Source organism: Pelodiscus sinensis, chromosome 14 (assembly GCF_052426305.1).
Source record: "Pelodiscus sinensis isolate ZL-2025 chromosome 14, ASM5242630v1, whole genome shotgun sequence".
NCBI classification, from domain to species: Eukaryota; Metazoa; Chordata; order Testudines; family Trionychidae; genus Pelodiscus; species Pelodiscus sinensis.
Genome location: NC_143065.1, coordinates 40,867,883 through 42,021,315, shown reverse-complemented (window position 1 = coordinate 42,021,315; position 1,153,433 = coordinate 40,867,883). Strand labels below are relative to the sequence as shown.

The following is a 1,153,433-nucleotide window of genomic DNA, read 5'->3' as shown; positions in this document are numbered from 1 at the left end:
CACAACATCAGGGGCTCATACACCTGCATATCCACTCATGTGATATATCCCATCAAGTGCCAGCAATGCCCCCTGCCATGTATATTGGCCAAACCAGACAGTCTGTGTGACAAAAGATAAATGGACACAAATCAGACATCAGGAATGGTAACACACATAAACCTATAGGGGAACTTTTAACTTCTTTGGGCATTCAGTAATGGAATTAAAAGTAGCCATTCTTCCACAAAAAAATTTTATCACCCAATTACAGAGGGAGACAGCTGAACTGGAATTCATTTACAAGTCTGACACTATCAACTTTGGCTTGAATAAATATATTAACTGGTTAATGCACAAGAAAGGCAGTTTCCCCTGACTTTGATATTCATGTTTCCACATCAAATGTTATGAATGGGACACATCCAGCCTGACTTAATTAGCTTCGTTAACACTGGTCATACAACTGACAGGTAACTGCTTTTGCTGTTATATACCCTGGATTCTGCAATTTCCACTCCAACTCATCTGATGAAATAGATTTACCCACACAAGCTCATGATCTAATATATTTGTTATACTCTAAGGTACCACAGGACTTGTTTTTAAAGTTACAGACTAACACGGCTACCCCTCTGAGGCGCTCTTACTGCACAGTTAGGGTGCATCTACACTGCACTCTTAGCTAAAAATAAGCTATGCCAGTGGTCCCCAACCTTTTGAGGTTGTCGGGCGCCAGGGGGCGTGGCTGTTCGCCCGCCGGGCGCCAGGGGGCGGGGACACTTGCGTGCCTGGGGGCGGCCCCCCCCATAGCCGCTTGCCCGGGGGGCCGGGGCCCCCCCATAGCCACGCACCCGGGGGGCCGGGCCCCCCCCCCACAAGCACCGCGCGCCCGGGGCCGGCGCTCCACCCCCCGCAAGCGCCGCGCGCCCGGGGCCAGTGCAGCGACTGAATACACTGGCGCTTCCCCGTCCCTCCCCCCCCCGCAAGCGCCGCGCGCCGGGGCCTGCGCTCCCCCCCCCCCCCCCCCCCCCCCCCCTGCAAGCGCTGCGCGCCCGTGGCCGGCGCTCCCCCCGCAAGCGCCGCGCGCCCGGGGCCGACGCTCCCCGCAAGCGCCGCGCCATGTGCCCGGGGCCAGGCCAGCCCCGAGCACATGGCGGGCGCATGCAAATGCCCTCGCGAGCGCCATGGCGCCCGCGGGCACCATGTTGGGGACCACGGAGCTATGCAATTGGAGCTACACAAATTGCGTAGCTTACTTCGAGTTAATTTCAAAATAGTTTATTTCATAATTTGGCGATGGCTACACAGTGCCAAATTTCAAAATAAATCACTATTCCGAAACATCCCTTAATCCTCATGGAACGAGGTTTACAGGGACGTTGGAATAGTGAGCCCATTATATTTCAAAATAATGGGCTTGTTTCGGAGATGCAGAATAGTTATTTTGGGATACCAGAAGTATCCCAAAATAGCACCACAATGTAGATGTCTCCTTACAGAATACTTTTGGAAGGAAAGTGTGCCAAATTCCTTTTTCATTTTGATCTCTTCGGTGTCTCAGGTTGTGAATCACAGCATCTGATGAAGACATTATGCTATCTCACCACAAAGAGGAATGCAGACTTTCACCCTTAAGAACTTTTTTTTCTTTTTCTTTTTTTTTTTTTTTTTGATTGAAGAAAACACCAAAACAAGAAAAAACACACATTTAAAATTGCTTTGGAAGAGCGACTCACTCCACAATCCCACACATCTTGGACTGCCTTCACCCCATGTCCCAAGAAGCAACAAAACTCCAATCATTTAAAGGTGCAGCACCAATAATAATATTTTGCTTTTTAAATCTTCACTGTAGTATAATAATATTCACTCAAATCTTCTTAAATCTCCCTCTTACCCACATTTTGTAAGACACGGAAAAGCAGATTTCTCCAAAGCAACAAAAGTCAGTGGCAGAACTGGAGTTAATATGCAAAAGCAGAGGTGGGAAAATACTGCAAAAGTGTAGTCAGGAACATGCATCAAATTAAAATGCACATTAGCTTCCACAGTATTTACAGTCTTTTTGATCTGTCTGCAAATTTTCTTTGTTCTTAAAAATGACTGAGGTGAGCAAAACTTTCCCAAATACTCATGTGGTGTGTGTCACATTGTAGCCAAGTATTGCAAATCTTCTGATACTTGATGGTTTTGACTCCAGATCTTGAAGTCAAGTGATTATGTTATAAACCTAAGTTACATTTTTCCAGTAAGTTTCTAGTCTTCATGATTGTGGAAGGACATTTGAAACCATGAATTGTAAAGACTCAAAAATAGGAAGGGAAATGAAAAGTACATTTCAGTATTGATTAGAGTCACATGACTTTTATGCCAATCACATGGCATTTAGAGCCTGAGTCATGATTTTCTAATGCTTTGATATGGCACTACTGACATCAATCCTGGATTTGATTCTTTCTGCTTATAAAATATCAGTCAGCCAATCAGGAAGAAGAATCATTATGATGTGACTCCTGACAATCAGATACCACAGAAAACAAACAGTGAAATAAACAAATAGCTTGAGAACTGTCTTAGATTTCAGTCTTTTCCCAGGAAGTGACTAATGCACAGTTTCAAATAATGAACAAATCAGTAGGATTCAAAATTCTGGTAACAGATAATTCCTGCAGAAGAGAAAATTGCTAAATAAACTAATCAATCCCAGCTCTGCTCAGGAGTTCTTAACTCTAGATCTCATACCCAGTCTTCTGAACCACATTGGTTTCCACCACACAAATTCCAGATGAAAAAAGCTGAGCTTTGGTTCTACTAGCTAAGCAGAAGAGTACGTAGGGCTGTTGCCAAGAGACTATAAATGTCTTGGTTTGAATTGTGGCTGTGGTATTCTACAGCTTTCCCTCTGTGTCTCACATGTGTTCATGCGTACACACGCACAAAATGGGGACTGTAACCTAGGTAGACTAGTTCAAATCTGCAGTAGAGCAGATTGTTGTGATTTTAACTATATATCTTCATATGGTTTATAATTAATCTTTTTCCCCCCCATTTCACATAACCTAATTCTTCATTTCCACTGCCAGCAGCGCCTCTGCACTTATTAAAAGAGCCTGTTACCCAGTAGGTTGCTATGTGATCTGTAGCAAACCCCATGGACAGCAAAAAAGGAAGCAAACAAAATATTTTAACCCTTTGTTTGACAGTATTGGTTTAAAACACACTGTCCATTAACCACTATTGTAGACACCATGAAACTAAAATCGAAATCCTCAGTTGTCATCCCTAGAACTGGTTGAAAAGTGAAAACCCATTTTCACTTATAATTCTGAAGTTGTTTCCTTGTGCTCTCCCACTAGTCTGCTGTATCCATCTTGTAGTGGGGTTCAGACTCACTGGCATGGTGCCTCCTGTTGGTCACACCGGGAATTAGCTCTGACCCTAGCAGGGGCCCTCTTCTGGCAGGTGTCTCACCAGTTTTACCCATGACAGCTCATCACTCTCTATATTTTTGTTAATCTCTAAGGTGCCACAAGACTACTGTTTTTTTTAAAAGTTGTTTTTAAAGTTACAAACTAACACAGCTACCCCTCAGACTTTTGAAGACCCTAGATGAGAGGACTGCCTGTGTGCTGTTTGGGTCCCCTCTGTTCCAGGACTGGTGCATATACTGTAAATAACATAAGTTATACTATGAAAATACGCAGATTCCATGTCACTGATTCCTCCTGCAATGGGGAAATAACCTGCAAGATCCTGAAACCTGCTGCCACTCAGTAGTGGGGAAAAAATAGTAAAGAGAATTTGATCATATGGGCTACGTCTACACTACAAGGTTTTGGGGCAAAACTAGCTGTTTTTGCGCAAAAACCTGGGGAGCGACCACACCTCAAATGAGCTCTAGCGTTATTAAATGAGCAGTTAAATGGCAGAACAGAGGGCTTTTTCCACCCTACGTAAATCTCCTTTTCTGAGGCATAACTGCTTTTAGTGCTACAGCTATTGCACAAGAAGACAAGTATGGATGCTTCAGAAAAAAGCACAGGTGCTCTGATGGCCATTCTGTGAATGGCCATCAGAGCTTTCTTGCGCAAGAGCATCCAGCAGTGTGGACACTCTCTTGCACAAAAAAGCCTCGGAAAAGTGATGTGCTTTGATGTGTCAACATGGTCTTGCGTAAGAAGCCTTTGCGCCAAAAAGCTAGCACTACGGACTTCTTGCGCTAGAACACTGCAGTGAAGACGTAGCCATCGAGTATCTACATGGGCTATTCAGCAACCAAATATTCAGAAAGACAATGTACCCCAAAGTGTGTACATACCCACACTTGAATACAGCCTTTTATGAGAAGTTAAAATAACTTTCTAACTTTCTGGTGTGGTTTTACATACGCAATCCCTTCTAGGTAATTGAATGTTGGGGAAAAGTCTGGTTTGTGCTCGGCAGGAAAAATAAAAGCATTCAAACCAGCCTCATGTTGTTTGTGGGCTAAACCAAAATACCAGGACTTCTATGTAAAACAGACATGAGGAAAAAAGGGGAAACATTCTAAAAAATCACAGCAATGGAGTTTGAGGGACTCAAATCAATTCACGTTATTTAATTAATTTATTTATTACTACACGGTTTGCCCTGCATTGCTCAAGCCCTTAATTAATTTATGTTTTTCTTCATTTAAATCAATGATCTGGGGTGGAGCGGGAGATGAGGGATTCAGGATGCAGGCTGGGGACTATGCCAGCCCTCTCTCAGCACAGCAGGTTGTGGCCAGGTGGGAAGCACCTTTCCACGGCCACTGCAGCTGCAAAATAAATCACTTGCCCAATTGATCTGTGTAGGATTCGAGTCGTGAATCCTGCTCTCCTGCATTCATTAATGACTTAGCTGCAAGACCATCCTTCCACACAAAGTCATGTTATCTAAAAGAGGGACATGTCCCTCTCTCCCCACTGGAAGTCTGCTTAATTACTCAGAACTCTGATTGTCTGATTTTAACCTAAAGCTCCCATGTGTTTCCACACTCAAGGTTGCATTCCAGCAGAGAACAGGACCTGAATACAGCCATTGTCACCCTAATGCCTGACTGTAAATGTAAATAAACATTCAAGGAGATCCAATTGAACAGTGGGGTTTTTCCTCACAGCAGCATTGAGAGTGTTTTCTGTGTTGTGGTTTGTGGTAATTACCCAGAGGCTAATCACACAGTAGGATGACCACTACTGTATATACAATTCCTGAATGCAAAACTCACAGAGGCATTTTTAAAAGCTGGGCAGGGCCAGACAAGTGGTAGTGTGGTATGTTCAGCACATGGGCATGGTGAAGGCTGAGTTGGGATTGTGTCTCCCTTTCTCTTGCTTGGCCAGCAGAAGCTGGAAATGCTGCAGAGGCAAGGTTTTCAACCCTGAAAAGGAGGGGAATGGCTAATCCAGGGGTGAGGAACCTGAGGCCTGGCAGCCAGATCTGGCCCCCGGCTTGCCTGGATCCAGCCACCAAGGCTGGGGGCAACTTGCTCCTGCACCCACCCCTCTGCCCAGACCATGCACCCCCAGCCCTCTCCTGCACCCTCCCCCATCCCACTCAAACCCCACACCTCAAGCCCACTTCCCAGCAGCACCCTCCCATGCAGTGAGCCCCTCATTTTTGGCCCCACCACCAAGCCTAGGGGGCCCCCAAACTCTACAAGACCCCTAAGCTCTGGTGTTCAAGGAGAATGTGGGGAGTATCTTTCTGCTTCTCTGTCAGGGGCCATGTCAATGAGGGCTTGGGAGCTTTTTGGTTGGCTGGTTGGTTGGTGCACGTCTCACTTTTGTGCAGCCCCTGACTGATTTTTCTGTGGGTCAGAAGCTCATGACCCAAAAAAGTTCCCCACTCCTGGGATAATCCATCTGATTAAGCAGAACTGTAGGCTCACCCCTTCCAGAATCCAGGGCCACAGAGCAACTGGCCAAGCAGCATAATTTTTTGTACTGAAAATATTCCCATCATCTTAGCATCAAGGGCAAAATCTTCTGGTCTGGACAAGATGCACTCAGCATAAGAGCAGAAGGCAAGGTGAAAGGGGATTTAAAGCTACTTTAGCAGTTCCGTACTCTAGGTCCAGTTCTCTATAGAATAATGGAATCATAGAAGAAACATAGGGCTGGAAAAGATCTCAAGAAGTCACCTAGTCTGGTGCCTTGAGCTGCAGCAGGACCAAATAAATCCAGACCATCCCTGATAGGTATTTTGTCCAACCTGATCTTAAAAACCAGCAGTGATGGGGATGCCACTTCATCCCTTGGAAATATATTCCAGAGTGTAAATGCGCTTAGAGCAGTCCCCAAACTTTTTATCTCACACCCCTTCACCTCTGTTCATTCTCCTTCTCCTCCGTAGCCATGGCTGGGAGTGGAACCAGGAGCCAGGGGCTGAGTCTCTGGCTGGGAGCAAAGCTGGCACCAGGAGCGGAGCCACATTCAGGACCTGAGGCTGGGGGTGAAGCTAGGGCGGTGATCAGGAACAGAGCTCCTCTTGATCCCAACCCTGCCTCGGCCCCCATCTGCAGCTTCACTCCCAGCCCCAGAACTCTGAGAAACTGCAGACAGTTCCTTTCTGCACAGATTTATTGGAAAGGTCTTAATAAACACAGATGTTAGGAACGGATGGCTACTGTGTAATCATGTGCAAAAAATCCAGCGGAGAAAGTATCTCCTAATAGAGAACCACACACCATGTAATATTCTAAAACAAGTGGTGAAGAAATATGTAGTACAAAAAGGCAGCTCGAACAGCTCTCTCTCCCAAGACTTTCTTACTCTTTTGTTGCTTGTAAACTGAACAAGTAAACCAGTGGTTTGGTCCAAAAACCATAGATTTCAATGGAAAGACTCCCATTGATTTTAATGGCTTTGGATCAGGCCCCAGAAGGTATTACAGTTTCTTAAAGAAGATTTAAGGTTTATGTACGTTAGTAAAAACTTTTACCACTCCTAATTTCTCTATCCTTTCCCAACTGGTCCCATAAGAAATATGTGTGCACTTGCACAAGTAATAATGTGCGTGCGAGACAGAGAGCGAGACACTTGATCTTGTTTTGTTTTTTCCCACAGAAAAAAAATTACATGAAAATATTTCTGCAGCAACAAACCAAAAACTGGCTGTTGAAACCCCAGCAGCAATACAAATTTCTGGCCAGCAACCATGCTAAATTAGTACAAAATGTGATCAGGACAAAATGCAATCAATTCTTCCAAAGTATAGAGGAGAGGGAAATATTGGACAGTTAAACAAATCAAATTTCTGAATTCCTGGCTTTTAACCGTTAAAAACACCAATTTAAACATTGTAGAACTAACTATGTAATATACTGGCAAATTATCAAAGAAATAACAATTTTACTGAGACTTTTTTTTTTTTTGCCCAGTTGGAGTTTTCATTTGCTAATCACAGCTAAATAATCCTAGGGGAGAAAGACCAATATCCTCATCATGCCAGTGAACTTTGCTGAAGAGTCCAAAACTCAGGCAGTTTATTATTTTTATTATTATTTTAATATTACAAATATATTCATACATTCAGCACATGCCACAGGAAATAATAATCAGATGATCTCAGCCTCAGAAGTATTTCACTGCTGTGGAAATGCCAGGTTGGAGAGTTCATGTGGAAAAGGAAAAGCCTTGTAACATCTCCAAACATCAGTCATCACTTCCAGATACCTCTAAATACTGCCATTCATTTCACACTGCAGGATATTGTATTGAAAAGCAAGGCAAGGCCAACACAGTACCTTCTACAACTAAATATGCACTGCACAAACCTCAGCTAAGTGTGTTTTTCCTATTTGGAATAGAGCTCTCTCGTTTTAAAAAAAAAAAGACCTTTATAGAACCATGCTTCTCACAGAACACAATATTTATAGCCATGTGCAAAAAAACATAAAAGAGGATGAGCCTGAAAAGGCAGAGAGGCATTCCAAGACAGGTATAAGTCAAATATAAGATGACTCATTTGCCTCTTTCAATAAAATGTTCATCCGAGAGAGATCAAAGGCACTAAATACACCATCCTCATTTCACTAAACGTGGCCAAAAATGTAGAAAGATATTCAATCAACCACATAGTGGGAGGTCTATGGACAAATGACATCCAGAAGATTCTCACTTATGAAAGAGGTCAAATCCTACAATGCACAATCAGGACAAAGCACATCTTTTAAGTAGGAAATGCAAAGGACAGAAACCCGGGTTTGATATTGTGAAGCTGCTCTATGATATCAAATGAATCTGAGATTAGCAAGCAACACATTATATCTGGTGGCAACTAATACTTTCTAATATTCTAATATTCTTTCAAAGATCTTCCATGTTGCCTAGAAGTTTAGATAGCTACAGATCCTAAAACTGTGACAAATCAAGTCTGGCTTCTCATTGCATATTTATTATGAGCACTGAGACATACACTTTGCACAAAGTTGTACCTGCTTACAATCTGCCCTTTATAAATTAGTCTTTACTCACTGATATATGCCCCTTCATCATGTTCATTTTTACCACTGGCATCCACTCCTATCCTCCTTCATATTCTTAAAAGCTGTTAGTGGGGAAAGGGAATCAAGAACCACCTTCCCCCCCCACCCCACCCCAAAAAAACAGAAAGTGGAATGTCAAAATCTAATGTAAAATCATCTTGACCTATCTACTGCAATGACAGCTTGCAGGGTAAGAACACAGAGCTAAAGACTGTCTTGCACAGTGGAGGTTTGTATTTCCAGACAGCTGAAAACTTTATTTTCTATGTAGCTCTGCTTCCCTGCACATTGTTGCTTATCCCATAAACCTGGAAGAGCGGATGGTGGTCAAAGGAAGAGGAATGAGAGATCTGTTCCCTTGCTGCCATCATGTGGGAGAATGGTTTATCACAGCGCTTGAAAGCTGGGGATGCTGCTAGCCACATGGTTCTATTGCTGCTTTATAGCTACGTTCCAGACTGAATCTGAATCATTCACAGACAAAGATAAAATTACACATATTAAAGGTGCAGACAGTTTGTGACTCAAGTTCAAGCACAGCTGAAAGTAAAACCTGTACTTTAATTCATAAGATGGTCAATGAACAGCTTAGGGAGCAGACCTCAAAGACAAGATCCTGCTTCCTTACTCATCTAAAATGAGTCCAGTGGCACCTTAAAGACTAACAATTTTAGTATGACATAAGCTTTAGTGAGTTGCAACACAGGAAAGCCTATGCCATAATAAAATTGTTAGTCTTTAAGGTGCCATTGGACTCGTTGTTTTTGCTGAAACAGACTAATACGGCTACCTCTGAAACCTGTGACTCATCTAAGTAGTTCCATCTTACTAATTATGTGGCTAAGAAGATCAGGATTTGTCTTCACTTCATATATGATTTGCTACCTCAAACTTAAACCCCACCCACACATGGAAGCCTTTAATTTGAACAGAGTGGTTGGCTGACACCACCGGGAGTGTAGGCGACAGCTAGAGTTAGCCCAAGTCTCAGTTGCTAAAACGATCACGGTTGCAGTATCATTATCCCTTCGGGCAGTTCCAGTGTTCTTTTTTAGTGTGGCTGCCCTTGCTCAAGCTAAGCTAACCTGAGAGAAGTCCCTTGAATGTAGACAACTAGCGTTAACTCTGTAGGAAAGATATAGGCAAAGAGGCTTGGGCCAGTCGATATGTAACAGCTCAACCATGAAATAATGAACTTGTCCTTATTCCCCTGTCACTCCAGTGCATTAGATAAAACTATCAAATCTGCACCAGTAAGTTGATTAAATAGCAATAAAGTCACTGTCCGTAGTACAAAGGCTACTGCTCAGAGTGAGATTCTATCTTTGAATGCAGCCGTGCAGCTTCCTTTGAATTCAGTGGCTCTCATGTCTGACTGAGCACACACCCTTTTCAGTAGGTGGGCCAGATTCCCCCGCCCTTCTCTTTCTCCCCTCCCCCCCAGCTTACCACAATGGGGCTCTGCTGTTGATGCTATTAATACTGTAATCAAGTAGTAATGGGCATCTCAGGAAAGAATGTTGCATTGTCACAGGTTTGATGTTTCCAGGCTATAAACTTAAACATCTCCATTTCCCCTCAATGTTTATGTTTTGCTAATTGCCTGGATTTTACTTCCACCATTTATGCAAAATTAAAAGACCATTATCCTGTTGCAAAACTCTTTTCTACTGGCATCTTGCTTTCTGAATTTTTTTCTCTGCTATGGAATGTTTTCAGGCCAACAGACCCATTTACAACCTAAAATGAGGCTAATCTGTGGCCAGCAAACAGCAGAGGGCCAGCAAAACACAGCTGGCCAATTCATTCCCCAAGTAAATAACGGGCTGTCAGGACTACTATATACAGTCTCCCACTCCATCCATAATGCAATACTATGAACACCAAGTTCCAAGGGCTACACCAGCCTGACCAAAGTGTGGTGTTTCCATCAGTGTAAATAGTTACATTCCATATAGACATCAACCAAGACAGGGCATTCAAGCCCAACATACTAGTGTGGGCAATTTCTGCTTTTGAACAGAAAGTGTTTTTAGGAACCTGACGCTTCATTGTGAGACTGTAACACTGAGAAAAGCCAAGTTGCAATATTTTTGGCTAAATTCTTATAATCTTTTTAAATATTAACTGTGCCAAAGTGTTTAGCACAGAGAGGGAAATCCTGACATCAAAATCCTTCATACTCATGAAGAGATCATGCATTTTACCCCATTTTGAAACTATTAACAGAGTTGCAGGGAACTACGTTCATGATCTTCACACTTGGTCAGTACTGAAAAGTATTAACATTTCTTGGAGCAATGGTTGTCTGCAAAGCACTTAAAATTTATAAACTTCTCATATAGTGTCTGACATTTATCATTGCTAGAGTAAATGGAACCAATGGAACTGACTATGCATTACAAGTAGTATAATGCAATATTAAAGGAGACCCTATGGAGTACTTCAGGAGCTAGGCATCTAAATCATACACTCTGTGCTGGAAATTTGTATAGGAAAATGTGAAGCACCATTTGCTGGTTGACTGTAGCCATCACTGCTTAGCGTTATGTAAGAGCCACATTGCATGCTGATGCTGAGCGAGCATTGTATATAACTGACTAAGTTATTTACAGTTTCTGTGAATTAGAAGCGAAAGGAATTGTGGAAAGAATTCCTAAGGAATGATCACAAGTATTTCCACAGGCCTGCTACAGCCTCAACTCAGTAACTTGCTGTAAGACACAAGAAGCAGAATGAAGACAGAGGGGAACTAATGTGTGTACAGTTAGCAGGATTTCAGTCTGCCAGTCAGGTCGACTACAGCCTTTCTGTCACCTTGCTGTTCACCTAAATTCTCCTGCCCTGAAGAGCAGACACAGACAGACATATGGGTGATCCATGAGCATGTGCAGGTGGGGCTGTACTTCCTCCTTTAACCCCTTCATCTCTTTTCCCAATTTCTCTCCCTTTACTCTTCTTTCCTTTATCCTCCACTTCAGCCCTGCTCCTGCCCTCTTGCTACTAAGAGATAGATACAGGATGCCCTTAGCAGGGCATAACAAAAACTTTATTGAATCTACAGGCTCTTTTTCCATAATTGACATACCGCTACATTTTCATGGTTGAGAGTTTCAAATGATGATGAAGCCAAACATGAGAATCTTGATTGTGTTACTGTAAACCTGAGATAAAATGGACCCTTAAAATAATTTATTTTGAGATGTTTTTAATACAGGTTGGACCTCCCTGGTCCAGCATCCTCGGAACTCAACCTGTCCTAAATGAGGGAATTTGCCTAATCAGGGGAGGCCCCCTGCCACCAACCCAGGACGCTGCTTCTCCCTGTGGCTGGCTCTACTCCAACCCCAGTGCCATTGAGCCCCAGCTCTGCTGCCGCCAGCTGGCTGGGGGTCCTCAGGCACAGAGCTCCCCAGCTGCCACAGCCCCACCTTGACGGGGCTACCCAGGGACAGGGCTTACTGGCTGTCCTACTTCTGCCTCCTGCCAGGGATCCTCGGGGATAGGGCTTGCCGGTTGCCCTGCTTCTGCTGAGCCCCTCTGGGGCTCCCCAGGGACGGGGCTCGATGGCACTGCTGCTGCCCCACCTGGCTGGGGCTCCCTGGAGATGGGGCTCCCCAGCTGCCACCAGCTCCAATGGTGGGGCTCCCCCATGCTGGACTCCTAGCTGGCTCACACTCCTGAGTGCTGGGGCTCTCTGGTCCAGCAAAGTCCCAGATTTAGGAGGTTTAACATGTAATACTTGTGTATCAACAAGATATATACTCCCATCCAGTTTGCTTTAAGATTCAGCTTCAGAAGCCCAGAAATTAAAGTGAAATTCAAGGGCCACAAAGAAATGTAAACCGAAACTGAACACCCGCTCACTCAGTCCCATGAGAATTGATACTTCAGTTTAGCATAGCTGTTACATTACACTCAAAGTAGGGGTTGTCTACACATGCAGTTATTCAGGAATCACTATTCTGCTTTAAATTGACATCCAACTAATCTGGAATTATTTTTATGTGTAGAGAGGCCGTTGCACCACCTCCAACTCCAATGTAGAACATCAGCCAAGTAAGGATGTACAATCCCATTTATTAGGTCGACCGGTTAAAAATTATGTTGAACCGGTTAACTGATTAAATGGCTCCATGGTTGGGCTGGAGCGGCCCCCCGCCACAGACAAGGGCTGATCCTGACAGCCAGTCAGAGCCCTGCCTGTAGTGGCCTCCAGCCCCTACCAGTTAACTATTCGCATCCCTACAGCCAACGGATAGTAAAGATGTAAGAAGCTGTGCAGCAAGGTTCCCTTAAGCGGAAGCTGTGCAGCAAGGTTCCCTTAAGCGGAATAAGCAGGGTCCTGCAAAGTCAGTGATTTCATGGCCATGAATTTTGAGTTGGAGCCCATCCTTGGCCACAAAACACGCTCCTAAATCCAAGTTTATCTAAGTTCTAGACCAGCGAACCAAGTCCAACACCAATGCAGTGCTTTCTGCCTCAGTCTGCCGGCAGCCGGAAACAACAGCTCTGAGAAAGAGGTGTGAAGTGCCTCATTTCTCTCAATGAAGTTGAAATCTAATGATGCAAGTTTAAATGTCAACATTGGTAGCTATAGTGGTCTGATTATTTTAACTTCCAACTATTGTGTTTATCCAACAAATCCACACTTCTTCCCACACTCCAAAGCCCAACATCCATCTACCAATACTCAAATAATGGTGCGGGGGGGGAGCTTAATGGGACTAGTTCCCTTTCCTTCCTTTAGGGGGTATCATACTTGTGTCTTATGGTCCTCTGACTTCTCATTACTGTTTAAATTAAAGCAACCCCCTTGATATTCAGAGCCCCCTCTTTTTTCAATCATTCTTCCTCCACAACTACCATAAGTTCCATGTTCCCGGTGAGAATTCCTCTAGTGCAATTATTAATTTTCCAATGTCAAATTCTGCAACACATGGAGATTTAAACATTCACAGGGTAGGATAAACAAATTGGCTACGTCTAGACTGGCATGATTTTCAGCAAAAGCTTTTAACGGAAAAGTTTTTCCTTTAAGAACATAAGAACATAAAAACGGCCATACTGGGTCAGACCAAAGGTCCTTCTAGCCCAGTATCCTGTCTACTGACAGTGGCCAGCACCAGGTGCCCCAGAGAGGGTGGACCAAAGACAACGATCAAGCGATTTGTCTCCTGCCATCTCTCTCCAGCCTCTGACAGAGGCCAAGGACACCATTTTATCCCCTGGCTAATAGCCTTTTATGGACCTAAACTCCATGAAATTATCTAGCTTCTCTTTAAACTCTATTATAGTCCTAGCCTTCACAGCCTCCTCTGGCAAGGAGTTCCACAGGTTGACTACACGCTGTGTGAAGAAGAACTTTCTTTTATTCGTTTTAAACCTGCTACCCATTAATTTCATTTGGTGACCTCTAGTTCTTCTATTTAGGGAACTAATAAATAACTTTTCTTTATCGGCTCTCTTCACACCACTCATGATTTTATAGACCTCTATCATATCCCCCCTCAGTCTCCTTTTTTCTAAACTGAAAAGTCCCAGTCGCTTTAACCTCTCCTCATATGGGACCCATTCGAAACCCCTAATCATTTTAGTTGCCCTTTTCTGAACCCTTTCCAAGGCCAAAATATCTTTTTTGAGGTGAGGAGACCACATCTGTACACAGTATTCCAGATGTGGACGTACCATAGTTTTATACAGGGGCAGTAAGATATTAAAAGCATTTGCGGAAAAGAGTGTCTAGATTGGCACGGACACTTTTCCGCAAAAGCACTTTTTGTGGAAAAGCATCCGTGCCAATCTAGACGCAGTTTTGCGCCAGAAAGCCCCAATCGCCATTTTCGCCATTGGGGCTTTTTTGTGCAAAACGGTTCTCAGTTGTCTACACTCACCCTCTTGCGCAAAAGCATTTGCGCAAGAGGGCTTTTTCCCCGAACGGGAGCAGCATTGTATTTGTGCTAGAACACTGACAATCATACATTAGATCGTCAGTGTTCTTGCGCAAATTCAAGTGGCCAGTGTAGACAGCTGGCAAGTTTTTCTACAAAAGCAGCTGCTTTTGCGGAAAAACTTGTTAGTCTGGACGTAGCCATTATGTTTAACATATAATTAAATACATAGTGGGCACTACACAAATTGTCTGTCTTATTCTTTTAAATATTTTATTCGCTAGGATGTTAAAATATTCAATGGGTCCAGGGAGTTAGAGAATCTGCACTCTGCAGTACTAGAGTGCTACAGAATACAGAGGTCTTGACAGAATTTAGTTCATCCTTCATGCAGGGAACATGGTATCGTAGATACATGGACTTCTGGCATGCATGGAAAAAACGGACTAATTGTCAAATGTTCTGTTGTGATTTTATTGCAAGTCTTGCAATATTTGATATTCTTTTTAAGGCCCCAGCTGCTGGAATTGAGGGACTGCATGAGAATTTAAACCTTCATGTTTAAAACAATACGTTTCTAGGCCTCGTGGTTGTAGAGAAAAAATTGAAAACCCAGAACAAATGCAGCCTGAAAGCTCACAAACCAGAAGGTAATAAAATGAATCAAACATTTGGTTGTTATTTGGGATATTTTGTTTTGTTTTTTAATCTCATGATTTTTAAGCTACGCTTATGATTTTGGGGGCAAGACTCACAATTGTTGAATGCTTGCACATGAGTTTAGCTGTTCCCAGACACTTCCGAAAATCTCTGGAAGAAAGAAAGAGCAAGCAAGAAAGAAATGTTCATCTATCACGACTGACCCGTGTGTTCCATTTTTTATATTTTATAGCATAATTATGTAGATATTGAAAGCCAGGAAAATGTTTTATTAGCTAACAGATAACACATATCATGCAAGGGAGTCTGCAAACACACTTGCCCAGAGAGAGCACAGAATGAAAAGGAGATATAAATGGGCTAGCATTATAGTTCACACACAAGAATGTATGGAATCTTCCCTTCTAATTACAGTGGTACCAGGCTGGGATGGGTGCAGACCCACATGGCGCAGTTTGGACACATGCACACAGCTGGGAGACCCAGGTCCAGTAACCCAGGTTTACAATGTAGGATGGCCAGTCAACTGCAGATTTGGAAATGTTGAGTCCACAAACCTGAGAGCCACAGACACAGGCTTAGTGTGCAGAGTATACAGCAGTGGTGGGCAAAATTTTTTTGAAGTGGCCCCGCTGCTCCGGAAGGGGCAGGGTCTAAAAAAGAGGTGGGGCCAGGATACTTCCGGACTTTCCCACCCACGGACCATGATTGGTCTGGGACTGGGAAAGCCCCTTTGCCTCCCCCTTCCCACTAAGCATCCATACCCAAATTAGGATCTGGGGGCGGGGGAAGCCCACAAACTTTCCTCCGCCCTCCCAGGAGCACGTAGCACTTTGAAGTGCCACGCGCTCCTCGCAGGGCGGGAGGAGACTTCACACTCTCCCCCGCCCCCAAGCCCCGATTGGCCTGGGAGCGGAAGGAGCATGCAAAGTTTCCTCTGCCGTACCCCCACCCTGTGAGGAGGCTTCGCACACTCCCCTGCCCCCAGGCCAATCAGAGTTAATTGGCCTAGAGGACGGGAAGCGGCAGGTCCTCTGCCCACAGAGGCCCTTTTGCCCACCCCTGGTATACAGGGAGACCAGATGTCCCATTTTTAAATGGACAGTCCCATATTTAAGCTCTCCTGCAGCTGGGGAGTCCAGTGCTGATAATGGGGGGGGGGGGTTTGTAAGGCTGGCGGTGGGGCAAATTTGCAGCATGTGGAGCCGGCTGCTCCCACCCGGTCTGTCAACACAGCCCACTGCATGCTGGCTCTCGGACAGCAGGGCCCTGTCCTTCATCCCATTTCCAGCTAGCACTGGCCATGTAGTGCAAGCTGTGGTGGGGTGCCAGCCGCTTTCGTGTCCCCTCTACTGCCCTCCCATCGGCCCTTTACACGTTCCACCTCTTGTTGTCCTCTCCCTGCTTTGCCCCTTGGCCTTTCCCCTGGGCCCTACTGCTCCTCCATTTCACCCTTGCCAGTGCGTGTCTCGCTCCCATGGCTTAGCTCACCAACTGCCTGGCCAACTTCTGTGATTTTAATGTGATATTTGCTTTCTTAAAACCCCAGCTTCTGGAGTCATGTTATTTGATTAGAATCTCTGCTTTCTTATAAAAAACAAACCCAAGTTTCTAGACATCATGTCCACAGAGAAGAGCTTACAGTTTCAAAAACCAGAAGGCAATTAAGAGGAAACCATTTTTTTAAATGATGTTTTTGTGGGCTTGAGATACCAATTTCCCTTCATTTTCTGTACTAAAATCCTCTGCAGTGTGGATGAGTCCTCTGTTGTATTTGATGATAACTGTCATTGGTGGCTGACATTTTCGATACATAGTGCAACCAGGGGTGGCAGATTTGCAGAAATTTTGGTGGTGCCCAGAATGTTCAGAGCCCACACCTCTCCCTCATTCCAAGTCCCTCACCCACCTGCTGAAAGCTTCGGGAGGGAGTTTGAATGCCGGGTGCAGGCTCTGGGCTAGGGCAGGGGATTGGAGTGTAGGGGGGTACAAGCTCTGGGAGGGGAGTTAGGTGCAGGAGGCTGAATTTTTTGCATAACAAGAGGAGGGTGGAGTACATTGTTTAAAAGAGTCCTTCAAAGATCATAACATTTCCCAGGGCTTTCATTAGTCACATCTCTCCCCTAGAGATGTTACATACTCTCCCACAACGTTTGCATTTTTGGTAAAAGAAACTTCTACGATACTGTAATTTTGTTCAGTAAGACCTAACTTAATTCAATAAGGTTGATGTTGCAGAAAATTGTGAAGTCTGTCACAGTAGTGTCACGTAACTGCTTAGAGACCACAACAGCACTTTAATAGTGCAATAGTTGTCCAATACAGAGCTAGATTTTCATTTCATGATCTAGCATACTAGACTATGTATTCTTACAACAAGGAAGACTGTAATATGCCATCCAGCTAGGAATATTCACAAGATATTCATGAGAAGCAGTTCAGTACACATGGCTTTGCAACTAACTGACCAGAAAGCATTCTTTATTAGGAGAGCGCCTGCAAACCACAACTGAAACATGGTCTTGTTGTGCTGGATACTGTACAAACACAGAGTAAGGGACAACTCTGCCCTCAAGAACTAATCCCAGGTCTCCTGGCTTCCAACATGACATGCTACCTGCTGGACCTTGCTACCTCTGTGAGCTATCAGTGCTCCAAACACAGAGAATAACTTTAGTGCCTTCTGCTATGTGCAAAAGTAAAACTTCCTTCCAAAGAATTGCAACGAGTCTCACAGTAACATGCAGTGTAAACAAATAAACTCAAGGGCAGGATACCAGAGCAGCCTTTGATTTACATTCCCACTCTGAGCTCCCACTGGCCTCCTTATTGTTTTGTGGGCTTGATTTGTATGTAAATAATACTGATCACAAATGAACAAACATCCCCCTAGCATCTGCTCTTGGTTCCCTTTGTGTAGATAGGCATGCGGGAGAAGAGGTGCAGAAAGTCCTTTTCAGCTTGCACAATTATACAGTGTGCAACAGAATCCTGCAGCTTGGGTAGTGTTAGTACAATCAGTTACCAGAGCCCCCCCACAGAGGGCAGAGTCACTTCCACAGCCCCACCCACTTCCTCGCCGGCCATCCATCAAGGGCACTGATGAGGGAAGCACACACTGCACTTGTACAAAGTGTCATGTTGCCATCCCTGATTGTGCCTCACATTCTGTTTGTCACCCAGGGGTGACAGTAATTTACATTTCTTACAGATACTGTCACATCACAACCTCCCCTTGGGGGAAGCTTCAGAGCAGAGGATGGGGGCGGGATGCGATATGACAGTACCTGTAAGAAATGTGAGTGTGGGATGGAGTGCAAGGGGCTCATGTCAGGGTTGGGGGGGGAGTTCAAAGCAAGAGAGGAAGTGGGGGGTGCAGGGCCAGGGTAGGGGGTGGGAAGGTTTATGGGGCTCAGGGCAGGAAGGGTACAGGAGTTAGAGCAGGGTTAGTGGGGGGCCCATGGCAGGGGGTTGTGTGTGGAGGGGAGCTCGGGGCTGCGAGTGCAGTCACCTGATCACGGGGGCTAAGGGGATTGATTTGGAGTCAGTGGGGCAGGGGCCTTGCACCCCAGCCTCCCAGCATGGAGGGCCACAGGAGGCTGATTTGGGTTCCATTGGGGAAGGAAGATAAAAGGGAAAGGAGGGAGGGAAAAAGGGTAGAGGTGAGCCGCCCATGCACAGCTCTGGCACAGGAACCTTACCGGTGCTATCAGTGCTCTGGCTTTCACTTTTGCTGCCACCATTCTTTCTGTAGGTCAAGCTTACTGGGCAAGATGGGAGCAGAGCCGGCTCTACACTCCCAGGGACTGGGCCTTGGGCAGAAGAGGCAGGGCTGGGGAGAGTCAGCCCTCAACGCTGCCCAGAGAACCATGCACTGGCCCCCTTCACACCCCAGCCAGCCCTGAGAGCTGCTCAGAGCATGCTGTGTCCAAGGTTTAAATGGCCCAGGGCTCTGGCCACCGCTACTGCTGTGGAAGTGACAGCAGAATCGCCAGGCCCCAGGGCAATTGCCTCCTTTGCTCTCCCCTTTTCCCCCATATTAAGGGGTCTGGGCAGGCCTCTAACATGGCACTGACTTTAAAAAAGCTATGATACGGTCTTTCGAGCAGAGGATGCATATTGGTAAGCAATAATGAAGTCACAGAGCTTGACACTCAGCAAAGAGTACGTGTAACTGCTAAGAGCACAGGGTCTATATCAGGAAGTTCTCTACATCGTTTTGCTACCGCTCTTCACTTGGAATTGCCAAATACTCAGCAGTATTAAAACTGGCTTGTATCACTCGCAACCCCATGCACTATGTGCTCAGAGTGGGGTCACTCCACAGTCAAGCTGGATCCAATCGGCTCAAATAAGCTTGAAAACGAAGGATTCGCTCACCTCAGGGCATGGTTCCTCCGAGTCAGGGCTGGAAGCAGTGGGGAAGCTTGTCCTACTCATGGAGTTCCTGCTTCATGGGTAAGCTGAGCTTTCCAGTCAATCCTGAATCTTCCATAATCTCTAAAGAAAATCCACACGAAGTGAAGATCAGTGCAAAGATTGCAACAAAGCAAGAGATACCTGTTGTATCAACAGGTGTGTTGTAAGCAAAACTCGTGAAGTCATTCTGCCGCTCTATTCTGCACTAGTTAGGCCTCAGCTGGAGTACTGTGTCCAGTTCTGGGCGCCACATTTCAAGAAAGATGTGGAGAAATTGGAAAGGGTACAGAGAAGAGCGACAAGAATGATTAAAGGTCTAGAGAACATGACCTATGAAGCCAGGCTTCATGAACTGGGCTTGTTTAGTTTGGAAAAAAGAAGATTAAGGGGGGACATGATAGCGGTTTTCAAATATCTAAAAGGGTGTCACAAGGAGGAAGGCGAAAATTTGTTCCTCTTGGTTTCTGAGGACAGGACAAGGAGTAATGGGCTTAAAGTGCAGCAGGGGAGGTTTAGATTGGACATTAGGAAAAAATTCCTAACTGTCAGGGTGGTCAAATATTGGAATAAATTGCCAAGGGAGGTGGTGGAATCTCCCTCTCTGGAGATATTTAAGAACAGGTTAGATAGACATCTGTCAGGGATGGTGTAGACGGAGCTTGATCCTGCCTTGAGGGCGGGGGGCTGGACTCGATGACCTCTCGAGGTCCCTTCCAGTCCTATTATTCTATGATTCTATGATTCTATGATACCTACAGCTTTCTCTCTTGGTCCTTTGAGATGCAGCTTTTGATTATCTAAATAAATCATTCAGCAAGGAGCTACAGAAATGATAGGAATGGCCTGCATCATATCACATCATAGAGCAACAATTTTGGCCACCATCTTCCTAGCTTTACAATAGCCCTCCCCTTGCTTAAATGAACATAAGAGGCCCTTTAATGCCTTCAGCTTGCCCCATACCTTATTCTTCCACACTGCTAAATCCTTCATCCCAGGATTGTCATGATTAAAGACGTTTAATACTCCTCTTGCCCTACTCTGAGATTTTTGCCCAAGCTTTTCAGTGCAGTGTCATGCACAAGCCAAATAAGGGACGAATCCTACTCCCCATAAAGTCAATAGTAATACTGGCATTGAGTTCAGTGGGAGTTGCATCAGGCCCTAATTTCTTGGATGCTTTGTTCTTAATCAGGGCTCCTTCACTCTGAAACGGAAATTATTTGCGCTACATTAGTATTCATTGTCCACCTACACAGGATGTGAAATTAGCAGTAATAAAAGAGTGAAGTGTTTTTTGAGCCAAAAGGGCGTGCTCCTTGCAGAGGAGGTCTCAGTAATGATAGTGCCTCTTGGATTTACTCAACTGTACCTGTTCCAAGAAATTACACCACATACACATACACACACACACACACACACACACACCTCCCAGCATCCTGTGGGTTTTGAGGATTCTAACCTGTGCTGTTTGGTATTAGAAAGCTCAGTGGAGAGATCTGTGTATATTATTTCATCCCACAACAGACTGAGTGACTGAAAAACAAAAATAAAGGCCGGAGGCTACGTGAGGGGGCTGCAGCCCATCTGATCTGGCTTCGTCAAGTAGGTTACTTCAGTTAAATAGAGAAGAGTCGTCCTGTAAAGCATCTCTCCAGATGCACAAAAGTTCTTTGTGACCATGAAAATGAAGAGATATGATCTTCCCATATAAGGTGGTTCATTCAGTACTGGTGAAAAGCACAGACCTGCAGATTGAAGTTCACTATTTGGGTCTAATCCAAAGCCTATTAACGTTAATGGAAAATGGCCATTGACTTCAATGGCTTTCGATCAAATTCCCAATCCACACTATAGGTATGGCACAAAAAGCAGTAGAGCAAGCTTCCCCTCCCATCCGTTCTCTGCCAAGAAGCCCCAACTCTGATATGGAGAGAACAACTAACAGGGTGAGAGGGTGGTTGGTTTCCAAGTCCCATCTCCAGAGAGATTTCCAGCAAGGTCAACAAAACCCAGACTGAAATTACTGGGTTTCAGACTGAAACCTAACAAATATGCCTCTAAAGACTCAAACTGAATTAACTGTAGAGAAAAACATAGCCTTTCTAGTGGGAGGAGAGGGAAGAAAAAATAATTAAAGTTACATTTTAATCCCTCTCAGGACTGAATGGCTAGCCAATGGAATAACAGGATGATGGACAGCATGTAGTTAGACATTTGCTATATACGCATAGGCATTAAATTAGTCAAAGCCACAGTGTAAAGGGGGGACTACACAAGATCCCATACCGTTATACCGGATCCAGCAAAAAACTGGTCCAGAAAAGGCATTGGATTTTCTCCATCTTAACTACCCCTCTTGAGGACACAAATTTTCCTCTATACATGGTGCTTTTAACATAGCTTTCCCAGGCAAGTGATTACCAACATCAAGTCTGTATTCCAGAACACAAGGAGATAAATGAGCTCAGATGACTACATGAATTAACTATGGGGGCCTTAACAGGAAGGTAGAAAAGGCCACATATTGTATGAATCTGCCTCTAAGCATAACTGTGAGTGGGAGCAGGTGACTACCTATCCCATACTTAGTCCATACAAGTTGTAACAACTTAAAAATTACTCCCTGACCTGGTGTTTTCTTTCATTTGCAAGAGGTTCACAAACAACACAAAACACAGCTTTCTCCCAGGGTTCCTGCCCCACAACTGCTTAGTTCCTCTCTCTAGAGAACCACTCCCAGCTCCCTTATAATCAAATAAGGGGCAACCTGCAACAACTAATCAATAATAATCAACTGCTAACAGGTGAGTTTTCAGACAAACACTGTCAGACTGTTATGAGGGGCCTGGATGACTCAAGGGATTAATAATGATCTATAGAGATGTTCACCTGTACGTTTGCCAGTTTTAACTAAGCTCAGAAAAAGTCTCAGTCCAGTTCAACATGGACAAGTGTCTCCATCATTAAAACAGCCACCCCAGATGGACCAATTGACAATTTAATTGGAAGACTCAGAAGAGAGATGAAGCATAGAGATGGAGGACAACAGAGCTCATGGAATCTGAACATCTCTCTTTCTCATCTCTAGGCCAGGAGGACTCAGGCTTCATCAGTTATGTGGCTAAGATGAGACTTTGGTTTCCAGAAATGCCAATTCTTGTGTGCAGTTCTGACTTCACACAAGGATAAAACAAAATGACACTAACTACCGACCTTTGTTTGGGGTAAAACAAAGTGAGGTGCTGTGCATGGCCATTAACTGGGCTCGCTCCTGGAACTAGGAGCATATTGCATCAAGTCCTCAAAGCTTTCTTCTCCGTCAAAACTTTCCTATGGAAATAATCCAGTGCTCATTGAAATAATTGGAAAGTCTCCCAAAGGGGTATGGCTTAAGCAATGGATGATAGAATGAGTATGTTGAGTACTATTGTACAAAGAGACAGCTGGTAGAGGGTCTGTTAAATAGTCGCACTTCCAAAGTCAGTGCAGAGCAGAAGTCATGACACAACATCCCTGCTAATCTGCTTAGATTTAATGGTTATTTCAACTTGTTTTGTACTGTTTAAGAATTCTGCATCCTGGATATATTTAGTAGCATGGCTAGGGAGAAGTCTTAAGAGCTTGATTTTCAAAGATGCATAGCCCTCCAACATGGATTGATTTCAAAGGGGAGCTTTGGCCACTCAGCCTGTCTGAAAATCAGACCTTAAAATGCTTTTTAATGACTGGAAAATATCCCAGGTCTGACCCTATGCCTTTTGAATCCAATAGGAATTTTACCACCAACTTCAATGGGAGCAGATTTGGACCCTATCACCATAAATATACATTAAAAAATAATTTATAAAGCATATGTCCAAAAGGTTAAACACAAATGAAGTGTGCACAAATGTCAGTCGTGGGCAGTTGCTGATGTATAGCCGTTGTGAAGTCTGAAAAGTGAAGCAAGTCCAACTCTGCATCTGTAAACAGCTATTTGTAGGAGTGAAGTATTTTCCTGTATTTTGATGACCAAGCAAAGTTTAATAAATCATATCACGCCACATACACAGTTTGTTAGGAGTCAAACAGCTGTAATGCCCTTGAGAACTATGCAGTGGGTTCTGGGAGGAAGGAAATCGCTGCCACATGCAACAAATAAAAAAAATTATAGTTCTGCTGCAGAATCATTCCATTCAGCCTCACTAGAAACACAGACAGCTACAAACCAATCATTCATCTCCAACATAAACACAGATTGGGTTAGACGAGCTGTAAAATAGGTTGGGATTTTTAGTAGATGACATAAATAAATGTATTTTTATATTTCCTGACCACATTAAGCTTGAAATCAGAGCTCTGAAATGCAAGGCACATGCTATAAGGCTCCTAATAGTCATTAAAGACCAATAGTCACAGTGAAGCAATGTTTTCTCCTTAGAAGTATGCAGTGTGTACATACAAGGGGGTTGTTATGCATTTGAAATTATACAGCACGGAACACAACAATTCAAAAAATGTAAAGTTCTTCTAGGAGGACAAGATGAAAACCACTTCAGAAAGCTAGAAATCAGATTCAAAATATTACTCTGATAGGAAGAAGTGGGAGGAGGGTTATTTCTACCCTCCAAGGGTATGTCCACACTATGAAATAAGGTCGAATCTACTATGGTTGATTTCTGGGCACCTGATTTTGAGAAGTCGAAAGTCCATGTCCTCACTATGAGGAAGAATAGAATGTTGTCCAAAGTAGAGCATCCCCATTAGGGAGCCTACTGTCAACTCAGCAAGAAAGGCATCATGGGTAAAATCTTTGCCGTCTGGGCTATGCTGCTTGTGCCCACTGAGTCCAAAACTGCTGTGGCTGGTTAGAGGGGCTCATGTCGGTTGTGTCCCATAAAGCACTCCTCTAGTCCCTCCTCCCTCATGCAAGATAAAGGGGACGTAGTGTGCTCGTGCCTTTTGGTGCCCTGGTTGCCTTCACAGATGCCAGAGCACTGTGAGGCTGGAGCCCAGTGTGCTGGAAGGCATTGTCTTGCTCATGGGTGTTGAAGTACAGCACCATGAGGCGCACCATAAGAGTGTACACATGGCGTTCCGCTAGGAAAAGGAGGAGGACGAAGCTTGGCATGACATGGAGGCGCTGCTCAGGCAAGGCCTGGCATTCACACTAGCGCACCCACCAGTCAATCTGGACACAGTGCAATGCCAATTCTCGTGCCATGAGACAAGCTTAGACTGGTAGGACCACATCATGATGCAGGGATGGGATGATCAGCAGTGGCTGCATAACTTCTGCATATTCATGGAACTGTGCGAATGGCTTTCCCCTGCCCTGAGGCTCCAGGATACCCGCGTGAGACCCACTCTGACTGCAGGGAAGTGTGTGGCGATTGCCCTGCGGAAGCTTGTCAATCCAGACAGCTACCGGTCAGTGGGAAATCAGCTGTATGGTCAGGGCTGTTCTCACACAAGTAGCCAAGGCCGTCAATAACATCCTGCAATGGAGGGATGTGACGCCATAGATGCACATCCTCACCTTGGCCCCCAAATGCCGTGCCTTGAAGTATGTCAACCGGAAAGGGTACTTCTCCATGGTGCTACAGGGGCTTGCAGATCACAAGGGCCATTTCACTAACATCAACATGGGATGGTCAGGAAAAAAGGTGCATGACACCCACATCTTTCGGAACTCCTGCCTCTTCTGAAAGATGCACGCTGGAACTTTCTTCCCAGACTGGACAATCAGAGTCAGAGAGGTGGACATGCCTATAGTGATCCTGGGTGATCCAGCCTACCCCTTCCTCCCGGGGCTCATGAAGCCCTACATGGGCAGCCTTGACCCCAGCAAGCAGGAGTTCAATAACAGGCTGAGCAGGTGCAAAATGGTGATGGAATGTGTGTTTGGACATTTAAAGGGGAGGTTTAAGAGTTTCCTGACCTGCTTGGACCTCAGTGAACACAACGTTCCTTTTGTGGTGTCAGCCTGTTGTGTGCTCCATAACCTGTGAGAGAACAAGGGGGAAATTTTTCTGGCAGGTTGGGGGACTAAGGCAGAGCACCTAGCCAGAGAGTTTGAGCAGCTGGACACTTGTGTCATAAGAACAGCAAAGGGCAGTGCAAATCAGAGATGCCTTGAAGGACAGTTTTATGCAAGGCCTCTTTCCAGACTCTTTTCTTTGGCTTTCCATAAGTTGCTCCTTCATCCCCTGTGTTTCCCTTTAATCCCCCACTCCACCCCTGCAGTTCAACAATAGAGTCCATTGTTCAATGAATATGAGTGTTTATTAGGGGAAAACAATAGGAAAAGGACAGAACTGGAAGGGTAAAGGAAGGCTCAGGAACGGGAGTGGGACTGCCTCCTGCCTCCCCAGGTCCTGGAGGCTCTGGCTCACCTTGAGTTCCACCCCCCACCCCCACCCCCACCTCCGCTCCGCACACACACACTGGGTACATCTAGACTGCAAGCTTCTTTCAAAAGTGAGCATCCATACCTCAAAACCGGATCGAAAAAGCAATCTGCTTTTTTGAAAGAGAGTGACTAGACTGCATAGACACTCTCTCGAAAGAAAGCCCTGATTGCTATTCATAGAATGGCCACCAGGGCACCTGTGCTTTTTTTGATTGCCTCTTCTTTCGAAAAATGTCCCTGTTCTGTGTCCACACATGCCTTTTTTCGAAAGAGCTTTTTCGAAAAAGGTGTTCTTCCTCGTAATTTGACATTTAACAATGTTGAAAAAAACCCTCCGTTCTTTCAATTTAATTTTGAAAGAATGCAATTGCAGTGTGGATACAGGTGAGGTTTGTTTAAAAAAAGAGCAATTTTTTCAAAAAGACAGTGTAATCTAGACATACCCACCGTGTCCTGGGTCCCAGCAATCCTTGGAGACCCTGGGGGTGGAAGCCATGGGGCTGGTGGAGGAGGGACCAGGGGTGTTATCGGGGTGAGCGGGGTTCTGGGAGGTGCCCCATTTGACGCAGGTCGCCATGCACTACACGGGTGAAAAACACTATCTCGTGCTGCTGTACCAGCTGCTCACTGGCGGTGCTTCTCTCCTGTTGTTCGGCAATCTGATTCTGCTGCTCCGCCTGGATCTCCACCACAAGGGTGTGCATGCAGTCCATTTTCTCTCTGAACATCTCCTCCCTCGTGCATTTGCACCTCCGGATCAGAGACAGGTGGGCAGATTCATTAGGAGGTGGAGACGCACCAGGCTGGCTGCTGTCGCAGCTGCAAAGAACAGATTCAAGGGCAGACATCACAGGAGATACATTGTGTGAAGCCTAATACTAATCTCTTAGCATACACTGAAGGTATCTCTGAAGACAATGGAGTAGCGTTCTGTGTAGGGCTAACTGTTTACTTTAAAGCAAGCACTTTACAGCAGGTGCCTAGACATCTCAGTATGGAGGCAGGCAGGCATGGTAAGGGATTTGCCAGGCCAGAAGCCTGAAGGCAGGAGGGAGGTGGCAGCAGAGGGCAGCTTCCCACTGTGCCTGGCACACACCGGGTCTGGCATACAGGACCTCCCAGGAACACTGCTACTTTCCCAGCCAGGGCAGGAGCCTGTGGGAAGGTGGGTAGTGGTGGCAGAGGGCAGTTTCCCGCTGTGTTTGGCACATGCCAGGTCCGACACAAGCAGCCTCCCAGGGACAGTGCTAATAGCTTCCCCCTCCAGGTTGCCATGAGAGATATCAGTCATCTCTGAATCACATAGATTGATCAAGAGCTGGTGCTGACTGAATGTGGCCATAAACCTGGGCCTTACGCTGCACTGCTTTGTGGTTCCATGATGTCAGATCACTTGCTGGTGGTTTGGTGTGGGAAGGTGTCTTACCGCGGAGGATGGCATAAGGCTGGCCTCCTCAAAAACCTTGTTAGAAGGATTAAAGAGTCCCTATGTGAGACCTTCATGTAACTGTGCAAACAAGACTCCCACTCCATCTGCAGACACATGAACAAGCTGCTCTGCCCCCTCCGCAGAGTGTAGGCACAGAGAGAGCACGCCACATCTCACACCCCATTGCCGGAACCTGCTGGAAAGTTTGTGAACTCACCAGAAGTGCCCTGCCTGGGGTCATTGATGGACTGGGAGATGTCTTTTGAGGTGGAGGACCAGACCCGTGTCATGATGAGCTCCTGACTCTTGGGCATAGGTAGCTGGCTAGTCACCTCTTCTTCCTCGTCCTATCCCTTCACCACCCTGCTCTCCTCCAGGCACATACCAGGCATGTCTTGTCCAAACTTAACCACCGCAGTGGTGGAGCTGGCCACACCTTCCTGCCCAAGAATGGCATTCAGCTGGGCATAGAAGCAGCACCTGTGAGGTGCTGCCCAAGAGCATCTGCTCACCTCCTTCACCTTATGGTACAAGTGGCACAGCTTCTTGATTTTTACCTTGCACTGCTTGGCATCCCTGGAATAGCCTTTAGCTGCCAGGCAGGTTGCTATCTTGCTGTAAATCTTGGCATTCTGCTTGCTGGTTCTGAGCTCATGCAGGATGGCTTCATCTCCCCACAGTTAGATGAGGTCCAAGATTTCCTGGACACTCCAGGCTGGTGCTTTTCTGCGCCTCTGGAAACTAGAGCCCGTGGGAGCAGAAGTACTCGCAATCATTGCAGTGTCCGACAGAAAGTTGGAGGAACTCATCTCCACATGTGCCACAGGATGCTACTCACCTGCAACACTGGCCACATGGGACAGGCCATTTTACTGTTCCTGGATCTTTTTGAGCTCAGTGGAAGAGCAGTAGAGGCAGAAGCATCGAATTTCTGGCAACACTGTGTCTACATGAGTGTAACTTCAATCATGCACGGTCAGGAATAGCATTACTCCTGGTGAAAAGCAGGAGTACAGAAATTAACTTTAGCAGCCCCTAAGGGTGACACAAGAGGCTTGGTAGTGTGGACACATCACTTAGAAAATTGACCATAAGGGACTAAGGATAATGTAAAGTCCTAGTGTAGACCAGGCCGAAGAGATATTATTTAGAAGTGGAGAGTTATAGTTAGCAGTATTTGGAATTTGAGTGCTAATCCCAGTTCTGTTGCCTTTCTCACTGTAAAGCCCTAGACAAGCCACGTACCTTCTCCGTGTCTCAGTTTTCCCACCTATTAAATGGGGATAATAGTACTGTCACCACTTTTGACTCAAGCAGCTAGTCAAACTTTGGGGTCCTGCTGGTTATTCCAGTTGAGAAGAGATATTGACAGTAGAGTCAATTCAACAATTCAATCTTGTTCTGCTACGAAGTCCATTTCCCCAGACACAGGAGGAAAAGCAAAACAAAATCAGGAGGCAGTTCCCTTGCTCACAATACCAGCACTTTGACTCAAAATCATAGAATCATAGAACACTATAACTGCAAGGGACCTCATGGCAGGACCCAGTACCATCTAGACTATCCCTGATAGATGTCCATCTAACCTGCTCTTAAATATCTCCAGAGATGGAGATTCCACAACCTCCCGAGGCAACTTATCACTCTCTGTAGGCATCTCCAAGGGATCCACCACACTTCTAAGCAGTGTCTGCTTGGCTTTCTTTCTACTTCTCTCTTTGTCCATTTTTGTTTCTCCCCTTGTGCTGTGCCTGTCTCTTAAACACACACACATACACACCCTTTCCTCAAAAAAGAATCCTCAGCAAACACCCCACCACACAGTCCTTAGAATTCCTTATCAGCCTTGGCTTTGCCTTGGAGAACACTATTGTTTCTTACATTCAACCTGAATAAAAGGCAGTAACTGAAGGGGGTTTAACCCAATATATAACTGTATTAAACTTCCTCCAAGCAGTGTTATGGGAATGAATATGCTTACAGAATTAACAGACGCTCAGAACAACAGTTGTGAGCATGGTATAAGAATGTATATAGATTACTAATAATACTTGGCTGTTAAAGGTTGCTTTTTGACTGCAGACTTCAAAGTACTTAAGAAAAGCAGATCAGTAGCGCTACCCCCACGTCACAGATGGGAAAACAGGCAGAGGGGGATGAAAACACTTGCACAAGTTTCTAGAGCAGGTCAGTGGCAAAGGGAGCAATATAGAACTCTGACTCCCAGTGGCTAACTGGATTATGCTGCTTTCATTAACTGCCTGTAAAATACACTGAAGATGAGACGTGCCACCTAAGGCCCCGATCCTGCAAAGACTGATGCACATGGTTAACTTTATACACTGGGAGGAGTAGAGAGTTCAATGCAGTAAAGATTAAATGTTAGTACTGTGCAGGGGAAGATCCACTAAACAAGCTTCTTGAGAATGGGAGAGTTTGTCACATCATAGGTCTGCTTTACTTCATTATTAGCCACACTGCAGGAAAGACCGGCTGAAGAGCATAACTACAGATCAAGGATCTTCCTAGTAAGTCCTTCAATATGGAGCAACTGTCAAAACCAGTTAATATTTAGAACTACTGACTTTCAGGGGGTCTTTCCAGGAGACGTGTTTGCTACAAGGGAGGGGTAATAAAAATCTGTATGTACTAGCTCTATTGAGGAGGTGTGGTTGGACTAGCCAAGAATAGATGTTTGTGGAGTGATGTCACTGCTTCAATTCAGTTACTTTGGATGAGATTCAGTTTTCCTTGGGATGCCTGTCCATTTCAGAAGATTTGTTGATCGTCGACTGACAGCTGGAGTTTTATGATCAGAGATGCGGGAAGATGGCAGCTATGAGCTTTTCCCCTCCCATGAATAAAATGGTCCTTTTAAGATGGGAGTTGCGATTATTGCTGCACTTTTGCAGAGTGGTTTTTGCGTCTATGTGTATGAACTATATTAGCAAGAGACTATTTTAAAATACTTTTAGATGCAACTTAGCTACATTAAAAACCAAAATGCCTACATTAAGGTTAGAAAGCCACACACTCAACTGTTGGAAAATGCCAGAATTAAGGTTCTTTGCGCACAGGATGGACAGAGCTTAATGAATGGGAAGCTTTCCAATATTTCATTTTAGCCACATCATTCACTATATGGCCTTTAGCCTATTAACAGTTTACAATCTAAATCCCAAACTGAATGCAGAATTATTGATTTCCTAGTGGGGTGTCCCATGACACTCACCATTGTACTACCCTAATGCTCCCAGCTACTAAAAACAAAAGGTAAAAACAGAAAAAAAGGCAAATCAGAAAATGGGCAGTTGAAAACACTTCTAGACTCTCACATAGCAGAAACTGGAACTGCAGGCCAAGAGATACGTAAGTCCCGCAGGCACATTGCTTCTTGTAAGCACACCCCTAAGAGAGCAGAAAGAAATGGGTCAAAGTGGCCAGTTTGTTGAGGTCATGATTTCCTCTCCCCAAAACGATCGCAGTCATGGAGATTTTGGAAAGGCATTCTTTCCTCCACTCCTTGGTTGGCCCAAAGGCTTCTCAGCCATTCCCTTGGTTCTTATCGTTTGAAGGACTTCAAACAAATCAGATATAAGGTCTACCTTGGCGCCATGCAACTTGGTCCAATAAAGGTTTGGATAGGTCATCATTAGAAAGCATCTATTTAAAAAAATATACACCATTTACAATAACCTTTCTAACTTTGAGCTAGGCTATCAAAGTGCTTCTCTTCTAGAATCTTCATCGTGGTAGAGAAAAGTTTCTTTAAAACCTATCGAGCATTCTGAAGAACCTGCATGCCAAGAAAATCTCAGACTTACTGTGTTGGCATCCCCATTCAGTCCTTGCAGCCCACATCTCCTGTCTCAAGCTATTTCTCACTGGTACCATCTTCACACTGCGTATAGTTTATATCCACAGGCCTAGACATTTGGCATATTTGGGGCCTTTAGCATTATTATTATTACATATGTATTGTGGAATTTGTGCTTTGGGCATAACTGACAGGCCTAGTTGTAAAAAATGCATTTTTTTCCCCTCAAATGATTTAGTTGGTCTTATTTCACATTGGAGTATTTCATACACAAGTTTTGGCTCACATTGTTTTTGGCTTTGTTTATACCAAGCAAGTGACTTGGTTTTTAAAAACCCACAGAAATTATATAAAATAACTGTAAGCATCACTTAGTAACCTTTTTTTTTATAAAAAGCCCACTTTTTTCTTAAGATGTGACTACATCAGAAAGTTGTACCACAATAATCCGAACTATCTTTTTAAATTAGTTAGTCAGATTAAGGGTAATTAATTCTGATTTGAAAACAACACGTAGTCCTCTGGCACCTTAGAGACTAACAGCCTTAGAGGCTTTTGTGGATAAAACCCACTTCATCAGATGAGTTGGAGTGGAAAGAAGAGAATCCAAGATATACATAGCAGCAAAAGCAGTTACTTGTCAACTGTAGGACCCATGTTAATGAAGCTAATTAATTGGTCTGGATGTGTCCCATTCACAGCTTTTGATAGGAAAATGTGAATGTCAAAGGTAGAGGAAATTGCCTTTGTAGTGCATTAACCAGTTAATATCTTTACTCATGCCTAGGTTGACTGTCAAATTTGTAACTGAACTCTAGTTTAGCAGTTTCTCTCTGTAATTGAATGGTAAAATTCCTTTGTAGAAGAATAGCTACTTTTAAATCCATTATTGAGTGACCACGCAGGTTAAAATGTTCCCCTATGGCAGGGGTGGGCAAGAGCCTGTCAGCAGGCTGGCTCCAGTCCGCCTACCTCTTTTATCCTGCCTGAGTGGCAGTTCCCGGCTCCACTCCCAACATGTTGCCTGAGAGCTGGGGACACACAAGCCCTTTCAACTGCTTCTATTTAAAGGGCTCGCGCCTTCCCCGTGGCTGCCATGCCCTTTAAATAGAAGCAGTTGGAAGAGCTCACAGCTCACAGCCCTGCCACTAGTGTGTTGTCTGGGAGCCACTGGGAAAGCGTGAGCCCTTCAACTCAGAGGGAGAAAATCTTTGCTGAGTCTTTCCCTGATCCTGATCGGAGTCAAGGCCCAGCTATTCACCATTCTCTCTCAAAGAGGGAGGTAGGAGGAGGAGGAATGATGAGATGATTCCTATCACCTCACCCTTTTATGCTTTTTCTTTCCCTTTTTTGTTCACCTAGGCTACGTCTACACTGCAGCGCTATTTCAGGATACAGGAGTACCCCGAAATAGCTATCCCACGTCTTCACAGCAAGCCCATTATTTTGAAATATAACAGGATCGCTATTCCGACGTCCCAGTAAACATCATTCCACAAGGAGTAAGGGACATTTCAGAATAGCGGGTTATTTCGAAATTTGGCGCTGTGTAGACAGCACCAAAGTACGAAATAAGCTATTTTGAAATAAGATCAAAATAAGATACACAATTTTTTCGAGCTTCGGTGCAGTGTAGACATTAGAGGCTGAGCATACAAGCTCTGGAGAAACTCTGTTGAGCCTTTTGTCACTAGGCTTCCTAAGAGCCAGACATCCTCTTTCTGAGTCCTGACCTCACCTGCAGGGTCCCATTTGCACAGGGAGAGGGGAAAGCAAATGCTTCCATAGCCCTGCTGGCTATGGGGCTGCTTCTCTTTCCAGGACAACCAGGATTCAGGACCCATTTTAAGGCGAACACAAAACTCCACAAATCTGCTCTGTATGTTCACCAGGTGCCTCTTGGGGTCCTCCTTGTCCTTGGAGGCTCTCGCTGCTCTGACAAGAGACTCCTGGTCTATTTTCGCATGCTGGAGCTGTGACTGCTCTGCTGGAAGGGAATCCCATGAGCCTCTTCGACCCATAGTGCCAGTACAAAACAGAGCTAGGGAAAGAAGGCTGGATGCCGGCTGGGCACAACTCAGGCTATGTCTAAACTGCAGACTTCTTTCGGAAGAAGCTTTTTTTTGGAAGAGATCTTCCAAAAAACTTCTGAAAGAGAGCGTCCACGCTGCAAAAGTGCATTAAAAAGCAATCTGCTTTTTCAAAAGAGAGTATCCAGACTGAATGGATGCTCTCTTGCATGTAAGCTGTGATTGCTATGGATGGAATGGTCACCAGGGCACCTGTGCTTTTTCCTCTTTTCTCTTCTTCCAAAAGAACTCTCTCTTCCCCCTCCACACACACTTTTTTGCAAAAGAGCTCTTTCGCAAAAAGGCTTCTTCTTCATAGAATGAGGATTACCAATGCCGGAACACCCCCCCTTCCCCGGTTATTTCGATTTTCTTGCGGAAGAACGCAATTGCAGTGTGGATGTTCCGCTAGTTTTGTCAGAAAAACGGCCATTTTTCCGACACAACTCTGTAGTGTAGACATACCCTCAGTCTGCATAGCCCAGGAATCACTGTAGATGGGGCTCCAGGTGGATTCCAGCACCTGACTAAAACCTGATCCAGAGCAGGGGAGGCTAGAGAGGGAGAACACTGCTCACCATTGCCTGCAAATTAACAGTAATAGTTATACAGGTTGAACCTCTCAAATCCAGCACCCTCGGGAATTGACTGGTGCCGAACCAGAGAATTTTCTATACCACAGGAGGTCAATATTGTCTAGCAGCATTACCAACACTTCCACTGCTTGCTGGGCTCTTAGCAGACTGTTAGGGGTAAAGAACAGCACAGAAAACTGAGAGCTAGGACTGGTGGCTGTAAATAAACTTTATGGGACCATGGGACACTTGGCCACTCCCATGATAAGTGGACATCCAGCTCACTAAAATCATGCTGGATCATGGATGTTGCCAGACTAGTCATAGTTATAGTAATAAAGTCTTAGGCAGATGAAAAAGCTGGAGCTTGGAAACAGCCATTGCCATATTGCCATAGAGGCAGAGTAACTGGCCATAAGCAGTGCATCTACACTGCAGGGCTTAACTCGAAATAAGCTTTGTAAATTGAGCTATGTATCGTATTTCGAAATAGCTTACTTCGAAATTAGGAGCATCTACACAGCACTTATTTTGGAATAGAGCACTCTTCCTCTGACTTCCCTTACTCCTCATACAATGAGGATTACAGGAGTCGGAGTAAGAAGTCCTCCAGCTTGACAGTATTTCGACATTATTTCAAAATAATGGCCTGTTGTGTAGATGTGGACTAATTTATTTTGAAATAGTGTTGCAGTGTAGATGTACCCAAGCTGAGAGAGGCATGGCCAGAAAGGCAGGATCTAAAGAGCAGTAGGAGGCATGGCCCCCATGAGCATCCTGAATACCAAGATTTGTGGGAGATACTGGACTGGAGAAAGGATGGAAGCCCAGGATTAGAATTCTGATTCCCAGATGGATTCTTTAATCTCTGTACAATGCTATCTCATAATGGAATAAAACTGAATAGTTAAAGAGGCCTAATCTTCCCACTGAAGAAAAAATACCTAGTAACTGCAATGGGAGCAAGACTGAGCCCAATACCATTAACTAGCAGTGTATTACATCTTCCCTGTGCTGCTTATGATTGCTGTCAGGATATCAGATGGCTTGCACAACATTCATTATGAACTATATTAATGTGACACAATGAAAGAGGATAACAGGACACGGAAGCTACAATGTGCAGGATGATGTAGTATACAATTGATTTGTAGATTGGACGGCCACAAATAAGTATAAAATCTGTGTTTCTGATTAGCTTCATTGAGTACCCTGTACAGCAGCCTTCCACTACCTGAAGGTGAGTTCCAAAGAGGATGGAGAGAGGCTGTTCTCAGTGGAGACAGATGACAAAATAAGGAGCAATGGTCTCAAGTTGCAGTAGGCTGGATATTAGGAAAAATTAGGAGGATTGTAAAGCACTGGAATGGGTTACCTAGGAAGGTGGTGGAATCTCCATCCTTAGAGGTTTTTTAGTCCTGGCTTTACAAAGCCCTGGCTGGGATGATTTAGCTGGGATTGGTCCTGCTTTTAGCAGGGAGCTGGACTCAATGACCTCCTGAAGTCTCTTCAAACTCTATGATTCTCTGAAACCCATGAAGAGAAGAATCTGAATGTTCTATGGGTGATTTGTGTCAGTTGCATCAAAGCCAGAGCTACTGCTTAAGTTATAAATCATTGCCAGAATTTGTATTTAGATTAGTTTCTACACAATCCTCAAAGACTTACAGAAATTAGTATTTTATTACTGAGTATTATTATTTTTGTTGATATTGGGGACAATGTGGGCAAGAGGTGCTGAAACAATTTCTATAGCGGGGGTATTGAGAGTCACTGAACCAAAATGTAAACACTGTATATAATGGAACCCACTTCAAGCCAGGGGGTGCAGCAGCCTCCCCTGCACTCTTAGTTCCAGCTCCTGACCTATGGGGTGCCCACAAAAACATTTCTAGCTATGTCTTTCTTTTCACAATCATAATTAGTGAAGGAAAAACAGACAAAGTTCTTAGTATTTTGTAGCTGATCAAATCATTTCATTTTCTCACATTCCCAAGTTTCATAAGTATCCTTTGTCTGATCACAAACAGATGATGGTAAGAGTAGGGAATTGGACTTCAACAAAAGCAAACTCAGACTGGTGAATTCAGCAGCTCCTCAACATTTATATAAAAATGAGAGCAATAGCTAGTGTAAAACCATGAAAAGGAAAAAAGTCAAATTTGATTTTTAAGGGTGAATGCTTAGGATGTCTTCTTAATTTCACTCCGTAGTGTCTACAATAGCCGTCATCTACTATATTTTTATAGGTCAGATTTTCAAAACCAATTACTAAGATCAAAAATCTGCTTGGAACTTTGAAAATGTCAATGAATCAGTGCAAAGTATCATCATAAGATTCAGTCCTCTGGAAGCCCAGTATGGATAGTGTAAGATGGAATTTGTGCACCTCTCTGTATTGATAAAAGCATTTTTTTCCAGTCACAGTGTAAGAGTCTGTTTGAAAATGTGCCCTGAAATGCTCATTTTAATTCAAATGAATTTGAAAGTGAAGCTGAAACAGACTGCAGATTTGTCCATATCCTGCCCAGTCATTACTGTTTACTTCTCCAAAAGGCTGGCAAGCTCCCAAATAAGCTGGTCCTTCATAAGCAGCCCAGCTTAAAAAAATAGGCTGGAGATAAAACAAAAGATGTTTAATGCTACAGATAACATAAAATATTACTGTGCCATTAGCTTTCATTAAAATTTAAAAATTTGCGAGGTGAATAAGAAATGAGCTTTGTCACTCAAAGTTCAAATACCAGATGTAACCAACTCCATTTAGCTACGACAACTCTAACCAATTCAAATGAATGTGTATTTGTTGCCATCACAGGTCATTACTTAAAAACATATCACCCACCATGGAAAAATCACCATTTAGCTACAAGTGAGTTCCAAAAAATGGTTAGCTCTTGAGCTAGAGTGATCACTACCATGTGTGCAAATCTGACATGCATCAGCAGAACAATGTGGCCCACAGATTCTTCAGACAGGAATGAGCCTTCAGCACACACTCTCGCAAAGATTTTTAAGGCAATAAAATGCATCCCCCACATTTAAAAAATACCCACTTCCTTCATCAGAATGCACTCGGCCACAAGTAATGGTTCAGAACATCTTTTCTAAATTAACACCTATGCTCCTCCAAGTGCTTCAAGTCAAAACAACATGATTTACCAGGAAGCAAGATATCATCATTTAAATTGCTTCCAGAGTTCTCTTTTTTCTTACAAGCAAATCTAAACCACTGGCATGGCTCAGTGTTAGGTGAAAAGCCTCCTAAAAGGATAGTAGGATGCAAAGGTGGTAATTCTGTGATGCACAAAAATGTTAATCCAGGTCCAGTTACAGTGGTGCTCTCAGATTCCTCCTCTTATTCAAAGGAGCAATGATAAGTGGGTTTTCGGAATATCTCAAGGATGTCAGGGCTGTTGCAGAAGCTGAGACCACACAGTGGGAACATTTACATGCATTTTCTGTGCTGTATAATCAGAAGGAAATCACACAGATAAAAAGGGCTTAACCAACGGCAAAGAGGGAATATAACACCACCATTAGTGCAAGGGACTGAGAACCAAGAATGCATGGTTTTGTTGCTGCTGCTGCTAAGAAGAGAGTGTGGTCTAGTTGTTAGAACAGAGGGCTGGGAATTAGGCATTCTGAGTTCTGTGCTATCACTGACTCAGACAGCTTTTTTTTTTAATTAAATAAAAAGGATCTACTAATTTTGGATGCCTCCATGTTTGGGTGCCCAGTGGAGAGACAGTTTTGAAACAAAAGGGAAAGTTTAAAAAGAAGTGTTACAGTGCACAAGCGAACACAGACTGGGTGGCCTCAGACAGCAGAGTGTATGCGTGGTGTGCATTTGTGTACATATGTGAAGCACATTGGGATTGCTAGCACTTCAATTTTTACATGTCCGTGTGACCCAAATGCCCTGCCTGAGTCCTAGACAAGTAACTTATGGACAAACCTACAATGGGAGATAATCGTGACTTTCTCATGTCACAGCACTCTGCATTATATCAATGAGATAATTTGCTTTCCAGTATATTATTTTACAGCAGTCACAGGACATTTTTTGGTGGACTCCACTGGATAAATATTTTTAACATACTTTCAACTCACCAATAAAATAAAATATTTTTAAATGATTTTATAGTCGTAATGTGTTTTCAGTACAGTTTTTCAAAATTGTGGCTAATAAAACTTTTGAAGATCAAATACAGTAAGGGTGAAAAACGACAGATCGCTAGTGGTAAGGTAAATGGCCCATCATTACTGAAGCTGAGGTGCTTTAACCCGTAAGAGTTATATTGTAAAAAACTGGATTTTATACAGTGAAAGCAAGAAAAAATACCTTGAGATAAAAACAGGTTAGCAGGGATCCAGACACAGAGAAACATGCAGAAATGAAAGGAGAGCATGATGTTTTGGACAGTCAAGAGTTAAAAAAGATTTGGCATGGCCACATTTCTGTTAGAACAGAGAAAAAAATTTTTTTGATTAATAGCAAATTTGCCCAAAATATATTTTTCGGAACACCAGAACTATTTACCAGGTCAGTTAGAATTTGATAAATAATTTTAGCTGAAAAAAAATCAACACAAAGATAGAAAGTCAGAACGAGTTTATTTCATCCAACTTGAAACTCAATATTTTGACTTTTTGCATCCAAACTGTATTTTTTTAGAAATATAAGTATTTTTTTAAAAGGTTGAAAAACATCCCAAAATGAAATCCCAATTTTTGTCTTGTTTCAACCTAAACAAACTGTTTAGTTCAACCTGAAATTAATTTGTTTTCATTCTTTTCATTTCAATGAGAAATCCCCAAAAAATTCAGTTTTGGTTTGAACCAAATCCCATCTTTTCTTTTAGCTATTTTGATGTAGTCCCTAACCCAAGAAATCAAACATTCACTCAACTGTAATTATACGCACGTTGGACCTGATCCTGCACTTATCAAAGTCTATGACAATGCTGTCAATGACCTCAATCAGTGATGTAGGATTTAGTCTGTGAAGAGGAAGACTAGTTTTGCATTTATGGACTTGGACAGAGTGCTGGAAGACCCCAGACCCCGGCTTGGCTACAAACTCTTTGTCTGTCCTTTATAAAGTCATTTAATTTCTCTTGGCCTCAGCTTCCCCTCTATAAAAAATGGGATGAGGATAATGATCCTTCGTCGAGTACACACCGAGGGAGAATAGTGATAGAGATGCAGCCATGTTAGTCTGGTCTAGCTGAAACAAAAGACAGGACTATGCAGCACTTTAAAGACTAACAAGATGGTTTATTAGGTGATGAGCTTTCATGGGCCAGACCCACTTCCTCAGATCAGTATGTGGAAGAAAATTGGCTCAACCATATGTACCAAAGTGATACAATCAAAAAAAAGTAAACACATAAAAATGACGAATCAGGTTTAAGAACAGAGGGGCGAGGGGGGAAGGTTAGTGTCTGTGAGGTAATGACATTAGGGGTGATAATTGGGGAAACTATCTTTGTAATGGGTGAGATAATTAGCATATTTGTTACGACCCATATGCAAAGTGTCAAATTTAAGCATGAATGACAGTTCTGAGGCTTCTCTTTGAAGTCTGGAGTTAAAATCTCTTTGAAGCAATATGCATGTTTTAAGGTCATTGAGAGAATGGTCAATCTGGTTAAAATGGCAAGCAACAGTTTTCTCTGTGAAAGAGTCTGATGTCTGTTTTATGTGAATTGATTCTTTGGCGAAGTGTCTGAGAAGTTTGTCCAATATATGTAGCAGACGGACACTTTAGGCACATGATGGCATAAATTATATTTCTGGATGAACAGGAATATGTGTTCTTGATCTTGTAACCAGCATGGTTAGGTCCAATAATGGTGTCAGCAGAGTAAATATGTGGACAAAGCTGGCACCGGGTTTTGTTGCAAGGGAAAGTTCCAGGGTGGGTATTAGTGTGGGAGAAGTGGTCAGTCATTCCTGCAGACACTGTCCCTGAGGCCATGCCCTCCACTGTGAGCATTGACCAACAGTCCGCAGCCCAGACGAGGGGGATGTCCGGGGTGCAAAGCCATATGGGGCCTGCACATCAGGCCCCATCTCACAGGGGCCCCGACATGCCCAGAGGACTGTGTTGTACACTTCCCACCCCACCTCCTGGCCCACGGACATGTAGCCAAGGGAAGTGTCTGGCCACAGTGGGATTCCCTCATGGGAGGCAGAGGAGCCAGGAGCAGCCTGGCCCTCCCAGGGGTCCGCACATACAGGTGCGGCTTGCTGGGCTGTCTGTGGGAGCGGATGCTGCCTCGCACGTGCAGACATACCTGCGTGCTGTGTGCAGCACTCCTCGGTCTGTGTGGTGTCGTGCCTGCGCCCTTGTGGCTAGCCTGCTTCCAGCCAGGGCATCCTCCCCCGCCCCCGTGCCAAGATGTGTGTGGCCTCCCCTGAGCCTGGCAGCAGGATCCCACCCATGCTTAGGCTGCCTGCTGCATCCACGTGCCGCACAGTAATGTAGCACATGGTTACACGTGCATGGAGCACTGCACGATGTCCAGCCCGAGCAGCCCAAGCGACATTCGCCCCCTGTGTGCCCGCCTCCCCTGCGTGTGTGAAAGTGAGATCACTCACCTGATGATCCCTCCCAGGCATCTGAAGAGGCCTGGGAGATGCCTTGGCTCATAGGAACCGGCTTGAGGGAGAGGGTCACAGTGCCCATCTCCTCCTCCTCTGTGGCCAGGTGGCTCTGGCTCTCCTGCTCCTCCTCCAGCTGGCTGATGACTGGGGTCTCCAGTCCGGAGTCCACAAGGATGGGTGGGGAAGACATTTCCCCACCCCCCAAGATTTGGTGCAGCTCCCTGTAGTAGGGGCAGGAGTGGGGTCCTGCCCCTAAGCGGGAGCCGCACTCGGTGGCAGACATATCTCTGGTGGAGTTCTTTCACCTTACTCTGGACCTGTTCCAAGGACTGGGGTAGGTGTCCGCGCTCCACCAGGGAGTTGGCCATCCAGCCATAAATGTCCGCATTGCAGCACTTTGCCCAAGCATCCTGCAAGGCCTCCTTCTCGCCCCACAGTTCAAGGAGGGCCTGGATCTCTGGGCCTGACCAGGAGGGTGCGTGCCTCTTGCTCCCCCTGGATGGGACGTAGGACAGGGGAGCTGCGGGGAGCTTCAGGTGCGGACATGGCTTGCAATGCCTGTGGTAGGGAGAGCCGCGCGGTCAGGTTGCTGCTCTCTGGCCAGCTTCCTGCCACAAGGCTTGTCCAGGGTGCCCGCTGGCTTAAATGGGCCAGGAGACAGGAACTAGAGTGTTGTGATTACTTTGTATGGAGTGGCCACAAGGGCACCTGTGCTTTTTCCTGGAGGCCTCTTCTTCCACAAAAAAACCCGCCTCCCCATCCGCATTCTTCCTTGCAGAATGAGGATTACCGCTGTCGGAAAAAGCCCTCTGTTCTTTTGATTTACTATGAAAAGAATGTAATTGCAGTGTGGACGTTCCTCAAATTTTGTCAGAAAAACAACTGTTTTTCTGACAAAACTCTGTAGTGTAGACATACCCTTGGAGCCCTGTCTGGAAGCCAGCCACTACTCTCTCAAGCATCAGCAGCAGGGCAGAAAGTAGCTTCTTTATGTGGCTCCAGATACAGCTGCTTCCCTTCCCACCATCACCCCCAGTAGCAGAGGCCGGTTACTGAGGCCAAAGGGACTTCTAGGGTACGTCTAGACTACAGGGTTTTGTCGACGGAATGTTTGTCGACAGATACTGTCGACAAAACTTCTGTCGACATAGAGCGTCTAGACACATTCAGTTCTGTCGACAAAGCAAGCTGCTTTGTCGACAAAACCCTGTAGTCTAGACACAACCCTACAGGCAATAACACCTTTTGTCGACAGAACTCTGTCGACAGAAGGTGTTATGCCTCGTAAAATGAGGTTTACCAGCGTCGACAAAACTGCTGAGTTCTGTCAACATTATGTCGACAGAACTCAGCGGTAGTGTAGACGCAGGTATAGTTTTGTCGACAAAAGTCCACTTTTGTCGACAAAACTCAGTAGTCTAGACACACCCCTAGAGTCCAGTCAGCTGTGCTGACCGGATGCACCCAAGTTTCCTTTTCAGCCAGAAATTCCAGTTGAAAACCAGGCAACTTCTACCTTGTCTACTTAGATTGCAAGCTCGTAGGGGCAAGGACTGTTTCTTACAACACGTTTGCACAATGCCTGACACAACAAACCCTGATCTTGGTTGGGGCCCTTAGGTCAAACTGTATAGATTATGCAGAGGTTTATGCGGGTCACCCCACATGAATGCTAGTAGAACCTTTAGAATTCAGTGGAACCAGGGTTTTAGCCCATTCTACTTATGTTATAGAGATGTTTTACTAATGCTCTACCTATATTAGGGGATGAATTAGAGAGCTGGAGTAGCCAGACAGAGTTGAGAACAGCCGTATAGTCCCTCAGCTGCTCACAGACCCAAATCCAGCCTGTTGAACTTCCTACAGTCACCATTCCTCCAATTCTTTGTGTGGAAATGAAGTGTGTAAAAAGCACAACCAGTATAAATTATCTGCCTAATGGCACAGTATAAAAAATGATCAAATAATAAGGGTTGCTCAGGAGTCCTCCTATCTCCCCATCTTTGCAACTTGCTGTGAGTGGTATGACCATGGTCACTGCCTTACACCCCAGAAGTGGCTGCGTTTGTGGGGCACTGTATGTACATTATTTCAGCGCCCTTTGAGCACTTCCAGGATGACAGGCAATGTATAAACATGCAATATTATGGTTTATTCCAGGTTTTATCCACCAGATGACAAATGTTTACATTAATTTTCTCCTTTTAATTAGCCCTCCAGAGGGAGCCATTACAGCTTCAGAAATACAAAGCAGAGCAATAAAGAGAATTTACTTGCAGATTTTGTGGCTGCAAAGTTTAAAAAACAGCACTGTCTAGTTCATGACATGCTACAGAGGCATGAGTCACTCCCCTCCCAGGAACTCAGTACGGAATAGCAGCCAGCACAATCCCTCTATGCAACATGTATTAGGTGGTGGGGTGAGCCCCCCTCTGTGCCAACATATGCTGGCACAGCACCCTTTCTGCACAGGCAATTCACTGCCCAAGCCTCCCCTGCCCCCCCTTTCCAGCCTCACTGCTTTTGCATGGGCCCTTTGCTCCAGGATACCACTCTACATGAATACTAATATTTCATGAAGCTTTATCTTCACATCTGCCCATGGAGATCTGTATGCAATAAGGGAAATCAGAGTGTGATTCCCCCTCTCCACATTCTCCCATATAATTACAACTTATTTAAAAAACCAAAATGAATTTTTAATTATTTAAAGCTCAAGTTCTGCAGGATACCAAGGGAAAGCATAGACCCTGAAATACCCAGTGAACAGCAATTACTGTAAAAAAGGATGAGTTTTCACTTTTCAGACCCAACCAACAAGCAGTGTTTCCTGGTCCTTTCACATTTCTTTCAGAGTTGCCCTAATCCTGCAACAACTTTAAACATATGCACAACTTCTCTCACACAGAGTCCCAATGAACTCAAGTGGGATTATTCACAAGCTTAGATTTTAAGAATGGCTGGGTTTTTCCCCACCAGAAACTTGAGCCAACCATTTTTTTCTCTCCTGCTGTTCTGTTGATGAAATCCAAATTAAAATGTCTCTTTTCAAAAAATATATTCTGAATACATGTACTCGCCACATCATTCGAAGCTCTGCTTTATTGCAAGTCATGTTAAAAGATACCTGGGCAATAAAATCCGTTTGCGTTTCTGCAGCTGCAATACGACCTTTAACCCAGTAGATGGCCCTGGTCTGTGTTTATCACAAACCACTAAGTATTATTAATACTTATTTGTATTATCATACCGCCAGTCATGGACCCAGAATTCCATTGTGCTAGGCATTGTACAAACATGGAACAAATTTTTTTCCATCCATGTGCAGAATACATTTTGTTATGTGCACCTAGCCATATGCAGATGTGCAACACCAAAAGAAAAAGAACGGTTACTTACCTGTAACTGTTGTTCTTCGAGATGTGTTGTTCATGTCCATTCAAAGTAGGTGTGCGCACCGCGTGCATCGCGTCTTCCAGAGCGTTTTCCCTAGCGGTACCCGTAGTGCCGGCAGGGCGCCCCCTGGAGTGGCGCCGCCATGGCGGGGCATAAGTACCCCTGCCAGCACTGCCCCACCTCAGTTCCTTCTTGCCGGACACTCCGACGAAGGGGAGGTAGGGTGGGAGTCGAATGGACATGAGCAACACATCTCAAAGAACAACAGTTACAGGTAAGTAACCATACTTTTCTTCTTCGAGTGGTTGCTCATGTCCATTCGAAGTAGGTGACTACCAAGCTAACCCCATGGACGAGGGATCGGAGCAGTCAGACCACCAAAGACATGAAGAGAGGTGAACAATAACGGATTTATTTGAACAAACCAACACTGATAAGGCACATATTAACAACAATGACAACAAACATATTTACATGTTTACATTACAGATTGGAGGACTGCAGAGCCCACCCCTGCATCCTCCCTAACATGCTGTGCTAGCGCATAGTGCGCCGTAAACATGTGAAAGGAAGACCATGTGGCCGCCCTGCAAATTTCCGTGATTGGTACCTGAGCACCAAAGGCTACCGAGGACGCCTGCGCCCTGGTAGAGTGTGCCTTCAACCTGGGTGGGGTTTTACCAGCCAGTTGATAACATTCTGTGATACATTGCACCACCCATCTTGATAGCCTTTGTGTCGATATAGGCGAGCCTTTCACCCTGTCCCCAAACGCAACAAACAATTGTTGGGATTTGCGAAACAGCTTGGTTCTCTCAATGTAGAACGCCAGTGCCCGCTTAGCATCCAGGGAGTGAAGCACCCGCTCCTTAAGGGAGGCGTGAGGTTTTGGGAAAAAAACCGGGAGATAAATCTCCTGGGACAGGTGGAACGGTGACACCACCTTTGGGTGGAAAGCTGGATGAGGCCAGAGCCTTACACTGCTATGTGAAAAAACAAGGTAGGGCGGGTCTACAGTTAGCGCCCTTAGTTCCGACACCCTTCGAGCCGATGTAATGGCCACGATGAAAGCAACCTTCAACGAGAGGTGCTTCAGGGAACACGTGGCCAGTGGTTCAAAGGGGGGTAACATAAGCCTGTGGAGGACCACATTGAGGTCCCAGGCAGGAAGCGGGGCCCTCACCGAGGGATACAGCTTTTCTAAACCAGTAAGAAACCTTTTAACCACCGGGTTAGAAAAAAGGGAAACTCCTGCCGTACCAGCATGGAAGGTGGAAAGAGATGCCACATTGACTTTGATAGAAGAAAAGGAAAGGCCACTAGACCGAAGCTGGAAAAGGTAGTCAAGAATAGCTGGAATAGGAGCCTAGGGTGGGTGTACTCCTCTCCAGGATGCCCAAGACGAGAGGCGCTGCCACTTGGCAGCGTACGACCGTCTAGTAGAGGGTTTCCTGCTACTGAGGAGCACCATCTGGACCTCCTGGGAACATTCCCTTTCAGGCTGGTTCAACCACGGATAAACCAGGCCGTTAGGTGGAGAGACCTGAGATCCAGGTGAACCATGTCCCCTCGTCCCAAGGCTGAGTTAGCAGGTCCCGGACTGGAGGGAATGCTATTGGGTCTTGGGTAAGCATGTCCACTAGGATGGGGAACCAGAACTGCCTGGGCCACCTGGGGGCTATGAGAATGATCGTGGACCGAAATGTCCTCACTCTGGTCAACACCCTGGAAATTAGGGGAAACTGAGGAAAAGCATAGAGAATGCCCTCTGGCCACACAGCCGTCAGGGCATCCCCCAGGGAATATTTCCCCAGTCCCAGCAGGGAACAGTAGTTCCGGCACTTGGCATTGTGTGCCGAGGCGAACAGGTCTAGGCGGGGATAACCCCACCTGCGGAAAACCTGACACAGAACAGAGTCCTTGAGCGACCACTCGTGGGCTCCAAAGGATCTGCTCAGCGTGTCTGCTAGCAGGTTTTTGCACCCCGGGAGGTATTCCGCCTGAGGCGTGATATCGTGCATGACACACAGGTGCCAAAGTCGCAGGCCTCTTTGCATAGGGGAGGCGAGTGCACCCCACCCTGCTTGTTGAGATAAAATACCGCTGCTGTGTTGTCCATACGAACCAGGATCGAGTGGTGAGAGAGCCTAGGCAGAATGGCTTTGCAGGCTCTCCTCATCGCCCGCAATTCCCGGATGTTTATGTGCAGGGTTCGTTCGGAGGGGGACCAGAGGCTTTGAGTCCTGTGCCGCCCTAGATGCGCTCCCCAGCCCAGGTCAGATGCATCGGTGACCAGTGTAAGGGAGGGGGGAGGGGCATTGAAAGGGACCCCACTGCATACTACAGTTTCCTGGGTCCACCATAGGAGGGAGTCCAGAATTTCTGGGGGCACTGTGATTATCGAGTCCCAAAGACCCCTGGATTGGCTGAAGGTCTGTGCCAACCACGCCTGCAGGGGTCTCATTTCATTCTGGCGTGGCGCACCGTGTACGTGCACACCGCCATATGGCCCAGGAGCCTGGAGCAGACCCGAGGGGTTGTGCTATGGGACCGGATTAACCCTGAAATCAGCTCCACTATGGAGAGGAAACTGCTCTTGGGCAAGAACGCTCTTACCACCCTTGAGTGGAGGAGGGCTCCCACGAATTCTATCTGCTGGGAGGGGGTCAGGGATGACTTTTCGATGTTTATCATGAGCCCTAGCCTTAGAAAAAGGGCTCTTGTGAGTGCCACGTGAGCTTCTACCTGCTCGTACGAGCGACCTCGGATCAGCCAATCGTCGAAGTACAGGAACACACGCACCCCTTGTTTGCGGAGAAACGTGGCAACCACCGCCATACATTTTGTGAACACCCTTGGTGCCGTACATAAACCAAAGGGGAGCACCGTAAACTGAAAATGGTGTTGGCCCACCATAAACCTGAGAAACCTCCTGTGGCTGGGCCTGATCGCCACGTGGAAGTACGCGTCCTTGAGGTCGAGAGTCAGCATACCAGTCTCCTAACTGTAGCACTGGGATGACCGAGGCCAAGGTCACCATTCTGAACCTGTGTTTTATGACCACCTTGTTTAAATTTCGGAGGTTCAAGATGGGACGGACTCCTCCCTTCGGTTTGGGGACAACAAAATATCGGGAGTAGAATCCCCTTCCTCGCAGATGCGGAGGAACCTCCTCTATTGCCCCTTTTTCGAGGAGCACAGACACCTCCTGGCACAGGATGTGTTCGTGAGGGGTGTCCCTTACTAAGGACGGAGAAGGGGGTTTTGAGGGCGGTGGGCCCAGGAATGGGATAGTATAGCCTCCATTTACTATGTTCAGAACCCAGGCATCCAATGTGATTAGAGCCCATGCATGGGCAAAGAGGGATAGCCTGGCCCCAAACGGGGGGCCAGGACGGGAGACTGGTACGGGACTCTCGAAAAGGGTGTCAAAATTGGGGCTTGCCCTAATGGGAAGGACCGTGGGGACCTCCCCACTGGGTATCGGACCTGGGGCGACGACGTCGACCCCTTGCCCCCTGGGGGTGCGCAGCCGCCCCGGAACCTCCACCGGAGGCCCGGGAGCGGTGCCTCCAGTAATCCCCATGGGGGGCCTGGGGCTGCGCTCTCCCCTGCTGCCTATAGGGCTGCTGCCGACGCTGCGGGGCCGGCGTGTGGATGCCCAAGGACTTTAAGGTGGACCTTGTGTCCTTTAGGGTATGGAGCCTAGAGTCAGTGTGCTCCGAGAACAGAGTTTTGCCTTCAAAGGGCAAGTCCTGAATCGTATGTTGCACATTCGGGGGAATTCCTGAGACGTGGAGCCATGCCCCGCGATGCATAATGACACCGGTCGCCATAGCGCGGGCTGCCGAACCAACTGTGTTCAATGACTCCTGGAGAGCGGTTTGTGCAATGACTTTACCCTCCAAGGCAATGGCCGCGAACTCCTGACGGTTCTCCGCTGGGAGTCTGTCTCTGAACTTTTCGACAGCCTGCCAGGTATTAAAAGCATACCGACTGAGCATCGCCTGCTGATTAGCGATGCGGAGTTGTAGTGCCCCTGTGGCATAAACCTTACGGCCCGTCAAACCCAGCTGCTTAAGCTCTCTCGCCTTTGGAGAAGGACCAGGCTGAGGGAGCCTTTCCTTTTGGGACGCAGCCTGCATGACCAAGGACCCTGGATGGGCTGTGAATACAGGTATTCATGCTCCGAGTGCGGGACGTAATAACACCTCTCGACCCCTTTTAAGGTAGGGGTCAAGGTCGCCGGCGTTTGCCACAGGCCATTAGTAATTTTGGACACCGTTTTGTTGAGCGGTAAGGCCAACCGCGTAGGCGCGTCCTCCGTGAGGATGTCCACCATTAGATCCGTGTCCTCAATGACAGGTTCTACCGGAACGGCGAGGTTGGAAGCCATGCGCCGCAGCAGATTCTGGTGCATACAGGCATCCATGGAAGGCAGACTGGGTGCCGGGTTTGCTAGTGCCTCGTCCGGAGACGACGACGATTCTTGAATTGGCACAGGAGCGGTTGTCGCCAACTGCGGTGCCGGTTGGGCAACTTGAGTCCCCGATGGGTTCGCCTCCGGTGCCGGTGCCTGCGCCACTGGATCGGGTTGCAGCGCCCGAAGTGGGGAGGGAGGGGCCCGGGACAGGCACGCCGACGGTTGGGAACGGTGCCCTGAAGCCTCCGACCCCAGAGAGGGGGGCAGCTGATCTTGCCACTGATGGTAGGCCCAGGGGGTCCAAAAAGGCCACTGCGGTTGCAGGGGCCACGTATGCTGAGTGCGGTCCCGCCGGTGTCTGGACCTGGACCTGTGGGCCGAGGATGCTCCCGAGGACCCCGATCGGATGGAGGTGGCATCTGAGTCCGACGAGTAATCGGACTCCGGCCAGGGTGGAGCCGAGGAGGAATGCGGGGCAAACTTAGCCATGGATTCAGGATTGCCCGCATGAGTACGGTGGGGCCGGGCGATCTGCGGCACCGGGGTACTCAGGCCCGGTGCCGGAAGAGACCACTGCGTCGATGCCGGTGCCGATGAAGGCACGGAGACGGATGCCGGCTCTTGGGTGTCCGCCATGGAGGAGAGAGGTGCCTGAGTGGACGCCACATGGCTACGGAGATACGGCACCGGTACCACCAGGCGGGGGACTGGCAGGGAGCTCAGCTGCAGCGAAGTTCGAGCACGGCTCGAAGCTTCCTGAGACTGACGACTTGGCATCGAAAAGGGTGCCGTAGTAGCGATCGGTACTGACCCCACATGGGGTGGTCCTGACGAGTAAGCCGCCTTAGCATGCCGACCTGGGTGTGACGTAGTGGGGGTATTGGGCTGCTTTCTATGCTGGCTCTGTGGTAACCCCCACTGGCTGCTGCCGGTACCACAGCCCAGAAGGACAGGGAGTGAGACATTATGCAAAGAGGCCCTCTCAACCTGTCCCACCAGCTACCCCCCAAGGAGAGAAACAAAGGAAGGTGGAATGCTGCCCTGGCCGGGGGGCAGGGCTGAAGGAGAGTGAGTTAGTTGCGGTCTGGGAGCATGGAGGAAGCAGCCTCAGCAACAGGCTGGGGGGTTTAGAAGCCGAGACACCCCCCCCCCCATATCAAAAGGGGCTGAGGCATCCTAGGCCTGTCCTGTAACCTGGTGACATCTGTGCTCTGCTGTATCCTGGAGAGGCAATAAACTCCCTCTGTTCTACCGGATGGTGGAGTCTGTCTGTGCCATTTCGGGGGTGCAGGAGGCGGGGGACCCCAACGCGTCATCACACTGGGCCATGTGGGGGAGAAGTCGTAGACAGCTGAGCCTCGGACAAGGGTGACTTCGAACCTTCCGAGTCAACCAACGATGGAGGGGAGGTCGTGAGGCTAATAAGGTCGTGCGCCGCTTCAAACGTGTCCGGCGTGGACAGGCGGTGTGAAGGTAGGCGACCAGGACTATCGAGGCCTCCTTGGCGCCGGTGGTGCGCTGGAGGAGATGCGTGCACAGGTGAGCCCGCGCCGTGGTGCCCGATCGAAGTTGACTTCTTTGAAGGGGACCTTCTGCGGGACTTCTTCGCCCTCTTGGATGGAGGAGAGTGAGACCGGTGCCGAGACCTCGACGCCGACGCACGGTGCCGGTGTGGAGCCTCCCGCGTGGAAGCCGGTGCGCTGCGCACCGCAGGTTGCTCTGGCGGCACCGGTTGAAGCGCTGTCTCCATGAGGAGAACCTTCAGGCGGGAAACCCTTTCTTTTCTCGTGCGGGGCTTAAAGGACTTACAGATCTTACAGGCAATTGCCAGATGAGCCTCACCCAAACACTTAAGGCAACTGTCGTGTGGGTCGCCCCTTGGCATAAGCTTCCCGCAGTCAGCGCACGTCTTGAAGCCTTGCGGCCCTGGCATTCCTTACCCCCAAGGGGGAAGGAACAAAACAAAGAACCTAACTATCTAACTACAAGAACTATTTACAGACAAATGTGAGAACGGGAACCATTAACTAACTAAGAGACTAAGAGAGATAGAGACGCTCCAACGACCGTCATGGCAGTAAGAAGGAACTGAGGTGGGGCAGTGCCGGCAGGGGTACTTATGCCCCGCCATGGCAGCGCCACTCCAGGGGGTGCCCTGCCGGCGCTACGGGTACTGCTAGGGAAAACGCTCCAGAAGACGCGGTGCGCACACCTACTTCGAATGGACATGAGCAACCACTCGAAGAAGAACACATGCTGCTGGCTATGGGCGCTCTGCTAATCAGTTGGGTGGCATTTGAATCTCTGCTGGGTGGCTGCCCAAGCACTCAGCTTACAGGGAACACTGGCCCTGTCCCAAAAGAGCTTATAGTCTAAGTACAAGCCAAGAGATGGATTGATGCAGACAGACACACAGGGGACTACTTGTACAAGGAAACAATGAGAAAATATGGTCAGAATATTAGGCTGCATTTCAGCACACGAGCAGTTTGATATCAATGTTTTGGAAGGCCTCATGGCAAAGGAAAGTTTGACAAACTGTTCGGAAGGAGGATAATGAGTTAGTTTTGTGTCTGTTTACAGGCAACTTTCCCAGACATGAGGGGCAGCACCAGATAAAGCATGAAGGGGTTTCTCTGAAAATTTAACAAGTGGGCAATGGAAGCTGACATGAGCCAGTCAGAAGAGGGAGTCAATAGGGAGAGTGGGGATAGACAGTGAAGGGCATGAGAGGTGATGACACGTAGCTAGATACATGAGAGAAGAGGGAGCCTGAGAAGAGATTCAAACTGAGGAATGACATGAACAAAGCACTGGGACTGGAAAATGATCTTTGCACAAGGATTTTTGGGCCAAATGTGGGCTCTGAGGTAGCCACACACAGCTCCCCTGAAGTCCATAGTAAAAGAGGTAGCTCACAGAAGAATGCATTTAACACTGATTTCAGTGACCTTGGGATCACACCATCAGACAAAATATTCATGGTCAAGAGCATTGGGCTTATGTCATGTGGTGCAATTTATACTCTAGTCTAGAGAACTGACCCGCTAGAAATTGAACCAGTGGTAGCCATATTTTGGTTGTAGTTTTACCCTGATTCTATAGTTTATTACTAATTATTATTATTTATTCTCATCTCAGTACCGCCTTGAAGCCTCTTGTGAAGAGCAGGGTCCCACTGAAGAGGCAATGCTCTAGGAGGCAGAGCATTAGACCCGGACTTGGTGCACCTGGTTTCTATTCCTTACTCTGCTGCTGGCCTGCTGGGTTGCCTTGGGCAAGCCACTTTCCTTCTCCATACCTTAGTTTCCCTCTCTGTAACAAGAGGATAATAATATTGACCTCCCTTTGCAATGTGTTAGGAGATCTATTGATTTTAAAAGTGCTACATGGAGGCCAGATATTACTGGGCTGAAAACCATACACCAATCTAATGAAAAAGAACACCCCATTGTACTCACAATCTAGGTAGAAGACAACAGGATTCAGTCAGAGGGGAGAACATAAGGCAATAATCAGACTGTAGTGTCCAATGTAACAAACACAGGTCACTGAACACCAGTGAGTGCAGCGGCACTACCCTGCATCCATACCTACCCATCCGTGACCTACACAGCTCCCTCATGCAGCGGTGCCTGGAAGAGCTTAAAAGGCCTTTGATCCTTCAGAGAGCCCGGTGGAACTGTGGGAGAATGGGAGGAAGCTCCCATTGGTCCCTGGGTGCTGGAACCATTTTCTCGACCTTTTCTCAAGAGGCAAAGCAAACAATTGCTCTCCTCATTGTCCTTAGTCAGCAAGAAAGATTTATTTTGAGAAGAGCCAATAGGGATCTGAGAAAGCTGTGGTGAAGCTGGGCCTGTGGACAGCTGGAAACAAAAGCCACAAGCTAACAGCTTTTGCTCACCTCCTGAGAAGCTGTCCCATGGCATCCTGGAGTATGATGTTCACTGAGGTAGGCTGCTGCTTTTGGGTTAGAACCAAGACCACAAGACCAATTTGCTTACAACTCCTGGGATGAGCTTCAGGGGCTGCATAGTTCTCTCATGAGAAAGGATTGTACACGAGGTGAGCTTCCCCTACCCCTGCACTGCCAGGCCATCAGGATGAGATCACTGCTCCCACTTGGAAAGGAACGCAGTGTTTGCCCTGTTGACATTGGCTACCCCAGAGGCACTAGTCACTTGAGCACCAGCTTGTGGTCAGGAAGTCCACAGTGGGTGGCGTTGTCAGGGAGGCGCGCATAGCAAAAGCAGTGTGTTGCATGTGACAAAGGCAGCCAGCATGTCAGAGCTCACTGTAAGATTTACAACCACAAAGAAAGGATAACTACTCAGCTGCAGTGCAGCCTAAGGGTACATCTCCCCGAGCCAGAAATGACACCCCCAGAGGCACTGCACATGTCTCCTTAAAGTCTCTGTGGCAAGACTCTGGGTACATACATAGGGTGGGGTCAGGCAAAGTGCACAACATCTTCAAAAACTTTAGAATCTGAAGGAGTGGACACTGGGGAATTCTCTAACCCCAGAGAGCAAAATTATTCATTCTATCTTCAGCCTTTTTGTGATTCTGGGGACCCCACAAAACACTCTTTTGCTCACACATAAGGCTAGCCTTTTACAGATTATACAAAACCTACTGCTGACCTACTGTGAAACTTTGGGCCACTCTGTTTCTCTTCCCCAGAAAACACATTAACTATAGGCAAACTAGGCAGCCGCCTAGGGCAGCAGACTCTGCCTAGGGCAGCAGGGGACAGCCAAGTCAAAACTGAGCAATACTGTGGAGCTCCAGATTGCAATACCTCTCATGAACAGGTAGTCCAGCTGCCCCCAACCATCATGAAGGAAGGGTAGCCAGGTCAAACTGGAGTGAAAGGCGCTGCAGCCTCAGGCATGGTACCCCCTCACTTGTACCATAACCACTAAACTATCAGAAAGCTCACTACATCCCCCCCTGAAAGTCTGAGGGGCTCCCCAGAGGTGTGGGAGGGACACATCTCTCCAGGATAGAATCTCTGTTCTAGGTGGTTGGAAAGGGGAGCCACACTGAAGCTTTGCCTAGGGCAGGAAAGTAACTTTCCTATCTAAAACAACAAAACAGAAAAGGGCAGAGGCTGCTCCAGACAACTGGAACAAGAAAAAAGAACGGTTACTTACCTGTAACTGTTGTTCTTCGAGATGTGTTGCTCATGTCCATTCAAAGTAGGTGTGCGCACCGCGTGCACCGCGTCTTCCGGAGCGTTTTCCCTAGCGGTACCCGTAGCGCCGGCAGGGCGCCCTCTGGAGTGGCGCCGCCATGGCGGGGCATAAGTACCCCTGCCAGCGCTGCCCCACCTCAGTTCCTTCTTGCCAGACACTCTGACGAAGGGGAGGTAGGGTGGGAGTCGAATGGACATGAGCAACACATCTCGAAGAACACCAGTTACAGGTAAGTAACCGTTCTTTTCTTCTTCGAGTGGCTGCTCATGTCCATTTGAAGTAGGTGACTACCAAGCTAACCCCACGGAGGAAGGGTCGGAGTAGTCAGACCACCAGAGACATGAAAAAAAGGTGAACAAATAAATGGATTTATTTGAACAATCCAACACAGATAAGGCACGTATTAACAACAATGACAACAGAACATATTTACATTACAGATTCGAGGACTGCAGAGCCCACACTTGCATCCTCCCTGGCCTGCTGTGCTAGCACATAGTGCGCCGTAAACGTGTGGAGGGAAGACCATGTGGCCGCCCTGCAAATTTCCGTGATTGGTACCTGAGCACCAAAAGCTACCGAGGACGCCTGCGCCCTGGTAGAGTGTGCCTTTACCCTGGGTGGGGTTTTACCAGCCAGTTGATAACATTCTGTGATACATTGCACAACCCAGTTTGATAGCCTTTGTGTCGATATAGGCGACCCTTTCACCCTGTCCCCAAATGCAATAAACAATTGTTGGGATTTGCGAAACAGCTTGGTTCTCTCAATGTAGAACGCCAGCGCTCGCTTAGCATCCAGGGAGGCGTGAGGTTTTGGGAAAAAAAACGGGACATAAATCTCCTGGGACAGGTGGAACGGTGACACCACCTTTGGGAGGAAGGCTGGATGAGGCCGGAGCCTTACATTGCTATGTGAAAAAACAAGGTAGGGCGGATCGACAGTTAGCGCCCTTAGTTCCGAAACCCTTTGAGCCGATGTAATGGCCACGATGAAAGCAACCTTCAACGAGAGGTGCTTCAGGGAACACGTGGCCAGTGGTTCAAAGGGGGGTAACATAAGCCTGTGGAGGACCACATTGAGGTCCCAGGCAGGAAGCGGGGCCCTCACCGAGGGATACAGCTTTTCTAAACCAGTAAGAAACCTTTTAACCACCGGGTTAGAAAAAAGGGAAACTCCTGCCGTACCAGCATGGAAGGTGGAAAGAGATGCCACATTGACTTTGATAGAAGAAAAGGAAAGGCCACTGGACCGAAGCTGGAAAAGGTAGTCAAGGATAGCTGGGATAGGAGCCGAGGGCGGGTGTACTCCTCTCCGGGACGCCCAAAACGAGAAGCGCCACCACTTGGCAGCGTACGACCGTCTAGTAGAGGGTTTCCTGCTACTGAGGAGCACCATCTGAACCTCCTGGGAACATTCCCTTTCAGGTTGGTTCAACCACGGATAAACCAGGCCGTTAGGTGGAGAGACCTGAGATCCAGGTGAACCATGTCCCCTCGTCCCAAGGCTGAGTTAGCAGGTCCCGGACTGGAGGGAATGCTACTGGGTCTTGGGTAAGCATGTCCACTAGGATGGGGAACCAGAACTGCCTGGGCCACCTGGGGGCTATGAGAATGATCGTGGACCGAAATGTCCTCGCTCTGGTCAACACCCTGGAAATTAGGGGAAACTGAGGAAAAGCATAGAGAATGCCCTCTGGCCACACAGCCGTCAGGGCATCCCCCAGGGAATAGTTCCCCGGTCCCAGCAGGGAACAGTAGTTCCGGCACTTGGCATTGTGTGCCAATGCGAACAGGTCTAGGAGGGGATAACCCCACCTGCGGAAAACCTGACGCAGAACAGAGTCCTTGAGCGACCACTCGTGGGCTCCAAAGGATCTGCTCAGCGTGTCTACTAGCACGTTCTGGCACCCCGGGAGGTATTCCGCCTGTGGCGTGATATCGTTCCTCACACACAGGTGCCAGAGTCGCAGGCCTCTTTGCAGAGTGGAGGTGACCGTGCCCCCCCCCCCCCTTGTTGAGATAAAAGACCGCTGCTGTGTTGTCCATACGAACCAGGATCGAGCAGTGAGAGAGCCTTGGCAGGAAGGCTTCGCAGGCTCTTCTCACTGCTTGCAATTCTCGGACGTTTACGTGCAGGGTTCGTTCGGAGGGGGACCGTAGGCCTTGAGTCCTGTACAGCCCCAGGTGTGCTCACCAGCCCAGGTTGGATGCATTGGTGACCAGTGTAAGGGAGGGGGGAGGGGCATTGAAAGGGACCCCACTGCGTACCACAGTTTCCTGGGTCCACCATAGGAGGGAGTCCAGAATTTCTGGGGGCACTGTGATTATCGAGTCCCAAAGACCCCTGGATTGGCTGAAGGCCTTTGCCAGCCACGCCTGCAGAGGTCTCATTCTCATTCTGGCGTGGCGCACCGTGTACGTGCACACCGCCATATGGCCCAGGAGCCTGGAGGAGACCCGGGGGGTGGTGATAGGGGACCGGGTTAACCCTGAAATCAGCTCCACTATGAAGAGGAAACTGCTCTTGGGCAAGAACGCTCTTGCCACTGTTGCGTCGAGAAGGGCTCCCACGAATTCTAGATGCTGGGAGGGAGTCAGAGACGATTTTTCGTCGTTTATCATGAGCCCTAGTTTTAGGAAGAGGGCTTTTGTGAGTGCCACATGAGCTTCTACCTGCTCATACAAGCAACCTCGGATCAGCCAATCGTCGAGGTACAGGAACACGTGCACCCCTTGTTTGTGGAGAAATGCAGCAACCATCGCCATACATTTTGTGTACACCCTTGGTGCCGTACATAAACCAAAGGGGAGCACCGTAAACTGAAAATGGTGTTGGCCCACCATAAACCTGAGAAATCTCCTGTGGCTATGTTCAGAACCCAGGCATCCAATGTAATTAGAGCCCATGCATGGGCAAAAAGGGATAGCCTGGCCCCAAATGGGGGGCCAGGATGGGAGACTGGTACGGGACTCTTGAAAAGGGCGTCAAAATTGGGGCTTGCCCTAATGGGAAGGACCGTGGGGACCTCCCCGCTGGTTATCCGTCCTGGGGCGACAACGTCAACCCCATGCCCCCTGGGGATGCGCAACCGCCCCGGAAACACCACCGGAGGCCCGGGAGCGGTGCCTCCAGTACTCCCCACGGGGGACCTGGGGCTGCGCTCTCCCCTGCTGCCTATAGGGCAGCTGCCGACGCTGCGGGGCAGGCGTTTGGATGCCCAAGGACTTTAACGTGGACCTTGTGTCCTTTAGGGTATGGAGGCTAGATTCGGTGTGCTCCGAGAACAGAGTTTTGCCTTCAAAAGGCAAATCCTGGATCATATGTTGCACATCCGGGGGAATTCCTGACACGTGCAGCCATGCACCGCGACGCATAATGACACCGGTCGCCATAGCGCGGGCTGCCGAATCAATGGTGTCCAATGACGCCTGGAGAGCGGTTCGTGCAATGACTTTGCCCTCAGAGGCAATGGCTGTGAACTCCTGACGGTTCTCCGCTGGGAGTCTGTCTCTGAACTTTTCGACAGCCTGCCAGGTATTAAAAGCATACCAACTTAGCATCGCCTGCTGATTAGCGATGCGGAGTTGTAGTGCCCCTGTGGCGTAAACCTTACGGCCCATCAAATCCAGCCACTTAGGCTCTCTTGCCTTTGGAGAAGGGCCAGGCTGAGGGAGCCTTTCCTTTTGGGCCGCGGCCTGCACAACTAAGGACCCCGGGATGGGCTGTGAATACAGGTATTCATGCCCCGAGTGCGGGACGTAATAACGCCTCTCGACCCCTTTTAAGGTAGGGGTCAAAGTCGCCGGCGTTTGCCACAGGGCTTTAGTAATTTTGGACACCGTTTTATTGAGCGGTAAGGCCAACCGCGTAGGCGCATCCTCCGTGAGGATGTCCACTATTGGATCCATGTCCTCAATGACAGGTTCCACCGGAACGGCCAGGTGCAAAGCCATGCGCCAAATCAGATCCTGGTGCGTACGGGCATCCATGGAAGGCAGACTTGGTGCCGGGTCTGCTAGCGCCTCGTCCGGAGACGACGACAATGATGATTCTTGGATTGGCACAGGAGTGGTTGGCGCCAACTGCGGCACCAGTTGGGCAACTTGTGTCCCCGATGGGTCCGCCTCCGGTGCCGATGCCTGTACCGCTGGATTGGGTTGCGGCACCCGAAGCGGGGAGGGAGGGGCCCGGGACAGGGATGCCGACGGTTGGGAACGGTGACCTGAAGCCTCCGACCCCCCCAATGGCTCAAATGGGGGCTGAGTGAGAGTGTCCAAAACCATCTCCAGGTTCCATGGAGGTTGAGATTGTGCAGATCTTTGATGACTCTTCTCCTGGTGGGATGTGCAAAAATGGAATAGCCATCAATCCAGGGGTGGAAGGTGGTAATAGTGGCAAGGTGGACTCTGAGAGAAGCCAAGGACAACCCTGACTGCTTTAGATCAAGGATGTAGTCTAAAATTACTTGGAGCAATACCACATATAGGTCGATTTCATTTTGCATACACCATGCCGCAAATCTGTTCCATTTTTGCAGGTAGGTAGGTGTGTGGTCTACCACCGGCTATGCAGTAGGATGTCTTTTACCTGATCCGAGCAGAGTGTTTTGGACACTTGAAACCAGCAAGGTGGTGTAGAGTCTGAGGCTGGGGGTGCAATAGGATTTCCCCATTCTGGGTCAACAGATTGTGGCAATTGGGAGAAGATGGGGTCTTGGACAGACATCTCAGGGAAATAAGGAAACCATGTCTGCCTGGACCAGGAAGGGGCTATGAGGATTATTCGAGCCGCATCTCTCCTGACTTTCTCGAGGACCCTCAGGATGAGGGGGATTGGTGGAAACACGTGGTGTAGCGGCCCATTCCAGTTGATTAGAAAGATTTCCTCTAACAATCCGCATCGCACACCCGTCTGGAACAATACTGAGGGCATTTGGCATTGTCAGGGGAGGCGAATAGATCTATGTGGGAAAATCCCCATCAACAGAAGATGATCTGGAGCAACTGGTGATGAATCTCCCACTCATGGTCTAAGGTAAAGTGCCTGATCAAAGTGTCCACTATAGTATTGTTGATTCCAGGTAGATAAGACACAGTTATGGTTACATTGTTGCGGATGCACCAATTCCATAGTCAAACTGCATCTACTCAAAGAGAGTGGGAGCAGGCTGTCCCTTGATGACGGATATAGTACATTGTTGTCATGTTGTCGGTAGCAATTCTGACTGTGCAGTTGTAAATGCATGCACAGAAGTGTTTGAAAGCGTTAAATACTGCTCGTAATTCCAGAAGTTGATATAGAGAGCTGTTTCACGGTTGGATCACCAACCCTGGGCTAAATGTCCATCTAAGTGCGTACCTCATCTAAGGAGGGAGACGTATTGTGATTTGAACGGAAGGTTGATCACAGTGCAGTGGGACCCCCACCAGGAGATTGTCTAGCTTGGTCCACCATTTGAGGGAATCAGCCACATTGTGTGGAAGAGAGACATGCTTATGAATACGTTTGCAAGGGATGTATACTGATGTCAGCCAACATTGAAGGCAACAAAGGTGTAGGCAGGCGTGGCACACAACATAGGCTGTTGCTGCCATGTGGCCCGTAAGATGCAGACAGTTAAATATTGGTACTGTTTGGCTCATGGAAACTGTTGCGATGAGATCCTGTATGGACTGGAATCTTTGCATAGGTAAGTAGGCGTGGGCAGTAATGGAGTCTATTTGGGCACCTATAAAGTCCAGAGTCTGCACTGGAGGAAATGTGGACTTTTGCTGGTTGATAATGAGTCCGAGAGACTCAAATAGATTCCTGGCTGTGCCATCATGTCATGTGTTTCCGTGTAGGATAAGCTCTTTTTGAGGCAATCGTTGAGGTAAGGGGAGATCATAATGCCCTGTGGACATAAATATGCTGGAACTACTGAGAGTGTCTTTGAAAACACTCTGGGGGCAGATAAAAGGCCAAAAGGGCAGAATGTGATACTGGAAGTGTTCTGATGCTATTGTGAAATGAAGGAATTGTCTGTGCCTGGATGGATGGTCCCATGAATATATGCATTTTGCAGATCGAGGGCTGAAAATCACTCTCCCTTGTCCAACGCTGGGATTATAGATGTCAGGGTAACCATTTTGAACCACTGCTTGTGTAAGTATTTGTTGAACTTGCGAACATTGATGATGGGTCTCCAGCCCCACGTTCTTCTCTCCATGAGAAAATAATTGGAGTAGAAGCCTTTGCCTCTGAACTAATCTGGTACCCTCTCTACTAATGCTCCAATGGTGAGAAGATGGTACACCTCCTGTCTTAGCAGCTCCTTGTGAGAGGGGTCCCTGAAGAGCGATGGGGAAGGTGGAGTGGTTGTGGGAAGAGAGGTAAAGGGGATGGTGTAGCCAGATGTCATGATCTCGAGAACCCAAAGGTAGCCTATTGGTGATAAAATGGGCACAAGTACTGGTGAAAAATGGGGGCATGTTCATAGCGTGGACGTATAGAGGAGAGATCGGGCAGATCCTCTACTAATGTCTCAAATTTGCTGCTTATTGGCCTGTTGGTTAGAGGAGTGATTGTTTTGTGGCTGCTGGGGTGACCCAACACCTACAGTGAAGCACTCACAGGGACATCACTCGAAGGTTAAATTCCTGGGGCCAGGACCTTCTTTCTCTTGGTATAGGTATGTCCCCTAGAATCTCATAACTAAATGGGTGCTGAATGGTGGAGTGTGCACTTTGGAGCCTGAAAAAAAAATGGAAATAGCAGCAGATCCATAATGACAATGCTGTTGCTAATATTATGATTATAATGTTGGAATAACATAGGAAAGGTGACATATCCTGTGAACAGTGAAATGAAACTGCAGGAACCTTTCAAATCATGGTGAGGAACTGGAGTTGGATCAGTGGAATAAATGTTCTTTTGGTTAGTAGTAGTTTACAGCAATGCTAGTGGTGGGTTTCATATAATTCTTAATTGTCTGACTCTCTAGCTTTGCATGACAAGGGAGTTATGAAGGAGTGAATTGGTGGAGTACTGATAAAACTATAATTACAATAAATTCCTTCCTTCCTTCCTTCCGAGTTATACTCCTGATAGTTTATCCTTTATTTATTTTGTGACTTATCAATATTGCTTCTTAAGTAGTTTCCACAAAAAGTACCTTCTTTTGCATTATCTCATTCAGTTAAAGTATGGCAGTTTCTACAGAACTTTTTAAAGAGACAAAGATAATGCAAAACCATAACTGGAAACTACCCTTCTGCAGAATCTCCTTTAATATTAATTGCTAAAGCACCAATAAGGTTAAATCACAAATCTGTGGGATACATTTACAGGAAAAAGCCCTAACCTGAATTCAAATGTTATGATATGACAAAGGTGTTGAATATGAGGATTAAAGCCTTCGTTTATTACCATATGCTAGATCCCAACAGGCATCATTACAACAGTCCCTAATCAAATGGGGACAGGGGAAAATACAGTTATTCTGGAAAGAAGCTGGTTGTTTTCCACAATAAAGAAAAAGTCAACTATTATTTTATTTGGAAAATACTATTATTTTTGCCACTTTGTTTAGAGGTGGGTGGGTGTCTCATATAATTGAATTTTGATAGAGATGCAGCCATGTTAGTCTGGTCTAGCTGAAACAAAAGACAGGTCTATGCAGTCTTTAAAGACTAACAAGATGGTTTATTAGGTGATGAAGTGGGTCTGGCCCACGAAAGCTCATCACCTAATAAAACATCTTTGTTAGTATTTATAGTGTTGCATAGTCCTGTCTTTTGTTTTATAATTGAATTACTTCTTCTCAAAAGAGCAGGCCTATGATATCAGATTTATCTGAGCTACCAAGCTGACATGTCAAAAGCAAACATGTTTTTTGTGGGAAGGCCTTTCACTTGGAAGGATTTGGTGGAGCCAGGTGTCAGCAGTTGTAAGAAGACGACATTATTTAATGTACACATGGGTGAAGCAGCACTTGGACTTGAGAGTTGACACTCAGATCTTCACAGCTAATTCCATGCCCGGTTCCCTTTAAAAACTTTTAAAAAAACAAATAGTCTAGCAGCTCCTTAAAGACCAACAAAAAACGTAGATACTTCATACCATCTACACATTTTGTTAGTCTTCAAAGTGCTACCATACTATTAGTTGTTTTTTAAGTTTTTCCAGTTACAGACTAACACAGCTACCCCTCTGAAGCAGTTCCCTTTAGTTTGAAGGAGTTCCAATGACAGCAGAAAGCATCCTCTTCTGAGCACATTATCAAAGATATGTTCTAATGGCATAACAACAATAATAAATTCTCGCTATATGTAGATCTCAAAATGCTTTACAAATGAAATCAGTATCATTAACCCCATTTTACATATTGGAAAACTGAGTCACGGAGAAACTTGACTTGCCCAACACTAACTAGCATATCAGTAAGACCATGTCTACACTACAGATAAGCTCGAAGCAACCACAGATAATCTTCCGGGGTTCGAATTAGCGGGTCTAGTGAAGACATGCTAATTCGAACTTAGAGGGGTGCTCCTGTTGATGCAAGTAGTCCTGCTTCTAGGAGCAGCAAGGCAAGTCAAAGGGAGAGTGCACTCCTTTCAACTTCCCGCAGTGTGGTCGGTGCCAAAATCTGACTTAAGATACTTTGACCTAAGCTACACAATGAACGTAACTGAAGTTGTGTATCTTAATTCAAACCTATCCCCTAGTGTAAACCAGGGGTAACAGAATCTGAAATAGAATCCAGGTCTATCCAGTAGCAAGGAGCAAAAATAAAGTATATGTGCTCTTAAGAGCGCCCTCTGAAGGTCTTGAATCAAAATGGTTCAGTATGAAAGGAAAAGCATGACCACACAAAATTCTTAGAGTCAGATACCAAATATAAGTTCAGGGTAAAGATGCTTGCCTAGACCTCCCCAAATCATGGGCATGCTCTGTTAGGTGGTGATCATTCTAATCAAATTAACTTTGCTTACAAAGTAAAATCTCCTTTGCAAAAAGATTTGTCTGGTTAAGCTAAATCTTTTCCTGCATCATTGATTTTGAATAGAGAAGGATTGTTCTGTTTTGTTGTGGCTTTAAATCAACAGAACACTGTTTTCAACTAGATGTTTCTCCTAATGTTTTGTGACCATCAGATGAATTCTGTGTGATTATTTTGTGAAGGTAAATTTATTCTAAATGCTGTGGTAAATTTCTGGCAGTTTAGAGGACTCTCCCAGTCAGAACATATGGAAAAGGAAGAGGGACAGGTAAGCCAGAAACAACAGAAAAATAACCCAGTGTTGGGATTTACCTAAGTTGGGTGTCACACCTTTTGCATGCTACACAAGGTAGGAGATTATATTTAGAAGGCTACAGTACAGGAAATAGATAAGTATTTTAGGAATTAAACTAGTATTATCTAGACTAAACAGAGTTATTACTTATAAGTTTCAGAGAGGTAGCCATGTTAGTCTGTAACTGATAAAACTTAAAAAACGACAAATAGTCCTGCAGCACCTTAGAGACCAAAAACAAAAAAACAAAAAACCGTATATGGTATCATGAGCTTTCGTGGGCACCACCCATTTCTTCAAATTAATTTGAAGAAGTGAATAGTGCCCACAAAAGCTCATGATACCATCTACTTTTGTGTTAGTCTCTAAGGTGCTGCTATTTGTCGTTTGTTAAGTTTTTACTTAGTGGTTGGCACTGATAAACTAGCTGCTTGCATTGCTATGGTTGGAAAGGCTATTAAAATAGAACAAAAAGTAGATTTAACAGGAATCTAATTCTTTATAAAAGGTAATTTATTCAGTATAGGATGTTGCGAAATCATAAATGTTTGTATAAAAATGTACTTCTTGTATATTATATTGAGCAGTGTGTTTATTTTATAAGGTTATGGAGTTTTTGAATCTTAACTGGCTTTGATCTGATGAAAAGAAAAAGATACTGATTTTGATGTAATGGCTGTCCTTAGCTCCAGGTGAATTGTTAGCCCAAAATAAGAATCAGCTAATTACAAACATATGACACTATTATATACAATTCAAACCATTGTAACATCTAGCCAGATACCCAGAAGACCAACTTCCTTACAGCAGCACAAACTAGTGCCCCTGCCAATGCAAGAGGACAACTAACTTCTTGATATCACACATGCTCCACTATTATCCCTGCTGCTTTCTCACAATACTCAGCTCTAGAATCAGAGAAGGGACCTCGAGAGATCATCGAGTTCAGTCCCCTGCCCTTATGGCAGGACCAAGCACCATCTAGATCATCCCTGATAGATATATGTCTAAACTGCTCTTAAATATCTCCACTGATGGAAATTCCACAACTTCCCTAGGCAATTTACTCCAGTATTTAACCACCCTGGCAGTTAAGAGGTTTTTACTAATGTCCAACCTAAACCTCCCTTGCTGCACTTTAAGCAGCAAGTTGTAACAAACTGTTTTGCAATCTTAACTATAATGGCACAACTGAGCACCCCCAATAGGAAAGCCTGATTCTGCAGCCAAGAATCATACCATGTAGAAATAACTTCATGACATGAATACTACCCTTTTAAATCCAAGCTGGAATATGTTTAAAAGGGATGCTGTCAAAGCAAGAGCTCAGTTTTTTACAATTGCAACTGAAAAATCTAAAAAAATCTTATGAAATTAGTTACGTATTTTATGCAGTGTAGACAATGCAAGTCTGATGAGTTTCACTGTCTGGCTATCATGCACTAGTAGGATATGGGTTACAGACATGGCAGAGGAAATTTAAAATCCAAACCAAAAGGAGTTTTCAACAATGAGACTCCCCAGCCAGGAAGCAACACTGATAGCAGGGATTTTGTACTTTGCCCTTTTCTCACCCTCAGAACCTTGACAGAAGCTAAGATTGATGTTCCACCTGCTCTGTATCAGCCTTAAAATCCCCCTGAACCTGCAGATTCTAAATCAGGGCTCTTTGCCAGCAATGACAACATGCTTCTCTCTGAATTAGATTCAACATTCATCAATGATGCTTCTGTTTTATCAGGTGGGGTTTGAAGTGGACATTTTGCAGTGCAGAAACTAATAGCAATGAAGACATATGTTTTGAGAGTGTGGTATGTGCATGTGTTGGTGCTGTGTCTGAATGCAGCTGAGGATTTCCAATGGACAAAGAATAATCCTGGCTCCTTCTATTATGGCACTTTTCCAACTGGTACTTTTAATCTATATCTGTCTGTGGTTTTATAATATTCTAGACCCATTCCTGTTTAGTAAAAGGAAGTTGGTAAAAAATTCTCCCTGCAAAGAGAGATTATGTTCATAATATAGAGCCATTCAGAGCAGGGAGAAAATAGTGACACTCCAGCCTCACCAGAGCCCCGTGTAGAATGCACATTTAAACACACACTGCTCACTTTTGCTTTGTATTTTGTAGTCACTTACACTAGAGCAAACTGAGTGTAAAATGCTAACCCCCTGATTTGACAGTATTTACATACAGGCTTTCCTGAGTGTAAGTGACAAGGTAGGAGGTTATGGTGAATCAGGCACTGAAATCCTATCATTTTTTATTATTCACAATTAATTTGGAAATGCAGAGCTATACATTAAAATGCTCTCTTACCAATCCAATTTAATTAAATGAATATGAACTAAATGAAAAGGACCTGTGGCAACAGCTGGGGAGGGCCACAAGGGGGGCACCAGCCATATGACCATTCCCCCTGACTCCTCTGTACCCAAGCCCAGGGGAAAGCCCCGCTTCTTCCCACCCTGTCCCCACTCCATCCCTTCTCCCAAACACAGCCCCCATCCCCTAAGTGACATGGCCTAGGGACTAGTGTGTGTGTGGGGGGGGGGGGGGGAGGTGGAGAACCTTGTAGCAGGTGTTGCCCTCACCAGTAGCAGCAGGGGGAAGTGGAGTGATCTGACTCCAGCCTGCTCTGCTCCCTCAGCTGTCAGCCACATCACTCTACTTCCCACCATCTGTGAATGAGGAGGCAGTTCCACTCCCGCCCCCAACTCCTTCCCCCAGGCAGCATTGCTTTGGGAGCCTGGAGTGGAACAGACTCGGACGGGTCGCTCTGTTTCCTGCCACTGAAGGCTAATGCAGGGGAGCAGGAGAGCGACTCCTATTTCCAGTGCCAAGCCCCCACTAAACCCCTGTGCCCTATGGCCCCACCAAAACACTTGGCTTGGAGCAATTGCATCCATAGGACAGGATGTCTCTGCTCACCTGCTGCTAGACCCTTGCTCCACCCCCCCATAGCATTTTGGGGGGCATGTGATCCTTCTTCTCCTGCATTCACATGCGTCGCCGCTGACAAAATCCCTCACCAAAGGCTCTTAAGCAATGTAAGCCATGATTGGATAAGAGGGAAGGTCCTCTGATGGATCAGTAACTGGCTCAAAGCTAGGAAACAAAAGGTTGGAACAAATGGTTCATAGCAGGGTCTCCAGGAAGCTGTACTGGGATCAGTACTATTCAACATATTCATAAATGATCTGGAAAAGGGGAGTACAGTGAGGTGACAACATTTGCACAAAATTACTCGAGACGGTTAAGTCCAAAGCTGACTGCAAAGAGTTATAAAGGGAGCTCAAAAAACTGGGTTCTGAGCAATACAATGGCAAATTAAATTGTTTATAAGTGCAAAGTAAAGCACATTGGAAGAAATAACCCCAGCTATACATACAAAGTGATGGGGTCTAAATGAGCTGTTACCACTCAAGACATTTTGGAGGAGTCATTGATAGTTCCTTGAAACCATCTAAACAATGCGCAGTAGCAGTCAAAAAAGCTAATAACATTAGGAACCATGAGGAAAGGGATAATATAACGCCACTATATCTTGAATGCTGTGTGCAATTCTGGTGCCCCATCTCAAAAAAGATATATTAGAATTGGAAAAGTGCAGAGAAGGTCAATGATGATTGGAGTTATGGAGCAGCTTCCATATAAAGAGCAATTCAAAAGATTGCAACTGTTGATCTTAGAACAGAGACAGCTAAGGGGGGGATATGACAGAGGTCTGTAAAATCTCCACTGGCATAAGGAAAGTGAATAAGGAAATGTTATTTATTCCTTTACATAACACAAGAACTAGGGGGGTCACCCAATGAAATTAATAGGCATCAGTTTTAAAATTATATAAGGAAGTACTTTTTCACCCATGCACAGTTAACACATGGAACCTGTTTCCAAGGGATGCTGTGAAAGCCAAAACTGTTACTGGGTTCAAAAAATAATAAGATAAGTTCCTGGAAGATAGGTCCATCAATACTTATTCGTTAAGATGGTCAGGGCAGAACCTCATGCTCCTAGTGTCCCTGTCTCTAACTGCCAGAAGCTCGGAGTAGAGGGGATGAATCACTCAACATTGCCATCATCTGTTCATTCCCTCTCAACCATCTGACACTGGTCACTGTCAGAGACAGGATAGTGGGCTGCACAGACAATCTGTCTGACCCATAATGGCCATTCTTATATAACTAGCCAATAACCCGTCAGACAACAGGATTTTTCGGGACTCTCCTCCATGTCAGTCTCTCTCTCTCTCCTCCTCCTCCTGCCTCTCAGCTCTCCTCCACCTCCTGCCTCTCTCCGTCTCTCTTTCTCTTCTCCCCCTCCTGCCTCTCACTCTCCCGTTCTCTTCTCCTCCCCCTCCTGCCTCTCATTTGGGGGATCGCGGAGCCCAAATAGCTGAGTTCTGCGCCGCTCAGCCGGGCCGCCATGAGGGAGCAAGCAGCGCAAGCTGCACGGGGGTGCTTCATGGGGACCATGGGGCCCAAACAGCTGCTTACGCCTCTTGCTCCCCTGCGACGGCACAGCTGAGTGGCGCAGAACTCTGCCGAGCGCCACAGCATGAAGCAACAGTGCCCCCTACAGCGTTACAGAGTCACAGACATTGGGCTACTATATATATGATTTGAATTAATCACTTGGGGAGGTTGTTTCAAGATGTTAATCACATCTGATTAAAAAATAGGTCCATGAACATACAACAAAAAAAATCTAGGAAGATTTTGTCTTCGTGTTTACTTTAAGTAATTTGTGAATATGAATTAATTGCACTGAAATAATAAGTTTAGCAGTTATACATTTACAAGCAAGGAGGCTGGCCCCTTTCTTATGTTTTGTAACAAAATAACTAAATATAATTTTCACCTAACTAAATATATTGAATGAAAAAAGATTTGGAGCCTGATTTTATTCTACAGTAAAACCCTTTTTATACACCACTGAGCCAATGCAAAGAGCCCCCCTAATGCCCACTTTAAGGGATTAAAAAATGGGGCTCTTATGAGACTCGGGTCCATTATATTTAAACCGTTCTTGTTATATTGGAAAACTGGTATCTTACGTAGTTAAAAAAGTAACTGTAGGGCCCAATTTCTAACCATTCACTAATAACAGACCTACAAAATGTATAGGAGTACTTGCTTGCATATGCAAAAACATGCATATTTGAGTCTGTGTAAAGTGTTTAATTAGGCACAAAGCCACCTACTTTGTACACATAGATGCAATATTCTGAAAGCCTCCCAGTTATTTACACATGAAAATTAAGCCCTTAAAGCCAGGTCTGAGTTTTAGTCTTCTGATTGTCATCAGTTTATTTACTTGTTGTTACTTAGGATTTTTATGGGGAGTTGGCAGTTCTGCCTTCCAAACTGAAGGAGCCTGGGACAAAGATGGGAAAGGACCAAGTATCTGGGATACTTTTACTCACAAAAAAGGGAAAGTGTTTATGAATGAAACAGCAGATTCATCATGTGAAGGATACTACAAAGTTAAGGTATGATTAAAACAGCAGAAATACCCATAATACATAAAAAACACTGAACCATTGTTAGTCTCAACTGAAAATGCAAATATGACAGATGCTTTAATCTGCTGCTCTTAAAGTCTGCAGCTAGCTTCCTATAGCCAGCTGTTAAACTTTGGACTGTTTGCTGTAACAGTGAGTGGCCAGTTTTCAAGGTGCTAAGGACAGTCTTTAGAATTGTCCCAGTGAAAAGAAAACACACATATCAAGAGAGATTCCAGATGATTATTCTATGCTGAGTCAGAATTGGAATTCTGGTGAAACTATGGATGTTAATATGTGTTTACTTTGGTAAACATGTAACCACTGAAATTTTCAGCAGTTATACATTTACACGCAAGGAGGCAGGCAGCTTCACAGGAGCCTGTGCAGCTCCCTGTGAGCACCAGCTCCTGCCTGACACCCTCTCCTCACCCACATGCTGCTGCCTCTGATACAGAGGCAGGAGTGTGGGGGGACAGGGAGCGGCCTGTGCGTAAGCATGAAGGTTAACCGATGAGCCCAGGCTTATCAGTTAACCATTTAGATGCTTACACTGTCATATCCCTAATTATTAGTCCATTACTTAAGTAGAGCTGATTAAACTTGAAAGTCTAGCAGTAAGTGGGGAGGGGGTTTCAGATGTAAGGTTAAATTATAAATAAACCTTATTGACTCACTATTGACCCTGAACATGTGGACAAGACCCACCAAGCAGATACCTGGGAAAAAAATTCTCTGTAGTAACTCAAGAGCCCTCTCCATCTAGAGTCCCATCTCCAACAGTTGGGGATTTTTGCTACTGGCAATCACCAGTCATCATGCCATCCCCTCCATAAATTTATTAAGATCAATCTTGATGCCGTCTACACAGCGCTTTTTTGCACAAAAACCTCTTGCGCAAAACGGATCCGAGGATGTACAAATGAGCGCTCCATTTGCATTTCCTCTTGCGGAAGAGGACTGCAGTATAGACGTAGCCTTAAAATTATAGGAAGCTATCGTATCTCCCCTTGATTAGGCTAAATAAGCAAAGCTCTTTGAGTCTGCTTTCATAAATTACGTGGGAACTGAAAATAGTCTGTAGTCAGTTTCACTGTCTGGTTTTCAAACATCAGCACCAAACCAGAAGACTCCAGCTCAGAAACTGAAGAACAATTTTAATGTCAATCAAAAACCTTTTTTCTCTGGAATTTAAGATGAACTGACAAGCTATTAAAATGTATGCTGCCTATAGGTCAGGTCATGAATGTCCATCTATAGTAAATCCCACTCTAGGGGAGGATATCTTCTGTTCCTATTATTTTCCTCTTCTGAAAGGGACACGTTATACTCCAATCTTTCTCCTACAACCAAAAGACTGCCACAAAAACTTGTGGACCTGACCCATCATTCTTTTCCAGCTCTCAGGCAGCAGTTGCCATGACTCCAGCTATCTCCAGAATCCTTGGGGATGATCTGTGCAGATTGCATTGTAATTTCTGCAGTGACAGATTGTTTAATGTGTCCTCCACTAGCCTGCCCTAAATTCAGCCTCTCTTCAGATCATTCTCTGCATGGATGGGGCAATACCTTTTAGCTTTGTTCTGAGATGGGGAAGCCAAGTGTGGATCTCAATGTCAAGGAAGTAGGTGACATGATCTATACCTAAAGCAGCAACAAAGTATGCCTAATTGCCTAAAACAGACAGCAATATACATCTGAAATGCAGCTAATCGTTTTCTTACCTACAAATATCATAGTCTGGAGCCTTTTGTCCATCCAACAACAAAGAACATTCTTACCACTTAGAGGACAATGGAAAGCACAAGTCTGTATACAGCTTAAAATGAAATAAAATTGAGACCTTCTAGACCAGGCATGTCAAACTCGAAGCCTACTCAGGGTGGCACAAATGAAAACTAATAGCTTTCAGGGCCACCTACGGATCCCAGATGGTTTAACCAAAAAAGAAAAACATTATTGTCAAGCAAAAAGAAAAAAAAAAAATTAGGTGCCAGGCAGACGGCACAAATATCGGATTATGTTTTAGGTATATTGTATAATATTACTATAATTTGATGTGTAAAATTATTTGACCATATTAAATAATTTTAAAATTAATTTTACATAATTTTTAATTTAAATATAAATTTAAGGTACTTTTAAATTTTGTATATGACACATAACTTGTTTTGTTGAAATAAAAACAAGTATAGACCATGGTTAATCAAATAGAACACGCTTATGTGAAAATTTCAGATATTTTGTAAGTTTGAGATTTTGCATAACGATTATAATTATTGACATTTATTGATATAAAATTAATATACATTTTGTGATTTTATTTGGGAATAAATAAAAAACAAAATAATAACAAAATAACCCCTTCCCCTCTTCCCCAGAGCCAGGCCCCCACAAACTATTGCTTCCCCCCTCCCCTAAGCCAACCCCCCAATCTAATGCCTCTCCCCTTCCCCAGAGCCAGCCCCCCCAACCTAATGCCTCCCCCTCTTCCAGAGCCAGACCCCCCCAACCTAATACCTGGGTTCCGCAGTCGACGTTGCCACCTAAGGCGCTGGGGAAGCGTGAGCACAGTGGCGAGCTGTGAGAACCTGCTGGAGAGCCCAGTGCAGGGCACCCAGTCAGCCGTGAGCATGTGCGCAGAGCGGCCCGGCCGGCCAGGAGCAGTAGCTGTGGTGCAAAGCAGCCTGGTCAGCCGCAAGCAGGCCAGTGGACCACACTTCATTCTTTAATAAAATGTTCTGGCGGGCCACAAAAAATTTTGATCGGGCTGCATGCGGCCTTACAAACGCCAGTTTGACATGCTGGTTCTAGACACTACCAGCAAAAACAAACAAAATCTATATATAGTTCTGCTTCTGGGAGTCTTGAAGCTGCTTTGGGGAAGGAACTCATGTACATTAGCTGGCTTTTTTCCCCAGATATCAGGGATGACAGTAATGTAAACATCTCTTTCCTCACAACAGCAAATAGCTCTCCAGATGTTACCCAACTGGAGCTGGATTAACTCCTGTGTCATAAAGGAGAACAAACTTATCTCTTTATCTTTAGCAATCATATAGTCCCAAATACCAGACTCTGAGCTTATCACAATCTTTAATGTATTAATTTTCACCTTGTGAGGTAGGAAAGTATAGTGTGTGAGCAAGGCCAGATTTTAAAAGGTATCTAGGCACCAAGGGGGATTTTTAAAACCATCACTGGTTTTAGGAAGTGTATGCCAGAGAACAGAACTGAAGACAGGTCTCCTGCATACTATGCTCATGCCCTAACCCAGTGGTTTTCAAACTTTTTTTCTCATGACTGAGTTGAAGAAAACGGTTGATGATCATGACCTAACATAATCTGACTAGAGTGTGGGCTCTAGAGTGGGGCTGAGAATGAGAGCTTTGAGGTGTAGGAAGAGGCTCCAGCTTTGGGGATGTCAGGGCTGTGGCAGGAGGGGCTTACCTTGAGCAATTCCCAGTTGGTGGTACAGTGGCAGTGGTAATGCAAGTTTCCTGCCTCTCCTGGCACTGCAGACCATGCTGCACCCCATAAGCAGCCAGTTCTAGACAGCAGGAGTATAGAACTAGTGCTTGGGGCAGGGGCAATGTGCGGAGCCCTGTGTGCTTTCCCGCCCTCCTCTCATCTAGAAGCCAGGGCTATTGCCAGCCTCTTCTAAGAGGCAGTGCAGTCTGCAGTGCCAGGACCAGCAGGTAGCCTGCATTAGTAACCCCACCGGTCCCTGATCACCCAGCAACAATGAGAATCAATGTCTGACATTCCACCACCAAGTGCTGGGTGGCTACACAGAAAAATTGTATCTAAAATCACTCCCTAAAATTGTAATATTTACACTATGTAATAAACTAATTCCCATTTATAACTTTATGGAAAATTATCATGAACTAGATGCTATTTTATACTAAATATTCAACAATTCCTCTCTAATATTTGAGCTTCCATGCCTACACGTTATATTTATGTAATGCCCTAGTATTCACAGTCCTGATTTTAAAACCTAAAAATCTGAACTGCCTCCAAATTCATGCCTAATAAAAAGTTAAAGGCACATTTTATGGCATTGAGATATAGACCTATGTTACATATCTGAGCATAATGCATGTTTAGAAGAATCTAAGTCCAAGAGGTTGCTGGTTTTCATTGTGGAGCTGGTTCCAGTGTAAGACAGGATGGAAATGCAGGTGTCACTGCTCTGAACTTGGTCACTTGGTGTCTTTACACAGCTGCCCTTTTCTTAGTAACGAAAAAAAATGTTTGAAAATAGCTCATGTTAAAAATCTAGTGAACAGGATTTTAGAAATTAGTAATTTAACTGTTTGTGGTCAGTATGTACTAGAGTCTAACCTGGAAACAAATTTCAATCAGCCTCTACAATCTTATATTTGAAATCTTTATATCATATCCCTGTACCAGCATGCAGCGAAATAGGGCTTGCCCTTTATTACCACAATGGTATTTTTCTGCAGTTGGAAACAACACTATATCCCAACAGTTCTTGCAACATGTAACTAAAATGTCAGACATTTGAATGGAAGAGTTTACTGGTTTTACAGGGAGTAGACTGCAAATTTCTTTTTAGCAAATCCAGGTGTCAAATGTGAGAGTTTTGGCATATGGCTGCTAGAAAGTTTAGATACATTGTAAATTAACAGCACCTTGTGCACAAAACTGGGAGACAAGTAGCATGGGTGATTTATTTGCAGATCCTGTATAAAATCCTTATATTCCAGAGTTCCAGCATGAATTTTTTCTAGCAAAGAGTTAATATGTTTGGGGCCAAATTCTTCAGTCTAATTTTGCAGACATATACCAGACTGTATTTATAAATATGGGTGCCCTCAAACTGCATGTGAAAATAGCTATTTGAACAAGAAAAAATATAGGAGCAGTAAGTTATGTATGCAAAAGTAGGAGTCATTGGCAGAAGCCCAGAGCTGAATACTAAATCTTCTTGGCAATTACACAAACATGGAAAGTAACACTCCCAGATATCCCCACCTTCACTTGCAGCTAGATCTCGTGGGCATAGTTTCTTATTCACAGGTAGGTGAATAAGACCAGCTGCTCTTACCCACAATCCTCACTATTTATTTATTTAGTTTGAAAGGAAGGGTCAGTTAAAAACATTAAGATGATGCTGGGCACACACTGTAAGAAAACTTGATCCTTTGCAAAACATTTTCTTTCCATGCTTGATTCCGCACTGAAGTCGATGAAATCTGAATTTAACATTTCATTCACTATTTCTATGGCAGTAGACTGAGGTAAAATACACAAGCATAGGACTTCTTTGTACTTTAATAAAATCATGCCCCACAAGCTTCTGCAAATAGTCATTTTTTCAAAAGAAACACAGAAAATAACTGGCAGAGCTCATTGTTTTTGTGCAATCCTCTCTTCTTTCATATTTCCTCAACTCAAAGTATTTTGTTAAAATTACTTTAATTTATAGATTAATGATCTGAAGTGTTAGTCTACTGGGATTAGTGAGGAATATTTTAACTGAATTTTCTTTTTGCAGGATGATATTCAGTTACTGAAGGAGCTGAAAGTTAATCACTACCTGCTTTCTATTTCATGGCCTCGTATTATTCCCACTGGTATTAAAAGTAAGCATAATTATTTAGATATAAATCTAAAAGCACATATAGGCAAAACAACTTTGCTACATTTGAGAATACCATTAATAATAACATGATATATTTGTCACACATTACTTGTAAATAGATACCTATTTCTTTATCAGGGTCCTTACGGTATCAGGCATTTTTATGGTATACAAGTGCCTTTACATACATATATACACACATATATACATACACATTTTAGAAAACATTTTCCAATTATTAACATCTAAATGATGTAAAAACAATTACTTCTCTTCTACATTTGTTTCCCCAGAAGAACAGGTGAATGAAAAGGGAATAAAATTCTATAATGATACAATTAATAGTCTTTTGGAGAACAAGATTATCCCTATTGTGACCCTCTACCACTGGGATCTTCCACAGGTCTGAGAATATTTAAATCTATTATGTTTTCTAATCTAGGGTTTCTGGTAGGTAACCTGTTTGTAAAAACAAACACTATGAAAATCATGTTAAGAAAATATTTTAAATATTCCAGCATGCTTTTAAGTTATCAGTAATTTATTTAAGCTATAATTTTACATACTTACACATTTTTTGCATTCACACTACGAGTCACCGTATTCTGCCTCATTCAAACTGCTCAGTTTCATTAAATTACTCTAAGTGTACATCATAGCCTAGTTACTATCTATACTGAGTTACATACACTCTAACCTTTATCAAAGAATAATAGCATATTCAAGCTAGATATTGGTTAATTCTTATAATTATTACTTCTATAGGTGCTGCAAGAAAAGTATGGTGGATGGCAGAATATAAGCATGATAAGTTATTTTAATGATTATGCAAATCTATGTTTTGAGAAGTTTGGGGATCGTGTGAAATACTGGATTACCTTTAATAACCCTTGGGTAAGTTACTGATGTCTTCCTGAGTGGTCATTTGGGCTACATAAATTTGGTTCCCAAACTGTAAAGTTTTTTTTTTTTTTTTTTCAAATTATAAAAAACTAACCCTTAAGTTATTTTTTTTCTCATGTGCTTGTAGGCAATTGCTGAAGAGGGCTATGAGACAGGAGAGCATGCACCAGGACTGAAGCTCAGTGGAGTAGGGGCATACAAAGCAGCACATCATATAATTAAAGTAAAACTAGAAATATGTTCTTTCTTGTATTGTTCTTATTTTATGACTGAAATAATTGGGTCTTAATCCCCCTCCCCAAACACACAGGAAAATACGGTTTTATAGCATAGATTCAATTTCTGAACAGCATATCAAAGAACATTCAGATGAGCTAATTTAAATTGAATTCTAAACTATTTGTGTTGCGATCTTACCTACTTAAGTTGTATTCGGTGCACAACATAGCACTCTGTGCAAAAATTTAGAGGACAGGTGGGTTTTTTTAACTTCTGTTTAAATGCCTCATTGAGCATACTGCCTATAGATCAAAAGAAAGAATTTTAAGGTTGCTCTATAAACAAAGGGTGAAATCCTGTCTCACTAATTCCAATAGGAGTTTTGTGACTGACTTCAACAAAGCCAGGATTTCACCCAAAGTGAACAAATTTGACTTAAAGTCTCTCATTAAATACAGACACACAGTAGAACAGATCTGCAGTAAATATTGCATGTCACCTTCACAAGGTCATCTTGGGAGCTGCAAATGATTCTCACATAGATCTGGTTGACATCTTATGTAAAACAAACGCTTCCATGAGAAACAGGAAAGCTTTTTGAATAACCTACAGTAACAATTTTCAGACATGCATTTGTGCAACAAGTTTATCCTCCATGCTTCTGTCACAGTTCAAGACAATTGTGTCCTCCATCTTCCATCCACTCTCAGACTTCCAGCACCCTAAGCGTCACATCTCTTGGGTGGAGACATGCACTTCTCTCCCTCATGACTGGGGTGTAGCCAGGCTGCACGGTTCCCTACTCACACTGTGAATTCCCCAGCAAAATACACTGTCTGAGCAGTGCTTTAAACAGCACAATTGTCTACCAGTGTTTGTTACCACACAGCTCTAAGCAAGTACATTTATCTTTAAGGTGAAAACAATACAGAGAAAACATTTTAAAAAATTAAAACCTATCCACAAGCTAATAAGCTTACCAAGGATCGCCCCAATGGCAAGAGGGGCTCTAGACAGTGAATAGTTCTTCAAACCCCACCATAGTTTTGGTTTTTTGATATTTTTCCCCCTATTTGTAACCACTTTGGCTAAGAATCACCACACACATGAATCTGAGAATCATTCATTTATCCAGTCTGGGCCTCTGATCTTGTTCTCATGTAACAGCTGATCAGCAAACCATCGGTTTCTGCTCAAGAGGAAGTTTCCAAAGGTTGGGTCAGGAACTGAAAAATTGCCTACCCACTCCTTCCAAATATTTCCTAGGAATCCCACTTAGCTTTGTTTGTCTAGCACATTATTTCAAAGAGATCTTTGAAACATGTAACATTAACCAGAGTTCACATTACCCAAGTCTCTGCTCTAGAGACATCACATAAAATCCCACAATAATAAATACATATTAGCATTTTAATATAATGAACTCCGAAGGTATTGAAATTTAAATTTATAAGGTTTAACTTAATTCAGTGAGGTTTGTAGCAGACATTGCCATATCTATCACAAATTCATTGACTCCTCCTGTCCTGATTACTGCATGATAGGTTAACATATATAGATATATGTTCTTTTAATTACAGACTCACGCAAAGGTCTGGCATTCTTATAATAAGACATGGCGTAGCAAGCAACAAGGTAATGAACATTCATTGTGTAATTATGGCTCTACAATAAGGGCTTAAAAGATTATGTATAACTGCAGAACTGTCTTATTTTATTGGTTTTATTTTAAGGTATGGTTGGAATTTCTTTAACTAGTGCATGGGGTGAACCTGTTGACCTAACAAGCCAGAAGGACATTGAAGCTGCTGAAAGATATGTACAATTTTACTTGGGATGGTTTGCCAATCCTATATACAGTGGAGATTACCCTGAAGTTATGAAAAATTATGTAGGTAAGTCATGCTATTTACACCTTGAATAAATGATATAATTACAACATTTTATGAGAAAGTGGCATAATCTGACTAATGAGTTTTTTAGTGTAAATTAAAGATAGGCTTTGTTAATAAAAATAATGTCAAAGATTACGGAAAAAGGCAAAAATATTATATTTGTTGTTATTCCCATTTTATATACAGGTTGGACCTCACTGGTCCAGCACCCTCAGGACCTGACTGGTCCCTGATGAGGGGATTTGCCGGATCAGGGAAGGTCCCTCCCCTCATGGCCATTCTGCCACTGGGCTAGGGCTGCAGCCTGTCCCTGCTGCTGCCCACCCCCGCTACTGCTGGGGCCCGAGCGCCACTGCCAGAGTTCTACAGCTGGGGCAGAGCTCTGCTGCCGCCTGGCTCCATGGCTGGGCCCAGAGCTCTTCAGCCAGGGCAGAGAGATGGGGCCGGAGCTCTGCAGCCCAGGTCAGGGCTCCCTGGCTGCCACTGAGGCTGGAGTTACCCAGCTGCTGGAGCCACAGCGCAGCTGGAGCCAGACAGGGGGCCAGAGCTCTTTGGCTGCTGCTGGGGTCAGAGCACCCTGGCCTGGGCCTGGTAGCAGCCAGGCTAGAGCTCCCGAGCTGCTGGGGCCAGAACTCCCCACCATGCCATCTGTCCACCCCCTCCCCCCCACACTCTCTAGGCTCCCAGCTGAGTCACCGGTGCCCCTGCCCTGCCGCCAGACCTCTCTCTTCCTGGGCTCTGTCGTCCCGGACCATTCGTGGTCCATGCCAGACCACAGATGCTGCCGGACCAGACAGTCCCAGTTAAAGGAAGTACAACTCTTATGAGAAAATAAAATAAAAGTTATGTGCCCAAGAATACATGGTAAGTTAGCAATGAACACCTTGACCCTTATTATGTGTTTTAAGGCTGAGATTTTCAAAGACCACTATGGGAGTGAGACAACTAAATTCCTGATGCACTTCTGAAAATCCCAACCTAAAAAAAAAAAAAAAATCACATTTCTTCTGTCTTAGCCACATGAAGTAAAGATAAAAGAACGAAGACTGTTGTATTAAAAGAAAACATTCATTCCAGGCTTCACAATACTAGCAATTAAAATTTAGGATAGTATAGCTTAGCTTTTATGGTATTAAGAAAAGAAGAAAAATTAAATCATTTGTGGACGATGTATTTACTTTTTTGTAATTGATTTAATAGGTAGAAAGAGTGCTCAACAAGGCCTGGGCACATCAAGATTACCATCCTTCTCAGTACAAGAGAAAAGCTACATTAAGGGTACATCTGATTTCCTGGGAATAAGTCATTTTACTACTCGTTACATTATAGAGAAGAATTATTCTGCCTTCCAAGGGCCCAGTTACCACACTGATCGTGATTTGGCAGAACTGGTTGATCCAAAGTGGCCAGATCCAGGATCTAAGTGGCTATATTCTGTGCCCTGGGGATTTAGAAGGTTACTCAATTTTGTTAAGGTAACTTTAAATTAAGTCTTCTTTAAAGAAAGTTAAGAGTCTTGATTAATACACGCTATGAATCTGTATCTCAGTGTTAGTCATAAATACACATCCATCAGTTTTCTTATCTGTATACTGAAGGCTTGTTTTTTATCATATAGCTAGCAGAAATGGGCATCGATCTCAGTTGGGGCTTCTTTCCACAATAATATTAGCAATAGTTTATTACAAACTTCAGCTGACCCAAAGAAAAATGTTAAAATTTAACTACAGTTTTCTTTAAATGTAACCATAGTAGGGGAAAAAAAATCTAGTAAACACATTTAAAAGAATTTTCTAGAAATGTAGTTTTGTTTAAAAAATAATTGTAGTTGTATGAAGTATATTATTTCATTATTCCAATATGAATGTTTTTCTTTGTAGACACAGTATGGAAATCCTCTGATTTACATAACAGAGAACGGAGTTTCAGAAAAGCTGCAGTGTATTCAGTTGTGTGATGAATGGAGAATGGATTATCTGAAAGGATATATTAATGAGCTGCTAAAAGGTGAAGTTTAAAAAATGGACAATCACAATAAAATGTGTTTCAAAATATGTTTTAAGCACTGTAATTTTTTAACTCTTTGAAATTCTGACATATACTAGGTTCATTATTGTAACTGTTTATCAATTTCCATATTTACAAAGCAAAAACTGCACCTAATAATATACTGTACGTAATTATACCTGTGAAATCTTCCAGTGCACCTAGATAAGAATAATATTTTCAAAAGTGCCAAAGTGACTTAGAAGCCTAAGTCTATTGACTTTCAGTAAGAGTCAGGCACGTAAGTGACTTAAATGCTTTTGAAATATTTACCCCAAATTTCTCCTTCATTTTTGGATAAAATAGGGTGCTACATTTGGTATAAAATAGGGCACTATATTTTTTGTGAAAACATACATTTGATGTTTTTAACACATTTTAAATCTATCTGCAGCTATCAATGATGGTGTTAATGTAAAAGGTTATACTGTCTGGTCTCTACTGGATAAATTTGAATGGAATAAAGGTTATTCTGAAAGATTTGGGTTATACCATGTTGACTTTAAAAAAGGGAACAAACCTCGATACCCAAAGGCATCTGTTCAATATTACAAGATGATCATCAATGCAAATGGATTCCCAAATCCAAGAGAGGTGAGTCTAAACATTAAAACTGCTTATTCCTAATTCACGAACAAATCCTGCATGGAGTTTGATTAAAAAAATGCATGAGAAAGGTATACAGGATTTGACTTTAGATTTCATCATTCTTTTCTCTCCCTCATTCCCCTCCCACGAGCTGACACAATCCTAATTAAATAAGTAGGCATACTATAGTAATTTAATCTTATTTGTATTGTTCTTTTATAACACTTTCAATCTTTTTGATCAAATTAAATTTAGTAAATTAACTATTTAAACAAACCTTTGTAATCATAATACCCACATTATTAATCTACTGTGTTTAGAGACATTGTCTTTTATACTTTCCAGACATGGCATGTGCGTGATGTCTAAAACCCTAGAAAAGAATATGGAAACTATGGAGTGAGTTTTCCAGTTAATCATTTGGTACAATACACAATAAACAATATGAAAATATATTACTAGAATATTCATCATAATATGTACAATGTAACAGAAATTCATACAACTGAATGTAGTGTGAGAATAAAAGAGTACTAGAAATAATTATAAATGACTAAAGTTCATTTTCCATATTGAAAAAAGTACTAATAAGACCAAGTATATTAATAATTTAGTGAAATCATTACTATCACATCAAATAATAATGTTGATTTTATAGGTGAAAAGTTGGCACCAAAAGGCCATAGAAACTTGCTCTATCACAAACCAACTCCTTGCTGCAGGTAACTACATTTAATCTGTTTTACTCATTCAGTGAACATATTATATGGGTGTAGAGGGAAAACATTTCTGTGATTGATAGTACATTAAAACTGGGTTCTTGAAATATTTTCTCCTTGAAGACAGAAAGCCAAATCTTTTTAAAATATGATAAATTTTAGAATCAAGCAGTATGTCTTAATTCACTATTAGTACTGTACTTCAAAATAGTGCAGCTAACAGGATTATATTACAGTTATTAATATTTCTGAATGTGCTTTAAGAATTATATTAAAACACTGTGGTCACAGCTATTAAAAACTTATTTCTGCATATATTTGTATTTCTCAGAAATTGTTTGCCCTTTCCAAGCATAAAGCAAAAACCAAATCCAAGGTAATCATGAAAAAAGGGGAAAATGGCAAATGTGTAGCTTTTGAATGATGAACATAAAAACTAAGGGTGAAAACACACAGCCCAGGCAGAGGTAGAACTAAGGAGACTTTAAACCACCTTTGTGCTTTGTTTCTCTAGGGATCAGCATAAATTAGACAAGGTTTCAGAACCTAAATGTAGGCAGTTTCCTAGACTGCCCAACAATTCACAGCACTGCCTGGAATAGCCACAGTGCTGTTGCCTAACTCCATCTCCATTTCCCACGCTGGGACTTATGAAAAGCCCATCAGTTCCTGAACTGGGGGAACACTCTATTGGAGTGGAAACATGAAACCATTAAGGAAGATGGGATGAATGTGGTACATTGGTGTAGACCATACTGTATTGTAGGATTAAGCTGGGGGTCATCTCTATGAATTAACATGACAGTATAATTTAAGTGTGTTATTCAACTCTTTGAGGGCTACTATCATATACAGTATGCGTCAAAATAATTTGTACTACAATCACTAAATAAAAGTTTAAAGAAGTAATGCCATCTTAATTCTGCAGATACAATGCAGTCCTCAAAGGGTTAGAGTGCTTTCCAAGGATTTTTATTTGACTATTTTCTTTTCCCCCTTCTCCTTGAAAATTAGAGGAACAGCGGAATGCTGCTGCTAATATACTGAGGCTAATTCATGGTAAGCACAATTTTTTGTAACCCTTTGAGCACTGACATGTTTCAAAATTTACCTCAAAAGATACAGATGAAGAGAGCCTAAAACTTGCTGCAGATTTTCAATATAGGTTGAACCTCACTAGTCCAGCACCCTCAGGACCTAACAATCAGTGCTAGAGAACTTGCCAAACTTCAGGAGATCAATATTGTATAGCAGCATTACTAATACTTCCACAGCTTACTGGGCTCTTAAAAGACATTCAGGAGTGGTGGCTATAAACAAACTTGATGGGGCAGTGGAAAACTTGGCCACACCCATGATAACTAATCTGGCTAACTAAAATCAGATTTTTCCAGACCAGAGAATGCCAGACTAGAGAGGTTCAACCTGTACATATAAAATATATTTATTTTTCTTTTTTCTCTGTTGTTTCTACTTATGCCAGTTTTAAGAAGATGCCAATATGTAAAAAAATGAATTTTAGCTTTAAACAAATCATGTTTAAAATGATTCAAAGCTATGTATCTCTGCTTAAAAAATGGAAGGAACAAATAACTAAAATTGTTCAATTAAAATAGATCTTGTCTGTTATTGTTTCTTTTCTCAAATTTCAGATCCCTTGACTTCTCACATGGAAATGGTGACTGAGATTGTGGTGCCAACGGTGTTCACACTATGCATACTTATCAGTGCCATTCTATTAATGTTTCTCCTTCGGAAGCACAACTAAAACTACAAGTTTACATAATAACTTCATTTTGCATAAGCAATAAAATGCCATTCTGATTCTTACACTGTTTAAAGGTTTCGCATATGCTTCCTTTATGTAACATTGTAATGTTAAAAAAAATCAGCTTTACTATTGTGTACATATTGTTGCTTCCACATATTAGTTAATTTCAGCTATAAGACATAATTTAGCAATTTTACAAAGACAATTCAGATATCTCAGTATTATTTTCTATCAAAACTCAACTGCAAGTTTTATCTTCCTTTATATCGTGCACAGTATGTGTTTTCTTCATTAAAACAACAGTTGGCTGAGATTAAATTGTTTCAAAGCTTGCCAGGATATATTTCAAGGAAAGGCAGATTGTTGGCAAGTTCTGTTTTCAACCTGTTCATCACTGTATTTTTAAATTACCGTGAAAGTGCTAATACAGAAATATGAACACAGAATACTTACAGCATAACATACTTCAAAATCTTAATGGTATTGCATAAATATTAACTATTTATCCATACACAAGAATAATTAGGTATTATTAACCCAAATTTTGCATGCAGGTGTAAGATGTGATAGGCTAACTGACTTGTTCACAAATGGTCAGAGCCAGAACCAGAAGTACGGAATCTAGGCACCTAAACTACCTTATCATTAGGGTCCCGCGAAACTCAGTCCATTTTGGTCAATTTCATGATTACAAGATTTTAAAAATCATAAATTTCAGTTTCAGATATTTATAACTGATATTTTACTGCTGAAAGGTGGGGATCCCAGACCAAAAAGAGCTTGTAGGAGGGGAGATCACAAGGCTATTGTGTGGGGGGGGTGGGGGTTCACAATATTGCCACTGTTTCTTCTTAACTGGTGCTTTCAGAATTGGACACTGGAGCGTGGCAGCTGCTGACTTGGAACCCAGCTCTCAAGGCAGCACCACTGCCAACAGTAGCACAGAAGTGAGTATGGCATGGTATGGTATTTCTCCCTTACTTCTGTACCACTGCCAGCAGCAGTGCAGATATAAGTGTAGCAATACCATAGTGTGCCACCCTTACTTCTGTGCTGCTGCCATCAAAGGTAGGTGGAAAGAAAGCAACAACTGCTGGCCAGGAGTCCAGCTCACCACCAGAAGTACCGCAAAAGTGAGAATGGCCTGATATAGTATTATCACTAATACTTCTGAACTGCTGCTGGTGACGGTGCTGCATTAAAGGTGGACTCCCAGCCAGCAGCAGCAGAGCTTCCTGCAGTCAGGAGAGGTTCCTGGAAGTGAGGCTGATCCAGCACTGGGAGCAGCCCATTGTAGGGGAAGAGGAAATCCAATCACTCCCCTGCCTAGCTAGAATTAGCAGCTGTAGCCCAGGCACTCAGTACCCCTGACTGGAGAGCTCCCAGCCCTGCTACTAGCTCAGTGCTCAGGAGTTAAAGGGGCTTTGGGCTGGCCATGTGTGTTTGGGGAGTGACCACAGTGCCCCGGGGAGTCACAAGCATCACCCAACCAGCTCTGCTCTTCCTCCCACTCCCACAAAAGTGACAAACCCTTTCATACCTTTGGACCTTAATGTTTGCACTGCTGTTGGTGGCAGTATTTCCTTGAGAGCTGTGCACTCTCTGGCCACCCAGCTCTAAAGCTGTGCTGCCACCAGCAGCAGCGCAGAAATAAGGGAGACAGTACCATGACCCCATGACAATAGCCAGATTTCTAGTGGAGACTAGATTTCATGGTCCAGGACACATTTTTCATGGCGATGAATCTGGTAGCACCCTACTCATGATACATCTTTCTTTATTAGAAAATGTTGCACACAAAAAAATAAAATCCATGTGATCCAAAGACTTGGACATAAAAATTAATCTACCATACCAAATTCAATACTGCTGCAAGTACAGCTTAATCAAGATGCACCTGCTTTTACAAAACTAAACTAGTTCCAGAGTATGGTTAGCAACTGCCATTGCTTGGCCTGAAAGCATTCCTCGAAAGCAAGACATGAAGGAAACTTTATGTTCACAACTTTTACAAAAATTCCAAAACACAAACTCATGTGGGGATCTCCAGTTAACTATGCACAAAAATAGATAGAATTCTAAGCTTCTACTCAAGGGTGAATAAAAATCAACGACAGCCTAGGGCTGGCTGCGAAGATTGGCAGCAGCGGCCCGGGAGCCTGGGGCTGGCTGGGAGCTCGGCAGTAGCAGCCACACCCAGCAGTCCGGGGCTGGTTGTGGAGCTCAGTGGCAGCAGCACTAGGACCAGGGGGCCCGATAGCCAGGAGCCTGGCATCAGGGCCAGGGGAGCCAGGAGAAGAGCCCATCTGGGTATGCTGACAGACCCCGGGAGAACCCACAGTCTGTCAGCAGAGCGGCCAGAATTTACCTCCCCTGATCCAGAAAAATCACTCTTTAGGGACTGTTCCCATGTAATCTATTAAAAATAATTTAAATAAATCTGAATAAATAAAAAATCTCATATACTGATTCAGAGAGCCCTTTTCAAATAATAAGTGAAAGGCTGTTTATCTGGCATATAAAATCAGGGGGGAATATAACTACATCATTTGGGGGTTCAACTTAACATGGTACAATCTATATTATTTTCAGTTTTAATAAATGCTAGCAGTTGTTTTTCTGCACAACAAACTGCAAGTACTGACATTTGGAAAAAAAATTTAGCCTCAAATTACTGAACAAACGTATATTATACTATATTATTAGACAAATGTGCATCCTCCTAGCTAAAAGTACCACCAAATATAATATAAAGTTTATATTTAGTTGTAAATAATCAAATCAGTGTGTTTTAATGGTTATATGAATATTCTTTATGAAAACAACTCAAAAGTACGAATGAAAAAAGAGATTAAATTTTTTTTTTTTTTTTGCATTTGAGGGAACGTTGAATTTGGACTGGATGAGAAGAGCAACTCCAAAATAAAAGTAGAGAGACTTAAAGAAAACTGAAGTTATTTTACAAAATGTATATGCTACTGGAAGAGCAGCTCTCCAAATATGTCTTATTCATGTAACATCAGTAAAGATTCATAATATGGTTTGCTCTTGGTCAACTACATTGTACAAGAATAAAAATTAAATTTAAAATGTAAAAAAGTAGACTATTCATAAGCTATCAAAATTAATTTTTAAAGAAATTATTTTATATATTTTAAAACAGACTGTTACAATATACCAAAAAAAACCTGCACATGTACTGCTGAATTAGAGGTACATCTAAATTCCTACTTTAAACACACATTAGCAAATAACATTCTTCCAACCACAAAATATGTTTAGATATGCTGGGAGGGAAACAGACAAGCCGACATTTTCCACTTACTGTACCTCCTAAGTCTCTATCTGTACAACAGCAGTCTTTTATGTAAAATGCACCTGACTGCAGTTAGCCATGGTAATAAAATACATACTTTCTTCCGTGTTTCCATTAACTGTTGTATCACAAAGTACTCCTGCAATACAAAATAACGATGTGGTAACAGGATATTCTTACAAATTACAGCTCACAAAAAAATTTGATGTGACTGTTTCAAGATGTTATATGCATCAAGATCCACTGAAATTAACAGGCTCTCAAAATTATTTTGAAAGATAAGAAAATGTCCATGATCTGTTTTGCTACCTCCGTAAGAAAGGCAAATCAAATTTACACTATCCTATATTTGGAATTCTTCCCTAGCTTTTTAAAGAGTTTTTTAAAATGTTACTCCAGCCAACATGGTGAGTCTAGACACCTGCTCTTCACGTTAATAGACTTACTCTATACTGGACTGAAGCAGGATACCAAAGTTCAAAGACAGCTATATTTAGAACTAGGTTTCCATTAATTTTGAAAGTAACAGGCAAGTTGGGGTGGGAAAAATCACCACATTCAAAAATGTATATCTCATATCATTACAACGTACACAACCAATAAATACTGTAATGGAAAGGTTTTTTCCCACCTCATTTGTTTACTTTGTATATACAGCAACAATTTACATATAGCCAGTTTCACTTATTCTACATACAATTTCTCCTACTCTGCTAAAGAGATTCTTATGCATAATAAAGGAATTAAAAATATTTATGTCACACTGTTTAAAAAGAGTACTATATGAGAAACTGGAACAAAACAACCCATCACTATTTAATTTTTAAAAACTTCAAGCTGATCGTGTCACTTTAATATTTTATACCAGAAATTGTTTCTTACCTAGGTTGTTTGAAGTCAGATGTTCAACAGGAGGTCTAGTGCTAAGCTGCCAAACTGTTTTTACCATTTTCTGACCGTATTCACTACTTATTTCCAATCTCCATTTTTGTGCATGATCACTGAGGAAAAAATTAAACAGAACAAAAAACCCCTAATAATTATGTACTTGATCAATATTCGATTTTCTGTATTATGAAAGCTGAGATTTGGCTTACTTTTGATAGAACTTCTTAACAATAGCTGGTCTGATTGGTAGCTGAAACACATGCTTCTCATTCAGAGGATTTTCTTTGTAATATTTGATGCAGGATCTGTGATAAAAGCAGTTAAATACTGTTACTTATTATTTCCTGGTAAGTGTTTATGCAATTATTCAACCCCAGATCAATATACATGCAAAACTCACTACATTTTCATGCCTTCATGGCAATAGATCAGTAATTCTTATAAAAGCTGTGTGTAACTGACAATAAATAGGTTGGGATTTTGTGCTATTTGAAAGCTAAATGGATGAAAACCTCAAAAAATTGCAAGGTTTGGAAGAATGACTTGAAGTGTCTGACATAAGACATACAAGAAAAAAGTTGCAGCAACAAGAAAGCTAATGTAAAAAAAAAACTAAAATTTTTGTTCGAGAAGTTACTCTGAAGGTATGTTCTTATGAATATCTCTTTTATGTATTTCAGAATGGAGGAATGACTGAAATCTGCTAGCTCACAAAGGAAAAAGAGAAGAAAATAAAAATGAGGGTTCTAATGATTTTTTGAACCCCCTCAGATGGTGGGGGAAGTATAAAGGTGTAAATCAGGGCAGAAAAATTGAACATGAAGATCCAATGCTTTCATAGCAGTCCATGTCAGTCACAATCATATCAATAACGTACAGCTTATAAAATACTTTTGAATGTATCTAGTTATTTTAAAATAATTCATTTATTACTGACATTCAAATGATGACAATAAAAATTAAATAATTACTGCATCAAAGGGAAGAGGTTCTCATATTTGAAGTGAAGAAAGACTGTGCAGCTGACCAATATTTCCAGCACATGATGAAGTTTTTGAACACGATGAACCTGCTCCTGTAGGTCTACTGCTGTGGAAATGAAGTAGTCCTATAGACGAAAAATAGGGACTTGAAAACAAGAAATTAACAAAGCTTTTAAAGAGAAACTGTTGGTGTTGGGTGAATTTAATAAGCCAACCAGACAATTTGTACACATTCTGAAGATCCTCTCTTCTAGGTATAGGGTACTGATTTATAAAAATCCTACTCCCAGAATGCTTAATTAAGCAAATCACTTGTAAATTAAACAAAATGTTTTCTTGCAGCCAAGATACGTAACAATGCATGCAAACCTACAACCTTGAACTAACCCTAGAGCATGTGTTGTGTTCATATTGAGTGTTAAAATCTCATTCCCTTCCCTACTTATAAATACACCCCTGCCTTCACCTGGAAAGACTCTCTCTTAGATGAGAAAGTAGTTATACCTCCACGGCTATGCAATTTTTGGATTTCTGCTAAAAATACCAAAGAAAATGCTAATTGGGATGGTTTGTGCTGTAGTTGATGGTTTTGGTTCATTATGAATTTATTGTGTGAGGTTATAATTGTTATAGCATATATATTCATTGTATGTCAATTGGAGTTAATTTGTTGGAGTATAAAAGTATATGATAGTTTCTCTAAATACCAAACTATGTACTAGACATGAGTAAGATGAGCTGAAATACAAAAACCTGTAAGTCAAACCCTGCAAGACTTTAGCTTAGCTATTTTAGGCCTTGAAGACAATAAATAATGATGTAAGTGCCAGGAAATATCCGGATGCCCTAAGAATGTGGGAAAAGAGGTACCAAGTGATAATATTGCCCACAATTATCCAGAAGATTAATATTAAATCATAAAATACCATAAAGAGACATCTGCCCCAGACACTGTCTTAATCAAGGGATACAGGTTGTTCATCAATTCTAATGAGAATAAAGGAAACTTACCCAGCCTATACAAAATTGGGGTCCCTTAAATTTCTAGGGTACACAGACCAGTAAGAGAAAAGAGGGCTTACACTTTTATGGACATGCACAGAAAGCACGTGTAGACCAGTGTTTTTTAAACTGTGCTCCGCAGCACGGAGGCAGTCAGAGGTGTGCCATGGAGAACAAGAATTCAAAATAGCTGAACTTAAAGGGGCAGGCTACTTTTTACTGAGGGGGAAAAAAATCCAAACAAAACTTTCCCCTGACCTTTTTTTTCCCTCAATAACTTTCCCCCTGACCCGTTATCCCACAAACTCCCCTCCCCCCAACAAAAAATCCTTTGTGTTCCTCATTAAAAAAAATGGTCTGGTGTTCCTCGGTCTTAAAAAGTTTAAGAAACACTGGTGTAGACAGAGTCACGTCATAAAAAGTGGATGCCCAGAATGGGAAAACTGAGCTCCCTCTGGGAGACTCCAGCAGGAACCACCTCTCCACTGATGATCACACCATGAGAGATCCATCAGACCCTAACATTATTGCCAAGGATGTGAGTATAACTGTATTTGTAACTTGTGCATAGGTCTGTATAGAATTTCTATGTGCTTGGATAATTACAACTTTAATTGCAGCTTTAATAAAATATACAATGTAGACTAGATTTTGGCACTTGTGAATGTATACATGGTCACAACATTCAATCTGTGTGTGTTCCTAGAGACTCTGAATTTGAAGCAAGTTAATAGAAGCGAATCTCACTCTGTTAAGCTTGAAATTGTAGCCACCAGGGCTGAATCCATGCTTATGTAATACCATGTTACACAATTTACTTTACATAAAATGAAAGGCTACAGTGCAATATGGGTCACAGTCTATAGGATATAAAAATTATTTTAAAAAACCCATTAAAAACCCTAGTGGTTACACTTTGCGCTCTGCAGTATAAGGCTTATACTGTAGAGCTTGCAGCACAGCCAGCTCCTCAGGAGCGGGCCTGACAGCCAGGAGCTGGTGTGTGCCAGGAGTCGGCTTATAAACTGGCTCCCAGCGCACACTAATTCCCGTCCCCGCTCCCAGGGAGCCAGCTATGCAACATCAGAATAAGCTTTATGTTGTAGAGCCAATAGTGCAGGGCAGCAGCTGGCTACCTGGGAGCAGGGCTGGCAGATGGCACATGGCAGCGAAGAGCGTAACCATAATGGAAACCAATAAGCTGACGCTTATCTGTTAATCCCATGTTTCTCAAACTGTGGGTCCCGACCGCCCAGGGGGTTGCAGCAACTTAGAGGAGGGTCGCGGTATCACAAAATTTGAGAACCCCATGTTAACCATTTAAACTGTTACACTCTTACATCCTTAGTCTACACTTCCAATTCTTTTTACATAGGTCAAACAGCTGTAAAGTGGTGGCAACTTTATCAATTATTTCAGCAAGTTTGAATCAGGGCCTTGGTCTGATTTGAACCAGAGAGCTGGAAATGAAATGTGGAGGTGTCATACTAACAAGAACACTACCACTTTGCATTCATGGTTTTCATTCAAGCTTTTTAAAAAAGATGGGCGGGTATTTCCATTTTAAAGATGGGGAAACACATACAGGTTAAGTGATCTATGCATATGTTCACACAGCAAGTCAATGGAACAGTTTGGAAGAGAATCTAGATTTCCTGACCCATAACAGAATATCCTATCCATGAGACTAAGCAGCTGTTACCAATCATGTCAGCTATTAAGCCTTCACTTAGTTTCCTTAAAATTAGCTAGCTGTATGGATTAGTGACAGAATTTCCATGATCAAGAACATGATTTGGAAGAAAAGGTGTTTTTAATACAGTAAACCTGTGCTATCCGGAATTTAAGCATCCAGAAAACTGCAGAAACCGGCAAATTTCTGACGCCGGGAAAAGCAAAACAAACTAACAAACAAAAAGGAAACTGGCTCTTTAAGTGCTGGGCCACTCCTCAGACAAGCATGCAGCACGTACCTGGAGGTGGGGCGAACGGCAGCCAGAAGCAAGCAGCAAGCATCTCGGCTCCCCCCACAGCTCCTGGCACCCCAGCAGGCCATCCCCCCCACGGCTTCCGCCCCCTTGCCAGCAGGCTGCCCCCGCCATCTCCGCCTCCCACCTCCCCTCACCAGGCCGCATTCTCCCTTTCTCTCCCCACTGCAGCTCCTGGCCCCCCTAGCAGACCACATCCCGGTTCCCGCACAGCTCCCCCCTCCCCAAGATAACCAGAATTTTTAGGTTACCGGCACGTCCTAATCCCCGGGCATGCCGGATAACACAGGTTTTACTGTAGTAGATTTCTAGGACTGTCAATGTTGACAGTGTTCACTTCAAATACATATGAAACACCAATTCAGAGTCATACCACAGTGATAAACAAGCAAAACTTTCAGGGTCATCACAAGGCAACAACTATAAAACCCTATTTCTAACCTCAATCCTTCCACAGAATGTGCCTTCACAGTTAATGTAAACTTTCTCTACTACTGAAGTAGAAATTTTGTTTCAAAACCTGTAGGCACTCTTTTCCCAGAACAATACCCAAATTAACAGACAGGATTTTACAGCTCCCTACAAAATATTGGACATAGCTCTTTCATATTTTTCAAGTGGAAGTAGCTCTGTAGATAATTACATGGAAGGTGGTACCTCAGCTTTGACCTAATTTCTTCCTTTCTGCCCTCATCAGAGCTTCAAATAAGTGTTCGAAATGCTCACTTTTCAAGGCTGAGAACTCAGAATGCATGTCATAGTCTTGCAAATAGCCATTATGAATTTGGAAAGAAAATTAATCCACAAAAGAATGCATCAAAGCTCTATGTTGCTTTCAAAATAAGAAACTAAAATATCTCACCAGATAAGTTAACGTTCCAAGTTCCTGATCTGAAAAACAAAATAAAGATTTTTTTAAGAAACCAAAATACAGGCTACACAGTGGCAGTTTCAGGCATAAGCAAAATACACTTAGAGTGAGTCTACACAGCACCCTAAACTCAAAATTACATAGTCAATGTGTGCTACACATATTGTGTATCTTATTTCGACTGAATTTCTAAATAGGCCATTTCGAAATCTGGCGCATCTACATAGTGCCAAATTTCAAAATAACATGCTATTTCAATAGTGATAGGAATGTAGCCGTGTTAGTCTGGTGTAGCTGAAACAAAATACAGGACTACGTAGCACTTTAAAGACTAACAAGATGGTTTATTAGATGTTGAGCTTTCGTGGGCCAGACCCGCTTCCTCAGATCAAATAGTGGAAGAAAATAGTCACAACCATATATACCAAAGGATACAATTAAAAAAAAGAACACATATGAAAAGGACAAATCAAATTTCAGAACAGAAGAAGGATGCGGGGAGGGGGGAAGGCAAATGTCTGTGAGCTAATGGTATTAGAGGTGATAATTGGAGAAGCTATCTTTGTAATGGGTAAGATAACTGGGGTCTTTGTTGAGACCCACGCATAGAGCGTCGAATTTTAGCATGAATGACAGTTCAAAGGATTCCCTTTCAAGTGCAGATTTAAAAGGCTTCTGAAGCAGGATGCAGGTAATTAAGTCGTTAAGACAGTGTCCTTTCTGGTTGAAATGGCAAGAAACTGTTTTTTCTTTGTGATCCTGTCTAACATCTGTTTTGTGGACATTGATCCTTTGGCGAAGTGTCTGAGACGTTTGTCCAATGTACAAAGCAGACGGACACTTTCGGCACATGATAGCATAAATTATATTTCTGGATGCGCAGGAATATGTATTCTTGATCTTATAACTCACTTGGGTAGGTCCAATAATGGTATCAGCAGAGTGAATATGTGGACAAAACTGGCAACGGGGTTTGTTGCAAGGGAAGGTACCAGGGTTGGTATTAGTGTGGTATGTCAACATACCTATTAGTGTGGTAGTACCAACAACCACAGGACATACCACACTAATACCAACCCTGGTACCTTCCCTTGCAACAAACCCCGTTGCCAGCTTTGTCCACATATTCACTCTGCTGATACCAGACCCCAGTTATCTTACCCATTACAAAGATAGCTTCTCTAATTATCACCTCTAATACCATTAGCTCACAGACATTTACCTTCCCTGCCCCCCCGCATCCCCTTTCTGTTCTGAAATTTGATTTGTCCTTTTCATGTGTGTTCTTTTTTTTAATTGTATCCTTTGGGATATATGGTTGTGACTATTTTCTTCCACTATTTGATCTGAGGAAGTGGGTCTGGCCCACGAAAGCTCATCATCTAATAAACCATCTTGTTAGTCTTTAAAGTGCTACATAGTCATGCTATTTCAAGACATCCCTTAATCCTTGTGGAATGAGGGTTACCGGGATGCTGAAATAGCATGCCCATTATTTTGAAAAAATATTTCGAAATAACGGGTGGCTTGTGAAAACAAGGGGTAGCTATTTCAGGATACCAGAGGTATCCTGAAATTGCCAAGCAGTGTAGACGTATCCTAAGTGAAGAGTACAGTCACCTCACCTGAGGTCTTGTTTGTACTCACTGCTGTTAAGTACAAAGAGAAACATGAAGTGGTTCCTCCAGCCAGGGTGAAGCACCGCCCCTGCCTGCAGTGTGCTGCTCCAGACAGGCCAGACCCGCCATGAACAGAGGGGCTGCGCCAGCAGAGCTGGAGTACCCCTAGCCACAGTGCACCGGGCTGCGTGCAGCATGGGCAGAGGCTGTTCTAGCTGGGTTTGAGTGTCCCCACTGGCAGCATGCATCTCCACCCAAGCTCACCAAAGGCAGGAGCTGCTCTGGCCAAGCTGCAGTGCCACAACTGGCAGCACTCTGCTCCAGCCGGGCCCAGTCAGCTGCAAATGGGGACTTCTCTGACTGGGCTGGAGCAGCTCCCTGTCCATGACAAGCACCTCCGGGCCCACCATGGGTGGTGCTTCTCTGGCTGGGTTGAAGCAGCACCCCTGTCCATGGTGGGCTGTTCCAGTCTGGAGCCGCCCCCGATGGTTAACCACAAACATTAAAAACATCACCAGGTAACCATTCACATCCCTAGTGGTAAGAACAGATTTTTCAGGAAACAAGGAAAAAGACTAACATGACAGAATAGTGTTGAAGTTAAGATAAACAAAAACAGAGGTAATGGACTGTTTGCATTAAGAAGAGTTTTTTAGTGAATGTCACGTCATGCCTTTAAATAACAGGTTTACCTATAAAACAACTGACATAATCTTTCTTCATTTTGTCCAGCCCAATCTCCAGAAGCATTTGAATTGGGGTGATACCAGTCAAGGAAATAGCCTCCATAGCTCCATGATAAGTTTGATTAATCAATTTGCTTAGTAAACTGCTACTCCCTTGATGAATCTAAAAATAAAAGATGCTTTCTTGTCTTGTAATGTATAGATGAAACACAAATGGTATAATTTACAAGACATTATTTAAAAAGATAAACTAATAGTTCACTATTTAATAACTGAATTAAAATATTGTCAAAATGGAGAGCAATTTACAAACATTTAAAAGAATTTTATCCTAATTTATTTACAAAATCAAAGCTGATATTTTTATCCTCAAAACATATTCAGGTTACATATACATACCCATGGCTGTATCTCACCATTTTCTAGAGATCTGATGACCAGTGTGAAACACTTTACCAAGTCTTGATAAGAAGAGACACCTTGATAAAAGAGTTATTCTAATATTTAACTTGTAATGGCTACAAAAACATGTCTGTCTTTATCATATAGATAAAAAAGTTGAATACACAAATTATAAGAAAACAAGAAAACCCCACAAGCTTATTGTACACAAAAGTCCAAAGACCAGTTTGTGTGTGCAACTAAACCAAGAGGTCTTGCACTACATCATGTAGTTTTATAAACTCTGGTTCTGGCAAGAGGCCTGTGAGAGTAGGTTCCAGAGAATGGTCTTTTACTGATACTGCCTATCCTAGAATTCAGCTCCAAGAGCAACAGCGAAAGCTACTCGGCAGTTTATAACTACTATTAATTAGGGATGTCAAAAAAAGCATAAAAACAGTAACTGTGTAACCAATCAAAATTCTATTGGTTACATGGTTAAATGTTTTACCCAAAGATGTAAGGGTAATGAGTGAAGAATCCTGGAGGGGTGCCTCCACACTCAGGATCCCATTCCCTGGGTTCCATCTGCCTGCCCCATGCCACAGGCTCTGCTGCCTGCAAAATCCCAGTGTGTATGAGGTCCAACTGCCAGCCCCTCTCCAGGGGTCCCGACTGTCAATCTGTCTCTCAGGACCCTAGCAAAGTTTAACCATTAACAGAAACCGATAAGCATCAGGACTCGGGGAAAGGGAAGTGATTTCTCAGTTACCTAATTCCTAGACCATGTCAGGCTCTATAGACTACAATTCAAGGTGTTTATTACAAACTTAAGTAAACAGAAAACAATTCAAACTTAAAGTAAATAGATAACAATGCTTCATGCTCCACAGAAATGAATATATGCTCTTAACTGCTTGTCCTACTTAGGAGACAAGGGTCTGCATTCTGCACCAGCAAAACCCATCAAGTACTAATATACCTGAGCAGGGTATAGAATACATATGTATAGAGTATATTTTAGTCATTTGCTCTTGATGTTGCAAAGGCATTGATTAATATGTCAATATTCACACCAGAAAAGAATGATCATGACTTCCAAGTCAGCACTACATGTAAAAATAAAAAATGCATTTGTGCACCAAAACTCACTTTGTAAACAAAAAGCAGTAATGAGTCAAATTAATAGGACCCCAAGACTGCAAATATTATTTGCAATGTTTAGCACCTATAACATTTTCTAAAGAACTACTTACTTAAATATAGTCCATAAGCACCAGTAAAGTCTTATTTTATAGATAAATAGCTGTCAATAATAAACATTATTTATTGCTAAAAAGAACCAACAATCTGGAAAAGAGAAAATATGCACATACCACAAGTCACCATGTTTTCCAATAATATTGTAAATAGAGCATGTTATCTTATGATTAAATGAGTAACAATGAGCTTTAGACCTGTTTATGGCATAACCATCCTGGAGAATTAATCAGTTCTTAAAACTTGGATAAACTTATACCAATTTCTTAAAATATATATCAAAAGGTGGTATAGGAAATGTATGAAAGTTATAAGGCAGTGAAAAAAAGATAAAACACTTACTCCTTCTCATTTTGCACCACAGCTCTTCAGCAAAATCCAGGTCTCCTCTCTCACTAAAAAGCGATTTTATTGAACTGTCCACTGCAGCAGAGTCACATTTGACTTTCTGAAAGAGAGTTTTACTTGAAAATGCTCCTTCAAAATAAAGTCAAATATTTGTCTTAACATTCAAAAGCAGCAGAGTGCAAATGTTTTCAATAGCACCATTCTTACCATTCACAGAATTTACCACATCCTGCCTTCCCTTGCCATCTTTACTTCTGCGCTACTGCTGGAAGCGGTGTTGCCTCAGAACTGGATTGCCAAGGAGTGGCAGCTGCAGGTCAGGGTATGTGTGTTGTTTGCAGGATGAGGGGACTATTTTTCTTAATCCCACTCCCGTCCTGTCCTGCAATATCCACTCTATTTTTATCGTGTCCTAATATCATGAGAGCAGATTCTGCAGGATTCCATTTTCTTCACACCTCCCCAGATTATGCCCCTCATTATACCCCCAGTTTGCACACCGTTCTAAAAATCTACAGAAATCAAATCCTCTCCAATAGCCAAATATTAATCTGAAAAATTAATATTTCTTCTCTTTTCAAATCAGCAGTTCAATTAATACATTTCACACTAATTAAGAAACATATTTTTACCAAGCCTTTAACTAGTGAGGAGCCATTGTCCTAACCTCTTGAGAAACAGCTAATTCCTAAAGATTGTGTGTCCACAAAGGAAAACTGATTTTAGGAGGAAGAATTTATGGCCACTGCAGCACTTGACCTGAATGCTTGCCTAGAATGAGTAAAAATTGACCATGCTTTCATCAAGCCATTCTTTTTACTCCGATTTACAATTTGCTATGCCAGTATAGACAGAAAGTTTTGCCATAAACAACCTCAGTATAGAATTAGAGAAGCACCAGTAAAGAATATGACTAGCACTGCATAGAATTCACAGATGACAGTTACATGATTTCTTTTGTTTTTAAATGCATTGATGTATTGCATCAAATACAAAAAACATTCTTCTTCTGAGCATATGGTTTTCCCATGATATTTAATGCAAGACTACAGTTTATGATTTTGTTGGTGTACATTAAATCACAGACTTGAGATCAAAATGGAAAAAACTTATTTGACAATCTCCCCACAAAAAGAACAAAAACCTTAATTATTTATGAAGGAGAAAGATAAATATTAGTAAAAAAATTAAAATCTCTACAAAATTGTTTGAAGTTATGCAAGGCAGGAAGATACCATGGTGATGTGTGCATGTGTAAAGAGCTAGATAGTTAAGTGTGACAGTTTCCAGACCCTCCAGTAAGCTATAGACCATTGGAGAGTCAAGCAAGTGGCAGAATGAAAATGGCACAGAGATCTGAGTCAGGGATGTTAGATATTTTGTAATTAAATAGTCATGTAACTGCATGAAATCTTAGTGGTTACATGACTATTCAATAGTGTCAGGGGCAGAGCCAGCAGCCAGTGCACTCAGGGTCCCAATCCCAGGAAGCCCCCTGATATCCCACACTGCTGCCTCTTACCCAATCCACAAGGGGAGACAGTTTAAAAACAAACTTCCCTTGCAGACCCCGACTGCTTGCCGCCCTGCGCTGTTGCCTCTCATACTGAGGCAGCAACATGGGGTGGCAGAAGTCCTTGTCCGTGGAGGGGCTGAGGTCCTTATCATCATGAGGGCAGGCAGCCCTTATCAGTGTGAGGGCGGGGACCAGGCAGCACCACAGATTATCCGCTCCAGCCTACGCCCTCACACTCCACACTACTGCCTCTCTATCAGAGGCAGCAGTGCAGGAATGCGGGAGATGGGGGAACAGGCTTAAAGCCAGCTTCTCATGGGCACCAGCTCCCGCTCCCCCCTTCGCTGCTCTGATACAGAGGCAGCAAAGGGGAAGGGGAAATATGCATGTAGTCAACAAGATTAACCGATAAACCTAGGCTTATCGGTTAATCATATAGTCAACTACTCGTTGAAGTGACTCTGATTAGGAATGTCATGAAAGAAGATGAAATAGCAGCATGTGACCAGTTTAGGAGACGAGAGGGGGAATATTAAGATGATGAAAGGTGATTGTGTGTGGAAGAAATCAGATCTCCAACCTATAGGTAAAGAGAGAGAGAAAGAAAGAAAGAAGCAGATCTTTGTGGAATTAATCCACTCCCATCCATCGGGGTTGGTTTTGTCTGCTGGATAAGATCACGGCTACTTCTCTTGGAATGCAGCAATCAGGACTAAAAACTAAGTAAAACTCTAGTGAAAATGCTAATATATAAAACACTGAGGGAGATTCTGAAAAAGTACAAATGGCACTTGACTTTCAGCTAAGTGCCCAGTGGCTTCATATGCCTTTGAAACAATAAATCTCATGCTGTTCCTACTGAATAAGGACAATAGGAGATTTCCAAACTATTGCAGAAACAGTGAATGAAACAAGAATGGTTGAAAATACACATACCTCTGCAGCGTTTTTGTGTACTGATGCATTAAATCCATCCAATTTGTTCTTTAAATCTAAAGGAGCAGGAAAAAGAATTGTGCCACTATGATAAGCTATGCATAGCTGAACAACAACCTAAGTCCCAGATATGTTACAATTTTGGTCCTAATAAAAGACATTAGTTGTAAGGATAACAAATGTGGACAAATTACAGGCAGTCCCCGAGTTACGCGGATCCGACTTATGTCGGATCCGCACTTACGAACGAGGCTTTTCTCGCCCCAGAACTTGCGGGCGGCGGGACCACCCAGATGCGCAGTGGTCCCGCCACCGCATCCTCCGGGGCGAGAAAAGCTGCTCCGGGTGTCCCTGGTCTGCTGCGGGGGTCCCCAGCAGACCAGGGACACCCCGAGCAAAGCCTTGGAGGCGCGGGACCCTGCCACCTCTGCGGCTTTGCTCGGGGTGTCCCTGGTCTGCTGGGGACCCCTCCCAGCAGACCAGGGACACCCCGAGCAGACCAAGGACACCCAGAGCAAAGCCTCGGAGGCGTGGGACCCTGCTGCCTCCGCGGCTTTGCTCCGGGTGTCCCTGGTCTGGTGGGGGGGGGGCAGCTAATGCGTCCCCTCCCCACCCAGCAGACCAGGCTTTTGTTGTGGACGCCTGGGGTAGTGCAGCTGGGGTGCTGCCGGGTTGGTCCTGGGGGGACCTACCTGGCAGCGCCCCAGCTGTTCTGTCCCAGGCTCCAGATTCAGCCACTGTTGAAAGTGATCAGTGGCTGATTCCAGGAAGCTGGGGGCAGAGTAACTCTGTCTCGGGCTTCCTGTAGTCAGCCCCTGGTCAGATTCAGCAGCAGCGGCTGAATCTGGAGCCAGTTCCAAGTTACGTACAAATTCAACTTAAGAACAAACCTATAGTCCCTATCTTGTACGTAACCCGGGGACTGCCTGTATCTTTCTTGGTGATTCCTTCTAAACACTGTTTCTACTATTAGATAACAGAACTGAATTAGAAGGGACCTCAGGTCTGATAAGATCTGATCAGACTTATGAAAAAAATCTTCCCCCACTAAATAGGAGTTAATACAGGCAGTCCCTGACTTGTGACGTGATTGGTTCCTGGGGAAGCGTCACAAGTCGGGGGCGTCATAACTTGAACCCTCATTGACAATAGGCGTCATGTGCCATCGTAAATGTGGGCCGAAGACGTAAGTCAGGAGTTTTCGGCCCCTTCCACACTTGATCGTAAGTACGGGGAGTCACAAGTCAGGCCGTCGTAACATGGGGGTTTCCTGAAATACTGTCTTGGATTCCTTGCCTTCCCCAAGGGTGGTGAGGAGTGAAGAAAGAGTGGGTGTATGCACACTGAAGAAAGTCACAATAATCCTGCATTTAATACATTCAGCTACATAATGGAAGGATTTGTTATCTTATTTAGTCTAGTACAGTGCATTCATGTATATTTTTAAAGTAAACTGTTTTATTAATTTCTCACACTTTTACTGTAGTCACTTGCCTAGGCAGCGGCGGATATAGGGCAGGGTGAGCGGGGCGGCTGCCCTGGGACCCGCACTTCAATAGGCCCCGCGCACGCACCCAACGCACACTACTTCTGGTTGGCTGCTGCCGAGGCGCATGCACGAAACACTACTTCCGGTCAGCTGCTGCCGACGCACATGTGCGAAATTGTACCACCCGGGCCCTGAGGCGCTGCCCCGAGCCCCGCAAAATTATCATCCACCCCTGTGCCTAGAGATAATTTGTTAATACCTATTCTCTAAAATTAATACCACTTCTCTAAAATTGAAACAGTGGTTTTACTGTTTATCAACATCTCTGGTTTTCTTACATACATTTTCTCCTTCTCTCTGTTAGTCTATATGCTGATTTGTGGATAATTTCAATTTGTGGATAACTTCACTCTGAAGTTCTCTGTCTTAAACCCACATGGATATATCCTTTACAACAGAAGGGAGCAAACTACAGCCCAGAAGCCAAATCCAGTCTGCTGAATCCTTCCGTCCAATCATCCCAGCTCCCGCCTAGGTGTTCTGGCCAGGTGGTCTGATTGCAGCACTACCTGCCTCAGAACTCTGGGCATCATGGCTGTGGCACTGCCATCTGCAGTGCACTAGGTAGCATGGTCAGAGGGCAGGGAGTCCCAGGGGGAATGGAGCAGGGGGTTAGTTAGGTGATCCTAGGAGGGCAGGGAACATGTGGGGTTAGCTAGCGGGCAGAGTGGGGAAATATGGGCAATCAGGAGGCAGGTGCATTGGATAGGGGGTGGGAAGCAAGGGCAGTTAATTAGGAGGCAGGAAGTCCTCAGAGGCTAGGGAGTGAAGGGGGAATTTGGATAGAAGTAGGGGTCCCTGAGGGAACATGTGGGGGTTGCATAGGGGAATGAGGCCACGCCATGCCTGGCTGTTTGGGGAGGCACAGCCTCCCCTACCTGGCCCTCTATACAATTTCTGATCCCTGATGTGGCCACCCTCAGGCCAATACATTTGCCCTCTTCTGCTCTAAGCTAAAAAAATTCTTGTCATAAAGGCCAGAATTTTTAGAAGTGAGATGTTGGCATATTTAGCACTAGCTGAAATTCAGGATACTTTAATATAACACAAGTGGGGCACACAAAGATTGGGAAACTGAAATCATTAGTCACTGAAAATCTTTGCCACTATGTTTACATGTGTTCTTTCCTGTCTCAGTCTATAAACTGTTGTAGGAGAGATTTCTATTTGTCTCATTTAATCTTTTTCTTCCTATTTTCAACACTACAGTTTACCTGTTTCACAAGATTCTCAAGATTTCACCAGGAGAGTTAGAGGTATACAAAGTAACTTGTTTCAGGACCACTTTTGGTGTATTATTGTACCTTATAAATTGCCATCTACAGTTCCAATACTATCATAACCTTACACTGCATTTTCATTTCATTCGTGTGAAGTTTTAAGTCTCTTGCCATTTTTTCTTAACTTAAATTTTGATTACAAGATTTGCATTTCTCTACACAATTTTATCCATTTATAGCATCTCAAATTATTAATTAAAAATACCATTCAGAAGTTCCTGAACAAGCTCAACCGCTGATTCAGCTACCAAAGGCTCAGGCCAATCCGTCACTCCAGTCTTCAAGCCTTCAGCCAAAACCTAACAGAAAAAATCTAGATTATTTTGTTTGAGGTTCTGCACAGGATTATAAAAATCTATTTTATTTGTAAAAAACAACAAAAATGAACCACTGTATGAAAATTCCACCAAGAAATGGTATGCAATACTGCCAAGCTAATGTTGTGTTAGAAATTTTAGAATGTTGTGACTTGTGTATCCTTTATTTCTCAACTTTAACACTGTGTTAAAAGTTATTTGCATTTAATATAATCATGTCATTTCAAAGAACCTTATAAATAGTTACCAAAATACTCAACGTAAAAATACCATTCCTGGTATGTTGGCAACCAAACTGATATAAACTGGAAGTTTCACATTCATACTTACAAGGAGAAACTGCAGTTCTCTATGTAACTCGAACACAGGACTCCTTGGGTCCCCAGGTTCCAATCTAATGTTCTGAAAATAAAAACAAAAACAAAATAAAAAAAATAACCCACACACATCAGACTGACTCTGGAATACAAATTTCTAAAACCTTAACAACAGAAATCAGGCTGATGAACTATTTATTATGGATGTTATCAATATGCTATATTGTTACTGCCAAAATAATATAATCAGCAAAAATTAGCATACTTTCTGTGAGCCGCAATACTTAATATAAATAGGAACAAGAGCTTTTCTCCTACCAATGTTGCCACTGCAGTGAGTGGAGGTGTCTCCAGAATCTTATTCACATTATTCCATGTAATATCAATAGATATATTACTCTCTGATTCAACAATTGTATCCTCCAATGTAGTGGATCGAACAAGCTCATACTGAGCAAAGCCTTTGGTTGCCACCTAGAATAAATTTTAAATAGACTTTTAAAACTGAGATTACCAATCTAATGATTATTTTCAAAAGAATATTACATGATACTTTCCGAAGCCTGCAAAAGAGCCCTACAATTTCAAATCAACATAGTATAGACAGGTGTTCCACTAATCAAACATTTTTCAGAGACCTTTAAAAAAAATCTTACCACTATTTATAAACTAAACCAGTGTTTCTCAAACTCTGCTCTGTGGAGCCCCAGGGCTCCACAAGACATCTCCAGGGGCTCCGCGAGATTGACAAACTGGAAACATTGAGAGGTACAAGACATACAATAAGTGGACCGCTAGGGCTCCGCATAAATTTTATGCATGCAAAGGGCTCCGGAGCCCAAAAACTTTGAGAATTGATTAACTAAACTAATTAAATGTATAATACTTTGAAGGGTGAGAAAAATATAAAAAACCTACAACAGATGAGTGATGTCTGATTCTGTGTGCCATTTTAAGATCTTCTAGATTTTCAAAACAGGTTTTATCAGCTGTAGGACCTATGAAAGGAAGAGAGACTTTCAGAAAATTCAAACCACAAGTTGAATTTAGTATCAGATGTAATTATTAAGTGATCAGCAAGGAAAAAACATAAGCGGTGGTATACTTCCAAAATCCAGAATGAAATACTATTCACGATAACTCTATTCTTTAAAATGTCAATCATCCCTTTATTGATTTTGTATAAGTAGTGGCGAAAGTATTTTTTTAATGTTCAGTATAGTTCAGTCTCAGAGGCGTAGCCATGTTAATCTATATCTGTAAAAACAGAGGAATCCTACCATACCTTCGAGACAAACTTATGCCCTAATAAATCTGTTATTGTGGGTGAAACCCACTTCATCAAATGAATTGGAATGGAAATTACAGAAGCAGGAGTATGTATAATGAAGAAGTTGCTTGTATTAATGAAGCTAAGTCAGGGTGGAAACGGGTCATTCACAGCATTTGGTATGGACATGTGCGGGAGAAATTCTCACTTCTCTAAAATTACTGTGTCAGACTGTCTGAACGGTTCAGAGGAGTAGCCATGTTAGTCTGTAACTGAAAAAGCTTAAACAACAAATGGTCCTGCAACAATTTAGAGACTAAAAAAAATGTAGGTAATATCATGAGCTTCTTCAGACGAAAAAATTGGTTGTGCCCACGAAAGCTCATGATACTATCTACATTTTTTGTTAGTTTCTAAGGTTCAGAAGGACCATTCATTTTGTTACTTTTTTTCACATCTGAAGAGCTGTAAAACATCACTGCATTGATTGCATTCCGTTCACACTTTGAAGGTCTTCTTTTATACCACTTGAGCTAGAGACAATTTTGTAATGAAAATTTAGGTTAAAGAGTACAAATGGATAGCCATCATGGCAACATAAGATTGTTAGTGTATTAACTGTCACTTATTTCTTGTCCTTCCCTCTCTCAGCTTCAGTGAAGCACTGATCATGTAACATTATAGGCAGAAGGCACTTACCATTACATGTAACTATATGGAGATTGATCCCTGTGATTGTGTCCCGATGTTTGAGAGGCTCAGCTCCTAGCCAACAGGTATGTTCAGCGTCAGAGCAGTCACACCTTACCCAAAGGGGAGGAAGCACACATCGTTTGCTTATGTTCAAATGGGTCATGTTAGGATTTTGTGACATGGTATAGAGTGAAATCAGTTCCCTAGAAATAAAAGTATAAAAGAATAACCATGAACAAAATTTATCATGATACCAGTTAACTTCTCTCTAGTCACACTACTTTAACATCTAGTCTATTAAGCAACATATAGAAACTTAATAACAAATATATATATTCACAATTAAGAGCGGCACTTCAAAGGGGCTTTGCAATGCAGAGCCGGGGATCAGCTAGACTTCCCAGCTGATCCCGGGCTCCTAATGCGCTGCCCCCTTTAAAGCACCAAAATGGCACTTCATAGAGACAGTGCAAGCCCCTCCGGCGCTTCAAAGAGGTTTTGCAACAGTGGAGCTGGGGATCAGCTGGAGTCCCCAGCTGATCCCAGGCTCCTAATTCCTGCCCCTTGGAAACCTTCTAAGGGGGAGTGCTGCATGGAGCCCAGGGTCAGCTGGGGACTCCAGCTGATCCTGGGCTCCATGCACGGCTGCCCTGTTGAAACGTTGCCATGGAATTTCAATGGGGAGGCATGCATGATTAATCGCCATTAAATGTTTTAATCACGATTAAATTCTTTATTTGCTTGACAGCTCTACTTTGTATCAGAGGCAATGGCGCAAAGGGACAGGCGAGAGCCAGTACACATGGGCTACGTCTACACTGGCATGATTTTCCGAAAATGTTTTTAACGGAAAAGTTTTCCGTTAAAAGCATTTTCGGAAAAGCACGTCTAGATTGGCAGGATGCTTTTCCGCAAAAGCACTTTTTGCGGAAAAGCGTCCGTGGCCAATCTAGACGCAGTTTTCTGCAAAAAAGCCCCAATCGCTATTTTCGCGATCGGGGCTTTTTTGCGGAAAACACTACTGTGCTGTCTACACTGGCCCTTTTGCGCAAAAGTCTTTCAGAAAAAGACTTTTGCCTGAACGGGAGCAGCATAGTATTTCCGGAAAAGCACTGACGATCTTACATGAGATTGTCAGTGCTTTTCCAGAAATTCAAGCGGCCAGTGTAGATAGCTGGCAAGTTTTTCCGCAAAAACAGATGATTTTGCGGAAAAACTTGCCAGTCTAGACACAGCCACGGTGAACCAGCTTTTAAACTGGCTCTCCGTTAATGCTAGCTTCCATGGAGCCACCTGCTCCCTCTCCCTGCCCCCCGCCACTGTCTCCCATGGAGGCAGCAATAGGGGGGACAGATGGAAGCTGTCTTAAAAGCTGACTCCCAACAAGCACCAGTTACCATCTGCCTTCCCCTGCATGTAACCATGTAACCGCTAAAAAATTCAGCAGTTACACGTTCACTCAAATACACGATTTTTAACATTCCCTAGATTTATCTGGTGTCTTCTGATATATATTAAAAAATTGAAGTCAGTTTTTCTTGAAAAAAACGGCCACCATTTTAAAGTCATACACCAAAAAAACATTTAAGTCTCAGTCCTGCATACTTACACATCTGATCAGTCCAATTTAAGTTAATGAGATGGCTTGTAAGTGCCTTCGCAATATCAAAAGTGTACTACTGTTTGTTAGTAGTATTTCTGGTATATGAGCTACTTTTCCATGATGAAATATAGTCATCCACTAATATATGGATACTAAGAAGTGAATAGTTTCATATGATCAAAAATATTCAGAACTTGTCCAATATTAGAAAGAAAAAGACTAGGGAAGTAAAAGGTTAACCATTTAACCAGTTACCCAGATAGCATTAAGCTTACCAGGTAACTGTTAGATGACCAACAATGCCAGGCTGGAGCAGTAATGGCTTAGTCCTGCCAGCCATCTGGGGGCAGCAGACAAGATTGCGCCCTACATCAGCTCCCTCAACCCCAGATGTGCTGGAGCAGCTGGGACAGCCAGGTGGGGTGCCAGCACTAATTGTGCTGGGGCAGCCCAGGATGGCAGGATCTTGGCCATGCTAGGAAATGCCAGCTGGACCCCATTCCCGGAAGCGTCAGTGAAACACTTTCCTTGGCCATGCTGGAGGGTCCCAAGCTCCAGCTACACTGACGCAGGCAGCGGCTCTAGCCCTGCTGCACCATCATGCATGGCTGGGGAGGAAACGCAGGAACCCAGACCCATACACCAAGAAACGGTTAACCTTTTATATCCCTAACCTTTTTCTTTCCAATACTGGACAAGTTCTGAATATTTTTTCATCATATGAAACTAGTCACTTCATAGTATCTGTATATTAGTGGATGACTATTTCATCATGGAAAGGGAGCTCATATATACTGGAAATATTAATAATTGAAAGAGTAATAAATTTGATATTGCAAAAGCACTTATGATCCATCCCATTAATTTAATCTGGACTGATCAGGTGTGTAAGCATGCAGGACTGAGACTTATTCTTGGTGTATGACTGCCATCTGCCTGCCTGCGTGCCAGCAGTTAACTGGTTAAACAGTATACTTTTATCCATTTAACTGGTTAATTATTTTAACAGTTTTTTGCATCCCTAAAAAGGACAATTTGCTGCAGCTTGCATAAGAGGTAAAATTCACAACAACATAAAAAGATTATAGAAGATCCTTCATAGAATAATCTTCTTTTAAACAACCCATTAATTTGTGTAACAACTATAAGTTGCCTTTTCCTCACTAGGATTTTACTTCAAGTTAATTAGCTCAAATTGAGAACATACTCTTCCTCCTTTCCCCGGCAGTGAAGACAGACCTATCTTTATATTTGAGAGAATTTGTCTATTTGTTCAAGAACTCCTTCTAAGCAGTAAGAGCTAAGACCACCAAATTAGATATATAGCTTCTTCTTATCATAACTTAAAGCAACGTAAGAGGTTGGTTGTGCCAGAAAAATGGGATGTGCCTGGAATTGGATAGCTTCTCATAAAACTGTACAGAAAAGAGACAATCACCAGACAGGCGAAAAAGGCAGGCTGGAGGTGTGCTCTGTCCCCCTTAGCCAAGACTGTCCCAGTCCCGAGACTTCCCCTCCCCCCAGTGCCCTTTAAGGAAGGCAGAGGAGGCAGAAGCTCTCCCCCCCCCCCCAGTCCATATTCATTTGGGTACATTTCTGGCTATTACCCATTTTCAGAAAGATAGCAGAAAATGCAGTTTGATGCATTCCTCACTCTGGCTGGCAAGCGCAGAGAGCAAACAAGCTGTGCACTTTGCTCTTGCTCCCTGACAGGGACAAGAAGGGGAAGAGTAAGCAGCTCTGATACTAATTGGAAAGGAGGAAGCTTGGGACACACCATGCCTTGTCCAGAACCCCTTCACACTCCCCAACCCTGACTCCTCCCTCCCGCAGATCTCCAGCCCCGAGCCCCTTCTTAAGGACCAGAGCAACACAGGGTAAATGTGCTAGTGTATACATAAGACACACAAAATTCTATTGGGTTTTCAAATTCCTATGATTAGTTAGAATATAAGAACAGCCATACTGGATCAAATCAAAGGTCCATCCAGTTTATTATCCTGTCTTCCAACAGAGGTAGCACCAGATGTTTCAGATGGAATGAACAGAATAGGTAATCATCAAGTGATCCTCTCATAGTCCGTTTAATTTAACTATACACAGCAGAGTTGCACAGAATTTACTTTTGTGTTGAATAAGGTCTAAAACTGCTTTTAAACAAAAAGATAAAACTATGGAAACTTACTTTGCTCTTCCAACAGATAGAGCAACTGGCCCAGAACCCATCTCTGGTGTAAACTCTGAAATATTAGTGGCATCATCTATTTGTGATTCTTCCATTTGGTCAGTTAGTTCAACATGTCCCTTTAAAAGAAATGCATGTGTAGATCTGAAAATTAGAGTATATTTGAATATATCCAGATGTTAATATAAAGCTCTAGTTTTAAAACCAAACACATACAACCCACTTAACTGCTTTCTGCATAATGAATATCATGCTGTTTCCATTCCAAAAACTTTCTAAGGGACTTTTGCAACCCTCACCAATCAAATGTACTTGGACATCAGCCTGGCAAAAGAAAAAAAAAGGTTAATGTATTGAATTTACATGTTGTGTTTAGAAAACATTTTTATGATACAGATTTCAAAATCAACTAACTACACAACCATTTTCTACTATCATTTCAACCATTCATTAATTCATACCTTTCTCACTTCAAGGTAAGACAGCTGCAATGTAATCTACATGGAAATAAAGTTTATCAACTAAAAAATTGAAGACGATGCAGAATGTTGTAAGCCACTTAACAGCATATCATGAATCACAATTCTGGAATCTGCTGGCTGCCTATTGGTTTCTAGGGGAAATTTATAGTTTAAGTTGACCTATTAAACCACAAATAGCTTAGGACCAAGAGATTGCAGTTGCAATAGTATGACATGGAAAGATGGCAATCAGTGAAGGTACTCAAGATTTAGTCCCCGAGGGTATGTCTACACTTGCACCCTCTTTTGAGAGAGGATGCAAATGAATAGGACTTGACAAATCCGCTTATCTACTCGCCCGCAGTGAGTAGATTTCAGCTGGTCGCCCCATTCACCGGCGGTTTGTGCATGCGCAGTGTGGGTCTCGCGCATGCACAGTGTGGGGCTGGCGAGTGGTTTTCGCCGTGATCGTCAAGCCCTGCAAATGAAGACATTCAAAATTGCAAATGAAGCCGGGATTTAAATATCCCGCACTTCATTTGCATAATCGCGTTATGGCGCTATTTCAAAATAACGGACACTGTTAAGACGCGGTTATTCCGAGAGAAAACCCTTCTCTCAAAATAACCCTTATTTCTCATACTGTGAGGTTTACCAGTTATTTTGAGAGCGAAATAACCGCGTCGTAACAGAGTCTGTTATTTCGAAATAGCGCCATAACACGATTATGCAAATGAAGCATGGGATATTTATATCCTGGATTCATTAGCAATTTTGAATATCTTCATTTGCATCCCTCTCTCCAAAGAGGGTGCAAGTGTAGACATACCCTTTGGCAGGGCTCGCCAAGCCGGGGTGAGCCCCGCTCGCCAGTCACGCGGTTCGGCGCGCTGCGCATGCGCTGACCGCGTTGCACGGCTGTGCCAGCTTGTAATCTACTCGCCACGGGCGAGTAGTTCACATTAATTGTCGAGCCCTGCCCTTCGGTATGAAAGGGAAGAGTGTCTCATGACAGTTTCTTCATGAGGGGTTCACTCTTTGAGTTGGTCTCAAATAGATCAAATCTGTTGCTTTCAAGACATACAACAAAGTGCAGTTCTTTACTTAGGTTTTTTAAAACGAAATACAAGAAAAAGGAAAACTACAAAAAAATACAAGAAAAAGGTTGAATTTGTCAGTTCTATTCAGCTATTTATTTTCTAGTTTTGGAAAAGCTGGTTTTAAATGTTATTGAATTTTTATAATTATGCCAAATTTGCCTAGATTCGAAGTTCAGATGCTTCTCTTCTGTACACCTGTTTGTTAGAAAATTAAAAATAATGATCTTTTTTAATATCTTTAGAAATTTTTCAAACCATTTTTAAAACTTAAGAGCTATTTTTAAAAGAGAAAAATATTTACCTCAAAGGGAAATGGGTCTTTGGGGATTCCTTTATTTCCTTCATGATATACTCTGAAACAAACCAAAGTATTGGGTTATTTTTCCCTCCACAAATGAGACATTGTTTTTAATAACAAGAATGAAAATGAGTCTTAGATCTTATTTTAATATATGACACACTACTAATGCCAAATAATTAATGTAATGTAAATGTGGTTTTATGTAGTTCAAATCTAATCAGTTTAAAAACTTTGAAAAAGTTAAAAGCTTCACGTTCATCTGCCTGCATCTCCTTAAGAATTTCTGTGGTTTTATAGTCATAGGCCCTGATCCTGTAGGCTTCTCCATGGGGGCAGACCCCCATTTAATTTAATTTAATGAAGGTCTTACTGATCCACCTCTGTTTGCAAGATCAGGTCTATATTTTCCTATTTTCAAAAACATGTTTTACTCTCCCCTGTTGCCATGAGACACACAAATAGAACAGAAAACATACTTTACTATTTCTCTTGCATAGTCAGTGATTTTACACAAAGTTGGGTCATGTGAACAGAGTAAATACAGTCCAATGCAGAGAATGTTTTATTTTCTAATCTCTTTCAGTTATATCAATCTGAGGGGATACTTGCAACAACAGTGGGTAAAAAATATTCAGATGGAGAGAAGGGATGTCAGCATGTAGACAACTACATGGTTAACAGATAAGCCTAGACTTATTGGTTAATCCCGATGACTACAAGCACTCCCTTGCTGCCTGTGATACGGGAGGAGGAGGAGTTTGAGGGAGTACCGATGCCCATGAGGATCCAGCTTTGAAGCTGGCTCCCTATTAGCACTAGATCCCATGGAGCTGGCTGACCCCCTGCACTCCTATGTTGCTGCCTCTGATAGAGAGTCAGCAGTGTTGAGGGTGAAGAGACAGGTACCAGTACATGTAGGGAGACGGCTTTCAAGCGAGCTGCCTGCAAGTATCTCCCAGGGAGCCACCTGTCCCCCCAACTGCCTCCCACAGAGGTAGGGGGCAGACAGGAACCAGTGCTCAGAGGGAGCTGACTTAAAAGCACAGGTGAGGGAAGGCAAGTGAGCCTGCTCCTTGGATGTTGGCATATCCTTTGTCCGTGGCGACACCGGGCTCATCTTGGACAGAGTCTACTCCATGGATGTATCAGAGGCAGCAGCGCAGGGTGGCAAGTGGGAGCTGGTCAGCAGCAGAGTTGGGTGGCTGGGAGCTCACTGGGAGTGGAGCTGGGAGATCACTGGCTGCCAGCCCTAGCCCCCAGGAACTATCGAATAATCATGTAACTGCTAAAACTTGATGCGGTCACATGACTATTCAATTACACGCTCTCTAAGATCCCTGATAGAGAGTAATTTTTTGCTGATAATGTATTAACTTCTTTCACCATGAGGCATCCAAATGCACTTTACAGGAAATATGAATATGGATCACTAGTGTGCTACTGAAAAGCAGCAGTAAAAATTTAGTTTTAGAATGGGAAGTGAAAAATAGTAGGAATATTCTAATATTAGTATATTATTACCGTTCCTGGTTAATACTTTGTAACACTGATAAGCAACAGAGAGGTATTTTAGTGACCAAAACTGATCAAGCACACACATTTAAATGCTATGAGTAAAAGCCCAGTAATTATAGAGGAGAAAAAAAGCACCATTCCTATTCAGGCTTTTTTGCCATACCTATTATTGGGCTATCAGAGCATCTAATGCAGGGATGGGGAACCTAAGGCCCAGCCACTGGCTTGCCTGGATCCAGCTCCTGAGGCTCAGTGCTCCCCCTAGCATTGGGGAGTCTGCACTGGCGTTCCAGTTCTCCCCCTCCCTAGTCTTGGAGCACACAAAATCTAATAGCCTGGGACCCTCCTAGGCTCTGGCGTACCAGGGGAATGTGAGGAGTGTCTTTCTCCTTCCCAGTCAGGGGCCACATCAGTGACGTGTTTTCTTTCTTCTCAGTTGCATGTGGCCGTTTTCTGTGTGTCAGTAGCCCCGAGCCCCCCCAAAAAAATGTTCCTCACCCCTGATCTAATGCATCACTTCCTGCAGCATATAGATTTCATTTAGAGAACTTACGTATTGTCAGAGTTGGACAGCGCACAGATCTATAGCAATACATTTTAGAAACGTGCCTCCATCTGTTCATCTGAGAGTCCATTTATTCAAGAACTCCTCCTACATGGTAAGAGCTAGGACCATCAAATTTAGTATGCACCTTCCTTTTATCCTAACTTAAACCAAGGTCAGGGGTTGTTGTTCCAGGAAATGGGATGTGCCTGGAATGGGACTGTTGTCCATAACAAGAAAAGGGAGGAGGCTGAGCAGAGGGGAAGCTATACTGCAGTGACCACTACAGTCAGCTACACTGCAGAGTGACCATAGGTGGGAGGCAGCAGCACCAGGGACACAGTGGCCAGCTGTGGATAGTCAGTGTCTCCTCTGCCCCAAATTGCTCTCCCCAGCTGCAGTGCTGGATGGGGGAGAAGAGGAGCTCCATTGGCCACCAGCCCAACTGCCAGGGCTCTGGTCCCGCTGCTTGAGGAGGCACAGGCAGCCCAGATGCAGCTTCTCCCCTCCCCGAGAACCCAGCAAAGGGGCTGAACAGCCTAGCCCTGCCCCTCAAAAGACCTGCCCAGGGGGGCGGGGATAGGAAATCAGGTAGCCAAGCCCAGAACCCTTGCTCCCCTGAGAAGCTGCAAGCCACTCTGGCCCCCCAGGAGCCGCCACCACCAGACCAGTATGGCCATGGTAAGCTCCCTGACTTCCCAGCCCACTGGCCTAAGCCTTCCCTGAATCCTGAACACCCCCCTACCCTGACTCCTGAATCCCACCCTCTACCCTGAGTCCCCCACCCTGTTTCCACTCCCCCATCAATTGCCAGGGGTGCCATCAGCAGTTGATTTAATGGGTCCTTACTAGTCCTGCTAAATTGAACCCCAAAAGCTGATTTCTGGAGCATCAATCTCAAGGTAAGTGAACTCTGGCCTTAGTTTATCTGAGGCAGCAGCAAAGTCAGTGGAAGAATCCTTCCAACAACCATGCCACATCTACACCACAGCTCCAATAAAAACACTTTACCTAGTGAAGTCAGTCTGATTTTTTAGCAGACAAGACCAGGCCTCAGAAACAGATCATAGCATAGATCCTGCTATGAAGCACCTACAGGGTGGGGAACCTTTTTTGGGTCAGGGGCCACTGACCCACAGAAAAATCAGTTTTCTCACACAAGTGAGAAGAAAAAAAACTCCGCCCCCCACCTCCCTCCAAAAAAATTCTCACTGACATGGCTCCCAACTGAGAAGCAGAAAAACTTGAAAAACAGGTAGTCTAGTAGCACTTTAAAGATTCACAAAATATGTAGATGGTATCATGAGCTTTCGTGTCCCCTACCCACTTCTAGTGGGTTGTACCCAGGAAAGCTCATGATGCCAGCTATATGTTTTGAGTGTCTCAAGGCGCTGCAAGACTACTGGTTGTTTTTCAAGCTTTTCCAGTTACAGACTATCTCCGCTCCCCCTCTGAAGCTTTTGAGAAGCAGAAAGACCCTCCCCCGGTAGCCTTCCCAGGAATTGAAATGAGGGGGGGTGTTCGAATTTACAGGGGGGGGTGTCAGGGCCCATGAGGGGTGAGACCATGAGGGGGATGGTGGGCTGTATGCACCATAGTTCACAAAACTGGGGGGTGTTGGGGAAGTTTGGGGTATACACCCCCATGGGGGGAGTGTAGGGAAATCCCTGCTCACCCTACCACACACCAGAGCCTAGGGGGCCAGGCTAGTAGATTTTGTGCGCTCCAGCCCCATGGGGGGGTGGCTGAGTGCCAGCCCAGGCTCCCAATGCTGGGGGGGGGGTAGGCTCCCCACTGCTTATCCACAGCTGCGGGGCTGGGGTTCATTGACAGGACAATCCTCCGCCTCCCGCAGCGCCAGCCCCGCCACAGCTCTCCGGCAGCGACTGCGAGCCCCGCCACTTGCTGCCAAGTCAACTGCTGCTACCCATCCCCAGGCCCGCAGCGACCATCGGAGCCCCCCGGCCTAGGCAGGGCGGCTTCCGCCACCGCTCCAGGCTGCCCCGCCTCGGAGGTGACCCCCTCAGAGCGGGCTCCCCGCGGTCCCTGTCAGCGCCTCAGCGGCCGCCTCGCCCCCTTATCCTCCCTCGAGCCCGGCTCCCTTTCCCGCCACCCCCCGGGGCCGCCGGGAGAGCCGGGGCGAGGCGGCACTCACTGCAGCAGGCACTCGTAGAGCCGCAGGGCCGCCCGGTGCCTGTGAGAGGCCATGCCCCGCGCGCGCCGGCCGGCCGAGCGAGCGAACTACGCGCCTTCCCGCCCCGTCGGGGTCACGACCCCTCCAGCCGGGACTGCATCCAGCACAGGCCGGGGTCAGACACCGCTTGTTTTATTTTATTGAGCGCTCACGGTTCATTGTTCATTATTGTTTCCATGTTATAATCGTGGGTTTATTTCAAAAAATGCCCTTCATATTATCATTTTGGTCAGCTGCCCTCGACCCTCGCCTTCGAATCCATCCGCCAAAAAAATAGTCCTCAGGCTCGGGAGGGGTGGGGAGACTGGAGGGTCGTGGAATGAGAATATCTCCACAGCCTCAAACAGAGGGCGGGAGGGAGAGTAGAGCACGCGCTTTGGGACCGGTTCTTGGCAAGTTTGCGTGGGATGGTTTAGGGAAGGGTGCGGTGGAGGGTTACTCATAGGGAGACGGCAGTGATAGATCCTTCCTTTTCCGGTTGGAGCCGTGGCGGAGTGAGGAGTGAGAGCTCGAGGCTCCTCCGCCAGCATGGTGAGGCGCGGCCTGTGGGGCTGGGCCGCTGGGTGTCGCGGCACAAGGGGGTGTCGCAGGCGGGGAACTGGGCGAGCAGTGAGCCGGGGAGCGGGAACAGGGATCGGCGGGCAGAGCCGGGCCGCCGCGGTCGGAGGGGAGCGGCAGGCCGCCGCCATTTTGGGGCCGGTTGCGTTCGGCCTGCCGCGTGGAGCCTGCGTGCGGCGGGGGAGCAGGCCCGGGCGGAAGGAAAGACGCGATCGGCCGAGCTGGGCGGTGGGGGTATGGACACGGGCCTGACTCCCGTGAGGCGGGCCAGGGCTGAGATCCCGCAACTCGTCGTTCAGCGCTGGGCTCTGCTGGGGAGGCTCTTTATTTGGGGCTGGAGGGGGTTCGCATGGATGGGGACCGGTCCAGCCTGGCTCTCGTCTTAATCCACTTCCCGCCCGTGCAAAGCACGGAAGATTGGAGTAAAAATGGACTCTACAGGCCGCTGCGCGCTCTCATCACAGTTCCTTCCCCAGAACAAATAAAAGGTTTGATGAAACCATGTTCCGATTTTCCACATAGTGGCATAAGGCAAGAGTTTGTATTTAAACACCCTGTAGTCCCATGTATGCCTCCAGCCCACTGATTTAATTGACTGGTCGTAATCACTGTCATGATACAGTCGTCAGAGTTAGAAATTAGTATGACACTTTGGTTATTAGGAATTATTGTAATATAAAGTATGTATATAATTATAGCTGAGTGTTCATATGAATAACACTGGAGAAGAAGGATGGGAGAAACCTTTAATATTGCCGCATTGTGTTTAATGACTTGAAGTACTATGTGTAGCTCAAAACCTTGGGTTTGTTCATTAACAGCAGTTGGTTAGGATAAAAATACTGAGATATAGTCAAGGCTTTTATTAGTTAGTGGAAGGGGAAGCAGTACTGAGCCTGATTGGTTTTTCAGGTTTCCAAGATAATTTTTAAGTGAAATTGTTTGTTACTCCTTACAGCACCAAAACTCCTGTGGAGGATAGTCTGTGCATAGCAAACTCTAAAAGTTTGTTTCTTGTAGAAGCTACTATAAAATTACAGTTTCCATATAAAGTTGCATTTTGTTAATTTATTTTAGAATCCTGTAAACTAAATAATAATTTTTGATTACATGTTTTGTACATCAAAAATAGGTATCCCGCTTGAAGTCATGTTTTAACAGTGGCTCTTGAGTAATCAATGAGATTTAAAAATTTAAGAACAACAGTAGTTCTATGTGATGAAGCTGGACTGCGTTGACCTCCCAAGTGACTGCTTATACAGGGTCATGAAGATGTTGGTATAAATTGAAATAGTAATTGCTGTGACGATATTGGTTTTAAGTTCAGTGACAGTTGCCTGCTATCAACATGCTAACACTGTTCAATTGAAGAAAAGACACTCTGAGCAATGTTTTTCCACCTTTTGAATCTGAACCACTCAATTTATTGATTCTGAAGAAAAAAAACTCTTGTCTTTTTCAGGCTTGTACTCGTCCTTTAATATCTGTGTACTCCGAAAAGGGGGAGGTATCAGGCAAAAATGTCACCATGCCTGCTGTGTTTAAGGCTCCTATTCGCCCTGATATTGTGAACTTTGTTCACACCAATTTGCGCAAAAACAATAGACAACCGTATGCTGTCAGTGAACTTGCAGGTATGATTTGTGTACATAATTTTAATTTTATTATATATTATTTGTCAACTTAGTATATATATGCCACTTAGTATTTTTATTTTAGCTCTAAAATTACTGGGATTCAATTTATATAGTATCTTACAAGTAGGACTCGGAACTGTTGCTACCTCTGGTGTGGAACCAGGAATGGCTAAAGTACATTAGCCAATTAGAACCACAAGGAAAATTTATGTTAGGCAAAATCAGTTAACGCCGCTGTTATGAGCAGTGCCATAAAACTGGTTCTCAACCTTTCCAGAGCACTTTATCCCTTCAGGAATGTGAAGCCCAACCACCACTGCCTAAGGGTCCCACAAAGTTATGCCTATGGCATAGGGATCGAGACAGTTGCCCTGCTTGCCACCCCTCTTTTTGATAATGTTACACTATGGTCCCAGTTGTTGGAGGGTGTCCCCTCCCTCCACAATTGGCATTCAGGCTGCAAAATCTCTCTTAATTCATTCACTACACAGAAATGATGAGATTCCACTTCATTGGTCCGTGTTTCTGAACTACATGATATCAGTGGAAGTTCTGATTCTTTTGAATTCTTTATTCCCATAATTTAGTGAAACAGTGTATTTTTTCTTTTTCTGGACTTCTGATACATTTAAAATCTTACTGTTTCAGGACATCAGACAAGTGCTGAATCTTGGGGTACTGGAAGAGCTGTTGCTCGTATTCCCCGAGTGCGAGGTGGTGGAACTCATCGCTCTGGCCAAGGTGCTTTTGGAAATGTATCCTTTTGATTTTGACCGTGACTATTAAGTAGGTATGAAATTGAACTTTGAGGGGGCAGATAGCTTCTGAATTAATTGCCAGGATTATCTAAATGTGAAGGTTCTTCCTCTTTAAAGTAATAACCACTTACTGTAGATTGAGCTCTTTATGGTACAGTCCAATAGTAATATGAAGGCTCAAGTTCCACTTGTTTGAATTAAAATGTATTTTAATGTATAAAACCATTAACTAGTAACTATGAGGTGAGAATTTTTGAGATGCACATTGCTGTTTGTTTTGCTTGCCATGATGTCGTAATTTGCGTCTTACTCTGTATTCAGTGACAGTTGCCTGCTGTCAGTGAGCTGGTACAGTTGGTTGACGAACAGCTTATGCTGAGCAAGACTTTAAAAGATCTTGTTTTCTAGGAATATTTTAAAAGGTTTTTTTAATTCTTAACTATGGATGCATAGATGTGTCGTGGAGGCCGTATGTTTGCCCCAACCAAGACTTGGCGACGTTGGCACCGCAGAGTAAATACAACTCAGAAACGGTATGCCATCTGTTCTGCTCTGGCAGCTTCTGCTCTCCCAGCACTGGTCATGTCTAAAGGTGGGTATGTTGAAAATCCAAGAATGCTGGCTGTCTACTACTTTACAACAATGTGCCAACAGCTCATTATTTTAGTGCCATTGCTATAAACTAGGGATGTGAATGGGTGACTGGTTAACTGGTAAAAATCACCCTTACTAGGTGATGCTTACAAGGTACCAGTTAACTGGTGCCTGGGAGCAACTCGCAGCCTGTCATAAATTATGGGCTGCCCCAATGGAGCTTGGAGCCTCCAGCAGCAGTAGTCCCAGTCGTGAGGCCAAAGATTCGCCTTAGTTGGTTAACCGGTTAAACATTAAGTTAACCTAATATTTAACTGGTTAACTGAATAATTGGGATTTTACTTCCCTAGTATAAACCAATGGATAACATAGGGGATACGATAAAGTGAGAAACACTTTATCATGGGATAATTCAGTTTACTCCAAAGAAGTTGTCATACAGTATTGTAATATAACTTCTTATAATGGAAACAGCCTGTCATTTATATGAATCTTGCCGTAGTAGTTTATGGTATTCGGTTGCTTGAAAAACCAGTTTTGAGTCATATTCCAGATCACTGCTATGATTGTTACGCTTTATTAGAGGCTAAAGATAGGTTGAACTAACCTCAGCCCTAGAAGTAGTCCTAGAAATGTGCTTTGAGGGGTCACCAGTGCAGTCATGTGGTGAAGCTTGCATTCCTCATTATTACATTTAGATCTGTGTGGACAAAAAAGGGAATAGATCATTTATAATCAAGTTCTCATAAAATCCTTATCAGGCCATCGCATTGAAGAGGTCCCAGAACTTCCGCTAGTGGTTGAGGACAAAGTTGAGGGTTACAAGAAAACCAAAGAAGCTGTTCTGCTTTTGAAGAAACTTAAAGCATGGAATGACATTAAAAAGGTAAGGTGATGACTGTTAGTGAAAGCATTTTTTTCCCAAATCCCTTTACAAATTCCCATTAAAACAGTGTTGATGCCAGACTGCATTTTAGTAGATTAGTATGTTGGCTGTAAAGTCTTCATTTGCTGTAACTTAATCATTAAATAATATAATGAACATGTTTGTTTTATAAGCTCTAATGAGAGCATGACTTAACACTTTGCCAAGAATTAAATACTTGACAAACTATAGTAGATTCAAAGCAAATTATAACCAATCAGTATAAATTTCCTTTTCACTATGTTGCTTCATTTCATTGCCTGCATCATTTTAAGATTCTTTATTTCAGGGTTGCATTGACCTTATCTAAAAAATGATGAACTTTTCACTGGTCCGTGTTTCAGATGAACGGTGATGATGGTGAAGTTCTGATTTGTTTGTGCTACCTCTTAATAGTAGGAACTGTATTGTTTGGGTATCTACATGTTTTATTTCTATGTAGGTTTATGCCTCTCAGCGTATGCGTGCTGGGAAGGGTAAAATGAGGAATCGCCGTCGCATCCAGCGCAGAGGACCCTGCATTATCTATAATGAGGATAATGGCATCATCAAAGCTTTCAGAAACATCCCAGGTACCTTTGAATTTCAGTACTGAACAAATGGCAGGATATCTGTTACCGCGAGGCTGTGATCCTCTGTTCGGATGAGATTACCTAGAATGATGAGATTCCACTTCATTGGTCCGTGTTTCTGAAACGCATGATTATGTGGAAGTTCTGACTACATTTGAATTCAGTGAATGTATATACCTCTGAAAGAATGTGTTTAGTACACTTTTAAGGATATTGTTGCATTGGTTAGAGATCTGCTTCATTTATTTGATAAAATATTCACACTGAGCAGTAAGATACTGCTGATGCTGATTTTTTTTAACAAAAAAAAAAACCTCTGAAAAAGTTTCATTTTGTAATCTTGATGCCTGTGTACATTTGTAGAATAAAGATTTTTATTTATACTTGCTTTTTGTGGACTGAGCTGCTGTGATTTTGCTGTTGTATTAAGTACAATACAAAATTGTCTCATTATAGGAATTACTCTCCTCAACGTAAACAAGCTGAATCTTTTGAGACTTGCTCCAGGTGGCCATGTTGGGCGTTTCTGCATTTGGACTGAAAGTGCCTTCCGCAAGCTGGATGAGTTGTATGGTACCTGGCGCAAAACTGCTACTTTAAAGAGTGACTATAAGTATGTATGTCTAGAATCTGACTTGGCCAGTTTAAAAGTCAGTTCCCCTCCAGCTCCGTGGCAGGGGTGCAGTGGCAGCATTCCATCTTTGAAATGCACAAGAGCCTGCGGGGGTGGTGAATGGAACCCAGGGTCAGCAGGGACTCCTGTACATTTCAAAGCCGGAAAGCTGCGTGGCACTTCTGCCTTTGAAATGTAGCAGCAGCTGGACGGGCTCTTGCTACATTTCAAAGTGGAAGCGCCCTTATCGACTAATCAAAGAGTCGATGGAAATTCCATCAATTATTCGATTAGTTGATAATCTAATTTAACATCCCTCGCCACTCCCCAGCATCTTGAGCAGCTGGGGGGAGCCGCCCCCCTAAAATGGCTTCACAGGTTGCTCCACAGGGCAGGAGGTGTGAATAGGTGGGTCAGGTGCCTCTCACCAACCCAGTGCTAACTTCTTAGAGACCAGCTAGCTGCTGTGGCCCTTGGGCTTCCCCTCCCAGCTGCAGGATGTGCACAGCAGGCAGCACTTCCTGCGGTTCCCACCCTGAGCCACCAGAGCACGAATGGGAAAGGGAGCAGTTAAATGGGATGCACTGGGAAGCCACATCCCAAATCAAACCCACCTGCAGACTGCCCTTTTCCAGGCTTGCCTAGCACGTTCTGCTGCCCTCAGGGCTGGCCGCGGATGGGGGCTGCTGGACCCAACTCAAGCCAGCTCTGTTCATGCCAGGTCCAGGAGTAACCTCCTGCTGTGGTGCTGCAGTTTAAATGCAGTAGGAGCCAGACTGCATGCCCAGGTCTTATTACATTTAAACTGCAGAGCTGCAGCAGGGAGTAGCTCCCAGAGACTTCCAACCCTATCAATTACACGATTAGCTGATTATTTGTTTAACATCCCTAGTCAACACAAGCTCTGTAACTTTTAGATGAGTATGGACTCAGCATATAAGGTTTTTAAAATAGTTCACTTTTCTGAGCACAGACAAAATGTCCTCACCTAACCTGTGATTCTAAACGTTTGTGTTTTGTGTAGCCTACCAATGCATAAGATGACCAATACAGACCTTGGAAGAATCTTAAAAAGCCAGGAGATCCAGAAGGCCCTGCGTGCACCAAAGTAATTGTTTTTATCTAATTACAAAGTGCAAAGATTTATTTTAACACTACTTTATCTTTTTGGATGATTGTGTGTGAGGGCACTCAACATGGAAGCAAGAATGCACTTCTCTTTTCAGTTTCTAGTGTGAAGAACTTGGCTTTATGTAGATTAGTCCAATTTCCATGAAGTACACTAATTGAGAATTGTTTTTACAGTAAGAAGATTCATCGTAGAGTTCTCAAGAAGAATCCTCTGAAGAATCTGAGAGTCATGATAAAACTGAATCCATATGCCAAGACAATGCGACGCAATACTATTCTGCGCCATGCTAAAAACGTGAGTCGAGTTAGATGTCTAATCTAAGCATTATTATACATTCTGTACATATTTTTGAAGACCTGTCTTTTTTCCCTCTACAGCACAAAAGCAAACAAGAGAAGAAGTCAAAGGCTGCAGCATAATGGATTTAAGATGAGGATTATCCACTTGAGTTCAAAAGGCTGTATTGTGGATTTACAACAAATAAATATTCTATTAAATTGCTGAGCATAAGTTTTTTTTGTGACCACTACTGCAAATGCTTAGGAGGGAGGGTACAAGTGAAAGTAAATTAAATAATTGATTAGCAATTAGAATAATGCTGGGCACTAAAAACAAATGTCAGAACATAATAGAGGGTGCAAGTGAGAAGTCCTAATATTGTAAAACTTAAATATAGTTAAGCTTTATAAAAGGGGAACTTGATACCTAGTTGGGGGGGGGGGGTGCTTAGGGCTTCTAGAGTTGCTTCCGGAGCCAAGTTGGCATTCACTCCAGTGGGAAATTTGTCTAGACTGGGGGCTTTCCCTTTCCAATGTGTGGATAAGCAGATTCATTCTAAGGAAGCTTCACCACAAAGTTGAGCTCCATTTTTCTTTTAATAGCACTTGAATGGACCTTGAGATCATCTTGTCCAGTTAAAATATGGAGAGGTATTGCCAAGCTTTTGGTTGAAAGTGGAAGTGTTTTGCCTTTAACAGAAAATCCAGCTTCTTAGAGAAAATCAACTCTACAGTAAACTTGATCAGTATTACTTTGCACCCAGAAAGTTAGTGAGAGAACTGATGCGTCTGTGCCTAAATTTAAAACCTTTTTAATACTAAAAAGCATCTATCTTAAACATTTGCATATTGTCAAACTTGCTTTGCTGCACTAGTGACATAGATTGTCCCTCACAGTTGAAATATACATCCTACAAATAGGGAAGAATTGAAATGAAGAGTTGAATTTAGATTACAAATTCTACATTGTATTTTTAATGAAAGATGGAGAAATAGACTACAGGACTGGTGGTCAACCGTGAAAGTTAAACGATACATTGGTGTGGTTGGAGGGATTTAAAGAGTGAAGATGCTGGAGATGGGATGCAATTTTAGAAAGGAAAAGCCGAAGGAAACCAGGAGCAAAGAAAGACATAATGAATTGGCTTATTCTGAGACTAAAGAGGTGGCGTTTAAATTTTATTCAGATTGGTGACCGAATAACCTCACAGTGGAGATAATATAGGTAAAGTGGCAATGTTTGTTTGTTTTTCAGCAAAGCTTAGGAGTATTCTGATTCTATAATAGAATGAGCTTGATACTTGTTTTCTCTTGTTGAGTATGTACAGTAAACTTCCGATAATCTGGCAACTTTAGGGCCCAGGGGGTGCAGGATTATCAGATATGCGGGACTATCAGAAGGGGGGGCTATGAGGGGCCTGGGGTGGAGTGGGGGGATGCGTCCCAAGGTGCTGCGGGACCAAACTAGCAGCACCCCAGCTGCTCTGCCCCAGGCGTCCCCAAGTCTGCTGCTGCTAAAACTGACCAGTGGCTGACTCGTGGAAGACGGGGGCAGAGCTGCTCTGGTCCCCACACTTCCCCGAGTCAACCGCTGGTCAGTTTCAGCAGCGGCTGAATTGGGGAAGCTGGGGGCAGAGCAGCTCCAATTGTCAGCTGCCAGGAGCACTTCCCGGTTCCAGATGATGCCGGACCACTGGAGTTTTACTGTAACATGCAACTGCTTGTGTTAAATAACTGCTTTTTTTGATACTTAGTGTAGAAATAGGATCTTCTGCTCTTGGGACAAACAAAGCAAATACAACATGAAATTTAAAAATGGTTTCGCATATTAACCTCTTAAATTCTCATAGTTCTTTGAGCAGGTTATGATTAAAGGCATTATGCAGAAGACTTTCAAAATCGTAGGTTTTTCTTTTTTAGTGGAAATGGGTCAAACAAATACAAGTCGTAGCTATAGTAGGCAGAAGCGTTTGAAACTTCATTATGTGATAGTAAGGTTCTAATTCATCAACCTAGCATGGGACCACAAAGACTGACCTAATGTCTACACTACTGCAAAAAGTTAGCCTAAGGCACACAGCTTAGGGATACAAAGGATTAACTGGTTACCTGGTAAGCATCACTCTGTAATGTAATGTAAGCAAGCATCTTACAGAGTGATGCTTACCGATTAGCCCATGGTAGGAGGGAGCTGCGAGACCCCAGTTAAATGTAACATTTAGCCAGTTAAAAAGGATTTTACATCTCCTAACAGTTCCCAGTTCTGTGAATAATACAGCTGAAGTTGATGTACCTTAGGTCGAGTTAGATTTAATGAGAGACTTTACATTACTCTTGTAAAACTGCTGGAATGCTCAAAGTCCTTTGCTGCTGCAGAACCACCTTAGGATGAAGGGAAATTATCTTTACCCACTGGTTTAGTGAGAAACAGAATTTTAATTCATTACTACTGCATTTGAGATGAGAGGATTTTTTTAAACTTGTGGGTTATACAGTTCACTTCAGCTTTTCTTTAAATGCCTGTTTATCTAACTTATTCCTTGGTAACTGTAAACATTCTGCTAGTTGAGATTTGTTGCTTAGGAAATCACAGCTATGATGCAAATAATTTCTGGATCAAAAATAATGAGGTTACCCAGTATGGCAGGGGTGGGCCAGATCTGGCCTGTCTAGCATTTCTGGTCTGTCAGGTGAAATTAATAGTGATAACCCCTGATCACAGACTAAGATATGTGCAACTAGCCTTCAACTAGAAGAATACGATAGGTAATGCATTAGAATTGAAATGCTACATTACAGTAGACTGCCTATTTCCCATCTCCCTTGTGCAGGAATGCTATTGTGATTGGATATGGGTAGTGACTGCAACATTTTCAAGTATGATGTGACATTCAATCATACTATACTAGTTACTCTGTATGCAATACAATTTGCTGTAAAGGATTTGACATTTACATCCAGGACTATCATCTTATTTACCATACACACAAGCTACTGAAAAGCATCCTTAACTTGCATCTGTTCACATTGATAGCGGATATAACAGTAATTACAAGAGCTCTATTAGACTAACATATTATAAATGGATATTTTGTATAATCCTAATATCTGCAGTAGTATGTAGTTCACTAAGTTACATTAGTAGCTAGAGTCAGTTAAGATTTGATAAATGTTTTTATATGAAATTGGGTTGAATCAGTATTCGGGTTTTTAAATATTTCACGTTCCCTCTAGCTTATTAGATATAAAAATTCAATAAAAAATAGTTTACCTCTTTAAATTATAAATCAACTCTTCCCAAGCAAAAGCCTAAAACAAAGGGACCAAATGTAGATTAATTTGTTCAATATGCTCATTTAATAAAATTTCTGATTACTCTCAAAGCTAAAAGGGAAAATGAGACTAGTACTCTTGTATTTAAAAACAGCTCAGTGTTTGGAAGACTTGTTAACTTTAATTAAATACAGTAGACCTCAATTAACACTTGAGTTACAAATTTACCAATCAAGTACACTTTGGAACTGGATATACATAAGAGACTGTGGCACCAGCCCCTGGGAGTGGTGCTGCCCAATGGCACTGAGTCTCGGTGCCAATGATTCACTCATGGAGGCTAGTGTGCTGTTGATGGAGGCCACTGGAGCTATTTTTGACTAAAATACTGCCTCCATGAGAAGTTTAAATGGGTGGTTTAAACTAGTTTGAGGTTTGAATCTGTTGCAGATTTTGCACCTGTCTGCCTTTAGACAGGGGTTGGGTAGGTCACCATGATGACCAACAGGAGTTTGGGGCAGTAGCAGAGGAATGTAAGGTGGTTTCTCTCTCAGCCCTGCAGGCTGCACTAGAGTCAGCTGGTTCAGCAGCCTGTGGTATGGCTAGAGGCACAGTCATGCATAAAAACTCATGGCTGTAGGTGTTGAGGATCCCACAGGAGGGCCAGAATGCAATTCAAGACTTGTCCTTTGAGGGGTCGGGCCTTTTCTCAGACCAGATGGACTCTAGATTACATAACTTTGAAGGACTCCAGTGTGATCCTTAACTTGCTGAGCATCCACATTCTGGCCCTTTAAACCCCAGCTATCCCCATGCCCATATCAACTCAGAACCAGGCAGGATTTCACTAGGTGCAGGGACAGGTGTGGCAAAAATTGTAATGGGAGGAGACACAGGAGATCCTCCTCTGGTGAGGGGGTGGGCTCCTCCACTAAGGCCCCAAATTGGGGTTTTGAAGGTGCTCCTAAGGACAGTGTCAGTCATCCCCTTGGCTCTTCCCTTTGTCAATTGTCTATCCTGATTCCACCATGCCTGGGCACAGATTACATTGGATGGTTGGATCCTAGTCACAGAATAGCACATTCTATCCCATTCTCTCCCTCCCACCTTCCCTCTCCTCTTCCCCACTCCTATTGAGGGATCCCTCTTATGAGCAACTTCTCAAGCAGGAGACAGAGTTACTCTTTGCACTAGGAGCAATACAGGCGGTTCCTTCCGAGTTCAGGGCAAAAGCTTTTATTCCCAATATTTCCTAATCCTGAAAGCTTCAGCCCAGACTTTAGAGGTCTCAATGCCTTTATAAGAAAGAGACAGTTCAGGATGATAACTCTGGCTTCCATTATCCCCTCCCTTGATCCTGGTATACTACCCTTGATCTAAAAGACATTATTTCACACATTGATCCAAGGGTTTCCATACCTGGACAATTGGCTTATCAAGGGCCCATCAGGAAGTCAGGTGGTGGACATGTGGAGTTGGTGAGAGCTGAATTCCTCCAACTGAGGCTCATGTTGAAAGAGGCCAAATCCACCCTTATCCCCATGCAGTGGATAGAGTTTGTGGGCTCCTTGTTGGACATGACCCAAGCCAGAGCCTCTCTCCCCAGGCTCAGGTTCCTAACAGTAAGGGGGATTGTAGAACAGCTGCAGTTATCCCCTATCACAGTAGCCAAAAATTGTATGAAACTGCTGGGCCAAATGGTCCATGAACATGTGTTGTGCAACATAAACTCAGGTTCATATTCACAAGCCAACTCGCCACATTCCTCCCCAAATCATCAACTATCTGACCTGGTGGCTACAGGAGGGTCATGTGCAGCGGAGTGCTTTTTTACCAAACTGCAGTTGTCAGTTCAGCTGGTGATGGACACTTTGGCACTGAGCTAGGGAACGCACATTGACAACTTGAGGAACAAGGTATGTGCTCCCAGGGGGAATTATCTCTGCACATCAGTATCGGAATATTAACAAGAACGCCCATACTGGGTCAGACCAAAGGTCCATCTAGCCCAGTATCCTTTCTGTGGACTGGCCAATATCAGATGACCCAGAGGGAGGGAACACAACAGGTAATTTTCACATGATCCCTCTCCTGTCATCCATTTCCATACAGAGACTAGGGACACCATTCCTACCTATCCTGGCTAATAGCCATTGATGGATCCGACCTCCATGAATTTATCTAGCTCTTTTATGAACCCTGCTAAAGTCCTGGACTTCACCACACCCTCTGGCAAGGAGTTCCACAGGTTGACTGTGCGCTAAGTTAAGAAAAACTTGGTTTGTTTTAAACCTGCTGCCTATTAATTTCATTTGGTGACCCTTAGTTCTTAAAGGCGTATGTCTACACTGGCGGGTTGTTGTGCCAGAAATATGCAAATGAGGCTAAGCGTGGAATATCGCTGAGCCTCATTGGCATACCTAATGAGCTACGCAAGGAGGAGAAGGCTCTTGTGCCAGAAGGAGCTGTCTACACGGCCCCTTCTTACGCAAGAAAAACCCTCTTGCGCAATGCCGTTCTTGCTGAAAATAATCAGCATTGCCCAAGAGGGGTTTTCTCACAAGAGGGAGCTGTGTAGATGCTACCTCTGGTGCAAGAGCTTCTTCTGGAAAAAAAAGGCCGCTCATTAGGGATGCAAATGAAGCGCCACAATATTCCACGCTTAGCCTCATTTGCATATTACTGGCGCAACAACCCGTCAGTGTAGACGTTGCCCTACTGTGGGGGCCAGTAACTGACCTTTCCGGATCCGCTTTCCCCACAGCTGCCGCGATTTCCAGCCCTGTCGCCCAGCCCCACACGGGCTCCAAGCCGAGTCTTTTTTAATCTCTCCAGTTCCAACCGCCGCTTCGTTTTGTGCCCGTGGCGGCGCGCAGAGCGCTCCTCCTGAGGCGCCCGATGCCCGGCGCCTCCCTCCTCAGGGGGCGTCTCTCAGCGCGGCCCCGCCTGCCTGGCCTCCGACGCGCGACGCTAGGGGGCCTCCCCGCCGTGCCTCGGAGGAAGGGGGGGGCCGGAAGCGGCCAGAGCACTTCCGCCCGCCCGCGAGGGCGCCTTTTCCCCAAGCGTGTCCACGCCCTCCGCGCGCGCGCGCACGCGTCGCCTCCGGGTGGCGTCATCGGCCTGCGCCGCCGGCCGGCCTGCGGGTAGGGCGCGGAGGTGGGGCGCCGCCAGGGGGCCTGAGGGGAGGATGCTGAGCCGCCTGCAGGAGCTGCGCAAGGAGGAGGAGACGCTGCTCCGCGTGAAGGCGGCGCTAAACGACCAGCTCAACCGGCTCAAGGTCAGGGGGCCCGGGCCGGACCACGGGCCCCTGCGGCCCTTCCCTGCCGTGAGCCGCCCACTCCCCCGCCCCGGCTCTTCCCCTCTGCCCGCGCGCCCCACCCCCAGCTTGTGGCCGCAGCCTCCTGGGCGGCAGTTGGGGAGGGGGGGGAAGCCGTGGCCCTCCCCAGCGCCCTTCTCTGGACGCAGATGCTGGAGGGACAAGGCTCCCGCCCTAGGGCTTTGGGCTCAGCTCGCCAAGCTCATCCCTGCCCATCCCCCTTGGCCCCTGCTGCCTACAGTGCCCACCTCCCCATCGCAGGCCGAACGTCTCTCTGGCCTGGCCAGGGCTGAGTAAATCTGCTGTGAAAAGGGGGGGATCTGTGTGTGTTGACATCACGTTTCGCAGCAGGTAGGCTCACTAGCGGGGACGCTCTGAAAACTGACACCAACCTGCAACAAAAACAGGACTGTGGAGCACTTTAAAGACTAACAAGGTGGTTTATTAGGTGATGAGCTTTCGTGGGCCAGACCCACTTCCTCAGATCAAATTGTGGAAGAAAATTGTCACGACCATATATACCAAAGGATACAATTTTAAAAAATGAACACATATGAAAAGGACAAATTGTATCCTTTGGTATATATGGTGGGACTATTTTCTTCCACTAATTGATCTGAGGAAGTGGGTCTGGCCCACAAAAGCTCATCCTCTAATAAACCATCTTGTTAGTCTATAAAGTGCTACATAGTCCTGTTTTTTGTTTCAGCTACACCAGACGAACATGGCTACATTTCTATCACCAACCTACAAGCGCTTCAGGGGGTAGCCGAGTTAGTCTGTTACAGAAAAAACAACAGCAAGCAAATGGTCTGCTAGCACTTTATAGACTAACAAAACACGAAAGCTCATGATACCATCTACATGTTTTGTTAGTTTATAAAGTGCTACCAGACCATTTGCTTGCTGTTTTTTTTACCAACCTACAAGTGTCAGGTTTCATAGTCGTGATTTGAAAGGTTAATCGGTACGCATCACCCTTAGCGGGTGATGCTTATTGGTTCTGGTTAACCAGTACAGGCTGGAACCTGCTTGTGGACAGAGGCTGCTCCAGCCTGTGGGTCTCCCCCCCAGACTGCCCCCTCTTAATCGGTTAACTGGTTAAACATTACATTTAAATGGTTAACTAATTAAACAACATTTTGCATCCCTATTTCATAGCAGCAGACTTACCAGCTAGCAAGTCTTTAATAAAAAAAAAAAGGCAGCAGAAATGATGACAAATCCGAGACTGTGCAAAGCACCTTTTTTGTGTTTCTATTCTGTTTAGGTCCAGTAAAAAATAGAGACCACTGTATTAGGGATGTTAAATATTGGTTAACTGAATAGTCAATTAACCTCATTAATTCTTAGCGGTTATTCGACTATTCTATAATCCTCGGGGGCAGGGCCAGCAGCCAGTGCCTCTGTGTCAGAGGCAGCAGCACAGGGTGCCAAGCAGGAACTGGCCCGCAAGGGGAGACAGTTTAAAAACCAGCTCCCTTGTGGACCAGCTGCCTGTCACCCCACACTGCTGTTCAGAGTGGGGGTCTGAGCTTCTGGATCTAGCACCAGCCAGGATTGAGCTGGGCTGCCTGCCTGCCCAGCTCCTAATACACTTTAAATGCAGAGCCACAGCAGGGATAGGTCCTGGGCTCATCATAAGCTGGGAGTGAGCCGGGCTGCTGGCTAGCCTACTAAAAAATTACTGATGGTGGGGGCAATGCATATAGTCTATAGGATTAATTTATAAGCTTCTGCTTATCAATTAAATGATTATACTATTACATCCCTACACTGTACATTATTTTTATTGAGTCTGTGGAAAAAAAACCAATTACATTGATTTGTGTATGTGTATGTGCATATTTATTTTTCTAAAATGAATTATTTTAGGAAACATTTTCAGAGCAGCCACCAGCAAGTGTCATGGGCACTGGAAAAATGTGTATTGTGGAGGTTCCCGAACCATTCAACCATGATCTAAATCAGTGGTTCTCAACCTTTTTTTATAAAATTAAGTGTGTGTGTGTGTGTGTGTGTGTGTGTGTGTACACGTACACGTACTGCCCAGTACCTACGGTTTTCAGACACATAAAAACATTTTCTACCATTGCAACACATTCGTTTAAACAACTTAGCCGGACGGGCAATGAAATTTTTGGGTGTAAAAAGTACAAAAAAATAAAGCACTGTAAAACTTAAAGATTCAGTTTTATCCAAATTTCAGTTGTTGATGTGCCCCCTCCCCCCCCCCCCCCCCCCAGGCTTCTCTCGAGTACCTCTAAGGGTACATGTACCACTGGTTGAGAAACACTGCTCTAAACCATGTATAAGATGAAAACCACTTCAAGCCAGAAATGCATTAGCACCTATGGCAAGAGTTGGTTGCTGCACTCTGAGGCCAACGGCTCTTGTCCTAGCCCATGAACTGGGCCTGGCCTAGCTCAGTAGCAGTGAAAAAGACTCAAAGTCTACCTCTTTCCATGCAGGGGAGAGTCTGGCTGGCTTCCCATCAGTGGTCAGCCCTGTGAGGTGGGCATGGTTTGATGTGCCCCAGGGGTTGCCCTTGCCAGCGGGGTCTGGTCTGTAGAAATGGTGTTGTGTGATGCGGTTTCCAACTTGATTGTCTTTCTAGTGGCCAGCCCTGGACTCAGTTTGAGATATAAGGTCTGAATTTGAGAGTCAAGCTGGGTTCCTTTAACTATGCAGAATTCATTGGGGGGGGGGGGGGAGGTTAATTGAAAGCTGTGCTGGGAAGTCCCTCTCTTCCATCTGAGTCTCTTCAGCAGGAGTAAAATCTTGTTTTTGTCATAGAAGTTAGCTACCATGACTGAAATAGGACTAATTACAAGGTGTTATTCCTGTGTGGCACTTTTCTAACTATAATCACACTTTAATCTCTTCTCTAAACCTACAATCTTTTCTGGTATGTTGAACAGAGAATTTTTAGAAAACCAAGCAGAAGCATATTATTTAGCATTTTTAGTGTATTCCTTTTTTTCTTTTCCTTTTGTTATACAGTATGCTATTTAAAAAGAAAGTGACATTCTGATGTAGTTAGGTAGATTTTAATTGTCTTGAATAACTAAAAACACTTTAAAAATTGGGAGGCTTGATTGTCTGGTGACTAGAGCAAGAATGTGGGAGTCAAGATTCCAGCATTCTTTTCCAAGTAACTCATTCTGCAAACTTGCTTTATGGATTCAGTTTCTTCGTCTTTAAAATAGAAATAATGTCTTTGACCCAAGAGTATTCTGAGGCTTAATTCAGTTATTTTTAATGCACTTTAAGATGCTTGATTGAAAATGTTGTATAAATGCAAAACACTAACACATACATTATTTAACTAAGTGCACTTGTTCGTTGGGAATTTGAGTGAAGGCTCCTTTCATTACAGCACTCAGAAGATCTCTTGCCATGACCTATACAGTCTTTTCATAACTATTTCCTGTAGCAGTTGTTTGAATGCCATAAAGTTTTGCCAGGCAGAGTGTGACTGTGAGATGCCAAGACTGGTATGAAGTGACAAAATTATTAATAGGCAACTCATTCATGGAATGCACTGATCACATATCATTTCCGGCAAGGGATATAACATCTTTTAGAAGCATGCTGGCATGTGCAGTTTTCAGCATCACAGTTTTCAGAAGTGATGTCCATCACTTTATCACCTTTAGATTTTATCATATTTTAAAAGATTTGATATTGTAAAATTAGCTTCAGAAAAAGCATGTGAGCAGAGCAACAAAGCTCTGTTTACTTTACCATGCTTTTTTGTATATAACAGAAATAGATTAGACTTCTCAGATATCAGTAAGTGGGTCTAAGTATATAGCAGAGTCTTTGGTGAATAGCTCATATTCAGACTTGCTTCCTATTTTCTTTGAATTGTATTAAAAGTAGGGATATTTGAGGGTAAACAACTAACAATTTAACCAATAAGAGGATGCAAGGGCTTCCAACTCCACTTCTGGGAAGGAGACTTCACTGTGGCAGCAAAGCCTCTTCCCCGAGAGCCAGTCTGGTGGCCCAGCTCCTGAAGAAGGCTTCACTGCAGGCATCACAATATAAAGCAGGAAACCGCAGTGTATCGGTTAATCTTGCCGACTACACGCATTTCTCCCCTCCTCACTGCATCTGTATCAGACGTAGCAAGGGGAGTGAGCGGGAGCTGGTGCCCGTGAGGTGCTGGCTTTAAGCAGGCTCCCCACGAGCACTGGATTCACACTCCCACCCGTACTGCTGCCTCTGATATGCGAGGGCAACCAGAGCAGCCCCTGCCTGTGGCGGGGAGGGACGGCGCTCCGGCCCAGTCACAGTAAGTGGGAGGTGCCACTCCAGCCCATCCTGCCAGTGCCCTTTAATCAGTTAACAAGTGAAAAATGAAGTTACTCACCTTGGTGCAGTAACTATCGTTCTTCGAGATGGTGTCCCCACGGGTGCTCCACTGTGGGTGCTGGGCTTGCCCCGGCACCCACAGTGGAGCACTCGCGGGGACATCCTCGAAGAAGAACATAATTAACAGGTTAACCAATTATGCAGGATTTTATATCCCTAATAATTTCATGTTTGTTCATGATAAATAGCTTGCATCAAGGTCATTACATGAGCTCCTAACAGTAGGTACTCACTGAGAGTTCAGTGTATTATCGTTTACCTTCAGATGGCTACTTTGTCACTCTTCAAAAACAATAAATAGACCTTGAGTGTAGCTTGCTAACGGGTGCAAAGAAATAATTGCTGCAAAGATTTATTCCAATACCTTATTTCTAGGTGGAAGAGCTGGCCCTTCAATCTATGATTAGCTCCAGAGAGAAGAATGTCTCTCCACCAAGTATCACAGAGGAGACTCAAAATGTAAGGAACTCTCCTGCCTTTTGAAAGAAAGAAGGTTCACTCATTTCTCATGTAATATTACACAGATGTATATTTATCAAAGAATATGAAAGCAACAAAATATTGTCTGTTCATGTTTGAGTCTCTGTAGATGAGGAAGGTTCTGGTAAACATTTTACCTAAGGTTCTTAATCTGTTACGCTACTCACCAGCTAAGAGACAATGAAATTATTTCTCCCTCTTTTCCTCCTAACACCATGTTGTTTCTGGAAGTTGCATTGCAAAACTTTACTGCGTTTTAATTCCTGATCAGTAAAGTAAGCAAGTATAAAGTTTTGGCTGTAACTTTGTTTAGCCAAGATACTAGAAGAGATGGAAATTTGCATTGTTAAATAGTAACTCTGCTAAATATATGATCAGGCAAGAAATAGTTAAAACGATACTGTGGCTGCTTACCAGCTTAGTGGGCTTCATTATTCAGTGAGTCCAGTTCAGAATGGTCTCCCTCTTAAAAGGTTGTTGAGGCTCTGAATGGTGACAAAGGATATTAGCATTGTGAGATCTTCAGAGGGAAGATGCAATAGAAGTGCTCAGTATTACTATTCCTCTTGATAATTGATAACTTGACCTTGTTGTTATACCAGACTCTTGGGCAGATGGACAATGAGGCTGCTATCAATCAAACTGAATTGCAGCTAAGTGTTCAAGACCATGAGGAGGAGGAGGAGGAAGATGAATCAGACTCCTGAAGGGATGGAAAAATGGGAAACAGATTGGTCTTATTTATCCTAGACTCAGGAAATTCCCTTCTGTTCAAGCAAAACTTCCCTTCAGATTCTGCTTGGTGCTGTACACAGATACGAACTACACAAATGAATGAAAATTATTTTTGGAAGGTTCCAGCAATGTTAGATTGGTGGCATAGATGACACAAGCTTGTCAGAATCTTGTTTTGTATGTTAAAAGAACGAAAAGTTGTTGCACAAATATGTAGCATGATTCCTTTTACATTTAAAGCCTAAAAAGTAGATTACTACTTGTTTGTATATAGGTGGAAAAAGTTAACCTAGTTAACTAATTTAGTGCACTAAAAGCAATAACTATTCCAACTGTTATTCCACAAAGGTGGAGATTTGGTGCATTACTGAATAATAAGATTGGACTTCAGAAGCTCACCACCCAAATAACGGTACTGTAAAATCTCATTTTTATAGACTGGGACTATTTTGCTATACAAAAGAGGAAAAAAAGGTCTGTCTGTTTGTTTGCTGTCTGATGAATTCTCATCTGTATGGAAAATGAAATGTCACAGTTTGTCTATAAATATGACAAGTGTAGGGACTCTTATATTGGGAACAGGAGCTATTATCCTATTAACTCTCAATGTTAACTCCACTTTAAACTGAAAGTCCAAGTAGCCTTTTTCAGAACTCCTGGTGTTATCCGCATGCCGTGCTGTCAATCTAAATACAAAAGTGAAGGAAAAATGTATTTTAAACAAGACATAAAATGCAAAATTCCAGAGAAGTTACTGGTAAAAAGGAGCAGCCAGTCAGCATCTACGTGTCCCTAGATTGTACAATAAAAGCTGTTTCACAAGAGATCCCCTAAGAGGAGATAATATTTTTAAACTATTTTGTCTCCCTTTTCCCATAGCAGAGCTCACAGTCCCCATAAACATATCTTCTGCTTTTGAGCTGATGCAAAAGGAAAGCTATAGGAAATTATGGTGATCTAGGCAACGAAAAATTATGGCACTTCCAGAATTCATGTAATGTTATACTAATAAATTAATGTTGAGCTTAGCAGACAAAGCATTTCCTCTGCCTGATGACTTGCAGGTACTAAATCACTGCAGCTGATTCTTGTATCATTCCTTAAATAGATGTTAGAACACACAGAAAATTGAACTTGTTACCCTGTTAAAAATAAAAGTAGTATCTTAATTCAGACACCCCTGCCAACCTCTCATAATAAGAAAATATTTATACACTAGATTTTTTTTAAATCTGGTATATAAAATGTGCATAAGCATTCTAGTGTTGATTATATGATATGAAATTTAAAGTTATGTTGATGTCTCTCCTAGCAATACTAGCCTCACACAAAAGCTTAGTAGAAACCAAAATTGTCATTTTACTTATTTTACAAAGAGGGAGGGGGAAGTTTGCCATATGTTCTGTGTTCTAGGTGTGATTGTAAAACATGATCCAACTCTTAGTTCCTGCACCTGAGTGTATGAAAATATTTGAGCCAGTAGTTGATTGGCTCTTGATTAAAGCTTAGCTTTAATTTGTAGTTATGGATATTAAGTTTTAGGAGGTAAGTATAGCATTTTCTGTTGCAGAAGATCAGCCTGGCTCTGAGTAATTCTGTAATTGAAGTTTCAATCTTGTATTGCAGGATGAATTGCAGACTTGCCCCCAAACTCATTACAGCCGAATGTTTCTAGGCCAGAGATGCCCCAAGTATAGGTTAGGATGACAAAATAAACTGTTTTAAAAATGTATTCTCTTGTACATGTAGTTTATAAGGGTAGCAGGACATGACCTGTGTTCCTTTGTTTTGTAGTGATGAGCATGTTTGCTGGCACTTAATTCTGTTTTCTCCCTTATATCCTGAGACATTGACAGCTTTTTGGTTTCATTTTTCTAGTCTAAACACAAAGTAAAACATGTTTTGTAACAGTTACCCTTAGGCCTCATTTACTCTAGAAAATGTTGACATATTATTGGCTCGGTGTCTACACACACTTGCTACCATTTTGTAGGTATGCTGTGTACTATTTGTTAGCCTTGCTATGATGAAGTCAAAATACCACTTGTTCTTAGCCTGTGCTTGCTGTTATAAAATTGAAGGGCTAATGTACACAAACACTAGCTAATTAGCTTGCATGTTACATTTAGGCCCCCTGTCACTGTTCCACTGGGATCAAATGCATTCAAAGTGGTTAAGATGCTGCTGGATGTATAGATAAATGTTGGCAAAATAGGATTTGTGTTCTGTGAGTTCTGGGCCATTGCTACTGTACATATGGTGTAGTTTTCTACTATACACAGGACCTTAGCCTGAACAGCTTTTAAACTCCAGTTAAACATGCTGTGCACTGGGGGACCAAACAATCTGGATTTAAGACAGGCAAGTAGGTGGAAAGAGTGTTAGCAGTAACGATGGCTCATATGCTGTTGATGGATACAGGCAGACTGCCATCCTCCTGTAGCATTTGAGCTTACTGAACATGAGAAACTGATGTGGATGACATAAGTTCTGGGCATTGTGATGGAGCGGTTTGAATCCTTTCTGAAAGCATTGGCTCAAAGCCTTAGTGAGGGGGAAGCTACTTCTTTGCCACCATTGAGTATCAACCAAGGATCAATACTTCGTACGCTTCTGCTCAATGTGTACTATAATGCCATTTTCAGCAAGTTAGTGATTGTTAGTGACCAGCTCATAACTGAACAACACCTGGTTGAAGCTGAACCCTGGCAAGATGCATGATGCTGATGGTGAGTTTGCAGCCCCTGTCCAGTCTCCTTTGGTTAAAGATATATATCCATAGTTGGTCAAGTCAGTTTACAAGTGCTCTTGGATTCCTTGCTGATGCTAAGCTTTTAGAATGAGATGCTTGCTACCGTTCCCAGCTGTTAATAGACTTCTCCATCTCCTGGTGGCAGATTACCTGCCTTCAATAATACATGCATTAGTCACCTCTCAGCAGCTGGACTACAGCAATGCAGGCTACATAGGCATGAAACAATCAGTTTGCAGAAAACTGCAGCCTAGTATAAAACATAGTAGTACAACTGTATGAGCACATCAAACTTGCCCTCAGCTTTCTACACTGACTCCCCAAGGAATATCATGTCAAAATCATAATTCTAGGACAAGGACTATGTTCAACTTTGCTCTTCAGGCACAATGTAAGTATCTGTAGTGAGAGTAAAAGTTAACTGTGCAGGAAGTAGAGCTTTCATGGGAGCCAGCCAAAGACTGCTGAGTCTACTCCTACTGGAACCAACTAACCATAAACCTCACCATCTTCCATTCTAAGTCCAAAGCAGATTACTTGTTGTATTAATACAAAAGGGAAAAAAATCTAATGTAATAAATATGGTTGGAGTATTTTCTTTGCTGAGCCAGAATAAATCACACAGGACTTATTTTAAACATGTCATAAGGCACATGGAACATGCTCAGATTCTGATAGGGGTGAGCATGACAAACTTGAATGGGATACAACAGTATTCAGATCTAAACTGAGTTTAATTGTTTCAGCCCAGTATTGACTGGGTTCTACTTGGACAGTCAGTTCCGTATGTACTTGGTGTTCATCTAACCTACAATTATCTGACAGGCAGAATAATAGCAAGAAAGGAAGCCAGTTTTAATTTGTCTCTTTGCTTTTAAAACCATGGGGAGATATTCTTCCAAACTTCAGCCTACCTTTATGAGAGCTTGGTCAAAAGCTCTCTGAGCTTTTGCCATAAACCTAGTAGGTTTGGCAAAACTCAATTTTTAAAATAACTTCAACAGATATTTAAGATCTTTTTTTCTATTTTTAGTTATTTAAATTTTCTGTTGTGGGAAATAAAGCAGGGTTCAGATAATTACCGAATGACAGATGGTGAATCTCAATAACATATTGTGATCATCATGTCAACATATACAAATTAAATATCCTCAAATCAAACTTAGTTCTCAAGCAGCATTTTTCTTTCTTTGCTTGTCTGTAAATTTATCAATGGAAATATTTTTTCATCTGTGTGTATGGTGACATTGCTTGACACTTACTGCTCAGCCTTCCAAGTCTGTGCATAGGATACATCTTATATACTGCAAAAGGTTTTCATCCTTTCAGAATGTGTTTTTTAAAGGTCATATTAATTTTAAAGCAGACTGATGCGGTTCTTAAAATTGCTTCCAGGGAAAGTTATTACTAACATACCTTGATTATATCCCTAGCATTCCTTGATTATAATAGAGTCCAGCTGGCTAAACAGGTTCAAATAAGATAAGGGATCTAAATCTTTTCCTGTTCGTCTTACCAAATCTTTCTCAAATGTTTGTAAGTGTATGTGATCTTAAAGTTTACTTGCCTCTGCTGTTGGGAGCGGATGTGTGATTGACAAGAAAGGCTGTCTGAATATTTTTGATGGAGCCAGGACCAGAAAGCTCTAAAAATCCATCTGTTCTCATAAGATTTCCCAATGACTTGGGTTTCAGTGTTTTGGGGGCGGGGGTTCCCTTTTTTGCTATATTTCTGCAGAATGCTCTCATTGAATAGTACCAGTGGCTAAGCAAAAGGGCATTTTTAAAACACAGCTGAGCAAATACTAAACATGCAACCCTCACATAACATAATAAGGTAGGTATTGCTTTAAGCTTTTTAACAGCCAGAACTGGCTTCTTAACAAGAAACTTACTTGAAAAGGGGAATGGTTCCCCCAAATGTTAAATGTTCATTATTTGTTTTTTGATCATTTCAGTTGGTGTGTGCTTGTTTATTATACTCCATCTCACAAATGCAGGATTTGTGCTATGTAATTTGGAAATGGTTAGTTATGTATTCAATACAGAATCCAGGTACTCAAACTATTGGGCTGTGTCTGCATTGGTGTGATCTTGCGCAAAAGCAGTCGCTTTTGCACAAAAACTTGCTGCCTGTCTACACTGGCCGCGAGTTCTTGCGCAAGAACACTGACGTTCTAATGTATGAAATCAGTGCTTCTTGTGGAAGAACTATGATGATCCCGCTCAGGAATAAGCCTGCTTGCGCAACTGTTCTTGCGCAAGATGCCAGTGTAGACAGGCAACAAGAATTTCTTGTGCAAGAAAGCCCTATGGTTAAAATGGCCATGGGAGCTTTCTTGCGCAAGACAGCGTCTACACTGGCAAGGATGCTCTTGTGCAAAGGCACATGCCAGTGTAGACGCTCTCTTCTGGAAGAGTTTTTGCACAAGAACTCTTCTGCAAAAGAGTTCTTGCGCAAAATCATGCCAGTGTAGACATAGCCTTGGACAGTACTTGCAAAATAGCACCTGACCACAACCACTAAAGGGCAGAAAAAAGTTCCTCTCCTCCCACAGCAACAGGCAAAATGAAAAGGGGCACTTGTTAATAAGCTTACCAGCAACTATAATTGAATCAACGTCTGATTTCACACAGCAGGTACAAATTGCAGCAAGTAGTACAGGTGGTAAAAATGGCCATACTGGGTCAGCCCAATGATCCATTCAGCTCATTATCCTGTCTTCTGGCCGTGGCCAATGCTGGGTGCCCCAGAGGGAATTAATAGAACAGGTAATCATGAGTGATCCATCCCCTCTCTCACATTCCCAGATTCTGACACCATCCCTGCCCATCCTGGCTAACATATAGCCATTTGATAGACCTATCCTCCATAAATTTATCTAGTTCTTTTTTGAAACCTGTTATAATCTTGGCCTTCCTATCATCCTCTAGCAAGGAGTTCCACAGGTTGACTGGGTGTTTTAAGAAGAACTACTGCCTTTTGTTTGTTATAAACCTGCCTACTGTCATTTGGTGACCTAGTTCTTGTGTTATGAGAAGGCATAAACACCACTTTCTGTGGTGCACATTAGCACCAAACACAGGCAAAGATTTAAGCACCGCTCTAGAAACAAATTGTAAACTGAAGGTCTGAGCCTCTGCCTCCTGTGTAAGAAAAAGTGCTCTGTTCAAGAATAGGGTATGTGATGCTCAGTCCATGTCTACATGGGGAAGAGAGCGGTTGTTTTGAAATAAAGTCCGTAGACTAAGGCCTAGAGAGAAGCTAGTAGTGAACTCCTTTTTCAGCCTGACCCAGGTGAGTGCATTATGTACTGTATGTCCAAAAAGAGGATTAGATTCCAATTCACTTCAACATAAGACAGTGCATAATGACCCTTAGTAGCAGAGAAAGTACAGGAGAAAATGCCTGTAAGGGCTTATGGTAATTGGAAGTGTGTTTGTGTAACATAATAGTATCAAACAGGTGCTTATTTCCTGAATATATTTCAACAGCTGTTTCATTTTGTGTGCACATACACCCTGCAACAAAGCTGTGTGCTCTTTTAGTTAAATTCCAGTTATTCCCAATTTACAGTGAGGAATTTAAAAATACCCATCCTCTAGAGAAGTTACTTGATAATATATTTATTAGTATAAGAGATTCAACTGCTAATCATCTGAAAGAATAAAGTGATTAAAAGGATTTTTCATACACTTTAGACACTATACACACAGTTCTCATAAGTCGTCTTTAGTTGGGTTAAAAGGAAGCAAGTCTGATGCACTTTTAGCTCTTGATTCTATAGGACATTCAAAAAATCTACTTTTAAAAAAATACCAATTAAAGGAGACACATACTAATAACCAATCCCAATGACAATACACTTAAAAATAAATATAGAAATATAAACAGAAGTCTAAAAGTAGTCATGATGCCCTGTGTATTATGGCAATACAGGACTCCTGCCCATTTAATTGGGAAGAGTTCTTTATGTAAAAGCAAGATCAGAACCATTATGACTGACTTTCTGAGATGCACAGTTTGATAACAGCAAAAGCATGCTTGACAAATATTGTTTAGGTGGATCCCTAACAAACTTGTCTGGGAGACTAGAGAAGCATGATTGAAGTACAACCAACTTACAAGGAATCCTGATAGAACTCAGTCTGGGACCATGTAGCCCTAGTGAGGTTTCCATTACAAAATGAATATCCACGTCCACTTAATCAGCAAGCACTGTAATTCAACATCTCACGCATTTTGGTCAGTTTAGTAAAAATAATCCAATACAACACCAATTAATTTAGGACAAAAATTTAAAACAAACATGATTTGGCACATGCTAGAACAGACTTCCTTCCTTAAGAGGTGAAATACATATCTGAACAGATACAAGCTTGAGAAATGAGACCAGAATAGCATCGTTTTAACAGATATTCAAGATTTGCTCTCAGTATTCAGATTCCAGCCGCGTGTGTAGGCGTACTAGGCTGGTTGAGGCCTATAGTCGAACAAAGCCATCCTGCAAAATCCACTTCCTCGGCTTCAGATCTTTTAATGAAAACATGAATCTATAATAAAGAGACAGAAAGAGAATGAGCTAAAGAACAGGATAATGAGTCTCAGATAAAAACAAAAGCATTTAAGATGATAACATAGAAATAAAGTCCAATTTACTTTCACCGTTCATGTTGTTTGGCCTTCTATTTTGCATTGCACTCAACATGATCTGATTAGAACAGATTAACTCATTTCATATTTTGGGTCTGATATGCTAGTATAATGAAGCAGTGTGTTGCAAAACACTCAAAGAACTCTGACGGTCACATACCATAAATATGGTGTCTGACTATGTGATTACAGAGACAATCGCCTTAGTATGCAGTAAGTTTGAGTCACAACTATCCAAGATAGTGCACTGTATGACTTTACCTAAGTATTATGCCATCATACATAGTGCTATATTTCCTCTATATTAAGTGGTGGAAATAATCGGATTACTTTGCATGAAGTGAATGGAGTTTGCCCTGGCAGAGTAACTTGCAGAGTTAGAGACTAAGAACTGCAAATATGCTATATCCTTTGGTGTTAGATCTTCTAAAAATACTCTGATGGTAAAATAAGGGAAGCTGCATGTTCCCCCGAAACAGTCCAGAGTGGTCCAGTTGATAATGACCAGCCACAATTAAAGAGCATGGACTTAGTGGTTCTCTTCAGAGGAAGAGACAGTGTTTACTATATAGTTGAGAGTTTGCCTGCCTGCCTGCCTGTTCAAGAATGCTTCCTAAATGGCAAGAGCTAGGACCATCAAATTTGGGAGGCAGCTTCCTCTTATGCTAACTTAAAGCAAGGGCAGAGTTGGGTTGTGCCAGGACAGTGGGATGTGCTTAGAATGGGACTGCTTCTCAGCAAGCCATAGAGAAAAGAGACAAAATCACCAAGCAGGTGAAAGGGGCTGATTGGGGGTGCCCCCATTATGGGACTGCCTCAGTCTCAGGCCTCCCACTTTCCAGGCACTCATTAGGGAAAGCGGAGAGGGATGAAGCTCCCCCCCACAATTCATATGGGGATATTGCTGGCTGTTCCCATTGCCATGGAGCAAGGGGAAAGTGCCCAGTTTGCTGCATTCCTCACTCTGGCTGAGGAACAAAAGGGGAAGATGAACCTGGACCTGCGTCAGCCAGGGGACATGCACCCCTCCCCCCAGCTGTGCCCGCTGGAGCTGTAGGAGCCATAGAGGCATTTCTCATCTGGCCCCAAGCTGCTGCAGTGAGAGGGCTGGGACAGTCCTCCCTCCCAGGGGCAGTCTGCATAGTGAACCCCTCCTCCCCAACCCCAACACAGATCAATGGTTTTTATGAAGCACAGACATTTTCATTTTATTTTTCAAAAAAATAACCATCAATTGAGTTAAGGACCCAAGCAACACTGGGTAAATCTTCTAGTATTTTATAAACTGAATTACTAAATTAAAGCCAAGAGACCATTTAAACAGTGCAAAGGAAGTTTAAGGGGTGAATAAACAAGTATCAAAGATGTGTCTATTAAAATACAGGTTTTAAAAATGACAGACCCCAACACTTCTCAAATGTAAGGGACGAAAATAACTAGCTGGATCCCACTAAGGTCACAGTGCCTGCAGGGACCTTAAAGCTGCCTTTATGGGATAGCTAAGGACAGGTCTGCTGACAGAGGGGCACTTGCACAGGGCCTGGAAGCAGCAGCAGCCAGAAGCTGCAGGCCTTTGTCAACTGCTGCTGCACACAGCTTTGAGGGCTGGGGGGCGGTGTCCCAGTGCTGCGGTCCGGTCCGGGTGATGCTAAAGACTGACTGCCCTAGCCCCTGCCTCTTTGGCCCTCAGACCCACCCCTTCTGGGGGCCCAGAGCCAGCCTCCCCCCACCTTGCCCCAGCACCTGCTGTGGCTGGCTGAGGTAAATCTTAGAATGGCCACATTTTATGTCAGCTCTTACAAGCAGGTGGAGGGTGGGGAGGTGTTCTTGGGACACAAAAAACAGAGTTAGAGATTGAAGCTCTCCACCAATCCCAAGCTGGCAGAATGGTCCCATGGTGGGACTCCTCAAACCAAAATTGTGCTAGGAGCCATTTTAGTGTCCTACTGGCCACAGGATCACAAAAAGTGAAGAGGTGGCTTCCACCAGTCTTTGCCTTCCTCTCTGCTCGGGTGAGTGGAGAATTCTAGCTGGTGTCTTTGGAAGGACCAAGCTGCAAAGATCTATGGTACTGGGCTACCTAGAAAGGACAAGAACCTCTGAATAACTGAGCAAGGAGCTTTTCACTCACCATGAGTTGCTTCAAATCTGCTCTCTCTGCTGGATTTTTTATTAAGCTAAGAAAACATAAAAAGTTAATAGAAAATGTGCAAGGTATTGCTTAATTGTCTCTTGTAAAGGACAGGCTTTACCAGTAGCAGGTTATGATACATTTTTCAGTGTCCTGGCATTTTTCTTACTGCTTCTCCCCACCCCCCACCCCAAGTATAATAGTGGTGCAATTCCCCCTGATACACTTAAAGATCTATGCCATTATTGGGTTTTTAGGTGTTCATAAATGGGTAGTAAAATTCATTCGAGGCTGCAACTTCATCTATGAAATTATCCTGGGCATTATTTGATGAGTGTGTTCTTTTGGGCACGGGTGCGGGGGGGGGAAGAAGGAGGTAAGAATTCCTGCAACTTGTGTGTTTAACTGATTTTCAGTGTGCAAAACCTGCAAATCCCTTTCCCCAGCATCATTCCTTGGACTGAGGAGGAGCCTGGGGACCTTGCTAAGCCTCTCAACTAGCAGGGGCTGCTGGCTATGTGTGTGTTGTAAATGTCCCCTTTTCTCCTTGGGAGCTGAAAATGCTGCTGTTGCAGTTAGTTAAGACCCTGAAGCCCTAGGAACAACAAAATAAGCTGCTAGTTTTGTTAAATAGAAGTTAAAAATTAAAGGGAATTTTGCAAGTGTAAATTCCTATAGGAAGTCAATCCACATAGAAAACATCCCGTTCACTACACGTTGGATTAGTGGAGCAGTCACAGGGGACATAGATTTTGGATAACTGGGAGACAGAACCAATTACTAAAATTGTGGACAATTCAGAGCCTGATTCTGCAAACTCTACCTGTTGGATAGGATGCTTCCTAATTTGCCAAGGCTTCAACAGAATTACTCATGGCTGTAAGCACTACACCCAGTAGTAAGAATTTACAGGATCAGGCCCCAGGTTTGTACAGTATTCCCCCTTTGCAGCTGACATTCCATAAAGACCATTGACAATATGGAAACAATTGTTCACAGCTCTACAAAGTAGCAATGTTCACATTTGGAGAAGGAACTAATTTCTTAGCTTTGGGATCCTTTTAAAGCAACTATGTTTTCTGACTAGAGGGTAAAAGCCACATTCATGTCCCAGCAATGGTCCCCTTGAAACTTCCCACCTCACAAAACACTCACCATTTGTTCACAAAATCTTGAAATTCAGGAGAGAAAACACCATTGGGCAATTTTGGAGGTGGCTGAAAAGAAAATCAGTGGTAGATTAAAGCAAAGAATGAGTAATGCTCCAACATCTGAAGGTTTTTTTTTCCTGTTATAAGTCTATATAGCTTCTTGTGCCCAGCAGCTATCTATGCTATCCTTCAGGGCTGAGGTGTCAGAGCAAAGCCAAGAAGACTCTTGCTTTCAGACTAGTGGAGATCAGACACACTGTGACACTTGATTTCAGAGATGAAAGCTGCTATTCTCCAACACTTTAGTCCCTGGCTGGCCGCTGCCACTGTATTTACCTGCACAGCCATGGATACTGGCGATTGCAGCTCCTGTTGGCCGTGGAGTGCCATTCCCAGCCAATGGGAGTAGCAAGGGCCGAGACACCACTTCCTGCAGCTCTTATTGGCCAGGAACGACAATCTGCAGCCAAATGGCAGCTGCGATCACCGATACCTGCAGCCATGCACGTAAATATAGTGGTAGCCCACCAGGACCTAGCCTAGTTGACCAGATCCAGCCAGCAGGCCGGTATTTGCCCACCTCTGCCATAAGGTGTATTTTACAAATTGGGGCACTCTCCATTCAAACATTTAGGGACAAGGTTTTCTCAACTCCTGTGAGGGCACAGGAGAAGAGGGAAAGAGTCGCTGTGCTCTGAGAGTCCATGAACTCTGAGGGCTCGTGGTGGGGTCAGAGCTCTGCCCTACACCCACCACAGTCAGCAGAACTAGCTGGTTGCAGATGGGAGTGCAAGTTGCACCCTGCATACACTAGGATTCTTCCCTCATTTCCTGCTTTTGCCAGAGCTGATCCAGGGCCCCGGATGGCAGCCCAGGAAGACAAGATGCTGCTGTTTTAAGTTCTGTGTTTTCTAACACTGCGTAGGAGGAGTCCATGTGACATTTAACCAGAGGTTTCCTGAGTCTCGGGGGGGGGGGGGGGGGGGAGTCTACTGCAGGCAGCAATGCAACTAATGCTACTAATCCTACTAATGCTAGGCAGCCACAGTCAAAGCTTCACTTCTGGTGTATCTTTAGTGAAAGAAGAAAGCAAACTCCCCCCTGCCTTACTAGGCGGAAGGAAGCGTCTGGCTTTCAAAGGCTCCAAATTAACACTCTAACGTATTTATTTTTATTTATTTAAATATTTTTACCGCACCTCTCTATTTAAAATATTCGAGGCGGCTAATGTCCCCATGTTAGCTGTATGCTCTTCACCACCTTTCGCTTCTTTGGAAATGTTACCTGGCGATGACTGACTCGCCCCCGCACAGCTTACGTTTGTTTTTACGTAAGAACGGCCACACTGGGTCAGACCAAAGATCCATCTAGCCCAGTGTCCTCTCCAACAGTGGCCAATGCCAGGTGCCCCAGGGGGATTAAACAGAGCAGGTAAACAGCAAGTGATTCCTTTCCTGTCATCCCTTTCCAGCCTCTAACCAACAGAGGCCAAGGACATCATTCCAACCCATCCTGGCTAATAGCCATTACTGGAATTATCCTCCATGAATTTACCTAGTTCTTTTTGAACCCTGTTAAAGTCCTGGTCTTCACCACATCCTCTGGCAAGGAGTTCCACAGGTTGACTGTGCGCTGCATGAAGAAAAACTTCCTTTTGTTTCTTTTAAACCTGCTACCTATTCATTTCATTTGGTGACCCCTAATTCTATGTATAGCTGCCAGCAATGAGGGCTTCAAGCAGCCCTCCAGCAAGTAGGTCCTGTAGGGTTTGATTTGTACACATTGCCGTTTTTCATGGCAGGGGGTGGCAATTTAGAAAACATCTTTGTTTGCATGTGATTTCTAGCCTAATGTAAACATCCCACCACAGGCAATGAATGCACTCAGGTTCTGTATTCAAAATCATAATCTAAAATCCAAGCATTTGGATAAAACAGGAGTTATTTAATGTAAAGCTGAGGAGACACTGCCTTCCCCCCCATGTTGTTAACCACCACAGTGGTCCACAACCAGAGGACTCCTCCTAGGCAGGGGAAGGAGAGGGGCACCAGCCCCACCCCCCTGCCCAAAGAGCCAGGACAACCCCTTCTGCCCCAACCCCTGCCTTTCCCTGCCCCTACTCCACTGCCCACCCTTTCTCCTCACTCCTCCTCTTCCCCCCAGCCCAGGCGACCGGAGGAACTAACAGGGCTGCAGGGTGGGGCGGTGCCAGCAGCAGGAGACCGCAACGCACAGTCCCTGCATTCACTGGCAGCAGTGGTGGGGAAAGCGCAGGGAGGCGTCTCTGGTCCGTGCTGTTTCCCCTTCCAGGGCGTGCTGGGGCAGTCCTCCATCTTGCCTGGAGCGGTGCAGCCAGGGCCACACACCCTGTGCTTTCCCTGCTGCTGCTGCCAATGAACACAGGAAGGGGAGACCTGCCACTGCTGGTGCCAGCCTTCCAGCTGCTAGCCCCCTGCCAGCTGCTGGCCAGCCCTGATCCCTTGCCTTGGGGGTGCATGTAGCCCCACATACACCCACCACATGTCCTCTATGTTCACAACCAGGGAGCTAGGATCTGCCAAAACAAACCAGAGAGCAGAGCCAGTGTTAGATTGTGAGGCCTGGGGCTGAAGACCGAGCCCCACTGCCCTGGGTTGAAGCTAAAGGTTGAGCAACTTAACTTTGCGGGTCCCTTGTGCTAGGAGGCCCCAGACAACTGCCCTGCTTGCTACCCCCTAATGCCACCCCTGCCTTTGGATTTCCTGGTCATGCAGAAGAAGAGTTGCTGTGGCAGCTGCTGTGGAGTTTTTACAGCATGTTGGAGGGTGAGGGGGGCTCAGAAAGCAACAGAACCACTGAACTCCAGGACGAGCATTAAATCTATACACTTATGTCAAACACACTAGGGAGTAAGTTCATGTACAGGAGCAATGGGCCTGTGCGTCTGCACACAGCTCCTCATGCAAGTGTTTGCACAAGCAGGGCCGGAGTGTACTGAGTAAGCCCGCAGCAGCTGCACTTCAGGCAGGAAAACGTAGCCTTAGCGTTGCCATGGTAACGCCTGGGCACTCGCGTTTACTATGGAACAAGAAGTGTTTGCAGGGTCATGGACTCGGCAGTAAGTCGGAGTTTGAAACAATTTTCTACCTACATTGCTAATGGGCTGTAAACATGAATCCTCAGTGAGTTCTTATTTAAAAAAAAAAAAAGGAAGACAGAGGCAGGTTCTTTGTGAGGATGATGAAAGTACAAGGGTTTGCACGCACACGCGTTCATTTGTAGCCAGACTCGTCTCATTGCATCGCAGTGTCCGACGACTAAAGGCAGCGAGGAATAAAGAGCAGGAGCCAAATATCAGCCAGGAGGTTTTAACATCATTTTCACTCCACGGGGCAAGATTCCGCAGTGACACACAATTTTAAGTCTATGCCACGGATCAAGGAGAGGCACTGTAAGCTCTCTAAACTAGGAGCATGCCAGGCATTCAGTCATGTAGCAACAGATGCAGTAACGTAACCAGTAGCTCAGGTAAAATCTTGTACCTGAGGAGAACCGAACATTCACGCTGACTGGTGCTGCAGGACCATTCGTTGTTTTTTCGTTTTTTGGTAATTATGAGTGTCCTAGAAATGCCTGGCTGTGGATCGCTGGTACTCATATGTAGTTTCTTTGACTTTAGTACAGGGAAAGGTAAAACAACAGCCCCCTGTCCCGCGGCCCCAGCACGCTGTTCAAAGCGGCTAGCTGTGGGAGGCACCTGCTCTCAGCGCACCGCGCACCCAGGAGGGTGCTTCACACACTGCCCCCACCCCAGCACAGTCCCACAACTCTCATTGGTCAGAAACCAGCCAACAGGAGTCGCCTGCGCCATGCTTGTAGCACAGGGAATGTGTGGAAGCCACTTCCCCCTCAAGGAGCATGCGGCACACAGAGAGCACAGGACCCCTCAGCCAGTTGCACTGAGGGGTGTGCAGCGGCGCAGAAGACAGGGAACCTGCCTGAGGCTCATGCTGGGCTGCTGCCAAGGAGCCACCTAGGGTAAGCACCTGCTGACAAGCACCTGCACCTGGCACTCCACTCCCCCTCTTCCTACAACGCTCTGCCCCTCTCCTGTATCCCTGCCCCAGGTCACAACTCAAATCCTGTATGCATCCCACTTCTGCACCCCCATCCCCATCCCAGGCCACAATCCAAACCCTCTGCACCCATAGCCCCTCTAACCCAATCCCCTGCCCCATGTCACAACCCAAACACCCTCCTGTACCTCTGCCCCAGGTCAGAATCCTCTCCTGCATCTATACACTCTCCCAGACCTTGCACCCCCTCCTACATCCCAATGCCCTACCCCAGATCACAATCCTCTCCTTCACCCAAATTCCCTCCCAGGCCCCCCACTCCCTCCTGCACTCCCATCCCCTATCCAGAACTCCTTTCTTCCTCCAACCACCATCACAGACCAGACACCTCTCCCATTAATATCATGGACATGTGTGGCCCTTGACTCTTGGAGTGGGCCTCCCTTTCAAAAATTATTGCCCACCTCTGCTTTAGTGGTTAGTAGTTTGTTGATTCTTTGATACTGGGATTTCTCTTGTTCTTTATGGCAGGTCAGCCCTTGCCAGTGCATAGAAGAAACTATAAGGACACAAGCACTGGAATTATGTGAGTTTAGTTGTAGCTGGGGAGTCAGAACTTGATAGCAAATTCTAACAAGTATTTGTGTCCTAAAACATAAAACCACCACTTCAAAACTGACATCCTCTAACAGTGTAGCTAAACTTTTAGGCTGTGTCTACATTGGCACCCTTTTCTGGAAAAGGGATGCTAATGAGACAAGTCAGAATTGCAAATGCCGCGGGGGATTTAAAATATCCCCCCCGGCATTTGCATGAACACGGCTGCCGCTTTTTTCCGGCTCGGGGCTTTGCCGGAGAAAAGCGCCAGTCTAGACGGGATCTTTCGGAAAATAAAGCCTTTTCCGGAAGATCCCTTATTCCTCTTAAAATCAGGAATAAGGGATCTTCCAGAAAAGGCTTTATTTTCCGAAAGATCCCATCTAGACTGGCGCTTTTCTCCGGCAAAGCCCCGAGCCGGAAAAAAGCGGCAGCCGTGTTCATGCAAATGCCGCGGGGGATATTTAAATCCCCCGCGGCATTTGCAATTCTGACTTGTCTCATTAGCATCCTTTTTCCGGAAAAGGGTGCCAATGTAGACACAGCCTTACTGTATAGCCGTAACAATTAACGTGGTAAAACAGAGATAGTTATGGAGTCACTTGATACTGCTCTTTGCCACCATCTCTCATAAGTATGTGGGTCATTGGACAGCCACAGACCTAGATAAAGGCTGATCTTAGGTTGCAATAGATTGGGCCAAAAGTATGCCAGTGTAACTTGAAGAGCCGTGCAAGTCCAGAAATATCAGCTTTATCTCTGTGAAAGAATATCCACATCAGTGTACACAGATACCCACCACCCATTTTTGGAGACTGCTGATCAGACGTGGATACAAATTTTGTATACACACAGAGCTCTAATACCTGAATTGAAGCCAGTGCATTTGCCCAAGGGATGAGTTTGGCCCACTGTATTTTAAAAAAAGAGCTAAGAGGCTTGGTTTACAATATACAGTAAAGAAACACTTAACTATGGATCCCAGAATCTCAAATTCTTTATTTCTAGCAGTTTAAAAGGGAGTCCTTCCCGCCAGATGTAAACCCCTGTTTACCTCATTGACGATGTAGTCCAGAAGTTCAAAGATTGCCATTGGTGGCCTGCTGTCTGGTCCGTAAGCTAGAAATGGATGATGTATATATTGAAAAATAAAACAGACTGTTTGTAGAAGAAAGTAGAGATGCATTCAGTGGCTGACAATACCGCGGCTTTGCTCTTTCAAACACATTGTCCCATTGCGGGAGGTTACGGGTAGGGATATAATAGTGTGTCAATTAACCGATTAACCGATAAGCAAAAGCGTATAGGTTAATGCTATAGACTACACGCATTTCTCCCCTTCCTCCCCACCAATACATTTTTTAGCAGGCTGGCCAGCAGCCCAGCTCAGTCCTGGCTTGCCACAGGTTGGGACCTACCCCTGCGGCAGCTCTGCATTTAAAGTGTATTAGAAGCTGGGCAGGCAGGCAGGCAGCCCGACTCAGTCCTGGCTCATGCCAGGTCCAGGACCTAGCTCCTACTGCGGTTCAGCATTTAAAGTGTATTAGGAGCTAAGCAGGCAAGCAATCCGGCTCAGTCCCAGCTCATGCCAAGTCTGGGAACTCAGACCCTCCCCGGACAGGAGCTGGTGCCACCCTGCACTGGCAGCTGGTCTGCGGGGGGAGCTGGTTTTCAAACTGGCTCCCCTCGAAGACCAGCTCCCGCCTGGCACCCCGTGCTGCTGCCTCTGATACAGAGGCAGCAGCACAAAGTAGCAGGGGGCCCCTCAGGAGTGGGGCCTTAGTGCACTGGCTGCTGGGCCACCTCCAGGTACTACAGAATAGTCGAGTAACCGATAAGAATTCATGAGGTGAATCAACTATTCAGTTAACGGATATTTAACATCCCTAGTTACAGGCAGACCTCCCTGACAAAGGGCTTGTCTATACTTACCGAAATGATCACCCAGAGGTCAATTTACCAGGTCTGGTAAAGACCCACTAAAGCGACCAGTGATCACGCTCTTGTCAACTCCAGCACTCCAGCAGATCAAGAAGAGTAAGGGCAGTCGATGGGAGAGTTTCTCACGTCGACTCCCCCACCCCCGCACAGTGGAGAAGTCACAGTAACTGGATGTAAGGTAGATGGATTCCAGCTACACTATTCATGTCACTGGAGTTGCGTACCATAGTTCAACATTGCCCCTTAGTATAGACAGCAAAGTTCTAATACTTCTTCCTGGGATCCCCAAGGAGCTGGAAGGGGACAGTGTGAATTTGGCTTTCCCTCTTCCCCGACCCTGCTCTGCACCTCTGGGCCATACATTCCTCCCATCAAACCCATCCAGTTGTCACGCTTCATCAGTCACTTACAGCTCATTGGACGGCCAGGTGTTCTTTGTCTAGGTGAAGTCTCAGAAACGGAAGAGTCTCCCTCCACAGGGCAGCCAAACATCAGCTCCAGCTCCTTGGAATCAGGCGGGGGAATGGGGTATCTGCCAATGGCCATTTCTACCAGTGACAATCCCATGCTCCAGATGTCTGACTGCACTGAATAATGGGTACCTTGAAGTCTCTCCGGCTACAAAAAAGGGCAAAACACTGGAATAGGTAAGAGAAATCACACATCACAATAACCTGGATCATGAATGAGTGATGAATAAAATAAACACCTGAGCCTGTGACTGACCATTTAAAAATCATTATGATTTCAGTGAGTCCATAACTAACTTTTTTAAAGTATCTGTACTCTCAATTGTCATCAGTTCTGCAAACCTCAGGTACTTGATCTTTCACAATAAAAGACAGTCATTATAATTTAAAAAACTGAATTCAATCACCAGCCGTCAGTAGCACAACTCAGATACCCATTTTATAAATGTACCTTCAATGAAACATTTAAAACATTCGATTAATGGTGAGGTCCTATTTTTCGTGACAGGAAGTGATAGTGTTTAAGCTAGCAGTATAGTATTGCAACAGAATTCATTGCTAGAACTTGCATGTAAATTAAAGGATAAGAAAATCAAAGTTATTATTGGACAATCAAGAATTCACCCTTTTCCTAAAGAGAGAAAGAGGAGGAAACCTTTATAGATTTTCTAAATGTCACAAGGCAAGCTGGCCTTTTTAATGAGTTTCAAGGTCCAGCCTCTACCTACATCAGATTTCTGTTCGGAAGAGAGGCATTCTGAGATGGCAAGTTCTCCAGACCTGAAGAAGAGCTCCGTGTAAGTTCAGAAGCTGGTCTCTCTCACCAACAGAAATTGTTCCAATAAAAGATACTACCTCACCCACCTTATCTCTCCAGGGCACCTTGAAACTGCAGACTGTGCTGTAGTGCATTCTGTGAAAGCCTTAAATTCCACCTGGCTTTCCACTACACTGTTGCATAGCCTACAGTTCCCATACCCCGAGGAATTACAGTCCCAGAATGCCTCTGCTCCGGCCAGAAACTAGGTACCCACAGAAACAGGTCCCTGAACTCCCTTTAAAAGGCCAACTTTCCTGTGACACAATGAAACTGGGGCTTGGACACACCCATGTGCATCTATTTACTGTATTTCAAAGGAGTAATTTGCCAACTGCAGGCTACATAGCTCGACTCAGGAGAGGTGAAATGTGAAACCCAGCTCCTGTAGTTAATGGAGCAGGCAAACAGATGCTTCTTTTTCAAAATACTTATTTTATTTTGGTAGAAAACACTAAAATTATTTAAAAGGTTTTTCAAAAGTGAGAGCCTGTCCTGTTTAAACACGTTTCGCTTGTAAAATGCACTGCATGCGGGTTTCTTGGACTGCGTTATTGACAAGTATAGAAACGTAGTAGAACTATATTTCAAATAGTTTCCATGTGGGATGGGTTCGTTCATAACCATTCAGATGTCGACATGTAACGTTACTAGGATTGTGTTCTGCTGAGGAAAGACTAGAGCACAGATGGGACCAAGAGAAAAAAACCTCTCATGTGCAGATTAAAAATGCAGTATACATGTATACACATTCATGCCAAGCAACCTTTGAGCAAGTGGGAAGTTACGTAGGCAGGACCGTCTCTAACAGATGGCACAGAATTAACTAAAAGTATGATTTTGTTTTTTAAAATCGAATCATACACTGGGGAAGTGAAACAAGTATTTCAGAGACAGTCTAACTAGTCCAGCCATCCCAATGAAAAACATTTGAAAAGGTTCTCTGCATGTCCATGGGCATGTCTAGACTACATCCCTCTTTTGAAAGAGGGATGTAAATTAGGCAGATCAAAATTGCAAATGAAGCCGGGATTTGAATTTCCCGTGCTTCATTTGCATAATGGCAGCAGCACATTTTTTCGAAAAAGGGTATTTTGAAAGTGAAACTGCTGTCTAGACATGGTTCTTTTGAAAAAAAAAAAAAAACTTTTTTGAAAGATCCTGTACCTCCTTGACTGGACCCAAAGTTGTTGAGCAAAAACAAAAACAAAAAAGTGCCGGAAATTTTGCTGAGCACAAAAAGGGGCAATCGTGGCCCCTTTAATTCTTGGGCCGCTCCCCTGACACTCTCCCCACCCCCGCCACGTGTCCATCAGGCACCAAGCCAGATCACAGTGCTGCGACCCCCCAAGGGTTGCACGCTGTTGCTATAGGGTGTTAGAGTGGTCAAACCCTTTAACCCAGTGGCCAATAACCAGTAGAGGTGATCCTGACTGGTTTGGCTGGGAAGCTATGGAGCACTAGTTTTTCAGTTGCCCCTCCACCCACTGTCCTGCTGCTTCTGCCCTCTGCCTTGGAACTGCCCCCATGGGAGCCTCCTGCCTGCTGTGCAGGGTGTGGGAGGGAGAAGAGGAGGAGTGCTGATGTCAGGATGTCCCTCCTCCCCCCACCTCCACAGAGAGAGATTGCCTTAATCCACTGCTCCACCACCCAGAAGCCATCTCAGTTAAACAGTACCCAGCCAGATCCTGCTTCCTGAATCCCTATCCCAGCCCTGAACCTCCTCCTACACCCAACCACTTGTCTCAGACATGAGTCTCCCTGCACCCAAACTCCTTCCTAGAACTTGCACCCTATGCTCGGAGCCCCCTCCACACTCCAAACCCCTTGGCCCAAGACCAGAGCCTGCACCCAACCCCCTACCTCAGCCTGGTAAAAGTTAGTAAGGATGGGGGAGAAAGGGAGAATGGAGTAAGCAGGGCAAGACCTTGAAGAAGGGGTGGAGTAGAGACAGGGCCTCTATGAAGGGGCAGGAAAGAAGTGGAGCAAGGGTATTTGGGTTTGAGGTAGATCTTATATTGCACTTAAATTTGAAAAAGTGATCTTGGGGTTAAAAAGGCTGGAGACCACTACTTTAACCGATCACAATCTTGAACCACTATGACAAGTGTAATTGGCATTTTATTAACCACATACTATTTCTGCGAGTCCACACTTAAAACCTTCTCTAATGTTCCACACGAGTCAGAGCCAAAGCTCTTCTAGATAACCTACCAGATTTCAGGGCCTCAAGAAAGACATCCCTTGGTCTTTATCCAAAAAGGGATAAATTCTAGAGTTTGCTAGAGTATTAGATGAAAAATAAAAGTGAATGCATGAGAAGTAGCACGCAGCATGGAAGTAGCCCTGAAAATGACCTCTATGACACTAAGTGCATCAGAACTATGTGCAAAATAGTTCCAACTTAATCTCTCTATACTGAGACATCAAAATCAGATGTTGCCAGCAAGAGAATCACAGTCCAGCAAAGTGATAGAAATGTAGCCGTGTTAGTCTGATGTAGCTGAAACAAAAAACAGGACTGTGTAGCACTTGAAAGACTAACAAGATGGTTTATTAGGTGATGAGCTTTCGTGGGCCAGACCCACTTCCTCAGATCAAGTCTTTTCATCCATAGTTTGAAAACCGTGCTAAGAGAGACACGTGCTAAGAGAGACAAATATTAGTAATTGCTTGCAAAAGAATGAACTTAAAACCCTACTTCAAAGACTAAGCAGAATCACCACTGTGATGTGATATTTCATGGGACTGGGCTAGACCTCCAACCTTTGGAAGTGATGTGTCAGTTGAAAATGAGTTGCTCTTCCAGTGTTCCTAATCAGAAGAAAAATAAAAACAAAATACCAGAGCCAGGCAAAAAATGAGGTGCTGTGACAATTTTTCTGCGATTTAACAGCACTCACAAAGCTCAGGCTTGGAGCCTCAGTTGCTGGTTCACGTCTAATCTAAATGGAGAAGATAGTAATCTAAAACTAAACCACAATGCAGATAGTAAACTCAAAGCTGAAAGAACTGTACTTACAGACATGTAGGACCTCGTCCCAACAAATGAGTTTGCCATTGAATCTATCAGCTGTCCGCTGACACCAAAATCACAAAGCTTGATTTCACCTCTAGAGTTTACCAAAATGTTCGATGGTTTAACATCTGGAAAACAAATGAATGGATGAGTGAGATTAGATAGACAGACAGACAGAGTAAATGGGAAAATGTGACCAAGAAAGATACATGAACAGTGGAGTAACCCTTTGTTCTCCTTTTAAACTTCCAAAATCCAAAATGATTCCCCTCCTCTCCCTGGAAGGTACAAAAGGTTTGTGTTTAAGTTTAAATCTCATTCAGAATTTCCTTTTTTCCCCAATGTTTATTTTGCAGTGTCTACAACATTCTTATGAGGACTTTCACATTCAGGTCTGAGATATACTAATATGTAAATTCAAACCTCAGTTTGATGCCTTTTTTTTTTGCCTGGGAATATTCAATTACAATTCAGTAATAATCTATACATTTTAGTTTATTGGGTCATTACATGAAATGTGTCCATGTGTCCTATCGTCTCAAATGGATTTTTGTGTGTGTAAAAACAGAAGTTTCTTATATTTGGCAAATAAACTCAGACAGAGGACATGGGCTATTTTAAAAATGAGAACAATTTTGACACTGAAACACTGCACTTAAATTAAATGTTTGTTTAGCTTGAGGTCAAGTGTACCTGAGATGGAAGGCAAAACTGTTTGAGATTTTACATTCAGCACTGCTTCCCTAAATGGAAACCTAATGCTTTGGTAACTAGGCAACTAATAACCAACTACTTATGAATGCTAAAGTGCTAGGAGCATTTCTTTTAATCTTTTTGTTGAAGGCATAAGAAGTTTCTCAATATAATTGACTACTTACCCAGAGCCATTACCAATGAATTACAGAGCTTGTGAAGAAGGCAGCCACATTTGCAAAGGAATACCACCAATGAGTAAAAAAAAAAAGGATTATTATATATTGTTTTGCTCTGAGGGAGGGATTGAACTTCCAGAATTCTTTTTTGTCCATGACCCAAGAGCACACGGACTGAAACTTCTTGTTTGTTACCATATCCTCCTTACTCCAGTCCAAACACGGCTCAAAAAGTAGGTGGGGAAACATGTGTCTTGATCATTTTTGTCTATGTATGGCATTTTAACAGGATACAAAATACTCAGCGCCTTCCGCAAGCAGAGAGTACTTAGAGAGCAGGTGATGAGGCCATGGAAATACCTAAAACGGACAGATTAGACACAGCCTAAAATAGCTTTCAGGAAGTTGGATGCTTCACCACAAGCTGGGGAAACGCTCAACACACGGCATGCTTGAAGCAGAATCTTCTCTGCCTTCCACATTGCTGCTGCACGTTAGCCTTAGCAGCTCTCACCCCAAGCACATTTTCTTCTATATTTTAGTTAAGGATTTATATCAAACACACACCAGCCAGCTTGCAACACATCCCTGAAGGAGTCAGTCCACAGCAGGGCAATCTTGGAAAGCGGATGCTAACGAAGCACCCCAAAATAGGGAGGGCTCGCTGTTAATGGTGTCACTTGATGTAAGAGAGGCATACAGACGGGGAAACAGAGGTGCACAGTCTGGTTGTAGACGTAATTGGGTTGGGAGGGAGGGGTTTACTTCTAAAAAGACACAGACCAGGAAGGCTATTGCTGTTTCTCCATCACCTCTTTAAAACAGTAATAGAGATGCAGCCGTGTTAGTCTGGTCTTGCTGAAACAAAAGACAGAACTATGCAGCACTTTAAAGACTAACAAGATGGTTTATTAGGTGATGAGCTTAAGTGCTACATAGTCCTATTGAAAGCTCATCACCTAATAAACCATTTTGTTAGTCTTTAAAGTGCTGCATAGTCCTGTCTTTTGTTTCTTTAAAACAGGCCACCTGAAGATGCCCAGGCTCAGGGAGAAATGTTTTCTCCATCCGTTATGTGAATAATGCCTTGCAGAACTCCTTGGGTCCCACCACAGTAGCCTCCATCCAAACTCTACACTAGCTGAGTCACAGCAAATCCGCACGTTGACCCAATCTGAGACCACAGCACGGCCCCCGAGATCTCAGGATGGAGAGGATACTGCACCCACAAAACCCTCTCTTCCTCTGCAGAGAAGAGGAGCCCAGGTGCCTTCACAGTACAGTCTCCCTCCCCACTACAGGGGGCCCCAAGAAGCTTTTCAGCAACAAAGATTTATCTTTTATGGGAGGGAAGAACCAATGTGGTGTGACTCCCCCCGAGCCTGCTGCTTGTCAAGAGCCTCAATGCAGGCGGAGACCTTTGCAGAGCCTTGCAGCAAAAATTCCAGGATGCGGTAAACCCCGTCTCTGCCACAGAACCATCCGGGAGTTCTACACAATGGGGGAGACTCAATAAGAATCCCTCCTCCTTAGCAGTGTCCCCTGACTGGGGAGGGAGCCAGCCTGTGCTCTCTCTCTCGCTCTCCGGTAAATCTCTAAGCTTCAAATTCCTCCCATGAGCAGGGTTACTGTTTGTCCGGGGAAATCTGGAATTTTTTTGATCCTCCACCCTCCGTCCGGGCAGATTTTTTGAATAAGAGGCAACGTCCGGGACTTTTGCAGATCAGATGTTGCAGCTGAGAAGAAGCCGTCTCTGGGCTTCGACTGGTCCCCCTCCGGAAGCTGCAGTTGCTGGATCCTGGTCCTGGAGAGGGGAAGACCCTCCCAGGGAGGTGCTCGCAGATGGCTGTTGCTGCATGGCCAAGTCTGCGCTAGCCACCCTGCCACCACGACAAGGAGAGACACTGTCCAAGTCCCAAGGACCCCTCCCAGCATCTGTGTAGTACCTCTCCCAGCGCACAAACCCCTCCAGCACCCTCAAACTCTCCCTCTCCTTCCCACCATCCAGCAGTGTCCTCTGTTGGGGAACCCAATGTACAGTAACCCTAGTTATAAGAAAGCAGTAGCAACAGACCAGCACTGTGGGGCCAGCAGTGAGAGGTTATAAAAACTCCTGGCTACCCCAGGATTTTCAGACAAGGCTTGTTAGCCCAACTGGATTTGATTGGATCTTGTTGGTGATGGGAAGGGAGAAGGGGGGGAAGGAATGTTCATAAGATGCTTTGAAGCCACAGCAGACCCAGGCAAAATTCTAAATGCTACTTTTACCTTAGTTCTATTTATGCATGGACCCACCAGTGCGGTATGTAATGCAGGCATAGAAGACATTTTTAAAAAACTTATTTTCATCTCAATTGACAGCTCTTTCTGAGCAGCACAAACATTCTGTCTTTCTCTTTCCACAGCAAAAGAAACAATTAAAATGTCTCTGTTCCGCTGTCAGTGAATTGCTAACAGCCCTTCTGGTGCCAGGGCCTACCTGGAAGATAGCCTGGCTTTTAGCACTTAAATTGTACTTGGAGTGTGGTATTGTAGTGCTTACAATAGCCGGGCAACACCTGGAGTTTGAAACAAAGCCTCCTATTCTTTGATCGGATTCTTTCTCTCCCTCCAACTTCTGCGTAGGACGAGAACATGACTTTGGAACTCCACTGCCCCTTCCCGTCCCACCCCGCTCCCCCTCCTCCACAGCTAGTCTTTTCCCCACACCATGTGTATTGCCTACATGGAACGAGGATGTCAAAAGACCCTTCCCAGTGGAAACATCTGGCAGTAACCTTGCGGGAAAGCACAACCCCGTGGGGCTCCGTCCCGGGTGTTGCGCTATCCCTCAGGAAAGCTGGCCAGAGTACACCGCGGAAGCTATGTACTTAGCCTTTGGAGAAGGAAAAAGGGCAGGTCTCATGTCACTTCACATCAATCCCTCCAGACTACTGAGGAATGGAGTGGCGCTTTCCCAGCCAGTCCTCTCAAGGCAGAAGGAGGGGCATGCAATGTTGCTAAATAGAGCAATTCATAAGGAAGGCTGTAAGTAACCACTGTGGCCATCAAGTCCGACTTCCTGTCTAACACAGGCCATAGAACTTCCCTGAAATTAGCTAGTATGGGCCAGCATCTCTTAACTCCCATCTTGTCTTACAAATGTTCAGCATAGAATAATGTACCACAGCTGCTAGCATAACGGTTAATTACTCTCTCTGCTAAAAATGTGCATCTTAGTTCCAGTGGGGTCTTCGGGGTTTAGGGGATGCGAAGGCACCTCCTCATAACCTCATCATCCGCACACACACACACACCCCAGTCACGCAAACAACCATGTAAAAGAATAAAAACCTTGTATGCTACCATGCAAGTGGTTGTTGAGCTGTACTAAAAGGCATTCATTAGGAATAGACACAGCAAATTTATTTGCCTTATAGCACACATTTTGGCAACAAATTCAACCATCTGAATATAATTCGGGCAAAAGCAGGATTACAAATAGGCTGAGCAGAATTCAATTTCATTTCTTATATTTTTAATGGGTAATATATATTTTAAGCCTTTTTCTATTTTTATGGATTTGATTTTTCAGAGTTGCAGAAAGTTATTAGGGAGATCAGCTAATATTTAATCACAGTAGGTGCTGACATTCAAAAAGTTAAAGCTTTATTACCATTACAAAACAAACTGCCAAATCACCTGTCAAAATATACAAAGTGCGTATCCGAAAAATCAAACTCTAATAAATTCTCAAGCAGGATTTTTCTTAGTTTGCCTGAGTTTGTGTTTGTATAGTGAAATGCATGTTCACTGGCAATGGCCAATTAAAATCTAATCATTCCAAGACTAGTTATAAATATTTGTTCATCCTTGCCACCAATTCTCCACTTGGGGAATATATCTCATAGCTGAGGAGGAGAAACTTGTTCCTAGAATTGACAAGTCAATGAAGTTCCATGTATCAAAGTAAAATTCAATCAAAGGGTAGACTATGGTGCAGCAAACTAAGCTAAAATCCAATGTAATTCACGAACATCAAATGATTCCACCCCAACATTTCTTGTGCAACATGCTTTTTTATCATGATTTAATCTATTAATTAATTTACCAAGATGTAACTCAGGAAAATAACATGGAAATTGGTATATCGGGACAGAATGCTAATCCACCTAATCCAATCTCATGTGTTTGACAGCAGCCAATACTGGCTGCCTCAGAACGTGTAAAATTCCCCAAACAGAACTAGCATATGAGATAAAAGGATAGTTGGTAGTATTTGGAATTTTATCTTCATTCATCTCTGGGTGCTATTTGCTATTTTTATTCACGTGGTGATGGTTTCCTTAAAAAAAATCCAAAAACCAATAAAATCATCATGTCATTTGTCATAATATTCTGCGACAAGGAGTTTAATGGATTAGTCATAGTATGGAAATTGATCCTTGTCATGTTGAACCTTTTTATTCTGGTGTGACGGGAGAGCATCTGTCCTTTATCACACCTCTGTTTACTCCTTGCAAAAAAGAGTCCTAGTCATCTTAGCCTGGTAAACTCCTCACACTATCTGCCTCTTCTCTCTTATTTCCCAGCCATCTTTGCTTTATGTCTATTTGATTTAATGTTCTTCCTTCCAAAAAGTTTTTCCAGTTCTCCTTTGAGCGAGGAGGAGCAAAACTAAACACAACATTCCATAGGAGTAAACAATCTATATAAAGACATAATGTTCTCCATTCTCCTCTGAATGCGCCCTAATGACGACTTCACTGTCCGTACTAATGCCTGAATATTTTTCCTGAAATGTCACAGCTAGTCCATCTGTGTGTCTAAACTGATACACTATACCTCCCAATGTAGCACCATTCAATGCCATGCTGTCTAGTAAGTCTTAATCATTCTCCCTACTTTTGACTAATTAACTCATTTTGTGTCACCAACAAGCTTTGCCTTTCCCCTTTATTCTCCTCCAGGGCAGCATTACTAAGGCTCTGACCTGTCCCCCCCCCCCCCTTGGTACATCTGTGAGAGGCAGCAGTGTGGGGGAGGCAGCTCCATGGAGCTGGCATTTGCAGAGGGCTGGCTTAAAAGCTGGCTCCCCAGGCATATCAGTTCCTGCTTTGCACCATCCTCTCCCCTCCCACCCCCGGGCACTGGTGCCTCTGATAGAGAGATAACAGCATGGGGAGTGGGGGGGGGGTGCAGGCAGGAGCTGCTACACGTGGAAAGCCGGTTTTCAAGTCAGCTCCCTGAGCATATCGGTTCCCATGGAGCCGCCTGCCCCCCTCAACCTCCTCACTGCTGCCTTTCTATCGGAGGCAGCAGCATGGGAGTGGGGAGGCGGGTTCACAGATCCAGTGCTCATGGTTGAGCCGGCCAGCTCCCATCACTTCCTCCCTTGCTGCCTATGATACAGAAGCAGCAAGGGGGGAGTGTGTGTAGTAGATAGAATTAACCAATAAGCCAAGGCTCATCGGTTAATCATGCAGTAAACTACACATTGACATTCTTATATTTTACTATGCTACTGTAAGCACTGCCTGCTTTATTTCTATTAGGTGATGCTGCCAGTGAGTATCCAACCATCATAAAGCAGGGAATCACTTAATAAATGGCACAATCTGCTCCCCTCCTATCAATTCCCCCCCAAGTCACTCAATGCACCCCCCAAAATCAAGCAAGGCTGTTCAATGCGTCACCAACCAAGACAATGACACCTCTTGGCAATTCGCTTTAAGATCTACATTTGAAAGAGTGTAAATCCCGAAGAGCCAACCCGCCAAAGGGTTCCAATGGAGGCCAGACCCAAAGCACACTGATTCAGTGAAAATACAATGAGTTTTGATGCATCTCCCCTTCTTCTCCTGGCAGCCTTCACAGAGCTCCCCTGGAGGGACGCAAGTCTCATCACGTCCCAAATGTGCAACCATACTTTTTAAAAATCAAGTGTTAATTAAGAAAACCTAGCACATCAGCTATTGAGTGTGGTACATGGCCAGTGCCACCTTCCGAGGAGTGAAGAGTGACACCCGTTGGCGACAATGATAAAACAGACTCAACATCAGAGACAGAAGGTGCGATTGCATCCAGCTTCGTTAGACATTTTAAAACCAAAGGGCACGTGTAGCTCCTTACGATGTTCACAAAATTCAAGCAGCAGGCATCCCAGTTAGTAACAAAGTTTTTTCACTGCACAGTCACGGTGCTTTGCCATCTCTCATATTGATTTCCACTAATCCACTAACACCAGCCTCCCAAGATAATGGCGGGCAGCAGGGGGGCCAGAAGTGCTAATATGAGGGAAAATGAATTGTAAGACAAAGTTTCAGAGTTTATAAGTAGCACAAAGCGCTTCTCAGCATGGGAGTTTTCTGTGTGTTGAGCAGATAAGGCTGTGTCCAGGACACAGCGCAGCCAACAACTGTCCGACAGAAACCCTGGCGTTGTGGGAGTCCGAGATGCGGTACCTCAACACAATCCATGGCAGAATGTAAGGTGGAAGAGAGACGTGTGTTTTCACACCTGTAAGTCAGAATCGAGCGTCATGCTAGAATGGAGGTGGTGGTGCTCACATCCAGAGTTCCTGGGGCTCAGGTTCAGGCTGGTAGCTTTAAACAACTCTAGATATTCTCACCAGATCTCGGCCACCTGAGTCCTCTGAGAATCAGGCCTGCCGGCGGGGGGCAAGTGCAATTGCCCCAGAGCATGGTGGTTCACAGGGACCTAGGGATCCCAGCAGCTGCGGTGGTTGGAGCCATAGATCTTTTAAATTGCTGCCAGAGCACCATGCACAGGGCTCTGGGCAGCTCCTAGGGCTGCCGGGGGAGGGGGCACCACGATCTGGGTCCTGACCTACCAGGAAAAGTCTGCAAAAACCTGGCCATAGGTAGTCTTGAGACACAAAGACTAAAGGAGGTGCTCGTAACAAGCCTTCAAATACATTAAGGACAGTTATAAACAGGATCCTGATCTTCTGGTTCCCACCTCCACTGAAGAGAGAATTAGGGATGTAAAATCCCATTTAACTGGTTAACCGGTTAAACATAATGTTTAACTGATTAAAAGAAGGGTAGGTGGGGGGGCTGCTCCAAAGTGGGCCCTACCTGCAGTGTCTCCACAGTGCTGCAGCAGCCCCTCCTGCCTGCTGTGGGTTGGGTGCTGCTCCAGCGCCCACTAGTTAACTGGAACTGGTAAGCCTCACCCGATTATCCATTCACATCCCTACAGAGAATCTGTGCTAAACCCGCAGCAAGGGAGATTTAGGTTAGATCAGGGTTTCTCAAAGTGGTCCATGAAACCTGCTAACTGGCCGCTCCTTTGTGTTTATTTACTAGCTCTGCAGCCACAGAGCCTCGTGGCTCCCATTGGCTCCGGTTCGCCATTTACAGCCAAGAGGAGCCGCGAGAAGCAACGTGGGCTGGGCAGGCACCTATGTTCAACTGTTGGCAAAACCCCAAATAGAACATGTAATAAAACCAGTCGATTGCATCATGTTTAAAGTTGTTCTTCAATCTGTCACATCTATGTGAGTTCCTATGAATCCTTTCTTGGTTTGCTAACAACCACATAGCATCTGATTAGTCTGATGAATGGAATGCTGTTATAGCTAAAAGCCTGTGGAGTCCTAACGGATACAAGAGACAGGCTAAGTGGTCCATACTGAAGGCTATATTGTGTAATCACAGCAATGAGCTGAACCATTCAATCAGAGGCAAAAAAACGGGAGTGCAATCCATCTGTGGTGCGTAATTCACACTGCTGTAGGAACTACAGAATTTTTCATTTCATAAGTGCCACTTCTGATTTAGTAGGTCATCCAATCAATTAAAAACAGCTGGATTTAAAAGGCTGTAGGTAAAAAGATGCAGGAAACAATATGGGTGTTCACCCCACTGCAAAATCAGTCCAAAGATCTGGGTAGATGTAGAACTAAACTCCTGCTTCTTTTTTATGTAATTTGACAATCACCCATTTTGTTAACAACCGTTAAACTAGGTAATAAATGTAGAGGTCTGTGCTTTTTATTGGTGGGGTGCTATAAATAGCACATGAATGCCTGAGACATCTACTAAAAGCCCGTGACTTTAAATTAAAAGAGAAACCATAGTCTTAATGGTGATAATGGAAATTAGCAGAAATTAAAAGCAGCATGTTTTCCTTTTTTGAATCTCGTCAAAGCTTTTAGCTAAGATGGATAATAGGTCTGTTGCTACCAGAAGAAAACCCATTACAATTAGAGAACTGTAATGTCATAAATACTGTTTCATAAGGGATTTTAACAAGCTTTCCGCATAAAGCAAGAGTATATCAAATAGACGAATCACACACACCCCCTCTCCTATAGCTCTCATGTAGATTGGCTTGGACTTACGCAATGGTAAGCTCGAAAGCTTGTGTCGTTCACCCAATCCAAGATATTACCTCATCCACCTCATCTCTTTAATATCCTGGGACCCACTCAGCTATAACGCCACTGCATGCCTGATGGGTTGGAAGCTGAATGCAAAGCTCCCTCCCACACCAGAGACAAGAGGTGAAAAACCCCTTTTGGCCTGGGGGCCACTGACTCACAGAAAAATCAGTCGGGGGCCACACAAAAGTGAAAAGCAAAAAAAGAAGAAAAAAAAACCTAATTGACATTGAAGAAAAAACCAAGACACTCACCTCATTCCCCCACATACTCCAGCCTGGCCCCCCTAGGCTCTAGGGTGGGGCCAAAATAAGGGGATCAGTGTGTAGGAGGAGGCTGCTGGGAAGGGGGGTTAAGGGAGGGGGTCTGGGTGGGAGGGGATGCAGGAGAAGGCTGGGAAAGGGAGAGTTGGGTGGGAGGTAGGGTGCAGGAATGGGACAGAGATGAAATCTGAGCAGGAGGGGTAATGCAGGATCTGGGAGATGGGGAGGCATTTACCTGTTCTGCACCACAGAGGACAGGAGCTCCTCTGCGATTCCCAGGCACCTCCCCCTGCTGCTCCTATTGGCTACAATTATGGCCAATTGGAGCAGTGGGGAAAAACCCTCCAGGAGAGCCAGAAGAGAGGGGGAACAGCAGCAGGTGGAGCTGCTTCCTTTCCCCACTGGGCAGAGGGATCTGCCCCTAGCTTGCCTCACTTCAGCCTGCAAGGCTCGGAGTTCCCCGCTCCTCACTCTCCTTCCACCCCTCAGCGGGGAACCAGTGCTGGCAATCCAGCCAAACGGGGGGGCTGCAGGGGAGTGCTAGCACATGCTCGGGAAGCCCCGAGCATTGCAGGCCAGTGTCAGGCAAGCCAGATCCAGCCCGCAGGTTCCCCACCCCTGCCACGGAAGTTTCCTTTGAAAAGCTAGCATTTCAAAGAATGGTCATCACATTTGCAACATACTGAGTGTGAGAGCACCCACCAGCTACAGGAGTAATGGTTGAAATAGAGATTTGGAGAAACAATACGTCAGGTGAAAAAAAATTCAAAGTGAGACGTAAAAACATGAAACAGGAAAATAAAGCTCTTGATTTCTATGGATGTTCAATATAGAATGAAAAGAGAAGCAAAGGATATAACATATGGTCTTACCTCTGTGCATTATCTTATGCTTTTCTCTCAAATATGTGAGACCTTTGATTACCTAGAGAAAAGGAAACTCAGAGTTACAAAGCAGTAAACTCAGTAAAATTGAAAACACGAGTTTCATTTGAGCAAGAATTTCAAAGTGTCAAAATCAAAAAGCACAACACACACACGCACACACATATCTTTGTTAATCTCTAAGGTGCTACATGCCTACAAAAGCTCATGATTATATATTCTGGATGATTATATATTATGAGCTTTCACAGGCAAAACCCACTTCCTCAGATGAACAGAGGGTTTTGCCCATGAAAGCTCATGATACTATATATATTTATCTTTGGTAGTCTCTAAGGTACCACAGGACTCCTTGTAGTAAAGTTACAGACCAACCCTGATACTCCTCTGAGACTTTTAATAAAGGACAATAACATTAACCCAACAGCCACCAGAAGTGTCATGGGCACAACCTACTGCAATACACAGTTAGCCTGTATCCATAAAGACAGCAATGAGTCCTGTGGCACATTAAAGACAAACAAATTTATTTGGGACATAAGCTTATGCCCAAAGAAATGTGTTAGTTTGTCAGGTGCCAGAGGAATCCTCATTGTTTTACCGCAATACACATCCTTAAAGGGTAACATTCAAAACATCTGAATTAGGGATGTCATGGTTAACCGGTTACTGGTCAACAGGTGGCCCACCATGTCTCAGTGGCCAGGGGGCACTCCAGCCAAGCCCTGTTTAAGTGGCTAACCGGTTAAACACTATGTTTAACCAGTTAACTGATTAAACAGAATTTTACATCCCTAAATTTAATAGACAGTCTTTTTCAGACCATTTGAATTATTTTGCTAGTCCTTTTTCCATCCAATGGCAGTAACAGCAGCTGTCATCTAAGTGGGAAATCAAAGCAAACATTCCCAAGGGTATGTGTGAGATTCAACCAAATGCTCTTAGTTATATGGTGACATATTTAAAAAAAAACTATTACAAAAACACTTTAAAACCTAGTAATATTTGCCTATCTCACTTAAATTTTCCTTAATCCCCCAAACCAACTGCTTTTGCCTTCTGGATGCGGCACAATCCTAACATAACATGGAGACATCTGGTCCCCGATTCCCAGAGTAAATTACAAACATACTTACAGCAATGCTAACTTTGCCCAAAATCTGCTCTGGAATTCTTCCAGCTTTTTTCAGGACTTGATCCAAGGACCCACCATCCTAATGATAAATGTTTGAATATTACAATGTTAATCATATTTATCCAAAACATTTTAAAGCCTACAGTCTGGGAGGGAAAAAAATGTCCTTTTGAAGGTAGCCAATGTGCCACATCCCGTTGCTTGTGATGAAATCAACGATTCTTTTTGCTTTATATCGTAGTCGTGAGTATCAGGGGGAAGAAAAAATGAAGCTGGTCATTAGAAAAAGCTTAATCAGTTTTATACTAAACTGTAAAACAACCAGCGACGTGGCAACCACTGAGGAGGACGCTGGCATCACTTAATGGTCTTCTGGCCTTGCATAATTGCATGATGCCCAGGCTGATCCTCCTTCAAAAGGAGGCTTTGCCCATCACCAGCTGACGCACAGCACTAGGAGCACAGTAAGCTTTCTGCAGCAGCCTGCAGGTATTTAACTGTTCTCTGCATGTCCATGGGGTGCCACTGTCACTCTTTTAGATGCTCAGGGTTCAGGCAGGAAGGAAGGTTTATATCTTGTGATCTATGAAGGTCTGAGTGGATCTGTTCAGATCTGAGTATCAGTGTATCTGGTAGCATGCAGTGGCCCTAACCAGGATCAGGGCCCACTGTGCTATGTACAGTGCACAGAGATTGACACCCTCTAAAGTTTGTAATCCAAGAAAACAAGGAATGCGGGGAATGAATCATCCGTGTATGGGTTTTTCATGCATTGTCTGTGTATGTTTTCATTCTGAAATTTGATATCCTGCTTTCTCTGAACAGACATTGGAGCAATTATGAAAGACACCTGAAGACCTAAGATCCCTGTAAACTACGTGGCTGAGCGGCCATGCAGCTTGCTATTTAGCAACACACAGGCACTCATGGAAGCTGCGTGGCCAGGCCAGGGACTTGCAGAAGCTGGGAGAGGGCTGCCCCTTTCCTCAGCCCCAAGCTAAACCACCCTCCAAACGGCTGGGGCTGCTGGGCTCCAACCCCACCCTTGCCTCAGGCAATCCAGCCCCAACCTGGCTTATAGAGCAGGCTCCAACAGCCTGGCCCCGATCTGGCTACAGCGGCTCAGCCCTAGCTCCCATCTGGCTTCCTTCCTGTCTCCCATCCAGCCACGATCCTCATCTGGGCCATGGATGTTCCCCCAGACCCGGGTGCTGCTGTGAGGAGACAGAGCTGAAAGGAAGACCTCTCCTTGCAGTAGCCCTGGAGCACCTTCCTTCACCCCAACCTTTCCTGGATCCAGCTCCACCCTATATCCTTTATCCCCCAGCTGGAATCCACATACCCCTGCACCCCAATCATCTGCTCCATCCCTAAGCCCCTCATCCCTGCCCCCATTTCTGAGCCTGCCCCCACAGCCAGAGCCTGAACACCCTTGTACCCCAACCCTCAGCCCCAGGCTGGAGCCTCCTCCTGCACTATGAACCCCTTGGCCCCACCCCCACCACTTTAATTGTGTTATGTGCACCAATATGAAGGTGAAGTGTCACACATCTTTCTCCCCTCCCCCATATTGATGCACATAACGAAATTCATTCCCCTCAGGGGTAGGAAAAGTGAGAGGGAACCCTGCTGACGACCAGTCTCAGAGGTCAGCAGGAGGTAGGGTTGCCTGATGCTTTCACAAAAAATCCCGAACGTGGCAGGAAAAAAACTGATTGAGAAAAAGGAAAAAAAGTCGCTGGGCCTTTAAAAATCCCCATACTCCTCGCTTCCCCCCACTCCTGCCCCCGCTAGACGCAGCAGGGGAAGAATGTCCCTGCCGGCCTTCCATCCAAGAAAAACAGAAGCTATCGGACATTTTACATGTCAGTATTTTCTGGTTTTTTTTTTTTACCGGACAGGGGCCATGAATAACAGACTGTCCAGGTGAAAACCAGACACCTGGCAACCCTAGCAGGAGGTTCTATAGAACTCTGAGCACTAGGAAGAAAACCATTTATCAGCTCCCCTGCACCAGCATGTTCTCTAGAACCCCTCTGAGCCTGTCCTGTATGCAGAAACAGCGAGGAGTCGTGAGGAGTTCCATTCTTAACTGAGGACGCCAGTGTGTCAGGCACACCCCCAAATGGACACACGGGGCAGGCTATGAGAACATAAAGAACGGTCGCATTGGGTCAGACTGAAGGTCCATCTAGCCCAGTGTCCTGTCTGCCGACAGCGGCCAGATGCCCCAGAGGGAATGAACAGAACAGGTTATCAACAAATGATATATCCCCTATTGCCCATTTCTAGCTTCTGCAAAATGACTCACCAATGGACAAAAATAGAAAAAAAAATGTCTTTCCAAATTTCATGTTAAATAACTACTCCACTAATTTTACCAGTGTTAAATTAGTTACTAACACATGTACTTGCACTCTTTCAAATTCAAGCAATCCCGTTGCTAAGAGCTTGAGAAGGAAAAAAAAAAGCTGTATGCTTATTTTTAGCAACCGATTATGATGTAATTCAACAGTGGCCTTGTGCAGATTTTGTAGAACAGAGACTACATAACAAAAACAAAACTTCACAATGTTATTTCTTTAAGTAAAAACCATATCCAATTACCTGGCGGAGAAAGATTTTTTAAAAGTGCATGTGAGTCTACGTTAAATGTTGCGCTCACATTCATGTAATCAAATGTGAACTCAGCCAAAAGAAATAGGAGTACCAAAGGAAAAGTTACAAAAAACAAACATACATTATATAATATAATATATGGGCGGGGGGAAAACGTATCCGCAGTACATCGAAAATCTAGCAACCTCTTCTGATCTTGTTACTACAAGTTGTTATCAGACAGAAGGATTCACTCTACAAGGCAATCAGCAGACCTTTGAAACAGGTCCCAATTGGGCAAGGAGCTTCCTGCCTTCAATTGCCATGGAAGTCCAGGTGCTCAGCATCTTTTAAGAGCAAACCCCAAATATTTTGCTTGTCAAGCACTTGGTGCGAGTTGAAGTGAAGATTCACTTGATATTTTCAGATGGACAAGGACAAAAATTTAAATCTTCCCTTACTAGGATTTTGTTTGTTCCAGATATATTTAAAGAATTCCTTCTTATTGTTGACATGCATCTGACAAAGCTTATGCTCCAACACTTCGGTTAGTCTATAAGGTGCCACAGGACCCCTCGCCTCTATTGCAGATTCAGACTAACATGGCTACCCCTCTGATACTTCTTATTGTTCTTAGCCCTACCAACTGATAACTTTAGCTTCCCTTATCAACTATCTGCATTTCCTAACTACTGTACACTGTTTGTATTTATTGCTTTCAGTTTCTCCATTTGTATGTGTAATACACATGCGCACATCTACACACACAGCCTCACATTCACACAGGCATGTACTTATTTCATCTCCCCTATTAACCAAGATGGCTTTTAACCAAAAGATACCTTCTTTCATGATTACAGAATTGTGTTTTTGGGCATCTAACAAAGCATTTTTAACACCATTACTAATCATCATTCCTGTTTTTAGGTTTCAGCATTTCCACTCAGTCAGTTTTCCTCCCTATTGGTTTCAGCTTTGGGGAACTGGCCTCTCTGAAGCATGAAGTATATATATAAATATTATTCAGCAGCACCACATTCCGTTTGCACATTGTAAAAGAAATGAGTGTGTGATCACATGCGCCTAGTCAACCATACATTTTCCCCAAAGATTTCCTTTAACGAAGGTCAAGGCAACATTAATATAACTACGTATAGTATCCACAGAAAGAAAGTAAAGGACCTTCTTTCTATGTTACTTGCTAGAAAATGTGATTCTTTGAACAGAAATTATTCAAAGCCTCTTCTGCCTGTTGGACAAGGGAGGGATTTGATTGACCTTAAATCACAGAAAAATTGCCCTTAACATTGGGCTCCATATGGCATTAGAGAAATGCTGGCAGATGGCTAGAATAAATGTGTACTTTTCTATTAAAAAGAAACAAAGTTAAAAAAAAATATTGGTATGAAACAACAGTTGTTTATGGTGCTTCTGGTCTTGCTAGTTTCCCCTGTCCTTCCTCTAGGATTTCAGAAAAGATGGGCAGGGCAGATGTATTCTCTCTAGTTGCTCTGAAATTGTATCTACACTAGAAAAATTACATACCTGTATTTACAGCAGGTGCACCAATGATAAGCCACCGCTGTTGTTCTAGTCCAGGTATTTTTAACATGGTGTCAAAAAGTCCAGCTCAGAACAGATTTTCAACAGGGTTGTGAAAGTGTAAATGTGTAAACAGTTAACCACTGGGCCCAGGCTCATCTCTTAACCTTCACAGTTACATGCAGTCCCCTTGTAGCAGAGGCAGCAGTGCTGGGGGGCAGGCGGGAGCAACACACGGGGAGTTGGCTTTTAAGGCAGCTCCCCACAAGCATCAGCTCCCGGTGAGCCGCCTTCTCCCCCCCTCTCACCCCCCCCCCGCATGTAAACATGTAACAGCTGAAATTTTCAGCCGTTACATGTTTACCAGAATAAACACATTTTAACACCCCTAGTTTTCAAGTGGTAAAAACATTGGAGCCCTTTTTACATGGCGGGAAAAGGGGTCGCACCAACGGCTACTTTTGTGGAGCTGCACCGATGCTGGCAGTTGCTGTAAAAGGAGATTATTTTTCCCCATTCAGGCAAAGCCAAAGGACAACATAATCCTCAACATTAACTCCTCAGATTGATTAACCAGCATGTCGACTGGCAGTAAGAACGGCAGCTAGAATGTGGATTCTCAAAGGCTAGGCATAAAGGAGAAGGAAATAGGACTTTTGTAGGGATGACCAATACAGTGGATTGGTTACACTGGAAAGGTTATGTTGTGACAATGCTAAATCCAAAGCCCTCAGATTTGCATGGTCAATCAGAACTCCAATATTCCACTCTTTATACATGCACAAGGAGATCCCGTGTTAACAGAATTTCTATGAATATATACCAAACACAGTATCTATTGGGTTCCATATTCACAGAGGTCTGATACCAAAATTTAGATTAACACAGAGGCACGTGTACTTACCATGTGTTCCATGCAAATGCTGATCTCTCCATCACTGTAAAAAGCCCCGTAAAAGCCTACTATATATGGCGAGTTACATTCATGTAGCACTTGTAGCTCACGAATGATCTGGTTTCGAATAGCCGGCTTGATCTCTAAGTGAATTAACTGTAAGACAAATCCATTGTTATTGCTCCCACAGTGACAATTTAAAAACAATACAGACATGGATGCTGCAATTTTTATTTTATCCCACAGAAATATTAATATTAAAGCATAATCATCCTATAGAACCGTTACTAGGGAAGTTCCATATTTGTGCACTTTATAAAAAAATAGAGCACAGGGTATGTGCATTCCAGTGCTCATGAACAGATGCTGGATTTCTAGCAATGGAGTGAAGTCTTAACTATTTTCAGACTAGATACAGTGCACACAAAGCAGTGAAAGCTCCCTCTATAGGCCACACTATTGTGTCTCGAACTCGACATGAATAGAAGGCCTCTGAAGACAGGGGATAGCTCAGCCTTAGTGCCCAGTTAATAGCTGGCTTTTCTAGTGAAACTGACAACAGGGTGTAGTTTGCAATATGCAAGCTTGCGGCCTTTCTGTGCATGCTTGTGGCCTTTAGAGAATGGTCTATTTCAACTGAAACGCACATTCTAAACAATGCTTTTTAATGCTGTATATGTAATATAGATAAGACATTATCAAATGGGCCTCAATTAAGATATAAAAATGTCTTATTATACAAAGGTGGGGATTTTTATTTATTTTTCAAGTGCAGGACATTTCTGATATCCTGGAGCGACATAGGGAAGCCCTGACATTGCAAATCCAAATACACGAGAGATGTAGTACAGCCAGAGAACTAGCACATAAAAATGGAGGCAATAAGGCATGTGAACTATAGGGATGTTAGCATGTAGACGATAACACAATTAACTGATAAGCCTGGGCTTGTCTGTTAATCCAGGGGTGGAGAACCTAAGGCCTAGGGGCCATACACAGCCCCCAGTTTACCTGGATCTAGCCCCCAAGGCTCGGGTCTCACTCCCAGCATTGGGGAGCCCGAGCTGGTGCTCCAGCCCCACCACCACCACCCCCTGCAGAGATGGAGCACACAAAATCTATTAGCCTGAGCTCACCTAGGCTCTGGTGTGTGAGGGGAATGTGAAGAGTGTCTTTCTCCTTCTCAGTCAGGGGCTACATCAGTGAGGATTTGGTGGTGTGGCCCCTGACTGATTTTTCTGTGTGTCAGCAGTCCCCGACCCTTAAAAAGTTCTCCACCCTGGGTTAAATCATACCGACAAAATGCAACTCCACCTCCTTGCTGCCTCTGTATCAGGGGCATCAAAGGGGTGGGGAGGTGAGGGCCAGTGTCCCTGGAGAGCTGGGTTTTTTAGCCGGCTCCCCTGTTGCCTCCCACAGAGGGAGCAGCGCAGAAGTGGGGGCAGGCAGGAGCCAGTACTGGGGGGAGCTGGTTTAAAAGCTGGCTGCCCATGAGCACCAGCTCCCATGGAACCACCTCGCCCTTTCCCCCCCCACACACACACTGCTGCTCCATCAGAGGCGGCAGGGGCAGGGGACAGGTGGGAGCTAGTGCTTGTGGAGAGCTGGCTTAAAAGTCAGCTCCCCCTGAGGTCCTGCCTCCCCTCACCGCCGCGTAAAAATGTGTAACTGCTAAAATTTCCAACAGTTGCACGTTTACACAAATGAACGGTAGTTAATGTCCTTGGTGAACTCCCGTGTCACAAAATGCAGACACTTCTTGTGAAAAAAAATCTTGTAATCGAAATCCCATTTTTCAGAGGAAAAGTGGTTTGGATGGAAAGTTTTCAACCGGCCTCACAACTAACCCATCCACTCCTCTTACAAAAAACTGCCAAACTACTGCACTACGGTAGGGGGGTGAAATGGGGCTGGAGTATACTGATCCCCTACTCCCAGAAAGAGCCACCTGGACCCCTTCCCCCACTCTGGAGGCACTAGGGTCCAAGTGATGCCTTTGCTCTCCTCCCCCACATCACCACAGGACCTTGGGGAAAAACTGTCAAGAACAGGAAGCCAAAGATTTTAGCCAATAAAAGCAGTAGCCAAAGGAGGGATCTCTGGGCCCTTGGATATTCCAATGAGAGCTGAAGAAAGTTTTCTGATAACCTCTGCCCTGTGCTGATTGGCTGCTTGCTCCCCCTCTTCCCACCCATCAGTCACATTCATTCCACACCAGCCCCTCTTTTATAGGGTTACCAGGCAACTGGTCAGCAACACAGCAGGCCTAAGGCAGGCTCCCTGTCTGTCCTGGCTCCACACAGAAGCAGTGGCATGTTGAGGGCCTCCAGGGAGCTCTGCACACTGCCCCTGCTCTGAGTGCCAGCTCTGCAGCTCCCATTGGCCAGGAACCATGGCCAATGGGAGCTGCAGGGACAATGCACAGAGTTGACTGGCCCCGACTCTGCCTAAGAGCTGGGGGTGAAGGGACATACCTCCCATGGCTCCTGGAAGTAGCAGCAAACACCCCCTGCATTCTCCTCTACCCTATAATCCCCTCCCACCCTCTGAATGCCTCTGCTCTAACCCAGAGACCTTCCCACATCCCAAACCCCTCATCCCCATCCCCACACTAGTGCTCTCACCCCCAGCCAGAGCCCTTCCCTCTTCCCACACCCTAATTTCCTGGCTTAGCCTGTAGTCTCCTCCTGCACCCAATCCCCTGCCCCAGCCAGAGAATGAGTGAGAGTGGCAGAGAGCGAGCGATGGAGGAGGGGGGGATTGAATGAGCCAGGCCACGGCCTCAAACTTAGAGCAGGGGCAGGACAAGGGTGTTCAGTTTTCTCCAATCAGAAAGTTGGCAACCTACCCTCTTACACTATTCTCCCTTTTGATTTCCAGCGGTTTCTCTTACTCCTCAGAAATGTGAAGAGTACCAGCGCCTACCGGAGCCACTCTCAGTGTTCAACTCAGCGGGTCTTAACTAGACCCACTAAATCAAACACCGCAAGATCAATCTCTGGCACCGCAAGTGGAGATGTGGCCTTCGTCAGAAAGAGTGCTACTTGCGGCAGTAGAGCACTCCTTCTGCACAGGGGAAAGGGCCTTCCTGCATGGCAGTGAAAGAGGCAGGGAGGTTGAGACAGCGGTTCCACCAACGGTTCTCCCGGTTCTACAGAAAAGGAGCCCTGATGCTGCAGGAGCAAGCACAAAGTAGATCTATTCCTTTACTGGAGAATTTCCCCCTCTTCCAACCCCGACAGTGTAGAACATATTAAGCCCCTGTGCAAAAACTTGGCTTAGAGAACAGGATATGCTGCTTTGCTAATCCAAAACATTAATGGTGGACATCCTAAACATTAGTGAGGGTCTACTGTGTAATTCAATTTTGAGCCAGAGACATACGTTTTTTGCCAAGAAACAAAATCCCACCTACTTTACAAAATATGAGAAGCTGCTAAAGAAAAATCGAGGGGATTACTGGCCTGTCATCACTACCGCATGGAACACAATACCAAGTCCACAGACAGGGGAAGTGGAAGCTACAGAGATATTTGACCTTTGCTATTTTTAGAAGGCATTTCCACTTCTCCTGGAAGTTGATCTTTCATAATATTCTTTGTGTGACTGTCATTTTTGGATGGGCACTAAGCTTAGAAAAGGCACAATGGAAATTCCCGTTGACAAGGCGGTTCTCACCTTTCTTGCCATAATGAGGCCAGAAGGTTTGTGAGAGACTTTGAAGACCACGCCGCCGTTCCCTGCTCCCAGCTCACTGATTTTCTCGAAGTCGTCATCCTTCAGCTCCCCAACTTTTTGCTTCTGCGTAAGGAAAGCTTCAAGACGTTTACGTTGCTGCTCATCCAATTCTAACTCCTCCAGCTTCTTCTGCAGTGCCTCTAAATTTGTCCTATGCAGCGAAGAAAGCGTAATTTGATTAAGCTAGGTCTACACTACAGCCATTACAGTGGTACAATATGACACTATAGCACCACTGTACAGACACTTTCAACATCAACAGAAGGGTTTTTTATACCAGTGGAGCTAATCCACCTCTCTGAGAGGTTGTACCTGGGTCACTGAAAACTCTACTGTTAACCTATCCATGTCTTGACTGGGAGTTAGATCAGGGCATGAAAACTACAGCCAGACAATCGAATGTTTATGCGTAGACCAAGCTTAAGCAATGTTGCAGGGATGGGAGGAATAGCACCACTGAACTCAAAGACTATCTGAGCAAGACCCTGAATCTTTGCTCTTACAGGCATCATCTTGCAGGATCATATCTTACGTGTGCACTAGCAAGAGTCACACAACTAGATCCTTAAAATGATAACGGCCAGACTGGGTCAGACCAAAGGTCCATCTAGCCCAGTGTCCTGTCTGCTGAGAGTGGCCAATGCCAGGTGCCCCAGAGGGAATGAACAGAACAGGAAATTATCAAGTGATCCATCCCGTCACCTGTGCCCAGGTTCTGGAAAACTGTACCTCAGGACACCATCCCTGCCCATTCTGGCTAATAGCCACTGATGGACCTAACTTCCATGAATGTATCTAGCTCTTGTTTGAACCCTGTTATAGTCCTTGATGTATGGAAGCTATTTCAGACAAAATAACACAAAAGTAGCTACACAGTACCTATCCCCTTCCTTTTTGAGGCACTGGACCAAATTCATGCCTGATGTAAATTCTTGATCCACCTAGTGGGATCAGTAACTCAGCATTACTGGTTAATGGTTTGATTAATATAACACCACCTCCCCACAAGCTATTTTTAAATTCACATTTTAATAGGTGACATGCAGCCTCCTGCACATTTTGTCTAAATGTCTTAAACACTGATCTTCACATGCGATTTTGGATCGACCAATCCACTCAAAAGCCTCACCCTTGAGTTGTGAGGAAAAGAAAACTCAGGGGGTACATCTAGACTACGGGTTTTTTTGAAAGGAGATATGCAAATTCGGCACTAATTTGCATATCTTCTTCCGATCACCTTTTGACCTTAAAAAAGGTTTATGCGGTTTTTCAAAAAAGGGGTTTTTTTTCTGAAAAAAACTGCATCCAGACTACTTTCACAAAACCCACTTTCGAAAAAGTGATCTGAAGAAGATATGCAAATTAGTGCTGAATTTGAATATCTCCTTTTGAAATAAACCGTAGTCTAGACGTAGGGAGTTTAAGGCCAGAAGGGACCATCAGATCACACTCTGACCTCTTGTATATCATACGGCACTCGCCCAGCACTCATGAATCAACCCCAACTCAACTAGCATTAGACCGAAGTATTACAGTCCTCCAGAGACTGAATTGGTGTGTGCCATAGTCAGAGAACAGGAACAAATAAAGCACATCCAATAGCATAAAGCAATGAAGCCATTCAAATCAAGCACAAACGGAAAATACGTACATAAAATAGTCATTTCAGGGACAAAATAGCCTGTTTCAATATTAAACCCGTCAAAAAGTTTTCAAGTTCACTACTTCTCCTGGTCAACAACATGCCAACTAGAAAGCTTGATTTAATAAGGTCAGAAAAATAAAGAAGAGCTGAATACAGTAATACAGATAACAGCTCAGTTTGAGAGAACAGCCAATACATTCAACTTCTACACAACGAAAACAAAACAGAATTTAACTCCAGAATGCCGTGTCTACGGAACAGTGCATCTGAACGAGAAACCATGTATTGCTGCACCCAAAAAATAAGAAATAAATACATAAATAAATGGATGCTGCAGCAAATATCCAGGGACAAGCCCTCAAATTATTGCTCAGCCAAATCATGAACTTCTTACCCGGGCAACATTTCCAATGAACTTAATGCTGTGAGAGTAAGGATTTAAGGAGTTGGCTCACAGCCCTTTCGCGCGGACAGCAGGAACACTCTCCCTCGGGAGGATTTTAACAAAGTGCTGAGTGATATCCAGCAAAACCATTTCTAAGTATCACTTAATCAACGCTATTAACGTGTGCAGCCATGACCAAAGAGAAGGTGCATTCGGAGTTCTCAGCCAGACCAAGACCACTGAGCTGCTGCAAGGCAGAGTCCCTGTACCACAATGACAAATTATCTTAATATAGCAATAAGTCTGAGTGGACGGTGGAAGCATCAGGCAAAGGACTTCCCTCCCTTCACTTCCGCAAAACTGCTCCTCTGGAGTCCAAAAGAGAACCCAAAATTAGAAGTTATTCCTCTTTGAGCTTCCACAGCGGACATGGAATGAACATCAACAAGGTGCAAACAGGTTCAATCAAGAGCACATTTGTGAGAATACTTAATCCAGCCTTCTGAACATGCAAAGGCTTAAAAAAAACCCAACCCCACAAGCCCTCGATGTTAACCGATACTCTTTCCCTGAATACGATCACTATTCCTAGCTCAGTTAGAAGTCAGCGCAGACAGGTCAGACAAGAGACAATTAAGGAGAACATAGTTATTTCTAAGCCAGGTGGCTTTAACTGAGTAAGTTGTATACAGAGTATGAGAATTCCTGAGGTCTGCAGTTGGCTGCACCGCACAGGCAGGGCAGCGAGCGAGCGAGCGGTCAGGCAGGCAGGCATCAGGCACTGTGGGGCCCTGGAGGCGCGGGGACCGAAGGCTACCGCCTTGCTTGCCTTGCCCTAAGGCTGGGCCTGTTTAGAACTTCAAAATGCTGGCATCCAGCCTCATTGCAATCATGCTGAATAGTTACTAGCCCAGACACCAGAGACATCAGGGTTTTATGGAGCCCTGGACCACAGCAAGTGGGGGCCCTTCTGCCTCTCCAAGGGTATGTCTACACTACAGCGCTAATTCGAACTAAGCTAATTCGAATTAGCGCAGCTAGACTTAAAAACTAGTTCGAATTAGTGTTTTGCTAATTCGAACTAGCATGTCCACACAGAGTGGACCCTGAACAGAGGTTAAGGATGGCCGGAAGCAGTGCCGGCAGGGCATCAGATGAGGACTTAGAGCGTGGAGCTGCTGTCTCAGGCTAGCCGAGGGCTGTGCTTAAAGGGACCCGACCCCCACCCCGGACAGACAGTTCTCAGGGTTCCCTGCTTGCAAAGCAGTCCTGGCTTGGAGTGCCCACACGTGGAACATCACAGCACTCAGCAATCACCCCAGCTGCACTTGCCGCAGGCTGCCATCTGGGGGGAGGGGTAATAGGGGGGCTGCAGGAGAACTTCCACCCCGAAAAGCCCGCAGAGCCAGCCCAGTCCTCCCCATCGGGGGCGCGTACCCCATTCCTCCCTCACCTCCTTCCACTTACCCTTCCCTAGCCCCCCTTCCTGATGTACAAAATAAAGAAAACGTGTGTTCAAAAATAGAATCTCTCTTTATTGAACAAAACTGGGGGAGACTGGGAAAAAGAGGTGGGAGAGGGGAAGAGAGAGGCTGGGAGAGGGGAGGGCAACTAAAATGATCAGGGGTTTGGAACAGGTCCCATATGAAGAGAGGCTAAAGAGACTGGGACTTTTCAGCTTAGAGAAGAGGAGACGGAGGGGGGATATGATAGAGGTCTATAAAAGCAAGAGTGGTGTAGAGAGGGTGCATAAAGAAAAGTTCTCCATTAGTTCCCATAATAGAAGGACTAGAGGACACCAAATGAAAGGAATGGGTAGCAGGCTTCAAACTAGTAACAGAAAGTTCTTCTTCACAAAGCAAAGAGTCAACCTGTGGAACTCCTTGCTGCAGGAGGCTGTGAAGGCTAGAACTAGAACAGAGTTTAAAGAGAAGTTAGATCAAGTCATGGAGGTTGGGTCCATGGAGTGGTGTTAGCCAGGGGGTAGAAATGGTGTCCCTGCCCAAAGTTTGTGGAAGGCTGGAGATGGACAGCACGAGACAAATGGCTTGGTCACTGTCTTTGGTCCATCCCCTCCAGGGTACCTAGGGTTGGCTGCTGTCGGCAGACAGGCTACTGGACTAGATGGACCTTTGGTCTGACCCAGTACAGCCATTCTAAGCTCAGGGCTCAGGGTCGGGGGTCTCACTGGACCACCCTGATTTTCATGCATACCTGCTCCTGGGTGGCCAGGCTGGCAGCTCTCCTGCCCTAGACGGCCACTTTCCTGTGCCTAGTGCGGAGTTCGTGGACAAGGTCCACAATGTCTGCACTAGACCAGGCGAGTGCCCACCTCTTGCGGTCCTGGCCAGGCTCCCGAGAGCCACCAGCCTGGTCCCGGGAAGAGGCAGAGGGCTGGGGGGCATCGGGTGGCTGGCTCATGGCATGCCAGGTGCAGGGTCTGCTGGCTGGGTGCTGGCAGGCTTGCACCTGGCACGGGCACCGTAACCAGCCCGTGCCCCTTTAAGGGCTCCAGGGCCGGGAGGGGGGCATACGAGTTTCCCTGGTGGTGCCCAGAGTGGCCACCAGGGAAAGCTGGGGAGGGCTAGCCTCCCACTAGTTCGAATTAAGGGGCTACACAGTCCTTAATTTGAACTAGTAAGTTCGAACTAGACTTAGTCCTCATGCAATGAGGTTTACCTAGTTCGAACTAAGTGCTCCGCTAGTTCAAATTAAGTTCGAACTAGCGGAGCGCTAGTGTAGCGCCTATGAAAGTTAATTCGAACTAACGTCCATTAGTTCGAATTAACTTTGTAGTGTAGACATACCCCAAGACAAGCCTGCCAGGGAAAACAGAGCCGGGGTGCAAGAGCTAGCCCTGCTCTGCCTAGCACTCCTGCTGGGGAGTGGGTCAGGATGTGGCAGCTTTCCCCACTCCCAGGCAGGAGCACCATATGGGCAGCTGGACAAGGTGTCACCCAATTTTTTACTACTCCCCAACAGCCCAGGACCCCTGGGGATGGTCCCCACTGGCCCAGTGGTTAATCCACCACTGCCGGGCACCAGATCAGCTCATCCACTCTTATCAAGAGGATAAGTAGAAACCTAACACTGTACTCAATTATTAATAAAAAAAGAAAAATGTACACAGCCTACTCACCCTGGAAAAGTGTAATTTTGCAAGGCTACTTTGCATATGAATTATCTATATGGGCAAATGTACTGGCATAACTATACCAAAATCATTAGTGTGCTATAAAAATACTGTTATAAATCCCTGTGCAAACACTTCATTCTGGGATCAAAGTGATTTTATTCAGATATGAACAGAGTCATTTGGAAGCAAGTAATTATACAGGCTGAACCTCTCTAATCTGGCACTCTGTGGGTCTGGCAACATATGGTCTTACACGGTGCTTTTTTTGTAAAAACAAAAAAAGGTGCCGGTACTCTAGGGGAAAAGTTGTTGAGCTCTGACTGGAAGTGCCGGTACTGCATCTGGAGGTGCCGGTACTGCATACCGGGCAGTACCACCACAAAAAAAAAAAAAACACTGGTCTTACATGAGTTTAGCTAGTCCCATGGGTGTGGCCAAGTTTTCTACAGTCCCATAAAGTTTGTTTACAGCCACCAGTTCCGGATCTCCACATTCTGTATTGTGATTTAGCTCTAATTTACTCCTACATGTCTCCGAGGGGCAGCCGTGTTAGTCCGTAACTTTAAAAAACAAACAAGTAGTCAGTCCTGTAGCACCTTAGAAACTAACACATTTGCCTATTATATATATTCAAAACCCACTTCCTCAGATGAACAGAGGAACTGGGTTTTGCCCATGAAAGCTCATGTTATCCCTAAAAGTATTCTAAGAGCCCAATAAGCAGTGGAAGTGCTGGTAATACTGCTAAGCATAAGCCTTCTTTTTATGCTTTATCTACTATTTCCTTGTGCCAATACAGTAAAATTGTGTAAGAACACTAATGCTTTGTTATGAAGAGAGCTGATACACCCTATAGCAGCCTACGCCTAGCCAGGGGTTATCAGCAATGTCATACATTACTAAGCAAACTCTGTTCCATTTATTTGCCTCGGTGAAATAAAAATAAAAATAAGAGAGACATACTCGCTACAATATTGACCTCCCATGGTCCGGCACATTCTCTAGTTCAGCACCAATCAGGACTGGAGGGTGCCAGACTAAAGATTCTGTACCAAAATCAAGTGTCCACACAAGGGACTTACACCAGTATCATTCTAGTGGAATAGTTATTTCAATATAAGTGTAATAAGACATTTGTCCAGGTAGACATTTGCCCAATTGTCCAGAAGACAGATACTGTAATAAAGTAAAACCGTGAAGAAAGAGGCATAGTTATCATCTAACTTCCCAAGCATAAGGCAGAAAGCAAATTAGTCACTAGAACTTTTTCTGATACACCCGGTGAAAAATAACTTAAAGCTTCAAGTGAATTAAAATATGTATTTGGGGAACGCAGCTGTCCTCCATCTCTTCTCTTACTGTGGTAACTCCATGATAAAAATAAGAGCAGGCAATGATTAACAGGCGCTAAGTATCCTTTATCACATTACTGTAAACACTTGCACAGTGAAGCAAGCAAATTCTGCACCCTGCACCGGAAGTTTGCTGACAGACGAGAATAAGTAGCTCATGTTTTCAGAGCACACATGCTTACAGACCCACACACCTTCTGTCCATTTACTAAGTCGGAGAGTTTGCTGTGTCAGCTGAAGTCTTCAGCAGGTTACAGCTCAGTCAAATGGCCACCTGCTACACTCACAGCTCAGCCATAAGAGACCAGACTGTCCACTCAGTGGTGGGCTACTTCACCTAGAATGGTCCCTTCGCGTATGTGCTAACTACTAGGGATCTTAAAACTAGTGTGTGTGAAGTTTTCTGTGGAGACTTGTTTACATGTGTGGGGGGCGGGGGAGGGAAGGCAGGAGTTGGTGCTTGCCGGGAGCCAGCTTCCCCACCAGGGTTCCCTCTAAGCTTCACAGGTGATTAATCAGCCCCGCCCAATCAGGCACAGTTCTCTGTGCAGGGAGCTGGCTGACTGGGCGGGGCTGATTAATCACCTGTGAAGCTGTGCTGCTGGGCAGCTTAGAGGGAACACTGCTCCCCACAAGTACCGGCTCCCGTTCCCCACCCCCATCGCTACCTCTCTTTCAGAGGCAGGGGGAGCAGTTGGCTCAGTGGGAGCCGGTATATGCAGGGAGTCAGCTTTAAAGCCAGCTCCCCCCGAGCACTGGCTCCTGCCTGCCCTCTCCCTCCCCACCCATACTGCTCCCTCTAATACAGAGGCAGCACCATGGGGGAAAGAAGAGAGAGTCAGCTCAGTGAGAGCTGGTATATGCAGGAGGAGCCTGCTTTTAAACAAGCTCCCTGGGAGCACTGGTGGGATCCCACCCCCACATCTCCTGCCTCTGAAACAGAGGCAGCAAGGGGGAGGGGCCTACATGTAACTAAGAGGGTTAACCGATGAGCCCAATCTCATTGGTTAACCATGTTCGCAACTAGTCACATCCCTACTAATGGCTTATGCTAAACTATCTGTTCGATCTTGTATTTAGCTGTGACACTCTCAGGACTCTTCCAAGACCTGAAGAAGAGTTCTGTGTAGTTGGAAAGCTTGTCTCTCTGACCAACATAAGTTCATCCAACAGACGGTATTACCTCATTTACCTTGTCACTTAGCCATGTATCTTTTTACAGAAGCAGAACGGAACAAACATTCCATGCACATTCCTGACCGATGTTGAACATATTGTTTAATGAAGAGAGAGACACAGACAGACACATACGCTTAGGAAGTACAGCTCTGCGCGCTTTATAGGAAAGCTACAAAATTACAGGAGGGTGAGGAGAGGAAAGGATCCTTAATTCTTTTGGTCATTCATCTAGTGTGTCCTTTCAAATGTCTCCTTCTGGATACCAGAAGCAACCTTCCAGAGCTTCGATATGCTCCCATTTAAAACTGAACTCCTTCATAGGAGGGATGTAAAATCCCACTTAATTGGTTAACCAGTTCAACTATTTAACCAGTTAACCAATTAAAGGGGCAGGCAGAGAGCCCCCGCTCCCTGCAGGCAGCCTCCTGTGCTCCAGCCTGTTAAAGGTGAGGCTTACTGGTTAACCGCAAATTCACATCCCTACATCATAGTGTACTTTTCAGCTATTTACTTATTCATTTGCATTAAATAGAGCCCGAGTTGACCAAGAACATACGGGCCAAACCACAGAATCATTTTTGTCTAACATGATTTCTGTGCAGAAGACACATTTCCCTGCATCTAACACGCAGGGCCAGATTTTCAAAAGAGCTCAAAAGACAGATATACAAGTGCTCAGCGACCATCGTTAGAGCCTGTCTTTTACAAGAGCTCAGATCCTACTGAGGTACCCCAGGCAAGAATTTTTATAGCACTCCAATAGCTAAGAAGGACAAATCTCACCAAAATTCAATCGACTTGTGCTCCTAAGAAGGACAAATCTCACCAAAATTCAATCGACTTGTGCTCCTAAGTCACTTGGGAACTTTTAAAAAGCATATGCCAAGCAAGTGACACCAAAGCACTCAGGACTCAAAGGCTATGGTGGCTTCTTGCACAAGAACATCTTGCACAAGGGTTCTTGTGCAAGAGGTCTTGCGCAAGAAAACGTCCACATTGCTATGTGTGAGCTGTGCTTTTGCGCAAGCGCGCCCATGGCAGTGTGGACACTCTCTTGCGCAAGAAAGCTCTGATGGCCATTTTAACATAGGGCTTTCTTGTGCAAGAAATCCCTGCCGAGCGTCCACACTGCCCTCTTGCACAAAAGTTCCTGCGCAAGAGGGCTTACACCTGTTAAAAGAGAGCGTAGCTCTTGCGCAAGAAGCCGTCTCTTATCATGCCGTACTGTAAATTTCCTTGCGCAAGAGCGGGCAGGCAGTGTAGACGCTCTGTGGATTCTTGCGCAAGAACGGCCGTACTTGCACAATAACCCACCAGCGTAGACATAGCCAACACGTTCAACTCTGGCCACTGATTTTAGCATCTAACTAGGGATCAGCTTTCTGAAAGTCTAACCTCAGTAGGGAGTAATAATGACTTTAGCAAATCTCTTCTACATTCTGCTGACTGTTGGAAGGTGCAATGGGCCAAAATCCATGGTTGTATTTGCGGGGAGCCTTGAGGGGGACTAGTTACACTCGCTAACAAAGTCTTGCTAAAAAGCTTCCCTTTAAGGCAGGGGTGGGCAATAAGCTGGACATGGTTCACCAGGGAAAGCCCGACAGGCCACCTGAGGTTTACTTACCTGCGGTTCCTCAGGTAGAGCCACTTGAAGCTTCCATTCATCGTGGATCAACATTCCTGGCCAGTGGGAGCTGTAGGAAACTATGTCCCAGTGCACTCTGCTTCCTGCAGCTCCTGTTTTTGGCTGGGAACATCAATCCGCGGTGAATGAGCGCTCCAAGTGGCTGGACCTGTGGAAGTGAAAGTAAATAAAGCGCCAGTGGCCCACCAGGGGCTAACCCTGGTGAACAGTCGCCAGTCCGAGGCCTGGTTATCACAACCTCTTGAATGTTAGTCAAAGGAAACATAAAATTCTCTCTCAGAAGTAGGAGCACACAACTGGAAGGACCAAGAAGCCAGACTCATATAGACGGGGTGCCAGAACAGTTTTCAATATCCCTTTTGAGGAAGAGAAAAATGCCAACACAACATTTTCTCTCTGCAAATCTTACAGCTGCCATATTGTTCCTATGGAATACTCTTTGGCAATTGCTACAGATGAAAAATATAAAATTTCAGTTTGTCAGAGATGGGGTGATCACTAACTCCACCACATTGGGCGTCAAGTTATCGATGGCTGGGAATTTGAACTAACCCTGGGAACTCAAAAGTCTGAAAGAGCAGAGGAAAATCTCTATTCTTTTGGTCCTAGCAGGTCCTGTGAAAGCAGAGGTGAAAGTGAGCTGATGCACCTGCGTGTGGCGCACCGGTTAAGAGACTGGAGAGCTGGGGCAGAGCTCCTGTTGCTGCTGGTACCCTGGGCTGTGCAGCCACAGCACACCCAGGGCATGTCTACACTAGGAAATTATTTCAAAACAACTAAATTTGAAATAACTCCTGATTTAACAAATTCAAACTAGCATGTCCACACTACGGGGAAGCCTCAAAATTATTTGAGGCAGGCTCTGTTAACGTGGATGCGCTACCTTGAATTGAGCCCCAGAAAGCACTGGGGAGTCATTATTTTGAATGACTCTGGGGAGTCGTTATTTCAAAATAGCAGCACTGGAGTGCAGGAGCACAGATTTTGAAATAACCAACCTGTGGACAATCCGCTTATTATTTCAAAATAACTCCCTAGTGTAGACTAGGGCCCAGGCTCCAATCCCGGTGCTTGGGTGGCCAGGTAGCACAGTCCCCACCATCCCAGCCAGCCCTGGGAAATCTGGCAGCCTGGCAGTGCAGTAGCCATATTCCCAGCCCTAAGCTCCTCCACACCCTCCCCAATACCCTGCCCTGAGCCACCCCCCACACATCCCCCCAATCTCCTGACCTGATCCCTCCACACACCCCAAAGCCCTCTGCCTCGACTCCTGCACCCCCACAATCGCCACACCCCTGCCCTGAACTCTCCCCACCACTGCCCTGACTCGCACCCCCACAAACCTAACCTCCTGCTTGAGCACCCCCCCCCACATACACTCTCCTCAGCTCCCTGCCCTGTGCCCCCAGCACTCCATCCCACACTTACATTTCTTACAGATACTGCCCTATGCCAACCCCTCACCAGCTGCCTGCTCTGACACCCCCACAGGGGGTTGCAATACAACAGTATGTGTAAGAAACGTAAGTTACCTTAACCCCAATGTAAGAACGAACTTGTCGAGTGAGGAACATGGAGCAAGATGGGGAGAAAGTCCCACAGATCCCCAAGTTTCTTTTGATCTCTTGTCCCAGTGCCTTGCTTATGAAGTTTTATAAAACAAATGGGAAGATTATAGGGAATTCATAAGCTAGTGACTTCAAGACCAGTGCACTCTGAGAAACATTAAGGCAGTGTGGTAAGCTGAAAGAGGTAGTAATTGAGCATGAAAAAGTCTGGGCTCAGAAGACACTCTGGTAGATACTGTATCTTTACATAAAAACTCTTATTCAAAGACAAAAAAAATACTTATTAAAATTCATCACCATTGGTGTGTGTCAGTTTTTCCACTATCAAAAAGCCATGCCTTTGCCAGAGTTCCAGCAAAGCAAGAAATAATCAAGCCATCCAATGTTTAAAATTCCAAGTACTATTTTAAATCAACAGGTGGTACCATTTCATCAATTTCTATCGCTTCCCAACACAAGCACAGACATTGGGCACTCTGCAGTAGTGAAACAGTCCAGCTTTTGTAGCCATGATCAGCTACACAGAGCAGTAGTAAGGTCACTGCATTCGATAAAGGCACCCACACAAGAGATACATTATCGGCTAGCGAGTAGTAAAACTGCATAACCAACACAGCCAGCGCCACAGTAGAAAGTATCGGGCCTACAGATGCCTGCTGCAGCAATAAGGATGTGGGGAGAAGTGTGGAGGGAAATTAAGCAGCTCAACTTACGCCTTTTTAAAGAAAATGCAGCACCAGTGTCAAGGTATTAGGTGTCCAGGGTTGGGGGCTGGCTCTGTTCCAATCCTGCCCGGTCATAACTCTCTTGGGGGATATTGCATTGCCTCTTCCCTCTTGCCCTCAGACAATACCGCCCGCATAATTCCCTGCCTCCTGCACAAGGGAGGTTTCTGTAACTGCAATAATTTCACAGTTCTGCTTTTGCATTTCTAAGCAACTCACGGCAATAAGTCCAACCAGAACAAATGTGCTACGTACAGGTGTAAGTTAAATTTCAGTATATGCCTGAGGACCAAATGAAAGGCAAAGTTTGCTTGCCAGGTATGTGTCTGGGGCTACTTTGGGGGGATTTTGTGTGAGTAGCAGCTGAGGTGGGCTTGCCATGCATGGGGAAAGATTCCGATCCCTGCCAGCTCCTTTATGGCAGGTAAAAACCCCAGTTCCGCTAAGGGGAGAGCTAAGGAAGAAAGCTGCAGGCTGTCACCCTCACAATCACAGCATGGAGAGTATGCCAGGAACATGGGCATCAGGAGGGTGTAGGTACAGAGCCAACAGAACAGTGGTGATCTTTCAGCATTCAATTTAGCGTGTCTAGTGTAGACCGCCCCCAAATCAAAACGCTAAGGGCAGCCCCCACCAGTGTCCTGTAAGCCTCATTCTGCAAGCAGTAAGGGAAATGGCCTCCTGCAGTGCAGATGCTACAGCGGCTCAGTTTAAGGTAAGCCGAATCCAGCTACACATTTTGCATAGCTAGGTAGCATACCTTAAGCTGACCTGCCTGGTCTAGTGTAGGGATATTAAGGACTAGTCGACTATCCGATAAGCAAGTGCTTATCGGATAGTCAATCGACTAGTCAATTTCCCCCTCCCCACCTTGCTGCCTCTATCAGATAGAGGCAGGAAAGGGGGGGAAGAGGGGATACTTCAAAGTAGCAGCGCCACAGAGCTGAGCCCGGGAACAGCTGTACGGCACTGCCACGCATGGAGCCCGGGGTCAGATGCAGATTCCCCAGCTGATCCCGGGCTCCACTCAGCATTTCCACAGAACCCAGGATCAGCTGGCACGTCCCCAGCCAACCCCAGGTTCTGGGGAAATGCCACGTAGAACCTGCAGTTAGGTGGGGCGTCCCCAGATGATCCCAGGTTCTGCTGAAATGCCACGCAGAGCTCGGGTGACCCCAAATCGGCAGTCCAGCATGGAACCTAGGGTCAGTGGGGGACCCTAGGCTCCATGCTGCACTTCTGCATTGAAATGTACAAGAACCCCCATTGGGGACCTTTGTATATTTCAAAGCTGGCACGCCCCTGTGCAGCCCGGAGTCAACAGGACTTCCCACAGGCCCCGGGCTGCACAAAGAGTTCCACATTCCTCTGAAATGTACAAGAGTGGGGGCTCTTGTACATTTCAAAGGAGGAATGCAGACGTGCCTATCGACTAGTCGATGGAAATTCCATCGACTACTTGACGAGTAAAATAACAGATAGTTAACATCCCTATTCTAGTGTAGACCAGGCCTACTTGTCCCAGAGGACAGAGCTGGACCTGCTAAAGGAGCAGCACATAGCCCATGGACTCCTGAAGGGGCAAAATGTTGTCCTGATGCTACCACTTGAGCTAGGTTGCTAGGTCACATTTAAGGCCCATTCATCTGGACAGTGTAACCTTGAAACCTGAAGCAGCATTCACCCTCCTTAGAGCAGCTGGGAGTTTGGAAAGGCGACTGTTACCACTTGCTCCCTGCTGGATGGTCATGTCACACTCTAGCCCCAGAGAAGCAGAAAAGCACACTCCATTTTCAAAACACACTCGCAGTAAGGCCAGACCCATTAGACTGAACCAAATGTAATTTTATTTATATTTGAAAGAGAGTAAAGTTAATTTTGGATTCACATCTGTGACAGAATAATTAATAATACTCCACACTGTTAACACTCTTCAAATGCTTTTTGAGGTAATACGTTATCTGTAAACCTCTGCCTCTGTGCCTGAATACTTCAAATATTTGTTAAGAGTTGCTGATTTTCATTAATTTTAGCTGTTTGTATTTTTACAATCTATTCAAAAAGAGGTGATTCTGCGACTGCACATAAAGGTACAATATTCTTCAGATCTACTAGAGGCTCTTTTCTGGAACAGTGACAGTAATGCTTTTTCAAGCGCCTACACACCTGTCAACTTTATAAAGAAAGTAGGCAGAGCACTGCATGATTTGCATGAACCACCGCAATCAAGGAACTGAAAAAAAATTCTGTACTAAGATTGTGAAGACGTTTTATACATTTTGAAAGACAAAGTGGCTTCCATGCTGCACGACTGTACTGAAATCAGGTGAGAAGAAAAATTTCACATTTATTTTCCTTCTCCCAGGAGAAATGGTTTGTGGAATAATAGGTAGCATCAAGCAACATCTTATGTTAGTACAAGAGCATCTTCTAGTGTCAACAGTGTCTCTTTTGTATGATGTAATTCAAATGCTGTGTAAGAAATATGACAAGTCCACAAAGATTTATGCAAAAGATGTAAACTCACTCCAAAATGAGCAAAGGGCTCGGTTCTTTGGCACAAAACTAGTAATAATTTCTGTACGTTCCATTAATTTTCAATATCATTATTTTCCATTTTTACAAGAGATTTGATTTCAAAATTTATGCTCACAATGATAAGGCAACCTATTTTTGGCATCAATGCATTAACTTCATCTGTCCTTCTGGTTAATAGACAGAAAAGAAAAAAAATCCAAATATGAGTTTCTTCACATGGGTCAGCATAAATAACCCCCCCATTCAGCAAAACCCTGCAGTTTGTGCTTCAAACTCACTAACTTCAGTGTTAGGTATTGACTAAATATGATTAGCATGTGCTTCACTGCGCTGTTGAACAGGGGTCTAAGGTCAAGATTCTGCTACCTTGACTACAACAGAGTAGTACTTTACTCCATCAAACAAAACTGCTTTATCATTTTGCAAAAACTATTGTACAATATTTCTGCTGCAATCGCAGACAGGACTGCAAACTTACTATATTCCTCGACACAACCTTCTATGACAGAGGGAATGTAAAAAGGAAGTATAGCAAGCACATTTTGTTCTAAATAATATTCTCTCTCCAGACTGACAATCCATGTCCTTAGTTTTCAAAAGATGGAAGCCATGGACATCTGTCAGAGGCAGCAGCGCAGGGCGGCAGACAGGAGCCTGTCTGCAAGGCGAGGTGGTTTAAAAACCAGCTTCCCGCGCATACCGGCTTCTGCCTGCCACAACACACTGCTGCCTCTGAAACAGGGTGGCAGCCCCTGTTTGTGGGCAGCTAGGACCCCCTGTTCCGAAGCAGCAGAGTGGGAGGATACTGGGGGGAACTGGCTTTTAAGACGGCTCCCCCCAGCACCGGCTTCTGCCTGCCTGCCTACCTGCTGTAGGAAGCAGCAAGGGGTGGCAGGAGCTCTATCAGAGGCAGCAGTGCAGAGGGGGTGGGAAGGCAGATGTGGAGCTCGTGGGGAGCCAGCTTAAAGCTGGCTTGCTATGGGTACCGGCTCCCATCTCTCCCTCCCCTCCCGCCGCCCCGCTGCCTCTGATACAGAGGCAGCAAGTGGGGGAGGGAGAAGGCACTAGTCAAGTAGTGACTCAACTACCCGATAAGCCTAGGCTTATCGAGCAGTTGACTGTGACAGGGTGTATCAACCCCGCACTGGGAAGGCTGAGCCTAATCAGGCCCACCTGGCCAAAAGAGCCCTTCCCCCACGACACTGCTGTGCGTGCTCCGACTGCAGCCCAGGTATAAAGGCCTGGAGGGAGGCTCAGTCTGGGCTGACTGCCAGAGAAGAAGGTCCTCTGCGGGGAGCTCCGGACCAGCATCAGCCTGGTAATCAGAGGGCAGGCAGCAGTGACCCGAGCGCCAGTTGGGATGTCCCCCCTGCAGCCTACAAGGGAGAAGCGGCCCCCAGGGAAGTTGTGGACCCAGCGAGCTCGTGGGACACTATCTCGCAGGATCCGGTAGGAAGTGGCCCAGGGTGGGGACAGGAGCTGCCTCTCCCACCCCGGGGACCTTGGCACATTTTGGATGGATTCCCCGCAAGGGAGTGGTGAGTCCGTCTACCACTCACGAGACCCGGTGGAGTAGGGTGGGCCCAGGTCCTCCTACTGGGGGTAGGGGTGGCCTCGTCCCATGACTTGCTGCCACCGGCCCCTGCCTTAAAGGGCCAGCTACTGACTTGTGTTATGGACTCTGGCCAGTGGGCTGGCAGGCCCCGCCTTAAAGGGCCAGCGAGCCTTTCTGAGTGACCAGTTCGGGTTGAGCTGCCCATCAGGCCCTGGTGTTGGGAGCAGGCCCCCGCTGGGAGTAGAGGGCGCAAGGCTGGCCATAGACCCGGGAGGGGGGAAAGAGAACCCCGCCCCGGGACATCGACTACTGGCTTTTATCCCTAGTTTGAACGGAACTGAATCAAAACAGACTCTGGAGCAAATCATAGGAAATAGGGCAGCCACAGTGACTGATGGCAGTGTTGAAATCTACAAAGTTGCTCCTGCCCCGTTAACAAAACCTCCACCAGGAGACCCTTGCTACCAGGTTCAAGTTTTCTATAAACAAGGGTTTCAATCAGAGGTTAAAACAAAGGGCACTGAAAACTCAATTAAAACTCTGAATTTCTCTTTGCAAATTATTTCTCTCTCACTCATCATAATAACAGGACTCTTGAGACAGACAGTCAATGCTTACAGACAGAAGTGTACACTTGCATAATCGGCTGAAAGAATATGTACGGCAGGAGAAGGTAAACATCTCTCAGGAATTAGTTAGCAGGGCAGTAAGCACCAACAATCTCTTTGTTCTTACAGAGGTCTTGCTTTTCCACTGTACTATAAATCTCTGTATATATTCTCTATGCAAGAACCGGAGATATATCAAGATAATAATGATGGGAGACAGTTTTTGTGCAAACAAACATGCCACAGAATTTAAACCACAGTTGTCCTAGATTTCAAGTTACAGTAAACAATCCCGGCTTTCTATATAGAAAATGTTCAGTGGCACAGAAAATCCAATTGCCTGATTTGCAGATGTTCTTACTATCCATCACTCCAATTAAAGTAGATAGCAATTATGCATATTCAGCACCTTTTGCTTGAGTGTTTAGTTACCCCATCTCACCTTTGGAAAACTATATGAAGAAAAAAATACTTTGATCCCAAGGTGCAAAGTATAGGGAAACTATTGTTGTTGCAACCTCTTTTTGAGTTAAACCAATGACCTTATTGTCAAAGGTGTACACTACTGCAAAGGGATATCTACATAAGGACATTCAAGAAAGTTAAGGCAAATCAAAGGTGTGAAGTCAATGTACATACAAAGAAGTGCATTAAATCCTGAAATGGATGCTCTTGGACAGGCATTTATGTCCTTAGGTCAAAGTTATAGAAAATTAGCTTTATCCAGCATTGCTCAGATCTTTAACTCAATTTTTTGGATTTTGGAAACTAAAATGAAAATATCCCTGCTTTGTTTGAATCATTGCTCTGGGGTGGAGGGGTTCAGGATGCAGGCTGCCCCAAGGAGAGAGGACAACCTCAGCCGGCACTCACCACAGTACCGTGGGGCCAGGTGAGAATCGCCTCTCCTTGGTTGCTATAGCTCCAGCAGGCACAGCCGGGAAAGGGTGCATGACCCCCCAGCTGAGGCGGGTCCAGGTTCGTCTGCTCCCTGCACGCCCCAGCCAGAGTGAGGAATGCCGCAAACTGGGCACTTTCCCCTCGCTCCCTAACAAAGGAGAACAGCCAGCAATGTTCTTGTGTGAATCACCAGGGGGTTTTTGGGGGAAGCTTCAGCCCCGCCCCCAGCTCTCCCTAAAGGAGGCGCAGGACTGGGGCAGTCCCGAACAGGAAAGGGAATGCGCCCCAAGCCAGTCCCTTTCACCTGTCTGGTGAGTGTCTCTTTTCTGTATGATTTTCTGACAAGCAATCCCATTCCAGGCCTATCCCATTTTCCTGGCACAACCAAACCCTTAAATTGCTTTAAGTTAGGATAAGAGGAAGCTGCCTACGAAATTTGGGTACAATATTAATAATGCCTCACTGTAATCAAGGTAAATTCCAGTTTTTAAGAAAATCGCTGATTTTTTTCCCCCCAGAGTCTCCAAGCTACCAACAATATAAATTAGGAGTGTTAGCATGTAATCGTTGACATGCTTAACCAATAAACCTGGTCTTCTTGGTTAATCCTACCAACTACACACAACCCTCCCCCCTTTGCTGCCTCTGTATCAGAGACAGTGGGGGGAAGGTGGTGCCTGTGGGGAGCCAGCTCCCATGGAGCCACCTGTCCACCCCCCCCTTGCTGCCTCTCACAGTGGCAGCAGCGCGGAGGAGGGGGCAAGCGGGAGATGGTACACCCATGACAACAGTGTTTAGAGCTAAACACATTTGTATTCAATAATCTCTTTTTTAAACTAACTAGTTTTTAAGTTTCAAAGTAGACTGGACCTTCATACACACATATTGTCCATGTTGGTCAATTTCACGGGCCTATGGTTTTTAAAAATAGTGCAGCCGCCCAGATCTGAAGGTATCAATGCAGAAGTAAGGGTGGCACAGTATGGTATTGCCACCTGTACTTCTGCACTGCTGCTGGTGGGGAATCTTCAGAGCTGGGCACCCGGACAACAATCACTGGTCTCCAGCTGTCCAGCTCTGAAGGTAGCGCAAAAGTAATCTTGTGAACTCGTTGCAATTCTCTTTGGAGTCAGGACCCCAATTTGGGAAATGCTGGTTTCCCCCTGAAATCTATATAGTATAGGACTTAAAACCAGATTTCGCAGTCTGTGATTGGTTTTTCATGGCCGTCAAGTTGAACCTCTCCAGTCTGGCAACATCCATGATCTGGCATGACTTTAGTTAGCTGGATGTCCACTTATCGTGGGTGTGGCCAAGTTTCCTGCAGTCCCATAAAGTTTGTTTTCAGTCCCCAGTCCTGGCTTTCAGTATTCTCTGCTATTACTTAGCTCTACTTTACCCCTAAATGCCTTCTAAGAGCCCAATGAGCAGTGGAAGTGTTGGCAATGCTGCTAAACAATATTGACCTCCTCCGGTTTGGCAAATTCTCTGGTTTGGCACCGGTCAGGTCCCGAGGGTGCCAGTCTAGAGAGGTTCAGCCTGTTGTGCCTGATGCATAAATCTGTAGGTTGAGTGCATTTGCATTTCTTCTTCAGATATCTATGTTCAGATCCTTCATGTGAAGTATCCCAATGGCTCCTACCAGTCTCAGTGGATATATTTATACATTACAAATCTGTGCCACCTAGCTACTGCAAGCATGACGAATGCGTAATCCTGTGGTTCTTAACCCACTGCCCATGGGCCAGTTGTGGCCCAATCAGCACACAGCAGCCGCCCATGTGACATTCTCAGTGCAAACACATAGCATGTTCTGTGGCTACACCCCACATCACACAGAGGACTGAGTATGCAGCCCAGGATGGTCGAGGTTGAGGACCACTGGTGTAGTCAGCTGATATGTGGTCACCTTTATCCGTTACAATTCAGACATACAACAGCTCTTCTACTGGGTTATTATACTTTTCATGAAAACAATATTGAGATGATGCACCACTTTTACATGTGAAGATTAACTGATGTGTAAAACATTTTGAGCATCTCTGAGGTAGGTAAATATTAATATTTTCACAGCAGAAACAAGGACAGCAGGCACAATGGGATGAAATTACTTGCTTAAGGCTACAAAGTCTGCAGCTGTGCCAGGATTAGGAACCAGAAGTTCATGACTCACAATCAGACACATTCCTTAGAAACGAGGAGACAAGGAAGCAACACACAGACACACCAGGAATTTAGTCACAACCTGGAGCCAGCATAACAGAGCAGAGGAGAGAAACAGATCAGACGAAAGGAAAAATAAAAAACTCCCCTAAAAAGCTTGTTGGGATTCATATCAACTCTTTGATAAAAAGAGCACAAGTCTTTCTATAGCAGTGGTGGGCAACCTTCAGCCCACAGGACAAAACCAGCCAGTCCACGATGACATTTGAGAATCAAAACTGCTGACTCACAATTCATCCTCCTGCTCAGCACCATGAAGCATAAAACGGACTTTTAAAAAAATCCAGGGACAAAATGCTACTGGTCAGGTCTTTAAAAAAAGTGCCGTAAGTAGGAAAAAAAGAACATAAAAGGTATTACTCTATAAGGAATCTGATGGACAGAATTGTTCTAGCGTCTCTATCAATTCCCACAGAAATTTGTAAATTAAAATATTCTACTTTCCTGCAATTAGTTTCCTACCCATCATCTAGTCATTGGCACCATGCCCTCCTCTCCTGGTGGAATGCCGCAGTGTTGATGAATGTAGGCACACGGTCATACATTAAGCTGGCAATAGATGAAGTTCTATTGTTAGGGCATGACTGTATGGATTACTGCAGGTCACAATGGGTTCTGCCTTAGCAGACGTTTGAAAAGAGTTACTTAACAGTGAATTATTCCCTTCTCCAAAACAGTTGTTCATTCCCTGTGGACCGTAACTGGCTGCATGGCTAGCGTGTGCCTTCCAATGTTATGTCTCCTCAGAGGTAGTATTTGTCTGAACTAACACTGTTGAACATTTATCACAACAGAAATCACTGTGTCATGACATTCCAATCATAAAAACAATATGCATCTAGAAAACACTTACAGCTGACTGCTCCCTCCAAAGAAAAACCTGTGGGAGGGGGAGAAACAAAATGAAAATTCTGCAAGTTAGAACCTGAAGTTGTCAGCCATTGCTCCTCCTAGAAGAGGAATTTTTGGCTGAAAGCAGCACAGCCTGGAAATTTTATAAATCACAGGCAATCTCCAGGGCTGCTTCTAGCAACAGTAAAAGGTGACTTAAAAACAAAATCACATTCATATAAAAAAATTGGGTACCCACCATGTTATAAGCAATACCTCTCTTCTATGTATAGCAGTTTTAGATATTCCAACTTTTTTCAGTTTATGTAGCACACGAATACAGATAAACTTAACATATAGTCAGTTGCACTATTTTGTTTCTGGCCAGCTGTGCTTCCTGTCTCATGCATGGGCAGGAAGACAACACCTTTTTGCACTGCCGTGGGCATAGCTCAAGTATACACCCTGTCCCGTGTCCTCCGAATGGGTGTTTACCAGTATCAGCAAAGCTAAAACTGTGACGATGCAGCCAGTAACTGGGTTCAAGCAAGTTTGATAACGTTATTATTGGAGCCCCAAAAATTCTAAATAGGAACAGAAACATTATGTAATTATTGTGCACAGGTGTAATGACCATACTGGGTGCACAGTAGTAGAGAATCAGGCCTAAAGTTTGAGTGTGATATTGCGTGTAAAAATTTGAAAAAGGCAAAGATTATCAATTTTGTCAGGCTGACAATTTTGAGTTTTTTTTTTTTTAACTGGAAATAGTAGACAGTTGTACATTTATCTTTTGGTGGTCTACATCAAAGCAGATCTGACATTTTAATATACAAGGCATATTTTAAAAAGTATTTTGTGGTATTCTAAAAAGCATAAAACACAAAGTCGCTCTGGATTACAGAACTGTAAGATGTGCAGCAATTAAAATAATGAAGTACATTTTTTAAACTTTTCTTTATAAAAGGAAGCAATCTGTATTTAATATGGTTAAAATCTTAGCAATTTCCAAGCTCAAGATGGTACAGCAACTCACATGTATGTTGCATCTGTAGAAGAAAGGAAGGAGTTCAGAATATTTTTCCTTTTATCAGTAAGGATAGTATTTTTAAGACTCCCATTTTGTTAAAGCAAACAAGCAAATAAATAAATAAAATAAAAAGCATTCTAGTGACTTTACTGCTTAATAGGAAAATATTTTAATTTGTGGGAAATCTATGCCGTTATTCTCACGATACTGAATCAATTAAATTTCTAGTAGAACTTCTGTTCGTTCTTATTTAAAATTTTGTATACAAATTAATAAAAAAGTGTAAATAATTAAAATGATGTAAAAGGTCTTCAATACAGTAGATTGTAACAGTATGGAATCATGGGGATGCCAGTCTCTCACTTCTAATTCTATTGCTGTCCATTAACTGTTTAACGAAGGAGATACATTTTTAGGGTTGCACTATGAAATTAATCATGCTGATACAGTATTTCAGCGTCTATCCAGAAGCGCAATGCAGGAAAGTATCTCAGAAACAGCTATAGCCTTGTTGGTCCCAGGGTAGAGAGACCATGTGAGTGAGAGGGATGTGAATGGGTAACTGGCTAACCAATTATCCAGTACCTGGGAGCAGCCCCGCACCTGCAGCCCACTGCCGCTTCTAATCCTGTGTGAAGGCTGTCAACACAAGGGGAGGGAGCTGTCAGCCCCAAGCAGGGCCAGAAGCAATCAGGCGGGAGCATCCCCTACCCGAGGTGCAGGGGCTGCTCCAGCCCTCCCGCCTCCCATGAGTTAACCAGTTAAACTTAACGTTTAACCATTTTACCAACTAAACAGGATAGGGAGGTTACCTTTTGATTAATCAACTAATCGTGTAATTGATGGAATTTCCATTGTGCACTTGATTAGTCGATAAGGGGGAGGCTCACTATCACCGCTGAGCCTCTGCCTTTTACATGTAGGAAGATCCTCCCACGGCTCTGGTGCGGTGGGGAATCCAGGGCAAGCGGGGATGCAGGCAGTCCCCACACGCGCCAGATCCGGACTGCTGCGCCTCTTCCTTTTAAATGTAGTAAGAGCCGTGGGACGGATTTAAAAGGCAGAGGTGCAGCAACTGGGACCCTGCTTTCGTCCCTGCTTGCGCCATTTCCCACGCTGAGCCTCTGCCTCCCCTCCTCCCTGCCGAGACAGTGCTGAGGGGAACCAGCTTTTAAGCTGGCTCTCCCCAGCACCAGCTCCTGCTCCCCACCCTTGCTGCCTCTGATACAGAGGCAGCAAGGAGGAGGGGGAAGCAACTAGTTGAGTAGCAACTCGATTACCCGATAAACCTAGGCTTATGGGGTAGATGACTAGTCGCTTACATCCCTAAAACAGGATTTTACATCCCTAGTGAGTGAGACAATATACCTTTCATTCAACCAACCTCTTTCTGTTGGTGAAAGAGACAAGTTTTCGAGCTTACAAACAGTGTTTGCAAATTGCAAATTTGAGCTTTCAAACAGTGTATTACAGGAAATAATTATATGCATTTATTTAATATTTAAACTAACTAGATAATTTAAAAGTGATTTAACAAGCTTTTTCCACTCCAGTGCATTATAGCTTACATCACTAAACAAAATGTATTTATGCTTACTAAACAAAGCCATAATTGTCTTATGAAGTACAGTAAGGATCACTTTTTCACTATTTTGCTGTCACACAAGCAGAAATGTATACGATGACTTACTATTAGCTGGAATATCAGTTTAAGTTTCTGACAATCCTTCTGTATCCTTACCAAATGAATAGATTTTATTTTGTCAGAAGCAATGATGGAGGTTTTGTTTAATTTGTTTAGTGTTTGCACATATTTTTGCATTTGTTTGAAATACTTTTCAGAATTTTTTAAATACCTACACAATAGAGAAACTTAGAATAGTGTTGCAGACTCTGTGTTTCCATTATTTTGATATTAGATAAGGAATGTTATGGTATCCTTTTTAGTGTTATTAAAACAAAATTTCTAATGCAATTAAGGAAAATATCAGACATGTGCATATCTGAACTGGAAGATATCAACTGGGTAAAGTTTTAATTGGAATTTGAAGGATCTATTCACTAACAAAAGGTTCACAGTTTATTTGGAATTATCTTGAACTCGTAATGCCCAGACTACTAAGTACACAATTGTACCACACATTTAGAAGACTTGTTAACCTATTATCAACAGAGCATGAAAAAAGAGACGGCTTTGACTATAAACTCTTATGAGAGACAAGTTTATAAATCTACAATAACTGTATAGACAAAACATAGCTTTAACTGCTATTCAGCTATTTCAAATATAAAATCTATTTTTCAGAGGCTTTAGGATTTAATCTGGTAGGATTTAATATGAGCATTTCAAACTCAGAGCTCCAATTTAAATCAGTGGGGATTCTGTACAGGGATTGTTTCTAACCTGAGTTTAAAACACACACACACACACACACACACACACACACACACACACACACACACACACACACACACACACACACACACACACACACACACACACACACACACACACACACACACGTTTTGGTTTGTTTGCTTTCTAAAACTATGTTGTCTAAATCCACTCATAGGAAGTGGATACATAAAAATATATATAGTATCATCATGATGATAAAAAAAACCTGATGATAAAAAAGACTCTGGTAGTTCCGCACTTTTTAATGACTCCCACACATAGGACAAATCCTCAGATCTGATAGGATGTGGCCCAACCTATCCAACTGTAAAAAAAACAAGTAATCCGGTAGCACCTTAGAGACTAAGAAAAATATATATACACATACATAGAGAAAGAATCATTTGCTTTCGTGGGCAAAACCAACTCCACTCATCTGAGGAAGTGGGGTGTGCCCACAAAAGCTCATGATACTATATATGTTTTTTGTTAGTTTCTAAGGTGCTACCAGACTACTTGTTTTTTTAAAGTTACAGACTAACCCGGCTACCCCTCTGAGACTATCCAACTGTTACACTCTTCATTTAGGTCTGTTTAGCAATGGGAAAAAAAAAGTAAAAGTGCAGGAATGTTATAAAACAAAACAGACATGAAGTGATAATAGCAGTGCTACTTGGTGTCAAGGTGCCTTTCTGTTCCCATTAGGCATATAAAAAAATGCTCTTGATGAAGATTTTGGCCCAGGATGTTTTGGCTATAAGAAACCTATGAGATACTGATGAAATGAGTCACTGTACAGTTCATTTGCAAATTGTATTATGAATTGAATTCTAAGCCAATTCTGCAGAATATCATTTCCTGAACTCTCCTCTGGCCATCAAAAATGGGCAACAGTAAGCATAGGATAGTGCCAGTTATTCAGTGGTTTCTTTAATCCCACTTGACAGAATGGAAAAGCCGCAAGGAAAAGCTAAAGTTTGTCCAGTTCTGAAAAGGTATTTCTTTTTACTCAAAATTTTCTCAGGAATTCCTCTTAATTCTGCACTGACTATTTCTAAAGACACAATTTTATTGATGGTGCCTCTTCTCCATTCTCAAATACCTCATCATACTCTCTTGTTACATCATGTCTGAAATTGGCATGGAATTATCTTCTTGGAGCAGAGAAAATTTATTTTAATCTGAATTGGAAGAGTGCAGCATATTTTTGGATGCTGACAAAGTACATTCTTCAGTGCACTGAATATTCTGGAAATCCTTAAACAAGAATCTAACTTGAGATTTTAATTCAAAGCATCTTTAAATTCAAAGCAGACTGCAAAGAGTTACAAAAAGATTGCATAATACTGGGTGACTGGGCAACAAAATGGCAAATGAAATTCAATGTTGATAAATGTAAACTAACACTAGAAAACATAATCCCACCTATACATACAAAATCATGGGGTCTAAATTAGTCATTATTACTCAAGAAGAGATCTTGGAATCACTGAGGATAGATCCCTGTAAACATCCACTCAATATGAAGCTGAAGTCAAAAAAGCTAACAATCTCAATAAGCATTAGGAAAGAGACAGATAACAAGAAAAAGCATCATTATACCTCTATATACATCCATCGTACGCCCACCTCTTGAATAGTGCATGCAGGTCAGGTCTATGGTTAACTGATAACCCCAGGCTCATCGGTTAACCTTCACAGTTGAACACAGGCTCCCAGAATGCGCAGGAAGCCGGCTTAAAAGCCGGCTCCCAGCATGAGTGAGCACCAGCTCCTGGGGAGCTGTCACCCCACCCCCTGGGGAGCTGTCACCCCACCCCCCGACCCATTGCGCTGCTGCCTCCCCCTGAATGTAACCATGTAACCGCTGAAATTTTCGGTGGTTGCATGTTTACTTGATTACATGCATTTTAACATCTCTAGCCTGGTCTCCCGTCTCAAAACAAGATATATTGGAATTGGAAAAGTACAAAGAAGGACAACAAAAATGATTAGAGGTATAGGACAATTTCTGTATGAAGGGAAATTAAAAAGACTGGGACTTCTTAGCTTAGAAAAGAGACCGTGAAGGGGTGATATAATTGAGGTCTAACATTCTTCTGGTGTGAAGAAAGTGAATAAGGAACTGTTACAAATTCCTTCATATAACACAAGAAACAGAGGTCACCCAATGAAATTAGTCAGTTATAAACAAACAATAGGAAGTATTTCTTCATACACAACACAGCCAACCTGTGCAACTCACTGCCAAAGGATGCTGGGAAGGCCAAGACCATAACAGGATTAACTGAAGAATTAGGTAAGTTCATGTAAGATAAGTCTACCCATGACTATTAGAATGGGCAAGGATGGTATCCCTAGTCTCTGTTTGCTAACAGCTAGAAGTGGGTGACATGACAGGGGTTGGCTCACTTGATGATCACCAGTTCTGTTCATTCCCTCTGAAGCACCTGGGATTGGCGCCACCCAGAACACAGGGAACAGAGCTAGATGGACTACTGGTCTGACCTAGTATGGCTGATCTTATGCAATTACAACTTTTGTATGATACAATACACAGAATGATATCAAAGGATACAATAGTAAGTGAAACTTTCCCTTGTTTTTATATTTCATGAGGACAGGGCCCTCCCCAGTTTTAGACCCTCCATGCAAGTCCAGATTATAGTACAGTGAAAGGGAAGTACCCAATATCTACTTAGGCTGCGCCTTCACTTCCCAGAAGTACGGTGGTCCATCTTCCAGTGTTCGATTTAGTAGGGCTAGTAAAGTCTCGCTAAATCAAACACTGAGTGTGCCCTCATCAATGCCGGAGCTCCTATTCCTCGCAAGGAGTAAGGGAAGTCAACAGGAGCGTTTCTCCCATGAATATCTCACTTGCGTATCTTAAGTTGCGTATCTTAATTTAATCTTCCAGGTAAGTATGGACCAGGCCTTAGTCAAGTTAGAAATAAAACTTTAGCATTGCCCCATGAGTAGGCAGGCACTTTGGTGGTATCTGATGAGCACAGCTAGTAATCTAGGTCCCAAATACTGCCTCTGTAATTAAAAATGCAAGTAGGTCAGCAATGGCACACATGGCTGGATGGCTACTTGGTCTTGCCTCAAGATGCGGGGATAGACTAGAAGACCTTTTGAGACCCCTTCTAGCCCTACATTTCTATGATTAATGGCTTTTTTCCAGAAGGGAACAGAAGTCATTTTGGGGAAAAGACAAATTAACCTACTTGTCTCAAATGCAAGAAACAGTCAGGGATAACTACCAATGTTACAGCAGTCCAATACATGGTTTTGGAAGATGTATTAATACCATATGCCTTCATAACCAGTCTATTTACATGTAGTTTAGACCCCACAAGTTTATCAAGATTCTTCTTTGCAGACTCTTTTGTGCATAGATATTCTTGCAGAGGTAAGTTTACCCAATTTTCTGAGAATATTATGATATTTAGACATGAACTATGGAGTTTACTTGAATTAATCGGTAGAAATTATAACCCAACATTACCTTTTATTTGATGGTTTCCGATAAGCCCCAACAAAATATCTAGTAAACATTACTGTAAGATTATACTGGAGTTTGTAACTATAACAACCTCCTTGGAGCCAGCATGCACTGCACTGGGGTTGCCTGCTGGTGTAACTAACTTTAACTAAATCATCTTTAGCCACTTTTATTCCAAACACAGACTTGCACTAAAATACCTAGACTGGATTTAGGAAAACAGCTTCACTGAATTAGTGCAAGCTTGTTTGTAAATCAGCCCTTAGGACAGTGGTGGGCAACCTGTGGCCCTCGGCAGGGCCAGATTAAGGGGAGGGGGCTAGCCGGGCAGCTGCCAGGGGTGCCTGATGACAGCTGTAAGGGGCGCCGTGCAACCGGAGCCGTGGGCCGTGCAGCAGCCCCTTAGAACTGCCATCAGGCGCTGCACGCCCGATTACAGCTGTAAGGTGCACAGCGCGCCAGGGGTGCGGGCCGCACATGCGCCCAGGGGTGGAGCTGCGCATGTGTCGCGCGCCCACTGCCCAGGGCACAGAAATGGCTCAGCAGGTTCTATGTGTGGCCCACAAGACATATTGTTTACTGTTGCCCACATGCCGGATTCCGCTGGTTTCTGTCTGCATAGTCTTTTTCCTACCGGTGTTCCTAAAGTGATGCACAAGTAACGCAAGGGCATGTGAAGCAAGGTGTGTGCGGATTGAACACAACATTGACTCTGAGAATCAAGAGCTCCCTCTGCATCCAATCAGCACACCTCGCAAATTCTAGGTACGCAAGTTCAGTTAGCAAAACTTCCCTATTCCGGGAGACCATCTTGGTTACAAGAGTCTTAAATCCTGCTGAAATAGATGAAGGAGGGCCACTCCTGCAGCCCACTCACTAGTCTAGATTGCTCATCATTGCCTAGGGTATATATATTTACACTTGCGGGTAGGGTTGTGATTCCCAGCTCAAGGAGCCATTCTTGCACTAGCTCTCATTGAGCTAGTACAAAATGTAGCTAGGGTAGGGTGAGCGACAGGAAGGGTTAGCTGCCCTGAGTGTGCACCCATCACAGACCCTATATATGTACTCAGGGCTACTAGCTCATTCCACCACTCACACAGTGCCAGGTGTTTTATTTTAGTTCGGTACCTCAATGAGGACTAGTGCCATTATGTCTCCTCAAGCTGGCAATCACACCTCACGCTCTAAATGTGCTGCTGCTGCTGCTAGTTGAGCTGGGTCTTCTGCTGTTGTGTTTCAGATGAGTCATTAATACAGTGCAAAATTAAGAGGACAGACGTGCTCAGGAGACATCAGGAGCTAGCAGTGCTAAGACAATATTGTGCTTTCATTTCATATTTTCCTTCAGGGGACTATCATATGGCAGTGTAAAAGAGTTTTTCTTCACTGGGAAAATAGAAGTGTTTTTACATCAAGATAACTATCTCAATAGAAAATCTTTTAGAGGAGAAAAAGCACTGTTGTTTTTAAGCTCAATTTTGCAAACATTGGTCATCCCTATACTCCTTCCCTGGGGCTTACATTGACGAACTACATGAAGGTAAATACAGGTAAAGTGAGTTGGCTCCACTAGAATTTCACAAGATCCACACTTATTTCAACCTAGCAATCACATGGAGTCACTTTCTTCTAGCAATAAATAAGGAACTTTATTAGAATAAAAAAAGTATTTGCTCTAGTACTACTCCCTCTGTTTCCCTGCACAGTTTCTGTTTAGCATGCTCGATCCAGCCTGGCCTAAAGAATGAATACATTTAACCTCACATGGACCTGGAATACTTATAAAGTTTCAAGTGGAAGAAGGGAATGCAGAAGTTTCAGGGGAATTAAAAATGGATATTGTTTCCTTGTTTCTTCTGCCTATGAAGCTAATGGATTATCACAAACACTTTAGTAGGAGAAAGAAAAAATATTTCCACTCTGATTAACTAGTTTGCTTATTTTCTGTTTGTTTGTTGCCCTCTTTCTGTAATCTCTGCTCCTCATTTGCAGCAGCACTAGAATAAAACTAACATTAGTCTGGCCAGCATTGCATTAAGGCCAGGTCTATACTAGACCTGGAAGGCCATCTTAAAGTACACAACCCCAGCTATGTAAATAACATAACCAGAGCTGATACACCTTAAACCGAGCTTGCCACCGTCTTCACAGTGGGAGGCTGATGGAAGCAAATGCTCCCGGGGGCTTCCCTTACTCCTCACAGTTGCAAGGATCACTGGTGACAACTAGGAGCACCCTCAGCATTTGATTTAGTGTGTGTTTACTAAACACACTAAATTGAATGCCAGAAGATCGATCTCCAGGATGGTAAGTATAGATGTGGCCTAAGTTCCACTGTGGGGTAGCTACTCCTTCTGGCAGCAATGGATGCAAAGAGTACAGCAGTGGTGCAGTCCTCCTTCCTGTGAGATTGTCCTTTGGGGAGTATTAAAAAGAAAAGTGAACAGTCTGGCAGAGTACCTGCAATCCTGCTTTCATAGTGTTTGGTAGGCTGAGACGTGCATTCAGGAGCCCCAGATAAATATGAAATAGCTTAAGTGAATGACCAAAATAATCAATCCACATAATGGGGAATGAAGCAGTGTTGTGGGCAACAATCCCAGGACTTCAGGGGCTAAATGTTCTGTGTACACCCATAAGTACACGATACCAACACTGTATTTTTTGCTGCAGATATTTTAAAAGGGCATTAGTGTAAATGAGAATTAGGCCTTGCAATATATATTTTAAAAACTTCCCTATACATCTAGCCACCGGTATGTTTTTCTTATACGCTAATCAATGGGTACCTGAGACAGAACAAGTGAGATAAAAAATACAGGAACAGCCAGGACAATTTTACTGGAATGGCAAGTATGTGTAAGAGGCCAGCAAATGAGTAACTAGGGGCTCATATGACCAGCGACTGAATAGGCCAGGACTACATTAAACCAGTAAATGAACTGTCATAAAAAGGTTAATAATCTTATACATACATAACACCTGTCTGTAGAATTCCAAAAACTTTACATATTATATGCACACAACACAACTGAAATCCAGGCAGCTTTGCAGCACAAAGCATTAACGAATCAGGACACGGCAGTACTTGGAAAAGAATTAGGGGAAAAGGCAAAAAGTAGTATAATCTGGTCTCAAAAGGCACAGAAATGGAGCAAGATTTGGGATGCATTCCCAGCTCTGCCTCATGCATCTTAAGTCATACAGGAAGTGTCACAATAAGAGTTGGCATTTGTTGGGAGGATGAGAGTTTTTGATTGATGTTGAATTCTTGCTATGTAAGGGCAGGTTGTTGATTTGCTGTTTGTATTATTTATGTCATCAAAAGCACCTAGCATACATTTTAACCTCCCGAGGGTTAAATCTGAGATGTAATATATAACAAAGATTCAAGGGGGAGGAAGGCACATACAAATGATTACTGCAGGAAAACTGAAAAATGTTGTAAGATTCAGGCTTTTTGTACAAATAACATTTTCTGTATAACCTCAGGTTCATATATCTTTGTTTTTGGTGTAAATAGCTTGCATTCAAATTTGGAGTCCACTCACTTCTCTTGTTGCAATGTTGTATGGAATTCTGGGACTAAAATGAGTAACCTTGAAAGAAAGAACATTGGGGAGATGCAATGGATACCTGCTTTTTAATTTTAGGTGTCAAAATAAATAAATTTGGCCTGTGTCTCAGCTTCTCTGTAAAATGGGGATAACCGTATCCCACACTCACAGATATTTAATGTTAAATCAGATTATGTTTGTAACAGCCATGAAGATCCCTGTACAGGAAAATTTAGATATGTATCTTATTAATCTTTACAACACAATCCAGGGCAGAACCCAGGTGACACTTAGGCCAAACTTCTCAGAAGAGCTCAGCACCTGCTGTCCAAGACAGATTTTCAGAAGAAATCAGCTCCCATTCAGGCACCAGGGTGGTTGGCTAGATTTGTAATGAAGATCAGCACAATGAGTGCTTCTGAAAATCTGGTTATTAATATCACAGTGGGAGCTACTAGCTCCTACATAAGTTTGAAAATTAGAGTATTAAATAGGTAACAATGGCAACCAAGCTCATTTGAAAACCCGTCACCAATTGCGGGGCATCGGCCCCGCATGATTAACAGAACTGATGGAACCTCCATTTCAGATGTCCTCTGAAAAACCCACACACAAACTTCATTTAATTTCCCTAAGAAAGCAGAAGGGTCACACTGACCTTTCTGGGATAGCAACCTGTATTCCAGGGATTGTAGGTATTTCAACACCTCTGTTTCTCTCTCTCATAACCTCAGGCTAAGAATGAAATGATGCGTGCCAACCTGTTGCCTTTAGCAAACTCAAACTCTTTTGTAATTCTTCATTCTTTTACACTACAGATAATTTAAATACAGACTTCCCAAGCAAGCATGTTTCGTTACCCATAAATTCACAGGTAACCCATAATTTTAAGGACTGCAATCTTTGTTATTGTTGTTAAAAAAAAAAAAGGATCAAATCAGCTTGTCAGTACTTCCCTCTTGATTTTTTTGCAATGTTTTCATTATACCCAAAAAGTGTAGCATCTTGTTTCCACATGAGTATTATTTGTAATCAAATGTGACAGCTGAGGTGACTGAAAGAAAAGATTTTCTAAAATGGACTGCAGTCTGTTATAGAATAAAAAGGAGGAATGACTTTCTGATTTCCAGAGCAAATTACTCTTTTTTACATATATAAAATATTCCTATTGGAAAAAAGTACTTGACATTTGCTAAGTACTTATCATATAGTACATGCACGTGTAAAAGATACCATTAATTTGGAAATAACATTTCCATCTAAAATTTTTGTATCTACCAGAATTAAAAACTGTGACTGAAGTTATAAAATTATTTTTCACCTTGTTTACTTTATGCATCTGACAGAATTTTGTGTCGCCAAATTCACTGTCCTTTCTGAAAAGACACAAATATTAACAAGGGGGCAAAAAAAACCCACCCTGGATTATTTTGATTTTTTTTAATTAAGCCTTGATAATGAAAGGCTGCTCTAACAGAACCTTTTGTAACAGTGGCCTTTAAAAAAAAGATCCTGTTGACAGTACCCTGTAACACCTCCTGTGTTTTTTATTTTTTAGACACAGAGATTGAGGCGCTCGTGTTAAGCACCATCGTCTCGCTTTGCTTTGCTGGAGTCCTGGAGAATGTGCAGAAATGTTTCCCGTTATCCCCAGACTAAGAGATTTAGGAGCACGGTCCCCCAGAGACACAGCAGGGGAGCGAATCTTGGGTTGTATCTGCCCCACCCCTCTCTCCTCCAAGGCAGGAGTAACACCCAAGCCCCAGGGAGGCTGTACTCACTCTGCAGTGCTGGTCCCATTGATGGTGGAGCTATCTGGAGCCGGGTTCAGCTGAATTGGCATCGGCTTCTTTTTAGGCATTTTGCAGTAAGAAGAATGGCTCGTCAGTTCCCGAAAATGCCCAGCTCCGGGGGCTCCCTCCCGCCGGGCAGAGTGCGGGGATCCTCCGGCAGTTCCCGCCGCACTAGGCGATCTTCCCTGCTAGCGCTTCTGGGCTCCTGCGCCGGTCAGCCGGCGGCCGCTCCCTGGCCGGCAGCCGCGTTCCGGGCGCTCAGCGCGGCTCCCGGGGCCGGCAGCCGCTCCCCGCCTGAGCAGTCCGAAGTTCCCCGAGCGGCGCCGGGAGAGCGGACCCTGCCCGAGCTCAAACCGCGTCCCTGCTCGCTACTGTGCATGTGCAAAGCCTCGGCCCGCCCCAGTGCGCAAGTGTGGAGCCGCTGCTCATGGGCACTGGGGAGGGCCGCCTTTTGCAAGCACCCGCCTGCTCCTCTGCCCGGAGTTTCGCTTCGGGTGCGCGGGGGAGGTGTGCGCCCGGGGCGAGCCGGGGACTCGCTCCTTGGGGAGCCGGGGCTGGGTTCTGGAGTCAAACGCGGGCCTGCTCCGGATTCTCATCTTCCCTGCGGCCACGCCACGAGAGCTCGGGGCTTCTCTCCCTCCCTTCTCACCACCTCCCGTCCCCCCCCTTCCTCGTGTACACGCACCGGAGTCACTCCGCGTTCGGTTCACACGCGCGCTCCGGTTGAGAACTGGGCCCCGAAAGGGGATCGTCAGACACAAGCCAGGAGCAAAACGCGCAGCCCCGGCTCGAAAAGAGACGGAGGGGATCGTCAGGTGACACAGAGGGGGGTGAGAGCAGGACAGGATTCCCGTCGGAAGTCACCAGAATGGAGCAAAACAATGGGGAGGTTAAAAAACAACGAATAGTCTAGTAGCACCGTAAAGATTAACAAAACAGGTAGATGGTATCACCAGCTTTCGTGGTTACAACCCACTTCTTCAGATGCTAGGAGTGTAGAACTCATGGGGAGGTTGTGACTATGAGCATTGGAGGACAGTCTAGAGCTGTGCATGGGATGGGGTCTACTCTGTGAAAGAGCAATGGGATGCATATTTCAAAAAGCAGAGCATTTTAGACTTTTCCTCATCATGACCTACTCTGTTTGTAACTAGAAAGGCAACAGGAAACTCACAGCTCTGCTGTTCTTCTCCCCTGCCTTCCAATCATTTCTTGGCCAGTTTGGGAAGGGAGGGGTTAAAATGTTCCAAACCGTTAGAATATGTAAGGGTGAATCTTAGGCTCTGTGTCACTAGAACATCATTAGGTTACTTGCACCACAACTAGAGGACAGTCGTTTAATCATTTGTGCGCTTTACAGGATCATAGGCAGAAATTTCTGTGGGGGGTGCTTTCTTGTAAATGTGGTCTGCAAGGGTGTGAATGCACCCCCCTCTGGTCCCCCAAGTAAGCAGGGAAATCAGCCCCCCTTCTCCCAGCAGACCAGACCAGAGCATGGGCAAGGGAGGCTCAGGCAGCACTCTCCTGGCCAGCCTGAGCATACTTACTTGGGGGACTCAAGGGGGTGCTTTCCTATCCCCTTGCGTACAGGCCTGCTTTGTATTTAAAAGGGGATTACAAAAGGAACTGTCAACATCTAGTAAATTAATCTGCTATGAGTATGTAACCTTTTGTTTATAATTTTTCAGAAGTTCTGTGAAATGGAATTATGAGGTCTGTAGCAATTAAATTAGCAAATGTCTACCATAAATACTTACTCTGCATATCAGCCTACAGTGTTAATGTTACATGAAGAACAACTTAATTTAATCCCCATATAAAATCATTACTCTGCATACTTTATATATTGAAAGTATTGTATTTATAATTAAAACATTAGCCTGAATTTGCGTATTAATGGTTTCTATTTATCCCCATAAATACTTGAAATAAAGATCAAACCGTAATAATACCATTAGAAAATAACTCATTATATATATTAAAGTGAGAATGAAGATCAGGTGCAAAAATTGCTGTTATTAACCCATTGCTTTAACTTTATCAAATAAATACTCAATACGAATTCATATTAAATGAAAGTTACAATCTGTATTTATGTACAAGTGATGCTGAATTGTTTTATATGTATCTCTAAAAAACTCTTCATTTTAAATATCAGGACATATTTCAAATTAATGAACAGTTGCAATGCACAGAAGTTTTAATCATCACGTGTTCTTGAAATTCTAGTGGGGTATAACCATTTATTCAATAATGTTCTGTGGTATGTTGCCAGAAAAACAAGAATAGACTGAGAGAGTGTAAGTTATAGAAAAAAAATCATTCAAAGCCAGATATATAAGGAATCTCACCTCATTGCTTCCTTTAATAGCTTTAAAACTTAAATCAGTAGTTTTCAAAATGTGGGTTGAGACCCCCAAATGGGTTTGCACCACTGGGGTTGTAGCAATACCTAGTATATACAAGATGCTATTTTGCTCCGTACCATGTGATGTCACATAGACCATTCATGCAAGGTCATGAATTCATGATTAAATGTTTTTCTATGCGGACAGAGGTATTCTTTTATTGACATATCTGTGCCTATACTGGCTGTTAGGTCAGCACTTCTACAACACTTGTAGCACTTGTGGGGGCGGGATTCCACATCCTTGACTAACATAACCATGGCAATTTACCTATTAAATGTAGACCAGGACTCTAATTCCGAACTCCTAATTCCTGTTTCCCCTTTGTTCCGAAGCAGGGAGGTAATCTGTACCAGCCCTTTGGCTAGTGAAGACTTCTACTCCTCCCACTGTGGTAGCTCCTCCCAGGGCAGTGACCATCTCTCAGCTCCTCACCACCCACTCTTTGCCCACGTGAGCCAAAAGAGGAGAGGCTGGGCAGGGGCGCTGTAGGAAATGTTCACATGGTACCAACAGCTTAATGTGGCAGAGAGGCAGCTGGACCAAATTTCAGTGAGTCGTGTTGCAACCTGGCAGGTGAGTTCACAGGCAGGTTTGGCCAGGCAAATCCTCAAGAGAACACAGAAGGGCTCACAGTTGAGCCCCTGGATTCAATGCCCAAATCTACTTTAATAAGTTATAAGGTAAGAAGTCAAAGAATGTATGCAGTATATATTTCAATAACAGTTTAATTTTGAAATACTGGCAGTCTTGGGACAATTAAATCTTTCCAGTAGCACATTTTCTCCTAAGACTGATCACTGACTAAACTGTAGGCTTTGAAAATATTTTTTTTTAAATAAACGAGGTAAAGCCTTATGGCTAACACATCTGAAGAAGGGGGCTGTGCCCAGGAAAGCTCATGATACCATGTACATGTTTTGTTAGTCTTTAACGTGCTACCAGACTATTTGTTGTTTTTTAAGTTTTTCCTGTTACAGACTAACTCAGCTACCCCTCTGTGGGATCCAGTTAACACATCTGTAGGGCTTTGTGACAACATTTAAATGGGTGCTATCTGTAAGTATGCTTACGATATCAGTCTCCAAAGCATTCTTTTAGTACAGATAATACATAGCTTGAGTCTTAGCATGAAATCACCATGGCTGCTGAGTGTGTTCCCTTCCCTTACGTAAACACTTTGGTGATATTTATAACACATTTAATGTAAAAGCTAATAGCATTGTTCACATTCCACCACTCCAGATGTCCTCATATTAACAGAAACAAAATGTTACACAAAATAAATATGTAGCTTTTAATTATAGCACAAATGCAATTTTAGGAGATAATTCAAGCAATGATTTGCCAATCTACAAGGTATTAGTTATCAAGAAAATTATTCTGCTTTACAATTGATAGCTACATGTCGTCTTTTCCTGTATTGTATTTGCTTTACTATTGGAATAAAAGACCTCATTAAACATCAACAAAGAAGCAGAAAAACCATTACAAATGTGTAAAGGAATTTTTATTTTTAAATTTGGGATATCTGAAAACTTAAAATTTTGAAAATAATCCGTTTACAAACAGTTCAAGTTGACAGTAAGCAACTATGCATCTTTGCTCTGACAACCCTTTATGGAGATTTTTCTGTATGAGGCAAGCTACTGAATATGCCCCTTTGTGATAGATCACTGTTTGCATGTCATTTGAGCTATACAATGGATGCGTGGGCAGGAGGATGTTCACTCTTAACATTTCTCAGCCTAATGTGCCTTTTAGGCTATCTACACTAGGGAAAAATGTGTACTTTGACACTCTACTTAGCTAACACATGCTAACTAATATTTTAGAAACTTAGCCATGATATCTAGCTGGTGTAAATCAGCACACAACCATTGGAGCCAAGGAGTGCAGCTATGTCAATTTACATCAGTTGAGCATCTGGATCTGCGTGTAGACAAGCTAGTATTAGTGCCAACAAGTGTTATCTGGTCAAGATAAACCTAAGTAGGGAGTGTGGTGTTTCTCTCAACCAGCTACTGTTAAAATTACAACTTGTCTAGGCTACATTAGGATTTGACATGCTACCTACCATGTTAAAAAATTACTTTTTTTCTTAGTAAAGAAAAGGCTTCAGTGAGGTTGTTCCCTCTTTTACACACAGGGATGTAAAGGCACAAAAGGCAAAATAGCTTGCTCTAGCCAGCAACAGAATTCAAGACAAGTGTCCTGAGTTGTAACTGGCCTTTGATCTAGATGCACTAGTCCTCAACACAAATGGGATATGCTTACCATCAATAACCCATGTGACACAATTCTCTCCAGACTGGAAGTGGACTTAATCTGTCCCTGAGAAATTGATGTAGCCATTTCTCACTCTTGGTCTCCACTATGAGGTTAGGTCAAAGTAAGCCACATTAGGTCAATTGTATAATGAATGTCTACATCACCAAGCCCTTTCCACCAACCTTAAGTGGGTTTAAAATCAACTGCTCTACTCCACCTTGATAAGACTAGCACTAAATTCAACCTGCCTGGGTTGAATTTGGGGTAGTAGAGATGCAGCACAGTTCGATTCAATGTTCTTGGTCTCTGGGAGATGTCCCCCAGTGCTCCAATGAGATGGCTCTGGCCAGCCCATTCAACTCTGCTGCACTCTCAGGTACACAGGAAAAGTCATGGAACCTTTGAATTTCATTTCCTCTTTTGTGAGCGTGGGGAGCCCTGCAGCACACCTGAGCATGCATGCCCAGGGTTGCAAATGAGCTCCAGCATGAAGCACGCAGGAGGTCCAATTGCTGTCAGGGGAGGAGAATCTGTGCAGGTAAAACTCTAAACCAGCAGAAGAAATGCTGGTACTTATATGCCAAAATCGCACAGGGCTTGAGGGAGAAAGGCTACACCAAGGAAACCCAGCCGTGCCACGTGAAAATAAAGAAGCTCAGGCAAGCGTAGCAGAAGACAAAAGAGGCTAATAGTTGCTCTGGGTCAGAGCCACAGACATGCCACTTCTATGGGCAGCTGCATGGGATTCTACGGGGGACCCAACCAGTACCCCAAAACTGTCCATAGATACCTCCCATGTGATTCTTCACACAGCCTCGGGCAAAAAGGAGAAGGAAATTTTAGATGAGAATGCACAGCAAGCGCATCTGCGGAGTATCTGCTCTCCCTGATAGCCAGGAACTTTTCACAGAATCATAGAGTCATAGGGCTAGAAGAGACCTGAGGAGGCCATCAGGTCCAGCCCCCTGCCCAAAGCAGGACCATTCCCAACTAAATCAACCAACCAACTTTTCCTAACTCTGGAGCCAATCCCTTCCCATGACCTATTAGTTCCAGACCCTTTATACATTATACATTAGGTCACTTGTATAATGAATGTCTACATCACCAAGCCCTTTCCACCAACCTATAACAGAGTTTAAAGAGAAGCTAGATAATTTCATGAAGGTTAAGTCCATAAAAGCTATTAGCCAGGGGATAGAAATGGTGTCCCTGGCCTCTGTTTGTCAAAGGATGGAGAAGAATGGCAGGAGACAAATCGCTTGATCACTGTCTTTGGTTCACCCTCTCTGGGGCACCTGGTACTGCCCACTGTCGGCAGTCCCACCAGTTTGAGTTTGTTTCCTGGAACCAGAATTGGCATTCCACTGTGTCAACATACCTGACTGCCACCAGCATATGCCAATCGCTCCATTCCAAGCATTCCTGCACATCTGCCTGAGTAACCTCCTCTTCCGTGTGCCGGCGACTTCTGGCTAGGCTCTGGACATACCACAGGATAATGCACGAGATGATTGCAATGCTCACAACAACAGCGTGTAGCTGAATGAGGCCCATGTGTGGCCTGGTATAGCATCTACACGGATAACCCGGGAAAAAAGAAGTGAAATGATTGTTTGCCTTTGCTTTCAAAGAGTGAGGGCAGGAGGAGGTAAGTGCATCATGGGAGGCTAACATGTACCCAAAACTACCATGCTTTTGTCTCAACAGGCATTGGGGGCCTAACCCAGAATTCAAATGGGCAGCAGGAACTATGGGATGGCTACCCACACTGCATCGCTCAGAGTCGATGGTGGCCATGGTGGTGGGGACTCTCTCTGATGTCCAAATGTGCATAGTGAGGACATGCACTTTTGACTTTTTAAAATGTTGACTTGAATAAATTTGACCTAATTTCATACTGTAGGCATACCCTGCAGCTGTTAGCTTTTCTCCTTTTTATGACACCTGTTCTTTTTTATTTAACCAGAAAACAGCTCCTGGCTGCACAGAACGCCTGTTTCAGGATGTGTTTTTCTTCTGAGCCATCATTTGATTTTCCACATTGTTTTTCTTACCCTCCAAAGAAGCATTTCTCAGATGTGGTCACCAGAAGCTTTTCTCGTGGCCCCAGTCTCCTGGGTGGTGATTGGGGTTGAGAGATAAAGTAGTGGTCCTCCCCCAGAGCCCTGCTCTGAAGACACGCTTGCTGGATGAACAGACTTTCCAAAGGGGGTGAGATTGGACTTCAGCCCTGGGGTGACAGGCAGCAGTCTCCAGCCCTGGGGTTTTGGGCTCCAACTGCACAGTGGTGGGCTCAGTCTCTGGCTGCACAGCTTTTGGCTCGGCCTTGGGCCTTAGACTAAAGTGTGGGGCTTTGGGCTCTGTTCCTTAGGTGTGGGGCATTGGTTGCAGTTCCACAACCTTTCCCCAGCCCATCACTCTGGGTATGTCTACACTACCACCTTAGCTCGAACTAGGGTGGTAGTGTAGACATACCCTCTTTGCCCCTGCTGTCTACATATCCACCTCCCACAGCATAATTTATCTCTGGGCTTGCCAGCACTACATAAATCTGCTGTGAAAAGTGGTATTTGTATGTTTGTTAATATCACTTTTCACAGCAGATTTACTAGCTAGCTGGGAGGCTGCTATCAATGTACAAGTGTCAGGTATCATAGCTTATGTTCTTATGTGTTTGTGCATATTTGGTTGTCTTTTTTACTGAACTTAATTATTTTAGGAAAAGTTTTCAGAGCAGCTACCAGCAAGAGTTGGTGGCTGCACTTGGAGGCTACCCAAAAGTTTGTTGTGAGAACTTCTGTTCCAGAGTGTATCTCTACAGCTGCCATTTATTCCACTTTAAATTTGCTTCTGACAATATATTATTTTAACACAGTCTTATTTGGTCTAAAATCTTTGCATTCATCTTCAATATGCAATGACTATCAAAAACTATTATTTGTTCACCAAAGGCCAAATATTACTCTAAATCTGGCCAGATCTCTGTGCACATCCAATTACATGTACAATTAACCACCGATGTCAATTATGATAATTTCAGAACACTTCAATGTAACTGGTTAATTGCATACACAAATATCGCAATTGCAAATGCAACCGTAGTGACTACCTGCACTAATTATGGTCCCACAAATTTGACAATGGGATTTTAAAAGTCTGCTTTTTTCTCCACAAGAGTTCTTTTCTATTGTATTCTCTAGAATTGTATGGTGTACTAAGGTGATTTTAAAATAATTAACTGTGTAAATAAATATTTTTCCTGACAGCTGCAGAATTTCTCTTAGTATTTTAATTACTGTCTCCCTTCAATCTTGTTTGCTTTTGTATAACAAAATAATTCATTGCATCTCTCCTAGCTACTTACCTTTTTTAAACTACAAAAGATAAAATGATTTTATAATTTTCAGTTAGATTTTCAAATATACAGCTTCTTCTCACTCTCAAATAACTGATAACATCTGAGTAAGAGACTGCTCCCTCCTGTGGTGAAATACTTATATTGCAAATACAAATTTGAAATATTGTAAAACAATAAGAAAGTGTTTTATTAACCTTGTATCAGGAGTGCTGCACATGGCACATGGGCATGCCCTCACTCTGGGGGCAGCACTGCCCCCCCTTCCTCCAGCGGGCAGGGATACAAGTCCTCTCCCCATGAGACACCTCCACTGCCAGACCCGGCGTGTGCGTGGCATGGAGAGAAGCCCAGCCAGCCCGTGGCTCCCCTCCCACCTGCAGGATCCCGGTCTGGCCATCACCTTTCCATGCCTGTTTGTCCCCAGGACATGGGGGTAGTGAGGCTCACCCCTGGACATCTGGGCCCCTGTAGGAAAGAGCCCACTCTCTAGGCCACAGATGGCCTTGCTCCAAGCACATCGCCTTTGACTGACCCGAGACCTTTCAGTCTCGGCTCATAGAAGAGGACAAGGCTTTAGACACAGCATCTCCAGGGATGACTGACCTTCTCTCTGTTCTCCACAGCTGGACCAGCAGTGAGAGGCGGGTGGTTGACACCACCTGTGGCAGCCTCTCAACCCCAAGTGACCTGCTGGCACAGAAGAACCCAGCAGGAATTCCAGCAGGAGTACATCTCCACACTACGAGTCCTGCAGCATACCCTGGACTAGAGACGGAGGAGGACATCCAGCTGCAGCGAGAGACCTGGTGGGAGATGCTGGAGCAGGGCCACACCATCTGCGCAGTTGTACAAGCACTCATCACCAGCATGGTGCCTACTCCTGCTCCTGCCCCTCCTGCTTCTCCTCCTAACCCCACCCATGGCTACCAAGGTCCCCACACCTGAGGCGGTGGGACCACCAGAGCCAGGTGCCACTCCAAGCCTCAGCCCTCCCTAGAGTAATCCTTTCCAGTATTTCACCACCCTCTTGGGATAATAGCCCAAGAGTGCTAATAATAGCCCAACCTGCATGACGAGGGCCCCAACAGTTGATCTCTCCATGCCAAACTGGTTCCGATGGATCAGTAGCTGTCTGGCATGGCAAGCTTCCAGAGGGTGAAGGCAACCCACTTCTCGAGGGGGTGGCAGGTTGCATGTGGGTGTCCTGTCGCCTGAGGGCAGGGGAAAGCTACTCACACAGCTCCAGAAAGGTGTCCTGCATGCAGAAATTCTGGAGCCACTGCTGGTTGTCCCACTGCTCCATAACGAGCCAGTCCCACCAGCTGGAACTGGTGTCCAGACTCCAGAAGCAGTGGTGCATTGTGGGGTGCAGTTGCATGAGCTGCACCCACAGAGAGATTTCACCACCCTCTGCAATCAGCTGGGGGTTGCGTCCCTGCAGGGCCAGGAAGGCAGCCTGCAGAAATTGCTGCAGGAGCTGCAGCATGACAGATAAGAGCCATCACATGCTCAGAGGCTGCTCCAGCTCCATGGCTAGAGGGCTGAGGTGTCCACAAGGACAACCACAGCAGGCAAAAGGAATGGGTTTGATGTCCCTCAGTGAGGTAGGCAAAACAGAGATGCCTGAGACATGGCTATACAGAGGCGTCCGTTTAAGTATGAGCCTCAGATAGCCTCAGGCAGCAGCTACAGGAATGAGTGATGTCCTGATGCCCTGCCTGAAGTGCTACTGAGTGGCCTTAAACGCGATTCAGCATCCAATGAGTGTGGACATTCTATTTCCATGGGCATTTGTTGTGTAGACGTGCTATTTCAAAATAAGCTATTTTGGAGTATTTCTTCCAAAATAGCTTATTCTGAAATAAGCGTGCAGTGTGGACATACAGGACTCCTTGCTGGTTTTGCAGATACAGACTAACACGGCTATTCCTCTGAGGTGTAAATCATTAAACATGGAACACTTTAATAAAAAACTGGTAATTTATCAGTAGAAATCAGTAAAAACTGAATATAATTAATATTATTTATACAATGCTGAAAATAGCTGCCAAAACCAAGGAGCTGTGTGTGTTACGGACCAGTCTTGCTAACCTCAGTACAAGTATATCAGGAGCTACAAGAAATGGTTATGTTTTCTAGTGTAGACAACAAGGCTTTGAAAAAAAATCAAGGTACTGTCATAATACTTAAAAGTAAATGGTTGGAGAAACTATTTTCCCAGCTTTGGCGAAATCAAAAATATACTCCTTAATTAGGAGAGCCAAAAATATATTAAAAAATAAAGAAAATTACAGAGATTTAACACAGTAACATTTTTGAATCAACAGTGTATTCACATTTTACCCACCACATATAAATTATTTATGTAATTCCTTTTGTGGAAATTTTTTGTTATGTGTAAATAGTGATTTTATTATTATTATTAATTTGTAGTGCAAAGAGCAGTATTGCCATGGCTTATAAATTTTTTATTTTCAGTAATTATGCTTCCTTTCACATGTCATTATTGAAACACCATTAAATATGAATTAGTTATGATACACACAAATCTTTATATAGAGCAAATTATGTATTTTCATTGGAAAACCCAGCAGCACTTGTTATGTTACTACTAATATTTCTTCAACTATATTTCTTTTCAAACTAATGAACTTCAGTAAATTAAAGAGATTTGACAAGATATTTAAAAAGCAGAGAAATAAATGCAAACATAAGAATGCTGACAAATGAGACTTTTAACGGTTTCAAACAGCTATTAAACAAATAGTCTGCTTAGTATTTTGCATACATTCTTGCCTATATATTAAGTTCCTGCACTTGCAGATGAGACAGCTTTACTGTATCAGATGTACAATTAGTTTTTAAATGAAAGATAGAGATGTTATTTTGCCTAATTGAAAAGTGTCAATAGCTGTTTTATTTGTCCTATTAAAAACAATAAAATAAATTATCAGATACATTTACTATGCTTTGCTTTATCTCCTATCTGCAAAGAACTATTACAGACTGGAAAATGATGTTTTTTACTTGCAATTTACATTTCTGAGACCTACTGAAAAGTTACTTTTTATTTGTGATTCTGGCAACACAGGAGCCCATGGTAAACTACATGATAAAATCTCAATCCTGTTTTTGTAGCTCAATTATATTTTATGATATTTGATGCAGTAACTTGATGTATTCTTAAAGCCCCAATTCCTGCAATCCTATCATTAGAAGAATTGGTTTTCTTGGGAAGAGTGGTTTCCCAGCCCTCAATTTATTGAAAAAGCATGAAAACATTACCTGAGACTGACCAAACGGCTCAAAACCCAAGAGCGGGGTTTTTCAAACTTTTACATCTGTGGAGCTCCATGAAATCCTGAAAATTTGGTTGGAGCCCTTAAAAATTTGTGATTTTTTTTAAAGTAATAGGTACCCAAATAAATAGACAACGTTTTGAAATTCTATTTTTATTTCTTGTATTTCTTATAAATTCTTTTTTCCCCCAGAAAACTATCAGAAAATTAGTAACGAAATTACAGGGTCATACAACTGTCATTAATATTGTCTCTCAGAGCCCCTGAACCCATCACATGGAACCCCAGGGCTCCACAGAGCACACTTTGGGAAGTCCTGGCCAATAGAATAGAAATATAAATGGCTTGTGGTAACATTCAGGATGTGCCAATCTCCGCCCCTCCATTTCCCCATCAACATTTTATTTACTAAATGGAGTGCCCCTTCCTTGTACCTCTGGGTGGTCTGTCCTGCACTCTCACCCTTGTAGGCACCACTGCACCCGTCACCTATGAATAGAAAGAACCCACAACGAATTGACCTATCACTTTTGATAGCTTAGGTTTGGCCATACTGCCTGACAAGTAAATAGAGCCAGCCTTACCTACTGCTTTATGAGCGTCCCCCTATGTAGCATCAACCATCACACAGGTAATCCTCAGGTGAGAGAATAAGCTCATTTATTTTAGGATGGAGATCCTCAAAGAACAAAGCCCACCACCTGGCTACACTAGGGGTACGTCTAGACTGCAAGCTTCTTTCAAAAGTGAGCATCCATACCTCAAAACCAGATCGAAAAGGCGATCTGCTTTTTCGAAAGAGAGCATCCAGACTGCATGGATGCTCTCTTGAAAGAAAGCCCTGATTGCTATTCACAGAATGGCCACCAGGGGACCTGCACTTTTTTCGATTTTCTCTTATTTTAAAAAATGTTCCTGTTCTGCATCAACACATGCCTTTTTTCGAAAGAGCTCTTTCGAAAAACATATTCTTCCTCGTAATTTGAGGTTTACCAATGTTGAAAAAACCTCTGCGTTCTTTCAATTTAATTTTGAAAGAACGTGAGAGTACTGTGGACACAGGTGAAGTTTTTTTTCAAAAAAGGGCAGTTTTTTCAAAACAACCGTGTAGTCTAGACATACCCTACGGCAGCAGTAGCCTTCAACTGAGGGAACACCTCCTAGCAATAATTAATTTCACTCAGCCTATAAGAGGCGGTAGCCTATAAAGTTAAGTTGCTTGCATGTCATATCAGATAACTTTTGGGTTGATTTATACTAATTTATAATTGTATTCATTATTATGTTTGTATTTATAGTAAATATTATGTTTTAAGTATTCATGGTATTAAGCTGTAATGCAAGAGACCTAAAAGCCTGTGTCCCGTATGAACAACTAAAGTACAGTACAGAGAGTTTGTGTAAGCAACCTCTATCCCAGACAAAATGCTTGCTCAAATGTCCCTCAGCTTGGGGGAACCAAATAGAGGAACTATACCCATTTTGAGCTGGTTCACCTGATACCAGAATCAGTCAGTAACTGCAAAAGAAACAGCAAAGAAATTGCTAGAAGGGTCAGAGGCAATGGTTTCAGGAATGAGATAATCCTCCCTAATATGGGATATGTCTACACTAGCTCGTTAATTCGAGCTATGTAGGCAAATCAGGGAACCGGAGTGGCAAATGAAGCCCGGGATTTAAATATCCTGAGCTTTAGTTGCATGTTCCTGTCTGGCCGCCATTTTTAAATCCCCCTTCCACGAGGAGTAACAGTTAATCCAAACTAAGGACTTAGTTCGGATTAACTTTGAACTGCCGCGTGTAGCCGCAGGCAGTTTGTTCGGACTAAGGGGGATTTAAAAATGGCGGACGGATGGGAACATGCAAATAAAGCCCGGGATATTTAAACCCCGGGCTTCATTTGCAACTCCGGTTCCCTGATTTGCCTACCTAGCTCGAATTAACGAGCTAGTGTAGACATACCCATGTAGTGTTAAGTATCATAATCAACTAACCTATAGAATAAGTGTACCCATAATTTCTTAGGATGAGGAAATAAAATCTGGTCATGGTAGGTTGGGTCTGAATCAAGAAATGCCAAGACCCTATAAATATTCATGTTGCTTAGTCTAGGAGGTACTAATGTTCTCTAGGTTCTAGTTTGGCACTTTTTCTCTGCTGCTCATGCACTTCGATCAACTATTAGCTTAGCTTCGTAATATAGTTTAGCTGCTCTACACTCTACCTGCCTGGACCTTCAACTTCATTGGTGATCCAGGAGCAAGGCTGTTTCTATGCCTCCTAACACCAGGTCTTCAAAAAGGAGTGTATCTCTAATTGTGTAGTGTTATCAGAGGGAGTCCTTTATGTTTATTATGTTTTAGCAACTATGTGCCTTTTGACGTTTCACTTGTTTTAATACAGGTTTTAATGAACTGGTATTGTCCTCTATTTAAGTGCCCATGCCATATTCTCCAAAACTCCCCTTCTGGAATAAAACTTTCTGGGCTCTCTCTGCAGCTTGGGTTGGGACAAGAACCTAAACATCTGGTCAGATGTGGCCAGGGGGAGCCATAACCTCCTAGACCAGACACTCAGGTCTATATACTCTCTCAGTACAAGACAACACTAAGGTGAGGCTGCAACATCATTCCTCTGCAGCTGTTGTTGGGGCTGTGGCCGTGTGGCAGGAGGCTGCTGCTGCCAGGGATTAGGACCGCGGGTTGGTGGGCAGTTGCTGCCGATGGGGATTAGGGCCATGTGGCTGGCGGGCTACTGCTGCCAATGGGGACTGGAGCCATGTGGCTGGCGGGCTGATGCTGCCAATGGGGATTTTTATTTTTTTTGCCTGGCTCAGGATGGTTTATTGGCCTGACCTCTAGCCAGAAAGACCCAAGCAGCAGAGGGATATCCATATCCTCACACAGCAATTCAAATAAATGTGAATTTAGTGGATGCGTTTTGATATAATGAATTATACGGATAATGTCATGCAAAACATCGAGAAGATCAGGACAAAGTTTTTGGCTTGCCAACATTTCAAGATGAATGACACAGTGGGTAGACTCACATTCAGGTGCCACTTCTTTTACCCTGGTCATGAAACCGGAAAGCCTTCCAGTCATTCGGCAGCGTCATCAGTGCAAACTCCAACACAATAGGTCCAATAGAGCCTGCCTGAAATGTAATAATCCAAAACTCTGAAGATTTCTGCCCCTGTTCTGTTGTGTTGGTAGGCAGGGGAAGTACACACAGTAAATGTTCATGCACGTCATCTTCAAAAATATAACATACATATACTAAAACTCCAGTCATCTGAAGAAGTGGGCTGTGCCCATGAAAGCTCATACCATCTACAGTAAACTTCCGATAATCCGGCACCTTTAGGACCCAAGGGGTGCCGGATTATCAAATATGCCGGACTATCAGAAGGGGGGGCTATGAGGGGTCTGGAGTGGGGTGGAAGGGGACCTCAGACCCCTCATAGCCCCCCCTTACGATAGTCCGGCTCTGCCCCAGGCATCCCTGATTCAGCCGCTGCTGGTCAGTTTCAGCAGCAGCTGAATCGGGGATGCCTGCAATAGAGCAGCTGGGGTGCTGCCAGGTTGGTCCCGCAGCGTCAAGGGGCGGCGCTATGGCACCAACCCAGCAGCACTCCAGCTGCTCTTGGGGACGCCTGGGACAGAGCAGCTGGGGTACTGCCCAGTTGGTCCCGAGGGGCAGCGCTACCAGACCAACCCGGCAGCACCCCAGCTGCTCTGCTCCCGGCTTCCCCGATTCAGCTGCTGGTCAGTTTCAGCAGCAGCTGAATGGGGGAAGCCTGTCCGGCTGCCCCAGCACTTCGGGGTTCCTGATGGTGCCGGACCATCAGGAGTCCCGGAGCATTGGATGCCGGACTAATGGAGTTTTACTGTACATGTTTTGTTAGTCTATAAAGTGCTAACAGACCATTTGTTGTTATATACTAACAGCATTACCTTGTTTTCAATATTGGTTGGTTCATCCACCTGAATCGAAAAACTACGGAGATTCATTTATCCTCTCCAGCAATTGCTCCTCAATGTCCTCATCTATTTCGTTGATCCTCCTGGCAACAGTGTTGTCAGAACGAGGAACTTGTCCTACTTTGCAAGCTGCTTCCCCCCCCCCCAACAGTTCTTTGCCAATTGTAAAAGGCTTTTTAGCTTTGGCAATCCAATGTGCTACTAGAAACTAGAGTTGCCAGGTGTCCGGTTTTGAACCGGACAGTCCAGTATTTGAGCTTTCTGTTCAGGAAACAAATTGAGAAAATAGAGAAAATATAAATGTCCGGTATTTTCTAAATAAGATGTAATGTAGATTGTGATGTAATCTCAAGTATGTCCCGTATTTTTGTTGAAACCATCTGGCAACCCTACTAGAAACAATGCCTTCAAAGCAGCTACGTTGGAAAGCGCTTATGTGGTATCGCAAAATAATTGTTTTTGTCCTTCAAATTTGTTTTTCAGATACAAAAAATCAACTGTTTTTTCTATCAGAGCGGGATGTTTAGACTCTAAATGCTGAATTCGCTTTGAAGGTTTCATTGCTTCGTTGGAAAGCGTTTCCGCACATAGAACACATTGCGCTTTTGGAGCCTGTGAATCATCCCATGCAATAAAACCATACTTTAAATATGAGGCATCATACTGATGATTGAATTTTGCTCTTTTTCGTTTTTTCACGTTTTCTTGGCATGGTATAACCTCATTGTAAGAAGAGCCCACAACGTTCCTTGCTATCCTCCGGAACGACATTGTCTTTTTTCGCAGACATGCATCTGACGAAGTGGGTCTTTGCCCACGAAAGCTTATGCTCCTACACTTCAGTTAGTCTATAAGGTGCCACAGGACTCCTCGTCGCTTTTTTCGCAGACGCACCCTTTCCAACAAATCAATGGATGGAAGGTTGCTTGACCAGCTTTTAGACGTTGTAGTGGACAGACATGACTAGACTCTGTTCCCACTGTCCAATGCAAAGAGCGAAGAGCGCAGTTATTGGCTAAGCCAGGACGTTCCCTGACAGTGTGGCGCAGCCAACGGTCCGAAGACGGCGGTTTCCCCTCTCGCGCCGAGCGAGCGGCCGTTGGAATGTTTGGCGCCAAAAAAGAGCCTGCGGGAAGCCAGAACGCATGCGCGCGCCATAGATTGGAACGCTCGCGAGATTCCGTCCTCGACGGCGGGCCGAGAGCCCGGCTTTTGATGGGAGGGCGGTCGCGAGCCGGGCCGTCTTCTCGCGCTCTTTTCTCGTTCCTCTCTTCTCAGCCGCGCGAGAGGCGGCGGCGTGGGAGGATGTGGCTGGGCTGGGCTGGGCTGGGCTGGGCTCGCCTCGCCTTCCAGTCGCCGGGACGTGGAGGCGGTGTCCGTGCGAGGCCGGGTCGGCTCTGAGGTACCGCGCGCCTTTCCCTCGCTTCCTCCCCGGCCTCGCGTGGGACGGAGGGAGGCTCTGTAGTGTCCGGGGAAGGGGCTCCCACGGCGGCTCGGTCCCCTCAGGCCCTGCTCTGCCTCACCGCGTGGGGCACTCCCCCCCCCCCCCCCCCCCCCCGGATGGGTGTAGCAGGCGGCCGCTCTGGGAGGGGCCTGGCCGGTGCGAGGGGGGCGCTCTGTGCTGGGCACGGGGCTGAATTGCCGCCGGATTCGCCCTGAGCCTCCCGGTCCAGCGTGGTACGGGGCCGCCTCATCAACACCCCCCACAGCCGGGAAGAGGCTGGGGGGCTGTTTCCGTTGGAACTAGCTCTGGGCCCACCAGGAATTGCCAGAGCGGGGCGGGCTCGTCTCAAAGAGCCTGAGAGACTCCCCCAATGGCCTGGCAGCTGGAGACGCTTTCATCTCTCACCCCCCTAATTTGTGTTTAAACCAAGCACATTGGGTTCTGAAAGATCTGGTGGGATTTTTTTTTTTATTTTAGAAAATGGGGTTTTTCCCCTTCAAAAATGCTCCAGAATGTTTTCCTTTTTTTTTTTTTTTTTTTTTTTTTTTTTTGGACACAATCAGTGTTTGTCATGGAAAGTCATAAAATAATGTAGCTAACAATCCGGTATTTTTGTGAAACTGTTCTGATGGGCAGTTTTGGACCAGCTCTCCTGTTTGTCACATCAGCAGCACAGATTCATTATCTGCGGAAGTGTCCCAGTCTTTAATATCTGGGATTAATTGATATCTTGCATTCTCCATTTAACTGGCAAAATTTGGCTTAAAATTCAGGTATCGGCCAACAAAATTTGTATCTTTAATAGTTTATGTCCTGTTCGCCGCACCACCTTTTTAAACTGTTTTGATGTCTGGTGCTCTTCTGCAGGGGGAACAATCTTAACTGTGAAGATGATAGATCCACTAGCAAACAACTTGTTTGATCTTCCCGAGTATGAAGAAACAGAAGACGAAACATTTCCACCTCTTCCACCACCTTCCTCTCCAAGAAGAGATGATTTTGAAAGAGCCTTAGCTAGTGAAGGTGAGTACAGGCAGTCCCCGACTTACGAATGGGTTACATTCCGAACACCTGGTCGTAACTCGATTTGGTTGTAAGTTGTAAATACCCTTAAATGCGCTGCCCAAAAAACTTGACGTACATGGTTCTCAACTCAAAAATATAATAATGGGGTTAATGGGGGGTTGGTCGTAAGTACGGATGGTCATAAGTTGGTGTATTCATAAGTCAGGGAGTGGATGTATCTTCTAGAGCAGTGTTTCCCGACCAGTGGTACGAGTACCCTTAGGGGTACTCGAGAGACGTCTGGGGGGTACGTCAACACAACAAATTTGGAGAGAACTGAATTTTTGTTTTAAGTTTTTCAGCACTTATTATTTTTGTACTTTTTACACCCAAAAAATTCATCACCTGCTCGGCTAAGATTTAAGTTGTTTAAACAAATGTGTTGCATTGGTAGGGGGGAAAAAAAGTGTGTGTGTCTAAAAACTGTATGTACTGGGTGTACTTGTGATTTTTTTTAAAGGGGTACTTTATAAAAAAAAAGTTGAGAAACACTGTTCTAGAGAACTATCTTTATTGTAACATAGATACTGAAATACTTGGGAGTTGATTGTGGTGTTAGTGTCACATTCTGTTAAATTGGTTTATAAAACAAATTCTAGTTATATAAAATTGATTGGAATCTTTTCTCCTTCTGCAAATTAAAATTAGACTTGATTGTGCCTGACACAGCTCGAAGGGGAAGGAAACGTATTCTATATTTTGTGTGTTCTTCATCAAAATACCTGTAAAACAAAAATAGATCTTTCAATATGTGATTTTATTCTGAAAAATATATATTCTTGTAGTATCAATTAAAAGAAATTAATACTACAGTAATCAAACAAAATAGTGTACACCACTTGTTTGAGATTGCAATGTGTGCAAGTATTTTATTGCTGGTAAAATGTGACTTTTTAACAAAATGAAATAGGAGTTGTAACATTCTGCCAAATGAGGGCGCTAAACATAAAAAGGTTGTAGTAATGATATGATTAAAACTAAATTGCCCAACATAGGGATGTTAAACATGTAATTCGTTAATTGTGTAGTCAGCAAATTTTATCAACTACACAATGGATCAGGAGTAGCGCTGCCACTCAATCCTGGCGCTTACCAAATCCAGCAGCAACCCCCACTGCAGCTCTGCACTATAAGCACTAAGAGCTAGCAGGGGATTGATGCTGGGTTCTGGCACGAGCTAGAACTGAGCCAACCTGCCCACATGCCAGCTCTTAGTGCTGGGGACCCGGCATTTAACCTCCTCTGCGGCTCTGCGTTATAAGGACTAAGAGTTGGCATGGGGGTTGATGCCAGGGTCCCAGCATGAGCTGGGTCTGAGCTAGCCAGATTGCTAAAAAGTTACTTGCGCGGGGGAAGGAGGAGGATGTGTTGCATGTAAGTCAATAACATTAATTGATAAGCACCTACCTGTTGGTTAATCGTTTAGTCAAGTACAATGTTACATCCCTAGTCCAACGCGCTAGCCACATGTGGCTAGTTGGCTTGAACAGTGTGGCTAGTTGGCCGATGGAATGTGGCTAGTTTGCTATAGCAGTAGCCACTGTGCATGGAAGTCTTTGCAGCTGCCTGACTGTTTCTTCCCAGCTGCCTCAGTTCATGCTGCCTCTAGAGTTTGAGGCCACATTAACAGCATATTAGCCTCTGAGGGTTAAACCAAGTGCTAGATCAGGGGTGGCCAACCCGTTCCAGACGAAGAGTCACAATAGCAGTGGAGACAGCATGAAGAGCCGGGGCAAACCCAAAAATGCTGCACTGGGGGAAAATAGATGCTGGTACTCAGTCCCAGGGCATGGTGCTTTTTTTTGTTTTTTGTTTTTTTTGTTTAACATCTTTTCCCCGGGTCTTTGCAGCCCTGCCCCCCCTCCCCTTTTTTTCATTTTTCAGCAACTTTGCCCCAGCTCTTCATGCTGTCTCCACTGCTATTGTGGCTCAAAAAAAGCACTGGGAAGGGACAAAAGGTGCAAGCACTGGGACAGAATTTTGGTGCAGGAGGATGCTGGCTCAGGGAGGGGGCTCCAGGCTGGAGAGTGTTGGGGTCAGGTGGCGGGTTGGGGTGCTGAGAAAGCCACAGGCTTGTGGCTGTGAGGGTGCAGGAGTTTGGGCTGGGGTGCACGAGGGGCTCAGGGCAGGGAGGCTGGGAGTATGATGGGCTCAAGACACAGATTTGCAGTGTGTGGATGGTGCAGGAGTATTGTGGCAGAAGACTGGAGATGTGGGGGTGCAGGAGTTTGGGGATGAGAGGCTCAGGACGGGGTTCCAGTGTATGACAGGCTCAGGTTTGGAGTTGAGGGTTGTGTGCAGGAGTGTTCTGATGCTGCAGCCAGACGGGCTTGTTGGCTAGGCTCCATTTTTAAATATGTCAAACACAAAATGTTTCAGTATTGTCTTTGTCTTTTTATTTATCAGAGGGGCGGGGAACCTGTTTTGAGTAAAGGGTCACTGACCCACAGAAAAGTCAGTTGGGCCACATAAAAAAACAAACTGCTCCAACCCCCCCCCCCCCCAGCCTCACTAATGTGGCCCCAACTATGCTGGTGGGGGCAGGGGACAGGGTGCTGAGGCAGGGTACTCAAGGGAGGGGTTGGCCAGGAAGAGGGGACAGAGACAGCTGGGGCCTGTACCTGGGGGTCCCAGCTGCTCTTTCCCTCCCCTCCCCCAGGCACCCTGTTTTCCCCCCCCCCCCCCCCCCCAGCCATGTACTGGCCATTCCCCCCAGCCATGTACTGCCCCCCCAACCCAATCCCTTCCCCAGAGCCAGGCACACCCCCCCAACCCAATTCTTCCTCCCCCCCCCCCCCCCACTGGCCCCCCTCTATACCAATCCCCCTCTCTTCCCCCTGCTTTAACCTAATTCTTGGGTCCCGGAGGTGGAGCCACTGCTACAGCCATGCGCATCTCCCTCCGGGAGCGTGCGCTGAGCGACCGGCCTTGAGACGTGCTCATGCGTGCGTGCACACGCGCGCACCCCGAACTCAATCCCCCTCCTTTCTTCTCCCCTCCCTTCCCCCAGACTACAGCCAGGCCACAACCCCCCCGCCCCGCTCTAACATAATTCTTGGGTCCCGGAGCTGCCGCTACAGCTGCGTGTCTCCCTCCACGCGCTGGGTGGTCAGTGCGCCATGCACACTTCCCCCCCCCACTCAATCCTCCTCCCCTTCCCCAGAGCCAGACACCTCCCCTACCCACTCTAACTCAGTCCTCCTCCCCAACTAACCTTATGCCCAGGTCCCAGAGCCGCTGCCACTGCCTGCGCTCAGCAGCCGGCTGCTAGCATGTGCAGGCTGGGATGCTGTGTGCGATCCGGCCTGCATGTGCAGGATATGACACAGTGTACTGGGGGCTGTGAGCAGACGAGCGCGGACTGTGCGCGCGCATACAGCTCACAATGGCCTGACCGTGAGAGCGGCTGACCTGAGCAGTTCCGGATTCCGTCAGGAGCCGTAATTTTTTTCTTTGCAAGTCGCATGCAGTTCATGAGCCATGGGTTGGCCACCCCTCTGCTAGATCATCATTTAGTAGCAAGATATTCCCTGGGAAATATCCCACTCTCTGACTCCACCACCTCAAGCTTCACGGTCATCATTGTTATATATAGTATTACATTGTTTAAAACTTATATTTCATTGCTTTGTTGGTTATTCTACTATAACCCTCTAAAACAGTGTTTCCCAATTTTATTTGGCCACGGAACCCTTTTAAACTCGAAAGAATTTTGTGGAACCCCTAATAAGTCTAATATATGGAACTGAAAAAATAGATCAAAATTAAGTAATTATAATAATAAACAAATGCTAAACAAGGTCATGAGATCAACATTAAGTTTAATTGAACATTTAAAAACAAAAAAATCACGTAATATTAATTATTATTTTTTAAATAATAAAATGTTATTGTAATGGAATTTTCTCGTGAAACCTTTATTTTCACCATTTTGGAAACACTGCTTTAAAATGTAGGTGACATCGCCATTACTTATTCAGCTATGATTATGCCTAAGATGCCCAAAAGGGTTGATACTGCCATTCAAAATTTGTTACAGGTCTGAAAACAAACACAAAAATCCAAAAAAATTCCCACTGTTTTAGGATATTTGATAGTTTTGCTTCCCTAAATAGGTATCAGCTTCACATGGCTTTACCCTGTGAGCACTTAATTTAACCAACTTTATACAGAGTTAAAGAAAATAGGATTTTGCATGTGTGTAAATCTTTGCATAATCAGGCCATAGTCTCGTTGCCATTATTTTGTTGTACTCTCCTTTTCTCCCCTCCCTCTTCCCCCATACCTTGAAGGGCTCCCAAAACCATAGTTATAAATTAACAGCAAAAATCAAGGCTGTAAAAGCATACTCAATGTATTCTTGGTTACACTAAATAACAAAATAAGGTACACATTTGTAGAAGCAGAGATTTTCATTAAGATGGGAAATAGTCATATTATTTGCCAGAAAAGATTGTTCTTTCAAGATAACAGATCCTTTCTCTGCTTAAACACTTAGGGCACATCTAAACAGCACTATGGTATCCGAAATAGCTACCAGAGGTATCCGAAATAGCTACCCCGGGTCTTTTAAATCTGCCTGTTGTTTTGATATTTTTTCGAAATAACAGGCACGCGGATGTCTCAAAATAGTGGCTATTTTGAAATTTGGCGCTGTGTAGATGCACCAAATTTCAAAATACAATTGAATAAGATACGCAATTTGCACTATGCAAATTGTGTATCTTCTTTCGAGTTTAGGGTGCTGTGTAGATGCACCCTTAGGGTATGCCTAGGCTACACAGCTTTTAGCAACAAGACTGTGTCAATATAGCCCTGTCACTGAAAGTCAGTGTGTGAACACAGTTTGTCTTCACTTTTGTTGACAAAGTAGTACCATCCCCAAAGAGGGAGTTTTGCTTTATTGGCAGCAAAGGGCTCCTGCCAACAAAACAGAGTTCACATGTACATGTGCTGTGGCAAAATGTCATTCATGGAGGAGGGGATTTGATCACCCATGAATGACAAAAGTTTTGTTTATCATGTGCTTTTGTAGACATAGCCTTTCTTATAAAAGTGAATTTGGGGGAAGGGAGGCAGAGAGAACATACAGGCATCAGTTATTCACAATAACATGCACAGTATGTGCATTATAAACATTCAGTGGAAAACTGGAAACTGGTAGAACCAGTGACATATTAATAGAAGATAAAGATGTTAAACACTAATTTGAGTTGATAGTTGGTATCACTTGCATTATAGATTTATAGTATGTTATTTGCTGTTTATCAGAGCCAGATGGAAATAAATCATCCCAAACGAAGGATTCTGCTGTGTCTACACAGAAAACAACTAAAAGGCCGATACCTAAATTAGATGCTCAAAGGTATTTGTTGCAGAATATTTCTATGTACTAGTGATGATTTCAGTGTTCAAATAACAAGAATCTTTATGTGGTTGCCTGCCATAAATTGATGTAAGGTGTTCCACATTACCCACTTGGTCATTACCAAGTTCTAGGTTGTGGATATAGGATATACTTCGCTCATTGCAGAATGGACATGAGGCTTTTGGTCTTTACTTTTATAGCGCTGTTATCGTATGTAAGTCATACACTCACAATAAAATACTGGGGAAACAGAAAACTATTTCCCAAGAAAGTGCCATGGATCTCTGTGATGCTGGAAATGAGAGTTTTTCCAATTCTTCAGATTTTTATTTTTTTGTTCTTTAAATTGGAAAATCCTTTAAAATGAGTCTTTAGACTTATGATCTTTTCAGGATGTTAACCACAGTTTTGTGAAGTGCATTGAGTCTGATTTTAAACTATACAAAAGTGCTCTTGAGATTATATTTGTAAGAATAAAGCAGAATTGTTAGGGAGTAGAAAGTCACTTTCTTCTACAAGCAAAACTTTTTAAATGGTAAAACAAATAGGGCTGAATCCCTATATTGTTAATGTGTCTTAAGTATACTGAATGTTTTGGGATATCATATTTTGGTGTCTTGGAAGCATTCATTTATAACCTTTTGGTTATTAGGATACTAGAATTGGTTTTCCCCTCTGTTCCACATAGACTGTAAGTTAGGGCTGAGACTGCTTCTTACTATGTGTTTGTATTAGGCAATGTACAGAATGGTCCTCATCCTGATTGAGATCTTTGTGTGCTATCATGATACTAATAATAAAAAAATCACAAACCGTGTTAGAATTTCTAATTGAATAACTTAAATTGAAAACCACATTAATTCAGGACACTTTTTTCATATTCACAGGTTAATTTCAGAGAGAGGACTTCCAGCCTTGCGACATGTATTTGATAATGCAAAATTTAAGGGTAAAGGACATGAGGTAAGAAATATGAGCAATTCTTCTTGTTGATTAGTAATACAGTTTGGATGAAATGTTTACTTTTTTACTTCACTCCTCCCAATTAAAAGCTCCAGAACTAAATCAAACATTACCTTCTAAAATGTATAGACTCTATGCTAGACTAAAACAGGGTCAGCTAGTGCTATTTCAAATGCATCTTGGGGGGGCTTTTTCAGTCATACTAAGCTACATCAATTGAGAAAATATGATAATAAAAAATGAACCTGACCTCAAACCATTTCTAGTTAATTTCCCAACACTGGAACCATTCTGCTGGAACTCTTAATGTGTGATTGTTTACAGAATGATTTTATTTATACTTTGGGAGGATAATAAGGCTGCTTATTCTGCAACTGTTGTTTCATTGACATAACTGGCCAAGTTTCTGGAAGAAAACATCAATCACAAGCCTGCTTTTAAAAGACTCTTCTTCCCCTCTCTGTCTGTGGTGATTTATATTTATTCAGTGTCAAAATTCTCTCTCAACTTAAGAGCAGGATATCTTAAGAGCAGGATATTTTTCCACTAGCCTAGTGTCCTACCATTGTTTCTTCCTGACTGGACAAATGTGTCGTAACTTGAAGCCTATTTTGTGAACATACCAGCCTTGGGAAGTGCCTCTTCCCGTTATGCGGTACATTTGAAATAGTAGTACTAGTTATGACCATTCAGTAGTCTCGATTATCCGACCTAAATGGGACCAGAGGATGGTCAGACAACAGAAATGTTGAATAATATGGACACCGCTGGCACGGGGCGGGAGCCCGGCATGCTCTGGCCAAGGGGCGGGGGCCCAGCACGCTCTGGCCGAGGGGCGGGGGCCCAGCACACTCTGGCCGAGGGGCGGGAGCAGAGTGGCAGTGGCTGGGGGAGGGGCCTCCCAGGTGGGCTCTGCTCTTTGTCTCGGCAGCGGTTGGCATGCGCATTGCCCCATCCTCAGCGGATTCCAGATGCTGCATCCTCGTGAGGGGCCGCATCCTCCCCCTTCCTCTTCCTCCCCCGGGCTGCCCGGATGTGTCCAAGGCCCCAGCGCTCCTGCCTCTCCTCAGCCCGGTGGCAGCAGCAGCCCCTCCCTCCCTTCCCCTTCCCTTCCATTCCTGCCTCGGCCCGGAGGGGCAGGACCCCGGATTCCCCCCTTGCTCTAGCTGGGAGCTGGGCTCGCTCTGCAAGGGAGCGACTCCCTCCTTCCCCCCCACCCCCCACACAGCCTGCAAAGTTTTGGGAGGGGGAATCGGGTACGGGCCCACTCCTAAAAGCGGAGCCCCTAAAGCAGCAGGGCGGCCAGGATCGAGCCCCAAGCGGCACACGGGCCCAGCACACCTGAGCGCTGGGCAAGCCCGCAGCACGGGCATGAACTGCCCCAGGCATGGGGTGAGGGGGTAAGGTTGCCGAGCCCGCGCTGCGTGTGCCAGGCTGAGGGGAGCCCCCGCAGACCTGCCAACCAGAGCTCCTGCCCAGCCCTGGAAAAAGGGAAAGCAAGGCCATTGTGGTGTCAAGCGTCCCTGGAGCCCCTTGCTGTCACATGACGGGCGGCACCGATCAATTGCTTCATTTGTTCCTTTTTGGGAGGAGAGGGGGTTAAACCTTCTGTTCTCTGTTTGGGATGTCTGGACCCTGATTGCAATAATTGTGACAATAAATCACTTTTGTTTTTTCTGTTCTGTTTCTTTAAGAACTTTTGTTTAAAAAAAAAATTAGTTTTCAACTGTAGGATTCTGAAAAGGTGCTTTAAAGTCAATGCAAGTATGGATCTGAATGCTGATCACCATTCTTATTCTAGATTATCTATACTATTTTGTAACAGCTCATAATCATTAATTTATTTAGTACAATGTAAAATCAACTGATAATTATCTGTTGGGTTTCCAGGAGACTTTCAACCTTGCAAAAACCAATTACAGTACTACCAATGTCTCTGAAAATATTTCTCACTCTCAAATCTGGAGACCTATCAAACTGTTGGAATTGAATGTCTTATATTTATGTTTCAGACAGAGGACTTGAAAACACTTTTAAGACACATGGAACATTGGGCTCATAGGCTGTTTCCTAAACTGCAATTTGATGATTTCATTGAGAGAGTAGAGTTGTTGGGAAATAAAAAGGAAGTTCAGGTGAGTACTACTCATGTACTTTTATTTTATTACAAATTCTGTGTTGTGTAGGGGGCAGAGTTTGGGAGGGTAGTATGCAAAAACGGAAGGTATGTTAAATAAATAAATGTACTTGTACATTTAATTGAAGTAAGTATCAGCCAGTGTTGAATAAATTATTTAAGAGTGCATTATACATTACCTTTCATTCGAAGCACACTGTCAGAGGAACTGCAGTAACTTGTAGGTGCTAAGGATATTAAATTAGTCCTGGGAGCTAACCCCGCTATGGCTCTGCCTTTTTAAATGTAGTAAGAACCAGGTGACTCTTACAGTATTTAAAAAGGAGAGTCGCAGTGGGGGACTGGGTGCAACCAGGGACTCAGCTGTCCCAGCTCGTGCCTGATCCCCCGCTGCACCTCTGCTACCCCTGCCCCCTTTCGTCTGCAGAGACGGTGCTGGGGGAACTGGCTTTTAACTTGGTCCCACCCTTCTTGCTGCCTCGGCAGCAAGGGGGTGGGGAGAAGTGACATGATTATTCGCATACATCCCTAGTGCATCTTTTATTACCAACGCTATTTTTGAAGTTCTGGAATTTATTTTTATATTTATATCTGCAGCAGAGTGTTTAGTTGGTGTTTCCTGCATTGATAATGGGAAGATGAGGAACCAGGAAAACAATATTCTAATATACCAAAGTTTCAGCCCAAACAGAAATGTAAGGAATAAGACGAATTCTAAAGAACTGTGAAGAAAGGCACAGATTCCTGGGTGGCTAAAAGTGGGGCAGCAGCAGCAGCTTAAACACATTACCATCACCTGCAAAGAGAGAGATCTCACAGGTGAAAAATAACATTGTCATAAGACCTGATCCAGGGGACTAGGGTAGGGATGTAAAATTTTAATTAATTGAGTAACCAGTTAGCCAATGTAATTTGCATCGACTATTTGATTAGTCGATAAGGGTGCCTCTGCCTTTGAAGTGTAGCAAAAGCCCTACGGCTGTTCATACTCAGACTTTAAGGTCAGAAGGGACCACCATGATCATCTAGTCTGACCCCCTGCACAATGCAGGCCACAGAATCTCTCCCACCCACTCCCAGAATAATCCTCTCACCTGTATCTCAGATATTGAAGTCTTCAAACGATGGTTTAAAGACCCCAAGATACAGAGACTCCTCCAGCAAGTGATCTGTGCCCCATGCTACAGAGGAAGGCGAAAAACCTCCAGGGCCTGTTGCTACACTTCAAAGGCAAAAGAGCAGCAGAGAGCACGGGGCCAGTGGGGGACTCAAGCAGTCCCCTCCTGGTCCGTGCTCCCCACGGTGTTTCATGGAGCCCATGGTCAGCTGAGACCTCAGCTGATCCCAGGCTCCATGCGGCACAGCCGCTTTGAAATGCTGCGGTGAGCCTGGCATCAGGCTCTACAGCCGTGGTCACCAACAGGTTGATCATAAGCTACTGGTCGATCTCGAGGCCTCGACCAGTCGCTCGCGAGGCGTTCTGTCCGCCCCGCCCCCGTTTCCCTCCCACCCCCCAGAAGCCCCACTACTTACCTCAAGAGGTAGTGTCGGCTTCAGAAGTCCCGCAGCTTAGCGCCACTTCCGTCAATTCCAGAAGTGCGCTAGCTGCTCTGCCAGCCCCCTGCACCGCACAGGAGGGGTGAGTCAGCCCCGCGGGAGGTGCGCAGAGGGGTTCCGGGCGCGCAGAGGGGGAGGGAGGAGTTGGCCCCAGGGCAGGCGTTCGTGCGGGGCTTCCCGGCGCGGGAGGTTTGGTGCAGGGACAAGCGCCCGCGGGGCTTCCCTGCACAGGTGGGGGGCAGCCCCATGGGCAGACGCGTGCGGGGCTTTCCTGCACGGGGAGGGAGCGCTGGCCCCGGCGCAGGCACGCGCGCGTGGGGCTTCCCTGCGCGGGTGGGGGGTTGGCTCCTGGGGCAAGTGCGTGCGGGGCTTCCCTGCACGAGGTGGGGGGGGGGGTTGGCCCTGGGGCAGGCGCCCCCTGGTTTCCCTGGGGGGGGGGAGAATGCTGGGAGGAGGGAGATACAGGGGACTCTGTCTCCACTGGCACCCCACTTCCCAGCCCCCACTCCCGAGCCACAGAACTCTGTCCCCCCACCCCTATCCCCAGCTACAGAACGCTGTCCCCACACCCCTGTCCTCAACTACAGAACGCTGTCCCTACTCCCCTGGCCCCAGCCACAGAACTCGGTCTCCATTCCTGTCCCCTCTCCCCGAACTCTGTCCCCACTCTCCTGTTCCCAGCTACAGAACTCTGTCCCTATTCCCGTCCCTACTCCCCGAACCCTGTCCCCAGCTGCAGAACCCTGTCCCCAGCTGCAGAACCCTGTCGCCTGCTGCAGAACCCTGTCCCCTGCCCTCCCAGCACCCTGTTCTCTCTCCCCTGCCCCCAGCCGTGGTACTCTGTCCCCACAAAATGTATAATTATAAATGCTTCATTTTAGATTTAAATAGCATGAATAAAAAACAGACCATTTATTTCATAACTATAAACACGTGATTTTAATTGAATGTATCGCATAATTTAAAAATAAACTATTTATCAGAGTGTGTAAGGGCTGGGGATAGCAAGTGATGGACAGGAGGAGAATAGAGAGGGCGGGGCTTCAACGAAGGGGTGGGGCAGTAGATCTTTGCCCGTTCTGAGATTTAAAAAGTGATCTTTGGTGTAAAAAGGTTGGAGACCACTGCTCTACAGCATGGGTTCTCAAACTAAGGGGCGTGCTGACGTTCCAGGGCGGGAGGGGGCGAGGAGACACAGCCCCACATACCCCCCGTCAATCCCACCCCAAGTTTTGCTGCTATTTTGGGGGGGGAGGGAGGCATGAGAGTTTCTCAAAAATAAAAAAGGGGGCGTGATGCCGAAAAGTTTGGGAACCATTGCTCTACAGGTTTTGACAAGGGCATAGCATACTTCTATCCCAGTGGAATTAGTGAGCCAAAAAAAATAGTGGAAGCTAGAGGCCTCACAGTATATTTGCTTCAAGCTGCATCAGTGCAGCAAGATTAGTAATACTATTTTTATGACCAGTCCAGTATTGTACTCTGCAGTATCTTTGAGTATGGGGAAAGACAGAGGAAGATCAAGTACTGTAGGAATTAATATAGTATTAATCTACATAAATTATACTAATTTTTTTGGCGGGTGAGGAAAGCATACTACCAAGTTCAGCTCCTCTTCCATTCTGATGTAGCTATGAGAGGTGAGTAGATGGATTGAAGCATACCATACAGCTGACTTTCTTTTCACTAGGGTCCCAGTGTAATTTATTTATTTACTATTCAGGACATCAGTGATTGAAATACATTAGTAAAGATGTGTGCCTGGATGGTGACAGAAAGCCCTGTGATTATATCCTATATCCTCAGCTGTAGATTAATTTAGCAATGAAGTTTCAGATTTTACTTTAAGCTTTATGTAACTCTTGTTTTTCTGTGAAATAGTAGTAAGATATTTTGGTGAAAACATTAATCTATAATAAACAGTGCTTCTTCTCATTTCAGACCTGCTTAAAGCGAATTAGACTTGATCTTCCAATTTTGCATGAAGATTTTACAAATAATGAAGGCATGTATGCTTTTCTGCAGCCTGTTCCAGTAGTTTATTTATTAAACATTAACTTGTTCTCAACTTTCACAGTCAATGAAAAAATAAGGTACAATGGGAAAATAAAACATGTGCATCCTTCAGTGGGGGGGGGAGGAACTTGACTTAGTTTTTCTTTGATCAAATTTAAGTCTATCCTCTATATGTTGATCAGGTTACATTTTCTCTAGAGATGAGCCGTTTTCAGTAAATTCAGTAAAAGGAGAAGTTTCTCAATATCTTAGCGTCCATTCTCCACTGGTAGTGGATAATAAGTAATCCCAGGAGTAGTACACCAATGTTTGAATTGTTAGTTTTCAAGAAACTTTAACTTTACTTTTAGGGTTCACTTCCCCGGTAGAGGTATAGAATAAAAATGCTCTTAGTTTCTTTATCTGTGATGGATAGGGAGTAGAAGGGTCTTCATTAACATATCAAGTGATTGATGTGGATATAGGCTTCCCATTTTAACAATCCAGTCTATGATTATTCTTTTTTTGTCGTCCCATCCTTAAGCTTTCTTTACTTGCTATTCCTTTTAGTTCTTTCCACTACTTCAAAATCATACCATTTAAAAGTAGTAATAGGGAATTTTGAAGTGGATAATGCAACAGTTCTTTTTATAATCAGAGTGTTTCAGATGAACCAGAAAATAGTCTTCATTTCTGGCCAGTGGGGAAAAATGTTTTCCTTGCATGAAAAGTGAATAGGATTGAGTTGTGTAAAAAATTATAATATTAGAGGAAAATAGCAGACTATAGTGCTTTCTTGGGTTCTCATTGCTCATGTTGAGTAAGCAGTAAGAAGTCTTTCCCTTTTTCTCTGATCATTCTGTGACAGAACTGTTGAAACAAATTACCATCTTCCCTGTCTGCTTGTATTCCTTGTGGTTGTATTTACTGTTGGTTGTATTTTAGTAATATAATGCAACCCTGTACAGCCACATACATTAAAACATATGGTTCCTGCCGACAGTGTCTGTCTAGTTATCAGACTTTCTGTGCGATGGCTCCATACACTAGTTTTAAAAATAATTTTACAATAGAACACTAATTTTACAAACTTGAGGGTTTTAGTGTGTTTTTTTGTTTTTGTTTGAGTGAAAGAGTAGAAACTCTCCTGTTGGTGTAGTAGCATGTTCAGTAAAATGCTATAGTGGCATAGGTGCAGCTCTGCAAGACAAGCCTTTTGTTCTACTATTTACTTCAAGCCTTCATGCACAACATATGGACGCTGGCATAGTCAAAAACATATTGTGCATTTCAAACTCTTTTTTAATATGGTCTGTTTGGTGCTGGTCCACGCTGTTAGTGAATTACTCTTAGCTACTAAGTTTTATTAGGGGGCTGCACTTGCCATCCCCCCTGTTGTGGGGGGTTTGCAACCCCAGCTCTCTCCTCAGCCACCGGGGAGGACCGGGCTGCAGCTGCACCAGCCAAGGTCCCTTCCTCTTTCCGCCAGCCTGGTACATTCCATCCCCACTGCATGGTTCCTGCCACCGGCACAGTGGAGCAGCTATTTTTAAAACACCGGCAGCCGCCTGCCATGTGATAATTGCTGGAGCTTCAGCCAGCCACTGTGGCAGTTGGGTGTACTTCACCACTTTCCCTGCCCCCAGTTCCTTCCCCACAAACCTAGTAGCAGTTTATCTTCAAGGTGCACGGAAAGTGAGTGCTGCTGTTGAGGAGTCAGCGCCATATTTAGAGCTCTTGTAAGCCACAGGTTGCCGACCCGGTTATGGGGGTTAGCAGCAGGGAGGAGGCCAAGTGTGGCTAAAGGTGAAAGGCTGCGAGGAACAGTGATGTGGTGATGACCCTCTGTTGTCCCACAGGAAAAACTTTTTTATAGGTATAGGAAGAAATTTTATTTTCTAAAATGTTCTTGCAGTCTTAGATTTACAGTGGAATGTTTGGTTTCACTATTGGTAAACCTTTAGCTTCAAAGGCACTGATGTTTCTTACTCATGCCTTTTATACAGGTAGTGGAGGGGGAAATAATCGGCTCGGGATGTCTCCTGAAGAAGAATTAGACCCTTTTTCTGAAAATGTGAAGGAAGAATTGGATTCTCAGTCCGGTACTACCTTAACAGAGGACCAACAGCGAAGAATTGAGAAGAACCGGCAATTAGCCTTGGAAAGAAGACAGGCAAAGATGCAATTTAACAGTCAGTCACAAGAAAATGGTAATTAGTAATAGAATTTTCTAGTTTTAAGTGCTAACAAGCAGTGTTCATAGCTTAGAAATCTCAAAGGCCATACCATCAAACCAAAGAAGCAAACAGGACATGCTTTACAAATTTATTTGGAGGAAAAAAACTCCCAACACATTTTCTAGAGGGTTGTGGTTGTATAGAATAGTAAATATCTTATTTTGAATGTTTCCTCAGTTTTCTGTTTTCCAGAATTTAATCTTTATCTATTCAAAGTTGAGAGCTTTCACTGTGTTGCAATTATGATTAAACATTCAAAAAACTACACAGATCAATGCCTCCTCAAGGAAGGTCTTAGAGGGGTAGCTGTGTTAGTCTGTAACTAAAAAAACCAACAATGGTCCTGTAGCACTTTAGTAATAAAATATATTTATTTTTGTTAGTCTCCTGGCATTTCAAAGCAGCAGCACCGCATGGAGCCCGGATCAGCTAGGGAGTCCCCAGATGATCCTGGGTTCCATGCAGCACTACTGCTTTGAAATGCCAGGAGGAGCCTGATGCTGGGCTCCCATGGTGGTGTTTCAAAGCTGCAGTGCCCCGTCAAGCCTGGGGTCTGGCCGTAGGCTCCATGCAGCGCTGCTGCTTTGAAATACCCTTCCCCTCCTCCCTCCTGCTGCCTCTTCCTGATAGAGGCAGCAAGATGCGGGGAGCGAGTATCCGATAAGCATTTGCTAGGGGATATGAAGGACTAGTTGACTATCTGATAAGCATTTGCTTATCGGATAGTCAACTAGTCCTTCATATCCCCTAGCCCCTGAACCCCAGCTCCAGGTGCCAAAGCAGTTTAGCTTTGTAGTGGATTCATAGAAACTTTGAATAGGGGATAAATATAACCACCTCCATTTAGAAGACTAAAGTTATTTAAAGAGAGGTTTCTGTACAGACTTCAAGAGTGACCATCAATCTCACGTGTGAAATGGAGACTTCACAAAATCTAACTCCTTGCAGTTAGACTTATACCTTGGGGATAACTGATAGCACTTTTTTTTTCTTAAATTTAGAATGAAAGTTGGTTGCATCATGTTTATCCTCATCCCACCAAAACCCAGTGCACATTTTCTTTTCTGGTCACAGATTTCAGATTAGTGACTGTCCTGGTTTGTTAAGGGGGGTGGCTTAGAGATGTGAACGTGAGCATTTAAACTGAAGATGGTAAATGAAATTACAGTACTTTGACATAATAGGCAATAATGCTTTACTTTTTTAAAATAGATCAGTCTACCTCCCAGCCAAATGAAGAAAAGTTTAAAACCACTGTGGCTCAAGATCCAGCTGATCTGACAGTAGAAATTCACACTGCTGAAGCCAAAGTTGTTATGGAAGCTGTGGACAAAGATACACAACTCAAATGTGCAGAAGAAATCAAATAATCGCGCTCTCTGGATACAATGACGTTTAAGAGACCCAGATATCAAAGTATGTTCAAATATCACTGGCTCGCTCTCTCCTCCCCTACCTTGGACATTCTATGGAAATCTTATCCAAGACATCAATGTATCTGAACGACTTTTATCTATTTCACTATGTAAAAAGGCACCCATCAGCTCCAGTACCTGTTTTTTCCCCAACACCTTAATTCAGGAAAGAAACACAGCTATTCTGCATTTAAACTTTTTTTTAAACTTGCTTTTTCAGTGACGAAAAGCATCAGTGAAAATACTGATTTCCTCCCACTTCTGCTCCCCACCCCCTAAAGGATACTATGAAGTGACTTTTTAAAAATTGACATTCATCAACCTTAACTTGCCAGGGTTTGAAAAGCCTAAGTTTGTATAATGTTTTTTCATTCTGTTAATTTTGTTAGAATTGACGGTACAGTGCCAGGAACTACTTGCTCAGTATGAACATGCATCTTGTCTTAACTGTTCTGAAGCATTTTATAACAATACTTCATGTTATGAAATGCTTATATTTTAGTAAATTATTTTATACAGGACCTTGAAAGATATTACCTTTTAGAAATAAAAATTGAAAAATATTCTCTACATAACCAAATATGCCTAGCTGTTTGAAGTAATTAGTCAATCAAAAGTTGTCAATCAAATCTGCTCTAAATGTACTCTACCCATTATGTTTGTTATAAGAAAAATCAGTGTGGCAGGAAATTAAGTAGCTTCAGATTTACAATTGTTGAGCATTCTGTAGTCTTAGTATCTGATAGTGGACTTACCCATTCATAACCAGAATTAGACTGTTATTTTTAAAGGATTTTTTGCCTTTAAGTGTTATATCTGGCTGTTCTAGGGCAAGTTTATATTTTTGTTGATGAGAAAAGGCAGATTGTTTAAAGGCAATATAATTTTTCTCTGAGGGAAGGGAAAAAGCACTGAATGCTCAAGATACTTAATTTTCAATGAAGTTAGAACAGGTGGTGTACAATTCTGGCAGAATACCAACACAGGAAAGTTGAAGTGAAATGGACTTTCCATAGAAATTAGATGTTTTTCTGCTTTTGAAAACCTCCCAAAAACTTTGTTCAGATGCTAATCTTTTGGTGCTTATTGAAGTCTACCATCAAACCATGCTACATTTAGCTTCGTATTAATTTTGATAGTGGCAGGAAAGCTCCCCTAAAGTCTCCATTTCGTTAAGGCCCATGAAAACCCCCCATAACTATGCTGATCTTAAAATAGGCCTGAAAGAGGATTTAATTTGTGTATTGTAACTTTAACCAGTTTTGAATTTTTTAAAGTGCACTTTTGTGTAGCAAGCCATATAAGGGATGAAGCAGAACTCCTTCATTCAGGTTGATGATAAACAGAGCTATAGAATCAAAAGGTACTTAAAGTTAAATAATTTGATGAAAACAGAGTAAGATTATTATTTTGGCTGCATCAGTGTAATATTGCTTATGCAAATGTATTTAGACTTTCTATACAAATCTTTTTTAGAAAAAAAAGTCCAGTCATTTTTAAGATCAATTTTTTAAAAAATAAATCTTTAAGGAGGTCACCACAATACAATCTGTAGTCTTTCCAGAAGAATACAGTAGTTGGCCACATATAAAACATCTTAAATAGAACTAGTTTATCTCATCCTGTAAAAATCAGTGTTAAATTGCAGTTAAGGTACAGTTCAAATTAGCAAAAGCAGAAAACATTAAAAACGTTTACATCAGTTTTTAAAACAAGATTTAAAATTGTGGAAAGCTGCTTCAGTAGAGCAGAACCAACTAGTACTTTATGTGTGGTTATCTGCTGATACATCTAGTAGAGCTAACTCCTTAATTTCCTCAAGCAGCTGGTACAAGTTAACTCCCTTTGTTTGGCAATACTCCTGATATTCTTCCTGAATTACTTGAACTGTGTTCTTTTCCTGCGCAAGCTGAGCTTCCTCTGCCGATCTAGTTACTTCTTTTATTAAGTCAGTTTTCATTATATGAGAATTCTTCTGGTAGAGTTCTGTAGCTTCACGCTTGTAAGGTGTGTTGCTAATTATTTCAAGCTTGATGGTGGCAGGGTGGCAGTGTGAAGTCTGCACAGATATTTTTACCTTAGAAACAAAAGTACACTTATTTTTTTTCCCATCATTTCTGCTCTGATGCTTCCACCATTAAGTGAATTTATTAAGACTTACTGTTATATGGTCAAACAGACTCAATGTAACAAATTCTCCATCAGCTGTAGTAGAAATAATTCTGTTCTGACAGTGGAGGAGAGAACCCGGTTTCCACATACAAGAGCCATCAGACTGAAAAGAGATGACCAAACCCTCTTTGTTTTTTAGATAAGCAGCACCTTTAATGCCATACCTATGTGATGCACAAAATGAAAACACAAATACACAAAACAGTATTATGGTACCATTCAGAGCCATCACCCACTATAGTGATTCTAAACCATCAACATACCAAAGCAGAGGAAAGACTACATCTATGTAAACAAACAATAGAAATGCACTGGATCCTGATCAGCATGTCCCATAACTTCAGATAAATGACAAAAGTATGAATCAAGTTAATGTATCAAGAAATTTAAGTGTCCCAGTTGTGAAGTGAGCCTCTCTTCCAAAAAATTACAATCTAAATATAAAGAGCAAGCATTGGGCAAGGGCAAAACCCCGAAGATATTATACATGCATTCTGCAACTCCCCCCTCCACTGAACCAGTACTGAAGTCTACTTTAGCTGCTTGTCAGGTGTAGGAAGTAGGAGCTGATCAGAACTGTAACTACAAAGTACAGTAAAACTCCAATAGTCCAGCATCAAAATGGCAAGAGCCTAGTGAGTGAGCTTCAGCAAAAAATGAGTCACAAGGTAGCAGCAGCTGAACTGAGCAAAAAGGGTAAAAAAGGCTTAAAAAACCTAAAATATTACAGTATACTGTATACAGTATGTACAATATAAAGGGTTAAGAACACTTTACATACAGTATAATGTATACAGTGTATATATATAACCATCTTATAGTACCTTCTGATAGTTCGTCATATCTGATAATCCAGCACCACCTAGGTCCCATAGGTTCCGGATTATCAGAAGTCTACTGTAAATGGTTATGAGGATGCCCATGCTAACTTAGCAGCAGTAGCTGCTTTTTCCCTGGCTTTTGGAGACTGGAGTATTAAAGGGAGGGCTGTCCAACTTCTGCACAGACCCAGCTGCTTTCCTAACTCATTCCGTTCAGTATTCTTTTTAAGTTATAGCTAATGCATAACAGTTTATAGAATGGGAAGATATTTTAAACAAATTCAAGATTAAAATTGCCATGTAAGAGTTACTTTTCATGATGTTAAAGTATGTCAGTCACACATGCTCTCATCTCATGATGTTGCCACATCTCACTCTTTCCCACCACAACCCTTTTAGCCTCAGAGAGACAGATGGAATGCTATTAAAATAAGAAAACAAGAATACAGCTGGTATACTCTCTAACTCCATCTCCCCAAATCTAGGTACCCCTTATGTTAATTAATGGGAGGAATGAATGCAGTGCAAAGTAGAGGTAGCTGGGGAAATCCGTTTTAAACTTTCTTCAAGAAACAGTTGTCCTTTTTTCAAGTATCCAGTCAATTTCTGTTATAAAAACACTTAGAACTAAGTAGAACAAATTAATTTTGTTATTGGAAAATTAATTTAAAGTGGTACAAATTTCAATTATAAGGAAGCTGGACAATGGAAGGAGTAGGGTCAGACAATCATTTAAGATAGGAAATAAAGCATTCAAAATAGATACTGTAAGTATCATCCCCTTTTTCTTCCTGTTAGGAACTTTTTTGGTTTTTAGATTCAAGGGCTAGAAAACCATTGGGCCTAAATTAAAACTTAATCCCTCTTTCAACAACAAACTATGTTATAGTCTGTTACTGTTGCCCGTCTCAAGAACCAGAAGTTTTCATTAATACTACGCCCTACTATATCTTATTTCCATACCAACTGCAAACTCTGACTTACCTTGGTACAAAAACAAGTACACCATTTGTTCGAATGGAGTAAACAACACCATCTGCTGTACAGCGCTCATCTGTTTCAGGGACTTTTTCTTTGAAATACATACACTGGAAAAGCTCCGTAGACTGTTTCTGGACATGTTGTGCAGCCTGTCAAAAGAGTGCCCCCATAAAAAGACTTTTAACAAAGCATTAAAATAAAATGTTCTAGAAGAGGCTTATTTGACTTCAATAATTGTAAGACTCTACAAAGGTCATTCCAGTATTATATTTTTACAAAAATACACCTTCAGTGAAATCAAGCATACAGCATAGACAAGGTATAAAGTTAAAGCCCATTATCATTACTGGGGAAAAAAACTGGCCAAACTTTGTTGTAACTTTCATACCTTTTGGTTGCAGATTGCTTTGAATGGTAACCAAAGACTAAAAGCATTAAGATTGTTAACTTCTACAAAGCTATCAATTACAGTGCAAACACATTATGAAGTACTTCTGAAATGTCATGCTACCATATTGAATAGGGCTGAGCAATCTGCGTCTAACGGTAGTATCTCTTAGAAACTGAAAAATGGAATGTTAACAACAAATAACCAGTAATCCAAAACAGCACCAGCCTCTACAGTAACACATGCAAAACCAGACCTATCTCCACTCAGATACTGATCAAACGCCCCCCTACAACACTGTTCAATCCCACTGATCCTATACATACTTATTGCAGGAGGCATATCTGAGCCAGTGCACTAAATGCCCCAACAGCTATGTGGTTGAGATAACATGATCACTATGTTCTCAAATGATCTTACACAGAAAAATGCTCGACACACAATCCACCTGTTGGGAAACACTTTTCACAAAATATTCATCTATCTGATCTCTCAGTCTTCAAAGGAAATCTGCACAACGCCTTCAAAAGATGAGACTGGAAATTTAAAATCATAACTCTACTAGGAACCAAAACTAGGGACATCATAAACTGTATTTAAAGCTTATTACAACCTTTAATTAACCCACCCACCTTTGTTCTATAACTATAGAGGCTCTAACTACCCACTTCACCTTGGTCTCTTAAACCATGTTAATTCCTTATTTGTTCCATCCTTTTATTTCACTGACAGAGTACCTTTTCCAGACCTGAAGAAGAGCTCTATGTAAGTGCACATACTTGTGTCTTTCACCGACAAAAGCTGGTCCAATCAAAGATAAGACCTCATCCACCTTGTCTCTTTATTGAAACACTGTCAGGCCTGCATTGGTTCTCCAACAGTAAAGTTCAATTTAGGACTTGTCTACATTTGGGGTGCTGCACCTGTGCCACTATAACACTTCAGCATAAACACCCACAGGCAACAGGAGGGGTTCTGTTGGCATAGTTAATCCACCTATCCAAGAAGCAACAGCTAGATTTGATGGAAGAATTACTGCATCACTGGAATGGGGTGCTTACATTGGTGGTACAAATTTAAGCATAGGCACATGCACAACTAGGTCATTGACCTAACTTTGTAATGTAGACCAAGCACATCTGGGTTTTTAAAAAGGCGGTATGAATACAGGATGAAAATCGTTTTTAAATTATGGTTTATTTAGGGTTGGAAAATCCATATCAGATCCTTTTCCTTTCTGTTGGCAGAGAGAAGCCACTATCACCAATCATACTCCCATTATTTCTTCCATCATGAGCAAGGGATGAGAAGAATTGAAAGGTGCAGAAGCTAAGTACAGAGGGCTGGCTTCAGTGTAACTAGTCCACTAGGCAGCTCAGGATTATCTGGCTCCAGTAAGCTCATTTTTATTTACTTTTTACACATTACAGCACATTAGTGCATACCAGTAGGGTCTACAAAGGGACCAAATGCACGTTAGTGAATTTAAGAAATCACGCCCTCATAGTGAGCGTTATCACGCTGTGTGGATAAGCCCTTCGGCTTTTAGCTAGCTTCTACTGTACTCTACTGACAACACTATCTTTCCAGAGGTAAATGGGGCTTCTTTGTCCCTTTTCCTGGGACAATCTGCCTCTACAAGATTCCCAAACAAAAACTGTAACTAAAATCGGAGATTTGTTCTTTCTTACCCTCTTTTTTCATTAGTGATGCAAGTCCAGCTACACTTTCAACCTAAAGTACTTGTTTGTTTCTTAAAGATCTCATCACACTCTGCCTACAGATTTACAAATTTGTTAACTGCTGTGTTAAAAACTTGATTCAGGAAAATTTTACTTTTATCAGCAGAACTTGCTTGATCCAAATTAGGCTATGAAAAATGAAACTTATTCCCCCCCATGAAAAAGTCAAGCATGTAGTTCTAGCAGAAACATCAAAAGATTGTGACGGTTAATTCCCAAATTTTTATCCCAAGGTTAAAGATAGCTATGTGTTCTCTGTATCAAACTGAACGTTTTTAAAAAAATATAAAAAACAACAAATAATCTAGCAGCACCTTAAAGATTAACAAAACTTGTAGATGGTATCTTGAGCTTTTGTGGGCACAACCCACTTCTTCAGATGAAAGAAGTGGGTTGTGCTCATGAAACCATCCATGTGTTTTGTTAGTCTTTAATGTGCTGCTAGACTAATCGTTTTTTAAGTTTTTCCAGTTACAGACTAACTTGGATACCCCCTGAACCTTCTGTACATTTTTAAACATCAGAATTTCAGTGAAAATTTTGGAAACGAGTTTTTGGGTCCAGAAACCTTTAGAGAAGGAAACAGAAAAACTCAGAGATGCGCCATCAAAGACATTTTAAAATAACTTATCATGTATGTTAGCAAGTAATACAGTCACTGTCAAAGGAAGCAACCTGATTAACAAAAGGCCACAGACTTTTCTTCAGATATGCAAATGGATTTGAGAACAACATTTAGCCCAATGGTACCAACTTTTGCTCAGCTGGGGCAAGGGGCTTTTTGCCTTCGATAATCGAAAAAATGTTGGTATTTTCAGTTCAAACTTACCAACTCTTGCCATTAAGGCAGTTATTAGCACAAGCCAAACAAGGCCAACTTTCATATAAAGTATTTACTGTATTGTTAAAATGCTATGGCTTAGGCTGAGGCAAAGAAACCCTACGTATGGTTTATGTCTTCCTAGACCTTGCAACTCCAGAGCAGTCATTTAGAGAAATGATGTTTTAAAAAGATGGGAGTTTCTTGTTAACCATTTACAAAAAGGAATTACTATTTCAAATTTCTGTAATATCACAGGGAATAAGACTATGTTGCAAGTTCCTGCATACTTTTTAAGTGTGCTTCCTACCTTCCACCTTTCTAATGCTTCACCACACACTCAAGGGCTGAGTCTGCATTGGCAAGATTTTGCACAAAAACTTGCCGCCTGTCTACACTGGCTGCGAGCTCTTGCGCAAGAACACTGACGTACTAATCATAGAATCATAGAACCATAGCGCTGGAAGAGACCTCAGAAGGTCATCAAGTCCAGCCCCCTGCTCTAGGCAGGACCAATTCCAACTAAATCAACCCGGCCAGGGCTTTGTCAAGCCGAGACTTAAACACCTCCAGGGATGGAGACTCCATTACTTGCGCAAGTAGAGCTTCTTGCGCAAGAACTATGACGCTCTCGCTCAGGAATAAGCCCTTTTGCGCAAGAGGCCAGTGTAGATAGGCAACATGAATTTCTTGCGCAAGAAAGCCCGATGGCTAAAATGGCCATCGGAGCTTTCTTGCGCGAGAGAGCGTCTACACTGGCACAGATTCTTTTGCGCAAAAGCACATGCCAGTGTAGACACTCTCTTGCGCAAATATTTTAACGCAAAAACTCTTGCATTAAAAGTATTTGCGCAAAATCTTGCCAATGTAGACGTAGCCAAGAGGATTAAACCTTTGCATTTCTGGTTGTATATTTTCCTGTTTTGCTTAAGTGTAAGCTGTAATGACATTTTCAAGTTTTACCTATATTCCTTTGATTACTTTATACTGTGATTTAATGATGTTTAATATTATTTAATTAAAAGACTAGCTTTATTATGTAGCATCTAGAAGCTCCCAGTAAGAATTGAGGACTATTGCACAAGGTGCTGTTCAAACACATTCAAAGACATAACTGCCCTCCATCTTACCCTGTTTCTGTTGTTGATGTGTCTACACAATTCCTCAAGATCTTTGTTGCTGAACAAATTAACTGTAGCATTTACTTCAGTATCTTTTAAAGTGGCAACCATTAGCAGTCTGTGGACGACAATATCAGCATATCTTCTAATAGGAGAAGTAAAATGCGTATATTTATCTAGGGCCAGTCCTATGACAAAAGGAGACAGTGATGAAAAGAAGTAATTAAACTCCAGTGATTGAAAGAAAAAAAGTTACACAGAAGTGTGTGTGTGTGTGTGTGTGTGTGTGTGTGTATTTATATTTACATAACACACACCCGCACTCCCTCCCTTCCTCCCCCCAAAGCTAGGGTACCATAATGATGGAACTCTTCTTCAGGACAAGAGCCACTTGAGAAGTACAGTGCATTAGACATTGCCTGAGTAGCCATGGACCGCAGTAGTTTATTCACAATTGGATCTAAGGGATCTTCTGCTTTATCCAGAGAATCAGCCAGTGCTTTATTAGACCTACCAAAAACAAATAATGAATTCTTAATATAATTATGCTGTCCCTGAACATTAGACCGTGTGATTTAAAAATAGCAAGGCAATACACGTTCAAGTAATTAATAATCAGATTTCATTTTGCTTAATAATTAAAACTTCTAAACCAAAAACTGTAGCAGCACCTCTGCCCTAGAATAGTATTCTTATTTGAAAATGCCAGATTCCATTTAGTTAAGCTTCCTCTTCTGCTCCTCTTCTGAATGCCATGCGAGGGCCAGGCGCGACTGGAGCATGTGGGCTACTCTATTCTTATTTCTGTGAAGTTGCCCAGTCTCATAAAATGGATGGAGGAGCTGGTTTCACCCACTATACAAGCGCTAGTCTGCAGAGCTGGCCACACAAGGCAGGAGGAGTAAGCTGCACCCCAATCAAAAGGATGTAGTTGTGAACACACATATGCTCCCAGTATTCCCAAAAGGGATGCCTTTTGGTGCTTTCCTTGAAATTGCAATGGTCTACACCACAACCCTCACAGGTACAACCTTTCCCTAAATTTTAAATGCTAACTTATATTTCACTCAACCTTCTTTAGTCAAGAAGAGCAAACTCAGGATGCTACTAGAGCAGGCCCCAGACAGGCTCCCCGCTTGCCTAGCCCCACCCACACGTGCTCAGAAATGCGGTTGCGGGGAAGTTTCACTTTAAAAACTGAGCCCGGCGGAGGGGGGGGAAGCTTTAGGAGCTGCTCCCACCCCCAGCACAATCCTATTGGCTGGCTTCTGGCCAGAAACTGGCCAATGGGAGCTGCCTGTTTCAATAACAAGCAGCCACAAAGCACAAAGAGCTCATAGTTATTCACAGAGAGCACATGGCTGCAGCCTGTGCGGGGGGCGGGGCAGGCAGAGAGACCGATTCAGGAACAGGCTGCTAGCTGGTAAGTCCCTGGCCAGAGGCTGCCTCTGGAACCCCAGCCTCTTCCTTTCCCAACCACTCCTGTCCCTCTACTCCACATACCCAAATCTGCTGCCTCCTCTCCTGCATCCATACCCCCTCCCAGATCCAGCACCCCAATCCCCTGCCCCAGATCACAGTCTCCTCCTGCCATAACTCACAACCCAATCCCCTACACCCCTCTCCTGTACCCCAATTCCCTGCCCTAGGTCACAATCCAACCCCAGTCCAGTGCCCTAGGTCACAAATGCCTCCTTCACCCAAGCTCCCTTCTGCACCCAACCTCCATCCCAGACCCTGTACCTCCTCCATTAATATCATGGAAGAGTGCGGCCCTCAACCACTTTCTAAATTCTTGGAGTGACTCTTATAAAAAATTATTGTCCACCCTAACTAGAGGAATGAGGGAGCAATCACAGCTAGAACAATCTTAAAATCAGTGTGAACGCAATTTGGTCTTTCCACTCTGGCTGGACAGAATGTAGGACATATTTACATCCAGGCCAGAAGGGACTGTCATGATAATCTTGTTTCTAATCTGACTACTACACATTGCAGGCCACAGAACCTCACCCATACATTCCTGTATCAGGCCCATAACCTCTGAGTTAATGCACTTCCCAAATCTTGATCTGAGGACTTCAAGTTACAGAGATTTCACCATTTACTCTAGTTCAAACCAGCAAGTGACCCATAGCTCATGCTGCAGAAGAAGGAGAAAATCCTGCAGTCTTTGCCAGTCTGACCCAGGGATGTAAAATTCCAGTTAATCAGTTAACCAACTAAGCAGGATCCAGGCCATAGACAGTTCCAGCCTGCAGGGCTCCCAGCTCCGCGCTAGGGCTGCTGCCGGCTCCTAGCTCCTAGCCCCTGCTTGCGGCAGGCCTAGACTCCATGCAGCAGAGGCTGCTCTGGACAAGAGCAGCCCCTGTCCATGGTGGGCCTCTTGTGAAGCTGGAGCAGCCCCCTGCCCACAGCAGGTGGGGAGCTGCTCCAGCCCCCACCAGTTAGCGATTAACCAGAACTGGTAAGCATTACCCATTTAGCGTTATGCTTACCAGTTAACCTTTAGAATCCCTAGTCTGGCATAGGGGACAATTCCTTCCTGATCCCAAATACAGTGATCGGTTAGATCCTGGTGATGTGAGCCAAAGAAGTTACTCAGAGCCCACCCCTTCCACTATCTCATCTTCCACTGCTAATAGTAGTTGCAGAGGGGGCCACGTGCCATTTTAGGCACTCTCATTATACCATCCCCTCCACACACTTATCACGCCTAGTCTTAAAACGAAACGCTATGAAACATCAAATGTGGTTTATTATACTTTGTACATGTTTGTCTACGTTATAACGGTTAACCACTGGAATGTCTCTCTGAGTGCTTACAACAAACTAAGAGAAGTAAAAGGTACCGTGTGTCTATGGAAAAGCCTTTGGCACTGGCGCATTCTCGGAGCTCAGCAAAAAACTCTTGCCGCGGTGGAGGATGTCGGCGCAGCAAGGCGTGGTGAGGAAAGTTCTCCCAAATCATCTTCGCCACCCAGTGGTTGGCAAGGATCATACATTCAGCTACAGTCTCGTGCACCTCTAGTGGCTGTTTAGGGATGAGATCATGAATGTTCTTTTTATCATCCAGCTGTACTCTTACTTCCACTCCTTCCAGCTCTAGAGCACCACAGCTGTCGCGTTTAGCCCGAACATGTCGAGCTACATCAGTCAGTTTTCCTATTGCCCAGACCAGCACTTCCAGCTTCTGCTGTCTAGTTCTCTCATCCAGTTCTTTGAGTTCCAGGATATCATCAACTACACTTAGGTCACCATCTAATAACCCCTGTGCTACCTCGTAGACCAGTTTGTATGAAGACTGAATGATGGTTCTGTTGTACCAGACTCTCAGGATTTCATAGGAATTTTTATCTAGCTCCCACATGACACTGACAGCATACCTTAAAAATAAAAATTTCAGTTAATCTATTTATAACCACTTCCAGTTTTCATAAAATGGAACTTTAAAGAAATCAACATTTGAGAAGCCTACAGATTCCTTTTAGTTTCTTGAGCTAACAGCTCTATATTTTACTTCAAGAAATAAACAGGGCCTTGCCAGTGCCACTCGTTCACGCAATTGCCTTTCAACCCTGAGGACAATACGGTCAACACATGGAGACAAATTACATCAGCAATGGTCCGTATCAAGAAACATCAACCACAACTGATACCCTTTTGAGGAAAGAAGCTGATGTTTGAATGGGTATAAAACCAACAATAATCTGATCTATGGAATTGCTCTGAGCATGAAATTTGTCCCCAAAAAACTCTTTAAAAATGGAGAGAGATGCCTATTAAAGGAGCATTACCAATGGGACACTTACATGACAACAAATGTTTGTTGTGGACTACATCATTATATATTCATAAAAAGACCACGCTCAGTTTTAGTTGCGATTGCATGCTAAGTCTTTGAACCTACAAGGAGTTATGTTTCTGTTTGATTGATGAACAGAACTATTCTCACTAAATAAAAACATTAGCACATGTATACATCTTTGTAGGATAGGGTCAAAGAAGTTCTTTCACAGGTAAGATAGGGATTTGTTTAAGTGCATGTAACTCTAACTTGAAGATTTAAAAATGCAAATTATGTGCATTTTATACACATTAATTTGCACCTCCAAAATAAATGTTTCCTGCTTTTTTAAATACACCATTCCTGTGATGCTATATAAAAATTACTGGTTACACTAACTGGTTACACTAACAGAGTCACCATGAGTCCCAAATTGAAAAATCTTATACAAAGTATGCCATGTAAGGTATTAATAGAAAAGTTAGGATTTACTAACTAAGATTATCCTGTTTATATGCATGTACCATCTTTGTACCCAAAGTTATGAATATTTGCTATGTGATTGTATCGTAAACGAATGTTGCATTCCTGAGTGACAATCTCTAGATTCACATCAAGTCTAGACAGCTATGGGCTGATAGACCTTAAGAACCCTCCAATCACACAATGGGCCATAGAAGAAACTCATTCCACTCAGAGGATGCCTCAGACAATGAGAAGCCAATTGCCACCTCCTTTAATTCAGCAAACCATGTAACGGCACATGATATGCTCATGTGACCTTGAACTCCATCTTGGGCCAGTAACTTTCAATGCACCTAGGCTGTGAGTTTTGTTTGGGACAGTGAACTTCTACGTGCAAAGTAAAGGGTATAAAAGACCTCTGCTATTTTGCATCTTTCCTGCACTAATTCCGTAGACTATGGATTTACAACTAAAAGGATCATCTTGAACTGTGGACCAAGGACTTTCCTTTTAGAAGTTAGCTTACAAAAATCTCTCTGGTAACAGTCTATTTCATCACTGCTACAAACTTGATATAAAGACTTTGCAATCATTTATAAGTCTCTTCTTTTTTATGAATAAATCTTTAGTTAACTAAGGATTGACTGATTGCGTGACATCTAGGTGAGATCTGAAATAAGTGTTTGATCTTTTGGGATTAGTAAAAACCTCACATATGGTGAATAAGGTTTTCAGTAACCTCTCACCATATTAGATCTGTTCATCTGGATGGAATACAAGGACTGGAATGTCTAAAGAGGATTACTTTTAGTTTCTAGTTAACCAGCTGGTATTGCAGAAACTCTTTTGTTACTGGCTTCGTGAATGTAATTAGAGAATAAACCACCAGTTTGGGGAGATTGTCTGTCCTATTTCTTGAAGGCTTCCCTGAGTATGGCGCACTCACTGTGGCCCTTCCACAATTCCTTATTAGTTTTGCAGAATTAATCTCACTACACATGGGATATTTATATACAGGATCCCAAATACGTTAATCGCGAACATTTGTACAAGAGATGTACTTGGATACCTGTTCATAGCAATAATTAAGTTATTTGTGTAAATCTCTTGTGCATCAGTAGATCTCTCGTTAGTTATCAGTATTACAAAAATCGTACCTGTCAACTCTGCTAAGAAGAGAGCACAAGTCAGCACTCAGGATGGAAGGCAGCATATCATAACGACGATCAGCTAAATAATACGTTGTTGCCCTGAAGATAAAACACATTCATAGTACATCTCAGAAGCAGTTTGCAACATAAGCACAACTTCAGCACAACAAGATACAAATGTCACCTGATTTCAAAAGGTTAGTTTTACACACCGCACACAAGCACAATATTGCAATCATGTTAAATAAACATTCATTTACAAATTATGGGCCCAATCCTGCTTTCCTCATGCAACTTCAGTTTGGAATTGTGAGTGCACAAGGAATTCAGGGTTAAAGCCTACAGCTAAAAAGTGTAGTCAGCTAAAAAGAGAAGATTATTCATAAACTGTACCACGTATCTTCACTGGCTACCAAGTTTATAGAAGTCTGCAATTACATAAAGCAATATATTTAATAAAAACAGAGTTTCAATATTTTAATTTCAAAATAATGGCAAGAATAGAAGAGGACTGACATATCTGGCAAATGAAAATATGTGTATGCCAATACCCCTCTTAAGTCATAAGTTTTCCAGCTGACTCCAAGTATCCAGGCCTGCCGACAAGGGGGCAGTAGGGACAATTGTTCAGGGACTTGGGTGATTTAAAAGAGCCCAGGTGGGCCTGGCTGCTGCCACAGTACTGGTGGTTGAGAGTTCCAAATCCTTTTAAATCGTCGGAGCAGTTGTAGCTCCCCATCTTGAGAGGATAGCCCCCAGTCCACCCCTTCTGCCTACACGCTCCCCTTGTGGCCAGAGCCTCTGACCCCCTCCCCTGCTTGGAAAGAAGGTGGAAGAAGCTGAGATCATGAATGGAACAGAGCGTAGGTGGGGGTCAGGAGAGTTAAGAGGGGGTGGGAGTTTGGGGTGTCCCACTCCCAGATGGATTGCCTGCCATGCCTGGGAGAGGAGATTCAGACTAGGTAGCCCAACTGGGCTGCTGCTCCTGGGGTCTGTGAGAGACAGGACTCTCCCTCAGCCCCAGACTGGAGGGGAGTTTCTGTCAAGATTTCTGGTGAGTTGCTGGTATTTTGAGATACGGGGGAAAGGGGAATGTGGCTAAATGGGAATGATCTTATGGGTAAAGTATAGCAATTGAAGGTCAAAATAAATACTTCTGGGATTTTATTTGGATTGGTGTCACGGTAAGAAGCTGCTTTTGTGCTATTTACTCTGCCTTAGGCTTTGTCTACACTTCTAAAATTAAAGCGCAGCCACAGCAGTGCTTTAAACTGAAAGCATGGCCACGGCAGGAGCGCTGGGAGAGAACTCTGTGTAAACTACCTCGACTGGGGAGTAGCTAACAGTGCTGGGAACATTGGCACTTTCCAGCTGTACTTGATGTGTGCATGTTTTTTCACACCCCTAAACCCGAAAGTTGCAGTGTAGTATAGTGGCAATACAGACTTACCCGGCAAATAGTTACACATATGGAGGGCTCCCATGCATAGGCATTTGCAGGATTGGGGTTTTAGTGAATGAATTCGGGAGTAAAAGCATGTGAACAGGCCTACCTCATGACATTTGCAGGGTTACATTTCAAACAAAGTTTTCGTAAGTGGTATTAATAGCTTAAGGTAAAAAAAGAAAAGGATTTTTAACAACATAATTTTTGGAATGTTGTAGATATCTGAAAATTGTGGTCTTTATTATTTTTTTAAAAGATACGCTATATTATTAATTAAACCATGATACATTGTTAAAAGCTGGAAGAACTTCACCACGGATCCTGTTTGTTTGGCCATTCAATTAAAGTTGGATTCCAGGCAAGTGCTGCCACTGACTCAGTAGCAAGCAGTAGTTGTGGTGCTTAGGTGTACTGGTGGATTAAGACCTTATTTACAAACTCTTCAAAGTAGGGACCTGTCTGTAAACTTTGAAGCCAGGTGTAAATGTACTCCAGAGCTTCTATTCTGAGTTGGTTACTTTTGCGCGCGCGCGCACGCCACACACACACACACACTCTATCTCTCTCTCTCGGACTTTGCCTGTTGCTACAGGGTTCTGTTGCACTTGCACAGCGTGGGTCCTAAACATTAATTTAAAATACCTATCACCAACCACTTGATGTTTTACTTCCCTTTGTATTTTCAGTGTTGTCACTTGTTTCTTTGTGGCTTTATGTGCTGTGTGTGTTGCTTTATTACTTATTTTTTACTGTCCTATGTGTGTGCATTATTAATCAAATTAAGAGTCGATATCCTTAGTAAGCCTTAGTGATGCCTTTTACTCTCCTTTCTTTTCCAGTATCAGAAAATATTGTACTGATATTTGCAATGAGAGCATGATTCTTTGACACATAGATTTGTTTAGCCTCTTATAGCTGCGCTATGTATGCAGATAATATGCATGCAAGAGGGCTAGTTCTTTGCTCTGCAGAATCAGTAGCATGCTAGTGTTTTGGCAGTTGCTTCATTTTTTCAGAGCAGCTTGGGCCACGCCAGAAAAGTGAACTCAACAGCACAGCTGGCAGCTAACTGAGCAACAGCGCGGCCCACTGACTGTTCCACCCCGGGGCCCACAATTGTAGTCAGCAGTCCTGCAAGCATCAGAAATTTTACTTGTTGGCTCTGCTATGTGATTGCACAAAAGAGCCTCTCCTTATACTTTTAGGAGTGTTATTTATATTTTGGAATTCATGTAAGGACTGCTTCTTGTGTCACAAATATATCTTCTGTAAAGATATAGTCCCTCCAAAATTCAACAAGCCTGGCAGCACTGAAACAATACAGGCCACTACTAGTAACTGCATCAAATAATTCATTTTACTAGACTTCCAAACCTGTCTGGGAAAGACACATTTTATGGATAAAAAAAGGAAACAAAGCTGATCAAAAGGGAGTCCCTCCCACAACATCCTGCTTCCTCCAGGCCAGCAGCACAATAAATATTTTTGTGGCAGCTGAGTCTACCAAACATGACATATTATCTTGTTTATTTTTAAAAAGCTAGGTTTGATGTCAGTTTCTCTTTAGAAAACTAATAGGCTTCCCACACTCAATAATCTCTTAATATTGTTTAAGAGTCTAACTACAAACATCCTGCTCCTCCTCCTTCCCCAATCTGCTTTTACAGTTTCTATAATAAGTACAACTTACCTTGCTCTGGCTTCAATGTCAGTGTAAGAATTTACTGCCACAAAATGGGTTACGTCTGCAATATGGACACCTAGCTCCAGGTTCCCATTGGCTAATTCTCTAATGGACAGGGCATCATCCACATCTTCACAGCCTTTGGGGTCAATGCTGAATACTAAATGTGTATCCCTCAAGTCTATGCGTTTTAATTCCTCCTCTGGATTCACCTTCCATGGATTCTCTGGGGTACTGAAAGGCATCTCACACATCTGCACAAGAGTATCAGCAACCATAAAATTATAAGTTTTCTACATACAGAGGTTACAAATTAGATTTACATTTCATTTTTTTCTCTTACAATGTCACAAATATCAGTATTTATACTGAACTGTACTCTCCAAGTCTTTCCTTCATGTTTACCTTACAAGAAAGTATTAATGTCCCCAGACAGCTCTCTTCAAACCCCCAGCGGATTTCTCTCCTTAGAAGACTACAGTTTGGGAATTACAGTGTTAAAGAGTGCAATTCATCACAAAATCAAACCTGGGCTTCTGAGAAAGGAGCAACAGAAATGCCGTTCTCCACCAGAATTGCTGCGGTCTCCCCTTCAAGATCTCCTATCCGCCCTAAAACTCGTACAAAATGTCCATTTGGATACACGGATGTTGACTCCCAAGAATCAATTCGCACAACAACTCTACAGTTCTGCAGTAAGACAATAACTCATGTTAGGGCAGCAATTCAATAATGAAAAACAATCAACATAACCCAAAGACACTGGCAATCATAAAAATAAATAAATACACAAATACATGCTGAAGGAGACTACACATTTTCCTTATTAAATACCATTCATAAGCATTTAATAAGATAATCCATATCTTCAAATTAAAGTCAAGATATACATATGTTAAATTCATTCAGACCTCAGGCTCTAATGTACAATGCAGCCGAGAATCAGGAAGCAATAGCTCCTTTCAGTTTGGCACCTCTGCTGCCTCCAGAAGATTTCAGTTGCAGCAGAGAATCCAGTTAGTAGAGTCATTTATTATATCCTACATAATAATCTCTGTACTGTTTGAACCTCTCTGGTCCAGTAACATCCATGGTCCAGCAGGATAAAGGGCCTCTGGACCAGAGAAACCCCAGCGGCTGGGAGTCAGGGCCAGATGGGAGGCCAGCAGCCTTGGAACAGGAAGTCTGGTGGCTGGGGCTGACAGTAAAGCCTGGTCAGCAGCAAGGAGGGAAGCCTGGCAGGCAACCCGGCAGCAGAGAACCTGGCAGCTGGCACCAGCAATAGAGCCAGGCACCAGCAATAGAGCCTCATTCCACGAGGAGTACAGGTAGTTTGGAATAGGAAGCCTATTCCGAACTACCTAGTTCGTGCCGCGTGTAGCCGCGGGCACGGAGTCCGAACTAGCAGACATTTAAAAATGGCGGCGCCCGGCAACATGCAAATGAAGCCCGGGAAATTCAAATCCCGGGCTTCATTTTCAAGTTCGAATGCCTACATTAACCACCCTAGTTAGAACTAGGGTGGTAGTGTAGACATACCCCTAGCTACTAGAAGCCACTTGTCCCAAAACATATTACAGTCTATGGAAGGAGGAAGACCCATATGTTTTAATTAATATAGAGTACATTTGCAGCTAATGCTCTAAGTGTTAGTTGTATGGTAATATGTCATGTGTTCATTATGCCCTCCCTGCTACTGGACTGCTGTGAAAAATAAGATGTCACATCTGCTTCTGTAGACTGACTTAGATTCAGGGGGAAAATGTAAACAGTGACTATCAAATATTTACATGTACCAGAAAACCAGCCTCTTCTCTCATCTCCCATGTATTTATTTTACACAGAAAATCTTTGGAGCAGTGAGTATTTCTATTATTTGCCTACACATCATATTATTTACCTGTAATGCTTCAGCTTGCTGCGTACTGATCCTGATTTTGGGAATTCTATAATCCCAAGGTGTAACAAGGATTTTCTGGGCATTTTTACCCTGAGATTGACTCTCTTCCATCGATGGAAAAGTGACCACATAATCTCGCCAATTCTTCTGAATGATTCCAACAACTCTGCCTTTGAAGGAGAAATACCTTTGGCTAGACATCAAATGGTTAGACCAGTGGTGCCCAAACTTTTCCTGGCCTCCTTCCCCCTTTACCAGTAACTGAATCTATTGACACCCCATCTGCAATACTGCACAGCCAAGGCTTCCTCGGCAGAGAAGGCAGAGCTGGGGAAGAACTGGGAATGGAGGAGGAGCTGGGACTGCAGGCAGAGTGAACCTGGAGGTAAAGAGGGAATGAGGGCAGAGTTGTGGCTGGAGCTGAGCTGGGGGCAGAGTAGGGGGATGTAGCACAGTTGTGGCTAGGGCCAGAGCTGGGCAGCAGGTGGAGTGGACCTCTGGCTGCGCTGAGTGAGACTGGATAGTGCTCCCTGCCCAAGCCTGTTGTTACTGTTCCCCACCCCCACAGTCTGGGGATCACTAGTTTAGGCAGGAACAGTAAAACCTATGTGGGAGGTTTGGAGGATTCATCACTCTGCAGGATGAGCTTGTTTGTCCACAAGTCAATACTAGGATGGCTAACGAGATCTGATATGCAAGCAAGTGACTAATGAGTTTTAGATTGTGGCTGTACGAGTTCTGACCTGTTTTGAGTGCTATGCATACATGTTTTAATCAAAATCAATATTAATGTTGTTCAAATACAAGTTTATGATAAACCAACATTTATACAGCCAGACTCTAATGAGCTAAATTTATATAGCACCATTCATCCCAAAAGGACATCAATGTGATTTACAGACATAAACTGATTGTCCATAAACTATCGACAGGAATCTTCTTAATTGATGTTAGGAATGCAGCCAACTCTGGAGTGGAACATAGTAATAGGGATTTGGAAGCCTAGGTCTTTTGGCTTTCAATGGGAGATAGGCACTTAAATCAAGGCACTTTTGAAAGCTTTATAGGCAACGTTACTTTGAACATGGCAAAGTAGGAGGCTCAAGTTAATGTTTTGTGTTTGAGGGTAATTATGCAGAATTGGGACCAGGGTGTACCATGAGTGATTCTATCAGACTTGTGTTGTGAAGTGAGAGACTGTGCGTTTGGGTAGTAAAGTATGCAACATATCACTCAGACCAATTTCAGCTCAGCTGGCATTCACCTTAATGTTAAGTGACTGTATTGTTGATAAATGCATCTGAGCAACTATGACTCTAATTTAAAGTGTTTTTCTGTGGGAATATTATAGGATGGGCAGACAGTACTGCCTATTATTAAAGTCAACCAATGCCTTCTATTGTAAGATCTATTTTCCATTACTTGTAAATTTGTCAAACTAACCATTTTAGCTGAAATTTTCCATGCCAGTTGCCTCTTTTAGGGTAATTATTTTTGGAAAATGTAGGTTCAAAATGATTCAGCCACTTCCAAGAATACAGCTAGGGAAAAATATGTTGTGAAAAAAGCAGTGGTTACAGGAAGGAAAAGGATGTTTTCATAGTTAAGGGAGTTGAATGCTGCCCTGGAGAACTGGATTCTATGTAAGTTTCTGCCACAGAATTCCTAAATTATGCTTAAGTCACATAAGCCAAATTTTTCACAGAAGGTCACTTACTTCCTGGGTGCCTGACTGGAGACCCTGGTTTGCAGTAAAGGGGAGCTGCGCTTTGAACATATTACATGTTATATACTGCTAAGCTCTCTGAAAAATCAGCTCCTAAGTGTCTCTAATTGGACTCCAAAATTAACTAATACTTTTGACCTTAGTTTCTCCGTACCATATTTTCTCCATCTTAAAACAGGATAACACTCCTCTTTACCTCACAGGGGTGTCATGAAAATAACTTCGTTAGTATTGTGACGAACAGAGATACTATAATTCTGAGTGCCATACAGAAAAGCCCATGAGGAAATAAAAAATTCTGTTTTCAGGCAGCATTTGAATAGAATGAAGTAAATAAGGCATAGAGTCACACGTAGAACAAGGAGAAAAAATACTGAACAGCTGTTTATTTAATGAGCACATTCATTGTGTGCTGCAAGAGGATCTTGTGGAAAAAAATAATGTGTGATTGTGAACCATAATACATATGCACAAGGAGGCTGATTAAAGGTTGCACAGAACATCTTAATTTTGCCATTTCCTAACTTCCGAGTGCTTGACCTTGCACCCTGAATGATGTTTTTTGTTTGTAGTTTTGTGCATGTAACGTATGTATCTTGTTTATTAGTATGGTATGCCTTGATGATTTAACATGGAAATTTGGAAAAGGGAGCAGCTTGTATAGCCATAAGCATCATGCAGTCTTGCAAACTGAAGAAGGCATATACTTTCAACCTACTTTGCACTGTTATTTACTTTACCTGTGGGCATAGGTTCACTGGAGGTTTCACCTGGTGCCTTTTCTTCCGTATCATTTTCACAAAGGGCAGCAGTTCTTCCTTTCCATTCATTCTGGAGTAACAACTCTACAGCTACTACATCACCATGGATTGCACGGTTCCGAGCTTTGGTACCATGAATAAGTATATCGCTTTGGAGATCTAGGTAAAATGATAATAAAACAATACTATACATTCTTGCAAATTCACACCTATATTTTGTCGAAACAATAGTTTGCAATAAAGTGGCCGTTCTCATAGGAATGTTCCCAAAAGCGATTTTTGGTAAGTAGCAATGCTACACTGTAGGGAGGAATCTTTCCCTTAGTTTTTTGAAAAGATACTGAGCAATTTAGTTTTTGGAGTACTGGATAAAACAGTCACACTGTCATCAGCCCATAGTGACCAATGCTTTTTTCCTGCAAATATCTGTGCACATGCTGAACTTTAATCATTAATAGTTTCATTAAAGCCAAACCTAAGCGTACACATACGTGTTCACCCAAGGCAGTCAAGGTCAGGCCAAACCATTTAGCAGGACAGAGCCATAATCCATTAAACTATCAAGTATGGGAGAAGGGGAGGCTGAAATACAGATTATTGTTCAAAGGGATATACAAGGAGCAGCTGCCACAGTCTTCACTGCATGAAGACAACCTGAGCACCCCCATTTCTCATATTTTCTCTCTCCACTGTCCTAATGACTGAGGAGTTAATATGACTTCTTGTTGAGAGCCTGGAAACCTTGTTCCTGAATAAGCTGGAAGGAATCACTAGAAGTCACCCAAACTAATCTTTAAATACGGCATTTTACTGGAAACATTTACCTGTTTCTTTACTGCTAGCTCCTTGAAGTCGAACAAAAGCTTCTATTTGTGCTCTGTGCTTATTGACATTCAGGACACCCTAAAATAAAATAATAGTCACTAATGAATAGATGCAACCAGATGGGGGAAAGGAATCTCCGCACCCCAAAAATGACAAACTTTATACATATTAAATGTACTCACTTCTTAAAAATACATTTAAAAATGTTTTCTGGTATTTTTCACACAATATTTAGAACAAGACTGCTTCTCCTTGTGGGGAGCATACTACACAGAAGTGTGGAAATACTGAATTTCTGAAAGAGCCAAGAATTCTTTCTAGATGTTTTTATTTACTGTAATGCTGATGAAAATTTTGAAGACTACGGTTCTCTTTTTATACACAGATTAGGCAGGCCACAAACAGTCAGTGCAAACTTTCACACTTGGCACTGCCCACAACTTTGATTCAGAGGTATCACCTCAAAGGCAAAAAATTCAGTCTTTCTGCATATTCTAATCTTGCCTTCCTACTGAGGCTGCCAATAAAAGTACCAAGTTATTGCCTCTTACAGTGTTTTTTTCTTCTAATTTTCAAAATGTGTCCACTAACGGGTCAATGTAAGTTAATGAAGAGCCATAAGATAGTAATGAATTCTAGCTACTAATGATATGAACTGAATTCAGACAGTCAACCTAGAGGTGAGAGTTTCTATAGCTTCACATTTTATTTGTATTTTAAAAAAAATAGATGTGTTGCTTCTGAATACAGTATCTAGTTTCCCAACTGATGGGTGAATCCTGTGCTAACACAATAATCTTTAAACGTCAGTTGAAATGAGCACCAACAGGCTCCTATCAAATCTTTTTCTCTGGGAAAAGAGGCCACTGCATGCAACATCAAGCCAGAAAACTGAAGAAAAAAGAGAGGAATCTTTAAGACTATCTTGTGATGACCTTTTTCAACTTATTTGAGAGGAAGGGGACAGGAAAAAAAAGATTCTCAAAGTTTACTTATCTTCTTCATATTCCTTCTTTGTTCAGAATACTCCTTCCAATCCCTTCTATGTTTTCTTTCATGTCACTTCCATACTAGGAAAAGTTTCCATTTTTTTTTACCCCAGCTCCTCTCCACACTACTTTTCTTGAAACCTTTCAATAAGATTTTCCTCACCAATGCATTCTCTCAACTTTCTGCATTTAATGTTCTTTTATTTATCATAGTTTTTGGAGTTAGACTTTAAATTCCTTAGTTCAAGGCCTCATCTTTCTTTGTATTCTCTATAAATAATAGATTACCTGTATATATCTTCCAGATTTGATTCCAGCCTCCAGTACTTCCACAGGAAGATGTTCAGAGTATTCCTTCCCATTTTTTTCTTGGCTTTCACTCTCTCGTTCACGCCGAGATTGAAGTATGGAATCAAAGAGTTCATGGACAGCCTTTAAGTCAGGCCAAAAATTATCCAAGTAATTCTGTATATATATTATAAACAGAGCACAACAAATTTTAAATAGAAAGCGATGGTTTTTTTCACAACAGAATGCTATGCAGACTATACATTGCTTGTACCACAAACCCATTCCAGCAGTAATCTAGCACAGATTTTGATCAATATCCCTAGAGAAGAATTGTGCAGTGCCCCACTACATTACTTTGTTACCATAAATACTTCAGAAGGATTTTGATCAATATTTTCGTTTCAGATAACATTTTAACTATACAAATTAAGTAGCTTTTTGAAAGATCTAATTTAAAGTAAATTAGATTCTGTTAAAGTTGCTTCATTTTTTATAGCCGAAGACAGGAGTTCTGAAAATGTATTGTGCTGCAACCCTCTTCAGACAACAAAAATGACTAGAAGACCCCAGGAGGGGGGACCAAAGCCTGAGCCAACCCAAGCCCTGCCATCCCACGGTGGTGGGAGACAAAGAAAAAGCCTCATTGCCCCAAGCCCAGGGTTGGGGCCAAGCTGAAGCACAAGGGCTTCAGCCCCAGGTAGGGGGCCTATAATCATAGACCTGTCGCCCAGGGCTAAAGCCCTGAGGCTTGGGCTTTGGTCCCAGGTTCCAGTAAATCTTAGCCATCCCTGGCGACCCCATTAAAATGGGGTCCTGACCCACTTAGGGGTCCTGACCCACAGTTTGAGAACTGGTGGTCTAAGATACTGTTTAAAACAAAGAGCACATCTACACAGCAGGGCAAAAGTTGAATTAAGCTAGGCAACTTGAGCTATGTCAATTGCGTAGCTTAAGTCAAAATAGCTTAATTCAGGTTTTGGCACTGTCTACACAGCAGGAAATCAAAGGAAGAGCACTCCTCCTTCCAATTCTCTAATTCCTCATAAATTGGAGGAGACAAAGTAAGAAGTCCTCTATCTCACCACTATTTTGAAATAATGGCTTGCAGTGTAGACACACTTTGTTATTTCATAACAACATCAGTTATTCCAAAATAACGCTGCTGCCTAGACGTACCCAAAGTGGGTTTTTATTAGTTTGTTTAAATGTTATCGTTAGCCTGACAACATCCCTTTCATAACCCAGAGTATTTTCACCAGACTGAATACAAGCCGGAATGGTAGTTACTAGAAGTGGTTTACAATTAGCAGATAACTGGTGGTTTACATTACGTAAACAGGTGACGTTTCATTTTGATTGCTAATTGAATAGGGATGTGAATGGTTAACCAGCCCCTCCTGCAGCCTGACTTCTGGACACTAAGGCTCTCATGCCTGGACCACAGCTATTGCCGGACCACAGTCCCCATTTAGGGAGGTGCAACCTGTATTGTGGTATTTTTACATGCCATCTTTAAGGTGGATTAATATACACTACATACATTACAGTCTTGAAATTGTCATTGCTTTAATGTTTGTGTAACCCACACACCTAGTGTGGCCTACTGTCCCATGCAGTGGCACTTAGACCACAGCGACAGCTCAGAACAAGAGACTTCTACAGCATGGGCTGAGAGGCAGCTGCCTTTTAGCTCAAACAGCAGAGGCACCTATACAAAGCTCCAAAGGACCCAGGTTCAAATCCACCCAGTGGCAGTTACAATTGCAAAAAGGACACTCTCTTCTACTTCTTTTAACAGGTTACCTTGAATGAAATCACAAACACTCCTTCTGTTTCACCTCCATATTCTCTGATACCATCTTCATCTTCTGTTACCATAACTACTGGCAGCTGACCCAAGCAGTGGTTATAATACCATACTGCTGCATTGTAGATACTCCTAGAAAAGTACAGGTCACACTAACATGTTTATCAGATTGCATTTGTTATGTGTAAGACATTTTCCAGGGTCTATATTTCCAGCAATTACATTTCTAACATGCATACACTGAGACAGGGCAATCAGATTATCATATCGCTAACATATTAGTCAAAGTTATAGGTGCTCTGTGAGAAGGAGACAGATAGGGAAGGAATGAGGCTCCCTGCGCTAACGCACAATCACATAGGACCCAGCTATGACAAAGATCTAGTGCATCTTTGCGTGTGAGGCTGTCAAACAAGTTGGAATGTAGCCATGTCTGTAACATGCTGGTGGGACTATACTTCATTACTTTCCAAAGCAGGTGTAATGTCTAACAAGAGTTGCTCTTCTGTTTATGACCAGTTTTTGGCACAGTTTCTATAACTTGGCCACTACAATTCCGCATATTCTAAATCCTCAAGTACCTCAGAGAGAAGAAAGCAAGTTCTTCCCAATCCATCTCTCACTGAAGTCAGTGAGAGTCTATGGTTAGCTAATGTATCTTCAGTTAATGGTTTATTTTTAAAAGGTTCAGACCCATTTACCCTTGCCAAAATTCAAAACATGTATATTACAAGTGCAAGTCAAGTAATTGCGTGAACAAATGCTGCTTTGACCATGCAAACTGAGCACGCTGAATAGGTAAACATACATTTTCTGCATGAAAGTAAGCTTCAAAGTTTTAGACATTTGGCTTAATGAGTTCTAGAACACTACTGTTCATTACAGAGTGCTGTGCTGACGTCTAGAAAGGGCCTACAATTACTCTGCCTGAACATTCATAAAACTGTGTTCTATCTCCTACAATTAAAGATCCCTTCAGAACTCATCTCTGAGCTTCCCTCAGTTCAGTTTATTTTTATCTATTATTATAAACTTATGATTACATAAAAATAGAAGCAAATCTATCTTAAAACAATCTGGTATATTCTTAATCACAAAAGGACACCATAGGACTTCAAATGCTGTATATTACGTCGTGGCCAGGTAGTGTGACAGCTTTAGGTTTGACATGTCCGGTGCCCTAGCATGTCTAAACATGCATAGTCCATCTAGTCACACCTCTTTTGTTCAGTGCAACACCGCATGCCCCCATTATTCGTTAAAACAGTGGTTCTCAAACTTCATTGCACCCCGGTTCCCTTCTGACAATACAAATTACTACACAACCCCAGGAGAGGAGACCAAAGACTGAGTGCGCTCAAGCTGGCCACCCCAGAGTGTGTTGCGCACTGATTTAAAGGGCTTGGGGCTGTGGATGTCACTGCTGCCAAAGCAGCAGCAGCCAGAGCCTCGGGCCCCTTTGAATTGCTAGGCCCTGGGGCAGTTTTCCCCTTTGCCTTCCCCCTCAGTGGGCCTGGTTGTGACCCACTTTGGGGTCCCAACCCACAGTTTGAGAAACAGTGAGTTAAAACATACCTGGTCTGCCATTTCTCCATTGATTCTCCCCTCTCTCTCGGCAGATAACAATACTGCTGGAATTCATTAGCAAACAGAATACAGTCATTACGGGCATCCTTCACTAGATTTCGCAATTTGTTGTACTGTCTGGAATATAAACAAGAGAAATGTGAAATACACTAAGGAAAAAATGAAGGAAAATTACAATTAGTTTTAACACTCTAAGGTCAAATCCTGATGCCAGTTAGGGATGTCTGAGTGTAAACGACTAACCGTTTAACCGACAGATGCTCATTGGTTAATGGTGTAGGTTACAATCAGCAAAGCCGCCTCTCCGGGAGCCAGACGGGCAAGGACTGCCTGCTCCACTTCTGGGGAGGAGGCTTCACTGCCAGCTCTGCTCCCAGGGAGGCGTCGCTGCAGGCTCTCTTTGCAGCGTGGGTAGCCATGTAATCACTGAGATTTTCAGCAGTTACACGATGACCCTATTACATGATTTTTAACATCCCTAATTCCAGTATAGTTGATGGCAGTGTTGCTGCTGACTTTAATGGGGAAAAAACATGACCCTTGTAGAGCAAATGAACAGTTACTAAAATAACATGTACACGCCAAACATTTTTAGAAATACCTTGCTGCCTCAATACAGTATTTTCACAATACACTATAGATTACACCAGGGAGTTGTGAATCAAGATACCAACACTTTAACCAGCCTTTACCACCAGAACACAATGTGACATGAAACAAGCCTCTGCTGCTTTATGCCTCAGTTTCCCCCTTTGTAAGCTAGAGCTCGTAACACTTCTCAAAGTCAGAGTTGCGAGGCTTAATTCATTAATGAGACTGCTGGGTTACAAGTTAATTTAGACAACTTCTTACCTCTGAAATGTAACTCACAGTGTGACTCCCTGTCCCCTCTCTATGGCTGGACCAGAGGTTTATGAATCTGCTAAAGCCCTTGAGCTAACTGACTTTTAGATCAGGCAGCAGAGAGGCTCTTGCTTTTAATCCAGAAGTCTAAAATCAATCTCCACTGCCCACAATTCATCCAGGCCATCATGCTGCAGAAATAAATACTTTATATACAGGCAGTCCCCGGGTTACGTACAAGATAGGGACTGTAGGTTTGTTCTTAAGTTGAATCTGTATGTAAGTCGGAACTGGCGTCAGCCGCTGCTGAAACTGATCAGTTTCAACAGCGGCTGAATCTGGACACCAGTTCTGACTTACATACAGATTCAACTTAAGAACCCCAGGTGTCCCCAAGTCAGCTGCTGCTGAAACTGATCAGCAGCTGATTCCAGGAAGCCCGGGGCAGAGCAACTCTGCCTCGGGCTTCCTGTAGTCAGCCGCTGGTCAGTTTCAGCAGCAGCTAACTTGGGGATGCCTGGGGCAGAGCAGCTCGGGTGCTGCTGGGTTGGTCCAGTAGCGCGGCCGCTCCTCGGCGCTACTGGACCAACCCAGCAGCACCCCACCTGCTCTGCCCCAGGCGTCCTGATTCAGCCACTGATTCAGCCAGATCAGCTGGAAGCGCCATGGGTCCGGCCAGGTCCTCCGCCGCTTTGCTCAGCGTCTCCCTGGTCTCCAGCAGACCAGGGAGACGGGGAGCAGCTTTTCTCGCCCCGGAGGAGGCGGGCGGCGGGACCAGGCGTCCCGCCGCTCCAGTCCTCCGGGGTGAAAAAATCCCCGTTCGTAACTGCGGATCCGACATAAGTTGGATCCGCGTAACTCGGGGACTGCCTGTAATTCTTAAAAGTCTAATTTACCTTTCAATATTTGTGTTACTTTTTGCATGTCATTCTATGGCACAACAAATACAAAATGCCTGTCTTCAGCCTCTTTCATTCACAAAGTTAAGTGTACTCCTTGGCTGTGTCTAGACTGGCATGATTTTCCGCAAATGCTTTTAACGGAAAAGTTTTCTGTTAAAAGCATTTGCGGAAAAGAACGTCTAGATTGGCACGGACGCTTTTCCGCAAAAGCACTTTTTGTGGAAAAGCGTCCATGCCAATCTAGACGCGCTTTTCCACAAAAAAGCCCCGATCGCCACTTTTGCGATCGGGGCTTTTTTTGCGCAAAACAAATCTGAGCTGTCTACACTGGCCCTTTTGCACAAAAGCTTTGCGCAAAAGGGACATTTGCCCGAACAGGAGCAGCATAGTATTTCCACAAGAAGCACTGATTTCAGACAGTAGGAAGTCAGTGTTCTTGCGGAAATTCAAGCGGCCAGTGTAGACAGCTGGCAAGTCTAGACACAGCCCTTGTGTTTCAAAGTCTGCCTGAAAACAGGTAAGATGGCAGCCTTTCTCTCTGTGTGTGTGTGTGTGTGTGTGTGTGTGTGTGTGTGTGTGTGTGTGTGTGCTTAATTTTTTTAAACAGTGATTTATATATAAAATGATGATGGTTTTTAATAAAGCTGTTGTTTACACTTAAATTAGAAGTTTAGATTGGATTATCAATGGGATGGGGACACTATAGTACCATGAAAACTTATGATACCTGCAAATAATAAGTAGTTTATATTTTTGTTCAAGGAAAATACCTAACATGCAGTCCGTCCTTGCTATAAGTCCAAGATATGTTCCAAAAAATTTGGACTTATAGTGAAACTTAAAGCAGGGAATATTTTTCACGCGGCTGACATCCATTTGGGCAATTTTTTGTGTTTGTGTCTTAAGAGCGGGGAATGGAAGGACTGAGTTCCTACAAGTGTTATTTACTTTAGTGTGGAACGGATGTATACAGGGGCGACTTATAGTAGGGACGCCCTCTGTTATCAGAAATTAAACCTCTAATTGCTGTCCATTATTTCAAAATGTTCAATAAAATTAAGCATAATTATTCTTAGAAAACCGATTACAAGACAAGTAATTAAAGCAATGAAAAAACTGATAGTTGACTTTCAGATAGGAGTTACTCGGCAGATGCTTTGTCTCCAGAGATCCAATTAACTCACATTTCCAATGCAAATATTTTAACATTTCAACAAGATTTGTGGTTTGCCTGGAAGCAAATCAGGCATCATCACGTTAAAACGGAACCAGATTAAGATATTCTTAAAAGACGTACACTTCAAGACATAAGGCCAAATATTATGCATAAAATAATGCTAGCATATGCCCCAAATGTTTGACACGCACAAGAAAACGTAAGCACAGCCAGGGGAATGTTCCAGGGCTAAAAAGGCAAATGGTGGGATAACTAGAAGTACTGTATGGGAGGGTCCGGGGGGGGGGGGAGGGGACGACAGGAAGGGACAGCTGCTTCAGGGCCCAGCGATTTAAAAAGGCTCCCAGTCACCGTTACTGCAGCTCTAGGCTCTTTTATATTGCTGCCGGAACCACTGGCCACACAGTCTGGGCAGCACAAAAGTTCTGACAGGGAGAAACTAGCCCTCAGCCTCCTCAGGGAAACTCTCTCTGAGCCCCCGCCCCTTTTGGGAGGGTCCAGAGCCAGCCCCTCCTCCCCCGCCCCCGAATATACGTATAGTTATTTACTTACAACCAATCAGGGGTTAAGACATTTTTCCATTAAGCATGTTTGAAAGCTAACCTTTGCAATATTCACAGGAAATATTCTTACGACCAACTTCATCTAGCAGTTCCCAACCCTTTCCAGATGGGGACCCATTTTGACAATTCAGGAAGACTTGGTGTCCTAAAGCAATTCAAAAACGGAGGGGAGAGGGGAGGCAGAGCCACCTGGGCAGACACTTGGCGACCCTTTTGAAATGTAATGGTGACCCATATTTGGGTCCCGACCATAGGTTGGGAAACCCTGACCTAGATAAACCTTGATTAACCTTTGGGAATCTCAGAATTTAGAGCACAGATTAACTTATTAACCTTTGCATGTCCAATAAATATATTTTCCTGACCTAAACTTGAAACTGATTATGTAATACACAGCATTTAAATCTTCTTTTAAAGAGAAAAGAGCGTAAGAGAAGCAACAAAATATGTCTGAGTCAATAATTTTCTATTTCAGAAAAAAACAGAAAAATCTACACTTTAATCTATATAATGTACATTTTTATAATAACATAAAAGAAATACACAGTACAAAACACAAACATAAGCCATGAATAACACCTTCATAAAATGTATACAATTATATTGCTTTACAATTATGCATGTAAAATGCAAAATCTGCAGTTGTACAGTCTTTAGCTTCTAAGAAGCCACCTGACTGCTGAATAATATGCAAGTTGTAGTATTGTTCTTATCCTGTGAAAGAGGAAGAGAAAATGATGGGCCCATATATCTAACATTACAATTTCCCCCCTCCCAATTACATTATAAACTTTCTTGAGGGATTTTTTAAACATTAAAAATAATCAGTCTCTTGGTGAACTCATGTTTCCATGCTTATACATTTTCCCATTTCTATTCCTACAAATTTTAAATATAAAGAAATAGTAAATTATTATAGCATAGATACCTGCGACCCCTTTGATGCTGCACAGCTTGACATGCTGTTTGCATGAAAATAATCCCCTTTAGCTCTGGAAGCTCAAGGATCTCAAGGTAATCTTGGACAATCTTCCAGTCAGGGACAACATAATGAGTCACATCATCTGACAACAATTTCCCATCTGAAATATAATTCAAAAGCTTAAACATTCTTTTCAATTGTGGTTTATTAATAAAACCCCCAATGTCAGGAAATCCTTGTCGCCAGATTGTAAGGCCACATCTAAACTTATGTGTGGAAGATCAATCTTCCAGCATTCGATTTAGTGGGTCTTGTAAAGTCCCACTAAATCAAACACTGAGGGCAACAAAGTGTAAGGAAACCCGATGGGAGCATTTGATCCTGTTGATCTCCCATTGTGGAGATGGCGCCAAGCCCAGCTTAAGGTATGTCGACTTCAGCTACATAAATAATGTACCTTAATTTGACCTTCTGGGTCTAGTATAGCTCCCTCTGATACACAGGCAGCAGCACGGGGGGCAAGCGAGAACCAGTACGTGCGGGCAACCGGCTCTTAAACTTGCTCCCTGTGTGTACTGGCTCCCATGGAGCTGCCTGCTCCCCTGCACTGCTGCCTCTGTATCAGAGGCCACTGGGAAGAGGGGTAGGCAGGAGCCAGTGCTTGTGGGGAGCCAACTATCCCCCCATGTGTATCCATGTAAACAATGAAATTTTCAGCGGATACATGTTTATAAACGCATTTTAACATCTCTACTGTATGCAGTAATATGGCTACAACTTCCATTGAATTCACTCTTGCAGAATACGTATAATAAAGCTAATCTTTTAGTAATATTCCAGAAGATGGATTTTCTGTAAAGTTAAATGTCTCTTGAAAGCTTATGTGGGCTACACAAACCATCTTTGCTTAGCATCTGTACTGAGATTAACTTTGTGAAGACAACGATGAGTCCTGTGGCACCTTAATGACTAATGGATTTATTTGGGCATAAGCTTTGATGGCTAAAAACCACTTTGCCAGATGCTTTATATCTGATCCAATGCATCTGCTGAAGTGTGTTTTATCCATGAAAGCTTGTGCCCAAATAAATCTGTTTGTGCCACAGGACTCCTTGTTGTTTCTGCAGATACAAACTAACACAGCAACCCCTCCTGAGACTTTGAGAAGACACTATGCCATTTTAAAATATCTGTATGCATGAATTATGCAAACATGCTATCAGAGTGCCTGAAATATGTTTGCTGATCACAGTATGCCGAGTCAGAAACAAAAATAAATATCCATTTTCCAGTTCAACTATCTAAACAATTTCAGGGGACTATGTATTGTCTTTCTTTGATCTATAGCACAACTTACACTGAAGTCAATAGGGGAATCAGACATGTTGACAGAAGACAGCATGTGGTCTTGAGACTAATGAGTTACAACTTATCCCCAGGGGTGTGGTTCTCAACTCAGCAGTCCAATCAGCACACAGCTGCGGCCCATGTGACATCATCAGGGCCATACAGGTACTATTTACACTGTATGGATGTGGCTCTCATAGCACACAGACAGCTGCATGTGCGGTCCATGGGGTAAACAGACTGAGGACCACTACCCCAGAGGATTCATAACCAACTGCAGTGCACATCTCGTCTGCGTCTAGTCTAGCAAGATTTTACGCAACAAAATCTTGCCGCCTGTCTAGACTGGCCATGAGTATTTGCGCAAGAACACTGACTTTGTACTGTACAAAATCAGTGGTTCTTGTGCAAATACTTTGACACTCCCGCTCTGGGATAAGCCCTCTTGCGCAAGTATTCTTGTGCAAGAGGGCCAGTGTAGACAGGCAAGTTAATTTCTTGCGCAAGAAAGCCCGATGGCTAAAATGGCCATCGGAGCTTTCTTGCACAAGAGAGCGTCTGCACTGGCACGGATGCTTTTGCGCAAAAGATGTCTTGCGCAAATACTTTTAACGGAAAAACTTTTCCGTTAAAAGTATTTGCACGAAATCATGCCAGTCTAGACGCAGCCCTCTTGTCTAACATCCTAGACAACAACAGGCTGCACTAACAGTTGAGCCACAATCACACATGCCTTCGCAACCCTCTTCCCCAAAAATAAATCAGAAAGTTTTTGTTCTAAATAATGGTTAAAAATTTAAACTAAAAATTAAAAAGTTTTTTTATTAAGGATGAGCAGCTGAACTAAGAGTTAATACATTTGAAATTGACTTGAAATTGATCTCTGCTATGTTGATTATCTAATATACTATGTACATGTATCAGAAAAGTCCATTGTACTTATAACAACCAAAACACTCAAAAAGGCTACCTCAAAATAACCTATTATGTACAACATGGTAGTGCACTACACAAAACATCATCAAATCCAGCAATCACAGAAACCGGCAGTCTTCCAGTGTCTAAGACCAGCAAATACAATATGGATAATTAAATTTAATTACCTAAAAAGTTACTGATGACACAAAATGCCAAGAATCATAGGGGTAGCTGTGTTACTCTACATCTGCAAAATGAATGAGGAGTCTCTTTAAGGTGCTACCAGATCCCTTGTTGTTTTTATAAAAAGGCAGAAGTTTCAGTGTAAATTTTTTAGCCATGTTGAATATTTTAATATACATCAATATCATTTAATTCCAATTAGAAAAGAAAATTGAGTTTAAAAATGTCCTTAAAATGGGGGCAAAGACATAAGAATCTCAGGCCCAGGGGCTGGATGTGGCCCCTGGCTCGCCTGGATCCAGACCCCGAGGCTCAGGGCCCTCCCCCAGCACTGGGGAGCACACACCAGTGCTTCAGCCTCCCCACTACCCTGTTGTGGGGCTGCAGAACACAAAATCTACTAGGCTGGGCTCCTCTAGGCTATGGTGTGGGAAAGGAAAGTGGAGAGTATCTTTCTCCTTCTCGGTCAAGGGCCATGTCAGAGAGGGATTTTGCTTCTCACTTGTGTGTAGCCCCTGACTGATTTTTCTGTGGGTCCATGGCCCATAACCCAAAAAAGGCTCCCACCCCTGCTATAGCCCATAGCTACTGCACTGTTATAGGTAGTCCTATAGCTAGCCTTCCCCTTTCAATTCCCTTCTGTTCTTCTTCAGAATTGCATCTTCATTTACTTGTGCAGGTTTCTATTCTGCAAGGACATTTCGTTGTGCTACTGGCTGGTTTGGTACTCCCCCTCTTCTCTATTACTGTATCTGTTTTGTTCTGTAGGGTCTGCTTCCTCTGGAAATGATCTAGTTAACTTACAAGTGACAAAGCCTGTCAAGGCTGTTAGCAGAAGATTTAACCTGTGAACCATCCAAGTAGATGCATCCTGTAGGCCTTCCAAATGGTAAGGAAACCCGTGTAACAGGCATTTGCCAACCCCAGTATATACCGTCAGTTTCTGAATTTACAGTCTCAGAGGGCTGTACCCACAAAAGCTTGTGATACCATCTACATGTTTTGTTAGTCTTTAAAGTGCTGTTAGACTATTTGTTGTTTTTGTGAGTCTCTCCATATTTGTGTTATTCTCTAAGGCTACATCTAGACTGGCATGATTTTCCGCAAATGCTTTTAACGGAAAAGTTTTCTGTTAAAAGCATTTGCGGAAAAGAGCATCTAGATTGGCATGGATGCTTTTCCACAAAAGCACTTTTTGCGGAAAAGCATCCGTGCCAATCCAGAAACGCTTTTCTGCAAAAAAGCCCCGATTGCCATTTTTGCGATTGGGGCTTTTTTGCGCAAAACAATCTGAGCTGTCTACACTAGCCCTTTTGCGCAAAAGGACTTTTGCCCGAACAGGAGCAGCATAGTATTTCCGCAAGAAGCGCTGATTTCTTACACGAGATCGTCAGTGTTCTTGCAGAAATTCAAACGGCCAGTGTAGACAGCTAGCAAGTTTTTCCGCAAAAGCAGCTGCTTTTGCAGAAAAACTTGCCAGTCTAGACACAGCCTAAGGGTACGTCTACACTGCAACGCTATTTCTGGACACATCTCATGTCTTCACAGCAAGCCCATTATTACAGGCTCGCTCTCCTGACATCCCTGTAAACCTCCTTCTACAAGGCGTACGGGACGGGTCACCACGGGGCTTTATTTCGGAACTCGGCGCGGCGACGATACAAGACACGCAATGTGCATCGCTCCCACGGCGCCTCTTATCTCGAGTCACGGGGCAGGGCAGACGCACCCCACAGGGCCTGGCGCTGGGTCATGAATGTGCCCGGGTGAATCGACAGGACCCGCGTTTAACATTTGCTGGGCGAAATATTCCATGGGGGTGGGCAGAAGAGGACAAAATCCCAGCTCTAAAACTGCCCGCCCCCCCCCCGCTGGTCTTGCTCTAAAACTGCCCGCCCCCCCCCCGCTGGTCCTGCTCTAAAACTGCCCCCCCCCCCGCTGGTCTTGCTCTAAAACTGCCCCCCCCCCGCTGGTCTTGCTCTAAAACTGCCCGCCCCCCCCCCCGCTGGTCTTGCTCTAAAACTGCCCGCCCCCCCCCCCGCTGGTCTTGCTCTAAAACTGCCCGCCCCCCCCCCCGCTGGTCTTGCTCTAAAACTGCCCGCCCCCCCCCCCGCTGGTCTTGCTCTAAAACTGCCCCCCCCCCCGCTGGTCTTGCTCTAAAACTGCCCCCCCCCCCGCTGGTCTTGCTCTAAAACTGCCCCCCCCCCCGCTGGTCTTGCTCTAAAACTGCCCCCCCCCCCGCTGGTCTTGCTCTAAAACTACCCCCCCCCCGTCTTAGGGGCAGCAGTTTCAAGCAGGGGCCCGGCTCCCTGCCCCCTAAGGATCGCTCCGCCCCGCGCCCGGCTCACCGCGGGGGCAGGCGGCCCGGCACAGGGCGCTGCGGCAGGGCACGTCGGGGCGCAGGTAGTGCTCGCGCACCACGCGCACCGAGCGGCCCGCCAGGCCCCGCAGCTGCAGCACCTTCTCCGTGCGCTGCATCGGCCGCGCGCCCGGCCCGGCGGGAATGGCGGGAGGCGGCGCCAGCGCGCTACGCCGGAAGGGCGGGGCCTGCCTCGGGGGCGGGCGGGAGCGGCGGGGCCGCTGGGGGAGGGGCATGGCGAGGAGGGGGCAGGGATGGTGCTGGGGGAGGGGCATGGCGAGGAGGGGGCAGGGATGGCGCTGGGGGAGGGGCATGGCGAGGAGGGGGCAGGGATGGTGCTGGGGGAGGGGCATGGCGAGGAGGGGGCAGGGATGGCGCTGGGGGAGGGGAATGGCGAGGAGGGGGCAGGGATGGCGCTGGGGGAGGGGCATGGCGAGGAGGGGGGCAGGGATGGCGCTGGGGGAGGGGCATGGCGAGGAGGGGGCAGGGATGGCGCTGGGGGAGGGGCATGGCGAGGAGGGGGCAGGGATGGCGCTGGGGGAGGGCCATGGTGAGGAGGGGGCAGGGATGGCGCTGGGGGAGGGGCATGGCGAGGAGGGGGCAGGGATGGCGCTGGGGGAGGGGCATGGCGAGGAGGGGGCAGGGATGGCGCTGGGGGAGGGCCATGGTGAGGAGGGGGCAGGGATGGCGCTGGGGGAGGGGCATGGCGAGGAGGGGGCAGGGATGGCGCTGGGGGAGGGGCATGGCGAGGAGGGGGCAGGGATGGCGCTGGGGGAGGGGAATGGCGAGGAGGGGGCAGGGATGGCGCTGGGGGAGGGGCATGGCGAGGAGGGGGTAGGGATGGCGCTGGGGGAGGGGAATGGCGAGGAGGGGGCAGGGATGGCGCTGGGGGAGGGGCATGGCGAGGAGGGGGCAGGGATGGCGCTGGGGGAGGGGCATGGCGAGGAGGGGGCAGGGATGGCGCTGGGGGAGGGGAATGGCGAGGAGGGGGCAGGGATGGCGCTGGGGGAGGGGAATGGCGAGGAGGGGGCAGGGATGGCGCTGGGGGAGGGGCATGGCGAGGAGGGGGCAGGGATGGCGCTGGGGGAGGGGAATGGCGAGGAGGGGGCAGGGATGGCGCTGGGGGAGGGGAATGGCGAGGAGGGGGCAGGGATGGCGCTGGGGGAGGGGCATGGCGAGGAGGGGGCAGGGATGGCGCTGGGGGAGGGGAATGGCGAGGAGGGGGCAGGGATGGCGCTGGGGGAGGGGCATGGCGAGGAGGGGGCAGGGATGGCGCTGGGGGAGGGGCATGGCGAGGAAGGGGGCAGGGATGGCGCTGGGGGAGGGGCATGGCGAGGAGGGGGCAGGGATGGCGCTGGGGGAGGGGCATGGCGAGGAGGGGGCAGGGATGGCGCTGGGGGAGGGGAATGGCGAGGAGGGGGCAGGGATGGCGCTGGGGGAGGGGCATGGTGAGGAGGGGGCAGGGATGGCGCTGGGGGAGGGGCATGGCGAGGAGGGGGCAGGGATGGCGCTGGGGGAGGGGAATGGCGAGGAGGGGGCAGGGATGGCGCTGGGGGAGGGGCATGGCGAGGAGGGGGCAGGGATGGCGCTGGGGGAGGGGAATGGCGAGGAGGGGGGCAGGGATGGCGCTGGGGGAGGGGCATGGCGAGGAGGGGGCAGGGATGGCGCTGGGGGAGGGGCATGGCGAGGAGGGGGTAGGGATGGCGCTGGGGGAGGGGCATGGCGAGGAGGGGGCAGGGATGGCGCTGGGGGAGGGGCATGGCGAGGAGGGGGCAGGGATGGCGCTGGGGGAGGGGAATGGCGAGGAGGGGGCAGGGATGGCGCTGGGGGAGGGGCATGGCGAGGAGGGGGCAGGGATGGCGCTGGGGGAGGGGCATGGCGAGGAGGGGGCAGGGATGGCGCTGGGGGAGGGGAATGGCGAGGAGGGGGCAGGGATGGCGCTGGGGGAGGGGCATGGCGAGGAGGGGGCAGGGATGGCGCTGGGGGAGGGGCATGGCGAGGAGGGGGCAGGGATGGCGCTGGGGGAGGGGAATGGCGAGGAGGGGGCAGGGATGGCGCTGGGGGAGGGGCATGGCGAGGAGGGGGCAGGGATGGCGCTGGGGGAGGGGCATGGCGAGGAGGGGGCAGGGATGGCGCTGGGGGAGGGGCATGGCGAGGAGGGGGCAGGGATGGCGCTGGGGGAGGGGCATGGCGAGGAGGGGGGTAGGGATGGCGCTGGGGGAGGGGCATGGCGAGGAGGGGGCAGGGATGGCGCTGGGGGAGGGGCATGGCGAGGAGGGGGCAGGGATGGCGCTGGGGGAGGGGCATGGCGAGGAGGGGGGCAGGGATGGCGCTGGGGGAGGGCCATGGCGAGGAGGGGGCAGGGATGGCGCTGGGGGAGGGGAATGGCGAGGAGGGGGCAGGGATGGCGCTGGGGGAGGGGCATGGTGAGGAGGGGGCAGGGATGGCGCTGGGGGAGGGGCATGGCGAGGAGGGGGCAGGGATGGCGCTGGGGGAGGGGAATGGCGAGGAGGGGGCAGGGATGGCGCTGGGGGAGGGGCATGGCGAGGAGGGGGCAGGGATGGCGCTGGGGGAGGGGCATGGCGAGGAGGGGGCAGGGATGGCGCTGGGGGAGGGGCATGGCGAGGAGGGGTTAGGGATGGCGCTGGGGGAGGGGAATGGCGAGGAGGGGGCAGGGATGGCGCTGGGGGAGGGGCATGGCGAGGAGGGGGCAGGGATGGCGCTGGGGGAGGGGCATGGCGAGGAGGGGGCAGGGATGGCGCTGGGGGAGGGGAATGGCGAGGAGGGGGCAGGGATGGCGCTGGGGGAGGGGCATGGCGAGGAGGGGTTAGGGATGGCGCTGGGGGAGGGGAATGGCGAGGAGGGGGCAGGGATGGCGCTGGGGGCAGGGATGGCGCTGGGGGAGGGGCATGGCGAGGAGGGGGCAGGGATGGCGCTGGGGGAGGGGCATGGCGAGGAGGGGGCAGGGATGGCGCTGGGGGAGGGGAATGGCGAGGAGGGGGTAGGGATGGAGCTGGGGCAGGGGGATGGCGAGGCGGGGGGCAGGATGTTGCCGGAGGGAGAGGAGGATGGCAAGGAGGGGGCCTGGATGGTGCTGAGGGAAGAAGAGGCTGGCTCAGAGGGGGGCAGGGATGGTATGGGGGAAGGGCCAGTGGTGAGGAGAGCAGAGATGGTGCTGGCAGGGGAGGGAGATCCTGGGTTACAGGAGACATCAAGCTTTCAGCCTTTGTCAATAATTGCCAGAAAGTGCCTGATAGTTGAAGGTCAGGGGATCAGGCTTTTTCCCTCATTCAAAATCAAGCTGGGGTCAGCTGACCTAGAACAGTCTCTCCAGGAAGGAGCTTTCTACTTCAGTGGACAATGCCCATGTTTAGTGTAAATTCCCATGCATGAAGATTACCGCTGGAGGGATTCACAGGATCCCGATAAGCCCTGAACTCCGATACACACATCCGTTTCGCTTAACCTGTGTACCATGCCCATTTTCATGTCAAACATTAGCTTTCCTAACAAAAAATTAAATCTGTTATCAGTTTAACACTTGATATGTTCTCTATCTGGGTGATTAGGATCCCAACAAGGAGCCAGTGTGGACTACATATGGAGTCGGTTGACGCTTTGCTCAGCTGACGTGGCCGCTTGTAGTTTCCGACATCACCAGGTGGTCAAAGGACATTTACATGGAGCACATCACTTGACATCGACAGTACTGAGAGGCATAAGCAGGACCACCGACAAGGGATGCAGTCTGGGAAGTAGCCCAAATTCTTCCATGTCAGGCAGTACCTTCCTACCTGTGGCATAGTCACGGGTGGGCCTGGGTAGGCCTAGTCCACCTGCTTTTAATCCAGGCCCACACAACCATGCAGGTTGGATGTGGGGGATGACCCTGCTGCACCCAGTGCTCTGACAGGGTAGCCGGGGCTCACCCTGCTGCGCCCAGCATTCCAGAGAGTGGGGCCAAGAGGTGCGGGCTCCCCTTTGATCCACGCTCCAGCCTGGGGAGCAGCCAGGGAGTGGGGCCAGGGCTGTCACCGTTCCATCGGTGCCCTGCCACCCAGCAGTCTAGCTGGGGAGTGGAGCTGGAGCTGACCCCTTGCTGTCAGCGGTCTGGCTAGGGAGCAGGGCTAGAGTGTGGGGGCTTACTGCCTCCATCATTGCCCACCCTCCCAAAGTCAGGGCCCACCCAAGTGGTCCTTTCTGGCTATGCCATTGCTTCCTACAGAGAGCCTACCCCAGATACTGACAGAATGAGAGAGAATCTCCACCCATTAATATATGTGGTTTCCATGGCTAATCCTCTATAAAACTTCCAGTGGATGATATACCCAAATGCTTATTCACTACTACCAGACTCTACTGCTAAACTCCTAAATCTGAGTCAGTGCTAATTGTAGTTTTTTTGCTCTGTTGTTTCTCACTCTCCTTCGTTTGGAGGAAGTTTCCGATGATAACACGATAAAACATGATGTGACCCTCAGAATATAAAACAATAATCAGGTGTGAGAAACTCAGGAAATGAAAGAAAGTAATCATATACTAGGCCTTTAGTCAGACATACTCAAAAACCTAGGAGGAAAATGCATTTATTTCCTGAGTTCTCCAACTAAATCAGGGAACTCAGCTGAAATTCAACCTATGTTCCTGAAAAAGCACCTGAAAATGACCTCTGGTGAGAGGATGCTCCTGTTAAGTTGGAAGAAGCTGAGCCAAACAGAGGCCAAGAGAGAACCACTACGTGACCTTTCTCAAATGCCGCTGCCATGGCAAAATATACCATGTTACATAGGTTCTGACTTCTATTCTTGCCGAGGGGGTGCCCGGCCACTGCTCTTCACCAGCTCCCCCCCCCCCATACTCCACCCTTTCCCCCAAGCCCATACACCAGCTCATCTTTCCTCACATCCCCCAAGTACAGCGCGTGCCTCCCTGCTTCTTCATCTCCCTCCTGGAACGTCAGCATCCCGCCAATCAGCTGTTTGTAGCACTCTAGAAGCACTGGGAGGGAGGGAGAGAAGTTGGTTAAGTGTGGGGCTACCAGCGCATGAGTGGCGCAGAGTGCACAGCTTGGTGCCAATGGGTGCTCTGCACCTGCTACTTTTTCCCAGTGGGTGCTCCAGCCCCAGAGCACCCAGGAAGTCAGCTCTAATCCCATGATGAATAGCATCAAAGAGCTTACAAATACCCAGATACGGTAATAAAACATTTGCAGAAAACTTCTGTGGGTAGTTCACAGTCGTGCACGCCAAAAATTCTAACAAAGCAGAGCTGGCTTGCAATCATAGCTTGAGCTCAAACCAAGATTGATTTTAGGTCCATTGTATACCTGACTTGAATATTTTGCACAGCTGTAGAAAGAAGTGTCTTCGGACTTTTTTCTTTTTGAAAAAAGGGAAATTATTTTGTGATTATGCATTGCTGTGCTTCCCATTTTCTCAGCAGGATGATCTCCCCTCTGCCATAAGCCTGCATCTTAGTTTTCAGGGTGCAGTTTCCGTTTATTGCCACTGGGAGACACCATTTCATTGATTTTGGATGAGAATACCAGTGTGTCCTCTTTAAAATTCAGCCTTTCAGGTGTTGTGATCAAAGTGCTGATAGTTGCTTGTAACAACACCAAGCAATTTCTACTCCAAAAGAAACTAACAAACTAGTAACTAAAGGCTGCTTTCTAATACAATAATAACCCCTCATGCTGCTACATGCCTAGATGTTTGTAATTATTGGAAGCATAAAAGCAATGTATTTACTATAATTCCTCATTTTTGGTATATTAATTCCATGATTCCCTCTTCCCTTTCATCTACAGATGAAATTTTGAAGCATGTTCTACATCATTAAATCAAAAAGTTGTACACTCTGTTGTTTCCCGTAATATTATACATCTTTAGCTCATTCCAATGTTTTATTCTTGTATTAACTGATGTATTATGCATATTAAAAAGTCAAATACTGATTTAAAAAGCAATGGCCATGTTTATTCTGTCATCAAAACTACTAAACTTTAGCTGATATAAAGGTAAGGAGAAGCATCATTCACAGGTGATTTTAGATTGGAGGATATTAGCTGTAGCTTTTCATAAGATCTAATAAAACAAACGTAAACATAGTGGAAATAATTTGGTTATTTTTGGCCCAATTATGTAGCCTTTAATCAGGCAAAACTATCAAGATGTATTTGATCTGAATAGGGGTGTGAGCTTAAAACTTTTACAGTGAAATGATGCTTACATGAGCCTCATACCCTGTAGTAACCCCATTATAGTTGATAAATTTCACAGAATAATAGATGTCAGATGGAAAAGACCTGTTAGGTCACCCAGTGCATCCTCACCAAATTGGGATAGTCCAAGTTTGGAGTCATTTACTGTAGAACTTTTCCCTGTAAGGGATATTTATTTATAAAGTGCAGTAAACAGAAAATAGAACTGCAAGGATGACTTTTTTGCCCTCTCTTTCAAAATCTCAAGCTGAAATTCCTAGGTGAAACTGATGAATTCCTTCTTAGCCTCCTAAAATGAGAAATTAAATGAGTGGTAGTTGACCTCCATTGAACCCTTTTCCGTTGTCATTTGCTGTACAAATTAGATGAGAAGAGTTTTCCTTGAAGGCTCAGAGATGTGCATTGAAACTAAAGAAGAAAATATCATACTGTTTCCCACCATGCCCTCAAAGGCTCAGGAGTTGATTCTGCAAGCATGTTGGTGAGTAGTATGGCTCAAAGTTTGAAGTCAAGGGGACACTCACATGAAAAAGACTGTGTCACCAGGTAAGTGTTTACAGGATCAGAATCTGAAGCTCTGCAGTTCTCTTCTTAGCTCAAGCAATCAAATCATGCTATGTAAAGCTTCAAACTAATACTGAGATAATGGAGCTTAATATTACTGATGCAAGCCAGCAGTTCTAGTAAATGCTGATTTCAAGGCATGTGTGCAAATAAGGTTTACTTAAATGAGTAATGCTCCAAGAATAAGTCTTGGTGTTATGTAACTACAGGGAGAATTATGTTCCTTCTACCTATCTAAACAGCATCATATGTTGTTATGCTGCCAGTTAATCTGTTCACTGAGAGGATGTCCTTATTACAGTAGATTAGAGCACCCCCTCTGGCTAGTCAACTGAACAAAAAATTCTAAATGTACATGTTTGAAATGCTGTTATGGTCTAGAGGTTAGAGCAGGGGACTTATACTGCTAGCTCTGCCCACTGACTTGTTATGTCTTTGGTCAAAGTACTTAACTCATACCTAAGGTGACTCAGACCTAAGATATCAAATAAAGACTATACTACTTACCTAAATAAAATAATGTTTTAAAAATTAACATTTTAGAGGTAATTTGAAATCCTTTCATGAAAAGTGTTATAGAAGTGAAAATTAATTATTATTGCAATTTATTCATAGATTTAAAAACTAAAAGGGACCATTATGAGCATCTACTCTGACCTTCTCTGTGATAACACTAGCCATAGGACTTCCCTGAATTAACTATTGTTTTAACCAGAGCATATATCTTTTTATGGATCCTAAAGTCCACAGTCATTCATCTTTGGTTCATGGTTCTCACTCATGAAGAGTGTATGAGAGAAGCTTTTGTAACAATAACAATATTCTAGTCACCCCTGCAATGAACTGTCTAATAGAGCTGGGAAAATAATTCACATTAAGCAATTTAGTGCAACAATTTTGCTTCTCTTTCTGTTTGTGAATTGTTTTTGAAGAAAAAGTGCATCTTTTTAAAATGCATCTATTATTCAGAATTATTCCTGATAATTTTCAATGAATAATTCTTGGTTTGTAGCTCATTTGGGAACAGTTAATTGCATGCATTCACATTTCAACCTACATTGATTGGTTCCATCAGTCTTGCAGTGGTGTTTCTTTTTCCTGCATAGATACTTTATAAAACTGACCAGCAATCCAGATTTTGCATGGCAGAATTCATTGTAAAATTCACACACGTACGTGTGCACTGTTACTGGTTCCTTGTGAAATTTGAAGTTCATGTTTGACAAATGTTCATATTTAAAATATGTTATTCATGTTTATTTCTATTATAAAAGTCAGTTCACTAAAGTATTCCCAATAGGGGGAATATAGTCAAAGCAAATTCATTTAAATATTAAAATTAATACCTATGAAAATGTACTGCAATATTCACCCAGCTCTGAAGAGTAATATACTTAGCCAAATATTCATAAGGTTGCCATAAGGTTTTAATTGTAAATGTTAGATAGGTCTGTTGTTATTATCCATATTGCAATTGTTAACTATTTAAAAAAAGAGCAATCATACATGATTCTACTTTTATCCAGTGTCCCTTATTTTGAACCATTTGCGTGACACCAAGTGCGAATATAGCCTAGTGCAGGGGTAGCCAACCCATTAAATGAAGAGAGCCGCAACAGCAGCAGAAAAAATGCGAAGAACTACACCAGAATTGTTGAGAAAAAAAAAGACACTGCCCCTTTAAAAACCATGGGTTAGGCTTTTTGGCCACATCAGGCTCCCACCAGCCAACGCCATTTTGCCACGCCAGATAGCTCCCCTGCACCCAGTGAGCACAGGGGGCCTTGGGCCTTTTGTAGGGGCGCATGGGTTGGTCACCCCTGCCTTAATGAGTCTGAGATGCAAACAACTGAAAACACCAGTTTTGTAGGTGTCAGAAAGGACTTGAAGTGAGGTACCCTCAGATCAACCTCCTTCATTAAAAGTGGCGGGAGAGCTCCTACTGCTCTCCCTTTTCCTGGTGTCCAGGAGCTCTGTCATTTCTCCACTAACTGTTACCGGAGAGAAGACCCTCCATCTGGTAATGGGAGGGCTCACATCATCAGGCAGCAAAACAAATGAAGCATCAGAAGTTCTGCATATGAAGTTCCACAGCCTCCAATGCATGTCTGAGTAGAAGTGGGATATTTGTTCAGAATTCTTTTGTTTTCCATGCTTTCCACCACTATGACTTCAGGGGAATGGACAGAAGATGACCAGGGACTCTCCCCTACCTTTTATCCCCTCCCTCCTCCAGCATTGCTTAATGACAACCACCAAAATGTATGACTCCTCCACTGAGCTACTTCAGTCATTGGTAGCAGCCATTATGGTGGGCTTACAGACATGACTAAAGCTTTGTCTACACCAGGGTTTCTCTACCTTTTTTTAATAAAGTACCTTCTTTTTTTAAAAAAAATCACAAGTACCCCCAGTATCTACAGTTTTCAGACACACGCATTCTTTTTTCTACCATTGCAACAGATTTCTTTAAATAACTTAATCGTAGCCAGGTGGGAAATGAAATTTTTGGGTGTAAAAAGTACAAAAATAATAAAGCGCTGTAAAACTTAAAACAAAAATTCAGTTTTCTCCACATTTCAGTTATGTTGACGTACCCTCCCCCCCGACTTCTCTCGATTTCCCCTAAGGATACTCATACCACAGGTTGAGAAACATTGGTCTACACCAGGGGTCTCCAAACTTTTCAGCCCGAGGGCCGCATTAACTATCAAACAGCAGTTCGGGGGCCGCTTTCACGACGGGGAATTTCAGTTGCCTATTGCGCCCTCTGTCGCAGCGCGGCCGGTACTCTGACCATGCACTCCCTCCAGTGCTGAAGGGGAGGGAAAGGGGGGCCCGGGCCCACCCTCACTCACGGGCCCCAGCCCAGGGCCCTAAGGACACGGAACCAGCTGGCTCCGGTCCGGCTGACGGGGTCCTGCCGTAACTCGTCAGCCCGCCAACTCTAACGAGTTCTGCCCTGGGCTGCTTCCTTTCCCTCCTCGTGTGACCCTCTACCTCCCCCCACCGTGGGGCGGTCACCTTTGATTCGTCCGTCAGGCTGACGGTTGTATATCCAGACGCCCACCCCTCCCGCCGGGGCTGGTCCTGCCGTCTGGGTGGCCGTCGGGTCTGGACTCCTGAGAAGGGGGGGAGGGCTTTTCCCCCTGCTCTCCCCTTCCTCTGCACACTGTCCTCCCCTCCTGCTTGCCACCGCTCACTCCTTCCCCCCCCCCCGGGCGGAAGGGGTCACCTTTTTAAAGTTCCCGCCGGGGTTCACGTTCCCCCGCACGTCGCCAGGCGGGCGTTACCACCACCGCCTATCCTGCCCCCTGATTGGCCGGCTGCCCTGTCAGTCTGGGTGGGGGAACGCCGCCCGTGCTAACCCCCGCCCCCTGCGCCGTTTGCCGCCGTGCGGCCGCTTGTCAGCGGAGCGGCCCGCTTCTCCTGCCCCGGCGCGGCGTGAGTATACGCCGCACACCCCTGACAGGGCCCCCCCCCGCGGCAAGAAGGGCCCGTTCGGCGGCGCCCCAGGGACGGGCGGGGGTCGCCTCGTCACACCGGCACACGGAAGAAGGCGGGGCCAGATAAAAAGGTCTCCACGGGCCGGATGAGAGGGCCTCGCGGGCCGCATCCGGCCCCCGGGCCGTAGTTTGGAGACCCCTGGTCTACACTACCAAGTTTTGTGGCCCCAAACTGCCTTGTGGCGACAAAACAATGACATCATTCTCACTGCAATGCACCTTTTGTCGGGAAAAACTCCCAGTTTTTGGCAACAAAAAACTCCCATCCCTACAAGAGAACTTTTTCCTTCTTTATTGTCAGCAAAGAGCAAGCGTAGACCTTGCTGTTTGTTTTGTTGACAGAAGTGGCTTCCACCTGCCCTGATGGCTCTTGCTCAGTGTTTTGATCTTTGCTTCTTTATAGGTGTAATGCCCATAGGTTGAATCAAAATGGGGAGCTCTGGAGCTTAGGCTAGGTCTACACTCGCGTCTTCTTGCGCGAGTAATATGCAAATGAGGCTACACGTTGAATATCGCCGAGCCTCATTTGCATAACTAATGAGCCGCCATTTTCTTCAGAAGAGGCTCTTGCGCAAGAAGGAGCATCTACACTGCCCCTTCTTGCACAAGAAAAACCCTCTTGCGCACTGCCGTTTTTCCTCTCAGGTAATAGGTGTAACGGCATTGCGCAAGAGGGTTTTTCTTGCGCAAGAAGGGGCAGTGTAGACAGCTCCGTCTTGCGCAAGAACCTCTTCGGCAAAAATGGCGGCTCATTAGTTATTCAAATGAGGCTCAGCGATATTCAACGCTTAGCCTCATTTGCATATTACTTGCGCAAGAAGACGCGAGTGTATGAGCCTTTACCACATGAGCTAAAAGCCAGCTGGCTATTAGCTAAGTCTGTTGAGCAGACTCGTTATTCTCTTTGTAAGTTGTCTCACTGCCACTAGATGGGACAGTGCATCACACTCAGAAGGTGTGTGGGTTGCATAGGCATGTGCCCCTCCCCTTGCAAAGCTCCAGGAAGTGTCTGACAACTGAGTGAGCGGCTCCAATTTGGGGAACAAGCAAAGAACAAATCAATGGAATGCACTTTTTCTGCTCTGCACTAGAAACACCGCAGCAGGCAGGCTGCTACTGTAGGGGGAAGGCTAGCGAGACGGCTATGTTGCTTTGACATTACTCAGCATGGAGAGCTCACAGAGCTATTCATGATGCTGCTCCTAGCAGCTGAGAATGCTGTGGGAGAACTCCAGGAATCCCAAGATATGCAGGGATCACCTTTGCCTTCCCACATTATTGCACTGTGGAATACATACCCACAGTGCACTGTTCACACTGTCAATGATGGTGCCCCCTAAGTGGACATGATCTGTTGACAGAGAGAACAAGTGTGAACACGCTGTGGTGATTTTTTGTCAATTTTTGGCTGTCGACATACATTTTGTCAACAAAACTTGGTCGTGTGAACATACCCTTAGCAATAATATGATTCTACAGCTCAATAGATACCAGTGACAATTTCATGTAGGGGCTCATCACTGGATTTGCTGGCCTTCTCTGCCTATTATTCCCTATTTCATGAGAAAATGTGGAAGAGTAGATTTTGAAGTGGAGTTGTAAAAAGAAGAAAGTAGTTTTGGATGACAGTTAAGACTTTATGCCTTCATTTATAGTTATATAAATGTAGATAGAAAATTGATTTGAGGTCTATTGGAAAAGAATAATGTTATAGCACTTTTTTTTATAAAAGCAAGTTAGAGCAGCCTTAGTATATGTCCCTGCAATATTACCCTTCACTTATTGCAGTCTCTGAATGAAGAAAAAGTGTTAAAATACGGTCTATAAACTTTGTGTTATAGTTAAACAGTGTAGCACTGACATGTGATGTCTTATTATACCAATGCTTGAAAGTTAAAGTTATGTGAGCAGCTGCATGTTTTCTGGGAGGTGATAACTCTGGGGAAAAAAAGATCTGTGTCATTTAACTTGTGTTTTAAAAAAATGCATTTACTTATACAGTCTGAGCTCAGACACAAGTGGTTTTCACCAAGGTCTTGCTTTTTAGCCAAGTTTACAATTGATCTGACTAAGGCACTAGACGGTCAAATGCCTTGACTAAGTTCACACTCTTGACTGTCTCAGCCAGGACTAAAGCCAAGTTTTCATCCTTTTGGTTCATCACCCTTGGCTGTAAACCACAGACTTAATTTCCTCCCATCAATATCCCAGCCTGAGAGGAAATTTGGAAAATAATTTAGTTCAGCCTGCAATCCAAAAAAGGTTAAGAGGGGTTTTTGCAATTTTTGATAAAATACTAACCTCTTCCCTCATCCCCCCGCCTCTCAAATCGAGTAAGATTTCCCCTTGGACGCCTATTAGTGATAAGTGTGAAGATGAGCAGGGGACTGGATTTGATGACCTCTCGAGGTCCCTTCCAGTCCTAGTATTCTATGATTCTATGAGAAATTAGGCCAGTCCTGGCCAGGAACATGTTCTGGCAGTAGCTGCATGTAGGGTTTCTATCTCCAACATCAGCGGCGCCAACGCGGGCCTGGGCATGCTCCTTATGTCAGGCTTTCTTATCTTCTTCATGAAGATTAAATTAAAATGAATGGAGATATACCTATCTCTTAGAGCTGGATGGGACCTTAAAAGGTCATCAAGTCCAGTCCCCTACCTTCACAGCAGAACCAAGTACTATCACTGACAGATTTGCCCCAGAAACCTAAATGGCCTCCTCAAGGATTGAATTCATAACCTTGGGTTTAGCAGGCTAATGCTCAAATCACTGAGCTATCCCTCCCCAAGATGATGCTTAATCTCAGAGTGTCAGGCACTGTTCTTGATGGTGGTCCTCCAGGTTACCCGATCCTCCACCTGCCTCTCCCATGTGTCAGCATCAATGCTGCACTTTACCAAGGTGTTCTTAAGGACATCTCTGTAGTACTTCCTCTGCCTGCCACGAGATCTCATCCTGATCCACTCCTGAACATAAAAAATCTGTTTTAGCAAATGTATGTCGGGCATCCTGACCATGTGACCAGACCATCGTAGCTGCCTGTGGGCGACTATTGCCTTGATGCTGCAGGAATCAGCCTCTGCAAGGACACTAATGTTGGTCCACCTGTCCTGCCACATGACGCCCAATATTCTCCTCAGATACCTTTAGTGGAATTTCTCCAGACCTTTAATATGTCATCTATAGGAAGTCCAGGTTTCAGCTCCACATAGCAACACTTGGATGACTACAGCATTGTAGACGCCGATCTTGGTCTGTGTATTGATGTCACGGTCATCGAGGACTCGCCTCCGTAAACATCCGTATGCCGCACTGGCACTGGAGATTTGGTGGCAGATTTCATTGTCAACGTCAGCATTGCTGGACAGATAGCTTCTGAGATAGGGGAAGCTGTTGACGTTCTCTAGCACTTTTGGATGTCTGCTGTGATGGTTGGTTTAGGTAATGGTATGGAAGGTGTTGGCTGAAAGAAAACCTTGGTCTTTTGTGTATTGAGAGTCTACCTGTGGTAGGCTGCAGCAAAAATGTCAACGATTGCTTTGGGACCATCTTCCGAGGTGGCACTGACCTCGGTGTCATCAGCATACAGACATTCTACCACTGATGTTGTTGTAGTCTTGGTCTTGACTCTGAAGCGACCCAGATTGAAGAGGCTACTATCTATCCTATAGGTTATTTCAACTCCACCTGGGAGGTCATCTCCAATAATTTGGAGCATGGCTGCCAGAAAGATATGAAATAGCATACGTGCTATCATACACCCTTGTTTGATTCCAGTCCTTACATCAATTGGTTCAGTTACATTGCCATTGTTGAGTATCACAGCCTGCATGTCGTCATGTAAAAGACGTATAACATTGACAAATTTTGCTGGACAGCCTAAGTGTCACAGGATCTTCCTGAGGGCCTCGTGGTTGACGGAGTCAAATGCTTTAGTCAAATCAAAGAACACCATATACAGATGCTGACGTTGCTCCCAACACTTTTCTTGTATTAGGCAGGCAGAAAAGATCATATCTGTTTTTCCTCGCCCTGGTCAGAAGCCACATTGTGACTCTAGAAGAACTTCTTCAGCCAGTGGAAGGAGATGGTTCAGAAGGACTCAGGCAAGAATTTTACCTGTGGTTGAAATCAAGGAGACCTCTCGGTAGTTTCTGCAGTCTGTCCTGTCACCCTTCTTAAAAATGGTCACTGTGATAGCATCTCTGAGCTCACTGCGTATGGTTTCCTCTCTCCAGATCATCAGAATGAGGGAGTATAGGCATGACAAGAGGGATGGAGCTTCTTGTTTGAATATCTTGGCAAGGATTCTGTCAGTACCTGTGGCCTTGTTGTCTTTCATCTTTTTTGTGGCTGCTTGGAGGTAGAGATAGAGTTCGCAGTCATATAAACATGGACAAGTAGACTGGTGATCACGTTGAAAATGTGATTGTCGACACTTGCATCATGGCTGAAGTGTTCCTTCAAAGTGACTATTGATTCCATCTTGGATCTTGACAAGCTATGTCCCGTATGCTGATCATAGGGGAGTGACACCCTGTTTTGACAGTCCATAAATTGCCCTAACAGTGCTAAAGAACCCATGACTGTTGTTGGAATTGGCATAGGTCTGTATTTCCTTACTTTGTCTTTCCATCAGTTGTTTTTAAGCACTCTAATTCTTTGTTATACTTCAGCCTTGGCAAACTTGTAGTCATGTTTCTTCTGCTGAGATGGGAAGTTGCTATGCCAGACTTTGAATGCTCTTCATTTAACATCAGTTAGTCCTGGATCTCCTTATCATTAGTATCAAACCAATCCTGGTTCCTTTGCTTGGTGTAGCCAATGGTTTCACCACAGGTTTTCAGAGAGGACCACGCCTGGAGACAGTCCTCTGGTGGTATCTTGGCACCTAACTTGTTGCTAAGGCTTTTCTGGAAGATAAAACTCATCTCAGGGGCCTTTAAATCCTCCATGTTGTTCTTGCAGTGTTTTTTGGGTGAAAACATACCTTGGTGCTACTTTGAGCGACATCACAGAATGTACTAGTTGATGGTCAGTCCAGCTGTCATCAGGATCAATCATAGCGTGAGCGATGTGGACATCAGCATGGTCCCACGACCAGACAATGACATAATCAAGCAGGTGCCAGTGTCCCAGTCGTGGGTGTTGCCAGGAAAACTTGAAATAATTGTTCTGTCGAAACAAGGTGTTCATTAGAACAAGACCATGGTCAGCACAGAGTGCAAGAAAAAGGTGACCACTGCAGTTCATTTTTCCTACATCTTCCTTCACAGTGACACCGTTCCACAGGGACCTTCTCTGGCATTGAAATCCCTGAGAAGTACAAACTTGTCCTCTTTAGGGGCACCTCTGATGATGATATCGAGGTGTGCGTAGAAGCATTCCTTGATATCTTCGTCAGCTTGTAGGGTGGGAGCATAAGCACTGACTACTATCATGACTCTGGTGGACAGCGACAAGTCTGACCGACCTGAGCACTGAACAGCTCTCATTGCCTGAGACATTGCTACTTTGAGTAAGACCCAGCTAGACAATGAGGCCCAAATTAAGGAAATCAGTGGTAGCTATACCTTTGTTTGGAGAGGTAAATGCAAAGATGAACAACGCATGCACAGCGTCAGCTTTGCTATTAAGAATAGCCTTGTGTGTAACCTCAGTGAACACCCTACTGGTGTCAGTGAATGTCTAATGATGCTACATCTTAGGCTGGCCAACAACCAGTTCATTAACTGCTTAACGACTCCATTGTACCAATTAAAAACCTTAACAATGTTGTAATAAATTCATCTGTATACTTGTGTAGCAAAGTTGCACTTGCATGTGTAACTAGGAGCCAAATTCATCAATGGTGTAAGTTTAGCTTCAGTGAGGTTATACCATGAGTACATTTAAGTATCTCTTTATAGCTACAAATTACTACATATATTCCCTTATATTTATTTAATGTATGTAATGAGTAAATTAACATATAATGGCAGTGGTGTGTCTGGTACTTTACTGACAAATAAAATTATAGCCCTTGCCACAAATATCCAGGATTCGATCTAACTCAGAGCGCAGGAGGAGGAAGGTTCTAAATATAGGAGTTACAGGCAGTCCTGCCATGGATTGCTACGGTGATCTCTGCAGGACGAAAGGCCGTGTCTGTTGGGTACTGTAAGCTGAGTGTTTGTGCAGCCTCTCTGGAGAGATCCCAGTGCTGCCCAACTGATTAGCAGAGTGCCCCCAGCTAGGTTTGTGTTTCTGTTGGTGATGCACATTCGCACGTGCCTCCACACCCTCGGCACCCTTGGCTGCAGCGCTGGAGGGGGGAGGGAGAAGAAAGGCCCCTGGCGGGTGGGGAAGCCTGAGGGGAGAAAAAAGGCCCTGGCTGCTGGGGAGGGGGGCTGGGAGGAGAGAAAAGGCCCACCCTGAGTCTCACACCCATCCCCAGCCTCCTGCACTCCCCCCGACGTCCCAATAGTCCTGGCCTGACTTCTGCTAGCCCCCTACCCTGAAGGACCCGGGCAATGCCGGGTAAGTCTGCTAGTGTTATATATTTATGAATATATATATGAATATATTTACTAGTAATAAAGTGGGGAAGTCTTATGAGACACATCAATAGATTTACCGTCTAATAGCCTTTGTTTATAAGTTATTAATAGTATTCCAAATACTATTTAAAATGTTCCATGCTGTTTGTTTATACTATTGTGCATTAAGTATTTGTTTTACTGAGAAACTGTAGGTTAGTCTCTCTTTGAAGTTGACTGGAAACTATTAACACCAGTGAATCCGAGTTTTACATATAATTGTCCCAGTGCTGGGGGGAGGACAGGGATGGCTTTGAGGTGGGCAGAGATGCTGCTGTGGGGAAAAGGGGGCTGGCTTGGTGGGAGGGCAGGGATGGTGCTGGGCATGGTTGGTGGGTGAACGTAGGGTTGGGGGAGGCAAGCCCCCAGCCTCACTCCTTCTGCCCAAGGCCCCGCCCTCCATGGGAGCCAAGCCCCCCCCCACCACAGGGGCAAGACTCCATGGGAGTCTCCCAAGCCCCAGAGCACAGTGAGAGCAGGTGGTATGCAGCCCCCGCCTTTCTAGCCCTGGAGCTTAGGGTGGATGGGTGGCGCACAGCCCCGGCCTCCCCAGTCTTGGGGGATAGGGAGGGTGGGCCGTGCATGGCCCCAGTCCCCAAGGGGAGGGCGCACTGCCACAGTGCCCTTACCCTCAGCACGGCTGAAGCCCAAGAGCCGGGCTGAAGCAGGGGGTGGAATGTGGGCCATTCCTGGCCATTTGGAAAGGCACTGCCTTCCCCCTGCCTCTTACCCCCACCACCCACGCCTACAGTTTAAGGCCGTGGACTGATTTCTGAAAAGACAAAACTCAGGCCAGTGCTTCAGCAAAGAGTTAAGCGGAGAGGCAGGAAGAAGAGAAGAGTAATAATAATGCCGCAGCAGCATCATCCCTCTATCCTGTTACACATGGATCATAAGGGAATAATTTGAGCCTCTCTTTTAAGCGTATCTGGAGGCTACCATGTGGTCCCCAGGTTCCCTAAGACTGCATATGATTATAATGTAGGCAGCAACAAGGGAGTACTGCATCCAGAAGGCTTGCTCTGTAACTGTAAAAAACGTAACTTTTTTTTTAAAGGAAGCTGGTGTTCTGCAGAAGCTATTGGGGCCACCGGTGAAGTGCTGGTTCAACAGGTCACCACCCAATATAAACCTGCACAAATGAATCCAACCGGAGAAGAGGTGTCGGCTATTTAAAAAAAAATATTTCTCTTTCATGCTTGTTTTTCTGGCTCGTTTTCTCTTTCCTTAGCCTTGCTTCCATTTCCTGAACGTGGGAGTTGTGCTGCTGGGGAAATGCTGAGCATAGTGAGCAAGAGTGACAGCGACCGAGCCACCACGGCTCTCGGTAAGAGAAAGTTTCTCCTCTGGGTGCAGCTTGGGAAGGCAGAGGGGGAGACACAGTCCCAGGGCTTATGAAGGTGAGAGGGTAAGGAGAGGAGGTGATAGAGTAGAAGGTTGAGGTGCCCAACTGTCTACAGCGCAAGGGTCATGCCATGAAGTACAGGAGAACTTTGATTGTCCCTCATAGAGCTCAGTTAGAATCCTACTAGAAACTGATTCCCACAATAGTTTCTCCAGTTTAACTCCCCACTCTCCCTAACCCCCACTCCTCCGTTTCCTCTTTGGATTTTAATATTCCTCCTTTGTTCTCCTCCCTCCTCCATCTGTGCATTTCTGCTTCTTTGCTACTGTCTCCCCTCTCCAGTCTGCAACTACAGGCATCCCTGTAGGTCAAAGAGTTTACAAAACCTAAAATCACGAGACACCAGGCTCTGGAGAAAAGTGAAAATCCATGGTTGGGGCAGCAGTTTGTATATTTAAAATGACTTTATTTGATTGTCAGTCTCATTTCTGAAATCGTTTATGCTCCAAAAAATCCATAACACTTTCATTCTATACCTTTATGGGAGGGAAGTTGTTTCGTTTTTTGCTTTGGTTGTATGTTTGTCAAGTCAGCTTCTTATTATTCAGTACAGATTTTAGACCAGGAGAATGTAAAGAAGCAAGAGCCTTTCTATAAAGATATTGTTTCCTATATGTTAATCACATATCTCATTTTATGCCCCCCTCATGTATTCTTCTCCTACCTACCGCTCTTCCTGGTTATTTGTCCCGACAATATGTCCCTGCAATGGAGTCTCTAGATGAAAATTCTAGCTGGGGCATCAGCTTGCCTCATGGATAAATGTGTGTATGTAGGTGCTCTATTAAAAGTGCTTCACAGTGCTAAATCGAGGTGGCAGGATTGTGGACTGAAATCCTGCTGCTGCTGCTGCTGCTGCTGCTTTGGATTGCTCCCGGGGAGTGTCCCATACAAACTGGGCTAGCGGAGTACCTACTGCACTTCAATCCTGCAGCAGGCGCAGTTATTCTAGTAAGTTGAACCCTGTGGATAGCAAACACACGTACCTGGTGCTGATTTCTGTTTGTTTCCCTGCTCAGGCCCTTTCCTAAGAGCTCCAGTGTTTATCTCGTCAGTGGTGAACACTGCCTTCGTTTTCTTGATTTCCACGACATTAAAAAACAAACAAAAGTAGTACTTAAAAAACCAAAGAAACCAAGGTAGTACAAAATGGGGTGGTGTGTTGTATACACGTAGTTCTAAACAATCTTATGTCATTGCCACAATGTCAGAGAGACAGTAGGATGGGTTTGTGGGGACAGACAGTAACAACAAACAGAAAAATGGCAACATAATTGTAACATTTTTTGGGGGGAAGGGGGAATTGGAGATTGTTATGCTAATAGCTCCCCGTTCTGGGGAAGAGGAGAAGCAGTAATATGCTCCAGCTAGTGACAACCCTTGCCTCTTTCTTCATCTCCGACTCACTCCTACAGTTATTCCTGCCAAGACTTTAATTAAGTTGCACAAGAACAGGGTTTGATCTTGTAAAGTACTGGAAGATTTACCCAGCTTTGCTCGACACTCACGTAAGTGTTATTTTAAATTATTGCTCTGGGGTGGGGCTGGGGAGAAGGGGTTCAGGATGCAGGCTGCCCCCAGGAGAGAAGACAACGCCAACCCTCTCTCACCATAGCAGCTTGGTGCCAAGTAAGAAGCACCTGTCCATGGATGCTGCAGCAGGCACAGCTGGGGGAGAGGTGCATGTCCCCTGACTCGGAGACAGACAGACACACAAACAAACTCTCTCAAATATATAGTATATAGTTGTCTCTTTCTCCACCCCTGCCTAATGCTGCCCTAATGGGGTTACAGTTGTCCCAGTCCCCATCCCTGGCCCCTTGCTGCCTCCCTGTGGTCATTATACAGTATAACTGTGTCTAGTAATAGGCCCCCCCTTTTAATTTTATGAGAAACAATCCCAGTCCAGGTACATCCCATTGTCCTGGTATAACCAACCCTGTCCTTGCTTTAAGTTACAATAAGAGGAAGCTGCGTACCAAATTTGGTGATCCTAGCTCTTACCGCTTAAAAGGAGTTCTTGAACAAACAGAATCACAGACAGATGGATGGACAGACACAGACCGACAAACTCTCTGAAATATATAGTAGATTAAAACAACATGGCCCAGGTTCACGTGGCTCTGAGAAGGGCATCCTGTATTCTGATTAACAAACAAAGTCTTCTCCTATTGCTCAGGAGCTAGATTTATTTTGACGCTTTATCAGAACACTCTCAGCCCTCCAAACTCCAAATTCTAAGGCACTCCATGACCTTTCCTGACTAGCTAACTGGACCGAATGCTTTGCCTTACGTTCCTAAAGCAGTAATAAGCATGTGGGGATATGTGTGTGAGATGTGTGTGTCGAACATATATATCTATAAAAGGAAACACGAACAGTCCACAACAGAGACTCATCAGCTCTTCCAGCTAGTAGGTCAGAATCCTTACTTCAGTCTTGCTTGTCTCGGAGAGGCTACTTCTCAAGGAAGGTCAGTGGGTTATTTGCTCCCTGTTGAGTTAATTGGCAGGATAACAACTGCCACAGCCAAGCAAACTGCGCTGTAATTTGTTCAATTCCTGCTGGCCATGGATAAACTCCTGCAATAGACAATGGCATAGTGGCTTCCAAGGACCATCCTGGAGTGGGCTGCTGTCAGCACGGATGGATTCTCCCTGTAAACCTTGAAGAGAGTCAATAGTAACTGCCATCGATGTGCTCACGTAGTACACAGCAGCTGAGTTTAGTTATGACCTTTCATGGACAAACACCTGATAAGTCGCTAGTGGCAAAGGGCCAAATGTTGGTCTCAGCTACTCCTAGGCAACCTCAGTGGAGTCAAATGGGTGATGTGGGTAAGACTAAGTTCGAATATCTCTCAGTAATCACTCTCTTCATTCATGAAGCTCTAGACCAGATAATAGAGCTTAGCCACTGTTGGTTTCTCTCTCTCTTTTGAACACAAACCTATAGACTGCAGATTCTAGTTTTGGGTCTCCATTTTCCCAGCTATTTGAAACTGATGTGTGCATATGTGGGTAACGTAAATACAACAAAAAAATTTGTGATAATATTGAGTCAGAAACCAATAAACAGAGGAGCAAAGGACATATGTGTGTGTGGACAACTCATATCTCATTTATGTTGAAATGTACGCATTTGAGGGGTTATATTATTTTTTATTTATTTTACAAGTCTTGTTTAGCTGTTTTTAGATGCTTTGAAATTAATTTTGGCTGGGGTCAGTGGCTCTGTCTAGACTACACCTGTCTGTCGACAGAGAGATGTAGATTAGGCATGTCAAAATTGCTAATGAAGTAGTGTCGAAGCAAAATCACGCTCCTCTCTGTTTAGGCGGCTAACAACTGATTTGCTTTATTGATCAGTAAAGCAAAGTGAGCCAAACGTGGTCCCAGCAAAGCCAGGCCCAGTAAAGCTGCTAATACAATCAATCCTAGTATCTTTATACCCTTAGCCAAACAGTCTGACGTTAGGGCATCCAATTACAGAAATCCTCAATTAAATTTGGAAAAACAAAGCCTTATCAACAAGATGGCGGACAGGTACGAGGGAGTACATCTCCTGTCCCAACCAGCCCAATTAACACATACCAATAGCCCATCCTGTAGGCCTCTTCTCACGGGGTGACAGAAAATTCACTCTGGTCTACGTGCTTGAGAGAAAAGCTGAAATGGTTTCTGATATACAAGATGGCTTCTAGCTAAACATAAAATAGCTTCTACAGTAGGGATTTAAATATCCTGTGCTTCATTAGTATAAACATGGCCGCCGCTTTTTTCCAAAAAGGAAGTCTAGATGCGGATCTGTCGAAAAATAAACCCTCTTTCGAAAGTTCCTTTATGCCTCAAAAAATGAGGTTTACAGGATCTTTTATTTTTCGACAGATCCGCGTCTAGACTGCCGGGGGGGTTCGAAAAAGCTCCGTTTCAAAAAAAGGTGGCACCCATGTTTATGCTAATGGGATATTTAAATCCCTGCTTCATTAGCAATTTCGACAGAGAGGTGTAGTCTAGACGTACCCAGTGTGGCATCAGAAGTTACTAAGCCAATTGTCCTAGAAGAGGCTTAAATTTATTTGGGCAATTCAGTCCTCTTGGTGGGAAGGCTGTAAAAGTTGTGCCTGATGTTTTCCAATATTTTTAAAAATCATATTTCATAGCAGTGATTCAACAGAACATGTGAAACCTCCAGTTTCACAGGAGAGAGGACTTTGTTATGGAAATGATATTTTTGCTAAGTGTGTTAATAAATACACACAAACTCTTATGAAGATATTTCTAGCATAATTAATGTTGTTTTGGAACATACTTTAGTTAACTTAGATGTTTATCTTCCCACATGAACCTTTAGAATGCTGGAGTCAGCACATTTGCTTAGTAAAATAACTTGAGATAATTAAATAATTGACAATGTGGAACATAGATTACCTTCCTCTGATCATTTGACTAATTCTGTTATCCATGATCTCTCTCATTTCTTTCTCTGTTTTCACTCCCAACTATTTTTTTTTGTCACATGCAGCACAGTGAGTGGCTGGTGACACTTGTGACTACGAGGGTAGGTGGCAGGGAAGGGATCACATGAGGATTACCTGTTGTGATCCCTCCCTCTGGAGCATCTGGCATTGGCCACTGTTGGCAGACAGGACACTGGGCTAGATGGACCTTTGGTCTGACCCTTTATGGCCGTTCTTATGTTACGAGTGGATTAGAAAAAGATGGAGAGTTGCTTGAATTGATGTAAGAGGTATGAAGGACCATTGCAAGTGTCTTCCACTATTATGGATTCAAAGTCCACCAAAGTCAGTAGAAAGGCTTTTAATAACTTCCCTGGGCCTTGTATCAGACCCTGAATTCAAAGTCAAGGCCTAAATGCTGACTTGTAAATGTGACTCTGAGAAAAGGCTGTACTTACATACTTTGCTTCTATTATAACCAAGTAAATCACTTTCACTGGTGTACTGGACTTCTCACCATGCCATTATGCTGATCATACCATGCGGGACCACGGCATTGGTTTATTATACCATTACTGATCTGCTGAGTCTGATTAACTTTTGAAGGCTCGTTTTACAGACCTCCTGCTCACCCTTCATTTGGTTTTAAGGGTCAAAGACAAACTGTTGCATGTTTCAGACAAACAGACTATTTTGGACAAAATGGTACTTTTAAAAAAATATTACAACTGTGAATATTTTTATTTTTGTCTCCTGCAGTGTGTGTATCTTACTTTTCAGTCCAACATGTATGTTCTATCTCCCTCTCCCTATAATAAAGGACTAAGTGTGCCATGTCCATAGGACTTGCTGGATTTAATGAGAATGGATTTCTATTGATTAGAGTTGACGTAACTAACATGCTGTATAGTTATCAATTTCTAAATTTTAATTTTTCTACTTAGTCATATGCTACCAAAAAACTTGGAAGTTTTTTTTTCCTTATAAAGAAATGATTTTGAGTATAGTGTAGCGTTAGGAATACACAAGTTTCTGACTGTTGTTGAATTTTTAAACTTTATTAATGAATGCCAACTAGTAAAGATGGTTACAAATAAAATAAATTTTTGCAAAAAAAATTATTTATTTTTTTTGTTTGAAATACAATATTTGTGGAAATTGCCAGCCACATTTTTATCCTATTTTTAATCCAAATTTCAATGAAAAATCCTTGATTTTTTTAAACCATTTTTACTTTATAAATAATTTGCATTTCTTTAGCATTAATGATGCATGGATTTCAAAGTGCTCTACAAATATTAAAAAATCAACACTTATAATACCTCTTTAAGATGTAATAGTCATCCCATTTTTACAGCTGGGAAACAGAGGCAGAAGGAGACCAAAGGTCTTTCCAGCACACATTGAAGTGAACAGAAAGTTTCCCTTATATTTTAACAGGAACTGAATCAGACTCTAGAAAGCACGTAATAGCATTTATAGGCTGTCCACCCCTACACAATCCACAAAGTCAACAAGAAAAGGTCCAAGGCCTTAGATTCCCCACCCTATCAAATATTGTACCACTCACACCAAGGCCTCTCTGATGTCTAAGGACTCAGTGAAGTCTCTTGCAATGTTGAGAGGCAGCACAGTCTGGTGAAGAAGGTATTGGACTGGCAGTCAGGATACCTGGATTTTATTCCCTGCTTTGTCCTGACCCGCTATGTGACATTAGGCAAGCCGCTTCCCTGGTTTGTTTCTCCTCCTAGCCTTGTTTGCAGGCCCACCAAAAGGGGGAGTAAAGGGGATGACTGTCCTGGGGCCCAGCGATTCTAAAGGACTCCCAGCTATAACAGCAATATTGGTGCCAGGAGACCTGGGCCATTTAAATCACTGCTAGAGCCCCAAGCAGGGTGCTCTGCATGGATCTGAGGGCTGGGATAGGAGGCATGCTATGGTTCGGGCAGCATTGAGAGCTGGCTACACTAGCCCCGCCCCTTCCTCACGAGGCTCCGCCCCTTTCAGGAGTGCAAAGCTGCCCCACACACCTGGCCCACAGGCCCAGAGAGGTTGTCGGCTATCCAGCTTGTTTGTTTTGTTTCGGTTGTAAACTGTGTGTGACAGACCCTGTCTGCATGTAAAGCACAATGGGGGTCTGGTTGCTATTGCTGCTACCCTAATACAAATAATGAAATAGTTATATAAATGTCGACAATGAGATAGCTGTTTAAACAGGCCTGGATTCAAATTGATACTAACCTTCATAGGAATACTTGCAAAGGTCCAAGCAGGGATGGGTCACAAAGAAAAATCCACAAAGAAAAATCCACAACTGGCCTTCTTTGTGTAGTGAAATGTCTCTCCCAAGGGCTATTTATAGAGTCCAAGTCCAGAAGGGACCATCATGATCATCTAGTCTGAGCTCCTGTAGAACGCAGGCCAGAGAACTTGTCCAAAATAAGGCTTGGAGTCTATATACAACATGCTATCTTGATTTAAAAACGGTCAATGATAGAGAATCCACCATGACCATTGGCAAATTGTTCCAGTGGTTAATTACTCACTGTGAAAAATGTATGTTATTTCCAGTCTGATTTTCATTGAGCTTCAACTTCAAGCAATTGGATTGAATCCTAACATTTTTTTCCTTAAATATTAAATTAACACATTAAATATTTGTTCCCTGTGTAGGTACTAATAGATTATAATCAAGTCAGCCCTTAACCTTCCCTTTAACGAATATGGGAGACCTTTGTGACACACAGAACCATTATTCGCAATTTTGCATATTCATGGATCTCTCCTGTCCCCAATCCCTGCCCCTTCCTGCCACCGCTGGGCTCTCTCCCTCTCATTGCACCCCATTGCCTGGCCTGGAGGGGCAGGTGGCCTTGGGGAAGCCTGTTGCAGGGTGGGAGCAGTGGTCGGGCCTCTTTCTACCCCCCCTCCGAACTCACGGCAGCAGTCGGGAGCCCGATGAGATGGAGCACGCTCCGTGCCTCTCCCCCCCGAGTATTGATAAGTTTTCCCATTTGCGGTGGTGTCAGGAATGTATCCATGGCGAATAGCGAGGGTTTTCTGTAGACTGAGCGCCTTTAGTCTGTTTTCTAGTTCATTCATCATTTTCTGGACCATCTCCATTTTATCAACAGATTACTTATATGGGACCAATGGAACCACAGCACAGCTAGACAGGGCAGTCTATGTCCCTGAGAACATGCAAACCATTCCATTTGCTACAGAGAAGCATTGCACTCAGATGGAAGCATTTTCCTCAATATTGAGGCCAGCAGGAGACAAGTGTTGGAGGACAAGCAGCCAAGTTGTAAATGGAATCTAGGCCACCGTTTCCAGAAATACATTTTGGATGTATATATATATATATATATATAGTACACATAGAGACGTCTGGTAGATTTATTTCAGCATGAGCGCTCTGCAAGTCCCCATCAAGTTGAATCCTTATTTTAACTTCATTAGTTTTAGTTTTGCTGGTGCAGGTTGAACCTCTATAGTCTGGGATTCCCTCGTCCGACAACATCCCTGGTCTGGCACCGTTGGTGATCCCGTGGGTGCTCTGGGGCTGAAAACATGGGAGCCAACTCCCCCTCTGCCCCAGTCCTCCCATTCACTGGTGGCCTTGCTCTTAGCAGCTCCTCCCATGCCTTCCCAGAGCATTAGGAAAAGCTGGTCTGCAGCATTCAAGCTCAGGGAGGGAGGGTGAGGAGCAGGAACGGGGTGTGCTTGGGGGAAGAGGCAGGGCAACTGTGGAGCCCCGTGGCGAGGGGTCAGGAACAGAGCCCAGGAGCTGGGACCCCAGATGGCAAAAGAAGGGCTGGCATTGACCTCCCTTGGTCTGGCAAATTTCCTGGCTCAGGACCGGTTAGCACCCAAAGGTGCTGGACCAGGGTGGTTCAACCTATATGAGGAAGTGTAAGTTATTACCTGGTCTGGACTGGCTTCTCCTAAGGGCAACCGGACACGTCTGGCCACCTGGCCTCTCTTGTATTTTTGCCCGGGAGAGCAGCGTTAGGTTGCGGGAACTCAGCCCTGTGAGGGGAAGATTGCACTGAACCAGTATATTTCCAACTACCATGTATCTATGCCCCGGCTGTGGCCAGTCCTGCCTACTTTGGGGACTGTTCTGGCCTCTGAGGGTGTGTCTACACTGCACCATTGGTCAAAATAAGATACACAGTTTGAGCTGTGCAAATTGTGTATCTTATTTCAAAATAGCTTATTTTGTAATTTGGCACTGTCTACACAGAGCCACATTTTGAAACAACCCACTATTCCAAAATGTCCCTTACTCCTCATGGAATGAGGTTTACAGGGATATCGGAATAGTGAGCCTGTTATATTTCAAAATAACTGGCTTGCTGTTCAGACGTAGGTTAGCTATTTCGGAATACCGGAAATAGCGCTGCAGTGTAGATGTAGGCTTAGGTGGTACCAGAGAAGTTGTGGTTGTTTTATATCACCTGATCCCCCACAGTAAACTTCATGCTGCCTGTGATTATACCAACATTAGCTGCTGTGACTCAGGGCTGCATCTTGCCCAGAACTGAAAGAGACACAGAACCTTCATCCTGTTTTTTGTTGTTGTTGAAATGGTACCCTTTGAATGACTAGCAGATTCAGAAACCAAGCGGTGGGCTAGCTAGACTCTAGTCTCTAGGCTGCAGTTGCCACCTCGCCTACAACGTCTGTGCACTTCAGATGGCTATTTGATGACCTACATGAAGTGAATTTGGTGGGTAAGTCAAGTTCCCAGTGTACAGTTATTCACTAGCACAACTGGCACTAATGAGCATCTGCCAGACAGACAGACAGCAGCTTGGGCATCAGAGTGGAGCATTCTCTTTCTCCAAGAGATGGTTCCTCCAGGTCAGGCTAGAGGTACTTTGGGGTGGTAATGGGCCACTCACTTCCCTCATTGTACTAGTGCTGGTGAGAGAGAGAGAAATCTTGTCTCAGGCCATAATCCAGCAGTTTTCACTAGAAAGAAACTAGTTGCTATTTGCCATTGCTATTAGTTATGTATCTATGTACTTTCTTCCATATTTTGTTCATTATCTTTCCCACCCAGTACACATGCATAACTTTCATTAATGTTAGTAACAAAGTATCCCAGAGTGACTGGCCATCTATTTCAGTATCATTCTCTGACACTGATCAATACACTTTGTGGCAAAACTCTGGCCCACAGGTCTCGTGCTACTGGCGGGTAATATTAGCTTCAGACTCACTCAGGCCTTTCACACAGCCTCGTTCTCTTTACAAGAAGTAGAGTCCACAGCTTACTGAGCCATACTCAGCACAGGCTACTTCACGGTTTTGAAGTGAAAAGCCTTCGCTAGTTCTGGTCTCCCTCCTCAGGGCAGTCCCCGTCTTGGCATGGGGAAAGTTGGGGGGAACCCAAACCCACCCACTGCTCCGGGTTCCAGCCCAGGGACCCTAAGGCTATGTCTACACTGGCAGCTTCTTGCGCAAGAACATCTCGTGCAAAGGTTCTTGTGCAAGAGCTCTTGCGCAAGAGAGCGTCCACACAGCCAGAAGCGCAGCGCAAAGATGCTGAGCTCTTGCTCAAGAAAGCGTCCACACTGGTGGGACGCCCTTGTGCAAGACCATGGCCTCGGAACCACTTTGGCCATGTCAAGAGGTCACCAGCGATGTCTGGGTGTGTGCTGGACGCCCACTGGGAAAGGTGCTTAAAGGGACCCCTGGACAGCCGTTTCCCTGCAGCTTAGGCACCTCCTTGAGGGACTGAGAGCCACAGCCGCACCCGCCACCTCAGCCCCTGGCAAGTGCCCCTGGGCACCCTCGCCCCTTCCCCCCGTTACAGCCGTGGAGCTGGAGGAGGACCCCGGCCAGCAGTATCCCTCACGGCCATCATGGAGGCAGTGGAGCAGCTGCACCAGGGAGCCACGCTGCTCCAGCGGGAGCTGGACACTGGGCAGCACCTTCAGGCCCTCATCATCGATGCCGCAGCTGTGCCCGGGCACCCCCACCCTCCCACCGACAGGTGCCTGTGGAGGCACGACACCAGCGGGGACTGATGGGAGCGCCTGGTGCTGGGACAATGCGGCAGAACTTCCGGATGCACAGGGGGACCTTCCAGAAGCTCTGCGCCTGGCTCATCCCTGCGCTCCAGAGGCAGGACACCCACCTGCGCCCCGCCATTCCCGTGGAGAAGAGGGTCGCAATCACCCTATGGAAACTGGCCACCCTGGACAGCTACTGCTCCGTGGGGAACCAGTTCGGGGTGGGCAGGTGCGTTGTCGGCGCAGTCGTCTGGCAGGTAAGACACATGGGGGATTGCAGGCCCACCCCAGGGAAGGGAAGAGGCCAGGCCAGGGGGAGCTGTGGGGGTAGCGGGAAGCCCTGCACCCAGGAGGTCATGCCGTCATGACACCCCTCCCTCACATAGCCCCGCCAGCGGAGGGAGAACCCTTGGAGAAGGGGGCTCTGGCGTGCGTGGGGGGAGGGGACATTGAAGGGGAGCGGGTACACCCCAAGGGCCCATGTACCCACCACGTCTCATTCCGTGCATCCCCTGTGCTCCCATGTGACCCTCTGCAGGTCGTCCATGCCATCAATGATGTGCTGCTCTAGAGGGTCATCTGTCCCTCCCCCCATGACCGGGACGCCACCCTTGCCATCTTCGCCATCCTGGGGTTCCCGACCTGTGGGGGAGCCATGATGGGACCCACATCCCCTCCGCGTGCCGGAGCACTGGGCGGCCCAGTTCATCAACTGGAAGGGCTACTGCTCAGTGGTGCTCAAGGCCCTCATGGACCACCAGGGCCGGTTCCAAGACATTTATGTGGGGTGGTCTGGCTGAGCACACAATGCCCGCATCTTCCGCAGTCAGGCCTGTGCCACGGGCTGGGGGTGGGGACCTACTTCCCCCAGCAGGACCTCACCGTCGGGGCCATCAGCATGCCGGTCTGCATTGTGGGGGACGTGGCCTACCCCCTGATGGCCTGGCTCATGAAGCCGTACATGGGCCAACTGGACCGCAGCCAGGCCACCTTCACTGTCCACCTAGACTAGGCCCTCAACCTCGTGGAATGTGCCTTCGGGCGTCTGAAGGCATGCTTCAGGTGCCTTCCGGCCCCCCTGGACACGGGGGTGCAGCACATCCCGGAGGTCATTGTGGCGTGCTGTGTGCTGCACAATATTATTGAGGGGAAGGAAGAGGCCTTCCTCCTGGGGTGGATGGCAGGCCAGGGCCAGGCCTACCAGCAGCCTCAGATGGCTGCCACCCGGCAGGCCAACCCCAACGGGGTGCGAATCCGGGAAGCCCTCCGGGTGCTGCTCGACCAGCCCCACAGTAGGCCTTGCCTACGCCTCCGACTGCGGGGCTCCCCCCATGCACCCACTTCCCGCTCCCATCACCACCTCTTCCCCCCACCCTTCTCCCATCCCCCAGTAAATATCATGCACTGGCAGGGGGTCCCGCTGCGGGGGAAGCAGACGACAGCGAGGTGGTCAGTGAGCCCTGCCCCATGGTGTTCCGGGTGCCCCGTGCCCTCCTCCCAGCACCTCACGTACCACGACGCCTGGGGACAAGTGTGGCTGGCGTGGGGGGATTCCCCTGGGGATAGAGGGGGAGCCCCAAGGTGGCCTGGGGGCTCCTGGAGGGCCACGGGTGCCTTGGGGGCCCCATTGTGTCTTCCCCTGGGGCAGCAACTGGGGTCAGGGCTGCGCCCTTGGGGCTGGGCTGCTCCTGGCTGGCCCTGCCCCCCCCCCAGGCTGGGCGTGCGTGACCCCCGGGGTCCCAGACATGTGCTGGGGCTGGCTGCTGCCTCCGTGTGCCACTCGGTCTGGCTGCATGAGGTTGCACGTGTTGCGTGCCAGTGTGCAGCGTGTGGCCAGGCAGAGCCGTGTGCCGCTCCCTCTCCCCCACCCTGTGGACCCCCGCTCCCTGCACACTTGCGAGTGGCAGCTGCAACACTCACCGGAGGATTCCTCACCAGCCTCCGGGGATGCCCAGGACACATCCTGGCTGCTGGGCCGGGCTGGTAGGGTCTGGCTGCCGTCCCCCTCCTCCTCCTCGGTGGACCGGTCGCCCTCATCCTCCTCCTCTGCTTCCGTCGGCTGGACCACCGGGGTGGCCACTGATGAGCCCACCCATGCCTGCAGGGCTTCGGCACCCGTGTGCCCCCAGGATGCTGTGCAGGCGTTGGTAGTGGGGGCAGGCAGTGGCTCCGTCGCCCCCATGCTTGCTGGCCTACACATAGCTGAGCTGCAGGTCTTTCACCTCGGCCCGGATCTGTTCGAGGGTCCGGGCCAGGTGTCCTTCTGCGGCCAGAGCCTGGGTCATCCGGGCAAAGATCTGTGCATTGCGCTTCCTGGACTTGGGATCCCAGAGGGCGTCCTCCTGGCTCCAGAGGTCCTGGACCTCAGCAGTGCCCCAGCATGAAGCCTGCCACTTGGTGCCCCTGTGGGCCTGCTGGGTGCTCTGGGGTGGCTCCTGGGTGAGGCCTGCGGGACATTGAAGTGGCTAGGTGGCTGCCATTACTCCCCCTGGATGCTACCCAGACTCCACATGCCGTGCGGCTCCGCTGGGTGCTTGTGCCTTTAAGGGGAGGCCGACTGGGGGAACCAGCAAGTGGTGATTGTGTGTACGTAGTGTTGGAGAGTTCACCTGTGTTTTTTCTCAGAGACCAGTTCTTGCGCAAGAAGCCTTTGCCGTGCAACCACACTGCCCTCTTGCGCACGAGCTCTCGCACAAGAGGGCTTACACTTGTTAGAAAAGAGCATAGCTCTTGCACAAGAAGCCCTCTCTGACCACACCGTACTGTAAATCTTTTTGCACAAGAGCAGGCGGGCAGTGTGAACGCTCTGTGGGTTCTTGCACAAGAACAGCCATTCTTGCACAAGAACCCGCCAATGTAGACATAGCCTAAGGTAGCAGCATCAGTCAGGGTTGTTTTTGCTTCTGAACTGGCAGCTTTTTTCCTGGGCCACTTCCCCCAAACATTCCCTCCAAGTGTCTCCCTCTGGTGCCTGCTAGCCTGTGCTCAGCTCACACTCAGCTTCTTCTTGTTCCACCCTTCCAATCCATCATTCTTTGTCTTCCCCTTCTCCTTACCTGAAGGAAACCTTGTAACGCAACCCCCTGGCTTTAACTGGCTGCAGGTGTTTAATGACTTGCCTGAGGGAGGGTGCTAATTAACTAGCCCCAGGTGTTTGCCTGTCTTTACAGGCAGTCCCCGGGTTACGTACAAGATAGGGACTGTAGGTTTGTTCTTAAGTTGAATCTGTATGTAAGTTGGAACTGGCGTCCAGATTCAGCCGCTGCTGAAACTGATCAGTTTCAACAGCGGCTGAATCTGGACGCCAGTTCTGACTTACATACAGATTCAACTTAAGAACCCCAGGGCTTCCTGGAATCAGCCGCTGATCAGTTTCAGCAGCAGCTGACTTGGGGACGCCTGGGGCAGAGCAGCTGGGGTGCTGCTGGGTTGGTCCAGTAGTGCCGCCGCTCCTCAGCGCTACTGGACCAACCCAGCAGCACCCAAGCTGCTCTGCCCCAGGCGTCCTGATTCAGCCGCTGCTGAAACTGACCAGCAGTGGCTGAATCAGGACGCCTGGGGCAGAGCAGCTGGGGTGCTGCCCGGTTGGTCCAGTAGCGCCCAGAGCGGCGCTACGGGACTAACTGGCAGCGCCCCAGCTGCTGTACCACAGGTGTCCAGAGCAAAGCCGTGGAGCACGGGGGCAGCGGGACAGCCCAGATGCGCCGTGGCTGTCCTGCTGCCCTCGGGCTCTGTGGCTTTGCTCTGCTTTGCCCCCTGTCCCCCTGGTCTGCAGACCAGGTGGACAGGGCTGTCCGCTGCCCTCGGGCTCTGTGGCTTTGCTCTGCTTTGCCCCCCCGTCCCCCATGTCTGCAGACCAGGTGGACGGGGGGGGGGCAAAGCAGAGCCAAGCCGCGGAGCACGCGGCCAGCTGACTGCCCAGACGCGCCTGGGCTGTCAGCTGACCGCGCGCTCTGCGGCTTGGCTCTGCTTTGCTCTGCTTTGCCCCCCCCCCGCTCCCCTGGTCTGCAACCAGGGGGACGGGGGGGCAAAGCAGAGCCAAGCCGCGGAACACGTGGGCAGCGGACAGCCCTGTCCGCTGCCCACGTGTTCGCCGCTTTGCTTCCTCTCCCTGGTCTGCTGGAGACCAGGGAGAGGAAGGGCCCCGTTCGTAACTGCGGATCTGCGTAACTCGGGGACTGCCTGTATTTTGTGGTGGCAGACTTCTCTAGGAGTTTACTTTAGGCTAGCAAGAGAAAACAACTTATCCAGTGCCTTCTCTGCCTGTTTTCTACTAGGCTGGTGGGTTGGGTTTGTCACAGCTTCAACGAAAGGCAAAATTCCACTAGACATTTGTTAAAATTCACTTGGGGACATTAGGAAATTTTGTGCAGAATTCACTGAGAAGAATATTTGTATTGGCCTTAAAGAGGCATTCAGTTTTGCCTGAGAGCATGAGGATTGACAATCTTTGTACTTTTATTCCAGCTAGTGTGACTACATACCCTGTTCTCAAGACATAGCTAACCTTTTTCTACAATTAAGCTACAGGTTGCACCTCCGTGGTCCTGGACCTGATGGATGAAGGATTTTTATGGATCAGGGCCCCCTCTGCTGCCCCTCTCCCTGCTTCCTAGCTCCTCCTGCAGCTCAGCTGAGCCATGCGCCAACTCCTGATCCCTCCCGAGCCCAGCTGAGCCATGCACCAATTTCCTGTGACCCCCTCCGACAGCCCCCCACAGCTGCTGGACCCCCACATCCCTGCAGTGCACTGGAACTCTCTGGTCCAGAAACTTCCGAGGTCATGCAGGACCATGAATGTTGCCAGACCTAAGAATGCTGGATTTTGGAGCTGCAACCTGTATTAGCTTAGTAATATCCTGAAGCAGGGTGTTCCACAGATACACTATGCTTGATGTTTGTTGCCTTTAAGTATCCTCCTTCATCTTGTATGATGATGAAGGATAAATCACCATGCTCATTTAATTTTCTTTATACCAAAATTTTGTGTTTACTTACCAAAATTTAACTAAATGTTGGGCCAAATGTAGCTCTTAAGTAAGTGGTGATAATTCCATTTAAGTTAATGGTGTTGTTTTGCTTACATCAGGACTAACCTGTTTCTTCTAACATTATCATATCTTCTTTTACTCCTATCCTTATTAAATGCAATACTGTACCTGCCAAAGCAGGTGCATGGCACCCACTAAAATCAATGAGAGTTACATGCACACAATTTATGGCAGAAATTTGGCTTGGTATGAGATTACACCTATAAGTAATTCATAATGACTAGACCTGTCTCAACTAATTTTCAATGCCCTTCTATAAATCCTGTAGAAGCTTATATTCATCTGTGGACAAATTATGGGCCAGATTCAAACTCCACTGAAGTTATCAGTTGCCATTGGATCAGGCACAATACTGTTTTCTGTGTTTCCTCAGCTATGAAGATGAAAGATTAATTTAGCATACGCTCTTACCTGAGAGAGTGGGTCTGTGTTTATAGGTAAATGAAGCTTATATTTGGACATGGACCCAAACAAGGAACATGACATCTGGACTCCCTTAGTCTATGAGGGTACGTTTAGACTGCGTTGCTATTTCAGGATACCGGAAGTATCCCAAAATAGCTATTCCGCATCTTTTGAGCACATCTGTTATTTCAAAATAGATTTCAAAATAATGGGCGCGTTTCGAAATAAGCTATTTTGAAATTACCTCAAAATAAGCTACACAAGTTGCATAGTGCAAAGTGTGTAGTTTATTTCGATGTAAGGGTACAGTGTAGACACACCCTGGGGGAGTTCATTTCTGTGTCTTGGACCTATCTCTAGTGGTATTAGTGAACAGCCGTGACAGGGAATCAAATGAAACGTTATTCCTAAAAATGCAGAAGTTACATTTCTAATCAAGGGACCCACTCCTGCATCCTGCTCTCCTTAGTCAAGTAAATCTCCCAGTGAAGATCAGAATGCAGAATTTGGCCCCAAGAAGCTGGATTTTCTACTGTACCTAAATCTAATACATTTTTATTTGATATGGATGTTTTGTATTAGTAGAAGGGAGCTGGATGTAAGGAGACCAGCACTATTATTCAACATTATTAATGAGGATGTCTACTGGTAGCGTCTCAAAAACGAAAAAACTAATAAAGTTTACATATTGAAAAAAATCACAGATAGATCAAACAAATATATAAATTCTTTAAAGTATTTAATATGTGTTAAGAGGACAGAATGATAAATTCAATATTGAAAACCAATATCAAGTTTACAATTACATGCCATTTATCATCACTGATTGTACAGACATCATCTGATTGTGGGGAACAAAGTGATTCATAAACTGAGACCCTGAACAGTTCTATTAAAAAATAAAAAAGGAAAAATTCATGCTACCTTTTGAAAGGCTGGTTTTTATCTTCTCCTATTATTGTAAACAATAACTTGCATTTTCAGAAATAAATTATGCATATTTAATTTTTTGAGCTTTAACGATAAATGGGCAATAATTGTGTGTGTGGTGGAACTGATACTTTTACAAACAATAACATGAGCCAATATTTTGTTGTTTTCTACAGGACCAATTCTCCCCTTTCAGAAAAGAAATGGCATATTGAAAACGTAAAAGAAGATAGGAAAACAGTTCTGAATTAGATTGATGGAAGCAGGCAAATAGAAGCCACCAAAATAGTTACAAGTGTGGATTGATTACAAAAAAGAAAAGACTAAGGGGGGATATGACAAAGGTCTATAAAATCATGACTGGCGTGGGAAAAGTGAATAAAGAAGACTTATTTACTCATTCCTATAACACAAGAACTAAGGATCACCAAATTAAATCAATAGGTAGCAGATTTAACACAAAGGAAGTATTTTTTCACACAACACACAGTCAGCCTGTGGAACTCCTTGCCAGAAGATGGTGTGAAGTCCAAAACTGCAACAGGGTTAAAAAAGGATTTAGATAAATTCATGGTCCATCAATGGCTATTAACCAGGATGGGCACAGATGGTGTCCCTACCCTCTGTTTGGGTATGTCTACACTACAGCATTATTTCAAAATATCTTATTTCGAAATAGTTAATTTGAAATAAGTTATTTCGAAATAACGCGTCTACACACAAAATGCATTTTGAAATAGCATTTTGCTATTTCGAAATAGTGTGTCCACACTGAGTGGACGCTGAATCGCATTTAAGGCTGGCTGGAACCAGGTCTGGCAGGGCATCAGGTCAGGAGTTACTTTGTGTGGTTGCTGCCTGAGGCTATCTGAGGCTTGTGCTTAAAGGGACCCCCCCCCCCGGACAGCCGGTTCTCAGCTTTCCCTGCTTTCTTGTCTACCTCGATGAGGGATAGGAAAGCATTTTGTGTCTGCGTGCTCTGGTTGCCCTCACTCGGGACACCACAGCACTCTGCAACATGGAGCCAGAGCTGCCCCTGGGCACTCTGGTGTTTCTCATGGACGCGTTGCTGCGACCCTGGCTGCACTTTCTTCAGGCTGCCATCCGGGAGGTCCATTGGGGGGCTGTCAGTATCCAGGAGGCCCTGTGGGAGAGCTTCCACCCTGAGGAGCACTAAGAGCCTCCCTGGTGTGCCCCACTGGGGGTTTGTGCCTCGTTCCTCCCTCACATCCTTCCACTTACCCCTCCCTAACTCCCCTTCCTGATGTCAAATAAAATACACGTATTTTCATGAACACAAACTCTCTTTATTTAACAAAACTGGTGGGGGGAGGGGAACGAAACTCTGGTGGGACTGGGGAAAGGAGGAGGGAGAGGGGAGAAGAGACGGTGGGAGACGGGAGGGGAAAGCCTGGGAGGAGGGAGCTGGAAAGGGGAAGCAAACGGAAGAAGAGGGAGGGAAAGCTCAGGGCTCAGGGTTGGGGGTCTCATCGGACCAACTTGATTTTCATGCAAACCTGCTCCTGGGTTCGCATGTGGCCTTTGGTGGCCAGGGTGGCAGCTATCCTGCCATAGACGGCCACGTTCTCCGTCTAGTGTGGAGATCATGGATATTGGGGGTATGGACCAAAACCTGAATAGTCCATGATCTTCACCCTGGACCAGGAAGGCACCTGCCTTTTCCGGGCCCTGGCAGGCTCCTGGGAGCTGGCAGACTGCTCCTGGGGAGCAGTGGAGGGCTGGCTGCCAGTGGCTTGCTGGCTCATGTTTTGGGGCCACTGGGTCGGGGCAGTGACTGCTGGCTCTGGGCTGGCAGGCTTGGAGCTGGCACAGGCACTGTGACCAGAGTCTACCCCTTTAAGGGCTCTGGGTTTCGGGGAGGGAGAGGCGTGTTCTTGGTTGAGGCTGGAGTGGCCACCAGGGCACCCTGGGAAGACTGGAGGCCCCCTATTTCGAAATAAATGTCTACACAGCACTTATTTTGAAATAGCTATTTCGAATTTGGCTTTATTCCTCGTGGAATGAGGTTTACCAAATTTGAAATAAGCACTCCGCTATTTTGAATTAATTTTGAAATAGCGTTTTGGCTAGGGAGACACTAGTAAAGTTATTTTTAAATAACGTCTGTTATTTCGAAATAACTTTGCTGTGTAGACATACCCTTTGTGAGGCCATGTCTATGCTAGCAAACTATTTTAAAATTAGTAAAATTGACTTAACTCCTGATTTAACAAATTCAGAGTAGTGTGTCCACATTCTGGGGAAGCCTCAAAATTAGCCTGAGGCAGGCTCTGTTAATGTGGACATGCTACCTCGAACTGAGCCCCAGAAAGTGCTGGGGAGTAATTAGTTCGAATTACTCCATGGAGTAATTATTTTGAAATAGCGGCAGCGGTTCATCCACACTACCATTATTTCAAAATAACTATTTCAGAATTAGCGTTACTCCTCGGGTGCGTCTAGACTGGCAAGATTATGTGCAAAAGCAGTTGCTTTTGCGCAAAAACTTGCCAGCTATCTACACTGGCCACTTGAATTTGTGCAAGAGCACTGACTTTGTAATGTACAAAATTACTGACTTTGTAATGTACAAAAGAATACTTGTGCAAGAGGGCCAGTGTAAACAGGGAAGAACTGTTTTGCACAAAAAAGCCCCGTTGGCGAAAATGGCGATCGGGGTTTTCTTGCATAAAATCGCATCTAGACTGCCTACAGATGCTTTTGCGCAAAAGCAAATCTTTTGCGCAAAGGCACTGGCCAATCTAGACGCGCTTTTGCGGAAATACTTTTAATGGAAAAACTTTTCCGTTAAAAGTATTTCCACAAAATCATGCCAGTTTAGACGTAGCCCTCATGAAAAGCAGGAGTACAGATTTCGAATTCCGGGGCCCATTATTTCAAAATAACAGACTTAGTGGTGTGGACGCTTCGTTTATAAATTCGACTTTGAGGAGGGTTCTTTCAAAATAAAGTCCGAGTGTAGACCAGGGCTTAGAAACTGGAAATGGGTGACAGGAGATTAGATTGCTTGATGATTACTTGCTCTGTCCATTTCCTTTGGGGTACTTGGTATTGGGCACGGTCGGAAGACAAGATATTGGATTAGATGGACCTTTGGCCTGACCTGGCACAGACATTCTTGTGTTTTAATGCAGGAATAATGCCTTCTTATAAAACAGAGCTGCTCCCTGGGCAAATCCTTGAAATGAATGGCAAAACTCCTATTGACTTCAATGTAGTCAGGATTTTACACCCTGTTCATGGTGAAAATCAGACATTCTTGTTCTTGTAAAACAGCTATGTACTTTTAACTCTTATCATCCCAGCAGATCTGTGGGACTGGGAACTAAATTCTTTTCTCTATAACTTGTACGCACTGTACTAAGATCACAGTTCTTTCAAGTCTGTAAAATCATTTCTCATTCCAGGCTACTACAAAGCATGTGCCTGGGTATTATATTGGCTGCCCTTTATCAGCGACGTTGTAAGGTAGCTTGCAATTGCAGGCTCATCCTTGCAACTCTGTTGTCTTCAGAATGTGCTCTCAGTTACACCTACGGTAGGTTTGCATGTGTAACTAGAGGCATAATTTCAGGACAATGGGACTACCCAGATGTAACTGTGAGCAGAGTTTGCCTTTCAGAATCTTGATCGGATCTTCCTGGCTCATTAGTCTGAATTAGTTAAACTTGACTTTCAGAGCCCAGGCTGAGATTGCATGAACATAATGCTAGCCTGGGCATGTTGAACCAACACGGGGAAAACCTCCACCTCAATCTTTTTACTTGTAAACTGTGCACACTTCATATGCAGCAATTGTAAAACCCCACAATGCTTTTTTCTTTTTACACTAAGTCCATTTCTACAGCAGAGTTGTTTTTTAAGTAGAGATTGAGATAAAGTTATGTGTAAAACAGTAGCCATCCACAAAGGGAGCAGTGGATTTTTTTTAAATAAAATCTACTTTCAGAAGTCCTAGCCATGGATCTGGGGGGCTCTGCCCCAAATTGGGGTTTGCCTGCATACTAAGGGGGTGAGCCATGGACCACTCAGGCCCACACATAGCTACACTCCCGCTATAGCTGGATGCACTGAAATCCACTAAAATCCTCCAGCCCTTTTTTCTTGGGAAAGGCAGAATCTTACATTTAGAGTAACAGAATCAACCATCAATAGCATTACTTGCCAACGGAATTTTTGATTGTAGTGGGATTTTGCCTGTGTAAGAACTGCAGAATCAGGCCTTTTGTCTCTTATTGTGAAAAAAACTACATTAAGGAGCAGCATAATTTTATGATGTTTGATATTATTACCAAGAATGTCAAGGACTGTCATAATTTCATACCATGTTCCTTTTAGTTAGGAATTTGGAATTTGTTGAAAGATGTGTAAAAATAACACAGTGCCTGGTTGTGTATGTCATTTAGGAGGTTTAAGAGAGGTGTTTGTTGTAGCAAGCGTCTGGGCTAAATTATGTCCAATTATTGAGTTCCAGCTGCATGTTTGTGAGCATGTTTCAGATAGCATTAGTATAATGCTTGCCTAGGGATGTTGTGAAATCTTCATCATTGGAGATATTTAAGAGCCGGTTAGATATCTATTTATTAGGGATGGTCTAGACAGTGCTTAGTCCTGCGTGGGGGCAGGGTACTGGACTTGATGACCTCTTGATATCTCCTCCAGTTCTAGTATTCTATGATAATATCCTGTACCTACTTGTTAAAGTTGAAGCTCTGGAAAGCAGATTTTCCACAGTTGAGCAGTTGTGAAACCTAGAAGGGAATCACAAACTGTACCATTATTTCAGAACAACTGGCGTGGTTAATATTCTTATGCAAATAGTAAAATAATTAACTTGACTATTTATTCAATAAATATATTTCAAGGTGTAATCAATATTCAATGTTAAATATTGAAAATGTATAAACATGGCTGCTAATTTATTATTGATGTTAGTTAATAGGAAGTTGGTAAAAATAATTAAAAATGTGTTTGTGTGTGTGCGCGTGTGTGTGTATATTAACCTCACAGACCCACAATTCCACAGCTCCTGACCATGTGGCCTTAACTCCTGGTGATGAGGAAAAATACCTTTCTGGAGGTAGTGAGAGACTAAGGAGCTGGGTTTGCAAAAAGATGGGCAAAAAGCCAGCAGTCTTGGCTCAGAGGACGTATGGGGGTGTGTGTCCAAGGATGCTATAGAGCTGAGTTTAGAAAGAAAAAACACACATCAATGTGGCTAAGGGGAGGGTGGTGAGAGGCAACACAAGTGCTGTGTCAGGAATCAATAAGTTTTCCAGGAAGCTAGGAGATTGCAGCTGAAATTGAGAATCTTTCACTGAAAATCAGGCTAAACTCAGCCTGAGCTAACTCTGTCCTTTTTGGGGCTCTGCCATCACCTGGAAGTGTGCAATTGTCATGTTACCAACAAAGGCACATTATAAGGCAAAGGATGCTGGCAGCCCAGGATACATACCTAAAAGCATTGTGTGGGTTTTATGGCAAGGCTATGAGAACAAAATAGGCCCGTGAACATTGTAGCTGTGAGGAGTTTGCTCTTGTGTTCCTCTCAGATGAACATAATGGGTGATTCAGGAAGACAGAATCAGACCCAGGGTTGATAGGGCAATTAGCAAATGATAAATATTCCCCCTTAGCATTTGAACAGTGTTTTTCATTCTTCAAAACATTTTGCAAACGTGAAAAGGCTTAGCTGTGCGGCTAATTCCATCAGTAGTGGATGGCGCCTGTATTTGGAATCACTGATCATACACATTTTCTGTTCAGGAATTCTTTTAGAGGAGCGTTGTAACTTTTTCAGGACATGGGTCAGAGAGAGAATTTACAGCCCAAGGGCTGGACCGCCCTCCCCCTCCATGCTTCTAACCAGCCTTCCCATAGAATCATAGAGCTGGAAGAGACCTCAGAAGGTCATCAAGTCCAGCCCCCTGCTCTAGGCAGGACCAATTCCAACTAAATAGTCAGTTTTGCTTGGGGGCAGCTAGAAGGAGCCGCTGTCCACCCTGCGTGTGTTTGGGGGGAAATGGAGAGGCAGGCGGCGCATAGGAAAAGCGTGCACGTACACCTGCAAAGCCAGGCACACTGAATTAGGCCAGAAGTTTGCACGGCCCCTTCCTAAGCAAATCTGCGGAACCGGGTCGGTCCATAGCCCTGGGGCTTTCAGGACCCGGGAGCAGCCCTATTGCTGCTCGCTGTCTCCTAGGGGCTGCGGCGCCCCTTTGCAGCTTGCATCCTCGTGCACACACAGCTGCAAGGAGTTCCGGGGGGCCAGTTCGGTGCAAGCTCGAACCTTCGTCCTTGCAGGCGATTCGTGCCCCCCCGCCCCCCCGCCCAGGCAATGCACGGCCCCTTGCCCCCGCGAGCCAAGCTAGCCCTAGGATCCCCACCCCCAGCCCAGCCCAGCAGGGAGCTGGAAAGTTTCGCCGCGTTGGCAGCGGCGGTAAATGCACGGATCCAAGGAGCCGAGGCTCGCGCGCCTGCAGCAGCTGCGCCCAGCCCGGCGGGGGGTGAGCGCGTGGCTGTGAGTGAAGCTCCAACCCCCCCCCCCCCCCCCGGGCCCGGCTGGGAGGCGGGTTTAAGGGGCGTCGCGTGGCCGCTGCAACTTTCCCAACAGAGCCAAAGAGGCGCCCGGAGCCCGCAGCAGCAGCAGCGGCGGCTCCTCGGCTGGAGCGGCTCCGGCTCCCCGCACTGCAGCCCGGGCTGGCGCGCCGAGCCCCGCCGCGGGAGGGACGCTCCGAGGTAGGTGGGAGCGGAGCCAGGGGGCACCTCTCCCCGGGGCCTCGCACCGCTGCACCCCTCTCTGCGGGCGGGGGGGCGAGCCCCCTTCTCCGCCCGGCGCTGCCCCCCCCGGTGCTGCAGGGGGGCAGCCCTGCTGGGGGTCCCCTTCATCCCAGCGCTGCTCTGCCCCCCCCCCCCCTGCCCCCTCCCCCCCCCGCTTTAAGGGTGGGTTTTGCTTCGGGGTCAACTTTCTGCGGGCCGCCCCGCCTGCATGTGTCCGGCCCCCGGGGGCGCAGGAGGGGGGCTGCGGTGCGAGTGACCCGCAGCCAGCGCGGGCTGCTGGGCAGGGCTCCGCCTCCCTGCTGCCGCCCAGTGCGGCCAAACGCGCCCTGCCTCCGGCTGGAGCGGCTGCCGGCTCCCGTGGAGCCCCGTGGGCCGGAGCATCCGCAGCCCCAGGGCCGGGCAGCGCAAAGTTCGCTCCGCTGCGGACATGGGGCGAGGAGCGGGCTCCCAGGGGCGGGCAGATCCTCCCTCCCCGGGGAAAGCAGCGCAGCCCCCCCGCGCATGGGCACAGCCCCCGCGATCAGGGGAGGCTAGTACGGGTCCGGCAGAAACCCGCGCCAGCCGGGCCGTGGCGAGTTCCCTGGCGAGCCGGGGAGAGGGGGACCGTGGGGGGGCTGAAACCCAGCGCTTCGTGCCCCTGCTGCTGCGGGTCAGGCCGTAGAATGTAGCAGCCCCTCCAGATTCAGTCGGGCTGGGGAGCCGCCCCGGAATGGGCGAGTATTTGCATCCCAGTCTTCACTTTCTCCTAGTCTTAGAGCTTCTGGTGTCACTTTAACAGAGCCCCCCCCCCCTTTGTGTGTGTGTGCTTGTGGTAGTGTTAGATACAAGTGAAATGAACCAACTGCACCTCCCTAAGCCGAAGGGTTCTGGAGACTCCTCTGTGGCATATTAGTTTGCGTGGTCATTTATGGTCCAAGTCTCCGCTCCTGCAAATGCTGATGCACATGAGTCACTGTAAAAGGCATCAACCCAGTGGGAGTGACTTGACTGGGCTTTTTAGCAGGTCAGTGAGTGATCCTGTACCGTGCACATAAAGTTATTCATATGTTGGCAGGGTCAATCGTGGTAGAAGTCCATGACTTTCTACCTGTCAATAACGAAGGTCCAAGGAATCCTTGAATATCAATTTGTTGAACTTGGCTTTCACAGCATCTTGTGTTAGGGAAAGGTAGTTGGGAAGCATCTCACTGAGTCTGCTTATTAAAGATGGTGGGGGATATTTTGTTGCAAAAGTTTTTGTCCATGTGAAGACTAGTCATTTTTCAAAGCAAAAATTTGTGTTCCCTCTTTTGGCCCCAGGCAGAAAAATCAAAATAAAAATCACTGCTTCATAAACTTCCATCATTTCAGTTTACCAAGTGGGGGACTAAGGCAGTTTAGGGAAGTATTTTATGTCATGGTTGTGGTCTGAATTAAAGCACTCAGCAGTTTGGATGGGTGCTTATTGTTATAATTAAAATAAATTAATGAAGTTGGTGTTTTTTAATCAGAACTATATATCTGAAGGCACAATCTTTTCCCTCCTGTGTACAGGCGGAGGGATTTTTTTCACATAAAAATGGCCAATTGAACAGTTCAGACTTCACCTGAATAATCCCTTATGCTTTAGATGTTAAATACCAGGTTTAATTTTAAAGCAAATGTACACTGTAAAATCCCCGAAAACTGGTATTGTAATGGAAATGTGAACGCACTTTTCAATGTTTCTTGTATAAACTATCTCACTATACCGAGATCACAGTTGTTTCAAACCTTTTATCTGTGCCTGTAAATCATTTCTAATTCCATGCTGCTACAAGGCATGCGCTTGGTTATTGTTTTCAAAATCATGTGTTATGAGCTACTATTTAAATATAATATTTATACTGCTTTGGTGGAAAGAAAAATGCTGCGTACTATCGCGTACTAAAATGCTCCTATGTAATTACTATTTTTGGCAGTACTGCTATACCGGTCCCCGAGGCAGGAATGTAAATGGAGTGTTCATACAGTTCACGGTTACTTTTATAGAAAAGTTATAAGGTTTTGTGTACTTTGCGTACCAGAGCTGCAGAAATTGGGGAGTGTGGAAGTTGTAGTGCTGAAGCTGAAAGCCTGTAGGGGGAGCACATTCCCATGCAGTATTGTGTTACCATTCACACCTTTCCTGAAGCATTGCACGATGTACTCCCAGCTGCTGTTGTCCTCTAAGGGCTGTCAGGTGCACAGTAAAGATGTGGAGGCCTCTCCCAAACTGTCCAGCCAGACCCCTTTAGGTGTAGAGTATGCCTCAATGTACCCCTCCACTGTGTACTCAGATGCCTCCTGCATCTAGTGAGCAAAAGATTCTAGTGTTCTAGTTAGTGAGCAAAGGGATTCCTTGTGTTGTCCCCTCACATTGCGTGTGCATGCAGTAACTGTCAAAATCTGGCTGTGAGTCAGAGCTCATTGAAGTGGCTGGGAGTCTTTCCACTTCCTTCAGTGGGCTTTGGATCATACTCTGTGAGTATTTGTGTTGTCTGTGTCTCACGTGCGTACATGCAGTGTCTGTATCTCGAGTGTAACTAAGAAATGATTTGGATCAAGTAATATGTAAAGCTTGAGACAACTGAAATAGTTATGTGTCATCCTAAGGAAATGAGTTACCGTGAAGGGCTGACAGGTATTAATGAAAAGGAAGAAAAAAAAATCAGCATTGTTGTTGACGCTGACAGTTCTAATGTAATTGTTGGCTCTGCTTTTTACATTAGTATTTGCAAATTTACATATAATAAACTCATGGAGCAGGTTCTCTAAGCTAAGAAGAGAGGGATGAAAAAGCTTGTGGAAGTGCTAAAAGGGCAACTTGCAAGGCCCAGACAGAACCTGTAAAAAACATCAGGACACCTGTGACTCCCAGTGTCTGCAGTGTGACACACACATACAACAGTTTTAAAAAAAAATTGTGATGCTGACTTTGGAATTTAGAGTGTGGGCCTGTTGTCTAGAACATAACTGATTTACACCAGCTGAGGATCTGGCCTCCTATCTCCTATCAAGCGATGGCTGCAGCATGAGGAGAATCCCAGTTTTTCAGCAAAATTGACCAAAACCAAATTGGATGGGTACGTACCTGAGAGTGTTAAAATGTTAAAATGCATTTACACGCAGGGTGGCAGTCTGCTTCTCAGGAGCTGGTGTGTGTGGGGGACAGGCAGCTCCTTGGGATCTATTTTGCTTTTAAAATCTACCAAGTGAGGGCACGGTAGAAGCCCTGACTGTAAGCAGCTGACTGTGTTCATAGCAGTATCTGGATTGATGTGCAATCTTTCAAAAAGGAGTTTGAGTCAAAAAAGAAAATAAAGTGCAGTTGCTTAATAGCTCCCACGCATTTGGTTTAAGAGATTGGATTGGTCAGGAGATAAGGAAAAGGACATTTGATTTCATTGGACTGAACAGGGCAATTCCTAATAGACAGCTGCCCATACCAGAGAAACCAGTTAATATTCTGGGTTATGGCACAGCAGTACTTAGGGCGCAGTACTAGTTGAACCTCTGTAGTCTGGTCCCGAACCATGAGAGGTCAATATTGTCTAGCAGCATTACGAACACTTCCACTGCTCACTGGGCTCTTAGAAGACATTTGGGGGTAAATTAGAGCTAAATAACAGCATGGAACACTGAGGGTGCATCTAGACTGGCAAGATTTTGTGCAAAAGCAATTGCTTTTGCACAAAAACTTGCCATCTGTCTACACTGGCTGCTTGAATTCGCGCAAGAGCACTGACTTTGTAATGTACAAAATCAGTTCTTCATGTGCAAATATTTTCCTGCTCCCGCTCAGGGCTAAGACCTCTTGTGCAAGAATACTTGTGCAAGAGGGCCAGTGTAGACAGGCACCTTAATATTTTGTGCAAGAAAGCCCGATGGCTAACATGGACATTGTAGCTTTCTTGCACAAAAGCGCGTCTAGATTGGCACGGATGCTTTTGCGTAAAAACACTTTTTACACAAAAGCATCATTGCCAATCTAGACGCTCTTTTGCGGAAATACTTTTAATGGAAAAACTTTTCCGTTAAAAGTATTTCCACAAAATCATGCCAGTCCAGACGCAGCCTGAGGCTATGTCTACACTGCAAAGCTATTTTGGGGTACTAGAAGTATCCCAAAATAGCTATTCCATGTCTTTTGAGCATGCCCGTTATTTTGAAATATAATGGTCTCGCTATTCCGACATCCCTGTAAACCTTTTGCCATGAGAGTTAAGGGATGTTTTGGAATAGCGCTTTATTTCAAAATTACCTGGAAATAAGCTACGCAATTTGCATAGCGCAATTTGCATACCTTATTTTGAGGTAAGGGTGCAGTGTAGACACACCCTGAGAGCCAGGACTGGTGGATGTAAACAAACTTTAGGGGACTGCAGGAAACATGGCCGCACCCATGGTAAGTGGACACCCGACTAACTAAAATCATGCCGGACCACAGATAGTGCCGGATTAGGGAGGTTCAACCTGTGTTCATAGAATCATAGAATCATAGAATAATAGGACTGGAAGGGACCTCGAGAGGTCATCGAGTCCAGCCCCCCGCCCTCAAGGCAGGATCAAGCTCCGTCTACACCATCCCTGACAGATGTCTATCTAACCTGTTCTTAAATATCTCCAGAGAGGGAGATTCCACCACCTCCCTTGGCAATTTATTCCAATATTTGACCACCCTGACAGTTAGGAATTTTTTCCTAATGTCCAATCTAAACCTCCCCTGCTGCACTTTAAGCCCATTACTCCTTGTCCTGTCCTCAGAAACCAAGAGGAACAAATTTTCTCCTTCCTCCTTGTGACACCCTTTTAGATATTTGAAAACCGCTATCATGTCCCCCCTTAATCTTCTTTTTTCCAAACTAAACAAGCCCAGTTCATGAAGCCTGGCTTCATAGGTCATGTTCTCTAAACCTTTAATCATTCTTGTCGCTCTTCTCTGTACCCTTTCCAATTTCGCCACATCTTTCTTGAAATGTGGCGCCCAGAACTGGACACAGTACTCCAGCTGAGGCCTAACTAGTGCAGAGTAGAGCGGCAGAATGACTTCACGAGTTTTGCTTACAACACACCTGTTGATACAACCTAGAATCATATTTGCTTTTTTTGCAACAGCATCACACTGTTGGCTCATATTCAACTTGTGGTCCACTATGACCCCTAGATCCCTTTCCGCCATGCTCCTTCCTAGACAGTCGCTTCCCATCTTGTATGTATGGAACTGATTGTTCCTTCCTAAGTGGAGCACTTTGCATTTCTCCTTATTAAACCTCATCCTGTTTACCTCTGACCATTTCTCTAACTTGCTAAGGTCATTTTGAATTATGTCCCTATCCTCCAAAGAAGTTGCAACCCCACCCAGTTTGGTATCATCTGCAAACTTAATAAGCGTACTCTCTATCCCAATATCTACATCATTGATGAAGATATTGAACAGTACGGGTCCCAAAACAGACCCTTGAGGAACTCCACTTGTTATCCCTTTCCAGCAGGATTTAGAACCGTTAACAACAACTCTCTGACTACGGTTATCCAGCCAATTATGCACCCACCTTATCGTGGCCCTATCTAAGTTATATTTGCCTAGTTTATCAATAAGAATATCATGCGAGACCGTATCAAATGCCTTACTAAAGTCTAGGTATATGACATCCACCGCTTCTCCCTTATCCACAAGGCTTGTTATCTTATCAAAGAACTTGTTATCTTATCAAAGATGCATTGATTTACATCCTCGTATAGTCATGGGGTTGCATGGAACGTAGAATTTGGCCCTCAGGAAGGAGACTGGCATCCTGCCCTTTGTTAGTAGTCTCAGCAGAGAGGCTTAGAGATTGTGGGTGCATCTACACAGCACCCTAAATTCGAAATAAGATACGCAGTTTGCACCCTCATAGAACGAGGCTTACCTGGATGCTGAAATAGCGCACTCATTATTTAGAAAAATATTTTGAAATAACGGGCGGCTTGTGTAGACATGGAGTAGCTATTTTGGGATACCTCTGGTATCCCAAAAGAGCTGTGCAGTGTAGCCGTACCCTGATTTGTACTCTAGCTCTGCTGAGGCAACCTTCCCATTTCCGTTGAGCAGGGCAGTGTTGGGTAGCGTGTACTGCTATTCCCAGCCAGTGGGTGACTGTTAGCACAGGCTGCAGTTTAGACTTTTGATCAGCCCTCAAAATTCATGTCAACATAAAAATAAGCATCAACCTTTTGGGGGCACGTGTGTGGAGCCCTGTGGTTTTTTCTTCTTCCATAAATACGAAGTAAAATGGAAAAGCAAGGGATAAAATGAGAAATTCACCTCACGCGGCGGCTTCTGCAGTGTCTCCCCCACGGACTGGGCCTTCGCACCCTGCTCCAGCCAGGGGGTACCAGGTCACAGAGCTGCTTATTCAGCTTTCGCCTGCAGCCCCTTGGTCATCATGGATGAAGGGAGTCTGGGCCAAATTTGACTGGGGCTGTGACCCGGTTCAGGCTGTAGCTATGGGTTGGTTTGCTCTACAACCCATCCCTCCATCCAAAGGTGACCCTTGAGAGCACGGACGTAAAATCCCGTGTAATCAGTTAAGTGGTTAAATGCAGCCCTGTGGTGTGTGGGCCTGGCGGGGCGGGAGTGGCCTTCCACCCACAGTGTGGCACTGGCAGGGGGCTGCTCCAGCCTGGCTGGGCCTGTTGCGCTGTGGGCTGTTCTAGGCCGGGCACACCATGGCTGTGGGCTGCTTGGGCCAGGCCTACTGTACTGTACTGTGGGTGGAGGGCTGCTCAGGCTAGGCTAGGTTGGACCGGGCTGTGCCGCATGGCTGTGGGCAGCTTGGGCCGGGCTGTAGTGCACATGGTGCAGCGTGGTGGGCCCAGCTGAGCTGGAGTTCCCCATCACTAGCAGTGTGGTGCGATGGGCCCGGCTGGGGGGCTGGAGCAGCCCTCTGCCCATCTCGGGCGGGCGGCTGCTACAGTCTGGCTGGACTGCCAGTAAACTGGTTACCCATTAACTGGTGACATTCCTACTTCAGAGAGCTTCCCACATCTCCGAGGTGCAGGATCTATGACACTCTCCAGGAACTCCACCAGGACCACTCACCCCACTCAACATAGATTAAATCAATAAGACTGAACGTCAAATTGTCCCAGAACAAAATGAATTATTATAAAAAAAACTAATAATTTCATGGAGGATGACACTTGATCTACCCGGCAGTATTAGGAGGGGAACATATTCCTTGATATGCGATGTCATTTATAAGTCTCAAGTAAAGTGAAATGAGAAATTCTTTGAGAAACATAAGACCTGTCAAAACAGAATTTGGCAACATTTCAGTCTTTGAAGGGTTTAATTCACTTGCCACAGCTAGCTTAATTTCTAATAAAGAATTAAAACAATGGTATTATGTGGCATTATTATAGTGTAAATTATATTTTTGTTTTTCTTCCTTTAATGTAAAACTTGTAAATCTCTCTTTTAAAGAAGCCTGACAATTCATTTGAAAGTTGTGCTTATAGGAACGGGTAAAGCAAATCAAAACCATTATAGGTACAATGCTTACTGTTCTTCAAACTCAGTAACATGTCTAATGTATTGTCCTTCCCAGCATGCTCCCTTTAATTCTCCCTTTCTGCACATTTCATGTAGCCATGTTACCAGGTAAACAGGACCATATCACAGAATTTACCTCTATGGATTTTGTTGTGCACCGATTTCTGCACAGCAGCTAGTGAACACTCATCCATTGCAACTCTGGAGAGCAAAGTTTTTAAAGCCAGGTTTTTCTTAATAAAAGGATTCAAGGGAAGGGGGATTAGTAGACACTCTTGGAATAATTTATATAGGATGCATATATATAAGTAGTAATGTCCAGACACATTTTTGTTTTGCTGTATAGAAGGATGAGGCATCTAGGTAACATATTTTATTGGACCAACTTCTGTTGAAAGAGATGGGCTTTTGATCTCCATAGACCTCTTCTTTAAGTCTCTTAAGTGATCATTCATACAGTTTAGAGAATTATCCTCTGAGTAATGGTTTAAGTATGATGGGTGTTGATAATCCTGTAATGTTATTCTGGGTAGAACTTTGCTTGTATACACATACATCTGATACACAAATATTAAAATTTTCTTTAATTTTCCAAATTTTCGCTAATTATAGCATCTCATGTATAAAAATGGCTTCAGAAATGCATTTTACTATTGTAAAAGCCAAAGAGCAAATCCTATAAAAACAGTGTGAAGACCAGGTTCGTTCACTTCACTCTTGTTTAAATTTAATGTAATGTGAAATTCTGCTGTATCTGCCTATTTAAAGGGAAATGGCCTGTACAAGCTATTTTTATAGGTAACTTTTTATTGTTAAAATATAGGTCATCACTTAGCAGACTCAGTACATATGGTCTGCATAGATTGATGTTTTTACTCTCTTAAGTAAAGGCTTGTAGTAATGTGAGTTTTCCCTGAGTAAGGATTTCCAGATCCAGCTCTTTATACACTATGTAATGTTAGGATTGTGAAAATTCACCATCATTCATATTTTGTTATGTAGGGTATTGTTTTGAGGCCCTGAAGTACAGTATCAGCGTTTACTGATTGCCAATACTATCCATTGCCTTCCCAGGAGATTGCAAAAATCCTGAATGATAAGTCCCTCCATAAACCAATTTTCTTTAGCTGTGTATGTATAAATTATAGCGAGAGGTTCTTTTGGTTGGAGTCTTCTGTGCCATTAGAACGATCATTAATTATGTATTAAGTATTTGAAAGGAAAGATATCAGTAGCCTATCGGATGTATTTGCATACTAATTGAGGATTGATTAGATGGAATATTTGCAGTGAGGGCTACTGGGAATAAGTCTCAAGGAGTTTACAGCTGTGGTAAATCACATTTAAAAAGCACTGCCCGATAGTAAATAAAGACTGTCAGAAATACCCAAAGAATTCTCATCCCTTGGAACTGGAATGTGAGTTATAGAAAGGAATAGTGTCCACTGCAGCAGAACTGTTTGTTTGTTCTTGCCATTAGATTGTAAGTCTTTGTGGGGCAGGGAGTGTATTTTCCCCACAGGTTCTTTGGGTACTTCTGCATTACAAATAATAAAAACAAGTCCGCTTCCCAGCTGGGGTAAATGGAGCTATGCCTGTTTATCCCAGGTGAAAATCTAGTCCAGTAACAATACAATAAAAAAGGTGTTTGCAAACATCTACTAACAAAAACTGCCTGAAAACTCTGGTCAGTTCTAACTGTGGGCTGAGTGGTATTGACAAATTCCTGTAGACTTGAATGGACAACGACTTTTCTCTCCCATGTATTTTACCAGTTTAGGTAATAAAAATATAAACAAATTGTGTTTCTCAGACAGGTGTACAGGATCATCTGGGATTTGGAGGGGGCTGGTGGCCATATAGGAGAGTAGCACTCATTACACATGGTTCTATGGAAAAATAAGAGGTATTGACTACAGGAAAAAGTATGTGAAATAGAAGAGGTAGAGGAGAACATGGGCTGGGGGGGAGGGGGCGGAGCGTAGAGGGGACAATGACAAGGAAGGTCAAAATGTATGTGTACAGACCAGGAAGATGGAAAACCACAACAAAGCAAACAAGAGGGAAGAAGGAGGCAAATAAACAAGATCTGATGTGAGAGAGAGGGTTCACCCAGGTGTTGCAGAGTTAAATGGGAAGGTGAGAAGCTGGATTCACAAAACCCCTTTATCTGACATGCACAGATGAGTTTAGTGTGGGGATTCTACATTGATAACCTTCAGCATTTAAATTCACTGATTTATACTAGGGATGTAAAATCCTGGTTAAGCAATTAACCAGTTAAACTTCCGGTTTCTCAAATGTTTAACTGGTTAACCAACTAAAGCAGGATCTCAGCCAGTAGGACTCCTGCCCCCGGCCCCCTGCTGGAGCTAGGAGCTGCTGGCTCCCAGCCCCAGTTAAACTCTCACATCCCCAATGGTTACATAATCCAGGCCTCCTTCTCCTCTTCTTGGGTGTTGTGTGATTGTTCCCCCTTTCCCACTTATCCTCACCAGTATTTCTGGGCTGCTTCAACGTCACAGTTAGGATGACACAGTTATGATGCTCAGGGGTGTGAAAAACTTATATGCTTGAGTGCCGTAGCTCTGGTGACACAAATCCACAGATAGCTGCAGCTATGCTGTTGGAAGAATGCTACTGTTGCTGGGGGCTGTGGAGTTCCTATAGCAATAGAAAAATCTCTTTGGTTGATCTAGGAGGCATCCACTATAACTTGCTGCATGTGTGCCACTGTAGTGTCGAAGTGGCCTAAGAGGAAATTTTCAAGTTGCACAGTGTAGGGATGTAATCTTATGCTTAACGGATAGTCGACTAGTCCCTTGACTAGTCGCTTCCCCTCCCCTTGCTGCCTCTATCAGAGCAAGGGGAGCAGCAGGAGCCAGTGCTGGGGGGAGCCAGTTTAAAAGCTGGTTCCCCCCAGCATCCTCAGCAAGGGGCAGGCGAGGCAAAGGGGTAGCAGGAACTGGGTGTGAGCCAGGAATCAGCTGATTCCTGGCTCATGCCCAGTCTCAGATGCTGCACCTCTGCTTTTTAAATGTAAAAAGCAGAGGCACAGTGGCGGGGACCTGGCATGAGCAGGGAATCAGCTGTCCCGGCTCACACCGGGTTCCTCATGCTGCGCTTCAGCCTTTTAAATGTATTAAGAGCCTGCTGTTTCTTAATACATTTAAAAGGCAGAGCTGCAGCAGGTTCAACTTATTGACTAACCAACAGAAATTCCATCGACTAGTTGATTAAACTAAATTTAACATCCCCAGCACAGTGGCTTGATGTGGCTTGTTTCCAGAAGTCAGTTTTTAGGACCTGTGTTCATTTTATATTACATGGGCCTAATTTCAGTCTGCTTCTCCCTTACATAAGAATGCTTGTTTGGTCTCTCTTTCTGCTACGTGACAATGATGTGCTCTACTCCATGGAAATCCTTGATGTTCACAGACTGCAGGAGTCCTGCAGCTAAACTTGTGCAGGAGACTTCTGGTGATATGCCAGGGAAGGGTGTCTATGTAAGTGCACGCTAATATAGAATTGGCAGGACCACAAGAGGTCATCACATCCAGTCCCTTGCCATCATGGCAGGACTAAGCACCATCTAGATGTTTATCTAACCTCTTAAATATCTCCAGAGATGGAGATTCCACAACCTCCCTAGGGAATTTATTTCAGTGTTTAACCACCCTGACAGTTAGGAAGTTTTTCCTAATGTCCATCCTAAACCTCCCTTGCTGCAATTTAAGCCCCTTGCTTCTTGTCCTAGCCTCAGGAGAAAAGGTGTAGGGTATATGTATGGTGCTTGACCCTATTGCCCTACATGATTTTGCTAGGATCAGGAGCAACCTGAAAAACATCTGAGTACCAAGGCCTGTATGTGGGTTTATGCTTGGTATAAAGAGCCCCTTTTAATAGAGCAAGCATCTGGTTCAGGTATGAGAAAATACCATCCTGTGGGCTGAATCTGGTTCCCCAGGGTTAGCCCCTGGCGGGCTGCCGCTGCTGTATTTACTTGCACCTCAACAGGTACTGGCGATCGCAGCTCCTGTTGGCTGTGGATTGCTGTTCCCTGCTAATGGGAGCTGCAGGAAGAGGTGTCCCGGTCCACGCCATATCCTGCATCTCCCATTGGCTGGGAACGGTGATCTGCGGCCAGGTCAAGCTGCAAGCCTTCATACCTGACCCTGGCAATCCATACCCGATGTATTGCCCACCGGTGATTTGTTCCATAAGATAGTACATATGGGAACTTTCAAGTAAGGGCCAGGTCAGTGAATAAAAAGGTGTTTCCTTTCCATTCAGTGGAAGTATCGCTTATTCCAACGGGTGTTTCTCACTTGGGATAAATTCACTTAAATGGATTGTTACTTGATATGCTTTTTCTTAATTGAATAATTTTAATTCAGAACTCTTCAATGTGGTGCAAACCTCCCGTGCAGTTAATTGAGTTCAAATTCATTAAGAGAGGGATCTGACCCATAGTGATCTTGGTAATGGGGTACAGAGTCTTTTGACTTGAGGCCATGGACTAGAGTATGACTTTAGCTGGTAGGGACCCAACAGTGTTATCTGACGGCTGTTTGGTGGCCACTATGAAATGGGGCGGTGGTTTCAATCCACTGTGTAGCTGTCAGGAGTTCACATCACAAAAGTGTCCGTCACGAGTTTTGTTGGGATTATGCTGCAGAAACTAAGCCGTGGATCACCCCAAGAGAGAGTTTTTTCAGGTCCCTGTTAGGTCATGCAGGGAAAGCTTACAGTGCCGTTGCTTGTGTTAGACTTGTTGGGTGGAGAACAAACTTCAATTTGCACTGCTGCCAATGCAGCACCTTTCCTGAGTGCTAAATTCACTTATAAGCATCATTAAAAATCATTCCTGTCATTACTGCTATTTTGCTTGTACTGTTAAGGGGCAGCACTGCAGCTCTGCAGATGTTGTGTTCTCTTCAGCTGTGAGCGTGTGACTCGAGGTAAATCATTTTCCGTACCTTAAAATCGGTGTTCTGTAGATTCTGGTTTGCTTCTCTGTGTGGCTTCTTTGCTACATTGCTCAGAAAAACTAGCAATAACAATGTCAACTTTTTCATTCTTGCACTAAAGGAGAAATCCCCTGTGCCTGCGTGTGCAAATTGGTCAAATGAAGTAGGCAGTATCCTAAATTACAAGCCAAGTTCCCTGTATCTGGGAGTGGGTGCATCTGATCTGTTAAAGAATTCAGGATTTCTGTGCAAGAAGAATGCATTAAAAAAAATCTATCAGGTCAGCTCAATTCCTTAGCTACAGTGGGGGATAATCTTTTGCAAGCACATCAGATACCAAATCAGAACCATTGATCCTCTCAAAGAATAAGCAAGGCATATAAAAATGCACATATTTTATGATACTGACAGGTGTTCGTCTGACACTTTATTTTGTTCTGTAATGGTACATCGCCCTTCTTTGATATATAAATGCAAGATAAAAGCAGCACCCAGTTATTCGTTGCCTGTCATGCACATCAAAAATTAAGTAAGCTTTTTTTTTCAACCAAATGTGTGTCTTCATAGATTAAGTTTGGTGGCTTGCTTGTCTGTAAGATCTACAGCAGGAGCTTCCCCGTATCCAGCTAATGTGAACCATGCAGAGCTTCAGAGAGTAGGTTGCTTGGAATTGGGGTCAAGGAGATTTCGCTCATCCCTCCACAACTATTTATTTAACTTAGTATCATGTTCCTCCACCACTCATACATCAGTCTCTCCAACTCTGTCAGCCTGTGCCGATAACTTGGTGCTGTTCTGGGTTGGTCACTAATACATGCCGGATGTATGAGCCAGCAGCATGCATTCGTATCTTCACTGGACCAAAGGGGTCACCTTTGCAGGGTTCCCAGCCTCTGCCAGCTCATAGGGTCAGATCTCAAAGCATGGTCGGCCATAATGCAAAGTGCTGCCAGTCAGGCTATTGGACTGAATTGCACAGAATTCTTGTTGTTCTTTTAAAAGGTAGAGGTTCTAGTGGAGAGACAGCAAATGATGCTCCAAGGTCCTGTGAAAAATACTTATTTGAGTCACCAAGGAACAGACACAATACAGAGCTTGTCTGCACTAGAAGGAAGATAGCCACTGCCGTGATCTATCTTCCGGAGTTCCATTTAGTGAGTGTAGTTAAGACTCGCTAAATCAAACTCAGAGGGCGCCCTCACTGGCATCCAATACTCCTGCTCTTGCCAGGAGTAAGGAAGCCAACAGGAGTGTTTTCTCCCATAAGCCTCCTGCTCTGGGAATGCCGCCAAGCTCGGCTTAAGGTAAGATGACTCCAGCTATGTATTCTAAGTAGCTGGAGTTGATTTCCTTGAAGCTCGGCTTAAGGTCTAGTGTGGACATGGCCTTAGAAGGGTGTACAGCTAATCTCAGACTAGTACCATTCAGTTCTCTTCATATTTATGCAACTGACTCCTCTGTCAGTTGCTAGTAAGTTTAAAACCAACCACTTCCATTCCAATGTCTTGCTATATTTTGTGCCATTGGGTGACCACAGTTTTCTTCCAGACCTGATTATACATCTAGAGTAGACCATCCCTAATAGATATCTATGAAACCTGCTCTTAAATATCTCCAGAGATAGAGATTCCACTATTCCACCACCTCCCTAAGCAATTTATTCATGTTTAACCACCCCGACAGGAAGTTTTTCCTAATGTCCAACCTAAATCTCCTTTGCTGCAGTTTACGCCCGTTGCTTTTTGTCCTATCCTCAGAGGCCAAGGAGAACAATTTTTCTCCCTCCTCCTTGTAGCACTCTTTTAGGTACTTGATAACCCCTCTCAGTCTTCTCTTTTCTAAACTAAACAAGCCCAGTTCTTTCAGTCTTCCCTCATACTTCATATTCTCTACACCTTTCTCTTGTTACTCTTCTCTGGACCTTCTCCAGTTTCTCCACATCTTTCTTGAAATGTGGTGCCCAGAACTGGACACAATACTCCAATTGAAGCCTAATCAGCGCGGAGTAGAGTGGAAAATGACGTTTCGTGTCTTGCTCACAACACTCCTGTTAATGCATCCCAGAATCATGTTTGCTTTTTTTGCAACAGCATCACAGTGTTGACTCATATTTAGCTTGTGGTCCATTATGACCCCTAGATTCCTTTCTTCAGTACTCCTTCCTAGACAGTCGCTTCCCATTCTGTATGCATGAAACTGATTGTTCCTTCCTAAGTGGAGCACTTTGCATGTGTCCTTATTAAACTTCATCCTATTTACACCTCAGACCATTTCTCCAGTTTGTCCAGATTATTTTGAATTATAAATTCTAAAGCAGTTGCAACCCCTCCCAGCTTGGTATCATCTGCAAATTTAATAAGTGTACTCTTTATGCCAATATCTAAATTGTAGATGAAGATATTACACAGAACCGTTCCCAAAACAGACCCCTGAGGAACCCCACTTGTTATGCCCTTCTAGCATGATTGTGAACCGTTAATAACTACTCTCTGACAACAGTTATCCAGCCAGTTATGCACCCCCTTATAGTAGCCCCATCTAAGTTGTATTTGCCTAGTTTATTGATAAGATCATGCGAGACTGTATCAAATGCCTTACTAAAGTCTAGGTATACCACATTTACCTCTTCTCTCTTATCCATAAGATTTGTTATCCTATCAAAGAAAGCTATCAGATTGGTTTGACATGATTTGTTCTGTACAAATCCATGCTGGCTGTTCCCTATCACCTTATTATCTTCCACGTGTTTGCAGATGGATTCCTTAATTACTTGCTCCATTATCTTCCTTGGCACAGAAGTTAAACTGACTGGTCTGTAGTTTCCTGGGTTGTTTTTATTTCTTAAGATTTAAGCTACAGACTGTAAAGAACACCAGCATAGGATTATGTAATTATTTTTATGTAAAATGTTACTTATTGAGATAGCCTTGTAAGATAGATGTGTCTATCATCTGTTTTTCATGGGGACTCGTGGTTCTACTTTTCACATTTGCATATCTGAAGTTAAGTATCTGAGTATCTGGTTTAGTCCTAGCAAGTGCTATATAGGCAACTTAAATGAGGTTATAGCTGTTGAGCGGATTTATCTGAAGTCCATGGCAGTTAATGGGGATATTTCTGCTGTTTTCATTGGACTTTGTATCAGGCCCTAAATGAGGATTTGTATTGAAAGAGGCACTCAAGTTTGGAAAGTGGAATCAGTATTATTCAATAACATTTCAATTAAATTAAATTCCTCTGGCCTACCAAAAAAACCTGCTTGCTTTAACATTGCACCCGAGTTTTTCCAGATATGTAAAACTTGGGAAAAGCCATCAATTTTTCCTTAGTCACACCACCAGCCAAAGATATATACCCAGGTAATCCTTTTCTAGATAGCAAGAAATTGAACTTGTAAATTGAAGCATTGTCTTGACATATCTGCCTGCTTCTCTGGAGTTTCTTATCCAGCACAGGAGACACAGTCTAAATCGTCCATCTTCAAAGCACAGTACAACCATTGCAAAAGGTCATGCTAAAATACAATAATGCATTAAAATTAATGAGTTTCCTCCAGCTGAGGGCTAATAATTAAGGAAACATTTTAATTACCAAAACTGGGGTCAGTAATTTGGAGAAGGTTGGATTCATCCTACTGAGTACTGAAGGAGCCGCTTTGCAGGAGTTCATAATAACAGAGTTATTTTCAAATAGGTTCAGTCATAATGCTTCTGGGGAAAAAGTGGGTTCTTAGTGCAACTTTTAAGTAACCTTTAAGTAAATCTTGTGGACAGCAGGCAAAGACGTTAACTATTCTGTGGATTGTGATGGACTTCACAGGCGTGCTGCAATTCTTGTTTTTCTTTGACGTGATTTGGTCACAAGTTGTTTTATAATACATATTTAGGGTCAGATTTTCTAACTGCTTGACCACAACTGCAGGGTCATATTCGTAATATTGTAAAATTAGCACTGCTCTATGTCCATAGTCTGCTCATCAACAGCCGTGGGAATGCAGGAACTGCTATACCAGATCAGAATAAAATGTCCATTTGGTTCAGGATGCTGCTTCAGAGGGAGGTTTAGATTGAAGAAACGTGCCCATAGCAAAAGTTTCTTCCCACACTCAGGCAGTGAGTAGATACAGGTTGAACCCTTCTAATCCGGCACTCTCTAATCCAGCAACATCCGTGATCTGGCATGATTTTAGTTAGCCAGATGTCTACTTTTCATGGGTGTGACCAGTTTTCCTGTGGTTCCATAAAGTCTGTTTACAGTCACCAGTCCTGGCTCTCCGTGTTCTGTGCTGTTCTTTAGTGCTAATGTACCCCTAAGTATCTTCTAAGAGCTCAGTAAGCTGTGGAAATGTTAGCAATGCTGCTAGACAATATTGACCTCCTGGGCTCTGACAAACTCTCTGGTTCAGTGCCAGATTAGGGAGGTTCAACCTGTAGCACATGCTCTGAAATATGGAGGCTTATATCACACATTTTTTTTATCCTGTTTACCAGAACTATTCCTAAACATGACCTCATCTTCTTACGCACCGATGCAGATCAGTCCTAACCATAGTATGAATATTCTGTTGGGTGGTTGTACAGGAGGCAGGTGGCGCATGGGTACCCATTTAAGGATCATGCCTGTTGACCTCTGTATCCTAAGCTACAATGCGCCTGCATGAGTGCTGTCATTGAGGTCCTGCAGAGGGGCCTCTCACAAGAGATACCAAGAACCACCAGTCATGGTTCTCTGGTATGTGCCTGGATGCCAGAGGTGCCATTTCAGATTTTGGTAGGGAGGGCTTACCAGTGCATACAGGCAGTCCCTGGGTTACGTACAAGATAGGGACTGTAGGTTTGTTCTTAAGTTGAATCTGTATGTAAGTCGGAACTGGCGACAGCCACTGCTGAAACTGATCAGTTTCAACCGCGGCTGAATCTGGATGCCAGTTTTGACTTACATACAGATTCAACTTAAGAACCCCAGGCGTCCCCAAGTCAGCTGCTGCTGAAACTGATCAGCGGCTGATTCCAGGAAGCCCGGGGCAGAGCAACTCTGCCTCGGGCTTCCTGTAGTCAGCGCTGGTCAGTTTCAGCAGCGGCTGACTCGGGGACGCCTGGGGCAGAGCAGCTGGGGTGCTGCTGGGTTGCTCCAGTAGCACGGCTCCTCGGCGCTACAGGAGCAACCCAGCAGCACCCCAGCTGCTCTGCCCCAGGCGTCCTGATTCAGCCGCTGCTGAAACTGACCAGCAGCGGCTGAATCAGGACGCCTGGGGCAGAGCAGCTAGGGTGCTGCTGGGTTGGTCCGGAGCGGCGCTGCAGGACCAACCCGGCAGCCCCCAGCTGCTCTACCCCAGGGGTAGGCAAGAAAAGCCTGTTCTGCTGGGGGGGGGGGCACTAGCTGTACCCCCCCCCCCAGCAGACCAGGGAGACGGGGGTGGCGGGACCGCCCAAGTCCTCCACAGCTTTGCTCCGTCTCCCTGGTCTGCTGACCTGGGAGACGTGGAGCAAAGCCGCAGAGCACGTGGGCAGCGGGACAGTCCAGGCGCGCCGCGGCTGTCCCACTGCTGGCGTGCTCCGAGGCTTTGCTCCCCATCTCCCTGGTCTGCTGGTCAGACCAGGGAGACGGAGAGCAAAGCCTTGGAGCACGCCCGCAGCGGGACAGCCCGGACGCGCTTGAGCTGTCCCGCTGCGGGCGTGCTCCAAGGCTTTGCTCCTGTCCCACTGGTCTGCTGGGGGGGTCCAGCGGCTTTGCTGGACCCCCCCTAGCAGACCAGGGAGACCGGGAGAAGCTTTTCTGGCCTCGGAGAAAAGCCCCGTTCGTATGTGCGGATCCGACATAAGTCGGATCCGCGTAAGTCGGGGACTGCCTGTAGTGTGATTGGGACGGGGGAAGAGAGTGAGATCGCGGGGAAGGCATTCTGAGGACAGAGGCTTCAGCAGTGTTACCGAGCATGTTCAGCACAAGCCAACCACCAAATTGCGGGAAGAACTAGTGCCATCCGACCTCCCCCCCCCACATCATCTCTAGCCAGGTGCTATCAAAGTACTGGAAAACTCAACTTTTTGGGGCAGACAGTTTAGCAGTTAGCTGACAGGAGCACTGTATCTAAATCCTATATAAAAAAGAAAATTAAATATTAGATCCACTCAGCTCTAACATATTCTGACATCTTGTGGCAAGTCACTTAAGGGACACTGGTTAGCCTTAACATTTTAATGTATTTTCTTTCTTTGTTCCTAACTCTGTATGTCTACACTGCAGAGTTTTTCTGGAAAAATGTCCGTTTTCCCAGAAAAACTACACTTATATTCACACTGCAGGTTGTGTTCTTTTGATAGAAAGTTGAAAGAACGCAGGGGTTTTTCCCACAGCGGTAAACCTCTTTCTACAAGGAAGAAGCCTTTTTCTGAAAGAGCTCTTTCGGAAAAAGGCATGTGTGGATGGGGAAGAGTGTATTCTTTCTTTAATAATAAATAAATAAATAAAAAAGTCATCTCCAGGAACAAGCACAGGTGCCCTGGTGGCCACTCTGTCCATAGTAATCACAACTTAAATGCGAGATAGCGTCCACATTGATTGGATGCTATCTTTCAAAAAAGCAGATTGCTTTGTCAATGCGCTTTGGCAGTGTGGACGCTCTTTTTCAAAAGAAGTTTTTTCTGGAAGATCTCTTCCGGAAAAGCTTCTTCTGAAAGAAGCCTGCAGTCTAGACATAGCCTCAGTGCAAAGAGACCGATCCTGTCAGGACTCCTGGGCTCTACATCAGCTTTGGAAGTGGAGTGGGGTCTAGTGGGTTACAGCGAGGGGGCAGATATATTTCAGCTCTATATAAGATCAGAGCGGCCATACGGGGTCAGATCAAAGGTCCTTCTATCCCAGTATCCTGTCTTCCAACAGTGGTGAGTGCCTGGTGCTTCTGAAAACATGGAGAGAGGCATTCATCATGATCCATCTCCTGTTGCCTATTCCCACCTTCTGGCAGACAGAAGCTAGGGACACCATTCCTGCCCATTCCGGCTAGTAGCCATTCATGGACCCATCCTCCTTGAACTTATTTCGTTCTGGTTGGAACCCTGTTACAGTTTGGGCCTTTCCACCATCCCCTGGCAAGGAGTTCCACAAGTTGCCTGTGAAGAAATAATTAGTTCTGTTTTTGTTTTAAATCTTCTGTCTGTAAATTGAATTGGGTCAGCTTCTTGTGTTACGTTAGTGAAGGAATGAATACCAATTCCTTATTCTATTTTTCCACACCATTCATTATTTTCTAGACCTCTAGCACGTTCTCCTATCCGTTAGTCTTTTATTTTCCAAGCTGAAAAGTCCCAGTCTTATCAATCTCTCCTCATATGGAAACTGTTCCTTACCCCTAATCATTTTTTTTGCCCTTTCTGTACCTTTTCGAAATCCAATAGATTTTTTTTTTAAGATGGCGCGACCAGATCTGCATGCAGTATTCAAGATGTGGATATGCAATTACTTTATGTAGAGGCAATTTGGTATTTTGTCTTATCTGTTCCTTTCCTAATGATTCCCAATATTCGGTTAGCTTTTTAGTGCACTGCCACTGCACATTAGGCAGATGTTTTCAGGGAAGTATTCACAATGATTCCAAGATCTCTTTCTTGAGTGGTAACAGCTATTTTAGACCCCATTAGTTTTGTGTCTATAGTTAGGATTATATTTTTTGCATTTGCATTACTTTGCACTTATCAACAGTGAATTCCATCGGGCCTTGTGCTGCCCAATCGCCCAATTTTGTGAAATCCCTTTGTTACTCTTTGCAGTCAGCTTAGGGTTAGTCCCTGTTAGGAATGTGAATGTGTAGCCAACTAGCCTAAGCCTAAGTGCATTGGTTAATCTAGTCGACTACTTGCATTTTCTCCCTCTCCCATCCCCTCCACTGCTTGCTGCCTTGTATCAGAGCAGGAGCCGGTGCTGGGGGGATCCGGCTTAAAAGCTGATTCCCCCCAGCATCGGCTCTATGTTGCCACCTGCCCCTGTTCATGCTGCTGCCTCTATCAAGTGCCAAGCTCCCCATGGACAGAGGCTGCTTCGCGGCAGCCTCCCCTGCTCCCGCCTCCCTGGCAGCCTCTGTCCACGGGGAGCTCGGACCCCCTGCAGGGCATAAAGAGGCATGTAGCAGAGGCAGCAGGGCGGGGTGGCAGGCACCCCGTATGTGCAGGGAGCTGGTTTTTAAACTGGCTCCCCTGACAGACTGGCTCCTGCCTGGTACCCCACACTGCTGCCTCTGATAGAGCGCCAGCAGCGCAGGATGGCCGAGAGCTCCCCAGGAGTGGGGCCAGATTGCTCTGGCTGCTGGCTACCCCCCTGTGACGTAGTGGGGGTACTTGCTGGGCTGTGGTGACCTCTGCTGTCTGGAGCAAGACCCAGCAGGGAAAACCTCACAATGCAAAGGTAACGCCAAACCTGTTGAACCAGACACCCCCCATGGAGAGGAACAAAGGAAGGTGGAATGCTGCCCTGGCTGGGGGGCAGGGCTGGAAGAGTGTGAGTTAGTTGCTGTCTGGGAGCATGGAGGACACAGCCTAGGGAGAGGGGCTGGAGTTTAGGGGCCCAGTCTCCCCCCCATCTCAAGGGGGCCTGAGGCATCCTAGCCCAGCTCTGTGACCAGATTACATCTGTGCTGTGCTGTATCCTGGAGAGGCAATAAACTTCCTCTATTCCACCGGCTGGTGCGGTCTGTTTGTGCCATTTCGGGGTGCAGGAGACGGGGGACCCCCAACGCGCCGTGTCACCCCCCACGGACTATAGAATAGTCATGTAACCGCTGAGAATTCACGCGGTTAGTCAGCTGTTCTGTTACCCGATAGCTAACAGCCATAGTCCCTGTTCGCTCCTTTTCCAAGAACATTTATAAGTTTAACACAGTGATTCAAATGCAAATCCCAGCAGCACAACACTTCCGTTACCTCAGACCCGGGGGCTGGATGCGGCCCCTGACTTGCCTGGGTCTGACTCCTGAGGCTCAGGGTGCCCCTCTCTCCCCCAGCATTGGGGAGCTTGTGCTAGCACTCCAGCCCCCTCACTGCCTGACCATGCGGCTGGAGCACACAAAATCTAGTAGGCTGGACCTTGCTAGGCTCTGATGTGCGAGGGGAGTGTGTGGAGGGCCTTTTTCCTTCTCAGTCGAGGGCCACATCAGTGAGGGGCTTTTTTTATTTGCTTCTCATGTGTGGCCCGCAACCTGAAAAAGGCTCCCCATCCCTTAATGACTTGAATGCCTATCCTTTTGTTGTTCCTCATCACCCTGCCTCCCTCTTTTTGTAACAAACTCCCTGCCCAAAGGCAAAGCTGCAAGCAGCTCAAACTCTGTTGCATTTAAGAACTGCCTCTAGAGTCAGGGCATGGGCTTTAAGCAAACCTTAAGTATGAAATCCAGGTTGCCTCTCCAGTTTCATGACAGGGGATGGAGGGGAGCGACTGTCCCACCCAGCCACCCACAAATGGCACCCTTGCTGCATGCACCTGGTAGACTGGCTTTGACCTTAAAATGCACATTGGTTGTGGAAGTCTTAGTTTAGTTTAGTAGTTTTCTAGTGCTGTTATTTACAACCGCTGCAAAAGTTGTAGAGAAGCAGGATCAATGCCAGATACGCCGTGGTAACCATGGTGCATGTTAGCTTTCAAGTTAGAAAGAAGAGAGTGTTCAGGAATACACTTCTTTGTTGCTGATTGGTTTTGGGGGAAAAATCTTGTCATTCTTAATGGATCTATTTTAATTTCAAGCCGATGGCCCTGATTCAGCAAAACACTTTGGCAGATGTTTAACGTCAAGCACACAATGAAGTCCGTTGAAATCAAAAGCTAAATTTAAGCATATGTTTAAGTGCTTTGATGATTCACAGCCCAAGTGTCCGTTTCTGTCCTTGCATTAGTTTGAGTAGCGCGCCCATTAGCATCAACACGCCCATAAACAGAATTTAGCCCTGTAATATATTGTGTAAGGTAAGTAAAGCTTTATGCATGACTGTAGAACAATCAAGAAAAAATGAATATCTTAATTTTACAGTACCTACAAAGTTGTGGGCAGAACATAGTTTCCAGAATGATTATCATAACCCTGCAGTTTCTGTTTTGGAGACATTGAAATAGAATTACTGAAAAGTAAGCTGCATTGGTAGGCATATTCTTTCATATTTCAGTAATTATTCTGTCACCCACCTAAATTTTTTCTTTCCTGAAGCAATTTTTGTTGGTACTGGAAATTGCTGTAGGATAAGTGAAAGCAACCTAATTGAGATTCATAAATCCACTTTTTAATAAGCACAATTAGGAATAGTTATTAGAGAGTAGCTTGAAAACACCAGGGATAAGATTTTTACCATAGAAGGCTTTTTATGCAGTTTGAAACATAGTATGGTACCAAAATCTAAATTAGATCACTGGAGAAATGAATCTGGTATTAAAAGCTAATTTGTACACAAAGTTAGTTCTGAGTATTCCTATTGATAAAAAAATTATTAGATCTTGTTAAGTTGCTTATTTTTTTGAATGAAGGCTTGATTTATAAGATGTTTCTCCTATCTATTAACATATAAGGCAGCATGGCCACTTGATTACGCTGAGTATATAGGTGTCCAGTGGCCGTGTAATAAACTTCAGCATCAGATAGTTCTTCTATTATTTAAATTGTGTAGCATAGCAGACTGAATTTCATCCAAAGAACATTCAGTTCAAAGAAAAGTTCATTGACTTCAGTGGGTTTTGGATCAGGCCCATCAGGCAATTTTTTTTTCAAAAATGCCTAACTGACTTAGGAACCTAATGGGCAGCTTTTCAAAGATACTTATGTGCCTAAAGATGCAGATAAGTGCTATATGGGATTTTCAAAAGTGCTTAAAGCAGATTAGGTGCCTAATGCTAAATACGTTATGGTTTTGTTCTATAAAGAACCAGTGCACTTGAGATCAGTCTCCCCAATTGAGGAAATTTGCTTGTTATCAAGTTTTGTCTTTTTGTTTTAAATGCACCAATAAAACACTATAAATTAAATCTGGATGTTGACTGTCTGATATTCAGTAGTGTTTTGCAATAGTGGAAAGCTAGCTGTTGGAAAATCCTTATTAAAACATTTGATAGATTTTCACATTAATTTTATTTCAATGCAGACTTAATTTTGGAACAGCTGTTGCAACAATGAAAGAATGCTTTTAGCTTAATTGAAGTGAGTGTCTTAAAACAGCAGCTCATCAGTCAGCTTTGAATTTGTTCCTTTCAGTTATGGTTAATTGTATTTGCTTGCAGGGTTTAGCCAAATCAATGTAAATAACAGCAGATATATTTAGGAATAGATAGATAAACAATTGTCAGCTACAATAAACCAGCTGCAAACAATAAAAATGTCTAATTTTTGGAGAAACATGCATCCAAGATGTAATTTCACTGAAGTCAATGACGCTGCACCAGGATTGAATTTGCCCCACAATTGAATAATTTTTATCAAATTAGGTTGCATTTTCAGAGTAAGATGGGAGCGAACAATGTACAGAGACATGAAAGGAGCTTTTAGTATGTTCCCGATTGAGATCAGAGCATTTACATCCAGTTACATTGGTCAGTTGTAATCAGAGGTGCAAAAGGGAGAGCAGTGGCCAAGAGGGAAGATTGCTCTCTGCTATGCTTGTGCAGCCTTAATGGCTTTAGTGAAGGTCTTTGGGTGAAGCCAAGAGACGAACGTGTCATGAGCTGCCGTCTGCTATAGCATTAGGGTTAATAGATATTCAAATTGAAGGTACTAGACTAGAGAGTAAAAGTACCGATGAATGGCAAAGTGGGGCTGTGACCATGTACCATTTATGTTAGAGCATTGTCATGCCATGATGGCTAGTTAGATAGCCAATGGGGAGAGCTTATATTTATTTCAAATAATAATGCATGTGCCATCCCTCTTCCTTGTCCTTTCAGTGTGGCATGCCATCTTAGGGCCTGACTCAGGGCCTGTTGAACTGAGCTAGGGATGTAAAAGTTTAACCGTTAACTTGTAAGCATTAGATTTACGGCAATGCTTACTGGGTAACTGGTTAATCGGACCTTTCTCAAACCCCGGTGGACATCAGCCATGCAAGGGGAGAGCAGCCCCAGCTGCGTTGGACTGGCTGGCGGGCCCTAGGCCACAGCGGTCCTGGCAGAGCAGAACTCTGGCCTTGCCAAAGCACTCCTGGTCCCATCCAGAACTGAAGCAGCCCCCACCATGCCTGCCCTGCAGCAGCCCACCAATGGTCATAGGCTATAATTGTAATATTTTAGCCAGTCCACTGATTTGACCAACATTAAGCTTTATGCTATGTAGTTCAAAGGTAAATAACCAAACCCTTCCATGAAGCTGTATGTGACCACTCCAGAAACAGCTTCATAGACAGCATAGTAGGACGAGGGCCTGAAACAAAAGCCCATGTAGCACAGGCCTGGTTTGAGGCTTAGCTAATGAAGAACAGTAATTGACCCCAGTGCAGGACTTGCTGGGTGAATTCCATGGCCTGTGTTATTCGCTAGGTCAGACTAGTGTCACTAGCGGGTCAGGACGCTCTGCGGAATGCTTGGGGGGTTGTGATAAAGGGTCAGACTTTCTGATAATTCTGTGAAGTTCTGTGGAAAAATGTCTCGATGGGGGAACTGGGTTAGTCTGTAATTGTAAAAGCAACGTGTGTGTGTGTGTGTGTGCGTGCGTGCGCGTGTGTGGGTGAGAGAGAGAGAGAGAATGAATAAATATGAATTATGAGCTTTAGTGGGCAAAACCCACTTCCTCATATGAACTTGAGAGGAGAAAAAAAGGGAGACCCTCAGAATATATAACAGAAAAAGGAGGAAGTGGAGGGAAAAATACCTCTCATGGTAGTGCCGGTGCTAATGCCGTATCTTATTTCAATTATCAGAGCGTTCTGTGTCTCTCTTAGTTAAACAAACAAATCTCACGTCCCCCCCTTTTTGTTCCTCTCCTTAATGGCCCAAGGTTCAGCAGTTGCTTAGCAGGCAGGAATGAGACTTCCTCTTCATTGTCAGTCTGCTCCGGATACCTCTTCCACTCTGGAGAAGGGAGCAGGGGATGGAAACATCTCTGAGCTGCAGGGCAGACAACCCCAGTGCTATCCTCACTTAGGCTCGTAGGAGAGGAAAGGAGAGTAGGACTTGAGCCACGTCTCCTTGCCATGCTGGACATCGATCTTCTGGCGTTCGATTTAGTGGGTCTAGTAAGGACCCGCTAAATTGAACGCCGATGGCCCCTGGTTGGCGCTGGTATTCCTTGATTCATGAGGAGTAAGTGAAGCCGTTGGGAGCATTCGACCTCCCGCTATGGAGACCGTGACAAGCTTGGCTTAAGGTAAGCCAACGTCAGCTGCATTATTTATGTAGCTGGAGCTGCGTACCTTAAGATGACTTTCTGGGGCTAGGATAGACCTGGCCTTGGTCTACCCTACAGACTTATGTCAGTATAACTATGTTGCTCAGGGGAAATCCACACTCCTCTGCAAGGCAGTTGTGAAGACCAAATTCCCAGTATAAACTGTGCTGTGTCAATGGGAGGGCTTCTCTAGTTGACGTAGCTATGGCCTCTTGGAGAGGTGGAGTATCCATGCAGATGAGAGAGGCTCTCCTGTTGGTGTAGAAAGTATTGTCACTAAGCACTGCATAGGCGCAGCTGCAGCACTGTATCCATAGGCCAGCCCTAAGCCTCCTTCACTTGTGCTGCTTGTCTTCATCTCAGGCATGTTAATCAATCAAACACGCAGACAATTTATATACCAGAGTCTCTCTGAGGCAGAGCACAGGGCAGGATAGAACTTTTAGGGTGATATGCCAACATTTTTTGACTGAGTTATCTTAGCACTTAATAAATTTGGTTTCCAATAAACTGGGAAGGATTTTTTTTTATTTGCCGGGTATAATTCAACTGATTTTTAGTAAGGCTACAGCCATTTAGTTATGATTCATTATCCTTAGTCGTCATATCAGCTGTTACTAAGGATCCATCACTGTGCAGGGATGCACTTTCCTTCACTGGGAAAGGCCAAACACCATGACATGGATGGGGAACCTCCGTGCCAGCCTACTCAGAGTCCTGTCAAGGGAGATTGTATCCAGAAAATTCAGCACCAGGGAAAGCTTGTGCTTGCTGTTATTGGAACTCCTCGATGCTCCCGGACCAGGGCAATTCCAGATGTAGGGATGCCCCTGACTCCCCCAAGTTTCAGCCTATGGGTATCTAGTCCAAGTGCACTTGGTAGGTCACAGGGGATGGTATCTCCAGTAAATGTGTGTCAGGCCATGTAAGGGCTTGTAGATCGCAACCAGCGCTTTGCGTTTCATCCCAAAGTGAAGTGGCACCCAGTGGAAAAGGCAGAGCAGTCAGTTGCTGCCCCAGCTCGAGGTCTGGAGGAGCCTTTCAGAGCAGCCTCAGCTAGATCCCCCGGTAGCCGTTAAGCCTGGCGGTGGCCAAAGGGTCGCTTATCCGAGTGAGCCCATTCTGGCCACGGCAATATTGGTGCTCCCTGGAGCTTAAGGAGGCTTCAGAACTGTGAATTACTTCCATGATTGAAGTGGGCAGAGACCTTCAGTTGGAGGAGCTGGCATGAACTTTGCCAATGCACCAGAGTGCAATCCGCCACTGACCATTATAATTCTACTGGACTACGCCTAAGCCACGTGGCTTCTAGCCAGGTCTAGGGATGCAAGCGACGAGTTGAGTAGTCTTCTCCCTGGTAAGCATATGCACTGTGGCTCTGCAGTTCCCCCTGAGACGAACCGAGTAGCCGATGGAAATTCCATCGACTACTTGATTAGCCGATTAAACACAATTTAACATCCTTAGTCAGGTCCTTCAGGCATTGAAAAGACAGGTGTGAAATCTTGGGGTGTGTGGAAAAGAAGATGCAGTGGTGAGTGTGAACATATTGATGAAATATTTAAATAGACACCCCTTCATCCTCCAGGAGCCAAATCCTGCTCTTGTTCACACGAGTAAGACTCCAAAGTAATTCGGTTAATTTCTTTATTTTTGCTCTGGATTTGTGATGCTGTAACGGAGCACAATTCAGTCATGATCACACATTCCTGATGTGTTCTCTTTCTGGCTAGGAAATAATTGGGAAACCTCTTCTCACCTACTGCTTTCCTAAATGCAAAATCTTTGCCCAGTTGAATGGCTTCTAGCTTGGTATGTGCAAAAAGATTTTACTCCCCAAACCTGGTATTTCACTATCCAGAGGGAGTCCAGGGGCCACCTACATGACCTACAAACTTAATGGTCGTTAGCCTGCAGCAGGCTTGTGGCAGTGCTAATCACCATTGCTTTGATTCCGGAAACACAGGCCTTTTTCCACTGAGCGAGCTGAGCACCTCCACTAATTCATCCAGTGGAAGGAACTTGAGGGAGTCGTATGTTTCAGAGCGCTTTGACTTGCTTGGCTGTTTTTCAGCAAGCGTGTGATTCTCAGACTCCTTCCTCTGCTTAATTGCCATCATTCTAATGCGAAAAGGTCCTAAAGGGCTGATTTATTGCTGGGTTGCTTCTGCTCTCAAGTACGGTGAGGGATGTGTCAAACACACGCTTGACTTAGGAGATATATTTATTTTCACCCTTCTGCACGTTATAGCAGAGTTAATAAACTGGTTGTTAATTATTAATTACTCTGTAGCACCTTGGCTCCCCCAAAGGATCCCAATGTGCTTTATAAATTATATGCTGGTGACACACCTGGATCCCTTCACCTGCCTCTTTGGTGGCACTCAGCCTAAACTGCTGTGCATTGCTATCAGGTGGAGAGGAATGCTTCTGGTTAATTGCAGAGGAGATTTACATAAGTTAAAAGTGTGTACTATCCCTGGCCAGATGCTTCCGTGGCTTGCAAAGTGTCCCTGGAATGTTAATGACTACACATGATCAGGACTTCTGTTGTCCATCCAATGATGAAAATAACTTAAAATTTCTTACAGGTATTATCCTATTACAACCTAGGTCCCTGCCAGCTCTTGAAATAGCTCCTTGCTGGCTTTTGCTTTTTGCTGGAACTGCACAGCTGGGTGCCCACACTTACTTTCACTTCTGTTGTCCATCTCCTACAAAGATGGCACAGTGTCTCCTGTCTCAGATGGGTTAAGATCTGGTTGTGAAGGAAGAGTATCACCTATAACTAGAGCCCTACCAAACTCACTGTCCATTCTGGTCAGTTTCACAGCAAGCGGGTTTTTAAATTGGTCAGTGTCATGATTTCAGAGATGTAAGTCTGAAATTTCACGGTGTTGTAACTATGAGGGTCCCGACCCTCCCCGATTGAGGAGGGTTTGCAGCGTTGTACTGAGGGAGTCCCAATATTGCTACCCTCACTTCTCTGAAGGCAGCACCCTCCCAGCTGTCTGGAGTTAAAGAGGTTCTTGGGGACGGAGGTGGGTAGGAGCTTCCTGAGCCCCACTTGGAGCACGGGGTGGTGGGTCTCCAAGCCTGAGCTGCTCCAAGCCCCAGCTAGAGGGAGGCACACCCTACCCAGAGTGTCCATGCAGGGGATGGACAACTCCTCAGTGTGGCTGCACTTAAAATATAAATCAGGACTTTAAATCTTTATTAAAATATGTAGAATCTGCTTGGCCCGCAGAGGGTTGGACTTCGGTTTACATGGCCAGCCTTCCTTCCTGTGTAATATAACTCCCAGCGGTTCCTATAACTACATGCTTACTTAATAGAAAGAGGATACTTTGAACATTTAAAAACCCTATTGGAGGTCCTAGAACAGAGCTCTTTCCTTTCCCCCGTCTCTTCATAGGGTATGTCTAGACTACGTGGCTCCGTCGATGGAGCCATGTAAACTAGTTTACCCTACATAGGCAAATAAGTGGGGATTTAAATAATCCCCGCTTCATGAAAATAAACATGGCCGCCACGCTGTGCCGATGATCAGCTGATCCGGCACAGCGCGGCACTTTAGACGCGGATCTGTCGGCTGGGGAAGCCTTTGCCGACCGATCCCTTATGCCTCGTGAAACAAGGTTTACAGGATTGGTCGGCAAAGGCTTCCCCAGCCGACAGATCTGCCTCTAGACTGCTGCGCTGTGCCGGATCAGCTGATTGTCGGCACAGCGCGGCGGCCATGTTTATTTTCATGAAGTGGGGATTATTTAAATCTTCTTTGCCTATGCCAGGTAAACTAGATTACATGGCTTTGTTGATGGCGCCATGTAGTCTAGACATACCCATACTGTCCCTTCTCTCTTCTTTTCTCAACCTATGTGTGAGTATCTGGCTGTTTCCTCTTGCTGCTCAAGTCCACTTTTGTAGTAAAAGAGTTCACCCACCAAAGGTCAGGTGTGTGTGGGGAGCGTGTTTACAATTAGCTTATGTGCCAGTGTCAGATTCCTAGGGCTTGATGACACGCAGAAGATGACTCAGCGTTAGGGCCCTGCTTGGAAAGAAAAGCAAAAATGACTATTTACACATGTGCTTTGTTTATGAACTAGCTGCAGGTTATTGACCATCCAAATTGCTTTGCTGTAAGATTTCAGATGGAAATGTGGCATGAATGGAGTTCTTGTTTCCCTTTTTTTATTTTATTTTCTGACACTGCTTCCATTTCATTATTAACTTTATCTGAATAATCCAATTCCGTGCATGGTAAAGAAGTACAATCTGCCAGAGTTTGTATGCATAATTCCCTTTAATGTATTGGCACATCAAGAAAAAAATTTACCTCGTGGTGTTCTCAAAAGCTCAGCTTGACTATAAAAGAAACATTTCTGCAGCAGATGTACACATAAGCCGCCATTTTAAGGACACTACAAACAACATTTTAAAAAATGTAAAAACGTGTGACCCAAACAAAATCAGGGAATTGGGGTACTATCCTTAACCACAGGAGCCTTCACATTTTAGCATGCAAACTTCTGGGTGCAAATGTGGGGCTTTGATTGCCCAAAGCATCCACACATGCATTTTGCACTGTTTACTTGTTGCACAAGGCTTTGAAAATTAGGACATAAATTGAGGCATAATTAGCAATTAATTATGTTAGTACTGTCATCTGCAGCCTTGGGAGGCTTCAGAGCAGTAAGGACCACTTCATATTGAAATCCTCCATGGACAATGGTGTGAGATGAAACATCAGGGAAAATTGCATTTTTGTGTCATTCTCGAAGTAGCCAAAAGGACTACTATCCTTGTGTCTCCTGAATGTGGGATGACAGACTGGGAAGAGTGCAGCTGTTAGCTGCACTTCAAAATAGGTTTTTTTTTTGGTATTAAGGTGCTATGCCACGTTGCTCGGGAAACTATATATTTCGGTTTACATTTAAATTTCTCTTTTCCGAACTTTGAATTGGTTTTATTATTTTTCTTATTTGTTTAGAAATAAGCCATTTCACTTCATTGCTGATAAAAAAACATTCATTACAAATGTCTAGCTCTCCATTTTGTTTGTCTGTATAGGAAATGTAATTTTTCCCCAACAGGACAATGTCATTTTCTGATGCCTTCCGAGCTACTCTAATAGAATGAATTAAAGTTTGTATTATCGTGACAGTCTGTTTTGTTAAAAAATAAAATGGACAAATCAAAGTTGAGCTGTGCTAAGCACATCTGGAACATGAAGCGCGCAAAACAACTCCTTTATAGAGCTTTGGGGCTGTTTTTAATATGCAAAAAGGTGGAGCGGGGGCCATGAATTCACAGCTTTTGCTAAGGCTATAACACTCAAAGAAAAAGCAACTTGCAAGAGAACATAGCTAAATAAAGTTATACAGACACCAAGGGACCTTGCAATAAAACTAGAAAGAACCAAACCACTTCAGATTGTGTAAAAAGAATAATAAAGTTAGAGATATTAATCTGGACTGAAATAGAACCCAGACCATAAATTTTATTAATTGTTATAGAGTGTTTTATGATAGAAATAACCTCTGCGCCCCCAGAAAACAGCAACGGTATCATGGCAAGGAGCCAGGGCATAATATATTTTAGGATTATTATTAAATTGTAATTTTTACCCCATATTGCTTATTAATTGTGAGCAAATTTTATTGTGAAAATCTGATTTCCTCCAGCTGTGGATGTGTCTGTTGGTTTATCGGGAAACACTTCTAAGGTAGAGGCAGCCGGAATCTTTAAAGAGTTCAGAGAGAAAGTTAATAATATTGGGGTCACAGTGGAGGTGATTATATTTAGTAGTTTGAAAACATTTTTGATGGTGCACTAACAAAATCAGGGTTGGGGTTAATTGCAGCAGCTCATTACAGTTGAAGCCATATTCATCAGTATTTGTAACACGAATATTCATCTTCATACATTTTGAGTGGCATGATGTGAATATTGGTGCTAATTTTCAGCAGTATCTTTATCAGCCACTGTTTTTATTTCTTTGCCTACTAGAAAAGTTCTGAGAAATGGCAATGAAGATAATAAATTTTACTTTTGTATAAATGAAGAGGAAGTAGATGGTTTTACAGTTTTTCTGGTTAACTTGCATAAAACTCAAGGGATACACCTATACTGCACTATTATTTTGAGATAATCAGCATTATTTCGAAATAACAATGCGAGCATCTACACAGCCATTCTATTATTTTGAAATAATTTGGAATACCGGACGGCTTATTCCTAAATCTGTAAATCTCATTCTAGGAGGAATAATGCCTATTCTGAAATAGCTATTTCGAAATAAGGCGTGTGTAGGTGCTCCACTGCTGCTATTTTGAAATAGCCCCTTACCAGGGCCATTCTAAGTTATTCCTCCCCAGTGCCTTGTGAGGCTCTAAATTGAGATAGCACGTCTACATTAGGGAAGCCTGCCTCAGACTAATTTTAAGGCTTCCCTGCAGTGTAGATATGCTATTTCGAGTTAACTATTCCAGAATAGCTTATTTTGAAATAAGCGTGGAGTGTAGATGTACCCAAGTTTACATGGGGTGTAATTCATTTATTGCCTCATTGAAATGCTCAGACAGAAAGAGTGGAGTGCTTGAAAACTTCATAGTTTAGCTATTACTAACATTTATTGGAATTTTACAATTTCTCCAGTCTCCTTGTCTTCCTGTAGTTTTAAAATTATATCTATTGTTGTATATGATTGCAAATGTTATAATTAACAATTTTTTTGTCAACTGATGGTATAATGTACCATGTTAAACTATTGCTCTTTTATCTTTCTGTTGGTGATACATTTAATTTCCTGAATGGATGTTAAATTGAATCTTTGTATCATTTTATCTTTCTAAAATAACCATGAAGAAACTAACTCTATTCATTATTCTTACTTTAAATGCCATTAGCATTCGGTGTATAAAATGTATCCTCAAATGTATGGCTGGTTCTAGAACATATTCTCTTCACTGTAAATGACATTACATTTGAGTAAAACATGTATTATGCTAGTGTTTATTCTTACTGTTTACATTTTACAGTTTGCCCTGCTTTTGACAGACCCACAATGATAAAGCACCCAGATGGAACTCACTTTACACCAGGAATGGATTTTGGCTCTGTTTTATTGGCAAGGGCATACCATGGTTAAGACACAGGTCTCCTGTGGTCTTTTTAAAGTATTCAAGTACAGGCAGTCCCCGGGTTACATGGATCCGACTTACATCGGATCCCTACTTACAAACGGGGTGAGGCAACCCCGCACTAGCGCGCCCCCCCCCCCCCCAGCAGACCAGGGAGACATGAAGCTAGTGCCCCCCGCAGCAGAGCAGGGAGACGCGAAGCGGCTTTTCTCAACAGATACCTCAGCTTGAGAATAAAGGACTGAGGGAAGTGAGGTGTGGAAGAATAAAACTGAGCTCTGGAGAAATGTTTGGCTAGAGTTTCCCCTACAATATGTACCAGTTCCGACTTACATACAAATTCAGCTTAGGGACTGTAGGTTTGTTCTTATCTTGTACGTAACCCAGGGACTGCCTGTAACAGATTTTTAATGTAGATTTAAAAAAAAAAAAACCTAGACTAAGCAGTACTGAGTAAAAAGCTTTCTAATTCTTAAATCTTCCTTAGGATTTATCACTTCTCATCAACTTTATGTAATGAGGTTGGCCAATCAGAGCTTGTGAAATCATTGTCCTGAAGATCCGTGTTTTACTTTTCAAGGTCCCATAGTCCCACTTCTTTGCATTAATATTCTAGCATAGGAATGAAGTGAATTTATCTTAGTGGATGTTTTGGGCGCAAGACCGAGTACTAGCAGTGTCTTTCTGATAGAAGCCACGATGTTTACACATCCAAGTTGTCAGCTGAGAGCAAAAGAATTTTTTCTGACTGATTCCTCCCCAAAACTTCTACCTATCTACTTACCTACATTTAGAGTGCATGTGTCTGTTCGTGAGTCCTTTTGTTCAAGAACTATTCCTAAATGGTAAGAGCTAGGGCCACTGAATTTGGTAGGTAGCTTCCTCTTATAACTTAAAAAGCAAGGTCAGGGTTTGGCTCTGCCAGGACTACTGGAAGCCACTGGGGGCTGCTATACCACCAAGGGAGTGGTCAGCAGAGCTGGGGCTATACCACCTTGCCTGCCAGCCCCACCGAGTAAGTAACCCCTCTGCCCCAAGCCCTTTCCCCCAGTCCCAGCCCTTGGCTGCAGTGCTTGGGGGGCAGGAATGGCAAGAAAAAGTATTTCTGGAAGTGGTGGGGAGAGGAGCTGGGAGGCGAGAAGAGGTCCCTGGAGGAGGCAGGGGAGAGAAAAGGCCCATACCAGATTGGAACCCCTGCCCTGAGCCTCTCTTCACTCCCCCAACCCTCATTCTTGTGCCCCCTACCTCCAGCCTCCTGCACTGTCCCCCCCCCCCCAAATCTCCAAGGTCCTACTCTGAGTCCTGCACTGCTCACTCTGTCAATCTCCTGCCCTCATGGACCCGGGCAATGCCCGGTAAGTCTGCTATTCCCTTCTAAATATATAGCAAATTGTATGATTATATTTGCATTTCAATTTAGTGTTTGGCTGGAAAGTATATGCTCCTTTTGAGTGATGCATTTTCTTTGCGCCTCCCTTGATCAAATATGTAAATGTTGGGCCAGATTCATCATGTGGTGCTAATCTCTTGGGATCTGTGCAGGTAGAGCAGCGGTAAATGTGGCCTGATACGTTTTTTCAGAGTTCTCTGACTTAATTCACCACAGTGAGGGAGGATGGCGATGGTTTCCATATTGGACAGCATCAGCATAAACTCATGCTTACTGGGTGAAACGTGAAGCTAGCATATTTTTATTCATAAGCATTGTTTTAGGCTGCTGCAGCATCTAATATCATTGCCCTCCTAGGGTGAATATGTGTACACCATGAGAACGTTTCCATTTCTGGCAAGGAAGCAGGTAATGTTTTCCTTCTGACTCTTTAAAGTCTGAGTGTCACTACATTCAATCACTCTTCTGGTGACTGCTCTTTATTTCAGTTACATATTTCATTGCGAAAACATAGGCGCTTTAACATTGTGCCATGAAGAAATTGTTGTGTAGCTTATTTAACATTTATTTCTTTACTCCAGAGCTGTAGAATTCTCTATTTTATGTTAAATACTGCATGATCATCTGCCCTACTGAAATCAATTTCTGCCAGCAGGGAATGATAAAAGGCCATCTCCTGTTGTTCCAGGCATTGTTTGCACCACAAATAATTGTGTCCACAGTGAATTGGTGAAAAGATTAGTACTGGAGGTCAACCATAGCCAGCTGGCCTGTGGGTACAAATAGGTAAACATCTAACTATTCATATATTCTGCTGCAGATTGCAGGTGATAAAGATGAAGGTGTAGTTATTTGCTGGCATGAAATTCTTTCCACCAGAAGGGAGGCCCATGTGAAACTCCCTGATAGTCGTCTTCAATCTGTCTAGTTTGGGTTTGATTTTCTAACTCCAGCATGCAGCTTTTAGGAGAACAAAGATGTAACAATTTTAGCTAACATTTTGTCTTCACAAAAAAACCCCGCCTCAGAAGATTTATGCAGTGTTCAAAGCTTGAGTTTTAGGTAGAGATTGATAAATAAGGAGAGTAATTGCACAGACCTCGGTAAATTGGATGGCTCACTGCTGGGCAGCACATCGCAAAACCTTTTGTAATTTACAAATACGGTGGATTTAAAAAAAAACCAACCTCCTCCCTTTTATGTGATTATCCCTCTGAAGACAAGAAGAGTCAGAAAGTGTACCAGGTGTCTGGAACACCTTTTAAAAGTTTCTCTCCATCTCTCCCTGTATGATAAATGGTGACTGACGTTTGAAAAGCCCTTCTTTGGTGCATTGGGGATATTGCTTCCAAACTAAAGTTGCTGTTGCAGATATTGTTAAATTATTTCAGATCTGAAGTGTGTTTACAAAGGTCTCTTCAGCTTCTGGTATCATCCTAAATGTTAGTCTCACTCCATACTGTTTGCAAGTGACTACTTTTTTGAACTAACTAACAATTACCAACCTCTGCTCCTTTGCTTTGTACCAATTTCATACTTGTATAGAATTCTTTAAAGGGGTCTCTTGTAGGTTACACATTACCCCTCTAGGTCACATGTTACCCTATCTCTGCAGGAACCTAATAGACTTTCTAGTTATAGATGAAAACGTCCATTTCTAAAAAATATATATAGAATGAAATACATAGCTCTCCACAAACACAGAGATATTTTCTGTACTGAAAAGCTTACATGCAGTAAAGACCAGTGCAAAGTACTGCACTTATAGTGCATCTACACTGCACCGTTTTTCTGGAATAATGGCCGTGTTATTGTGCAGTTGTGTTATTTCGACCAAGTTGAAATAATGGATGGCTTTTTCCAAGGGTGGTAAACCTCATTCCATGAGGAATAAGCCCTTTTCCAAAAAAGCTTTTTTGAAAGAGGGTGTGTGTAGATGCTGCACTGCTGCTATGTCGAAATAGCTCCTCACCAGGGCCATTTTAAAGTTATTCCTTCCCAGTGCATCCTGGGGCTCTAAGTCAAGATAGCATGTCCACATTAGGGGAGCCTGCCTCGGACTAATTTTGAGGTTTCCCTGTGGTGTGGATGCAGTATTTTGAAATAAGCTTTTCCAGAAGATATCTTCTGGAAAAGCTTATTCCGAAAGAAGCTTGCAGTGTAGACGTACTTAGGAAGGACAAATTAAATACACAACTACAAAATGTGGAACAGCTGGTTAGGCAGCAGTACCACGGAAAAGGATCTGGGGGCGATGTGGTGCTGTTGTGAAAACAGCTAACCTCATTCTAGGGAGTATTAAAAGGAGAGTTGTATGTTAAGATGTGGAAGGCGATTCTTATGCTCTATTCAGTGCTGGTGACAACTCCGCTGGATGCCCCACTTTAAGACAGATGCAGATAAATTGGAGAGTGTTCAGAGGAGGAGAATACAAATGATAAAAAGTTTAGAAAATCTGACCTGTGAGGGAAGGTTAAAAAACTGGTCAGGTTTAATCTTGAGAAAAGAAAACTGAAGGGGGAACCTGAGGACAACCTTCAAATACGTGTAGGGCTCTTATAAAGAGGACTGTGGATTGATTGTTCTTCATCTCCACTGAAGATAAGACAAGAAGTAATTGGCTTAATCTACAGCAAGGGAGATTTAGGTTAGATATTAGGGAAAAGTTTCTAACTTGTAGGGTGGTTAAGCTCTGGAGTCAGCTTCTAAGGGAGTTTGCGGAATCCCCACAATTGGAGGTTTTTATGAACAAACACCTATGTGGAAGAGTCTAAGTTTTCTTGGCCCAGCCTCTGCACCAGTGACAGGTCTAGATGATCTCTTGAGCTCCCTTCCAGCCTTTCATAAGATTTAGCTAAAGGACTGTGTATTGTTCTGCATCACATGAAGATGGATCCCCAGAACACTCTCAGTCGGCAATAAGATGTGTGAAACTTATTTCGGAGCCTGAACAGGATTTGCATGGTTAAGTTAGCCCTTAGCAGTTCAGTTCCTTGATGGAATGTCATTCAGTATCAGACCTTCATTCAGTTCACTGCACAACCAAGATTGCACTGTGCTGTTTCTAAGCCTCTCTTTTTTTCCCTCTGGGGCAAACGTACGACACTCTGTATATCCGGCAAAGGCTCCCACTTTCTCTATCCCTTCCGAGGTTGAGCCATGCCCACAAACTACCTTCCACTAGTTTCCATTGTCTGAATTGTAGCCCTGGTCCTGTTCTTTCCGTGTGGCCACCAAGAAATATCTTAGTTAAGAAACTGTGGGCCCACTCCTCAGCAGGTGTCAATAGCTGTGGATGCATTGTCTTCAATAAAGTCACGTCACTTCATACCAGCTCGGGCAGTTTGATTTCCGCTGATCTAGGTCAGTTTACACTCACTGAAGATGTGGCCCATTGACTTCAATAGAGCTACGCTGATTTATACCTAGGTGAGGATCTGGGCTGGAATATGCTACTTGCTAGCGTAAGTAACATCATGGAAGGCTTCAAGCTGTCCTAGGGTAATCTAGGATACTGTGTAGAGCCCTGAAGATTTCTCCATGCAAGTTTACAGCATCCTTTGAGGACCACATTCTTCAGATAACTCATAGCAGCAGGGGGCACCTATATATGTGACTGCTATTTTGCAGTTTTGTTCCTGAATTTATGTGTTCATTGTATGGTGGTGTCTGAAGAATTTTTTTGGCTAGCCAGGCACCACCTGGTGGCACTGTCTTTTTCAAATTGCTCATTACTCTAATGGCCCTTTCCATGATTTGGATCATGGAAACATGGACCCCTGAAACATCCATGGGATTGGATAGGATAATCTGATCTGGACCGTTGAAGATCTGGATCATTGAAGAATGCACAAATTGGCGCTACATATATGCCGATGGTTCCAGTTCAGCTCGTGTTTATCTTTAATTGCGAGCTTATGTTGCATTGACTTCAAAGGAACATGAGCATGTGCTTCAAGTTAAGCATATGCTTATAGCTTTTCTGAATTGGAGCCTAAAGGCATATCTACACTAGGAAATTATTTCAAAAAAACTTATTTTGAAATAACTCCCGCAATAACTATTTTGAAATAGTGTGTCCACACTACAGGGAAGCCTCGAAATTAGTCCGAGGCCAGCTCCCTTAATGTGGATGCATTACCTCGACTTAAAGACCCAGGAAGCACTGGGGAGTAATTGCTTCGAATGATTTTGGGGTGTAGTTGTTTCAAATAGAAGTGCAGCATCTACACTACCGCTGTTTCAAAAAACTATTTTGAAATCTGCTTTCCACGAGGAATAATGCGTGAGTTATTATTTCGAAATAACCAGTCCCTTATTTCAACATTACGGGCTTGGTCGTGCGGACGCTCCGCTTGATATTTCACAATAAGGGGAGAGATTTCAAAATAACTCCCTGGTGTAGACCAGAGCTAAGAGACAAACATTCTAATTTCAGGTGAACCTTTGCTAGATGAGCTGTCAGAAATATATGGGAATCCCAAGCATACAAAGAGGAATGACTTACAAAGACTTAACTTTATTACTACAATGCATGAATGCTTGCGGAAGCAGGACAAATCAGATTTCCATATATTGCTCCCTGGAATTCAATTATTCTGTCCTCTATGTCTGACAGCCCTGCTCAGTTAGGGTCAGAAATATACTCTTATACACAGGGCTGGCGGAAGACCGCCAGTGCAGTTCACCTTCCCTGGTAGCCCTGTGACCAGACATCTCAATAGTTATATTTTTTTTCATAATCTAAATTAGTGTTGTCAATTGACATGTGTTAACGCCTGTGATTAATGCAGGACAGGATTAATGCGTCAATTTTTTTAACGCGTTAATCGCAGGCGTTAATCCTGCGCTGCTTCTTCCAAGTGCCACTGAGGCATTTCAAAGGGGCAACGCAAGTGGAGATGGGATGAGCTGGGGACTCCATCACTGACTCCGCTGTTGCAAAGCCCCTTTGAAGTGCTGCTCTGGCACTTCAAAGGGGCTTTGCAACAGCGGAGCTGGGGATGAGCTGGAATCCCCAGCTGACCCTGGGCTTCATGCAGCTCTGCCCCTTTGAAACGCCGCCACGATGATTAATTGCATGCTTAATCACAATTAAATGTTTTAATTGCTTGACAAACCTAATTAAAATCACTGAATTTCCTTCTCATCTGCCAGCTTCTCAAGAAATGCTCTGTGCTTCCTCCTTGCCATCAGTAAGCAGGTTACACTTCTGAGATGCATCATAATGTCTGGTTGACTAAGGCCATGTCTTCATTATTGATCTTCTGGAGTTTGATTTTGTGGGTCTAGTTAAGACCTGCGAAATTGAACTCAGAGGGTGCCCCCATTGGTGGCTGGCACTCATGCTCCTGTGAGGAGTAAGGGAAGCCGACGGGAGTGTTTATTCCCATCAGCTGCCTCCTTCGGGGATGGTGGGAAAACTCAAATCAAGGTACATCGACTCTAGCTATGTAATTAATATAGCTGGAGATGAGTATCCTGATTTGACCTTCACCTTTAGTGTAGACCTGGCTAAAGATTTTGTGTCTCCTCACTCTATCTGCTGTAGAGATTTTCGGTGGGTTCCTCGATGATCATGTCATACCTGCAGCACCATCCCCTTGCTGATACAGGACCAGGCTGCCTCCCAGACTTAGCTCTGAATATCAGTCAGGATCTGATGCAGAAGCAAAACACGGGCATGTTCTCTATTAGTACTTTCATTTAAGAACTGTGTTCATCACAGGTCCCATGGAGTCTTTTAAATTGCATAAAAGGACGCTGATTTGTGCTTTCAGTTCCCTTAGATTCCTGTGGCATTCCCCAATTTTACTTTGTTTCTCAGTAGAGACTATGAGGGTATGTCTACACTAGCCCCCTAGTTTGAACTAAGGAGGCTAATGTAGGCATTCAAAGTTGCAAATGAAGCCCAGGATTTAAATATCCCGGGCTTTATTTGCATCTTCCCATCCGGGCGCCATTTTTAAATCCCCCTAGTCCGAACTAACTGGCCGTGGCTACACGGCAGTCACATGTTAACTCAAACTAAGTCCTTATATCTCAGACTAGGGGGGGTTAAAAATGGCACCCGGACGGGAAGATGCAAATAAAGCCCGGGATATTTAAATCCTGGGCTTCATTTGCAACTTTGAATGCCTACATTAGCCTCCTTAGTTTGAACTAGGGGGCTAGGGTAGACATTCCCTGAGAGACAAACTTGTTTAGCTCATCCACCTTGTCTTGCTAAAACCCTAAGACCAGATCAGCTGCAACAAAACTGCTGAGACCATGGACAGCTCTATTGAAGTCAAGCCATAATCCAGGGCCTCTAGTGTAAATTCAGTGTGCTAGGCCAGGCCCACACTACAGGGTAAAGTTAGTTTAAAGTACGCAATTCCAGCTATGTAAAAAAGTAACTGGAGTCGACATACCTTAAGCCAAGTTTTGGCGCCGTCCCCACAGTGGGAGGTCGGCGGGAGAAATGCTCCCGTCGACTTCCTTTTCTCCTTGGGAGGAGTAGGAGTCCTCCTGCCAACGGGAGCACCCTAAGCATTCGATTTAGTGGGTCTTTACTAGACCCACTAAATCAGACACCGGAAGATGGATTGCCAGAGCGTTGATCTGCTGGTAAACGGAGACACGGCCCTACTCTTCTACAGCAATGACCTGTTTAGTCTGAGGGAGGTGTAGTCGATAAGGTGAGCATGCCTGTTATATTCACTGGCTTGCCTTCATTTTATTTTAGTGGCTTTTATTATATTCAGTTGTAAGGCAAGAAACCTGCAGGCCTGTCCCCTGGAAGACATTAGCTGAAGCACAAGTTAGCACAAGTGTGGTGAAGTAGTCTATAACCTACCTTGGCATAGATTAATGACTTTCTGGAACCTTCTAGAGTTTGGGAACTAAGGAGAATTTGCCGCACCCCTTCCAGGAGCACAGAGCCACCTCCCACCTACCAGGGGCCCACAGAGGCTGCCGGCTCCACTGGGTGATGGGTCTGTTAATGAGCTGAAATGGCAGCTACCCGATCACTGGGTTAGCCTATAGAATAAGTGCGCCTCCATATTATGTGGCTGAAAAGGCCAAATGTGGTCCTAGGGGACCACGAGAGGATGCTCAGGCCCTATAACAAGTCAGTCTTTATATGCTCTAGGTCTTTATATGGCTTGATCTCGCCTGGATTACTTCCTTTGCTTTCCGCTTTTCTACGACTCCCCCTTAAAGCCGCAGATCAGTCAGATGTAGTCTCTCTATCTTGTTATGTAGCCTGGGCCTTTCCTTGCTTTATCTGTTGTTTGAATAAAGATACCTACGGTTTTACGTTGCCTTCGGTAGGAGTGTGCCTGCCATCCACCCCGAGACTCCCAGGGGTGAACAACTCCCAGGGGTGAACTCTGTGGCCAGGGCTGGATTAAGAAAGGGGCTTTCGGGGTTGTAGTCTGGGGCCCTGGGTTAGGGGGGGACCTTGTAAAAAGCTGTCGAGGCTGACGAAAGTGGTGATCATTTTGTGGGGCTCCTTCACTGGGCAGCAGCCATTAAAGCCCCTGTGTTTTGTCCCTTCCTGAAGCGAGGGATGGACATAGCTCTGCACACTGCTGTTTCCTACCCTCCACAGCTGTGCTGGAGCTGCAAGCATCACAAGCTCTGTCCACAGGCTCCGTCCTGCAGTTCCCATTGGCCAGGAATTGCAGCCAATAGGAGCTGTGGAGGTGGTACCTGCTCCTCTTCTCCCCAGGGCCTGAGCCACCAAAGGGGAGCTGTCCCAGTCAGCCCCCTCTGCCCCAGCCCCGAGCCCTCTCCCCCACCCTAACTCCTGCCCAGACTCTGCACCCCCCTCCTGCCCAGAGCCCACTCCCCCACACTCATACCCCTTGACCCCATCCTGGAGCTCCCTCATGCATCACCAAATGACTCATACCCAGCCCCACCTATTAGAGAAGAAACAGGCGACCCAGGAGCGGATGGGGGTAAACAGAACCACTTTATTACCTACGCACGTTTACCTCGGCTATTAATGCAATGTCTGCGTGGCAACAACCTGGCATTAGTCAGACCCTTTTATCTATTTTAGTATGTTAATTCACATGTCTATCACTATTTTCCTAAAACCTTATTTAGTAATGTTAACTCCCGTAAAATAAATATTAATAAGCAAATAATGAATACAATTATACCCACCCCTAATTACTATTTACAGAATTTCTAATTAAATTGACACGTTCCTATGCTACAAACTAACCGGTTACAGAGATTACAAGGAATCTGACCCAGAAGATCTTCTTCAGAGCCAATGAGGATAAGCAAAAGCCACAACAAAGTAGAGCCGCTGCGTGCTTATCTATTTTTCTAGGCTGCAAAATGAAGGGAAAGAGCATGTGGCTGAAATCCTTATCACCATCCCAGACCAGTATTCATTTTACATATCCCAGCCCCACCTTAGAGCCCACAGCCCTGTGTGACGGACCAGGCCGTGTCTGGACACAGCTGAGGGCGTCCGCTCAGGGCGAATTGCTCAACTTCACGGCTCCTTACAGTCCCCAGACTGGTGACCTCTCCAAACAAGCCACAAACCAGTCCCACAGCGCTTCACCTGCCTGCCTGAAGCCTCACGAGCAAAACCCCTCTGACACCCCAGCAATATCCATGCCCCAGATGACCCCGGGCCTCATACACCGGTGGGGGGGGGGGAGGGTCTTAGAACCCAATTCCACCTACCCCGAACAAGTTCTGTCCGGTTCCAAGAAACCAGCCACAGATCCCTGGTCAATTTACCACCTGGACCTTACCCACAAATCACGCTGAGCCAATCCTTTAGCATCTAACCTCTAAAGGTTTATTATTACAATAAAGAAAACATGAGAGTAAGGTTGTTAAAGGATAGTACATTACATGCATCGAATCTCCCAGTTCTCGATGCAGGCTCTAGCAGAGATGTTACAGCTGCTGGCTTAAAAGTCCTTGTTGCGCATCTTAGGATCAGGATGGGTCCACAGTTCTTTCCGGCTCTTTGATCCCTGCATTGCTGCCTCTGGGATGAAGTGCTGAGCTGAGAACAAAAAATGGAGTCCACCACCTGGCCTCTTTATACATCCTTCCTTCCTGGTCTCTTCTTGGCTGCAGCAGGTCACCTGGCCAGTGGCCTATCCCTGTGTTCCCTGTTGGCAGCCCTCAGTCTTTAGGTGTGTCCTTGGCCCATTGAGTGCCACTGTCCCACAGGGCCTCGCTAATTAGCATATCCATAGGCCGGGCTCTGCCCAATGCTCAACCACATGCAGGGAAATATTCAGTATCCATACAAAGTACATGCTTATAATTTCACACAGTCATTATACAATCACATGAACAGCGTACACAGGATTAGCAGACAGTAAGCTTCTATTCAACACCTCACATAGCCCCCTTTTATACCATTTTTGGGGCCAACACCCCCCATGGGTGCAGCAGTGATCTGGCTGCTCCCCTCAAAATCTAGTAACGCGACACCCTGGTCAAAGCGCTCCCTCCCTCCCACACCCAATCCCTGCCTTAACCCTCATTCTGGCCTCGTCATTTTTGGCCACACTGTGGAGCCTAGGGGTCCCCACAAAATCTAATGATTCCTGGTCTCCCAGAAGATTTAATATGGCTCTGTCTATACCGTGAATTTGCTATACCTTAATTCTGGGGGAAGAACCTTATCACTAGCCATTAATCCAAATGTTGTTAACTTTAAAAAGTCAGACAGCCGAGGGGGGCAGGATAGGTTTGAGAGATCTTGAGAAATGCATAGTTCAGTGTTTGATGCAAAACTCCTCTTCTGTTAGTGCCCAAGCTGTGGGTGGTAGCAGGATTAAAGCTTTCTATGGCATCCCTGATGCAGTCTTAATGAGCAAAGTATAATGGAAATAATACACAGTGGTTATCAATGCCTTTCCCACGCTTTATTCTCTCTAAAATGTTGTGCGAGTTCTGTATTTTCCCCCTTTTGATGGGGACTGTTGCTCACGGCTGACTTTGCCTTTCTTCTGATTAGCTTTGCTCATACTTAATTTTTAACTTCCTTTATATGGCTGTAAATCCCCAGCACTGCTTGTGGACAACAGATGATTGAGTACCAACTAATGCATTAATGTACAATCAAGCACAACAGATGATACAAAGGCAGCCTTGTTGATTATGCTGTCCAAAGACATGAGGCAGGAAGTAGAAAGACACAGTACAGGGCATTTACTTCCCCAGTGAGCTGCTTTGATCTTAAAAAAATCTTTGTATATTTGTCTTTATAAGTCATCTGGAGGCTTCTCTGATGGCTACGTTGCTGTTGACTTGCTCTGTACTCACTGTATCCTTCATGAACGCTTCCTTGTTCAGAAAGCTAAGCAAAGCCTTAGTGGGAACAACTGGAAAAGATTGGGTGACTCACACGTGCTGTTAGTTCAGTCTTGTTTGAATCAGTGTTTTAAGCTGAAGTTCGGGAGAAAGTCAGCTCTCCAATCAAACAGAGCTGGTTTTTTATCTGTTCCCTGGTGTCAGCTTCCCACCATTTGTAATTTGGCCCTTTTCTAGCTCGTGGGAGGTGAGCTAAATTTGCGAGGCGCAAAACGTTGGCACTGATCGTGATTTGCTCTGCAGTAAAAGGAGCTTGTGCTGCATTTGGGGACCTAAAACCGAACTTTTGTGCCACACTTTTTATCCAAGAACTCAAAAGTGTCTTATGAAGGAAGGGCCCTGTTTTATAGGTAGGGGAAATGGAGGCATGCAAAGGTCAAGTAACTGGCCCAAGTTTATACAGCAAGTCAGTGTCATAGGCTAAATGATCTGTCACGAGCAGCCATTCTTCCAAGGAAGTCCAATTTTTTTTTTATAGTGAATAGCTGCAGCGCTCAGATCCCCTGAAGCCGAAGCTGCTGCTAACTTAAGTGACTTAATACGAATATAATTCATTAATAGTTTTGCCGTACAGTCCTCAGCTTGCTCTATTGCTGCTTATGATTTATTGGTTCCTTAAGAAAGGCACCCAAGTGCCATGAAAGGCTGTGCTACTGCAGTGTGCTGCTTTAGAGCATCCTCTTTCCAACACTCCATAGCGATCCCGCCGCACACGCTGGGCTAACAGCCCTGTGCTACCTTAATTCCTTCTCCTTTGTTTGTTCTTCCTTGCCTGGATAGAATGGCTTCAAAGCATGGCCCGTCCCTGCTCATTAGTGTGGCTGTAAATCTTGCATGAAGCTGTCATAAGCACGGTCAGTTTTAGAGATGAGACACCTGTGGAGGTGCTGGGCCGAATCCCTCTTGCGTCTCCCCTCCCCTCCCCTCTCCCGCGAGGCTGCAGACTCAGAGGGCTGACAGCCAGCACTTTTGTGGGGCGGGAACAGCCCCTGCCTGCTGCATGAGGGCTCCTCCAGCCCAGCCGTGGCAGGTGGGGTGGGTGCTCTGTCCCAGCAGGCTGGAATGCCCCCCCCCCCACCTGTCCCCATGTAATCAGTTAACCAGTGTAACGTAACCTTTAACCATTTAACTAATGAAATACGATTTTCCATCCCTGCTGCAAACCAGTACTTGACAAACTCAGATGTGCTGTCTGCTTCCTCTTTCTTTTTGAACAAGAGTTTGCCTGGTTGAGACAGAGGGAGAGTGAACACCTAAGCATCAATGCAGAGAGAGCTCTTAGCATCCTGGCTTCAGTGGCTTTTTAACCTCCTGTCCCGAAGCTGCCTCTCTCCCTTGCCTGCCCTGCCTTATTTAATAGGAAAGATGGGGCTGTTTCTGGGATGCTCTGGAGTCGAAAGCCCAGTGTGAGGGATCGATGCAGTTGATTAGTAGTGATTAATGAGGGAGTGTTGATTGTTGACTGTACTCATTAGCATTACAAACGGCCAGGCAGTTGGCAGGGAAATAGAACTCTTCCAACAGCACAGCCTATTTAGATTCTGTTTGTTGCATTGTATGCGGGTTGCGTAGTCGTCTTTAGCCATAACATGAATTAGATAGCTTGACACACAACTTCTGATGCAGAATTGCGTGTTGCATGCCACCATTACTGCAAAAATGCATGGGGTGTTCTCGCTCCCAAAGACACAAGGGCTAAACTGTGGTAAATTAGGAGACACACTTTTGGCTTCAGTGGAGTATTCTGGATTCACTGTGTGCAGGGCCATGAAACGAAAGGGGAAAGTGTGTGTGTGTGTGTAACCACCACAAGGTAGATTTGAACCTGGGGCCTCTGACATGGAGTATAGGAGCCTCTACCCTCTGAGCTAAAAGCCAGCTGGCTCCTAGTCCATGCTATAGAGGTCTCTTGGTCTTAGCTGTTGCTGTGGTCTAGATACCACTTGCATTTGCTCAGTAACCACACTAGGGATGTGGGTAACATGTGCGCATGTGTATAATAGTAAATCTGGATCAAGTTGTGAGACAAGGTGGGTGCAGTAGTATTTTTATTGGATCAACATCTGTTGGCCTAGGCACTGACTTCTCCTTTAGCTGGGGGTGTATGTGCTTGACTCTTCCTAACCCCAGCCCTGCCCTCACTCCACTCCTTCCTCCAAATTCCTACCCCTGCCCTGCCTCTTCCCACCTCTGCTCCACCTCTTTCCCCAAACTCCCACCCCCATCCTGCCTTTTCCCTGTCTCCTCCTTTTAACTACTTACGCTAGACAATCTGTTTTACCTTGTGCAGTCAGCCCAGCTAAACATAGGGTGGACCTCCCTGGTCTGGCAACCTTAGGATCGGAGTGGTCCCGAGCACGGGAGTTTGATGGACCAGGGGAAGTCAGACCTTTGGGGTTCCCCTCCTTGCCCACCAGTTCCAGCTAGCGCACACTCCCTAGCCTGCCTGACCAGTGTTGGATGCCTGTCCCTGGTGGGGCTCTGCTCCAGCTGTAGGCCCCCCCAACTGGTCCCTATTCTCAACCACTGACCCTATGGGCTCCTAGCCTATTGACGGGTCTCCTCTCCTGGCTGAAAAAGAACTGTGTAAGCTTGAAACTGTGTCTCTCTCACCAGTCCAATAAAAGATATTCCCTCACCCACCTTGTGTCTTTAATATCCAGGGTCTGACACGGCTACAATCGCCCTGCGTGAACAATTTGTGTTCATGATTATTCTCATTTTATTTTCAACATGCACATGGCATCTGCGATGTAGCAGGCACTGTGCAAATAGCAGGTCTGTGGGTAAATTCGCTGATGGCAATACACAAAACTCAACCCCTTCCCTTTCATCATGTCACGCAAGAAGAAGAATGCCCACTTCCAAAGAAAACCCCTTTCTTTTAGCATGACATAACCCCTTTCTTAGCTGGAAGCGTAGTGCCGCCAGTTGAATTGCATGCTGTTTAATCTGCATTAGAAGCAGCACTATTTAGCCTTTGGCTGTGTTGAGGAGAGTAGGAACTGGTGAACAAAACCAAACAAAAGTATATGAATGTCTTTCTAGCACAGATAGCTATTAATGGACTGCAACTCCGGCCAAGCGTTTACTCAACAGTGCAGCAGTTTTTTATAGACCAACAGAGGGCTTTTTGCTCTTTGTGGCATCAGGCTTTCCTTCTTATAAACAAGGAGGGGTGGGAGGAAGCTTGTGTTCACTTGATGAGAAACTTAAACTGACTTTCCACCCAAGAGAAACTGTTGCCCCTACAGTAGGTTTTGAAGTTAAGCCTTCATAGCTCTAAAGGAGTGGCCAAATGGGCTCTTGTAGAAGAGTCTAATAAAATGATGACATTTGCTGAGGTTTTTGTGAAATTGGCTTTCTCTTCTTTTTATCATGGGTAAAGAATTTGCCTGTTCAGGTAGAGGAGCATTTTCAGTAACCAGTGACGAAGAACTTCAGATGTAAGTCTCAGAGGGGTGGCTGTGTTAGTCCGTATCTGCCAAAACAATGAGGAGTCTTATGGCCCCTTCGAAGCCATCAGATTTATGTGGGCATTAGAGATGTCAAGACACATGTAATTTGTGAATCATATAGTCGACAAATTTTGTCGACTACACAAATAATTGGTAAGGGTTAGCACTACAAGCACTCAGCTTATGTTCAAATAAATCTTAGTCCTAGAGCCCGGGTCTACACTAGGGAGATGTTCTGAAATAACTCCCCTTATTTCAAAATAATACGCAGAGAGTCCACACTATCAAGCCCGTTATTTCGAAATAAGGGGCTGGTTATTTCCAAATAAGTCCTCCTTTCCATGAGGAATAGTGCTAATTTTGAAATAGTTATTTTGAAATAGCAGCACTGTAGACGCTCCGCTGCTGTTGTTTCAAAATAACTACTCCCCAGAGTCATTCAAAGTAATTACTGCCCAGGACTTCCTGGGGCTCTCAGTCTAGGTAGTGCATCCACATTAAGGGAGTCTGCCTTGGACTAATTTTGAGGCTTCCCTGTAGAGTGGGCATGCTAGTTTGAAATAGTTATTTTGGGAATTATTATTTTTAAATAAGTTATTTGGAAATAATTTCTTAGTGTAAACATGCCCAGAGAGGCCAATGGACTCCCTGTTGCTTTTTCAGACATAAGGAGATTTAAAAAAGCAGTGTGTGTGTGTGGATAAAGCACAACTCTGGGAGTCGGAAGCTCTTGGCTCTCCTGTGGACTGTCTTCTACCAGGTGTTTGCATAAATAGACTTACCGGGCATAAATGGATTTACCTCCCACGTTGAGACTCTAGATGCTACTGCAGTGAATAATAGCTTTATCATCCTTGTCCTAAATTATCCCACAGACTTTAGCAACTAAAACGCGACCCGGAAAGTGAATATGGCTAAAGGTGGTAGAACCATTTGTATAATGGGAGGTGCTGAGAGCCATTGACCCAGACAGTGAACTCTGTGTATGGGAGAAAGGGCTTCAAGACAGTGGGGGTGGCAAAATGCCAGCACCTGTGCATGTGGCTTGGATAATTGATTTGTTTGGAAGTCAGCCCCCTTCCCAGATGTTCTCAGTGTAGAAGAATGGAGCTGCTGCTTGTCTGATCTAATGCTCACATCGCATTAGTATCACAATTCCCACAAATCAGGAAGAGAATCGCCCCTTCCAGTACCTGGGTCAATGCTTGTCTCCCATCTAGGGCCCTCCCAGAGCTAAAGGGAAAGGGATGCAGGATGTCAGAGGAATGAGAAAAGGTGACTCAGGATTGTCTTTTCCTCTCAAAGGGCCTTATTTTCAAAACTGAGAAATTAAACCAAAAAAATGTTTATGCAACATTAAGGTGAAAAATGTAGGAACAAGTCAGAAAAATGTCTACGTTTGTCGAGGTGGCAGTGACTCACTCACAGACACATACTTCAACTGCTTAAGCATTACCAGTTAGGCGTTTAGGTGGATACAGTCCTTTGGTAGACAGTATGAGCTAAGGAAGGGAATCTCCGCAAAGGGAGACAGCATGGGTCCACACAGTGAAATTCTCAGAAAAATTCCTCCGCTGCAGCAGAGAACAGTTGGCCCATTTTTTTGCTATTTTTTTTGGGTGCGGGGAGGAGGGGGATTCTGAAAAAGCAGATGTAGAGTAAATTTTTCAAAACCGCCTAAGTGACTCGGAAACTTGAGTCTCATTTTCAGAAGTGACGTTGTCACTTAGGAGACTACATGACTTACCTCCTGTGTCCTAGACTAGGACAAAGAAAACAGTAACACTCTGTGAGTTTTTGAAATAGGGGTAGCAGGAAATATTGTCAGAAACATCTAGAGAAGTAGCAAGCCACTGAAACGCAAAAGCTGCAAATGTGGGTAATAGGTATGTAAAGGGTTTACCAGTTATCTGCGCCTTACTGGCGTGCATACTGGGGTAAGTAATTAACCAGCACTTGGCCTGGCCAGAGCAGCCCCTGCCCTTGCAACGCAGTGTGGTGCGTGGGCCCAGCCTGGTTGGGGCAGCCCAGGCAGGGGGATGTTCCATCCCAGCCGGGCCCACCATGCTGTGCTGGGGGCAGAGGGGGGGGGGGGGGCTGTGCAGCCCAGATGGGCCCTCAGCAGTGCGGGCGGGATTGGTTAACCGGTTAAACATAACTGTAGGAGAAAGAAAGAGCCTAAAGCATTGGCCTGGTGCTTGAACCAAAGTAAGCAAGAGTTATATTGTGAGTAATAGGGATGTTAAGGACTAGTCGGCTATCCAATAAGCAAATGCTTATCGGATAGTCGAGTCGACTAGTCGATTCCCCCCCTCCTTTTCTCCCACTTGGGCCGCGTGGAGCCCGGAGTCAGCTGGGGAGTACCCAACTGACCCCGGATTCCATGAATATGCTGCATGGAGCCCGGGGTCAGCTTGGGCTCTTGTACGTTTCAAAGGAGGAATGCGGAAGTGCCTGTCGACTAGTCGATGGAATTTCCATCGACTACTCAACTAGTAAATTACTCGTTATTTAACATCCTAAATGAGTAACAGACAGGCCTTGTCAAAAGCAGATGTTTGCTTGCAAATCAGTGTCTCCTGGCACTAGAACTGCTAAAAGCACGTGAAGTATGTGAATACATTTCATTAGGACAGCACAGGGACACCCAGCTGAGTACATGATAGAATAGTTTGAAACCACAAGAGTGAAAGCAGAACAACAGGTAGTGAACACTTTGGAGGAAAATATAAGGGGAGACACCAGACGTGTCAATAATGAGTAAGATGATATGTGCAGTGTGTATTACAGATTGTTTGTAAATACTGGGGTACCTTACTTAACTTTTTGGCTGGCCTAGGGGCCGATAGTGAAATTTATACTATTGACGGAGCCATGTTTGTTGTCCTGGGTACAAATATGTAGGGGCTTGGAGGCTATTTGTCTACCGACAACTATTAATGTACTTTGTTTGACAATAAACCTAGTTTGTATTTTATTTGAGTTTGTGGTTTTGGGAGGCTTTTGTGAAGTCCATTGTGCTAGCTACCTGCACAGCGCTGTCACGATATACTGAGGGAGCATGTGAAAATGAACGCAGCCAAATATTTACCATCACTGACAAAGCAGGAGACCTGTCAGGACGTCACACCAGTGAATTCTGAATTTACTGTATCTCTGTCCTGACCTACTACATTGGTGACCCCGACCGCTGATCTGCTAAGTTACACGAGTTGTCCGCTGTAGGAATCTTGATCTAACATGGCAGAAAACCACGAGTGAGGGAACCCCCTGAAAATCCCCACAGAGTTTGATAAAGCCAGAACCCACTGGATTGCCAGTAAAGGGGATCCATTTAAATGTAAAAAAGAAAGTGGGGAAACATGGAATGGTATTTATAAAGCAATGGTAAGAAACTGAAGCTCCGAAGAACAGTAATAAAAGTAAAAGTTTAACGGGTTAACTTTCTAAAAGGGATTTTACAGTGGATAGTGATGGCTGGCTATAGATGTCACCTGTGTACACTAGCCTAGACATGGAGGCAGTGGTATGGGGGTTTGTCTGCACCCGTGCACAAGATGGTTTGTGGCTCAGGTGTCTCTTGGACTGTGTGCCTGCATAGGGGTGGAAGAGAAACGCTCTGCAAAGGCTACAGAGGCTTCGGTCCAGTCAAGCAGGACTACGGGTGTTCAAGGCCCATGTCTGTTTAGGTGCAAAGGGGATGGACATGGCGCTGACCCTTCCCCAGACAGGCCAGCTAGCAAACCCCAAGGGGAGGGGGAATAATTTGCTGGTGTGGATTAGCAGCAAATTACTCCCCCCTCTGCCCCGGTGTTTACCAGCCTGCACAGTTCCCTGCCTACACTGTGAGTTCCCCAACCAAGCAGACTGCTTCCCAAGGCCTGCTTTGCCGTCTCCTCAGAGTGCATGTGCCCACAGCTAAGCCACCACGGGGCCCTTTCTGTGCGAGCATGTTTATTCTTAAGATAAAAACATGATGGAGGAAACATTCAAGCAAACAGAAAGCCCTGCACACGTGATGATCAACTCACCGGAGATCATCCTGACTTCAACCAGGGCTCTGGCAAGAGAACTGTCCTTCAGACGCCATCCTGGGGTTTTGGGTGGTCACTGGCGCGGGACAGCTGTGAGCTGGAATCGGGGAGTTGTTCTTTTATCCTGCCTGGGCCTTTGAAAGGCAGAGACCATGAACAGATAATCAGCTAGACAATGGTTCCATCCTCAGGAGTTGGTGATTGGGATTCACAACCTGCAGGAATTTCCCAGGTTTGTCTGGCACATTGTGTCAGATAGCCCTTCGACGCTCATAACACGTCCTCTTTTTTATATTGGGCATATCCTCCCTCCTCCCCAAGTTCCCTGCAAACCCGCAATGATGCATCACATTGCATTTGTAATGTAGTTGACTCCAAAGATGCTTTCACTTAACCCAGCAAGATTTAACTTAATTTCAGAGAGGTTTGTCCAGGATATCGGAGGAAATTGCTCTGTTACACAGGCCTCTCTCACTGAGTTTATGGCAAAGCCTCAGTCTAGCCCTTTGTAAATAAATCAGGCTCTGATCCTGCTAACGCTTTGCAAGATTGGGGTCTAAAGCTCTGCTAAGTTATTAGTCTCAGCATGAAAAAAATACCCTTACAAAATGTGTAAGTTTAAAAAAAAAAGTCCAGTATTGACTGAAAATGTTTAAGATGACAAGCACACACTGAATCCATAGCTATGTCAGAGTCTGAAAGGAGGAATCCAATTCTCCTTCACAAACACACACTATGTTGACTAAAGTCAACAGGGTTTTGTTTTAGTAACAGGTGGGTTTGGGTCCAACCGCCCCCCAAGCATTGCAAGTGAATGACATTTAATCCTTGGGGGCATTAGACCTTGTCTGAAACAGTTCTATAAGAACTTATAATAAATTAATTAAAGTGGACATTTTTAAGCCAATCGATTTTGATGTAATTAGGGTGTGGGTGTTTGTTACGCCACAGGAGGAACAATGAATCTTAAGCAGGGGTTTGTTTTATTTAAATCAGACACCAATATCTTAAAATAAATTCTGCATGCGGCATAGAGATAGGCTCTGTGATTTGCTTTCGAATGGGAAGAAGTTCTCCCAGGACTCTCCTTCTTGTTTCCCTTCCAACTTTCCATCTTGTTTACGCTCTTCAGGATTGAGAACTGTAAGTAGCTCCCCGCTGACATTAACAGAGCACTGGTTAAAGAAGAGTGGTAGAAAGTGGTGTATATATGGTTGTGACAATATTCTTCCACTATTTGATCTGAGGAAGTGGGTCTGGCCCATGAAAGCTCATCACCTATTAAACTATCTTGTTAGTCTTTAAAGTGCTACACAGTTCTGTTTTTTGGTTAAAGACGAGCACTCTGAAAATGAGCCTCTTTCTCCCCAGTACAATGAGAACTCTGAACCCTGGTGTCTAGTATTCCTGGGACATACCCATTTTCAACCAAGTAACCCTTCGGCTTGTTAGCTTTGGTGTGGAATGGCAAAAAGCTTCTTGAGTGACTGAAACATCATGGCGGTGAATTGCTGGGGGATGTTGGAGAGCGGGGCCAACCTGTGTTGTGGGGGTGTCGCCGAGATTTGGGGGGGTCATCGGGCCCTGCACCCACATCGCAGCCAGGCGTGACTTTGAGCCAGCAGGTAGAACAGAGGGTTTATTAGTTCACAAGGACACTGCCTAGAACAGACTTGAGCAGTCTGTATAATCCATCTTGGGGAGAGGGCCGGCCCAGTATTCTGGGCCCTCTCCCTGTATCCTAAACCAGCTGAGACTACCTCACACACTCAGTAACTGGCCCCAGCCTTCAGGCAGCCCCCGCCCCCTTTGCCCAGCTTATTGTCAGGGGAATGTGACGAAAAGCAAATCGTGTCCTGGTACGCACGGCTACTGCCCTCCCTGTTCTGAAACAGCACCCTTGTTCCTGGGCTAAAGGTGCCACCTGGTTGCAACGGAAAGCATCAGCCATTGCATACGTGCTGGGCCGGGGCAGCCTCCTTTTGTGAGAGTCACACCCGAAATTCCCATCCCCATCTAGGTATGGGTGCAGTGCCCAGGGAAACTGAGGCACGTGCATGGGGTTACCGCAGGACACTAGAAATCGCATGCAACCGACCAGAGCAAATCCAACCCCCACTTCGTCACAGGTGGTTATTGCAGACTCAGGCTTGCGATACCTTGTCATCAGAGAGGGGCATGAGCACATGCATCTTTCCTCCTGCCCCCCTCCTCCCAGCTGGGAATGGGGCAGTGAGAACTGATCGCTGATTCAGCTTCAGAATCTAGCCCTGGAGAGGGACTGGCACAGGGCACAGCTTCAGAGGAGTGAATGTCTCTCATTTCTTGCACCCTGCATCCCACCTCCGCTTCCCTTCTTGGAGCGAGTGATTAGGCGGGGAATGGTTCCCCTAGGGGTCTCTGACTCCGTTCTGCATGCCTGGCAATGTGGGATTCCTGTTTGACAGGGGAGGGTAAAATACGGCTGAATCTGGCCTGCCAAGCCACCAGATCTGACCCACAGCTCAGCAGGAGCCTCAGACAGGCTCCCTGCCTGCCTTGCCCTGCATGGCACAGAAAAACCAGCTGCGGGGCCATAGGTGCTTCTGTGACCACTGCAAGCCCGGAGAGGGGAGGCTTTGCACACTGACCCCGCCCCCAGCAAATCTTGCAGCTCCCATTGGCCAGTTTCTGTCCCTCCCATCAGGGTCACAGCCTTCAGAGAAGCACACGTGGCCCCTGCAGTTAGCTGTTCTAAGCGGGATGGGGATGGGACAGGCAGGGAGTCTGGCTGAGGAACCTGATGGGCTGCTGGCCTGGAGTCACCCAGGTAAGCATCTCCTGGCCAGAGCCTGCCTCTGGCATCCCATCCCAGCCCCTCCATCCTTCCCAACCCTCTGCCCCCCTCCAGCACAGCTACCCACAAAACCCAAACCCTCTGCACCCCTGCTCCTGTACCCAGTCCTTGCACCCCAATCCCCTGCCCCAGATCACAGCCCCCTTCTGTCCTAGGTCACCACCCAATCCCCTGCAACCCTGTCCCTTGCCTTGGGGGCACGACTGGAGCTCCGCCACAGGGGTGTTGTTAGGTTAACGATTCTTCAGTAATGAATCCTCAGCTTTCTTCTGTACAATTTACTGGAGCGTGGGTGGGTCAGCAACCATCCAGCTGGTTTGCTCAAATGGCAGTTGGCCACATTTGCTGAGAGACCAATACAGGGAGTAAGTCATAGTTAACAGCAAATTCTGCTGACACAGGTACACAGTCTGAAAACATCTGAAAGGCCGGCATGATGATGATGTTTTTTAAAACAGGGGAAAAAAGATCCGTCAGGACGTCCTACTGTTGAATTAAACTGGGCACTCCTGGGCCTGTGCTAGCTGAAATGAAATCTTCTTGAACGATAAGAAACGTTTTTCAAATGCTATTTAAAAATCCACTGTCATGTCATATTAAGTCGATATTTAAGATTATTATTTCAGTGGCTAACAAGTTGCAGCAGAGCATACGTACTGGGTGGTGAATAATCAAACTTTTCAGGCCCAGCAGCTTGTTTTGCTACCGTCTACGAAGGCAAAGAAAAGCAAGTGGACAATGCCTTCAGAATGATACATTTCCTGAACGGAGACACGTGCTGCACACACTCAGGGCTATTGAATAGTGGACACGCGGCGACCTAATTCCACTAATCAACCATCAATGGAAGTCGTGCTGTGAGAGCCATTCAGGCATGCCGATACCTTGAAAGAGAACGTAGACAAGAAAGAGAGCAAATTAAATAGAGGAGGGATTTATTTTAGGTGGCGACATTTTAGTGCAAAACTTCAGGAAATGGAAAGGCTTTCCATACGCTGATTTTTATATATGTGTGTGTGCGTGCGGTGGTGGGAGTCTGTATCTTTTCCTGGAACTTTTGAGTCATTCCCCCCCACTCCCAGGCTTACTATAGGAGGTTAAAAACAGTGCATTCCAGGCAGTGATTTATGCACAGATGGGATTGTAATTTTGTCCCATTTTACAGGCCCGATGAAGTTCTCAAATACTTTGGCGGGGTCCTTTATCTGAAAGTGACTGTGTGAGTCCTGTTCCATGATAGTACTCTTAGGAGCTGGCATTTAGGGTATGGCTAGACTACTTTTTTTTTTTTCGAAAGGAGATATTCAAATTCAGAACTAATTTGCATATCTTCTGATCGCTTTTTCAAAAGCGGGTTTTTCGAAAGTGAAAGTAGTCTGGATGCATTTTTTGGGGGGGAAAAAAACCCTTTTTCCAAAAGAACCGGTAAACCTCCTTTTTTTTTTTTAGGAAGAGCGTTTTTTTTTCTAAAGGGTTTTTTTTCTGGGGATAAAAAAACTCCGTGTCCAGACTACTTTCACTTTCGAAAAAGCGATTGGAAGAAGATATGCAAATTAGTGCCAAATTTTGCATATCTCCTTTCGAAAAAAATGTAGTCTAGCCATACCCTTAGAAACCCAGATGGACTATATGGCAAATGGCCAACGCTATTGTGCTATGGCTCGTGTGGTCAGTCAGGGCTGCCCCGGCCCCTATTCTTGTGCTCCGCACATTCCATGGAGGGGGAGAGACGGGGAGCAGGGGAGGGATCCAGGTTTGCCCCCTACTCTAGTCCCAGGCCACTCGGCTTAACGGGCTTCTTACCCGCTCTCTCCCTAGACAGGGCTTCTCTCGGCCCTCTGTTCTGGGGGCATCCCTCAGCTCTCCTTTCCCTGTTTCCTTTCCCTACACCACCAGCACTCCCAGCTATCTCCGAGACACCACTGACTTTCTGAGAAAACGACAATGCATTGGAGATCTTCCAGAAAACACCATCCTAGCCACCATGGACGTAGAGGCTCTCGACACCAACATCCCACACGTAGATGGAATATAAGCTGTCAGGAACAGTATCCCTGACGAGGCCACGGCACAGCTGGTGGCTGAGCTCTGTGACTTTATCCTCACACACAACTATTTCAGATTTGGGGACAATTTATACTTCCAAACCAGTGGCACTGCTATGGGCACCCGCATGGCCCCGCAATATGCCAGCATGTTTATGGCCGACCTGGAACAACACTTCCTCAGCTCTGGTCCGCTAGCGCCCCTTTTCTATTTACGCTACATTGATGATATCTTCATCATCTGGACTCACGGGAAGGAGGCTCTGGAAGAAATTCACCGTGATTTCAACAATTTCCACCCCACCATCAACCTCAGCTTGGACCAGTCTACACAAGAGATCCACTTCCTGGACACTACAGTGCAAATAAGCGATGGTCACCTAAACACCATCCTATACTGAAAACCTATGGACCGCTATGCCTATCTACATGCCTCCAGCTTCCATCCCGGACACACCACACGATCCATCATTTAAAGCCAAGCACTAAGGTACAACTGCATTTGCTCCAACCCTTCAGACAGAGACAAACACCTACAAGATCTACACCCTGAGGTGTGAAACTACGATACTTCCTCAAGTGGGTGAGGAAACAGATCAACAGAGCCAGGCGTATACCCAGAAGCCTCATGCTACAAGACAGGCCCAACCAAGAAAATAACAGAACACCACTGGTCATCACCTACAGTCTCCAGCTAAAACCTCTCCAACGCATCATCAGCGATCTACAGCCCATCCTGGACAATGATCCCTCACTCTCACAGACCTTGGGAGGTAGGCCAGTCCTCGCCCCCAGACAACCCACCAACCTGAAGCAAATTCTCACCAGCAACTATACACCACACCACAGTAACTCCCACTCTGGAACTAATGCCTGCAATAACCTCGGTGCCATCTCTGCCCACATATCTACACCAGTGACACCACCACAGGACCCTAACCACATCAGCCACACCATCACAGGTTCATTCACCTGCACATCTACCAAAGTAATATACGCCATCATGTGCCAGCAATGTCCCTCTGCCATGTACATCAGTCAAACTGGACAGTCCCTACGTAAAAGAATAAACGGACACAAATCAGATACCAGGAATGGCAATACACAAAAAGCTGTAGGAGAACACTTCAATCTCCCTGGACACACAATAGCAGATTTAAAAGTAGCCATCCTGCAACAAAAAAACTTCAAGAACAGACTTCAAAGAGAAACTGCAGAGCTACTATTCATCTGCAAATTTGATGCTATCAGTTTAGGATTGAACAAAGACTGCGAATGGCTAGCCAACTACAAAAGCAGTTTCTCCTCTTGGTGTTCACACCTCCACATCAGTTGCTAAAAGTGGGCCTCATCTGCCCTGACTGAAATGACCTCCTTTTCTCTAGCCTTACTCTTGATTGGAACTCTTTTCTTATGCCTGTATACTTGCCTCTGGAATTTCCACTACATGCATCTGACGAAGTGGGTCTTTGCCCACGAAAGCTTATGCTCCAATAAATCTGTTAGTCTATAAGGGTATGTCTACACTAGCCCCCTAGTTCGAACTAAGGGTACGTCTAGACTACATGCCTCTGGCGACAGAGGCATATAGATTAGGCTACCAGGCATAGGAAAATGAAGCGGCAATTTCAATAATCGCCGCTTCATTTAAATTTACATGGCTGCTGCGCTGAGCCGACAAACAGCTGATCCTCCGTGGCTGCGGAGCCGGTAAATAAACTGGAGTGGCCAGTTAGCAGGTTACTCAGAGGGGATCAGCAGACCACTTTGAGAAACACTGGTCTACAGTGAATAAGGCTCTGATCCTCCCGGGACACTTATACCTCCCATCAATCACACTCCTGCTGGCCTCGCGGTCTCACTAATAGCACAGAGCTTACAATAAGAAAAGGATCCTGGATTATTATGGAGAACGTGCGCATTGTGATAGCGCTATGTGATATCACTTGTGCAAAAGTTGAGATTCCTGAGTCATGGCAGCTGCCCTTGGGCGATGACCGTTTGAACTCTGAATAAAACAGCCATGGATGTGGCATTTGGTTTGCGGCTGAGCTTACAGGAGAGCCTGGGTAACAAGGTTGTCAGAGCTGCTTCTGCAGCTCAGCAGACATTTACCTCAGACTCCTCTGTGTTGTGGGAGTGCTAGCTCCTGGGAATTGTGGCCCCAGGGTGAGATGAAAGAAAAGCCTTTCCACACCTGTGTAGATCTCTGTTGGATTAGTCTGGTTCTGACGCGGTCATATTAGGAGTTTATTTAAACAATACGGAATCCATCTTTGGACAGATGGCTTAATGAACGTACACATCCTCTCTCTGCCAAGGAAATACGGGTATGAGATGAGAAAACCTGCCATTTCTTTTCTTAAACCGGATCACCTGCTAACAAGAGAGCTCCACTCTCCCAAATCAGTGTTTAAACTTTTATTACAAACTGCTGCTGCTTTTATTTGGAGCAGTCTGCCACTTCTTGTCTGCCCAAGTCCTCTGCTGCTGCTCATTCCCATCCTGCTTCTGAAAACCCACTTCTTCTGGGACGCATCCACAGTTTGCTATTTGCTTTTCTGCTGTCGTTCTGCGTTTGTAGATCTTCTATTTCCACTGCGAGCTTCTTGAGATTGGGAATTGTGTCTCTTCACATGTTGCTGGAAAGGGACCTGCTTGTTCATGGCACCTTATAAATACAAAACATGGCACGTTGGGACATGGGAGAATTCGTTGGACCAGGGGAGGTCCCCTGCCGCCGGCTCCCAAATCCAGTGGGTATCCTGCCTCCCCCCCCCCCCCACCTCGCCGGGCTGCTCGCCCAGCTGTTGTTGGCTTCTTGGGCGGCCCGGCTGTGGCCCCGCGTTCTTGGGGGCTGCGGTGGGGTTCTGGCCTCACATTCCTGGAAGCTGCCAGTCCTGTAGCTTCCAGCCCCAGCTAGCCCTCCTGCTCCTGGTCGAAGTGCTAGTTTTTGGAGGTGCAACCTGTATTATTAAAGGATGATATTCCTGGTTGCAGTTAATTATGAAGTTTCTTTCACATCCAGCTATGACATGTGTCAGGAGCATAGGCTGGAACACCCATTTCTGAAGTGGGAAGTTAAAGAGGGACTCCTGATTATGATCACACACAATTCCAGTTAGGGTAGGTGTTGTCTTGTGTTGAATCACAGGCGGATGATGCTGTGAATTATATAGTCCTGGAGGTAACCATTGTGTCTATAATTAAGTGAAATCTTAAAATAAACAAACAACAACAAAAAAACCCAAAACCCAAACTGGTGATGAAAACTGAAAAAAAGTCTGAACGTTCAGGGTATTGGAGAAAAAAACGAGCAAGCCAAGATTGTGAGCAGATTGCAAAAGGCGTGAACTGTGCTAAAAGATTAAAAAGAACTCCTAAGCAAAAGGAAGAATGTCAAGTTAACAGTCTAGAGCAAAGCCCCTCTTGGAACAAAGTTGTATAGTGAATATTTAATAAACCAAAGCTCCATGTTCAGCTCCCTGGAATATTTTGGAACACTGGGCTGAACCTTTTTACAGGACTAGAAGCCCAGTTTTGCATTCCTTTCACCAACTAAAAGACTCTAGTTTCTCCAACGAGGACATTTGTCCATGTAATGAGGGCCGGTTCAGGTTCCAAATTGCCACTCAAGGGCATTTGATGATATGCAGCCTAATGTGGCAGGATTTCTCTGAGTCTGCTTAAAAACCAAATTTTTGCAAACTCCGGAGAAGAGAATGACAGGATCCCACCACTGTGCAATCATTTAGTGATCAGATAATGATTTTCTTCTGTGCCTTAATGACATTTCTTGACTCAGGAGAACCTAGACATGTTTGTCAAATGTTGCTGATACACCCACTTATGTCTTCCAATGCTGATCAAAGAGAACCGTCTTACTTATATGCCCTCTTATTGTTATGTGAGCAAAGGCATTAAGTAAGGATTGTCTTCATGCGAAATCACGTGTGTGACAATTCCTTGTCACTTCAGCAAAATGAATTAGGAGATAATACACATTAAATGCAGGCAGATCAATATATGAAACTTTTGTGTCGATACATCCACATTGAGGGAGGATGATGTAGAAAATCCACATATATGCAGTGACTATTCTTTCAGAAATAATCTCATTGTTGTGGGGGGCGGGTTTTGAAAAATTTTCAGTTTAGTGTGGGAAAATATTATTGGATATTACATATAATGATAGGTATAGAGGAATTCTAGACTCTTGCCAAAAGCACGTAACTCAACTTTTTTTTTTAATACAGCAACATAATTGATAGGTTTATAATGCTTTTTTAAATCATGTATGTGCCCCTAGAAAGAAATGAACCTTATCACTTCAGAAAGCGTGTTCTTTTACACATGCCATATACATGCACCAGTGTATTGTACCATGCTTAAAAGTGTCCCACCATGCATCACTACATTGGAGCCATTCAGTCAGCTTGACTAGAATATCTTCATACAATATGCCCTAGAGTTTAGTTTTCCAAATAAACTCTGTGTGTCAATTGATGTCCAGGGAGGATCAATAGAATGGAAATTGCTTGCAGTTTCCCCTAAAGTGTTGCAATGGATTACTGCTCTCAGATTTTCACTCTATAGCCTTTCCTCTGCGAGAGAGGGCATGCATTCATTTCAAGCACCCACAGTTTTAGGGAACAGCGAAGTAAAATCTACAGACTGCTCAGAGATCAGACCTTTCCTTCTCTTTTTCTGTGCCCAATCCTGTGAGGTGCTGAGCTGCTTCATCTGCCAAGGAAGCTAATGGAATCTCAGCACCTCACTAGAGGCGCTCAGGACTTTACAGAATTGGGCCTTTACTTCTCAATGGCTGTGTACAGGGAATTATGAACAGAACAATTTTATTATGAGTTACACATGTCTGTGAGTGTGGGTGCACTTGTACCTGCCCCCTTTGATTATGGGGCTGTGAAGTAAATCAGTGCAGCCTGTAAGCGACTCTTGTTGCCAATACCCCCTAAGGGTGTTCTAGCTACTCCTATTACCTGGTAGCTGGGAGAGGTTGGTGTAAGATGCCTCTACACCACTGGAAGATTCCCCTTTGGGGGATGGGATTCTTCAGTGGCTCATCTGGTGTCTTTAAACTGTGAGAAGGGAAGAAAGCTGCCTTGTCACATGTAAGAAGTAGGCCTATAACGTGCATGGGTATTTGTGTGGTTTACTCAACCCTTACTCATGTGTAACTCCCATCGAAGTCAATGATTGCCAACTATTGCACAAGTCAGATGTGGACGAAGGAGTTGACAGAAGGTTGTGTTGCTGAAGAGCATACAGTAGCACGCCAGTTTTGGAGTGATGTCTCCTTTCTGCGTAAAGTTATTTGCCGCAGCATTAATGGGAGTTACTCGTTTGCATTGAGGGGAGATTAGACTTCATAGATTGGTGTATTCTCTTTCCAGTTTTCCCTTCCCTGGGTTATATTGCCTATGCCATACCGTGTTTTTGTATGTGATTGACACCCACATAAATTCAGTCAAACAGCATATGACCGTGCTTAGGAAAATACTGGTACGTTGATTAGAGAGGCAGTTTCTATTCGAAAACAAATAGATTGCACTTTCAAGGTTGAGTCACTCAATATATACAAACGATGCAAAGGAGGGGACTGCCTTTAGTGCTAGCAAATTACATGCATTTTGAGACCGGCGACTCCAGCGTTCACTAGCTAAGCCCCATTGAAACATAACCATAAGCCTTTAGTTACTACTGTACCCAATCAGCAGGGCAGCCCGCTCTCACCTTTTCCCAGTGTATTTAGTCTGTAATTATTGCCACGCTTTGAGTGCGTGGAAATTTTGCCTGAGTTGAGGATGGAATGAAAATTAAAAAAGGCCCCTCAGATCTACCCTGGAGATTTGTGTCCATTCATCGAGGGTGTTGTTAGCTCACCCCTCACTGTGGGATCTGATTCCTAGGGTCTTTGATTTACCTATTTCAGTGACTTACACAGTGGAAGATTTTGGGCTCTCACCTACTTCTGTGCTACTGTCGTCCCCATCTCTCTCTGATTCTCGATACGTTTGTGCTGCTCGTTTTCAGTCACTAGGATGCTCTTGGGGAGTAACGTATACTTATTACCCATAATCCCCCCAGATGGGCCATCTCTCTCTTGCTCCCCAGAATAGTTTCTTTCCACTGCAGCGTGAGAGTCCCATTATTGTCCTTTGCATGGGTCTCCGTGGCGACAGTCCCCACCTATTACAGGTTTGACCTTGCTGGTCCAGCACCCTTGGGACCTGACTGGTCCCAAACGAAGGGATTTGCCGGACCAGAGAAGGTCCCTCCTCAACTAGCCTGTGCTGGCACCGGGTTAAGGCTCCCCCCTGCTCCTGCTGCTGCCACAGCCCCCCAGGGCTCTCTGGATGCTGCCAGCCCCATAGCTACTGGGGCAGAGCTCTGCAGCCACTTGGATCAGGGGTGGGGCTGTGCAGCCAGGGCTGGGACTGGAGCTCCACGCCCAGGGACAGAGCTCCGTGGTCACTGCTGGGACCAGAACTCCCCACCGTGCCGCCCGTTGCCTGCCCCCCCCACACACTGGGTGGCCAGTGCCCCCTAACACGCTCCTGCCCTGCTGCCAGACCTCCCTTTTCCTGGGCTCTGTAATCCAGGGACCTCCGTGGTCCATGCCGGACCATGGATATTGCCCAACCAGAGAGCCCCGGTTAAGGGAGGCACGACCTGTGGAAGTCCTAGCACTGGGGTGAAGCAAAACAAGAACCAGGTGTAAAGCTGGAATTCCATCTGCCTGCTACAAGTTCAGATTTGTACGGCATTTCCCTAGCGTCGGCCTGTGTTTGCATCTTCCCCGTAGTTCCACCGTCTGTGGATGTTTGCTTCTGCCATTGCATGGTACCCCAGCATTTAGTAAAGAAGCCTGAATTTGGCTGGGGTCCAGTGTTCTGGCGGTAACATTTTGTGCTGCCAGATATTAGTCCGAGTCTCATGGGGAACCTAGTTTCCCCAGGGTTGGGGTGTTCAGACCTATCAAAGGAGAGGCGCTTCCCAGCTTCAGGAGGGAGCTTGGCGTGTGGCTGTTTGGCACAATAGGCAGACCTAACTTCTTTTCCATCCCGTTTTTGCTTTCCCGTTTTTTTTTTTAGTGCAGTCAAAGTGCATGCTGTCACGATGTCTTTTCTGTATACATGGAAAAAGCGTGATCAGATAATGAAGCAGTCTGTGTCATGGAGATGTAATAAAAATCTTTAGGAAATTAATTAGTGCTCCTGTACAATAGCTGCTTTTAAGCCACAACATTTTAGCCTTTTAAAATTAGGTTCTTTTTTTAAATAGCAAAAGCAATTAGTCTCCTCTGACTGATTGTTTGCCAATTTTTTATTTTTTAATTTAAAGCATGTGCGTCGTGCATGCAAACAAGGGGAAAAAATAGGAAAAAAATGCAAAAGCGATTGCTCTTTGCTAGGAAAGCATCATATCCTATAACTGTTTCTCTGTGCGCCAATTTTTTTTCTTGTCTCCCACCGCCTGGAAGTGAAACTTGGAAATTTTGCTTCTGTTGCAGCTACAGCTATGAGTGGATGGACTTCTTAGCATCCCACTACTAGCTACTGAGTTCCCAAAGGCTGCCTGACTTCCTCCATGGGAAATCACATAATTCCTTCCTTCCTCCTGGGCTGGTTCTGGAATCTTACAAACTCCTGTCTGGGTATGAACTCAAGAGCCACATTATGTCCCTGGCACTGTAACAGCTAACTAGCTTAGAGCGAGTGTCTGTCTGTCTCTGAGTCAGGCTGTCTGTGAGTCCGTTTGTTCAAGATCTCCTCCTTAAACTGTAAGAGCTAGGACCACCAAATTCGGTAGGCAGCTTCCTCTTCCCCTAACTTAAAGTGAGGTCGGGGTTGGGTTGTGCCTAGAAAACAAGACATGGCCTATCCTCCGTGCCCCAAATCCGGAACCTGCCTCTGCAGGCCCAAAGGGGGCCAACAGGAGAAGGGGGCACCCCCTGGAGCTCCCCCTCCAGGCAGCCTGCAGCTGTGGGGGACATGGCTGCTGGAAGGGGGACAGCACACAAAGCCTTGTCCCCCCAACAGCCTGCAGATCATGGGGGGCCACTAGAAGAGCCCCACCGGGAGGGGGGAAGCCCCCGGAGCCCGGCCTTTCAGGGAAGCAGCTGCAGGTGCAGGGCTGACCCCTTCCCAAACAAGCTGGAAGCTGGGGCCGGTGTGCAAACCCCCAGTAGGGTTGCCAGATGGTTTCAGAAAAAATACCGACCCCTCCCCCCCCCAACCCTCTGCCAGGAAAAGGTAGGACCCCCTGAGAGTTCTTAAGGAAAAAACCCAAACAAAAACCACCATGGCCCCTTTAAAAACCGCGTGGTGAGGCTTTTTGGCCCTAATAGGCTGCCGGCGGCCGCCTGCCATCTTGCGTCCCTGTGCCGGGCCGAACAGCTCCCCGGTAAGCACTAGGGTTGCCAGACAGCTTTCATATTGAGCTGGACAGCCCAGGATTTTCGCCTCCTGGCTGGGAAAAAATCAGAAAGTACCGGACATTTTAGGTGTCTGGTATTTTCTTAATTTTTTTTTACTGGATGGGAGGCAAAAATAATGGACTGTCCAGTTCAATACTGGTCACTGGGCAACCCTAACCCCCAATCCACACCTGACAAGCATGCAGACCAGATCCCCCCCCTGCAGGAGGAGCTTCCCTTTGGGAATACCAGCTCCAGCCTCTTGGGAGGAGCTGCTGGCCAGGGAGCACTTCAGTTAAAGACGGCGGCAACGCTGAGTACATCTGCTAGTTTCCAAAAAAATGTAACCGGAGAGCTCAGAGGTGGTAGCAGCAGCAGTAAACCCACTGGGCCTTCTGCCCAGAATTGCGCTTCTGCACTCAGCGAAGGACTGCGCACAGACCTGACTGTAAGCATTTGAACCGGAGTCCTCCTTGGCCTCCATGGGTCTAGCAGTATGCTTAAAGTTAGGTATGTGCGCTTGCTGAATTGGGGCATGAATGGCTGACTCGGAGGGTCAGACTCTTTTTTTTAACAAGGGTTGTAGAGATACAAATAAATAACCCTGCTCCCTTTCTGCCTGTAGAAGCAATAATAGAGAGTGTAGCCAGACCCTGTCCATGGCTCGGTATTATACTGGCACTTGTGGGCTTGAACAGAACCGATGATCATTTCTCTCCAGAGAGGTTGGACAGGCACATGGAGCAGAGCCATATCCGCTATCAGCTAAGGGCATGTCTGCTCCCCGACTAGCTAGTCAGCATGCTACCCAGGGGATTCATTGCTTCCTTTCAGTGCGTACCCCAGAGCATGGCCTCTGGCTGGCAGGACCCCTGGAGGAGAGAGAGCCGGGGGGAGGGAGGGAGGGTGTGTGTCTCTAACTCCCCTTTCCACACAGCAAGAAATGGCCGTTACTTTTTAAGACCCTGTGGTGGGAAGTGAGGAATTATTGACTAAGTGACAAAAGAGAAGAAGGATTACTATGCATATTAAACAGGGGAAGAATGACTGCCGAATGCCTGATGTAAAAGGAGAAACTGCGCAAAATTAAATACAGACTTTGACTGGAAAATAACTGTTGCCTATAATGTATATTGCAGAGTTGACATCTAGTAAATTGTCTACCGCTGACTGCCTGAGTTTAATTTTTCTTATGACTCCTGGTTGACATATTTACTTGTCTCCCTCTCACTTGGGCTATGTGGTGACTCTCCTCCTACAACGTCAAGTGTTTTGCCTTCATCTGTGTGTGTGTGTGTGTGTGTGTGTGTGTGTGTGTGTGTGTGTGTGTACTACAAAAATAGTAAAAAACCCAACCCAACAGTTTTCAAGAGAATTATCAATAATCTTGTGAGATTTGGGGTTTTCTTTCAGTCTGAAGGTTCTCTCATTCAGAACCCTCTTGAGCATTGCTGTCCTGCTTCATGACGTCTCAGACGGGTAGCCGTGTTAGTCTGCAATTTTAGTAATGAGTAGTCCTGTGGAACCTTAGAGACTAACATGGCCCTGCCATGAGGGTAGGGGACTGGAGTTGATGACCAGGTCCCTTCCAGTTCAATGAGCTAGGTAAATCACTATGTATTTTAAGGGGAAGGGATAGCTCAGTGGTTTGAGCATTGGCCTGCTAAACTCAGGGCTATGAACTCAATCCTTGAGGGGGCCTTTTAGGGATCTGCGGCAAATTTGTCAGGGATGGTACTTGGTCCTGCCGTGAGAGCAGGGCACTGGACTTGATGACCTTGCAATGTCCCTTCCAGATCTATGAGATAGGTGTATCTCCATATATTATGAAAAGGTATAGGGTTATGATGTCATTCAAACCACTTGGTTGAATTCTTGTTGTATTCTGTTCAGTGCTCTTGGATTTACAATGTTCACATTAAGCCAAAAAAAAGGGTGCGTTAATTTAAAGTATTATTAAAAGGTGATTTTGCTGTATATTAAAGGCCACATTCTAGCCTCTGATACAGACCTACAATTTTCACTGTAGTCAGCATGACTTAGGTATAGTTTGGTCATTGATTTATTAATAAGACCGGAAACCATTCTGGTAAGAACTGGACATGTATGATCTTTAGCTCAGCTTCTTGTAACTTCTAAACCCAGAACCATGGGAAGGCTTTTGAGGAGTATGCTCAGTTAGGTCTAGATGACTAGCTGATTGTTACTTTCAGTGCCCAGATGGTACTCAGCACTGTACATAACACACACAAAAAGACACAAACTCATTGACCAATCGCTAATTATGCTCATTACGCTTACTCTAGCAGCAAAGAAGGACCTTCAAGTGTACTACGTAAGTCCCCTTTGCTTTGGCAAAGAGGAATACAGTGGCCTTAGTGTCTGTGAGAATCAGACCCCGATACATGGAGAAAGGTCAGAAAAAAATGTACTGGAGATACAGAAGCTAGTAATAACTTAGCTTAAATTGATGTGTTTAAATTGAACTGCTCGTTGGATAGTACCCCTCTGGTCCTAACTGGTCCCAAACCACAGAATTAGGGGAACTCAATGCCAACTTCTCTGCTGCCTCCGGCTGTCGGGCTCCACTCTGGTGGCAGCAGAGGGGTCAGAATTGACAGAGAGGGGAGGGAGGGTGCTTGGGGGTGGGGAGGGAAGAAGCAGGGTACAGCCTCCCAGCTGCTAGTCATGGCCTCCAGCCATCAGAGGGCTGTGCTTTCGGCCCCCCGCCGCTGCTCCTTCCCCTCCCTCCCTGCGCTTGAGCGCTGCACTCTGGGAGGATGGGGGAGGAGTTGCTAAGTGCAGGGCCCAGCTTTTTCCCATGAGGACTCCATCCCAGGAGCACGCACGGGGATGCCGGACCACGGATGTTGCCGGACTACGGAGGTCCAGACATTAGAGGTCCCACCTGTAGTGAGATGGGTTAAGGTCTGCCCGGCTGGCTGAAGAAGTGCTTACAGGAGGGATGTGAACGAGGAGGTTGACAGCGCGGAAGGAGGCGAGTGGGAGAAGGAAATGAAGAGAGCCCTCAAGCTGGCCTCCGAAGGGGAGCAGAGGAGGCAAAGTAGAATGTGACAGCAAACAAGAGCTGTGATGTAGGTGGGAGAAGCAATTTGAAAGAGAATGAAGTGGCGGGCGGGGGCTGTTGGAGAGGCCTGGCCTTTGGTATTTCTGGCAACTTGCATCAGAGCTTGTCACTGCTACTTTTGTGACCTTATGGATCTTTGTGTTATCTATCTGTGAATGGTGAAGTCTCCTGTGTGTCATGTCATTAATAGGGGAGCTTCTTCAGCAGGAGTGCTTGACCTGTAATCAATGGCTGAGATTTGAGATGGTAAATTAAATAGCATTTGACTAGCACCTGAGATTGGGCACTGCATAAAGTGAGAACACCGGTGATGGCATCTTATGAATAACATAATAGCCAAGAACCAATGAACAAGTAGAAATACCCGGAATGGAAAACAACATGATGGTTAGTTCACCCACCACTTAACATTGGCACCACGACTACACCCTGTTTAGACAGATTAGATGCTTCTTGAAAGCTTGCACCGGGGGCATGAACATTTTGTATTAGAATCCATAACCGTGGTAGGTTCAGCCAGGCAAAGCAAGAGGTGGTGTCTTTCCCTGGGGGACTGAGGGTAAGACTGAATAAGGACAGTTTGTCACCTATCTGTGGAATATGGATTTTGACAGTAGATTTGCAGAGGGTTGTATTTTTGAAAATTGCTAAACACCAAGGCTGTCACGGTTCCTTGCTTCTTCCCTGAAAATTGAATGCTAACGTAATAGAACTGCAAAGAATTTTTAGGATCCTTCAAGCTACCACTTGGGATTCTAAAAAAAGCTTCCTTTGTGTTGGCTCATTATTGTGTCCAACCCAAAGTGAAAGGACTGGATGTGGTCAAGTAATTTAGACCAGACATTTCACCTGATTTAACCCTGGTATTTAGTTGGGAATGTCCTCCGGTGTTAAGATGCCTGCGTTTAGGGGGAAAAAAACACTCCCATGACTGAGTAGCTGCTCTTTGGATTAATATCCAGCAGGATGGACGACGGATGCAAATAGGTAGCCAGCAGAGGGAGCTCCAAGGAAGTGATCCTTGGCCCAGTTTTCCCATTGCACAAGCCTATTGGGCTGTATAGAAGGATCTCTACTTGTGCTTAGGAACCAGACCATTCTCCAGCACTGATGGATAGTCCAGTACGTTTTTTATAAAAAGCTTTTTCCCAAAATGTCAGTGCTTATCCCTAGATAACGGTAAGCTCACAGGCTACCTGTTACTCTCTTTTCCCCACTGTGCACCCCATCAGTGTTCCCTGTTAGTTGGGCGCTTATGTGACCGCTCAGGAGAGACTCCAGTGCCACTCAGCTGATTCGCAGAGTGCCTGAAGTTAGTTTTTTTTGGTTTCTGTTGGTGGTGCACATTGACACATGCCTCGGTGCACAGAAAAATTATTCCGCACATGGATGGAAACAAATCTGCATATGGATGGAAAAGACTGGAGGGAACACTGCCCTGCACCTCCATGTGCTTTTACATTAAGGCTAATGAAGCTCTTTGTTTGGAACTGGGATTTTTAACCAGTTCGCCTCTAAAGGCGGTTTCTCTTCAAAATAAAACATTTTGGCTAAAACTGCTCTGCTGCTTTGTCTCCCTGACCTGTTTTGGTGCTGATGCGCACCCCTAACTTCATGCTGGATCCAGAAGAGCCTTTCCGGCAGATGCTTCCGAGGCGTTGTGCTTAATCTCCATGTAGGCAGGGTCTGCTCACCTCTCCTCACTCTTTAACCTATGCTAGATTTTTATAAGGTCTTTGGAGGGAGGGAGAAATTGCAGCCACCTTCCAGCTCTGCAAAGTTTGCACTCAGTGGACTTTCCAAATGGGCATTCAGTCTGCATTTGTCTTGGTGTGACCAAGCTTGAAGTCTGATCCAGTATTGTCAAACACAGGCATTCAGAAGTAACACCAGGCCACCAGAATCCTAAAACTGGCTTTAAAATCATGGGATTTTCAAACACAGGACTCTTTTTATTATTGGGAAGTCTTCTGATGCCGTAACCATTAGAGAGCATGTTTTCAAGATTTTTTTCTTTGCAACCTCAAAGTCTAAATATTTAAAAAATGAAAGGTAGCATTCTCATGTGTTCATATCTGAGGGGTAGCCTTGTTAGTCTGTAACTTTAAAAACAACAAATAGTCCTGTGGCACCTTAGAGACTAACAAATATCATGAGCTTTTGTGGGCAAAACTCAGTTCTTCAGATGAGAATCAAGATCATCTCATCTGAGAGCCACGAAAGCTCGGGACACTCTGCATATTTTTGTGAGTCTCTAAGGTGCCACAGGACTACTCATTGTTTTTCATGTATTCATGTGTCTCCAGGAGTTGCGGTTTTAAGGAAAGTATCCGATATTGTGAGTTTGACTGCTGCTTAGGTTCTATTGCGCTACCTTAAGGGTTGAAGAAGTTAGGGTATGTCTACACTACCCCCCAGTTCGAACTAGGGGGGGTAATGTAGTCATACGGAGTTGCAAATGAAGCCCGGGATTTGAATTTCCCGGGCTTCATTTGCATAAAGCCGGCCGGCACCATTTTTAAATGCCGGCTAGTTCAGACCCCGTGCTGCGTGGCTACACGCGGCACGGACTAGCTAGTTCAGATTAGGAAGCCTTGTGTGTCCTTCCTAATCCGAACTAGCTAGTCCGTGTAGCCGCGCGGCACGGGGTCTGAACTAGCCGGCATTTAAAAATGGCGCCGGCCGGCTTTATGCAAATGAAGCCCGGGAAATTCAAATCCCGGGCTTCATTTGCAACTCCGTATGACTACATTACCCCCCTAGTTCAAACTAGGGGGGTAGTGTAGACATACCTTTAGAGACCAGGCACTCAGATTTGATGTGAACGGGAGGTGAACTATGTGTTTGAATGGAAGGGATTGTCGGTGAAGGTGTGGAGATGTTATGGTAGTTGTGTGCTTGGGGGCAACATCCGTGGGATGTGCATCTGTTCCACACTTCAGAGTGAAATCCCTCATCCTGAAATTACCTCAAGGTCCATGGTTCTTATTCTCACTATTACAAAACTTCATTCCAGAGCTCAAAATTCTGCACTTCTGTGCTATTGTTATAAAAAGTAAAAATCATACTTTGTGATTGCTAGCAGATTTTATTCATTTTCCTGTCAGTTGTTGGTAAGCTTTCTAAGACATGCTCGTGAGAGCTACCTGAAGTTCAGTGTGTGTCCTTCTAGCTTCCTCTAGAACCTTTAAACCAACTAGGTTGGGTATTTGCTACTTGAAGTGCTTGCTGATAATTACTTACCCACCTCCCTGGTGTGTTGTGAGGCTTAATGAATGTTTGCACAGGGCTTGGAAAAGACTGTATAAATCATTGTGTAAGGGCTAAGTGGTATGATTATGTGGCTGTTCTAACATGCAATGTGTATAGTGCGTGGTGTGGGCCTCTGTCCTGTCACTGCCTATTATTGTATGTTAGGCAATTAGAGGCAGATTTTGACAAAAGCCTGGAGTCAGCAGTCAGGCCTCCTTTACAGTTTGTGCCGGCACAGTTTGCACCCACGCAGTGCACCAGGGCTGTGTAATCTGCACCTGTCTGTAGGAGTGGGACTTGTCCCTCTTGCAGAGCTTATCATGTTGTCCTGTATGGCTTTGTCCCCCTGAGATGGGATTCCTGCATTGTGCTCTGCAGTGGGGAAACCATGTGGAAATGGCTGAACATGGCTGCCAGCTTATTATAATGGAGGTTGCCTATCTCCTAGGACTGGCAGGGACCTTGAAAGGTCATGGAGTCCAGTCCCCTGCCTTCACAGCAGGACCAAGTACCATCCCTGACAAATTTTTGCCCCAAATAGCCTCCACAAGGATTGAACTCACAACCCTGGGTTTAGCAGGCCAATGCTCAAACCACTGAGCTATCCTTCCTCCCTCCATTAATGAGCTGCGTGTTGTGCTCACACCGCCTGGCACTGCTAGCTGGCCTTTCAAGGTGGAGCTGGCAAGAGTTGGTTTTCACCTAAAAGAGACCAGGTGCCCCTGAGAACTTTCCACCAGTCACCTCTGCGGTGGCTCTTTCCAAGTGCAGGCCTCTGCCCGCCCTCTTCCAGAGTGGAATTCCATAGCTCACCCCATTTTAGACTGGGCCACTCATCCAGTGCCCCCTATTTCCACCGAACAGACATGGTTACAGGTCAAGTGGTACTTCATATCCCTTGGGAGCCTGCTTCCACCACCCCTCTCTCTCCTGGGTGAACCCCTCTGGCTCTGCCACTAGGAGAAAGGATCCCTGGATGACAGGCCCTTGTTTCCAACTGGGTGCCTCCTCTTTGGGTGCTTGTGACCAGTGGATGTTGAAAGTGATCCAGAACGACTCCTTCCAAAGAGATGTACCTAAGTCCACAAAGCAAGCAGGGGGAAAGGTTCGACCCCACAGCAGCCAAGCTTAGGTGAGCCCAGCTGTCTGAAGCATGGTTCACTACTTGGCCTACCTTGCTGTCTCCCCCCCACCCCCCCGGGACAGCTGGCTGCTCTCCCTTTCTTGATCTCGGCCAGGGTTTTTACCAGCGTGGTGTTCTTTTGCGTAGAGTCCTACTTTTCCAGGTCCAGGGATTATCACCCTTCTGGCTACAAGCAGGTAGGGGTTTCCCCATGACTAGCTCAAGCAGCCTTAGGATTCTCTCTGGAGATACCTGTGTCTCTTTATTTGTTTCATCTCCTGCTTGCTCTCCCCAATGGGCCTCTAACTTCATGCACTCTGCATGAATATTATGTGTGCCCAAATCTACCTATTCAGTATTAATCGCCCCAAACTGTACAGACATCGCCCTTCTCCACAGCTCTAAGCGGCTTGAGATCTGGTTACCTGAGAGTTTGCACTTTCACCATGGAAATACCTAGGGCAGGCGCGATCAGCGGAGGTGGGGGCCCCTTGTTTTTTGTAGCGAAGGCCTCTGAGCTGGGCAACCTGCTGCCCTGGTTTGGTTAGCCAGGGGCTGGGTTTGTGAACCTTCCCGACGTGCTGCAGAAGCCATCCTTATTGCGGTGGGTTCATGGGTTGGTGAGCTGGGATGCAGGGAGTTAGAGTCGTTACTTGTATGGATCACAGTCATGTTATCACATCAGTTCAGTTAAGATAGATCTTAATTGGCGTTGTAGAATTATTGTCTTTGTAATCCGTGCAAGCGTATAGGGTCCGAGAGGGGATTTTAAATCTAAATAAAATCACGGTGACTGATTCATTAGCCCCCGCCAGCAGACTGTTAGAGCTGCAAGCGTCCACACTCCAACGGAGGGGACTTGTATCCAGAGATGGGAGGCCATTAATGTTCAGTTTCTACATACAGAGGCCCCAAGTCCATATGCAGGAAAGCATGAATGTGTGCTGCCCAACGCCGGTGGCCGCTAGAGCTGAAAGCACAGGTCTCGGCAGTCGGAGCTGAAGAGCGGTGCTTTGTTGGTGGGTGTTAGCAGTCACATCCTCTGACGTCTGGCACAGAGGGGAACATGATATGACATGTTGATGGGGGCTTACTTGAGATGACTCCATTTACAGCATGCCCTTACCCAGTTTGCACAGGCTGTTGTCGTAATGCTAAAGGCTTTACGAGGAGTCTCCTCACCTCAAAAAAGATATTTTGGCCTTAGAAAGGGTTCAGAAAAGGGCAACTAAATGATTAGGGGTTTGGAACGGGTCCCATATAAGAGAAGTTAAAGCAACTGGGACTTTTCAGTTTAGAAGAGAGGAGACTGAGGGGGGATATGATAGAGGTCTATAAAATCATGAGTGGTGTGGAGAGGGTGCATAAAGAAAAGTAGTTCTTCTGTTATGGGAACTAATAAATAAGAGGACACCAAATGAAGTTAATGGGTAGCAGGTTTAAAACTAATAAAAGAAAGTTCTTCACACAGCGCGTAGTCAGCCTGTGGAACTCCTTGCCAGAGGAGGCTGTGAAGGCTAGAACTATAACAGAGTTTAAAGAGAAGCTAGATAATTTCATGGAGATTAGGTCTATAAAAGGCTATTAGCCAGGGGATAAAATGGTGTCCTTGGCCTCTGTTTGTCAGAGGCTGGAGAGGGATGGCAGGAGACAAATCGCTTGATCATTGTCTTCGGTCCACCATCTCTGGGGCACCTGGTGCTGGCCACTGTCGGCAGACAGGCTACTGGGCTAGATGGACCTTTGGTCTGACCCAGTACAGCCGTTCTTATGTTCTTATGAGTGTCCCCAGGGGCACCCCATTTGATCAGACGTTTTCGGTAACAGTGCCTGGTTTTGGCTTGCCTGTATGCTCTAGAACAGTGGTTCCCAACCGTTTTTATACCGTGGATCAGCAAACCCATTCAGAAACGTTTGGTGGACTGGTAGCATTTTATTGCATATTCATTATGTAAATAATGAATATGCAAACGTGCAAATAAAATGTTACCAGTCTGTTAAAAGCCCCGGCCCCCGGAGCCGCCATGAACAGCTGGCTTCAGCTCTGGCAGTCACCACCTGGTGGGTGGCTGCCACAGCTGAAACTGGCTGTTAGTGGTAGCTCTGGGGGGCTGGGGCTGAGGTGCACCCCGGTCCCAGAGCCCCCCCAGTACCAGCCATAACCACGAGAGCCCCCCACCCCTCTACTACTCCCCAGGGCTAGCCAGTGACCCCAGACTCCCATGCACACAACCCCCACGCCAGCTCCCTGCCCTCAGAGACCCCCAGTGCTAGCCCTCTATTCCAAATGTCTGTGCCAGACCCCTGCCCCTTAGAGTCCCCCACCATCAGACCTCCCAGTGCCAGCCTCCTGTTTCCAACCCCTCCAGAACCGCCCTCAGTGCCAGTCCCTTGTCCCCAATGTTAGCCCCAGAGCCCCCCAGTGGCAGTCCCCCAGCACTAGTCCCGCCCCCGGAGTCCCCAGTGCCTTCCCTACCACCTTCACCTAGCCCTGAGCTGCCTTCCAGCTGAGCGCTGCTGCCTGGGTTGTGGCTACTCTAAGGCTGCAGTGCCAGGCTCCACATGGCCCTCTCAGCATGCAGGAAAGCGCTCTTCCGTGTCTGGGAAGAGACTCCGCCCCTGCCCGGTGCTGGTTGGCTGAGAGGCGGGGTAGGACCCACCTTTCCCAACAGCTGTGGCAGGAAGGGAGGCGCTGGGTGGTATACGCTAGCCCAGAGCTCCCATGGTCCAGCAGCCAGCGGTTCGCGGCCCAGCGCTGGGCTGTGGACTGGCGGTTAGGAGCTGCTGTCTAGAGCTACTTGTACCCCACTCTGAGGACAGAAAGAGCTCAGTCCCTCTCTGAGGGGTTCTCTTTGGGGGTGCTTGTTGACGTGGCAGGCGGAGACCTGTGGGTTCAAGCAATGTGCTGGGGATCTCGCCTTGTCAGCAGTATGCGTCCTAGTGCAGCTGCTGTCTGAGACACACCCCCATTCTGTTCATCTTTCAAGAGTAAAAAAACACAATTACATTCTGGCTCTTTAAAGTGGAGCATTCTCTTTGACCCAGGCCCAGACACCCCGAGTGACCACCCGGCCTTGTCTGCCTTCATACCCGACTTGCCTGGATGTTTGTGGGATAAGAACGAGGGATGTTAATAGGTGCCCTGTTAAACAGTTATCCGACAAGCATCACTCTTAATGGGCGATGTTTACTGGGTAATGGTGGACCGGTACCCGGGAGCAGCCCCCTGCCTGTGGTGGACCGTGGGCAGAGGCTGCTGTAGGCTCCCCGGCTTTCAGCCCCTGCATTTGTCAGGAGCGGACAGGCTCCGTGTGGTGGCTGGGCTAGAGCAGCTCTCCTTCCCACGCCCCTTTAATAGGTTAAATGATTAAGCACAGTATTAGCCCTTAACCATTTAACCAATTCAACAGGATTTTATATCCCTAAAAACAGAGTCCTGATGGCTGAGGCAGGAAGCCATCTCTCTCCTAGGTAGGAGTCCAGGGGAAAAGGATTCTACTCCAGGTATTTTCTAGTCCCAGTAAAGAACAGGGGATGGAGAACAGTATTCAATATGGGTATGTCTACACTACCCTGCTAGTTCGAACTAGCGGGGTAATGTAGGCATACCGCACTTGCAAATGAAGCCCGGGATTTGAATTTCCTGGGCTTCATTTGCATAAGCAGGGAGCCGCCATTTTTAAAACCCCGCTGGTTCGAACCCCGTGCAGCGCGGCTACACGGGGCACGAACTAGGTAGTTCGAACTAGGCTTCCTAGTTCGAACTACCGTTACTCCTCATTCTCCTAGTTCGTGCCCCGTGTAGCCGCGCTGCACGGGGTTCGACCCAGCGGGGTTTTAAAAATGGCGGCTCCCCACTTATGCAAATGAAGCCCGGGAAATTCAAATCCCGGGCTTCATTTGCAAGTGCGGTATGCCTACATTACCCTCCTAGTTCGAACTAGCGGGGTAGCGTAGACATACCCTATCAGACTCCAAAACACCTGGGTGGAAAGGTAAAAATTCAGCGATGGTGACTCTTGCAGCTATAATCAGGGATGTTAAATAGCGGGTAATTGTGTAACTATTGAAAATCTGTATCAGAGGCAGCTGTGCAGGGTGGTAGCTGACTCCCCAGGAGCTAGTGCATTCTGGGAGCTGGGTTTTAAGCCGGTTCCCGGTGTGCACAACTGGCTGCCGCTCAGATGCTGCTGGCTCTGATATGGAGCCAGCAGCATGGGGTGGCAGCCAGCTCCCCAGGAGCAAAGTGGCAGCCTGCATATAACCCAGGCTTATCGGTTAACCATTTAAACGGTTATACTTTAATGATGACATTATAGTTAGGCATCTAAGATATCCTGCATTGGTTCTCAGTGCTCAACCCTGAGGATGTGTACTTCTACTTTGCCTCTGACAATGTTATAGGCTAACAGATGTATTGGAGCAGAAGCTTTCATGGGCAAAGACCCACTTCGTCAGATGCAAGTACTGTATTGAGTCCTTCCCTTCAGACGCTCTTCTTGTATCGGGTCCTTCCCTTCAGCTCTCCTGTGCCCCAAGGATATTCACAAAAGTCCTGGGAGTGGTAGTGGCTCACCTTCCTTGGCTGGGAATAATTGCCTTCTCTTACATCAGTGCTTGGCTGTCCAAGGGCTGGTCGTGTGATAAAGCTCTCTGTAGTACCAGGGGTCGCCCTAGACTAGCTGCCAGTAACTGGTGCCGTAGGCGAACCATGCAATCGGCGCCCCCACCTCCAAACCCCTCAATGATATTGCGCTTGAATTTGGCGCCCCATTTAACTTGGCGCCCTAGGCAACCACCTAGTTTGTCTATATGGACGGGCCGCCCCTGTGTAGTACAGACAATAGTGGACTTCACCTCAGTTTTGAGAAGTCTTCTTTGACTCTCATTTTAAGGATGGAGCGTCCCTGGATGCCAAAACATCTGGAGCTTACCTACCTTCCTGCAAACACACTTACAGCACTAACAAACCTTGTTTCCAAGGGTTAGATAAGCTCCCAGACCATGGCAAAGAAATCGTCTTCAGCTGCTAGGTCATTTGGCAGCTTCTGCATTTGTAAGTGAGTCCACCAGGTTACATTTCCACTAGCGATGTAAAAAGTTGTTTAAAAAGGTAACTGGGTAACTGCTGAAAATCTTAGTGGCTACATGTGCTGCAGGCTCTGCCTTGTAATGCTTAAATAAGACTGGGAGTGGGGTTGCCAGTGTGCTACCTGTGGTGGGGGGGCTGGACCAGGCCCACCATGGACAGGGGTTGCTGCGGCCTACCTGCAATGGGCCCTATGGGGCTGGAGCAGCCTCCTGCCCCTACCCTCTGCTTCCTTAGGGTTTATCTGTTTAGGTGATGCTTACCAGTTAACCTTTCACAGCCTTAATTTCCACTGCTTCCAGTGGTGGCTCAGAACAGTTTATATTCTGAACAAACACAGTCTAGAACAATGGTGACCAACCGATAGATCGTGATCAACAGGTCGATCCTGGGGAGTCTCCCAGTCGATCGTGATTGGCACTTGGCAGGCTCTGTGCCTGCCCCAGCTTCACACTGGCCTGTTTCCAGCTGCCACCTGCCCACCCCCAGCCACCTCGCCTGTCCAGGGTTGTACAGCCCTGCTGGGGGTGGTGGGCTGGAGGTGGTGCAGCCGCATGGCAGGGAGTAGATCCCGGCGTAGGGCGTTGGCTCCTGGGAGGAGCCGCCCCACACTCCTCTCCTTTGGCTGCAGCGTCTCCTGGGAGCAGAGCCCTGTGGAGCCGCAGATACTGATGTCAATGCATGAGTAAACGTTTGTGTCCAGGCAGGGCTCTAGCATGGGGCTAGGGCCATCAGGGAGTCTGCCTCGGCCTCAGCACACCACCAACCTGGAGCTGCCAGCAGCAAGTGCTGCCCTGTGCAACCCCCTCCGAGAGCCAGCACCCCCTTTCACTCCGTCCCAGAGCCAGCCCCACCTCATGTACCCCTGACCCCCTTCCAGAGACAGCACCCCATGAGTCTTTCTGCACCCCAAGCCCTAGACCTAATCACATTCCCACAGCCAGCACTCCTTTTTCACTCCATCCAGAGCCAGCACCCTCTCCTGCACCTCTAACCTCCCCGAGCCAGCACCCCATACGCCTTCCTACACCCCAAACTCTAGTCCTGAGCACATTCCCAGAGCCCACACCCCAACCCTGAGCCTCCTCTCAGCATCCACGCCTCCTCCTGCACCTCAGCCCCCTGCCCCAACCATGATGCCCTTCCATACACCTTCCTGCCCTCCAAGCACCTGTCCTATTCCTGACCCCTCTCTCAAACCTGCACCCTGAACCCTCTCCTGTTCCCCAAGCACTGCCCTGAGGCCTCTCCTAGAGCCAGCACCCATGCCCTCTCCTGTACCCCAGTTCTCTCCTGAACCCCAACACCCAGACCAGTAAAAGTGAATGAGAGCGGGGGAAAAAGGGTGGATGGGGCTTTGGGAAAGGGACGGGGCCTTATGGAAGGGGCAGGGCAGATTTTTGGGTTGCCCTTAAATTCCAAAAGGGATGGGCATAAAAAGATTGGGACCACTGGTCTAGACAGATTGGTGTATGTCCCTTGCTGGGTGCTAGACTTGGTTGGTGGCAGGACCTGTCCAAAGTGGCACAGGAGTTTCTTTCACCCAGCTACCTCCTTCAACACTGGCGTGCCAGATGCGTCCCTCATGAGATGGGGACACACCATTCAGGGCTGGTGGTCTGCCCCAGAGTCTCTTCTGCACATCGTAGCTGCTCTTATGCCCAGAAAAGCAAATACTTGTATCCACTTCCTCCTTGAATCAAGTTCCAGTCTGTCCAAGTCACGACAGATAGTGTAGCCTGCATGTTCTACATACATTGTCAGGAGGGGGTGAGTTCCTGTGCTCTTTGTGCCAAAGCAATAAAGCTATGGAACTGGCGTGCAGCCAATCACATCTCTCTCAGCCTCTTTCGAAATCTCATGGTCGCTGATGTGAGCAGGCCCGTCTCCCAAGATCCTGAGTGATCGCTGGCTCCTTGATGGCTCTCGGAGACCGAGGTTTCTGACTTGACCGAGGTACAACAGATTCTGTTAGACCAGCAGGAAGGTTTCAAGTAGAAATACTTAAAACATAGAAGAAATTTCACCATCAGTAAATCTAGAGAATTTTTACCTGTTCATTTCCTCCTGTCTGCTCTTGTGGATTGCCTGTTGGATTTAAAGAAATTGGGTCTTTCTGTGAGTGCTGTCAGAGTTCACTGATATGTCGCTATCCTTCATCCTCCCATGGAGGAATTCTCAGTGTTTGCCCTACACCCAACAGCAAGATTCATCAAGCGATCGTTGAACCTTTTCCTCGAGATGAGAGAACCCGCTCTGGTATGGGACTTGAGCTTGGGCCTAAATTTACTCTTGAAGCCTGCCTTTGAGCCACTTACTATGAAAGAAAGCATTCTTGGTGGCCATTGCTTCTGCCCAGAGTGTCAGAGAATTAGGGGCAAAAATGGCTGATTCCCCTCTGACTGAATGGACCTCCCGTGCTCACTCCCTATGGGTATGTCTACACTGCGGGGGTTTTCTGGGATACCGGAGATATCCCAGAAAAACTCTGCCGTGTCCAGGGAACGCGTTTGCTCTTTCGCTTTCTTTGCAGAAGTGAAAACTCGTGCCTTTGGATCTGAAAGGATCTGAAAGGGGAGGGATTTTCCAAAATTTGGCCCAGCGTAGACAGGCCAAATTTCGGAAAAGCCTCTTCAGCAAAAAAAAAAAAAGGACAGTTTTCCGAAAAAATTTGTCAGTTTTCCAAAAAAAAAAGAGCTGTGGTGTAGACCTAGCCTATGTGGCATTGCAATAATCTATGTAAAACTGTGCCTTGTGAAGTATCTTTGGAAGACTAATAGCTCATTGGTTGATAACACGATGAAATGTATGTAGCAGGTTTACATTTGAAGTTAGGAATTTCGCCTGCCCACTCCCCCCCCAAGTGAGGATGGTGGCAGATGTTCAAATCTACCTCGCCCCCATTAGGCAGAACTGGTCAAAGAGGCTTTAAGCAAAGGAACGTGTGTGTACATCAGTTTACATATAAGTTGTAAACGGGGTCCTTCGTCAACAGAAAGGGAATGACAGGGGACAAGGAATATCTGCACTTCGGCAACCAGAGGTGAGAAGAAACAGCACACAGCCTCTTTCACCCCCAGATGCCATGTTTCTGCCTTTACTGTTTAAATGAACTTTTAGTGAGGAGTAACCCATAGGAAAATCCATGTGAAAGGGAGACTGGACTATAAATATGAGGGGCAAAAACACCCCAAGTTTCCTCTCCCTATCTGATTCTCTTTCAACTAAGAAGACAAAAGAAACAGCCTTTGGATTTTGGGGGCAGATCCTGGGCTACATCTACACTGCTGAGTTTTTGCACAAAAACTCGCAGAGCGTCCACACTACAAGCATGGTTTTGCGCAAGAAAAAGTAAAGTAGATCATCAGAAGGCTTTTTGCGCAAGAGTTATTCCTCTTTCTACGAGGAATAAGCCTTTTTGCACAAGAGCTCTTGTGCAAAAAGGCGTGTGGACAGACAACGGATTTCTTGTGCAAGAGCATCCATGGCAGTGTGTGTGTGCTCTTGCGCAAGAACTTTTTGTGGAAGATCTCTTTCGCAAAAAGTTCTTGCGCAAGAAGCCTGCAGTGTAGATGTAGCCCTTGTCTGAGAATTTGGTGGCAATGTTACTAGGAACCTGTGGTAAGATCTTCACCTTGAACCAAGTCTAGATTGTTGAATTTAAAAGGGTTATTTTTCTTTCCCTTGTCGCATTTTTTACTTTAGTGTCTTATACTTGTACTCACTTAAAATCTCTGTTCGTAGTTAAATAAACGTATTTGATTCTTTAATCAAAACAAATCCAGGGTTTGTGTTTAAGCGGGGCTGTAGGGTAACTGCATTTAAGGTAGCAGACTGTTGTTTATCCCCTTACAGAAGTACAGTAAACTTCCGATAATCCGGCACCTTTAGGACCCACAGGGTGCTGGATTATCAGATATGCCGGACTATCGGAAGGGGGGGCTAGGAGGGTCTAGGGTGGCATCCTCCCCACCCCATCCCAGACTCCTCATAGCCCCCCCTTCCGATAGTCCGGCTCTGCCCCAGGAGTCCCCCGTTCAGCCGCTGCTGGTCAGTTTCAGCAGCGGCTGAATCTGGGATGCCTGCGGCAGAGCAGCTGGGGTGCTGCCGGGTTGGTCCGGTAGCGCTGCCCTTAGGCGCTGCAAGACCAACCCGGCAGCACCCCAACTGCTCTTGGGGATGCCTGGGACAGAGCAGCTGGGGTGCTGCCGGGTTGGTCCCGCATCCCCAAGGGGCAGCGCTATGGGACCAACCTGGCAGCACCCCAGCTGCTCTGCCCCAGGCATCCCCAATTCAGCCGCTGCTGAAACGGTCCAGCAGCTGACCAGAATCAGCCGCTGGTCCGTTTCAGCAGCAGCTGACTTGGGGACGCCTGGGGCAGAGCAGCTGGGGTGCTGCTCGGTTGGTCCCGCAGCCCCAAGGGGCAGCACTACGGGACCAACCCGGCAGCACCCCAGCTGCTCTGCCCCTGGCTTCCCCGATTCAGCTGCTGGTCAGTTTCAGCAGCAGCTGAATTGGGGAAGCCGGGTGCAGAGCAGCTCCAATTGTCCGGCAGCCAGAACACTTCCAGGTTCCTGATGGTGCCGGACCATCAGGAGTGCATTGGACCAATGGAGTTTTACTGTAGTTGGACGTAATATAGCTGGACTGTCCAGGAGGGGGCTGCTCAGTGCAGAACACACTTACTTTTTGGGTGCAGGGGGAGGGAATCTGGGCTTAGGAGTATGTTGGGGTCATCCTGCAAGTGGTAGCCAGAGCTACTGGAAGCCCGACTGTGACTGTTGGGGTCAGAGTTGCTGGACCAGAACTGTGGGGCTACGTCTACACTGGCCCCTTCTTCGGAAGGGGCATGCTAATTTTGAACTTGGGAATAGGGAAATCCGCGGGAGATTTAAATATCCCCCACGGGATTTAAATAAACATGGCCGCCGCTTTTTTTCCGGCTTGGGGAAAAGCCGGAAAAAATCGTCTAGACTGGCGCGATCCTCCGGAATAAAGCCCTGAAAGTAGGAACAAGAGATCCTCCGGAAAAGGGCTTTATTCCGGAGGATCGCGCCAGTCTAGACGCTTTTTTCCGGCTTTTCCCCAAGCCGGAAAAAAAGCGGCAGCCATGTTTATTTAAATCCTGCGGGGGATATTTAAATTCCCCGCGGATTTCCCTATTCCCAAAATCAAAATTAGCATGCCCCTTCCGAAGAAGGGGCCAGTGTAGACGTAACCTGGCTGTATCCACATTCTGAGGGCCTGTGTGCTCTTTGTCTGTTTGTGAGAAGCCTGTTTGTGGGCATTGTGTGGTACCTTATAGGGTGCAGAGCAGGGTGACATAGATAGTGCCTCATAATCCTGCACTGGCCAATGTAGTAAGATGAAGGCCTAAAACAAAAGCCCATGTAGCCTGGCCTAGCCTGAGGCCTAGCTAACAACAGACAAAACATGGCTAACATAAAGCAAAGCAAAGCCAAGCTGTGAGCTAGAGGCCCCTGCTCACAGAACTTGGCACAAACAGGGCTGAGAGCGTAAAACACTAATTGGTAACAGGCCCAGGTGCAGAACAGTAATTGGTACTGGTCATAAGTGGAAAGTACAGGGTACCACCAGCTCATTAAAAAAGACCTTGGTATTCACTCCCCACAGATACAGACCCAGGTTCAGCATGATGGATAGAGATGATCTAATTGAACCACGAGATACAGGGTGATGGGTGGTATCTAAGCAGCTGAGGGGCAGTGGGAGTTTCCTACTGGTTGTGCCATTGTAAGCACATGTGTGTAGTGATTTGATAGTCTAGTGACCACTACGACTGTACTTCGCTTAACAATAAACCTGGCCGGGCGCCTTCAGTCCTTATCTGATGTGTGGTCTTTGGGGCCCTCTTGGGGCCTACTGTGGTCATTGGGCCCATATCATTGAGCATACACGCAAGCAGCCTTCTGGATCTCGTCATCAACCAAGCCAGAGTCCTGTCTGGACACCACGGCAGTAAACCTTCCTGACAACACTGGTGACCCCAACGTTAATCAACGTATGCATCTTCCTGCTTTCCCCCCAAAGGGAGATCTGTTCAGGGAGGAAGCTGGACTCCATACAGTGGGCATGAGACGGGCATTGTTGTTCTGGCCGGCTAGAACCAAACTGTTGAGAGTCCCTTGTTCCGTTAGTGAACAGATCTGAAGAAGCTGATTCGCACCCAAAGGATTTTCAAAGTGGGCGTCAGGGTGTTGTCTGTCTTGTGACAGAACTGCGAGCCATCAGCCCACACTACAGGATCCCAGTGGGTCTCCATGGCTCTGTTTATAAACATACTGAATCACAGCCTAGCAAATTCCTGCATCAGGTCGCATTTCCCCAACCATCATGCCCTGGTACATGCCTCCAGGTGAGATGCTCTTGTTGGCAAGGCAGTCTTTGATCAGGCTTCAAATCTCTGTTCTTCTTCAGCAGAGTCACCTGAAGGGGACCACTTATAGGATGGCACTTGGAGAAGAAGGTGAGGTTACTCACCGTGTACAATAAATGGAGTCTTTTGAGATGGGTGCCCCTAGAGGGGCTCCACTACCTGCTCTCCTTCCCCATTGCTTTGAAGTCTTGCTTTCCTGTACTTCACAGTAGAGGTAGCATGTGCACAGTAATGGAGCCTGCCTCGGACTAATATCGAGGCTTCCTCAGAGTGGGGACGTGCTATTTCAACTAGTGATGTTAAATATCAGTTAATTGAATCGTCAATTCACCTCATGAATTCTTACCAGTTACTTGACTATTCTATAGTCCCCGGGGGTGGGGCCGGCAGCCAGTGCACTCCGGCCCCACTCCTGAGGAGCCCCCTACTACTCTGCATTGCTGCCCCTCTGTCAGAGGCAGCAGTGTGGGGTTCCAGGTGGGAGCTGGCCCATGAGTGGAGCCAGTTTAAAACAAGCTCCCCTCATGAACACGCTGCCTACCTAGGTAGGGTGGGTTCTGGAGTGGCCTAGGTGCTAGGTCAGTTACCTGCAGAGGTCAGGGTTGGGGGGTTGAGTCTTGCCCCTCTTGACTCTGGAAGTAGCCACCACAGGCTGCTTCGGAGCTGGCTCTAGCACTTGGAAGGCAGGATAAGGGGTGCCCTGCATGAGTCGGTACTTAGCCTGCCTGGTTCCTAATACACTTTAAATGCAGAGCTGCAGTGGGGTAGGTCCTAAGCCAGGGCTGGCCATCCTGCTAAGAATTTTACTGGCAAGGGGAAGGGGGGAAATGCATGTAGCCTATAGCATTAACCTATAAGCTTATTGGTTAATCGACTATACTATTACATCCCTAATTTTGACTGTACTGTGATGATGAGCGTTGTGTAAGGAGAGCAACATCTGACAGATGGATGGACAGAAAACTCAACTCTTGATCTGGGAAAGTCACCAACAAAACAGTCCAAAGGCACTGGATTTATGACAAATGGGGTGTTCAGACTCAAGAAGCCTTGTCAATTTCAATCTTTGCCGGGTCTGAAGAAAGTCGTTCACAATGATTGTGAAGCCTTAGTTTGTATGCATTCACCATCTGCTTTCCCTCCCCCCCCAGCCAGCCCCCATGGACAGAGGATTGGAGTTGGGTGGCCAATATAAGGAGTGGGTAATCTTTACATTATGACAGCCCTTTGTTTTCCAGAGTATTTTAAAAAAATGCTGTTAGAGTGAACGATAAAATATTGGCCCAGTCAACCTTGACAATGTCCTTATAACGTATTTCCAGCTTTTTTGTGTGTTGACTGACTGGCCTATAAATCTGCCAGTTAGAGCTGAATTTAGCTGCTTCTGGCCCTGCAAATACTGGGCGTTTTTTGTGTGAAAAGTATTGAAAAGACTAAAATAATTGTTTTTAAGAAAAACCCTCAAGATTTACACATTATAGTCTGGACAGCTCCTGACAGTCACCAGTAACGCCAAATGCAGAATTCACCAAGGCAGCAAGAGATAAACAGTGACTGGAATGCTAGTAGAAAGAGGAAGCTGATAGGTTTCCATAGGATGAAATTCACCCTAATGCAAAAGGTCCTTTGGTTCCTCTCTGTACCAGGTGAATTTCACCCATGCAAATACCTCTCTTATCCCAGATATTTAAATCACTCATTCTTGGCATTCCATATGGGGCTGTAGACTAACCAGATGTTACAAGAAGATATGACAATCAGGGGCTGCAGATAATGAGCTCAGTTATATCAGTACCAACCTGTCATACTGCTATTCACGTCCATGGATTTATTCCGGGTTTCCTGTGATTTATTATTTGTATCGTGGCAGTGCCTAGAGGCCCCACTGCAGTAGGCACCTAACACAGACACCCTCCCTCAATAGACATTCTCTGCCCCAGTACGAGTTATCCAGTGTAATTGATTTCAAATGACTTGCTCTGGGTTGATGCTGATATAAGGGAGACCAGGAGCTTCCTGCTTTGTTGATATTAACAAGGTCACTGCATTTTCCTTAGATAACATCACTGTCCAAGACCATGGAAGGCAATTTCTTGATTAAAAAAAAGCAGAACAAGGCTGCACAAACTCAAATGCATCAGCAGGTTGCTCTACCCTCCTTCAATCCCCATGAGCAAGCGAGGGCAACACAGTGCCATAGAAACAAGAACACAGACATGCTGCCTGTGATATTATGAATGGGTAGCACTGAAAGCAAGGACATCTTCAGCTCTCAGGGAACTTTTTTTGTTGAAATATCATTCCTCACTGTTTGGAATGAAACCCATTATTACCAATTAACCTGCTGTGAACCCAGATCACTGGCTGAATTGAACATAATTATTCATCCATAGTAATAGCTAAAGTAAATTCTGGCAATCTCGGCTAACATTGACTTCTCCTTTGGGAAAACTTTCAAAGATGGCACGTCCTTGGCTATGTTTTTAAAACCTTCTTCTTTTTTGGTTAAGTCGTAACACAAGATTTATCATTATGAGCCACTTCTTCGTCTCCTGTGTTCTGTTTTCTTTTTTTATGCAAATGTCTGTAACTCACTTTATCATCAATTGCAAAATTATAAGCCATGCGTTCAGAAACCTGATTTCCCTTAGATGAACCGGTAGCGTGGGTATTCCATTGCCTAAAAATCAATTTTTAAATTAGTTGTTACTTTTCATAGCTTTTTAACCACACAATCTGATGAACCGAAGCCCTGAGAGCAAATGCAGGCATAAATCTTGGTTAGAATTTATTTCAGGTTGTCAAATGTAATTTACTAAGAGAACATCTGCCAAAAAAGGATCCAGAAGCAAACCTAAGTTGTCATTTTAAATTAAGTGTGGTTCCTTTTTGTTAATCTTTCTACATAAAAGGTTGTAAAGGACTGCATTAAAGATGCAGCAGTCCTCTTTCCTAATAAAAAAAGCAGGGGGGAGGGAAGCAGGATGAAGACTGAATATTTTTTCAGCCGGGGGAACGTGTGCAGGCTTCTGTTTGTTCATATACCTAGTTCAGTGTCCTGAAGTGGAGGAATAGCTTGGCCCTGGAACTTTGCACATTCAGGCTATGTCTAGACTGCAAGCCTCTTTCGAAAGAGGCTCTTTCGAAAGATACTTTCGAAAGAGCCTCTTTCGAAAGAGAGCGTCTAGACTGCACGCGGAACTTTCGAAAGAGCAAGCCGCTTTTTCGAAAGAAAGCACCCAGTGAGTCTGGATGCTCTCTTTCGAAGAAGCCCTATTTACATTCAAGAACGCCTTCTTTCGAAAGAAGCACTTTCGAAAGAAGGCGTTCTTCCTCGTGAAATGAGGTTTACCGCCGTCGAAAGAAAAGCCGCGTTCTTTCGATTTAATTTCGAAAGAACGCGGCTGCAGTCTAGACGGAGGTGAAGTTTTTTCGGAAAAAGGCTACTTTTCCCGAAAAAAACCCCTGAGTCTGGACACAGCCCCAGTCTGAAAGCCAGTTTCACTAGTGCCAGGTAGGATGCAGGCTCTCCTGCAGACATTTTTTTAACTTTCATAGCCAAGCTGTGATGGGGTGGTCAGGCCTAGTGGCTACAGCTAGAAGACACAGGCCCAGTGAGAGTGTTCCCTGAAAGCTGAGCACTTGGGTGGCCACCCAGGAGGGATTCAAATGCTGCACTGCCAAAATTAGCAGGGGGCCCACAGCTGGCAGCAAGGTGGTGTACATCTGCACATTTTATTTATTTATTTTATTTAAAAATATTTTGACCCTGCCTCTCTATTTAACATGCGCTTACAAAATTTTTAAAACACACACGCGCACACACACACACACACACACACACACACACACACACACACACGGAAGAGACGGTCCTACACACACACGCACGCGCGACGGTCCTTCAAATACCCCGGTCCCAACCCATTTCGGGCTTTACAGGTTACAACCAGGACTTTAAATTGTGCTCGGAAACATACCAATGCAGCTGCCAGAGCATCCAGATCAAGAGTTGGGTTTTCTTTTCACCCATCTCATCCATCAGACTTTGCTCTCCTTACAGAATGGTCGTTACCACAGTATAATCCTGTGACAGCCTTTGTTTAAAGATCTGGACAGCTTTTTCATAAGCAAGGGGATGAAGATGGAAATGCTAACGCCTACTGTATATAGCAAGAGTAAAAGGAAAGGTAGGGATACTCTTTTTCAGATTCACCTGGATAAAGATGGATCACACGATAGAAAAGGACTAAAGGCAGGTTTATGGTAGAAAATTAGATCAAACCAGCTACATTGCTCAGAGGGGAAAAGCCCATACCCCCTGAGGGAATGTCTACACTAGGAAATTATTTTGAAATAACTAAATTCGACTTAAATCTTAATTTTACAAAATCAAAATAGTATTTCCTCCCTATGGGGGAGCCTCCAAATTAGCCTGGGGCAGTGTCCGTTACTGTGGATGTGCTACCTCGACTTAGGGCCCCAGGAAGCACTGGGGAGCAATTAGGTTGAATTACTCTGAGGAGTAGCTATTTTGAAATAGTGGCATTGGAACATCCACACTAAAGCTATTTTGAAATAAGCATTATTCCCTGAGAAAAGTCAGTGTACACATTTTGAATTAAGCAGCCCGTTATTTTGAAATAATGGACTTGGTAGTACGGATGCTCCGCTTATAAACTCAACCATTGACCTAATTAAGCTGACCTATGTCCCCGTGTGCTAGGTCAATGGAAGAATTCCTCTATTAAACTAGCTACTGACTCTTGGAGAGATGGAAATCTTCCTCCCTACCCCCTGGCAATAGAGTTTATACTGAAGTGCTACGGCAGTATTTAAATGCTGATATAGGCTAGGTGTTAACCTCTGGTAATGTTTTTGTGCGTGGAGATTTTATATATCATTTTATTTTTTATCATTTTTTTAATATATATATATATTTATATTATATCATTTATATATCATAAATATTTATATTTTAGATTTTATATATATCATCTTGCACAATGGGACTCTGACCTGGGTTCTGTTGTAATACAAGTTGCAAATAATAATACATCATCTGGTCCAACTCACGTGGGACCATGCAGGATTCTTTTCTACATGACTTCTTCTAGTGCTCTGTCCAGTGATTTGTGTCTCTGCCTTTTTCACTTTGGAAGGCTGCCTCCCACCCCCACCACTGATAGATTTCATGGTCAGGAAGTTCTTCCTGATATTCATTCTAAATTTTCCCTTTCTTAATTTCTTCTTCTTTGCCTTTGTTGTAACCCCATGTGCTATCCTGTGAAATTACTCTCCCTCTTGGGTCTCTATAGCTTTCAGACATGAGTCAACAGTGTGCCCTTGTAGTGAAGAAGTGTAACGGCATATTGGGGTGCATTAGTAGGAGCATTGCCAGGAAGTGATTATTTCCCTTTATTTGGCACTGGTGAGGCCACATCTGGAGTATTGTGTCCAATTCTGGGCACCTCATTACTGAAAGGATGTAGACGCAGTGGAGAGGGTCCAGCGGAGGGAAACAAAAATGATTAGGGGGCTGGAGCACATGACTTACAAGGAGAGGCTGTGGGATTTGGGTTGGGTTCTCTAGGCGGGGGGTCAAGAGGAACTTGGCTGAAATCTAAGGTGCTGAACTAATGTGTCAGAGCAAATGGGGAGTCAATGGCTTTGGCGCATTATGTTTTTGGTGAAGAAATCTTTGTGCTGGTATTGCTGTGGGTCAAATCCTGGGTTCGCACCTAAATCCCTAGATACATAGAAGAGGCCAGATCCTCCCTAGTGTAAATCAAAGCTCTGTTGAAGTCATTTTAGGCCGGCTGGGGATCGGAGTGCATTGTGTACTGCATAGTCTCAGACCCGCGCTCGTGGACCGATTCTCCACGTCCATTGTGCCTTGCTGCGCTTTGCTGCACAGGTGTTGGGGGGGTTTTCTGCCTTTCATGACGTCTCTGTGCCTGGTTTCTTTATTTCTCCCAAGTACAGCAAGGTTCTAGAGGCGAAATTCCGCAGTTAGGGCCTTCTGCAGCTGCAGAGTGGGAGGTAGGATTAGGCCGGTGGCCTTGATGACTTCAGTATATTAGAACAACAATCCAAAAGTGAATGTGTTGGCTAAAATTAACCTTCTGCCTCCAGGCATTATGCCTCTCGGGAACTATATTTTATCCTCCAGAAATATTTCCCTGCTTCTGTCCCCTGAGCCTGTTGTTAGTGTAATTGCATAACATACACACCGTGCAAACACTCTGTGAATGCTGTGTGGGGAGGGAGGGTTTGTGTACACAAACCAGGACATTCAAAGTTAAAGGGCCTGAATCTGATCTCCCTTTCAACAGCGTTCACACTGGCTCTGTCTGTGGAGTTATTCTGGTCTAAAACTGAGGTAAAGCTAGAGCAGAGACAACAGAGTAAGGCTGTTTATTGCTGTGCACCCCTCCCAGTGCATTTCTCTCAAAGCAGTCATCTGATTTGGGGGGGATCACATCCTTAATTGGTGTAAATCAGCATAGTGCTATTGGACTCAATTCAAGTGTGAATTGACCCAGGCAATTTTATCTGTGCCATTAAACTATGGATGAGGCAGTCCTGTGATGCTTTACTTTAGGGCGAGGTGGAGTCCCCTTCAAAGCCTATTTAAAAATGACAGGCACCTCTGCACGTGGAAAAATGCTATTTGTTCCAGAAATGTTTTGTGTTAAAAGACTTGTGGAGATGGAGGGGTTCGGAGGAGGATGACAGGAATGAACAGAGGCCTAGAAATTTTATATTGGGAAAACATTAGGATTGTTTGCTTTTAGGAAGGAGATAAATTTGAGGGGCTGTAATAAAGATGTACTAAATCATGAGTGGGTTGGAGACTGTAGATCTGGAATTTCTATCCACGTTATCCCATAACACAGGAACAAAGGGCATCCCCTGAAAATGAAAAGTGAAAAAAATACGCTGTTAAAATGAAATATATTTTCATACAATGCACAGTTAGTCTGTGGAATTCACTGCCATGACTTATTGGAGAGGCCAAGAGGGTTCAGAAAGGGGATTGGAAGTTTATACAGGCAGTCCCCGAGTTACGCGGATTCGACTTATGTCGGATCCGCAGTTACGAACGGGGCTTTTCTCGCCCTGGAGGACGGGAGTGGCGGGACGCCCAGATGCGCCGCGGTCCGCCGCCCCCGTCCTCCGGGGCAAGAAAAGCTGTTCCCCGTCTCCCTGATCTGCAGGGAGACGGGGAGCAAAGCCTTGGAGCACGCCCGCAGTGGGACAGCCCGGGTGCGCTTGAGCTGTCCCCCTGTGGACGTGCTCCGCGGCTTTGCTCCCCGTCTCCCGACCAGCAGACCAAGGAGATGGGGAGCAAAGCCTCAGAGCGCCAGCAGTGGGACAGCCGCGGTGCGCCTGGACTGTCCCGCTGCCCGCGTGCTCTGCGGCTTTGCTCCGTGTCTCCCAGGTCAGCAGACCAGAGAGACGGAGCAAAGCCGTGGAGGACTTGGGCAGTCCCGCCACCCCCGTATCCCTGGTCTGCTGGGGGCGGGAGGGTGCAGCTAGTGCCCACCCCCCCCAGAAGACCAGGCTTTTCTTGCCTACCCCTGGGGTAGAGCAGCTGGGGGCTGCCGGGTTGGTCCCGCAGCGCCGCTCCAGACCAACCCGGCAGCACCCCAGCTGCTCTGCCCCAGGCGTCCTGATTCAGCCGCTGCTGGTCAGTTTCAGCAGCGGCTGAATCAGGACGCCTGGGGCAGAGCAGTTGGGGTGCTGCTGGGTTGCTCCAGTAGCGCCGAGGAGCCGCGCTACTGGAGCAACCCAGCAGCACCCGAGCTGCTCTGCCCCAGGCGTCCCCAAGTCAGCCGCTGCTGAAACTGACCAGCGGCTGACTACAGGAAGCCCGAGGCAGAGTTGCTCTGCCCCACGCTTCCTGGAATCAGCCGCTGATCAGTTTCAGCAGCAGCTGACTTAGACGCCTGGGTTTCTTAAGTTGAATCTGTATGTAAGTCAGAACTGGCATCTAGATTCAGCCCCGGTTGAAACTGATCAGTTTCAGCAGCGGCTGTCGCCAGTTCTGACTTACATACAGATTCAACTTAAGAACAAACCTACAGTCCCTATCTTGTACATAACCCAGGGACTGCCTGTATGGCTAATAAGAACCTTGAGTTTTGGATGGGCTATGAAGAGTCATACTTCAGGGCATCAGCCAACTTCTAGTTAGTAGTGGTCAGGAAGAAACTTATCTATGGGTGGCTTATTAGGAACCATCTTTTGTTTTTGTGGTTCTGTGTTCGTGAAATACCTAGCACAACTAGACTGTGGCCCATGAGTAGGGATTTGCGGCATTATGGAAATACAAGTCAGTACAGTATTAATAATGCTATTTAATAAATAATTGCCTTCAAGTTTCCTTTCATCTTCTGAAGCAGCTGGTCTGACCACTGGGCTAGTATCTTGGAAAAAAGGTTGGTCTAAATGGATCACTTAGCTAATCCAGTGTGATAGCTCCTACACTTCTGTTCCAATACCTTTTTCAGTGTGGTGAATGCTCTAATGGAGCAATGATAATTACTATGCAGTAAGTTTGGCTTATTATCTATCAGTTTAAGGAAAACTTGGAATTCTCCTGGCCTTGTATCACAGGTTTTAGACTCTCTTGTAATCAGATTCCAGATCTTAAATATATTCTCTTACCCTGGCTGAAGGAGAAGATTTACCAGCGAAAAATCAACTCGCTGGTTTTTAGTAAGCTTAAGGTAGAGGGAATTTTATTGATTGATGTCCTATAATGATATTCACTTCTGTTGTTTATATGTTTCCACAAATGTAACTCAAATAAATGAGGACATATCTCTATAATGGCAACATATTAATTCTGTAATAGTTTGAAGATCTAGTTTCTGTCAGTGCACCTTTAATCTGCTTCTCTAATTCCTTGAGCTGGTCCCTAGACTCGTGAGGGAGCTACAAATCTGCCTACCCCAGTTACCACTTGCTAAACCTCTTTGATAATCCACAGATTGCATCACCCCTAGTTCAAGAACATAATTGACTCCTGCTGTTTCTATCACCTAGGAAACTGAAACCCATCTCTGACCCCATCAAGATTTTGTTTTAGTTAAGTTTGCTCTCATCTCCCACCCTTCCGAATAGGAACACAGCACAGCTCGTTTCACGTATCACCACAGCCAGTTCTCATATTTGTTTCTTCCCCACCACCGCAGCCCTCCCAAACTGCCCTGCGCCGGGAAGTTGATGTTGTCTGACTCTCGTCAGTGCTACTCTGCTGATTTGCTCATGGAGACACTCTGCGAAGTGAGGATGTGCGCCATGTCCCCAGACATGTAGGCCCCAATTCTCCACTCCCACAGATGTAAACCAGAATGAAGTCCATTGAAGTCCATGCTGTATAAACACAGTACGGGCATGTCTACACTGCATTCGTCTCTCAAAAGAGGAATGCAAATGAAACTGATTGAAAATTCAAACGAAGCGCGGATTTACAAATCTCGTGCTTCATTTGCATAATCATGCAAGCGCTTTTTCGAAAAACCGTTTTTTGAGAAAAAACCTGTAGTCTAGATGGGATTATTTCGAAATAAAAAACCGTTTTTAGAAAGAAACCGTACTCCTGAGAAAATGAGAAGTAAGGGTACTTACGAAAAAGGGTTTTTATTTCGAAATAACTCTGTCTAGACTGCAGGTTTTTTTTCCCGAAAAATCCTTTTTCGAAAGTGTTCACATGCAATTATGCAAATGAAGCACGAGATTTGTAAATCCGCTCTTTATTCGAATTTTCTATCAGTTTCATTTGCATTCCTCTTTCGAGAGAGGAATGCAGTTTAGACATACCCTACATGATTGCGGGAATTTGGCTTATGGAATCTTAGAATCACAGAACTAGAAGGGACCTCGAGAGATTGAGTCCAGTCCGCTGCCCTCACGGCAGGACCAAGCACCATCAAGATCATCCCTGACAGGTGTCTACCCTGCTCTGCTCTTAACTATCTCTAGTGATAGAGATTCCACAACCCCCCTAGACAATTTATTCCAGTGTTTAACCACCCTGACAGTTAGGAAGTTCTTCCTAATGTCCAACCTAGGGATGTAAGCGACTAGTTGACTATCAGATAAGCAAAAGCTCATCGGATAGTCGACACATTAGTCAATTGGACTAGGGGCAGGGGAGCGAGGGAAGTCTCCTCCTGCTCCAGGGCATAGGTACCTGGGGGGAACGTGGGGTGGGGGCAAAGAAAGGCACTCTCTCGCTCCCAGACCAATCATTGTCTGGGGGTGGGGAACCTGGAAATATCTTGACCCCGCTCCTTCCGCTAGGGTTGCCAGGTGTCTGGTATTGACCCCGGACAGTCTGGTATTTTCGCCTCCTGTCCAGTAAAAAAAATTCAGAAAATACTGGACACCTAAAATGTTTGGTATTTTCTGATTTTTTTTTTCTCAGCCAGGAGGCTTACCTGGTTCCGAGGGGAGCTGTCGGGCCCGGAGCAGGACGACAAGATGGTGGATGGCTGCCAGCAGCCTGTTAGGGCCAAAAAGCGTAAAAAGCATTTCTTAAAGGGGCCATGCTGTTTTTTAAAATTTTAAATGTTTTTTTTACTTAATAGCTCACGGGGTCCCTTTTTTTCTCCCTCAACAATTTTGGTCTCCCCCTTTTTTTTTCCTCAACAGAATTTTTTTCCCTGGTGATTTTTTTTTTTGAGGGGGGTGTTTGGTATTTTTGGTTAAACCATCTGGCAACCCTACCTTCCACTTGATGCCCTGCCCCTTCCGCTCAATGCCCCATCCCTTCCTGTGTGGCCTGGGGCCACTTGAAAAATTTCTGAATTGGCCACCAGCAAAAAATTATTGCCCATCCCTGATCTAGACTGAGCTTGTGGGAAGAATATTTTCATACTTCCAGAGCTGTTCCTTAGAAAACATCTGGGGGCTTTTAGAAACAATCAGAGTGTAGCTTTTAGTAACATTTATAAGGCTTCTAAAACTTTAGGGCCAAGATTTTCTAGTGGTTTTGGAACCCTCAGATTTTGGACACCTGATTAGTGCTGACCCTTTTGAGGAAAGATGTTTTTTTTCTAGAGTTGGGGTGTTCCATACCTTCTGAGAATCATCCCTTTTAAAGCGTCTCTCAGTGGGCAATAACACCTCTCTGGTTACTTGTGAAATTTTTTTCCTACACATTGGAGTGCCTGGAGACTCTGTAAACCCATGCTAGGATAGTGCATTACAGTTTATATTAAAATATCTGATTGTGTCACTCTTCATTATTTATATTATTTTCTTGGCACTATTCAAACAAATGCAGGTACTTAAAAACAACACCACGCATATACAGAGCAAGTACGAAGAGGACATCTGTCACGTTCGTAGTTTTCGAGATATTGAGTTGTCTACTCGTAGGATTATAATTTAAAATAAATTCATATTGCAGATGTCATTTTAGGCTCTTGAGAGCTGTATATAATATGTTTTGGATACCCGGAGAAAGTGATTTGTGGCATGAAACTGAGCATTTTTGCTGTGCATCCAGTGGCCCATATTCTTGTATTTTAATGATCAGTTTGGGCAATAAAAGGGATTTGTTTTAAGTGTTTTCTCATCTTTTTTTTTGCACTGGAGCCTTCCTTTTTGCCATTTTGTGTTAGAACTTTATACCTCTTCCCATTTAAAAAAAATAGAAATTTAACCTTCCTTTAAGAAATGCATCAGAAAGGTCAACTCTGTTTCCTCCGATTTTTCCAGGCTCAGCTGGGAGCTGATTAAAGCTACCAGGCAAGGCTTGTCAGGTTTGTCAGAGACAACTATATAAACTCTTTGTTGTTCACTTTGCTGTATATTATAAATATATATATCTCCTGTCAGGCTTCGACAAGACAGATGCTCCAGGAGCATTAAGGCATTGACATTAAATGCTCTCTAACTGTGTCATTAGTTAGTAACTCACACCAAGAAGCATACATGGGATATTCAGGAAACTTGCTGTCATTGTTCCCAGAGGAGCTGAGCTAGAGGAGTTGAGGGAGGCAGGGGGAATAAATAACCACCAAGTCTCTCCTGCTCAGGCATTATTTACTTATTTTTAGGAGACATGAGCCCAAACGTTTTCAGCAGAGGATTTTGCCTGTTTTATTTTTTTTTGCCTAGAAATAGTGGGAGCAGATATCTGTCTTAACACTCCTAGGCCAGGTCTATACTAGTCCTGGAAGGTCAGCTTAAGGTACACAACTTCAGCTATGTAAATAAGATAGCTGGAGTTGGCATACTTTAAGCTAAGTTTGGCACCATCTTCACAGTGAAGGCTGATGGGAGCAAATGTTCCCGTCAATTTCCCTTACTCCTCGCAACTGTGAGGAGTACCGGTGCTAACCAGGGCTGCCCTCAGAGTTTGATTTAGTGGGTCTTTACTAGACCTGATAAATCAAATTTCAGAAGATTGATCTCTGGTATGGTTAGTATAGATGTGGCCCTAGAGAGAGTATAGAGACACAGATAGTATCAGTGAACCCAGGAGTACTCAAAGTGTGACATCTTGTGCAGTACATTGTGTCCTGAGAGTGGCCTCTCTTCAGAGGTGTGATGAGAATTCTCAGTATGAACATCTTTCTCTCACTTACTCTGATATAAATCCAGAATATCTCCTATCTAGGACTTCTAGTGGAGTTGTTCCTCATTTCCAGCAGCATAACAGAGAAAGGATTTTGGCTCCCTGGCTTTTGATTTGGTCAGGAACCCAAACTTTGTAGACAGAGCCCATATCTATTCTCAGCTCATTCCAGGTGTGACCTCAGTCAGGTCTCGTATTTATTTCTTCACTATTGTCTTAACCCTCCCAAACTGCTCTGTGGCAGGCTGGACAAAGGACAGGGCAGGGAACGCCAAGGAAAAGAAACCAAAGAATGAGTTAAAGTGGGAAGCCAGGCAAACACAATGCCTTCTTCTGTCACATTAAGGGCTGATCCGGTTTCTCTGTAAGCAAGACACGAGAAGTACAGCTGCTCCCTGAATTACAAACAAGTTACGGACCAACACTTGGTCCGTAACTCGAAGTGTTCGTAACTCGGCTCCTATACAGTTACATGGCGACCGCGCTGTTCGTAAGTGCGGATTGCCATTCGTAACTCAGATCCGCATTTACGACCGCTTTGGTCGTAAGTGCAGATGGTCGTAAGTGGAGGTGGTTGGAACTCGGGGAACAGCTGTAATTCTTCCATCCTACTCAATGCTGATTAGGCCCTCAGCTGGAGTACTGTGTCCAGTTCTGGGCACCACACTTCAGGAAAGATGTGGAGAAACTAGAGAAGGTACAGAGAAGGGAAAAAAAAATGCTTAAAGGCCTAGAAAACATGGCTTATGAGGGAAGACTGAAAGAATTGGGGTTGTTTAGTTTGGCAAAGAGAAGACTGGGAGGGGTATAACAGTACCTAAAAGGGTGTTACAATGAGGAGGGAGAAAATTATTCTCCTTAACCTCTGATGATAAGTCAAGAAGCAATGGTCTTAAATTGCAACAAGGGAGGTTTTGGTTGGAAGAACTTCCTAACTGTCAGGCTGGTTGGACATTGGAATAAATTGCCTAAGGAGGTTGTGGAATCTCCATCAGTGGAGATATCTAAGAGCAGGTTGGACAGACATCTATCAGGGATGATCTAGATGGTGCTTGGTCCTCCCTTGAGGGCAGGGGACTGGACTTGATGACCTCTGGAGGTCCCTTCCAGTTCTATGGTAAGTCAAAGGGCGTTTTGCTACTGACTTCTGTGGAAGTAGCACTGGGTCCCTAATGAGGTGACTTGCAGGATGTTTCTAGCTGGAAGGAAAGAGCAGCTGGGGCATTGAGCCGCTGTGTGTGGCTTTGGGAACTGGGAAGGTGGCTGGCACATGGTAACCACAGAGGATTTTGTCACAGCAAATAAACCAGAAGATTCATAAGCCTGAAACCTCCCAACAGTTCTGTGCAGCTGTTAACAGCCCTTTTGCGTCATGCAGAGTTGGAAGTGTGGTATTCTCTCCTTTTGGATAAATTGGGGCAGGGGGTTCTGGCAAAATTGATCATGGGATAGTGGGTGGATTCTTTACTCGGAGAGGACTGAATCCTGCCCCGTTCGCTGGCACAAAGACAACGGGCTACTTGGTTAAGGTGAGAAGTGGTTTGTGGTTCGTGATAGGAAGGCTAGAGTGCAGCTTGCACTGTGACTGGCACTCAGGGAGGGGTGAAGTTGATTGCTCTTCGGTCGTGCTCTGGGGAATTTAAATCACACTGATTCACTCTGGTCCTTCAAGTAGGCCTGGTGTGAGAGTCGATCATTAGCTTAATTTATGGATTTTTAAAATGTGTTAAGGACTCTGTCCTGCTCTCGTTCAAGTCAGTTCCAAGTGCAACAGTCCCTGGATGTTAATATTGTGTATAAAAGCAGCACAGATGTCCGATGTCTGTGGACAAAGTAGAGGCAGCAGCCTTGTGCTGTTGAAGGGACATTTTCCAGGCGTTAAGCCATGGTATTAATGTTTCTGAAAATTCTGAAGCCACGTCTGAAAATCAGTGGAACGTTGACTTGCCAGCCAATCCCCAGCACCTTGCTATCAAGCTAATCCTGTAGTTTGGATTCCCAAAGGCAAAACCTTCCGGATGGGTTCATTGTCAAGGTGAGGTCAGTTGTTCAGCTTAAAACTGTGACAGTGCTCTTTTGGAAAGTTCCTGCCTTAGAGTTAAAAATAAAGTAGAAGTTGTGTATTTGAGCTTTCTGTTCGGGAAACAAATTGAGAAATTATAAATGAGAAAATATAAATGTCTGGTATCTTCTAAATAAGATGTAATGTAGATTGTGATTTAATGTCAAGTGTGTCCGTTATTTTTGTTGAAACCATCTGGCAACCCTAATTAACGGATAAGCAAAATCTTATAGGTTAATGCTGTAGACTACATGCATTTCTCTCCCTCTCCTCCCATCCTCCCAGTAAATTTTTTAGCAGGCTGGCCAGCAGCACGGCTTAGTTCTGGCTCGCTGGTCTGGGACTTACTCCCGCCTTGACTCTGCATTTAAGGTGCATTAGGAGCTGGGCAGGCAGTCAGCCCGGCTCAGTTCCAGTTTCCGGCAGTTCCGGGAGCTCAGATCCGCCCCCCCCAAACAGGGGCTGCTGCCACCCCGCACTGCTGCCTCTTTATCAGAGGCAGCAGCACAGGGAGACAAGCAGCTGGTCTGCAAGAGGAGCTGGTTTTTAAACTGGCTTCTCTCATGGACTAGCTCCCATATGACACCCTGCACTGCTGCAGTCCCCAGGGATTATAGAATAGTTGACTAATCGATAAGTATTCATGAGGTTACTTGATTATTCAATTAACCGATATTTAACATCCCTACTCGCGACATGGAATGGGGAATCAGTAGGTAATGACAGACTAGCAGTTCTACCGCAGAGATCTTCCATCCTAGAACTTGATTCTCCCAGTCAGGAAAATAATACAACGTGAACCTTAGTCATCAGCTTCTGTTCCTTTACTTCTCTGTTTTAGGATCTCTAGATTTTCCTGCCAGCCCTTCTACTTTTAGACCACGGTAAATTGAAACTGGTGTTGATATGAACAGTATTTCCTCAGAGACTTTATTGTATTCCACTTTTATAGTTGGAAAACATGGCTTTTAGTTGTGCTTAACCTCACAAGCAAGATCACTTTAATGTTTTTTAGCAAATTCCCTTATGGACATTTTCATCAGGAAAACTGATGTTTACAAGTGTGAACATGTTGTACAATGTAAAGACAATCTGTTGAAAGAGGAGGGAATTAGGGTGGAGAAAGGCAAATAGAGGTTTTCTTTCAGGTCATGTCTGACTGACAGTATTAACACCCACATTTGAAAGACGTGGGTTCCTAGTTATAATCAATATTTGATATGAATTTAATCACAGGAAAAAACAAGCTGGGAAGGCCAAATTTCCCCTGGGAATAACAAATGGAGAAAACAGGTCATTGGTGAGCTTCCTCTAATCCAAACTAGTACTTCAGTGATCTCTATTCCCATTCATTTGTTTGTCCCTGTTTCCTCTTGGGCGTGGTTACTGACAGCATGGCAAGACAGCTACATTAAACAGCAAAATACTTCCTGGGTGGATTTGTGCTCTTTAATACAATGCAGGGTGTTTTCTTGCTCTTGGTAAAGTAAAAACCAAGTTAGCTTTACTAGTTAGCTAGTTTTGCTAGTATTACTATATTTCTTTTGCAACATGTTTGGAGGCAGATACTCCTGCACGAGCATCAACTCCCATAGCACTGTCTGCCCTCCACCACCTTGCACCAGCTCCTGCCTGCTCTCCCCATGTGTAAACGTGTAACTGCTAAAAATTCCAGCGATTACATATTTACACAAATACATGTTAGTTAATTTCACTAGTGTGAAGCATTGAGGGGCAATCAAGGCTAGTGAGTGGGCCGCATGGGTGGCCCTCCTTCGTCTCCGTGAGCTGCAAGATTATCGTGACCAAAATGGTCTCCCTGGTTAGGGTAGTTTTGCTAACTGCGCTTTTGTACTTAGAATTTGTGGGTTGTGCCAATTGAACCATAGCAGCGCTGTGATTGGTTGCAAAGGGAGCACATGACTCTCACAATCAATGCTGTGTGCAATGAGCACACCTCATGAGCCCTTGCTTTTACATTCATGTTGCTCTAGTAATACCAATAGTAAAAAATACACAGATGGAAACCAGCAAAATCTTACAACCATGCATGTGGGCAACAGTAAACAAAATGTCTTGTGGGTCACACTGCATGTCTGGGCTAGGGTTGCCAGGTGTCCGGTATTCACCCAAACAGTCTGGTGTTTTCGGTTCCTGTCTGGTAAAAAAAAATTCAGAGAATACTGGACACCTGAGATGTCCGGTATTCTCTGAATTTTTCCCCGGCCAGGAGGCGAAAATGCCGGGCACCTGGCAATCCTACAAACACTCTGCGCCCGGCCTCCCCCCGAATTCCTCAGCCCCCAACATGCCCAGCCTCCTGACCCCAGCCCTCATGCTTACCTGGTTCTCCAAGGCTGCCAGCACAAAATGGCTGCAGACCAAAAGACCTACGGGAAGCAATGCTTCCCCCGGGTCTTAGTGCTCAATCACACCCCTGTTCCCTGCACTCATTCTTAAAGGGAACATGTGTTTCAATGCTGGGTTTTTTTCCCCCCTCCTCAACAACTTTGGTTCCCCCCCTTTTTTCACGGTGTTTTTTTTTTGGGGGGGGGGTTCAGTATTTTTGTTTCAACCATCTGGCAACCCTAGTCGGCATGCAGTCCATGGAGGCTGTGAAGCACTGTGCCTCTAAACAAATAACACCTAGACTCTAAGAAGAATAGTGGGGCGAGACACATTTGTTTTACCTTTGAAAAGATGCAGCCTACATACCTGCTGCTAGTGCCCTTGCAAAGGCTTGTGGGGAGGACTGGGAGGCATTTTTCACGCCCAACCTTTCTTCACCAAAATAAAGGAAAAACTTGGTGACAAAACCAATTCAGAAATTAAAGTTGGTTTGGCAGATTGTTTTGGTAGTGGGGGAGGGGGATTTCAAAATGTCACACTTCAGCATTTCCAGAATGAAATGTTTTGACTTCTTTTCAAGAAGATGACTAGTTTGCTATTTCCTCTGAATGATTTAAAAAAAATTGAAAATATTTGGAAAAACTAAAAACTTAAAAACAAATTATTGAGTTTCAGGTTGACTCACAATCATTTTTTTTAGCATGCTAGTTTTCCAGAAAATGAGAAATATTTTAGCTCCAGATGGACCTGAAGCATTCTTTTTTGTCTGTTTTGATGATTTTTTTTTTGGATTTGCACCTGAATGGAACAGGTAAGTATCCAGGCAGCACGACTTGGGACTCCATGGAAGGGCAATCGTTCCCAATGCCTCCTGCTTCTCCTTTGTGCCATGGAGTCCGTTATTGAACCCTGGATCCCCTGCTTACATTGCCAGGTACCTTACAGACAGGCTCTGGCTGGCTATTGCCTACTCTTCTCCCTTCCAGTCCACTCCCTCAAGTTGCTTAGGGCATGGGTTCCCAAACTGGGGGGCGTGCCCTCATGGGGGGGGGGGCGTGAAGAAATTCCGGGGGGGGCACGAGGCGATCCAGGCCCTCCCTCCATCAATCCCCCTCTCCCCAAGTTTTGCTGCTATTTTTGTTTTTCGGCCCCACTCAGTTCCTTTTGGTTGTTGTTGGGGTTTTTTTGGGTTTTTTGGCTCAAGTTTTGCTGCTATGCGGGGTGGGGTGGGGGGTGTGAGGTTTTCTCAAAAATCAAAAAGGCAGTGTGATGCTGAAAAGTTTGGGAACCACTGCTTAGGGGATAGAGAAGAGGAGCTATCCCACCCCCAGTCTGTAAACTCTGTTTTAAGACCTGTCCAGCCATTTTCTTTTTTTAGCCTTCAGAACAGCAGCACGTGAGAGACTCCCAAGCCTCACAACTGCATTTTTGTTTCAAAGTTGGCTAGAAAATGAGAATTCCATTTGTCGAAAAATACCGAGCATTCAGAGCTGGTTTTTGTTCCCCTTTGGACCGAAGCTGAGACCCTTTGACATTTGGTGTGTGCATGTGCGGGTAGATAAAGTGGAGCAAGAGGAACCCTGACCCATCACACTATAATCAGTAGCCCAGAGATGTGGAAATCCCAAGTGTAGGTCCCGTGTGGGGCTGCTATGTCCCCAGTGAGTGTCGTACCCTCAGGTGATGGAGTCAGTCTCTAGCATAGTACAGATGGAACAACTTCAGCAGGTAAGATGGAAAGAGCAGTCTTAGAATAGTCCTTCGCCAAGTGATTGGGACACTCACCTGGGATGTGGAATATGCAAGTTCAGGGCCTTGGAGTGTCTCTCTCACTTGCATCAGGAATTCCACCTTGGGTCTTGCTGACTGACGTTGGGTCAGACCAGATGTCTTTCAGCAAAAAGTTCCAGTTTTGACGAATTGGCACTTTTCAGCAGACAAACATATTAGAAAAATTCCCAACCAGATCGAAATTTTTCCTTGAGTACTCTTGGGAATATCAGCCCTCTTCAAAGCCTAGAAATGTAGAATATTAAATAGTCTCCTGTCTTTTTCAGTCTGAAACTGAGGCTATGTCTAGACTGCAGGCTTCTTTCGGAAGAAGGTTTTCTGGAAGAGAACTTCCAAAAATACTACTTCTGAAAGGGAGCGTCTACACAGCAAAAGCGCATTGAAAAAGCGATCTGGATGCTATCTTGCATTTCAGCTGTGATTACTATGGACGGAGTGGCCACCAGGGCACCTGTGCTTTTTCCTCTTTCCTTTTCTTTTGAAGAAACTCCCTCTTCCCTGTCCACACATGCCTTTTTGCAAAAGAGCTCTTTCGGAAAAAGTCTTCTTCCTTGTAGAATGAGGATTACTACTGTCGGAAAACCCCTCTGTTCTTTTGATTTCTTTCAAAAGAACGTGATTGCAGTGTGGACATAAGTGAAGTTTTTTCGGAAAAACTCTGCTGTGTAGACATACCCTGAATCTTCCTACTTTGTGAATGTAAGGAAGCCTTTTAAAATGTAGTGGTAACGGATCGGTAACTAGCAGAGTGTGAGAAGTGGAGAAGTTCATGTCCAGAGTACGTGGTGCAAAAATTCCTTTCTCTTTTTCTCTCTTTTTCTTTTTTCTTTTCTTTCTTGCCTGCTTCCTTGCTTCCTTCCGCTGGCTGGTAACAGACTTCACAGATCATCTTCATATGCAAAGGTGAGAATTATGGTAACACAAAGTTAAAACGAATAACTCCATCTTTATGATGTTGAGTCCGAGAGAGCCTAATATTACAGTGTCTGTGAAGTTTGGGATTATTTACAGCCCAGTTGGTTACAGACTAGTAAAGGGGAATTTGAGACATGGAGCGTGTTTATTTTGAAAGAAGCCCCGTCTCCTGATTTAAGTCTCTGTTGTCTCAGTGGTGTGTTTAGCTCTTTTAGGCAAATGATGTTTGACACATCTCAGAACCAGTGTTTTTGGAGTTGAATGGCTAGAAACTGGGAAATTGTTCAGTTGCAAAAATAAGCAATAGTTCAGGTGTTAAACTACTGATGTGGAAAATTGCTCCGACAGTTATGATGCTGCTCTTCCTTTCAGTAAGTCTTATACTATCATTCACTTCAAATACATCAGCTGATATTTTGCTGCTTGGTACAAGCTAATCTGCACTATGTCATTGCAGTAATGTGTGTGTGCTAAAACAATATACTCAATAAACAGGGGCAAAAAACTTTGTTTTATGAGCATCACACCAATTTGTATCTCCGATACAGGAGGAGTTGTCTGCATTGCAAATTCTGGTATTTTGCTGAAGCACGCTATAGACAGTAATGTGACAGACAGGATCAGCTTTGTAAAACCAGCCTTGAGTTTTGTGCCAACGTTTGTGCACCTGCAATTTATTTTAGAGGCAGACATGCAAGACAGTAACTAAAGGCTGTCTTTAGAGTTTAAATTTCTGCCTTCATTTTCTAGATGCGTGATTTGGGTGATGAAGGAAAAGCAAATTAAATGAAGGAAGATTTGGTATATCGGATGCTCGTCCAATCTAGGAGTAGCTGTAGTTGTAGTTTGGGAGAAAGGGCTGCTTTAAAGAGCTGTGTAAGTATATGGCCCTGGAGATTTTTTAATAATGGGTCTATTTATTTTTATATGCTGTAGAATTTTTATCTGGGGAAGGGAACTAGTGTTCTTCAGTGGCTGCTGTTGCTACTTGTAAGGTTGATTCTCAGAATTTCCACTCTAGGAGATCAGTAAATCTTACACTGTACTTTAGTGTACCTTGTGGAATGTGCGTGCAAGCAATGCTTGCTTAAAATGTATACAAAAGTGACATTGGGGGCTACTTGAAAATGTTGTCCGCCTTAGCTAGTTACCTTGTGGAAAAAACATGCCAGTAACAAGATGTTTTGGCTGAGAGGGGGGAAAAACGACGGTCCAGTCACACAGACTTGGTACTCTCATATCTTAGTGAAATAGAATTAGATGGCTCTCAGCACTTCCAGCAGGTACATCATTTTTCAAGACAAATGCATAGAAATAAGGCCCATCTTTTTCTTTCCCCATTTATATTTGAGTTCCCCTCCAGCATTCAGTCTCATGGTCCCTGTGCAGAATCTTTTCTCCACAATACTAACGTGGCCGAAGTTGACTAAGAACTTATGAAGGCTGATGATGGAAAGGAAGATTAGTGACCCCCTCCCTCCAAATAAAATGTGACTGAGAAAAATAAAACCTCCCTGATGTGAAAACTCATTCATTAACACCCTAAAACTGATCATTTTTGTGAACACCCTCAGACTGCCAAGAATGGGGAGAAATAGGCAAAAGCCTGAGCATCAGCTGTGAGGCTTTATGATGTCATAGGATCATTATGTCACTCAATGCCTATTGATTTCTAAGGCTGATTGCAAGCAATCGCTAATCATTTTGTATTGAACAGCATGCCAGTTCCATCGCATCTGGGGCAAATACAAGTGGCACCCATTTAACCAACATCCTGCTCTCAGCGCTTTCATTCTTCAGCTTTCAAAGTGAACCAGATTGCTAGAGTCGCAGGAAGGTTGATTCTTCCCCCCCCCCCCCCCCCCCGATTTTCTTTCTTTTGCCAGAGCGTCTAAGCTAATCAAAATGAAAGGCTCAGCATGCTTGTGAGCTTGCGGCTGTTTGCCCATACGGACAGTGACGTGCCACTGAGCTACCGGAGCATGTCGGCCTGTTGCAAGTGGAAGCCAGAGTGGCCGTTGCAATAATACTTGAAATTTCAGACGTAGAGCACAGTATGATGAGCTTCTACGAAAGGTGTGAGAGTTAATATGTGTATTAGCCCCAGGGCATGTCTGCATTATGGAGAAGATTGACTCTGTGGAGGTCAACCTTCAAGCATTCGATCTAGCAGGTCTAGAGTAGGTCCCCAAATCGAACGCTGAGGGCACCCCCTGCTGGCGACCTGGGCACCTCATTCTGTGAGGAATAAGGGAAGCTCACAGGAACATGTGCTCCTGTCAGCCTCCCGCCGTGTAGATGCTCCGGAGGTTCAGCTTAAGGTAAACCAAGTCCAGCTATGCATTTTACATAGCTGGATGGCATACCTTAAGCCGACATGCCTGGTCCAGTGTAGACAGGGGCGGCCTGTCCATAGGCGAACTAGGCGGTTGCCTAGGGTGCCAAGCTAAATGGGGCGCCAAATGGTGGTGCAATATCATTGAGGGGTTTGGAGGTGGGGGCGCTGATTGCATGGTTTGCCTAAGGCGCCAGTTGCTGGTAGCTAGTCTAGGGCCACCCCTGAGTGGAGACCAAGGCCCCAGGGAGAGGAGGGACTAGGCTATTGCTGACTATTTACACCATTGCTGTTTGGCCTCAGAACAAGGGGTGGTGAGCTGAAAGCAAGAGGGAGGCCCTGCTTTTGGAAATGTTTATGCATGTGCTTAGCGTTACGTATGAGAGTAATTTCACAGAGCTCAGTGCATCTGCTTCTCATGTGTAAAATTAATAAAGCAGTGCATAACTGTTTGCGGGATCAGAGCCATGCTTGCCATAAAACAGGGTGCAAACGAGGTGAGTTTTGTAAATATCACTCCCCCCACAGGCAGCTGTTCTATTCGCTTACTATGAGGTATTCCATCTTTTGTGTGTGTGTGCTGTTGTCATGTGAAGCCAGGTGATCTTGTATCTTTAAGTTCTTAAGAAATTCTTCACCATGTCATGACAGTGAAATTAAAGTTCCTTTTCACCACGCCATTTTGACGCTCATACAAATTTACAGAGACATTTTGATTTAGAAATCACTTGGAAATGCATTTTTTTAATATAAACATCCCTCAATTCTTGCTCTTGAAAGCTCATAGTGATTTGTAGCCAAAATGTCATATTTCAGGAGATTATTAAATGCTCTTGCTCTTTGACTTATTTCTGACTTAGGATCTTACTTATTCTTTCAAACTCACTGCTTCATTTCTGTTGGTACAGTCCCTTTATTGCATTGCCAAAAGCAAGGATCATAATGGATCAATGTCAGCAAAAGAAAAATAAAACGTGTGAACGGGTCCCTTGTAGTTGGTGCTGTTCCACAATTTGGGAGAGATATTACCTACATCGCATCTTTACTATGTGGAAGATCATTTCTGTGGTTCATCTTACAGAGTTTGATTTAGCAGGTCTAGTAAAGACCTGCTAAATTGAATTCAGAGGTCGCCCACATTGGCACCGGTACTCCTGCTCCTCATGAGGAGTAAGGGAAGCCAACGGGAGTGCTTGCTCCTGTTGTCCTCCCGCTGTGTGGATGGTGCAGAAATACATTTTAAGATATGTTGATGCCAACCACGTAATTAACGTAGCTGGAGTTGCATATCTTAATTCAACTTTCTGCTGTAGTGTAGACCGAGCCCTAGAAACTCAGGTATTATAAGCAGGACATATCTCATTCCTAAACATGCCCCTGTGGGATTTACACTCAAATGTCACAAATTATTTCTGTGGAGAAGAAAAATTGCAAATTCTGACTGCTAATGCTCATTCCTTCCGAAAGTTTCCGAAACAATAGTAATTTAAGTAAACTTTAAATTACAGAAACCACAAATTTAAATTACAGTAGCCTAATTAGATAATTTTCCAAGGAACTTTTTATCAAATATGTTTTTTCTTAATTAACATCAGATGTCACAAGCAGTCAAATTCACTTGACCAAAGGCAATGTAGGCTGTAGCAGTATTTAAGAAATAACATATTTACTAAATATATTATTGATTGTTATGGTCTGAAAAGACCTAATTATATGTGATACAAACTGGTCTTGACTAAGCCTGCTGTGAGAACTTTGAACATGAATAGTTTCTGGTAGTTTTCAGCATTTTACTTGTGTAAATCACTTCTGGGGTTGATTGTGCATCTGTTTTCAAAGATGATGGTGTTTTAATGGACTTTGAAATCTGAAAGTATGTGTTCTATTTGACTCCACATGAAAGAGGAAAGTGCTTTGAGATTTTTTTTAGCACTGATTTTAATCGTTCTACATCTCTACAGATCTAAAATCTTTTTTTCAGAAGTGAGATGTGATTAGATGTGATTATTTTAATTAGTGGGCCATCCTAATACAGATTTTTCCCAAAGCTCCCAACAACTTTAAAAAAAAAATAGATTTTTTTGATACATTCTTCAAAGCAAACGACAGTTTCAAATGTTGGAGAGCTTAGTCTTTCGGAAATGTAAAACTGCGCCAAAAACACACATCAACTTGTGAACAATTTGATTAGCACAAAGGCTTTGCCAACTTGCAGGAATTATCATTAATGTGACTCGTATGAAGGAGTGTAATGCTTTCTTAGAGGCGACACCAGGAATTTAGATCAGTGATATAATTACTCTGTCCCTCAATGACGTATGCTTCAGAACTTGAAAAGCTCTTCTCTATGCGGAGCATATGCGTAATTAATCTGTACAGTTTCATACATTGCAGTTTACTCTCAACTCTTTGCAATAAGGAGGGAAGACGTTACTAGCAGGTATTTTGTTTAAACTGTAAAATGCTGGGCATTATTCAGGATGCAGCCTGATTTGGGGATTTTCAGCTGTCACTTATGTGCTGCTCCTGCTCCTTTTCCCACTGGGATGCTCTGAGGAATTGATCAGGATGTGATGCAGGAATAACTCTGAAGTCTGCAGCATGATATTTGCTATTCAATTAATGCCAGGAGTACTAGTGGCAATAAGCAGGAAGGATCGCTCTTAATCTTAAGCCTGGAAGAGGTTGAACCTCTCTAGTCCAGAACTCTCTGGTCTGGCAACATCCTTGGTCCATCATGATTTGATTGAGCTGGATGTCCACTTTTCATGGGTGTGGCCAAATTTCCCGCAGTCCCGTAAAGTTTGTTTACAGCCACCAGTCCTGGCTCTCAGTGTTCCGTGCTGTTGTTTAGCTCTAATTTACCCCAAAGTGTCTTCTAAGATTCCAGTGAGAAGTGGAAGTGTTGGTAATGCTGCTAATCAATATTGACCTCCCATGATCTGGAAGGGTGCTGGACTAGAGAGGTTCAACCTGTAGCTACCAAAAAATCCAAGCCTTCTTATGTATTCTAAATTCTGTTTCCGCTTAAGGCAATGGCAAACTCCCTTTAATGGGACCAGGATTTGGCCGTAAATTGTGCGGCTGACGTTACTGGCTGCAATATTGGGAGAGTGTTGTCTCAAAGTGATTGTGCATGGGCCTAATGCAGGAGAGTGACGTCCCCACTGCAAAAGGAGATGGTGCAATAGAGAGCCTGTTGTCCTTTTCTAGTTCTATCACCTCTGCTAACATGGCAGGAAAGGTATCATGTTGTATTGTCACCTATAGAATCAGAGAGCTGGAAGAGACCTGAGAAGGTCATCAAGTCCAGCCCCCTGCTCTAGGCAGGACCAAGCTCAACTAAATCACCTGAAGAGGCATCATTAACAGTCCTGCACAGAGTGTACATGTGACAGGAACAGAATTTCAGTCCCTTTTGGTGGCCATTTTAAACCCCTTTGTGTGATGTTAATACTGAAAAACATTTTGCTGACCCGCTTCTCAGGCCTTGAAAGGGGAAGACGAGGCCATGGACTCAGCTCCCCAGCCTTCTCCTGCTGGTATTTTGTGGAACATGGATTGGGTCCATGAGCCAGTTGGAAAATTTAAGACAGCCTGTGTGGTAATGTTAGGACAGTTCCAAAGTAGGTGGATTGGAGATACTTCCCTTCCCAGGAATACCTCTTTGATATTTTAGCATAGAATGGAATGTTTTCACTCCTTTAATCTCCTATGTATTTGAGTTTGTGAGGCTATGTCTAGATTACAGGTGTCTTGCTCAAGAAGTTTTTTGTAGAAGAGATCTTCTGCAAAAAACTTCTTGCACAAGAGAACATCCACATTGCAAAAGCGCGCTGTGCGCTTTTGCGCAAAAGAGTGTCCAGGCTGCATGGGCGCGCGCTCGAAAGAAAGCGCTGATCGCTATCCACAGAATGGCCACCAGGGCACCTGTGCTTTTTTGTCGTTTTTTTTTGTGTGCAAAAATGCACTTGAAGTGTGGATGCGCTGTGAGTTTTTGCGCAAAAACTGCTATTTTTGCGCAAAAACTCTGCAGTCTAGACATAGCCTGAGCAAGTCTGTCTGTCCATCCGTCTGTTTGTTCAAGAACTCCTCCTATATGTAAAAGGGCCACCAGATTTGGTCTGTAGCTTGCTCTCACCATAGCTTAAAGCAAGGTAAAGGTTTGGTAGTGCAGGAGGTAGTGGTGTGGGTGAAATTCCCCCTCCATCCCGCAATGTGTACAGGGACGCATAAAACCACACAGAAAAGAGACCAAATCACAGGCAGGTGGTAGGGGCTGGCTAGGGACATGCTCCCCCATCCAGGACTGCTCCAACCACTCCCCAGTCACTCTTTAGGGGGGCTAGGGGGCTGCAGCAGCCCCCCTCCTATTCATATGGAAACATTGCTGGCTGTTCCCCTTCAGGAAACGAGGGGAAAGAGCCCGCTCTGCTGCATTCCTCACTCTGACTGGGGAGTTCAGGGGGCAGATGACCCTGGACCTTCCCCAGCCGGGGGACATGCACCCCTCTTTCAGCTGTGTCTATGGGGACTGCAGCAGCCGTGGCGAGGTGCTTCTCACCTGGCCCCAAGCTGCTGCAGTGAGAGGGCTGAGAGAGTCTGCATCCTGAGCCCCTCGTCCTCCGTCTCACCCTAGAGCAATGATTTAAATGAAGAAAAATAAAAATGAATTGATGTGAGGACACGAGCAATGCCGGGTAAATCGTCTGGTATATTACGTTGGAGAGTCTTAAGGGGGTAAAAATAAGGGTCTTTGGTCTAAAATTTATCTTCATCTGTGTGAGCTCAAAACCCAGCGCTTTTTCCTGACAAAATTTGGGAGTAAGATCTACCCGCATGTCCACGTATGTATGTATTTGCTATTCCAGGGGGTTTCAAACTCTTTTTTCTCATGACCTAGTTGAAGAACATTGTCGATTCCTGCCACCCGAGGTAATCCGACTAGAGTGTGGACTCCGGGGTGGGGCTGAGGAGGAGAGCTTTGGGCTTTAGGAGGAGGCTCTAGATTTTGGGGGCGGGGGTCAGGGTTGGGGCAGGACGAGCTTACCTTGAGCGGCTCCCGGTCAGCAGTGCAGTAGGGGGGCTAAGGCAGCTTCCTGCCTCTCCTGGACCCGCAGACCATGCTGCGCCCCAGAAGCAGCCAGCAGCAGGTTCCCAGCCAATGGGAATGCAGAGCTAGTGCTCAGGGCAGGGGCAGTGTGTAGACCTGTGCACTCACCCCCACTTCCCCCAGGAGCCAGGCCTGTTGGCGGCTGCTTCTGGGGTGCAGCGAAGTCTACAGTGCTAGGACAGGCAGGGAGCTGCCTTAGCACCCCACTGGTCACCTGATCCCCTGCAGCAATGAGACCTAGTATCTGCCATTCTACCCCCCAGTACTGGGTTGTAACCTGTAGTTTGAAAACCACTGTACTATTGGGTCTGCCTTCTCTTGCTCGTTCTGTATCTATTGTTCTGTCTAGATTATCTGGCTAGCTTTTTATTTGTTGGTGTGTTTACTTATGGCATTTATGCAATGCCATCCACATATCCAGACCCTGTAGGATGTAGGATTGAGAAGCGAGTCATTTGTCTGATTGGTACACGTTGTTCTAAAGCCATTTAAAAAAGCAGGAGAGGAACTACCCCTAGGGACTGAGAGTCGCACAATGACAGTGCCATTAGCTACGGGAGGGTTTTGAACTCTGCTTCCCAGGGAGGAGGGGGAAACAAGTAATGAAGGTTTTAGCTCTTCTTGCAGATTATTTATTGAATCCCCAGCCAAATAATGTCATGACGCTGCTGTTCTGCCTGTGCAGAAAACACAGATCACGAACAGGAGGGGGAAATGCCGCATTCATAGAACATTGTGGGGTTTTATTATTATTATTTTTAAAAAAGGTCCGAAGACAGGACTTTAAAAGTTAACACATTGAAAATAACCCAACTATTAGAAAGCAGGGAAATGCAGATTTAAGGTACCAGTCTGCCCTCCTGTCAGGTATCTATCTAGAGACTGAGCATTGGGCTAGAATCTAGTGTTCTATTCCCATGTCTGCCCGTAAATTTGTATTTAGAGAGCACTTTTCTTCAGAGTGCTCAACAAACATTCCTGAGGGGTCTCAGTCTTCTCGGCGAGCTTTAGAAGCCCCTTTTTTTACAGATGGGAAAACAGTATTTTGCCCCTTTTTTACAGATGGGAAAACAGAGGCCACAAGAGGTTAAGGTATAGGTGTACACACTTAGCTTGTGTGTGCGAATGTATGCTATTCTACACTTAACAATTTTTTACGTATTCTTCTATCACTTTTACCACCAAAATATTGGAGCACCTTCCAGTAGTAGATGAAGTGTTGTGATTAATATCTGTCACATGTGGTTTGTTCTTTCCTCATCTTCTCTCCAGGGAGAAAACTTGGGGCACATGTACAAAAAACACATGGAAAACAGGCTCTGCTTCATGGCTACTACATAGCTGGGAATAGAACCTTTGACCTCTTGTCTTCCATTTGTGTGTGTTAGCTGCAAGACTATCCCATATGAACTCAAAAGGGAGCAATGGAGAAAGAGCACTCTCCAATAGACCCGGCTAGAGAAATGTTCCATGACAGGGAAGGTCAAAAGTCTGGGCAAAAGTTACATGTTTTCACGCATATGCCCAGTAAGGGGCAGTAAGTCATAGGGAGCCTTGGATGATCAGCCATGTAGGGAAGTTCAAGCTGTGTATTTTGAGTTTAGTCTTGTCACTTGCCTCGTTACCACTGTTTTTATTTCAATATTATTGGGTGGGAATCAGACAGAACTAAAGGTCACTTGTCTGGAAATGCCTCGAGGTTTTACTTATAAAGGTTTTACTCAAGGTGCTTTATAAAGAAAGAGGATGGTTCACCTCTTTTTTTTTTTTTTTTTGTATTGTGGAAGAGGTTAAAGTGTAGGTGTAACATCGACATTCAGAACTGAACCTGGCATCTCTGGAGCATAGTGCATAAGCCTCTATCACTTGAAATATAAAGCCAGTTGCTGTTCAGTTAAGGCTGTAGAGCAAACTCATTCTTTCTCTCTGTAAGTGGGCTGAGGGTACGTCTGCACTGCATCCCTAGTTCGAACTATGGATGCAAATGGAGACAACCGAAGTAGTTAATGAAGCGGGGATTTAAATATCCCGCGCTCCATTAACATGATCTCGCCGGCGCGCTAGTTCGAATCACAGCTGATTCGAACCAGGAAGTGCGCGCCGGGACGCGTTAGTTCGGACTAAAGCCCTTAGTCCGAACTAATGTTACTCCTCATTTTTTGAGGAGTAACATTAGTTCGGACTAAGGGCTTTAGTCCGAACTAACGCGTCCCGGCGCGCACTTCCTGGTTCGAATCAGCTGTGATTCGAACTAGCGCGCCGGCGAGATCATGTTAATGGAGCGCGGGATATTTAAATCCCTGCTTCATTAACTACTTCGGTTGTTTCCATTTGCATCCCTAGTTCGAACTAGGGATGCAGTGTAGACGTACCCTAAGTGCTGCAACATAGGACAGTGTACCACACCCAGTAGGTGTATGGCTTACACAGGCATCATGCATGCTCCTGCCCACAAGGGACCTCTGTGATCTTCTAGTCTGGCCTTGTTTATAGTACAGCCCTTAAAACTTCCCCAAAATGGTCCCAGAGCAGATCTTTTAGAAAAACATGCAATCGTGACCTAAGTATTGTTAGTGGTGGAGAATCCAACGCAATCCTGTGTAAATTATTCCAGCTGTTAATGATTTTCACTGTTAAAAATGTATACCGTGTTTCCGGTTTGAGTTTGTCTGGTGTCTGTTTTTAGCCGTTGGATCATGTCAGATCTTTTTCTGCTAAAACCGAAGATCCCATGACTGACTGTTCAGGCTGGAAGGGCTTATCAAGTGGGGTTTTGCAGGGTTCAGTTCTGGGTCTAGTTCTGTTCATTGTCTTCATCAATGATTTAGATAATGGCATCGAGAGTACACTTATAAAATTTGGGGACAATACCAAACTGGGAGGGGTTGCAAGTGCTGTGGAGGATGGGATTAAAATTCAAAATGATCCAGACGGCCTGATGCAAATAGGAGGGAATTCAGTAAGGACAGATGCAAAGTACGCCACTTAGGAAGGAACCATCAGTTGCTCACAGACAAAATGGAAAATTACTGCCTCAAACCGTAGTACCATGGAAAGGGATTTTGGGCTCCTACTACACCACAATCTAAGTGAGTCAAAAGTATAACAACGTTACCCCCCCCCCCCCCCCCAAAAAATAATCAAAATCCTTCTGGGATGTATTAGCAGGAGTGTTGTAAGCAAGACATGAAAAATAATTCTTCCTCTCTATTACATGCTGATTAGGCTCAGTTGGAATGTGGTGTCCATTTTTGTGCACCACAATTTAGAAAAGATGTGGACAAAGTCCAGAAAAGAGCAACAAAAATCATCAAAGATCTAGAAAACATGGCTTATTAGGGAAAATTGGATAAAACTGGATTTTCTTTGTCAGTAGAAGAGAAGACTGAGAAGGGGCATAAGTTTTTCAAGTATGTGAATGGTTGTTACTAGGAGGAGGAAAGTAAATTATTCTTCTTAACCTCTGTGGTTAGGAGAAGAAGCAATGGGCTTAAATTGCAGCAAGGGCAGTTTAGGCTGGACACTAGGAAAAACTTCCTGTGAGGATGGTTAAGCACTGGAATAAATTGCCTAGAGAGGTTGTGGAATCTCCATTATTGGAGCTATTAAGAGCAGGTTAGACAAACACCTGTCAGGGATGATCTAGATGGTGCTTGGTCCTGCCATGAGGGCAGGGGACTAGACTTGATGACCTCTCCAGGTCCCTTCCATCCTACTGTTCTACGATTTCTTCCCCTGTAGGTTTTCAACTCTAGTCAAATCATCCATTAATCTTCTCTCTGTTCTCTCACTCTAACACAGATTTCTAGTCCTTTCATGTACCCTTTTTGTAGGAAATACAGAGGAGGCAGCAGAAAATGTGGAGTTGAGGTGGCGAGACGGTGAAAGCAGCAGTTCAAGAATTATTTGAATAGCCAAGGTTTAAAAAAAAATCAAAGGGCTTTTAAAAATGGTTTTGTGCTGTGTCTGTACTTTCTCCCTTGTCTCTGTGTTGTCTATTTAGAGTTTAAATTGCTTTGAGCCAGCGACCTGCCTCCTACAGATCTGTAAAGCACCATGTACCCTTTGATTGTTATTTCTGTAGCGCTCAATCTCGATACGTTGGTTTTGGACTAGCAAGATGTAGTTAGGGTTTTTTGTGTCTGAGGAATGGAAATTGATACTGCCTGTGTTGGAGAAGAAAAGGGGAGGCTAAGGCTGGGAAGAGTGAATGGGATACTAACGCTCAAATGAGTGGCAGGCACGTAGCTGAGAACCCCTCCCCACCATCTTGCTTCAAGAGGGCTCACCTTAAATTCATACCTGCAGACATCACACAGGAAGAAGTGTTGTTTTCGTCAGGGGAGAGGGGTAATCGGCCACGTTGTAAGATCTTGACCCTTTGCCCTATCACACAGTTGGTGTACCTGAAGGCTAAAAGTTGTAACTAAGGCCAGATTCATAGACTCAGACATTAAGGTCAGAAGGGACCATTATGATCATCTAGCCTGACCCCCTGCACAGTGCAGGCCACAGAATCTCACCCACCCCTCTTAGAATAATCCTCTCACCTATATCTCCGATATTGAAGCCTTCAAATACTTTGAAGGTCCCAAGATGCAGAGAATCCTCCAGCTGTGATCTGCTCCCCATGCTACAGAGGAAGGCGAAAAACCTCCAGGGCCTCTGCCAATCTACCCTGGAGGAAAATTCCTTCCCGACCCCAAATATGGCGATCAGCTAAATCCTGAGCATGTGGGCAAGACTCACCAGGCAGACACCCAGAAATTCTCTATAGCAACTCCTATCATCCCTCCATTGACCTATTTCCCACTGAAAATGAATGGTCAACTAGTTACCAAGATCATATTATCTCATCAACCCATCCCCTTATCATAGAACTGGAAGAGATCTCAGAAGGTCATCAAGTCCAGCCCTGCTCTAGGTAGGACCAATCCCATCTAAATCAACCTGGCCAGGGCTTTGTCAAGACTTAAACACCGCTAGGGATGGAGACTCCACTACTTCCCTAGGTAACCCCAGTGCTTCACCAAGCTCCTAGTGAAATAGTTTTTCCTAATATCCAACCTGGATCTCTCCCACCACAACTTGAGACCATTGCTCCTTGTTCTGCCATCCGTCACTACTGAGAACAACCTCTCTCCATCCTCTTTGGAACCTCCCTTCAGGAAGTTGAAGGCTGCTATCAAATCCCCCCTCACTCTACGCTTCTGCAGACTAAACAGACCCAACTCCCTCAGCCTCTCCTCATAAGTCATAAGCTCCAGCCCCCTAATCCTTTTGGTTGCCTTCCGCTGGACCCTCTCCAATGCGTCCACATCCTTTTTGTAGTGGGGGGCCCAGAACTGGACACAATACTCCAGATGTGGACTTACCAACGCCGAATAAAGGGGAATAATGACATCTCTGGATCTGCTGGCAATGCTCCTCTTAATGCAATCTAATATGCCATTAGCCTTCTTGGCTACAAGGGCACACTGTTGACTCATATCCAGCGTGTCATCCACTGTAACCCCCAGATCCTTTTCTGCAGAACTACTACTTAACTGGTTGGTCCCCAGCTTGTAACTATGCTTGGGATTCTTCTGTCCCAAGTGCAGGACTCTACATTTGTCCTTGTTGAACCTCATCAGATTTCTTGTGGCCCAATCCTCCAATTTGTCTAAGTCACTCTGGACCCTATCTCTGTCCTCCAGCGTATCTACCTCTCCCCCTAGCTTAGTGTCATCCGCAAACTTGCTGAGGGTGCAATCCATCCCCTCATCCAGATCATTAATAAAGATATTGAACAAAACCGGTCCTAGAACCGAACCTTGGGGCACTCCGCTAGAAACCGACCACCATCCTGACATCGAGCCATTGATCACTACCCGCTGGGCCCGGCCTTCTAGCCATCTTTCTATCCATCTTACCGTCCATTTATCCAATCCACATTCCCTTAACTTGCTGGCAAGGATGTTGTGGGAGACCGTATCAAAAGCCTTGCTAAAGTCAAGGTATATAACATCCACTGACTTTCCCATGTCCACCAAGCCACTTACCTCATCATAGAAGCTAATCAGATTGGTCATGCACGACTTGCCCTTTGTGAATCCATGCTGACTATTCCTAATCACTTTCCTCTCATCCAAGTGTCTCAAAATGAATTCCTTAAGGATCCCTTCCATGATTTTTCCAGGAACTGAGGTAAGACTGACCGGCATATAGTTCCCTGGATCGTCCTTCTTCCCTTTTTTGAAGATGGGCACTACATTTGCCTTTTTCCAATCATCCGGGATTTCTCCCGATCTCCACGACTTTTCAAAGATAATGGCCAAAGGCTCCTCAATGACAGTTGCCAACTCCCTCAGTACCCTCGGATGCATTAAGTCCGGACCCATGGATTTGTGTACGTTTAGCTTTTCTAAGTAGTTCCTAACCTGTTCTTTACCCACCACGGGCTGTCCATCTTCATCCCATCTTGTGTCACTTAGCTCAGAAGTCCAGGAGCCGACCTTGTCCGTGAATACAGAGGCAAACAACGCATTGAGTACTTCAGCTTTCCCCACATCATCTGTCACTAGGTTACCTCCTTTATCTATTAAGGGCTGCACACCCTCTCTGATCACCTTCTTCTTGTTAACATGCCTGTAGAAACCTTTCTTGTTATCCTTCACATCCTTAGCCAGTCGCAATTCCATTTGCGCTTTCGCCTTCCTGATAATCCCCCGGCATTCCTGAGCTGTACATTTAAACTCCTCCCTGGTTATTTGTCCAAGTTTCCACTTTTTGTAAGCTTCCTTTTTGTGCTTAAGTTCACCAAGGATTTCCCCTGTAAGCCAATCCGGTCTCCTACCATGTTTGCCTCTCTTGCTACGCGTCGGGATGGTTTCTTTCTGTGCCTTCAATAAGGCTTCTTTAAAATACTGCCAGCTGTCCTGGACTCCTTTCCCCTTCATGTTAGCATCCCAGGATATTCTGCCCATCAGATCTCTGAGGGAGTCAAAATCTGCTTTTTTTAAGTTCAAGGTGTGTATTTTACTACTCTCTTTCCTTCCTTTGGTCAGGATCCTGAAATCTACCATCTCGTGATCACTGCTTCCCAGGTTGTCACCCTCTCCACTTCCCCTATTAGTTCCTCCCTGTTTGTGAGCAGAAGGTCAAGCTGTGCACGGCCCCTGGTCGGATCTACTAAAGAGGAAGCTTGAATCAAGATACACACATCTCCAGCTATGTTAATTACATAGCCGGAGTCAAGGTACCATGCTTCGAGTTTCCCCTCTGTCCCCGCAGCGGAAGGACAACAGGAGTAAATGCTCCCATTAGCTTCCCTTGCTCCTCGCAGGAGCAGGACTACCAGCCGCCAGGAGAGGTGTCCTCTGAGTTCGATTTAGTGGGTCTTTAATAGACCCACTAAATTGAACTCCAGAAGATCGATCACCCGAGCGTCAGGAGTGAAGATGTGGCTTAAGAATCTGGAGGCTACCCGCCCCGTCCTGGACACAGGCATAATTAAGTTTGTATGCACTGATGAAGATGGTTACCTGAAGTGAATTCTGTGGAGGAGCAATGCTGAAAGACATCAGCTGGTGATTTTAAGACACTGACTCAGCAGATGAGTGGCAGGGTAGAGAAATACCTGCCATAAAATGGGGCGGGGGGCAGGGGAGAGGGAACTGGGAACTGGCAGAGTGTGCACAAGGAAATGGGACATTATAAAACCAGGGCTGACGACAGGCAATGCCATTTGAAGTGGACTGTGGAGAGCTGAGACACGCTTCATTCATGTGAGGACATGGAGAGGAATCAGGAGCTTGTATGGCAAATACAGGATTTCCACAGGCCAGGTTGTAAATAAAACAGGTCACAAGCTTCCGCCTATGCTGAACAGGGGTTGAGTGGATCAGTGTCTAGTCATGCATGCACCTCTCCCGCACTGAAGTAACCTATTCAAAAAAACCTTTCTTCGTCTGAGGTTCCTCTGTCCCTTCTTTTTCTGCCATTACGCAGACAGGCGTTAAATTTCTTGGGGGCAAAAAAAAAAAAAAAGAATGTGTAAGAGCATTAAGGGTGGGACTGCTGTGATTTCCTCTCTGGAACAGATGCTAAATTCCTTTTGGCAGGTCAGGGTCAATATTCCCTCTAATCTTTTCCATCCATGTGTGGAATAATTTTGTTATGTGCACTGAGGCCTGAATGAACGTTCACTACCAGTAGAATCACACAACTTAGCTGTGGGCGCTCTGCTAAACAGCTGAGTGACAGAGTGGCCGCACAAGCGCACAGCTTACAGGGAAAGCTGGCACGGGGCTTTTTGGTCCAAGGAGCGAGGCGTAGGTTTCAACTGATTTGTTCCTAAAGAGGTAACTGCTGAAAATCTCAGCAGTTACACAGTTATACGCAGTGGGTTTTGCAGTATAAAGCTTAAATAAGCTGTCTACTACAGAGCCTGCAGAGAAACCTCCCCAGGGGCGGAGCTGCCCATTCTTGCCGGCCTGGCTCCCGAGAAGGTCGTTTCTCTGCCTCAGCAAAGCTGCCTTCCCGTGAGCCAGCTGAGTGGTTGTGGTCAGCCACGGTGGAGATAGGAGCCCCACGGCAGGGCTGGTGGGCCAAAGCCTGGCATGGCAGCGGGGTGGTGGGGGGGGGGAGGGGAAGCCAGTGGGGCGGCCTGCGGCTCCCCGGACAAGTCGGTCTGGGATCCCAGAAATGAACTCCCCTAGTCAGCAAAATCCCATGTTTGGGCCCAGTCAGATCCTGAGGGTGCTGGACCAGAGAGGTCCAACCTGTAGTACCTTTTATCGTGACATTCTTGATCAGATGGGGAGAGAGAAGTATACTTGTTCTCAATTGGGTAGGAATATGTATTGGCTCTAAAATTCTGTTCAAAGCAAGAGACCAGCCCACTACTTTTATCTCTTACTGTGTACCGACTCGGGGAATAACAATAACTGTGTATGACAGCAAATTTAAAAAGCCAGGGGCTGGGAGAGAGATGGATCGCAGCCTCCTATAGAAGCCAGATAATGAGATCTGCATTTGCCCTTCAATTAATTCCTGTGACCCTAGGGCCATCTGCGTTCAGATATTGAACTGCTAGGTCCAAATTCTCTGAGGATGTAAATTGACACATTGAACACCAGAAAGATGTCATTTACACCAATGGAAAACGTGGACCTTATTCTTCTGCATTATATTATGACTTTTCATTGCTGCCCCTTCGTTCATTATGGGTTTGCACTGTCTGATCTATTAATATATGTTCTTCCCCGTCCCTGATGACAGATTTTTTTTGCCTGGTGCCCTGTTACTGTAAGCCAGGTGCTTTTACCCTTAATGAACAATTTCCTGGAAAAAAAATGAAATAAACAATAGATAAAATGGGCCAGAGAGACAGAGATGTGGGGAACTTAGCACGGTTATGTGAAATTAAATAGGGGTTGGGGTCATATTCTCGTTCGTTTCTCTCTTCGTTAGTGTAACAATTCAAAGCATTGGAACACCTTTAGAAAATGTAAATGATGCTTCCAGGAAAGGTGAGGATGCTGTCTGGGCCCAACCTACTTTCTGGATCTGCCGGGAAGTCTGGTCAATTCCTCCTGTCTACAGCACACGGCACAAGGGAGAGCAAAGGAGCAGAAACAGTCCCCACTCATTGTGGAAATGGAGGATCCCCGCTACCTACAAGCCCATTAAATTCATTCTGTGTGAATATATGACGGGGTCCTGAATAGGGACGTGACAGTGTGTTGGTTTAAACAGTTAACCGTGCCTTCATGCTTACACGCAGGCTTCCGGCACATGCAGATCCATGCGCAGTGGCTCCCTGGGAGCCACCTGTTCCTGCCCCCTCTCACGCTGCTGCTTCTGAATTAGAGGCAGCAGTATGGGACAGCAGGCAGGAGCTGGTATGCATGGGGAGCCGGCTTAAAAGCTGGCTCCCTACATGCATTGGCTCCCAAAGAGCAGACTGTCACCCTGCATGTAACCACTGAAAATTTCAGCGGTTACACAGTTACTTAATTAAGCTCATTTTAACATCCTAGCCCTGCAGGCATTCAGGATGTGACTAGTGGAGGGAAGTAAAGCCCGGTGTGGAAACAAAATTTGTATCCGTGTCAGCAAAAATGAGCTGCGGATATCTGCATCTGCCGATGTGAATACCACAGATATTAAGTGGAAATCCACAGATTTGCATGGTTTTAGTGGTGAGGTAGTAATTGGGCAGCATGTTCCTTGAAGAAGAGATTAAAAGCAACTGCAAAGAGGCATGTGCATAAGCCCTACTATCAAAGCAAGATTAGGCTTATGAAGCAGATGCAGGAGCAAATTGTCCCATCTGCCTAGCTGAGGGGTTTGAGACATCGCTTCCCCAGCCTCAGTGGGTTTTGAAATCCTTCCTCTGTGCTTCTTCAGTGAGCCACCAGCCCCACCTGGCAGAAAGTATGATCTGGTGATAAGGGCCTGACTAGGATATTTAGGGTACGCCTATGCTGCAGCAGTTTTTCGGAAGAGGAAATGCAAATGGAGCACTCATTTGCAAATGTCTCACTCTCCATTGCATGTTCTCTTCTGATCCTTTTTGCAGAAGAGGTTTTTGCGATAAAAAGCCCCATGTAGACGGGGCCATTTGTCGGAAAAATCCCGTTTTGCGCAAGATCCTGTGAACCTCATTTTTTGAGGAATAAGGGATCTTGCACAAAACTGCCCCAGTGTAGACGTAGCCTCAGTGTGTCACCTGTGGGTGAGGGGGATTGGACCTATGAGAGAGGCGGATTAAAAATATTTCAAATAAATAAATAAATAAATAAATAATAAAACTAGGCATCTGAACCCATACTGCGGCACTTTAAATAAGGGGCTTGATTTTCAGAGGCTCTGGGCATATGAGACAAAAAAAAGTGCTCAGAACCCTCAAAGATGAGGTCACTTGCTTAGGTGCATAAATGTGAATTTAAGCTACCAACTTCATGCTTCCAATTTAGACACCAAAGGTCCAAATCCTTTCACACCAGTATCTACTGTAGTCCAGGTATTCCCAGCAGGAAGGATAGGGAAGTACAAGGGAATGCTGTAGCCACATAGGAAGCCGCACGTGTTTTAGGTAAAATGAGCCATTTTTTAAAGTGCCATCATTACACTTTAATTCTCATGCCACTGGAAATGTAGAAATTGATTAAACAATCCTCTCTGATTCAGCAAGAACTTGACAAACGCTGATTTAACAAAAAAAGGTTGTTTCTCTTTTGTCTGCCCTGCCAGTGTCTTAATGGATATGAAGTTGGATAACTTTGGATTAAGGTTTCAAGAGGCTCAAAGGGAAATTGCATGCTGTACGAGAACATCTGACTGTTGCTGTAGGTGGGAATACTACAGAGGATAGAGTGCTGGGGAAACAGACTGATCCAGAAAAGGGGGCCAGGTGAACACATATGCTATCGGCCCAGGGAGACTTCGGAGGGTGTAGAAGCAGGAGAAGCAGAGATTGGTTCTTTAATGTGTATGAAGGAACATAAAACCAACATTGACCTGCCTGCAGCATCTCATGAAAATCTGAGTTCAGTTTATAGAAATTTTGTTACATCTGGAATACAGTCACAGGAGCTTTTTTGGAGACTTAAAAAGTATTAGCAAGCTTTGAAACTAGACTGTAAAAACTGAATCTAGACTCTTGTTGATGTTGCCAGGTTTACAGATCAGCCTTCTCTCAGAGGTGCAGTGTTGTTCAGGAGTAAAGGAGAGAGGCGCCTTTGGATGAAAAATGAGTTGTAGCATTGGGATTCGATAGCACTGCTCTGGATCAACAGCCATCAATCGAATTTAGTTAATTTGTCACTTACTTGACTCTTCATTGTACGTGGGCTTTTTAGTTGTTTCATTATATTTTCCTCTAAGATAAATGTAGACCAAAAAAAGGTGATAAATAGCAGCAATATATGCAAATGAAAACCCAGAGGAACCTTCACACTTCCTAATAGAGCGTCTGCTTGACTTCTGTGCTGCATTTGCACTGTTTTTGTTCAATTACACATACTTCAAGTTGCTTATATTTCATCTGCTTGTGTCAATGTCTCTTGTCACTAATCTTGCCCTTAGTAGAATGGTGCATGTGTTTGTACTTCGGTACAAATACACAAACCTCTTTTTGCACTGGTGTAACTATTTCTGCTAGGGGTGCAATTTTTTGGGCAGGGGTGTTTAACCAGAATAGTTATGCTGCTACGGTCCTCTACAGTGGATGCAGTTGTTATATTTGAATAAAGGTGCTTTATATGAGTAGAACATATTCCCTTTTTCCCTACAGCAAAAGCTGTCCCAGAATAAATCAACTCTCTATTGGTATAACTGCATTCGCACTAGTGGGTTATTCAGCATTAACTGGACCAGTGTAAAGTCAAACAATACGACTTTTGTGTATAGACGAGACCTTGACTGCTGCATTCTGCAACCTGGCAGTGATAGGTTGGATGGGATAGAAGGTCCATGTTGTGTGTTTGAAGTGACAGGTAAAGCATAGGGGGCTCGTCTACACTGGCCCCTTTTCCGGAAGGGGCATGTTAATTTCAGCTATCGTAGTAGGGAAATCCGCGGGGGATTTAAATATCCCCCGCGGCATTTAAATAAAAATGTCCGCCGCTTTTTTCCGGCTTTTAAAAAAGCCGGAAAAGAGCGTCTACACTGGCCCCGATCCTCCGGAAAAAGCGCCCTTTTCCGGAGGCTCTTATTCCTACTTCAAAGTATAAGAGCCTCCGGAATAAGAGCCTCCGGAAAAGGGCGCTTTTTCCGGAGGATCGGGGCCAGTGTAGACGCTCTTTTCCGGCTTTTTTAAAAGCCGGAAAAAAGCGGCGGACATTTTTATTTAAATGCCGCGGGGGATATTTAAATCCCCCGCGGATTTCCCTACTACGATAGCTGAAATTAACATGCCCCTTCCGGAAAAGGGGCCAGTGTAGACGTAGCCAGGGTGTAAGCATTTTTAATGGAACTTCTAAAGTATCAGGAGTGAACTGATTGGGTACTTGCTAGTGTGAAGGTTGCTAGGACCGTGATTGCTACTCCTGGCCTAAGGCTGGTAAATAAGGCATACATCAGGGTATACATCACTGGGATCACGTAGGGTGAGCTTTTCAAAGGTGCTACCATTGGAGCAGAGACAGGCCCTTGCTGAGTACTTTTGAAAGCTCCATCCTTAGCTACCACCTTTGGACCTGCAGTGACTCCTAGGGGCCATGCTGAGGTCAAACTAGGTGATCGTGATGGTCATTTCTCGCCTGAAGGTCTTTGAGTCAGGCTGAATCAAGGCTACAGCTATGATGTATTGTCCATGTTGTAGGGAGAGAGACGATCTCAACGCAAAGAATGACGCTTTGGTGGTTTGAACTTGTCACTAGAACATACAAGAACAGTTCAATACTTTGGGTGGGATTGGCTATTTCACGGACTGGTGTAGGTGCCAGCAAAATCAGCCAGCACACGGAGTTGGGTCAAACAGTGTAATTAAGATTCTTGTCCCAGGTACTGTAGAAGCACTAACCCCGGGAGGATACAGTGCTGCAGAGGAGACCTGCCTTTCGCTCCGCTTGAGTCCTAGTTGATAGCTTATAAGTCACAGGAGGGAATGGACATAAAGCTGTGGGGTGCCCATGCTGTGTTCTCTCTATGGGATCAGTATTCTACATGACACATCCCAACTCTGCTGAGGGAAGGGACAGTGTACTGGTTCCATACAGTGTCCACAGCTCCCTGAGGGCAGTGCACAGGAGGCAGGTGAGAATGGACGGCAGAGGGGTGAGACTAGAGAATCCAACCAGTGGACGTCGCCTGCCCTAACAGGGCTGTGGTGAGACCCCAGGAGACTTCTCTAGACACTGGGTGGGCTTGCCAGTTGCTCCCTAGCCTGCAAGCTATCTTTCCCTGCAGAGATACCTCCCGCTGCCTGGATTTTGCCTGTTGTGCTGTTGAAGTGTTTGCCATGTAAGTGTATGTGAGTGTTACAGTAGAGTCTTGATTATCCGACCTAAACGGGACCGAAGGATGGTCGGATAATCGAAATGTCGGATAATATGGAAAATACTTTGCGGGGTCCAAGGTATTTTCCCTGTCAGCTGCTGCTCTGCAGGCGCTCAGCTGCTTCATGGGGAGCGGCGCTGCCCCGGACCTCCCCTATCTCTCCCGGCCACTTGCACTTCCCCACAACTGGGCGGGAGAGAGAGGGGAGGTCGGGGGCAGCACTGCTGGCCGGAGGGGATGGGGGAGGTTGGGGCGCCCCACGACTTTCAGGGGGTGGGGGCAGCTGGGCTCCAGCATCCTGATGCATGGCCCTGCTCCCTCCTCCCTCTTCTCTCACCGCCTTTGTCTCTGCACTGCCCGGCGCCTTCCCTTCCGCCTTGGGCGGCCACAGGCAGGTCGGATAACACGGAATGTCGGGTAAAGGAAGATCGGATAATCGAGACTCGACTGTATCTTCCCCCCACCTAATCTACCGTCAGGCCTCTGTCGAGAAGGAACATTAACGTTCCAATGGACTTGACTTTAGCATAATGAGTTAAAGGTCTGACCATTCAAAGGCCTGCTTGTTCCTTTTGTGCCAGTTGTTATTTCAAGCGCCGAATTCCAAGATATTTTAATTTTATTCTAAATAAAACGACAGGCTGATTTTTTAAATTTTTTTAAAAAGCTAATCTCTCTGCAAGGGAACCAGCAATTGTCTGCACTTCAGCTCTGGTTCGCTGACATTTTTATGTGCTGTTGATATAGTGTTTTCATTATAGCTATGCTGGGCTGTCCATTTATTGTAATTACTCAGTTATTTAAGGAAAAGACTTTTCTTTGTATTTTTAAAATTAGATCGTTAAAGATGTAAAATCCCAAGTACTGACCCAAAATGATGTGTGCCAATTTTCTAATATCTTGATCTATGTATTTCTCATTATCCTCCTGTCTGAGTACCTCACAGTCTTTCATGTATTTATCCTCCGAACAACCCTGAGCAAGAGAGAGTGATTCTATTAGACCAGGGATTATCATAACAAAATTCTTGGTGGCCTCCACGTGTGGCCACCTACTCATGCTGGTGACTGCTTTGACAATTTTTCCTTAAAAGAAAAATTGCACATGTACGTATCCAAACCAGTTATTTATGCAGGTTTTTTTTGAAGACTGGATAATAACAACATACAGTTGTCTCTAATCTTTACTGGGCCTAAACAGAATAGAAACACAGATAAGGTGTGTTGCATGTTCTTGTAAACTTGCTAGCTAGTAAGTCTGCCCCTGTGAAAAGTGATCTTTGTATGTTTGTTAATATCACCTTTTCACAAGCCCGGGCCTAAATGAAGCCTTGGATAGGGAGGAAGTGGGGTCAGGAGTGAAGCAAGGAGGAGGATGAACTGGAGGCCCAGTGGCTGGAACCTGAAGTAGAAGAGACAGGGGATGGAGCCCACTTCTCTCCAGCCAAAGCCCAGAGCCTGCCACCCACCACCCCACAGGGGAGCCAGAATCCTGAGCCCCACCTCGCCCAGGAAGGTGAGGTTTGGTATTGTCTCCCCAGCGGGAGGTCGATGGGAGCAAATCTCCTATTGACTTTCCTTACTCCTCGCAAATCGAGGAGTACTAGCACCGACGGGGGCACCATCAGCATTTGATTTAGCGGTTCCTTATTAGACCTGCTAAATCAAACTCCAGAAGATTGATCTCTAGCCCCGTAAGTATAGATGTGGCCTAAAACTTGGTCATGCTAGAAGACTTGGGTAGAGATGGGATTTGAACACAGATCTTCTTAGTACAGGTTGGACCTCCCTGGTCCAGCACCTTTGGGACCTGACCGGTCCCAGACAAGGGAGTTTGCCAGACCAGGGCAGGGGCACCAGCCTCCCTGTTGGGCTCTCCCCCCAGCCACCTGGCTCCGGTGGCCTTGCCGACCTTGTGACCCTGAGACCTCTGGCAGCCCTGCCGGTTCTGTGGCCCTAGCAGCAATAGGCTGCGCAGTCTCACCAGCTCCACTACCCCGCTGACCCTGCCATCTGTCTTCATGCCCAGCTTCCAGGAACCTCTGCTACAGAACCACGGATGTTGCTGGACTTGAGTCCCGGACCACAGAGCTTCAACTATACTGGACTAATGACCTGACCTAACCACGGTACCTTCCTTCTTCACACCAGACGGCTTTCACAGCTTTTAAGAAAACCTGTTATGAATATTTCTTTTGCTTTCCTTTCTGCTAGAGCATTGAAAAAGCCGATGAATAGCAGTTTGTATGTGGCACTCTGGCCTTGCTTTCCCTGGAGGGCTTTGGAGAAGCTACATGTATTTCCAAAAATAGCCTGCAATAAACTGATGAAACCTTCTTACATTATGATTCGCTCCATGACACTGTCTTTATCCTACCGTCCTTTATCCAGCCAAGCTCCCTGTGATTTCAGTGGAAGATTGCGTGATGTGTGCTGAACTTTTACTGCCAGATTTACTGAAGGAATTTAGGTGCCTAATTCCCATTGACTCTAACGGGAGTTGGTCATCTAAATACTTTGAACAAAACTGGCCTTTAGAGGTCTCTGCGGTATGGCCCATGTACCATTCTTGTTAATAGTTTCAATCGACACCAGAATATGAGAAGTTCAAAGCTGCTTATTGGAGTTGGTTACTCAGTTCCCATTAGAAATGGGCAACACACTCCCCTTCTCAGTTTTGGAAAACTCAGCAGATCCCTGTGGGGGAAAAGGCGCTAAGGGATGACAACAGGGTACGGTTTAAATACAGTCAACCTCCCCTGCCTGGTTAGGGCTCCTGTAGAGTTTTCTTTCTCTCTCAGTGGTCACTTGATGATGAGTAGGGCATCTTCCTGTCACCCTCCTATTTGTGGGTCTGTTGATGGCTGACCAACCCAGTTCTGGAGCTGCACGTCTTCTCGCAGAAGGGGCAGGTGCTGGTGGCTATTGGAGGGATGCGGGACAGTTTTTGCCGCTCTTTTCTCCTTTTTCACCTTTCCTTGTCTGCACTGCGGTAGGACCTCTTAAATTGCGCTTCCCCCTCATGGATTATTGCTTTCCTCTGGAGATGGTCCTGGGCAAGGTTCTCCCAAGTATCGACACTGATGCTGCATTTTTTCATGTTTGCCTTCAACATGTCCTTAAGTCACTTCCTTTGGCCCCCAGTGCTCCTCCGTCCTTCCTTCAGCTCGGAGAACAGAATCGGTTTTGAGAAGCGCTGATGAGGCATCTGGACCACATGACCAGTCCAGCAAAGTTGTTGGCAGATGATGATAGCTTCAATACTGGTCGTGTTTGACTCTTCCAGGACAGTAGTGTTCATGCGCCTGTCCTCCCAAGTGATGTTTGGGATTCTCCCAAGGCGGCATTGACAATATTGTTCAAGTGCCTTCAGATGACACTTATATTTTGTCCAGGTTTTACACACGTACAGTAGTGTTGGAACAACCACTGTGTGGTACACAAGGCGCTTTGTCTTGGCACTGATGTCCTGGTTCTCAAAGACCCTTTGTCTCAGGCGGGCAAAAGCAGAGCTTGCACAGCTCAGGTGATACTGGATTTCCGCGTCAATGTCGACTTTGACTTCCAAGGTACGGGAAATACTACACATTTTCCAGCAGTTCTCTGTTGACTTCAATAGATGGTACATGAGATTGTCCCATCGGCGAGAGTTGGAGCACTTTAGTCTTTTTTGATGCTCAGTGTGAGGCCGGGATTCTTTCTGCTTCAGCAAAGGCGCTTAAGATGGTCTCAACAGTTACAGAGGAAAGAGCAGCAACCATATTGTCATCCACGTACTGGAGCTCCATGATCGAAGTTGTGGAGCTCTTGCTTTTGGCTTTCAGTCTCCTGAGGTTGAAAAGCTTCCCATTTGTTCTGTAGGCAATCTTTACACCATCTGGAAGCTTGTTGTCAATGAGATGGAGGGTCATGGCAATGAAGATGCAGAACAGCACTGGGGGAATGATGGAGCCTTGTTTGATTCCTGTTTTGACCTCAAAGAGGTTGCTTTGGGATCCGTTGTTACTCAGCACTCTGGCAGTTATATTGTCATGAAGCAGCCTCGGGATGCTGATGATTTTTTAGGGGCAACTGATTTTTGAGAAGATGGTCCACAGAGTGCTATTTCTTTTAACGTGGGGGGACTGTTGTACTGCAGCCACCACAGGAAACTTGATGGGTAGAAGGCCTGGGTCCAATGGCATGGAATCCATAACAATTGGGAGTCTTCTGTCTGCTGCAGCCTTCATTCGCCTTCACAGCCATTATAGCATTACGCTTGCTATCCTCCTCCAGTTCTGCCATTGAGGACATTAGGATCGTTCTTCATCTGGTCCCTCCCCCTTGGCCTTGCTGCCATGGGTGACCCTATTGGGAGTACAAAATTCCCTATGGCATTGCTCTCGAGTTCATTGGAACGTGCAAGCCCACTCACCATGACACGGTGACGATCTGAAGAATGAGAGGGTTTTCTATAGTATAAAAGAATCCCTTCCCCGGTAGGTCTTAGTAGATGTCATGTCTTCCTCTGATCTTTGAAGAGCAGATTCTGGCTTGCATGATTGCGCTGAGCTCCACTGAGTCCCAGATAAAGACCTGCTAAAGTGAATCCTCCTTAAATTGAGCAAGAGAATCCAGATTTGCACCTTTACGTGGTTTCTCTTCCCTCTCCCCCAACCCCAGTTTCTCAATAAATGGATAAAACCTGGAATCACCCTTTGGTTCGTTTTCTTTCCTATTCCACATTGATGGCCTAAAATGTCACCTAATCCTGGTTTAATTTGTGTTTTTGTTCTGCCATAAAATGTTGGCTGAGCAGCAGGGATTCACAGCTCCTGTGTGTAACGTTCTGTGGAGCTGATAGAATGAATTAGTCTGGAAACGTATAGCTCCTAGTTCAGAAATCCAGTACCAGGTACAGTGTATATACTGATTGTTTTATCATTTGCACTTATCGAAACTTGGACAATGAGAATCAATTGAGTTGGTTTCAAGTGATCAGTGTTTTAATGTTGGATAACAGACATTTCCAGGAAAATTTTACCTCTTTTTATAAATTACTTTCCATAGGAATTAAAACAAATAATGGAAACTTTTCTATGAATCGTGGCTAAGATTGTCAAACATGGCTAGTGATTTTGAGTCCCTCAAATTTTAGGTGGCCAACCAGAGACACTTTGAAGCAACTTGATTTTCAGAGTGAATCCTTGGCACTGTTTGACTACAACCCCCCTTTATGGTGTCTCAAGTGGGTAACCATAAACTTGCTAATCAGTTTTGAAACTCAGTCAAGTTTAGATTTGGTAACAGCCAATTTTTAACAAGGTGTGGTGTGGAGCCAAATGTCTGTTCAAGTGGTCCCTTGCTTAATCTTTTACAAAAATCTCACATGGGGTGAAAGTACCGGGTTCTGTCTGTAGGACACTCATAAGAACGGCCATACTGGGTCAGATCAAAGGTCCATCTAGCCGAGGATCCTGTCTTCCAACAGTGGCCAATGCCAGATACCCCAAAAGGAATGAACGGAACAGGTCCTCATCAAGTGATCCCTTTCCTGTCACCCATTTCCAGACTCTTACAAACAGAGGGTAGGGACACCATTCCAACCCATCCTGGCTAATAAATTCATGGAGGTTAGGTCCATTGAAACTTATCTAGTTATTTTTTTTGAACCTTGTTAAAGTCCTGGTCTTCACAACATCTTCTGGCAAGGAGTTCCACAGGTTGACTGTGTGTTGCATGAAGAAAAACTTTCTTTTGTTAGTTTTAAACCTGCTACTTGATTCTTTTTAGATGGTAAAATATATGATTCATAAACACACAGTCACATTCCATACTTAGCTCAGGGGTGTCTGTTCAGTTTATCATCTGCCTTAATTGAAATGGACAGTTCTGTCGTGTCCTGCAAAACTGCTCTCATGCATTTGAGTAAACACCACAGTACCTTTTAACCCAGTGCATATCGATTTCCCTGCTATGATACGTGCTTATGTATGCTTGTTTCTTCCATTTCTAACTTAAGCTGCTTCTGCTCTCCTTCGCCCCTCTCTAAATTAATCTATGTTTGTACCTCCAGAACCCTTGCAGAGCCCAAGGAACTTTTGAAGAGACCAGCTCCTGTCTCCCTGCCAGTGAAATGTGCGTCCCTCAAAGCCCTGAGAGTCTGTAGACACAGGAGCCGGGAGGAATTTTCAACACACTGAGGTAAGGCAGCTTAACCAATGCTTCTGCTTTGCTGAACAGTGAACATTCAGTACCATTCTGCTGCGATGAAACAGGTGGAGCAGGTTTCAGGATGAATGGTCCCATGTCAGTACTATAGCTGAAGTCATGGAATTCATTCAGCACCTTCAACTCCTTTGGGACTCTATTGGCCTAGTCTACACTAGCCCTCGCCATCAACCTAACCTACATCACTTCAGCTAAAAGCGTAGCTGAAGTCCATGTACTTACCGCAGAATCTGCATGCGTTAAGGTTGGTGGGGGCTGTTCTCCCGTTGACACTGGCTACCCTTCTTCTCCTGGTGGTGTACTAGAGTTGATAGGACGGCGCTCGGAGATCAAATGGTTGTGTCTAATCAGACATGATAAATTGATGGCCAGGGGATTGATCGCTGCAGCTTTGATTCCCAACATAGTGGAGACAAGCCCTATGTAGCCAGCCAGTCACAGCTGCCCCCAATGGTGGCCAATGGCCACAGTGGACCCACTGATTGGCTGGCTTGTGGGACTGAGCCTTGAGGGGGAGATTTGGTAAGACATAAACGGGAGCCTTTGAAATTCTTTCCCTGTTTGTCCTCATTCTCCCTGCTTTGTGAGTAGGACCAGACTGAGGTTCTTAGCTGTGGCTTTAGGGCTCTTTCTGGCATCTGATGTATTTGGGATGCTGATATTGATGATGACTGGCAGTAACCCATTGGCTTTCCTGGAGTGAATATGGGGCCTGGTGAGATGGTTTCATTTCTACCATCCTGCATGACAAAGAGCACCCCTTTTCTGTCAAGCTGAAGGTAAGTTGTCTTTGCGGGAGGGCTAGTTTCTCAGGGTCAGATTTTGCTTAAGCTTGCAAACAAGGTTCCACTTAGGATGGAACAACCAGTTTCACGTATACAAAACGGGAAATGACTGTCAAGGAAGGAGTACTGCAGAATAGGATCTAGGGATCATAGCGGGCCAAAAGCTAAACATGAGTCAACAATGTGACATTGTCGCAAAAAAAGCAAGCATGATTCTGGGAGGCATTCACTGGAGTGTTGTGAGCAAGACACGAGAAGTTATTCTTCCGCTCTACTCTGTGCTGATTAGGCCTCAGCTGAACTATTGTGACCTGTTCGGGGCACCACATTTCAAGAAAGATGTGGAGAAATTGGAGAGGGTCAAGAGAAGAGCAACAAGAATGATGAAATGTCTAGAAAACATGAGCTATGAGGGAAGACCGAAAGAAATGGGCTTGTTTAGTTTAGAAAAGAGAAGACTGAGAGGGGACAGGATAGCAGTCTTCAAGTATCTAAAAGGGTGTTACAATGAGGAGGGAGAGAAAATTATTCTCCTTAATCTCTGATCCTTAATCCTTAAGCAATGGGCGTAAAGTGCAGCAAGGGAGGTTTAGGTTGAACATCAGGAAAATCTTCCTACAAGGGTGGTTAAGCACTGGAATAAATTGCTTAGGGAGGCTGTGGAATCTCCATCACTGGAGATATTGAAGAGCAAGTTAGACAGACAACTATCAGGGTGATCTAGATGGTGCTTGGTCCTGCCATGAGGGCGGGGGACTGGACTTGATGACCTCTTGAGGTCCCTTCCAGTGCTAGTGTTCTGTTATTGTGTGAAAGGTGCCAAGATGAGGTGAGTTGCCATGTCAGTCCTTGGGCTCAAGAAGTACAAAGACTTCGTTCCATCCTCCCAAAACACATGGGGAGATGCAGAACAAGGGCCTTGCAGCCTTCACGTCAGCCAGAAGAGGGGAGAGGAAGGAGCTGCTTAAGTGCTCCCTCTAGGGTTGCCAGGTGTCCGGTATTCTACCGGACAGTCCGGCATTTGCGCTTTTTGTCCGGGAAAAAAATATCAGAAAATGTGCAATGTCCGGTATTCTCTGATTTTTTCCGGCTGCGCACCGGACAGAAGCCTGTTGTGGGCTGGGAGAGAGTCTGGAAGGTGGGGCCACGATCGGCGCTGGGAGCCTGTGATTGCACAGAAGCCTGGCGAGAGAGTGGGGGGAGTGGCTGGGAGCTTATTATCCCGTGTTCCTTTTTTTTGTGCTTTCCCAAAAAATACCAGATGTCCGGTATTTTTTTGGAGACCATCTTGCAGCCCTATCTCCCTCTTCTCTCCAGTGTAATTTCCTCCAACACAGTCCGTGGCTTACTAGCCATGTTACGGCCCTTGATTGTTACTGTTCTCGCTCGTTCTGCAGGGAGGGAAGTGAGGGCCAGATTTTAGAAAAGGGCCTGAAATCAGTGGGACTTAAGAGCATTTGTAAATCCCAACTAGACAACGAAATGCCAAATACCTTTTCATTCTGGCCCTTAGTCTTTTCGGTGATGGGTTGCCTCATAAGACCTCAGAAACCCACTTTGGGGCCTTTCAGGTTTTGGCCTGGTGCCTGCTGTAGCTGCAAGACATTGTCAGACATGCCTGTCACTAGAGTCAGAAGACTAGGACAGTGGAGACTAATACGCAGGGTCCACCTATGAGCCAAGAAAAGTCCCTGCACTTTTTTATTAAGCTCAGGGTGCTGCTAGCCATTAGGTCTCTGGCTGCACATGCCTTTGGCTGCGAGTGCTGTCTACACTCCACGTTAAAACAGCCCAGGATAAGTCTGTGTCTGTTCTTTTGGGGGGATAGTTTTTACAATGTGTGATCCTAATTTTAGAGTTTATTCTAAATCTTGTCTCATAACTGCCAAGCTTTAGAGAGAGGTCTTCTCTATCAAGTGAGATGAAAGTAAAACATTTCATTAACATTAGGGAAAGAGCTGCTCTGAATAAATGAGGGCTCTACTGTATTTGGAGAGTTGCATATTTCTGATCTACACTCTGATGTAAAAGGTTGGGAAAATTCAGTGCAGGAAGCAATGTCTATTGAAACCAATAATAAAACAGTATTAAAAGTTCAGAAATGTGTTTTGAATCTTCCTTTCAGTACACTCGAAAACCTCTTCTTTCCTCCAACCACCGTACTGCATTATAAGTAGTGACAATTTAGGTATCTGAGGTAGAAAAAACCATTGGTGCTTTTATCACTTCAGGACTCTAACTGAACATTAGGAGAGTTACTGGGCTGCTGTGGATAGAAGAGAAGATTCTTCTTCTGTCCTTTGTTATTGCAGTGGGAAGCACATCCCTCAGGGTGCGTCTAGACCAGTGTTCCCCAACATGGTGCCCACGGGTGCCATGGTGCCCGCAGGGCCATTTCTGTGCACCCGCCGAGTGAACACAGCCGGCCCCGGCCCTGGGCGCAAGGCACATGGGTGGTACCGGCCCCCTGGGCGCACAGCGTATGGGCAGTGCTGGCCCCGGGCGCGCGGCATTTGGGTGGCCGGCCTACCCCCCCCGGGTGCTGGGCCCGTGAGTAGCCCCACCCCTAGGCGCCCGGCAGCCCCAAAAGGTTGGGGACTACTGGTCTAGACTGGCAAGATTCAAAAACTTGCCTCCTGTCTACACTGTCCACTTGAATTTGTGCATGAGTACTGACGTTCTAATGTAAGAATTCAGTGCTTCTTGCGCAAATACTTTGACGCTCCCGCTCAGAGATAAGCCCTCTTGCACAAGAATACTTGCGCAAGAGGGCCAGTGTAGACAGGCACCTTAATTTTTTGCGCAAGAAAGCCTGATGGCTAAAATGGCCATCGGAGCTTTCTTGCACAAAAGCGCGTCTGTACTGGGCACGGATGCTTTTGCGCAAAAGCACTTTTTGCGCAAAAGCATCCGTGCCAATCTAGACGCTCTTTTGCGGAAATACTTTTAACGGAAAAACTTTTCCGTTAAAAATATTTCCTCAAAATCATGCCAGTCTAGTTCCTGAGCCACAGTGTTCCTGAGAAACTGGGCAAAAAAGTCTTGATGAAAAATAATAAAACCAAAAAATAATAATAATAAAATCTCCTGGAGGATTGCCTTTACTACATGGGGTTTGCTCTGTACTTTCTGAGACCATTTCTCTTGTTTAGAAGCAATCTTTCCCTTAGAACTCTTTGTTCAACATTACTTTGCATCAAAGCCAAAGCAAATCTACATGGGGTAAATTGCAATCGATAAAAATAGTGATCCTGCGAGCCTGTCCTTTGTTATTCAGAATTATTCAAACGGTAGCTAAAGGGGCATCTTTATCGATAGTCTTGTTTAAAGACCAGCCCTTATATTACATTGTATCTTCCTGAGGCATGTGACTTTTAACGATATAATACTGCTCTCCAGGCGGAAATGTTAAGCAGCTCTCAGCAGACATTTCAACGCCACTGTTATTAGGCCTTCGTGACACAAGCCCCTTGCAGGTGAGGCGCTGGCAGCTCAGTGTTTTCCTCCATGCCCAGGCAGGCTCTGGAGCCATGTCTGGTTAAACGTTCCACAGGGAGGAAGCAAGACTCAGACCTTCTCATCGCGAGCTCCCTTCATCTCAAGAGTGCAGGACCTGAGTCTTTCCATGGAGAGGGTCCAGCGGAGGGCAACACAAAAGACTAGGAGGCTGGAGCACATCACCTATGAGGAGTGGCTGAGGGATTTTGCCTTAGTTAGTTTACAGAAGAGAGGAGTGAGGGGGGATTTGAGAGCAGCCTTCAGCTCCCTGAAGGAAGAATCCACAGAGGATGGAGAGAGGCTGTTCTCCGGGGTGGCAGAACGAGGAGCAAGGGTCTCAAGTTGCAGTGGGGGAGTGCTAGGTCGGATATTAGGACAAACGATTTCCCGAGGAGTGTGGGAAGCGCTGGGATGGGAGCTGGTGGAATCTCCATCCCTAGGGGTTTTTAAGTCCCGGTTTGACACATCCCTGGCTGGGATTTTTTAGTTGGGGTTGGTCCTGCCTGGAGCAGGGGATTGGACTCGATGTCCTCTTGAGATCTCTTCCCACCCTAGGATACTATGATTGTGTGGACTTCAGTGAGCGATGGAGCAGGGCGTGGGTGGGAAATGGACATACCTGAGTAGACACAGGCTTAAGCGACTTTGTGCTGCGTTCCTTTCTTTGCTAGAGCTACTACACACTCAGCAGCATGTGTTCACTAAGGGCCGGATCCCACACCTGTTGAAATCAGTGGGAGTCTTTCCATCTTAATCACTGGGCTTTGGATCTGGCCCCAATAGGGGATCAGCTTTTCCTGCTCGCGCGCTCTCTCTCTCATTCATTTCACTTAGTGCTTATATGCGCCACACAACATCTGTGCTGGGCAGGATCAGCCTCTTATTGGGGTCTGTCTGCCAGCTCCTGCCGGGAGGTAATGCAATGAGAGCCATGTGTTTTGCAGACAGCAGAAGGGATATCTGTTCTGTTGCTCAGGGAAGCCGGCTAGTAGTGTGTGAGGATACGTTAGGGAACTACGGTGTGGTGTGAGAAGATGACATATTTACGTGAAATGCCTGAAATGCAAATTGAATTTTACGGCTTTATTTCCTCAAGAGGCAGCATCATCGGTTGCAGTGCTATATGAGCCCCAAGATTTCCATCCTGCTGAAGTTCTGGACAGTCGCTTGAGAAATCTTGAATTGTAGCTTCACTCTGGTCATGAGGTCAATGTGTGTAGCCTCACTGTAGGCCTGCAGAGGTTGATGCAAGGAGTCTGAAGAGGATACATCAAAGCCTTTGGAATCCTAGCCTGTTTTGCTTAGTAGTCTCTTTTTGAAGGCTGGTCTCATTAATAAAATGAGAGGAATTTTACCCTAGGTGATTTTCAGTTAACCTCTGGGACCACAACACTGACATGTGGTGTATCAGTTTATATTTTTAGGTCTGTATAGAAATCTTTATGTATGTCAGATACAGGTTGAACCGCTCTAGTCTGGCACATTCTGGTCTGGGAACATCCGTAGTCCAGCATGATTTTAGTTAGCTGGGTGTCCACTTATCATGGGCATGGCCAAGTTTCCTGTGGTCCCATAAGGTTTGTTTACAGCCACCAATCCTGGCTCTCAATATTCTGCGCTGTTATTTAATTCAAATTTACCCTTAAATGTCTTCTCAGAGCCCAATAAACAGTTGAAATGTTGGTAATGCTGCTAGATAATATTGACCTCCCATGGTCTGGCAAATTCCCTGGTTCAGCACTGGTCAGGTCCCGAGGGTGCCGGGCTAGAGAGGTTCAACGTGTACATAGATCCTTATAACCTCGGTTAGATGACAAAGAATCCAAACCAAATGAGTTCAGGCATTTCTACTTCAGATGTTCGACTTGTCTATTATTTCGTCATTAGCATGACATGGTGCCATAAGCTGGCCTCTGTCACTCCAAATGGACGCCTCTTAACAAAAGCGGAAAAGTGAATTGATTTTCCCTCAGTCCTGTAATAAGCATATGTCTTTGAGATCTAGCCTACTCTGACACCTGTAAACCCCATTAAAATTAATGGGTGTGGGTTTCTTCCATGGGCTGATGGGAGTATAGATTATTTTAATGACTCAATTATTTACTTTATTGTGCAAGCAGCTTTAATAATCTTTGGTATCAAAACTGTTCTTGGGGGAAATCATGGCTATTGATATCTTAGGTGGCTTCATTCTCAAATTTACGCTGAAAATCTACTGAAATTTATTTAGTTCCTTAAACTTTAAGACATGCCTCTGAACTGTGTCCTTAGTAATGTGCTGACTGACTTGTTTGCAGGTATCAGACTCACGGGTACAGTTGTGTTGAGATTTGCAGAAGTTAAATTCTCTTCGAATAATAAAATGTATCCTGTACAAATGTACACCATTAGAGGATGATTTATTGAGATTTTTCTGTTAAATCTAGAAATTAGTTTCTGAGTTAAAAAGATGCTAACACAGTGTTGTTAAGGAATTATTTGGTGAGTCTTAGCTGGGTTTTTTCCCCAGAGCTCTCCAGTAATTACATTCCTGATTGTTCAGATCTGAAGATTGACTCATCTAGATTATTAGCAAAATCTAAGGCAAAGGACACTTCACTGTGTTAGTGTTAGTATTTTATTTATTAACTTTTTTACTCAGAAGCCTTTCTGTCCACAAATGACAATAAATAAATGTTGCTTAGAGGTATTGTTTGCATTTCATTGTGAGAGCGAGGAAGGGGATAAAATGAAGTTGTTCAGCTGTTCAGGCCTAATGTTGGAAATATCAAGCAGATGTTCTTTCGTGCTGGCCTGTTAATGAACATTGATTTGTTCTCTTTATCTAGAAACAAGGATGATGGTCTGCATACTGCTGTGGTGGATTCTCAAAGTGCTTACCCTGTCTGCCTTGCTGAAAATGACTCTATCCTTAAATCCAGATGATCCCAACGTTTGCAGTCACTGGGAAAGGTAATGTATAAGCCATGTGTACTTTGTTCAGCAGCCAGCTCATATTTGTACACTGCAAAGGCAGAATTACCATCACCAGAAATCAAATCTGTCATTGCCTCCCATGAACAGACACCAGTCCATGCTGCTGAAGCAACATGCATGAGCACCTGCGTTTGGATTCAGAGCAGGCAAAATAATCAGTGTCAGTGCTCGGCAGGAGGGAAGGTGGTCCCATACAATTTATCTTCTGTCCTGTAGAGGGGCGCTCTCCCTGCTTCATTGTCTAGATGGGCAACTTCCGTCTTCCTCTTCAGCTGCTGGGAACAGATTTCCTGGCAGCGGCTGAGCGCAGTGTTTGGCATTGTTGGACATTAAGTCTTGATCCTTTGTGGATACAACGTGCAGGTTTGTATTGTGTATTCACTTTTTGGTTTCACTTATGGGATTCCCATTGAAAGCCGTGAAAGTTCTGTCCACAAAACCAAGGCAGAACGTGGGACACAGACCTCTAGACAAGAGAGCTCTTTGTTCTAGAGACCTCAGTGGTGAATTGGGGTAATTGTGCTCACGGTACTTCCTTGTTATAGTGAGAGTTTCTGGTCCCATAGCTGGGTCTGTGCAGGTGGGTTCTTGTGTCCCCATTGAGCCCGCTGGCTTTTAGTGGGGCTCCATATGGATGCAGGGGTCCAGTTGCAGAGACCACAGATACTAAAGTTGCTGCACCATTAGGTTTAACTCATGGAGTTTCCAGCCTAGTTACATTATTCCAACACAGGAGTGAATGGGGCCCTAATGATTTTCTGTAGCTCATATAACAGCAAGCATGGATCCTGTAACAAGAGTGACATCATCACAGGACCTAGCCACAGCAGCCACAATATCAGAGTCTCGTACAAATGCACATCCTCTAATGCAGGGGTTCCCAAACTTTTTGACATGGGGACCAGCAAATCTATTCACGAGCTTTCAGAGGCCCGGTAACATTCATTTGCATATTTGCATATTCATAAAGCAAATGACGAATATGCAAATACGTTGCTTTTGGTCCTCCCAAAGCCTCCAGGGCCAGCTTTAGCAAAGCTTTTGATACGGCCACCCACAACATTCTTACCAGCAAGTTAAGGGAATATGGATTGGGAAAATGGACAGTAATCCAATAAAACCCTGCACCACCACATCGTGTATTGAAAAGGGGCTCATTTATTTTCAGAAAGCCGACACCATCTTTGGAATTTTTTATCCATATTCTCATTCCGGATGGTGACTGCACCAGGTTCTCTCCATTCTGACACATGGCAGTGCCTTTAAACCTCACTGTCAGCAGTGGGGATATTTAAAAGGCCCTGCTTTTCCATTTTTATCCAGGATCTGCGTGCGCCCTGAACTGTCCTGCTCCCCGCTGGCTGATTCTCTCTCCCTCCCCCCCCCCCCTCCCCAGCCCTGGGCCAGCCCTGCTGTCCCTGCCAGGCGATTCTCTCCTGGCCAGCCCTGCTTCCGCTGGCTGGTTCCCCAGCCAGCCCTGCGATCTCCCCTAGCCAGCCTCACTGCCCCCACCAGCCGGTCCCCCCCCCCCCCGCGATCTCCCCCAGCCAGCCTCACTGCCCATCGCCAGCCGGTCCCCCCGCGATCTCCCCCGGCCAGCCTCACTGACCCCCGCCAGCCGGTCCCGTTCCCCGCGATCTCCACTGGCCAGCCTCACTGCCCCCCGCCAGCCAGTCCGCCCCCCCCCGATCTCCACTGGACAGCCTCACTGCTCCCGCCCCCCCTGGCCAGCCCTGCTTCCACTGGCCGATTCCCCTCCCTATCTTCCCCTGGCAGCTCCACTCCGACGCTGCTTCCCATATCCAACTCCTCCTCCCCCCTCCACAGCCAGCAATAAGAGCTCATCTGGTAACCCTCACTATCCCTCTGCCGGGAGCCTGAAACATACGGCTGCATCTACCCAGCCCAGCTGAGGGCTTGGGGAACCCAGCGCTGCATGAGCAGCCACGCTTAGGCCCGGTATTATTTTCTTGCGGCCTGGTATTGGGCCGCAGCCCATAGTTTGGGAAACGTTGCTTTAATGTGATCTATGCCATCAAGTGCCAGCAATGCCCCTCTGCCATGTATACAGGCAGTCCCCGGGTTACATGGATCCGACTTACATCGGATCCCTACTTACAAACGGGGTGAGGCAACTCCGCACTAGCTGCACCCCCCCCAGCAGACCAGGGAGATGCGGAGCGGCTTTTCTCAGTAGACATCTCAGCTTGAGAATAAAGGACTGAGGGAAGTGAGGTGTGGGAGAATAGAACTGAGCACTGGAGAAATGTTTGGCTAGAGTTTCCCCTACAATATGTTCCAGTTCCGACTTACATACAAATTCAACTTAAGAACAAGCCTACAGTCCCTATCTTGTACGTAACCCGGGGACTGCCTGTATTGGCCAAACTGGACAGTCTGTACAGCAAAGGATAAATGGACACGAGTTAGACATCAGAAAAGGTAACACACATTAACGTGTAGGGGAACATTTTAGCCAGGACCTGGGCACTCAGTCATGGATTTACAAGTAGCCATTCTTCTACAGAGGAATTTCACCAGCCACTTACAGAGCGAGAGGGCAGAATTGACCTTCATCTGCAAATTTGACCCTGTTTCCCTGGGCTTGAACAAAGACATTTAATGGATGTCACATTATGAAGCCAGCCTTCCCTGAATTTAGAACCTCATTTTTTTTATATCAAAAGCCAAGTACGGAACACTTCCAGCCTACTAAATTAGCCGCATTAGCACCGGTCTTACAATTAGAATCATAGAATTATACAACACTAGAACTGGAAGGGACCTTGCGAGGTCATCGAGTCCAGTCCCCTGCCCTCATGGCTGGACCCAGAACCATCTAGACCAGTGGTTCCCAAACTTTTTGGCATCACGCTCCCCTTTTTGATTTTTGAGAAAACCTTACGCCCCCCCTCCCCCAAAAATAGCAGCAAAACTTGGTGGGATTGATGGGGGGTATGTGTGGCTGGATCGCCTCGTGCCCCCTCCCTGGAGTTTCTTCAGGCCCCCCCCCCAGAGGGGCACGCCCCCCAGTTTGGGAACCCATGATCAAGACCATCCCTGATAGAGGTCTATCATAGCCTCCCTAGAAAACGTATTCCCGTGTTTAACCACCCTGACAGTTTGGAAATTTTTCCTAATGTCCAACCTAAACCTCCCTTGCTGCAATTTAAGCCCATTGCTTCTTGTCCTATCCTCAGAGGTCAAGAAGAACAATTTTTCTCCCTCCTCCTTGTGACACCCATTTAAATACCTGAAAACTGCTATCATGACCCCTCTCAGTCTTCTCCTTTCCAAACTAAACAAGCCCAATTCCTTCAGTCTTCCTTCACAGGTCATGTTCTCTAGACCTTTAATCATTCTCGTTGCTCTTCTCTGGACCTTTTCCAATTTCTCCATACCTTTCTTGAAATGTGGTGCCCAGAACTGGACACAGTATTCTGATTGAGGCCTAATCAGCACAAGAGAAGAGTGGAAGAATGACTTTTCTTGTCTTGCTCACAACACTCCTGTTAATGCATCCCAGGATCAATGTTTGCTTTATTTGCAACAGCGTCACACTGTTGACTCATATTTGGTTTGTGGTCCACTATGACCCCTAGATCTCTTTCTGCAGTACTCCTTCCTAGACAGTCGCTTCCCATTCTGTATGTGTGAAACTGATTGTTCCTTCCTAAGTGGAGCACTTTGCATTTGGTCCTTATTAAACTTCATCCTATTTATATCTCAGACCATTTCTCCAGTTTGTCCAGGTCTTTTTGAATTATAACCCTATCCTCCATGGGTACCAGTTGAGAGGTACCATTCCCCCACCACCTTTTTCTGTTATTAATTCTGGGTTTCTGTTATCGCTGTCCTGCTCATCTGAGGAAGTGGGTTTTGCCCATGAAATCTCCCGATGCTCTGTATATTTTTGTTACTCTATGGTGCCACAGAACTACATGAGAGCACATGCCTACGTAGCACAGTGACATGTATGAAGTTCATTATGATTTGCTTTTGGAGGTCTGGCATGCAGGACAAATGCAGATGGAAAGAGAAGTATGTTCAGGTGCAGAAATGGCATTTTGCAGTCATGGTGCGGGGGGAGAGATGCATTAGGAGCACAGGAATAAAATATTGATTTTGTGTGAAGAAAGTCAGCATCCTAGAGACCCAGTGAAGGAGAAACAAAAATTAAATAGCAAAATTGATCGGTTGTACTGACCAAGACGACATTGTTACTTAAATGTTAATAAATCAACCAAAAAAGATTAAGTTGGTGTAAGGCTAGCTAACAAACAAGATCATAAAATAATAATAAAGATTCCTGAATGTTATTGTTTTACATTAATAATGAGCAATGTTTAAAAAAAAATACCAGACCAAAACCCATCACCAATAACCTCCCTCCTCCAGCAAGTTGTTTTATGGAGAACAAAAATGATTGTCTTGCCCAGGCTAGCTAGCTAGAAGGGAAATATGACAAGTAGATCAGTGTATTAACAGCCCAATCTACTGACTGCAACAGGAGTCAACTCTCCAGGCTAGTATTTTGACATTGTCTGTTATTTAAGAGTGCAGTTCTGAAGCCTTTAACGACATCAGCAGTCCCATTGACCACAGTGGGATTGCTTACATGGTTAAGACCGCTGATTTATTTAAGAGCTTGCTGGATTTGGTTCCTGGTCCTGCAGTGAGTGAAGACAGTGGGTGCAGGGAAGATCCGTGCGGGATCAGGGCTTTAGATCTAGAATCAGGATGTAGGCCAGTGATGGTCAACCTTCAGCCCGAAGGTTTGGGTAGGGGGGTGGGGATACAGAGGCAGGGGTCTGGGTGCACCAGGGTTTCAGATGCAGTGGCTGAGGTTCAGTGGGTGGGGTTTGGGTATGGAGAGCTAGGGGGCTTCTGAATGTACCAGGTGAGGTGAGCCAGGGATTTCTGGGTATGGGAGGTCTGGTTGGGTGAATGGAGGGTGATGCAGCACCTTGTACAGAGACCCTTCCCCCTACAGCTAAGGAGTGATGGGAACAGGAAACAGGGGAAGATATGTGCTTCCTGCAGCTGTGGGTGGTCCAACACAATCCCAGCCACTGCTTGCCAGGGAAAAGGAAGTCCCGTCTTCTCCTGTCTTCCTCCCAGCTGGAAGTAGCCTCTGATCCCAGCTCAGGCTGCGGTGTCCCCGGCCTGGTGGTGATTTTCTCCTCTGCTGGCTGCTCTGGGTGCCTGAAATGATGTATCTGTGTTGCTAGGGAGCGGTATGTGACTGCTCTCGCAGCTTCCCTTTCCTTCTGTGGGGACGCAAAGAAATCTGCATGCGCAGAGACACCGAGTTCCTCCAGGACTGGCAAATACACTTATTCTTAAGATGAAAGCCTTGCAGAAAAAACATACTGAAAACAATAAAAGAACGTAACTGCCTGCTGATGAGCTTACAAGAGATCAACTCCAACAAGGGCTCTGTCAGACCTGCACACCCCATCAAGGAGTCTTTCTGTGGCTACAAGTTTGTAACAGCCGTAGCTCAGACTAGGCACACCCATGAATTGGTTAATCTTTTCTGTATACAACATGGCCTTTAACCTTCTGAATACAAGTAGTCAGCAGACAGTGGTCTTTTTGTTAGGGTATAGCTTCAGAAGGGAGGGTGTTGGCATCACTGGAGGGGAATTTGTGTCCACCACACCTTAGAGATTCCCTGGGCACCATTTGTCCCAAAAGTCCATTCTCGTCTGGCCCCTTTGTTCAGTCTAGTTCTTTGAAGTTCAAAACACTTCCCCTGGTTCACATCTCGTCTCTGCTGCTAGAGAAGTTACATGCAATCCCAGCCCACAATAATACACAACCTTTGCAGTGAGCATACTGGATTCCAAAAATACTTAAACTTAACTCAGGAAGGTTGTTTTAGGGTGCTGCAGAAAATTGCTAGGCATGTCACTTCCACATCAACAGGATTTATGCTTCTAAGTAGGGATGTAAAATCCTGATTAATCAGTTAACCACTTAAAGGTTAGGTTAACCGTACTGGGGCAGCCCTCTGCCTGTGGCAGACACAGGCGGGGGGCTGCTTCTGGGCACCGGTTAACTGGTACCTGGTAAGCATCACCCAGTAAGGATGATGTTTGCTGGATAATCTGTTAACTGGTTACCCGTTCACATCCCTACATCTAAGTCTCTTAAACTCTTGAAAATACCAGCCTCATCTAAATAAATACAAATAATAATAAGACAGTACCCGTAAAGCGGTGGGGAGGGGGAATGATGATTGCTGACATCTTACCAGTGTCTTCGCTTTTTCCAGTTTTTAATCTGCTTACCCAATTTCTGCACATTGCAATCTGTTCAGGTCTTTAAGAGATAATATCACATTCCGTCCAAATCTCAAAACCTTACCATGCCCAGACAGCACTTAACTCATAATTTTATGATCTGCAATTAGTTCCCAGGTTATTTCTGCTACAAATTACATAGGATTAAATTTGCGTAGTTTAAAAATAAACACCCTTGAGACCTTTTATGAATTATCCCTGGTTTGATTGGTGCTCCCAATATTTGTTGAAATAATGATGCTCCTTCATCATAAAAAGAAATGGAAGAATCCCACCATGGTGGTAAAACTCAGCAGCATTAAATGAGCATGTGCTCGCATTAGCATTTTGGTCTACAAACAGTCCTAGTTGGAAGACCTCAGATGTCATTTAAAGACAAGAAGCATTTTTTAGCTCTTTTAAGCCAAACCGTTGTTCTTGATAGTACTCTTTCTAAAACAAAATGTGAGAGTTTTGCTAGTTGTGCTTCCCACCTTTTAAAACACTTAATGCATTTTGGGGGAACTGATCTTCTTGACTCCGAAAAAAAGGATTTTTAAATCAGTCTGAAAAACTTGATTAATTTTCTGTTGTGCCTGGCAGACAATGGTGTGAGCTAGGAGCAGAAACTCTAGGAGGGTTTCTGCTCCTAAGTGAATGTAGGTCCAGAGGGGGAAAATTTCTTGGGACTTTAGATCAGGCCTGTACTTCTCAAGGCTGTTGATTTCGATATTTTTCAGTCTGGAATTAGGTGTGGGAACGTGTCAAGGAAGCTGAGCTTTTTCACGCTCTAAAGAACTGCCTTCTTCTCTCTCTTATTGTCTGTTTCCAGCTATGCCGTGACAGTACAGGAATCTTATGCTCATCCTTTTGATCAGATCTATTATACAAGATGTACTGATATACTGAACTGGTTCAAGTGCACTAGACATCGGTAAGTGCTGTTGCCAAGGTATTTTAATCATCTTTTGCTTTTCATCCCCCTGCATGCTTTCTCTTTTCCTGCACCTTTGTGTTATCTTCCTGATACTGAAGGAAATACAGGCCTCTCCATAACAAAATTCTCAGGATTGATAATATTTCAGATGCCTGTGCACTGAGAAATCCAGAGATAAGGCAATCTAAGAAGCCAGAGGGACAGTGACTCTATCCTGAACTTTGATCCAGTAACGAAAATGGCTTGCAATGTATCAGAGTCTTTCTTTCCCTTTTAGGCTGTGAGTCTGAATGTGGGTCAGGTTGAAGATGACCAGAAATTGGGACCAAGCTACAAAGTTTGAATCCAAATCTGAATCTGAACTTCCCATAACTCTGGAGTTTGGGGCCTGTCTCCATCTCTAGCAGAGCGTGAAAGTTGTTGCCATCTGATCAAATTCCCCTTGATGGTGGGAAGTCAGCTGCTGGCCTCCGCTTGGCTCCCAATGAAAGCTATTCAAATAAATACCCAGCACAGTTGATCTTTTTGGGGTCTCTTCCTGACAGCAGCTACTAATTGGTCTCAATTCCCATTGACTCCTGACAACTGAGGGCACGCAACACCTTATCGGTTTGGAACTCCCTTTCGTTTGTGTCTGGTACCCAGCACTGGGCACCGATGTTTAACTGGTCATGCCAAGACTATTGTTGGGATTGGAGCATAGCAGAGTAGGTGGGATTGACTTGTCTAACAGAACAGAAAAAACTCAGGAGTGTGGCTTTTTTGCACAAGAAGTTACAGAAAGGGAAAGCTGCCTTACGGTGCTCTCATGATTGCAGTGTTGTGCCATCATGGGAGGGACCGAAGTCTGGAAATAATTACTTAGTGGAGACAATTCACTCTGGGGGTTAATTTCCCCATTTCCTTTAACAAGAGCTTAGGGAAACAGCTTGCCTTGCAGTAGTTCCGTGCATAGCATGCTGAGAATGTAGCCTCCATAGAAGATTCTGTTGATCCCATTGCTGCTAGCTGACCTTGCTGAAACACAGAGAAGAATGGCTATTCCTGAAGACACTGCTGGCTCTCTCTTCAGTTCTCAGATAGCAACACCAAGAAGGGCCATGTAGGCTGATAGTCACGAATAATGTGTTTATAATACATGTTATATTGCAAGTTTCAAAATACATATTGATTTTTTTATCGTGTTTTTTTAATATCAAAAGCCTTCATGCATTTTAAAGTAATTATTGAATGCTCTCCTTGCTATAATTTAACACAAATATAATTCTAACAGTAAGAATTGATTTCCAATACTGTCAAATGGCTTTCTGTCTTGCAATTTAGAATAAGTTATAAAACAGCCTATCGAAGAGGACTAAGAACAATGTATCGGCGAAGATCTCAGTGCTGCCCTGGATATTATGAAAGTGGAGACTTCTGCATACGTACGTATACAGTTTTGATTCATACATTGCTATTAAAAATTATTTTCACCCAGAAGGTGTGAAAAAATCAAAGATGCTAATACAGTAGTGTCAGGTCTGTTCCCCACTTGGGCACTGCGAGTGCAGAAGGCGGAGTCCTGTAAACGACCTTAAATACCTTGCCTCCATAGGCTCTGCTTACAAAAAAGCTCCAACAACAATGACAACAAACAAAATATCCCCCTCCCCCAAAAACCTCACCAGAGTCACGGATGCACTGACTCTGGAAGATAAGCTGCCACTATCAAGTGATTTAAACCCTGAAAAACCAGGAAGAAACATTTGAATTTCCTCCCCAGGGTATCCCAAGCTCTTTTGCCACAAGAGATCTTGAAAAACTAAACAAAAAGCACAGAAGAAAAACTGTCTCTCTGATAGCTGTTCTCTCAGGCTAGGTGCGCACGCGCACACCCCTCCACCCCATCACCCCCACTCCTGTTGCCTTCCAGGACGCAAGAATCAAATCATCGCCTTAAGAAGGGGATTTTTAACAAAAGCAAAAAGCTATACTTGATAAAGGATACCTGGTTGCTAGGTGTTACAGAGCAACTAAGAAAAGAACAGCTGTCTTTGGGCTGTAGCTATACATGGTGAGTGGAGAAGGGAAAGCACATGGAATTCAAACAGAGAAGTTTAACCGAAGAACCAAAACACAGAAAAATACCCTGATGGTGACTAAATACACATTTCCCCCTTATTTATTAACAATCCTTTCCTCGTCCAGTCTGCTTCTATGCCGTGAATTCCTTGGAGGCCTGGTTGTCCTGATTATTCCATATTGCACCCAGCAGCCCTTAACTTAGGACTCTCACAAAGGAAGAGCAGCTAGGTTTCGATTTATAATTCAGATTTCAGTACCGTATCCCATGGGTGGTTCTGGGTCCCTGGCTGCCAACATCCTTAGCTACCTGAATTTAACCCTTTAGACACCAAGTGCTGGCCAGCATTCCTCCTATCCATCACAAATAGTAATCAATAAAATTAAGGGCTGCTTTCAAAGCTACCGAACATCCACCATTCTCCTAGCTTCAGTTAGAATTATGGGTGCTCCACATCTCTGAAGGTCAGATGTTTACAGTCTTAGGCCCTGATTCAGGAAATCCATTCTGATTCAAGACCAGGAACAGCCTGAGGCGGGCTGCGGCAGCTGGCACCTCAGGCAGAACGCACGATTGGCGCCCCCGCCTGCACAGCCGTCAATAGGGTGACATCATCATTGGGCGCCGTTGAAGGCGGCGCCCGAGGCGATGGCCGAGTCAGCCTGTAGCCACAGGCCGCCCCTATTCAAGGCAGTATTTCAGCCCACGTTTAACTTTAAGCACATGCCTAAATCCCAGATAGTTTGCATTATTTTGAAGTGCCAGATGTTGCCATGTTTCTTGAAAAAGGAGTAATATTCTGAGTCTCCAACCAAAAAATATGTGTATTCTTCCAGTGTAACATTTTCCTACCTGGTTCATTCTCGTTCTAATGTGCCAAGCCCACACTGGCTTTGTTGATATTCAGTTTCAAGAGCTACTTCCACTCTAAAGATCAGGCTCCTCACTGATCCTTAACTGCAGTCATCCCAGAATCCAGCAAAGGGATTTTCCCTCTTGTTCTAGGAGAGTGACTACAGCCATCCTCACCCATATGCAGAATATGCAGCTGTGTGGGGCACCTGAAAATTTGGGGCACCGCTGGGTCTTAACGTCCACCCACCTGCCTCTGCCTGTCCCTCTTCTGTAGCTCTGCCTTTTCCAGACAGTATCCAGTTCCCTTACAAGTGACTCAGCCTGCCAGACCTCTTAGCAGAAGACGGATCCTGTGAAAGAGCCATTCAAGTGGTGATGAAACCATTTCAGAGGATTTGCCCAACCCTGATATATATGGTCCGTTTCTGAATTTACGGTGCTGGTTGATAGAACCTTTGTTTAAAATTTGTTTCAAAAATATTTCATTAGTGTGTTGCCGAAGATTAAAATCACAGCTCTAAAAAAATCATTCCCCCCCAACCCAGCTGCCATTGGGCATAGAGGCACCAGTTTAATAGTACTGCATAGGGCCCCATAATTCTTAAAGATGGCCCTGAGAATGACTTACGTGGACCAGAGTGTGGCTTTGTTTTCACTACTAAAATGCTACATTAAAAAAAATCTCAGCATAACTAATGCACATGAATGTATGTGAGCTATCCTGAGGTAAAAATACAATAAAGACCAGGCATATCATTTTTACCAGGTGGTATTCAGCTCTATCACCCTTCCAGGGATTGACCTCAGTGAGTTTAACTCACATTAATGTTGACCTCACATTAAAACTAAAGAGCCTGAGCTTCACTATGTTATACCAAGAGATAGCTCACGCCCCTTTATGTACATTGGTTTCCTCAAGGTGCAAGTTTTTCTTCACGCAGAGTACAGTCAATCTGTGGAACTCCTTACCAAAGGATATTGTGAAGACCAGGACTTTAACAGTGTTCAATAAAGACCTAGATAAATTCATGGAGGTAAGGTCCATCAATACTTATTAGCCAGAATATGTAGGAATAGTGTCTCTAGCATCTGTCAGAGGCTGGAAATGGCTGACAGGAGAGGGATCACTTGATGATGACCTGTTCTTTTCACTACCTATGGGGCAGCTGGCTTTGGCCACTGTTGGAATACAGGATACTGAGCTAGATGGACCTTGGTCTGACCCCGTATGGCCATTCTTATGCTCTTATTTTCTTATGCTCACCCTTTTCAGCGCTGAAGACTACTTAGGTCAGGTCTACCCTAGGGGATAAGTCTGAATCAAGATACGCAACTCCAGCTGTGTTAATTGCATTGCTGGAATCAATGTAACTTAAGCTGAACTTTGGTGCTGCCCTCACAGCGGGAGAAATGCTCCCGTGGACTTCCCTTACTCCTTGTGAGGAGTAGAAGTACGGACTCAACTGGGGGGGGGGGTGCCCTGAGCTTTCAATTTAGTGGGTCCTTAATTGACCCACTAAATCGAATGCCACAAGCTCAGTCTCTGGAGCATCGATCCACAGGTAAATATAGACGTGGTCTTAGTTTTTTTTAGCCATTCTGCCTCTTTGTATTGTTTTTGTTTGTTTGTTTTTAAGTGGTGATTGCTACTATGGGGCTGTCCTTAAGATTTATGAGACCCTGTGCACTGGGCCATGACTTTCCTAGAGATTATACAGTGTCCTGCTGCCTCTCCTGGCACAACCCCCAGGAAAAGATCGGGTCATTGAGAGATTTACCTCATGAAACTGCCTTCCCATGCTGCCTTAATGAGAGGAAGGGAACAGTTTGGAGACTGGGCCTCCAAGCTGCCCAGAACCTGGGGTCCCCCTGAGGAAAAGGAACTCCAGCCCCAGCAGAGGAATAGCTCCGCCGCATTGCTTCACTCAGTCTTTAAAATCTATTTCATTAGCATTAGTGGGAGTCGATAGCATGTGGCAAGGGGAGACTATATCCCGCAGTGTGTATGATGATCAAAAGAAAGTTTGATTAAAAAACAGTGTGTAGATTAAAGGCTAATTGGGTCTTCTTTCATTAATAGCAGCCTTTATTTCTTGCAAAAGTTAAATAGCTTTGTAATTAACAATGACATGCTTAGTCTGGTGCAGGGTGAGTTTAACACTATTCCTGGATCTTTCTTGGATTGAAAGCAGGAAAGAAGGTTTGTTGTTGCTGTTGTTGTTGTTTTTTGATCCTTTCTCCCTCTCGTTGATTGTCCCTTTAAAGAGGATTGTCAGATGTATATAATATTTCTCGCCTGTTGTGTGGGTATTTCCAGTATGAATTAGCACTGATATAATGTAGCCTGCCTACTGCTAACTACGCATGTAATCCAGAGATGTTTGGCTCTGCCTTTCGTTCCATGGTGCCTTCTTCACCCTTCTCATGTCAGTGATGAAGATGCATTGCAAAGTGCAGATAGGTCAGGCGTCAAATATTTTTCTTTTTTGCACTGTCAATCTGCTCAATCCTGCATTGTTTAGTTGGAGTGAGATCATTTAGGGTGCATCCACACAGCACCCTAATCTTGAAATAAGTTACAGAATTCGTGCTACGCAAATTGCGTATCTTATCTCAAATCTATTTTGAAATCGCTTATTTTGAGATTTGGTGCATCTACACAGCACCAAATTTCCAAATAACATGCTATTTTGAGCCATCCCTTATCGCTCATGCAACGAGGTTTACCGGGATGACAAAATAGCATGCCTGTCATTTCGAAAAATATTTCGAAATAACGGGCGGCTTGTGTAAACGTGGGGTAGTTATTTCAGGATATCCAGAAATAGCCGTGCAGTGTAGACGTACTCTTAAGGACAGGGGCCAGTCTTTTTACATTCCTACAAAGTGCATAGAACAGTTGGGAGTGCCGCGTAACACAAATCACTAATTCAGTGCCCTCTCTCCGTGAGGGGAACAGCTGTCAGTTTAAGTTCTGATCTTTAGCTTCTTGAAGTCCCCAGCCAAACTGCCTACAGTAAGAGTGGGAGCAGGCCTCTGTGGCTGGGATCATTTTGTTTCTAGTGAGGAATTTGTGATACAATAAATTGAAGGATTGATGTTGTTGCTAAGAAGTCGGATGAATGTTGGCGGCTGTTGTGTGACATTCCTTCTCATAATGCTCTGGCAGAGTCGCTTGGTTACAACTTATCCCACCCCTCACTAGTTCAATACTGGTAATTTTTCAACCGAGTGTGCGATTGGGCTGAAAAGAGCGTTGCTTTTCCATTATGGTGGAGTGTTCCCGAGGAAGTACATTGAGCCCATCAATCTCATTTTATTGGTGACTTAAGATGGATGTGACTGCGTGTCCAGAGGTGAGAGGGGTGAGTGAATTAACCTACCCCAGCATCTCACCACATAGCTTTGGGAATTTAACTTTGAGGGAGGAGTTTGTCTTTGTGGCAGGTTCTTTTATCGCCTCACGAGGCAAGATTTAAAATAAAGCCAAGCCAATCAAACATGAGAAGTGCACCCTTTCCTCTCCTCCCCCCAACCAATGCTGTCTTAGAAATAGTCCCTACCCACCTGGTAGCTGCGCAAAATGATTTCCCCCTCTCTGCATATATTTATACATGACAAAGCTTTCCAATGAGCTGCCTCTGAAAACAAACTGCATCCTCCGGGTAGTAGATCAGAGCAACTATGATATAGGGCACTTTGTTTGCTAAGGTAAGCTTTTGGCAAAGCAAGTGCATAAACTACAGAAAATCCTTGTTTTAAAACGACGTCAAAGGTTCAAATGCCCTTCGAGGCATTCAGAAAGGATTTTTAAATTGTACCAACTAGATTAGCATCTGTGGGAGATAAAGCCGCTTTGAATGCTTCCTTGCCGCTTTCAAAAAGAAGGTTACGTGGCCCTTTTGTTGTTTTGCCCTTTAAGCAGAGTGTAATTGAGGATTTCCCTTTAAAAAGTGTGTCAGGTGGAAAGAGCCCTTAATTCACCAAATGGACAGCTTTTTGTCTAGGAGGCCAATGCTTTCTTCAAACTGTCCCTTTTAATCTTTTCTCGCAGATCAGATTTATAGAAAGCATCCACAAGGAAAGTTTGTCCTAGGTAGTGCAAGGGGCAAAGATCCAGGCGTTAGAATATGTCAGAGGAAGTCAGAAAAGAGTACATTCTCACATCTACCCCAACCCTTGTTTATTGATTTTTTTTTAATTTTTTTTTTTTTAAGCAGGAAAAAAATTCCAAAGACAAGAGGATGGCAATTTGCTTTTTTGTCGCATTTTGCGTCATGGAGTATTTTAATAACCAGTTTTTAATTTTCAAGGCTAGCATTCTGTTTTCACTCATTTTCTAATACAGAGCTCTGTCCAGCACAAGGGAGCTCAGAGATTGGTTAAAGGCAAATGGAGCTCTCTAGGTCATTGGTTCAACCCTGCCCAATGGTCCGTTGAGCCTGAAATTGGTTGTGTTTTTGGTAGTGCTCTCTGGGCTGAACGCAGATGAGCAACTCTTTGACTTACAAAAATCTTGCCAGTGTTGTTACTGATTGGTCCCCTAGCTATCAGTCCTTACAGAGAAACTGTGGATTTCACTGGTGGAATCTCAACTCGGCCAGCCATAGTGGTGCTCCGTCAAGGTCAGTCTAGGCACAGGATGGCCATTGTGACCCTGCCCGTTCTGACAATAAACAAAGGATTTCATCCAGCCAGCTTAAATCATGACCTTTGACAGCAGGAATGAGGGCTTGTAGCTGCACTGATCCAGTCTAGGGGCAGCCTGAGATTCACCCCTCTGCCTGGTTGGGTGAGGAAGTCGGCAAACCTCTTAAACCCAATGGAACTCGTTTCTGGTTGCATAATGCTTATGCCTGCAGTTACAATTCTTCTGAAGCTGTCTTGTTCCTAGTCCTGCTTCTACCCAGTCTGTTCCAGCCCTGCTTCCCTAGTGGAGTCCAGGCTTAGGTTTCTCACCCTGGATCAGACTCTTTGGCTGTGACCTGTGGATTTAGTTTCTTGCTCCTGCTCAGACCACTAGACATGATTCCTGTTCTAGCTACTGAGTCTCACCATGCATGTCTGGGTTCCCGACTGTTATTACAATAATAAGATAAGGTGGCATTCTGCACAAATGATTTTTGGAAACTGATTTTCATCATGAGTTTTAAATAGTATTCTCCATGTCTAATATTTTAAATGGCACCAGTGACAAATGCAGTGTAGAGATGTAATTGTATAACCCTTTAAATGGTTAATTGGTAAGCATGAGCTTATCGGTTTCTGTAGCGGTTACGTGCTGGCTCCCAGTGCCACTGCTGGGGAGCCGACTACCACTCTGCACTGGTGGCTCTGTATCAGAGGTAGCAGTGTGGGGTGGCAGCCGGCTCCCTGGGAGCTGGTATGTAGTGGGAGCTGGCTTAAAAGCTGGCTCCCGGCATGCATTGGCTACCATCCCCGTGTTGCTGCCTCTCAATCAGAGGCAGCAGTGTGGAGTGGCAGCTGGCTCCCTGTGAGCCAGTATGCAGTGGAAGCTGGCTTAAAAGCTGGCTCCCAGCATGCATCGACTCCCAGGGAGCTGGCTGCCATCCCGAGCTGCTGCCTCTGAATCAGAGGCTGCTGGGGAGCCATGACCTTCCCAGGGACCCAGGTGTGCTACAGGCTCTGCTGTATAAGCTTTATGCTGCAGAGCCCGCAGTGTGGAACCATGTAACTGCTAATATTTTCAGTGGTTACATGGTTACTTAATGAACCGCTTTTTAACATCCCTATTGCCGTGTATAATTTGGATTCTACTAGTATGACAATTCATACCGTAGCATTTTACTGGGCTTATATATATATGGTGTCATTTTATTTTAAAAATTTCTGTGAAAAGATTGCTTTATTGGAGTCACACTGTCTGATTGTTAAACAGCTGTGCAGCAGACATAACAATTCCAAAGCTTCCTGCCATCTGGATGAATTACAATGCTTGCAGGTTGATGCATATGATGCAACAAGACACCAGCACAGCAGTCAAGGGTACTTATGATGAAAAGAAAAATAATAGCGTCTGTGATCAGTGCAAAAGTCAGACAGTCGAGGAAAACACTGAATCAGCAGTTTTTAACTTCTGAATATTCATAGTGGTTCTTTGTATCATGTCAGAAGATTTGTTGACACCCCCCCCCACAGACACAGCTCATGGATCTTAAAAGAAATGTTGGCTTGTGATTTTAAATTTCTCTTGGCTAGCAGTCCTGTTACTTACAGTGTATTTTCTAAGTCTTAGCAGGTTTAAAACAATTTTTTTAATCTTTGCAGAAACATTAATTAATGCCAGCCTTAATGCTTTTTATAAGAACCTTCCAAAAATACATTATTCAGCCGTCCAGCCTGCAGTGCATCAATAATGCAACATAAATAAAGGGAGATGATACAACAATGCATGGACACTTTATAGCGGAGAACCTACATGTTCTTTCTCTCGCTCTGATTTTATAGATGTGTGTGTTTCTGTTTGTAAGCACATGCATGCTCACAGAGAAAAATGGGGCAGAAGGCATTGTTCGTGTGGCCTGAGGAACGAGGGGATTGAAGTGATGATGGGAAATGTTCTCCGCTCCATTTGTTTGAAATGCCTCCTTTCGTGCCCGTTGCAGGCATGTAACTTCACACGGGTTCTCCTGTCCTGAGTAACAAGGGATACACAAGAACTGCCCCGCCCCCAGCGTGCCTAGCTATGCACACCATCAGGGCAGCGTTCTTAGTTCCTGTCCCGGCTGAGCCTTTCCTCCAAAGGACTGGCTCCGCAGCTGAGCCCCTCCTTAGCTGAGCCCTGGTCCCTGAGGGTTGTACCTCCCCCACCTCCCGCTCTGGGTGCTAAGGGTGCTCAGACAGCCTTCTTGCCCCTTTCAGCTCTCGCTGGCTTCAGGCTGCCCTTCGTATCTCCCAGCACTCCTGGTTCTAGATCACATGCTCCCATCCTGCAGACCCCTGTGCTTGTTCATTCACCGTGGGAGGGGCCTTGAGCAGGGGAGACTAAGCCCCAGCCATGTGAAGGGGCCAGTGTATCCTTTTGATTCAGACAAGGTAGAGGGCAACAGTCACTGGGCGAGCATGTGCCGCTGCGGCGCCTCCTACTGGTCACTAAGGGAATCAGCGCTCCTGCCCCAGAGTGCCCTCTGCTGGTCTGTGTCCCAGCCTCTGGGGCAGGTCTTCTATTGGTTCAGCCACATGTCCCTTCCTTCCCACGGTGCCCTTTCTCCTAGTACTGGCCTGTGTTGGTGCCCCTGCATTCTGGGGCCCTTCCCTCCCAGGGAACCCCTAATTCCTACACCTAGTGACCCACTGCCGGTAGTCACCTAGCCCCTGCCTCAGGGACAAACTGCAGTTTGACATGGCCACTCGTCATTGGCAAGGGGGAGTGGGCCTGCTGCCTTTGCCTACCCTGGATGTCTCTCTGCAGCCCTAGTTCACCTTGGGCCTTGCCTCAGGCACTGCAGCCTGGGAGTGAGGTCAGGTCAGAGCTCCCCAGCCCTGCTTGCCTTTCCCCAGCCTCTAGCTTCCCTGGCAGCCAGGTCCCTCCTGTCTGTTCTCCTCCACTCCAGGAGCCTTTATTTATGCAGCCCCAGCTGGGCCCTAGTTGGCTGTATCTGCCTCAGCTGTGGGCTCCACTCTTTCAGGGCTGGGTTTTAACCCTTATAGGGCCAGTGTGGGGCAGACACCCCGTCACAGCATCTATTCAAGTAAAGCAGTGTGTGCAGACTCTATTGGTGCAGATGGGACAGGCATGATTCTCGTCTCCTGACACCAGTGTAAATCGGGAGTCACTCCCTTGAGGTCAGTGGAGCTACACTAATGTAAATGAGAGGATAACAAGGGCCCAACAAGGGAAGGTGGGGTGGAAGAGGTAGGCTGGCAAAAGGAGAGATAGGACACTTCATGGCTGTGAAATAGAGAGGCGTGGAGGAGAAGAATGTAACAGCAGAAGGGACGGGGTAGGGGAGGCTATAGAAAGTCTCAAAGTGGGTGAATAAATATTTAAAGAGAAACGAAGACACCCTAGTTATGTGGGGAAAGGATATAGAATCACTTGCAATTTCTACAGCGTAACAAGAAACACTTTTGCAGATGCTCCAGGCTGCAGTCTGGAAATATAACAACCGAGAAGGACACAACAGGCAGGATCAAGGTTCACAATGCTCAGGTGTATTTGTGTTAGCACCGCTCCAGTACAGGAGGGCTTGTGGGAAGCAAACATGAAAGGGTCACAGATACAGTCAGACGTGAATTCCCTCTCAAAGTCAAATAGCCAAGGATATATTCCTTCAACTAAGTTGCTTAGTTCTAGCTAGCCCTTTTAAAATAGAGAGTTCCCAATGACACGCTGGTGGAAATCAGCCTCGTTCCAGCAAAGTCAGTGGAGTCTGTGTATTGCCTTTGAGTTTTTAAATAGCCTTCTCTACAGCTACGCTTCTGCTGTAATATCTCTCTGCTCCCCACCTCCTCCTTTAGTCTTCTCCCACCCTCTTCTCCCTTTGTCTTCACTGCTCTAGGGCAGTGTTATGCCAGTTGTGCTCTAGCAAAGGATCCATACTGAATAAGGCCCTGGATTATAATGCATGCCTGGTGGTGATTGAGAAATCATCGTAAGGGAGAATTGCCTCCTATGCAATCAATTCAGGTTTATTGTGGGCTTGTCAAGTAACTGACTTCATCCAGCCTCTGTTCGTTCCCGTTTTTTGCTATCCTGGCATGAGTAATGGTTGTACAGTGAAACCTTTGTTAACCGGCACTCATGGAGAATGGGGGTTGCTGGTTAATTGAACATGCTGGATAACCAAGCTTATTGCTCTGTCCCTGCCCCCTAGTGGCGGATCCAGCTCCCAGCAGCGTGAGGCAGATTGAGGAGGGAGGAGGCAGCTGTGATGACATCAGCCAGCAGTGCCAGCTGTCAGAAGCCCCATGCTGGCTGGACAGGCGGGAGTCAGATGCACGCACTTGAAGATGCAGCGATATTGTGGCTGGGGGTAACACCAGTTAACAAAGTTTTCCAGTTCATAAGAGCCTGGAAAACAAAGCTCTTGGTGCATAGAAATTGCAAGGTACAGGGCTGGCTCTGGCAGCCACAGCTGCTGTTGTGTATGTGGCTTGTGGGACTGGCACTCTGCTAGGGAAGTATGCAGCAGGTTCTTCCTCCAGCATCACTGTGGTGCCATCAACTGCTGCGCAAGGCCACGGTTCTAACCACAGCCTGCGTGTTGCACTCTTAGGCCTTGATTTCTCAGTTCATATCCATGCTGATAAGTACCTACTCACAGGAGAAGTTGCATGAGGGAAGTGAGTATAAAGTGCCAGGATTCTGGCTGTCCCTACGTGTACAAGCTCCCTTGCATCCCTGCCTCCTTGCACACATATGTGTGAGACACTCACTGTCAGTGGGCATGGGGAAACTCCAGAAGATAGTGCACCTTTTCACACACCCCCTGAAAGAATCGTGAACGTGACTAGTAGTCTGAGAGAGTGGAGACTTCTTGAAATCGATAAGGTTGAAAAAGAAAAGGACGTGTAAAACGAAATATGCATTTAAGATTACAGTTTTCTTAACCATCCCTTTCCATCCCACTCTCTAATAGAATTATTTTCCTTTGCTCTGATATAGTTTGAAAGCATGGAGGTCAGGAGGAGACAAATAGGAACTAAATCAAGATAACCTTTAAAAAGGGCTCCTAGTGCACATGTAAAATCTGAGCTAGCATCTTTTTCACTTTCTCCTATTGTAGTCTGCGACCCTCCCAACTGGTCCCTTGTTCTTTGTCATACTGTTGCCCCCCTGATGTTTAGCGCTATCAGAAGAAGGGTGACAAATCTCAAACCGATTCTCCTGTGAACTGAGAAAAAGAGCTACTTGTAACCTGAGTCGTCTTTTTTTTTTCCATACCATTTTTGGCGGCCTTACACCTTTAAAACTCAAACTGAAAATGAATCAATATGGCTACAAGGACGTTTGCCAAGCATAAACCAGAGAATAAAAGTGCTATACAACAGGGTCATCAGTAGGCTCCTAAGTGAAATTTGTCATGTTTACTTTGTAGCTCAGTTGTTCTAGTAGCAACAGAGATCATTCAGAAAGTTAGTGTGGCACAATCTTTTCAGTCATTTCCCAAGATAATGAATTTAACTACCTATGTACACCACTCTCCACTTCCACCTTAAATGGTGAACGTAGAAATCATAGGCAGGACTTTCTTTTTACATCGCCTTTAGGAACTTGCGTGCTAGGAATGATTATTTTGTCTTATCACTTCCTCTGAATTGCTTACTGCAGATGCTACTGATATCAGCCTTCTAGAGAGCAGCAATGCCAGATGAGCCTGTCACTTCAAGTATTAAGTCAAAGTGGTTCCATACAGTGACATTAGTTATGCTGCGCAACATACTGCACGGGGTCTCCTGAAAACCATCCGGCCCCTAAACAATGCAAATAGATTGTATTTAATTATGAAACGGGCCTTGAAAATATGTGTGGAACTTAAGAAAATAACCACAGAGAGAGAGAGAGAGAGAGAGTGTGTTTTTAAATCACCTGTGATTTAGGTGATAAAGTGGCACTCCGCTTTTCAAGTATTGGCCAATTTCACCCTGACTGGAAACAATTAGGGAACCAGAAATTAGCACCAGAAATGAACACCATTTTCGTGACTGGCTCTCCTACAAACCTGCGGCTGCCAGGTGCATGCAAGTTACCAGCCTTGAGTTTATGCCCACTGGCCATGTCCAGCTATCTCATGTTTTCCAGTTGACTTTTGGCTACTAAAATTTCCTGCTCCTTTGCTCCCTTAACTTATGTCTAGACTGAATTCCTCTCTCGAAAGAGGAATGCAAATGAAGCAGATCGAAAATTCAAATGAAGCGCAGATTTACAAATCTCGCACTTCATTTACATAATTGCGTCTGAGCACTTTTTCGAAAAAGGGTTTTTTAAAAAAAACCCACACTCTAGATGCGGTTCTTTTTTTTTAAAAAAAAAAAAAAACCCTTTTCGAAAGAACCCGTACACCCTCATTTTTTCAGGACTACGGGTTCTTTTGAGAAAGTTTTTTTCTTCTTCCAAAAGAACCCCGTTTACACTGTGGGTTTTTTCCCCCCCGAAAACCTCTTTTTCGAAAAAGTGCTCGGATGCGATTATGCAAATGAAGCATGATATATGTAAATCCTTCATTTGAATTTTTGATCTGCTTCATTTGCATTCCTCTTTCGAGAGAGGAATGTAGTCTAGGTGAGCTGTAACTTCCCACATGGCCAAAGTGATCCATGCTAAACTCACTGAAATTGAAGCACTGTATGAATAAATCAAAAGTTAGCCTGGCCACCAAGAGCACCACTGCAGTTAGCCAGTTAGTTTCACTCCCAGCACAGCGCACTTTTTTTTCTGGGGGTGGGTTGGCTTACACAGATGCTTAGCACCCCCAATTCCCAGAGAAGCCAATAGGAGCTGCTGCAGGTACTCAGAGCCTTTGAATAATCAAGCTCATATTAAAAAAAAAAAAAAAAAGTTTGGTTCTTTACAGACCAAGAGGCTTGTTACTGCCCCCAAAGAAGTCTGAGCCACTAATACTCAGCGTTCACTAGTCATGGGGGAAGGGATGTGAACTGTGATCCAACGGCAGAGTTCTCTCTGGCTTCAGTAGTTAGTGAGACTAGGTCCAAACTCCCCATGTTCAGCACTTCATGTAGCTCCTCTTGTCTTTAATTCTTGTCACCGAGATTTTAAGTGACTGAGGTGCTCTCTTTTTTTTAAGGGCGTTCAGTGCCTGTACCGGTGATGGGCAACCATGAATAGTGAGAGAGCCGCATGAGTGGCCTCCTTCATCTCAGTGAGCCGTGGGAGCCCGCAGCCCACTGGGGTTCCACCACGGATTATTTTCGCGGAGCATAGATCAGAGGCAGATACAAATTTTGTATCCAGACAGGGCTCCGTTGAAAAGCATCTGTTAGCATCTTAATTGCGTGCTGTGCGAAAGAACCCATAAGTCATCAGACAGATGCCAGGCTCCCCTCACTGTGGTTTATCTGTAATCAAAACCTACCCCCACCTCCCATCACCATGGAGAAAGCTGCATTTGCTGCAGGGCCAGGGCGGGTGTAAACTTCTCTGTGGATTGGGGACTCCCAGTGCTTCCCTCTGGCAGACTTTATTTTCCGTGAGACGACAGCAGTTTCACTTTAAACGTGCGTATGGTTGTGTTGTGGGCATAGGCGGCTAGTTAGACGGGTCCATGGGGCCTGTGCTCCCCCAAGATTCAGGAACATGGGCCCAGCCCCACGAATACTTGGACATGTATTTTCAGAGCTGTCCCAGGCACAGGACGGATGGGACACCCGCCCTGAGCCTCACGCTTTGGGGGGACTGCGCTTCAGGGATGTCTTGAAGGGTTTGCAGGGGGCGTGGCACCAGCAGCAGTGAGCGACCTAGCTCCAGTCCACCCCCCTCTTCACACCTTCCTTCAAGCCCTCACCTCACCTCTTCCTGCCCCTGCTTCACCCTGCCCTGTCTCTCCCCACCCTGGCTCTGCGCCCCCGGCCCCATTCCACCGCTTCTCCCAACCTCCCGCCCACCTCTTTCTGGCTCCCATCCCTTCCCCTGAGCGATGCAGGGAGCCAACAGGGTTAGGGCAGGAAGGGCTGGGTCTGAGTTGCTTGCTGCAGCCAGAGCGAGGCCCCCACTAGCTCTCCGGGCTGCCCTAGACTACATGTCTCCCCTGAAGCTTGGGGCCCCTCCAAAGTGTGGCCCTAGGGCAGTTACCCCGGTGCATCCTATGAACAGCTCGGCTTGGACCCATTCTGAGCACCACCAAAAATGATACAAACCTGGCACCCCGGCTCTCGGGGTTTATGCACCCCGAGGCAGTTTGGCAGCCAGGGGGTTAATGAAGCCGCTGCCAGCCTGGTCAGAGCCGAGTGGAGCCCCACAGCAGCTGTGAGGCTAACAGCGTGGGGTGACGGCCAGAGCAGGGATTTCTGTGCTTGTGTGTGGAGCAGCTCCCAGAAAACCCACCACTGGAGGCAGGACAAGAGGCGGGAGGAGGGAACAGGGCAGGTAGGCAGGCGCCTAGGGAGCAGTAAGGGACTGAAGAGCTGGCCCAGGCTGCTCCAAACGGGTCCTGAGCTGGGACCAGTGGAGAGGGCTGGAAGCTCACCCCCCACCAACTCCACCCTGCTGCTTTTGGAGGAAAGGGCCTTAATTAGCCCCTAGTTTCCATGGAGGACTGTTGCCTGCAAGGGGTGGGGATGCAGGGAGGAACAGGGAGGGGGCACGAGGGAGTACCCCATTTAGCAATCCGAATTTTGGCAGGGCACTGGGGAGGGGGAAGGGCGTAGTGCACCCTCTGGGTTCGCCCATGAGTTGCCTAGGTAAGGAGACTATGGCGGTGCTGGCCACAATGGCTCTGGTCACAAAGGGGTCTTGGAAAACACGGACTAGGGCAAGGTTCTGGCATAGCCTAGGGGTTAGGGTGTTTGCCTGGGGAGGGCAGGCTGGGAGTTCTAATCCTGGGTCTGCTCTCCATCTCCCCCAGTGAGAAATAGGATAAAGGGCACCATAACTGTGGGGCAGGTTCTGGCAGGGGCTAAGGGATAGGGCGTTTGCCTGGGGCGGGCAGGGTGGTGGGTTCTAGTTCTGGTTCCCACCCCCCAGTGAGCGGCAGGATGAAGGGCACTCTGAGCGTAAGGCAGTGGTGCTGGGTTGATGTAACCCCCATCTTGCCCCAGAGCGGATGCTAACAGACAGGGCCCCATATTGTACCTTGGCTATGAAACCCGGCGGCACTGAGACCGTTGAAAGTGAGTGTAAAGTCTGCTCTGCAGCTAGCCAACCCCTTGGCTTTTCGCTTGTGGTAGAGTCTCATGACTTTAGCCCAGGGATGGGCAATCATTTTTGATGAGGGGCCACTCCAAAAACTGGGTAAGTGGTCAAGAGCCGCACTCTTCCATGATGTTCATGAAGTGGGGCAGTGTCTGGGATGAAGTTGGGGGCAGGGGTGCAGGAAGAGCTGCAGAGGGCTTGGGTGTAGGGTTTTGGGTTGTGACCCGGGCCAGGGAGTTGTAGTGCGGGAGGAAGTGGGGTACCAGATGCAGGCTCTGTCCGGGAGGGGCTTACCATAGGTGGCTCCTGGCCAGCAGCCCACTGGGACCCTCAGGCAGCCTCCTTGTCTGCCCTGCCCCCACATGCCACTCAAAGCATCTGTCTGTGCAGTGCATGCCAGGGGTTGAGGGGGACTCCGCAAGGTACCTGCGCCTGCAAGCCTGGCCCAGGCGGTTCCTGTTGGCCAGCGTGTGGGGCATGGCAGGCAGGGAGCCTGCCTGAGGGTCCCGCTGGGCTATGGGGCATTGGTAGTCCAGAGTATCATGGCGTGCCAGATCGGAATGCTTGGCGGGGCTGAATCCAGCCCGTGGGCCATATTTTGCCCATCCCTGCTTTAGCCCCCAAAAGGTCCCAAGTTCAGTCCCTCCTGCCAACAATCCAGCCCATTGGCATTAGAGTTGTGGTGTAGTACATGCATTCCCCTTAATGAATGTTTCTTGAAATCCTCCAGGGAAATTCTGCTTGAAACTTAGAGACGTAGCAATTTCATTGAAAAAAAAATGGGGGTGGTGGGTTCAGTTTAGGTCAAGCTCAGTATTTCAATCATTGATATTTTTACTTTCTAAACCTCATTTTCTTGGGTACAAAGGATAAAGAGACACTCTCGACCTATTTATGCCCTAAACTTACTGTGCTTTAAAAATACAAATCCCATTTAGCATCCCTGATGAATATTATTATGATTTACTTGTGTTACTGTAGCACCCAGCAGCCCTAGTCCTAGACCAGAATCCTATTGTGCTAACTGCTGGACCAAACACAGAACAAAAAGTTTCCTGCCCACAATCCGAATACATGGATTGAGCCAAATCCTGAGCTCATTTCTGCCTCAATTAGGAATCAGAAACTACCCCAATACCTAGGGAAGTGCACACTATGGGCACGTCTAGACTACATGGCTCCGTCGATGGAGCCATGTAGATGTGTTGACACGGCAAAGGGAAATGAAGCGGCGATTTAAATAATCGCCACTTCATTTAAATTTAAATGGCTGCCGCGCTCTGCCGATCAGCTGTTTGGCGGCACAGCGCTGTAGTCTGGACGCTCTGTGGTCAACATCAAAGGCATTTATCGACCTCCCAGGTAAACCTCATCCCACGAGGCATAACAGGGAGGTCGACAAACGCCTTTGATTTTAATTTAAATGAAGCAGTGATTATTTAAACCACCGCTTCATTTCCCTTTGCCTACAACCCTAATCTACATGGCTCCGTTGACGGAGCCATGTAGTCTAGATGTGCCCTATGTCTGCAGTCCTGGGGAATAAAGGTGAAAGTATTTTAAAAAGCAGACAGACTGTTCTCTGCAGCATCTTTGTACAAATCCTGTACACGAATGGGAAAAAGTCTGTTCTGTTTCAACACAGTAACCAACAAGCTAACTGCACTGACGTCAGATTTCACTAATAAAACACTGCTGCAAGTAGGACTAGAAGCTTTCTGTCCATATTCAAGGTTTCACATTTTTGGAGGCTTCTGTAATCAAAAGGCTTGTCTCTGCTACTAGGTGGATCCGAGGGGAAGAGCTTTTCTCATTGGCCATGTGCTATGTAGACATCACAGTAGTCAGCCGAAGGCACATCTACTCCAGCTACATCAGTCACATAGCTGGAGTTGTGTAATTTAGATCAACTTCAGCCCACAATATAGACCTGCCCTAAATCTAGCCACTTCCATACTCTTTATTAAAATGGTGAATTAAAGTTACACTTATGTGGATACTACATAAGATTTGACTCCCTTTTTAGGGGGCCTATGCAGGATGACTAGAGTCTCAGTAGCTTCTGACAGTACATGGAGAGGGGAAAGAAGTCTGTCTCCAAGGGCTTTTTTCTAGTTTGGAGTAAGTGCCTGGACTGTGGGTCCTGAATCAAATCAGAGATCTGACTGTCACAAAAGTGAAGGGTTTCCCATAACAATGAATTACAAAGGCAAGACAATGGTCCTGAGTCTGCCTTTGCTGAACTTGAGTAACCGCGAATCATCAGTGGAGTCACACAAGGATTATGTTGGTGGCCTGAGATAGGAATCAGCCTCAGTAGTTGTACAGCAACCAAGGGTGGAGTTTTGAGAGAGCAGTGAGGGGAGGGAGGGCAGAAGCCGTGCACACCAGGACATGGCTTGCATTTCTTCCCGGTCCCTTGCCGATAAGGGAACGAGGGGAAAGTACTTGGATTCCATGCAAGCCTATCACTCCTGGCTGGTGCTAGGAGGGGGCAGAGGAGTAAATCACGGAATCCAAGTACTTTCCCCTAGCTCCCTTATCGTCAGGGGACCAGGAAGAAAAGCAAGCCATGTCCCGGTGCACACAGCTGCTGTCCCCCGCACTCTCTTGAAACTCCGCCCTTGACTGTAACTTACATCCTGGTTCTCTTTCAGCTGACTTCCATAAATTATTTGGAAAGAAAACTGGGCTACATCTACACTGCGCTGTTTTGCGCAAGAAATATGCAAATGAGGTGAAGCGTGGAATTTCACTGTGCTCATTTACATAATTAATGAGTGGCTGCTTTTTGCGCAAGAGGCTTTTGCGCAAAAAGGAGCTGTCTGCACGGCTCCTTTTTGCTCAGAACCCCCCTCTTGCACAAGAGCTGTTCTGCTTTCTGTCAGGAAGAACAGCTCTTGCGCAAGAGGGGGTTTTTGCTCAAAAAGGTGCTGTGTAGACGGCGCCTCTTTGTGCAAAAACCTCTTGCGCAAAAACAGCTCCTAATTAATTATGCAAATGAAGCACGGCAATATGCTAATCCATACTTCATTTTCATAGGCTTTTGTGGAAGAGGGAAGCTGTGTAGATGTAGCCCTAGTCAGTGCTATCCCCTGGGCCACCTTTGCTAGGAAGCCCTGCCCTCTCTTACACACGTGGAGGAGGGTATCAGGCCAGACCCACCCTGCTCGCCCCCAGGAGTGAGTTGTTGCCAGCACAGCAGCCCTTACTTGTTCAGGGTGTAAGGCCACATCTGCACTGGGGGAGGAAAGTCAACTTTGATACGCAACTCCAGCTATGAGAATAGTGAAGCTGGAGCTGATATGCCTTAAGTCAAATGTCTGTGGCGTCCCCATTGTGGGAGGTCGATGGGAGAAACTCTTCTGTCGACTTCCTTTACGCCTCTTGACCTTGTAGAGTACCAGGTTCGAGGGGAGGAGCCATCAGTGTTGATTTAGCAGGTCCTTGCAAGACCTACTAAATCGAACCCCAGGAGATGGATCTCTGGAGTTTTGATCTTCGGGTAAGTGTAGACAAGGCCTGAGTGTAGTTTCACTTTCCTTGTGCCTGTGAGTTGAATTCAGCTCCCCACAGATTCTGTCATGGAGACATGTAGTGCAGATCAGGCTGTTGATGGAGACCTCTCCTTCCTCCATCAGGCTCTGCTGCTTTTCTATGTCCTGGCACAAAGCCCCAGAAACTCCTTAGCCAGGTAGCAGCTCCTCCAGCTCTTCCTAATCCAGAGTCCTCAGCCTGGTGAACTTTCATTTCAGCTCACGGGGAAGGAGAGCTGCATTCTTCCAATCCTAGCAGCGTGGGCAGCTCTCCTTCTGCTTTTAACAGCGCAGGAAGAGTTGCTTTCCCCTCCGGGCCTCATTCAGGCAATCCTCTTATTGACATCAGAGTTTTGCTGGAGTGAGGCCAGCAGCATCAAATCCTTCAAAATCAATAACGTGCAGCACAGCATGAGTGAGGAGTGTTAAATATTTCTGTATAGCTCAGAACATACAATGGGTTACCTCACAACAGCTGCAGTGTACAGTACAATTCATAGGCAAAATCACATCCACATTGCAGATACCGAGGATCAGTTTCCAAAATAAAAGCAGGGACTGGAAAGGGGTCTTTCAGAAATTGCTCTTCTTGGTGAATTTAAAAGAAAGAAAAAAGAACTTTGCCTAGGTCATGTGCTATATGCTTTGCTGATTCAGCCCCCGTTTTAACCTCATTAACAAGTTGAACAAGTGTGTTACTCCTTGCCAAGTCTGCTAATGGTTGTGTTGAACCTCAAGTCAGAGGTAGAAAATCATTTATCAGGAACTGTTAAATGCTGCAAATAATCCGCAAGAATATTATTGTACTGTAACATTGATTAGCAGAATTGATTGAAGCTAGGCAGTTTTCACCTGAACATGGTCAGGGAGAATATTTTTTTTAGCTGGAACAGCAGCAGGGACTTTAAAAAACCAGTTGCTGACTGTTTTTAGTATTTAAACCACTACAAGATTTACCCGGTATTGCTTGGGCCCTTAACTCAAATAAGTTTTATTTTTCTTCATTTAAATCATTGTTCTGGGGTGGAGGGGTTCAGGATGCAGGCTGCCCTGGGGCAAGGGGACAACCCCAGCCCTCTCTCAGTGCAGCAGTGTGGGGCCAGGTGAGAAGTCTGTCCCTGGTTGCTGCAGCTGCCTCCAGCACAGCTGGGGGAGGGGTGCACAGACAGATGGACAGCCCAATGGGATTATAGCTGTCCCAGTCCCCAGTATAACTCCTTCCTACCAAACCTGTCCCTTTCTGTTTTGAGAAACAGTCCCATTCCAAGCACATCCGATCGTCCTGACACAACCAAACCCTGACCTTGATTTAAGTTACGATAAGAGGAAGCTGCATTCCAAATTTGGTGGTCCTAATTTAAATGTACTGTTTAGGAAGAGTTCGTGAACAAATGGACTCACAGATGGACAGACGCATAGTTCTAAACTATATAATAAGACTTTGAAAGAGTCTTTGGAGGCCCAATCCTACTTGCCTTGAGGACAGAGAGAAAAGATTGAGCCTGAAAAGTGGCAGGGTCTCTGTGGATCTAATCCTCCTAGGCTGTTAGACAAAGTAACACAAGTTTGCCCTCTTAACAACATTGTCTGGTATAGCCTCTTCCTATGTTAAACCCTAGGGCTGTGTCTAGATTGGCATGATTTTCCGGAAATGCTTTTAACGGAAAAGTTTTCCGTTAAAAGCATTTTCGGAACAGAGCGTCTAGATTGGCATGGACGCTTTTCCACAAAAGCACTTTTTGCCAGAAAGCGTCCGTGCCAATCTAGACATGCTTTTCCGCAAAAAAGCCCCGATCGCCATTTTCATGATTGGGGCTTTTTTGCGGAAAACAAATCTGAGCTGTCTACACTGGCCGTTTTGCGCAAAAGGGACTTTTGCCTGAACGGGAGCAGAATAGTATTTCCGCAAGAAGGACTGATTTCTTACAGTAGGAAGTCAGTGCTTTTGCAGAAATTCAAGCGGCCAGTGTAGACAGCTAGCGAGTTTTTCCGGAAAAGTGGCTGATTTTCTGGAAAAACTGGCCAGTCTAGACACAGCCTAGGAGTGAAGCTAAGCTTTGTGAGGATTCCCTGCAGAGCATGAAATCCTGGTCAGCTGCTGCCAGTGGCAAAACTCCCACTGGCTTTGAAAAGGCCAGGGTTTCACCCAGAGTTACATGTCACCAAGGGACATAATTTACCTCCTTATTCCATAGAACAGGTTGTGGGAGTGGAAGAGATGCTCCCAGCATGGACACAAGAGCCACGAGTACCAATCTCAGCGTTAGAAACCAGGGCATAAACCCCCAGTTGGTTGCCGTAAGTTATACATAGGGGGCATGTCTAGACTACTATTTAAATAATCCCTGCTTCATTAAAAAAAAAAGGCCACCGCACTGTGCCAACAATCAGCTGATCCGGCATAGCACGGCAGTCTAGACACAGATCGGTTGACAAGGGAAGCCTTTGTCAACCACTTCCTTATGCCTCGTGAAACGAGGTTTACAGGAGCGATCAACAAAAGCTTCCCTTGTCGACCAATCCGTGTCTAGACTGCCGTGCTGTGCCGGATCAGCTGATTGTCAGCACAACGCGACGGCCATTTTTCATTTTAATGAAGCGGGGATTATATAAATCCCCACTTCATTGACTATGTCGGGTAAACTACGCTACTCCGTTGATGGAGCCATGTAGTCTAGACACACCCTTGGATTTTACCAACCAAATTCACCAAGTTTTTCTCCCCTTCCTGCTATATGTTCTGAGCTACAAACTTAGCTGATGGGAAGAGTCTACTTGGGGGATCTCTCTTCATGGGGAAGAGCAGAACAATAAAAAGACTCCACTGCTGAAGGTGTCTCAGCCCAGCTGTAGGGGGTTTCCAGTTGTAAGAGCCAACCACAGCCCCCTCTGGTGTCGAAGGGTCTTCTTTTTCTGGAGGGCAGCTCTTTGCACTAAGTAATGTCCTCTCCAGTATTACTATTCACACAGTCGCAGGCTTGCAGTACAAGTCCTCGGATATTACATTATTATACGGAACACAGATATTCCAAATATGATTGATTAATACAGCAACTCGCAAGCATTCAGTAAAACCTAAACACTAAATACAGCGTTATCGTTTGAATTCCCGTTTGATCAATATTTAGCCATGAGTGAGTCAGACAGACCCTGGCTATGTGTCTGTCCGTGAGATGTGGTGAGGTTGGCATTAGCTGAGGCCTGACCTGTCAACATGGCAGTGCCTGCCCCCCTACCCTCACCCCGACCTCCACCCCCTCCCAGGGATCCCTGGAATCAAGGACCTCCATATAGTGGTTGTGGTCCTGGCTCCTGGCTGCGTGGATTGAAGCAGCGGTGGATAACCCACGGCCCAGCAGGGTTCTGGGTGTGGCCACGAGACATTTTGTTGATCATTGCCCACACGCAGGGTTGCCAGATTCCGTCTGCATAGTGTTTTTTCCTCCTGGCATTACTGAAGTGACACGCATGTGAAGCCAGGGCGCATGAAGGGAGGTGCCTGTTGATCACACGCAACACTGATGGTGAGAGCCGTGCGCTCCCTCTGCATCCGATCAAAGCGCTGCTGTGGTTCAGTCGGCACCCCCTGTGTATCCTAAGTATGCAAACGCAGCGAGCAAAACTATCCCAGCCTGGGAGACCATCTTGGTTAGGACAATTATTGGTTAGATGGAGGACCACTCGTGCAGCCCACTCACTAGCCTAAGGCCTCTCCTTAAATATGACTGTGCTCTTAGCACTGTAGAAGCTGGATGTTAATATGCAGTTAACTTGGGCTCTTACTGAGGTGTTCTCCTAACCCGCCTCTGGTCCACAGAAAACCCTCTTGCCTGAGTTTGGTGGTTCTTTACACTCAGGCCAGCTGGCATGCTGAAGGGTATAGGCTTAAGCTTGAGTTATGCTTTCACCTGACCTGGTAACCTGTCTACTTAGCATTGAGGCCACTGGCTAAATCGCTCAAGTACTGATAGTCCCCAAGTGCCCAGAACAGACATGTTCTTCCACAATTTACTCACAGACTACATCTACACTGCCGGCTTTGCCTGCAGTGCCTATGCAAATGAAGTGCAGATTAGCATATTGTTATGCTTCATTTGCATAATTTATTCAACCATTTTTGAGCAAGAGGTTTTTGTGCAAAAACAAGCAGCGGGGACTCTTTTTTTTTTTTTTTTTTTTTCTTGCAAAAAAAAACCCCCTGTTTTGCGCAAGATCCTTATCCCTCTCTTGGAGGTTTTTGCGCCGAAAAAAAAAAGTCCCACTGCTTTTTTGTGTGCAAAAACAGCCTGACTAAATTATGCTAATGAAGAGTGGCAATATGCTAATTTGTGCTTTATTTGTATAGGCACTGCCGGCAAAGCTGGCAGTGCAGACAAAGCCACAGTGACTCAGCTTCCTGCAGCAGAAAGAACCAGGGGATGTGTCTTTGGAGATCCTAGTGACACATGGGGAGCAGGGTAGAAGTCAGGACACAGTAATTCAAGTAAGGCTTTGCAGGGTGGCTGCTCACACCCTGGCCAGGATAACCCAGGGAGGAGCTCAGACGGGGGTGTTGATCCCCCAGTGAACTTTGCAGTGGGGGCATACTCTAAGGAGCAGACATAAGCACCCATAGCATGGTGCCATGAAAGATAAGTACATTGTGGTTATTCCAACGCTCCACAGCCCAGAGATCTGGACGGTCTTTGACGTTATCAGAGAAAACACTAACATTTTCCAGTCAACTATTTAGTATCCTGGAATCCAACATAGCTACAGCAATTAAAAATCACCAGTAAAGCGAGAGAAAGCTGAACAGCAATGTAACGTCTGGGAAGAATTTAATGAGTTGGGCAGTTTCTCTGAAGAATGACCTTATATGTGGAGTGAATCAGTGTTTGTAATTATAAAGTGAATAAGTGATAAGCATCAAATGAATTGTTTCAGAACTCTCTTTGTTGACTTTATTCCATGATAAGGAACACTTGCTGGGTGACCTTGAATATGGCGAAATAACTCATGCTAAACGCATTGCTACAAAGTTGGCATTTTGGCAGGACTTTGATGTAGGTCGTTTTATTACCAGGCTGAATCAAACTACAAACTGATCTCATACTCATGCCAAGAATGCTAATAATAAACTGATCAATGAGGTGCTGGATTGTTCAAGAGAAGGTGATCAGGGAAAAATGCAGACAGAAAATCACTGGAATTCCAAGGGGTTAAAGAGTGAGTCTTTATGCTGGAAGAGATTATATTGCTTGCATTAGTGCAAGTTTTCTTCATTCCAGGGCATTCTAGCTGGGTGTCGAGCAGGACAGTGTCAGAACGTACACACTCATCTTTATTTTTCTTGACCTTTCCGTGCAAGTGATTTTTATAGTTCCATTAACTAGTAAGATCATTTGCAAACCGCTGTACAAAGTTTATTATGAAGAACGCCTTGGGGATCATTGTCTCCTATAATGTGGAATGTTAATAGAATGAAAAATTAAATTAAACTCTAAAGATTATGGCAAGACAAGACTTCTCATTTTATATGGGAGAATTTTAAATTTTTACTTGCACTGGTAATATTTTGGAGTAATACCCTACTCTGACCTTTTATATGAATGCTATAGATCTGATTCAGAGCAAAGACAGTAACAGCATTCCTGATTATATCCACCCTAGAATAAATTGGCGTATGTCAAAGTAGCCTTCCACTTAAAGCAGGGACTTTCTGTATCTTTTACATGCAGGGCCAGTCAGAAGTAATTCCATTGATTTAAATGGTTTTACTCCAGTGAGGTTAGATTTGGGGCTCTGCTCTATTTATTTAATAAGTTCTGTTCTGCATTGGGCAGGAATTTGGGCAAAAAGACACATTTGGATCAAACCGACTCAGAAAGTTGGTGGTCTCCAAAAGGGAAAGCTAGGGATTGGATTGGGGTAGGGAATCAGTATAAGAAGAGCCCTGCAAGTCTGTGGATATCTGATTTGTGGATCCCAGATTGGAAGCGAATACAAATTTTGTATCCATGCTGGGCTCTAGGCATGCATCTCTGGGGGAATTTTTGTTTCCATTTCTCTTGGACTTCCAAACAAAAGCTAATATGTGGATGATTTTACCATCTAGCACAGCAGTTCTCAAACTTTTTGATCCGCAACCCACCCCCACTCATGCAGACCTGTCCGCAGACCACCAGCCAACCACCCATGAAGACAGAACGGGTGAAAGACGGAGTGAGGTGTGGGGTCTGGCCAGGAAGTAGGGTGCAGGAGCATACTGAGGTAGGGATGTAATAGTGTAGTTGATTAACAGATAAGCAAAAGCATATCAGTTAATGCTATAGACTACACACATTTCCCTTCCCTGCCAGCAATTCTTTTAGCAGGCTGGCCAGCAGCCCAGCTCAGTCCTGGCTTGTGATGGGTCTGGGACCTACTCCTGCTGCAGCTCTGCATTTAAAGTATATTAGGAGTCGGGTGGGCTCAGTTCCGGCTCATGCTAGATCCAGGATCTCAGATCCTCCCCTGGCCAGGGGCTGCTGCTACCTCTGTATCAGCGGTAGCAGTGCGGGGCAAAAGGCAGCCAGTCGGTGAGGGGAGCAGGTAGACCAGCTCTCACCTGGCACCCTGCGCTGCTGCCTCTGATACAGAGGCAGCAGCATGGAGTAGCAGGGGGCTCCCTGGGAGTGGGGCTGGAGCGCACTGGCTGCTGGCCCCGCCCCGAGGGACTATAGACTAGTTGACTAAACAATGAGAATTCATGAGGTTACTTGACTATTCAATTAACTGATATTTAACATCCCTAGACTGAGTGGGAAGGGCTGGGTCAGAGGAAGGGTTCAGGAACGGGGTGGAATGTCTGGGAAGGAGGGTGCGGGAGCGAGGTGGGGATGCGGAGACTTTGCAGGAGGCGGGTGTGTGAGGAGGATGGGTCTGGACGTGAGAGGGATAGGGGGTGCTGACCTGGTTCCATGCCTCTTGCCGCTCCCTGGCATGGCCCCCTACTGTTCCCATTGGTTATGATTCTGGCCAATGGGAGCAGATGAGAGAGCCTCCATGAGAGCAGTTTCCTGCACTGCCATTCCCCAGCCGGGGGGAGGGGTAGCAGCAGCACACAAAGCCACTTCCTCCCCCCGCGAGCTAGATTTGGCCCTCAAGGCTCCCCCCTAGCAGTGGGAAACCAATGCTGACGCTCCAACTATGCGAGGGAGGGGAGCGGGGCTGGAGCACCAGCGTAGGCTCCCCCCTGCACTGGGAGCGAGCCCCGAGCCCGTGGCCCACCTGCAAGATGGTCGCAGACCACTCATGATCCATGGACCACACTTTGAGAACCACTCGTAAAATGGGGTGCTCGCTGAGGGGAAAGGCAGACTTTGCCTGTTTCATGTTTTCTTGTCAAAATTATTTTGTCATAGTGAAACACGTATCTTTCACATTTCACAGTCTGGTGAAAACAAGACATTTTGTGCAGCTGGTAGAAGGGAGGCAGGCTTCTGTTGTGCTGTGTAGCAGTAGACACCTATTTAAGGGCTGTAATGTATCACTTTCTCTACCTAGCAGACAGCTGTTTGAGGCATAAGATAAGCTGCAGAATGCTTCTATGTCTATTGCCATTTAAGCTTAAATAATAGACCGGTAACACACTGAAAATGCCAGTCAGTTTCATAAACTGCTTAGGTGACAGGAACTGAAATGTCTCATGGTCAGCCTTCTGCCTCACAATATATTCTTTACCCGGGGGCTAAAATAATCACCCAGTTTAAAAAAAAAAGTGTTGCACAGTTTTATAGAGAGAAGATGGCATGTGGTTTTAAATATTAAAAAGGCAACAGAAAAATCACAGACTTGTTGCTCTAGATTCTCTCCCGTATATATCAGTGTCAATGAACTAACACTAGTGTCAGTGAGAACAGAATCAGCTTCTAGGCTAGAAGTAGGCATGGTACATGCAAATGCTCTTCATCGTACTCCGTGCAGCTCTCCCAGCATATTGACCTTAATATTGACCCTTAACTCTACTGCTGGTCCATGCTCTTATCTCCTCCTGAGCATAGATTACCAAATGTCCTGAAATGTCTTTGCTGTATTATATGCTGGCTCACATTTCATTACGCATGGATTTGATCCCATGCCTACCGACCAGAAGAATGTCTGTCTTTGGAAAGGCTTATGAAAATAAAATCAATGAACAAAATAGAGTTGGACAATTAGCACCTAGAGTATTAGTGATTAATATTTCATGCTCCCTGCAATGCTGTCCAAACAAAAGAGATGAAATATGAATGAACTGCAGTTTTGACACATGCAAAACCCACAAAGGAAACAAGCTGATAGGGAGTTCCTGCCATTCTTACAGTTAGGCGAAATTCACGTTGATGGCAATGCAGGATTTGAGTGTCCAAGGTCTGTAAATTTCGTCCTACAGTTAGGATGATAGGAAAACCACTTACCAGTCGAAGCTGGAGAAAATCAGGTGTGAAATCTGCAGTGTCTCTGACGATCCAAACCCAGGATTCTCAGCATTGTGACAACCTGGAGTATAATGCCAACTTGTGCTGAAACATGGATGGCTGAATAGATCCTAGCTGGGAACAAATCCGATTCATTACTGGCAGATAAGAGAGCCCTGCTGTCGTTGTTTGGACATGGGCCTATTTTGTGTGGATCCTAGCTAATGGTCATAGAGCAATTTTCCCCCAAAGCACCCAGCATTGGCCACTGTCGGAAGTCAGAATACTGGGCTAGAAGAACCATTGGTCTCACCTAGTTGGGCAGTTCTTATATTCACATTATAGCTACTCACCGGCTAATGTGGAAAGAATTTGGTGATCACTAGAGCTCTGCAAATGTGTGGAGATTGGCTTTATATCTGTGGGGATTCACACCCACATCTGTGAATACAGATATCCCCAGCTCATTTATGCAGATGTGGAGACAGATACAAATTTTGCATCTAGCGCCTTACAAATTTGCAGATGTGGATGCCGATATTCGCAGCTCATTTTTGTGGATATGGATGCAGATACAGATACCAATTTTATAACCGTGCAGGTCTCTAAGTGATCACAGTGCAATACCCCCAAAAGAGACCTCCACGTAATAGTCTGGTTTTAAAAACCACTAAGAGAGGGACATTTTAGTTATGAAAAACTTGATGCCCTTGAAAAGACAGCACTATGTGTAAAATGATTTCTTTTCCTGAGGCTATTTTTACGAATCTGTTTTGGAGCTTAATACATATTAAGACTGAGGGTTTTTTTAATTTTCTTTTCAGCTCTAGCACTTTTGTCTGACTATATTGTAAGAAGCTGGCATTCTCTAATTACAATCATAAGGGTCAATTTGGTAAAGGTTTTATTTATTATGAAGTAAAATTTCTACACAAAATAATTACTGGTGTCAGGTGTTTTTTTTAATTGCAAAAAGCCAGATTGGGATATAAGCTTATTTTATGTCTTATCAAGAGAGACGTATATGGTTACTTTAAACATCTAATATTAATTAAAGTCTGCAAGTAGTGTTTTTGTTTTTTTCTAAGAAAATATTGACCTTTCTGATGCAATTGAAATGTGTGCATACCAATCATGTCACACATTTGACAATGCCATGTGGCGTTTCTCCTTCATAGCTCTCTGCACAGAAGAGTGTGTGCATGGAAGATGTGTATCTCCAGATACCTGTCATTGTGAACCTGGCTGGGGAGGCGTTGATTGCTCCAGTGGTAAGTAGATGCCCAGTTAAAAACATGGATATATTAAAGACACAGAGGGTACGTCTACACTATCTCGAGATAGGGATGCAAATGTAGTATACCGAAATTGATAATGAAGCGCGGGATTTAAATATCCTGTGCTTAATTAGCATAATCGCGTCCGGGTGCCATTTTTAAATCACGTTATTGTGAAATAAAATGCCCCGTGTAGCAGCGTTATTTCGAGAGAAAACCCTTCTCTCGAAATAACTGTTACTTCTCATAACAGGGTTTTAACAGTTATTTCGAGAGAAGGGTTTTCTCTCGAAATAACGCTGCTACACGGGGCATTTTATTTCACAATAACGTGATTTAAAAATGGCACCCGGACGCGATTATGCTAATTAAGCACAGGATATTTAAACCCCGCGCTTCGTTAGCAATTTCGGTACACCACATTTGCATCCCTATCTCGAGATGGGGAGCAAGTGTAGACATACCCACACTGTTTTTAAAAACAAGTCTGTAAGAAATCGATGGCTTAGGACACAGTTATCTTAAATATAAAATGAGAAACGTCAGTTTCGTTATTTTTGCAACAGTTCATTAATTTGGGTCATGATTCCTGTCCTGCTAATAAAGAGGTGATGGCTTTCATTTTCTTTGTTCCTGTCTTGATAAAGCTTTATTGAATGAAGTAGAGGGCCTTTTTAAACTCTTTATTTCCTGTTAGTCAAACATTAATGATAGATGCTCATACAAGACTGTCTCAGAAGTGAAATTGCTTTGCTTTGTGTTTTAGCCATGCCAAAGTCCTCATCAAAATACTTCCTGTGATGGACATAAATTCTGGAGGAAATCTTGGACCTGTGAAAGCCAATGGAGTTTTTCTATTGGCTTCAATGGAGCCAAGATTTCACCCACTGATTCTACGCTTTCACTCTTGTCTTCAATCTGAAATGCAGGAATGGATGATGGTAGCTGGTGGGTCTGATGCTTATTTTAGATATTTTCATTAGAAGATTTATTTTTACTTTAGGGCTCAAGTCGTTCAGTGAAAGAAATTTGCATTGCTGTTCTTAGTAAAAATAGGTTTCTGCCTATGTGATTATTTCATGCTGGAATGGAATGGCTAGTTTTATTTCCAGAGTAAACAATGGAAAGTTATGCAGTGTAGGCTCTAGCCATTAATGGTATAATGGAAATAAGTTTATATGAAGGCTCTTTGTGAGTCGGGAGAGTTCATAAAGCTGCATCTGGAATCCATTTGGAAGCACTTGGAAGAGAGGAAAGTGATCAGAAATAGTCAACATGGATTCACCAAGGGCAAGTCATGCCTGACCAACCTGATTGCCTTCTATCACAAGGAAACTGGCTCTGTGGACATGGGGAAGGTGGTGGATCTGATATACCTTAACTTTAGCAAAGCTTTTGATACAGTCTCCCACAGTATTCTTGCCAGCAAGTTAAAGAAGTATGGATTGGATAAATGGACTGTAAAGTGGATAGAAAGCTGGCTAGATTGTCAGGCTCAATGGGTAGTGATCAATGGCTCAATGTCTGGTTGGCAGTTGGCATCAAGTGGAGTGACCCAAGGGTTGGTTAGGGGCCAGTCTTTTTCAACATCTTCATTGATGACCTGCATGAGGGGATGGATTGCATCCTCAGCAAGTTCGTGGATGACACTAAGCTAGGGGGAGAGGTAGATATGCTGGAGGGTAGGGATAGGGTCACAGTGACCTAGACAAATTGGAGGATTGGGCCAAAAGAAATCTGCTGAGGTTAAACAAGGACAAGAGTCCCAAGCACTGCTACAGGCTGGGAACTGACTGGCTAAGCAGCATTTCGGCAGAAAAGGACTTGGGGATTACAGTGGATGAGGGCCTGAATATGAATCAGTTGTGCACCCTTGTAGCCAAGAAGGCAAACAGCATATTAGGGTACATTAGTAGGAGCATTGCCAGCAGATCTAGAGAAGTGATTATCCCCCTTTATTTGGCACTGGTGAGGCCACATCTGGAGTATTGCATCCAATTCTGGGCTCCCCTGTACAGAAAGGATGTGAACTCATTGGAGGAAGTCCAGCGAAGGGCAACAAAAATTATTAGGGGGCTGGAGCACATGAATTACATCAGGAGACTAAGGGATTTGAGCTAGGGAGGTGGTGGAATCTCCATCCCTGGAGTTTTTTAAGTCTTAGTTTGACAAAGCCCTGGCTGGGATGATTTAGTTGGGATTGTTCCTGCTTTTAGCAGGGGGTTGGATTCGATGACCGCCTGAGGTCTCTTCCAACCCTATGACTGTATGATTTAGAAAGATGCTGTAAGTCACTGAGTGAATGGACCTTTCATTTTGGTTTGGGTTCCTCCCATCACTCTCCCAAATTGATTGGAAGTTGGAAAAAGACACCTTGTTAACAAGCATCAAAATAACAGATAGGGACACTGTAAAGAGAGACACATTAGAAATATTGATAGGCTCAAAGGGCAGTAGCAGTTCAATATCACCCAAGGGTAAAACAGTTCCTGAGATTGCACCGTGTTTCTTGAAGCCAATGGGATGGAACTTTGGCTGATCACAGACATTATAAGTGTTCTGTCTTCTGCTCTGGCAATGTCACTCCAATTACAGGAGGAAAGACATTTGTGGAAGAGAGTAGGAGGTTCACGAGGACAGATGTATTCACTCTTTGTAGGAGCTGGGAGGGCCTGTAAGGTCAGGTCTACACCAAACGGGAAGATAGAACAAGATACACAACTCTAGCTATGTTAATTACGTGGCTGGAGTCGACATACCTTGACATGAGTTTCTCTGCCATCCCCACAGTTGGAGGCTGAAGGAAGCAAATGTTCTTTGAGTGACGTCTCTGTGGGTGCTCCACTATGGTGTTGGGTCATCCCGAGGCTGCAGATCGGAGTTTTCCCTAGCAGTAGCCAACTGGACTGTGCATGCTCAGTAGGTGCCTTGTGCTCGCATGCACAGTCTGGCTCCCGCCAGTTCCTTTGTTGCTACCTTCGGTCGAAGACAGAGTGAGCTCCTTTCCTCAGATATTCTAGTCAGAGATAAAAAATTAGTTAATAATTAATAGTTTTAGTAGTTTCTAGTTATTTGTAGTTATAGTTAGTTTTTAGAAGTTCATTATTCTGTTTTAAAAAAAACCCACCACAGTATAGCTACCAGCTATTTTTAAGGCCACGGCTATCAAAAACAACAAAACAGAACAAAACGAAAAAACCAGAGGGGAGACAGAGAAGAAGACTCCTCACAATGCCAGGCTCACCGGGTTTCAAAAAGTGTGACATTAGTTGCGAGCCCATGCCTAATTCTGACGGCTGCTCTTCTTGTATTAGGTGCCTTGGCAGGCACACATACCTCAGAAATGCCCGCACTGCTCAAAGCTGACTGCAAGAGCACGCTGAGATAGGGAGATGTGTCTCCGCATGCTCCTATTTGATAAAGCACTTCAGCCATTGGACTCTACGTCATCCACAACCCATTCAGATCCTATCAGGGCTCAAAAACAGAGAAACGCTTCCCCGAGTTTGGGCTCCTCAGCTAAAAAAGGAGCCTCTCCAGTGCCCTCTGTTCCACCAGCTTCAACAAGTCGAGTTAGTACGGGGGACAAGCCCGGAACATTTGGCATTGCGGCTTCGCAGTCTAAGGCTGCCTCGGAACCAAACGCACGACACAAAACATCATTGGTGCTGACCACGGAAGTGTCATCTCACCATCCAGCACTGGCAACAGCATCAGCACTGGAAGTCCCATGGCCCTAAACCACGGGAGTCCCTCAGGAGCTCCAAAATAAAGTAGAGGACCTTCCATTTGATAAACAGAAAACTGATGAGGTCCTTCAAGTAAAGACTCCAGAATGATCCTTCATACCCTTGTTATGTGCATGCCCCCATATCGGTGTTTGTGGTACATGCCCTACCAGAGGCACCACAACTTCTCCTATTCGAGATATCAGCCACTGAGGTTCAATCAATCCCGAACGTGATAGTGACACCAGAGAAGGTGTCCTCAAAATAATCGCAATGCCAACCAACTGTCAAACAAGCAGGTTTGACTTCCTGGTTGAGGCCCTTGTACTATCATTGGGCTTCCATCACATCCAATTGTTGGGTTCTCAAGATTGTCGCATCCATTTACACCATCCCTTTCACAGCACTACCTTCAACCTCCCCCATATCCCTCTTCAGGGACCCTTCTCACGAAGACCTACTAAAACAGGAGATCCACCAACTCCTCTCCATTGGAGTAGTGGAAAGGGTACCAGACATGTTCAGAGGCAAAGACTTCTACTCTCACTACTTCCTCATGCAATCACGCAGAAAAGAATGGGCGTTTGGAGGCCTATTTTCGATCTCTGAAAACTCAACCTATACCTTCGAAAATAGTGATTCAAAATGGTAACCCTGGCATCGATAATCCCAGCATTAGACAAAGGGGATTGGTTGGCAGCGCTCGACCTCCAGGACACTTATTTTCACATCACCATTCATCCTGCTCACAGGCAGTTCCTTCAGTTCACAGTCAGTGTAGAGCACTTCCAGTATTGTGTACTACCCTTTGGCCTCTCCTTTGCATCCAGGGTATTTTTGAAGATACTCGCAGTAGTAGCAGTGTACCTGTCGGAACTACATCGACAAGGGATTATAATCTTCCCTTACCTCGATGACTGCCTAATAAAGGGACCATCTTCTGCAGGAATGCACCACATGATATTCATAGCGAGACAGACATTCAAATTGCTCGGCCTTATCATCAATGACCAAAAATCTACGCTCCAGCTGGCACAGGCCCTAGAATTTATAGGCGTCTAATTGGACTTCACGGGCATACCTGCCTCTCCAAAGGTTCCAAGCGATCCAGGACTTTGGCACGGTGGTCACCATGAGCCCCACAGGACCTATACTTACCTGCCTTCAAGTCATGGGCCATATGGCAGCCACAACATATGTAGTCCACCACATATGACTGCATTTCCGGTGCCTTCAGCATTGGCTGGCATCTGTGTATACCCCTTCAAAACACCATATACACAAATGAGTCGCTCCTCCGCCCAATATGATAGTTTCCCTCATGTGGTGGACCGAGTCACGCAACCTTCTGATGCGAGTCTCATGCCATTGAGTCCAACAGTCCATCCATATTACCATGGATGCCTCCCTCATTAGATGGGGAGCTCACGTGCACGGTGTGTCCTCACAGGGACGATGGATGGCGCGAGAGGCAACCTTCCATATAAACCTCTTGGAGCTCAGAGCAGTTTTCAACGTGCGCAAGCACTTCAGGGCACATATTTGTGACACCACCGTCAGAATACTTATCGACAATGACCACAGTGTATTACATTAATCGCCAGGGGTCACCTGCTCCAACTCCCTCTGCAGTGAAGCAGTGCGCCTTTGGAATTGGTGCATCCACAACACAATCATCCTTCTTGCATCCTACTTACCTGGGATCAACAATGCCTCTGCAGACTTGTTATGAAGACACTTTTCACTGCACCAGGAGTGGAAGCTTCATCATCATGTGCTCCAACCTATCTTCCACCGCTGGAGCTTTCCTCTAATAGACCTTTTTGCCTCCTATGAGAATTCAAAGTGCCAACGTTATTGTTCCAGAGCGGGAATTGGACTGGTATCCCTAGGAGATGCCTTTCTCCTCAACTGGAGGGGCCCCTGTTATACGCATTCCCTCCAACCCTGCTCATTCCCAGGAAAAGATCAAAAGGCCTGGGGCCACAGTGATTCTTATAGCCCCGTCCTGGGCATTGCAGACTTGGCTACGTAGTTCGAACTATCTAGCCCGTGCCGCGTGTAGTCACGCGGCACGGGGTTCGCACTAGCCAGCTTTTAAAAATGGCGGCGCCGGCTTTATGCTAATGAAGCCCGGGAAATTCAAATCCCGGGCTTCATTAGCAAGTTCGGTATGCATACATTACCCCGCTAGTTCGAACTAGCGGGGTAGTGTAGACATACTCTAAGAGATTCATCAAGGGATTATGCAACTTTAATCCACCACACAGGCCACCACTGTTGCAGTAGAACCTAGAAATGATGCTGGACTCTCTTACCTTAACGTCCTTTGAACCATTAGCTACCTCCCCACTCTCAGTAATGACAATCAAGGTAGTTTTTCTACTCGCCATTACTTTTGCCCACAAAGTCAGAAAGCTGGCGGCTCTGATGGCAGTACTACCATATGCTACCTTTAACAAGGACAATGTTGTATTACGACCTCACTCTTCCTTCATCCCCAAAGTATGTTCCGACTTCCACGTCAGTGAACCAATTGTCCTCCTGTCCTTCAATCCTAAACCACATGCATCCCATTGGGAGGCTCCTCTGCATTCCCTTGAGGTGCATAGAGCACTCCCCTTTTACATAGAACTCAATCTTTCCATAAGTCTCAAAGTTTGCTAGTTTCTCTAGTGGATCACTCCAAGGGTGAACCACTCTCATGTCAATATATCTCTTAAGTGTACATATATATTTCATGTATCGCTAAGTGTTATGCCATCTGAAACAAATCACTTCTGGTAACACCCAGGCTCATTCCACGAGAGTCGTAGCGATATCCATGGCATTCTTCCAAGGGTTCTCCTCCAAGACATCCACTGTGCATCCATACGGTCTTCCAATGATACTTTTATGAAGCGTTATGCTATTTCACACCATTTAACTAACGATGCCACAGCAGCCTCAGCAGTACTTTCCACAGCTATTAAACCATGATTCCAAGACCCGCCTTCCCCATGTTCTCAAGTACTGCTACAAAGTCTCCAACAGTGGAGCACCCACGGGGACATCACTCGAAGAAGAAGAGGCAGTTACTCACCTTGTGCAGTAACGACAGTTCTTCGAGTTGTGTGCCCCTGTGGGTGCTCCACTGTTGGAGACTTTGTCCACCCTCCTCCCCACTTTGGAGTCTCTGCTCTTTAATGAGGTTTTTCTTAGATACTTGGATGAACACAAGGAACTGGTGGGAGCTGGATCATGCACGTGAGCAAAAGGGTGCGAACAGCATGTGTGGTCCAGCTGGCTACTGCTAGGCACCAGGACAACCCGACACCAATATTGGAGCACCCCTGGGGACACACATGTCGAAGAACTGTCGTTACTGCACAAGGTGAGTAACTTCCTCTTCCCATTGGCTTCCCTTACTCCTCAAAGAAACAGGAGTCATGGCCGATGACGAGGGTGCACTCTGAGTTCGATTTAGCATGTCTTAACTAGATGCGCTAAATCAAACTCTGGAAGATCAATCACGGCAATGTGGATCTTCCGCTTAGTGAAGATGTGACCTAAGCCTTCACCGCCAGGTAGGGCAGAAGAAAAAGAATCAGAAAGACAGCATAAAATATTGAATAATAATTTCTAGTCCTAAAGCCCTTGGTAAAAAGAACTGCTTCAATTATGAAATATTCCCTAGAATCTCAAGAACTGATTTTACCCTTTGCTTATTTTATAAACTAATGCTTTTGCCCCAAGTCATTCAGCATTTGTACCACATATTAGATAAGCACCTTACTTATGGTTATAGGGATGTGAAAATAACAAATCTGGGAGGGGGAACAAGCCTTGTGATAAAGTACACACAGAGTAATAAAAGCTCCATTCTGTGTAATAATCAGTCGTAAAGGATGAGATGTCAGCATGGAGATAGGCCTCATGGACTAAAACTACCCAGTGCCTCTTATTAAATTGTACTAATCTTGCAAGCAAAGATAAAAAGAAAAAGGGGGGGTTCCTATATTGAATATTTAGCTTTTTAAAGTAATTAGGAATATTAAAGCACTGACAATGATTGAGATAGAAACATTATTCATAACTTTTATTTCCGCGCTGGGCATCGATCCAGTATATTTCATTTATGAGGTTTCAGCTGGGGAGAGAGGAGTGTTAGCCAATTCTTAAATTAAATATGCCCTGTTCACTTTTATAAATGATATCCCAGGATTAGTCTCAAAATTTAAGCTTTCATTTTATGAATAGAATTACTGTATTAACTGGACTGTAGTGGCTGTTGTCTCTCCTACCATCTGTAATATACAGTGCAACAAGCATTCTCGTATTAAAGCTGATCCAACAAGCACTTACTGCTACCGAATGTCGTGCTTATTCCTGCGAATGGTCCCATGGAAGTCAGCTGATGGAGCTACTTGCAGTACTAAGTGCTGTGCTTGGTGGTGAGTGATTTGAAGATTGGACCTTCCGTCCTGAGGGGCTTTGGTTTTGTTTAGAAAAACACATACACAATAGATTTTGATTTTATATCGTACTCAAAAGAATCCCGGAGGGCTTTGTTGTAATGAGTTTTGTGCTGGTCATTTTAAAGCTGGTTAAATGCTGATGCCTCAAGAAGTTTTCTGAAGGTGGAAATCATTTCTGGTGAGCTGGGTGAGAGGCATCTGACTCCGAATAGCTTGGACATTCAAGTCCTTTCCCTTGGTTGTGGAAGAACCAGGTTCAAGTCCTGGCTCTGAAAAATAAAGAGCATCAGTTGGCTCCTATGTGGGGATGCATTTTCTTGTTGGAGCTGTGCCATTTTTTGCCCTTGACATTTTGTGAATGCTTATGGGATGGGGCAGCGAGCGACGTTCTGCTAGTATCTTTGTGGGAAGAGACAGTGCTGGAAATGTGGTCTGTTTTACTGGGAGCGGGATTGCAGAGCAGATCGCTCGAGTTACTGCCGACTTTCTGGCATCTTTTACGCTTCTTGGGCAGTCTCATCTGAAGGCCAGATTCGGGGTTAGTGCTAATTGGATACTGAACACACACGCTGCTCCCATTCACTCCAGTGGGAGCAGAGGCTGCTGAACCTCTTGCAGGAGATGTGACGGTTCCTAAGTGTGGATCTTAGCACCTTTCCAGAACCAAATCCCGCACTATGCGTGACCTTTGTTCCTATGCTGAGCCCTAGCACAAGGCACCATTTCAAGTGACTGGAGCGGTTGGAGGCTGCTGACCCACAGGAAAATAAGTCGGGGCTGCACACAACTGAGAAACAAAAAAACAACCCTCACTAACGTGGCCCACATTCCCCTCACACACCAGAACCTAGAAGGGCCCAAGCTAGTAGATTTTGTGTGCTCCAGCCCTGCAGGGCAGGAAGGCTTCAGCACCAGCTGGGGTTCCCCAGTGCTGGGGGCGAGCCCCAAGCTTCGGGGGCTGGATCCAGGCAAGCCAGCGGCCACATCCAGTCCCCGGGCCTGAGGTTTCCCACCTGTGTTTTAAATCCTCAACATTGGACTGAAACGGGACTTATGGGGTGCACGAGCTTTCTGTTGGCTCTCCACATGGGTGAATTTCACCTTTCCAGGAAGGAGTCTGATTCAAGGTGTTGACACTGAGGACAAAGCCATGATCTTCTTACCCAAAGGTGAGGCTCTTCTAGTAAATTTAGATCATTACTGCTAGCAGTGTCCATTGACTGGAATAGATACCGTTAATGTTTTTTGAATAGTTGCATCTCCGGCTGTAATTACTCAGGCAGCTTCAGACTTACATGCGCATAACCCATCTTGTAGGACCATAGTCAACTTACGATTCATAGAATCATAGAACTGGAAGGGACCTCGAGAGGTCATCAAGTCCAGTCCCCTGCCCTCATGGCAGGAGCAAGTATCATCTAGATCATCCCTGACAGGTATCTGTCTAGCCTGCTCTTAAATATCTCCAGTGATGGAGATTCTACAACCACCCTGGGCAATTTATTCTAGTGTTTAACCACCTTGACAGGTAGAAAGTTTTTCCTGATGTCCAACCTAAGCCTCCCTTGCTGCAGATTAAGCCCTTTGCTTCTTGTCCAATCCTCCGAGGCCAAGGAGAACAAATTTTCTCCCTCCTCCTTGTAACACCTTTTTAGATACTTGAAAACCTCTATCATGTCCCCTCTCAGTCTTCTCTTTTCTAAACTAAACAAGCCCAGTTCTTTCAGTCTTCCCTCACAGGCCATGTTTTCTAAACCTTTAATAATTTTTGTTGCTCTTCTCTGGGCCTTCTCCAATTTCTCCACATCTTTCTTGAAATGTGGTGCCCAGAACTGGACACAAAACTCCAAATGAGGCCTAATCAGCTGAGAGTAGAGTGGAAGAATGATTTCTCGTGTTTTCCTCACAACACTGCTGTTAATGCCTCCCAGAATCATGTATACTTTTTTTGCAACAGTGTCACACTGTTGACTCGTGTAACTTGTCCACTGTGACCCCTAGACTCCTTCACTGCAACTTCCCTGTGACTGATCATATTGCATGTTAGAGATCAACTGTTGCCAAGGTTAAAATAACTTTGGATAAATTGCTAAACAGTTCCAACAGTCCCTCCCCCAAACCCTGTGCCATATTCAGCGCTGTGTGTTTCTATACCTGCTTTACTGCATGCTGTTGTACATCTGTTGATGCCCGCAGGCTGAGCCTTGATTTCCTACTATAAAGCTGCAATATATTATGACGATTACCATAACAATAAAAAGGGAAGTAATGAGGTATTAACTAAAGAAACTATTGAATAAAATATTTTAAGGTCTTAATAATGCTAAAAGAAACAGTTCTAATTTATTAAAAAGAAGAAAACATTTTTAAATAATCTCTTCCTTCCCCTCTTAAACTTGCTTTCTAAATCTGATACCATTTTTGGCCATGCGACCAGCAATGGGGTTTTTTTTCAGATGCAAAAGATTACAAACGCTCCATCACCTGTTCAATTATTTCAAAGCAATTAACTTCAAACAGCAGGACATAGTGGCTTGGAGGCCTGGTAGGAAGGTGATTTGGTATTGGGGAGGGGGGGCTTACCTAGATTCCTCTGTCCTGAATAGCAGCCTTCCAGGTTTCCAAGCATTTAGGCCCTCACCCTGCAAAGACCTTAATTCCATCCTTACCTTTAGCAGGTGAGTGACAATGGAACGGATCATATGCTTCCAAGTTAAGCATGAGCATAAGTGCTTACTGAGTCAGGCCTTGAGAACCTGATCCAAAGTTCGTGACAAGACTCCTGTTGAATTCAACAGACTTTGATCAGGTCCTCATAAAATAGGATTTTTATTAAAATACTATAACTCATAGGCCACACTGTTGAAAGGAATTAATGGGGTGGGCATTTTTCATTTTGGGCAACATTAACTTGCGGCCCACGTCCCCTTCTTCCCACCACCGGCATTGTGATTCATGTGCGTGTGTGAGGAACCTGACGCGTAACTGAGGATGGGCATGAGGCACACAGTTGAGATTGAGAGCTGACCTTCCCGAGCGCTTAGGTGCCAGGCTCCAGGAAATTCACTCCCAATGGAGCACGTAATAAATGAGGTTTTCAAGGTGTTTTACTTTATCAGTTTGGGCAGCAAATATGGTACTTGCCCAAATAGTTAACTGAGGTAGGGTTTTGCATATTACTACCATAGGTTAGGGAGAATGTATCCTTCATATTACTTCGTTTGAGAGACAGAGGTTCTACCAGTCCTGACTTGTGACAGGTTGGTCTGCAATATATACAGGTAATGTCGCTCCCATCAAGATTTTTTTATACAAACTGTCCCTAGAGAGAGAACTTATTTCATCTTTATCTCTGTGTCAGAAAATAGTCAAGGTCATAACAACAGGCGAGTCTCACATCTCAGCAAGATCACTTCTAAAGGAATAGCCCCAGAGCAGCTGGAATGCTTCACGTCTGAGGTTTGTGATGAATGAGAATGGTCGCTGGTTTGCTAAAAGCAGAAAGTGGTTTGCTTGACAAACCATGAAAACAGAGGAGGAAAATGGAGCATTTAAAAATGAGTCTGTGACATGCGCCAAGCAGGATGGCTTTTGCTCAGATGTTCACAAAAAGCTTTGAACGGTTTCTGAGTGGACAATAAAAGCTGTAAAGAACTACTCCTGATATGTCTGTACAGGTCAAACTCAAATCAAGGCAGATTTCAAAGTCTTTATCTGCTTGAGTTAAAAGTTCAGCTCTATTCTGTTCTCCACTTTTTAAGGCAACTGGGGGTGTCCAGGAGAGTAAGTGGAGGTGACCTGCGGACTCACATGACCCAGACCTTAAGGGGCACATCCTCAGCTAATGAAAATGATAATAGCTCCATAGAAGTCAGTTTACGTCAGTCGAAAATCTGCTCCTGGAGGTTAACACACTTCCACAAAGGGACTTAGAAATTTCATTTCATCTCAAGAAATTTTTAAATTGTCGCAATTAAACACCGTTATGGTGGGGGAACCCAGTCCTGGGCTTATGCTTATCTGTGCTTGATGCATTGTAGTCCCATGACATTGCCACTCCTTAGCCTTGTTGGACTGAAGAATCTCTTCCTTACAGGAGGACCATCTGATGGACTCTACGTGCTAGCCACAGAGAGCTCTGTATTCCAGTTCTTGTGACCTTCCCCATGTCCATTTTGCCTCCTGCCTTGATTTAACAAAAGACTCCAAGTCTAAACTGTGGCTCCTTTGGGCTTCCCAGTCAGTTGGAAGTTGCATCTCTCTGCTCAAAGAACTCCTCCAGAGATTGCATTGTATTACAAAGATGGTGTGTGTGCAACAGTTCCATGGGAGCTGGGTGTCGTGTTAAAGATCCCACTGCATCGACATATCCCTTGTTTCTCTTTTCAGTCCTGTACACAGTGTCTCATTGCACCCCTCTCTTTCCTAACAGCTCATCAAACAGGAATGTAGGTGAATTGGGATAATTAATCAGCCATATCCCTGACTTATAATTCAAGCCAGAGAAAGCTGTTTTATTTTGACACTGGAGTTAATTCCTATCTTTAGTTCTCAGGTGTACAGTAGCCAGCTCGATGTTTTGCCAACATTTTCCTCCCATACTTTTTTCCTACATCCACGTAGATGAGTGCGATTCCTTTTGGAGGCCGGGGGAGAGGGAGGTGGGCACCGGCACTGCCCGCTGGTGTTTCATAGTCACCGTCTCTTGCTTCCCTCCAAAGGAATTCTCTGCTGGTGCATGGCTAGAGCAGACTCTTTGTTTGGGCTTGGGTGGGATGGACGGGGCTGCAAACTCTGGCAGCGACAGGGAAGTATTTTGTTTGTAAGCTCCTGGGAACGAGGCCTGTCTTCGTTCTCTGTTTGTTCACCACCGAGCTCCAGTCCAGGGCTGGGTTGCCGATGTGCAGCGGCACGACAGAAAAATCTCCTAGGCCTCCTCCCTTTGCTGGGGGTGTGGGGTTAGTTATGGGGAATGTGGCAGGATGGACACATTCTCACTGAAATGCCTTTTTAATGGCGTTGACTTTGACCGCTTAGCACAACAGAAAGTTCATAGCAGACACCAAGACTCTCTTGACTCGACTGCACAGTTATCATGGTGGGCCTGATTCCTGCTGCTCTGCACCTTGTTTAGTCCCTTGCACCTGGGCAAGGGGTGTGTAAAACACGATCACATCAGAATAGGTGCATTTTACATCCTGTGACCCTGGCGTAAATGCTGCACAAGATGCAGAGCAGTGAAGAGCCCATCTTTAGGTGTTGTTTCACCATAGGTCCAATGCGTGCCTTGACTCCGGCAAGCCATTCCAACAACATGAAGAGAGGGTTTGGCCTCTCAAGAAGCACTAGTTACTTTACAGGGGAAAATCCCAGTGGCTTCTTTATTTCCTACTCAGCAGCCACTTCACAGATTACTTGTGCTCATGCTCTAAGCGTTTATCAAGATGTTTCAAAGTAAATGTCACACAAAACTATTGCATTTAACAGATTTGTATGGTGAGGTCTGTGTCTCGGCAGTAATTTTTGTTTTTGTGCCTGGGCCACTCATCTCCAGTTAGAAGTGACCACACTTTATTTTTGCTTTGTCAGAAGGGAAAATACAATAATGATAAATAGGCAGGTGGCATTTATTATCTAGACCTAGTAAAAGGAAAGCAAAGCTAGCTTGGTTACAGCCCATAGGGATGTTTGGATGAATTTTTATAAGCATTGATTACACCCAATGATGTCTAGACCTCACCCAGTTGGGAATGAACTAAAGCATGTCCTCCAGAAAGATAGCCAACAGTGGCCTCTTCCAAGGTGATCTCAGTGGGGATTACTGGTCTGTGAGGCAAAGTGACATCCCAGATCCATCTAACGTAAACTGGACATCCACACTGACTGCGATAAGGACCCAGGTACGCTATCGGATAGCAAAAACACTTTAAAACTTTATTGGATTTTTTTCAAACAAATAGTCTATCTGCCATAGAATTACTAACATTGAGAGCCCTGCGCAGATGCAAAATTTGCATCCTCATCAGTATCCGTGAAAATGAGCCACAGATCTCTGCATTGACATTTATGGATGTGGATACCCGTGGAAATAAAGCAGATATCTTTGGATTTGAAGGGTTCTACTAGTATTAATTTCCTTCAAATGGTGAGAGAGAGTCTTTGGTGTCCAACAGAGGGGCTTTCTTTTGGCTAGTACGATCCTACACAAGCTTCACATGTCAGCTAGAGAGGGGGCAAGAATGTATTGTTTTAAAAAAATTAAAATCCCCCAATAAGAAACTATTAACTTTTTCAGTTTTTTCAATAAAAATTAACCTTTTTAAAAAGAAATCGAAGAACTTTTTTTAAAATTTGAATTGTATTTAAAATGCTGCGTTTTTCCCCCTTTTTCCCCCTTTTTAACTTTTGGCCAAAATTTTCAGTTGGAAAATGTTAAAGGTATTTTCCTCACCATTTCTAACTTCCCTGACCCCCTTTCTAATGGAACAGGAAACACGGGGAAGGGAAGAATAAAAAATAATTCAGAAGAGAAGAGAATTTTTCCACTGTTTAAAAACAAAAAAGTTCTAAATAATTCTGAAATGTTTCTTTTTGAAATGCTTTCAAAAACTGAAAAAATCCCCAACCCCCATATGTTTTAAGAAATATTTTGTTAGTAAAGAAAACTCATTTTGGAAAAAAAAGCTTTTGTCAAAATAATTTTAATGAATGCAGTAGAGTTCTTAACTTCTTGAGGAATAAGGATTTAGGGCAAGTCAGAGCAAACACTGTGTGCTTTCTCTTTCTTCTCTCTGTTTGCCCTTGCTTCTCTGATCTCATTCATTCCTCCATCGCAGGGACCTGTGAAGATATGGAGCCTAGCAGATTTTCTGCAAGTGTCTTAACTTTCCCCGCTTTCCTTGATTGGAGCACATAGAATTCTGAGTCACAGCAGCTGTCCAGTTCTTTATAGTCTTACCATCACACCTAAACAGTTGATGAATTTCCACTGATATGGCACTGATGAGATGTCTGTTTGGTTGGTAGACCTCATAAACTCATAGACTTTAAGGTCAGAAGGGGCCATTATGATCATCTAGTCTGACCCCCTGCACAGTGCAGGCCACAGAATCTCACCCACCCCCTCCTAGAATAATCCTCTCACCTATATCTCAGATATTGAAGCCTTCAAATACTTTGAAGACCCCAAGATGCAGAGAACCCTCCAGCTGTGATCTGTGCCCCATGCTACAAAGGAAGGCGAAAAACCTCCAGGGCCTCTGCCAATCCACCCTGGAGGAAAATTCCTTCCCGACCCCAAATATGGCGATCAGCTAAACCCTGAGCATGTGGGCAAGACTCATCAGCCAGACACCCAGAAAGTTCTCTATAGTAACTCTTATCATCCCTCCATTGACCTACTTCCCACTGATAATGAATGGTCAATTAGTTACCAAGATCATGTTATCTCATCAAACCATCCCCTTCATAAACCCATCTAGTTTAATCTTGAAACCAGATAGATCTTTTGCCCCCACTACTTCCCTTGGAAGGCCGTTCTAGACCTGTGTGATCTGTTTCCAGCAAAGTCTACGATGGTGTGAAATGTTCGGGTTTCAGTGTCTGCTATAAATGATCAACCCAAACTACATTTGTCAAGATTTACTCAAGTGGTGAAATCTCTCAAAACTCGGTCAGGTCTTGAGTGAAGTCGGGACTGAGTTAGGGGTTCATATTCAGTGTGGCTACGTCTACATTGGCACCCTTTTCCGGAAATGCTTAAAACGGAACAGTTTTCTGTTATAAGTATTTCCGGAAAACGTGTGTCTACATTGGCAGGATGCTTTTCCGGAAAAGTACTTTTTCCGGAAAAGCGTCTGTGCCTATGTAGACGCGCTTTTCCTCAAAAAAGCCCCGATCGTCATTTTCGCGATTGGGGCTTTTTTGCGGAAAAGACTACTGGGCTGTCTACACTGGCCCTTTTCCGGAACAGTTTTTCTGGAAAAGGACTTTTGCCTGAACGGGAGCAGCATAGTTTTTCCGGAAAAACAATGACGATTTTACATTAGATCGTCAGTGCTTTTCGGGAAAAGCAAGCGGCCAGTGTAGACAGCTGGCAAGTTATTCCGGAAAAGCGGCTGCAGTTTTAATGTGATTTTCAAAGTATCCAGGTCCCAACTTTGACCACGTGTTACTTTGACTTGGGTTGAAAATTACATGTGAGAATTGCATCATGCAAATCGATGCAAATGCAGAGAGATCAGAATGGAACTTAATGCTCGCTTGAATCCCTGATAAGCAAACCCCCTGAAGAGCCTTGACCAACCTTTATCGGCAAAGGAGCTTCATCTAGTAATTATGGAACAGAATTGATTTTTGTATCTTTCAATACCAACAATCTGCTCTTTCCACCAAAGTATTTTAAAAACACCCCAGTCCATCCAGCCAGTGCCAAACTGGTGTAATCACACCAAGGTTAACAGCTTGTGTTTATGTTTTTCCTCTGCTGGATGTTGAGCCCACGCGTATGAGCCCATGTGTATGCTTTATATGTGTGTTACGTTGTCTCATGGCCAGCATAGGCCCAGCCTACGCAGGGCTCTCTAGGGCAGGGAAGTGAAGACGTAAACACATGCTGCTTTTTAGTGTGGACTGGAGCATATGAGGGTATTCCTGTAGGTTTTTTAGCTTTGGGTGAAGTAAGCCGGCTCGATGCATCATTTGTCATCATTTCCATGAGCACGGTGCTCATGGGATTTGTTTTTTCTGCTGGTAGGTATTAAAATCTGCCTAATAGATTTTCTCGCTGTTAAGGGCTAAGCCATATTTTCCACTTTGCAGCCTCTCTAAGGCTATGTCTAGACTGCAGGCTTCTTTCGAAAGAGGCTCTTTCGAAAGCATCTTTCAAAAGAGCCTCTTTCGAAAGATCGCGTCTAGACTGCAGGCGGATCTTTCGATAGAGGAAATCCGCTTTTTCGAAAGAGAGCACCCAGCGAGTCTGGATGCTCTCTTTCGAAGACGGCCTCTTTACATTGAAGAACGCCTTCCTTCGAAAGAGGAACTTTCGAAGGAAGGCGTTCTTCCTCGTGAAACGAGGTTTACCGCCATCGAAAGAAAAGCCGCGTTCTTTCGAAATAATTTCGAAAGAACGCGGCTTGAGTCTGGACACAGGGGAAGTTTTTTCGGGAAAAGGCTACTTTTCCCGAAAAAAACCCTGAGTCTGGACACGGCCTAACAGAGCCACATAAGAAATGCCGCATTCCTTTCCGAGTTCAGGGGAAGATGCAAAGCTGGCTTTATCGGTTACGATTAACGGTTACACGCAGGCTCCTGCCCTTCTCCCAGGGAACCAGCTGCCACCCTGTGTTTTGGGCTCTGTATCAGGAGCAGAGCAGGAGCTGGGAGCGGGGCCGGGAATCTGTATGCCTGGGAGCAGGGCGGGGAGCCATTTTATAAATTGTATACTCTGTAGTAAGTTGAAGGCCTAAACCAAAAGCTTGTATACCACAGGCCTGGTCTGAGGCCTAGCTAACAACAGTCAAAAACATGGCTAACATAAAGCAAAGCGAAGCTGTGAGCAAGAGGCAGCCTCTGCTCACAGAGCTTGGCACGAACAGGGCTGAGAGAGCAAAACGCTAATTGTAACGTCCAGGTGTAGAACCGTAATTGGTACTGGGCATAAGTTGAAATCACACGGTACCACCAGCTCATTAAAAAGACCTTGGTACCAACTCCTCACAGATACAGACCCAGGATCAGGAACAGGTCTAAAATGACAGCATGATGGATAGAGATGATCTAATCCAGTGTTTCCCAACCTTTTTTTTTGCTCTTGGCCTCCTTCTGAGCCTCATTCATCATACGCCTGGCAGTTAAGTTTGGGTGGCCCCCTCAGAAATTTACTGTGGCCCCCAAATGTTCTGTTTTTTTCCATGTGGCCCCCTAGAAGTAAGGCGTGGCCCCCTGGGGAGCCATATGGCCCACATTGAGAGCCACTGATCTAATCAAACCACGAGGTGCAGGGTGATGAGTGGTATCTAAGAAGCGTCAGAGGGTGGTAACCTGACAGATTAGCATTGGTGGGTAAGTTGTTTGTACAGTGGAGTCCCTATCATCCGACCTAAACGGGACCGACACATGGTCGGATTACCGAATATGTCGGATGATACAGACTACTGTAGTGAGCAACGGAACAGCTGATGCTGCTCCTGCCGGGGACGAAATCCCCGCAGAGCAGCATCAGCTGTTCCCTTGCTCTCTAGGAGAAGCTGCTGCCGCTGCCACTGCTGCCGGGACGCTTCTAGGCAGGAGCGGCAGCAGCAGCAGCTTCTCCTAGAGAGCAACGGGGCAGCAAGTGGGGCCGTTCTCTCAGCCCGCACTGTATCCTACCCTGCAGCTCCCGGGGAAAAAGTCCCCGGGAGCTGCAGGATCGGATAAAGCGGAGTGTCGGATTACCGGGTGTCAGTTAATCCAGACTCCACTGTACCTGTATATAATAGTGGTGTCTTGTGGGGACAGTGTTTGTCCAGCTGGGGGGCAGTGGGAGTTTCCCACTGGTTGTGCTGAGGCTGTTGTTTTAAATACATGTGTGTATTGATTCAGTAGAGTCTACTGACCACTATGACAGTACTTCGCTTAACAATAAACCTGGCACCTTCGACCCTTATCTGCTTTGTGGTTTTTTGGGCCCTCTCGAGGTCGGCGGTGGTCATTGGGCCCACGTCATTGAGTGCACATGCAGCAGCCTTTTGGTTCTCATCATCAACAGAGCCAGAGACCGGTCTGGACACCACGGCAGTAAATCCTCCTGACTACATACTGCAGAGCTCACAGTGTAACCGCTGAGATTTTCACTGGATACACAGGTAGCTAATTACCCTCTTTTTAACATCTCCAAGTCCCAGTAAGTCAGGAGTGCTCTAAGTTAGGCGATTCAGCAAGTTAAGTTCCTTGCTGAATTGCAGCGTTCAGAGCCAGCACGGCGGGGCACCATGCACAGCATAAGGTGGCTCCCCCAGTGACTGAATAACACCCCCAGGTCTGGATTGTCCACAGGGGCCAGCGCTTGTCTCCAAGTATGCTGCCAGGCAGAGCACAACCAGCAGGTCGGTGAACTGAACCTACCTGTGAATTTCCCAGAGCAAGGTTATTGGGACTCAAGAGCTGAAGTGTGCATGTTGTGGGGAAGGGAAGCAGGTTGCTTACCGGGCCTACACTTGTATAATGAGCCAAGATTTCAAAATAATTGTAACATGTGACTGGACTAATTCAGTGCAATTATTTAACGGTTCCACGAGTCACTGCTTTTATGGGGGCACCCAGTTATTTCCATGTTTGGCTCCTCTGGAGAAGGAGGCGAGCAGGTAATGAGTTACACACTGGAGTGAAGGTTCATTTTAATTTAGATGATCTTCTGGCACTGGCCTCCTGGCCTATTAAAAATCCTCTTTCTGTTTGTGCCCTGTCAGAGTGGCACTGCTGGAACAGCTTTAAGGGAACAGCTTGTCCTGTCAGAATGGCCTGCTGCCATGCCACCTCGGGCTCAGATCTCGTCAGTTCTCTCGGACGTTCGGGGAAGCGGGGGGAGGGGATTTTGGGCCAAGAGGAAGCTGGGACGCCTCCCAGGAACATCTTGGTGTATCAGGAAATGCGGTGGTGAGGCCGAAGGCCCACTGCCCCTTCAGCGGTAAGATGGAAGCCAGGCCTCAGAATTGCAATAGCGGTTGCTGTGTTCCTGGAGGTGCTGAATGGGAAAGTCAAACTCGCCTAGGGAATGTAGATGCTCAATTCCCCCTTAATTTCTAATAGGAACCGGGTATCTGCATCTCACAGGCGACTTTGGACATTTCAGCTGCTCTCTCTATGGCAAGATGTAAATCAGAGACCCTGAGTTCTGGTTAAATTGCAAACTGTTAATTAGTTTGTGTTTATAATAATGCTTTGAGGGGACACAGAATTTGTGGTGATCCTTAATCAGATTTTTTTTTTTTAAATCTCATGGCACTTTCTGCGGTAAAATGGCTTATGTTACTCCTGGAGGAATACTGCACCGATAAATTTAAAAATTCCGCACACCATTTTTTTAGAATTATGCATATTTTAGTTGTCAACATAACAAAATATAATCACACCAGTTTTAAGTAGTTCGGTAATTTATTGCAAAGTACCTGTCAGCAGTCTGTCTGTAACAAAGCTGCCAACAAAACAGATCCAGGTTATGTTTTTTGACAAATAAATTTCTTACGAGGCATCTTTATATAGAATTTTGAGTAATTGTTGATTTAAACCACAATACAGGCATGGGGAAGTCAGGGGAAACAGAGGAGCTGAGGGAGAAGGAAGTAATTGCTGGGCAGGAGACTGGGAATGAAGCAAGCTATCCAGGAACCCCATATACCCCATCTCCCCATATCTTGCGTCTTCTCACCTGATGCCGCAGGCAGGGTGCTCTGAGGAAATCAGCCACTTCCCCCTTTGTCTTCACAGCTGGCTGCTCTGGCCAGGAGCTCTCTGCCCTCCCTTGTGGCTCCACAGAGCCCTAGGTAGGCAAAAGTGTAACTGCAGTGCCTCACCAGCATACTGTATTTTTTGCAGCGGGGGATTTGCGGAGGACATGAATTCTACATGTGCGCAGTGGCACAGAATCCCTCTAGGAGCAAAATATGGCACTGACCAAATTGGGTTAATAATTTACCTTTTTACTACTTATATTCTCTTTTCAGTTTAGCTGGATCCTATCTTATGCTTCACTTCTTGGCAGAAGCTGTTGGGTACAGCCTCTGTGTACTTTTTAGGTCCTGGTCCAGCAATCCACGTACGCATGAGATGTGTGTCACTTTAAGTGTGGGAGTAGTCCCAGTGACCTGAATCTGACTACTGGTGAACCTCAAGTTGTGCATCTGCTGATCGTCGGCACAGCCGCGGCAGCCATTTTAATTTTAATCAAGCGGGGATTATTTAAATCCCTGCTTCTTTGACTATGCTGAGTAAACTACTTTACATGGCTCCGTCAATGGCGCCATGTAGTCTAGATGCGCCCAGAGAGGCAGCAAAGGGGGGGAGCACGAGTTGATGCTGGGGAGAGCTGGCTTAAAAGTCTGTTCTCACCTCCTCAGCACCATCTCTATGTGGGGCAGATGAGGCAGAGGGCAGCAGGGAAATAGCACGAGCGGGGATTGAAACAGTCCCACTCATGCCGGTCCCACCACTGCTTCTCTCCCTTTGGAATGTACAAGAACCACCTGCGGCTCTTGTACATTTCAAAGGAGAGGCACAGAGGGGAATCCGTGCCAGTGGGGACTGCTTTGCTCCCCCTTGGCCCGGGATCCTGCTGCCTCTCTCCCTTTGAAATGTACAGGCTCTTGTACATTTCAAAGGCAGAGAGGCATCAGAAAGCCCCACGGCTCTTGTACATTTTAAAGAGAGAGGCACAGTGAGATAGCAAGCGCTCCCCTCCCCCATCGACTAGTCGAGCAGTCGATGGAAATTCCATCAACTAGTCGATTAGCTGATTAGTCAAAATGTAACATCCCTACCCTGTACCTCAACCCCCGCCTTAGCCTTGAGCCCCATCACACACCCAGCAGTGGCTGATGTGGCTGGCTTGGGGAGGGATAGCTCAGTGGCTTGAGCATTGGCCTGCTAAATCCAGGGTTGTGAGTTCAATTCTTGAGAAGGCCATTTAGGGATCTGGAGCAAAATCTGTCAGGGATGGTGCTTGGTCTTGCTCTTGCTGTGAAGGCAGGGGACTGGACTCAATGGCCTTTCAAGGTCCCTTCCAGTTCTTAGAGATAGGCATCTCCATTCATTCATTTCATTTAATCCCAGAGCCAGCCACATCGGCCACTGCAGAGGTCACAGAAAGTCACGGGATCTGTGACATTGGTAACAGACATGTATCCTTAATCTCCCTCTATTTCTGTGCAGAGATGAGAGCAGTATTTTGACCAATGGGAGAAGAAAGAACAGGACAGATTTAATATTTTTCTTCTTCAGCCAAACAAAATTTAATTAGCAATAAAAGCAAACAAAAATGAACACATCCCAGGTATAACAGAAAGGGCCACATTTCTAAAGGAGTTCTGAGAATGTATGCGTGATTACATGTTGCATGTGTAGTGGCTATGATGGTATGCAAACTGGATCACTTCACTGTAAATGGCCATGCAGGTGCCTCGCTGCACATTTGTACATGCTCCCTCCCCCGACACACGTGCACAGTTACAGAACCTTTGTTCACCAATGTAGTAGTGCACTCACGTTCACTGAGAGATGGAGAGCCTGAGGTTTTTTCTTTGGGGGCAGAGCTACTAGAGAGCTGCAGCTGCTGAATCCTTCTGAGAACCTGCCCATTAGTCCGTTGCATCCCTCTTTAAATTATTTTGGAAAACAGAGGGGGGACAATGAGCAACTGTTATTTGCATTAATTAGTAAATAGAATTGGGATTTTTAACAAAACTAATACAAGAATTGCTTGGTGACTGTTGGATGAGAGGGGATGGGTGTTAACTTGAAAATATATTTGGGTTTATAAATGTAATGTTTATGGAAGGGTCTGTTGCGTACACTGTTGCATATCTGAACAGTGTGGTGTTCTAGTCTCAGAGGCTATGTCTACACTGCACTCTAAACTCGAAATAAGGGACACAATTTGCGCTAGTCAAATTGCGTACTTATTTTAAGATTATTTCGAAATAGTCTATTTACACAGCACCAAATTGCTACACAGCTCCAAACCTGTGCTATTCTACACAGCACCAAATTTCTAAATGAAGTGCTATTTCGAGACATCCCTTAATCCTCATGGAATGAGGGTTACCTGGATGCCAAAATAACGTGCCCGTTATTTCGAAAAATATTTTGAAATAACGGGTGGCTTGTGAAGACGCGGGATAGCTATTTTGGAATACCTCTGGTATCCCGAAATAACTTTGATGCGTAGACATACCCAGAGTTCCTGAAAAGCGTCTGAACCTCAATTATACCCTGCCAAGCATTAGGAAGATTTGGAGCAAGGTCAAATGCTTTGTATTCTGGTTGGTTGAGAGCTTACACTTGGAGCAAGTACCTCTTTTGTGAAATGGAGTTCTCTGAGGTTACACTGGCAGTGAATTTAGTCAATTTTACATTTTTGATTCCATCTCAAACTCAGTTTAATCTGGAAAAACTTTAAAAAAACAACAAATAGTCTTACAGCACTTTAGAGACTAACAAAACATGTAGATGGTATCTGAGCTTTTGTGACGCAACCTATTTCTTCAGATGAATGGAGTTTAAGGAGTCCAGTTTTCAAATAAATAGCAGAGAGAGGGGATGGAGAATGAGAGGGGGCGAGCAGAAAAAAGAAGGGAAAAAAAAGGGGGAAAGAAATTGTCAATTATAGTGTCCATGTTAAATGAAGCTGGTAAGAGTACTATTACCCACTCTTAAGTACCCTTCGTTTGTTTTTTTTATATCATTAGGATGTGGAATATAGCAGGCCATCTAGCCAACATTTTTGTTCAGACTTCTGTTGTAGGTATCAAACTTGTAAATGAAATTAAATTATGTAGCTTCCCTGTTGAGCTGGCTTTTGAAATTGGTTTGAAATAATACAGTGACTTTGAGATCCATTAATGAGGGCCCAGGCAAGTTCAAATATTCCCCAGCTGGTTTCTGTGTGTTGCCTTTTCAGATATATGATTTGTATCCATTCATTCTTTCTCGTAGAGACTGTACCGTTTGGCCAATATACATGGCAGAGGGACATTGCTGGCACTTGATGGCATAGATCACATTAGTGGATGTGCAGTTGTTTAAGCCTCTGATGTGGTGGTTTATGTGGTTAGGTCCTGTGATGATGTTGCTTGTGTAGATGTGTGGACAGAGTTGACACTAGGGCTGATTGCAGGGGTGGGTTCCTGGATGACTATAATGGAGGTGTGCTGCGTGGTTACTGGAAACAATTTGTTAGGGAGCTGTCTATAGGTGAGGATTGGCCTGTCCCCCAAGGTCTGTGAGAGTGAGGGGTCATTTTCCAGGATAGGCTGTAGATTGTTGATAATGCGTTGGAGGGGTTTAAGTTGGGGGCTGTAGATGATAAGTGGTGTCCTGTTGTTTTCTTTGTTGGGCCTATCTTGAAGTAGCTGATGTCTGGGTATTCGTCTGGCTCTGTCAGCCTGTTTTTTTCACTTCGTTGGGTGGGTATTTCAGTTTTAAGAATGCTCTACAGAGATCCTTTAGATCATGGGCTCCCAAACTGGGGGGCGTAAAGAAATTCCGGGAGGAAGGCGCGAGGCAACCCAGCCCCCCCATCAATCTCACCCCCCCTAAGTTTCACTGCTATATTTGTTTTTCAGCCCCAATCAGTTCCTTTTTTGCTGCTATTGGGGGGGGGGGAAGAAGTCATGAGGGTTTCTCAAAAATCAAAAGGGCGCATGATGCCGAAAAGTTTGGGAACTACTGCTTTAGATATTTATCTCGTCTGTGAAATTGGAGCAAATCCAGTTGTATCTTACGGCTTATCAGTTTAATTTAGTCTCAGGTGAGGATTCATGGTAGAAAAAAATCATATGTGATTTAGTGATGAATCGAGGGGTTTTTTTGGGGGGGAGGGGGGTTTTGAGGGAAATAATTAGGTAGGGAAAAACCTGCTAAAATGTAGTGTTTAATTAACTGAAAAGCTAAAAATTCCATAATCTGCCCCATTTCCATCACAGGGCAAAATTAGATGATCAATCTGGTGAATAAGAAGGTAGAGCTGGTTGAAAAATTCAGTTTTGTTGACATAGGTTTAAAGGCTCAGGAGATAAATTAACAGATGATAAGATGTGTTGTAATGTATTTGTTTGGAATCATTTACCAACAGGAGTCTGTAAAGATGTACAGTTAAGAGACAAAAGAGCTGAATCCACTTCCAAAGGACAGGCACACACTTAACTCACATATATGCTTCTCCTTAAATACTTTGCTGTACTTTCTTCTTTGGTTTTTGCATGCAAACAAAGAAGGATGATTGATTCTTGCCTGGCTGAAAAGGCAGTTGAGATATTTGAAACAAAAATTTTTCTTCACTCAGTGCACAGCCAACCTCTGGAACTCCTTGCCAGAGGATGTTTTGAAGACTAGGACTTTAACAGGGTTAAAAAAAAGATCTAGATAGATTCATGGAGGTTAGGTCTATCACTGGCTATTAGCCAGAATGGGTAGGAATGGTGCCCGTAGCCTCTGTTTGTCTGGAAATGGATGACAGGAGAGGGATCATGCGAGGGTTACCTGTTGTATTCCTTTCCTCTGGGGCATCTGGTACTGGCCACTGTTGGCAGACAGGACACTGGGCTAGATGGACCTTTGGTCTGACCTAGTACGGCCGTTCTTATGTTCTTATCCCTTTGTGTCAGGGAATTCCTGGGAAGCCCAAAGCAGGGGCACAGGCAGCTGAGAGCCCACAGGGCTTCTAGCCTCTGAACAGGGTGGGCATTCTGCCCCCATTTCCAGGGAGTTTGGAGGGAGGTGTGGCTTGCACATTCTGGCTAAACCTCAGGTGCTAGTCTAGCACCACAAGTTAGAGCAAGGTGGGGGCTACTCTAATTTGTGCCGAAGGCTGAGTAACTGCTACAGGAGTGGTGATGTGAAAAGGTGGGGGAAAGACAACTGTGCCCTCTTCTCCATTTGCTATTCCTGTGGGATCTGGAGTGGAGGGACACTCTTTCTCCACTTGGCTATTGTATTTTTCCATGGGCTGTGATTAAAGGTTACCTTTGAAAAGGGAAAATGAAAGGTTTTGCTCGGAGGACAGACTTGGAATGTACTTTACTATTTTCCAGCAAATTTTATCTGCTGGAGGCCTAGTCATTCATCATTCGGCATTAGGTGCTTTGAGCAGATGGTTCCTTGAAAGTACAGAAAAGCTAATAGGATCCAACAGCAGCCAAAGAGTAGTTGAGTTTCTAAACCCTAGGGTGAGAGCCTATAAATCGAGTGATGTTCCGCTACTTTCTAGTAAGTCTAAATTGTTTAAAACAGCTTCCTGTGACCTTGATACTAGCTCGAGCATTTTGTTACAGCTTCAGCTGAATCACTATGAAGGTTTTAGCTCTTCATTTCAAAAGTGTAATTCCCTTGACCTTGGTGGAGTGACTCCTGATTTGCACTGGGGTAAAAAAGAACAGAAGCAGCTCGATCAAAATAATCTCAGAGGATGCGCCCTAAAGACCTGTCCCTATGCCGGGAAAGATGTGTGGGTGGAAAGTAAGGATTTAGGTCAGTAAAGCCCCCTATTGGCTGGTTAACTGTAATTTCTGGCATACACCTTTCCACAAATAGCAGCTAGACTCTCAACTCTACCCGTGTTTTCGCTGCTCTCTGAAGCATGGCTCCATGTCATTCCCTTCTCTCCTAGCCTGGCCCTAGGTCTGTGTGTAAAGTCAGGGCAGCGCTTTGTTACTGGGGAGTGCTGCATGCTGAAATCTCCAAACTGATGTTGGCTGGAACCATAAAAACATAAGAATGGCCACACTGGGTCAGACCAAAGGTCCATCTTGCCCAGTATCCTGTCTGCCGACAGTGGCCAATGCCAGGTGCCCCAGAGGGAGTGAACAGAACAGGTCATCATGACATGATCCACTTGTCACTCATTCCGAATCTCTGACAAACAGAAGCTAGGGACACTATCCCTGCCCATTCTGGCTAATAGCCATTATGGACCTAACCTCCATGAATGTATCTAGCTCTTGTGTGAACTCTGTTAAAGTCCTGGTCTTCACAACAATACCTGCAAGGTGCTTGGTACTTCTTGTGAAATTGTGAACACCTATAGTTATAGGGTGACTAGGTAGCAAATGTGAAACATTGTGGTAAGGGATGGGGGATAATAGGTGTCTATATAAGAAAAAGCCCCAAATATCAGCCGGTCCCTATGCAATTGGGACAGCTTGTCACCCTATGTAGTTACCACAGACTTCAATAGGGGTTGAATGTGATCGGCACCTTTCTGAATCGGGCTTGTAATCAGATCAATAACACAATCAAAAATAGAGAGAGCCTGGTGAGTTGGCAGGAGGGAGAAGGTATATTTGCCATCAATTAAAGTTCTTTGTGAAAGAAGAAGGAGGTAGACTATGGCACTGAGCATTGATACCATGTGTGGGTATTTAGTATGCAGTCTGGAAGCTGATGTGTTAACTGAAGTATACGCATAGATCATGTTTTTATGTCTGCAGAAGAATATGCTAAAATTATGGATCATGGCAGTTCAAAATGAGCGCGTTACAAGCACTGTGCGCTCCTTTGCATAATGGATATACAACAATACATAAACCATTCCTTAACTTTCATAGGAACATTTAGTAATTTCAGTGTGCGATATTTGTGAGAAAAGGCAAAAACTTTCCAAGAGACAAAATTAGTAATAAATATTTCATTGTACAACAAGTAAAATTCAAGTCAGACTCTTCTCTGGCGTTTCTAAAGGCATTTTAAAATAACCTTTCAGTTGCTTGTCTTTGTGGTGGGTTTTCAAAGCCCTAAGTAGTTGCCCGCGACTTTCTGTAGTGCTTTTGGAAATAACTCTTTTCAAAACTGGGAAGCAGCAATGGACTTCCTTGCTTGTACTGTGTGTGCACTGATATAAAGTGTGTATGTGCGTAGCATGAGCACTGGAAGGAAGCTCTCCCAGCGCTCTGTGTGAACCACCTCCAGGAGAGGAGTAACTAACGGTGCTGGGAGTAGCCTGGTTCACACTAGAAATGTTAAAAAGCAGGTAATTGTGTAATCATGTAACTGTATCAGAAGCAGCAGCATGGTGGCCGGCTTCTGGCATGCACTGGCTGCTGTCTGCCAGCACCACCACTGGGAAACGGGGTGGGAGCCTGTGAATAACCATTAACTGTAGCAATGAGCCAACGTTTACGGTTAACCGTTTAAACGGTTATATATTTACATCCCTAGTTCACGCTGGCACTGTACAGCACTGTAACTTGCTGAGCTCAGGAGGAGAGGAAGTGTTTTTTCACCCCTTTTGAGCCAGAAAGTTATAGTGTTGTAAGTGCCAGGGTAGACTTAGCCTGAGTCTTCAAACTTATGCCAGTGTAACTCCATTCAAAGCAAATTAAAACTGTTCAGAAAACTGAAGTTTTAGTCCCATGAGAAATGTCAGCCTTCTAAAACTAGTTTCCATTCAAAGAAACGAAATAATAATACTAAAAAAATTAAAACCCTCACAACATTTAAAATTCCAAAAAGTTTAAAATAAAAAAAGTTGAAATGACAGATGTTGACATTTTGGATCAAATTGAGATCATTTGTCATTTTGAATTGACATTTTTTATTTTCATTCTCCTGCTCAGAAATTAAAAACAAATTTCTTTGAAGTCAACATTTTCCCTTAAAAAATATCAGCTTCAATGGATCCACATTTTCTGATGGGAGAATTTTTTGTGCAGGGTTTTTTTTTTGTTTGTTTTTTGTTTGTTTTTTGTTTTGGGGGTTTTTTTTGGCTAGCTGTATTCAAAACAGGGTTAACATAGGAGCAATACACAGGCTTATCAGGCCCATAATTTAAGCACAGTTGTAAAGCCTTCTCTTATACCTTGATGTGCATATCTCTGTAGTAGCTATTTTTTGTGCAGGCAGTGGCCACTGCTTTAGAACTGGACACCATGGGTATACAGCTGACCAAAAAACAAAACAAAACAAAACCCTGCATGAAAAATAGCCAGTATAGTTGCTACTGCTATAGCAAGCTAGCAACATTATTCTCAAAATATAAATAATTTTGTAAGCCAACTAGTCATATTCAACTGGCCAAATAGCCATATGTGGCTAGTGACTAGCATGTTGGACACCATGGCTCTATACAAAAACACATGTCATTGTTTCTAGGAGCAATAGTAATGGGCTTGGCTGGAGTATGTGACTCCACTCCTGTAACAGAAAGGGTTTGGGACGCCCTGGGCAGCTGAAATCTGTTTAGACAGCTGTTTGTAAGGAAGAAGAAACTGACTGAATACCAAGCAGAATCAATGGCTGAATTGCCTACTAGCTCTCAGAGCTTTCATGAGCCAACAGCCATGGAGGAAAATCTAGCTCGGAGCGTGCTAATATTTTTCCTCATAAAGAATGTTTACTCTTGGTTATTGTGTCTCTCCTAGGCTGTATCTAGACTGCAGGCTTCTTTCGGAAGAAGCTTTTCCGGAAGAGATGCCAAAGCACATCGAAAAAATGATCTGCTTTTTCAAAACATAGCGTCCACACTGAATGGATGCTATCTTGCATTTCAGCTGTGATTACTATGGGCAGAATGGCCACCAGGGCACCTGTGCTTTTTCCTCTTTCGTCGTCTTTTGAAGGAACTCCCTCTTCCCTGTCCACACATGCCTTTTTCCGAAAGAGCTCTTTTGGAACAAGGCTTCTTCCTCTTGAATGAGGAATTGCCCATGTTGGAAAAACTCCTCTGTTCTTTCGATTTTCTTTCAGAAAAACATGATTGCAGTGTGGACATAATTGAAGTTTTTTCAGAAAAAAGTCTGTTTTTCTGAAAAAAAACCTCTGTAGTTTAGACATACCACTAAGGAGCCATCCTTGTTTTGAGTTCTCGCTCTACTCATGTAATGCATTTCCAGACTGCTAAGGGAAACAACATTTTCATAGGAACACTTTATAAAATTCATACATTTCTGATACTTTTAAAATTTGAAACATATTGCAATTACCACATCACCTTCAGAGTTGCTTAAAATATTATTTCCAGAGTCACTTTCCAAATTTCAGCTTGATCTTAGATTGGAAACAGAGCTTGCTGTCCGAAGAAAATAAATTGTTTTACACTTGCTGGGCCAAATTTTGCCCCAGGTTTGTGTATGTGATTCCCTTTGGAATCAATGTTTTGAATCTGCTAAAGTGCCCGATAACCTGTACAGACCTTCTCAGCCCAAAAGAGGCCAAAGTGAATATGTGGTCATTAGGAAAGACGATAAAAACAAAGTTGGTTGCTCCAGTTCTAAGAACAGAGGGACGTGTTCCTCAGATGCAGTGGGATTAATGTGTCTAAATCTTATGCTCATATCCACAGCTCAAGGAGGGTGTTGATAAATTGGAGAGGGTGAGGCCTTGCGAGAAAGGAGCAGGGCTGGGCCCCTGGGCAACTGCCCCCTTTCCCGCACTCCGTCAGAGGGCCGTAAGTGGTGGGCATTTTGCTTTGCTTGCTAATCCATATTATCTACAAGGAAAAGCATCCATGAAGAGGAAAAGTGTTGTGACCAAGGAAAATAAATGAGCAGGTGGTTTGCCAGCTACATACCTGCTGCTTCTACAGAAGATTCGAGTCATGAAGCTACGGATTACAAATGCGGTTGAGAACAAGGGGTCAAACCCAAGAAGAGCTCAGGGGAATAAGTTCAGTAACACGAAATCAGAAGCAACGAGAATGACTATGAGACATGAGAGGGAAGAAGTCTGGGGAAGAAGTCTGACACAAAGAAGCCATTTACGACGGGGAAGGAGCTCAGTTGAAAGACAAGTGGGACGCAGACAGATGCCTGGAATTGAGAGAGGAAATTGTAAGGCTCAAAACCACTACGAGAGGATCAGCAGGCTGCAAGTATGGGGAAAAGTTTTGCATGCTTTTGGATAGTCAGCTGCTGGCTGATGCTGATGAGTGTAAATTGCAAATTGCATCAGCATGAGAGAGCGAGATGGTGAGAAAATTAGCAGTGATGTTGAGAAGAGAGAGAACAAGAGAAAAGCAGATAAGGAGAAAACTAACTTCATGAGTGACTCAGGCTATCGCAGACTGAGGCAACTGACGCACTGAAAGGATGTCTTTGTATCATCCAAACAATTTAGTGAAGAAAAGACCATATGATTGTAAAGTACCAGTAATAATTTAGCAGCAGGAGGAGTCAGACAAGTATTCCAGTGAAAGAGGCATTTATCTCCTTGTGGTGCCTGCAAAGGTAACTGTTAAAGCGTTTATGAAGGGATGTAAAGATCTCCTTTATAGTAGTCATGACCACTCTCGCCTCAGTAAACACTGTTTCATGTATTAAAGTGGCATACTGGTAGTTACAGTGCATTCAGTGGCCAAACGGCTTTTTCTGTACTGGAGAGTGTTACAGGAAGAAAAAGAAGTTTTCAGTTGTCAGTTTTTACTTTGTGATTGTCATCAGTGTTGGGGGAAATACCAGAAATTTTGCAGTTTAAAGAGAATTTCTGCCCAGCACTGATGGTGTTTTTCTTATGAAACCATTTGCACATCCCTATCCTACATCCTCTCTTACACTGTCATCCCAAATTTCTCTTTCATACTGTCTATAACCTCTACTCCTTTGAGTCACTTACAGTGCAAAGACCTTTGCCTCAGTTCAGAGAAGTTGTAGCTTTTCATGTATTAAACAGACCTATGCTAAACCCTGCCAAAATCAGAACATTTTGGAATTCAGAGTCCAGAAATGCTCCATTTTCCTGAAGATAATACAGTGAAGACAGTTTGCCAGGGAACATGGTAAAGATCCTGGGAGATATAGATTTGGGTGTTATCATCTTTGCCATAGCAAGTATATTGAAATGTGAATGATGTTAAGAATGAGGAGGGCTGCGTAATTGGAGCAGCCGAGGAGTCCCGGGTTATGTGTTACTTCGGGAGTGCCATAGAGAGAGAAGGATTGCTGCAAAGGGAGTGATGTTTAGTCCATCACTCTGGAGAAAGGAAGTGTGAAAACGAGAGAGGGCAGTCAGCTCTGACAACAAGAAAAAGCAGAACCTGCAGCGCTTAGGTGTATGCTGTTCAAAGAAAGATTTAGGGTCCAGGGGGGATCCCAGTATCTGCCACATGGACATTTATCCATGTCCCGTCACTGAAAGCATTTTGTATCCACAATCCTTGGTGGCTTTGCCGATGAAGTGAAGAGCTGACACATTCCTTCGTCACTGTTGGGGAGCAGCTGTTCCATGTTTTGTACCTGCGTCTCTGCAGTTCATCGTTGTTCATTGGCTTTCCTGTCTGGTATGCCATGCCTGCACACGTGCTATCAGTTCGACCCTCCCAGGCCTGCCAGAAGGGTAAAAATAATGTTTGTCTAATGCGGTGCATATTGATTTTGTGAAATTATCCTGCACAGTGCAGGTTTCAGCAGAGCTAGCTAACGCCGAAGTGACAGCCACCAATACTAATAAGAAGAGGTTGAGGGGCTTAGATCTCATCTCAAGCATTCATTCCCCTGATGGAATTCTCTGCGGGAAAGCTGGAATTCACTGCAGTGTTCCTGCTAATGCAACAGGGTTTCTAAATAACCAGCATTGATTAGAAGAGAGTTTAATAAGGGCTAAATGTAGTTACCTCAAGTAAAACCCAGGGCCAGGTTCTCCTGTGTTCAAAGCAGCAGGAGCAGCAGGGGGCTTTTGAGTGCAGATGTTCTTTTGGTTCTCTCCCTAGCTCTGCCTCCCGCCCCCAGGGTTGCAGTGTTTCCCTGTAGGGTTTGTCCCTGGTAAAGAAAGGCTCAGGGCTTACCTTAAAACCGGAGCACTGTGCTAACAGGCACCCTCTCTTAGCTGGAGTGGTTATGCAGGAGGGGACCATGCAGAAAAGGGCATTCGGTCTGCGGTTGTATTGCCCTTTCCAGCAAAGGGTGGAGAAGGGATGATAAGCATCCCTGCTCGTTCTGCCACTCACCCCGTCTCTCCCCTCTTGCAGTCCACCCCAGGCACTCAAAGAGGGTCCCACCAGGTCCAGAGGAGGAGCAGCATGACAGATGTGGCTGAGATCCACTTTCCATTCACCGGCCCAGTGTGGGTACCAGCCAATCCGGAGTATGAATCTTGCCACCTGTCTCGGTGGCTTTGGTTAGAATATCAGAAGAAGCAGCAATTTGCTGTTTTAGTGGGGAGGCACATTTTTTTCTTTGTGTAAGACTGACAAATAAGGGTTCTCACCTTCTTAGAAACACTGGGTTAGAAGGGACCAGGAGGGTCATCTAGTCTAACCCACCCAGGACTGATGGCCATTCAGCCTCCTCTTGCAAACCTCCAGTGAAGGAGTTTCCATCGCTTTCCCAGGTGTCCGTTACATTGTCTTACCCCTCTTACAGTTTGGAAATTCTTCCTGAGATTTGATCTAAATCTGCTCTGCTGTAGCTTGAACCCACAGTCTCTTGTCGTGCCCTCTGTGGCAAAAGAGAACAACTTTTCTCAATCTTTTTTTAGGGCAACCTTTCAGGTATTTGTAGACTGCTGTCATGTCCTCCCTTAATCTCCGTTTTTTCCAGACTAAACATACTCAGTTCCTTCAGCCTTTGCTCACATGGCTTAAGTTCCATACCCTTGAACATCTTTGTCACTTAACTCCGGATCCTTTCCTGTTTCTCTATATCCTGTTTGTACATTGGTGACCAAAATTGGACTTAGTACTCCAGCTGAGGCCTACCTAGTGCCAAGTAGAGTGCTACTATCACCTCCAATGCAACCAAAAATGGTGTTTACTATTTTTGCAGCAGCATCATAATGTTGACTCACATTAAGGTTATGATCCACCATCACACCCAGGTTCTTTTCAGTCATGCTGCTGTCAAGCCACTTATCCCCCATTCTGTATTAGTGTGTTTGGGTTTTCTTCCCTTAGGCCAGCTCTACTCTAAAGGGGAAGGTCGAATCAATTTAATTATGTAGCTGGCGTCGATGTACCTTGATTTGAGTTTCCCCACCATGCTCACAGTGGGAGGCCGATGGGAGTAAATGCTCCTGTTAGCTTCCCTTACTCCTCACAGGAGCAGGAATACTGGTTGCTGCTGGTATTGCCCTCTGAGTTTGATTTAGCAGGTCTTTACTAGACCTGCTAAATTGAACTCCGGACAATTGATTGCAGCAGCATCGATCTTTCATTTAGTGAACAGGGCTGACTGCTGTGAACAGGGGCTGCTGGACTCAGCGTGAGCTGGGACCAAGCAGTCCTGGCTCATGCTGTGCTTCTGCATTTTAAATGTGGTAAGAGCCTAGTAGCCACTAGGCTCTTACCACCTTTAAAATGAAGAGTTGCAGCGCAGGTGGTCCCAGAGCCGGCACGAGCCAGGACTACTCAGTCTCAGTTTGAGCTGGCTCCTGGAGCTACCCCCGCTGCAGCTCTCCAGAGCGGTCCCTATCGACTAATTGTGTAATTGTATCGACTACATGATTAGCCAGATAACTGCAATTTAATGTCCTTATCCTGAGGTGAATAGCATCAGGCCCTGCTGATTTAAATGAACTGAAAATAGTCTGAAGACTGTTGATGTATTCGTTTCTTATCCCAGTCTGCAACCTTCTCCTTTTTTTGTGTATGGGAACTTCACTTGTTAACTGGTTGCATGTTATTTTTTTTTAGAAGACTGAAGCAACATTAGCATTGACCAGTTCTGGCTTTTCTGGCTTTTTCCATTATCAGCTCACTGTCTTCACTGTGGACCTGCACATCTCTGGCCTTTCTTTTTTGTCTGACTTACCTGTAGAGCCTCTTCTTGTTGTCTCTAACATTTCTTGCCAGTTGTAACTCATTCTTTGCCTTGGCTTTCTTGATTTTGTCCATGCAAACTCATGTTATTCCCATGTATACATCCTTTAAAACTAATACAAGAAAGTTCTTCACACAGCGCATAGTCAACCTGTGGAACTCCTTGCCAGAGGAGGCTGTGAGGGCTAGGACTATAACAGAGTTTAAAAGAAAGCTAGATAAATTCATGGAGGTTAGGTCCATAAAAGGCTATTAGCCAGGGAGTAAGGAATGGTGTCCCTGTCCTCTGTTTGTCAAAGGCTGGAGATGGATGGCAGGAGACAAATCGCTTGATCACTGTCTTCGGTCCACCCTCTCTGGTGCACCTGGCACTGGCCACTGTCTGCAGACAGGATAGTGAGCTAGATGGACCTTTGGTTTGACCCAGTATGGCCATTCTTATGTTCTTGGTGATGTGCCCATCTTTTCATTTGCTACGTGGATCCATTTTGGTTTTCAGAACATTATAAAAGCTCTGTGTGCAGCCATGTTGGCTTCTTGTGGCTTTTCTTACCTTTCCTCTGCATAGGAATAGAAGCCTCTAGCAGGAACTGCCAGCCCCCTTGATTCCTTTTTCTTCCTAATTGGTCTTTCATTGGGACCTTGTCTACTATTTCTTTGAGTTGATTAAAATTTCCTTTCTGATGTCCAGTGTCCGTGTTTTGCTGCTTTGCATGCTCCAAGGCATGTTTCACACATCTTCCTTATATGAAGCATGGACTATGTAAAACCAACTTTTTGTGAAGACACTCTGGTGTTTGTATAAGAAAAGCAGGTTGTGGATAACCAAAAGGCGATCATCAGCTCTGATAGTTCTTCTGACTTCAGTCTCTGTCTGCAAGATCAATATTTTTTTATTCGCAGAAATGAATAGCTTTTCTGCGTTCTGTTTCCTCATCATAAAAGCAGGAATACTGCCCTTTAGAGGACATTGGACGAGATTCTGATCTGAGTTAGAGTAGTGTTAATCTGCAACAAATAAATAGAATTATTTTGGATTTACATAAAATTCAGATTATATCAAATTATATCAAAGCCCATGATCAGACGTTTAAACCTAACATTTGACCTTCATCAGACTCGTTTGATCCTAATGAGTAAAGTCCTTCTGATTTTAAATGCTTTTTAAATCTTGTTTGTTTTTCTGATTTGATTTTTGTATTGCTGTGGCTGAGGGGAGAAAAAGTATCTCTATTGTGTAGAACACACAAACAATGGCCAGATCCCTTTAAAATCATTTCGAGAACATATAAATCTAATCCCTTGATGGTGCTTTTGCAAACTCCATCTCACCAATGATGTTGAAGTCTCAGTGATGACATTATGTTGCAGATGCAGTCCCAGGCTAGAAGGTTTTCTCTTGGGGTGTATCTAGACTACAGGGTTTTTTTGACAAAAGTGGATTTTTGTTGACAAAACTATACCTGCGTCTCCACTGCCGCTGAGTTCTGTCGACATAATGTTGACAGAACTCGACAGTTTTGTCGACGGCTGTAAGCCTCATTCTACAAGGAATAACGCCTTTTGTCGACAGAGTTCTGTCGACAGAAGGCGTTATTGCATCTACACTGTCCTTTGCGTCTGTGACGGGGCGAGGCAGCCCCGCACTAAACCTACAGGGCACAGCCAGGGTTACCTGGCTGCAGAGGCCCCTCCCCCACAGCCCTACCGAGCATGCCCAGGCTGCAGCAGGGCTATAAAAGCCTGGGCCAGGACTCAGTCAGGGGAGGCAGCTGAAGGAGAAGGACTGGAGAAGGGAGCTCCCCCTCAGCGGGTGCCAGGGACTCCAGGAGAGGCCGGAAGGAAGGCGGAGGCGAACTGGTGCAACCCAGAGACTGCCTGCCGAGGGGACGCCGGCCTGGAGATTGCAGCCAGCTGGGCAAGTCCAGGGGAAGGAAGCCCGGGGGTCCAGGTAGGAAGTGGCCCAGGGCAGGAGCAGGAGCCGCCGCTCCCGGCCCGAGAACCTCGGCGCGTTTCGGCTGGATGGCCCCGCCGAGAGAGTGACCTGGTACCTGGTCGCTCGCAGGACCCTGGGCTGGGACCCGGTGGAGTAGGGGGGGCCCGGGTCCCCCTACCTGGGGTGTGCCCCCGCTACGACGACAAACTGTGTTGTGGACTGAGCCCTGCTTAAAGGGCCAGCTGTAAACTGTGTGGACTCTGGCCAGGGGGCCTTAGCCCTGCTGAAAGGGCCAGCTATAGACTGTTTTGTGGACTCAGGCCAGGGGGCCTTAGCCCTGCTTAAAGGGCCAGCTATAGACTGTTTTGTGGACGCAGGCCAGAGGGCCTTTGGCCTGGCTTAAAGGGCCAGGGAGAGACTGTATCACAAGGGGTCGGGGACCCAGGCGGGAGGGGCCCGCCATAGCGTCTACACTGTCATGTCGACAAAGCGGCTTGCTTTGTCGACAGAACTGGATGTAGTCTAGACGCTCTTTGTCAACAGAAGCTTTGTCGACAGTATTTGTCGACAAAACTTCTGTCAACAAAAGCCTGTAGTCTAGACATACTCTTGATGCTATGTTATGGCCTCTTTTTTCCTTGGTTCTCCTTAGCTGCCCCATTGCTGTTTGTTTGGGTGAAATGAACAGGTGGAGGTGAGATGAGGCAGCTGAGAGCTAGCACCTCAATATGGAGAGATTTATACTCTTCTTTCTATAGGCCAGGTCTACACTTACTCCAAGATTGATGCTCCAGTGATTGATCTTCTGGGGATTGATTTAGTGGGTCTAGTAAAGACCCACTAAATCAACTGCTGATGGTGCTTCCATCCATCCTGGTACTCCACGGGGGTCACAAGGAGTAAGGGAAGTCAACAGGAGAGTTTCTCCTGTCAACCTCCTGCAGAGGGGAAGGTGTAGAAATTTGACTTAAGGTATGTTGACTCCAGCTATGCTATTCTCATCTTAGGTCAACTATCTTGCGTAGTGTTGACTTAGCATCAGTCTCATCGAAAGTGGAAGACACACTTCTTTTAGGAGCTTGTCTGTATCCAAATAGCAACTCCTGTGACCTTTTCATTAGCCCAATACCTTCTGGGATTGGTAGCATCTTCAGGTCATGAATATAGCAATACACCAATGCATATGCAAAAGAGTTGTAACTTCATCTTTGCGATTATATTGTGGAGGAAACTTCCTTTATTCAGTAGATTTTCTGAGCAGTCACCAGGTTTAATAGCTGTTGAAATTCTGTTTCAAATGAGTTGAAACATTCTATTTGCTAAGTAAAAGTCTTTCAGCTTTTAAAATAGTTTTTTAAATGAAAGATTCTTAAAGAGATTTTTTAAATGGTAATTAAAGAATGTATTGTCTCTTCTTTTTAACAGTCGTTGGAGAGGTCCTTCCTGTCTTTTCTGAGTTTGGAAACAAAATTGCTTTAAGATAACTAATTAGTTTAAATATTTGTATAGTGAAATGGCTTCTTATATTAATAACCACTTATAGCAAGGTCATGATATTGGTACCTAAAACATCTGACGATTCACATAACTGTGATATCAGGAAATTGTTGTGTTAGATGTTTGCATTTGGAAAGAATTTGCAAATGAAAATCACAAATTAAGTTTATACTACATTATTAAACAAATGTTTTCACCTTTTATGTGCTATGAGTTTAGGTGTAGCCAAAACATTTCTCAACTATAAAGGTTTTCTTAAAAGTTAACAGAAGGAACTCTTTAAAGTGGGCATAGATGTCTCCCTACAGATATTCCTAAAATACTTTGTACGTGTGTTTTAAAGTGAGGTTTCTCTCCTTGGGGAAATGAGCAAGAGAGAAGGTGATAAAAGCCTACTGGTTTAGCTTTCGTGATCTCGATAAATTAGATTCTACACACCACTTCTCCTTGACATGTACTAGAAAAGTATGTCCACATTCTTTAACAAGGGAGTGGTGTCCTGCCCTTTAAGGAGACACTCCTGGCAGTTGTTTGCCTTCTAATCAAACCGTTCCCACTATTACAATGTACAGTAATTTCATCCACAGTGTGCAATTACAGGCCCCTATAAAATGCTCTATGGAAGGCAAACCCCACAATATTTAAATAAAATATAAACCTGAATTCCAGAGTTTTTGCCATCAGACTTGGTGGTGATAGGTCCAATAGGAGTTATGGCCAAGGAGGTGATATTCTTTTTAGCAGCTTCTGTGCCTGTCCCTTGTCAAGAGAGAGCAGAAATTTCCTACCGGTGAAATTTCCTACCTCAATCCGTCCTTTACTAAAACAAGCAATCAAAAACATATGCATGTGATCTGTTATTCTTCAAGCATTGTGTTTATAAGAGCATCTGTACTTCCTAAATTTCAGTAAAGGCAAGTTTGCAATAACCTGAAATGATCATCATAAATTGGAATTGTATTAATAACTATTTTTGCTCCAGTATTCATCTTTATCCTTTGCACTGCCATTGAAAGGTCATGTTGGAAAGAAGGATCGTATTTTTAAATATTCTGATTGGGGGACCTATTTCTGTCACCAAAAATTAACTTTTTATAGTGGAAGTCCATGTACCATGTGTTTATGGTGAAATTGGCTTGTCTGCAAAGGGTCAGTTTGGGTTTTTATGCACATTGAAATGTCATTTAAGCCCTCAAAGTAGGGCATAAGATGTGTTGCAAGGTTCTGGTGCTGAAATGTAAGTCCTGGTCTCGTATGACTTTTCTGTCTGGGCGTGAATTTCCCTCCTGCAGTATACATTGCATTGGTTACGTTTCCAAAACTTTGTCTTTGTCATATACTACTGGCTGTAGGACTGATTAGCTTTGATTTACCTCACTCTAAGGGTTTCCGTCTTGAGCCATGTGCACTTACGGATGAAATCTAGAAACTGAAATTAAATCTCAACATGACCTCTGATGCTTCCGAGGAGATAGGCTTGGAAAACCATTATAAACATAATTAAAATATATCATTTGAGTTTTATCTCAGCCCTAACCCGAGATATACTTGATTCTGCCTGTATGCTAGCTGTGTGTAATTGCTTTTTAAGTAAGTGAACAGACTGGCCTCAGATGCGGGATTATTTGTTTGGCTGTAATTAGCTAAATTCATCACTAAGTTTCTAGTGCACAATGCAGTTCCTCTGGAATGAATTGCAAATGACAAGTCTAGCTATTTGGTGTGTTGACGAGATTTAAAATACAAAGATCGCTAAGGTGAGTCAAACTTACAAGACTATTAGGCTCCGAGTAAATGAGATGAAGCTTTTATACAGCTCTCGTAGAAAGGTACTTACAGTACACAGACTGTTAGTTTTATACTAGATATGCTAAGGTGTTAAACCAGGACAGACACATAATTTAGGAGTTCCTCTTCTTATGAGCAGAATCTGCATACGTAATTGGACATTAAGTTCAGGCCAAAGAGAAATACTAATTTGTTAATGCAACATTGTCCTACCCAGGGGCTGTATCTGTCTGTGGAGTCTATCTGCATCTACTGACACCAGTCATATTGTTCCAGGGATGTGTCTGCTTCCAAGCCTGGATTGTTTTGTGTAGCAGAGGTCATGTCTACACTGGCAAACATAAAGGGCTGGCAGTTACAGCGCCGCCCCCAGAGTGCAGCAGTGAAAACGCCGGTGGGTGTCCGCACTGTCAATTGTCAGCACAGTAGCATGAGGGACTTGCAGTGCCTTTCGGAGCGGTGCATTCTGGGCAGCTATCCCATAGAGCACCTCTTCCTGTTCTACCAGAGAGGTTTGTGGGAAGATGGAGGATAGGCGCGGCACATCCTGGGTCCTCTGCCCTGTGGTGCATTGCTTTGCATCCCAGCAACTCCTGTGCTTCCATCCGCGTTTGGTGCCATCTTTCAACAGCTGCTGTGCTGTGTGCTCTGCCTTCCCAGTGTGCGAGAATGAATCCACAGCGATTGATGAAAATGCTGATAGGTCTCACTAATACGACACGGATGGCAGTCAAGTTATTCCTGAAGCTTCAGGGTGATCAAGCAGCATTCGTATGTCATGAGATTTCTCGTGGCATTCACGGAGGTGCTGACTACAGTGGGACATTGCTTTTGGGCTTGGGAAACAAGCACTTAGGTTGTGGAATCACTTTGTCCTGCAAGCCTGGGCTGAAAAGCAGTGGCTGCAGAACTTTTGGATGTGGAAAGTCACTTTCGTGGTACTGTGTGATGAGCTTGTGGAGTGTGCTTTTGGCCATTTGAAAGCCCGCTGGTGATGCTTGTACGGGAAATGACCTGGCCAACGATAACATCCCTATAATTATAGCCGTGTGCTGTGCCTTCCATAATATTTGCAAAGGAAGGGGTAAAAGCTTCACTCAAGGCTGGACTGCTGAAGCTCAGCACCTGGAAGTCAAGTTTGAACAGCCAGAGTCCAGGGCTATTAGAGGAGGAAAGAGTGGAGCCACAAGGACTAGGGATGCTTCGAGGCAGCAATTTGATGCTGAAAATCAGTCAAACTTTTTGTCGTACATGGCAGTGTAGTGACTGTGTTGCTAGGGGATTACTCTGATTGGGCCATGCACTGCACTTAGTGCTACAGTGACTGTAGCTTTTGGGGGGTACGTGTGCTTGCTTGTTTTCGTGTAATAAAGATTGCTTTGACACACATCAGCTGAATGTGTTACACACAGTAGATGTAGGACACGTGTGAAGCATGAGTGGGAGGGAAGGAAAGAGAGGGTGGAAGAGGCAGGTGGCGAGGCATGCTCCAAGAGTTTCAAAAGTTTGTTTATGTCCAAGTGTCTTATGCAGCTGCGCTGTCTCGTGCTGTACAAAGGGGACTACGGTTCATCAGAGCCCAACTGCATGCGGACGGGTATTGAGTGCATCGGGAGCATGCGGGTGTCTGCATGGATGGAGGTTGGGTGGGCAGGTGTGGAGTGTGGAGAGTGGTTCCTGGAGACAAGGTGGTGCCCAAATCGTGTTGGCAGTGTTGGGGGTATGGAAAACTGTTTTGGGACACTGGCTGCAAGGGAGGCCAGTCGCGCAGCTGTTCCATCTACAATGTTTAGGAGTAGTTCCATGCTCTCCTTTCACTCCTTCAATTCTTGGCGTTCAGGACATCACCCAAAATCTCCTCTCTAGTCTTTTTTTGGGCACTTCCTGGCCTTTTTCAGATGCTCGGCAGGCATCAAAACCTCAGACTGACGTTCCGAGTTCAGCTCTATCGAGGCACAATTGCAACGTGCTACAGAGAGTCATTGTAAGGACTTGCTAAATCGAACGCTGAAGGTGCCCTCGTTGATACTGGAACTCATACTCTTCACAAGGAGTAAGGGAAGTCGATGGGAGGGTTTCTCCCATTGACTTCCTACTGAGAGGATGGCACGAAAGCTCAGCTTAAGGTACTTCAACTCCAGCTACATTTTTTATGTATCTGGAATTGCGTAACATAAGCCGACCTTCAGCTGCAGTGTTGAATTGGCCTACTCAAAGTCCTCGTGGTGTAAATCTGCACATGTTTTTAAATCACTGGGTGTGTCTAGACTACATGCCTCCGTCGACGGAGGCATGTAGATTAGCCAGATCGGCAGAGGGAAATGAAGCCGCGATTAAAATAATCGCGGCTTCATTTAAATTTAAATGGCTGCCCTGCTCTGCCGATCAGCTGTTTGTCGGCAGATCGGGGCAGTCTGGACGCGCCACGCCGACAAAGAAGCCTTTCTTGATCGGCACAGGTAAACCTGGTTTCACGAGGCATACCTGTGCCGATCAAGAAAGGCTTCTTTGTCAGCACGGCACGTCCAGACTGCCCCGTCTGCCGACAAACAGCTGATCGGCAGAGCGGGGCAGCCATTTAAATTTAAATGAAGCCGCGATTATTTTAATCGCGGCTTCATTTCCCTCTGCCGATCTGGCTAATCTACATGCCTCCGTCGACGGAGGCATGTAGTTTAGACGTACCCACTGGTTCCCAAACTTTTCCAGTTGGAGACTTTGTTGCTATAAGTTAGAGGATAGATGACTTCCAGTCCCCTCCAGCTGGACCCGAACATACTTGCTATGTGTATGTGTCTCTCTCACCAGCTTTTTTTTCTCTCTTTCTATTTTCATTCATTCTCTTACTCTTCTTTGCTTTCCTCCCTGACCCTGCGATAATGCATGAGACTTAGGGTGAGGGCTCTGTGTGGCTGGGACCCTTAGCCTCACCTCTGCACTGCACTATGGAAGAATAGAGACATAGGACTTGGATGAGCGTGCTGCTTCCTGAATGTGAAACTCTATGGGGGTGACTACTCCCTTGGATAGGCACAACCACAAAGCAGAATGTACGTGGGTTTCAAGGAATTGCCCACTGCTTTTCCTACCACAACTTGCTTGCAGTAGAAACTAAACTTCTCTCAATCCGTGTAGTGTTTTTATAACCCTACTGCTCCTCCACTTGTGCTTTATAGACTAGTCCAATGCTGCTTGAGGAGCCTCCCCATGGATAGGTAACTGGTTTATGTCATAGAAAGAGTCCCAAATGAATTTCACGAGACGTCATTCTTCTGCTCTACTCTGCATTGATAAGGCCTCAATTGGAGTATTATGTCCAGTTCTGGGCACCACATTTCAAGAAAGATGTGGAGAAATTGGAGAAGGTCCAGAAAAGAGCAACAAAAAAGGGTCGAAGGTCTAGAAAGCGTGACCTATGAGGGAAGACTGAAAGAATTGGGTTTGTTTAGTTTGGAAAAGAGAAGACAGAAAAGGAACACGATGGAATTTTCAAGTATCAAAAAGGGTGTTATAAGCAGGAGGAAGAAAAATTGTTCTCTTTGGCCTTTGAGCATAGGACAAAAAGCAATAGGCTTAAATTGCAGCAAGGGAGGTTTAGGTTGGACATTAGGAAAAACTTCCTAACTGTCAGGGTGGTCAAACACTGGAATAAATTGCCTACGGAGGTTGTGGAATCTCCATCACTGGAGATATTTAAGAGCAGCTTGGACAGACATCTATCAGGGATGATCTAGACCAGTGGTTCCCAACCATTTCACTAGTGCAGACCCCCAATCATCCCCCCCATACCATTCATGGACATCGAATCATCCTCCCAAACTGTTCGCGGACCCCCTTCAAAGCCATTTCTAGCTGCAATTCTAGTAGTCAGCAGAGTATTTTCTCACTTTTTGTTTACTTATGTCTGTTTGATTAGACGTTCCACTTGTGGATATTTCTCTCTGCTCATCAGTCTCCTTTCTCTTCAGCAAGCCTGATTTCAGCCACAGATCCATGCTGAACGTATGGGCTAATGTTTGTATGCTTCTAACCGGCGTGATCGTTTCGTCACACAAAGGCGTCACTATGTAGATTTTCGGGTCGTAATTAATAACATTATTGGAAGATATTTAATTTAAAAATAATAAGTGATTGTAAAGTTGCAATTTATTTACAACTTATTTTTTATGATCATTTTTATTTATCTTTTTTTTTCACGGACCCCCTGCAATACCCTGATGGACCCCCAGGGGTTCACGGGGACCCCAGGTTGGGAACCACTGATCTAGACAGTGCTTGGTGCTGCCATGAGGGCAGGGGACTGGACTTGATGACCTCTCGAGGTCCCTTCCAGTTCTAGTGTTCTATGATTCTAGGATTTTAATTCCTTTTCAAGCCATTAACACAAAAATATCTATTCAACTTGGCTGCATTCCTAGCTGAATCATCACCTTCATGCAGTTGTGATTTCCCTTTCTGATTACTGTGGATTTACGTATCAGAGCTGAGCAATGAGAAGCACTCATTTAATGTAATTTGTTATAAGTGAGTTTAGTACTTGTGAGGGAAGCAAGATTGACAGCTATGGAGACTGAAGTAATCTATTTATATACTTGAACTTTAATTACCAAAACAAACCAACTCAAACCAACCCATCATTGTTTACCAGCTGTTTCTTAAAATTTAGGAACTAAGAGCCGTCAGTCTGCAAAGCACAGAAAACAGTGCTGTCTTTATTGTTTCACTATCTTTTTACTAACTGACACAAGTTCATATCTGCAGAATCAGGGGCTGTTGCTGAAACGTATTAGTGCTACCCTCTGAGCCTAATTTCACATTGCTCTTTGATGCAAGTGCCCCAGCTGCACAAGCCTAATTAGAATGAACAGAATCCCCTTTTCTTTCGAAATTGAACCCAACCCGAACTGGGATGCTGGCATACTCTGAGAACAGGTGGAGCTGATGAGGTTTCTAGTTTTGGCCATACATTGTACTGGGTCTCCTGGCAAATAGACACTTACTTGGTGTCTCTTATTACTTAATGATCATTAAAAAGTAATTAGTGGAATTAGTGAGCTCTTTTGGGGGTAACATACTGAGTATTGTAAAGACGTCGTTTATTTGCCCCAACTTATTTCCTAATGAAGCAGTTTCCTTTGGAACGTAGCAAGGTCAGAATGTGCACGTGGAAATTCCTGCGTTAGCCGTGCAAAGAATAAAATGTAGGGCTCTACGTTGTGCCCTGCCCCAGTGAGGGCATGAAGGGGAGTGTGGCAGGAGCTTCCCCACCTTGTGTGGCCCCCACAAAAACAGCAATAAGAGCAGCTGTGCTCCTCTGCTGCCAGCCCAGTGCATAGACCACTGCATAGGTCACACCACCCTTTTTGTGTCTATCAACCTCACTAGCCTGTGTGCCTAGGGATTGGGCTACAGGACCAGAGCAACTTGTGCATTCTTGGTGGTGTTAGGGGGCCCCAGGAGACAGTCAAAGCACAAGTGCTTTTGGTGGTTCTCCCGGGCGTGTAGTTTGCTTAGTGCCAGACTGTGTGTGTGTAATTTCTGGATTCTGTTTGCGTGCAGTAGGGATGTTTGAGTGTGCAGGACTAACCGTGTAATAGTATCGGTTACAGTTGGTGACTGGTGTTGGTTACAGTCAGTGAATGGTGTTGGTTCCACTCGGCGAAGCCACCTCCCCAGGAATCGGGCAGGCCAGGGCTGCTGGCTCCACTCCTGGGAAGGAGGCTTCACTGCTGACTCTGCTCCCAAGGAAGGGGCTTCACTATGGCGGGCAGCCCCGTTTCCGGGAAGGCTTCGCTGCAGGCTCTGGAGTTTAAAGCTACGCTAAGCTTTACGCTGCAAAGCCCGCAGTACTGGTACCTGTGTAACCGGTTGCACAGTTACCGTATTACATGATTTTTAACATCCCTAATATGGAAGTTTGGGGTGTGTGACACGTTACCACTGATTTGTGTAGCACCTTTTATCCCACACCAAAGGGAACTGCCCACACCTGAGCCTTAAAATGCAAGTCAGCTGTTCACTTAAGTTCTGTGCTCACTTAACTATAATTTATTATTTTTGTAAAACAAGCCAACATTAACTCAGCTGTAGCTTGAAAGAAGGTGAATATGTAAATATTGCATTAACTTGTGGGGAGCTGACTTATTTGTTTTCAGCATAATTTTTTATGCACCCTTTTGTATAGCAATTAATATTTAACATTGTCTGAAATAAAACTGCCACAAAATATAGCCTTTGCAATATGATATTAAATTATCTCCCTATTTCTAATAAACTGTTGTAATAAAGCACGGGGACGACCATATTGAGGGGTGATTTAATTCAGTAATATTAATTCAAACACAAAGATGGGGCTTAATAACTCACTTCGTTTGATTCCATTTAATTTTTTAGCTTTATGCAAGAGAGAATTTAAAAAATGCAGGGTATAAGAACTTTTATGATTTTTAAGGTATCTGTTCAGTGGTTTTTCTCTCTCACATTTTGCAGGCTGTCTGGGAACATATTTCAATTTAATTCTCTAGTTATAAGCAATTTGCAACTTGAGGAATAATCTTCATAACCTTTGCTACAATTGTGTCCTTGATGTAATAGGAAAGGTTAAGGTAAGACATTAGTAGTCCCATGCTGAGCTGTGGCTTTACCTGAGATCTAATGATATTTAACTCTGGACCTAATTTGAGCTTACAAACGATTACAAGCTGTCCTCTGGGACATTTGCTTCAGGAGAATTTCCAAATAATTCGTCACTGGTTTGCAACTTAACCTGTAGTCCTGTCAAAATCAATTATCTTGCATGACAACTCAACTATGAATTCTCATTTGTTGTAATGCAATATGTTAAAAATGCGTAAAAAACCCCCACCAAGTCCATGAATGTCAAAATTCTATTACAGGATTACTGATCCAGATCTTTTATTGTGTATCCAGTTCTCCCCATAATGTTAGCAGAAACTTTGGGCGTGTACATGCTAAGAATCCATGTTCAAGCCTATGGTGCATAAAAAAGCGATAACACTAAAAATACTACCGAAAGCTTTCCGTTTTGCACATTATTATTCCTGGTGGTGTCCAATCTGTTGGCCATCTTCCAGATTGGGGGTTCTAAATCTATTTGCTACAGATGAGCTCAAGTTCAAAAATTATTTTCTGGGTCCAGGTCTGGATTGCAATACCCTTGAAGATTAGGAATGTGTCAAAACTTCTCTAATTCATGCCCTGGGGCTCAGAGGAGGGCAAAGCTTTGGGCTACCATTACCCTTTTCATCTTTACAGTTAGTCCCATGGATTTGGTGTGTTCTCTTGAGGTTTTGTAACAGTTGATACTACTCGGACCTGTTCTTTTAGGCTGTCTGCAGACTCAGGAAGGCAATGATGAATCTGTGGACATTCAGTTCATGGTTTTAAGGTTCTCTTCGATACTGTGGTGCCAAGAAACCTCTTTGAAAAGCATGGAGTTTGGAGCACAGGCCTGTAGTTCTGAGACTGCCAAACACACGGGGCTCTTTTTATGACAGTCGTAGCACGTGCTCCAAGATTCCTCAGCAGTTTTGGAAGCATAACTGAGTAGAAGTTTGTTGCTGGTGTAGGGAGCTGCATAAAGATTCTTTTACTAGGGAGTAAACACCGCAGGACACTTTAGGATCTTTTACGCTGGTCTGTCTTCACATTGATTTTTCTCCTCTTCGGGTGTGTCTAGACTACATGGCTCCGTGGATGGAGCCATGTAGTCTAGACACACTCTTCATGTGTGATCAGCTGCGTATCACTTGATCTGTTACTTGGAAATATGTGGTGGCATCAACAATAAAGCAAGTTAAAAGAAAAAGTTGGTGGTCAGTATATTGGAAGGGATGGGATCAGTAATATCAGCGCGAGGAATCTGACCTGGACTGAGAAGCCAGCCAGGTATTGGGCATAATATATGTTTGGAGGTGGCCTGCTAGTTGCTGAACACGACTATGTTCTTTACATTCTGAGGCTCAGCTCTTCTACTGCATACATCGAATGGTAGAAAAAGAAACTTTGTGACTGGTATGAGACGCCAATTTCCTAAGGTGCTGGAGGGCATTTGCCCCTCCCCCCATTTCATCCCAGGCCCTGCCTTCACTTCACCCCTTTCCTGGGGCTCCACGCCTGCCCTGCCATTTCCCACCTTGTTCTGTCTCCTCCCCACCCCCTCACTCCACCCTTTGCTCCTCCGCCTTCCCCTCAGTGCCTTCTGCACACCATGGAACACGATAGATCGCAGCAGGTGGGAGGTGCTTGGAGGGAGGGGAAGGAGCTGATTGGCGGAGCCGCTGACAGGTGGGAGGTGCTGGGGGGAGGGGCGGATTTGATCCAGGGGGGCTGCCGTTGCGTGCTTCCGCTCTGGGCACTGAGACAGAAGGTCAAGCGAATCTCTACTCTCGGTTCCAGCCCACAGTTGTCCAGTGTGGATGCTCTCAGTGCTGAACACCCTGCAACTAACACACTGAGCATGTCTTCTTGCTAGGAAGTGTGGCAGACCCAAGGCAGCGGGCTGCAGTAGTTTGCTGGAGGGCAGGTTTACGGAAAGTTGGGTGAGCAGTCCCTACATAGGCTGCCAGAGATGGCTGCTCAGCAATTGAGACAGACGGGCACGTGGGACTCATTAAGAGCAGGCCTGCAGCAGCAGGCTAACGGGACACTTGCAGCCAGTTAAGGCCTGTTGGGTTACTATAAAAAGTTTTCCCTCAGGTGAGGAGGGGGGAAGGAGAAAAGTGACGGCCCGGAGAGGAGGACGTACAAGGTAGAGGAGAACTGAAGGCCACAGCTGGGAGAAGTTCTCCCCTAGTGGGCCAGGAGTGGTTGGGGAAATGGCCCCGGGAGAGGCTGCTATTCTGTGGAGATAAGGGTACAAGCCCCACTAGTGGCCTCTACCTAGGGTCCTGGGCCGGAACCTGGAGTAAGTGGGTGGAACTGGATGCCCCATCAACCCTTACAATGCCTGGTGGGCTGCCACCGCGGGAGTAAAAGGGACTTTTGGACCACGGAAGGGTTTCCTCCTTCAAACGAGTGACTTGCCTATGATGAAAATGGCTCATTAAGCGGGGAGCCCTCGCCTCTGAGAGAAGCAAGAGGCAGCGGGAGGAACTCCACGTGCTTCTGAGGCAGACCAGAAATCCACGAGGCAGCGCAGGACCCCGGGGTATGACTGGAGCTGTGCCACAGAAGATACACAGGAGGGGGCAAAGGTGGGGGTCATGCGTATGTAACTTCAGGGAGCTGGAATAGAGCCCTTAGTCTCTTTTGACAGGATGTTGCAGACATTTAAATGTGCCATTGGCAAAGAGCTTCCTGAAAGAACATCTGGGCTTTTTCATGAAAGCCTCCATTTAAGATTTTATGGTTTCACTTTAACTGTTCCTTCATCCCCAGTCGTGACCTCTATGGACAGTCTGAGCATCTGCAGTTCAAAGTGCAGGATGCCCCGTTTTACAGCCTCCTGCTATGAATATAAGGGCTGTTCTCTCTTGAAGCATTGTGCATAGTGCAGCCAATTCTTCATCCCTCAACCATTCTTCTCCCCACATCCTCCCTCCCTGCAAAGGCTCTTAATATATGTTGTTGTCAAGCAGTATTTCAATTTAAAATATCCGCTCAGCTAGACTAGATATAGCAATTATTGGGTGACTGTTTTAAAGAACAAATAGAGTGAAGGTAGACATTGCCTAACTCTGCACAGTGCAGCTTTGGATTTCCCACAATGTAACTTTTAATTATACAAATAATAGCAATTGTGTTATTAAAGTAGCACATAGAGAGCCCCAAACAAGAGTGGTCGTAAGTACTGTATGTACATAGTAAGAAATCTCTCCCCCCGAAGAGCTCGGGGGAAAGAGTAAAGTAGAGACACAGAGAGCCAGGTTTTTTTTTAAAAAAGCATAGCACCCAGAATCAGATCTCAATCTGCAAAAGATCTCAGCTCAGTTGCACTGAGTTTAGGCATCAAAATAAGTGTCCAGAGTTTGAGGAGCGAGTCCTTTAAATATCCACCATAAGAGGCAGAACGGGGATTGTTGGTGCTGAGTGCTTTGGAAGATCTACACCCAGTAGGGGGTGCTGGGCACTTGAAAACCTGGCCTAACCAGGTGCACAGACATGTAGAGCCCTGCACGGATACAACATTTGTATCCACATCTGTATCTGCAAAAACCAAGCTGCAGATATCCACATCCATATCTGCGGATATCGGGCTGCTATCCACAGATTTGCCAGGGCTCTACTGACATGCCGAAAGTAATGCACCAGGAGCCTGGACTGGAATTCAGGGCTCATTAGTCCCTGTCCAGAGCTCTGCCTATTGGACCACGTGTACAGTTTTCTAACACCCTGCATCCGAAGCATCACAAAGGTTTTAAGTGCAAGTTTTTATTTTAATTGGGAAATGCTGCACTTTTTAAATTCTAGAGCAATGATGTGTAGTATTGTTGGTGTTAGGGTTGGTTTTTTTTTTTTAAACACTCTGCTTTACAAAGTATAGATTGAACCTCTCTAGTCCAGCACTCTCTGGTCTGGCAACATCTGTGGTCCAGCATGATGTTTGTTAGCCAGATCTCCACTTATCTTGGGTGTGGCCAATTTTCCTGTGGTCCCAAAAAGTTTGTTTACAGCTGTCGGCCCTGGCTCCCAGTGTTCTGTGCTGTTATTTAGCTCTTAATTTACCCCTAAATGTCTTCTCAGAGCCCAGTAAGCAGTGGAAGTGTCGGTAATGCTGCTAGACAATATTGACCTCCCATAGTTTAGCAAATTCTCTTGTTTGGCAGAGGTCACATTCCGAGGGTGCCAGATTAGAGAAATCCTGTAAAATAGGGACATAAAAACGTAAGAATGGCCACACCCAATATGGCCGGGTCCCCAGCCCCGCCCTCTTCTTCCCAAGGTTAAAGCAGGCCCGGAGGCCTAGTCCAGCACAATAGCAGGCCCGGAAGCCTAGTCTGCAGTTAAAGCAGGCGCTGAGGCCTAGTCCATTACAATCGCAGGCCCTGAGGCCTAGTCCATGTCCTGAGGGGATGGGATAGGGGGGTCTGGATCCTCCCTCTCCACTGGACCCCAACCCAGGGCCCTATTAGTGGTGGGTGGTTCCCACCACCGGCTCGGTGGGGAGTTCTCCCCGAAACGCACCGAGCCCACTGGGGGGTTCCCTGCCCTTTGCCCTGGGTTGCTTCCTACCCCAGCCCTGTGGCCGATGGAGACCCCACCTGACGAAGCTGGGCTGGCGGCGGCTGCGATGTTGGCAGGTCCTATGTCTGGGGCAGCAGCGAAGGAGTTATCCACCGCGGCGGGGCGGGCGGCCACCCGGAGTCGGCGTTGCGGGTGCGCTTTCGACCCGGGGATGGTAGCAGCAACGGCGGCGGTCCCAGTGGCTCTGGTTCCAGCAGCAGGTCCGGCTGTGGCTCTGGGGGTTGGGCCGGAGCTCCTTCCTCCCCGGAGGTCAGCCCCAACTGAGCAGCCCAGCAGCCTTTTATACTGAGGCTGCACTGTGAGTACGCCCAGCAGGGCTGTAGGGGAGGGGCATATTCTACCCAATAGACAGGCTCTCGGCCCCCGTGTTCAGTGCGGGGCAGGCCAGCCCCGTCACACGGGGCCAGACCAAAGGTCCTTCCAGCCCAGTATCCTGTTTGCCAACAGTGGCCAATACTAGATGCCCCAGAGGGAGGGAACACAACAGGTAACCAACTCTCATTTCTGGACAAATAGAAGCCAGGGATACCTTTCCTACCCATCCTGCCTGATAGCCATTGATGACCTCCATGAATCCGTCTAGCTAGGACCAAGTTATAAAGCATGTAAAATGAAAGGGTGAAATTTAGGCCATTTAGAAGTCATTGCGCGTTTTGGCATTGACTTCAGTAGGACCAGGGCTTTACCTGAGATATTCTTTTTCAGGGTTGCTCATGTCAGCTGTAATGTAAATAAATACCAGTAGTGAAAGTTATCCAGCTGCAATTACTTTGTGCATTACATCCTAAATATCTACTTGTACATGACATTTACTAAAGAAAAACACTTGCAAATTACATGTTTGATTAACATTACATCTTTCACAATTTAAAAAGGGTAAAGGTAATTGAAAGCAGCATTACTTAAAAACCATGAACTTTATTTGAGCTCCACTCTGACTACAAATCTTTCCATTCTTTTATTGAATATTTTTCTCTGGATTTATTAACATGTATTTCATATTGTGTGTGAAAGAAAAGCCCTCTTAAAGCAAACATCATTGATACCAGGGAGGATGAGTCATTGATATTTCCTGCTTTGTCTTTCAACAATGGGATGGGGAAGATTCTACTGTAAAATTCCTAAGTAGTTATAGGAAGAATACGTGGGGTGTCATTCTGGTCCAGTTGAAGTCCATGGAAATTTTGGATCATATCCAAAGCTGCTCATGCCATTGATAAATTAGACCCTAGGTACGTCACCAACCTTAAGGACACTACAGGGGATGTCTACACTGCGGGCTAAAGTTAAGATACTAGGGATGTAAAATTTCGATTAATTGGCTAATCGAATAGTTGATGCAATTTGCATCGACTATTCAGTTAGTTGATAAGGGCACTTCAGCCTTTGAAGTGTAGCAGCAGCCCCAGAGCTGTTGCTACATTTCAAAGGTGAAAGCGCTGCAGGAAGCATGGGGCCAGCAGGGGATTTAAGCAGTCCCCTGCTGGCCCCATGCTCTCCACGGCATTTCAAAGAGACAGCGCCGCATGGAGCCCAGGGTCAGTTGAGTCCCTAGTGGACCCTGGGCTCCATGCGGCTCTCACACTTTGAAACGCCGCAGGGAGCCCGGCATCAGGCTTCACGCAGCATTTCAAAGCAGCAGCACTGCATGGAGCCCGGAGTCAATGGGAGAGTCCTGCTGACCCCGGGCTTCATGCGTTGCTGTGGCTTTGAAACACTGTGTGCAGCCCAGCCAGCTGGGGACTCCCAGAGAGGATTAGGGTTGCCACTTTGAAGCACCCTCTCCTCTTTCTCTCCCCTTGCTGCCTCTTTCTGATTCAGGCAGCAAGCGGGGGGAAGGATAACTAGTCAATTGGTGTTCACATCCCTGTAAGATACGAAACTTCAGCTACGTCAGTTGCATAGCTGAAGTGGAAATAGCGTAACTCAGCTTTTGGCGCTGTCTGCACAGCAGGAAGTTGAAGGAAGAACTCTCTTCCTTCGACTTCCCTTACCCCACGTAGAATGAGGGTTACAGAAGTTGGAAGAAGAAGCCAGTTATTTCGAAATAATGGGCTTGCTGGGTAGATGTGCACCCTGGTATTTAGAAAGAAGCGCGCCGTGTAGACATAACCTGGGTGGGTTTTTCCCTTCTACCCGTTGAGGTTGTGTAGGGAGACAGCTTTAAACAATGGACTTGTAGAAAAGGGGAATAACTGCACTGCATTGAGGGTTGTCTGGCCAAATAGAATTAGGAATCCTGCACATTCTTTTTGTGAAATGGCCGTCTGATAAGTTGTCCCCTCCACTTTGTGAGCTAGATTCTCCGCCAAGGGAAGCTGGCACAGTTCCATTGATGTCCACAATAAACTGGCCACGAATACATTTCTGCTGGAAATGGGGAGGCTTCTGACTATCAGAAGAGTGAGGCTTTGGAACTGCTTCCAGTAGGACGAGTGGGGCAAACAACCAAGCTAGTGTGAAGACAGGGCTTGATAAATGCACCAACAGAATCGCACGCTATGCCTGCGATAACTGGGGGCTGGACTCATTGTCCCCGAAGGTTCCTGTGAACACCAGCCCAGGATCTGTTCCTCTTTGCCCAGTTCCCTGCACACCGAGTTGATCGATGGTCCTGAATCCCGTGCAATGCACTGTTAATGAGAAATAAAACCCTCCAGGTGTCGTGCATGTGAATGCATTGGGAGTATGATAGGACTCCGCTGGGAGTTTTCCTGCACTGTAGTCCAATTCCACTGAGCAAAACCAGACTGATGTTGTATGGATATTTACCTCTGCAGCTTCTATTTCAGTGAGTGCTGCAGGTGCTCAGACTCTTTGAAAATCACATCACTGATTTTTCTATTTGGGGAGATGGGGTCAACATGAAAGGGACTATGATGAGTGTTAGCGTTGACCCAAATAAATCTGGCATAGGCTCTTCTGTCGCTTCATAGGATGCACGGCTGATGTAAATTCTGACAATCTGTTTTTGTGCTATTGCCAGAAGCCTGGAAGTCGAGTAAATAAGAGTTCTGGCAGCATTAATGGCATCACTTACAAGGAAGTAAAAAAAAGGCAAACATGTCCATGTAATACTTATAAATCTAGTCTAAATTGCAATCTAAAGTTTCCTCACTTGTTCTCATACAGCTGATGCCGTGGAGAGAATTTACGGTGCTTTAAAGTTGCAAACAGATGATCTTGTTTTTTTAAAAAACCTAATAGATTTTAAATCTATGAATGGACTTATAAGATTTATAAAGTCAATTAAATGTTAAATTGGAAATGATTAATAATTTGCAATTGCAGTTGGATGCTCAAGAACATTTTCATGCGGCGTTTACTGTCCAACGACCAGGTTTCCAAGTCAGCTGCACACGGCATATTGGGACTGATGTTGAGAAAACCCCTGCCACATTTGCATGCATCTGTTGTCAAGAGAAATTCCACATCCCGATCAAGGGCCAGATGTGGTACTAAAATTGGAGTCTGGCCTCCAAATACTATAATCTGCTTTACTGACTCATCAGTCACTAGAGTAGAAACAGGTGCATCCAGGCTAGATTGTTATTTTAAGTACACCCTAACCAAGAGGAATACAGGCAGTCCCCGGGTTACGTACAAGATAGGGACTGTAGGTTTGTTCTTAAGTTGAATATGTAGGTTTGTTCTTAAGTTGAATTTGTATGTAAGTCGGAACTGGTACATATTGTAGGGGAAACTCTAGCCAAACATTTCTCCAGAGCTCAGTTTTATTCTCCCACACCTCACTTCCCTCAGTCCTTTATTCTCAAGCTGAGGTGTCTGCTGAGAAAAGCTGCTCCGCGTCTCCCTGGTCTGCTGGGGGGTGGGGCGCTAGCTTCGCGTCTCCCTGGTCTGCTGGGGGGAAGCAGCTAGTGCGGGGTTGCCTCACCCCGTTTGTAAGTAGGGATCTGATGTAAGTCGGATCCATGTAACCCGGGGACTGCCTGTACTTAAGTTGTGCTTCCTCAGTGGTAGCCATGGGGCAGAGGAGCACAATTCCTTCCAAGCTTCCTCTTTGCCCTGGTGCAGCAGACAGTAGTTTTGCTATTAGTGTGTACCAGCCCCACACTGGCTCAGCTGGGCAGAGGATTGGGGGTGGAGCCAACCTGCAGTCCAGGAATTTTCACAGGTGATTAATGATTTTTGGGTCCCTCGGTTTTAGGTGTTGCTCTTGACACACTTCCAAGGGCCCTGATTTTCAGAGAGCTCAGAACGTTCTGCAGATCAGGCCCTGGTTAGGAAATACTGTTCCTGCCCCCTCGCTTTGTCTACCTGCTGATTGCTCTGCAGCCTTTCCTCTTTTCAGCCCTTCCAGTCCACAACTGTTTCTTTCCATCCCACTTGCTTGGATCTGGGAGTCTCCTTTGGAACGTGTTTGTGTGGAGGTCGCCTTGTGCAGCTCTACTCCTTTGGACATGGTAGGGAAGTCAAGGTGCAGTCAACTACACGATTAACTGACAAGCCTGGGCTTATCGGTTAATCTTATCGACTACACGCACTACCCCTCGCCCCTGTATCAGAGGCAGCAAAGTGGGAGCTGGTTTTTAAGATCCTACAGAGCTGCCTGTCTTCCCCGCCTTGCGCTGTTGAGAGGCAACGGCGTGAAGGGGGCAGGCAGGAGCCAATACACACGGGAAACCAGCTTTTAAACCTGTTCTCTGTGCGTTCCAGCTCCATGGAGCTGCTCCTCCCCCCCCCATTGCCTCCGATAGAGGCAGCAGTGGAGGGAGGCAGGAGCCGGTGCTTGCAGGGAGCTGGCTTAATAGATAGAGGCAGCAGTGTGGAGTGGCAGGAGGCTCCACAGAGATGGTGCTTAGGGGGAGCTGGCTTTTAAACTGGCTCCCCCCTCCAGATGGGCTCCCACCTGCCACCCCATTCTGCTGTCTCTGATACAGAGGCAGGGGGCTCCCTGGAGTGGGGCCAGGAGTAATCGTGTAACCACTGAGATTTGATGCGATTAAACAATTATTCAATTATTCAATTTCTACCATCCCTACTACGTGGCCTGGCTCTGGTATGGGCCTTTCCAGGAAGGGAATTTTACCAGAAAAGATTTGGAGAGTTGGATGGAACTCAGTGGTGCTTTGAGATGTGGCGCAAAATATAAATTCACCCCTAAAACTTGTGAACATCGCTGGGGCTCTTCTCTTCCCTGGTCCGGCAATACTGCTGGCCCCAGTCCGCCATTTTGTTCCTGTGAGTGCTCCATCCCCAGACCAGCCATGGAATCACTGACGATGCCAGACCAAGGGTGTTGCCGGCCTAGGAAAGTCCGGATTACGGAGGTTCAGCCTGTATTTCCCATACCCCATGAGCGTTGTCTCCTTTTCTCATTCAGAGACTTCCCCACAGCTCCCAGGGGCATTCCCGAAACTGCCAGGTTTTTCTTTTTAAAACCCTGTGGATTCTGCCCTCCTGCTGTGTGCTCATTTGCACGAAGCCGTGATGATTAATAAATGTATTTCTGTCCATTTTCTTTCTTAGTGTGGTCTTAGCCCTGGCTGGAGCAGCCAGGTCAGCATGAAATAGAATTAAAGCTGTAATGACGTAGAATCAAGGCATTGTGGTTTAAAATCCCCCTCTTTGGGGAAAGCATTAAACTAACTGAGCCGCTCTGGCAAATCTAGGAAGGATCCTGCACTCGCGCTGTCCAGGCCGCTTAAAGCACAGTTGTGTAATGTATTATTCACCAGGCATCTGCTGCTTCCCCAATAGCCACTTCTGGGAAGAGATTTTGTAGATGTCACGTAAGAATGTAAAGGAACTAGGGATGTCAGCGTGTAGTCAGCCATACAATTAACTGATAAGCCCAGGCTTATTGGTTAATCTTGTGGATTCCCTCCCCTCTCTTCCCCCCCCCCCCCGACTTTGCTGCCTCTCTTTCAGAGGAAGCAGGACAGGGGGTGCGGGAGACGGTGCCTGTGAGGATCTAGCTTAAAGCCGGCTCCCAGCGATCACTGGATCCACCTGCCCCCCACCCCTGTGCTGCTATCTCTGATAGGCATATATCGGCTCCATGTACCTGCCTGCCCCCCCTTGTTGCGTCCTACAGAGGCAGCGGGGGGGGGGGGGGGCAGGAGCCAGTGGTGCAGGGAGCTGGCTTAAAAGCTGGTTTCCGCCAGCATTGGTTCCACAGTGCTTCCTGCCCTGTTGCCTCTGTCATATGCAGCAGCGTGCGGGGGTGGGCAGGGGAGACTTCCGTGAAGCAGCTTCTGTCCACAGGCGGTCTGAGCTCCCCATGGACAGAGGCTGCTCCTCATCCCACGGAGCAGCTTCTGTCTGCAGCAAACCTGGGCCTGCCATGGGCAGAGGCTGCTTCACAGCAGCAGCTCCTGTCCGCAGGGGGTCCAAGCTCCCCATGGACAGAGGTTGCTCTGCAACCCTCTGTGGGGAGCTCAGACCACCCTCCCCATGGACAGGGGCTGCTGCCACCCTGCCCTTTCCTCGCGGTAAGGCTCCCCTCACGGGCTCCTCTTAAGCCAGCTCCCCTCGCGGACAGGCTCCCCTCATGGGCTCCTCTTAAGCCAGCTCCCCTCGCGGTAAGGCTCCCCTCACGGGCTCCTCTTAAGCCGACTCCCCTCACAGTAAGGCTCCCCTCACGGGCTCCTCTTAAGCCGGCTCCCCTCGCGGTAAGACTCCCCTCACGGGCTCCTCTTAAGCCAGCTCCCCTCGCGGACAGGCTCTGCCTGCCATCCCTCTGATACAGAGGCAGCAGCACAGAGTGGCAGGGGGCTCTCCAGGAGTGGGGCTGGGGAGTGCTCTGGCTGCTGGCCTTGCCCCCAGAAACTATAGAATAGTCGACTACCCGGTAATGTGTTGTGTGGTTACATGACTATTCAGTTCCCCTGCTATCTAACATCCCTAAAAGGAACATGAAGTAGCCCGGATGCTAGACATGGCTGTTCCTATGCGAAGGAGCTGGTGATAGACCTCACTTCTCTGACTCGTGACTAACGCGCCTTGAAGCAGGGCCCACACTGATTTGTTTTTTGTTGGGAGGTGAGTGAAGGGCTGAAAAACAAGTACTCCGCATTAGCGTGACCTACAGTCCCCTGGGGTGTGACCCACCTCCAAGAAAGGACGGTCTCTTTCTAGCACCATGCTCCTTCAGGGGAATCGCTGCGTGTGGGCAGAATTCCTAACTTTGGCTCTTATTGATTGCCCTGAATTACCATAATCTAGTTCGCTGTACAATGGACCCTCTTTCTCCTCCATTCAGAATCACCCTCTGCATTAAGAACTGTGGGGAGTAGCCGAAGGAGTTGGCTCCTCCAGATCTGTACATGCTGGGGGTATTCCTACTAGGCCATATACAGTGGCTTTCCCATCCTGTTGTGCAACTTGTGCTGTGAAATGCAGAACGGATCAAGGGAGAAAATGTGTCCCTTAACTCTGCTTCTAATATGGAGTCCCAGTAAAGTACCGAGGGAAAGGGTTAGGTTGTGGTGATTCACTTGGACTGTGTCCAGACTCAGGGGTTTTTTCGAAAAAAGTAGCCTTTTTTCGAAAAAACTTCCCCTGCGTCCAGACTCAAGCTGCGTTCTTTCGAAATTAATTCGAAAGAACGCGGCTTTTCTTTCGATGGCGGTAAACCTCATTTCACGAGGAAGAACGCCTTCTTTCGAAAGTTCCTCTTTCAAAAGAAGGCGTTCTTCAATGTAAATAGGGCTTCTTCAAAAGAGAGCATCCAGACTCACTGGATGCTTTCTTTCGAAAAAGCAAGCCGCTTTTTCGAAATTTCTCCGTGCAGTCTAGACGCTCTCTTTCGAAAGAGGCTCTTTCGAAAGATGCTTTCGAAAGAACCTCTTTCGAAAGAAGCCTGCAGTCTAGACATAGCCTTGGTGTTTACTGATGCCATAAAAGGCAGGACGAAAACATTCCAACAGTTATGTGCCTTTTGAGGGGCAGGGAAGGGAATGTGTCTACTGATTGGGAGTCAAACCATTTGCCAAAGACTTTTGTGGCTCTTCCACAGACTTGCTGTGTGAGCTAGAGTGGCCATTTTACCTGTTTGTGCCTCAGTCTCTCCACCTGTCCCTTGGGGGATAACAACACTCATCTCAGGGATGTTGTGAGGGTGGAAGCTTGTAAAGTGTATTGGGATCCTCAGACTGTGTATCAGTGCAAAGAATTATTCTCTCGTAACTGCCCTGGAAAAAGAGAGTTTTTGGCTGGAACACTGGCTTTGCAGCTGGTATGTTCCTATAATAAATATATATTTATTTTAAAATTGCATAAGCTCTGTTTGTTTACTTCTGTATATGAATGAGGGTGGGTTTTTCATTTCAATGATAATGGAATTCTCTTATTTGCCTGTCTACATTACATCATCCCTAGAACACCCAATTTAGTACTATTACCGTCCAGATGAAATACTTGTGTAATTTCCCTTCTTTTGGTATAAAGCTCAGATACAGGGAGAAAATGGACTGTAAAATGACATTGTCGGCCTCCATGTTTATCCTCTCCCAGTGATTTCCATATCAAATTGACTCCTATGCCAGTTAAAGGTTTTATTCTTTTCTCTCTCGCTTACTTGTAAGCATGGCAAACTGAGCATGAAATTGTAACCTCATGCTGTGTTACTCCAAATCACACTTGTCATCCTTGCTGGTAATCTCAGCAGAGGCAAAAGACTGAGTTGGCATGCAAGCTGCCCCTTTACCAGTGATCCCTCTGCCTTGGGGGAGAGTCTGCGTTGAGGAGCATTGCAGTGCTTGTGCTGTTCTTTTCTGCGGACAAAAAGAGTGTGTTATTAATTACAGGAGCATCTTGCGTTTCCAAGGAGGAGCTGGCACCCTTGTAGAACCACATAGCAAGAACACAGATCCTGCCCCAGAGAGCTTATGTTTCCTAGTGCTGAGACACCAATGGGGCGAGATAGTATCTTCTATTGGACTGACTTCGGCTGGTGAAATCAACACGCTTTCAGGGAACACGGCGCTCTTCTCCAGATCCCTGGTGGTGACATTCTAGCACCTTTCCAGGAGTCTTGTTCAAACTCCCACTGACTTCCAGAGGGGTAGGACTTATCCCCTGTGAAACGCTGGTTGCTTAACAATGAAGGGATGACGGAGCCATACTCTGATTTTAGCTAAAGTCGTGTAAAGCTAAAGCACTACCACCGAAGTCAGTGGAGTCCATGTGGACTCACACTGAGCCAACCGTGGTCAAGGTATGTTCCGTGGGATCATGTGACATGGAACGCCCATTGATGTCAATGGGAGACACATACACATGATTCTGGTCTAGAACAGAGGGTAATGCAGTATTCCGCATGGGTGTCCACACAGTGCCTCTATTCTGGACCAAGCAAAATCCCTGCTAGAAATGAGATGAGGTTGAACGTGATGTAGATTTACTCTCTGCTGGAAACCCCCTCCCCCCCCCCCCCCCCCCGCTTTCAGGGATGCATTGCAGGGAGCACCACTGGGAAAGGTGGAGAATAGATCAGCGGTTTTCAAACTTTTTTTCTCATGGCCCAGTTGAAGAAAATGGTTGATGTTGTGATCCAACATAGTTTGATTAGAGTGTGGGCTCCAAGATGGGGCTGACGAGAGCTTTGGGCTGTAGGAGGGGGTTCCAGCTTTGGGGGTGCCAGGGCTGAGGTACGAGGGGGCTTATCTGGAGTAGCTCCCAGTCAGCGGTGCAGCAGGGGGGCTAAGGCAGCTTCCTGCCTCTGCTGGCACCGCAGACCATGCTGCGCCCGAGAAGCAGCCGGCAGCAGGTTCCCAGCCAGTGGGCGTGTGGAGCTAGTGCTCAGGGCAGGGACAGTGCTCAGCCCTGTGCGCTCCCTCTGTTCCCCTCCCCCCCCAGGAGCTGGGTCTGCTGCTGGCCGCTTCTGGGGCGCAGTGTAATCTGCAGTGCCAGGACAGGCAGGGAGCTACCTTAGCACCCCTCTGGTCACCTGATCCCCTGCAGCCACGAGACCCAGTGCCCAACATTCCACCAGTCGGTACTGGGTCACGACCCGTAATTTGAAAACCACGGGAATAGACATTTTGTGGAGGTGGTGCTGGCAGAGAAAGTTGTTTGTTTAGTGGTGGGCCACTGAACATGTCCAGTTTAAAAAGTAAACGTGGTATATGGAGAAGTAGAAAAGAGCCTAACTAAATTTCAAATTATATGGTCGAGAGAAATTGTTGTAATAACAGGCTGCTTTTAAAAATTGAATTGCATTCCTGTTTTGGATAAAAGCTGGTGCATTTTTCTGGGTTTGCATTTTCTGCAGTTACATATCAGATACTCGTTGAAACTAACTCATAACTTTTAAACTGCTCTGTCCCATGTCTTGTCTTCCTATGGAAGAACTCTATTAATTTTGTAATGCGAGTGGAGGAAAGAAAAAAAGTTCAGACTTAAGATACAAATGTAATTCCCCTGAAGGGTATTTCATATAAAGTCAAATTGGTGATCATTGTTACTTTAAATAGAATGTTAAAGAGTAAATCCTTTTTTAAAAACGATTAATTTAAAGTTTGTATTTTATTGACAAGCCCTCATTGGTTATTGTTCAAATCCCTGATTAAAACAAAGAATAATCAGTAAACAGCAGTTGTACACAGAGACTTTTGTCCTCTTTAGTTTCAAAGGGTCTATTAATCTGTTAAAGAACATGCTATCAGTCCAATAAAGTACCTTCTTATTGACATAAATCAATTTCCTATGACTCTCATGCAATAGTACAAAGCACAGTACTGTATATTCTGATTGTGCTGCAACACTTAAAATTGCAGGGTTCCTGTGCGGAGAACAGGATGGTATGTTCATAACTTTAATTTACAGATGGCAATTAGCTTCCTAAAACCGCTAACCTTTCAACCTCCTTCCTCTTTGCACTGGGGAAATTGTTGACATTTAAAATCTGCAAGCAAATGCTGCAGTAAGAAAGTGAATTTTTTAAAAAGACTTCTGTCATGAGCGTGTGTGTATAGGTAGACATAATTTGCATGCATTTCAAAGTATATATTGTGCTGAATTTTAATGGGCTGTTTTACACTGGAGAAAAATAGCTGATACAGTAGCCAGGACTAAATGAGCATGATTTTAAACATGCCTAACGTGAGTGAAATTCACTCTCTACAAAGGGTCAGAATCAGTAAAGTCCCATGTCAGACCTTCAAACTGGACTAATGTGATACTTAAGCCTTGTCTACACTTATTGACCCTGAGGGTCAATTTAGCGGGTCTAGTAAAGACCTGCTAAGTCAACTGCTAAACACACTTTCATCTACTCTGATATTCCACCAGAACAAGATGCATAAGGGGAGTCAACGGAAAGCCTTGGATTTGTGGACTTCTTTTTAACCGATTCTTGTTAGATGTAACACCCAAGTGTACCACAATTAAGACAGATTAGAGGAAACAATTTTTTTTTTGTTTTATTTTGTTCATTTGACAGCACTCTGTGAATAGCCAGTTTTATTTTCTCCTGTTTGTTGTGTGGGTGTCTTACACAGTAACAGGAGTGAGAAAATCATTTAAAATAGAACATGGGATAGTAAAATCACCAAAATTAGCTGTGGGGATATAGAACCTGAGACAAATTTTAACTTCCGTACAGTTGATTAGATTTTAAATTAACAATGTTACAGTTCCACTGAAAATATGGATATGGAAATATATAGGTAATAACTATATTAAATATCTAGCTTGGATCTGGATGTACTTATTGGAGTTTTATAAACCAGGGGTTGTTGAAATCTCCAAGGTAGCTGGGAGCAGATGGAACAATTATCCAGAGGACCATGACTATAATTATTTGAAATTTTTGAGGGCATGTGACTGCAGATTAGAGGCTTGCTTTTCAGAGGGGTTTGGTTTCTAGAGATTATTAGCCCTGGTCTACACTAGGGTTTTATTTCGAAATAACCCCCCTTAGGTCGAATTTATAAGCAGAGCATCCACACTACCAAGCCCATTATTTCGAAACTAGCCAATTAGCCCGTCATAAGGCGGGACTTTCAGGTCTCTCCTCCATGTAGGTCTTCTCTCCTGAGCCTCCGGTCTCTCACTCCACCTCTCTCTTTCCTCCTCCTACTGCCTCCCCCCCCTCTCTCAGCTCTCCTCTGCCTCTTGCCTTTCTCTCTGTCTCTCTCTTTCTCTTCTCCTTCCCTTCCTGCCTCTCACTCAGGGGACCGTGGAGCCCAAATGGCTGTTTGGGCTCCGCACTCCCCGTGCTGCATGGGGGGTGCGGAGCCCAAATGGTCGCTTGTGCCACTTGCTCCCACACGGAGGCCTGGCTGAGCGGCGCAGAAGTCAGCCGAGCGCCATGGCGGCAGGCGAATGGGGGCAGGGCGGTGACGTTCACGGCCAGGGGATGGGGCCTAGAGCTGCTGTCACGCCACACGTCACCTCCCCGCCCCCCTTTGCCTCCCGCCATGGCGCTCAGCTGACTTCTGCGCCGCCGCGGGGGAGCAAGCATCCATTTGGGCTCCCCCGTGGCGGCCTGGCTGAGCGGCGCAGAAGTCAGCCGAGCGCCATGGCGGGAGGCGAAGGGGAGTGGGGCGGTGACGTACATGGCCAGGCTCCACCCCCTGGCCATATATGTCACCGCCCCATCCCTCTTCGCCTCCCGCCGTGGCTCTCGGCTGACTTCTGCACCGCTCAGCCGGGCCGCCGCGGGGGAGCAAGTGGTGCAAGCGGCCGTTTGGGCCCCGCACTCCCCATGCAGCACGGGCTGCCCAGAGGGAACAGCCAGCATTTCAGCAACAGCACCGCCCAGAGGGAACATCCAGTATTTCAGGCAACAGCGCCCCCCAGAGGGAACAGCCAGCATTTCGGCGTTACAGGCTCAGACACTGGGCTACTAGATATATGATAAGGGGCCTCTTATTTCCAAATCTGGACTCCTGCTTTCCTCAAGGAATAATGCTAATTTCGAAATAGTGATAGTGTGGATACTCCGGTGCTGCTATTTCGAAATAACTACTCCCCAGAGTAATTTGTACTAATTGCTCCCCAGTGCTTTCTGAGGCTCAAAGTTGAGGTAGTACATCCACATTAATGGAGCCCGCCTCAGACTAATTTAGAGGCTTCCCTGTAGTGAAGACATGCTATTTTGATTTTGTAAAATTGGGAGTTAAGTCAAATTTAGTTATTTTGAAATGGTTTCCTAGTGTAGACATGGCCTTAAGGAGTTGACTAGAACAGGTACTGAGTGTACAGCCACTCCCCGATTTATGAACACGCCAACTTACGACCATCCATACTTACAACCAACCTCCCATTAACTCCATTATAATATTTTCAAGTGGAGAACCATGTACATCAAGTTTTTCGAACAGTGCGGGCAGCGCGTTTAAGGGTATTTCTGACTTACAACCAAATCGAGTTACGACCAGGTGTTTGGAACATAACCCGTTCATAAGTCGGGGACTGCCTGTACTAGAAATTACAATGTAAGCACATCCTGAGAATATCACAGCAGCTGAAATGACTGTACAGAACAGCTTCCATTGGTTCTAGAAACATCCACCAGCGTGGGCTATGGCACAGCTCTATGAGGAGGGTGAATCTGTGCTGTTAAGGAAGAAGAGAGGGAAACAAGGTCAAATTTGCATTATGAATGAACCATTAATGCATGCTTAATTGAAGGTGACGCTTTACAAAAGCCACAAGCTAATTTAACTTAATTCTATGAAACCATAAAAGTGCTATGGATATCAAGGAATTGTGTGATCTACCTGGACTGTTTACTTGCCTCATGTCTGAAAGGAAATCTCTAGGCCACCAATGATCAAAATTAGTATTTGCATTGCTTTCATGAAAGGTTACCTGGAAAGCGCCTCACATTCATTGTGAAATTTATTTCCTGATGAATCCAATTTACATTAATGTGGGCTCATTAAAAGATAATTATTGTAGTGAGAAGAGGGCCACAGCATACATCAATGGAACATCTGTAACTGTGTTAGTCGTATGATAAAGAGATAATCCTGACTTCAGCATTTCATAATGCCACTCTTATAAATGTCAAAACTAGGTTTTTATTTTAACAGCTATGGCAAAACTTAATTGTCTCATTATTCTTACGATTGTTATCAAGCTGTGGATGCCTGGCACCAGATCACCTCTTTGATGTTGCATTGAATAAAAATCTTTAATGTTCTGCAAAATTGGGATTTAAAAAATGACCATTAGACCCGTAAATACTGTAATGACTGAGACAGCTAAATTCTGCTAAAGGAAAAAGGTCAGCTTCTGAGGGATCATTTCAAAGAGGCTATCTAATAATGATCCAGTTGCAAAAACATCAGGTACCGTTTCCCAGTTTTTCATAAAGCTTGGATGAGTTCTGTAACTGTACTGAATTTTACTGCTTATTCTGGTGGGATCTGACTAAAGGCTTGAAAATATATTTTGCATCTCCAATGTTATTAGTTGACCCCCGTTTGACATACCATAATAATAATTAATGATTACTTAGCATTTATATAGCTTCTTTCATTTCAAAGAACTTCACAAAAATTAACTAATCAGTCCTCACAAACAGCTGCATGAGGTAGGAAAATATACCGTAGAAGAGAATTTGTGTTCTGGAATCCAAGTGTTCCAGGACAGCACGACAATAATTTTTCCACAGTGTGTGCAAACAAGTGTCTTGTTAAATGGAGGAATAATGAAAATGAAATGGGTAGGAAGGGGCTTGTATGGAAGGGCAGATGAAGGACCCAGTCCACATCCTATTAAAGTGGGTGGAAGTTCTGGTTTTAAGAGAGGGGTGGGAGTGTCTGTATAATATGTGTGTGAAAATCAGGGCTACTCATCTTTGGAGGCCCCAATGATACTCACAGCACATGCTGAGGGCCGCAACTTAAGTGTGGTGGCATATATATGCAAATAGCTTCTTTTACACTGACGAGCATGAATGCAAAGATTAAGACTTAAGCCGCTGCGCTGGACTCAAACGTGGCCAGTGTGAGCCAGTCAGCACCTCTCAGGCTCTGCCCACAAGGCTAAGCAGCCAGCACTTCCTACAATGCCCCGTCGCTCCTGGCCCCTCCTCCTTGGGGGCTAGAAATGCCAACACCCTGTACCCGTCTGTTCCAGCCAGCCTGTCCGCTTGCGTTTTTCAAAGCTCACCCCGCCTGGGAGCCGCCTCGCCGTTAGGGAGCGTATTCCCAGTGGGGGCCATGTTCAAAGGATCCCTCCTGCAGGCCACCTGTTGAGCCCTGCATAAACCCAAACCGCACAGCGGGCCGCAAACAAACGGGCTGCAGACCATGTGTTGAGTAGCCCGGGTATAAATAGTAGCTTACAGAAAATGCAGAAAGAGATGCAATCAAGAATAAATAGCATTATTCATGTGTTTTCTAAGCCCGGTCTGGTTCATTGTGTTGTGCACTGCAGCAATTCCCATAGGTTCTTAAAGTAGATCTTTGGACGCTGGGTTTGGGCCCAAACTGAAGACAAGACAGTGGGTTTGAACTTCTTTGGCAAAATGAATGTACATTCATTCCTGCTTATGGCCCCTAGAGATAATGGTGACAGGCACATTAACAGCAAGAAGGAAAGCTTCACTGTCCAGAAAAGAACAGATGTTTGTCTGCCCAGGCTGTTCAAGGCAAAGTGCAGAGCTGTCAAACAAGCCAAAAGAAAACCTTGAGTGCCATTTGTGATTCCACACCTGCTGAATTCCACATCTGTGTCAAAACTATTGGTATACACAAGACTAAGGATAATATTTTGCCCTTCTAAAGAAAGTTTTCATTAAAGGATTTCAGAGCATGTTACAAACACTAATGAAGCTTTGCAGCAGTTCTCCAAACTGGTAAGTTGAGGCACAGAAAGATTGAGTTGCTTCAAGTCACTGAGCACATCAGTGGCAGTCAGCAGTTTACCCCAGAGATCCTAATTTGCACGTCCCTTGCTCATACTCTTAAATCACACTCCATCTTCCAATGATAGTAAAGCATGTATGATGTTTTTTCCATATATATTCTCCATCAGGTATTTTTAATAGCCCCTTTTCAGGGAAGCATTAAAAGAACTCTCTCTCACTCTCTCACACACACACACTTTCATTGTGTCTGTACTTAAGTTCTGATTCAGCCGTTCCTCCCTATTTAGGAAACTACTTATGCCTATGCATATTCAGTCCCATAAACATGTGGTTAAAGCAGGAGTGAGCCATAAGTTGCCCACGGGCCAGATGCAGTTTGCCATGGTCAGCCCCTTTGCTTACCTGAGCATCTGCAGGTTCGGTCACTTGCAGCTCCCATTTGCCACAATTCGCCATTCCTGGCCAATGGGAGCTGCAGGAAGTGGCATGGGCTGGGACACCTTTTCTTGCAGCTCCCATTGGCTGGGGATGGTGAACCATGGCCACCGGGAACTGCGAGCAGCCATACCTGCGGCTGTTCAGGTAAATAAATCATCTGGGCTATGTCTACACTCGCAGCTTCTTGCACAAGTATGGCCGTTCGTGCGCAAGAATGCGCAGCGCGTCCACACTGCCCTCCCGCTCTTGCACAAGGAAATGTACAGTACGGCGAGGTAAGAAAGGGCTTCTTGAGCAAGAGCTACACTCTTTTTTAACAGGTGTAAGCCCTCTTGCGCAGGAGCTCTTGCACAAGAGGGCAGTGTGGACCCTGGGCAGGGATTTCTTGCCAAGTAAGCCCTATGGCTAAACTGGCCATCAGAGCTTTCTTGCACAAGAGATCGTCCACACTGCCATGGATGCTCTTGCGCAGAAGCACAGCTCGCACATGGCAGTGTGGACGTTTTCTTGCGCAAGAGTTCTTGCACAAGAATCCTTGTGCAAGATGTTCTTGTGCAAGAAGCCGCCAATGTAGACATAGCCCTGGCAGCCCAACAGGGGCTAACCTTGGCAAACTGCATCCATCCTGGGGGCCACTTATTGCCCCCCCTCCAAGTTAAAGCTAAGTGTGTTCTTTTAATGAATCAGGGATATCAATACCTGATGGTTTGATGTGGTCTGAAAGTTGCATCAGGATTAGGATGACATCATTGTTCACCAGTACCAAGGCGGTCATGACTTTTGTAGCTATCCCAAATGAGTGTTAATCACATCTTTATACCACGCTGCCTCATCACATGCTCTGTATGTGATACACACTTTACAGCAAAAGAGAGGGAGGGAGGGATTTTATAAATGTTCTTGAAAGGATGAAACACGTATTAGAATTCCTATCAGTGTATTCTATCTTTAAAGCCGAATGCTTGAGTTAGCATGAACCCAACTATACAGAACTCAGGGTCTGGAACACCTTCTCATAACAATCTGCAGTAACTTTTCTAAGCTTAAAAAAAGTCACCATTATAAGGTCCAGTATTATGGGCCATTCCATGGCTAGAAGCCAGTTCAGTAGCAAGCTTGGCATTTCCAATTAACTAGAATATATCCCTTGGATCTCGTCAGCAAACGTGGTTGAGTGAGCATATAAATATGTATCTGTATGGGTAAAAGGTAATGTAGATGTGTTGTTTACCCATACTATTAAAGCAATCAGTAAAGATGTTTTCCTATCCACAACACACATCTGAAATATCACATCACATTGATTTATGAAGTAAAACCTAACTAGATGTCCTCCTAGGACCGCGGGAGATTGATTTGCTTACTAAGTTACTCAGTGGGCATGGCGGATGATAAAAGTTAAAGAAATTACAAAGAACGGAGAACAATTAGATCCGAACCTAAATTTTTTTGTTTTTTGGAGAGGGCTGTTCTATTCATTTCCTTTGAGTTTTGCTGTGATGTAGGCATCTATTCCCATTTCCCTGCCAGGGTGCATGCATAAAACCATGCTGATTGTGAAGGGCCAGTATTCCAGTGCCTGGAAAAGCAGATCTATGATTTCTTTCTTCTCTCTGTTGTTCAGTTTACAAAACTGTCCTAAAGGGATTCATGTCTAAACATATGCATGAATGTGCTTTGGCTTAAATCAAAACGAGAGAGAGGGAGAGAGAAAGAGAGAGAGGGTAAACGTTTTACTGTTGGTTACACCTTGTGCAGTGACAATCAAATAAAAATGGGGTCACATCTTTCGCAGCAAGGTCAGTGGAGCAGCAAAGCTTTGTCAGTTTACTCCAGTTTGGGGATCTCGCTCATTGAGTGTGCACCAGCTGCATTTGGCCCATCCGGCTAGAACAAATATGTAAAAAGAGAACAAAATATGCTTTGCCAGATCTATTCAGATCACCTTTACTTGTAAGGAGTGTTTTGTGTTTTATAAGGGTCTCTCCCCTACAGCCCAACTTCTTTTGCTTGATCCTGCAGTGATGCAATATGACCAGATCTGTGCAGCTTCTGAGATGGAAATAGAGCAAACTGTGTTTTAAGCCTGAGGTTTTCAACCTTTTTTTGATTGTGGACTCTCTAAAAATTTTAAATGGTGGCTCAGATCCCTTTGGAAATCCTAGATGTAGTTTGCTGAGCCCCAGGGTTGAAAACCACAAGTTTAAGCACGCAGTGGCATATGGAGCTCTTAACTACAGGACTCTGTAAACATGGATGGAACAATCATGTCAAACAGCTGAAAAGAGAATAGAGTTGTGCTGTGGTTTTGATATATCTGGAAGTTTGCCATTGTAGAAGCCTCTTCCCTTTCTTTAAAGAATGTATTGAAACTCTATTACTAGCTCCCTTTTTAGCTGAAAAAAAAACCCCACCATGAAAATATCATATGCAGAGTCAGTGAGCTTTAAATGCTTTATTTCATTCATCCTGTTGCTTTTGAGTTTATACTGTTAGAACTATCTGTTCTGTTCAGTTATCTGTCATGATGATCACAGCGAATTATGATGCTTGATACTGCCAGATCCACTCAGATCGAAATGAACCCTCTGAAAAGCACCCTAAACCGGAAAAGGGTTAAAAAAACAAGTTTGCTTTGTCGCCTTCCACTGTGACACAGTGTTTTCCCCTCCCCCTTGCATCTTAACGCCAATTGCAACTCTGACAGAGGCCAGCCAGGACCTGAAAGCTGGAGCAAGTCAATTTGCTCAGACAGTTTAATCCACCTTCTCTCAGCTGCGTATGTGAGGGGAGTCGGCAAGCACCCAGGTTCTGCTGATTTGGAAAACACTGCTTAGGAGTCCCTGCCCGAGAGAGGCTTGGCAGACCTTGAATAGCAAACAGCAAACATCAGCGCTATATTTAGAAAGGACCTGACCTTCTGTTGTCCTCGCCATTGATTTGCAATCAGAAAAAAATGAATCGCGGAGTTTGGTAAGTGACCTCTGACATGACAGAAAACAGCCCCACAAATGCAGAAGCAGCATCTTGGGAGTAAGATACCCTGATGTGTCATTTACAGATGAAAGGCTGATAAAGAATAGGCAGTCATATGCTTCTTGATTTGTCCTTCTTTTCACTGTTTTTTTTCCCCCCTCACTCTACCCTCTCTCAGAAGAGAGATGATCATAACGAAGTTTTATTACACACTAAATTAGCTTTAGGAGTGCTGTCATTAACTAGATAATAAAAAGAGTTGTTGAAAAATAATCGTTTTTAAAAACGTCCGATAATTACTAAATAGCTCCAGTTGCTTCCTAGCTAGCTACCTATCGCTTCCAATAATGGAGACCCCAGCAGCTGCGCGTATGATTTTCTACTTTACCCACCTACAAAGATGTACGTTAAATGGGCCCTCCCCATTGGTGTTGTGTTGGCCTTGGATGGTAGCTGGTCCCAGTTGGTTCCTGGTCCCCTCCACTCAGATCTGGCCGCTTCTGGACACTCCAAAAAGTCATGCTGGCCAGGAGCATTCTGTAGCTGTCACTGTCACATTCTGTAGCTGAACTTGGTTTCCCAACTAGTCCCAGTGAAAGTGGCCCCAGATATTTGTTGCTGTTTAAGCTAAGAGGAGAAGTTACACAATAGAACATATACTTCAGGAGGTACCAACCTTTCATTTTCACTCTTTGCTTCAAACATGCGTATTACTCTTGATGAAAGAACTGGAGAGACTCTGTAGAATATGGAACTGCCGTCTGAAAAAACAGCTCATCATCTGATGAAGTGGGTTTTATTCACTACATATTTTTGTGAGTCTCTAAGGGTATATCTAGACTGCATCCCTCTGTCAGAAGAGGTATGCAAATTAGGCAGGTCGACATTGCAAATGAGGCAGGGATTTAAATATCCCGGGCCTAATTTGCATAAAAATGGCCACCACGTTTTGCCAACTCAGCAGTTTGTCGACAAAAAGCAGCAGTCTAGAGGGGGACCCGTTGAGAAAGAAAGCCTTTTTCGACAGATCCCTTATGCTTCCTGCTTCCTTCCACTCAGCTGCAGCCAGCTCCCTGGGGAGTGTAACCATTTTCAGCAGTTATACACGGTTACCCAATTATCCGCTTTTTAACATCCCTACTGAAAACTGACTTCTCCTTTGCTGTGCATGGCTCTGACTGAGTGGGTTAAAAATCTTACATGTTTATTCAGAGGAAAACTGTTTTCACCACACAGGTTGCCTGCTTTATTGAAAGGCCCAGTTCAGCAAAACACTAACTTTAGGATGCGTTTCAATGCTTTGCTGAATGGGGGTGGTCTTAGACACCTGTTGAAAGTGAAGCATTTGAATAATTGCCTTGTTGAATCCAGGCCTTTGCTGTGATTCTTCTTTTGAGTCCTGATTGTTATGGCTCCTGTCCTTCAAACTCTACTCATCTAAAGCTGCCATTTCCTCCAGCGACTGTCTAACAGTTGCCCAGAAAGAATGTTTAGGAGGTGTAGATGGCTAGAAAACAAAATTAAACCATCCAGATTCATTGACAGTTTAATAAGGAATAATCAGGTACATTAATATAGTTGCACCGTCCTGCCTTGAATATGCTTGCCCCTCCCCCATTCTATCTGCCTGTGTCACACATTGGGTAGATTGGCAGAAACAAATGAGATGCTCTTACAAGTCTTGAATTAGAAACCACACGGTCAGATCCTGCTCCCTTTATGCTGACAGTCAACTCCCATTGACTCAAATGTCAGGATTTGACCCCTTAGTAGTGACACGTGAATCAAATAGGCTGATTTCTAACACACACACACACACCCTCCCCACAGGCCACCTTTAAACTGAGGCCAGCCTATGGGTCAGATTTTAATAGGGAGCTCAGGGAATTAATTAGGCTGTAAAACTTGTCAACGGTAATGAGAGCTCCTTGCCAAATATGTAACCTATGGTTAAAGAAAAGTTGTCATCTGGGACATCTCCTGACACTGATTTTTATGTAAACTCCCATTGACTTCAGCTCAGTGCATGATGTGAAGGTGGAAAATTGACGGCCGGTCATCGTTCCGTGCCTGGAAGGTGAAGTATGGAGAACAGCTCTTGTGGCAGAGGGGTTTTATTGGCACGAGGTTGGGGTTACTGCGTAATTCAGCAGTGGCAAAGCCTTTCATAAATTATGTGGGCAATTGCAGACGTACACCAATAAAACCTACATCATGTGCCATGCTGTCATCTCTTCGGTATGTATACCATCTGTGTTGCAGAGGAACTGGTTTGCATGGCTTTGCAGTGTTTTAGTGCACCTTTGGGGAACTGTTTTTCTTAACTCTGCACCGGGTACCATAGCAAGCTGTGGGTCTCACTCTATAAAGGTATCAAAAAGCAAAGCAAGCACTGTAGACATTGTTTTGCATTTTGGTGTACAGAATGGTGCAACTTTAAAGTCTGTTCTCTTGGGACTTTCCAGGTTAGGGCTAGTATGGTGCTTCTGCTGAGAATTTTCTCTTTCCCAGTAGAACAAATGCCATGTGCTAAATGAGACGTGTAGAAAATGTGCTAGTGTCTCAGGCCAGAACCTTTCCCGTGCTGCATCTTTGGCAATAATTACGTGTAGTTTTGGAAAAGATAGTGTGGGGACAGAGGGAATTTCACCGTTTGGGGAGCAAGCATATATAGTTTGGTAGTGGGTTGACCTTTGTTTTAAATGGTGGCTATCAGGTAGCTGGTTAGAGATTTGGAAGGCTGGAATTAGTCCTCAGAATGATGGATTAGGGAGCATATCTTGGGTGAAACGGACTGTTTTATGAAACTCATTTATCACATGGATTCATATTTTGTGTGTGCATGTATGTGTGTTCATTTGTGTATGCATAAAATATACAATATAGAAAGTTTATTCCCTACAAAAATTATAATTACAATGGCAGTCAGATTATTTTGGCAAGGAAAGCAGGATGGTTTTCCAAAAAGTTTCAGTAATACAAAAGGAATTCTTTGGTGCAAGGCTTCTTCATGAAACATTAAGTGTGGTAAAGGGAGTGCTGAATGCATAGAAGGGAGGGCCAAAGGAGAGAAGAGAGTGAAAAGGAAAGGAAAAAGAGATCAAAGAGGAGGAAACGAATACACAAAATTCTGACTCTGGACACAGACTCGGTCTATATTCTGATCTCAGTTACACAAGTATAAATCTGGAGTAATGCATTGATGCTAATGTTTTATAGACCAAATGAAGTTAGCAATGGGGAGAAAGATGGAAATTAGGAAGTTTTAAGGGGGAAAGAGGACTTTGATGAAAAGTAGTGGTTTGAACAACAAAAGAAAAGATTTTTTTTCCCAGAATTTGATTTTGGATGCATCTACACTGCAGGGATTATCTCGAAATAAGCTACACAAATTGAGCTACATCAATTGTGTATCCTATTTCAAAATAGGGAGCGTCTACACAGAATTTATTTCGAAATAGAGCACTCTTCCTCCAACTTCCCTTATTCCTCGTACAATGAGGGTTACAGGAGTTGGAGTTACAGGAGTTGGCTGGATACCCGTAGTCAGAGAGTTGTTGTTAACGGTGCTAAATCCTGCTGGAAAGGGATAACAAGTAGAGTTCCGCAAGGGTCTGTTTTGGGACCCGTACTGTTCAATATCTTCATCAATGATGTAGATATTGGGATAGAGAGTACGCTTATTAAGTTTGCAGATGATACCAAACTGGGTGGGGTTGCAACTTCTTTGGAGGATAGGGACATAATTCAAAATGACCTTAGCAAGTTAGAGAAATGGTCAGAGGTAAACAGGATGAGGTTTAATAAAGAGAAATGCAAAGTGCTCCACAAAGGAACAATCAGTTCCATACATACAAGATGGGAAGCGACTGTCTAGGAAGGAGCATGGCGGAAAGGGATCTAGGGGTCATAGTGGACCACAAGTTGAATATGAGTCAACAGTGTGATGCTGCTGCAAAAAAAGCAAATATGATTCTAGGTTGTATCAACAGGTGTGTTGTAAGCAAAACTCGTGAAGTCATTCTGCCGCTCTACTCTGCACTAGTTAGGCCTCAGCTGGAGTACTGTGTCCAGTTCTGGGCGCCACATTTCAAAAAAGATGTGGAGAAATTGGAAAGGGTACAGAGAAGAGCGACAAGAATGATTAAAGGTTTAGAGAACATGACCTATGAAGCCAGGCTTCATGAACTGGACTTGTTTAGTTTGGAAAAAAGAAGATTAAGGGGGGACATGATAGTGGTTTTCAAATATCTAAAAGGGTCACAAGGAGGAAGGAGAAAATTTGTTCCTCTTGGTTTCTGAGGACAGGACAAGGAGTAATGGGCTTAAAGTGCAGCAGGGGAGGTTTAGATTAGACATTAGGAAAAAATTCCTAACTGTCAGGGTGGTCAAATATTGGAATAAATTGCCAAGGGAGGTGGTGGAATCTCCCTCTCTGGAGATATTTAAGAACAGGTTAGATAGACATCTGTCAGGGATGGTGTAGACAGAGCTTGGTCCTGCCTTGAGGGCGGGGGGCTGGACTCGATGACCTCTCGAGGTCCCTTCCAGTCCTATTATTCTATGATTCTATGAACAAATGCCGTGTGATGCTTTAAAGACATTACTTCACACACATGCTCTGTATAAACAGCACTACAAGTGCACTGTAAATTACTTAACTAACAAATAATCTTTACGGTAGGTAAATAAATGTCCACCTCTAATTGAGTAACATGGTTTGAAAGAGTCCCTGGGTGATCTTTTCTTCTTGGAATGATTGCTCATGTCCATTCCAATAGGTGTATGTGCCAGCTGCATGCACGATTGTTGGAAAGACTTCCCTTAGCGGTACCCATCAGGTCAGCTGGGTTGCCCTCTGACGCCTACATGGCGGTGTAGATAGATCCCTGCCAACCCGCTGCCCGCTCAGTTCTTTCTTTACCCCCACCCCATGACTGATGTTGGAGCAGCTCGGTCTTGCTTACTGCAACTGCCTGCCCTACTGTGTGCTTTTCTATAGGTGTCACTGCTGATAGTATGTTAGTTAGTGTAGATTTATGCAGTTAGTTGAATATTGTTAGTTGGGAGACTTCCCCCTTTCTTCATCCCTTAAAACCGCATGGCAACCCACACGACTCCTGCCTCAAGGACTTCGGGGAAGGTCTTTGCAGACAAGTGCAAAATCTGCAGGGCCTTTAAGCGCAAAACCAGACAGAAGAGAGAGACTTGTTCGAAGCGCCTCCTGATGGAGTCAGCACTTTGCCTGCAGCTCGCACCAGAGCTGGCACCTGCAGCCTTGGTGGGCAGCGCACTGGCATTGCTACGCCATTCCTCAGCACCGAGAGACAAGGAAGGACTTTGGTAAGCACCACCAGCACCGATCCCAGCACCTCTTTTGGGAAACTCCAAACCTCACCAGCAAGTCCCACGACTGTCAGCTCCGGCCACCTCCAGAGGGTCACCGAGTCCGTGTGAATGGACTCTTCAGTGCTGGAGGACTTGTTGGGAGAGGACCTGGATCTTCCCTTAATTTTGAACTAATTTCAAGCGGCACAGGATCCAATAGCCATGACGGCTCAATACCAGGGCCCACTACCACATGCCCCGGCACCACAGGCTACTTTAGTGCATACCACGGCACCAGTGGGGTCACCAGCTACTGTGGCACCAACAGTGACATCAGTGGTTGGAGCACTGCTGTTAGCCTCTTCTACGGCACCAAACCGTCCCCGATTAGGCACTGGGGAAAGCCCATGACAATAAGCCACCAGTCCTCTGTCCGGCACCGCCAGGATCTGCTGCACTCTGGTCGGCGTCGTATTACGCTTCAGAGTCTTAGGCAGAATCCTGTGCCTCCAGATGAAGCTGGTACTATTCTAGATCCCAGCACCATTCTGCAAGCTCTGCAACTCAGCCAATGCTACAGGTCTCATGGGCAGTAGCAGGGGCCAGTGCAGTAGCCCTTCTGGCCCCTGTAGGCACAGGGGCTGGGCTTGAAGGTTGCTTCGGTGGCCTCAGTAACCCACAGGACATAATCGGCTACATCGGTCTCTCAGGATCCAAGGGCACGAGGCACTCCAAAAAGACACCAGAGAACCAGAAGAACAGGAGGACCCAATCCCACCCCAAGTATTATACTTTTCCTCACCCAATAAGGGAGGGACAGGCCGATGACTTTCCCTGTGCTCCCGGATCTCATCACTGAGGACCACAGCCAACTAGAACACCCCAATCTGGAGTCCCTCCACCTCATGGCATGGAAACTCCATGGCTGAATCAGCTCGAACTGCAGTGCTTGGACTCTGTTAAATTGGCCAGTTGGGAACTCTTCACTCCCAACAACATACCTGGAAAAGTGGAAGCATTTCTCCATTTGGTCCCTCCAGAATGGTATTCCCCTCCAACACGCCTCTGTTCTTATTGTTTTCAATTATCTCCTCTATCTGAAACACCAGGATTTGGCTACATCATCTGTTAAGGTCCACCTGCAGGCCATTTTGACTTTCCACCCTAGTGCTGGGAGCAGATCTGTTTTTTGGCAACCCCACGGTGAGGCGGTTTCTTAAGGACGTGGATAGACTGTATCTGTATGTCAGACACCCTGTCCCACATTGGGACCTTAACCTTGTCCTCTACAGACTCACAGAACCTCCTTTCTAGCCCCTAGCTACTTGCCCTGTATTCTAGTTCTCCTGGAAAGTGGCTTTTCTTGTGGCTGTAACGTTGGCCAGGCAGCTCTCAGGGCTCCGAGTCCTCACCTCTGAACCCCAGACACGGTCTTTCATAAAGACGGTGCAACTACGCACTCACCCAGTGTTCTTACTTCAGGCGGTCTCACACTTTCATGTAAACCAGGACATTTTTCTTCCAATTTTTGTTCCAAAACCCCACACCAGCATTAAAGAGAAAAACTTCTTGGCTGTCAGACGTACCCTAGCCCAGGGGTGGGCAAAAGGGCCTGTGTGGGATCTGGCCTGTCAAGTGGGTTGATCTGGCCTGCGGAGGTCCTACCACTTCCCTGCCCCCAGCCCAATCAGGGTCTCGGGACGGGAGAGCACCTGGCCCTTAAAGTCAACCCTAGCAGGTTGACTCTAAGTGCTGCATGCTGGCGGGCAGGGAGCGAGAGAGAGAGGCCAATCAGGGCTTGGAGGTGAGGGCAGTGTGTGAAGTCTCCTCCCGTCCTGCAAGGGGTGGCATGGGGGCAAAGACTTTACATGCTCTCCCATCCACAGGGTCCTGGCCCCACCCCTCCTGCCTGAGGCCCCACCCATTCCTGGGCAGCCCGGGGCTACTTAAAACATTTCTGAAGTGGCCCCGGGTCAAAAATTATTGCCCAGCCCTGTCCTAGCCTTTTCATAGAATCATAGAATCATAGGACTGGAAGGGGCCTCGAGAGGTCATCGAGTCCAGCCCCCCACCCTCAAGGCAGGACCAAGCTCTGTCTACACCATCCCTGACAGATGTCTATCTAACCTGTTCTTAAATATCTCCAGAGAGGGAGATTCCACCACCTCCCTTGGCAATTTATTCCAATATTTGACCACCCTGACAGTTAGGAATTTTTTCCTAATGTCCAATCTAAACCTCCCTTGCTGCACTTTAAGCCCATTACTCCTTGTCCTGTCCTCAGAAACCAAGAGGAACAAATTTTCTCCTTCCTCCTTGTGACACCCTTTTAGATATTTGAAAACCGCTATCATGTCCCCCCTTAATCTTCTTTTCCAAACTAAACAAGCCCAGTTCATGAAGCCTGGCTTCATAGGTCATGTTCTCTAAACCTTTAATCATTCTTGTCGCTCTTCTCTGTACCCTTTCCAATTTCTCCACATCTTTCTTGAAATGTGGCGCCCAGAACTGGACAAAGTACTCCAGCTGAGGCCTAACTAGTGCAGAGTAGAGCGGCAGAATGACTTCACGAGTTTTGCTTACAACACACCTGTTGATACAACCTAGAATCATATTTGCTTTTTTTGCAGCAGCATCACACTGTTGACTCATATTCAACTTGTGGTCCACTATGACCCCTAGATCCCTTTCTGCCATGCTCCTTCCTAGACAGTCGCTTCCCATCTTGTATGTATGGAACTGATTGTTCCTTCCTAAGTGGAACAAGAAGTTGCAATCCCACCCAGTTTGGTATCATCTGCAAACTTAATAAGCGTACTCTCTACCCCAATATCTACATCATTTACAATATCTACAATATTTACACTGAATGCACAATAACCACTGCTCTGTATTGCAATAGCTGAGAGAATGAAGGGCCTCCCCATCTCGTCCCAGTATGTTTTGTCGTGGATCACATCCTGCATCAGGACCCGCTACGACTCGGCTAAGCTTGCAGCTCTGGCATTGACGGTTCACTCCAAGGAGCACAGGCATTCTCGGCTGCGTTCCTCATGCAAGTCCCTATCCAGAAATGTGATTGTCTGTTCACACCTCCACATCCCGCTATGCCATCACACAGCCGCTGAGGGCCAATGCAGTTTCTGGCAGGACAGTACTGCAGTCAGCTCTGAGCCTTCCTCCCTAGAAACTGCTTGGCAGTCACCTCATAGACTTTAAGGTCAGAAGGGACCATTATGATCATCTAGTCTGACCCCCTGCACAGTGCAGGCCACAAAATCTCATCCACCCCTCCTAGAATAATCCTCTCACCTATATCTCAGATACTGAAGCCTTCAAATACTTTGAAGACCCCAAGATGCAGAGAATCCTCCAGCTGTGATCTGTGCCCCATGCTACAGAGGAAGGCGAAAAACCTCCAGGGCCTCTGCCAATCTACCCTGGAGGAAAATTCCTTCCCGACCCCAAATATGGCGATCAGCTAACCCCTGAGCATGTGGGCAAGACTCACCAGCCAGACACCCAGAAATTCTCTATAGTAACTCCTATCATCCCTCCATTGACCTATTTCCCACTGATAATGAATGGTCAATTAGCTACCAAGATCATGTTATCTCATCAAACCATCCCCTTCATAAACCCATCTAGTTTAATCTTGAAACCAGATAGATCTTTTGCCCCCACTACTTCCCTTGGAAGGCCGTTCCAGAACCTCACTCCTCTAATGATTAGAAACCTTCGTCTAATCTCAAGTCTAAACTTCCTACTAGCCAGCTTATATCCATTTGTTCTTGAGTCCACATTGGTATTAAACTATTAAACTTAAATAATTCCTCTCCCTCCCTGGTATTTATCCCTCTAATATATTTAAAAAGTGCAATCATGTCCCCCCTCAGCCTTCTTTTGGTTAAAGTAAACAAGCCAAGCTCCTTGAGTCTCCTTTCATAAGACAGGTTTTCCATTCCTCGGATCATCCTAGTGGCCCTTCTTTGTACCTGTTCCAGTTTGAATTCATCCTTCTTATACATGGGAGACCAGAACTGCACACAGTATTCCAAATGGGGTCTTACCAATGCCTTGTATAACGGCACTAACACCTCCTTATCCCTACTGGAAATACCTCGCCTAATACATCCCAAGATCGTATTAGCCTTTTTCACGGCCATGTCACAATGGCGGCTCATAGTCATTCTATAATCAACCAGGACTCCGAGGTCCTTCTCCTCCTCCGTTACTTCCAACTGATGTGTCCCCAGCTTATAACTAAAATTCTTGTTATTAATCCCTAAATGCATAACCTTACACTTCTCACTATTAAATTTCATCCTATTGCTATCACTCCAATTTACGAGATCATCCAGATCTTCCTGTATGATATCCCGATCCTTTTCTGAATTGGCAATAGCTCCCAACTTTGTGTCATCCGCAAATTTTATTAGAACACTTCCACTTTTGGTGCCAAGATCAGCAATAAAAAGATTAAATAAAATTGGCCCCAAAACTGATCCCTGAGGAACTCCGCTAGTAACCTTCCTCCAACCTGACAGTTCACCTTTCAGTATGACCTGCTGTAGTCTCCCCTTTAACCAGTTGCTTATCCACCTCTCAACTTTCATATTAATCCCTATCTTTTCCAATTTAACCAATAATTCCCCATGTGGTACTGTATCAAATGCCTTACTAAAGTCGAGGTAGATTAGATCCACTGCATTTCCTTTATCTAAAAAATCTGTTACTTTCTCAAAAAAGGAGATCAGGTTGCTTTGGCACGATCTACCTTTTGTAAAACCATGTTGTAATTTGTCCCAATTGCAATTAGCCTCAATGTCTCTAACTACTTTCTCCTTCAAAATTTTTTCCAGGATCTTACATACTACAGATGTCAAACTAACAGGCCTATAGTTACCCAGGTCGCTTTTTTTCCCTTTCTTAAAAATAGGAACTATATTAGCAATTCTCCAGTCAAATGGTACAACCCCTGAGTTTAGAGATGTATTAAAAATTTTTGCTAATGGACTTGCAAGTTCATGTGCCAGTTCCTTTAATATTCATGGATGAAGATTATCTGGGCCCCCCGATTTACTCCCATTAAGGTGTTCAAGTTTGGCTTTTACCTCGGATATGGTAATATCTACCTCCTTATCTTTAGTCCCATTTGTTAACTTACCATTATCCCTAAGCTCTTCATTAGCCTCATTAAAGACTGAAGCAAAGTATTTGTTCAAATATTGGGCCATTCCTTGATTATCCTTAACCTCCACTCCATCCTTAGTAATTAGCGGTCCTACTTCTTCTTTTTTGTTTTTTTCCTATTTATATGGCTATAAAACCTTTTACTATTGGTTTTAATTCCCTTTGCAAGGTCCAACTCTACCTGACTTTTAGCCTCTCTCACTTTATCCCTACATGCTCTAACCTCAATAAGGTAGCTTTCTTTACTAATACCTCCCATTTTCCACTCCTTATATGCTTTCTGCTTTTTCTTAATCACCTCTCTGAGATGCTTGCTCATCCAGCTTGGTCTAACGCACCTGCCTATAAATTTTTTCCCTTTTCTAGGGATACAGGCTTCTGACAGCTTCTGCAACTTTAACTTAAAATAATTCCAGGGTTATTGAAAGGGGCATGAGCAAACGCTCGAAGAAGAAACGGTTATCTGCCCCTGGTAACTGTTGTTCTTCGTGATGTGTTGCTCATGTCCATTCCAAGCCTGCCTTCCCTCTGTCCGAGTATTCCGGCAAGAAGGAACTGAGTGTTTGGCCATCAAATGTAGGTTCCTTCCAAAGATTTTGTGGTAACAATCCCTAGCTGGCCTAAACTCAGATCTTCCAAAGCTTGTTGCTGCTTCAAATAGTGGCAAGCTCTTGCCTGTGACCACAGAATGAGGGAAGAATATACTGGTGGTCAGGCCTCTGTCCTTTCACAGTAGCCTAATATCTGTGCATAGGGAGGATTACTCCTGTTTTCTGTCCTGTGGGTCACACAAGATACCAATATGGTTTCTATATGAGATATATTGAGTCCATTCACTGGGTGTTGGGAACGAGCAGTGTGCATTAGTCTCGGGAAAGCTGGCAGTTGTGTTTGCAAGTGCAATTTCTGAGTGCACATGGAAGCTTTAGGCCTTGTCTACACTGGCACATTTTGTCTCCAAAAACTGCCTTTTGGCAACAAAACAGTGAGAGTGTTTACCCTACAACTTTTTTGTCAGGGAAAAAACCCAGTTTTGGTGACAAAAAAACACCCCTGCAAGAGAAGATTTTTTCTTTTCCCCTCCCTTTATTGTCGAGAAAGAGCCAATGTGGACTTGTCTGTTTGTTTTCTCAAGAGAACTGTCTTCCACCAGTATCCCACAATGCCTGCCCTGATGGCTGTGCTCAGTGCTTTGTGATCTTTGCTGCCCTGCAGGAATGTTCCCTTCTCCTTTTAAAGCTCCGGGAAGTGTCTGACAGCTGAGTGAGCTGCTTTTTTGGGGGAACAAACAAAGAGCAAATTATTGGAATGTGCCTGTTCTGCCCTTCGAGGAACAGAGTGGCAGGCAGACTGGTGCTGCAGGAGGAAGTTTGGAGAGACAGCCGTGCTGTGTTAACATTTCTCAGCATGGAGAGCTCACAGAGCTACTCATGATGCCGCTCCCAGCTGCTGCGAATGCTGTGGGAGAACTCAGAATCCCAAGAAGTGCCGGGATCCGCTCTGCCTTCCCACAACAGTGTTCTGTGGGATGCACACCCCCATTGCTCTGTTCTGTCTGTCGACAGGGGAGCTAGCAATGTGGCCATGAAAAGTTGACAATGGAAGGCAGAAAAAACAGTTTGAACTGGTTTTCACTTTTGCCGACTTTTGCCTGTCGACAGTCCTTTTGTTGCCAAACCTGCCCAGTGTAGACATAGCCTGATTGTGATAAAACTGCAAGTGGTGTGAGAACAGTGGGAAGAAACATGGCTGAAACTCAGGAAACGCCTACTCTACATGGCTGTGTCGACACAGCCGCATCGCTAAAAGGCAGCCAGTGTAAACACCGTTCGTCTTCACTTTTCCTGACAGAAAACTTCCACCCCTGGGAGCATCATTTCACTTTGTTGGCAGGAAAGCGCTCCTGCCGACAAAGCACTGTGTACGCGACTGCTTGCCACAGCGAGGTTTTTGTGGTGAGGAGGGGGGAAGAGTTCAGCACCTGTGAATAACAAAAGCTGTGTCACTCAATTGCCAGTGTAGACAAAGCCTGTCATTGTGTTGGGGGAATCCATGGACTGATTGATTCCTCGAGAAATGCCGTTCTATGGGAATCTAATGCAAATGCCTCCAATTGGTTTGAGCTTTCAACTAGTGGCACATTGCGGACCATGAAAAACTAATGTAGCCTCTTGCTTTGCATTCCTTTCCTCTTAATATGTGCAGTCCCCTCCCATCCTCTCAGTATGGGACTGTGCTGAACTGTTGAGTGAATGTGATCTATCCCCTATCTCATAGGTTATCTAATGAGGTTAATAAAGGCAGTATAGCAATTAAATTCCTATCATAAAGAAAAGGTGGGTTAAACCAGGCAGAACAGCACATGTACAAGACTTGCAATCCAGACTAAATTTGGAATTTATAACCATGATCTTGTAGTTGCTGAGAAATAATAGTTCATGCAGTGTTGGTTTTTCTTTTCTCCCCTGGGCAAGTACCCAAATTTTGCATCTCTGAGTTGGAAGGGGAAGTTACATTTGGCACTCACACAAATTCCACAGTCACTGAACTGCTTTCTTCATTTAGTTAACAGTCTTTCTGAGCAACACTGAGTTGCATTCATCTTTATTATATAGTGGTGGGAGTCGCTGCATGATAGGCTGTGATCGTGAGTTCCACATAAAATTGCAGTTTACAGATGCTTTTATCTTGCAAACCATTAGCACAATAGACTTGAAATTGATATCAAGGTAGGTGTCTGTCATATCACTTACCTACAAGTGAAGAGTGATGAAATTTAATATACTGCCTGTACTTTGGAGCTGCTGAGCTGTGATGTGACCCCTGCATTTAAAAGTACAAAATGTCCATCACTCTCAGTGAAACATAGTAACAAAATTATAAATGTGCTGTGAGAAATAACTCAACAATTTTTGCAGCAGTGGGCAACTATCAAACACCTTAGCACACTGATACTACATTTTAAGTGATTTTTTTTTTAAAAAGTAATTTTCCACACTAAAGTCAATGCATTACAAAGATAAATGGTTCCTATTTAACGCTGTCCACCAGAGAGTGGGTGTCCAAAGATAACTCTCGATTTTCAAATTTGAAAGATCGTACGGACAGAGGAAAAGGCTTTTGAAAATCTGGCTTAGTACAGCATAGTGCAGTGTGATTGCGAAAAGATACAAGGCTGCATGCTGAATTTCTAGAGGGTGATAGAAAGGTTCAGGATGAAGCTGGGTGAACAGTGTGTTCTTATTTGCTCTGTGGCCCTTGGGAACCCTCAACATGGCCTGTTGTGCTTGGTGCTGTACAAACACAGAACAAAAAGACAACCCCTTTGCCCCCAAAGAACGTGCAAACTCTAAGGGTGTGTCTAGACTACAGAGTTTTGTCGACAAAAGTGGACTTTTGTCGACAAAACTATACCTGCGTCCACACTACCACTGAGTTCTGTCGACATAACGTCGACAGAACTCAGCAGTTTTGTCGACGTATATAAACCTCATTTTACGAGGAATAACACCTTCTGTCGACAGAGTTTCTGTCGACAGAAGGTGTTATTGAATGGAAACTGTCCTTTGCGTCCAGACTACCATGTCGACAAAAGCAGCTTGCTTTGTCGACAGAACTCAATGTAGTCTGGACGCGCTTTGTCGACAGAAGTTTTGTCGACAGTATCTGTCGACAAAACTTCTGTCGACAGAAGCCTGTAGTCTAGACGTACCCTAAGACAAGAGAGAATAGATGGATGGAGATATGAGCATGAGCAAAGAGAGAGACTGCATTGTCTGGTGTTTTAGTAACACGTTGGCAGGCTTGCCCAGTTGGTTTTTTTAGGCAACACCGAAAAGGAGCCCTTTGAAGGAGGGTAAGATAGGTTTGCTGATGTTTACTGGAAGCTCCTCCCAAGTGTGAGGTAGTATTAAAGACAGCCCCAAAGTGTGATGGGAGCTCATTGATGGAGGAAGTGGACTTTTTCATACACAACCAGTCTGGCTTGGGCCTTCCTGGCCATAGCTGGACCCTCCACAGCTGTCTTGGCCCGTGGCTTCCCGGCTGCCACCAGTTCCTTGGCACTGGCCCCACTGCAGCGGATCCACCAGCTCTCCTACTGCTGGATTCCCAGCAGGCCCCTTTCCCATCTACCAGGACTCTCCAGCCAGCAACATTCGTGACCCTTGCCAGACCACGGATATTGCCGGACCAGAGAGTCCCAGATTTTGGAGGTGCAGCCTGTAGTGAATGAGAGATGATAGGTAGAGTGAGGACAGGCCCCAAAGGACCTTGGAAGTGAGAAGGAAAAAGCTTATTATTTATGATGAGATAGATGGAGAAGGGGAACGACCCCATAGAAGGATGCAAAGACAGAGGAGACCTGGTCAAAGTGATGGACTAGAATAAAGATCTTTGCAGCAGCATTGTGTGTGGATGTGAGTGGGGCAAGGTTGCACTTATCAAGGTCAGAGAGAAGGGTGTTTCAGTAATCTGTCATGTACAATATATGATGACTACACAAGGAAGTGTGGTGTAATGTAAATTGATGTCTTCTGCACTCCAGTAAAGTATGAGACTCTGAAGTATATGTCCAAATTCTCCAATGGCACAATTTGATCCTAAGTTTGGAAATGCTGTAACTACTGGTGTTGTATGAAATAAATATTTAGTGGATTTAAGTGCAGGGTTTTTTCTCAGTAATGCGCAGGAGGATTATCATTCTTGTAATGCAAACTTGAATCACTAGAGCAGTGGTTATTAGACTGATCATACTCTTGGACACATTATAATGATTACAAAACTGTAGGACTGTCGAGAGATTAAAAAAATTAATCGCGATTAACCAGTCCGGCGCTTCAAAGGGGCAGCGCAGTATTAACGCCTGTGATTAACACATTTAAAAAATTAACAGGTTAATCCTTCCCAGCATTAATCGCAGGTGTTAACACACATCAATTGACAGCCCTACCAAACAGTCTACTCTCTTAGCCTTGGATTCTATGCAGAATCCAGCTGACCCTGGTCTCCATGTGGCACTGCCGCTTTGAAATGCCACATGCGGCCCAGGCCAGCTGGGGACTCCGGGCTGCACGTGACGTTTCAAAGCGGCAGCACCATGTGGAGCTCAGGGTCTGGTCCCAGGCTCCATGTGATGCTGCTGCTTTGAAGCACCCCCTTCTCTTCTCCTCCTCTTGTTGCCTCTTTCTTATAGAGGCAGCAAGGTGGGGGGGAAGCGACTAGTCGACTAGTGTCAACTAGTCGTTCACTTCCCTATTTTATTGTCTCCTTCTGCTTCTAGTCTCCTTCTGCTTCTTCACATATGACTGTATAGATTTGATACATGTCTGCCTTGGTAACAGTGATGTTGTTTTGAGTAGATAGTCGTGTCCCCTGCAAATTTCCTATGGTTAATTTATGTTCTGATTTTAGAAACATCTGTATGATGGCTACTGTGACTATGTACAGTATGGGATGTAAATGAATTAGGGTTCAGTGAAGCTGTAGGGTCTGTATTTTCTTTTTGATGTCTCCTGTTTTCCTGTTTGTTTTAAAAAGGAACCACATGTGTGAAAACTTTTCTCATAAGTCAAGATTTTGTGGCCAAGTTTTGGTCTTTCATTTTGTTCTTCCATTCAAATATTTTGACATGCAGAGGGGCGGATCAAACAATTTGTGAATAGCTGATCAAAATTAGGAGACCCTCTTCACTCATCTCAACCTACTAAAGGTGCAATGGCCATTTTGTGAATTCTGGCTCCTTTACTGAAGTTTTTTTACAGTCTTTATTTTTTGATGCAATAAAGATACTTGTTCGTGATTTAGTACTTTCAACCTCTGATGCCAGAGCCAAAAGCATTTTTTCTCAATACCAAGGTTCTATTCTCTGTTTCTGTTCCATTATCAGTCTGGGCAACTTGATTGGTTACAGTATCTAAATTAGAATCAAAACACCCCTCCAGGGTGTGAATACAGGTAAGGTAGATTTGATTCAGTGGAGCTATTGGGGAATGTCTGTGGCTACCAGGAAGCAAGTTTTCTGAATATGAATGTAACTTCCGGCAGGTCTACACTACAAAGGTAAGGGAGCTCAAGAGTTCTTCCATCAACCTAGCTACTGCCTCTTGGAGTGGTGGATTGACTTCAGCAACATTGCTATCATGCGTGTCAACCGTACAGCAGTGCTGCTGTCATGTATCTAGCATAGACATAGGCGAAAGTGGGAATGCGGTGAACACTGGAGCAGCAGGGCAGACATCTTTTGTATTAGCCCATGTGGTTCCATAGAGTCTCTGTGAAAACATTTCCCTAAGGCAGTTCTCTACCTTCATTTTTATATACTAATGTGATCTATGCTATCAAGTGCCAGCAGTGCCCCCTGACATGTATATTGACCAAACTGGACAGTCTGTACAAGAGATAAATGGACACAAATCGGACATCAGAAATGGTAACACACACAAACCTGTAGGGGAAGATTTTAACCTACCTGTGCACTCAGTCATGGATTTACAAGTAGCCATTCTTCTACAGAGGAATTTCACCAGCCAATTACAGAGCAAGAGAGTGGAATTGACCTTCATCTGCAAATTTGACACTATTTCCCTGGGCTTGAACAAAGATATTTGGAAAATCATGGGAGACAGGAGAGATTCCAAAAGACTAGAAAAGGGCAAATATAGTGCCCATTTATAAAAAGGGAAATAAGAACAACCCAGGAAACTACAGACTAGTTAGTTTAACTTCTGTGCCAGGGAAGATAATGGAGCAAGTAATTAAAGAAATCATCTGCAAACACTTGGAAGGTGGTAAGGTGATAGGGAACAGCCAGCATGGATTTGTAAAGAACAAATCATGTCAAACCAATGTGATAGCTTTCTTTGATAGAATAGCTAGTCTTGTGGATAAGGGAGAAGTGGTGGATGTGGTATACCTAGACTTTAGTAAGGCGTTTGATACAGTCTCACATGATATTCTAATCAATAAACTAGGCAAATACAACTTAGATGGGGCTACTATAAGGTGGATGCATAACTGGCTGGATAACCGTTCTCAGAGAGTAGTTATTAATGGTTCACAATCCTGCTGGAAAGGTATAACAAGTGGGGTTCCACAGGGGTCTGTTTTGGGACCGGCTCTGTTCAATATCTTCATCAACAATTTAGATATTGGCATAGAAAGTACGCTTATTAAGTTTGCAGATGATACCAGGCTGGGAGGGGTTGCAACTGCTCTGGAGGATAGGGTCATAAATCAAAATTATCTGGACAAACTGGAGAAATGGTCTGAGGTAAATAGGATGAAGTTTAATAAAGACAAATGCAAAGTGCTCCACTTAGGAAGGAACAACCAGTCTCACACATACAGAATGGGAAGCGACTGTCTGGGAAGGAGTATGACAGAAAGGAATGTAGGGGTTATAGTGGACCACAAGCTGAATATGAGTCAGCAGTATGATGCTGTTGCAAAAAAAGCAAACATGATTCTGGGATGCATTAACAGATGTGTTGTGAGCAAGACACGAGAAGTCATTCTTCCACTCTACTCTGCACTGGTTAGGCCTCAGTTGGAGTATTGTGTCCAGTTCTGGGCACCGCATTTCAAGAAAGATGTGGAGAAATTGGAGAGGGTCCAGAGAAGAGCAACAAGAATGATTAAAGGTCTAGAGAACATGAGCTATGAAGGAAGGCTGAAATAATTGGGTTTGTTTAGTTTAGAAAAGAGAAGATTGAGGGGAGACATGATAGCAGTTTTCAGGTATCTAAAAGGGTGTCATAAGGAGAAGGGAGAAAACTTGTTCATCTTGGCCTCTGAGGATAGAACAAGAAGCAATGGGCTTAAACTGCAGCAAGGGAGGTTTACATTGGACATTAGGAAAAAGTTCTTAACTGTCAGGGTAGTCAAACACTGGAATAAATTGCCCAGGGAGGTTGTGGAATCTCCATCTGTGGAGATATTTAAGAGTAGGTTAGATAAATGTCTATCAGGGATGGTCTAGACAGTATTTGGTCCTGCCATGAGGACAGAGAACTGGACACGATGACCTCTCGAGGTCCCTTCCAGTCCTAGTATTCTATGACTCTATATTAACTGGATGTTACATTATAAAGCCAGCCTTTGCTGCATTTAAGATCTCCTTTTTACATCAAAAGCTAAATATGGGACACATCCAGCCCACTTAATTAGCCTCATTAACACTGGTCCTACAATTAACAGGTATCTTTTATTCCTTCTTTTTCTGTTATAAATTTCTGAGTTCCTATTATTCCTTTCCCACTCATCTGAGGAAGTGGGTTTTTCCCACTAAATCTGATGATACTATATATTTGTTAGTCTCTAAGGCCATGTCTACATCATAGAGAAGATCGAAGCTGCCGCAGTCAATCTTCCAGGGTTTGAATTAGCAGGTCTAATGAAGACGTGCTAATTCGAACTGAGAGGGCACACCTGTCTATGGCAGTAGTCCTGTTCCTATGAGGAGTAGGGGAAGTCAAAGGAAGAGTGTACTCCCCTCAACCGCCGGCTCTGTGGATGGCACCAAAATGCAATTTAAGTTACTTCGATTGCAGCTAGGTAATTAGTGTAGCTGGAGTTACCTATCTTAATTCAAACTTATCCCCTAGTGTAGACCTGGCCTAAGGTACCACAGGACAACTAGTTGTTTTTAAAGTTACAGACAAACGCGGCTACTTCTCTGAGACTCTTCCACTTTAATTAACTCTTTGAAGCCTGCATGTAATCCTGCAGCCCACAGAAATGGCCCATTAGAGTCAACGGTAGGGCCCCCTGAGTAAGGCCTGATCGCTGGAAAGGTAGCAGCAACAGGCTCTTTATTTGTCATTCTTTATGCCTGTAACTGTGTTGCCAAGGACAATGACGTTTAAGTTAAAGAAATTAACGAGGGGCAGCACAGATGAGAATACGGTGCTCACGATTGTGTGCTGTGCCGTGCAGTCTATTGATTTAATGGTTGCTTTTCATTCCCCCCCTCACACTCTAGGAGAAAAACCAACACTAAGATTTATATGAACTGTGCTGTTTTTGAATACAAACCAGGCCTGCAGAACATGGTGTGAGCCTTAGGAAGCTTACTATGGCAAAAAAGAACAGTCTAGGTTAATTCATAAAGTGCTTTACAAAATAGGATGAATGCCTTGTGTTCCACTGTGGGGTTCTTTGGCTTTTTTCCCTCACACCTGACTGCCTATTAATCTGCCTTTTAACTGTGCTCACATGCAGCCGCACATGGTTAAAATCACCAGCAAGGTACCTCTCTCCAGGTCTCTCCAAACTGGGTCACCCTTTTGCTATTGGTTAGCATTAAATTATTTCCTTTGAGGTAACCAAGACCTTCCACGGTGCTATCTATTGTCATCTCCTGGCACTGAGATTTTATAACAGATTGTGGGCAGGCTGTCGTTTTAGGCTGTTCAAGGATATAGGAAAAGTTAGACCCCTGTTGATCTCTCAAATTGAGGAATTTAAACAAAAAAACTTTTTTCTCTTGTAAGTGCCTGTTCCGCTATTATTGCCTTTTAGAAATTTTGTGATTTTAAAATCCCACGCTATGTAGCAGTGCAAATAAAAATAATAATTTGGTGAGCTATAGTACTTGAGATAATAAAAACACTTGTATGGGTCTTTATGAAGAAGAATTTCCAATATCGTCTGTTAGCCTTGCCATGGGGCTGCTTACATAAGTCAGAAAATCAAGGCTCCCAACCTGCAATAAGGATTTGTGTGGTGGGCACAAAGGCAATGTCTATGCTAGAGGGACGATTGACCCTGCTGCAGTTGTTCTTCTAGGGTTCGATTTAGCGGGTCTAGTGAAGACCCGCTAATTTGAACGAGGGCTCCCCTATCATTGCTGGTAGTCCTGCTCCTCATGAGGAGTAAGGGAAGCCAACGGCAGCATTTGCTCCCATCACTTTCCGGCTACTTAGACAGTGCAAAACCGTGATTTACGTTGACTCCCACTGTGTAATTAACGTAGCGGGTGATGCGTATCTTAAGTCGACTTTCCCCTTTAGTGTCGACTTTCCCCTTTAGTGTAGACTTGGTGTACGCTTAAGTTCTGATTTCAGGATTTGGGCCAAAGGCGGTGGGCACTGTGGTCTTTAAGGGTGCGTCTTGATTACATGGCTCCGTTGACGGAGCCACCATGTAAAGTAGTTTACTCGGCATAGTCAATGAAGCGGGGATTTAAATAATCCCCGCTTCATTAAAATAAAAATGGCCGCTGCGCTGTGCCAACAATCAGCTGGTCTGGCACAGCGTGGGAGTGTAAACGCGGATCGGTCGACAAGGGAAGCCTTTGTCGACTGCTCCGGTAAACCTCGTTTCACGAGGCATACCGGAGTGGTCAACAAAGGCTTCCCTTGTCAACCACGGCGCGTCTAGACTGCCGTGCTGTGCTGGATCAGCTGATTGTCGGCACAGTGTGGGGGCCATTTTTATTTTAATGAAGTGGGGATTATTTAAATCCTCACTTCTTTGACTACACCGAGTAAACTATTTTACATGGCTCTGTCGACGGAGCCATGTAGTCTAGATGTACCCTAAATGTCAGCTTCCCCTTTCAATTATTCAGCAGCGAATGTGTCCAAAGATTACCTTAAATATCTGTTCTCCTTTTAATTTCTAGATGAAAATCTAAGTGGTTTCCAACACTGATGTTTTGATTTTACAGTGAGGATTTTCACTTTGGCCTAAAACATACCTAAGCATGCAGCTTCTAGCATCCATTCAGAGAAACACCTGAATGGGGGTATAACGTAAGTGCATACCTCAATCCTTTGTTGATTTAAACAACTACTGATGCTTCTTTAATAAATTGTTATTTAGCCCCAGATTCAGAAAAGCACTTACTCACATGATTAAGCGATCAACTTCAGAATAGGCTTTGGTTCTTTCCTGAATTAGGATGTAAGGACACGATCTAGCACCCACTGAAATCAATGGGAAAATTTGCATTGACTTCAGTGAGCTGCAAATTGGATCCATGAGCAGTATGTATATCTGAGTGCACATACCTAGATGTACATAGATCGATGTTGTATTACAAATTATTTTGGGTGTACTGTATGCCCATATGCATGTTACCGATCTGCATTTATAGGCAACCACACATGTGTAAGGGGGGGTATGTGCACTATAAAATAGACTTCCTGCATATAATGAATGATAACTCCAGGCTGCCTGACGGCCATTAATGCATAATGAAGCCTTGAATCATGTGCACATACACTAGAGTGAAATAAGCAACACACTTTCATTTTGCCAGGGTTTAGCTCTGTTTGTTTCCATGTCACTTCCTTTTGCTGACCCTTATTGTTACTTCTGAAGTCCTTTCAAAAGAGCTTTTTTTTCTAAAATGGAAGCAGCTGGTGCCCTTCAAGTTGTTCTATTTGCTCTTGTCAGCTGTGCCCTCCCCCTTCTTGTCTTTTCTGCCTAAGAGGGCTTTTAAGTTCTAAAAATGTCTTGGTCTTTTTTCCCCCACACATGAATCTGAATGCTGCCCTCTGTCTTGTTGAATGCTTTGTCTACAATTTCTGTCTGGACTTCCTCTCTTTCAACTCCATCATACCCTGTCTTCTGTCTGGCTTCTATCCCTTGAGCTCTGCTGCAAAGGTTCTCACTGAAGACTTCTAGGGCATGTCTACACAGCAGGAAGTCCAAGAAAGAGCACTCTTCCTTCGCGTTCCCTTACTCTTCGTAAAGCGAGGGTCGCAAGAGTCGGAGTAAGAAGTTCTCCAGCTTGACATTATTTTGACATTATGTTGAAATAAATGCTTGTCAGGGAGACGTGGACTGATGTTATTCTGAAATAACACCGCTGTGTAGACCTACCCCTACCGAGCTCTTCCTAGCCAAAGCTCGGAACTTTTACTCTGTCCTCCTTGACCTGTCAACTGCCTTCCGCAAAGCTGATGATGCTCTTCTTGGAATTCTTGTGCTCTCTTGGCTCTATCCACCCCTGGTTCTCTACCTGCCTCTCTTGTCAGTCCTAAAGCGTGTAGTTTGGAAGATCTCTCTAATCCCCTCTCCAGCTTTGTGTGTGGGTTTTGAGGGCTCTGTCCTTGCCCTCTTTTTCCCCTCACTCTACCACTTCTCTCTTGGTAATCTAATTTACAAACCAATTCAGCTACCATATCTATGCTGATGACTCACAAATCTGCCTGTCTACTCCAGATTTGTCTCCTTTGGTCCATGTTAATATTTCATCTGGTCTGTGACATCTCGCGGATGGCTAGCCGTCAACTCAAGCACAAGATGGGACTATAGAGCTTGTCACTGCTTCCCCTCCAGTGTCCTCCGCTACCTCCTATTTTACAACACTCTCATCCTGCCTGTTGTTCAGCACCGTAACTTGGGCATCGTCTTTGACCTAGACCTTGCTTTAGGTCAGGGATGGGCAACCGAAAAAGCTAGGTGGGCCGCATGAGTGGCCCTCCTTCACCTCAGTGGGCCGCCGCCCATTGGGGTTCCACCTGTGGCCTCATGGTCCTCCCGTCTCACTGCCCTCTCCCCCACACCTCTCGTGACCCCCCACACTTCCCTGCTTCTCCCGCTCCTCCCAACATGTTCAGAATGCACGTGATTCATGGCTCCTCCAAAAGTGCTGGGAGGGAAGAGGGAGGAGCAAGAAGTGCGGGGTTCCGGTGTCCCAGTGCATGAGAGGGATGTAAAGGAGGGGGATGGCCAGAGGATCTGCGGGCCATAGGTAGAGCCCAAGTGAGCCGCATCAGGCCTGCAGGCTGCAAGCTGCCCACCACTGCTCTAGGTCCTCCCCTTCAGGCTGTCTCTAAAACGTGTGGATTCTTTCTGCATAATGTTTAATGTATGGTCTTTCCTAGCCATCCGGGCAGCTAAAACTCTTATCATTTAACATCTTGAGTGCTGTGACTTCCTTGTCGCTGGCCTTGACAAATCTAACCTCGTCTTGTGCATACCTCCTCGGAGCGATCTTTGCAGAAGCATTTTCCTAGCCTGTCACTCTCACCTTGTCATCCCTCCACTGTCTTTCCTACTATATCACATCAAGTATAAAGTATGAGTCCATTCACTGCCTGGCTTTACCCTACCTATCCTTGCTCGTGTGCCCTGGAGAGGTCGGTTTCCCTCTTTTGATCGGCCCATGATGTCCGCCTGCAGTACCCTCTTTACATTTGCAATCAAGCATCTTCATGCTTTTTCCCATGCTGTCCATTGCAGTGGGGGGCGCTCCCTGCAAACATACTCACATCTAATGCATTCTCCTCCTTCAAAACTCTCCTTAAAACTCTGCTTTTCCATGCTGCCGCCAAAACACTTGACGGTGTCTAGGCTGCGCGTGTGCTGACACCCCAGGCTATCATGCTGACCACTGTTGTTGCATTGTTTCCTTGCATTCCCATTGATCTGACTGTATCCAGACTGTAAGCTCTTTGGGGCACGGACTGCCTCTTTGCACTCGATTTGTACAGCCTGAGCATAGTGGGGATCCCTGATTAGGACTCCTATGAGCAGGCCTGCTGATGGGGAGGGGGCAAAAGGTAGTTGCCCAGGGGCCCAGCAGTTAAACGGGACTCCGGGCTCCCGACCTCCACTGCTCCTGCAGTAGCAGCGGCAGTGCCTGGGAGCCCAAGGTCCCTTAAATCACTGCCGGAGCCCTGCACTACATACTCCGTGCATCTCTAATAATCAACACGTGATCCCTCTCCTGTCATCCCTTTCCAGACAAACAGAGGCTGGGGACACCAGTCCTACCCATCCCGGCTAGTAGCCATTGATGGATCTAACCTCCATGAATCTATCTAGCTCTAAGGGCTAGGGGTGAGGGGCGGTGACACTGCGCTCCAAGCAGCACAGAAAGCCAGCTGCCCTCGCCTGCTTCTTCTGCCCAAGACCTCGCCCGTTCTGGGAGCACAGAGCTGCCCCCCCACCTTGCCCAGGGTCCTGCGCAAGCTGCCGGCTCCTCTGCCTATGTCCCATGGTAATACAAATTATTATTCCTAATAACGTCTGTTCTGCAATAAACGTGAAATGCAGCTCTCCAGCTCCATCCTGAGCGCCTGAGGGCTTGCTGTTGCTCAGTGTCGGGTTCGGATGGGACAACTACTGGACTAAAGCACATTCTCAAGTGCTCTGATGGCTGGCGCGTGATCTGTTCAGCCCTTTGCTGGATCACAACCTGCATTTATAAAGTGCTGAGTGCCTTCAGCTCTGGTGCATGTCAGTGGAACGTCAGGAATTCAGGTCCCAGGTCATCAAGGTATTTTTAGACCAGCTGAAGTCAGCGATAAACTTAAAAAACAACAAATGGTCTGGTAGCACTTTAAAGACTAACAAAACATGTAGATCATGGGTTTCCGAACTGGGGGGCATGAAGAAATTCTAGGGGGTGTGTGCGTGTGAGGCAACAATTCCCCTCTCCCCCAAGTTTTGCTGTTATTTTTGTTTTTCGGTCTCCATCAGTTCCCCCCCCCCTTTTTTTCTCAACAAGTTTTGCTGTTATTGGGGGGGGGGAGGGCATGAGAGCTTCTCAAACATCAAAAATTGGGCGTGATGCCAAAAAGTTTGGGAACCTCTGATATAGATGGTATCATGAGCTTTCGTGGGCAGAGCCCACTTCTTCAGTACTTCAGACTAAGTGAACACATTAGGTACTTTTTGCTGCACCGGGGCTCCGAATTTTGCAGAACCTGGCTCTCATTATTGTAAACTCTGGCAAAAGGTAATCTCTGATGCATAAACATGGCCTGTAGGTAGCTGTGTTGGGCATCTTTACCTAATACTGTGCATTAGAGGGAGGGTTTTTCAGTATGAAGTTTGCAAAGCAATCGCCACAATGATAAATGCTGTGTAACACGTCCCATCTCCAGTCAGGGCAATGCTTCATGCTTTCCAGTGTGGCATATGATTTTATAGCAGTGTTTACCGTGGCCATTGCAAAGAGAGACCCGAGTGGAGAGGTAATTAAAAAGAGCATCTAAGCCAATCAACTCACTGAATACAGTAAATATTGTAATGTTATTTATGGAGAGTTTAAATAATCAGAGCAGCAGCATCAGAACGTTACACAAACTGATTTATTCCATGATAAAAATGACTTGCTGACAGAGGGCGGGGGGAGTGACAGCTACCAGCCCTGAGAGAGAGTCCGCTACAGGGTGGGAATGGTAATGCACCAGCCCTATACTGACCTGAGGTTGCTTCCGCTGCTGAGTCAACTCAGCAGTGCCGGCCAGTACCTTAAAAGGGGGAAGGCTTTGTTTTGCTCTCTTCTTGCCCACCTTGAATGGGAGGGGGGAAAAGCATCTCCCATTGGAGCTACTCTCCCTTCCCTCTGTGATGAGCAGCCGAGGTGCTGAGCATGTGGGGACAAGAGGGTCCCTTGTGCCCCATACACCACAACATGGTCACATGGCAAGGGTCAAACTCAACCCCCAAACTGAAGCCTGGTCCTGATCTTGTAATCCTTGGGCACGCATGGCTCTCCATTGAACTCAGGAGGGATTTTTGCCTGAAGATGGCTTGTCTGTGACCCTCACGTGTACAACATCCATTCAAACATCAAAGAGTTGTTGTAGAATTTCATACAGGGTTGCCAGGTGTCCGGTTTTGAACCAGACAGTCTAGTATTTGAGCTTTCTGTTCGGGAAACAAATTGAGGAAATATAAATGTCCAGTATTTTCTAAATAAGATGTAATGTAGATTGTGATGTAATGTCAAGTGTGTCCGGTATTTTTGTTGAAACCATCTGGCAACATTAATTTCATATGAGACAAAACAGTATGTGGAAGGTAAACCACTTGGTATTTTTTCCCCCTGGCTTATACAGCTGTGCACTGTGGATACATGTTTATTTACTAGACGTTTATTTGTGTTGTATCTTCTCCCAGGAAACATCCTTTCAGGAAGCTTTGTGCTGTATTTTATGCTTCCGTTTGGCGGGTGCATTGTAGACTCTAGAAATGACATGCTGAGTTGACATGAAACATAAATGTCAAACTCTGAAATACTTTGCCAGTCTTGGCATCAGAAGCCAAAGCTTAAGCTTCTGTTCTGTTTTATTGGTCATGAAAACACGGGGTCTTTTCAGTCTATCTTGCCTCTGTCACTTGATCGGTCTGAACGCTTGTAGGGTTCTCATGGTAACCCGCTCCCACGCCAACCTGAAGCCCAAGAACTGTTTTTAAACCATGTCATAACATTTGTCTCCTGGCTGCTTGGACAGCAGAATGGGAGTGGTTGGGCGTTTTGAATGTGCAAAGACGGCAGGATCAGGGTCTGTTAGCTCCTGTCGTAACAGTTCATATCATGGGGCTGAATCCTGTTTGTCTGTGAGCCAGTCCCTTTATTTGAGTTTGATCTCTGAGTAGGCAGTTTGGAAAAGAAAAAGCTCAAGTGCTAACTACATATTTGAAGCTTTCTTGCTGTGTGCATCAAGCCGCTTGACAATACATTGTCGCGCGTATAGAACCTGCTTTTGAAAATTGCATGCACAGAAAGGTATGTTCCATTATGTTTAAAATTTGCATGTGAATTTACCATGGTTATGCAATCAAATGGACAATTAGATGCATAAATAGGCATCTGGGCATATTAAAAAATAGGCAGGGGTGCTTGGGGTGCATGTTTGTTAAGAAAATCAGGCCTATAATACAATTATCAATCCAAGGAGGCGGAAATGAAATGGCCTAAACCCATATGATGTTTGATTTAACAGCCCTTACTCCTAACAAGAAGGGAACTTGGAATCCAAGGATCATAACAACTAAAGCGTTAACCCCACAGTTTAATCGCTATGAGTCAGGGAAGACTAAAAAGTGAGCTTTATTTGACCTGCAGAGAGGATTCATAGTACAGGGCATGGGAATGTCACAGAGGCAACCAGGCTGAGCTGAGGAAGGCCTTTGCATTTTAAAAAGGCAATTTTAAGACCCCTAGAGTCACGAAGAACTTTGTCCTCCGCATTCTGTACAAGCCATATATCTGGGACGCTGCATAATAACAGATCAGGGCTTGGATTACTGCCTCAGTATTGGATAAAGACATCTATATGGAGATATTTACAATAAATACAGATTTATATAGTACCTGTCGTACAAGTATTGCAACAACTTCTGAGGTGACAGAAAGATGCTCCAGCCACAGATGTTATATCATGCTGGGAGAAATGTCTGTCTCAGGAACAGAATCCATATTCCTAGCAGCATCTGCAATAGTGATATAGCTCTGTCAGAGCAAGAACCATATTCCAAAGCCGGGTAGCAGGCCCCCCCATTGAATAATATCCCACAGACAGGATAAAAAAAAAAAAGCCAGTGGTGACAACTATCATAATTTGCTGCTGCTGCAAGGCAGGTGGATAATCTTCAGCATAGCAACCATCGTTCACTGTGAAAGCAGGATTCCAGAGCACTGATTCAGTCACCTCTCCGAAAAGGCTGGGATTGGATGATGGAGGGTTGTAACCCCGCGGTAGAAACCCTTAGAAAGAAAGCTGTGTTCACCTCTGTGGTTTTAGCTGCCCCTTCACCACCCTCTTAGAACCAGTGTTCCCTCTAACTTTTCCCATCCATGTGCAGAACAAATTTTGTTATGTGCACCAAGGCAAGTCCAAATGTGCACCACCCATAGAGCCATATAGTGCCGGCTGTGGGCGCTCTGCTAATCAGCGGGGAAGCATTTGAATCTCTCCTGAGTGGCTACCCAAGTACCCAGCTTATAGGAAACACTGCTTCGAAGTAGCCTGCACCGAGAGGAGCACTGACAGAGAACGGTGCCTGAGACTCTACTCTGCCCATCTCCCACACTTTGATGTAAGACTTTTGTACCCTCTCTGTCCTGCTTGAGTTACCTGCCTTTCTCCAGGCATGATCGAATCTGGACATGTTCTTGAATCACCCTTCAAAGCACCCTCTGTTTACTCAGTTTTGCTATGTGCTTATGCAGAGATGTGAAAATATAGCAGCCAGAGTTAGATTTTTTTTTCAAGCCATGTGATAATGAGCTCTGTATACATTCCTGTAGCTTGTGGGGCAGCTTACATTCTCCAAGTAATTTAATGAGTAGTTGGTGCAATGTTATCTCAGGATATCTGCAGCTGCTTGGTCAGATTCCTTTTCATGTTTCATTGATTGCTAAATCTGTGTATTAGAAAGTTTTAAATGGTCAGCAAGGAAGCCATGGAGTTCTTTGGATAGGACCTAGCTTCATGGAAGGGGCCTAATACTGGGGATCTTTCAGCTGTTATTAGTGGCCTTTCTGCATGCAGTGACAACCCGGGGCCTTCGCCACCTGTACCTCGCCCTCCGACTCCCATGAAGGAGGAAATATATTACATAGTTAATGCTTCAAACAGAAAAGAATGAAGAAAAGGATTGTTCTGCAAGAGAAAAATAAAATAAGTGTTTGTTGTCCGTACATCTCCTGAGTAAGTCAGTGAAATGAAAGCTAATGGGATAAATGGATTCATCTTGAGTGAAATTTCTCTCTTTGCAGAGAGCCCTCACCTGGCCTGTTTTAGATTGGGAGCCCTTTGTGGGAGGGGCTGTCAGTTATTAATATACGTACAGCAGCTAGTACAATTGGCAGGCACGGTGTGGCTCAATTGCTAGAGCTCTTGACTGGGACTTGGAGTTCTAAGTTTGGTTTTGCCTCTAGCTTGCTGGGTAATTTATATCAACTATGTGCCTGTTTATCCATCTGTCAGAAGGAAATCATGATACTAGCCTTTTTGGTAAAGCCCTTGGATATCTATGGATGAGCAGAGTTAAGGTGATTATAACCACAATATAAATATTAAATTATAATAACAATAGCATGTTTCTCAAGTGCCACTTAAGCCCTTGGTGTTGCGCTTAAGTAGAAATTAAGTGCTATCTGGGCTTGTTGTTGGTGCTTCACTGGTGTAAACTGCATCTGGGATGCATACTCAGATTCATCACTCCTTTGGGTTTTAGATGCTCTACAGCACAGAGCACTGGATTTTTCCAAAACAAAAAACCTCTAGTCTTTGTGATTTATTTTTAAGCTTGTGAGTGAATTAACTGCTCCAGTTTGTTTTTATGTTCTTTGCATCTCTTTCCATGTGATTGTTGATGTGATGTGCCATCTCATTAATATCAATTATGCTTTTGGGGAGGGATAGCTCAGTGGTTTGAGCATTGGCCTGCTAAATCCAGGGTTGTGAGTTCAATCCTTGTGGAGGCCATTTGGGGCAAAAATTCATCAGGGGTGGTACTTGGTCCTGCTGTGTAGGCAGGGGACTGGACTCGATGTCCCTTCCAGTTCTAGGAGATAGGCAATCTCCATTAATTTAAAAAAATGTATTTCAATGTGGTGTCACATTAACACTAAAGACTGGTACAGATTGTAAACAAACACTATCTTGGTGCAATTCCATCCTGGCCTTTGCATTTTGCCATATTGCTGACTTCAGTGAGGTTGTACAGCATAAAATTAATGCTGACCCTGGCCCTTTTCATGGTCCAGACTTCTGTTTTCTGAGAAACATATTATTGGGACTGTTTTACAAAAATCCATCATAGCCGTTTTTCGGTGAAAAAGTGGTTTTTCAGTTGCTTGAAAAAAAATTGTGGAAAGTGTCTGCTGGTGTCAGAAATGTTTGGCTTTTTATCAAAAATCGAAAAATTTTAGATCAAAAACCAAAATGAGGTTCCTATATGGATAAATATTTGAAATTTTCCATGGAAAATTTTTATGATCTTTTCTCACATTTGTAATTGAAATTTCCCCAGGGAAAAATTGTGGGTATTTTTTTTTTCCAGCCCTCTTTCTGTCTAACCACAATGCAAACATGGAATACAGAGAAACTCCATCCTGGGCTCGTTTCACCGGAGCCTTTAGACATCCTGTGTTTGTATGAAAACGCAGCTTTGCTTTTATTATTATCCTACTTTACTCTTGTAGGCCCTGAAATGAAGCCTGTAAAGCCAATAGCAAATCTCCCATTGACATCTGTGGGCTTTGGGTCAGCCCCAACTAGTCTTAAAGTTTGTGAAAAACGAAGGTGATAGAGTTCAGTGACAGATGCACCTTTCCCTTCTTTTACCATCTTTTGCTCTCCTGTGTCCACTCTTCTCCCCCCTCCCCCCTTCCTTTTTCCATTCGCTGTCAGGAAGGGCCACCTCTGGAGGTCCCGTTGAGCACAGCATCACGCCGGCAGCACCTAGTGGAAACCGCAGCTACAACAGTGAGTGGTTTCAAAATATCACGTGTTTAATATTGAGGGTGGTAGGGTGGGGGGGGGGGAGGGGAATTAGGGGGTTTGGTCCAGATTGTTCCCTGTGCATGGTTTTTCCTCCTACATCTGCCCTATGTTCCGCTGGAGTCCCATCCTGGGAGCTGCCGAGCTCCGGCAATTGTGCTCCAAGCCCGCGGGAGTTGTATGCCTTCAGCTGGGGCTCAGGATTTGGTCCCTTGTTGGTTTTTCGCCAAGTTGACCCCTTCACACTCCTGTGCTTTTGGCAATTGATGGGTGTGATCTATGGTCCGTATTTTTTTTTCTCTCCTATCTTGAGCTGCAATCTCACACTAAGCAGACTCAGCCAGAGGCCCAGGAGCCAGCGAGGTGCCGCATGAAATAGGGTCGATAATTTGGTACCTGGCGTTCTTTCCCAGGATAGTGTTACTGAGAGAGAAAACTGATCTCCCGACCCCTTGCGGTGATTACAGACCCGCCCCCCACACACACACTTTTTTCATATACTAGGGCTGTTAATCACATGTTAACTAGCCAAATTTCAACTGGGGTAATTATGGGGGACAAATCTGGAGGTCCTCACTGTTCTTTACTCAGTCAGAGACTTGGTAAAACCGGTTCCTCGTTCAGTTTCCATTGCAAAACCTGGTTTGTGCTTGCTGCTCTATTCTGCTCTGCAGTGTTTCTCTCCTCCAACAGTGGCTGAGTCTCGCCTCAGAGGTTAAAAAAGATCCTTGTGTCATCTGTGTAGTAGTTTAGCTAATGCTTTGGAAGCCTTTGGCATGAAAAGGCGGCGTATGGGGGAAAGGTATTATTACGAAGACTGCATTCTTATTTTCAAGGATTGACTAATAATCCCAAGCTAGGGATAGATTCACTGGCTCATGCCAGCTGTTTTGTGCTGCTGTGGTTAAGCAAACGCAGCCAGCTAAGTAGGCTTCACAGATGCTTAGCATCCCCAAGGCAATGGAAAGCAGCTGACATGTGCTGGTGAATTTGGCGGTTATTGTTTTTTATTCTGCTTCCCATTATGTGTGGGTGGCTCTCAGTAACAGGTACAGAGGTTGGAACGTTTCAAAGGCAGAGGCACAGTAGTCAGATTGGAGCAAGAAGGGACTGCTTCAGTCCCCGCTTGCGCCGTTTCCCTACTGTGACTCTACTTCCCCTGTCCCCTGCCCCCCATGGAGCTGGTGCTGAGGGAACCACTTTTTAAGATGGCCCCCTCACTGACTCCTGCTCCCCCCCTGCCTGTCTCTGATAGGCAGCAAGGTGGGGACAGGGGAGGAGCGACTAGTCAAGTCACTACTTGACTACCTGATAAGCATCTGCGTATTGGGTAGTTGACTAGTCGCTTACATCCCTAAACTGCACCCACTTACACGAGTAATTAATCTGATCTTGTTTCTCCATGAAATTGATCTTGCAGCTTTCTTCTGACTAAACTCTGTTGAAATTGCATTGCTACTATTGTAAGCTTGGTTTATTTTTTCCATGTGTGCATGTGTATTTATACTGTGTGAGCATTTAAAGACCAGGGGAGAATATATTCACAAAATCAATCAAGAGTTGATTTTAAAAATGGGAAGTTGTAAAAATGGAATTTGCAATAATGACCGGACCAAGCATCTGGTATTTAGAGTGCTTGCAAAAAATAATGATTCCTTCATTAGCTTTGCATGAGTGAAAACTGAAAAGGTATTCCCTTATCTCCTGAAGATAAATTCCAATAATCTTTCATTGCTTGGACAAACATCTATCTGTAGAAAGACTTCTTGTATTGCCAAGTAACATTGACTGATTAAAATCAGACACGTGTTTTTTGCTCTGATCTCGGATCAATGCCAGCAATATTACACAGCAAAAAAGGCAGGCAAGGGCTAGACTGTACTTTCAGGGATGCTTGGCTAATCAAGAACAGGATCAGCCTCGATGACACTGTTGCTAGTGTAATGAAACTATTTTAGGAATCCTGACATTTCCCGTATGAAATCCGGACCTGTTCAGAAACAAAGTGGTGGTATAGATGGAATTTAACATCATAAAAAGTTAGATGATGTACTTATAGACCGGGGACTAGTTTTTGCCTTCAGTGGGTTCAGATTTATATGACGAGTGCATAGTGGTCGCAAAGCAGCCAGACCCCACCTGACAATTAATTCTTGATCCCACGCAAGCTAGACAAATTCAGACTAGAAATAAGGCATGCATTTTTTTAACAATGAGTGTTACTAACCACTGGAACAATGTACCAAAAATTGTGGTGGATTCTTCATCAAGGGCAATCTTTAAATTAATCTTGGATGTTTCTCTAAAAGATTTCCTCTAGGAATTATTTTGGGGAAGTTCTGTGTTATAGAGGAGATCAGGCTAGATGATCACAGTGGTCCCTTTTGGTCTTGGAATCTCCGACTTCACACGTGCAATCAAAGAGAGGCCTGTCTGGCAATGTCTCTATGAAATCAATCTGAAAGTAAAAGACCCATAGTGGGGCTCTCTGCTGCCCTCTACTGGCCACACCACATGCATGTTTATGAGTCTAGAGCTGGGGTGGGCAATAATTTTTGATGGGGGCTACTCCAAGATTTTGGTAAGTGGCCAAGGGCCGCACTCTTCTATGGAGCAGGTAGGGGGTCTCGGATGGAGGCTGGGTGCCGAATGGAGCTTGGGGGAGGGGACTGGAGTGCAGGGGAGGGTGTGGGGTCTGACAGGGAGTTTGGAGGAAGGAGGGGGTTGTTACCTGTGGCAGGGGATTGGGGCACAGGCGTCTGGTAGGGGGTATGGTTGCAGGAGAGGATTCTGGCCGGGGGGAAGGTTTAGGAGGAGGTGCTAGGTCTGGGAGGGAGGAACTGGGTTGCGAGAGGCAGGCTCTAGCCAGGGGTCCTTATCTAAGCACTTCCCAGCTAGCAGCACTGTCAGCCAAGCTTTCCTGCCAGCAGCCACTGCCTGCTTGTGCATGGTGGCTCGCTGCGGCTGTGGGGGATGCAGAAAGGAAGGAGAGGTTTCACCTGCTGCTCCCACTCCCAGCCATATGTCTCATCTCCTATTGGCCAGGAAGCGGCCAATGGGAGCTGAGAAATTGTGCTGCTTTGGCCCTGCCCCCAGCAAAATCTCATCTCCCATTGGCCAGTTTCCAGCCAGTAGGAACTGAAAAATTTTGCTGGGGGTAGGGGCAGCATGCTGAAGCCTCTCCCTTCTTCTCCCTTCCCCGCAGTTCAGAGAGCTACAAAGGGCAGCTAGCCACTTTGATCAGCAGTGCTCCCTGCCAAAGGGGTGGGTGTGGGCCAGATCCAAAGGCTTAGCTGGCCAAATGCAACCCATGCTGCTGTAGAGCAGTGCTAGGCAACCTGCGATCCACAGGCCACATGCAAATCATCAAGGTTCTACCTGTGGCCCATGAGACATTTTGTTTACCGCTGCCTAGGCACAGAGTTGACAGGGTCTATTGGTTTCCGTCTGTGCAGTTGTTTTCCTCCTGGTGTTACTAAAGTGACACGCATGTAAAGCAAGAACACGTGAAGCGAGGTGGGTGCGGATTGCACACAACACTGACTGTGAGAGCCGGCTCTCCCTCTGCATCCAATCAGAGTGCTGCTACGGTTCCGTCAGCGCACCTCCCATATTCTAGGCATGCAAACGCAGTTAGCAAAACTGCCCTATCCTGCAAGACCATCTTGGTTATGACAATCTTGTGCCCTACTGAGATGAAGGAGGGCCACTCATGCAGCCCACTCACTAGCCTGGGCTGCCCACCGCTGTGATAGAGCCTGTGAGCTGAGTCTTTTACCAGAGGTAGTAGAGGTCATAAAGAAGGTATTTGTAAACAATTTGTAATTGTATTTTTTGCATGTCCGCATGCAGTTTACTTCTACTAACACGTGGGCTGAAGTTTGGCCCACAGTGTTTGCATATGAATGTCTGCCATAATATTCTAACCTCAGTAAAACCAGAAACAGATTAAACGGCTTGTGTATTTTTCCTCTCGAACAGCACAGTTGTGTCCTACATTCCATCCCTTTTTGCTTGCCATTTCAAGAACAGTAAAACGAATTTAAACCATGTACACCTTAAATTAGACCCCTTCCTTTGTGGAACAGGAGTAGAATGAAACTGAGCGGGGACTCGGAGGCTGTACGCAATGGAACACATCAGCAAGGCTACATCCTTCATTCTCTGTCCATCCAAAACAGGAAGGAGTTCTCCTTGCCTCTCCCAACTTCCTGATCTGCAGAGCCATAGGCTCCTGTGCAGAAAGAAATCCATCCCTGACTGTCTTAAGGCTTCCTGCAAACAATTCACTGTTAAAGTCTGATTTGTGCATGAGACTTGCTAAAATGAGACTTTATGGGATGATACAGATGTTCCTCTCTATCCCCATGTTCTTATCTGATGCTTCAAGCAAGTGCCTAGGGCTCTGCTCTAGACAGGGTCATCCTTAGAGGGTCCGGGCAATCTCCGGGCTCTGCATCTGCTCCTGGTTCACCTCCACTTCTTCCCCCAAGCCCTTCCCCTACTCTCCCCTTTCCCCCACCACCATTGCACGCCTTGCCTGAAGCCTCCTCCCATGAGTGACGCAGGAAGGGGGAATACTACAGGGCCTGGTGTGAGGCCTTGCTGTTGCCATGGTGAAGTGGGGCGCAGCGAGCTGGGTGATGGGTCATGTTGCTCCAGCTCCCCCCGCATGGTGAGTGTGGGGGGAGAAAGATCCCTGCTGCCTCCCTGCACCAGGCCTCCCAAGTAATCCCCCAGACCACAATGGGCCCCACAGGTCCCATCCATAGGATGACTGAGGCAGCCACCCTGTCTTGGGTGGTTGCCCTGAACTATCCTATGAACAGAACATCTCTGGCTCTAGATGCCCCCATGGTTCCACTCGGTCTACTCTGCCTTTTCCCTCTTCCTGTGCAAGTCTGGCAATAATTTAAAAACACTTTTTCTTATATGGGTTTTTCACAGCCATAAGCCAGTGGTTTTGCTCTGGAAATTATCATGTAAAGGGCTGATGTGGGATTCAGTTGATAAAGAATAGAAATATAATTAATTCCAGTCAACATAATTATATGGAAAATAGGTCTTGTCAAACACTCCTGATTTCATTGTTTGAGGAGATTACATGTTTAATTGATAAAGGTAACTATGTAGCTGTAATAGACTTTCTTTGGCAAGGCATTTGACTTAGAATGACACAGCATTCTAATTAAAAATTAGCGCCGTACAATATTTATAAAGCCAGTTCTTGATATATTTAACATATGTCAATTCAGAAGGTATCTCTCCAAAATTTGTCCATCATTGTATGGAAGTGTTTCTAGTGGGCTTCTGCAGAGACTGGTATTTGAGCTAATGCTATTCAACATATTCATTGTCGACCTGGAAATAAATATAAAAATCACTGCTGAGAAAATTTGCAGACGATGCAAAGATTGGCTAAGTGATAAAGAATGACAGGGCAGTCATGTGAGGTGGTCTGGATCCTTTGATAATGTCAGAACATAAGAACGGCCAGACTGGGTCAGACCAAAGGTCTGTCTAGCCCAGTATCCTGTCTGCCAACAGTGGCCAGTACCAGATGCCCCAGAGGGAGGGAACACAACAGGGAATCCTCACGTGATCCCTCTCCTGTCACCCATTTCCAGACAAACAGAGGCTAGGGACACCATTTCTACCCATCCTGGCTAATAGCCATTGATTGACCTAATCTCCATGAATCTATCTAGCTCTTTTTTGAACATGGTTAAAGTCCTGGTCTTCACCACATCCTCTGGCAAGGAGTTCCACAGGTTGACTGTGTGCTGAGTGAAGAAAAAGAAAGTTTGGCCCATTTAAACAAAATGTGCTTTAATACAGCTGGAAGAAACACAGGCCATGCCCACAGAATGGGAAGGCTGTGTCCTGGAAAACACAACTCCGAAAAGTGAAGAAGAGACTAGTGAGTTGCTGGAGTGAGGCTGTGACAAAAAGGGACTAATGCAGTCTTTGTCTGTATAAATGGGGGAGAGAATGAGATGGGCTTAGTCAACTATTGCCTGAGGGGGGGAAGGCATGCAGGGAGAGCCATCCAGAGAAGCAGGGAGTGGGTACCCCAGTTAGTAATTAAGATTTTTGGTGGGGCACAAGGGGACAATGCACATCCTGATTGCTCCCACGAGTCACCTATGGATGCTGGACCACTTGTGTAGATAGGTGCCTTTGTAGGGAGTGAATACCAGGAACTAAGAGCTAGTCAGTCTGTCTGAGGAATGCAGAACAAGGATGAAAGGCTGGAAGCTGAAGCCAGGAAACTTCAAATTAGAAATTAGACTCGAGCAGAAGTCTGCAAATCAAGCCTGAATGCCTTTCTGGAAGATGGGCTGTAACCAAACCCAAGCTGAGCACTGAAGTAGCTGGCTGAAATGTAAAGGCCCGTGTCATACAAGAGACCAGACTAGATGAACTAACTGCCCCTTCTGACCTGATCCGCGATGAATCTATAACTTTTTCACTGCAGAAACTGGTCATGAGAGAACATTTCCCCTCCAGCACTGCTGTTCTGTTATGGTGCAGTCCATCACAGATACAGACGCAGTGACTCTCTGACAGGACTCAGTACTGCTCTCAGGGCTAGCTCCAAAGCCTATTAAAGTCCCTGAAAAGACTCCTATTGATTTCAGTGGGCTTTGGGAGAAACTCTTAATGCGGGTAACCCATTGAAATGTAGGTCTGGAAGAGACTTCAAGAGGTCATGTAGTCCAACCTCCTGCACTGAGACAAGATCAAATACACCTAAACCATCCTTAAGACCAGTGAGGGAAACACTCATTAACGATGGGGGGATTCCATAACCTCCCTTGAAAGTCTCTTTCAGAACTTCATTATCCTCATAGTTAGGCTGTTTTCCCTAATATTTAAGCTAATGCTCCCTTGCGGCAGGTCAAGTCCATTTACTACTTCTCTTACCTTCTGTGGACATAGAGCACAATCGATCGCTGTCCTGTTTATAACCGCCCGTAACATATTGGAAGGCTATCATCAGGTCCCCTTTCATCTTCTTCACTCAAGTGCCCATTTCTTCATAGACCAGGTTTTCCAAACTCCTGGGCATTTTTCTTGCTCTCCTCGGGAATCTCTAGTTTGTTGCATCTCTCGCCAAGTGAACTTATGTATCTTTTGTATGGCACTCCTATTAATACACCGCAGAATGATTTGAGCATCGCATTAGTGACTCATGCTCAGGGGAGCCAACAGCCACACTGGCTGAGGGAGGGGGGCGGTGGCTCCAGGCTCTCAGAAGCCCTCAGCACCCTCTCCCACCCTTACAGCCACCTGGAATGGCTCTCCAGCAGCAATTTCAAGGGCCTGGAGCTCTGACCACTGTCACTGTAGTGGTGGCCAGGCGCTCCGGGCCCTTTAAATCGCCAGGCCCTGGGACAGTTGCTCTCTTTGCCCCCACCCATCGGCTGGCCTGCTCATTCTCGTTTAGTGTCCCACTATCACCTCAAGATGCTCATCAGCAGTATAACAGCCAGGTGGTTATTCTCTGTGTGGTAGCTGCGCGTCTGTGGGTTTTCCTCCTTTGAGCTTGTCTTTACTGAATTTAATCTTGTGGCTTTCAGACTAGTTCTCCGGTGTGTCAAGGTATGCCAGGAATTCTAGTCCCGCCCTCCAAGGTGCTCGCAACCCCTCTGAGAGCGTGATGTGGCTTGGTAATAGCACCCAGAATGTAATTAAAGTGAGCATCTATGTGGAGAGAGCAGCACCTTAGCTTATAACTTCATAAAGGGGAACTTGCAAAAATGAGGAAACTAGTTCAATAGAAATTAAAAGGCACCACCGCAAAAATGAAATCCTGCAAGCTGCCGGAAAACTATTTAAAAGCACTGTCCTAGAAGCTCCAATTACATATATACCCTACATTTTATATATGTGTGCGTGCGTGCGTGCGCACCACCATGGCCGAAAAACAAGTAAAAATAGAGGTTACAAGCGAAAAAGCATCCTTCTAAAAATTGGAAGTTAAATGCTACTGAGGAAAATAGCCAGGATCATAAACTCTAGCAAGTCACCTGTAAAAGCATAATGAAGCAGATCAAAGAAGAATTGAAGAGCAATTAGCCAAAGACTCAAAAACTAACAGCACGTTTTTAAAGTATTTCAGAAACCGGAAGCTTGGCCAACCATCAGTGGAGAGGAGGGAAGTAGCCCATTAGTTTGGCATCAAATGTTGACTCCTTCCATCCTATCCTTGCCAAAGAGGGTAGCAGGGCGGGGGGTCCCCTCCTTGCCCTTGGAGTCAGCTTTGGTCCAGTGGCCATCCCTCTTCTCTGTGGCTGACTGACAGGAATCTGTCATTTGGAGAGACACCATTCTAGGGACGGTAAACATCTTTGGGTCATACATCCCATCTCACATCTTCCCAGGCATACTACCCTCCCACTCCACTTCCAGTTATAGTGGGCTGCTATATAGTGTCCCAACAAACATTGCACAATTGCAACTGGAGGCACAGGAGAAAAATCTTTTCTTGGAACAGTAAGGAGCCTCAGTCTGGGTAGCCAGGAAGTCGTGCCTCCATTGCAGGCTACATCAGACACTGCAGAGGCTGCCTTTCTTCCTAGCTTGCAATGTTCTGAGATTTGCCAGCAATTCACAATGGACTGCACTCAGCTGAACAAAATCCATCCATCAATCTACATCTGGAATGTAGCCACAGACTACACTGAGGTGACGGTGCGCTTGTACTAATGATCAGCCTCACTTACGGATCTCCTCCCTGAAGCTGATTCTTTTTCTTTTATGATAATTTAATTGATTAAGTACACTGGCTTCTTCTCAAGAAGCTCTCCTTAGCTTAGCTCTCACTTTACAGAATCATTTCTTCACATCCCTACAACTGGAATTGGTTGCTAAATCCATGGGCAGGTGATTACCAAGCTCAAGAGAGGGTTATCGGGAACTGGCGAAATCGGAGATTTTGGGAAAAAAATATCCTTGATCCATATTTAACAATTTGTTGATATGTTATGCTTTTGCAATGACATTTTCCCTATTCAGATGACTTGGGCTATGTCTAGACTGCAAGCCTCTTTCGAAAGAGGCTTTTTCGAAAGATACTTTCGAAAAAGCTTCTTTCGAAAAAGAGCATCTAGACTGCAACCTCTTCTTTCGAAAAAGTGAGCCGCTTTTTCGAAAGAGAGTACCCGGGCAGTCTGGATGCTCTCTTTCGAAAAAGCCTTGTTTGCATTCAAGAACGCCTTTTTTTGAAAGAGCACTTTCGAAAAAAGGCGTTCTTCCTCGTGAAATGAGGAGTACCGCCGTCGAAAGAAAAGCCGCGTTCTTTCAATTTAATTTTGAAAGAATGCGGCTGTAGTCTAGATGCAGGTGAAGTTTTTTCGAAAAAAGGCTGCTTTTTTCGAAAAAACCCTGCAGTCTAGACACAGCCTAAGTGAAGCAGAATTAGGTCATGTCAGAGGGGGAGCCGAGTTAGTCTATAACTGGAAAAACTTATAAAACAACTAATAGTCTTGCAGCACCTTAGAGACTATCAAAGCATGTAGATGGTATCATGAGCTTTCATGGGCACAACCCAGCTCTTCAGATGAATGGAGTTATTAAAGGTCTTGTTTCTAAGTGAATAGGGAATAGGGGAGAGGAGAAGGAAAAAGGAGGGGGGAAAGAGAGGGGGAGAAATAGTCAATTAAAATGTCTATGCTAAGTGAAGCTGATAGAGAAGGTGCTAATTAATCTTAAGTACCCATTGTTTGGTTTTTTTGTGTCATTAGGATGTTGAACTTAGTGGGCCGTCCGTCTGGCCAATGTCTTTATGACATAAAAAAACAAACAATGGATATTACCCCAACTCTCTCTTACTGCAGCAACTTGGGGCCAGGAAAATGCTAGCAAGCATATGGTACTCTGCAAGGGATTCATAATAACAAACAAGCCTGAAACCAGATGAGCTGGTTGAGGTTTCTTGCCATTCCCACTCCTGAGCCAGGTTCTCTGAGAGGTTTATCCATTAGCACAGACCTCTGCACACTGCTTTAATCCCACGTATACTCTGGAATGCTCAGCCCTTATTTGTAATGGGTCCCAGCTGAGTTTGGAGCAAGTCTGGAATGCTGCCAGTTTCATGTGGAAATGGAATCTCTTTTTTTGTGTGTGCGCACAATTTGACATGAGAGGTGGGAGATGTAGCAAAGTTTTCTTTTCTATTTTAGTGTGAGCCCAAACCACACAGCCATCCGCAGTGGGTGCACTGCTCACCCCCACCAGTCACCACTGAGAAAAGGCATGAATGATTTCTGCAAGCCTGAACCTAGCATACTCTCCCCAATTCCGGACAATGAGGACTTTGAAATTAATTTCAGTGACAGCAGGATTGTGCCTGATGTGAATATGCATAGTAGGTCAATGATTTTCTTGTCGTTTGATCTCATTGGATTGCTCAAATCAGCAGTACACATGGCTTGTGTCTTTTTTTTTATTTTATAGGAGACACCAAGGTAAAATTTGATTTTGCTGAATTTATGGTACGATCAATCACCCTAATAAAGAATAATGGTTCCACAGTCTGACCTTGTAGGTTATTTGCTAGGAAACTTTGTATGACTGTAGAAAGAGTGTTTACAATATAACTCTTAACTAGGGTATGGCAGTCTATTGACTGAAATACCATGAATGCGCAAATGAGATTATTAACCCAAGAAAGTCTTGATTGCTCTGGGTCTTTTATTTGGTGTATTTTTCAGTTACGGACAATTTTTGGACACCTCTTTTGGAGACATTTGTAAATAGCTAAGACATTTCTGTGTGAAAAATGGTATGGTTAGACTATTTTCTGAATTCTCTTCCATGTTGAAGAGACTCGGCTAATGTGGCCATTGCATTTGGCTGCTCTTCATCCTTCAGGTCTTGTACTCTGTAATGGTTTCTTCAAGCTTTAGCTGTTTAGTTTTCTGGAATGTCCAGTGTGGACAAGACAGAGAGCAAGCACAACTTTACATTCCATTGGCGCGTCATTGTGCAGCTGGGGAAGAAGTGAAGAATGGTTTAGTGGCCATCCTCCATGGCATATAAATGAGCAGAATTGCTTTATTTTCCCCTTAGGTGTAACAATTATTACAAATTTGTATTGCTATTCATTCTCTATAATAATGAACAGGAAATGTTTGTGCCCTCTTGTCCCTTGCTGTTAGATAGAAACGAAGATGTAGTAATGACTGCAGAGTCATCTTGTGTGTTTGTGGCACAGTACTTATTGCCACCATTTATACTCTGGGAGACAATGAGTTTATGCTATCGCATGCCTGTGCTCCCTGACAGAAAAAATAACTGGTTAATGCTTTCTTTTTCTTCATTGTATATTTGCAAAATAGATGGATGTATTGCTTAAATAAAAGCGCGCAACATTCCATGTATATTCTGCTTTTTTCAATTAAATATATGCATATAATTTTAAATATAGGAATTGCCCCAAAAGTAGCACTAATGTATTGCAATCTAAAGTGCATTTCAGATTCTTATTAAAATTTAAACAGCCATTATGTACATGAAAGAATTTTTTGTTGTAGTTTGCGAGGTGGTATAACAATAATTACCAGCACGCATCAATCATTTTTCATTGCCTAGTTTATATCAGTAGGATAAGTAGCGCCAATTAAAATCCCATTTTACATAAATAGATATGGTTTGTAACAAATCACACTCTGTTTCCCTCTTCTCAAATACCCTGCCATAGGAAATCTTTCTCGTTATTCAAAATGTATGCGGTGTGCTGCTTATCTTTTTTGCACTTAAAAAGACATAACTCTGCAGGCAGGCATGCCTCACTACAGGTTTGGCAGGAAATAAATAACTGCTACTGTAATGATCTATCAGTTTGCTGTTCCGAGTATTTTTAGCCAAAAATGGATCGAATACAAATCACGTGTTTATTACTAACACATCATGGCTGGAGTAAGCAGGAGGAAAGGATGTTTAAGGGGTGCATTAAAAATAATTGTGTTTTCTTTAATATTTGTTCTTTGACCTCTGTCGCTCAACCTTTAAGCTGAGCCTTCTTGGATAGTCCCGTGGAGTACTGTGAAATTGGAATATGGAGCAATTGGGCAGGTTTCCTATCAGTAGAGTGGAACGAGCCCTGCAGAGTTGTGCAAGAAATGGTCAGATGGAGCCTTTACTGTGCACAAGTAACTTTTTACCATCTCAGCCCTTTGAAGCCTGAATGCCAGGCTGGTGAGGACCACAGTGCTGATGTCCTTGTTACGGTCAGCTTTTACTCCTCATTGGCTTCAGAGCTGGTTTACACGGCATGTCCTGCTTCTCGCTGGGGTGGGCCCAGAGTTTTGCTCTGGTTGCAGACTTCTGGAAATGCTCCAAGCATTGCTGTCCCAGGGGAGCTACACTGGGGCTACGTCTACACTGGCATGAATTTCCGAAAATGCTTTTAACGGAAAAGTTTTCCGTTAAAAGCATTTTCGGAAAAGCGCGTCTAGATTGGCAGGATACTTTTCCGCAAAAGCACTTTTTGCAAAAAAGCGTCCGTGGCCAATCTAGACGCAGTTTTCTGCAAAAAAGCCCCAATCGCCTTTTTCACGATCGGGGCTTTTTTGCGGAAAACAGTACTGTGCTGTCTACACTGGCCCTTTTGTGCAAAAGTGTTTCAGAAAAAGACTTTTGCAAGAACGGGAGCAGCATAGTTTTTCCGGAAAAGCACTGATGATTTTATATGAGATCGTCACTGCTTTTCCGGAAATTCAAGCGGCCAGTATAGACAGCTGGCAAGTTTTTTCGCAAAAGCAGATGATTTTGCGGAAAAACTTGCCAGTCTAGACATAGCCTGGTTGTATTACTGGGGGCAGAAAATGCTGGACCCTGATTTAGAAAAGCACTTAAGCATGTGCTTAAACCCTACATACTTAAATGTGTGCTTAATTTTAAGCATGTGCTCAATTTCTATCCTGAACAGGGGTTCTCTGGTGAATCAGAGCCTTAATAGAGACCAGACTGCAGAGGTCACTGTTAGAAAGGGTTGTTTTTTTCTGATCTCTCTCAAATTTTTCCTTTTCTTCCCTGTTCAATGTCTTCTACTTTTGCTTTCCCCCTGCTTGCTATTATTATGAAAATGTCCTGGGCTGTATCAGAACTATAAACCACCAAATTAAATTTCTGAGATGCTGAACCAGTAGATAGTGCGTGTGATTTTTTTTTTTTTTTTTGGTAAGGTCAAGAACACCGACTTATAGCTTAGGGATCATCAGCCCGGTTAGCTGACAAAGTCAGTCCTGCTTGTGAGGGGTTGCTTTTTTTTTTTATACTTTCTCAACAGGAAATCAATTATGTCAGGAACATTGGGATAATTCTACTCTTCCGATCAATAAGCTCTGATTAAACCACTGGTGTCTGTTGGGAAAATTTGCTGCATCATAATTAGAATTATTAATTAAAAATAGGAAATCAATTGACACAAATTAAGCAAAAAAAGAAATCTGGTTTATTTCTTTGACATTGTCTCCAGAGGCCCTGATAACAGACAAAAGGGAGATGACAGAACTTGTCAGGTTTTTTAAAAGTAAGAATGGTGTTTTAAAAACTGTCTGCCGTGTGAAACGTAGCGGATGCCTCTGAAATCGCCACTGTAGACATTAGGGGTTGCCTGTGTGAGAAATGATTATTTATTGCATTTAATCATTCCCGGCGTGCCGAAGGGTGTGAGACAAATGTCATCTGAGTCTCAGTGAGGAAAAGGAAATAGCTAGAGAATCTATGGCTGGCGCGTAGCGTGTAGCTTCTATCACTGTTCTACTTTTTCTCAGCTAACAAGGGTAAACAGATTGATTCGTTGCATAGCAGACCTAGTGGGCTACCCACTGTTGCTAATTTACTGTCACATGGTGGTGACCTAAATTATTCTCGTAAGCCAAATTATGTAGGCTATTAACATGGGGGAACCTTGCTGACCTATTTTGCAAGGGCAGTCGGAAGAAAAGTCTCCCTCTTCACCCCAGCTGGCTTTAGCTCTTCTCTCTGGTTTTTATTTCTCTCTGCAGTTGTTTGTTTGTTTGTTTTTTTCCCCCTTCCTCTCTTCCAGCCTTGTCCCTTCTTTTCTGTTTCTTGGGAGACGGGGTTGAGATTTGTAGTGGCCCTTTCCTTCCTTTCTCTTTGCTTCACGGTTGGTCTTTCAATCTTCCATCTACTTTTGTCCTTCTACGTTTTCTTTCTTTTCCTTATCCGCTTTCCAGCAGGCTCAATCTATTAGTGCAGCACTAAGTTCAGGAATACTTTGGGCCTGGCAACTGACAAGCATTGAGTCAGTGCACAGCCAGTATGCTCTTGGGCACATTACATCTGCCTTCGATACCAGGTATTTTGCAATAATCTGCATTCAAAGGGTATTCTAGCTGTTGGGAAGCATGGCAGGGTGTGTCTATAAGACACGAGGCCAAGAAACATGGTTATTGCCACACCACACTAATTTTTTAGGGGGAGTGAGGGTGGAAGTATTCTTAATTATTTTGAGGGTATCTAATTCCTGAATTAATGGAATTTGATAATGAATCAGCAAGGAATAGATGCTAATCTTCATGTTTCATTAGGATCCACTGTACACAGGGAAATAAGGAATCTCTTGTGTTTATCTCTTAATAATAACAGGCATGGGGTGTTCTTCAGTGGGTTCAAAACTCGTTAGATACCTGTAGCCAATGACTCCCAGTTGGAGTTAGCACTCCCACCCTCCGGCTACGTCTACACTGCCGTTTTTTTGCGGCAGAAGATACGCATATCGCGCTCTCATTTGCATATCTTCTGCCGATCCTTTTTTGGGGAAGAGGTTTTGCCGCTAAAAAGCCCATGTAGACAGGGCCATTTGTAGGAGAAACCCCCTATTGCACAAGATCCCTTATTCCCCAAAAACGAGCTTTACAGGATCTTGCGGGGTTTTTTTCCAACAAATGGCCCCATCTACATGGGGCTTTTTAGCAGCAAAACCTCTTCTGCAAAAAAGATTGGCAGGAGATATGCAAATGAGAGTGTGATTTGCATATCTTCTGCCCCAAAAAAACGGCAGCGTAGATGTAGCCTACGTGTTCACCTGTTTGTGCCAAGTTTTGTTGCCATCGGTGAAATTAGAGACTGGTTTAAAATAGGGATGTGGAAGTGTAATTGTGTATATGGTTAACTGATGAGTCTTGGCTCCTTGATTAATGTTCACGGTTACACGCAGGCTCCTGGTATGCACCGAGCCAACTGTCTCCCCCTTCTCCCCCACTGCTGCCTCTCTGTCAAGAGAAGCAGTGCGTGGGGTGGGGGAGCCAGGCGGAAGCTGGTACATGTAGGGTTGCCAGGTGTCCGGTATTCACCCGGACAGTCTGGTATTTTCACCTCCTGTCTGGTTAAAAAAAAATTCAGAGAATGCCACACACCTTAAATGTCTGGTATTTTCTCATTTTTTTTCCCTGGCCAGGAGGCAAAAATGCCGGGCACCTGGCAACCCTACAAACACTCAGCGCCCAGCCTCCTCCCCTCTCCCCCCTCCGAGTCTCCCCTGGCTCCCAACACCCCCTGACCCCAGCCCCCATACTTACCTGGTTCCGCAAGGCTGCTGGCACAAAATGGCTGCCAACCGAGGGTCTCCCCCCCCCTTTTTTTTCCTTCAACAGAATTTTTCCCCGGGTCTTTTTTTGGGGGGGGGGGTTCGGTATTTTTGTTTCGACCATCTGGCAACCCTACACATGGGGGCCAGTTTAAAAGCCAGCTCCCCACACGTACTGACTCCCACAGAGCTGACTGTCCTGCCCCACACGTAACCATGTAATTGCTGAAAATTTCATCAGTTATACGATTACTTAAACGCATTTTAACATCCCTACTTCAAAGTGTGTTGTCAGTTAAGGGATAATATATCTAGAGTAAATCCCTTAATGCGTATGGAGATGGTCTGAATTTACCCCGATGTTACTGAGAGTAGAATTTGGCCACTTTGCCATCGTTATACTTAGTGAGATATTAGTTTTAAGGAATATGCTCTTTTCCCAAACTAAGTGTTAGGATCCTCTTTGTGAGGATTATCCTAGCGAGGGAATATTCACTTAGTACGGAGGTACAAACTGCAGGATAGTTTATATGCAAGCAATTAAGAGTTTGATCCTGCAGTCTTTAAACATCAGTGAGAGTTTTGTCTGAAGGACTGTGGGATCAAGGCCTAAGTTTGTAAGTAGAGACATAGGCTTGAAACTGAAAGCTGAAGGCACCATGATGTTGGACTTTTGGATTTTTGACCCCTGCATCTGATCCTACCGAAATGGTTGGATCCAGGTTCGAGAGACAGGGACTCTCACAAGATTCCACCATTTGGTGCTAAAATATAGTGAGATTTCAGCACTGTCCAACCTCAAATCATGACGCCAAATCCCACCCTCACATCATACTTAGTCTGGGCATGTATCTGGATCTCACACTATCTCCTTGGCACATCTTGATCTGCAAGTAGACAAAACTACACAAGTCTTTGGCCATATATGGGTCCTCACTGGTCCACAGAACAATGCTGGATGCAGCGTGTGTACGCAATGAATTTTCTATCGCAACCACTATACGATTGAGCATCAAAGTTGTCGCTCCCCTAACCTCTGTATATGTAATGGCCACGATTCTGCAACCCTTCCCAAACCTTGGGAAGTTTTGTTGAAGAGGGAAATAGGAGGGGCTGGGAACGTTGAGGGAAGAACTTGTCCTAAAAAGAAAAAGTAGACTCAGGAGAGATGTGGGGGCAGAGAGACAGTGCTCAAGAGAGCATATGTGACTGAGTAGGTGGATGATAGAGCATAACATTATGTGTATTTAATAATCCTTAGTGGTATTATTAGTTTCCTAATGATATCAATCTAGTCTGATTATTTAATTGCTATAGAAGTCTTGGTCACCTGCAGCATAAAATTAGAATATGTAGAAAATGTGCTTAATGAAATCTGAGGCAGTTACCTTGGAAATAAACTCCACTGCTCTTGCTTAAGGATTATGTGCACGGAAGCAGCCCTTGTCTCAGCTTATCTTTGGCATAAATTGAGTAAATTATATTTTGTTAGTTTTTTTAAAGATGCTGAATTATGAATGGCAAAGTTTCTTGGGCCATTAACATAAGATGGATGGCTACGAGCCTTTATTGAAAACTTGTACCATGGTAAGATATAAGAGTCAAGTGTAAAACTATTCCATTGAGAAAAGCTTTGCTACTTGGTTTCTATATTAAAATACTATGGTACTTCCTAATGTCACAGTGCACTTTTCAAGTACTACTAAATGAGCTTTCAGTAGTCCACTGGGTACTGTAGTAGACATTATTCTAACAAACTTTGGCATTTTTATTTTTATGTTTTCAATGTCCTTATTTTTCCAAAGAATGGCTCTTTTTAGTTTAACATGTAGTAAGTACAGTAGAAGATGCCCTAAACTGTTCTGGTTTAAAAAAATAATTCTTAAAGCCTTCACACTGTGAGAAATCCAAACCCTGCAATAAATCTAATCAGCTCAGTTTTGCCAAGCTTACAATATTTAGGAATTCAAGCCCCAAACCTATTTGCTTATGTATGATCAACTTAAAGTTAATTTGGCTTAGTAGCTTTTACAGAATAAAGTAAGGAAGTGTTTTGTGTTACCTAATACACTGGGGAGATTCTGATAGGAAAACTTTACTGGTTTTTAAATTATAATGAATGGACTTGTTTCTTGGATATTATATTAGACTCAGACTTAAACTAAGTGATACTTTATGTTGCTATTTATTACTGATATAAAATTCTAGTTGTACCACGTAATAGAGAAGAAGATGACCAAGACATAGAAAAGAATGGTCATGTTGACTCAGACCAAAGGTCTGTCTAGCCCAGTGTCCTGTCTTCCGACAGTGTCCAATGCCAGATGCTCCTGAGGGAATGACTGAACAAGGGAATGGTAAAGTGATCCGTGTCCTGTCATCCAATCCCATCTGCTGGCAGTCAGAAGTGTAGGGAAACTCAGGGTGTGGGGTTAGGTCCCTGACGATCTCGGCTAATAGCCATTGATGGACCCATCTGCCATGAACATATCTCATTCTTTTTTATACTTTTGGCTTTCACAAGTGCCATGGATGGACTGTGTGCTCTGCAATGGAGCACTTCCTTACCTGTGTTTAGCCTGTCGACTAGTAACTTCATTGGGTGACCCCTGGTTCTTGTGTTATGAGAAGGGGTCCCTATTCGCTTTCTCCACTCCATTCATGTTCTGGTAGGCCTCTGTTACATCCCCCCTATTGTCCTCTTTTTTCTAATCTGAACAGCCCCCTTTTTAATCTCTCTTCCAATGGGAGCTGTTCCAGATCCCTAATGCGAAGCTTCTCTTAAAAGTTGATGTTCCATCAGCTACCCTGCAGTCGTCTTTCTTAGGTGATGGGTTGCAGACCACAGTCAGTAACGCTGCTGTTTCATAGCTGAATACTTTCAGAACTCTTGAGGGGCTAACACCTGGCCCTGGTGATTTATTGCCGGAGGGGAAAGTATGGTGGTGTGTCCCAGTGCACCTCCGTGGTAAGAGCCAGCTGGGGCACTCCGCTGCCGGAGGAAGCGCGGCACGCTCCCAGTCTGGCTCCCGGGGCTCTCCTGCAAGCTGTCGCGCTAAGCAGCAGGCAGCCAGGTAGGTTAAAGAGGCCAGCTGGGAGCAAACCCCAACCTCCCAGGCCAGGAGGGTAGGAATGGCCCCCATATGTTCTGCTGCTGCTTGCTGTTCCCCTTCCGTCACTGTCAGGGAGTGAGAGGGGAGCTCAGAGTCCCTGCAGTCCTCCCTGCCTGCCTGGTGTGGGGCAGAGGCAGAAGAGTGAGTGAGCCTTTCCTCTCGCTCCCTGACAGTGACGGGAAGGGAGAAGAGCAAGCAACAAGCAGCAGAGGTAGGAATTGGGGCCCCTTCCCCCTTCCAAAAGGAGACCTTTGTCCCTGCCCCCCCCCCACAACACCATGCCACCAGCCCTGAGTCCTGCACACCCCCCCCCCACACACATATCAGGCCTCTGTCCTGAGCACCCCACACCCTCGTCCTTAATTTCTGCACCTCTTTCACACACATCTCTACCCTCTGCCCTGAGGCACTCCTCACATCCTCCACCCTGACACCTTCACTCCCCACTCTCAATTGCTTGCTCCTGCACACACACCCCATATCCCCACTCCCTGTCCACACACACACACACACACACACACACACACACACACACACTCGCACACTCTCCACCCCACACTTAAATTTCTTACAGGTACTTTCTAGAGATATAAGCCTACGCTTATCGATTAGTTGAGTCAACTACTCACATCTTCCCCCCTCCTTGCTGCCTCTGCATTAGAGGCAAGAAGGGGAGGGCCTCCCCTCCCCTCCCCTCCCCCCACACACTGCTGCTTCTATCAGAGGTAGCAGCACGGGGAAAGAGAGAGGGGAGCATGAAGAAGCACCTGTCTGCAGTTGCCCGCGCTGGCCACGGGCAGAGGTTGCTCCGGCAGCAGCCCTTGTCCACGGGGTGGACCCAGGTCACCATGGATTGGGGCTTCTCCAGCCGGGCAGGCAGCCCGGCTCAGTCCCAGCTCACGCCAGGTCCAGGAGCTACCCCCTCGGCTCTGCAGTTTAAATGTAGTCGGAGCCAGGCTGCCTGCCCGCCCAGCTCTTGCTACATTTAAACTGCAGAGCCACAGTGGGGGTAGCTCCCAGACCCGGCGTGAGCCGAGACCGCGCGCTTCTTCCCTCATCAACTAATCACGTAGTCAGTAGATTTTTGTATTGACTACACGATTAGCAAATTACCTGCCTCTTAACATCCTTAGTACTGTTGTATTGCAAAACTCCCTCCCCGTGGGCAATACAAAAGTACCTGTAAGAAATTCGGTACTTTCACCCCCTGTGTGTTACTGATTAATTTACCAATTTATTCCAAAGCCTCCTCTATTGGCACCTCAGTCTGGGACCGTTCCTCATATTTTTCAAATGAAAAGGATGGCTAAGGTGTGGGAATCTCCCTCCCATCCTCTGCAGTGAAGATTGATGCAAAGAATTCATTTCGCTTTTCCACAACATCCTTAGCTTTGTGGAGTGCTCCTTTCACACCTCAATCATCTACTGGCCACACTGGTTATTTATCAGGCTTCCTGCTTCTGACATGCTTACAAGGAATGGGGAAGAGCAAGCAACAAGCACCGTGCCTCTGCCACATGAGTTAAACGCTGATAGAGCTGATTCCCTTGTCTGTGGTCTCAGCGCCTCTGGGTTACAGATAGGGATATAAGCAACTAGTCAGCTAGCCGATAAGCATATGCTTATTGGATAGTTGACTAGTGACTTAGCTAGTCGCGTCCCCCCCCTTGCTGCCTCTATCAGATAGAGGCAGCAAGGGGGAGCAGGAGCCAGTGGGGCATAGGGGCAGCGGGGAATTGGTGGCACGTCCGTCTTTGAAATGTAGCCTCTTGCAACTTTTCAAAAAGCATAAGCAGGATGGGGCGAGCAGAGGACTCAAGCAGGCCCCCACTGGCCCTGTGCTCCCTGTGCCCTTTGCTTTTGAAATGTACAAGAACCCCATGGGCGCCCTTATCGACTAATCGAGTAGTCAATGGAAATGCCATTGACTATTTGATTAGTTGATTAATCTAAATGTAACACCCCTAGTTACAGATCCATACGGAGTCTCGGGTAGTTTTATTCATTAAAGACTTTTTTACTATATTTGATTGTATGTTTTCTTTCCCACACAGTTCCCCACCAGCATGCTCTACTCTGTAATTCCGATGTATTTTATACCCTGATGATACCACTTCCCTCTGATTATCATCATTCCATCAAATTTCCATGGTGCCTATTCTAGCAATATCTTCATTTAATACAAGGGACTCCAGTTCACCCATCTGAGCATTTAGACTTCCAGCGATTTATATATTTATAAAATTTGTCGATATTATATTTAGTTGCCCGTGGGATGTAATTGAATGGGACTTTTTTCCATTTGCCTAATTATGATGCATCTTTGTGATGCTCTTCACCCCAACCTATTGTACAATAACAGTAATCAGACTTTATCCAAGTATATTTCCAGGAATAGTCAAAAGCAGCAGCAGATACAAATGTCTTTAGTTTACATGCTGAGACAGACTGAACAGTTTGCACAAGAATGAAGAAAAGGATAGTTATTAAAAGCTCTAATTCCAAAGGCGTACGGCTCTATCTCGGGCACACAGAGCAGGCTGTCAGTGTGGTGTGACTTCACTAACAGTTGAGAACACCTGGAGGGCCTTTGAGCTATGATGGACCACAGCTGTTGAGTGCCTTCAAAATAAGCTGCAGAACATTGCCATTGCTAACAAATTTTACAGGGTGCAACTGGAAATAGCGTAAACTGTGGTGGATGTGTTCGAGCAATTGGAACCCCTGAGCAGGGATGCTGGCAGTAAGGATGTAAAGGGTAATCAGTTAACCAGTTACCCGGGAAGCATTACCTTACTGGCATGCTTACGGGGATAACTGGTTAACCGGTGCCCGCAGGGTCAGAGCAACCTCTGTCCACAGCACGATGAAGCAGGCCTCTGCACCGCAGGCAGGGGTATGTTCCAGCGGTCCCCTACGCCACGGGCCCGTTAACCATTTAAACATATAGTATCACAATAGATCTCTACAATATAACTAAGGCTTGTTGGCACTAATGCAATTCAAATAATAATCAGTAATAATGGTTAGACTACAGTTTGATGGCAAACTGCTCTCAATCTTACCATCGGCTCTCTGGCCAGAACTAGAAAATGCTAAAGGCTAGTGATCCATAAGTCCCATCCCCCCCAGAAACTCAGGGAATGGAATTTGTTAGTTAGCTTGGGGTGTATGTAAAGTGTGTCTTTTGTTTCTTGGCAACAAAGTGGTGTATTATTGTTGAATGCAATTTAGAGTACATTCTCAATGAGATTATAATCGTTTTAAAGCTGTCAGTCATGACTGGGGCAAGTGAAAATAGCACCACGAAGGCTGTCTTGCATATTGTTCATACTTTATGGAGCTTGGATTTTTAGAAAAACTTTTTTTTGTCTTTTTTTTTATTGTGTTGGTTTTAAAGCTCCACATTTCAAGCAAGCATGTAAAATAACACTGATCACTTAAGCGTTGCCTTTTAAGGTTTATCTCTTCCAGTTTGCTATTAAAGTTGGCTCTCCGCCTCCTACTAGCATCCTCTTCGCGTGAACAGTGGAGACAAGATAGCAGGTGTGTTAAATAATAACAACTTGGAACATTGACAGGTATCCAGTTAAAACTAACTATAGGGCTAACTGCCTTAATCCTTTAGATCTTGCAAGTTATAGACATCATGAACTGTAGGCTCATTAGGGTTTGGATGTTTTTCCAAGTCATTAGGCATAAAACCTGTAATAGATCCACCTTTGCATTGATTTTAAGAGGGTTTGTTGTACAGTTACTAACAAAGTGTTTTTGAGTTGCTTTCAACTCCATTTGGCTTCTATATTCAATGATATACTAATTAGCTAGCAGAGGACCTGCCATAATCGACTGACCCAGTATTGTTAAAAAAGGACAATGCAGTTCAAAGGAAACTGATTGAATTGCTACATTTGCTGTGTTTCTTCAATATCTGCTTATGAGAGGAAATGTAAAAACACTTTTTAAAAATATTAATGGGCTCCCATCTTTTAAGCGTGTCTAAGGAGGTATCCTCCTGCTTCTTTAAGCGTGCAGATCCAACTGTTTCCATCACTTTAATGCCAATACTGAAAACAAATTTTCTATATGCCATCAAAGATGAAGGTATAAATCTTGGACTCCTGGTGTTACTTTCAAGTCTTTCTTATTTCATATCCACTGGAGGACAAGGGGGAGAGAGAGAAATATGCTGAACATTAGGACATTTAAGCTTCAGCCAGGACTTACACTGGCTTTACAAGACTGTTACAATCCTTTTAGCACTCCAGAAATGACAAATGTGCTGAAGAGCCAGCATACCTGTGATTCCTAGAACAATACAGGGTTTAAGCTTTGCTAGTTATAAGGTCTCTGTAAGAAATGAGGAAAGCTTCTTTGCTAAGTGTGAACTTAATTCCTTTTACACGTCCTGGATCTTAATTAAAAAGTCTTTAAAGTAAAAATGAGTCTGCCAGGTCCTGCAATATCTAAATGCAAAGTTTTACCGTCTTTGGAATTCTTTGGCTTGTAAAACTTTATTTTTCCCAGACGGGCACCTAGTTACCGTGTTATGTTTGTATGATACCTTTGACAATCTGCAGTGTTTCAATGACACTTGAACGCAATGGAGGCAAAAACTGATTCATTGCTCTTTCATTTTTAATTCGATCCAAAAGAAAAGAAAAAAAAATAAAGAGGAGAGCAACATGGTTCTGAGAAAACGGGTATGTGTAATGTGCATGAAAATGCTGGTAGATGAAAGTATAAAGGAACAGAATGGTGAATGAGTGTTCTAGCTGTGTCCATTCTGTAATTCTTTTCAAACTTGGCATTGTGAAACGGGATGAGAATCACCTGATTTGGAATCTTTTTATTCACTTTCTGTACTGCGTTCGCTGTAACTGTCCAACTTTGCATTAAACATTTCATTGCGCTGAGATGCAGTTTAATATCTCTGAAAATTTTAGCTCCTAAATCTGGAACACAAATGTCTTTGTGACCCGGGTGAGCCCATTTTCATATCTATCTTTGCTTGGATCTAGGTCTCATTTCATTCATATTCTACACATTTGAGGGAGGGGAATTAGATAAAATGGAGAAGTAATTGCTGTTTTAGCCATCTCTAGTTAGAATCAAAATCTGCTGTGAAGAAATCATGCACTTCCAAAAAATGCCAGTGTCTTCATTAGAGCTGGTATGAAAAGTTTAGATGAAAATATTTTCTGATAGAAAAATAGGATTTTGTTTTCATCTACAGTTGCTGTGACACCCCATTTACTACTTGAGGGTATGTCTACACTACAAAGTTAATTCGAAATAACAGCAGTTATTTTGAATTAACTTTAATAGCATCTACACAGGCAAACTGCTATTTCGAAATAAATTCGAAATAGTGGAGCCCTTATTTCAAGTTTGGTAAACCTCATTCTACGAGGAGTAACGCCAAATTCGAAATAGCTATTTTGAATTAAGTGCTGTGTAGACACTTAATTCGAAATAGGGGGCCTCCAGCCCTTCCCAGGGAGCTCTGGTGGCCACTCTGGGTACAACCAGGAAAACTTACTCTCCTCTCCCCCAACCCCGGAGACATTAAAGGGGTAGACCCTGGCCACAGTGCCTGTGCCAGCTCCAAGCCTGCCAACCCAAAGCCAGCAGTGGCCACCGGGGCCCCTGACCCAGTGGCCCCAAAACATGAGCCAGCAAGCCACTGGCAGCCAGCCCTCCACCACTCCCCAGGAGCAGTCTGCCAGCTCCCAGGAGCCTGACAGGGGCTGGAGAAGGCGGGCGCCTTCCTGGTCCAGGGTGGAGATCATGGACCTTATTCAGGGTTGGGGGGGATGCCCCCAACTTCCATGATCTCAGCACTAGACGGAGGAACTCAGCCGTCTATGGCAGGATAGCTGCCATCCTTGCCACCAAAGGCCACATGCGAATCCAGGAGCATGTTTGCATGAAAGTCAGGTTGGTCCGGTGAGCCCCCCCCAACCCTGAGCCCTGAGCTTTTCCTCCCTCTTCTTCCCCTTTCTTCCCCCTTCCAGCTCCCTCCTCCCAGGTTTCCCTCTCCCACCCTCTCTCTTCCCCTCTCCCACCTCCTTTTCCCAGTCTCCCCAGAGGTCCATCCCTCCTCCCCAGTTTTGTTCAATAAACCCAGTTTCTATTTTTGAACATACGTGTCTTTTATTTGACATCAGGAAGGGGGGCTAGGGAGGGGTAAGTGGAAGGATGTGAGGGAGGAATGGGGCAGGAGCCCCCAGTGAGGAGGACCGGAGAGGCTCTGAGGGCTCCTCGGGGTGGACGCTCTCCCTCAGGGCCTCCTGGATCCTGATAGCCCGCCCCCCCCCCCCCCCGATGGACCCCTGGATGGCAGCCTGCAGCAAGTGCAGCCGGGTTGATGGCAACAACCCCACAAGACGCACTGGGATGCCCAGGGGCAGCTCTGGCTCTATGTGGCCGAGTGCTGTGGTGTCCTGAGTGCGGGCACTCAGGGCACTCAAGACAGGACTGCTTTGCTGTCCCTCATCGAAGTAGACAAGCAAGCGGGGAACCCTGAGAACTGTCTATCCGGGGTGGGGGTAGGGTCCCTTTAAGCACTGAGCTCAGTTAGCCTCAGGCAGCAGCCCCACACACTAAGTCCTAACCTGATGCCCTGCTGGCAGTGGTTCCGGCCAGCCTTAACTTTGGTTCAGGGTCCACTCAGTGTGGAGGCGCTTTTTCGAAATAGGTTTTGTGTATAGATGTGTTATTTCGAATTAGCTTAATTCGAATTAACTATTTTGAATTAAGTTAATTTGAAATAGTGCTGTAGTGTAGACATACACTAACTCTATTGCTGGCCAAAACATTTCTTCTCCAATTTTTGATCAGTGTTATTTTACATCTATTTATTCAGCATGTGCGATTGATTTTTGTGTGTGTGTGTGTGAGTTAGTATCACTTCTCAAATAGGCATCGGAGGATGGTAGTGGGCTTGTTATATTTATTAGTCATATGTTTCACCTTCCTTTTAGGATTTGTATAAATGATACGCCAGTGGGGACTGGTGTCCCCAGCCCACTATAGTTTTTGTGTTACTGTTAGAAAATGATCAAACAAGTCAATCATTTGATAATTAAATATCTTTAAAACTATTCAGCAAATTAGAAATGACAGCTTATCTAATGAAACCTATATATAAGGAAATATTTCATATGTAAAGATATTGAATACGCTACGTTTGTCTTTGGTTTTTTAATCTTCCATTTATTTTTTTAAAAGTTTATACAGTAATATTGATGAGCTTTCAAAAATGACACGACCTTCAGGTGCTATCTTTATATGCTTAACAAACACCTTTCAGCATATTGATTAATCAGTAACTAACTTATTTTTTCTGAATCCAGTAAAGTTTGGAATTAAAAAAAATAATTAAGGGATGTATTATGCAGCATTTGTAAAATTCATTAGGTCTTATTTCTGAAATATGAACTGGTTTCAGCATTGCCACAAACTTTCCACCTGGCCTCAGATAAGTCACTTACTGCAACCTGTCTGACTCAGTTTCCCCTCTGTAACATGGAGGCCATTTTTTGGCTTGTAATGGTGCTATGAGAATTGATTTATGTTTGTACTATACCTTTGACAATAAAGGTCCTAAACCTGCATTCTTACATATTTGTGCACAGTGATCCAGCAGCGCTGGTCCAATTATAGGATCCGAACCCTAAACTATTGCATACTATCATTGTTAGCATTTTCTATTTATATTAACTATGTAATGTTTTGTTCCATGGGTGCTGGAAGTTGGGGTGCTGCTGCACCCCTTGGGTTGAAGTGGTTCCATTATAAATAGGGTTTACAGTGTGGCTTAATGGCTCTCAGCCCTCGCTCTAACAAAATCATTCCAGCACCCCTTTCTTGCTCAATACATTATTTTGAAAATTGAAATTAGTTATTGTTTGTAAAACCAAAGCACATAAATCCTTTGAAAATTGAATGACATAGAATGAAATTCAGCCTGTGATGATGAGTAAGGAAGTGAGGAAGAGTTTAACTGGTTAACCGATAAGTAACATAAACTTATCGGTTTATGTTACTGGTTAAACTCTGCCCGCCTGGGGAGCTGACTGCCCCCTGCTGCAGACTCTGCAGTTTAACTTGCAGGCAGTAGGCGCCTGGCAGCTGTCTCCACTCCTGGAAAGCTGGCTGACCCCACTGCAGGTTCTGCATTAGGAGTCGGCAGGCTCTGTCCTGGCACTGGGTCCCGGCAGCTGGCCCTGCTCCCGGGCAGCTGGCTGCCCCCAATGCAGGCTCTGCATTAGAAGTCCTAATGCAAATCCTACAGGAGTCCCAATGCAGAGCCCGCAGCAGGCAAAACAAGTGGTTAACCGTGTAACCAATAGCAATTTTATCCATTACACGGTTACCGGTTTAAGTGTTTTTTACATCCCCATAAGGAAGACCTTCAGAACAAAAATATGGTACAGATAGACTTAAATATTAATAGCATGAGTTACTTTTAGTAACATCTTCCAAATAAGGATGCTAATTTTCTCTTATCTGCTTTGTATACACCTGTCGCACAAATTTCTGAATCACCTTGTTCTTGATAAACTTACCAGATGGGGTTTGCTGTTTCCCTAGCTGCTGCTTGTGTGACAGCAGAGGAAATGATCTAATTTCAGGGCATGGTCATTTAATTCCCAGCCAGGTGTAATAATCTGTCCTTTTTTGTTTTCCCAATGGCAACAGTTGTTTTAAAAAATAGATGACTAGACAACCACTATTAAAGTAGGTTAGCTGCTTAAGACTGAGATAGCCTTGACACACACACTGAAAGCAGCAAGATACTACAGACCAGAGAGCTTCAGTTACTTCAGATGTTTCCAGCTTCATTAGTCAGTTGAGCTGCCATTCCCCGAGTGCATCAGCATCAAAGAGAAAGGATTATTATTGTTTTTCTGTATGAAGCTGTTCCGAGCAATAGTCCACAATGGGTGAAATTCAGTCTAGTTCATAGGACCTGAACCAATCCTGCTGCACTAGAGCCAGCCAGGAATTTTCTAACAAAACGTTTTCCCCTCACTGAAAAAATGCTAATTTGGTGAAACAGAAATGGTTTGCCCCAAAGTGGCAGTTTTGACGAATCTCCCAATTCAGAAACTTTTGAGAACCAAAAAAAAAAAAAAAGTTTTGAAGTTGCTCCAATGCCCCATCTTTTAGACGAGAAGTTTCATTTTCTGGTTCAAAACAACATATTGGAATAAAATGTCAGTTAATTTATACTATTAAAAAGTAGGGCTGTCAGACAATTAAAAAAATTAATCATGTTGTTAAACAATAAGACTCCAGCTGACCCCGGGCTCCGCATTGTGTTTCCCCTTTGAAACGCTGCTGTGAGAGCCTGGGATCAGTTGTGTGGTGCTGCTCCTTTGAAGCGCCAGCCACAGCATTTCAAAGGGGCTGCATGGCGGAAGCCTGGGATCAGCTGAAGTCCCCAGCTGATCCTGGGATCTGCACAGTGCTGCCCCTTTGAAACACCGCAGCAGCATTTCAGAGGGGCAGCGCTGCATGGCACCCGGGGTCAGGCTCCACTTTGCGCTGCCCCTTTGAAACACCAAGGCTGGCATTTCAAAGGGACAGTACAGTGGAAATGCCTGTGATTAGTGCACATTAAAAAAATTAATGCATTAATTCTGCCCTGCGTTAATTGACAGCCTGATTAAAAAAAATTGAAAGTAACAATGGTCAATTCAAAATGAAGTGCTTCTAATGAATCCAACTGACATGTTTTATTGACTTGACCCCGTTAGGTTTTGGATGATCCATGTGTAAAAATGTTGATCATGTCATCATTTGGGATAAGAAAAAAATTAAAAATCTCAAACTCCTGTGGGACAGGAAAATTATTTCTTGCCTAGTGCTGCCCCAAGCCACATGTGGGACAGTGGTTGGCAGGGGCCACCAAGGGAGCAGTAGGGGAGTCAGTCTGTATGTCATGGGAGGTGATCATGAATGTGCTAATCATGCCCAGATTGGCACTGGCATGTTCTGGATTAAGGCCACTAGATTTGTGGTGTTTCAGATGCAGTGGTTTCAGCATGCTGGGCAAAGGTGCAGAGAGGCTGCAGGCTATTTTGGACCCGTATAGGAGCTGAGAAGGGAATTGGGTCCTATGTCATGTTGTTGGGTTGGCAGTGGGCATTTTGCCCTTCCTAACCTGCCATGCAGCCTCCCCATAAAGCTATAATTACTTGGGCTTTATGTGGGCAAGGCAATCCACCCCTGGCAATTAGATATCCTCTACAATATCATTCTGTCTTGCTGTGTATCTATCTTTTGTATTACTATCACACCCATCACCTTGCTACATAGGCCCTGGAACATAGTAAAAAAGTGGGTATAATATTCCAAATAAAAATAGGTTTTATTCCCACCTTGTGAAGATTAATTGCCTCTTCTTGTATTTTTCTTTTTCGTCCTGTTACTGGGATGATCTCTTTCATGCTCACTGGTATTTTTCCACTGTTTTCTAATGATAAATACCAGAAGCTGTTTCAAAGAGGCTGTGTCCAATTTTACAATAAATTTTTGATGATTGAACTTCCCAGTCTTCTCTGGTTTATGTAGAGCATTGACCAGGACTTAAAAAAAAAGCATTCTTTCTTTTATGTGCCCAAAAGGGACACTGGTGCTAATAGTTTGTCAGAAAAAGACAGCAATGTATTTTAAGGTACCTTGAAGATTTTATGTAATATTAAAGATGTGAAGATTTAAATATGCCTCTTAGAAAAGAGAACAGCAAGTAGCCATGTGTAGATATTTGCATCCAGAGTTGTATAAATCTTTGAACTCTTTTAGATATGAAAGATGCGCATATTTCAAAGGCCATCGGGCATACTGCTGCTCTAATTCTCCTCTGAAGTTCGTAGGGAACATAATTCACATCAGAGTGTCTAAGATTTTAGCAAGCGCAGATCACTGGGGCACGGCACCCTTAAAACTAAAATTCGTTTTGTGACGGCGCTGCACAAAGCTACTGTAATGGGATTTGTCACTGCTGTGGCAAATGGGAAGAAACAGCAGCTTTTTTATTTTACAGCCGCCCTGTCATAAAAGAAAGGCAAATATCACAACCCACAATGTTTAATTTGGTTTTCAGTAGCAGGGCACTATAGTGAATTGCTTATTGACTGCATTAAAAATGAATGATGAGTTAGCATTGTGTTGCATTATGTGGCAGGATACAATTCTTTGCCCTCTTGAAGGGGAATCTTTATTGCTAGCTGCGGCATTTTTCCTATACCCATCACTGCTTTAATTTGGCACAGTTTTTTTTTCCATAGGTCATCTGCATGTTTTAAAATGCCAATTAAATAACTGAGAATTTGCATACTGACCTGTTCAGTGGAAGGTGAAGGGACAAAGATGCCTCAGACATAGCAATTGGGCTGGGTCCCTGGAGAACAAGAAGAAACACATTCAACAAGAGTTGTTTTCGTGACAAGACTCACCCTTACCACCGTACATAGCTACACTGCTTGACTGCCAAAGAGAGCATCATCAGCGCTAACTTCAGGGCTTGCATGTCAGATGCTCTGTTCACGACCGGAGTTGGTCTCAAACTCATGACCCATGCTCCTCTGTGGCCCTAGCAGTTCCACAATCCGGCTTGTGCACAGCTGCTGACACGCGAGTCCCTGTGGCTCTGCAGGGATGTGTCGATACTTTTCCCCCAAGTCCAGCCTCCCCCCGCTTTGCCTTCTCAGCACATCGCACCCCTTTCCTCAAGCCCCCTCCCCTGAAGGATGCTACCTTGGGGATTACCGGGAGGGACCTGACAGGGGGCGGGCCGCCCCTGCACTCACCATCGCAGGGCTAGCCACAGGGAAGCAGAGCAGAGCAGCAGCCTCTGCTGTGCCCTACCACCATCTCCCAGCCAGCCCAGTTGCTCTGTTTCACCGTGGCTGGGGAAAGCAGTGCACCTAGCCCCAGCGCAGGTTGGCTTGGCATGTGGCGGCAGAGCGGAGCAGGCTGCTGTATAGCTTCACTTCCCTGTGGCTCCCCTGCTGCCCGTCCTAGCCTGCCCGGAGCCCCGCGGGTTAACCTGAGTATGGCATACCATCCCGTCCATAGGACAGTTGGGGCAGCCGTTGTGGGGTCCCCAAAAATGTGGGCTCAGAGCAGCCACGCCGAACCATCCTATGGGTGGGACCCGCTGCTCACACCTCCCCCGGGCCACAGGGATATGCCAGCAGCAGCGCGGAGCTAGCAGCCGAAAACCACTCTACCCTACTGCAGTAGTGACATCAGGGGCAGGTTTTAAATTGCCCGGGGGCAGCCTGGGGCAGCCAGTGGGTTTGGGGGGGATGCATGGGGTGGGAGGCGTGTGCAAGCAGGCAGACATGGCCAGGAGAATGTGTGGAGCTCTCCACCCTCTACCCTGGAGCCCAGCCAGAGGGGGGTTCCCGCTGTCCCATTAGGACGATTTGAGGACTGGCACTGGCCCTACGGTATATTGAGTTTGAGAGCCCTGGTTTATGTGCAGTTAAGAAATAGGGACAGTTAACATGCTGGGCCTAGACATGAATTTGTGTCATGCGTCTCCAAGAGTGGCATGGTGTGGGCCATATTTTGGCCCCATTCTGCCTGCTTTGCCCTACCAAAGCAGTGGCAAGGTGAGTCGGGCTTACCCTTCACATAGGGTGACCCACAAGTGGCACACCCCACCACCCCGCTCAACGCCATGAGCGTTTGGAGGACATGGCTGCGGAAAAGCTAGCTTGGGTGCCTGCTCGCATGCGTCTGCATTATTGCAGTCTCTATTGCATTATTGCAGGGGGGATAGGAGAGAGGTCTATAAAATCATGACTGGTGTGGAGAAAGTGAATAAGGAAAAGTTATTTACTTGTTCCCATAATATAAAAATGAGGGGCCACCAAATGAAATTAATGGGCAGCAGGTTTAAAACAAATAAAAGGAAGTTCTTCTTCACACAGCACACAGTCAACCTGTGGAACTCCTTGCCTGAGGAGGTTGTGAAGGCTAGGACTGTAACAGGGTTTAAAAGAGAACTAGATAAATTCATGGAAGTTAAGTCAATTAATGGCTATTAGCCAGGGGTAAGGTGGGTAAGGAGTGGTGTCCCCAGCCTCTGTTTGTCAGAGGATGGAGATGGATGGTAGGAGATGGATCGCTTGATCATTTCCTGTTCAGTTCACTCTCTCTGGGTAGGGCCAGCGCACAACATTTTGGCATCTGAGGCAGGAAGCTCAAATGCCACCCCCATGCCACCTTTTCTCCTGCCTGCCTGTTATGTCTCTCGTGCCCTCCTTCCTCTACCACCTCTGTGCATCTAGAGCAGAGAGAATACACGTGCACCAGCAGCAGACCCAATTTTCTACACTCTGGGTCCTAGTGGCACCCCCCACAGTGTGGCATCTGAGGCGGCCGCCTCAGTTCTCATGGTAAGGCCAGTCCTGTCTCTGGGGCACCTGATATTGGCCACTGGGGGCAGACAGGACACTGGGCTGGATGGACCTTTGGTCTGACTCAGTACGGCCGTTCGTATGTTCTCCGGAATGGCTCACTGGCTCTTGCTTTAATTGGCACTACTATCCCAGAGAGGGAACAAGAGTCTGCCTCTGCTCCGCCCACTCTGTCTGTGCTTGCCTGAACAGCTGAGCATCAGGCCCCACATTTCTTGTAGAACAAGAGGACGGCAACGGATGCCACTTGGGTATTTGGCTTTGCTGTCTTAGTCGGCTTCCCTTGAGGGCAGAGTCATTTTTTCCCCAAGGATCTAGTGGCAACAGCTGTACAGCCCATAATTCAGCAGTCTGACCCCAATTGCCCTTCTAACCAGTGTACTTTTGCTTAATAAAAGAGAGAGAGAAATAGAGGGAGAGATTTTTTTTCCTCTCAGGCCTTGTTGACACTTATCAGCACCATCAATCTACTTCAGCTGCGCCAGTAGCGTCGCTGAAGTTGACATACAACGGCGTCTTGCATGCAGGAAGGTCACCAAGGGCTGCTCTCCCATCACCCGTCCTACTCTCCTCGTCTTGGTGGAGTGCCAGCATCTATGGGAATGCACTTGGAGATCAATTTATTGCACCTAAACAGACACAATAAATCAATGGCTGGTGGATCGATGGCTGCAGGGTCCATCCACCATGTAGTGTAGAGAAGGCCTCCGTTTCATGTAGACTCAATTGCTGGATGTAACATACCTGAAGGTCAGAGAAAAGCAAATTATAAAGGCTGAAGGTTGCCATCCCTATTTTTGCATGCTGTTGGCAGTGTCCCTGTCCATAGCTCTTGCATTGCCTAACCATCTGTGTTCCCTTATTGCCTGCAGACACTGTCTTTGTATCTGATCCAAAATGCCCCTTGAAGTCAATTGGAGACTTTCTATTGACATCAGTGGGCTTGGATTATGCCCTTCTAGAAGGAAGCTTGAATCCACAGTGCCTAAGGCACATCCAAATTTGTTTCTGTCCCTTGGAGAGCCTTCCTATAGAGAGAATCTATAATCCTTCCCTGCCGAGGCATTAGAGCAAACTTCATGCAGCCATACGCAGCAAATGGTAATGTGTCTATCAGGTATCAGTGCCTGCTGCCAATGTGAGAAAAGGATTTGCCTTATTAGTGGAGGGATTAACTCACTCCACAGAGCCTAATACTGCAGTCCTTGCTCAGGCAAAATTCTCAATGAACAAAATGAGACATTGAGGCACGTTTTGTCAGAACAAGAACTGAACAGAGTAAAAAGAGGAAATTCATTTGGTTTTATTAGACGCTTGGTACCCATGTGTTCTCATCCAGTGCAGTAAAATTCTAATTAAAGATCAGATCCTACCTCCCATTAATATGGCTCTAAAGAAATTTTTTAAAGAATGAAACATCTTTTTTTTTTTTAAACCAACCTTATACTGAAGAGAAAAAACAGCCGGTGTTGTGTACAATGTTACCTCTCTTTCTCGCTCTCTCGTGAAGCATTTCATGGTTTTGAACTCCTAGTAATGTCTGGAATGTTAAAAGACCTTAGGGCTCGTTTAATGGAGCAGTAATTTCTACAAACGAAATTACAGGCGTTCTCTGGAAAAAAATCAAATTTCAAGTCTTTCTAATCCTCCCCCAAAATAACCCTTGATGAAAATTCTTTAAAAGCTTCTTTGATGTCTCTGTCAAGAATATATCTTATTCCCCCTTGTTTTACTGCTTCCAAAATATAGCAAGATGATTATAGCACTTGCAAACACTCTAATGTTCCTCTTCCAATTAAAGGAACACTTGGTATGTTTTCCTTTTCATTTGATCCAGGAGTAAAATGTCCGAGAACAATCATACAAATGTTTTAGCCTTTTCATAGAACGCTGTGGGGATGTTCTTTAAGCTAGGATTACTTTGAGAAGAAAATATTTCCAGGAGGAGCTCTAGCTAAGGAAACCGGGAGGTCTCCAATGTACAGTGATTGAATTAGGCTCCACATCTTGGAGAATCAGTGACTAATGAGATCATCAGCTGAGATTAAATCATGACCTGTATTTAACCATACAGTTCCTGTCAGATGTAGACAATGAGCTCATCAGGACAGCCTTTCCCAGTAGTATTCAAGGACTTCCTTGCATCCATTTAAAAAATGAAGTTTAGATTAATTTCCTCCTGTGAGAAATAATCTGTCTGCTCAGGGGAACTTCAATACCATTAGTGATTTTCTTTTCCCTTCTGTCAGGTGAAGGAAGATCTCCAGTGCTGGGAAATTACCGTACATTGGGTTCAAGTTGCAGATGGTTTCAAATCTACTGCTGTGGCGAGTTGTTTCTACATACAAGTAATGCCATGTCTTCACTGGGGGAAGATTGACACTGCCACACTCAGTCTTCTGGAGTTTGATTTAGCAGGTCTAGTAAAGGTCCTTCCTCACATTAATATGTCTCTAAAGAAACTAGACCCGCTAAATCGAACTCAGAGGGCGTCCCCTTTGGCGGCTGGTACTTCTGCGAGGGGTAAGGGAAACCGATGGGAGTATTTGCGTCTGTCAGCCTCCCATTGTGGGGACGGTGAGGAAACTTGAATTAAGATACCTCGACTCCAGCTACATAATTAACCTAGCTGGAGTTGCGTATCTTAATTGACCTATCCCTTTAATGTAGACCTGGCTTAAGACAGATGAGCTCAAAGCTGCCTGATTGCATGTGCAAAGTGTGTCCCTCACGCAGTCTTGCAGATGTAAAAACTTAGATAAGCACTTTCTTTGGGTATGATATTGGATACCAGGACTGAAACTTTTGCACTACTGATAATGGTTCCAACAAGTTCAAAGCATGGTGTTGTATAAGAAGTATTGCCCACAGGAGTGGCTTGAGGTGGGCTGCGGCAGCTGGCTCCCAAGGCGGAACGTGCAATCGGTGCCCCCGCCTGCACGGCCGTCAATGGAGTGATGTCATCATCGGGCGCCCCGTGACATCATCATTGGGCGTCCTGTTGAAGGTGGTGTCCTAGGTGACGGCCGAGTCGGCCTATAGTCATGGGCTGCCCCTGATTGCCCACAACAACCAACATAAAAAGAACTTTAAGGTTGTAAAGTCAAGCATGCAAAAGTTAGGAAATGCCAGGGGGTGGACAAAATAGTATATGATCACATGGGGCGGGAAGCCATTTTTGGATCGGGGGCTGCTGACCCATAGGAAAAATCAGTCGGGGACCACACAGAAATGAGAAGTAAAAAAACAAAAAAAGAAAACCCCCATCTCACTGATGTGGCCCAAACTCAGGCTATGTCTACACTGCAGGCTTCTTTCAGAAGAAGCTTTTCTGGAAGAGATCTTCCAGAAAAAGTTCTTTAAAAAGAGAGCGTCCACACAGCAAAAGCACATCGAAAAAGCGATCCAATTGGATACTATCTCTCATTTCAGCTGTGATTACTATGGACGGAGTGGCCACCAGGGCACCTGTGCTTTTTCCTGGAGGCCTCTTCTTTAAAAAAAAAACAAAAAAAAAACCCTCGTCCCTGTCCACACATACCTTTTTCTGAAAGAGCTCTTTTGGAAAAAGGCTTCTTCCTCGTAGAAAGAGGTTTACTGCTGTTGGAAAAACCCCTTTGTTCTTTCAATTTTCTGCCCAAAGAACACAATTAGCGTGTGGACATAAGTGTAGTTTTTCCGGAAAAAATGGTCGTTTTTCTGGAAAAACTCTACAGTGTAGACATACTCTGAGAAAGAGAAAGACATTTCCCTCATACACCAGAGCCTATGGGGACCCAGACTAGTAGATTTTGTGAGTCTCCCTAGCTTCTGGGATGGGGCCAAAATTGAGGGGTACCGTGTGTGGGAGAGGGCTGCCAGGAAGCAGGTTTGGGATGTGAGGTCTGGTTGAGAGGGAGTGGCGGGAGAGGGTTGAGGTGTCAGGTCAGGGCAATGGAGGGGGGAGTGCTTACCTGGCAGAGCACCCCAGGGACAAACATGGCTCCATGTTCCCCGCCGCTCCCAGACACCACCCTCTGCTGTTCCTATTGGCAGCGACTACGGCCAATCGGAGTGTCGAGGGAAAAGCCTCCAAGCAGTGCTTTGCTGCACTGCCGTTTCCCCATCTGGAGGGAAAGGGAACAGCAGCACATGGAGCTACTTCCATCCCCCACATCAGTCCATGGGTCAGATCTGGCCCCGGCTTGCCTGACTGCAGCCCACGAGGCTGGGGGCTCCCCCACATGGGAGAAGGGGGGAGCCACAGGGCTGGAGTGCCAGAGACAGCTCCTTGAGGCCCCAGGGTGGGGGGGAGCCAGATCCGGCCCAAGAGTCATACATTCTCCATCTCAATAATTGCAGATTGCATCATAAGGCAATGAAAATGAATTAAGATTGCACAGGCAATTTTAATTCCGGCACATTCTAACCTTGGAGGGCTGGTCTTTACAACCTTAATTCTCTTATGATAGTTTTTATTTGGTACAATATCACACCTTTTAAAAAAGCAAAATGAACAAAAAACAGATATCGCATCAGGTGAAAAACAAATTGAAATCTACATGGGTCGTCCACATGGTTAGAATCTTTAACTCTGTAGCACAGATCTCTGTCAGTGGAGCTAATGAACTAACAGTAGAAGGTTGTTATCTTCCATGTGAACCAGTCATTAGAGAGGAATGAGAGACATAGAGCCCTCTGGATACCAGGAGAAGCAGTCCCTGCAGTCCCCAACTACAACATGGTATCTTACAATTTTGTTGCCAAACTATAGGGGTGTGTCTACACTGTACCCAGAGCTCGAAATAAGATATGCAATTTGTGTAGCTCAAATTGGGTATCTTATTTTGATCTTATTTTGAAATAGCTTGTTTCATAAATTGACGCTGTCCACATAGCGCCAAATTTCGAAATAACCCGCTCTTCCAAAACATCCCTTACTCCTCATGGAATGAGGTTTACAGGGAAGTCGGAATAGTGAGCCCATTATATTTCAAAATAACGGGTGCACTCAAAAGACCTCCGGTATCCTGAAATAGCGCTGCAGTGTAAATGTAGCCTAAGTGAGCACAAACAAACGTCCAATTTTTAAAGATTTTAAACTTGGTCAAATTTGGATTGATTTCCCCTAAAATTACTTAGAGCATACTGTGCTAAGTCTCAAGCCCTTTCTCCACAGCACAGGAGGTACTAGAGCTCAGCAAAAGTTGAAGCACCTCAACATGGGTAAAACAGCATATTTCTCCCCTCCTCTCATTCTCTGAAACAGCAGAACCATTTCTGTTGAAGCTATCCCCCCAAAAAAATCTGTCAGCGGCAGCCACCTGGCATGGCAAATTTTAGACAATTATGGCACAGTTATAAGCAAATGAAAGCAGAGTCTTCTAGTGGAAAGTGATGGAGAATCTTAACTATAGGCAGGGGTTCCAGTTCTGCCTGTAATTCATATAGTAAGAAAGGCCATAAAACTTCCCCAAAATAATTCCTAGTCACATCTCAGAAAAACCACCCATCTTGATCTCAATATTTTCAGTGATGGAGACTCTACCATGACCGTTTGGAAATTGTACCAGGGGTTAATTACACTGATCATTAAAAATTTATGCCTTGTTTCCAGTCTGATTTGTCTAGCTTCCACTTCCAGCCGTTGGATTGTGTTATATCTTCCTCTGCTAACTAAAGAGCCCATTATCAAGCATCTGTTCCCCATGTAGATCATTATAAACTGTAATCAAGTCATCCTTTAACCTTCTGTTTGCTCAGCTAAATAGATTGAGCGCCTTTAGTCTACGGCTACAAGGCATGTTTTTCTAAGTCTTTAATCATGCTCATGGTTCTCTTTACCCTCTCTAATTTATCCTTCCCCTTCTTGCATGTGGGTACCAGAACTGGAACCAGTACTCTGGATGTAGTCACACCAGTGCCAAATACAGAGGTAAAAGAACCTCACTAGCTATTTGAGATGACATTGTTGTATGATTGCAGGGTCACCTTAGTTCCTTTGCCCAAAGCATCTGGCAGCTCATGTGCAGCTGTTTATCAACCACCACATATTTTGGAGTACCACTGCTTTCTAGGAGAGAGTCCCCCATCCCATAAATATGCCCCACGTTCTTTGTTCCCACTTTAAATTTAGCTGCATTAAAATGCACATTGTGTTCTTGCACCCAGTTTACTAAGCAATCTAGGTGGATCTGAATTAGTGGCCTGTCCTCCTAATTATTTACCTCACCTCCAACTTTTGTGTCATCAGCAAACTTCATCTGTGATGATTTTATATTTTCTTCCAGGTCTTTGATAAAAGTAAATAGCGTAGAGCCAAGACTTGGTTCTGCAGAACCCCACTAAAAGTCCACCTGCTTGATGATGATTCCCCGTTTACAGTTATAATTTTAGCCATATTAGTGGGCCTGCTTTCATAGAATCCTAGAACACTAGAACTGGAAGGAACCTCAAGAGGTCATCAAGTCCAGTTCGCTGCCCTCATGGCAGGACCAAGCACCATCTAGATCATCCCTGGATAGATGTCTATCCAACCGGCTCTTAAATATCTCCAGAGATGGAGATTCCACAACCTTCCTAGGCAATTTATTCCAGTGTTTAATCCATTTAATATATGCCATGTTAATTGTAAGGCATTCTGTGTTCTTAATCAAAATGTTCTGCAGTATCAAATCCAACACCTTTCAGAAGCTTATTATGTCAACATGATTGCATTTACCAACCAATGCCCTTCTGCTAGTCAAAGGCAATATATGTAACAATATTAAAGTATAGTTTTAAGCATCCCAATGTATCTTTTGTCAACAGAAACTCAACCGTGTTAACTTCTTTAATGGTTGTAGATCTTTCAGTTCTCTAGGGATTGAACAATGGGTTTTGTGGTTTATTGTCACTATTTTGGTAGTGTTGGAAATAAGCAATTAAGCCACTGTTTCAATAAGGCATCTTCATTCATCTGTATTCTCTAGAAATCTGGCCTGGAGATGTGATTCTCCATTATTTTGCTACTAAATAATGTTGATGTTTCTGTAACTGAGCTTTTGTGCAAAATTCAAAGGAGCCTCTGAAGCTGGGATTATTTTGACAACAGCTATAATTTCTGAGTCATGTGTAAGGAGAAGCGGTCTTCTGGATTTAGATTCAAGCAGATCAGAAAGAGATTTTATAACCTGCCGGCTCTTTCCTTTAAAACAGATGTTGACATGACTTTTCATGCACGTTAACATGAGGAATTAATAGAACTGGCAGAGCCACGGGCATGGTAGTGTGAACTGCCTTTGTGACCACAAAGGTTCCCTCTTCCTGCCTCTTATTTCTAACAAACTCCAGTCCTAGGCATCTCTTGCCAACTGTGTTGACTCGTGATAGAGTGGTGTGGTGATAACATGGGACAATGCACAAGAATGTGACCACAACAGATTTTCACTCTTGGCCCAGTACAAGATTTACAAAGCTACTGGATCATTTGAACTCTTTGCTCTTGATGTCCTGGCAGGAGGTATTTTAGCTTTTGCTGCCATGTTCGTTAGTGGCTTGGCTCGTGCTTGAGACTCAGGATGCATCTAGATAAGGTGCGTCTAGATACCCTTCTGTCGGAATAAGCTATCCAATTTGCGCTACTTAAATTGCGTATTTTATTCCGAGTCTAAATCGAAAGAGCTTATTTTGACAAATTTCAAAATAAGGTACTATTCCAACAAATCCCTAAACCTTCATGGAATGAGGGTTACAGAGATGCCCGAATAGTGTGCCCATTATTTCGGAAGATAGCAGGCACTTTTAAAGACACCGTGTTGCCATTTTGGGATACTTCCAGTATCCTGAAAGAGCAACACAGTCTAGATGTACCCCTAGTGTCATAGGAACGTGCAGTCACGTCCTAAGACAGAGTCGAAAGACAGACAGAGAACTAAATTCTGCGCTAATTATACCTACAACTTTACAAAGTTGCAGGTGTCCAGTTATACTAAGGGCAGAAACTCCTTGTGGTTTCCAAAAATGAATTAAATAAACCGTGAAAACCCTACTTTAGAGACATATTCTCACTTCAGACTTAGGTCACTTCGTTTGATTGTTCTGTGTCCTCTAAACATTCCCAATTGAATTTAGAGATATTCCAGAATAGGGATTATAGGGTACAGTCTGCTCTTGGTTACCCTGATGTTAATCTAGAGTATAAATCCCATGCAGGTAACGAAGTAAGTCCTGATAGACATCAGCACAACTGACAGTTGAATTAAGCCCCTTTTTTTCCCATGGGGAGATAAGGAAGCCGATATTACCTTTCTCTGCTTTATCTTTGATAACATGTCGATAAGAGTCTATTCATCATGTGCACCCAGAGTATGGATTTGTTCACTATTTAAAAAAACAAAACAACTCACCACACATGTAAGATTATGATAATGATATCAAATAAGCACAGCCTTGAGGGTATTGGCTGTGGTTCTGGTGCTATACAGGGTGTCCTTTTCATACTAACACAATTTCTATAGCAGGGGTGGGTAATAATTTTTAATGAGGGGCGACTCCAAGAATTTGGTAAGTGATCAAGGGCCGCACTTGTCCCTGATATTAATGGAGGAGATGTGGGGTGTGGGATGGAGATTGGGTTCAAAAGGAAGCTCAGGGTAGGGGTTGGGGTGCAGGAGAGAGTTTGGGGCTGGGAGGGAGTTTGGGTGAAGAGGGTTGTGACCTGGGGCAGGAGATTGGGGTTTAGGATGGGGTGCAAGATCTGGGAGGGGTTTGTGAACTGGGGCAGTGGTGCAGGAGGGGGTGTAGTGGTTTGGATTATGACCTGAGGCAGGGCATTGGGGAGTAGGATCCGGGAGGGGGTATAGGTGCAGGAGAGGATTCTGACCTGGAAGGGGGGTGTAAGAGGAAATGCAGGGATTTTGGTTGTGATCTGGGGCAGAAGATTGGGCTGCAAGGCCTAGGAGAGGGCATGGGTGTGGGTGCAGGTGCAGAGGGTTTGGGTTGCGGGGGGTAGGGATGCAATGGGGAGGGCAGAGGGTTTGGGTTGTGACTAGGGGAAGAGGGTTGGGGTTACATAGAGTGCAGGAGGGAGGCAGAGGGTCTGGGGTGCAGGTTCTCACCAGGAGGTTCTTACTTACGTGGCTCCCAGCCAGGAGCCCAGCAGGACCCTCAAGCAGACTCCCCCTCTCTGAGCAGCTGGCTGTGAAGCTATGTAGAATCATAGAACACTAGAACTGGAAGGGAGGTTATCAAGTCCAGTCTCCTGCCCTCACAGCAGGACCCAGCACTGTCTAGACCATCCCTGATACATGTCTGTCTAACCTGCTCTTAAATATCTCCAGTGATGGAGATTCCACAATCTCCCTGGGCAATTTATTCTGGTGTTCCACCACCCTGACAGTTCAGAAGTTTTTCCTAATGTCCAACCTAAACCTCCCTTGCTGCAATGTAACCCCCTTGCTTCTTGTCCTATCCTCCGAGGCCAAGGAGAACAATTTTTCTCCTTCCTCTCTTTTATATGCTACTCTGCAAGCCCCAGAAGGGGGATTACATCACATGTTGCTTACCCTGCAAACAGTTAGCTCCCATTGGCCGGTTTCCAGCCAACGGGAGCTGTGAGATTGTGCTGGGGGTGAGGCAGCATGCTAAACCTCTGCCTCCCCCAACGCGTAGCAGCATTCAGAGGGGCACATGGCCTCCACAACTGGCTGCTGTGAGTGGCATGTTGAGTGGGGCAAGCAGGGAGCTAGCCAGAGGCTCCCGCTGGGCTGCAGACCAAACCCTCTGGGCTGTATTTTGCCCACCCCAGTCTATAATGTGGTGGACGTGTGCCATGAGGGCACTATTGACTCCCTCCCATTGGTATAAAGCATTACATAAAGGTCACAGCATCCTTGGAAGTCATTTTATTTATCCGCTACATTTTTAGACCTCTCTGTTTGCTTCATCTTTGTTTAACTTGTGCTGCCACGTGAAATTCGTGGTAGATCGTCTCACCCTGAACACGGTGGCTCGGTAATCACGCATGGAGGAGACTACAGTTGTTGGGAGGGGAATGGTTTCTCAGATGCGTTGCTCTTGGCTGTGTATTGCGAAACCAAACCCACCGTGAGCGAACAGAACGTGGTGGTATGATAATACGTGCCCGAGCGGCTCTTGGAACCCTGTGCATGAGACAATTAGCATGCATTTTAATGAAGGCCTAGTATTTTCTATTCTACTAGAGCCACATGTTTTGCAGTGAAATGAATTGCTCGCCTGTAGACCTGTCATAGGGCAGACAACTGGACTTACACTTCTGCACCCTGCCTTATCCTTTCCGTAGCGATTTACCCGTTTATGGTTGGCAGTTAATCTAGGGTGATCTCTGTGAGGGAGAGGATGTGAGTGAATACGTTTGCCAAGGAATGCTGGCGTGTGACCTGAAACGTAGATGCTCTCATTCATGCAGCCTTTCCCAGGAGAGTGCTACACATCGCATATTCCTCCTGCACAGTATTCGCACCCACACACATGCCGTCTGGAAGAAGCACTCCTACCTCCCTGACATCCCCACGCTCGGCTAGCTCTCCGATGGGTGCTATGGTTCCTGTCTGTGCCTCACCGGGACACTTTAAATGGCACGTGCATTTACAGTTATAGATCTTGTCAGTCTCCTACTCTCCTGTTGTTGCTCTGATTATTTCTCTGTCACAATAGAGCCTAGAGAAGTGGTTCTCAGTTTGTTTACCATTGTGAGCCGAGCATGCTGCCCTTTGTGGTATGTGGGCTGCATCCACTCAATATGAATACATGTTGAACTTCTCTAGTCCAGCACTCTCTAGTGCGGCAACATCCGTGCTCCAGCATGATTTTATGTAGCCGCATGTCCACTTGTCACAGGTATGGACAAGTTTCCCGCGGTCCCATAAAGTTTGTTTACAGCCACTAGTCCTGGCTCTCAGTGTTCTGTGCTGTGAATTAGCCCCAATTTACCCCTAAAAGTCTTCTCAGAGCCCAGTAAGCAGTGGAATTACTGGTAATGCTGCTAAACAACATTGACCTCCTGCAGCTCGGCAAATTCTCTGGTTCAGCACCAGTCAGGTCCTGAGGATGCCAGACAAGAGCAGTTCAACTACTTGTATGGCCCTGAGGCTGTCACATGGACCACAGCTGTGTGCTGATTGGGCCATAAGTTGCCTGCGGGTTGAGAATCACTGACCTAAAGGTACAGTTGTGATCAGGGCTAAGCTATGCCAGGTTTACCTGGTGTGTTACAGCAAGATGTAAAAAGGACAGCCCTGCAGCCTAATCGTGTGAGAGGCTGTATGCTATGAACTCACATTGTCCTCACTGGGAATTGAAGCCATACAGTGGGAGTTGAGGTTGTTTACACTGGTTTTGCAGGTATGTGAATCTGGCTCCCTGTTGAGGGATAAATTAGGATTTCACACACTAAATTCCATGGGAGACGGTTTTTGGTTTTTTTGGTTAAGGTGTCATATGCTTCTAGCATTCTAGTCTCCAACTTGAACAGCTGGACACTGATCCTGCAACCACTCACACATATGGGTAGTCGTGTTATGCACGACTCAGACATAAGTGTAAATATTGGCAGAATCCAGGCTTTACTGTATAAGCCCTTTGGGGAAGAACTGCATCTTTGCATGAGTCTGTCTAGTGGTTAGCACAACACGGGTCCTGGAAGCTATCGCAATATGAATATTACATGCCATAAAGTGCTAAGGCTAGATTGCGGTTTCAGACGCAGAAGGGAATATCCAGAGTGGTCTAATGTAAGCCTTTTCTGTTGATGTCCTTGGAATCAGAATCTAGCCCGTAAGCCCCTATTTTTATTTGACAATGGTCTATCTAGCAATGACACACTTGGTCCTAGAGATATATGGCTTTAAGTGAGGAGTAACTAATAGGTACTGATACCCTTTTGAGCAGGAAGGATCCAACTTTCATGTTAAAATTCCCAGACATTAACTTTGAGAAGATGGAAGTATTAAAAATACAAAATGCTTTACATATGATCTCTCTGAATACAATCAGCGGATACTCCTCTAACACACATTTTACATCAGCACAGTGATGCTGAGTTCGCCTACATTACCTCTGTTAAAGGCCTTCTTTCAGCTCTTCCTGAAGTTAGTGGAAAGACTCAGGTCAGGTCTATTCTATGGGAGAAAGTCAACCTAAGATATGCAACTCCAGGTATGAGCATAGTGTAGCTGGAGTTGACATGCCTTAGGGCGAATTTCTGCAGCGTCCCCACTGTGGGAGGTCAATGGGAGAAACTCTTCCCTTACTCCTTGTAACCTGATGGAGTACCAGGCTCAACGGGGCTGCCGCCAGTGTTAGCAGGTTCTTACAAGTGTTGCTGATTTAGTGCCTAACGGGTTGCTTAATTAGTTGTCCATGTTCACTGTCTGGAACTTGGCTTCTCTATCTTCTCCTACATTGAAAATTTATTTCATGGTTTGCAAGTGTTCTGCTAGCCTGCTCGCTTCCCTTCCGTCACCAACGGGACACGCAACCTGGATCAAATGAAAACGCAACATACTGTCTTTTAGCACAGATGTGCAAGGTCTGCAAAGTCCAAGGCAAGAAGTGTCGAGGAGTCCTGTGGCACCTTATAGACTAACCGAAGTCTATAAGGTGCCACAGGACTCCTCACCGCTTTTGCAGATTCACACTAACACGGCTACCCCTCTGATACTAGGCAAGAAGTGGACTCACAAATGTCTACATGATCTAGCTACCGGAAGGAGACAGAGTGACAGACGCTACCATGTAGCCATGCACTGGTTTAGAAACCCTGATTAAAACACCCTTGTAGTTTCTGTAAAGGAGAAAAGGCTCCTCCAACTTCAGAGGGAGTTGGATCTGCTCCCTCAGGCATAGTAAATGAGAAACAAATCTGGCTCCATCTTTTTTTCCCCCTCTCCAGTGTTTTCCTGCTTGCTTTTCAATCCTTATTTTTATGTCTTCTCTTGAATATGTCCCAGAGGAATTCACATTCTCAATATCCATGTTGTGTGCCACGCTGTTTTATTTTCTAGAAAATTAAAACGTTTTGGCTGGCTACCTTGGGCTAAACATACTGAATGGTGCAATATGTGAGCACTGATGCACTGGGTTTAAAAGCCTTTAGAAAATCCATCTAATAGCCAGCCAGTTTCCCACTCACTACAAGTCGGTTTTACTACAGGTTGAACCTCTCTAATCCGGCACTCTCTGCTCCAGCACATCCATGATCCGGCGTGATTTTAGTGAGCCAGATGTCCACTTAGCATGGGTGTGACCAAGTTTCCTGCCGTCCCATAAAGTTTGTTTATAGCCACCAGTCCTGGCTCTCAGTGTTCTGTGTTGTGATTTAGCTCTAATTTACCCCTAAATGTCTTCTAAGAGCCCAGTAAGCAGTGGAAGTGTTGGTAATGCTGCTAGACAATATTGACCTCATGTGGCTTAGCAGATTTTCTGGTTTGGCACCGGTCAGGACCTGAGGGTGCCGGACTAGAAAAGTTAAACCTGTATCTGAATTTTTTGAAATCCTATAACCAAGAGTTGCTAGTCCTTCCTGGTTCACCCTAACCTTCCTTAAACAAAAGACAGGACTGTGTAGCACTTTAGAGACTAACAAGATGGTTTATTAGGTGATGAGCTTTCGTGGGCCAGACCCACTTTCTCAGATCAAATTGTGGAAGAAAATTGGCACGACGATATATACCAAAGGGATACAATCAAAAAAAGTGAACATATATAAAAAGGACAAATCAAATTTCAGAACAGAGGGGGGGATGAGCGGCGGATGTTAATGTCTGTGAGCTAATGATATTAGAGGTGATAATTGGGGAAGCTATCTTTGTAATGGGTAAGGTAATTAGCATCTTTGTTGAGACCCAGTTGTAAAGTGTCTAATCTTCCTTGTGATTAAAAATAATACACACACCTCTGGGCATAGTTAGGCTTGAGAAAAGAAGACTGAGCAGGTAACTGAGAATCATCATATATGTTAAGGAGTGTTATAAAGATTGTGAGTTGTTCTCCATGTCCACTTGAAGGTAGGACAAGAAGTAATGGGCTTAATCCGTAGAGCCCTGCATGGAAACAAATGTCTGCCCGTAGATGTGTGTATCTGTGGATAAACATCTGTATCTGCAGCATTCTACTCCCAATGGACACCGTGACCAGCGGAAAGGAACGAGGTCCTGTTGCAACCCCGCATTGGTAGCTCCTCCTGGCCATGCAGCTGTACCGCTTCCAGTCCTGCCTTCAGCCACGGCATCTCCTGTCTGGGATTGAACAGCTCCGCTAGAGGAGTAGCTGGAGTACTACAAATGCACAACCAGGAGGAGCTACCAGTGCTAACTCCTGAGAGCAGTGGGCCCATGCCTCTCTCCATTGGCTGCAGTGCCTCTTGGGATTAGAGCCCTGCGAATCTGCCGATCCCGATGTCTATTCACCCATATCCAGATCCGTGGGTAAGCATTTGTAGCCACACAGAGCGCTATTAATTCACAGCAAGGAAGATTTCAGTTCAGTGTTAGACAGTCTGTCGAACAATAAAGGTAGCTGTGGAATAGGTTTCCAAAGGAGGTTGTGCAATACTCATCTTGGGAGATTTTTTTAAGAACAAGAGTGACACACCTGTCTCAGGATTTGTTTAGGTTTTCTTAGCCCTGCCTCACCATAAGACCTGTTGACTTCTTGAGGTCCCTTCCAGCCCTGCATTTCTGTGATTTTATCAGAACAGCCTGGAATGAGATTTGGCAAAAGGAGAAAGAGAGAAATGTATAAGAAATGTTTTAATAAAAGGGTGTTTATAAGCCTTCAGTAATACCACAGGGATGTTTAGGAGACCAATCTGGACTAACCACTGTATAAACATAGACACACGTCCTGCCCCTTCAGCTTGCTTATCATACTTTTCTTAGTGCTTCATGAGATACACGCATACCTCTGTTTCACAGAGACACTCAGCTCAACACATGTGAACAGCGAGACTGGTATTCCCTGCTACCAGCAACACTGTAAGCACCGTCCCTCTTTGAGGGAATTTAGTCAGAGCAATAAAGTGACTTGCACAAGACAGAGTGAGAATTACACCACAGGTTCCTCACACCCTGTCCTCTGCTCAGGTCGTTAGGCCGTGCATCTCTGTCCATGCAGCATGGAGGTGTAGAGTTAATGAGATAAATTAGTGCCTGGAACAGATAGCTGCGATCCTTTTTTGAAACCAAGGGAGATGAGTCTTCTCCTAGGTTGATTTTGGCTTTTTATGCTTTTGTTCAATACAGGCACTTCTTTCCCCAGCCTCCACCTCCCCCCCAAAATTGAAGATCAGCCATGCTGATTGAACAATGTATCTTCCTCTTCACCCTGGCTGACGGGCCTGATTCCAAGCCACTCCCACTCAACATCCCCGAAACAAGGAGAAAAAATTACCTATTTTTCATGAGAGAGACTACACCTCTGATGGATGCGCTAGCTGTATCTGAAGAGTAGAATAAACCTTGGAGTTTGTCGGATATGTGCTCCCAGGGACAGTGGCTTTACGTTTGCATGCTGAAGTCTCACAACTGCAGTACAAATCATGTGTAGCTCCATTTCAAGCAGGATTTCAACCTATACGTCTAATTACACCCAGGGTTTACTCCTTCCAGCTTTTTCAGGCATACTGGGAAGTGAGGATATTAAAAGATTTAGGAGCTAATCCAGCAAAGACTTAACGGTGTGCTTAATTTTAAGCACAGGACTATTCCTTTGCACTACTCATGTGCCAAAGTACTTTGCTAGATCAGGGCCTGAGTGAAACAAATGTAAAGACCTTTGAGTAAGTGCCTGATATTAACCATGCCTTTTTTTCTGTGCGTACCAGCCGAAACTCTAGAGGATGGATTGGGACTCTCTTAATGCACTCACCATCTCCTCTCCGTCAACGAACGTGTCTTTGACAGGTTGTGATAGCGACCACTGGGGACCACACTGTAGCAACCGCTGCCAATGCCAGAACGAAGCTCTCTGCAACCCGATCACTGGAGCCTGTGTCTGCGCCGATGGGTACAAAGGATGGCGCTGTGAAGAGTTCTGCGACTCTGGGACGTACGGGAAGGGCTGCCAATTGAAATGCCAATGCCACAACGGAGCAACCTGTGACCACAAAACGGGAGAGTGTCATTGTGCTCCTGGATACACAGGGGTCTTGTAAGTTCAGCGACTGGCATATTTTACTGTGCTTTGATGCCTCTCAGTGCGAGGCATGCTTGATAAAATGTGCTTGACAATTGTACTTTTTACTCTCTAGGAGTCAGGTAGCAGGGCTCATGGGAGACCGAACAAAAGAGCACTGTTTATCCCGGCTAATTACAGCTGTCAACACATGGAAATCAAATTTAGTCTTGAGAGAGATTAAAAATTCACATTTACCTGCAAGTAAAATTACTGTCACTATGGTCTGACAATAAGAATCAAACCATAGTTCTGTTCTTGCAAGCAGTCAGATACACACGTTGAGTGATCCAATGCAGTACCAAATGGGACTCTTTCTCCGTCTTATCTGACTTTCCATATAGCTGAGGAAGAATTAAAGATAACTCTATCAGCTTAGTATCTAGGGGGCACATTTCTAGCTCTGTGACTGCCATTAACTGTAATGAGAATCATCTAGCTAAATCCCCATATCCCACCCTGGAAGTTTACGAGTGAGAGTCACCAAATCTGCATATTAATTTTAGGACAGCTGAGCAGTAGCTTCTTTAAAATTGCCCACGGTGTAACGTCAGCTCTCATTAGAGAGCTTGCGATAGTTTCAGAAGTAATTATCCTTTTCAAAATTATTTATAGGAAACAGGCGAATTTTCCGGAGGGGAGGGTTATTTTGTTCATTGAGGCCTGCTTACGGCTTTTTGAAAATCTCTGACAAATGTCCTATTTTTTTTGTAGGCAGGGTAGTTGTAGCTGTGTTGGTCCCAGGATATTCGAGATAAGGGAGGTGAGGTAATATCTGTTTCTGGACCGCCCTCTATTGGTGGGGGAGACAAGCTTTTGAGCTATTTCTGTCCCATTGATAATGATGCAGACCTTAAGAAGAGCTCCTTGGTCTCTTTCACCAACAGAAGTTGGCCCCGTAAATAATATTACTTTTTTTTTTGTAATTGTTTTTGGGTAGTCTAGCTCAGTTTGTTGGCCAGCATGGAAGAAAGAATATAACAAAGGATAGAAAATAACAAAGATATTAACTTGTACTAATCGGGCCCGCTGACAGGTAGGGGCGTGGCAATTCAAAGGAGCCTTGGTCTCCCAACTACTGCTATTGCAGGTGCAGAAGTGGCCAGAGTTCATGGCCCTTTAAATTGCTGCTGGAGCCCCATGCAGCGTGCTGCAGAGCCCTGGTGGCACTGATAGGGGGCAGCGCAGTCCAGGTCTGCAGCTTTATCCCCACCCCTCCACCTGAGGCCCCACCCCTTCCGGGAGCACTGAGCCAGCCCTCACCCCCACCTTGCCCAAGGGCTCGCTTGTTACCGGTACGTTGTATACCTTTAAATATTTTATTATCTGCCTCGCAGCATTATGAACTGAATCTTGTAAGCACTAATTACCAGCGGTTGGGATTGCTGTTAAGTGCTCCCATTGACACTGATGCCTCCACTTACAGCCGCAAAGTGTTTGCAGGATCAGCAACTCGTATGTCGCTCAAGCCTCTCCGTGTGGGGGAATAGTCTGTGGGTCGCTTGTGAAGAGCCTGATCTGTTACAATGAGTAATACGAGCAAGAAGCAGCCAACTGTGCACCCAGGTGCAGAGAGCGAGCGCAAAGCCTCTCCGGGTCACTGCAGTATCAGGAAAGCCATGCGGTCTTCGCATGGACCTCCGGGGGCATTGGCTGGGAGTTCCAGGGCTCAGGTGGCCTTATGCTTGCCCTCTGCACGGGGGCGGGGGGGATTTCATGTGACATTTGGCAATAATTTTGGAGCAACAAAACACTTCATGTTTTTCAGCCTTTTAACCCCTGCCATTTTATTTGGTGTGCTGCTTGGTTTATGGCTGCGTCACGTTGTGAAGCTTTAAAGGCTTCAACCTGCAGCCCGCATGCACATGCGTTGTCATTGCTCATGGGAGCAGGTGGACTGAGGTTGGTGGGATTTCCTACCTGAGTAAAGACTGTGAACTAGCCAGGCTGGGCTGCCTCCTCAGAACACTAACGCAGTCTCTCATAGGAGCATCAGTGTTGGAGATCTCAATTCATTGACTTTTACTGTTGTCATCACTAAATCACCGAGCGCTGCGCGGATACAAAATGTTGTATCTGCAAAAATGAGCCGCGGAGATCTGCTTTTGTATCGCCGACAGGTAGAATCGAACCTGGGACCTCTGGAGCTTAGTGCACAAGCCTCCACTGCATGAGCTAAAAGCCAGCTGGCTAAAAGCTAAGGTTGTAGAGCAGACTCATTATTCTCTGTAATTGGTCTCGGTGCCGGGAGATGGGACAGGGCACCACACCCAGAAGGTGTGTGGGTTACACATTCGCATCCGCAGATGTGGGTACCCATGACAATAAAGCAGATAGCCATAGATTTGCAGGACTCTACAGAATGAAACCCACTTGAGCTCCCATGATGATCTGTGGTGTGGCTTTGGCCAGTTTCCTAATGAGGTTTGCTTTTAAAGTGTTCACTTGTGTTTTGTCCCCTCTCTCTCCCCCCACTTGCCTTCCACCAAGCTGTGAAGAGCACTGTCCTCCCGGCAGTCACGGAGCTCAGTGTGAATTGCGCTGTCCATGCCAGAATGGGGGAGTCTGCCACCATATCACTGGAGAGTGCGCCTGTCCGCCTGGATGGACGGTATGTAACAAGTTCCTACGCACCGCACCTGTAGAGCTTTGCTTAGGGTTAGTGTCCGAGTCTTACTGAGTATTTTAGACGTGTGCGTCTGTCCATCTGTGAGTCCGTTGGTTCAAGAACTCCTCCTATGCAGTAAGAGCTAGGACCACCAAATTTGGGATGCAGCTTCTTCTTATCATTAAAGCAAAGGCAGGGTTTGTTTGTGCCAGGACAATGGGATGTACCTGGAATTTGATTGTTTCTCATAAAATGGAAAGGGAGGGGTCTGGCAGGAGGGAATGACCACAGAGGGCAGCAAGGGGACAGACATGATGACGGAGACAGCTATAACCCCATTGGGCCAGCAGGGGGCAGGGGCAGAGAAAGACACAACTGTTTACTATATATTTCAAAGAGTTCGTGTGTCTGTCTGTGTGTCTGTCTCTCCTCCAGCTGGGGGACATGACCGTCCCCTGGCTGTGCCAGCTGCAGTGGCCACGGACAGGTGCTTCTCACCTGGCCCCAAGCGACTGTGGTGAGAGAGGCTGCAGTTATCCTATATCCCCGGAGTAGCCTGCATCTTGAATCCCTCATCCCCAGCCCCACCCAGAATAATGATTTAAATGAAGAAAAACAAAACTTATTTGAGTTAAGGACCTGAGCAACACCGGGTAAATCTTCTGGTCTATTATAACTTACTGATTTATGTCACTACCTTGGGTTCCCTCTGTCTGCTTTAAGTATCCTCCTGCTGTCTCTGGTCGTATGCTTGACTCTAAACCCATTGCAGACATTGATTGCAAAGGCATTGCCTGCCTTTTCATTTCTGTAGGGCCCTGGCATTCCTGCAATGCAATAAATGCATAAGAGACTGTGACCAGCCCCATTCACTTCCATTTGGGGGGGGAGGGGGGGAGAAGGAATAAGTCTCCTCCACCCACATCTCAATCCTCCCCACATCATGGCTTTAGGTGTGGAGGGGAGAGCAGGGGCTGCATGCCCTGTGCTATCCCCTGAGCATTGGGTGTGGGAACAGGCAGAGGATTAAGGAGCGGATGGAGGGTTGGCTCCCCCAAGCTGAAGTGCAAAGCAGCAGAGCTGTCAGTGATAGGAGTAGGAGGACGCTACACCCCACAGAGAACTGTCTCCCTGACCCCAACAACTCCCCTGTGGATGGAGGGGGGGAGAATTGGGCCTCTTTATCTTCCCATTTTTTCTTTGGGTCTTCTCTTGGTGGAGCCCTTGTTCAGAACGCTGAGCAAATGCCCAACTGAGTGCAAAGTTCCACGTGGTTTTCGCAACAGAGGGGAGAACGAGAAGGTGGGAGTGTGAATCGTGATCCCGGCAGGCCGGACTACAGAGAGAACAGACACAGTATCGCTGGGCCACGGTCCCGGAGATAGGTGAGGGCTACTGTTCCTACTCCGGCATAATTCCCATTGATTTTAATAGGAGTTTTGCCTGCGTGAAACAGTTGGCCCCCTGAGAGCAAATTACCCTCAGCTTTCGTTTTGTGTGCCGGGAAAGCCAGGCCAAACATTTAAAAAATCCCGAACTTTATCAATAATGTGATAATTAACTCTCCCCGGATTTCTCAAATCTCCACGGCCTGCACACCATTCAGCTGCACTTAGTTACCTGGCTCCTTGCCAGGATTGGCAATTAGTCTCTTGGCAGTCCTGCTGGAACTGAATGGAAAACAATGCCTGTAATTTTTCGAATACGTGGGATGCTATAAAGATCATCACACATTGCAATTTGATGAGGGCCTGATTCCACCAGGGATGTGCTGGAGCGAGAGAGGCCTTCGTATTCCTCTAGCGCCGCAAAACACCTCCACATGCGCGGCAGGAAGAGAGAGGAAGGGAATGCACCCGCATAGCAGTTCCAGCCTCTGCGGCACAAGTGAGCGTCTTCCGTTAGCCGGAAACCTGTCCAGATGTGGCTGCCTGGATTTTCCAGGTGCACCGTGATGCTGTGACAAGTACCCCAATCCGCAACAGCGTTCTCGGTGTCAGCAGTCTCAAGCTTGCAGGGGGGTTAGAACCTGGAGCCAAACACGGAAAGAGAGTGGTTTAAATGTCTATTGAAGTCAGCAGAATAGGAATCTGCCAAGAGACTGAGTGTGAAGTCGTTACCGGTGCACCTTCCTTGATTCAGTGGGACTGGATCATCTCACACAACAAGGAATTTGGCCCCAGAGAGGTTTAAAGCACCGCCTGTAGCCTAGCAGATAAACTTGGCTGGCGAGAGAGTTGAATTAGCGTGTCGAAAACATTTTGATCATAGTGCTAGCTCCAGATAAGATGTTTTCCTGAGATTCTGGTGGCAGGTTGTAAGCTATCACGGGGGGATAGAGGCACATAAGCAAACCATCCCTTCACAGATGTTTCAGCCTAACCCTTTCCCTATGCTAAGATCGCCTAGTAGATCTATCTCATAAGACACTCCTAGCCCGTCAAGAAACAAGTACCAGTGTTAATACAGGGGAAGTCACCCTCATTCGGCGTTCAGAAGGTGAGCAAAAAACCATTCCTCTCTGAGAGGTGTGTGGCTAACTCATGAAGCAGGCAACCCCTTTGTTTTTCTCAGGCTGGCAGGTAGAGCTGCCACATGCTGAAGGTTGATTAGTAAAAAGGAATGAGCACCGTTATGACACCCAAGAGATTTTTTTTCTGTCACCAGTGCACCTCTAATGTTTGCATTGCACATGCCTGGGTATTGAAATTGTCTTACGAGACTCCTCTCTACTGTCTGAGCAGGAGGTCTTTTCTCGCAGGGTGGAAAAGTCACTAAAGAAAAACAGGAATGTAGAGAAAGATTACAAAGTTTTAGAAGTCTTTTAAGGTGCAAGGTGGACTCTAAAGTGGAGTGCTACAGCACCGATACTTCAGAGCAGATGTGGCCGTTCGTTCTGTCCCGCTTGCGCTGTGCAACTTGAAGTTCAGGATTTTCTCTGCAGCACTTGGTGGCCCACAGGGACTTTCTTGAAAAGTGTGTTGCTGGCTGCTTAATCTCCAGAGAAAAACCGGGAGTTAACAATTGATGTGTTTGAACTGAGCATAACTCAAAATTGAAGAGAGAGATCAAGTATTCTGGGGGAAGAAACCGAAATTATAAGTAGAAGCATTCAGCTTGTAAATGTTGGGATTTTAAATTTAAAGGCACTCTCCAGGGTATTAATGAAAGGCTGAAAATCCAATACCTAGAGACAGAGTAACTCATTTTCATTTTCTTGCTGGAGTTTGATGCATGCCGTGGTTTGTGCAGACAGACATAGGTGGGTAATAAATGAACAGGAGAGATGGGATTGCTAAAAGATGTTTATTTTAATTTTACACTTGATAGTCTTTGTTTAACAACCGGAAGTTTACTAATGATATTTCAAAGAAAGCAGGAGAGAGAAGGTGTGTATGTATGTTTGTGTGTGTTTTTCCTCCCTGAATTTATACTAGTGTAAATGTATGCAGATTGTATGGTTCCTGGGATCTTACCACATTACTTCCCTGTTGTACTTTCTGTCCTGGGACAGTAGGCACCAAGTTGGATGGGTAAAAGTGGTCTAGGAAGATAGCCTTTGCTTTCCCCTTGGATCTGCCTCCTGCAGAGGCTGTTTCTTCTCCCCCCACCTCCCTCTGCCTTGCAAAACATCTACTCTGAAGCAGGAGTCTGACAGAAATAGAGTGAGTTACAATAACTCCGTATTTTCTGTTGAGTTTTTGTTTTCCCATATTTTTTTTCATCAGAGCAGCATGCAGCCTATTTTATGAAGTACTGCATTAGAAGAGTGGCTTCTAATGCTATAATGTATTGAGCATTTTTCACTCCAGTAGATGTGGGTGTTGATTGGTGGGTGCTTTCACCTTCATCTCAGCCACAGGCGGGTTTCATTTGGTTGCGGTGGTATTGGTTGTATTATAAAATAAAATAAACCCAGGGCTGGGAAGACCGTTTCTCAATAGCAAAATCGTACTAAAGCTGGGAATCTACATTAAAAGCAGAAGCCTGAGAGTTTGGGATCTTAAAAAATAAACTTTGCTGATTAGATGTGTAAGACTCTTTGGGGCTGACATTTAATCTTCCATAGAAGGACGTTCTATATTTTCTTAGCACACATTAATGCAAGAAGTTATGCCTGAAGATTCACTTGACTCCAGGGGATAGATCTCAGAGTATTATTTTTCGCATTGTTTGTTGATGGAAATCCTGTTCTTTTTGAGACATGAAGTGAAAATGCATTTATCCAGATAGATGGATACCTGCATTTCCAAATATATCATTCTATATAAGTATATGCTTATCACGCTCGCCCGGAGGGACCTGTTTGTTACAGTGGAATCTGACTGTTGCTGAATTGAGGCCATAATGTGTGCGTTTGTAGCCAGGGAACCACACTGAGAAAGGCTAAGCCTTGAGGGATCGGTTGTGTGGCTAGAAAGATGGGCAGCATTTCTGTTGCAGGTTTGTTGCTATTACAGAACTTCCTAAGCCATTGACAGTGGGCCCGGGAGGAGGAGCTGTAACCATTCATAGCCTCGTTGGTGATGCTCCGTTTTCCATTTTGTGGACGATTTATTTCCGATGTGGTTTGTTCAGAACTCAGAGCCCCTGGCGGTTGGTTGGGGAAATGAGACTTTACAGTGGGGGTGGGGAACCTTTTTGGGTGGGGGGCCACTGAGCCACAGGAAAATAATTCAGGGGCTGCACAAAAGTGAGAAGGAAAAAAAACCATGAGAGGCAGGGCCCAAAATGAGGGGTTCAGTGTGTGGGAAGGGTCTGGATGGGAGGAAGGGTGCAGGAGTGAGTTGGGGTTGGTGGGTCTAAGAGGGTACAGGGGAGAACTACGAGGGAGTTAGGGTGCAGGCCCGTTGGAGAGGAGAGGGAAAAGCCTCCAGGCAGCGTTTCCCCAACCATGGGTTGGATCTGGCCCCGGCTTACCTGACTCCAGCCTGTGAGGCTTATGGCTCTCCTCCCTCCTCGCAGCAGGGAGCTATTGTGAGCACTCCAGCTGCATACGGGGCTCTACGGGCTCCCTGATGCCGGTGCGGGGGAGGCCTGAGCCTCAGGGGCTGGATCCATAGAAGCCAGGAGCCAGATCCAGCCCCTGAGCCATATTTTCCCCACCCCTGCTTTCCAGAGACCAAAAAAAGAAGTTACGGAAAATCCCTGCTGCTTTTCTGTCAGATGCTGTGTCTTGAAGGTGGTGCAGGTAGCTACGGTTTCCCAGCACTTTCCATTGCGAGACCCTGTCTCCATTCCTTACAATAGTCGCAAACTTTAACGGCTTGGGTTAAAAGTTTGCTGTCTCGCCTCAGCTTGCAGCTCTTCTGCCGCCACCGTCGAAGCAACATAGAGAAGGAGGGAGGAGAACAAGGAGGTGGGAAGAGCAGAGGGACGGGGGGGGGGGGAGGGTCCAAGACTTGGGACAGAATTGAGACCTGGATTTGGAGGTCCCAAACCAGCCATAGGTGCCATATGGACTTGCCAATGGCCTGATGCCCCAGGCTGAGTCTCCCCCCCCCCCCCATGTGATCATCCAGTTGCTTGTTGGGTTGTGATGGGACTATTTTCTCTCCCCATTGATTTCAGTGGGAAGAACATTCTGAACTGACTGCTGGTTTTCCGTTTAAAACATCCCAGAGGAGGACAGTGGCCGGGGGGGGGGAGAGGGAGGAGGAGGGAGGGAGCTTCAGGAGCCTATTTGGAATGAAAATGTGTCCGTTTATAGGCCAATGGGGTTTGTCCATGCTGCTCGGCCGTCTGCGCTGGAGAATGCTCAGTCGGTCTGAAGGCCTGGAGTTGGGGGGCAGAGGTGTATTGAAGTGCCAGGTTGCATTAGGAGGTGAGTGGGTCTTGGCCGTCACCAACAATGTAGCTCATAGTGTGGTACGGTCCTCACTCAGGCCCCTGGCCCCGGGACCCCTTCTTCAGCCGTAAATCAACCAGAGACCCTCTCTGGTGCAATCACCCGTGTCCTTTATCGGCCCTGCCAATTTCCCACCCCCTCCTGTTTACAGAGCTTTGTTGTTCCAGCAGCTAACTCGGCTAGCCTCTCCTTCTGGCTGGGGAGCGCACTCGGCCACTCTCTGGCTCCTCCCCTTCCATTCCCCCCCCCCCCCCAGCCTCCCGGCTCCCTTATCTAGCCCTTTTGCTAATGAGGCCCACAGCTATTTCCCATTAGCCCCTCAGGCCTGGGCCTGCTCAGCTGGCTTTGCTTGCCCTATTCAGCCAGGCTGTAGTTAGGGTTGCCAGGTGTCTGGTATTCACCCGGACAGTCCGGTATTTTCGCCTCCTGTCCGGTAAAAAAATTCAGAGAATACCACATCTCTGACATGTCCGGTATTTTCTGAATTTTTCCCCGGCCAGGAGGCAAAAATGCTAGGCACCTGGCAACCCTACAAACACTCAACGCCTGGCCCTCCCCTCCCCCCCCCCCGAGCCTCTCCCAGCCCCCAACACCCCCAGATCCCCGACCCCAGACCCCATGCTTACTTGGTTCCCCAAGGCTGCCGGCACAAAATAGCTGCCAGCCAAAAGACCTAGGGCAATGCTTCCCCTGGGTCTTAGTGCTCAACCGCTCCCCTGTTCCTGTCCCTGCACTCACTGTTAAAGGGGACATGCTGTTTTATTTACATTTTCTTTTTGGCTTAATAAGTCCTTGGAGTCCTTTTTTTGTTTGTTTGTTTGTTTGTTTGTTTGTTTGTTTGTTTGTTTTGGTCAACAACTTTGGTTTCCCCCCCCCCCCCCCTTCCTCCTTCAACAGAATTTTTTCCCGGAGTTTTTTCTGGGGGGGGGAGGTTGTTCGGTATTTTCGTTTCAACCATCTGGCAACCCTAGCTATAATGGCAGGGCCCTGGCTTAGCCAGCTGCCTGTCACTATAGTTTATGGACAGCGTCTTATGCAGGTTGCTTATGCAGGTTGATTCAGCGAGACGGTCTCCTCCCGAGGCAAGGCTGGAGGCTGCAGAGAAGAAAGTTGGGGCATGGTTCTGTGGGTGTGCAGAGGGACATCAGCAGGGAACCCAGTTATATCTCTACGACTCTCGGTTTGTCCATGCAGAGAGCAGCCAGGGGGACAGGAGACAATTGTATATGGAGGGGATGGGAGGCAGGAGTTAATTCTGGTGGAAGAATCTTTAGGCTCGCCTTGATCTTCTCTTAAACCACGTCCACAAGACACATTGCCAGAGTAGCCGGATGGACCGAATAAATACACGAATCAATATTTAGAATGTTGCAACTCTTCACTGAAACATGGCTCTTTCTGCACCTCCCCAGGGCTTTGTGTGTGCACAGCCATGCCCGCCTGGAACATTTGGAATTAACTGCAGCCAGGATTGTCCCTGCCATAATGGAGGACTGTGCGATCATGTGACAGGAAAATGCCTTTGTACAGCTGGATATATGGGAGACAGGTAATAAAACTCACTGCTCTTCAATATTAATCTTAGACCCTCTTGCTCTCTGGAAAACAGCATGTTTTATTTCTGTTGCTGAAGGTAGGTGCCTCTTCCTAGATCGTTACGGGCTTCATAAATATGCCTTTGTTATTACTTTTCACTGGCATTGCTCACTGCTTATGGGTTAGTTTTCTTTTTTTTTTTTTCTGTAACTCGTTTAAAAAAATTTAATGAATTAAATTAAATTTAGATATTTACAGCGACAAATTTAATAGAAAGCATTACATGTTTACAAGATATGTAAATGAACTGTATTTATACAAATTAATATCCTCAAGAGTAAGCAATGAAGTAGTTTAATACATTCCTCTCTTCCCATCTGGGCTGCTGCAGCCTCTGATGCCAGTAAAAAGTAATAAATCATCAATATTTATAAACTAAGAGGCAGCCTTAATTTGTTCAAATAAAATGGTATTGTTTAACAAAGCTATCTTGGATTAAACAACTTTATTGAAGTGTATATATGTATTCAGAAGGCCTATATATCACTTAAGTCCATTTTAAGTGATAGCCCACTCAATTTTATCCCTAGTGAAGTGGTTCACAACCAGGATACATAGACTTCAACTCATTTAGATAAGTTACCTAGTTTTACAACCAGCTACATGAAAAACACTAGTGAATTCAGTAAGGCCAGATCTACACGACAGCCAAAGGTCAGCTTAAGGTACATAATTCCAGCTACCTAAAAAACATAGCTGGGGTCATTGTACCTTAAGCTGCACTTTGGTGCTGTCCTCACAGGGGGAGGTTGATGGGAGAATCACTCCCATCCACTTCCGTTACTCCTCGTGAGGAGTGGGAGTTCTGGCATCAACTGGGGCGCCCTCGGCATTCGACTGAGCATTCTTTACTAGACCCACTAAATCGAACTCCGGAAGATCGACCGCTGCAATGTCAGTCTTTTGGGAAGCGAAGACGTGGCCTACAAACTAAAATTGCATATGAACAATGACTTTATACTGCTCTGTCTACTGTACACTGAACTGTAGTAGAATATTTATGTTCCAGTTGATTTAGTTTATTGATTTATTTTGTAATTGTGGCATACGTGAAATATACGGCTGCTTAGGGCACCCGAAAATGTGGGGCACCAAATTTGTCCCTGTCCCCTCTCCCACGTGCTCCTCTTGGCCTGCAGAGGGGGGTAGAGAGGAGCCCCCAATCTCTCTAGCTCTGCTGCAGTCCCAGAGAAGCCCTCAAGCCCCATTAAGCTGCAGGAAGTGTGGGGGGTGGGGGAGGGGAGTGAGGGAAGCAGCGCAAACCAGCTCTAAATGCTACACTTAAATGTAGAAGGCCATTCTGCTGTGTTGCAAGGGTGCAACTTCAGTTGAAATCAGGTGTCTCCATGTAATTGACACCAGTCTGAGCTTTGGGAAAGGTGTCAAATAGCAGTGGCAGTCTGGCAAAGCAGATGGGAATAGAAGTCATTCTAGGGAACAAGGGAAGTCTCCAGTTTGTACAAAGCTCTATGTCAACAAGTAAGTGTCCCTTTTAGTTGCGGGGGAGAGGGGGAGCCTTTAGATGGCATAGCTAATCTTAGCTTAAGCAAGTATGTATTTATGGAACAGCTCAATTTGCTTACATGGGTTGCTGGACTGAGGCAGTGAGGACCATAATAGACATGATGGACAGAAGAAAAGGGGCCAAGTGGAAGGGAGGGTATCCCAAAGGGAAACAGGGTTAGGATGTACATAAGAGGGAGGGAGATTCCGATGTTTTCATATCCAGGAGGCAGACTTTCATACTCAACTCCTCCAGCAGCAAGCGAGGCTAGGAGCAACTTGGAAATTTCCATGCCTTGTTTAAAAGACTCTTCAGTTTAGATGAACCCCAGAAAGTTTATGGGAAGCCCAAAGAATTATCTTATCCGTGGGTAAAATTCTGGCCCCATGGAGGTCAATGAAGAGTTTTGCAGTTGACTTCTGTGGGGAAAGGACTTCACTTGTCAATATTTGTTCTTTAGATGGGCACACTTCTTTTACCTATTGTTAACTACAACTAGTTGATGGTAAATCTCCCATTGACTTTAATGGCAGCAGGAGCAGGCTCAATATTTAATAAACCTAAATTACTTGAACGATTAATGCTGTGCATTTCACTCAGCTTGGACAATGAGACAAACTTGTCAGATTCATTTTAGGGTTATAGTCTATTTTGCTTTCCAGGCCTTATACTATAATAAAGCTACAAAATTCACTGCAGACATATCAGGGGAATGTTGTTTCCAAACAACACAGTATTTTCTTTGACTTTTTCGATTAATACTAGATATTGTGAAATCATTATTACTAGATCTTAATTATCTGCTAATGACCCTTTTAAATTGTCAGTATAGAGTCCTATACAGTTTGGAGTCCTGTAAGACAGATAATGATATATAGGTAGATAAATATTTGAGGACTTAACATGGAAACAAAAGCCTGGAGGTGTTAATTGTCACTTTTTGTTCACTCCTTGCTTTCTGGAAAGTGGGACAAAACTACATACCTACAGCAAACTGGAACTATCAGTAGTGCTTGCTAGATAGCTCTGTGCTGAACTAAATGACTTAAGAGCACATGTAAATGTTGGTATTATAAATTATTTGAACGGAATAAGATAGCAAAAGCACAACTGGAGGCTGAAAATAGAAGTATGAAAATTATAAGGCTGATAACAACAAAAGTGAACTTGGCATTTTAGCTCGGTTTTCCATCTTGCCATTAAACTCAGAAATTGAATCTTAATAGGCTAAATACTACATTTTCTATGATAGAATAAGCAAACCAGTTCTCTTGTTTTGTCTATATAAATACTTCATAGCCTTGAAAACAGTGATCTCCATCGCTTTTAAGTGTATTTTGGATGGCATATAGCTTTTGTCTATTGTACAAAAACGCGATCATTATAAAGAAAACAGAAGCATCATTCTTCCATAAGACCCATTCCCAGAACTAATATTGGAAAATAATGTGGGTGCTTGTAATATTTTCTGCTGTTAAACAGGCTGTCTTCTGTTTAATATTTTGTGAAATTGCTTCCATTAATTCTATAGGTGACAGCCATATTATCCCAGACCAAATAATTGTAGAACATATTAAAGTTCAGTAGGTATTATAATGTGAGTCTCCCCAGATAGGCAGAAAGCAATGTAAATTAAACAAGAAACACAACAAGGGCTTTGCAGCTCATTTTGTAATTTAATTGAGCAATGTATCTGGTTGTTAATGGTGTTATGGACACATTAGATTGATATGTTGCTAAGGAAGGATGTTTCAGGAGAAAGCTAATTCCTGCTGTGATTATCCTTATGTTCCAGAGGAATCGTTATTAGTGTTCTTTGTATAAAATTCATTAGCAGTAGCTGCTTGATCTCCAGATAAATAAGTTGGTTAAATTGTTAGTAGAAAATGGCTAATTATGTAAATGGATTAGGTCGTCAATATTTCATTTCCAGATGCTTTTTTCCCCTTCTATGTAATGTTTCATCTTCTATAAATATAGCATGATACAGTGCACCATCGACTATGCATTCATCTTGTTGAGTACAGTAGTCTGCTCACTAGAAGAGCTGCATGTGCCAATGGAAATACAAGCCCTCTTAATACATTGATTGTATTTCATTTGTTTTAAGTGTTTCAGTCCCATTCCCATTATTCCTGGTTGGCTGTTATGCTGCAGTTTTGGACTATACTGAGGACAGCAAAGCTAGCAGCCAATAGTTAGCTCAGGGTGACTCTCAGAACTCATTCCCTGCTGTTTTTTTTCCCACACATTCCTCTCACTTTGGATTCCAAGTGTCTGATCTTGAACAACGCAACTACTACCATGCTGAAATATGCTGCAATTAAAACACCGGCTAGGCTTTGTTACTTCACTTTATTTGTTTATTTTTAGGAAAAACAACTTCATCTGAGACTGCAACAGTGATTTCTCTTCTCCTGCACTGAGCGGTTTCATTGTAGTTTGCCAGGCTTGCATTGCGCCTTTCGTCTTTTACATATTAACTCTGATATGCCAACTGAGAAATGACCCGCAAAAAGACATTTAACACTCACCTCCCTCCACTGTATTTACAATATACATTTTAATCAGCGCTTGGGATTAAATTAATGCTGATAGGCCGTTTTCCATGGACAGCGGGTAATGTAGGCAAGGGAAGGCATTGCCTTGCCAAAACGGCCTACGCTCTTTGCCAGCTGCCCAAGAGGGCTGAGGCACAGTGTGGCAGCCCATCTCCCTGGCCAGCCAGGAAGGACTGGGTTGTTAGGTGACTGCCCCAGCTGCTCTGGTCACCTGGGAAGGGTGGGACCATGCTGGGGCTGGAGGCAGTAACCTAGGGTGGGGGCAGGGAAGGTTGCAGGAGGGGCGAGGCTTAGGGCTTGCCTTCCTCAGCTGGGCCTTCACCTACCACCCATGCTATATCCAATATCTGGTATCCATGAAATGAGAGTATTGAGTTTTTTAAACAAATGCAGCGTAGGTGTGCTTCAGGATGTTTCATGTAAACTGCGTAGCTAACACTTTGTAAAATACAGACATCATCAAGTTGCACCATGCATAGAAACAGTCTCATTTCCCAAGACTTTTATTGGCCTTTCAGCTAGGAAATATTGTGATTTCTTTAATGGCTCTGCACAGTACAGGGAAACTGATTGTTCAGAACATATGGCTTCAACATTTCATAAAGTATCCAATAGGGCTGGGCTACTCAACACTCCGTGGCCCATTTGTTTGTGGCCTGCGGTGCGGTTTGGATTTACACGGGACTCAACACGCAGCCCACGGGTGGGAGCCAAAACAAAAGAATAGTAAATATATAATGGTCTTCTGTTGATAGGTGTTTTAGTAGTTACATTCCTGGACTATCATTGCTCATTAAAAGTGCTGCCATATGGGTGGAAATCGGGTAAATATTGCATTTTATTAATATCAGTAGAACGGACTTAAATGGGGCCTGCGTGTTGTGTAGTCGTGCCTTAATCTTTGTATTCATGTCCGTCAGTGTGAAAGAAGCAATTTGCATATGTTTGCATATATATTTGCATGTATATGAAACCACACTTAAGCTGCGGCCCTCAGCATGTGCTGTGAGTACCCGGGGACTTCCAAAGTTGAGTAGCCCAGCAGCAGGGCAATATTTGAAACATTATAGGAAAAAATGTCATTAAAAACAACCTTTCTAACTTGTTCATGGGATTCTGTTATACTAATTCTGGAGAAAAAACTTCACTGAAGGTGAAAGCTGTCTGTCCGAGGTTTTGTGTTAGTGACCACATAGTACAGTAATTACTTGTTTAACACATCCCCGCTTAACACGTATTTGCAATAGCACGGTTTTTTGGGGGGGAACGTTTTTCAAATAACACGACCATCCCCAAATAACACGAAAATAATCAAGTGGCGGACTACTTCACGCGGAAGTATAAGTTGGTGAAAACAGTGGTAATACGCATGAGTCACAGCGCTCCTCCGCTCATTCATGTGTTTATCTTTGTGTTTTAATAAACCGCAGTGACTTGTGTTGCTAGCTATCGAATGTTGACATTGACAACCCAGCACCAACAAAAAAATGACTTTGCCATCAGCACCTGAAACGCAACCCCCACCTTTTCCATTATTTTTAATGGGAAAATTGACCCCGCATAACAATGTTTTCGCTTAGCACGAACATTTTCAGAAACGCATCTATAGTGTTAAATGAGGAATTACTGTAATAAATGAAAAGGGTTTTTTGAGACTCAAATTCCTATGGATAGACAGTACATATGCAGCAAGAAAAGGAACCCAAATTACTGTTCTTATAAACCAGGTGCAAAAATGAAAATAAAATCGTTTTTTGTTGTAGCACCTTTTATCTTAATATTGCTTAATTGATCATGCTTATTTTTCAGCCCTGATTAGCATTCAGAGTGTATGGTATGCATTTAAGGAAGTGTGCAGTGCTTTTAAAATTAGAAGAAAGCAAATATAGATGACCTTCTTTCAAGAAAGGAGATAATTGTGTATCAAATTGTTCATGCTTTCTGAGTGTAATTATTGAGGAAGCGATCGCGCAGCCACTTTGTTAACACTAGTGTAAATACTGTGAAATTTAATTGGACGGAGATTAAATACATTTTAGGTTAGCATCAGTTTACAGGCTCGAGATAACGCATCACCTCAATGATTTCATTTGTTCAGTACATTACTTAAATAAATGAGGTGTGATTTTCTGCTTAATATATCAGCCAAAATATTCCCTTGGAAAAGTTATAAATGGACTAGCCTCTATTTAGCACTGGGCCTTCATCAGATCTCACATTTTTTTGCAGGTGTCAAGAGGAGTGTCCTATTGGGACATATGGCTTCCAGTGCACTCAAAAATGTGACTGTCGAAATGGTGCGAAGTGTTACCACATAAATGGAGCGTGTATGTGCGACCCTGGGTTTAAAGGGCTCCATTGTCAAGAAAGAATGTGTCCAGAAGGGCTTTATGGCCTAAAATGCCACAAGAAATGTCCTTGCACTATCACCAACACACTCAGGTATGTAAATCATACTTTTTACTAGTCAAAGAACTAGTAGATACAAGAAAGAAGGCATGGGAAAAATCTGTATTTGATTCCACCCCTTTATCCCAGCAGTTTTCCTAAGGATCCAAGCCAACTCCTGTGAATTATTTCTTTGATTTGAGCGACTACAGGCTTGGAATCTTAAGTCCCGGTTAAGCACAAGACTTAAGCATGGACTTAACTTTAGGAAGAGGAGTAGTCCCACTGAAGTCCTGAATATTCAGATCTATATCCTAGTCCTGTAAACCATACTCATGTAAATCAGAATTACTTGCACAAGTAAAGGCTGTAATATGAGGCCCTTTTATGCAACACATAGTGTACATCAAAAGGCTAAAAACTGCACAAATTGAAGGATAAATACCATGATGCTGAACGCTGCCTTTTTAAATTGTTTTAGTAAAAATATTTTGTATTTTTTTTCCTTTTAAAAATCCTGTCAGAACAGAGATGTTTTACGAACCTCCATCTCTCAGACTTGGTTTACAGCATGACATTTCTTATTGAGTCTATGCACTCCAAACACACTTGCAAAATGAAACCTAATTTGCTTCATCTTATGTCTCGTGGCAAATTACCTTGTTGAAAACACTTGAAGCAGATGTATAAATAGACCTAAATCAATATCCCCTAGTCGCTCTCCAGCACTCTAACGAAGTCAACATTGTCAAAATAGACTTATCTCCCCTTCTCATGTGTGCCTATTTTTGTTCTTCATTTAGTATGTGCATGTGTAAAATATTCAAGAAAATAATTATCAGGGAAGGGTACCTGAAATGGAATAAACCTCACGGAAAAGGTCAGATCTTAATTTTTTATTTCTTTGTGCGTCTTTTCATGCCCAATCCTGCAGGGTTCTGACCACTAAATTCCTGCAAAATGCCACGGGTCTCTAGTGCCGAATAGATTTTGGTGGGAGTTACTGAACACCTAGTAAGAAGTGCTCGGAGTAGGGTTCTTTATCTGTCAGACTAACTCCATGTTTTGTTAGTCTTGAAAGTGCTACCAGACTATTTGTTGTTTTTTAAGTTTTTCCTGTGACAAATTAACTCGGCTCCCCCTCTGAAACTTTTGACCATGCAAGGCTCTGTATTCAGACGTATGGAGTGGAAATCTATCCATTATATGTTGATACCTTTCTACCAGGCAACCATCAAATAGGATAATGTAGGGGCTTGGACTGTTAAATGAAAGGGTGGTTTGGGGGGTTTTTTTAACTCTCATTCCTGCTCTTGATTTCTCCATCTCTTCCTCTTCAACATTCACAGCCAGCCCAGGAGTTTGTAGGTTTCAAAAAGAGAGAGGAATATTGATGCCCTTGATATGGACGTTCTTCAATTTTAAACCAGACTGGTGGACTCCTGAGTGCTACTGCTGACAGAGCTCCCTTGTAGTCTTGCTGCCTGCTAAAACACAAATACTTACTCCTGAATTATGCATGCAAGCGGCACCACTTAATTCTTGCACACATGCAAAAATACTTCAAGCAAATCTGCTGCCACGTTTGAGGCTGACTGTATCCATCAGTTGATCTTCCATGTGCTCCACTGTGAGCGTTAAGACTTTGCAACCCTGAGATTTGGCGCTTTTCCATAAGCAACAGTGGGATACTTAGAAACCCCATCGTTCTGAGCAGAGCAACAATTCCAGATGTGCTCCTTGGTGAAACAGTTGCTTGCAGTGTGTGGTCTGCCACAGAGGAGTCTCTTCACCTCATCAGACTCACACAGCTTGTGTTATGTAATACAGCGGAAACCACGGCAGTAAATGAGAGTGATAGGCGTGTGTAGCTGAGGGTTATACATTTCGGGTTAAGGCCAGATCCTTAGTCAGAGGGGGTCTGAGTGCAGTAGTGACGTAGAACAGGCAGCCAAGGTGCAGGTCTGTATGAAAGCTATTGGTGGAGTTGCCAGCTGGCATGGTTGGGGCAGTCTCACATGGAAGGAAGATGAAGGACCCAGCCAGGAGCATAAGAAAGATGAGAGTTGAAACAAATCTTTAATGGCCGACAGCTGTGCAGATTGTCACTGGTACCAGTGAAAATTCAGAAAGCAGTGTGCTTAATGCATAGTAATTTATTTGAGGGAGGTTACATAATACATATCTCCCTACGAAGCCTCATTTCCCCCCTCCCCTGGCATAAACCTTAGTAACTATGTTAAAAAGTCTCAAAGGGGTAGCCATATTAGTCTGTAACACTAAAAACAAGGAGTAGTCCCGTGGCACCGTAGAGACTAACAAAAATACATTTAGTTGTCTGCTTTCATGGCAAAATCCACTTCCTCAGATGATGAGTTGGAGTAGAAATAACAGAAACCAAGTTATAACAGACAAAAGAAAGGTCTCTATCAATTGTTGCACCGGTGTTAATGAGGCTGGAAATGCTTAGCTGTTGATGTAAAAATGCAGAGTTAAAGACAGGAGAGAGTGGCTTTAACACTGCATTTTTCCATCAAAAACTAAGTATGGGACACTTCCAGCCCACCGGTGCTACAGTCGACAGATACCTTTTATTTTCCTGTCATAAACAACTTGATTTCTGTTATTTCTACTCCAGTTCATCATCTGAGTGAGTGGGTTTTGCTCACGAAAGCTCGTGATACTCTGTATATTTTTGTTAGTCATTAAGGTGTGGCAGGACTACTTTTGTTGTTTCTCAGTAACTGTGTTGGCCTTTCACAGCATCCTGATTGGCAAACAAAGCAGGTATAACTCTCCATTCTAAGGGGAGACTTCTTTTTGTGTCTTCTTTTCTTCTTTCCCCTCTGCTTTCAGGTACTCTGCTTGTCAACTGTCCCTCCTCCCCCCAAACAGGTTCTCTGTTACCCTGAGGTCTTCTGTCTCACAGGGTCACGGACATCATCAGCTGTTAATTGAGGGACTAACAAACCTATGATATTCTTAACATTTTATCCCTGCTGCTCTCAAAGGAGTCATGTCTTAGAAATGTGCCCTGTGGGCATTTCATTATGGATTTTCTCTAATTAATATTTGGGAAGCGGGACTGTAAAACAGATACAGACCAAAGCTCAGTCAACATTTACCCTCTCATCAGTCACTCGCTTGAGCATCTAGTGTGATGCCATCCGAAAGTGTCATTTTGAGCCCGATCAGCCTCTACCAAGCCCACTGATCGCATGTTTTTACAGTTTGTTTATCCGGTGAGCAGGTCCTCAGCTGATCGGTTCCAAAGTTCAATGTTGAAACACACATGCAGCTAGAACCTTTATTAACCATTCAAATATAATGTTAACACTGCCAGTAGATTTCTACACCATCTATGTAATGTTAAGAGAATCCTGCTCCCCGAGTCCTCTAGCAAATTCACACGTACGAGGCCATATCAAAATTACTCACCACACTTATTTATATTAACCACAGTAATTCATAATAGTGCTCCCAACAATGAGCACCCCCTGAGGGACAACAAAGGGTCCTTTCAGAGGTGGCTGGCTCGCCTGGGGACAGGCTAGGATAAACAGTGTGCCAAGACGGGTTAGGGCCTGTGTTTTCAGACAGACTAACCTCTCTTAGCTTTCATTCCCTGTAATAGTTAGTTACTTTCTACAGCTAAGCTGTTCCTGGTTTCTGTCCAATCCAACGGGGCCAACAGCCATTAGGGGCCCGAGGGCAAAGTATGGGAGGGGACCTGGCTCCACGGCCCTGGAAGGGGTGGAGCCTCAGGAGAAAGGGGAGGGGCCAATGACAGTTAGCCCTTAGCGCTGCCCAGAGCACAGCGCTGGGTCCTCCCACCCCGCCCTCAGCGCCCCGCAGAGCAATGGAGTGGGAGTTGCCTTTGAAACACCAGGCCCCTGGGCAATTGTCTTCCCCCACTCCGTCAGTAGGCCTGGCCCAGACAGTGCCTTTCCTTCCATCTTGGCCTCATCAGCTTCACTTGCAGCAGCATCTGCTCAAGATGAGATCTTGCTCTCCTTAATAAATGAGTCTAGTCTCTCCATTGATAAAATCTGTCTTTTTCCTACATCTTATCACCGCTGTGGCGGAACAAAGAGATACCCGCGAGCTGTCGATCTGGACGTGTTCTTCCATTCATCGATGGTATTTCAGCCTTTCACTTTTCAATGAACTCTGCAGAACCCTGTCAGTTTCTGAGCCAAGGAGTTCTGAGTTGATAGGAAATGACCTTCTCCAAAGACATTACCTATTCTGAACAACTCTTTGTACCAAATTTCGACTTGCTCCCACCTAGAGCATTTCTTACCAAGATTGTATCACTCCTGAGGTGGCTGGCCTCCAAAGTGACTCGGTTTCCGACATGGACAGTCATCTGCTTTCCAAAAATGCCATTAAAAGCTGGTGGCTTGTTCGTTTTGTGACCTTCACAACCTGAGGTATTATTAACTATTGGATAGGGGATGGGAGAGGCCTGCTGCTTTTTCTGGCAAAGGTTTTGTCCTGTTCAGTTCAGTCCTTGGACAACTAGCTTAAACTGTAGCTTTTTGGGGAGGGGGGGGGAGAAGAGGACCCTATCTGGAGTAAAAGATAAGCTTCAACGTCTTCATAGACCTGGTCTACACTAGGATTTTATTTTGAAATAACCCCCCTTAGGTCGAATTAGTAAGCAGAGCATCCACACTACCAAGCCCGTTATTTCGAAATAACAGGCTGCTTATTTCAAAATCTGTACTCCTGCTTTCCTCGGGGAATAACGCTAATTTTGAAATAGTTATTTCGAAATAGCAGGAGTGTGGACGCTCCAGGACTGCTATTTCAAAATAATGAGTCCCCGGAGTCATTCAAACTAATTACTCCCAGGTGCTTCTTGGGCCTCTGAGTCGAGCTAGCGAATCCACAATACCGAAGCCAGCCTCGGACTCATTTTGAGGCTTCCCTGTAGTGAGGACACGTTGTTTCAATTTTGTTATTTCGGGCGTTATTAAATGGAGTGTAGTTATTTTGAAATCATTTCCTAGTGTAGACATGCCCATAGAATCAGAGAGAACGCTTGAAGGGAGCATTATGATCATCTCATCTGGCCGTCTGCATGAGAGAGACCCAATAATTCCTGCACCAAGGCATTCGGAGAACTTCCATACAAGGCTTCAGCCAATCCCAGCATGAAGAGGGCGAGATGGTCACTTGAGCTGTATACCCCAGGAAGCAGAGGAAGTAAGGAGCCGCACTCTTGCTCTGTGTCTACCAGGACATTGAGCCCAGGTCTGCAAGAGAGTGAAGGGTTTACTCCCCTACGACTTTCTCCTGGCCTTCATCTTGTCTTCCTCTCCTCAGCTTGCTGCCAGTGCAGCTGAGCCAGCGTTGGGTTTTAGCAATTTACTGCTTGTATGGGCCAGCAGCAAATGCTTGTCCCCACTAGCAACAGTAGAGCAAGGCGGGAATTCTGACTCCTGGTGCTAGGATTTCTTTCCTGGACCTCCCAGCTGTGCACCGCCCTGGACTTGGAGCTGTGGGGTTGTGACGAAACCTCTTGGGAGCAAGTGAGACTCCAGCAGGGGGAGATGTTTTGCGACTCTGTTGGATGGGGTCATCAGGGCTAACCTCCATGGAACTTTCCCTGTGGTATTTTCCCTTGAACCTAGGGCTGTATTGCAGCTGAACGGGGAAGCCAACAGCCTCCGCAGGCCCCTGGCTGGAAAAGATGAGAGGGAACATTGCTGCAGGCAGGTGACTGCTTCACCCTGCTCAGACATGCTAATTCCCCACATCACTAAATAATTTTGCAGCTCAGCCAGGCATTTGCAAAGGCACAGACTACTTTTCCTCCCCTCAAGCATCACCCCCTGGTTGCTGCCTAGGGCTACTGCCTGCCCTGGCCCAGATGCTATTGAGCTTCCCTTTGTGATGTGTCCACGGGTCTTGTGTTCCCTGATCAGCCCATTGGCTTGTCTATATTGTTTGTGCTTCTTAATTGCAGCTTACTGGTTGGCAGGGAGAAATTTCTTGTATGCGTTATCCATCAGGCTGCCAGAGCGTAACGTGGACAGATGGGCTTGGAGGGTACATTTTTAGAATGGGGAGGGGAGGGATTAAGCACGTTTATCTGATTTGTTAATGGAATTTCTTGTCTTACTTAAAACTTTTACCCTTCCTGAGTCTAAAGTCTAAAACAGTGTCACCTTGACCTGCTGTACGTGGTGAATTAAATTCACTGAATTATATATATATATAATATAGTTGTTTAAACATTGATAGGATTTTTGCAGAAAGCTGATGCAAAGAAGAAACAACAGAAGAGGAGGTTCTGAACTAATTCTCTCAGTTTTCATAATAAGGGACTTCATTTAGATTTGTATGTAACTCTATTGACGTTAGAATGCAGTGGCATGGTTTACAAGTAGCAAAGCTCCTGCAATAATAACTCAATACTTATGGAACTATCAATTATAAATCTAAAAGGGCATTTTACAGATGGAAAAATTGAGATGCAGAGAGGGTGAGTGACTTGACCAAGATCTTCTAGTGAGTTGTGGCGGAGAACTCAGATTTTTTTTTTTACCAACTTCTGACATATATAAGTCCATGAGTAAGGCTGTCCGTCAATACAACATGGCTATCAAAGATTAATATTATGTTTCAGTGCACTGTATTCTCCATAGGATGTTTGCCTACTGTTTCTATGTCCACAGAATATAAAAAAGATACCATGAAGTTTTGTTTAGAGGAGTTTCCTGGTTCTTTGGTAGCTGCATTCTTTAATGGAACATACAGGCTATTCTGAGAATCCTAAGGAGTACAAGTGCCGAGCCTGAGGAAAAAAAAGCAGTCTGATTGCTCTGATATACTTGGACTTTGGGAGAAAAAACACCTTGGCTCCATCTGGCTGATTATGTGAATCCAAAGGCACAAGATCGTGGCCCTGGTCTGGAAGTGGAATCGGCTCCATGGAGGGATGACAGAGCTGCCACACATCTGTCCTGGGGGCGGATTCCTTCCCCCCTAACTCTTTTTTGCAGCTCCCCGAACCATGCCAGTTATTCAAGCTGGGGGGGAGGGGAGCGGGTAGGATGAATTTTGCCCTTAATAAATAGCCTATATCCCATGCAAAAAAGCTGTCCTGTTTGATAAAAGAGCCAGCCTTGAAGCAGAAATGCTTACGGGGTAGAGTATTTTCAATTGAGTTGTCACAGACTGATTCAGACTGCTGTGATCATATATTATTTTTGAAAGATTTAATTTAGACAACAGATGCTGCACCGGAGAAGCCCTATCATACGTGCAGTAGAAACAAAACCAAAGAAACAAAAAATCCACTCCAGAAATATTTCTTTAATGTTTGGCTTTCTGCTCCCATTAGATAATGATGAATAGATGTGCAGGGAGAAAAAATGAGCTTTTATTATTTTTATCTAAATGTGAAGAGGTGCTGTGCGAGCCACCATCATTTCAGGGGTGCTTTGTCAGGAGAATTTCATGGCTGGTGGTTCATTAGACTGATGAATTGTTTTAATTAGTCGGTAAAACACTATTTATGATGAAAACATATGACAGCCCCAAAATGTGGTGATTCTTAGTCACAACAATGTGTGACTAATCTCTTCACCCAAGTGCATAAAATACGCTCACAAGCCATGCTGTATGAGCTTACCTTTAAACGGAAGACAGAGGATATGAATGGCATCGCTACGAAGAAACCCATTCACTCAAGACATGCCGATAATTAACTATAAGCAGTAAATGGAACCGTGGATTGGGAAGCCCCAGGAAGAAGGTTCTAAGAATGTTCTCTCCGTATATACCGATTTTGCTTTCGAGAGTAGTAGAAGTAGTCCCCACTTGTTGCATTATTCCTCTTCTCTCTGCCAGAGGGTCAGATAGCGCAATAAAGACACCATGGCAGCTCTGAGCGCTGGGGAGGGTGGTGCACTATGGTGCAGGCGGCGCTGAGGGCCGGTTGCCCGGTCCCCGTCCCTTCCACCTGAAGCCCTGCCTCTTTTGGGGGTGCAGAGCTGCACCTTGTTTGGGGGCCTGTGGAAGCTGTCGGCTCCCCTGCACCACAGACTTCTAGGGCGGAGCCCCAGAAGTAACGTAATGCTTCCCTGAATAACCCCAGAACTCTGGAGAAATTTGCCCACTGGAGGATCCAACGTGCTCTCTCCTCTGCATCCAGCTGGCTTTGTTGGCCAGTGGAGAGGAGAGGCAAGGGTAATGGCTGTGCTCCCTTTGCATGACCCCAGGGAGAGCTAGGAGGGAGCAATTTCTGCACAGCAGAGAGGAAGGGGGGGGGCACAAATGGGTGCTCACTGGCTGCTTCGTGGCATGGGAAAACGTGGGAGCAGAGGGAAGAAGGATGCTTGTCCTCTCCCCACCATGGCCACTTGCACAAAGACCAGGCACAATTCCAGCCTGGTTCTTAGGTATACTTTGTCCCCTTTCAGCTGCCACGTGGGTGCAACGGGGCCTTAGTAAAAATGGAACTTGAAGGCTATTGGCAGCGCTCGCCTTTCAGCCTTCAGGCACCGTCGAGTGTCCCGGGGGGTCCCGCTCACTCCACGCAAGAAGCCCTGGCTCGCCTCTCTGCACCCCTGAGAATTTGTCGCTGGACGCCTCTTGTCTCCAGTCCTGTGCCCAGGTTCCAGACAGTGCCTGGGAGGCCCCTGATGTAGCTGGGGATCCCAGGGTCAATCCTTTTGCGAGAGGTTTCCATGTACGTGTTCCCTCTTTCCCATTTAGCTGCCCTTTCTGACGACTCTGCCCTGCGGTCACTCGTCTCCATGCCACAAGGGTGGGGGAGGGATTCTGTTCAGGGCCCCTTTCCTCTGTGACCACTAGACAGTGATTTCCTTCTCCTTTAGTTTATTGCTGCCTTCCAATTGGACCTCACCCCTGCCCATCTTTAACTGACCCTATTGAGCTTAAGTCCCACCCAGTCCTGCTCCCATTGGTCTCGATGCCAAAACCCACATTGGTTTGAATGGGGGGAAAGTGCCAGTTAATTGATAATCTAACTCTGAGCGATGTTTTACTTGGGATTTTCTACTTTAAGGTGCCCTTGCTAGTTACAAAGAGGATTGTTTATTCGTCTCTGCTTTTCCATAACTCCTGTCTTTCTTCATTAGCTGCCATCCGCTCTCTGGAGAATGTACCTGTAAAGCTGGCTCGGCTGGACTATATTGCAACGACACCTGTCCTCCTGGATATTATGGGGAAGGCTGCCAGCTGACCTGTCTTTGCCGGAACGGTGCAGATTGCGGTAGCGTGACAGGGAAATGCACCTGTGCTCCCGGATATATGGTGAGAGAGGGACAAAAATAACTGGGTATCTAACATGGGGAGGGGCTGCAAAAACTAAGTCTCATGGTATCTAAAAGGGTGTCACAAGGAGGTGGGGGGGGATGGGAATTGTTCTCCTTGGCCTCTGAGGATAGGACAAAAAGCAATAGGCTTAAATTGCAGCAAGGGAGGTTTAGGTTGGACATTAGGAAAAACTTCCAAATTGTCAGAGTTTGGAATAAGTTGCCTAGAGAGGTTGTGGAATCTCCATCTCTGGAGATATTTAAGAGCAGTTTAGAGCATCTGTCTGGGATGGTCTAGACCATACTGGGTCCTGCTTTGAGGGCGGAGGACTGGACTCGATGACCTCTCGAAATCCCTTCCAGTTCTAGTGTTCTATGAGTCTATGGGTATAGGTCACATGGTCTTCTGATGATTCCCAACCGGAGTCCCCAGAATTGGGCAAGGACAGATTCAAAGTTGAGCCTGAGGGTCGGTGTTCCGGTCTGCCCTTCAGCAGTTGTCTCAATGAAGTACACATTTGGAGACGCGTGGGGTAGGATTTTCAAAAGTGCCTAAGGATAGTAAGTACCTAACTCCTATGGTGAGTCAGTAGTTGTTGTGCATCTAATTGGCTTAAGCCTTTTTTTTTTAAATACAGCCCATGGAGACTAATTTTCCACTCATTAGCACAGGCATAAATCAAGAGTGAATCCAGCCACTAGGAAACCACCAAAAGCTAGAGGGGGAAATCAGACCCACAGCATGCTAACAGCAACAGCAAACTAAAGATCCCCTTGTTTACCAGGAATGCCATTCAGATTTACAGCATACAAATACTTGGGACCCTTTACTCTTCCTGTTAGTAAAAATATATATTGCTCCCCAACTGCATTCCTGCAAAGATGAAAGCACAGTAAAATCCTATCACCTTGCTTCAAAATAATATTTAATCTCCTAATAAAGAGCCTTCTTGCACTGACATTTAAGCTGCATGGTTATTGAGGATAGCTCTATAGTCACTGAAGCATATTTAGGCATTAGTATCATTGCTTTCTCATAATGTACTATAATCTCTGGCAATTAGTCCATGAGGGGATGTAAAGCCTTGAAATTGCTAATTTATTGCCTCTGAAGAGTATTTGTCATTCATGTGCATGCCAGATGAATCGAGTTACAATAGTTCATTCAGATGCTAGGTGATATAGACTGCAAAGAAGATTCAGCAGTATCTCAGCCACCTTTTCTCCCCTCCTCGAGTCCCTTCTGCCCTGCTGAGCAAATATTAATGCTCTGCCATGCAGCAGCCTGCAGGCTGTGCTATAGATGCAGTAGGGCCAGGACCTTCTCAAGACACAGAGCAGCTCATTTCAGTGTTAGCTTGAGACCAGAGCCAGCCCCAGATGCGCACGCGCGACCCTCACAGGTAGTGGGGGACTCCATCAGCCCTGGGAGCGACAGAAGTGTTTCTGAATGTGGGTGTCTGGCACGTGGCCGCACAGACAATCGAGTGCCGCTGGTATGGAACTGGACAGAGCTAATTATTCAGGGTTGGCATAAATGAATGGTTTCGTGCTTGTTTCCCTAATGTGGAGCTCGTTACACGTAGCCAAGAGGACAGCAACCGTGACATGTAATTGGAAAGAATTAATGTGAGAGTAAAAATCTGACACAATACAAAAGTGTTGGACCTAAACAGAAGTTTCCATAGCTAAGGTAAAAGGTTTCGTGTTAGATAGGAGGATGTTGAGAACAGCTGCAAAGGCAGATCAGTTGAATCCAGAATGCTGCAGTTTGTTGGATAGCTAGAAAGTGTAGTGACCAAGAAATAGCAGGGCCTTTTTCTGGCAAACAACTTCCTCTACCCACTTCTCTTGCACAGATGGCCTGTTTTTTAACTTTGCCGTGCCTTGTCTGTGCCAGGACAGCTGGGCAGGGTTTCAAGATGAGTCATCTGCAAAGGCAGCCAAGACTGGGAATTTTGTTGGGATGCAGAACAAGCCATTCAAAACACAAGGCATCTGGTCACCTTTGCTAAATGTATTTAAGAGGAAACATAGCCGTTCCATAAGTCAAAATGTGAGTGAGTGGTGTGCTACATTTCTAGAAGTTAAACAGATTTAAGTTTCAAAAATAAAAAACGTACAGGGTTGCTGGGAGTATATTTGTTAGGTGTGACGTTTCTAAAAATTAAAATGCCAAAGCAAAATATTGGCCAGCTAAAATATCTTGGATGGAGTTTCAGAGCATTTTATATCTTTATTTTGCTTGATGAATATTTTGGATGAAGGTCTGCTTCCAGATCTCCATAGATGTCTCCAAAAGTGACTTATGCTGGTATTAAAGGCGCTTATATAGAGACAGCTTGTTTCTAAAAAGGTACAGAAAAAGCTGTGCCCTCACTAGGGGATTAGACCACTTAAACAGTATTGGTTTCTAAACCAGTATAGTTGAAGTGGTACAAAAACTGTGTGAAGAACAGCCCTAAGGGAGGTCTGAAAAACCTAACTGATCTGTGCAATTTTCCCATTTTCCTAATTATGCTTAACTAAATCCTGACCTTGCAAGGAATAACTCACTGGGAGTTAATTGCTTCCCTCACTTACTGTGGACTTGGACTAGTGTAACAGATGAGATTTACATTGGTGGAAGTGAGAACAGAATCTGGTCCACTGCCTACACGAACTCCATAGGTTCAAGCCCTATAGATGACTTGTGATTCTGAATACTAAATATAGGTACCAAGGATATGTCCATGTATTTACACTTTACACATCTACTAATTTTATAGGGCAGATAGAAACTTTGTGTGAGCTGAGGCTAGTCCACACACTGAACTTTTTCTTTCTCTGTAACAATTCAACTGCATGTGACCATCGGCACCCAGGGAATGGAAACAATCAGAGCGGAATTGTTGCATGAGCAGGCGGGAAGGACATTGTATCTGAGCTGAGGAAGGGCTGCCATTGGTGCTGAAGGAGAAGCAGGCAGAAGGTTGTGGTATGTAAACAGGGCTGTAAGTGACTAGTTGACTACCCGATAAGCAAATGCTTATCGGATAGTCTAATAGAAACTCGACTAATTGCTCCCCCCCCTTGTTCCCTCTGTCAGAGAGAGGCAACAAGTGGGGGGGAGAACTAGCTGGTACTGGGGGAAGCCAGCTTAAAAGCCAGTCCCACCCATTAGCACCATGGCCGCGGGAGAGAGGGAGCAGCAGAGAAATGGCACGAGCGGGGATTGAAATGGTTCTCTGCTTGTGCTAGTCCCACTGCTGCATCTCTCCCTTTGGAATGTACAGGAGCTGTCTGCGGCTCTTGTACATTTCAAAGGAAAAGGCACAGAGGGGAACCCGTGCCAGTGGGGACTGCTTTGCTCCCCCTTGGCCCAGGATCCCGCTGCCTCTTTCCCTTGGAAATATACAAGAGCCCTGGGTGGCTCCTGTACTTTTCAAAGGGAGAAGCGCAGTGGGATAGCGAGCGCCCCCCCCCCATCGACTAATTGAGTAGTCGATGGAAATTCCATTCACTACTCGATTAGCTGATTAATCAAAATTTAACATCCCTAGTGTGTATGTAATTAATGAGGTAGATAGTTGCAGAAGGATACTGTGTGTGTGTAATGAGGTGGCCCAGAGGGTGGCGGAAGGATACTGTGTGTATGTGATGAGGTGGTCCAGAGAGTGGTGGAAGGATACTGTGTGTACGTGATGAGATGGCCCAGAGAGTGGCGGAAGGATACTGTGTGTACGTGATGAGGTGGCCCAGAGCGTGGCAGAAGGATACTGTGTGTACGTGATGAGGTGGCCCAGAAAGTGGCAAAAGGTTACTGTGTGTACGTGATGAGGTGGCCCAGAGCGTGGCAGAAGGATACTGTGTGTACGTGATGAGGTGGCCCAGAAAGTGGCAAAAGGTTACTGTGTGTACGTGATGAGGTGGCCCAGAGCATGGCGGAAGGATACTGTGTGTACGTGCTGAGGTGGCCCAGAGCATGGCGGAAGGATACTGTGTGTACGTGATGAGGTGGCCCAGAGCGTGGCGGAAGGATACTGTGTGTACGTGCTGAGGTGGCCCAGAGCGTGGCGAAAGGATACTGTGTGTACGTGATGAGGAGGCCCAGAGCGTGGCGGAACGATACTGTGTGTACGTGCTGAGGTGGCCCAGAGCGTGGCGAAAGGATACTGTGTGTACGTGATGAGGTGGCCCAGAGCGTGGCGGAAGGTTACTGTGTGTACGTGATGAGGTGGCCCAGAGCGTGGCGGAAGGATACTGTGTGTACGTGATGAGGTGGCCCAGAGCGTGGCGGAAGGTTACTGTGTGTACGTGATGAGGTGGCCCAGAGCGTGGCGGAAGGATACTGTGTGTACGTGATGAGGTGGCCCAGAGAGTGGCGGAAGGATACTGTGTGTCCGTGATGAGGTGGCCCAGAGCGTGGCGGAAGGTTACTGTGTGTACGTGATGAGGTGGCCCAGAGAGTGGCGGAAGGATACTGTGTGTACGTGATGAGGTGGCCCAGAGCGTGGCGGAAGGATACTGTGTGTACGTGATGAGGTGGCCCAGAGCGTGGCGGAAGGTTACTGTGTGTACGTGATGAGGTGGCCCAGAGCGTGGCGGAAGGTTACTGTGTCTACGTGCTGAGGTGGCCCAGAGAGTGGCGGAAGGATACTGTGTGTACGTGATGAGGTGGCCCAGAGCGTGGCGGAAGGATACTGTGTGTACGTGATGAGGTGGCCCAGAGCATGGCGGAAGGTTACTGTGTGTACGTGATGAGGTGGCCCAGAGCGTGGCGGAAGGTTACTGTGTCTACGTGCTGAGGTGGCCCAGAGAGTCATCTTGACAATACAAATGGAAGTATTTTATCGTCAAGTTTGAGGTAATGCGGCATTGGGTAGAGGAGACAAACGATTATTACTACATTTAGTTCTGATCTTGGACACTGCACAAGCAGAAAGTGGGCTGTGTGATGGGAGGTCCACGGGAGTCGGGCAAAACAAAATGTTCTGCTGGCTGCAGAGCTGCCCCACAGCTGCTCCAGCAGCAACAGAGCAGTGGTTGGGCCTGCGGCTGCTCAGCCACTCCTATGCAGGGGATCTGAGGGGCGCAGCTGTGCTGTTAAGACGACTGTAACCCACTGTAATGACAAGCAAGCCCCCTGGGAAGTTAGCACTTTTAATACACACTCACGAGACCAGCCCCAGATTACTGAGCTGCTTAACCACCACTCTGGCATTTGAAAAGCCCTCCCACAGCCGTGCCTGTATAGTGGCAATGCACAATAGTGACACGGAGGAATCAACACATACAGGGAGCCACTGTAAACGGGATTAAAGCAGAAATTCCACCCACTCACCCCTGCCCCAGAAAGTTACTTTGTATGGTTCGCGATAAATGCCTTGAAAGTAATTGTGGTGGTGGCAGTAGGAGGTTACAATGACTACCTGTGTTTTCCATTCCCCAATTTTTAGACTGTCTGTTTTTCCAAAAATCTAGAGGCCAGATTCTGCCCTCCCTTACACTGTTACAAGCCCACTCCAGTCAATGGTGCTACCAGGGTATAAATGAATTTAGGATTTGCGCTGACCCTTCTTCTTTTGTTTTTGGTTCACTGAATTTTATTCCTGTAATTCAATAAATGAGACAAAGAAGGCCAGAGGATATGAATTAAATATGACAGGAGACCACAGGAATCCTGACCTTCTGTCTCTCAAGGAAATCTTGAAACCAACCTCCGGCACATACATATCAGCTTTCCAGTTACTCAAGTCATTATATATGCTCCTGAAATCAGGCTGAAAAGTTCACACTCTCCATTTTTGGACTAATTGCAGCTCTCTGAGATAACATGGTTAACTAGCTGCTGAGATCTTTTCTTTATGGGCATATTGTTTTCCCTTTGAAAAATGTATTTACCTTCAGATTCTTTATTGCTGTCTGGTGTTGTAAGGAGATAAGGCATGAGCATGTTTCTCAGGCCATGACACTTTCAGCAAACTTTTAACACTTGTAGATGGAGTGTTTGGTCATCTTTTACTTCAGCGGCTACTCGAGTCTATATTTCATATCTGGGTGACAGAACTTGTATTACTTTAAAGGTTTCATCTATTTATGCAGCAGTTTTTTGAAGACCTGTCTATTTTTATTGAACCCTGCGTGCCGGCAAGCAAAGCTAGCACTTCATCTCCAAAATGAAAGAATTCATTCTGTCACTTTTCTTTTTCTTTACTACATTGGTAGTTCCTTTACAGGCCCATCCCTGTATTAGATTGTAAGGCAAGGGATGGAAACTATAAAAATAACGATCTCATAGACTCATAGACTCTAAGGTCAGAAGGGACCATTATGATCATCTAGTCTGACCCCCTGCACAGTGCAGGCCACAGAATCTCACCCACCCTTCCTAGAATAATCCTCTCACCTGTATCTCAGATATTGAAGCCTTCAAATAAGAGAGGCCTTTTTTCTTTTAGAATGCCCCCACCATGTCCTTCAGACTTCTATAGTCATTTGCATCTTTTGTTATTACTCCATCAGAACTGGATTTTAAAACTATTAATAAAGGGATGTCCTTAGAGTCTATCCTGATCTTTAAGTCCTTATGTGTATATATGTCTAGGGTTGCCAGATTGTTTAACCAAACATACCGACCTCCACCCCCAAAAAAAAACACCTGGTAAGAAATTCTGTTGAGAAAAAAAAAGCGGGGGAGAGACCAAAGTTGTTGAGCAAAAAAAAATAAAAACAGCATGGCCCTTTTTAAAAATGCCTTTGAGGCTTTTTGGCCCTAACAGACTGTCGGCGGCCATCCACCATCTTGTCTTCCTGCTCCGGGCCAGACAGCTCCGCTGTGGAACCAGGTAAGCACCCGGGATTTTCACCTCCTGGCCGCGAAAAAATCAGAAAATACTGGACATTTTAGGTGTCTGGTATTTTCTGATTTTTTTACCGCACAGGAGGCGATAATACTGGACTGTCCAGGTCACTACCAGACACCTGGCAACCGTATATATGTCCCTTTGAGCTTAAGGGGGATTTTGTCGGCGCGGAGATACTTTGAGCTTTGAGGACGCTGGGCCCAAGAGTGCCCAAGTCCTTAATTTGGTGTGTTAGTTGCTGAATGCAATACTTGGTCCCCCACTGAGAAATAAATTCAGCCTTTGAGTTTACATATACATGTTCTGCACACGTTTGGAGCAGAATCTGTCCTTTGTAATACACCATAAATAACAGGGTAGACACTGTGTAATATAATTAAATCAATCTAGTACAGTATATAGAACAAGCCTAACAAATAGTCCATCAATTAACACGAACAAAAATCTCGGGCTAGTTGTCAGCTCCTATAAAAGACACAAATAGGCCTGGACAGCCCACACCCAAATGAGTAAAACTACCCAACTACCTTTCTGCACCCTGTACATCTGTAAAGGCCTTTGGAGGACTAGAGGGGTCTGTTGAGTGTTCCCTGTGGACTCTGGCGCACACAGCATCTGTCCCTGGGTCCCCGAGGAGAAGAAAGCCGTTTGTTCATCTGCAATCTTATGCATCCATCACTTTGGCCTGAGGACCACAATAGCAAAGATAGTAACCTCCTGGATTGAATGGGGGGGCAGAAAGGGGAGAAGAGATTCATTGTGCCAGAATGTAATTTGAATTAGCAATGACGAATGGCAGAGAGGGTCAAATAAGAACACCCTTGTCATTTTTACCTTGGCTGCGTGCATGCATGTACAAAAAGTGCCTGCCTGCCTTTCTGTCCTGAATGTTGATTCAGGTCTTGTCAAGTTGCATTATGCGGTGTAATGATCTCAGCCTACATCAGATCTCCCTCATTCTTTTTCTGCAGGACAGAACATCATCTGGTGTCCCCAGAGGCACCAGTTTTTCAGAATTTTTGATGGTTCCCAGAATGGGTCCAAGCAGAACCATAGCATGGGCCAGGGTGACCACCCCAGACCCTACACTTCAAGGGGAGGTAGGCTTTAGGGTGGCCTGGAGAACTAACAGCAGCAGTGAGTGACTCAGCCCCAGCCTGCCCCACTCTCTCCAGACTCTCCTGGCATCGCTTGAGAGAGGGTGTGGAAGCCAAAAAGAAATTGGGCAGGAGCTTTGGGGGGTGGGTGGGAAGGGGACAGAATAGGTGCAGGAAGAGGTGGGTTGGGGCTTGCTGCTACTAGTATCAAGACCCCCACTAATCCCCTAGACTGCCCTGGACTTCACATCCTCCTGAAGCACAGGGTCCCCCAAAGTGTGGGGCCCAGGGGGACTGTCTCAGTCCATCGTGGACGGCGTGGCTCTGAAAATACAAGACCAAACATTGGTGGAGCCGGACTCACGTTCCATAATATTGGTGGCATCATAGACCCATGTAACTTGCCACCTATGGTATCCACTCTCCACTCCTGGCTTTTTAAAATGTTCCTGTTCCTTGAAGGAAGGGAGCATCTTACAGAAACTTAGTATCCTTTAGCTGAATTTACTAAGCAGGGTAGACATCCCATGCAGATAGGAGGAATTTCATGAGTGAGTGCTTTTCCCCACACTCATGACTGATAAATATAAATGTATCAGAAGAATCACATTTTTCTACATACTTGCTTTCATCTTTATTACAAATGTTCCATCCTGCGGCATTTCGAAGCAATACTGGCAAATGAATGAGATTCTTCATGGTCTTACAACCCCTTGATTCAGCAGTAAAGGTATTTTATAAACTTCACAGAATTCTTCATATGAAAAATGATCCTGGGGTTGAGATAGTGGATCTGTTTGGGGGTCTTTAATTCATTTAAATGATCAGTTTCTCTTTGAGGCGCTTCTAAAAGTGCTTCAGTAGAAGCTCATCTCAGCGCAACGGGGAACCTCATCAGAAGATTTAAAAAGGGGGGGGGGTGGAATTCTTCAATAGAGTTTCTCTCCTTTTATCCTTGATTTACCGAGAATATCACTTACCCCCCTTTGTGAATAGCTTTTTTCATTTATACGTATAAAATACATTCCACTATTTTATCCTGGTGTTTTTGTTACCAATCACCAATATAAATTTTACTGGTGCAGGATGGGGGGGAGGATTATGGCACAGCAGTTGTTGAATCAGCTGGAGTATTACAGGCAACAGAAATAATTTGCCTGGTCTTATTTCATGAATTACATAACAGCCCAAACAAGTTGCATTTTCTACTTGCTCATTTATAGTCCTAAATCCGTAGCTTCAGAATAGAGGTGACTGACTAATAGAAGTGGTGACAGCCAACAGAGAGGGTGCACACATGTGGCTTTTTGCTCAGGTGCCAGCAAGATGTGGCTAAATCAATAATCAGTTGCAAGAGCAAAAAACACCCTGCATCAAGATCCCTAAAATAAATAAGACTTTATGTGGCTACAGCCTGCTCTTGGCCTGGGATAGGGAGGCAACCTGTCTTTATTCCACCAGCCTTATGACTCTTCCTCCTGGATGTTTTTGGAACATACATAAGATCGGCCATACTGGGACAGACCAAAGGTCCAACTAGCCCAGTATCCTGTCTGCTGACAGTGGCCAATGCCAGATACCCTAGAGGGAATGAACAGGTACACTCATCAAGTGATCTATTCCCTGACACTCAGGTCCAAACAGAGTCTAGGATGGCCCTGCACATCCTGATTGATAGCCATTGCTGGACCTATCCTCCATGAATATATCTAGTTCTTTTTTGAATCCTGTTATAGTCTCGGCCTTTTCAACATCCTCTTGCAGGGAGTTCCACAGGTTGACTGTGCATAGAGTTTGTTTTAAATCTTTTGCCTATTAATTTCATTTGGTGACCCCTAGTTTTTGTATTCTGGGAAGGAGTAAATAATCCTTTCTTATTTACTTTCCCCACACCAATCATAATTTTATAGACATCTATCATAACCTCCCCCCCTTAGAAGTCTCTTCTCCAAGTTGAAAAGTCCCAGTCTTATTAATCTCTTCTCATCTAGCTGTTGTTCCATGACCCTAATAATTTCTGTTGGTCTTTTCTGAACCTTTTAGAATTCCAATATATCTTTTTTGAGATGGGGCAACCACCTCTGCATGCAGTAGTCAAGATGTGGGCATACCTTGGGTTTATATAGAGGCAATATGATATGTTCCATATTCTATTATATCCCTTTCTGAATATGATAGTTTCCATATTATATCATATTCCTTTATGAATGTTTCCCAATATTCTGTTAGCATTTTTGAGCAAAGGGCTGAGGGAAAAAAAGTTGTAGAGGGGGGAAAAAAAAGCCCCCATCACGTTTGGTCGAGGGGGAAAAAAAGGAACGCTGCCCCTTTAAACAAAACTCTGGTTATGTCTACACTAGCCCCATAGTTGAACTAGGGAGGCTAATGAGGGCGACCAAAATTGCAAATGAAGTGCGGGATTTAAATATCCCGTGCTTCATTTGCATGTTCCCGGCTGGTTGCCATTTTTGGAAATTGACTAGCCCGGAAGAACTGCCCGCGTGGAATGAGGTTTAACTGGTAATTCGAAGTAAGGGGTTTATTTCGGATTCGCCCTTCTCTGCTACATGTAGACGCAGCAGTTCTTCCGGGCTAGTCAATTTCCAAAATGGCGACCGGCCGGGAACATGCTAATGAAGCGCATGATATTTAAATCCCGCGCTTCATTTGCAATTTCGGTCGCCCTCATTAGCTTCCCTAGTTCGAACTGCGGGGCTAGTGTAGACGTACCCTCTGGGTGGCTTTTTGGCCACATCAACCTCCCGTCAGCCGGCGCCATCTTGTTGGCGCTATTTTGCTTCGCCACACCAGATAGTGAGCACAGGGAACTGGGGGCTAGGGGCACAGGGGCGAGCCACGGGGAGGCTTCGTGAGATGCAATTTAAGGGGGGGGAAGAGCCGTATGTGGCTCATGATCCACGGATTGGCCAGCCCTGCTCTATGGCATGAGTCAGATTTTACCAGATCCTTCAACTGCAATACGTCCCAGCATCTCTATGGGAGTCCAGCTTGCTGGTTGTCCCCATTCACTATTGGACCAGCCGTCGGAAAGCCAGCGTTCTGTCACAAGTTGCTTTTGAGACGCAGACGTCCTGAAACCATTTCCAGGAACTGTCTTTGTTCATGTCCAAGTAGAGGAGCCGCTTCTCCTTTGGTTATTGGCAAGGACACCTAATGTGCCAAAGGTCTTACTGGGTCACACCTTGATAAACCTGCAAAATGATCATCTCTGAATTTCCTGACCTGTCAGCTTGCATGCACTAAAGATGGCTGCATTTGCCCCAATCGACCGCACTTGCCATCCTTGTGGACGTGGGGAATGGGTAGTTCAGGAGATAAGCCTAGAATCCGTTGGCTGATGGTGCAAATCTGGGCTAACTCAGTCCCGACTGAAAATTCTCTTTTGGCTGGTCTGAAATGAATTTGGCCTCCGTCCAGCCCCCAGTGGGCATGTCTCCACATCACTGATCCCATCTCCGTTGGCGCTGATGGGCAGACCGAGCCGCCCTTGCACCCTCAAGGTCAAGGCAATTGTGGGGGGCATGTGACAAAGCTTACACCACCAATCCAGGGCAGCAGTGCTTCCATGGATAAGGAGAGAAATCCGTCCCTGAGATCTGTCCATCTGACGCCTTTCACAAGCAGCACATTCATCCCAAAGCTTCTGGGCTTGTTATCTTTTTTAGACGCCGTTTTGAAAATTTGGTCCCTTGGGGAGTGGCACTGCTAGGACAGCAGGTTCTGCAATTGGTTTGGCTGGCTGCTGGGCAGGCACAGTTCAGTCACTACCAGTTGCAAGAGCGGGAGGTTTTCTCAGCCCCAGAATGTTAAGCCGCAAGACATCCTGCAGAAGGGCCGTTATTGCAATACCCCAGGCTTCCAAATTCAGCTGCTTTTCTCCTGTCTTTTATACCATCACATTCGGCACTTGCTGCCTATAAACTTGTCCTCATTCTCCCCCTGGAGTGTTGGCTCACCAATTAGACTTTTGTGCCTGGACACAGGCAGCTACGCTGTCTGGCAGCCTTTGTGTCCGTGAACCTGACAATGTACACACGAGCATCTGGCTCTAGGGGACATCAGGGTCCCCTTACACCTTCAGGCCTTTGTGGTTTGCTTTTAAGAGGTGAACTATTGTGCGGGGATATTTAGGAAGGTCAGTGGATGCAGTTCACAATGGTTCCTTCTGCCTGGTTTGCAGAAGTTATGACTCTTGTTTTGAAATCCTGGCAGGTGGGTTTTTTTTCCAGCTCTCCCTTGCAAACTTCCTTTATTTTGTTTCTCTCCAGTAGAGGAGCTTTTGGAATTTCACTGGGAGGGCCAAATCCTGCTCTGTTATTCTAGGTTTTACTTTAGCATCAATTATTGGCTTCCATGGAATTGCCCCCAATTTACATCAGAACAGAATTGGCGTCCTCTATTAAGGAGCCATGTCTCTTGTCCTCCTTTCTTATACCTGTTCAGTTACATGCAGGGCATGTAATCTGAGAACAGCAGCAGTCAAGTCCCAGTTCTCCTCCTGTTTCTTCTTTTGTTTAGCTTTTTCTGTAAGCTCTGCTGCTGTTCTATTTACTTCAGTACTCCAAAATTTTGTAAGTGGGTCCAAAGGAGCTAGTTTCATATGGGAGCTCTGAATGCTTTGCTCTTTGTTATCAGTTGACATATTGCTTCTCTTTCACCTTTAATTGGCAAGGTGACTAAGTCAAGTTGTATTTTTGTTTCTATAGCCTCATCCTGTACCAAAGGGACTCAATGCCTAACTGCAGTTACTTCATTTGAATTTGATAGGGAAATACACTGTTTCATCTCCAACTATTAAGCGTCTAAACTTAAATATTTTCATTGGTGCTATGTGCGTAGCGGTGGGTTTTTTGCATAGTTGCTAGTGAATGTTCTTTTGTCATTCGGATTCCAGATGGAACACTTAAGTATTGCTAAAACGACTACAACAGAGTAGTTTTTCATTTCATTCTCTATTTAATTGTGACCTCTGAGGGCTCCATTTTATCCTTTTTAGAAAAGTGCACGTAAGTCCAAGATCCCGGCTTAGTTTTGCATGTGATGAGGGCAATAGAACTTCTGCCAGATACTAGTCTATTTTACAGGATGTATATGCATGCATCCTCTTGTCTTATTTGCCTGTCACTGGGTTCTTGTCTTTAGCTAAGTATGGTTTAGTGCTGAAGGGATATTTACTGTCTGTGGTAGGGATGTGAACGATTAGTCGCGTCCCCTCTCCCTTGCTGACTCTATCAGAAAGAGGCAGCAAGGGGGTGAGGGAAAGAGCAGGGGGTACTTCAAAGTGGCAGTGCCACATGGAGCTTAGGGCCAGACCTCAGGCTCCACACAGCGCTGCCTCTTTGAAACACTACGTGCAGCCCAGGGCCAGCTGGGATGTCCCCATGCTGCACGCGGCATTTCAAAGCGACAGCGCCACGTGGAGCCTGGAGTCAGCGGTGCAGCGCTGCCACTTTGAAACACCACGTTGAGCCTGACTCTGGGCTCCCCGTGGTGTTTCAAAGCAGCAGTGCCGTACGGAGCCCAGGATCTGCAGGGAAGTCCCCAATTGACCCCAGGCTCCACGTGGAACTGCTGCTTTGAAACACCACAGGGAGCACGGGGTCAGTGGGGGACTGTCCTTCTGGCCCCATGCTCCCCACAGTGCTTTCGCCTTTGAAGTGTAGCAACAGCCCCACAGCAGGGGCACCCTATCGACTAATCGAACAGTCAATGCAAATCGCATCGACTATTTGATTAGTCAGTTACTCAAAATTTAACATCCCTTGTCTGTGTGTATGTACATGTTTACATTAACACACTCACCCTCTTAACTGTGAAGGTATTGCCATGATTTCATAGTGTGACTCTTCAGTATTCTGACACTTCAATTTGGAGCTGAAACCCTGGTTATTTTCAAATGAACATGCTCTGATCCGAATAGTAGCAGTAACCAGAATTATGTTAAGCAGACAATGCAATATCAGTTTCCCAGTTCAGGCTAGTACAACCATACCCATGGAGAACCGAAAAATATGATGGACCAAATGCATCCCTGATGCAAGCCTATGGAGGTGAGTAGACTCATCCAGGAAAGGGTTTGGCCCGGTGTATTGTAACATTTTGCACTGCAGGGTTGCTGTATGTTGTGTGGGAGGATTGAAGTGAAAGTCGTGTTTCATACTGAGTTCTCAGAAGGGGACATACCTCAGCCAAAAGCCAGCTTGTGACTTGCTGTTCAGTTCTTGCCCAAAACATGCCTTCTTACCTACGCAGCATCACGGGAGGTTTTTAAGAACAGGGTAGGCAAACCCGTGTCAGGGATGGTCGGGGTTGACAAAGGTCTGCACTACATGACCCCTAGTGATGGAGCACTGGCAGTCATGTCTAGTGGTTAGTCAGGTGCTGCACCAAAGGCCAGAGCTAGAGTCAGCATCGAGGGTGAGATATAGGAACTGGGACCTGGAGTGAGGCAGGGAAGCAAATGGGGGTAGGATGTAGAAAAAGAAACAAGCAGGAAAGCCGGGCTCGGGAGTCTGATAAAAATAGGCAGAGTCCACAGTAGCATCCAGTCAGCAATTCCTCTTGTTTTCCTGACAACTTTTGCTTCTTTCTGGTTTCAGTAGCTCCCCAGCCAACTGGTGCTGCTGAAAGTGCCCCCAGTCAGGAGCTTTGTGGGCAGGTCTCTTTGGGAGCGAACACTTGCCTGGCTCCCGTCTCTGGTTATTCAGGCGAGCTGCTGGGTGGCAGTTGAGGCCTGTCTGGGGACCCATGGGTCCAGGTTTGAGGCCTGCATTCTTGCACTGTCCCTTCTGGGTTTGCACGTCAGTGACTTTTTAAGAGGTTGTTGGCTTTCTGTTGAGCCCCCTCGCCAGCGGTGCCGTGAAGGGGTTAACAAAGCTGGGGAATGTTCCTGAGGAAAAAGGCTGTTTGTGAAAGGGTGGGACTCCAGTCATTGGCTTCTGGACCTCCGGTGACCTCAAGGGAGTGTTGCTAAAACCGCTCTCAAGGGCCAGATTGGACATTTAGCTTACGCTGGCTTCCCTACTGCAGAGCTGTGCATTAGCTCGTACTTGGTTCTTCTTTTCCCCAATATGTGCCTCCCACAGGCTACCCTGAGCAGTGATGTAAGGAAGGGAAGCCATCCTTTATTACAGGGCTTCTCAACTTTGGAAGCCCTGGGAGCCACAGTGATACTCACAACACATGCTGAGGGTCGCAACTTCAGTGCGGTGGCATATGCATGCAAATATATATATGCAAATATATGCAAATAGCTTCTTTCACCCTGACGGGCATGAATACAAACATTAAGGCAAGGCAACACAACACGCAGGCCCCACTTAAGTCCGTTCTGCTGATATTAATAAAATGCAATATTTACCCGATTTCCACCCATATGACAGTATGGCTGTGTCTAGACTGCATCCCTTTTCCGTAAAAGGGATGCAAATTAGACACATCGCAATTCCAAATGAAGCGGGGATTTAAATCCCCCCCGCTTCATTTGCATAAACATGGCTGCTGCTTTTTTCCGGCTCGGAGCTTTGCTGGAAAAAAGCGCCAGTTTAGACAGGGATCTTTCAGAAAATAAAGCCTTTTCCGAAAGATCCCTTATTCCTTATTTTAAGATGAATAAGGGATCTTTCGGAAAAGGCTTTATTTTCTGAAAGATCCCCGTCTAGACTGACGCTTTTTTCCGGCAAAGCTCCAAGCCAGAAAAAAGCGGCAGCCATGTTTATGCAAATGAAGTGGGGGGATTTAAATCCCCGCTTCATTTGCAATTGCGATGTGTTTAATTTGCATCCCTTTTACAGAAAAGGGATGCAGTCTAGACACAGCCTATGTGTAATGAACAATAACAGTCCAGGAATTTAACTACTGAAATGTATATCAACATTCAAGGTCCTGTCCCCTTATTTTTTTCAGTGGGGCTGCTTGTGAAGTTAGGCACTAAGTAAAGGTGGCAGAAATAGCCCCTTACAAAACACGCTTAGCTCAAAAATAACTAGCTACAACGGCGATCAGAACTGCACTGAAAAGCGTTTGAAACACCAAGCGTGTATTGTTTTGTTGTCCGTTTCCAGACTCTACTCCCCCCACACTCAGTTCTCTCATTTATGCACCGTAGGGACTTTGGTTATTGTACCATTAGAAATGTAGCCAGTACTTCCTTGTTCTGATTGTTGGGATTGATGCACCCGTATTTCAGATCTCTGTGTAACAGGACGGGGAGTATGTTTTATTTTGCTTACTTGTAGGGATGTTGAAATTGTTGGGGTTTTTTTGTAAATGTGTAACTGCTGTAAATGTGGGAGGCCGTTCCACAGGAGCTGGTGCACATGGGGAGCTGGCTTATGGGTGTAGAGGCAGCAGAGCAGTTACAGGGAGGGGCTTGCATATAACCGTGAGGGTTGACCGATGAGCCCAGGCTCGTTGGTTAGCCATTTAACCATGTAAACTGGGGGAGTGGAGAACCTATGGCCCGGGGGCCGAATCCGGCCCCCAGCTTGCCTGGATCCGGGCCCCAAAGCTCAGGGCTCTCCCCCGCCAGCTTTGGAGAGCTGGCCCCCCAGGCCTGCATCCCCCTTCCTGCCCAGACCCCACACTCCCCCTCTGTTCCTGCACCCTACCTCCTGCCCAGCTCTCCCACTCCTAGCCCACTCCTGCACCCTACCACCCTCCCAGATCCGCCAAGCCCCAACCCACGCCTGCGCCCTCCCTCCCAGACCCCACATCCCAAACCCACTTCCTGGCAGCCCTCCCCCACACACTGAACTCCTCATTTTTGGCCCCACCCCAGAGCATAGGGGGCCCATAAAATATACTAAAATCTACTACCCTGGACCCCCCTAGGCTCTGGTATGTGAGGGAGGAAAGGTTCCTCACCCCAATTTAAACTATCACTACCCCACTTACTACTCCTTTCCAGAAAGTCAGTCATTCTGTTTTCTTTGTGTTTCACTAAAACCCTTTTTCAATAAACTGAATTTCAGAATTATGACCAAAAAGGCAGATTTTTGAACGCTACATTCACTATGACATGTACCACATATTATATTAGGACAAATCCAGAGCTAACGTCAGTGCCAGTGTGAGTTACACCCCTTGGTAAATCAGTGTAAGCGGGTGTAATTTAAACAGAGAGGGACAACGGGGTGAGATTTTAGAAGAAAAAGCAACACATCACATCCACCTCCAAATGCATCACTGCCACTTGTGGCACTGATTGGTATTGCTGTGTTTAATCTCGCTGGAAGGCCCGAGGACTGATTGGGTCTGGAGACGCGGAACTAACCCCTTGCTTTTAGAATAGATGTCTCCAGAAGTGAGACGATGCCCTCCGAGGAGTAGAATGGGGAAAACCTTCACCGATGTCATATTGAAACTGCTTTATGACGACATGTAGGACTTCAGCCTTCACGACTGCCAAGCCCCGTACTTTCAGGAGCACCACGGTCCCTCTTTAAACAAGCATCAGCCTCCTAGCTAGATAGATTCATGGAGGCTAGGTCCATCCATGGCTATTAGCCAGGATGGGTAGGAATGGTGTCCCTCGCCTCTATTTCTCTGGAGATGGGTGACAGGGGAGGGATCACGCGAGGATTACCTGTAGTGTTCCCTCCCTCTGGGACATCTGGTATTGACCACTGTCAGCAGACAGGATATCAGGCTAGACGGACCGTTGATCTGACCCAGTATGGACGTTCTTATGTTCCCTCTCCCCATCCTTTCCCCCTCTTAGAAAAGCAAAGATTGAAATAAACACACCCGTTATTTCGAAATATTTTTCAAAATAACGGGCATACTATTTCGGCATCCCTGTTATCCTCATTCCATGAGGGTTAAGGGATGTGCTGGAATAGCATGTTATTTCGGAATTTGGCGCCGTGTAGACGCTATTTTGAAATACAATTGAAATAAGATGCGCAATTTGCATAGTGCAAATTGTGTATCTTATTTTGAGTTTAAGGTGCTGCGTAGACGCACCCTAACAGAGTTTTAGGGCATAAACTTTCGTGGGTAAAACCCACGTCGTCTGAGGCTTCCCAGTGGCTAATACAGTATGCAGGTGCATTGAAATATCTACCACAGCGACACCATATGGCATAAATAACCGAGTAAAGGAAAATGTGTCCGTTCCCAAGAACAGTGATTATCTGAACATTTAAATCCTAGATTATACTAGAAATAAGAACCTTATGGCTGTTACACTAACCTTTTTTTTTCCTCTACATTTTATCATTAGCACCAATAACAACATCTGCAGGGAGTAATTAAGATCGCCCAGAGGGGGAAGGGATTCTGCCAGAGGACATCATTATGTCTGGAAAACTAAAGATGTTGTATAGGAAGGTCTTGAATAAATTGCTGGAGTCTGGGGTGGATGAGAAAACAGATAAAAAGTTCAAAGTTTCATATTACTGTTAATGTGCCTAAGAAGAGAGCACTAAAATTTCCATTGGAATGTCATTAGGGAAATTAGTCTGTTCAGCCAGTTCATTTTGCTGGATACCATATGTTTACCTTGGGGGAATGTTTGTAGAGAACCACTTTGGGTTGACTGTAAATGTCACAATTAAATAAGTAAAATAAACAGAGCTGTATCTGTGATCTGCACCAGTGCACAGATCCTGTGTGCCAGCATGTAGGCGTGCCATAGTATGTATAAATGCACATATAAATATGTACTTTGATAGAGTAAATCCATAGCTATCAGCTTATCGGGATACACAGACACCAGTCACAAACAGCACTCATATTTGGTCTTCCTGATCTATTGATCTCTATGTATTTAAGACACTATCCGTGCCCTTCTGCAACCATTCCATCTATTTTGTGCATACATTGGAAACGCTGATGGCCCATGCTTGGGATATCCCCTGCTGTGGTTGATGGGAGCTGCATATTTAACTCACATGGTGCCCCCCCAAAAAAATCCTATAAATCTTTCAGTTTCCAGAATATCAAATTAGCCCTATAGTGAGTACAATTTATTATCGGTCAAATATGTCGGACAGCAGATGTCCTCAATTCCTGCTGACTCCACTAGGAGATGAGGGTGCTGCGCCTTACATGATTGGGCCTTAAGAACAGTTGCACAAAACTGTTGCTGAGCTTTTTATGATATGAACCGAAGGCCATGTTCAGTAATAACTCTGTTAGCCTTCTGCAGTGCAGAAGCCGTGGAAAAAGTGATTTTTCTGTTTTCCCATTGGCTTTAATGGGACCAGGGTTTGGTCCTGCAGAGTAAACTTTTCCAATGGATTTTATCCACTTTTCAAAAAAATGTTCTCATCTCTTAAGCATTCAAAATACAAAAGCCACCAATTATGGCCACAGCTTTGCGCTTAGCACAGTTGCTCATTTTTAGAATCACAGCTGGCATCAAAATACTGGATACCAATTTCCAATCGTTTTGTGTGTTTTTTTTCCTCTCCTGTGAAGGCTGGTTTTTAGGCCTTGAAGGGCATTGATGTTAGAGAGAGTCTTTCTGTGGACTTTATGACTGTGCTTTGTAACAAGCCCTTAAAATGAGAGAGCCATTGTTTCAAATCTAGCAAGAACATGCCTTTGACAGAAACAAACAAGCTTACACATGCTGTTAAGGCAATCATGAATAGGAAAAGTGTTTATTTCCGTAAGGGTCCAGAATTTGTTCACACAGTAGCACTTAAGTCCTCGGTGTGCTTTAAAGCTTTGCTTCCCATTTTACAATAACTGTTTTGGGGGAAGGAAATCCGCACCTTACTTGTGAACAGAAACAAGACATGTTATCGACTGCCATCTGGGAAGATGGATGCTCTGGCTCTCATGAGTCTATTAATATTTGATGCTGATGGATGTGACCTGGCAGCTTGCATTATTGATGAAATTTGGTTCCTTGGACCTAGCCTATCGATACTTAGAGGCGAATTAACAATAATGAGTGTTGCATACCCAAATCTCTGCCCACTGCGGTAACAGCCTATCATTTAGTTTTAGCGACAATTAGCTAATATTTGCTGTGCTTGGAAGATGAAGGGCTGCATTATTGTTACTATTAATCATCTCTTCGTTCTGATTACACGTCAACTGTTTGGCATCACCAGTGCCAGACATCCCATATGTGTGTAGGTTAGGTGGGATGTGATCCCATCATGATAAGAATGAGAACAAAAGAAAGACCTGCTCTTAGCATGCTGAAAAATGCTGAGTACTTCAACTTCGGGTGAATTGAGGTGCTCAGGATCTCAGAGGTTTGGACCTGAAGATGATGATGTGAGAAGTGAGAGGGCGTGAATCAGGTAGACATTACCTCATAAGGGGAGCTGGACTTCAATTCCACATTTTCCTGAATTAGGGCCTGATCCAGTTGTCATTCAAGCTAGTGAGAATCTTTCCACGGATGTATGTGAGAATTGGATTTGACCCTTAGCGCCATAAAGTTTCATTCAGTTACAGGGCATATATTTTGATGAATTGGGCCTTCAACTAGAATACTGGCGCAAACAATTTAAGCGCATCTGCAAGTTTATGATGTCCATGTGGATCATTCTGGTGTGGAAGAGATGTTAAATATCAGGTTGGTTATAGCTAGATTTTTCAATATAGCAGTTATTTTTTCAGGGGTTATATTTGATTGAATTAGCTATTCCTATCCCATCTCACATACCAGACTCAGGCTTTTTACTACACTCATTAACCTCCTGAACTTCACAGAAAAAAAATAATCAGCATAAGGTGCACAGCTGTTGATTAATTTTACTAAATAGGATAGAAATATAAAGTACCATATTGAAGAGGGAAGATCCAATAAACAACATTTGATACCAGTTTAAGAGAACATATAACTCATTAACAACTGGATAGAAATGTACTGCAGTATTATCCAGTGAGGCAGGTAGGAAGAGGTGCATGGAATTTACATATCTTCAACAGTACCTTAATGTACTTAATTCACAGGTCATTCTCCAAAATCAAGTTCAAAATGTTAATGACTGGTTCTGCATATATAATTAATAATATCTTAGAGCCGGTGCTACAGTTCAAGTACATTTTCCTATTGCATAATTAAGAAGTTAAGTGTATGTGGCAGTTGTCACTCACAGATTATTCTGGAGGTCTGGCTAGTTATAACCAGAGAGAGAAATCTCATTAAGTGGGGAAGGCGAGCTGTTCTGTTGTGGGGTTTTTTTGTTTTGTTTTTTTTAATTCAGGATTGTTCACATAGTAAATACAACGGTGAAGGGACATAGTAGCTAACTGTGGTTAAGCCACGAAGTACAGTATAATTACACTAAGTTCCCGAATGCTCCGCAAAACCCTAAGCCATTCAGCTTAAAGGCTGGGTTGTCGTGATGGTAGTGGACATTTGAATAACACCTCTCTTCTGAGGAGTTCCAAATGCTTTATAAACATTTACACCCCTGTAATGGAGGCAGGGAAATATAGAAGCGAGACCTATAGCTGGTGCAGAGAGTGAAAACTCTCTGCAGAAGTCCCATCAATTGGCACTAGCAAATTAGCAGCAGAACCAGAAGTCTAAATACTCCATCTGTAGGACACACCCTCATCCGACTTCCTGGAGCATTTTAGATCCACGTCCTGTAGAGCGGGGTGACTGAGCGCTAGACTTTACAAATAGTTTTGCTTCCCGCCCCCTGTTACAAGGAAATCGCTTTTACTTCTAGACCCCCAGTTCTAATCCAGCACAAGGTGTAATCCTCAAACAGTAGTTGTGAGTCCTGGGTGAGATGTCGGAATTCTCATTTAGGTTTCTACCTTACAAGAAACGGGTCAATAAACGGTTCTGATTGGCCACCTTGTTGTTGGTCTCAGCACAAGGGGGAAGAGCTGACTGGACATAGAGACTGAAGGCCTCTATAACACCCAGGTCACCTCCTGCTTCTCTCCTCCCCCGCCCCCGCCTCCCCATTTGAAGGCACATATGGCCATGTAGGTGAAGAGAGCTATTCAGACACCCTGACTATCAAACCAGCCCCTCTTTACAGCCAAGCATTTGTGGGGAGGAAGGGCAGGCTTCTCTCTTTTTTCCACTGAGGTCCAAGCCATCACCTTTTACAAGTACTGCATCCAGTAAAATATTAGAATATTGCATTTGCTTCTGGACAGAGCATATTTGTGTGATCTATCTGCCATCTCCTTAAAACAAGGTTCCACGATATAACAGAAAGGCTGAAAAGTCTCTCACAATAGAAAGCTGGAAATTCTCTCCCCCATGTTTGGATTTGTAGCACTGTAATACCAAACTCTATTTCCTTTTGACAACTTATTTGCTGCTTAGTGCTATTGGTCTCCCCCAGTGCAGTGATACTTTTTTAGAACCTACGAAAATTGACATTTTGCACATTTGTATCCACTGATAAATGCACACAGTCTCATCAAAGAAGCGGTGGTTCTTCTCCTGGGCATACATACATGAAATCTGCACCTTTGATCTTTAACTAAGATGTGGGTGACAGTGCAGTGCATGGTGGCTTTCTGTGGCCGATAGCTACATATTCTAATTGAAACAAAAAAACAGGACTATGTAGCACTTTAAAGACTAACAGGATGGTTTGTTAGGTGATGAGCTTTCGTGGGCCAGACCCACTTCCTCAGATCAAATCTGAGGAAGTGGGTCTGGCCCACGAAAGCTCATCACCTAATAAACCATCTTGTTAGTCTTTAAAGTGCTGCATAGTCCTGTTCTTTGTTTCAGCTAGACCAGACTAACACGGCTACATTTCTATCACTATTCTAATTGAACTCACTGAAGAAGAGTTTCACAACCTTGCTTTCCCTGTACCTTTACCGTAGATTGTGGGTCTGGGCACACACAGCTGTACTGGATCGGGTCGGAGTCCCAATCCTATCCAGGGTCCGAGGGAGGCTACTTACCGCACCACAAGCAGGCAGCACAGTTTAATAGTCTGACCCAGGCCCTGCCATGGGGCAGGGCAGAAATAGTTCAGGTGCTCAGGCTTACACTGAGGCTGAGCAGCAGTTGGGTCTCCTAGCTCTGGCGGAGAGCTGACAAGCACAGGTGTTTTGCACAGAAACGGGGACACTGCCACCCACAGATGGGGAGGGGGAGGAAGGAGATGCAGGCCATTCTGCTCCACTATGTCCCGGCCCTAACAGTAGCAGACCCTCACTGCAATATGCTGACTCATTCACTGGCATTGCTTCAGCCAGGCTTGGATCAGCTACCTCCAGGCTACTTCCCAAATCCCCTTCTGAGCATCACAGCTCCTTTGGGTTTTCGGGGAATGGTGCCTGGTTGCTCTGTGTCTGGGATCGTCAGTGGTCCTGGCAGTCCTAAGCAGTCCTCTACTTCCTGAAGGTGCACCCCAGCCTCCCACCTCGGGATCTTGGGGAAGGCATCTGGCTCCTTCAGAAGCTGGGTGCCCACTGAGCCCTAGTTCCAGCTTTTATACTTCTGGCCCCTCCCCTCTGCTTCCTGGGGGCGGAGTAAGATTGATCTGGCCCAGCCCACAAGGGGACATGGGAGTGGCCTTCCTCTTCCCAGTCAGACGGGAGCCAACCTGCCTCACAACAAGGACTAAGGGGATACTGCTCACTATTTTACTCGCCTCCTGCAGCAGATGGACAGAGAATGGGCAGTCTTGGTTCTGTCCTTCTGTGACATAGTGGGGGGGTGCCTTGTTCGTTGCTATGCTGGGCAGGGGGCGACCTCTGCTGTCTGAACCATGACCCAGCAGGGCAGGGGGTGAGTCATTATGCAAAAGGGGCTCCAAACCTGTCTGACCAGCCACCCCCCAGGGAGAGAAACAAAGGAAGGTGGAATGCCGCCCCTGGCTGGGGGGCAGGGCTGGAAGAGGGTTAGTTAGTTTCTGTCTGGGATCATGGAGGAGACAGCCTAGGGAAGGGGCTGGAATTTAGGGGCCCAGTATCCCCCATCTCAAGGGGGGCTGAGGCATCCTAGGCCTGCCCTGGAACCAGATTACATCTGTGCTGTGCTGTATCCTGGAGAAGTAATAAACTCCTCTGTTCTACTGGCTGGTGGAGTCTGTTCGTGCCATTACGGGGGTGCAGGAGGCGGGGGAACCCCAATGCATCGTCACACCTTCTGCTTGCACAGAACAATTGAGACAGCTCAGGGAACACCGTAACTTGTGCTGGTGCAGGCCAAATTACTAGAGCCCCTCCCTCTGGGATAGGAAGAAACAGGGACTGGGCTGTAACCCAGAGAGGTGTCTGAGTCACAATGCATCCTCTGCAAGACCCCTACAAATCTGCAGATATCTGTGGGTATCCGCATCCACGAATGTGGATGCAGCCGCCCACGGGTTATTGATGCAGATGCCAATTTTGTATCCACGCAGAGCCTTATCCATAGCTACTTCGGCAATTCAGGCTATACTTTATCCTTGTTCAGGGCTCTGTCGAAAGTCACAGTCCAGCCCTCCCCGAATGCAAGTGCCTGCTGGGTTAGCGTGTCAATGTGAAAGGTCTAATGCACTTTCCCGCTTAATTTTTCATGCCCCAATCGGTGGTGGATGAACAGATAGGCGCTCTGTTGGGCTTCGGTTACGGAAAAATCCATTCTTTGGTGCATTTGTGTCGGCTCAGAAGGAAACCAAGCTCTGTGCTATGTGATTAGTGTTTTGTAAGCAAGGTTTCAGTTAACGCTCTAACATCTGTTGGAGGCGGTGTGTTTCGGGAACTTTCATCCCTCCTGTTGAATGGCTGCCAGAAATGTGTCCCTTCCCTGCAAGTCAATCAAGCCACTAATTGCATCATAATCAGAGGAAGCAGCAGTGACTGTTCAAGCACTGAAAACTAAGGTGTCCTATCCTAGTTTGCTCCGGCCCTTGCTGAGAGTGAAAGGCAGATGAGCCTTCGCTGAAATCCATATTTTTCTGCCTGACGCTGGTCTTATCTTGGTTTGCAGGGAGATGACTGCTCCGTTACTTGTGGGGCAGGAACGTATGGACCCAACTGCTCGTCAGTGTGCGACTGCAAAAATGACGGTGCATGTTCCCCTGTGGATGGCTTGTGTCTTTGCAAAGAAGGTAAAAGTAATTCAGATGTTGGCACTGGCTGCTGGTTGCGTTCAGTGCCACAAATGGCGCTGTCCGTTTGAAAGGATAACAATGCAGCCGTATGTAAATTGCAATTGATTTGCGACTAAACGGAATTGCACAGTCAGCAGCTCTGGTGTGTTCCATTTGTAAATTATTAGCTGTCTCCCCGTGTTTCTGAAAGAGTCTGACATGGCAGGGTTCACGACGGGCTACACTGCCTTTGACAATCTGCCCAGATTAAGTGGCGGTTTGACGCCGCACTCCTCTGTAGCAGACCAGAGAACAGATTGGGATTGGGAGTCACAGCTTCTCCCCCCAATACCCCCATTGCCCATTACTCTAGGGGCAGTCATTACCGCGCTGCGTCTTGGGCCGCAGTTCACTCCCCGGCATGCACCTGGACGGCTGCTTGGCTGGCAAATGGGAGGGAGCAGAGCTAGAGCTTCTCACACGCTCTGCTCCTTCCCTGCCTCTTCCTCTCAGGGTGGGCAGCTTTTGCTCTTCTTCAATATGAGCCAGGGAGCGAAGACAGCCAGGTCTACACTAAAAGGGAAGGTTGAATCAAGGTATGCAACTCCAGCTACATTAATTACGTAGCTGGAGTCAATGTATCATGATTCGAGCTTCCCTGTCAACCCACAGTGGGAGGCTGACAGGAGCAAATGTTCCCATCAGCTTCCCTTACTCCTCACAGGAGCAGGAGTACTGGCTACCAATGGTGGTACCCTCTGAGTTCGATTGAGTGGGGCTTAACTAGACTCACTAAATCGAACTCCAGAAGATCGATCGTGCAGCCTCAAACTTCCGTTTAGTGACGACATGGCCTGTGTGACTGGAACCTCCCTCCATCCAGAGATCTCTACAATTGCAGTCTAGCACGTCCCCAAACACAGGGTGCGGTGCAGCTAGTATTCCCCAGGACCACTACGTGCACCTCTCTGCAGATTGTGGCATCTCCTTCATGAGAACAGCCGTGAGCTTGTGCTCTGGGGAGCTCTGGGAAACTTTCTGCCTTCCTGACTCAGTGTCTTCTCCAATCCGTCTTTGAACTGTGCATCTTCTCACAACCCCTGCCTATATGGCCTTATATGGCATGCTTGAGCCGTAACAAGTACTGAAGCAAATAAAGACGCAAGGAAGAGCTCTGTGTAAGCTCAAATGCTGATCTCTCTCACCAAGAGAAGTTGGTCCAGCAAAAGAGATTACCTCACTCAACTTGTCTCTACTATCCGGGGACCCACACAGCTACAGCAGCTCTGCACACAATAATACAAGTTGGCATTTCAAGCAGAAATTAATCAATCACTGTATAACTCCATTTCACTACCGTGTCTAAACCATGGTGTTTCTGCTAAACTCCATTACATAGCGCCGCGGCGTATTGAATGCTGTCGGGTGGCTGGCAGTTAAGATCGGAGCCTCGGTGACTAGGTTAGAAGCGGGTTTGGGGATGTGTGTGTGTCGTTTAGAATGTGACGAGCCAGCAGTGTCATGTAGCAATTCTTCTGTTGACATTGTACACCGGCTCTTCAGTATGAAAAGGCCTGTGTGGTTCCATATTCTGCCCCGTCCATAGCCTCTTAGCCGTGCTGGGGCCAGAGAACCATCAGATCTCCCCAGCTTGTGCAGCTAGCTTAGCTGTTTCGTACAACTCCCCTGGAACGGACCCTTGGGGGTTATAACCAAAAGGTAAACCCTAGCCCAGGCTGCCAGGGGAAGCCAGCATCCAAAAGCTGCAAATTCTGTGCTCTTTTCCCTCCCACCTCCATCTTACTGCACCATACAAATCCTAAGTGTACCAGAGACTCTTGGCCACTTGGTCTGTGTGGAACGTGTCCGTGCTTGGCTGGCGGGGTGTGGAGAACAGTGCAAATGGGTGCCCGTCACTCTGCCTTCGTTTTTTTCTTTTCCTAGCAATGACAGTGGAGCCAGCATCCCCAACCATGGTTTCTGTTGCATCTCTCTCCAGGGTGGCAGGGTGTCGACTGCTCCATTCCATGCCCAAGTGGAACTTGGGGACTTAACTGTAACCAGACATGTCACTGTGCCAACGGAGCAGCCTGCGATCCAGTGGATGGGTTTTGTCTTTGTTCCCCGGGGTGGCAAGGAGAGTTCTGTGATCAGCCATGCCCGGTGAGTATTTATTAGAGTCCAGCTGCATCTGTTCTCAGTGCTTTTCCCAGAGGATGCATCCGGCATGCCTAGCACATATAGAGATTGAGAGTAAATTTTGGTCGTGGACTCTAGTGGAGGAATGAAGACAGTAATCTGGAAACACCAGCTCTGAGTTCTATGCAGACAAGTAGAGTAAGGTTGCACCTCTAGAAACCGGGACTCTAGTCTGGCACCATCCATGGTCTGGCACCAACACAGATGCTCCAGAGTCCTGGTGCACTGTGGGGGGTGGAGAGGCCCGGTTGCGTGGGGGTGGGAGGCTGACCCTGATGCAGGAGGTGGGTGGGAGTCCAGCACACAACACAGCTGGGCTATGGAGCAGGGAGGTCCAGGCAGCCCAGCACACAACTGGGCTGGAGGGGCCGGGATCTGGTGTGCAGCTCAGCTGGGCTTATGGGAGGGAGGCCAGGAGTCGGGCAGTCTGGTGTGTGTGTCTTGCTGGGGGGGGCGGACTTGGTGTGCAGCGCTGGGGTGGGGAGCTGGAAAGGCCGGTGGAGCAGTAGGGCAGAGTGTGGGGCCAGCAGCAGGGGGTCCAGAAATGACCTCCCCTGGTTCGGCAAAATCCTCCATCCGTACCAGAGAGGTCCGACCTGTCGTTCCTTTTTCTGCTCCCTACTGTCAGCGAGACGATGGTGCACTCTGCGTTGTCTCTTGAACATTGCTCCGTATTCTTCCTTTGGTTCTTTGTAGAAGTGCTAAGCCTCCCGTTATTTTACCCTGACTGTAGCATGTGAATTTTAAAAAAATGCAACTTTGCATTGAAATGGACACGGTAGATGATTGTGCACATTTAAGGTCCACGATCCAATTACTGAGGTGCTTTTACATTTATGTTTTTGGAAGGATGGAACATATGGCGTGAATTGCAGTGAACGCTGTGACTGTAGCCATGCAGATGGGTGCGATCCTGTCTCGGGGTATTGCTGCTGCCTTGCTGGGTGGACAGGTAAAAGGACAAAGCTATTCTATGTAATATGCACTGTTCTTACTCTTGCGTCGACTGGCTGTGTGATTTTAAACAAAATACCCAGGAGAGAGATTATAAGAATTGTCCCCGATCAGAAATGCTCATGATGCTGGGAAAGGAGAAATGGCTTTGATTAAATCTGTGCTCATATTCACTGAAGAAGGCTTCAAAGCCTTGAGCTAGATCTCACCCTTCTGTAAAAAGAATTCTTACTCACAAGGAAGCTCTTTTGCAAAGTTTTTCACGTGACGTTTTCTCTTCTCTTATCCTCTTCCTAGAGAGAGATTTGTGGCCTTGTGGGTCCTGGGACCTGCGTAGCCAGCAAAGCAAATGGCAAACACATGAATCCAGACACTGGTTGCTTCTCCTATGGCAGCATAGCTCCTGTGGGGATCATATGTCCACGAGCTGTCTCCTCTGTGTTTGTACTGTATCCATTAACCCCACTGCCAAGAACAGCACGTGTGGAGAGCAAGTTGATGCTGGCTCCGCAAGCAGTTCTCTTGGTGGCATAGAAGGAACAGAGAGAGGCTTTCCATAAGCTCCTGGAGAGTGCTGGCCAGCCTTGGAGATCCCAAAACTTTGTATGAATTAGGGATGTAAAATCCTATGTGATCGGTTACGTGGTTAAATGCAGGGCTGACACTGTGTTTAACCGATTACAGGGGGTGTGGACAGGGGAGGCCATTCCAGCCTCGCTGCTCCTGGACTCTGCACGGGGGCTGATGCCACAGCTCCTGGTCCCTCTGTGGGGACTGCTGCAAGGGCTCCCAGTCCCAGCCCCTGCCTGTTACCCATTAACACTCCTGGTCCGAATCAAACTGAGATTCTAGTGCTGGAGAGCACCGTGGCTGTTGCTAATCTTGGGTCCTTAATCTCCATGTGGTTCTAAAATGACGGCGATGCAAATAATCCTCCATTTCCACAAAGTCAGTCTCTGCTCCATTGGAAGCAGGGCAGCAGCAGGTGGAAACCTGTGGGACTTACTTTTAAGAAATGAAAGTCTGTCTTCGTGGCTGTGAATGCACCATCACATCATTAGCCCTGCTGCCCAAGGGTGGCAGCAGCATCGGAGATGTAACAATAGCTTGTGTGGGGAACTCTACTGCTTTCCGAAACAACGTAAGACTTGGAGCAAGGAGCGGCGCCGGGTGGTGTGAGCTCAAAGCAGCCAGCACATTCAGAATCCTGCAACCCAAGTCCTAATTAATGGTATACACCACTGCATCCCTCCTGCTGAACGGCCTCATCAGTACAGCAACTCCGCTTCCTAAGGTGAAAGGAGAGAAGCCGGCAAAGCCACGTGAGGTGTTTAAAATTTGAAAACCACCTTTTTATAATGAAATAGGATGAAAAAATAAAGAAGTGCAGCATGCTGTTTAGAAACTGGGCTGCTTTCTAAACAGCATACTCAACATGCATACTTTAGAAACTGACCTTCTGCAAGAAGATCCATTTTATAAGCTCGCACACTCTGGGGTTTGCATTCCTTGCTCTGTAGACCTGTGTGATCATGTATTTATTGCTGACTTTTTAATGAGTAATTAGAGGGTACCTCGTCTAACAGATAGGGGTGGTTGTTTTTTTACTACCATTCCAAAAGAGATGAAAGTACAGTTGATCCCAGAATTGGGTATATTTTTGGAGGTAGCAAGAGGCTGGTTCACGATGTTCTAGGATATTTTCTTTTAACATCTTTTTGCATGTAGCCTCCTGTAAAAAAAAAAAAAAAGTGTTTCTTCTTGTCAACTGTTTCTGCATTCTGTACCTCAGGACGATATAGCCAAACATTTCATTTCTAACTAACATTCTGCCCTTATTCTTACAAACACAGGCACACTTGCAAATGTGCCACACTTGCTGAAAGTAAGGATAATATCTGCATTACCCCCTTGCTTTTTTCTTTCACTGCTGAACAATATACAGACTAAGGCCTAACCGCCTCCTGCAAACTCTCCAAGCATGGAACTCCATAGAAATTCAGGATCACGCTCCAATTAGGGAAGAAAACATTAGGTTAGAATTTCAGACCCAGTTGAAATTGACATCTAGATAGAAACGTGACAGGTGCATGAAAACTGCTGATAGACAGACAGAGCCAACATGTGTTTTGTCAATTCTGCTTTCAGTTTTTTTTTCCCGTTTGGCTTCACACCAAATAAAAGGATAAATTCGACTCATTTGTATTTGAAAGTATGTAATTTCAGAGACTTGTCAGCTAGATAATTATATATTCACATTGGTGAGGATGTCATCAGAGAAGATTAATCTTATGGTCTGAAGCTGTTGTGAACTACTCCATGATGTGTGCTTTGCAAACAGGATGGGATAAATAATTCAAGATAAAAATTGTGCTTTCCAAGTTTGGTACTAATTAGACGTGGCCTATAAAAGACGAGGAAAGTTCAGGAACATCTGAAGACTTTATTACCCGCTCACACCAGGCAGAGAAATTCATGTGACTTTCTGATCCTAATGGCCATGAAACTTCATCTGAAACAGCATATTCTGTATGTTCGTTCTACATGTGGGACTCCCATCGATGCCAGTGTGAAGATCAAAGGGAAGATACAGGCCGTGTTCTTTAAAGTAGGTTTTCAAGATGCTACTGACATAAATCTCCAGAGACAGATAAGATGATAGGAGCACACAGGAAGGACTGGGTGAGAAAATGTAGAGGGGGAAAGTCTTATAAGGGCTGAGGATGCAAGGTAATCCCCTAATCCATGGTTGTATGATGATGGCACCTACTGGGGCTTGATTGTGCTGGGGCAGCGTATGACATGAGACAGTCCGTATCCTGCAGTCTAAAGCCTAGATTAAGACCAGACGCAATCAGTGAGTGCAGCTGACAGCGCAGTTGAGTGTAGGGATGTTAAATTTAGATTAACTAATGGAATAGTCAATGGGATTTCCATCGATTATTGTTTAGTCTATAAGGGCGCTTCCGCCTTTGAATTGTAGCAAGAGCCCTGTAGCACGGGACTTCCTTTTGAAATATACAAGAGGCCCACTGGGGCTCTTATACATTTCAAAGGCTCAGGCGCCACAGGAAGTGTGGGACCAGCAGGGGAGTCCCACTGACCCCGCGCTCCCTGCGCAGCTTCTGCATTTGAAATGTACAAGAGCCCCCTGGGACTCTTGTACATTTCAAAAGTAGAATCACGGCAGAAGTGGCAGGATCAGAGACTGCTTCAGTCCCCACTCATGCCATTTCCCACTGTGCCTCTACCTCCCCTACTCCATGGAGATAGTGCTGGGGGGAACTGGCTTTTAAGTTGGCTCCCCCCAGCACCTACTCCTGTTCCCTCGCCCTTGCTGCCTCTCTCTGATAGAGGCAGCAAGGGATGGGGAGCGATTAGTCACATTACTAGTCTGCTGTCTGATAAGCTCCTTTTTACCGGATAGTCGACTAGACGCTTACATCCCTAGTTGAGCGAGTACCAGCAATGGAATCACAAAGTTGCATGGGTCCAGCTGTGCATAGATAAGCAATTTGTCACATCAGGAACAAGCGGTAAACACTTATTCTGGCCCAGATGCGACCTTCAGAGCGATGCCTGGTACCTTCAGTGGAAGTCCCTTCCATGCTTTTGAAGGTCGCTCTTGGACCCACATAAACAGAGTTGAAGCAATTCCTCTGGGTCTTTATTACTGAAAATTAACACACACACCCCAGCACACTTTGGCCTGATACACGAAAGTATGTTGCTCATCTCCTTGGAGAGCTCTTTGAAAGAAGTGTGACCAGCTGCTGGCTAAGCCAGAGCTCTGCCACTATAGCCTGGCTGAGAAGGGAAATTGAAACCAGCTGAGCAGGCCCAGGCCTGAAGGGCTAATTGGAAACAGCTGTGGGCCTCATTAGCTAGGAGACTAGATAAGGCGGCCAGAAGGGAAGTGGAAGGGGAGGAGCCAGAGAGTGGCCGAGTGCGCTCCCCAGCCAGATAGAGAGGGTAGCCAAGTTAGCTGCTGGACCAACAAAGGAGGTAGGAAGGTGATGGGAAGTTGGCACAGACAATAAAAAGACACAGATGATTGCACAAAAGAGTCTCCAAGGGCTCGTCTAGACTGCGTTCCTCTCTAGAAAGAGGAATGCAAGTGAAGCAGGTTGAAAATTCAAATGAAGCGTGGATTTGCAAATCTCACACTTCATTTGCATAATCCCATGAGTGCGCTTTTTCGAAAAAAGGTTTTTCGAGAAAAAAATCTTGCAATCGAGACATAGCCCAGGTGATTTGTGGCCGAAGAAGGGGCCCCAGGGCAAGGGGCCTGAGCGAGGCCTTGCCATAGAGGGTATTTATGATTAAAAGAACAATAAACGTTGGCACAAGGGCGTTCAGATAGCAGAAGCAAAGTGAGAGTGGTCAGCCTGGGCTAGGATCACATCTCAGACATGCACATGCCACTGAATTTTGTTCCACGTGGAGGAAATGGTAAATGTTTTAAAAAATTAAGGCCCCACTTGGCAGGGAATTGAGTACCCATGGCCCTGGTTCAACAGTGCATTTAATCACACGCTTAACGTTAAGCAGGTGAGCAGTCTGGTTGAAATTAAAATCACATGCTTGAGTTGGTTGCTAGATAGTAGAGCCAGAGGGTTCACTGCTCAGCAGGTTTAAGCCTCAAATGAGCGAACTCAGAGCTTTTTGAAGATTTGCAAAGGTCTGTCTTGTTCTGAGCTCAATTGTGTATTTCAGCACCCATTTGCTTTCTCAAGATGCACCTCCAGCTGTGTGCATCTGCCTTACACCTGCCAGCATGGTAGTCCTTTCCAAGGCAGTTTTGTGTTGCACGTGGAGTGCTTTTGTGTTAATTGCATTGAGTTCCTTGTGCGAACCGAGAGTAAACACTGGAGGACACGTACATTCTGGCATATTTGCTGATTTGCAGCAATGTGCAAGCAGGCAGGGCCAAGGATATCCAGAGTCCCAGAGGTGAGAGTCAGGGGCGCACGAGCGCTGGGCTCTGGATATAAATTCAGGCCAGAATCCTCTTGGGTTTTGTTTTTAAATAAATAATTAGAAAATAGAAATAATCGTCTCATTTGCCTTGGTGGCCCAGCCCAGGGTGAGCTTTGGTAGATGTTGTCCATGAAGTAGGCTTAATAGCAGCTGCAGATCCCAGGAAGTACAGCTACTTTGCCACCCTTACAAGCCCTCTGCTCTGACTCCAAACAGTCTGCCTAGTCCACCGAGTTAAGGGCATGGTGGTGTAGAATTTGCTATCCTTTTTGATACTACAGTGGGATCAAATAAGAAGGTGTAGATAGTGGAATATTTTCAGATCCTTTAAAAGTTACAGTCAGAATAATCCTATTTATCTGAATTCACTGAATCTGAAATGCTCTCACCTGAATCCTGTTTGCCTGATTATTATGGAATGCCAATAGCATCTAGATTCTCCCAATGTGAACAGTTCAGTTTAGCCCTGGACTCCTCTGATTATCCAAATGATTTTGATGTCCCCAAAACATGTAAAATAAATGGGGTTGTTCTGAAAATGTAAGATGGAAAATACACAACAGTTTAATGAAAAACTCCACTGGGAAGTATCAGAGGCTTTTTTTTTTTTTTTTTTTAAACACAAGGTTCCATGCTTGTTAACCTTTAATTATAATCAGGACTGCAAACACAGTCCAGGAAATTATTGTGGTGGTGGAAAAAAGTGTATCCTATAATTTCACTGGTGCTTTTAAACAATTCACAGTTTGTGCGTGTTTCACAAGATGAAGTTGCATCTCTAACCTAACAAATACAAAGTCACAATCTGTGTTTGCACTCATTCATAAGCTCAGGTTTGAACATTGATAGTAATATAAAACCGAATGGTCTCCAGTCATATCCAGATATATGGTACAATGGGTGTGGTGGTCTCATATCATTGGGATTGCTTCATGTGGTTGTATAAGTGAGTTAATGGGGTCAGGAAATGTAGGCTGGTCACAGATAAGGTGAGCTTTGAGGAATGAGACTTTGTCGGGGAGAGAATTTGCAGGCTACGGGTGACATCTTCACTGTCACTCAAACACAGAAACATGTTTCTTCTCTCCTGTGGACACATTAATTCAGTAAAACTGATAAGCCTTTTACTCAAAGGGAGGCCTTTTTGAATTTTAAAGAAACAGTGTCCACTTTGACAGTGGGCTCTGAGGTATTTTTAACTTCTCTCTATTCTGGGCTCCTTGTGGGCAGATGATACGCTTTGCAAGGAAAGAGGAAAAGAGACGATCCATTAAAAAATAAAATGCCATAAAAATCACTGTTTATAGCTGTGGCTCTCAAACTTTTTGGCATCACGCCCCCCTTTTTGATTTTTGAAAAACCCTCACACTTCCCCTCCCCAAAAATAGCAGCAAAATTTGTTGAGCAAAAAAAAAAGGAACTGAACAGGGCAGCAAAACTTGTTGGGGGAAGGTGGGTCACCTCGCACCCCCCCTGGAATTTCTTCACGCCCCCTCCAAGGGGGCATGCCTCCCAGTTTGGGAACCCATGGTTTATAGTATCATGATATTTCCCCATTTGTTGCAATACTTAGTTTATATCAGGGTCAGATTTTGCCCTCAGTTACACGGGTGTAAAGCTGGAATAATTCCCCTGTAAACCTAGAGTATCTCCACTGATACTTGCATACATGAAGGTAGACGCTAGCCTTATGCATGTAAAACCAGGAGAAAATCTAGAAGTATCACAATTTAAAGTAACTACTATAGGTTTTTAAATAGATTGATATGCATTATTTCAGGCACACTGAAATCCACTGCTCTACCGTGGTTACCAGTTCTCTGCAATATTGCTTTGCCAGTGTTCGCAGAGAGAAAAGCATAGCGAAGCTATGGTGACAAAACTGTGTAATAAGCCACCTCTACCATTAATTAAAAACTTGTTTGATCTACCACATAGTCATCTGTCCTAAGCACACACAGTGTGGATACGTTTCACGGGTGCGGGATTTATGGTGGAGGATGTGTGGCAAGCTTCATGAGCCACAGAGAAAGTGACAAATAATGATCTTGTCTTGGACTCCATTTGGCATCACCTTGGGTGTGATTTACTGTGAAGGCACTGGCGCTTTCTGAACCAGCTTCATGACAAGCAGGGAATTGGTGTGGCAGCAGAATTTCAGGGGTGTTTTAGAGACAGTCCATTATGTTAATGTGGGCAGCCACAAACCATGACACACATAGTTGAGGACTGCAAAATGACTCAACTTCCTGGAAGTCTCCATGCCTTGAATACCATTGATAAGAACCCTGTAGCTCAGTTGGCCAGATAGTATATGCCAAATAAATAAATAATAAGTTGATACACAGCACTTCAAGGTGCATTATGTTGTGATACAAATACATCTTTTTTTTTTCTTTTAATCAGACGGTTTCACACTTTCTTGGTTTGTGATACTAAGCATGAAATATTAGAATGAAGCAACAGCAAATTCCTATTAAACATGCAATTTCTAGATGTCTCATACCATTTTCCAAGCCATATTTTAAAGTTTATCATCCTTGGCAGACATATCCCAGATTTTTAAATTAATAATTTATTTTTGTGATTATTCTGTATCCTTAGATTAGATTTAAACAGATGGGAAAACTAGAAATTTCAGGAGTCATTCTAAAATGATGCGTTTTATTCTCTCGCCCTCTCTCTCTCTCTCTCTCTCTCTTCTGGCCTGTGTACCTCAAATGTAGAAAAATCATTTCCATCTGAAAAGGTATGTGGTGACTCTCTGGGTTTCCACAAGTGCCCTTCAGTCTATAAATGTAACATAAGCCTATTAGAAATTAGCTTGAATTTTTCATTGAATTAATTTCAAATGAGTTGATAAGATTTTAATGCCATTCTGTGCTCACACATTCTCTCTTTGATGGGGCTCTTTAAGTATGGTTCCTGCTGATATAAGGCAAATTTTCAAAAATATGAATTATGAAGATATATCAAAGACTTCATTGATGTCCTTCTATTAATTATGACAGTGGTATTCCTTGGCCAATATCTAGGGCGCCTCAAAGTGTCATCTGAAGCAGACTTAGTTGTGTTTGTCTTAAGCCAGATCTGAACCACGTTTAGGGCACAATCCATTTTTCATACCTCAGTGGGAACAGGATCTGAGTACAAGATAGTGTATATTGACTCAAGTGGGACTACGCTTATGTTTAAAACTTAGCTGTACAGGATCAGGGCCATAAATAGGAAAAGTATGACCATAATTTTAGTACAATTTTAATTCCTTTTGGTTTTCATATGTAGTCAAATTCGTAGCTGGTGCAAATAGAAGTAGCTCCATTGTTTTCACTGGAGTTACATTAACTTAATCCACTGACGGTTTGGCGCAAAAGTTTCACTTGGTGCTAGATATATGCAGCTATTTTCACTTAATAAACACACATTTATATTGAATACAGGCTTGAACGTGTGTATGGCAACTTGTTCTGTAAATAGATCTGGGTGAATAATAATGAAAATAAGTCATGAGCTGTGTAGTGCATTAAACACAGAGGCTACGTCTACACTACTGGGTTTTGCCGACGGAGAGTATGCTAATGAAGCGCTGACGAAGTGGGTCTTTGCCTACGAAAGCTTATGCTCCTACACTTCAGTTAGTCTATAAGGTGCCACAGGACTCCTCGCCACTTTTGCAGATTCAGACTAACACGGCTACCCCTCTGATCATTAGCATTTGTCACTCTGTCATTAGCATATTCTCTGCCCGAGGCTCTTTGCGCAAGATCTGTATAGCTCCTTTTTTGAGGCATAAGGATCTTGTACAAAAGGGAGTTTTTGTGCAAAATGGACCCATCTACATGGCTTGTTTTTGCACAAAAACCTCTTGTGCAAAAAGCCTCGGGCAGAGAATATGCTAATGACAGCGTGACAAATGCTAATGAGTGCTTCATTAGCATATTCTCTGCCAGCAAAACCCAGTAGTGTAGACGTAGCCAGAATGTCAGACCTCTGTGTTAAGGAAGGAAGGAAATTTGAAAAACCACTAGCAGGCTGAAAATTTTCATATGCCTTTTTGATGAAGAACTCTTAGAAAAAGGTAAAATACCTGTTTTCTTTTTTAAAAAAAGATTGAAATTCACTAAATATTATTCAATAAGAATCATTTACTCAGCTCTATTAGTAACCTAAGGTCTTGCTAACTATCTTCCCAGGTCATGAGTTATTGTAGGGATTAATCAATAAAAGGACTGGACAGAAGTTTTCTACCTTTAAAAAGTCCCTCCTTTGCCTGCTGATAGGTAGTTTGGTTCTGCCCCATTTAATCCATGGCTTCCTGGCTAGGGATTATATCAACATATAGCATGAGTTGGAAAGGAAGGATCCTGAAAGGAATGGGTTGAAATTGGCTGCTCCCTTATTCCCTTCACCATCCTTTCTCCCCGGTGTCTATATTTTCTGTCTTCCCTAGCCATCCCCAGACAATATTTCATAGCTCTGGAAACTGGTCAGTCCTTTGTGCCGAAATCATTTCACATTGTCCAGTTTCCTGCAGATTAAAGCTGTTGCCTGAACAAGAAAACCTGAAATGTTTTTATTACACAAGTTCTCGGGAGCCCGTATCTGAATTGTTCTGTAGATAATGGAAAATGATGATAGGAATAGTATTCCATAGAGGAGCAGTCAGGGCAGAATGGTCCACGACCTGGGCAAGTGGGAGGGGTGGTTCTGGGTCCCCGAGCAGATGGAGCCTCAGGTGGATGGGCGGGGCTACAGCTTGCCTCCTCCAGAAGCCCTTCATTGCCGCCCAAGGTATACCTCCTAGGGCTCCAGTGGCGATTTAAAGAGCCCATGACGCTGGATTCTGCTGTTTCTGCTGAAGTGGTGGCCAGCAGCCCCGGGCTCTTGGGCAGCTGCCCTCTTTGCCCCCACATCTCGTTGGTGGGCCTGTAAATAATGCTACTGGTGCAGTAGGCGGTAAACGTATTGCATTCAGAAACACACTTACAGTAATGGGTGGTCCTGTCCCCCAGGCACTGATGAGAGAAAAGACAATTTAGTCTTTACTGGCTGCCGGAGCAAACGTTGTACTTCCTCATTTAGAACCAGGCTGCGAAACCGTTACTCTTCCTGATGAGCGGTAACTCACATGAGGAGCCCCATTGACTTCAGTGGGGCTACTCACCTGAGTAAATGCTCTCCAGCATGAGTGTTGGTTCCACGGCTTAGTCTTTGAGATGACTTCTTGACTAGAGCTGCAAGGAGAGAGCTACAAAGAGTGGTTTTCTGCATAGAACAGTGTCATTGTGTAACGACACAAATTGCTTCCACTTTGCAGACTTAGTGAGTGGCTGTTAATGGCTCGTGTTTAACTTTCAGGGAGATCCCATTTTGTTTTTTTCTACCTGCTGCTCTACACACACAGAATTTTCTGGTTCTCCGGCGCTGCAGTAGCTGAACGTTTTTGTCCTTTTGAATTTTACTCTTGTGTGTCTGATTGGATCTGAGTCAACCACCGAAGGCAAGTCTAGAAGTTAGAGTAAACATGGCGATGGGAGTGGGGGGAAGGAAAGCATCAAGAATTTGTTATGCCATCCTCTTTGTGTGCATCCATAATCCCTTCAGAATGGATGATACAGCTCCAATCAGACACTGATCTGTCCAGTGTCCTTATTGCATTTTCCTTTCCCTAATGCCAACTGAAGCAGCAACCTACTCAGTGCATAGCAAAACCTGCCGATCTAATCTGTAACGCAAAACCGATTGAGGTAGATGTAACAGCTAGAAGAGAACAGCAGGATTAAGAAAACAATGGGAGGAAAAGAGAAAAAGGAAAAAGAGAAGGATAAAGAGATTATTATCAGTGGGGTGGAAACATTTTAAAGAGTGGGGGTGCTGAAATCCCCCCTCCCCGTACACCATCCTGCCCTCCCCCCAGTTGAGGTGGGGAGCAAAGCCTTGGTGTGCGGGGCACAGGGCTGGCAGCTGAACCCCCAGCGTGCAGGGCCAGGGCCAGTAGCAGAGCCCCCAGCACACACGACAGCAGCCAGGACCCCAGTTCTGGAGCCAGCAGCAGAACCCCCAGTGCACAGGGTAGCAGTCGGGACCCCAGGGTCCGGTCCAGACCAGCAGCAGAGCCCTGGGTGCGTGGGGCATAGGGATGTGAAAGGTTAACCAGTAACCGTCACCTTTAACGGTGGGGACTGGAGCAGCTCCCTACCTGCTGTGCTCCGGGGGCTGCTCCAGCCCTGCAGGGGGACCCACCACAGACAGGGGCTGTTCTGGTCATCTAGAGCAGCCTCTGTCTGCCACGGGCCTGGGCACCCCACAGGCTGGGACTGCTCTAGAGCAGCTTCCTGCCTGCGGTGGGGGTGCTGCTCCAGCCCAGCAGCAGGTGAGGGGGCTGCTCCCGCCCAGCATGGTAGAGCAACGCGGCCGTTTGTCCCCCCCTTAATCAGTTAACCGGTTAAACAATAAGCTCAACCAGTTAAATGGGATTTTACGTCCCAAGTGGGGCAGCAGCTGGGTGTGGAACCGGCAGCAGAGCCCCCGGAATACAGGGCAGCAGCTGGGTCCTTGGACACGAGGCTGGGAGCCCCCTTGTTCCCGTGCCTACGCTGATGATTGATCATCTGAGATATTTGCATTGGTTGTTCTGTGTCTGAAAATTAGCATCTCCAGATTTTGGTGAAATACTTTCCTGTTTGATCTGGACGGCATCTGCTTGTCGGTTAAACGTACCGGGCTGGCTGCACTCGGACTTGCTTTTGCTCTCCCACGGAAGTCAAGGGGTTGGCACAAAGCATAGCTCAGCCACTGCGGAATGTCGAGCACGGAGCCTGTGGAGCCGGCGGGAGCCCCTTTGCTTGTGCAGTTAGGGGTGAACACTGGTGCCTACACACAATGACTCTGATTTTTAAAGGTAATAACCAGCTGACTTCAGCGCCTCATTGCCAACAGCGACCTGAACTCAGTGCGCTATAGGCCTGTAACCCATTGGGTGCTGCAACACTAGGGCTATGTCTAGACTGCAGGCTTCTTTCGAAAGAGGCTCTTTCGAAAGCATCTTTCGAAAGAGCCTCTTTCGAAAGATCGCGTCTAGACTGCAGGCGGATCTTTCGAAAGAGCAATCCGCTTTTTCGAAAGAGAGCACCCAGCGAGTCTGGATGCTCTCTTTCGAGGAAGCCCTATTTACATTGAAGAACTCCTTCTTTCGAAAGAGGAACTTTCGAAAGAAGGCGTTCTTCCTCGTGAAACGAGGTTTACCGCCATCGAAAGAAAAGCCGCGTTCTTTCAAAATAATTTCGAAAGAACGCGGCTTGAGTCTGGACGCAGGGGAAGTTTTTTCGGGAAAAGGCTACTTTTCCCGAAAAAAACCCTGAGTCTGGACACAGCCTAGGTGATCTACTCCAAAGCCCACTGATATCAGCAGGGCTTCATAGGGTGGGGCCCCAGAATGGGTATTGCCTGAGTGCTCAAGAGGGAACTCCGATGTGAAACTGGGTGCCAGCCAGTGGGGTGCAGCAAGCAAGTTCCCCCACATTGCCAAGACGGGCAGGATTGGGTCTTGTGAAGGCACATTTCCCACTGGACCTCAAGCCAGGGCCTACAAGGCACTATATGGCCTGAGGTCAGCAAATAAATACATACCTAAAGCAGTCATTCAGCCTGTGCTCGTTAGGACATCTACCGACCTTTTTAAAACTTGGGAATTGTTGCGGTTTCAAAGTATGTCAGCAAACCCGCATTAAGAATTCTACTGCTGGAGAAAAGGGTCGGCTGGCAACCCAGAGTACCAAAGTCCTGCATGAAACACTGAACGCCGGGCCTCCGCTGTGTTGCCTGCCAAATTTGATCCCTATTCATTAAAAAAAAAAAAAAAAAAAGCCGTCTTTTCCAAAGCTATTTAAATGCCAAGAATAAGAGATTATTATGACATCATATCATACTGAGAGACAGGGGGAGGAGAGTGACATGTTTGTGTTGGATCCAAAATATCTATGGAATTCATGCCTGTCATTGCTAATTCACATTGCATCTGTCTTTGGATTGCGATTATTGGAAAAAGTTGAAGACCCTTATTCAGAGAAATAATTACAGTTGTACGTCAATAGATATATAGTTAAAGTACATCAGAAAAACTCCTACTTCCTACAATTTATCATCCCTGGAAAATAATGACTCTGTGCAATACATGGATTCGTCTGGAGAAGCTAATGTCAAGGGAACAGATTGGCCAAAAACAGGATATTGGCTCTCATTTAGTCTAGCCACTTTTTCTCCCCTCTTTGTCTGTCTGGAGGCAACGTAGACAACAACAACATGCTTCCTTAAGAGTGAAAGATGCAGCCACTCCAAGCGGGAGTGCTAAAGGGAATTCTGCTTCTGTCCAGACCGAGAACAATTCCATCCACCAAAGCCTTTCAGGAGCATCCAGTTACAATGGCTCTTGGCTCAGAGGATGTGATGTCCTGGCCAGCACAGGAATTGTTATGCAAACTAAGCCTTCTTTCCATGCCATGAACACCAGTTCCCTTCTGCTGCGCTTTCTCTTCCCTCCTTGTTCCTTTTGCTCATGGTCATTTATAGTTTTTCTTCAAGTGGTTGCTCACGTCCATTCCATCTTGGGGGTGTGTGCTTGCCACAGGCACCAGTGCGGGAAGTTTTTCCCTCACCGGCATCTGTAGGGAATTGCCTCTGGTGCCCTCTGGAGTAGAGATGTGGTTAGTTAATCAATTAACTGGCTAACCAGTAAGCATCATCCTTACCGAATGATGCTTCCTGGTTACGGTTAACCAGTGGGCTGGAGCAACTGCCTGCCTGCCATGGGAAGGGGGCTGCTCCAACCCTGGGGGGGCATGCCAGCCCAGCTAGAACAGCCCCCAGCTATGGCGGGACCGGCCTGACCGGAGCAGACCCTGCCTGCAGCATGGGAGCCACTCCAACCTGGCTGAAGCAGGTAGGAGGCTCACTCCGGCCCAGGTGGACTAAAGCAGCCTCCCACCCCTCAGAAGCATCGGCTCCAGCTCTTCATCTCTCCCAGGCCTCAGCACCAGTCACGCCACTGCTCCGGAGAGAGAGGCTGCTGATCACACTCCCGTCAACAGCAGTCACTGAGACTCTCGTCCCAGCATCAGAGAAGCCTCAAGACCCAAGGAAGGTGGTCCTCGGAGGAGATGACATTGCACATCAGCATCAAAGAGCACGGCCTGTGAGGTCTCCCTCCCACATCCCTCAGGCGAGGTGGTGAGAGTGTTTTGGAAAACTCTGCCTTGATGTTCTGCATCCACAGACGGGAAGCGCGCTTGTCAGGTCTCTGCCAAGAGGTGAGGAAAAGCCTAGACCTCTTCCAGAAGTGGAGAGCTCCCTGCGTGGGCTTGTTGGCCACCAGACAGAAGAGGAAATGTTACGATTTCTGTTCCCTTCCAGAGCTTTTCATCAAAACAGCGAACGGAAGGGAGAGCTTTCTGGTGTCCTCACAGAAGGTCTCTAACTGGATCACCATCTGCATCAAGTCCTATGATGAGTTGTTGCGGGTCCCACTGCCGCTCGTTGTAAGGGCGCCTTCGACCAGCATGCAAGTGCCCTCAGCAGCCTTCCTGGTATGTGTTTCCACCCAGGACGTACGCAGAGCCATGACGTGGTCATCTGTCCACAGGTCCGCAGTGCACTGCGCCATCACTTAGCAAGCGAGAGACGGCACCGGGTCTGGGGGAGCTGTGTGGCAGTCTTCACAATCTTCACTTCCCACCTGCCTCCATCAGCTATGCATGGGATTCACCCGCTGTGGAATGGACATGAGCAACCACTCCAAGAAGAAAAGACCATTACCTTTGTCCGAAGCCAGTTTTCTTTGAGATGTGCTGTTCATGACTGTTCTACAACCCACCCTCCTTCCCCACTCTCAGGCTGTCTACACTGGGCCACTTATTCCGGAAAATCAGCCGCTTTTCCGGAATAAGCTGCGAGCTGTCTACATTGGCCCTTGAATTTCCAGAAAAGTAACGACGCTCTACTGTACAAAATCAGCCGCTATTCCGGAAAAGCTACGCTGCTCCTGCTCGGGCATAAGTCCTTATTCCGGAACACTGTTCCGGAGAAGGGCCAGTGTAGACAGCCCAGGTGTCTTTTCCGGAAAAAAGCCCCGATCGCGAAAATGACGATCGGGGCTCTTTTCCGGAAAAGCACGTCTACATTGGCCACAGATGCTTTTCCGGAAAAAGGGCTTTTCCGGAAAAGCATCTGTGGCCAATGTAGACGCTCTTTTCCGGAAATACTTATAACGAAAACTATTCTGTTTTAAGCATTTCCGGAAATTCATGCCAGTGTAGATGTAGCCTCAGAGTTTCCTGTGAGAAGGAACTGAGGGTGGACCTCTAACACTGCGCCACGTGGGCACCGCCCATTCACCAAAACCAACCTCTTATGGATACAACGAGGAGGGAGGGATTTCCAGCACTGCCTAATATGGAATGGATGTGAGCAACACATCTCAAAGAACACCAGTTACGGACAAATGTGGTCTTTTTTGAGTGGGTGGAATTTGTACGGCTTAACTTCTAATCCCTAATACAAAGGATTTTACCTTCAGTTGGTGTAATCAGTGCAGCGCCACTGAGTTGCAGATACAGAGATATGCAGCAGATTCTAACCCCTTCCCCCGCAACAGGAGGGCTTTTTAAATAGTCATAAAGGTCATCTTTAACCTCCACTGACCACCGTCACTCCTGAGTGTGAGAGAGGCTCTTGGGCCCATTGCCCTCTGTGCGCCCCATCTGGTGTTAACTCAGACAAGTTTTTATTCCCTTGACAAAATACCCATGCCAGACATTTCCCCCTTGTGTCTCCTCTGTAGGGAATAATTTCTTGGACACACTGGGTGCAGGTAATGAAAACAAGCAGAGGATTTATTGGTTCACACAGCTGGTGGAGTACTCATCAGGGGTTAACCCAGTGAGAACTAACTTAACCAAAACATACATTAGATTATATAGGTAGCAGATGGACGGAGGAGAAGTGATTTGATAGGTCTAGCAGCGGAAGTGAGATATGCACATAAGCCAATGAGCTAGAAAGTTACACAGTATCTCCGCCCATTGCCAGTTAAACATGTTATCACTAATACAGGTAGTTATTCCTAACAAGCTAAATAAGCCAACATGAACAGGATGGCAGCCGCCAGAATGAATATGTTGCTGTAAGCTTGTTAGCCCAACTTGTGATGTCTAGGCGGGACGGACGACTCCATCCCCATCCTGGCACAGTCCTGGAGATTCAAGCTCATTAATCTGAAAGCACAAGAGACAGTGAAACCCGCGCAGCCTGACTGATACCAGCCAGGTCTTATCAGAGTGAGAGAGGCCCCTTTGGAATGTAGTTGCCATGGGAATCAGGAACAAGTTAACTGCTGTCGGGGCGCTTCCCAGGGCTGGCCTAATGATTTGAGTTGTCAGTTCTCAGCAAGATACCATGGACTGCCTCAATTTACCTTACATCCTCCAAGGGCACTGTTCCCCCTGCAGCATTTGTTGTGGTTCTTTTTGATGGGCACAAATCCCAGCTTTTCAGTGACCCTGTCCCAGAGGAAGCATCGGGACCAGAAGCTTCAGGCAGAATTTTGAGACCTGGGTTCAAATTCACCCAGCTGCAGAGAGTGAGATGACCTCACCATGCTGCCCAAGAAGCATGTTCCCCATTTCACTCTGTTGGAAGCCTGGGCAGAAGTTTTGCCAGTCAGAATTCAAGTTCCCTAACCTTGCGGGGAGACGGGGTGCACATAACCACCCTGAGGCTGAGCCACATAAGGGCACTCATCCTTAACCTTTTATGCTCAGAATAAATTGCCTCCAGATTCCCCTTTAAGAGACTAGAACCTGAAAACCAGCATTTCACACACTTGGTTCCATGTCTGTTGAGAAGTTTGTTTATTGGGTGGAAATGACTATACAAGGCGCTCTGTAGGCCATGAGGAATATGTGTTTGGGCCTAGCTACTGGGAGTGTGGCCATACAAGGCTGCATATACAGTCAGCCAACTCTAATGCAACCATTAGGTGTTGGGATCAGTGGCTAGGCAGTCCAGTGACCCTAAACACTCCAAGGCCACATCTTCACTAAATGGAAGATCAACGCTGCTGCGATTAATCATCTGGAATTCAATTTAGTGAGTCTAGTTAAGACTCACTAAATCAAACTCAGAGAGCACCCCCATCAGCATCCAGTTCTCCCGCTTCTGCGGGGGAACGCGAAGCAAGGTACATTGATTTCAGCTACATAATTAACATAGCCGGAGTTGCATATCTGAGTGGACATTCCCTTTTAGTGTAGACCTGGCCCAAGTAACTTCTTTCATTTGTTGGTCTTATATACACCTTTGCCTCTGTAACATCCACTCCAGTTCATTCAATGAAGTGGGTTTTACCAACAAAAGTTTATGCACTAATCAATCTGTTTCCCTCTGAGGTGCCACAGGACTCCTTGTTGTTTTTCCATACCTCAGTGGCACTCCATTTTGCAAGCTGGTTTAAGGGCTGGGATCAGAAAACTTGCCGTGGCCCCATAGTGCTATCTCCCAGCACCTGTGTCTTTTGCTCACTTATAGCTGACAATTCTGGCTTTATGTAAGTGACCATGAATTTCACTTGCGATGATTGTTTGCGAAGCTCTTGGTATGACACCAGGGAAGCGTGATTTTATTCTCACATCAGCAATTGCAACAGGGACCCGGTGCAGTAAGGAAATGGGGTTTAAGAGCAGAACTGCCTCCTGCAGCTTTGTGAATGTATTCTTATGGTGGTTGTCTTCCTAATTTGTGCATAATGCATACAAAATGAGGCATTTGTTCATAAATCACGAACCTATGGCTGCAGGTTAAAATGATGCTGAAATGTATGAAATTCAGCATTTTTTGTATTTCTTGGAATTACGTATTGAACACTAATTGCTTATCAAAACCGTTTATCTGCAAGTTTCTGAGTGAAGATTAAAGTTTTGCATTAAGGAAGCTTCATGCTCCAGTAACTCTGATTGTAAAGAAGCTAGGCGTGGTATACTCAACCTTAATATTATGTCAAATTAGGGAAAGTGTAAACGAAGGTGCTTCTTCAGCAAAATTCTATACAATGCACATACCCGGGTGCAAATTTCACAGCTTGCTTTCACTTGTTATGTGAGGTGGGTATTATTTTTGAGCCTCCAAAAGAGAAGTCTTCCGGAAGAATTGATGTAAAAATAATACAAAGAGGGTTCTGTGAAGGAGGATAGCAGAATCTCTTCAATGGTCTTTTGAATATTAATAAATAAGAGGTGTAATGTGTGGGATGTGTCTCATACAAAGGTTTCTTTTTTCCCCTTCTACATTTTGTTAGAACAATCAGCCTCACAATGACTCATTGCCTGGGGAAGGAAGGAAGAAGACATCCCTCATTATTCATTACTTAGGCAGAGTCTTTTCTGCTGCAAAGAATATCTATGGCATTCTAATTCAGCTACTTTTAAAGGAGAGGAGTCAATGTCATTCTCTCTCAAACTTTGGGAAAAGGCACCAGAAATAAGGCTGCTTAATTGTCTCCATTTATAAATAGCCCCTCCACAGCAGGGAAATTGTGTTTTTAATACTGCCAGCCAGGAGGAAAATACACCCATCCTGCTAAATGTGTGTCCGGGGTTTAATTGTGGGACCTCAAATGGGGGCATTTAAAAGTATAAATAATAAACATGTATATGTGCGTATGTATAAAATGTATACTTCATTTTATCATGCATTATATACTTCTCTCTCTTACACACACACACACGCGCGTACACACATGACTGTGTGGGTGTGTGTATAACCTAAACAAGCCAAAAGATTTATTTTATTTCAGAGGTACTTTTGTTATGACTGCAGCTTTCTCTGGCATTACTTAGCTCGTATAAATTCCCCTATTGAAATCCATTGTCTATGTTTCGAACCCCTTTTGTTTGGTTTTGTGTATTGAAATGCTACAGGGTTGAGCTTTTAGTATGGTTTATAATGTATCTTAATATTTTTGGTTGTGTTTTAAGTTGGGCAGTCTTGGTTGTGGCTCTTTAAATAAAGCTTATAAATTATTATATATTATTATAAATCCTTTTTTTAAGATGAACTTTTAACTTTCCACCCCTGACAACTTGAGTTAAGATTTTCAAGGAAGATTTTCATCATAATCGCATGATTAAATCTTCAGAAAAAGGAAACTTTGGCTCTGTGGTATTTCTCAATGTATTAACTTCAGAGCTGTATCAAATGAACTTGAAACTGCACTGTAAGTGTGTTTATAATGACTTTTAGCTGATTCCCTAATCCTCAAAGTTGGGTGACTGTACAGATTGCAGCTTCACAAATACAGTGCATTACCTGTAGCATCCAGATGAAGATATCAGAGGCGGAGGAAATTACTTGGGAATTGTATTTATCCTTAGTAGTGCATTAATCCAGCCTCTGGCTGAGGCTGGATCTTATGCATCTTTGTCTGTATTTATCCCATTATGCAGTGGGAACATGTGCATGGATGATAAAGAACTTCTTCACGTTGAAAAAGTAGCAAGGGCATGCGTATGCCATCCAATCTTAGTGCCGCGGTTGTAAAGCACCTGGTGTGGTAATACTGTTAGGAGAATGTTTAAGCAAACAGATATTTTTTTACATCAGTATCTACAATGTGCCAAAGTTAATACCACTTCCCGCTGCTGGCAGCTCTTTATGTCTCCTTTCCCGATCCAGCTACTTTTACTCACCTGAGGAGCATTTAATTATGCAAGTAGTTCTGTTGATTTCAGTAATGGATCCTCATTGGGCTCCATGGTCTTACTCGCATGAGTAAGGGTTCCTCGGGTGGGTAAGGGTTGGCAGGGTCGACTCCTTAGTTTAATTCAGGTGTCTACAGAGACATAGCACAAGCTTGCGTTTAAATGTCACCAGTGAAAACAATACTAGACAAATGCAGCTTTTAAGTCCCCTGGCTGGATTTTTCTGCACCTTTGAAGTTTTGATTGTCATAAAAATAAATGTCACACAATTGCCGTGGGAGTAATTTAGGGCTGGATTTGCGATTCTCGGTCTCCACTTGTTTACATGTCAGATTGTGTGCCCGCAAACTCCTGCCCACATGTTGTTGCTTGGAGAATCAGGACATTAATGTATTAACATACAAACCCTCTACTGCAAATACAGCAAGCTCTGGGGTGAAATATGGCAGCTGTGCAATAATAAAGACACGACACAGCGGTTTAGGACAGAAAATGACAAATATACTGGATATAATTGAATCTAAGTACAGTGGGGAATTTTTGAACTAACATATTTTCACGGAGCTATGATTAGTTTTCTTTTTCAATCTTCTATTTCTCAGCAATGGTTCTGTGACCAGATTTCAACCGACTCTTTATTTCAAGACCTATTATTTGAGATACTGGGTGATCTTTAACAACTGTTAATCCTGGATCCCACCAAAGATAAGTAAGGCGTGTCTTCACTGCAGCTAGGAGCAAGGCTCCAGCCCAGACAGACAGACTTGCTTAAAATAGCAGTGAGGATGTTGTGGTTTGGGCTGCAAGTGCAACTTGGGCTTGTCTATGTTGTTGCCAGAAACTGCCATTTGGCGACAAAACAGTGAGAACGTTTACACTGCAAATGAGACCTTTGTTGGGAAAAACACCCAGTTTTGCCAGCAAAAAATTTCCACCCCTGCTAGAGTTTTGTCTTTTCCTATTCCCTTTATTGTCAACAAAGAGCTGATGTGGACTCAGCTGTTTGTTTTGTCAAGAGAACTAGTATCCCAGAATGCCTGCCCTGATGGCTCTGCTCAGTGTTTTGTGATCTCTGCTGCCTTGTAGGCCTGTGCCCCTTCCCTTTCAAAGCTCCAGAAAGTATCTGACAGCTGAGTGAGCATCTCCTTTTGGGGAACAAGGAACAAATCCTTGGAATGCTTCTGTTCTGCCCTGCTAGGAACACAGGGGCAGGCAGACTTGCTGCTGCCGGGGAGGGCTGGAGAGATGGCTGTGCTGCTCAGCACAGAGTGCTCACAGAGCTCTGAGGGAATCCCAAGAAGTGCAGGGATCAGCTCTGCCTTCCCACAACACTGCATTGTGGGATGCTCCCCCACATGGCTTTGCTCTATCTGCTAGCAACATGGTCATGAAATATCAACAACAGGAGGCAGAAAATCCAGTGAGATCGGTTTTCACTTGAGGCGACTTTTGCATGTCGACAGCATTTTTGTCGCCAAACCTTCCCAGCGTAGACATAGCCCTGGGCTCGCCAGAGAGCCCAAGCAGCCACATCCATGCTGCTCTTTTTAGCACACTAGCTCCAGCTCCGCAAGTGTGAATCTGTCTACTTGGGCTGGACGGCTTGCTCCAGCTGCCGGGTGGACATCCTGCATGGTGCTGAGCCCTGAGCTGGATTCACCGATGTGCCTTTTGAACATTCAGTCTTTCAGACAGGTAACAGAATAGTCTTTTTCTAGCCAGGCTCCCTGGTTTGCTCTAATGCGCTATAAGTTAGCAACCTACCTGGGCATCTGTTTTATCAGTGAATGGAAGGAGCTGTGCTGAAAGCTAATGTGTGCGTTTGCATTCTGTAGGTATCCACTGTGATAACGTATGCCCACAGGGCCGCTGGGGACCAAACTGCTCCATCTCTTGTAACTGTGAGAACGGGGGCTCCTGCTCACCAGAGGATGGGACTTGCGAGTGTGCACCGGGCTATCGAGGACCTATGTGCCAGAGAAGTAAGACTCACCGGGTCGAAGGGGGGAGGGCTGCTTCTGAAACAAAGCAAAGCGACAGAGGAAAAACGGAAAAGCAAGGCAGTGAGCAGGAGAGGGGGGTCTCCTACCAGTGTGCTCCTACTTCATGTATCCCTCTATTTCAGGTCTGCGCACTTGTGAGGGACTGCCCGGCCCACAGGAATGGTTGTAGCAAGTAAATCAGTTTCTGGAGGGCATCGCTCTCAACGGAATACCAGATTTTGCATTATTTTGGCTCCAGGAAACGGCCTAAAGAATAAAAAGGAGACCAAATAGCAAGATGGTCTTATTTAATATGTTGTTTTGATGTAGGCAAAAACTGAATGCACAGCTCTCCTAGCCAGTCCCCCCATTTCCTTCCCCAAAAGAGTCCATTGGGAGAAGGGGAGAGGTAGAGTGGAATGTCAGGGACCACTTTACAGTGTTTTATCTGGCACTCGATAGCCATTCGGGAGGAGACATTTACTGCTGGAAAGGCGCAACCTCTGTGGGTACAGAACTCAGGAAAGTTTCGGGCAAAAAGAAATGACAGGTTGTGCTGGGGCCACTGTCGGATGCTCTGCATTGGGGTACAGTGGACGAGAGCACAGGCGGCACCCAAACCGAAGTGGGAGTGGCCTGCGAGAGGGAGGAGCCTTTGCTGGTATTTTTCTCATTGAGGGTCACGTGAGCCTGAGCAGATGAGGGCCACAGACTCCAGCACAGTGATAAACGGAACTCAGACCAAGCCGGTCATATACTGAAGAGGCACTACTCACTGAGGGTCACAGTAACGTGGCAAATGCCGAAGCAGGTTTCCAGACCTGCTCTCTAGAAAAAGAAACACAGCAGGCGAGATGCCAGCCTGGAATGTCGCCTGCTGCATATTGATATGTGCCCAGGAGATAAAATCTTCATATTTGCATTATCTAGAAAACCACCTCTCTGCCCCTCTACTAGATAGATTCACCTTTATTAGTCGTTTTTGCTGCCTCGCCCCTTCTCACCCAACCCCAAATCACACGTCCCCTTGGATTTTACAGGCAGTCCTTGCTACTAGCACCCGCTCATCTCTAAAAATAATTTGCAGCTGCCCATTTTTATGTAAAGCTCTTATAGCGATGACTTCTCGTTGCTGTACTTAATGGCCTGTAAGCGTTCTCATTATAAACCCCTCTTTCCGGGTGCCTCAGCCTGTCTGTGTGGCTGTAAAACTTCTCTCCAAGGCTGACACGTGGCACTCAAAGCTTCAGGGAATTGGGGAGGAAATTGTATTACAAGTTTGAAACCCTGAGAGTGCAAAACCAAAGAAAGTTAATAGTTTCTGGCCTTCCTCAGCCGAAAAACAGCTTAGTTTTATCAGCTGAAAGCATGTAGGCCAGAAGGGGCAAGTCCTGTCCCCAGAGCACTGCTCCAGTAATGAGTCTGTGCCCTGGTAAGATCCACTGGGTGCTTGTGGGAGGAGGAATTCTTCCCCGTGCCAGAGAATGACAGCAGAAGAACTCCATGGCTGTTCTTGTAGTGACTCCCCTTCTGCAGTGGAATGGCCAGAGGGTCCCACAATTCCCTGGATTCTGTCATGGCAGGAGTCCCGCATGAGTTCACCTCTGCAGATGCAGGAGGGTGTTGGCCGCCTTAAACATGTTCTCAGGATCCTCCCCCCCTCCCCTTCCCTTTCAGGAAATTCAGAGTTAGGGATGGAATTCAGGGCTTAGGGGGCAAGTTTGCAAAAGGGATGCCTTCTTGCTCATCTCGTTTGCTGCCTGGCTGCATACCGCGCCACGTCACTGACGCAAAGATTTGCCTGCTTGCCCCGCGGAACCAGCAGGGAGAAGGATTCGGGGGGCTCGTGTCTCATCAGCAGATTTATCGGCTAGGTCTCCACTGCGGAATCTGTAGTGACATAAGGACCCTGATCCCACCCGGAATTAAGAGCTGGCAGAGAAGTCCTCCTTTGGCTTCACAACTGAGCCAATGGAGAATCTCATGAGTAAAAAAGGAGAAACACATGATGTCACGTTTGAGTTTTTCATATTGCAGTGTAAACTCGGCATTGCTGCCTGTTGCAGGGTTTTCCCTACACCAAGTGCTTAAGAACAACAGTGCAACTTTAGAAGAGACACTTATCCCTAATTCTGGTTTTATTCGTGTGTGAGCAAATCCCTCAATATCTTCTACTGACGTTTTCAGCAAGTGAAGCGTGCATGTTCTTGACTCCTGTTTTTAGGAGTCTGTTCTGATTCCCCCATGCAAATTGGGCAATCTTGCATGTAGTTACCATAATTACCCTTTTACTCTCAAAGATAGGCTTTGCTGGGTGCAGTTGCATGCACAAATTAGATGCTTAGTTTTGCACATGTCCTGCATCTAATTTGTTTGGAAATCGGGTGCTTAATGCAGCCAGGTGGAAGTCACCGTAAGTAATTATTACTCTTTTATCTGGTATTTTTTAAAATTAAATGAGGCTGTTTGCATTAGATTATGACACGGGCCGAGAGCACTTATACAAGTGATTAAAGAAAAGGTTCTGACGTTCGACTCTCCGAGATGGCTTCTGAACTCCAGTGACTACTTGATCTTGTTCTTGCTCTAGTTTGTTCCCCTGGCTTTTATGGGCATCAGTGCAGCCAAGCATGTCCGCAGTGTGTGCACAGCAGCGGGCCTTGTCACCACGTGGCGGGACATTGTGATTGTTTGCCTGGATTCTTCGGCTCACTCTGCAACCAAGGTACTGATCCCACACTACGCTCATGCCTCCTTTTCCTTACAGATACGTGACTCTGTGCAGCAGGAACGCCTAACAGGCCGCTTTCAAGTTATCGGCTTTGGTTTTTTTTAAGTCTCAGCACTTTAGATCACAAGAAACTGTTTTACTCCATAGGCAAAATGCAAATGGGCACTTAGTCATCTTTTTGTAAATATGTTGTGCTCTGACGCGCAGAAATAAAACAGCTCTGCAGCTCAATATTTAAGCGCATATAAAATGTGGCACGTTCTGTACATAAATCTGCTGTCCAAACATTTCATTTCCCTTCTGTTAATCCTAGTATATCTGAAAGGTATGAGGACACTTTTTCCTTTTTCAGTAAGAGGCACACATCAGTGAGTACAAATACAATGGCCATCGTACTCAAACGTGGTACTTAAATCTAAATATAGGGCCAGATAAATCATGTAACCTTTCTTGGCAGTGAATAGTACCTTCCTTCGTCAATGGTGCCATTGAAATCAGGTATTACTGAACACAAGTCAAGGTGTCCGGAAATTTGTTTTGGAGGCTCTTAAATAAAAGAGCTTGATTTTTCAGAAGTGAGAATGCCCTCAGCTCCTGTTAAAGTTGACCTCTGAGCACTTTCACAAATCCAACCACTCTTAGTTAGCTGCCTAATTTAGGCTCCTATGTTTGAAAATGTTGGCCTCAATTTCTCAGTGGTATTCCACACCACCAGCAAAGTCATTGCTGTGTTTTGCCGGATCTAATTTATTGCCTGAGAGTATTTTCTACATATAGATATAATAGAGATTACTCTAAATGGCAACTACTTTGGTTAAGTTGCAGGTCTTTTAAAAAAATTGAACTGACACTTTTTTAATGAGCTGCTTTTCAGAGAGTGACAAATTACAGACAGTACTTATATGCAAAATCATTAAACACAGATAAAAAAATAACTATGTTTTCTTTTCCCTGTGCTCTATATTCAACTAACCAGTATGCTAATTAATGTATTAAAATGAACATACTTAAGTGAATTTGTCCATATTATGTGGAAAGTTAGCCAGATTTCAAAGTGCAAAGCTGGGATAATTATCTGGTTAGGAAAACTCTTATTTTATTTTTCCTTAGCTGTGGAGTACTTCTGGATGTACTTTGAAATGCTGATCTGTCCAGCAGACTCACTTTAAAATATTCATGTCCTAATTAAAATAATTGTGTTGCAATTTGTCCTAATAGGCTATCATGTAACTTTATCTTTCTAGAAAGAAGAATGCTAGTTAAAAATATGAAATGAAGATTTGACTTGATATTTTCATTCTGCATTGACCTTTTTCTAGCTATCAGAGCATTTCCCCGTTGGTAATATGTACCTTCAGCATGCTCTGTAATATCAGAAATTCCATGTATTGACAGTTTTGCTTAGAATTCTACGCGGCAAGCAACAGAGCAGCTGCTTTTATAAATATTTTTCATAATCATGTAGCAAATTGGATTGATGATACATTACGGCTGCCAGAACACACCTGACATCTCAGCGGGACTCTTGAGTCCCACTTCAGAGCTTTTATAACTAATTAACATCACAATCAGGGTGGTTCTGCCCGCACACTACTGGTCTATCGAAGCATTATTCGTCCTTACTTCAGAGCTGTGTTTCAAAATATTGTGACGCTTGTAAGAAATGTTTGTGTTTGGTGCTCTCTGCTCTAAAGGAGAGTGATCATGTCAGATCATAACCCGGTTTCCAAGCCTAAAGATAGCAACCGTCTTTGCAGACTACTTCTGCTCTTTCTGTGTGAACATCCTCCAGTACATCAGTACCAGTCTCTGAAGTGGAGGACAGACAAGCAGTGCTCACATAATGGAAAATACCCCACCACTAGCCTCCAGCTAGTGTAACCAGAAGTTTCTCTTGTGTGATGTATTGTCTGTTGCTTGGGTCTGCATCAAACTTAGAATCACAAATCTGTTCTCCGGCATTAGTCTTCCATATTGGAGAGCAAATCAGCTACATTTTCAGTAAGCTGTTTGAGAACTTTTTTTAATTGAAAAAAGAAATCCAGATCTCATTTAAGTGATATTATCTATTTGCCTCCTAAAGAGGCAATAAAAACATTGTGTTGAAGTACTATGAACAGAGCATGGGATGGAATAATGGGACGGAAAACAGGTCGACAGAGCCTTTTAGTTTTGGTTCTTTCTGTGGCGTGCGGGTTTTTCTAACGTTTTTGTTTGTGGCATTTAATCTCTTTTCATTTAGAGAACTATTCTGTTTAGTGCATAATTTAAAAGTCAGCTTTATCCACTCTTGGAGATAAGTCAGTAACTAGACTATATGCTATTGTCCTCTTCACCGTTCTTAGGTTTCGGTTGTAGTAAGGGTAGAGGATGGTATATTGTATAAAAGCAAATGAATCACAGCTCAGGATTTCAATCTGCGACTGATTCACATTTAGAATAGATTGAGGTCATCTGCAGTGAAAGCATATAAGAAAGTGAGAATAGTTGAAATGGTAAAATAGTTGAATAATTCAGAGAAGTGCCTTTTTTGACATCACTATTATTTACAAGGATAGAAGTCCAGTTCTGTTTGCTACATTCTTCACAGAGATGGACTGTGTGTTTTATCTTGTTTTGAAAAGACATCTGTTTTTGTCAGGGAGCATAGCCAATAAGAACCCAACAATTCATTCATTGTGGAGAATAAGACAAATACAGAGCAAAGCTTTCCATCAATTTTAATGTTAAAGATTTCCTATAATTTTGTGGGAGGTTAAAGACATACCCATCTATTCATTTTTATATTTCTTTGCCTATAGTGCAGAGAAAATTCAGACATAGCTTTTTTCTCCCCATCAGTAAGTGGCTTTAGGTGAACTGATAAGAATCATTTTGTTTTGGTTTAAACATAGTATGCCTCTTTTCATAAAGCACACACAGGCATAGCTAAGACTTTTGTTCCAATCTGTGGATAAACACAGTTATTTTTTATGATTTTATCATGATGCCAAATGATAAAATGGTTGGCGTGTCCATTGTCCTCCTAGGGCCTGATCCTGAAAGTTGCTGAGGGTCCTAACTCCCATTGACTTTGTTGAGAGTTGAGAACCTTGGGGGAGATTTTCAGACGGGCCTAACGGATTTAGAAGCACAAGTTCTGAATCTCATCAGACTACCCAGCTAAGTGAAACTGGCTGTTGCTAGCACATAGCCACTGCAGTCATGCTGAGATTTGCAGGATTTAATGCGGTATTGTTGTCACATCAGTCTCTTCTATCCTGAAAAGAACCTTGCATTTCTTGGCATGTATACACTTAGTTGTACAGCTGGTGATGTTGTGAAGGGGGATTGTATATTACGGGCAAACTCCCTGCTGGTTTCTAGTTGGCCACGCATCCCAATGTGAGAACCTGACGCTCTGTGCATTAATGACTTCAGGTACTCAGGCTGTGTGCCTTTCCACCTTAGATGTCAGTGCCAAGTTATAAAGAAATATTTTTGAGTTCTTGTAATATGCATCACATTAATGGGATTCCTATTCATGGGCCAGGCGGGCAGAGCACAGATAATTGGTCTGTCAATAAATTCCAGTGCTCTGCCGATAGATGGGCAGCATTGTTCTTCAGTGCTCCAAAGATTTATTCACAGAAAACTTGCAGTAGTATGCAAGGCGGATGCAATTAGCTCCTCAGTGTAGCTTCCAGCTATATTCAGTCCACGTTCGTGGATCGCAATGTGAAGGCCTAGCCTTGTAGAGACTATTTGTTGGGAGATACCACCTTCAGGATTTTTTCTCTGCTATTCAGCCTAAATGATTTCTTTCCTTAATTATTGTAGAAACAAGCAACTGTAGGGCTAGAATGGACCTTAAGAGGTCCTGCCGTGCTAAAGCAAGGCCAACCACACCGAGATTGTCTCTGACAGGCACGTGTCTGGTTATCATCACTTGCGCCACCTTAAGAGTCCCATTCCCTCTTGCGAGTTTTCTTCTCTATGTAGGCCTCATTTGGCCAAGCCCCTAAATTAGTCCCTTCTGCCCCTGAGTTATGTCTCTGAATTCCCTTCCGTTCATTGTTCTCTTTCTGGTTCCATGATGCCTGCAACTGATTGGTCTACGCCCTCCCCATCCTTTCTATGATTTCTTTCAGTTACTGTAATCTAAGGTGTTACTGGAAACTAGACTAGGTGCCATCTATTCCATTAGACATATGGGTTTGAAGTTGCCAGTGCTCCAAGAACATTTTTTACTCCCGGAATGTTACCAGCCAAATGGACTTGGTTAGCGTCTTCCCTTTAAGGGTTATGGATGTTTTTGTTTGGTTTTTTTAGTAAGAATTTTTCCTGTTTAACTGTTTGACTTATACCCTCTGTAGTACAGGTGAATATCAGTACAGAATGAACCTCTCTAATCCAGCATTCTCTGGTCCAGCAACGTCTGTGGTCTGGCATGATTTTAGTTAGCTGGATGGCCATTTATCATGGGTGTGGCCAAGTTTCCCGCGGTCCCATAAAATTTCTTTACAGACACTAGTCCTGGCTCTCAGTGTTCTGTGCTGTTATTTAGCTCTAATTTACCCCTAAATGTCTTCTAAGAGCCTGGTAAGCAGTGGACGTGTTGGCAATGCTGCTATACAATATTGACCTCCTGTGGTCTGACAAATTCTCTGGTTCGGCACTGGATAGGTCCCAAGGGTGCCAGACTAGAGAGGTTCAACCTGTATTATTCTTAACCTGTAATCACTAGCCATTACATCCTATTGCTTCCTAACACTTGTGAAAAGCACTGCCTTGTATTTCTACAGTGTGCCCCAGTGGAAGGTATGGGAAGAGCTGTGCTGAGGTCTGTCAATGTACCAACAATGGCACATGCAATCCTATCGATGGAACTTGTCAATGTTTTCCAGGATGGATAGGGAAAGACTGCTCTCTAAGTAAGCAAGATTTTGTGTTTTACATCTCTTATTTTAAATAAGATTATACTTTTGAGTGTTAAATGCTCTAGAGTTAAGGATAAAAATGGTATTTCCAGGGAAATCCCTAAAGTGTTATCGCAGGCCAGTGCTTTATTCTCTTGATAGCTTATGTCTTTTAATTAAGCTATGTTAGCTGTATCTTGAATTAGCATCTGCATTTGGAATTTGCATGGGCGGTTATTAGCTCCTATGATGGTAAAGCAAGGTCATACGTTCTTCTCAGTAAAGAAAAACCCATGTTCCCTTTTAATTTCCAATTGAATTCCATTTTAATCGCTTTCTCTCAACTATTACGAGAGAAATTATTAGCCAATAAATGTTTTCATGTGCCAGGCCCACACCGTTGAAAAATTCAGATGATGATATATGCCTATTACATTTAATTTAATTGTAAAAGTCAATGTGGGTTTGGAGGGATGCGTGGCTTCTTGCTGAAAATTGCCCAGGTAGAAGATTGACATTTGCTGATCCCAACGTGTCATTTCCAGAACATGTTCCTTAATTGAAGACAGATCACAGTGGGAAGCAATATCCTATCATTCCGAAATGTTACTTCATATTCAGGATACAACTAGCATATTAGACAGCATTCAGAGTAAAATATATTAAACTTCAAGTGATAAAGTATGAATCGGATAAAAACAGATGGCTGTAATTTTGCTTTTATTGTGTATCTTCCACAGGCAGAATATTGCTGTCACTCAAAGAATCAAAAAGGTTGTAAACTCCATGGATTGTTCATTATATTTAACCATGTAATTGGGAAATGACAGCTTCAATTTCACTTTGGAAAAATGGGGTTTTTTTTGCTTGCTGAGTTGGCTTGGATGGTTTCTTTGGGGTTAGATAAGGTGAGGGTTTCCCATGTGAACTTGGTATTAGCTGTCTCAGCGGGGTAGCCATGTTAGTCTGTAACTACAAAAAAAGTCAACAAGTACTCCTGTAGCACCTTAGGGTGTGTCTACGCTGCAGGGCTTAACTCCAAATAAGCTATGCAAATTGAGCTAAATCAATTGCGCATTATATTTCAAAATAGCTTATTTTGAAATAGAGAGCGTCGACACACCACTTATTTCGAAATAGAGCACTCTTCCTTCAACGTCTCTTATTCCTCGTACAATAAGGGTTACAGGAGTCGGAGTAAGAAGTCCTCTAGCTTGACAGTATGTTGACACTATTTCAAAATAACTACCCACTGTGTAGACACAGATTAAGTTATTTCGGAATAGTGCTAGTTATTTCAAAATAGTGTTGCAGTGTAGATGTACCCTTAGGGTATGTCTACACTAACCCCCTAATTCGAACTAGGAAGGCTAATGAGGGCGACTGAAATTGCAAATGAAGCGCGGGTTTCAAATATCCCGCGCTTCATTAGCATGTTCCCGGCCAGCTGCCATTTTGGAAATTGACTAGCCCGGAAGAACTGCCCGCGTCTACATGCGGAAGAGAAGGGCGATTCCGAAATAAACCCCTTACTTCAAATTACCAGTTAAACCTCATTTGGAATTGCCCTTCTCTGCCTCGTGTAGACGCGGGCAGTTCTTCCAGGCTAGTCAATTTCCAAAATGGCGACCGGCCGGGAACATGCTAATGATGCGCGGGATATTTAAATCCCGCGCTTCATTTGCAATTTCAGTCACCCTCATTAGCCTCCCTAGTTCAAACTAGGGGTCTAGTGTAGACATACCCTAAGGGATTAACAAATATATATAGTATCATGAGCTTTCATGGGCAAAACCCACTTCCTCAGATGAGTGGAGAAATAAGGAGGAACCTCCCAATTTGTGGCAGAAAAAGAAGGGGGAGGGGGAGAAAAAATATCCCAGTCAATTGTAGTGCTGGTGCTAATAAGGCTAATTGAGTGGGCTGTAAGTGTCCCATACTTAGCTTTTGATGTCATTTGGGTATTGAATATAACGGCCCATCCAATTCATGTATTTGTCCAAGCCATGACAGATAATGTCAAGTTTGCATTTCAAGGCCAGTTCCGCAGTCTGTGTCTGTAGCTGGTTTCTGAAATTCCTTTGTAGCAGAATGGCTACCTTTAAATCCAGGCAGTGCCCAGGCAAGTTAAAATGGGCTTCTGCAGGTTTCTGTATGTTACCATTTCTGATATCCAACTTGTGTCCATAACCTTTGTCGTAAAGACTGTCCAGTTTGGCCAATATACATGGCAGAGGGGCATTGCTGGCACTTGATGGCGTAGATGACATCAGTGGATGTGCAGTTGTATGAACCTCTGATAATGTGGCTTATGTGATTAGGTCTTGTGATGGTGTTGCTTGTATAGATGTGCAGACAGTTGGTATTAGCTGATCTGCAGTAATTGAAGTCAGTAGGTGAACTCTTCCACAAAGAAATGGGATCAAACCCCCAGACTCCAAGGGGGGGCTGCAGAGGAGACAATCCCACAGCCCTCTTGGATCCCACAGCCAGTTCTAAAGCAGCTAGAGAAGCATGTGAGTCTCTCCTCACAAAGCCAATGTAGCCAGACGGGCATTTCTGGTGGGTTGTGGGGTGAATTCCATGTGCCAGATCCTCCCTGAACTTGCACTTGGGGAATTCAGTGACCTTTTCAGGGGTGTAAGCCATCTTTCCTCTACTAGGTAGATTTGTCACCTCCCATAACCCAGTTATTTATCTTCAAAGTTGGGCACCAGTGGAATTTTCTTAGGCTGGCTGACAGACAGAGATTTGTGTACCACACCTGCGGCAGCATGGCAAGCAACATCACTCACTCCACAAACCCCAAGACAGCCATTGTGTCCCTCTCACAAACTGAACCCCCAAAACACCATCGGAGGGAAACCTCCTCATCCAACTCCCCTGTCCGGAGATGTGGAAATATTCACCACTGCTGTACATTCAGGTTGCCTGGGAACTATTTCTTGCCTTATAAATTTGTGTCTTCAGTCTGAAGCAACGGAACATGGCTTGTTTTTTTCTTTGAAAGGCAGCAAAAATACAGATGTTGTGTTGGGGTGTTATTAGCAGTTTGGATCTCTATCTGGTACTAATAAAGAGGTACTGCAGTTATAGGAGGAGGCTTTAACATGCAAACTTTTGAACTAGCATAAACATGCTTTAAGATCTTAATTTATTTAAAAAAATCCCCCATCAACATGAACAATTGGATGCTATGGATTTGAATTTACAGTTTGAGTTCTTTACCTTTTGACAGCAGTTCAGGCGTTCAAATGAAATCAGTAGTTTTAGTACTTGCTTGCAAGTCAGATGTTAACTGTGTATAGCTGTGTTTGTGTTATGCAGGAATTCCAGAATATGAAAGGGAAAATAAAATTACTTTCATATCTTAAACTCTGATCTAAATTGTCTAAATTGACTCTCCCGATAAAGCCAGTGAGGCAATAAGATTGAATAGAATATTAAAAGCTATATACAGTCTGGATTACCTCTCCAGCTGCAAAATTCAAACCACAATAGCACCTCCCAACTTAAACATCTTTCTCTTTGGAACACACTCGTGAGCGAGGGCAGTGGTGTTGTCCCCATTGCACAGGTGGGAAACTGAGGCACAGAGAAACAAAGTGACTTGTCCATGATCCCACATGAAGTCTGTGGCCAGATTAGGGATTGATCCAGTGACTCCCAAGTTCTAGGCCAGTGCCCCTTGCACCTACAAATTGACCTGGCTTGTGGGCCAGTGGACCAATATATAGATCCATTGATTGCATTGGGATGCTCCGTGGGTGTAAATTCAGGTTGCAGGATGCCGGTCTAAATCTGAGGAAGGTTTTCCCAGGCTTGCTGCTAATTGCTATTGTGATGAGATACCTGTATTGGATGGGAACCTCTGCAGTGTGTAGGAGGCTCTCTTTTTGCAGCAACAAGCATGTTGTCATTGCTTAACAAACTTTAATCGGAATCACCCAGTTGTCCGACTTACTGTGCTCTCTTCCTCTCTCTTTGTAGCTTGTCCAGCTGGATTTTGGGGGCCAGATTGCTTTCACACTTGCAACTGCCACAATGGAGCAACGTGCAGCCCTTACGACGGAGAATGCAGATGCACAGCTGGGTGGACGGGGCTCTACTGTACTCAGCGTAAGGCTTTCAGAGCCATTATTCACCTGTCAGTGACTCTCCCAGAGTACATGCTGCTACCTTGTGTCAGTTCCGAGCATTACAGCGCTGTGTGTTAATGCACATGCCAGCATTTGTGAATCAGTTTGTCTTACCCCTCCACCCCCAAATCCCATTGCTATTGAAGGTCCCGAGTTAAAGGACACCAGCCACAAAAGTTTTGTGACTTATTTTTATATTTTCACAGGCTGTCAATAGGATCCAGGCCTTTAAATGCCCTGACACCCTAAGGCCTAGTTCAGAGAAAAATATAGCAGGTTTCTTGACCTGGCAAAACCAGGTATCACGCCTTGAACAGGCTCCTGTACGAGAAGGTGGGATTTGGGGGGGCATGCATGAAGCCCCCATCATTTGCAAATAAGTGATTGTTCTGTTGCCTGTAAGAGAGTTTGGCTACACAAAATTGCGTATCTTTTTCCAATTTACTTTTGAAAGAGACTTTTCTGAAATTTGGTGTGTCTACATGGCCCCAAATTTTGGAAAAAAAGTGCTCTTTCAACACATCCCTTATGCCTCGTAGAACGAGCTTTCCAGGGATGGTGAAAGAGAGTATCCACTTTTTCTAAAAAAAATTTCGAAATAGCGGAGTATCCCGGAAAAGCAATGAAGTCTAGATGTAGCCTTTCTCTCTGTGTAACCAATTTCTTTTATTTTTCAACAAGCACAGTTTATCTAGATGGTCGAGTTTTCTTTTGATACACTAAAGCAATTCTGAACGACGTGGAGTTACATCTTTACAGGAGCATTCTTTTCTGCATTTAGACGAACAAAAAATCTTACGAAAAATACGCAGACCTTAAAACTTAACCCTTGTCCTTGTAATGCTACTGAGCGTGTTTGTATATTTCCCTATTCTGGTTTTTGACAGGTTGCCCAGCGGCCTTTTATGGACGAAATTGTGCTAACATTTGTCAGTGTCAGAATGGAGCAGATTGTGACCACATCACTGGGCAGTGCACATGCAGAACTGGATTTACGGGTAAACAGTGTGAGCAAAGTAAGTAGCAAGGTTTCTTCATTTTCCTTTAATCCTGAGATAGTTTTCCCTTGAAAGTCTTGGTGGAAATTAGAGGCTTGTGCCTCTCGCGATTCTACTGGAAAGAGGGTTGTTATAATCAACATATTCTCGGAATGTCTTTTAAAAAATGGGGAAATATTCAGGCTGATCATTAATCTTCTCCATCTTCTACTATAGTTTGTCAGGTTTAAAGGAACAGAACACAGATTTGTCTCCCCAGCAGAAATCAGTACAGAACAACAGGCTTCACGGAGCATCCCTGCTTTAGGGTTCTAACAGTGCCACACTTCCTGGTGCTTTATCTGTCTTGGGTCTCTAATTTGGCACTGGGCAGTCTGTAATAAATGATGCTTTTTCTTGACAAAATGCTGGCAAAGACACAAGATATGGAATAATTAGATGTTTCCAAATATAATACTTTTTTTAAATTAAAATGCTTATAAGTCGTGGAGGGATATCAGCAATGAAAGAGACCTGTGAATTCATGGAGTGAGTCCTCCTGTCAGTGCAGGGTGGCGTCAGCTCTGGGAGGCAGGTCTATCGGCTATGAAACGGATACGGCACTTGGGCCTCTGAGGCATTTCAGCCTGATTGAGGAGCTGGGGACCAGTAAAACTAATTTGGTGTAACACTGGGGCTGCTAGATGAAAAAGGAGCGATAGGGAGTGGGGGGGAAGGGACAGAGGGGAAGCCTTCCTAGTAAGAAGCTACAGGCATGCTCTCGAATTTGTTTTCACTGATTTTTGCCTCCTTGACCCCGTTCGGTGCTCTCCCAACAAGTCCTATATCTCACCTCAGTGCCCCGAGCGTTGGCTGCTCCGCTCTTGTTAGCACTCATGAAAAGAGCGTATCAGCTTTTCAAACGCCCAGGCCACAGCTGAGTCCATCGATGTGGATGCAAATCTGCTCATTAGACATGCAGTCAGGAAGCTGCCCGGGCAAATGTGAGGCACTGCAGCCCCACTGGTCCTGTGCTCATGGACCTTTGGGAGGAGCGCATCATTCCAAGATAACCCGTGGCTTTCACAATGACACGGACAGCCGCGTGCTTTGCATGCCAGCCATGCCGCGCTCGGGAACGCAAAGACCTCAGGCTCTCCTTAGCCGTGGAGAGCAGCTACAACAGAAATGTCCCCACTGTTAACCTTACAAATGACAGTCTTTGCAGCCTAGGGAGTTTCGGGATGTCAGGACAAAACCTGATTGGCACAGCTGGCTCAGAACCATTCCCAGCCGCAGCCGTGAGGAGGGCTTTGCTACCCGGACAGCATATTCACACGCAAGAGTTTGAAGAAACAGGAGGAGACCAAATTGATCCATAAAAGGCCATTAGCCAGGGGATAAAATGGTGTCCTTGGCCTCTGTTTGGGAGAGATGGCAGGAGACAAATCGCTTGATCATTGTCTTTGGTCCATCCTCTCTGGGGCACCTGGTGCTGGCCACTGTCGGCAGACAGGCTACTGGGCTAGATGGTCTGACCCAGTACAGCCGTTCTTATGTTCTAAATTTCTATTATATCTCTGCTGTCCTTCCAGAGGGGTTTCTGTAGCACCCACTCACCCTTGCTTTGAGGCATCTTCACAGTCTTCTCTGTGGGGGAAATTTTGAAAAGAGCGCACAGGGCAGGCACACAGAGCCCTGATTCTCACGGAAAGTCCATGAGATATGGGCATCTGGGTCCCTTTTATGCCTTTGAAAATCTCCCTCCAGCGTGGGAGCCACCAGCACTGTGGTTTGGAGGGAGTCCTCACTATCATGAAGGAGCGTTCACACGGCACTACCCATGAACCTGCAGTTCTGACTGCGACAGTGTACCCAGCCCCTGCGTGGGCCGCAGGAATCTTACGGTCGCCCTCTGACTTCCATAATCAATATGGTTTTACAGCAGCCAGAGACGAGAGAGGAATTTCAGGCACAGCCATGGGCAAGGGGCCTTGTGCGAGTCGCTCCAAGTGGTGTCGTGTCTCAAAGACTGCCCTCTGAGCCCTGGTCTACACTAGGGGGTTATTTCGAAATAACCTCCCTGAGGTCGAATTTATAAGTGGCGCAGCCCACGCTCCCAAGCCCGTTATTTTGAAATCTGTCCTCCTGCATTCCGCGAGGAATAACGCTAATAGCGGTAGTGTGGACACTCCAGTGCCGCTATTTCGAAATAACGACTCCCCAATGCGTCCTGCGGCTGTAACTCCGAGGTAGCGCGTCCACGTTAACGGAGCCTGCCTTGGACTAATTTCGAGGCTTCTGCGAGTGGGGACATGTTATTTCAATTTTGTAAAATCGGGAGTAATTAAGTTGAATTTAGTTATTTCGAAATAATTTCCTAGTGTGGAGGCAGGAAAAGGGAATAAGGGAATTTGTGTGCAGCCATCTTGGTCTTGTTAACAAGAGAGCAAGAGTCAGGCTAAGTCTGTGGCCTGACAACGCGAGATCTGTAATTAGACGCTGCCTTTGCCTCTCGCCTCCATACGGAGATAAGGATAGAACGCTGACTCTGGTATGGACCTTGAGATAAGAAGCATCTGGGTGGAACTAAATAACTGTTAGCCATTGGTGTTTGTAATGGGAAGGAGACTAATTGTTATTGTTATTATATTTAATAGACAGTATATACTGCTTCATAATTGCTTGTATTCGAAGATCTGCCTCGGTGAGGGGGGGGACTCCCCCCCCTGTCCGAACCAGTTTTTCCCTTGCTGCAGCTCGTAATAAAACTGCCTCTTGCTACTTGTTGCTTACAAACTCAGAGTGAGGACAATGTTTTCTTCCACACTAGTATAGATATGCCCTGAGTAACAAATCCTTCCCTGCTTCCTCCTTGCTTCCACAGATTAGTAATTTATTCCTGGCGTATATTCTTGCCAGCAGGAACTTGACCACTCAATTATTCTTGAGCTCTGTGTGGGAAGGAGCAATGCTGCTCTGCCCTCTTCTTTCCTCTTCCTGCCCACCTTTCCAGGAAGGTGCCAACCAGGGAAGTGGCCCCACTTACTCCCATGTGCTTGGACCCCAGATCCAAATGACTTTCGGAGAGGAAATTTGCTCCTTACTCTGAATCAGCAAGCCTCTGACTGAGTCTGGAGCATTTACACATTACATTGTTCTTGCTGTTGTTATTTCTGCTTGGTGTAAACTTAGGGAAAGTTTTGCTTTTACAGTGAAAATAGATCAGACAGGCAATAGCTTCTTCCCAGTCGCTCAAGCAAGTGCCTGGCATTTCTGGACAGATGGGCATTTAACTAAAGTAGTGAGTGAGTGTTTAACAATGGAACTCAATTGCTTTTCAAAGATGCTGGCGTTTGTGATTGTAATTACTGTCAGTTTCTCCCTGGCATGTTTAATAAATACCAAGGGCCCAACAACTTCTGACAACAAAGAATAGCGCATTGGTTACTTCATGTGTGGTAATTGAATAATTACCCATTTATCTCGTAAAAGAAATCAAAAGAGAATTCCCACACACTTATTTTGAATTCAAAATTTAGAATGAAATCCAGCTCCTCTCACATGATGTTAGTCCAATAGCTTTCTTTGTTTGTGTAACCCACACACCGAGTGGGTGTGGTTCACTGTCCCATGTAGTGGCCCTCAGACCAGTGATCCCCAACGCGGTGCCCGCGGGCGCCATGGCACCCACCGGGGGATTTGTGTGCGCCCGCCGAAACATCTGGGCTGGCCCCGCCCCCGGCGTGCGGCACATGCATGGTGCCGGCTCCAGGTGCGGGACGCATGGGCGGCTCCTCTCCTGGGCGCGCGGCACATGCGCAGGGCCGGCCCGGGGCGCGTGGGCGGCCCCAGCCCCGGCCCCAGGGCACATGTGCGGTGCCGGCCTGGGGCGCGTGGCTCGTGGGCGGCCCCGGGCGTGCGGCCCATGTGCGGTGCTGGCCCGGGGTGCGTTGCTGGACCCTGCCCCGGGCACGCGGGCGCATGGCTCGTGGGTGGCCCCGCCCCCGGGTGCACGGCGCATGTGTGGCCCCACCCCCGTGTGCCCGGCACGTGAGTGACTCTGCCCCCGGGCGCCCAGCAGCCACGCAACGTTGGGGACCACTGCCTTAGACCATTTACAGTGAAAGATAAGAACAAGGGAGCTCTACAGCTTAAACTGAGAGCCAGCTGGCTCTATAGCTTGAGCTATCACAGCTCCTGCTCTAAATTCCAGAGTTCCTAGATTCAAATCCTGGACACGCTCCCACTTGTATCCACTAGGGATGTAAAGGACTAGTCCAAATGCTTATCGGATAGTCGACTAGTCACTCCTCCCCTCCCCCTTGCTGCCTCTATCAGGTAGAGGCAGGAAGGGGTGGGGAGAAGAGAGGAGTACTTAAAAGTGGCAGTGCCATACAGAGCCTGGGGTCAGCTGGGGAGTCCCCAGCTTATCTCAGGCTCAGTGTGGCGCTGCTGCTTTGAAATGCCAGGTGGGTTACTTTTGCAAGCCGATATGTGCCTAGCTGATATTGTAGAAACAAAGAGGATGGGGCATTATCTTTTATTGGACCAGCTTCTGTGGGTGAAAGAAACAAGCTTTTGAGTTTGCACAGAGCTCTTCCTCAGGTGATTTCTGCCAGAATGGCAATAAAATCCTAGAAAATAATACCCAAGGGTATGTCTACACTACCCCGCTAGTTCGAACTAGCGGGGTAATGTATGTATACCGAACGTGCAAATGAAGCCTGGGATTTGAATTTCCCGGGCTTTATTTGCATAAGCCGGCCAGCGCCATTTTTAAATGCCGGCTTGTTCGAACCCCGTGCCGCGCGGCTACACGCGGCACGGGCTAGATAGTTCGAACTAGCTAGCCATTCCGAACTATGTGTAGCCGCGCGGCATGGGGTTCGAACAAGCCGGCATTTAAAAATGGCGCCGGCCGGCTTATGCAAATAAAGCCTGGGAAATTCAAATCCCGGGCTTCATTTGCACGTTCGGTATGCATACATTACCCCGCTAGTTCGAACTAGCGGGGTAGTGTAGACATACCCCAAGAGCTTCTAAGAATATGTTCTTACATTCATCCTTCTGAATGTCTGTGCATATGTTGATGAGATGCATTAATATGTTTGCCTGCGTGTCCACGCAAGAACATGTGTGTCTGTGTAACTGGTTTGTTCGGTACACTCAGATGGCATACAAGAGGCTAATTAGCATGTTGTCCATTTGCATTCACACTTATTGCAACTGTGTGTGCAATAGGAACATAAGCACATCAGAAATGCCCTACCGAAACAGTCCAGCATATTGTCATCAGTGGTGGCAAGTACCAAATGTAGCAGAGGAAGATGCAATTGGCGTTAATGGGGATAACTTGCCTTCTGAAAGCTTCCTTCCCCATTAACTGGAGTGTGCCTTATGCCCTGAAACCTAATGCTTCCCACATCTTCTTTTATATATATATTTACTATATAACTCTCAACATTCTTGATTTCCTTATGAAAGGCTAGATTTTCTTGGAACCTCACTGAGGTTAGTCATAATAATGGGAGCATACAAATCAAAGAACCTTTTTTGTACCTCACTCTGAAAACTTAATCATTGGGTTGGTATCAGACTGCGCACTAATTAAACAATTTTTTTCATCTAGGAGTTTGCATGCATCATGAGAGAGAGAGAGAGAGAGAGAGAGAGAGAGAGAGAGAGTCTTACTGCTTATTAAATATTACAAATCCTTATGCAGATATTGGCAAATTTTCACTACTTAATATTAATGTTTGTCTACAAGAAGTGACTTATCTAGAGTTGACTTGGGAAGGTGTCATCATGCTGTGTCACTTGTTCATAGTAAAATGTAGGAAGTCGTAGCTTAAAACCAGTAGCATTTATTATAAAGAAACATAGCAGTTGTATATGTATTCAATAAAGCACCTTCTCTATAGAAAGTAATAGGAGTTGCCAGAACTTGTTTACGGGCTTTCTTTCAATTTGTTATTGAATGTTGCCTGAAGAAGCATAATAAGCTGCCTACAGATTTATTGTAATAGGCCATCATGGTAATTGTATGAATAAATTTCTCAGTTAGACATTCAATCATTTTGTCTGTGATAGAAATACAGGAAGTCTAATATCATATAAGCAGAGCTAACCAAACCATTCAGAGGCTCAGTTTTGTAATTCTATCTGCACAATTATGTCTCTCTCTCGGTATTAGTGGAGGTAATTATGAATGGATGTGGTCTTTTAGTAAAAATCTATTGGAGTCTTATAAATATACATTAAAAATTACCATTTCCAACCCATCTGGAAAAGTTCGACAGCACGTAATGGAGATTTATAACCTCTGTCTAGAATTTTTAAATATCTTCTGAAATTCTGTAGAATGGACCTCCATTCTCTGTTAAATGCTGTAGTCATTTACTGTAATTGTTAGGGAGGTTTTTTCATTTTTGTAGGACCCTGTAGATTTTGTCCCCATGACATCCCATCAGACTGGAAGGAAAATTAAAACCCAATAAATAGCACCCCAAGGTATTATTGTTGTTGTTTATTTGTGTTAGCACAGCTCCTAGGAGCCCTAGATGAGTACCCAAGTCCCATTGATCTAGGTGCTGTACAAACACACAACAAAAAGACAGACCCTGCCCCCAAAGACCTTACAATCCACAGTAAAAGACAAGAAGCAATGGGTTGATAGAAAGGTAACATTGTACCAGGGAACAATAAATAAAGTATATTTACCTCCTGGATTAAAATATTAATTTGAATGCTATGGGTGAACTCCTAGCCCCATTGACACCAAGCTCAGATTTTCCCCCTTTCTTGAGAAAAGTAATACATTTCTCTCCAATCCTTTTATTTAAATTGACAGAGTGTCCACCTGGATCGTTTGGATACGGTTGCAAACAGCTATGCGAATGCATGAATAACGCTACATGCGATCATGTCACTGGTACATGCTACTGTAGTTCAGGCTTCAAAGGAATCCGGTGTGATCAAGGTACGATGAAATTCTGTGCCCTTTAAAAAAAAAAAGATGTACGTCTTTAAAAAAACAGACCTTCAGATATGAATTGTGCCATTCCATTTACAGAATGTTGTGATTTATTTTTAACAGCGGCTCTCATGATGGAAGAATTAAATCCCTATACTAAAATTAGCCCCGCTCTCGGATCAGAGAGGCACTCTGTGGGAGCAATCATTGGAATTATTATTCTCCTTCTAATTATTATGGTTTTGCTGGCACTGTTTGTGTGGTATCGACGGAAACAGAAGGAAAAGGGGCACGACATGCCAAGTGTATCTTACACTCCAGCCATGAGGATGACTAATACAGATTACTCACTTTCTGGTAAGGGTCTTTTTATGTTAATCAACTGGAGATTCACATTACTCTTGGTTGGAAAAATGAGTTTGTTGTGTACAATATGCAGCCGTTGGTCTGTGGAATAATTGTACTGATATACTTCCCCCAAAGGCTGTGGGTTTTTACACTAGCCAGGGTTTTGGGGGGCACACCTAAAACACAGGTGATATCAACTGGCTAGCGTATGGAAAAATGACTACAGGATAGTGCTAGGAACCATGGCACGTGTGCGCAGTGGTAAATAGAGAGGGCTCAATCCTGCAGCTTTTACAGCAGGGGTGGGCAATCGTTTTAGATGGGGGGGGCTGCTTCACAATTTTTGAAGTGGCCCCAAGCTGTCCTTGAAGGGGCGGGGCCTCACACGAAAGGGGCGGGGCCAGGACATTTCCATGCTTCCCTGCCCACAGACCCTGATTGGCCTGGAGGTGGGGGAGCTCATGAAGTCTTTACCCCTGCCGCCCCCCCAGAGAGAACCACCAGCTGTTCTGAACAGCCGGCGATTCCCTCTAGGCACCTGGCGGCAGGAGAGACTTTGTGTGCTCCCCCCTGCTCCCAGGTCAATCAGGGTGTGGGGGTGGGGGAGCGCACAAAGTCTCTTGCTCCCCGCCCGGCCCTGCAAGTGGCGTGTGGCACTTAGAGTGAAATGCCAGCTGGCGGTTCACTCTAAGCACCGCATGCCTTTGGTGGAGGAGGAGGCCCTGACTGGCCTGGGCATGGAGGAGTGGCAGGGTCTCCACAGGCTAGATCAACCCACTTGGCAGGCCGAATCCAGCCCAGAGAGGCTCTCTTGCCCACCCCTGTCATATACGGGCTGCATTCCCCGCTGAAGTCAACAGGCATTTCCCATGTGAGCAGCTACAGGATGTAGTGAAGAACAGGATGACTGTAATAACTGCAGGATTTTATCTGACAGTGGCATCTTCTACTTTGGAAGGGAAGATTTGCCCCCCTCCCACCCAGTGACACCTTCTTCTCCACCGCCCCTTGTTCCACGAGGAGTAACGGTAGTTCGGAATAGGAAGCCTAATCCGAACTACCTAGTTCGTGCCTCGTGTAGCCGCGGGCACGGAGTCCGAACTAGCGGACATTTAAAAATGGCGGCGCCCGGCAATATGCAAATGAAGCCCGGGAAATTCAAATCCCGGGCTTCATTTGCAACTCCGGTTGCCTACATTAACCACCCTAGTTTGAACTAGGGTGGTAGTGTAGACATACCCCTTGAGTAGGATGCTTCATAGTGAATTCTCTGCTGGGAGTTTGTCCCCCAGTCTTGTATCCTGTCATCTGTACTTAGTAGGGAGTTCCCTGTCAGCAGTAGCCCTCTAGCTGTGGTTTGTCCCTTACATGGCTGAGAGGCTGGCGTTCCTGCTCCTGAGGTGAACGGAGGCTTCTGGAACTGGTGGAGATAGCTCTCGCATGCGTGTTTTCTCCAGTCCTGCATTGCCTTCTTTTTCCTCTAGATAGATGAAAGGCACTTGTTGTCCTGTCACTCGTGGCTGTGTTTGACTTGCTGTCACCAGCAAGGCTCCATGGATAAGTCATGCCCTGTGCAGAAGGAATTCTTTTGGCTGCGAATGGCTGCCATTTTGTGGACATCACTGTGTATGCAAGACACAGAAGGAAACCTCTCCATGTGCAATGAAGCATGACCTGGTCAGACTCATTCACAACCGGGATGTGTTCAGGCGCTGGGTTCTGCAAAGGCCTCACAATTTTGGTTCTGATGTCATGTGCATGCTTTGCCATTGTAGAATCATAGGGTGAGAAGGGGGGTCATCTAGTCTAAACCCCAACGATGAGAAGAAACGAGATGCAGCATCCCCGACTTTGGCTTCGCATCCTCTCGGTCTGAGCTCTTTTCTGGCCCACTTGGCTTCCTCACCTGGTTTTGCTACAAGGCAAAATCCACCCACAGTAGTTCTTGGAGCCCCTCTCCCTACCTCTGGGGTTTGGTTTTCATCACATCTCTTTCGCAGCGGCCGACTTAGGTAGAACATAACGTGGAACACTGGTCATAGAGGACTCCTCTGTCCGAGACGAGCAGCTTGGCGTGCAATTTGCCCCTTTACCAGGATGAGAAGAGCCAAGCTCTGAATCCCCAGCGAGACAAATGTGGCAACAGTGGGGCTCACGGGGCATAGGTGTGGTGTCAAAGCCAGTCAGTCCTGTCCTAAGTGGAGAGGAATGCTCTGATCTCTCAGACATTCCTTTTCTTTCCGGCTGGCTTGTTATTAATGTGTGTATGAGGTTTACTCCACTGAATATATTGAATGGCACCCACATCTTTTCCAGTGGCAGACTGGATAATAGAGAAATATTGCTCAAGTTTTGAATTGCTGGGCAGAGTCAGTCCAGCCAGCCAAGGGAGTGAGAATTGCACCTTTGCTCTTTTGATTTGCTGCCAGTGGAGAACTCGTCGGTGAAACCTGATGACCTCCTTGTCTGACGTTCCTCATCAAGTCAAAAGACCTGCTAGTGCTGGGAGTGGACAGTCCCTCCCTCACCCCTGGAAGTGACGCCATGCAGACAGGTCTTCTGTCCGTGCCACGCAGACAGAGCCATAATGATTGTTGTAGCCGGGACTCACCGAGGCAGCCTTGCTTTCCCATGCTGCTAAATCTTTTTACATCACGTTCTTCATCTCCTGCCTGACTTGTAACCTTCCATCCTGCCACACGGGATGCCCCAGTCTTGTTGGCCTAGCTCTGGAACAGATGCACATGTAGAGGGAAGGGTCATCGAGACGGGTGACTTCCAGGTAGCTGCACAAATATGTGAGCTCTACATCTTCCACATGCTGCAGCATCCGGGATACCTTCAGGGCCTGGTGCAAGGATAGAAAATAAATCCTCTTTCATGTGACTGTCGTGCCCTGCTCCAGGATGGCCCAGTGTCAGGCTGATGTGCCAGCTCTGTGTTGTTCCAGGTAGGAACTACTGGGGTTCGGCTCACCCTGCCAGGGGGAAGCTGGAGCTGGGATTTTGATCTGGGTTTGTTTGGTTGGTTAACTTCTCCTTCCGTGTCTTTTTGACAATAGAAAGGTTGTTGCTCAGGAACCAGCAACTAAGCTGGGTCAACCAACCCTTTTCTCCAGGGTCACAAGAACATCCTCCCCTCCCTCCCTGGTCTCTGTGTGTGGGTAGGCAGGTACACCAGGCTGCCTGACCTGGCTGTTCTGCCGGCTCTCTTAGTGCAAATTGCCTAGTAGCGTCAAAACCAGTTCTGCCGAGCTGGCCTTCATTTTCATAGGGTTCTGTGAAGGAACACGTGGCGACTCCATGAAACTCCCTGACCAATTACGACTGGGCCCCTCAGCTGTGTTCTGCCTGTCTAACTCCTCGATCCTCTCCCTCACCAGCTGGGGATGCTCAGCAGCTCCTTTTATAGACAAGAGTGCCAGGGGATGGAGCACTGAGAAGGAAATAGGGATCTAGAGGTTCATACCGGAGCACAGATAGGCTGGCAGTCTGACTGGAGGGCGGGGGGGTATGTGGTGGGAAGGGGGCAGTGAACCGTGAGGGAGGATGCCAGTGCCACTACCTACATCACATACACCTCAGGCTGACACTGGGATTCTGTACATGGATTGAGGGCACAAGAGTATCAGAGCATTTCTTACCCACTGCTGGGTACCGACAGTGTCTCTCTAGTCCTCCTCACCTGCGTGACCTCAGTTGGAGTATTGTATCCAGTTCTGAGCACCGCATTTCAAGAAAGATGTGGAGAAATTGGAGATGGTCCAGAGAAGAGCAACAAAAATGAATAAAGGTCTAGAAAACATGAGCTACGAGGGAAAACTGAAAGAATTGGGCTTGTTTAGTTTTGGGGAAAAAAAGACTGAGAAGGGACATGATAGCAGCTTTCAAGTACTTAAAAGGGTGTAATGAGAAAGGAGAATAATTGTTCTCCTTGGCCTCTGAGGCTAGGACAAGAAGCAAGGGGCTTAAATTGCAGCAAGGGAGGTTTAGGTTGGGCATTAGGAGAAACTTTCTAACTGTCAGGATGGTTAAACCCTAGAATAAATTGCCTAGGGAGGTGGTGGAATCTCCGTCATTGGAGATATTTAGAGCAGGTTAGATAAACATCTCTCGGGGATGATCTTCACGAGGGTGCTTGGTCCTGCCGTGAGGGCAGGGGACTGGACTCGATGACCTCTCGAGGTCCCTTCCAGTTCTATGATTCTATGGAGCAGTTTCTTAACTAGCCATAGCGATGCTGCCAGGAAACATGAAGCTTCCATGTCCAGGGACGTAAGTGGGAATTTGGCTGACTAAGGACTCCGTCGGTGAGCTCCGCAACATGGTTATCCCCTGGGCTGTGCACAAAGGGCGATGGTGAGACCTTTATTTCAGCCGTTCCCTTTTGTGGCCTAGTGCTGCTCCCATGCCTGGAGTCTGTCCCTGCAGCCCAATGATGTAGAGTAACCAAAGTCAAACATGATTTCACTTCTCAAGGACAGTTAGGGCTTTGGCTTTTAAGTATTTATGAGGCCAAAAATCCATAGTAGTAGAGACGCTAAAACAGAGAGCCCCAGAGACAAGCCTTGGATTATTTTGTGTCTGTGGACAAAAAATGTGGCAGTAAAATAGAGACTCTCTGCTCTCAAATCTGCATGGCTAACAATGGGAGAGAGAGCCATCCCTGGCAGGGAGAACAAAATAGTGGAGCTACACTGCATTACGTGGATCTGAAAGCAGAAGTTCCCCCGGAACTTATAAACAAGGCTGTGCTCCCAAAGATGAGAACGATATACTCTCTTCCAACTAGGGATGTTAAATGTAATCAGCTAATCGACTAGTCGATGGAATTTCCATCGATTAGTCAGTCGCTAAGCAAGGGAGTCGCAGCGGAGTTAGCTCCTGGCCCTGGAAGCTAACCCCACTGCGGCTCTGCCTTTTAAATGTATTAAGATCTGGCAGGCTGTTAATACATTTAAAAGGCTGAAGTGCAGTGGGGGGATCCGATGCGAGCCAGCCAGCTGATTCCCAGCTTGCACTGGGTTTCCCCTTCCCCTCCCTGCTGTGCACCAGCCTTTTAAATGTGTTAAGAACCAGCAGGCTCTTAATATCTTTAAAAAGCAGAGGTGCAGCATCTGGGACTGGGTGTGAGCCAGGAGTCAGCTGATTCCCGGCTTGCATCTGGTCTCCACTATACCCCTGCTCCCCGGGGAGACAGTGCTGGAGGGCACCAGCTTTTAAGCTGGCTCCACCCAGCACCGGTTCCTGCTCCACCCTCTCGCTGCCTCTGTCTGATAGAGGCAGCAAGGGTGGGGGGAGCGACTAATCGAGGGACTCGTCGACTACGTGCCCGACTTCCATGGGCTCAGGTTGAGTTATTTGGCCTGATTCCACGGGGGAATCTGTGTGGGCAAAGCCTGGTGTTCTTCTGCTGTCCCAGTGTTGTCACCAAGACTTTATGCTTTCACAGAGTCCCACTGAAGCCTGGGGGTGGGGTGGGTGTTGATCCTGCTAGGTGGTGAACACACAGGCCACCATCCAAGCTTTTGTGAGTCTGTCAGGAGCTTTGGAAAGGTGCTTACGTGCTTTCCTGTGTTTGCACTGGAATGCTCAGCATCTTGCAGAGTGGAGCCCCCGAACTCTCACAAGGATGAGAAGCCAGCTTCATGGCCCCTTGGCAGGATAGATCCTTCCATACTAGTATTCCTGGGTTTAACTCTTATGGATTGAACCTCTCTAGTCTGGCACCCTCGGGACCCTACCGGTGCCAAACCAGAGAATTTGCCAAACCACGGGAGGTCGATATTGTCTAGCAGCATCACCAACCCTTCCACTTCTCACTGGGCTCTTAGAAGACATTGAGGGGTAAATTAGAGCTAAATAACAGTACAGAACACTGGCAGCCAGGACTGGGGGCTGTAAAAAAACTTTATGGGACAGCGGGAAACTTGGCCGCACTCGTGATAAGTAGCCATCCAGCTAACTAAAATCACGCTGGACCACAGATGTTGCCAGACCAGAGAGTTCCAGATTAGAGCGGTTTAATCTGAACCTTTTATATATATAATTTACTGAATATGAATTATACATATATAAATATAAATCCTTTGCTCGCCATTTGGCACGGACACAGGCCCAGCCCGAGAGAGGTTGTTTTCCAGTGGGGACAGCAGTTGATCTGCTCTAGAAGTGTGTTCAGGCAGCATTTATTAGTGCTTCGGGAGCAAATGTGTCGAAGTTGGACTGAGGTGATCAAGGTGAATCAGCTGACGCAGCCACTTAGTGGAATTGCATAGAAGTTGTCCTGGGTATGTGGCAGCACCAGCAGTGAAGGAAGAAAAGGATTTTGGAGAGTCAGACTCATGTATGTATCTCGCAGTCCTTAATCTAGCCTGGCCACGCTTTCTGTCAGCTGCTTTTTAGCTGCTGATTCTTCTGTCGATAAGAGAAAGGGCATCATGGAGAACAGGGAAGGTTACTTGTCCATATGACTCTGCTGGTTTCATCGATTTGTGGGACAGGAGATTATGGCTCCAACTCTGTACTGAACTGCATCGTACTCAAAACTGACACGTACTTCTGTGAAGCTCTAAAGGGTGCTGCCCCATCTGATCTTTTGCAGAGACTGCCGAGGTGAAAGCTCTGTCTTTAGAGAGTGGGGGGACCTACATATCTTGGGGAGCATCCAGCCTCTCAGCAAAGCAGGTTCGAGGCTGGGTTAAAACGACCGTATTTCTGAAGCGCACGTCATGGCTGCCACACGTGTGTTCCAGTCGCGGTTCTCGTTTGCAATCGTGCGGTGGGGGCTGTGCCTAGTGACACTGAATTGTAAATGCCACTGAGTTATAGTCCTAAAACAGGGGTGGGGAACCTAAGGCCCGGGGGTCAGATGCAGCCCCCCTCTTGCCTGGCTCCTGCTCCCCCACCGTCCCCCCGTGGGGCTGGAGCACACAAAGTCTACTAGCCTGGGCCCTGTAGGCTCTGGTGTGTGAGGAGAATGTGTGGAGTGTCTTTCTCCTTCTAGCTGGGGGCCTTGTCAGTGAGAGATTTTTATTTTTTTGTTGTTTTGTTTTTGGGGAGGGTTTTTGCTTCTCGCTCGTGTGTGGCCCCCAACTGATTTTTTCTGTGGGTCAGCGGCCCCCAACCCAAAAAAAGTTCCCCCCCCTCCCAGTCCGAAGAGATGGCAAGGTCCTGGCATTCCTTCTCATTGCCCTGTCCCCTGCAGTGTGTGGCCTTGTCCATACTGAATATTCATTGTGCATCTGTCTGTCTACGTATTTAGATGCTTCTATCGCTCCCTGGGCTGTCCAGAGTGCTTAGAGAAAAGAGGCTAGGTATTGGAGTGCTATGATTAAACACAAATGCACAGATCCTAGCTGGTGGATGTTAGATACAAAGATTTGTAAACAAAACACTGTGTAAGGTGTGACGCTATGTAAGTACATCAACTTTAATCCTTCAGGCCTGGACTCACAATACTCTGTGTGATGTACTTTGTTGCCAATCAGTTCACAAAAATACCTGAAACTAAAAGGTTGCATCACATTGAATGCAATAACTCAGCTCTGTATTGCAGTCAAAGTCTATTTGCTGCTGTCCAGCGCTCCCTACATTGCTTTGGGAGATCCGGCAACAAGAACTGATTACGTTTGCATGGGTCAAAGGTGCAAGTCCATGTGTGGCCTTTTTACTCTGTGCTCTGCCCTAGCACTTCTGTTAGGTGCACAATGCAGATGAAAACATTCATTTGACAAGTGAATACTTTGCAAACTAGATCGCCACAAGATGTCAGCAGAGCAAAGTACATGTTCCCGTATGCACGTCTGTAAAACTAATCCGTTTGCTTTTTGCAGGGCTTTGCCTGTTGTGCTGTTTCTTTTTTAATCTTTCTAACCTATCATCCTTTCCTCGACATTCAAAGACACATTTCAACAATGTATTGTTAAAGTGGAAAAAAAATCCAGATTGGTGTTTACAGAACTGCCAATATAGGCACCATGCTTTTCTTGGTAAAATATTTTGTACAATGAGTGTGTTCTTAAGAAAAGAAGTACAGAAATGTGCCTTTAACTCACCAATACAATTATTGATGTTTGCTTTTCAGTGGTACAAGACTCCTTCCTTTAAGCCTTTGGTCAAAGAGTTATAGAAAATATATTTATCCCATTGGTACAGACATTTAGAGGACCCTTCTTTCTAAAATTATACCCTTATTGTAATAAAAGGTGGTAATTAAATGTTAATTCAATGATTCTTTTCATTAACTGACAACTAGGTGGTTTAATCTATAGAAGACAGTGTATGATAGATTGACCTTGCATAGTTTTGCATTTCATCTTTAAAATATAATGCACTTTGTCTACCAGAAAATAGTTTTATTTTGTATTTATGATCTTCAAAAAGATAAAACTGTGTGTTCCTTCAGTATTTTGCTTTTGTAGCTGATTTGTAATTGTTTGTATGTTAATGGTAAAGAACTCCCCACCATCCTTAGGTCAAACTATACAAGATAGTTTAACTGACTGGAAATTTATGCTATATCTACTAGTATATGCTTATCAGTTTCTGGAACCTGATCTTCCCTAAAGTGTATTCCCCGTTTGCAACTTCCAAAGTATCTTTATGGCTTCCAAAGTATTTTGTGATGACTTGTTCTCTTCCCAGATATATCTCAAGGTAGCAGCAGTGTACATTGCTTTTCCAATCCAAGCTACCATACCCTGTCATGTGGTGTGACTTCACGCTTCTTTACCAATAATCTGGATGGAAACAGCTCCAGTAAGGTAGATATTATCACACCCCACTGTAGCAATGTTCTTATCAGTTCAAGGAAATATACCAAAGTAATGCCTTTTGATTAACAGTTGAATAAGGAAGAATCCTAACACTCCAGCCTAACGCTCATCTGATGAAGTGGGTTTTACCCACAGAAGCTCATGATATAATATACAGTATTTGTTAGTCTCTAAGGTGCCACAAGACTGCTTGTTGTTTTTAAAGTTACAGGCTAACACGTTTACCCCTCTGAGACGCCAGAATAAGTTACACAAAAAAGGTCTGCTGTCCCATATGTGTATCTGCGTGATCGCTGTGCATGGTAATTGGAACTTCAGCAAGAGCAACTATGGGACAATAGACCTCAACATTTTAGCCATCTGAGTTTGCTTCATGGGAAAATCAATAAATAGCTGGACTGTCATTTATTTAAATGTAAATAGCCACTTCTTCATAAGGCAAAAGGAAATTAATGAGCCATAAATGCAGTCAGCCATGTAACTTCGCTGGTGGTTGCATAACTGACCGATCCCTGTGCAGAATACCCAGGCATAAAGGAAAGTTGCAAGGCGTTATCTAGTCTTGTGGTGAGCATTGTGCTTTTCTAAGGGAGTGCCGGCGGCTCTGCTGATACTTGCTGCTGCTCAGGCGGAGTTGTTTTAGCTCAAGTATAATACCCGGCAGTTGTGTAGTATCTTCTTAACATATTCCCATGGACTTCAGTTGGACTGTTTGCAGACAAAAGTGCTACCCCATGTAATTAAGGGGTTCAGAAGGTGATATCTTGGAAATAATATTTAGACACTGTTCATTGGTGAGAAGAACGCTTCCTGTAGGGCCATCCCAAGCCATCGGTCATCTTAAGAAAAAGCTGTAATTGATTTAAGTGGGGGTGTTTGCTCAAAACGTGATGATATTCTGGTCTGTGTCATTCTGATCCAAATGTAGCTCCTCTAACCAGAACGTCACCCAGGCAATATTAAGGGGAAAAGAGTGATACTTCTGTAAAGGATATGCAAAATACTTCCACACATTCTCCCTCCTGGCTACTAAAAGCAAATCTCATTCCAATGTGATAGAAAATGTGGCCCCACAGTTTTCACTGAGAAAAGTTAAGGCAGCTATATAAAGAATGGAATGCCTTTTCAGTGGATTGATGAATTGATTTTTGTTACTAGTGCATTATTTTGCCTGTAGACTCCCCCCCACCCTCGCACTGCACGGTGCACTTTTGCACGCCCCAGATTGAAAGTGCAAATGGTAATAGTTGTCAAAATTGAGGCTCATCTTCGCGAATGCCAGCCTTCACGGCTAATGCTTCAGAAAGAATCGCAGTGAATTCTACTGTCACCTCACCTCTTAAAATATTCAGCTGCTGGGAGGGAATAAAACCCAGAAACAGTTTTAGACCAGATTGGAAACCATTTCCTTTCCTTTCCCACCCGCTGTCAATCACTCATTGAAAAGGTTGTTGCGGTGTTTGATTATATTTTTAGTAGAGTCCTTATCCAAATACATGGCCTGGTTTTCTTTTAGTCCCCTCTCTCCCTCCCTCCCCCCAGCTTACTTATTCATGAGACTGTACTACAGCATCCTGCTAGCCAGGTTGGCCTCTCCTGTGCTGCTCCTCTCTGCAGTGTTCTAGACAAATAAATCCCCTCATGGCTGCCTTAACGATTTTCATTTCCTAATGAGCGTGCCCGATGTCATCCCTGCTCTCTGCAGGGAAAGATGCACATTTAGTACTGGAGTGCGTGTCTGTTTGCAGTGCGGGCTGGGGTCACAATGGATCCAGGGACAGAGCACAAAAAAGTGCGAGAAGGAAATGACAGGCATTCCCGGGGGGGGTTGAATGTGTCTAGACCAGAGAATGGTGGCTTTATAACCAGGCTCCCTGTGTGCTAAGAGGCAGCAGGCCTAGAGACACTGAGCTGGAGCTGTTCTGTTCTGTTCTGTCCTGTTTGGAGGGCAGAGGGGCAGCCTGGGTGGAGAGGTAAGGAAGAAGACAGTGGGTAAATGTAAATCTTGGTTCAGCTTTGAAACTCTCTTTTTCTCTCTAGTGCTGGGACTCTGTCTCCACTCCCCCTTTCCTCTCCTCTCCCTTCCTCCCACACACAATCTCTTGTTTTTCCCTCTCTTTCCTGCTCCCTGTTGTCCCCTCTCTTAATTGTCTTTTCCATCCCCTTGTGATCTCTTTACCAGTGTCCTGTCTGTGCTCTCCTCTCACCTGCTTCCTCTCCTCCCCCAGTTCCTGTACTCTGTCCCTACTTCCCCCCACTCAGAGTAGCTTGTAGCAGCAGCAAGTCAGTCCTACTGAACGGGAGGGAGATCAGGGGGTTGGCCAGACTGACTGGGAATCAAGGTGGGTGTTAAGCAGGAGCAAAGCAAGTAGCCATTAGTGACCCTCTTTTGTGGGCCAGCCCCATGTTGCAAGCCAGACCTTCAGACAGAGACCAGCCTGTCTCCTTTTCCAACGGTGAAACTAGAAAGAGCAGAAATATTGCTAGAGCCCTCCTCATCCTTCTCCAACAGCAGGATCGGGAGGGTGGGAGTGGAGTAGGCATCTTATATCCTGATTTATCCTTTCTGGAACTGGGCAATTGCTTGGGCCTTGCAGATTGTGCGACTAGCCCTGAAGGGAGAAATGTGAGTTTGAGACACGCAGCCTAGTCTGGTTGCCAACACTGAACAATTCTGCATCCATGTGCAGGGTCCTAGCTCCTGACTCCAGGGTGGGAAACCGGAAAGCCTCTGTGCCTCTGTACAGGGTGTGACCATTGCACACCTGGTTACGCTACGTTATCATCTTCCTTCGATCAGTGAAGTTTCAAGTCGAAGTCCTTGCAGGGGTATGTCTACACTGCAAAGTTCATTCAAAATAACAGCCCTTATTTCGAATTAATTTTAATAGTGTCTATACATGCAAACCGCTATTTCGAATTGAATTGAATTGAATTGAATTGAATTCAAAATAGCGGAGCCCTTATTTCGAATTTGGTAAACCTCATTCTACAAGGAGTAATGCCAAATTCAAAATAGCTATTTTGAATTAAGTACGGTAGACACTTAAGTCGAAATAGGGGGCCTCCAGCCCTTCCCAGGGAGCTCTGGTGGCCACTCTGGGCACAACCAGGAAAACTTACTCTCCTCTCCCCCAGCCCCGGAGACATTAAAGGGGTAGACCCTGGCCACAGTGCCTGTGCCAGCTCCAAGCCTGCCAGCCCAGAGCCAGCAGTGGCCACCGGGGCCTCTGACCCAGTGTCCCCAAAACATGAGCCAGCAAGCCACTGGCAGCCAGCCCTCCACCACTCCCCAGGAGCAGTCTGCCAGCTCCCAGGAGCCTGACAGGAGCTGGAGAAGGCGGGCGCCTTCCTGGTCCAGGGTGGAGATCATAGACCTTATTCAGGTTTGGGGGGGATGCCCCCAACTTCCATGATCTCCGCACTAGATGGAAGAACGCGGCCGTCTATGGCAGGATAGCTGCCACCCTGGCCATCAAAGGCCACATGCGAACCCAGGAGCAGGTTAGCATGAAAGCCAAGTTGGTCTGGCGAGACCCCCAACCCTGAGCCCTGAGCTTCCCCTCCCCCTTCTTCTCCTTGCTTCCCCCTTCCAGCTCCCTCCACCCAGATTTCCCCCTCCCCTCTCCTACCCTCTCTCTTCCCCTCTCCCACCTCCTTTTCCCAGTCTCCCCAGAGGTTCATCTCCCAGCCCCCAGTTTTGTTCAATACATCCAGTTTCTATTTTTGAACATACGTGTCTTTTATTTGACATCAGGAAGGGGGGCTAGGGAGGGGTAAGTGGAAGGATGTGAGGGAGGAATGGGGCACGAGCCCCCGGTGAGGAGGACCGGGGAGGCTCTGAGGGCTTCTTGGGGTGGACGCTCTCCCTCAGGGCCTCCTGGATCCTGACAGCCCCCCGATGGACTCCCCAGATGGCAGCCTGCAGCAAGTGCAGCTGGGCTGATGGCAACGACCCCACGAGATGCACCAGCATGTCCAGGGGCAGCTCTGGCTCCATGTGGCTGAGTGCTGTGGTGTCCCGAGTTCGGTCACTCAGGGCACGCCAAGACAGGACTGCTTTGCTGTCCCTCATCGAGGTAGACAAGCAAGCAGGGAACCTAGAGAACTGTCTGTCCAGGGTGGGGGTAGGGTCCCTTTAAGCACGGAGCTCAGTTAGCCTCAGGCAGCAGCCCCACACACTAAGTCCTAACCTGATGCCCTGCCGGCACTGGTTCTGGCCAGCCTTAACTTCAGTTCAAGGTCCACTCAGTGTGGATGTGCTATTTTGAAATAGGTTTTTTGTATAGATGTGTTATTTCGAATTAGCTTAATTCGATTTAACTATTTCGAATTAAGTTAATTCGAAATAGCACTGTAGTGTAGACATACCCTGGGTTACTTAGGTCACATTCTGCTGCCACTGAAATCAATAACAATATTTCTTTTGGCTACCGTGTGGGTAGAATGTCCCCCTTTGTGTTGTCTCTACTGGTGTTTTGAATTGTGAGCTCCTTGAATCAGGGACTGTTTGTTTTGGGGTCTTATATGGCACCAATCATGATGCTGGTATGTATCAAGTCCGAATAATTATTCAAATGGTGCTGGTTTGGGATCAGGTTTGTCCCTGGTATTAGCTCCATTGACTTCGCTGTAACAGTGCCATGAAATTTGCTGGGCCAGAACTTTCCAGCAGGGATGACTGAAGTTGATCATTTAACTCTATTGGTGTTGGTCCTTTTAGTCCCCTTCCCTCCACCCTCTAATTGTTAAATATGCTGAACACCAAAACCTCCCATTGAGCTCCACTGGGACCATCCACGGGGTTAGTTAGTGCTGTGAATTGCTGCAACCTCAATGCCATGGGTTCCTGATTTATCTGCAATTATTTAACGCAATATCTAAGTTCTACCGAAAGCTTCACATAAAATGAGAAATTCCAAAACAGCGGGGGCTGGAAGCAGCCTGACTCAAGACACCCAACTAGTTAAAATTAATTTGTTCACCAAAAAAAAAAAAAAAAACCCTCATTAAAGTAGTTGTAACTTAACTTTACCAGAGAGGAAGGAAAGTTGCAAAGGTGGAAGAGCAGTCTTGTGTTCACTTGGTCCTCTGCAGCTTGTATGGAGGCCTTGTCTTCATGCCACGGGAGATTGCTACTGCCGTGATCGATCTTCCAGAGTTCGATTTAGCGGGTCTAGTTAAGACTCACTAAATCGAACTCAGAGGGCGCCCCTGCCAGCAGCCAGTAGTCCTGCTCCTGTGAGGAGTAAAGGAAGCTGACAGGAGCATTTGCCCATAAGAACGGCCACAGTGGGTCAGACCAAAGGTCTGTCTAACCGAGTATCTTGTTTTCCGACAGTAGCCAATGCCAAATGCCCAAGAGGGAATGAACAGAACAGGGAATCATCAAGCAGTCCCTCTCCCTCACCCATTCTCAGCCTCTGACAAAGGTTAGGGACACCATTCCTACCCGTCCTAGCTGATAGCCATGGATGGCCTTAACCTCCATGAATTTATCTAATTCTCTCTTGAACCCTGTTCAAGTCCTGGTCTTCACATCCTCTTTTGGCAAGGAGTTCCACAGGCCAACTATGTGCTGTGTGAAGCCTTTAGTTTGTTTTAAACCCCCTACCTATTAATTTCATTTGGTGACCCCTAGTTTTTACGTTATGGGAACAAGTAAATAATGTTTCCTTATTCACTTTTTCCACGCCAGTCATGATTGTATAGACCTCTATCATATCCCCTCTTAGTCTTCTCTTTTCTAATCTGAAAAGTCCCAGTAGCTGTGGGGATGGTGCCAAGCTCGGTTTAAGGTAAGCCAACTCCAGCTATGTATTCTACATAGCTAGATTTGAGTACCTTAAGCCAAGCTTCCAGGTCTAGTGTAGACTTTACATTAGACTGGGACTGTGAAAGGCATCTAAGTGCTTGATTCTGCTGCTGTTAAAATCAATAGCTAAAGTCCCATTGGCATCTGTGGTGCAGGATCAGTGCCTAAAGGAATTTAGGTACTTAACTAATGCTAAGGCAAAGTCTTCACTAAGCGGAAAATCAATGCTCCTGCAATTGATCTTCCAGAATTCAATTTAGCGAGTCTAGTAAAGACCCACTAAATTGAACTCAGAGCATGTTCCTGTTGGTGGTCGGCACTCCTGCTCCTGCGAGGAGTAAAAGAAGCTGGTGGGATCATTGGTCTCCCACTGTGGGAACATCAGGGAAACACAAGTCAAGGTACGTTGACTCCAGCTACATAATTAACGTAGCTGGAGTTGCGTATCTTGATTTGACTTTGTCCTTTAGTGTAGACCCGACCAAAACTTCTTAAAAAATTCCATCTTTGTCAGATTGCAAATGGTTGGCCAGATAGTCCCAGTGATCTGTCTGGCATGTAGCCAGATAGTGATATTTATACTCAGGCTAGACTCTCATTGATCTCAGTGGAAGTTTTGCTCAGATGAGAAGTAGTTTTCAGCCTTATATAAGATTATAGGTGAGGCTTTTTTCATTGGGAAAATTTACTATAAGAAAAACAAATTCCCAAATCAGCTGTTCCACTATGAAGATGAAAAGAATATTCCATCTTGGCAGAAAATAACTTACCATAGCATAATCGGGCCTCCACACAGTTACTATCTTGTAAAAACTGAGAAATGGTCCAAAACAATTTTATTTTTGTAACAATCAGTTCTGGACCAAAGCTTTTCATGTCCATTTTCCGTTAGTTACTCAAAAAAAAAAATGAGTTATATACCCGGTTGGAAGGATTTGATTTTTATCAGTGAATATCAGTAAAAGTCAATCATCGTACAGACCTAAACTAACCAACAAAAAATACTTCCATTGATGAAGATTAAAAATGTATCAATAGGCAAAGTAAAAAAGATGAAGTTTGAGAACTTAGAGTTTGATTTAAGGATATTTACTTTATACATTTTGACATGTGATGTGGACAAATCATATTTTAACAGCTGTAAAGTTTTGCCTTTTGAGCCTCAATGCCTGTTGTCATTAAAGTGTTGTCTGAACCTCCTCCCAGTTCTTAAAAAATTCCATCTTTGTCAGATTGCAAATGGTTGGCCAGATAGTCCCAGTGATCTGTCTGGCATGTAGCCAGATAGTGATATTTATACTCAGGCTAGACTCTCATTGATCTCAGTGGAAGTTTTGCTCAGATGAGAAGTAGTTTTCAGCCTTATATAAGATTATAGGTGAGGCTTTTTTCATTGGGAAAATTTACTATAAGAAAAACATTTCACTGCTGTGAAAATGTCAATCAATACAATTTTTTAAATGAAGGTTAATATTATCCATAGAAATTTTTTTTAAAGCCTATTCTGCCAGCTCTATTTATAAACTCTGGGAAAACAAAGCTCTTAATGAAACTGCGACTTTAACAAATGTCACCCAAATGGTGCAGATGGATTAGGAATCATCATTCCTTACACGGTGCTTCTACTGCACCGTCTTAAAGAAAAGGCGGCCCAGGCTCAGCTGGTACAACTGCACTTTGGAGTCTTTGAAGCTGTACCAGTCCATACTATATAAGGGGTTTTTTTTAGAGAGCATTTTAAAATTTTTCTTGGTTTTAAATTTTCACAGTTATGCAAAATTTTTGGGGGAGGAGAAATGTTAGAAAACCAACTTCAGTTAATTCTATACTTAGATTTCATGAACCAATTATCAAGTGAAAACTACTCAGTCATTATAACAGCATTAACATCAAGGGCAGAGTTTTGGGAAAGTGGGGAGGAGGGAATGGGGAAGTACTTCCATTCCCTGATTTATTCCTCTGCCCCCTCCCTTCACCAGCCAGGTGTAAGAGGCTACTGGCCTCCTGAAACTCTGCCCTGTCTTAACATGCAGTCACAGACAGCCCGATCTGTCTTTCCACCCAGCTGAGCATACCTTTGTGATAGATGGTGCCTTACACCAAGAATCACAGCAATATTCAGGTTACTCCCAGTCCCAAAGGACTAGTTACTTACTAGCCTCAATTCAATTGCACCTTTGATCTCAAGCCAAACTAAACACTTGTCGCCAATCCTATAATAAGCTATATAAAAATTCCTTAAACGGGAAATGAAAATGAGAGTTATTTACCAGATTAAAGCAAATAAACATGAATAAACAAGCAAGCTACAATTTTAAATTTCAAAAGATAATAGAAGCTTCTATAATTAGCAAGAGCTACATATTTGCCCTTTAGGGCTAATCCAGGTTAAGTAGCTGGGGCTCTCTTTCTTATGCCTAGAAACACTTCACCCCTCAGAGACCTGAAGAAGAGCTCTGTGTAGCTCGAAACCTTGTCTCTCTCACCAACAGAAGTTAATCTAATGAAAGTTATTTTGTCACCCATCACTGAAAAACCACGAACTGTAAGCATCGCATGTCAGAATGACCAAAGCAAATATCTTTAAATGGAACTCTAATAAGTCCTCAGGCAGCATTTCTGAATTTTGATTATCTGTGGAAATATGTTGTCATCAGTTCATGGGTACAGTGAAACTGACATTTACCAAAACACATCCTAATCCTTACTCTCCTAGCTGCAAAGCTGTCTGCTTTATAGTGATTGATTGCCATTTGTCTGTTTTATGACTGCACCATCTCTGCGCCCGGCATATGGGTGCCTCAGTCAATGCTTTCCTGGTTTTAGAGTTAGAAAAAGAAAATGCTGAATAAAAACAGAATGCCTCCTATCTTGTCTGTGAGTGCAGGCCAGATACACAAAGGAACCAGCTGAGACGCAAGCATGTCCAATCACCAGCCACTGTTCTCAGGCAGAATGCCTGTGATTAGAAATGTCACATGCAGCCAGAAGGTTTATCATCTTTGTCTCCACTTCAGTCTGTTTTTTGGGGGTGAGGGAATTAGACGAGTGGCTGAGAGGCAGACGGGGGGGCGGCGACCAATGGGCTGATAACACATTTGAGCTTTGCTGGCTGTGCAAGACGGTTGTAGAGAGAAAATGTCAAAGAACAGAATAAAGCCCCAGAGATGGCTACTGTAACTCTCTGCCTGTTTGATCTAACGTAAGATAAATCTAGTTGTAGGCGTTGATGCCAGAAGAGATCCTTGGAATCATGTAGTCGGACCTCCTGCCCCACGCAAATCATAGGATGACTCTGGATTAGTTTCTGTTTCAAGGACAATAGACGTGGGGCAGAACTTGAGCAACTCTTTCCAATAGATTAGGAACGAGTATCTGACTTGGGTAGCCTTTTCCTTTCAATATTGAGTGCTAGCATTAGTCCAAATTGTTATCTGTGTGTTTAATGGGTGTCATCACACCTGTTGAGGCCTGAGCTTTTATCCTGATGGGCCAACCTGCATTTGTGTACATAATTCCCCACTTTCTAACTCCAAGTGTGGGGACTCCATGTTAACATGTCTGCCTGTTCCTTTTTAGCAAGACTGTTCTAGAAAGTAATGAGTGAATCACGGTACTACAGCTGTACAAGTAGCTATAATCTCTTGTATTTTATTCATTGAGGCTTCGTCTACACTGCCGGCTTTGCCGGCAGAGCCTATGCAAATGAAGTGTGGAGTAGCATATCACTGTGCTTCATTTGCATAATTTATGCAAACTGTTTTTGCTCAAACACCCCGGCGCAAAAACAGTGTGAATAAATTATGCAAATGAAGCACAGCAATATTCTAATCCACTCTTCATTTGCATAGGCTCTGCCAGCAAAGCCAGCAGTGTAGACGTAGTCTGAGTGCACACATACAAAATGGGACATGACTGCCTAGAAAGAGATCTGGGGGCAGGGCCATCCCTATAGGGGGGCAGGGCCTGGGACAACCCCCTCCTCTGCCCCAGACCCTGTCCCCGCCACATCTCTTCCCATCCCTGCTCTGTTCTCTCCCACCCCCATTGCACCCCTCCCCCAAAACCCCTCCCCTGAGCAGTGTGACCTGGGACTTTATGGGGGGACTTGGCATAGGGTGGAAATAGGGGTCAGACCACTGCCTTTTGCTGGCTCCAGGCCCCCCAGGAAATCTCCCAGGCTGCCCCGGGTCCCATGGATGAGGTTGGAGCAAACCTCCATATGGGGGACTGTCATGGGCATCTGGTCTGTAAGGCAAAACAAGGCACCGCCTACCCAAAGCTTCAGCCGTACTCGCCCCGCCCCTGCCCTCCCCGCCTCCAATGGCCATGTGGGGCTGCTGTGGGATGTTTAATGGGCTTCAGGCAGGGTCCAGGGCAGCTGGGAGCCTCCTCAGACCATCCCTGACGGGCGCCCTTCCCACAACAGCTAGTTGACCATCACCACGTTGGCTCTAACTGTGAAGTGCATACCTTGAATAGCGCTAACAGAGCCCCGGAATGGGCGTGAGCCCTACACAAACACCAGGGTGCGTGAGGACTCTTTTCTTCTACTCCTCCCCACGTGGGGATGGAGTCCTCATCCTCCCACGTAGGTTAACATACGAGGATAGAATTGTGCACCAGCTTGCTGCCCACCCTATAACCATACTTGAGAGCAGTGTTCCCTGTAAGCTGAGCGCTTGGGCGGCTCCCAGGAGAGATTCAGGTGCGGTCCAGCTGATTAGCAGAGCACTCACAACTGGCAGTATGTGTTTCTCCTGGTGGTACACACTTGCACATGCCTCGATGCACTTAACAAAATTTATTCCTCCCACGGATGGAAACAATTTAGAAGGAACACTGCTTGCCAGGTCAGGCCTCAGATAGAGCCCAAACTCTTCAGTGCTTCTTCTGGGCCTCGGTGTGTCTGCGGTGCCTCCTAGACAGCTTCTGGCTAAATGCTAGTCTCACTCAGCATTAGCTTGACGTACACTTTTAGAAATGGCAGCAAACTCCAGAGGATACTGATACTGTGCTTCATACAATAGCAGACTTTGCCAGGTGCTGCTGCTGGCGATGGGGGCTGTTTTGCACAGAAGCCAGCTGCTCGCGCCGCCTTGGCACATGGCATGACCCAGATGCCAAACTCTAAGACAAAACTTTCCAGCGGCGGTGCGAGGATGGAAGCCCTGGACTCCCTTCTGATTTTGTTGGCAGAGCAGCTGGTGGCTTCGTGCATTGTTCTTCCTGATGCTATTTTCCTTGAATTGTGAGAAATCTTGTATCTGTTATATCTGCTAACTAAATATATCGACAGATAGTTAAATCCCCCTTATTCCATTTGTGCCTGCATGCCCATGTAGGTTTCCTTGATCTATTCATCTTCATCGTTCGCGTTGAAGCCGCCAGGGTCTCTCCATTTGCACAAACATTGGATTCATAATTCATGGTAGCCCTAGGACGTCATGCACTTTTCCAGCACGCTTGTGTACATTGCTTCGTGACGTGTCCTTCCTTTGTGACTTTTCCCATATGGTAGCGACACACTCTCAGGCTCTCGATAGAAAAGAGCTGTCGATGAGGCAGAAGTAATAGTCCACATACCGTGTGGGGTTGATGGTCGAGTCGGGTCCAAGGTCTCGGGTGGGTGGAGGTTGTTTTGGTTCGTGTCAGTGTTAACCCATTGTCATGCTTTTTGAACAGCTCAGTCACAAAGTCCTTGACAGAGAAACTGCAGACTGGAGACCGTACAGCTATCTGAATGAACTAGGTCAGTAATTTTAAAGAATTTAATTGTTTAAGTAGAAGTCAGAGGCAGTCCAAATCCAGTTCAGTCCTCCGTAACGGCGCTAACAATAATATAAAACTAGCATTGTCGTTAGTTCACTGAAAGAATTATTAGCAGCACAAGGTTTAAACTTGAAGTGGGTTTTTTTGCCACCGGCACACTACAGAAACTGGACAGATGGTCTGGCTTTCGGGGCGTGTCTGTTGAACCCTATTGAGCTATTCCAGCGGTTCTTAAACTTGAGGGACTCCCTACCCCACCCCTTCACCAAGACTCCCCTTGTCCCACATCTTCTCTGCAGCCCCACCGCCTGCTGGCTCTATCCCTCCTCTCTGTCACTGGTTCTCTTCCCCCTCTTGTCCCCCGCCCCTTCACTGACTTTCATCAAGCTGGGGCTAGGAGTTGGGGTGCTGTAGAGGGTGAGGAGTCTGGTTGGGGGGTGTGGTTTCTGGGGTGGGGCTGGGGAGAAGGGAATTGGGGTGCAGGAGGGGGCTCTCAGCTGAGGCAGAATGTGGGGTGCAGGGGGAGTGGGCTTCAGGATGGGATTTGGGTGTAGGGGAGACTCCAGGATGGGGTAGGGGGTTTAGGATGTGAGGTCCTGGTTGTACTTACCCCAGTGCCTAGAAACAGTTGCCAGGTCCCTGCTTTCCCTAGGTACAGGGGCAGCCAGGGAGGTTCCACATGCTGCTCTCATGTCTGCAGGCACCGCCTCCACCACTCCTATTGGTCACAGTTCCTGGCCAATGGGAGCTGCAGAGCCAGCACGTGGGAGCTGCCCTGCAGCACCTAAAGGCTGCAGGGATCTGGTAGATGCTTCTGGCAGTTGCGTGGAGCTTGGCTGGTAGGGATCCTGCCTTAGATACAGGAGGCATTGGGAGGGAAGGGGTGGTGTTGAGGGAGGAAGAGAGGGGGAGGAGTTGATCAGCTGGGCCCCTGGGGATATCTTTTAGGAAGGAACAGTGAAACTCATTCACGTTATGCTTTTTCCCCCCACCCCCATCCTTCTTAAATTGGTAAATGAGTTGGGAACCCTTTAGGCCTTGTCCAATAAAAGTCTGTCACTAGAGAGGAGGGGGGTAGGGTAGGAGCTCCCACAGCCCACTGAATCCACCAGTGCCCAATTGAGGTCTGCTGTGCCCCGAGTCAGGCCCAATGTTCCTTCCTGCTCCCCAGCGTGAGTTCTGACAGGGCTGAAGCAGCCAGTATCTCCAGGAAAGTGACATGTCGGGCTTTGCATGCCACTCAAAGCTCTCCTGTCTGAGTGCCGGAAAGGTGGCTTGTCAGTGGCAGAAAGCGTTTGTCTCGACCTGGAGCCCTGTGGTTCTCAAAGCATGGTCTGCGGACCGACCGTCATGCGGGTGGGCTCGGAGCGCTGACGCTGAAGCCTCCCACGCCACCCTGTGAGAGTGGCACGCCAGCACTGGCTTCCCGCTGCGGTTTGGGGCAGATCCAGCTCACAGAGGCAGGAAGCGACTCCCCACACTGTCGCTCCCCCGACTGGGGGAACAGCAACGCAGGAAACCACTCGACTAAAGGCTTTCCCCGCTGCTCCTATTGGCCAGAATCACGGCCAATGGAAGTGGCAGGAGGCACAGAGCCAGGTAAGCACCTCCCATCCCCCTCATGCCCAGACTCTGCACTTCCACCCCACTCCTGCACCCTCCCTCCTGCTGAGAGGCTGCTCCTGCACCCTACCTTCTGGGCAGACCCCACCCCTCCACCCCTTGCACCCATTTTGTCATGGGTGGTTGGCCGGTGGTCCACAGAAAGGTCTGCGTTGAGCGGAGCGTGCCCTGGGTCAGAAAGTTTGAGAACCGCTGTTCTAGTAAGTTGTGAAATACTAGCTGCTAAAATCTTGCTGGAAATAGAGTGCAGAAGGCCTAGTGAGAAGTATAATTGTGTGGTATCTCGCAACACACCAGGCAAAGGAATGACTGTGAAATCCCACTGGGCCTTTCCCCGTCACTGTTCCCTTGGCTAGGCAGTGCTTTGTGGGCACTGAGGACAGCAATGCCTACACCATAGGCCAAGTGTCACCTGCAGTTCCTGCTTCAGGAAAATCACAAAGCTCTCTGCATCACCAGCCCCTGATGTGCTCATCTGCATGGTAATTCATAGAGCTGCTGTTGCTATTCAGATGTGTGTTTGCCTGTCACATATAGGATTGAGGGGAAGACACATGAATTCTTCTCAAAGGTTTTTCTTGGTCACTGTGTCTCCTCTACCACTGCAAAAGCGGTTTTCATTTTCTTGTGGCCTCTTGCACCCCTGCATACCAGAATTTGTTTGCATGCCTGCCGTTTTTCTAGCAGAAGCATTTCTAGGTGCCTTTAGCTATGGAAAGAGTGATGTTTAGTAACGAGCAGATTAGTAAGAGATCTCAGGGGGAAATAGATGCTGTTTCTTTCCCTTGTACTTTGTAGCCCAGATGTCTTGGTTTTGACAGAATTTTTCAGGAAATGTTCAGTTTCACCTGGAAGCATAAAAAATGTGACTTTTCTCTGCACTTCAGCATGGAAGTTGTTGCTCACCCAGCCTAGTTCTCAAAACACAGCCTCATTGCTCAAGAAACAAGGCCATTTTTGCATGAAAAACGAGCGGATTCTCGTTTGAAAATGCTGCTGCTTTGAGCAATGAAAGTCTCAGAATCAGCCCATCTTCTCACATTCACACTGAACTGTGAAACCCTCAAACCCTGAATCACCAGGATTTCTCACAGCCCTTGCAGGACGTAGCATGTGAATGGACCTTCTTCCCATACGGGTGAATGCTGGATCCTGATCCCAAAACCATACACTGGCCAAAAGATAGTTGCAGAGAGTTGCTCCTTTATTGTGTCCTTGAAGAGCACTAGATACCATAAATATGTAGATTAGATGGAAATGGCAAAGACAAATTCATGGCAGCCCAACCGTTACGGGTAGGAAACTCATCTTACCCCATTGCTTTCCTGGCTTTCTCCACCCATCCCATTTGATCTCTTGCTGAGACAATGGTGCTTAATGGAGGTGCTTTTCAGACCTACCAGACCAAAGCATCAGCCCATGAAGGCTCCCTCAGTCTGATTATCAAGACAAATTCCAGAAAATAAGATAAAAAATAGAATCCCTCCTTGGAGTTTGACTCCAAAATATCCGCATTAACCCTACCAAACTCATTGGTTTTGTTACAAACCAATTCCACAAGCCAAATACACAGGGAACGACTGGAACTACAACTCATTCACAAGTTCCATTCTCACATCCATGGACTTAATAAAGATACTGGATGGCTGGGTCATCATCAACCTACCAAACAATGAAGGCGACAATGGTTCTTTGTCTCTGTAGAATCTCGTGATACTATCTACATATTTTGTCAGTCTTTAAGTGCTACCTGACCATTTGTTGTTTGCTAATTAATGGCTTTTATCTGCCTTTTTTGACTATCCTGCCTTTAGGAACTTAGAAACTATTTGTTTTTCCTATTAAATTCCTGCTCGGCTTTCCCCTTGATATATTTTTTACCCACTGCCTCTTCTTGTCCCCCCCCTCCCATTTTTTCCTTTTTCCACCCCTGCCCCCTTCTCCCCTATTTATTTTGGTCCTGGACATCCAACACTGTTGTCATCTGAAGAAGTGGGCTGTGCCCATGAAAGCTCATGATGCCATCTACATGTTTTGTTAGTCTTTAAAGTGCTACCAGACTATTTGTTGTTTTTTTAAGTTTATCAGAAAGAATAGTACAGTTTTTCATCCTTGCTTTGACCTGTAACCTGTCAAACGGTTTACCTATGTGTATAAATACATAACTTTGGGAGGACCAAGGGGATACATTTTGGACATGCCATGCATGCTAGCAGGCTTTTCGTGTGTAGTGTTCTGCTGCCGTTCAAGCACATAGCAACTAAAGGGAACGGCAGCAGAATACTGCCGTTGTAGATGAGAAAACAGAACCATAGATAACCATGTTTTCCTTCTCCCTTTCATCCTAGGGAGGCCTATTCAATAAATCTTTGTGGTTTCTACAATTAGGATTGTCCCAGCAGGCTGGACGTCTTGGTATACCTTTGGGAGGCATCTTTCCACTTGATTGCCCTCAATTACCAGTTGGCAACATGAGTCTTTGCTGAGTCATGGGTCTGTTTTTCATAGCAGAAAAGAGAGAAAGAAGTGCAGTCTGAGAGCACATTTCGATTTGCCAGCTAAAGGACTGATCACAACAGGGAAGGGAATGAGCAAAGGAATGTTTTCTTCTTTCACGTTCATGCCCTTTAAGCATGGTCCAGCAATGATGAACATTTAGGAAATAACTCCATTATGGGAAGGACGAGCAACAGCTTCCCCAGTGATGGCTGAAAAAATATGTAAGAATGGTTGAGCACATGGACACAGGCTACTAACCACACGCCGCTATAACAAACACTCTACATTTATAATCAAGGGCCCAGTCCAACTCCCATGAACGTCCAAGGGAGTCTTTCCATTGATTTTCATGGGTGCTGCTCTGGATTCAATAGAAAGGAAGCTGTTCAGAAAGAGGTGAGCAGTGTTGTCAGTGGGGTTGCACAGAATTTGGCCCCACATCCTTGCAACTTGCTTAGCGTGCACCAATGCCTTTTAGACCCGGAGAGCCAAGCACCAGAGTGAAGGCACGTTCAGAGCGTTAGGGAGCATAGAATGGACCACATTCATTCAGTTGCATCAGCATATTCTTGACTTGTTTTACTGGTAAGTCATTTTTCAACCCTTTGATTCCTGCTGGGAAGTAAACTCGCTCGCAAAGGGACCAGGTTTTAAATTGAGTCCACAGTATTCACCCAGTCACGTGTTTAGGAATATGTGGCAAGGCTCCTTGGATCTCAGTTACATTTCCATTAGACTTTATCATCATAACTGGCACATTTCCCTTCTGGATTCTAACCTGGTTGGTCACACCTTGTGCACAGAGGTAATCGTATCCATGTAAGGGGATTGGAGGAGCCTTGATGGAGACAGGCACATTTCAGACAGATAAACCGCAGTACATAATTTATTGTCATGGATGCACTGCAGAGAGATTAGTGTTTGAGGCACCATAGACTTTGATGTGTGGTGTATTACTTGGTTGCATTACTTGCATGAAACCTAGGACGGTCAGCTGCAAGGTGTGGCTTGTCTTTGTTTTTTTCTCTTCCCTGCCTTCCATTCCAGGAATGTGTGTATTGCCTGTTTGTCTGGCTTGAGAATATTCTGGGTCATGCTAATTTGGCATGGTGACACCCTACAGTAGCAAGCTAGTATGTGTGTGCCATGGAGAAAAAAAAATACCAGTAAGGCTGTGTCTGAACTACATGGCTTCGTCGACGGAGCCATGTAGATTAGGGTTATAGGCAAGGGGAAATGAAGTGGTGATTTAAATAATCGCCGCTTCATTTAAATTTACATGGCTGCCGCGCTGAGCCGACAAACAGCTGATCAGCTGTTTGTCGGCTCAGCGCGCTAGTCTGTAGGCTCCCCTGCCGACATCAAAGCCCTTTGTCGGCAGCCCCATTATTCCTCGTGGGATGAGGTTTACCGGGGCTGCCGACAAAGGGCTTTGATGTCGGCAGGGGAGCGTCCAGACTAGCGCGCTGAGCGGACAAACAGCTGATCAGCTGTTTGTCGGCTCAGCGCGGCAGCCATGTAAATTTAAATGAAGCGGCGATTATTTAAATCGCCGTTTCATTTCCCTTTGCCAAAACAACAAATCTACATGGCTCCGTCGACGGAGCCATGTAGTTTAGACGTCCCCTGAATGTATAGCTTTTAGCCTCCAGAGCCCATACTAGAAAGGTCCAGCATCTCAAACCTCTCACTAAGTTTTAAAAGACAACATTATTTTTCTAATGAAATCAAGTCTTGGTAGCAACATGCTGTAAGAATGGCTGATTCCGTCTGCACGGGGGCTTTTATAATGCTGTCCCCAAATGCGGTGGCTCACAGCTATTACAAATACAGATGTGCTTCTTTTGTTTGAACGAGGCCTCGGCCACAAGGTTTGGATCCAAATGTGGTTGAAATGTCAGGCTGTGAGAGACTGCTTCAAGCTAGGATTTTGGTGTGGTCTGTAATAACAGAGGCCAGTAGGGCCGTCCTTACCCATACACAGAATACGCAGCGGAGTGGGGCATCTGAAAATTTGGGGCACCGCGGGGTCTTAATGTCCACCCACTGCTTCCTATCCTTGCTCTGTGGCTCTGCTTCCTCTGGAAAGGGTCTAACTAATTTAGAAGTGAGCGCGCCTGTCGGAGCTGTGAGCAGAACACTGAACCCGGGAAAGAGCCATTCAAGTGGTAACGAAGCCATTTAACAGGCATGTGCCACCCCCAAGTATATACTGTCAGCTTCTGAATTTACCGTGTTAGGCTACTGGACCTTACGCCAGGGTGGCGCTGCTCCTGCTCCTCTCAGGGGGCCGGGTCTGCGCTCCACAGCTGGCGGCTCCTCCTTTGAGGCTGGGATTGCAGTCCCTCGCCTGTGACTCCTCCCAAAGGACAGAGCAGCAGGGCCTGGCCCCACAGATTATCCTGGCTCCCTCCGGATTATCCACGGGGAGCGGGGCTCTGAGGACCCGGCCATCCTGCCCTGCAGCTGGTTGGGGGCGGGGCTTCACAGGCCAGTCCTGGCCTCCAGCTGCCTTCCCTCTACCCAGTCTCCTGCTTCCTTCCCCACCCTCCCCCCTGCCCCCAGCATTGCAGCCTGTCTGAGGGGCAGGACTCTGGGGGCCAGCCCTAGCCTCCAAAAGCTGACCCTGCCCTGCAGCCTATTTGGGGGACTGGCCTTAGCATCCAGTGCCCTCCACCCTGCAGCTGGTCCAGAGAGGGACAGGGCTCTGGAGGCCAGCCCCAGCCTTCAGCGGCTCCCCACCCCCAGGCCTGCAGCTGTTCTGGTGCCTGGCCACACTTTGAGCCCCTGCCTACAGGAGGGGCTGGGCTGTGGTTACTGACCCCAGCCTCTCTCCTGGGGGAGGTGGGCTGCAGTCCCCAGCCTTGAGGGTGGTCCCCCACCTCCTCCAGCACTGTTTAGGGAAGGGGGGCACTCACCTGATCCCGTGGCTGGCCACGTGGAACCACGTCCCCAACCGGCCACTCTCCTGCTGGTGTGGCTGCTCCAGTGGTCACTCTGCAGTATCCCTCTCCTCCAATCAGCCCCCTCCCGTTCCATGTTATGGACAACAGTCCCATTCTAGGCACTTCCCGTTTTCCTGGCACAACCCAACCCTGACATTGCTTTAAATTAGGATAAGAGGATGCTTACTAAAGTTGGTGGTCTGAACTTGTACCATTTAGGAGGAGTTCGTCAACCAACGGACTCACAGACAGATGCATGCTAAAACATACATAGAGAGAGATGATATGTATGAAACGTACGTATATAGAATAAGCATATGTGTGTATAGATGGAGCTCAGTCAACCAGTGTTCTCTGTCTCAGTGATAGGTGACTTGATCTTTATTTTTGGTCCATGTGATATGCAATTCAGTAATAAAACTAGCAATTTTGTTTCTTTGGCAGCTGCCTTATTACGCACAGGGCCCATACTGGTGTGCCTTGAAAACATTAGTCATCAAAGTTTTCTGTAACTTTTACTGCATGTTTTCTCAATGCTGGATATATTCTGTACTCTCTGTTCCATTTCTTGTGTGTGTGTGTGTGTGTATGTGAGAGAGAGAGAGAGAGAGAGAGAGAGAGAGAGAGAGAGCTTATTAGGCAATAGAAAAGACGGGGAAAGTCATGAAAACCAGACCCAGGGTTCTTTGGACAGTCATACTTTTGCTTCCACTGGAATATAAGGAAATGGTTGACATTGGATTAGGTAAAAGAGACTTAAATTGGGGGTCAGGAGGTGGGGGTGCAGGAGTCAGGTAGGGGTGGTAGTGCAGGATTCAGGGCAGGGGATGGGGGGCTGGAGTCAGGGAAGGGGGTTGGGAGAAGTGGACGGCTCAGGGCAGAGAGTGGAGGTCGGGGTCCCCTCTAAGATTTTCCATCCATGAGCGGAGTGACTTTTGTCTTGTGCACCCACAGTGAGGTCACAGGTGCTTGTTCAGATGTGAGGCTCTGTGGCAGCCGCCAGTGGCTCTGCTCCCCAAGAGACTCTCCCAGGTAGAGCCCCCCCCCCCACCTCGTGAGGAGAAGGTGAGACTGCCCGACCCCCCCCTCCACTCCCCAGGGAGCATTGCTCCCTAGGCAGCCTGTGTGCAGGGCAGGGACTGCCCCAGGCTGCTTCTCACAGGGCTGCTGAGAGTCCCATCTGGGGCAGAGGGAAGCGGCTGCCAGCACCCGGAGTCTGCAGGGAGTGAGGTGCTGGGGGTGGGGCAGTGACGTGGTGAGTGGGGGGCAGGGAGATCTGGGGGGCAGAAGAGAGGTGCGGGAGGAGGGAAGAGAGATGCGGGTGTGGGAGGGGGGAAGAAAAGTGCGGAAAGAGGGGGGGAGAGAGGTGCAGCAGGGGGGAGAGAGGTGCGGGAGCATCTCAGGAGCAGCCGCACCACAGCCTGGCTCCAGCTTTGGGCAGCTGCCACGCGGCCAGCCCAGGGAGCAGTCACGAAGCCAGTTCGTGGCCCTGAGCACAGCTCCGGCCCTGAGGAAGGGCTAGGACTGGAGCTGGCCTCCCCCACCGCGTGGTCCTGCCTGCCAGCGTGGCCTCAGCCCCTTGCCACACAGCCTCAGTCCCCTGAGCAGGCCCCTGGCTGGCCCCTGGCCCCCCCGAGCTAGCTGTGGCCCCCCAATCAGGCCCTCCCCCGAACCAGTCCTGGAGGCCTGATCAGGCCCCGGCCAGCCAAGAAGGCCACTGCCCCCCCCAGCAGGCCCCACCCTGCCCCCCACGTGGCAGGAGCAGGCCCCGCCCCCCACATGGCCCCAGCCCCCACCCCAGCAGCCCACCACCACCACTATGCAGCCTCAGCACCCCCAAGCGGCCCCTCCAGCCCGCCACCTCAGCCAGCTCCAGCCTGGAGCAGCCGCCTGCCACACCACTCACCTTCCCGCAGGTGAGCGCTGCTGCGCGGCTCTGCAGAGTAGGTGGGCGGGTGGAGAATTTCTCGTGCCCGGCCGTGCAGGCGCGCACCTTAGCAGGAACTATGGTGGAGGCGCCGGAGTCAGGGCTGGGTTGGGTTGGGGGCCTCAGGGCAGGGAGTGAGAGAACAAGGGTCAGGGCAGGAGCCTGGTAGTGTGGGAGGTGGAGGGCTCGGCCGGGGCTTGGGTATGGAGTGGCCTATGACGGGAGGGGGGCAGGAATCAGGGCAGGGGGCTGGGAAGTGCAGAGGGCTCAGGGCAGGGGCCGAGGGTGCTGGAGTGATGACAGGCTCAGGGCACAGGGAAGGGAGGTGGGGGGCTCAAGGCAGAGAGCAGGGCGCAGGAGTCAGGGTAGGAAGGTAGAAGATGCAGGACTCAGGGCAGGGGCTGGAGCCTGTCCAGGACCGTCCGGGGCGGGGAGGGTGGTGCTGTTCCAACAGCAGTCTTCCCAAGGGGCCAGGGTTACACTCCCCGGCCAGCAGCTCCTCCTGAGGTGGCCGGGGCTGTGCTCGCCCGCTGGTGACTCCTCCTGGGGGCCCTGACGTCCAGCTTGTCGGGGGGTGGGGGGCTCTGTGGGCTGGTCCCAGCCTCCAGCTGCTTCCCCCAGTTTGCAGCTGGCCCGAGGGGACTAGGCTCCGGGGGCCAGCTCTGGCCTCCAGCTCCCCTCACCCCAGCCTGCAGCTGGTCTGGGGATGGGCCGTAGTTCCTGGCTCCAGCGTCACCGGTGGGGAGGCCTTTCCTTCAGGGGGAGACGAGCCACGGTTTCCGGCCTCTCGGCCGCGGAGGAACATCTCCTCCAGGGCGGGGCCGAGCCATGGTTCCCAGCTCTGGCCTCTCTTTGGGGAGGAGGAATCTATTGGGTAGGTGCTGGACTGTGCCCCATCCCCAGCTGGCAACTCACCTGTTGGTGCGACCGCCCCCTGTGGTCACTCAGGAATGTCAGAGGAGTGAGCTAGGGATGTGAACGGGTCACCTTAGTGTGTGGTGCTTACCAGGTGACAGTTAATCAGTACCCGGGAGCAGCTCCCTACCCAGCCCACTACAGGTGGAGGGCTGCTCCAGCCCCTCTGGGTTCCTGCTCACCCTGCTCTTGGGCTAGAGCCACTCCCCCGCTGCCTCCTCCCTATCTCTGAAATGAATAGGCAGCAGGTTTAAAACAAACATAAGGAAATATTTCTTCCCACAGGTCACAGCCTGTGGAACTCCTTGCCTGGGGATTCTGTGAAGTATAGGAGCAGCCCCTGCCCATGGCAAGGAGGCTGCCCTAACCCGGCCACAGCAGGCAGAGGTCTGCTTCCGCCTCCCTGTAATCGCTTAACGGGTTAAACACTACGTTAACCAATTAAACGGGATTTTACATCCCTAGTGTGAGCCCCAGTGAAGTTATGCCAATGGAACGGTGATGGGAATCTGGCCTTCCTGAAGAGCTGCTGAGGGGTTTCATAAAACGGGGTGGCTGGATAAGAAGGCGGCAGATGAAACTCAGTGTTGATCAATACAAAGTAATGAGCATTGGAAAACATAATCCCAGTTACACGTGCAAAACAATGGGGGCTAAATTAGCGGTTGCCACTCAGATAAGAAGTCTCGGAGTTATTGTGGTTCGTTCGTTGAAAATGTTTCTGCTCATTGTGCAGCTGCCAAAAAAAAATCAAACAGAGTGTTTGGAATCGCGAGGAAAGAGATAATATGCCTCTCTCCATAGTATTGCCTACCCCTTGAGCACTGGTTCCCACCTGAGAAGAACAAAAGGTACATGAGAATTGGAAAAGTACAGAGAAGGGCAACAAAACATATTAGTGCTCTGAATTAGCTTCCATGTAAGAAGGAATTTTAAAAAAAGACAGTGAAGGAGGAATATGACAGAGGTCTAAAATCATGAATGGGGTGGAGAAAGTGAATCAGGAACTGTTACATACTCCTTCACGTAACTCAAGAACCATGGGGGTACCCTGATGAAATGAATAGGCAGCAGGTTTAGAACAAGCATAAGGAAATATTTCTTCTCACAGCCTGTGGAACTCCTTGCCAGAGGATACTGTGAAGTAGAAGAGGATTCAAAAAAGAACAAGCTACCTTCCTGGAGGAGAGCTCCATTTATGGCTGGTAGCTAAGATAGTCAGAAATACAATTTCATGCTCTAAGTGCCAGACGCTGGGAGTGGAGGACAAGGGAGGACTTGATAAATTGCCATTTCTGTTCGTTCTCTCTGATGCATCTGGCACCAGCCATTGTTGGAAGGCAGGGTACTAGGCCAGATGGACCATTGGCCTGACCCAGTGTGGCCGTTCTTGTGTCATCTTGTGTTAGCTAGTCATCTGTAGCCATAGCTTCTGAACTACCAAATTGCAGGTGCATGTTAGTGGATCTAGAAAACAGTCCCTAACAGTTTATTCATAACTCTTCATCAGAACGTTGGTTTAGAAGTGGAGTGGGGAACCTCAGGCCCCAAAGGCCAGATGCGGCCCCCCAGCTTGCCTGGATCCGGCCCCTGAAGCTTAGGGTCCCTCCCACAGTGCTGGTGCTCCAGCCCTCCTCCTTCCCCACCACGGAGCTAGAGCTCATAAAATCTACTAGGTTGGGCCCCCTTAGGCGCTGGTGTGTGAGGGGAATGTATGTGGGGGGGAGTCTTTCGCCTTCTCAGTCAGGGGGCCACATCAGTCAGGGGTCTTTTTTTCCTGCTTTTCACTTGTGTGCGTCCCTTGACTGATTTTTCTGCGGGTCAGTGACCCCCGGTTCCCTGCCCCCGGTTTAGAACTTCGTAGGCATAATGGAGAGATTTCTGTAAATGTCTCATTAGAGCACCCAGCATTGATAAAACAATGCGCCACATAGAGTGCCTTCATGTTTCGGTGAACATGGCTTCTTCTTTCTTGGGGTAAACCTTGACCTGATAAGTCATTCAGTCACGCCATTCCACTCTGCAGGCATCGTTGTCTGCTCGTGCATCCCTAACATCGATCAGGATCGTGCCCGACAGTGTGTCTCCGATTGTTTTCCACGCTTGTTTTCTCTCTAAATACAATGACTTTACTCAATTTTCAGGCGATTTGCTGGGACGAAGTCATGTTCTGAGGATTATCTTGAACATCTTGAACAGATGGACTCACGGACAGACAGACACGCAAACTCTCTAAAATATATATATAGGCTACCAGAAGTGTGCGCAGTGGTTCATAGACAAAATCTGAGGTCCATGCTCCTCCTTCCTCCTCAGGAAGGTTGTTCCTCTTTGTTCTGCTACGGCTTTTGTAGGTCAGGGACTCTTTGCGTGGCATTATTGCATAAATAAGCAATGTCTCTTCCTATAGGCTCCACCCACTGCTCATTGTCGGCTGGCACTCGCCCAGGTCTCTGCTTCCACTCCCTTTTGAATGGCATAACCCACTCGACTTCACTAACCCTCAAGGGCAGTGTCTCTCGCCATCTCTGTTCTGAACTTATCTCCATCCCCGTCACTATGGCTATGTCTAGACTGCAAGCCTCTTTCGAAAGAGGCTCTTTCGAAAGATACTTTCGGAAGAGCCTCTTTCGAAAGAGAGCGTCTAGACTGCACGCAGAATTTCGAAAAAACAAGCCGCTTTTTCGAAAGAAAGCACCCAGTGAGTCTGGATGCTCTCTTTCTAAAAAGCCTGTTTGCTTTCAAGAACGCCTTCTTTCGAAAGAGCACTTTCGAAAGAAGGTGTTCTTCCTCGTGGAATTAGGTTTACCACCGTCGAAAGAAAAGCCGCATTCTTTCGATTTAATTTCGAAAGAACGCAGCTGCAGTCTAGACGCAGGTGAAGTTTTTTCGAAAAAAGGCTACTTTTTTCGAAAAAACCCCTGAGTCTGGACACAGCCTATTTGATTGCAGTCGGGGCTCCTTCTCTGACACACACAGGGAGACGCGGCATGAATGAGAAGGTGCCATTTTTGCTAGGGCTGTCGATTAATCACAGTTAATTCACACAAATAAGTCAAAAAGTTAATCGCAATTTTAAAAAATAATAGTTTTCATCACAGAGCTAAACCATAGAATACCAATTAAAATGTATTAAATATTGTGGATGATTTTCTGCATTTTCAGTTACAACACAGATAAAAAAGTGGAGAGTGCTCACCTTATATTATTTTTATTACAAATATTTGGGCTATAAAAATGATAAACAAAAGAAATAGTAGTTTCCAGTTTACCTCATAGAAATACTGTAGTGTGATCTCTACAAATGTAGATTGTTATATAATTGCACTCAAAAACAAAACAATATAAAATTTTAGAGCCTACAAGTCCACTCAGTCCTACTTCTTGTGCAGCCAGTCGCTAAGAGAAACAAGTTTGTTTACATTTGCAGGAGATAGCGCTTTTGTAGTAGACACTAATAAAGTATTTATGTGCCGATATGCAAAATATTCATATGTCCTTTGTGCTTTGGCCACTATGCTGAAACAATAGTAAAGAATAAAATTGTGAGGCATGTAGAAGAACATAATTTGTTGGACAAAAGTCAACATGGTTTCTGTAAAGGGAAATCATGTCTTACTAATCTATTAGAGTTCTTTGAAGGGGTTAACAAACATGCAGACAAGGGGGATCCAGTAGATATAGTATACTTAGATTTTCAGAAAGCCTTTGACAAGGTCCCTCACCAAAGGCTCTTGTGTAAATTACATGGCCATGGGATAAGAGGGAAGGTCCTTTCTTTGATTGAGAACTGGTTAAAAGACAGGAAACAAAGGGTAGGAATAAATGGTAAATTTTCAGAATGGAGAGGGGTGTCCCCCAAGGGTCAGTCCTGGGACCAATCCTTTTCAACTTATTCATAAATGATCTGGAGAAAGGGATAAGCAGTGAGGTGGTAAAGTTTGTGGATGATACCATGGGCTGTGTCTACATTGGCACCCTTTTCTGGAAAAGGGATGCTAATGAGACAAGTCGGAATTGCAAATGAGGCGGGGGATTTAAATATCCCCGCGTGGCATTTGCATGAACATGGCTGCAGACCAGGGAGAAGTAGAGCAAAGAAGAATACCAGTTGCACAAACCCCCTCTGTTCTTTCAAGTCTCTTGTGCAAGAACACGCTTGAGGTGTGGACGCTCCGCGAGTTTTTGCGGAAAAACTCTGTAGTGTAGACATAGCCTAAGTGGAAACTACAGAACCTGTACCACCAGAAAGGAAAATCAACCTTCTGCTGGTGGCATCTGACTCAAATGATGAAAATGAACATGCATCAGTCTGGACTGCTCTGGATCATTATTAAGCAGAACCTTTTAGCAGCATAAGATCATAAGAACGGCCATACTGGGTCAGATCAAAGGTCCATCTAGCCCAGTATCCTGTCTGCCGACAGTGGCCAATGCCAAATGCCTCAGAGGGAGGGAACAGAACAGGGACTCTTCAAGCAATCCCTCTCCCATCACCCATTCCCAGCCTCTGACAGAGGCTCAGAACACCATTCCTACCCATCCTGGCTAAGAGCCATTGATGGACCTCACCTCTATGAATTTATCGAATTCTTTCTTGAACCCTGTTAAAGTCCTGGTCTTCACAGTGGTGTCCCCTAAGTGTCCATACTGGGACCAATCCTATTCAACCTATTTATAAATGATCTGGAGAAAGAAGTAAACAGGGGGGGCTACGTCTACACTGTAGCCTTCTTCCAGAAAAGCTTATGTAAATGAAGTGCAGAGTGGAATAGCGCCATGCTTCATTTGCATAATTAATTAGCAGCTGTTTTTGCGCAAGAGGCTTTTGCACAAAAAGGAGCTGTGTAGATGGCTCCTTTTTGTGCAAATCCCCCTCTCATGCGCAAGAGCTGTTTTTCCTCATTTTTTCAAGCAGAATGTCTCTTGCACAAGAGGGGGGTTTGCGCAAAAAGGAGCCGTCTACACAGCTCCTTTTTGTGCAAAAGCCTCTTGCGCAGAAACGGCTGCTAATTAATTATGCAAATGAAGCGTGGTGATATTCCACACCACACTTCATTTACATAAGCTTTTCCGGAAGAAGGCTACAGTGTAGACGTAGCCCCCCTGTTTACTTCTTTTTCCAGATCATTTATAAATAGGTTGAATAGGATTGGTCCCAGTATGGACACTTAGGGGACACCACTACTTACCTCTCTCCATTTGGAAAACTGACCATTTATTCCTACCTTTTGTTTCCTGTCTTTTAACCAGTCATCAGTCCATGAGAGGACCTTCCCTCTTACCCCATGATAACTTACTTTTACTTAAGAGCCTTTGGTGAGGGACCTTGCCAAAGGCTTTCTGAACATGGCTTTTCATGGGCACATGTCCTCTAGAATGGTGATTGAAGTGTAAAGGAACATACACATTTTTAGTGCATCTGGCATGTAATTATTTGGGATGCTAGCTACAACGTCATGCAAACACCTGTTTTCCCTTTCAAGTGACATTGTAAACAAGAAGCGGGCAGCATTATTTCCTGCAAATGTAAACAAACTTGTTTGTCTGAGTGATTGATTGGCTGAACAAGAAATAGGACTGAGTGGACTTGTAGGCTCTAAAGTTTTACCTTGATTTATTTTTAAAGGCTGTTATTTTTTGTACACAATTTTACATTTTTGTACACAATTCTGAATTCAACTTTAATGAAAAAGCGATTGCACGACTGTATGTGTAATGGGGGAACTGAAAAATACTGTTTCTTTTGTTTTTTAAAGTATAATAAAAATATAGTACACTGTATTCTGTTGCAATTGAAATAAAAATATTTGAAAAGGATAGAAGACATCCAAAATATTTAAATAAATTGTATTCTGTTATTGTTTAACAGTGCAATTAATCACATGATTCATTACCATTCATTTTTTTTAATTGCTTGACAGCCCTAAGTTTTACACAGTTACTTTCCACTTTGGCTGCACTGGAAAGAGCTCTCCACTGCACTTCAAACTAGCAAAACAAAAGGCCTCTCAAGAGGGCAGAAATAACCACAGAGAGCACCCTTATGGTAGAGGTGCTGGAGCAGCCCTGTCCTGCTGTTTCCAGTTTCTTGAAGATATGCTGGGTACAGGGCCAGATTCAGACATGCTGAGGGCCTAAGCCAGGGGTGGGGAACCTAAGGCCTGGGGGCTGAATACAGCCCCCAGCTTTCCTGAACCTGGCCCCTGAGGCTTGGGGCTCCCCCACCCCAAGCATTGGGGAGCTTGTGCTGTCACTCCAGTACCCCTACCATCTCCTTGTGGGGTTGGAGCACACAAAATCTGTTAGCTGGGCCCCCCCCCCAGGTTCTGGTGAATGAGGGGAACGTGGGGAGTATCTTTCTCCTTCTAGTCAGGGACCACGTCAGTGGGGAGTGTGTGTGTGTTTGTTGGTTTGGAGGGGGAGGGGTTATTCTCATTTGTGTGCAGCCCCCGACTGATTTTTCTGTGGGTCAGCCCCGAACCAAAAAAGGTTCCCCACCCCTGCAGCTATGTCAGGTTTGAGGCCCCGTAGCATTACCGACAATGTGTATTAGTCTAACAGAAAGGTCAATAAAACAGAAATAATAAAGGTGGGTTTTTTTGTAGCTGCACCTTTACACAGATGAGGAGGCCACCAAACACTAGTCTTTTTTTCTGTATTTAGAGGCCCCTCATAATCAGAAGCCCTGACCTGTATCTTACTGAGCTTGTGCATAATCCAGCACTGGTTGGGATAGGTCCAGAGCCACCTTTGTCCTTCTCCTGCCGCTCCCTTTCCTGCGCGCTGCCCAGGGATGGCTCAGTTGTGAATCCAGGCCAGCTTTGGACTGTCAGAAACACAAGGGCAGCAGTGATTTATGCAGTGAAAAACAAGGGGAGCTGTGTGGATACTGCGGGTTGCTGCTGTGAGGGGTGGGGTGGTGGTGAGAGAGCGTGTTCTTTTTTCTCTGCAGAGCCCCACCAACACTTCAGAATGAATGGCGAGGAGCATCCTTGAGTAGCGAATTCACAGAGCTTGTCTAACAACATTGCTTGGTTACACGATTGCGAAGTTTAGACGTTCCATCGAGAGGGTGCAGTTTCTGTAACTGCAATTGCATTGTTTCTGTTAGCCTATAAGAAACGCCCGACTATGACATTTTAAAAAAGAAGAAGCTATGTTTAGTGATTGCTTAAACTTGCTTATTTGTCTGGTGTGATTGTAAGCAATCCCAATTAGTAAAATCAAATACGATTCCCTCCCCCACAAGCACGTTCCTGTGAAATTTCATAGGTAAACTTCTTTGAAATTGGCAGTTCACTGTAAAGGGCTGTCCTTTAAGCCAGCTGTGTAGCCACTGAAGGATAATTGTCTTGTCCATTTACTAAATCACGTGCAGATTTTTAAAGTAAAATCATGTAACTAGCCTACAGAGTATGTGTGCGACATCTCTGAAGCAAAGCCAGCAAATAAATAACTTTGAAATCCACAAATGAAACATCCCATAATTGTCTTGTAATGTGATCTGGTCCATAATCTGAAACTTCTAGGCTACGTCTACACTGGCATGATTTTCCGGAAATGCTTTTAACGGAAAAGTTTTCCGTTAAAAGCATTTTCAGAAAAGCACGTCTAGATTGGCAGGACACTTTTCCGGAAAAGCACTTTTTGCGGAAAAGCGTCCGTGGCCAATCTAGACGCGCTTTTCCGCAAAAAAGCCCCGGTCGCCTTTTTCACGATCGGGGCTTTTTTGCAGAAAACACTACTATGGTGTCTACACTGGCCCTTTTGCGCAAAAGTCTTTCGGGAAAAGGCTTTTGCCTGAATGGGAGCAGCATAGTTTTTCTGGAAAAGCACTGATGATTTTACAGTAGATCGTCAGTGCTTTTTCGGAAATTCAAGTGGCCAGTGTAGACAGCTGGCAAGTTTTTCCGGAAAAGCGGCTGATTTTCCGGAAAAACTTGCCAGTCTAGACACAGCCCTAGTGTTGTGCTGGTTGGTTTGGAGGGTTTATGTTTTAGGGGTTGGTTGGTTGCACACACACAAACTTGTTGTTTCAATAGTGAGCTTATCAGCACAGGTTGTTTTTTTCTGCCCTTGGGAAGGACAGTTTGCTCTTGGTGAGAAGCAGTGACCTGACTTAGGAAAGCACTCCTCTTCAGAGAAACTCCTAAGTATGAGCTTAACTTTAAGCATGTGCTTACGTCCTGTTTGAAGTCAAAATGGGGCTCAAGTACCCATTTAAAGCTAAGCCCACACCTACGCGTGTCCCAGAATAGAGTCCCTGGTGAACAGAGGGGAAAGAATGTATGCTACACATTAGTCAAAGCACTCCAATTTACATCAATATTCATTTGTTTTCCATTATATATCATTTTTATGCAGGTGCTTGTGGGATGGATAGACGTCAGAACACATACATAATGGAAAAAAGCTTCAAAGGTATAGTATCGAATGCTGCAGTGACTCTAGCAAGGAGTTTGACAGGAGGAGGGGAATGGTAGATGAGGTGAGATAGGAACCCTGAACACCCAAAAGATGGTTGCATATGAAAAGAAAGCAACAGAATGATGCTGTACAAAATATACCTGCGTGGCTCAGCTGGTGGCCCTCTTGACTCTGAGCCAGAAGTGTATGACCTGTGAGGTCAGAGGCTAATACCTCAAGCTGATGCTGCAGTGTAATACTAGCAGCGATGCGGCACTGCCATCGGTACTGTCATTTGGAGGAGTTGTGTCTAGCCAGGTGGAAGTTAAAGGTCCTTTAGCACAGCTGAAGACCCTAAGGGTGCATCTACGCTGCACCTTTTTTCCGGAATAACAGCTGTTATTCCGGAAAAACAATACTAGTGTCCACACTGCAATTGCATCATTTCGAAAGAAAGTTGAAATAACGGAGGGCTTTTTCCGACGTTGGTAAACCTCATTCCATGAGGAATAAGCCCTTTTCCAAAAAAGTTGTTTCGGAAGGGACGCTCCACTGCTGCTATGTCGAAATAGCTCCTCACCCAGGGCAGTTCTAAAGTTATTCCTCCCCAGTGCCTCCTGGGGCTCTAAGTCGAGCTAGCGCGTCCACATTAGGGGAGCCGGCCTCGGACTAATTTTGAGGCTTCCCTGTAGTGTGGTCACTGTTTTGAAAGAACCTTGCAGTGTAGACATACCCCAAGTCTGTATTCCTGCCAAGACTTTGTAGCACAATTGCTGAACATGTATTGGCTGGTCCCTATGCCCACTAAGTCTCTACGGTCACTGAATGTATTGCATGGTAAAGCTCTTCAGGAGACCTTCTGCTTGTATAAAATAAACTGCCTTCTGTGTGAGCAGCGTGCACTACACAAAGAGAATTCAGGCAACAGGCTGGAATTAGGTCACTGCTGGGGATGAAATGGCTTCCTCTTTCACGCTGAGTCATTGTAATCAGTCACTGCAGTGGTTAAATAATTAAACAGCCCCGGAGCTGAGTGCACAGCTCAGAAAGGTGGAGCACACACTCCGGACCTGCCTGAGCACGGCTCAGACCCAAGCCCAGCGTTCCTTATCATTCAGGAAGCCCTGGGCTGCTTCATTGCTCATGTGCCGGAGGGCATTCCGGTTCTGGAGGCGAGAACTCCACACACAGCGAGCCCTGACTCCAACCCTTCTCCAGTCAAGACTCGCCTTGACTGCTGTGAGCCTTTGGGCCAGTAAGAATGGCGGGGTTGGTGCAGAAAGTAAAACCAGGAGGATTCAGTATCCCTATGAAATATGCAGGTTTATCGGGCCAGAATTTCAGCGGGCATGACGCTACCACCGTTTGCACCATCTGAGAATGCGGGGAACTAACTATTGAACGGTCTCCTTCAACAATATTCTTTTGGAGTTTTTATCCTGCAACCCTTACTTGTACAAGCTGTCGTCACACCACGCCAAATGGGACTGCCTACGTGAGTCAGGGTTGCAGGCTCCGGCCCTTTAATTAAATTGATAGATGACCCATGAGTGAGAAACATGCATAGGGCAATGATCAGCTCAGCAAAGTGGATTACGAGCCCTCAGGCAGGTCTAGAGAATGAAAATATTGTTTGTTTTATAAAAATAACTAATATAATATGTAGGAAAAGATTGATTTCTGCCATTGTCTTAAGTGAGAATAGTTAGTAGTTTCATGGAACCCCATTAGACATGATCTGTCAAAATACTAAGAGAAAAAATGTTAGTTTTCTTCTTGTTTTTTCTTATTACGTTGACTGGTAATGCTGCCAGTGACTTGACTAATTTCCCTATTCAGTTAAAGCTCTTTATTTTCTAAAGAAAGAAAATCTACTGTACAATAATTAAAATCAGTCTCTCTTTATTTTTATGGAGTGACAGTAAGGATGGAAACATGCTGTCTGAATTTGCACCCACACAAGTCATAGCTGGTCTGGAGAAGACCTGGAGGAAAGTTGTGTATAAGCTCAAAAGCTTGTCCCTTTCATCTCACCCACCTTGTTATCTCACACACCTTGTCTCTGCCAGAATTTTATTTTTTTATATAATTTCAGTGGATAGTAATGATGCTCATTTTCAAGCTTTTTTCTGGATTTAATTTTTCATAATTACGGGCGGCCAGGCAACATGTACTTAATGACAGGAGAAACTGAGGCTATGTCTACACTGTGGGTTTTTTGTGGAAGAGGAAATGCAAATGGAGCACTCATTTGCATATCTTCCGGGCTCATTTATATATCTTCTTCTGATCTGTTTTGCGGAAGAGGTTTTTGCAATAAAAAGCCCTGTGTAGATGGAGCCATTTGTCAGCAAAAACCCCTTTTGCGCAAGAGCCTATAAACTCATTTTTTTGAGGAATACGGGATCTTGTGCAAAAGGTTTTTTTTCCGACAAATGGCCCTGTCTACACAGGGCTTTTTATTGCAAAAACCTCTTCCACAAAAAGGATCAGAAGAAGATATGCAAATGAGCACTCAATTTGCATTTCCTCTCCCGCAAAAACCCCGCAGTGTAGACATAGCCTGAGATTTGAATAGTTAAAGCTTTAAAGCACAAACTGTCGATATCCCATCTCAAAAAAGTCCTTAAATCGAACTTTAATCAATTCTAAAGCAGCCGCCGTCTTACTTTGCCTAGCGACAACATTGATGCAAATATTTTTTCCTTGGTTTGTGTCTTGTCTTTATGGTGAAATTAACATTTGCTGTTAAAAATGAAATCTTTCTAAGCCCCTTCCTAATATGTATAGACAGAGAGATACATGTATGTGACTACATAGGTAAAGAAACGCAGCCACAGTGGGCTCTGGATGGTTATCCCCAGTGTTATGTATTTCATTATTTATTTAGGATTCTAGCATTTTTTCTCTACATGGTTTGTTCACTTTGCTTGGTGCTGTTCATAATTCACACCCGCAAGTGGTCCAGTCCACTAAAAACTCTGTTACTGCCAAGAAAAGTAAAAGTCTTTGTTAGTTGCTTGCTCGCACTATAAAGAGACACAACTGATGCTTACAGACGGATTGGCACCGACCTTGTTACGTGATGAGCTGGGTGCCAGATTTTTCAAAGGTATTGAAGTGTTTGCAGATGCAGGTTAGCACCACATGGATTTTTCAAAAGGGGGGTGTGATGTGTTTTCACAAGAACACTGCCCGTGCGAAAAAACAGCACCAGGGGCTGTGCTGTACTCGAGTGGGTGTTGTATAAGAGTGCCCTGTTTTATTGTTTCTGTGCAGGCCCTCTTCTTAGATTAGCCGCAAGCCAGGTCTACTCTAAAGGGGAAGTTCAAATTAAGAGACACAACTGCAGCTATGTTAATTACAGAGCTGGAATCAACATACCTTAATTTGAGTTTCCTTACCGTCCTCACGGTGGGATGCCGACGAGAACAAATGCTTCTGTCGGCTTCCCTTACTCACAGGAGCAGGAGTTCTGACCACTGACAAGGGCACCCTCTGAGTTCGATTTAGTGGGTCTGTACTAGACCCGCTAAATCAAACTCCAGAAGATTGTTCGCAGCAACATCGATCTTCCCCCATGGGAAGACATTGCCTCAGTGCTGTGTCACAAGACATCAACCTGGTAATGATGTTTTCCCTGGAACACTTTCAGTAATTGCATAGGGTTCATTTGATTCATCCATCAAGTATTGGGAGTAACGGGCTTTCTGCAGTGACCAGGCATTTAAATAACAGAAATGTATGCATCCCACTGAGAGTGCAGTCTGATTTCTGGGGTGATGGGCCCCAGATGGGTGGAAGGGTGGTGCATAAGATGGGAAAGGGAGGGGAAGGAAGAACTACAGGACTGTAAGCAATACTCGGCAGTTGCTTTTAATCCAGGAAGTGCTTTTAGTGGCAGACAGCATGTGACACATCGGGTGTGTTCAATTCTGCGCGGGGGCAGGTTCTGCTTGTTCTACTGAACTGTACAAAACTCTCACCATCTTCTGCCTGGAGAGAGGGAGCAAGCCTGCAAAGCTGAGTCACTCGGATAAGACCATCCCAGTTCTAGGACAGTTAGAGTCACACAGAGAAAAACTTTTTTGCATTTCTGTACCTAGACATGTTTAGACACGCTGCTGCAGCAAGGATTCACCTGGCGGTGGAAATCAAACCCAGAGAGGAAATGCAAAGAAACATTGACACAAAATGCTAGCACCTGGTCCTGCCGACCCTATTCACGCCAAGTCTTCCACCAATGGGATGACTAACCCGGGCAGGGTTCAGAATATCAAGCCACTAACCCCTGTCTTTCTAAATAAGGAACGTAACGTTCTTTTTGTTATTGTCTGTGTGAGAGCAGCAGCTAGAGGTCCCCGTCTCAGGCAGGACCCAGTGGTGCTGACAGCAATACAGAAACGCTGCCTGAACAAGGGTGCCATTTTCGGAGAGCCAGGAGTGAAGGGGGGAGCAGCCATGTGTTCCAGGAGGCGGCTTGTGTTTCTTCCTGTTCCTCTGACTCTCAGGGAGCGAGAGGAAACTACACAGCTTGTGCGCATGCCTCTCGCGCCTGGCTGGTGAGGGGAGGAACAGAGAATTAATTCACGAAAACTGTGTTGTTTCCCCTCACTCCCTGATAGGGGACCGGGAAGAACAGCAAGCAGCTTCCCAGTATGCCCGGCTGCTGCCCACCCTGCCCTCCCGAAATGGTGCCTTTGACCCTTTAAGCAGGCAGAGAGAGGAAGTGGCGTACTTGAGGTGGATGGATTGCTCCCTGGTACAGACGAGAAGGGTCTGGACTCCTGAGGCAGGCCCTCTCCGCTAGACCCCGCTTGTCTCCTCGCTTAGCGCTGCCTTTGTCCGCCTCAGTCGCTTCGAAACAGAGAAAGCCGCTTTGCCTTTTTCAACGATTCTTCATTCCCAGCGGGTGAGTTCAGAGAGTCACACACGGCCCGGCAGCACCGAGCAGGTGGCTCAGCGACCATACAAAGGAGGCGGTTGGCACAGCTAGCTGTACTGGGGACACTGCTGCATTCCCCTCGTCCCCTTTTCGTCTGGTTTTGCTCTGAGTCAACTTTAAAACAGCTTCTAGTGACACCTGCCTCCGTAAAGCCTGCAGTTTCTGCAATCCCCTCATTCTGTGTTTGGGGTGCGGGAGATGGGCATTGGCATGGCTTGTCTCCTCAGATACCTTCTTCAGGGGGGAGTGCCCAGGCAGCGCCGTGTTTCTTATTGGCTACGTTCCGCCGTTCACCACGCCGTTGACGTTCTTTCCACACCTCTGCTTTTATTGTTGCTCCATGTGGTCCAGCAAGAACTCAGTCTGATTTTCAGCAGCAGCTGGACTGCTTTCATGCTTGTCATTCCTTGGGGCTGACCGATGTCTTTCCATGTTCGGCACCTACCAGAGGGATTCACGCTTTTCAAAGCCAGCATCAACCACTCTGGGCTTTGAACATTTCCTCTCCAGCAGAAAAAAAAAAAAAAACCACTTTGCTGATTTGCGCAGACTGGGCTTGCTCACCGCACGCCCTTGCCAGCATGGATGGGATTATGGCTGGACAGACCCAGGCTGTGGTCCCACATGGCAAAGTAGCCGAGGCGCCTCTGCAGCTAAACAATGAGCCTGCCAGACGCGGTTCATCCTCCAACGCAAAAGGGCCTGGACACGGCCTCTGTGCTGGCTGCTGAGACGCAGACCTTCAGTTCAGGGCTTTATTCTCGGCTTTGCCTAGGCAGCTTCCTGGGGCGAGAGAGAGAGAGCGAGCGAGCGGTCCCTTTCCTGTGCCCTTCCATTCGGAATGCAGTAAATCTGCCTTTGAGGCAGGCTCTGACCTCTCTTAATTTCTTGAGCTATCCAAGGAACTCCCCTTGGTGCTAGAGCCCCTGGATCTGGTGTGATGCCACCTTCCTGTAGAGAGGAAACAGAGATGGAAGGCCCCAAAAGTCAAGAGGTCGCCTTAGAAATTCATGAGATTTTAAGAAGCAATCAATATCTGGGTCTTCCAGTTTGCCTGCTGGTGTTTGAACCCTGAAGGGTCCCCTTTATAAACTCCTTTGCATCCCCACTCTATTTCTTAGCTGAAATAGGCACCTGTCGGGGTGCCTGCACCTTTCAAGCCCTAAATGGGAGATTTTTTTCCACTAGCAATGCCTGTCCAGCCCGCATTTGTGTCCTGTGCCTCCTCGTGCTAGAAACCAAGGCGAAATAGGGGTGATGGATAAATTGCCTTCAATTCTTCTACTGTTTCACCCTAAGACGCACTCCGAGCATGCCTGTTTTGAGCATATCCCAGCTACTTTTATTCTTATCCAGGTTGAACCTCTCTAGTCTGGCAACATCCATGGTCTGGCAACATCTGTGGTCTGGTATCGTTTTAGCTAGCCAGATGTCTACTTATCATGGGTGTGGCTGATTTTCCTGTGGTCCCATCAAGTTTGTTTACAGCCACCAATCCTGGCTCTTAGTGTTCTGTGCTTTTATTTAGCTCTAATTTACCCCTAAATGCCTTCTAAGAGCCTAGTAAGCAGTGGAATTGCTGGTAATGCTGCTAGACCAGTTTTCAGACATACAATTTTTTTTCTACCATTGCAGCACATTTGTTTAAACAACTTAATCGTAGCCAGGCGGGCGATGAAATTTTTGGGTGTAAAAAGTACAAAAATAATAAAGCGCTATAAAACTTAAAACAAAAATTCAGTTTTCTCCAAATTTCAGTTGTGTTGACGCACCCCCCAGACTTCTCTTGAGTACCCCTAAGGGCACGTGTACCACTGGTTGAGAAACACTGTGCTAGACAATACTGATCTCCCACAATCCAGCAAATTCTCTGGTTCAGCACCGGTCAGGTCCTGAGGATGTCGCACTAGACCTATAGCTTTTAAGATGAGTTAGAATGGTCAGTGATTAGTAGCAGTTATCATTAGTAAGTGTTGCTTGTGAGAGGATAGGATTTTTTCCTACCCTCTTGCTTCTTGGGACCCTTGCCTTTCTAGCAGGGTGTGTACCTGTGAGCAACACCCATTCTGAGGGTGACCTTTTTTGGGAGGAGCCCCACGTCTTCCACAAGTGCAGTTTCTGCTTAGACCTCAAGTCTAAGGCAAGAAAGAAGCAGAGAGACCAAATTCAGACCGTTAATGATGGGGCGCTCACGCTGACCAGTGTCTGAGTCAGGTCAGGAGACCCTCCCCCCATACATGTCACCAAGCAGACGCATCCAGCTCCTCTTCTGCCTTGGTGCAGACGTCCCCTAAGAACAGGAGGTCATTGGAGGCTTCTGAGAAAACAGGAGAATGGACTCTCATCTGAAGCAGCCTGCTCCCGAAAAGCCCAGAACCTCTGGGAGAGCTACAGTCTCCAAAGCATCAATCTCCCAGCTCAGTACCCTGGAGTCACAGGACTCCTCCTCTGGTTCTGATGGAGCCGGAAGGCCCCAGAGCTCGAAGGAGAGATGGCTCTTGACAGGACTTCAGTTCCTTATACCCCAGACAAGGAAGGCATAAACACCCTCGTCCAGTACCATTAGGATCAGTCCCACCGTCGGCACCTACCTGTTTGGAAAGACCAATTCAACATCCATTGCCCTCCTCCATCGCTAACCTTAACACAGGTACATCACTGTTGGGAGGGGGAGCTCATCTCTGCTCTCATGGCTGAGGGCAGATGGACAACTTAGGAAACCCATCTCCACATCAATCGGTTGGAACTCAAGGCGGTCAGAAACCCCTGCCTCATGATGGGCAGTGTGTCCTGCATGTTCTAAATCAGCAAGCAGGGAGGAGCAAGATCCCCTTCCATGTGGGCTGGAACCAGGGAGTTACGGGACTGCGCCATCGCACTCAGCAAAACACCACAGCCAACGTTGTCAACAGAAGCTTCTTACAGGACGACAGAGGGGAGCTAGACTCTCAAATCTTCCACAATATATGCCACAGATGGGAATATGCCAATGTATAGGCCCCATTTCTTTGCCACCTGCAGAAACAGGAAATGCCCTCTTGTCTACTCAAGAGGGGGTCGTTGGGAGACACGCCTCTTCTGGCCTGGAAGAAGGGTCTTCTCTGAGATGTTTTGTGAGGAACGAAATCACACAAATGGGCCAGGGTTATTCTTTATAGAACCAACGTGGCCGAGACAAGCTTGGTACCTTTACCTGTGTGTCCATCTACTGCTCAAGCTCCTGCCCACTGGTTTTCTTCTGACAGGATGTGGGTTGGCTCCCCGTCAGATGTTCTCTGCCTCAGGACGTTGTTCCTCCATGGTTCTTGGGGTTAGAACCCTCCTGCCCTGAGGAAAAATTGATCCAGTTGGTCACCTGCCCTCTCTCTCTCAGACATCCTGATAGTCTCTGAGCAGAAATTGTGTATCCCTGGGATCTATCCACAAATTTGCTTTGAAATTGCATGGTCCTATCCAAGTGGAAGGCCAGCAGTTCTTACCAAACAGTAGAAAGCACCCAGTCCTTGCTACTTACCTGCAGCAATGGGAGAGATTCTTCCCTTGATACTGTAATCGCTGTTTCCTGCCTGAATCTATACCTCTTTCCATCATCCTGGACCGCATCACCACAAGCAGCATACTGCCGTGCCAACACACACAGATCAGCAGCCATTACATGGCACTCAGAGAAACCAGTGGAGTTGTGCGAGGTCGGGGGAAAGCACCTTGTTAGATACACACTGAGGCTACGTCTAGACTGGCATGATTTTCCGTAAATGCTTTTAACGGAAAAGTTTTCCGTTAAAAGCATTTTCAGAAAAGCGCATCTAAATTGGCACGGACGCTTTTCCGCAAAAGCACTTTTGCGGAAAAGTGTCCGTGCCAATCTAGATGCGCTTTTGTGCAAAAAAGCCCCGATCGCCATTTTCGCGATCGGGGCTTTTTTGCGCAAAACAAATCTGAGCTGTCTACACTGGCCCTTTTGCGCAAAAGTTTTGCACAAAAGGGACTTTTGCCCGAATGGGAGCAGCATAGTATTTCCGCAAGCAGCACTGATTTCAGACAGTAGGAAGTCAGTGCTTTTGCGGAAATTCAAGCGGCCAGTGTAGACAGCTGGCAAGTTTTTCCGGAAAAGCGGCTGATTTTCTGGAAAAACTGGCCAGTCTAGACACAGCCCCTGAGTGTCCTCCGTAGTTTTGATTATACCAGGGAGATTGTATTTTTGCCCTATTATCAGGTGATTCTTGGATAGTGCTTGAAATGTGATTATAGGTTCTAAGTCTTGGCATTATTCCTAGGATATAATATTCCTAGGATACTCAGTAATTGTATAACAAAAGGGCAAGAAGGCTGCTTTGTGGATGGGACTAGCGTATTCTGATGTTAGTAGAAAAAAATGAAACCTCATTCTATGGCATAGTCCTTAGTGTTTGTGGAACTTGGCCTTGGGTTAATATCTGAAGAGCAGACATTCCTCTGTTTTCTGTTTGTGTCCTGTTTCGTAGAATCGGAGATTAGGGTTGGGAGAGTCCTCAGGAGTCATCGAGTCCAATCCCCTGCCCAAAGCAGGACCAACCCCAACTCAGTCATCCCAGCCTGGGCTTTGTCAAGCCAGGACTTAAAAACCTCTAGGGATGGAGATTCCACCCCCTCCCTAGGGAACCCATCCCAGTGCTTCACCACCCTCCTAGGGAAATAATTTTTCCTAATATCCAACCTAGACCTTCCGGATTGCAACTTGAGACCATTGCTCCTCATTCTGCCACTACTGAACTCAGCCTGGCTCCATCCTCTTTGAAGCCCACCCTCAGGCAGTTGAAGGCTGCTATCAAATCCTCCCTCACTCTTCTCTTCTGCAGACTAAATAAACCCAAATCCCTCAGCCTCTCCTTGTAAGTCATGTGCTCCAGCCCCCTAATCATTTCCATTGCCTTCTGCTAGACTCTCCAATTTGTCCACATCCTTACTGTAGTGGGGGAGCCAACACTGGACTCAGTACTCCAGATGTGGCCTCCCCAGTGCAGAATAAAGGGGAATAATCACTTCCCTAGATCTGCTGGCAATGCTCCTCCCAGTATGCCATTAGCCTTTTTGGCTACCTGTTGGCTCAGATCCAGCTTCTCATCCACTGTAATCCCTCAGTCCATTTCTGCAGAACTGTTACTTAGTCAGTCGGTCCTCAGCCTGCACTAGTACTTGGGATTCTTCCATCCTATATTTAACTACATTTATTAAACATAAACGCAAACTTTGTGATCTCGTGGTTAAAGTGGATTCAACCACTTTGTTACTATAAAAAATACCACATACCTAGAACTGGTCAGAATTGTTTGATCAAAATGGTGTTCAGTTGGTTAACAAAACTGAACTCTTTCATGAAATGGTATCAATTTTGACAAATTTCATTTACAAAAATAATTGAACATTTTTGTCATGATTTTTTATTTCTAAATTATTTTGTTGGCATTTACTTTACGTTATTATATAGATAAAAATTAAATAAAAGGGTTGAAATCACAATGACACATTTCTGACATATCAAAAAGAAGTATTTGGATTAATCCCAAAGGAATGTTTTTCCGAATTGCATTTCACACAAAAAGTTGAATTTTGGGGGGCATTTTGTTTGGATTCTAGATTTGTTTTCAATCTTGATTTTTTTTTTTTTTTTTGGTAAGGATGGGAAATTATTTTTTACCAGTTCTTAGCAACCTTCCCCCTCTCCCCCAAAAAGCCCCAAGACTAGCTTGTTGAGCACAGAATGAATTTTCTGCAAATGTATGAGTCAATTAGTTTGAGTTAAAATTAATTTAAAATGGGTCTTGGAACAACTTTAGCACCTCATGGCAGACATTTTTTTCCTCCCAAATCATTTTAGTAAAAAAAATAGCACAGTTGCTTCCAGCCCCCTTAGAGTTAAAACTCACTGATCTCTTGTGCATATTGTACGTAGCTGTTAGTGGTTCCCAAGCGCAGCCATGTTTCTAAATACGTGCTGGGCGCTATAAATTATCCTGTTCAGAGCAAGGGGTCGAGTTTCTTTATTTCGGCACGTAACGGCTATGAATGTCAGCAGAAATCATCCCTTTGGGATGCTACTTCGCCATGCCCACTGCTAAAGGCATGCAGACACAGAATGGTTTAAATGAATCTACAGACCCGAGTGACACAGCTGTTACTTTATGGCATGAATCTATCCATTACACTAGTTACTTCTGATTTACTCAGCTCTGAGGCCCTGCTTGCACTTTAGTTAACAGTTCTCACAGCAGTTCTTTGTAAATCCTCATTTGGGAGCTACAAATATCTGAGCTGGACTGGATTGGATCACGTGCACTGTAGGGTGGGAATTTGGCTGGATCAAGTCCAACGTGCACGTTTCCAAATAAGAAACAACCCAGAGCAGTTCGGTTGTTTACTTGCTCCAGGCAGACTAGAACTAAATGTTTTGAAATGTTGTAGCTGAAATGGGTTTGCCAGAATCTACTTTACGGGAATTTAATCCCCATCTCTGCGCACGTCTGGGTCCCTTCTGGGCCTCTAAGCCTTTGAGATACTCTCGCTGGTGGTCTCTTGGGCTTTTGAAATCTGCAGGTGATCGTTTCCATTTGCTTTGACCTTTTGTTGATGCTCAAACTGCAGGGCCCTGTGGATTCCTGTCTTCCCTCTCCTGGGTACGCCCATTCATCAGCGTGAATAGCGGGAGGGACGCAGGCTTGCTACATTCTCATTTGACTTGATTAAACAGTGTCTGTCCGTAGAATTTATAGCCCATTTGTATTAAGGGCCTGTCCATCAATTCCGTGGGAAGGGTCATTTGCAAAATGAACAGCCTTTGCTATGAATATTTACGAGCCGCTTGAGGATAGCGTTTGCTAGACTGGAACATAAGCAATATTCCTGGGCCTGCCAGCTCAGGGCTTGTCCCCCGATGTGCTAAACTGTCCTCCCTCACTGAGGTGAACCCAATGAGAGCCGAGAGCACTGAGCTTTTTATAAGATCAGCCTCCCCTCCCTCGCTCCCCCCCCCCCCCCCCGCAGTCTTCACTCAGACAAAATTCCCACTGAAGTCAATGAGAGTTTTGCCTTGGTATGGGCTGCAGAATTGGGCCCAATGTGTATCGCAAACAGGTCGTTTCATTCTAGAGAGGTCCATGTCTTTGCATGATTGCTGTATTCTTTGGGTATTGTCCCTCAGCTTTTTAAGGTCTGCACAACAGAGCTTTGTTAACACAAACACAGAGGCTATGTCTAGACTGGCATGATTTTCCGCAAATGCTTTTAACGGAAAAGTTTTCCGTTAAAAGCATTTGCGGAAAAGAGCGTCTAGATTGGCACGGACGCTTTTGTGCAAAAAGTGCTTTTGCGGAAAAGCGTCCGTGCCAATCTGGACGCGCTTTTGTGCAAAAAAGCCCCGATCGCCATTTTCGCCATCGGGGTTTTTTGCACATAACAAATCTGAGCTGTCTACACTGGCCCTTTTGCGCAAAAGGACTTTTGCCCGAATGGGAGCAGCGTAGTATTTCCGCAAGAAGCACTGATCTCTTACATGAGATCGTCAGTGTTCTTGCAGAAATTCAAGCGGCCAGTGTAGACAGCTGGCAAGTTTTTCCGCAAAAGCAGGTGCTTTTGCGGAAAAACTTGCCGTTCTAGACACAGCCAGAGTGAACAGGTAGCTTTGATCTTTTAGGGCATGATCCATTGCCCATTGAAGAGCATTTTCTGCTGATTTCGGTGGACGGTGGACCAGGTTCTTATTCAGAGGAGCAAATTCTGTTCCTATTTATACCAGTGTAAATCTGCAGTAACTTTTGTAGCCAATGGGGAAACTCCACCCTCACACCAATGTAAGATGCTTCGTTTTACATCCTTCCAAACCTGTAGTTCTGTAACTGTTAAAAAGCCTTAATTTGATTGTTCTATGCACTATATTGGTACCGGTTCCTCCAGGGGCATCCCTCACATACGCACCTTGTGGGGCTAGTCTGTGGTGCCTTGCTGGGGATGCTCCCCAAGTCTCTTCTTGCTGATCTACTAGCCTGCCCGTTCTCCCCTTGCTCCCCTGCTAGTCTGGCCCCACTTCTCACCCCAGGGATACGAACTGAGCGCTGTGATAAGAGTCCCTTGTAGCTAAGACTCCGGTGCTTATACAAAACTCACTCTAGCGGGTTACCTGGGCTCAGTGAAGAGTTGTAAATAACTAAAAAAAATCAGCTTTTGCGGTCAAAAGAAGTAACGTGCATTTTGCCAAGCAGGATCCTAGAACTGCTATTGCTCTGCTGTTGGCTTCCTTGCTACCGATCGATGCTGCCTGCCCTTACTCTCACAAGTAACGAACAACAGCCAGTGGGCTGGTGGGCTGAGTAAGGCTTGCAGGATCAGGCCTGGGGGAGGAGGGGGCTTTCTGAGTTTGGAAATGCAGTGTGGGTCTCACGGTCAGTAGCACGGGTTAAGAGGCATCTGCTAATCTCTGCCAGTGTAAGATTCTTGATTTTGCTGGCATAGGGGAAGCGATTCATTTATGGCAGGTGGGTTTTGCACTGAAATGGGAGAGAGAAAATATTTCAGGAGCAGATTCTGCGTAGAGGGGTCCAGAATTTTGCAGTCAGGCTAAGAGCATCGTCCAGCACAGAAACCAAGCATCAGACAGGCTGGTCACCCCTCCACTCCCAGACCGTCATGTGGAGGGAACTCCGCAGGTAGAGCTGCCTCTTCCAAAAGGAGGATGCGCCTCGAACCCCCAGAGTTGTGCACGAGGAGCAAGCAGCCAGAGAGGAGAGGACGGCACCTTGGCTCAGATCCTCAAAGGGCTACCGGCACCACACATGCACTGTTGGCAGTGGAAGTTAGATGCTAAATGCCCTTGAGGAGCTGAGCCCTTGTCATGCTGTCAAGGAGGTGCAGCAGCAGGCCTGCAGACAGGGGAAGGACAAAAGGGACAATTACCCAGGGCCTAGCGATTCATAGGGGCCTGGAGCTCTCAGCTGCCCTTCTCACGGCTCTGAGGGCTGGAAGGGGACGCATCATGGACTGACTGCCCTTGGCCCTGCCCTTCCACTCAAGGCTCTGCCCTGTCCTGGGGCACAGAGCCACACCCCCTCACCTACCTTGCCCCAGGGCCCATGGTGGCTGTCGGCCCCGCTGTGCGCACACACGGCCATCCAAGCTGTTTCAAACACCCCCCGACCTTCCTGGAAAGCGCTGGTAGATTTCCTTAGCTGGCCCCAACCGCAGGGAGGGTCAGGCGCTGAATCAGCGAGCGAACTCTCCCAGAAGGGTTTGCATCAAGACGGTCTGTGACAGAGCTGGCTCCTTGCTGACCTCAGCTGACCCTGAAAGATGCCAGGCGCCCTTTCATTCCCCTCCAGTAGGAGTCCAAAGCTCTCAGCACCTCACTGGATCAGGTGACACTTTTTGGTTCACCAAATCCATTATCTCAGATGGGGGCTTATAGTAGGCTCTACATACACACTAATTCCTGGTACCACATCCCGGAAGCTTGTGTGGAGTCAGTTGCACAATAAACGGCCACACTGAGTCAGGCTAAAGGTCCATCCAGCTCAGTGTCCTGTCTGAGAGTGGCCAATGCCAGGTGCCCCAGAGGGAATGAACAGAACAGGGAATTATCAAGTGACAAAGTATTTCATAGTAATGGAAACAAATAGCAGAGACATATTTGTAAAGGGGAAGAGATGTCTTTTGTTGTCTGTTTATTTCTTAACCTGAATTTCTCTTTTTGTCTCCCATATTAGACAGCGGGGGCAACTGGGAATTCAGATATTTTGCAAGTCCCACCGTTGCACCGGGCGTGTTTCATAGATCCCAGGATCTGCCTTTGTACTGTAAACCAGCACAAGAAAATGCCTCATCTTTCATTGCATCGCTCTAGTTCTAAATTAATGGCAGTGCCCGGCAGCAGGACTGCACACAGCAGCAATGGCACGTTATTGAAAGTCAATGTTAAGACTTATTTCTTCTCTTTTTTATTATTATTATTCTTTCTTTAATAGCACGACTGGCACAAAAATTTGCAGCCAGTTTCAGGATTGGATAGTTCCTGGTAGCTTCCTTATCTCATGCCAACCTTTCTCTCCTTTTATAATTTTGCTTGACTTACAATCGGATGTATTTATTTCGTACTGGGGGAAAGGAATGACCAGTGTTTACAGCATCCACACCAAAAAAAAAAAAAAACCCCACCACAACACCACCCAAGAGACATAAGATGGGCTTCATCCCACTGCAGAATCTGAATTTCTCTTGAGACGAGGGCTCTCTCCCCTACTGATTTTTTATCAGATGGAAACATTAAGAAATCTAACCCTTCCAGTGCTGGATGGCCCCTGAAATTACATCTGACAGAGGACCACTAACCACTTTGATTGATGCAGTTCTAGGGCTGCTGGAAAAATTAATTTTCAAGCATACAGCATTTGATGTTTTTTGCCACTCAGGATACTAACCCCATAGCGCCTCTCGCATACCAAATATCAACAGTAATGGCAACTTTCAAAGCTGGCTCAGAGCAAACCTGTGCATGTTTCCCTGGGTCTGGGCATCTAAAGAAGGGGTGACTTTAGCACTTGGATCTTTGAAGGGTATGGGGGAGAGGGGGCTGGGAAAAGTCACCAAACTGCATTAGACCCTTTCACAGAAAACACCTTGGTACAAAGTGAGGTTTTCCTACTAAATGTTGGGGAGATGGATTGTGGCTGAGTTTGGATAAAGGGATGACTGATAGATGCAATGCTTCTGATGTACCCAAAAAGTGTAAGCGATGGCTTTTTGTGCTAGATGGCTCAAGGATTAAAGTTCTCCCCACTCACTGCAGAGGTTCAGTTGTAGCCAACGTCCATATCAGACCTAAGAAACCTACTCTGTTCTTGTCTTGCAGAGTATATGAAAGAATCTGTCTGCAGCTCAAGCACCTGTTCTCTGAACAGCAGTGAAAACCCATATGCCACCATTAAGGATCCACCCATCTCGACATGTAAACACTCGGAGAGCAGTTATGTGGAAATGAAATCACCCATTCACAGGGATTCACCCTATTCACAAATGCCCACCGCATCAAAGACTAATAAAAATATCTATGAAGTTGGTAAGTGTCCTAGATTGCCAAAGAAGCTCCGTAGCGCCACAGAAGCAAACATTAGTTTGAGTAGTATTGTCTCTCGAGTTTCCCATTGGGGCAGAAGTCTTTGGGATTTGGCAGAATCAAGCGACAACTGTGGTTTATGGGACGGGGAATGAAATGATTTTGCTAGCGAGGGTCCCAAGCTTGGGATCAAAGAAGAAGCCAACCCATCGGCATGTTTGCTTGTTTTTAAACTGTTTTGAGTGTCAAATCCAGTTGCAAGATTAAAAAAGAAAAGGCAGATCCTTTGAAAGTGTTCTTTGCTGTCCCCTTGGAACAAAGCCCCCAGTGGCAAAAAGAGTTTGGAAAGGATTTGCTTTTATGCATGTGTTCAAACGAGCATATAAAGCTCTGACAATCGGAGCTGGCCACCTGTTAGTGATTGTAACCCATGTTTCATTGTATCTTCAGAGCCCACTGTCAGTGTGGTCCAAGAAGCCCGTGGTCGTAGTGCTAACTACAGCCAGAATCCGTATGACCTGCCTAGGAACAGCCACATTCCTGGTCATTACGACCTTCTCCCTGTAAGACACAGCCCTACCCATGGGGCATCTTGGGACAAGCAATCTTAAAGGGATACGCTTCGCTGTCGCAATGTGCTGCGAACATTATCTCTGACTATACGAAAGAAACGAAGACAATCCTTTTTGGTTTTGCAATACACTGACGTGACTTGAAATAGTATTACACAAGGATTCTAACCTACCAGAACATCCATTTGGGCCAACTGCTGCTGCATGATATTTAAAGAGATGTTTTTTATAACAATCACAGAAAATTAAAAAACCAACACCTCCATCTGGCTGGGATAGTTACTCCAGAAAGCAGTTTATATATTCCAGTCAAAGACTCTGCAGAGTTCGCTGAGCTGTGAAGTAAAAACAACCCCCCAACTGTAAGTCCTTAGAGCTACGGATGTACATTTCTACCACCCACTTAGAGAGACCTTTACTGTTAGAGACAACATGTCTAAAAGGATGCTGGAGTCTATTTTACATACACATCATGGAAAAGGATACACTCAACAAACAAGCAAGCCAGGAAAGACTGCTGTCAAATGCAGCTGATATAGTTTGTAAGCCATGGCTCATGCTATCATCATATCCATGTTGTGTACATGTCAGTTTTATTCTTGGTAACTAGTTTTGCAATAAGTTCCTGTCTAGACAGGCTGCCGCAGTATTTTAGTAGAAAAATATTACATGCACACAGTCAGTGGTTAGTCTCAGTGCCTCATGCTCATTTTACACGATGTAAATCTTCACACGTCTCCAGTGATCTTTAACTATAGAACTCATCTAAACAGTGTGTCTCATGTCCAGCATATATAAGAACGTCCAACAATGGCCAGCGGCAGATGCAGCAGAGGGAGTGAACAGAAAAGGGCAATCAAGTGATCCATCCCCTGCTGACCAGGCCTAGCATCTGGCAGTCAGATGCTTAGAGATACATTTTTAACAAACTGTAGGACCCTTTGATTGTAGATGTGTTTTATTTGGCCTTGTATAGATGCTACTTTATTAGCTACAGGGGCCCAGACGGTCATCTGGCATGTAGCTTCAGTGACTTCAACAGAGCTATGCAGATTTACAGTAGCTAAGTTGCTGTCAGTGTTTCAAAAATCTAGCCCTGTTTCTGTTCTGCACCCAAACCAATGGTTTCTAAGCTACCATGTGGCTTCTAGGTCATCTTTACAAGCCAATCTATCATAGCTAAATTAATGACATGCCATTGCTAATAAATACTTTAATTTCATTTGCATTACCATGCTGTGCAACTTTATCCATCACAAAGTCTACCTGAAATGTCATTAATCTGAGCTGTGACCAGATGTCCTTTTTCAACAGCTGTTTGTGGAATAATCGCTAAGAGGTACACCTGTGGTATGGCTTTGGAACAAGCCTCCCAGATTATTTTTTGTAGCCCTTCTTGACATAGACAGTAGAATACGTGCTATTAAGCAGTTTCCTGTATATCTTGAGCATGAAGTAGTATTGATTCTAAGTATGTAATTTTATTAAGCAACTGTGGGAGTAGCAAATGGATTGCGTCTTAAATATAAAGTCTGTTGCGCTTTTGCTGTTCTGATGGAACCATAAGAGAAAGAAAATCAACTGAGATCAGTTTGTTAAAGCATGAATTGATTGGTAAAAAACACTGATGCAGGAAAGAGTGGCCTACGGGATGGGTAGTACGATTTAGAACCTTTCACTTCTAGCTCGCTGGCTGGAATCGGGCTCCAGCTAGAGCCATTACTAGTGGTTGACAGACCTACGCAACGTTAACTGGTGGGGGCTAGTCTAGTTCCTAGCAAACAGGAGTTTGTCATGTGGAAAAGCCCCTTGCACTTTGAACCCTTGACGGTACTTGCCAAGAGGCCAGGAGCTGAATGTGCTATGGAGACTGGGAGTGAGGTCTAGTGCCAGGGCAGTGCAAAGAAGCCTGCACTAATAGTGACCCAGCCTTTGCTGTACTTTGTGCATCTCTACTATCAAGCCGGCAACGTATACTACATTCTCTTGGCTAGGGGCAGGGAAAAGCCCTGACAGTATTCCATTAAAAAATCTGGAATTTTTCATGGGCAGGGAGCAGGGCAGGCAACTGCTGCAGTTTGAACTGAATTCGCTCCAGAGAAATCTTTCCCCAGAGGGTTATAAAGAAGCTGGTTTTCACGTTGCAAGGAATACATAACTATTTACACGAATGCTGCATGTATGCATGGAGGCAAATGATTGATCAGCAATAGTAATTTTGCTTTCCAGACAAGCCTTATTCAAGATGTAACTAGACAAGTGTTTTTTTTTAATTAGGGCCATGTAGGGATATATTTTACGTAGCATATAGAAAGACTTACCTCAGAAATATCAATAAAAAGGCAGTTAACTATGTAAAGCTACTGTTAGAGACTTACCACACATCTAGCACTAGCACAAGCCGTCTAAGCTGCAATCCTAACCAATGTAGATGTTGTGTTTCTGTACAATACGAGATGGGACTTGAGAGCGCAGTGAGATGCTTGATTTTTTTTTTTTTCAAAGCTTGATTTCCAAGCCAAATGAAACGATGTGCTTAGAGTTTAGCAGGAGCGAAAAAATACCTTCTTGTACATTACTTAGAAAATAGACACTGAAATGGCAATACTTTTTTAAAGCAAGACAGATTTGTAATATATTTGTTCACTGTGCTAAGGTGCTCTACCTTGTACAAAATAAACAGTTTCTCTCAATGTGGACTTCTCCCATATTACTCAGTCGCAGCCTCGACCACGGTAGAAGCATGAACATTTCCCATATCACAGGGCTGGTTAACAAAGGGCTTACATTTGCCTACCCAAACAACTGACAGCATGCAAGCCAATGGGCAGCTTGACGAGTGTATTTCAACAGTTCTGAGATGGCATCTCAACCCCAAAATGAAATCAGAGCGTAATTCCTGAGCCAGGGGCTAATCACATCCTAGCTTTAAAGCAAACTATTGGTAACTGGTAAGTACCTTTTCATCAGTTGCTTGGCAACTCTTACTTCCCCATCAGTTAAACGTGCATGAGCAAAATGGAGCATCCGGAGCACCAGAACAGTACAGTCAAACACTGACCCAGCTTACGCACAGCTGTAAATGCATAAGAGCAAGGGCATACCCCTATCTGGTGCTTTTTATGTAGTAAGTAGAGGCTGCCATCCTGTAATACGTTATTGTACACAGCTGTGTACCCACAAATTGACTTCAATGCCACTGACCTCAGCCAGTTCACTGTAGCCCATCTCTATGTTGTACACTGCAGTGTCAGGGCCTAATCTATCATATGCCTTAATGCTGATCAGTAAATTACAAGGTAAACTATGCAGCAGCAGCAGCAGCTACAGAATTAAAGTGCTCTCTATGGCAGTATAGTGAACCACTAAACTGACCCCTTTTTCAATGTTTGCAATTCAAAATTTCTGCCCCCAAAAATCTTGTTAAAGCCATACGTATAATCTTCTTTGTCAAACTCCACTTACTATTCAACTCTGGAAATCCATCAGATTTAAAACAGCTGAAAGTAGCTATACTCAGAAGTCTCTACAACTCCTAATTCTGCACCCTTTCTCTCAAGCTTAAAAGCATTGCTACAACTAAAAGGCAGAAATACTGATGCTTGCAATATGCGTATATAATTGCTAAGGTTTGGACTTTCAAAAAAAATGTGTAAGGAAAGGCATCTGCTACATAAATCCCATTTCATAATTTAATAGGAATGTTAAAGACCGCACAAAAGCTCATGCAGGCACCCAAGAGCTGTGTGTATTACCATCAAAAGTCACCTATAGGGGAGAGCTGATTCCATGTATAAGCAAAGCCAATTACATTGTGGGAGCAATTTGTAATGGAAGGGTAGTACAGTCCCTGCTGGGTCATTTATTCTTCACTGGCTCAAAAAGAAGCAGGACACCTAGTGAATACATCAAGGGACTTTCTGCAGCACCTTTTGTAGTCTTTGAAGATCTACCCAGCTGAGTAACGGGACCAGCTCTACTTAACAGGCAAAGGACAAGGACAAAGGATCAGAGCTTTCCATGGTGCCACATATTTGGACAAAACATATTGCATGGAAAGGAACAACCAGCAAAAACTAGGAATGGGTAAGGAATCCCAGCTGTAGTATTAAAAACAAACAGGTTTCCTTTTGCTAAATTACCTCTTTCAAATATAGCAGATTTTTCTTTACAGAGTAGTTCATGAAATAATTGCATATTGCTGCAGCCCATGAGAGGTACGGTGTCTCTTCTTTCCCTGCAAGGGCTTCCGCTGTAAGCCTCAAGCTGTAGTTACACCTTACCCCCTGCTGTAGTTTGGTGGTGGTAGTTTCTTGCCATCAGCAAAGAACGGATACATTTTTACACAAACTGAAGGAAGAATTAGCATAGCCATTATTTCCTGGGGTAAATTGTGATGCTAGACTGTTACAACAAAAGTTTGAGGGAAAGTGAAAAGCCTTCTGGGGTTTGCCCCAGCCACAAGACTTTCGCTGTCCATATAATTGGTCATATAGTCTCAAAATTAAGCAAGTCTTGTGAGAAATACTATAAGACTACTTGAGTGGTCCGAATCTGTCAGTCATTGGCTCAGTCCTGACTCAGAAAGACAAGTGCTACCTGTTGGATCACTTAATATTGCTTGCCACGGTGTGTTTTTCCTGGTAAGGCTCCCATCTGTTGTGACCAGGCCTGAGGCTGCTTAGAATAGTAGTCATGGTTCTTAACACTGACAGTCTTTTCCCAGTTCTTGTGCACAAAAGTGAACTTCAGCAGGAAGGAACTGAAGAAGAATAGTTGGCCGCATGTTGCATTTCTTCACCACTGCTATTGTTAATCTTTTTGGCCATGATTGGAAAGAAAGCTTGCAGAAGCTGTTTACAAGTGAAAATAATAGAACCACTGAACAGGGCAGGGAGAGCAGCTGGCCACACAACTACTTCTGGGAGTTGCCAAACCATGGTGAAACAGAGGACTTAAGGGCCTGAATTCAAAACGCTTCAACATGCACAGCTGAGACACAAATTGGGCAGCATTGTCCCTTCCTTTTCAGTTCCTTTCATTTGTAACTTTGAAAATTCTTCCCCTCCAGTGCACATCCTTAGTGCAAACTGATGATCTGTCTTTCAGGGTACATGCTACATATGCAACTAGTGGAGTTTTTGGCAACTAATTCCCAAAAAAGTGCCCGTGACATCATCTGGAATAGTCCCCCGTAATTCTTTATTAGCGTGAATGATACTTTAAATCAAATCAACCTTAAAAAAAGAACCAAGTTACAGAACGTGCATAAAATACAAAGTAATTTACAAACAGATCCAATACCATCTCCAGAACTGATACACTAAGAGGAGAAATCTATTGAAAAAAATATGACTGACTACAGCAATGCCTTCCGTGCGCCTTACACATCATGAGCACCGCAAGACAGAAAGATTGCTAAGAAATGCAGCAATTTGTGTATGCCCACACACAGATGTTCCAAGGTGATTGTATCAGTATCTGAGGAATGTTTCCCCAAACTCCCTTCCCCCCCCCTCACATTTTTTCATAGCTTTTTACATACTGTACACATTTTTAAGTGCCAACAATTCAAACCACTAAGAGGAGAATTCTAGGATGAGAAGGTGTTATGCGGTGCTTTCAAAAGTGTAGTGGCAGAAGGCACAGTTCATAACCGCATCATCCTTGAAGTCAACTACGCTGACTTGTATTGAAATCAGTCATTAGCCACACACTTTCAATAAGGAAGCTATTCATATTATATTAACCAATGGAATGGAGCCACTGTGGCAAGATTCCTTTATAAATTATTTTGACATCATTGAAGTTGGTGACCCAGCCTTAAGCATTTGCAAATATAAAACTACAGATACATGATACAGCAGCCTTCAAGTTTTCTTCATTGTGGAAAGGAAGAACTTTCCCATCCCCTGATACCATCAGTACCATGGAGTCCAATTCCTGGGCAACACATAGTGCTGCAAGTTCAAATATCAGAGAATAGTGAATCCATTATTTAGCTCATGTTGCTTTGTCTTATTTCACAAGAGGCACCTTGAAGGAGATTCCACCATAATCTCCCATTTCAGCCTCACAGCAGCACTGCCTAACATGACCACATTTGCACAGCTATTAGAACTCAAGAGCCCCATTGCACACAGTGAAGGCTGCAGCTTCTTTGCAAAGCAAGAATCATTTTTGCCACACTATTTAGTAAGACAACCCCACATGCCTTGGCCCCCTCAAGATGTAACCAACACATTTAGCTTTACTGTAATTTAAGAGCAATAGGTGTTTCATGAGCCATTTTTGGATGTAATGTGTAACAGCTGGAGGTGGGGAAAGATGATCTAATTTCAGTAGCCCAGGGTCACTAACAGTGACAGCAATGGTTTTGCAAGGGTCAGAATTCACACTGCTGGTCAACAAGGCATTAACATTTTGATTACAAAATGGCATTCTAGTATCCCAACTGGTGGTGGTCAGGTTGGAAAATAATCCATTGGTTTAATACATAGTTTGAAATTCTAAAGACTGGTGAGGCAGAGTTGTGAAAATGCTGCAGCCATTTGGAAGCAATAATGATTTTAACACTAAAATCAAAGTGTTAAGACATGGGAAAAATCAGAAGGAATATGAGGAAGTAATTGAACACAAAGTAGTAACCACAAGAATTACAAATATATTTAAATCTTGGACCTGGGGAATATACACAGCCTTTTTGGAAAGAAGAAACAAATCTTATATATTCTGACAGCACTGCATCTTTGGTTTGTTTTCGGTGGTTGGTGGGACATGGATGGGAACCACATTGTTGCTTGGAGACATATCATTTTCACGTCTGTCTGACATTTGCTTCTGAGAAACAATACGATAGATCTCTGGAAAACGAGAACAGGAGCCAGTTACTAGGGACATATTTTCAGTCAGCACCACCGTGAGTTACTCACGTTCAACATCTTCTGGGCTTGATACATAAATAAGTAAAGTTTGACAATACCTCCTAACAAAAGGAGAAGTACAGTTCTGTAGGTATCATGCAGGTATCTTCACCACCACATTTCCTCTATCCTGTGGAAGACGATTTGCTTTTTACCAAACTAGTTATAGTTCCCCACACCTTTGCTTTTATTGCTACTTCCTTTGGGGGGGGGGGGGGGGAGCTATATTGCAGCCAGAAATTGCTAGCAAGAGATTTAAGCTATGAGAGACTGAAGTGCCTGGGCTAGTTCAGAGCCATATACAGCTTTTGCTCCTTATGATCATAATGCTACGGATACATTTGCAGATGCTAGCATGGCTGAATGGAGCTGTTTGGCAAACATTTGTATCTTTCTGAGAGGGCTCAGGGGGTCAACTGCTCCTCTGCTCCAAAATCCCTTATGCCTCTCACGTCTGATGTATTTGCTGGTGGGAGAAGCAATCTTAGATTGTAAAGCATTTAGAGGTCTCCAGAGTATGGGACAAGCTTGGTTTATACCTAGATCCATGACACACACATCACGGGGAGAGTTATCAAAAGTACACCTGCCTGAATAGCATAGATCTGACTCTCAATCTACAGACAACATTTGGACGCCAAACCGAAAGAAAATAAAATGGGAATGCTCAGCTCAAATTCTTGTGCCATTCCAAGTTCCTCTGAGGTGTAGCCCTCACTCAGATTTGAAGCCTCAACACAAAGTGTCCAGTAGCTGGGGAGTGCAAAGCAGATCACAGGCATTAAGCATTTCTGCGGCTGTAGTGAGTGTATATCTCAGCTGCTCAAAGCGGAAGAAGGGACAGTATGACCATAAGCAAGCACCTGGCTTTAGAAAAGGAAAAAGCAATACCTGCATCAAAATGGAGGGGTCAGTGGAACAATCTCTTGCAAATTCTCATTCAAAAGTACAGAACTCTGCCAAGCTTTTCTTACAGAGGTGGGAAAGATTTCTGAGCTCTGCCCAAAGCTACCCTGATTTCAAGCTAGAGTCAGGTATGCCAGTTGGTACTCCCTTGTATCCTAATGGCAACACACTGCAACAGCCAGTAGTACTGTTCCTCTAGGGCAGTGGTTCCCAACCTTTTCACTAGTGTAGACTCCCAATTACCCCCCAAACCGTTCGCAGACCCCCCCCCCCATCGAAGCCAATTCTAGCCTCAATTCTCGTAGTCGGAGTATTTTCCCACTTTTCATTTACTTATGTCTGTTTGATTAGACGTTCCACTTGTGGATGCTTCATTCTGCTCATCAGTCTCCTTTCTCTTCAGCAAGCCTGATTTCAGCCATAGATCCATGCTGAACATATGGGCTAACGTTTGTATGCTTCTCACCAGCGTGATCATTTTATCACACAAAGGTGCCACAACATAGATTTTCAGACCACAATTAACATTAGAAGAAGATATTTAATTTAAAAACAACAGATTATAACTTTGCAATTTATTTAAAACTTATTTTCTATGAGTCTATTTTTTTCGCGGACCCCCAATACCCTGGTGGACCCCCAGGAGTCCACAGATCCCAGGTTGGGAACCGCTGCTCTAGGGGGAGAGGAAAACAACGAATTCCTCCCCCCAGCAGTTTGCTGCTCCACACTACTCAGTGCACCGTTCCACACAAGTTCAGATGTCAGGAGCACAAGAAACACTCGCACCTGACTTTTTCTTCTGGGGCAGAATGAGGAAAAGCAGACATCCCTCACTGCACAGAGAGCTGTGGTCCGAATTCTTTTGGGGCATCCCAGTGAGTTATTGGTATGGTTGCCGGACTGGCACCTTATTTCACCCCAAATCAAGAAATATTTCCTCCATAGCCCTTGTTAAGAATGTGAGTGATAAATTGCTTAGAGGTGAACAGCCGGACATTTCAACATAAGCAAATTGAGCAAACGTGCAGATAAGTCCAACATTTACTGCTGGGGCAGAATGCGCACAGCCCCATATCTGCATCAGTAGGTAATGGGAAGAGGGAGCTAGAAAGGGTTTCTAGCAAGTGGGGCTGGGTTGAAGAGCAGTGAAGCGGAAGGGCAGAGTTTTCAACAAGTTGTGAACAAAGTTAAGCCCCAGTAAATGCAGTCACCAAGGGACTGACCAGACAAGTCAGACCTGAAGTGCTGTCTGTCCAGCAGGAGAGCTGCATACAGCCATCAGAATGCTGACTTGCTAACCGGGCAAAGGGCCCAGCACGAGAGGTTTGTGGATAATGCCAAGAAAACCAGTATCTGCCGGTGGCACAGTGAGAGAAGAGCAGCAAGCTGGGGGTTCAGAACTGACACATCACACATCTCATTAAATACACCAGGAAGAACCAGTTCAGCTCATCTCCATTCGACACGTTCGGCTACACAAGTGAGTTGCTGATATAAGCAAAGCCAACAGTAGCCACCCACATCTAGAGGAAGGAGGTTTCTGGTTTCAGAAGTACTAAGGTTTTCAACCCTGTCTTTCCAACGCAGCCTGCAATAGCATTCACGGGCTCTCGTCCACAGGAGCAAATGGAATTTGTAAAAGGGCATCAACATCAAAGCAGCAGACTCCATTACTCCAACAGGTCCCTGCACTGAAGATCCCACTATTGCTGAGACAGCAATGCGAAGGGCCCATGCACCAAAGTGATGCATCGCACCCCATCTGTAAGCCAAAACTCCATGCGCCATACCAACAGTCATGGCACTCTTGGAAAATCCTTCTTTAGATAACACATGCAGCTGTTTGTGCAACAAGACACAGTACTGCAGGGTGGATGGGGGAAGCAGTGCTCCTCAAGGAGAAGCAATTTCAGGCCAAATTTTACCGGCCACTGCCCAGTCACGTTTCCTGTACGTGTCCAGGATATCTAACCTATTACTATTTAAGAACAAGTGAATGCTGCTGCCTGTATAGTTCTAACTCACAGCAGCACTGTGGCAGTGGATAACTTTTGCAGACACCAATCGTGACAACAGTATTTTCATGCAGAAGCGTTCCTGAGCGCACACTCTGGTGCATTAGCACTAACATCCCCGTACCCTCAGCCAGCACACCCAACCTGTTCCACAACTGTGAGCAGAGACCTGCAGCTTACCAAAAAAGCCTGGTTTCATGTCCCTGTGTCTCAGTCCTCCAGCTCCCTCACCAGTACCCAAAAATTGGATGGCGTTTCACATGAATTCCTCCGAGTGCTGAAATTTACCCTTGGCTGACAGTTATCTACAGCCTCCCCGTCACATGGTTTTATCCTGCAGCAGCAGAGACTATGAGGGCTGCACGAAGATTATCAACATCTGCAGGCCTACGCTACACAACTGGCCAGTCCCTCAGGACTGCATTTGAATGAAGATCCACAGGAGGAGAGAGATGAATGCTTTACACTGCCTTCATGCTCAGGTACACCAAGCTCTTGAACAGGAAAATTCCTAGACAGTGTGTTACTGGGGGCAAGCCCCCACAGAAGTAACATTACAAATCACTAGAGAAGCAGCCCTGAAGAAGGACAAAGCAGAAGAAAGAGGCTGATTTAGGGAGAGGGGACAGACAGTATGGTACACACTCGACCAGATTCCCTTGTGCACAAAGGCCACCATGCACTGCTCTGGCCATACAGAGGACTTTCCAGAGGATGTAGTTATAACAGATGCTCACGGTAAGGCCCCCTTGTATTGCCACACAACCCTATAGTGGGGACGCTGAGGCCTGAGTCCTTCCCTAGCCTCTGGCGTAGGGCCAGAAATAAGGGGTTTAGGAGGCCAGAGGGGTCCCCAGAGTGGGGCCAAGCAGTTTAGAGTGCAGGAACAGGCTCAGGGGTGGGCTCTGGTAGAGTGTTGGGGTGCAGGAGTAGGAGGTTCAAGGTGAGGATCCAGCCTAGAGGAGCAGGCTCTAGCCAGGCACTGCTTACCTCAAGCAGCTTCCAGTAGTGGTGCAACGGTAGGCTCCCCTGCTCCTGGAGGTTGCCGTGATGTGGTCAGGCGGGTCCAGGAAGTGCGCACTGCCCACACCAGCAGCTTCCATTGACTGTAGTTCCCTGATCCTCCATCCCAATGCCTAGGCGCTCTGGGGACAGCCTAGCATCCTAGCTTTCTCCCAGTGGGGTAAGCCAGTGCTCACGGTTCCAATGCTGCATGGGGGTTTGCGCCAGCCCTTGCCGATTAGTTAACCAGTAACACTCAGGAGAGGTGATGCTTACTGGTTAGCCAGTCACATGCCTCGTATGTGTACGTGTAAGCTGCGCGCACAGGCGGAGAATCACCCTTCCTGCACCCAGGAACACGCACATTTAAAGCGGCTCTAAAAAAGAACTGAAGGTGTGAATGGCGCCGTTCTTACGGGGTGCTGGAGAACCCTGCTGTCAGCGTCCTCTGGTCCTACACATTTGAGAGAAACGGCTTGGTTAGAATACCAGGTTCAGCACCAGAGCGGTTAGCAATGCTGGGAGCCCTGCTACAGGCTGGCTGCCAGTGCTTTGAAACACCATGGCGAACCAGCTCTGTGCTGGATTGCGCAAGTGACTAGGCATGAAAAAACAGCAGCCACCGCCTATTTAGTGTCCTGCCAGCACTGCTTACACCGGCGGACCTGAAGGAGTCCACCACTTGTGTGTCACACCAGTTATTAGCCTGTTGGGTTTTATTCTGGCTCCTATAGGATTTGCTTTGAAGAATAAGTAATGCTGCACCTTCCAGCACTATTCAAAGGACATAACCCTTTGCCAGGAGTAAACTGTCCAGCAAGCAGCGATGGGTGGCAGCAATCACACGTTGAATGTCACACACTAGAAGTGACCCTCTCCTTCTACCCCCAATTATTAGCCAGCTGTGACCAATATCAAGAAGTTTACTTGCAGAACCATTCATCCTCCACACACCACTTGAAGTGTGGATGGAGGCAACCGCTTGCTAATGTATTTACTTCCCTTTATCTCCCTGAGAAGAGCTCAACTAGAACAAACCCCATGCTCTCTAATCGGTAGAAGTGTTTCCTCAAACTTGATCCAATTCCCCCCGAACAGGAACACTATCTGCATGCCCGGTTGGTTTTTTAACTAAACTACTGTCATCGCCATAAGCAAGGAACAGCTACATTTGCTGAGTGGTGACCAACTTTCCCGAAGCCAGTTAGGGCAAGATTTGATTCATTTGCTCTGATCACAAAGTGCACCTCAGAAAGGAAACTTAAGCAAGGAGGTAGAACTTCCACTACTTATAATCCAAAACAACTTCTGGAATAAAAGACGCTGATAAAGGCACATAAAACCAGGCAATACAAGGTGGCTTTGAAAACAACCTTCATTCATCTATCTATTCCCGAAGAGTAAATTGCTTCCCCATGGCATTAGCAACACATGCATCTGAGGATCACCCAGCTCTAAAGAAATAATCCAGCAGTCTGGTGCAAACACACTTTTTACCTCAGCAAATGCCTTCATGGAACAGCTTGGTGCAGCAATACTGTAAGTGCAATTTGCCCGCTGATGAGTTACACAGAATTTGGAAGACACCAATGTACACAGTGCTCTTCTGCTCACTTTCCAGATTTGTTTCCTTTACACTGCCAGAGCTGAAGCTAATACCAACATCTGTGCCAAGGGTCCTTACCCCTCCCAACAGTCAAGAGGGGACAGCAGAACGGTTCAGTTTGACGTATAGAACACATCCATGGACGTATGGGTAGCATGCACATTTTGAGATTAATTCTGATCACATGTTCAACTGTACATGACCCTGAAAGATGGTGAGGGCATTTGGTTGCTAGGACATGGAAAAGGGCAGTTAGAGAGTCTGCTTCTTCCAAGACACTTCTGCACAATGTGCATGCCTCAGACTGAACCTTGCAGATTACCTGAAACTGAAATGGATGAAGCTTGCTAGCACCTGTCTAATACCATCTACCTATTACATGTCAACCACTCCTCTGCCCCACACCCAAAGATCGCAGCAGGAGGTACTCAGCAGAGATATGCAGGTTGATAATGTTCCTCACATTTTCCAGTTTTACTCTTTTGGCCTTAATTTTAACGTTCATAGCCATCACCACTGACTGGTCTGACTTTTTAGAAAAGGAGCCACAAATGATGGTTAGAGCAGAAAATGGGAATCAGGATTCCTGCATGCTAATCCAAGCTCTTCCCCCAGCTCTACATGGATGCAGGCAAGTCAATTAACTTCCTGGGTCTCAGTTCACCCATCTGTAAAATGGGTATACTTATGTACTATACAGTGATACTGAGGGGTTTGGGGGTTAAAAAAAGCACTTCAGGAGTCTCCAAGAAACACTAAAAACATAACTACAATTGCAGTGATGAGTGTTCTATTAAACAGGCGATTCAAGAAGAGAATCTGTCTCAGACAGCATCCTCAAAAAAAGCCTGATCACTTTGGGTACTTCTCCTGTTGGTTAAATACATGTCCATTCTTGGCAAGACATGCAAACAACCTAGGCGTGCAGAACCCCAGCCAGGTCACCATCTTACCTGGTTGGGACAAAGGGAGGCACCTCCTGCTCCACTACCGTCTGTTGCCAACGCTGGCAAAAATTGGCCACACAGGCAGGGGAAGCGGCCGTTGGAGGCGTACATGCTCTCTCCTCCTGCCCCCCACCATGTGGGCTCTTCCGGCTGCAGCTGCCAGCCACCTGCCCCTTCCTTCCCCCCCAACTCCCCGCCATGCAGCTCTTCTGGCCCCGGACCCCAGAGCTGCTGCGGCTCAGCAATTGGGAACTGCTAAGCTAGGGAACTGCCGGAACTCACCATGGCCCTCTTGCCCCACTGCATCATGGCTGGCAGGAGGCAGCTTCAAGCTGGCTATGCTGACGCTGTCACTGGTGGGAATGCCCTTCACACAGACGTGGCCAGTTACCAGCCACTACCTATTGCTGCTGGTGTACTTGCATGGCCCCACCTCCACAATATCCAAGTGTTCCACAATCTGTAAGGTCTTGGTCCTCAACGTTCACGGGAGGCAAGGCGTGCTGATCTCTCCACTTTTCACAGATGGGCAGTTGTGGCACAAGAGTTAAATGATTAGCTCAAGATTGCAAAGAAAGTCTGACACAGAGTAGCACACTGAACCTGGCTCTCCCAAGACTTAGGCTAGTGCCATAACCAGCAGACTAGAGAATGCACGCATTTGCAGTTCCTCACCTGACAAGCACACATACAGACTGCACAGAGCTCTGCTCACCTGTCAGGATAGTCTGGAAAGCAGCTTCCACATTCGTAGAGTCTAAAGCAGATGTCTCAATAAACGACAAGCCATTCTTTTCTGTGTGGGCAGAGAGATCACAAGTTTCAGTGCAGGCGCTGCACAAGGGTTTCCCATCAAGCAGTCCTTCTGTGTCAGAGACCAGATGGATTGCACTTCCTGTTGAAAACCTCATATGCCAATATAAGTGTAGTTATGAACACAAAAGTTCTCTCTTCTAAAGGGTGAAAGGAGAAGAGTTGCAATGGAGGCGGATCTGTCCCCTTAAGGATAGCAGAGTCTGGGGATGGAGGGTCAGCCAAGCCTTGCTTTGTAGCAGGACTCTGCTGAAGTTTGGGAAGATGTGAGGTAACACGTGGTGCCGTTCCTTTAAGGGTGCAGGACCATGAAGGGAGAAACCAGCAGGAAAAGGTTACTGCCCAGGTAGTATATGAGAAGAACAAAGGTCAGAAGAGTCATCTGGGGAGAAGCTGGCTAGAGACCAGAGCTGGCCTGAATTAAGGAATGCAGCCCTCTTTGTTGGGCTGTGGGCTCCTGTGCCAAGGGGAGGGCTGGGGAACCCCTGCACCTAAAGGGAAGGTCTCTCTGGGCACAGACCAACTTAAGTTACACCCTAAAAGGAGGGGAATATTGTTTAAAAAACTCTGAGTGAGGGTGGTTTATTTCTCAACTCCGGGGGAGTGAGAGAAGGTGAGGGAGCCATGCCTGCAGGGCCTCCCCATATCATGAGGGGACACTGACATGGCAACTTTTTCAATAATATTGTGCTGACACACTTGGATTTGTGTCTGACTTAAGTGAGGTGGAACTTGGGGGGTGCACAAGACAAATCAGACTCTTGAAAGAGGTCAAGTGTCCGGAAAGGTGAAGACACACTCCTTTAGAGCACTTCCACAGAGCGTGGGAGGGAAGGAGCTTCTGGGATTATTCCTCACCTAGTCCCCTTTCTCCACCCCGCCACAGCAACATTATGACATGAGTTAGTGATGCTTCTAGAGGGCTAAGATTAGGGAGCCATTCCAATGTCACGCAAAGGAGAGCTTGCTACTCAAACTCTCTCCCAAGATATATGGCACCTCACTTCAATGCCACCAGAGCACTGAGGTGCAAGTCTCTTCAGGCAAGGGGTGACAATTCAATGAGTGGAGGGACACGGAATTGGTTTTAGTTCTTTTACATTTGACTTCCATGTTCTTTCTTCCATTCTCTCAGCCTCATGTCTGGATGTTAAGTGTTACATGGAAAGGGGAAACCCTCCTGCAAGCATCTCAAAGCTGCCCCTGACTTTCATTTAATTTAATAAGAATATCTGTGTCAGAGGGGAATGAGCCCCAGGAATTCTGAGACCAAAACTGCAGCTTCCCAGTGTCCTCTACTTGTAGGCAAAGATATCCTCACTTGACCACAAGCGGCATTAAAGCACCTGTATGAATCAGTACCTATTAATTCAGGGGACTCAAATCCACATTCTAGTACAATGTGAAATTTATGTACAGTGCTAGTACAATTTATGAAAACAATGACTAATCCTGCAGGTGAGCCCAGAATTTAATTGCACGTGACTGTGCAATGATTACAGTTGTCCCGTAAGTTTTTGAGACAAAAGCTCTTATTTGATTAAAAGGTCTTACCAGTTGAGTTTGATACCTGCTTGGGGAGAGGCCTACAACAGCTGAACAATCCAGGTCTGTGTACTCGCCTTCTTCCCTGCTGTGTCTACAGTTGTAAGTCTAAATAAAGCACGGGCTGTGGGGATCACAGACTAGAGGGGCTCTGCTTCCCCAAACGGTCAGGTGTGGGCCCACCCCCAGCAAATCCCCTCCTCCTCCTGTCCTACTTGGCAATGCCTGCCCTCCCAATGCTCTGGGGCTGGGAACGCTGGGGACCAGTGCCAGCAGCCACAGTGAGGTGCCTCTGGACTCCAGCAGATGGTCATGAAAGGGATGGGGCCTCGGGGGGGAGGGGGAGTGATATTCCCCCCCCCCCCCAGCCAGCAGCTCACATGCCGCCTAGGAAATAAAGGCTGGTTGGAGGGACCAGCAATGCTACTACTCAGCATCCCTGCGTGTTGGAGCAAAGTAGCACGAGACACTGTATCTAGGCTTCAATGGGCATTGTCACTGCAGAAAGGCCTCTGGCTGACCACGGAATGGCATCAGTATAGGTGCTGTGAGGTTGTTCGCTAAGAGAAAACCACTGACATCTGTGGGTAGAGCCCTGCATGGATACTAAACTGGTATCTGCAAAAATGATCTGCAGACAGCAACAGCCACAGATGTGGATGCCCACGAATATCTGTAGATCTGCAAGGCTCTATGGGGAAGTGTGTTAACCATGGGCTGAGAGGCCTAGTAACAACTCACCCCTTTGCAGCCAAATATAGACAGGCTTTTAAAGACCGAAAACACTCGATTCCCAGAGAGGGAATACCATCAACATATTAAATTTAAGCCACTAACCTGCAAAAGCTCTGGCTTCATCCGTAGGGACTGCCCGCAGGTGACGCAAATCACTCTTATTACCCACCAGCATAATGACAATGTTACTGTCAGCATGGTCTCTCAGCTCTTTCAACCATCGCTCCACATTTTCATAGGTAAGGTGCTTGGCAATGTCATAAACCAACAAAGCCCCAACGGCTCCACGGTAGTACCTGCAGGTAGACACGTGCATTCTTGAATCAGAATCATGTCATTCAATGCCAACAATCCTCTGTGCTGTAGCAGAAGGCGAATCAAATCCGACTCTGCTATCTGACAATCCATTCTTAAAGCAAGCAGACCCATTTCATTTTCTTCTGATTTACTTTAAGCCAGCTTTTACCAGACACCTATTCCAATTAGCTAAAACTGCTGCATCAGGACTAGTGTAGCATTAATAGGGTTTCTGCTTTTATGATAAAACCTCAATAGTATACAAAAATCTAAGGGGTTATAAATACTTTGTAATTAGCTGGGGCTCTTTACATAGTGGGCATGTAATATTGCCACTTACAGATGGCCAGAGAAGCAGACAAGTCAGGCAACTTGATCAGGGACTAGCTAAAAACCTGGGGCTTGGTTTGGTTGTTTAGGACAGCTACTCCAAGCTTCCTATGGATCTACTTTATAAAGATCCCAAATGTCCCGTTTACTTCCATTGGTTAAGGTCCAGCAGGCCCATAACTAGCCTCATATTTGCAGTGCTTTGAAGGGGGGGGGGGGGGGGAAATCAAATACAAATATACAATAGAAATATACAAAACTGAAGACAATTTACTCCTGAAATGCATTTTTTAACCACGCAGATGCCAAGGACATTAGACGTCAGCAAGTTTGCCCACAAAATACCACACTTTCACCAGTCTCGGGTATAACCACTTGACGGGGAGAGCCTAGGGTTGCCAACTGCCTACTCCCACAAACACCCCTGCCCTGCCCCACCTCTTCCCCAAAGCCCCAGCCCTTCTCTGAGGCCCAGCCTTGCTCACTCTTCCCTCCATCACGTGCTCTCCCCCACCCTCAGTCACCTTCACTGAGCTGGGGCAGGAGATTTGGGTGCAGGCTCTGGGGTGGAGTTTGGGTGTGGGAAGGGGCTCAGAGCTGCAGCAGGGGTTGGGTGCAGGTGGGATATAGGCCCCAGCTGGGCAGTGCTTACCTCGGGGGGGCTCCCAGTCAGCAGTGCAAAGGCAGGCTCCCTGGCTCACACCACCCCGGAAAGCCTTGTGGCCTGGTGGGGAAGGGGGCAATCTGTGCACTGGGTAAGCCTGCAGCTCACATGGGCGACAGTTCCCCACAAATGGGAGCTGTGGAGTCAGCATTCAAGGAACGGGCAGTGCACACAGACCTCCCTTCTCAGGGGGCAGCACAGAACCAGGGCAGACAGAGAGCCTTCCTTAGCTTCACAGTGCTGCCAGACTATTAGGTCCTAAAATCACCCAGATTGGCTTCAGTAGCTTCTGTGATAGAGAGCCCGATTCCAGGGGACTCCTGGTGAAACTGGAAGGGCTGGCAACTATAATTACAACACAAAAGATGCAGAATTCTAATTTGTCTCATTCAGAAGAAAACTGAAACCACACACTAGTTCTAGTAAAAATATACACTGTCCTTATCACTTACGCTGATGTTATAGCTCGGTACCGTTCCTGTCCTGCTGTGTCCCATATCTGGGCCTTTATTGTCTTGCCATCAACTTGAATGCTTCTGGTTGCAAATTCCACTCCAATAGTGCTTTTGCTTTCCAAGTTAAACTCATTGCGAGTGAATCGAGAAAGGAGATTACTCTTGCCCACACCAGAGTCTCCAATAAGTACAACTAAAGACAAGACAAAAATCATCATCAGAATGGCACTCCATCTGCATATACAGTCTGAGGCTTGTAATTATTCACAGAAACATTTACTTTTCACAATGAGAGCTGGGCAAAACGAGGCAGCAAAACAAAGCCAGCTGTCTTAGTTTTACTGCTCAAACATTCTCCATGCTTCCAAAGAAGTGGAGATACCAAATCCACCACCATTTGAACAGGTTCTGAACTTCACTTTTTACCATTAAATTCAAATCTTAGCTCTCCCACAGTAGGAAGATAATCCATAATTAACATGTTAGCCGAGCACCTCATAAGGGCTAAGCCTGGCTTTGGCACCAAGGTGATCCTTGGACTAAAGCCAGCCAGAGCTTGCCAACCGTATTTCTGTGACGAGTCCTGTGGGCTGGATCCTGGCCTTCAACCGTATCTCCTAGGCCTTTTGGCAGGGGACCACATGCTTCCACAAGGGAAAAGTCAGGGATTCCTTAGAGCAGAGGAATCCCTGGGATGCAAAAAACCAACATGGTCAGTCAGTTATGTCAGCTTCTTAGACCTGGCAGGGTGCAAGCAAAGCCAGAGGCCACCAGCACATTCAGCAATCCTCAGCTGGTAGAACTGGCTTGAGGGCACTGTGTTAGCCAGGGTGATTTGGAGCAGCCCATCTTGCCAGGGCTTTGCTCTTTTGTGCAGCTCCAGAATGAGTGGAGCAGAACGATCTTAGAGCCACCTCCATTTTGCCCTCTGTTTAAATCCAACTCTTCCAGACCCTGGTATCTGGCTTCTTTTAGAGCAGTGGTCTCCAACCTTTTTAACTACTTTTTCAATTTAAGTGCAACATAAGATCTACCTCAAACCCAAATACTTTTGCCCCATTTCCTTCCCGCCCCTTTTTTGAGGCCCTGCCCGTTCCACCCCTTCCTCAAGGCCTCACCCTGCTCACTCTGTCCCTCTTCCTCCCACATCGTTACTCAGAAGCAACTGCACCTAGTAGGGGGAACAGCAGCGAGCAGACACTTCCTGGAGGCTTTCCCCGCTGCTCCCAATGGCTGGAATCCAGCCAATGGGAGCAGCACAAGAACATGCCTAGGACCAGCATTGAGTGCAAAATCAAGTCAGTGCCTCTCCTCCCCCTCATGCCCAGACCCCGCACCCTCCAATGCACCCCCTCACTCACTCCCTCCACCTTGACCCCGCACCCCCAGCCTGCTCCTGCACACTCCCTCCTGGCCACACCCCCTACTCCCAGCCTGCTCCTACACCCCCATCCCTATCCCACTCACTGGCAGTCTTGTTTCACACAGTTAACCCTTCATTTGGTCCCATCCCCAGAGCCTGGGGTGGGGAGGAGGTCCCACAAAATACACTAACCCTATGAGCCCAAGAGAGTTAATCTCACCTGAGGCCTTGAACCTCAGTGCTCCCTATCACTACCCCCAGCACTGGGCTGGAGCACCAGGGAAGGGAGGTGTTTCAGTTGGGGGCCACATCAGTGAGGGCTGGGAGTTTTGGAAGGTGGGGGTTTTTTGTGTTTGTTTGGGGGGGTTTTTTGCTTCTCACTGGTAGAGTTTCCTGACTGATTTTTCTGTGAGTCAGTGGCCCCCCCAATCCAAAAAAGGTTCCCACCCCTGCCATAAAGCCAATGTTGAAACCTTGTGTGTTGGACAATATTTTCTTTATTTAAAATGAAGCCCCAATCAGGGCCCAGTCCTCAACTGGCCGCAGCATCCTGTCCTGGGCCCTGATCCAGTTATGGATGTAAACTTCAAAGAAATGTGCAAAAAGACACAGAAGCAGCAATCCCATTAAATATAGTCTTCAAATACAATGTTTCATTTATGCTATTAATCATCATGTCATTAAGTTGTATATTTCCAGTCATGCAAATGGGCATTCTCCTACATCTTTGTTGACCGCTTGTTCTGAATTTTGATATAGTTTGGCTCTTTGGTTTGAAAAGGTTGCCGATTCCTGACTTAAGGGCTCACAACCAAGTGGCGGTGACACATAACTCTAGTCATGCCATTCCTTTGATTCACAGCAACGATGGCCGTGGGGGGATGATCCTAAGCCCTGGCAGCAATGAAACCCTTCCGCACTGATAACAAGGAAAATAAACTGAAGATAAGCAGGGGGCTAGAAAAGCAAAGCAAATAACCTTCAAGCTAGGAGTGAGCCAAGGCCAGCAACACAAAGGAGAGCCCACCACTGCATGGCAAATGATTTTGCTGGCAACATTTGTTGTTAAAGTCTGCAATATTTTGCTAACTGCCTCTCAGATTTAGCATTAAAACCGGAAAAGCTAAGATATTGAAGCACAAGGTTGTTGGCTCTGCCTTCTGAAATATTAGTGCTCTCTCTAGATGTGAGAAGAGTGGACCAGTGTAAACAAACTCAGTTCAGGTATGAAAAACAAGAGTTCTAAGTCTGCAGAGAAAACTGCTGCAGCTTCACACAGCAGGTTTTCTGGTTACCATCCGCCACTTCCAAGTTTTCTGTGCCTAAGTTAAAAAAAATTCTAAAAGCAACACTGGCAAAAAGGATTTGCCTTTTTTATAAAGGTCATACATCAGTGACGCACCTTCTAAACTCCCCCCTTGCCACAAAAAGCAACACACAAGCTTGCAGAACGGCCTTAGAGGCCATTCTTTCCGGCTGCCTCTGCCAGCTGACTCAGCAAGAAGCTTGCCATGCTGCAGAAGTTGTATGCAGCACAAAATATCTCTGTTAACCATTTGTTTGTGTGGACATCAGGTACTTCATTAGGCAGAGGACATACAGGTTTGCTAGACTGGCTTTTATTCAAGTGTGACATTTCAATATTGCTAGATTTCAGTTGTTGTCCCCCCCAACAGCTGATTTTGCTAACATACGGGATAGGAGACTGACAATCCAGGTGCAAGGGACAAGTCTGTTTCATTTTTTCCTGGGGGAATTCTGTTCTACTGTGTGCATGCAGAATTTGTAGGTTTCTTTGCTTCCCAGCAGAAAAGTGGCTGACCCAGAAGCAAAGGCACATCACAAGAACGGTTACATGCCCCATTGCAGCAGCACACGTGCTTGGTCGCGGATGCCCAGCACAACCAGCTGAGAGAAAAGTCACTGGGAGGCAGCATGGGATGCCCTCACCATTGCCATGCCAGCCCCATGCATCCCAACTCCCAGCCAAGCCTCACCTCACAAATCCAGAACTCCCCTAATAAGCCACCACGATACCTGGCCCTCCTGAGCCCTACCTAGAGCTGGGGATGCCCCAGCTGGTGGCTCCTACACCCTTCTGCCAAGCTCAGTTGCTAGTCCCAGCTGGGCTGGAGGAGGAGCACATTTTCCTTTTACGGAGGTGGGTCAGACCCCACCCCAGCTTTGCAACCTCCCTACCCGCAACTTCCTGCCCCATTGTGGGAGGAAGAGTCAGCTGCTGGGAAGCTGCTCCCTGTCCACCAAACCCCTGCATCTGGATGCCGCCAGACACCCCCCTACACACACCCCAAGAGCAAGCCCCAACCCATTTCATCCAGACCACTCCCCACTGAGCTCCCACCCTGACAAGCCCTGGCAAGGAATGTTGAGAGACTCTAAACTCAATCTATTTATCTTAATCAGGTAGAGGGGGAGGGAGCTTGACTAGTCTACAAATATTTAGCCCAACAAAGAAAGGTATAGTACAACCCAATAGCTGGAAGCTGAAGTTAGAAAAATTCAGATCAGAAATAAGGTGTAAAATGTCAATGGTGAAATGTTAATGGTGAAACCAGAGGAACATTACTAAGGATCATGGTGGAGTCTCCATCACTGATCAGTCTAAAATAAAGATTACATTTTTTTTGAGTGATCTGCTCTAGAAGTTATTTTAGAGGAAGTTCAGTCTTTGTTATACAACAGGTCAGACTAAATTATCAGAGTAGTCCCTTCTGGGCTTGGAATCTATTTTGGCAAGTTTAGGGCAAGTTTTTAAAATAGCTTTACAATGACAAACTGCATACCCGCAGTGGGAACCCTTCAATTCCTTTTTATCAAGTTCTAACTCATAACCATCAATGTGTAGCATCCACTTGTTATGCTAGGGACCAAACAGTTTCTTGTTTAGTTAATTTTCTGTTGTACCCAAGTTCCCTTTTCCAACAGATTGTGTAGTATAACCCTGCAGCATGAATAGCAGCTAATTTAGCTGTCCCTGCTCCCGCCATCACCAATATTTTTGCTATATTTCCTAACTATTAAGCATGAAAAACTTCAGTCATTCTGCAAACTTACTGGGGTTCTCTTAGCTCGCCTAAGTTCCATGCTGTGGCTGACAATGAACAGTTTCTGTCACAATTTCAAAAGGAGCTACAGTATCCAATTAAGAGAAGAAAATATCAGACTCTTTTCCCCCCCTCTTCCTATTTTCTCCACTTAATTGGGCCATTTTTAACTCCTCCTGTATATGGCAGGGGAACTTCACACATCAGCAGATAAGATCCAGCTCTAACCCTGACAGAGGCAAAGACAAGATTATTTTTCTTGAAGAACTATTAAGTTATTCATAGTTACACAGAGATAGTGAAAACTAAATTTGGTAACACTTTAAAAGTCTCTTCTTTCTTCCTCACATACTCACTTCAATTTTGATACCATCTAGTATTCTCACGAATCCTTAAAAATCATTTTAAATCATTCAGAAGCTTGATCTCATGCTTTCAGCTAGTGCACAATACTTTTCTAGCTCCAGACGTTAGAACAGCTACTAAAATTCTGGTCAGCGTCAAGGTTTCCAGTGGGTTTTATGTCATTTGTTTCAAAGTCTAAATTCACCACACAATGGGCATTAGCAGTGAATGATCTTGGATGTAAAGACAGTAAGTCCCATACTTTGGAACAGTCTTTATCTGCACGAGGCAATAGGGTTCCAAAGAGTATCAAGGTAAAGCATGCAGACAGGAGAGAAGGTTTTTAAAAAGGCAACAAGATGACTATTGTGGCTTACAGAGAAATTTTGAATGGCTATTAGCACCGGGACGGGGTCCCCAGTAAGGATGTAAGGGAGTAGTCAACTACTCACATTCCCCCTCATTTGCTGCCTCTGTATCAGAGCCAGCAGGAGGGTGGAGAACAGGAGTTGAAGGCCACGTTAAGGCTGAACATCCGGACCAGTTGGGCTCTCATGGCAGCAGAACGAGGTCCAGAGTGCTTCCACAGCGCTTCCACAGCCTAGCTTCCCAAGAATTACTTTCTTGCTGAACAGTTCACCTCATTACTCTTTGCTAGTCAACTGAAATGGAATACAGAATTTTTAAAGCAGCCTTAGCCTTCCCATTTTTCAAGTTGAGACATTTCATTTTTAGCCAGTCTGCCTGATCACAAAGCATTATTTCTCCTTTGTGAGTTCACTCTTGCTACCTGGTTGTACCTTATTCTTACTTGTGAATGAAGGTAAATGAAATATAGCTGTTTTTATCCCCAATATGATCAAACCTGTGAAAACAGCAGCCAGGTGATCAGATCGTTGGGAATATTTATAATTCACCACTGTGCAAGGGGAAAATATTATACCTGTTAAATCATACTAAAATCTACTGTAATAATTGTTGGTAGCCTAAGCCCATTTATGGTTTGGAAAACTTTGTGAGCAACAATTAAACAAACCAAGCTTATAAGCTTCGACATGGTCCTTTAAACATGTGACACCACCAAAGTTAGCATGTCCAAAATGGAGAAGATCAAAAAGTTAAAGAAAGTGAGATTCCAGTTTCTAATAAAAAACCAAATAGTCTAGCAGCCCCTTAAAGACTAACAAAACATGTAGATGGTATCATGAGCTTTCGTGGGCACAACCCACTTCTTCAGATTAATGGAGTATTAAAAGTCCAGATTCAAGAATAAATAGGGGAGAGGTGGAAGAAGGGGAGAAAACAATGAATTAGAGCATTCAAGTTACAAGAAGAGGATAAGAACAATTTGCACCTTCTTTAAGTACCCAATGTTTAGTTGGTTAAGTGATTAGAATGTGGAAGGTAGTGTGCTAGCCAGCCAATGTCTTTATTCATACCTCTGTGATAGGAATCAAACTTGTAAATTAAGTTAAGTTTCAACACTTTCCTGTGTATTTGGCTTGTGGAATTGGCCTGAAACAACATGGTGACTTTGAGATCCATTAACAAGGGCCTTGGCAGGTTAAAGTGTTCTCCAACAGTTTGTGTGTTGCCTCTTCGGATATCTGATTTGTATGCATTAATTCTTTCCCATAGAGACTGTCCAGGTTGGCCAATATAGATGGCAGAGGGGCACTCTGGCATAGCTCACATTAGTGGATGGCGCAGTTAAATGAGCCCCTGATGTAGTGGCTGATTTGGTTGGGTCCAGTGATGAAATCGCTGGTGTAGATGTGTGGACAGAGTTGGCACCAGGGCTGATTGCAAGGGTGGGTTCCTGGATGATGATGATGGAGGTGTGCTACCTGGTTACTGGAAAGAATTTGTCTGAGGGTAGGGTAGGTGAGGATTGGCCTTTCCTGTTAAAAGGTAGTCCTCATCAGATTTATGTTTAGTTAGCTAGTACAATTAGATTTAGCATGACACTAAGCACTTGTATACTTTACAATAAGAACAATTCAACTAAACGTTTGTATTTTTACTATTGCTACTGCCACAGCAAGTCCAGTGAATAAAATGAAATTCCTTTAGTAGTTGTAATTTGACTTTGTTATCCAATTCTCTAGATAGTTCTGTAAAAGTTTAATATGTACATAAGTTCAGCATCGTAGGATGTATGAAAACCAAATTATTAAGATGAAAAGTGGATGATAAAAGCTATGCAACTTTTCTTCCTATGTTTAGCTTTTAAGTTTAAAGGCAACCATTTTCTTAAGTGTTTCAACTAACTAATTAAATTATCTTCTCAGACTCCAGTTTAAACATTAATGGTGAACCCAGATCTACAAATGTGCATTTTTTAACATATCGCTGATACGGATTCATTTCTGTATAGTCCCTTAAAGAATCCCTAAAACCCTCTGAAAGTAAAACACGCCATTTCACCCATTGATGAAATACAGCCACTTCTTGAGTGGACTACAACAGCTATTTAAAAGCTAAGAGCAACATTATTAAGTTTAGGACACATTTACAAGCATTGAAAGCTTACTTCAGAAAACACTTGGATTCATTATTTCTGCTTTTATTCCCACCACAGAGCGCCATCTCTAACAACCACCCTTTTCTATATTTTATATCTTTATATGCCTTATGTGAGGAGCTCTAAGTCTGCAAAGTTACTATACTACCTTCAAAACTCTCCTTAAAAACCATTAATGCTGTGATGACCAAAAACTCTACAGGTTGTACCTCCCTTAACTGGGATGCCCTGGTCTGGCAACATTCGTGGCCTGGCAGAGACCACGGATGTCCCTAGACCACAGAACCCAGGAAAGGGGAGGTCTGGTGGTGGGGCAGGAGCACATTAGGGGGTATGAGCAACCCAGTTCTGGGAGGCAGGGAAAGGCCAGCACAGCAGGGAGCTCCAGCCTCAACAGTGGCTGTAGCGATCCGACCCCAGCTCTGGTCGCACAGCTCCAACCCCAGTCGCAGGGCCAGGTGGCTGACCAACTCCGGCCCCAGCTGCGCAGCTCTGCCTAAGTTGCAGCAGGGCCAGCAGCATTTAGAAAGCCCTGGTGGAATGGGGCAGCAGCAGGGGCAGGCTGGAGTCCTAACCCAGTGCCAGCGCAGGCCAGTCCGGTCCCAAGGGTGCCGGACCAGAGAGAGCCAACCTATACAATGGCTAGGCAATTGGTCAGCAGTGATAACATCACATTACGCTTATCATCTCACTGTTAGTCTTGTGACCTCCCCCTTTATTGCATCAATGTATGGCCTCATCTTATACTAAGACTGCAAGCTCTTTGGGGAAAACAGTTTGCTTTGTGTTATGCACTACACATACACAACCCAGCTAGAGCCTCTAGGATACAAATGAATACATACAAACTTAGTTCTCTAAGTTCATCTCCATCAGAGGCAGCAATGAGACTTGCTACATGACAAAATAATGCCTTCACTAATAATGGACAGAGAGGCTCAGAAAAGGTTTACTAGCATTCTAAACAGCAGTGGCTTTCAGATAACAGGTTTTTCCATAAACAGCAAGTATGAGACAATAATGTAAGGTCTGAAACCCAGACCAAAAGGTCTGTGCAGCTTTAGCAGAGCTTCTTTTAATAACCAAGTTGGAGAAAAATGAGCAAGATGCAATAAAACCTTCTCCTGTCAAGCATAGCTAACGATCAGCTGATTGTCAGTGCAGTCAGATCCAAATTCAGAAATGGGGAAGTGAATTTGCTGGTTCACTGAGCTGTAGCTCAATGAAACATCCGCCCAGTTTGACAACCATCATTTTGGTTGAAAGTTTCTATAAATGGCTCTCTTGTAAAATGAAAGATCAGGATGAGCATGGAAGGGTTTCATAGAAGGGGTAAGTAACAATGTGCAGTGAAGTCATCTTAAGATTTGTATAACATATCCAATACAGAGGGGGTAGCTGTGTGAGTCTGAATCTGCAAAAGCGACAAGGAGTCCTGTGGCAACTTATAAACTAACAGATGCATCTGACAAAGTGGGTCTTTGCCCATGAAAGCTTATGCTCCAATACATCTGTTAGTCTATAAGGTGCCACAGGACTCCTTGTCGCATATCGAATACATAAATTCACAGTGGGCAGCAGTTTGTGCTAAGTGATCTGCTGCTTAAATAACAGATTGGTTAACAACATGGCTATGGAAGTTATATTGATAAATTGAGATCTAATCCTAAAGAAGGTCCTAAAAGGTCAATGGCTGCTAATGATTTTTTTTTCTCTGAGGTAAAAGTAAAAACTTGTTAAATGACTGAAAATCAGAGATCTCATCTGCTTTCTGCAGTGCAGCTTCAGCCATCCTGTCCTTGTGGCAGTCCAAAGGTAGGAACACGAAGGGCAACACGCTGAGTAGGAACATGAAGGACAACAAGAAATGATAAAACCCAACTTTTGTAAGTCTCACAATGAACACTTGAACAGAGTCAGGAGATAGCCAAGTTGCAACAACTCCTCTGACTCACTTGTGACTCTGTTCTAGGTGGGCCTCTACCCTAAACACCAGCATTATCCACACAGATTTGGAGATAAGGTTCGCAGCCTGTGACATTGTCGAGGAGGATCTACAATGTTTGTTCTGCAAAGTCTGGTGATTTAATGGAAGGGGAGTGGGGGAGGAATAAAAAATATCATCCATGCTACTCTAAGTGATTGAACTCAGTGTCCTCATCCGTAAGACCTCCCTTATGCTCACTTCTTTCTTCTAGAGATAACATTTGGAATAGAGATGTAACCAGTTTATATAAATTTATTTTTTTTGTTTTTCCATACAGAAGACTTATCCCTTAATATGTCCACATAATACAATTTTTGTAGTGCTTGTAATTTAAGATGGTGGCTTAAATAATTCAGTGTAAACAGTAGTGTAACCAGGACAAGAGCATTGGATATACTTTTCTACAATGCAAAAGGCAAATGGATTGTAACCTTGCCAGATAACAATTGCTGCTGTAAACAGATTCCCTAACTTGGTTTTACTTGTTGTATACCTTTGCCCTGACAGATGGTTCTAATGATGGGAAAAAGCAAAAAGATGCTTTCTAAATGGAAGAACATACAAAAGTTAACTTAAGTTAAATATGGGGGGAGGTGGGGCAGGAAGGGAACCTTTACATTCTCCCTTTTGAGTTCCATCCCTCTATATGCTGTGACACATTTCAGAGCTGCTTTTCAATTACAAGGTATAAACTAATATTTTAAATCCAAGGTTCAATACATGCAGATTTTCATTATAGTATTACAGCAAGTGGCTATATCTAAAATATTTTCAAATAGGTGGTTTAAGTGATATCTTTAAAGTTTCACTGAGTGTTCTGCAGCACACCATTTCACTAGGTGTTTTTTCAGCACATCTTACTTGTGAACATTTGCAACAACTGCTGTTTCATTCTTCAGAAAGATAAATGTTAAAGGGCCCATTTGCTACATTCTGATGCATCTTTAACAAAACTTAGCTGAACCAAAATGAGAAAAAATGCACCCAGATCCTGGAAAACAAGGAATTTTTTTTCCTTCATCTTCCAGGAACTTTATGGAGTGACAAAACAGGAAGTGAGATCAGTGAGTGAGAGATAATGGTTACAACAACCACTGGAGCAGAGATTCACCACAATATGAGGCAAGTAATGCAAGATTTACTACTGCATGAAAGTAGTTGTGCTTAGGCTATGTCAACACCAGGAAAAGCATAAAAAAAACCCTGTTTAACCTGTGAACTGCAATAGGACTACTCTCCTACACAATCACTAGTTACTTTTATTCAACACATTTACTGTTCTTAGTTCAAGAGGTGAACAGTAGCACTGTACGAAGATCTGAAAGAGCCCATGATGGCTGTTTTATATTAAAACTGCTCCAAGATTTAGTTATAATTGGTCATTTTAGAGTAGGCATGTCCAAAAATAGTCATTCCTTACAAAGCTCACATGTCCAGTACTTAAAACAATACTCTGCAAGGCAAGACAACCTAAAAGGGTTTCTGGAGCTACATCTTTAGTGGTCAGTATTCAGCCTTCTTTGGGCAATAAGAACCTGACAACACAAGGCTCCTTCCAAAGCAGTTGGCTCTAAATAGCAGGTCTCAGTCTTAAGAGTTTGACTATACGATTAGACACTGAAATTTGAACATTAAATTACTTATTACACTATCAAATCAAGGAACAAGCACCTCTGCAAACCACTTCCTCTGTCCCACAAAAGAAAGCCAAGATCATGGTTTACTAAACCCTTAGAGAAATTAAAGACACTGAGGTTGCTTTGTAATGATGACAAAAATGGCTTCCAAAATAGTTTTATAGCAAAGCAACCTCTGGAATACACTTCACACAGGATAAAACATCCTCTCAGCCAAAATCAAATGCTGGGACACACAAACATTACCAACAAGATAAGTTTTGTCCCACTCCATGATGCTGGTAGGGTGAGGTCAGAAGATATTACAGAGGAGTCAAATCCAGGAATAGATATTTCAAATTTAGGGACCTGACAAAGACTGGAACACCCTTACATCTTGCACTTTTACAAGTTTGGTTCCAGAAGTGGGGGGGGGCAGAGGGGAAGAGAGGGCTATTCTCCCACACACCCAGTCCATACATCAGGGTAGAGAACCAGCTGGCTGGTCCAGCTGAGGGAAATATTCCTCCCCCCCCCCCACACACACACACCCTGCTGGCCAGTTTGGGGGAGGGGGAGGGGGAGGAGAGAATGTGCCCATGCCTCTGGAGAAGGAGCCAGCCCAGTTGGGGGGAATGTTGCGTCCCCCATATCCAGGCCACACCTCAGGGGGAGGGGCCAGCCCAACTGGGGGGGTGGAATGTGCCCCCCACTTCCAGTCCACGCTTCGAGGGAAGCAGCCAGCCCAACGGGGGGAGGGAGGGAGAATAAGCCCCTCCCCACATCCTCACCTCCGGTTGGGGGGGGGGCTGGCTGTTCCTCCCACACCCCGCTAGGCAGTTGGGGGGGGGGACGTGCCTCCCCATACACAGCCCACGCCTCGGGAGGAGGAGCCGACCCAGTTGGGGGCAATGCTGCCCCCCACCATATCCAGTCCGCGCCTGGGGGAGGGGCCGGCTCAACCGGGGGGGGGGGGGGGCGCCCCCCCCCCACCTCGTCCACGCCCTGGGGGACCGCTCCCCAGGAAACCCTCCGCGGGAGGCTCCGTCCTGGCGCGGAGGGCGGCAGGGCCCGGGCGCGCCGCTCACCTTTGAAGAGATAGTCGTACTCGTCGTCGCGGGTGCCCATGGTGCGCGCAGCCAGAGAGCGGGAGCCGCCGCCGCCGCACTGCCAGAGCCGGGACCCCTCCCTGCAGCCGCTGCGGCACTTCCGCTCTCGCGCCCCACCCGCCGGCGAACGGCTTCCGGGGTCACGCGGAGCACCACGCCCAGCGGCCGGGGGAGGAGCTTCGCCGCCCTGGCCCCGCCCACCGACGGGAGCGGCGGGTTGCCTCGCCAACCGCTCGCCAACCGCCTCCCCGCTGGCCGCAGGGGGCAGGCGCGTGCCGGGCTCTTGTCACGGGCTCGGTGTAACGCCCGCTCCCGCCACACACACGGGGCCCCGGCCCCTCGCGCTATGGGCCCGTAGCCTTGGCCACAGGGAGCTCTGGCCCGGCTGCCCCCCTTGTATCCCGGCTCTGCCCCCCACAGACCCAGGCGGGGCGCACCCCGGCTGCTCCCCTCGCTGGGACCCCAGCCGCCAAGCGGGAGCCCGCCCAACCGCAGCAAGAACGAGAGCCCGCCCGGGCGCTACTTCGCCACGGCGGTTCCATGGTGTAATGGTTAGCACTCTGGACTCTGAATCCAGCGATCCGAGTTCAAATCTCGGTGGAACCTGAATTTTTTTTTTCTCGCCCTTCTCCAAGCTGCAGGTGGGACCCTCCCGCTCTGTCCTACTGGCATTGCACTGTTCTTTTCCCCGAGAGATCTAATTGTTGTCCATACAAATACATTAATTCTTATTGGATCTCTGTGGTCCCTTACCCAGCCCAAGTGCTTTGGGAGTTATTGGTTGCAATAACCCAGGCATGTCCAAAGTCCGGCCCGCGGGCCAATTGCGGCCCGTGTTCCGGTTTAATACGGCCCCCCAGGTAACTTGGCAATATCTATCTTTTATGGCCCCCAACGAATCCATATGTATTGAGATGAATACATTGTAAAATATCAGTTAATGTCATTTGGTCTAAATCAGTTATAAATATATTTGGACACAACATGTATACTTGGTGTTATGTTCCTGTTCATATTTTTGGAACTTAAAAGTTGACAGACAACCTTTATTACCAATAATATGCAATGTACTTTACAATGTTCCTGACATATTTCAGCTTCCTGGATTTTTTTTTCATCTGGCCTTCAGATATGAAAGGCAGAGTGATTTAACACCTGTTTAGATTTGTCATCCATGTGACGAAATGAAAAGTATGCCGTTTGCAATAAACTTTGCATAAAATAGTTAATTTGCATTTAATTTTAATGGTTCAAAGAATGTCAGGCAAAATGGTCGGCCCTCACGCATGTTCACTTCATCAAATCTGGCCCTCTTTGAAAAAAGTTTGGACACCCCTGCAATAACCAGTAAGGAGTAGAGTTCTTCTGTTACACTAATAATCATTAATACCAGGATCATTCGGTGTAGAATAATATTTAGGAGGAGACACCTGTAAAACTGTTCAGCTGTCTCCCTGCAAAGAGCAGCCTTGAATTAGGGCAGCGAGGAGACTCAATCAGGCTCACAAACCTCTCAGCAATAAGCACAGAGTGGGGCTGAAAGTAGCCAAGTTACAAGCAAATCAATGGTGAGCTGGAGTTTTGAGTCCCTGTGCTTAGGATAACCCGGATCCATGCAATACAAGTATTGCTAGGGAAAGACAAATTAAAAATGTGAATCTTTTACGTAACTTTCTTTGGCCTTGTGACTACCAAGCGCTCTGGATGCTTTTCATCAGTGATGGGCATCCTAAGTCAGTGAGTGGGCTGCATGAGTGGCCCTTCTCATCTTAGTGGGCAGAAAGACTGTCATAACCAAGACCATCTCCTAGGATAGGGTAGTTTTGCTAGCTGTGCTTGCATTCGGAGAATTTGCATGGTGTGCTGATTCAACTGTAGCAGCATTTTGAGTGGATGTACAGGGAGCGCACAGCTCTCAGTCAATGTTGCATGCACTCAGCATGCACCTCTTCACATGCCCTCGCTCTGTGTGTCACTTTAGTAATAGGAAGGAAAAAAACTAATGCAGATGGAACCCAGCAGAATCTGGCAACTGTGCATGGAGTACAGTAAACAAAATGTCTCATGGGCCACACATAGAACCCCATGGGTCACACGCAGGCCACAGGCTGCCCGCCACTGCTTAACACATAAGTAACTCATTGGCCACAGGGTGTGAACAACTTGGCATAGGAGTTTTACACGGTGGATTTTGTACTCTAGGTATGACCAAGCATGGGACTCTACCCAGTCAACTGAAGAAAATGGTCTCCATGTGTAGGAGTCTCCAGTGAGATGTCCAGGACTTGGCAGAACTATCACATCAGCAAGGGCAGTGAAGGTAAACTACCACTCCAGTCTGTGAAAGAGTTCACTATGTCGAGGAGGGCTCATGGTGTGGGGGCTTGAAGAGGAAAGCAAGTAGGACTGAGCCTTGTGTGTGAGGATCTCTGGAAATGTGCTGTGTCCACAGAGAGTGTTAAAAAAATCTAGAGCTATTTGGGAACAAAATGAACAGTCAGTGTGCTCCACTTCACATCACCTCAGTTCAAAGATTGGGTAGATTTTTGAAAACCCTGTCTTTAGTCTTGAAGATCTTACATCTAGTCTTTCTCCTGAAAAAAAAAACTGTTGGAGGGAGAAGTAGGTCATAAAGTTCTGCTTGGCAGGGGGAAACTCATTTAGCAGGAGGGAGCAGAAGAAGATACTCAAGCATTCGCTTGGGCTAAGGCAGAAACAGCTTTGAATGTGTCCTACATGATGTGAATAAAAATCTGGTACCACAATGTCCCTCTTACCACGGGATCAGAAAAAACACAGGTGAGCAAAGCTGTTTTGAGCACTTATCCAAAAATGCTGTTGGGAGAATGAGTGTTGCTTAAGGACTGTCTAATGTAAAGCGATGACACTTGGGTACAATCCCTGAAATTCTTATTTCATAGGGATTGGATTCAATTCTGTGGAAGTCAGTGAGAGCTTTGCCATTGACCTCCATGGCACAGTATTGAAACCAAGATGTGAGGAGTTAAAATGATACTAGTGGCCATATAATTGAACTGGAGCCTTTAAAATTTGTTCTTCCACAAGATTGCTTTTGGCAGTGGAATTGATCGGTTACACATCTGCATAATTAAGGGGAATGTTCTGATCTCACTTTATAGAAATGTAGCCCACCGGCATTAAGGAGAACTATGAATATCAAGCACCATTCATTGGGATAAGAAGAAACCCTTAATGGAATCTTTTGTTTATTTAAGAACATGCTGTTAAATTCACACCAATATGCGAACATTGAAAATAACACTGAAACATTGAAAATAAAAGATTGAGTGGAGCCATTGATTTGCAATAAAATAAAGTACATAATAGTTCATCCATTAAAGAAGAAGGATGCTCTATAATAAGGGCACTAGATCAGCCCTCAGGAGATCTAGGTTTCATTCCTTGGTCTACCACAAACTGCTTCTGTGACCTTGCGTGTCACTTAGTTTCCTCTGATATGTTTACATTGCAGTGAAAACTGCATAGCTCAGACACCAGGCTGTGGATTCAGGCTGATAGACTGAAAACTGCATTGTAGATGCCTGGGAGCTGAGGCCTACTTGCCTCATGAGATCATAGAGCCTAGGTTCTACACTGTAATGTCAGAGCCCTGCAAACTCAAGGCTGTTATCCTGTGCCACTCTCAGGTCTTTTATTGCAGGGTAGATTACTTTCGGTGCCGCAGGGCACAAGAGGTGATTTACATTTTTCCCTGTGAGTGCTCCATCCCTGGTCTGCCCCAGGACTCCCACTCCACTCTGCCCCTTTTCCAAGGCCCTGTCCATGCTCTGCCTCTTCCCACAGGCTCTCCTCTCCCTCCGCCCTAGCTCCAGCTCTTCCCACCCTCTCTATGCCCGCTCCCTTGAGCCAACCTGCCACTCCCTCCTCTCTGCCTCCTCTCCCCCAAGCATCTCCCACCTGACAAATAGCTCATTGGCGGCCAGCCCTGGGGCTGTCAAACAGCTGATCAGTGGCCAGTCCCAAGGCCAGAATCACTGGGGCTAGTGGGTGATGAGCACCCTCTATTTTTTTTCTGTGTGTGCTTGAGCTCTGGAGAACCCACCAATTAGGCACCTATTCCTGAGGGAATGTCCACGCTATAGAATGATGTCAATCTAAGGCTTTGGCCTTTTTTGTACTAACCCCCATCATCAATCAAATGTGTGTGACTTCAGCTACGCAAGCAGCATAACTGAAGTCGATGTATTTACTATGGCGTCTAGTGTACGGTAAGGTCAGTAGGGGTTGCTTTCCCAAGATGCCAGCTACTTTTCTTGTCTTGATGGAATACTGGCATTGATGAGAGAGCACTCATGGATTGCTTTATCATGTCTAAGCAGACATAATAAATCGACAACTGGTGGATCAATCATTGCAGTATCAATCCCCATCTATACATTCAGGTTTAAAGTCCTGTCACTACAGTGTGGTCATGGATAAACACCTCCTTAAGGGTACTAGCTAACAGTGCTGGGAACCCGTTTACACTGCAGCTTTACAGGGCTGTAACTTGCTGCACTCTGAGTGGAGGGTGTTTTTCCCTACCCCTGAGCAAGAAAGTTACCAGGACTAAGGTGCATACAGGATTGGGATAGCAGGAAGTGTGGCAAACCAAGAACAAGGAGCATTGACATAGGTTTGAAGGCAGCCAGGTTTGAATTATATGGGATACTTCATATAGGTAATGAAGGGTAGTAACATTATTGATGAGTATGTACTTCAGCACTGGAATAGCAGAGAATTCAGCAGTCTAGGGATGAGGTGCATTGGCATTACCAGGGCCAGCTTTAGGCTGATTCGCCCGATTCCCCCAAATTGGGCCCCACGCCAGTGTGCTGGCATGGCTGGCTTCTGTGCACCGCAGAACGAGTGAGTTGGCCCCAGGGCCCAGGGTTTGGTGGGAAGGTGGAGATTTAAAGGGACTGTGACTTTTTTTTCTGTGCGCTGTTTTTTTGTTGGGTTTTGGGTTTTTTTTTTTGGCTCAACCAAAATTTTGTATGTGTATTTTTTATTTTTTATTTTATTAATTTTTTTGGTGAGTGTCAAGAAAAAATCCTGGCTGCCGGGACCTCGTCGAAATGGTTCGAATTGGGCTCCGTACTTCCTAAAACCCTCCTGGGCATTACTGTCCTTATCCTTCTTGTATCTTGTCCATTACATTTGTTTCTCATAGTATTGAATTTAAGTAAATAAAAAAAACCCACAAATCAAACTATCACCACATTGCAGCGTCTCCATTCTTCATTTAGAGGACGCCCAGGTTTCTGTAGCAAACAGGGAAACAAAGCACATTCCCAAAACCTATAGCCCAGACCAAGTATGAGATTCACATAGATCCTGAATGTTTTATGCAGGAGAAAAGGAGAACAGGTCACGCTCATAATTATGCATTTATGGCCACGTTCCGGAAATTGATAATCTAGCTACCAAAACAGGCCCAGAAATATGCTGCAACATCATCTTTAATGTATGCATGTAGATATCTGTGTTACAGCTACGAGTTATGGCCATGCATGTCTGTGACTTGTAAATGAGACCTATGAGGAACACAGATCTACAAGGCACCATTGCTACATTTAGGGCATATGGTCGAAAACTCCTAGGCATCTACCCGTAACTCTTAGGGTGAAATCCTATCCCCACTAAACTGAAAGGTCTATGGTTTCACCCTGCAAATTGGTCTAAACATGGGGTTTGAAGGAAACAAAATGAAGGTTGGCAACTGTCCAGCACTATCATTGCAGGTTTTCTGGCAGATGCCTGAACTTGGTCCTCAGTTTCCAAAATATGTATTGTCAATCCCATCAAACAATGAGCAGTTCAGAGAATGGTTTGGATTAGCAAGTGATAATAATTCAGAATTGTTCTTGAAAGTCTGATGACCCAAATTTCCACTTCCCCTATCAAAGGCCTTTCTATTTTAACAGAAAGGGAGACAAAGGAAAAGCAACACAACCTATGCTACTCATTCAGAGGACAAATATTTCCTAAGGAGGAAATCCAATCAATATTTTCCCATTTTCTAACAAGCAATGACTCATTACAATGATGCAGAGATAATTCACTCAGTTTTCCAATCAAGCCTCTAAATTATAGAAGAGAAGAGTCACTTTAGGACTCCCCACTTTCAGTCTCACATAATATCACCCAGGGAAAGAACTCCTGAGTACAAAATCAGCCGTAAACTCTACACTAGGGTTTCCCAACCTATGGGTCAGGGCCCAAATATGGGTCACCATTACATTTCAAAAGGGTCACCAAGTGTCTCCCCAGGTGGCTTTGCCCTCCCTCCTCCTCCTCCCCTCCCCTGCCCCCCCATTTTTGAATTGCCTTGGGTCACCAAGTCTTCCTGAATTGTCAATACCGGTCCCCAGCTGGAAAAGGTTGGAAACCGCTGCTCTACACTTTCTAGTGCTACGGCTCATATAACTAGGGGGGGAGGAGGGGTGTCTCTAGAACATTTCTGTAAATCAATTTTTCTGTCCCCAAAGGAGGGGAGCAGGTCTAGAAAAAAAATCAGCAGTTCTCTGGGACCAGCGTTAAAATAGATCAATGTTGAAATAAATGGGAAGGAAGAGAAGAGCTTTCTCCTTTCTGTGAGGAAAAGGAATTGAATCCCACTGTTCAGATGACTCAGTGCTTCACGTGTTGAGTCTGTCACAGTGTGAAATCATCAATTCCCTGACACCATTCTAGATCCCTCAGACACACTTGCCTAGCCTGTTGTCCCCACAAACACGCTTTGCAACAAAGACTGCGCTGGCTGCTCCATGGTTGCATACTGGTCAAGACAGAGTCAGTCATTTCTGAAGCCTGTGCTTCAGCTCTACACCTTTTTAGGCCTTAAGATGTTATTTTCTACATATGGACAAATTCTGCTGTTTGCTGACGTCTGTGTAGGTTACCGGGGCATACAGGCAATCCACAGCGCAAGTACAGCACGGGCAGCACCAGCACAAGCTTCTCCATCCTGTCTACCTAAGCACCTTGATTTTGATCTAGGGGGCTGAGAAAGAGTTTAAGCTCCGCAGCCAATTCAATCCCTGCTCTTGCTGTTAAAATGGCCAGCAAGGTTGGCAATTGGTGCCAAGAACTGGACTGAGACTATTAAACTTGTTGCACTTAGCTCAATGAACAGTCATCAGATGGGACCAGTGTTCACTGCTGCCAGACAGGGTTAATTTTGATCTCTAGCATGTTTACAATCCTCAGAGACAGCCAGTTCCCCCCGCCCCATGCTTTTTTTAAGCGACTGAAATAAAAGCTGTAGTATCTGAATACAGTCTAATATGAATCTCTCAAGGTAAATGGGAAGCTGTGTCTTGAGTAACACAGCATACCCTGCTCTTAGTGTGCTTCCTCTAAAACATATGAATGGTTTATTATGCCAGAAAAATGACAAAATGCTGATAATAATCCTCCTTGAAGTTATTCCTGATCAATCCACTAGGTGTCCTACTCTTTTAAAATAATTCAGCTGCACTGAGATTTCACTAGTTTCTGAGTTTGGGCTTCATTTTTCCCTTTAGTAGAAATTAAACCTGGACTTTGAGAGTGAGGAACGCTGTAGATCTGCTTTTTGCACTTTGCTGAGGCATTCAAGCAAGAACGCAGCTCCTTCAGGAATTGTTCTGGTGAACATCCACAAGTGCTTTCCACAAAGACCTGTGTGAGAATGGAAGTGTCTTTAAAGAATCTGCCTCCTTCCCTAGAGAATGCCACAGTGGAGCCATCCGAGCCAGACACTTGCTTTACTCTGCCTTAGGAAGCTATTCTTAGGAGTTTTAAAGTGAGTCCTCTGCTGATTTGGCGGCAGTGATGACACATTCTTAATTGCAGATGCTCTTCACATAGCGCAGTTTTGACATTCCTGGCTGAGACTCCGGCCCCCTAGCACTTGAACACAATATACAGACTGGTTCTCTGGCATGCCAGCACTCACGCCTATCTGCTATCTGTCATTGTACCCACTCAGAAAGTGTTCTGCCAGTTCCAGGACAGCGTCACTTTCAAATATCTGGTAAGGGAGACGAGCTGCAGAATAGCCTGCCATGCAGGCAGGAAACTGGACTTGACGACCTCTCGAGGTCCCTTCCAGTCCTGTGATAGCGAACAGTAGTTTCCCTTGTCCACGAGACCCTTTTATTTGCTTTAAGTGCCACATTGGGATCCCAGACTTTCTGGATTCATATTTGTAGATGTCTGAGACCATTTTCCCAGCTTTTCAGTCTCTTTTCGGGATCAGTTATCTACTCAAAGTGAGTATGTGCAACACCTCAATGAGGGATGATTGCAAAGTTGCTTCTTGTCATTGAAGCACAAATCGCACTTTGCAAAAGCACTTCAATGTGGCATCCCTCCATCACTCACACTTGTCACTAAGTGCATTATGGGCCAGATCCGCTTCTCATTTACACCAGCTTTATATGGTGTAACCCGTATGAATGTAACAGAGCTACTCTTGATTTACCACTGGGAACAGAATAGGGAATCAGGCCCATGTTCCAGAAAATGCAGGAGACAGGTTCATTGTCAGACGATGAGTTTAGTATCTTCTCTTGACTATATTTAGGAAGTTTCCTGGCCAGAAATGCCCCTAGCTGTGAACTGTACAAACAGACACCAGGCAGAGTGTTTACAATAGCTTATGGTATTACCTGTAAGGGGAATGGGGCTGGGTTCTGACAATAGCCTTGTATCCTTGAACCATCAGCATTCGCTGCTGCGAGATGCTTTGCCACTAGCTAAGGCCTAGTGCAGGGCTCAGCAACCTATGGCTCTCAAGCCCAACGTGGCTCAGTACGGAACCAAATGTGGCTCTTTTGTCATACTCAAAATACAGGCAACTTTTTAAATTAAATGAAACATTAATTCACAATTTTTAAAATGTGTCATTTCTCATGGCAAGCTGGTCTGTTTTTGTCTATTTCACCTTATACCAGAGGTGACAAGAGGGCAGTGCACCCTGGCTGTGCTGTGGCAAGAGCTGACTGGGGCACGCTGCCCAGTCGAAGGGCCAGCTGAGGATGCGCTGGAGGGGATGCGTGCGCACTCCCAGCCGGGATAGTGAGAGGAGCTGGTGGTGGCAGATGCCTCCACCTGGCTGTAGCAGCCTGGCCAACAAGGCTCAACTGAGGCTCAGCCTCCATCTGGCTGCTGCATCCTGTCCCTGGCCCTGATCCTGAGGCAGGCTCCGCGGTCTGACCCCCCATCTGGCCACTGGAAGGGCTGGTGGCAGCCCCCCTCCTGCCACAGCAATCCTGGCCTGGCCCCTCATCCAGCCACTGCTGCCAGAGTGCAGCAACCCAGCCCTAGCCAGGTAAGGTCATCCACCCCCAGAGCCCCTGCACATAGTCTGCTTCCCACCCCCAGCTCCCCACCCTACTTCCTGCACCTCCCACACACCCCAACCCCTTGCCCTGAGTTCTTCATGCACCCCCGCCCTGATTCCTGCACCCCCACATCCACAAACTGCACCCCCTGCAACAGCTGAAGTCCCCTTAAATAAAGTCTGAGCTGCACAAGGTTGGTATGGGGACAATGCTAAGTGCTCACTTGAAGACCATGTGGCCTAATGGATAAGGCTTCAGGTTCCGGTGCTTAACATGGTGGGTTCGTGGCCCCACCTCCCACAGTGGCTGGAGTGCTAACACCCTGTTTCTACTGATGGGGAGAAAAAGCCCCTGTGGCGCACAGAGACAGTGTCTGGTGGAGGCTTTCCCCACTGTTGCCATTGGCCAAAATGCAGTCATTGGGAAGTGGTGCTTTCCCCCATCCCTCTTGTGTTGAGACCTTGTACCTGAGGAGAGGGGCATTTGCCCCCAGGTGCCAATTTAGTCCCCCTCTGCTCCCCTGTCATTCCTTGGCTTGTGTACTGCCCCCAGTCTGACCCTCCTCCGTCTCCACTGGTGGGTTAGTGTGTGTGGGGGGCTGGCCCCCAACTGGAGGGGGCGGGGGAAGATGTGGTACAAGCTTCCTCCCAGGGTTGGGCTCAGCCATGCACCAGGTTTAGGGCCTGGCCGAGGGGGTGCATGTGCAAATTTTGCCTTTGCCCCGGGCATATAACACCCTCGCTAGGCCTCTGCCCTGTATCCCCATCCCTCACACACACCTCCACCAGGACCCCAGCCAGACCCTGCACCCCCAGCTTGCCTCCACACCCAGTGGGGCCCCCAGCTGCCCCAGGGTAAAGGGGGGGATGGCTTCACACCTCAGAAGCCTTCACTTCACACACAGGGCCGACGGCAGTCAGTCCTTAGCACTGCCTGGGACATAGTTCTGCTTCCCCCAGCTGTGTGCTGAAGCTGGAGCTGGGCTGTGGGGCAGCCTCAGAACAAGCTGCCTGCCCCAGAACAAGCTTCCCCAGGGCTGGTGGTGGCTGCCCGGCTGCTCCCAAGGCGGACAGCTTGCTCCATGTGCTGGAGCTGGGGCCAACAAGGCCACAGTCAGGCAGTGTGCTGTCCCCCGCCCTGATCCTGGGGCAAGCCTCCTGGTCTGGCCCCCATCCACCCGTGCCCCACCCCTTCCCGCTGCGGAATGGGTAGTAGGGGAAGCCACAATCCATCTGCAATGATCCTGACCCGGCCGCTCGTCCTGCCACTGCTGCCTGAGTGCAGCAGCCCAGCTCTGGCCAGGTGAGCTAATCCAGCAATTCCCACCCCCCCCATATTCTACTTCCCACCCCCAGCACCCTGCCCTGCCTCCAGCACCTCCCATATACCCCAATCCTGACTCCTGCACCCCACATCCCTAGCCCTCTGCCATAACATTCCTGCATCCCCCACACTCCCTAACCCTGTGCCCTGAGAGCATTATACACCCAAAGCCCCTGCCCTGTGCCCCTCATACAGCCCATCCAAGACTCCTGCACCCCCACATCCCTAGCCCCCTTCCATAAGACAGCCTGAATGCGTTCATGAAGCTGGATTTGACCAGTTTTGATGTAAACTTCAAAGAAGTGTGTGAAAAGATGCGACAGCAGAAGTCCCAATAAAGCCTGTGAGTACAATGTTTCATTAATGCTATTTTTAATCCTCATGTCAATTATCAATAATATTAAGTTGTGTATTTTCAGTCAGGCAAATGGGCATTCTTATACAGCTCTTTGTTGACGACATGTTCTGAATTTTGATGTGGTTTGGCCCTTTGGTTTGAAGGCCTAGCGTCTCTCTCACACAAAATGTTTCATTATTGGGTGTCTTTCTGTGCCCTCTCTCTTTAAGTGCCTGATGATGAGTATTTCCCCACCACACTGTGAAAGAAAAAGAAGGCCACCTGTATGTTTATGATTCTAGGTAGCTGTTCTGGTCCTGTGCATATGGGATGTATAGCTCACTGGGGAAAGGAATACATTCAGGAATCAAAAGTGGTCTCATACATATGTTTGCTCTCATACATAACAAATACCTCAAGCCCTGCCATGATTCAGTACGTTATGTTTGGGAGCCATCTGGTCCTGCATCGCAAGAAGCAAACTGGAACATTGTGGATGCCTCGTTGGTAAAACATACACAGTAGAAGTGAGGGAGAGGGAAAAGATCTGTTGACAGTCTACTCGAGATTCTCCCTCTAGAGGACTGGTTTCATGACCCATTTTATCCCTCCTGCTACTCTTGAGAGTTACCATCAGGCAGACTGTGCTGTCAGGTCTGTCAGTGTGAACCCCTTTGGGATGCTAAAAATGGGTTTCGTGTGCTTGTACAAACCCAGTGGGATAAGAGTTTTCTGAGTCTCATTAATCAACGGTGTTGTAGCAAGCATTGCAAGATGTTCAGTGTGGAGTGTATTCCATAAAACATTGCTTGAACTAGAATTCTGATTCTTCCTAAATTGCACTATTAATCTACATGCACAACTAGTCATTAGTATCTGCTCAGCACCATGTAGGATTCAGACGTATGGTTTTGACAGACCAAAAAAAAAAAAGTCACGCCTAGCTTCTTTAGATGGTCACAGCTCTAGAGGATCCAGGGATGCAGAAAAGTCCTAGAAAGCAATAAGTGATGGCTTATCAGAAGATGTAGCAATGTAGGAAGGTTTCCTGTGCCTCTGGGCTAGATGCAAAGCTGCTGTAAATCACCATAGTTTGATTGTGGAGTTATGCCACTTTACATCATCTCATCAGCTGGTCTCCAGTGTTCACAAAGCATGAGAGAAGCAGGCATAGAGAATGTGCCTGTGTCTGGGAACCTGCAATGTGAAAGCACGCACCTGAGGCAGGTGAGAATTTTGTTTCCCCAGGCGCCAGAACAGAGAAAAGCAAGTGATGAGTTTGTTGTTCCGTGATGGCAGTTCTAATGAAAGATCATTTCAGAGTCTGGCCTGTTTCCAAGATGGTTAGATACAATACTCAGATTAATCCAAACCAGCCTTCCCGGTGCCACATGCTTCTGAGACAGTTGTTTATTTATTCAATTTGCTGTGAAATCATAAAGAACGTTACACTTATGCAAATAATACAGCGCTCAGCTACACACCCAGCACAGTCCACACCAAATCAGTATGAGCAAGATGTGAGTCACTGATAAAAGAATAAATGTTTCTGTTTATTATTCGCCAATCTCCAGGGTTTAAAGCCACTTCAAGATAGTGTATTTTCCTATCTACATTATTTAAAACTTAGTAGTTCAACACAGGTACGGCTAGAGGAGGCAATATACACCGTCTCTTCTAGCACTATGTTGTATTTCTTTAGATCCTCTTAAGATATCCCTGTCCCATGTAAACTCCTGGCACTAGACATATGAGGGTGCCTTGTATTGAAAGATGCAGACACAGGCATTAAGTTTCTTGCTTTGATCAGCCTTTATGATTTCAGTTGGAATGGCACTTGACAGAATTCAGTTTGAGTGTTAGTATGTAGCATTGCTATGTCTGTTTGCCAAATTAAGTTCCTGGTTTTCTGCACTATTTGAAGGCATATTTCTATTTAATTTACTTGCAAACAAAATGGTATACCCTGGTATGTTAAAAACAGAACACACACAGAATTGTACAAGACTCCAAAATATAACATTCTGGGCTTTCATGGCCAAATTCTGCTCTCATTTATATGTGTGCAAATCTCCTTGGACCGCACTGGTGTAACAGCAGAATCTTGTTCAAGTGCTGACATGCATTTCCATTTCACTAGAGTCAGGTCCAAAGTATCTACCATATATGGATAAATACAATTTCAACATAACTGTCGCAATTTCCTTGGGAACATTACATTCTCAAAGGAAGTATATGAAAACGTGTTTACAGATATGTGAATCCCAATCCTCTAACAAGTATATGACAGTTGCTGTTGGTTAATAGTCACACATGCAAACAAAAATATAGCATCAAACTCTCCACTATTATAGCTGCTCCACTGTCTACCCGTTAGCTCCAGCAGAGAATTTGGGCCAGATGCTTAAGTTTATTTTTAAAATGTGCATGTCCTATAGTTGTTCCCTGATCTTTTACAGAGAAACAGTGTGTGCATTGAATTGCTCAGTCCAGCTGGAAGTGAAAAATAGCTGTATTATGCATCCCTGGTATGTCTGTGTTGTGCAAGGGAGAGTGTAGCTCCATTCCACGCACTATGAATTGATTGACATTTCTATATATTAAACTATGTTGTAGCTGGAAGGGTTTCCCTTAGCAGTGATGTTAGGTTGCAAATAGCTAGGTTTCCCTAGGTCCTGATTCACATAAGAATGTGGTTTCTTAAGCAGGGTTATAGTTGTTATTCTGTAAACAGTGTAATTATTTTTAGTCTTCTTTAAAAAAAAATCGTGGGCATGTTAATTTCAGCACTAAGGGAAAACACTGAACTTAAAAAAAATCAGTGTTTGCAAATGGAAAATGACAGGAAAAATCATCCCATACAGTCCATTTCCCCCTTCCCTAGCTTTCTTATGGACCATATTATAGACAATGAAGAGAAAAATTATTAAATACAATATTAACAACCTACATGGCAGTGATCTTTTAGAAAAGACTACTTCTTTTTTAAGCTACAGTTTTCCACATATGCTGTTCAACAGCTGCTAGTATTAAAGTCCAGTCAAGAGGTATCAGGATCGCAGGGTCTGAAGGTTTTCTGCAGTTGCTAAAGGCAAAACCTGACATTGTAGCAGATGTTGCTTGCTTCCTGTATACGTATCAACCACTGTAAAAATGTTTTTCCTTTGTAGTTGTTATGTTGAGCATAACTATGGAGATTAACACAGTCTATGCAACACTGACTCATTGGTTTACTGAGTATTTGGTTTTGAATAATCAACCAAAGAACACTTCAAGGAACACTTCATTAGTCACTGGACTTCTGTGCCCACTAAAGCTCATGATACCAACTACATGTTTTGTTAGTCTTTAAAGAGCTACCAGAGTACTTGTTGTTTTTTAAGTTTATCCTGTATAGACTAACTTGGCTACCCCCTGAAGCTTTTGAAATCTAATGACAGTACAGGAAAAAAGTCAAGTGTTACATTACTACTGTATTCAGTAAAGATGGATTTAAATATCACAGATTTACTGATGCTTACTGCATTTACAATGGAATCCTTTTAAGTGAAGACCTGGTAAGTAACACATCCATTTCATTCTGACAATTGCCAGAGCAGACTCCGTGTAATGTATTGGTAAATGGCATGGCTAGTCTGTTTAATTAGTGTTAATTGCAAGCCTGTAGTTAAAAGATGTGAACTAGCATTTATTTGCTTGCTTAAACTTCCTGCTGGGCAACCCATTATGCACTTTTATGGCCTCCAAATGGTCTTACTTTGGTCTTAATGTGTTAGTTCTTTGTATATTGCTTCTTGCACTCTGAAATAAACAACAATATATTCCAGTCCAATGTGTTCTTCTGAGGGGTTGTTTATACTAGAAAAGACCATCTGTTAAACTAAATCAATTGAAAAATCAATTTAGTTAAACCAGTGCCAGCCCTAATGTAAATGCATTTAAACTGGTTTAATCCTTGCTGATATCGATTCAGATTGCGTTCATAAATTACAAATTAAATTTACATTGATATCAGCAAGGATTAACCAAGTGCATCTATATTAGGGGGTTGTATCAGTTTAATTAGATTGATTTTTAAACTGATTTAGTTAAACTAAGGCACATTCCTAGCAAGGTTGCCAGCATTGACCAGAGCATCCCTCTGAGTTCAAATTAGCTGTCTTAACTATACCCGCTAATTCGAACCCTGGGAGATCGACAGCGGAATGGTGTCCCTAGCCTCTGTTTGTCTGGAAATGGGTGATAGGAGAGGGATCACGTGATGATTACCTGTTGTGTTTCCTCCCTCTGGGGCATTTGGCATTGGCCACTGTCAGCAGACAGGATACTGGGCTAGATGGACCTTTTGTCTGACTCAGTATGGCCGTTCTTATGTTCTCTGTAGTATAGACGTACACCTTAAAGACAATAAGGCTATTGTGGAGAAACTAAATGAGTTCTTTGCATTGCTTTTCATGGCTGAGGACATAAGGGACAGAGCCATCCTGTCCAAAGGATGATTTGGGGAAGCTGCCCCAGGTCTCATGCTTTGGAGGCCTTCGTGACAGCCATCTCAACCATCCTATGGACGGGACAGTCACCCGTGTTAGCTGCATGACACATGGCAGCCTGGGGATTATGTGGGGAAGGAGGCCTGGCACAGGGTGGCAGTAAGGGTCAGCCCTAGTGAGGGAGATACCCAAACCTGAGTCATTCTTTTTAAGTAACAAATCTGAGAAAATGCCCCAGATTGAGTCTGAGACTTTTGATCTGGGAAAAGAGATGAGAAAGGGAGAATATGATGGAGGTCTATAAAATCATGACTTGTGTGAAGAAAGTAAATAAGGAAGTATTATTTACTCTTTCCCATAACACAAGAATGGGGGCAGGGGGTCACCAAATGAAATTAATAGGTAGAGGTTTTAAAACAAAAGGAAATATTTCTTCATGCAATGCTGGAGAACACTCAGTGCAGCAAGATACTGACTGTTAGTGACTGGGCCTGTTTTCACACAATGGTGCAAAAAGGGGAGATACAACTTTGTACTCAGTGCAAAGCCAGAGGTGTCACCAAAAATTGGTGTCCAAATTGTGCCGAACACAGAAACATTCAGGAGCCGAATCATAGTAGACTTGGTGAGCTCTCAGATTTGGCTTAATAGGGCCATTTCTTAATAAAAAGATACTCATGTACATTTTAATTGTATTGGTTATAAGGAGTGACACATGCTGCACCATAATGCATGCAGGTAGTTTTCTTCCTGTGCTGTAGTTAGAGTCCTTGCTTTAGGGACTGAATGGCTCAGCTCACTCATATGGGGCTCAATCTTTCAAAGTGCTAAGAGCTCCAGCCCCAAAACCAGCAAAGCCCGTAAGCACTTCCTTACCTTTAAACATGTGAGTCATCTCATTGACTTGAGTGTTTTGTTGAATCAAGACCAGAGCTTTCAGCACCATGCATGTAGATCTTTGATTTGGATATGAACAGTCTTGCAGGAGTCACTGAAATCTAAATAAATCTAGTTTATTTAGCTTGTCTAATAATGGATAGAGCAGTGGACTCCTTCCTCCTGTTCTGATCTTCTGGGATTATTTGTTCTTTCACTCACTTTGTTCTTGACTTTTTGCAAGACCTGTGTTAACAGCCCTATAGCAGAGTCTTGCCCATTTGTAAAATGGAGATAACAATATCCATTTTGCACACATGGGAGCCTTAAGGATTCAAGGCATGCTATAAGTGCAATGTAATGGTAGTATGAATGGTAATGATAATGAATATCTGTCGTCACCAATATTTTAAACTAGATATCAATACTTAAGAGAGAGACTGTATAAACCACTTGCAATATACAATAAGGGATAGTCTTGCACTGTTTGGGAGACAAACTAGATAGGCTAAGAGGGATTCATTTTACCAAACAAAAGATGTAGGTTTAAAAATAAGTTCTATTTTAAATGGGCTTTACTCTGCACACTTCACATTTTGGAAAAGCTGCTATTCCCTGGCCCCATGGTGAGTGTTTTAGCAGCTGTTTTCCATTGTTTTCTCAGTAAAAATAACCCATATATCACTAACAGGAACCATCAGCAGCATGGAACGAGCTGACTTGCCAAGAACATTTCCTCTACTATTGTTTATTTATAGTTAATTTTTTGTACGGCAAGTCAAACTGATTTAAGGAATTTGCCCTATTTCAGGCAGTTTTGGGCCACAAATGGATGGATGTATTTCACACACAAGCCACAGCTTTCCATTAACCTTCCCCAAAACAGAAGTATGGTTTATAGCGCTCCTTCAATGTGCAAGGTATCCCAGCTGCTCTATGGCCCTGATTCCCAAAAGCATCCCTATTCAGAACACTCACACCCATGCTCAAGTCTTCCTGATTCAGGAGGTATAATAATACTCTGCCAGTATTACACGTTTGAAAAAATGTACAAGCGTTCACTAATGAATCTTTGACACCGTGTTCTGTCTGTGCTATTATATGGGGCTCATCACTAAGTGCCTCCTAACATTATCAAATGTGCAAATCTTCCTCTCCCAGTACTAAACTGGTAATGAAAGAGGTGCTGGGGTAAGTAGGTGCCAAAGGTTGCAATTTTTTTACATTAATTATTGAAGCAGCAAGCCTAGAGGTGCTGGAGCTGTGACCTGCCACACCTAGAGGTTCCAGGGCCCAGCCCTGGCACAAATTAAGCACTGCCCTCTGTGACAGTTAGCAGGGCCTGGACTTTGAGGCTACTTTGGTTGGGTTTTGGGTGGGGAGGGGGGAGATGGAGCGGAAATGATTGTGTTATTTTGGTTGGATAAGAGGGTTACATTTTGTTCTGAAGAGGCATTTTCTTGGAAACAATCTATAACAATGAGTCAGAAAAGGCACTCAGGGTATGTCTACACTACAGAGTTAGTTTGAACTAACAGACGTTAGTTCGAACTAACTTTCATAGGCGCTACACTAGCGCTCCGCTAGTTCGAACTTAATTCAAACTAGCGGAGCGCTTAGTTCGAACTAGGTAATCCTCATTCCACGAGGATTAAGCCTACTTCGAACTAGCTAGTTCGAATTAAGGGGTGTGTAGTCCCTTAATTCGAACTAGTGGGAGGCTAGCCCTCCCCAGCTTTCCCTGGTGGCCACTCTGGCCAACACCAGGGAAACTCTATTGCCCCCCTCCCGGCCCCAGACCCCTTAAAGCGGCACGGGCTGGCTATGGTGCCCATGCCAGGTGCAAGCCTGCCAGCACCCAGCCAGCAGACCCTGCACCTGGCACGGATCGAGCCAGCCACCCAATGCCCCCCAGCCCTCCTCCTCTTCCCGGGACCAGGCTGGTGGCTCCCGGGAGCTTGCCCGGGACCGCAAGAGGCGGGCACCCGCCTGGGCTAGTGCAGACATCGTGGACTTTGTCCACGATCTCCGCACTAGGCACAGGAAAGTGGCCGTCTAGGGCAGGAGAGCTGCCAGCCTGGCCACCCAGGAGCAGGTGTGCATGAAAATCAAGGGGGTCCACTGAGACCCCCGACCCTGAGCCCTGAGCTTACAATGGCCGTACTGGGTCAGACCAAAGGTCCATCTAGCCCAGTAGCCTGTCTGCCGACAGCGGCCAACCCTAGGGACCTTGGAGGGGATGGACCGAAGACAGTGACCAAGCCATTTGTCTCGTGCCATCCCTCTCCAGCCTTCCACAAACCTTGGGCAGGGACACCACTCCTACCTCCTGGCTAATAGCACTCCATGGACCCAACCTCCATGACTTGATCTCACGTCCCTTTAAACTCTGTTCTAGTTCTAGCCTTCACAGCCTCCTGCAGCAAGGAGTTCCACAGGTTGACTCTTTGCTTTGTGAAGAAGAACTTTCTGTTACTAGTTTGAAGCCTGCTACCCATTCATTTCCTTTGGTGTCCTCTAGTCCTTCTTTATGGGAACTAATGAAGAACTTTTCTGTATGCACCCTCTCCACCCAACTCCTGCTTTTAGAGACCTCTATCCTGTCCCCCCTCCGTCTCCTCTTTTCTAAGCTGAAAAGTCCCAGTCTCTTTAGCCTCTCTTCATATGGGACCTGTTCCAAACCCCTGATCATTGTAGTTGCCCTCCCCTCTCCCAGCCTCTCTCTTCCCCTCTCCCACCTCCTTTTCCCAGTCTCCCCCAGTTTTGTTCAATAAAGACAGATTCTGTTCAACCATGCTTGGAAGAAAATACAGTAAACTTCCGATAATCCGGCACATTTGGGACCCAGGGGGTGCCGGATTATCAGATTTGCCGGACTATCAGAAGGGGGGGCTATGAGGGGCCTAGGGTGGGGGGGGGATGCCGCCCCAGACCCCTCATAGCCCCCCTTTCCAATAGTCCGGCTCTGCCTCAGGCGTCCCTGATTCAGCCGCTGCTGGTCAGTTTCAGCAGCGGCTGAATCGGGGACGCCTGCAGCAGAGCAGCTGGAGTGCTGCGGGGTTGGTCTGGTAGCGCCGACTCTTGGCGCGGCGAGACCAACCTGGCAGCACCCCAGCTGCTCTTGGGGACGCCTGGGGCAGAGCAGCTGGGGGGCTGCCGGGTTGGTCCCGCAGCGCCGCTCCTCGGTGCTGTGGGACCAACCCAGCAGCCCCCCAGCTGCTCTGCCCCAGGTGTCCCCAAGTCAGCCGCTGCTGATACACAACCACCGAGGTCAATGACTGGAGGGCCAAATCCTACAAACTAACTGATGGAGCTGGCCTAGTGTTCTCCATGTTTCTTTGCTCTTGTCTCCCTCACAGATAGCTCTGACACCTCCACTTTGCTACCACCACTGTATACCTTAGTTGGGTTATATATCGAGTTAGATTTAGATGTTGGTATAGAGAGTATGCTTATAAAGTTTGCAGATGATACCAAGCTGGGAGGGGTTGCAAGTGTTTTGGAGGACAGGGTCATAATTCAAAATGATCTGGACAAACTGGAAAAATGGTCTGAGGCAAATAGGATGAAGTTTAATAAGGACAAATACAAAGTATTCCACTTAGGAAGGAACAATCATCTTCACACACACAGAATGGGAAGCGACTGTCTAGAAAGGAGTACGGCAGAAAGAGGTCTAGTGGTCATAGTGGACCACAAGCTAAATATGACACAGTTGCAAAAAAAGCATACACGTTTCTGGGCTGCATTAACAGGAGAGTTGTAAGCGAGACATTCTTCCGCTCAACTCTGCGCTGATTAGGCCTCAATTGGTGTACTGTGTCCAGTTCTGGGCACCACAATTCAAGAAAGATGTGGAGAAATTGGGGAGGGTCCAGAGAAGAGCAACAAGAATGATTTAAGGTCTAAAGGTTCTATGAGAGAAGACTGAAAGAATTGGGTTTGTTTAGTTTAGAAAAGAGAAGACTGAGAGGGGCCATGAGAGCAGTTTTCAAGTACCTAAAAGGGTGTTACAAGGAGGAGGGAGAAAAATTGTTCTCCTTGGCCTCTGATGTTAGGACAAGAAGCAATGGGCTTAAACTGTAGTACGGGAGGTTTAGGTTGGACATTCAGAAAAACTTCCTGCTCGGCTGGTTAAACACTGGAATAAATTGCCTAGGCAGGTTGTGGAATTATCTAAGTATCATTCTATTTTGCCGGAAGGGAAGAAATTCCTCCATGCAAAGATATCTCCTGGGTAGCTACTCACTCCCCCCAGCTCAGGCTGATCTGGCCACACCTTCCCTCAGTCAGGCCCTCTGTGTGGCAGAGGTGGAACTAATTGGAGGTACAGTGACCAGAGTCCTGGTTCTGCTGCTGGTGCTCATTGTTTTAGCACACATCGCCATGCAGTAGCATGGGTGGCATTCTTGCTCATTTGGGGCAATATTCTGCTCTGTTACCTTTATGCAAATTGCATTGAAATCAGGACAAGTGTAATGGAAGGCAGAAATGTGTGCTTTTGTGAATCAACTGGTTTATGCCATAAATGGTCTTAACCATATGGACATGACCCAAAGGCCATTGAAATCAATGGGAGACTTTCCATTGACTTCAGTGACTTTTGAATCAGGCACTGTGTTGGCGTCACATTTTTAACTTAGCACTACCCAGATCTGGAGAAGTGTCTGATTTTTTTTTTTTTTTGCATGCACAATAGTCTAAAGCCTCTTTCATAATTTATAGGCAGTCAGTGTCCCTGCAGTTTAAAAACCTTTTAGAAAGATTGCATTGCAAGCAACCAAGCGAAGGGTGATTGCATCAGTCAGCTGCCACGTCATAACATTTAAATACTCTATTTTGTAACCCCTGCTAAAGTTTAATCATTCCAACCAGAGAAAATCACTAAAGATCAATGCCAACTTTTCAAACAGACTTTTTTTTAATCCTTCATGAAATTGCTGCCCAAATTTTCAGTATGAATAGTTTGCCAAAACCTTCATTTCATTGTATAATCCTGGAGATGTGTATGCATTATTGTATTGCAAGTGGATTACTGGCGGGAGTAAGGAAATTTATCTGCTGAAATGCAAAGTTGTTTTGTCAGTTACAAGTTTTATAATTACTGATGATCATTGTCATAGAATCATAGAACACTAGAACTGGAAGGACTTCAAGAGGTCATCGAATCTAATCCCCTGCACTCACAGTACGACCCAGTACCATTCTAGACCATCCCTGATAGATGTCTGTCTAACCTGCTCTTAAATATCTCCAGAAATGGAGATTCCACAACCTCCCTAGGCAATTTATTCCAGTGTTTAACCACCCTGACAGTTAGGAAGTTTTTCCTAATGTCTAGCCTAAACCTATTATATTTGTAGTTATTTTTTCCAAGGTAATGTTACACCTTAAAAAAAAAAACTTCTGTCAGGTTTGTTTGTTTGTTTGTTTGTTTGTTTGTTTGTTTGAACTTGTTGGAGTTGGATTCTCCTTTCACATCAGTGTATAGCAGGAGTATATCCAGCAGAACCAACTGAGTTCCACAGGAGTGAAATCGCAGTGAGTGTAACCAGAATAAGGTCCAAAGTGGCAAGTTATAAAAACTGAAGTAGTTATGACAATTAAAAAACAATTTCTACAGGGAAGTAATACTACTTCTACTACTACTAATAATGTGCATTAAACCTTTTAAACTCCTCACAGTAGTTAAGCCTCACAACACTGGAATAAAGATTTTTTCGGTTTTTCCTCTGACCATCTGTCCCGTTTCCTCTGGCTTGCTTCAATTTACCCCTGGGTAAAATTCACTCAAAATAAAATCCAAACTCTGCAAATGACTTTAAAACCACAAGTTAGAAATTTTGCTTTGCAACATGGACAAGAAACAGTTTTGTGGCTGCTGGCTCGTAGAATCTCCCTGGCTGCCCTGTTGAGCAGGCTAAATATGCCTGGTGAGGTTCCACCCAGTATTTCAGAGACTGTAGAGCATAATCATAGAATTGTAGGCCTAGAAGGGATCTCAAGGGGTCACCTAGTCCAGTCCACTGCACTCATGGCAGGACTAAATATTACTACTTAAGGCTAGCCATTCATGCTCTCAGCCCACTTACAGTATGTGGCAATGGTTGACTGCCCAACTTAGGCTACATCTAGACTACAAATAAAATTCGGAAAAAGATACAAGCAGTCCCTGGGTTACGTACAAGATAGGGACTGTAGGTTTGTTCTTAAGATGAATTTGTATGTAAGTCGGAACTAGCGTCCAGATTCAGCCACTGTTGAAACTGAGCAGCGGCTGACTACAGGAAGCCCGAGGCAGAGCTGCTCTGCCCCGGGCTTCCTGGAATCAGCCGCTGATCAATTTCAACAGCGGCTGAATCTGGACGCCTGGGACAGAGCAGCTCGGGCGCTGCCGGGTAGGTCCCCACAGCGCCGCACCTCGGGGACCAACCCGGGGACCAACCCGGCAGCACCCCAGCTGCTCTACCCCAGGTGTTCCCAAGTCAGCCGCTGATGAAAATGAGCAGCGACTGATTCCAGGAAGCCCGGGGCAGAGCTGCTCTGCCCCAGGCTTCCTGGAATCAGCCGCTGACCAGTTTCAACAGTGGCTGAATCTGGACACCTGGGACAAAGCCTGGGACAAACCCTAGCTGCGCCCCCCCCCCAGCAGACCAGGGAGACGCGGAGCGGCCTTTCTCGCTGCGGCTTTGCTCCGTGTCTCCCTAGTCTGCTGGGGTCCCCCCTCACCAGACCAGAGAGATGCAGAACGGCTTTTCTCGCCGCGGAGGACGCGGGCAGTGGGACTTCCCACGTCCTCCATGGCGAGAAAAGCCTAGTCTGCTGCGGAGGGTGGCGCACTAGCTTCGCTGCCCCCAGCAGACCAGGGAGACGCGGAGCGGCTTTTATCGCCGCGGCTTTGCTCCACGTTTCCCTGGTCTGCTGGGTGGTCCCCCCAGGAAACCAGGAAGACGCGGAGCGGCTTTTCTTGCGTGGCTTTGCTCTGCGTCTCCCTGGTCTGGTGGGGGGGACCCCCACCAGACCAGGGAGACAAGGAGAGGCTTTTCTCGCCGTGGCTTTGCTCCGAATCTCCCTGGTCTGCGGTCTCCCTCGTCTGCGGCTTTGCTCCGCCCGTGTCCTCCACGGCGAGAAAAGCCTAGTCTGCTGGGGGGGGGCGCACTAGCTTCGCCCCCCCCCCAGCAGACCAGGGAGACGCGGAGCGGCTTTTCTCGCCGCAGCTTTGCTCCGTGCCTCCCTGGTCTGCCGGGGGCCTCCCCCCAGAAGACCAGGGAGACGTGGAACGGCTTTTCTCGCCACGGAGGATGCGGGCGGCGGGACTTCCCGTGTCCTCCACAGCGAGAAAAGCCTGGTCTGTTGCGGAGGATGGCGCACTAGCTTCGCCGCCCCCAGCAGACCAGGGAGACGCGGAGCGGCTTTTCTCGCTGCGACTTTGCTCCACGTCTCCGTGGTGTGCTGGGCCTCACCCCCCCCAGCAGACCAGGGAGACGTGGAGCCGCTTTTCTCGCCACGGAGAACGTGGGCGGTGGGACTGTCCGCGTCCTCCACGGCGAGAAAAGCCTCGTCTGCTGGGGGGGGGGGCACTAGCTGTGCCCCTCCCCTGCAGACCAGGAAGACACGGAGCGGCTTTTCTCGCCGCGGCTTTGCTCCGCGTCGCCCTGGTTATCTGCGCCCCCCCCCCAGCAGACCAGGGAGACGTGGAGCCGCTTTTCTCGCCACGGAGAACGTGGGCGGTGGGACTGTCCGCGTCCTCCACGGCGAGAAAAGCCTCGTCTGCTGGGGGGGGGGGCACTAGCTGTGCCCCTCCCCTGCAGACCAGGAAGACACGGAGCGGCTTTTCTCGCCGCGGCTTTGCTCCACGTCGCCCTGGTTATCTGCCCCCCCCCAGCAGACCAGGGAGACGCGGAGCGGCTTTTTTCACCACGCCTTTGCTCCGCGTCTCCGTGGTGTGCGCGCCCCCCCGTCCCCAGCAGACCAGGGAGATCCGGAGCGGCTTTTCTCGCCGCAGCTTTGCTCCGCGTCTCCCTAGACTGCGGTCTCCCTGGTCTGCGGCTTTGCTCCGCCCGCATCCTCCATGGCGAGAAAAGCCTGGTCTGCTGGGGGGGGGGGCGCAGCTAGTGGGACGGGATGGAGTGTAGTATATATTAGGTCTGTCTGTCCCGGCTTCAGGGTAGGGTTCTTTCCTTCTCCTTTACCGTCGCTCTCGATGTGGCATTGCTCTGCTGGCACCCCCCTAGCAGACTGGCCCCCCAGCAGACCAGGCAGAAGCAGAGCAAAGCCACGGTGAGAAAAGCTGCTCCGCGTCTCCCTAGTCTGCTGCCCCCCCCCACCCCCCCGCAGCAGACTGGGAGGGGACCCATTTTAATTTTATGTTTATTTTTTTTTAAATCAAGAAAGGGAGTGAGTGCTCGGAAGAGCAGAGGCAGAGGCAGAAAGACTGCGGGCAAGCAGTCTGCGGGGCATTGGCCTTGCCAGCGAGCTGTTGACGAGCCCCATTCACACCTGCCACTCCTGCCTGCGGGGCGGGGCGGGGCGGGGCGTCGGACCTGCGAGCGGGGCTGTCAGGGAGCAGCTGACGAGCCCAGTTGAACACTAGACTAGCCGCTTCTGCAGGTGAGGCGAGGCGAGGCTGGTCAGAGCGGGCGGGCCTGCCAGCCAGCCATCAGGCCGGGTAAGCAGGGAGAGAGGGGGCGGAGCCCGCATGCACATGAGACTGGGGGCTGGCAGAGGCTGCCGGGAAGGGAGGAAAGAGGGAGGGAGGCAAGCGGGGCGCCGCCCAGAGGGAGACGCGGAGTGGCTTTTCTCGCCACGGCTTTGGTCCGCGTCTCCCTGGTCTGCTGGGGGGCTCCCCAGCAGACTAGGGAGACCCAGAGCGGCTTTTCTCGCCGCGACTTTGCTCCACATCTCCCTGCTCTGCTACGGGGCCCCCCCAGAAGACCAGGGAGATGCGGAGTGGCTTTTCTCGCTGCAGCTTTGCTCCGCGTCTCCCTGCTTAGCTGCCCGCCCCCCAATAGACCAGGGAGACGCGGAGCGGCTTTTCTCACCACGGAGGACGCGGGCGGCAGGACCGCCCGCGTCCTCCACAGTGAAAAAAGCCTGATCAGCTGCGGGAGGGGGGCGCACTAGTTGCGCCCCCCCCCAGCAGACTAGGGAGACGCGGAGCGGCATTTCTCGCCGCGGCTTTGCTCCGTGTCTCCCTGGTCTGCTGGGGGTCCTCCCCCAGCAGACCAGGGAGACACGGAGCGGCATTTCTCGCCACAGCTGGGCCAGGGAGCCACCTGCAACTTGTGGAGACGCGGATTGGCTTTTCTCGCCATGGAGGACGCGGGCGGCAGGACTGCCCACGTCCTCCACAGCAAGAAAAGCCTGGTCTGCTGGGGGGGGGGGCACTAGCTGCGCCCCCCCAGGAGACCAGAGAGACGCGGAGCAGCTTTTCTCACCGCAGAGGACGCGGGCGGCGGGACCGCAGCTCGTATGGGCAGTCCCGCAGCCCGCATCCTCTGCGGCTGGAAAAGCCACGTTCGTATGTAGGGATCCGACGTAATTCAGATCCACGTAAGTCGGGGACTGCCTGTACACAATTTTTTCCACTTTTCTTTCAAAAGAGGCTTTTCTGAAATTTCGCATGTCTACACAGTGCCAAATTTGGGAGAAACTTGCTCTGTCAAGCCATCTCTTCTTCTTCATACAACGAGGTTTACAGGGATGGAAAAAGAACGCCTTCGCTTTTCTGAATTTTTTTTTTTTGGAGAAGCGGACATGTTCCTTGGATGTGGCATTGATTTTCCAGGATACTTCCGGTATCCCAGAAAAGCACTGCAGTCTAGACATAGCCTTACTTACTGTGCACAGTAAGAATGCAGACAAAAATGAACTGGAATCAAGACCATTCCTACTAACATGCAAAATATGCAGCTGCACAGAGTACTAGCTGTGTCCTGTGTATTGGATTTCATCAGCTCCAGCAATCAGCACCATCCCCCTAGCTGCCCTCACCCCTGGTGGCTGCTCCCAGCAGGGCCACCCCTAGAGCAATGTGGGGCTTGGGACATTCCCTGCTCTGCCCCCACTCTACCGCTTCTGCTAAGCCCCCTCCCTGCTTCTTCATGCCCCCATTTTTCCCTTCCCCCAAGCCTCCTCCCCTGAGTGATGTGGCCCGCGGGACTAAGAGGGGACCTGGCACTAGCAACAGAGGTCAGCCCTCCCCGCCACGCACTCAGCGGTGGCAGGAAGCGGAGCAACCCTGGCCTCAGCCCATTCTGCTCCACTGGCTAATAACCAGCCACATTGCTCCACTTCCCACTGCCACCTCCCCAAGCCCTTTTCCACAAGTGACACAGCTGGGAGCCAGGGGAGCTGAGCAGGCTGGGATCAGGTCGCTCCACTTCCTGTCATTCCTGGGGTGCAGGCCCAACTCCTGCTGCCTCCCTGACCGGCTCCTGCCCCTACAGATCCTGCTCCTGCGGCTCTGAGCACAGCCCTCCCCCAAAGATGGCTGCTTAGGGCATCCTGTGTTCCCTCTAATTTTTTCAGCCATGTGCAGAATAAATGTTATGTGCACTGAGGCATGTGCAGATGTGCACCACCAGAAGAAACACATGCTGCCATCTGGGGACTCTCTGGGAACTCTGCTAGTCAGCTGGGCAGCATTTGAATCTCTCCTGGGTGGCTGCACAAGGGCTCAGCTTACAGGGAACACCAGGCATGACCCTGATTGGAATAAATGGAAAGGTACTTAATAACTCAATGAACTTTGAATCAAGAATTTATATGGGGGCAAGGTCTGGCTAGAGCAGGGCTACTCAACATGCGGCCCACAGGCCACATGCAGCCCACTGCCGATCTGTTTGCGGTCCGCAGTGCGGTTTGGGTTTATGTGAGGCTCAACACGCAGCCCACGCATGGGATTCTTTGAACGTGGCCTCCACTGGAAACACACTCCACAGCGGCGAGTCAATATAACGGTCTTCTGTTGATATGCATTTTAGTAGTTAAAGTCCTGGACTTTTATTGCTCATTAAGGGTACGTCTACACTGCAACACTATTTGGAAATAACTAGCGCTATTCTGAAATTACTTAGTCCGTGTCTACACAGCAGGCAGTTATTTCGAAAGTGTCAAAATACTGTCGAGCTGGAGGACTTCTTACTCCGACTCCTGTAACCCTCGTTGTACGAGGAGTAAGGGAAGTCAGAGGAGGAGTGCTCTATTTCGTAATAAGTGCTGTGTAGACGCTCCCTAGTTCGAAATAAGCTATGCAATTGATGTAGCTGAATTTGCGTAGCTTATTTCGAGTTAAGCCCTGCAGAGTAGACGCATCCTGAAAGTGCTGTCATATTGGTGGAAATTGGGTAAATATTGCATTTTATTAATATCAGCAGAGCTGACTTAAATGGGGCCTGCGTGTTGTGTAGTCTTGCCTTAATCTTTATATTCATACCCATCAGTCTGAAAGAATCTATATATTTGTATATATATTTGCATGTATATGCAACCACACTTAAGTTGTGGCCCTCAGCATGTGCTGTGAGTATCATTGTGGTCCCCAGGGCTGCCACAATTGAGTAGCCCTGGGCTACAATGTTGAGGACATTCCAGAAGGAGTTTTCCTTAGCGATCTCTAATGTTCTGTTAAAGGGAAAGGCTTTAAATGACTGAGGCCTTGTCTACACTAACTCCCCCTCGCCCCGCCAATCTCACCCATGAAACTTGAGTTACGCAAATAGTGTAGCTGAAGTTGACATACTTACCGCAGTGTCTTCTGTGTGGTAAGGTCAGCATGGACAGCTCTCCCTTAACTCTGGCTACTCTTCTCATCCTGGTCGAGTACGTACCAGAGTCGATAAAAGAACACTGGGTGATGGGGACACCATAAATCAACCACTGGTGGACTGATCACTGCAGCATCAATCCACCAGTGACATAGTGAAGACAAGCCCTAACTAACAAATCATTTCTGTATAATGAGCCTGCAAGAGCACTGTATACAGTAAATACATCCCTGCCAGTACAGTAACACTACTCACTGGTTCTGATTGTCATTGTTACAAATACAGTATTATACTCATCTTCACACATGGTACTACACAAGTCTCCGTAGAAAACGTCAATGACAAGCCAAACAGAAAAGTTTTTAAGGCTAGTTTTAAAGTGAAAGACATGATTTAATGGTTCAGGGGGAGAGAGAAAATTCTGAGTACCTGGGTCTGTGAGTAAAAGACTAAATGTTGGTTGCAAAGAGCTTGGGGCAGACCCGAGGGTACTTTGACTAATCAAGAAGTCAGAGTAGCAGATGGCTCAAAGTCAAAGAGCAGGTTGGAGCTGAGTGGAATGATCAGACAGGTTACACTGTATTTATATGCTGCCTATGGGGTTTTGCTCCATACAGCAGCAGTTCCAAGTCATATAAGAACATAAGAATGGCCATGCTGGTTCATCTAGGTCCATCTAGCCCAGTGTCCTGCCTTCTGACCAAGGCCAGGTGCCTCAGAGGGAATAAACAGAATAGGTAATCAAAATGATCCACCCCCAGTCGCTTATTTCCAGCTTCTGGCAACAGAGATTAGGGACACCACTGTATTCCACAACAAAATTGGCCATAGAATCTTCACCTTGCTAAAGAATTGTGCTTCAAAATTTCAGCTTTCATTACAAATATAAATTTCAACTACTAGTGGTTGTGAAGAAAGGTGAACTAGATGTGAATCACTGCAGAGATGGTCTGCATGAACACAGAAAGCCTGGAACAGTAATACAGAGGTGTGAACTGTTCCATTATTCCCAGTCAGGTGTTAACGGAAACCTAAAGGTGGCATCAAACTGAAAACTCAGCATGTAAAGATAGCTTAAAATATTCTGAATTAAATATGAAAATAAGTAACATAGGTCACTGCATAGACCGTATTATTCAAGTTAATATATAATAAATCAGTTTTATTATTAAAACATATCTGAATCCACAAGAGAATTTTGAAGAATTTCCATCAGAGCATTACAGAGCCTGAAGACCTTCCTGCACAAAGTTCATCAACTCTGCAGCAAACTCCAGGGGGCTTTGGCTATAGGTCTCTTATCCCATTGGCCCAGATCCTCAGAGGTATGCAGGCTCCTACCTTCCATTGACTTTATAGATCTGGATCATTGTATCTAGCAGAGTACCTAAAACAGCTAGTGGGTGGGCTGATGAATGGCCCTCCTTCATCTCAGTGGGACACAAGATTGATCTAACCAAGGCTGGCTTCTGGGATAAGGTGGTTTTGCTAACTGCTCTTGCTAGAATATGCAGGGTGGGCTGATTGAACCATAGCAGGAATTTAATTGGATGCTGAGGGAACACCCATCTCTCACAGTCAATCAGCACGGACCTCACTTCACATGCCCTGGCTTTACATGCATGTCACTTTAACAACACTGGTAGGTAAAAATCTATGCAGATGGAAACCCCTGGAATCTGGCAACCCGGCACATGGGCAAGGATAAATAAAATGTCTTGTGGGACACTATACCAATGGGCCTCATGTGCCCCGTAAGCAGCAGATTGCCCACCACTGTCCTAAAAGGTTTGTGTGGTGAGGCTGTGCAGGTAGCTCATGTTTTGTGTTTCTTGCTCAAAACAAGGATGTAGTTAATTATTTAGCACTGTGCCTGACCACAAAAAAAGGGCCAGATACAGCTCATATATATCAGCCCCAGTAACAGAAAGCAATCTACATGTGCAGGCTTAAATAGTGTGCTTCCACTGTGTTAGAGATTTGCATATGCTAGGAGTGTATTTTTTGTTCAGTTTCTTACATTCTTTTGGGGGTGAGAAAAGACATAATTTCAGGCATAAGAAGGACATTGTGAATGAAAATGTGCAAATTGTAAAGTAACACTCTATCTTGTTAGCCCATAACAGTTTCCTTTTATTAGGAAAGACTGAAATAAGCCAACACTTTGGATTTGAATATTCCAGAACTCTGGAAGAGTGTACTGGCCAAATCCAGATTTATATGTGAATTTCTTGTCTCTTTATAATAAGCCACATCAAAACGCTCAGTCTTGGTCTTCCAGAACTTGGGTTGTTAATATCCAGACACACATTTTATGTCTTGAGCCTACCCCTAAATATCAGTTGTAAAACTTATATTGGCACAAGATCCTAAAACATGGGATTACAGTAATACTTCAGTATGGCATCATTTTATTTTGCATGTGTCGGTCCAAGCAGCAGTATTTATTTTGTTGCACTCAGAGAGCTAACCATACATCTTGACATACCAAATTACTCTTCTCTTGATGTTTGCAAATATTTTTTTAATGTCTCTAGATCTTTTATACTTTTGATGTAACAACCTGATGTGAGCTATTAAGACTGCAAAAGGTTGTCTGGCTGCTTGTTCATGTGTATTAAAGATCGCTGGCACCTGAATGGATGCTGATTGGTATAGGAGGTGAGTTCAGAAACCATGACAAACACTCTAAGGCTAGAGATGAGTTTATTAAATTGTTTATAAGAAAGAAGTAGCTGTCTACATGTGGGCTTAGAAATGGGAAACAGTGAAATGATCAATAAGTCATATTTTAATTTTTGTCATATAATTGAGTGCTTTTTCTTCAAGTGTGGTTGCAAGTCTGCTAACCTGGAAGAGGCTTGGTGAAGGAAACTACTTGGACAATTAGTTCTATACAATTTTTGTGCTGTTCAGAGGCTTAGAATAAGAATTAGGATTGGTTTCATGTTGAAAAGAACATATTTAAAACTTCCCTAGTATAGTCAGCTGAGCTGAATTGAGCAGTTTTCTATCTGAATCACTTGATCCTGAAGACCTCTGTTCCCACAGGAGAGAGACTGCTGTTGTGTTGTTTTGTTTTTTCCTGCCCCAGGTCTCATTGCAATTGTGTTGAGAAAGGATTTGCAATTCCATAGGGGACTAATCAGAAGAACTCCTAGTTCTGTTGGGGGTCACTAATACTGAGGGCAGGAATCAGGAAAGTTGTATGAGATGTGCTTCTATCAAGAAACTTTGATCTTCAAGGACTATAAATAAAGCGAGGGCAACAGAAAAAGCATCTTAGAGTCATGAATGCTATAGTAAGACTAGGTAGATGCTTCTTCAAACTAAACCCATTTGAATGTACAGCACTGTAGAATTTTAGCTGTTCCTTTATATACAAAGTATCTTGCTGGGGTGAAATTTGATGGTATAATTGTCCTGACCTCTCTCTTGTAAGAACTGGGACACGAAAGGGAAGTTAGCCATTGTCTCGGAGCCATTAATGTTTGGTCTATGAGAAGCATCTGCTTTTGTTGTTAATGTGTTCGGCCATAAGAAGGTCCTACTAATCTAATGATGCAGGTAGTAGAATGACTAGGTAAGGATGGGAGGATTTAAAATTGAAGTTAAGTCTAGGATGGATTTAAGATCGATTCCTATTTCCTTTTCCCAATGCCTAACCCATGCCCTTTAAACCCAGAAATGTGTAAAAAGTAGCCGGTATTTCCCCAGAGCACAGACTAAGGGATATATACTCCTCTGTAGGTGCGGACTAGTGGGCACAGACTCTTTATGGAGTAGGCAGTTCATAGAAAAGTAGTAGGTAGCTGAGGACAAGACTCTACAGCTGATAATAAGGAGCAGCACAGATCAGCCTTGAGTCAGAGGCACCGACTCTGTGGGTGCTCCAAGACTGCAGCACCCACAGGGAAAAAATAGTGGGTGCTGAATACCCCGACAGCCCGCATCTGCTCTCTCTTTTCACTCAAGGAGAGGCCCTGCCCCATCTGTGCCTCCCATCTGCTGCAATCACATTTTGTGGCATGAAGGAGGCTAAGGGCATAGGGTGTGCTTGGGGGAAAGGGCGAAACTAGGTGGGAGTGGAGCTGAGTGAGAAGAGGTAAGGTGAGGTGGCATGGAGCCTTGGGGGAACAGGTAGACTGGGAGTGGGTCCTGCGACAGAGGTGGGAATTAAGCACCCCATGGTATATGGGAAGTCAGTGCTTGTGCCTTGTATAACTACAAGGAAAGGGAGAGACAAGACTGCGATTGTACAAACCATTCTGTCTCCACAGGAGAAGGGGATTGTCTCTCTAAATTTGGGCTACACAGCACTAAATTTCAAAATTATCTGCTATTCCAAAACACCCCTTACCCCTGTGGAATGAGGTTTAGAGGGACGTCAGAATAGTGAGCCCAGAATAACAGCTTGCTGTTAAGACGCAGGATAGCTATTTCGGGATACTTCAGTATCCCAAAATAACGTTGCAGTGTAGACGGAGCCCCGGGGAGCAGCGCCTGCTGGCTGGGAGCCCATCTCTGAAGTCAGAACCGTTGCCAGCAACCACACAGGATGGTTTAGTGTGGTCTCACCACCCTTACTTCGGTGCTGCTGCTGGCAGGCTGCCTTCAGAGCTGGGTACCTGGCCAACAGCTACAGCTGCTACCCCGTGGCCAGCCTGCTCGGAAGGCAGGGCAGAAGGGTGGCAGTGCAGCCACTCTCCCTAAAATAACCCTGCCTCCACCCCGGGCAGCTGTTTTTGGATGCAGACCGCAGGCTGAGACAGGCTGGGCTCTCTCGGGAAGGCTGCAGCCTAGCGGAGTCCAAGCGCACAGCGGGTCAGCTGGCGCGGGAGAACCCGGCGTCCACGATGCGCCAGGTGTTGCCCACGGCCAGGAATCTGCGGGGGCCCTGGGAGAGAAGAGCTGCCGCTAAACCCGACACGTGTCCCCCGAGCGGCCGCGGCCCGTGGGCCCTGCGGCGAGACGTCACGCGGCTCGCTCCTGGGCATCCCGGAGCCAGGGGCTGGGCGTGCCCGCGCTGCAGGGGCCGCTTGCCCTGGGGGGAGGGAGCGCGCTTGGCGGGCGCGGGGGCGCTGTTCCCCCCCAGTGTAACCCCCGTGCGGGGGGGGGAGCGAGGGCTGCCCCCATCTGGCGGGCCCAGCGCGAGCTTTGGCTCCCCCCCCCGCACGCGCGCTCTGCCCCCAGCCCAGGCAAGATGGCGGCGGCAGGAGGCGGCGCTGAGGGGCGGGGGAATCCCGCCTGAGACACCCACGCGGGCGGGGGAGGCGGCGGCTCGGGCTCCCGTCAGGATGAGATAAGGGCGCTGGGACCGGCTCCGTCGCGCAGGGGGAGGAGGAACCCGCCGCCCCCATGGGGAGCGCAGCTCCGGCCTGAGGTGAGCGGCGCGGAGCTGTCAGCGGCGGGGGGAGCGTCTCAGACCCCCGGGGCCGTGGCGGCGAGGCGCTCAGGGAGCCGATAGAGCGCCGGGCGGGGCGATTCCGCTGTCGCGATGGGGCGGCGATAGGCGAAGCCCTGCCCCCACCCTGTCGGGGGCTACTGGTGCGCGGGGGGGGGCGATAGCCGAGATCCCGCCCCTCCCCCCGCGGCCCGGGGGTGTCGGGGAGCCCGTGGCGGTCCCGTTAGCTGCACGGGCTCCGTGCACCTCGCCCCCCTCCCGCGTCCCTCCAGTGGGGGGGGGGCGGGTGACTTCCCCGAGGGGCGCTAAAATGGCCCCGGCGCTCCGCGAGGCCTCGCCCCGAGCAGGGCAGGGGGGGCCCTGCTGCCGGGGCTCGCCCGCGCACGTTGAGCGCGAGCTCCTGCCGACCTGCCATGTGGCAAGCGCGGCGCAGGACCGTGGTCGCTGGCTTGGGCGGCCGCGCGGGGGGAGAGCGGTTGACATTTCGGCGCACTCGCCCTGTCAAATGCCCGGTCCCTTGCCTGGATGGGTAAGTGGGTGACAGACACAGGTCCGTGGTAACCTGCCCTTCCTTCCCAGGGCTTTCCCTTGGCTGCGTTATCACGGGTTACAGCAACATTGCTGGATTGCTCTACCACAGCATGGTCAAAAAAAAAAGGAGGCTTTAAAGCCTGGAGATTTTTGCCTTGTCATGTCTGAATTTACTAGACTCGCTGGGCCACATGCTAATAATATTTAATGGGTTGTTAATTATTTTGATGGCTTTGAGCCACTGCTAATCTCAAATTGTGTTTAAAGAATGCAGTAGGTCTCAGCCCCCCAATACTTGTTTGTTTACAAGGGAAATTTGGAGATGTAGACTGGCAGGCCGTGCCTGACATTTAATGTTTGAATGAAATGGAGTAGAAGATTTGGACAGCTTTTTACTTCATTTCACAATTTATTCTTGAACAGTTGCTCAGCCAGAGTTTTCTGTCAAAAATACAATGTACAGTACATAGTCTTTCACTTTCTGAATGATTAAACACAGAAATATTTAATCCTGGCTAGCAGCTACACTGGTTAAGGGAAACTATTTGAGTCAGTCTAGCCAAGAAAATAGTTTGCGAGTATGTTGGTGAATTTTGGTTTTGTGTTGGATGTGCAGCCCAGCCTTGCAACACTCTTTTAATTTAGATGTGTTCAGAATCATGCTGTCAAAAAGAATCAACTAGTAGAAAACCACGAGTATAGTCTTAATGTAAAATAAATATGAAAGCCGAATTTTTCCTTGGCAGCTTAATCTCTCTAAACACTTTCAGGTTTCATTGTGCTGTTCATGATTCCTGGCATTGACTTCCTAATTATTTATAGGAAATAGAGCATTAAAGCTTTTGTGTCTAGTTCATGCAATGAATCACAAAGTCTACAATGAGATACAAAGGGCAAAATAGGATAATGTGGTCTACAGCCTTTGTGGTTTCTGATGATTCTGTTTATACTCTGCGTATCTTTTAATCAAAATTGTTTCTTAATAATGTAGTCTGAAATTTAAAGGCCCACTTATGTGAGGCATTTCCTGCAAAGTTGCTGAGGAGCTTCCACTCTCTTTGGAGTAGGTATTAAGAGTCTAATCAAGTAAGGACAGTGCCCTTCTAAACAGTAGAGTATCCACTTATTGGAAACTCTCTTGATCCAAAGACGAACACATTTATTTGGGCATAGTCTTTTGTGGGCTGCAGCCCACTATGTTAGATGCATGAAGTGGAAGCTTCAGCTTGGAACACACTAACATATCTACCCTCTAAATCTTGATTCAGAGATGCTTTTGATATGTCCCATGCAGATTCCAGGACCCAGCAATCCAGCCCCAGAACCTACATGGGAAATATCAAAAACATCTTTGAATCAAGAGACACTTCGGCAGAGCTACCGTGGCAGTGGCCAGGACACCTGCTCCTGGGCAGTTGTCCTTCCTCCCACCCCTGTTGGTGGGCTTGTAGAGGGCATACTTGTTTAAAGTGGTGTGATGTTCAGTTATAAGGTTGTTCAGCTTGTTCTGCTCCGCCTGCCTGCCTGGTGTTCCAGCCAGGGAACAGGGGCGAGGCGCAGAGGCTTACCCCATGCTGCCTGCCCAGCATTCCAGCCAGCACTGAGCAAGCCTCCAGTTCTACTCTCCAGCAGGAGCACTGGGCAGGTGGAATGGGTCAAGCCCCTGCACCCCCAACTCTGTTACACTGTTGCTTCAATCAGGCTTCACAGTCATCATTAGTTAATATGGTATTAAATTGTTTAAAATTATTTAAAACGTGAAAACGGCCATACTGGGTCAGACCAAAGGTCCATCTAGCTCGCAATCCTGTTCTCCGATAGTGGTCAATGCCAGATGTCCCAGAGGGAGTGAACAGAACAGGCAATCACCAAGTGATCCCTCTCCTGTCATCCATTTCCAGCCCCTCACCAGGGGACAATTCCTACCCATTCTGACTAATAAGTATTATTAACCTCCATGACAGCAATGTACTATATACATATGTACTATACTATATATCTGTATATAATGTCTTATATCTAACAAAAACATTTCCCTGGAACCTAACCTCCACTACTTACATTAATTCTTGTGGAGAAATTGGATTTGCTTAACATTGTCTTGTTTATAGTAGCATTTTTCAGGAACATAAATATAACATTAAGTGAGGGGTTACTGCAGTAGATAAAGTTCTGTATCTGAACAGACTTAATTGTGACAAGGATAGAAGTGTCAAAAGTTGATAGAGCTTTGTCTACACTAGGTCTCCCATTGGTATAGCTTATCTAGTGATAGCATATGAGGGGCAATTTTTCTGTTTTTAACATAATTGTTAGGCAGCAAATATATAAGTCTTTCCTATTATTCATTGTTTTTTAGAAGAACATAAGGGGCCCAATTCATTCTTGTTGTAACTGTGGTGTATATATTATAGGAAAACGGGAGAAATCTCTAATGTTTCTGACCCACATCAGTTTTCCACTACGAACTGTGGCTATCACCATTTAGGGATGTTAAATACTGTTTAATTGAATAGTCAATTAACCTTATGAATTCTTATTGGTTACTTGACTGTTCTTTAGTCCCTGTGGGTGGGGTGGCAGCTGGTGTGCTCTGGCCCCACTCCCAAGGAGCTCCCTGCCACTCTGCACTGCTGCCTCTGTATCAGAGGCAGCAGTGTGAGGTGCCAGGTGGGAGTTGGTCCACGAAGGGAGCCAATTTAAAAACCAGCTCCTCTTGCAGAACAGCTGCCTGTCACCCCATGCTGCTGCCTCTGACACAGAGACAGTAGCCCCTGTCCGGGGGGGGGAGGGGAGGTGTCTGAGCTTCTGGACCCAGTGCAAACTGGAACTGAGCTGGGCTGCCTGGCTCCTAATATGCTTTAAATGCAGAGCTGCAGCGGGGGCAGGTCCCGACCTAGTACGAGCTTGGACTGAGCCGGTCTGCTGGCTAGACTGCTAAAAAATTTACGGGGGGGGGGGGGGGAGTGTGTGTGGCCTATAGCATTAACCTATAAGCTTTTACAAGTTACAATTACATAAATTAAACAACTTACTTACCCAGCTAGCATGTATTTGTGTTATAGGATGAGAAGAATAATTTATCTGACTCATTCATCTGTATGCTCTTTTTCTAGTCTGAAAGTTGTCATCTGGTTAATTTGAACAATTGGATTAACTATTAGAATTCTAAAATTGTCATAACTTCAGATTTAAAATGTAGGAACTCTCTCCACTTCCATTCCCTTTTACATATGTTTGCTGAGAATTGGCACTTTTTTGCAAGTCCGAACAGGTTGAAGTAATTCATAAAACAGTAGCTACAGAAGGCAATATAATCATGGAGAAAGTTAAATTGATATGTTTTAGAAAGTTGAAAGATTCTGAAAGGCCTTCTAATCACTATTGAAATTAATACTCACAGGAAATCTTTTGTTTTGTTAGAGGTCCATTTATTAACTGTACTGTGAATATAATTATAAGCACAGTGGCAGCAAGTTTTTGAAAAGATGGAGGTTAAAACAGGTTGCACAATATAAGTCAGGTCTAAGAGAAAAGATGGTGTAATAGGTGTTCGGATACAATGGTTTAGCTCCCAGCAGCAAAATAGCAGTTTCCTAATGTCTTCCTGCTTGACATAGGAGATAATTTAAGTAGAATAACTTCTCCTGCCTTATGAACATGGATTTTTAGATATCTGCACTAATGTGTATTGCAAGGATGGAAAATTGGTAAATTTCCTCAGGGAAGAAAAATTTGAGAAGAATTGTACAAAGACCCAACTTTGACAAATTATTTCAGTTTTACAGGTTTCATGATTCACTATGATCCACTTGGTTTTCCTTAGAAACAAGGATTTTGAATAACTAGTGTTGTTCAAATAAAATACTTGTTATTTCCTAAAATAGTTAGGATTGCCAATTTTAAAAATATCCAGTTATGATGGGGAGGTTTGATATCTTAGCATGGAAAGTGTCGCAATTTCTGTCAAGTCTATTGAAGCCATTGTCTGTTTTACTTAATGCTGATTTTAAAGTCAATAGGGAGAACAAACATTTCTGAAGAAAGATTAAGCTATGCTTGCAGAGAAGATGATGATGCTTCGGTATAAAGCAAAGGGATGAGTCATAATTATTATTCCCCCTCCCCCCAACTCTGCCATAGTCTTTCTGGGAGGCTTTAGGCAACAATGCTTCAGCTCTTTTCTTTTTTTTCCAGTATATGTAATATTGGGGATGCTATCTGATTTATAGGAGTCTTGTGAAGTTTTATTTAATGTTGAAAAATGCTTTGAGATTTCTTAATAGAATGCAGTTAAGAATATTTTATATGCTTTACTTCTCTCAGCACTTGCCAAAGTATGCACTTAAGGCATTGATTGTAATATCAGTATTGGGAGTCTAAAGTTTTATCCATACCCAAGCAGTGCAAAAGTTTCTTTGCCACCCTCTCTGACATCTCCTAAGCCTTGTTTGCACTATCTAAAAGACACATCTTTCAGGGAACCTGATTGCAACTTGCTTGCTCCTTAATTAATTTCTAAATAAAATCTGAAAATATAGCGTCTCTGAAAAATTTAGCCTGTTCAATAACTAAATATGAAGTGGAAATCTGGCCCCAAGTGTCTAGCATTCTTTAAACATGTCAGGTGCCTCTGAATTTAGGCTTGGTCTGTACTACAGAGTTAAATCAACACTAGGGCTATGTCTACACTACGAAGTTTTTCCGGGGTACCAGAGGCATCCTGGAAAAACTCCGCCGTGTTCAGGAAACGTGTCTGCTCTTCCGAAACTTTTTTTTGGAAGAGCAGACATGCTCTTTTGGAAGTCCTGCATTCCTCATTTTATAAAAAAATAAGAACTCTTCTGAAAGAGGAGGTTTTTCCAACGTTTGGCCCTGTGTAGACGGGCTAAATGTTGGAAAAGCCTCTTCTGAAAAAAGAATTGTAAAAAGGTACAGAGCTTGCAGTTTGCAATTTGCATACCTTTTTCTGAAATAAACCAACAGTGTAGACATAGCCTAGGCAGATTAAGTCAACCTAAGTCAGTAAAGCATCTACACTAAAATGTAGTTCCAACTAGTGTAACTTGCCCACTACACCAATTTAATAACTGCACTGCCACGAGAGATGTAGCACTTAGGTCAGGGTAGTTAGGTCAACACAGTGTTAATACAAGTGTTCCAGGTGAGGACTAGGGATGTAAAGTGTTAACTGGTTACCTGGTAAGCATTGCATTACCGGAATGCCTACCAGGATAATTGGTTAACCAGCACCCGGCCAGGTGAGAGCAGCCCATGGTACGGCAGGTGTGGCCCAGCCTGGCCAGAGTAGCTCCCTGCTCATGGTGTGGAAGGCTCACCACAGGTTGACTGGAGCAGCACATGGTGTGGCAGGAGCAGGGGCTTGCTTCTGCTGAGTCAGTTAACCGGTTAAACATAATGTTTAACTGGTTAACTTTATAACTGGAATTTTACATCTCTAGTTAAGACATACTCTGCTGATACAAGGAGCACAGTGTGGTCATACAAAAGTGATTTAATTTCTGTGGTGGCTGTACTTTGGCGTACCTTAAGTAAATGTAATTTTGTGGTATAGGCTTGCCCTTCAGCTGAAATATATCACACCTGTCCTTTTTAAGGAGAGGCATTAGATCTTGCCTTTAAAAACCAACTTTCATTTGATTTGTGATAGCTGCCTTTTGATCCTGATGCAATCTTTAGGATTCCTCATCTATTAGTTATGGAATGACTTTTTTGGTTCCTGCAACTTCATCTCTTTTCCCTTTTTGGTGGCTGTAAATGCCACATCACTTTTCAGTAGGATGGAGTAGGATGAGTGCTCCTTTTGACATTCAGTAGATGCTTCTCTAGGAGTAAATTTGAGTTGCCTTTCTCTGATGTTGTTTTGTTTTGTTACATACCACTCAAATTGAGCCAAAAATACCTTGCTTCACTGGAGATTGACCAGCTTTGTGGGTGAGAGATGTGCCTAAGTCAAGCTTATAGTAGCTTCATGTCAAGATAGAATACTAATACTGAACATAGCTTTTCCATAACTTCCTAAAAGTTTTTACGAACCTTAGAATGACAGTGTATGCTCATTTATTCATGCATGTTTTTAGTAAAACATTAAGGAAATTTTCTGCCTGATGGAAGAAGTGGATTTTATGACAGATCTGAGTAAGATGTATGCCCCTCTTTTATATAGAAGGGATAAAGCCTGAATGTTATGATTGTACAGAAAACTGGTTGTCCTCTTTCTCTCAGTTGTCCTGTTCTTGTTTGACTATTGTGAAATTAACTTTCCTGCTTATGACTGGACTTTCTTTGCCTTCCACAGATTGGCTTTTTGCTCCAACTCTCCATCTTTTCCTGTTCTCTCCTCACCATTTGAATATCCCATCTTCCCCTTTTCTGCCCAGTCTGCTTTCTGTTTCCCCTTTTCCTTTAGCGTATCCTTTTCTAAGTAAATCTACCCCACCTCACAAAATCAGTGAACTAAGATAGCATTTCCCACCATTGTTATTTATTTTTACTTGTGTGATATACTTTATCTTCCATCCAATGTCTGTCTTGTATGTATACATTATAAACTCTTTAGGTCAGGGGATCATCTACTTCTGGGTTTGTGTGGCACCTGACACAATGAGGCCCTGTGTATCTCTGGCCCTTAGGTTTTGATATAATAAACATGTTTGTTGATAATTCACACAAAGAAAGCAAAAGGTTGGGTATATGGTAGAGAGTGGATCTTATTGTCTAATGGTAATCTTTAAAAGAAACCCACCTTCACCTATATATCAGAGTATTTCCCTGAAGTATTATACACCCTTCCTCATAAAATGCACTCTTTTAATTGATCATTTTCTGCTTCTAACCAAAAATGCACTTGAAATAAATAATAGCATGAAATAAATAAGAACATAAGAATGGCCATACTGGGTCAGACCAAAAGTCCATCTAACCCAGTATCCTGTCTTCCAACACTGGCCAATACCAAATGCCCAGAGAGCATGAACAGAACAGGCAATCATCAAATGATCCCTCTCTTGTCCTCTATTTCCAACCTCTGACAAACAGAGGCTAGGGACACTATTCCTACCCATCCTGGCTAAGAGCCATTGATGGACCTAACCTCCATGAATTTATCTAGGTTTTTTTTTTAACTCTGTTAAAGTGCTGGTCTTCACAACATCCTTTGGCAAGGAGTTCCACAGGTTGAATGCGCACTGTGTGAGGGAAAAACTTCCTCTTGCTTGTTTTAAATCTGCTACCTCTTAATTCCATCCACAATGACTCCAAGATCTCTCTCATTCTTTAGTATAGTGGTTCCCAAACTTTTTGGCATCATGCCCCCCCTTTCTGATTTTTGAAAAACCCTCATGCCACCCCCTCTCCTTCCCCCAATAGCAGCAAAACTTGAGCCACAAAAAAAAAAGCCCTGAACAGGGCAGCAAAACTTGCTGAGGAGAGGCTGAGTCGCCCCTTCCCCCCCCCTCCCCTGGAATTTCTTCACACACCCCAGTTTGGGAACCCATGCTTTAGTAGGTGATTGACCTTTCCAGATCCTGTGTAACTATTATTTGTCTTTCTGACTCTTGCTGAAAACAGTTCTTCTGTTTGGATCCAGAACTTGCTCTTTTCCAAGTACTAACGAATGGTGCTAATATTTTAAACACATTTTACTACAAATTGATACATTGGGAATAAATTTCTCTATACTATTTTTGGGGAGAGGTGGTTTTTGGCTTAGTATTTCCCATACCAGACCACCAGAAGCTATATTTTATGGTAGTGATTAGTCCTTCAAAATACAATCTCCTGGATCTGCAAACGTGTTATTCAAATGTAAATAATAGGCTATATAATTCAAATATAGTGGGGCATGAAATGGTTAGGCTGATGGAGCTTAATGATAGGAGTTGGAAAAGCGATTCTTTTTCATTGAAAGGAAGGCTGCTTTTGGAAAGAAGGATTGATGTCCTTTCAATCACTGGGTTGAGAGTTAAGGAAGGGAGCTGTTAGTGCATGAAGCCAGGAGAGAGAGGGGAAAAGACACGTCTACTAAACAGTAATAGAGAGGTATTAAACCATCTTGTTAGTCTTTAAAGTGCTACATAGTTTCTACTAAAGATGTGAGAGTGGACTATGTGAGAAAATGAACAGGGTTACAGCTTCAGAGGGGTAGCCGAGTTAGTCTGTAACTAGAAAAACTTAAAAAAACAACCAATAGTCTAGTAGCACCAAAACATGTAGGATTACAGCTGTAAAAATTGGCAAGTTTGTCTATCCTGATCTAACTTTTCCTTCAAGTTTTCTGTTCTGTGGGTAATTTATTTGTTATTTTTGGTTTTTAGGTGGTGGGGTTTAGAGTACTTGTTTTAGAGGGTGATAGAGATGGGGCCGTATTAGTCTGGTCTAGCTGAAACAAAAAACAGGACTATGCAGCACTTTAAAGATGGTTTATTAGGTGATGAACTTTCATGGGCCAGACCCACAAAAACTCATCTAATAAACCATCTTGTTAGTCTTTAAAGTGCTTCATAGACCTGTCTTCTGTTTTAGAGGGGACACATGCCATAGGTTACACAGATCTAATACAAAGTGCTCTCTGACTGACACTATAAAAATAGCCCAGCAAAAAGTGAAAGGCATGAAATTAGATTAATTTGTATGAAAATAAAAAAATCCTAGGGTAACTCCCTTTTGCTGAAACAAGCTTATACACGTAAGCAGAAGATGACTATTGGGTCAGATTCTCATCTTGCTTGTACATTTTTAATTTCAGAATGAGTTAATTGCCTTCATTGAAGTTATTCTGAAATCACAGTAGTGTGACTGGGCCAGATTTTGAATTCTGTCAATTTAGATAATTTTAAGTTTATGCAGTTATACAGCCAAATCTGCCAATTTAACAGGTAGTCCTATGGTACGTTAGACTAACAAATACATACAGTATCATGAACTTTTGTGGGCAAAATCCACTTCTTCAGATGAGCTAGAAAAGTGAGTTTTTCCCACGAAAGCTCATGATATATATATATATATATAGTCTCTAAGACTAGGTCTAGACTACAGTCCTTTGTTGGAAAAAGCTGCGCAAATTGTGCTCCATAATTTGTGTAGCTTTTTCCAATCGCTTTTCTGGAAGAGGCTTTTCCACCATTTGGCCCTGTGTAGATAGAGTTGAATGGTGGAAAAGCCTCCTCTTTTGGAGGAGCCCTTATTCCTCATAGAAAGAGGTATACAGGGCTCCCCGAAAGAGCGCGTTTGCTCTTCCGCAAAAAGAAAAAAAAACAACCATGGAAGAGCAAAGGCATTCTCTGGATGTGGCGGAGTTTTTCCCACATCTTAAATACTGTGTACAGATGTGGTCGCCTTAACTCAAAGAAGATATTGGAAAAGGTTCAGAAAAGGGCAACAAAAATGATTAGGGGTTGGGAACGGGTCCCATATGAAGAGAGATTAAAAAGACTTGGACTTTTCAGCTTAGAAAAGAGGAGACTAAGGGGGGATATGATAGAGGTCTATAAAATCATGACTGGTATGGAGAAAGTGAATAAGGAAAAGTTATTTATTTATTCCCACAATATAAGAACTATGGGTCACTTTATGTACTTAATAGGCAGCAGGTTTAAAACAAAAAAAGGAAGGTTTTTTTTTTTCTTCCACTCAGCACACAGTCAACCTGTGGAACTCCTTGCCAGAGGATGTGGTAAAGACTAGGACTTTAACAGGGTTCAAAAAGAGCTAGATAGATTAATGGAGGTTAGGTCTATCAATGGCTCTTAGCCAGGATGAGTAGGAAAGGTGTCCCTAGCCTCTGTCAGAAGCTGGAAATAGATGATGGGAGAGGGATTGCTTGAAGATTCCCTGTTCTGTTCCCTCGCTCTGGGGCATCGGGCATTGGCCACTCTCGGCAGACAGGATACAGGGCTAGATGGACCTTTGGTCTGACACACTGTGGCCATTCTTATGTTCTTACTTAAGTAGTGATCTGAAAGCTCTGTGCAGTTAATATTCTTTGCAAGTATCCTGCAAATCTCATGTTTGGGTGGCAGAACTCTTTATTCAATCCTTAGGCAGGTTTTGCCCTTAATGGAAGTATTGAGTTGAAACACAGAAGAGTTTCTTCCTACACATTTCTGGTCACAAGCCTTGTCTATTAGAATTTTTGGTTTCCTCAATTATTTCACCTGTACAGCTCCACAAGTGGTAGCAATAATATAAATCCCATTATAAATAAGGTGCTGATTGGTGCCATCTTTTTAATTACTGTGACATCTATTCCAATTCTGGTCAAGTTTACAGTGCTGATGACCAGTTGACACTGGCTGATGCTGATGACCAGTTGACACTGGCTCTTTTGTTGTTACCAGTAAAGAAACTGTACCCTTGATAGCAACGGTAAAATACTTGATCAGGGAAAAGCTAGAGTAAATATAGCCAGTGGCCTTCGTTTATAGGGAGAGAGGCCTTGTATTATTTATTCTTCTAATGCCTGAGTAAAGTTGGAAGTGTTGGTATTGATGCTTGACAATACAGATCTCCCGTGCTTTGGCAAATTCTCTGGTTTGGCACCTATCAGGTCCCAAGGGTGCTGGACTAGAGAGGTTCAACCTGTAGTGAGATGTTGCAAAACTTTTGTAGTGAACATTTGGAGACTAGATTTAAAATACAGGCAGTCCCCGGGTTACATGGATCCGACTTACATCGGATCCCTACTTACAAACGGGGTGAGGCAACCCCGCACTAGCTGCTTCCCCCCAGCAGACCAGGGAGACTCGGAGCGGCTTTTCTCAGCAGACACTTCAGCTTGAGAATAAAGGACTGAGGGAAGTGAGGTGTGGGAGAATAAAACGGAGCTCTGGAGAAATGTTTGGCTAGAGTTTCCCCTACAATATGTACCAGTTCCGACTTGCATACAAATTCAACTTAAGAACAAACCTACAGTCCCTATCTTGTACGTAACCCGGGGCTACCTGTAATTTGTTTACCTTGGTCTCGCAGGCATTACATTTAAACTACAGGTACTTATTTGGAAGAGGCAGATCCTAGCAAGGAAATGGCTATGCACATTTTTGAGATGAGGTCAACTGGAAATGAATTGCTAATTGAGGAAATATTTTTTTTAAAGTAATGACATGGATTGAGGGGTAGGATTTCTTTTCTAAAGCACTGAATTGTTTTCTTAGGAATGAACACTTAATTTGGAAAAATGGTAATGACAAAAATGCAGCTGAGGTCAGATAATAGACAGTATGGAAAATTAATAGTAAGTAGAAATCTAGGGCTATGTGTACCCAGCAGCATTATTTCAGAATAACTAACGTTATTCCAAAATAACGTATCTATTGCAAGAAGCTGGAGGACTTCTTACTCTAACTCCTGTAACCTCATTTTACGAGGAGTAAGGGAAGTCGAAGGAGGAGTGTTCTTCCTAGGGTTGCCAGGTGTCTGGTATTGACCTGGACAGTCTGGCATTTTTGCCTCCTGTCCAGTCAAAAAAAAATCAGAAAATACCGGACACCTAAAATGTCCGGTATTTTCTGATTCTCTTCTCTCTCTCTCTCCCCCCCCCCCCCGCCCGAGGCAAAAATACCAGACCCCTGGCAACCCTACACACACTCACAACCAGGCCCAGTGTGTCTCTTCTCTCTTCTCCCCCTCTCCCTCTTGCCCCCGCAGGGGAGCTGTCTTCTGGATCAGAGCAGGAAAGAAAGATGGCCACCGGCAAAAAGCCTCAAAGGCATTTCTTAAAGGGGCCATGCTTTTTTTCTTCTTAATTCTCGGGTCTTTTTTTATTCTCTCCTCCCCCCCCCCCCTCTTTTTCTCAATAGAATATTTTCCCTGGTGTTTTTTTTGGGGGGGAGAAGGTATTCAGTATTTTTGGTTAAGCCATCTGGCAATCCTAATTCTTCCTTCATCTTCCTGCTGTGTAGACTGGGCCAAAAACTGAATTAAGCTATTTCAACTTAGCTCAAGTTGTGTAGCTTAATTCAACTTTAGCCCTGCTAGTTAGATGTACACTAAAAGAATTAGGCCAACACAAGTAGTTTACATTTCAAAAACGTATTCATATGCATGCACTGTTTTAAGTGCAGTGAAATCTGCAAGTGACCCCTCTTCCCCAAATAAAATCAGTTGCCTGACTCAGGCAAGTCTATCACTAGAAAATCTTGGGCATACTTTGAAGTAGTATTCTCAATCTTGGATTTATGGAGCCTTTCCATTTGTCTAAAGAAGAAAACATTTTGAGAACTAAATAGTGGGGGATGGAAGCCTCTGAGTAGGTCTCTTTTATGAGGTGGTCTGCAGAATAGCAGTGCTATACAATTACTGCCTTAAAGTGTTTACATATGATAGAGATTTTTCTGTTGGAGGTGGCCTTTTATGCATGTTTCATTGTAAAAAAACAAAACAAAAACAAAATTGGTCAGTGAATGTGTGTAGTCAGTTCAATCTTTAAATATATCCGATGAGATCATTGAGAGGATAGTGAGATAAATAGTCTAGAATAGAAATATTCAGATCATAAGAGCTCTGTGTGGCTTGAAGGTTTGTTTCTCTCTCTCCAGCTAAAGCTGGTTCAGTAAATGTTACTTCACCCACCTTGTCTCTCTAAGGGTATGTCTACACTACAGTGCTAATTTGAACTAGTACATCTAGACCTAAAAACTAGTTCGAATTAGCATTTTGCTAATTCGAACTAGCATGTCCATATTGAGTGGACCCTGAACCAAAGTTAAGGCTGGCTGGAAGCAGTGCAAGCAGGGCATCAGGTTAGGACTTAGAGCATGGAGCTGCTGTCTCAGGCTAGCCGAGGGCTGTGCTTAAAGGGACCCAACCCCCACCCCGGACAGACATTGTATGAACACAGACCCACATTTACTGAATTGATACCAGTTATTAGCACTTCAAAATATTCCTTGTAGATCTGGCATTAATCCTGGTTATGTTGTAAGATCTAATGGGCTTATGGCACCAGGTGATATTACTTCCAACATAATATAACCTACTGGCTGTGTCTAGACTGCACCCCTTTTGCAGAAAAGGGATGCAGATTAGACACAGCGCAATTGCAAATGAAGCGGGGATTTAAATCTTCCCTGCTTCATTTGCATAAACATGGCTGCCGCTTTTTTCTGGCTTGGGGCTTTGCCGGCAAAAAGCGCCAGTCTAGACAGGGATCTTTCGGAAAATAAAGCCTTTTCCGAAAGATCCCTTATTCCTGATTTTAAATCCCTGCTTCATTTGCAATTGCTCTGTCTAATCTGCATCCCTTTTCCGCAAAAGGGGTGCAGTCTAGACACAGCCACTATGTTTAGAATATGGAGGACATGTCCTTCCTATATATGTATTTAAAAAGTAAATTAATGGTTGCAGATTATAAAATATAAATCCACTTCTGTGATACATACTGATATATGTAAGCATATGAATGTGAGCACTACCATTTGGATCTGCAGCAGGATTTAACTAACAAACTATTCCAAAACTGCACCTTCTTGCTGTCACTGATGATGCTAATACTCTAATATGTATACAGTATTAACAAAAAGAGGCTATGTGGTCTCTCCTTTCCTTAGGGCAGGGGTTCTCAAACTTTGTGATACTGCAATCCCCCTCTAAGTTGCTTGCGACCCCCCAGTGGGTCCGGACCCACAATTGGAGAAACTTGGCCTTAGGGAGAAAAAATCTGTCAAATTGTATGAGCCAAAATGTGAGAATTTTTAAGTGTTGCAAACTGGTACAGTACATGTTGAGCCTCTCTGGCACCCTGGTGACCTGACTGGTGTCAAACCAGAAAAATTGCTTAACTGTTGGAGGCCAATATTGTGTAACAGCATTTCCAATACTTCTACCACCTGCTGGAATCTTAGAAGACATTTAGGGGTAAGTTAGAGCTACGCATGTGCCGTGTGTCTAGGGCAGCAGCCGCCCGCGCACCCTGCACCCATGGCCGGCACTGCGCATGTGCCGTGGGCAGCTCCTACCCCCAACGCACACGCCACGTGCCCAGGGCCAGCACCACTCATGTGCCATGCGCCGGGGGCGGGGCCAGCCCAGATGTTTTGGCGGGTGCACATAAATGCCCCGGCGGGTGCCATGGCGCCCGCGGGCACCGCGTTGGGGACCACTGCTGTAAGCATATTTTATGGAACTGTGGGAAACTTAGCCAGATATCTACTTATTGTGGGCGTGGTCAGCTAAAATCATGCCAAACCCCGATAGAGATGTTCAATCTGAAATAAGAAACGAAAAATGTTATAGCAGTTCATTTTAGGTGTGTGTATCCCATTTTTAGTGCACTCCATATTGTGGCTTGTAGTTCATATATGATGCAATTAAAAAAAATTAAATGATACAGTCATAGTGTTAGTATTTATTGTTTTTTCTGCTTTTCTTTTATATTTGAGAATTTTCTGTTTCCTAAAACATATCTGTATTACTTACCAGATATAGCTTTCTGTGATGGAAGATGGAAGACAAAGGAGCTCGTGTTGCTGACTACTTTGTTGTAGCAGGATTGACAGATATTTCAAAACCACTAGAAGAAGAAATCCACTTCAATGATGCTTGCCATAAAATAGCTAAACCAAAAGAACCTATCACTGATGTGACAGTAATTATCAAATCTCTGGGGGAGGAAGTACCTCAGGGATATAAATGCATAGATGTTACTCCATCAGGACTATCAGCAGATCTCAATAATGGTAGTCTTGTGGGTCCACAGATTTTTCTTTGCTACAGGAGAGCAAGGGACAAGCCTCCACTTACTGATCTTGGGTGAGTAATTTTTTGATTCCGTCATTTTAGGTGGCACTAATTATCAAATAGTGCAAGTTTTGCAAAAATAAATGGAAAACTAAAAGTGTGTGTGTGTGTGTGTGTGTGTGTGTGTGTACACACACACACATACACATATACAGAATCATAGGACTGGAAAGGACCTTGAGACGTCATCATGTCTAGTCCTCTGCAATCATGACAGGACCAAGTACCATCTAGACCAGGGGTGGGCAAATCTTTGGGCCCAATGAAAATATCCAGATTAGGAAAATTGAATGGCAGACGATGAATTGTGGTCTTCAGCCTGGTGCTGGTTACCTTGGGTGGCTCTAGGGTGGTGGCACAGTGGCGTGAAGGCAGGCTCTCTGCCTGCTATGGTTTTGCATAGCTCCTGGAAGCAGCCAACAGCTCTTAGAGGATGGGGTGTGGCGGTAATTCCATGTGCTGCCACCATATGCATGCACCTACTCCACAGCTCACGTTGGTCATGGTTCCTGACCAATGGAAGCTATAGGGGCAGCACATGGAGATCTCTCTCTATCCCCAGGGGATGCAGGGACATGGCGGACATTTCTGGGAGTAGCCTGGGGAAGTTTTTCCTAATGTCCAATCTAAACCTCCCTTGCTGCAATTTAGGACCTAATCTAAAGACCTCAAAGGATGGCGTCTCATTGACTTTAGTTGGGTTTAAATCTGGCCAGTATTGTAGACAAACATCATACTTGGTAAATGTTGGATCCTATATCTTGCCTGTGTGGCAAATTAGTGTGCAGCAAGCTGAGGTCTGAATCTACAGTGCACTTGCTTGCTGTAAGCTGATTCACCATGTGACCCTGCTACAGCTCAATAAAAGTCTGGGGCTTGTAAGCCCTTAGTTAATGACAGCAATAATCCTCTACGTTTCAGTGGGGGGAGGGGGGAGACTCATAGCGTTTTACAAAATTCAGCTTCACAACACATTCTTTAGATAGATAGGTCCTCATCATCATCTCATTTTATACACAAATGAGGCTCGAACTAAGTGACATTACCAGAATAGTACAACAAGTAGTAATAGAGTTGAAAATAGAACCAAGGAAGTCCTGACACGTGTGCAAGCCACTAGGCGATGGTTCCCTCCCATATGTCATGATGGTGATCTGTTGAATTACAAGTACAGATACAATAGTGTATACAACAGCTACACTTTGGAGTTTCAGTAATTGACAACAATACATATGAATACACATCAAAGAATAATCTCCCTATATAAAGTTTTTTCCTGTGGACAGTTGCTCCAGCTCCCGCTTCACTCCCCAGGGGGCAGTGCCACTGGGTAGGAGCTGCTGGAGCTGGGTCCCCTCGGCCATCTGACCACCCCCCGACTGCCCCACATCCCCTCTGGCATCTGAGCCCAATCTCTCCCCAGTCCTTTCACCCCTTCGACCAAGACTCAGCACCCCCCAGCCCGTTCCTGCCCCTCCCCATAGACAGACACCTGCTCCCAGCCCACTCCTGCCCCCTCTGCCTGGCCAGACACCTATCCCTAGAGAGAGGGGGGGTTAGGGGGGTTTGGAGAGCATAGTGAGCAGGGGGCACAGCCCCCTAGTCATATACGAAGAAAATTGGTAATCTAGCATCAGAATGGAAGTTTCCTGTTTGAACGTGGTTTTATATAATGTGAACCGAAGTAGCTTTTTTTTCCCCCCCCTTATGGGGAAAATATATTCTCATCAGAGGTACGATAGGGTTTGTCTTTAAATGTTTAGTCTTCAGTTACAGCTCTGGATCTGTCTTCACTGTGTTTAAACAATTTCTTTTGCCCTTTGATTTGTTTTTAATCTAGGGTTTTATATGATGGGAAAGAGAGATTAAAACAGGGCTGTGAAATCATTCAAGCCACTCCACATGGTCGTCCTGCAAACATTAGTGGCAGTGCCTCATCACAAAGAGTGTACATCACTTACCGAAGAGCCTCCGAAAACATGACCCAAAACACCTTGGCTGTCACAGATATATGTATAATAATACCAAGTAAGGGAGAGAGCCCTCCACATACATTCTGCAAGGTTGACAAGAATCTTAATAACAGTATGGTAAGATTACATGTCTGGATTTGTTCAGTTAACATTCAATGCTTTAATGTTTGTAGAGAATTTATACCAAGAATCCTTGAGACACTGGTGAATTAATTGAATCGATTTACCTCTAGCAAGTAATTGAAAGGTGTTCTTGAAAGTGGGTAACATTTCCTTTGTTCCTATGTGAGAGTGTCTAAAAATGCTGGATTACATATGTTGACTTCAGTTTGCTTTAAGTCAGATTAGAGTACAGTCATGTTGGTTTGTAGTAAGATTTCTAACATAGTTATGCTCATTGTAGATGGGGATTTCTAGTTCTGTGTTTTAGCCATGTTCCCAAATTATGTGATAGACTACCTAAGGGATAGGTAGATAGTGGAGATAATAAAACTGTTAAAGAAGCTAGCACTGTCCTGAGAAGAAAAATCTTGTTCCAAGTTGTTCTGTGTTAGACTATTGCTAGCAATAACCATGTTGGAAACTTTTTATTAATAGTTTTGATACTCATTGGATAGGTCAGATTGCCTAAATAAGGGAGGATTCATTGATCATTTCAAGAACTGAACTGAGTCTTTATTTCTACCCATTTACAAATATATGAAAAAAGAAATGTCCTTACCTGAATTAAAATAGATCATGTATTATATATTCATGGTTCTGGTCATGGATGCCAGCCACCTTTCTATGTGAAGGTGAGACATGAACAGTTCTCTATAGGTACTAACCAATGTCTAAGTCTAGCATAATATTGGTGAGCACACCACAATTAAGGCTGTTTTAATTTTGCCAAGCTGTACTTTAAACATGAAAAATAAAAAGGCAAAATTTTGATTTAGTTCAGTAAATCTTCTGTTCCTGAGATGGATAAAAATTTGACATATGGAAAATGACAGTGACAGTATTTAAAAAAAAAAAAAAAAAAAAAATTTCTGTGTGTGTGGATAATGCAAGTGATGGATGCAGAACAATTGTAAAGGGATGAAAGCATCCTGCCTTTACATCCATTAGTTTATGTTATGCAGCTGAACAACTGCGTGCATTTTTTCCCCCCAACTTACAGACTGAATATTGTTTGGTATATGTTACTATTATGTTTTTATTATTTCCTGTTAGTTTATTGTCCAGAAAAGTGCTCAGATATCACAGTGATATGCATGGTATAAAGATAGCTACTCATATATTAATAATGTTGAATGGGAGGATCTTGTATGTGGTCTGTGTTCTGGATAAAAGGAAAGAGAAAAACAATTTCATGGACTTTGCAAATAAGAAAAATAGGTCATTCTGGGCCTGCCAACTTTGACCGTGTCTCTTTAATAAAATATGAGCTCATTTTATTGCTTAATGTTGCAGAGGCACGTTCACTCTGAGCTGTGTTTGATCCTTTTTGGGGCAGCTGCTTCAAAGAATGACTCTCTTTTAATCCAGAGACTGAGTAACACAGATGTTACGAAATTTGGTAACTTAACTGTTTGAGGTTTAAATTAATAACTGTCAGCAGACTTTTAACCTTCTGAATCTAAGTCATTATGCTGCTTGTTCTACTGTTTCATGTTGTGGCTTGTGGTCAGGCAATTTTCCTTCTTTTTTCCACACTGAGAACTTTTTAATGGCTTGTCTATAAAGCATTAGAGGTCCGATTTTCTAGAGTGCTGTAGTATGTTGCTCTCTAAGGGTATGTCTACACTACGCGCTTATTTCAAAATAAGCTATTTTGGATTAATAACTCCTGAAATAACTATTTCAAAATAGCGCGTCCACACTACAAATGTCCATCGAAATGGCAAGTCCACACTGATTGGAGCTGGAATCACATTTAAAGCCCCTTGGAAGCACTCCAGGCAGAGCTCCAGGGCAGCGGTCACTTCCTGGAGCTGCTGTGTGAGGGAGGCTTGTGCTTAAAGGGGCTACCATCTACAGCTGTGTCTCAGACTTTACACCTTTGTCTGCCTCCTTGAGGGACAGCAAACTCTTATCTCTGCATGCTCTGGTTGCCCTTGCGGATGCCACAGCACTTCTGCCATGGAGCGGACCTGCTGCAAAGCACTCACAGACCTCATGCTGCACCTCCTGGCATAGTTAATGCAGGCTGCCCATGTGTTACGGCAGGCCCATGACCAGCAGCTCACTCTGGGGCACCTCCTCACCCTACTCCACGTGCTTCTCATGCATCACAGCCCCTCCCATGCCTCCCTGCACACCATGTACTGCTGCTTCTGGCACTAGAACACCAGTTCCAACTGGCGGGACCAGATCATCATGGAGCAGTGGGACAACCAGAAGTGGCTCCAGAACTTCCGCATGCTGAAGGACACCATCTTGGAGCTGTGCAAGTGGCTTGCCCCTGCCCTCTGGCGATGGAACAGCCACATGCGACCTGCCACCCCCCTTGAGAAGCATGTTACCATCGCTATGTGGAAGCTTACCACGCCAGACATCTGCTCCATTGGGAACCAGTTTGTCATGGAGAAATGGACTGTCGGGGCCGTGCTCATGCAGGTTTGGCTCTCTTGCTATTGTCCTAGAAGTGTGAACTCCTGGAATGGGGCGTGGACTCTCCTTTCCTAGAAGTTTTTCAGTCCCATCATCTCAGCAACAGCTGAGCGGCCCCGGGAGCGCTCTAAGCAGCCAGCACGGCAGGAAAAGCCGGCGCCGCTTCAAACCGCGGTGCCGCTTCAAAGCAGCTTAAAGCTGCAGCGCCGATTAAAGTCACAGCACCGCAGCAAAAGGATGGGCAGCCTCTGAAGCCGCTGGCACCAGCTGATGCTCCGCTGGTCCTGCCACAGCCAGACAAGCAGCCAGATGAGGCTGCTAAGGATCAGCCCCACCAAGAGACTGATCCACACAGCAGGCATCAGTATCCGTGCTTGCCCTCTACTTCTTACTCTCCTGGGAGGTCTTCATCAATGCAATCCTCTCCCAGGTAGATATCACCGTTATCTCTTCAGGATGCTCCCCTTCCTAATGATGACCGCCACATGGTCTATTCCTCGTGACATCTATCACCTGGGAAGTCTCGCTCCCACCATTATAGGGCTCCACCACAACATAGCCCATGGATCCTATACTGGCCTTACCCACCTCCACCTTTTCCCACGGTCCCCATTGCGGTGGATCACTGGGAGCCATATGGACACCGCTCCCCACCTCGCTCCACCGCATCCCGGAGAAGCTTGCCTCGGCCACAGCCCCTACCTCCAGCAAGTCTTTCGGAGGACGAGGCGGAACGAATCTCAGACAATGACTCAGATACTCAGTCAGTAAACGTCACACACTCTGATGCCCTTGATGCACAACCAGATGACGCCGTAGTACCATCAGATACTGGAACAATTAACAGTCTAAAACAGTTCAAAGAACTATTCGAGAGTAGTGACAAGCCAGAATGTCTCCCTGCAAGAGGTGCAGAAGAAACAATACCAATTGCTAAAGAATCTACATCCCACACTACATGGCAAGATTGCCCTGCCCATAGACGAGGCAATAATGGAGACCTCAGAAGACCTGTGGAAGACACCTGCATCCATTCAACCAACTAATAAGAAAATCGACAAAGTACTTTGTCCCCTCAAAAGACGACGACTTTCTCTTCACTCACCCACAACCTAACTCACTAGTCGTGGACTCATCACAACAACGAGCGAAGCTTCCACAATATAGGACGGGCAATGCAGACAAGGACCACGAAAAGTTGGACTCCTTTGGCAAGAAAATATACTCCTCTTCCACTCTACAACTCAGAATATCAAATTACTCTGCCCTCTTAGCAAATCATAACTTTGACAACTACTCAAAACTGGGACAACTAATGCCACACCTCCCCGACTCCAAAAGACCCATCTTGAAATCAATAGTTCATGAGGGCCATATGATCGCCCACACTGCTCTCCAGACGTCAATGGATGTAGCTGACACCGCAGCCCGAGTTACAGCTACAGCAGTGGTGATGCGTAGAGCTTCTTGGCTCCAGTCGTCTGGAGTTCCCCGTGAGCTCCAGCCCAAAGTGGAAGACTTGCCATTTGACAAGCAAAAGTTATTTGCAGCCACTACGGATGAAATGCTCCACAACAGCAAAAATTCTAAGTCCACACTTCGCATGTTAGGCATGTACATGCCACCCTATAAATGCAGGCGATACACCCCATATAATTCATATAATCAATACCGATATGGGTAATACAATCAACCACAGAGGCCTTATGAAGACACCAGACCAAGACAGCAAGGTCCCAGAAGGTGACCCAACCAAGCCCGCCCACTGGCTACTCAACCATCTAAGCAGCAAATTTGAACATTTGGTCGAGGGCCTACAAGACCTCCCTCACGATCTAGCACCAGGTCAACATGGCCATCTATTCAACCACTGCTTGCGCCCCATCCTCCCACAGTGGGAATCCCTAACATCGGACCGCTGGGTCCTAGAGATAATTTGAGTGGGCTATACCATCCCTTTTATTTCTGTCCCCCCTACCTTCCCCCTCCCCTGTCCCTTTTCAGGGACCACTCTCACGAAACCCTTCTAAAACAGATCGATTGGCTTCTCGTCATTGGAGTGATAGAAAGGGTACCCCGAGAGTTCCATGGGAGAGGGTTTTACTCAAACTATTTCTTGACCGAGAAAAGAACAGGGGGTTGGAGACCTATATTGGATCTCTGCAAACTGAACAAATTTCTCAAGAAACAGCGATTCAAGATGGTCGCTCTCTCTGCAATCATTCCTGCGCTAGATCAAGGGGACTGATTCGCAGCCCTCGACCTCCAAGATGCCTATTTCCATATAACCATCCACTCCTCCAACAGATGCTACCTACACTTTGTGCTTGGTCCAGACCACTTCCAATACAAGGTTCTCCCCTTTTGGCCTCTCATCAAGGGTATTTTTGAAGGGTACTAGCGGTCGTAGCTGCATACCTCAGGCGGCAGAATGTTATCATATTCCCCTACCGGGACGACTGCCTTCTAAAGGGGTCCTCATATGCCGAAACCACCTCTGATACATATGACCACGGCCCTCCTCAACTGTCTAGGCCTCCTGATCAACAAAGACAAATCAATGCTGCACCCGGTCCAAGATCTAGAGTTCATTGGCACATGACTGGACTCCATTACAGCCCGAGCATACCTACCTCAGCAACGTTTTGCAACTATACAGGAAATTATAACCGGGATGCTCACAATGCCTACCACCACAGTACTTACATGGCTTCCACCACCTACGTAGTCCACTATGTGCGCCTACACTTGCGATGCTTTGAGCTCTGGGTGGCGACCGTTTACATCCCATCATGACACCCTCGAAGCAAAAGGGTTACTATCCCACCAAACATGCTTGCATCCCTACGATGGTGGACCGTGCCAAACAATCTTCTGGCGGGGGTCCCATTCCAACAAACCGAACCCACAATCGAAATTACCATGGATGCTTCCTTCCTCAGCTGGGGTGCACATAAGGACAGCCGCGAACTTCAGGGCAGGTGGTCCCCAAACGAGACACTCCTGCACATCAACCTTCTCGAATTAAGAGCAGTAAGGAACGCTTGCACACACTTTGCTTCCAACATTGCCAATCCTACAGTTCGCATCCTAATGGACAATATTTGCACAATGTTCTACATAAACAGACAGGGTGGAGCCTGCTCCCTGTGCGCGAAGGCTATTTGCCTTTGGAACTCGTGCATCCACAACCAGGTCACCCTCATAGCATCCTACCTGCCAGGGGTGAACAATACCAGAGTGGACTCCCTCAGTCGAAACTTCACCTTAGACCACGAATGGGAATTACATATGGAGGTCACAAACTCAGTTTTTCACCAGTGGGGATGCCATCTATAGACCTCTTTGCTTCAGCCCAGAATACCAAATGTCCCCAGTTCTGCTCACGTGCGGGACTTGGCAAGCACTCTCTGGGGGATGCCTTCCTAATCAAATGGGCAGCCCCCCAACATTATGCCTTCCCCCCCCATACCTCTCATCCCAAGAGTCCTACGCAAAATCCTGAGAGACATAGCCCTAGTCATCCTGATTGCCCCATCATGGTCTCGCCAAACCTGGTATCCATACTTTCACAAGCTAGCAGTCCAACCTCCCCATCCACTACCATATCGAGATAGTAGGTCTATCCAGGACAACAGCAGGATACTACATCCACAATTCCGTACCCTGCAGCTTAAGGCATAGCTTCTTTCTGGTTCTCAGAGAGAGAAGACGACTGCTCGCAGCAAGTAAAAGACCTCCTCCTCCATAGCAGGAGGCAATCCACTCAAAAAACCTACCAGCAGAAATGAGTAAGATTCTCTCACTGGTGTCAACGAGCCAAAGTGGAACCCCGTGTCTCTCCACTGAATACCATCCTAGACTATGTTATGGACCTTAAAGCATCAGGACTGTCAGTTTCCTCTCTAAGAGTACATCTCTCTGCAATAGCAGCATTTCATACCTCAGTGGATGGCTTCTCCATTTTTAACCATCCTATCACGAAGAGATTCCTCAAGGGACTCCAAAATGTGTACCCACCATATAAGGCCCCACCCTCTTGTGGGACCTATATCTCGTTTTGGACTACCTCACCAGACCTCCTTTTGAACCATTGGCAACAATACCACTGCCCTTCCTTTTTATGGAAGTCTGCTTCCTCTTAGCCATCACCTCCGTCAAAAGGGTGAGTGAACTTGCAGCACTAATGTCGGAACCCCCTTACACAGTTTTCACGAAGGATAGAGTCATACTTAGACCCCACCCGACATTCCTGCCTAAGGTCTGTACGGAATTCCACGTCAACAAACTGATCATATTGCCTTTTTCCCCGAAACCTCACTCTTCAGAGAGATGCCACCCTGCATACTCTGGACATCCGGAGGGCTCTGGCCTTCTTCCTAGAAAGAACAAAACCATTTTGTAGATCTGAAAAATGTTTTATTTCCATCAGTGAACTATCCAAAGGGACACCAATATCATCGCAACAAATATCAAAGTGGATATTGACATGTATAATTAAGTGCCACTCTATGGGCAATACACTGTTACAGCGCCCACCACGAGCGCATTCAACCCGAGCCACGGCTGCCTCTACAGCCTTTCTGGGCAACATCCCCTTCAGAGACATTTACTGGGCAGCAACATGGTCTTCAGACCATACTTTTGCTAAACACTATGCTATTTATCCACAGCTCAAGAGTGACGCAGCAGTTGCCACAGCAGTGCTCTCTACCACTGCCAAACAGTGACTCCGGCTCCCTCCAGCCTTACATTGAATACTGCTTTGTAGTCACCTAGAGTGGAGTACCCACGGGGACACTACTCAAAGAAAAGGGAGTTACTAACCTCGTGCAGTAACGAGTGTTCTTCGAGATGCGTGTCCCCGTGGGTGCTCCATGACCCTCCCTACCTCTCCTCTGCTCGGAGTCGAAATTACTCGGGCGGAGACGAGGAACTGAAAGGGAGTGGGTTGAGCCGTGCTCCTCAGGAGGCGGGAAGGGCTCGAGACTCCTCCTGGGCATGCGTGGCTCAACACGGGAAACTGCTGTACAAAGCTCTGATCTGCGGCTCAGGGCAACCCTTCACCTAGAGTGGAGCACCCACAGGAACACACATCTAGAAGAACAGTCATTACTGCATGAGGTGAGTAACTCCCTTTTTTGAGGGGTAGAGACAGAGAAGCCCTGGAGGCCAATTATTTTGAAATAACCACAGCTGTACCGTCCACACATCTTATTTCAAAATAGCTATTTTGAAATAGGAGTTGTTCCTTATGAAATGAGAGTTTATTATTCTGGAATAAAGGTATGTCTACACAGCAAAGTTATTTCAGAATAACAGAACAAAATAGAGACCGTTAATTTCAAGAAGGCAGACTTTAGCAAACTAAGGGAGTTGGTAGGTCATATCCCATGGGAAGCAAGACTAAGAGGAAAACAATTGAAGATAGCTGGCAGTTTTTCAAAAAGACATTAAGTATGCAAGAGCAAACTATTCCACTATGTAGGAAAGATAGGAAATATGACAAGAAACCATCCTGGCTTAACCAGGATAATTTGAATGATCTAAACAAATTGCACAAGTATGTAGAGGCAGAATTAGCTCAAACAAGCTAGAGACAAAGGGTAACAAGAAAACAGTCTACAAAAAGATTAGAAGCAAGAGGAAAACTGAGGACTGGGTAGGCCTATGACTCAACGCCGAGAGAAAAACAATAACTGAAAATGTGAAAATGGCAAAGGTGCTTAATGACTTTTTTGTTTTGTTTTTCGTGTTCACCAAGAAAGTTGGTGGTAATCAGATGCCCTAACATGGTGAATACCGGTGAAAATGGGGTAGGTTCAGAATCTAAAATAGGTAAAGAGCAAGTTAGAAATTACTAAGACATATTAGATGTCTACAAGTCATCAGGGGCTGATGGAATGCATCCTAGAATACTCAAGGAGCTGACTAAGGAGATAGCTAAGCCATTAGTTATTATCTTTGAAAAGTAATGGAATATAGGAAAGATTCCAGAACGCTAGAAAGGGGCCCATCTATAAAAAGGAAATAAGGACAACCCAGGAATTGCAGACAAGCCAGCTTAACTTCTATACCAGGAAAGACAAGGGAGCAAATAATCCATTTGCAAACATCTAGAAGATAATAAGATAAGTAAAAGTTAGCATGGATTTGCCAAGAACAAATCATGCCAAACCAACCTGATAGCTTTCTTTGAAAGGGTAACATGCCTTGTGGATAAGGGGGAAGCAGTATACGTGGTATATCAGACTCTCATGACCACCTCATTATCAAACTAGGGAACTACAATCTAGATGGAGCTACTATAATGTGGGTGCATAGTTGGTTGGATAATTATTCCCAGAGAGTAGATATCAGTGGTTCACAGTTATGCTGAAAGAGCCTAATGAGTGTATTTCTATAGGATTAGTTTTAGGACTAGTTCTGTTCATAAATGACTTAGACAGTGACATAAAGAGTACACTTGTGTAAAGTTTGTGGACAATACCAAGTTGGGGAGGTATCCTCCAAGTGCTTTGGAGGATAAGATTGTAATTCAAAATGATCTAGACAAACTGGAGAAATGGTTTGAGGTAAACAGATATTTAGGAAGGAACAATCAGTTGCGCACATACAAACTACCTAGGAAGGAATACTGTGGAAAGGAATCTGGGGGTCATAATGGATCACAAGCTAGCTGTGAGTCAACTGTGTAATCACTATCATTGCAACCATTATGCTGGGATGCATTAACAGGAGTGTTGTAAGCAAGACATGAGAAGTAATTCTTCTGCTCTGCTCTGCTCTGCTCTGCTGATTTAGGCCTCAACTGGAGTATTGTGTCTAGTTCTGGTCAGGAAAGATGTGGACAAACTGGCAAAGTTCCAGAGAAGAGCAACACAAATTATTAAAGGTCTAGAAAACATGAGCTATGAGGGAAGATGAGAAAGACAGAACAAGCTGGGGTTGTTTCATCTTGAAAAGAGAAGACTGATAGGGGACATAAAACATCTTTCAAGTATCTATAAGAGTTTTATATGCGGAGAGAGACAAATTATCCTCCTTAACTAGTGAGGATAGGATGAGAAGCAATGGGCTTAAATTGAAGCAAGTGAGGTTTTGGTTGCACATTAAGAAAGACTTCCTAATTGTCAAGGTGGCTAAACACGAATAAATTATCTAGGATGGTTGTGGAATCTCTATCATTTGGAGATTTTAAGAGCAGGTTGAACAAGCATCTGTCAGGAATGGTCTAGATGATGCTTGGTTCTGCCTCGAGTGTAGGGGACTGCACTTGATCTCTCAAGGTTCCTTCCAATTCTATGATTTCAGACAGGACTAAGGAGCTGTTAGAGTGTGCCAGTAGGATACACAATGCAATTAGAGTGCAGTTTGCTAGTTGACTTAATAAATCACATCCCTTTAGCACATTTTGCTGTGCCATGTAGACAAGCCCTGAGACTTCATGTAGGTTGATGTTCAGGATTTCATCCTCCTCTCATCTGTGCATATTTTGTCATTCACTTCAATGGGAGTAGGCTCAAGCCCTTATATAGTACAGTATTCAAAAGTGCCAAACAATTGCAGCAGGTGAGTAAGAGTCGGGGCAGATATAGGACAGGGCGAGCGGGGGGGCTGCCCCGAGCCCCGTGCTTCAAGCCCCGCGCATGCGCCGTGGCGCCACCGCGCATGCACGTTGTGTCACTGCGCATGCGCTGTGGCAAAGGGGGCCCCGCAAGATTATGCTGCCCTGGGCCCCGCAAAACAGTCATCTGCCCCTGGTAAGAGTCAGACACATTGGATTTCATTGTATGCTGTATTTGCTCTTTACTATGAAGACAGAATGCTGCAATCACGTTTTCAAAAATGGAATATAAATTTATGCCTCCAAAATTGCATATGTGAAAATGTATGTTTGGGCGTGCAGATTGGGTAAACCTAAATAAGGGGCTTCATGTGCTTTAAAAGGCTTTTTCTTTTTAAATATGTCTCTTGTTGCACATTGTGATCCTGCTGTTGCCTACATGTTATATGTTCGTATGACAGTAAAGAAGTACTTAAAAACAATTGACTCTGACAGAGCGGATAGCTACAGATCTGTGTAAGACAGCACTTTCCCATCCTATTAGAGAAGATGAGTTTCAGTTTCCTTATTGAGGAAATAGAGGATCAGTGTCCATACTATAGGTGGTACAGTAATACTGTCTTTAAACAAGGACCAATGAATATATAAAAGGAAAGATGACTGCTAAAATTTGAGTGTAATATGATTTTGTTTTTTATTGTGAACAATCAGCATGTAGGGTCAAGAAGTAATGGTGGAATACATGCATACTTTGTATAAAAGGACACGGTCAACATGAAATCCTGTCAGTTTCAAGTTTAAAAAGTACAGTAGTCACTCTGTGGTTTTACGACTACATTTCCTGTTTTTTCTCGGGGGGGGGGGGTGGTTTTTGTTTTTCAGTTTTGCTTCTCTTCTCTTCTCTTTGGGAAAATACCAGTACAAACAGGCAAAAAATATTGACTCTGCACATCAAATGTTATTGTATGCATAAAATAAACAAACAACCTGAAAAATCAGACATGTTTTCTGATCTCTGTACTGAAGTAATTATTGGTATAACTTTTAATGGTAGCAGAGTTTTAAAAGCAATGTATGATGTTGCTTTATACACTGAAAATTATTAAAGAACAGATGTTAAGAAATTGCTCCTTAGTTGTACCAAAACCACAGTGTCAGCTTTTGGTTGTTGACACTTAAATGTCCAGTGAACTAACTTGCATGCTTCTTCCCTTTTCTCCTCGAAAGGAGGAACTTTCTGTGGTGTACATGCATTCATTATGCACGCATCTGACGAAGTGGGTCTTTGCCCACGAAAGCTTATGCTCCTACACTTCAGTTAGTCTATAAGGTGCCACAGGACTCCTCGTCGCTTATGCATTCATTAGTGGACCTTACTCTCTCATTTCTGAGGCCTTTACATTTTCTTTATTTTTCATGCCTATTAAGCAGTTGGGCAGGAAAACACTTATTTACTTTTAAGTGGAAAGTTATAATTATTTGACTTAAATCGCTACCAACAAGAGATCTAGTGTTTGAAAAGTCATATATTTTATGACATTTGTGGTAAAAATGTTTTACAGAGCGTGAAATTATAGGTTACGTGTGGAGCGAACCTGTTAAGATTAGGCATCAGCATGATTAGTGGAAAAGCTAACAGAGAAAAATCTATTACTTTATGGGTCAAATCATGCTATTATACTGACTCATGTGAGTAGTTCCAGTTGAAATCAGCATGACTGTAAGTGTGAGTAAAATAGTAGTATTGAAGCCAAGAATGTAGCAAAAAGAATTAGATATTTATATGGGTAACAAGACATAGTTAATGCTAAACAAAATTAGGAAGGGATATTGAACCTCCTACTTTGTAACTTAAGCCAATTTCTAATGATGAGAGAGGCTGAGACCTAATAGGAGGGGCAAATTGTCTCAGATGTACTCATGTATGGTTATTACACCTTTCTCTAAATCATCTGGTGCTGGCCACTGTCAGAAATAGAATGCTGGATTAGCTGGACCGTGAGTCTGATCTAATATGTATCAGAGGGGTAGCCTGATCTAATATGGTAATTCTGTGTTCCTAGGACATGACTCTATGAAAGATTACAGAAGTTGTCAGAAGTCCTTCCCTAAACCAGTTGTTTGTCTCTGTATATAATTTCTTTTTTTTATACCTTGTCAGATAAATCAGTAAGAGTGTGTTGATTTTTGTGTTGTTTCCACAGTGGGGCTCAGCAGTATACTTATGTTACAAAAAGTCTGTGGCAAAAACCAATACCATATCATATAAAGCTGGTGAGTAATTATTCTATATCTTTGTTGTTCTCTTAAGTTACTGATATGGGTGCTCAGCCACACTTTCATCTTGACATAGATTTGTCTGGAAATTATTTACTTAAGTACAGGTATTGTTTTTGGCACTGGACAAAATGAAATAAGCCTCTGAACTAATGAGTTTTCTAATAAATAATCTAGACTACAGAATTGTATCACTATGTCTTTCATTTTTAAAAGTCAGTAATAAATATAGGCTTAGTCATCTTTTTCTGTTGCAGAATATGGCAAAGATGCTGTAATTACCTTTTGGTTGAAAATCTGGCCTCATGAAAATCAGTGGCAAAACTCCCATTGACCTCAGTGAGGACAACATTTCTTCCAATGTTTGTAATAGACTTGTAATTTTATTTAATAAAACACAGTTGATTTTTTTTCATTTTATCATACATTCCCTCCCACTATAATCCCAAGTGTATATACCAAAATTTTTGGACCATATCAAAATAAATGAACTCAGCCCTGAAATACTTTTCATATTCACATTCACACTGTCTGTGGCAGAAGTTGTTGAAGGAAATAGAAGAGTTATGTAATATACCCTAAGGTCAACTGGCTTGAGTTCTGTTTCATTATAACATATTTTGAATCTTCATTAATTTTTTTTTCCTGTTTTGAGGAGGAAATGTAATTTACTGATGGCCTGATAATACATGATGATAAGCCTCCTTGACTGCCACTGAAGTCAGCGTTAGATGGCAACCACCATGCAGAGCTAGGTTTTAAATGCATTTGGCTTTTTTATCAGAGTGGGGTAAGAATATGCCCCCCATATGCATATAGTAGGTTAGGCCTCTGGCTAATAGATATTTAAGTATGTACCAAAATACTTTTTTCCCTTTGCATCAAATTTTGCATATACAAAACACAAATGCTTTCCTGTTAAATTTGATTGGAGGAAAATATTTTTTTCTAACTTACAATTCATTTTACTTCCTGAGACTTGTCTTGTATCATTGGGATTCATATTTCTCTAGAACAGGGCCACTCAACTTTGGAAGCCCCTGGGGCCACAATGATACTTACAGCACATGCTGAGGGCCGCAATTTAAGCATGGTTGCATATACATGCAAATATATGCACATAGCTTCTTTCACACTGATGGACATGAATACAAAGCCCTTCCCACAATGCCCCAGCACCTCCTCCCTGAGAGCAAGAAATGCCGACACCCTGTACCCATCTGTTTCAGCCAACCCGTCCGCTTGCATCTTTCAGTGCTCACCCTGTCTGGGAGACACTTCGCCATTGTGCAGCGTGTTCCCAGTGGAGGCCATATTCAAAAGGATCCCACCTGTGGGTAGCATGTTGAGCCCCGCATAAACTGAAACTGTACTGCAGGACTGCAAACAAACAGGCTGTGGGCCACATGCGGCCCACTGGCCACATGTTAAGTAGCCCTGCTCTAGAACATCATTTCTCAACTGTTTCCTTAATTGTGACCCTCAAATGCTCCCTTTATCTAGTAATAGGGAAGGGACAGGTGATTGTACCCCCCGGGTTGAAAAACCTTTGCTCTAGAACAGCCGTGGCCAACCCGTGGCTCACAAGCTGCATGCGGCTCTTTCCCCCCACCCCCCAAAAGTGTGGCTTGTGAAGCCACTCCTGCGGCCTCGCCCACCCAATGGCTTCCGGCCTCTGGCTTCCTTGGGTTTACCGAGTCGGAGCTGCAGGGTTTTAAAAATGGCGCCCACGATGGTGTCTGTCTTAAAGGGGCAGCCTCCTTTAAAAAAAAAAAATTTTTTTGTTATTGCTCGACAATTCTATTCGGGGGTGGGGGCTGTTTTTGTTTTTGTTGTGTTTTGTTGTTTTGTTTTTGTTTTGTTTGACAATTCTGGTGCAGCTCTTAGCATTTTTTCTGCTGCTATTTTGGCTCTCTTTGTTAAATAGGTTGGCCACCCCTGCTCTAGAGCTTCATGTATTTTGAAGTAGTAGCTAAGAATAAAAATGGTTAGTCTGGTATAACTTAAAGTCTGATCTTCATCTGTAGTGTAGGCTTTATTGATGTAAGTGGAGTTATGCCCATTTATATCCTCTGAAGAGCTCTCTCTTTTTAATGGTAATCATATAAAAATAGAAATTTAAAGTTTTTTTTCTCTATATTTTTAAACACATTGTTGAATCAGACTAAATTTTATTCAAAGATTTATTACCTATATTCATCACGTGCAGTTTTTTTCTTTACGGTTCTGAAATGTAATGAAACATTTTTCCATTGTTATTTGCGATTATAGAAGAAAATACACTTAAGACTGTAGATATGGAAAAACAAACAATCTTATTAATTTTACATTACTGTGTGGTGCCTTGAGATTCAGGCATTTTACAATATTCTTAGTCATGTTCTTTGGAATTTTGCTACTAATCTGAAGTTATACGCTAGGCTTGACATTTTGAAAGTTCTTCAGGATGTCATGATATGAATTTGTTCTTTTATATAGTTTCTGCATATGAAATCAGGTCTCACACACACTTGTTCTGTAACTGCCTTTTTAACAATTGCTTTAATAGGTTTAATATGCAGATTTCCTGAAGAAGACTACGAATCATTCCCATTACCAGAATCAGTGCCTCTCTTTTGTCTACCCATGGGTGCAACTATTGAGTGTTGGCCATCTAATAGTAAATACTCCTTTCCAGTTTTTTCTACATTTGTACTAACTGGAGCTTCAGCTGAGAAGGTATTGAAAAAGTTTTCAAATACTAAACTTGAGATTTTTTTTGTAACCTTGAAGAGTTAATGCTCAGAAAAGAGCAGACTATAAGTGCAAGAAAATTACATTAATAACATTGAAATATTTTGCTATACAGTTTGACATGTTATAAACACATTCACACAGTTAAGAAAAAAAAACTAGGGCTGTCAATTGACATGCATTAACACCCGCGATTAACGCAGTCCAGGATTAATGAGTTACATTTTTAACGTGTTAATCACAGGCATTAATGCTGGGCTGCCCCTTTGAAGTGCCTCTGTGGACTCCCCAGCTGACCCTGGGCTCCACTGTCTCTTTGAAATGTGCAGAGGCAGCATTTCAAAGGGGCAGCCATCTCACAGCTGACCTGGGGAATTCCCATCTGATCTGGGTTCTGCGCTGCATTTTCCCCAGAACCTGGGATCATCTGGGGAGTCCCGGGGCAGCCCTGAAGCCCAGGGGCAGCTGGGGAGTCCCCAGCTGATCCTGAGCTCTGCAGGGCAGCAGAACTTGGGGTCAGCTGGGGACTCCCTTGCTTATTCCGGGCTCTGCGTGGCATTTCCCCAGAACCTGGAGTCAGCTGGGGGGCCCAAGAGAAGCTGGGAACCCGGAGAGCCCAGGATAAGCTGGAAGCTCCCAGCTGACCCCGAGTTCCACTGGGAACTGCTGACCATGGTCTCCACGGCAGCTGCCCCTTTGAAACATCAGCGGTGGCGTTTTAAAGTGGCAGATGTGGAGCCTGGGGTCAGCTGGGGACTCTTAGCTGATCCTAGGCTCCCCATGGCAGTGAAGCCCAGGGTTGGCTGGGGACTCCCCAGCTGACCCCGGGTTGTGGGGAAATGCCGCGCAGAGCCCAGGATCAGATAGGGAGTCCTCAGCTGACCCCAGGCTCCATGGCTGCCCCTTTGAAATGCTGCTTTGGGGTTTCAGTGCGGCTGTGCGGTGCTGCCACTTTGAAGTATCCCTTTCCCCCACCTCCCTTTGCTGCCTCTATCTGATAGAAGCAGCAAGGGGGGGACGGGATCGACTAGTTCACTAGTTGACTATTCTTTAACTTCCCTACCCGGGATCAACTGGGCACTCTATCTAATCCTGAGCACCTAATGTGCTGCCCCTTTAAGGCGCCGGGGTGGAGTTTCAATGGGACAGCGCTGCATGGAGCCCGGGGTCAGCTGGGGACTCTAGCTGACCCCAGGCTCCATGCAGTGCTGCCGTGGTGGCATTTCAAAGGGGAGGTGCACGCAATTAATTGCGTGATTAATCACGATTAAATTTTTTAATCGCTTGACTGCCCTAAAAAAAACCCTTTGGATCCTGTTGTTTAATGGCTTTCACTGAAAGACTATTAACACGGTGGATCTTTCTGTTATCTTCAGTGGGTTCAGGGCCAGTCCCTAATCCAAAATACCCTTTCTTCCCCTTTTTCCGATTACCTTAGTGTGTGAAATCAGAAATCTAAAAGAGAGTAAAGTAAATTTTCATAAATGCAGTGTGGATTTTCATATTGTAAGCATGGGAACAGTCATCTTGTTTCCATGCATGTATTTCTCACATAATGTAAGATGGATTTCAGGAGGGCTTTATTGAAGAGTTGTATCTACTGCTTTGAGTTGCTTATAGAGCACCCCCAAAAGTAGTTGAAATGGCAGCTATAGAGACAGCTGTACTCTGTACCTTTTATTTCCTTGTCTGCCTTAAGAATAGTTGTGTTAACTTGTCTTTTTCATATCTGGCTTTATATTGTTTTTTAAAATTATTTTGAAAGGGTGTGGTTTATATGTGATCATCATATTTTAAAAGAAATTTCAGAAGATACATTTGTTTAGGCAGATGTACATAGCTGTAATCAAATATATTATTGTTTGCAGGTATATGGTGCTGCTATTCAATTCTATGAACCATATCCTGAGGAGAATCTCACAGAAAAACAGAAATCTCAGTTAGGGCTAGTGGCTACTGGAGATGGGAAGTCAGATAACTCCAAAACAGTTCAGACTAACAAATGCATTTGTCTACTCTCCCACTGGCCTTTTTTTGATGCTTTCAAGAAGTTTCTTACCTTTCTTTATCGTTACTCCATCTCGGGTCCTCATGTCCTGCCTATTGAAAAGTAAGTTATTTCATCGTTAAATTCTTGCTGATAATTCAAGTTGTTGTGAATTCTTTGTGTTACTTTGATAATTGACTGACTTTCTGATATATTATTTTGTGTTTAATTCTCAATTCTGCTGCTATTTTGATGACTCAAATGTTCATTTTCCCATGGATAAACTTATCTCTTGGATGTACTTTTGCTTTAAATACCTGTTTTTCTTTCTAAAATGTATTTTATCTCCTTTCCATGTACCACTTAAGCCATTCATTTCTTTTTAAGATTGTATAAGTGACTCCAGGATCTTTAAACATTTTGTTTAAGAGAACAAAGATTATAAACACTTCATCAGATGCAGTGGGTCAAAAAGATTATAAAAATGCCCAGTTGCATGTGTGTTCAGAGATGATAAAGGAGTTAGTTTTATAATAAAATCTTTGTCCCTTTGCAGTGAGTCTGAACTGAATTTTAACACAAGTGAGAATAGTCCTTTAGCTGTTTATAGGGAGACATATCACACTTTATCCAAAGAGTAATATCTATAATCTGAATGAAGAATAAGGCTTGATACACACAAGTTTTGTACCTTTGGCCACATTAGTCATTGGTGTGAAAAAAACACACCCTTGACTGACAGTCTCCAGTGTAGACATGCCTATGTCAATGGCAAAAGGCTTCTGTTGACCTAGCTAATAACTTTTGTGAGGTGGGTGTTCCTACACCAACCAAAAAACTTCCTTCTGTCAGTGCAGGCTGCATCTGCATGAGGGGGCTATGCCAGCATGTCTGTGCTGAAATAGCAACCATAGGCTAGCATGTATGGGATACCTCTAAGCTAGGTGACGTTTATAGCACAACTTCAAATCAGGTGTCTGTTTTGATATTTTTTTATGACTGACAGATTTTTAAATTCAGTTTAGTTGTAGCTATGTCAGGATGTGTCTAGACTACAGGGTTTTTTGGAAAAATGTGGCCTCTTTTCGAAAAATCTTCCCCTGCGTCTAGACTGCTACCGTGTTCTTTCAAAAGTAAATCGAAAAGGTGGCAGATTTTTTTTACCACGGAAAACCTCATTTTACGAGGAAGAATGCCTTTTTTCGAAAGTGCGCTTTCGAAAAAAGGCGCTATGTAATGCAAACTATGCTTTTTCGAAAGAGAGCAACCAGACTGCCTGGGTACTCTCTTTCGAAAAGGTGGCTTGCTTTTTTGAAAGTACTGGTTGTAGTCTATACACTCTTTTTCTAAAGAGGCTTGCAGTCTAGACGTAGTCTCAGTCCTAGGATATTCGAGACAAGGTGGGTAAGGTAATATCTTTTATTAGACCAGCTATATTGGCCCAAGCTTTCAAAAACTTGTCTCTTTCACCAAGAAAAGTAGGCCCAATAAAAGGTATTACTTCACCCACCTTGTCTCTAAGATTTTTAAAGGTATTTAGACATTGTTCCTCTCAGCATTGCAATATCAACTGACTTAGGCTCTGAAATTGTATTTTCAAAAGTGACTTGGGCACTCAGTCTCTTTTGCTCTCAACTGCATTAGTTGGTTTTGCAAATAATCTTAGTGTGTTTCATCAGTTGGGTGTTGCAGTATTGAGAGAACAATGCAAATACCTTTAAAATCTATGACTGCATTCACACTATATTTTTTTCCAATGAAACTTCACTAGGGGCCTGCCCTCCCTGCTCACTACACTTGGCAACTCCCCTCTCTCTGGGAGGCAGGGTGTCCGGCCAGGGGGAAGGTTGCAAGAGCAGGGGAGCATGTAGGTGCGAGCTGGGGGTAAGTGTCTGGCCAGGGAGGAGTGGGTAGGAGCAGGCTGGGGATAGGTGTCTGGCCAAGGGGGAGCGGGCAGGAGCAAGCTGGGAGTGTGGGGTCTCAGTGGAAAGGGGTAAGTGAGGGGGGTAGGGTTGCATGGTCTCAACAGGGTAGTGAGTGAGGCAGCTGGGGTGTGGAGTCTCAGGATCGGGGGGGTATGAGTAAGTGTGCTAGGGGTGTGGGGTCTTGGCTAAGGGAGCGTGTGAGGGGGCTGAGGGTGCAGGGTCTTAGCTGAGGGGGTGTTTTATAGGGCTCAGGCAGAAGGCATGTGGCTTGCGGCTCCCTTCCTCTCCCCCCCACCTGGAGTACCGGCGAAGGCACACGGCTTCCTGCCTCCCCTCCACAAGGGAGCACATGACTCCTGAGGATCTCCCCTGCAAAGGAGGAGAGCGCCTGGCACCAGGGAGGGAGGGAGGAGTCAGGGCGGCTGAGGGCAGAGGGAGCGGTGGGACACAGAGTAACATGATGATGTCACTCTGTGATCCCTCAAGCTTGTGCACATGCATGCACGCGCGCGCACACACACACACACACACACCCCTCTTAATGTAAATGTATTTCTCACAGTTTAGGGAACCTGTGCCTATCTTTCCTCTCTTTGGTCTCTTGAGGGCACTCGGGTTTCTGTCTGAGGTGGAGATCCATGTCTCTCCTTCCTGACTGGGGCTTTTAAGGATATACACCTCTCTGCTACACTGTGATAATTCCAGCAAGCCAGTTTATCTACAAGCCAGTACCTCCGCTTTGCTTTCCCTGAGGAAGCTATTAATAGTATTGCTAGCTCTTAAAAGTTACCACACAGCTCTTTCTAGGCAAATACATTTATTCTTAAAGTAAAATCATTACAGAAAATATGTAACAACAGTAAACAGACTAAAATATACACTAAACCTAACAGTCACCCATCTGTCTCAACAGGTCCTAGTAGCCAAAGTCTTTGCAACAGGTCTGCCAAAGCTGGAGCCCCGCTTTGGCAGAAGGACCTACCTGTCTGTTTACTAGATCAGAGAGAAAGCCCAGTGGAAGTGTTTTTTATGCCAAAATCCATTTCTTTGTGTTAGCCTCTGAAAACTTGATTTGAACCATTATATGCAAGCCTTCCCAGGTAGTGGTGCCTCTCTGAAGGCATTTACACCCTGAGTCCATCACCTTAATCCCCAATCCTCTCGTTTTTAGTACCTTAGGAGATAGGGCAGGCTCCCCCCACCATGGAGCAGAACAAAATTCTACAAAAACCCTTCATAACCACAAGACAGTGTGACCCCGAAGATTCCATGGGATTGTGACCCCGAAGATTACAATGTCTGTCACAATCTCTTATTACAGATGGTGATAGTAGTGTTTTTCTTCTACCATCTTTACGCTATTTTTTGGAGTACTATATTATTAGATGTATTTCTCTTTAGATGCTCAAAATATATAGAGGTTAACTAGCAAACTGCACCCTATGCTCGCCAGGCCCCCTCTCTCTGACCACTTTTGCAGCCAGAGAACGTGAGAACATGATGACATCATTCTGTCGCCTGTCAGGAAAAACTTTCTAGAGAGAGATAATTCCTTAAATGATATTTATTCCATACCACTAATTTTATTTTTCAAGTAATATTTGGCATAATGTGAAGGGTTATATTTTATGTTTTAATACAATTTAGTAGTTTGGGGTTTGGAGGATGAAGCGACTAGGGGCCAGTCAACATTTTACTTACTTTGATGGCTGAGGTTGAAATGCATGTGATCTGTCAATTTAATGTTCTCCAGTTCAACATTGTGTTACACTTTTTGCACAACTTAGCCTGTTTATTACCTGTATATATTTAGCCTAATTTATTTGGCTATTTAAGTTTTGTTGAAGGAAAATGTGTTTCCACGTGATACATACATCCATTTAAATAAGTTTAGCACAGTTTCACAAGGTGGGGAGGAACTCATTGTTCAGTATTCTGCAGCGTTTATTCATTTACCCATTGTAGATTTGCATGTGGAAAATATGAGGGACTCCTTTTGCAAAGCAATATAAGAATTAATGTTGTAGATATATGTACTTGGAGGGCTTTCTAAAATTCTCCCATCATTCTTCCAGTATGGAGAGGAATGAATCTATTCCAAGTATTTTTGTGAAATACATAAATCTCTTATATGATCTTTCAGAATTTTCTATTGACATTTTGAACAATTTGCATGATTATAAAGTAGTTTTCTTTTACAGTTTAAAAAAATAGATTTATAGCCATACATTTAATACTACAATGTGAATGAGCTGTAATATTCTACTTATTTTTGTTTTCTGTCACTGATCGTTGGGTACAGTTTGTTTCTGAAAGTTTGAAGATAAGCAGTTCATTAACCTCATGGTTTTACCTAATGTTACTGTGCAAGGATCATTGGCAAATGGTGTTACAGAGTAAATATACTAAAACTATGACATTGGAATCTAGTTAGTTTGTAAGGTTGCCAATTTTGGTACAATGTCTTTCTGGAGGTTTCATCATGTGACATCTTTAAAGATTAATCTTTAATTTCTGGAGGCTGCAGGACAATCCTGCAGGGTTGGCAATAGTTCTAGTCTTTTGAAAAGTGACTATATAAAAATGACAATATGTGTTTCAAGATTAGATAGTTTTAGTTTATAAATGGAAAGATTTTTGTAATTGCTAGTTTGCAGACTCAGCTCTGGAGTCTGAAAGATAATTCAGGCCAAATTACACCCTCTGGGATACTTGTGCGACCCCATTGCCTTCATGGACTTGCACAAGTATAAGAGTTTTTGTTTGGTTTGAATTTTATAACCAGGTGTATTGATTTCCAAGAACGAATTAATACAAGAGCTTTCATTTCATAAATGTGTTAAAATACCTTAACAATCAGGATATAATTAGAACCTACTTCTCTCTCTTGACTGTTGGCTCTGTAGTACTGTACTAACTATGACAGCAGTTTATGTTAGTGATTAAAATAAGCAAATGTGGCTGAATAAATTCTGGGAGCCAATTTACTGAACAATATTGTGCCATTTTTATATGGCCACTTTTCATGTCGCCTACAATAAGCACTTGAGGTGATGTACAGCATTTCACAAACCGTTTTCAAGCTGTGAATTCAATTATGTTTAAAGTCAGTATTCTCTTTTTCTTCAGACATATTTCCCATTTTATGCACAAAGTTCCTTTTCCATCTCCTCAGAGGCCAAGAATTTTAGTTCAGGTAACTTTAAAATTTTTCTTACCTATATGCAGTATCGTTCATATTGTACAGCTGCTCGTATGTGAAAATGTAGTATGGTTTTATTTAAATATTCATATAAAAATAAAAACAACCTACAGCTAAATTCACAAATATTTCACACTTAGATAAATCTGATGTTCCGTGCTTCCAGTTTAATTTAGGTTTATAATAAAACATTTTCTTAGGCATTATATTTCAAAGGGTATATCTAATTTTACACTTAAAAAAAACAAACCTTATGTATTTGTTAAGGGGTAAATTCCAGAAAGCCAGCGCAGCTGTGGGAATCCTTCATAGTTCTTGAAATATTTTCCTCTTTTTATTGTATTCATCTTAAACAAAAATGAGATGTTGTAGGTTAGGGATGTGAATGGTTAACCAGTGGGGGCTGCTCCAGCCCCACAGGCCCTGCCACAGGAGAGGGGAGGTTGTTTATGGTGGGCCTGGCTTTGGTATGCCTTTGCTCCTGGTGGGAGGGCTGCCACCCACCCCTGTTTAATCCATTAACCAGTTAAACATAGCTGGCTAACTAATTAAATGGGATTTTCCATCCCTACTGTAGGTTATCCCTCTGGAGTACTACTTTTTTAAAAGGGCTTCATTCTGTCCTCTGTGTGTATGTGGTAACCACTGAAGTCTCCCAAGAGTGCTGCACATTCAAGAGTCACAATTTATGAAACATATGACCCTTATTGTCTGCTCATGTAAAGGAATCTATACTATGTCCAGCTTATAAAAATGGCACAAGAATTGGACTTTTAATTAAAAATTTATTCTGTTCAATTGTATGCAGAGTTGGTGGGGATAAGGGAACTTCTAATGAAGGACTTTGTGAGAGACTTATGATTCAGTTTCCTGATTTGGTTGCACCCTGTTCGAAAAGAAAGTCAGACTGGATAAAAACATGTTAGGTTAGAAACTTAGAGCAATGAACAGATGCTTATTTCATAGCCATACAACAAAAATTAGTGGAATAAGTTCTGCTGTTCTGACCAAGTTACAAATGGTATATGACAGGGTTGGGCAAAATCCAACCCGCAGGCCATATTTGGCCTGCCAAGCATTTCTCCCTGGCCCGCCAAGCTTATTAGCAGAGTGTGCATACTTACAGGCGGCAGCCTGTGTTCAACTGCCCCTCCCCGCATCTTGGGGGGTGGAGGGGAGAGGGGAGTGCTGAAGTCGAGGTAAGGGAGAAACACAGTGGAGCTGCTCCAATCTGAAGCATTGATGGTAAGTGACTCAGAGGAGTGCCTGTCTTAAGAGGCAGTGCATTGTTGCTAACATTTCAATGCTGTTTCTTTCTCTCTGTCTCACTTTCCCTCATACCTCATCTCTGTAGCGCGCGTGAGGGAGGAAACAACGGAGCAGGACAGCTTTCCCTGTCTTAAAGAGACAGAGTATGGCTTCTCTTAGAAACTTACCCAACAGCCACAACACTCACACTCACACAGTCAATGTTACAAACACACTGCCACTGTGTGAGAGACAGACTTCATGATACAGATTGTATATGGCACAGAAATCTCTGTGTCATATACAATCTGTATCATGAAGTCTGTCTCTCACACAGAGTGTCTTTCATGCTTACACACTCTTTCTCTCTCTGCTGACTTCTGCTGCTGCCCCTGCCCCCACACTGGGGGGCTGGCAGCGGCAGCCCCACACAGGGGATACCAGGGGTAGGACCTAGCTTAATTGGATAACTGGTTAAAATTGAGATTTAACCCGTTAAATGATGAGTCAGGATTTTACATCCCTACTCACACCACCAACCCCTGAAGGGGCTGGAACAGCCCTTTGCCTGTGGTGGGCCATGGGCAGGGGGGCTGCTACCAGATACAGTTCACATCCCTCGGTGTGGGACCATACATACACATTACAGCTACCTTAGTGTACATGATGCCTTAGATGTATGCAAAAGGTCAGGTACATATCAATTTAGTACAAGTAGCAAAATCAGCTTTAATAAAAATTACTACTACTGACCATATCCTTACAAGATGTCTGATGAAGGACATCAGTGAAGTTACTCCAGGTGTACATTGGTGTTACAGAGATCTCTAACATTGTCAGGAAAAATTATCTATAACCTGAAAGATTATTTTAAGTCTTTTGACTAAGTAGCTGTTTAGCCTTGCAGATTGTTATTTCAATGTGTCAGTGTGGATCCCGCTGTATGTGGCATGCATATAAGACTGGAAATTCTTCTTTGAGTGATTGCACATGTGCATTTTATTCTGGGTCTGCACACACTCATTCAGGGTGGCTTGAGCATGCTGTGCTGGTACATGCCGGTTTAAAGGGCCAACCTGACTCAGAATCCCCTCCGTTCCTTCTTACCGCCCAGGATAGTCATTAGAATTGTTTGGCTTCGCTTAGCAATTGCTTTCAGCGTGCTTGTTGTAAATTTCTTGTAAAGACAGGTTGAACCTCTCTAGTCTGCATGCATGATTTTAGTTAGCCAGATGTCCACTTATCATGGATGTGGCCAAGTTTCCCAGGTCCCTTAAAGTTTGTTTTCAGACATCAGTTCCAGTTCTCAGGGTTCTGTGCTGTTGTTTGGCTCTAATTTACCCCTCTTCTAAGAGCCTAGTAATCAATGGAAACATCCTGTATTTTGCTTCAGCTACACCAGACTAACACGGCTACATTTCTATCACTATTGGTAATGCTGTTAGACAATATTGACCTCCCATGGTCTGGCAAATTCTTTGGTTCAACACCAGTCAGTTACTGAGGGTGCAGACTAAAGAGGTTCAATCTGTAATTATCTAGTTTTATAGTTACTTACTAAGTGTTACTTACTAAGTGTAAAATTTAGTTTTCTTTTTTGTTTCCATTTCTTGATATCATGGGATGCCTCGGTCACCGGGCTGCAAGCCTGAATATTTTGCTCTAGACCCACACTCAAATTGCTTAAATGTTTGACTGTTGTGCAATTTCTGTTATTTTTTTATTTTGGACCTTAAAAATATTTATATACAAATCCTTTTTTATAGCTATCACCACATGATAACTTGATTCTTAGTCAGCCGGTGTCATCACCTCTACCACTGAGGCAAGTAGAACTGTTCTGTTTTTAATTGTGAAACATACCTTGACACAATGGTGACATGAAGATTTATAGCTTGGAAATATGAAATAATTTTAGCAGTCTACTATATTTTGTAATTGACGTATCTGGCAGTAACTTGATTTCTTTCTTTGTTTTTAAACCAATTGGCCTTTTTATAAAGGCATGAATTTTAGGTCTTTGTATTTTATAACTGTGTAGATTGAACCTCTCTAGTCTGGCATTCCCTAGTCTAGCAACATCAGTGGACCAGCATAATTTCAGTTAACCAGATATCCACTTATCATGTACCCATAAAGTTTGTTTACAGCCACCAGTCCTGGCTCAGAGTTCTGTGCTGCTATTTAGCTCGAATTTCCACATCTTCTACGAGCTCAGTAAGTGGAGGAAGTGTTGGTAATGCTACTACACAATATTCGGCGAATTCTCTGGTTTGGCATTGATCAAATCCCAAGAGTGCTGGATTAGAGAGGTTCAACCTCCTATCTAGACAATATTCGGCGAATTCTCTGGTTTGGCATTGATCAAATCCCAAGAGTACTGGATTAGAGAGGTTCAACCTCCTATCTAAAATAGTGTAAGTCACTCTTGCAACAGTAACATAAAGGTGTTTTGGTATTTCATATTTAATCTTTCTCTCAAGATAGTTTGCCTTTGAGATTTAAAAAAAAAAGTCCATATATCTTATGACAATCATATGCAATATATATATATAAATTGTGGAAATTCTCGGTAGTGACTCCATAGGCCATGTCTTCATTTGCAGTGCCAGAGATTGATCCTCTGGCATTTGATTTAGTAGGTCTAGTTAAGGCCCACTAAATTGACTGCTGAGAGAAGCTCCAATATTCCTTGCAGTTGCAAGGAGTAAGGGAAGCCAACGGGAGTGTTTGATCCCCTTGGCTTCCTATGTGAAGACGGCACCAAGCTTGGCTTATGTATTTTATGTGACTGGAATTGCATACCTTAACCTGACCTTCCAAGTCTAGTGTAGACCTGGCCATAGTTGAGCTAGAGTTCTTAAATGGGCTTAGCTTTGGGCATAAGATCCTGATTTAGTCAAAACGTTATGTGGCCAATCACTGCGAAAAGAACACAGAAGGTTAGTTTAAGTCTTCCTACCTGATGGTGTCCTTTGCAATCCTAGCTTTTTGGTTTTTACCTCAAAACTTTATAGAGAGCTGGATTCTGAGGATTGTCTATAGACTTTAGTTTTATTTGTAGTTTTAAAAAAAATCTTGGATGTAGGACCATTATTTAGCTATTCCTTATTGTTGTAATAGAAAGTCTGTGCTATGTGCTCAAACCTGACTGACAGGGAGCCATGTAATTACACGCCTGTTTGATAGTGAGTCAGGCACTTTACTTTTCTGTCAGATTTTATCCTACAACAAAAGTGGACTTGTGCGCAGTTGCTCACAGATACAATATTTTCTATCCGCAGCTGCATTTTGGTCCCCCTCATAGCTTTGTATCGAATATCCCCAACTACTGGTGTTGGAGGAATAATCTGGTGAAATGGTGTGTACAGAAGGAGCAAAATGAAATAGAGTTCAGGCTGCAAAGAATGGTCTGTGTTATAGCGGCAGTACTGGTAAAGATGTTTACTTTGGGGTGGAGAAGTAGAGTGTATATACTCAGGTAGCTTAACTTTTCAGTTGTGTGCTTTTGTGAGTTTATGTCCAGTAAACTCTTGCTGTCAAGTAAATGTTTGTATGTGAACCCTAACTGCTTCACAACCAAGTTATATGTATTAACTATTTCATATATTTATTTTTATATAATGGAAATTTTTTTGCTAAATATTAATTTAAACAAAAATGCTCCCATATTTTCAATGCAAAGAATAAAGATGCTATTAATATTGAATATTAATTGACATAAAGAAATTATTTGGGACTGGCAGGGATTGAGATATATATATTGTTGTGTAATCCACGAAGATCAGTTAGCAATGTGATAACTTTCTTTCTGATCAAATAGCATTCACATAATAGCTATGGGATTACAGCACAAACTTGAGAATTGTGAGCATTTTCCATTACATTTAAGGAAAAATCACTAGACCCTCTGGCATTTGTAAATTATAGGACTGTTTCATAAATGTCACTGTGTCTAGGTTTGATGTTTTCTTTACTGTCTGGGAAATATCAACATGCTAATTTCAAGTATTAGTCATGCATTTTAAAGTACTCTGTAATATGAAGACACTGGTTAGATTTATATTCAATTAAATAAGACTATATTGTGTATAAAGCAGCTTCTATTATTTCAGCTCTTTAGTGAAATAATTTTGCACCTTTTGAGTATGTGTCAATGTGGATCCCACTGTAGGTAAGCATGGGCCTCATGTGAATGAGATAAAAATCTCTCTTGAATAATCCTGTGTATCAGGGCACACATTTGTTCTGTGCTTCATCATGTGCCTATGACTGGGCATAAAAGGCAGGGCAGCCTTGACACCTTCTTTGTTACCTCTTGCTGTCCCTGGCAGAGATGGACCTAATGAATATTCAACCTTCTTGTTAATTTTGGCTATACCCTTCAGAAATCTTCCAAACTCTCATCTTGTTTGCTCTATGAAACCACAACAAACATGACCCATCAGGACTTATTCTTGTCAATTAGACCCCCTCCCTCACCTGTATAGAGTAATGGTTCATCCCCTTCCACTTCATGATGAACTGTAGGTCCTCAGGCTTCAAGACTTGCCCTTTGTGTAATGGGTTAACCCTGTTAGCAGATGTAGATACCTCTTCTGCTTGGGTGAGAGCCATATACCAGACAAAAGCGACAAGGAGTCCTGTGGCACCTTATAGACTAACTGAAGTGTAGGAGCATAAGCTTTCGTGGGCAAAGACCCACTTCGTCAGATGCATGCACATGCATCTGACGAAGTGGGTCTTTGCCCACGAAAGCTTATGCTCCTACACTTCAGTTAGTCTATAAGGTGCCACAGGACTCCTTGTCGCTTTTGCAGATTCAGACTAACACGGCTACCCCTCTGATACCATATACCAGACAGAAGCTTGCCAGCACTTTGTTCCAGGATTCTCAAGTCCACTGAAGTTCTGCTTACTAGAGCAGTCAATGAGTGTCTTCAGACCTTGAGAAGTCAGGTACCAACTCCAGCCTTGCAGCAGAGTTACTGATAGTACTGCTGATGTGTCCTCTGAGGAGTCTGGACTGATGGCAGAAATGACCCCAGGACCAAGGCAAGAACTAGTGCTGATGTGGACACTAGTACTGATAGCATCATATTTCTTACTGACAATCTTAGAGGAAATCTGTTCTTCCTCCCTGTCACCAGGACGAATAGCCTTACCTTCCGCAAGCAGGGAGCCAGCTCTCTTGGGGCCATGGAAAGACCAAATGGGTCTCCTTATAGGACCTCACCACAACTGCACCAAGACTGGCCATCTTCAGACTAGGGATTTTACGCATCACCCTAATTGGACAGGCAGAGGGTTGCTCCAGCCCTGTGGGGGTTGGGAGCCGGGAGCAGGAGCCAGCTACCTCCGTACGACGGGTGGAAGCAGGATCTCACTTAATCGGTTAACCAGTTAAACCTAAAGTTTAATCAGTTATCTGATTAACTGGAGTTTTACATGCCTACATCAGACAAGCCAGTAAATTCAGGAGCTGATGCCTGTCCTATTCAGTGTCATCCATGGCCATATTGTTAGCTTTGGGCTAAGAAGAATGTCAGGAATTGCACAGTGTGGGACCAAAGTAGCAATGCCATCCTTCCTTGCCTCACAGGGTATGTCTACACTACAAAGTTAATTCGAACTAACAGACGTTAGTTCGAATTAACTTTGATAGGCGCTACACATACAAACCGCTAGTTCGAACTTAATTCAAACTAGCGGAGCACTTAATTCGAACTAGGTAAACCTCATTCTACGAGGACTAACGCCTAGTTCGAATTAAGTAGTTCGAATTAAGGGCTGTGTAGCCTCTTAATTCGAACTAGTGGGAGGCTAGCCCTCCCCAGCTTTCCCTGGTGGCCACTCTGGGCACCACCAGGGAAACTCGTCTGCCCCCCTCCCGGCCCCGGAGCCCTTAAAGGGGCACGGGCTGGCTACAGTGCCCGTGCCAGGTGCAAGCCTGCCAGCACCCAGCCAGCAGACCCTGCACCTGGCATGGCACGAACCAGCCACCTGCTGCCACCCAGCCCTCCCCCTCTTCCCGGGACCAGGCTGGCGGCTCCCAGGAGCCTGCCCAGGTCCGCAAGAGGCGGGCACCTGCCTGGTCTAGTGCAGACATCATGGACCTCATCCACGACCTCTGCACTAGGCACAGGAAAGTGGCTGTCTAGGGCAGGATAGCTGCCAACCTGGTCACCCAGGAGCAGGTTTGCATGAAAATCAAGGTGGTCCACTGAGACCCCCGACCCTGAGCCCTGAGCTTACCATGGCCGTACTGGGTCAGACCAAAGGTCCATCTAGCTCAGTAGCCTGTCTGTCAACATCGGCCAACACTAGGTACCCTGGAGGGGATGGACCGAAGACAATGACCAAGCCATTTGTCTCGTGCCATCCATCTCCAGCCTTCCACAAATGGAGGCCAGGGACACCATTTCTACCCCCTGGCTAATAGCACTCCATGGACCCAACCTCCATGACTTTCTCACTTCTCTTTAAACTCTGTTCTAGTTCTAGCCTTCACAGCCCCCTGCAGCAAGGAGTTCCACAGGTTGACTATTTGCTTTGTGAAGAAGAACTTTCTGTTGTTAGTTTGAAGCCTGCTACCCATTCATTTCATTTGGTGTCCTCTAGTCCTTCTATTATGGGAACTAATGAAGAACTTTTCTTTATGCACCCTCTCCACACCACTCATGCTTTTATAGACCTCTATCATATCCCCCCTCAGTCTCCTCTTTTTTTAAGCTGAAAAGTCCCAGTCTCTTTAGCCTCTCTTCATATGGAACCTGTTCCAAACCCCTGATCATTTTAGTTGCCCTCCCTTCTCCCACCCTCTCTCTTCCCCTCTCCCGCCTCCTTTTCCCAGTCTCCCCGAGTTTTGTTAAATAAAGAGAGCTTCTATTTTTGAACACCCGTGTCCTTTATTTTGTACATCAGGAAGGGGGGCTAGAGAGGGGTAAGTGGAAGGAGGTGAGGGAGGAATGAGCCCCTGATGGGGAGGACTGGGCTGGCTCTGCGGGCTCCTTGGGGTGGAAGCTCTCCTGAAGCCCCTTGATTGACACCCCCCCCGGATGGCAGCCTGCGGCAAGTGCAGCCGGGCTGATGGCCGAGTGCTGTGATGTGCCGAGTGTGGGCACTCAGGGCACTCCAAGCCAGGACTGATTTGCAAGCGGGGAACCCCTGAGAACTGTCTGTCCGGGGTGAGGGTGGGGTCCCTTTAAGCACAGCCCTCGGCTAGCCTGAGACAGCAGCTCCACGCTCTAAGTCCTAATCTGATGCCCTGCTGGCACTGCTTCCGGCCATCCTTAACCTCGGTTCTGGGTCCACTCAGTGTGGTCATGCTAGTTCGAATTAGCAAAACGCTAATTCGAACTACTTTTTAAGTCTAGATGCGCTAATTCGAATTAGCTTAGTTCGAATTAACTAATTCGAACTAAGTTAGTTCGAATTAGTGCTGTAGTGTAGACATACCCACAAAGACTTTGTCATCAAGCAAACAGTAGCCCTAGAGCCCGATAAATTTTAGACATTCCAGCATCCTGCAGAAAGCGAGTATTTTTATATCCTTGGTTCGGACTACTTTGTTACCCAGCTGGAATTTAGAGGAAGAGACTTTTACTCCCAGTATATCCTAAACATGAGGAAGAAAGGGTGGCTTCATCAATTCTATCGGACTGTGCCTGTTACCTCTGAATTCTGGCTGAGGTCATAGTCCCACCTCAAGGTCTGCAAAAACTGAGATGGTGGCTAGAGCCTGAGAGAGCATGAAAAGAATTCCATTCTTGATTCCCTCTCTGAAAGTGACTGTCATCACAGACCCACCTGGAACGGTGTGGGGAGCCCACTGGGCCACCTACAGATGGAAGAGATTTGGTCCCATGATATCTTGAAATGCCACATAAGCATCCCAGAATTTGGGATTATCAAGTCTGTCTTGTATGGCATTTCTCCTGTTCTATGGACCGCCAACATGTAGATCTCAATTGACAATACATCTTCAGTGAACTACATAAAGAAGCAGGAACTCAGTCCTCATCCATCTGTCATCCGCCTATGGATATGAGGTCATCACTATGAGAGAGCCCCATTAGGTCAGAACCTTCCAGGAGTCACAGCTTTGAATCATGAGGGAGCTGAGGAGGGGGTTGTGGATGCCCAGCATTTTATGCCTTTCCAGAGGGGCACAAGATGCTTGAGTGCTTGACTGATGCAAGTATTCAAAAGTGTGCATTCTCATCTGTTTGAAGCGTGTGTATTCTTACAGTGGGATCCACGCTACAATATTGCAACCACAATTACTGTAGGAAAGGGGTTTTTTATGCTTAGTGTAATTTCTGAAGTTGCCAAGTTTCTTATTAAGAATGCAAAAAATAAACGCAAATGAAAAACTTAAGTTTGACATGTTTACAACACCCCAGTTTAAATTCAGTTATGAATTCTTTATATTTGTTTATATTTTCAGTGCAATGTATTATAACATTTCTCTGCCTAATTTTTTGATACTCACCAATGATTTATGTTTTGTAACAGTGGTGGCAAGTTTTCTACGTTGCTTCAGAACCTAGGGCCTGAGAATGCAGTAACTCTACTTGTATTTGCTGTAACAGAACATAAAATTCTCATACATTCCTTACGACCGTCTGTCCTTACTAGTGTGACAGAGGCATTAGTCTCTGTAAGTAGCATTATCTTTTCATAGTCATATCTTTTAGTGAAAAAGAATATTGTTTAAATAAATGGTAAAATAACATAGTACTACTTCTGGGATTGAGTGTTACTTACAAAATAAGGCCCAGGTTTCCCCTCTGCCATCCCACAGAAGTAATTGAGGTTAAATAAGTTGAGGGTAGAATTTCATCCTGTCTTTGGCTTTTGCTTATTTACACTATTGTGCCAGTCACTTTAATATGTATGCACTAAATGCAGGAATTCTTTAACTTCCTAAATGGCTCCCAGTGGGACTATATTCTTTGCCTCTACCCTCAAAAGGCTGGTAGCTGTATATCATTTTTATAGTTCCTCCCTTTCACAGATTAATGTCAGTGTCTCTACTGAGAAATGGCTAGTATGCAGAAAATCTTTTATAGAATAAATAAGCAAACTAAAAAAAATTAAATTGCCTTTTCAAATGATAGCAGTTATTTAATATTAGTTTACAGTGTCAATCATATGCTGTTACTTTTTCTGTTAAATGTTTTTATAATGTGGCAAACAGTCTGAGATTGTATATTTCTATAAATATCAGTTGAATATTGTGTGTGTATGTGTGTGTTTTGTTTTTTTTTAAAGATGATATTTCCTTTCCACTGGCCATGCCCATACATTCCTCTATGCCCCTTGGCACTGGCAGATGTGTTAAGTGCACCATGTCCATTCATAGTAGGAATTGATTCAAGATACTTTGATCTATATGATCCCCCACCAGATGTTAGCTGTGTCGACCTAGATACCAACACCATTTCTCAGTAAGTATTTATTACTGATGTTCTTGTATGGTTGAGATATTTGTTGATTTTATGTGGCAAAAACCTGAGAGATTCCATTTGAAGTTTGTTTTTTACTCCTTACGTTTCAGTTGTGTAACAGCATCTTAACACTCTGTCTTCTATGACGGAGCTGCTTCTCTGGCCAGAAGCAACTGCTCATTTATATTTCTGTCCAATTCAGCAGAAAGGAGATAGGATCCTCATTTACTATCATCCCCAGACATCATCTCTTTGTCTGTATATAGCATAAACAGTTAAATTCAAAAGTCTGCTAGACACTATAGATTAGGAACTAAACAAAGATACTGGATTTATGGCTTATTGCAACAGTTTAGAACTCACAAATCCCCCTTTTTCCCCCCCTCTAACTTCAGAGATCTTAAAGATCCTGTTTGTCTCTAATGGTCCCTTTGAATATGTTTTAACTACTTATGATTTAACAGTCTGTTCTACCTTCCATTTAGCTGTCAAGCTCACCTTTCCCAGACCCGAAGAGCTGTGTGTGTGGTACAAAAGCTTGTGTCTCACCCATAGAAGTTGGTCCAAAAAAAAAATGACCCACATCCTCCTTGCCTCTTCTTAATAGTTAGCATGTAGATTGCTGTAAGTTTGAGTGCCCAGTACAAATATTACCAATCTAATCTACACAGTCCTTCTGTGAAATCAGTGGGTATTAGTGCAGTTTTTCTGTTGGTACACTGAGACTCAGAGGGTATGTCTACACTTGCACCCTCTTTCGAGAGAGGGATGCAAATGAAGACATTCGAAATTGCAAACGAAGCCGGGATTTAAATAGCGTTCTGGCGCTATTTCGAAATAGCGCTATTTTGAAATAACAGATGCTGTTAAGACACGGTTATTTCAAGAGAAAACCCTTCTCTCGAAATAACTGGTAAACCTCATTGTATGAGGAATAAGGGTTATTTTGAAAGAAGGGTTTTTTCTCGAAATAACTGCGTTTTAACAGCATCTGTTATTTCGAAATAGTGCCAGAATACAAATATGCAAATGAGGTGTGGGATATTTAAATCCTGGCTTCATTTGCAATTTCGAATGTCTTCATTTGCATCCCTCTCTCGAAAGAGGGTGCAAGTGTAGACGTACACTCTCTAGAGAGTGTAAGTGACTTGCTGAGAGCTCCTTCTAGGGATGTGGGATCTGGGGTGGAGCTGTGGATGGAGTGCTGGCTGCAGCAGTGAGAGGGGAGTCCTTCTCCCCTTGCCACAGTCCTGGGCTTGGGGGAAGAAGTGTCTCTTCCCTGGAGCCAGAGCTGGGGGAGAGGAGCTTCTCCCCACTGCAGCAGCTCTGGGCCCGGAGGAAGTGTCTCTCCCTCCTGCAGCTGTGGGCGCTTGCATAGCCTTTGGTAGACTACTACGTAACCACACAGCTTAGAGGGAACTTTATCTGGCCCAGGGCTGCAGGGGCTTGTGTCCTTGTACACTTATTGCTGTGCAGGCTTTTGGGCTGGTGCACAGGCACTAGGACCCTACAGGATGGGAAGGCCTCTGAGCTCAGGCTCCAGCCCAAACACTGAAGTCTACAAACAGTGAAAAGACCTTGCATCTTGAGCAATGCAAGCCCAAATCTACTGTCAGGGGCTAGCCATGGGTTTTTCTTTGCTGTGTAGACAAACCCTTTGGCTACATCTGTTTTGCGCAAGAAATATGCAAATGAGGCAAAGCATGGAATATCGCCACGCCTCATTTGCATAATTGAGTGGCTGCTTTTTGCACAAGAGGTTTTTGCGCAAGAGCCGTTCTGCTGTTTGTCAGGAAGAACGGCTCTTGCGAAAGAGGGGGTTTTTGTGCAAAAAGGAGCCATGTAGACAGCTCCTTTTTGCACCAAAAGCCTCTTGTGCAAAAAGAGGCTGCTCATTAATTATGCAAATGAGGCACAGTGATATTCCATGCTTTGCCTCATTTACGTATTTCTTTCACAAAACAGCACAGTATAGACGTAGCCATGGTATATTTTTAGGAGGTTACTGAAAGGGAAAACTTGGTAAGTGGATGAAACGGCATGAATGCAGATCAATCATTCAATTTCTTGGATAAATAATATTGATTTCATTCTTCCTGTGCTCTTCAAATGAGAATCTTTTTGTTCATTCCATCATGATCACCTGGTCCACAAAAAATAGTCAAACAGTACATAGATTGGGCTATTTTTAAGGGATGAGGGACAAGAAGCCTTGTACAGAGATTTTCTAACTATAGGAAGTATTGTTAACTTCAGTAGTTAATTTTTGAAATGATGTAGTCATAATTACTAGCTGGATGCAAGGCATGAGGTAAACACTCTTTGGTCTGGAGACTAAATGGAGTTCAGACAGACTAGTGAGATAATTTGAATGTTACTGAAACAAAGAAATAGGTCTGTGTATCTTTTTGTGTTTTAAATCCAGTCTCCACATATTGTCCAGTGGAACTTTTGCACTGAAAAAAACTAAGCCTGGTACACTTCTCTGGGATAACCTGTAAAAATGACCTCGTTTGAGCAATATTGTCCTACTGATAGAATTTAATTAAAATTATTCAGAATAGAAACAAACTACAGTAATACTAAGTTACTCTAAGAAAGACTTTGGGGACTGTTGGATTACTGTATATTTTAATACAACTTTATATCATATAAAAGTTTCAAAACACCAAAAATAAGAAGGAAACCATAGTTTTTAAGCTCAGTTAAATATTTTTGTAGCTCATACATTTTAAGAACAGTCCTATATTGTCCTACTATTGGCTTTTCTTTTTGGTATCATTTTCATTAATTTTTCATTAAAGAAGTTGGCAAGTTCATTGATCCTTTTTTGTTTTTAATTTATCATTAAATATGGGATAGTTATCTGTCTCATTTTGGTGCAAATTTATGGCCGCGATTTAACAAAAATGTTTATGAAAAAATTGTGTTAAGGCATACTGTCGTTATAGATTATGTACAACTCTCTTCTGTTCTGCATTTTTGACACTCTATTGAAAATGAACTGATTTATCTGTTTTTATTTTTTTCTTTTATGTGGGGAAGGAAGGGGCTCCCTAGAAAGCAGCATTTCCTTCCCACTGCTGTCTTTTTGCTAACATTTTAAGTTTTTCTGTTGATTCAGCTTATCTTCTGCTTCTCATTATTACTGTATTCATCTTCTACAGCCAACGGCTAGTTTCAGCTGCTTTTCTTTGAGCATATAAAATTTGTGGATATCATGTACATAAACTGTTTAGTAAAAAGCAGATGGTTGAGATTTTTTTTGCTGTTTTGCACTTTAGTATGGTCTGAAAGACATGTCACTGCCTTCTGTTGACAATGAAACAGTGTGATTTCTGTATCACCTCAACCCAGCTCTTCACCAGAGTTGGTTTCACCTCATGTGTTAATTTATTCAGGTCATTGCATAATTCTAGTCATCACAAAATTCCAGACACTTCCATCTTCAAACAGTTTAAAAAGTACTATATATAGTTGCTGTATTTCATAATATGCAAGCACCTTCTTTTTTGTGCAGCAAAATAATTTAAAAACTTTATTAAATAAAAAGTTAATAAATACAGACCACAATAAATAATATGCAACCTTTTACTTCTTTAAACTGCAAAAGCAAATTTAAATGCCTGCTTTTCTCTCCTTTGCTTAGAAGACCATTCTTTCTATAGTGGATTGTGAATGCACCCGCATTTTTATTTATATATATAGGAGTACATCCTTCTTGAGATGATCCTGGGTAGAAATATATTTCCATTGTTATTTTTATGTATTATTTGTGTTACTGTAGCTCCTAGTCATAGAGCAGGACCACAATTGAGCCAGCAGCTGTACAGAGAACAAGATGTCGTCTCTGAATATTAATACTTTTTCTTCTTCCCTTTCTAGAACTGGAGATAAGAAAACTATTTCGTGGAAGATCTTACCAAAGAAACCTTGCAAAAATCTGATGAACACTTTAAATAACTTGTATCAACAATTGGCAGAATGTGAGTGGGGCAGGAGTGAAGTATAGAAAAAGATTTTTCACTAACTGTGATGCATTGTAGCTAATATTAACATATTGGTAAATGTAATTTCAGTACATTTAGCTGAAGGCATCCTTTGTGATAAATGTCATAAAATGGTTTACAGAAAAGGGAAGTTTTGCATAAAGATTAGAAACAGTTACCATTAGAACCTCAGTTTCAGACACCTCAGAATTGGAGGCTGTCCATAGTTCTGAAAAGTTCATAACACCGAACTTGAACCAAGCGTGGCTCCTGATCTAGCAGCTGATGCTCCAGGCTTGGTTTCAGCAGTATCTGTGTTCAGTACTGTCATGAGTTTGCAAGCTTATCCCCCTTCCAGTTATCACATCTGTGTGAAAACAGTATGGTGCTATGTGGGGGCAGGCTGGTAGAGGGGGACTAAAACAATCCTCCTCCCAATGTGGTGGAGGTAAAGCGTCACAGACCCCAGTGCTGCTCCTGCTGTGCTGACTCAGGCAGCCCCAGTGGTTTGCTGGAAGTGGCACTTCCATGCTTAGGGGGGAGAATAGGCAGCCCAAATGTATTTTAAACATAGGCACAATACAGAGACAGTATAATATTTTGCTGCTGCTTTTTTGTCTCTGCTCCTCCATGATCAGTTATTTCCAATTTCACACGGGCTGCATCTAGACTGGCAAGTTTTTCCACAAAAGCAGCTGCTTTTGCAGAAAAACTTGCCAGCTGTCTACACTGGCTGCTTGAATTTCCTCAAGAACACTGATGATCTCATGTAAGATTGTCAGTGTTCTTGCGGAAATGCTATGCTGCTCCCATTTGGGCAAAAGCCCTTTTCCGGAAATGCTTTTGCGAAAAAGGGCCAGTGTAGACAGCTAAAAACTGTTTTGCCCAAAAAAGCCCTGATGGCAAAAATGGCGATCGGGGCTTTCTTGCGCAAAACCGCGTCTAGATTGACACAGATGCTTTTCCGCAAAAAGTGCTTTTGCGGAAAAGTGTCCGTGCCAATCTAGATGCTCTTTTCCACAAATGCTTTTAACGGAAAAACTTTTCCGTTAAAAGCATTTGCGGAAAATCATGCCAGTCTAGAGGTAGCCACGGTGTCAGGTTAACCAGTCGGTCCACGACTCTGTTGTTCATATCTTTGAGATTCTAGTATACCTGGCTTTTGGCATGTGTAAACATCAATAGAGATGAAGCGTTAGCGAAAGGACATCTCTTCACCCTTGCCACTGCCATGGTTCCCACTAAGCTGCATGGTAACACAGCCTTGCAGCTGCTTAATGAGCCCAGCCTCTACTGGCTGGGAGAGACTCGCTGCTCTGTCCTCAGCAGAGAGATGCTTCTGTAGCTGAGGAAGAAGTGCCCCTCTCCCAGCCAGGCAGCTCTTTGCATGGAGCCCTAAGCCCCTAGCTGGGTGGGGCTCATTAAGCAGCTGTGGAGCCGTGCTGCTGCGCAGCTTAGAGGGAACCTTGCCCACTACCCTCACAAAGTGAAGATGCATGATGAGAGGGGTCAGAAGAGCCAAAAGGAGGCCAAGACCTATAAAGCTCTTACTTAGCAGATTGTGTCTTATGGACCATCTGGTTGTCCTCATGTCTTTATCTGACAGTTGAGGTATTTTTGGCCCACAAGCTAATTGTGTTTATTAAGCTGATTCTCCATTGCTCCATTTCTGTGCACAGTTTTATTGTGCAATTTGCATTTTTTATTCTTGGGATAGTTGTTTAGCCCCGGTTTAAAATAGGGCATCTGGAGGCTTATGCTAAGGCTGCTGTTGAGGTGGGCAGTGGAGATGAAATTAGAGTAGCTGAAATCCTGTGCACACTGTTGCTGCTCACCTCCTGCATACCCAGTACCAAGGGCCATGAGTGGAACTGCAAAGCCCTGCCACTGGGCCCTATGGTAGCTGTGGTAGGTATGTTGAAAAGCAGCATTTTCAGAGGATTGACATACATGAGCGGGAGATTAGACAGAGGAAGACAGAGTAATAACATGGACTAAATATCTTGACCATTGAAGCTATTAGAAACTAATAATGTCTTTTATTGCTCAGAACTTATTAAAAACAGCATGCTTCATTAATGTCAGTATTTATTATTTAAGATTAAACTATTTTGAAGATGGCATAGTTTCTTAATGGCTACATATAACCTTGCAGTCAGAAAATGATTTTCTTTATATTTTAGAGGTTGCTCCCAGTCTATATTGGGGTTGGCAAAAGGTGGCTAGTGGGCTGGATGCAGCCTGCCAAGCCATTGGATCCGGCCCGCAGCCACTTCGCCAGCACCCTCACTACACAGCAGCTCAAGCCACTGGCTTCTAACTGCTCTGGACACTGGGGAGGGACAGGGAAGCTTCATGCACTGACCCTGCCACCTAGCAACATCCCTCAGTTCACATTGGCCAGTTTCCAGCCAATAGGAGCTGAGAAATTTTGCTGGCGGCAGGGGCAGCAAGGAAAGCCTCTTCCCTCCTTCCCCTTTCCTGTGCTGGAGCAGAGCCACGCGGAGCAGCCAGCCCAGCAGACAAGCATAGAGCCTTTCTCAGGTTCCTGCAGAGCTGCTGGCTGGGAGTTGCCTAGATAAGAGCCTCCCTGCCAAAGCCTGCCTCTGGCACCCTACCTCCTTTCTTCCTCCCTCCCCCAGCTTCCTGCCCCAGGTCACCACCCAAACCCTCCTTATCCCCTCTCTCTACCTCCTCTAGGTCACAACTCCCTCCCAAACCCTGCACTGCCTCCTATACCAGAATTCTCTCATGCACCCATACCTCCTCCCAGATCCTGCACTCCATTTCCGTGCTCTACCCATATTCCCTGCCCCACTCCATTTCCCTGTCGCTACCCATACTCTCTGCATCCCCTTTTCCCCCTTCTTCCAGGTCAAAACTCCTTCCCAGACCCTGCACCTCCTCCTCCTACACCTGTCCCCCAGGCCAGAATTCTCTCCTGAACTTGTACCCCCTCTGGACCCTGCACTCCTAATCCCTACCCCAGATCATAACCCTCTCCTTCACCCAACTCCTTCTCAGATCCCACATTCCCATCTGCACCCCAGTCCTCTATCCCAAGCGCCCTTCTACATCCCATCCACCATCTTAGACCCCACACCCACTCCATAGAAATGCAGCCCTTGACCACTTACTAAAATCTTGGAGTGGCCTCCCATTAAAAAATATTGCCCGCCTTTGTGTATATAATTTAGAATAAAATAGATTCCTTTTCAAATGGTCACCAAGTCTAAATTCATATGAGCATGGTTTCTAATAGAACTGTGGGTGCACCTGTAATGTGTTGGAACAGTGGGACACAATTATGAAAATATATTTATTTTCTATATGGGCACTGTTAGCATGTTACCATTCTGTGAGTGGGAGAGAGAGAAGCCTTGGGGATCTGGATACTACTGCCTTTGTATGAAGACTAAAGACCTAAAGGCATCTTTCATAATTGCAACATTTTCAGCAGATTCCATAAACTACCCTTTTTATTAGCATACCACTAAACAGTGTCTGCACTAATTCTTTCTTTGTTGCCATAGTAACTGAAAAGGTAAATGTGTTTGTCTCTTCTGCCTCTTGTAAAATCCATAGACTAGTGATTTGTGTACTGTCATATTAAACTAATCATCTTACTTCACTATTCTGTTTAAACCAGATAATCCAAATATTATAATATTCTCTCTTATCTTACTGGTTTCACATATCCCCCAATAAGTTAAGAAGGAAATCATAGCTTTGGTCAACACTGAGATTTTTTTTTAACATTGATCTAGGAGAGTGTTTTAACACTATTATTGTTCACAGTGCAGCAAAGACCAAACGAAGATGCATTAATGGAATTAGCAATGAATGACTATGATTTTAATTCTGGGAAGAAATTACATTTGATAGATATTGAGATCCAGGAGGCATTTCTTTGTTTCATGGCTTCATTGTTAAAAGGTTATCGGTCGTACCTAAGGCCAATAACACAGGCACCGTCTGAGACAGCCACAGATGCAAGTTCCCTCTTTGAACTACAAGGTAAAGGGTCATATTATTGATATTTAATCATAAGCTAATAAAATATGCAAAAACTATTTTCACTGGAGTGTTGAAGAAACAATTTTCACGTTACTGTTCTGAATGGGGAAAAAAATAAAAATATCATAATGGTAGTGGACAAAAATGTTATGATGCCACTGGAAAAATAGTACTGAAAAGGCAAAAATGTGTCTAATTGATAGTATTTGTTAACACAATAATAATAGAGAAATTTCATAACAATTGCTAGTTTTTAAAGATATTTTTTGTATAACTTCTGTAACTATTGTCCTGTTTGTTGGTGGAAATAAGAGCTGTTTCCTGTGCTTCAAATTGTTCTTACATCCATATATTTTGTTTTATAGGATTCTTAAAAAGTCGAGATCGATCACATCAAAAATTCTACACATCAATGACCAAAACTCAAATGTTCATTCGCTTCATTGAAGAATGTTCCTTTGTTAGTGATAAGGATGCAAGCCTTGCATTTTTTGATGATTGTGTAAATAAAGTAAGTATATTTGTAGTATTTGATTTTACCTTTTCCCATTGCTTACTTCTGTACTGTAGATGGCATAATATGTTTGTTTATATAATTGTAACACGCTTGCTATGGCTTCATTATAAATGTATTTCCATTTCTATTTTTTCTTCTATTTTCTGATGCCCTTGTGTAACTATTACTCTAGAGTCACTATCCTCTGATGTTGAAGTGAAAATTCAGGTAAAATGAGTAAGTAGAAAGCCCAGGTATTCAAAGTGCATCTCCGGTGCCCTATACATGTACAAATTACAATCTGCATACACACACATATCTAGACACTTGAAAGTTTTGGCCCATATTAAGAAATACAATATTCCTAATTTTAGTTGTTCTTCCTGCAGTTCTCCGGGCCAATACCACATTCCTTAAATAGTGGTTTAGTTTTGATAGGAGGTATGATATTTTGTATAATTGTTTGGAATGGAATATTAGCACCATAAGAAACTGAATAGTATCATTTAGTTACTTTATGTTTTCTATATAGAAAACATAAGATCCGCTTGACCTTTGCTGACATTGAGTTGATTTATTTTAATCAATTGTACTTCAGTACTTGCATCTTTCCTAATTTTTTTTAATTTAAAAATTGTTTTATTACAGACCCTTGGATGTAAAATGAGAAAACATCTGTCTGTTTCCTTACTCTTTACACTTCTAGGCAAAAACAATTACATGTGATTCCCATAAATCATATTTCTTCTTCGAGAGATGTCCCTGTGGGTGCGCCATATCTGGTATTGCGTGCTGTCCTGGCATCTGGATCAGAGATTTTGAAGAAGTCCCATAAATCATAGTTCTCCTTCCTGTTGTAGCTGTTTTAAAATCTAATTCTTTTATTGCTATTATCTAATTCTTTTATTGCTATTATACTTTTACCTTTGGATATTTCCTAATACCCAATATATATGATGGCATGTGTATCTAGCATGGAATTTTTCAGCTAGCAAGATACATTATTACAGATTCTCAAAAAATCTTTATCAAGTTTTCTTGCGACCTATTTTGTGGGTAGCATTAATTTAACATCATGGCTTTGTACTGTATTTAATTAAATATTTTTTGCTGCTGTAATTTTATTTTCAAGCTGATCTCATATCTATAAAATATAAAAAAGAGGAAAAATGGTTCTGTGAACGGCATGTGGGAGTTCTTCATGATTGTGAGTGGTGTCTTTCAGCATCTTATTAACTAGTAACTAAGAACTTGTTTGCATGGGAACACTCAGAAAAAAATGAATCCAAAGTGAATGCAAACTGGATTAGTTCAACAACATTAAGCCCCAATATGTACATTTTACTTAGAATTAAAGTAGTCTTAATTCTGTTTTATCTTCATTCATTTCCAAAGTTTAATAAGCCTCAACTGAATTAAGGCCACTTTAATTCTGAATAAAAGTGTCCACACAAATATTTTATGTGGTTTAACCAATCCACTTTAAATTCTCACTTTTAGTTAATTTAGATTAATTTGTCTTGAGTTCCCCATGTAGACAAGCTGTAAACTTAACTTTTTGGAGAAGGTCTGAATGCTTTGCTGGATTTGGCTTTGAGTGGCAGGTTATTTTACAGTGAGTGCTGAGCTTCCGATTTCAAAATAGATTTATGTTTGTGGATCATTTGCTATAAATAAATTTGTTTAGCCTGGATACCACCTTGATTTTAAGACCTGTTTTCTTAGTGGATATGGCTGATAGTGACCAAAACAATGTACATGCACTCAATTCCCATGTTATGACATTTTTACAGGCAAAAAGACTTGTGTACACACTTTTATTGATGAAGTTAGTTTCATGTACAAAAGAGGATACCCAAAATTGGCTTGATGTTAACTGGAAAGTCTACCTCTTATTTTCTGCATTATGTCAGAGGAATGTGTATCTGTTTAGGAAGGATTAAATTGCAACATACAGTTTTAAATATTATTATTTCTTATTATTATTCATAGTCCACTCTAACAAAAAGTTCTTGTTAATATTGTTGGAAATCTAAAACCTGTTTGTTTGTCTGCTTGGTACCTGGAACAGTCTGTTCTGGGACATTGATGTATAAGCAATTCATGTTGTTGTCTAGGATTTCCTGTAAAGTAGGTCACCTGCTGTTTGTTCCACAGGAATTAATGTTGAAGATTATTAGAAAAAGTTACTTGTTAGGGGGCAAAGCATAGGAAAATCTGATTGAAGAATTGGTACTTTGAAAAAAAATTTAGAACTGGTTTGACTTATTGTGTTGAAAGATTTGATATACATTTTTTTTTTTTTTATAATTTGGTGTAATTTTGCACAATTCCCCTTACCTACTTTTTCAACCTTTAGTTACCTTTCCTTGTTATCTAAAACCAAATTAATAAAAGCATAATTGTATATATTGTTAGACCATGAATTAATTTTAATTAAACATTTATGTTAAACCTTCAAGATGTCTTCACAATTTAACAGAAAAAAAATATTTAACTGGCTTCCTACTGAAGAATGTGACCCATGTTAAACTAATTGCAGACAGGCAAGAATGTACTCAAATGACCATTCAGACATAACTGCAGTGCAGACTAATTGTGTGTCTAATGTTAAATAGGGCTTTTTTTCAAAATGAGATTATTATACAAAGGCCAAGCTTACTCTGCTGCATTTCATTTTATTTTATTGAATGGTTTTTGTGTGCTCATAAATCAGTGTCATAGTTAAAATGATTTTGTTTAGGATTTCAAACAGGACTCTGAAGGAGTAACTCTTATGTTGATGCTGCCCCTATATAATCAGAAAACAGTCTATGCAGCTCTTAAGACAAAGCAAGAGGTTCTACTTTTAGAAAAGAATAAAAAGACAGAGTTTTTGTGTGAAAGGCTGAGACTCTGGAACTAATTTATCCCTGTCCTAGTTCTTTCTCTAGGCAGCCTGTCAACAGTATGTCTGTTTCCAATCTCTTTTATGAAACAAGGATAATGTGTACTGTCTCACCAGGATGTTATGAGAATAAAAGTCTAAATACTGTGCTTTTAATAATGCGTGCATTGTGCTTTTCATCGAAGCATCTTCATGGACTTTACAAAAGTGAGCGGCTACTTCTAAAGATAGGGATACCTAAAGATAGGCACAGTAATATTGCACCTCTAGGATGTGCTGATCCCTGCGGAGTAATATTCCCCAGCCAGACCTTTCTCAATAGGCTGAATAGATCTTTTCAAAGGGATTTCTTCAACTTCAGAGCAATAGTAAGGTCCTTTCACATTGTATTCCTCTGGCTCCCTTACCTCTGATATTGTTTTTGGGTTTAAAATAAATCCAGCTAACTAAAATTAAAAAATGCAAGAACTATACAATGGGAAAATCAAGAGTTAGGTAATTCTCCTTCTTTCCCTCCAAAGACCAGATATTTCGATTGGCCATCAGTCCATGATGGGAACGGTACAAAGGTATTTGTTTAGTGTTAGTAGTCTTTGAACACAGCTGAATGATGAGGTTGCCTACCAACATGGTGGTAGATCTTTCAGATAACACTGGCTCTAGCTGCACATACCTTAAAATTGGTTATGGCCCTGTTCCATACCCCCACCATGGAAGAATCTCGAGCCAAGACATAGTCTCTTACTCATCTTAATTTCCCCTACACAGAAGCAATTCTTCTATTGATTATCCATTTTGCATACTGAAAGGACATTGCTAAGGCCGTACTTAATTTGTGATATTGCAGAAATTATGGATTCCTTCATATTAGGCTTTCACCTCAGTTTTGATAGCAGAAGCCACGCTATGTTCAGTGTTGACAGTGGGAACCCAGAGCCACCTACAGCAGGAGCTCCCATTCTCCACCCCTGGGCAGCCGACAGCAAAAAATCACAGAAAAAGTATAGTGAACTTTATTGCCACAAATAATAAAGGTCCGTTATTATTTTTCTGCCATGCTCCGTGGCTTGTCTGCAACTCAGCTGCAGTATTTTGACTATTTCACAATTCAAATAGGGTCTTATTCATTCCTAAGCTATTTCATAAGATCTTGTTTTTCCTGAAACTATTCAGAAATGCTTCAATCCATTTAAACTACTGAGTTTAATATACTTCATTGCTGAAACCAAACATAAAAACTTGTTTTTGTGGTTTCTCTAAATCTTTAGAAATATTTAAATTATCAAGTGAAGTTTAATTTATTTTTTCTTTTTAAAGAGCCATATGTTCTTGCTGTTGACCTGACTGAGTTACTAATTCTCTCAATGTCACTCATGCAGTAAAATGCATAAGTAACAGTATCTGTGTACCAAAAGAAATGTGTTGATCAATGTATGTATCAGTTACATGATAAAGAGAAAAACCGTGACATTATTTTAATTGTATGTTGCTGCAGAAATCTTTTTTTTTTTTTTTTTTTTTTTCTCCTGTACCTGGAATCCACTGATGTTGAACTTTCAGGAATTAACAGTATCGATCTGTAGGTTTCGCAGTTCAAGTTTAGCATAGTATTTTCTATAGGAAAAAAAACCTAACCCTGTACAAAGCTTTTAAAAAAACAAGCATTGTAGTTCATGACTGTTTAGTACAAATAAGCCTGGGTTCAGGGTGTATCATTTTCCTTCCAGTATTGTATATTTAGAATGGTACAAGGTGTTTTGACTTACAGGATGCATGGACAAATTGTTTTTCATAATAGCTAACTGGATTGGGGAATTGGCCCTGGAATTTGTAGCCTCTTGTCTCTCCTGTTGAAATCCAGCTCAGACTAGTAATTGACCGCGGTCTGTTAGCCTGCGTGAAGCGACTTGTAGTTATTTTATTGGTATTATGGTATTGACACCAACATATAGGAAGGCAAAGACAGAACCAAATTGTAAATTAATCAGAACGGTGGCTGAAACTTGTTCCCAAAGGACATATTATGTGTTCAGTTTCCATTGCTATTGACTCATTAGCTTCTTTGCAGAAAGTAGACTGTCTACTCACCTGTTTGAGTTGTCCTCTCTAGATTGGACATGGGGCAGCTCAAGAAAGCCTATACTGTTGTTGGTTGTGGTATGCTTGTGTGCATCAAGAGAAGACTTCAGTCTGTCAGCCCTTCAGTTTGGCACCTTTGACCAGCACTAAATTTTTGGTTTTAAGTGTACTTTTAAAATATAATGATTAATTAGTGTGCATCTTCCTCAATTTTAGTGCAGTTTTTATTCATTTAAAGATCTATATATGCATAACAGTACCACTACCTGCTGCCGATACATGTTTACACTTGGTTTCAGCCAGGTACATCTCACTCTATATTTGCTGGCTGTGATGTAGAAGATCTGTCTGTAGCAGATTATATCAGAAACTGCCAGAGAACATGTCTCAATATTCTGAAATTTCTACAGATAACTCTGAATCTGAATTAGATAATGTGTCTTTTCAGTTTCTGATACTGTGATGCTTAAAATGGGCTGGAAGACGATGACATTTACTCTTCCAAAAGAGAGCAAGAGTACATTTTTAGATCATTACAATGAATGTAAAATAGGTGTCGTGGTATCTGAGTTGAACACAGCAGCTGCAAAAATTGAGCATTTTGATGTCCTAGGAAGGAAGGAAGGAGACTTTCCCTGATGTCAGTTGTTTGTTGTTGGAAAGGTGCATTACGGTACCAGCAGAAAATAGCATTGCAGGGACAGAAAGCCAGAAGTGATGTCGGATCCAACAGGGTGATTAATTTTTACAAAAGAGACAGTGGCAGAAGTTGTTCATTTGACAGTGAGCATTTCTTGTGAGAGAGAACTTGCCATCCAAACAAAGTAACACTGCAGTTTCCTTCTTCATTTGTGATAGCTAGTGCCCTACCAAATTCACAGACGTGAAAAATAAGTCACAGACTGTGAAAACTGGTCTCCTCCTATGAAATCTGATCTTTTGTGTAACTTTTCTCTGTACTATAGAGATGAGAGAGATCACTGTTTCTCAATCTAAGGGTCCTGATCCAAACAGAGGTTGCAGTGTTAGAGGGAGGGAGGGAGGGATGGATGGTATTGCCACCCTTACTTCTGTGCTGCCGTCAGAGTTGGGTGGCCAGAGAGTGGCAACTGCTGGCCAAGGGTCCCTTCCTGAAGGCAGCAGCACAGACACAAGGGTGGCAATACCATACCATGTCATCTTTACGTCAGCACTGCTGCTATCAGTGGCACTGCCTTCAAACCGCCATGTCTCGGAGAAAACCCACCTCTAGGATCAAATGTCCATCATCTTATCCTCCAGCTCTGTGTCATCTGTCTCCCCGTTGCCCTCCTCCTCCGAAGTCAGGTTGGGGTCGTCGGCTTGAGCAGGTGAACAGGTAGTTTCAGAGCTGGGCTTCTGAACAGCAGCTGCTGCTCTCCAGCTTCCCAGCTCTGACACAGTGGCAGCACCAGAAGCAGCAGTGCTGAAGTAAGGATGCAAGCAATACTGTGATCTCCTTGCAATAACCTTGCAATCCTCCAAAACCCCATTTTTGGTTAGGGTCCTGCAGTTGCAACACTGTGAAATTTCAGATTTAAATACCTGAGATTACAAAATGTACTGTTTTAAAAATCCTTTGACCATGAAATTGACTAAAATGGACCGTGAATTTTGTAGGACCCTAGTGATAGGATTGAAAGATTTTTGTAAGTGGTATAGTATATTGGTGGCTGGTGTTATACTATCAAAGTGAAGTCCTGATTGGGATCCTGATTGCAAATGGCATGAATTTCAGAGGTCCTGCTGAGCATCTCTAGTTCCTGTTGGGGGTGTCAGAGGTGCCGAGTGTGCTTGAAATCAGACTTTATGAAACTTTAGTCTCTCTGTGAAGGGGTTAGATTTACATCCTTCATGTGCAGTATTCACAGAGAAATAAACTTTCAAAGGAAAATATACCCTCCTACAGGTCCATTATGTGTAATAAGCTTATTAAAAGCAGCTGAATGTTAACACAGTAAGAGACCAAGTTTAGGTATGTGCTCAGTATCTTTCAAGGAGAAAAGACTGAGGGTAAAAATCCAGTACATTGCCTTAGAGCCAAAGAAGCCTGCCATATATGTGACATACATGATGAGGACCTATGCAATGGCACGACGTAAATTTCAATTCCAGTCCCCTTCTTGTTCTTATCTCAGTGGTTCATTTCAGAGCTACACAGCCACTCATGTAATTATAAATGTTGTTGGACTAATAAAATATTACCTAGGTGAGAAATATTAATTGAGTAGCTTGTTTTGAAACCCATCTGAAATTCTCCAGTGCAACTGCTCCTTACATCCATACATGATTCAAACAATAACACTAAGATCTCTTAGGGTGCATATTCCAAAATAACTATGCGAGCATCTACACAGCAATTCCATTATTTCATAATTATTTCGAAATAATGGATGGCTTGTGCCAACTTCTGTAAACCTCATTCTACAAAGAATAACTCCTATTCCAAAATAGCTATTTTGATATAAGTCGTGTGTAGATGTCCATTTCTGCTATTTCAAAATAGCCCCTCATCAAGGCCACTCTAAGTTATTCCTCCTGGGGCTCTAAATCAAGATAGCACATCTACATTAGGGAAGCCTGCCTTGGACTAATTTTGCAGCTTCCCTGCAGTGTAGGCATGTTATTTCGAAATAAGCTGTTTCGGAATAACTATTCTGGAATAGCTTATTCCGAAATAACTGTGCAATGTAGACGTAGCCTTAGTGTCTGGTAAAAATTCTCTTCTTTTAATCTTCCTTTCTCTTCAGTGATATAACCATACTTTCTTGCAAGAATGTTTCTGTGGCTCAAGAAATGGAAAGAAAAGCTTTCAGTAATATTGTTAAGCAGCCTCTGTTTCCTTTTGCTTCTTGAGGAAAACAGCAATTTTTGTTTTGACTAATTGCATGTTACAACTGAGTCCAATTCTTCCTGTCTAACGGAGCTAGAAAGTTTGAGCAACAGCCATTACTTTGAATAGGTCAGATGCCTTAAATATGGCATCTGTTTAAATATGTGTACGCTAAGCAGACAGAAAGATTTGTCAGTTTATATCAATTACAGAAGTTAATTACTATGTAAGAAATTGAAATTGTTGTGCGGAGCTATCTGTTCTCATTAAATTACACCTTAGGATCAGGCTTCTGTTACTAGTTTAGTCAGCAATCAAGTTGAAATAGAAGAATAACTGTAAATGTTCATATTGGAAAATTAAGTTGAAGTAATTTCTTTTGTTTGCACATAAGTTTTCAATGTCCTACCTTTGAAAGTTGATATTCTTCACAAAACCAACTGCTCTGAACAGTTAGAGGGATCCATCAGGAAAGAAAATGGCCATGAACTTATATGAATGAAAAATAACTTAATCAGTAAGCAGATAAACGTTCTGAGATCTCAAAGGTGATCATAATGTTAACACTGAAGTGCTAAAAACAATTACAGCTAAAGTATCCAAGTATCCAAAGGTGTTTTCTTAGCCCCAAAGCAGAGAAGGAATGCCGCTATCCCATACATTTTGACTGGGAAAAGGCATTAGTAAAAAGAACAAGGAATCCTATGGCACCTGAAAGACTAAGACTGTAAGGAGCCACAGGACTCCTTGTTTTTGCAGATACAGACTAACACAGCTACCCCTCTGTGACTTGAGCAAACAAGTGCATCAACATAACCTAGTCAGTCCTCTTTTAACCTCCTTCCAATAGCTGTGCTTCTTAATCATCACCTTGCCAGGAGTTATTAGCTCCCACATACAATCCTTTGCTAACATTGCATAATGTCTACCTATGCTGTGCGGTAGACTTAAGTTAATTTCCTGTAACCAAATATAACTTAAACACACTGTGTTGTAATTAAATTTCTGTAGGTAGATATGGACAGGAGTGGTGAAACTCGGCTTATAGAACTGGATGAGTCCTACAAGAGTGAACATACCGTTTTCATCACACCACCTGAGATCCCTCACCTACCTAATGGTGAAGAGCATCCTTTGCAGTACAGGTATTCAAGGAAGTAGGATAAAATATTTGGAAATAACAACAAAAATGTGCCCGGTTGCCTTTCTATAGCCACTTTATAGAGTTGTGTGTAATAACTATAGAATAACACTTTTCCAGTCTCATAATTTTTCATTCTGTTTATAAAAAAAAAAAAGCTTACAGGTGAAAAACCTACTGTGCCAACTGAACTAAAATTTTAAGGACTTCCATGTGTGTGGACCTAAAATTACTTACTTTGGTATTTTAATCTTAGTTACAGTGCCTGTAAATATTTATATCTACATTTTTAAACTGAAAATTCAGGGTCACTGTCTGCAATATACAGAAACCTCTTGTAAAATATTTAGTGTCCATCATAGAATACTATAACTGGAAGGGACCTCGTGAAGTCATCGAGTCCAGTCCCCTGCCCTCATGGCAGGACCAAGCACCATCTAGACCAGCGGTTCTCAAACTTTTTGGGCTCTGGAGCCCTTTACATGTGTAAAAATGTATGCGGAGCCCCAGAGGTCCACTGATTGTATGTGTTGTATCTATCGATGTTTCCAGTTTGTCAACCTCGCAGAGCCCCTGGTGATGTCCCGCGGAGCCCTGGGGCTCAGAGGAGCACAGTTTGAGAAACACTGATCTAGACTATCTCTGACAGGTGTTCATCCACCTTGCTTTTAAAAATCTCCAGTGATGGAGATTCCACAACCTTTCTAGGCAATTTATTCCAGTGGTTAACCATCTTGACAGGATGTTTTTCAGCTCCTATTGATTTCTGTACAAGATGAGCCTGCTTATTGTTTTGCAGGAGGAACTGTATCTCACTGAATCAGGCCCTTGAGTTAAAACTGACGTTATTAATTTAGTAATTACATGTCAAATTAGATTATTTCTATTGGCATCTTTGTTTCATTGCTAAATTAAAATGGACTTGTAGAGATGGGTAATCTAATTTTATCTTTTAGATGAGTTTATAGTGCATATATTGATTTTTATGGGCCTCTGTGTTCTTTGTTCATTAGACACTAAATCAGCATATGAGTTTCTTCTTCAAGCTACAGTCAATGTTAATACATTTGACTTGTGCTAATTTATTGGCTTACTAATAAAGAAAAACTGTCACTTAATCAAAATTGTTTAAGTAAGTGGATGCAAGAAGTTAAGAGCTTTTGTGTTTATGCAAGTCACCCAGAATATTCAGTAAAAAAAATTGTTCCTCTTTACCTGACGAAAGTATGACTGCTTCTGTCCACTGATATTCTTAGTCCTTATGTTCACTTCTGATTGAAATGGTCTTATAAACATTAGTTTATGGCATATTTTTCTTTTACAGCTATAATGGATTTCCTGTGCTGAAACTAGATTTGTTTGATCGACCTGAGGGGTTCCTGACTACACCAAATAACAAACTGTCTTCAAAAGGCAGTAGTCCCAACAGCCCATCCCCAATGTTCAGGAGAACAAAACAGGTACTTTGAAATATTTATATTACAAGTTTGCTCTCTCTTGTCTGGACGTCTGTTAGTCCGGCAACATCTGTGATCCAGCATCCCTGTGGGGATTCCCTGGTTGACTGGTCAGGGTGCTGGGCCAGTGAGGTACAACCTGTACTAGAGAAGTTTTAAAAGTTTACAAGGGCTTTCTGCTTGCAAGCTTAGCCATCCGTTCTCTTGGTTCCCATGGCTGTAGAGTCAATGAAAAATAAGTTTCTAGATGACCAAAATTAACTTGGGCAACACTGATCTTCTTAAACTGTTTGTGCACATATATTCTGGGGTGTATGGCTGTGAGTTTGGATTCTATTGGTCAGCCATGTCTTCTTGGGATCCTGCATGTCCCTGTACTCCCAACTTAGGGCATAAATGCTAAGTTGATGCTATTTCTCAGGTCCTTCTCATGACCTGTGTTTTCAGATAAGAACTCTGCAGCATCCAAACCTCTTTGCTCCCTGTGTGGCATTATCGCCAATATTGAATGATTTTTTTTAAGTGATAAAATAGTTTAGATTTACCATTTTCCTTCCCCCTTTTCCATTAATTTTCTCATATTAAGAAATATAGATAGCAGGCAGAACACAGTACTAGATTATCATGGCACCAAAGTCTCCAGGATTCAGAAGCTGTCTGTCCTGCAAGGCCATAATTTCTCTTAATGATGGATACACCAGATGCCTTTTGTGTCAGGTATTTGTGCTCTCAAAGAGAACTTAAAAAAAAAAATTAAGAAAACTCGTTAATCTCTAAAGTGCCACAGGACTACTAATTGTTTTATAGTTACAGACTAACATTGTTCTGAGACTCAAAAAAACTAGGAGACAAATTAAATTATAAAATTAATTTCTGTTTATGCAAGCAGAAGGTGTCAGTAACTTAGTATAAAGTCTTTGAGAGGTAAGTTGCTTTTTTGTGAGCAGCTATTAGTCCACAGGAGCTATTCTACAAGACACATTTCTACTTATCTCAGGTAAGAACTGAGCACTTAGTGTGGGTCTGCTTCTCCTACCTATCTGTATCTCTGTCCAGCCATGTGTCGACTTATTTTGCCCATAAAGATCTCAAAGGACTCAAGCAAGCTCTCACTTTTTATGAAGAACTGATTCATTTCTGAAAAATCTAATATGTATATTAAAGATACTAACTGAATGCCTCTTTACAGGAAATAAAGTCAGCCCATAAGATAGCTAAGAGGTACTCCTCCATCCCTCAGATGTGGTCCAGGTGTTTGCTGCGGCACTGCTATGGGCTATGGTTTATCTGCCTTCCTGCATATGTGAAAGTGTGCCATTCAAAAGTCAGGGCTCTGAGAACCGCATATGACGTGCTGCGAAAAATGCATACCAAAAAGATAGATCCACCTGATGAGGTAAAGTAAATCCTGGAGGCTTTGTTTTGAATTATGTATAAATTATTTTAGAAAATGAACACTGAAAATGTCTGTTTCCAGGTATGTTACCGGGTGCTTATGCAGCTATGTGGGCAATATGGCCAGCCTGTGCTTGCAGTGAGAGTCCTTTTCGAAATGAAAAAAGCCGGTGTTGACCCTAATGCCATTACATATGGTTACTATAACAAGGTGAGTGTTTTGTGGGAGGAAAGAAGGGAGGCTGGTATATTCCTATAGTTGTACATAATTAAATAGCAAGCAAAAATTACTGAAGGAATACTTTCATAAAAATAAGATAGAAACTTTCTTCTTTTTTACATTCTAAGATTTACTTTATTAATGCAGCATGTTTCTTGTCAGTTTAAGTCAGTGAACCACTTTTTGAACATCCTTGCATTTAAAAATCTTAAGCAAATCTGTAAAGAAAGCAAGGACTTCTTACCATCATTTAATCTAACTTTGTTCATTGAATAGGCTGTTTTGGAAAGCACTTGGCCTTCAAGTAATAGAAGTGGCTATTTTCTATGGACGAAGATAAGAAATGTTGTATTAGGAATTGCACAGTTTAAAAAAGCTTTAAAAAAACTACCTATAAACATACCACAAACTGCTCTTTCCGGTAAAGTATTCATGCATTTTTATATTAGCTTACATTGATAAGCAAGTTGTATTCTTAAAATATTTTTCTGTCAAAGAATTGAATACATTCTATATTAGTCATTTCATAAAAATTACATTAACAATAATATTTTTAAAATAAAAATAAATCAATTTTTGTCTCAACTAAAATGCCAAATGTTCATCTGTCTTTGCTTCATTCGTATTACTAGTAGACTTCTCCATGCAGCATATATTTTGTTACTTTTTTCAGTTCTTAAGGTCAAATTTTTGGTAAGCAATGTCAGCTTGCATGCATATTTTTTAATATGCTAACAATTGCAAAGATGCTGCATGTGCACATTTTAGAAATCAAGAGATAACACTTATACACACAGAGCATTGAGGCTGATAAGCTTGGGGGGGGGGGTGTGTGGTGTGTGTGTGTGTGTGTGTGTGTGTGTGTGTGTGTATCCCACTCGATTAGCCTCATTTAGCACAAACTCTCTTAATTGACAATATTTTTTCCTTCTCTTCCCCTCTCTTTCTCTGCTATTTATTTGTACCCTGGACCCCTTACTCCATTCATCTGAAGAAGTGGGTTGTGCCCACGAAAGCTCATGATACCATCTACATGTTTTGTTAGTCTCTAAGATGCTGAAGAACTATTTGTTGTTTTTTAAGTTTTTTCAGCTACAGACTAACACAGCTACCCCTCTGAGAATTATATATAAGAGTATTCTTTCTTTGCACTTCCTTTGGCTGGCTTATTTTGAACTTATTTTGAGACCTTATTTTAATTTGTATGTACATTTGGTGGCACTAGTGTTTGTATTAAATTAATCTAGTCTTCTGACATTCTATAGCAATTTTTATGTGGTAAAGTGTTCAATATTTTATTTGGAATTTACCTAGTAAAAGAAACCACTGTATTATAGATATTTCATTTGTTCTACTACACAATATTTCATTGCATGGCAATATAGTGTTAATTCTCTTTATTTTGTCAATTCTCCTGTTACAATAGGGGGACTTTCAGATCTTGGCGGTAATTTGTCTTCTAAAGAAGAATTTAGGCAAGGGGAAACGTTTGTTCGAGATATTAAAAAGCAAAAAGAGGACAAGAAAGAAAGTGATTCCAGTTCTTGTATGTATCTTATAAATATTGATGTCCTGTATACTTTTGTATAAATGGTGATGCATTGTTATCTAATAGGGGACTGCTTTGCGGAGAGCATGCCTAGTTCCTTCTGTAGCAAGTACAGTTTTGCTGTTCTCAATCTGCATATTTTCACCAAACTAAAGGAATTGGCCTACTATTGTATAAGCCAGGGTAGAACTTGATGTTCAGGCAAATTGAGCAAAGAATTTAGAGATAAGGGGACTCAAAATACAAATGTAATCTCACTTGTTGCATGCTTCCTAATTTATTTTTAGAGCCCTGCAAATCTGTGGATATCCACGGGTATCCGCAGATGTGAATGTGGATATATGCACCTCCTTTTTGCAGATACAAATGTTGTATATGCGTAGGGCTCTAATTATTTTATAATGTTGTAACTCAACTAGCCTTATAGACTATGGACTTAGTTTAATACAGTAAAACTCCGATAGTCTGGCATCCAACTGTTCAGCACTCCTGATACTCCGGCATCAAAATGCCAAGCGCTCCTGACCAGCTGATTAAAAAGCAGAAGGTTGGGGGGGGGGGGGAGAGTGGGATCTTGTTACAGTATGGAGAAGAGGGTTTTGCTTCAGCGAAGGGGAAAAGGGAAGGGGGGGGGGGGAGGATCAGGTTACAGCATGGAGGACAGGAAGAGGAAGGGGGAGGAGAGAGGGAGGGAGATTGTGTCCTGGCCAGCTGTTAAGCTGTGCAGCTGTACAGGACCTCCTGATTCTCCAGCAAATCTGATAATCCGGCACCACCTAGGTCCAAAAGGTGCCGGATAATCAGAAGTCTACTGTATGTTGTGCCTACTGAGTATCTTTAATTAATTTTAAAGTGAATTAATATTTATTTATTAACAGCACTTTCAATGTATGTTCTGTACATCACATGTCAGCTTGTATTTGTTTTGGACAGTGAATACTTGTCTGCTCCATGCTTCCATCAGTGCCCTGTGATCTCTGCAGGAGTAGGATCTCTGTCTAGTTTGCAAGCTCTAAATTCCCCACTTATCTACATATGAGAACATCCTGCTCCCTTTTTTGTGTGTCCTCCAGACTCGGAGGATACCAAGGAGAGGATTTCAGAGACTCTCCATCACAAGATTCTTTCTCATTTCCATCATAAATCTCGTAGAAAGTGCTTAAGTGGTGAACTCAGGGCTTCTCTTCCACTGACACAGAACCTGGGGAGGTGAAAGTCCAAATGAAGCAAGAGGTCTTGTAAAGAATTGTTCTATATATTTTTTTCAAATAAAAACGTTAAGCTGAATTTAAATGAAAGGAAAGGTATCAGTTACTTAACAGAAAAGATTAAGATTCGTTTTATTTATATACATATATATTTTAAAGTCAAAGTATTAGACATCCAAGAAATTCTAAATTAAAATTAAATTTCAGAATAAAATAAACCAGAAATGCCCACTATAAAAATGCAGAGTCAAGATGGTTCATCTGATGTCCATCTCTTACATTAGTTTTAGAAACATAATTTCACCACTAGCTTTGGTGAAAATGTTTTGCACTTGTAGGTGGCACCTGTTGAAAATGGTCAGTTGCTTGCAAGTGCACTTGAGCTCCTAGTTAGATGTGCAATTGCTTGTGCATTTAATTTTGACACATCTTTTTGGAAAATCAGTTCTAAAACAAATACATTTCTGTACTTGTAAGTATTGCAGAATTACATATGTTCTTAGGCTGTGTATTTTTCAAAGATGGGTGTGAATTTTTCAGAGGCCTGAGCATGGGTGCCATGTGAACTGCCAGATGGAGGAGAACTAGCCCCCAGCCCTGTCCCTTCCACCCAAGGCATTGCCCCTTCTGCACACATGTCCTGCTGGAGCCCAGAGCACATTCCTCCCTCACAGCCAATGGCTCCAGCCCCAGAGGGGCAGGTGGCAGGAAGTGGTGGGAGGGGATGGAGAGTGGGTGAAGACTCATTTGGCTGTTTGAGGAAGCACAGCCTCCCCCAGTCTGTGGTACCTTCTGTCCTTGGGGATGAGTGATGTGACTGGGTTGACCTAACTTTCTAGAGTACATCTGGGATTAGTTATCTCTTGAACAGCAAGGGACATTGGGAGTAGTTGGATCTGCACTGAAGTAGATCCAGTGGCCCAAAACCCATGCACAAAAATATGAAAGGGTGGCAGCCTGTCTTCTGGCTCCTAAACTTTCCTTTGGATTAAATGGGTGAATTTCATTTTACCCCTCCCATCCAAAGGCTATTTTCCATCATACAAAACCTGGTTTCTCCAAATGTGTGTGGAGGATATGAAAGAGAGAACTGGTCTCTGTGGTGGCAGATTACAGAAGCAATGATCTCAAGTTGTAGTGGGGGAGGACTAGGTTAGATATAAGGAAAAATGATTTTACTAGGCAGGTGGGGAAGCACTGGAATGGATTGCCTAGGGAGGTGATAGAATCTTCATCCCTAGAGGTTCTTAAGTCCTGGCTTTACAAAGCCCTGGCTGAGATGATTTAGTTGGGCTTGGTCCTGCTTTGGGCAGGGGTTACACTTGGTGACCTCCTGAGGTCTCTTCCATATCCTCTATAATTTGATGTTCAGCACTGTTCTTTCTTGGGCAACCCTTTTTATCAACCAAACAGAGATGAAATGGTCAGTGGAGCAAATGTGCACTAGCACAGAAACATAAAATCTTTTAGCTTATTCAGGTGATTAATTTCCTAGTCCTTTACATTTGTTGTTTTAAAATCACTTGTACACAAATCATTTTCAGTTTACCTAAACCAAAAATGAATAAAAGTAAAACTTGCATTTTCCTTCAAGTGATTGCTCATGTGCATTCCAATGGGCGGGTGTGTGCACCCCACCTGATCGTCAGAAAGTTTTTCCTTAGCGGTACCCATCGAGTCAGCTGTGGAGCCCCTTGGAGTGGTGCCTTCAGGAACAGTATATATGACACTGCTGCCTCACCGCCCCTTGAGTTCCTTCTTACCACCAGTGATATACCATCGCTGGAGCTTTGTGCTCTTGCTTCACAAGTCCTTGGTTAGTGGACCCATAGTTAGCTGTGACCAAAGGTGATCACCACTCTTTGTACTTCACATGCCTGGGAGAGGGCCATCATATAAGTAAGTTCATTACTTGCAAAAAAAGTTAGGCTCAGGACAAAGAGAGCAGAACTGTCACCTAAAGCACCTGCTAATGGTGGCAGCTCTTTGCCCCCAACCAGGGCCGGCTCTAGGTTTTTTGCTGCCCCAAGCAAAAACATTTTTGGCTGCGCTTTCCGGCCCCCTTCCCCCCCGCCCTCTCCCTGCTGCTTTTTGTTGGATTTTACATGTTTGCACTTTGCAATTTTTGTTTTGTTTTGGTGATAGAGACAAGATTTCCAGCTCTCACAAAGCTCTTTTTCAAGAGTGGGAAATGTACAGGCAGTCCCCGGGTTACGTACAAGATAGGGACTGTAGGTTTGTTCTTAAGTTGAATCTATATGTAAGTCGGAACTGGCGTCCAGATTCAGCCGCTGCTGAAACTGATCAGTTTCAACAGCGGCTGAATCTGGATGCCAGTTCTGACTTACATACAGATTCAACTTAAGAACCCCAGGCGTCCCCAAGTCAGCTGCTGTTGAAACTGATCAGCGGCTGATTCCAGGAAGCCGGGGGCAGAGCAACTCTGCCTTGGGCTTAATGTAGTTAGCCGCTGGTCAGTTTCAGCAGCGGCTGACTTGGGGATGCCTGGGGCAGAGCAGCTGGGGTGCTGCTGGGTTGCTCCAGTAGCGCCACTCCTCGGCGCTACTGGAGCAACCCAGCAGCACCCAAGCTGCTCTGCCCCAGGCGTCCTGATTCAGCCGCTGCTGAAACTGACCAGCAGCGGCTGAATCAGGACGCCTGGGGCAGAGCAGCTAGGGTGCTGCCGGGTTGGTCCAGTAGCGCCGAGGAGCGGCGCTGCAGGACCAACCCAGCAGCTCTACCCCAGGCGTCGTGGGCAGAAAAGCCTGGTCTGCTGCGGGGGAGGGGGCACTAGCTGCTCCCCCCCCCCCCCCCCCAGCAGACCAGGGAGACGCGGAGCAAAGCCACGGAGGACGCCCACAGCGGGACAGCCCAGGCGCGCCGCAGCTGTCTCGCTGTGGGCGTCCTCTGCGGCTTTGCTCCCCGTCTCCCTGGTCTGACCAGCAGACCAGGGAGACGGGGAGCAGCTTTTCTCGCCCCGGAGAACACGGGCGGCGGGACCACGGCTCATCTGGGCGTCCCGCCACTCCCGTCCTCCGGGGCGGGATAAGCGCCGTTCGTAACTGCGGATCCGACATAAGTCAGATCCGCGTAACTCGGGGACTGCCTGTACCTTAAATCTCTACTTTATTGTTATTATAGAAATCGGCTACTTTTTAATTGTGGTTTGAATGCATGGAAAAACTATTAACACAAATAGTTAAGGAAATATAAACTAAGTAACAAAAATAGAAGGGAGAACTTGTTCCACATCTAAAACTCAAGTAGTTTATGGCTATACTTAATCTTCAAACCAATTACAATCAGCTAACAATACCACTCTGTTTTAACATACTTGTCAATCAGTGATGATAACTATAGCACATAAGACATCTAAACTAAATCAATAAATACTTGTATTGTTAAACTAGATTTGTTTTGGAACGCAGTGGCTCCTTATGTGGCTCCAACACATCTATGTTATCAGATAAACTGAGATCAGTGGGTGTGCATGTGCACATTATTTTTGTATGTCCATCTTGAGATATCCTTGTTTGGTTCTACTTCTACTACAAACATGAACAAGATAAATATACTAGCAACAGACTTCAAAAAGGGTCTGAGGCTGTCGGAGGCTGGGTCTGAGGCTGTCGGAGGCTGGGCCAGCAGGCTGAGTGTTTGTAGGTTTGCCAGGTATCCAGTATTTTCTGGGTTGTTGTTGTTGTTGTTGTTGTTGGTTTTTTGTTTGTTTTTGTTTTTTTTTTAATGGACGGGAGGCGAAAATACCGGACACCTAGCAACCCTAGGCAGAAAGGGGGCATCTTACCTGGGATTTCCATACGATGTAGGTGGAGGGGTGGCTGATGGCTTGGAGTGGAGAGGCTCTTGGAGGAGGTAGCGGCCGCTGGGGAAGAGCAGGACTCAGGACTAGGAGACAGGGCTGGCCAGCAGGCTCCTAGGCCAGGTGCACATGGTGCCAGTGCTGCCTGTGCAGCTGTGGCGTCTCCTGCGGCCCTTTAAATCAGCAGGCTGGGGCAAGGCGGGGCTAGGTATTGCCGGGGGTGGGAAAGAGCAGGATAGAGAGGAGACAGGGGCAACCAGCAGGCTCCAGGGCGCATTGGGCCATGGCTCTTTAAATCAGCGGAGTGGGGCGGGGCTAGGCATTGCCAGGGGAGGGGAGGGGCAGGAGAGGAGACAGGGACGGCCAGCAGGCTCCCGGGGCGCATTGGTGCTGCCAGCTGGCTGCGCACAGCCGCAGTGTTTCCCAGGCCTTTAAATCGGCGGGGCGGGGCTGGGCTAGGTGTTGCTGGGGTGTCACCGGCTGCTTACCTGAAATGCTGCCCCTGGCAAAGTGCCGCCCCAAGCACCTGCCTGGTTTGCTGGTGCCTAGAGCGGGTCCTGCCCCCAACCGCTACCAGAATCAGCAGCAGCAGTGATCAATGCGCTAGCCCCCGGACACTGAAGAAAGGTGCCTCGAGAGAGCACTGTCAGTGCTCCCTGTCTCGCCAGGTGGGGTGGAGCATGTGGCACTGTTCACACTCCCTGGTGCTGCATAAGAAAAAGAAAGTGGACAATAGGGATATTAAAATGCATTTAATTAATTAACCATGTAACCACTGAACATTTCAGCAGTTACACACAGGAGTCGGGGCTCCCTGGGGGCTGGTGCATGTGGGGAGCTGGCTTAAAAAGGTGATGAGGCACCAATCCCTTTCACTGCTTTACCAGTCTCCGGCACCATCAGCCTCCGCCCCACCATGGTTAGGCTCCATGTGCTCATCGGACTTGGACAAGGAGTCATCAATCTCCCAACATAGCTGGTATCAGCACTGAAGCTCACGGGATGTCCTAATACCAATGCTGTCCTGGCTGAAGCAGTGACAGGTGCCTGTCTTATGGCCCTTTTGGATGCCTTGGGCCTATGACCAGGCTCAATGACAGACCTTCAGAGCCACATCCGTGGCATCAATGTAGCCACATTCAAGTTATGTCCGATCTTTAGGGAGCAGGTGGACCTGCCCATTCAGAAGGAGCTGGCCTTGAAATTGAAGCCATGAGTCTGAGCTACTGCCCAGTGTAACGACAGCACCTGAGGCCACCAGGGACACAGCAGTTGTACCTGGCTCAACCTCTAGAGAGCAGGAAGAACAAGAGGATCCAGTCCCAGGGCCTCCTTGTCCTCATCCTCTAATGAGGCGGTAGCTGGTACCTGCACCACGACACTCCCAGCAATGGACAGTAAAGATCACCAGGACCTTTTCTGGCAGGTGGCCCAAAATGTAGATCTTCAGACCAAGGAAGTCATAGAAGATGCGAATCCAGTGGGGGACTTACCCTTGATAAAGACCATTCCGAACACAACAAAGGTGCTGTGACAAACTCCAGCCTCCATACTGCCCACGGCCAAGGGGGTTGGGAAGAGGTATTTTGTGCCACAAGTGGTATGAGCACCTTTTCAAATGCCCAGCCCAGTACTCTAGTGGTCGATGCCGCTCTTTGTGGTTTTCGGCAGGGTCAGCCAGGGCCTGTGCCCAAATCAAAGGATGCACAGGAACTGGTCCCGTTCAGCTGTAACATCTATTCAACAGGGGCCTTGAGCTTTGAGTGGCTAACCAGCAGGCAGAGCTGAGCTGCTGCTCTTTTAACTCGTGGAGTGCCCTTGCAAAATCTCAAGCGTCGATCCCTGCTGACTCCTGGCAGGAGTTTGCAGCATTAATCAAAGAGGGCAAAGGGGAGGTCTCAAGAACCTCTCTTCAAGCAGCTTTGGACTCATCAGACTCTGTAGCCCACACTATGACAACTGCTGTTATCAACAGCTCATTGTTGCAGGTCTTGAGCATACTCCCAGAGACTATTCGGGGCCTGCCCATCAGCTGTTCTGGACTGGTTGCAGAGAACACGAACTCCTGTTTGCATAGCCTGAAGGTCTCAAGGTTGACTTTAAAATCCCTACGGATCCTTACAAATAGTCTGGTAGCACTTTAAAGACTAACAAAATATGTAGATGGTATCATGAGCTTTTGTGGGCACAGCCCACTTCTTCAGATGACCAGGGTGATGGATGTCCAGAACTAAGAGTCAAGTTTTGGATGGTCTCCCTAGCCACTGTCATCCCCTTACTGGATCTGGGGGACAGGTACAGTGTCCTCAACTTGCAGGACACATACTTCCATATATCTATTATCTCAGTACACAGGAGGTTTCTCTGATATGTAGTTAGCTGTCACCATTATCAGTTCACCGTGCTCCTATTTGGACTCTTGACGAAATGCATGGTGGTCATACAGGTCTTCCTGTACCTGGACATCTGGCTCATCAAGTGCAACTCCCGAGAGCAAGTTCTAGCATACGTGGCGATGGTGAGGGCCATCTTCACAATTCTGGGACTTATTGTAAATGCTCCCAAGACCACCCTGGTCCCAAAAGATAGATTTCATTGAGGCCCTGTTGAATTCCACAAAGGCAAGAACACTCCTGCCTGAGAACCTGTTCAAAGCCACCAAGTGTAGAAGAAAAAAAGAGCCTGAAACATGGGCCTGGCACTAGAACCAAAGTAAGCAGGAGTTATACTATGAGTAATAGACAGGCCTTGTCAAAAGCAAATGTTTTCCTGCAACTCAGTGTCTCTTGGCACTAGAACTGGTAGCACTGATAAAAGCACATGAAGTATGTAAATACATTCCATTAGGACAGTACAAGGACAAGCAGCTGAGTACATGATAAGATAGTTTGCGACAACAAAAGTGAAAAAATAACAACGGGTAGTGAATGCTTTGGAGGAAAGTACAAGGGGAGGTACCAAACATGTCATTAATGCGTAAGATGATCTGCACAGTGTGTATTATAGATTGTTCATTTCTGTCTATAAATATTGGGGTACCTTGACTCAATTCTTTGGTCGGCCTAGGGGACGATAGTGAAATCCATAACATTGATTGAGCCGCATCCATTGTCCCGGGTACAAATACATAGGGGCTTGGCGGCCATCTGGCTTCTGACAACTATTAATGTACTTCTTTCAACAATAAACCTGACTCGGTATTTTATCTGAGTCTGTGGTCTATGGGGGCTTCCGTGAAGTCTGTTATGCTAGCTATATATTGAGGGAGCATACAAAAACATATGAATAGATCAAAATAATTTTTGTTTATCCTAAAAAGCGAAAATGAGATACTCTGGTAGACTGTGTTGAAGTCAGGCTTCCATATAATATCACTGTAAGTACTCTGAGCCTCAGGTGGACTTATACAGGGTTGGCTAGCCTGTGCTGAAGCCAGTGCCACTGCATTTTCAGTATTGTTACTATCCTTGCTAGCTAAATTAAAGCTAGTGCGGGTATGACTGCCTACACCCTGGTTACACCTTAATTTATGGTAAAGACATGCCCCTTTAGTGGTGATTAAACCGCTGTAGCTCCTTTTGATTTCAGTTTGGGTTGTAGGTGCGCAGCAGTTCTGCAGATCAGGACCTAATGCTCTTACATCCAATTATATTTTGAACAAATATATTGTTGTTTATTATTTTTAATGGAAATGTTCATTGAATTATCAAATACCCTAGGTTACCATCGCAAATAATTTGTAAGAGTGGCTAGGGCATGTGTTCTGAATGGATCATAAGAGACTATCGATAGTGGCTGTCAGTTGGATACCAGGAAATCCAACATGAAAGAGGGGTAGACCTAGGATGACTTGGAAGTGTAATGACATAGGAAAATTCAATTTGAAATGGGAGGATTTAGGTCACGTGGCAGCTGATAAGCAAGCATGGAGAATGTGGGTAGCCCAATGTGCTGAAAAGCATGGGATGAACTATGGTCTAAGGTAAGATCTAGATCAGGGCTACTCAACTTTGGAAGCCCCGGGGGGGGGGGGGCACAATGATACTCACAGCACATGCAGGGGACCGCAACTTAAGTGTGGTTGCATATACATGCAAATATATATACAAATAGCTTCTTTCACACTGACATTGGGTTTTTTTAAATTAGAGCATGAATACAAAGCACTTCCCACAATATCCTGACGCTCCCGGCACATCCTCCCTGGGGGCGAGAAATGCTGAAACCGTGTACCAGTCTGTTCCAGACAGCCCGTCTGCTTGCGTCTTTCAGTGCTCACCCCGCTTGGGAGATGCTTCGCTGTTGTGGAGCATGTTCCCAGTGGAGGCCATGTTCAAAGGATCCCACCTGCAGGCTGCATGTTGAGCCCTGCGTACACCCAAACTGCACTGCTGCAGGCTGCATGCTGTGTTAAGTAGCTCTGATCTAGGTTATCAGGTGTTTTTTCTAGTTTTTGCAGTATGAGGAAGTATTGGAACTTATTTGTATTTGTTTTCCTTGAAATAAAATGATCTAGGTTAAATTAAGCATTATTTAATAGTACACGTAATTGGTTCCAAATAAGATGAATCCTGTAAACCTGCAGCATTAAAAAGTGTGCCTGTGAGTTCAGTAAATCTCACATTAAAATGTTGTTGCAGTTGGTAAGATGTAGTTCTGAAATATTTTAAAACAACAGCAACATTCATTTAGAAAATGTTATGAAATTAAACTTGGCAAAAGAGGGATTGTAGTTGGTCACTGGAAAGTTTCATTTCATATGCATAGATCTTAAGGCCAAAAGGGACCATTCTGATGATCTAATCCAGGGATTCTCAAACTTCATAGCACCGTGAGCCCTTCTGACAACAAAAATTGTTACACAAATCCCAGAGGTGGACAAAAACCTAAATCAAAGCCTGATCCCTGCCATCCCTGATGTGGGGCCAAAGCCCATGGGCTTCAGCCCAAGCAGGAAGCCTGTAACCTGAGCCGCACACTCAGGCGTACGACCCTCAGGCTTTGGCTCTGGGTGCTGGGGCTTTGGCTTTAGCTGTGGCTTTGGGCCCCTGTAAATCTAAACCAATTCTGATGCCATTAAAATGGGAACATGACCTACTTTAGGGTCCCGATCCACAGTTTGAGAACTAGTTGTCTAGTCGTACCTCTTGTATAATGCAAGCATAGAGTTTCTCCTACAGTTTGGACCTCCCTGGTCCAGCACCCTTGGGACCTGACTGGTCCTGGATGAGGGATTTTGCTGGACCAGAGGAGGTCATTTCAGACCCTTCCTGCTGCCAGCCCCAGCCCCTAACCAGCCCTGCCGCACGCCAGCCTTCCTGGCTCCCTCTACCCCCGGCAGCCCATCTGAGCTGCGCACTGGGCTCCCCCTCCCCTGCAGCACAGCAGGATTCCTTCGTCCCCCGCAGTGTGATGGGACTCTCTGATCCTAGAACATCCGTGGTTGCCAGACCAGAGAGTCCAGGTTTATAGTGGTGCAACTTCTAGTAGTAGTATAATGTCATTTCATGTTACAATCTTGATGATTACAAATTATATTTAGATATAGTTTTCTCTGCTGAGCAATTCTAGAAATGTATCCGTTAGCCATTCTTTGATGTAGTAACTGAATTGTTATCTTTGCTAGTATTGTCACAGGACAGCTCAGCAAAGAAAAAAAATATTAGTTTGCTTTTGGTATAATTCATCAGTGTCCCCACATGCTGTCATTCAGTTACTTAACTAATCCATTAAAATAGTTCCCTATAGGTAATCAGAATTTGAAACTTGTTCTAAAAGTTACCTCTGTTCTAATGAAGTTTTGCATGTATTTTTATGCACACAGTGTCTGAAACAGAGAGTGCAAAAGGGAGTGGTGACTGTCTTCCCAAGCTAAATTATCAAAATTCAAGTAGCACTTCATGTCAACTAGCAAAAACTGCTTCTAACATAGTACGACTCAATGGTACCATTGACAATGCTGACAGCACAGTTGAGGAAGTCCGCACTGGTGAGTTAATAGTTCATTATACTTCACCTTTTTATTAAATGATTGGGGTTTTTTTAATCAGAGCAAAACTTGCATTATTTGTTGTGAAGCTGTTTCTCTGCTAGGTTTTAGTTCTTATGTACACTAATGTGGTGATAGGGAGAAAAGTATTAGAACTTAAACAATTTTCTTTTCTCTGGGTCAGCTTTTTATGTATATTTGACTGATTTTTAGTTTCCTCCCCTCTTCCCTTAACCACCAAAGTTGCTGGCTACTAATGCAGTAACTGACTTGTACATAATTGTATACTGTTCTTCAAGGCCATCATACTTTGGGCTTGGACCATGAGAGTCTTTGTTTTGTCTACACATCACCAATGTTACTGTCATGACACGTGTTCCTCATTGGTTTGAAAAGTAAAAGTGCTGGAGTTGTACCTGAACTCTTGTCCTGAATCATGGTAGCAACTCTTTTAGTGGGGGGGGGGGTGTTATCCAGTGGGCACATGAAGTAAATGAAAGTCTTTTCAGTAATGTCAGTAGGAGTTAGATACAGGTTGGACCTCCTGGCACCCTTGGGACCTGACCATTCTCAGATGAGGGATTTTGCCAGGCCAGGGGAGGTCATTTCTGGTCCCCCTCCAGCCTGGCTGGATCTCCCGGCCAACTCCCCCCTCTTGCTGGCCCCCGCTGTCCTGTCAGCCCCTGCCATCTCTGCACATCCAGCTCCTGCTGCTATGCCAGACTCCCGCTGCTGCGCCGGGCAGCCCCGCTGTGTGCTGGCCTCCTGCTGCCATGCCAGACAATCTCCACACCAGGCTCCCACTGCAGAACCCAGCTCCTGCTGCCTCTGCATACTGGACTCCCACTGCCCTGCCGAAAAGCCTAGCCATGTGTCTAGCTCCCGCTGCCCTGCCAGTCTGCATGGCTCCCAGGTGCTAGCTCTCCACCAGCACTCTCTGGTCCTGCAACATCCACGGTCCTGTCAGAGCACAGATGTTGCTGGACCAAAGTATAGGATCAGAGAGTTTGTCTGGATGTGCTTATGTCAAGGAAAAAACTTTGTCAATATTGTAGTTGGATTTCCAGAATTTTTGTTGCTGGTTTTTCTGTTTGTGTGTTTTGCATGTGTTCCCAAACACCTGAAACTCTACAAATAGCCTTTTCTTCTGTCTCTCACTTGTGACCTCCTGTAAGTATCAAGTTCCTTCAGGTCAGGGTAGAAGTGTCTAACTAGTATAATTAATGAAGCTTCCAACTGTTTTATAAGCCCTTTAGTAGTGTCAAGTCTAATTATTTGAACGCTAGAAGCTATGGTTGAAATAGCGTGATATGTCATGTTTTCAAGTCTGTGGTTTCTAATGCAGTGTCAAAGCTAAGGAGTCTGCTCTGACACTCAGATTTCTTATGTTAGCTCTAGTTTATTCACATTAGAAAATGTTGGTTTTTGCCCTGAGAAATGATTGTTTGTTGACCCCAACTATCAAAACTCTTCTTAGTTAAATCATTCTGTAAAATGGAAGCCTGTAGTGGGGTTGACTCACCACCTTGGCACTTCCTGCTGGTCAGACTGGGAGGACACCATCTTTTGGTCAATGTCTCGCCCATTGTCACATCTCCACTCTGCTCATCTCAATTTGGACCCACATTGCTCTCAAGACCACAGCGTCCACTTCAAGACACTGTCCTCTCGTATTGCCCTGTACTTCAATTTCTCGCCTTCCTTTGGGGTATCAGCCATCCTTCGTCTCACCTGCCACTGAGAGACTAGCCCGTTTTCTTCAGGGGCAAACCACAGTCTGTATCTGCCACTCTGATGGCAAGGTGTGGTGTAAGGGGGAAGGGAGTGACCTTCCTACTACTCTGGGTCCCAACCCAGAATCCTCTAGCAGAATCCTTATCCTGCTCTCCTTCACTCTTTCTGAACTGCTCACATTTCCTAGATCACTTCCCTGTGATCTTTCACTTTCTTGGCTTTTGTATCAAGGCTGCAGCCTGGGGGTATGTCCAGACTACAGGGTTTTTTTAAAAAAAGTGGCCTTCTTTTGAAAAAAACTTCATCTGTGTCTGGGCAGCTGCCGCGTTCTTTCGAAATTAAATCAAAAGAATGCAGCAGTTTTTTCGACTGTGGAGAACCTCATTTTACGAGGAAAAACGCTTTTTTCCAAAGTGTTCTTTCGAAAAAAGACAGTATTGAACGCAAACAATGCTCTTTCGAAAGAGGATCCAGATTGCCTGGGTGCTTTCTTCTGAAAAAGCGGCTCTCTTTTTCGAAAATACTGTTTGCTGTCTAGATGATCTCTTTGGAAAGATTCTTTCAAAAAAGCCTCTTTCGTAAGAGGCTTGTAGTCTAGACATGGCCTGGGAGGTAACAGGTTGGAGCCTCTCTCCTGCTCCCCTGAGCCTGCCCAGCTCTGCTCTTTCCAGGTGCCTCTCCCTCCTTAGTCAGGACCCAACTGCCCTCTGCTCTGCTGACCAGCTCTTTATAACAGGTCTTCCCCAGCAAGCTGCTCTCCAGTTGGCTTCTTATAAACCCTTTCCTAATTGTCCAGGGCTCTGCACAGGCTTTCTTCAGCCTGCTTTAACCCATTCCATGCAGGAGTACAGAACCTAATTTCACGAGCCTGAAATTTCATGCTGCTTCTTTCAGAATATTTGTGGATGCTGTATCTTAGCGCCCCTTTGACTGAAGCTGCCAATTTTCTACACCTTTCTACATGCATGGTTTAGAGAATATGGTGTGTGTTCTAGTGAGGAGCATAACTCGTTCCTTTTCTTCTCCTGCTAAATTCAGAGGGAGAGCTCCCCTTCATAGATTCCAAGGTCAGAAATGGGGATCATTGTAATCACCTGGGATGACCTACTGTAGAACAAAGGTCATGAAACTCCCCTTTCCCCCAAAAAATCCCTAGATCTTTCAGAAAAAAATCTAATCTTGATTTTAAAATTGAGTAATGGAGACTCCTCCACAATCCTAAGGAAATGGTTCCAGTGCTTGATTACACTCACCATTAAAAATGCTTGCCTTTTTCCAGTCTGTATTTGCCAGGTTTCAATTTAAAGCCATTGGATTGTGTTATACATTTTTCTCTGTTGGATTGAAGAGCTTATTTGTTTCCTATGTAGATACTGTCAGCCCTTAACCTTCTCATTTTGAAGCTAAATAGATTGAGGTCTGTGAGCAAGATTCCCTGTAAGCTACAGGGCAGCAGGGCTCCTCAGCTGCTTAATGAGTCCTGCCCAGCCAGGGGCTCAGGGCACCTCGTGCAGAGCTGCCTGGCTGCAGGAGGGGGCCCTTCTCCTTCAGCTACAGCTCCCTGCTGAGGACAGAGCAGCATGTCTCTCCCAGCTGATAGAAGTCCAGATGGCCCTGAATCAGTGCTTGTCTTCATTATCTATCATTCCTCTGATTTTTGTGCCCTCTGCAAACTTATCAGTAAAGACTTTTTGTTTTTGTCCAGGTCAGTGGTAAAAATGTTAAGTAGTGTAAGGCCCCCTACCCCCGCACTGACAACACACCTGCTTACTGGCAACTTTTTACAGTGACATATCAAGATCTATTAGCCAGTTTTTAATCTGTTTAATGTGTTCATGTTGATTTTAAATTATTTTAGCTTTTTAATCAGAATGGTGTATGATACCAAGTCAAAAGCCTGAGAGAAGTCTAAATATATAACCTCAACAATAATATCTTTATCAACCAAAACTATAATCTCATCCACAAATATAACGAGTTTGTTTGACAGGATCTAGTTTCCATAAACTTATGTTGATTTGCTTTAATTTCATTATCCTCCTTTAATAATCAAGTACCATACTAGCCACTCCATGATTTTGCTTCCATCTCCCCCATCCTCTAAGTTAGAGGGGAGGAATTGTTGTTAGAAGGGAGGCCATGGCTGCACTACACCTGAAGGAACCTATCTGCCATGTGGGGAAAGCCCACACAGCTGCACAAAGAAGCTAACTATCACATGGGGGTATCCAGTAACATGCAAGATTTCCCTGAATCTTTGGATAGCTGTGCATTTTAATGGCTGTCTGTTTTCTCTGTGCAGTTAAGCCAATGCACCCCTAGTTGGCATGATGTATAGTGAACTCCACAAGCTGATGCTGTAACCATTTTGAAAGATGAAGCAGTATTACATTCTAAGGTTTTTTTTCCTAAGTTGGACTTTTTAAATTTCTTGTCCTTTAACAAAAGTAAAGTAATTCATTTCTGTTTTTCAGAAAGCCCAGCAGGGCTGCTGTTCACATCTGCTTTTGAGGATACCAATGAAGCAGAAGTTATTCAAAGTAAAACCTTAAGGAAGAGACATAAAAGTGCTATGGAACCTGACCTGAAACAGATGTCCTGGGGAAGCAGGAATCGTAATCTGAGTGGTGATGCGTTGATGGGGCTTGTGATCAATAGAATTAACCAAAATGAGGACCCTGGAGATATTGTTGAAAAATTAGGCGCTGATGCAAAAATACTATCTAATGTATTCCAGAAGAGCATAAGGCCAAATAGTCTTGACATCAGGAAATCATCTTTAGGATCTAAGAGAGAGAGTCTGGAGAAGGAATCTAGTGATGAAGATGCACCTTTCTATGGCAGTTTTGCAGATAAAATAGAGTCTCCTGTTATCTTTGAATTAGAAGACTTAGATGCTGAACCTGACATAGCCAGAACAGTAAAGTTATCTACTAAAAAACCTAAGACGCTACAGCGTAATAGTAGCTTTCTGATAAAACCAGTTGAAAAAACAGATGTGGAAACTGGATTTGATCCCCTTTCGCTCCTGGTTGCTGAGACAGAGCAACGGAAAGAAGATGATGAAGACGATGATGACAAAAGCATTTCAACACCATCTGCAAGGCGCGATTTAGCTGAAGAAATAGTGATGTACATGAACAACATGAGCAGCCCCTTGACAAGCCGTGCACCAAGCATTGACTTGCAAAAAACATACGATGACAAAAATGTTAGTAAAAAGAGTCCAACGGTCACCCAGTCGTGCAGACGATCTAGTCTTCCTCCAAACTCTCCCAGGCCAGTGAATCTTACCAAATCTAAAAGTTATCACATGAAAAATGAAGAGAGGCCAAGGGACAGGCTTTGGTCCTCTCCGGCTTACACACCAAACAGTCCAGCAAGGGAACAATCACAGGACATGGCTGGTGCATTGACTCTAGTGTCTCCACCTTCATTCAACTTGGATACGCTATTAACACCTACATTTGATGTTCTGAAGAGCAGCGTGTTTTCTGCTGGGAAAGGGGTTGCAGAGAAAGCCAGCAAGTGGTATTCAAAGTTTACTACGTATGCTGCATCCTCAAAGGTAACTTTCACAATTACTTGGAGATTTTTCAGAAGATACATTTCTATGAAGAAAGGACATGAATTGGTAGAGGTTGAAACACTGAACATTGCGTTGGAAAAGTCCTAATTGGCTGACATACATCAAAGCAGAGTATATGCACAATATCCATTAGTTGGATTCACAGGCCATTTTCGTCACATTTCACTGTCCATAGGATTTTTTAAATTATGAATCTTGTTGTTTCAGCTATTTAAATCTGAAATGGCAGTGTTGTGATTGTAGGGATTCTGACCCAAATGGAGTTGTGGGGAGGGGTGTGCATCCCACAGTTACTGGAAGGGGGTTTATGGTATTGCTAGTCTTACTTCTGTGTGCTGCTGGTGACAGCGCTGCCTTCAGAGCTGGGCAGCTGGAGAGTGGTAGCTGCTGGCCAGGATCCCAGCTGTGAAGGCAGAGCTGCTGCCAAGAGCCGCACAGACCTAAGGAAAGTATGATACGGTGTTGCCACCCTTCTGTGCTGCTACTGGCAGGCTGCTACTCTCTGTCCAGGCAGCCCTGAAGGCAGTGCAGATGTAAGGGTGGCAATTCCGCAGTCCCTCTGCAACTCCGTTTTGTGTCAGGACCCTGAATTTGAGAAACACTTTTCTCCCCGTGAAATCTCTTTAGTATAGGGTAAAAATGCACAACAGACCAGATTTCTTGTGAGGAGACCAGATTTTCTGGTCCGTGGCACAATGTTCATGGCCATGAATTTGATAGGGCCCTGTCCATTAGTGATGAAATGAGATTTAGTGTGCTGGATCATACTATTATTCAATTAAATGCAATGATTGACATTTTCAAAGCAATTGAAGGTCCTAGACATTCTGACAGTCAACCGCAACTACAGATTCAGTGTGTATTCAAGTAATTATAGTATTAGCAGTACTAGCCTCTCATTTTGTGCACCAGAGGTGTCTGGGGATGTAATAAAATTAGCATGCTGTGCCTGGGAAAGAGAGCAGATTTGAGAACTCTTGTCAATTAAGAAGCAATATTCATGGGTTTGGAAGGGCATCTGATTCATTCAGCTGCCAGAAGGATGGTGTCTTTAAGGGGTTTGCTTTGCATATTAGGGGGAATTTAATGTGAAGTAAAATAGGGGATTCTTGAGCATTTTCACTTAGGCTTAGCTGGCTCAAGCACAGAAAAATTCTTAGTAGTTATTGCTCAGAACAGATATTTTTTTCCTCTGTAGTGTAATCTTTTACCTCTACAGAGGAGGCTGTGAAGGCTAGGACTGTAACAGAGTTTAAAGAGAAGCTAGATAATTTCATGGAGGTTAGGTCCATAAAATGCTATTAGCCAGGGGATAAAATTGGTGTCCCTGGCCTCTGTTTGTCAGAGGCTGGAAAAAGATGGCAGAAGACAAATCACTTGATCATTGTCTTTGGTCCACTCTCTTTGGGGCACCTGGTACTGGCCACTGTCGGCAGACAGGCTACTGGGCTAGATGGACCTTTGGTCTGACCCAGTACGGCCGTTCTTATGTTCTTATCTTTTAATAATGTTACTTGGGAACAAGATGTGTGTGTTTTCCCCATCAGACTAGAATACATACAACTTTTATTTAATATGTGTCTTTATGGTACAGGATAAGAGTCACTCATGGAAAAGATTCTTTGATCTTTATTTTAGAGAAGAAAATGAAGGTATGTCCATCATAAGCAAGACCTCAGATAATTCAAATTAACTTTGAAATGTACATCTCATGTACAGTATTACAGTCACTAAACCCTTTACTTTTTATATAAAATATCTTAAATATCTTTGCACCTGGGAAAATACTTTTTCAAATAGTTTGAATGATGCAGTATTTTTATATAGCGAATATCTTTTATATTTGTCAGTTTAAAAGCCACTTCTGTCTGTCTTAAAATGAACAGCAACAATCCAAAGAAAAATAGATCCAGTGTTACTTGAAAAATGAAAGTCATCTTATGTTCATTAATTAGGTGACTTGAAGTTGTATCTTCATGAGAACTGTTCTGTTGGAATTCCCACTCACGTTGTCACTGGCTGAACTTGTATCAGTAATAGAAACAGTGGAAATGCTCCCAACAAATGCTGGGGATCTGACCGAAGGATTTTTTTAAAAAAAGCCCATAGAGATCTACTAAATCCTGCATAAAAACTAACTTATCTTTTATATATAGATAGGTTGTCAGTACAATTCTTGAGCTGAACTATTTATCAGGGAGAAATACTTGGGCATCCAGCTTCTTAAAAGTATGTTTTATTTTAGTATATCTTTCAGACATGTTTTCTTTACCTTTCCGAGCATAGAAAATAACAATATCACTGTTTCTTTGTAGGATCAAAATTCAGACCGAGCAAGTGTTTCATCTCTTGGAGTCCTGGATTCAGAATCTACCTCTCTAAATGATGAAGATATCTGCAATGACTTTGAAGATACTTCTTCTCCTCAAGAGAACAATGACACCTCAATAAATAAGGGAATTGGTCTAAGCAGGACAAGCCTAGAAAGTTCATCTTCTCATGATGGCTCATCCAAGCAATTTTATCCCTGTGGTAAGAGGCTTTTTATATATTTTAATTAACTTTGTAATCCCTTGCTCAAAACTGTAGAGGTAAAAGCTGTGGTTTCTCTTCATAAATTTTGCTCATAATTTGGGATCACGTTTGATACATTAGCTCTTTTTGTGAGGGGAAGTAACTTTATTCAAACTACTACTCACTGCATATATTTCCCCAACCAGGTGTGTTCTTATTGCAGCTCATTGAGAAAGAGATGTTGTGTGTTTACACAGCAGCTAGTACATTGGGGTTCTGATCCATCAGTGGGGAGTACAATTAGTAATAATAATAAAAATATATTAATGAACTTCATTGATTCCTGGAGTTGATCTTCTATACCTCCAGCATCTTCAATGACTAAGAAAGACAACTGCAGCTTATATAATCCTCTCATAGTTGAAAGGTGAAAAGGTCTTCAAGTTTTATTATTTGGTAGCTCATTTTATTCTTCTTGGGTTTGCTGTTTACTATTACTATTAAGAAACAAAAATCCTTATAAAAAGTAACATTGTGGTGCACGTGAGCAAATAGCTCAAAGAACATTTCAATAGCTGTGTGTGCACGTTGTATGAATGATGGTCGAAAGGTTTTCCCTTTAGCAGTACCCATCAGGTTGGCTGTGGAGACTCCTGGGGTGGTGCCTTCATGTCATGGTATATAGGTCACTGCTGCCACACTGTTCTGTTCACTCCATCTGGGGCATCTGGCATTGACCTCTCTTGGAAGACAGGATACTGGATTAGATGGATCTTTGGTCTGACCCAGTATAGATGTTCCTATGACTAGGCATGCTGTTATTTCAGTTTGTGTCCATATCAGTAGGGTGTATTCTACAGAATCACCAGTGTGGTTTATCAAAGGAGTGTATTCAGTAGTGCAAGCATACTCTTCTCATAACCATGAGGAGCTGGAGAAGGAGTTGGACCTCCCCTCACATCTGACACCCTGGAGGCTGCCAGGGTCTTATTGTCATCATAGCGCACTCCCCAGCACAGCATGCGAGGGCATAGATGTTGACTCAGGCATGAGCACCAACCTCTGCACCACCATCTCTGCCAACACTGTCCCGGTGATTTTCGTGGCATCTCAGAAGTACTGGTATTCCAGCACTGAGGCAAGCCTGTGATGATGTGGCACTGATCCCCTTTGCCATGTGACCAGCTGCCAGCATTGTTGGCCTCAGCTCCACCATGGTTGGACTCTGACTACTCATCATACTTGGGCAAGGCGTTGTTGGCCTTCAAATGCGTTAGTACCAATCTTGATCCCACCTTCGCTTTTGTCATCTTAGCTCGTGAGACGTGCTGTCATCAATGCCATCCTGGCCACAGCAGTGGCAGGTGCCTGTCCAGTGGCCTTTTTGGATGCCTTGGGCCTAACACCAGGCTCAGGGGCAGATCTGTAGGCCCACATCTATGGCATCCATGCATCACTCTCTGCCATGTCTGAGGGAGGAGGGAGACTCACCCGCTCAAAGGGAACCAAACTTGGCACCTAGGCTCCATCTTGCAGAGCCACTACCCAGTGTTATGCCGGCACCATAGGCTGTCATGGCAGCAGCGCTCATGCCTGTGCCAACCTCCAGGGAGCTGGAAGTACAAGTGAGACCCATTCCCAAGGTATGTCTACACTACCAGGTGATTTTGAAATAATAACTCCCGAAATAACTATTTTGAAATAAGCTTATTCCTCTTCACAAGCAGGAGTTCTTATTTCAAAGTAACAGGGTTGGTAGAGTGGATGCTCACTTGTTATTTCAAAATAATTCCCCAGTGTAGACATGCCCCCAAGGGCCTTTTGTCTTTGCCACCTGACGAGGTGGTAGCTAGTACATCCCCCTTGATGTTCCTGGCAGTGGACAGTAAGTGTGACCAGGACACCAGTCCTGCCTCTCCCTGCGTTATTGCTGTGCCCCCACCCTGCCCTTGCTCCACCTCTCCCCAGCAGTCCCTGGAGTGGTCCTGCTGGGGAGTGGCATTGTGTGGGCTGAAGTCGTCTGGCTTGCACCTTCCATCGCTACTGCCGGTGAGGGGAGGGAGGGAGGGTTGCACTGCGCAGCACAGATTCCTGCTGTCAGCTCCTGGCCATACCACCTCGAGGGTGCATGTGGCCCTGCAAGCACTCCCCCCCACATTTCTCACCAGTGTCTGGTGGCCTATGACACAGAATTTGCATCTTCAGGCTGAAGAGGTCATAGAAAATGCGGATCCCATAGGGGACATACTTGCCCAAGAGGATCTCCCTAGAGTGGTTTTATTCTTGATAAAGACTACTCAGAATACCACAAAGGTGTTCTGGCAAACCCTGGCCTCCATACTGCCCATGCCCAAGAAGCTTGAGAGGTGGTACTTTGTGCCACAGAAGGGATACAAGCACTTTTTCACACACACCCAGACCAGTACCCTAGTGGTTGATGCTGCTAACCACAAAGAGCAGCAGGGTCAGCCAGAGCCTGTGCCCAAATCAAGGAGCTAGACCTGATTGTCCACAAGGTCTGCTTGACAGGGACCTGCAGCTTCGAGCAGGTAATCAGCAGACAGTGTGGATCTGTGAATACTTGGAGTTCCCTTGCCAGATTTCAGGAGTGTCTCCATGCTGACTCCTGCCAGGAGTTCATGGCATGAATTGAAGAGGGCAAGGTAATCTCTGGGACCTTCCTTCAGGTGGCCCCAGACTCTGCAGCCTGCACTATGGCAGTTACTATCACCATGAGATGCTCTCATGGTTACAGGTCTTGGGCATAACCTCAGAGGTCCAGAGTACTCTTCAGGTCCTGCCCTTCAACTGTTCAGGCTGTTTGCAGAGAATGTGAACTCCTGTTTGTACTGCTTGAAGGACTCTAGGACAACCCTGAAATCCCTGTGGATCCACACCCCTGCACCCCCAAGGAAGCCTTTCAAGTCCCAGCCCGGTTCTATTCCAGGCTGCCCAGAAATGGCTTCAGATAGAGGTGCAGAAATAGCAGGAGGCATCAGTCTCACTTCTCCTCCAGCAAGGGCCAGGGTCCTCTAAACAACCCCCAGGGCTAAAGCCCAAGTTTTTGTAGGTGTGCCTGAGGACGGAGCACCAAAACCCGAACTAGATCCCTTCCCTTTTGTGAACTAGTTATCCCACTTCTACCGTGCTTGTACCCAGAATACCTCAGACCGCTAGGTCTTGAGCATCAACCTTCCCTGTGCCTCTTCAGGGACCCTTCTCTTGAGCAATACTGTTTACACAAGGGGCAATTTCTTCTCGCTGTAAGGGAGATAGAGGAGGTACCTCAGGAATTATGGGGAAGACGGTTCTGCTCCTGATATTTTCTTATCCCGAAGACCAAGGGCAAGGCCGGGCTCAGGCCCATTCTGGACCTGTGAAACCTCAGTGCCTTTATAAAAAGGCACAAGTTTAGAATGGTCTCCTTAGCCACCATCATCCCTTCATTGGCTCCGGGGAACAGGTATGCTGCCCTCTACCTGAAGGATGCATACTTCCATATATCACAACACACAGGAGATTTCTCAGATTTGTGGTTGCTGGCCACCATTGCCAGTTCACTGTGCTCCCATTTGGCCTCTTGATGGCCCTCTTCCCCCCCACCCTAGGTATTCATGAAATTCGTGGCAATCATTGTAGTCTTCCTCCAGAAGCCAACCTGACAGGTACTGCTAAGGGAAAATGTTCTGATGATTGTGCATGAACACGTATTAGAATTCACATCTTGTTCTCTGCTTCTTTTATCCATGCAGAGACCAAGACAGGCATTTTAATGAATTGTGTCTAATCTTTGGGGGAGATTAAATGGTTGGTTTTTATTTATCATGACATTATGCAGAAATCTGTAGGTTAAAGTACCCAATTTTAACCACAACCAGACTGAGAGAAAGCATGGTTTAGTAAGGAAAATAGGCTCTGGCAGTCAGGAGACCTGGGTTCTCTTTGGGACTATGCCACTGACTCATGGACCAAGTCATTTCATGTCACCTTTTTGTCCCCGCAAAAACCAAACTGTATTTATTTAACCTCTTCTGGTGAGAAATATCTGTGTCTTTGGAGAGTAGACAGTAGGGGGCTTCAAATATATTTCATGGAATTCTGCTGTTGGCTTCCCAGGAATGGACCTAGGAGACAGAAGTTCATTGCTGTTTCTGGAGTGCAGGTGTGAGAGTATGGGGCAATCGGGGAACTGACGCATGGAAGGGAAATGGATTTATAGCAGGAATTAATTTATCACTTTAAGAAGTCAAGAGTTAGGCACCATTACTGTTCCTTTGGAGTAAGGTGTGTGCCTGGATGACAGGCATACCAAGGCTGTGGGAGGTGAAGGCTTCACAGCATACTCTTAGGGGGTTGGGTTCTATTGGGGGGTGATCATACTTTTCCTTTTTAGTAAAAATTGTAAGAAACCGCATTTCAACCAAAACAATGTAATCCTCTTCCCATTCTACCATTTGACTGTATGTGCAGACATGCACATGTACGTTGCTATTAGTAATTGTCAAGTTATTGCTGACTGAATTATCAGGGTGGGGTTTTTTGTTTAATACCTTAGAGAGATTTTAGCCCCCTGTACTTCATTTCCCCATCTGTAATGGTAGTTCTGTCTAGTTGCTTCTGTAGAAAAATCTTTCATCCCTCCTTAGCTTTGATTTATACAGGAACCACATGAATTGCTTCACCAGAACCTGTTCCTAGCTACTAGCTTGTTTCTTTCATAGTATCTACATATGTTGGATTTCCATGCTTGGCAACTCAGTTATCCCCTGCTGTTGGCCTCAGGCAGGCAGCAGCCACTGGCCCTGTCTTAGCAACTCATTCTGTTCAACAGCATCTCCAGTCCTTCTGTAGCTCCCTAAGCATATTTTAATATGTAAAGACCAATGTTGATTCTGTTTTAATTTGTATTCTGTAATAACAAGTATTTTCTTTTATTTGCTTATCATCAATTTATAGGTTCTCTTTCAAAGTTCCCCTTGCCTGACAAGTCAGAGTTGATCTCTTCTTGCAGCACAAGCAGCACCAGTGTGTTTCAGAACTATGCAATGGAGGTATAGTATGATGTATTTTGCTATAGTATCTTAATTTGGATAGCAATGTTTGGTATGTATTTCTTAGATACATTATTTTGTCTTTACTTGAAATATATTCCAAATAAAGACAAAATGCCACTTTAAACTCCGTTAACGCCTAGTTAAAGACTCAGTATAGAAGAAATTGGTAATTGCTTTCAATTACAAAGCTTGAACTCCTCTTTAAAAGTGTCTTGATTACTCTCACGGTCCCTTCGTTTAGAATAAAGGATGGGAATTTTCAAAGGAGCCTAAGGAAATTAGTTGCCATAGGATTTGAGCATCCAAAAGCAACAGTAACACATCTTAAACAACTCTTGTCAGTCTAAAAATTATTCTTTCTTTTCATGGTAACTGTGTAATTTTAGGGGTTTTTTTGTTTGTTTGTTTGTTTGTTTTCCTTGAGTCTTTGTCTACACCAACCCTGCTGTGAGTATGTATGTCCCCTGCACGTGATCCTGGAACCCTTCAGCCAGAAGTGCTGGTTGGGGCCACACATGCATCCTATACACCCTCACCCCTCCTACAGGGAAGAGATGAAGGTGAACATTCAGTTTCTTCTCTCTACCCATGGCAGTTAGTTGCCACCTGCTGACCAGATTGTCTAAGATTTCCTATTCATTCTCACTTCCTCCCTCTTGAGTTAGGGCATGTTTTACAGCAGTGGTCTCCAACCTTTTTACACCCAAGATCGCTTTTTAAATCTCCCAACAGGCGAAGATCTACCACCCTGCCCCTTCCTTGAAGCCCTGCCCCTTTCTTGCCCACCCTCTCTATTCTCCTCCTGTCCATCATTTGCTATCCCCAGCCCTTACTTACACACTCTGATAAACAGTTTATTTTTAAATTATGCGATGTATAAAATTAAAATCACGTGTTTATAGTTATGAAATAAATGGACTGTTTTTATTCATGCTATTTAAATCTAAAATGAAGCATTTATAATTATACATTTTTGTGGGGACGGAGTTCTACGGCTGGGGGCAGGAGAGAGGGAACAGGGTGCTGGGAGGGCAGGGGACAGGGTTCTGCAGCAGGGGACAGAGTGCCAGTGGGGACAGGTTTCTGCAACTGGGGACAGGGTGCCAGTGGGGACAGGAATAGGGACAGAGTTCTGTAGCTGGGAACAGAGGAGTGGGAACAGAATTCTGTGGCTGGGGACAGGGGAGTGAGGACAGAGTTCGGGAAGTGGGGAACAGAATTCTGTGGCTGGGGACAGGGGAGTGGGGATAGCGTTCGGGGAGTAGGGACAGAATTCTGTGGCTGGGGACAGGGGAGTGGGGATAGCGTTCGGGGAGTAGAGACAGAGTTCTGTGGCTGGGGATTGGGACCTGGGGAGTGGGGTGCCAGTGGAGGCAGGGAGTCCCCTGTATCTGCCTCCTCCCAGGATTCCCCCACCCCCAGAGGGAAACCAGCGCGTGCCTGCTCCGGTGCCAGTTCCCCCCCCCCCCCCTCCGGCGCAAGGAAACCCCACGCGTGCCTTCCCCAGGGCTGACTCACCCCTCCTGTGCGGTGCAGGGAGCCAATGCTCCCTCCCTCAGTACACCTGGCAGAGCAGCTAGCGCTACTTCCAGAATCACCGGAAGTGGCGCTAAGCTGTGGGACTTCTGTCCATCCCCGGAAAGCCGACACTACCTCCATTTTCACTAGAGGTAAGTAGTGGGGCTTCTCGGGGGTGGGAGGGAAATGGGGGCGGGGCGGACAGGATGCCTCGCAATCGACTGGTCGAGGCCTCGCGATCGACCTGTTGGTGACCACGGTTTTACAGGGACTCCGTTGACATCTGTAGTTTGCGATAGGAGAGACCCTATTTCTGAGATCTGGGATGATTATTTGGGATTTAATTCATATATTTACCAAACACCAACATCATTGTGGCAGCTTCCAGATCTGTTTAGCAGAGCTGTCCTAAACTTGTTACTAGATAGGACTCCTGTCATCCACCTGTCTGAGAGAGAACTACTAATCATTCACTTACCATGCAATCTTTGTGGACAAATACTCAAAGATGAGTGTTATTTTCCTATTGTAGCTGGAGTTCTTGGTAAGGCTTTAGTCTAGGTAGATCTCAGAACCCACCTATCTTCTTTCTCAACTGATATAAAGCCCTCACTTGGATTTCTGAATTAGTAAAGGGACTGAGTGGTAATTAAGGCTGCTGCACCATTTATACTTTGGAAGTAAGGATGTGCAGCTCCCACAGACACCTCTGGCTGTCCTAGGTTTGCTCAGATGGGGTGCACACACTGATAGTGGGATCCAGGTGGCCAATGGTCACTTACGATAACTGGAGTTATTTGAACAAGTAACTTCTCTTTATTGATGCTGAAAGAATACTTAAGGTGTAATTTATTTGAATTCTACTGCCATTTATACACTTTCTGCATTTCACTGAATTGACAATGAAAATAGATGTTACTTTTCTCTAGTAAGTTTTGTTTTAGTTCTCATGTACTAGCCATTATTGCAGGAGAATGTTTAAATTCAAGCAGTTATTTATTTTGTTACTTAAATTAGAATAATTTGCCTTTGTTTTGTTTTGCTCAACAAATCCTACCTTTTAAGCCTAAACAACTTATAAGTCACTTTAGCAAACTGGTAACAAAGCTTGCATTATTATTCTAGACATCAGTATTTGCAAGGTTTGAGCTATTCTGGTAGGCCAGTAAGAAGGGAAGCCAACAAATTCAGCTAAAATGTATTTGTGTACTGCATGATCAAGTTAATTCAGTCCCTATTTTGTTTATATCCACCCCAGTCTGTTTATATTACTATAGACCTGAGTCTTCACAAACTCATTCTTGCAAGTAATTAATTCCTCCGAGATGCATCATCATTCATTCCATCATTCACTTCTGTTTTCACCCTATGACACTGATGTGTTCATTGAAGCATCAACTGAAAACTAATGTACTTGAATTGAAACTTCATACTAATGTATTGAAATACATAAATTCAGGCCAAATTTTTCATTCTTGGGTGTTTAAAGTTAGGTAATTTGTGTTATTTTAGGTGCTTAAATATAAATTCCTGTACTAAGCCTTTAAGGCACCTAAGCATGAACATTTTGGTCTTAGTCTGTTCTTTTCCATGAGGTGTGGTGGTGGTGGTGTTGTTGTTGTTACATAAGAGCAAAGCAGTTGAAGCCCCTGTAGAGCTCCTCCTCTTAATTAATTACTTTATACAGGTACTCATCTCCAGCTGTTCGCGATGTCGAACTTGTGACTGTCTGGTTCATGATGAAGAAATCATGGCAGGATGGACTGCAGATGATTCAAATCTCAATACTACATGTCCCTTCTGTGGCAACCTATTCCTGCCCTTTTTGAATATTGAAATCCGAGATCTGCGGCGACCTGGGCGGTAATTATGTTATTTCTTCCTCAAGGTTTTATGTGCTCAAATTTTTTTTTTTTTTTTTTTTTTTTTTAAAAAGCTTTCTAACATCACATTAACACATCGTTTCCTCATAGGTACTTTCTGAAGTCCAGTCCTTCTACAGAAAATATGCAGCTTGCATCACCTTTTTCAAATCAAACAGGAAAATCCTGTATCTCTACTCCCACATCAGGTCTTGCCACATCTGTAATGTCCGTTCAAGATAATTTTAATCCAAAATGGTAAATGTGCATTTTATATTGACTGACACTTTACCTGAAATAACTAGAGGGCATGCATAAGTTCATAACCAGTGGAAAGAAATTTAATTAAAAAGAGATTAAAATGTGAAAAGATAGAAGAAAAGTCTCTTTAACATGAGGATCTCCTTACTGTTTCTTGCTTTCCCATGTGAATTAGAGATTTGTCAGTTTTATGGGTTAACTGTTTCCATTCCCTCCCTGTAGTAGAAAGTCACTGACAATACTTCCATAATCCGGCAGTAGTCCCTGAATGGAGTCAGTATCCATCATGGTTTTCTCATATCATGCTGCTGTGCAAAAATCATATTTCTTCTGATGGTGTTTCTGTTCCTTGCAAGGAAAGAATCTCTTGTCTATGGCATAGGTAGTGTGGTTGGCTGGATGGAATTTGAGGTGCCACTCAGGGTCTGGGGTTCTCAATCATAACGAGGGTCGAGATCCAAACAGTAGTGGGCCATTAGGTTTTCGTTGTACATCTTTGTACACCTGCATGTATGAACACTAAAAGAAATATGAAATATAAAAGCTAGTCTTGTTTGTAACCATATGTTTTCTAGTAAATCTAAACAGCAGGACAGTTCTTGTGCCCGAAGTATCCAAATCCCTTCAGGACGAAGACAAAATATGACTGGGTCAGAATGTCCAAGTCACGCTGTAGCAAGAAGTGTCAGTACTTATGGTCCACTGGAAGAGGTCGAGAAGGGAAGCCGGAAGCTCAGCCATATTGTTCCCACTGGCAGCCTGCCCACTACTCTGCAAGGAACTACAGTATGTAGTGGTTTGTTTCTAATTTAAGCAACAGTGTTTGAAACTTGCCCTACAGATTGAACCTCTCTGGTCCAGGGCTCTCTGACCCGGCAACATCCGCGGTGTGGAAGAACCATGGATGTTGGGGGACTAGAGAGCCCCAGCAGCAGAGGTTGCAGGTGGCTGAGTGGAGCCCACGGGGCAACAGGGCAAAGAAGCCGGCGGGGAGGAGGAGCAGAACTTGCGGGGCAGTGGAGCCCGCAGCCAGCAGGGCTGCTGGGAGCTCTGGCAGGGTTGCTATGAGGCCGGTGGGGCCACCAGGTGCTCCGGTAGGGAAGCGAGGCTGTCACAAGGTTGGCAGGGCCATTGGGAGTTTCAGCAGGGCTGCTGGAAACTCTGGCAAGTCTGATGCAGCTTGTGGGACCAGGAAGTCAGCAGGGCTGCTGCAGCTTGCAGGGCTGGGAAGAGGAGCCCAGCAGGGAGGCTGGCACCCACTCTCTCAGACCTTTCCTGGTTCGGCAAACTCCCTGGTCTGGGACCAGTCAGGTCCTGAGGGTGCTGGACCAAGGAGAATTCAGCGCATAGAATAGTATTAATGTCCACTGAAATCATCTTCCTAAGTTACAATCAGAAATAAATCTCATTAATTTAATTTGAACTAAAGTTAATTTCAGCATGTAGACTTTGGTATTTCTGGAAGGGAACAATTAACATTCAGACATTTTTTATAAAAATCGCTACATTTAATAACTTCTTTTCTTCCTTTTTTACAATAGGATTCTTTGGGACTAGAATGGCATTTATGTAGTCCTGACCCCATCACTGTTCCTTACCTAAGTCCTCTAGTGGTATGGAAAGAGCTTGAAAGCTTGCTTGAAAATGAAGGGGATCGTGTGATAACAGTGGCAGATTTTGTAGACCATCATCCTATCGTGTTTTGGAATCTAGTGTGGTATTTCAGGCGTCTGGATTTGCCTAGTAACTTACCAGGACTAATACTTTCTTCTGAGCACTGTAATAAAAACTCAAAGGTATGGGAAAAGATAGGGCAGTATTAAATTATGATAATAACTTGAATGTTCGTTTTTCAGGAATTAATTTGATTCTATAGCCTTTATGTATTAATAGCTCTTGTGCCAGTGCTTACAACTAACTGGGCCCAATCTTCAGTTTCAGTAAATTATCACTTCATTTACTTTAACTGGCCTAGTGTATTTCCGTACCTTAACTCTTGAACTGAGATGCAGCGGTGCCTGTATTGGTGTAGTACACTACTGGTGTCTGCTTCAATGAAGTTTGGTGTGCTATTCCAACAACAAGATACTTTACAACTCAGGTTTTTTATTATTTCATGGAAGAGAAAAAGCTTAATGGAATGGGGGTTGGGGGATGAAGATGTTGATTATGGAAAGGTATGGAGGAGAATAAACCCTTCAGGCCTTGTTGCAGAGCCCTGGGCTTTGATCATTACCAACATCACCAGTATCCAAACTATAATGGGAAATGGTGGTTTTGCTATAAACAAACCAATTTACGGTGGATTAGATTAAAGCTGTTTTCTTCTAAACTACTGGTCTGATGTATATCCATTAAAATGTGAAAGCCAGCTCTTATAACCATGTCATCAAAGTGTTATGATGTTCAAAGGCTTATGTATTAATCTTTCTATTCAGATTCCACGAAACTGCATGTCAGAGGACAGTAAATATGTTCTCATTCAGATGCTATGGGACAATATGAAGTTGCATCAGGATCCAGGACAACCCCTGTATATTCTGTGGAATGCACAGAGTAAGTTGTTTATTTAAAAACGAAAGTCATTTTTTTTAGCAACTAACAAACATATTTTGAAAAGAGATCTCTTTTGTCATTTTAGTTATCCTATATAGATATGCAATTGATTTTTGATCAAACCACTTTCTTTGTCTTGCAGGTCAAAATCGTACTCTTTTGTTTGAGAGTGAGTGTTCTGTTTGGTGTTGCTATTGCTAACTTTTTTGTGTGATTTATTTATATTTTTGGTGTGTGGGTGTGTTTTACAGTAGATTTTAGCTTCCAGCATACTGCTTCAGCAAGTTTTGTTTTCCTGTATAAATAGGTTGCCATTTCCAATCAATGTTTCCTATGGGAGAGAGGAATAGTAGCATTGTGCTTAGTGATTCACAAAACTTGTACAGTGGTTTTTACAAAACATTTCAATAAATCCATCCATTTAGCCTCTTCTTATTTTAGATTTTTTTTTAACTAAGTACTTGATTGCTACTAAAAGACCTACTAATGGTCATTAATCCCATTTATGGCGATTTCTTTTTGCTTGTCTTATATATTCCTATTCTGTTTCTTTACCTTGATATTGTTCTGACTTGATGCTTCTTTCTTATTATTTTTGATAACTTATTGAGTGTATCCACATGTTTATAGCCTTCCATTGTTTTTGGTTTTCTCATATCATGCTCCTATACTAAAAACATAATATTCCTATGGTGTTTTTCTTTGGCAGCCCAAAAGTATCCAGTGGTCCATTTATTGCAAAAAGATGATGACTCCTTTAACCAGGATCTCTTGAGAAGCATGGTGAAAAGTATTAAGATGAATGATGTCTATGGACCAATGAGTCAAATCTTAGAGCGATTAAACAAATGGCCACAGATGAAAAGACAGAGGTAAGAATATTCATGTGTCAAATTGAAGAAAGCTTTTGCAATAAGCACATATCTCAGTATGCACAGTATGTTCAGAGGTTTATAACCATTCAAGCTTTTCCGCAATGTTCTCTCAAGAGTATATACTAAATATGGTCAACATACCAAAAAAAAAAAAGATGCTATTGGGAAAAAAAAAAACATTTTTAAAAATACTTTCAATTTCTTAATTTCATTCCATATTTTCTAGAAAATTTTTGGGTGGGATTTGGTTGATTTCTTTTGGCTTTTTTGGAGGGTGTGTTGTGGAGGTGTTTTGGTTTTGTTTGACAAACTGCAAGAATTTTTGTTTCACTTCATATTTTTAATTTTGAGATTTTTTTCTCACTTTCTTTTATTCCTTTTATTTATTTATTTATTGCTTTTCTTCCTTTTTTTAATACTTGAAAGTACATAGGAGTCTTAAAGAATTAAAATGTTGCTTAGTTTCACCTCTTACACCTTTCTCCTTCACTTTTGCAGTGAAAAAGCAGGGAAAGTAAATAAGTGAGACACTAGGAGGGGGGAAAGAAATGAGATTTTTTTTTTGAGTGCTTGTTCACGTTGATTCCAATTCAGTGTGTGCACACACGTGCGCACAGTAGCTGGAAGATACTTACGCTAGCAACAAGCCATAGGGTTAACTTGGGCATCCCTTGGAGTCATGCCTTCATGGCACCAAATATAGAGCCCTGCTCACATCTGCAGAATCATTGGTACTGCACAAGGTGAGTAACTTCTTCATCCCTAGTAGCTGGAACTTTCCCTTGCTCTTCTCTTGTTTTGGCAAATGAATCAACATTTCTTTAGCCAAAGACATAGTTTCTAGTAGTTGTTATAGTTAGTATAGTAGTTCTTATAAGTTTCAGCTATGGGAGCCCCTCCCCTTTTTTCTTTTTACTCCATTTGTCACTGGGGCATTTGTGATCCTTGGGCTTTAATACTTGTCAGACTTGCACAAAGCGCATACCTAAAAGTGACCCTCCCCACTTCATGCTTACAGTGCTCGGGTGAAGATCATCAAAAGGACCACTGCAAGATTTGTCAGGAATTTTGACCAAGAACCATTAAGAAAAGAGCAGCCATTCAAAATGCTCCTTATGGAAACTGCCCTACAGTGTCAGTCAGACCTGTGCACCAGGGACCCCTCTCACCACATCCTCCTTTGTGCCGAGTGCCCCAGCACCATCATTGTAAGAGCCACCAAAGAAGGACGCGGGCAAAGACTGGCACCGCCATGGAGCCTCTTGGGAGCACTCTATCTCTCCCGTCTACCCCAGAGGCTTTTGAAGTGGCATAGAACCTACTGAGGCTCTGTGCCATTCTCGTCACCAAGACAGAAAGGTGTCCCGGCACCACAGGCCCCTTGCCTGCACTCCGTGCACTTGAAGGACCAGTTAGCAAAGATGGCACACTGGTCACCATCACGCCAGCACCTGTCTACACCAGTCCTGCCATCTGAGGAGCACAGCAATCCCCTGCTTCTCGATACTCCATGCTGAGAGGAGCAGGGCTAGCATGGTACCTCTGCAGCTATTGTAAGAGCAGAAGATCCTCCTCAGGTCACCATAACCTCCCGCCGCAATACAGTGAGTCTCTCAGTGACCCTTTTGAACTCCATGGGCTTTCCATCAAGCCCATTGGAGCCAAGGGTCTTATTCGGGGCAGCATCAATTGCATCATTCATTGCGCCACAATCAATAATGGAGCCATTACCCAGGACATTAACACCAGCACTTATATTGACCACTTAGCCACCAGAGGCTTCGGTGGCCTGACTGCGGCTTCGGCGCACAACCCCACTGAAGTCATTGGCGCAGACCATGATGGTACCTACCAGGACTCCGGCACACATTCTGCAACAGGAACTGGCACTGGGGTGGAACTTGACACGGGCACCTGTCCCCTCCCAGTACCAGCAACAGTCCAACCTACCGCATTTCCCCCAATGTCAAGGGATCCCTCCTTGGGTGAGGATGGTAAGGAATATCTACCTCCTCTGGCAGCCATCTCCTTCTCACCAGTTGAGACATTGATGGGCACTGCAGTAGCATCAGCCTTCGAGAATTCCAGTGTGTTGCAGCAGCTGCTGCATAGGGTTGTCCAGGGGTGGGGCATTGAAGCTGAGGAAGTGGTTGATGATGCTGACCCAATGGTGGACATCCGGGCTCCTTCCTGCCCTTCCCGTATTGCCTTGCTTTTGACAAAGACAGTTACAGTTACGATAAGGCCCTGTGCACACCTCAGCCTTGCTACCACCTACAGCCAAGCACAATGAGCACTGGTACTTTGTGCCCTTTAAAAGCTAAGAAAACCTTTACTCCCACACCCATCCTTAAATGTCTGGAGAAGCAGGGATTTCAGTGCCCTTTGCCCAAAAATAGTGATGCAAAAAAGTGAGATCTCTTTGGGAGAAAGGTCTACTTGACTAGGGCTGCAACTCCAGATATCAAACCAGCTGGCTGTTGTCCATAGGTACTCCTACAATAACTGCTCAGCGATGGCCAGATTTACAGAGTTGCTTCCCTCGTACTCTCGTGCTGCGTTTTCGGCATTGGTTGAGGAAGGGAGACTGATATGAAGTACCTTCAGGTTGCCCTTGATGGGGCAGACACAGCCATCAGTATTACAGTACTCAAGTGGCAGGTTTCTGGCTTCCCCTATGAGATACAGCAAACTACACAAGATCTGCCATTTGAGGGTGAGACTCTCTTCTCAGAGAACTGACAAAAGGCTAAACAGCCTTAAAGACTGCAGAGCCGCCCTCAGGTTCCTAAGGCCTTTATACTCCCACTATGCAGCAGAGACACTTCTCTCTGCAGCCCCAACAATACTTAGGTTAGCAGAACTGCCAAGACCATTCCCAACAGAGAATTGGAACCACAGGAGAAGGACTCGACAACCCTCAGGACAACCCAAGCCATTCTCAGGAGCTAAACTGCTCTTTCGAAGACACGGTCAAGGAAGATGTGCCACACCAGGGTCTGGATTTCCCCCTGCCTTACTTTCTTGTCCTGACGGTCCCCTTTCTACTGGGCATAGTCCAATATCACCTTGGACAGCTGGATACTCTGCACAGTAGAGAGTGGATACTCCATCCAATTCTGTGCCCTCCTGCCTTTCCACAACCCTCTTTCCCAATCCCTCTTCAGAGGCCCTTCTCAAGACTCTTTAATTCAGGAGATGTAGTCACTCGGTTTCTAGTGGCAATGGATGAAGTTCCTCAGGAGTACACGAGTGAGAGTTTCTCTGTATTTCCTAATACCAAAAGCCAAAGGAAGCCTCTGGCCCATGCTGGTCCTGGGAGAACGCAACAAGTTTGTAAAGAAATACATGTTCTTTGTGATCTCCTTGGCCTCCATCATCCCCTCATTGGATCCAGCAAGCTAGCATGCCTGAACTTGAAGGATGCATACTTTCATATCATGATCACTCAGCCCCTTGGGAAGTACCTCAGGTTCATATTGAATGACACCCACTACCAATTCACAATCCCTATGTTTGACCTGTCAGCAGCATCTTGGGTATTCTCCGTCTGCATGGCAGTCATTGCCGTGTTCCTGCACAGACACCAGGGGCAGTGTTTCCATATCTCATCAACTTGCTGAATAGGGGCTGCTCCAGAATTCAGGTGCAGATTGAACCTCCCTGGTCCAGCATCCTCGAAACCTGACCGGTCCCAAACAAGAGAATTTCCAGGACCAGGGAAGGTCCTTTGCCACCAGCCGCCAAACCCATCCTCTGATCAGTACTGCTGGCTCACTACTGCCCCAGCTGGCCACTAACGACAATGTTGCCTTTGGACGAGTCTTGCTGCAGTCAGTGGAAAAACTCTGACCCCAATTCCTGAACTTGGGCTTGTGAGTGACCTGATTGGAATCGACATGAGCAAGCACTCGTCTTCTCTAACTGTTGTTCTTCAAGATGTGGTGTCCATGTCCATTCCAATACCCACCCTCCTTCCCCTCTGTAACAGTAGCTGGAAAAAAGGAACCAAAGGGCTGGCAGGTCAGCAGGACTCTCTAGTGGCCACTATGACGGTGCAACTCCAGGGAGTGCCCAAGATAACCCTATGGGTTGCTACTAGAGGAAATACCTTCCAGCTACTGTGCATGTGCACATGCACACACCTAATTGGAATGGACATGAACAATAGTTACAAAAGATTACTCACCTTCTCTGTTTTATTTAGAAAAAATCTCAACATTTTGAGAGAATCAAAATGTTTCCATGAAAAATCTTTAATCCTTGGGGGGAAAAAACTTCAGAAAGAAGTTTGTGACAATTTTTTTTTACCATCTAATATCTTTTATCACTAGTTTATTTTGTGTCTGTACTGTATGTGTATGTTGCATTGACTACTGATGCAGATTCCATTGACTTCACTGGGTGTTTGATTAGGCTGTTGGCTTATAAAGGAACATGGATCCTTTTCCATGTTTGAGCACCACACACAGTAGAGGGGTTCAACAAATTATTTTCAAGGTGGCATTTTTTGTCAACAATGTGTTAAAATAGAGTTTACTTATGTTTTTGCATGATTTTGAATTGTCTGAAGTATTGCTTTCAAATGGTACCATCTTTCAGAGTTAAAATTAATGATTTTTTTTACTTTTTCTAGGAGCCTCTATAGAGAAATACTATTTCTTTCACTTGTTGCTCTAGGAAGAGAGAACATTGATATAGGTAAGTTATAAACTGTATTCAGGTAAATGTAAATTAATAGTTTATACAAAACACTATTTCAGCTTTCAAGGAGAAAATATCTATCTATATCTATTAAGGATGTGATTGTATAATAGGTTAACTGGTGGGGTTGGAGCAGCTCCCTGCCTGCCATCCCATGAAGCAGCCTCTGTCACTCGGTGTTAATGAAAACCACTAAAAATAAGCTTTCCTAGTATGTACCTTTACAATAGATAGATATGTATATAAAATAAATACTGTTACAAGGAATGTTCAGCTATTTCATGAAAAGAAGCACAATTATAATATTGGCATAGGGTTTCCACCTGTCTGAATTTTTGCTGGACAGTCTGGTTTATGGCTTCTGTGTGTGGATATACTGTAGGCTTGCTAGCTGCCTGGTTTTCTATCAGAAAATCCAGTCAAAAAGGAGACTTTGCAAATCTAAATAACTCCTAAAACCAAAAATCCGATTACCATGGGGAACGGGGAAGTGCTGGGTCGTTAACCCATGCCAGCCTCTGCTGAGCTGGGGCTGCCTCCTACCTGCAGGCAAGCTCCTTAAGACAATCCAGCAAGCAACAGGGGAGAGAAGGAACAGGAGTCAGTGATGTGATGGGATGAGCAAGTGAGGGGCATGGCCTTGAGGGAAGAGGCTTGGTCTTGGGGGAAGAGGTAAAGCAGGGGTGGAACCTCGGGGATTTGTTTACCAGCAACTAGAAAGCTGCTAACCTTACCTTAGCATCTTTATAAATACAGTACAGTACATCAATTTTCTTTTTCTTTTCTATAGAGGCTTTTGACAGAGAATACAAAATGGCCTATGATCGTCTCACAGCTAATCAAGTCAAGAGTACTCACAACTGCGATAGACCTCCAAGTACTGGAGTGATGGAATGCCGAAAGATTTTTGGAGAACCATATCTTTAAAATCTAAATATATTTCTATAAATTAATTATATACATGTGTAAAGTAACACTTCAGTCACAGAGAACATCTCAGTCTTCAGTGTTTAAAAACACATTTACAATGTACAGTGTCAGAAGAACTGGACCAATGAACAGTTACAAAAATGGACAATGATGCAAAGAATGGGCCTAATACTACTTTCCCCTCTTTGCTTCACTCTCCAAATCGTTGTGTGGAGTAGGGGACCTTACTAAATCAGCTCTCTAATAAGGGACAACTTTTACAGTCCTTTAAAGAAAACTTGGAGAGGCAGGCAAATATGATGCACTGAAACTGGCATGAGTGAAGTAAATCCTGCAAATCTGTTTACATAGAATATTCAAAATGTTACGAAGAGCATACAAAGCTGTATTATATATATATTTTAAATTGTTTATAGTATGTTGATATTTTTTTAATTTTTTAAATTACTCTAGTGAATTTTAAATGAACTTATTGCATAAGCAATAGAGTGCTCATTTTTTTTCCACTATTTATAGTAATTGGTCCAACTAGGTTTAGAACAAAATCAATTGTTTTTGAAGTGGTCTGTATATTTCAGCACAGTCTTAAGTAGCATTCTGAAGTCGGTATTTCTCTTGCACTTACAAAACTTGTACTACCATTGCAATCAGATGAAAAGTACGGCAAACTTGTGTAAAACTATACACTCTGACTCTTTATAGTATCTTAATTTCTATAGCAGTCCTCCACAAAATTCTGTAATACATTGAATGATCTCGCGGCTCAAGGAGATCCAACATGCTAACTGTTGGCATTCGCTAATTGAATATGTCTACAGATATATATTACAAGGTGCATAGCAATTAGCATACAAAAATATTGTCACATAAAATGTACAGTGTACAGTCCTCCATATGGGAGTGTAGGTATGTTTGTAAATGCCTTAAATAGGGCACATAGTTCATGCTGGTCCAAAGCTACACTATTTTTTTAAAGTAAGAAATTTGGATATGGCAAATATGCTACATGAAATATATAGGGAATGCAATATGTTGGGATATGCTATCTGTAATAAGATGTATTTGGAATGGCTGATATTATATTTTACAGGCAACACAGTAACTTTGGCTTTGTGAAGCTGCATAACTCTCCACCTTGGAGCCATGACTTCTGGCACGTGCTTTGAAGATCTAGAAACTTCAGAAAATGTTATACATTCATCCATAGCAGCTGTACACCAGAAAGTGGGTTTTATATACAAAGTTTCAGAGTTTTTGTGGGCGAGTTCTTTTTCCTACCTCCCCCTGACCCATAGTATTGGAGGTGCAGAAGACATTCTTTCAGTCTTTGAGAAATGGGTTTGGGTTTGCCTGCTTGCAGATATTCTCTCAACTTTCTCTCAACCTCTCTAATTTCCAAGAGCAATCATACCATAATATTTACCTACATGGGGAAAAATAAATATACCTTTTTGGTAGGAGATTTTTAAATCGCTCGAGACGTTTGTGCCAGCCATCTTGTAAGAGCTAATGAGAGGCAATGAGGACTCCATCCTATTTCCACTGAAATAAATAGAAAAATTCTATTGACTTCTTTATTATTATTTATAAATGAAAGGAAATAGGATCAGACCTTTAGAGGGGTATTTCAAAGCACCTATCAATCCCTCTACAAAAGAGTTAAGGGGATGCTGGCCCAAGCAGAAAGTTTTAAAATGTCAAGAACTCCAGTTTACTCTTGATGTTGTATGCAAGATACATCTTGGACCCACATGTGGCCTTTTTGGATACAGCTTTCATTGAATACTCTTCTCTAAAATGCTGCTTATCATGTAGCTATTTTTTGTAGGTGGAAATAGCAATGTTACATTTACCACTAGTTTTCATATGCTTAATTATTTTAACAATTTGTGATGCTTTATTTTGTAGTGCCCACATTTTATGAAAAGAGTTTCACTACATCAGTGTGGAATAATCGTGTTAATTATAAGTTACTGTACACAAGTACTTTGCCAACATGCTCAACTCAGTCTTCAAAACCAGCTTGCAGAAAACATGGTCATTACTTTTGAACTTACTCATTGTAAGTACCTAGTTACATGCATGCATGTTCTGCTGTAGCTACATTGTATTTACCAAGTAAAAGTTACCTACAATAGTTGCCATGTGTGGAAATAATGGCCTATATATTTCTGCTGTGTATAATGCAGTGTCACACCACTTTCTTTAAATCCTGTTTTCTGCTATAATTACCACTACTTGAGGATCACCATTTTTATAGCGCCTACTAGCCATGACGGAGGGCAGTCTGTTTCTTCAGAGCTGTCATTGGTGTTATAGAGGTACTTGGGAAAACTATGAGGCAGGCTTCAAGTTTTAGTCTGAGAAGGCCTGTACTGTCACAAGTATCTGAGTTTGGTCTCCAATCAAGTCTTATATGCACTTGTGCAAGCACAAGAATATCAACATCTTTAATACCTAGCCCAATCCTTTAGCTCAACTTGCTTATGAGTGCTTTCTGCTACCTCAGTTGTAGAAGGCTAAACAAGTTTGCCATCTTACGCAGGTATGAAAAGTCCCTTCAGTATTATATTGAAAGTACTCTTAAGACTGCAGTTCTAAAAGATTGCTGATGTTTAGTTGTGCTTGCTTCACATTAATATATAATGTAGTTTTTATTTATCAAATGAAATCATTATAAACGTAACCTTTAAATACTCTTTTGCAAAATCTGTGGCAAGTCAGTCAACTGTAGAAACATTAGAACATAAGAACAGCCATACAGGGTTAGACCATCTAGCCAGTATGCTGTCTTCTGACAGTGGCTAATGCAAGATATTTCAAAGGGAATGAACAGAAAAGGGCGGTTATCCATCCTATGACATCCAGACCCAATTTATAGCATTTAGGGCATGTCTACACTGCCGAGAAGATCTACCCTCTGCAGGTTGATCTTCTAGTGTTTGATTGAGTGGGTCTAGTGTAGACCCCCAAATCGAATGCCGAGGGAAGGGAAGCTCCAATTGCCATCCTGCAGTGTAGCTGCAGCAGGTTGTCTTAAGGTAAGCCAAATCTAGCTCTGCATTTTGCGTAGCTGGATGGTGTCCCTTAAGCTGATCTGCCTGGTCAGGTGTAGACCTAGGCTTAGAGACTTAGGGAGATCTACTGCATGGGTGGTGATGATGGCTAATATATCCCTGATCATCTTGGATTATAGCCATTGATGTACCTAATTTTCATGAACTTATCTAATACTTTTTGTGCTGTGACAATTTTAACTTTTGGCCATCACAACATACAATATACATACATGGCAACAGGTTCTACAAGTTGACGGTATGTTGTGTGAAGAAGTACCTTTGTTTTAAACCTACTTTCTGTTTAAATGTCTTTGTTTTTGTGTTACATGAAGGGGTAAATAACATTTCCTTATTAATTTTCTCTGTCCCATTCATGATTTTACAGCTCTCTGTCAGAGCCTCCTTAGTCCTCTCTTTTTTTTTCCCCCAACCTGAAGAGGCCCAACCTTTTTAATGTGTCTTCCTATGGAAGCTGTTCCTTAACCTTAATCATTTTTGTTGCCCTTCTCTGTACCTCTTCCATTTCTAATATATCTTTTTTTAATTGGGATGACCAGAACTGCATGCAGTATTCAAGGTGTGGGCATACCATGGATTTATATAGTAGCATTATGACATTTTTATCTTATTATCTATGATAATGATAGTTCTTATTGTTTAGGTTTTTTTCAACTGCTTCTCACATTGAGCAGATATTTTTAGAGAATGCCAAGTTCACTTTCTTGAGAGGTAACAGCTAATTCAGACCCCATCATTTTGTCTCCATTATTAGCTTTATGTTTTCCCATGTGCATTACTTTGCATTTATCAGTATGGAATTAATCAGCCATTTTGTTACCTAGTCACCCAATTTTTTGAGATTCCTTTGTAACCCTCCACAGCCAGTTTTGGACTTATTTTGAGTGATTTTTGTATCCTCTGCAAAATTTGCCACCACATTGTTCGTCCCTTTTTTCCAGATCATTTGTGAAACACAAAATGATCTCTGAAAAGTTGATATATTTTTAGATGAATGAGAAATTCTCATTCATATTGTTATAATGTGGTGGTCAGAATGCAGGTCCTGAAGGTGAAAAGTGTTTAAGCACCATGCAATCCAATATTGAAATCATTTAAAAACCTTTATTATCCTTTCTTTAAAAAAGCATTTTGGTTACATTTTCCAGTACTGCTGTGATGGATATATTTTTCTTATACTTCTGGAATATATTATCAATTTAAAAAATTGTAAAATATTGAACATTTTCCTTCTGTGTATGATATAGTGCTTATTTCCATTAACTTTAAGTGTTTTACATTTCAGTGCAATAGATATACCATGCTTTTCTCTTGTTCCACTATGGCAGGAAAGGCAAAAATGCTGTTAGGGATGGAATAATAAGATGCCGTTAGAGTGGAATTTTTTCTCAGTGACTGTTAAATACTGCCCATTGCCATTAGGTTTGTTCTTGGTACACTTACCATAAAATGATTTCTTATGGACAAATTAATGAAATAATTTCCACCGCAAACAATGAAAGAAAAACAATTTCTGCATGTAAAATCTTTGTATAACAAAAGGAAGGTACACATTTTTATTTCAGAGGGGGGGTATCTCTGGATATAATAGTCTCACCTGGATTTTAAAATGGTACTTTGTTAGTTTGCAAACAGCACTTTTTAAATGAAAGCTTGTAGATTTGTAAATATGTAATGTTTACATTTTATTTACCAAAAAAGCCACATCAGTTTGTTAGATGTTTATTTTGTTTTTTGTAATTCATTTCAAATATATAGGTCATAATGATAAACCTTTTGTCTCATCTAAAAGAATAAAAGTTCAAAGTTTTACGAGTAAATAACCATACTGAGATTTTTTTTGTTTATACTTATTTAAATTGTATTAAATGGTTTAAGCATGACCGAAAACTCTATAGTTTATCATCACTTTGCTGGTTTAATTGGTAGCCTTAAACCATACAATCTAATTGATAATGGTAGATGTCAATTAGCATTTCTTTATGTGACACAATTATGCAAAAGATGAAAAGTAATGTAAGATTATTTCAGCTTCCTCTTTTGATAATACTTTAACTTCCTGTTTTTCCTTATCTTTTACTGCTTTGCAGTGTATTCTCCTGGTCCCCGATCCTGCAAAGCAATGTGTACCAGTGGTCTTGTAGGTTTATGTGGTGTCCTACTAGTTTATGTAGGACTTCACCAAGCCCTGATCTACATTAGGACATTATTTCAAAATAACCCTCCCAACATCGAATTAAATGCAAAACCTAAAATTTCGAAATAATAAGCAGAGTGTCCACACTGTCACACCCATTATTTCATAATAATGGGCTGCAGAATTCGAAATCAGAACTCCCACTTTTCATCAGGAATAACGCTAATTCCAAAATAGTTATTGTGAAATAACGGTAATGTGGACGCTGCAGTGCCACTATTTCAAAATAACTACTCCCCAGAATTATTCGAACTAATTATCCCCCAGTGCTTCCTGGAGCTCTAAATCAGAGGTCGCACATCCACATTAATGGAGCCTGCCTCGGACTAATTTTGAGGCTTCTCCATAGTGTAAACACACTAGTTCAAATTTGTTAATTCGAATTTAGTAATTTTGAAATACTTTCCTAGTGTAGATATGGCCCATGGGTTTAGGGGTCACGTTGCAGGATTAGAAGCCTATTTATATTGGGGCAGAGTGGATATCCTTCAGGATTGCTGTGTAACTGGTAAATGCTTCTCTGAGCTCTGGTCTACACTAGGGAGTTATTTCGAAATAACCCCACTTATTTCAAAATAACAAGTGGAGCATCCACATTACCACGCCCATTATTTTGAAATAACGGGTTGGTTATTTTGAAATCAGTACTCCTGCTTTCCTTGGGGAATAAGCTTATTTCAAAATAGTTATTTTGGGAGTTATTTCAAATTTAGTTATTTTGAAATAATTTCCTAGTGTAGACCTGTCCCCACTGAGCACAGAAATCGGTGTATTGCTCTTTCTCTAAAGAATTTAGGGTGAAACTCCCCTATGTTTAGCAGGGGCCAACTCAAGGCCTGTTCAACACTTATATCCCACATTAGCCCTATTTTGCAGCTGTAAGAAGATCAGAACGGTCTTTCTCCACAGGGCTGAATTACACTGTCAGGGTTTGACCCCACATTCAGTGAGCTCTATGACAAAAGTTTGACTTCAGTGGGTTTAGGATCAGGCCCTTTCACTAACAATTTAGACCTTGGTTCTGCAAAGACTAATAATACTCTGACTTCTGCAACACTTGCTGAGGATCTTCAGTGACTACAAGTAGGTAGGGCCTTAATCTTTCACTGTATTATTTCAATAGGACTACTTGCCATGCATTACATTTTAAACTCTTCCCAATTATCACCCCTAATGTCATTACCTCACAGACACTAACCTTCCCCCCTCACTCCCACTCTGTTCTAAAATTTGATTTGTCAATTTCACATGCGTTCATTTTTTTGATTGTATCACTTTGGTATATATGGTTGTGCCAATTTTCTTCCACAAATTGATCTGGCCCACAAAAGCTCATCACCTAATAAACCATCTTGTTAGTTTTTAAAGTGCTACATAGTTCTGTCTTTTGTTTCATTTTAAACTCTTGTATGAGTTTTTACAGGATTGGGGCCTAGATCAGTAAAGCTTTTAATACTGATCACCTCAGTCTCTGGTCATTAAAGAGCTGGGTTAGACTTGGCCAAAATTTTAGGATTTGCATTTAAATATGTTAATAGAAACCTTTTATTTGAATTTTTGAAGTATCACTAAGCTTGGTAAAACATAACTACCTTAAACCTATTTTCAAGTTTATTTACACATATATTGAGATGGTGGTTACACCTAAGCCTCATATAGATATTGGGCAGGATATGATTCTATCTTCTAGCATCACACTGAGAATCAAAAATACAAAGTAAAGAGCAAACATGGTGAGCCCCAATAGTTTGTTCATTTTCCATTTAGACACAGCAATTGAGATGATCACAAACAAGAGCATGAGAAAAAGCAGAACAATTGCACAAAATAAACCATTACTACTGACAGCAACTGCACTGAGTCCATTGAAGACAGAATAAAGGAACCAAGGAACTGGCAAACTGCAAGTAAGAGAACAGTAGTTTAAAAGAATGTTTAAAGAAGTTCACACAAATGCTGAATTTTATACATAGCTATAAAGCATTTGGAGTCAAGATTCATGAAGAAAAACAATGTCATCTTCATAATATTTTATCTAAAATTACTTATCTTGCTTTCGACCCTAGGAATCAAGTTCAGGATAGTATTGTGCTCTGCTTTAATTCTTATCATTCAAGAACCACAAAGCACCTTACTAATAATATTCACGAATTAAACCTTTCTGTACCACAAAGTCAGGTACATAAGTCATATATATCTCTGTTTTACAGATGCAGAAAACTAGTTTATAGTTTGTGTCTTGAGTAAAGTTACACAGGAAACCATGGAACATAAGAACAGCCATACTGGGTCAGACCAAAGGTCCATCTAGATCAGTATCTAGTCTGCTGACAGTGACCAATACCAGATGACCCATAGGGAGGGAACACAACAGGTAATCCTCATGTGATCCCTCTCCTGTCGCCCATTTCCAGACAAACAGAGGCTAGGGACATCATTCCTACCCATCCTGGCTAATAGCCATTGATGGACCTAACCTCCATGAATCTATCTTAACTCTTTTTTGAGCCCTGTAAGGGTACGTCTAGACTACAAGCCTCTTTCAAAAGAGAGTGTCTAGACTAGAAGTAGATTTTTCAAAAAAGAGAACTGCTTTTTCGAAAGTCTAGATGCTCCCTTTTGAAAAAAGCACAGTTTACATTCAATAGCGCCTTTTTTCGAAAGAGTACTTTCAAAAAAGGCATTATTCCTCGTAAAATTAGGTTTACTGTGATCGAAAAAACTGCCGCATTCTTTCGATTTACTTTTTCAAAAAAAACCTGTAGTCTAGACACACCCTTAAAGTCCTATCTTCCCCATGTCCTCTGGCAAGGAGTCCCACAGGTTGACTGTGCACTGAGTGAAGAAAAACTTCCTTTTGTTTGTTTTAAGCCTGCTGTCTATTAATTTCATTTGGTGACACTAGTTCTTACATTGTAGGAATAAGTAAATAACCTTTCCTTATTTACTTTTTCCACACAAGTCATGATTTTATAGACCTCTTTCATATCTCCCCCTTAGACAAAACTTGGATCTCTTGACTCCAAATCCTGAGTTTAAGGGCAAGAGATCATTGTTTCTCTCCTGAAAAATTGTTAAGGGTACGTCTACACTGCAACACTATTTTGAAATAACTAGCACTATTCCGAAATAACTTAGTCCATGTCTACACAGCAGGCACTTATTTCGAAATAGTGTCAAAATACTGTCAAGCTGGAGGACTTCTTACTCCGACTCCTGTAACCCTCATTGTTTGAGGAGTAAGTGAAGTTGAAGGAAGAATGCTCTATTTCAAAATAAGTGCTGTGTAGATGCTCGCTATTTCGAAATAAGCCATTTTGAAATAAGATACGCAATTGACGTAGCTCAATTTGTGTAGCTTATTTAGAGTTAAACCCTGCAGTGTAGATGCACCCTAAGACTACGTCTACATTGCACAGTTATTTCAGAATAAGCTTTTCCAGAATAGTTATCCCGAAATAACTTATTTCGCAATAGCATGTCTACACTGCAGAGAAGCCTCAAAATTAATCCGAAGCAGGCTTCCCTAATGTAGATGGGCTATCTCAATTTAGAGCCTCAGGAAGAATAACTTATAATGGCCGTGATGAAGGGCTGTTTTGAAATAGCGGAAGTGGAGCATCTACACAGCCCCTATTCTGAAATAACTATTTTGGACTAGGCATTATTCTTCGTAGAATGAGGTTTACAGAAGTCAGAATAAGCAGTCCGTTATTTCCAAATTATTTTGAAATAACGGGATTGCTGTGTAGACGCTCGCATAGTTATTTTGGAATACTGGCTGTTATTCCGAAATAACTTTGCTGTGTAGACACACCCTAAGTGATCCTAGCATAGCCTTGGCAGAAGTGTGTTCTTTTACAGGCCACTTTTCCTCCTGTGAATGATCACATACCCCTCTTTCCGTCCCATTTTATATTGCAAAACATCCCTGCGGCAGCAACACCAGCTGCTAATGTAAAACTGGGGGTGGGGAGCTCCTTCAATGCAGTATATGTGATCGGTCTGGGGAGGGAAAAGGGGAAGTGAAATCTGACCCAACCGTCTCTTCTTGCCATTCATTTCACCTCCTCTGCTCTATCTCTAGGCTCCATCGCTGACTTTTGTGCTTCTCGCACACTGGGTCTCATTTTTCTCTCCCTCTACGTATGGTTTCCTGCTGATTTGTCCTCTTCTATCTCTGCATGTGCTGCCCAGGCACCTAATGTCCCAATACATCCTCTCTTAATGACAGCACAGGGCCCACTGGCAACTGGTGTTTCCTGTCCTACTGCTGGCTGTTCCTATTTCTGCAGCGCAGCATCCCCCACCCCTGTGTGACCTATGAACTATTCCCTTCCTGTCTGCAGTTTCAAAGCCTAACACTAGCACAAATAACACTGCTCTGCTAGCCCTGCCCCCTGCTCTGGCCTGGGGCCAGTTCTGCCTCCCTGGGCTGTCAGGGTGATCCTCCCTGCTCCTGATCTTTCCTTTGCCTTTTTTTTTTTTTTAATTCTTTTCGTTTTGGGGTGGTGTTGAGCAGCCTGCTTTGTTCTCTCTGCCACTTGGACCAGGTATGTAGCAGCATGTAGCTCAAGCATCTCCACCAGCTTTCAAGGATGGCAGAGCAGCCATGCAAGCTGCAGACTCGCCCCAAAGAGGTCTCCTTCTGTGAGGCAGCTTTACCAGGCTCGACAGAGGGAAAATTGTGCCCTGCCTGTTGTCAGCAATTTGTTTTTAAATGACAGAGCTATTTCATTTTGAAAAAACGGCTCCTCGGCAGGTAGCGCCGTCTGTATTACTTTAAAGATAGCAAGAGTTTAGCGCAGATCTCTAGATCTTCTATAAAGTACTCGTCAAGCTCTGTAACAGGGTCAATGCAAGTCCGAATACCCTAGACGGTAAAAAAAACAAACCCAAAATTTAAAAAAATGTCACTTGAGGGGAAACCAATCTCGGCCAAAGGAGGGACATTGTCGCTGCCTCTCATGCCTTGGGGCTGAAAGATGAAATGTTTTCTGACATGCTGCCATCCATGGATAAAGCTGCTGTGATTATTTATTGTGTGCCACAGGCTCATGTTCAGTGGCATGACAGCAGATTAGACTAAAAACTTTTATCACTTACATTTTTGTGTGTGTTATCACCTCACTGCTGCAGTACCTGGCATGGGGTTGTAGTTATAAAATCTCTCTTTGGGTCAGGTTAACTAACAAATTCTGTTCCAATGAATGTGTGTAACTAATTGTCCAGCTGTGCTTTCATTTGGCTTTAAACCAACATCAAAGGAACGAGTCAGATTTAGACGGGAATAGAAATCAGCATTTTCTACTTCAAAACAAACATGGTATTTCACCTGTGGCTGGTACTTACCCAACAGTGATATCAAAGATGTTGCTGCCCACAGAGCTGGAGACAGCCATGTCGCCCAGGCCTTTACGTGCAACAATAACGCTTGTGATGAGGTCAGGAATTGAAGTCCCTGCTGCCAGGATTGTTAAACCCATAATTTCCTCTGAAATCCCAATTGTTTCTCCAACCTAATAAACAGCAACAATGATCCTGAGTTTTTACATACAGAATTGAATTACCCTATTTGTTCTTGAAGGCCTGCTGCATATTTGAGTTATAATTTTATTTGAAATCCTCTCACCAGCTGCAACCTATTTCTAGGATTGCCAGATGGTTTAACCAAAAATACCAAACATCTTCCCCCCCCAACACACACACACACACACACACACAAAAACACCGGGGAAAAAAATTCTGTGGGGGGTGGAGAAGGAGGAGACCAAAATTGTTAAGAAAGATAAATAAATAAAACAGCACGGCCCCCTTCACTGCATGCAGAGTCAGAATAGGGATAGGCACAGGGGAGCAGTTGAGCACTAAGACCCAGGGAAGGCATTGCTTCCCCTGGGTCTTTAGGCTTTTTGCCAGCAGCCATTTTGTTTTCTTGATCAAGCCAGAACGCAGCTTCCTTGCGGAACCAGATATGCAGGAGGACCGGGCCCAGTTGCTGAGTGTGACGTAGGGTTGCCAGGTGTCCGGTATTTTCGCCTCCTGGCAAGGAAAAATAACAGAAAATACCGGACATTTTAGGGGTCCGGTATTTTATTAATTTTTTTACCGGACAGGAGGCAAAAATACCAGACTGTCTGGGTCAATATTGGACACCTGGCAACCCTAACTATTTCTCCTTTTAAGAGGCAAAATGGTCTAATTCGAGAGAGTGTTTTGATAGGAAATCCTTTCTTTAATGGAAATAGATTTCTTTTAACCCCTTCTAACTGCAAAATTGGGTCTTGTATGTAAGATCAAGTGGGAACGGTTACAGTCCAGCACGCCGCTAACCTGGAAGACCTGCAGAAAATGTGGAGTTATCTTTACAAATTTGGCTAAACCTAAATTATGAAAATGTTTTTTTGTCTGAGTGGTCTTCCTAATTGGACAAACAATCCCAATTTGCTGATTGACATCTCTGCTGTGGTTTGGTATCCATAACTTCCGTTGAGTTTTGGTTTGATTAATTGTAAGAGAAATGCGCAATATATCATCAAATACATATTCCAGGCCCTAATCCTGTTCCTTCACATCCTCTTAAATAGCAAATTGATATTAAGTCAAGAGGCAGTGAAGGCACTCAACATCATATTATATAGCTGACCTTATATTCCTATAAACGTATTAAATGAGATATGGATAAAACACCTATTTCCCTTATAGAAACATGCACAGATAAAAAGATTAAGATGACATGTCTTCCATGAATGCACAAACTCCCTTAGAAACTGGGGGATAAAGATTTCATCTTTGTCAAATGAAAAAGGATGAAATTGAAAATCCTCTCTTGGATTCTCCCAGAACAAAATTTTTAGTGTTAGTTGGATGGCAATATCTGCATAGCCATTGAAAACAAAGGATAATATCTGTACTACAACAGCACAGCTGTGTTGCTGTCACTGTAGTATAGGTACGTCTGATGTCGACGAATAGCATTTTTCTCTTGGGCTACGTCTAGACTGGCATGATTTTCCACAAATGCTTTTAAAGGAAAAGTTTTTCCGTTAAAAGCATTTGCGGAAAAGAGCGTCTAGATTGGCACGGACGCTTTTGCATAAAAGCACTTTTTGCGGAAAAGCGTCCGTGCCAATCTAGACGCGGTTTTGCGCAAGAAAGCCCCGATCGCCATTTTCGCTATCAGGGCTTTTTTGCGCAAAACAGTTTTTAGCTGTCTACACTGGCCCTCTTGCAAAAGCATTTGCGCAAGAAGGCTTTTTCCTGAGAGGGAGCAGCATAGTATTTGCGCAAGAACACTGACAATCTTACATTAGATCACCAGTGTTCTTGCACAAATTCAAGTGGCCAGTGTAGACAGCTGGTAAGTTTTTCCGCAAAAGCAAGCGCTTTTGCGGAAAAACTTGCTAGTCTAGACGCAGCCTTGATGTACCTAGCCTCTCCAACAGACGGTGGCTAGGTCCATGAAAGAATTCTTAGGCTGACCTAACAGTTGCATTTTTTTCATCCCTGTACTACGTAGCGAGATCTATTTCATTTTTAGGTGAAGACCAAGGATGGTGGGTGATACCAGGGCTTGGGGAAACAAACACCATCAGCCCCTTCCCCCCCCCCCCCCCCACTGTGGCTTGCTAGCCCCTACCCAGCCTCCTCTACCTCCTACCCCTACATTGTGGCTACTGGCCCTTGCCCCTTCCAAACTCCCCTGGCCTTGGAGCTCTGGAAAGCCAGTGGTTGGCCCAGCCACAGTCTCCTCTGGCCCTGGAGTTCGGAGGAGCTTGCGGGCAGCGCGGCCGCAGCCTCCCCCGGCCCTGGAGAACTAGCCAGCAGGTATGGTAGAGGGCTGGGCATGGGTGAGGCAGCTTGGGAAGGCAATGCCTGCCCCTGCCTAGGATACCTGCCACCCACGCTGTAGACTAGGCCAGTGTCTGCTGCATTGTTCCCCCTCTCTACTTGTTCTCCTTCCGCCTAGAAAAACCTCTCACCTGATGTGCCCACCACACCATGAGGTAGGAGAAGGCAGCAATCCAGACAATGGCTCCGAGAAATGTGATGGCAAAGAAGTTTCTGGAGTTCTGTTCAAAGCAAGTTGGAAAAGAAAACAGTTAGGGGTCTGGCCTTCCCCACAGCCCTTAGGACTGGGTCACACACTAGGAAACCTGCCCTCTCCACATCCCATCACCTCAGGGAGTTTTTTAATACGGCCCCATCATCTCTGGTCTCATTTTGTTTGATTTTTCACCTCTCTAGTAGGAGCCCAGTCTCTGCTGATCCCTTGTGTGGTGGCTTCAAACCGGCTTCGTGCAGTGCTTAGTTTTCAGTCCACACTATTTTATTGCCTGTCATCCCACCCCCAGTGGGTTTTTTCAGTGGATCTGGAAGTGCTGCCTCCTGTCATGGGACTGGTCAGTGGGCGAATGGCCCATCTGAGAGGCAACCCATACCACTAGGTGCTGTGACTACACGCCACAATGAAATGCCCTGGATCTAGGCAGCAGTAGCATGTATGAATTCAGTCTCCTCTTGTGTAACGTACTCTGCGGACAGCGCTAGGCAGGCAGAGAGCATTGTTGTTTATTTCTTCTTGACATTTTTCACTGCTTTTTTTAAAAAAAAGCAGTCACGAAAATAGAGCTCCAAATGCAGCAGCAGCCCACGCTTCCCTGCCAAGCCGCCTCGCACAATGGGGACCGACTCCTTGGCGAAGACAGAGGGCTGCACTGGCCCCAGGCTCATCCTGGTATTTGCCTCTCTGCTCCCACTGCCCGCTGGGCAGAAGTGGAGGTTTCTCTCATGTCAAATCTGGGACTGAGCTAGCCTCTGCGGTTTCCTAGAGAAGTCTCTGCCTCAGCCTTAGCTGTTGCCTGCTGGGTTTGCCTTGCAGAGGTTGGGGAGGTAGAGAAGAATAGCTGCTTTCAGTTACTTTGAAAGCCACCCCACTACCAGAACTGGGGCTATGCTCCAGCTCTCATTACCATCAGTGGGAAGTAGGTAGCTAGAGGCCCTAGCTATCTACGGAGAAAACAGAAACACCATGGCTACGTCTACACTGGCATGATTTTCCGCAAATGCTTTTAATGGAAAAGTTTTCCATTAAAAGCATTTTCGGAAAAGCACATCTATATTGGCAGGACGCTTTTCCACAAACGCACTTTTTGTGGAAAAACGTCCGTGGCCAATCTAGATGCGCTTTTCCGCAAAAAAGCCCCGATCGCCATTTTCGCAATCGGGGCTTTTTTGTGGAAAACAAATATCTGTTGTCTACACTGGCCCTTTTGCGCAAAAGTTTTTCGGAAAAAGACTTTTGCCCGAACGGGAGCAGCATAGTATTTCCGCAAAAGCACTGACTATCTTACATGAGATCGTCAGTGCTTTTGCGGAAATTCAAGTGGCCAGTGTAGACAGCTGGCAAGTTTTTCCGGAAAAGCAGCTGCTTTTCCAGAAAAAGTGGCCAGTCTAGACACAGCCCATGGGTCTGTTAAAGCTAGAGATCAGTTATCCAGCACAGTGGCATAAAGAAAGTAAAATCTTACTGGGTTCCTAACGTCGGGCACAGTGAGCCAGAGTGGGAACACAACAGGCAGGAGGAAAAGGTAAATAGCTTGTTTTCTCCTGGTCTCTGGCCAGTTGAGGGATAACGGCTCTTCATTTTCTTCCTCCTCGTCTTCCTCCTCACTCTCCTCATCACTATCTTCCTCCTCCTCTGAGCTGTTGCCTTCTATGTCACCACACTCTGGAGAGAGCTGGGAAGTAGAGATCTAGGTTTTGATGATCCCATTTGGAAATAGTTGCAGAATATTCTGTCCCCAGGCCACCAGGCCGTGACCACATTATGAATGATTCCATCTTAGTGCAGATGCCCAGGGAAGCTGCAATCAGACCCAGGAGTATGTGTACAGCAGTTGTGCCCAGAGGCTGTGGTCAGGGATTTCCCCTTCCCCCGTGTTGGGCATGGGACACACCTAGACCATACATGTTATTTGCCTTTCAAACCACCAGGTCATCAGCACAGCTTTAAATAGCCTCATCTTTGTAAAGGGCCCACTGTCCCTTCACTGGGGTCGGGCACAGAGCATTAAAATAAAAAGAATAGCCCCAGAGAATGACACAATCTTTGCCCCAACCAATTTACCCAGGTTGTGGTAGCCTGATTTCTACTGCGGAGTCGCTCCTCGAGCAGTCCCCCTGGAATCCCTGGGCCAGCTGGAGAAGTAGAGCAGTACACTATGCAAGACTAGGATAGTAGCAGTAATACCTTTGAACCTGGAATTGACTAGCATTGCGGGGGCTTAGCTGAGTCAAACTAGTTATTCATGTTAGCTCCCTCTGTTACTACTCAAGATAGCTCATTACTACAAGGGCAGTCTCGTTAGCATGGTTACTCCCTAGTGCTGGGCCGTGCCCCTCTTCCAACATGCAGGTTTTGGCCTGGGCTGAGCTGTTGTCCGCATGGTTCCCGTTCACAGTACCTGCCTGCCATGCGGGGGGTCCACACCGTGTTCATCCTGCGTGACACTGAGGTTGGAGTCACTGAAATGTGTTACTTCAACAGTGGTGGGCGCTTCCGCTCTGTTCTCTGCTCAAAAGGAGAAGAGGGATAGCTGGGCCCAGACACGCAAGCAGCAAGACACGATCTCCCCCCTTCTCCGCAAGGAGCTTGAGAGTGTGAAACATTTATGTTTCTGACCTGTCAACTGGAGCAGGGTGGAGTAAGCTCTTTCCAAAAGGCTGGAAGGTCAATCTATTGTCCGTTCCCTCTGCTTATCCTACTGATGCACCCAGTTAGAGAGTCTGGCCAGCAAAAGCCAGCCAGCCCGCCTCAGGCCCACAAACCTCAGACATAAGCCTCTTGCGGTTGCTTTGCCTCCCTCCTTTATGCTGAGGCATCTCTTATGTAATACCATGCAGCGAAAGGCTCCCCGCTCCCCCCATGGCAAGGCGGGGAAGTGCTGATTGGCCGATTGCTAATGGACACGTCACAGCGCAGTCTGAGAATTCTAGGAAAGCCAGCTCAGCACCCAGGCAGGATGTAGGGCCGTGCTTCCTCCTTCCCACCGTGACAGGGGCACACTCAAGGGGCCAATGCGGTTCAAGGTTTCTCAAACAACTCTTCTGGCTGCCAGGCGTTAATCCCTAATCGCCTGGCACATGTCCAAAGAGAAAAGTGCTGACACCCAAGCACACAATGCAGAAACATCCCCGCCTGCTCTGTGCTGATCCCTCCAGGCATGTAATTAACCCAGGTGACCAAAAGCAAGAGACGCCAACAAACAGCCACGCAGAACAGCGCTGGAACATGGATGTTGCACGGTAGCGGGAAAAGAGGCATTGCCTCAGACTGTGGTTTTGACACGCTGCGGTGATGAGGCTTAGCAAATATATTCTGGATAGCCAAATCTGCTGGGTCAGGAGACCATGTTAGAACAGGATCTTACCAAGACTAGTATTGTAGGATGATTTGGTCTGAGCTGTGTGGACTGAACCAAACTCCGTTGTAATGGTCTTAGTGCAGCCGTGTTTACAGCTTTTAAAAAGGTGAGGTCAGGTGTTCAGTAGCCCTTGGTCACTGCTCATCGTCAGTCACCGTCTCTTTGGTAAGATGGGTAGGAGGTAGCCTAGCCACATCTATACAGGAAAGAGCCTTTTGGGAGCAGATCCTCACTGCTGAAGTCAGTGGAACTGTGACAATTTGCTTTGGCTTTGAGGATATCCTCCTCGATCTTTGTCCACGGCTTTGCTCCAGCGTGGTCCCATCTACATGGGCAAAACCGAACTCTGTTATCGCATGGTCTGGGCACGCCAATGGAACAGCACCTGCCTGTGGGGATGGGCACGTCTGTGTGAATTTTACCCATTCACTGTCAGCTGGTGCCAGCCCCACGCTCAGCATCGATCCATGTTGCAGCACTGGACCTCTACAACTGCCAGCGCAAGCAGCCTACGCCTCACTACTGAAAGAGAAGAAGCCATCAGCTACCCAGAATACAGTCGCATGGGACGTTTCACCCTGTGTGCCCCTCGCGGTCATCCCGCCACATCCCGTTGGAGAAGTCAGTCCTGGGCCCTTACCCAGTTTGCAAGCCAAGGCTCCGTTGTTTGTTTTAAAGACCAAATCCCATTTGCAGCTCCCCTGGCGGCAGGGTGGCACGGCTGCTGAGTGCAATGGCACAGACTTCCCTTCTGATTGAATAGCCTGACTCGTCCCGGCTGTTTCCTCTGGGATGCTTACTGACTTAATGCGCTCCCAGGAATGCACCAGAGTGCCAGCTTGGTGCCAGTTCATATCCTGAGCATTAACAGGAGACCAGTGCAATGCGATCAGCATTCACAAAGCAGGAATTTGTGGGACAGGGCTACGCTGCATGGGCAGCCCAGGATCTGCAGCCATGGTGGGGTGAACGAGTGCAGTGCAAAGCAAAAGAACTCTACAGGCAAATGGCACCGCTTGCCCTGAGCTCACCTTCCGGTTTCACTCCTGGTCTGGCCTGGGAGCCTACTTTGCCCATGGCCAAGTTGCTCATGATGTCAAGCTTGTCTTTAAATTTTTCTGGGAACGAGAAGAGGGACAGGACAGGCTGGTCATCAGGCATAAGGAATTAACTCCCACCCAACGAGCCTTGTAGTACAGGCTGCAGTCAACCCTGAGACCCAAGGGGTGTGTCTAGACTACATGGTTCCGTCGATGGAGCCATGTAAAGTAGTTTACCCGACATAGTCAATGACGCAGTGATTTAAATAATCCCCGCTTCATTAAAATAAAAATGGCCGCCGCGCTGTGCCGACAATCAGCTGATCCGGCACAGCACGGCAGTCTCGACGCAGATCGGTCGACAAGGGAAGCTTTTGTCCACCACACCTGTAAATCTCGTTGCACGAGGCATAAGGGAGTGGTCGACAAAGGCTTCCCCTGTCGACCGATCCACATCTAGACTGCCGCGCTGTGCCGGATCAGCTGATTATTGGCACAGCATTGCAGTCATTTTTATTTTAATGAAGCGGGGATTATTTAAATCCCCGCGTCATTGACTATGTCAGGTAAACTACTTTACATGGCTCCACTGACAGAGCCATGTAGTCTAGATGCACCCAAGGAGTTTTCAGCTCCAGAGAGTTGCTAATGACCAGGACTGTTATAGTCTCTCTCTACAGGCAGTTAGTACTGCAGTAATTATCCCTGAGCCCTGAAAAGGTGGTTTGCTTGGCGTCTAAAATAAGAAGCTTTCCAAGGAAGTCTAGATAAGATGTGGGGGGGAGAGAGGGATTCCTTCCCGCTCAGCAGCATGGCTGACATTCAGGGCTGCGGAGCGAGTGGGTGCAGAAAGAAGGCGTTGTGAGGTAAGATAATGTTGAGGCCTGCGTAGTTCAGGTTTTGATGACAGGAGAGCTACATGCGGCGCCTTCTCTTGTCATGTGACTGGAGAAAGAGGCTTGACCAGTGTCCTTGCCGCCTGGCAAATCCAGGGAATGGGATGAGAAATATTCTTTAAATTCCATGGATTGTGAGGACGACAAACTCCGCCGCGTCACTGTGAGGCCCCTCTTCATGCAATTGGCTCATGGATTGGCGTGGCCCACTCGTGAGCAGCCACAAAGCCCCCTCCCTGGGTTACTGTGTTCACACTGGCAGTGCACTCCCCCATGTGTGGTGTTAGGATGGCTGAGGGTACATCCTCTGGTTCTTTGCATCAAGCTGAGCTGCTCTAGGATTCTTTCCCCAGGAACTGTGGGAGAGCCTGGCTGTCCTTCCGGGCACACGGGGCATTGTGGGAAGGCACTGGAGGACTATCCGCGTTTGAGTGGTTTACCAAAGTCGGAGGAGTTACCTGCCCCAGTGAAAGCAGCACCCGGGATCTAGCCCAGTCCCAGGATGGGCCAGCAAGCCTGGGCTGAAAGCACCACTAAACTGAGAGGTTCTGAGGCTATGTCTACACTACAGAGAGTTTTTGTTTTTTCAGAAAAAGGGCTGTTTTTCCAAAAAAAACTCGCAGAGCGTCCACACCTCAAGTGCGTTCTTGCACAAAAAGATCAAAAGAACAGAGGGGTTTTTCTGGTGTAGGTAATCCTCATTCTGCGAGGAAGAACGCCTTTTTGTGAAAGAGTGCTTTCGCCAAAAGGTGTGTGTGGACGGGGAAGAGGGGTTTTTGGCACAAAAAGAGGAAAAAGCACAAGTGCCCTGGTGGCCATTCTGTGCACAGCAATCAGAGCTTACTTTCGAGAGTGTCCGTGCAGTCTGGACGCTCTCTTTTCGATGCACTTTTGCAGTGTGGACGTGGTCTTGCGCAAGAAGTTTTTGCAGACGATCTCTTCCGATAAAAGCTTCTTGCACAAGCAGGGCCGGCTTTAGGAAGTGCGGGGCCCAATTCGAACAGTTTCGATGGGGCCCCAGCAACCAGGATTTTTTGTTGAGCAAAAAAAAAACACACCGCACACAAGTTTTGACGGGGCCCCGGCAGCCCCCTCCCACAGCGCGCCCAGCACACTTCCAGCTTCAGGGTGCGGGGGAATCAGGCGAATTGGCCCAAAGCCAGCTCTGTGTGCAAGAAGCCTGCAATCTAGACATAGCCTGAGTGTGGAGTGGAGGAGTTAGGGAAACACCTGAGGAAGAGCTGGCGTTCACCCAGCAATGCAGAGATTCTCAGAGGCAGAGCACTGCAAATCCCCACATATCTGTGTGCACCACTGCGGCTGTATTGTTTGCCCTCTTTGCAGACTGAATGTGGATTCAAATGCAGGCTCTGACGGTGAGAGCGGGTGCTGCGATGGCTATGGATCCCTATAAAAGCTAGAGTGCACATTGCAGGGGGGATAGAAAAGAACGATCCTGGATGCAGATTGGAAATAGAGCCACAGGTCTGTGTCTGCGCCAGGCTCTGCTCAGAGCACCCAGAAGCAGAAGCTCAGTGAGCCAGGGGCAGTCAGTACTTTACAGACATGGAAGGCCAACGCCGTGCTTTTCTACACGGTAGCCCTGGACGTGAATTTCCTCTGACAGTTTCACCAAATGGTTTCTGCTGCTGGCTGTGTAATAACAACACCCCACTGTCGCTCACCAGTTTGTCCCTCAGGGCTGGGCCTTGTCATTTGACAATGGCACCGAATGAATAAAATCAGTAACCTGAGGCCCTAAAATCAGCAAGCTGAGCCACACAGAGAGGTTCTTGTATCCACCTGAGCCCCCGGGATGCTAACGGGGCTCAGGCATCAATTCCAGTAGACTTTGCTTGCAGGATCAGGGACTTTGTAAGGAAGAGATCACCTACCGACCTGGGCTGAGCCTGTTATCTCCCATGCTACCAACAGGCAAACTAGTGGAGTCCGTCGGTATAGCTATATGCTAGGTCAGGCATAAGTCACAGCCATAAAGCAGTGTGCCTACAGGCCTGCAGCTTGTAAGACAACGGCAGAGCTAAAGAAGACAGAAGGCCTCAAACCCTTAGTATATGCAGTTAACCAGCAGCAACCCCAGGTCATAAGAGAATTCTGTAGTAACAAAACTGCTGACAGGTAAAGCCCAGCTCCTAGTTTATACCAGCTTGGGATGTGAGGAGGTTGAGGAACAACTAACAAGGAAGAGGGGAGAACCCCCTATTGAGGATGAATTAGGCGTAGCGGCACCAGCATAACACGGTTTACACGTTCTTCCCTCCCTTGAGCGTGGTAGCGCTTGGGCTGATGGCCTGTGGCGATAGTGATGCGGAAAGTGATGCTGTGAGCGGTGATAATTAACGGTTTACGTTGTTCTGCCAGGACTGGCGTGAGGGGACAGCTACTCGGCTGCTCGTGCGGTGTTCTCTCTTTCTACCTGGCTGGGTTGGTGTGTTTGTGACTTCGCTAGCGGTGCTAATGAAATGCTTGCAAATACAGAAGGGCATCCTAAGTGTGATTGCTGCAGCTGTGCGTGTCAGGGTTCCTAGCTGAGTAGTAATACTGGGCCTGATCTTGGGGGAAGACTATATCCGAGCGTTTACTGGGAATTCTTAAGTAATCAGTATCATTAACACATAAGCCATCGGTCAGGCAATGCTAGTGTCTCAGCCCACGGTCTCATGGCAGCTGATGTCAGAGTTGGTGGGGGCATTTTTTGGCCAAACGGTATGTCAATGAGAATGGGATGGGGGTGGTAAAGTTGCAGCCCATTGTTTTCTCATCCCCCGGGTTCAGCTGGGGAAAGGATGAGTCCGAGCTCAGAGCCAGACTCCCAGCAGCCTTGCCCTGCTATTGTCATTGAATCATGTGCAGCGTGGGTGTGAAATGCACCAAGACAGAGCCCTCCCGTCCCTGCTGCTATGCACAGATTCAAGCACCTAGGTGCTGTGGCAAACACCTTGTCTCGCTCTGTAACCACTAGACCATATTGTCTCCCTGACACTCTCCTACCGGCTAGTGAGAGATAAAGCATGTGCATTGCAGAGGGGTTGGATCGGGGCAGGCATGCCCCCGCACTGAATGAGACTAAGATAAGCGCCAGCTGTTGGCTCCCTGCCTTGGACTGAGCTAAGGCTGCGGATCCCTCTAGGAGAGAAGTGCGAATGCTCGCTGGGCACCTCTTGGGCTTGACTGGCCCTCGTGCACGGGATCAGCCTAGAGATCTGACATTGATTCTCCTGACTGTGGTTCCCCGGGGGGCTGTCATTGGCCCGGGAGGGAGAAGGGATATTTGTAGGTTCAGTCACTGTTAGATCTCAGGCTCATTCTGCAGCCTCACTCCATCGGCACCTGGCCTCCATTTATCCCGGCAGCCCTGCCCGTGTTCAGGCCTTCTCAGAAAGCTATGGCTTTGGACGTATTTGGGGGAGATGATCCACTGCAATGGGGGTGAGCAATCAAGAGTCCTGAATAACCCACATTAACTGAACAAGGCTGGGCGGTTACAGTCAATAAGTCCTCCAGAAACCCATGGACCTATTTAGGAGCCAAACCTGTGAGACGGACACTGTTGGAAAAACACGGTGCTCTTCACCTGCATTATTAACCATCCCCAGACTGGCTCATCACCGCCGATGCCTAACGATACTGTTGCCTGTCACTAGGCAATAATCACCTACCCACTGACAAATGGGTTGTTTTCCCCATTCCCGGTGACAGCTTTTTTCTTCCCTTCAGCACATGTGGCGCTGTCATTAGCACTGTACCAAGGAATCTGAGCTTTGCCTCTCAGGAGGAAGCTGTTGGCTATACAAGAGGGCAGATAACTTGTCAGGCCTTGCATTTCAGCCACCTAACAGCCACACAGACAGAGCAGCTCAGGTCAGAGCAATAGGCCAATTAACTTACGTGTAAATATCAAAGGAATGTCAAGTGTATTAATTCACGTGAGTGTTAACGTAATTCAGTGGAACTAAGAATAATATTGTCGTCACTGTTGATTGCCATTGACTTACATTATGTGTATCCCTGTACTTAACTCTAGGGTTAGGAGTAAGACGAGAGTTTACTTGATGTCCAGGAGACACTAGGGGTACGTCTAGACTACATGGCTCCGTTAACGGAGCCATGTAGATTTGTTTGTTCGTCAAAGGGAAATAATCGCGGCTTCATTTAAATTTAAATGGCTGCCCCGCTCTGCCGATCAGCTGTTTGTCGGCAGATCGGGGCAGTCTGGACACTCCCCTGTCGACATGAAAGCCCTTTATCGACCTCCCTGGTAAACCTCATTCTACGAGGCATAACGGGGAGGTCGATAAAGGGCTTTCAGGTCAGCGCGGGAGCGTCCAGACTAGCGCGCTGAGCCGACAAACAGCTGATCAGCTGTTTGTCGGCTCAGTGCGGCAGCCATTTAAATTTAAATGAAGTCGCGATTATTTAAATCACAGCTTCATTTCCCTTTGCCGATCAGCCTAATCTACATGGCTCCATTGATGGAGCCATGTAGTTTAGATACACCCGATGAGAAATAATACTGTGTTCTACGCGCTGGATACCGGCAATGATACAATGGGGCAGAATTAGCCAGCACATTAACTAACATTTTGAAACCATGCCTAATGCCTACAGCCACTGGGAGTTCTGGAGAGGGATGGTGCTATCTGCACAGCACAAGGGGAGAGGCTGGCATGGTCGGAGGGAAGAGCGGACGCTTCATGGAAGCAAGCTGAGCTCAGCAAGACCGAAAGGCCTCAGGGCAGAGTTGTGATCAGAGTTGTGTGTTACTGAAGCAAGAGCGCTTTACTTCCCAAAGCACATTGGGACCAGCTGTATCCTCACCAATCTCTAACGGGCGTATTTTATGGCCTGGCAAAAAGAAAACATCTGGCTACACATTCGCTGAGCTATTCAACGCCAACGTGGGAAAGGTATGTGCTCAGTCGCCCTCCATCGGCTGGGGGAACTGTTCAGTGCCACGGCAAAACCACGGTTGCTAATTTGCTCATTACTCGCCTCTTCCCAGGTGTATTTAATGGGCCGGTGTGGGTTTTGTAAGAACGGCTCGCACAGAACTTCAGATATGGAGTGCCGTTCCCACAATGCCCAGGGCCCTGGATGAGAGAGGCACTGAACTTTGGAAGCGACTCCCATTCTCAGTTGGGCCCACAGGAGGGCCAACGGGGCCAGTGACTCAGAAGGGTCTGGGGCTCTCAGTCACTGCTTTTGCTATTGTGGCAGCAGCAGGGGCTTTAAATTGCCGCCGGAGGCCCAGGCAGCATGCTCCAGGCGGTGCTGAAGGGCTGGTGGGGGGAGGCTAGCCCTACCCCATTACTTCCAGCCAAGGCTCCACCCCTTCCATGAGTGCGGCATCCTCCCCCCACACACACACCTTGTCCAGGAGCAATCCCTCCTGCTCACTCTGAAATAGCTATCTGCAGTGCTGTGGAACAGCTCCTCAGCTCCTGGAGCAGCCCAACTGATCTCAATGGAGCCACGCTGCTTTTCGCCAGCCACGGCCCTGCTCCCGTGTGTGTCGCTGTGAGCGTGGCCTGCATCCAGCCGGCAGACCTGAGTGTGAAATCACACAGCGGTGGGGCATGAGCTCACCTTCGGCCAGGGGGTCCAGGGTGTGGATCATGAGCTGGAAGATGGTGGTGCGCATGTGGCTGTTGTGCAGAGAGGCGGAGCTGCCTCCTCGCTGTAAGGGTGAAATGAGCAGTAGAACAAGGGCAATGTTAATCCCAGGCCCACGTCAGACTATTCCTGCTGTCGGTTGCCCTATTTCAGTGGTGGGGAAAGGTGGAACTGAGGCCCAGCAGTGCTGCAGCACCCCCGGGTTTGCAGTGATTTCCACCATATCCAGGGTCTACGGATTGGTTCAATGGCTCTCAGCCCCCCCAGTAGAGAAATGGTTCCAACACCTCTGCGTCGCTCCTGGAGACTGATGTCTCTAAGCCAATCAACAGGGCTGGGCCACGCAGCCACAGGGCAGGTTCCCATCCCTCCCCACCAGCTCGAGAGAGGCGAGCATTCAGTCTCCATAGCAGGGTTGCCAACCATCAGTAAATTTATGGACAGTCCATAAAAAATTAACCGAAATTGGACATGTCCGTAAAGTCCATTAAAAAATGTAGGTGTCCGTAAATTTCGTAATAGTGCAATAAAATTAAAAAAATCCCAGCAATTATTCTATAGCAATTAAATTTCTTCTGTGTTGCTTCAGCCATTTTACTGCAGAGCAGTGGAAATTGGACGTTTTAGTTGTTTATTTAGCTCAATGGCTGAGGCGACGTAACGTGAATCACGTGATCCATGTGATGTTATCAGCTACATTATCCCGCCGAGTTAGCGTCAGCACACTACCAGGACCATGACTAACTCAATGACAGTGAGTTAAATAGCATATTGTTCTTGTGATGTATGAATGACAACGATGACTTTTCACTTTGGGCCATTTATGTCGTCTTAATACAGTATAAAAATTATGTCCATAAAAAAAAATTGGCTGTCCGTAAATTTTTCCCATTTTGTCCACAAATGAAATTTCTGAGGGTTGGCAGCCCTGCTCCATAGCCTGTCCACGGCCGCTCGGCTAAGACTCCCAACAAGGAGCACGATCCAGCAAGGCACACATTTAAAGTTGAGTCCATGCGTACGTGGCTGGCTGACCTGGGGCTTTACTGCCAGCTACACAGTGGTTTGTCTATTGTGGGCCCTTGTCTGCTGGGAAGCGGACTGAGCACCATCCACATTTCTCAGACTGAGCCTGCCCCTCTGATCCATCCACAGTATCCTGAGAGTAATTAGCCTCAGATTGCAGCATGGGCCTATCCTTAGACAACAAGCCACTTTCTACTTCCAGCTACACTGGGGGCTTCCATTTGCTCCCGGCCCACAGCTCCTCCTTTTCACAACAGCAGGGTTTGACCCAAACTCCGTGACACAGAGCAGAGGACATGTTCTGAAAGGCATCCGTGTCCTTTCTATTCCTGAGCAGCAGAACCATCGCTGCTCAGGGGCATGTATTTCATGTCCGAGCCGGTTCCAGCTGCAATAAACTCAGATCCACATGGTGCTGCACAGACTTTTATCCACCTACCTCCATCTTCTTGCTGTCGCCAGAGTGCCTTGCGCCATCCCCTGCAACTGACCCATCGCCTTGCTGCATGGAAACGGACATAAAATGATGGGAATGCCATTAGTTTTTCAGCCACCCTGGCACGGAAGAGTCTACACCTCTCTGCCTGTGAGGTTTGCTCACAGAACTGGAGACAAGCCAGTGGGAGGAGCTTGTAGCCATGCAGAGGGGTCAGGGTTTGGGCCTGGAAACCTTATAGCTCCCCAGGATCTGTGAGCAAGGCAAAGCTCTGTCATATGGATCTTGAGCCAGACCCAGGAGGACCTCCCCTTCTGCAGTGCTTCCTGAAGAGCCGGACAGCCACTACCTCTCTCCACCTGTTTGCTGACAGGCAGAGCCAGTGCAGAGGGGGCAAATTGCTCGTGGCGGATTCTGGCAGCGATAGGTTCTGCTGCTGTCTCACAGTTAGAGTTCTCCCTTCGCTTGTGCCTGGGGTGTGGAAGACGTAGGTTTGATTCTTGCTGTGATCATGGTGCGGGTGTTAATTCGGGATATAAAATCCCGTTCAAATGGTTAACTGATTAAAGGGGAGGCAGGCAGGAGTGGTCCCCCCTGCTGTGAACAGAAGCTGCCACAACATTTTGGCACCTGAGGCGGGGAGCTCAAATGATGCCCCCATGTCCCCTGGCTTGGGCCAAAACTTTGAAAGGTCTCAATTCTGCCTTCTTCCCGTTCTACTCCTCTCATTGCACTCCACCGTCTCTGTGCATCTAGAGCAGAGAGAATACATGTGCACCAGCAGCAGACACAATTTTCTACACTCTGGGTGCTAGGGGCGCCCCTCCACAGTCTGGCACCTTAGGCGGCTGCCTCAATTTGCCTCATGGTAAGGCCAGCCCTGCCTAGAATGCTCAGTATCTAGTCCAGTGATGAGCAACCTTGACGAGTGAGTGGGCTGCATGAGTGAGCTTCCTTCATCTCAGCGGGCTGCAAGGTTGTCATAACCAAGATGGTCTCCCGGGACAGGGTAGTTTTTCTAACAGCGCACGTGTGTTCCTACAGTTTGCTGAGGGACCAATTGAACCTTAGCAGGGCTTTGACTGGATGCAGAGGGAGCACATGGCTCCCATAGTCAATGTTCACATGCCCTTGCTTCACGTGTGTGTTACTTTAGTAAGATGGTAGAAAAAATGATGCAAATAGAAACCAGAAGTATCTGACAGCCCTGCATGTGGGCAACATTAAACAAACTGTCTCACAGGCCACACACAGAACCCTGATGGGCCGCATGCAAACCGTGCGCTGCAGGTTGCTCACCTCTGATCTAGCCTGATAGGTAAAAGGTGGTGGGGCAGGTTCCCATGTGGCCTAGGGGATAGGGTGCTGCCTGGGGAGGACAGGGTCATGGGTTCAAGTTCCACCTCCCCTGGGTCAAGTCTGGACAGGATGAGGGACAGCCTGATAGGTGAAAGGGAAGAGCTGTGATCCTTAGCTTGTTTAGATTCAAACAATCCAAGAAATGCTCCCATTGGCTCCCAGAGTGCTCATTTCAAGCAAGTATGTCTTCTACATAGAATAGCTTCCAGACTGCTAATGTAGGCCTGGAATCTCCAGCCCTAAATGGGATTGAGCCTTCTAGTTCCCTTTAACGATAACTGAGTGGAAAACCCCATGCATCTTTCTGAAAATGGAGAGGCACCCCAAATGGGTACAGTGTGAGTTGTTCTACAATTGAGCCCCCTTTGAACAGACTCTTCCTTGATTTATAGCTCACTTCCTAATATTTAGATTGTTCCATCACCATTTAACAATAATCGGTAAGTAAAGCAGTTGTCTTGACCAACCGGTATAGTTCTGAAGAGGTTGATTGGGTTGGTCCCAATCCCATGTACCCGTTGCCAAGGAGATACAGCCTTTCCTTGTGTTTTAAGTGAAAAGAAACATTCCCAACTAGGCAACAGAACAATGAGGATACTAACCTTCTCCGTGTCTTCAGAAGCTGTCGCCTTCACAGTACTTCTCATCTTGTTCACCTGTTCCTTCACCCACTGTTCTAAGTGAATGTTCCATTTCATGGTAAACACATAGAGGGCGTAGGCGCTCAACAAAAGGAGGCTTTCCCACCAGACAATGAAGCTGTCTAGGAAAAACAGGATGAGCATCAGTAAGTCTAGAATGTAGAATGAGACGTCTCTAAACAACGGCCACCAGGTCAGGTGGAGTATCTCCCTCGAGAAAAGGGCACACGTGCCAATGACAAAAAGAATATTAAACACCGCTGAGCCCACAATGGTGCCAATGCCCACATTGCTGTGTGAGATGAAGACACCAATGAGAGAGGTGAAGAGTTCTGGTGCGGATCCGCCTGCTGCCATGAAGGTGGCCCCCGCCACGTCGCCAGAGATCTGCAACTTATCCGTGATTACATCCAAGGCAGGGACAAAATATTCATCACACACTATGGCCAAGGCCACAAACACATACATCATGCCAAAGATGTGAAGTATGACCCACCCTTTCCTGCGCTCCTCCAAGCTAAAAAGGTCTTGAGGGTACTCTCCATGGGTGGGGAGTGTTGGGTAACTCCCCTCTTCATCCAGGTGGCTCAGATTGACACTTCCTTGGGGTGGGGTTGCATTCACTGATGATGTGACGGTCACGGCTGATGTAGCATCCACGTATACACAATGCCTTATCTTGGATACTGTTGTCCCGTTGCCCACTGCTGAGGCCTTGTTGCTGGCATTGCTGGAAAGGTCCCTGGTGGTCACTTTCATTTGGTCCTCAGGCTGAGATGCTGTCCAACGTGCTGAAACAATTTTAGGGCCACAGAGAAGCTGATAGATGGAAAAAGCCAACACCATGGCCAATAGGAAAAGAACCTGGTTCCACTGAAGCCTTCTCCTTGGTGGTAAATGCATTTCCCAAATGCTCACAGATCGGATCAATGTTCCTGAAGCCAGTGGAGACTTCTTCTGGTCAGTACCCTGCATTTACACGTATCATTTGGAGTCCCTTGCTGCTCCTAAATGTGGGGATCTCAACCGGACTGGAACTACATGCTACACAAAGTGCAGGATCCTGCAAAAGAAGATGTTCTGTTGTGAAACACATGGTATAATGATCTACTGTCACCTAACATCTACTGCTTTGCAACTCAGCCTCAATGCAATATTAGCTGGCATTATGTTTGCATGATACAAGCTGGTCCCAAACTGGCAAATTCAGATATGGGTCCAGATTTCAATCCCCCAAGTTTGGGGCTGTTCAGATCTGCCATTTTGGTTGGCCTCGTGATGGAGATGAGCTAGCCGTAAGCTTCAGCTCTGCCTCTGGATTCAGTTCTCCCCCACCACTTCATCCCACAGAGCTTAGGGTTCTTCAGATCCAGGTTTTTATTTGGGCCCATCTGATATTTTGTAGCACTGACAACATGCTCGATGCTTTATAAACAATCAACATTGTCCCTGCCCCAAGGAGCTTACTTACAGTCTAAATCACTCTGAAGATTAAGCACTAAGGTTGACCCTATCGTGTTAAATCCTCTCTGTACAGCCCTCTTACTTACTATGTAAGCATGACAGGTTGCTGGAAATGTACCTGGTAATTGCTCTAAAATCTCCCTGCTAGTGCCACTCTGTAGCTCCCCAGTATTTGCACTCACACAAGATACAAACCAAGCAAAAGGTGATTTCTATGTTTGCTTACAGTTTGAGAAGGGCAGAAGACAAGGCCAGGGTATAGCAAAACCAAAAGTGTTGAGTATTCATTTGTTACTATGGCTACATCTCTTCAAACCTGCCATCCAAATTAGGACTGGCAAAGTGGGCTCGCTATCACACTGTCCGTTTGGGGATAATGAGCATATCTTGCATAATTATTTGAACAACGCTTTACAAGAGGAGCTAAACTGTAAATACCAAAGCAACACAGACGTGGGCTATGACAGCATAAAACCATTGATTTGAGCGTGAATCGCATGTACCTTTCAGTTTGGAGTTGATGCCTCTGAAAAATATTATTTAAACGGAACGGGATTATTATACGAAATGAGAAGAGGATGCAAATAGAACACAGCTGTAAGCCATTCACTAAGTTGTTCTTCAAGCACACATACTCACATTATATAAAACTCCATAAACTAATCAATGTAAATTTCTAACTAGGGGAAAGGAAGGAAAAGACACAGATGTTGCAATCTCTGCTTTAAATACGTGGGAGGTGCTCAGAGATGACAGTGATGAGGACTTACAAACGTGCCCACAGAGAGATCATATAAATTCCAGTCTTATTGTCTAAAAAGTACATGTGTATGCGCCTATACTGATTGTAAACATGCAGTGATACTGCCAGCTGTATTCCTCTCTAATGTGTATAGGAGTAATGCAATAAAGGAAATGAAGTCACCCTTTATAACAACCAAAATAAAGCAACGCAAAAGAAAGAGAAGAAAAATAACAAACACAAAAGATACTTGAACTAACCCCTTGTTTAAACACAATAGTTTACAACAACTCTCCAAAATGAGCTATCTAAGCAACTTTTTCAAGTAAAGGAGCAGTTCATCAGTTGGTGCAAATTGTTAGAGTTCTATGACATCAAGACTTTCTGAGGCTCCAGCCTTTGTTTTTCCAGTCTCAATGACTGAACGCTATTTTCATATTCTTATGCACGCAAAATATTTTCTTTTACAAGTATTATTCAGATCCATTCCTTTACCTTATGATTAGATGGTCTGACCTAACAGAGCCCATCTGACAATCATATAGACTACCATAGCTTACCTTCAGAAAACGATGTCCAAGAGGAACTGGTATTCCATGGTTAGCATTTAGTGCTGTAAGCTTCTTTGACATGGAGCACCCAGAAAGGAGCTGAGTTATGGGTGAAAGCAGCAGCAAATGATCCCATTTTCATTAGGTCTCGCCCAGCTGAATTCCAATAAGAGAAAGGGTCAGGTGTGAAGGGCATATTGCTGGAGGAACAGCCAATCCAGTTTAATACCTGCAGCCTGTAAGAAGATTAAATAGTATTTTATAGGTTCGGGACTATCGCTGAAGCAAATATCTTTGTCTGAGACTATGGATGTTCTCAGTTTCAGGGCAGGAGATAATCTCTTCGATGAAGCACACAGTAACAGTACCAACCCCAAGACAGTGAGATGTGATAGATCTTTCCAGTGGCAGACTTGTGGGGATGCAGTCTCAGTTGATGTAAACTGTCATTGACTTTCAGGGAGCTATGATCACCTATTCCGGTTGTGGATCTCCTCCTGAGTTCCATTTTAATGACACATCACACATTGCTAGTGGTTATTCCCCAAATCTGAGTTTCTGTCAGCAAAAACGCTACTAGAAGCTTAAGTTCCATGACTAGCAAAGGAAAACGGGCCAGGCTCTCCATTTGGATGAGGTTGCTTTGCCTTTCATCTCTGTAAATCTCTGGAAAAAGGCAAAAGTAGTGCTCATCTTTAAAAAAAGGGAAGAAGAACAATCCAGGGAACTACAGACCAGTCGGCTTTACCTCAGTCCTTGGAAAAATCATGGAGGAGATCCTCAAGAAATCCATTTTGAAGCACTTGGAAGAGGGGAAGATGATCAGGAATAGTCAACATTAATTCACCAAGGGCAAGTCATGCCTGACCAATCTAATTAGTTTCTATGATGTGGTAACTGGCTCTGTGGATATGGGGAAGTCAGTGGATGTGATATACCTTGACTTTAGCAAAGCTTTTGATATGGTCTCCCACCATATTCTTACCAGCAAGTTAAGGAAGTATGGATTGGATAAATGGATTGTAAGGTGGACAGAAAGCTGGCTAGATTGTCGGGCCCAACAGGTAGTGATCAACAGCTCAATGTCTGGCTGGTGGTCAGTTTCAAGCGTAGTGCCCCAAGGATCAGTTCTAGAGCCTGTTTTGTTCAACATCTTTATTAATGACCTGAATGAGGGGATGGATTGCACTCTCAGCAAATTTGAGGATGACAGTAAGCTAGGGGGAGAGGTAGGTACGTTGGAGGGCATGAATAGTGTGCAGAGTAACCTAGACAAATTGGAGGATTGGGCCAAAAGAAATCTGATGAGGTTCAACAAGGACAAGTGCAGAGTCCTGCCCTTGGGATGGAAGAATCCCAAGCACTGTTACAGGCTGGGGACCGACTGGCTAAGTAGCAGTTCAGCAGAAAAGGACCTGGGGATTATAGTGGATGAGAAGCTGGAGATGAGTCAACAGTGTGCCCTTGTAGTCAAGAAGGCGGATGCATTAGGAGGAACATTTCCAGTAGATCTATAGAAGTTATTATTCCCCTTTATTTGGCACTGGTGAGGCCACATCTGGAGTATTGCATCCAGTTCTGGACCCCCATTACAGAAAGGATGTGGACACATTGGAGAAGGTCCAGCGGAGGGCAACCAAATGATTAGGGGGCTGCAGCACATGACCTACAAAGAGATTTGGGCTTATTTAGTCTGCAGAAGAGAAGAGTGAGGAGGGATTTGATGGCAGCCTTCAATTTCCTGAAGGGAGGTTCCGAAGAGGATGGAGAGAGACTGTTCTCAGTAGTGACAGATGGCAGAACAAGGAGCAATGGTCTCAAGTTACAATGCGGGAGGTCTAGGTTGGATAGTAGGAAAAACTATTTCACTAGGAGGGTGGTGAAGCACTGGGATGGGTTCCCTAGGGAGGTGGTGGAATCTCTATCCCGAGAGGTTTTTAAGTTCTGGCTTGACAAAGCCCTGGCTGGGATGGTTTAGTTGGGTTGGTCCTGCTTTGGGCAGGTGGTTGGACTTGATGACTCCTGAGGTCTCTTCCAACCCTAGGATTCTATGGTTCTATGATTTAGGGCAGCTGCCTGTCTTTTTGCACACCAGATACAACTTGTTATAATTTTGGCTGTTTTAGAAATAATAAGAATTTCATGATCATCTCTCCTGGCACTAGGTCTTTACTGGTGGTTAAGGCCCGGTTTGTGAGTCCTTGCTTCATTCTCAAAATGGATTTCTAAATGGCTGCCATAGACATGGCAGGTGGCATTTTAACTGGATTTATGTGGTGATGTGTCCCTGCCTGGGGCACTATGAGCATACTGTACATCTCCATGTGGAATGAAGAATTAAGCATATTTAAATCAGTTGTGGGTGTCTGGGTGGCTCAAGGGCTTGGGAATTAATCAGGGGATCTCTAGTTCCAGTTTTTAATTTGCTCTGTTTGGTGGTGACCAAAAGTTAGTACCATCTGATAGTTGAGAACTGTGACTCCCTTTGATGAGGGTAATGCATACGTTTGGCTTTTTGCCCTCTCCTTTTCTGCTCTGGTGTAAGAGGATGCTATTCGGGAGGCCAGAATGCCTTTCTTCCTTCCCTAGATGAATTTTTAGGGGTAGGATCATCTTCAGACCATATTCCTTCTTTTTGCCTATATATGAGCCCAGTTTTTTAGTTCACAGCTCCTTTTAGATTTCTCCAACTGCTTGTCCATTTGGGATGTTAAAATGAGGTTAATTTACTAATGAAGTAGTTAATAGAATTTTTAATCAACTACTCAATTAAATAGGGGATAGGGGAAGGCCGCCCGGCTCAGTCCTGGCTCGTGCTGGGTCCAGGACCAAACCCTGCTGCAGCTCTGCAATTTAAAAGGCAGTAGGAGATGGGTAGCCTGCCTCCCCCCAGCAGCAGCCCCTATCCATGGGGGTCCTAGCTCCCCACTGGGACCCCCCGTAGATAGGGCTGCTGCCAGAGCAGCCTCCCATGTGCCCCACCCCACGCTGCTGCCTCTGATAGAGACAGTGGAAACAGTGCTGGGGGGAACCGGCTTTTAAGCTGGGATCCCCCCAGCACCGGCTGCTGCTTCCCCCCCCCCCATTGCTGCCTCTGACACAGAGGCAGCAAGGGGGGAGGAATGCGTGTAGTCAACTCAACTACCCAATAAGCCTAGGCTTATCGCGTAGTTGACTACTTGCTTACAACCCTGCTATAGCGAACTAGCCACACTCAACTGGCCAAGTAGCCACATGTGGCTAGCTAGCATGTTGGACACTATGGCCCTAGAAAATTAATTGCCAAAAACATGATTGACATATATGAAGAAGATACTGGGGGAAGTCACAGTCTACTGCCTTAGGGGAGGGGAGACTGCCCAATGCAGCTTTCTGTGGCTGCTGGAGGGCAGATGATTATGTGATGCCCACCATCTTGGCTGATATTGAGAAGCGAACTGGGACCTTGAACACTAAAAGCTTAAGTTGTTATGGTGGAGCTGTAACTTACTTCCTTTCTGGCTCTGGCACAATGGGTTACATTTACCCATCAAATAGCATACAGTCTCCATTATTTGTGGATTACTTATAATCTCAGCCTTTATATAGTGCTTTTCATTGGTAGATTTTCAAGCACTTTATAAAGGAAGTCAGTATTGATATCCCCATTTTATAAATGGGAAAACTGAGGTACATAGTTTGTAAAGCCAAGAATAGAACTGAAGTTTTTGCAGACCAGTCCTTCAGTGGAAGCTCCTTTTGTATGCACCAATTACAAGAGTTTGGTCCTGTCCTCCCTTATCTGAGTGTAAATCACAATGTGGCTTGGAAGTTGTGCATTGCACATATATGCCCAAGCCCTGTAACCTCCTGGCTTGATTTGCAAAAATACTGGGCACCTGCCTAGCCCATTGACTTCAGTGAGCTTTGTTTGTGCTCTACTAATCTGGAAAATCAGGGCATGTGTCCAAGATGTGCAAAGTTGTTCAATATAAAATTGTAGAACAAACTGCGCATTTAGCTCCCTCTGCTGTGTGATAAGGGTTCTGTTGTAGTGGCACTGTTAAGGATAATGAAGCATTCACAACTTATAACAACCACCAGCACAATCCATACCAGACAGTAAAACCAGGGCCCCACTAAAATCAAGATACAAGTTTTGCCACTTCCTTCAGCCAGAGCAGAGTGGGAGCAGGTCCATAATATGAGTATGTGATATGGCCAACCTCAAGTGTTTAAAATTTCAGTCAGGCTCCAAAACATCATGAGATTTTAAAAACAGATAGATACACTGGGGGGCTTTCTAGTTGGCTTCTGAGCCATGAACATGCATTCGTGTCACATTTTCATGCTTTTCTCAACTACCATAAGTGCTATAAACTTGCCTGAAAGCGGAAAGTCTCACGCAATCACACTCCCACAGGAACTAGATGTGACAGATTCAACTGTATTGAATTAACTTAAAGGATGTTAGGAGTTAACGGTAGTCACGTGTAAAGGTGTGTGTGTGTTTTGTGGGGTTGTGCAACATCTCTGGTGGGGAGACATAGCTACTGTGAAAGTGGGAGAGGAAGCAGCGCAGCCCCCACAGCCCTGCTCGTCCATTTCTTTTTGTTGACATCACAGAAAGGAGACTTGTAGGGAGGGATTGGAAGGAGAATAATGAGTTAAATGGTGCAGCTGTTCACAGAGACTCCCCCAGCCCGCACCCCCGCTGCACCCCCCTCCTCCAGCCCGCACCCCCACCGCACCCCCGCTCCTCCAGCCCGCACCCCCACCGCACCCCCGCTACACCCCCCTCCTCCAGCCCGCACCCCCACCGCACCCCCCTCCTCCAGCCCGCACCCCCGCTGCACCCCCTCCCCCAGCCCGCACCCCCACCGCACCCCCTCCTCCAGCCCGCACCCCCGCTGCACCCCCTCCTCCAGCCCGCACCCCCACCGCACCCCCGCTCCTCCAGCCCGCACCCCCGCTGCACCCCCTCCTCCAGCCCGCACCCCCACCGCACCCCCGCTCCTCCAGCCCGCACCCCCGCTGCACCCCCCTCCTCCAGCCCGCACCCCCGCTGCACCCCCTCCTCCAGCCCGCACCCCCCTCCTCCAGCCCGCACCCCCGCTGCACCCCCTCCTCCAGCCCGCACCCCCGCCGCACCCCCCTCCTCCAGCCCGCACCCCCGCTGCACCCCCTCCTCCAGCCCGCACCCCCCTCCCCCAGCCCGCACCCCCACCGCACCCCCCTCCCCCAGCCCGCACCCCCACCGCACCCCCTCCTCCAGCCCGCACCCCCACCGCACCCCCCTCCCCCAGCCCGCACCCCCGCTCCCCCCACGCGGCCCCCGCAGGGCTGGTCCCGGGGCGGCCCGTTCCGCGCCCGGCCCCTGAGCTCCGGCAGCCGCAGCGGGGGAAGGTTTCTGGCGTCGGACCCATGGAAGCGGCGGCGGCGCCCGGACAGCGGCGGCCTCGGGCCGGGGTGAGCGGGCGGCGGCCCCAGAGCTGCGGGGTGGGTGGGAGGGAGGGACGGGAGGGACCCCCCCCGGCCCCCCCCCCCGCCCCGGGGCCTTCTCCCGCCCCCCTCCAGCGCCCCGCCCCCCAACCCTCCCCCCCCGCCTGAGGCCTCTCCCGCAGCGCCCTGCCCCCCAACACTGCGAGACACTGCCCCCCAGAGCCCTGCCCCCCGTGACCTGGGACCCTGACCCCTCCTTTCCCGAGCCCTGCCCTTGAGCGCCTCGGACCCTGCCCCCCACATCCCAGTGCCTGCAGTCCTGAGTCCAGGTCTCTGCCTGCTCCCGCCCCTTGGGCCCGGCCTCCACACACCCCACCAGCCCCGTGATCCCGGACTGTCACCCCCTGCTCCCTCCAATCCTGTGACTCCAGGCACTGTCACCTGCCCCCCCATTACCTGCCCCCGATCTCTACCAGTCCTCTGGAGACCCCTAGATTTCCCCCCCAAGCCTATCCTTCCGTGTCCCGATTCCTGTACCTGCTTCCCAGTGACCCTCACACCAAACCCTGCTCCCTCCAAACCCAAGACTCCCTCCAAATCTCTGCTCCCAAAGCTCCACTCAACCCTGCCCCCACACCACATCCTCAGAATCTGAAACCTTGCCCCCCCCCCCCCCACGCCGCCAACTGCTTCTCCTGCCAGCTCCAGGATTACCCCAAACCTGGTTCCCTTCAGCCACCAGCCTCTGTCTGCTCCCTGGGACACAAAATCCTATCTCCTACTAGCCCTCAGATTCCCCCAAACTTACCCTCACCACTCGCTCTCAGCTCTCGCTGAATCCTTCCCCCCACAGACGTGGGACACCTCCAAAATCTGTCCCTCTCCGTCCCTGATCCCCTGCTGCTTCAGGATTCCTGAATCTTGTCCCCCTGCCCCAGGATACTGCCAAAACCTGCCCTCCCTGGGTTCCCTCAAATCCTGATTCCTCTGCTCTGGGAATGCTCCCCAACCCTGTCCCCTTCAGCCATCCTCCCTCCCAAATCTGCCTGAATCCTGTTTTCCCTCAGCCATTCCTGGTATCCCGGCTCTAGGACTTCTTGACTCCTACCCCACACCTCATTCCCAGAACCCCTGAAGGTTTGCCCTTCCTGGTGTTCCAAGCCTGTCCTCCCAAAGCTCTAGCTCCCTTTCTAGCTAGCCACCTTCCTCCTTGCTCACACATTTATCTCCCTCAGAAAATTGCAGGTCCTTTCCTGCTTATCCCATTTCTGGGATCCTTTAAATACATAGCCCAGAACATCACAAATCTTTACCCCACCAGCACCACCTGTTATCCAATTCCTGTTCTCAGCCTGAGCCCTAGTGCACCTCTCTTGTCTACACATGGAGTTATTCAGGAATATCTTGTCTGGAATACCTGTTCCTAAGTAACTTCATGTGTGGACACTTTTATTCCAGAACTGGAGCATCTTGTTTCGATTTAGCTAAATCTCTGTTTGACCAGTGATTCTATGACCCATGCTGATTTTGGGGTGTCGCTGGTTGTTTCCTTTGGAAGGAGAGATTGCTGATGGAGTCAGGTGTAGCTTTACTGCAGTCCTGTGTATTTACAAGAATGTGTACGACATCCTGTTTCCCTGAACACAGGAGGCCTCAAACAGCAGGAGACAGTTTCTTTGCCCACAGCTCCAAGTCTCTTATCAGCCATTACTCATCCCAAAAGCCCATTACAAGTGCTTTTTTTTTTCTTGATTACCCTTACTGCCTTCTCTGGATGCTTCTGTGATGTTTCTGCTTTTCTCCTTCTCCTCCTCCTCCTCTTTCTCTAGCTTTATCCAGGAGTACTTCTTAAACCACAACAAACATAGCCCAGTTTGGATTCAAGGTAAACTGGTACAGGGCACTCTTGGTCCAGAATAAGTGCGTCCACATTAAGGATGTTAAAAAGCAGGTAACTGACTAATTGTGTAGTCAATACAATTTTTATCGACTACATGATCAGTCAATAAGGGGAAGACTTGTACTGGGTCCAGAAGCTACCCCCACTGCGACTTTGCAGTTTAAATTCAGTAGGATCCAGGCTGCAGCAGGCGGGTAGGTTCAGACCTGGTGCGAGCCGGGTCCCAGACTGCTGCACTTCTGCCTCCCCTGCTCCCTCTCCCCTGCACCACAGAGACAGTGCTGGGGGGAACTGGCTTTTAAGCCAGCTCCCCGCATCACTGGCTCCTGCTTCCCACCCCTTGCTACCTCTGATACAGAGGCAGCAAGGGGCGGGGGGGCAGCAAGTAGTCAAGTAGGCTTATCGGGTAGTTGACTAGTTGCTTACATCCCTAGTCCACAAATGGAGCTATTTAGGAATATCATTGCATTTTAAATTCACACCCTTTAATCCAAATTCATTTTAAAATATAGGCAAACCCTTAATCTTGGCCTCCAGCTACCCCTCTTATCCCAGTTCTAACTCCCTGCATCCTCTCATACACCAGTCTTGGGCACTTTACAGTTTTAAGCATGTAAAAGTCCTAATGCGTTGCCAGTGCTACAGTGTGACAAGGCCTCAAATCTGTAGGATTGGCCAGGGCATGTGTTTCTCTTCCAGTGCTCTGGGATATTCACTCTACAGAGCTTTTCCCCCTTTGCAGTGAATCCCTCTTGGTAACGCAGAGAAAGGATCATCATGCCGACTGTGGTGGTGATGGACGTGTCGCTCTCCATGACCCGGCCTATTTCCGTGGAGGGCTCTGAAGAGTATCAGCGGAAACACCTGGCTATCCATGGACTGACCATGTTGTTTGAGCACATGGCCACCAATTACAAACTTGAGTTTACAGCCTTGGTGGTCTTCTCATCACTTTGGGAGTTGATGGTTCCCTTTACAAGAGATTACAACACACTTCAGGTACGTTGTCTTATAAAGAACATACGGGGGTCAGCAAGTCACTATTCCTCAAAACATTCAGTGTTTCATGGCAGTAGGGAAACCTTTGCCTTCTGATTCTAGGATCTCATATCACTTTTTGCACTGATAATTAAGCCTCATAACAACCTTATAAAGTGGGTGTATCCCTATTTTGCAAATGGGGAAACCAAGGCAGGAAAAGTCGTGTTTTGTAATCAGACAAGTCAGTGATAGCGCCGCCTGTAAATTCGCTTGAGCATCCAAAAATGTGCTGGGTAGTTTACAAAAACAAGTAATGAGACTCTTCCTGTCTTGAAGAGTTTTCAGGCCGACTTCAGATGTCACACAACAACGTAGAGCTAAGGAAGGCAAAGGTAGGGATGAAAATAAGTTGTTTAATGGGTACCAGTAATGAGTTCGGGGTGGGGGACTCAGGGGCTACGTCTAGACTGCATCCCTCCATCGACAGAGGGATTCAAATCAAGCACGTCGAAATTGCTAATGAAGCCGGGATTTAAATACAGGCAGTCCCCGGGTTACGTACAAGATAGGGACTGTAGGTTTGTTCTTAAGTTGAATTTGTATGTAAGTCGGAACTGGTACATATTGTAGGGGAAATTCGAGCCAAACATTTCTCCAGAGCTCAGTTTTATTCTCCCACACCTCACTTCCCTCAGTCCTTTATTCTCAAGCTGAGGTGTCTGCTGAGAAAAGCCCCTCCGCATCTCCCTGCTCTGCTGGGGGGGGGCGCTAGCTTCATGTCTCCCTGGTCTGCTGGGGGGAAGCAGCTAATGCAGGGTTGCCTCACCCCGTTTGTAAGTAGGGATCCGATGTAAGTCGGATCCATGTAACCTGGGGACTGCCTGTATCCCGTGCCTCATTAGCATAAACATGGCCGCTGCTTTTTTCCGAAACGGAGTTTTTTAGAAAAAAACCGCAGTCTAGATGCGGATCTGTCGAAAATAAAGCCTTTTTCAACAGATCCTGTAAATCTTGAGGAATACAGGATCTGTTGAAAAAGGCTTTATTTTTGACAGATCCACATCTAGACTGCCGTTTTTTTCTAAAAAACTCCATTTTGAAAAAAAGCAGCGGCCATGTTTATGCTAATGAGGCACGGGATATTTAAATCCTGGCTTCATTAGCAATTTTGATGTGCCTAATCTACATCTCTCTGTCGACAGAGAGGTGTCGTCTAGACACACCCAGGGAGGCATGTTTACACTCTTATGGTTTTGTGACTTTCCTGTTTTGTGAGAGTGTTTTGACCTGTTCTCCAGAGGTGACACAGCAGAAGGGAGCTCCAGGAAAGGTTTTGAATCAAATGAACCAGTTTAGAGGTGGTGGTTTGTTCTTGGGGTAACATGAAAATAGGATGACAGTAGGAAAAGAGAGTAAGGATGCTTCAGGCCTGGCATGACTGGCAGAGTGGATGGATGTGGGGAGAACATGAGAAGGAAATAAGAGCTGAGAAAGAGGTTGGGGTTAAATGGTGTGTGATGTTGAAAGCCTTTGAGCCTATTGGGAGTTGCATCAATGTATCTGAAGGGGAATTTGTAACTTTGAAAAGTATAGAACCTTTTCAGTGACTGGACAAGACACTCCAAGTTTCATGTTGCTTCATTATGTTACATGTGCTTTTTTGGCACCTATTGGGAATCTGGGATTGTGCCTTCCCACATCTGAAGACTCTCTCCCCCTCCCCCAGCCTAAGGGGAGGACCTACCAGACCCAGATCTCAAGTAAAGGGGCCAGCTAATGATAAACAGGGACCGGAGTGAGAGTCAGAGTCATAAGCAGGGAGCTGGGGTGGAAGGATGTTACAAGCATTGAGGAGAACAAATTCTTTTTGCTTTTTTCATTTTACTGTATGAATTCTACTACATTCTCATTGCTGCTATTCATTTTTTGAGGGGTGGCCTTAGGGAAATCTAGCCCAGTCAAATGTCCAACCCAGTTGCTTGTACTTCTATGTGTGTTTAGGAGCATCACACATTTTATGTGATGTGGGCAGGCTCTCTGTGGCTCAGTTTCCACATCTATAAAATGGGTATAAAATGACTGACCCACTTTACAGGCATGTTGTGAGGCTACATTATTTAAAGTGATACCAACAAATACACTTTCAAGGCATCAGCCATGTTCCGTTGACTGGGTCTATTTGTGGAATAAAATACTACTTCATGTCAGTGAAGGAGCTTTTAATGGTTGTAAAGCATTTAGAGATCTTTGGATGGACAGCACTATCAAAAGGCAATTGATTATTAATTCACACGTATTACGGGAGCTGCAAGATCAGAACAATGAGAGTAGATATTTTGTTTTATTTGAGGGAACAGCATAGTTTCAGGTTGTGAGTGTTCTGTTCTTGGAGACCTGCAAGGAATTTTTTAAAAAACAGATTTGGGCCCTTTGTGGACCAGAATTCCTTCCCTCTCAGCTTTTGCTTGCTGTTTGCGAAGTCAGAATTTCACTTGTTCCCCAGACAATATGTAGTATTTCAGGCTCTAATATAAAGAAAAACAGAAAAATACTTAACAGATCAAACCTCTTGTTTTTCTGGCCTGCTTTCTACATCCTAAAAAAGGGCATACACCTAATATTTTAAAAATTCTGCAGCTCATCCCAAAGAATATACTGCTTCCCTAATAAAGGCACAATGAGAAGGGAAGGAAGGAATTTATGAATTGCTTCCTGTTTTTGAATAAACTTCAGGTAACAATTGTCCCTGATAACAATTGTCCACCCAGGCAGGATAATATGTATTTTTTTCTTTCCAGGAAGCCCTCAGTAACATGGATGATTATGACAAAACATGCTTAGAATCGGCACTGCTTGGAGTTTGTAATGTAGTGCAGCAAGAATGGGGTGCCGCTATTCCCTGCCAGGTAAGGACTGTTCTCAGAATCCAGCTTGCAAATGCTTATCGGATAGTCGACAGGCTAGTTGACTAGTCGCTTCCCCCCCTTGCGGCCTCTATCGGAAAGAGGCAGTGGGGGTGGAGGTGAGGTACTTCAAAGCGGCAGCACCACGTGGAGCCTGGGGCCAAATCCCGTGCTTCACGCGATGCTGCCGCTTTGAAAGGCCGCGAGCAGCCCGCGGCCAGGTGGGGTGTCCCCAGGCTGCATGTGGTGTTTCAAAGCGGCAGCACCGTGTGGAGCCCGGGATCAGCTGGGGACTTCCCCACTGACCCCAGGCTCTGTGTGGAGCTGCCGCTTTGAAACACGGCGTGGAGCCTGACATTGGGTTCCCCAGGGTGTTTCAAAGTGGCAGTGCCGCATGGAACCTGAGGTCAGCGGGGGCGTCCCCAGCTGACCCTGGGCTCCCCGTGGCGCCCTAGTCAATTACTCGCAATTTAACATCCCTACTTTGATCCTCAAGCCCTTCTGGGCCACTGTGCTTGCATCTACCATGCTCAGCTAGAAGCACTCAACTTCCACTGGGCCATTACAGCTTTGTGCCTGGTTTCCCACTCATGCAGTGTTCCGTCTTGGACAAAAGCCTGTATCGGGGCCTCATTTTTCCAAGCTGCTCATAGCTAGTTCTTAGTTGGTCACAATTTGCATTCATTGATTTTCCAGCTTCGTGAACTGTAACACAGCCATCATAAAAACCCCTTGAAAAGAACAGACATCAGAGCCAAACAGAAAGATGTGAAACTCTAGTATATATCAGATCTGCAGTAGGGTGAGCTCTTCCACCATAAGCCATTGTGCGGGCATATCAGGTTCCTGAAGGACGAAAGGCCCCGGGAAATGTGCAAAGTCTTGTAACAGGCAGGTTATTTCCAAGTGTGAGAGCAAACGCAAGCACGAATGACAGTATGAAAGTGACAGGTGTGCTGGGGAAAAGGGAGGAATGTTCTCTCTCATATGAAAACCTGGGTTCTAAATCTAAACGGAAGGAATAAATGCTTAATTTCAGCTGGGTTTAGTAGTCTTCTCTTGTGCATGGCAACATCCCATAGCTGCCATGTTCTACCCGAGCAATGGCTGCATGTGAATGGAAGGCAAACAAATCCAATTATTTAATTTCACCTTAGAGTGAATTTTTTATAAATAACTTTTGGGATCCGTATCACATTACTGCCTTAGTGTTGCTGCTGAAAAGCCAGAAAGGGCCGAGAGAAGCTGTAGGAGTTACAAAAAGGACTGGGGGACTGGTGTAGCTGATGGATATTTTCTTTTTTTATGGCCTGTGTTGACTTCAGTAGGCACTGGGTTGGCCCTTAGCTTCTGAAGTGTGGTAATAATAACTTGCACACTTCTAATCTCTTTCATCTGAGCTTTTTGAGTCACCCAGCAGCTAGATATGCTTGTGACACTGTACTTCCTGCACTGAAAGGGTGTGTGGCTTTTTAAAACTCAAAACACATCCTTTTTTTTGTTACTCTGTGTTCATTAGTAGTAGGGCATGATGATAGCTTATAAAAATAAATCCTGCCCATTATTTTTGTCATTAAATTTCTTGTGGATAAGGGAGAAGCAATGGATGTGGTATACCTAGACTTCAGTAAATTTTAATAGCTATGTTTATTCCATACAGCCGTTGTGTTCAACACACTAGCCGCTAGCCATGTGTGGCTATTTGGCCTGTTAAGTGTGACTAGTTCGCTTCAGAACTGGTTGGACACTACAGATGTAGAGCATTGAATTTGTAACGGTTAATTGCTTAAATATATCATTTACATACAAAGCTTACAAGAGTATTCCTTATGTAACTAATTCATTGTGAGTAAGGACTGCTCATGTGAGGAAGGATTTTTAGGACCTATTCCTCCCAAGGGAACTACTAACAGAAGTAAAGCTACAGGTGTACCTATTTGCAGGATTGGGGCACGTGAAGAAATGTGTTTAGATGAAAATGCTAATGTATCCTTTTGTGTGTGTTTGCTCTAGGTTGTTCTAGTAACTGATGGCTGTTTAGGTATTGGCAGAGGCTCTCTGCGGCACTCCTTAGCAACTTGCAACCAACGAAATGACAGCAGTCGATTTCCACTGCCTTTCCCTTTCCCATCCAAGTTATACATCATGTGCATGGCTAATCTAGAAGAGGTGACTTCTTTGAAAACATTCTTGCTGTTTTGTGATACTGATTGATTATTTTTCTTATAGAATCACATATTCTCAAGATCTATTCTAACAATCTGGTGATAAAGTGTTTGGTTTTAGTGATAAGTGTGTCACGTTCACCTGCAGAACATGTAAGTTAATTGTACAAAGTTCACATCCTTGAGAGCTAAATTAACCTAAGCCCCAGTATAGCACTACAAGGCCAATAGAAGACTCATATCATGAACCTAGCTACCATCTTTTGAAGCAGTAGATTAACTACAGTGACAGCATCTGTCCTGTAGACATAGCCTAAGCAACTCAAAGACTCTCCTATGCTCTTGAAGACTGAGAATCTGTGAATTTATTCATCTTAACAAAGAAATAGTAAAGCGGTGATTGATCATTGTTTATAAAAACTTGAGAGGGAAACAAATATTTGATGATAGGCTGTTAAATCTAGCAGACAAAGGTATGACATGATCCAAATGCTGGAAGTTAAGGCTAGACAAATTCCATTTTAATAGCATAATTATTAAATTATGGTGGAACAATTTACCAAGGATAGTGGTGAATTCTCCATCACGGATCATTTTTAAATCAAGATTTGATGTCTTTCTAAAAGTGCTGCTCTAGTAATTATTTTGGGGAAGTCCTATAGCCTGCAGTCCACAGGTCAGACTAGATGATCCCTTTTGTCTTTTGAATCTATGACTATAAGAGCTAGAAGCTAGGTCTGACTTGATAAAACAATGTATTACTAATCCCAGCACAGGGACAACCTTCTGAGCCAATAGTAAGGAATAAACCTCTTGTAGGGAAGAAACTTTGGCTTCCTTAAAAATTAGAAAGATTAGATTGTCCTGATTTTTTTTCTTTATTATCATAAAGCTCTTCTCCCTTAAAAAAACATGACAGCCTTGCCGCAGTAGTGCTTTGGTGTAGACACAATCTGTGTGTTGGGTGGACTTCTCTCATCAGTGTAGGTAATCCCCTTCTCTTGAAAGACAGGAAATAACTTGGCCTTATACTGTCTCCTTAGGCACTAAGTTGATTTGTTGATGCTCATGGAGTGTGGATTTTTCACACCCCAGACCAAGTAGTTAAACCAGCTTAATTTTCTTGTGACAATCAGGCCTCAGACTTGTACTCTCATTTACATTTGTTTCCTTAAAATCAGTCTAGTGCGTCTTCTGTTCTTATCCTGAATTTTTTAAGGTATAATTTTTTAATATATATTTTTTTTTTGTGCAGCTCCAAAGCTCAGATTCTTTAGATTGTCTGGAACGACTTATAGATTTAAATAATGGGGAAGGACAGATTTTTACCATCGATGGACCCCTTTGCTTGAAGAATGTACAGTCCATGTTTGGGTAAGTATTTTTTTTTTTAATTGACATGACTGTGAAATTAACGTTTCAAGAAAACAAAGAAACATAATGCGAGAAATTTGATTTGTTTTGAATCATAGGTTTCTTTATCTTTCCTACTCCAATATGTTGACTACTATTGATTGATCTTTGACCTTCATTGATTAAGAACTTGTTTTATTCACTCTCTAATTAAAAACAGTATCATCAGTATCTACAGATATTTTCCTTTTGTCAGTGATTAGACAATTTGAAATATTGAGTAGGTCGTAGGCTTTACAGGAACTGCTATTAATTTGTCATAAATGTCTTAATGTATCATATGTGCAGTGTTGTTGTAGCCATGCTGGATTCAGGATATTAGACAAGGTGGGGAGGGCAATATCTGTTATTGAGTATTACCTCACCTACCTTGTCTCTGTAATCAGTCATAGCATTTCATAATTTGACAATGCTAGAACTACTGAGTTAACTCTAGTTTTTTTAAAATAACCTGTTTTGGGAGCTCGGTATAATGCACTTAAATACACGTACATAACTTATTTTCAACTGATTTGTATTACTTTCTCCCTAATAATAAATGATCATGTTCTAGAAAACTAATAGACCTGGCTTATACACCATTCCATGCGGTTCTCAAATGTGGCCACTTAACATCTGATGTGCAAGTATTTCCCAGACCAGAACCTTTCATTATAGATGAGGAAATAGATCCCATCCCCAAAGCTATTAATACAGGTAACCAGTGTTTGTTTATTTTTTAACCGTGAGTCATGTTAACTTTTCTATTGACATTCCTTGCCCCGCACAGTGACTGTTCTCCCTCCCCCCCTGCTTCTCTCTGACCCAAAGAGACTGGAAGTCAGTCTCCAGTAACATTTCAGTGGCCAGCAACATCTGGGAGCCTCACCCTGTTTTGGCCTCTGTACAGACATGTGTGAGCTGTTTTCCACAGGCTCTCTTGCAATCCTTCTGCAGAGGGGCTGGTTGGGACTAGGGCAGTAGCACATAATCCAGCTGAGATTCGGGCTGTCCACATACAGCCTGATGAAATCCAGGCACCACTCCAACTGGAAGACCAGTTGGGCCAATGAAACAGCCCAAAGCTGGATGGGTGCAGCCACAGATGCGCCCCTGGACTGAGAGTTCTGGCTGTGTGTCTTAGAGGTAGGCTGCCTGCTAAGGCCTCTCCACACTGGGACTGTCCCAGGTGGGGATTTGTGCCACATGAGCAATGCAGAGGCGTGGATGAGGGCAGATAGTCTGCCCCTTTGTTCCTAAAGATGACTGTCTTATGGGCAAAGTGTGGGGCTCCAGTGAACAAAAGCATGGTGTATAGCAGCATGTTTCTCAGATACATCAGGTTCTGTCTGTTGTAGCTGCTTTTCAGCTGCCCATCTTAACATTGCTCATTATTATATAGTAAATATTTGTATTACAGTGGCACCTATATTTGCGAAGTGCTATAGATATATAGACTCCATGCTTCAAAAAGCTTACCGTCTACGGAAGAATGTTCCTATTTTGATGTTAAATTTAACATGAATATATTCTCGGCTATTTCCAGGGCTGACATGAGACTGTTTGTTTCTTTGCAGATCTAGAAATTGTTGGTTTTATAGATATAGCTGATATTTCTAGCCCTCCCGTATTATCCAGACACTTGGTACTGCCCATTGCACTCAACAAAGGTGAGCTGTTTTTGTTTATAATCGTGCATTATTGCGCTGTTTGGAATTGATGAGGTTTTGCAAGAATGCTGGTGGTAGATTAGAGCCAGATGATACAAAGTTCTCTTAAAGGACAAGACCCGTGCCATTAGAACACATTTTGATGATCCCATTAAAATTAAAGTTTTAAACACAAGTTCTTTATCTTTTAAAAAAAAAAAATTCTTATAAGTGCATCTGTACCTGAAACAGCATAGTTAATAAACGAGACCGTGTCTCTTCCGTGACTTCATAAATAGAACTGTCTGAACTTAGAGTTAGAATAATTTCAGACCAAGAATAAAGCAGCATGTTTAATGCAGGGGTGGGGAACATAAGGCCCAGGGGCTGGACGCAGCCTCTGGTTTGCCTCGATCTGGCCCCCGGGGCTCTGGGTTCCCTCCAGCCCTGGCAAGACAGTGCTGGTGCTCCAACCCCATCACCATCTCCCTGGGAGCTGGAGCACACAAAATCTACTAGTCTGGCGCCCCCTCCCATCACCACCACCACCACATAGCTCTGGTGTGTGAGGGGAATGTGAGGAGTGTCTCTCTTTTTCTTAGTCAGGGGCCATGTCAGTGAGGGTGGATTTGTTTCTCACTTTTGTGTGCCCCCCCCCCCAGCTGATGTTTCTGTCAGCAGCCCCTGGCCCAAGAAAAGGTTCCCCTCCCCTAGTTTAATGCATCTTTTATCTGCCTGTAATGGTTGTAGTTTTGTAGAACAGTCTTCAGAACAGAGCTTGTCTGCAGTGTAGTTGAATCGCTATTGGTCCTAGGCTACTAGAGAGATGAGATAGGAGAGGTAATGTTTTATTGGGCCAGTTTCTCTTGGGGAGAGAGACAAGCTTTCGTGCCACATGCAAGTTTGTCTCTCACCAACGCAAGTTTGTCCAACAAGATATAACCTCACCCACCTTGTCTCCCTACAGAGCTCAGTATTTGTGCTTTGATTTCTCCTTTGTTGCTCAGGAACACTAGCTACTGCTCACCTCTGTTAACATTTGTATGTGGATGGCTGGTTAAGTAGTAAGGAAGGTTAGGTAAATCTCAAGCTTTTGCATTGTCTGTCTATGCTGTGTGCTTGTGGTGCCGTTCAAAAGAGCCTCTACTGCCCTTTCAGTGTAGTTCCTAGATATGCTTCCTAGGTGGAGCAGAGGCAATACCATGAGGTTTCTGTTGGGGACAGCTGAAAGGACCAAACGTGCAGTTAGTGGGTTATAGCTCTATGTATTCACACTCCTTTGTGCCTCACCCTTTCTCCCTGTGGGAACCTCATGCTGACGACTAAAGCAGAGCCGTTTTTCAGCTCCTAAAATTCAGTAAGTTGCTCGTGACAGAAAAGAATCCTCCGAAGGGAGGGGTTAAGGGTTCCCTTAACAAGGGTCACTTGCAGCCAGCCCAGTGTGGGAATCGTGTATTTTACTCTGGTTTTCCCAAAGGTGAGGGGTCACTTGAACTGGGGTGAGAACAACTCTTCAAGGCAGCTGTGGGAGTAGGGCAGAGACAGGGGTTTTCAGACTGGGGGTCGTGACTCCTCATGTGGTCACAAGGTGGTTACATGAGGGTCATGAGCTGTCAGCTCCGTGGGGCCGACAGCCCCAAGCTTCCATTCAATTAAATTAACCCCTCACCATTTTTAATGTTTTGGAGGCTCACGCACAGAGGCTTGCTGTGTAAAGGAATAACCAATACAAAACCTGGAAAAATCCCACACTAGCAAAATATGCCAGGCGGTGCCTCTTTAACCACATCACCTGCATGCCCCGGCATCTTGCTTGATCTGTTGGCACCACTGTGCCAGAGGCTTAATGCAAAAGATCAGGCTTGTCAGACAGGAGGCTGACGCCGTCCAGAACCACAGCATTCTGGTTCCTTACGTTTTCTAAGTGCCTAGGGGGCCATGGCGCCTTCCTAAAGAGAGGAGAAGGGGCTGTGTGCGGAAGTTTGCTCTGTCGAACTGCCCTGTCGGGTGGTTTGCTTTGGTGGTTGTTTTGGGGTGACTTGCCTGGCAGACTATAAGATGAGCATGACAGAAAACAAAGCGGTGCTAGTGAGTGTGACTCCCTCTTATTTTTGTTGTTTTTTTGCACAGAAGGTGACGAGGTGGGTCCGGGGATCACTGACGACACTGAGGATGAGAATTCAGCTAATCAGATTGCTGGGAAAATACCCAACTTCTGTGTGCTACTGCATGGGAGCCTAAAAGTGGAAGGCATGGTGGCCATTGTTCAGTTCGGGTATGGAAGCGCATTTCCCTTCACAGCATCCTTTTGGGTGGTGTTTTAGGCCCAGTCCTTTAGGAAACACTGCACACCACACTGCAAGCCCCAGGGGGCTTGATAAGAATGTATGTCTTACTGTGATTCTGCATTGGAGTGGTATAAATAATGTGCCAATAATGAAACCCAGGGCTCCCCAGTAGCAAGGGTGGGAGGTGAATTTTAGGTGTGAGGAACGGGCAGTTTTCAACCTTAGCAGTCTGCTCTTTTCTTTAGGCCTGAATGGCATGGGATGCTGTATTCCCAAGCCGATAGTAAGAAGAAATCAAACCTCATGATGTCTCTTTTTGAACCTGGTCCTGAGCCCCTGCCTTGGCTCGGGAAAATGGCACAGCTTGGGCCTATTTCAGGTAGTAACCAAACGGATTTTAAAGTTTCTCGTGCATTTGATGTTTTCTGGGTTAATACCTTTGCTGCGTCTTATTCTTGAAAAGCTTTATTTTCTTTCAGATGCTAAAGAAAATCCTTATGGTGAAGACGACAATAAGAGCCCTTTCCCTTTACAACCCAAAAACAAGCGTAGTTATGCACAGAATGTCACTGTGTGGATCAAACCAAGCGGCCTTCAGGTAACTCAGTGTTGAGTCTTGGTGTTCTGGCACAGGTCAGCGTCAGGGCCTTGAAAGGGAGGCTCTTACTTGGCCAGTAGAATGGTCTCTGTACGTGTCACTTCCATCAAGTGTAATTCTTTCATTCGTATTAGTTTCCTGTTTGAAGTGTCATGATTAACATACTCTGGCACATATAGTTTATTTAACGAAAGCTTTGCCTGGCAACTAGTTAGTGTCTTTGCTGGTATGACCTGCGTAACTAATGACTAATTACTGAGCTTATGGGAGTGATTGAGCTGTACAGTTAGGGATTCTTTCCTGCAGCCTTCCCCAAAAGTGTTTTTTTTTTCAGACGGATGTACAGAAGATCTTGAGAAATGCAAGGAAGCTCCCTGAAAAAACTCAAACATTCTATAAAGTGAGTAACATGCTATGGGTTTGCATGTAACATGTGACTGTAATGATGCGTGTTTGAGCTATAGAGAGTGATGAACATTGAAGTTAATGATTCTCTGCGTGTCCTATCCAAAGAGCTTGTACTGCTTTGCAAACTTGAATTCTGAGCCACCCTTGTGAGGAAGGTAGCTGCTGGGCCCATTATACAGATTGGCAAAGTTGTAGCCTGGAATCCTCTGATCTAAGCTTCTCTGACAGGACAGCATATTGGGTTCAATGGTGGGAGACCTCGGTTTGAGAGCCGGTGACCCTTTGTAATCTCAGCTGCTTGTGCTCATAGACAGCATGTGTATCCCAGAGGTGGTGTACATATCGCCATGTGGGCAAGGCAGAAATGGAGTGCACTTCTAACACCCCTTGCCAGCTGGACTCCGCAATGAACTGGAGAGCAGCAGGAGACCCCCCGCTTATCCTGCCTCCTAGGCAGAAATGAGGGGCTGCTTTTGTAGCAGGTACTATGAGTAGCGAAGGATCAAAGAGCACAGATGGAAATGGTAGCACAAACCTATGCTTGGACACTGTGACTGTGTTTTCCACCTCTGATTTGGAGAGGGCAAGAAATCCAGAAAGCTAGATATAGTTAGCTACTAGTCTGGTTTAGAGTGGTACAATCATCATAATCCTTCTCAGCCCGAGCAGTGACAAACCCCTTCAGTGCCCCAGCCAGGGGTCTGGTGTGTGCTGTGTAAACGCACATTGTACCATCTGCTGGACAGAGTGGCTGAACAGAGCAGATGACAAAGCACATCCTTCTGTCAGGGAGAGGGCTGTCCGCCAGAGCTGGGAGCTGAGGCGGCATGCTGGGAGGGTATTATGGGAAAGCTAACACACTGGTGTGCTGTACCTGCTGTCTCCCAGCTGGCACCAGCACTAGAATTCACTCTGATGCGGCTCGCTGTTGGGAAGCTTGCCAGAACTGTAGCGTGAGCCTCCTTGTATCTCTCTCTTAAGACAACAAACTTGCAATGAATAAAATAGCCTTTCAGAAGACTCAAGAGGGCTTTAAATGGAGCTTTTCTCCCTTCTAGGAACTCAACCGTTTACGAAAGGCAGCCTTGGCTTTTGGGTTTTTGGACCTTTTGAAAGGAGTGGCGGATATGCTGGAAAGGGAGTGCACCCTGCTGCCTGATACTGCTCATCCCGATGCAGCATTTCAGCTTACCCATGCTGCTCAGCAACTCAAAGCAGCAAGTAATGGGACCTCGGAATATGCCGCCTACGACCATAACATCACTCCACTGCAGACAGACTTCTCTGCTAGCAGCACTGAACGAATATGAGATGCAGTTCTTAGAACGTCCTGTACATTACTTTTAAATCACCAGTGGTCCAATTTTCCTCTATTTGTTTTCTAGGACTGACTCAAATACTGTTTGAAGCACTTTTTCTGTGCAAATGGGGTTTCAAATAGTCTAGTTTCTTAATCTGGGATTAACTCATGGCACTCAGTGGATTTAACATTTTATCTAGAAATTGTATTTTTAATGCCTCCTGCACATCTCTGTGAGAAGGGAGGTTCTACAGTACTGATTGTTCAGGTGTGTGAAAGGAGAGATGAGGAAAATGTTGTCACATGCTGACTGGTGACAGTAGCCTACAATTATCCACCCCCCTCCTTTTTTTTTTTTTTTTGAAGACCAGTCATTAGCTAACCTCAAACTTAACCCATAACAATTAGACGGGTGCACAAAAGTTTTGTGTAAAACTATTCCTGAGACAGGGGTGTGTAGTAGAACCTGGCTTTCAGAAATGTCACCTATGCCCAGCTGAAGACTGAGTGTATGCTCAGTGCATCTGGTCAGCTGGCAATTTTTGGGTGGTGTCTCTAAAGATTTAAAGCCTGCCTTTCAAAATGTAAAGTTACTAAAGTTTTAGGTCTCTCATTTGCCTCGACATTCATACTTGAGAAAGTAACTTACATTCTAGCAAGAGAAATTGATTTTTTAATAAAATTGTAAGATCACATTAACAAAAAGCTTTCAGTGGTTTTGATTCATTAACAAAAAAACAGCTATGCATTTTTAGCATTATAGAGGCTTAAACCTTCATCAGGCCACTGCTTTCAGCCCCAACTTTCCTTCATGAAGGTCAGCTAACAAATTGCTCTTGTTCGCTTGCATAAGAGGCTGTACAACTATGAAAGACTTTGCATGTAAATTTTTATTAACAGAAATACATATCTGTCTGCCTCCAGCAGGACAAGCAAACTCAGTAGTTGAAGATCCAGGGCAAATCACTTCAAATACAGGCTGCAATGCCTGTCCCATGCCCTCAACACCATGTATTTTATGAGTGTTTAAAGGCCCTTAAAGGTTGAATGCTGTGTTAAGTTTTCAGTGTCCACAGTAGGCTATTCAATCCCTCAATTCATTGTCAAATAGCTGTGTCTGTAGAAGTGATACAGTGCAAAGTCATTGTGTAAGTAGCCTGAAGAAGCTGGACATGTGCTTTTTTTAGTCTCTCATGTGGAAAGGTCCCTTTCAACACATTTAGGTCAGACCTATGCTACAGTCCCATGCCAGTCTAACATCTCAGGGGAAATCATATTCCAGAACAATGCAGTTATACCACCTAACCCTCTGCATAAACAGCACTATGTCTGTGAGAAAGTGTCTCCAATCAACATAGCTGCCACCTCTTGGGGATGTGGATTAACTATACTGTCTGGCTATGTCTACACTGGTGCGATCTTGCACAAAAGCAGCCACTCTTGCGCCAAAACTTGCTGCCTGTCTACACTGGCCGCAAGTTGTGGTTTTTTTTTTTTTTTTTTAAAAACACAGACTATTTGGTGTCCAGGAGGTGGGCGGGCATTAGCCCACCCACATCTAAAGGACCGCCCCCCAGCCTGCAGGGAGGATCCACAGAACCTGGAAAAACCAACTAATTACTGGGGACAAATAATGGAAAAACAGATATGGGTGTGAGGGTCAAAGGGTTAAAACCAGGGAACCGGATGGGGATACCGAGCAGAGAACCCCAGACAGCGCCCACTATGGCCGCGAGTTCTTGCACAAGAACACGGACGTTCTAATGTATGAAATCAGTGCTTCTTGCGCAAGAAAGCCCTATGGTTAAAATGGCCATTAGAGCTTTTTTGCGCAAGAGCGTCTACACTGGCACGGATGCTCTTGCGCAAAGGCACATGCCAGTGTAGACGCTCTTCTGGAAGAGTTTTTGCACAAGAACTCTTCTGCAAAAGAGTTCTTGCGCAAAATCATGCCAATGCAGACGTAGCCACAGGAATGAGGCACCTTAGAAACTACCAAAAACATATATAGCATCATGAGCTTTCATGAACAAAACCCACCTCCTCAGTCACTTCTCTGCAAAAACCTCAACTAAATGTTCTCGCGTGAAGCTCACAATAACAATCACTAGGACATTTTTCACAGTGAAAAAATATAGCAAAATAGCTGATATGTTAGGAATGGAGCATGGAAATTAGCTACTTTCCTGGATAGTTATTTTTTCCAGTGTTATGCTTTCAATAAACAAACCCATACCATGGACTGACAATACACTGACCTCCTTAAACCAGGAACTGTGCTAGAGCTTTGGAAATAACTTGCACAAAGTTTACAGTAGTTGCTGGGGGGGGGGGGGGGGGAGGAGTATTAGACTCAGCTGGGTCAATGGTGCAACTAATTGCTCTGCAGACAAGGATACAATTAAGTTTAAATCAGACTTTTACATCGTTCTTGAAATTAACTAAAAGTCAAAGGGGGGCTGAAACCTGGTAGGGTCAGATGGGGGATGCAGAAGTAATTTGAACAAAGTGTGCCATGATTAGAAAGAGCTCATTTTTAAGCAATGGGGTTTTCTTTGTTGCAAAAATAATTTTATTCGTTTAAAATTCACTGGAGCATAAATCTGAAACATCGCTTGCCTCCCACTTGCTGAGATCCGGTACAATATCAAAATGGTCCCTAACTTGTTACGGCTCCCAATGCTGCACCCCAAAAGCAGACTGCGATCCCAGCATGCAAACCCCTTAGCTGCACTTCTCTCCATTCAGGGAATAGGAAGAAAAGTGCTTGCTTCCTTCTGAACAGGGTTTGAGCACTTACACCAACCGCCATTCCCATAAAGGAGAGGGGACAGACTGGTCTTGATTTGCTGGCCAAAGAAAGGTGGTGAAATCATCTCAAGGGAGGCTGCTTTACCGCTGCACTTCCAGGTAAAATTCTGATTTTTGTGAGCTACGGGGGGGGGGGGGGGGGGGAAGAATGGCTGAAAAGGGAACCTCAACCCTACATTTCCTGGTTTTCCAGTGGTTAAGGGTGGGCGTTTAAATTCTCACCATCTGGAAGGGTAGTTAGTGTAAAAATAGCAGCTATGTCAACTGGTGAGGGAAATCTGAAGGAGTCAGTAGGACATATGCAGCCAGACAGGGGACACTGAATACCACAACGTATTTCTATTCCATGGAGGGGTGTGGGGATTAACCCTTCCTATCATTCACGCATTAAAAACAAGCTGGTAGTGACCAATGCTGATACTAGTTGCTCTCAGGCTTACATTTATCAGCAAAAGCCTGCTGAGAAAAAGCAGACTGAGCACTGACCATTAATAAATTCACTCTCCATGCTGCCCTTGGTCTCTGCTCCCAGGCCCTTCCTAGTCAGTTTCATATAGCAGGAAGTAGATGGTCTGAAATATATCCCAGCATCACAAACCCTATCTGCATTCAATAATATCTGAAAGAGACCCAATACCCAATTAAAAATAACCATTCTACTCCCAATCAATGCTGTTCAGTTTCTTGGTAAGCACATTATACACAGATAATAGGATTTCTTTGTATAACATGGTAACTAATTGGAAACATTTAAATATTGCCATTGCTCAACATTAAGTATCATGCATATATGACGGAAGAGTGTATGGGAATGCTATCTGAAGAATCAATATGAAATCTAACATGATCGTTTAGCTGTACAAAATCCTTTCCATTATTATAATAGGTAAAATTGTAAAAATTAGACGCGCCTGTCGTTAAGATAAGTTAGATCTAGGAAAACACTGCAGTGTCTGCTTTACTTTATCTTTCTCTTTTTTGATCCAAGGTGCTGCCTCCTTTGCTTGTAGAGGTGCCGTAAGTTCACAAACACTCCTGGAAAAGAAAAACGATTGTTCAGGCAGAACTGAAAATCCCTGCAGGTTACTTGCAACACATACCTGTACAGAGTTAAACATGATTTAGGATTTTCTTTTCACTAATGTACATAAAACTATGAAAGCTAAAGGCAAACAAGTCCCGGCTGGGGTAGCATAGAGATTGCAACAACCCACACTGTTTGTTATTGCTGCGACCCATTAGGGGTAGCATTATTGCAGAGGGAGGGAAGGGAAAATAATTCTAGAATCTTGTGACAGAATTCTAGAATCTTGCCAGAAAAAAGTATCACAAAGCTGAACAGCCCACATTAGACTAAACAATAGGAACAGGGGATTGTGTCAGGTAACTATTTTTTTCATAGGATGAAGTTTGGAGTTCAATTTTTTTTATTTAAAAATCATGAGCTGGGTTCTATGCTCCTGATGTCAATGAGACTTTTCTATCCAGAGAGATGTAGGTTCAAGCTGTACACAGTATAATTTTATCATTGGTCCACTAATGATAGAGAACAAACCATTGTAGCTGACCAGTTAAACATTCCTATGAAGCTCCCCAGGGAACAGTTTTCTCATATTCCATTAGTATCAGTGTATTTAGGATAACATCTGTGTAGTTTTGTACTACATGCAGAATCCAGCAAAATCCTGCAGAAGTCCACACTTTTATCCAATTATATTGATACCCTAATTGTGTATGTTTCTGGCCTCTGGTGTATCTGCATATGCTTCAAGGTGACCTGTTACTGAGGTCTCCTTTTTGGGTTAACCTGGGCCTTTGGCTACAAGTATGAAGAAAGTTCAAGCTCAAATTGGTATAACAAGGACCTATCAGATATGCTAATTTAAAGTTCCCATCTATTACTCCTTTTTTGTACACAGTTGACCTTTGGTATTTCTCACCTGTTGAAATACAATGAAACAACAAAAACTTACCTAAAAATAACATTATAAGGTAGATTTGAAGAAAGAATGAAAATCTGATTGTGATGCTCAGCGGATATGGCAGCGTGAAACTAAACTTCCCTGTTTCATTGAAGAGTGGAATGGCCTGAATCAGAGAGACAGCTGAAAGCAGAAGGCCAAAAAGATTAGACAAACGCAAAGTGCAAGGTCACCTCTAGAGCTGGAAAAAAACTGAAGCGTCTCAAAGCTGTTCCCTTTTTATGGTAAAATATTTTGATACTTTAGCAACTCTTGGAAATTAGAGAGACTTCATCATAAACTAGTTTTATGTGGCAACTTTCAACACAGCTGCACCCAAGTCATGATACTTACCTAGTTTCTTGGGGTTGGTGGGCAATACTACGAACCCACCCACAGCAGCAAGATATTAGCCTTGCTGGGTTCAGTGCACTCTGCTGTTTCTCATATAATTAGAAATTAAAGTTGGTACAAATTTCTATTGTAGATACCCCAGCCAGTGAAACAGAAGTTAATGCAAACACACCATTCAGCTCCCCACAAGAGGGTGTGTAGCAAGGCAATCAGAGCCCTCCCAAAGACATTACTTTCATATCGGCCTGTAACACATTTCATGCTCCCCGCCGGCCTCTGAAGGTGGCCACGTTCCTCTTGAGAGCTCTACAGGAAGAGCTGCAGGCTGGAAAGGACTTACACTCCATGGCAGGGATGTTAGATACCATGCAATTGATTATTCTATAGTCCCCAGGGTTAGGGCTAGCAGCCAGTACGCTCCCAGCCCCACTCCCAGGGAACCCCCTGCCACCCCACGCTGCTGCCTCCATGGGGCGGCAGCGGCCCCTGTCTACTGGGGGGCCTAAGCTCCTGTGGACAGAGGCTGCATGGGCATCCCAGAGAGCCGCCTTTATCTGTGGTGAGGTTGGGCTTGTTGTGGACAGAGGTTGCTCCAGGGCAGCCTCTCCCTCCCCCCTGTTTCTGCCTCTGATAGAGGTGGCAGAGCTGGGCGGAGAGGGGAGAAGAGCAGCTTCTAGCCAACAACAGCCGCTATCTAGCTCTGAATCCAGTGCAGAGGAGTGCAATACTGAGACCTCCTACAATAATCCTGCAACTCCCCACCCTCACTTTAGGGTCAGGACCCCCAATCTGAGAAACACTGGCCTTCCTCATGAAATCTGAACAATTAAAAGCTTCCAAAAAGACAGATTTGACAGGGGGAGATTTCACAGTCCGTGACACATTTTTCATGGCCAAGACTTTGGTAGGACCCTAGACAAGATTAAGAGACAATACAGCACATTTGATATAACCAGCTCTCAGTGAACATTTTCAGGCGACTAACAAATTTGCTAAAAATGCAATTGCCATGCAACCAAAACTGTTCAAATTCAGAAAACGATTATGGCTGACTAAGAAATGAGGGGAAAACATAGAAGTCAAAACAAAACAGCCCCCCTGAATGCATTAATCTTGAGTCAGAATAAACTAATTTTTTGTCAGGTGTTTCAATTCTACCACCCAACCAAAATATGAATTATTTACTCAGCTCTACACACCGCAGCATGATCTACAAGGTTGTGTTTTTGAAGCATACCTTCTGCCAATGTTCCTAAAGGGTAGAGAGGAATCCAGATGGTGTATCGGATCCAAGTTAGTAATTTCCATTCTATACCAATGCAGGAAAGCATGTAGAACGGATACCTGGAGTAAAAATTCAGTTTGACAGAGATTACTTAAAAGTTTAACGTTCCACTTCAGTGACAATATCGTGCACAATCACTATATGGTATCATGCAGGTCAACTAGTCATGATAAACAATGTAACTCTTTGATTAGTTACGGTCTTAATGGTAAATAACGATTACGAATTTTCAAAAATTGTTTCACATGAAGCTGCAAGCAAGCACATCTGTTCTTCCTCTGATAGGTTACAGACCTATTATCCTGGCAACATGGATAGGTTTAACTGCCTGCTTTCTTCAATGAGTATTTCAATTTAGATCCCCAAAAATTAGCAGAATACAAACACTTCAAATTCCAGAATCTATACTTCTCTAGCCAAAGGTTTGATTTTCCTGTGGCGAGTGACATGTACATTGGATTTCCCTACCAAGGGCTAGGGAATGGGCAGAGGAACATAGCTACAAGTTATCCCAGGCATGTGCTCTGGCATCTCACACAGGAATCAGTCCGAGACGCTGCCAGATCCAGGAATCTAGCAAGACAGTTATGCTGTGACAAAGCTAAGCCCCAAGGACTGTTTTACCAGCAGGGACTCTCATGCTAATGCCACAAGGTGTTTTGTTTCTTACTGGAAAAATCAAAATGATTTGAAAGCGAAGGCTGTTTCTCAGTAGACCTGGCATTCCATGCACATCAAAGGAAAATCATACACACCTGAATATCTCAATAATACTCCAGCAGTAAAATATAAAGAACACCACAGCTTTGCTTTGCATTTCCTCCACATTTCCAAGAACAATAAACAAGACAAAATTTCTTCCCAGTACCTGTTTAACAAAACCCCAACACGTACATGTGAGCACACTGAAAACATATCAACCCAGCACAGTTAGAAGGCAGCAGAGAGCCCCTACCTCTACGAATACACAGCCCAGGGCCAGGGAATATCAGTGGTGCTGGAAGACCAGGGCATGTGCCCCTGGAGCTGAGCTGTGGTCTGGGCAAATGCTTCTTAAACCAACAGCCCTTGTACGCGCTGTGACCAGCTGTATTAAGAGCCAATCCTGCAGCAGAGACAGGTGCTCACACTTTTGTGGCACAATGTGTTTGCCATGGACAGCTGAACTGGTTCAAGCCCACAAGGTGTCGTGTGTCTTTCTCCCCCCCCCCCCCCCCCCCCCCCCCCCCCCCCCCGTTTCTTCTTTGCCCCAAACTCCTTTGCCTTACCACACAACCCAAGAAAGCAACCTAGCAACCCAGGCTCAAAAGCATGGATTTCCACCTATGGGGCATAATGCATCCCTGGGGCAAAGCCAAGTTGATGCCATCCCTCTCCCCCCAAAGCTCCAGAGGGGGGGTCTGTAATTAGAAAAACGTAAGAAACAACAAAGAGTCTAGTAGCACCTTACAGACTAACAAAACATGGAGATCTACACATTTTGTTAGTCTTTAAAGTGCTGCAAGACTATTTGTTGTTTCTTAAGTCGTCCCCCCCCCCACACACACACTTTTTTAAAGCAATGTCTAAGACTATCACTATCTAAACCGTAATAACATGGGGGGTGAGGAATCGGTAAATATTACCTGGACTAATGAAGGTACAAACGGTGACCTGACAATTCCTACTAGTGAATTCAGGATCTCCATAAATGCTAGCGTCTGACAGAAATACATCATGTCAGCAATGGTGTGAAATGTATCATAGAAGGAATCTATCGAGAAACAAAAGACCATTTTAAGGCATCTGAATTTGCCCTCCAGGAGAAACCAGTTTAACTACATAGCCCCCAACATAAACCATCTTGCTCAACTATTTTATGTAGGGTTCAACCTTGTACATAAAACCTGTGTGATGGGCATCTGACCAGCACTGGCCCTTTAAGGGTTGAAATCCAGCCCTGGGAGAAGTGGAGCTTACAGCTATGGCAGGAATGATCCAATTAGGGCCCAGCTGAGGGCAGTATAAATACAGGCTCCTGGAGAAGAGGAAACTCAAACTCATTCTTGCTCCAGCTGGGGAGCTGGAGGGACCAGGCTTTCAAGGCAGCTAGAGGCTTCTTGATGCAGAGCTGGGAAGCTCTGGCCAGACAAGCTCCCGGGCTGCAGGGCCTGAAGCTATTGAGGCTGCATAGAGGCAGGCAGGGGAGGCAAAGGCAGCAGGTCCACACCCCCTTGCCAATGATGAATGGCCACTTCAGACTGCAGTCTACCCTGAGGTAAGGGACTGGATGAATCCTGGCACTGGGTGGGTCACTGAGGCAAGGTAGGAATAGGGGGGGTTGGAGGTTTGCTAAGGGGGATGACCCCAGAGCGTGAGCCCTGCAGCAGAGCAGTACCCAGAAGGGAGGATGCCACAGTCTGGGAGGGACGTGGGCCCGAACACAGAGGTGGAGGAAAAACAGGTAACAGTAGGCGAGACACCAACCAAAAGGGGGTGCTCCAGAGCTGAAAAGCTAATTCCCAGAGTGACCAGCAGGAGGTGCTGCAGCGGTAAGTCATGCTATGTTATACAGTAGGCTGGCATGCAGAGTAAGAGCCTTAAAAACATTACCTGACCAAAGTAAAAGTCGTATGCTGAAAGAATCAAAGGGACCACAAGGGCCATCTAGTCTAACCCCAATTCAAGTACAGTTACTGCTATTTCAGTACAGGCAGTCCCCGGGTTACGTACAAGATAGGGACTGTAGGTTTGTTCTTAAGTTGAATTTGTATGTAAGTCGGAACTGGCTCCAGATTCAGCTGCTGCTGAAACTGACCAGAGCTGACTACAGGAAGCCGGAGGCAGAGTTGTTCTGCCCTGGGCTTCCTGGAATCAGCCACTGATCAGTTTCAACAGCGGCTGAACTTGGACGCCTGGGGCAGAGCAGCTGGGGTGCTGCCGGGTTGGTCCAGTAGCGTCGAGGAGTGGAGCTGCAGGACCAACCCAGCAGCGCCCCAGCTGCTCTACCCCAGGCGTCAGCAAGAAAAGCCTGGTCTGCTGGGTGGGGTGGGGGCGCACTAGCTGCGCGCCCCCCCCCCCAGCGGACCAGGGAGACACGGGTGGTGGGACCGCCGAGACGCGCCGCGGTCCCGCCCACATCCTCCGCAGCTTTGCTGCGCGTCTCCCTGGTCTGCTGGGGGGGACCCCCCCCAGCAGACCAGGGAGATGGGGAGCAAAGCCTCGGAGGACACCGGCAGCGGGACATCCGCGGCACGTCTGGGCTGTCCCGCTGCCCGCATGCTCCGGGGCTTTGCTCTGCGTCTCCCTGGTCTGCTGGGGGGGGGGTCCCCCCCCAGCAGACCAGGGAGACGCGGAGCAGCTTTTCTCGCCCCGGAGGACGCGGGCGGCGGGACCGCGGCGCATCTGGGCGTCCCGCCGCTTGCGTCCTCTGGGGCGAGAAAAGCCCCGTTCATAACTCGGATCCGCGTAACTCGGGGACTGCCTGTACATAACATGGAAAAGAGAGAAGGGGGTGCTGTGGATTAACAAAATGGACAATCGAATCTTTTACAAAAATTTCAGCCAATCCATTTTTTTTTTAGTAATACCAACTTTCTAAATATATGGAACATCTGTCTCGAGTGCAAGACGGTGGAGTTGTAGCTGTGTTGGTCCTAGCATATTAGAGATAAGGTACAGGAGGTAACATCTCTTACTGTACTAATTTCTATTGGTGAGAGACGAACTTTCAAGCCACACAGAGCTTGTCTCGCTCACTAACAGAAGGTAGCCCAATAAAACTCACCCCCATAGTCTCAAGTGAGACTATTTCATTCCCTCTTCTCTCCCCACTCCCACCCCCCAAAACACAATTTTTCTAAAAGTAAAACATTTACAGAATACAGCAAATATTACTGATGCCCAGAATTCACAGGGTCTGTGATTACTTACAGGTCCTGGCCATGTTCTAGCAACTGGTTTTGGTGTGCATTTCAATGAGGCATTTACAGTTTCATTTTTCTTAATTTAGATGTAATTGTTTAGCAATTGATGCAAAGGGTAACAGAGGAAGAAATAGCATGGATAAAATAGTGCTTATTACTTGCCTTTTCCTAAGATAAACAGGCGAACTGTCATATTCACAAAAATCCAGGAGAACCCCAAAAACTGCACAAGATTATACATGAACAAATATCCTCTCTTCAGCTGTCTGAAAGCTACAATGTTAAACAATCATGTTAGCAAAAAGCAATTGCACTGCTATTTTCTGCAACCAGCTTTCAGTGGTGAGGTGGGTTAGTGAGTTATCTCTAGATTTCAAAGGCTGGGTTACAAGAGAAAATGAGATTTCACACTATACTGGACAATACGGGGCTCCCAAACAATTTCCCACGAGGGCTTAAGAGAAACTCAGCACTGGAATAAGAGGAGTACAGGCAGTCCCCGGGTTACGTACAAGATAGGGACTGTAGGTTTGTTCTTAAGTTGAATCTGTATGTAAGTCGGAACTGGCGACAGCCGCTGCTGAAACTGATCAGTTTCAAACGGGGCTGAATCTGGATGCCAGTTCTGACTTACATACAGATTCAACTTAAGAAACCCAGGCGTCCAAGTCAGCTGCTGCTGAAACTGATCAGCGGCTGATTCCAGGAAGCCTGGGGCAGAGCAACCCTTGGGCTTCCTGTAGTCAGCCGCTGGTCAGTTTCAGCAGCGGCTGACTTGGGGACGCCTGGGGCAGAGCAGCTGGGGTGCTGCTGGGTTGCTCCAGTAGCATGGCTCCTCCAGGCGCTGGCTTTGCTCGGGTGTCCCTGGTCTGCTGGGGGGGGTCCAGCAGCTTTGCTGGACTCCCCCCCTCCCCCCCCCTCCCCAGCAGACCAGGGAAACCGGGAGAAGCTTTTCTCGCCCCAGATGACACGGGTGGTGACCCGCCGCCCGTGAGCTCCAGGGCAAGAAAAGCCCCGTTTGTAAGTGCGGATCCGACTAAAGTCGGATCCGCCTAAGTCGGGGACTGCCTGTACTGCACCTCTCACTGCTTGGGCTGGGCTTTCACGTCACCTGCTTGCACTATTGATGACAAAAATGGTGAAATCTCCCATGCAACAGAAGTGTAGTTTACCAAGCTTGTAAGTAGTTACATGCATAATAAAGTACTTTATGCTAGCTTTAGAGAGAACACCCATCTATCACCACTACTGTGATAGCATCAAAAGTACTCAAGCACATGCTTAAAGACATATTTTGCCTGGGGCATGCGTCAGCAAACTATTACCACAATCTTATCCTCCAAATCAACCTTACTAATACCAATACCCAAAGATACAGTTGCTTACTTACGGTCTTTAGGGACTCTGGACTCAATTCTCACTTTGTTAATCCTTTCTTCTTCCTAAAAAATGAGGGATAACGTTTTAAAGGGTGTGAGTGTAGTATTTCTATACAGTAATCAGCAACTAATATTTAGTTAACTGGCTGCAAAGCAAGTGGGGGTTTTACTCTGAGCTAACATCCATTCACTAGTCTACAGGGTTAAATTTTTCATCTAGGAAAAACCATGCAAATTCTTCCTTGTCAGGAAAGAGGGTTACTGTAAAAGCTCATGGCTGTCTAGCCAGCTACATGTCCTCTATTGTATATTTTCATCTAATGAATACATGTTTTTGAGGTGAAGTGTCATTTTCCATGTTAATTCTTGATCATTATCACTCAAAATGGTTTCTTTTCTTGTGAAAGTGTGAAGACCTCCTCTGGCTCTCTTCAGACCATTTACCACACACTGCTTCCCCAGAGTTCTGTTGTAAGATCACCCTGGACTGCTGCATCCTCAAAACAGCCCTTGTGATGTTCTGTATGGCTTACGTGGTCGTTAGGATGTAAGAAATGGCTGTGGGGCAGTATTGGCTGTAGAACTGACACCACTCACACCTGTGCCTGGCTGCCTGTGTCCTTTCCAAGAGGGATTATTATTTCTTTGCTAACCATTCTGGACGCAGTGGAAAGCTTGCGGAATCCATGTGAATTACCACGTAGCTGAATGTTAAAGACAGGGCTGACTGGGTGGCTCAGGAGGCTGCTTCTGGACACTCCACCTACAAATCCTCATTTTAGAAAACCTCGGGACTGCTGCTTTTCACACAAGTGAAGCCAGGATGTTTTAGAAAGGGAGTCTCTTGGTCTTTGACCCGAGGAAACAGCACATACATATTCATTAGGAGAACTGCCAAGTTCAGAGCACTCTGATTTTGGGGCCAATTCTACTAGCAATATAAGCAAAAAAGCAAGCATGAGCTTGAGACGGTCTTGTTTAATGAGAGCAGAGGACACATTGTGGCTGTGTCTACACTGGCATGAATTTCTGGAAATGCTTAAAACGGAATACTATTCAGTTTTCAGTTTTTCCGGAAAAGGCGCGTCTACACTGGCAGGCTGCTTTTCCAGAAAAGCCCCTTTTCCAGAAAAGCGTCTGTGGCCAATGTAGACGCGCTTTTCCGGAAAAGAGCCCAGATCGCCATTTTCGCAATCGGGGCTTTTTTCCGGAAAAGACTACTGGGCTGTCTACACTGGCCCTTTTCCGGAACAGTGTTCCGGAATAAGGACTTATGCCCGAGCGGGAGCAGAATAGTTTTTCCGGAATAGCGGCTGATTTTGTATAGTAGAGCATCGTTGCTTTTCCGGAAATTCAAGGGCCAGTGTAGACAGCTCGCAGCTTATTCCGGAAAAGTGGCTGATTTTCCGGAATAAGTGGCCCAGTGTAGACACAGCCTGTCTCTGATGGCTGGGCACCTTAAACTTCTGGAGACTTTGGTTTGTAGCTTGAGCCCGCTGCCAACATCAGATATCCTGCGGATTTTAGCTTCTTTAGACTGTGAGGTGTTTGGAGCAAGGGCCATCCATAGGGGTGTGTATAAAGTCTAGCACAGTGGTCACCAAGCAGTAGACTGGGATCTACTAGTAGATCTTAGAGCCTCTGACCGGTGATCCTGACTGGGGTTTGGTCAGGAAGCTATCAAGCGCTGGCACTTCAGTCGCTCACCTGCCCCCCGCCTTGAAGCTGCCCCCCTGGGAGCCTCCTGCTTGTTGTGCAGGATATGGGGGAGAAGAGGAGGAAGGGCTGATGTCTGGGTGTCCCTCCTCCCCCCACTTCTGTACCCTATCGCCACACACAGAGAAGGGGAGGGAGCGTGTGTGTGTGTGTGTGTGTGTGTGTGTGTGTGTGTGTCCCTCCTCCCCCCACTTCTGTACCCTATCGCCACACACAGAGAAGGGGAGGGGGGTGGGTGTGTGTGTGTGTGTGTGTGTGTGTGTGTGTGTGTGATTCTCCTCTCCCGACCCAACACATACGTGGAGATTACTGTTACTACTTTTACTGTTTGCAAAGTGGGTTAGTTTTAGTTTTTGACTGGCCTGTGCATTTCATCATTTCTCTCTTACGCTTAAATGTAATTCTTGGAATAGTGAGTTCTAAGAGTAGTTTAATTTCTGGAGTAGTGAGTTCTGTCGTGGCTGGAGTAATTATCCCCATGGTAACTGCTGCACCTGGAAGTGGCTGGCATGTCCCTGCAGCCCTGAGAGAGGCAGAGTGGTGGTGGTGGGGGGGAGGTGTCTCCACTTGCTTCCTTGCCTGCAGACCCCTCTCCTGCAGCTACCAATGATCAGGAATGGGGAACCGTGGCCAGTAGAAGCTGTGGGCTCCGGGCCTGTAGATAAGGGGCAGCACATGGCACCATGGAGCCATCGCTGTACATGCTGCTCTCAGGAGTGGTGCAGGGCCAGCGCAGGAATAAACCTGCCTTAACCCCACTGCCCCACCACCTGGAACCCATCTTAGTTAAATGGTGCCCAACCAGAGCCTGCTTCCTGAACCCCAGTGGCAGCCTTGAACCTCCTCCTGCACCCAACCTCCTGCCCCTGATGTGAGTCCCCTGCACCCAAACTCCTTCCTAGAGCTTGCACCCTGCAACCTCTCCTGGACCCCGATCCCCTGCCCTGGGCTAAGCCCGGAGCCCCTCCCACACTCCAAACCCCTTGGCCCAAGACCAGAGCCTGCACCCAACCCTCTACCCCAGCCTGGTGAAAGTAAGTGAGGATGGGGAAGGAAGGGGGATGGAGTGCGCAGGGTGAGGCCTCAGGAAGGGGTGGGGCAGGATCTCAAAGAAAGGGTGGGAACGAAGTGGGACAAGGGAATTTGGGTCGGAAGTAGATCTTACATTGCACTTAAATAAAAAAGAGATCTTGGGGTTAAAAAGGCTGGAGACCACTGGTCTAGCGTGATGGCACCCTGATCCAGTCTAGGGCCTCTATGCATAACTTACAGATAAGGCGCATTTTAAATCAACTACCTCCCCTCCACTGCCCTGCTCCGCCCCCAGCTTCCGATCCTTATACAGAATCCGTTGCTTATTGTTGAATTTAGATCTTGCAGCCAGCATGCTGGACAGAACTCCAACCAAATATAAATGATAAAGTTAAACAACAAATGGTCTGGTAGCACTTTATAGACTAACTTGGCTACCCCATGAAGCTTCCAAATATAAATGTTAACTCGATGACAAGAGTCCATGCAAAATAAAGTAGCTACTTTTATTTCTTAGGACATGCACTCTTAGCTGCTTATTTACACTGCACTGAAAACACGTGGAATGCTGACCTTTGCTTTGAGTTCCATTTCAGCATCCGACTCATCTAGCCAGCGATCAAAATCAGGAGTTAGGAACAACGGGCGCTTCTCCTGTTTGGTGAGTCTTTCCCACCAGTTGCTTTCTTTTTTCTGCACTGTGATGTTCAATTGCCTTTGAGTCACTTTGTACACCAACTGTGAAACACACAACAGGCAGACAGACACGCAAGCATGTTTCATTAGAACAGGGGCCCTCATAACAAGAATGTTTTGGATTAAATCAGGGCTGGTGAAAAGTTCTGTACTGACAACTCTGGCGAGCACTTGTATTACAGTGGAGGGTAAGGCCAAGAACTTTAACTACTTTTCCTGCAAAGCTTCACTTTGATATTGATGGGTTAGCAATTGCCCTGGCATTCAGCCATTTATCCTTCCAGAAAGGAGTTAAATTCTGCATTTCAAGGGAACAGACTCCTCTCCACTCAGCGAGAGGGGAAGGGAAGTTCTATCTACCCCAAGGAAGGAAGGCAGAATTCCTGGCTCCCAGATTTACTGCAGCTAATCCTAGTGGGCAAATCAAGAGCCAGAACAGTTACGGGCCAAGTCTTGCTACTGTTATTCCCCACTGGGAGTGAAGATCAGTTTTGCAGGATGCCCTGTGACTAAAAGGACAGGCAGAGCTTTGATCCTTCCTGAGACTTCATCTTCCCAGTCTCTCTCCTGTTATGAAACGGTGTTTTGCAGTAAGAGTTGTAACATGTTCCGATTGGAATTTTGAGTACAAGCAATGAGAGCACAAGTCAAGATTTATAGCAAGGTCACAAAACACGTAAGACGTGTCACTGACTTATTTCAGAGGCCGCACTTCACAGAGGCTGTCAGAACAGATGATATTTCCCCCAATCTGGAACGCTTCATTCAGAAAAATTGCTAGTCTCTATTTTACGGCTCCAGTAAATTCTTTTCAAGCTGCTACTCACTTATTTCTGTTTTTCATTTAAAGCTGTGATCCTGTGAACCCATATTTAGTCACACGGTCGGAGATTTGAGTAAAGGTTGCAGAATCAGGCTCAAAGATGAGATATTGAACATGTATGGCAGGGGTGGGGATTGCCTGGATCCAGCCTGCAAGGCTCAGGGCTCCCCCCAGCATTGGAGAGCCTGCACTGGCACTCCAGACACCCTGCTGCCCCACCTCGGGATGGTAGCACACAATCTACTAGCCTGGGCTCCCCCAGGATCCGGTGTATGAGGGGAACGTGGGGAGTGTCTTTCTTCTCAGTCAGGGGCCACATCAATGAGTGTTTGTTCTGGTTTTTTGCTTCACAGCCCCCCCCGACTGACCTTTCTGCGGGTCAGCAGCCCTCCAGCCCAAAAGAGGTCCCCCACCTCTGGTGTACGGCATTAGAACTTTTAATGACAGGAAAATCATCTGCTACAGCATTAGGAAGCAAAGCAACAACCTTACATAGCCTCCTAGGAGACTTAAAGCATAGCTGAAAAGTAACAGAGGGGTGGCTGTGTGAGTCTGAATCTGCAAGAACGAGAAGTCCTGTGGCACCTTATAGACTAACAGATTTATTGGAGCATAAGCTTTTGTGGGCAAAGACCCACTTGCATCTGACGAACTGGGTCTTTGCCCGTGAAAGCTTATGCTCCAATAAATCTGTTAGTCTATAAGGTGCCACAGGACTCTTCGTTGTTCTTAAAGCACAGCTGTTTCCCTTTGGGAATTTTTAAGCCACTTAACAGTAACACTTTTCTTCTGTAAAGCACAGAGGGGAAAAAAAATACATACTTGAGGCTTGACTGGTTCTAGAAATGCAAGCTGAAATTCATATATATTGTCCCCCTTGGCACCGTGACCCTGGGCTAAAAGAAAAGGAACAACAATCAGTGTAAAGATCTAATGAGTCTTCCTTTGCAACTCTATCTGCAACTGAGTGATTTACAAAATGCCCTCTCTTGCCCAATGCGGTGCCTGGTCACGCTAGTTAATAATGGAAATGAAACAACAGTGTTGCAGTTTCTTAGAATTTCATTTGCTTTTAAAGAAGTGACATTTAAAAATGTGCTGGGTGCCTTATAGGAGGGTTGACATTCTCTGGAATAGCACTGGAAAAGGACTTTTCTGTGAGACCGGCATGGATGAGGCTGGGGCGGAGGGCGAGTTCTACCCAATGGGAACTATTGCAGCAAAGGATCAGCTGCCTAAGTTGAGATGCAAAGAGGGAATCCCTGCACAGAAAGCAAATATGCACCAGAATTCATCAGTCTCCTTACAAAGCCAGGTCCTTCCCCATGAAAGCCCACAAGCTCATCTAAAGTCCTATTTTAAAGGGCAGCATTGTAAAATAATCCTGTTCACATAAAGCTCAATACAGTTTAAGTCAACACATTGCTCTTGTACCATATGCGTCAGGAATACAAGATGGAATAAAAACTCAGGGATTCAATATGAAAGATCCACAGTAGATTCCTAATGAAGAAAAAAAAGGCAACAGCATGTTCCTAGTACTAACCTAACAAATAAAACTGCAAACTGGGTCCTTTATGTTGAACTGCTCAGTCCAAAAAAAAGCCACCGCACACCCTTTACAAAGTAATTAATTTACCTTTCAAATTGAATTGTAGTTCCTGATCCAAAACCTGATAGTATTTGCACACAAGGTCTTTGTGATAGCATGCTTTCAATGGGAAGTTTCAGGAAAGACATACCGAAAATTAGCTGATCTATTTAAATGCAGTGCATTTTAAAAAAAATATACGTGACCTGCTACCAGGACTTATGATCGTAAAACAACTACCCTAGTTAATCCGAGAACATTTATCTGAAACCCCAAACCACTAGCTCCAGTTGTATTGTGTTATGGTTTGGCCCAGAAGCTCTGGATGAGGGCAGGGGTCCTGGACTAGGGATGTAATAGTGTAGTTGATTAACTGATAAGAAAAAGCTCATAGGTTAATGCTCTAGACTACACGCATTTTCCCCTCCCATCCCCTCCCCAGTAAATTTTTTAGGTCCAGGACCTACCCCTGCTGCAGCTCTGCATTTAAAGTGTATTAAGAGCCAGGTGGGCAGGCAGCCTGGCTCAGTTCTGGCTCATGCCAAGTCCGGGAGCTCAGGACCCCTCCCCACCCCACTCCGGACAGGGGCTGCTGCTGTTGTATCAGAGGCAGCAGCGCAGGGCAACAGGCAGCAGGTCTGTTAGGGGAGCTGGTTTTTTTTTACACTGGCTCCCCTTGCAGACCAGCTCCCATCTGGCACCCCGCACTGCTGCCTCTGATAGAGAGGCAGCAGCGCGTGGAGTAGCAGGGGGCTCCGTGGGAGTGGGGCTGGAGTGCACTGGCTGCCGGCCCCACCCCCACGGATAATAGAATATTTGAGTAACCAATACACATTCATGAGGTTAACTGACTATTCAATTAACAAGGCCAAGGGCCTAATCATTTTCACTAAGACATCAGAAAACGGCGGTAGCGATCACTTGGCAATCCTATACTCTGTCCAGGTGGCTGGCGTGTCTCTGCACGGCTAAGAGTCCACCCTGCACACACGGGCTAGGTATGATATTAACTTCAAAACAAAATAAGCCACTTACCTTTGAAATACAGCACATTGTCCACAATGGAGATCTCGGGGCTCTGGGGAAAGAGGGGTTGTTTGAGGCAGCAGGTGCATGCCATTCCAAACACACAATTTTAACACCAGGATGGTGGCAATGGAGTTGGGCTCAGAAAGTGACCCGGGGGGAAAAAATGGAAGCTTCAAGCAGCAAGGCCTGCAGGTTACCATTACCCCGGCAGTGCTCCAGCCTTTTGCTTGGGGTGGGAGAACTGTACAGTTAGGGAGGGATTTCCCTGGGCTGCATGCCCCTGCATGGGACAGGCCCAGTGGTCTCTGTAAGCTGAACACTTGGGCGGCCGCCTGAGAGAGTCCAATGCCACCCCGCTGGTGAGCAGAGGCCCGCCTGTGTGTCCACGGGTGGTGCACAAACGCACGGGCCTCAGCGCATTCAACAACATTTATTCCGCACGTGGACGGGGGAAACAAATGAGCGGGAAGGATGCACAGGAGCATGCCGCGGGCTGGCATGGGGGGAGCTCCCGGGGGGGCAGGGCGGGGGGGGCAGGGCCGGGTGCATGGCACGGGGGGGCGCTGGGCCTGCAGCGGGCGGGGCCCGGCGGTACCTGCACGTCGCTGAGCTCCACGCGCAGGTAGAGCTCCTCGTGCCGCTGCGCCCAGCGCACGTGCGGGGTCAGGCTCGGGCGCTGCATGGCGGGGCCGGGCCGGGCTCGGGGGCTCCGCGCGGCGCTTGGCAAGGCCGGGCTCGCCCGGGACGCGGGGCGGAGCGAGCGCCCGGGGCGCCGCGCATGCGCGTGGTCACTCGCGCCTCCCGCCCGTCTGCGGGAGCTGGGGGGGGCTTGGTGCGACCTCCGCCACCGTGCGTGGTGCAGCTCGGTCGGGCAATGCACAGAGCGGGGGGGGGGTAGGTGGGTGGGGCAATGCACAGAGCGGGGGGGGGGTAGGTAGGTGGGGCAATGCACAGAGCGGGGGGGGGGGGGGGCAATGCACAGAGCGGGGGGGGGGGGTAGGTGGGTGGGGCAATGCACAGCGCGGGGGGGTGGGTAGGTGGGTGGGGCAATGCACAGAGCGGGGGGGGGTAGGTAGGTGGGGCAATGCACAGCGCGGGGGGGTGGGTAGGTGGGTGGGGCAATGCACAGAGCGGGGGGGGGTAGGTAGGTGGGGCAATGCACAGCGCGGGGGGGTGGGTAGGTGGGTGGGGCAATGCACAGAGCGGGGGGGGGGGTAGGTAGGTGGGGCAATGCACAGCGCGGGGGGGTGGGTAGGTGGGTGGGGCAATGCACAGAGCGGGGGGGGGTAGGTAGGTGGGGCAATGCACAGCGCGAGGGGTGGGGGTAGGTAGGTGGGGCAATGCACAGAGCGGGGGGGTGGGTAGGTGGGTGGGGCAATGCACAGAGCGGGGGGGGTGGGGGTAGGTAGGTGGGGCAATGCACAGAGCGGGGGGGATGGGTAGGTAGGTGGGGCAATGCACAGCGCGGAGGGGTGGGGGTAGGTAGGTGGGGCAATGCACAGAGCGGGGGGGATGGGTAGGTAGGTGGGGCAATGCACAGCGCGGAGGGGTGGGGGTAGGTAGGTGGGGCAATGCACAGAGCGGGGGGGGTAGGTAGGTGGGGCAATGCACAGCGCGGGGGGGGGGGGTAGGTGGGTGGGGCAATGCACAGAGCGGGGGGGGTAGGTGGGTGGGGCAATGCACAGCGCGGAGGGGTGGGGGTAGGTAGGTGGGGCAATGCACAGAGCGGGGGGGATGGGTAGGTAGGTGGGGCAATGCACAGCGCGGAGGGGTGGGGGTAGGTAGGTGGGGCAATGCACAGCGGGGGGGGGGGGGTAGGTAGGTGGGGCAATGCACAGCGCGGGGGGGGGGGTAGGTAGGTGGGGCAATGCACAGAGCGGGGGGGGGTAGGTGGGTGGGGCAATGCACAGCGCGGGGGGGTGGGTAGGTGGGTGGGGCAATGCACAGCGCGGGGGGGTGGGGGTAGGTAGGTGGGGCAATGCACAGCGCGGGGGGGTGGGTAGGTAGGTGGGGCAATGCACAGCGCGGGGGGGGGTAGGTAGGTGGGGCAATGCACAGAGCGGGGGGGGTAGGTGGGTGGGGCAATGCACAGAGCGGGGGGGGGTAGGTGGGTGGGGCAATGCACAGCGCGGGGGGGGGGTAGGTGGGTGGGGCAATGCACAGCGCGGGGGGGTAGGTAGGTGGGGCAATGCACAGAGCGGGGGGGGTAGGTAGGTGGGGCAATGCACAGAGCGGGGGGGGTAGGTAGGTGGGGCAATGCACAGCGTGGGGGGGTAGGTAGGTGGGGCAATGCACAGCGCGGGGGGGTGGGTAGGTGGGTGGGGCAATGCACAGAGCGGGGGGGGGGGGTAGGTGGGGCAATGCACAGCGCGGGGGGGGGGTAGGTAGGTGGGGCAATGCACAGCGCGGGGAGGAGGGGTAGGTAGGTGGGGCAATGCACAGCGCGGGGGGGGGGGTAGGTAGGTGGGGCAATGCACAGCGCAGGGAGGGGGGGGTAGGTAGGTGGGGCAATGCACAGCGCGGGGGGGGGGGTAGGTAGGTGGGGCAATGCACAGCGCGGGGGGGGTGGGTAGGTAGGTGGGGCAATGCACAGTGCGGGGGCGGTGGGTAGGTAGGTGGGGCAATGCACAGCGCGGGGGGGTGGGTAGGTAGGTAGGTAGGGCAATGCACAGCGCGGGGGGGGGGTAGGTAGGTGGGTAGGGCAATGCACAGCGCGGGGGGGGGTAGGTAGGTGGGGCAATGCACAGCGCGGGGGGGGTAGGTAGGTAGGTGGGGCAATGCACAGCGCGGGGGGGGGGTGGGGCAATGCACAGCGCGGGGTGGGTAGGTAGGTAGGTGGGGCAATGCACAGCGCGGGGGGGGGTAGGTAGGTGGGAGGGGCAATGCACAGCGCGGGGGGGGTAGGTAGGTGGGGCAATGCACAACGCGGGGGGGGGGGTAGGTGGGGCAATGCACAGCGCGGGGGGGGTGGGTAGGTGGGGGGGCAATGCACAGCGCGGGGGGGTGGGTAGGTGGGTGGGGCAATGCACAGCGCGGGGGGGTGGGTAGGTGGGTGGGGCAATGCACAGCGCGGGGGGGTGGGTAGGTGGGTGGGGCAATGCACAGCGCGGGGGGGTGGGTAGGTGGGTGGGGCAATGCACAGCGCGGGGGGGTAGATAGGTAGGTGGGGCAATGCACCACCGCAGGGTGGGTAGGGTAATGCACAGTGCAGGGTGGGGTGGGTAGGTAGGTAGGTGGGGCAATGCACAGCGCGGGGGGTAGGTAGGTAGGTGGGGCAATGCACAGCGCGGGGGGGGGGGTAGGTAGGTAGGTGGGGCAATGCACAGCGCGGGGGGGGTAGGTAGGTAGGTGGGGCAATGCACCAGCGCAGGGTGGGGTGGGTAGGTAGGTAGGTGGGGCAATGCACCAGCGCAGGGTGGGTAGGGTAATGCACAGTGCAGGGTGGCGTGGGTAGGTAGGTAGGTGGGGCAATGCACAGCGCGGGGGGGTGGGTGGGTAGGTAGGTAGGTGGGGCAATGCACAGCGCGGGGTGGGTAGGGTAATGCACAGTGCAGGGTGGCGTGGGTAGGTAGGTAGGTGGGGCAATGCACAGCGCGGGGGGGTGGGTGGGTAGGTAGGTAGGTGGGGCAATGCACAGCACGGGTGGGTAGGGTAATGCACAGTGCAGGGTGGCGTGGGTAGGTAGGTAGGTGGGGCAATGCACAGCGCGGGGGGGTGGGTGGGTAGGTAGGTAGGTGGGGCAATGCACCAGCGCAGGGTGGGTAGGGTAATGCACAGTGTAGGGTGGGGTGGGTAGGTTGGGCAATACCCACAGTCCTGCTACACCATGTGCTGATGCATCCCCCATGCATGGTGTGGCTGGGCTATGAGTAGCACCTGTGCATGGAGTAGGTAGATTCGGCAACGCATCAGTGCACAGCGCAGCTCAGCCATGGGTACTCTACTGCTTGGTGCAGTGAGACTAGGCAATGCTGCTCTGTGGCTTGGTGCAGCCAGGTGTCACCTGTGCAGCCAGTCTAGGGATTGTGGCATGGGTGCTTGGCCCAGCAGGGCTATGGACAGCACTGTGTTTGGTGCAGCAGGGAAAAGGGGTTGTGCCATGTCTGGTGTGTTTTTGGCACCGATACCTCAGGAAGAGGCTACTTGAATTGATGAGATTTTATGGCTGGTCTGGCTCTGGAGTTGCTGAGACCACTTGTGCTGGGTGTCTGTCCAGAGGGGTAAGCTGTAGGACAGCCATGTTTCCTAAAATAAAAAAGATGGTTATGGCTTAAGGGAGCTACACCCCAGCATGCGGGGCTAGGGCTGATCTCTCAGGCAGCTGATGCTGACTCTTGCCCCAAGCTCCATGCCTCATGTGTCAGCCATATAGATCACTTCTGTAGTGATCTGCCATGGTGAATGAAGTAGATTGTGCAGAGCCTAACTGAGTAGTCTGCATCCTCTGTGGCACAGAGATCTTAAGGCAGGGGTGGGCAAGACAGCCTCTGCAGTCCGGATCTGGCCCTCCAAGCAGGTGGATCCAGACCACAGTCACCTGATTGGCCTGGGGGCGGGGGGAGCATGCAAAGACTCCTCCCTCTGTGGCACCTAGAGGGAACTGCCAGCTGGTGATTCTTTCTAGGGGAGGGGGAGAACGGGGAGGCAAGACTTCATGCACTCACCCGTCCCCATGCCAATCCGGTCCCCGTCCATGGGTGGGGGAACACGAGACGTCTCCTGGCCGCTCCCTTTCTGGGCAGCCTGGGGCTACTTCAGAAATTTATGCAATTCCTGCAAGAGCACAAACACCAAGTACTCTTAAGTTCCAGACAGTGCTGTGGGCCATAGCTCATGGATTGATCTGTCCTTCCTAGCTGAAGAAAGCCATCCACTGTTAGTTGAGGTGATCTGTGTTCTCCATGGACATCGAGTGTCCACTGGCCTTAAGACAGCTGAGGCTATCATCCTTGGATGCTGACTGGGGATGATAAAATGCGTATATATAGGTAAACATAACCGCTGAAAAATTCAGTGGTTACACATTTAAGTGTGGGGCCAAGCAACTCTGCTCTGGGGAGACAGTTTGAAAACTCCCACCTCCCTCTCCAGCGTGGGGGTGGGGAGGCAGGCAGCTTCACAGGAGCCAGTGCATATGGGGGGCTGGCTTGAATCAGAGGCAGCAGCATGTGGGGACCGTGTGTAACCATGCACGTTAACCATGCATGAGTTCACTGGATACACGGGTACACGTTCACATCCCTAATACTGATGACTACTTAGCTATAGATCATTGGAAAGATTGTCCGGGCAACAAGGACCCTCAGATTTCCTTGATCCTGGTTAGTTAGGTCTTAGGCCTGGGTCTAGTAATTTCCTAAGAGTGCATGTGGATACAATTTCCAGGCTGACTTTTTGCTAGCTATGTCAGAGGCGCATGCACTGCACTTATCTGTAGGGCCGTACCAAATTCATGGCCATGAAAAATGTCAGACTATGAAATATGGTTTCCCCCGGTGATATCTGGTCTTTTGTAAGTTTTTACCCTATACTGTGCACATATTGTGGGGGGACTAGTGTTTCTCTAATTGTTGGTCTGGAACCAAAAGGGAGACCAAGGGGTGATTTTAGGGGGGTTGCAGTATTGCCACCCTTGCTTCTGCACTGCCTTCAGAGCTGAGTGGTGGCTGTTGGCTGGGTGCCCAGCTCTGAAGACTGAACTCTGCCAGCAGCAGTGCAGAAATAAGGGAGACAGTACTGTAACCCCCTAAAATAACCTGACTCCTGTGCTGCTGCCTTGAGAACTGGACAACTGGAGAGTGGTGGTTGAGGACTGAGGACCCAGCTCTGCAGGCAGCAGCACAGATGCAAATGTGGCAATGCCATACCATGTCATCCTTACTTCTGTGCTATTACTTCAGAAGTGGGCTTCTGGCCAGCAGCTGTTGCTTTCCAGGCACCCACATATGAAGGCAGCGCCACCACCTGCAGCAGTTTAGAAGTAAGGGAAGCAGTACCATAAACTCCTCTGCAATAACCTTGCAACCCCACACAACTCCTTTCTGAGTCGGAATTCCTACAATTCTGACACCATGAAATTGCAGATTAAAATAGCTGAAATCATGACATTTACTATTTGTAGACTCCAGGGTCTGTGAAATTGATCAAAATAGACTGTGAATTTGGTAGGACCCTGACTATGATGTGCACCAGCATGCTGCCTCTTCAGACAAGTGAACATACATCCAAGATAGAAATGTGCAGTTGTCCAGATTGAATTAACACACTATGATCTTTGCCAGCTATTGTGTATTGCCTCAGAGCAACCTTCATGGGTCAGCTTTGCCTGACCACTTTCAGCTGCTGACAGCCAAACGTGACTTGTGATGCTTTGGGAGACAGTAGAGTAAGTACAGGTTACTGGCTAGTTTGTGCAGAGTTTTCTTTGCTCTGGATCTAAATTACACAAATGCACTCAAACTTATGGACATGTTTTCTTCTTCTTAAACCCTTGTACTCCGAGTGGAGCGTAGGTCATCTACAACTCTCCTCCACTTCACTCTGTCTTGAGACAAAACTTCCAGCTGATTCCAGAAGTACCCCAATTGTTGTCCTTCAATCTCAGTAGATCATCTCCACATTGTCCGAGGTCTTCCTCTTTTGCATTTTTGTATGAGCACCTTGTAAATGTGTGTGTTGCTAATTATAATTATCAGCATTCAGGAGCTGCACTAAGGTATTTTGACTCTTCTTTTTAATATTTGCCATGGTTATTAATATGGGCACTGCTATTGCATAGTGTATTTCTTAATGCTGATTGTAAAGCCTTTTGAAGGTTCAAAACTCTGCCTGTACGAATATGTAGCACCATAAATGAGTGGAGTGGGACTTTGGACATATCGGAGTGATCGAGGTAAAAGGTGGTGTGGTCAGGGCAGAAGCTGAGGTGGAGTAAGTTGAATAAGAGGGTGGAGGAAGAAAAGCACATACAATCAAGAGATCTATGGTTGGCTGCTGGTTTGTCAGCTCTTCTATCAGCTGCCCCTGACTTCAAAGTATTTCTTTCTGCCAAAGTCTGTAGCGCACTATAAGGACTGTGAGTTCTTACAAAAATCTTACTTTGTTATTTTTGCTAGAGGAGAGGAAAATATATATAAATAATCATTCAGCATTTGCCCAAACAGGGAGCCTGACAAACGCATCTGGTATTCACACCCTACAAGTTATTGTAACCCTCTTAGTGCAAGGAGTGGTGTTTGAGGTTACGTTTTGGAAACTTGTAACTTGCCAAACAGTAGCATCATGGTAAAATGCATACAGCAACATTGTATGTAAAGAAGCTTCAGGCGGAAGCCGAGTTAGTCTGTACAGGATAAACATAAAAAACAACAAATGGTCTGGTAGCACTTCATAGATTAACAAAACATGTACATGGTATGATGAGCTTTCGTGGGCACAGCCCACTTCTTCAGATGACTGGAGTTTTGAATATGCGGAGTCATGACTGAAATGTGTTTCCCAGATGAGTCTGTGGAGTGGCTAAACCAGTTTCTCAAAGACAAAGGGCAAACTGATGTCCCAGCCACGTGTTCATAAAACTAATGGGCTGTCACCTATCATATAGATTTGTTTGGCAAAAAATGATGGCATAGACAGAGAAGTTAGCTTTTTATTTAATGAGCATAAATTTTATATTTGAATTTCTCTTGGGCCATTTCTAGATCTATCCATTATTAGGGATGTTAAATTTAGATTAATCAACTAATTGAATTGTCGATGGAAAAATCGACTACTCGATTAGTCGACAAGGGTGCCTCTGCCTGAAATGTAGCAAGAGCCCCGCCGACTCTTGCTACATGTCACAGGTGGAAGCACCCACCAGTTCTCTGCTGTGCCCCTGCCTGCCCCACAGAGACGGTGCTGGGGGGGGGGGGAGAACGAGCTTTTAATCCGGTTCCCCCAGCACCGGCTCCTGCTCTCCCCCTTTCTCCCCGAGGCAGCAAGGAGGAGGAAGTGACTAGTGAAATCACTAGTTGACTATCCGATAAGCATATGCTTATTGGATAGTCGACTAGTCGTTTCTATCCCTATCCATTACACAAGTGAAGGCTCCAATCCTGCATTGAGATGTATACAGGTGTATATTTGTGCCTGGCTAGAGCCCCCTTGACATGATGTGGATCCTTACTGGTGGGTGGGGTATACTCAGGGCCATCCCTAGTGGGCGGGGGCAACCCCGTTTCCTCTCCTGCCTCCATTGCATTCCTTGCCCAAAGCCCCTTCCCTCGAACTGTGTGATCTGGGGGGCTTGGTGTAGCGTGGCCCCCACTCACCACGGCAGCAGGAACCAGAGAGAACTGGCAGCCTGCCCATCTTTCAGCCTTCCATGTTCCCCTTCACCATGATGAAGTGGAGCACCCTGGGGGTGTTTTGCTTGCCACTGCTGCAGTGAAGCAGAGTGCAGCGGCTGGGAGATGGGTAGTGGGGTGGAGTGGGGTGCCAGGTTGCTCCAGCTACTGCTATGAGGTGAGGGGCAGAGGGCAACCCCTTCTGAGCCCCATGCCACGCCCCCAAGGAATCTCCTAGACTGCCCTGGACCCTGTCCATAGGACACTTGAAGTGGCCACCACAAGGGCCTCCAAAGCTGGAGGCTTGGGGCAGCTGCCCTGAACCATTCTATGGATGTGGCAGCTATGGGTGCACCAGCACAGACTTGCGAGACTGTGACCTAATGAGCTGCAGAACATTTTAATTCTGGGATGTCCTAAAAGTGCATTATTTGATGGGCAGTGACAGCTAGAGTAGATCTGGGGGTTCCAGAGTCTGCTTAAGAGCTGTTTGCTGGATGACAGTGAGTGCCCTGTGTCCTCCCAAGCTCATCTTTTTATACCAAAAGCTCTTTCTTTGGCAGAATTTCTGGAAAACCCTGTTTGACTAACTGCTCCAGCTGGGCTGCTTTTTGTTTACAAGTTCCAGAGTACTACACCCCTTCCCTAATGCCCAATTGTTGTCCCACAGGGGCTACCTCGTAATCCGACAGCAACGGATAGGTTCCCCCCAAAAATACTGTAATGCAGGGGTGGTCAGTAGGTGGGCTGCAGGTCAAAGCTGGACCCTGTAAGAACAGCAACACTGGGTCAGACCAAAGGTCCATCTAGCCCAGTATCCTGTCTTCTGACAGTGGCCAATCCCAGGTGCCCCAAAGGGAATGAACAGAACAGGTCATCATCAAGTAATCTCCTTGCCCATTCTCATAGAATACTAGAACTGGAAGGGACCTCGAGAGAGCATCAAGTCCAGTCCCCTGCCCTCACCATGGTGCAGGACCAAGCACCCTAGATCATCCCTGATGGATGATATTCTGACTAACAGTCATTACTGGACCTATCCTCCGTGAATTTATTTAGTTCTTTTTTGAACCCTGTTAGAGTCTTGGCCTTCACAGCATCCTCTGGCAAAGAGTTCTGGAGGCTGACTGTGTGTTATGAGGAGAAATACGTCCCTTTGCTCCTTTTAAGCCTGTTGCCTATTCATTTAATTTGGTGACCCTTAGTTCTTGTGCTATGAGAAGGCATAAATAGCACTTCCTTGTTTACTTTCTCCACACCAGTCATGATTTTATAGCCCTTCTATCACACCCCCTTTAGTCATCTTTTTTTCCCTGCTGAAGAGTCCCAGTCTTTTGTTAATCTTTCTGTCTATTTATTTATTGAGGGGAGACATCCACATCTGCATGCAGTATTCAAATGGTGGGTGTACCATGGGCTTAGATCCAGGTGATGGGGTATTTTCTACCCTTGCCGTAATGATTCCCAGCTTTGTTTGCTTGTTACACTGAGGCTTCCACTCCAGTGGCTGTTTCGGGAGAAGTCTCCACAGTGACTCCAACCTCTCTGTCCTGAGGGGTGATTTAGCTAATGTAGACCCAGCCACTGGAGAGGGACAGTGGAGATTGTCTGTCTTAATTGTCATGACTACCCCTTAGTATTTCCCCTGCCAGCTGGACCTGAATTATGCTTGGACCAAGAAATGGGGACCCTGACAGGCTGTCCCCGGAGAGGGGGGGGGTCCCTCACAGGCTGTCCCTGGAGAGGGGGGGGGGTCCCTGACAGGCTGTCCCTGGAGAGGGGGGGGTCCCTGACAGGCTGTCCCTGGAGAGGGGGGGGGGACCCTGACAGGCTGTCCCCGGGAAGGGGGGGGGTCCCTGACAGGCTGTCCCTGGAGAGGGGGGGTCCCTGACAGGCTGTCCCCGGGAAGGGGGGGGTCCCTGACAGGCTGTCGGGGGGGGGGGTCCCTGACAGGCTGTCCCCGGGAAGGGGGGTCCCTGAGAGGCTGTCCGGGGGGGTCCCTGAGAGACTGTCGGGGAGGGGGGGGTCCCTGACAGGCTGTCCCCGGAGAGGGGGGGTCCCTGACAGGCTGTCGGGGGGGGGTTCCTGACAGGCTGTGGGGGAGGGGGGGTCCCTGACAGGCTGTCCCCGGGGGGGGGGTCCCTGACAGGCTGTCGGGGAGGGGGGGTCCCTGACAGGCTGTCGGGGGGGTCCCACTGCCTGCCCAGGCTCCCTGTCCCCCCCCCCCGCCGCCCAGGGGCCGGGCCCAGCCCGCGGGGGCGGCGGGCGCGCTGCCGGCAGCGCCTCCTCCCTCCCTGCCGGGGGCAGTGTCCCGGCTCGGCCGCGCGGGCGGCTCTCGGGGCCGGGCTGCGGCTCCTGGCGCAGGGACTCAAGGAAACGGAAGCGGCGGCTGCGATCGCTGCTCCCGCCCGGGCCCGCCGCCGGGAGCGCCGCGCGGTGAGTACGGGCCGCCCGCCTCTCACCGCGGCCACGGGCCGGGACCCCCCCGCTTCCTTCCCACGGGCCGGGACCCCCCCGGGGCCCCACGGGCCGGGACCCCCCCCGTTTCGCCCCCCACGGGGCCGGGCTCCCCCCGCTTCCCCCCCCACGGGGCCGGGACCCCCCCGCTTCCCCCCCCGCGGGGCCGGGACCCCCCCGCTTCCCCCCCCACGGGGCCGGGACCCCCCCGCTTCCCCCCCCCACGGGCCGGGACCCCCCCGCCTCCGCCCCCGCCACGGGCCGGCACTGCCCCCCCCCGGGGCCCCCACGGGCCGGGACCCCCCCGCTTCCTTCCCACGGGCCGGCACTGCCCCCCCACGGGCTGGGACCCCCCCGCCCCCGCCACGGGCCGTCACTGCCCCCCACGGGCCGGGACCCCCCCGCTTCCCCCCCCCACGGGCCGGCACCTGCTCCCCCCCACGGGCTGGGACCCCCCCCGCCCCCGCCACGGGCCGGCACTGGGGGGCCGGGGCTCCCCCAACGGGCCGTAACTGGCCCTCCCCGCAGGGCTGGGACTCCCCCGCCCCCCCCCCCCCCCACGGGCCGTCACTGCCCCCCACGGGGCCGGGGCTCCCCCCCCCACTATCCCCTCTCCATGGGGCTATAACTGCCCCCCCCCCGCAGGGCTGAGTCTCCCCCACTTCCCCCCACAGGCCGTAACAGCCCCCCCAGGGCTGGGGCTCCCCCCCACTCTCTCCTCTCAGGGCTGGGGCTCCCCTGTTTCCACCGCCCCCCCGGGCTGTAACTGGCTCTGTCCTTGCAGGACCAGTACCCCACCAACCTCCCCTTCATGGTGCTGTAACTGCCCCCCCCCAGGGGGGCTGCCCCTGTCCCCTCCGCAGGACTGGAGCTGTCCCTGTTATCCTTCACCATGGAGTTGTAGCTGCTTCCCTTGCAGAGCCAGTGCCCCCCTCCATACCCTGCATTGAGTTGCCACCTGGCATATTCGCCCCATGGGGGCCCTGCCTCCCTGCTGGGCCAGTGCACTTCCCTCCCCCCTCCCCTGCAGGGCTGTTGCAGAGCAATCCCCCCCATCCCTTTCCAAGGCTATGCACACAGCTAGCACTCCCTCCCCACAACACATGCTTTCCTTTACCCCATCACAGCGCTCTCTGTCTTATCTCTGGTCAGGGCTACACACAATTCTTGTGCTCTCCTCATACACACCTTTGCAAATCTACACACTCACAGCTCCTGTGTTTCTTCCTTTGTGTAGCTACACACATCCTTGGGCTGCTTCTCCCCTCACCCCTGTGCTTCCTTCCCCTGCTCCATAAGTGCATGCATTCCTGCTGTGCTTTCCAACCTGCCAGACCATATACCCCCAATCCCCATATTTCCCCCCCACCTGGCAGGGCTCCCCATGAACCCCCTCCATGTGCCCATCTGCTCTCCACTGCAGGGCTTCTCTAGCCCCTGTGCTTTCCCCCACCTGCTATAAGTCTTTTATAATAACCCCCCATCCCTGTTTCCCACTAAAGCATGGGTTCCCAAACTGGGGTGTATGAAGACATTCCGGGGAGGGGGGCATGAGGCCACCCAACCTTCCTCTGCCCCCAAGTTTTGCTGCCCCGGTCAGTTCCTTTTTTCTCTTCTCTTCTCTTCTCTTCTCTTCTCTTCTCTTCTCTTCTCTTCTCTTCTCTTCTCTTCTCTTCTCTTCTCTTCTCTTCTCTTCTCTTCTCAACAAGTTTTGCTGCTATTTTTTGTGGGGAGGGGCCTGAAGGCTTTTCAAAAATCGAAAAGGGGGCATGATGCTGAAAAGTTTGGGAACCACTGCGCCGTAAGGGCTCTTGCCGTAAGGGCTTTATATGCTGGACTCTCATCCATAGCACTAAGTGACTTATCTGCAGGAATTGTCTTCCTGCCCACAAGCACCTTTGCCTACACTGGGACATGCTTCCTTTTGCGCTCTCACATGCATTTGGCCACTTCTGCCCTCTGCTGATGTGCCACTTGCACGCAGGATCCTTCCCTAGATGGGTCATGCCGGTAGGGTCATTGTGGCTTGGTGATACTTAGCTGTTATGCAGACATCACTGCCAGGTGAAACAGGATGTCTCAATGTACAGGAGCAAAATGCAGCTTTGGGAAAAAGCATAGGCTTGGGAAGAGCCTCCTTCTGCATATGTGACTATTTGGGTCAACACTTTCCAGACAGACCAATCAGGCCTGAATGGCTTTTTTCCTAACTTCACTCACACTCCAGTTAACAGGGATATTTAAAGTATGTGGTGGTGGGGAATCTCAGACCTTGCATCTCTCATACGCCACAATTCCCAAAGCTGCAGCAGTTATCCTAGCTTTTCTCTACGTTCCCCTGAATATCCTGAGAGATTGGGGGTGGAGAAGGTATGTATTAAGAATCAGCAAAATAACAAGTTCTTCTGCAGCGCTTCTTATTCATCTGTCTCAAAGTGCTCTGTCTTCTAAGCAACACTGCCTCTTTTTTCAAAAGAGGAAGTGATCCCTTTTTCCACCCAAGCTGCAGACCCCTTACTCTTACAGACTGAAAGCTGTTTGTTTTCAGCTGGCCATACTCCAACTTCCTCTCCTATTGCAGCATCCTCTCTTGACTTCTAATGCATCTGAATAGCTTGGAAGTCGTAGCTGTAATGAGAAAGTATGTCTTCCTAATTGGCTGTGTGGGCAGATGTATGGGCAGATGTTCAGCAAGCTCTCAAACCTGACCTGCCTGACACTTGCACAGCTTAGCCACTCAGAAGGATGTTATTCATAAGATATTGTTCTGTGACGGCTCGCGAGCAGACACAAATGTGGGCATCTAATTTCTCACTCTGGCTCTGTCCTCCGTGCAAGGTGCAGTGATGCCATGAAATGGGCTTAAGCAAGTGGTGTTTTGATTCCCTAAATATATTTGGGAGAGGGGTAAAAGGAGGGGGCAACCATGAGTGTCAACTGAGTGAAAGGGGCTGATGACATTTGTAATTCAAATTCAGCTGTGCGTGGGCAGACCTCTGCACCTATGTAAAATCCCGTTGTCTTCAACTCTTTATGTGGGTAGGCATTTTTCATGCTTATCTGCCTGTTAAAAGCTGCTGCTTTTTTTGAGGTATGTTGAAAATACTGCAGATTTTTGAAAACCTACCCAGATAGAAGAAATAACCAGGAATATTTTTTGGACATTATACAATATACAAGAGGCTTCTGATGCAAATGTGAGGTCTGACCTCCTCAGTTCTGCTAGGTTGTGAGAATAGTATTGTTTTAACCCACCTAAAATTTTGGACACTCATCCAATCATGCTTTGATTGTGGTGGCTGAGGCATATCTATTGTCTGTTTTGTGCATAGTGCGTTGCTGGGAGAAACAGGACAGAGATTTATTTGGAGAGGCCTAATGGCTGGAAAATGAGACTGAAACTGAGCGAACTTGGGTTTTATTTCCAGCACTGCTTGTAGCTTCCTGTGTGACCTTGGGCAGGTTGTTTCCCTTTCTTGTTCCTCAGTTTTCCCCTACTGAACATGGGGATAATGATGATAAACTCCTTTGTAATGCGCGTTGGGATCTACAGATGATCAGCTTTGGAAAATGTGATTATTTTGCAAAGAGGAGACCAAACTGGAATTTTTATCCAAACACATCCTCCCTAAACCCCTGAATTTCAGCTGTTTGTATTTCAGCGGGTCCCGTTTATCACCAGCTGCTTTGGCTGGTATCTGGTGTGTGTGTGTGTAGGGAGGTGGGGTGGGGGTGGGGGGAGAGAAACACGCTAGTGTGTGTGTGCGTGCGTATTGTAGTTGAACACAACTGTCTGGGAGCTTAAACTCGTGTCTGATATAACTTGGACTTGCAACAACATGGCACTTGTTTTATAAAATAAAATGTTTTATTTATTTTTGTTTTAGTTCTTGGATAACGTGCTGGACTCACACTCCTGTACGCTGGAGCTCTCTCTTCCCTAGAACAGGTACAAAACCCTTAACGTCAATACCATCTTCTTTACAATTCCCCACTGACCTTCCTCTGTGCTGAAATGACCTTCTCTAGGAGTAAGAAGTCAGTTCAGTTTCCATGCTGATGGCTCTCCATCCTGGCAAACTGAACATTAGCCCAGTTTGTTAACTTCTGAAATGGGGTTCTGGGAAAACATAAAACATGCATCAGGTTTGTTGCTAGATGTTCACTTTGCTCTATTGGAACTTAATGACACAACGGCATAGCAATGTCTTGTGTCTAAGGAATGTTGAACCTCAATGTCAACTGTTATTGTAATATGTGCATCATTATTATTTAACAGTAGCCACACTGTAATGCATAAATGCCCTGATTAGGGTCAGGTTGCATTACACAAAAGTAGACTTGATCTCTGCCTTCTAACTTACCAAGTGAACACAAGAAAGAGGACAGTGTTAAGAAGATCCTGTAGTTGCATGGGCCAACAGTTTGGTTCCATGTACAGTATTTGAAAACTTCCCCCCGACTACTGCACAGCCTTAGTCATCGTTGGTTGTAGTGTAGGCTTATACTGTGAAGGTAGGTAACGTGCAGGGTCGTGACAGAGAAAAGTAGTCCTGCAAGATTTAAAAAGAACCACCAAGAAATTGTGGTACCCCCTCCATAAAACGGGAGTAAACAGCTATTTAACAAGTTTAGAAAACTTCATATAAAATATACGTTGATCTTAATCCCAGTCCCACAAGTTTGGGCCTGAATGATGACAAAGTGTTTTCCAAAATGAATTTTTTTTCCCAAACTTGTATTGGAATAGCTGTTTGCTTGCATTGTTTTCATTGGGCAATTTCTTCTTTGGAGTTGAAAGTGCATATCTGCTAGCTCACTAAAAGGCAGCTGTCTGAAGTATCCCATATGTCCTGTTCTTTCAGAAACATGCAACATGGCAGCAGCCATGGAAACTGAACAGCTGGGTCTTGAAATCTTTGGAACGGCTGATTGTGAGGAACATGCTGAGGCAGAGGAGCAGCCAAAGCTGGAACCCTTCTATGTGGAGAGGTATTCCTGGAGTCAGCTTAAAAAACTGCTCACAGATACTAGGAAGTATCATGGCTACATGGTAGCCAAGGCTCCTCATGATTTCATGTTTGTGAAGAGAAATGACCCAGAAGGACCCTTTTCTGATAGGATCTACTATCTAGGTAAGTTACTAGCATGACCCATATTTTGATTCAATCCCAGACAGCTTCGGTGGGAGGTTTAGAGTTCTTCCAATGAATGAGATTTATTGGGTAGCGAAACCAGGAGGACTCAGTATGGGGTTGATGCTAGAATTATTGGCCAGACTAAGTGATCATTCTGTCCTTTCATGTCTTAAAATTTTTTGGGAAAAAAATCTCTCAAAGGGAAGTGGGGAGGATGGTGGAAACATCATCATTTGGAACTCTTAGAACTGAACAAAGAATTAGGGTTTTCCCTAAAGAATACTTTCAGCTGGAGAGATGGAGTAGCTGCCTGTGGATGTCTTTCTGGGCTGATGTCTCTCGTTGTTGTGGATTTTATACTATTAAAAATTAGTTTGAAACACCCTTCTCCCCCCCAAATATTGGGAGACCTTTTTTACATATTTGCTTGCAACCTGCTGGAGAGGGAAAAGAGCACATCTATATATTGGCCATCTAAAAAGAGAAATTGTAAGCAAAACTTTCAGGCACATCAGGGTTTAATAATTTTGAAATGTCCATCTGGTCCTGGTATTCACTTTCCAGAGAATTTCAGTATTTTAATAGCAGCATGTTGCTGTGGTGCTTTGATCGGAAATTTCCCCTGCACTTTCCCTCCCCCTGCCACCACCCGTTCTATGAAGGTTGGGTCAGCTGACCCAAGTGTTGTGTAAATATCCTGGCTCCAACCCAATCCCAAAAGTCCAAACCAGCAATTTTTAGCCTTTTGAGCCCAAATCAACTAGTCTCTTATCTTCCATTTGTAGATGTCCCCTTAAACTCTGATTAACCATTCAGAATGCAGGTGTGGAACCTCACTGAAATCCATGGAGTGCCACACTCTGGTCCCAGAATTGAAAGTGACACATCTGTCCCTCTTCAGTTACCCCACTAATAAAAAGGGGATTGGTAACATTTTAACTGGCCTTCATAGAATCCCTGTGAGGCTGTTTAATGGACACTGTCAACTTGAAACGTCATCCATTAATAGCTATACTTTAAAAGTAGTGTCAGGAACTACACCAACCGTGCCACTCCATCACATTTGTATATGTTTAAAAGGTATATATCTTTATGCTGCTATGTGAAAAGCCCATGCAATTAACTGGGGGAAAGTGGCTGATACAAGGAATGTGAAACTGATTAAACACTAAGCAATGAGAGAAATTTGTTCTTTCTTGCTGGAGACATGGCCTTCTTTTAACAAAAGGAGTAAAAAATCTTCAGGTAGAAGAGTGACTATCATGTTGAAAGTGATCCATAAATAGGTCCAGTTCTGCTGCTGCTGAAGTCAGTGGCAAAACTCCTTACTGCTGGAGCTTAATTTTGAAATGTCCATCTGGTCCTGGTATTCACTTTCCAGAGAATTTCAGTGTTTTAGTAGCAGCATGTTTTTGGCCTTGCTGTGGTGCTTTGATCAGAAATTTCCCCTGCACTTCCCCTCCCCCTGCCACCACCCGTGCTATGAGTGAGGCTGCAATGTGCAGACTTTCCGTGGTTCCCCCTTAGGGAGTCTTTTGCTCATGCTGCTGTTGTGTCTTTTGGTTTCTGTCTTTATCAACTCCCAGCAGAGCATTTGTCATATTTTAATAATGGGGACTGACTCCTTTTTTCCTTTACAGCCATGTCTGGTGAGAACAGGGAGAACACGCTGTTCTATTCAGAAATCCCCAAATCCATCAACAAAGCTGCAATCCTAATGCTTTCCTGGAAACCCCTTTTGGATCTGTTTCAGGTAGGTGAACATCGTGATGCCTCTTTCTCTTCCTGGCAGGCACTCTCACTGCTCAGGCAAGCTGGAGTTATTGCCGTTGTGAGCCACCAACAGCCAATGCAGTGAGTGTCTGAAGGTCTTAAACATTTTTACTTTCCCCCATGCTTAGCTAACTTCTTTACTGTTACACTTTCCTCTTGCCAACATTAGGAATGTTGTGACCTTTAGTAAATCATACAGAAAAAAATCCTTTTCTGATGGTTTCTGCTCCCCCTGCAGAGGTTGCAATTGCTGCATGACCGGTGGCAGTAATTTTTCTGAAGGAAGAGCAAGGGATTTATTGTAGAAGCCTCACTTCTTGTGAGTCCAACTGTATAGTCAGAAGGCACCTGGTTTAAAGGTGTTACAGCCTTTGCCATCTCCAAATCCCTCCTCTACCAGTCTACTGTCTGGCTGGTGTGTCAGCTGCAAGACTGCCTTAGTCCACAGTGAATACCATGCTGTGAAGGGAGTTATTGATCTACATGCTTGATCCCCCACCTGCTCGTGGTCCTTATGTTAGACACACATCTGTCAGGGATGGTCTTAGATGGTACTTGGTCCTTCTGTGAGTGCAGGATACTAGACTTGATGACCTCACAAGGTTCCTTTCAGTGAAAAGGCCCTGTGGATGCTTTTGGTGTAAAAGCATCTTATTTTGGCTTAGCTTAAGCTGATTAGGAGAAGGTTTTAAAAAACCAAAATGAACTATTTGTATTCTGAAATGAGTGTCCAGATCACCTTTCGACGGCAATTTAACTGTATTTGAAAAAATCTATTCAAGTTATGAAAGTGCGTCTTTCACAGATAGGCAAGCTCTAAGTCATATCCATGCAACTTGTGTGTAGGCCAGCCCTAGTCACTTTTGGTTTCTGTCCTTTCCTTGAGAGCCAGAGCTGCAACCAACAGGAAGGAACATTCTCCTCTCTTTTCCTGTTCATTGGCTCAAAAGGGCGTACGTAAAACTCCCGAGACAGAATTGGCCTATGTCTGCCCTCCATGCACTGACATTGGGAAAAGGGTGGATCCTGCAGAGGAAATGGCTGCCTCTACGAGGAACATCACAAACATGGTTAAGATAAGATCCCCAAAGACTGCATGTTGCAGGGAGACTTCCCAGACCACTATGCATAAGAGCCCAAAGGGGCATTATCTGCTTCTACCCTCCTTTCCACCGTAAAGGGCGCTATTCATCAGACTCTTTCTTCTGTCTCATATCAGCAGGACCTTCTGCTCTTGTTCTCCACAGGGTAAATTGGGAATAACTCCTTTTGAATTGGTGGCAGAATTACAACAGGCTTTACAATGAGGTGAGATCGAATCTGGCCCACAGTTACTGGTACAAAGACAGACACTCAAGAATACGCAGGCTGCTTGCCACGTGTGGCATTTTCATTGGATAAACGCATTTTCTTTGTTTGCCAGAGATGCTAACCTGGTACTCAAGCAGCCAGCCGTCCTTGGCTCTTTGGTGCTGGCGGAGATGCCTTATGCACTTTGAGGATACCCCGTAAAAAGTAGAGCGAGCCACATGACTTCTCTTCTCTTCCTATTCAGGCCTCCCTGGACTATGGGATGTATTCCCGCGAAGAAGAATTACTGCGTGAGAGAAAGCGCATTGGGACAGTCGGAATTGCCTCTTACGATTATCACAGAGAAAGCGGCACTTTTTTGTTTCAGGCTGGCAGTGGAATTTACCATGTAAAAGATGGCGGTCCTCATGGATTTACTGTGAGTTCCTGCGCATTGCTAATCCTCATGTTAATGGACTGTGTGAGGAATTTGTTTGTAGGAGGGTCAAGGCAATGGGATTGATTTGTAGATCAAGCAGCCAGTTATGGATGCTGAGGGTCACTGAAATGTGTTCTCCAGATGGGAGGAAATTGCGTAAAGCCAGTTATCAGTAATGTTGAGCAGAAAAGGAAGAGAGGATAAAGGCATGAGGGCATAGTAGCATTTTCTGGATTTATGGGTTAGCCTAAGAGTCTTTCCATGAAATTACTTGTTACAAGGTTGCTAGTCGTCAGAGTGGGCTGAAGAATTGAGATGAGAACTTTGTGGCAGAGCAGCTGGGTTCACTGCTACCAAAGTGCAGAAGCTGGACTCTGACTTCCAAGCCAGAGTAATTTCTTTTTAATATAACAAATGCCTGTTGTCACTCTAATCATATCATCTGATGGATGCTGCTGCATTCTCAGCAGGGTTAGTGGACGAGGCTATTGCGTGCTTCAGCCAGCTCATCCATCAGGGTGAGGCCTTTTTTTTTTTTTTAAAAAGCCTTTGTAAACAAGCTGACTTTCTGCTAGTGCGGATAAAAGCTGTCTGTCTTTGGGGGCGTTAGCGTGGCATCTGTGGAACCACTCAATAGGCACGTTGGCAGCAGAAGCTTCCAGGCAGACACTGTGTGGGTTATTTTTGTTGTTCTAGGTCAAAAAGGGTTTGCTTCCTCTCACACTAAATCCTCGCATTTGAATGCAAGTAGAAGTTGGTTACTCAGGGCTGGTAACACTTGTATCTGTGCTTAATGGTAACTATCCATCTTTTTGGAGATGAACAGAATAACACAGTTCATCTCCTGTTGTCAGTGTGTCTTATATTGCTGTCTAATTGTTTTTTTCTTTTTTTAAACAGCAACAGCCTTTAAAGCCCAATTTAGTGGAGACCAGTTGTCCAAACATACGGATGGATCCAAAACTGTGTCCAGCTGATCCAAACTGGATTGCATTTATCCATAGTAATGACATCTGGATATCTAATATACTCACCAAAGAAGAAAGGAGGATAACCTTTGTTCATAATGGTAATGAATCTTCCATTTGCAGTCCAGATCTTTGATCTCTTCAGCCTTGTGTCTGTGTGTGGATACTCTGTAGACGAATTTTGGCTCTGGTGTTAATGGCTCCTATTGAAATTTGTGATTCTTGCCCCTGTTTCTTGCAGGGTTGAATTTTACCATTTGTAAGTCACGTTCTTTGTCAGCGATGGGCAGCCTAGGCTAATGAGTGGGGCGCATGAGTGGTCTTTCTTCATCTCAGTGGCCCAAAAGTTTGTTGTAACCAAGATGGCCTCCTAGGACAGGGTCATTTTACTAATTGCACTTGTGTACCTACAATTTGCAGGGTGGGACGACTGAGTCATACTAGCGCTTTGAATGCAGAGGGAGCGCCCGGTTCTCTCGGTCAATGTTGTGTGCATTCAGCACACACCTCACTTCTCGTGCCATTGCTTTCAATCCATGTGACTGTAGTAATACTAGAAGGAAAACATCTATGTGGACTAAACCAGCAGAATCGGGGGCAGCGGTAAACAAAGTGTCTCATGAGCCACACACAGAACCCTGATGGGCCACAGGTTGCTTACTTCCATTTTTGTGTTTCTGCTGTTGGCATCATGGAGAAATTCATTCCCATGTCTGCAGAGTCTGGCGAGATGGCTCATTCCCTGAATGCCTCAGGGAGGCTTTTCTCCTTGAACCCAAAGTTTCCCCTTTTCTCTGTGGCTGCTTCCTTCAGAGAGGAGGTGCAGTGAGCTGGGCAGAATGGGAGGAGACTGCAGCATGTCTGATCACTGGTGGGCAAAACTCTAAAAAAGTGATCTAAAGACCTTCTGACTTGCATGCTTGCATCTGCCTCTTGTTCAGATAATAATTTATTTCTCTTTCTTCACTTCCACCTTCAGCTGTATTTTACAAATATAGCAGTGTGTGATTTGGATGAAGGGACGGGGCAATACCTATTTCTAGGGTGGATAAAAATACATTAAAAATAATTTTTTTGTACGAGTTAAATACATTTTTCTTTTTAAATGTTAACCTATTAAATATGAAACTGACAAACTGTGTTAAGACAGCCTTAGCTTCCTAAAATCTATATAAATAAAGAATGCTGCATTAAGGAGCCATCCTCACATTTTAAATAGTTTAAGGGTGTTGCTTTTTTCAGTGGTACAGGGAAGCATGGGGGGACAATACCTTTAACTTCTGAGCTCAACTCAAAGTAAGTCACAGTGTCATGCCCTACATGAGATATCTATATTATTTTCAGTCTTTACCTGCGGGGGTGAGGGGGGGAGGTGAGTGCTGGTATTTGTTTTTTGCCAATGTATGTACTGAAAGTTCTGTACTGTTGTGCAGAAACACTTTTGCTATAATTACTTTAGGTTTTAGTTAAGCGATCAGATACAAAGAGGATGTTTTCTTTATTAGTAGCCATTCATTTAAAATTGGGAAACTGGTTGGAAGTTGAAAAAAACCCTGGAAAACAAACCTTTCTGCTGTTTGTGCCAGAGGGCAGTTTGGCCCATCGTTGGATAAACACAACTTGGGAGTGGTTTTAGAAGCTGTGGCAGCATATAAGCTCCGATCTTGCCTAACACTCTCTCGTGTTGCCTGTTAGAATTGTCCAACATAGAAGAGGATCCCAGATCTGCTGGGGTGGCTACTTTTGTGCTGCAGGAGGAGTTCGATAGATACACTGGCTACTGGTGGTGTCCGAATGCTGAGCCAAGTAAGTATGCCAAGTGTCTGACAGGCATGAAACATTGTCACGCTGCCTGGAGTGCCTACTTCCAGGGCAGACTGTCAAAAATAGGGCAGACTTCCCAAACTGGTGGTGTGTTCTAGAATTAGATTTCACCAACTTAGTCCCCAATGTGACCTCACAAAGTACTACAAGTCGTCTTACAATGAATTCATAGAAAGTTCTCTTAGACCGGAGGGGAGGCGCGGGGAGCAGTGGGTCATTGCAGAAGCTAGCCTAATTCCCAGACAGCATAGAAAGCACAAATTGATAGCCCTGGGCCACTCCCTTTCTGCCTCTTCCTGCCCCCCAGCCGCTTCAACTCCCCTAGTGCTTTGTTGGTGCAATCAGTTCATTGCAAGCCCTGATGCTCTGGCCGCGAATGCAGTTCCGTCTAGGTGGAAGTCTTGGGAGGTGCTCAAGGGGTGTGAGGTGGGAGTGGGCTGCATAAGGGTGGGGGGGCTGGGCCATGCCTGACTGTTTGAGGAGGCACAGCCTCTCCCAGCCTTCCCTACCCAGCCCTCCATACAATTTCTGTACCTGATGTGGCCCTCACCAAAATCAGAAAACATTTAGGTTTTATCCAGTCCCAAGAAGACCCATCACTCACCCAGGTTGATTTGCATCCTAGATATCACACCAAAGACAATGCTGGTAGCTAATTCTATAGCAAACGAAAGGTTTATTGGAAAAAGGAAATGAATTATTAAGTGGTTGAAAGAGGTAAAATCCATATTTTACTGGTGATTCACAGTCTATAATTCCAAATGGTAACAGAGATGTAGCAATCTGTCAGTTTCCCAAAAGTCTTTGAGGGCTACGCATAATAACTCTGAGCATCTCCATCTTCAGCCTTATGGAATCCAAGCAGTCCAGAGATGAAGAAGTTTTCTTGGGTGCTTATTGACAGTTTCTTCCTACAGAAACAAATTGACATTCCAGCTACCCACGCGTACTTTTTTTTCCCCCTGATGGAGGAGAGAGGAATGCGTTTACAGTCGTTGACTTCCTGTCCTCACACACAGTGACCGCTTGCTTTGAAATGCACTGGAATTAGCTCCTTCCTGCTCGAGTTCTTCATTTACATTACTTGAGGCATGTTTCTGTGTGATCAGTTCCTTAGGGTTTGTCTACACTACACAGCTTTTAGCAGCACGGCTTTGTCACTAAAAGTCTGCCAATGTAAAAGTCTGTTAATGTAAAGGAGAGCGCTACTGACTACAGGCTATTCACAGCACCACTTGCTGCGGCAAAACCTCTGTCTTTGGGGGCTTTTTTAAGCATCTTCTAACAAAAGTGTTGTCGTTCAGTTGGTAATGTGGACAAAGCTTTAGTTTCAGGGGCTCCGGGCCTTATACATGCTCTGGAATGTTTCACTTCCTGCTTCTCAGCCCACTTTGCGGTAGGACCCTCTCTGTGTAACTTCACAACAGTCTGTTGTGTAATGCACGAGGCCCCAGACAAAACTATGATTTCAGAGGGAGGGAGTAAGGCGGTGAGCCCTTAAGGAATGAAGAGTTGCTTTTAGACAAATATCTTTATAATAAAATTGGAGAAAAGAACAAGAGAAAGGAAGTATGTACAATATGGAGCATTTCTCTGTTCATGAGAGACCAGCTCATGGTTGGGTCATGTAACCCAGAAGGAAGAGATTTTTACTAACACAAGTTCTAACAGCGTTTGTCAGGCTACGTCTACACTGCGCTGGTTTTTCGCAAGAAAGATGCAAATGAGGCTAAGCATGGAATATTGCTGAGCCTCATTTGCATAATTAATGAGCGGCTGCTTTTTGCGCAAGAGCCGTTTTTTCAGGGGAAAAAAAGCAGAAAAACGGCTCTTGCACAAGAGGGTTTTTTTTGTTCCTTTTTGCGCAAAAGCCTCTTGTTCAAAAAGTAGCCTCTCATTAATTATGCAAATGAGGTTCAGCGATATTCCACGCTTAGCCTCATTTGCATATTTCTTGTGCAAAACCTGCACCGTGTAGCCATAGCCTCAGAGATTGAAGATTGTTTGGTGAAGTGAAAGGTCAAATTCACTTTACTGCCTAGTTGGAGCAGTGGCATGTGGAATACAATAGAGCTTCTTGAAAGGAACATGCCATTGTGTGAGATATTTATGTTACAGCTGTGTTGAATGTGAACAAATATTTGTTCTTTTCTAGCTGCCACCGGGGGCAAAATTCTTAGGATTCTTTATGAAGAAAATGATGAGTCAGAAGTGGAAATTATTCACGTCACATCACCCATGCTGGAGACCAGGAGGACGGATTCTTTTAGATATCCCAAAACTGGTGAGACCATTGCTCTCTTCTCTCCTCTTTCTTCCTTCTCATCGTATTCTTCCTGTTTTGTGGCAATGCCCATATTAGCCTCCAAAGACAAGATTGTGTGAATGGTGCTGCCTGGGTTAATCCGTGTGGCTCTTTTAACTGACTGCTGTCCTGGTGCACTGAACGTGGCTGGAAAAGCAGTCTCCATGAACATCAAGCTTTCCAGCCACATGGGTGGCATAGGTCCTAAGTTCATTGCCGAGCCTGGGTCTGTTGTGAGTTGGCAGCACACTGCTGTGTCTTCACTCTTCTGGAGCTGCTGTCCTACGTTTGTCTGACACTGTGATGTTTCTCTTTACAACGCTGAATCTCAGTGTGAACTCTGCTGAGAGATCACATTGCGCTGTCGCTGGCAGTGCACTAGTGATGTGGCATATGGATTAGGAGCGCTGTGTGCTGGGCACACCTCAGATCCGGACACTTTCTGCTTAGAGCCTGGGCCACAGGCTTTGTGCACTCCTGACCCAATGTACAACCAGTAGGTCCTGGCAAGAGTAGGTCTCCGGCAGCCAGACTTGGGTCTTTACAGATATTGTTTTGCAGCAGGAGGGTGAGACAGTATAGAAGCAAATATAATTGGGCATTGGCGTATGGTAACATTTGGAAGTGGGGAGGCAGAGGTGACATATAGCGTTCTGAAGGCTGACTTACAACTACATGTGAAGATCATACTGCAAGTCTAACCAGGTCAACACCTGTACTGGAGAGCTGCTGTTCTTACAGCAGGTTATGCAGTTCCATTCCATGCCTCCTCTCCCTACATCTCAGGCCGATCTGTTACTTCCTCTTTGCCGCAGAGTCCATGCCCTCCACGGGCAGCATGTTGAGGCTAATGAGTCAAAGTGTGTTCTGTTCTTTGCTCGCTCCATTTCTACATGAACCTACTTTCCAAATTGTTCAAAACATGGACATGTCCTCTTGGAGGCAAACCCCTTTTCTGTTGCACAGCTGGTGTGTCTGTTAATGTCTGTCTGTTTTATAGGTACAGCAAATCCAAAGGTCACTTTTAAGATGTCTGAAATAACAGTTGATGCTGAAGGAAGAGTAAGTTTTTAAGCTCCATTTACTTTCTACATTTAATTTACATCAATGACTTTTTATTTAATTAGTATCTCCTGTCAGAGCAAGCAGATATGCAAGTGTCACCATGTTTCTAACAGAATAGCTCCATTCTAGTACCAGATACCTGGTGTGTGGGTATCACAGCACGCCTCCTGTCCTGTCACCATGCTGAGAAGTCATGTTCCAGGGTGTTCCGTTTCCACTGTGGGTGATCAGACCTTCTGTTCTGGTGTCTAGTCGGCTGCAGATGCAGCTTCATGGGAAAGCCTGAACTGGGAAAAGAATTTATCATCATAGAATCCTGGGATTGGAAGAGGCCTCAGGCGATCAAGTCCAACCCCCTGCCCAAGGCAGGAGCAACCCCAACTAAATCAACCCATCCAGGGCTCTGTCAAGCCAGGACTTAAAAACCTCTAGGGCTGGAGATTCCACAACCTCCCTAGGTAACCCATCCCAGAGGTTTACCACTACATCTGTACATGTGTTCCTGCTCAGGATCTTCTGATGGCCACAAAGGCTGTCAGAGCAGGCTTGTCCAGCCCAGTGCAAGATCTCGTAACCAACATCAGCTGGATACAGCAACCCTCAGTGTATAATTAGGGTCAGGATTTTGCCATTAGTGGCTAGTAGTTAGGTAACTGACATTGGTGCCAACTTCCAGTGTAGACAGGCAAAGGAATCACAATCTAGGATTTGTTGTAGTCTAACTGTAAACAGTGAGGAAACTGAGGCAAGGAGGGGAGAGGTCACTTGCCCAAGGTCGCCCAGCAGTCCAGTGGCAGAGCTGGGAATGGAACCCAGATCTCTTGGGCCTCAGTCCTCTGTGATAGGGGTTTGCAGCCCTTTGGCTATCATTGTGTCTGGGGGATGGATGGCTGTAATGGGCGAGGAATGAAATGTAAAACCTCAAAAGCTGACTTGGAGACATGAATACTGGGCCTACACATGGATTGATAACTGGTTAAAAGATGGGAAACAAAGGGTAGGAATAAATATGGTCAGTTTTCAGAGTGGAGAGAGGTAACTAGTAGTGTCTCCCAAGGGTCGGTCTAGGGATCAGTCCTATTCAACATATTTATAAATGATCTGGAGAAAGGGGTAAACAGTGAGGTGGCAAAATTTGCAGATGATTCTAAACTGCTCAAGATAATTAAGACCAAAGCAAACTGTGAAGAGCTTCAAAGGGATCTCCCCAAATTAGGTGATTGGGCAACAAAATGGCAAATGAATTTTAATTTTGATAAATGCAAAGAAATGCACATTGGAGAAAATAATCCCATCTATATGTACAAAATGATGAGGACTAAATTAGCGAATACCACTCTAGAGAGATCTTGGAGTCATTGTGGATAGATGTCACGTGTACACTGACGTTGCTCTGTACAGTGGAAGGTTTTTAGTCTGTGTAGATATATGCCCCCCCCCCATATACACACACTGTACCTTTGCGAGGTTATTTTGGTATCACTGGTATCATATTTTGGTTATGTTGCTGTGCTCTTCAACAGATTGCTGCTGTCATGGATAAAGAACTGGTGCAACCATTTGAGATCCTCTTTGAAGGAGTAGAGTATATTGCTAGAGCTGGATGGACTCCAGAAGGAAAATAGTGCGTATGTTAAACCTGTGTCTGCTTACAGGGATTGGTACGGTTAGAAATGGACTGTTCTGGCTTGTGTCCTTCCTTAAGCCTGCCCTTGTTTCTGCGCAGCTCCTCACTGGTTTGAGTGGTGGGATGGAGGAACTGCTGCAAAAATCACATCAAATTGTCAGTCTCTGGTACTTCTCTAGCCCCATCACTACAGCAGCCGAGCACCTCGCAGTCTTTTTAATGTAGCTATTCTCCCAATCGATGTTTCCCTCCGTTTTTTCCAGCCACGTAGAAACCAGAAACCTAGATGCAATAAGTATGTTTTAAAATGTACCGTCCATTACCATGGGTAATTACTCCAGCCAGGCCAAGTCAGGCAAAGTGTAGGAGTATAGGAAATGCACAGACCAGTCGAATACCTAAAATAGCAACACTTAGAAAAAATGGCAGAGAAGATATGTGCATGGCAGGAGTAACAACTGTAACACAAGACTGCGTGTGTGTGGTGGCTGCGAGGGGAGAATATGGGTGACCCTTCACTGTCTCTTTAAGCACAGCTGCACTCACCACAGTGGGTCCATCCTGCACCTGCCTCTGCTCTGCGGATATGGGGGTATATGTGTGGGTGTCAGGGTCACCCTGACATCAGCCCCGTGGTCTGCACCGCATGCAGGAGAGGCATTGGAGCAGCAGACTAGGGGCACCAATGCAGGAGAAGGGGGTTTCAGAGCAGCGAGGGGAGGGACACCTGTCACCAGATGGGTGCGGCTCTGCTAATCAAGTGTGGGGCCCTTGACTGGGTCTTGTGCAGCCGCACAGCTCATAGGAAGCACAGCTCCCAGGCCCCCTGGGAGTCAGGGAGAGATAATATCCCCATGTACAGATGGGGAAGTTGGTGTTAGAGAGATCAAATGACTTGCCCAGGCTCTCAGAGGCAGTCTGTGGATGTGGAGAGCATCGAACCCAATGTCCCCAATTCCCAGGGTAGCACCTTAATCACTGGGCCATCGTTACTGACCAAACCTACTGGTCAGAAAACCCACTGTAAGTGCCAACTGTGTTTTCGTGAACCTTGTAGCCCTAAAGACTCATGTTTCTAACTCCTCCATGGTTGTTCCAGAATTGAACTTATCCCACCCTTTGGATCAACAGCTGACAGCCTCTTTTTAATATTTTGTTTACACAGAAGTAGTATAGGAGTCAGGTTCCTGTGTTTGCTTGGCTTCCTACAGAAATTTTAAGGCTGCATGGATTACTATCAACAGGCTGATGGGGGCCACTGGAGAGGACACTGTCAAGCCATTTAAGCTCCAGAATTATTTTTTAAGCATCTAAAAGACTAGAAATATCACAAGTGGCTTTTATATTTCAGTTTAAAAGCTTCTGCTTTCTCCTTCCCTTTAGATTTTCTTTTCTTTGCTCCTCTTTCCATTTTCTGCCCTAAGCAGAGTCCATATCTGGTAACGTTAGAGCTAGTTGAGCTTTTGAAACCAACCATGGGGTTTGAGTGGGGTTGAAATCAGGCAAAACTAGTTCTTCTACTCCTACTTAAGAGGTGATGTGATTCCTTGAAATGCTAGGGTAAAAATTTATCTTCCCTGGTCAAAGTTAGATGCATCTTCTAACTGGCTCTGAAACTGACCATTCTTGATGCCACCAAAATACTGGGGGTGTTTTTGAAGGTCAAAATGAAATTTTCAGCTGCCTAATTCCTTTAAGAAGAAAATGCTGCCATAATTAATAATTTTTTTTCTGCAATAGTGCCTGGTCCATCTTGCTGGATCGCTCCCAGACACGGCTACAGATAGTGTTGATCTCCCCTGCATTATTTATCCCGGTAGAAGATGATGCTATGGAAAGACAGAAACTAATAGATGCTGTGCCAGACTCTGTTACGCCACTTATTATTTATGAAGAAACAACAGACGTCTGGATAAATGTAAGAATTTTAATTTTAAACTCTTCTGACAGTCTATGGGTCAGGGGACTGTTTTGCACACTCTTAGCAGCATTGGTGGTGTTTGCATTATTCTAGTGCAGTGGTTCTCAAACTTTGGTCCTTGGACGACAGGTGGTCCACAGCTGCCTTCCAGGTGGTCCACAGATCAAGCTCAGCTCCCCTCCTTCCTCCCTCTTGCCCCGCAGTAAGGAACCTGTGCTGGTGCTCCAGTCTCATGCCCACTTCTGCGATGTTGGAGAGTCAGCACTGGCTTCCCTTTGGGGGCGGGTGGGGATGGAGAGAGAGCCCCGATCCTCTCTGCCAGATGTGGCTCGCGGGGGAAAAAGCAGAGCCACAATCAGCTCTGAGCACTGCCGCTCCCCCTCCCCTGGTTGGGGAAACAGCAGCATGTGGATGTGCTGCCGGAAGGCTTTCCCCGCTGCTCCCATTGACTGGATTCCAGCCAATGGGAGCAGTGGGAGGCTGTGCTTGGGACACAGTGCATGGGAGAAGTGCAGGGCGCCAAAGCAGGTAAGTTCCCTCCTACCCCCTCATGCCCAGACCTACCCCAATACCCCCTCATGCATCCTGCTACCGAGACCCTGCACCCCCAGCCTGTTCCTGCACTCACCCATGCTCTTGTCCCCTCTTCCCTGACCACACACGCTACTCCCAAGCTTGCTTTTGCACCCCTCCTCCCAGATCCTGCACCCTCATTCCTGTCCCACTTGCTGGCAGCCCTGTCTTGCACACTGAACCCCTCATTTTTGTCTCTACCCCAGAGTCTCAGGGGTCCACAAAATCCACTAACTCTGGAACCCAGAAGAGTAAATCTGGCCTATGGGAAGCCCTGAACCTCAGTCCTCCCTGTCCCTCCCTTCCCCCTGTAGAGCCGGAGTGAGGGGTCTCAGTTGGGGGCACATCAGTGAAGGTTGCAGGTTTTATTTGCTTCTCACTTGTGTGGTCCCCAACTGATCTTTCTATGGGTCAGTGGCCCCTGACCCCAAAAAAGGTTCCCCACCCCTGCCATAAATAAAGAAAACATGGGAACCTTTTATGTTGGACATAAATTAATATTTTACTTTATTTAAAATGAATTTTGATAAACTAACATGAGACTGTTAAAGTGCTTAATCTGTTTAATAATTTCAATTAATATTTCCTTACTGGTTAAATTAAACCATTCTCCCTAGCTGCAGTGCTAGCAAAATGGCTTGGGTGTAATTATGTAATTGAATGGCGAGTTTCCATTAGCACCTGGTGGGCTGCGGAAAGGTTTGCATTGAGCCAGGTGGGCTATGGGCCAAAGTTTGAGAATCACTTTTCTAGTATGTAGAGGGTGCAATCAGGATAAAGGTCTCTGTTGTGGTGGGTACTTTATAGATAGAGTAAGCCAGTCCCTGCCTTGAAGAGCTTGCAATCTAGACCCACCAGTACAAATATAGACCCACCAGTACAAGGTTAGGAAAGCAGAGAGGACAAATAATGTCCAAAGTCACATGGCAGGAGCATGGCAGAGTTTGAACTAGAACCCACCCAGCACCTAGTCCATTAGACTATACTGTCTCTCCGAGCTGTTTTATATTGGAATCAAGTTCCTTAAGCCTCCTTAAGATCTTTCATTGATACCAGATTCCAGTGGACTGATGCTATTGGAGCACAGCTTATCTTCTAGAATTAAGCACCAAAACACAGAGCCCGCATGCTTACCTGATCACAACTATCTAAAGCCCCCTTTTTACCTAAAACAGAGTTGTGTCCCTCAGTGTCTGTGAATCACATTTGCCCCCTTCGTTAAATGTATTCCCTGTTCCTCTCCCTCTTGCCTCTGTAAGGCAGTCTTGAAAGAGAATCCTCTGAACTCTCATTCATGCTTAAATTTGACACTTTACGCCTGAGTTTGAATAAAGGATCTAATTACCTTACCCATTACAAAGATAGCTTCCACAATTATCACCTCTAATATCATTAGCTCACAGACATTTACCTTCCCCCCTCCATACCTCTTCTGTTCTGAAATGTGATTTGTCCTTTTCATGTGTGTTCATTTTTTTTAATTGTATCCTTTGGTATATATGGTCGTGCCAATTTTCTTCCACTATTTGATCTGAGGAAGTGGGTCTGGCCCACGAAAGCTCATCACCTAATAAACCATCTTGTTAGTCTTTAAAGTGCTACATTGTCCTGTTTTTTGATTACCCTATCCCAGGAGACTCTCTTGGTTATGATAATCTTGCGTCCCACTGAAATGGAGGAGGGCCACTCAACGCAGCCCATTCACTTGGGACTGAGTTGCATATAGTTCAGCTGAAACCAGGCAAATGCTCCTTCTCTCCATGTACCTAAAATTATTACCCCCATATAGCAAGCAGAAGGAGACTAACCCCAGGTCACCTTTCAGAGAAGAAATACAGCCCTTTTCTTCCAGGGCTGCACTGCAGACTTCTTAAATAAGAGGCAATTGACTATGGACCTTCTCTTCAGCTAGCTTTTTGTCATAGGCTGCCAGTCTTCCTCTGCAGAACTTGGTGGCCGCCTCCAGATCTGAGCAAGGGAGAGAGAGAGAACTTGGTTGAGATTTTTCTGTGGGCTGCCATTCAGGAGTGAGATGATGACCAAGACAGTGAATGAAACTCTGTCTAGGCTTGCATGTGTAATGTTCACAGCAATCTGCAGGGTAATCCATTGCAGGATTATGGGCTGTAGATGGGTTTTGGAGTCCTTCGATCAGTTCTGCAGAATGAGACCTCTTGAACAAGTGTGTGAGGATAGGTCCCACAGAGGTTCTTCCCTTCTGAAAGAAGGCTGAAGGAATTGGGTTTGTTTAGTTTAGAAAAGAGAAGACTGAGGGGGGACATAATAGCAGTTTTCAGGTATCTAAAAGGGTGTCAGGAGGAGGAGGAAGAAAACTTGTTCATCTTGGCCTCTGAGGATACAACAAGAAGCAATGGGCTTAAACTGCAGCAAGGGAGGTTTAGGTTGAACATTAGGAAAAAGTTCCTAACTGTCAGGGTGGTCAAACGCTGGAATAAATTGCCCAGGGAGGTTGTGGAATCTCCATCTCTGGAGATATTTAAGAGTAGGTTAAATAAATGTCTATTGGAGATGGTCTAGACAGTATTTGGTCCTGCCATGTGGGCAGGGGACTGGACTCGATGACCTCTCGAGGTCCCTTCCAGTCCTAGTATTCTATGATTCTTGGAGTGGTTGGTCCCTAGAATGAAGTTGGGTGAACCTCTTCACTATGGTATAACATTCAGCTTTTGCACTTGTCTGCTCCAAATCAGTGAGAAGTAATGGCTGTGTCCAAGTCCTGTCGATAGCCACAAACAAACCACTTTGTTTCTGCAGATCCATGACATCTTCCACGTTTTCTCTCAAACCCGCCAAGATGAGATAGAGTTTATTTTCGCCTCTGAGTGTCCGACAGGTTTCCGGCACCTGTACAAAATCACGTCCGTTTTGAAGGAGAGCAGATACAAGCGATCGTGTGGAGGCCTCCCTGCTCCAAGTAAGCAGCCACAGTGGGGCTCAATATTGTTGCTTGCTACTGAATATTGTTGAGGCAAGAAAGATCTCTTCCTCTCCAGTGAAGACTTTCCCTTCTCCCCGTTCCAGCAGAACTTTGAAGAATGTACATCATAATCATAATTCAAAGCTTTTCTATAGCACTAGTCTAATTAGCATCACTGGGTATACTCACTCATGCGAAGTATCACATGTGCTTGTAACGAAAGGCAGGATGGATGGTACAGATAATTCTGTATTTATATTCTGGCTTCAGTTTTAATCCTAGTTCTTTCGATTAACGAAGAGGGACAGTTTTCAGACGTGCAGCTGGTAGTTAAATGTCCACATTCCATCTGTCACTGAGAAATGTGCTTTGTTGGTTTTTTTGGTCAAGTTCAATGGAGGGCCTATGGAAATGCTGCCCTGGTCTTGCAGATTAACCAGCCTAGCAGTGGCGTGGTTCATGTCCGAACGGGATTTTGCCTTCTGAAAAATAAATTGGGTGAAACGTGGGGTCTCCAAGTAATAAAGGCCTTTGGTGCACAGGGCTGGGCATGAACTCTTGGCATGTAACATGTAAACATAAGTCTACTCTCTGCCTTTTGGCACAGATTGCTATAGAGAGAATTGAAAGAACACATGCTGGTCATAGTGCAGAAACTTTGGGTTTCATGCCTTAGAAGTACTGAATATCAGATTGGGGCCAAAAATGTGGAACATTTGGTTTAAATACAATGTAACGCCCCACTTAGGTGTACAGTGCAGTTTTGCACAAAACCCTTGGACATCTTGCTTAGGGATGTAAGAGACCAGTCAACTAGTGATGCGACTAGTCACTCTCCTCCCCCCCGCTTCTATCAGAGAAAGGCAGCAACGGAGTCAGGAGCCGGTGCTCAGGGGAGCTATCTTAAAAGCCAGTTCCCCCCAGCACCGTCTCCGTGGGAGGCAGGGGAGGTAGAGGCACAGCGGGACACAGTGCAAAAGGGGACTGAAGCAGTCTCCACTTGTGCCTCAATTCTGCTTTGGAAATGTACAAGAGCCCCCTGGGGGATCTTATACATTTCAAAGGCTCAGATACTGCAGGGAGCGTGGGGCCAGTCCCCTCTTGGCCCTTCACTCCCTCCCGGGCTTCTGCTTTTGAAATGTACAAGAGCCGTGGGTCTCTTGTACATTTCAAAGGCTGAGGCTCTGAAGGGAGCGGGGGGCCAAGAGGGGACTCCCTCATTGGTCCCGCACTCCCTGCAGTGCCTCAGCCTTTGAAATGTACAAGAGCCCCAGTGAGGCTGTTGTACATTTCAAAAGGAAATCCTATGCTCCCTGTGGGGCGTCTGCTTTTGAACTGTAGCACTAACCTGGCGCCCTTATAGACTAATCGAATAGTCTATGGAAATCCCATCAACTATTCCATTAGTTAATCTAAATTTAACATCCCCAATCTTGCTGCATTGTGTATTCTTTCCACTAAACTCCCATATTGCAAATTGTGCCTGGAGGGAGTCAGGATACTATTAATCTATTTGCTATGTAAGGACAGCATGCTCAGCCCTGCATACCAAACGAAGGATGCATATCATTATACTACAGATTGAACTTCTCTAATCCGACACCCTTGGAACTTGACCGGTGCCGAACCAGAGAATTTGCCGGACCACGGGAGGTCAATATTGTCTAGCAGCATTACCAACACTTCCACTGCTCACTGAGCTCTGAGAAGACATTTCGGAGTAAATTAGAGATAAATAGCACAGAACACTGAGAGCCAGGATTGGTCGCTGTAAACAAACTCTACGGGACTGTGGGAAACTTGCCCACACTCATGATAAGAGGACATTTAGCCGACTAAAATCATGCCAGCCCATGGATGTTGCCAGACCAGAGGGTGCCAGACTAGAGAGGTTCAACCTATAATTATAATGTCCCAGTGTCAGGCAGGTGATTTTTTTTCAGAAAGCAAAATCCGCCTTTTGAAATAAAATCCATTATTCCTATAGTGGCTAAAAATCTAATAATTGGTGTTGATGTGTCTAGCCTGACTTCCTTCTTCTGGCAGTGGTAAATAGCTGATGCTCTTGAGGAAGGCAAGATTTCTGGTTAACATGAGGCTATGTGTAAGCTTATGGGAGAAATTAGAAAATCTGGACATTTTCAAGTTTTACTCTTCAGTTTGATTTTAGCCAAATGCCTTGACTTTGAAGCTTCCCTCAGAATAGAACTTCTTTCTAAATGAAAGTGAGCCCACCTGAGCAAAAGTGGTGCTGTTTTTTCCAGCAAAATCCCTTCTTTTTACCACCATGCCCTTACCAATTCCATAGATCTCATTTTGCATATTTCAGTGCAAAACCTACTCGTCGTGAGCAAGTGTGGTAGGAAACGGCAACTCTAACGGTTGCAGAACGAGTTGGGGGCAAACTGTTGAACTGAGAAATCGTTGACATTTTTCCCAGCATGTCAGTGAGCCCTCCTGCTCTCCCTGCAACACTCTTGCCAGCTGTGTGATGCTGAGTTGGAGAGTTCCAAGGGGTGTAATTCTTTCCCAGCCCCAGTTTGTGACTAGGTTAAATCAAGCCAACTCTGAAAGTGACATTCTCTTTGTGAGGTTTTGTTGTGCTGAAAATCTCTCTGGAAATCTCTAACTATGTGTCTTGTTTATAGGCGACTTCAAGTGTCCCATCAAAGAGGAATTAGCAGTTACGAGTGGAGAATGGGAAGTGCTTGGTAGACATGGTTCCAATGTATGTCCCTTCGTTTTATTTTACTTGAATAAAGATCTGTATCTGTAAGATGGGTCACATAAGGCCTATGTGATAGTCTGGGTTTAACTCTGGGTTAGGTCCTAGAATCCCTCATCAGCCTCTTGGTTCTCTTGCCAGACTGTACTGCTCGCCTCTTCTGGATAGAGAGGGAGGCAGTCATGTCTGAGGAGCAGCCAGGGCACATAGTGGTGAGGAGCTAGATAGAGGGGTAGAGCTGTATGGAGGGGTGCCCAGTTTATCGCAGTTACACAGCTAGATGATCTCAATGATCCCTTCTGACCTTTTGTGAATTTCATCTTGGCACTGAGCCTGATGCCAAAGTATTTCACTGAACAGGGCACAGTCTGGAACTTTTCCCATGTTGAAGGCCAAAGGTCAGAAACAGGGCTGCTGACTGAGGGTACGGGGGAAGGGCAGCTGGCTGTAGCCAGGCTGGAGCTCTGGGCCCTTTAAACCACTGCAGAAACCCCAGGTGGCTCTGAAGCCCCCAGCCGGCCCCTTCTGGCCAAGGCCCTGCTCCTTCAGGGAGGACCCTGAGCTGCCCCCACCCCCCCACATTTCTGTCCTCAGCCTTGGTCACAAACTTTGTTCTGGGGGATGGGGCAAAGGTACACTCCTTGCGTAGCTCTGCTCACGGGGTCTTTGGCCGTGCATCGCCCCCTGTGTGAGAGGAGAGAAGTGCCTGTATTGTCGTTTCGGTGAAGGACAGGCTTGCCGAGAGGCCGAGAAAAAGAAAAGCTGCTTGGAATGGCCTGAGGCCTTTCAGCTGTGCAGGCCCATGTTGTGACATGGGTGTTTGCGGAATAAACAAGTGCTGTTCACAAACTCCTTAATTTCACCCCTTAATCGGCGCGCTCACATCGGTACGTGAATGTGGAAATGCAAGGGGTTGAGTGCCCTGGAAACAGAGCCACTATCTCTCACACGTGGTGTCTCTCTCTTGAGGTCAAGTTTGGGGCGACATTGAGAAACCAGCCCAAGCTGTATTCATTCTGGGTTAAACTCACCCCGTGCAAAGAGCCAGCGCGAGGGTGGTGTGCCGTATCTGCCCGCCCTTCAGGGCTAGGCACCTCTTGGCCACTGAAGCCCTATGCAAGGCAGTGGGCGGAGGGTAGGCCTTCTGCAGACAGTGTGGCTGGGGATACTAGTACCCTGCTGAATTAACAGAGGAACCGGGTCTCCCATGAGGCTGCAGCTTTAAACACAAAGTGGGGATGGTTGATAGGCTTGACTGGGGAGCAACAGTAGCCAGCTGCTTTACTTTTAATGTTAGCAGATTCCAGTTGTTTAACTCGCCATTCCAGCCCTGAGTCTGTGATTTCGGTCACAGAGATAAGCAACGTAGAGAGGCATTTCTAGCTGACAGTTTTCTTTGCTTTGTGCCTTTAGTTTCTCAAGAGTTTGTCTAGTAAAGACAGTAACTAGTATGGACCTGCAGGGATCTGGAAGGGGGAGACAAATAGCATCGCAAGTAGGCAGAAGGAAAATTTTCAAGCATTCCCTGAGCAGTAGGATGGAAGGGCCAAAGCTCTAGCACCCAGCTGCTGTCCTGTATTGGAGGACTTTTTCAAAGGGATTAACATACTCCTGGTCAGCTCTGCGCTCTTTCAACTTCGCCCACTTTTCTCCTTTTTGTGTACGCCCAGTATTAGTGTCTCAAGTCAGCCTTTGAGGCTTTATATTTCATTCCTCCTGCTGAGTGGAAGTGAGCTGGCCTGAGCAAAAGAGGTGCTATCTTTTCCAACCAGATCCCTCGTTGTTACCACCTTACGCTTCTGATCGTTTCTCTTCCAAAATGTTAGAGAATTCAAGTGAGGGATGTCTGTGGCTACTCAGCTCTGACCATGTTTCTCTATTACACAAAAAAAGTAGAGCTAAAATACGTGCAGTTTGTGTAAGGCCCGGCAAATTATGGCAATGCAACACCCTTGGAAAACCAGGCAGCGGAATAGCAAATGAAATTCAGTGTTGACTGATGCCAAGTTGTGTGTATTGGATGGGACAATTTGAACTGGCTCTTTCCATTGATGGGCTCTAAATTAACTGTAACTACCGGGGGAAATGGGGTGGAAAGTCCTGGGCATCCTGATGTGGTTACCTCAGTGATTTGGCTGGCACAAACTGAGCTTGTGGTTGGTTTTTTTTGGCAGATCCGCATTGATGAAGCAAAGAAACTGGTGTATTTTGAAGGCACAAAGGATTCCCCTTTAGAGCATCACCTGTACGTCGTTAGCTACGAGAATCCTGGAGAGGTGAAGCGACTGACGGACCGTAATTACTCTCACGCCTGCACCGTTAGTCAGGTATTTGTATTCCGTGGGGACTCTCTTTTAGGAAAGGGCTGGGCCTGGTGTTTTTTGGCACACCTTGTACTAGCTGTGTTCAGATCTCTTGAAATTGGCATCAGCTTTGTAAAATCTGTTATAGAACCCATGGGGGCATATATTAGCAACTGCGGAAACCTGAACTCTGTGTGTGCAAGCTGGAGAATGGCATGAGTCGGTGCCGACATACAGATGGAGGCTAATGCCACTGCTAATTTCACGTGTTTCACAGTCTGGCAGAAAACTTGGAATATTGCCACCTTTGTGGCTATACGATGCTGCCTGTAGCAGAGTAAAACTATGGCTCCTAAGAGTATCTTCTCTCTCAAAAGAGCTATAACTGCCCATTTTAATTTGAGCTGAGCTTCTCCAGAGAGCTCTGAGTGCAAAAGTAAAGGAGCTTTGGGCTCGTGTTTCTTCACTGTGTTGTTCAAGAAAATATTGTCATCTCTGTGTAGGACTGTGACATGTTCATCAGTAAATTCAGTAACCAGAAGAACCCGCACTGTGTGTCACTGTACAGGCTGACTGGTTCTGAAGATGAAGTTGCTCATAGAACAAAGGAATTCTGGGCCACGATTTTAGATTCAGCAGGTAATAACTTTGGCTTGCCTCACAATTCTTCCTCAAAGACTCCTAGATATATGTATGTTTGTACAGGTTGAATCTCTCTGGTCTGGCAACATCAGTGGTCCGGCATGATTTTAGTGAGCTGGATGTCCACTATCATGGGTGTGGGCAAGTTTCCCGCCGTCCCGTAGAGTTTGTTTACAGCCACCAGTCCTGGCACTCAGAGTTCTGTGCTGTTACGTAGCTTTAATTTACCCCTAAGTGTCTTTTAAGAGCCCATTAAGCAGTGGAAGTGCTGGCATTGCGGCTAAGCGTAAGCATGGTTTTCATGCTGTACTTATTTCCTTGTGCTGATACAGTTACTTTGTGTAGCAGCACGAACCCTTTGTTACGAAGAGAGCCAATAAGCCTTGGTTAGGTGTAGGCATATATAGGACGTATCAGCACTATCATACATTACTAAGCAGCATTGCAAACATTGTTCCATTTATTCGCCTCGGTGGACTAAAAATAGAGACCCACTCATTACAATACTGACCTCTTGTGGTCTGGCAAATTCTCTGGTTCAGCACCACTTAGGTCCCCAGGGTGCCGGACTAGAGAGGTTCAGCCTGTAGTATCAGTATTCTGTGTTCCTCTCCGTGCTTTTACTCCTGTGAGCAGTTCCACTCCAGCCTGTGGGAATGTGAGACAAGTAAGGATTGCTGGATCCGCCTTTGGCTTTGTGCTGATGTCTGGAAGGGGCAGCTGGCCATAGTATTCGAGTCTTTTATAGGTTTGACTGATGTATTTCTGTTCCTGGTCATTTTGTAAATGCTGCTCCAAACCCATGGAAGTGTACGGGGCTAAGACATTTACACAGAGAAAACTTTGATTGGAAGGGTTGTTTCCACTAGTTTTGTAGTGTGTGTGTGCATGCGTGCGTGCGCAGATGATAATGTACATAGTTAGCTCCTGGGCTAGTTAGACTTCATGGCCAAGTGGCAGTTAGGCAGTGAGTTCAGTTCTGCTCTGTTACATTGCTGTACATCCAGAGTCATCTTGAGAGACTTAATGGAGTGACACTTAACGTGCGCTCATGTGACAGAGTGCGCTCATCTGGCTCAGTGTGCTGTATCTTGGTCAGAAAATTATTTCTTTCATCAAGCTGCACTTCTCTACCCGCCACCTGTATGCAGGATGGGGAATCTTGGATCGCTCCTCACTCACCCAGATCTCAAAGTTTTCTCTGTTTCATAATCCTCTTAAATGTATTTAGAAGTGGGTGATTCCAGTTATGCCCCAACTTTCTCCTGCAGATAAATTGGGCTTGTTTTGTTTCTTGCTTAAAGATTTTTAGCTCAATTAAGGGAGTCCCGTCCAACGGCAGCTTTTCTTTTCTGGGACCTCAGCTAGCTAATTTAGTGCTAGAGTGACTCTGCTCGAGTGGAGTACTGTGGACATACCCTATGGTGATCCCCAAAAGGGTTGGAGCGTTTGCTCCTGGTCTCCCTGGGATTGATACCTTCGTAGAATACATCTAGCACAGGGTCCCTGGCTCAGAACGTTTTTTTATGAATGAGAGCCTTACTGGCTAGTAATGGGCCTAATGAAATCTCACAGATCCAAACATCCCTGAACTCTAGGAGGGTTTGAGCTAGGGATGTTAAAATATGTTTATTTTTGTAAACGTGTAACCCACTGAAATGTTAACCGGTTATACATTTATTCGTGGCTCCCACTGCCCCTCCCACTGATACAGAGGCAGATGGCTCCCATCTCCCCTCTTCTCTCCCCCCCCCCCCCTACGCTGCTGCCTCTGATAGAGAGGCAGCAGCACCTGGCGTGGGGGAAGGGAACTGCATGTAACTGTGGGGGCTCATAAGTTATCCGTGTATATGAGTACACATTCACATTCCTAGTTTGGGCCTGCATCAGACCTACATGGTGCGGACACTCCAGTGCTAAGTGTGCTGTAGATAAAATTAAACACCTTCCCCTCCCTCCTCTAGTGCCCACTCCCTCTAAGGAAGTGACTTTTACACACTTTTCTCAGGAGATGGGGACTCAGAGGAAATTGCATTATAGCTATGCCAGAAATGCGTACCTACACAAGGAACAAAACTTTGGTAGTGGACTCTTCAGTCTATCAGACAAGAGTCTAGCGTAGTGGTGGGCAACTTGTGGCCCCTCAGGGTTCTATGTGTCGCCCACGCGACGTTTTGTTTACCATTGCCCGCATGCAGGGTTGCCCGATTTCGCTGGTTTCCATTCACCTAATTTTCCTACCGGTATTATTAAAGTGACACACCTGTAAAGCGAGGCCACACGAAGTGAGGCGTGTGCCGATTGCACACAACGCTGACTGTGAGAGCCGTGCGCTCCCTCTGCATCCAATCAAAGTGCTGCTATGGTTCAATCGTCACACCTCGTGAATCCCAGGTACGCAAGTGCAGTGAGAGAAACTGCCCTATCCCGGGAGACCGTCTTGGTTACGACGATCTTGAGACCCACTGAGATGGAGAGCTGCTCATGCAGGCTGCTCACTAGCCTGGGTTGCCCATTCCTAGTCTAGCAAGATCAAATGGCAGGACATTGAAGCTAGACAAATTCAGCTCAGAAAGAAGGCTGATTCCGATAGTCACAGTGTGGATAATTGACAGTGTGAATAATTCACCAGCAGAACAGCTTACCAAGGGTAGTGGTGAAGTCTGGCAATTTTTAAATCAAAATTAGGTGTTTCTCTAAAAGAGGTGCTGTAGTTCAAAAAGGAATTAATCCAGGGAAATCTTATGGCCAGCGCTAGACATGAAGTCAGACTAGATGATCTCCATGGTTCCTTCTGGCCATAGGAGGCATGATAGCAACCCTGCCTCATGCTGGAATTATCTGTAGTGTGGGTAGTTATGTGAACTCCCATTGTCCATCAGGCCCTTGTTAAAATGGGTCTGTTTCTTCTCACCTGCCTGCAGGGCCTCTCCCCGAATATGTTCCCCCGGAAATCTTCTCCTTTGAGAGTTCTTCAGGCTTCACGTTGTATGGGATGATTTACAAACCTCATCACCTACAACCGGGGAAGAAATACCCCACAGTGCTCTTCATATACGGAGGACCTCAGGTGAGTGCAGTGCGATAGAGGCAGATAGAAATGCCTGCCAATTTTTGTCTCTTATACTGACTGTTCCTGAGCTGAGGATGGCGCTGGGAGGGCGCTGCTCTCCCTCTTCCTACTGGAATTCTTTTAAGCTGTTTTGCTAGGGTACCCAGAGTGACCAGGAAACTGATTTGAAGCTGAGGCCAGAATCCCAGGGAAACCAAAAAAGCTTTTCCCCACTAAAGCATCAAGCAGATCTGAGACACACAAGATGAGAATCCAAGGTTTTTATACAGATCCCAGCTTCTCTTCAGTTCAGAGTCTTTAGGTGAACAATAGACAATCCTAGAGACTTCCAAAGTGACCTATTTCCCAAGCATCATCAGGAATTAGTTATACACATTGACATAAGATAATTGCTTTCTGCTGTTCACAGACGATTTGCTGTACACTTCAAAGAGAGCTGTATAGTGTATAATTGTTACATTGTTAACCTCTCACGCTATATGTTGTCAGAAGCTAACAATATAACCAAACGGTCGCCTCCCCCCTGTGCGCGCGCACTCTCTCAAAAACACAAACATTATCTGCTGTGTCCCCAAAGGTTGAATTTGAGTCATTTGTCCTGCAAGATGTTTAAGCCTTTCTGGCCATGGGTCACAAAAGCACTTTCTCTCCCACCATTAAAATGAAGTTACCGAAACACACAGCATCTTCCAGGGGACAAGGGTGGGGAGATAAATCTAATGTGAGACAGCAGCCTTGCAAAATCAATGGGGCGATTTTCCAACCCAGGCACTTGACTTACTTGAATGCTGGGAAGCTCAATATTTCATCTACCTGGGAGCAGGGAAAATCTCCTTGGAGGAGGAGGGCTGAGTAGAATTCAGAAGGCAGCTGTGCAGCACTGAACATGGTCCATGGCTCCTGAGGAAGATGTTGGACCGGCTAAGGGAGGAGAACTACTTGGACCCTGCCCCTGCAAAGGGGAATTCGGTATCCCTACACACATGGGTAAAGAGAGGCGCAGCACCCACAATGAGCGGGTGAATTCAGGCTGTGAAGGAATTGAGCCTTGAGATACAGGGGATGTTACCAAACAATCCTGAACCAGATTAAGAGATGAGGAGTCAGGTCGTTAGCTTGTAGCCCCCGTGCTTATTTCCAGTGGTCTGTCTGATGTGGCTCTGTTCATATTTCCAGTTGTCTTTTTCCAGGTGCAGCTGGTGAACAATCGGTTTAAAGGAGTCAAGTATTTTCGCTTGAACACGCTGGCCTCGCTGGGTTACGTCGTCGTTGTCATTGACAACAGGGGGTCCTGCCATCGAGGGCTTAAGTTTGAAGGCGCCTTTAAATACAAAATGGTAAGTGGCAGGAGGTGAGCCAGCATCCAGACGTGTTTCTGAGCAGTCCAGATGAGGAGCGGGGGTGGAAGGAGGGAGTCCTGTTGGGTCAGCCTACTGGAAGAGGATAAAGAGAGCTCTGGCAGGGATTCCGACACAAAACTGTGGAGCGTTCCACTGTCTGGGCTTGTGAGGGGGTGGATGCATCCAGCTGATGTGGAATTAGAGCGGAAAATGAGAGAGTGGATATGAAATAAGCTAGAACCGCACCTGCTTCAGGGTAAAGCCAGCTTCTGAGCTGGGCGAGTTAGCCCCTAACTTTCCATGGTGGGAGCTTTGGAACCCGCTCCTGCTAGCCACTCACAGGTGGGATACCTTCGACAGAGGGTGGGGGCATGACCGTTCCTATGGTCCTGTTTGTAGAAGAACCCTGCTGAGCCCTCACCTGTGGATCAGAAGGAGGTGCCATGTGTTTTGAAATGCTTTTGTGCCAGTTTGATGCACAGAGCCAGAATCTGGCCCTAGATCTTGTCTCTTAGGTTAAGCGAGTCCCGTTCCCCAAACGAGAACACCCCAGACCAGAACACCACCCCATGAACATTTCCCATGAGGAAGCTGAGCGGGGTGGAGATAATGTGCACTTAAATTTCCCTACTATGTCAGCAGTCTGGGGAATGTTCCTTTCGTTCCATGTTTGTACAGCATCTACTACAATAGAGGCCCAATTCTGGAATGGGACTCCAATAGAAATAGTAATCGGCAAAGCTGCTTGCTTTTTTTTTTTAAACTTTCAGAATATTACTTTTGTCAAGAACTAACAAAAATCTGTATCCCCCAGGGTCAAATAGAAATCGACGACCAAGTAGAAGGCCTGCAGTATTTAGCTTCCCAGTATGACTTCATTGATTTAGACCGAGTTGGCATTCATGGCTGGTCCTATGGAGGATACCTGTCTCTTATGGCATTAATGCAGAGGTCAGATCTCTTCCGGGTACGTTAATGCATCATGGGCTTATTTTTGTGGCATAGGATGTTTCTTAATCAAACTGTGTCTCTATGTCCCATGTGTGTTTGTAGATACAAAGACTCTTGAACTGTAAACAGTGCTATGCAGTGCAAAAGAGTCTGGTTTTTATTTCACTCCAGGACACAAACACTGGAGGGGAATAGGAGAGAACAAAGTAACCACAAAGTACATTTCCATTTCCAAAGTACATTTCTACCTGGTGTTTGCTTGAAAATATTTGAATGTAACCTTTTGGACTTGGCAGTTTTTTAAAACGTAGACACTTTTCACCATGTTATGAAATTGTTTTCAAATTCAGGTTACCTGATCATTTTAAGCTGAGTTTCAGGATGCATTGCAGTAAACAGATAAGATTCTGTGTGCGACTTTGGATAAGTCAGTTTGTTTCACTGGGGATGGTAGGTTCCTACACCATAGCATATTGGGAATATTAGTTAGCATTCGCAAAGCAGTTAGGCTTCGTCAGTACATGGATTTTGTCTCTGTATAATTGTTGGTTCTGGTATGATTTTTTTTAAAGAAATATATCTGGGCAGATCTACACTGCTGGAGAAAATCAATGTAAGAAATGCAACTCCAGCTACATGGATTGTGCAGCTGAAGTCAATGTACCTTGTATCGATTTTCTGGGGCAGCCCTACAGCGGGAGGTCGATGGGAGAAACTCTTCTGTCAACTTCCCTGACTCCTCACAACTGCAAGGAGTACTGGAGTTAATGAGGGTGTCCTCAGAGTTCAATTTAGCAGGTCCTTACTATACCTGCTAAATCAGACACCAGAAGATCGACCTCCAGAGTGTCAGTCTTCCCAGAAGTGGAGACGTCTCCTAATTATACCAGTACATCTCCTAGTGTGGACACAGTTATATTCATGTAGCCAGTTATTCCCCTTTCCACGCAGGTTTAGCTATGCTAGTGTAAAGAACCTTTATGCTGATATAACTGTGTCTACACTAGGCAGGTTATACACTTTATATAGGTGATGTTAAAGTGATGTGTTTCTGTGTAGATGAGGTAGTAGAGGTTCTTAGACAAAATATGTTTAAAAAAATGCAAAATACAATTATAATTAAGGATGTTAAATTGCGGTTAATTGGCTAGCCGAGTAGTCAATGGAATTTCCATCAACTACTCGACTTGTCGATAGGCACTTCCACATTCCTCCTTTGAAATGTACAAGAGCCCTGATTGGGGTTCTTGTACATTTCAAAGGAGGAATGCGGAACTCCGCCTGCAGCCCGGGGCCAGTGGAAAGTCCCTCTGACTCCGGGCTGCATGCGGGTGCCTGCTTTGAAATGTACAAGAGTCCCCAGTGGGGGCTCTTGTGCATTTCAAAGCCACAGCGCCCTCATGGAGCCCATGGTCAGCCGGGAAATCCCCAGCTGATCTGGGCTCTGCTCGGCATTTCCCCAGAGAAATGGAGAAAGGATACTTCAAAGCAGCAGAGCTGCACAGCTGCTGCTTTGAAACCCCAAGGTGGCATTTCAAAGGGGCAGCGCCATGGAGCCTGGGGTCAGCTGGGGACTCTATGGCTCTGCCCCTTTGAAACGCTGCAATGGGGTTTCAAAGCAGCAGCACCACCCAGCTGATCCCTGGCTCAGCTGTGCGGTGTTGCTGCTTCGAAGTACCCCTTCTCCCCTCCCCGCCCCCCTTTGCTGCTTCTATCTGATAGAGGGGGAGAAATTGACTATCCAATAGGCAAATGCTTATTGAATAGTCAATCGGATAGTAGACTAGTCAACTAGTCCTTAACATCCTTAATTATAATTATTCTAATCTGAGTTGAAAATCAATATTATTCTTTGTGGCTCTTCTTACTTCACTGCAGTGTGTAAAGTGGGCGTGAAAGACCTTTATTTATTTAACTTTAAAAATATTTGCAGTGTCAAGTCTCTTTCCTGGTTTTGTTGGTGGTCTTCCCTGAAGCACCTTGATCTGTGGTGTGGTAGGAATCTCAGCTCTTAACTGAAGAGGCTGGGGTTGTCAAATCCCAGAGAGCTTTTTCTTCCAGAAACATGTCATGCATTTGGTGGACAGAGATATTGCAGACAAACACTAGAGCTTTGATTGATCCCCGTAACAGCTGCTCCCCCTCTCACTTGGGTTTCACTTCTTCAGCGTAAATTCGTTTTTCATCCAAAGGGCCTTTGAGGATGAACAGGGTCCACATTTCTAATGCAAGTCCTTTTCTCCCGTGGGAGCGTTTTGCTGGCGCGGACATTCCATTATAGCTGTACTGGCAAAGCCCTCTACTGCGGATGCAGTTATCAAGGTAGAAAAGTACTTTTCCGATTACAACTTGTGCTGATTTGAGAAGCTGGTATAAGCACAGGAGAAATGCCAGTGAAGGATCAGTTCCCTCAGCTGACATAACTATGGTGACGAAACTTGTATGTGCAGACCATTGCAGAGAGGCTTTTGGTGCCAGAGCCTTTGCTGGTGACATGATTATAAAGCCATGGATTTCAATGGAGCCATGGTGATTTATACAAGCAAAGTCTCTGGCCACCTAGCATTGTCTACGTGAGAGGAAGGATGCAAGACGCTTCCCTCACATACTAGTCACTGACATGTGAGACGGTGCTTTGTTGCTTGATGTTGGCTAATTGCCATTACTTTTTATTTTTGATCGGTTGCTTTATTGCCAGTATCCTTTGGAGCAAGCTGTATCGTTGCATCGGTTTCTTTTCGGCATTCGCGGTAAATATCTGTGGGTGTTAAGCGTCTCCGTTGGGTGATCATGGTTGGACGTTGTGAGTAAGACATGCTGCCTGTGTCCCTTTCATTTTTTATGTTGATGATCTTGTTGAAACTTCCAGGTTGCCATTGCTGGAGCACCAGTCACGCTGTGGATATTCTATGACACGGGCTACACAGAGCGTTACATGGGACACCCTGATCACAACGAACAGGGGTATTATGTAGGATCAGTGGCCATGCAAGCGGAGAAGTTTCCTTCAGAGTAAGTTCAGGTCCCCCTCTCGTGTGCCCCCAGCAACATTTAATCCTACCTGCACATTTTTATCTCCTCGTTCTTGGCAATTAAATTCTGAAACGATAAATGCCAGTCTTTAAAACAGCACTTAATAAACTTGAATGGACATTTGCATAATTATGGTCTTTTCAAGTAATCCCTTTTATGCTGGCTGTAATTAAAGCATATCTCTTATGCATAAAGAAATGGCAGACATAGCTTCAATTATGTACTTAGCCCCTTAGTCTGTGCTCCATTGAACTAGGCAAAAAGTTATGTTTGATTAAAGTGCTTTATCTGAGATGTAAGAGCATATCTGTGTTTGCGTATGTGGCTGTGTGTTTAGAAGTCAAAGATATTTGATATGTCTTGCTAAAGAATTAGTGTCCGGTGGCTATTTAAGCACATGTAAACCATTTTTAGCATCCCATCTCAATAATCTTTTGGGAGAGAATAAAGTAAATCCGCAAATATAAGGCCCAATCCTGAAAACTCCGAGGGAGGGGTAAATATGGCATTGGAAGCCAGTGGTATTCCTGCCCAAGGGCAGTCTGCAAGATTGGGTCAAGAGTTTTGCAATATTTAAACTAAAAGCAGCGTGTTTTGATGGCTAAAATTCCAGGCAGCAGTCTAAATGTTTGTCTCGTGCCTTTCTCAGACCACACCGTTTGCTGCTGCTACATGGTTTCTTGGATGAGAACGTTCACTTTGCACACACAAGTATATTGCTGAGTTTTTTAGTGAGGGCTGGAAAACCATATGATTTACAGGTAAGAAGCTTCCAAAATGTGAGAACTTGGATATGAAAATGACACAGCTCTGGACGAAACTCAGATTGGAATACGTGGCGTGTATTTGATCTGTAGTGGATAATAAACATCTAATGACAAGCTGGGGGGATTAGAAACTATTCTAAAACCAATGTTTTTCCTCATCCAACTAAAAATTAGGATAGGCAGTGAAGTGAGTTAACATTAGGTTTTACCCATTTGGACCTGTTTATCTTATGCTTGCTTTGGATTTAGAAGACGAAGGAAGTAGTTGCCGGTTTCTTCCGACCAAGTTCTGTGCAAAAGACAAGAATATTGTAAAAGGAAAGTTTCTTCTTTGAATGTTGGAATTTTGGGCTTTCGGTCTCTGTACAAGGGATGTTAAAAAGCGATTAAGTAACCATGTAACTGCTAAAGATCTTAGTTGGTTACATGCTGCGGGCTCTGCAGTATGGTGCTTATACTACAGAGCCCACAGCGCAGCCTGCTCCCCAGGAGGAGGGCTGGCAGCCAGTGTGTGCTGGGAGTTGATTCCCGACCCCACTCCCAGGGAGTCAGCTGTGTTGCAGGCTCTGCTTAATAAGCTTTATCTTGCAGAGCCCTCAGTGCAGGGCAGCAGCCAGCTCCCTGGGAGCTGGTGTGAGCCGGAAGCCAGCTTTTAAGCTGGCTCCCAGCATGTACTGGCTTCTGCCTGCCGGCTCTGCTCCCGGGGAGCTGGCTGCTGCCCCAAGCGGCTGATAGAGAGGCAGCCGTGCAGAGTGGGAACTGGTGTGCACCGGGAGCTGCCTTTTAAGCTGGCTCATGGTGCGCACTGGCTCCTTCCTGAAGCCCTGCTCCTGGGGAACGGGATGCTGCCCTGCAGTGCTGCCTCTGATACAGAGGCAGCCGTACGGGATGGCAGCTGGCTTCCTCCCACTTCCAGGGAGCTGGCTGTCACACCGTGGCAGTGGTAGCTGGCTTCCCAGGAACAGGGCTGGGAGCCAGTGAGTAATCATTAAGCTCATGCTTGTCAGTTAACTGTTATTCTGTTACATCCCTGCCCTATATCAGGTTTTTCCAATCAGTCTGCTGCCCTGCTCTTAGCAGTGGCTGTCCAGGCCCATAGTTAGCAGTAACCAGCTTCTAGCTTTTCCCTCTCTTCCCCTCTCCCTTCCATTGGAGAGATGGGGAAATTTATATTTGGTATTTTTTACTGTTCAACTCACGTATTGCTCCAGCATCTTACTATACTTTCCCTGCAAATGGGGTTCTCTAGATCCCCAGGTGCATCCACCCTCCCTTTCTTTATTGCTACTTGGGAGAGGCATGCTAAATCAATCTCTCTCTCGCTCTCTCTCTCTCTCTCTCTCTTTTCCTTATTTTAACATGGAGGCCAGGATGTGGGAGGGGCTGGGAATCCCTGCTCACTATCAAATATTCTTCTCTAATCTCTCACGCAGCCACGTGCCTGTCATTAACCTGTGCCAGGTTGCTGGTTTCTGTGTGGCTGAGCGCCAGTTGTGTGTGTTCACGACTCTTTATTTTGCCTTTTAGATTTACCCGCAGGAGAGACACAGTATAAGGGTCCCTGAATCCGGAGAGCATTATGAACTCCATCTGCTGCATTATCTGCAAGAGAATCTTGGCTCTCATATTGCTGCGCTGAAGGCCATGTAATTTGTGACCTCTGTGGAACTCTGACACTAGCTGCTTAACCAAACGAGGAAACTGGTCTTTAGAGAGAATAGAACAGAACACTGCGTTTTGGTGCCTGCCACATATGCACGCGCACACACTGACTTTTTTTTAAGTAACCTAGGTGCCATACAAGGAAACTACAGGATAATGGCCTAATCATTTTAAAACGGAAACAATATCAAGCGTCTGTGGTACACAGCACCACCAGGCATACGCTTTGGGAAGAAGCTGAAAATTCAGTAACACATTTCCACAACACTGTATCTTTACCATCTGAAAACACTGACCTGTGTGAGTCTAATTGGTGTATTTTTTTTACAGCGTGTTTCTCAGTTTCTTACAACAAGGTAATATTGGATGATGTGCTCACATCCTGGCAAAAATCTGAATGGTTACAACTTTGATAGCATTTCATAATGTAATGCCTAGTTTATGCCACGTGCAAAGGATGTCTGGCTCACGAGGAATTAGTTGCACATTAGACACACATATAATCAGATGCTGGGGATAATTATTTTTAAAAAGAAACACTTTTAGCTGCCTTCTGAAGAAGTTTATAATTTGGTTTTAATGCCAATCAGACCAATTTTCCAGTGAGCTCATCTCTGTGTATCTTGCTGCTTTTTTCTTTTGTATTGTGTTAAACTGGTTGTACCTCATTTCCCACTGGTACATGAGATGTATTTTACAGTTAGCCTTTATGCTGAGAAGCTAACTAGTTTTAAGCCAAACAACTGAAACTTTGTATATGTCTCATATTTTAAAAATCAGTGTATTTCCATGGACTTTCTCTCAATGTGCATTTTGGGGCTGTTTTCAAAATATGACCCTATCTCAGCAGGTGGGTATCTAAATATTCTTCCACTAAGATTTTAAAATTCCAACACCCAAGTGGGGAGTTGGTGGCCTGTCAACACTACATTGAAGCAATGCAAATTGTGTTTTATTAAATTTTGTGTTGTCATTATTCTAACATTATTCTCAGATCACTGTTGAGAAAGCTTGTCCGAGTCAACCTTCTCCCATAAATATATAGGAATCTATCACCCAAGGGTCATCTCTAGCACTGTGGTGTAGCATGGTTATAGGCTGTCCCCTGGGAGAAACCCCTGTCTGTGTTGCTTCAGGTAACGCTTCTAGAAGCTAGCACCCTGCGATATAAAATCACACTAAAGCATGATTTTCTTTCCTGGTGTGGTTTTAACTGTGATGCAGTCTTGGCTGAAAAACATGTTTGGAACTACTTTTAACTTTCAAAATGTTGTTTAAAATAGAACACCACAGTAAAATTGTTACTTTTAAACCTGAAAATTCTGCTTGGGTGCCTGTGTTAACTTCCTATAATTTTCAGCTTCGTTCTTTTAAAAAAAGCCAAGAACTTTTTCCCTTCTATTTTGATGCTATAAGAGAGAAGCAGAGCATGATTCTCTTCTGAAATCGGGACACCCTGTGGCTTGTGTTTATACGTGAAATACCCCAGATTTTATAGGAATGTACGTGAGTAACTTTTGTAGGTGTATGAATGATCAATAGACCCTACAACTTGAACATTTAACACAATAGGCCCTGACCTTGATGGTAGTGACACTGGTATTAATTGGGAATAACTCCCCTGGAGTCAGTGGAAACACCTGGATTTATAAAACCTACATAAACCAGCTCCATTGTATTATGTTAATGGTTTTCAAAGCAAACACATGTCGTGTAAGCCATTTTTTTTCCAGCTCTCACACAATTGTTCTGAATTGTACAGATGCTATTTAAAGTCCTGTAAGCATACAGAAATAGGTTTATAGGTTTTGATTTTGGGAAAACTGTAAGGAGCTCAACACCTGCACTGGCTTCTCTGTACCAACAATAGCTAATTATTGTAACTAACATGAATTCCCTTCCGAAAAAGCCTGAGTTTTCCGCAGTTCTGTGACATAATCTAGTAAGCACAGACAGGCTGGTACATTGATAGGTTTGAAGAAGAATAATGCGCCAATGAGTAACAAATGTGTAGTTTTTATATTATGGTATCCCACCTGGTTCTTTACGTGTTTATGTTGTAGTATAGATGCATATAGCTATGGGTATGCCTACACAGCAAAAGAAAACACAGGGCAGCAAGTCTAAGAGCCCAGGTGCACTGCAGGCTAAAAATAGCAGTGTGGACAGTCAGGTTTTGGACTCTGAGACGTGCACAGAGAGTTCTTTTGTTGCTGTGTTGATGTGCTCTGTATCTGACCATATAAACGTATATGTATAAACTAACACGTGGATGTTATCACATTTTCAAGGTTGTTTATATTATGTTCAATGTTAACTTAACTGGCGTTTCGGGGTGTATTTTTGTCCCTTTTCCAGAGATGATCTCTTGAATATAAATGTATATGATTCTCACGTGAAAATTAACCCTTTTGTACAAAACGACCTCTATGGAACAGTGCTTACAGCAAAGGAGGAATTAAATGCAATTTTGGTAATCAAGTCTAGATTTTGGTTTAGTAACGAACATCATAAAACTGCTTACATGTAGCTTTTTGAATAATGCATTCTCTCTTTTAAATATCATATATATCAGAAAGCTATTAAAGTATCAGGTATGATATGTACCCTATTTTGCAACATAATTATGTATTTTTTTTCTGACAAAAATAGTTTCCTTTACAGCTGTTGGTCACTTTAAAACTCCATATATTCTTGTGAAAATGCTGGAAGGATTTGCTATCCGTATTTCATAGTTCTGTACAAAGGATGGTTACCATATGTAGTAGTAATGAAAGGCATATCCTATAGGGTCTGATCCAGCCTCTTTTGAAGTTAATGACCAAACCCCGGTAGATTAATAGGGGTACAATCAATTCCACAGGGAATGAGCACAGCTTTGTGGCATCCAGAGTATGTCATTAACTCTAGAGACACTGGTGACTAGATCCTGATGGTGTTGGTAGGACAAGCCACACTGCCACAGCTAAGCTCAGCAGTTCTGTGCCTTTTTCCAGCTGTAAGCCAGTCTTCCTGTACTACAGTATCCGTCTAGAGTACTGTGTATGATGGTATTGCTGCCGTTTGGCCCATCAGACTTGCCTACTCGAAAATCTCTGTATTGAGAAGATAGCACTTTCACCCAAGTAGAATTCCCCATGAAGTTTCACGTTTGGATTTTGCTTTTGATTATGAACTTCTTTTAAAAATTGCAATGCTGTAATAATGTTACTTCACATTTTAAGCAGAGCTAGTGGACTTCTCAGGCAGAAAGTATGAGAACCAGCTCTTCCATGGAGGAGGGAGGCCACCACCTTGCACCACAAAAGAAATCCAGCGCTGGGAATGTTGGAGGATATGTCTATGCAGAGAGAGAAACCCCACAGCTGTCTCTGGCTCATGGGACTAGGGCTCTGTGGCTGAGCAATGGCTGTAGAGGTGTTCAGGGTCGAGAGTCCCAGACTTGAGTTCCGGCCTGAGCCCAAATGTCTACACAGAATTTTAGCGCTATGAGCTTGAGCCCAAATCAGATGTTCCAGATCAGCCACAGGTTTTTATCCTTGTGTAGACGTACCTCTTGAGCTCAGCGGGGTTACTCCCAGCAATAACCATTACACAAGTGGTATATGGTAGTGTGATGGGGCCCTAAGTGCATATTGAATGTAAAATCTCTTTCCTATGAGTGCAGGGGTGTGTCTGTCTTACCTCTAAATCCTGTGACTACATGTGTAACTTCTGCTGGAAAATGATAGAGAATATATTGAAGGCTGGATTTTGAAGAGTGAGGGCCTACTGGTGATAGGGATGCCAATATACATATATTTTCTTCAATGTTTTCATTGTTTGGAATTGTCTGTTTGCTTCAATAGGGATAGATTCTATGGTTTAATGTTTTGAGATGGTTTCCATTACTTAAGGAATCTTTCTTTTAATAAAAAAACAAGGGGAGGCAGGGAACATTTTAGATTGGGATAAGTAATTTGCATTGTTTACCATATTTCCAAATACATAATTTGAATTAATGTATAACTAATTACCTAGAGAACTACTCCATTTTGATAAACTCCGTTTACTACCAAATATTAATTAGTCACAGTAATTCTGATCAGCATGTGAAGCTTTGAAAATCAATTAATTATACTAAAATGGAAAATGTATTGCTTATTAATAGGGGCATTTGGGAATAGGGTTAGCATAGACTTTCCAGATGGGCTTGACACATTGAAGATATAGAAGTGTGTGTGTGTGTGTGTGTGTGTGTGTAGTTTGCTGTATCCAGCAAAGAATCCAGGTGTGCTATTAACTGACAAAACAGAGTCCTGACACTTAACCTATAATAGTAAAATAATTGATCGTGTTTCTTTCTGATCTGTGTGTTCCATGAGTAGCGCAGTGTGTTTTGCTGCTGGCATGACACTGAATATTGAGAAGGCAATAACAATGGGAGTGGGAGGAGGGGAAATCAGCCAGATTAGAACACTGCCTTGAATTGCCTGTTTACTTGAGTACCAGACCCCTGTAAATACAAGTACTGTATCCTGGGGGGTGCTTTGGGCCATCCTTCTGAAAGGACAGAGCGGGTGGCTTTTACTTGGATGTTCTGCACAGTAGAAGTTTGGGTGTTTTAATTTTAGAACATGAAGTGCCTGCTCTTCAAGCATTGACTTGTATTCACAAAATTGCATGTCGCACCCCGGTAGGTTTATGGGTTTCCCTCCATTTCTAGCTAAATGGCTTTTTAATCATGTAAAGTGGAAGCGTTAGCTTTGCTGCCTTTTATTACAAATCCTTTCTGTTGCAATAAAGATGCTGCTAAATAAATCGAACTAAATGTGGTTTTTTTCTCTATTTTAAACGGTCTCTGTTCTTGATTTAGTGGAGTTTATTTAAGAGGACAATTAAATCCCCATGCTCCTATTCCACCCGGGAGAATGAGTGTGATGTAAAGCATGTGAGTGCTTTAAATACGAGTGATTTTCTTATCTTCATCGGTGAGTAGGTAAATCAATGTAAATAGGAGGGTTGGCACGTGATTGGATAAACTACAAACAGTTTCCCATTGGTCCACAAGAGGGAATGACATCAGCTCTCCTGTGCTGATGGATTCTGTGTGGTTAACACCCCTCACTAACCACCAGTTGGTGCTGCAGCACAAGGTAAGGCATCATTAGTCACGTTAAATAACATGGCTCAGAGCCACAGCTGTTATCAGCTGGCACAGTGGCCCTGCCTCAGTGGCACCATCCTAGTTTACAGTACCTAGTCCAATATGGGCATTGAAGGCCAAACGAAAGATTTGCCAGAGCCTGATGCTGGCCTTGCATGCATAACTCTGTGACTGCATGCTACAGAACCTGATTGGCAGACATGGCCACCAATGATTACAGTTTGCATGCCTCCTACACCAACCACCTTCATGTCCGGGGTTTGAATTTGGGGGCAGATCTAGAGCATAGAAGGTAGCAATGGGGGGAAAAACCTGCTGCGCCGTTGAGTCCTTCAGTTTCCAAGCGCATCACGGCTGTTCTTGTGCTTGGACTTAGCCAATAATTCAAGCTCTCTGGAGTCTTCCCTGGATGTCTGGAGAATTTGGTAGTTTCCTATGAAGACTAATGATTGAAACCTGTGCAGCTGAGAGGAGACTATTTCCTGCCTTAGGAAAGGCTTCCCCTTTCCAAATGTGAAGAGAAATAAAAACTTGGCGCACAGCTGAGTGGCTTTAGCATTTTGAAGGCTGAGTCACTCAAAAATGCACTGCCCCCCAGAAGCTCCTGCAGCATTCATGGGCTGCCTGGATTCTGGGGTTAACACTCCCTCTTTTTTCCTGGTCTCTGCTAAAGACGCAGTCTATACTGTCACCATGTGTAGGGGAAGGGAAGGAAATGCACCGACCAAGCTTGGAACCCTCCCCAACATGTCAGTGCCGTCACCAGCTGAGGATCAGAGAGAAAGGAGCAAATACAGGCCATCTTCAGAACTCCTTTCAGCTCCTGGAAACAGTGCTCTGGGTCAGTGTTTCTCACGCAGTGGTACGAGACAGGTGAGAGGATTATTCTAGGAGGGGGTGGGTGAGATTCTGTGGCCTGCACTGTGCAGGGGGTCAGACTAGATGATCATAATGGTCCCTTCTGACCTTAAAGCCTATGAGTACCCTTAGGGGTACTCGAGAGAAGTCTGGGGGCGGGTAAGTCAATGCAACTGAAATTTGGAGAGACTGAATTTTTGTTTTAAGTTTTACAGCGTTTTATTATTTTTGTACTTTTTACACCCAAAAATTTCATCGTCCGCCTGGCTATGATTAAGTTGTTTAAACAAATGTGTTGCAATGGTAAAAAAAACTTTTTTGTCTGAACACTGTAGGTACTGGGGATACTTGTAGCTGCTTTTTTTTTTTTTTTTTTTTTTTTTAAAAATAGGGGGTACTTTGTAAGAAAAGATTGAGAAACACTGCTCTGGATGGTCATTGCTCCAGTCTTTCAGGCTTTGGGTGGGAGGAGACATGGGCTCGTGAGCCAATCAACCCTCCTTACATTCCTGCTTTACAGCTCTTGTGAAGGGAGCCTGGCACCTGAAATGTAGTTCAGCCCCTGAGGTGCTAAACGTTTTCCATGGGTTCCTGCCCTCTTAAAGAATTCCACAAAAATGGATTGAGGGGTGCATAGTCTCTGAATCTAGACCCTGGTTTCATTTACTCTCCTTCCTGCCAGAATTCGTTTACCCACATTTAAAATAAAAAAGGCCTTCCATTTTGATGAATTTTAGGAATTAAGGGGTTATCTAATGGGTACTTATGTGTATCACAGTAATAACATGTTGCACTTCTCATTGTAATAGTTGCATGTTCCCTGTTTATACAGCCGCTAGCGTAAGACGGCCTTGATCCCTAACTGGTCCATAGATGCTACTGCAATATAGCTAACAAGAACTGTAACAATGAGCAGTCCTGTGGCAACTTAGAGACTAACATATATTGTGAGCTTCCGTAGGTAAAACCCGCTTCATTTAAGTTGGAGTGGAAACGACAGAATCCAGAGTATGTATAACAGCAAAAGCAGTTACCTGTCAAATGTGGGACCAGGGTTAATGCTAATTAAGTCAGGCTGGATGTGTCCCATTCATAGCTATTGATGTATAAATGCCTCCGTTAGCATCATTAACCCTGGTGCTACAATTGACATATAACTGGTTTTGCTGTTGTGGATACCCTGGATTCTGTAACTTCCACTCCAACTCATCTGATGAAGTGGATTTTCCCCATGAACGCTCGTGATCTAATATATTTGTTAGTCTCTAAGGTGCCAAAGAACTGTTACAGTGACACCCAGCTCTTTGAATCCTGTAGCTTGAGGCACCTGTTAATATACTAGCTTCTGCTTTAAAGCTGGGCAGTTTAGATTTTTTTTTAAATTGCTACAGCTCAGGGAGAAGGTGGCCTTACCGAGTGCTGCTATATCATAGACTTTTATAGGGGGAAAGTACCTTTTTTAGAGTATTTATGGCCTCGTTTCATGTTTAGCTGCTCAGAACTGGGCAGCTGCAAAGATTTATAGTCCGTGTTTATAGCTGGCTATCAAACTGCTATTGAATAACCAGACTGAGTTTTCAGCCCTCTCTATTCCGTAGCCCAATGTAACATAGTGTTTTCCTGTCAGTGCTGCAATAGCAATCAGGTGTTTAGCCAGATGCTGTCATTGTAAACTCACCTTCCACTTGTCTTGTTATGCTGCTTTATAAAATGTTCCTTCTGCATGAGAACCACCCTCAATGAATTTGGGGGATTCAGAGCAGCCTGTGACACCATATTGCCTGGAAGGACAATCTCTTAACTTGTTAACTCGCCCATGCTTTTCCTTTCACTCTCACCTGTGCTTTGAAAGCATCTTAGGCTTTGTTTACACTTTGTAAAACGCTGTCAGTAGAGTGGGGAAGAAGCGTCAGAGACTGAGCTTGCCATGCATCGTACGTACCCCACACGATGTCTTGTAGCATGCACGGAGGCACTGACCGCAGTGGAAAGCTGCTTTCAGACTTGGGAAAGGAGCAGTGAACGGCAGGATCGCATCAGCCTGGAAGCTTGGGAGGATGAGCAGCGGCTGCAGAGCTTTCGGATGAGGAAAGCCATTTTCATGGGACTGTATTTTGAGCTCACCTCCCCCCTGTGGCACAAGGACGCGCATGAGAGCCACTCTGCTGGTGGAGAAGCACCTGGCGGCCAAACAGTAGCTGTCTGGAATAGCCAATCAGTTTGGAGTGGGAAAGCCGATCGTCGGACTAGTGATGATTATTCTGAGCAGTGTGTGTGAAATTGTGGATGGCTTAGCACGGTTGTGCTTCTCTGTGGTGGGGTGATAGTAGGAATGTAATAGTTTAGTCCAGGCCTGGGCAAAATATGGCTCCTGGGCCGGATCTGGCCCACAGAGGCAGTGGGGAGCCCCAGGCAGGCTCCCCTGCTTGCCCCACAGCCCCCCACACTGCTCAGAAATGCGGCTGTGGGGCACTTTCTCTTTGAGTCAGATGCTGCTCCTGCTCCGAACACAATCCCATTGGCCGGTTTCTGGACGGACACTGGCCAATGGGAGCTGCCTGTTTGAATAACAGGCAGCCACAAAGCACAACCCTCCTGCTCATTCACTCAGGCACATGGCCGAGCAGGCAGAAACATTTTAAGCTCTGCAAGCCTTTAGCTTGGCAGGCAGGCTGGTAAGTCTCCTGGTGAGAACCTGCCTCTGGCACCTCAGCCCCTCCCTTCCCCATCCCTCTGCCCCACACTCCTGCCCCCCTACTCCACATGCACCCAAGCCCCCTCCCAGATCTGGCACCCCAATCCTTTCCTATCCTAGGTCACACTCTGAAACCCTGCACTCGAGTTTCCTGTCATAGGTCACAACTACCTCCTTCACCCAAACTCCCTCCCAGACCCCATTTTCCCTCCTGCACCCCAATCCCTTTCCCCAAGCTTCCTTCTGCACCCACCCAACCTCCCTCCCAGATCCCGCTCATCCTCCATTAATATCATGGAAGAGTGCAGCCCTCGACCACTTCCCAAAATCTTGGGAGCGGCCCCGCATCAAAAATTGCCCACCCCTGGACTAGTCAATCAATCAAAAAGCAAATGCTTATAAGTCAATATTATAGACTACACGCATTTCCATCCTTGCCAGCAGCCCCACTCAGCCCTGGCTTGGGGCGGGTCTGGGATTTACCCCTGCTGTGGTTCTGCATTTGAAGTGTATTAGGAGTTGGCAGCTTGGTTCAGTTCCGGCTTGCACCAGGTCTGCTAGACCGGGGCTGCTGCCTCTTTATCAGAGGCAGCAGCACAGGGTGACAGGCAGCCGGTCCGTGAGGGGAGCTGGTTTTTAAACAGGCTCCCCTCGTGGACCAGCTCCCTCCTGGCACCCTGTACTTTGCGGAGTATCAGGGGGTCCTTGGGAATGAGGCCAGAGCGCACTGTTTGCTGGCCCCGCCCCCAGGGACTGTAGAATAGCCGTCTAACCGATAAGAATTCATGAGGATATTTGACTCTTAAATTAACAGATATTTAACATCCCGAGGTGCTAGATGGCACGCACATTCCAGTCCTTTGTACAGGAACCAGAAGGGCTATTTCTCCATGGTTCTCCAGGCATTTGTGGACATTAATGCAGGCTGGTCCAGAAAGGTGCATGACACACGCATGTTTCGGAACACTGGCCCGTTCAGGAAGCTCTATTGGGGACTTTCTTCCCGGACCAGATGATCCCTGTGAGGAAAGTTGAAATGCCCATTGCGATCCTGGGAGATCCCTCCTACCCCTGAATGCTGTAGCTCATGGAGCCGCACACTGGGAGCCGTGACTGCAGCAAGGAGCGGTTCAACAACAGGCGGAACAGCTGTTTTTGGCTGTTGAAAAGCTGCCTGTTTTCCCCAGGCTCTGGCAATCCTGGTGGCTACTTCGCGGCTGAGGCTGAGAAGGGATGCAAGGGAGGTGTCTTCTGTGAGACTGCGGCTTCCATCCTGGCCCTTCCATGGCTTGTCTGTGTGTAGCAGTGGTCTCCCCTTACGGCCGGTGGTTGGGAATGTGGCCCTGAATTGGACAATGAACACAACAGCTCTGCCACTGAACTGCAGTGGCGACTAGCCCAGCGTTGCTGTGACGCTCCCGATGAGATCTGTGAGGCTGATTACCTTGTAGAGACAGAGTCCAACAGCACCCTGTTCTGCATCTGACTTCCCTCATGTTGTTACTAGCACCACGCAGGCCCGCCCCCAACAACTTACTCCAGTGCTTCCCAAAATCCAGAGCTGGTTACCAGGCACATCCCCTGCTGTTTGTGCTTCCCCAGCCTCCGGCTGCTGCGACTGGCTTGTCTTTTCCGGTGTAGAAAATGGCTCCAGGCTGCATGCACCTGTAACTAGGTCTCGCTCTCCCTTCACACCCTCTTTCTGGGGTGGGCTCTGAGGTCCCAAAGTATCCACAGGGGTCTTCAGAGCAGAGGTGGGGTTGCGTCCCTACTATTTCATCCAGCTCTTTGTAGAACTGGCAAGAGGTGGGCGCAGCACCAGAGCGGCCCCTTGGCATCTCACGCCTTGTGGCTGGTGTTCCCTGCACTGCATCCTGATCACGGCCCCTTTCCGTGATGCATCTCAAGGTCTTCATGTGGCTGACATGCATCCGGGACTGGACAGCCTCATCTGCCCAAATGCTGATGAGGTCCAGCATCTCGGCATGGCCTCAAGCAGGAGATCTCCTGGTGCATGGAGCCGGCATGGCCAGCTGGAGGGATGCATTGAGAACACACCATGCGTTACCACGCAAACAGGAAAGGGACGCAAAGGTGGGTCTCAGGGCGCATCACCTGAGGGGATGACAGTAGAGTTCAAACTGATGGCCAGAGAAGTGAGAACGTGCATTATGGGATAGGTACTGGAGGCCTGTCACCGCACTGTAGTACAGCAGGGCCTGCTCCCTGGCACCCCCATGTTGTATCCACACCTCTCAATGAGATGGTTTACCTAGCGCACCTAAGTTCCTTCCCAGTGTGCGCACCTCGAGAGTTACTTGCCAGTGCAGACTTGGCCTCAATTTCAATTCTTTGTCTGAACAAGTTTTCTGCCCATGTGCATGAAGCAATCTGCAATCTCTCTGGAACATCTGGTGGAGTTCACAGGTAATGAGGCAGCCCCCCTTCTAGTCCTGTTGAAATGAAAAGGCAACGCGCGTTTGATTTTTCAACAGGAACGGGAACAGGCTTTTGACGTTCCATGGCTCTTATGTGCTGCTGCTTGTGGAGTCTGTTTCAGCAGGGGGAATTAGGCAACACACAACGGTATAATGCCTCCAGTTCGCTGTACTCACACCCTTACACATTTTTCATTGTGTGTAGAAATCTTAGTGCAGAGAGGAGGCTGTCCACTCCTGGCTGCATGCCAGCCATGTGACGATCGTGAGATGTGTGACCCAAAGGGGCCATGACTGGGATGAGGCCCACTGTGGAATTATTAGGTAGTGTGAATGTTAAATATGAGGTGCAAGGTGTGTATACAAAGCGGGTGTTAAGTCCTCTTGCCACTGTGATTAGTCTCAAAAAATGACTCTTGTAACTAACCCATGTAACTCAGAGTTTGGACACTGCACCTGGGTCTGCTGCAATCTCAGACCTTCAGGTGAAGGGAGATGGGGAGACTCTAGCACCATTCTTAGGATGGCCACACCAGGACCAGTGCAGCCATCGGATTTTCTAAGGGCAGCCTTGCCCAAGTGCCTAGTTTCTGAATGACACTAGTTCTCTGCTTATTGTGGACCAGAAACTCTTAGCAGGCTGGTATTCTGCGCTCCCTTCCTGTCCTGGACCGCATGATTGCGGTCGTGCCAGGATTCAGGCTGAGCTCTGATCCATGATGCTTCAGGGTCTCCTTTAGAGTCGGGAAAAGGCCTGGGCCGCCTCAGCATTGCCATACCACTGGCCAGCCAAGCCCCGACATATGATTCTTAGAACAGTTGGATCCCCCTGTCACCCAGCAACCAATTTCCTGGTTGGGTTTTGCCTCCATAGGAAAAAGAAAACAAACCTAGTCTGTTTTCTTGCGCTGTTCTCTCTCCCCCTCTCCCCTGCCCATGCACACAACTTTTTGTGTGCACTGTAATTGCTTTTGGACACTACTGTAAACTACTCAAGTGGGCTGGGGTCAAAGTACCCATAATTGCCAAAAAAGACAATCTGTTTCTCCGTCTAGGAAACGAACTCAACTGAACTGAATAGAAGATGCTGGCGGGGTGAGGGAGCAGTGAGGCACACAGGAGTGTAATTGACACACGCACATTCCCACCGAGGGGCTGTGTATTATGCATCCACGTATGGGCCTAACTGGCCAGGCACCTTGAACGGGCAGATGCTGTCTTGCTCACTGAAAGGAGGTGTGTGCATGACAATACGCATGCAGAAGCCTGTGCACAATTCTGAAAAGGTAGCTCATATGTAATTGAGAGAGGGGATTACTATGCATCCTAGGGTAGGTAAAGCAGAACCATGGTCTAGGGAGGTAGGACTCAGGCCCCCTGGATTTTATTTTCTGCTCTGCCACTGACCTCTTGTGTGACCCCAGGCTGGTCATATCACTGCTCAGTGCCTCAGTTTCCCCTGTGCCTGTTTTGTCCGTTAGACTGTAAACGCTACATGGCAGGGGCGGCCTCTGTGTTTTGAAGTGCTTAGTAGCAGCAGAGCAGACAGCCTGGCCGGGCCCCTGGGCAAGGCTGTGGGGGCCCTGCTCCAGCCCTTGGGCAGAAGGGGCGGGCTGGGACTAGGCAGCCCTCATTCACCTCTGTTGCCCCTTTTGTACGGCCGCGCCCTGGGGCAGTTGGTCCCTTCCCTCCCCCAGCAGCAGGCCTGCTTAGCAGTGTGTGTGTGGGGGGGGGGGGAGAGCCCCTCTAGACACTACTGCCACTACACAGTATAAACATGACTTGGCCCTTGCAGAGCCGTTTGCATATTTGCAAACTGCTCCCCTAGACAGAGCACATCTACGTCTCTCCCTAAGGAAACTCACGTGAGCCCTCGCTGTGCAGAGTGAGACGGGCAGCACGCGGGGAACGGATTGCAAACACCCTGCCAGAGACGGCGCGGTCTCCCAGCAATGCCCTGCTTCGCTGTGGTCTGAGAGGGACGGGTGAGCAGCCTGCCGCGCTTCTGAAGTGCGCTGGCAAACAAGCGCTTGTGCAATCCTGCTCATTGTAAGCGGCTTTTCAAAACGCCCCGCAAGTCGCCACCGATCAGAGCATTTGCAACGTGGAGAGGGAAACCGACTCCCTGAGCCGTTAGGCGGTGAGGGTCTAATGTTTAAAGCAACATTTGGTGTCTCAGGCCTTTGCTTCCTGGCTTCGGCTTCCGAGCAGGTCAAACGATGGAAGGATTCTGCTATGGAACAGCATTTTGACCTGGAGGGAATTATTTTCCTTTTAAGCTTGGGAGGGCAAATCCTCTCTGGGTGTGGTAGGCAGGCAGCTGCGGGTCTCTCCGGCCCATGCTCCCCCTCCCCCGACCGCAGGTTATGAGGAGACTTGTGGAGCAGTGACCGTTACAAACTGGAGGCCTCCTTGCTGGCCTCTACAGTGAGGCAGAGAGAAGGGAGGCTGAGTGGTATGAAATTGGCGGGAAAGCTCCTAGGCAGCAGTAGCAGCAGCAAGAGGTGGGGAGGGAGGGGATGAATCAATGTGTTGCCTTTCTCCAAGCCTGTGGAAACTTCTTCTCTCTGACCCGGCATGCTGTGGAGTCTGAGGGGGCCGGGGGGTTGTTCTAGGCTGAAAGGCTGATCTCGTTGCTTTCCATGTGCTCGCGTCTCGTTTTTCTGTGCTCTCTCAGCGACGGTTAGTGAAGTGTGTGCACCCCTCCGTCGGGGCACGCACCCACCATGCTACGTGTGTGACACACACAAGAAGACATTGCTCCCCACCCGCCCTCGGAACATGACGATCTAACTGTAAGATGGGATGCGACACGGCAGCGTACTGCCCTGCGGAAGGGGCCTCGCAAGGGAAAAGGCACCAAGATCACGCGGCGCCATAGACTAGATGCTTTATCGTGGTCCTCAGACCCCACTGAGCACCAAAATAGACTAGCTCTGCAGGGCCATGGCACAAAGCTGGTTGTGGAAGCCATGTAAGCTGATGAGATCGCCTGAGGAGAGACAAGGATGGAGCGCTGTGGGACCCCACAGAGAATGGGGGAGAGAGAAGACGATGCCGAATGCCCCATCAGAGAGAGGACAACCGAGAGGAGACCGCTCCAAAAGCCAAGGTAGGGTGAAATAGCAAGGAGGAGGGAATGTTTGACATGTATGAGAGCAACAGAGTGACCCAGGAGGGTGCAGATGGAGTAAAGATCTCGCAACTTGGCTAAGAAACTTCACTATAGAGTCTGACAGAGCTTCAGTGGGTGACAAAGGCAGAAATTAGTCAGGGTAAGGTCCAAGGTCAAGGCAAGGGAAAGGAACTTGAGGCACCGGGTGAAGACTTTGGGTTTGGAGGTAGAGATGAAAAGGGGTAGGAGTTGAAAAGACGGGTCTGGTCAAGGGCAGGCTCTTGTTAACCGACTCCCTTATCCTCGTGAGTAGAAGGCTAAAAGTGGCAGAGCGGTCAGAAGCGAGGAGAGATCAGAAGCTGGGAGGGCTGGGATCCCTAGCATAAAAGGGGGGTATTGGAGGTGGAGAACCTGCGAGAAACCTTTGTTCATAACAAGGGGTGATAGGATGGAGGGGGATCATGTTGGGTCTTCTCTCAGAGAGAGTCAACACAGTCCTAAGCTCAGGGAGGAGGGGAAGTTGAGAGAGTCAGGGGTTTTGTTCAGGCCAGGGGAGCGGTGGGAAAGGAATCTGAAGAGTGGGAGTGTAGTGTTCCTTACCGAAGAATAGGACCCGACTAAATTAAGAGAAGACTGACATCTTGCGAAAGAAGACTGTATGGACACGGGATTTTCTTTATGGGCACCCAGGAGTCTGAAAGCGTGTGAGTGGGGGAGGAAGCAGGGATTGGTGCCACGCCTTGCGGAGGGAGATGGAGGCAAGGGAATCGGGTGTGGGGGTCCGAGAGGGCAGTGGAGAGAGTCAACAGCTAAAGGGAGAGTGAGGAAGAGGGGCCTGGGAGTGGAGGAGAATGCTCTGTAGACGGTGACTGCGAGTCATGGAAGATTCATGGAGGGGTGGCTGGTGGGGAAAGGTGTGGAGGAGGTGGTCCAAGAGGAAGAACTCAACCACTGGGAGGCCAAAAAAAAAGGAGCCATGGTTGAAAGACAAGGTCACATGCATGGCCTTTTTGGTGCCTGGGAGAAGCGATTCGAGGCTGAAGGTAAAATGAAGAGGGGAGGCCAAGGCAACAGAAGGGTCTGAGGAGAACAGCCATTGGCAGCATTGCACGGAGAGCACTGTGGGGCTCTGGCAGACGAGAAGGTGGGGCAGCAATGCGAAGAGGCCAGCACCCTCTGGAGCTGGGGCTCCCTTCTGCTACTCAGTTGCACACATGAGCGGCGGGTGAACACCCAGCTAGAGGAGGCAGCCAATGCTTTCTGCCCAAAGCCACACCCCTTCCCTGAGACCTTGCCTGGTCACAACCTTTCCCCCCCACCGCCTAGCCAAGCTCTGCCCAACCACAGCGGAGGGCCAGGGCTGCCATGTGGCATGGCCCCAACCTTCCCCAGGATCCGGGCATGGCCTCTGCCTTCCCCAGCCACCAGGGAGCCAGGCTGCTGCGTGGTGTGGCCCCCTGCTGGGTGGCTGGGCAGAGTAGGCAATTTTGGGAAGGTAATGCCTTCCCTTGCCTACATTACTAGCCACCCATGGTTGCACAACTTGCGTCTTCATAACTGGCTCCTTAGGTTTCTATTTCCTGAGGGGAGCCTTCCTCAGAGAAAATCAAAAATATAACCAAGGGGGCTACCTGGGTACTTCAGCCCCTGGCTAAGCTTGTGGTTGGACTCTCATCTCCGTGGCACTTTCGAGGCAGCCTAACAGAATGCTCAGTGTAAAGAGCCAAGACTTCCCTTCACCAGGGCTCCGCCATTGGTGAATGTGCTTTGTGCCTGTCTACCCTTGCAGCTAAAGCAGGGGTGGGCAAATGCTGGCCTGTGGGCCGGATCCAGTCTGCCAGGGTTAGTTCCTGGTGGCCCGTCACCGCTATTTTTACCCACGGCTCCTCAGATACCAGCCCTCACTGCTCCCATTGGCCATGGATTGCCATTCCTGGCCAATGGGAGCTGCAGAAAGCGGTGTCCCAGTCTGCGCCACTTCCTACCACTCCCATTGGCTGGGAACAGTGATCCGCAGCCAATGGGAGCTGCAGAAAGCGGTGTCCCGGTCTGCGCCACTTCCTACCACTCCCATTGGCTGGGAATGGTGATCCATGGCCAATGGGAGCTGCAATTGCCAGTACCTGTGAAAGAGCAGGTAAATATAGCAGGGGCTGACGCTGGCGTACGTCTGCTGTTTTATTGCCCACCCCTGAGTTAACCCATTTTAGCCCATTTTAGCTGCTGACTCTTGCTAGAAGCAGATATGTTTCCTAGTCCTAACAAGGTTTATGAGACCAGTTTTCTCCATGCCACTGTCAAGACCAATAAGATCATCCAATCTGCTCTCTTTATTTGTAGTTTAATAGGACCTAGGAAGTCCTATCAACTGGAGTCAGCACAGTTCAAACAGAGTGAGACGGTGTGTACAGCAGTGGTGGGCCACCTGCAGTCCGAGGGCCACATGTGGCCCATTGGGTTTCCACGAGACATTTTGTTCACTCTTGCCCACACACAGGTTTCCCAGATTGTGCTGGTTTTCAGCTGTGTCTGGCTTTTTCCTATCAGCATTACAAAAGTGACACACACTGAAAGTGAGGACACATGGAGTGAGATGTGTACCCATTGCACGCAGCACTATGGGAGCCGTGTGCTCCCTCTGCAGCCAATCAACGTGCTGCTATGGTTTAATCATCACACCCCGCAAATTCTAGGTACGCAAGTGCAGTTAGCAAAATTACCCTATCCTGGGAAACTGTCTTGGTGACAACAGTCTTGCAGCTCTCTGAGATGGAGAGCCACTCTGTGGTCCATTCACTAGCCTAGGTGCAGTCTGAAGAGGCAAGACAGACAAAAGGATAGGAGAGAAAACAAGTCACCCGAAGTCACATAGCTGGTCAGTTACAGAGTCAGGGTTAGAACCCAGGGCTCCTGACTCCACATCCTGTACCCAAACCACTAGACTTGATTGCCTCTCTTCAGGTGCTGAGTTCCGGGGAGACTGGGGGAGTGGAGCTCTCTGGTAGACTTTGGTTGACTGGACTTCTCTTCCACTGCTGATTCAGCAGAGCCTCAGGATTTCTCTCTACTGGGCAGCTTTTAGCGACACAGCAGAGTTGCTGCAGCTATGTCACTAACAGTTGTGCAGCATAGCTGCTGTTCGTCTGCTCCTTTGCTGACAAAACTCTTCCACCGCCACAGGAGGCTTTAGCATTGTTGGAAGGAGAGTGCTCCTGCTAACAAAGTGCTGTTCGCATTGGTGCTTTCGTCAGCAAACCTTCTGGCTATGTCTACACTCGTGGCTTCTTGCGTGAGTAATATGCAAATGAGGCTAAAGGTGGAATATCGCTGAGCCTCATTTGCATACCTAATGAGCCACCATTTTTTCAGAAGAGGCTCTTGCGCATGAAGGAGTGTCTACACTGCCCCTTCTTGCGCAAGAAAAACCCTCTTGCGCAATGCCGTTACACCTATTACTTGTTTAGTTTGGAAAAAAGAAGATTAAGGGGGGACATGATAGCGGTTTTCAAATATCTAAAAGGGTGTCACAAGGAGGAAGGAGAAAATTTGTTCCTCTTGGTTACTGAGGACAGGACAAGGAGTAATGGGCTTAAAGTGCAGCAGGGGAGGTTTAGATTGGACATTAGGAAAAAATTCCTAACTGTCAGGGTGGTCAAATATTGGAATAAATTGCCAAGGGAGGTGGTGGAATCTCCCTCTCTGGAGATATTTAAGAACAGGTTAGATAGACATCTGTCAGGGATGGTGTAGACGGAGCTTGGTCCTGCCTTGAGGGCGGGGGGCTGGACTCGATGACCTCTCGAGGTCCCTTCCAGTCCTATTATTCTATGATTCTATGAAAGACAAACGTTTTGTCCTTTGGTTGCCAGTGCAGACACAGCCTGAGTTTGAGCCTGGGGGTAGTCCATAGAACAAGACTGTAGCAGCTTTTGCAGGAGGGCAACTAAGCTGGTTGGGGGTGCGAACGAGTTCTCATTGTGGAACATTGTGCTGGTGTTTGATTTAGTTTCTGACAGTAGGTGGCAATGGACGCATGTTTTAAATAAACCTAAAGTTTCCCAATCTTGCTCCCATTGAAGTCAATGGGATTTTACACCCTGGGAGACGGATTTTCCACTTGTGAAAGAACCAGCAGCTGAGCATGCATCTGCTGCAGTGGGCTTTTACCCACACAAGCTTATGCCCAAATAAACCTGTTAGTCTTTAAGATGACACAGGACTCCTTGTTTTTTATGAAGCTGAATGTTGCTTATGCACCACGGATGGAAGAATCCCAAACACTGTTACAGGCTGGGGATCAACTTGCTAAGCAGCAGTTCGGCAGAAAAGGACCTGGGGATTACCGTGGATGAGAAGCTGGAGATGAGTCAACGGTGCTTGACTAATGGCATGTTGGGGTGCATTAGGAGGAGCATTGTCAGCAGATCTAGAGAAGATCTATTCTGCACTGGTGAGGTCTCATCTGGAATATTGTGTCCAATTCTGGGTCCCCCGCTACAGAAAAAATGTGGACATGTTGGAAAGGGTCCAGTGGCGGGCAACCAAAATGATTCGGGGGCTGGAGCACATGACCTCCGAGGAGAGGCTGAGGGATTTGGGCTTATTTAGTCTCCAAAAGAGAAGACTGAGGGGCGATTTGAGAGCTGCCTTCAACTACTATTTCACTAGGAGGGTGGTGAAGCACTGGAATGGGTTCCCTAGGGAAGTAGTGGAATCTCCATCCCTAGAAGTTTTTAAGTCTCGGCTTGACAAAGCCCTGGCTGGGTTGATTTAGTTGGGATTGATCTGCCTTGGGCAGAGGCCTGGACTTGATGACCTCCTGAGGTCTGTGATCCTACCTGAAGGGAGGTTCCAAAGAGGGTGGAGAGAAGCTGTTCTCAGTAGTGATAGGTGGCAGAATGAGGAGCAATGGTCTCAAGTTGAATGCGGGAGGTCTAGGTTGGATAGTAGGAAAAAACTATTTTACGGGGCGGGAGTGAAGCACTGAAATGGGTTCCCTAGGCAGCTGGTGGAATCTCCATCCCTAGAGGTTTTTAAGTTCCGGTTTGACAAAGCCCTGGCTGGGATGAATGAGTTGGGATTGGTCCTGCTTTGGGCAGGGGGTTGGACTCGATGACCTCCTGAGATTGTAGGCAGAATCTTCCAGCCCTAGGATTCTGTGCCTACAATACCAGAAGCTGTGAATGGACACATCTCGTCCTTCTTTTCAACAGGCATTGGCTCTGATAGCCAAAGAGCAGGGGGCAGTTTTCTGCTACCTAGTGAGCAAAACTCAAGACTGTTTTACATAATGTATATAAAAATGAAAGCCTACCTATAAATGTGATGCCCAGGCCTGACCGGATTTAATCCCTCAGTGCATCTTCCAACCAGGAGCACTGGTGGTCCTCCTGTAACAGATCCCTGTTGGCACTGCTCCCCGCCCGATTATTGCCATCATGCTTTGATTCCAGGACACAGCGTCGGTCCGAGGATAGATGGGACTGCAGCCTGTGAGAAAGGTATGTCCCCGGCACATTTCAAACGCTGCAGCAGCCGTAGACACACAATCCAGTGGTTCCTTTGCTTTTTCCACTGCTGAGTCATGATCCCCTGCAGCCAGACTGGTTCCAAACAAAAAGCTTTTATTATGCCTGATCATGTGCTCCCTGAAGTCAGGGAGGGCAGGAAGAAACCAGAAACTGCCTTCTGTACAGAGCCTTGGGCGTCAGGAACCCTGTCTGCTCACTCCAAAGAGGCTGTGGGTTTCTCCATCAAGTTTTCAAGGAAAACCCTCGGCTGCTGTTCTAGGGAAGGGAAAACTATTCAGACAGTTCCCTGGGGCATTTGCTCTGTCTCTGTTCTAGCCTCAAATGGCATGTGTCACCCTGCTCTCCACCACGAGCAATGATGAGAATCCAAGTGCCATCAGAACTCGTTAGCTAAGAGTTTTCCCGTTACCTCCCAGTCTCTGCAGATCCAGGATTGTCCTAGTACATTGAGGGACTCTTCCTCTATAGAAAGGACCTATCTACCAGTAGGGATGTTAAACAGTGGGTAATTGGGTAATCGTATAACCTCGGAAAATGTCAGCAGTTACATGCACCTGCAGAACGGGGTGGCTGGGAGCTGGTGTGCGCTGGGAGCCAGCTTTTAAGCCAGCTCTCGGTGTGTACCAGCTCCTGCCTGCCGGCCCTGCTCCCAGGGAGCTAGCTGCTGCCCTGCACTGCTGCTTCTGTATCCGAGACAGTAGCATGGGGCGGCAGCCAGCTCTCGGGAACTGGTGCGCACTGGGAGCCAGCTTTTAAGATACAGAGCCAGCAGCGTGTGGTGGCAGCCAGCTCCCTGGGAGCAGGGGGGGAGCCTGCGTGTAGCAGTTCATGGTAACGGATCAGCCCAGGCTTATCGGTTAACCATGTAAACGATTATTCTGTTACATCCCTCCCTACCAGTGTTCTCTGTAATCTATGCACTTGTGCAGCTGCTCGAGAGAGATTCCAGTCCCACCCAGCTGATTAGCAGAGCGCCACAGCTAGGTTTTTGGTTTTTATTGGTGGTGCACACGTGCACATGCCTCGGTGCACATAACAATTATTCCGCCAATACATGGAAAACATCTGCACACGGATGGAAAAGATTGGAGGAAACATTGCTATCTATCCAAAAGTTCCCAGCACTGTTGAAGGGGGAGAGAACTTTTTGCTAACTTCCTTACACCAGGTGCTTCCTGGTGGGCTAGAAATAGGAAAGGTGGCTGTGCTGGTGCAGCTGCAACACTTGTGGCTTCCTCCCATGCTGGGAGCTCTATAATATGACCTGGGAGACTTGCGTTCCCAGGGTCCCTTAAGACAGAGCAGGAGAATAGATGCTGCCACCGCGACTGAGGCTGAAACTCCGTAATCCGGATTTGCCTAATCTGGCATCATTGGAGTGACCCCATGAGTCCAGGGACATTGCCAGACTAGGGGGCTGAGAGAGAAGAGCCTTGGGTGGCAGCAGAGCCAAGGGGGGAAGCAGAGCCCCCCTGGATAGAGCTGAGCCCTGGGCAGCAGCAGGTGGCCAGGAGGAAAAGTGGAGGGCCCAGTGCATTGACCTCCCCGGTCCAGCAAATTCCCTGGTCCAGGACCAGTCAGGTCCCGAGGGTGGTGAACCAGGGAGGTCTAAACTGTACCAACATACTAAGTTTAAAATGCTTGTGCCTTCGCACAGATCTCCCAGTGTTACATATGCGTGTCTGTCCCTCTGCAGTGGCTAGACTACATAAAGGGGTTTGTCTGCTATGCTGTCAAACTAATGGACCCAGGCTAGGAATGTGAAACAGGACATCAGAGCAGAAGTCCCGCTGATGCTTTTAAAAATTGGAGCCGGGGCCTGTTTGCTGCAGTTCTAAAGTCTCATGCTTTTAGAGGCTGAGGTCTGGATTTGATCCCTAGAAGTGATCTCACCAGAGCATTTTACATACATATCAGAGGTGCTGCTGTCACTATGGACACAGCTGTTCCCCTGGGCAAGCCATGATGTTGCCTCTACCATAGTGTGCTCCTCATTCTGCAGTGATTTTCTTTTCCTTTTATATTGAAAGGGCTAAATGAGAGAGGAAATCTCCTTTCTATTGCACTGATGTGAACTAGAAAAGATCAGGAAATTCAGATCTTTTCATCTCACCTTTCACACCTGCCTTTTTGCTTCTCACTCCAACGATGACACAAATTAAAGGACAGTGGCATCACAATGAGGGCTGTCAAGTGATGAAAGATGAGGGCTGTCAAGATTGATTGCCTGATCAAAAAATTATTCATGATTAACAGCACTGTTAAAAATAATAGAAAGCCATTTATTTAAATATTTTGGGTATTTTCTACATTTTCAAATATTTCTATTTAAATTACAACAGAATACGAAGTGGACAGTGCTCACTTTGTTAAATTTTGTTACAAATATTTGCATTCTAACAAACAAAATAAATAGTATTTTTCAGTTCACTTCATACAAATACTGCAGTGTAGTCTTTTTATCATGAAAGTTTAGCTTCCAAATGAGGAATTGTGTACAAAAAAACCCTGCATTCAGAAATAAAACAATGTAAAACTTTAGAGCCTAGAAAGTCCACTCAGTCCCACTTCTTGTCCAGCCAATCACTCAGGGGAAACAAGTTTGGTTACAGTTGCAGTAGCTTCTTTTTACAATGTCACCTGAAAGTAAGAACAGGTGTTTGCATGGCACTGTTCTAGTCGGCATTGCAAGGTATTGATGTGCCAGATATTCTAAACCTGGTGGCAAGTATCAGAGGAGTAGCCGTGTTAGTCTGAATCTGCAAGAACAACGAGAAGTCCTGTGGCACCTTGTAGATCAACAGATATATTGGAGCAAAAGCTTTCGTGGGCAAAGACCTACTTCGTCAGATGCATGTAGTGGAAATAAGGTGCCACAGGACTTCTCATTGTTCTTGCGGATATTCTAAATATTCTTATGTCCCTTCTTGCTTCAACCACCATTCCAGAGGACACATGTCCCTGCTGATGATGGGATTCAAAACAGCACGAACTAGCGCGTGTTCATTTTCATCATCTGGAATTGTAGGCTCTAAGGTTTGTTTTTGAGTGCAGTTATATAACCAAAAAAAAATCTGCATTCATGGTAGAGATTGCTCTACAGCAGGGGTTCCCAACCTGGGGTATGCGTATCCCCACCGGTACGAGAAGCTTGTCAAGGGAGCACGGGGAATATTTGGTAAATAACTAGATTATCCTAATTGAAATATTCCAAAAGTAGTAGTGTTAGCGATAAAAGTTGTGGATTCTAGACTCTAGAATTTATTTCCTTTCATATTGAATAGGGGGTACGGGAAGGTTTACTAAAAGCCAAGGGGGTTCGGGAACCGAAAAAGGTTGGGAACCTCTGCTCTACAGTATTGTATGAGGTGAATTGAAAAATGCTATTTTTTGTTTAACTTTTTTACAGTGCAAATGTTTGTAATAAAAAATAATAGAAAGTGAGCACTGTACACTATATCCTGTGTTGGAACTGAAATCAATCTATTTGAAAATGTAGAGAAACATCCAAAATATTGAATAAATTTCAGACGGTATTTGATTATTTAACCGTGCAATTAAAACTGCAGTGTATCGCGATTCACTTTTTTCATTGTGATTAATTTTTTTTTACTTAATTGCGTGAATTAACCGTGATTAGTCCACAGCCCTAATTACAACTCTTTCCTTTTGTGTGGGTAGAGGGGCAATTGCTAGTTTTCAATCAGCTTTCTTTGCTTAGTCCCCATCTCGTTATCTAAGCCAATGCCAAATGTATTGCCAATTGCTAGGCAATTGCTTTTGTGCTCAGATACACTGACCAGGGGGGAAGGGAGGCAAAGGGGGCTACTGCCCCAGGGCCTGACATATAACAGGTCCAGGGCTCCTGAATGCCACTATAGCAGCAGTGGCGCCTGGCGCCCCGGGCCCTTTTAAATCTTTGCTGGAGCACCTCATGGCATGTTCTGGGAGGCAGTAAGGGCCAGGGGAGGAGGGCCAGCAGTGCTTAAGACTGGCTGCCCTAGACCCGCCCCTTATGCCCAAGACTCCGCCCCTTCCAAGAGCACGACCACCACCCCTGCATTGCCCAGGGGCCCAGAGTGGCTGTCAGCTCCCCTGTTGTGCTAGAAGTCGAACTCCATGGAAAGATGATTATGGAGGGTTGTGGAATCCTGCCAGACATATCAGCTGTTCGTATGTTATTCCATGCCTTCCAGAGGCACTCTGTGGGTGTGGGCTTTTAAAGAAGCTTGCCAATAGCAGCAGTATTGCAACATAAGCATTTCTCTCTTAGTTCAGGCTGGATCTGAGTTTTGCAGTGTGCACTGAGTCAGCTGATGCTTGGCCATTGGCCTTGCTTTCATGTTCCACACATCAGCCAATTCTAGAGTATGTTTGGCCTCCACAAGCGGTTAAAAAGTGAAAGTTCGTCCCCAAATCAAAATGTTTACAAAAACTAACATCCTGCTCCCACCTTTAAACCAGCTCAAGCACTAGACCTTTAATATTATTCATATGGCCATCAGGGCCCCACTGTGCTAGGTGGTGTACATACGTATGATATGTGACAGTCTGGGTGCCAAAGAGCTTGCAATTTCTACAATAACACAAAGGCTACGTCTAGATTGCACCCCTTTTTTGTAAAAGGGATGCAAATTAGACGTATCGCAATTGCTAATGAAGCGGGGATTTAAATCTCCCCCGCTTCATTAGCATAAAAATGGCTGCCGCTTTTTTTTGGCATGGAGCTTTGCCGGAAAAGAGCGCCAGTCTAGACGCGGATCTTGCGGAAAATAAAGCCTTTTCTGAAAGATCCCTTATTTTAAGAGGGATAAGGGATCTTTCGGAAAAGGCTTTATTTTCCAAAAGATCCGCGTCTAGACTGGCGCTTTTTTCCAGCAAAGTTCCGTGCCGAAAAAAAGCGGCAGCCATTTTTATGCTAATGAAGTGGGGGAGATTTAAATCCCCACTTCATTAGCAATTGCGATACGTCTAATTTGCATCCCTTTTACGAAAAAGGGATGCAATCTAGACGTAGCCAAAAGGTGTGAGGAGAACGGAGACAATTTTCCTCATGAGGTCGCACACCAAGTTAGCGTCAGACTAGCAGGGTAGGGCAGGACCTTAACCACTAGGCCTCAATGCTGGACGATGCCCCAAGGATCTGATGAAGCAGATCTGAGAAAGCAGGTCTTTGCCCATGAAAGCTTATGCCCAAATGAATCTGTTAGTCTTAAAGGTGACTCATTGTTCTTTGCGGAAACAGACGAACATGGCTACCCCTCTGCTGGTTGACAACTGAATGAGTCACGTAAATCTGAACCAGATGCCACATTGAAGTGTGTGTGTGTGTGTGTGTGTGTGTGTGGAGGGGTGGCGGGGAGGAACAGTTCTTTTGTACTGACAGGGCAGGGCTGAAGTGACCTACAAGGTTCTTCCCTCTCCTGTTTCTATGAGCTGTTTCTTTACTCTGGCTGCGTCTAGACTATGGGTTTTTTTCGAACTCTGGTATCCTGAAAACCCCCTACTGCATCCAGGGAACGCGTTTGCACTTCTGTTTTTTTAGCAGACGTGCAAACGAACTCTTTCAGCAGCCCTTGTATTCCTCCTTCCATGAGGAAGAAGGGTGCTTCCGAAAGAGGGTTTTTTCCCCCCAACATTTGGCCCAGTCTAGACGGGCCAAATGTCAGAAAAGCCTCTTCCAACAACAGAATCGGGAAAAGCTACACAAAATGCAGAGCACATTTTGCAGAGTTTTTTCCAACAAAACTTTGTAGTCTAGATCTGGCCCCAGTCACATGACTGATTCTAATCAGTGTCTAGAGAGGGAGGCAGTGTTACCTTGTGGCTAGCATTCTGCACTGCCCTAGCTCTGCAGGGAGGAGACCTGAACTGTAATCCTAGCTCTGCCACTGACCTACTGTGTGACCTTGAACAAGTCTCTTTGCCTTTCCATGTGTCTTTCCTACCCATTTTGTTTATGCATCAATCTCTTCCAGTCAGGGCCTTTCTCTTACTCTGGGTAAATGGAGAGCTTAGTACAACAGGGCCCCAGTTTCGGCTGGGATTACCAGGCTGTAATAATGAAATAGATACACCAGTGGAGCCAAATTGTAGGCTTGTGTCTGGAAACTCAATGTCTCTCTATTGCGCTTTCCTGTTAAAAGTGGGGTGTCGGATAACGGAGCAAAAGGAAAGAAGTCGCATGAGCACATGGAAGCTAAAGAGGAGAAAATCTAAATCTGTCCACACAGGGGCTTTCGTTTGTGTCCTGCTACCTTGAGTCACCTCTGCAAGTGAAGGCGCACCCGTCACCCACCCTGACACAAACACTCAGTGTGTTGGCACTGTGCCCTTTCATGGCTCATGGACACAGAGACTTCTCTTCCCATCCCTGGCAAAATGTCAAGCGTGGCAAGTTGCTAGTCCATTTGCACTGCTTTTCAAAGTAAATAAATGCTTGGTTCCCATGGAAACGTGTGCCTCTTGTGGTATCAATGCAGCCAGACCCTCAGCACTTTACAGCCTTTTCAGGCTGCAGCAAAACATGTTTTCCCTGACGTTTAAAAAGGGCTTGTTGCTGGCTTTTCAATGAACTGGCTAGTCTGTGTGTGTTCTGTTGCCCTCTCTAGATGGATGGCAGAAAAACTCAGTGTTTCATGTGTCCTATACTGCTTATAGTGAACAGCGGTACCTCCGTTAGAGCAAGGGACAGGGAGTTGTGCTTGAAAAGCTGGAGTCTGTGAGGTCTAGCTCTGATGTTGCTATTAAGTTTTCAGTGGTCATAGGCTAGTGGCAACCATGAAATCCTACTTTTGGTGTCTGCAGATTTGCTGTAACATAGCAGATGCAATGTAGATGCAAGTGAGGCTCATTTCCAGCATAGAAACCGATCTTGACTTGATTTCAGGAGCCTCGTTTCTGCATTGTTAATGCCAGTTATATTGGACTGATGCAATCTGCCCTTAGAAAAGGTCAACAAAAATGATGAGGGATTTGGAATGGGTCCCATATGAAGAGAAGTTAAAAAGACTGGGACTTTTCAGCTTAGAAAAGAGGAGACTAAGCGGAGATATGATAGAGGTCTATAAAATCATGACAGGTTTGGAGAAAGTGAATAAGGAAAAAATATTTACTTGTTCCCACAACATAAGAACTAGGGGTCACCAAATGAAATTAATAGGTAGTGGGTTTAAAACAAACAAAAGGAAGTACTTCTTCATGCAATACACAGTCAACCTGTGGAACTCCTTGCCAGAGGATGTTATGAAGACCAAGACTTTAACAAGGTTAAAAACAGAACTAGACAAATTCATGTAGGTTAGGTCCATCAATACTTATTAGCAGGGATGGGTAAGGATGGTATCCCTGGCCTCTGTTTGTCAGAGGCTGGAAATGGGTGACAGAGGAGGATCGTTTGATGATTCCCTGTTCTGTTCACTTCCTCCGGGGCATCTGGCCTTGGCCACTGTCGGAAGACAGAACACTGGGCTAGATGGACCTTTGGTCAGATCCAGTAATGGCCATTCTTGTGTTATGTTCTTAAATACTGCTTCAGCAGCATGCACAGTTAAATCTTTCTTAAGTGACGACCAGAACCAGCCGGAACAGGATGCCTAGTCAAGGTGAGTTTTAACTAAAGATTGAATTGTATTTGGAGCTTCAGGGATACTTTGGAGCTTCAGGGATAATTGTATTTGGAGTGTGGTTGCCTAAGAGGAGTGGTTGCCTCAGGGAATGGAGGCTAGAAAGGATGGCACTATGGTTAGAGCATAGGCTGTTGGGATTTTTTTCCTGTGTGACTCTGCCCAGCCCTTTCTGCCTCAGCTTCCCCATCTGTAAAATGGGGATAAAGATGCTCCATTGTCTCCTGGGGGGGTCTTGGGAAGCTAAAACAATTAATGTTTGCAAAGAGCTTTGGGATACTCTGGAGGAAGGTGCTATAGAAGGGCAAAGAACTGTTAGTCTTCCAGGTTATCCTTGCTGCTGACTTTCCTTTACAACAGAGAGCCAACCTGGTGTCTAATCCTAAATGTATGCTCAGAAACTATAGCCTAGATATGTGCTCATAAAACTGCTCTTAGTCAGCCGAGGCCTGATTTCATGGTTCATCCTCTGTTGCATGAAGAATGTTTATGCTCTTCGCCTAATGAAAAGTCTGTTCTATTGTGATTTAATTACGCAGCACCAGGAATGACTGCAATTATTCCTTACAAACATACACAGCTCAGCATAAAAAAGGAACCACCGAGGCAGGTTATTTTGAGTAGGGAATCTTTGGTCTGTGTAACAGGGCAGCTGCCCTGTACTGGCCCTTTAAGAGCCAAACCCCAGCCTGGAGCAGGCCCGGGGAGTTCAGCCCAGCTGGGCAGCGTTGGCCAATTAAGGCCCAGCTGGGAGCCATAAAAGGGAAGGGCTGTTTCAGAGAAGGGACTGTGAGCCTGGCTGCCGAGGGAGCAAGACGCTCCCTGGAGCTAGGGCAGGGCTAGAGAGTCAGGCTGGGCCAGGGCGCTCGGACAGCCAACCGGCCAGCCTGCTAGGCCTGCGGCAAGGCCTGCTGGAGAGACACCAACCCCCGGAAGGGGGGCTCAGAGCGAGTGACTGGGGCACTGCCGGAGGGCAGTGTGGCGAAGAGAACGACGTGACCGGAGGATTCCAGAGGGGAAATGCCACGTGAGTGGAGGCCCGGGCGGGCGGAATGGACTGATTCCGGGGTCAGACGACGGACCCCCGCTACGGTGGTGAGTGACCCCCTCACAGTCTGAAAGAACCATCTTTCTTCCCTTTCCATGTCTTCCCCCTTGGCCTTTTCTTTATTATTGTTTATCTTACTATATATTTTAGAAATGTGTGCCTGTCTGTCTCTGTCTGTCCGTTCAACTGTGAGTCCATTTGTTCAAGAACTCTTCCTAAATGACAAGAGCTAAGACCATCACATTTGGAATACAGCTTCTGCTTATCACAACTTAAAGTAAGCTCAGGGTTTGGTTGTGCCAGGACAATGGAATGTGCCTGGAATCTGATTGTTTTCCATAACTCGGAGAGGGAGGGGTCTGATAGGAGGGACAGTTATGCTCCACAATGACCACAGGGGGGCAGCGAGCGTGAGGGACAGTTATACTGCAGAGTGACCACAGGGGGGTGGCCACAGCAGTAAGAGCGTTGGCAGATGGGGCTGGAGCTCCACATGTTGTAGGCCCCTGGCCTGGGTAAGTGGCCCCCCTGCTCCAAGGTCTTTCAGCTCCAACACCAGACCGTAAGGAGGACTCTTGGCGCCCCCCCCCCCCCGGGGAACATCACCAGCCAGGGATGGGCAGCTACCACTGCTGCAGTCCCCCCCGAAGGAGCTGCTGGTAGGGTAGCATAGCCCCTGCCAACCCAGCACTCCCTTCTCACTGAGGAACTTCTGGCAGGATAGCACAGACCACGCCCCAGGGTTGAGTCGCCAGCAAGGCAGTGCTGCCTTGGCCAGCCCCCTACATCCCCCACATCTCCCAACACTCTGCCCTGAGCCTCCAGCTTCTTGCCTGGACCCCCTCACACTTCCCAACTAGGGATGCAAGTGACTAGTCGACTACCCAATAAGCCTAGTTGACTAATTGCTTCCCTCCCGTATCAGAGGCACCAAGGGGGGGAGGAGCAGGAGCCAGTGCTGGGGGCAGCTAATTTAAAAGCTGTTTTCCCCCCCAGCACCATCTCCATGGGGGGCAGGGGAGGCAGAGTCACAGTGGGGGAAATGGCAGAAGCAGGGACTGAAGCAGTCCCTGCTTGCGTGGGGTCCCAATTAGCTGATTAATCAAAATTTAGCATCCCTATTCCCAACCCCCTAAAAAAGCTACATACCCGAGCAATGCCAGTACAACTGCTAGTTATTTGTAGTTGAAAGAGTCCAATTAATACATGAGACGAATGCCAGTTTTCATTTTAATTAAAAAAAGTCTAGTATTCATGATTGCAGAAAAGCTTGAAAATGCAACCTATGAACGCAACCTTGAAAAAGGCTCTGAAACCGGAAGATGAATAGAACCCCAAATGAATTATTTACAAAAATCTCATAATGTGGGGGGTTGGACGACTATCTCCTTAGTTAGGAATGCTTGTTGTTGGCAATATCGGTGCCTGGACGCCCTGGTTGAGATCCGTATCCTGTTGTGCCAGATGCTGTTGGCACGTCAAGAAAAGGTTCTGCCACAGAGTTCAGAGTCTGGGCAAAAGAAATGTTACAACTGTCCTTGCGCTACCAAAATAGAAACGTACCTGTTTGTCATGATTGAATGACTGTAGTTACTTTCTTGTCAAGAGTTCAGTCCTTTTCAAGATGAGCCATACTCTAAAGCTGCCTCTGCCACTAAAGTTAATAGATAAATTGATTGGGTTGATATAGTTGGGATTGGCCCTGCCTTGGGCAGGGAGCTGGACTCGATGACCTTCTGAGGTCTCTTCCAGCTCTATGATTCTATAAATTAATAACAAGCTTTTATGGCTCCATGGACCTTATGGAGAAGAAACATTTCTGTTGGCTTTTTCCTGATCTTTTCCCCACTTTTTCCCTATGCAGCCTAACTAGGCCTCGGTGGGAGCCGAGTTTTGTGGATAATTCTGTGATTTTGTGGGGGTGGAGGGTTTCTGTTCTGAAGTGGAATGATAAAAAAAAAAATTGAAATTTCCCATTAAATAAAATTCTGGAAAGATTTACCTGGGTTGATTGAAGCATTCCATTTCTATAAATTGGAAATGTTTTGTTTTGGTTTAGACTTTTTTACAAGGTGCATATGACATAAAAGTACAAAGTTAAAGGAAATTGTGAAACAGAACATCAAAAGGTCGAATGGAAAGGGAATATTTTAACCTCACCAAAACATTGTCAAAATTGTCATTGTCACATTTCTGCAACTGTAACTTAGATGAGCAAAGAGCCCACCTGGGCAAAGCAAAAATAGCTTTTCAAGGTGTTACTGTCTGTGGTAGGGCGACTGCTCCACACTGGCCAGAAGGGGTTAAAGCAGACAGGCGGGAGCCTGCACAGAGCCCTGGCCAATCAGGGAGCCGCTTTTAAGGAGCCAATCAGGGTGCAATGTGCTGAGGCAGCCCTGTATAAAAGGATCTGCTCAGCAGAGAGTAGGGAGTTAGGCCCTGACCAGGAAGGTGCAGGACCTGGTTCCCAGAGAAGCACCTTCAGGAGAGCAGGAGTGGGCAGGCTCAGGGAGTTTCTAGCCTGATACCTGCCAGGCTGCAGGCCTTGCTCCAAGGGCCAGGAGGGTGCAAAGGGTCACAGGGGAAGTGGCCCAGGGAAATAGAGGCCGTAAAGGGGAGTAGAGGAGGGCAGGACAAGGCTGCTTCCACAGAGTCCCTGGGACGGGCCTAGGTCCCTCCTGCTGCTTGCACTACACCTTGCCACCAACACGTGGCTGATACAGATTGTGGCTAGCCTCTGAGACTGACGGCCTAGACTTTGGGGCCGCAGTTGGTCACAGTGGCAGGTGAAACACAGGACTGCGGATATAACCCCAGAAGGGGGTGAAAGATTGGGCCCTGCCAGAGGGCAGTGTCCTGAAGAGGACACCGTGATCGGGGTGTGAGGTAGATCCAGAGCAGGAGGGTGGAGTGAGGACGGGAGAGACACCAACCAAGAGGAGGCGCCCTGCTGATAAAAGAACTAATTTCCTGGCGCTATCAGCAGGAGGCGCCGTGGCTGTGAGTCCTGCTCCGTGACACTGTCCTTAAATCACACGGTTCATCAGACTCAGCCAGTTCTGGTGTCATGCAGCCACATTATAGAAGTTTTAGTGCATGATGAATCCATATTTTCTAATGGAAGAACATTCTGCCGGAAAACTTCCCACCCGCTCTAGCCATCGCTTGCCTGCACAGAGCTCCCTAATTCAGCCACCGAAGCGCCTCACTTGTTGGCAGCTGACCTCAGAGATGAGGTCAGGATTGCTATTTCCTTATCTTTGTAGCTGTCAGTCTTGGCATACAGGGCGCCCCCACTATGAGTCAACCCGGTGTCCATCCATTCCGCACTAAAGTCGCTTGCAGGAATTGATGCGTGTTAAGTCCTCCCATTCCCTGCTCTTAAGTTGTGCAGTCCTCCACCCTCCCACAATTTGTGCAAATGGAAGTCAGCCATGGGAAAAAAATTCCCCGCTTTAAGTTGTTCTGCTATCAGTTCCAAGTTTTTTGGAACGTATCTGGGACTTTTAGCGAGGACGACCTATACCAGAAATGTTTTTAAAAAACGGACAATGCAGGCCTACAAGTCCAGCTATTTATTATTACTGGTTACCTTGATTTTTGGCTTGGTGTTGTAATGCATTCTCCAGTGCAAGTTTCTAAAGCGGGCGATGTCTCTGACATCTGATTGACGTGTAACTGCAATAAGAAAGGCATCTCTAATTTCGAGAACACACCCCATTTCAATAACCCTTAAAGCTTCCAAAGTACTTTCTGTGCCTGGAATTAAATCCCCTTGGAATGCAAGTAATAAACACACTAAATTCCACACAGTGCTAGTGATAAACTGAAAGGTTACCCGTAAGATTGCTTGGATTGAAGCTTTGTTAAAAGAAATCAGTCTTGTCTCATTCCGACACCGGGCCATAAGGAATCTGCACCTGAGGTCTGCTTATAAAAGAAACACTAGAATTATTTAATAACTAGTTAGATGCTACAGAGGCCATTGTTATGTCTTTGATCAGTCTATGGCAGTGGTTTTCAAACTTTTTTTCTCATGACCCAGTTGAAGAAAATTATTGATGCCGTGACCCAATGTAATTTGACTAGAGTGTGGGCTCCGGGTAGGGCTGAGGATGGGAGCTTTTGGGCATAAGAGGGGGGTCCGGCTTTGGGGGGGGGTGTCTGGGCAGGTGCAGGAGGGGCTTACCTTGAGTGGCTCCCGGTCAGCAGTGCAGCGAGGATGCGAAGGCAGCTTCCTACCTCTCCTGGCTCTGCAGACCATGCTGTGCCCCAGAAGCAGCCGGCAGCAGGTTCCCAGCCAATGGGAGTGTGGCACTAGTTGGCGGGGCAGGGGCAGTGCGTGGAGCCCTGTGCACTCCCCCACACGCACCTAGGAGCCGGTCCTGTTGGTGCCACTTCTGGGATGCAGCGCAGTCTGTGGTACCGGACAGACAGGAAGCTGCCTTAACACCTCCGCTGCAGATATAGTGTAGATTAATTAGTTACAAATAAGGATTAGATTTGTCACATGCTCTTCTAGCTACTTTGACCGCACTTGAGAGCTAGTTGTAGCAAAACTAAGATGTTGTCTTTCCCCGGGTGTAGCTCTGGCATCATCAGTGGTTGTGGCTGAAGTGAAAATAAAATACAAATGTGGAATAATATTGAGTAGGTAAAGGTTACGTCTGGTATTACTGGGGATCAGAACCTGGAAGGCTTGGCCCTCTCTGTCCCCGTTTTTAGCATTAGCCAACACTCCTCATGGATCCAAACGCCCCCTAAGGAAGGAGTCTGTGGTTTGATCCTGTCACCACCACACACACACCTACAACTGGGTTTTAAAGATAACCGTTACACACTTGGGACTGTTTCCTGTCTGTAGGTAGAAGGACACTGCTTGCAGGTTTTTTTTCCCTATGAGGGAAGCCCCGGAAGGCTTAGGAGCCTGTCTGTCTCCCAAATGACATATCTGAAGTGAGATATTTTGGAAAGCAAACTGCAGGAAAAGTCCTTTCCACAACCTGACTGCAGGCAGCATGACACCAGAACTGGCGGCGTCTGATGAATCTCGCACATGACTCTAGCATCTTGGCAAACTATTTTTAATCCAGGTTATAGTTTAATTCCCGTATGAAAATACAAGCGCAATCTTCAGCTGCCATTGAGGTCCAGCCTCCTCTGACCCTGCTGCTGCCATTAACGTAAGTGAGCACAGATCAAACAGGTTCTCTGCTACCTCTGGCAAGCAGCTTGCACGTTCACCATCCCCGTACAGAGTCTGTATTCTCCCTATTCTGTGGCCTCTCTGTGGCACATTGGACTGTGTGTCCCTGGGCCACAGCATCACTAACACGCCGTGTGGTTTCATTCATTTCAACAGGAGCAGCAAGAGGGCATTCCAATGTTTTGTTCTGTTTTTATTCCCTGTGCTAAACTGGGCTGCATCCCTCTAGCAAAGGGAGCAGGCTTAAGAGGAAGGACAGCCCAAGAGGCAGCGATAGTTGAGTGATTAGGGTACTAGCCAGGGCCTCGGGAGCACAACTGATTTTTGGTTTGTTAGCAGCTCTGAAAAAATATATCGACCCAGTTAAATCGAAAGCAACATTTTTCGGACTTTTGGCAAATTGAAAAGATTGAGGAATGTTTTGTTTGGGGGGGGGGGGGGGAAAAATGGTTTTGTTCTATGCAAAACGTTAATGCTGGGGGGCTGCCCCTTCACACTCGACACCCTGGAGTGCCCACCTTGGAGACAGGAGAGCTAGGTTCTAATCCTTTCCTGGGGCTGGAAAGAGCCCCGCCCATCAGGCTGCAAGGAATTCTGGGATGGGTTTCTCCATCGCTGCTGTTGGAGCTTTTCCACTTGTATCAATAATTAAATAGGCATGGGAGCAGGGTCTGGCTCCCGTCCCAGGGGAGTTCTCCAGTGCTGAACTTAAAGAGCCATTCTTGCTTTTTCTCCCTGGCCCAGTGACTATTCAGAATGGAACAGCTTCAACGAGACATGGAGAGAGCCCCATCCCAGAACAGCCAATAATCCCATGGCTTATTGGGAGGGAGACGAACACCTGCCTCTCGCCCTGTGCCAACTGCATGTTTCATTTAGTATAAATTAAATATTCAAGAGATTAGGCATCAGGCGTTCCTGGCTCTTGGCTGTGAGCTGCAATGTGCCAGGCTGTGCTACCTCAAAAATGGAGCTTGTTTTCCTTCCCCTCCCACCCAGTTCCCCCACGGTCTGGTGATCGTATGGGTCAGAATTGCTCCGAGAGAGCTGCAAAGTGGGAAATATGCTGGCCTTGCAGAGTGCAGGTGATGGCGCTAAAACCCAATGCAGCCTTTGTTTTTCCGGAGCAGATCAGTCTTTCCTCTTGTTTTCGCACGAGGGAGAGGGGTGGGGAAGGCGACTGTCTGGCAGGCTGAGAGAGGCTTGTGGAAGAGCCACTTGAAAGCAGCTGAGAAAAGCAGCATATGGCAGCCTCAGGCAGGAAGGAGAGTTCTGGTAGCTCCTTTTACATTCAGCTGCAATTTCTGTTGGGGCCACACTTGCAACTCTACAGCCTTTGACTTTGGAGAAGAAGAAAATGAAGGGAAGAGGGAGGGGGAAGCAAATGCCAATATTTTATTCCGGCTAAACTGCATGCACAGGCAGGCAATCTGTGCAGGCAGATCTGACAGCTGGTAACGCATCTTTCTCTTTTGTGAGGCTGTGAGTTGCCTATAACGAGTCCAGCAGCGGTTCCGTAACTATCAATTACAGAAGCTACATCAGCGAGGGGCAACCTAGGTTAGTGAGTGAGCTGCACAAGCAGCCTCCTTCACCTCCGTGGGCTGCAAGATTGTCGTAATCAAGGCGGTCTCCCGGGACAGCCTAATTTTGCTAATTGCGCTTGAGTAGCTGGAATTTGCAGGGGGTGCGGACTGATCGGTGCTTTGGATGCAGAGGGAGCTCGTGTTGTGTGCAGTCAACATGCACCTCCCTTCCCGTGCCCTCGCTTTGCTAAAATTACATGCGCATAATACCGATCAAATCCAGCAGAATCTGACAACCCTGTATGTGGGCAACTGCAAACAAGATGTCTCCTGGGTCACACACAGACCCTCGAGGGGCCACAGGTCGCCCATCATTGACCTAGGTCAATGTCAGAACCCAATTAGCCACTAGACGACTGTATTTCCCTCCCCGCCCTCATTTATATTTCTGTGCTGTTACTATTCACTAATAAGCATGGGTGGTGGGTGAAGGAAAACCTCACACCCATGCCTGCCACCGGATCCGCATCCCCAGTTACTGCCCCTAGCTCTCTGGCCATCCCGAGGCTGCTTAGTCTCACCATCTCAATGGGTGGCCAAATGGTAGTTTTTCCGAAAAAAACTTCACTTACGTCCACACTGCAATCGTGTTCTTTCGGGAAAAAAAAATCAAAAGAACAGAGGGGTTTTTCTGACATTGCTAAACCTCTTTCTATGAGGGATGAAGGAGATGTAGTCCTTAGGAGGTGCCAGGATGATGGCCCCTGCTGATGATGGGGAAGGTGAAGGTGATGAGGAAGATGATGGCTAGCCCCTCAGGTTGCTGTAGAAGGAATGGTGTGAGTATATGGGATGGAAATATAGATGTACATTCCCTATATGTCTTATGAAATTGAGGTGTCTGTGACCGTGCTTAATTAATGAACTATGTTTGCAAATATGCAGGAGTTCCTATAGTGTGAGTGTTGCATCTGTGCACATCAGGATCCTCAACCACAGAATAATTGAATACTGGGCCTGATCCTGGGACAAAGGACCTGTCAATCCTAAAGGTGGCCACTGGAAATTTATAAGCAATCTTAGATCAGGCAATACCCAAGGTCTAGAGATAAATTTTCCTCAGCACTTTCCCTGCTCTAGCAGAACCACAAACCATCGGCGTGACGACATCTGTCGACTCTGGGGCTACTCAACATGCGGCCCTTTTGTTTGCCGCCCGCGGTGCGGTTTGGGTTCCGCGGGGCTCACCACGCGGCTTACGGGTGGGAGCCAAAACAAACAAGTAGTCAATATAATGGTCTCCTGTTGATAGGCGTGTTAGTAGTTAAATTCCTGGACTGTCATTGCTCATTAAAAATGCTGTCCTATGGGTGGGAATCGGGTAAATATTGCATTTTATTAATATCAGCAGAACTGAATTAAATGGGGGCTGTGTGTTGTGTAGTCTTGCCTTAATCTTTGTATTCATGCCTGTCAGCGTGAAAGAAGCTATTTGCATATATTTGCATATAATTGCATGGATATGCAACCACACTTAAGTTGCGGCCCTCGGCACGTGCTATGAGTATCATTGTGGCCACCAGGGTTTCCAAAGTTCTGAGTAGCCCTGGTCTACTGTCTCCCTATGTCGATCTGCTGTGGTCATTTCAAGGGATGCGGTTTTGCACGATCAGAAGGTAAGGCAGCCAGACGTCTGCTGTTTCTCTGGAACTCTGGGTAGAAAAGGGACCTGGCCCCTCCATCAATGCCATTAAAAGTCTGGTTGGCGGCGCAGCAGGACTAAGGAGGCTCCCTGCTTGAGCTGCATGAAACCAGGACCTGGAAGTAGATGGCATATCCATGAGGCCCCTAGGTGCAGGGGGGGACCAGGGAGGCTCCGTATGCCGGCCCTACCCCAAGTGCTGGCTCCTCAACTCCCATGGACCAGGAACGGTGGCCAGTGGGGAGCTGTGTGGGTAGCATCTGTGACTGGAAACAGCTCACAAAGCCGCCTGCTGCTCCTGTACCTAGAGCCTGCAGGGATGTGTTGCTGTTTTCTCAGAGCCACCTGAGGTAAGCGCTGCCCGGAGCCCACACCCTAAGCCCCCTCTTGCCCCGGCCCTGAGTCCCTCCCACACCCAAACTCGCACTCAGAGCCTGGTCCCCAAACCTCTTGGCCTGAGCACAGAGCCCCATCCTGCATCCCAAACCCCTCACCCTAGAGTTCTCACCCCCTTCTGCAACCTGTACCCTTGCCCCAGCCCAGTGAAAATGAGCCAGTGAGCGAGGGTGGGGGACAGTGAGTGATGGGAAGAAGGGGGTTTGAGTGAAGAGGGAAGGGATGTTGGGGGCAATGTTCCCTCTAAGTTTTTCCATTTATGTGCAGAACAAATATTGTTATGTACCCCAAGGCATGCACAGAGGTGCACCACCACTAGAAACATGCTGCTGGCTGTGGTCAGCTGTGGGCACTCTGCCAATCATCTGGGAGGCACCTGAATCTCTCCTGGGCGGCCGCCCAAGCACTCAGCTTACAGGGAACACTGGTTGGGGGAGAGGCAGGGGGTGAAAAAAGAATGGGGAAAGGAAGAGGGGACACAGGACAGCAACTAGGAATGAGTCCGAGAAGGGGAGGTAGGATTAATGGCTTGGGGAGTTTGAGAGAGGCTCAGGCAATGCAGTTTGTGCTGTGTGGGGATGCTCTCCAGACCAGGGAAACTGGATTTTGCCTGTTGAGAGAGAGAACAAGAGTGCATCTAAGGCTGTGCATGGAGCTGGGAGCTCACCATTGGTCTCGCACTGACCCACTGCGCCTCAGGCTACACAAGCATAGGTGCTGACTACGTGGGTGCTCCAGCCCTAGAGCCTCCAGGGAAAAGAACTAGTAGGTGCTTAGCTGAATGGGTGGGCAAAGCATAGGCAGGAAGGGGCGGAGCAAGCATGGGACAATGGAGGAAGGGGCGGAGCAAGGGCAGGGCCTTGGGGGAAGGGGTGGGGCATCCCTGGATAAAAGTAAAAGTTGGTGTCTACGTAGATGTCTTTAAATACTAGCCGCTTTGACTTCATCCAACTAGGTCATTCACGTAGAGGGAGTGTGGCATTAGTGAGTTAGCATATCAGGAGGGCCCAGCATGCGTTGGTAGGTTACTTAGTGGGGAGGAGTTTCCACAATTTGCCATGGACGGAGCTGTGAGAAAGTTGTAGCTTGAGCATGTTAAGATAATGTGGCAATTGTATGTTTAACCATCATATGATTTCTAATCTTAGCCCCTGAGCAGGGACTGTTAGTCTTCCTCTAAACCGCTGCTTTTCAGAAAAAAAAGAGGCCTCAAGAGAGATCTGCAAAGCCTGGACTTCCCTTTGCTTGATAGTTACATACAGCCAGCAGAATGAACATAGTGTTGTGTGTCTGCCTCGAGAGATTCACTTCAAGTGTCAGGAGCACAAAAATGCTTCTTAAAATGCTAGAATGAGACCACGGATATGGGAACAGTGTCTAATCACCCAGCTCTGCAGGAACGGTGTTATGATCAGTGTCGCCTCTAATCTTTTCCATCCATTTGTGGATTTTTTCCATCTACGTGCAGAATAAATTGTGTTGTGTGCACCGAGGCATGTGCGAACGTGCACCACCAGGAGAAACACAAACCTAGCTGTGGACACTGCCAATCAGCAGGGTGCAACTGGAATCTTTCCTGAGTAGCTGCACAAGCACACATCTTATAGGGAGCACTGGTGGTGAGCCGGGGTTGTTTTCCATCTTGGGCACTTACAGCAGCGCAAGAACTCAATTTTTAACCACATGCTATTTTTGCTTAAATATAACTATTGTTTCAACATGATACAAATGTGATAAAGACCCTCTGTGAATAGTGGCTATTAAGGAAAATGTACAGTCCCTGGGTAAGAGCTGAAACTCTATTCTGGGTTAGAAATTAATTTAGAAAACGAAGAGCAGGAGAGGGTTTAAGATAATTTAAAACAACCTGGAAGAGGGTCTAATCAAATAATCTATTTTAGGCTATTATCCTGCTGCCCATCATTGCAACAATCCATCCAAGTGCCTGCCATAGCAAAGTCCCTGGGGGATTTTATGGAGTGTCCTCCATTTTCAGGTGAAAACTCTGGTTGTAGCATGTCTGTTGGTTTTGCTGGCTGGTTTTATGGTTGTTTATTTTTTGCGCAGGTGTTTGGAGAGGGTGCGGTTGTGAGAGCCATTTTTGCCAGAAGGAGGCCATTTTTCCATGCATGGGCTGCCACCGTGAGGGACCAAAACCAGGACCTGTGGATTTAACACTAAGAGCTTCTTTAAAATGGCACAGGTCTGAGTGTATATGTGGTTCCATCAGTGCAGTGTCTGGGCACCTCATAGTCTTCAATGTAGACTCCTCACCCCCCCCCCCCCCCCAGGAGGCAGGGCAGGGTCGGGCCATTATTGGGAACTGGAGCTCCCGGACACTAAGTGACTTGTCCAAGGTTATCCAGTCAGTCTGTGGCAGAACAGAGAGCTGACTCTGGGTCTCTGGAGGCTCCAGCTATCACCCTAGCCACTACCCCATTCTTTCCCTCTTAGCTGGAAGCCTGTTGTGGACTCATAATGCTCCCAATATGCCCAGCTGCTAGAGGGAGACCGAGAGCCACACTGGGGTGGATTACATTAGTCCTTGTGTCATTGTTACCGTCCACAGCTACACTGCTGCTGGCTGTTGCCAGACTACAGGTACTCATTTTGTTTGTGCAGACAAGACCAAAGAGAGAGGTTGCTAGACCAATTCCTATGTCCTGACAATCCATCCTTAAAAAGAACTAACCAGAGGGGACAACAGGGAGAGACACTAACATAAGAATGGCCATATGGGGTCAGACCAAAGGTCCATGTAGCTCAGTATCCTGTCTGCTGACAGTGGCCAATGCCAGGTGCCCCAGAGGGAGTGAACAAAACAGGTCATCATCAAGTGATCCCTCTCCTGTCATCTGTTTCCAGACTCTGACAAACAGAGGCTAGGGAATTCCTGCCCATCCTGACTAGAACCTAACCTCCATGAATCTATCCAGCTCTTTTTTTGAACCTTGTTAAAGTTGTGATTTTCACAACATCCTCTGGCAAGGAGTTCCACTGGTTGACTCTGCACTGCATGCAGAAAAACTTCCTTTTGTTTGTTTGTTTTAAACCTGCTACCTTTTACTTTCATTTGGTGACCTCCCCACCCTACTTCTTATGTTATGGGAACAAGTAAATAACTTTTCCTTATTCACTTTCTCTATACCTCTATTATATCTCCCTTTCGTCCCCTCTTTTCTAAGCTGAAAAGTCCCAGTCTTTTTAACCTCTCTTCATTTGAAACCCATTCCAAACCCGTAATCATTTTTGTTGTCCTTTTCTGAACCTTTTCCAATGCCAATATATCTTTTTTGAGATGAGGCAACCACATCCGTATACAGTATTCAAAATGTGGGTGTACCATGGATTTATATAGAGGCAATAAAATATTTTCTATCTTCTTCGCTATCCCTTTTTAAATGATTCCTAACATTCTGTTTGCTTTTTTGGCTGCTGCTGCACATTGAGTGGATGCAGTGGATGTATCCATAGTGACTCCAAGATCTCTTTTGAGTGGTAATTGCTAACTTAGTCCCCATCATTTTGCTTGTATAGTTGGGATTATTTTCTCCAATGTGCATTGCTTTGCATTTATCAACATTAAAATCCATTTGCCATTTTGTTGCCCAATCACCTAAATCAGGTGAGATCCTTTAGAAGCTCTTCAGTCTGCTTTGGTCTTAACTGTCTTGAGCAGTTTAGTGTCATCTGCAAATTTTGCTACCTTACCAAATACCCCTTTCTCAGATCGTTTATAAATACGTTAAATAGGATTGGTCCCAGGACGGACCCTGGGGGGACACCACTAGTTACCCCTCTCCATTCTGAAAACTCTTCCCAACTTAGTTCCTTTCAAGACATTTCCTCTCCCTAAGCAAGAGAGAGTTGGGCTTCCAGCAATTCTTAATGCATTGCATTGTCTCCATTTTCCTGAGGTTTCAAGCACTTTGCATAAATGCTACTTACCAATGTGCAGGTGCCAATTCCAAGTACTTAGAGCTTTTGTCTCTTTAGTTTCTTTCTGGGATGTAGACACACTAACTCCAACAGAAGAGTTATGACTCTCGGCAACACCATTTCAAGTACAGGCAGTCCCCGGGTTATGTACAAGATAGGGACTGTAGGTTTGTTCTTAAGTTGAATTTGTATGTAAGTCGGAACTGGTACATATTGTAGGGGAAACTCTAGCCAAACATTTCTCCAGAGCTCAGTTTTATTCTCCCACACCTCACTTCCCTCAGTCCTTTATTCTCAAGCTGAGGTGTCTGCTGAGAAAAGCCGCTCCGTGTCTCCCTGGTCTGCTGGGGGGGGGGGGGGGGGCGCTAGCTTCGCGTCTGCCTGGTCTGCTGGGGGGAAGCAGCTAGTGCGGGGTTGCCTCACCCCGTTTGTAAGTAGGGATCTGATGTAAGTTGGATCCATGTAACCCGGGGACTGCCTGTATTAGCAGCACTTACATGTAAAACTGCACCCCGGCAAACAAAGAGAGCCCTTCGGAAAACAGATAAGGAGTCCAATGGGTTAAAATAGATGTCTGGTAGTTGGAACTCTTGGGTCCTAGTTCCAGTTCTGCCAGTGAGTTGCAGATAATTTACTTGGTTTCCCATCTGTGAAATGGGCATAAAACTACTTGTTTGCTTACAAGAGCAATAGGAAATAACACACCAGAAAGAGGGAACAAAGGGACACATTTTCAGATACTGGCTTCCAGTTTTGTCAGCAAAAATCAGAGGCGCTTTAAAAAAAATGTCAGCTCTTTAGTCAATGCTGAGTCATCCTACCCCCTCTCTACAGGTGGCGGGGTAGCCCTGCCGCTGCTGTGTGCGGCATTTTAGAGGATGCTGATGTCAATATCTCCATTCTCAAGCAAAATACAGGACTATGTTGCACTTTAAAGACTAACAAGATGGTTTATTAGATGATGAGCTTTCGTGGGCCAGACCCACTTCCTCAGATTTGAGGAAGTGGGTCTGGCCCACGAAAGCTCATCATCTAATAAACCATCTTGTTAGTCTTTAAAGTGCAACATAGTCCTGTATTTTGTTTCAGCTACACCAGACTAACACGGCTACATTTCTATCACTAATCTCCATTCTCAAGGTCTCTAAAGGCTGGGTGAGGATCCATTCCAGCCCCCTGCATCTACTCATTTTTTAAAATATAGTGAGGATGCCTGTTTGGCCTGCAGTTTGTCCTCCCTCCACCACTATCTGACCCAAAGCATTTCAGGGAAAGCTTTCTTATGCTGTCTGACAACTGTGGAAGCAAGATTGTGCAGAAGGGACAATTACATCCCTTCCTGCTCTTTAGAGGGGGCCTCTAGATTTCTCTCTCTTGCTTGCAAATTGAGGTGGTTTAAGATTCTCCATCCCTCCCTTGTTTTTCCACTGATTCTCCCCACCCCCCAAAAAAATACTGCATCTGACTATAGAACGCTTCTAATTTCTAGCACAGCAGAAAACGTGTTTACCTATGTGTAGTCTATTGTTGTTAGCCTCATCCCTCAGTCCCTAGACTAAAGCAACATTTAAAATTCTCTCTTCTCTTCCCAGGAAAGGTCCTTCAAAGATTCCCCAAGGATATCATCTCAAATGCTCTAGCTGAGAACATTTTTGCATGCGTTCCCGTGAATTTCCCCCAGCAAAGTCCATGAGCCTTTTTAAAAACCCTTTCAGCGTGTGGTTTGATCAGCACTTTTCACTCCGATAAAGCTATTAGAGTCACAGAGGTTGTTTAAGAAAGAAAAACAACAACAAACCAAAAAAAAAAAAAAAAAAGGAGGGGGCAGTGAATTAGTAATGTACTCTGGTCTCCACGGAGGAAAAAAGGACCATTCAGCAGCAAGGCAGGCTGCCTCGGAGTGTATTGTCTCATTGTATAGGAGTAGTGAAGTGAGTTGAGCTTCACAATAATCCCGCTGTCAGCTGGGACTTTGTTCTGGGCTGCTTTGCATTCTGTGTTTAGTTTTCTCACTAGAAAAGGCCCTTTGCTTTTCTAACGAGGTTGTTTTTGATGATTAGCTTTCACAGGCCTCTATTTTCCTTTTCTACTCTAAATTTCATTAGAAATAGATGAGTAAATACCAAGTACTGCCCTTTGAGAGTTGGGTATTTTTGGGTTTGGGTCATTCCCCTCCCTTCCTGCCCCAGCTTGGATTCATTGCTTTTTAATTTTCATAATTGGTTTCTCCTTTACAGCCTAGCAGCTGTCATGATCAATGAAATTGCCTGACATTATTTACTTCGCTTTTCTGTTCCTGATTTGTTGAGTGAAAACTATTTATCTGCAAGTGACATGGGTCGTTGGGACCTTTTGAAAAGAGACACATGGGGGGAGGGGATGAGTTTTACTCGGAAATCAAAGGAGTTGGGTGTTTACACCAAGATTCCTTCAGCGGTGCTGTCTTAAAATATCTAGCGCAATGTCTTGCAAATGTAAACGGCCCTGCCCTTATTCAAAGTAGTGCTCTGCTTCCGGTCCCACAAAACACAAACAGCCCTGATATCTGGTTTCTTGCTTAAGGTAAACTAGGCCTTTATCCAGTGGTCTGGTTGTTGTAAGTTATTAATCCAGAGCAGTGTTTCCCAAATGGTGTTCTGCGGAACCCCAGGGTTCCGCAAAGTGAAAATAAGGGTTCCGTGAGAAAATTCCATTACAATAACATTTTATGATTTAAAAAATAATAGTTAATATTATGTGATTTTTGTTTTTAAATATGTGCAGTTAAACTAAATGTTGATCTCATGATCTGTTTAGCATTTATTTATTATTATCATTACTTATTTGAGGTCTACTTTTTTAGCTCCGTATATTAGACTGTTATTAGAGGTTCCACAAAATTCTTTCCAGTTTAAAAGGGTTCCATGGCCAAATAAAATTAGGAAACACTGGTCCAGAGACAGCTGATGAATGGCAGGGATTGGTGTACATTTGCTGTTCTCATTTGCCTGGATAACCATAGGACCACAAAGGGAACAGTTTCCTTTAACAGCATCTGAAGAAGTGGGCTCTGCCCACGAAAGCTCATGATACCATCCACATGTTTTGTTAGTCTATAAAGTGCTACCAGACCATTTGTTGTTTTTTCCTGTACAGACTAACTCAGCTACCCCCTGAAGCTTCCATTCCATAAAGACAGTGAGGCTGTGTCTACATTGGCAAGATTTAGCACAAAAGCAGCTGCTTTTGTGCAAAATCTTGCCGCCTGTCTACACTGGCCGCGAGTATTTGTGCAAGAACACTGATGTTATAATGTACAAAATCAGTGCTTCTTGCGCAAATACTCTGACGCTCCCGCTCAGGGATAAGTCCTCTTGCGCAAGTGGCCAGTGTAGATAGGTAACATCAATTTATTGCTCAAGAAAGCCCGATGGCTAAAATGGCCATCGGAGCTTTCTTGCGCAAGAGAGCATCTACACTGGCATGGACGCTTTTGCACAAAAGCAAATCTTTTGCGCAAAGACACATGCCAGTATCGATGCGCTCTTGTGCAAATACTTTTAACGGAAAACCTTTTCTGTTAAAAGTATTTGCGCAAAATCATGCAGCCTGATAGTTCACTGCTTGCTGCAAGGGTATAGGACCCGCCAGGATGAATCATACATCTAGTCCATTATCCTGGCTCTTAGGGCATGTTTACACTAGGAAACTATTTCGAAGTAACTAGCATCGATTTAATAAACCCCAAAATAGCAAAATTGAAATAGCGTGGCCACACTACAGGGAAGCCTCAAAATTAGTCTGAGGAAGGGTTTGTTAATGTAGTTGCGCTACTTCGACTCAGAGCCCCAGGAAACACTGGGGAGTAATTAGTCTAAATGACTCCGGGGAGTCGTTATTTCGAAATAGTGGCATCCGAGAGTTCATGCTGCCGCTGTTTCAAAATAACTATTTCAAAATTAGCGTATTCCCTAAGGAAAGCAGAGGGTACAGATTTTGAAATAAGCGGCCCCTTATTTCAAAAGCACGGGCTTGGTAGTATGGATGTTCTGCTTATTAATTCAACTTAAGGGAGGTTATTTCAAAAGAAAGCTCTTGTGGAGACCAGGCCTTATAGTGGTCAGTAGCAGATAATCCTGTGGCTGGTGTAATGACCCTACAGTAGGGCAGATGTCAAGGAGAAAATTATTCCACATTATGTCTCATCCTGGTCTCTTGTAGTTAGAGATCTGTTTAAACCCTGAAACATGAGGTTAATCTCCTTTCCAGAATGATGGTTGCTGTGAATTATGATAAATTCTAGGCATTCTTGTTAGAATGTAACAAAATACAGGACTATGTAGCACTTTAAAGACTAACAAGATGGTTTATTAGGTGATGAGCTTTTGTGGGCCAGAGGAAGTGGGTCTGGCCCACGAAAGCTCATCACCTAATAAACCATCTTGTTAGTCTTTAAAGTGCTACATAGTCCAGTATTTTGTTTCAGCTACACCAGACTAACACGGCTACATTCCTATCACTTTGTTAGAATGTGTTCATTTGAACACTCAATTAGGTTTCAACCTATCTAAAAGAACTCTTCAGTTATGACAGCTGAAAGTTTCAGTATGGGCAGGACACAGCTTGTAGATGGTTGTGTATCAGTTGTGCAAAATAAACCTGCACTTTGTGTTATGTTGCGCTAGCCCCTGGGATTTAGGGCCCCGATGGGGTGAGATTCCGTACAGGCACATGGTGAGACGCAGACTCTGCTGCCAAGAACTTACCTTATCCTGCTTTTACAGACACCAGTGGAGAGCATTGGTCAAAAGATCTTCCTTCCTCTCCTTTTATAGGAACTAAGGACTGGGGCGGGGGGGAGGGGGGAGCGAGAGAGAGAGAGAGAGAAAATAGATGTTACCATACTCACGCATTGTTTGCATTTTTAAAAAGTGAGACTCATAAACATTAAATGGGCAAATGCCTGAAACGAGCTAATCTGTTTCCCTGCCCATACTTCTCGAGGCTGGCTGTGTTGCTCAGAAAAATTCTACATTGTTAATTTAATAAATAACATTAGCACAGGGTGATGGACAAGCCTCACCCAGGGAATCTACTGTTGTTTCAGTGATTCCGGATTTCTTTTTTCCACCCAGCAATAGGTCCTTTATCTTTCTTTCTTTTGTTTGGAACAATGCACTGTCCGGCTCCCTTTCTTTTCTCTTCTGCTTTCCCACATTCTGCTCACACCTTCATGAATATTCAGTGGCAACTGGCCATATGAGGCTATTGAGAGCTCTTGTTAACACTCCTCCTAATGACATGCCCCTTCAATAGAAAACAAAAACACAGATAAGAGCTTGTTCGTAGGGGACCCTTGTTCTCCACCTAACAAGGTTTCCATTGACTTGCACACTTGTGGTGACACATTGCTTGCTCCGAGTGGTGCCTCTTTTGATTGGTGACTGGCTTTTATGGAGGATTTTTTTATAGTGCAGTTTTAAGCTAATAGAGGAGGTCGGGTCTCCACTGACAATGAGTTATGTAGCTACAGTGAGCCTTGAAAGCAGCGTGCAGTCCTGAAATGCAGAGGATAACGCTGACCCGATTTGAAGGAATAGGTACTGTGCAATAGCGCCCTGGCGAAAGCTAAGCGGAAAGCTGCTTGCCATGGGCTGGGTGTCGGAAGATCTAGAGAGCTCAGTGAGAAGGAAGAAGGACAAGAGATGAATGGGGCATGCAGGCAATGGTAGGGCCTACTATGAATGGGAGACCACCAGCCTCCTTTCCCAGCCAGGGTCCACCAACCAGCCAGCTGCTTGTACTAAGTTCCAGTTGCTATGGATCGTTGCTATGCTTGGTTAAATGGGCAACTCTCCCCCCCCCCCCCGCCTTACCCCTCGTGTCCCGACTGACAGTGGGGGTGAGATTTCTTGGGCTGTGTTTCAAGCTCTGTGAGGATGCAGTTCTGGGGTACAGCACCCAGGAAACAACCCCCTGAATGGGACCAAACCCCCCGAATAAATCAATCTTTCTCTGAGTAAAAGTTTGACCCAGTGAAAGCTCATCTGGTAAGCTCCCTTTATCAGTGCAAGAGAGATACACAGTAGTTGTTCTCCCCCAGGGACCAATTATTTACACGAGTCCTAATAGTAAACAAAAGTGTTTTTATTAAGTACAAACAGTGGGATTTAAGGAGTTGCGAGTGAAAACACACAGATCAAAGTAAGTTACTAAATTAAAATTAATAGAAAATGCATCGCTAGTTCTAATACACTAAGGAACAGATTCTTATCCTAAGGAGCTGTTCTTATTTCAGGCAAAATCTTCAAGTCCAGAGACAAACTCTTTTACTCTGATTTGAGTTTCCAGCCCTCTTTGCATCTTCTGGAGCATGCCAGGCCAGCTGAAGATGCAGCTTCTCAGGGTGAGAATCTTTTGTTTTACATCCCCCTTTTCCTAGAAATTTACCAGGTTCAAGATAGTACTGGGACCCAGTACTAGGTGGTGTAGTCACATCTCACCAGTCTGACCCCTTGCCAGACTTGCAGGGCAAACGAGGCTGTTTACAAGTCGTTAAGTTGATCACCCAGTCATTAAGCTTATTAGCATATTTAAAACTATAAACAGACTTGTGCTACATACTTCTGACTTCATTTACATTGCACAAGATTGATACAAGCAGCAAAACAGGATATACAGATCCAGCAGATTGTAACATTACAATTGATCAGTTACATGAGGTATTTTGTCTAAAGCATCTTCAAGATTTGTATTCATAAGCCAATTTTCATAAAGCATGGAGAGGAAACCATCACACACATCTCCTCCATTTATATGTAAGTAACCTCCTCTTCTGAAACACAGAAGAGCCACCTTCTTTCCAGCTGAAGACAGATTCTTGGAGCTGGATTTTCTCCTCACCGGTACCAGTTTGGCACGACTAATGTCCATGATGTTACTCTGGATTTATAGCAGTGTATGAGAGTATAAATCAGTCCCATCTCTTGCTAACACCATGTGATGTCGCAATCTCTGCAGTGATGACTTAAAAAAGAATCATTCTGACACACACTGCTCCTTCATTGTTGTCATATGTTACTTCCATTTCTACCAATACTCCCTCCTGTTCTCTAGTGCTACGCCTACACTGCAACGCTATATTGGGATATTGGAGTATCCCGAAATAGCTATCCCATGTCTTCACAGCAAGCCCGTTATTTTGGGCTCACCATTCCCACATCCCTGTATACCTCAGGGTATGTCTACACTACAGCACTAATTCGAACTAGCTTAATTCGAATTAGCTAATTCGAACTAGTGCATCTAGACCTAAAAACTAGTTCGAATTAGCATTTTGCTAATTCAAACTAGCATGTCCACACTGAGTGGACCCTGAACCGAGGTTAAGGATGGCCGGAAGCAGTGCCGGCAGAGCATCAGATTAGGATTTAGAGCATGGAGCTGAATTAAGTTCGAACTAGCGGTGTGCATGTGTAGCGCCTATGAAAGTTAATTCGAACTAATGGCTGTTAGTTCCAATTAACTTTGTAGTGTAGACATACCCTCATTCTAAGAGGAGTAAGGGGTTTTTTTGGAATAGCGCTTTATTTCTAAATTTGGTGCTGTGTAGACAGCGCCAAATGACAAAATAAGCTATTTCAAAAGAGCACTGAAATAAGATATGCAACTTGTGTAGCTCAAACTGTGTGTCTTATTTCAAGTTACAGTTCAGTATAGATGCACCCTAGGAGGGCTGCATGCCTGCCCAATCAGGACCACAAGACTCCTTATTTTTAGGCTACACCACATTATACCTATTCTGCAGCTATTAGGATCTTGCAGGGTTGTTTGTCATCTTGTCAAGGTGCCTTAGTTTCTGTGGATACTGCTTCTCTAAGTGACCGTACGGGCAATTAGGACAGCTTGGCATCGGAGCTCTTCCAGAAGATCTTGTAAAGTTCTGTAGGTTAGGGGGTCTCAACCTTTTTTTTCCCAAGATGCCCCCCGAACATGCTATGAAAACTCCACCACCCGCTATTGCCACAACAACCGATTTTCTGCATCAAAAAACCAGGGCCAGCATTAGGGGGTAGCAAGAGGACAGTTGCCCAGGGCCCCACACCACAGGGGACCCTGCAAAGCTAAATTGCCCAAACTTTGACTTGAGCTTGGGGGGAGGGGCATTCAGGGCCCCCAGCTTCAACCCTGCACAATGGGGCTTTGGTTTTCTGTCCTGGGCCCCAGCAAGTCTAACACTGACCTTGCACAGTGGATTTCCCTGAAACTTGCTCATGGCTTTCCAAGGGGCCCCAGACACCTGGCTGAGAACCACTGCTGTAGGTAAATTTGCCTCAATAAAGGCTGCCTGCAGTCCAGGGGTGGGGAACTTTTTTTGGGTTGGGGGCTGCTGACCCACAGAAAAATTAGTTGGAGGCCGCACACAAGTGAGAAGCAAAGAAAAAAACCCTTTCACTGACGTGGCCCCTGACTGAGAATGAGAGAGACACTCCCCCCATTCCGCTTACACACCAGTGCCTACGGGGGTCCAGGCTAGTAGATTTTCATAGAAACATAGAATACTAGGACTGGAAGGGACCTCGAGAGGTCATCAGGTCCAGTCCCCTGCTGTCTAGACCATCTCCGATAGACATTTATCTAACCTACTCTTAAATGTCTCCAGAGATGGAGATTCCACAACCTCCCTGGGCAATTTATTCCCGTGTTTGATCACCCTGACAGTTAGGAACTTTTTTCTAATGTCTATTGCCCCATAATGTTTTACTATCCCCTTGATGTCCTCTTCCCCAATTTTAAGACTAATATATTGTGACAGAGGGTCTTACCCTTCCTTCCAGCCTTTTTATGTGGCTGAACAACAATGGTAGAGGAGATCTTCCTGTAAGAACAACCTTTTCTTCTATGTCATCTGCTAAATTGCCCTCCAAACTCCTCCACCCCCCCCAATTTGGTTGAAAATATCATGAGGCAGCTTTTCTTAAAAGTATCTGAGATACTGCTAAGAGGGCAATTTAGCGGTTCAGCCAAAGGACTTAGAATTTGGACACCTCTCTCTGCTACTGACTCACTGTGTGACTCTGGGCACGTCACTTTCACATTGTTGTGTCTCTTTTTCCTCACCTATAAAATCAGGATATTTAACAACCTGTCCGAGCTGTTTGGAGGTCTAAAGCTTGCCAAAGAGGTTGGGTACCACAGAACCATTTCTGGAGGGAATACAGAACACTGCTGAGAGAAGGAAAAATGATTCGGTTTGTGTTCTGGTTGGTGGTTACCAATGATTTTTATATGATCTAACCCAGATTACCTATCCCTCGGTGTAGCCACGCTCCCTGCAATGCTAGAACAGCCATTCAGGGCCACCCAGGGAGACAAGGAATAAACTTGTAAGTTATTTAACTAATACAGGAAAGTGATTTGATACGGGCCTCAGCCGCTGCAGCAGATAAATAGGATGATAAATGTTGGCATTAGCAGACGTAACTGACTCCTCTCTCCATGTGATTGAATAGTTTGAGTCTAATGTATTTTAAACTAGAGAGACAGCCTGCAAATCATGGAGATTATGCTTTTCCCCTGCTGTGAGGATTCTAGGTTGCCAGGAATTTCCAGTCCATAAATGCGGCTGTTTTTAACCCACTGCTGGGTTTCCTGTCGGTTAGAAACCACGAGAGGCAGGGCAGGCCTCTGCGGGGGCCCCAGGATAATAAATCCATTCTGTTCTGAAGGGGGATTAGCCATGGCTCATTCGCGGACCCGGGAGGGCCTCACTGTGTGCGTGATGGCCACGAGTGTTTACAAAAACTGAAGCACCTACCCAAGGTACTTTTATTTGGCTAATGCTCCAAATGGAACTGTAGGGTAGGAGAGTCTGCTGTGCAGCAGCAGCCTGCCTCGGGTGTATGGTGCGAGACTCCAAAGGGCCAGACTCAGGCCTATGGACTAGGGCACTGTTGTCTGGAGCATCTGGAGAACTGCCCCCTCCTTCCCATCTCAACCATGCTGGGTGAGTGACTGTGGGTAGGTCAGTCTTCTGGGCCTCTGTTTTCTCTCCTGGCTGAGTCTTGTCTGTGTTTGATTGCAAGATGTCAGAGCAGGGACTATGTCACATCACGCCTAGCACTAAGAACATCAGAACAGCCACACCGGGTCAGACCAAAGGTGCATCCAGCCCAGTGTCCTGTCTTCCGATGGGGCCTATGCCAGAGGTCCCAGAGGGAATAAACAGAACAGGGAATTCATCAAGTGATCCCTCCCCTGTCACCCATTCCCAGCTTGTGGCAAACAGAGGCGAGGGACATCATTCCTACCATCCTGGCTAATAGCCATTGATGGACCTAACTTCCAGGTAAAGCATGGACACAGTCTTGTCAATAACACAGGCAAATACAACCTAGATTGGGCTACTGTAAGGTGGGTGCATAACTTGCTGGACAGCCATTCTCAGAGAGTAGTTATTAACGCTTCACAGTCCTGCTTGAAGGGCATAACAAGTGGGGTTCCTCAGGGGTCTGTTTTGGGACCGGTTCTGTTCAATATCTTCATCTACAATTTAGATGACGGCATAGAGAGTACACTTATTAAGTTTGCAGATGATACCAAGCTGGGAGGGGTTGCAAGTGCTTTGGAGGAGAGGGTCAAAATTCAAACTGATCTGGACAAACTAGAGAAATAGTCGGAGGTAAACAGGATGAAGTTTAATAAGGACAAATGCAAAGTGCTCCACTTAGGAAGGAACAATCAGTTTCACAGACACAGAATGGGAAGTGACTGTCTAGGGATAACATAAGAACGACCACACTGGGTCGTACCAACGGTTCATCTAGCCCAGTGTCCTGTCTGCTGACAGTGGCCAATACCAGGTGCCCCAGAGGGATGGAACACAACAGGTAATCCTCATGTGATCCCTCCCCTGTCACTCTTTTCCAGACAAACAGAGGCTAGGGACCCCATTCCTACCCATTCTGGCTGATAGCCATTGATGGACCTAACCTCCAGGAATCTATCTAGCTCTTTTTTGACTCCTGTTAAAGTCCTAGCCTTCACCACATCCTCTGGCAAGGAGTTCCACAGGTTGACTGTGTGCTGAATGAAGAAAAACTTCCTTTTGTTTGTTTTAAACCTGCTGCCTATTAATTTCATTTGGTGACCCTTAGTTCTTATATTGTGAGAATAAGTAAATAAATTTTCCTTATTCACTTTTTCTACACCAGTCATGATTTTATAGACCTCTATCATATTCCCTCCTTAGTCTCCTCTTTTCTAAACTGAAAAGTCCAAGTCTTTTTAATCTCTCTTCGTAGGAAGAGTACTGCAGAAAGAGATCTAGGGGTCATAGTGGATCACAAGCTAAATAGGAGTCAACAGTGTGACACTGTTGCAAAAAAAGCCAACATGATTCTGGGATGCATTGATAGGAGTGTTGCAAGAAAGATGCAAGAAGTCATTCTTCTGCTCTACTCTGCATTGATTAGGCCTCACTTGGAGCATTGTGTCCAATTCTGGGCACCACATTTCAAGAAAGATGCGGAGAAACTGAAGGTCCAGAGAAGAGCAACAAAAATGATTAAAGGCCTAGAGAACATGACCTACGAGGGAAGACTGAAAGAATTGGGCTTGTTTAGTTTAGAAAAGAGAAGACTGAGAGGGGACTTCATAGCAGTTTTCAAGTATCTAAAAGGGTGTTACAAGGAGGAGGGAGAAAAATTGTTTTCCTTGGCTTCTGAGTATAGAACAAGAAGCAATGGGCTTAAATTGCAACAAGGGAGGTTTAGGTTGGACATTAGGAAAAAGTTCCTAACTGTCCGGGTGGTTAAGCACTGGAATAAATTGCCCAGGAAGGTTGTGGAATCTCCATTACTGGAGATATTTAAAAGCAGGTTAGACAGACACCAGTCAGGGATGATCTAGATGTGGGTCGGTCTTGCCGTGAAGGCAGGGGACTTGACTTGATGACCTCTCGAGGTCCCTTCCAGTTCTAGTGTTCTATGAATTTATCTAGAGCTTTTTTGTTAGTCTTGGGCTTCCCAACATCCTCTTTCAGGGAGTTCCATAGGTTAACTATGTGTTGTGTGAAGATCAGTCATTTGGTACAGAAGCTGATTTAAATGATAGATTACAAGCCACAGCTAGTCATTTGAATTCCTTCTGAACCCTTGGGTGATACCATCTTGTCCTGGTGACTTAGGACTAATACATGATAATAGTCATTAGCTGTGTAGCTCCATACAAGACCCTGACTTCATTGCTTCTGGATCTGCTGGTAATTGAATGTTGCTATCTAGATGGATGGGGTTTGGACAAGCACAAAACTGAGGAAAGAAGGACTCAAGCTGCAGCATTTGGATACTCGCTTCCTCTGAATGTGGCAGGGTCTTGCACCTGGGATTTAAAGCCCATGTTCTAGATTTAAAAGCAGAACACTGTTTGGAACTGGACAGGGTGGGGACTGTAAGCCCTCCTCCATCACCGCAGCAGGGGCTGGCAGCCAGCAGGGTCCTCAGTGGTACCCATGGCACTCCAGCTGTGATTTATAGGGCCTGAGTTTTGGGGGGCTGGAAGCTCTGGGCCCTTTTGTATCTCTGGGCTCTGGGGAAATTGCACTCTTTGTGCTCCCCCACCCCCTCCTTTGGCAAAAGTCATGCAGCCCATTCCAGTCCCAAGTCCCAAGGAACAAGCTGGCTTCATAGCGCAGAACTGGAGAGTGGACTTGTTATTGTCTGATGTCAGAACTTCTAATGCTTAAACTCCTCTCATTATGCAGCTCTCTTGGCTTCATTTGCTACTAGTGCTGGGGTCATGGTAAAGGACGCACTCTATGCCTGTATCTGTCAGGGTGAGAAACTCATTGCTGATTTCCCATTTAAAGGTCCTATATCAGCCCAACCTCTGATTTCTGCCATGGACAGTTTGGAGGCAGGTCCCTCCAGAGCCCATCCTTGCTACTCCAGAGCCAGCTGGGGGGGAGTGGGGTTCACGGCCCTTCACCCAGGGAATGGACGCAGAGAGTAGGAGTCAGAGCTGTGTGTGGGAGGAACTTGCCCAGGACCCACAGTTGGATTAGCTAGGCACTTTTCTAAGCACTGAATTCAATCACATAAAAAAAGCGGAGGAAGGATTGGGACAAATATCATCCTTGCGTGTTTAATTGCCCCCAAGATCTGTATTTGTGAAAGCCTTGTGCTTTCTGAAATGCAGCCCCAGCCTCCCCTGCCAGGGGACTTTGGAAGGCAGGCCCAGATTCTGCAAACATCTTTGCACACACGGCATGTTCGTTCCCATTTTGTTCATTAGGAGTACTTGAGTGGGCAAAGGTCAGAGCCTTAGGGTGGGAACTGCTGTGGGTTGCTGTTCCTGCCCCTGGTTTTTGCCTGGATTTCCAGCTCATTTTTGGTCGAGTCGGGCTAGACTTTGGGGGTAGTTCAGAAGAGAACTTTGCAAGTTGGGTCTCTCTTGAATTTGGCAGATACACCCAGGAATGCAACATTAAAAGCTCTTTTATGGACTTCAGCAATCCTTGTTTTTGTTCCATGTTCAGCTCAAAATCTAGTTGGTAGAACAGCAGAGTAAAATGAAATCAGATTAGCGAGTTGAACGTGCTGTTCTTACACTTAATTGATGTAAAGGTCAGATCTTACATTGGGTGACTTTTTCAGTGTTCTCTGCTGCCTAATATAATTCCTGATAACTACCAGCACATTTTGTTAATTGCATCTATACTCACATTTTGAAAATCTCTGGTTTATTTCTCTCTCCATCTTCCCTGATAACTCTCACTTTTAAAAGTTCTGTTTTACTCTATGTTCCTGTCCTGGATGTAGCAGGTAACTCAGCTATTTCCAGTTTGGTTTGAAACAAAACAAAAACTACCTTTATTTTTATCAAATACAATTAATGTTTAGGTTTTGAATCCTTTTTATTGGCCACACTTGATTCTTTTGAAAGGCGTTGTTTGTAAATACATCATGTATCACCATTATCCTTTAGCAAAGGGTCACAGATTTAAACATTTCTGTAGTACTGGGAATTCAGGCATTTTACTTCTCTGAAAAAAATGCCCCTTCATGTGGTCTGGCTTTCATTTGAAAAGAATTTCACTGTGGTAACTAGTCACAGACTTAGCAGACAACTTTTTACAAGAGATTGGTTCTAATGACCGTAACCACATCCAGACATGTTGCCAAAACCACAGATCGCGGTAACATTTAAATAGACGTTTCCTGAAACCATTATTCTCAATTAAATTCTAGCTATGCCTCAAACCTCGATACGCTCATGCATTTTTAAATGAAACACCTACCTCTACAATATTGCTACAAATTGTGACCATCTAGGATTTCCTGCCAGGCTGCACATTAGAAACTTAATGTTGAAACCAGGGATAGAATATGGATTCCCCTTCTGCCAGAGCACACTTCAGCTCGTGCCAAACAGCCTCTACTTGTTATCAGCATGGGCTCTATGACACATAAGGGGGTGGTTCTGAGACCATCCAGCAAAGGGCAGTTGGACTGGTTGAGAGTGACACACTAGCCAGTGTGTTGTGTGTTTAATGAGCTGATTAAAGCAGATTTGCTGAGTTGGAGGGTTAATGAGAGTAAAACAGCCACTTGTGTTCTGAAAATGACTATGCTACCCCTACTCATGGTAGTAACCCGGGGTGGACAATAAAACAGTGGTAGTTCATCAGGGTCAGCCCCTGGCGGGCCGCCATTATATTTACCTGTGCTTCCACTAGTACAGGTGATTGCAGCTCCTGTTGGGTATGGATTGCTGTTCTCAGCCAATGGGAGATCCATGGCCAACAGGAGCTGTAATCCTATGTACCTGCGGATGCTCCGGTAAATATAGACGTGGAATCCGGTGACGAGCTAACCCTGGGGAACGGGATTTGGCCCACAGGCTGATATTTGCCCACTCTTGCAGCAATCCAGTAGAAGTCAGTGGAACAACTCGTGTGAGTAAGAGCTACTGGATTGCCCTCCGTTTGTAAGTCTAAAGAACTCCACACTAATTTAGATGAGACGATGTGTTCTGACTGTATTCTGCGGAACGTATTCTGACTCTGGCCGGCTCCTCATCCAATTGGTTTCCATTTGCTCTGAGCCGCTGTCCCCATATTTGTTTTTACAATGTTAGTTTGTTTTTAAATTATTCCTCTGTTTCTTCTTCCCTATTGCTCAGCATTGTCCCTGCTTCACTGAAGGTCAGTTTTAGTCTGTCAGGGTAGGTGTTTCCATTAGGGATGTCAGCATGTAGACAACTACACGATTAATCAATAAGCCCGGGCTTATTGGTTAATCTTGTCGACTACATGCATCCCCCCCACCTTGCTGTGTCTGTATCAGAGGCAGCAAGGTGCGGGGGGAGCAAAAGCCAGTGCCTGTGAGAAGTTGACTTAAAAGCCAGCTCCCCACCAGCACTGGATCTACCTCCTCCCACCCCTGCGCTGCTGCCTCTCATGCAGAGGCAGCAGCTCGGAGGGTGCGGGAGTAGGGTAGAGCAGATGTGTGTGGGGACTTTCCCCACATGTGCTGGCTCTGAAGACCTGCCTCCTCCCCACCACTGCCTCCTACAGAGGCAGCGGGGAAGGAGGAGCAGGTGTTGGGAGGAACTGGCTTTTAACCCTTCCTGGTGCCATGCCCCCGCTGCTATGTGCCGCAAAGCAGGTTTTTAAATTGGCTCCCCTCGTGGTCTGGCTCCATCTGCTGCCCTACGCTGCTGCCTTTGACACAGAGGCAGTAGTGCAGGGTGACAAGGGGCTCCCCGGGACTGGGGTCGGAGCGCACTGGCTGCCGGTCCTGCCCCTGGGGACTACTGGATAGTCATGTAAGTGCTAAGATATTCAATTACACAACATCTAACATCCCTAGTTTCTATGACCCCCGCTCCAACATTAATTAATGCACCCATGCAACATCTTTCTCAGGTAAGGATGTGCTATTCCCATTTGACAGGTGTACTACTGAGGCACAGAGAGGTACACTGCAGGAATTTGTCAGCAGAGGCAATGCAAATGAAGTGCTCATTAGCATTTTGCGCACTAATTTGCATAGTCTCTTCTGATCCTTTTTGCGGAAGAGGCTTTTGCACACACAAAAGCAGTGTAGACGGGGCCATTTTGCGCAAAAATTTCCTTTTGCGCAAGATCCCTTATGCCTCAAAAAAGGAGATATACAGGATCTTGTGCAAAAGGGCTTTTTTTTTTTGGCGCAAAATGGCCCTGTCTACACTGTTTTTTTTTTTTTTTTTTTGCGCAAAAACCTTGTCCACAAAAAGGATAGGAAGAGACTGCAAATGAGAGCATGAGAAATGCTAATGAGCGCTTCATTTGCATTGCCTTTGCCGACAAATTCCTGCAGTGTAGCCTAAGTGATTTGCCCCCAGTTACGTGGGAACTTCAGTGTTAGAGCGAGGAACCTGTAGTCAAATTTCCTGAGTCCCACACCACTGCCTTAATCCCTGTCTTCCCTCTATGCTGTTCTTTGAGCTGCAGTATCAGTATCAGTGCCTCCTGGGGGGGTGGGGCGGGAGAAATTCCAGAGGGGGGGGAGGTGACCCAGATCCCTCTGCCCCCTAAATTTTGCTTCTATTTTTGTTTTTCGTCCCCGGTCATTTCTTTTTTCTTTTTTTTTATCAACAAGTTTTGCTGCTATTTGGGGTGTGTGTGTGTCTCAAAAATCAAAAAGTGGGTGTGATGCCAAAAAGTTTGGGAACCACTGATCTAGATGATCCATGAATTGCTGGATGCTGCTGTGGAGGGATCTGAAGTGGCTCTGCCTTCCTAAAATCAAATTTTGAGGCTGGTACATGAGCGACCAAAGTTGTGGAATTGTGACTCAAATGAAAATGCAAATAGGTGTATGACACCCATATGACATAGCTGAGATGCAAGATGGCTCATGTGAGGGGTCATTGGAAAGGGTGTGATTCATTTAACATGATTATCCCATTTGTATGCAGGTATCATGAGTGTATCCGAAGTTAGAAATATTGACCTGTGTATCTGTATTTCACTATGCTGGTTTGGGTCACTCCTACTGCTGACACTTTAGGGACTCCATTGGAAAAGCCAGACCGGGCTGGTGGCTCATCAGCTAGTGTAATGCATTGCAAGTAAGGCATGGTTCTCCTGGAGATGTGCTGCACTGCTACTAACTCATGGACAGCAGGTTCAGGTGATCTTGTCACCTGATACTAACCTGCATCTGGGGTCAGCTGTATATTTCCACTGAAGGGTGGGGAAATCAAAGGGTTCCCTCTCTATGGAAATTCTATATAAAGACTCTAATTATCTTACCCATTACAAAGATAGCTTCCCCAATTATCACTTCTAATATCATTAGCTCACAGACATTTACCTCCCCCCCATCCCCCTTCTGTTCTGAAATTTGGTTTGTCCTTTTCATATGTGTTCATTTTTTTAAATTGTATCCTTTGGTATATATGGTTGTGCCAATTTTCTTCCACTATTTGATTTGAGGAAGTGGGTCTGGCCCATGAAAGCTCATCACCTAATAAACCATCTTGTTAGTCTTTAAAGTGCTACATAGTCCTGTTTTTTGTTTCAGCTACACCAGACTAACACGGCTACATTTCTACCACTAAATAAAGCGAGGGAGCGAAACAATGATTGTCCTTGGCTTGCCTCACCTCTGTCTCCCCACCCCAAAGAGATATAGAAAATAGACCTGTAACGAGGGAGGGGAATGGCTGGACCCAGGCTAGACGAGTTACCACTGGCCGGTGAAGGATTTTACCTAAAACCATATCTAGGGTGAAAAATTACAATTTGTGGTCAGTTTCTGAGGGTACGTTTGTCGGCTCAGCGCGGCAGCCATGTAAATTTAAATGAAGCGGCGATTATTTAAATCGCCACTTCATTTTCCTATGCCTGGTAGCCTAATCTACATGCCTCTGGCGACAGAGGCATGTAGTCTAGACGTACCCTTAGGGAGTCTAGCTTAGACTGCGTAGTTTGTATTATTTTTATTATGAATCGGTTTGTTCTGTTTACTCTCCCTTTGACCACTTAAAATACATCTTTTATAGTCAATAAACGTATTTCTGGTTTCTAATATAACCCAGTGTATGTAATTTCTTCCTGGGGGAGGAGCAAGAGGCTGTGCATAGCTTCCCCCACATTGAGGGAGGAAGTGAACTTCATATAACTTTGGGTTTGTACCCCAAGGCGGGGTCTGAACATCTGGGTGCTGTAGTCAGTTCCGTAAGCGGAGTCCTCCCAGAGCGGATCTGAGCGTCTGTATCTGCTGGAGCAGGGTGTGGCCCTGCTTGTGAGCTTTGCAGGAGGAGCCTGGCTCAGCAAAACAGGGCTCAAAGGAGCCCAGGCTGGCAGGAAAAATTAGGCTCTGTGGTCTCTTGAGCATCTCACTTGGCATCCCAGGGGACCTAAATCACCTCAGGGAGTCGCTGCGAAACTGCAGAGGCTGTTTCTGTGAAAAATTGTTATTGACAGTGACCGTAGGGCAGCCGGAGAGATGAATGATGGTGAATAATTGGCATAGGGGTAAAGAAATGGCAGATTTGCTTAACAGCTGTTGAACAGATAACCAATGGGGCTGACTGTGCAGTAACTGAATGCTCCAGGGATGAATGAATCACTAGCTCCAGGGAACATGTAGCCATAAATTTCAGGGAGGAGGGAAGGTACCTAAGCTGGATGAAGTCCCTCTCTAGCTGTCTGTGTGCTCATTCATTCTTTTGCTGGGCCCTCTCTCTAGCCACCAGGGCTGCCATTTTGGATTTCGGTTGGGGAATGGGGCAACTTTAACCATGATTCCAGGGGCTACTTAGGCTTTTGGAAACTCAAGTTTTCTAGCAGATAAATTAGCAATTAGCTGACAGGAGCCCTGTATCTGATTCCTTCACAAAAGAAAGACTAATATTAGACCCACTCAGATCTAATAACATGTTCTGACTTCTTGTGGTAAGTCACTTAAGGGATACTGTTAGGTTTAAAATCTCAATGTTTATTCTTACTTTGTGACTAACTCTGCAGTGGGAGACAGACCCTGTCAGAACTCCTGGGATCTGTCTCAGCTCTGAGAGGAGAGGGGGGTCTTGTGGGTTACAGCAACCTGAGGCAGATACATCTGGGTTCTACGGAAGAACGTCAGAATGGTCACACTGGATCAGACCAAAGGCCCATCTAGCCCATCTTCTGACAGTGGCCAATGCCAGATGCTTCAGCATGAATGAGCACAATAGGCAATCATTGAGTGTAGGATTACGAGGTGGCTTCAAAAAAAATACCAGACACACTTGATCTCAGATGCGGGGGGTGGGAAGGGGAGACCAGCCGGGAGGGGAGCAGGCTGGCTGGGAGGAGGTCGGGGGTCGCAGGGCTGGCCGGGGGAAATCGGGGGTGGGGAGAGAGAACCAGCCGGCAGGAAGCAGGGTTGGCTGGGAAACCCACACTTTCTTTTGTTTGCTTTAAACCTGCTGCCTATTAATTTCACTGACTCCTAGTTCTTGTGTTGTTGGAGGAGTAAATAACATTTCCTTATTCAATTTTTCCACTTCATTCATGATTTTATAGATCTTTGTCTTATCTCCCCCATAATCATCTCTTTTCCAAACTGAAACATCCCAGTCTTTAATCTCTCCTCCTATGGAATGGTTTCAGTACTTCTAATAATTTGTGGCTCTTCTCAGTACTTTTTCCAATTCTTATTTTTTTTTTAAAATGAGATAATCAAATCTGCGCACAGTATTTGATATGTTTGCATACCATGGATTTATATAGAGGCAATATGATATTTTCTGTCTTATCTATCCCTTTCCTAATGAATCCTAATATTCTGTTACAATTTTTTTTCATTGTCACTAGAAATGGAGTAGGTATTTTTAGACAATGATCCACAATGACTCTAAGAGTGGGTTCTGCTAATTTAGAACCCACCTTTTTGTATGTAAATTTGGGATTATATTTTGCCACGCGCATTACACTGCATTTATGCACACTGAATTTCATCTGCCCTTGTGTTGCCCAGTCACCCAGCTTTGTGAAATCCCCTTTGTAACTATTTGCAATTTGCTTTGAACTTCACTATCATGAATACATTTTGTATCATTTCTAAAATTTACCACTTCACTGGGCTACCCTTTTTTTCTAGATCATTTATTAATATTGACCAGTGCTGATCCCAGGAGAGACCTCTGGGGAACACCACTAGTTACTTCTCTCCGTTCTCACAGTATATTGCCAACCTTTGCTTCCTATCTTTTTTTTTGGCGGGGGGGGGGGGGGGGAGGTGCTTGACAATGCTTTTGGGATCATCTAAGGCTTTAATGACAAGCCTTTTGTTATCTTAATCACACTGCCCCTGTTTATAAACGCACTGCCTGCCACAGGGCTGTTGTGCCCCAGCCTCTGAATTCATCACATATTACACTCTGGCTCCATTGCAGTTACGAGCTAAAGCCACCCAGTCCCGTCCCGTCCCCCACAAGGGGGACCCCTGGAGCCTCTCCAAAACTCTCTTTTCTTTAAAGAGTGGCACCTGTGGTTTCCCAAAGCTCCCTTGATTTATCTTGAATGTACATGGCAAGTGGAAAACATTAGAAGCCACCTGATCAACTTCAAAGGGGATTTGGAAGTTGTAGGTGAGTGAGCCAGTCAATGGGAAATGCAGCAGGCAAATGCAACATCATAACTGGGAGCGGTCACCCAAACCAGGCTGTGTATTAAATGAGGTACTTATGCCATGTGAGAATCACAGAGGGGAATTGGGGGGGTGATGCTTTGGGGTTCACCTAGACCAGGAGGGGGGGTGTCACTGCCTGCCCTGGAGGCCTGTGTCCTGTGCTGAGTACTTGTGACTCCAAGCCCAGCCTGCTTGCAGTACAGTGGCCTCACCTTCGCTTCAACCAGCCCGATTCCTCCTTGCAGGGCAACACAACAGCCCTTCCAGTCCTAAGTCGCCGCAAACCGTCTCCCCTGCAGCATCCAGCCGCTCTCACTGGGCCCTCACAGACGTTACCGTGCTCACTGCCTCCATGGAGACAGGCTGGCCTGCTGGATTAGCGAAAGACACACACCAGTTTAATACAAGCCCTGAGGTGGTTTTGTGATCAAACAAAAGCCAGTTCCTTAGCGAGGGACACAGGTTTAGGTGATTACAAGCAAGAATGAAAGAGACAGGACAGGTAACGGATCAAACAAACAAAACACACCTGCTACCGCCTACACTTTCATTCTGGCAAGTTACAATCTATGCTTGAGCAGCTTTCTTCCTTACACCCAGTCGTCAGCAGTCCTCGCCCTCCAGACTAGGGGACCCACCTTTCATTGGTCTAAGGCTGCTGTACCCTCTTGTCCCCCCCAATGATGAACAACAAAAAGGCTTTTTGACTCTGTTTATATTCTATCATTTCCAAGTTCGCTGACCTTGTTTCAAGCCAAAGGGAGGCTTACGGGATGCAGTTGCCTTCCCCTTTGAGATTGTTCAGTGGTTCTCTCGTCCCATTTCCTTGCTCGATGGCTTTGTTTACCTTGCATGTAAATGTGTTTTTCATTATCTCCGGTCACACCTTGCGCAGGAGACCCAGCCAAGCATGCTAAACAACATTCCTTTCTCTAGAGCCAGCTGCTCATGGGCACTGTCAGCCAAACATCTCTTAGTAACATGCTTCTAGCACACGTCTATAATACTTTATATGCCATCTGTACATATGTTACACAATATATTTGTAGTCAGCGTGTTACCACTTTGGTCTGGCACCATATACAACACCTTTTACCTACAGCTCATCATAGGCAGCCAGACTGACTCTCCAAGCTGCGTGCAACAATCTTCAGAAGTTGGAGAGCCGCAGGTGCCTCTTTGCCCCACTGCAGAGCAGAACCCCCAACCTCCCCCCATTCCTCCAGTCTGATAGGCGGAGAATGGGGCGAGAGGCGTGGGGGGCTCCACGAGCCACACAATGTAAAAAAGCCACGGTTTGTCCACTACTGGATTATAACAGCAAGTCGGGGGAATGAATGCGTCAGATCTGATGAGCGTGATGGTAGGAGCTGCCCTCCTGCCTGTTAGCAGTGTGGGGCTCCCTGGCTCTCAACATGCAGAGAAATTCTGGAACACACAGGCCAGACATTGCCGTATCAGCAGGGGCAGCAGACAGATTATAAAGTATGTTTTCTTGTGTATCCTATTATGTCTTTGGAGTGGGTCACATATTCACTCCCTGCTGAATCGGTGGACAGAGATCAATCCAGTGGGATTGATTTACTGTGTCTTGTGTAGACGTGATAAATCAACTACCAAGCACTCTCCCATCAACTCCGGAACTCCAGAAGAGAACTCAGAACAGAACCTGTAGGGTATCAGCTGTTGACTTACTGTGGTAAATATTCTGTAGTATCTTCACTTGTAACCATCGCTGAGTGGATTTGAATCTGGAACCTCAGGAGTTTAGGATAGGAGCCTCTACAGCTTGAGCTCTAAAGGCAGCTGGCTCTCAGTTGAGGTTGTAGAGCTCCCTGGTTCTTCTCTCTCACTATAAGTGGTCTAAGTGCCACTACTTGGGACAGTGACCCACACTAAGGTTGTGTCTACACTACAAAGAAAAGTTGGAAAAAGATAAGCAAATTGCTAACAGCCATTTGCGTATCTTTTCCCGCTTTTCTTACGAAGGAGGCTTTTCCGACATTTGGCCCGTCTACACGGGGCCAAATGTCAGAAAAAAACCCTCTTTCACAACATCCCTTCTTCCTTGCAAAATGAGGTTTACAGAGATGCCAAAAAAACACATCTGTTTTTCCCAATTTATTTTTCCGAAAAGCAGACACATTCCTTGGACATGCAGAGCTTTTCCAGAGTACTTCCAGTATCCCAGAAAAGCTCTATGCTCTAGACATGCCCTAGGTGTGTGGGTTACAAGTAGATCTAAATACATTGACTTCAGCTATGTTATTCATATAACTGAAGTTGCATAACTTAGATTGACGGCTCGCAGTAATGTAGACTAGACCTCCGTGTAGATACTTCTGCAGCACTTTCAGTCTGACACCTAGGTACTGATGCATTATAAATGTCCAAGTCAGATAAATGTTGAGTGCATGTTACAAACATTTCCGACTTAATACATTTACATGTGCGTGTGTTTGGCTTTGCTGCGCTGATCAGTTAATTTTCTGGATAAGCTCTATAGAGCTTTCCTGAATCCTCTGACTCCAGTTCTGGGATAGCTTTGTTGTTCTACAATTATTCTGCAGAGCCCAACATTCTCGCTCCTAGGATGTTGCACAGAATTCTTTATCTTTTTTGATTGGTAGAACGAAATAGGACAGCCAAGAAGATTACAAGATTTAAGCACATATTTTATAAGCAAAGGGTAAAGATACTGAGCATATGTGTGACTGGAAAAAAAACCCTTTAAATATGCTGTTCTCTCTATGGAAGGACTTAAAAAGCTGGGGAAACAATCTTACTGCTCAGGAAATTAGACATGAACTGTGAATTTAGGCTAACTTGGAAACCTGAAAAATTGCCAAGTACAACAGCAGTGAAGGCTCAGCTGTGGTCAGAATGAGCCGATTAATAGTCAGGTGGCCACATAAAACCTATTTTCTTCTTCAGTTCTGCATTTCGCTTAGGATGGTCACGGAACCGTTTTCACTGTTCGTAGCTGGCATCATTGTAGCATTTGGCTTCACTATGCTGGAGAGAACATTTCTGGACCGACCCCTTTTGAGTCACCAGCACTTCCAAAGCCAGCCGTGTGGGTGCCCACGATGATATTTGGCATCACAGAACCCTCCCTTTGCGAGTGTGGCATCAGGCTCTTCCACTTCCCACCTGGGGCAGATGGCACCAGTCGCCCCACTGCGATAAGTGATCTTTGAGAAATCAACAAGTCCCCCTTTGAGAAATCAACAAGAGCCTCTGCCAACCTCATCACTCGTCTTTGTAGCTGGACATTATGGCTCTTTGCGGAGAGACCAAAGGCAGGTCTCCCTGTAGAGGAGATAAGTCAGCATGGACATGATCCGAAACCTGCAGAAGTGAATGAGCCTTTCCACTGATTCTCTCGGACATTGGATCAGGCTGTGTACTCAGGGTGAAAGGAAGGGGTTAACTCCCCACTGGCTATGTACTACAGATGTTAGAGTGTAGGCCACATACTATTTAACTAATAAGTGGATGCTTATGGGTTAATACTGTCAGTTACATTCAGCTTCTGGGGATGCGACTTCGCTGAGGCAGGACAACACAGCCTCTTCCCCGGGAGCCAGGTGGGCAAGGGCCGGCCGCCCCGTTCCCAGGAAGACTTCGCTGCAGGCTTTGTAGAATAAAGCTACTGCAGACCCTGCAGCGCGTGTAACCGCTGAGATTTTCAGCAGTTACACAGTTACCCCATGACGTGATTTTTAACATTCCTACTGTGTACACCCTTCCGTCCAGAACTGTCTGAAGCACTTGTGGACGAAAAGCCTTTTCTTTAGAAGAGCAATGAGGATACAGCAGAGCCAAAGTGTGTTTGAGGGGCAGCCCTTCTGTCGGGTCTCCGAACGTGTGCAGTGGGATACGATTTGCAAACGGGTCCATTGCTGGCCCCCCTCTGCTTTAGCTGAAATCCATAGGAGTGCTGGGGCTTGGCTTTTAAACTATTTAGTTAGCAGTTTTAGCAGGTCTACAAAGCCTTGCCAAGTAAGAATCAGCAACCAAACAAAAAGCAACATTTGCTTCGGTTTAAGGAAAGAGACCTTTCTATCCTTAGAGCTTGCTTTTTAACTTGCCCGGCACTCTTTAATGGATCTCAAAGTCACTATATCATTTCAGGCCAGTTTCCCAAGCCAACTCCACAGGGAACCCATAGAAATTAACTTCATTTACAAGTTTGATTCCTATAACAGAGGTATGAATAAAGACATTGGATGGATGGCCCGCAACATTTCACATCCTAATGACATAACAAAACAAACAATTAGTACCTTCTCTATCTGCTTCATGTACCATGGACACTCTAAGGGTATGTCTACACTTGCGCCCTCTTTCAAGACAGGGATGCAAATGAAGACATTCAAAATTGCAAATGAAGCTGGGATTTGAATTTCCCGTGCTTCATTTGCATTATGGTGCTATTTCGAAATAACGAATGCTGTTAAGATGAGGTTATTTCAAGAGAAAACCCTTCTCTCGAAATAATCCTTATTGCTCATACAATGCGGTTTACCAGTTATTTAGAGAGAAGGGTTTTCTCTTGAAATAACCGCGTCTTAACAGCATCTATTATTTCGAAATAGTGCCATAATATATAAATGAAGCGCGGGAAATTCAAATCCCAGCTTCATTTGCAATTTTGAATGTCTTCGTTTGCATCCCTCTCTTGAAAGAGGGTGCAAGTGTAGACGTACCCTTGTTGACTATTTCGTTCCCCCTTTTCTTCTGTTTTTTCCCTTTCTTTTTCCTTCTCCCTCCCAATACCCTATTTATTTAGAAACTGGACCTTTAATGACTCCATTCATCTGAAGAAGTGGGTTGTGCCCATGAAAGCTCATGATACCATCTATATGTTTTGTTAGTCTCTACGGTGTGTAAGACTATTCATTGTTTTTTAAGGGAGTTACCCTATTACGGAGAGAGCATTGTCACAACGCTTCTGTCATTCTATCTGAAATCAGCTGGACTTTACTTACAGATTCAGTGGCAACAGTTACGCCAAAACAGAGCTGCTGTGAAAATCTCTCCCCTGGCCTTACTGGTGAAGAGAGAATTTCCTAAGGCTACCTCTACACTAGAGAGCCTACGACTGCATGGATGCAGCTACAGCGCTGTAAGATCTCTCATGCAGCCCCTCCGTGCCAACTGGAGAGAGCTCTGTTGGCAGAAGGC

The 1,153,433-nt window shown here is 45.4% G+C and overlaps 14 protein-coding genes, 2 long non-coding RNA genes, 6 other non-coding genes and 1 pseudogene across 32 annotated transcripts; 16 read left to right on the top strand and 7 right to left on the bottom strand.

The window, feature by feature from the left end:
• The first annotated feature begins 57,364 nt into the window (after window positions 1–57,364).
• On the top strand, window positions 57,365–81,917 carry LCTL (lactase like). Its single transcript, XM_089781869.1, has 14 exons — window positions 57,365–57,518; window positions 57,667–57,762; window positions 67,990–68,150; window positions 73,690–73,777; window positions 74,070–74,179; window positions 74,542–74,670; window positions 74,807–74,902; window positions 76,479–76,533; window positions 76,632–76,793; window positions 77,994–78,268; window positions 78,674–78,800; window positions 79,234–79,433; window positions 80,086–80,149; window positions 81,799–81,917. Exons 1-14 carry the CDS (start codon window positions 57,365–57,367, stop codon window positions 81,912–81,914), a joined length of 1,833 nt encoding a protein of 610 aa, XP_089637995.1. The 3' UTR covers window positions 81,915–81,917.
• A 2,833-nt stretch (window positions 81,918–84,750) lies between these two features.
• On the bottom strand, window positions 84,751–113,142 carry ZWILCH (zwilch kinetochore protein). Of its 4 annotated transcripts, none has more exons than XM_075896871.2 (18): window positions 113,002–113,142; window positions 108,788–108,839; window positions 107,142–107,249; window positions 106,926–107,044; window positions 103,144–103,340; window positions 102,093–102,172; window positions 101,493–101,648; window positions 101,188–101,259; window positions 100,746–100,839; window positions 97,712–97,767; window positions 95,254–95,359; window positions 93,670–93,749; window positions 93,277–93,433; window positions 90,957–90,985; window positions 87,093–87,229; window positions 86,331–86,426; window positions 86,116–86,234; window positions 84,751–85,372 (listed from the first exon to the last, which is right to left on the bottom strand). In XM_075896871.2, the coding sequence occupies exons 1-18, from the start codon at window positions 113,052–113,054 to the stop codon at window positions 85,281–85,283; spliced, it is 1,803 nt and encodes a 600-aa protein (XP_075752986.1). In that variant the 5' UTR covers window positions 113,055–113,142; the 3' UTR covers window positions 84,751–85,280. The 4 variants fall into 4 exon arrangements, with proteins under 4 accessions (XP_075752986.1, XP_075752987.1, XP_075752989.1 ...); XM_075896872.2 differs by having other exon boundaries at window positions 107,154–107,249; XM_075896874.2 differs by having other exon boundaries at window positions 106,926–107,069; window positions 107,225–107,249; window positions 113,002–113,064.
• Window positions 113,143–113,413: 271 nt separating this feature from the next.
• On the top strand, window positions 113,414–120,330 carry RPL4 (ribosomal protein L4). Its single transcript, XM_006129165.5, has 10 exons — window positions 113,414–113,571; window positions 115,061–115,232; window positions 115,884–115,990; window positions 116,447–116,585; window positions 117,349–117,473; window positions 117,955–118,084; window positions 118,541–118,697; window positions 119,722–119,805; window positions 120,003–120,123; window positions 120,207–120,330. The coding sequence occupies exons 1-10, from the start codon at window positions 113,569–113,571 to the stop codon at window positions 120,246–120,248; spliced, it is 1,080 nt and encodes a 359-aa protein (XP_006129227.1). The 5' UTR covers window positions 113,414–113,568; the 3' UTR covers window positions 120,249–120,330.
• LOC112546829 (small nucleolar RNA SNORD18) lies at window positions 115,724–115,795 on the top strand. Its single transcript, XR_003090550.1, has one exon. It is a non-coding gene; the product is annotated as a small nucleolar RNA SNORD18 (small nucleolar RNA).
• On the top strand, window positions 116,276–116,375 carry LOC112546837 (small nucleolar RNA SNORD16). Its single transcript, XR_003090557.2, has one exon. It is a non-coding gene; the product is annotated as a small nucleolar RNA SNORD16 (small nucleolar RNA).
• Window positions 116,440–126,404, bottom strand: LOC142818289 (uncharacterized). Its single transcript, XR_012895691.2, has 2 exons — window positions 126,120–126,404; window positions 116,440–117,287 (listed from the first exon to the last, which is right to left on the bottom strand). It is a non-coding gene; the product is annotated as an uncharacterized LOC142818289 (long non-coding RNA).
• Window positions 117,821–117,888, top strand: LOC112546836 (small nucleolar RNA SNORD18). Its single transcript, XR_003090556.1, has one exon. It is a non-coding gene; the product is annotated as a small nucleolar RNA SNORD18 (small nucleolar RNA).
• On the top strand, window positions 118,166–118,236 carry LOC112546835 (small nucleolar RNA SNORD18). The gene has a single exon (XR_003090555.2). It is a non-coding gene; the product is annotated as a small nucleolar RNA SNORD18 (small nucleolar RNA).
• Window positions 126,405–126,472: 68 nt separating the features above from the next.
• On the top strand, window positions 126,473–134,205 carry SNAPC5 (small nuclear RNA activating complex polypeptide 5). The gene is made up of 3 exons (XM_075896877.2): window positions 126,473–126,657; window positions 131,452–131,535; window positions 132,159–134,205. The coding sequence occupies exons 1-3, from the start codon at window positions 126,568–126,570 to the stop codon at window positions 132,261–132,263; spliced, it is 279 nt and encodes a 92-aa protein (XP_075752992.1). The 5' UTR covers window positions 126,473–126,567; the 3' UTR covers window positions 132,264–134,205.
• A 4,448-nt stretch (window positions 134,206–138,653) lies between these two features.
• Window positions 138,654–223,244, bottom strand: MAP2K1 (mitogen-activated protein kinase kinase 1). 5 transcript variants are annotated; one of them, XM_014576602.4, is made up of 12 exons: window positions 222,062–223,244; window positions 221,155–221,261; window positions 174,131–174,341; window positions 170,462–170,608; window positions 165,419–165,496; window positions 164,271–164,322; window positions 153,881–154,005; window positions 149,982–150,189; window positions 148,685–148,749; window positions 142,983–143,044; window positions 141,828–141,873; window positions 138,654–139,596 (listed from the first exon to the last, which is right to left on the bottom strand). In XM_014576602.4, coding segments are annotated over exons 2-12 (1,110 nt in total). In that variant the 5' UTR covers window positions 221,157–221,261; window positions 222,062–223,244; the 3' UTR covers window positions 138,654–139,482. The 5 variants fall into 5 exon arrangements, with proteins under 5 accessions (XP_014432088.1, XP_006129228.1, XP_006129229.1 ...); XM_006129166.5 differs by lacking the exons at window positions 221,155–221,261; window positions 222,062–223,244 and adding exons at window positions 194,503–194,529; window positions 206,755–207,412; XM_006129167.5 differs by lacking the exons at window positions 221,155–221,261; window positions 222,062–223,244 and adding an exon at window positions 206,755–207,407.
• Window positions 223,245–223,350: 106 nt separating this feature from the next.
• TIPIN (TIMELESS interacting protein) lies at window positions 223,351–240,790 on the top strand. Its single transcript, XM_089782085.1, has 8 exons — window positions 223,351–223,490; window positions 224,400–224,555; window positions 229,869–229,962; window positions 230,853–230,928; window positions 232,941–233,063; window positions 236,564–236,627; window positions 238,624–238,827; window positions 240,067–240,790. Exons 2-8 carry the CDS (start codon window positions 224,423–224,425, stop codon window positions 240,222–240,224), a joined length of 852 nt encoding a protein of 283 aa, XP_089638211.1. The 5' UTR covers window positions 223,351–223,490; window positions 224,400–224,422; the 3' UTR covers window positions 240,225–240,790.
• Window positions 237,532–237,665, top strand: LOC112546831 (small Cajal body-specific RNA 14). Its single transcript, XR_003090552.1, has one exon.
• Window positions 240,459–276,107, bottom strand: DIS3L (DIS3 like exosome 3'-5' exoribonuclease). Its single transcript, XM_075896870.2, has 17 exons — window positions 275,938–276,107; window positions 271,148–271,301; window positions 266,723–266,851; window positions 265,144–265,279; window positions 263,338–263,514; window positions 262,060–262,138; window positions 261,215–261,394; window positions 258,749–258,918; window positions 257,377–257,538; window positions 256,855–257,102; window positions 253,724–253,816; window positions 251,167–251,700; window positions 248,670–248,824; window positions 248,324–248,502; window positions 244,247–244,392; window positions 242,431–242,605; window positions 240,459–242,346 (listed from the first exon to the last, which is right to left on the bottom strand). The coding sequence occupies exons 1-17, from the start codon at window positions 276,065–276,067 to the stop codon at window positions 242,035–242,037; spliced, it is 3,159 nt and encodes a 1,052-aa protein (XP_075752985.1). The 5' UTR covers window positions 276,068–276,107; the 3' UTR covers window positions 240,459–242,034.
• Window positions 276,108–317,678: 41,571 nt separating this feature from the next.
• MEGF11 (multiple EGF like domains 11) lies at window positions 317,679–797,031 on the top strand. Its single transcript, XM_075896878.2, has 26 exons — window positions 317,679–317,855; window positions 449,591–449,718; window positions 456,857–456,980; window positions 464,124–464,225; window positions 465,552–465,652; window positions 494,111–494,203; window positions 643,197–643,443; window positions 645,958–646,078; window positions 653,336–653,472; window positions 659,814–660,026; window positions 669,089–669,263; window positions 694,105–694,225; window positions 696,207–696,370; window positions 697,256–697,358; window positions 718,923–719,069; window positions 721,660–721,794; window positions 726,585–726,713; window positions 730,689–730,817; window positions 731,725–731,853; window positions 738,668–738,796; window positions 738,914–739,147; window positions 747,784–747,902; window positions 759,415–759,481; window positions 777,778–777,834; window positions 793,638–793,844; window positions 794,292–797,031. Exons 3-26 carry the CDS (start codon window positions 456,865–456,867, stop codon window positions 794,450–794,452), a joined length of 3,336 nt encoding a protein of 1,111 aa, XP_075752993.2. The 5' UTR covers window positions 317,679–317,855; window positions 449,591–449,718; window positions 456,857–456,864; the 3' UTR covers window positions 794,453–797,031.
• LOC149523614 (uncharacterized) lies at window positions 374,938–375,937 on the top strand (annotated as a pseudogene).
• A 2,562-nt stretch (window positions 797,032–799,593) lies between the features above and the next one.
• On the bottom strand, window positions 799,594–824,780 carry RAB11A (RAB11A, member RAS oncogene family). The gene is made up of 5 exons (XM_075896884.2): window positions 824,643–824,780; window positions 812,652–812,847; window positions 811,011–811,204; window positions 808,531–808,611; window positions 799,594–801,276 (listed from the first exon to the last, which is right to left on the bottom strand). Exons 1-5 carry the CDS (start codon window positions 824,680–824,682, stop codon window positions 801,137–801,139), a joined length of 651 nt encoding a protein of 216 aa, XP_075752999.1. The 5' UTR covers window positions 824,683–824,780; the 3' UTR covers window positions 799,594–801,136.
• Window positions 824,781–824,939: 159 nt separating this feature from the next.
• On the top strand, window positions 824,940–828,013 carry LOC112546826 (uncharacterized). 2 transcript variants are annotated; one of them, XR_003090546.3, is made up of 3 exons: window positions 824,940–825,304; window positions 826,866–826,983; window positions 827,804–828,013. It is a non-coding gene; the product is annotated as an uncharacterized LOC112546826 (long non-coding RNA). The 2 variants fall into 2 exon arrangements; XR_012895694.2 differs by having other exon boundaries at window positions 826,866–828,013.
• TRNAQ-CUG (transfer RNA glutamine (anticodon CUG)) lies at window positions 825,198–825,269 on the top strand. The gene has a single exon. It is a non-coding gene; the product is annotated as a tRNA-Gln (tRNA).
• Window positions 828,014–858,022: 30,009 nt separating the features above from the next.
• Window positions 858,023–972,057, top strand: DENND4A (DENN domain containing 4A). Its single transcript, XM_014576592.4, has 31 exons — window positions 858,023–858,193; window positions 873,185–873,514; window positions 875,343–875,592; window positions 887,842–887,911; window positions 890,463–890,632; window positions 892,516–892,757; window positions 897,689–897,755; window positions 900,776–900,834; window positions 907,527–907,671; window positions 908,286–908,461; window positions 912,347–912,447; window positions 916,249–916,467; window positions 916,833–916,978; window positions 925,792–925,925; window positions 927,246–927,381; window positions 928,568–928,774; window positions 928,856–928,984; window positions 929,270–929,414; window positions 930,420–930,539; window positions 941,395–941,559; window positions 945,768–946,861; window positions 949,198–949,414; window positions 954,353–954,447; window positions 957,656–957,831; window positions 957,942–958,088; window positions 958,667–958,877; window positions 959,633–959,887; window positions 960,530–960,647; window positions 961,357–961,519; window positions 966,159–966,223; window positions 967,017–972,057. Exons 2-31 carry the CDS (start codon window positions 873,207–873,209, stop codon window positions 967,151–967,153), a joined length of 5,667 nt encoding a protein of 1,888 aa, XP_014432078.3. The 5' UTR covers window positions 858,023–858,193; window positions 873,185–873,206; the 3' UTR covers window positions 967,154–972,057.
• A 2,012-nt stretch (window positions 972,058–974,069) lies between these two features.
• On the bottom strand, window positions 974,070–995,922 carry SLC24A1 (solute carrier family 24 member 1). The gene is made up of 9 exons (XM_089781868.1): window positions 994,835–995,922; window positions 991,293–991,490; window positions 989,477–989,645; window positions 984,888–984,974; window positions 982,897–983,003; window positions 981,961–982,170; window positions 980,413–980,502; window positions 977,783–977,949; window positions 974,070–974,331 (listed from the first exon to the last, which is right to left on the bottom strand). Exons 1-9 carry the CDS (start codon window positions 995,861–995,863, stop codon window positions 974,082–974,084), a joined length of 2,307 nt encoding a protein of 768 aa, XP_089637994.1. The 5' UTR covers window positions 995,864–995,922; the 3' UTR covers window positions 974,070–974,081.
• A 7,014-nt stretch (window positions 995,923–1,002,936) lies between these two features.
• Window positions 1,002,937–1,020,158, top strand: INTS14 (integrator complex subunit 14). The gene is made up of 12 exons (XM_075896889.2): window positions 1,002,937–1,003,093; window positions 1,005,709–1,005,965; window positions 1,008,746–1,008,853; window positions 1,010,864–1,011,019; window positions 1,012,271–1,012,389; window positions 1,012,982–1,013,124; window positions 1,013,985–1,014,077; window positions 1,016,187–1,016,331; window positions 1,016,590–1,016,723; window positions 1,016,824–1,016,942; window positions 1,017,277–1,017,342; window positions 1,018,409–1,020,158. The coding sequence occupies exons 2-12, from the start codon at window positions 1,005,744–1,005,746 to the stop codon at window positions 1,018,658–1,018,660; spliced, it is 1,557 nt and encodes a 518-aa protein (XP_075753004.1). The 5' UTR covers window positions 1,002,937–1,003,093; window positions 1,005,709–1,005,743; the 3' UTR covers window positions 1,018,661–1,020,158.
• Window positions 1,019,301–1,038,000, bottom strand: HACD3 (3-hydroxyacyl-CoA dehydratase 3). 3 transcript variants are annotated; one of them, XM_075896892.2, is made up of 11 exons: window positions 1,037,828–1,038,000; window positions 1,037,239–1,037,281; window positions 1,035,435–1,035,508; window positions 1,033,667–1,033,831; window positions 1,030,357–1,030,408; window positions 1,029,129–1,029,239; window positions 1,026,687–1,026,814; window positions 1,025,817–1,025,929; window positions 1,025,014–1,025,120; window positions 1,023,435–1,023,566; window positions 1,019,301–1,022,496 (listed from the first exon to the last, which is right to left on the bottom strand). In XM_075896892.2, the coding sequence occupies exons 1-11, from the start codon at window positions 1,037,912–1,037,914 to the stop codon at window positions 1,022,420–1,022,422; spliced, it is 1,089 nt and encodes a 362-aa protein (XP_075753007.2). In that variant the 5' UTR covers window positions 1,037,915–1,038,000; the 3' UTR covers window positions 1,019,301–1,022,419. The 3 variants fall into 3 exon arrangements, with proteins under 3 accessions (XP_075753007.2, XP_075753005.2, XP_075753006.1); XM_075896890.2 differs by lacking the exon at window positions 1,029,129–1,029,239; XM_075896891.2 differs by lacking the exon at window positions 1,035,435–1,035,508 and having other exon boundaries at window positions 1,037,828–1,037,986.
• A 9,924-nt stretch (window positions 1,038,001–1,047,924) lies between these two features.
• Window positions 1,047,925–1,088,984, top strand: DPP8 (dipeptidyl peptidase 8). Its single transcript, XM_075896894.2, has 21 exons — window positions 1,047,925–1,047,995; window positions 1,051,904–1,051,965; window positions 1,052,882–1,053,151; window positions 1,054,795–1,054,907; window positions 1,056,483–1,056,656; window positions 1,057,557–1,057,725; window positions 1,059,320–1,059,430; window positions 1,061,604–1,061,732; window positions 1,062,754–1,062,815; window positions 1,064,342–1,064,442; window positions 1,066,186–1,066,363; window positions 1,069,715–1,069,874; window positions 1,072,526–1,072,605; window positions 1,074,777–1,074,929; window positions 1,075,409–1,075,544; window positions 1,078,472–1,078,617; window positions 1,079,811–1,079,957; window positions 1,080,775–1,080,927; window positions 1,083,781–1,083,923; window positions 1,084,594–1,084,705; window positions 1,086,239–1,088,984. The coding sequence occupies exons 3-21, from the start codon at window positions 1,052,893–1,052,895 to the stop codon at window positions 1,086,359–1,086,361; spliced, it is 2,649 nt and encodes an 882-aa protein (XP_075753009.1). The 5' UTR covers window positions 1,047,925–1,047,995; window positions 1,051,904–1,051,965; window positions 1,052,882–1,052,892; the 3' UTR covers window positions 1,086,362–1,088,984.
• Window positions 1,088,985–1,153,433: the final 64,449 nt, after the last annotated feature.

Bases quoted from the DNA above. Each gene is read 5' to 3' on its own strand.
- SLC24A1 (XM_089781868.1), bottom strand. From the start codon at position 995,863: ATGCAGGGTACTGACCAGAAGAAGTCTCCACTGGCTTCAGGAACATTG. The intron at 991,491-994,834 runs GTTCTGTTGCCT...TCACCCTTACAG, and splicing joins AGAAGGTTAGTATCCTCATT to CGAGGAGGCAGCTCCGCCTC. The intron at 977,950-980,412 runs GTGAGAGGTTTT...GCTGTTTATTAG, and splicing joins TGGTGTGGTGGGCACATCAG to GTTGGAGAAACAATTGGGAT.
- RAB11A (XM_075896884.2), bottom strand. From the start codon at position 824,682: ATGGGCACCCGCGACGACGAGTACGACTATCTCTTCAAAG. The intron at 808,612-811,010 runs GTTAGTGGCTTA...CTGCCCACACAG, and splicing joins TGAAGCCAGAGCTTTTGCAG to AAAAGAATGGCTTGTCGTTT. The intron at 801,277-808,530 runs GTGAGCAGAGCT...CTCGTTTTCCAG, and splicing joins TTTCCAGACTATCCTGACAG to AGATCTATCGTATTGTTTCT.
- LCTL (XM_089781869.1), top strand. From the start codon at position 57,365: ATGGAAGGCAGACTTGGTGCCGGGTCTGCTAGCGCCTCGTCCGGAGAC. The intron at 68,151-73,689 runs GTATGATTAAAA...TTCTTTTTGCAG, and splicing joins AAGGATACTACAAAGTTAAG to GATGATATTCAGTTACTGAA. The intron at 80,150-81,798 runs GTAACTACATTT...CTCAAATTTCAG, and splicing joins AAACCAACTCCTTGCTGCAG to ATCCCTTGACTTCTCACATG.
- SNAPC5 (XM_075896877.2), top strand. From the start codon at position 126,568: ATGCTGAGCCGCCTGCAGGAGCTGCGCAAGGAGGAGGAGACGCTGCTC. The intron at 126,658-131,451 runs GTCAGGGGGCCC...CCTTATTTCTAG, and splicing joins ACCAGCTCAACCGGCTCAAG to GTGGAAGAGCTGGCCCTTCA. The intron at 131,536-132,158 runs GTAAGGAACTCT...TTGTTATACCAG, and splicing joins TCACAGAGGAGACTCAAAAT to ACTCTTGGGCAGATGGACAA.
- MEGF11 (XM_075896878.2), top strand. From the start codon at position 456,865: ATGATGGTCTGCATACTGCTGTGGTGGATTCTCAAAGTGCTTACCCTG. The intron at 643,444-645,957 runs GTAAGTTCAGCG...CCTTCCACCAAG, and splicing joins CCTGGATACACAGGGGTCTT to CTGTGAAGAGCACTGTCCTC. The intron at 739,148-747,783 runs GTAAGGGTCTTT...TTCTCTTCCCAG, and splicing joins TACAGATTACTCACTTTCTG to ATATATCTCAAGGTAGCAGC.
- DENND4A (XM_014576592.4), top strand. From the start codon at position 873,207: ATGGAAGACAAAGGAGCTCGTGTTGCTGACTACTTTGTTGTAGCAGGA. The intron at 907,672-908,285 runs GTAAGTAGCATT...TTTTTTTTAAAG, and splicing joins TGACAGAGGCATTAGTCTCT to ATGATATTTCCTTTCCACTG. The intron at 958,878-959,632 runs GTATGTAGTGGT...TTTTTACAATAG, and splicing joins CTACTCTGCAAGGAACTACA to GATTCTTTGGGACTAGAATG.
- TIPIN (XM_089782085.1), top strand. From the start codon at position 224,423: ATGATAGATCCACTAGCAAACAACTTGTTTGATCTTCCCGAGTATGAA. The intron at 230,929-232,940 runs GTAAGAAATATG...TTTATGTTTCAG, and splicing joins TTAAGGGTAAAGGACATGAG to ACAGAGGACTTGAAAACACT. The intron at 236,628-238,623 runs GCATGTATGCTT...CCTTTTATACAG, and splicing joins AGATTTTACAAATAATGAAG to GTAGTGGAGGGGGAAATAAT.
- MAP2K1 (XM_006129166.5), bottom strand. From the start codon at position 206,834: ATGCCTAAAAAGAAGCCGATGCCAATTCAGCTGAACCCGGCTCCAGAT. The intron at 150,190-153,880 runs GTAAGTACAGTT...CCTTTTTTGTAG, and splicing joins GGACGAGGTCCTACATGTCT to CCGGAGAGACTTCAAGGTAC. The intron at 143,045-148,684 runs GTAAACAGGGGT...TTTTCTTTTCAG, and splicing joins TGGACTACATCGTCAATGAG to CCACCTCCAAAATTGCCCAA.
- ZWILCH (XM_075896871.2), bottom strand. From the start codon at position 113,054: ATGGCCTCTCACAGGCACCGGGCGGCCCTGCGGCTCTACGAGTGCCTG. The intron at 107,250-108,787 runs GTAAATATTTTT...TTCTTTTGCCAG, and splicing joins AAGACCCATTTCCCTTTGAG to GCTGATGTCCAAGTACATTT. The intron at 100,840-101,187 runs GTAAGTATGAAT...TTTTTCTGTTAG, and splicing joins GAGAACTGCAGTTTCTCCTT to GTTTTGGCTGAAGGCTTGAA.
- DPP8 (XM_075896894.2), top strand. From the start codon at position 1,052,893: ATGGCAGCAGCCATGGAAACTGAACAGCTGGGTCTTGAAATCTTTGGA. The intron at 1,054,908-1,056,482 runs GTAGGTGAACAT...CTTCCTATTCAG, and splicing joins CCCTTTTGGATCTGTTTCAG to GCCTCCCTGGACTATGGGAT. The intron at 1,080,928-1,083,780 runs GTACGTTAATGC...TGAAACTTCCAG, and splicing joins AGAGGTCAGATCTCTTCCGG to GTTGCCATTGCTGGAGCACC.
- RPL4 (XM_006129165.5), top strand. The intron at 116,586-117,348 runs GTGGGTATGTTG...AATCCTTATCAG, and splicing joins AGCACTGGTCATGTCTAAAG to GCCATCGCATTGAAGAGGTC. The intron at 120,124-120,206 runs GTGAGTCGAGTT...TTCCCTCTACAG, and splicing joins TTCTGCGCCATGCTAAAAAC to CACAAAAGCAAACAAGAGAA.
- INTS14 (XM_075896889.2), top strand. From the start codon at position 1,005,744: ATGCCGACTGTGGTGGTGATGGACGTGTCGCTCTCCATGACCCGGCCT. The intron at 1,013,125-1,013,984 runs GTAACCAGTGTT...GTTTCTTTGCAG, and splicing joins CCCCAAAGCTATTAATACAG to ATCTAGAAATTGTTGGTTTT. The intron at 1,016,332-1,016,589 runs GTATGGAAGCGC...TCTTTTCTTTAG, and splicing joins GTGGCCATTGTTCAGTTCGG to GCCTGAATGGCATGGGATGC.
- DIS3L (XM_075896870.2), bottom strand. From the start codon at position 276,067: ATGCAGCGCACGGAGAAGGTGCTGCAGCTGCGGGGCCTGGCGGGCCGC. The intron at 248,825-251,166 runs GTACCTTTTACT...TGTTTTTGGTAG, and splicing joins GGCTTTTCCATAGACACACG to GTCTAATAAAGCACTGGCTG. The intron at 242,347-242,430 runs GTAAGTCTTAAT...TTTGTTTCTAAG, and splicing joins GTCTGTTTGACCATATAACA to GTAAAAATATCTGTGCAGAC.
- HACD3 (XM_075896892.2), bottom strand. From the start codon at position 1,037,914: ATGCAGCGCCCGAGCCTGACCCCGCACGTGCGCTGGGCGCAGCGGCAC. The intron at 1,030,409-1,033,666 runs GTCAGCATTCCA...CTCATTTTTTAG, and splicing joins AAATGGAACTCAAAGCAAAG to GAAGAAGAAAGGATTAACAA. The intron at 1,025,121-1,025,816 runs GTGTGTATGATT...TTTTTACTCCAG, and splicing joins AGTATTATTGAGATATTCAG to GTATCCGTTCTACATGCTTT.